This window comes from Sorex araneus, chromosome 2 (genome assembly GCF_027595985.1).
Source record: "Sorex araneus isolate mSorAra2 chromosome 2, mSorAra2.pri, whole genome shotgun sequence".
NCBI classification, from domain to species: Eukaryota; Metazoa; Chordata; class Mammalia; order Eulipotyphla; family Soricidae; genus Sorex; species Sorex araneus.
The window spans coordinates 213,214,122-214,367,554 of NC_073303.1; the positions used below are offsets into that span (position 1 = coordinate 213,214,122).

At 39.2% G+C, this 1,153,433-nt stretch overlaps 3 protein-coding genes, 1 non-coding gene and 1 pseudogene across 14 annotated transcripts; 2 read left to right on the forward strand and 3 right to left on the reverse strand.

Moving 5' to 3' along the window:
* Positions 1–2,454: 2,454 nt before the first annotated feature.
* Positions 2,455–103,389, reverse strand: MON2 (MON2 homolog, regulator of endosome-to-Golgi trafficking). Of its 3 annotated transcripts, XM_055126066.1 has the most exons (36): positions 102,843–102,902; positions 86,090–86,153; positions 83,253–83,269; positions 76,002–76,129; positions 74,430–74,561; positions 70,501–70,630; positions 68,317–68,414; positions 67,551–67,676; positions 65,258–65,452; positions 64,021–64,145; positions 63,488–63,624; positions 62,593–62,746; positions 57,849–58,081; positions 55,920–56,001; positions 54,991–55,175; positions 53,800–53,912; positions 53,038–53,142; positions 52,553–52,633; positions 52,401–52,474; positions 52,213–52,303; positions 47,629–47,730; positions 46,261–46,371; positions 42,300–42,475; positions 40,539–40,701; positions 37,542–37,835; positions 35,428–35,626; positions 31,780–32,408; positions 27,766–27,909; positions 27,174–27,191; positions 26,758–26,886; positions 21,274–21,464; positions 18,129–18,189; positions 14,381–14,504; positions 10,798–11,005; positions 7,710–7,792; positions 2,455–4,611 (listed from the first exon to the last, which is right to left on the reverse strand). In XM_055126066.1, the coding sequence occupies exons 3-36, from the start codon at positions 83,257–83,259 to the stop codon at positions 4,448–4,450; spliced, it is 4,992 nt and encodes a 1,663-aa protein (XP_054982041.1). In that variant the 5' UTR covers positions 83,260–83,269; positions 86,090–86,153; positions 102,843–102,902; the 3' UTR covers positions 2,455–4,447. The 3 variants fall into 3 exon arrangements, with proteins under 3 accessions (XP_054982041.1, XP_004601715.1, XP_004601716.1); XM_004601658.3 differs by lacking the exon at positions 83,253–83,269 and having other exon boundaries at positions 102,843–103,389; XM_004601659.2 differs by lacking the exons at positions 27,174–27,191; positions 83,253–83,269 and having other exon boundaries at positions 102,843–103,389.
* Positions 103,390–151,142: 47,753 nt separating this feature from the next.
* On the reverse strand, positions 151,143–271,325 carry USP15 (ubiquitin specific peptidase 15). Of its 5 annotated transcripts, XM_055126503.1 has the most exons (22): positions 271,198–271,325; positions 249,690–249,817; positions 242,691–242,821; positions 231,175–231,301; positions 224,462–224,607; positions 220,238–220,299; positions 208,482–208,568; positions 200,771–200,915; positions 177,782–177,955; positions 174,448–174,606; positions 174,141–174,365; positions 170,020–170,103; positions 169,839–169,933; positions 169,552–169,743; positions 166,471–166,586; positions 166,010–166,282; positions 165,586–165,656; positions 165,144–165,259; positions 164,615–164,764; positions 162,585–162,688; positions 160,168–160,256; positions 151,143–156,448 (listed from the first exon to the last, which is right to left on the reverse strand). In XM_055126503.1, the coding sequence occupies exons 1-22, from the start codon at positions 271,284–271,286 to the stop codon at positions 156,266–156,268; spliced, it is 2,946 nt and encodes a 981-aa protein (XP_054982478.1). In that variant the 5' UTR covers positions 271,287–271,325; the 3' UTR covers positions 151,143–156,265. The 5 variants fall into 5 exon arrangements, 4 of the variants coding, with proteins under 4 accessions (XP_054982478.1, XP_054982475.1, XP_054982476.1 ...); XM_055126500.1 differs by lacking the exon at positions 208,482–208,568; XR_008628520.1 differs by lacking the exons at positions 151,143–156,448; positions 160,168–160,256; positions 162,585–162,688; positions 208,482–208,568 and having other exon boundaries at positions 164,732–164,764; positions 165,144–165,275.
* On the forward strand, positions 250,462–250,568 carry LOC129402832 (U6 spliceosomal RNA). Its single transcript, XR_008628872.1, has one exon. It is a non-coding gene; the product is annotated as a U6 spliceosomal RNA (small nuclear RNA).
* Positions 271,326–331,144: 59,819 nt separating the features above from the next.
* Positions 331,145–899,856, forward strand: TAFA2 (TAFA chemokine like family member 2). Of its 5 annotated transcripts, none has more exons than XR_008628541.1 (7): positions 331,145–332,752; positions 478,547–478,659; positions 709,859–709,965; positions 848,045–848,197; positions 850,084–850,208; positions 887,474–887,735; positions 897,510–899,856. XR_008628541.1 is itself a non-coding variant. In XM_055126878.1 (6 exons), exons 2-5 carry the CDS (start codon positions 709,860–709,862, stop codon positions 892,188–892,190), a joined length of 396 nt encoding a protein of 131 aa, XP_054982853.1. In that variant the 5' UTR covers positions 331,145–332,752; position 709,859; the 3' UTR covers positions 892,191–892,236; positions 897,510–899,856. The 5 variants fall into 5 exon arrangements, 2 of the variants coding, with proteins under 2 accessions (XP_054982853.1, XP_054982852.1); XR_008628540.1 differs by lacking the exon at positions 478,547–478,659 and adding an exon at positions 892,179–892,236; XR_008628539.1 differs by lacking the exon at positions 478,547–478,659.
* On the reverse strand, positions 613,508–613,891 carry LOC101538227 (60S ribosomal protein L31-like; annotated as a pseudogene).
* Positions 899,857–1,153,433: the final 253,577 nt, after the last annotated feature.

Consider the following 1,153,433-nt stretch of genomic DNA (forward strand, 5'->3'; position numbering starts at 1 on the left):
ATATTTTATTTCTAATTTGGGGGGAGCTCACACCTGCTGGCACTCAGGGCCATTACTGGCTCTGTGTTCAGGGGTCACTCCTGACAGTGCTTCCGGAGTCAAACCAGCGCTAGCCACATGCAAAGCAAGCATGTCAACCCGCTGTACTCTCTCCAGCCCCTGTATCTTGATCTATATAGAACAATTTCAGAGGGGCCAGAGGGATATATAGTACAGAGGGTTGACATGCTTACAGCTAAGCTGGCTTCTATCCCTGGCCCTCTGGGAGAGCCCCGAGCAGAGAGCCAGGAGTAAGGCCTGAGCACAGCTGGGTGTGGCCCAGATACCAGAAGAGAACTCAGACATTAAACCTTTCTCTCCTAATCTATAAAAATAAATTCAAACTGAAAGCGCTAGTATAACTTTGCGAAGATAGAAAATTTTAATGAGTGCCTAAAATATTAAAAACTGCTTTCCCGTAAAATACATAATGGTTAACACATCAAGTAAATGAACTTCCTTTCTTATCATGAATGGCAAATTTTCAAAAAGAGCAAAATTCACTCTAGTAATATAAATACGAAAACAACATAAGATCAGTGTTTCTGCCAATTAAAAATGCCAAACCTAAATCTAAAGAACACACTATGTTGCTGACAATGATTTCTTGACACCATTCTGTCCAAACCTGAGGTACTTTTCTATATATATATATTTTTTAAATTATATTTTGGGGGGTTCTGAACATTGATTTGTAACAAGGAACTTCTAAATCTCCACTATCAATTTCTATAGCAATCACTGACAAGTGGGCTCCTGAAAAGTACTTTGTGTTGTCTAGACAGATTTTAACTCTCTTGAAGATTTAGTTACCTGTGTGATTTATTCTGTATTTTGGGAAATACATTCATCATCAAATAATAACTACAGTCTTGTTATTAACACAAGTATAAGACAACCTCAGTGCTTCAGGGTTCCTTTTACTATGTTCAGCAATTTATGCTATTTCAGCCTCAGCTTGTTAACTGACCTTCTGGGACAATGATTACCTAGACTTAGGGTACTAGAGAGTGACAATAAATGGAATACCCAAAGGTTACATTTGGAAAAGGTAAATATCCAATTTATTATTGACCTGCTACAGAATCTACATGTTATCCTTCAGAGTGAAATATATCTGTGCTAAATTGTTCATCTTTTCCTTCTCGTACTACTATAACGTAAAGATCATAGCCAGAGTTGAATTAGTACTCATTTAGTAGAAAACCTATATAATAAATGAAAATGGAAGAAATGACCCGATTTTTCATTATTTTTTCTTTTGGCAAGAGGCTCCAAACGAGTAAGTGATGCTCAAAAGGTAAACAATAAAGCAAATAAGACTTTAATACTAGTTGTAAAGAAATACTAAATAATATACTTTATTTACTTCCTTCTTGGCAGTGGGAGAATTATAGAAATTAAAAAGTAAGCTATTCAAGTTGAACATTAGTATGTTTCTTTTTTTTTTTTTTGGTTTTGCTTTGTTTAGTTTTGTTTTGGGGCCACACCCAGCAATGCTCTAGTGCTTGGGGACCCTATGCAATGTTAGGGATCAAACATGGGTTGTCTGTGTACAAAGCAAGTGTCTGACTGACGTACAGCTGCTCCATCCCCTCTTTTGCTTTTTTTATAGTGTTTCTTTTACAGAGAAAATGAGTAAGGAAACAACAACTGGCATAAGCTTATTGTCCAATAGTCTATATAACATAGACACTGTCAGTGACAAAAAATGTAATGAGAAGCTTAAAGCTCACTGTACTACAATCTCTCTTCCAAATGACATTATGACTGGTGTTTCAAGGATTAAAAATAGTTTAGAGGGCCTGGAGCGATTGTACAACAGGTAGCACCTTTGCCTTGCATGCAGCTGACCCGGGTTCAATCCCCAGCATCCCATACAGTCTCCCATACCGTCAGGAGTAATTCCTGAGTGCAGAGCCAGGAGTAACCCCTGAGCATCGCTGGGTGTGACCCAGAAAGAAGAAAAAAAAAAGGGTTAAGATAACTTAGCAAGACATCTCAGCTTTGAGAGTATTCTGAATGAGTTTTCTGGGAGTCCTAATTCCTAAGTCCTCCTGGTCATCTTGAATAATCCAATTCTTCCAGTCACCAAAGAACCCAATTCATATCAACAAGACAAGGGGAATGTGTTACCTCTCCAGGGTTCGTGTCTTTCAGAAGAGGAAACCTAGAAGAATGGTTAGCTCAAGAAAAGGAGTTGCTGCTAGTGACTTGTACGGGTGGTAAGAGAGATCCTGCGAGGAAAAACCGACCGAATTATACCAGCACAGGGGTAGCCTCCACTGCTCATCATTAAGCCTGGCGTTGATTATCATGTTGTACTGTATGAACATACTCACCAAAAATTTTTTTGATACCGCTATGAAAGCTGATACACTATTAGCTAAAAATGACCTCTTTTACATAAATATATGTCACATACCCTTGACTCATTTAATGACCACTCATTTCAGTGAAGGACAATTATTTGATTGCAATTCATGTTATTTTTCAAAAATAGATTATAGTTTCACTTTGTGTAAATTCATAGCAGTATTTTTAACATGTTACCAAAATGGTACACTACCCCTGTTATTCTACTTCAATGTTATTCAGTGCTATGCAATGTTTTTTTCTAAACCACAATCTGACATATTCAAAATAAACTTAATACACAGTCTGGAGGATTTTTTTCACAACTTTAAGGAAAATGTTTAAGATAGAATTTAGGTAATACCATATTTTATCTTAATTTTGGACAAAATTATAAAGTAGAAATTCATTAATTTATGTGAATAAAAATAATATCATCTCAAAAAAGACTTACATGTTTACAGAGAGTAGTGCAAATAAATAATTACACAATTCTAGTGGCCTCAACAGTATAGCTCATTCACTACTCAGTTCTAATATCTTCTCATAATTTCACAATTGTTCTGGAAAGACTGAAACTTATAAATGATGTTAAAAGGCATCCCAGCACACTAAAATAATACTGAAACGATGATTTCTTATGAATAGTAATTATTTTAAACATCCTTAGATCTTCACATAAATGACTATAAAAATTCAACTCAAAAGAAAAAAAGCGTATCAGAATCCATTAAATAAAAAAAGAATATAGTGAGCCTTGTCAGTTTTTTATGAAACAATTAAGCAAAAGTACTCAAGAGCACACTTCATCTTCACTAGGGTAGGAAATGAAACAAAATTAGCATTTTACTCCATGACAAAGTTTACTGTACTTCTGAATGCTTCACTACCTCCAAAAATACACTCTTCATTGTTTTAGAATACAGACACATTTTCTATTTGTGGGTTAGTATAGTTATTTTTCTTCTGGAGAAAACATTACAAATGAAGGACTAAAATGAACAAAACCTCACAGGCAAAGTTTTTAGGAAGTCTGAAATCATCTTGCCTGGGTTGCAATTCCTAGTGATAAATATGGCTAGTCAGAGTGGGGTGGGGTGGGGGAGGAATTGATAGAAATATAAAATATGAAAAGTCTTTAAAATCCAGACAGCAAATATAAAAACAGACATACTTATGTGAAAGCTGGGAAAGATATTTAAAGAAATGAGGTATAATGGAGTCACAGAGCTACAATATATCTCAATGTTTAAGTTAATAGCCTACACTTCAAAGTTGCAAAACCAGCAAATTATAAGCTATTGCTGCTGTGTTCACATGACCTTTCTTCTAAGATGTTTAGTAGTCACTAGTAAATACATTTAAATTAAGCATTCAGCTAAACGGCATGATCATATGGTGAGCCTATCTGCCAATTAAGAAGACAAATTATAAGTAAAAATGTAAGCAAACAATTTTGTATTAATAATAAATACAGCTTCAAGCATTTAACATCATCAATATTTAAAAATCTTAAATAATAAGTGCGACTATTTTTACAGAACTGTACCATTTATTATACACACAAGAATATCCGTTCCCTTTGTTTACAAAGGCTGGTTATTGATAATATGGAATGTTACAGTACCATCTTGCATAAAATTTTAGTACAATTTTGTACTTGAAAAAGGGTGCAAAAACACCAGCCTAACAAATCTGACTGAATGAAATCTCTTTTCTTTCTTTTTAAAAAGTACATCTTTAACACGGACACCACAAACTGTACATAAGCTCACTTTTAAATCACCAATTGAAGACACGACAGCAGGTATGTTGGGATAGTAACTCTTTCCTCCATCAGGTTCATTTATTCAACACTTGCACCGTGACTCATTCAGGAGGCTTCGCTGATGTGTGATCTTATAACATGAATTACTGAACTTAGATAAGGACAATTTAAAGGAGGCCAACAAGAGCTGCCAAGAATCATTTGTCAAAAGAAATGTCCTCACAAGACTCACTTTGGAGCAAACATTCTTTAGATAGTTTTCTTCTTTACATTTACTGTAGATGGTCAAGATTCTCCATTTTGAACTTTGGATGCTGGTGGCTGCATGAAATCCTTAAAGGGAACGAGTGCCTCCTTCAGTGCAGAGCAGACTTCTGAAGATGAGCAGGTGATGCATTCTACTAACGTCGGGTATAAGGCAATTACTTGTGCCCAAGTATTTCCATCAACTGCAATGCAAAACGTATGAAACATAAAAAAAGCGTGGACATAAATAGCAGGAGATTATACTATTAACATAAACACACCCCTTCAAACATAACGCAGACACTAGTGTTCAAACTGGAACCGGAATACTATATGCTTGAAACTCTACTGTCAACAACTTGCTAAACTACATATCACACTATCACTGTCATCCCACTGTTCATCGATTTGCTCGAGAGGGCATTAGTCCCTGTTGCATGCTAGTGTGGCCCAATGGCATATTGGGGGCTCTTTCAGGGTCAGGGGAATGAGGACCGTCATTGTTACTGTTTTTGGCATATAGAGTACGCCACAGATAGCTTGCCAGGTTCTACGGTACCTTAATAAAAATTAATAATGTAGGGCGGGGACTAGAGTAGATACAAAGAATCTAGTGTGTGTGTATATATATATATGTATATATATATAAAATTACATAATACACTATATATAGTAGATACAAGGATATAGTCAAGTAGGTACTTGACTAAAGGATGATTTAACAACACACAAATCAATCAATATAATACACCAAATATAAACACAAGTGCTTAGGGCTTACTTCAGCACTCAGGAATTACTCCTAGCAGTGCTCAGGGCACCATACAGGATGCTGGTGAGTGAACTCAGGCAGTCATGTGCAAGGTAAGTGCCTTATCCACCAGACTCTTTCCAAGCTCTTTCTTTTCCTTAATGAAGCTTACTATACTTTCTAAACATTAAATATTGGCATCGTTTATGATAACATTTAACTTACATTTTTCTTTATGTGCCAGTGATATAATATGAACTCTGTTAAAATTTTTGTAAACATTAATTTAGTTAATCATCTATCATTATTACACTTACAGTTCTAGCCACGGTCCACTGACTTTACAAAGACAAAAAAATGTTAATAGGTTTTCCTTCCCTTTTCTCCCTTTATACAAACTCTCATTAAATTCCTGACAGCTGTTTAAAGGTCATACGAAATTATTTCAGGAGAGGTCAGAGAGAGAGTCCAGTGAGCAAAGTGTTTGCCTTTCGTGTGGCTGAGCCAGCATCACACACGGTCGCCCGCACCCCACCAGGAGTGATCCCTGAGCACAGAGACAGCGGCCAGGCCTGAGCAATGCTGGGTGGAGCCCCAAAACCACACCCCATCCAAGAAGAAAAAATACACAAATTTACTAAGAATCATGCACTAAAATAGTATAGCTATGTTTAGTATCCTTCTATCAATAAAGTGGAAAACAGAATCTTCTATTTTTTAAGTATGATACAATTTTTCTGAAGTAAAAACAGATTTTATTTGAAAGTTCTGAGGTGGGGGGAGGGGGCCGAGAGATGCAAGAATGAATGAGGTCTGAGGGAGAAGGAGAGAGGGGGAGAGGGAGAGAGGGAGAGAGGGAGGGGGAGAGAGAGCGAGCCAGCCCTGGTACACATCCCAGTATTTAAGTGAGGAAGTACACATCTCCAGAGGGAAGGCGCAGGTGACACGTACCGGGGCACTATGTGTATGGGCTGGTAACACACGTGTGGGAGTTGAGAACAATTTTAAGAATCAAATTCTACACTGTGATCTGAAAAGATTTTGCTGGTCTCTAGGAGGTCAGTGCTGTCATCTCTAAAAGGCAATCGGAACACTTTTTCCCCAAGACAATATAAATTTGAACTTGATGGGAGGAATTTAGGTCAATGGTCCAGGACTTTCGTTAGGAATTCCACCCATTTCTTTTGCTTAAATAAGTACAAATCCACAGTCTCTTAATATCTGTAATATTCTTTTTTGAGGCCAAAGTACCAATGGGATGAATTTTAAAAACAGAAAAGTATGTATTTACAAATTATAAAAAACATAACAAATATTCATTAATTTACTAGCCATTTATTAGGAATCTTTTTTTTCTTTTTGGAAAAAGCTAAAGCTATATAAAAAAAAATAGGCTTAAAGTGCCATTCTAATAAGGTGCTTGTATCACTATGTAAATCAAAATACTTCTTTTCTCTTCAACAAGGTCTTGTATATAAAATGTCAGCTGAAACAGAGTGTTTAGTGACACAACTGTTTATTTTTTGGAGTATGAATAAATCTGTCTTGCTGACGAAGTAACTGCTTATTTATCTGAGGTCATCAAGTAGTATCTGAAGGGGGCAGATGCATGCAAGAGAATGAAGCAATAAGCAAAGGACTAGGAATGTTTGTGTCGATTGAGAATTTTCGTTTGGAAAGAAGTGTATAGGAAGTCTCACAGGAATGAAGAGAAGGAATAATATTGTTGTATTCTTTGCCACTGGTATATAATGGCAAACAAAAAAGTTAAATTTTTTTTTCCCTTTACAAGGATGTGAAAAATGAACGATCAAAGTTGCACTTCTGGGGTGAAGTCAAGGAGAGAGAGTGGGAGGGTGGCTCGGAGGGCTGGTGTGTGTGGGTGAGTCTGAGCACCGGACCCCCACTAGTGCCCGGAGCGTCACCGTGTATGACCCAGACACCAAAGGAGGGCAGAGAAAACGAACGGGTGGGTAGGAATGAAAAACAGAAAGGCATAACAAATAAAGAAGGACTATAAAAGTAATTCAAAGTTATTTATACAGTGTGCATCTATATTTTAAATCAGTACAAATACAAAACAAGAAGCTCTCTCCTCTGTCAGTGATATTTCATTAAAAATATATACAATCTGAATTGTCCTAGAAAACCAAATTCAGACCAATTACTAAAAAATATCAGCTAAAATACTTCATACTAATTTTACTTCATTGACCTATTAAGGCCAAGTAAGACTAATTTGCTAAAAAATATCTGCTAAAATATTTAACTTAAAGATTAAATATATTATCTATAGAATATACATTAATTTCATCTAATCAATTTATTATTTATTATTACTTATAAATTAATAAATTAATTTATCTAATAAAGTATATTAATTTTACTTAATTGATCTCCTACCAGATTTAATATTTTGCTGTCCTAAGGACTGGAAAGAAAAACATAAACACTGTTATGTTCCTAAAATTTAATGAACTTAATACAAAAGTACTTCACAAATAGAATATAAATATATGAGTTCAGGGTAATTTGTTGCTAAGCACTTACCATTCTCAGGCTGAGTTTTCTTAAGTGAATCAATGAGGGTACTAACTGCTTTTAAAACAAATATGATTTCTGTTACTTGTTGCCTAAAAAAAGAGATGGGAAATTACATCCATCAAGATTTTAAGACAAATAGAAACACCTGAAAAAATATTAAACATAGAAAAATGTACTTCAAAATTTTTATTAAAAAAACATTTTATGAACATGTACTTTAGCGCATAAATAAAACATAGATTCTTAATATAAGTTAACAATTTAAAAAAGAGGGAAGTAATCTAAGTAAAATTAATTATGATACTTCCTATAGTGTCTAAAAATAAAAACTTTAAAAATAATATATGCTTCGAACAATAAACCCTCACATATAACTAAAGCAATCCTTGGGAAAAAGAAGATGGGTGGCATCACCTTCCCCAACTTCATACTGTACTACAAAGCAGTAGTAATTAAAACAGCATGGTAATGGCTAGAAACAGACCCGCAGACCAATGGAACAGAGTTGGATATTCTGTCACAGACTTTCCTACATATGACCAGTTAATCTTTGACAAAGGAACAAGAAATGAGAAGTGGAACAAGGAAAGTCTCTTCAACAAGTGGTGCTGGGAAAACTGGATAGCTACCTGCAAAAAAAAAAACTGGATAGCTACCTCTGACCTCTGTCTAGTGCCAGGTACAAAAGTCAGATTAAAGTGCATTAAAGACCTGAATATTAGACATGAATCTATAAGGTACATGGAGAAAAATGTAGGCAGAACCTTCCATGGCATTGAAGGATGAAATAGCACTGACCAAGCAAGTGGAAACATACATAAACAAATGGGACTATATCAAACTTCTGCATTTCAAAAGAAACAGTGACCGAAATACAGAGAGCCCACAGAACGGAAAAGAATAAACGGAATAGAATATTTACCTAAATAAATATTTAGGTAAATATTTACGTAAATAAATAGGTATAAATGGAAAAGAATATTTACCTAATAACCCATCTGATAAGAGATTAATATTCAGGATATACAAGACACTAGTAGAATTGTACAAAAAAAAATCTCCAACCCCATCAAAAAATGGGGAGGGGCTGGAGCAATAGCACAGTGGGTAGGGCGTTTTCCTTGCACGTGGCCGACCCGGGTTTGATTTCCAGCATCCCATATGGACCCCTGAGCACCGCCAGGGGTAATTCCTGAGTGCAGAGCCAGGAGTGACCACCCCCAAAAAAAGGAGGCGGAGAAGAAATGAACAGAAGCTTCCTCAAAAAAAGAAATACAAATGGCCAAAAGGCATGAGAAAATGTTCCACATCGCTAGTCATCAGGGAGATGCAAATCAAAACAACAATAAGATATCATCTCACACCACAGAAACTGACCCACATTCAAAGGAACAAAAGCAATCAGTGCTGGCTTGGATGTGGGGAAAGAGACGCTCTTGCACTGTTGGCGGGAATGCTGATTTTCCATTATGCCTATAACTAAATTACTAATACCTATTATTTCTGTGTTTATATATATATATATGTATTTGAATATGAAGAGGTAAAATTTGGTTCTAGAAATTCAAAACACAGTGGATCCTAAATGTAGAACTACAAATGGCTAATACTCCTCGACTATTCTGAAAGAAGCCAAACACTCTGTGACTTAACTTTCAATCACCAAATTAAAAGGAAAAGAGATAAGTTGGCAAAAAAAAACTTTAAATACTGAGGGGGAAAGGGGAAAAACCCTTATAAATTCCTGTATAGAATCTAATTAGCAGAATATAGGTTAGTAATTTCTGGTAGGCAATTGGTGTTATGTAAGTTCGAAATGCTAACTTGAAGTGGAGGCTATGGGCAGTGGTAGAACGCGTGCCTTTGCCTGTGTGAAGCCCTAGATTCGATCCATGAGGTCACAAAAGATAAAGATTTTAAAAAATAGAATAAAAGGAGGCCAGAGACATAGCACAGGGGTCAAGGGGCTTGCCTTCCATGCGGCTCACCGTGTTTGATCCCCAGCACTGCACTACCTGATCCCACCTACATCACCAGGTACAGCTTTCGGGCACAAAACCAGAGTAGCACCTGGGAACTCCTGAGTCAGGCCCCAAACCCCAAAATAAAGAAAGAAAAATGCTCATGCTTTTCCAGGTCGATTCTATCTCCTGAAATCTAATGTTTAGAATGGTCACAAATATTTAGAGATAACGACTTTACATCTCTAATACTAATGAAATGGGGTCGATGTGATCATTTTCTTTTTTCCTGACTTCACTCTGTCTTCCGATACTGTCTTCTGCTTCATTGGCTTTGCCTTAAATTCCAGTTACTGAAATTTAAAAAGTCTGGTCCCTGCTAGGGATTGGAGCTCATCGGTAGAACACAGGCCTTGCATGTGTGTGTGGGGGGGAGTGGGGCCTTGGGTTTCATTCCTAGAACCACCATAACAAGGAAAAAGAAAGAAAAGGAGAAATTTTGCTCACAGGTCAAGTAATGTGAGCCAGAGTGAGCTTGAAGCAAGGCATCCAAAAACATTTTTTTTAGAAGACTGGAGGGCAGGAGAGATAGTTCCATGGATTGGACATGTGCGTTCTTTGCATGCAGGATGCCCAGGCTCCACCCCGTGAACACTATCAGGAGTGATTCCTAAACGCAGAGCCAAGAGTAAGCCCAGAACACCACTGGGTATGGCCGACTCTCCCCCCTCCCCCATATTTGGGGGAGCCAGAGAGACAGGATAGGGATCAGGGTGCAGGCAAGACCTGGGTCCAACCCCCAGCACCACCTGACCCACTGGGCACTGCCTGAGGTGTCCCCGGGACCCCCAAGCACGGCCAGAGTGGCCCTGGGAGCTCCATGCCTCACCAGGGCCACATTCTCGGACCCCTGCAGAGTCGGCCCTCTGGGCTGCAGTCTCCAGGCCTGAGCACAGCTTGGGAGCCTCGCCCAAAAAGAGAACTCAAACTTGAATACTGACATAGTATGGGATAAATAAAACTTAGACTAGGTTCTTATCATTTATGAAAACATATAATTTTCAAAGCCATTAAAATGATCAGTAGCTATGAAATCATAATGTATTTTTCCTTTAACAAAGTCAAATATATACCTTGGAAGAGGGCATTTACCGCTCAGTCTCTCGTCCTCTATGTAGCGGTGCAGCACGTCCTGAGACCGCTTGAGGAGCACTGAGAGTGCCATCCGCGAGATGTAACCCTCCTGGGGCGTTGTGACTTTATTACTGAAGGAAAACTGGAGCAATGTTTCAAAACACATTTTAGAAAATTCCTCTCTCAAGCGAATATCAATCTCTGCTTCTGTAAAATTAACAATTTTTGACAATAAGAAGTTAAATTACTGTAACTTAATGTAACTCAACACACTTGAAAGAGACAAAATTCAACTGACAAAGGACACATGGAAAACTCAGCGAATAGCACATATTTCAGAGACATCCGTACTGAAAGATACATTTATGTACAGAGATATTCATCTTATAACTATTAAGTATCATGCTTATTTATAAATGTCACTATCTAACCATAGAGAAAAACGAATCTAGTTCCCCTTTGCAGTATCAAAAACAACGTAGGAAACTCTTGGCAGCACGGTCAGCAGTGACCGTCCCTCAGTTGATTATGCTGAGATCCAAGAATTACTACTCTACCCTAACAGTTGGCCAACTGTATATCCAAGAAATTCCACACTAAAATTCTCTCCAGGGCCAGGGCAATAGCACAGGGAGTGGGGCATTTGCTTGGATGCAGCTGATCTGGGTTTGATTCTGGCAGCCCACGTGGTCCCCCAAGAGCACCAGGAGGGATCCCTGAGCACAGAGCCAGGAGCAAGTCCTGAGCACCACTGAGGGTGGCCCCCAAACAAACAAACAAAAAATTCAAACAGATTTAACTCAAGTCCTGGAAATGCACGGGGGTTACTCCTGGCTCATACACTTGGAAATTCCTCCTGGTGGTGCTCGGGGGACCATATGGGATGCTGGGAATCGAACCCGGGTCGGCCGCGTGCAAGGCAAATGCCCTCCCCGCTGTACTGTATTGCTCCAACCCCGAGGTTCAGTTCTTAGGTCCCCTCAACACCTGAGCTGTCAGGCCTATGACAGTGAAGCATCTCAGAAATCCTAAAATTAGAAAAGAAAATCCATTAAAAAATTTGAATCTACTGACTAAATATCTTTTAGCATTGAGCAGTACTAATGAGAATTTTAATGTCATTTTTGTTTTCTTTTGTTTTTGGGTCACACCTGGTGATGCACAGGGGTTACTCCTGGCTCTGCACTCAGGAATTACCCCTGGCGATGCTCAGAGGACCATATGGGGTGCTGGGAATCGAACCCGGGTCGGCCTCGTGCAAGGCAAATGCCCTATCCGCTGTGCTACCGCTCCAGCCACTCAGAGTTATTTAAATACAACACTTTTATGTTAAACTTTTTCTTTGCTTTCTGTAATATTTTAAGATATCTTCTCTTTATCTTTAGAATTTTGTTATTTCATTACAACATAGCTTTTTTTGTTTTTTTTTCTTTCACTGTTCTGAGTGATCATTTTAGGTCTGGAGACTTACTTTTGCAGCTTGTTCCAGTGATAACGTCCTTTCCTAAATTTCCTCTCTTCTTTCTTTCTAGGAGACCTATTAACAGATGTCAATTTCCTGGATTCTTTTATCTATTTCTTCTAAAATTTTTCACTTTTTGGTCTTTGTTGTACTTTCGGAGTAGTTCCTTAATTTTTTTTCTACCAACCCTTAATTGGACTTGTTATTTCAGCTATCACAATTTTTTTGCTTTAATGAGCTTTCTTGTTCTAGTTGTTCCTTTTTTAGTGGCATTTTCCCTTTTCTTTCATGTATATGTAAAATTTATCCCTTTAAGATTTCTAATTATAACGATGCTTTAAAAAATGCTTTCTATGATTCTGCATTTTAGGTTTCTACTCAGTTTCTTTTACCCCCCTTTATGATCTATTTTGGTTTTCTCTGGCTGTTAGATCGGGACAGGAAATAAAAAATAATCACTGGAGCCTCTGTGTTTACTGCTGGTCTTGTTTACCAAGGAAGGCTTTGTATAAGTATGTTTAAAGAAAATTCAAGGTAAGCAGATAAGTCTGTATTAAGACTCAAGTAACTGGAAGAATGTCAAGTACCTTTATCTTGGTACATTTAATAATATAAATGATAGGAGATGTCAACAGAAAAATGCCCGCCAAACGTATACATCAGAACTCAGTAGTCCTTACTTAGCTTAGAATATTTCTAATTGTAAATGTTATCCTAATGTCAATTCTACAAAAATTTCTAAAAATTTTATATACTCTTAGTTTTTGATTTGACTGCATTAAGATAAGTGGCCATAAGAATTCCTCCCCCGCTTTGGAAAAATTCTCATATTTGTTAAATCTGTACTTTACCAGATCAGTTCTAAATAGCGTCTTAAAAAAAAAAAAAAAAGAACTTGTTTGTGAAGAAAACAGCATGAGAGACACCTGGTGGCCAAACTGCACACACACTACTCTAAGGAAGGGGACCGGAGCACAGCGAGCTAGGAGCACGGTTCTTCAACGCTGCTACACTGGCAGGCCAGCGGCTAAAGACGAGCTCAGGGTAACGTTAGGGCTCAGCTAATTCTGGTGGCTAATAACATGCAGGACACAAAACCAGATTTCCGATTTTTAAACCAGCTTGTAGGAAAGTCAACCTTTATAAAATCCATTTCCCTCTGACAATACGGAGCCTTAGCCCCACAGAAATATTGTGAGAATGAGAACAGCCTGGCGTCACAGCAGACACAAAGCAGGTGTCAGTCTATTTGCACATGTAACTCACTTGACTCCTCCCCTGAACTGCTAAGAATCAAACCCAGGGCCTCACAAACACACAGAATTACATCACTGAGCTCTCTCGCCAGTCTAGTCATCTGACTTTCTTAATGGACTATAACTTACAACCCTAAAAGTCTGATACGAATATTTTTATAAATGATAAAACTGAGACTCCTAGAAGTGGTAAAACACACACTTCATTACCTGCCCCAAATCGATGACAGCACAAAACAGATAACATGTCTCTGCAAACACATAGTATAAATACTCTGTAGTTTAATTCATAACACATAATTCACATAATTCTTAGAATGCCAACCATATTTTCCTCATAAAACTTAATGTTCTATACCAAGGTTTCTTTCTTTTTTTAGTATACTGCTTTTTTAAAAATTTTTAATTATTTATTCATTCATATTTTTGCTTTTTGGGTCACACCCGGTGATGCACAGGGGTTACTCCTGGCTCTGCACTCAGGAATTACTCCTGGCGTATACTGAGGTTTCTTAATGTTTTTCCACTTGTGATCGCTTTTTCAGAAAGAAATTTTTAATTCAACCTGAATATATAGACTAGCTATACTAATCAAACATTTATTGGTAATAATGTTGAATTATTACCATAATTCAACCATGAATTATAAACCATAAATTTATTTAAAATAAATTTGAAAGGTTACACAAATTCATACTTAGAACCCAGTTTAAGAAGCTAGATTCTACATCATATTCTCAAAACTAAACTTACTATTTTTCAGTTTACATTTATCGTTATCATAGAAGCAAACATTTCTATAGTCAACTTTTTTAAAGTACTTAGAAACTTACTGACATTTTAAAAATCACTGAAATAACATACCTGTAAATGAAGATGACTGAGAGTGTATTGAGCCCTTATTAAGCATAGTCATAATCTGACCAACAAATTCCTTAGGAATAAAATTGGCATAAGGTAGTATCTCAGTGCTAATAAGCTGAACTACCTATAATAAAAGAGAAAATTTTAAATGCATTTTTTTCTTGAAACAAAAATAATTATCTTCTAGATTAAAATCCAAATTTAATTTAATTGGGGTGAGGGGCCACACCAGTGGTGCTCAAGGATCATTCCTAAATGCTCAGAAGTCACACGATGTGCCAAGATCAGCTGCATGCAAGGCAAGTACCTTAACTTTGTACAACCGTCTCTCTGAGGTTGCGGTGGGCCACACTTCGGAGGGCTCCAGGGCTATTCCTGGCTCTCTGCTTAGCAGTGACCCCTCAAACGATTTCATGTGCTGTCAGTGATTTAAACTGGGCTTGGTGGGATGCAAGGCAAGCTCCTATCTCTTCAGCTTCCCCCAATTTTATTTTTAAAATTAAACAGTTTAAGAATCTTCTTTATGAGAATTACACAATCTTTTATTTTTATTTATTTATTTTTTTTTGCTTTTTGAGTCACACCTGGCAATGCTCAGGGGTTACTCCTGGCTCTGCACTCAGAAATTACTCCTGGTGGGCTCAGCGGACCATATGGGAAGTCAAAGATCGAACCCAGGTTGGCTACATGGGAGGCAAATGCCTTACCCACTGTGCTATTGCTCCGTCTCCAAGGTACAGAAATATTTTAACACTAATATGCAGAATTATTGGTCTGTCTACTTCATCTGTCTTGGTAAAACTTTTTTGGGGGGCTGAAGAAATAGCACGATGGGTAAGGGGCTTGCTTGTATAATTGACCGGGTTCAACCCCATGGGACCACATATGGCCCCCCAAACCTAGCCAGGAGGGACCCCAGAGAAGACTAAGTAGTAAGCCCTAAGCCTTGCCCAAGTGTGACTTAAAAACAAAAACCAACTTTGTTGGAAAAAAAAAATCCATTTCTAAGGGACAGAGAAAGAACCAAAGGTCTAAATGCCTGATCTGTATGCAGAAGGCCAGATTCAATTCTCAGTACCACATGATCCCATGAGTATCACTGGTAGGGTCCCAAAACAAACAAAAAACAGTCAATACCGTAAGCTATGTATTATGCAGTAATTTTGATAAATGTTAACTCTTAACACTGGTAAAAGCAGTATTGCTCTAGAAAGACAGAAAATCATGTTAAAGTATTCAGATAGGATTCAGAGTAAGATTTAAATAACCTATCTATAAACAATGAATTATACCCATTTTATTCATTTATGTAAAGGCATAGTATGTTATTTTGTCATATGCAGAGGAAGAAAAGTTTGAAGTTTATGAGAGCATGAACAGGAAAAAAAACCTCAATATTTTGTTCCTCTTTTATATCTGTTTTTCTGTATAATTTTTCATTTACTTGAAAGTTCCCAACACACTTAAAGTAAAAACTAGAGAGACCCAACAGCGAGACCCAGAGGGCACCACAGCGCCCGACATCTCCAGGCCCCACACGGGGCCAATTTCTCCGGGGCACCCCAGATGGAGCAGGTGCAGTCCCCGCCCACTCCAGATGGAATCCCGGCGACCAAGAGCTCCCACAGGCAGGGCCCAGGTATGCGGGTTCTGGGACTGAATCTCCAAGCCGAGTGGTGGCAGGGGACCCGGGCTCTCCCTCCCGGCTTTGGCCCTCTGCAGCTTGGCTGTCACGCCCACACACTTCCGATGGGTGTCATCTCAGCGCCCCAACAGCCCTGGTCCAGAGACCCAGCGGGAGTCCCAGACGGCACTCTCAGGATACTTGAAACGAGCAGCAGGAAATAAATTACCTAGCGTCTGCCCCTGGCAGGCAGGCTTGAGTGGTGATGGGAAAATTCAGGCAAAACATAATGTCCAAAAGTAGAGGGGGTATTGGGGAAACTGTCTGCCATGGAGGCAGGGTGAGGACTGAGATGGGGGTGGGGGGTGATACTGGGGACACTGGTGGTGGAAAGTGTGCACTGGTGGAGGGATGGGTGTTCCATCATTGTACGGCTGAACAGCAAACATGAAAGCTTTGTAACTGTATCTCACGGTGATACAATTTAAAAAAACTATATATATATATATATAGTTTTTTTTTTTTCCTGGAGTGATAGGACAGCGATTGGGTGTTTGCCTTTCACTCAGCCGACCCGAGTTTGATTCCTCTGCCACTCTCGGAGAGCCCGGCAAGCTACCGAGAGTATTGAGCCCGCTCGGCAGAGCCTGGCAAGCTACCCGTGCGTATTGGATATGCCAAAAACAGTAACGATAAGTCTCTCAATGAGAGACGTTACTGGTGGCTGCTCGAACAAATCGATGAGCAATGGGATGACAGTGACAGTGACATATATACAGTTAGATGCGTGCTGAAAATAGATAAAGGAACAAACATGATAAGCTCTCAGTATCTGGATTGCCAACCATATTGCCCGAAAGGGGGAGAGGGGGAGGGGGATGGATGGGGGGAATGTGAGAGAGAGAGAGGGAAAGAGAGAGAGGGGGAGGGGGGAGAGGTGGTGTAAGGGAAACCAGGTACATTGGTGATGGGATGTACATGCAGGAGGGATGGGTGTTGGAACACTGTACGACTAAAACCTGACCATGAACAGTTCTGCAACTGTGTATCTCATGGTGATTCGGTAAAATAAATAAAAATATTGTTAAAAAAAGAAAAAAAATAAGTCAAAAACAACCTATTAAAAAAAAAGCACTTATTTAAACTCCAGTTAGAAACAGCAAAAACACACTCCTTAAAAATTATTTACTTGCTTAGGGCAGGAGTGATAGCGCAGCAGGTAGGGCGTTTGCTTTGCATGCGGCCGACCCAGGTTTGATTCCCAGCATCCCATATGGTCCCCTGAGCACCGCCAGGAGTAATTCCTGAGTGCAGAGCCAGGAGTAACCCCTGTGCAATGCTGGGTGTGACCCCCCCAAAAAAGAAGAAAAAAAATTATTTACTTGCTTCAAGAATTCAAGACACTGTACTAGCAGCTAGTAAGAAACAAAATTATTTCTATTTTTAACTGGTTTTTGTTGTTACTTTTGGGCCACACCCAGCCATGCTTCCTCCTAGCTATCAGCACAGGACCCACGTCTGGCAGGACTGGGTGGGACCCTACGGGGTGCTGAGAATGGAATCCGGGACGGCTGCAGGCAAGGCGAGCACCCTACCTGTGTATTATCTCTCTAGCCCCGAACTTTGTGATTCTGAGCCACAAGCATCTGGCCTGTAAACTGTGGTGTCAGCTCTCAAATACCAGCTCGCCAGCCTGGCCGGCAGATTGATTTTTCCAAGCCAGCTGCTGTTTTGTTTTGGGGCTACACCTGGCAGAGCAGAGGGCCTGCTCCTGGCTCTGGTTCCGTGTCACCCCTGGCAGGACTCGGGGCACCAGATGCCGTGTGGGAGGTTGATCAGGGTTGGCCGCGTGTCCGGCAAGCACCCCACCTCGGTACTGTCCCTTCAGCACCCCCAGTTCTACTGGAAATAGCTTTAAGGAACACAAATCTAAGAAAATTATTTTTTAAAATTCGGTGCCTTAAAAATTACACTTTAACCTCTGTGAGAGTTTTAATAATCTTAATTTCAATCATGATCTATTATTATTTTACTCATTCTTTTAAAGGCGATTTTATAGTCAACATCTCTGCCATTTGGTTTTCACAAATGGTCACAGAAAAATATTTTAAATTACTTCCTTACCTCAACATCAATACTTTCATTTCTTTGAAATTCTTGAATAGACAGATTATCTGGAGGTATGCTAAAAAAAAATTAAAATAAAATATTTTATTTTCAAAGGTGAACTATTCCCTAGGAATACAGATAGATAAGCAATATTCAAAATAAGCAATATTCAAAAAATTATCTTCTCACCCAGATTAGATTACCATTTAGTTTTTTTAAGTACTTCTAACTAATTAATATTAATGATTAAACTAATCACATAATAAAAGTTCCAATCAGAAAAAGTTGGGCCAGTCCTTACCTAAGTTAAATATGGAGAAGTGAACCTTTCCATACAATAAATTAAATAAAACAATGAAAAGTAAAGATCTCAGCATTTGCAGCTATAGCAAAAATTATTACTGTATTGATATATTTTTACTTACATTGTCAATGATTCAAAAGAATCTTGGCAAAACTGCTTTAATTTTTAAATCTTTCTAATGAGAAATGGACCACGGGTCTTTACTTTGTAATACAACTAAATATTAAAGATCTTTACAGTGAGAGAGATCTGTACAATCTCAAGAGAACTGATTCAAACACTCTAACGCAGAAAGGGGTCCCAGCAAGATTACAGGAAATCAATACTTCTGAAAGATCAAGGTGAAGCCTAGATACTATCTCTCTATTAAAATATTTTAATACTTTAAATATTGATAAACATGAATATACAACATTAGAAATTATCCAAAGAAAACAATTTTAAACTGGTGTAGAACATTTAAGAACAGCCTTACACGGGCAAACATAAATATAATGGCACTCCAAAGGCAGAACTGGTTTGGAATGTATCTGGATCGATGAAACTATTTTGAAGTTCATTAGGGTTCATAGTTCATAGGTCTAAAATGTTTAGAGAAATCCAAGCAGAACAGAGAGAGTCACACCATTGTATACTGATGGTAGTGGCCCCTGTTGTTTCTTAGAAAAAAGCAGTAAAAGTTATTAAAGTCAAATATTAATTACTTAAAAACAGCTGAGAAATGTTTTAATTCATAGCTTAATTACATAAAATCATCTTAGAATGGAGACAATTTTTATCTTAATTTCAGAGAGTAGTGGTTTGGACGGGCTGGAGCGACAGCACAGCGGGTAGGGCATTTGCCTTGCACGAGGCCGACCCGAGTTCGATTCCTTCGCCCATCTCGGAGAGCTCGGCAAGCTACCAGAAAAACAGTAACAAGTCTCAAAATGGAGATGTTACTGGTGCCCACTCGAGCAAATCGATGAGCAATGGGATGACAGTGACAGTGACAGTGATTTGGAGGTGCTCCCAAGAAGTGCTCAGTGGGTCCAAGGGCCATTCTTGGTGCCACCGATCAGGAAGTGTGGACAGTTCAGTGTGCCAGGTAGCAGCACTGGGGGCCACCAGGGCCACTTTTAGCAGTGATGGCAGGGATGGTGCAATGTGGTGCCAGAGATTCAATCTCAGGTCTTGTGCGGCCCAGGCACCAGCTCCAGCCTCTGAGCTATCACAGTGACACCCCTCGTAGTTTTTAACTTAAGGTTCACAGATCACTGAATGAATGCCCACTAGCATGAGTGTTACCTGCAGGTCAAGTACTCAGTTTTGGTATACAAAGGATAGCTACGTTGCTAACAACCGCACGTATGACAATACTAATGTTTGTTTTGTTTTTTTTTGATGATACTAATGTTTTGCATCTGTTTTTCTTTTCTTTTCTTTTCTTTTCTTTTTTTCTTTGCTTTTTGGGTCACACCCGGCAATGCTTAGGGCTTACTCCTGGCTCATGAACTCAGGAATCACTCATGGTGGAGCTCGAGGGACCATATGGGATGCTGGGAATTGAACCAGGTTGGCTGCGTGGAAGGCAAATGCCCAACCCACTGTGCTATCACTCCAGCCCCTCTGTTTTTCTTTCCTAATTAAAGGAAGAAAACACTGTTTCCCTCTTAACTATTAACTATTGTAAATAATGTTTGATTTTTTTTTTTTTTTTGCTTTTTGGGTCACACCCAGCAATGCTCAGGGGTTACTCCTGGCTTTGCACTCAGGAATTACTCCTGGCAGTGCTTGGGGGACCATATGGGATGCCGGGGACCGAACCCGGGTCGGCCGCGTGCAAGGCAAACGCCCTACCCGCTGTGCTATCGCTCCGGCCCCTGTAAATAATGTTTTTATGAGCACATTTTCCTCTTTTAATCAGAAAATCAAAGTTTTACCAGAGTAAATAAGATTGACAATAATGATTTGCTTTAAGATATTTAAGTTCTGCAAAGGAAACAAAATTTTAATTGTGTGATGTCCAGCCAAGGGCTCACATTCAGCCCCTCACTGAGTGAAAGTAGCAAACTCTTAACTCGAACTCAAACACAGACTAAATATCTGAATGCAGAATCTATTCTAATCCATCTGCAGTTATTTGATACAGAAGTCACTATGATATAAACTAAATACCCCATTCTTCATTATTAAAATGTTATTTGTCAAGTTCTTACTGTCACAAGTCACTCGGGGATACCGTACTGGACAGAGTGGCATAATGAACATTTCACCACCACAGAAAGCTCCGAATGCCAAATGGCCGTCGGTTTAAAAATTGGTATTTGGGGGTGGGGAGATAGCACCAAGGTGGGCCAGGTATGACTCCCAGCACTGCCTGGCCCTCCCTGCAAGCGCTACTGTGTGTGACCTTAGTGGTCCCTGAGTACCAAGGGTATGGTCTGGGTGTTCCCTGAGTACTCCTGGCATGACCCACGGTTCCTTGGTGTCCCCAGGTATGAGCACAAGTCAAATGTTACTAGAGATGGCCCTTTGGCTCTCAAGCACTGCTGGGGAGATCGCGATTTTAAAAATGGATCTTCTTTGCTTCGTCAAGTTAGTAATATGATTCTGTAATTATGACACAATCCTCTGGAACTTATACATAAATTTCTGTCTTATAACCAAAAATACTGGTAAAGATAAAAAAAATCGATCTCTCAGGCATTAAGTGCTGTGAACAAATTCCTGATCTAGTTGTACTATGTACATAATCTCTTAATCTTAATAATCAATTAAGCTGCTAGTAAACTAATACTATTCATAGAACAATTACAGGTATAATAAACACTTCCTGAAAGGCAGTCTCAATTTTAAAAACGTTTAAGTGCTGACCTTTTAGTAAAGAGGAAGTCTTCCAAAGTGTTGGCTAGTTCTGGCCACATACTGTCGAATTTTCCAGAAGAAGCATGTTGCCGGGCAACAGGAAGCCCGATGGAAAGGACTTTGAGGAGAGAAGATACTGCTAACTTCCATGTGCTTTCAGAAGGGCAAGAATACTTCAAACTGAGGGGAACCCTAAGAGTCTGTGAAAAGAAAGACAGGTTAAGATTAAGGATTAACTAAAGCATATGCATATAACTTAAAACGACTGATGTACAAAAAATTTGCATATGCATTTTCCTGGGAAAGCTACCGTTGACCTAAAGATGTCAGTTCATTGACATGAATTTTAAATCCTGCGTCCTAGAAAGATCAACTTTAAAACTGTTTATATTTTATAAGCAATGATCCTGAAAATAACAACCTTTTTATTCAGTTCCTCATTATATTGATATCTGAAAAATTAAGAATACGGGCAGAAAGATTGGGGAGACAGCTCAGACTGGAGTGTAGGATTTGCTTGAAAGCCCTATGTTCGCTCTCGAGCACTGCATGCTCTCTCCTGAGTGTAGCCCTAGAGACACAGGATTGTGAATGTGGCGCCAGTGGCACCCAGCACTTTGGGGGGGCCACACTGCCAGGCCTAGCACTGAAACATCTGGCTCAGCTGGCTAGTTGTCACCAAGAGTGGCTTCTGGGTCCCCCATGACCTGGGGTGGGGGGGGCGGGGAGAAAAAGAATAGGACACATGGTGGAATCTTTTAAAAACAAAATCCAAGCTCGCAGGTGGCTGCCAGAGATAGGGGTGGGGTGTTGGTAAACATGGAAAGCGGTCACGATGTTCAAACCTCCAGTTGTAACATGGAAGTGTACTACTGAGTATGGTAAACATCGTTAATATTGGACTGTATATTTAAAAGTGGTCAAGAGATTCTAAAAGTTCTCATTACAAAAAAAGAAACTCAAGATATATGGTGATGGATGCTTGCTACATTCATTGTGATCATTTTCACTAGGTATTGAATCATGTGGTATAGCTAAAACTAATCATCTATTCCTCAATAGCAAACTTTTTTTTTAAAAAAAAAAGCCCATGAGAATGGTAAATAAGTCAGACTGACTTCTGTTCTTTAAAATATCAATAGTGATAATAAATGACACAGGATATTATCATCATATTAACGTAAGAAAAATACAATAGAGGAGTTCTGAGTCTATGTGTTGTTAAAACAGTGACTTCTGGCCCGAGACATAGAGTACAGCACTTCCCTTGCACACAGCCAACTGGGTTCAATCCCCTGCACTGCATCTGGCCTCCCAAGCCCTGCCAAGAGTAAACCCTGAGAGCAGAGAGAGGATGAACAGAGCACTGCCAGGTGTGACCCAAAAACAAGCAAGCAAGCAAACAAAGCCGGAGAATAGATGACTTGTTAAAGAAACTCTGGTACATCTACACAATGGAATACTATGCAGCTGTTAGAAAAGATGAAGTCATGACCTTTGCATATAGGTGGATCAACATGGAAAGTATCATGCTAAGTGAAATGAGTCAGAAAGAGAGGGGCAGACATAGAAAGATTGCACTCATCTGTGGAATAGAAAATAACAGAATGGGAGACTAACACACAAGAATAGTAGCGAGAAGGACCAGGAGGTTTGCTCCATGGCTTGGAAGCTGGCCTCACATGCTGGGGGAAAAGGCAGCTCAGATAGAGAAGGGAACACCAAGTAAAGTATGGTTGGAGGGCCCACTCGGGATGGGAGATGTGTGCTGAAAGCAGACTATAGATCGAACATGATGGCCACTCAATACCTCTATTGCAAACCACAACACCCAAAAGGGGAGAGAATAAAAGGGAACGCCCTGCCACAGAGGCAGAGTGGAGTGGGGGGATGGGATAGGAGGGTGGGAGGGATACTGGGATCATCGGTGGTGGAGAATGGGCACTGGTGGAGGGATGGGTACTCGAGCATTGTAAGACTGAAACACAAGCATGAAAATCTGTAACTGTACCCTCACAGTGATTCACTAATAAAAAAAAAATAAATTAAAAAAATGCACATTTAAAAAAATATTTTATTGGTCTATAATAAAAAATGAAGTTTAAAACTGGAAAAAAAAGAAAAGAGACTGATGTTCATGTTTTAAAATTATGGAATAAATGTAAAATCCAATTTAATCTTCTTCCACACAAATGACTACTGAGTACTCAGTGAACTTATGAACCATTATATAAAGGCATGAAATTGCTCTCCACTAACAGATAATTTACCTCCCCAGAATTACTGAGCCCTTTCCCCACCACACATGCTTTAGAAGAAGCCTTTGTTACTTACAATTCCTAGCCGGGAATTAGAAAAGGGGATCATTAGCTTACAGAGCCAAGCAATCTATTTCCCTTACCACAATCACTGATTCAAGACTGAACCTGGGACTAAACTGGTCCACTCAGGGCTTATTAAATGAAGTAATACACGGTCACACATTGATACATAGACACTACACACACACACTCACGCGCACGCGTGCTCCTAATGAATATATTACTGTTTTATTAGCCTCAAACTATGAGGAGAAATAGATTCAGTCAACTCTTGGAAAGCATTAAGTAAATCCGTTATTTTTAGAGCTAATAAGAAATTCAATATATTACATTTGCAAAGAATAGAAAGTCATTATGAGGTAATATATTTTTGGGAGTGGGGATTCATGAGGCATGGCACCTGCCATTCCTGGCACTAGACAATGGGCTAGTGTTCAGCCCAGCAGTCCAAGAACTCAAGGGCAACACCCAGCAGTGCTCAGGGCCCAAGCGGTGCTGTGGGTCTAATTTAAGAACCTACACATGCAGATTCAACCACGGAGCTATCGCTCTGGTCCACGAATTACTTGAAGGTTTTATAACTTTGATTTGATAAAAGAAAAATATGGTTTATTACTATGATTAATATTTTTCTGACATCAAGAAAAGATTAAGCATAACAGATTTATTAAGTTATACATTTTCTAAGCATTTAAGCAAATAATACAAAAACTGGCACATTGTATGTGCTCAGAAAATGTATACGGAAGCAGAAAATTCAGTTCCTGCTGCCACAAAGTTTACGAATTTTAGAAAAGAAGACCCTTGTCCAGTTAACCACAGCTCAGGGTGAATACCAGCATCAAGTATTTGGGTACACGGAAAAGGGATCGCTTAATTTTTTTAAAAGCCTGGAGCCAGAAAGACAGCACTGAGTGTAGTGTGCTTGCCTCGCACACAGCCAGCCTGGACTAGACCTCCCGTATCCTGTGTGGCCCTCTGAGCACCACCAGGACTGACCCCTGAGCACTGAGTCAGGAGCAAGCCCTGAGCACCGCTGGGTATGGCCCCCAAATCAAAAACAAAAACAAACAAAACATACATACAGGGGTGTGTGTGTGTGTGTGTGTGTGTGTGTGTGTGTGAAAGATTCCTGTCACTCCTCAGTGTTCAACCCTTAATGTTTAAACAGTCTGTCAGATTCCTTAGATGGTTATAAACCCTACAACAACCCTTTCAAATTCAGCCCAGGTCCTATCACTCCCCTCCCCAATAGCAAATCACATTGTGTTAAGATACACTAACACTATGATCTTCACACTGTTTACTTTACCTACATTACCTCCCTCTCCCATTTTACCTGGCAAATTCCATTTCTTCTTCCTGAAGTACCACTTCAGTTAGTCCCTGCCAAAATCCCAGGCAGCTTAGTTACTTCCTTATCTCTGAGGCGAGCTTTCTATGCAGCACTACTTGATAAGCACTATAAAATACCGCATTCCAATGGATTTTCCTTAGATTTATATTATTACTATTATACTATTATTTTAAGATAGGAAATTCTCTCTAAAAGTTTGAATTGCAAGAAATTTAAGTAAGTTACTTACTACTTTTTTTTCTTTTGCTTTTTGGGTCACACCTGGCGATGCACAGAGGTTACTCCTGGCTCTGCACTCAGGAATTACTCCTGGCGGTGCTCGGGGGACCCTATGGGATGCTGGGAATTGAAACTGGGTCGGCCGCATGCAAGGCAAACGCCCTACCGGCTGTGCTATCACTCCAGCCTCCATACTTACAACTTTTCTAACAAGTAGGATTTGGTGTATTATTCTATAACGCAAAGCTATCATCGTTATGCGGTCTTTGTTTGGCACTGCATTACTTGTTGCCTTCCTATATTACTTATATACATGTATATTGAATTTATAACGGTAAGGATTATGTTATTGGAGCAACAGCACAGTGGGGAGGGTGTTTGCCATGCAAGCAGGCGACCTAGGTTCAATCCCGGGGCTTTTGAGCCAGGAGAAACTCCTGAGCACTGCAAGGTGTGGCTCAAAAAAAAAAAAAAAAAGAATTGTTTTTTCACTATACTACTTAGTATCTGATACGAAAAGTACTCAAATAGCAAGCACAACTCGAGAGAACAGTTGTGATGGGGTGAAGCATGAAGAATAAGAGGCAGCAAGACAAAAGCCAAAGGGGGAGGTTGAAAAAGACAAGGTAGGTGCCACTTTATATAGAAAGTGAGTAATTAGAAAAAGGCTTAGGATTTGGAGATTTGAGCTTCTGTAAAAATAAATAAATAAATAAATAAATAAAAGGGCTGGAGAGGTAGTACAGCAGATAGGGCATTTGCCTTGCACATGCCGACCCGGGTTCGATCCCTGGCATCCGATATGGTATCCTGAGCACTCCCGGGAGTAATTCCTGAGTGCAGAGCCAGGAATAAGCCCTGAGCATCGCCAAACATGGCCCAAGAAGCAATACAAAAAAAAAATTTTACAACAAAAAGAAAAGAAAAAGAAAGCTCAAAGAGAATGAAAATTTGAGTAGGAAGTAAATTGAGATTGTTCTTATGTAAATGGTTCAATTTATCTTTCCAGGATACAGCATAACAGACTGAAAAAGGAAATAAAGAATAAGCCACCATCAAAGAGAGGTGACAAAATGAAATGGATGGAAATATGAGAGGTGAGCCCTAGAACAAAGAAAAGGTCTTTTTCCTGGAAAGAAGACAATTCATAGTGGCCTATACTTGTGAAGTAAGTAAAAAACAAACCCAAGGGCTAGGTGTAGAGTAAAGTTCCCACAATATAGTCAACAACAGATAAACCAAACTGAAAAAGTCTGAGCATGCACTGTGTTAAGAAAACAAGGAGCACAGGATGATGAGTCAAACCCCTGGGTTATATCTTGAGTATCTATCTGAATGCTCATGGACCAGCACTTTTCTAAGAAACAAAACCTCATTTTCTTATCTAGCAAAATTTAAGAACTATTAATATCCTAAAGCGCTTTAAAGTATTTTTCAAGTAGAAATGTTAGAAAGTGTTTTTTAAAAAATAACTATGACTGCTGGATAAAAGTTACTATAAACATAAATTATATTTTCTATATGTATCAATATATTACTTAAAGAGTAATTTCAATAATACTATTATCATTATAGTATAATAATTAAAAAAAATACCTTAATAATATTCTGGAGTACTTTCTCATTCACCACTGCTTTATGACAGGCTGTTTTTTGGTATAAATCCACAACTACTTCTAAAGACCTCTCAGCAAATGGCACATAATTCAAGGCTACCCATTCCGCCTAGAAAGTAATATTTTCACATGGAATTAAAAAATAGATGAGATTTAATTAAATAAAGTTTTCATAGAGAGTGTTTCTTTGTAAAGTTCAGGCCTTTAGTTTAGGTCAGATTATATTACATGCAAAGTTTTCAGAGACTGTACTTCATGAAAGAATATTTTCAGCCAGGCAAAAATCAAAACCATCAGAAAAAAAAAAAGCAAGTAGAGCATTCTATCAAGAACCGGGAAAAGATGTACTTAATTTGTTGCCAATAGGTTAGGACAATTTTAGGAAATTTAACTCACCGGTGCAAATAGTTGGATCTATTGTGATTCCATTGTGTTGCAAGACAAATAGAATGAGAAAAGTTAATACACATTAAAACTATTTTTCGGACCACGTAAAATTATAATTTTTATGTTGGTAAACTAAACCAGCTTTGTGCATGCATTCAGAAATTTCTTGTCCCCTAAGCCAAAATAAATTTAAAATTTGCCAACTATGGCTTCAAAATTATTTTATGTAAAATCCAACTAAATTTCACACCAGCAGTAGTTAACAATGGGTTTAGTATACAGATTTCTTTATTTTGCACTGCAGTTATCTCTTTTAGATATGATTAGGCTTACGGATTTAAAAGAGATGGAGGAGCTAAGAAAGAAACTAATGACATGAAAGGCCAAACTTTCTGGGTGAGTCACTTGGGAAAAGAAAATCATAAAGAAGAAAAAGGAATACTGGATAGTATTTCTTTTCAGCTTATACTGCGAATACACAGTTTAACATAAAAGTTTAATTGTGAATGAAACTTCTGAGAGGAAGTCCACCGTGAGTAGAACTGGCTACATTTATCAGCCATTCAATCATACAGAATAAATACAATTCATAGGAAGTTACCTGATTATATTTTGCATTTGCAATGTGCTTTGTTTCCAGCTGTCCATACTGTGGAGGCTTACAGGAAAATTCTACAAATGCCAATAATTGATCAAATATAGCTGGATACATTATCTGCATGTTTTCTGGTCCTACACAGATAGCCTGTCAAAAGCAAAAAAATGAGAGGAGAATGTTTCATTCAAATTCCAAGTGCTTTACTGGGTTTGTATTTGTTTATAAACCAAAAAATCTGAGATTGTCCTGTTTTACATATTACACAATCATTTATAAACCCTGAGGGTCACTGAAACCATTTTAATAAAAATAAAAAAAATGTTTTAATCAGCTAAAACACATTTTTCAATACTGGGATTTATTATTTAACAGATTGGAAAGACAGCAACCACTCCAAAGAAGCCTCAGGAAGTCCTGAAATTCTACAGTCTGATAATCTGCTCAGTAATATAACCAACTGGCCCTGAGGAATGCATTAATCACCAAGATAATGTTGACTTCTATTTAAGTGATGATATTAGTTCATCAAAGTGACAGTTGATTTCTGCATTATGCTTTGTCCACTGACTCTAACAACCATGTGAATTACAAATTAAGTCATGTATTAGAAGTAGTTTCAAAAAGAAATGTACACATTATTTTTTTTTCCAGTCTTTTTCGGTCATACCCAGCGATGCTCAGGGGTTACTCCTAGCTCTATACTCAGGAGTTGCTCCTAGCATCTGTACATGCTTGATTTAAAACAACATTTAGATATTTAAATAGAAATCAATTTGTTATAAGTTGACAAAATAAAGACCAAAAATGCATCTCCTGATATTATTTATATGACTTATCTTTATGAATTTATTTTTTGTAAGCCACAAGACTGTTTCTCTTTCTTGTTTGCTTTTACTGTTCTGGGGCCATACCCAGTGATATCAGGGCTTACTCCTGACTCGGTGCTCAGTAATCGCACATAGCAGTGCTTGGGAGAGACCAAAGGTGGTGCTGAGAGTCAAACAAAGGTCAGCAGCCTTCTAGAAAGAAAGCTTAGCCCTTATACATCTCCCGCCTTGTTTCTCCTCATCCTCTCATAGTTCCTGTCTTAGTCTTCTTTGTATCTGCTGGGAAATATTTCATATTACTGATGAAATATGTTTGTGCTTTAAACAATAAAAGGCCTGAGTACTCTACATCTGAGGTACTCTCAATGTACTAAAACAAAATTCAAGCATTTAAAAATTCCAAGAAATTTGGGGGGCTGGAGCGATAGCACAGCGGGCAGGGCGTTTGCCTTGCACGCGACCAACCTGGGTCCGATTCCCAGCATCCCATATGGTCCTGAGCACCGCCAGGAGTGACCCCTGTGCACTACCGGGTGTGACCCAAAAAGAAAAAAAAAATCCAAGAAATTTATTTCAAAAGATGCGCACAAAATTTTTATTTTTGTGCAACGCACGCCTCTTTTAATTTGTAATAGAACAGATTAGCTTTACTTTTCTTCAGAGGACATGGAATATATGGTTCCTTCATAGGTAACCATTTACCTATAAAGGAAATTTTAGAGGACATTTTCATGAGGGGTTGGGGCAATTATACAGCAAGTAGATACCTGCCTTGACCCAGGTTCAATTCCCATATGGCACACCAGAGACCCACAGGAGTGATCCCTGAGTACTGCCAGGCGTGGACCCCAAACAAAACAAAAATCTTTTAATTATTTTGAGATTAGCAAAACAGATACTAAAAGTACGGCCCATACCTAAATTCAACCACCTTATAAATACAATGCACAAAAAAGGTAGAATAAAGATTTCAAATTCCACCCCGTAGCATTAGGTTAATTTCTCAAAAATAGTAAACATAGAAATTAAATGGTATATAGTCTTAAACTGTACTTTTTTTTATAATAGTTTCATTTTCTTCTTTATTGAGCTCTTGCTGTGCCGTAACTCTTAATCAAGCAGTAATTACTATGGGAAAGAGATAATTATCCTGAATAGCTTATTTTCTGTGACTAAGAAACAGAAAAATATCTGTGTAGAGGCTGAGAGTAAGAGCTCAGTTACAGAGCACGTGCATCATGCACGAAGTCCCAAATCTGACCCTTGGGGTGGAGTGGGACAGTCCATGAGCAACACTGAGCACAGCTCTGGTGGTCTTCAAGATTCCACTGCTAGAGAAGGTCCTCTCAAAATATACCTCTATGGGTACCTAAGAAGAGATCACACCTTCTCAAGTAGAATCTTCCCGTGAAATCGTTCCTTTGACTCAACAAACATTTTGATCTGCAACTATTCGGGCAAGTTCACAAAGCAACTCAGGTATGACCAACTATTTAACATGGAACCTCTGGGTATATATAATCTATTAACAACAGATTTCATCAAAGCGAAAGTTACGATGGACTTTCCTTCAATACTGTGAATTTTGCTTATCAGAAAAACCTATCGTATGAATCCAAAAAAAAAAAAAAAAACCAACCTTTAAACCAAACTCTAAGATTTAACAAGCAGTTTGGACTATAATTCTTCTTTATCCATAAAAACCATATGTGTGCAAGAAAGAAAAGAAAGGGGACAGCAGCAGGGGCTATAGTACAGGGGTGGCTTGTCTTGAATGTGGCCAAGCCAGATTCCATCCCCACAACCATACATGGTCCACCAGGCGTGATCCTTGAACAGAGCTAGGAGGAAGCATTGAGCAATGCTAGGTATAGAAAAGATGATTAATTCTGTTTGGGGGAGCCACACCTGGTGGTGCTCAGAGCTTACTGCTGCTTCTGTGTTCAGGGATCACTCTGGGCAGTGTTCAGGGGAAAATAGATGGTGCTAGAGATCGAACCTGGGTTTGGTCACATGCAAGGCAAGCACCTTACCCCATACTACCTCTCAACCTGTAGTAGATTTATCTCCTCTTTCTATATTAGGAAATTGGTCAGGAGAGACTCAGAAACTTATCCCCAGTAAGTAGAAAACAGAGTTAGACTGCACAGCTTCAGTAACACCACTCACACACATTGACAGTATCTCCTCAAAGTACTCCTTCACAGTCTCAGTGAAGAAGGCAGGTATCATTCAGGCATCTGACTTTCAGAAGTTTAGCAGTGAATGATACAGATACAGTTTCCTGATCCATAACTAAGGAAAAGCAGCAAATTAAATTCTCAGCCTGGGACCAGAGCAATAGTACAAGGGGTAGGGCATCTGCCTTGCATGCAGCTGACCCAAGCTCGATCCCCAGCATCCCATGTGGTCCTCCAAACAACACCAGGAGTAATCCTGAGTGCAGAGCCAAAGAGTAATCCCTGAGCATCGCAGGGTATGACCCAAAAATAAATACTTAGCTTACCCACGAGTCAAGAACACCCCCCTCCCCCGACACACACACAATTCTAGGGGTGGCAGAAATAGTATAATGGGTAAAGTGCTGCGTTCCACATGCATGACCCAGATTCTATCCCCAGTACTACATACAGTCTCCCAGGGGCTGCCAGGAGAGATCCTTGAGTGTAGAGTCATGAATAAGCCCGAAAGAAGTGGGCCTCGCCCAAAATCAAAAATCCCAAATTTCATATATATATATATATAGATATACCTGTGTGTGTACACACACAACATATATTTCATCTCTTATTAATTTTCTAATTATAGTCCTACTTTACTAAATTTGCTAATCCAAAAGTAGACAGATCCTCATGTAAAGAGCTGCATAAAAAATCAAAAGTCAACACAAGAGGATCAAGGCAGTTTCTTCAAGACTCTCAAAAACCTGATCACCTTTTAAAATATGTCACAAAATATGAAGTTTGGGGATCTATATCATTTTTATTGTATCCTAAGTTTATAAAAGCAATAATTTTCTTTTCTTTTGTGTTGCAAACGGAGTGCCTCATGCATGACCTACATAAGTACAAACACTGAACTACATCTCCAGCCCCATCTATAAAATCTATGCAAAAAAAAAAAAATCAAACGCAAAGTAAAATAGAGACAATATGCACTATTCCTTGCACAATCATTAAAATTCGATTACCTTCTGAAGAACATCTAAAGCTGTAAGCACAGCTTCCTGTAAACTTGTCAGAACTGCTTCCGTGTAAGATGGGAGGATGAAAGGGGATGCGTCTGAGCTTATCGGGACCGAAACGGCACTGTGTAATATGACTCCCAACTTTTGCAAGTCGTCCATGTTGAAACCAGTTTTAATATGTTGGTAAAGAGCTGGAAATATCTGAATTAGAGCTGTAAGAAAAGGCTGGCTGGGGATAAAGGTTAGCTTATCAAACGTAGCAGGAGGCTTAGTGCTTTCAGATCCGATTCTATACCAGGTGTTCCACGCTGCCCACCAGAGGTTTAGATCTTCGATCTCGTCAGTTACTATGGGTGGTTCGGAGCTATTGTATCTTCCAAGTCTTTCTCCAATGGAATCTGTTCTTACAAATGGTCTGCCCAGGCCAGGTCCCGATATGGGTCCGACAAGGACAGGCCCAGGCACATTTACTGCAGGTGGTGTTTCAGGCTTATCTGAGTCTCTGGCAGGAGACACAATTTGCAAAATTTCCTGGAAGCTTTTCAGTGCGGCCAGAGACACTTCATTGTTTTTGCTGAGGGCTGCTGATTGTATATGGTCAAGAAGAACGTCCCATGCTCTTGAAAAATCACCTATGCCAGGAAAAGAAAAAAAACAAAAAAGCTGATCAAGACTTCTTACAATCAGATATTTTAAGTCTATTTGCTTTATTTTTCTGATTAAATTCTTACAGACCTAGAAAAAATATGTTTAGAGACAAAAGTTCTAGCAATGTAAATTAAAATCATTCCAACCCCAAATTTAGTAAAATGTTTTTCAGATGCAGGAACAAAGGGCACCAAGAAGAGGACAGTGTTATATCAAACAATTTTGCTCTAAAAACAAAAGTGCAAGTATAGGGGCTGGAGCGATAGCACAGAAGGTAGGGCATTTGCCTTGCATGCGACCAACCCAGGTTTGATTCCCAGCATCCCATATGGTCCCCCGAGCACCAACAGGAATGAGCCAGGAGTAACCCCTACGCATCACCGAGTGTGACCAAAAAAAAAAAAAAAAAAAAAACCCTGCAAAGATATGTAGATATTTTATACTACATCTTAATTATTTCTGCCTGAGAGAAACAGCATAGCAACTTACAAATGTTCTCAATCTAGAACAGTGGAAAACTTACAAGTTATAACTGTTTGATACCTATCTTTTCACAGGTCTAAATGTTACGAGTAAACTATATCTACTCTTTAAAAATCTTAAGATTATGCTTTGCCACGTGTAAGTAATTTGCAATTGATTTTTCTTAAACATTTTCTCCTTTAATAGGGAGTTGCCAGGAGAAAGCATCACTAATAGCCTGTTGGGGAGGGGGGAAATAGTACAGTGGATAAGGCGTTTGCCCCAGCACTGTCTAAGGTCCCTTGCACTGCCAGCAGTGCCCCATGGGGACTGCCCGGAGAGGCTCCTGAGGACCAAGTGTGAACCCTCCCCCTGCCCTAGCCAAGAAAACAGACTGTTCTTTGACAATAAGTCTAATTTTGTGAGGCTGGCAAGACAGTACAGCAGGTAGGGCACTAGTGAATCTTACTCAAAGACATCTTTGAGGATAAGAATTCCCAGCAAACCCTAACAAAACGGGGGTCAGGGTGTAGAATGCATGTCTCGAGCAGGGGAGTTCCTAGCCTGAAAGAGCGGGTTGGGAATACAAAATTAACCACATACTACAAATTACTTGACTGTCAAACTCTTGGACTCTAACCACAGAGCGGATGTCATGCAGGATGACTGGGCTGCAGGGACCAAAGGACTGTGGAGGAAGGACAGTGGCATTCGGCTGTGGGCACAGCAAGGTTGCACCCCTAAGGCAAAGGAACATTTACACTCTGGCAAATAACAGTACGGCAACTAAAAATAGAATTTAAAAACAGTACTTATGGGGCTGGAGCGATAGCAGAGTGGGTGGGGCATTTGCCTTGCATGCGGCCGACCCGGGTTTGAATCCCAGCATCCCATATGGTCCCCTGAGCACCGCCAGGAGTAATTCCTGAGTGCATGAGCCAGGAGTAACCCCTGTGCACCGCTGAGTGTGACCCCAAAAAAATAAATAAATAAAATGAATTAAAAAATAAAAACAGTACTTGTTCTAGAAGAAAAAAAAAACAATGAGTATAACACAAAACTATCTGTGGAATGGAAAAACAGGCTTGCTTTTTTTTTAACATAAGGGGTGAAAAAAAGCCAAACAATATATGTATAACATGCTCATAATTATGCATAAAAGTATTTCTGCTAACAATCCTCTCTCACCCCCATCACTACCATCCAAACCAAAGGGACTGTCAAATGGCTTCGGTACAAATTCAGGTAGTGAGAAGTGTGAGACTGACCTTAATTAAGATTGAAAAACACCGAAAGTTTCCTACCCAGCTCAATGGTATCCTGTCATCCTTCTTTGCTACTATTCTATTCCACACAAACTACCCATAGTGATCTTCCTGAACTACACATCAGATCACACCGTATCATACCATACCATACCATACCATACCATGGTTTAATATATTTTAGTATTATGTTTTAAATTTTTTTGTGGGAGGAAGTTCTAACTTTTGAACATAACCTACAAAATTTGAACGAACTGCTCTCTCTTTACCTCTATAAACTAAGTTAAATCACAAATCTTACTCTCTTCATTCTACACCCTCAAACATCCTAGGGCTCAGAGCATCCCATTCTCCTCAGTCTTCTACTACTCTTTTCCATACTCTTTGTGCCTAAAAGGCTCTTTCCATTTCACCTTACCCTTTCCTGATGAACTAACAAGTTCACCTTCAAATTTCAAGTAAACTATTTCTTGGGGAAGTCTTGTTTAAATTTCACTAGTCTGATAATCCCACTTCTCTGCTGTAAGTTTCTTTGGTGCATTCAGTCACGACGGCAATTCTGCATTTACTGACACAATTACAGTTTCTCGCTCATATCTATGGTGACAAAGATGGAGTGTTCTTGCTTCTAAACCCTAGAGCAGAGGTTCCCAAACTTCTGACCTGCCACCCCCTTTTCCAGAAAATACACAGACCAAAAAACCCTCAACACCTCTCCTTGGAAATCCATCTTCTTAATGCAAGCAAACGGAAGGGCTCCAAGCTGCAAGGTTACTACCAGCACCTACTGGAATCACTGCAGCGCCCCCTAGGGGTACTATAATCCACCTGGGAAACGCTGCCCTACAGGGCAGTCCAGTTATTTCCTTTCCTTCTTCATTTTCTGTTTGTTTGTTTATTTGATGGGGGTGGAGGGTGGGGTGCAGTGCTCAGAGGTCACTCCTGGCTAAGAGCGGGAAGGCTTGGGGGTGTTCGCTCCTGGTAAGAGAACCAGGTACTGCCAGAGATGAAACATGAGCCTCCAGTATGCAGTACGTGTGCTACAGGCTATGAAGCTATCTCTCGGGCCCACATGTTTCAATTTCACTCAACAAACAAATGAAAAAGTGTTTGCACACACACACACCACACAAGCCACATAAACAAAGACTATCAGTGAAGATGGGTTACTCTTGGGTAGTGGCATGGCATATGCATTTTGAAAGAAATCTTTTGTCTTTTACAAAGGTCTTTTAACAAAGCACTTTTATAAACGGGGGGAAATATGCTCATATACCTAGAGGCTGCAGTAAGTATCGTCTCGTATTGAAGATTCTCGCTACGCCAGCCAAGGTTAAAACCCACGTCTCGGCCCACTGCTTCTCCGCTGTGTCCCTTGAGTGGTGGATGAGAATGTTGCCTCCTCCAGACTCAATCTTCTCTTTATCCGCAGTAGTAGAAGATTCTCGAACTCGATCCAACAGATGAAAGAGAACCTGAAAGTTGATGAAAATGTATATAAAAAGTAATGATAACATAGATTAAGTGGCAGCATAAAGAATCAGTAAGTAGCACCAAAAAGTAACTCTTACATAATATGGGTCAATTCCCATATGTTAGAGAAAACCAAACATCACAAGTATTCTTATTTTCTTAAATTTATCCTTTAGATTGTGGGATATAAACAAGTAAAACATATTATGTAGAATACTGTCAACTTGGGCTGGAGTGATAGCACAGCGGGTAGGACATTTGCCTTGCACGCAGCCAACCTGGGTCAATTCTCCTGTCCCTCTTGGAGAGCCCAGCAAGCTTCCGAGAGTATCCCGCCCTCAAGGCAGAGCCTGGCAAGCTCCCTGTGCCAAAACCAGTAACAATTCTCACAATGGAGACGTTACTGGTGCCCGCTTGAGCAAATCGATGAACAACAGGAGGACAGTGGCAGTGACTGTCAACTCAAGTTGAGGTATCAATGGAGGGAACTTCTGTGGAATAATGCACTAGAAAAACCCAGGCAAAAATATAATTATGGGAGACATAGGATGCTTGGAAAAATCAAGCAGGAAGTGGTCAAAACTCAGAGAATGTTTATCTCTTAAAGGGTAGACTCAGGAGAGGGGGAGGACCATTATAAATAAACGAAAACTGAACTGAACAACAGAAGCAGTCTGTGAACCCGAAGGAAGAGGAATTTCATGTAGAAAACAGTCATGTTAAAAGTTGTCTCCAAAAATGAGCAGGATAAGAATCGAGCACTTAGCAATTAGAACGCCAACTTTACACGTCGTTTTCAAAACAGGCTGGTCAAAAAACAGCAGTACGAGCATCATCGAGTGTCTTTATAAACATCCCACTCGAAGGCCCAATGAGAAAGGGGAGAAAAAGCAGCCCAGCAATCTGAGAAGAGGGACAGTGGCACAGCCGTCTGCACTCTATCCAAGCTTCTCAGTGACTCTGCTACATGATAAAATAGAAGGGAATCTGAAGCAGAATAATCTGGAAATCAAATCTTAAGCAACAAAGGAGTACAAAGGAAAAGAAGGCAAAAATAACTAAAAAATAGGCTGCAAGATTTACAATGAAGCTGTTTGAAAGGAAAGCAAAAATCATAGAAATGTCAGGTTACTTTTTAAATAAAAAAAAAGATTTTAGCATGTGTAAGATCTGAGGAGGATCCAGGGGATTGGACTGAAGCAGAAAGCACAACAATAAGCAGAAATCAAATTACTTTTATAAGGGAACATTCATTAATTTTTGAAGAGGCATTTTAACGCCATTTCTATTACATTGAAAAAAAGTTTTTAAGTACAATTAAGGCCTAATATCCTGCCTATCTCAAAAATTCACAAAAGCAGTGAAACAATGATAAGCAAATTTTATTAAAAAGAAATGGAAAAATGAGTCTTTTACCAAAGTAAAAAGCTGTTGACTTTGTAAGTTTTCAAAAAGGATAAAAAAAGAAAAAAAGAAGAAAATTGTATAGTTAGTGAAAAAACATGTAGAATTTACCTATTGGAGGTTACTTTTGTTTGGTGAGTCTGCAAGCAAATTTCACTGCTGCTGATCTTTTTGCTCTTTTATTGATAAAATTCTCATTTGATTATATTCTATTTGAATTATGTGTAGTGGTTTAGCAACTCCTGGTCTTACCACTTAGGCAAACAGGGGGAAAAGGGAAGGACAGAGCTAGAAATCAGAGACAAAGATGGGATGAAGACAGAAGCAGAGAGATGAGATTTTAGTATTTAGTTTGTTCTGCGTGAAGAGCAACTTAAAATATGACAAAACTAGCATTTTGTTTTACCAAATGCACAGAAATTCTTCCTTGGAATCAACAGGAATATATTTCACTGAAAACGAACAGAAGTATGTCTCCATTGAAAGCTGGTAACTCGAGCTAGTTTACGATACCTTCCAAATAACAGTGTGCCATGTTGAGTGTTGTAATAAGGTCCCATGGGCACCAATGGTGGAAAACAGAGTCTGCCCCGCACTCTTCCTGACGGCAGGGCGAGGGTCCACGCACAGCTCCCCCAACTTCGCATACAGACATAACCACAAGCAATCAAATGGTGGTGCAGGATGGAACGGTCGATTCAAAACCACTCCTTTCTCTTCTGCCTGCTTCTGCTGTGCTGCCTCTTCTTTATTCAATTCCTTTTCAATAGTTTCCCCTCTTTGGAAAAAATAATCTGAAATATTCCACTAGAAGAAAGTAGAAAAACATTACTTTACAGATTTTTTTTTTTTTGCTTTTTGGGTCACACCCAGCAATGTTCAGGGGTTACTCCTGGCTTTGCACTCAGGAATTGCTCCTGGCAGTGCTTGGGGGACCATGTGGGATGCCGGGGATGGAACCCGGGTCGGCCGAGTGCAAGGCAAACACCCTACCCGCTGTGCTATCGCTCTGGCCCCACTTTACAGATTTTTAACACAAATATGTAACAGAGTTTTTTGCCTTTCAAAATAAAACTTCAAAGGATTCCATCAGAAATCCCTCTAACAGGAGAAAAGAATTAAGGGAACTATCTGTCAAGTATCTCTATTTGGTCAGAATAATTTAGAGGACGACCTTGTTCAACAACTATCTTAAGTTATGAAAAATCATGAATGTACAAACAGGCAGAATCTATCCTCATAACTATAAAAAATAATAATTGCTAATGTCTTGTCGTTTGTTTCACATCTGAGTTTTATTATCACTATTAAAGGGTTACGCCGGGAGGAGGCTGTCCATGCCGACAGTGCTCAGGGCTTACTGACGGTTCGGGGACCATTTGGAGTACTAGCGATCAAACTTGGGTCGGCTGCATGCAATGAAAGCACTGTACGGGCTGGACAATTTCCCAGCTCTTATTAAAGCCCTCTGAAAAACCAGAAGCATGGTACCACTATCACCCTATTAAAATTACTAAAACTTTTGACATCATTTAATACTACTACTTTATAATATCATACAAGAGTTAATTATTGTCTCTGAACATATTACTTCAGTCACAAAACACAATACGACATAGATTACTGAGAAGCATGCAGGTCATAAAAATGTAGAGACTCTAACAGCTGTGAACATAATCATTAAAATAAAGAGGGTGGCACTTAGCAATAATTAATCAACATCAAACTGACCACTTTGAGAGCAATCAAGTGCAAATATGATTATTTTTCTCCCTCATGGTTACATTTTAGTAGTAAAACACTAAGATTGTAAGGAGCATGTTATTTTTGTCTTTAAAAAAAAATTTGCGATACATGGTATCTATGGATGGCTGCAAGTAAAGTGATGAGTTAGATCCATTCATATGGAACAAATGCTCTCTCTCTCTCTCTCTCTCTCTCTCTTGGCTTTCTGGATCAGATTTGGTGGTGCTCAGGGATTACTCCTGGCTCTGCACTCAGGGATCACTTCTGGTGGTGGGTGAATGCTGGGGATCAAATCTGGGTTAGCTGCGTGCAAGGCAAACATCCTACCCGCTGTATTATCACTCTGGCTCACAAAATGCTATCTTGGCAGCCAGACTCTTGGTACCTCGAAAAAGCACGCACTGTCTGGAGCACAGCCAGATGTGTGGGTGCATGACGACAGAACTGTGCAGCACCTGGCAAGCACTCCATCTAAAGATGTAGGAGTGCCGTGACCAGGAGGGTGATTCCTGGTGAACACTCCAGTCAGACTATCTGTGTGCACAACTAGAAGAAGTGTAACCCTAGAGGGCAAATCTGTGAGCACCACCAGGAAAAGTCTGCGACTACAACTGGATATGCCACCTGGAGAGCATCACAATCAAGTATTTCTGCACCACAATTAAGCATGTGTGCAGGCCAGTTATCACAAAGCTTATATCATTAAAGGGGGGAAAGGAAATAATTTATCAAAACAAATTTCAAAGATATAATACACATCTCAAAAGTTCTAAATAACTGCCCTTACCTCGGAATAGCCCTGTATGTTTAACGATGCAATAGTAACAATACTCTCTAACTTGGATTTTATTATCTGTATATTGAAATTATGAGGCTCAAGAAGGAGACTGAATTAAAACGTATCTTTACCTGTTTCCAGGCTAAGCTCTTCTATCATATACTGTCTCCCATAAAGCAGTGCTGACAAAATATAGAACTATCTAAATGATTAAAAGTGTTTTGGCTGAAGCTTGATTTATAAAATAAGGAGTAACCTGAAAATATTGCTACTAAGGCAATATTGAAAAGAAGATAAGTGGGATGGAGAGATAGTGCAGTGAGTAAGGCGCTTGCCTCGCATAGTCAACCCGGGTTCTGTCCCTGGCACTGCATAGGGTAACCCAAGCCTGCCAGGAGTGATTTCTTAGTGCAGTAAGAAGTTACCCCTTATTAGCACCTCAAAACAAAATCAAAAAACAAAAAGAAATAAAAGCAGATGAACATTATATAGTTGACTGAACTATTATCTTTATATGTCCTTTTGGGGCTGGAGCGATAGCAGAGAGGGTAGGGCGTTGGCCTTGCATACGGCCGACCCAGGTTCGATTCCTCCATCCCTCTCAGAGAGCCGGGCAAGCTACCGAGAGTATTCTGCCCACACAGCTGAGCCTGGCAAGCTTCCCATGGTATATTCGATATGCCAAGAATAGTAACAACAAGTCTCACAATGGAGATGTTACTGGTGCCCGCTTGAGCAAATTGATGAACAACGGGACAACAGTGCAACGCATATGTTCTTTTAACAAATTTAATTCTTTTATAAGCCTTGTAAAAGCAAATCTCAGCTCAACATATAAAACTTATCCCTGATACTCTATTAATTTTAATTCAAGGTAAATTTGATACCTCAGTCATTTGAACAACTGTCAAAAGCATTTTTGTTTAACATTCAAACATAAACGCACAAAAGTGATTTCCAAATTACATAAGAAAATCAACACTTACCAATAAACCAATAGAAGTTAAACTAATATTAAGTTCTTGGTTATGAAGCCCAAAGCTACCTGCTACATCAACAACTATCTGTAGGCAAGTGCAAGGCATGGTGGGTAGAAAATCTGTCACAACCAACTGAAGACACTGAAATGCAGTTCGTATCAAGGATTCTCTGAAAACACAAAAGAAGACATTCATGCTCATCTTTTGAAAGAGATGTGAATAAAAATACTTATCTTACAATAATTTGAACCAAGAAAATCTTCTGCAATGTGGATCATACAACGCTTCTATAGGGATGTTATGTGTAAAAAGATAAATGAACCAAACATTATACAAAAAACTAAAGAGAGTTGACTGAAAACAGGAAAACAGCATCTTCCCTTGGCATAGGATTATTTCTACTTGTAGTTCACGTCAACTGGTACAGCAAACTGAAGTCACTGAGAAGAGGAACTGGCTGCAGCCACCATCTCAGGATGCGCCCCTGCACCTAGCAGGTGTCTAGCACACGATTTACTACCTGAATAAAAATCTCTATTTTATTATTATTATTTTTTACTTTCTGGGTCACACCTGGCGATGCACAGGGGTTACTCCTGGCTTTGCACTCAGGAATTACTCCTGGCGTTGCTCAGGGGACCATATGGGATGTTGGGAATCGAACCCAGGTCGGCTGCATGCAAGGCAAACACCCTACCAGCTGTGCTATCGCTCCAGCCCCTAAAAATCTCTTTTTAAAAGCATTTAAAACATACTGTTTGAAAAAGGAGAGTAAATTTTAGCTCAGAATGAAGAGCAGGGGAAGTATTTACTAGGTCTCTGAAGAGAAACTTTAGTTATATAAAAATAAAGCAAATGATAAGAGCTAAGCACTTACACATTTCCATTATGTCATGAACTTGCAAGTGTTTAACATGCACTAATTAATTTCACCCTAAAGAAATCCTGTCTTATAAACACCAATGCTATTTTAAAAAATTTATTTACTTCTTAATTGAGTCACCGTGAGCTATAGCTACAAAACTTTCATGTTTGAGTTTCAGTCATACAATGATTGAATACGCATCCCTCCATCAGTGTACATTTTCCACCACCAATGTCCCTAGTATCCCTCTCCCCAGCCCTGCTTCTATGGCAGACAATTTCCCCCTTACTCTCTCTCTATTTATGGGTATTAAACACCAATGCAATTTTTTTTCCTTTTTGGGTCACACCTGGCAATGCACAGGGGTTACTCCTGGTTCTGCACTCAGGAATTATTCCTGGCAGTGCTCAGGGGACAATGTGGGATGCTGGGAATTGAACCTGGGTTGGCCACATGCAAGGCAAATTCCCTACCCGCTGTGCTATCACCCAGCCCCCACCAAAATAAAAATTTTCTTTTTTTGGTTTTTGGGTCTGCTCGAGTGGGCACCAGTAATGTCTCCATTTGAACCTGTCACGTGCTAGTGTAGCCCAATGATATATGCTTACTCCAGGAACATAAAGAGCACGTTTTGTTACTGTTTTTGGCACATCGAACATGTCAAGGGTAGCTTGCCAAGCTCTGCTGTATGGGCAGGATATCCTCGGTAGCTTGCTAGGCTCTCCGAGAGGGGTGGAGACTTTGAGCTTGCATAGCTGAGCCGGAGGTGGTTTGTGGGTGTGGCTCCCACATACCTAACATTTGGTCGTTTAACTTCTTGGTAAACTTGGCCCCAAGTTGTTGGGGTCTGGCCATAGGCACAGCAGCAATTTGGATATTGGATATTAATTTTAAATACTTACCCTTGATCATTTCTGATTGCTCCCATGACTCCAAGCACTAATGGCCACCCGGGCCCAAGACTATCTCCCTGACTTTGCAAAATCTGAAGCACACATTCCAACTGTTTGAGTCGAATATCTGGATGGTTGACACTGGACATCTCCTTCAGGGGGTTCAGCAAGAGCAGCTGCAGCCTCTGAAAAGGGAGCAGGGGATTAACGAAGAGCACACGCCCAGAGCGACAGAAAGGCTTTACATTGGCTTCTGAAGTTTAAATTCATCTCCACCCAGACTGTGATAGGAATTATAAATTCTTGTATTATAATAAACATAAATATGATTTTTCTAGCATTAATCACTAGAGGGTTAGCTTGTCACCTATGGCCTTCCACAATCTTTAAAAGTGATCTCAGATATCAGGAAAAGTGGAAAATGACCTCATGTTGAATGATCTCATGATATTAATTATAGATACGTGTAGAAGCGAAAAGTATCTATGTACAGCCAACTATACTGGGGAGAAAACGAATATTTCCTAATCTCTAAAATTACCTTTCATTTACTGTACTAATAGATATAACATGCATTTCAATTTAAACTTTTTGATACTCCTAGTTCAGTGTTATTCCCAAGAAGGATTTTCTTAGTTTTTAATAAAGATAAAGCACAGTACACATTTAAATGCTGACCAAAATTCATAAAATCTGTTGAAGAATATATATATATTTTTAAAAGTATTCTATTCTTTTCTTTTCTGCATCAGAAAATGCATGCTTCATTTTCAACCTTCTTTTCTCCAAGGAACTATTTGTATCACTGATTATGAGATTATGATTAAATATTTATTAAGTTCTTGCCATGTACTAGGTATTTAGGTGAGCACTGAAAATATACACAAAAGTTTCTTTTAATCACACACACACACACACACACACACACACACAGACCCCTTTAGGGAGCAGAGTGATAGTACAGAGGTATTACACACAACTGACCCGGGTCCAATCCCTAATACCTGACACCCAACTCCCCCTCGCCCCAGCCTTCCTTCCTGACTGCAGAGATAGCAGTGATCCCTGAGCACAGTCAGGTGGGGCCCAAAATAAAACCTCAATTGCAGTAGGAAAAATACATGAAACTACAAAAATGCAATCTCTAGTAAGAATGTTGTTCTGTTCTGCTTGTCATTTTATTCTGTTGTGTTAATTAATTTACTCTTGAGCTAAAACTATTCCTGGATTATCATGTGTAACTCAATTATTTATAAAGTTGCAGAATACAGTAATATAATAAGCATAAGAGGAATTGTTTTAAAATGCCTTTCCTTACTCAGTCTTGAAACAATAAAGTGTAGGTAGAGTCACTGTCATCCCGTTGCTCATCGATTTGTTCGAGCGGGCACCAGTAACGTCTCTCACGGAGAGACTTATTGTTACTCTTTTTGGCATATCCAATACGCATGGGTACTTGCCAGGCTCTGCCATGTGGGTGCAATACTCTCAGTAGCTTGCCAGGCTCTCCGAGAGGGGCGGAGGAATCGAACACGGGTCGGCCACGTGAAAGGCGAAGGCCCAACCGCTGTGCTATCGCTCCAGCCCAAAGTGTAGGTAGACTTTAAAAAATTATTATATAGCCTTTTGCGGCCCCGCGCGAGATCGACCCCGGAGTCAACTGAACCACTTCGGACACGAGCGGCGCCCCCAAAATGCCTCCAAACTGTGTGCTGGGAGCTTCTGGCCCAGGCGCTGCTGGCAGGGTATGCTCTTTTCTCTCTCAACTTTTTCTGTTTGAACGCAGCGAGGCTATAGCCGGTTTTTAGACTCTACAGGAAGCCCGGGATAGCCGATGGGCGGGACTCCCGGATCCGCCCTGTGCCGGCCGACATTTAAGCAGAGAGCCATGTGGGGACGCTCTCTGCTTAAATATCTTCCAAAAGATATTAGGAAGACCTAATATCTTTTGATTGTTTGATTGTCAGCAACGTGTAAATGTTCCTTTTTGGCAGGGCTTAACGTGGGGGGAAACTCCAAACAATAGTACTCAGTTTTTTGTTAAAGGGTAAAAGATTGTAGCGATAGAATTTTAGGCAGAATTTTCCCTGGACTTTAACGGGTCGGACTTTGGTGGGAAATCCTAACAAGAATAGTAAGTCTTTTGCTGAAATATTGAAGGCCACCAAAGTGGTAGCCATCTCTATAGACTGAACTAAGCCATATCCCCACGCCGCCTGAGAAGAAATATCCTTCTTTCTCGGGAAAAAACGCGGCGTGGCGTTAACCATAGTATGATGTCCATTAAGCTGACACGGACCTGGTGGCGTGGGAATCGGATGCAAGGGAATAAATTATTATGTACTTGGAACAGCGGGACGCTGGTGGAACCTTGAGCCGGGGCCGATACCAGCGTATTACTTTTGGTTCCAGAAACTGCTTGCAGACATTATACCAGACTATCAACTAAGCTAGAGCCGCACGCCGGCTGATGACGAGAAATAACCATCTCTTTTGGTTTGTTTCCCTTTGTCAGGCAGCGTGGTGATTACTAAACAGGCGTGATCTCGGTGGCTCGGGACGAGGGGGGAAAAAAATAGAAAAGTTATGTAACAAACAGCGGGACTTAATATCTCTACATTCTCAGCAATGGAGAGCCATCAAATGCTTCCTTGACAGTGGGACTCTCTTCTCTTTTTTGGGGGGAACCCTAGCAACAATAGTGAATTATGTGTTGAAACATGGACTGTAACCAAGATAAAGCGTAAACGAAGTGAAACTTATCACTTACAAGGGCGGGGACTGGGGGGGTGGGAGGGGGCGGGAGGTATAATGGGGTGGTTGGTGATGGAATATGGGCACGGGTGAAGGGAAGGGTGTTTGAGTACTGTATAACTGACATAATCATGAGAACTTTGTAACCCTCCACATGGTGATTCAATAAAATTTAAATTAAAAAAAATTATTATATATTTAACATATATATTTCTATATGTCTATGATAGAATAATGGAACAATGACAAAATCTAAAAGTATAAAATAACTTGAATAAGTATAAAAATAAAAATCCACTTTATTATGCTTCTCTCTTCTGCTGCTTTCCTCCTTATGTTAGACTAATAAATGTGAAAAGTGTGGGACTGTAAAGATAGTACAGTGGGTAAGGCATGTTCCCAGTACCCCATATGATCCCTCAAGCACTTCCAGGAGTAATTTCCGAGTGCAGAGCCAGGAGTAACACCCGAGTAATGCTGGGTGTGACCCAAAAATTTTTTAAAAAGAAAAGAAAAATAAAAATCAGACACATAAGGACCAACGTAAATGAAAAGTTAATAAAGTAAGGCTCCCAAATGAGATCTTACAACTGCAATGCAAAGGGAAACTTCTAAAATGGTAGAGCAATTCATTAATGTCATTCTCAAAACGTTTGTAACTTTAGAGGCTGGATCAATAGCATAGCGGGGAGGGCGTTTCCTTGCACGAGGCCAACCCGGGTTCGATTCCCAGCATCCCATATGGTCCTCTGAGCACTGCCAGGAGTAATTCCTGAGTGCATGAGCCAGGAGTAACCCCTGTGCTTCATCAGGTGTGACTCAAAAAGCAAAAACAAAAAAAGAAAAGTTTGTAACTTTAATTTTTTAAAAAAATTTATTTTAAAAAATAAATATAACACTAAAAATCCAGGCATAAAAACTTATGAGATTAATAACATAAAATAGTAACTCAAAAAACACAATCACTACTATCACTTGATACATTAAGAAAAAAGTTACATATGTGCAACAATGGTTTACATTACATTTTCTTCAGAATGTACTTTTGGGGATTGTGTATATTTGGGGGGGGAGGGCGAGGTTCAGGGATTACTCCTGACTCTGTGCTCAGGGATCATCGCTAAAGTGCCAGGGACCAAACTGGAGTCAGGAGTGTGCAAGGCAAGGACTATCTCTTCAATCTCTTCAATCCAGAATAAATGAGACTTTTTTTTACCTGGTTTTGTGAAAGCGGAGGATCATGACTAAACGTTAATCCTGCTTTAATCAGTGACGTTAAAGCTTCTGCGCCCCATTCTCTCATTCGGGAATTCGGGTGCTGGCAGACCTGAAGGTGCACATGTTGAACAAAAGTAAATATTTCATCCTTACACTTTGGCCATGCAGTTTTGTTTATTCATAGTTTAAAAAATTGTATCAAATATTTAAAAATAAGGGCTGAAGGGAAAATTATATTCAAAATAAAAGTAAAAGTAAGCTTACCTTCTGAATAAAGGGCAAGAGGTAGCAATAGAGAGACAGAAGATAAAAGATGAAACTAAACAAGTCACAGAAAAGAAAGGATTTCATAAAAATAAATGATGCCACAGAATAATAAAAGAAGCAAACATACAACGTGCATAATTAAGTTTACCCTCAAATCAAATACTATGCTAAATTTTTAAAAACTTATATCTGCATGTGTCCTTTAATAACTCACAAAAGCAACCCTAATAAAAGAAAAAAGTACACAATCACATTAGCTTTTTGATCAAAATAACTTCCTCAAAATACTGTGACAACAAAATAATGATCGTAATCTAAACTATGTAGAAACATTTATATTGATAGAAGCAGTTGTTATTATCAAGCAACAGTTATATTAACAATCATTCTAACTTGAATAGAATACAAATCCAGGTAAAATTTCCTGACGTTACATATAATTAGTGATGAATAACACGTTTTCCATCTCTGTAGAGAAAGTACTTCCCATTCAGAGGAAAGACTATGAAGGAGCGGTGTTCACTCTCAGTCTCAACTGCCCTATGCTTCAGAGAACAAGTGAAACTGAAGTGACGAAATAGAGAAGGGGAGGTGCAGGCAACGGACTCACGGCAGAGCACATGCTTTTCACGCATGATGCCCTGAATTCACTTCCTAACACCAAAATACACACTCACACACTCACACACACTCACACACACACACACACACACACACACACACACACACACACACACACACACACCCCCATACAGTGCATACTCACAGGTACATATATACACATGTATATGTCTGTACACATATACTCACAGGTACATATATATATACCATATATACATATAGTGATACATACATATCACTAATAACTGAAGACTTTTTGAAAGACTGATATAGAACTCATTTCCAGCAAACCTCCAGCCCCAAAGCAGTCCATTACTTCACCAAAGAAATGACTATAAAATTTTAGTTCATGATTTTAAAAAAAAAATACAGCTATAAGAACAAGGGGAGGAGTTAATGCCTCTGCAGAAAAATCAGGTCCATGTATATGTCTTAATTCTTGAAAAAACACAAAAAGTAAATAATAAAAATAGGTTACCTCAAGTAGATGGCCAGTTAGAGGTCTCCACAGAATCTCTATACGATGCATATTAACTAGTCCAGTTTCTAACAATTTGGCAACAGCAAAAAGTGATGGTTCCTAGGAAGAAAACATTGCAGTAGGATATTATAAGGAAATTATTTAGCACTTTAAGGGAATAGAACTGAGAGTAGGGAGGGGATGGGGAGGTAATTCAATGTATTATGCATGCAGGAGCCCCAAGCTTGATCTCCAGCAGCACCCGAACCAGGTGCAGCAAAAAAATGAAAAAAAAAAAAATTAAAAGGAAAGAAGAAAATCCTGAGTATACCCGAAAGAGTATGCCATATATATGGTTTACATATGATATTAAAAAGTTAAAAAATAGTTTTAAAATCTCAGTTATCAGAAGTATTTCCTATGCACTTCAAGTATCCAGAATAGATCCTAACTGGAAAATTTAATTAGGAAGCTAAAGCCAGCATTCTTCAGTCTTTTTATCCCTACAAATGGACACATGTTCTGCATACTGGTCCACACACTGGCAGTTATCATCATGGTGCCAGGTCAGTAGTTTTTAACCTTTCTGCACCTGGAGACCAGAATCTCAGCCTGGAACTAGTGGTTGAAGGACGCTGGTTTAAGCACATCTAAGTCTAGTCAAACTAATGTATTTTCTTATTTAAGAAATGGCTAGGTTTCAGGTGGGAATGTCAGGAAGTATGAGAAAAACTAAAAGCCAAAATTAGAGACCAGAGAGAATAAGCAAGAATGTCTCAATGTTTCTTTAATTCTGAGTAGAAACTCGTGAGACAAATACAGTCAAATATTTAATATCTGTCGATACCAAGACAAATTTTTGTAGGCTAACCCTTCCTACATGTGCTATTACCAGTATCCTAAATTTTGTGGTAGAACAGTTCATCATTCCAGAAACAATATAGTACAGTAGTTAAGACTATACTGATGAAGTTATAACTACCTGGCATTTCTGCTCATTTGTCCCATGAGTAGAGTGAGTGGTAGAGCTATATAACCAAAATGCAGACTCCACGAAAATGGAAGTAGGAGATCTCAACTGGAACCACTGAAACTTTGTCATGTGCCTGTCAAATTGACTGGTGGGGATAGAGTAGGGGCTGGGTTGGGAAGCGAAGATGGTGACACTGGGGAAGGAAAGTTGATACTGTATGGTAGGACTGATACTGAAATAGTATATGCCCAAAACTCAACCCTCATTCACTTTGTAAATCATGGCTCTTTAATAAAAAATAAACAAAAATAAAAAGTGCCTGGCATAGAGCAAGTCACCATGTTGCTTAGTTTTACTGCCTCTTCTCCTCTTCCTCATCCTTACTCTGACCAGGATGAGTGCAGGACACATGCCTCATTTGAAAGAGTGCACAGACAACCAAGTCTCATTCCCAATAAGAATTTAGGAAGCCACAAATGTGGCACTCGCTGACATCTGTGTTTTCAAAACTCCTTGGTTGACTGATGCACACAGAAGTTGAAGCAATGGCAAAGGACAGAGATCTGGACTAATAAGTCCACACAGTCTAGACTGGTTCAAGTCCAAGTTCTCCCAATTACTAAACCGGTAATCTTAGGTAGGCAAGCTCTCCCTTCTCATACTTCACCTGCAAAACGAGGATACTACTACTGAATGCAGAATTATTTTACATGATTCAATAAACTGTAAGCAGGGGAGATAGTTCAAAGGCTGGAGTGCAAGCCTTGCAAGCATGAGCCTCAGAGTTTGAGCACTTGGTCCCTGAGCACTTGGTCTCTGAGCACTGCAAGTATGCCTAGTGGACCCACAGCTCTCCCATGCACAAGCAGCATTGCTCTACGGGGTTCAAGGACCAAAACCATCAAGCCAACATAGCTGAGTGGGCTACTGCCACGGGTGGTCCCAGCACACTGCTGAGAAGATCCTTTCCCCTCAAAGTAAGTGAAATTTTTAAGAAAAATGTAAGCTAATACATATAACAAACATGATCAATAGTTTATTTATTTTTGCAATAATAACAAACTTAGTAACATGCAAATGTTATCAGTATTACCTCTTTCTAAGAAAGGACTTACAAGTTTTACCCTAGATTATTTCCTTACATTGACACGACTTCCTAAAATAAGTTCTAAAATTGAGAATTCAGGTCAATTTAATTTTATTTGGGTGGGGGGCTGCTGGTTTGGGTTATAAATCAGGGGTGCTGGGGTTACTCCCAGTTCTGTGCTAGGGAAACCACACGGTGATGGAGATTAAACTAGGGTTGGCTGTACACAAGACAAGTGCCTGTAACCCCTTTAATATCTCTCAGGCACCAACACTCACTACTTTTAATGTCAAATCTAAAGAACACAAATATACACAATCACACATATATTTAATGCCTAGAATATTTAACTGGTTCCGGTAGGAAAATAGAGTAGGAAAATACAAACATTTCTACTTATCTTTAAAATCTGTCATCAACTAATTTTTATAGAAAGCATAGCTGAGCAATAAACCTATTAACGCCTCACCTAGTATTATTTAAAGTTTATACTGCAATGCTTTTATAAGCTTTTTTTTTCTATTCATATATACCATCTCAATTTATAAAATTATGCCCCAAATGGAGAGGTGTGAGCCTATTTTCAGATAAGTTTGCACCGTTCCAGTACATCCATTTTCTCAACATTTGTTCCTTGCAAGCCTCCCTAAAATATTACAAGTCTTCCGTCTGCTCCTAAATTGTACTCTTGAAGGTTAGCAATAAACTACTTATCTCCTATTACTTTCAATTCTCATTAATCTTGTCATCTTAAAACATTTTTTTCTTTTGATTTCAATGGAAAATGCCTTGACCTACCTATATATCTTGGTGTAATTCCTACAATATCTACCTCCAATGATACCAATTCATCTTGATTAATCTGGCCCCTGAGTGTTGCTTAGGATACCCTCTCCCACCAAAATCTTTTTGAAAAAGGAAATCAATGGGTTCTATTATAGCAAACACATTGTGTTGAGTGAGTGAATATATAAACTCTCAAGGCATTACCACATAAACTTACTCATAATTCACTGTGACTCTTAAGAATACTACAGTTTTGGGGACCAGAGAGATAATACAGTGGGTGAGACACTTGCCTTGCACACAGCCAACCTGGGTTCAATTCCAAGTATCATACAAATTCCCTGAATCCCTCCAGGAGTGATTCCTGAACACAGATCAGAATAAGCCCTGATCACAACTAGTATGGCCCCCACACAAAAAAATTTTATTAATGATATCAAGAAACACATTATTCTAATAAACTACCTTCATTTGGAGTAAACTAGAATACGTATTTTCAAACCGGTGCATGTTTAAGTAATTCCTTAATAAGAAACCTTTGCATTAGTAAAATCTATGGTGAGACATATAAGCCAAGATGACAAGCCACAGTGTACAAATTTATAATAACTGAAGCTAATACTATAATTTTAGATGCTAGACTTTTATGTTTAACAAGTTAAAAACCTGTAGTCTCTGCTATTTAATCATGCTCCAAGTGTCATCATGATTTGTAAGTGGCAAAATTATACTCATTTTAAAATGTAGAAATCATTTCATTTTAAACAATTTCTAAGATATAAATAAGCCTAAATAGTCCTGGTTTTCCAAGTATAATTGAAAATTATACCGTTAAGTATAGCTGGAAATGTTCTTAAGCACCAATATTTGCAAGTACTACTCTACTTATTCAGTCAATGAGGAAAGCATAAATTAAACTGTCAAGGTAGACAGAATTATTAACTTCATCAAAAAATTTATCATCTCCTAGTTTATTATCTCCTAGCAAAGAGAAATTTAAATGGATTGCTTTATTAGAGGCTCATCTTGTCCCAACCCCAGTCACAAATTGTAATTAGAAGCATTATATGAAATATTTCAAAAAGTATTATATGAAATATTACAAAAATTCTCATAAATGTGGTATTATATTCTTCGCAAAATATTTTTGAGTCCTCTCCTAAATGTGGTATCGTAATACTCTTCATGAAATATTTTTGAAACTTCAGTGCACAGGAGAAATGGATACAATTAAAAAACCATATAAAGTGATGTATGATAATCTTTCCATAAGAGTATCACAAACTACAGTGCCTAAAAGGAGAGAGAGGAAAGGGAGTGGGGAGAGGAAGAGGGGAAAAAGAGAGAGGTGTGTGGGGGAGAGAGAGAGAGAGAGAGAGAAGTGCTATAAAGGCAGGTCGGGGAGAAAGTGGGACGAAAACTAGGGACATTAGTGTTGGGAAACGTACACTAGTGAAGGGACAGGTGTTGAAACATTGCATGATGAAACCCACTCATGAACAATTTTGTAACTGTGTATCTCATAGTAATTCAATTGAAAAATATATGTTATATTTTTCATATATGAAGACATATCACATATATGAAGACATATCACAAGTCAAAGCATGCCCTCTTAACTTCCCTTTCAACAAGAACGCAACAGAAGGGTTAGGCTACAAGGTGAGAATTAGTCCCACTAGCAAAACACTGAGATCATAAAGATTTATTAAACTAAATAATGTACCATATTCAAAATAAAAAGAGAATATCACACCTTATTATTTCCATAAGCCATATCCATTGCTTCTAGGGATAAGGAGCAAAGTGCATTTATTAAATGATGCAATGATACATCATCAAGATACCTAAAATAAAAATGATGAAATAAGAATAAGACATTCTGATCTAAAAATAGACGGCTAATAGTTATGGCTCTATCAATTAAAAAAAAATAATTCTTACTGTGAGCTTTCAAATAATCTTGAAAGTATATTAGAAATCACTGGTAAATCGGTCATCACTGCTGTTGTTAGAACCTAAAAGAGGAATAAAATTAAATGCAATATGCAAGATTTCTGGGAAACGGTAACAGAGTAAAAGTAACTGGCACTTACTGTGCTGGGTCCTTCTACTGCTCTTCCAGGCTTCAAGGCACCACCACTGCTAGGCTTTAATCCCAAAATCCATACAAGATGCTATAAAACATTTTTAAAAAGTAAAATTTTAAAACCATAAAAATTACAAGTGAAGAAAAATTACAAATGAAGTAAAAATCAGAACTTTTTTTTGCTTTTTGGGTCAAACCTGGTGATGCACAACTCCTGGCTCTGCACTCAGGAATTACCCCTTGGCAGTGCTCAGAGGACCCTATGGGATGCTGGGAATCAAACCCGGGTCAGCTGCGTGCCAGGCAAACGCCCTCCCCGCTGTGCTATCGCTCCAGCCCCAAATCAGAACTTTTAAAGAAAATAAAGTTTATTTTTATTAGAAATAATTAAAATTAACAAACATTATTAAAGCATATTGGGCATTGTTTATTTAATCTGATACCTAAGATATAGAAACTGCATGGACTCTTGACCCAGAGACTGTAACATACCTGAAGGGTTGCCAAAACAAGTTGCCATGACGTTCCAAGAACAGCTCCGTGGCAGTGTGCCAAGTTTAGTAAAGTCCTCATACACTGGATATTTTTGGAAGTCAGCTATATTTAAAAAAAGAATAGATTTGTAAAAGACAAAAAGATAAATGTCATATCTTTGAAAACTGAAAGTTTGCAAAAGAGCAAACAATTTTAAAAAATAGTTGGGGGGGAGGGAGCTGGAGAGATAGTATAGCAGGAAGGGCATTTGCTTTGTAAAAGCCAACCTGAATTTGATCCCGGACATCCCATATGGTCCCCCAAGCACTGCCAGAGGTAATTCCTTGGTGGCCCCAACACAAAACAAAATGTTTAGAACATAGATTGGATAAGTGTTTTTTGTTTGTTTTTGACCATACCTGGTGGTCAGTGCTTAGGGCTCTGTGTTCAAGAGTCATTCCTGGGTTTGTGCTCAGGGGTCATGTCTAGCAGTTCCTAGCTGCTCTCGGGGACCATACATGACGCTGTCAATCAGTCACGTGCACGGCGAGCACCTTTACTATTGCTCTGAACCCAATTTTGATATTTTTCTATAGAACAAATGCACTAGCTTAAAATCTATGCTACTGCGATTATGGTAGAGACAACTGGATATTTAACAAAAGGTATAATTTATCTGAAGAGGCAAAAGAAGGCAAAATAAGTAGCAAACAGAAGCACCCCCCAAAAAAAAAAATTTCTGACAGTAACTGGTAACCAAGAAAAGAATCTATCCTTTACCATTACTGTCCCTTGAGGCTGCACTGCTAAAGGTTGACCCACTGCCACAACTTGTTGGTGAGATTCACTTGATGGACTTATCATCATAACACTCTGGCCCTGAATGGAATATGCTAGAATACAAAGGAAAACCAAAAAAATTAAATGTACTTTTGATGTTTCATTCAAAGTAAACATTCTAAGACATTAACTTGACTACATTAGATTTAATGGCACTTATATACCTATTATCAATATACAAGCATTTAAAAATTCAGAGGTACAAAAGCAAGATAAGCAAATATTAAGGAATTTGCTATATGATTTTGACAAATATTAACTTTAGCAGATCTTTTCATAAGCAAAATAGAATTAGCATACTAAGTATTTTCGACATGTATATTCTAGTAAATTTCTCTTAGACTCAGTATTTTCAGTTTGAAAACTCTCATTAAGTAAAATTTAATGACATTTAATTTAATGACATTATTATACTTAATAATATAAATATCACCATAACAAAAATAAAATCTATAAATAACAAGTGTGAACGCTTGAAAAGTATTTACAAACAAAAGGAAACCTAAATGTTAATCTAAGAGATTGCAAACATTACTATTCTACTAGCTTCATTATAAAAGAAAAAAAATCGCACACTTTGTATGTTATAGTTTATAAATAATTTACAGGGCAAGCTACCCGTGGTATATTCAATATGCCAAAAAACATTAACAACAAGTCTCACAATGGAGATATTACTGGTGCCCGCTCGAGCAAATCGATGAACAGTGCGACAGTGCTTTATCATTTAATCCTTATCTGTTGTCTATTCCTAGTCACTACCCAATATCCATTATTTTTAAGAGATGAAAGACATCAAGATTCAGGGGGCATGGATTTCTCACAGAGCTCAAGAATGAGTCAAATAGCAGGGGTTTCAACATAAAAATTCCTATAATTAAGGCAGGAGCAATAGCACAGCGGGTAGGGCGTTTGTCTTGCACGCAGCTGACCCGGGTTCGATTCCCAGCATCCCATATGGTCTCCAGAGCACCGCCAGGGATAATTCCTGAGTGCAGAGCCAGGAGTAATCGCTGTGCATCGCCAAGAATGACCCAAAAAGCCAAAAAAAAAAAAAAATTCCTATAATCTTCTCTCAATACCACGTCAAACCACTGGATGCATAGAACCTTCTGGAAGCTGCAGCCTTACATTTATTAGAAAGCGTGGCTGCAGTGGTGGTGTTGAGCACAGTCAGAGCGTAGTGGGGCGGCAGCGACCCTTTGCAGATGGCGGTGATGAAGGCGTCTCTCGAGGTCACCAGGCCCAGTCTCCCACAGAGAGCAGCCATCGTGAGCTCCGCCTTCAAAATATTCTCCGTGGCAGCTTCATCTGTGCTGGAAATTCAACACACTTTATTTAATATAGCTGACTGACTTCTAATTACACTACACACATGATGTGAATCTGTATTTTTATGTTAAGTTTTAGGGAATCAAGAAAAAAATTGTTAAAAAAATGTAATAAGGAATTTTCATTAACGTAACATCTGAAACTTTGAACTACGTAAAAGCTTTGTATGACACATAGATTCATCACTGAAGAAATAGTCAAGAATTAAAAATATTAACTTAAAGTTTCAATAATATTTAAATCTATAAATTCTGAAGACAAACTGTCCAGAGTAACATCATCATTACCACAACAGAATCACCCATCACGACAGTAGTCGTCTCGAAAGGCACTAAGGGAAAGGCACCCTAGAATCTGGAGCTAGTATTCTCCGTTAGAAGATGCGACAACAATGCTGGCGTGGAACAGAGGGCAAGGATGAGCTATGAGAGAGGGACGGCATACAAAGAATAGTCTATACATGTAACAACTAATATGAGCAAATAATTTTAAGACCGAAAAAAAATTTTTTCATTTTTTCTTTGTTTCTGACAGGGAGAAAGCAGGAGCCGCAGAGGGCAGGACCCGGCTCTGTGCTGAGGGTCGTGCCCAGCAGAGCCTGCAGGGCCACACAGTCAACCCCAGCCTCCGGAATGCGCACTCCCACCCCGGGGGCGATACCCCCAAGCCCTGTATGTAACAATTCTGGCCCTGCTACATGTGACGGAAGATTTACAAAGATTTAATACCTGGCATCAAGAAGCAGTGAGAGGGCAGCAAGCAGGCCGCACCAGCAGGCGTTCACCATTTCCTCCCAGACCGCTCTGCTGACTGAAAGGGAAAGAGACTCACAGGATCTAATGGTAACGACACAAGCCTCACAGGGTTCAACTATACGTTATATCCTAAACTCTCCTCGATCATTTGATAAAACACCGACTATTCCTTCAACAGCTCAAATATTACACGCAACTTATACTTAAAATATATTGATAATATATAAATGCATAAATAAAAATCTGAAACCGCAGTATATCTTTAAATTTAAAGAAATCCTATGATGGGGGCTGGAGCAATAGCACAGCAGGCAGGGCATGTGCCTTGCATGCAGCCAACCCGGGTTCGATTTCCAGAATCCCCTATGGTTCCTCCGAGCACCGCTGGGAGTAATTCCTGAGTGCATGAGCCAGGAGTAATCCCTGAGCATCGCCAGGTGTGACCCCCCTCCCCCCAAAAAAAGAATCCTATAACTAGATTGTTCTAAAATATCAGTAAGATATTTTGGTGTGCAAGTTAACTAAATAATATCTTTTAAAAATACATAAACAAAGAGCTACAGGCGCCAGCACGATAGCTCAGCAGGGAGGGCACTTGCACGAGGCCTGCCGGGTTTGATCCCCGGCATGCCTGAGCCACCAGGCGTGGCTCCTGAGTGCAGAGCCAGCGGTAAGCCCTGAGCACTGCTGAAGGTGGCCCCAAACAAGACAAAACAAATAGACCAAAAAATAGAGAGCTAGAGAGAGTGATAAATACTATTAGTTCTTATTCCCTTCATTTCCACTGAATCACACCTTTGGCCTGTGTCACAGACTGGGAGTGGGGTCGTGTAACAAGCTGTCCAGGCAAGCGACTGGTCATAATACACGGGTAACAGAGCAAGCAAATAAATATGACGTGAAATTTTATATTGGATACGGGAATTACAAGTATGGAAATTTCAAAATAAACCTTTGTGGCACCAAAGAAGAATTGGAGAAATCAGTGTGACTTCATGGCATTTAATACAGACACAGATATTTTTAACATGTACTAAGACATGGTTAAATATGTGTGTATGTGCTTGTGTGTATGTCTGCATGTAATGCCCATATGTTAGTCTCTAAATATTATTCTTCACTAAAATAAACTAGGATTCGTTGGGAAAATAACTGATTCCCAAGCTGAAAAGCTGAAAATGACCTTGATATATTTTGTTGCGATCTATAGTAGGATAGTAATCAGAAGAAAGCAAAAAGACGTGGGGAAATGAAAGACACAGGGATCAGCCTAAAAAGTACCCACTTGCCTTATCTAAGATAAATGAGTATCAAAACATATAATTATAATCACAGGTGGTAACCCTTTGAATAAAACTGAAATTCATGAATTCATACTAATATAAACAAAACATAAGTGAGAAAGAAGGGAATGTTCTCTTTCACAGTAAAATACTCTCAAACTATTTTTCTATGAAGTTAGTAATTCAGTAAGCCAGGAAGACATCATGTTAACCAAATGACAGCAGTTAATACCATAATAAGACATCATGACACTATAAGTGTCCTTCCTTATGTACTGACACTCTAAGTAGTAATATCACAACATTTCTAAAGTTGGCCTGCTGAAATGAATACACAGAATTTCCTTATGAAGAAATAAAAGTCAACCTAAATTGGCAGGATGTTTTTAGTTAAAAAAAATATACTTAAAGCATTATCAATAATGGGGTATCATATATGCCACTTATTTTCAGTTCAAAAAATAAAGTATAGTGACAAAGATATAAATAGAATGATGACAAAATATGGTAGCAAAAAAATTGGGATAGCAGGCTGAAGAATACATAAGAACTTTTTCAGACAATTTGGAAGTTTCAGTTATTTCAAAAGTGAAATTACTACATAATCATAGCAATATACCTAGTTCCTTATCCATTTGGTCTGATGTTGATTGTGATTCTTGCTGTTCTGATGACTGGGTTGGTGAAGACACTTCCTCAGTTGTGTTCGGACATTCTGTTTCAACTTCTCCTAACTCTCCTTCAATCATAGTAGTGATTCCACGCACAAGGTCGAGCAAACAATGAAATGCCACCGACATGGCATAACCTTCTGGTATAGACGGGGGCTCAACTTTATCCAACATCTCCAGGCTGAAAATATTGGAAAAATAAGAATATTAATGAGAAGCTACAATGATGGAAATACATAAACTGTTTCAAAATTCATCAGCTCTAGAAATAAAAATGAACAGAACAACCCAAGTAAATAAACACAACTGAATTTGCTAATCTGGGGAAGAGATCCCTTTACAAGTATTCCAAGAAACAGTAAGAACTGAAGACCTGACAACTGTCATAACTAATAATTTCAGCAATTATTATCTTCCTCAAAATTGTACCAATATTTTAGTTGTGGATGTTAAAAATAAACCTTCAAAGATCTGTCAAGATAATTTAATGGATTACAAACTAACAGTGCTGAGAGAGATGCTTCCAGAACCCCCACCAGGCTGTCTCATCCAGGGCACCCTGGAGGGGTCGGGGTGAGCCCACTACCGCCCTAACAGAGCCCTAGCAGCCAAAAATGTCCATAATCCAATCACCACCAGCCTCACAGCCGATCTCCAGGGGCTTGGGATGAGCCTAATCCAGGAACAAACCTGCTGAAAAACTCAGATATGTGGGTTTTGTGACAAAAAGCCTGGAGCTTTCCGAGAGTCAAGGACGGGCTACCACCCCTCATTTCCCTGTTCTTCCCTGAGCTTGGCACCCACTCCCATGAACTGTGTCTGGCACCATAAAAGGGCACTTAGTGGCCATGATCCAGAGACTCATAAATAAATCTCAGAAGAAATCAAAGAGCTGCAGAAATGCTTCAGGACCCCAAAGTCGCCATTTGGTTAAAAATTTAACTCCAGGGGCTGGAGTGATAACACAGTGGGTAGGGCGTTTGCCTTGCACGCGACCGACCTGGGTTCAAATCCCAGCATCCCATATGGTCCCCTGAGCACCGCCAGGGGTGATTCCTGAGTGCATGAGCCAGGAGTGACCCCTGCGCATTGCTGGGTGTGAGCCAAAAAGCAAAAATAAATAAATAAATAAATAAAAATTTAACTCCAGTTGTATCATCCCATCAAAATTTTAGAATTCCTGGAGTGCGTGACGTCTTGTACTCTACACCACTGATATACAGAGCAGCACACCACATTGGATGGAATGGAAAGTAGAAGGCAACCAATTTTGATTGGGGAAATTCTAACACACAAGACAACCTGTAACAACATATTAGTAATCTCTTCATACAAGGGTTTAATTGCTCGAAGGTGAGATATAACAATCTTCACACTTTCTTCTAAGGAAATCTTTTTTGATCATTTTTAGTGAACATAACAAGCAATACAAAAGAAATTACTTAGGGCCTGCTATTAGGGCAGGCTTGGGTAGTGGCTGGGAAAATTGGAAATAATGTTGGTGAGAAGGTGTAATGGTAGTGGGATTGGTGTTGGAATACTGAATGTAATAAATCATCATGAACAACCTAATAAAATTCAAAAAAAAAATTTACGTTAAAAACTAACAGTGTCAAAATAAATAGATATTAACATGCAATGTGATGCTGGAGCCCTGTCTCACACCATATACTGTACCACTGTAGCACTGTAATCACGTTGTTCACCAATTTGCTCAAGGGAACACCAGTAATGTCTCCACTTGTGAGACTTCTTGTTACTGTTTTGGGCGTATCGAATATGCCACGGGTAGCTTGCCAGGCTCTGCGGTACAGGCGAGATACTCTCGGTAGCTTTCCGGGCTCTCAGAGAGGGACGGAGGAATCAAACCCGGGTTGGCCACATGCAAGGCAAACCCCTACCCACTGTGCTATCAAAAAAAACTAAAATGGATCAATAACTTAAATGCAAAATCTAAAATTAAAAACAAAATAGGCAAGAACTTCACGCTCAGATTAGGTAAACTGTTGCACATAATACCAGCAAAATACAATTTCTCTTTCTTTTTCATTGAAGTAACACTAGCACTATAGCACTATCATCCAGTTGCTCATCGATTTGTTCAAGTGTGCACCAGTAATGTCTCTATTGTGAGAATTGTTACAGTTTTTGGTGTATTGAATACGCCACGAAGAGCTTGCCAGGCTCTGCCGTGCGGGTGGGATACTCTCGGTAGCTTGCTGGGCTCTCCAAGAGGGACAGAGGAATCAAACCCGGGTCGGCCATGTGCAAGGCAAATGCCCTACCCGCTATGCTATCACTCCAGTCCGTTCATGGAAGTAACAGTTCAATATAACAGCAGTCCCTGGTGTGCGTGGTTGAAACTCAAACTGCAAATATGGGGCAGAGTAACAGTACAGCAGGTAGGGTGCTTGCCTTGCACTCAGCCTTCCCGGGTTTGATCCCAACACCCAAATAAGGTCCCTCGAGTATCATCAGGAATGATCCCTGAATGCAAAGCCAGGACTAAGCCCTAAGCACCGTGTTCTCTGGGAATTGCTCACTTGGCCACAGTGCTTACAAACACTTAAGGTGTGAGGAGCAAGCACCTCACAGTGCATGCTGGGTGACGTCAGGCATTGAACTTGGAGCCTTACGTTTATAAAGCACACATCTGCCATCTGAGCTATATATGGATCCACACTAATTGACCGTATGGTCCAAAATTTCATTTTTGCTTTATTGAGTTCTGTTTATTTTCCCTATACACCATGTGACTGTCACCTTCACGCACACACTAGGGGAACCCTGGGAGCTCTGTTGAGAGGTCAGCGAGCGAGAGCAAGGAGGGGGCTCGGTGGCTTAGGAAGCACCTCGAGCAACTAAGAATATACGCGCTGACTTGCCCATGCCACACTTGTTCTGAGCTGACCTCGGCAAGGGGGGGAACATTGCGATTTACGCTAGTGGGATTCTACCTCAACCTTAAATCTTCAATTTACTGATATTAGGACAGCGTCTTAACTTATATACCAAATACTTACATTTTAATTATGTATACTACTTAAAATACATTAGTTAGCTGCCTCATAGTAACCCTAAAATAAAAATTAACCTATATATGAGCTTTCCCCCCACCCCCCAGCCCCTAAATGTTTCTAAGACGGACTCTCAGCCCGCAGAGAGTCTGCGTTGTGAGGCAGCTGCCAGGCAGTGAGCCCATGCCCATGCCTGGACCCCCCAATGGTGAGTGGGGTCTCGGCAGCACTGCTGATCGGGATCCTCGGTGCCGTAACAGCGGCAGGTATCTCCAGTGCACCACACTGAAGTGTGTGTAAGTACAGCAATTAAAAGTGTGCAAATACATGTGCAAGCACCAACAACCACGTGTGTGGTGTGAGTACCACAACCAAGTATGCAAAGTCAGCAACTAAGCATGGTGCTCTTGGCAAACACAACAACAAATGCGAAAAATTTACTTATTAAAAGTACCAGCACTATGTGTTTTGTTTTTTGTTTTGTTTTGCTTTGTTTGCATCACACCCAGCGATGCACAGGGGTTACTCCTGGCTCTGCACTCAGGAATTACCCCTGGCGGTGCTCAGGGGACCCCATGGGATGCTGGGAATGGAACCCGGGTCGGCCGCATGCAAGGCAAACGCCCTCCCCGCTGTGCTATCGCTCCAGCCCCAGTACCAGCACTATGTTGCTGAATATGTATTTGCTGAACTGAAATGGCTAACACAGCGAATACATTAATAAATCCATTAAAAACTTTTTATGCGGTATTAGGTGTGAATCCAGGTACTCAAACATGCAAAGTAAATGGAGCTACATCACTAGCCATCCCCATTAGAATTTTTAAATTCATTAACTACAAATTACATGTGTAAGAATTTAGGGGCTGGAGTGATAGCACAGCGGGGAGAGCGTTTGCCTTGCAGGTGGCCGACCCAGGTTCAATTCCCAGCGTCCTATATGGTTTCCCGAGCACCGCCAGGAATGATTCCTGAGTGCAAAGCCAGGAGTAACCCCTGAGCATTGCCAGGTGTGACCCAAAAAGAAAAAAAAAAAAAAGAATTGAACAATATAATTAGCTAAATGTTTTTAAAAAAAATTTTTTTTTCTAGGCCAGAGATTTAGCACAGTGGGTAAGGTGCTTGCCTTGCACAGAGCTGACCTGAGTTCAAACCCTAGCATCCTATATGGTCTCCGAGCACCACCAGGAGTAATTCCTGAGTGTAGAGCTAGGAGTAACCCTTGAGTATCACCAGGTGTGACCCAAAAACAAAAAACAAAAATTAAAAGAAAAAAAACACTTTTTTTCACATACAGACAGACCTCTGAAAGGAGATCACATATCATTATTCCCGTTTGAGGAAACTTAGAATTTGTTAAAAACTAACTTGTTAAAGACAACTCAGTTAATATTAGAGAACCAAGGTCCAAGGAAAGCAAAATCAAACCACGTATTAGATTTTAAAAGCTTTACTACAAAGAAATCACATTTCATAAAGCCACTGGCAGTCTATAAATATTACAACATAAAAAAACCCTCAATTGTAGATAAAATTATCAACATACAAAGAGAAAATTAGTCATAAAATATGTGAAAAACACAAGGTATAAACATCTATACACAGAAAATAATGTCCACTGTAAACTAACATCCCACCAACCCCATTCCTTACACAGAAATCCCACACTACTTACTAGGTGGCTTTGGCACTGCCTTGCACAGTTACAGCGAGAATAGGTATCCAAGTTCCTCTATATTCAAAGGCTGGTAACAGTGTAACACCTCCACCAATCCCCAACATTCCTGAGTTCACTGGTGCTGAGACAGGACCACCTGAGTTATTGTTCCCTAGAAGACAAGAGGAAGAGCAAAGATAACTCAGTTGTTAATCAGTGATATTTAAATATCTGGTTCATTTTTTTAAATGAAGATTCTTCAAAAACGAGGATAGGGGCTAGAGCGATAGCACAGTGGGTAGGGCATTTGCCTTGCACGCAGCAGACCCAGGTTCGAATCCCAGCATCCCATATGGTCCCCTGAGCACCGCCAGGAGTAATTCCTGAATAATGAGCCAGGAGTAACCCCTGTGTATCGCCAGGTGTGACCCAAAAAGCCAAAAAAAAAAAAAAAAAAAAGAGGATAGTACCTAATCATTTGGATTTTTTATTTTGTTACATTATTTTTTAGTTTTTGCTCTTTTTTTGGGTGGATCACACCCAGCAATGCTCAGGGGTTACTCCTCCTGCCTCTGCACTCAGGAATTACTCCTGGCAGTGCTCAAGGAACCATATGGGATGTCAGGGATCAAACCCGGGTCAGCTGTGTGCAACGCAAACGCCCTACCCACTGAACTATTGCTCTGGCCCCTAATCATTTGTTCTTATATAATTTGAAACACTATCTCTTAAAAGTGAAGAGAAAAGTAAGTATTCTGGAAAGAAAGAAAAAATAGCTGCCTCAATGAGATAACATTACTCATGAGGTCTTAAGTATCAACATAGCCAGACATCAAAATCTCTCTCGTGATAGTATCCTATCAGCTCTCCTCTCCAAGTAGTAATATGAATAGTAATATGAATAAGGTCTTACCAGCCTGGTTTGCTGCAACAGGATTTCCAGTCGGAGGGACAAGAAACAGTGACTGGATGAAAGATCCCAACGCATTCACAATATCACGGAAAACCTTAGTGGAGTGCTGCTTCATGTCATAGGACTGACAGAAAGACCTGTAAAACAATGTGTACGTGTTTCTGGAAAAAGCATTTGAATATACTAGCATTTTAAAACAAAATAGCAGGTAATAGGATTAATCTGTCTCATCTCCACAACCTCATCATACCTGACTGAGTTTATGAGCTAAGGTCAAAGGTTCAGATTGAGGTCAATGTAAAAAAGTTAACCTTGACCACGTTAACTCAGTAAATTTGCACTGATAACAACTATGAATCATGCTTTTTCCTCACTCCTGGTAGTTTCCCACTCACACTCTCTAATCCCTCCCTATGCAAATGGGACACGACTTTCCTTGTTTTTAAAATTACTAATATTGGGGATACACGCTTAAGCTCTCCATCAGCAGAAACACTACCCTGCCCCCCGTCACGAAAGATGATGACGTCTACCTTAGGAGCTGAGGCTGCACACAGAGTCTGTGTATCGATTCTACCGCAACAGCTCGCAGCCACTGCGGTTTATCGGCATCCAGAAATTTCACCAAAAGGGAAAGAAAAATTTCACATTCAGTTACCTAAAGAAAAAAAAAAGATTCTTACAATATCTCTTTAACACTAACATGAAAATTACAAATGCATATCTGTTGCTCAGTGCCACTGAAAAGCAAAATCTTTTAATTTTAAACTTAAACATTTAGTGGGGAGGAGTAGAAAGTGACACGGAGCTAAATATGTCAGTTCAGTGGCGAGGCCAGCACGGACAAGCAGGGTTCCAAGCAGCGGTGTGGCCCCAGCCTGGGAGCACACTGTCCCTCTCTGCAGAAGCCTTAGACAAACGGGTGGCACCTGCCTTTTTGCCCTGAAGGAAAGGGCGAACTTTCTGTAATGTAAGTTAGAACTGGCCCGGTCCCTGCTTAAGACCACTTCTGACCTACACAAAACCTCCGATAGTAAGTATAGTGTCCCTCACGCCATGTCAGGTACCGTAAGTCATTCTTATTACATGTACTTGTGCACATGCGCCCACATCCCAGGTCTCTCTCCGCTCTGAATCTGCTGAGCTAGGAGCCATCTCTTCAGAATCACCACGGACTATGGATTATTCACTTCTTCTTCTCTTGTTGTTGCTGCTGTTTTGTTATGTTTTCTGTTTTTTGTTATACCCAAGGATGCTCAGGGATCACCACTAGCAGGGCTCAGGAAACCAAATAAGAATACCAGGGTTCAAACCAGGATCAGCTACACGCAAGGCAAGTGTCTTACTGGCTATACTACCTCTCTAGTCCCTACCTTTTACAATTTTTCAGATAATCTTACATATTAACTTTGCAATGTATACTTTTTTAAAAAAAATATTGTATTTATAGTAGTACTGTAGTACAGTTGTCCTGTTGTTCATCAATTTGCTTGAGCGGGCACCAGTAACATCTCCTTTGTGAGACTTGTTGTTACTGTTTTTGGCATATCGAATACACCACGGGGAGCTTGCCAGGCTCTGCCATACAGGCGGGATACTCTCGGGAGCTTGCCAAACTCTCCAAGAGGGACGGAGGAATCGAACCTGGGTCGGCTGTGTACAAGGCAAACGCTCTACCTGCTGTGCTATAGCTCTGCCCAGAGTAAAGCAGACCATCTAAAAAAGAGTGCCACATGCAATTACTCATATACACATAAGGAAGTAACTTACCAGCAGACTGTAAAATTGCTTAATCAGAACAGATACGACTCTCAGTAAACGCATGCAGATAGGAAAATATGGTTTTTCCACTGGTGCAGGAGAAGACGAAGTGCTGGAACCTTGTCTGAACTTTATATTTGGAGAAAACAGCTTTATCACAAGAGGACATACCCTTTCTTTGAGGAGGAAACTAAATTCTTGGTGCTATTTGCAAAGATAAAAACAAAAACAAAAAAGAGGAAGGGTGAATACTAATTTAACCTTTTCCCTCGAAGCTTGAAATAATCTCTAGTAATATAAAACTTAATAATTAATACAGATAATATTCAATCCATACATAACAATGAGCATGAACAAATAACTTTATAAGTTCATGTAATATTTTAAAGTTACTATCCAATTCTAAAATAAGTATTACTCTGAGATCAAGTGACAACATTTCAAGAAGTTTTCAAAAAGAATCTAAGGACCAGAAAACTCAAGCTTTTAGATTTAGCTCTGAGTTTGACCTCTGGCACCACGGAGCCCTCTCCACACTGAAAGGGTACCTGTGGGTTTGAGGGGAAAACCATCAACTCTGATACAGGGCAGGACAGAATCAATGGGAGACCACTGAACAATTTCACGGACATACCCAGTGATAAGCCCCGTGTTTTTTTAAAAAAAAGAATCTAAATTTAAATAAGGTTTGGAAATTAAGTGATACTTATTACTAAGAATTTTAATTTTTGTACATCTTTAGCCACTTAAAGCATCCATCGCAGAAGGGGAAGTAGCACAGGGGTTAAGAAGCTTGCCTTGCACACAGCCAACTTCGTTTATGATCCCTGGGTACTTCCGGGAGGAAGAACAGAGACAGGAGTAAGCCCTGAGCACTGCTGGTGGCTATGGCCCCAAACCAATATGTGTATATGCATTATACATATACATAAACATATACACACATATGCATATAATATACACACATTTATGCTATAAGAGCAGGGATTGTATTCACAATACTTAATTTCTGAATCTTTAGCACAACACACAGACCAGCACATTATAACTGACTGGTAAATTCTCGCTGAATGAGTGAAAGAAACAAATTATGTAGTGAACTATGAAGAACTCTTGAAGAACATTGCAGAATTAAAATATCTGATCTAGATAATCTCTTCCTTTCCTTCTACATTATAATAGAAAAATAATATAAGACAGATAATTTTATTGGCATAATACATCTAAAAACATGTAAGAAACAATTTCCTACAAAATCTAAATTAAATATATTTCTAATTCAAATTCACTTATCAATTAATTCATTCAATCATTCAAATATTTACTAAATACCTCTGTTATGCTAGCCACCATTAATGACAGCTGCAAAACAGTGAACTAAGTTCACATCTCTGAGAATTTACTCTCCTCTGGGATAAGTCAAAAAAACAACAGCTGCCTGAAGTACACCAAAAACAATGAACAACACAAAAATAATTTCAGTAGCCATGCCCGGGCCAAAGAATCTCATGGTACTGTGGCACCTGAGTAACACATTTTGTAAGTTTAAAAGATAAAAGTAGATGACTTTAGAGGCAACGTGTAGGAAAAGGAGCTAGATCTGCAGCTATAAGACCTACCATAGTTCACTACATAATCACAGCAACCTGTTTTTAAATAATATGAGCACATATTTTTAAAGCTTCACATAATGACATAATCTTTACATCCCACTTTTTTTGCAAAAAAAAAATATGCAATGAAACACAGTGAAATGAGGCAAATTTGAGCTTATCTGCTAAAATACAAGTTTCTCTCACGTGTAATCATTTTTGGATTTTACTTTCTTTAAAAATAAAATGAAAAATTTGAATTCTTTCTTACCTCCCCACCCTGTAACTCTGTTTTAAAGTACTATGCATACATGTTAAATTATTAAGCATTTTCTTATTATTATGCATGTTAAATTTAATATGCTTATTTCTTTTTTCCTTTTAAATTATGCAAAAGCACATAGCTATATATAAACAAGCAAAAATCAATAACCACTTATTTAGGCTTTTAAATATTATAAAAACAGCTCAAATACTACATTTCTATATATACAAGAAATATCTAACTAGATAATCTCTGGCAATTCTTTGCAATATCAAAATTTCAAAAAGCAATAAGTATTACAAAATATAACAATAAACGATTATATAGTTTAAATCTTGGACTATAATCTTTTTGCACCTTTCACATAGGGATAACTAAATGATGGTTTCTTAAATACTTAAGAATTTAATGATTCATATTCTGCAAAATACTACAAATGACTTACTTGTAAAAAAACTTGTGGAAAGTCATTCAAGACTGACTCAAGTAATTCGAGGCCGAATGTCCGAGTCATCTCTGTCATACCTACGAGCCAGTAAGGGGCATCAGCATTAACCAATTGGCAAAGGTCCTGGAAAAATAATCCAAAAACAACAACTAAATAATAACACACTTACATGCTGGAATGAAATGTGCTTTTTAAAATGCATAGTTCAAAAATTCTGTTTGTATATAGTAGTTATTTTTATGCTTTAGAAACTAAACACTGGTAATACAAAGTTTCATAAACTATATAATTAGCTCTATAAATAAACATTTAAAGAATCCTATAACTATTGACAAGAGTATACAAATAAGTGTTAAGCAAATGTTATCAATGAAAAACCACGTAAATTGCCCTTTATCAGAATCAATAAAATTTACGATGCAGATTATGTTTTATTTAAGAGATATTCATGACAAGTAATGTAAATGCTAAATATTATATATCAAGTTACATTAGGTATCAGAAATTTATTACTTCTACTTTCCTCAGTAAATAAATTCTTGTGTATGACTAGTCATCCCCAATGTAACTATTTTCTAGTTCTAGATTTCACTTATTTTATTTTCTTAAGGCAAAGAATAACATTTTATCATTCACCATAGATGATCTATGATATTTTGAATCTTTTAAAAATATTCTTAAACTGCCAAATTAAAAATTAATACCTAAAATTCAAAATTCAGAACAGTATCTATAATAAAAATAATTTTATCAACTGAAATACCTGGAAAAGCATATATGCATCTTTAGCACAAGGCTTTAGAGTACTGACAGATCTTCTGTTACTATTTCCTTGGATCAGTACTGGCTGTTCTATAATATCTGAAATCAAAATAAGATAGATTTACCAGCTTATAATGACCTCATATGTACTATTTAAAAGATACACGCAAACAATAATGTTGATACTATTATAAAAAATAAGTCATATTTGATATATCTATAGGATCATAAACTTTAGTTACAAGTTTAGAACTGTACTTCAAAATTTTAAGAAATTGAAATCTATTTTATATAAAATACAAAAAAAATCACGCTTCACTATCTTATTCATTTTAATGAACTTAGTATCTTTGTCTAAATATTTTGTTTTCCTATTCTCTCATTCTTTCAGTTCATGGACTTGAAGTTTGCAAGATTTGTTTGTTTTTGGCTCACACCTGGCCCTGCGCTCAGGAACCACTGCCGCCGGGCCTCAGGGAACAAATGGGATGCGAGGGACAGAGCCAAGGTCAGAGCGTGCAAGGCCAGCCCCTTCCCACGGTACTCTCTCTCCAGCCCCTAAAGTTCCATGCTCTTTGAATGTGCCTTTAAGTATCCAAAGAACATAAAACCCAATACCCATTTCAGTCCTTGACCAGTCCACCACCTTCAAGAGAACTTAACAGCTGATCTGTCCGTCACTACCCTATAGGCATTAGCTCTGAGCCAGCCAGAACCGGAACCAGGGTTGGTTCCCAACTCAGCATTTTAAAAAATATAAATAAATGTAATTCTCTATAAACCATGCCAGTTGTTTTAAATGTTGAGTTAATGGGTAATTTTTTTTGAAAAGGGAATCTAATACATTGTTTTAAATATTAAATGAGATATTAGTGTTCAGAAGAATACAGCTAAAATTATTAACCAAGAAATCGTATTGAGGTTATGAATTAACCTTCAATGTGTAAAAATGTCGATTTATATTATGGTTTATTTGCATGTGTGAAGTAAAATACATTTAGAGAAATATGAGAAGAAAGAAAAAGGCAGAAACAGAGACAGAGCTATATGTTCAAGAGTGAATATGGGCTTCCCCAGAAGGAAAAAAGAAAATTCCAAAATATCCCAAAGTTCTGAAATTCCGCCTGCATTTTCCCTAGGAAAACATGATGGCAAGTGGAAATATTCTAATACAAATTCTGAAACTGAAAATCTTTGCCAATCGTTATTTTCAGGAAAAGTGAAATAATTAGACAGCTTATTATTGACTATAAATATTGCCATTAAAAAAAATCAGATTAAGTACATAATGTCAGCATTTGAGGTGGAGGTAGGAAGAAAACAATGTGAGTAAAAACAGTTTAACAAGCATATGCTGAGGCAAAAATATACATAAAAGAAATCTACTTCTTAAAAATGTATCTCAAAGAAGCAATTAAAGTGAGAAAGATGTACAGCAAACAACACGGTATTAGAATATCAAGTACAATGTAATTCTCCAATTAAAAACTACTTTATGAGTAGATGCAAAAAGCTAACGGAACAGTTAAATCTTTAGTTGTGAAAATGAAAAATAATACAAAAAATACAAAAAAATAATCAACTACTACTGTACAATATGATATTAGTTTAAAATACAAATTTATATCCAATACGAAATTAGGCATATGTTAGAAACAAGCATGAATTGATTAGCAACTTATTAGAAAAAAAGATGATTTCTTAGAGTGATAACACCCTGGGCGGTTTAATCTTTACATTGCATTGTAGCACTGTCATGGTTATTGTTCATCAATTTGCTCAAGCGAGGACCAGTAAGGTCTCCATTGTGAGACTTGCTGCTGCTTTTCTGGCATATCGGATACACCATGGGTAGCCCGCCAGGCTCTGCTGTGTGGGTGGGATATTTTGGAAGCTTGCCGGGCTCTCAGAGAGGGGCGGAGGAATCGAACGTGGGTTGGCTGCGTGCAAGGCAAACACACTACCCATTGTCAGTTCAAAACATAACTATTTGAATTTCACAAATACTTCAAAATGAGGGAATCTGTTTTGTGACGGCCATTATCAAACACCATAATGTTTTTTAAAAATAAACATTTCAAAAAGTATTCTAATGTTTCAGTGGCCTCTGTTCCTAGGCCAATAACAGAAACCACGGAAGCAAAAGATACCCAATGTCAAAAGAACAAAACTTTTACCACTTTACCTTTGTGCCGCTCATCTTCAGCAACCATCCTCTCAAAAACAACAGTAACAACCTGTCGCACCGTTGCAGCAGCTGTATTATTTGTGATATTATCTTTCGTGAAGTGTAGTCGAAAGCAAAGAACAATTGCCTAAAAAATAACTTTCATTTAGTATGAAATAAAATAGAAGAATATGTCTACTACTTTTACTTCTTTTATCTGATCTATCCTAAATTGAAAAAAAAATATTTTTCTGCTTCAATCACAGAAAAATGAAAGCCCACCCTCACGTACAGTAAAATTACAAAAACCTCTGGATTTTAAAAGACTTCAAACTCATTAGATATGCAGTCAGGGGGCCGGAGAAATAGCATAGTCGGTAAGGTGCTTGCTTTGCTCGTGGGCCGACCTGGATTCGATCTCAGGGACCCAGAAAGTCCCCAAAGCCCTGCTAGGAGGAGGATGCCCAGAGCACAGCCTGCTGTAGACCAAAACCAAAGCAAAAATGTTTACATAAATAAATATGCAGTCACCCATTAGCTAAGGGAATGTGAAAAACATATCTCGCAAGTCATTTCTTTTCGTATGGTGCGGTTTTGTGTTGTGCTTTTATCTCCCCGGAGTAATTTGCTTCGTCAATAATAAGTATGCAAAACTAATATACTAGAGTACCAGGAAAAAAACTATCTAAGCTAGCTACACATACAAAAGGATAAAATTAAAATTTTGTGAGTCATTCATTTCTCCTTTTAAAATTCCACTTTATTATGGTATAGTTTATATACAATGAACTGAATCCCTTTTGGAGAGTCTGGGCCACCCCCAATTGTGCTCCTGGAACTGCCAGGAACCCAGGGGTGAGCCAGACACATAGAGCATGTACAGAGCAAGCACCTTACCCTTCGCATATCCCCCCGGCCCCTGAGCTGCACACCTACAAAGGACATAATCTGATGACTTCTGATGGATAAAGTCATCCATGAAACTATTTCCACAATTTAGAAATGGTTAAAATTCTATCTAATGAAAAGGTAAACTTTCAAACATTCTTTGTTTGGCTGACTAGTTTGGGGGCCTTACCAGACTGTGCTCAGCGGGACCGACGTGGTGCCGAGAGAAGCACCTGACCTGCTACACTACCTGTCCAGCCCTCAAAAAATATCTGTCGGAGGCTGGAGCGATAGCACAGCAGGTAGGGCGTTTGCCTTGCACGAGGCCGACCCAGGTTCGATTCCCAGCATCCCATATGGTCCCCTGAGCACCACCAGGGATAATTCCTGAATGCAGAGCCAGGAGTAACCCCTGTGCATTGCCAGGTGTCATCCAAAAATATATATATATCTATCTGTCGTGATACATATTCTTGAAACGATGACTTTGCTAATTTCACAAACTGAGTGTCTTTCTTAAGTTTCAATTCACACAGCTATTTAATGTATCTTTAGTATCCTTAGGGAGAGATAACAGAGGTTAAATGATAAAACTTCTAGAATTCCAAAACTGTTTTTTTAATTTTACAATCTCACCAATAATACAGCTTCAGAATTATTTTACGTCTTTAAGAACTAACCTAAATATGCTCAATCTGCTTAATTTTAGCTACTCAAGTGGATATATAATGACATCTCTGTGGTTTTAATCTGCTTTTATAATGATGCAGAACCAGGCTATTTAAATATATTATTTTGTAATGTATCTGTTGAGCCCTCTAGTCCATTTTTACTCAATAGTTTGTTTTATAAATGATCGGGAGAACTTTTATAAATTCCAGAGAAAAGCCCACTTCTAGCAACCTGCATACTTCCCTCTCTCCACCCACCCCCATTCTGAGGCTTTCTTATTTTTCTGCTCCAAAAAAATTTTGCCTAGCCCCTAGTCACAAAGATTTTCTCCTGTGTTCTACTAGAAGTTTTATCACTTAAAAAGAGGTCATTCTTGGAGAAAAATATAATGGTAATATAATTCTATGTTACATTAAAAATTTCAGGAAAAGTTAAACCTTAGAACACTATTTGTTAAAGAATACACATACTTGGTACATTCCAATGGCCAGTACATAACATTTCTCACACATGAATGGGCTTCACGGTTGCTGACTCACAACTCCCACAGGCCTTGGCATTTCCTTAGTGCAGAGTATTAAAGATGTCTCTTAAGAAGAAAAGTGACTGCCATCGAGGCAGGCTGGGGGGTTGTGGGAGAGGGGTTGGCTTGAAGGAAACCGGGGACTTGGTGGTAGGAAATGTACACTGGCCAAGGAGCTGGTGGTGTAGCGATGTGTGACTGAAGCCCCAATCATGAACAACTCTGTAACTGCATCTCACCATGAGGTGACCATTCGGGTAACGCCCAGGGCCAGCGACTGGCCTGCCAGGGTGACCGGTCTTATGGCTGAGTCTCCTCCCCAGGCCTCTGGGGAGAGGTGACAGACTGGAAGTTGAGTCCAATTACCAGCCACTCAAGAGCTTTAGCTCTGCCTGAAAGATGAAGCTTCTGGGCACCAAGAGGCAGCGTGGGCGAGCCCCCGGGCGGGTGACCTGCGAGGTCTCTGGAAGGCAGCGCCGACAGGACACAGGCTCGGCATGCTGCCCAGTCCCGGCCTCTCCCAGCCTGTCTACTCCTGAGTTACACTGTTTGGTTCTGAGGCCACACCTAGCAGTGCTCAGGGGTCACTCCAGGCTCTGTGTTCAGGGATCACGCCTTGCTTACTCAAGGGACTGTCATCTGGGGCCAGGGGTTAAACCCAAGCCGGCTGCCTGCAAAGCAAATACACTGCCCAGTGTGCTACTTCTCTGGCCTCTGAGTATTTGTAACACATCAGTGACCTAGAGAACAAACGCAAGCCCCTCGAGTAAACTAACAGCACCCTCAGGAAGGAGTCTGGGAACCTCTGATCTGAGCTGACAGGAGAGCAGGGCAGAGGAACTTGTGGCCGGCGTGTCAAGAGAAGAGCATCTTGGGAGCCTGCAGGAATCCCTTGCCTGGAGAACAGGATGACATCTCCAAGTCAGCAGCGGCAGAACTCCGCTAAACTAAGCTGCCTTCTCGGACATACCGCCAGCAATCAAGCACTGTTTACTGGCAGGAAAGTCCATCGAAACCCATTTGGAAACTGGTGTCAAGGACAATGACACACTCTTGAACCCTGTACTGCTTTCCAGATTTCAACATAAAGAAAAGGCATACACTATGCAAAAACTTCCTTATTCCTCAATTTTGTACTGTTATACTTTATTTTTCATCTCCAAATTTTGGATCTCCAGATTAACCAACATACTAAAACAAATTTAATAGTCAACTCTTATTTCTTTACTAGATCAAAAAAATAAGCAATCACAGTTTATGAGCATCCATAATCAAAACAATTTTATAACAACCAAAGAAACTCTACGTAACAAAAGCATATACACTGTAGCACTGTCGCTCCACTGTTCAGTGCTCAGGGCTTGCTCCCTGCTTGGAACCTGGGAGCTGTCCGTGACAGTGCTTGGGAACCATGAAACACTGGGACTAAACCCCGTTCTCCTACCAGCAAGGAATCTGCTCCAGCCCTCTGCGTATCTCACCAGCCTACGAAATTATTTTTAAAGAAGGGCAAAGAAGTATTACGGGGAATACCCAAAGCAGTCATTCTACATAAATCTAGAATAATGGCCTCAAAATATTTTTTTCCTCTCTTTGCTACTATTCCTACTACTATTCCAATTCATTTGTTAGTTTCCTCTTCTCCACTTTCAACCACCACCAAAGTCTGTCAACTTTACCCAAGAAGTTTTGCTTAACTAAACTGATTTTAATTGTAAAATGGAGAAAATACTGCACCACTAGCTTTCAACACGCAATGTCCATCGCCAGAAGAGCCACAGCAAACAGCACCGGGCTTTCCTCTTCCCGCCATCTGACCCAAATAGTGTTAGGAAGCAGCTAAGAATCTGGACAGATTTCCTACCTTAGACAGTGCCTCATCGTGAACGACTGTGTTGGTTGTTAAGAGAACAAGAACTGTCTGAAGCAGCTTAAGTTCTTCAAGACTATTTTCCATCAGTTGCCAAAGCATGTTAATTATATTTCCTGCTGCAGTCTAAAAAAATTATTTTATTATCAATAAATGAAATCAATCATCAATAACTCAATAAATAAAAAATTAGCAATAAATAAAACCAATAAATAAAATAAAATCTTATTTAGGTCTTCAAATAAGAAAATACAAGCATTAATTTAGTTGGAATTTCTTGATTAAAATAATGAAATTCATGTTTCTCAACCTACACATACAAGTATGAGTTTGAGACTTACAAAATTAATTTTTTTCAGAGGCCATCGATGTGGTTCCATACTGAAGCACATACTGTGCATGTTTGAGGCCCTGAATTCATCAGCACCAGACACTGCCCTCCCCACAGAAGTAGTAATCCATATAAATATATGCACATATAACATACCAGTCAAAAGTTAAAGCTCATTTCTACAAAGAGTATTTCACTTGAATATTAGCAAATACGGCACATACACATTATGAGTCTGCTATTTTGAGGGCAGGAGCATAAAAACTACTGTGCTCAAGTACTGCTCCTGACAGTGACTGGGGGGCCAGGGGGTGCTGAGGATGGAATCGGGGCTCCCACGTGCAGAGTAAGTGCTCCTCTCCTTTGAGCCATCATCCCAGCCCCTGCTGTTTTCTTAAATATTATCCAGGATTTAGGAAAAAACAAATTGCAACTCCATAATACATTCATAAACTCAATGAAATGATTAATCTATAGATATAGTATATTAAAGGCAAAAGAATGGCTTCTCTAGAGTACTTTACAGAGTTAACACCCATTGTATTTGAAAACAGGATGTTCCCCACCCACCCCCCATTGCCCGTAAAAAAAAAAAAGATGCCTATTCATAGAGATTGAATGTTTTTTCTTTTTTGTTGTTAGCTTTTTTTGGCTTTTTGTTTTGTTTTGGTTTGGATGCTCAAGGCTTACTCCTGGCTCTACACACAAGAATGACTCTTGGCACTGCTTGGGGGACCATATGGGACGCTGAGAATTTAATCCCGGTTGCCGACATGCAAGGCAGGCACCTTACCCGCTGTGCTATCGCTCAAGCCCTGATTTTTTTCCTTGTTTTATAATCACATGACTAGAGACAAACTATATGCATAAGTTAATGATCAGCAAATGACTGATTCAGACAATCCAGGTAGCAGTGACGTTTTTCTCTTCTACCTTAAAAAAAGCCCACATCATCTTAGATGATACTGAAACTTAACTTGATTTCCAAAACTATCATCGCTATCTTAAACTATGACTTCCTAGTTACAACCTGACAAGGTGCATTTCAGCTGTATTCATTACTTAGGAATGTTTAAAGAGACAATGGTATCACCTTCTAAAGTTAGGTCCTTTGCACTCACTGCGGCTCATGAAACTGCTTCAAACCAAGTAGGAGGGAGCTATGTTCTTTCCCCTCTTAACAACCTCTTGCTCTGATTCTTAAGTGCGCAGTTCAAATAAAGGCTTCATATTACCTCTGACACAACTTCGTGTGACATGAGTCTCTGGATGGCGGCCAAACACAGCTGGGTGATCTTCGGTTCCTTGGTTCCACAACCCATTAAAAAAGGCTGAACAACCTCGGAGCTGTTTTCTTTCAACGCTTCATTTAGAATACACATAAGATAATTATTTAACTTAATCCATAATTAGGAATACATTTAATATAATTATAATCAGTAATAGCAATTTTCATTTTTAAAAAACCACTTTGCATAAAATAAATAATACAAAGGTACAAATTAAAAAGAGTTAAAATACTTCTAATAGATGCTTCAAATTACCTAAGCCCATGTTTCTCAACCTTGTTTTTTCCCACCAAGGTCACCTTCCAACCTTACTTCCTTACGTGGCCCCTGTCCTACCAGCTGGTCTCCGAGTCTCATACCATGGGACCTATTTATGCAATTTTCACCTGAGGCCCCCGGGACTATCCTGAAGGCCTACAGGGTTGTATGGTTGAGAAACACTAATCTCACCCAAGCCCTTAATGACAGCATTTCCAAGTCTTTCTAAGCTTTCTCCTGACAGTCTGTCACTTTGGGTTTTTTCCATCTTATGCTATAAGGAATACACTTCTATATACTACAAGTGTATACTTATATATATTCCTATATGTATATATGGACAACGCATTAGTTTTTTCCTTTCTCAGCATAGCACTCTATTTTACCAATGGTGCAGGAGAAAAAAAAACATAAATCAGAATTCCTATTAGAGCAGGAAGAAAAATTTAAAATAGAATATACAAACACCATTCCCACACTTCTGAATGTTAAGGAACTTCTTAGAATTTTGTCCAAAATTTATATAACCCTACTTTTTTCCCCTAAGAAATAAACTCATTTTAAAAAATGGCATTACTCCTATTATTAGTAAAGTATTACTTCAAATTAATCGATATATCAAAATTATAATTTAATTTCTCCAATAAAACCAATTCTTCCAAACATTTTTGGTCACAGTAAAGAAAGACATTTTTAAAAAGGGAAATTAAAGTATACATAATTGAATTTACAAAATAAAATCAATATACATTTACTGAATAGTTATACCCAAGATGAGTAAGGCAAGTTTGTCATCCTCAAGAAATTTGGACAAACAACATGCAATTCCAAGTCATAAAAACATTATGCTCAAGTGGTCAGTATATGTCTATTCAAAAGTTCTATATTAATCAATTACTTTTGAAGATACAACAAAGACATAAAAATATTAGTCTTGGGACTGGAGTGACAGCACAGCAGGTAAGGCGTTTGCCTTGCACATGGCCAGCCTGAGTCTGATCCCTGGCATCCCATATGGTCCCCCAGGAGTAATTCCTGAGTGCAGAGCCAGGAGTAATACCTGGGCATCGCCGGGTGTGACCAAAAAAGCAAAATAAATAAATAAATAAGTTAGTCTTAACAAGTTTTCCCCCCACAAAATGAATTATTCAGAATCACCATTAAAAGTGTCAAAATACTATAAACATTAAGGTTAACACCTAAACTCCACCAATCTTCTCCCAAAGCTCCTCTTGAAGTATGCGATAATAACGACAATGACAGGGGTTGGAGAGAGAGTACAGCGGGTAGCCCACTGCCTTGCTTGTGGCCACCCTGGGTTCTACCCCCGGCAGCCCCTGTGGTCTCCCAAGGACCACCAGGAGTCATTCTTGGCTGCAAAGCCACAAATAACCCCTGAGCATCCCCAGGTGTGGCCCAAAGACCAAACCAAACCAACAAAAACACCACTCGAGTTCTCCACAGCATCGTCTGCAAGGGCCCCTCAGCGTGTCAGCATGGACCAGAGACGCGACACGCTCAGAGGAGGCACGTTTTATGGGCCTGGACAGACTGCACAGCAGGTAGGGCATTAACCTTGCATGCAGCCAACTTGGGTTTGACCCTGGTCCCCCCCTAAGAAGCCCCCAACTCCACTCAGAGTGACCCCTGTGTGAAGAGCCAGTAGGACACCCTGATCACTGCCAGGTGCGGGTAGCCCCCACAAACATAAACGACAGAGAAAAAGGTAAATACGACAGGCAAAAATCAACATCCTCAAAAAGGGTCCCTCTCCTTGACTCCTTGTTTTCCTGTGCATAAAGACTTTAATTTAAACCCAGAGAAACACACCATGCATAATAACGTCTTAAAACATTTGAATGAATAAACTTGAGGCTCCCAAACTTATAATTCCTACCAGCCCCTTTCTAGGAAGAAAGGGAAAAAAAAAATAGGGGTCTGAGCGAGAGTACAGTAGCTCAAGCATTTGCCCTGCATGTGGTCAACCCAAGTTCTAATCTCGGCTTCCCGCAGGTCTTCTGAGCCTGCCAGGAGTGATCCCCGAGTGCAGAGCCAGAAGGGCCCCCAAACAAACAGATCACTCGGGGCTCCCTCTAGAAGTTTACCTTCTTTAAGCAAACGGAAAGCACCCTGCAACAGTAACAATTAATACCTTTGGTAGTAGTAGCTACCAACACTACCAATACCAACCCACGAGACATTATCATTCACTTTGGGAAATTCTGGAATAGTAACCTGAAAGCTAAAAAAGATCCAAAGCAGTGATTAGGTATGCTACCCTATTCAAACCTTTCTGAATCACGGGAGTAAAAGGGCACCTCTAACTCTAGTGAACATTCTTGATTATTAAACGTCATTCAGAACAATTAAAATTTTCAACAATTAATTTTTATAGCCTTAACACTGTTTCTCATTTGAGCACCTTAATGACCACAGAGTTTGTAGGGCATAATTTGATCCTGGTACAAAGGAAGCAGCTTTTAATAAATCCAGAATGTGAAAACCAGAGTTCTAATTAGTGCTTCGTTTTTCTTTCTTTAAAGTAAAAAGCCCTGGATTCGACAGAAGTTAAAAGGACCTTAGAAAAACAGCTAAGAAGAACCAGTGCTCTGCACTTCAAAGCAAGTGGTCTACTTGAAGTCTGTAGATAATGAGGATAGGACAGATCTTCACAGAAGAAAGACATCTGTTTTCAGTCTAGCATAACAGTGATTTCAAGATAGATCCACAGGGAGCTGGAAGGATATACAGTGGGTAGGCAACTTGTTTTGCATGTGGCCAACCCGGGTTCGAGCCCTGGTATCCCATATGGTCCCCCAAGCACCAACAGGAGTAATTCTAAGTGGAGAGCCAGAAGTAACCTCTCAACATTGCCAGGCATGACCCAAACAAACAAACAAACAAACAGAGATCCATGATAGCAAAACAGTAGCACTGTCTGTAGCACTGTCATCCTATTGTTCATCCATTTGCTCGAGCGAGGGCACCAGTAATGTCGCCACTGTGAGACTTGTTACTGTTTTTGGCATATCGAATACGCCATGGGGAGCTTGCCAGGCTCTGCCGTGTGGGTGGGATATTCTTGGTAGCTTGCCGGACTCTCCAAGAGGGACAGAGGAATCAAATCCGGGTCGACCACATGCAAGGCAAACGCCCTACTGGCTTTGCTATCGCTCCAGCCCAGCAAAACCGTTTTGGAGTCATAAACCATAATACAATAATAGAAGCCCTGGTGGCCTAATGGATAAGGCATTGGCCTCCTATAATACAATGCTTTCCAGTCAGAATTTTCCCTATTTCATCTTTGTCACACCAAGAGCACTGGGGATACCTCATTTCTCAATTTTATTCTATGCCTAGGTCACATATTCTGCATCTTTTGATACTAACACTTATCTTTTTAAATCCACAAGATGTTAGCAAAGTTTTTGTGCAACAATTATGGCAATGCTTTAAATAACAATGAAAATGTATGCAAAGTCAATAGTGTAGATAATTTAACTAGTGTGATAATATTTACAACACAGAGAAGTTCATACATGAACCAGAAGAAACAACTATAATAATATCTGGCCAATAGTGATTCTAAGATGCCATCAGTTGCAAGACACAAAAATTAGGGAGGGTGTTAAAGTATGAAAGAAAAATAAAAACTGCACCTTAGAATGAATAAAATGAGTCACTGAAAAACACTGCTAATATAGACTCCAGCCCATTATCCAGGTGGATAATTTTTTTTTAAAACATAGCCAGCCAGCTACCAGATCTTTTACGCAGTTCAATAAACATAGTGACACCAAGATAAGTGAAGTTCCTGTTTGGGTGCCTCCATCTCCCTCCCCTGAATCCTGACCCAGTAGCTACCAAACAGGAGGGGCTTGAGACAGGGTCTTTGGTCAAAGAGAAAGCTGTAGTGTTTGGCCTCAGATAGTAGAGGGAAGATTTCACTTCTTCACAATCTGATTGGCACTCTCATCCTCCAACATATGATCTTACTCCAATTTACCCTCTTTTTTTTTCTTTTTTTTTGCTTTTTGGGTCACACCTGGCAATGCACATGGGGTGACTCCTGGCTCTATACTCAGGAATTACTCCTGGTGGTGCTCAGAGGACCATATGGAATGCTGGGAATTGAACCCGGGTCTGCCGTGTGCAAGGCAAACACACTCCCCGCTGTGCTATCGCTCCAGCCCCCACTTTACCTTCTTTATCCCTCAACTTGAGAGAAATGTGAAGTAGTTAACAAAAATAAAATTTTTAAACTATTTTAATTTAACTCAAAGGAACCGAACATCTTTTTTCTTGACACTTTCCCTCCCAGTTTATGAAATGAAAGTTTAAAAGGAAGTTTCAATGTTATACAAAATTGCTGATCAATAAAAAATAGCCTATTGGTCTATCACTCTAGGTCTTCTGAAGCAGAGTGTGAAAAATAAAAATATGTCCACCACATCAAAAAAGGATCAGTTTATGGTACATATATACAATCGAGTAATACTTGTTCGTAAGAAAAGGTAAAGTCATGAAATCTGCTGCTACATGGAGGGCCTGAAGACTGTCTCACAGAGTGAAGTCAGTCAGAGGGAAAGAGACCGGCCCAGAATGATCCCTCTTCGTCTGTGGGCTAGAAAGAAACATAACGATGGAATAATGAATGCCCAAAGAAAATAGAAACAAGGAATGTAAGAACTAGTCTTCAGTAGGAAACATGCCAAAATCACAAAAAGAAATGACCGAGGGCCAGAGGATCACTCAAGTGTGCAGGGCACACCCAGTACACACAGAAACTCCAGGTTGGATTCCTGCCAGGACACAGTAATCCCCTGAACACCACTGGGGTAGTCCCAGCACTGCAGCGGGGGTAGGCGTGGCCCAACAACCACCCCCACACAAATGTCAACTAAGATAAGTTATTTGCCTGCTTAATTACCCAACTTTAAAAAAAAAAAATTGTCTTGGTGAGGATATTCTAATACATTCACACGTGGGTTATAAAAGTATAAAATTTTATCAGAAAACTTGATGAATTCAGAATGAATTCAAACTCAAAATGCATTTCAACTGAATAATTTTATTTCTAGAAATTTATCTTCAAATTGATTCGAAATACTGAAACATGCTCAATATACAGGAATGGTTCAATGAGCCATAATCACTTGCTAAATGATAGACAGAAACTTTAAAAACTAGAAAAGATGCATCAGATTATTTGTGATACAATAAAATTCAGGATACAAAAATTTTAAAAACAATTTTTTTAATCCAAGAAAACAAAATACAATTAAAACCTACACACTATATTGCAATGAAATTTTCCTCTTTCCCTGTCCACTACATCCACTACCGAGCGCGGCACCATTTACAGCCTCCTGCGTACGCTGCCTTGAATGATGCATGCCTCCTCCTTAATGACAGGACACTGAAATATACGTTTAACACTGCTGTCAGGAGAGTTGACAACACTAATAGGAATGTGTCAGTTCCCCATTCAAACTCTTTCCGTCAAGATGCTGAGGATGTCTCACAGGGCAACGCTCAGATGGTACATTCAAATGGAACAACTGCTCCAGGCCTCAAGTAATTAGTCTCCTTCCTGCTTCTACAATACATTTGCCAGGTCAAACAACTTTTCAGCCTTGATTTCCAAGTTTTTTCATAACATTTCTATCTTTCCGAACACTTGGAACACAGTTTTTTATTATCTGCTTAGGGTCACCTTCATTACTTCGTTAGCTGTGTGACATAAATTAAATTCATATACTCAAATAATTATAATATGTAAACTCACAGAGAGATTAGAGAAAAATATAGAAGAAACAGCACCAAGACACTAAGTTGCTATTAGGAGCATCTAACTTAGGAGCTACTAATCACTGAAGGTTCACCACTCCTGTGTACTATGCGAAGTACAAGGAAGAATGAGGTGTTGAATCTAGCCTCAGGGAGCATGTGAATGGAATGGAAAACTTCCGGCAAAAAGATTCCAAAAGCAAATGAAGAAACAGAATGACTGGCATAAGCATATTTGAAGTAATTTTCTTATATTTCAAATAATTATCAGTGAATTATACTATCCATCTTTTCATCTTCCTCTGAAGATTTGATGAACAGTCAATTTTTATTAAAAATGTGTGGTGTGACATCATCTACAGATGTTTGTAAATCACAAGTGGATGTACTGATAAATATATCAAACAAAATCAGCAGATAAAGAACCTTTATCACACACACAAATATCAAAAAACACTGTTAATTAGAGATCTTTTAGTAATAAGATCATTTTGATATGAAAAGGATGGGAATCTTGTGAGAAAAAACCCACAAATAATGGGGCCAAGGTGATAGTTCAAACGCCTGGCACGCACATAGCCCTAAATTTGATCCCTAGCGCCATCTGGTGGTGCCAAGTACTAGGAAAGGCGAGGATTAAATTGCCTGGCCTGCTAGCTGGGCTGTGTGTCAGCGGGAGTGGTCCCCAAAACCCCTAACCTTGCGTGCCTACCTCCTAAAAAAGAGAACGCAAATCATACGTTAACTACTTTCTGTTTGAAATCCAATACTGAGAATAGCTGAAAGCAACCTTAGGTAAACGCAACTCTTGCAGATTTCAGTAGGGGTTAAATATACAATTTTAAAAGATGATCAAGACCTTACTAACATTTTTTTAGTTTCTAATATTTATCCAAGAAGCACATTATCTATAAAACGTCTGTAGGACACAAGCGTTCTTAGACAATTTGTACTGCACTTATGTCGGAATAATGAACAATGTCATGTCACAGTCAGATGTCAGGCTCAGGCATTTGGCTTCATAAATGAAAAAACTTTACTTTGCTACCTTTGCTACTATTGTCACCTCTCATCTGCATAGCATCATATTTGAAATAAAAGGAAATTTTGAGATCACGATCTGTATATTTGAATTGATGCTGACATTACCTGGCATAGCATTCCCACTTATGTCAGCATTCATGACAGCAGTGAAAACAAAGAAAAATAAACATTAAGGAAGATGCTTAAAAGAAGGGAAGATGTAAAATAAAAGATTTATTCTGCAAATCAGCCTTCCTTTGGAAAGTAAATATAAGAAAGCTAAAGTTGGCTGGAATTCTATTCTTAGTATCATTAGTTAATCCTACTTAAGGGTACTGATATTTTCCTGAATATGGAGGTATTTGAGAATTTAATATCCCAGCTCATGTGATTTAGTTTATTATTTAAAAATTCCACCTCAACTGTGTAACTTTAAGATCCATTATAGCACAAAAGCAGTAATTTATAGTCTCCAGGAGAAATGGACACTTGTCAGCAAATTTTATTTTTATAGGTAATTTTTTTCAAAAGCAAAAAAATAAAATAAAGGTAATTTTTTCCTCACACTAACTGTGAACTAAGTGGGTCAGAAACTACGTACTAATTCTAAGTGTTCCTAACCAGGAGTCTTTAATTTTCAAGATGAAGGGTCCATAAATCTATAAGCTTTAGGATCAACTGTATTCTATACCTGGCTCAAAAAAACACAGTGGGAAAAAATTTAAATGTTAATACAAAGAATATTCTCAAGAACATGGCTCTGGATACTATGGCTATTAAAGCATGAACTATTAATTGTATGTGTATAACTCTATCTTTTGGATTTATTTGAATAAAATAAAATGAGTTCAAATAAAATTAGTAGCCCTATGTATCAAATTAATAACGACCGAGATATCTCATCCTTAAGACTGACGAGACATTTCATTTTGGTATAAACTCTATAATAGACAGTGATTTTCTGAAGAAATCAGTCTTCCCACTGTCATCTTCCAACAACTACAAATCCAAAGTACACTTCTATTATTAGAAACAATTATTTTTTTCATTTATATGTGGTATTTATGTATTTATTTAAATGAATCATCGTGAGATACGTTTACTAGAAATAATTAAGGACTTACCATGATATCAGCAATGATAGTAGAAAAAGCAAATATTTGCAATGGCATTCTAACATGATGACCTTTGATACCTCTAACTTTAAAATATCCAACTCAGAATTAACTCTCAGAGTAGCCAATCCACCCAACATGTAATCTCCTAAAGCCAAATTCAACCCTTTCCCCTTTATGCTTTCATTACTCCCTTTCTCAACATTCTCACAGAGCATCAGTCAATGCAGTGAATAGTTATAAAGCTGATGTTCTGACAGAACACACAATGTCACACAAGAAGCTATGAGAAACATATGCAATGTAGAACATTAAGAGTGAAGCTTAAGCAAACCTGGCTTAGCCCATGTAAAATTCATGCTACTCACACCCTTAAATTGCTCCCAAACGTATTTATTTCATCTTTTAAAATTCTGCAATTTTATTAAGTAATGGCTCTATTGGTATTCTCTTTCAAAAGTAAGGGGGAAATAAGCATTTAAAAAATTCTTTACTGGGGCTAGAGCGATGATAGAGTGGGTAGAGCTTTCGCTTTACATGACCCGGGTTCAATCCCCAGTACCCAGGTGGTTCCCTGAGGCTGTCAAGAGTGATCCCTGAGGGGCTGGAGCAATAGTACAGCGGGCAGGGCATTTGCCTTGCACGCGGCCGACCCGGGTTCGATTCCCAGCATCCCATATGGTCCCCCAAGCACGGCCAGGAGTAATTCCTGAGTGCATGAGCCCGGAGTAATGCCTGTGTCATTGCCAGGTGTGATGAAAAAAGATGAAACAAAAAAAAAAATGATGAAACAAAAAAAAAAGAGTGATCCCTGTGCTCTGAGCACTGGGGTGGTTCCCCTCCCTCCCAAATATTATTTACTAATTAAACTTTGTAAACTAACTCAAAAGAACAGCTTTTCTCTATTACTCTCCGGGGTCAATAAATAACACTCTAAGAATTTATAATGTAGACTGAAGGATCCAAGAAAAAAATCAACGGTTCAGTATGAACATGGGTAGGAAAGAGCCAGCACAGAATCTTTATACCATAGTGGCGCACTGCAAAAGAGAAACATAACCTAACTCTGAACTGTTCTGTATTTTAAGTGATTCCTATTACTTACCATGTGCCTTAATCTCTTTGTTATCTCAATTGGTTCTAATACAAAATAGGCTATTTCCCTATGCAGATGTTTTATATAAGACAATGGCATATAACATTAATTATAACTATCAAAATAAGCCAGTTGCCTAGTTTTCCATATTCTTTGCTGAGGCACAAACAGAAGGCACCGAAGAAAACAAGAACAGAGTTAACTAGAAAAGAGGAATCCCCCCAAAATTCTTAAAAATTCCACTTTAAAAACCAAGTTCAATCAAGAGAATCTAAGAAGACCATCCTCTGCATTCCTTTCTCCAAATCAATCAATTCCTTCTTCAAGACCAGATTAAGTTCCAGGACTCAAAAAGTCTACAGTAAACTTATATTACATTATGATCTGCTTATATTACATTACAATATAGTACAGATAAAATAAATGGTGGAAGGTGAACTGAGAACCAGTCTTCCAGTCAATTCAACGCAAAGAAGAAAAACTAATTTGTTATGACGAAAGTGTGTAAAAGGTAGCTGAAAAGAGGCAGATGTGTAAGAAAAATCCTTCCTTTAAGGAAAGTGTTAGCTTTTTGATTTAAATGAGTATATAATATCACTATGAAACTTAATTAGTTCATAAGTTAGTCTTCATTACCATGAGTAATATAATACAGTAAGAAGAGATAAACATTACTTTTAAGATCAGACTTTTGTATCATTAAGATCACACTTTTGTTCATTAATTGTTGAGTTTTAAATGCAAATATTTACCTGCCAAAATTTCAGCGTTTCGTGCAGCTATTGTTTTAACTTTTATTATTCCTGATTCAGCAGCCTGAAAGAATAAAAATAATTAGAAGATGAAATTTACTATCAACAAAAATTATTTATAGAAAAAAATCACACATGCTAAAACCTCAAGCACAGCCACTATTATCTTTGTTTTTTAACTCGAGATGATTAAGCCTAGTAGTGCTATAATTAAATTTAACAAAGTGATTAATTTGGTATTCAAACACAAACCTTATAATACAGTATTGTTGCCTTTCTCAAAGGGCACATTTGAAGTATCTAATCCCCCCACGAATTCAGAAAATAAAAAACAAAAAGTTTAATAAAAAAATAATACTTTCCCTCCCAATTTTATGCTTCCCTCCTCCACAATCGAAACAAACTGCAAATATCACAAAATCAAATGAAGCAATTTTGAATTAGAAGAGAACGGATAACCGAAAATTTCATTGTTTTTAGGTTAAAATTGTGTTAGCACTTATTCAATTTTCATAGGGTGTCTCAAATACTTTCTCTCAAGAGTGTTTAGCTGGCAGGACTTGGAAGTTACACAGCATTTTACACACTGCCACAGAACAGTGCTGTCTGTGTGATAACCATTGGCTGCATGTGCTGGTTAAGTAGGGTTGTGTTCTCAGTGCAAAATACAGATACTGAAGATGTCACTGTCACTGTCATCCCATTGTTCATCGATTTCCTCGAGCAGGCACCAGTAACTTCACTACCGTGAGACTTGTTGTTACTGTTTTTGGCATATCCAAGACGCCATGGGGAGCTTGCCAGGCTCTGCCGTGTGGGTGGGATACTCTCGGTAGCTTGCTGGGCTATCCGAGAGGGGCAGAGGAATCGAACCTGTTGAAGGCAAACACCCTACCTGCTGTGCTATAGCCTAAGAAAAAGAAATGTAAATTTTTCCTTACTTATTATGATTATATCTGGAAATAGTATATGTAACTTGAAGGTTGAAAATGTGTTAAATTTAAATGCCTGGGCTTTGTTTTTTACTTTCATAGAACAATTTTAAATTATATATGTCAATGACATTTGTGGTTCACATTTCTTTGCTATGCTCTTTGGGGAGGACAGAGGTTGGCATTTAAGCCACACCTGGCTCAACCTGGCTCCGTGCTCCAGGTGCTTTTTGGGCTATGCTCAGCAAACTGCACAGTGCCAGCGATCATACGGAAGCCAGATGTAAGCCAGGCCAATGCCTTAGCCCCTGTACTGCCTCTCTGGTCTGATTTGATACTTCAATTGGACTGTTAAGATATAAATTGATGTATTTCCATCATTAGAAATCAAAACGTTTTTACTATTAAAAATAAGCTGCTTTCAGGGCTGGAGCGATAGTACAGCGTGGAGGCCGTTTGCCTTGCACATGGCTGACCCGGGTTCGATTCCCGGCATGCCATATGGTCCCCTGAGCACCGCCAGGAGTAATTCCTGAGTGCAGAACCAGGAGTAACCCGTATGCATCGCCAAGTGTGACCCACAAAGCCAAAAAAAAAAAAAGCTTATCTTCTAGTGATTGCTACATCTCCATAAATAATACTCATAATTTGCATGCATGTTTTCCCTATGTGTTTGTTACCTGTGCATTAATTCTGCTGGCTCTGTTTCCTAAGGCCAACGGCAAGCAGGCAGTAAAGGTTTAAAAATAACTGTGGAAGAATGTATGTGCTCTAAAGAGAATAGCACAGTGCAGCTCATGCTGTGTAGCAAGCTTTGGTTGTTTGTCGGCTTCCAAGCATCTGAAAAGTTCACCTTTGTCTAGTGAATTCCCAGCCTCGTGAGTTTCCGAGCAAGAAGGATTTTATTTTCCACAAGTGAAAATGGAAAGGCTAGACCTTGCTTTCCCACATGTCCTGGCGGCCGAGAGTATTCAGACAGAAACCCACCAGTTTTGAATGTCAAGGCTAATGGCATGCAAACGCAGAAAGCAAGTTCTTAGTTCTTCTTGACACCATGGAGGTAACACTTAGGTTCCAAGGGCTGTAAAAGGAGCACTGGCGTTGGCGCAGTGGCCAGTGTGGAGTCGTGAAATACGAGACGGCCACTGCTCAGCAGGGAGGGCACTAACGGTCTCACTGGCCAGGAATTCTGCTGCGAGTCCGAGTCCGTTTAGCCTCCCTTTGTTCCTATGCTTTTTCCCCCGAGGCTGCTAGCTTCAGCTTTCTATTAATCCTGTGAACCACTCAAGATTTTTTTCCAGTAAGTTTCATTTCTGCTGAAATGAGCCAGAGACAACTTCTATTGCTCAAAGCCAAGGCATCCACCACAACTGACTTTGCTAACATTAACAAATAGAAAATGTCCCGGGACCAGGAAGACAGGTCCGAGAGCGGAAGCACAAGCACAGCAGGGCTCCTGGGTTCCGTATGACATTGTCCTTCCAGTACTCCTGGGAGGACCCTGAGGACCAAGCTGGGAACAGTTCCTGAGCACCACTAGATACGCCACACCCACAAAAAAGAAAAAAGAAAGAAAGTGTTCCAAAATGAATGAGCATAGCAGCCAGCAAAACATTTTTTTTCAGAGAAAAATTTCCGCTTTTCTGATTTCTGATTATTTGTAGGTTGGACATAATAAAAACACTAAAAGCCTTTAAAAAAGGTGGGGGGGAGGCTGGAGCGACAGCACATCGGGTAGGGCGTTTGCCTTGCACGCAGCAGACCCAGGTTCGATTCCCAGCATCCCATATGGTCCCCTGAGCACTGCCAGGAGTAATTCCTGATTAAAAATAAAAAATTAAAAAAAAAAAAAAAAGAAGCAAAAACCAATCCTGGAGTCGGGAAGAGTACAGTGGTCTGGCACTTACCTATTCATGGCTGAGCAGGTTCAATCCCTGGCAACGCTAAGGTCACCCAGCGCTGCCAGGAGTGATCCTGAACAAACAGCCAGAAGTAAGCCCTGCACAGCTGAATGGGGGGAGGGAGGGGTAGAGGAGGGTGTAATCTTGGGTCCAGAGATAGGCACGTTAAGGGCATGTGACTTGAACGTAAGTGACTCCGTTTCAATCCTGGGCACCACCAGCACAGCTCGGGAGGCATCCGAGCACTGCCAAGGTAGTCCTGCTAATCTCTGGCACCACAGAGTCAAAGCGGCACAGTACCCTCCCTGCACTAAACTAGTGGCAGAGAACTCAGAGGGGCCCCTGGACATCTCCCAATGCCAAAAATAAAAAAAAATAAACCCACAAAAACCTTCTGAGCCTTGTACACTGCCGATCTGAGTCGATCCCTGGCTCCACACATGGTTTCCGGAGCCCCATCCGGGACTGACCTCCCAGAGCCAGACTAGGTGTAAGCTCTGAGCATCACAGGGTGTGGCCTTAAAACAAACTCCCACGGGAGTGTCCTGTATGGATGGAGGTGTCCAAACTAGATTTCCTTCTATCTCTCAGACTTGTGCAAAGTCGTCTTTAACCTCTTGCTTCAAAAGTGTCTCCCACTTTGGTCTCCTGCTCTGACCTTGTGTACCCACAGGACTTCTCAATTAGAAATATCGTAACTTCCCCCTGAATAATAAATAAATAATAAAAAGTTGCTCATCTTACAGACTTGGATAGGAAACACATGTCAAGGCCGGTAGTTTCGGATCTCTAGTTCAGAGGACAATCTGTGAGCTGAGAAAGAAAGCTTAGTGCTAAAACTTTAATCTCAAGAAATAGCTTTTCTCTTTCTCAATAATGGTTACCCAAATAGACACTCTACCCCAGCAATTCTGAATATGGACACTAGTGGCAAAGAAAGGTAAGGAAGAGTTCCTGACCCTCTTTCAAGATCACCTAAATATATTTTTTGTTCTTGTTTTTGTTTTATTTTTTATTAGTGAATCACTGTGAGGTACAGTTACATACTTAGGAACTTTTGTGTTTGCCTTTCAGTCATACAACGATAGTTTACCCACCCCTTCGCCAGTGCCCATTCTCCTCCACCAATGTTCCCAATATCCTCACCCCCCCCCCCGGCCCCCGCCTCTGTGGCAGGGCATTCCCTTTTGTTCTCTCTCCTTTTGGGTGTTGTGGTTTGCAAGAGAGGTATTGAGTGGCCATCGTGTTCGGTCTATAGTCTACTTTCGGCACGGATCCTTCAACCCGAGTGGGTCCTCCCAACACCCTCTACTTGGTGTTCCCTTCTCTATCTGAGATGCCTTTTCCCCCAGCAAGTGAGGCCGGTTTCCAAGCCATGGAGCAGACCTCCTGGTCCTTATCTCTACTACTCTTGGACCACCTAAATATTTTTGGCCTCACTTCTCACTTAGGACTGGAGCAATGGCACAGCGGGTAGGGCATTTGCCTTGCAAGTGGCCAACCCGGGTTCGATTCCTCTGTCCTTCTCGGAGAGCCCGGCAAGCTACTGAGAGTATCCCGCCCGGGCGGTAGAGGCTGGCAAGCTCCCCGTGGCGTATTCGATATGCCAAAACAGTAACAAGTCTCACAATGGAGACATTACTGGTGCCCGCTCGAGCAAATCGATGAACAATGGGACGACAGTGCTACAGTGCTACTTCTCACTCAACCCACTCTTCCTGAACAATCTCTCTTAATTGCACATCTTAAATTAAAAAGTGATGACATCTAGTTTGCAGTCTTGTCCCTTACCAGTCATCTAAACTATAAAATCTTTAAGGCTAGATTTAAAAGCAATCTTAAGGGTATTTAAAAGCAGATGTCGGGGCTGGAGCGATAGCACAGCAGGTAGGGCGTTTGCCTTGCACGCAGCCGACCCGGGTCTGATTCCCAGCATCCCATATGGTCCCCTGAGCACCGCCAGGAGTAATTCCTGAGTGCAAAGCCAGGAGTAGCCCCTGTGCATCGCCAAGTGTGACCCAAAAAGCAAAAAATAAATAAATAAATAAAAGCAGATGTCAGATGTCATCGCCTCACCCTTATATACTCCCACCTGGCCCCACAAAAACCTGCCGCTTTTTCCTACAAACTCTATTTTCCTGAACAGCTCTATTCTCTTCCAGGTCACTGGCCAGACATTTGTGTCTTCTCACTCATCCCGCAAGTCTAATCAGACCCAAAGCTGTGCTGTACATACACCCTGTACTCTTCTTTCCCAACACCACTTATATACCTCAGTTCCAAGTCTTCACCGCTCAAAGTTACAGCTCTCTCGACTCACGGGCATATCCTACCATACACTACCTCAACTTGTCAATGGGTGCCCGGAACTCACCCCTTCTCCTGTACAATGAGCAGGTAAGGATACCTACTTTTAAAAGGAAAATGAGCTTTTTTTTTTTTAGTTTTTGCTGCCGGGTCACAGACACGAATATGCTAAGGCTTCAGGCGACACCCTCACTCCGGTGTCTTCTGCTATGGCATAAAGAAGGCCCGGCTGGACCCCAGTGAAAATCAATAAAATCACCGATGCCAACCGCCACCAGCAGGCTTGGAAGCTGATCAGAGACGGGCAGAATCCAGGAGCCAGTGACTGCCCCTTCCTGGGCTCGGGCTGGAAAAACACCTTGCCCTGCTGGAAGGGCCAGTCTCTGGGCAGAGGTAAGGGGAAGGCGGTGCCAAGCCCCGCGGCCTGGGAAGGGAGCCTGAGAGAGGAGGACGAGAGCTCTGAGGGATGAGCAGGAGAATCAGTGACGAAAAGGGACTGACCCTGTGATGTGTCACAACATGTGCTGACAAGTTGACCGGGTCCAAAACTAAGAGAACCCACAGGCTATGGGGGAAGAGGGAAGCATCAAGACCGTCAAAGGAGGAAAATACCGAGAAACAGGGCTGCCTTCTCTTGTCTAGACACACTGGCTTCCATCATCCCTGACAACTTTCAGTACAAACAGAGGAAATCAGGGACAAATTCCTACAGCTCTGAAACTAGAAAGCCAGCAAATTCACAAATAAAATGTAAGCCTGAATTAGTGCTGATCCAATGTGACAAATACAGCTTTGCTGACGGGAAAGCGCTCTTAACAAGATGGTAATAGCCGCAGACCTGTTGCACAGGTTCCTCTGATTCTGGCCGTTCACAGTTCCACGAACAGAGTCAGAAATCATTTCATCCCTTCTTATTTTCCCTGGAAACTACAAAAAAAACCTTTCATCTTTATAGACCCCATATGATTTGTACCTGTAATATTTTATCCCATTCATCTTACTACCTGTTTCAATTCTAGCTGCAAATCCCAACGGGGTAAGAAACATGTTTCATGCATTTCTCTGCATTATTAATGCCTAGCACACAGCAGCGACAAAGTAAGTATTTCTAAATGTTCTAAATAGAGGGAAGTTCTAAACAGAGGGAAGAATGTTACTGCCCACTGTATGAAAAGTTCTAAGTAGAGAGAAGAATGTTACTGCCCACTATATGAAAACCCCAAAGGAAGTTCCAGAGAAATCCAGAGATTCAAAATACCATTAAGGTTACAGTTTCACTTCTCTGTCATTGTTCTGGTTAGTTCCTAGTCCATGAGTAAGTTCATCCTGAAGCTACTTCCAATCTTAACATAAAAACAGTTGCAGTCATTCCACATCTCCCACGTTTTTATGACAGTATTCCACATCTCCCAAGTTTTTATGACAGTATGTAAATGAAAAGTTCACTTCCTGTGACTTTTAAGGAAGAAAGAATATTTCCCACCCCCCTTCTTCGGATCATTCATTGGCATTTTATGACTTATACAGACCTAGAAGTAAAAATGATTGGGATAATAGGGCTTAAATTAGATAAATCAATAAATCCCGAAATAAGGAGTGAAACAAATTCACTTAAATCTAAGAGCTGTGAATAAAGGAAGAGTGGAGACTATCACCGAGGGAAAGAAGAGTGGATAGACATTAGTAAGAAAATTCTCAAAACTTCCTACAAGAACTATGTACAGATTTATTCCTTTTAATTTAAATGCTGCTTCTTTTCACAAAATTACTTTGTTAGTAAAAAATAAATAAATAAATCTGAAGCCAGAGAGATAGTTCATCAGCCACCAGCAGAAGGCCTGACTCGATCCCTCAGCCACTGAGCACCTCCAGGAATGGTGCTCCTAAGTACAGAACTGGGAGTAGGCCCCAAGCACTGACAGATGGAGTCGAAAAACAGAATATACAAAACAACATATTTTCCACAAGACCTATTGCAGGGGCTGGAGAGATAGCACAGCAGGTAGGGCGTTTGCCTTGCGCGCAGCTAACCCCAGTTCGATTCCCAGAAGCCCATATGGTCCCAGCATCCCATATGGTCCCCCGAGCACCGCCAGGAGTAATTCGTGAGTGCAGAGCCAGGAGTAACCCCTGTGAATTGCCGGGGCCGGGTGTGCCCCCCCCCACGCCAAAAAAAAAGGAACTACTGCAATACAATCACAAAATTAGAACAAATTTACCAGAGGTCCAATTATTCAATGGACATAGCATGAAAGAGCTAAGAAATGTGAAACTCAAATAAATGACAACCTAGAATAACGTACTCATGAGACAGCAGGGAGACACAAATGCCTGAACATTGGTGATGTTTAGATATTAGGTAATGTCAAAAGTATTCACAAATCAAGTCCACACTCTGGAGTCTTTAACAGATCTAGGCTACTCCCTAGAAGTCAATAAACTCCTTTTAAGAATGACTACACTGGGGCTGGAGCAATAGCACAGCGGGTAGGGCGTTTGCCTTGCACGCGGCCGACCCGGGTTCGATTCCCAGCATCCCATAGGGTCCCCTGAGCACCGCTGGGAGTAATTCCTGAGTGTAAAGCCAGAGTAACCCCTGTGCATTGCCGGGTGTGACCCAAGAAGCAAAAAATAAATAAATAAATAAATAAAATTAAATAAAATGACTACACTGAGAGCAGTACTTGAGTATCACAGGAGGAACCTACTGTTTAGGACGGGCAGCTCTGCTGTCTCGGTCCCCAGCACTGCGAGCAGCTGGGGCCAGGCACAGGCAGCACACTGTTGCCGATGGCCCCACAACAACGAGAAACAAAAGAGCACTGTGGAGCAAGGCCGTGAGTTCAACCTGGCACCAAGCACCAGCCAGCACGGGCATCCCCCAAACTCCGTCAAGTGTGGTCTTGGTGGCCCCCTACAGCGCAAGAACCACACAGCACCATGTCACGAGGCCTGAGGTTCAGTTGGCAGACTATCACTGGGAGTGGTCCTGGGGTCCTCTTGACAGGCAGGGAAAAAAAAAAAGGAAAAATAATTCCATATTTAAAATATGCCTTGGGGCTGGAGTGATAGCATAGCGGGTAGGGTGTTTGCCTTGCACGCGGCCGACCCGGGTTCAAATCCCAGCATCCCATATGGTCCCCTGAGCACCGCCGGGGGTGATTCCTGAGTGCAGAGCCAGGAGTAACCCCTGTGCATCGCCAGGTGTGACCCAAAAACCAAAAAAAAAAAATAATAATAAAATAAAATAAAATATGTCTTCACCGTAATAGCTGGGGAAGATTATGCTGGACAAGAACTGAGTGTTAAAGTAGGTAGAGGGGGCTGGAGCGATAGCACAGCAGGGAGGGCGTTTGCCTTGCACGCAGCCGACCCGGGTTCGACTCCCAGCATCCCATATGGTCCCCTGAGCACCACCAGGGGTAATTCCTGAGTGCAGAGGCAGGAGTAACCCCTGTGCATCACCGGGTGTGACCCAAAAAGAAACAAATAATAACAAAAATAAATAAAGTAGGGGTAGAGGGATATTCTTGATAAGCTTTCAGTACCATTACTGCAAACCACAATACCCAAAAGGAGGGGGACGGGGAGAGAAGGAGAGAGACAGAGAGATGAAGAGTGAAGAAAAGTGTCTGCCATAGAGGCCGGCTGGGGGTGGGGGTGGGGAACCTGGGTACCCTAGTGCTGGGAAATGTGCACTGGTGGAGGGATGGGTACCGGAACACTGCACAACTGAAACCTAACCATGAACAGCTTTGTAAGGGCCTAGCTCACAGTGACTCGATTAAAATAGTAAAATAAAAAGTAGACAAATAAAATAAGTCTTGGTTTTTGGTTTACATGACCGGACTAATGCTTTTATTTCTTCTATTTCATCAAGACACAGTGTTAAGAAGATCATGAATAAACATTCAACAAAACGTGATCTTTGTTTTCTATCACTGTTTGTGAGTTCACAGTGTGGGGAAGTTTGGTGGCTGAGAGCTGTTCCCCGGGCCAGCCAACGGCAACGACAAAGAAATGGGGGGATGAAGGAACAGGGCCACAGGCTGGTTGGTGATCATGGCCACTAATCCTCCTCCCGGCATTAGTTATATAGCAATCATGAAGGGTGGGGGTACACACAGGTGGGGCGGGGCATTACCGTAACAATAAGCAGATGTAAAGCCCCTCCTTCAAGGGAAGTTCTTCTAGATTAACTCAGGGACAAAAACCTCATTTCAGGATTCAGCACCCTAGATTACTAGGGCTGGAACGATAGCAGAGGAGCAGGACATTTGCCTTGCATGCGGCCAACCCGGGTTCAATTCCTCTGCCCCCTTGGAGAGCCCGGCAAGCTACCAAGAGTATCTCGCCTGAACGGCAGAGCCTGGCAAGCTCCCTGTACCATATTCGATATGCCAAAAACAGTAACAACAAGTCTCACAATGGAGACGTGACTGGTGCCCGCTCAAGCAAATCGATGAGCAACGGGATGACAGTGACAGTGACAGATTACTAGGAGATCTACTTAAGAGCACGAATCTAACAGCATATTGCTTCTCCTTTCCTTAGCTACTAATCCTTTTAAACAATCATATTAAATTGACTTCTAATATGTCTAGTCATTTTGTATGAACACAGTAAGAGATATATTAAGCTTAAAGGTTGGCTCTTCCTGGGGACATCTCGTTATACATCCCAGACTGCAGTCCTCAGCCCGGGATACACTTTCCTAACCCCAGCCAGGTCCTTATTCAGTTACTTCTTTTTGGGTCATGACAGGGTTTGTTCCATGACTGTGCTCTTAACTTCGTATACTTCTCACGGCATTCAGCCTGTCCCTTTTCGATGCTCAAGTAGCTTAAGGCTTGCCAGGGGTCCATCCTTCTCCCTCGGTGAGACCCCCGTTTTGGGGTATTAGGAATTAAGAGCAACCGAGCTTAAGTCAAGTAAATATGATGGCTACCCAGGAGTAAATATTATTTGGAGTCAATTAACTCCCATGTTACAAAAGCACAGCATCAACAGTCTTCCTGTGTCTATATAAAAAGGACATAAAGAAAAGAGAAAAGCAACAAAGAATCGGGCGTGCCTGATGGAACTGGGTGTGCCTCAGGAGCACTGCGGTAGGGGTAACTTAGCAAACCTAAGCTCCCTGCAGGAGGAGCAAGGACATACCAATGCTGTCCAACAACTTTCCTATTATTTTCTATCACTTTGATCTTTGCTTCTATTACTTTTCTACATGTAAGTCAAATTAGAGAATCCAGGGATAGCTCAGTGGCTGGGCTGGAGCGATAGCACAGCAGGTAGGGCGTTTGCCTTGCATGCAGCTGACCCGGGTTCGATTCCTCCGCCCCTCTCGCAGTATCCCGCCTGCACGGCAGAGCCTGGCAAGCGACCCGTGGCGTATTCGATATGCCGAGAAAAGTAACAACGAGTCTCACGATGGAGACGTTACTGGTGCCCGCTCGAGCAAACCGATGAGCAATGGGTGACAGTGACAGCCCAGTGGCTAACAGCACCTGCCTGGCCATGAGTTAGATCCTGAGTGCTGCCCACATGTGTCAAGCAGGGTTCCAACGACTCTATTTGGGACCCCCAGAACAAGAACAGAATTTGGTGTTTTGGGAACATGGTCAGCATGTACAAACACTGCGGCCAGCCGTGGAGTGCTCAGGAGCCACACCTGGTGAGAAAAACAGGATGAATGTGACATCAGAAGTAAATGAGTACTGGCACCACAGCCAAGGGTCAGAGCACTACAGCCGGGCCTGCCAATCCAGTGGTGCACACCACAGCCAAGGCGAAGAGACGCCTGCCCACCACCGCAGCAGCAAGGAAGGGAAAGGAAGGGGTGGGGGGGGGAGATATTTTAAAATTCAAACAAACTGTGAAAACATCATGGCCACATAGAGTAAATCATCGGCTTATGTTTGTTCCTCAACTCCAGTGGGTATGGTACTTTCAAAGATAACTCATTTAGGAAACATGCTACAGACTCACCACAAGTTTTTAATATATTATTATAAAATGCTCTTAGAGCACTGCAGTAAATTAATAAAATTTTCCTATAAATTCAAGTGAAAAAGTTATTGCTTATTACTTTCAGGCAGCAACTGCCTCGCAGGGGTCTCAGGAGAGGGGACGGGGGAGGGAACAAGGGGTCCGGGACCCTCTTTCAGGGATTTTCCAACACTGGGCGGTGGCAGTGCAACACAAGGGCCTTTGGGGTGCAGCTCAGGCCCTGTGATGCCACGGCTTACTGGGGCCACCCAGGCAATGCTGCGGGAGCACCCAGTGGGACTGCAAGGACGTACCTTAACCCCAGTACTATGTCCTCTGGCCCCTGTTTATTACTCTTGAAGATAATATCTAAAGTATTTGTAAGAAGATAATGGTGCCTGTTTTGGTTTTTTTTTTTTTTGCTTTTTTGGGGGTCACAGCTGGCGATGCACAGGGGTTACTCCTGGCTCATACACTCAGGAATGACTCCTGGCGGAGCTCAGGGACCATATGGGATGCTGGGAATCGAACCTGGGTTGGCCGCATGCAAGGCAAACACCCTCCCCGCTGTGCTATTGCTCCAGCCCCAGAAGAAAATGAATTTAACAAAACCATAGGCGTCTAATGTGTCCTTTCTGAAATGAAGTCAACAGCAGCATAAACAACAGGGTCAACATCAAAACTCCCCCAATGATACACAACACACAATTCCTAAATAAATTCATTCTATTCATTCTATAAGAGAGAAAGTCTTAGGCAAATGACTTTTTACTTTCTACCCCCACTTAATTTTTTTAATTGACAGTGTTGCTTTTTGGTTTTTGGTGATGCCCAGTGGTGCTCAGGGCTTACTCCGGGCTCTGCACTCAGGGATCACTCCCTGGGGGGGGTTCAGGGGACACATATAATGCTGGAGACCAGATCCAAGCCAGCTACACGTTGGGCAAGCACCCTACCTGCAGGACTACTGCCCTGGCCCGTCTACGCCACTTTTCCTACTGTTTCAGAGAGTGTCGGTAAGTTCCACCTGAACTCTAGAAACATCTCAGTCCATAGAACATGAAGTACTCGGGGGCCAGAGAGATGGTTCAGCAGGTAAGGCACTTGCCTTGCACACAGCTGACCCGAACTCCATCTCTGGCACCACCTCTGTTCCCGGAGCCCATGAAGTACAATCCCTGAGTGCCGAGCCTGGAGTAAGGCTGTCGCCCAGAAGATTCCACGTAACAAGAGTCTGTCTGGCTGCCTCCTTAGGGCTATTTCCCAGAGTTCCTCCCTGAACCCCAAAAGCCTCACTATTCTTCCTGGCCTATCTGATCAGCTCCTATTGTTTCTGCTACCACGTGTAAACGGATATTCGCGACACTGAGATTCCACAGCTCCCTCTTAGACGCAAAATGATTCTTTTCAGAAAATTAAATACTGGTTAGTTTCATCTGGATGTCACACATGAATCTTCATATGTTCATTTCCCCCAAAACATTCCACTCTGCCATATTTCTTCTCAGTGACCCACCCAGTTTCCCAAGTCAGAATTTTTTTTTTGTTCTTTTTGGGTCACTCCCAGCAATGCTCAGAGTTTACTCTTGGCTTTGCACTCAGTGCTGGGGGAACCATACGGGATGCCAGGGATCGAACCCAGGTCTGCCGCGTGCAAGGAAAACGCCCTACTTGATCCAGCCCCAAAGTCAGAAAATTTGAAGGCATCACTGATTTCTCTTTCTACCCTATGTAACAGGTCGCCCTAGCCTGGTAATTTCACCTCCTAAATTTCTGACCTCTTTCACCCCTCTATCACAATGCAACCAACATCTTGTTAACTTCAAATGCAACTTCAATTCCAGTGATCATTACTTTCTTAATTGTTATTTTTGTCTCAATCTCAATCCCCTCTAATTCTTTCCACCAATACTATTAAAATTGTGTTATTAGTTAGTTTAGCCCAGCGCTATGGCTGTAAGAGTATGTTAAAATTCATTTAATATTTTAAAATTAGTGAGATCACTAAAAACTAAAACTACAAATAAAATGTTAATCTTTATTCTACCTTGTTTTATTTATTATGTGGTGCCAAGGATCGAACCCAGGTCAGCCTCCTGTATTATTTTTCCAGCCCCTATTCTGCCCAGTTTAAAAAGTACTGTAGAAGGAAACATTCCTTCTACACACATGCAATTGTGTACACAAACTGTAGAAGGAAACATTCCTTCTACACAAAAGCACAGATGCAATTACGACTGTGTTGTATAAGCTCCTAAGAGGTCATAATAGTTCAGGGTGAGTATGTGGCAAGCAGTAACTGAAAATACTGGGCAGGTTAACCATCAATCAAATCTATAGACAGATAAACTTTGTTTACTGAATTAAGAAAGCTTTGCCATGGGGTCTACCCAGATCCAAAGAGAAATATAAAATTTAAAACTTAGCAGTTTCTTAAAGAACAAATCAAATATCGAATATGATAATGCTATTAAACTACCAAGGAAAATGTAACTGAAGCTAAGTATTTCTTGAAAGTCAAGGCTTTCCCGATGATCTTAAGCTAATGAATTCATCCTTGATTTTCCTCCTTTTTTTCATTCTTCTTCTTCCCCCTCCCCCACCCCTTTCTTCTTTGGAATGTCAGAGATGGAAACAAGGGTCTCACACACATACGGCAGGCTCTCTACTGCAGAGCTATATCCCCCATCCATCATCCTTGTTTTAAACAATAATACAGTTAAGGTCATTTTTTTAATTCCTAAATTAGGGTTTTAAGTAAATCAGAATGTCATTGGTTAAGGAGTTAAGTCAACTTCTTACAGAGGATGCACATATTCAAAATTATCAGATAATCACACCAAAAATTACTTTTGCCATTCCCTCAATGATTAGGTGTAATTACTACATAGGTCTTAGTGAATATCCAAATAAAATGTTAATAAACTTTGTTGGAAGTTCCTACATTAGAAATGGGTTAAGTTCTAGGGGCTGGAGCAATAGCACAGCGGGTAGGGCATTTGCTTTGCACGTGGCCGACCTGGGTTCGATTCCCAGCATTCCATATGGTCCCCCGAGCACCACCAGGAGTAATTCCTGAGTGCATGAGCCAGGACTAACCCCTGTGTATTGCCGGGTGTGACCCAAAAAGCAAAAAAAAAAAAAAAAAAAAAAAGAAATGGGTTAAGTTCTAGAACTTTGTAAAGTAGCTGTTTTGTAAATCTAAAAAAACATTTCCCAACACATATAATGTCATAAATGACAAATTCCCAAGTCAACGTGTAGAAGAATGCTGTAAGAGTAACCCCATTTTTCATAGGAATCATAAGAACTGGAAATAGATAAACTGTCAAAATTATGGGCCAGAGAAAGTACAGCAAGGAGGGCATGTGCCTTGCACACAGCCAACTCCGATTCGATTCCCACACACTACATCCCGCCCTTACCCGAACCCTCAGCCCTGTAGACATGATCCCTAAGCACAGAGCCAGGAATACGCCCTAAGCACAGAGCATGGCCCCAAAACAAAACAAAACAAAACACTGTTAGAAGTACAAAATAAAACATGATGTGATAGATATTTTCTAAACAGAAGCATCTCCTACAGCAAGAACAGTTGGATTAACTTGAAAAATTACTTGCTCGTACGTTTTAGATGCCAGAGTTTAAAACTTAATATAAAGAAAGAGTTACTGTTACTGTTACTGTTATCCCTTTGCTCATCGATTTGTTTGAGCAGGCACCAGTAACGTCTCTCACTGTGAGACTTATTGTTACTGTTTTTGGCATATCCAATACACCACAGAGGATACCAGGGGCCTGAGCGAGAGTACAGCGGGCTAGGTGTTTGCTTTGCATGTGGTTGACCCGGGTTTGATCCCACGCACGCCATGTGGTCCCCAAACACTCCCAGGTGTTGGCACACTCTCCCCGAAAGAGCACAGGCAGTATACAATGCTATATGAAATGATTTGAATTTCCTTATTTACACAGATAAAATCACACAGCAGTTAATCACTGCGAATTGACTTTCGTTGATTTACTTTTGATAATCCCATTTGCCATTTCTTCTAAGTTTTGTTAGAGCAAGCAATGTGAAATATATTTGTTATAGGCCTGCTAAGGGGACAGGTTCCTGGATGGCAGGGACTCTGGGACAGGTGATGGAACTGGTGTTGCAACATTGTATTCCTGAAACAATTGTACTATGAACACACTTGTAAATCATGGTATCTTAATTAAAAAGAAGTAAATGTATTTTAAAAATAGAAAAAGTCACTTGCTCTATCTTTCAACAGACTATAGAGATACAATAAAAACTGACATCAAAACTACGGAATACTAAAAATAAAAATCGAACACATCCTTCCAAAAGTGACTCATCTGGTTTCCATCTTTGTAAAACCAAAGACAAAATATTTGAGCACGAAGATATTTCAAACTCCCTTGGTCAAGTTTTAGAGAAAACACGCATAACAAACTATATTAACTAAAAATGGTAAGCAATTGCATTTATGAAAAGTCATTGAGATATCTTTTTCAAGGATGAAAAACTTAAGCTGCACTTTTAAAGAGAATTTCTGTTATTTTTAAGAGAAAAAAAATGGGCCAGAGGAATAGTACAGGGGTTAGGCGCTTGCCTTGCACGCAACCTACCCGGTTTGATCCCCGGAACTACCTATGATCCCCGAGACCCCAGGAGTGATCCCTGAGCCCTGTGAACTGCGGGGTGTGGCCCGATACCTGCCCAGCACCCCTCTCACCCCATCCCTGGCAAAATAAGGGAGAGAAAATTAAAATTAAACAGTGATGAAACGTTAGCAGTTCCCAATCAGGAGGTATGGGGAATTCTCGTTTCGTGTATAGCAGGAACCTGAGCCTCCGGGTTGCGCTGCCGAGAGTCCCGTCGTAACTGAACAAGCCCACCCCTGAAGGCTACTTTCCAGCACGAGCAAAATCCAGGCTGGAGCGATAGTCCAGCGTGTAGGGCGTTTGCCTTGCACGCGGGCGACCCGGGTTCGATTCCCAGCATCCCATAGGGTCCCCTGAGCACCGCCAGGAGTAATTCCTGAGTGCATGAGCCAGGAGTGACCCCTGTGCATCGCCGGGTGTGACCCAAAAAGGAAAAAAAAAAATAAAAGAATGAAGACGCATTACAGGGATGCTTACAAAGTATAGCTAGGAATACACACACACACACACACACACACACACACACACACACACACAGTTCGCGCTGAGAAGCATCAAATCCATCCCCACCACGGAGCTTCTGAGCTCAGAAAACACAGCACACAGGAGTCTGCAAATATATTTACATTTACGCTGCGGTTTTCCCGTTTCGAGGGTAGAAAAAAAAGGGGGGGCACCGAAATAAATCGAGTTTTACACACAACACACCTGGGCCGGCTGCACCAGGTAAACGGGCTCCGTCCGCACACTTCATCCCCGAGTCCAAAGGGCAGCGGGGGGGCTTTGGGGGAGGAACCCCCAACGCATCTCCCCTCTCCCAATAAAACCGCGAAGCACCCCCCACCCCCGGCTTGCACACCTGGCCCGGGGCGGCCGGGCAGGGGCACACGGGGGCCGCGCGGGGCCGGCGCCCGCGGTCGGCGCCCCCGGGCCGAGGTCGCGCGCGCAGCTCACCTCCTTGACAGGTGGGAATTTCTTCTTGCACTCCAGGGACAGCGCCCGCAGGTCGCCCTGCATGTTCTCCAGCAGCTTCTTCACCGCCTCGGGGCTGTGCGTGCCGGACATGATCCCCGCCCGCACCCCCGCGCCCCCTCGCTCCGAGCACGCCGAGTCGGGGTGTGTGTGTGTAGGGGGGGGTCTGCGCGGCGCCCACCGAGCCCCTCGCCCGCCCGGCGCTGGCGCTGTCTGTCACCTCGCCGGGGCCACAGGCCGCGCCCGGCCCGGGCACTCGGGCCCCCTGTCCCGCAAGCCCACCCGCTCCGGGGCCCGGGCAGCGCCCCCGCAGCCCCGAGCGCGCCCCCCGCCCCACCACCACCCGCAGCCGCCGCGCAACTCCCCGGACTTCCCGGCCCGGCGCCCCCGCGGGCACCCGCCCCGCCCCCCGCGCCCCGCTGGACTCCGCCCAGGAGCCCACCCGGCGGGCGAGTCCCCCCACCCGCTGCGGCGGGGCCCGGCCACCCCGGGCGTCACCAGCCAAGCCGGCCGGAAGCCTCAGCGCCGGCTCCCCGGGCCCCCCAGACTCGCCGACGCCATTAGTCGCGCGGCCCACAATGCCGAGCGCGGCCGGGACACGTCAGCCGCACTTCCGGCCACCGCGGCCACCGCCCCCGTCCCGGCCAACCCGGAGGGCGAGCTGCCGGCGGGGCGGGGCCGGGGGCGGGGAAGGGGCGGGGCCGGGGCGGGGCCACGCTCGGGGCAGCTCGGGGCGGACCCGGTTCCGGAGGCGCAGAGGGGGCGTCTGCCAATCACGAGCCTTAAGAACTGGCTAGGTGGGGCGGGGGGTCGCGGCGGGGCACCCTTTGCTTCGCTTGCTATGGCGACAAATGTCCGAATGTGGCCGCGGGCACTCCGTGGAATCGTTTTTCTTTCTTTTTTTTTTTTTTTTGCATGTTTGGCTTCAGTTGTATTCCGCTGCAGTTCGCTGTTTTTCTTCTGTGTTCATCATTTTCTTAAGTGTTGTCCCCTTTTCATTTCTTGCCCCTCGAATTTCTGCATTAGTGACCCCCAATTGACGCCTACCGCTGTTCGTTTCTCTTTTTCCTTCTGACGACAGGAATTGCAGTATCTCCAGAGAGTTGTTCAAAGCGTACTGGTGCACGAATGGCAGAGTGATCCCTTATTTCCCTACTCTGTAAACTAGAAGGTAGAGGACTGCACCGCTCCAAAGCCTTGATCGTTCCTTTTCCCTAGGTTTAAAAAAAAAAAAAAATCCCGAATTTCCCCTCTCACCTGCTAGGCGGTGCAAGATCTGCCCCGCCCCCTTTGTTGTTCCGGTCTCACAGCGAAAGTGAAAAGTTTGTAATATTTGTATTGTTCCCTTCTGTGTCTTCAGTGCTTGGCCACATAGTTACTGATCGATAAATATTATTAAACGATTTACTATTCTACTTTTTTTTTTTTAAGTTTTGATGCTTGGGGCTGGAGCGATAGCACAGCCGGTAGGGCATTTGTCTTGCAAACTGCCATCCCGGGTTCGATTCCCAGCATTCCATATGGTCCCCCGAGCACCCCTGGGAATAATTCCTGAGTGCATGAGCCAGGAGTAACCCCTGTACATCGTGGGGTGTGACCCAAAAAGCAACAACAACAACAACAAGTTTTGATGCTTTAGGGCCATAGAGATAGTACAGTAAGGAGGGCGTAGCACTGCCAGGAGTGATTGTTTGATTGCTGAGTACCGTGCCAGGAGTTACCCCGTGAGCATTGTCGGGCTACCCTCCCCCACCACACACACACACACACACACACACACACACACACACACACGCTGTGATGCTTAAATGAGGAACTGCTGTAAAACACTTCATTAGGTCTTAAGTGCCAACTACAAGGGCGGTTGAAGCTGAACAGAAAGCTGCGCCTCTCAGAAAATCCAGGTCAGTTTACTTTTCTCATTTCGCAACTGCAGAGTAGAAAGCAGCAAAGGTGAGAGGCAGCCTGAAGCATGATGCAGGTGGCTGAAGTCGTGGACACCACAGACAGCTCAGATGACATCTCCTTCCTTTGAGGGTTGGAAGAGTGCGGCATGGTCTGGGGGCGGTCAAGTTCGGCTGTAAGAGAGAAAGACCATAACCTTGTAAAGTGAGTACAGTTTTTCTCACCTGAAAAGAACCAAAAAGCAGAATAGGTGAAAGTAGCAGAGGTGGTAGTCACAGGAATCTTCTAGAACAGTGGCTTGGATGATTTATGCCTATGACACAACTTACGGGAAACTTGAGAGTTCCTACACACACACACGAACACACCCACAACTGTGAGTTTGAAAAGAGAAAACTTAGGTGGTGTATCTAGTAGACGTTATTCTTTATAATTATTTTTATTTAAAGACCTGTGATTTACAAAGTTACAGCGAGTTTTAGGCATATACTAGTTCAACACCAATGTCGCCACCAGTGTCAAATTCCTTCCACCAGTGTTCCCATACTCCTTCTCCCGCCACCCTAACTCCCCTCCTATACACACACACACACACACACACACACACACACACACACACGCACACACACACACACCCTTGACAGGCACATTACAAAGTACGGTGATTGCAGCATAACCTGCATAAGCACAGTGGGTAGGGCATTTGCCTTGCACATGGCCGACCCGAGTTTGATTCCTCCGTCTCTCTCGGAGAGCCCGGCAAGCTACCGAGAGTATCCTGCTCGCATGGCAGAGCCTGGCAAGCTCCCCGTGACGTTTTCGATATGCCAAAAACAGTAACAAGAAGTCTCACAATGGAGATGTTACTGGTGCCCGCTCTCGAGCGAATTGATGAACAACGGGACAACAGTGCTGCAGTGACAGCTATCCCATCCTCCCACAGCATCAGTGTAACTTCAGTCCTGGCCCTATTCCCACCTTCCTTCCCTTTCTCACCTTCTTCCTCTCCCCCTTGATTTATTTTCTTCTCTGTTCTCCTCCCTAAGCTGTGGGGTCAAAGGCAATCTGGACACACACACACACACACACACACACACACACACACACACACACACACACACACACCCTTTTACTACATTACATTTCCTCATCCAGTTATTCTGAATACCACAGACAAGAGAGATCAGTCTGTGTTTGTTTTCCTTTTTCTGGCTCCCTTCACTCAACAAGATATCTCCCAGTTCCAATCAGGTTGTAGCAAATTGCATAATTTCATCGTTCCTTGCAGTACTCAATTGTGTGTGTGTATGTGTGTGTGTAAATACCTCATCTTCATAATCCATTTGTCTGTTGATAGACATCTAGTTTGATTCCTATCTTGGTTATTGTTCTAAGTGCAGCAATGATTAATTGTTCACATACTTGCTTTGGAATGAATGTTTTTTGTTTGTTTGTTTTTGTTTTTTGTTTTTTTCTTTTTGGGTCACACCCAGTGATGCACAGGAGTTATTCCTGACTCATGCACTCAGGAATTACTCCTGGTGATGCACGGGGGACTATATGGGATGCTGGGAATCGAACCTGGGTCGGCCACGTGCAAGGCAAATGCCCTACCCGCTGTGCTATTGCTCCAGCCCCTGGAATGAATGTTTTTAAGTCCTGGAGGTAGTCAAAATTGGAATTGCCAGGTACTATGGTAGCTCAATTCTAAGTTTATTGAGGATTCTCTAAACGGTTTGCCCACCAACAATGGATGGGAAACCATTCCTTTTTCAAGTGGTAGACATTATTCTTGAGCTGCCAAGAAGAAATGAAACATGATCCTCTCCTAATTGGTACAGGGCTGGAGAGACAGTACAGAGGTTACGATTCTTTTTTTTTTTTTTAAGTTTATATTTTATTGAATCACCGTAAAAAAAATACAAAGCTTTCAGGTTTAAGTCTCAGTCATATAATGATTGAACCCCCATCCCTTCACCAGTGCACATGTCCCACCACCAGAAACTCCAAACCCCCCACCCAGCCCCCACCTAAGTAGCTGATGATCTTCACTTTATTCTCTCTATGCTTTGAATACATTCAATATTTTAATAGAGAACTCACTATTATTGTTTGGAATTTTCCCCAACAATCAGGCCTGCTGAAAAGGCATCATTTAATAATTTCTTTTCATTGCTGAGAATGAAGACTCTAAACTCACGAGGCCGCAAAAGCGGCCGCACAGTTTTGGATTTCTGATATTTTAGCTCAGTTCACAGTCCCAATGTATTGCTGTAAGAAGCCGCTCCGGGTGCCAAAATGGGTTAGAAGACCTCTGGAATCAAAGTCTTTAGGAGCAGAGGGTCTGTTTCAAGCTCAACAGCTCCGGATCTTATCTGAGCCGTGAGGGCGTGCCGGTAACGCCCACTTCCCATGATTGCCTATGTTCCACAAAACTGCAAAAACTATAAGAGGTTAACGATTCTTACCTTGCATGTGGCAGATAAGCTGGACTCCCCCAACCATAAGCACTATTCAGAGTGACCCCCCCACCAAAGGAGCTGGGAGTAGCCCCCAGAATGCTGGCTGTGTGTAGCCCAACCACCTACCTCAAATTTGATTTTGGTTTTTAATAATTGGTTTAGTAATCCGGGATTAAACTCCTGTTCTTCCCCTTTGTAGTCAGTTTGTCTTTTGAAAATCATTTATTTTGGGGATTTGTGGCATACCTAATTCCTCCCCACCCAGTGCTCAGGGTGGTCCCCAGAAGTAAAGGCTTAGAGAGGTTGGGGGGACCATGCAGTATAGTAAGGGGGATGATCAAGGGGCTCCTGCATAAGTATGAGCTCCTGTCTTTTGAGCAGTCACCCAGTGAAATTTTAATTTTTTCAGTTTGAAAACTGACTTGATTATCAGACTTAAAATTCATTTGGCTAGAATCTTATATCTCATACATAGTTCAAGAATGCAATTGAAATTCATTAATCAGAAACAAACAAAAAATTTTTAAAACCAAACATTCTTTTGATTTATTTTTGTTGTTTGTTTTGGGGTGACACCCCTCAATTCTTATTCAAAGCTTGCTCCTGACTCTATAAAGATCAGTCTGAGTATGAAATGATCTTTTATAAATACAAAATATGTTCTCACCAGTGCAAATCACATTAATAAATGCCCAATGAGTTTAATGTTTTATTACCAAAAGTAATACTTTAACAGCATTATCGAAAAATAGTTAAGCCTCAGACTCTGAAATCAGCTTTAACTACATTTGAATGTTAACCTTGTCAGTTCACACCTGGATGCCTCGAAAAAATTTCATAAGTCCTCTCATTTTTAGTTTTACATCTTTAAGTGAGCTACATCTTCTGAGGGGCTGGAGCTACAGCACAGTGGTAGGGTGTTCGCCTTTCATGCTGCCGACCCATGTTCGATTTCTCCGCCTCTCTCGGAGAGCCCGGCCAGCTCCAGCTACCGAGAGTATCGCGCCCGCATGGCAGAGCCTGGCAAGCTACCCATGGCGTATTGGATATGCCAAAAACAGTAACAATAAGTCTCACAATGAGAGATGTTACTGGTGCCCGCTCGAACAAATCGATGAGCAACGGGATGACAGTGACAGTGACATCTTCTGAGATATGTTCTTAGGTTAAGACAAGTGGAGAGAAAGAACAATGTATGACCCACATTAAATGTTAAATAAATGCTTTAGATTGGAAATAGCAAAAGTAACTATTTTCAATAAGAATTTACACTTTTAGTTTCAAAATAGACTGGATTATCAGCAAGCTCTAATTTTCTGGCAGAAAATTAGAAAAACCCAAGTCTTTCTGTGTTTGCTATGAATATATTTTGGGGTTTGGGTTTTTTGTTTATTTTGGGGCCACAGTTGGTGATGCTCAGGGGTAATTTCTGGCTCTGCAGTCAGGAATCACTCCCGGTGGACTCAGGGGGCCATATGGGATGCCAGTGCCCTGGTCGACCACATGCAGAGCAAGTGTACTACCCACTGTGCTAACACTCCAGCCCCATTATGAATATTTTAGAACATGTATCTATTTAGTCATGAGAATGTATTCATGCTTAACAAAGAACTCTTCTGAAAGAGTTGTCTCCGGTTAATAATAAAACACCAATCCTAGTGTCTACCTTCCTACTAGTGTTTCCAAGACTTTCATTCTCTCCTCTTTTCTTAATGTATTCTCCCTGAGTCCTCCTTCACATACTGATAACTTTGAATACTATCAATATACTGGTACCACCTTGTATAATCTCCTTACACTGACACCGCCTTGTATACATTCTTCATAACAGTATAAAACACTCTTTAACATACTCAGTTTAACATAAATGCCATCTTTTACTTATCTAAAGGATGCATAAAGGAATGTACTTGTGGGGGCTGGAGCGATAGCACAGCGGGTAGGGCGTTTGCCTTGCACGCGGCCAACCCGGGTTCGAATCCCAGCATCCCATATGGTCCCCTGAGCACCGCCAGGGGTAATTCCTGAGTGCAGAGCCAGGAGTAACCCCTGTGCATCGCCAGGTGTGACCCAAAAAGCAAAAAAAAAAAAAAAAAAAAAGGAATGTACTTGTAATATCTGCCAAGAGTTGAAAGTGTGAATCTTCCAAATATTCAGACATTTTGAAACATCACTTCCCTTTCCAATCTCAGGCATATGTCTATATATGAATACAAATATTACAGTCTTATATGTACATATATACATATATGTGTATATGTATCTCTTTAGAGACCAACGTATTACTCACATGGCTCATCAATGTAAATAGTTATGAAACATAAAATATGATAGCTAAGGTACAATACAGAGGTTATTCAGATATGAGCAAATTCTTTTTATCAACTGCCCTAAGCTAACATAACCGGAGCCAAGTCCATTTCTGAACTCAGTGTTATGGAAATACATCAAGAAGCTCTTACCTGGATATATCTGAACATCATAATATTAAATCCTTACACATTTATAGATCCAGGACTCTGATATGATATATACATATGAATATTCCAGTTTTTACTGGAAGTCTACCTAAACACTTCTAACACTTCTGTCCACATGAATTGGTTCTATACATGCTTTATTTTCCCTGTGAAAGACATCATTATCTATCTGGTTGACCAAGTTAAAAAACAAAGAATCAAACTTTCCTCCCCCCTTTATGTTGATTCACCATGAGGTACAGTAACAAAGCTTTCATGTTTGAGCTTCAATCACACAATCATCAAACATTCATCCCTTCACCAGTGCATGTTTTCCACCACCAAAATCCCCAGTATTACCTCCCCCCACCCCCATTCCACAACTACCCCTGCCTGTGTGGTAGACAATTTGCACTATACTCTCTTTCTCTATGTTACTCGCTTTCGGTATTTTGAGACCAGTCTCACCACCACTCCTACCTGCTGAAAGTGCAATGCTAGACAATGTGCTTTGTATTGCTTGTTATGGATACAATATAATGTCGCTCTAGGAACTCTAAAACTTAGGGTCTAATAATTAGGGTCTGGAGAGGTCACTGCAGCAAGTTGCTCGGGTCCGAGATTTGATTGCGTGTCTCGGGATCATGGCCGTGTGGGAGCTTAAGTAGAAGGTGGCCGTATGTGGGTGTCATCTCAGAGTCCCTTCAGGGCGGGGGGGGGGATAAGGAGAAGGGTTGATTCCCCCCCTGTCCTGTGAGGCCTGGCATTTGCCGCCACCGCCACCCCATACATGGAAGATTTTGCTGAGTTCTAGAAGATGGTGGCTGCCAGGATTCCTAGGGGCAGGCAGAGGGATGGCACCTGCCCCTGTCTGGAGTGACCCAGCAAAAGTGGCCTACTGCAAAGTCCAGAGCCAAAGAATCAAACTTGACTCCTCCCTGGTCCCTCACCTACTACACTCTTTGAATAAAATTCTGTTCTAAAGTTGTACCACTGTACAACATTACATTTCACTCACTTTTCTCTATCTTCACTTCCTTAGTTCAAGCCATGGTCATTTTCCATCAGATTTAAACCAAGAATGTCCAAAGGATTATCCTGACCTTTAGTCAATTTTTCAGTTTATTTTCACTAATCCCAGAATCCTATTTGTAAATAAAAACACAAATGCATGTTATAATTTTCTATTTTCTTTATTTTTGGAGCCACACCTGGCAGTGCTCAGGGCTAACTCCTGGTTCAGTGCTCATAGATCATTCCTAGTAATCCTTAGAGGACCATACAGATGCTGAACATCAAACTCCAGTCTGCACTTATGTGTGGAATTTAAAATAACATGAGACTAACACCCAACAACAGTAGAGAACAGGGCCAGCAAAATTGCTCCATGGTTGGCAGCCTGCCTCAAGAGCTGGGGAAGAAGGCAGCTGGGATAGAGAAGGGATCACTAAGTCAACGATGGTTGGAGGGATCACTCAGGATTGGAAATATGTGCTGAAAGTAGATACAGGACCAAACATGATGGCCTCTTAGTATCTGTATTGCAAAACATAATGCCCCAGAGTAGACACAGAGTAAGAAGGAAATTGTCTGCCATAGAGGCTAGGGACCTCCGGAGCCTAGCTACAGCCATGCTCAAGGACCCTCTCCACACGTTTGGACGATCCTCACACATGAAGGAACCGGCAGAGGAACCCAGGTGTGTGGAACCCAGGGCTGAGACCTCCAAGACTGCTCAGATCAGGACTGGGCCTCTTCCGCCCAAATCCCCCATGTTCCAGTAGCTAGGTGGTCACACCCAGGGACTGCCCCTGGCGCAATGTAATCCCATCAACTGCCAACATCCAGAGACTTAAAATCAAGCTCCCAAGAAGCAGCCGCTCAACATCTTATAGCCTACTTCTCCCTCTGGGAGAACCTGGCAAGCTACCGAGAGTTTCCTGCCCCCATAGGAGAGCCTGGGAAGCTCCCCATGGTGTATTCATATGCAAAATATAGTAACAATGCTGGGTCTCATTTCCCAGGACCCTGAAAAAGCCTCCAATGTGGCATAGTTGGGAAGGATGAGTAAAGAGAGGCTTCTAAAATCTCAGAGTTAGGACAAATGGAGACGTTACTGAGACCACTTGAGAAATTTGACGATCAATGGGATGGTGATGATGATGATGATGGTGATGATGATGATGATGATGATGAGAGGCAGGGAGAGGGGTGGGATGGTGATGGGGGAGGGATACTGGGGACATTGGTAGTGGAAAATGTACACTGGTGGAGCTCAAACAACGTAAAAGCTTTGTAACTGTATTTCACAGACATTCAATAAAAAAAAAAAATAAACTTTAGTCAGCTACCTCTAAGGCAAGTGTCTTACTCATTCTACTATCTCTTCTGGTTTTCTTTTCTTTTTTTTTTAAGATTAAAGTTCAAGGAGCCAGGGCATTAGAAAATAAATTTCTTGCCCTGTGCATGGCCAATCTGGATTCAATCATATACACCACATATGAGCCTTGAAGCTCTGCCAGGAAGTGTTCTCTGAGCTCAGGGCCAGGTATAAACCCTGAACACCTCAGCATGTGGCCTCAAAACAAAGAAAACAACCAAAGAAAGAAAGATAACAGCCCTCAAGATTAAAGCCTAAATTCCTATATATAGTGTACTAGTTTTATTATTTTAAAATATGTCAAGCGGGAGGGTATCAAAGAAATAATGCATGTGAAAATAAGCTGGAAAGGATTTTTTTCACAGCCAGATCTTATAGTAATAGAGGAAGTGCTTGTATTTGTAGAGTTGAAATGTGGTTTGCAAATTGGAAATCCCTTTGAAATTCATAACTGCTCAATTATTCTCAGCAGGAGATTTCTTTGCTTCCTTCTCCCTCCTCAAGTGATTAAGAATTATACCTGGGGCTGGAGAGATAGCACAGCGGGTAGGGCGTTTGCCTTGCACGCGGCCGACCCGGGTTCAAATCCCAGCATCCCATATGGTCCCCTGAGCACGGCCAGGGGTAATTCCTGAGTGCAGAGCCAGGAGTAACCCCTGTGCATCGCCAGGTGTGACCCAAAAAGAAAAAAAAAAAAGAATTATACCTAGACACATCTATTCTACTTCTCTACTATCAACATACTATCTCTCTCATTATACTTTCTCCTTCTCTCTGTGTCTATTTACTAGGTGTATCACTATCGCATCAACTACATACTTTCTCATTATATGTCACACAAGTTTTTTTTTCTTTTTTTGGGTCACACCCAGCGATGCACAGCGGTCACTCCTGGCTCTGCACTCAGGAATTACCCCTGGCGGTGCTCAGGGGACCATATGGGATGCTGGGAATGAAACCTGGGTCAGCTGCTTGCAAGGCAAACGCCCTACCCACTGTGCTATCGCTCCAGCCCCAAGTTTTTTTTTTTTTAAAGTAGTTCAGAAAATGAAATATTGACATTGTTTTCTGGTTTTGCTAGGCCTTTTGCCAAACAAACTTCTATGTCGCTGGAAAAAAAATAGACCAGCTGTCCATGGGGGAGTGTACACTCCTGGTTCAAACAGCATGGTCAAGAGTGATTGGTCACTCTACAGCGACAGAGATCTCTCTGGGCCCCATATCAAGCCAATTTCACTGGGGCGCCCCAGATGGAGCGGGTGCAGTCTCCCCGCTTACTCCAGATGGAATCCTGGTGACCAAGAGCTTCCACAAGCAAGGCCCAGTTATGCGGGTTCCAGGACTGAATCTCCAGGCTGCGTGGCGGCAGAGGACCTGAGCTGTCCCTCCCTGGCTCCCCGCCCACCCAGCAGACTGGCTGTCATGCCCACAATTTGCCTCTGGGCTCCATCTTAGCGCACCAACAGCTCTGACCCAGAGATTCTCAATTGAATCCTAAAGTGGATTAGTGCCATACCGAGATGTCTCTGGAACCCAATCATCCACAGTCTAGAAATTTACATTTATAATCGCGGCCTTGTGAGTTCTCATGATACTCAAAATGAGCAATAGAAAAATAAATTATCTAGTGTCTACCCCTGGCAGGTAGGCTTAAATGGTGGTGGGAAATTTCGAGCAAAACATAATGCCCCATTGGGGCTGGTGCGATAGCACAGCAGGTAGGGTGCTTGCCCTGCACGCGGTCGACCCGGGTTTGATTCCCAGCATCCCATAGGGTCCTCCGAGCACTGCCAGGAGTAATTCCTGAGTGCAGAGCCAGGAGTAACCCCTGTGCATCACCAGGTGTGACCTAAAAAGAAAAAAAAACATAATGCCCCAAATTAGAGAGAGAGTATTGAGGAAATGGTCTGCCTTAGAGACAGGGTGAGAACTGAGATGTGCATGGTGGAAAATGTGCACCGGTGGAAGGATGGGTGTTCACTATTGTATGGCTGAATCTCAAGCATGAAAACTTTGTGATTCTATCTCACAATGTGATACAATTAAAAAAAAGAGTAATGTGCATTTCATGCCAAATTCAATCAGCTTAATCAATGGCTGAACAAATAGCAGTACTCCTACATTATTAAAAAAAAAAAAAAAGAGTGATTGTTCTCATGTCCTGACCCCATGCCAGGATGTCTTCACCAGGCAACTCAGAGGAAGGGTGGTTGATTTTCCCTCCCTGCCCCAATAGAACCCTGGCAGCCAAAAACCTCCAGAAATCAACCACAGCCATGCTCAAGGCCGCTCTCCATATGCTCATACGAGCCTCACCCATGAGAGAATCTGCAGAAAAACCCAGATATGCGGGACCCATGACTGAGATCTCCAAACTTGCTTGGAGAAGGACTGGGCCTCCTCACCCCAGCTCCCCAGTTTTCCAGTAGCTTGGCAGTCACACCCACAAACAGCCCCCGGTGCCATATAATCTATCAACGGCCAAGAAGAGAGCAACACAGGCCTTATCCAGGAGTGAATCTTCTCTACAATCATATTCCAAATTCCAGAAATCCTGGAGTGCGTGGCCACCCACTGATGTACCGAAAGTAGCACATCTTCGTTTGGCTTTAACATATTTGTTTATAATCTTTTATACAAGGGCTTAGCGGCTCCAGGATGAAATACAACAGTCTTCACACACTTTCCTCTTATGTTAGTGGGGAGGTGCATGGTGGTGGGATTGGTGTTTGAATATTAATGTAATGAATTATTGTGAACAACTTTATAAAAATGAAATTTTAAAAAAGAAGAAAAAAGAATGATTGGTCTCTGTGGTTAAAGGGAGGGTGCACTTTACCAAACATAGGCAACTGTGCGAAAGAAAAACATCAGAAATATGCTTGTTGGATAAATTATTAAGACATTTTATTTGTAAGTGTGTTTGTAAATGCCTTTTAACTCACTTTTAATCAATAATGCTATTTGAAGCATTGTTTTTAATTTAAAACTTTCATGTTTAAAGATGGAAACTGTGCTAACTCATAATCAATGGTTAGAATTGATTTAATTTAGATTTATTTTAGCCTCTATTATTTTTCTTTGTTATTAATTACTTTTCTGAACTACTGTTCCTAATATTAATTTATTTTTGCATGTTTTTTTCAAAGGATTTTACTTAGTCTAGAAATGGCGCATATTTAATGTTTGCTTGGCACACAATTTCTATGTATTTCTTAAAACAGTCTCAAAAAAACCTGTAAGCTTTCGTTTTTAGAATTAACAATTATATCTTGATCATTAACCTAAATCATATTCTAACTAAATCATGCAAATTATTTCTTAGTGAAGAAATAAATTGTTACAAAAGATAAATTCTGAGCAAGAGCATATATATCATTTAAAATGGCATAATTTACCATTTTAAACACCATGTTCCTAGATCTAAGAAGTTGCTTACATGTTTCTTATGGTTATTCTCTGAATTAATTTTTAAACATTCTGTCTTCTGTCTTTATTATTCCTGCTTGAAGGCAATGAAAATGGCCATATCAAAGTTTTGTCTCAATTGCGTGGTATGGCTTAAGAATAAAGTAAAGAAGCGAGATTTTTAACAAGATTGCCATTTTCAGAACAAAATGTCTTTTACATAGTACTTCCTTAAATCATTGCATCCCTCAGCTACTAGAGTGCAAATCTTATAGAAATAAGATTTCCATAAGATTTCTATTTCATAGCAGAAACCAGTCCCCTTTGATAGAGGTTATCCGAGCCTCGTTCACAGAATGATTTAACCAGCAGAGGCAGGAGGGGGCAGGACATAGATTGGTCAGGTCATTTCTGTATTCCTGGAGAAGAACTTGAACGACTCCCCTTACAATACTGGCAGAGTTTGTTAGATTACAGACTCACTCACCCTGTGCTTGCAATGAATTCTCTGGAAATCATATTAATAAGTGATGGCAGTTGATGGTGCTTCTACAAGTTGTATTATTTTTACAGCATCTTGCACTCTATTCTTGTTCCTGAGGCCACAAGGCGAGTCATCCAGAGCTGGTTTTAACCTCTCTCTCTCTCTCTACCTATCTATCTATTTCATTTTTCTCTCTCTCTTTCGCTCTCTCTGCAATGTCTTGGCCTGAATCCATACAGCAGGGGCTCCAGTTCAGATTTCTTATGACGCATCTTCCTCCTGAAGGGTTTCCTTGTCTTCTTTTTTCACACCCAGTTCTGTCCTTCCGTTCCAGATTTAATGACTACACTACAGCTGAGTTCCTGGGAGCTGACTCGAAGGAGAGATTTGTGTCCGAGGAGTTTGTTATAAAGACCTGCCCCTAAGCAAAAAATAGCAGCTGGGGTGGGGGGAGGGAGAGACGGGGAACAAGGAAGCCAAAGAGGCGGAAAGGGCAGAGGGAAGAACAATAGGAAAACCGTGTGGGGGAGAGAGTGATCTCACACACATGAACAAGCTGCAAGGGCTCCAACTCCACCAACATAGCACAAAGATACGTTTAGAGTCCAAGGGCAGGTTTTTTTTTTTCCTTATGGGTCACACCCAGCAATGCACAGGGGTTCCTTCTGGCTCTGCACTCAGGAATTACCCTGGTGGTGCTCAGGGGACCCTATGGGATGCTGGGAATCGAACCCGGGTCGACCGCGTGCAAGGCAAACGCCCTACCCACTGTGCTATTGCTCCAGCCCCCCCCAAGGGCAGTATTTTAAAGGCAAAACAAACACACAAAAAATGATAAAAACGGAAAAGCAAAGAAAGCAAGACAGACTGCACAGGAAAGGTAGGACCGGGATCTAAGAATGTTGGCTGTTCGCTACTCGGGTCTTCATGGACCTCCTCCAGTCATTATCTCTTTTTTTTTTCTTTTTGGGTCACACCCGGCGATGCACAGGGGTTACTCCTGGCTCTGCACTCAGGAATTACCCCTGGCGGTGCTCAGGGGACCATATGGGATGCTGGGAATCGGACCCGGGTCAGCCGAGTGCAAGGCAAACGCCCTACCCGCTGTGCTATCGCTCCAGCCCCTATCTCTTTTTTCATGAGTTCATTCTCGAAGCATGGCAGGGCCTGGCAAGTTCCCCGTGGCAATTCAATATGCCAAAAACAGTAACAACAAGCCTCACAATGGAGACGTTACTGTTGCCCGCTGGAGCAAATGGATGAGCAAAGGGATGACTGATACAGTGATACATTCTTGAAACTCACCCCTGTCTTGCCCTTTCTGGAGCAGAGTTCTCTGACCAGGTGTGCACACTCCAGCACCACAATTCTCCCCTGGGAATGAGTCCTCCCACCTTCCCACTCTCTCTGTGCTAAGGTATTTGGCAATACCTGAGTTTTTAATTGTTGCAACCTGGGGAGGGGACACTAATGACATCGGGTGGGTAGAGGTCAGGGCTGATACTAAGCATCTGAGACTGCACAGGTCATTCTCTTTCTCCAACAGAGAATTATCCAAGCCCAAATGTCAACAGTATTAGTGTTTAGAAGCCCGTTCTAACCTCCTTACTAGTAGTTGCTTTATATTTGAAATCCTTGTAACTTGTAACCTGTCTGGTACTTCAGCAAGTATTCTTAAAAATACCCAGATCCCTTACATGGAAAGTATCATGTTGAGTGAAACGAGTCAGAAAGAAAGAGACAGACATAGAAAGATTGCACTCATATGTGGAATATAAAGTAGCTGAGAGGTACAAGCTTGCAATGATGCAACTTCAGGCAGATATTTCTCTGGACTTAGTTACTAAAATACAGAAATCCAAAACTGTGTGGCTGCTAGTGCGGCTGCTCGACCTCATATCTCTTCATTGTCAGCAATGGAAAACAAATTATCAAATGCTTCCTTTCCAGCAGGTCCGACTTTAGGGGGGAGAAACTCCAAACAATAATAATGAGTTTTTGTTGAAATATTGAATGTAATCAAAGCAAAGTGAAATTAATCAGTTACAGAGGCAGGGTGGGGGGCTGGGGAGGTGGGGGTTAGGGGGGTAGGGGGGAGGTATACTGTGATTCTTGGTGGTGGAATATGTGCACTGGTGAAGGGATGGGTGTTCAAGCATTGTATGACTGAGACTTAAATCTGAAAGCTTTGTAACTTTCCACATGGTGATTCAATAAAAGAATAAATAAAAAAAATACCCAGATACCTTTTCAGACTAAGTTATTCCCCAAGTTTCCACTCCAAGTCCCCCATATCATGCCCACCTGCCTGGATCTCAGCATCTTGCCCACTCCTAGGTACTTGTGTTGCCAACCCTTATGGCTGAACAACCAGTTCCTCAGGCTGAATAATTTTTTCTTTTGGGGGGCCAGGATTGAGGAGTATACCCGGCGGTGCTCAGGGGTTATTCCAAGGTTTTTGTTCAGAAGTGCTTGGTTGAGCACATGTTTAGCATGTACCAGATACTGGGCACGCTCCCTGGTACCACATGGCCCTCAAGTAGCCTTGATGGACACCTGCCATGCCAAGCTTTATGTCATTGAACCATCCGCTCTGTACTGCCAAGATGTGCTCCAATGGGTATGGCCTTTATAGAACGCTAAAGAGTTGATGAGTGAATGAGTTAGCAAGTGATGGATGCATTGTGGTGAGATGTTTTTCTTTCAAATTTTAAATTTTTGACTGTAAAAATACCAGGGCATTGTAGAAACAGTTCCTTGTGTCATAGGGTCAATACTAGATTGTTAAAATAAAACTTAAACCACAACCAAAAATTATTTTTGAGATCACTGAAAATGATGTGGAATCTTGACCAACCCTTGGTTACTGTGTATGCAATAACAGATGACTTTAGCAATACGTCTGGCATTGGGTAAATCTTTTCTTTTATAAATTGCTTAATTGTAAGATTGGTGACTTTGCAATGTTTTAAATTAGAATCCTATGCATATATATACAGATTTTTAGATATTTATACAAAAGCTCACATTACTCAACCTTTAACAACATGTTAGTGATAGCCTAAAGAATGTCTTAATGGCCCCTGCCAAAATAGAACAATCTTCACACTGTTTCCTCTATGGCTATTTTTTTGTAGCATTTTCAGCGGTTTTTTCGTAACAGACAAAACAAAATATATTATTTCAATTATGCTTTGGGACAGGGCTTGGGGCTTGGGATGGAAACATCCCAAATATGGTGGTGGGAAGGTGTAATGGTGGTGGGATTGGTGTTTAAATATTAAGTATAATCAAATATTGTGAACTACCTTATAAAATAAAAAAAAAATTTAAAAAGAATCCTAAAGAAATTACAGCACAGCAACAATACTAAAGCAAGCCAGGCAAGTAATAATTTATCATGTTTTCAAACTACCATTTTTCTTTAAAGTTTCCTGATAGTTCCTATTTATGTTGTTACTTAATTTTTAATCCATTATTGTATTAACCTCTGTCAACTTTTTTTTCTTTTTGGGTCACACCCAGCAATGCATAGGAGTTACTCCTGGCTCTGCACTCAGGAACTACCCCTGGCGGTGCTCAGGGGACCCTATGGGATGCTGGGATGCGGGTCGGCTGTGTGCAAAGCAAATGCCCTACCCACTGTGCTATCTCTCCAGCCCCCAACTTCTCTCAGCTTCTGAAATACACCATGCTGCCTGAGCATCACATGGGATTTAATTCTCCCAGACTTGACTGTGATGCTCCTATCTCTATTTTAGCAAACACACTCTCCTCTCCCCACTATTTTTCAATGTCTTACAAGGTGACTCAATACTCAACATCCTAGTGTACTGTAATGAATAATGACCTTCTAGTTGCCCGACCAATCTGATGTCTACTCACTTCAGATCATTCATTGTTCAGCAGGACTCACATGCACTGATCATGATTCTCCTCTTAAAAAAGAAAACAACTGGCTCCCCACCTAGATGCGACCCGGGTGGCCACACGTTTGTGCGGCCGCTCTCCTGCTGATCGACCACGATCCAGAGGCCAGCTAGACTACTTTTGGTACCAGCAGCTGCTTGCAGAAATGTGTCTAGACTGTGAACTAAGCCATAGCCCCATGCTCCCCCAGGAAGGCAAATGATACAATTTCTAACATAAATCTCCCTGGACTTAGTTACTAAAATACTAAAATATAGAAATCCCAAACTTCATATCTCTTCGTTCTCAGCAATGGAATACTAATTATCAAATGCTTCCTTTTCAGCAGGGCTGTTTTTTTGGGGGGAAACTCCAACAACAATAATGAGTTTTGTGTTGAAATATGGAATGTAATCAAGGTAAAGAGAAAGTAAAGTGAAATTAACCAGCTACACAGGCAGGGGTGGGGGGGTGGGGGGGTTGGAGCTATACTGTGATTCTTGGTGGTGGAATATGTGCACTGGTGAAGGGACGGGTGTTTGAGCATTGTATAACTGAGACATAAGCCTGAGAACTTTGTAACTTTCCACATGGTGATTCAATAAAATAAATAAATTAAAAAAAAACAACCTCCTTCTGTTTTGTTTTTTATTTTTCGGGGTCACACTGGTCTGTGCTCAGGATAACTCCTGGATCTGCACTAAGTGATCACTTTGGCAGTGCTCTGGGGACCAAACGTGGTGCCTGGGATCGAGCTGGCTCCATTGCACGCAAGGCAAGAGACTTACACACTGTATTCCCTGGCCTCAACTCTCCTTTTCTGAAACTCTTTTCAAGAATACCTAATTTGGGGGGCCAGAGCAATAGTACAGTGGGTAGGGCATTTGCCTTGTACTCGGCCGACCTGGGTTCGATCCCTGGCATCCCATATGGTCCCCCAGCACTGCTCAAGTGATTCTTGAGTTCAGAGCCAAGAATAACCCCTGAGCATCACTGGGTGTGACCCCCCCAAAAAAAAGCCAAAACAAAACATAAAAAAAGAATACCTAATTTTTATTCTTCTTTGTATTTTTTTTGGGGGTGGTGTGGGGGACACACCCAGCGGGGCTCAGTGTTTATTTACTCCTAGCTCTGTGCTCAGGGATCACTTGACAGGACCAGAGGACTATCTCTAGAGCTGGGGATTGAATCTGGGTGGGTGGCCTTTAAGGCAAGTTGCTTACCACTGTGCTATCACTCTGGCCCTAGATTCTTATTATGTATTCATCAAACGCTTTGTACTTTTGATAATATTATCTGCTGAGAACATCTCTTTCTTCCTAGACCAGGATCTGAATGCCAACATAAAATTATGTTTAGTCAGTTTTTTAGTCACTCCATTATTGTTTTTGACTTTATAGCTTATTCATTTTTTCATTTGCCTATATTTTTTGTTTAATTCAGACTACCAGAAAAGGAAGAGATTGGTAATACAATATGTATACATATCTACGTATATGTATACATACATGTGTACATATACACACACAAACACACATACACACATACGTGATAGCACAGCAGACAGCTCTGTACTCTCTTGGACGGGAGCGATAGCACAGTGGGTAGGGCATTTGCCTTGCACGCAGTCGTCCCGGGTTCGATTCCTCCGCCCCTCTCAGAGAGCCCAGCAAGCTACCGAGAGCCTGGCAAGCTACCCGTGGTGTATTCGATATGCCAAAAACAGTAGCAACAGATCTCAGAATCTCCATTACTGGTGCCCACTCAAGCAAATCGATGAACAATGGGACCACAGTGCTACAACAGTGCTACAGTACCAAGGGGAGCTTGTCAGGCTTTGCCGTGTGAGCGAGATACTCTCAGTAGCTTGTCGGGCTCTCCAAGAGGGGCGGAACAATCGAACCCAGGTTGGCCACGTGCAAGGCAAATGCCCTACCCGCTGGGGCAAACAATAGGGGCAAAAAATTATAATTACACGAATCTAATAATTTTTATTCCATCTCCCTAACCAACCCACTTCCCTCCTTTTTAGTCTGCCTCTATCAATAGCAAGCCCTGTACATAAGGCTCCTCTGCAGAGCCTGGTAGTAATCATAGCACTGCAATTATTTTTCAGCTATTGATCATCCTTTTTTTCTAACGTGTCTCCATTTCAATGGTAAGTAGACCGGTACTCTCAAGATACAAAGCAAGATCTTTTTTTAAAGTTATGAAGGGTTAGAGCTCCCAAAGGACTATACAGATCACCTAACTCACGAGTTTTGCAGAAATGTCCAAGGCCATAGATGGCTGCCATCAGTACCATTTCTGTCAGAAGTAGTCAGTGATGATGGGGCTGGAGCAATAGCACAGCAGGGAGGGCATTTGCCTAGCACACGGCCGACCTGGGTTCGATTCCCAGCATCCCATATGGTCCCCTGAGCACTGCCAGGGGTAATTCCTTGAGTGTAGAGCCAGGAGTAACCCCTGTGCATCGCTGGGTGTGATCCAAAAAGGAAAATAAAAAAAGAAGAGAAGTAGTCAGTGATGATATAACAAATGCAAAGCTCCTAGCAGAGTACTGAGAACATCGCTCATGCTGAGAAAGTCTGATCTCCTCTTGTTTTTTCATTCTCTTGGACCACACAGCCAAGAAAATTCAGTACTATTTCCCCTCAATACATGTTTATGCACTAAGTCTCACTGTAGCACTGTCATCCCATTGTTCGTCGATTTGCTCAGGCGGGCACCAGTAACGTCTCCATTGTGAGACTTGTTGTTACTGTTTTTGACATATCGAATATGCCACGGGGAGCTTGCCAGGCTCTGCCATGCAGGTGGGATACTCTCAGTAGCTTGCTGGGCTCTCCAGCAAGGGACAGAGGAATCGAACCCGGGTCTGCCGCGTGCAAGGCAAATGCCCTACCTGCTGGGCTATTACTCCAGCCCATATATTTGTATATATATGTATATATATGTATGTATATATATATGACCGTATCACTGTCATCCCATTGTTCATCAATTAGCTCGAGTGGGCATCAGTAACATCTCCATTTGTCCCAGCCCTGAGATTTTAGCAGTCTCTCCCTATTCGTTTTTTCCCAACGACTGGAGGCTCTTTTCAGGGTCAGGGGAATGAGACCTGTTATTGTTACTGTATTTGGCATATCAAATACTCCACGGGGAGCTTGGCAGGCTCTTCCGTGCGGGCGGGAGACTCTTGGTAGCTCACCAGGCTCAGGGTATACCTCTACACACACAAATAGAAATAATGTATTTGACATTATTTAGGCTAGTAGATACACAGATATTATAAAATGCATAAGAGCAAACGAATTCATGATTGTTCTTCTTAATGCATAGTCAAAGAGTCCAAATGTCACCAGACATTTTTATTAAGAATGCCTTGGTTGCAGCTCAGATAGAGAAGGGAACACCAAGTAAAGGATGTTGGGAGGACCTATTCGGGTTGAAAGGTGTATGCCAAAAAGTAGACTATAGACCAAACATGAAGGCCACTCAATACCTCTATTGCAAACTACAACACCCAAAAGAGAGAGAACAAAAGGGAATGCCCTGCTACAGAGGTGGAGTGGGGGGTGGGGGATGGGGTGGTGGTGGTGGGAGAGATACTGGGATCACTGGTGGAGGAGAATGGGCACTGGTGGAGGGATGGGTCAATGATCACTGTATGAGTGAAATGCAAACACGAAAGTTCGTAAGTTTGTACCCCAAGGTGATCGTTAATAAAAAATTAAATAAATAAATAAATAAAAATAAAAATAATTTTTAAAAAAGAATGCCTTGTTTTGGGGGGCCTGAGCAATATTACAGTGGGTAGGGCATTTGCCTGGCATGCAGCCAACCTGGGCTCAATCCCTGGCATTTCATATGGCCCCTGAGCACTGCCAGGAGTAATTTCTGAGTGCAGAGCCAGGAGTAACCCCTGAGCATCACCGAGTTTAACCCAAAAAGCCAAAAAGCCCCGCCAAGAATATATATATATATATGTATATATATATATATAATATCATCATCATCATCATCCCACTGATTGTTGAATTTCTCAAGTGGTCTCAATAATGTCTCCATTCGTCTTAGCCCTGAGATTTTAGAGCCTCTCTTTACTCATCCTTCCCAATGATGCCACATTGGAGGCTCTTTCAGGGTCAGGGGAATGACATGCAACATTGTTACTGATTTTGGCATATGAATATACCATGGGGAGTTTGCCAGACTGTCCCATGGGGGCAGGAAACTCTCGGTAGCTTGCCAGGTTCTCCCAGAAGGAGAAGTAGGCTATAAGATGTTTATATATATATATAATATATATACAATATACATGCAACACACACATATACACACACATATATGTGTTTAGGGGCCATGTATGGAGATGCTCAGGAGTTACTCCTGGCTGTGTGCTCAGGGATCACTCCTGACAGTGTTCAAGGGACCATATGGGATGGCAGGGATTGAACCCAGTCTGGCTGCATCTAAGGTCTATGCCCGAACCCCTCTATTATTGCCCCAGTTCCAGTACTGCATATTTTTATTGCAAGATCCCATTTATTTGGTGAGGGCATATGTCAGTCAGATGGTGCAGCAGAAAGCTTCAAAAGCCCTTTCCTTCACAACATACAGGTCAATAAAGAATGAAAGAAGGAACGGCAGCAGGAGAGGAGGAAAGAAGAGCCAAACTCTGGGAAATAGTCAAAGCTTTCCCAAGAGACGCTGGGTCTTTAAGTCCACATCTCCCTTAAACACACATGTCATTTGCGTGTCTCTATGTTTCTTTGCTTGCTTATTTTCAGTCTGCAGCAGCCTGTGTTCTCTCTTGAATACATACATCTCTTCCTTTCCTCTCACGTCTTTTTAGGCAAATTCCATTTAACTAAAACGCCCTTGCATCAGAAATGTGAAGGAGAACAAGGGAAGCCCTTTCAACAAGTGGTTCTGGAAAAACTGGATAACTACCAGCAAAAAAAATGAACTATGACCTCTGCCTAACACCAGGCACAGAAGTCAGATCAAATGGGATTAAAGAGCTCAATATCAGACCTGAATCCATAAGGTACATGGAGAAAAATGTAGGCAGAACCCTCCACGACATTGAAGATAAAGGCATCTTTAAGGATGAAACACCACTGACCAAGCAAGTGGAAACAAACATAAACAAATGGGACTACATTAAACTCAGAAACTTCTGCACCTCAAAAGAAAGAGTGACCAAAAACCAGAGAGAGCCCATGGAATGTGAAAGAGTTATTTACCCAATACCCATCAAATAGAGGGTTGATATCCAGGTTATATAAGACATTAATAGAATTGTAGAAGAAAAAAACCTCCAACCCCATTAAAAAATGTGGAGAAGAAATGAACAGAAGCTTCCTCAAAATAGAAATACAAATGGCCAAAAGGCACAGGAAAAAGTGCTCCACATCGCTAATCATCATCGTTATCATCATCATCATCATCATCAACATCATCCTGTTGATTGTCGATTTTCTCAAGTGGTCTTAGTAACGTCTCCATTTATCCTAGCCCTTGAGATTTTAGCAGCCTCTCTTTACTCGTCCTTCCCAGTGGTGTCGCACTGGAGGCTCTTTCAGGCCAGGGGAATAAGACCCAGCATTGCTACTGGTTTTGGCATATGAATAGACCACAGAGAGCTTGCCAGGCTCTTCCATGTGGGCAGGAAACTCTCAGTAGCTTGCCAGGTTCTCTGAGAGGGAGAACTAGGCTATAAGATGTTCTTGTGCTTCCGGGAGTTTGGTTTTATAGGTCTGTGATGCCCCATAAGGGGCAATTTCCCTCACTCAACTCCTGAGCAGCCGGCATCCCAACTTCTTAGGGGGACAAGTGGCGTTCAGCCACCTGAGATTGAGCAACCATCAGGGAGATACAAATCAAAAACAGCAATGATATATCATCTCACACTACAGAGACTGGCACACATCAAAAAGAACAAGAACAACCAGTGCTGGCATGGATATGGGGAGAAAGAGACTCTAGTTCATTGTTAGTGGGAATGCCAACTGGTCCATCTTTTTTGGAAAACAGTATGGGCATTCCTTAAAAACCTAGGAATTGAGCTTCCATATAACCCTGCAATACCACTTCTGGGAATAATATTTTGAGGGTGCAAAAGAGCACAATAGAAATGACATCTGCCCAGTATGTTCATTGCAGCATTGTTCACAATAGCTAGAATCTGGAAACAACTCGAGAGTCCTAGAACAGACAACTGGTTACAGAAACTTTGGGGGGCTGGAGCAATAGCACAGCAGGTAGGGCGTTTGCCGTGCACGCGGCCAACCCGGGTTCGATTCCCAGCATCCCATATGGTCCCCTGAGCACCGCCAGGGGTGGTTCCTGAGTGTAGAGCCAGGAGTAACCCCTGTACATCGCCAGGTGTGACCCAAAAAGCAAAAAAAAAAAAAAAAGAAACTTTGGTATATCTACACAATATAATACTATTCAACTGTTAGGAAAGATAAAGTCATAAAATTTGCTTATAAGTGGATGGTCATGGAGAGTATCTTGCTAAGTGAAATGAGTCAGAAAGAGAGGGACAGACCTAGAAGGACTGCACTCATCTGTGGAATATAAAATATCATAATATGAGACTAACACCCAAGGACAGTAGAGAGAAGGGCCAGGAAGATTGCTCCTTGGTTGGCAGCCTGCGTCATGAGTTGGGGTAGAAGGGAGTTGGGAAAAAGAAGGGATCACAAAGTCAATGATGGTTGGAGGGATCCCTCGTGATGGGAGATGTGTGCTGAAAGTAGATGATGGACCAAACGTGACGGCCTCTCAGTTTCTGTATTTCAAACCATAATGCCCAAAAGTAGAGACAGAGTAAGGAGGAAATCATTTGCCATAGAGGCAGGGGGAGGGATGGGATTGAGGGGGGAGGGATACAGGGACATTGGTGGTGGGAAATGTGCACTGGTGGAGGGAATGGGTGTTCAATCATTGTATAACCGAAACTCAAACTTGAAAGCTATATAAGCTAGTTCATGGTGATTCAATTAAAAAAAAAGTAAATAAAACTCCCTTATGTCACTAAAAAATTAAAAGATTTGTCAAGAGAGATAAATGCAGTCGCAATGCCTCTGCATGACATCTAATAGCCTATTTCTTCCTCTTGTAGAACCTGACAAGCTACTAAGAGTCTATTGCCCACTTGGGAGAGCCTGGCAAGCTCCCTATGGCCTATTAATATCCAAAATACAGTAATAGATGCATACATATCTCTCAGAGAGCCTGGTGAGCTACTGAGAGTATCCCGCCCGCACGGCAGAACCTGGCAAGTTACCTGTGGTGTATTCGATATGTCAAAAACAGTAACGATATGTCTCATTTCCCTGACCCTAAAAAAGCCTTCAGTCGTTGGGAAAGACGAGTAAGGAGAGCCTGCTAAAATCTCAGGGCTGAGTGTAATAGAGACATTACTGGTGCCTGCTCGAGTAAATCGACGAACAATGGGATGACAATGATACAGTGACAGTGATCAAGAGAGAAAGAATACAGACAGCTGAGAGGAGGGCTTTGTTTTCGGAGTCTCATTACATCCCTGTTCCAGCTCTGCATAGCCCAGCACTGAGGTTACAAGGGCCACCAGCAGGAATAATGGACCTTGTTCCCAGGGAGTGATGTTTGTTTGCCATAGTAATTCTGGGGCTTCCCTTGAGGAGGGACTCAATACAACTGCGTTTGTTCAGCTAAACTTAGAACTTTAGTCAGGGTGGAAAGCAGCTAAACTCAGGCATCCTTTGATACCATTGAAAGATGAAAGGACAAGCTTGCTAATCTCTCTCTTGAGTATATGGTCTGTACGTATGAATATAATAATCAGGTCATATATAATAGTATACATATATGTAAATGCAAATATAGCCTAAGTGTCAAGAGCATCTAAATGAAATTCATACAACTCTAAACAGAAAAGAATCAAGAAAACCCTGTTCAAAGTAACTCATTGCTGCATGGTAGCAGATGATGTCTAGATCACCAGGCTGGTAGTCATGGCTTCTTACTGGGTGTTATCGGAATAAATTCTTTATCAAAATTCATATGTTGAAGTTCTAATTCCCCAATACCTTGCAGTGTGGCTGTATTTTGATGCAGGGATTTTTCACTCTTGTTTCCGGCGATTGAATCAAATCCAGTTGTACTCAGGGTTTACTTCTGGCTCGATGTTCAAGGATCACATCTAGTAGGAATCCAGGGACTACCCGCAGACAGGGGATCTAACCAGCCAGTCTCCTTCAAGTTAAGAGTCTAACCCCTGTACTATTTCTTTTTTTTAAATTTATTTTTATAAAGTTGTTCACAATCATTTATTATATTTAATATTCCAACACCAATCCCACCACCATTACACCTGCCCACCACCATTTTTTGAATGTTTCCGTTTGACCCCCAGAACCTGCCCCAAAGCAGACCTAAATAATTTATTTTGTATTGCCTGTTAAGAATGATCTGCTAGGGGCTGGAGTGATGGCACAGCGGGTTGGGTATTTGCCTTGCATGTGGCTGACCCAGGTTCTATTCCCAGCATCCCATATAGTCCTTCGGGCATCCCCAGGAGTAATTCCTTAGTGTGGACATCACCGATGTGACCAAAAAAGCAAAATCAAACAAACAAACAACAACAACAAAAACATCATCATCATCATCATCACAATCTGCTAAAAATGAGCCAAAAAAAGTTTCCTTAGAGGAGAGTATGTGAAGATTGTTTATTTCACCCTGGAGCCATTGAGCCCTTGTCCTGGTACATCAGTGGTGAGATGTAGAAGTCTAGAGCATGCACTCCAGGAATTCTAAAATTTTAAATATGGTGCTATAGCTGAGGTTAATTTAATTTAAATTAAATTAAAGAGACTATAAAACAAAGATCCCAGAAGCACTCGGTCACATTGTGGCTGCACAGCCTCTTAGAGTTTAGCCAACTGATGTACCTAAAGCAGCACACATGTGTTTAGTTTTAACATACTTGCTTGTATTCTCTTATACACATACATTCTTCATCCCTCTCGGAGAACCCGGCAAGCTACCAAGAGTATCCTGCTTGCATGGCAGAGCCTGGCAAACTCCCCGTGGCATATTCGATATGACAAAAACAGTAACAATAATGGGTCTCATTCCCCTGACCCTGAAACAGCCTCCAATATGGCACTGCTGGGAAGGACGAGTAAGGAGAGACTCATAAAATCTCAGGGTTGGGACGAATGGAGACACTACTGGCACCTGCTCAAGCAAATCGATGAACAATGGGATGAGAGTGATACAGTGATTTTAATTTTGTTTTGACTGGGTGGTGACTTTGGGGCCCAGAAGCATCTCTGCAGTGTGTTGCTCTCATGTTGCTCTCTTCTGAGAGATTTATTCCTAAGTCTCTGGATCACGGCCATTAATGAGCTTATATGGCGCCAGAGGCAGTTCGTGGACCTCCCTCCCCCCACCCCATTACTGTTTCTCCTATTTCTCCAGCTCACCAGCCTCTACTTTCAATGTGACTCAACGTGAATCGTTCTTTCATGTCCCATGTGGGTTCGATCAAGGCAATGTTTCCTCCTCAAGGGTACCTCTAGCCTTAGTGTCACATGTTTGGCCTATGTTTTTCTCTCTATACCTTATAGATTCAGGTCTAATATCAAGGACTTTCATTCATTTTGACTTAACTTTTGTGCACAGTGTTAGAAAGAGGTTTGACTAGATTATTATTATTATTATTATTATTTTGCTTGTGGCCACCAGTGCTGGTGTGGATATAGGAAAAAGGGGGCCCTCATTCACTGCTAGTGAGAATGAAGACTGGTCCAGCCTTTTTGAAAGACAATATGGATATTACTAAAAATTAGGAACTGAGCTTCCATCTGATCTAACTATTTCATTTCTAAAAATATACCCCAAGAGGGGCCGGAGCGATAGCACAACAAGTAGGCCATTTGCCTTGCACGCAGCCAACCCGGGTTCAATTCCCAGCATCCCATATGGTCCCCTGAGCACCACCAGGAGTAATTCCTGAGTGCAGAGGCAGGAGTAAGCCCTGAGCATTTCCGGGTGTGACCCAAAAGGCAAAAATAAAATAAAATAAAATAAAAATATGCCCCTGAACCCCCAAAACACAGTGCAAGGAAGACATCTGTACTCTTATGTTCATTCCAGCACTATTCACAATAGCCAAAATTTGGATACATCCCAAGTTCCCAAGAACAGATGACTGGATAAAGTAGCTGTGGTTCATGTATACAATGGAATGCTGCTTATTGTAAGAAAAGAGGAAGTTATGCAATTTTCTGATGCATGGATGGATCTAGAAAGCATCCTGCTGAGTGAAATGAGTCAGAGGGCGAGAAAAAGAGAATGGTCTCAAACATATGTGGGATACAAGGACACACAGTAAGGCCAATGCCCAAAGGCCATCGACACAAAGAGCAGGAGAGCGGGTCCTTAGGGGGACGGATGGGGAAACGAAGGGACCACCACAATAATAATAAAGGGAAGTAGCCACGCGGGACCAGGACGAGGTGCTGAAAGGAGGTGAAGTGATAACAGCCTATCAGTAACCGTATTGTAAGCCACTCTGTCTCAAAGTAGCAGGGAGTCGGGGAGGGGAGGAAAAAAGGAAAAGAGAAAGAAAAAAGTACCAGCCATAGAGGCTCAAAGAAAACTGAGAACATTGACAGAAGAAAGTGGTCAAGGGTGATGGAATACCGCATGCCTGAAGCTCAATCATGAATAACTCTGCGACCATAATTCCGTGATTAGTTAGAATATTTTGCTTTCAGAAGGGCAATATTTCCCGACTGGTTTCTGAACAGTTACAGGCACTGAGGGCTCCACTCTTGCCCTTTCCGTCTCCCCTCAAAGGAAGCTCCTCTAAGCACCAATGTCTTGACTGGAAGAAGTTGGTATGGAAAACTTGAGATGGGGCTGGAGCCATAGCACAGTGGGGAGGGCGTTTGCCTTGCATGCGGACGACCCGGGTTCAATTCCCAGCATCCCATATGTTCCCCTGAGCACCGTTAGGAGTAATTCCTGAGTGCCGAGCCAGGAGGAAGCCCTGTGCATCGCTAGGTGAGACCCAAAAAGCAACAAACAAGCAAATAAATAATAAGAAAACTTGAGATATTCATTAAAAAGAGATAGCACAGGAGGCAAGTCGCTGACCTTGCACGCAGTATGTACCTGGGTTGGGTTTGATCCTTGACACTGCCTATGGCGTCTCCCTTCCACTCCACTCCTACCAGGTGTGACCCCTGAGCACAGAGCCAAGTGTAAGCCCCGGACACAGCCAGCTGTGGCCCTCAAACAAGCAAACAAACAAACAAACAAACAAAAAAATCATTTCCTAGGATGTGAGGAAGCACCTTGGGGAAAACACTGGGGAAAAGACATGTGTTACTCAATCACATCATAAGGCATCCAAAAGTTAAACATCAGGAAACTGAAAAAGGAAGTAGAAGAGAAGGAGGAAAGAGGAGGCAAAAAGAGAAGAGAAAAGAAATTGCGAGCATATACAAGGATCAGAGAACTGCTCCTTACCTCAAAGAGTATGTGCTAACCAAGATCCAGAATTGTCATGTGTCTACAAAAATCTTAGTTTTATTTTTTGGAAAGGACTGGGGTGATAGCACAGCGGGTAGGGCATTTGCCTTGCACTCGGCCGACCTGGCTTCAATTCCTTCATCCCTCTCGGAGAGCCTGGCAAGCTACCAAGAGTATCCCACCCACATGACAGAGCCTGGCAAGCTCCCCGTGGCATATTTGACATGCCAAAAACAGTAACAACAAGTCTCACAATGGGGAAGTTACTGGTGCCCACTGAGGAAATCGATGAACAATGGGATGACAGTGCTACTCTTTGGAAAAATAAAAAGCTAGCAATGAATTTCAGAACTTAAGGAGTCAAGGAGACCAGGGAAATAGTTAAGTACAAATAGATCCCCTGCTTCTCAACAATTCTCAGGAGATCATGTAGCAACTGAAATCTGGGGTTACCAGATGGCAACTAGGCATCTGCATGTTCTGGAGGCTTCAGTAAGCAAGGAATGTTCCAGAACTCTAAGCATGCTGATTACTCAAGATCCTGATCCAGGATAGCTCTGTTTTGAAGAGTAGCTTCCTGGTGACATTGGACCATTGGACCTCGAGAACCAGAGCAGGCCTGCTTCACTGCATTTTAAATAACCGTAGAGCTTGACCGCAGAGCCTGGCACGCGCCCCGTGGTGTACCCGATATGCCAAAAACAGTAATAACAAGTCTCACCATGGAGACGTTACTGGTGCTTGCTCGAGCAAATTGATGAACAATGGTACGACAGTGCTACAGTGCTACAGAGCTTGATTTCTGGGTTTCTAAGTATTATCCCAGACTGGGTCTAGTTTCCCACTCTGAGACCTGGCATTTCCCAGTGCTTGTCATCGATAAGGAGGCCAGGAAGGGTGGCCTGAGCTCGTGAGAGCATGCTAAGCTTTAGTCTGGAGAGGCGATAGAGCCTCCGGAGAGATACTACAGTGGGCAGGACATTTGCCTTGCTTGTGGCCAACCTGGGTTCAAACCCAGGCACTCCATAGGGCCCCCCAAGTCTACCCAGGAGTAATTCCTGAGCACAGAGTCAAGAGTAAGCCCTGAGGATAGTGGGACATGGCAAATAAATAAAATAAGAGTTTGTTTTCTTGGGGCTGGAGCGATAGCACAGCAGGTCGGGCATTTGCCTTGCACGCGGCCGACCGGGGTTCAATTCCCAGCATCCCATATGGTCCCCTGAGCACCGACAGGAGTGATTCCTGAGTGCAGAGCCAGGAGTAACCCCTGTGCATCGCCGGGTGTGACCCAAAAACTAAAAAAAAAAAAAAGTGTTTATTTTCTAGAACTTGTAGGGAAGAAAACCTCTGGAACCAATCTTTGTACATATTTAGACAAAATATAACAAATAGACTAGATGCTAGCAATTTTCTGTGGAGGATGGTCTGTTTATCTTCATTCTTCCCTGATATATTTGTGTCTTTTATGTATGTGAAGTTTTCTGTCTATGCCGAGTTAGGTAAAATTAGGGGTTCCCAGACTTTGGGCTTAGGTAATAGATTGGATCAATTCTTGCTTCAGTTCTTGCTTAGGACCTCATCTGACGTCCCCCAGTTCATTGGGATAGGGCAGAAGAGTGATAGAAATATTCCATTCCATCTTCTTTGAAGTTCCATTGTTATACCCACTCAAAGGTTCAATTACTTAATACGTCTGTCATTTTTACATCCCAGTAGGCCCTAATTCAGGCAAAAAAAAATTGTTTATTTCATTTTTAATTTCCCAAGTAAATTTTTCAGTCTAAACATACTCTTTTGCTGTTTTTTGGTTTCTTGGTGGTTCTGGGGATTAAACCTTGGTCTCATGCATGCAAGGTATTTGCTTTCCCACCAAGCCACAGCCCTGACCATCGTTCCACACAGATTCTTTAGTAGTGTCAAAGCTTTTACAACTTTGTCCCTTTCACCACCCCGAATCCCCAATTTAAAAGGGCTCTCTGGGGTTAGGGCAGGCTTAGCAGACTGAACTGAGGCCTGTAGTCTGAAGGGTTTAACAACTGTCTTGGTGAGGAGTTGTCTCCCCTCCCCCCCACACCCCCCACTGTCCCTGCCACCTCTACCCACTGCATTTTCTTGGCTCTATTAGGTCACAGAGGAATCTCCAGGATACTTTTTCACTAATAAAAATACCAAGGGTCTGGGGCTAGAGCACAGCAGGTAGGGCGTTTTTGCCTTGCACTCGGCCGACCCAAGTTCGATTCCCAGCATCCCATATGGTCCCCCGAGCACCGCCAGGAGTAATTCCTGAATGAAGAGCCAGGAGTAACTCCTGTGCATTGCTGGGTGTGACACAAACAAACAAACAAACAAACAAACAAACAAACAAAAAATACCAAGGCCCTTCTGAATTGTACCAGCCAGTGCTGGCCAGTGGAGTCAATGCAGTAGAGCCCTTCTCTAGCCGTTATTTCCTTTATCTTCATTATCATATTGAACTGGAGTGATAGCACAGCGGGTAGAGCATTTGCCTTGCATGCCCAGACCCAGGTTTGATTCCTCAGTCCCTCTTGGAGAGCCCGGCAAGCTACCATGAGTATTCCGCCCACTTGGTAGAGCCTGGCAAGCTCCTCATGGCATATTCAATATGCCAAAAACAGTAACAAGTCTCACAATAGAGACGTTACTGGTGCCTGCTTGAGCAAATTGATGAACAATGAGACGACAGTGTGACAATGCTATAGTGCTACCATATTGAAAAACACCGTTCCCCCATGACCTTTCTCTGCAATGCTTTGTACATGTGATGCAAAGGCACTGCATGTTCTGTAATTGTGCATGTTTACTTACCGTTTACCCTCTTAAATATGTATGAATTTCCTGAAAAAAAAATAGAAAGCACAACTACTAGACTTGCAATGGCTATTGTATCTATCTATGCCTTATGTCTATCTTTGCTGGGCATAAAGCCAAACCCTCTATTTCCTCTTTTGAATCTGTTCTCCAGTTTTTCCTGGTGGGGATAAAAAAACTTCTCAATTTAAGTTGTTTTTATGCCAATAAAGCCCTTTTTTCAATTTGGTTGTTTCAATATATTTTGGGATGGGATTAGACACTGTAGAACATGTAAAAATAGTACCAATGAATATGAACAATCTAGTGTTTTCCTAACCTCGATAAGTGCAACTAATTTTTTTTTCATTAAGTAAACAGTCTGGTCAAACTTCTGGTATTATTATTATCATTATTATTATTATTATTATTATTATTATTATTATTTTCTTTTCAGGTCACACCGGCGATGCACAGGGGTTACTCCTGGCTTTGCACTCAGGAATTACTCCTGGCAGTGCTCAGGGGACCATATGGAATGCTGGGAATCGAACCCAGGTTGGCCGAGTGCAAAGCAAATGCCCTACCTGCTGTGCTATCACTCCAGCCCCTGGTCTGGTAGTAAATATTTATCAAGAAAATTCTCTTCAATTCTAAGTTTGTTAAAAAATCCACATAAAGAGTAATAATCATTATATGTGTCAGTCTAATAAGTTTATCATATGATATTCCCCTTTAGAATTTTTTTTTTGCTTTTTTTTTGGGGGTCACACCCAGCGATGTTCAGGGGTTACTCCTGGCTCTGCACTCAGGAATTACTCCTGGCGGTGCTTGGGGGACCATATGGGATGCCGGGGATCGAACCCGGGTCGGCCGCATGCAAGGCAAACGCCCTACCCGCTGTGCTATCGCTCCGGCCCCTCCCCTTTAGAATATTAAGGAGGAATTACATTGCTAGACTTTTTTGATGAGAAATATGCTTACATTCATAGGATAAATTTCATGATAATGATTCATTTAGCAAACTGCTGACTTAGTTATCTAATGAGGGGATTCCTCATTTAAGCCATTTTATTAGTGAGCACTAACATAAAAATTTTAAAGCATTTTACTTCAAGCCATGCCCCCAATTTTTTTCCTAAAACATAAAACGAAACTCATAAAACATTCACAAGCAAAACACAGCATACTGTAAGAATATAAAATGCCTAGCCCTGCTTACCAGTCACCTTGGAATCAAGATAATTGCTTATACTCAGCTGCTTTGTATGAATAACATGGTGTTTCAGTGCCAGCTCTCAGAGATGCTCATCATCTCCTTTCTTGCTTTTTTTTTTGCTTTTTGGGTCACACCTGGCGATGCTCAGGGGTTACTCCTGGCTTTGCACTCAGGAATTACTCCTGGCAGTGCTCAGGGGACCATATGGGATGCTGGGAATTGAACCCGGGTCAGCCGAGTGCAAGGCAAATGCCCTACCCACTATGCTATCGCTCCAGCCCCTCTTGTTTTCTTTCTTAAGGATATTTGTAAATGAAATCACAGTGAGACACACAGCTCAAAGTTTGTTCATGATTGGGTCTCAGTCATATAATGTTCTAACACCCGTCCCTTTGCCAGCGTATAGTTTCATAGTTCTGTCCTGCCATCCTTGCCTTTGTGACAGGTACTTCTCTCTCTATTTCTTTCTCTTTCTCTCTCTCTCTCTGTCTCTCTCTTTCTCTTTCTCTCTCTCTGTTTCTGTCTCTTACTTTATCTTTCTCTTTCTCTCTCTTTCTCTTTCTCTGTCTCTCTGTCTCTGTCTCTCTCTCCCCCCACCCCCTTTGCTACATTATGGTTTGCAATACAAATACTGAAAGATTATCATATATACCCCTACCTACCTTCAACATTCAGTTCTTTTCCAGTGTTATCATTTCTAACTATTACTGTCATATTGGTCCCTTCTCTGTGCTAACTCTTTCTTGGTTACTTTGCTGCATGTTCCAAATCAAAGTTCTTGCGTTTCTTTCCCATTTCCTTTTATGGGAGCATTAGCGTTTTGGACGTCTTCTCTTGCAGTTGCTAGATGAGTTTCACCTAATGCTGCAGGAACAGCAAAATCTTCAATACTGTTCATTACCTGTTTCATAGATATTGTTCATTGCCTGTTTCATAACCTCAGTCCTAATTTCCAAACAACTATTTAACAACTTCTTTTTGTTGTTGTTGTTTGCTTTGGGCCACACCTGGTGGTTCTCAGGGCTTACTCCTGGCTTTGTGCTTAGGGATCACTTCTGGCGGAGCTCAGGGGACCAGAAGGGATGCCGGCGATAGAACTCTGGTGGTCGGCTGTGCAGGAACACCCTGCCTGCTGTACTATGCCACAGGCCCCTTGGGAAACTTCCTCGAGGTCACAACTCATGCTACTTCCTCATTAAAGTTTTCCACAGCACTCCCTTTAAAAGTGCATACCTTCCAACTCTTCCCATCTCTCTTACTGCTTCATTTTGCCTTCTTCGTGTTACAGAGAAAGTGATATAATAAGGGGACCAGAAAGAGAAAAGAAGGGCTAGACCCTGGATTGAACGTATGACATGCCCTAGTTTGCATACGCAATCCTTTTGGTCGTGCTCCAGATTTTATTTGCATAAGGATTGATGACTTCATCTTGGGTGCCCAAACAAGGGCATGTCCAACATGGTCATCCCACTCTCACCCCACACCTACAGGTAAACCCTCATTTGCTTCCAGATTGGTTGATCTAAGCAGATGTTCTCAGAGCGTTTAATCAATCAGGTTGCAGAAACAACCAGGGGGCGGGGTTACCATAGTGTCTACACACACAGGCCCCCATAGAAAGGACCTCCTTTCCGCCACCTGCCTCTGACTTTGCTACCTGCACACCTGCTTGCATCGTCTGTACCAACCTGAGCTGTTATATGAGTAAGATAGAAGATCTGGGGGCTGGAGCCATAGCACAGCGGGTAGGGCGTTTGCCTTGCAGGCGGCCGACCCAAGTTTGATTCCCAGCATCCCATATGGTCCTCTGAGCACCGCCAGGAGTAATTACTGAATGCAGGGCCAGGAGTAACTCCTGTGCATTGCCGGGTGTGATCCCCCCCCCCAAAAAAAAGAAAAAAAAGATCTGTAGCGATTGGTGTGATAATCTTTCATTTTTGTCTACAAGAACCCAAGCTGGTGCCTGCTGTAATATTAGCACTGAACATAGATACATCATCTACTTAATCTTTTCAAAACTAGTCTCTGCCTGCCTATTTCTCCTCTAATATAGAGGCATTTGTCTTTTTCTTCATTACTGTATTCCCAGTGCTGGCACCTATAAATTATGCTCTAATTATTTTTCTGAATTTCATGGTGTTACACAGACAACCCCTTGTGTCAAGGGTTGTTTGGTTGTTTGATGGCATTAAATAAAAAACTAAATTCTGTTCTTCAGAAGCACATCCCGGTGCCTCAGGGATTCTCCATCCCCCGTCTCCCCAAACTCCTTAGATTTATCAGGAATTCCCTTGGAGGTGGAAGGGAATGATTAGCCCTCTCAAAAGTGGAAGGAGAGGCCTCACTTTACCTTTTCCCGCTGCTGTGAGCAGCAGACCCACTTTTGGCTGACCCCTCCTACATTCCTGACTCCCTGCAAATTCCTGGGCTTGGCTTTTCTGATAAACAGAGAGTTAACAATTATCCATCATAACATTCTTCCCCAGAGCTTAGGCTCACAGGGAGGCTAAGATAATAGACAATACCTGAGGCAGATGGCCAGGAAGACTTAAACCAGCCCAACCACCCTGTAGAATCCCAGCATTCTCTCTGATACTTGTCAATTGATAAGAAATGCAAATAACTTTTTTGGGTTTTTTTTTTTTTTTGCTTTTGCTTTTTGGGTCACACCCGGCGATGCACAGGGGTTACTCCTGGTTCTGCACTCAGGAATTACTCCTGGCGGTGCTCAGGGGACCACATGGGATGCTGGGATTCGAACCCGGGTCGGCCGCATGCAAGACAAACGCCCTACCCGCTGTGCTATCACTCCAGCCCCACAAAACTTACTTTTAACTTAGTCCTGTACTAAGTTCCTCCCCACTGGGAAGCTCCATTTGTTTTCTCTTCTACTTTCCATTAAACGTTTCTGCTTTCCAGCTCTGAATCTGAGGATCTTTATTACTCAGTATTTTCCTTCCTGAAGTGAAGAACCCGGAATAGGCCCTGAACACTGCTGGGTATGGAATCCACCCTCTACTTGCCGAAGGGAGGGAAAAAGGATTAAAACATTTTTTTATTAAAAATAATGTTTAAATGAAATCACTGTGAGATAGGCCCTTACAAAGCTGTTCATGATTAGGTTTCAGTGACACAGTGTTCCAACACCCATCCCTCCACCAGTGCACGTTTCCCAGCACCAGTGTCCCCAGGTCCCTCCCATCACGCCCCTACCGCCTTCTCCCCACCCCCCAGCCTGCCTCTATGGCAGGTACTTTTGTTCTCTCTCTCTCTCTCTCTCTCTCTCTCTCTCTCTCTCTCTCTCACACACACACACACATCTGGACCATGGGCATCGTGGTTTGCAATAGATACTGAAAGGTTATCAGGAATATCTCTACCTACTGAGAAAAGGATCGTAGCTGAGAGGTCTTTAATGTTTTGCATGTGAGGACACACTCAACGTTCCCAATTCTTCCTTTCCTTTTTTTTCATTTGCTCCCCTAGACCTTCCCTTCTGCTTTGCTGTTCTGTGTGGTTAAGGGTCTTGCACGCAGTGTTCACACACTGGGCTGTGGCGTTCATTGTGGGGTCACACACTTTGTTGTGGCATGGGGGAAGCGCAAAAGACAGTGCTTCTAGGACCGTGTGTGGCATGCTAGTGGCACCAGGTATAGGACTCCTGGCCCCACGCCTCCAAGACAGGTGGACTCCTACCGAGCCAGCCATCCGTAGACCCCCCACCCCGACCCATTTCTGAGCTTAAACCTCTGGAATTTAGACAATTCACTTATTTTGTTTCAAATGTGGTTAAGTCCAATAAGTTGAATGTTAGCCAATTCTTACCTCCAACCATGCATTTTTCAATTTTTTATAATGAATGTGTTCTTGATTTTTTTTTATTTTTTAAAGTTAAATGATTAAAATTAAGAAGAAACTAAAAATAAGGAAATGGAAAATTGGAGAGAATACAACTCGGTTTCTGTTCTTTTGCATCTACAATATAAACTGTACATCAACTTATATTGCCCATTATATATATGCATATATATATTTGCTTTTTTGGGGGGTCACACCTGGAGATTCATAGGGGTTACTCTTACTCCTGGCTCTGCACTCAGGAATTACCACTCAGGTGATGCTTGGGGGACCATATGGGATGCTGGGAATCGAACCCGGTTCGGTTATGTGTAAGGCAAATACCCTCCCCGCTGTGCTATGGCTCCAGCCCCAGCATAGAGTTTTTTATGTGCCCTATGCTTACATGCTCTATGCTGTATGTGGATATGCTCTGTGTTTAGGTGTTTTACAAGCTACATCCACCACTCCTCCAAATTCTCTAGAATGCTTTTTCTATCGTTGTCAAAGTGTCTCAAGAAATCTGAGGTGTAAAAATTACCGGATCATCTGCGCTGAAAATGAGACACAAGTGGTTGCTGGAGGAAAAATCCTCAAACTCTTGATGCCCAGGTTATAGAAGGTCGACCTCGCTCTCCAGCCAAAGGAGAAAGGGCTGATATGTAGAGGTGGGAACGTCCCCTGGCTTCCGGGAATGATTAAAGCGCTGGAAATAACTGCCTAGAAGAGCCACTGGTAAGAGTGTGCCCTCTGCTGGAGGCAGGAAGAAATGTCCCTGTATAGGCCTAGGGACCCTGGCATCACTTGAAACAAGGGATTATCAAAAAATCCACTGAATTTTGGTTTGATTTTAGTTTTATTTATTTTTTTTTTTATTTTTTTTTTTTGATTTTAGTTTTAGGTCACACCTAATGGTACCTACCCCTAGCTCCACACGCCGCCAACCCGGCTTTGATCTCTGGCACCCCATATGGTCCCCTGAGCCCGGCTAGGTGTGAAACCTGAGCACAGAGCCAGGAGTAAGCCCTAGGCACTACTGGGTATGACCCCCAAAACAAAGCGAGCAAAAAGACATCCAGGTAGCACTCCGCATAGACCGTGCTTAAGAATTTATTGTAATGGGAAACATTTTGTTTTAAAAATCTTCCTCCTCAGGGTTCTGGAGCGATAGCACAGCAGGTAGGGCGTTTGCCTTGCACGCGGCCAACCCGGGTTCGATTCCCAGCATCCCATATGGTCCTCTGAGCACCGCCAGGGGTAATTCCTGAGTGCAGAGCCAGGAGTGACCCCTGTGCGTCGCCGGGTGTGACCCAAAAAGCAAAAAAAAAAAAAAAAAAAAATCTTCCTCCTCTGTTGGGTAACTTTAGCCAGTCCTTCAGAAGTTAGGTTTATTGAGCCAAAGCTAGGAGTTTGGATTTATTGAGGAACACCCATCACAGTGCTCCCATTTCCTCAGTATTCATCTTTAACTTCTCCTTTATGTTGTGCTCCTGGGACCTGTTAATCACTTATTTCTCCTGGGGCCGGAGCGATAGCACAGCGGGTAGGCCGTTTGCCTTGCACGCGGCCCACCCGGATTCGATCCCTGGCATCCCATATGGTCCCCCAAGCACCGCCAGGAGTAATTCCTGAGTGCAAAGCCAGGAGTAACCCCTGTGCATCGCTGGGTGTGACCCAAAAAGGAAAAAAATCACTTATTTCTCCTAATCAGACCCTGTGACTTATAAAGTCAGATTCCTTCAAGGATTCTACATTTTGTATTTGTAAGTGAAATATTGCTTTTCTCTTTTGTCCTTTGCAGTTTACTTTAGAGCAATGTCTTTTTTATATATATATATATACGGACACAGGAAGATAGTTGATGCTATGCTCTTGTTACATGAGTTAATTGACTCCGAGTATTTCCTGCTGGGCATCTGTCAGATTTGCTCGACTTATGCCTCAGTGGCTCTTAGCTCTCAGCACCTGGAAAGGAGGATCCCTGGCGAGGAACGTGGATGAGCCCAGGGCAAACCGTAAGCTATCCTGGCACGGAAAAGGAACAGGCCACGTGCCATAAAACATGACAAGAGCACAGTCATAGACAAACTCTGTCATGACCCAACAAGGAGTAACTGGACAAGGACGCTACTGGGGTTAGGAAGGACAAATCTGGCCTGAGGACTGTGGTCTGGGGTCTACAGTGAGGTGCCCCCAGGACGCTACCTTTTAAGCTTGGTAAATCTCTTACTGTGTTCATACAAAATTATGGAAATATTATTAAGAAGTAAGTTTAAGATGACTTTAAATGAATACCGGCGAAGGAAAGGGGAAAGTAATCCACCTTAGATGGGATTCTGCCCTGGTGGATCTCCTGGCAGGATGAGATATTGTCCTATGAGCTTCACTGGCAGAATGGACTAGGGTGTTTGCCTTGCACGCAGCCGACCCGGGTTCGATTCCTCCGTCCCTCTCGGAGAGCCTGGCAAGCTCCCTGTGGCGTATTCAATATGCCAAAAACAGTAACAACAAGTAACAACGTCACAATGGAGACGTTCCTGGTGCCCGCTCCAGCAAATCCATGAACAGCAGGAGGACAGAGCTACCTTACCTATGTGTGATTGCCACCCCGACCTTGGTTTTCTCTTAACGCTGGGAGGCAGGAAGAGGGCAGAGTGAGACTGGGGGGAGTGACACTGGATGCAGAGGGTGAAACTGGATGGGGTGTGTGAGCCTGGGAGGAGAAGAGTGTGAGTCGGTATATGGAGACGGAGATCGGAATAAATAGCACCTGATCACCAACCAGCTTGGCGGCCGTTTCCTCCTTCCTGCATCCGTTGGTGACTGCAGGCCAGGGGTGGGGAAGTGGCTCATGGCCACTAAATGCACGTGGTGAGCGACCACACTCTTTAACACGCCCTCCCCAACTCCCCGTCCCCCTCCTCTTCCTCATCCTCTTCTTCTTCCTCCTCCTCTTCCTCCTCCTCTTCTTCCCGAATGCACATGGCCAGTGACCACACTTTTGAACATACCCTGTCCCTCCTCCTCCTCCTCCTCGTCCTCTTCTTCTTCCTCCTTGTCCTCTTCCTCCTCCTCTTACTCCTCCTCTTCTTCTTCTTCCTCCTTGTCCTCTTCCTCATTCTCTTCCTCCTCCTCTTCTTCTTCTTCCTCCTGGTCTTCTTCCTCATCTTCTTCCTCGTCCTCTTCTTCCTCCTCTTCCTCTTCCTCTTCCTCCTCCTCCTCCTCCTCTTCTTCTTCTTCTTCCTCCTCTTTCTCCTCCTTGTCCTCTTCCTCCTCCTCCTTCTCTTCCTCCTCGTCCTCTTCCTCCTCCTCCTCGTCCTCTTCCTTCTCCTCCTCCTCTTCTTCTTCTTCTTCTTCTTCTTCCTCTTTCTCCTCCTCGTCCTCTTCCTCCTCCTCTTCCTCGACCTCCTCCTTGTCCTCTTCCTCCTTCTCTTCCTCCTCCTCCTCTCCTTCCTCCTCCTCCTCCTCCTCCTGCGCCTCCTGTTCCAGGTGGTTCTGAATGTTAGTGTTTGGGCGGGTTGGGGACAGGGGTCTGGGCCACACTGGGTGCTGCTCGAGTGACTCCTGGCTCTAAGCTCAGGAATTACTGCTGCTGGCCTGTGTGGGATACCTATGATCAAACCCAGGTCCGCTGTGTGCAAAGCAAGCACCCTTTGTACTATCATTCCAGCCCCTGAATTTTGAAATCTGAATCCAGTCCATAAGACATTAATTCAGATGTTTCACGGAACAAGTCTCAGCAATTCAACTTTTTCACTTTAAAGTTAATTTAAAATTTTAATTTAAAATTGCCCGTTACATTTTTCTCATGCTATTTCAAGTTGTTGTTTTTGAGCCCTACCCAGCGGTGCTCAGGTTACTCCTGGCTCTGTGCTCAGAGATCACCCCTGGCAGGCTCAGGGAACCACATGTGATGCTGGGGATTGAACCGTGCCAAGCCACATGCAAGGCAAGCGTCCTACTACTGTACTACTGGTCTGACTCCTGATTTCTATTTTTATTATGTGCAAATGGGTCATACAGTATATAACTGTATATATTATTTAATTCCCCCCCCTCAGTGCAATGACTATAATTGCCTTTGAGATCCAATGAAGTTGTTATATGTGTATGTAAGTAGTTTCCCCCCTCTCTTGCCCAGAGAATTCCACAGTATGGAAATAGCAGCTTGCTGAACCAATCATCTACTAGACAGTTATTCCCAGTTTGGGGAGATTGAAAATAAATTATGCACAATCTGATTCAGAGTTTTATGAAGACAAATGTTTTATTTCTCTAGAACAAATGTCAGGTGTGATTACTGCAGCGTGTGATAAATGCCTAGCTTTAAATGAAAGCGCTACATTATGATTTCAGTAGCTGTTATTTCTATACTCTCACCAGCAATGTGTGAGGTTCATTTTTTTTATATACTCAAATCACCAGCATTTGAAATTGTTACTAGGCTTCATTCTTTTATTTTCCTTGTTCTATAGTTTTGTACTTTGCACTAGAATCTGATTCACATAAGATATGAGCTTTTATTCCAAGTTTATTCCTTTACATGTGAATATCCAACTGCTTCAGTATTGTTAAAAAAAAAAATTGCCCCTCCTCCATTAAATGGCCTTTAATAGCGAGGCTATTAAATACCAATGGGTGGTGGTGCTATTATGGTTTATTTTTCTTAGGTTCCATTGGTCAATGGTCAAACAATAATTTGACCATTGTTAACTATATGTCTGAAACTCCAGTGGTTGTCTTTCCCAATGTGAATTGGCAATACTTTCCCTGTTCATTGTATGCCAAGTAATTCTGGATTTAATCCTAAAAATTGCATGTAATACTACATAGACTATGGCTATGGCTGCTCTATAGCAATATGGAATAATAAAACAATTTTCTTACTCCTTTAGTCAACTCAGTTTAAACTCAAACCAAAAAACTGTTCAATTTCTTTGTTTTTTTCTTTTTTGCTTTTTGGGTCACGCCCGGCGATGCACAGGGGTTACTCCTAGCTCTGCTCTCAGGAATTACTCCTGAGAGTAATTCAGTGGACCATATGGGATGCTGGGAATCGAACCTGGGTCGGCTGCGTGCAAGGCAAACGCCCTCTCCGCTGTGCTATCACTCCAGCCCCCAGGTCTGTTCCATTTCTATCGTGTTTTCCAGTCTCAATTCTCTTAAAAATCTTTGGTATTTTCTTTCAGGCTTTTCTTCATATCTGTATTCAGGATTGATATGAGATTTGGGTCATGGTTTACTTCTCACTTCAAGTTAGTTTTTGCCAAACTATTCACAGTCTTTCCTACACATTCCCCAGGGTTTATTCTTGAGTAATGGACTAAATATTAAAGGTTATTATGTTGTACATTTGTTTGGTCCATATACAACCTTTGCGAATTGTCCATACACAACCTCCCATATGTGTAAAGACTAATTTAGGTAATATCTCCTAAATCTCTTCTTCCCAGAATTCCTCCCACACTTCCAGTTCTGCAAAGCTCCCTTTTCCTAATCCCTTTAGCCAAGAAAACAAATCTCTACTGGGGGGCTGGGGGGTGCTAGAGCGATAGCACAGCGGTAGGGCATTTGCCTTGCACGCAGCCCACCCAGGTTTGATTCCCAGCAACCCATATGGTCCCCTGAGCACCACCAGGAGTAATTCCTGAGTGCAGAGCCAGGAGTAAGCCCTGTGCATCGCTGGGTGTGAAACCCCCCCCCCCAAAAAAAAACCTCTCTATTGGGGATTAACCATCTGTAGGTAAGTTTACATGTGCATGTGTATATATATTTATTCATGCATACATATACACACATATATGTACACACATGTATTTCTACAATCTTTGTGTGAATAGCTATGAGACTGAGAAACTGTACTATTTCCTCCTTAAATGATTTTTTCATTATTTTACTTTCACTAGACCTAGTTTCAGGAATCTCAGGTAGTTTCTTTATAAATACTGAGATATTAGCTAAAATTTCCAAAAAAACATAGCTATTGTGTGTTTTTAGTACTTTGGTGGAAACCAGTCTTTCTATTATTTCTGAGTTGTTGTTTTGGACCACACCTGGTGGTGCTCAGGGCTGACTCCTGACTCTGTGCTCAGGGATCACTCCTGGCAGGGCTTGGGGAACCATACGTGGCACTGAGGATTGAACCCGGGTTGGCTGTGAGCAAGGCAAGCGCCCTCCCATTGTGCTATTAATCTGGCCCTTGATTATCTTTTTATTTATTTTAATTTTTTTTTTTGCTTTTTGAGTCACACCCGGTGATGCTCAGGGGTAACTCCTGGCTCTACACTCAGGAATTACTCCTGGCGGTGCTCAGGGGACCATATGGGATGCTGGGAATTGAACCCCTGTCGGCCACGTGCAAGGCAAGCGCCCTACCCGCTGTGCTATCGCTCCAGCCCCTTGATTATCTTTTTAATCTTACTTACTAAGATCTGTATTAACATCCTGGCTTTTGTTCCCAGTATGGAAAATGTCTGCAACTCGATAGGGGTGGCATTACTAGGTTACTCATGTATTTTTTTTCCCCCAAGGGTGCTAAACTTTCCCGTTTGACTCAGGATTTACGAGTCTCCTGAGGCACACCCCAGAAATACATTTTCAGCAGGTTTGTTCAAGACTTCCACAACTGCTTTCTTTAAAATATGTTAGTGCCAGGACGATAGCGTATAGCAGGCAGGGTGCTTGCCTTGCCCACGGCTGACCTGGGTTGGATCCGAAGCATACCACGTGCGGTACGCTGGAAGCATCACTGGAAGTAAGTGCTGAGTGTAGAACCAGGAGTAACCCCTGAGTATCTACAGGTGTGGCCCCCCTCCCCCTGCAAAAGCCAAAAACATCCATTAGTACTAGAAGGCTAGAAGGGGGCAGGCCCCCTCCCGACTGCAGGTTCTAGGATCCCCACTCTCAGACACTGATTTGTACAGCAGAACAGACCAACACAAAGAGAGGTTAAGTCACAGACATGGTTTTATATTTTCTTAAATTACATAAAAGTCCGACCCAGGTTTGATTCCTCCGTCCCTCTCGGAGAGGCCGGCAAGCTACCGAGAGTATCCCGCCCGCACAGCAGAGCCTGGCAAGCTCCCCATGGTGTATTCGATATGCCAAAAACAGTAACAAGTCTCACCATGGAGACGTTACTGGCACCCGCTCAAGCAAATCGATGAACAAGGGGATGACAGTGCTACAGTGCAGTGCTATATACAGTGCTATAGCTGATAGGATGTATTGTTCTTCAAGAAAATAAAAGTCTTATAAAACCCATATCAACTAGAATGATTGTCCTAGTGACTAACGCCACTCGGGCATTGAAAGTGTAGTGCATCGTGCTATGAAAAATGTCGTTCTATCAATATTAGGGGCTGAACTGTGTTCTTCCAAAATTCAAATGCTGGAGTTCTAAACCAAGCTAAAACTCAGAATGGACGTTTTTGGAAAAAGGGATTATTAGAGAGGTAATTAAGCTAAACTGTGGGCCGTAACCCAGGATGACGGTACTCTAAGAGGGTAGGGGACACACACGGAGGTGCCAGTGCTCTGCTGACACGGCACCGATGAAGAGGCAGCAAAAAAGCAGCTGCTCCCGTCTTAGCAGAAAAAAGCTACCATGGGACTTTGGTCTTCCAATACTGTGAGAAAACAAATTTATGTTGTTTAAGCCACCTCATCAGAGATACTATAAGAAAACAAGGGAAAACTAATATAATCAACTAGTCTGTTGCTTTTATTAAACCTTTCAAAAATTCACTTGCTTTTCTGTTTTCCATTTCAATTATTTTTATCTCTTTATCTCTTAATTTTCTTTTATTTACTAGCTTAGTTTTAAAATTTTACCTAAAGCATTTCAAATCATAAATCTACTTTGAACAATATTTGTTATTTTTTTTTCTGGGGTGGGGGAAGGGTCATTACTCCTGGCTCTGTGGAGTACCTTATTGGTGCTCCGGGAAGCATACACATAAAACCCGGGACCCCCATGTGCAAAGCAAGTGCTCTGCCCATTGAGCTAACTCTGCCTCCGTTCTGCTTTGAAGATGCTTTAACTTTACCCAACACAAATTTGCATTTACGGGTCTGGAGCGATAGCACAGCGGGGAGGGCATCTGCCTTGCATGCGGCTGACCCGGGTTTGATTCCCAGCATCCCATATGGTCCCCAAGCACTGCCAGGAGTTAATTCCTGAGTGCAGAGTCAGGAGTAACCCCCGTGCATTGCCGGGTGTAACCCCAAAAGCAAAAACAAACAAACAAACAAATTTGCATTTAGTTTTTTAAATTCACATTAGTTTTCTAGTCATGACTTTGTATGTTTTCCTGGAAAATTTCAATTCTTTTCAAGTAAAAAGGGTAAGTAGTACTGGGCAGAAGGAGACTAGTATCCTAACCACAGGGTGGTTACTTTGCCATGGAAATTAGATAAAAATGGGATTGAAAGACAAATTTCTTTAAAACACAAGTTTTAGAGGCTTAGAGCAATAGCACAGAGGATAGGGCATTTGCCTTGCACGCGACTGACCCGGGTTCAATTCCCAACATCCCATATGGTCCCCTGAGCACCGCCAGCAGTAATTCTTGAGTGCATGAGTCAGGAGTAACTGCTGTGCACCACCAGGTGTAACCCCCCCAAAATAAAAGTTTAAGAAATTATGAATATTTATTTTTAAATATTCCAATTTTCATCAAATTAAAAAAAGTAGAATGATTTCATTTGCTTATTTTTTTGCTTTTGGGTGCTCAGTGTCTAGACTACGTGGTGCTAGAGGTTGAACCCAGACCTCCTGCATGCACGTGATTGAGCCCACTAAGTCTCTCTGTCCCCAATTTGTTTATTTTTTAAAATTTTATTTATTTTTTTCTTTTTGGCTCACACCTGGCGATGCACAGGGGTTACTCCTGGCTCTGCACTCAGGAATTACTCCTGGCGGTGCTCAGGGGACCATATGGGATTCTGGGAATCGAACTCGGGTTGGCCGCGTGCAAGGCAAACGCCCTCCCTGCTCTGCTATCGCTCCAGCCCCAGCTTTAAAAAGTTTTAATTTACGTACCTGGTAATGTGTCAGCAATAAAACAAAATCACAACAGTATAATGCTTCAGATATTGAGCAAATTTAATAATTAACGCATCAGGAACACATACTATGCCCTAAACCACCTCAACAGCTATGAAGAAGGGTCTTACATTGGGTGACTCAGTACAATGTGGGAAAAAGATCTTGTAAATTATGATGCAAGGGGGCAATTAATATCAGGACGAGCAAGCTAAGTCCTGAAGCTGTATAGGATTTTCCAGATGGGGCATGTGAGCAGAACAGTATGTGGGGAAACCCAGAACTGAGACTTGTATGACATTGGATAGCCAGAAAATTCCCAATCTCTTCCCCTTAGTTTCAGTGGGGATAGGTGACCTGGGTGGACTAATTACTACCCTGCTCTTTGCTCTCTTGATAAAGTAAAATCCTTATTGTGTAAATGAAATTGACAGGGTCAGAGAGGTACTATCGTGAGTAGGGCAAGTGCTTTGCATGTGGCCAACCAGGTTCGATCCCCAGCATTCCCTATGGTCCTCTGAGCACCTCCAGGAGTAATTCCTGAGCATCACCATGTGAGTGGCCCTAAATAACACAAAACAAAACAAAACAAGTGACTGACAATAACTTCCATTGGAAGGGAGCAATCATTTCCACATTTGGGATCTTCTTTATTAGTAATAACTGTGGCATTCTTCATAACGATCAAGACAAAGTTCAAACCCATGTTATTCTGAAAGGCAGAATATTCTGTGCTGAGAGACAACGGCTTAGGTGTAGTTTTTTTTTTTTTCCTTTTTGGGTCACACCCAATGATGCACAAGAATTACCCCTGGCAGTGCTCGGGGGACCATATGGGATGCTGGGGATCGTACCCAGGTTGGTTGTGTGCGAGGCAAAGGCCATGCCCACTGTGCTATCACTCCAGTCCCTCTGAAAACAAACTCTTGAGCTGCTCAAACGTAGTTTTTTTTTTTTTTTTGCTTTTTGGGTCACACCCAGCAATGCACAGGGGTTACTCCTGGCTCTGCACTCAGGAATCACCCCTGGCGGTGCTCAGGGGACCATATGGGATGCTAGGATTTGAACCCGGGTCGGCCGCGTGCAAGGCAAACACCCTACCCGCTGTGCTATCACTCCAGCCCCTCAAACGTAGTTTTAAGTGAACTGGGTGCCATGACTTGCAGGAAAGCAGGAGAATGGTAGCCAATAATTCAGGTGAGAGGCTCTTGAACCTGTTCCAAATCACCCTGTTTCCTAGAGGGATTAGGAATGAGAGGGACAGGATCTCACTTCAAAAAACAAGTATAAGCTTATGCCTCACCTCCACAATCACTTAATGCTTGCCAGAAACTGGCCTAACGTACTCCCCTATGGATAATTATTGGTAGTTGCTTTGGAATCTGCAGGACTCCCTCAAAGCATACAAGATACAATGGCTCAGTATCCGACGCAATTCTGAGCTTTACAAAATGAAGTTTTATCTTATCAAGGTCCCTCAACATTTCAACAATTTTCCTTCTAAAAACTATACACTGGACCGGAGAGACAGGGGTCAAAGCCACATCAAATACACGCTTTGCATGTGCTGGGATCAGGTTCTAGAGGTGACCTGCTTGTTGTACTCGGGTGTATTGCTAGGAGGCCCTCTCTCCCCCCAAAAAAAATTGTACTCTAAGTTCTCAATATTTGTAACTTGTTTTCTTAAGTACACATCTAACATAATTCCTCTTTGTAGATTAGCTTGTCTCTGGCTTCTAGGACAGTGATAATTCACTATGACAGGATTAGAAGAGAAATACATTTCTTGGTGTTAGGTAGTTCAGGGGATGAAAATTGAGCTTCTTGTTAAAAACAAAAGTTCTTATGGTCAAAGAACAATAGCGCAGTGAGTAGGGCGTTTGTCTTGCACATGACCGACCCAGGTTCAATTCCCAGCATCCCATATGGTCCCCTGAGCACCGCCAAAAAATAAATATGAATGCAGAGCCAAGAGTAAACCCTGTGCATCGCCAAAAAACAAAAAAACAAAAAAACTTATGGTCAAAGATTGGATTAAATTCCAATGAACTCAGAGAATCTTTAAATTGCCAGGTTTAATCAAATGGAAAAATGGTACTCACAAAGAAAATCACTTTCACTACTTACAGGAAAAACTCAAGGTTAGAAGGCACACACATGAAGTTAGACATTTAAAACCTGTCATTACCTAAGAATCAACAAACAAAGAAGGAATGAACCACAATAAATGTTAACCGACAATGTTCTATTAGAATTTAAGAGTAAACACTGCAAAAAAAAAAAAAAAAGGAAGGGGGCATACCACAAATACTGGGGTCCAAGGCTCATCATCCCGGTGATGTAGATCCTGTAGATCTGTACTGGGACTCAGTGGTTTTGGGGGACCACCAGGGTCGCACCTGGCAGTACTTGAGAATCACGTAGTACCAGGGAATGAACTGAGTCTTTCTTGGTGCGGGAGAGTGTGTGGGTGGGGGGTGGTGCACACCTGGCAGTGCTCAGGGTCTACGCCTGGCTCTTTGCTCAGGCGCAGGAGATGGAACCCGGGTCGCTGTGAGAAGGTGAGCACTGTCAGCCCAGACTCTCCCGCCAGGCTCTGGACTCGTCTTGCTCACGCTAGGCACGTGTTCCACCAGTCTCTTCCCGGCCCCCAAGAAAGTTCTAACAGAAATCTCTCGAGACCTTGTTCAGATTTCAGAATCTTAACAAAAACCTAAGAATGGAGCAAAAGGAGATTTCCGTTCAAATGCAAAGTTCGGGAAATATTATGACCTTGTCATCGGTGAGAAAAATGTAAGAATACACGTTATGGGAAAAGACGTGGGATGTTTTCATATTTATTTTTTAAATTTCATATATGTAGAGTTGACTCCAACTAGCAATGGACTGGAAGATTACAGCAAGTAGAAACATTTCTTTTGTTTCCCCAAACTATATAGAACAAGCTACAAATTCCTGATGAGAACGTTTAGTAAAATGAGCACCAACTTCAATCAGGACTTTCTACAACAGCACATTTTTACCAAAACAACTCGAACGTTTAAGTTTTGTGCATACTGAAAATGCGCAATCTTGTTACAGCACTTCCATTAAAAGAACAATTCCCAAAGTGACAAGTGTTATCTGCTTTGTATAATGACATTTGATAGACATTTCTAGGAAAAAAAAATCCATTTTATCATCTTGTATTGAGACTGCAGTCGGTCAACTGTTTATTTTCCGTGAAAGGTTTATCCACTTTCTGAAGCCCCTTAATAACTGAAGAGTCATTCCCTTTCATTACCCTGGCAAGCTTCAAGCTCCAGAAGGGAGGATTGGGACATATAATTACACCATGGTATGATATAGGGTGAATAATGTACATATATATTAGCAATAAATACATTTGCCAAAAGTAATTTTTGTACTGTCTGTTTAGTTATCCATTACATAATTCTTTACCCCATTGTTAGAGCAAATAAGACTTGAGCAATACCTAAAACTTTACCATGTACATTTTTCAATCTCTCCAATTCTGGATTTTTATCAGAACCTACGTTGATTATATAATTCTAAATAAACTTAACCCACTTTTAAATAAAGATTTCTCTTTCTGAGCTATTCTGAAACTTTTTTGCCTCATTTACATGAAATATAAATTAAACAAACAAAAATAGATATAATGCTTTAGGAAAATTTTTTTCCCTCAGAAATCCTAATAATTTTAAAAGTAGATATATAAGAAACATTGGAAAGTACATAAATACATTACTTTTCTCTATCCTCTGGTTAAGTGGCACTTAAACAATTTGGGAATTATCAAGATATTTTCTAGAAGCTTTTCCAAATTCTCTAGAAGAACTGAATTCTGATTTAATTCTTCCAAGAGTAAGATTCTCAATTTTATCATAGAGTAAAAAATATGAACTAAGATTCGCACTATTCTTTGGCTCCATAAATGAAACTTATTTCCTTTCCTTTTCACCGAAATTATAGAGATCTATTTTTCCTTCACTTAATATAAAATAATCTTTCACCTTTTTACCTTAAAAACTAAACTCAAGAATAGCTGCTCATTCGGCAATGTATACCAGACCAAGAGTCTACCATATAAGGAGGGTAGCAGGCAGGCAGTAGGGAAACGCACTGTCTACAAAAACCTAAAAATAATAAACAGACTGCAAATGGTTTGTCCTTTATTCTCACCATGTCCCAGTGACAGTGTCAGATCAGCTCTCTGAGGGGAAGGCTGTGGGACACTCACCCCTCACTCTTTTGGTACGTCACTGTAAGGTAGTTTACTACTCTATTTCTAATAAGATGTCCTCACTTCAACATACTTTAATGATGACACAGCACTGTTCCTATGCTCTTTTATCAATGGCTCTACTTATATTTCTTTGCCTGGTAAGTACAGAGTAAAAGAACATGGATTGTAATAGAAAGCAACATAATATCAAAAGAAAGCATCAGGCTGCAGCATTTTTCATAAAGATTAAAACTATAATTGGAGGGGAAAAAAAAAGCCCTGAAATTAAGGGTTACATTTGAGTCAATGTAAGCAAGGCACAATATATTTGACAAACAAGAAAAAAGAATGCCATACTGCATTAAAAATTGAAGTTTAATAAATGTAGACAATGTGGAGCTGGAGCTGTACAGCGGGTGGGGTGCCACCTTGCACGCAGCAGACTTGGGTTTGACCCCCCCAGTTGGGACTCCCTTAAGGTCCCCTCACTAGGGCTGGAACAATAGCACATCGGGTAGGGCATTTGCCTTGCACTCGGCATAGGGTCCCCTGAGCACTGCTAGGAGTAATTCCTGAGTGCAGAGCCAGGAGTAACCCCTGTGCATCGCCGGGTGACCCAAAAAAGCAAAAAAGAAAGAAAAAAAAGAAGTCCCCTCACTAGGAGTGCTCCCTGAGCACAGGGCCAGGAGTAAGCCCTGAGCACAGTAAGATGTGACCCCCAAACAACAAACAAAAATATATACAAGGTAAATGAAGTAAATTTAAAAGGGAAAGAAAGTTAGTTACAGTTGGTATCTTTCCTATTCTGTGCTCAAATAATGAGCTAAAGATACTCTTGGAAGTTATTAGTCTTCAAAATCACATTTTATTTAGGATGAAGAAATCAGTAATGAGTATACCACAGATTACAAAACACCTTTCCATAAAACATATGATCCCATTCGAGCTATCAAGTTTCGGGAAGTAGCCACTAAGCCACAGTGGGAAACAGTACAAATATCTGAGGATAAAATATTGGCTTTACACATGTAAACACATGTGTGAACTTGGGAATACTAACTTCCTTAAATCTTGGTTTCTTCACATAAAAATGGGGATCATGACTAATCTTTCTTTATAATTACTGTGAAACAAAACAGACAACACATTAATACAATACGTGGCCCAATAAGTATCCAATAAATGCTATTATCGTTCTTGTACAGGTTAACAGGCTAGCAGGGTGTAGACCAAAGTCATATAATTACTAATTAGCAAAGCTAGAGGTGAAAATCTAGACTGGACGTTTCTTATTATCTTAGAGCATCTATGAGAATCTACCCTTAATTACAGCAGGGTGTTAGCCATTTCTGCACTATTTCTTTTGACGGTGCCAGGGACGAAATTCGGTGGCTCATATGTGAAAGGTGTGATCTACCACAGAGCCATATCCTTAGCCCATATTGTTCTATTCTTACCATTTATTTCTTATAACTGAAAGCAACCAAATTCCCAGATTTAATGACGTCAAGATAAAAACAGTAAAAATGGGAATTTCAGTTATCCACTGGTATTAAAAGAAACGGTCTCTCTATGGACAATTAAAATTGAGACTACAGTTTAGGGCTAGAAAATTTTGCTTTTCTCTAAACCTCAAAAATGGAAATATTGTCTATTAAAGTTGGCAGACAGCATAAAGATTGTAAGCTCTGAATGCAGAGATACTGTCTATTGTGATATCTCCGGACTCCAGAACGTGACTAGTAGGCATATACAAATATTTAAGAAATGAATAAATTAAAAAAAATTTTAAACATGCTAGTAGTAGTAATAGAATTTACTTTGATATGTTTTCCTCTCTATTTATAACTGTATGATAATAAAAAAGTCTAGCATATAGTCAACTACCCATAAAATAGGGGATTTTTATCAAAAGATCCAAAGAAATAAAAGACTAAATAAGGCCTTGAATAGCTTTATTGAAATCTGTATAAATAAACATGCACATTTCAAATGTAAACTCAAGTGAACTCAAGTGCAGACAAAATTTTAACCTCTGTCATGCAGGAGGTTAGTTTACATTTAAAAAAAAAGAGAGAGAAAAGAAAGAAAGGAAAAAAAAAAACTCAAAGCAGCTTTTAAAATACCAGGATGAAAAACCAGCTTTAATATCAAGGTATAAAGCAAAGCCATGATCAACATACCTCATTTATCCTGGTCAAATGCATATTTTTTAAACTTTTAAATGCTAACATAAATAAATATTTACCAAAATGTGCACTCACAGAGTGAACTTTTATTTACAATACACAATTTATAATCTATTGTATTTGATTAGTTCAAGTGAAGAACATTATACTTTTTGCTTTAATAACAGTGGGACACAAAACAATTTCTCAGGTAGTCAATATGTGAAATGTGTCCCAGTATTTATATTTTCTATTAAAGGCAGTACTGTATGCCAATTGACAATACATTCTTTTAACTAGATCAAAGGGAAAAAAGCAGCAAATGAAAAATGTTTCAAATGTTCACACATATTTTTGGCATCCTGAATCCTTGAACGTGGTGAACTAAAATCAAATTCCAGGTTTTTATGCTTTATATACTGTCCAGGTTCAGATTCTGGAACACGCAGATGCCACTTCTCTTCTAACAAGTCACCTTCTGAGAAAAGCTGTAAGGCTATGGTGAATTCCATCAGGAACACACAAAGAGAGTTAACAGACCTACCTTTAAAGCCAATTGTCCATTAATTATTTAAAGGCCAGTATATGAAAAAAACCTCAAAGCATGATGTAATCATTACTACTGATACAGAGTACAATTAAATCTTTCCTTATGTTACAATAATTCATAGGTTAGAAGTTGCCAAATTACAAAAAAATGGGGTAGAGAAAAACAGACAGCAAAAATTTTGAATTTGGACCAACACCAAATTAAAACAAATGAATTTTAATGTAAGTAAAAGAAAATTTAAATGGCGGAGGAACAGATTCTAAATGCAACAAAAAGAACATCAACATCAAAAAAAAAACCTTACATATAACAAAAATGACTTTAGATGAAGGGTGAAATCTAGAACCTGTTTTCTACAATAGCAGTTAGATGAACATAATATTCTAGTTTTAATACTATGAAAGGAAATAACTTTTTCAAGACTTCCATGTAACATGATTCATTTTTTAAAAATAGGTCTACATTGATTGCCAGGGATAGACTTGAAAATTTGGTTTTCCAAGGATACTACTGCAGTATTTATGCCACATTGATACCGCAGCTAAATATCATAATAGTATATGTAGCAGCCTAATGCACATGATCTAGATTATCCAAAAACTAAGTTCAGCCATAATTTTCTTGCAGTATATTAGAGCAAAATAAATGACCAACATCCACAAATTTAACATTTGTCATCAGTTAACTCACATCCAAAAAATTAAAGAAAACATAATTCATCAAAACAGCAGCAAACTTAAAAGGGATTTATTTGTGATTTCCTATATATATTTAGCTTGTAAATACAAGACTGTAAATGTATTAAGAGACAATTTCTGTTAAAGTTTTCATTGTGTTTCACTTCAAGTACTGCACAAGTTAAAATCTGATAAAGGATTTACATTCGGTTATCTGAAACTTCCCATCTCAGACTCGTGTTTAATGTGGTGGGTGACTCCATCATCTCCATAGACACCACCAGCAGGAAAGTCTCTCCTTTATGGCTTCTGGGACTCTCGTTAGTTAGTGTGCATACAGTTTTCGTTTTCTATGTCATTGTCATTATCATTGCTATCTTCGTCACTTTCTAACGGGATGCCCGTGGCAGCGGAAGCACCTTTAGTTTCTCGGTCAAGAGGGAAAAAGCCAGTTCCACTGAAAGTGTCTTGCCTCTGGTAGAAGAGCACGTACGCAGCTTTGGACTGTTAAAGAAAGTTAAAGCAGGCATGAATCGCAATGGTCACATCAAATTCAAGAAAAGGGGCCGAGAGAGAGATTAACAGGCGGGAGTGCACTGTTCTGCACACAGGAGGCCTGGGTTGGATGCCGAGTCACACATGGCCCTGAGCTAAAGGAGCAATCTTGAGCGACTTCTAAGCACAGAGTTCGGAGTTATCTTCAAGCACATCTAGCACATAGCACCCCCCCAAAAATAAATAAAAAACTAAAACAAATACTTTTTTTTTTCTTTTTGGGTCACACCTGGCGATGCTCACGGGTTACTCCTGGCTCATACGCTCAGTAATAACCCCTGGCAGTGATCAGGGGACCGTATGGGATGCTGGGAATCGAACCCGGGTCAGCTGCGTGCAAGGCAACTGCCCTACCCACCGTGCTACCACTGCAGCCCCAGAAAAGAATTTTTATAATCTATTTGGAGATAGGGTATAAATCAAAGAGAAAAGCCACACATGGTCAAATGAAATTACTAAACTGATTACAAGATGACTTCTACATAGCAAGGAAAGGATGGTTACTGAAGGAGTATGTTTTTCCCTTTTGTGTTTCTAAGTCACACCAGATGTGCTTGGGAACTGTGTTGTGACAGGAATCAAACTCAGGCTTTCTGCATGCAAAGCACAGGCTGCGGCTTATTAAGTGACCTCTCTGGTCCTGAAACGGACTTTAAAAACTTTATGTTTTACTAAGTCTATGTTTGAGCTAGAGTGCAGCTTCCTATCGGTAATTTTAGGATTTGCTCCAATAAGTGTAACTCTTTATCTTTACCGACATCCTTATCCTTGGTCTTTGATTTACAAAATACTTTTCCCATCAGAAATCAGTCTCCTCCCTGGGCTGCCATGCCCCACCCCCACACGGGCCTGCCGAGTGAGCAGTCTACATCCATGCTCCTCCTCGGGTCCAGATGACCAGCTGTCCCAGCCGTCCTAACAGAGTGGCTTCTGTCAATAACAGTTGAAGGCTTTTTAAGTCAATCTCTTTATTTACTTCACTATTTTTCTTTCTTGTACCAATACCACCACTTTTCCCAAGATCACTTATCTCTATTGTATCTTCTGACTCTTCTGGGTGCTGAGTAAAATTCAATTAAAAAAAAAAAAAAGTCATGTTTTGGCCAGGAATAGGCTTGGTGGAGTAGTATGCATCAGACCTTGGACTTAATTCCCTGCATCTTCCCTGTTCAACCAAAAAGTCAAGTTTTTAGCCGGAGAGACAGGACAGTGGGCAAGGACAGGACAGTGGGCAGGGACAGGACAGTGGGCAGGGACAGGACAGTGGGCAGGGACAGGACAGTGGGTAGGGACAGGACAGTGGGTAGGGACAGGACAGTGGGCAGGGACAGGACAGTGGGTAGGGACAGGACAGTGGGTAGGGACAGGACAGTGGATAGGGACAGGACGGTGGGCAGGGACAGGACAGTGGGTAGGGACAGGACAGTGGATAGGGACAGGACAGTGGGCAGGGACAGGACAGTGGGCAGGGACAGGACGGTGGGTAGGGACAGGACGGTGGGTAGGGACAGGACGGTGGGCAGGGACAGGACAGTGGGCAGGGACAGGACGGTGGGTAGGGACAGGACGGTGGGTAGGGACAGGACGGTGGGCAGGGACAGGACAGTGGGTAGGGACAGGACAGTGGGCAGGGACAGGACAGTGGGTAGGGACAGGACAGTGGGCAGGGACAGGACAGTGGGCACGGACAGGACAGTGGGCAGGGACAGGACAGTGGGCACGGACAGGACAGTGGGTAGGGACAGGACAGTGGATAGGGACAGGACAGTGGGTAGGGACAGGACAGTGGGTAGGGACAGGACAGTGGATAGGGACAGGACGGTGGGCAGGGACAGGACAGTGGGTAGGGACAGGACAGTGGATAGGGACAAGACAGTGGGCAGGGACAGGACAGTGGGCAGGGACAGGACGGTGGGTAGGGACAGGACGGTGGGTAGGGACAGGACGGTGGGCAGGGACAGGACGGTGGGTAGGGACAGGACGGTGGGTAGGGACAGGACGGTGGGCAGGGACAGGACGGTGGGTAGGGACAGGACAGTGGGCACGGACAGGACAGTGGGTAGGGACAGGACGGTGGGCAGGGACAGGACGGTGGGTAGGGACAGGACGGTGTGTAGGGACAGGACGGTGGGCAGGGACAGGACGGTGGGCAGGGACAGGACGGTGGGTAGGGACAGGACGGTGGGCAGGGACAGGACGGTGGGCAGGGACAGGACGGTGTGTAGGGACAGGACGGTGGGCAGGGACAGGACGGTGGGTAGGGACAGGACGGTGGGCAGGGACAGGACGGTGGGTAGGGACAGGACGGTGGGCAGGGACAGGACGGTGGGTAGGGACAGGACAGTGAGCAGGGAGCTTGCCTTCTATGTGGCTGAGCCAGGTTCAACCCCTAGCATCCCATATGGTCTCCTGAGCACCACCAGGATAATTCCTGAGTGCAGAGCCAGGAATAAGACCTAAGTACACTGTGTGTGGCCCTAAAACAAAATCATCGAGTTGGGGATGAGATATAGCTTGGTTTGCATACTGTAGCCCTGGGTTTGAGCCCAGACATGAAGACAAACCACTGCCCTGCAGAAACTTAGCCAAACTAAACTCCCCTGGTCCCTAAGCCCCAAATAAAAATGCACCCGAGGCTGGAGTGATAATACAGAAGGCAGGGCACTATCCTTGCATGCAGACTTCCTGGGTTCTACCTAGTCTGCCAAGGGTTAAACACTGAGCACCATGTTGTTTACAAAAACAAAAGAAAACAACAACAACAACAACACAACAAAAAGAAATACTGCCCCCAAAATAAGAGCAAGGCCTTCAGAATCTTTTTTTTTCTTTTTATATTTTAGCATTCTGACTTTGGTCTAAAAATATGTGGACCTATTTTAAAGAAAAAATTTTATTATTTTCACTAGAAATTCCATTTCTATTGAAAACAGCAAAAAATTATCACTGCAGGGGCTGGAGCGATAGCACAGCGGGTAGGGCGTTTGCCTTGCACACGGCCGACCCGGGTTCTAATCCCAGCATCCCATATGGTCCCCTGAGCACCGCCAGGGGTGATTCCTGAGTGCAGAGCCAGGTGTGACCCAAAAAGCAAAAAAAAAAAAAAAAAAAAATTATCACTGCAATTCATGCATTTGTTGTGTGAATTTAGAAGCAATTTTCTATTTAGGGAATGATTTTGCGTATCTTAATATTGGAATGAACCTCTAAGGGCCAGGAGGATCGCCCATGGCTTGGAAGCCGGCCTCACGTGCTGGGGGAAAAGGCAGCTGGACAGAGAAGGGAGCACTAAGTCAATGATGGTAGGAGCGATGGCCTGGGATGGGAGATGTGTGCTGAATGTAGGCCATGGACCAAACATGATGGCCTCTTAGTACCTGTACTGCAAACCATAACACCCAAAAGGAGAGAGAAAGAGGGAATCTGTTAGCCACAAGGCAGGAGGTAGGAAGGGGTGGGGAGGCGGGAGGGATACTGGGGACATTGGTGGTGGAGAATGGGCACTGGTGGAGGGAGGGGTGCTCGATCACTGTATGACTGAAACGTAATCATGAAAGTTTGTAAGTCTGTAACTGTATCGCCCGATGATTCAATTAGAAAAAAATGAATGCTAGAATAGAATTTATATTTCACGAGTCCTTCATTTGTAGGAAATAAGACATACTCACCACAATCTGATCTTCAGATGCTGTCGAGACACTACTGTCATCAAAGTAGTACCATTTCCCATCATCTTTATTTTTTGCAAAAGCAGTATCTAATGAAAAAAACAAGCACTCCTTGACTGAAATGATTTTTGGGAAGGAAATGTTTTTCTCTCATCATAAAAATAAGTATTTACTGCATGATGATCATGGAGTTGTATCAATTACATTACAATGGCTTTACATTGGTTAAGGTTTTCTGAATAACTTTCAACAATCCAGATACCTAGGACAGGCTTCAAACATGCTTTTTTCATCACCAGGAAAACCAGACAGATGATTCTTTTATTAAGAGACTACTACTAATGGACAAAAACGGGCATTCACATGTATGCAGTACTCTGTGCACAGGTGCCAGGGCTTACTACTGGTGCTGTGCGCAGCGATCGTTCTTTGCAGTGCTAGAAGGGCCAAATGTAGTGCAGAGAATAAAACGAAAATGGACTACACACACGGCAAGAGTCTTAATCTCTGTACTGTCTCTCTGGCCCTCAAAAAATTTTTTGAGTTGTTCCTGGGGCACAAGTGGCAGTCTCAGGGCTTCCCCCAGCTCTGTACTGGGGGGTAACTCCTGGTGGTGCGTAGGGGACCAAACGGGGTTCTGGGAATCAAACCTGGGCTGGCTGAGTACAAGGCAGGAGTCCCACCCTCTGGACCCGCTGCCTTAAAATTTTAAATAGACCATGGTAGACAGCCACAAAAGCACTGAAGTTTTAATAGACTCCAGAAAATGCCCTTGTTACGTAGTAAGTTTAAGACGAGAGCTTTAAAAACCACATAGCTGAAAACATTTGACTAAATAACTGTGGGCTTGTCAGGAAGTCCTAAAAAAAAAAAATCCTATATATATGTCTATAAAATCAAAAGGCAATGAAATGAAGACATTTCAAAATGTACAGGCTAGAGCTAATATATATATTTAGCTAATATATATATCTATATATATAGAGAGAGAGCTAATGCTATATATTTAGAAGAAAATTTCTAGAGTTCAGTGTAAGAAAAAAGAAAACGGGAAAACAAAAAGCCAGTAAGGGAGCTGGAGCGACAGCACAGTGGGTAGGTAGGGTGTTTGCCTTGCACGTGGCTAACTCGGGTTCGATTCCCAGCATCCCATGTGGTCCCCCGAGCACTGCCAGGAGTAATTCCTGAGTGCATGAGTCAGGAGTAACCCCTGTGCAACGCCGGGTATGACCCAAAAAGAAAAAAAAAAAAAAGCCAGTAAGTACTCTATTAAAAAAGTCAGAAAAAGAGCAACAGAGCAAATCCAATGAATAAAGAAGAAAAATTTATCAAAGGGAAAAGATACAGTCAATGAGACAGGACACATAATATTAATGAACAGTTAATTCTTGGAAAAGTGAATAAGCTAGACCACTGGAAATATTAAAAAGAAAAAAGAGGGGAAATAGAACAGTTGAGTAACACAAATAATATTGTCAAATAATTTAGGAAAAACCATAGTTTTAGAAAAACAGAAAGTGCCAGGGCCGGAGCGACACCACAGCGGGTAGGGCATTTGCCTTGCACGCGGCCGACCCGGGTTCAATCCCCGGCATCCCATATGGTCCCCCAAGCACTGCCAGGAGTAATTCCTGAGTGCAAAGCCAGGAGTAACCCCTGAGCATCGCTGGGTGTGACCCAAAAAGCGGAAAAAAAAGAAAAACAGAAAGTGCCAAACTATCTGGATGACAATAATTCATTAAAGATGAGAAAAAAACCCCGAACAACCACTGCTAAAAAAGCTCAGGTAGTTTCACAGGTAAATTCAGCAACAAATCTGAGACTCCACTAGTTGTTTTAGTAAAGTGTCCAGTTTGATCTGCATAAATGACCCCAAACAATTAAGCTTCTCTCAGCCTATGGGAGTTGTGAAAGTAAGGGAATCTGGATATCTGTATCCAAAGTGGGTATCTGTATCCAAAGGTTTGGGTTGAAAGCAATGAACCAGATGACACAAAGTAATCAAAAGGATCTCAAGTATCAAGATTAAAAAAAGGTTAGATTTTCTGAAATCTGCAGCAGAGTACCAACTATATAATGATGCATATAATAATATACACATATAAAATGATGCACATAATGATAATGATGCATGATTTATAAGAGCAACTAAATCACACGCTTTAGAAAGAGAAGGGGAAGAACAGCGGGGGTAGGACAGTGTCCTGAATGGAGTGATTTTCTCATGCCTAGAATTGAAGAGTCTGACTGACTTAATCCCTCCACAAATGACTTAAAATACGAAAATTCAAAAGTTGACTCATTGACTGTTATTTATTGAACCAATGTTGCCTAAGATTACCTCACTGTCCCATTAAGTTACAGATGGTTTGAGGCATCAAATATTACTTTAGTAAGAATGCAAACTATCAACTTACAATGTCCTCCTCCCATCCCTCCATAGTGGTTGGAAACGGCGATCAGATTATAGCGGCAAGGACCCGCGTTTGGATTAATTAGGAATTCTGACATATCCAAGTCACTGTTTGAGAGAGAGATCAGTTAGTCTTGTTTTTCCTATACGCAACACATTTTATTCCTTCTTGTCCGTGTTTTTTGACACATATACATCCCACTAAGAAAAACAATTTTTAATTTTCTTTTGGGACCACACCTGGCGGTGCTCAAGGGCTATTTCCAGCTCTAGACTGAGGAACTGCTCCCAGCACTGTGCTCGAGGGCCCACGCAGTGCTGGGGGCTGCACCTGGGCTTCCTGAGTGCAAGGATACACTCCGCCCACTGAGCTGTCTTTCCAGTTCTAAGGAAGTTGTTTTATAAAACAAATCATATGTATAGACTCGAGATTGAATGTTTTAACAAATATTACTTAGGAGTTAAGAATTTAAAAATCTGCCACTGATTATATTCAGATTAATATTTCATATTGATATACTCTTGGCATACAAGGAAAAACAGTTGATGTCATTTTTCCATTTGGGGTTTTCTTATTTTTGCATTTCTAAAATCACTTGGAGGGATGATTTATTTAAGGGCAAATTAAAAAAAGTGTGAAAAGCATCTTTCTTGGAAATTTCATAGTTAAAATATATCTAAACCTCCACATTTATCCTATGTTTTCTCAGTTTTGATGATCTACATATAAAGAGCAACATTCTTTGAATATAGTCAACTGTTTATAATCTGTAATGCAAGAAATTAGAGCACAGTCATATTTTTGCTTATCAGTATATCTCATTCTTTATATATATGTATATGTATATGTATATATATATATATTTTTTTTTTTTTGAGGGGGGTCACACCCAGCGATACTCAAGGGTTACTCCTATCTCTGCACTCAGGAACTACTTCTGGCAGTGCTTGGGGGACCATATGCCGGGGAGTGAAGCTGGGTAGGCCTCATGCAAGGCACACGCCCTACTGACTGTGTTCTTGCTCCGGCTCCTATCTCATTTTTTCTTGTATCATTAAGAGCAACAATTCTAAATTTCAAATACACAAAATTCTAGGCTACTTCTCTCGTATCATTAAAATGCAATATTCTGGAACATTTTGATGGGTCATAATTTTGTTAAAGAGGAAGAACTGCTTTTTGTGTTTCACAACTGCAAATCATTTTCAACTTTAAACTTACAAGCACCAATTAAAATAAGCAATCCTATTAATGAATACAATAATGCTTTCAGTATCATTTCATTTTTTTTCTTGCCAATCAACTACTTCCATCATCTGTCGACTAACTAGTGATGTTAAGGAACTTTGTCGTGTGAGTAGCTGGAGGCAGGGAGGAATAGTATCAACGTCCTTGGAGTAAAAGGGGAGAGCACCACGCTCTGCCTGCAACTTACTGCATGGTGAGCCCTTCTCAGTTATGCGAATGACACGGGAACACAAGATTTCCCTTCTCGTGCTTCTGAAGTCTAGTACCCTTAGTGAAAACTTGAGAAGTGGCAGAGCACAAAAATGCAGCCTCGGGATTTCTTTTTACAAACACGCTATCATGCTCTGGACAATGTAAGAAAACTCAAGGATGACAGCCAGGGTCACTGATGTTCTACTGAGTCATCCTTTTACGCAACTACATTATTCTGTCTTCACATTACCTGAGTCTTTTTAAAAATGCATACTTAGAAATAACTGATGAGTAATGATGAAGTAATTCCTAGGGGAAAAAGTCACTAAGATCTAATTTCATAAAACAGCTTAGATTTATAAATGAGCTCGAGATTTCTAAATAAGCCCACATAACATAATGTTATGTAAAATGAGTTTTACACTGTATCTTAAAAAAATAAAGTATATCTTTTCTTTATTCTCTGAAAATTGTTACGAATTCTTATAAATAGAACTCTCGAAAAATATACTCAAAAGCTAAAACTGGACTCAAAACACCAAATTAAAAAAAACCTGTTACTCAATGTTTAATGAAGCACAATCAAAATTTACCTTATAGGAAAGTCAACTAAGGTATCCAATTTATCTCTCATGTATCGACTGTAAGAAAATCGTTTGAGATGTACCACAAGTACTGGAGGCAGTGACCATAAATCTAACTTCTTTGTGGCTTGTTGATGTTCTTTACAATTTGGACAATACCTAAAAATGAAGAGAAATACTTAAAAGTTTGACAGACATAATGAAAACAATGGACAAAATGTTTGGAGAGATCTACATCATTCACATACTACATGCCAAATATGTACTAGACTGATAGAACTCCTGTTATTTTTATCTTCAATAGATTTTCCAAATAAATTTTGATTATAAATAGAAAAATAAGCACTTGAAGAAATTATGAGGGTGAGGTTATTTGTATTCTAGTATGCTAAAGAGACATGTGCTGAGATACAGATATTAGAAAATCTCAGAACTTCTGGGAGTTTAGTGATCACTCAAAATGAGGCAGGATACATATCACAGTATACGTTCTTAAAAAAATAACAATTACAAATAATTATTTAACTTTGTCTCTTACCAAGGATCCTCAGCACCTAGCTTTTCCTTTGTTGTAAAAAGCTCAATGCAATCTTTCAATTTCACAAAAGGTTTTTTGGGAGGTTTATATTCCACACTTTCATGTTTCTCAAAGTCCTAAAGAGAAGTATTTCTTGAGTTAAGAGAACAAATGAAACAAAACTCATTTTAGTGATAACATCTTACTCTGAATAATAATGAAAAACTCCTAAAATTTTCCCAAAAGAATCATAAAGCTTTATTTTAGTTGATTTACACCATACTTCTAAATAACATTGGTATATGAATAAAAAGTGTGAAAGAAAATGTAAAAAAAAAAAAAAAAGAAACTCTAGCATATATAAAATTTTCCACTGGAAAAATTAATTATAGATAGAAGCATGAGTAACAAAACAGTGCTATCAGCAATGGGCAAGATGAAAAAGAAGTGAGCGATGACTTACCTCAGCAGCATTTTCATCAAAGTATCTTTTTTTCAAATCAGGATCCCAATCCAAAGCAAGAAAAGATCTTTCTAAGGTGGAAACATAATCATATGTGTTTAAAATTTAATATGCCTCACTGCTAACATCTTATTTTATATTCAGTATGGCAGAACAGTAACTTTTTCTACATGTACTAGGTGACCACAGGAAACCACAGTTCCCAAATAATTACACTATTTAAGTTAAAAATAATATACATCGTAAGTACAAATTTAATCTCCATTTGATAAACACTGAGTTATATTAGCAAACTTAGAAATTAAGGAGGATTAAGATTTTATCTAGATAAGTAAATGGCATTTTATCAGTGATGAATTTCATATTTTTAATTTAAAAAAATGAAAGTTTTTAAGTTTAGTGTTCACGTGGTTTGACTACTTACCATCTAGCCTAAGCTGCCTGTCATCAAATCTTATATGCCGGGTGTCATCTTTGATGTAGTTGGTATCAGTATTGCCTAAATTGTTGAACTGGAATGTAAACAATCTCTTTTTGTGTCCCGTGAGTTGACCTTTGCAAGTTTCCTCAGTACATAATCCATTTTCAGAATCATTATCTCCTCCAACTGAATCTTCAGACTGACTGTTTTCATTCTCAGAGGGAAGTTCTTGATCTTGGCTGGACTCATCATCTGGCTCATCTGTTTCCATTTCACCTAAGTTTAGATATAAGCAGTGTTTACATAAACCCAATGCTACATTTAAAAACTATTAATACTGATATTATTTTTCTCAGGCTTGCAGATTTTTGTTTTGTAGTTATTTAATCCCCATTTTCTTTTAACTTTTCTCTGAAGCAATAATCCAAGTGTAAAGCTCTTACACCCTAACAAGGAAGTCTTACTTGGTGAGCCTTCTTCATGGATGCCATTGGGGCCATTCCCATTAATATTTTGGTCCTTACAGCAATGTAGGGATCCTTCAGTTTCTTCAGTTTCAGTGGATATTTTGACATACCGGCTTAAAGAAAATCACAAATCAAGTTCAGTTACCACAGAGATAAAACAATTTTTAGATTCTTTAGATAAAAAACAATTTTAGTAGATTCAAGGAAAGATAAAAAAAAAAAGATTCAAACTTAAGACAAACTGCAAATGACTGTGTTTTGACTCCTTTTGTAAAAAGAGGTGAGTTTGTTACTCCTACAGTTATAACATCTCTCAAATTGCTTGATTAAATGTTGCCACCGGGGCTGGAGCAATAGTACAGTGAGTGGGTAGGGCATTTGCCTTGCATGTAGCCAACCTGGGTTCAATCCCCGGCATTCCATATGGTTCCCCGAGCACTGCCTGAGGTTGATTACTGAGCTCAGAGCCAGGAGTAAGCCCTGAGCACCACCAGGTGCCCACTGACCCACAAAAACAGTGGGCAGGGCTCTTACTTTGCACACGGCTAACCTTGGTTCGACCGGCGTCTCTTATGGTCACCTGAGCCCCTCTAGGAGTGATCCTTGAGATGAGAGCCAGAGTGAGCACTGGTGGGTTGTGGTTCAAATCCCCCCCCCCCCCTCCAACAAAGGGTATGTAGGGTATGTAATAAAGGAAACTAATCAGGTCAGCAAAACAAAGGTATCGTGCGGGCCCCATTAACGTCTCCATTGCGAGACTTGTTGTTTCTGTTTTTGGCATATCGAATACGCCATGGGGAGTTTGCCAGGCTCTGCTGTGCTGGCGGGATACTCTTGGTGGCTTGCCGGGCTCTCTGAGAGGGACTGGAGGAATCGAACCCGGGTTGACCGCTTGCAAGGCAAATGCCCTACCCGCTGTGCTACTGCTCCTTCCTACTACAATACACACCTTATAGTTCAAACCAAGTATTTAAGAAGTCACACAAGGGTCATCATGAATTTTCATCCTTTTATTTATTTATTTTTTCTTTTTTAACTTTTAATTATTTTATTATTATTATTATTGTTATAATTAATTAAATCACTGTGAGACACACTTACAAATCTGTTCTTGACTGGGTTTCAGTCATACAATGTTCTAACACCCATACCCATCCCTCCACTAGTATACATTTCCCATCACCAATGTTCCCAGTTTTCCTCCTGCCTGTGGCCAGCCCCTCCAGCTTGTCTCTGGGGCAGGCTCTCTCTCTCTCTCCTTTTGGCCATTATGGTTTGTAATACACATAATGAGAGAATATCATGTCTTCCTTTACCTGCTTTTAGCATGCAGTTCTTATTCAGAATGATCATTTATTTCCAACTATCTTTGCCATGGTGATCCCTTCTCTATTCAACCACTTTTCCCCAAGCACTTGAAACAGGCTTCCAACCATGGAGCAAATTTTCTGACCCTTGTTTCTACTTTCCTTGGGTATTAGTCTCTTTCTATGTTTTTTCATATCCCACAAATGAGTTCAATCATTCTATGTCTGTCTGTCTCCGGACTCCTTCTGAAAAGGGATGTCTACCCGTTAAAAGCTCCACTCATGGGACTGGAGAAATAAATAGTAGAGGGCTTAACATACTTGTCTTGCATGTGACTGACCTATTAGATGCTCAGCACATGTGGTCCTCTAGGCACTGCCAGGAGTGATCCCTGGCCATGCATAGCCCCTGTGCACCTCCAGGTGTGATCTAAAACCCCTGCCTCCCCACCCCCTACACGTAGCATCACCAAACTCAAACCACCACCAAACTCACCAAACACTAGCCCTGCTTAAAGATGTGTGGCTGCAGAGCAGAAAAGGCTTTACCAGCAATGGCCTCAAGGGGCAAACAAGAGTTGCAGCCCTTTAAGATGCAAATAGTGCAAAGATATTTTAAAACAAAACCTAAAACGCTAGGACTAGAGAGATTGTACCATGGATAAGGTTCTTGCCTTGCTCGCCATTGACCCAAGTTCAATCCCCAGCATCACATATGGTCCCTATGCCCACCAGGAGTGATTCCTGAGTGCAGAGCCAGGAGTCACTCCTGAGCATCATGTCACTGTAGTCCATCGGTTTGCTCGAGCGGGCACCAGTAACGTCTCCATTGTGAGACTTGTTGTTACTGTTTTATTTATTTATTTATTTATTTATTTATTTATTTATTTATTTATTTATTTTTAATTAGTGAATCACCGTGAGGGTACAGTTACAGATTTATACACTTTTGTGCTCATGTTTCCCTCATACAAAGTTCGAGAACCCATCCCTTCAACAGTGCCCATTCTCCACCTGAATTTTCATCCTTTTATTTTTTTATTTTTATTTATTTATTTTTTGCTTTTTGGGTCACACCCAGCAATGCACAGGGGTTACTCCTGGCTTTTCACTCAGGAATTACTCCTGGCGGTGCTTGGGGGACCATATGGGATGCCGGGGATCGAACCCAGGTTGGCCGCGTGCAAGGCAAACACCCTACCCGCTGTGCTATCACTCCGGCCCAATTTTCATCCTTTTAAATAAAACTATTTTGAGTTCCTGAACTGAGTGCATAAAGAAATGAAGTTTCTGACATTTCTTATGGTATGAAAGCATATAGGATGAACTCGTTTTTTTCTTTTTTTTTTTTTGCTTTTTGGGTCACACCTGGCGATGCACAGGGGTTACTCCTGGCTCTGCACTCAGGACTTACCCCTGGCTGTGCTCAGGGGACCATATGGGCTGCTGGGATTTGAACCTGGGTCGGCCGCGTGCAAGGCAAACGCCCTACCCGCTGTGCTATCTCTCCAGCCCCTAACCTGTTTTTTTCTAACTGCAAAGTTTTGGTGTAGCACAATTAAAATATTTCAAGTTGTCTGGGTTAATAATTAAATAATAATGCGGTTTATATGATTATGAAGCTAGATTAGACAATAACTTGATTTTTAAATTGCTCCCTACCTAAAAAGATTGATATAATACACACTTTCAATGTAGTTTCACAGTACCTCGCACACTTTAATTAGCTGTTGTATTTTATTTTGCTGGTGTAGCACTGCCTTGCACTTACCACATTCTCAAAAGTAGAAGATTATAGAGTTTATCTTCAGTATTGTTTCGTGGTACTGCTATAAGAAAAGGCTGACCAAAAAGTGAGGAACCAGTATGGTGTGTGTAACTTGAATGTCTAAATTTTTCTCTTAGGCAAACAGGAATAATCACATGCTCTGTATCTTCTGTCCTATTGATGTTAATCTCAAACCTGCAAGGAAAAAAATGGATGATAAACTGAGATTTTTTTTTTGCTATTTCTTTTGAATTTTTCTTACTATTTTACACAATGTAGTTTATACTTACACATAAATATCATCTCGCTCCATAATACTACTAAGGTTTTCATCCATGGCAAATATTCTGTGAAATCTATGATTGTATATATCAGTGACTATCATCTAAAAAAAAGAATGGAAATTCTATTAAGTTGGTTTTACAACACTGCAAATCTAAGTCCATCACTTCAATTCCAGAAACATCTTACCTTATCTGCAGGTACGCCTGACAAAGTACAGAGTGCCGTACAAAGATCTTGTATGTTTCCAATTTTGGGGACAACCACTTTGTACTAAAAGATAACAACAAATTACAATGAATTTAACACTTAGAAAAAAAGTGTCTTAAACATGTGAACCAAACACAGGGCCTTAAACACATCTGGATGCATGAAATATAGCAAGAAATGTAAATGTCTATCACTGAGCCACATCCCCAATCCTGAATTTATCCGGAACAAAAATCAGTGGAGTGAGAACTGACCTCACCGCTGCTTCCTCTTACTCCCTTGACATTTAGATCCCAGTGTGTTCCCAATCTTGTCAATAGCCTCATAGTATCTATACGAGGGCCCTCACCTACTGTTCCCTGGCTTCTAATTCAAAGTCACATAACCTGCATTCAACTACATTTTACTACTTGGATCATAATCATTTCATAACCTGAAAACTCCATCTGCGACATTTTACACTTTTACAGGCCACTCTTTAACCACTTCGTACTTTCCCTGCAAGTCCAGTCTTTTCTGGTTTCTGCATGCACTGAAATCTCACTTTTAGTTTTTGATTTCCTCCTAGTCTCCCAGTTCCAAGCTGTCTCTTTGCCCTTCTAACTGAGACTACACACCATATATCACTCCGACTATTCCGTGCCAAATCTGACCGCTTTGCTGTTGTTTTACTCTCTTACACACTCTAGAGCTGTTCAGAAATCCTGGAGAGAACTGCCATGTGAGAAATGAAATTCAATACAAATGCAGTGTAATAACATCTCAAAATGATTTCTTGGGTAGTAACCAGAAAGTTATCTTTTTTTAATTTGCTTATCCTTTAATAACTACTTAAAATAGTCACTATTTCTTAGACTTAATTTACTATTCTCCTGCTACAGGTCGAATACCTATTTGGCCAAGAAAATAGAAGCTGTAGGGAAGGAAAGTATCCAACTACCTGCCTCCTTAACAGTGTCCAATAACTCCTTTTCTCTTTCTCTTTTAATTTACAGAGACAGGATGAAAAGTGTCAGTCTTCCCGCTCACAGCTAACCCTAGTATCAACGGTATGAATTCCATTTTTTTCTTTCTCTGGAATCTAAATATAAGCAATCATCATCTAGTTTTGACTCCTGTTAAAGCCCAGTAATCAAATCAGTCTCGAGAAACATTTCCTTCTCTTGCTTCTGACAATGAGGGGTAAGGAGCTCACCTTGCACCAAGCTGACACATTCGAACCCCAGTACCACATACGGGTCCGCTGAGCACCTCCAGGTTTCAGTCCTAAGCACAGTTGCCCTCCCCCAACACAACCAAACGAGAACCAGCCCCATCAATTTTTAAGGGGTTTTATAGTTTTTGATGGAAAACTTTTATGGTTTAGATGACAAACTACAGGATCACCTTAGATTTCGATCATTCACCCTTCTAAGATGCTCAACACCATCTACACAGGGCAAATTCATTGTCCAATTTATTTATTTATTTATTTGCTTTTTGGGTCACACCCAGCGACGCACAGGGGTTACTCCTGGCTCATGCACTCAGGAATTACTCCTGGCAGTGTTTGGGGGACCATATGAGATGCTGGGACTCGAACCCGGGTCGGCTGCGTGCAGGGCAAACGCCCTACCCACTGTGCTATCGTTCCAGCCCCTCATTGTCCAATTTAAATTTTAAGTATATATCTCTCCTTCTCTAGCCTGGACACATAAACTCAATGCCCACCGATGTCTTTTTCTCATGTATTTCAACATACACAGAACTAAACACAGATTTAGATCACAGCAGGTGTCAAAACAGTCAACACAGAAACAGGTTTCTTTTAAACTATTAATCCTACTCTATTTAAAACAAAACAAACAAAAAAAACCCAACACCCAAGTGTTCCCTCAATTTCCCAATGCAACAAAGAATACTTTATCCTTGGGTAAAATATGCTTGAGAAAACATTTTCTCCTCCAGCAGTCAACTGGTTTTTCCATTCACTGTCCTCACGACACTGCAAAATCCTTTCACTGGATCTTAGTCTAAGTGTTCTAATTCAATCCTTGAGGAGCCAGTCTTGCCTTTCCTCGAACACAAATCTGGGTAGATAATCTCCTTCTCCTGTAATGTCTTAGGATGAAGCCCAAACTTCCTATTCCTACTATGGATCCAGATTAGCTTTCTTCTCCTCCTCCTTTTTGGGCCACCCATGGAGGGCCCACCTGACAGTTCTCGGCGAAATGGGTTGGTGGCTTAATGAGGGCCGAAGGATAAGCTTCTTGGGTTTCAAAGTGCCAAGGACACCATACCACCCGGGTGATATTGGGGGCCTCTAGGGCCACACTGTCACGTGCCTTTCTTGACCATCTGATGCTAGGACTGAACCCAATTTAGGTATGTGACACTCTAACCACTGTACTATCTCCCAGCACCAGCATCAAGATTTTTTTATAATCTACATCCTGCTTATCAATTCATCTACATGTATTTCAGAAGTGGGCCATGCTGTCTTTTGCCTTCAGCCCTTGAACATGCCATCTCTTGGGCCGTAATGCTTTTACGTCCAGATCTCAGGTGCATCATTGCCAATCTGGGTAGGTCACTGCCTTTGGATATTCCTAGAGAACTGTCATGAAAATTCCACACTAACTCTTCTTAGTGAAGGAGGAGAAGCCTCCTTAGCACGGGGATGAGAAATATTTTCCACTGAACTGTGAATCTACCTTTATTCCAATATCACACATAGTAACCAAAACACTACAGCTTTGATTACTACAGCTTTATAGAATAATCTGAAATTGGGGGAGAGAGAAACGTCACTCCACACCAGGGATTCTTTAGCAACTTTTATTTTTCCATATCAATTTTGGCAGTATTTGGTATATGTCCTTAAAAACAATGCCATAGGAATTTTTATAGGACTGCATTGAATCTGTATAGTACTTAGGGTAGGCTGGTCACTTTAACAAGATTTCTCTTTCCATTTCATGAACAATCTTTGTTTCCATTTCCCTGTGTTGTCTTCTACTTCTTTAAATGGTGACATCGTTTCCTGTGTGTAAGTCCTTCACCTCTTCTGTTAATCCCCGTGTACTTGACTTTTTGGGTTGTTCAAAATCATTACTGTGATTAAAAAAAACTCCTTCTACCTCTTGTTTGCATACAGAAAAAACACAGATTTCATTAATTTTGAGTCTGCCACCCATGCAACTTCCTATGAAATACATAAAAATACATAAGAAACACATAAATTTCTTATGTATTTTATGGTTTCAGGTCTTATATTCAAGTCTTTGATTTATTCAGAATCAACTTTTGTGTATGGAAATAGCAGTCTAGCCTCATTACTTTGCATGTAGTTCCCCAGTTTTCCCATTTATTGAAAGCAGGATAAATTGCTAAGGAGAATGTAGATCACAAAGACCTTTGATGCTGGTGCTGGCACACAGTACAGTGGTGAGGGTGTCGCGTGCCCAAACTGGGTTCAATTCCTAGCACCATATAGCCATATAAGTTGTTTCCAGTAGGTTTTTTTGGCTGGTATTGCTACAATTTTCTAAGTCAATGCAAACTGATATTCTTGACTTCTTTTCCAATTTTAATCCTTTTAATATTTAATACTATGCTGAATAATAGTGATGGTCATCCTTGTGCCTGATCTTAAATGGAAAGGTTTCCATTTTTTCACCACTGAACACAATGTTAGTTTGTAGTAAGTGGTTTTTATTATACTCTGGGACGTTCTTTGATAATGTCTGAGGATTTTGTTTGCATATGACAAGTTCTATTAAACATCCCTCAGCCTTTCAAAATTCTAAAAGGTTGTATTACTTCCTAAAACATTTGGCTTAGGAAAACTTTCACAAATAAATAGCATCAAAATGTGCTGATGCATAAGCAGTCAACACAGTTTTTTTTTTTTTTTGCTTGTTGGGTCACACTGGGCAATACTTGGGTTACTCCTAGCTCTGCACTCAGGAATCAGTCCTGGTGGTGCTGGGGGGATCATATGGGATGCCAGGAATCGAACCCAGGGAGGCTGCATGCAAGGCAAACACCCTACCTGCTGTACTATCGCTCTGGCCCCAACACAGTATTTTCAAAGTACAAGGAAAATAATCATTACTCACCTGCATAGGTTTGGTAAGTGGATCCATTCTAACTAAGTAAACTTCTAAGGTACGCTCTTTTTTCATGGGCAAAGGAAGTGTCAAGTAACAAAAAGGGTCAAATGTGACTGAAATCTTTGCACATTCAGGACATACTAAAGTTGACTTGAAAAGGCCATGAAATATGTCGACTATGATAGAATCATTTCTTTTTAAATGATTTTCCCAGGCTTCTTCAGCAACCACCTTTGAGGAAAATGGACATATATTACAATGAGAAATCACATTATTTATTAACAATGATGACAATAATATTATTAAAATTTACCTTATCTGGCCTCCCATCGGCGTCTTTTAGTTGTATGTATGGTTTTTTCCTAATTCTATTCAAATCCTCATGTAGACCATCCAACAGGAAAGCTAGTAATTCTTGACAGTCTTGCTGCTGGTATCCAGAGAACTGCGGTGCAAAACGTCCTACTTGTGTCTGTAAGAGAAGCAAAACTATAGAACCAATTCTGGAGAAAATACCAATAAAATTGTATTTGTAAGCTTCAAAGCAACTCCTGACACTTTTGCACTTTAACTTACTGCCGGACATGGAGAAGGTGATAAAAAATTTGAACTCTCTGATATGAATGTCCCTCGCTGGGGTAATATTGACAAACTGGGGCTGACCATTGCTCTACCTTCTTATTTTAGTCTTCACACAACATTTGTCTTTTGTGCTCACTTTAGTGTATGCTTTCCCTCACTTCTTGTGCTTTTTCTGGGTTGCTGTTGGTGCTAATTTAAGTGGCCACAAGTGTAAGGCTGAAATACTGACAAGTGTTCCTAGTACAACAAGCTATGTTGTGATGTACCTTACAGAGAAAAGAAATGGGCAAAATACAAGTACTAGATAAGCCTTGTTCATACACAATACAGTGCTCCTGGCTTTGAACACAGTCTTCATCAATCCAAAATATATATCAAATAAAATGGCTCTGGACATAACCACCCACAAGACAAGACTGTATACAGTCTATAACAGTAAAATAAAACTGCTCTGATAGATACAAGAGTCTAACCTGTATTTCACCAAGGAGTTCAGTTTCAATATTTGTTAATTTAATGTTCATGGCTCAATAGTTATAAAACATATCTACTGTAAAAAATACAAAGGACTACATTGATATGCAATGGGAATATACGAGTCTCATTTTGTTTTAATTTTCAGCAAGCACCCAATGAAGTTTACCTGGGACAAAAAGACCAAGACAGGGAATCCTTAAAATACACATAAGTATAGGGCCAGAGATGTGGCTTGACTACAGCACATCCATTAAAGATGTGAGGCCTGGGTTTGATCGCTGGAGTCCCCAAGTCCCCCCTACCATCACAAAGTATTCATCATTGTTTGGTTTTAAAACTTGTCATTAATTGCAACTAAACTGTCAAAGAATTTTCCTGGTGATTTTATTTCTTAGTTGTAGGTCTTCTTAATTGTCCCATGCAAATATTTGGGAAGCAGATAATAATACACTACAACATATAATTATACGTTTATAAATCTTTTAAAATCATAACTAATCCACAAAATAAATTAAATGCTGACTGGAGAGAAGAACATGGAGAAATATGGTCAAATTTTCTTATAAAGTGAAAAATACTAAAAAAACAGAACTATTCTTGCTTATATAGAATTTCCTGAGTCTTAGCTTTTATCAAATATTTTTGTGATAAGGCTGCAGAAAAATGTGAAAGAAAGATCCAGAGTCTATTTACACACAATTTAAAAACAATATCCAGAAATAAAAAACTAACTGGAATCATGGTTGAGAGATAGTTTGCTTGAACTAGCTTGGTTGAAGTTTAGAAAGTTGAAGAAGATAAACACAGGAGTTAAAAATTTTTTTCCCTAAAGAATTATTTTATAGCTTATACAATATTTCCTAGTAGATATATTATATGAATGTCATTCTTTTTCCGAAATTATGGCTGAAAATTGCTTACTTTTCTTAAATGTTGAAAATTTCTAATATCTATGTAATAGTGAAACTTTTCAGCAACAGAAATGGAAATTTCCTGGCAGCCTTTGGTTTTAGGGAGCTGTTCTCGGCAGGACGGACCGAACCTGGGCCTTCTCACACGCTGTGCATGTGCTCATCGGTCAAGCTAACCCTCTATTTTTTCCTCATAGGGATAATATGAATGATATGAATGATTAAATAGGAATGAATGATAAACTAAATCAAAACTTTAATTCTAAGAACCACTTTAAAAATCAGAAAGAAAAACTTAAGAAGCTTAACTACATTAAAAGTATATTTTATATTTAGTGCCTATTTTGTAGACTAGTTCCATTTTAGTAATTTTTTAAACTTAGAATGATTCTCAGAGTACTATTAGTTGTTAGAGTTCAGTGACAAGGAATTTAGTCTTTATATCTATATAAAATATATGTAGATTTATCAAAAATTGTATTCTAAACCATACTGCTGTTATATATATATATATACATATACATATATATATTTTAAAATTTGGGTCACACCCAGCGATGCTCAAGGGTTATTTCTAGCTCTGCACACAGGAATTACTCCTGGCAGTGCTCAGGGGACCCTATGGGATGCTGGGGATTGAGCCCGGGTAGGCTGAGAGAAAGGCAAACGCCCTCCCCACTGTACTATCGCTCTGGCCCCCTATATAATCTTTTTTTTTTTTTCGGGGGGGGGGTGGAGGGGAGAGGTGTCACACCTGGCAAACTCTGGGGTACTCCTGCTCTACAGCCAGGAATCACTCCCGGTGGTGCTCGGGGGACCATTTGGGATGCCAGGAATCTACCCCAGGATGGCTGTGTGGCAGGCAAGTGCCTTGCCCACTGTACTATCTCTCCAACCCCTCTATATAATCATCATTATACTGGTGTTTCTCAACCTTTTTTCTTTTTTTTTTTCTGGGGGGGAAGACAATACCGAGCAATGCTTAGGGGTTCCATTACTCCTGGTAGTGCTCAGGGACCATCTGGTATGGAGGGGATGAAACTCAAGTTAGTCACGAGCCAGGCAAGCACCTTACCTGCTGTACTACTATCCAGCTCTCAAACTTTCTTCTATATATCCCTTCCTACCCCCAGGACCATTTTCCCCCCTGGCACTTCATGGTCTAGCTTCCTTTGTTTATTGACTTATTTGTATTGGATCACCATGAGCTACAACTACAAAGCTTTCTTGTTTGTGCTTCGGTCATACATGATGGGACACCCATCTCTCCACCAGTGCCCCCAGCATCCCGCCTCCTCCACCCCGCCCCTCCCCCTGCCCATATGGCAGACAATTTCCTTCTTTCTCTCCCTTTCCCCAGGACCTTTTTGAAAGACACTGAGAGACATCACCCTCACGGGAGAGAATGGGGAAGCGAGAATGGGGAAGCGTGCTACCTACTGCACATGCTCTACTATCCTGAGCACACCCACCGCTTTCCCTTAAACATTCCACACGTGATAAAATGCATTTTCAGTCTATGTGCTATGCCATTTGGTGGCTGTGTGAATGGGGGTTGAGACTTTTCACCTCTCTCCCAAATAACCATTTTTTTTCTTTTTTGGCGGGGGGGGGGGGGAGAGGGGGGGCTGCTAAGAGGCAATGCAGCACTTGCTGGAACACACTCACGATACAAACCTTAAAGGCTCTTGGTGTGACGTAGCTAAATTTTCCAGACCACATTTGTTTGATCAATTCAGCATAAGACTTAGCTATTTCACCTCTCATTCCTAAGGGATTGTCAAAATTCAGTTCTTCTTGATACTTATCATTGAGGAAATATTCAGTAAGTGGAGGTGTGTTGCTCAAACACTGCAAAGAACAGAATATATTTTCATGTAAAAGTAGCCACACAGAGTTTCCTTAAAGTATTTTAATATGAAGAGAGAAACAAATTGATTTGCCATAAAATTAAATAGGAAATAGGAAAAACTGGAAATAGGAAAAATGATGAAAACTCTTGTACTAAGTAACCAGTCAAAGAAACAATTATTCATTTCCCAAATTTAATTGATTAGAATGAGTGAGTAAGGGAAAATGCTAGCATTTGTTCCTGTAAACTCTGCATTCATTTTAATCACAGCAAGCTACCTGTTAACTGAAAAAGTAGTTCAAACTTTTCTCTCTTGTACTTAATAGAGAGGTAGAAATCATGGATTGCTACTTAATCCAGGCACCTGCAAATTAATTCGTAAAAACTGAGTGCAAACAAATTAACTCTAAAGAGGTGTTTACAGCATTCACTATTAATTCCTTATCACAAAAGAGCAGCCTTTAAACTTCCCATTTGGCCATTCAAATAGGATGAATGGCCAAATGGGAATTCATCTAAGGGACTAATCTATACTGTCCCTTTTAGAAGAAGGGACAGTATAGATTAGTTAAGCCTGAGGAAACAAACTTCTGTTATGTGAACCACTGGTGAAGTGTTATTACTCCTTCCTGATCTGCTTTAACACCAGAAAAACCAAATTTCCTTCACAGAAAGATTGAAATATAAAAAAGCGAATACTCCAACTTATTTCTTACTTTTCTTCTCCATTTTAAATGGTATAATTTATATGAAAAAATGATAGCCCAGTAGTTTGGACACATTGTATCAGGTTACGTTAGAGTATGTCAAATAGTATCGTATGAACGCAATATTATTTAATGTACCAGATTTCTAGTGTCATTAACGATAATCAGCAATGACTAAGAGACCTTTGTTTATATGTAAATTTCTCTGTTCTGGGCGCTATACTGGGCAGTGCTCACTCTTAGTATTCAGTACTTAGGAATCCCCCCCTGCTCAGTGGGGGGGCGGGGGACGAACAGAACCTGAGCTCCTGAATACAAAGCATGGACTCCCACCCGTGAGCTACCTTTGCCCACCCAACACCCGCAGTCTTACAATCAAGTGTAAAAGACTAGTAGCAGAAACCAACTTCCGAGACCTCAGGTTTATGCTAATGGAAATCAAAGCTTTCAAAGTCTGCTTATCATTCTTGGATTACATTAAATAGTTTAGGTAAACTCATGCCAATAACCCACAAACTATAAACAAACTCTGATTATATGCCATATACTGTTTGGCTGAACTCCAAAAAAAAAAAAAAAAGAGAATAAGGTATGATACTCTATTTTGTGGTTTCAATTATAATTTGTATTTGCTCATGCTAATAATGTCTATTTTAGAATTTTCTATATTAAAACATAAAGTGTCTAATTGGTAGGCTGTCCCAACCTCAGTGCAAAAAAGGAGAATTGCTTATCAACTCGTGGAACTTGTTATGTATGATTCTCTCACAATGACAGCAACGTGAACAGTTAAAACCTGTGTGTGAGTTTGAGAAAGATAAAAGTAGATCATATGACATGTATGACAATATTAAAGAAAAGGACACTTTCCTCCTGTCACACTTTTCATGTCACCACTTAAAAATCATGTATACCTTCTGAGTTTCATTTTATCTTTTCCTTTTGGTATGACTGTTTGCTTAACTATAAACTCAGCATTGGAGGCAGGACGAGGCAACCTAGATTACACCAGTGTTTGAAGAAAGCATTAACACCATCCCGTAGTATTACCATACTAATATTCTTGGTGTTCTCATAAGTGTCATGAGATCTATTTTTGAACAGATGACTTACTACAAAAAGGATCCGCACTTAAGTAATAAGTGAGGCAAAGAAAGTTCAGGAGCAATTTCCAATTATTAACTAATAATTCATTTTCAAATCCTTCTACTGAAGAGCTCTGGAATATAATGTTCCACTACTGTTGCAGCATGGACTTATCAAAAACCTACTTTACGGCATTACAAGGTTCTTCACAGGATCAAGTTGTGCAAACTTAACTCTGATTTTACTTAGTCACTCAATGTATCCTTATCTTGGAGTTTCTGAATATATGCTAGCTTTTCAGCAGCATCCAGAGTTCATTTTCCTACATTTTGACCTAACTGTCCATTTTAAGTAATTTAACAGCAACTTCAAATGAAAATCTAAACTCTTTTAAAAAGGGCCAGTCACCTATGCAGCCCTGTCCCTTGTTAACCAAAACCACTTTATTTGTCGCCTTATTAGATTATTTAGAGATCTCTGACTTCCATGCATTCTTTGTCTAGTTTGCAACATTACTCCAGGTGTTTAAAATGTACCTTTTTTTCTTTATTAACTCTTACAAATCATTAATACTTAGATACCTCATCTAAAAGTTTTTCTAGATTCCAGTGTTTCTTCCTCCTTAAAATAGATTCATCTTGCTTATTTAGTGCTAACTTTCAGGCAGTGTTGATTTTATAACATACTGTAACTTTTCGACCACACAGTCTACCAAAACCGCATGGGCTGGAGTGATAGCATAGCAGGTAGGGTGTTTGCCTTGCACGTGGCCGACCTGGGTTCGATTCCTTCATCCCTCTCGGAGAGCCTGGTAAGCTACCAAGAGTATCTCGCCGACATGGCAGAGCCTGGCAAGCTCCCCTTGGCATATTCAATATGCCAAAAACAGTAACAATAAGTCTCACAATGGAGATGTTACTGGTGTCCGCTGGAGCAAATCAATGAGCAACGGGATGACAGTGCTACTGCAACTTTTGTTTTTAGTTTGCATGTAACATATGGTATGTTTAGTTTTCAGTTTGGCTCTACTGTTTAAAGACTGAGGCTTCCCTGAGGAGAGAGACCAGAAAGTCCTCTGTCTCACTGTCCAGCACGGAGCACCATTTAAACTTAGCTTGAGCACAATATATAAATGCTTACTAAAAATATTTTTGTCTATGTTTAAGACATTTATCTTATTAAATCCTGCCCCCATGGGACAGTCTAGCATACTCCCTATGGTGTATTCATATGCCAAAACCAGTAACAATGCTGGGTCTCATTCCCCTGACCCTGAAAGAGCCTCTAATGCGGCACCATTGGGAAGGACGAGTAAAGAGTGGCTGCTAAAATCTCAGGGCTAGGGTGAATGGAGACGTTACTGAGACTGCTTGAGAAATTTGACGATCAACGGGATGATGATGATGATGATCTTATTCAAACTTTACAAAACTGGGGCTGGAGCAATAGCACAGTGGATAGGGCGTTTGCCTTGCATGCGGCCGACCTGGGTTCGATTCCCAGCATCCCATATGGTCCCCTGAGCATCACCAAGGGTGATTCCTGAGTGCAGAGCCAGGAGTAACCCCTGTGCTTCGCCAGGTGTGACCCAAAAAGCAAACAACAACAACAACAACAACAACAACAACAACACTTTACAAAACTTAGTAACATTATTAAAAACATTTTGATGTTTAGAAACATTACTAAAGGAGTCCAAGTACATTTGCTTAAACCCCTCTACATGACTATGAAATCAAAAGAAGAGCACCTATTAAAAACTCCTCCGCCCTTTTGATTGACTTGGTGGTGGGTTGCTGCTTGGCTTTTAAAATCCCTAGAAACAAAAGAGCCCCTCATATTTTCACAGAGACATATCTAAGTTTGATTATAATTCAGTATTAATAAGCTAAATAAAAGTTTTTTTTTTCCTTTTTGGGTCACACCCAGCAATGCTCAGGGGTCACTCCTGGCTCTGCACTAAGGAATTACTCCTGGCAGTGCTTGAGGGACAATATGGGATGCCGGGGATTGAACCTGGGTCGGCGGCGTCCAAGGGAAACACCCTATCTGCTATACTATCGCTCTGGCCCCAAAGAACAAGCAATTTTAATGATAAATTATTACCCATATTAGCTGTCATCATGACCAATATGTACTGAGTTAAGTATGATACTCTAAAAAGTCTGATACTCAAAATAAAAAAAAACTAAAAAAAGTCCTAAAAAAAAAAAGTTCTAAAGAAACCAATTACCCTATTTTTGAACATGTTTTAAAAAATTTAAAAACATTTTTTCTTAAAATTTTACAAATAAAGAAGCAAAAATTCAGTAGTGTTTTCTTAATACAGATAACAGGTAAAAAATTGTAAATGATGCTAAACTTTTCTCTATCATTTTGAGTTTATCATACTTCTCACTTGGAACATATTATTCAAGAAATTATTTTCTTGAATGATATAAAGACCAGTGGGAATATTATAAGTTCCTACAACTTTTGGTATACATTTCAAGGCACAATTAAAGACAGAAGTCAAATGAAATGATGCTATGCTGTCAATCTGGTAGAAGACAATTAAAATCAGTCACAATATAGCTTATTTTATCGTCTGATTTGCTATTACTTAAAGCAATTCATTATTCTAACTTTAAACAAAAATTTAAAAACAGCCTTTTTTCTTGGTTTTGTTTTTGGGCCATACCCAGTGGTGCTTAAGGCTAACTCTGGCTTTGAGCTCAGGGATCTTTCCTGGAGGTGCTCAGCGGACCATATTCGGCCACTGTCACTCTGTTGTTCATTGATTTGCTTGAGTGGGCGCCAGTAACGTTTTCATTGTGAGACTTGCTGTTACTGTTTTTGGCATATCGAATATGCCACGGGGAGCTTGCCAGACTCCGCTGTGCGGGTGAGATACTCAGGATAGCTTGCCGGGCTCTCTGAGAGGGACGGAGGAATGGGACCTGGGTTGGCCACGTGCAAGCAAACGCCCTACCCACTGTGCTATCGCTCCAGGTACCAAGGATTAAACCCAAGTTGCAACATGCAAAGCAAATGCCCTACCCACTGGTTTGCTCCAATCCCCCACATATAAACATCTCTTGACAATTACAGAAATTGGAAACTTTGGTTGTCATTGAATGTAATAATGACATTCAATGACTTTTTTTATTTGTTCAATAATAAAAATCATAATCAAGAACTCGGGAGCATTTCTCTATAAAATTATTCTGCTATAAAATGATCACTTTCCAGAGCCTGGCTGTCAATACAGTGGGCAGGGCATTTGCATTGCGCAAGACCACGTGATCTTGGTAGCCCACATGGTTCCCCAAAACCAACAAGAGTAATTACTGAGCATTGCTGGCTGTGGCCCCAAAACAAAAGTGAGGATCACTTCCTGATTGTTTCAAAGCAACCTGTTTAGACCTATATACCTTTCTTGGGGTTGTGTTTTTGGGGGGCCACACCCAGCTGTGCTCAAGCCTTATTCTTGGTTCTGTGTTCCAGGGGCCACACCTGGCAGTACTCAGGGGACCCTACATCTACCACGTGTGGAATCCAGGCCCACTTCCTGACTGTATAAGTAGTGTTGGTACGTTGTCTTTGTGACTACGCATGAATTTTGTGATAGTCTATAAGATACATGACATGTCATTCTGAGGCAGAGAGTGAAATCATCTGATTTCAATTGACCAACACCAATATTTCAGTATTTTAGATCCAGAGCTTACAATTTATCACCATGGAAATAAGGTTCAAGTAAGAAGCAATGTGAGCAATATTAAATCACACATCTAAACCATATTTTGTTTAATTTTGTTGTTGTTTAATATTTTGGTGCCTACTGTTGTCCTAAAATTGGACAAAATTTTGCCAAGTATTTTATTAAAAAAAATTAGTAAGACTGAAGAATTCCATTAGTAGTTTCAAGTCTTCATACAAAAGAAAATAAGAGTTAAAGAAAATAAATTTAAAAAAAAAAGTTAAAAAATAACAACAACAACCCCACATTAATGATAGGTAAATGTGCCAGGCTAAATATTCCTGTATTTAAATATTTTTTAATGATCCCTAGCCAAGTCAGTAGTCTGCAAAATTCACACAAACATCTGAAGACCTAGGATCAAAAAATTAAGTTTTATGTGTTGTATATGACAGACTTTTGTGGCATTCACTAATTCAGCTTTGTGATGTAATTATTCACTGGTGATGCAAACCACAAGTTACTACAAAAAAACCATGGACTATAAGGAATAAGAATGGTGCCGTGTGCAAGCCACTTAGTGAGTAAGATGGGTGTTACGGCTTCCTCAAAGCACCTTCCTGCTTCTCCCCTTGTGCTCACCCACACTGCAAAAGGAACCACAAGTGATGAGTGTTCTTGAATGTGAACTTGAATTAGGAGTCTTAAGACAAAGACTGTGAAGATTATCATGCATTCCTCTCTTCTGTTAGAAACTCTTTATTTGTTAACCCTCATTTTCGGATTTCTCGTAAATGAATGGTACACATTCCTCTGGACTTTCTCTGAGCTAACTTTCTATCATGAAATCACCTAAACTGTATTTCTCTGGATAGTCTAGGTCTTAACTCATATCTGACTCTCAGAGTCTAGTATGATGAAGGAATGAAAATGCAAATGCCATTCAGATGGAAAAGCAGTAAATAATAGTGGGAAACACCTGGTTAAAAAGAGCTGAATTGCACTTTTGAACTACCCACAAGTTTTCTAAGTTTAAAATTAAAGTTAAAATGAATGTCCATAAAAGGTTTCCTAATGAAGAAACTATATGAATGCCCTAAAAATGAGCTTTTATGATAGTCCATCTAAGTAAAAACTGATTTTTAAAATAAGACTTAACATCTTGAATCTGAAACCAAACATAAAATGAAACATAAAAACTGTAAAAAAATTTTGTCAAAATAATCTTAGCTGAGGAACATTTTGCTGTGTGGCTCAATACAGATCTTTAACCTCTGTCATCAGAAAAAACTTTTTTAAAAAAATGCATCTATGAGCTATTCTTTAAACATTCTCTAAGAAACAGATTGATATTATAAATGAATATGGTTTCACTACTTAAGTTATTTGGAAAACCTACCATGTTCTGCATATAATTTTTTCTTAAACACACATGCATAAATCCTACTACTCTTATGTTACTTTTTAGAAGTTCTTTCACTAAGCATATTCTGATCACTAAGAATGTTTCTAGTGTTCTCTGGAAAAAAAATGTGATTCACGTAAGAGTCTTAATTTTGTATTTCACTACAGACTAGCTTTTTTAAATTGATGAAGTGAAATGAAAATTATACTACGTAAATAAATCTCAAGTCTGTAATCAACATATTTTAGGAAATGAATAACAGCCATCCCAATAACTTGTAATGAATCTGGAATTTCCCCAGTACCTGGAAAACAGTCAAAGCAATCCCCTCCAAAAAGAGAAAGTTGTCTTTTGTAATGCTGAACATGAACCTCTCCCTTCCTGCTCAGCTGCTCCAGAAGCCCAATTCTCAAGTGCTCATGTATGCTCACTACTTTAGTAAACCGGTAACTAGAACAGGAAAGAGAACAAACTTAATTTTTGATTACCTAACTCATTTTGTAACTGATCAAAATGTAATGTCACTCAAAACACTTAAAAAAAAAAGTAGCTATATCTTCAAACTGATCAATATTAAAAATAAAAGCCCAATCTAAAATGAGGGAATCATTTTACTATCTAACAATTAAAAAAAAATAAAACCTAAAGGAATTACTGATTTAAGTAGTACTAGAATATACTTCAATCCCCCTGGACTTTGAGGATACAGTGATAAAGAATTTTCAGATTTGCCACCTTGTCCTTTTTGATTTGTCCTGACGAGAGTATACAAGCATTCAGAAAGGTACTGTGCAATTCTGAGGCATTCTATTAATGCCAGGACACTGGCTCTACTTGTGTAAGGAAACAGTGGATGATAGTAGTAAATACAATAGAGCTGAACTTTGTTTTACAGAGAAAAACCTTTTAACTGTTTCCCTCTCTATACTGTCAGTAAAGGACACTAGAATACACTTTATATACTCATTTTAAAGTTTAACTCATTTATTATCCTAAGGACAACTATAAAGTAACATAGCTGTCTTTAAGGTTTCATTACATTAGACCCGGAATTGGCAATAAGTACTTGAAGCTGAGCAATCTGGGGGGAGCAGAGAAGATTGGGATCACACAAAAATTAGGGTGTGATTAAAGTGGTCAGAGGTTACTCCTAGCTGAGTGCTCATGAGTGATCTCTGGCAGAGCTTGGGGGGCTATGGAGCACTGGGGACTTGAAGTAGTGTTGTGTCATGCCAGGCAACTGCCTTACCTCCTGTACTATCTATCTGGCTTGAAGCAGGAATCCAAAGATCATATAATAACATGAACCATGAAGGTTTATGATTTTTTATCATCAAAAAGAACTTCAACTTTATATAATCAGTGAACAGAGAACAAAAAGTTATTTCAAGACTCCAAGAAATACCTAGATAATGTTCTGAAAGTATTTTCATTGTCATGCACGGTGAAAGAATTAAAAATATAGTTACTTTGGAAGTAGTATCTCAAATGAATCAATCAAAGAGGAGAAGTAACAGAACGAGGGATGAGTCAGAAATGTTTCAATGGCTCACATAAAAGAGAAAGCCGTTAAAATGGCAAGGAAGAAAGTAGATATGGGACATGTAATAGAACAGGCTTTGTGGTACATTTATTAATTCTTAACTTGGATTACTTGGTGTGATAGTTACCACTAACAGCACAAGAAGTAACAGGTTCAGGTTTTGGGGTAAAATGCCACATTGAAACAAATGTTTGAGAAAACTTGGCAGGGAGACAGATGGGTATTTGTCGATTTTAAGTGGATGTCCACTGCTCAAAAGTAGAGGCAACAAGAACCTAGCTAACAGGAGCTCCATCACCTTCTTAAAAGCAGAGATGGGGGTGGGATGATGGTCACAGTAATACTAACATAGGAAATGTTAGCTAGGTTACATTTACAATAGTAAATAGGAAATTTACTAATATGTGCCAAATAATTTATCTTCATTTAGAAGACGAACAAACCAATTCCTCTCTTTTTCCTTTTAAAATCTCATTTTATTAAAGCACCGAGAATTACAAAGTTCTTCGCAGTTGGATTTTTGACATATGATGTTCCATTACCAGTCCTGTTACCAGTGTCGACTTCCCTCCACGTGTTTCCTGATTTGCTCCTACCTCCCAGTCCAACCTTCCATCTTGACAGGCACCGGTTAAATTTCAAAAAAGCCCATTTCTTATCAACGGTCATACGACATATTAAGGAGCAGAATTAGGATTTTCAGCCAAGCAGTCCGGTTCCCCAAATTCATGGTTTTTTTTTTTCTTTTTGGGTCACACCCAGCGATGCTCAGGGGTCACTCCTGGCTCTGCACTCAAGACTTACCCCTGGCTGTGCTCAGGGGACCATATGGGATGCTGGGAATCGAACCCGGGTCGGCCACGTGCAAGGCAAATGCCCTACCCACTGTGCTATCACTCCAGCCCCCCAAAATTCCTGTTTTTAACCACTATGCTGCAGGATGAGACTAGAAGATGAGAAAGTTTGGAGAAGCACTCACTACCCTTTTCAAGGTCAAAAGTGCCTCTTATTCTACTTACCATTTTTTTAAAAAGGATGTGACAATATCTAGGTGTTGAAGTTGAAGTGAAAGGCACAGAAAGCAGTGCCTTGATCAGGAACAAGAGCAAGAAAATGTAATAGAGATTCCAAAAAGTTGATGATATAATCATGATGACAGACATACTACTACTTTGTGTATTAAATGAGACAGCTTTATCTTACATTAAGAATTTCCCAATTGCAAGTAATATGGCTCAGTGGTAGAGTATCGGCTTCTCATGTGTTTGATCTGCTGCACCAACAAACTAGAATTTCCACATAAGCACTAGTAACAATACTGTCAAAATGTGGGGCTGGAGCAATAGCACAGCGGGTAGGGTGTTTGCCTTGCACGCGACTGACCCAGGTTCGATTCCCAATATCCCATATGGTCCTGAGCATGGCCAGGGATAATTCCTGAGTGCAGAGCCAGGAGTAACCCCTGTGCATTGCCAGGTGTGATCCAAAAAGAAAAAAAAAAGTTTTGTTTTATTCCTGTGAAGCAAGATAGTTTTTACTGAAGCTTACCTAGAAGGACGAAAGCAGAAAGAGAAATACATGTCCTCGTGAGAACATAAGCTTCTCCAAAGTGGAAAAAAGCAAAGACCAGCAAGTGAGATACGGGTTCAAGGGAGCACACGTGCTTAAAAAACAAGCTTTAAACTGTTTACAATAGCCAGAATCTGGAAAAAACCCGAATGCCCCAGAACGGATGACTGGTTGAGGAAACTTTGGTACATCTATACAATGGAATACTATGCAGCTGTTAGAAAAAAGGAGGTCAAGAATTTTGTAGTTAAGTGGATGGGCATGAAAAGTTTCATGCTGAGTGAAATGAGTCAGAAAGAGAGAGACAGACATAGAAAGATTGCACTCATCTATGGTATATAGAATAACAGAGTGGGAGACTAACACCCAAGAACTGTAGAAATAAGTACCAGGAGGTTGACTCCATGGCTTCGAGGCTGGCCTCACGTTCCGGGGAACGGTCAACTCAGAGAAGCGATCACCAACTACATTGTAGTCGAAGGCCATGTGGGGGAAGGGAGTTGCGGGCTGAATGAGGGCTAGAGACTGAGCACAGCGGCCACTCAACACCTTTATTGCAAACCACAACAGCTAATTAGAGAGAGAAAACAGAAGGGAATGCCTTGCCACAGTGGCAGGGTGGGGTGGGGGGGAGATGGGATTGGGGAGGGTGGGAGGGACACTGGGTTTACGGGTGGTGGAGAATGGGCACTGGTGAAGGGATGGGTTCCCAAACTTTGTATGAGGGAAGTATAAGCACAAAAGTGTATAAATCTGTAACTGTACCCTCACGGTGATTCTCTAATTAAAAAAAAAAAAAAGTAGAAATAATAGAAAGACCATATTTGGCAGTTGTGAAATGGAAATAATAGAAAAATAAATAAAAATAAAATAAAACTTACATGTCACTGTCAAAAAAAAAAAAACAAGCTTTAAAAAGTGACTGAGACATTTCTTCTCGAGGTTCAGAATGCCTAGAAAAGCTTGAAGCAGTAACTGTAGAATTATTCAAAACACCTACATTAAATGCCAAATCTTCAAAATACATGTATAAATACACACACGTATACATACATATATATATGTAACACCATTGTGTGTGTACATGAATCAACGAATCTATTTTTAAGAAAGCAAACTCTGTAAATGATGGTCATATTTTTATTTTACACCTGAGATATTATGTAGAAATCATTTTCCAGCAACCTTCAAATTTAATGGCGGGTGTGTGGGGGGCACACCTGGCTGTACTAAGGGCTTACACCTGGGTGGGCCCAGGGGATCATACTGGGTGCTGGAGCTTAGACATGGTCAGCCAAGTGCAAGGCAAGTGCCCTATGTGCTGTTCTATCATTCTGGCTCCCTAAGGGACCATGGCCGACTGAATTAAGAGGTTCTATGTTTATTCCATTGATAAATGCCAATGCTCAAAATATTTAGCATTTACTCCTATTTTCAGAGATGCCACACCCATGAAAACAACATTAATGCCTAGGCTGTACAATGGAGGTGCCAATATCTATTAGTGAGTGTGTGAACGAAGTGTTTTCAAATATGGTAAAAAATATGGGGCATGGAAAAATTAGGCCCAAGCTATAATGCTGCAGTTGAGCTTCTCATAAATTTAAGTCACATTAGATAATAATATATGGAGTCACAGTAAATAATAACATACCTAATGAAGTCAAGACCAAACTCAAATATGGTAGCTTCTGGTAAATCTTCACTTACTTTCCAACGCACTTTTATGCCATTTGGCTGATTTAGCATATTATGCATCTTTCATTTTCTTTTCTTTTTAAAAAATAGCTGATTCATTAGACAATGAACTTTTAAGAAGATAGGTACTATTCTTGTTCAATTCTAAGAAGAATTTTTATAACAATTATAACCAATATTTGGTTATAATATAAATTTAGAAGAATGGTTGTAACAATTATAATTGATGTTTAGAACTACACCGGACAACACAGCATTGACACATATATGATATATATGAATTAGCAAAACAAATTAGCCAAATAAAAATAAGAAAAGTAGTCGCTTTAATTCTCCTACCTGAATTTCTCCAATCTTAGATGAACCTAATCTTACTGTATGAACCCAGTAATTTAATGTACCAGTCCTGGGCAGAGGGGAAAGGAGGACGGGTGAATGGACCCAAAGTCAATTTTCACATTCTGACCTAATGTCTCCAGTTTCAAATTAGATTTTAAGAACTGGAGTGACAGCACAGCGGGTAGGGCGTTTGCCTTGCACGTGGCCGACCCGGGTTCTATTCCTTCCCCACCTCTCGGAGAGCCCGGCAAGCTCCCCGTGGCGTATTTGATATGCCAAAAACAGTAACAAGTCTCACAATGGAGTCGTTACTGGTGCCTGCTCGAGTAAATTGATGAGAAACAAGACAACAGTGCTACCGTGCAATGTTGCCGCAGAGCAATACTCCTTTTATTCTTTGTAAATGATCTACCTTAATGTTTTACCTAAATGTCTATGCTTTTCCGTTAATAAGTATAATAATATTGCTAAACAGCTTGCTCTTGTAATCATTTTTTCCCCCTATTGTAATGGCAATGCCCTTTCTTCATTAAAAAGTTATAATTTGGGATGTCTAAGAATAGAATGACAGGATAAAGGAACTATGGCAAACATATAAAATAGAACACTACTTGGCCTTAAGGAAAAATGAAGTCGTGCAATGTGCTGTTAAGAGGATGGATCTGGAGAGGACCATGCTGAGCGCAATCAGTTGGAGGAAGAGGAACAAACCAGGACGATTTCTGTCATATGGGACAGAGAAACCCGGGAGGGGAATACCAAAGGCCCCGAAGAGCAGGAGAACTAGCTAGTGGGAGGAAGCCTGTCACTGGGGCAGGGGTGAGGGTGGGGGAGTAAGTCAGGGAGGGAACACTATGACAATCGCAGATGGGAAACGAGCCTGCCAGAGACAGGCTGGGGGAAACTGGGGACACTGGTGGAGGGCAGTGGACACTGGTGAAGGGATTGGTGTTGGAATGTTGAACGCCTGAAACTTAATCACAAACACACTGGTAACTTTGCAATTCACAGTGATTTTATATTTTTTCTTTTTGGGTCACACCCAGCGATGCTCAGGGGTCACTCCTGGCTTTGCACGCAGGAATTACTCCCGGTGGTGCTCAGAGGACCCTATGGGATGCTGGGAATCAAACCTGGGTCGGCCGTGTGCAAGGTAAAGGCCCTACCCGCTGTGCTATTGCTCCAGCCCCAGAAATTTTTTCAGGTCATAATTTGGGGCCGGAGTTAGAGTGCAGAGGTCACTGCGCTTGTCTTGCATACAGTCATCCAGGTTCGGCCCCTGGAGCCCATATGATCCCCCTAGTACCCCCGAAAGAGTTCCCTGAGTGCAGAGCCAGGAGGAAGCCCTGAGCACCAAACCAAAACCCAAAACAAATAAACCAAAGAAATGTTCTAATTTAAAGCTTATTCCTAGGATCTCATCTTTATAGATGTGGTAATAGATGCAATTTTCCCCAGGCTTTTAAATATCGCAAACAAATTATCCTTAATTTTATTTCCAATCTAGGTCTCTAACCAATATTTTCATACTACAATATCCATCAGTCCCATTTGTCTATGAGGTATTTACATGGATATTCACAGGTGTCACAAACTGAAAACTGTAGTTTTTTTTTTCCCCTTTGTTTTGTTTGGGGCCACACTGCAGTGCTGAGGGCTTGGACTCTTGGCTCTGTGTTCAGGGCATATTCCTGCTGGTACTGGGATCAACCTGGGGTCGGAGGTATGTAAGGCAAGGAACGTAATGTGTATACTGTTTCACCAGCCTCCAATACCTAAAATATTTTAACTGACAATCTCTTCTCATTTCTCAATCTTTCCTTTTGCCCCGTCCCACTACAGTGATTTCATTCAACTGTTGTACTACTGAAAGAGTAAGTCAGAATTGGGAACACACTTTTCCCTTCACTTTCTATTACTGTGAATGCCGTCTACATGTCACTGTTCTAGGAAAAGCGGCGGCAGCAGTGATTCAAGCAGTCATCTCTGTGCTCACTATGTGTGCGTGTTGGAGAAAGCTGAAATAAAAGAATATTCCCAAATACCCAGTGAGCATGTCTGATGGCCATATGAAGGCACTTATTATATACAGAGTAGGTTAGTATCTGAGTGATAACAGACACCTAAAAGGAGATCCTACTTGGAGAATAACGACACAGCAGGCATAGGAAATTGCAAGTTCAGAGACACCAAGATAGGAATATTCTTGGCATGATGTGAGGATCTAGTGAGAACACAGGAAAGGAATAAAGTGACAGGTAAGATAGCAAAACACCCGGATCAAATAAGTACTGTTTCTATGTTTTTTTTTTAAAGACCTCAGCCTTTTTTAAAGTGACATAGAAAGTACTGAGTATTATAAAATGAACAGGTAATGTCTGAGTATTATAAAATGAGTATTATACTGACATAGAAAGTACTGAGTATTATAAAATGAACAGGTAATGTCTGAGTACTATAAAATGAACAGGTAATAGTTACAAAAGACTGCTGTAACTATTCTTCTGAGAAAAATCACAGGGTTCTAAAGTGTTTGAATATAAAAATCAGCTAAATAACTGAAACACACACACACACAAAAACCAACAAAAAAACAAAACCAAAAAAACCCAAATGAAAAAACAAAACTCAGGTGAGATGATGATAGCCTGGAATCTTCAATATCTCCTAATACATTAAAATCCAAATTTCTGTATGATTTGGGCTCCTGCCTATTTCTCTAACATCATTTTATGCCACTCCCTTCAAATATTCCTTTACAGGGTTTCATCTTTTTCTCAAACTAATTAAGTGCCTAACAGACATCACTCTGGTTTTAGCTCAACTGTTACTTTAGCTCAAATCAAAATCAAAACTCTTATAAATTATTATTCTACAAATTCTTGTTATTCACTTTCCCCCCCATCATGATACCATTATCCACACTTACTTATTTCACGTACTAGACAATTTGTCTCATGGGAATATAAATTGCTGTGGTATCATGTCTTAATTAGTGACTATCAGAAAGTCTGTCTCTTTGAAGAAGTATTAAACTAAGCATCCAATATAGGCAAAGTGATAACTGTGGACAACAAGTTATCATCGGAAACATTTCTACTTGCAAATAAGAAAAATGATCATCTTCAGAAATTCCAAGAGATGAGGAGATCTTGGGATTAATTATCTGAACTGTGAACATAATACTCTGTATATCTGTGTTCTTTTTAATGCATTAGCCTGGCAAGCTACCCATGGCAATTCCATATGCCAAATACAGTAACAAGTCTCACAATGGAGACATTACTGGTACCCGCTCGAGCAAATCGATGAACAACGGGATGACAGTGCTATAGTGCTACCTGAACTGAGCAAAATTTAAGAACACATTAAAACAAAATAAGCAAAAGACAACAAAACAAGCCCTTAAGAAGAATTAAGTATATATATGGCTTTCTTCTTTTTAAGATCAGTCCAGTACCTACATTTTCTAGTGCTATTATTCAGTAATGTAATTTATAATTTAGAATGTAAGCTAGACACCCTATAGAAACTCCCAACCATAAAGTATAGAGTTAGCTAAATATGCACCGAGGAAAATATTGCTTAGAAAAGATTTTAACTGAGAAAATTAGTTAATTTTTCTTTAAAGTAACAAATTTGAAATTATTCTTTTTTGGAGGAAAATTTGTAACAATAATCATAAATTTCATGTTGACAATTCTTAAGTGTTTCTTTTAATTACAAATAAAAGTCCTTGGAATAATTATAACCAATGCAGGATAATTTCGATCTAATTATATTAATAACTGCTGTTAAAGATCGCCATAAGTAATTCTATCTAGTGGGCATACTATTAAGTTGCTCAGTTTTTCTTTCTCTTTTTCTCCTGTTTCTGGGCCACACTCAGCAGTGCTCAAGGCTGTGGTCAGGGATCACTCCTGGCGGCACTGGGGCCCCAAATGGAGTGCCAGAGACGGAGTCTGTTGGTCAAGTGCAAGGAAAGCATAAATTGGCTTTTTTTTTTTTGAAAGAAAAGTAATGTAAAACCATTCTGTCTCAAAATCAGATGTAATTCTTTGATTACTTATAGCCCTCTGTTTTTGTAATTTAAATGCAGTAGGAATAGACAAGCTTCTTCCTCCAAAGCATCACTCCTAGAGATATTTGCATATTAAACATGGAAAAGAAAATTACTGTCTCCAGTATCTAAGGTTAGGAAAGGCACAATGTTTGTGTGTATTTTTGGTTCAGGGGACTGAATCGATGAGAGGCATGCTCTCTCCACTTAGCAATATCCCTGGCACTCTAGAAAACTATTTTTTAAAAAAAAATTTTGTTTTGCTTTTGGACAAGAAATCACCGTTAGTCCAATTACACAAGCACTCACGAGGTGATAACATTTTTCGTACAGCTAGGAAAACTAGCTCCTTGCAAAACTCTGTTAAATAGTCCTTCCAAAATAATCCAGTATTGGAATTCAGGCTGGACCTCCCTCTCCCCAGTCAAAACTCAAATTACTGATAGGTGTGTTAGGAAAGTAACTCCAGGCGAGATTCTTCCCGACCCCACAGGCTGAGACGTCCCGGGCATCCCTGGGGCAGGGGTGAGCCCTAGCCTGCCCCAGCAGAGCCAGCCCAGCAGCCACGCCTCCGCGCAGGGGTGAGCCCTAGCCTGCCCCAGCAGAGCCCAGCAGCCACACCACCGCGCAGGGGTGAGCCCTACGCCCGCCCCAGAAGAGCCCGGCAGCCACACCTCCGCCCCCCACAGTCGCCACATCGCTCCTGGCCAGTCTCCACCGCGCAGACAAGCCTCACCCAGAAATCAATCTGCTGAAAACCCGAGACATGCAGGTTTCTCGACTGGACTCTCGGGCTCTCGCAGGGCTCACCCTCTGTCCTTCAGGAAGCCCCTGCACGCACGCCCAGGAACTGCCTCTGCCGACAAGTAAGCCCATTCACTGCAAGTAAGCCCATTCACTGGCCAAGACGCAGAGACTCAAAAATAAATTTCAAAAGAAATCCAAGGGGCGGAAAAAAAGCAAGTAATAATTCCTGCTCAAGAAGCTGCCATTAAAAAAAAATTAAAAAAAAAAAACCAAAATGGAAAGAACACCTGATTATTTTATAGTTTAAACCTATCTTTGTGATACTGTGTACGTTTCCGCACATAATACAGAAGAAACTCAAACAGTAAGTTTAATTTCCTATGTTAGATAAAATCTGCCCTAGAAAGCAATAGTTTGGATTTTTAGTTAGCCATATTTTTATTTTACCAGAAGAACCCATTTTTAAGATCGTAAAAGTTCAAAACTCGAAGGTATCAGAATAGAAACAACAGCTACACAGAAACATTCTTCACACAAAAAAAATGTTGTTTCTGTATATAGTATTATTTTTTCTTAAAAAATAAAGCCTTCTATTTGAACATTCTCTGAATTTCTTTCTTTTTTAAGAAATTTATGACACACTTATTTAATTTTTACTGAATCACAGCGAGATACACAAAGTTGCTCATGATTGGGTTTTAGTCACAGAATGTTGCAACATCTGTCCCTTCAACTGTATACATATCACACCACCAAAGTTTCCAGTTTCCTTCCTGTCCCCTGAATTCCTTTGTTTCTTTTTGGTCATACCTGTGCTTAGGAGCCTCACCTGGCTCTGTGCTCAGAGATTAACCCTGGCCGTGCCCAGAGGGCCCTTTGCAGTGCCAGGATTTGAACCAGAGTTGTGGCAGCAGCAGCCACATGCCAGGCAAGCACCTGAGCATTTGTGCTCTCTCTCTCTGGCTTCTTCTGAAGTTCTTGACTGTTTTCCTAACCGAACAGACTGTTAGAACAACGTTGATTTTCAAAATGCCTGGGAATCAACTGATTTTTCCGTTGCACAATAGGAATAAGGAATAGATCCTTGATCACTGATCCTTTTCAATGACTTCTAAGAGCCGATTTGAGGAGCCCTATTGTAAAGAATTTGAAAATAACCGTCTCACACAATGCTGCTTTCCAGCGGAACAGGCCATATTACTTCCCTGCTTCAAGTCCATATGAAGAGTTGCTTCTTCCAAGAAGCCAATCATGAACCTCCTAGGCCTTGACAATGAAAAAGACAAGGGTTGGTGTGTTTCTGGATCTACTCAACTAATACTAAAAAAATTATCTCCAATAACACAAACGGGGGTTAAAAAAAAATCAAAACCCCCAAACTAGACATTATTTCAATAGAAGAATACGCATAGGGTACTAGAAAGCTATTTTGCTAATTTAATGTACTATTAAGACAAGGAGGTATGCCTATAATCTTAACTATACAAAAGACTGAGGCCAATGGTGATCTGAACTCAAGAAAATTTTGAGTTCCTTGAAGACTGAATGCCTATGAACATTGATGAACATAGATGACATCTTGAACATCATTAACCTAAAAGCTTCCCAAGAGGATTAAGTTAACAAAGTTCAGAAATGAGGCAGTTGACATTACTGCAATAAAACTGAGTAAGAAAGAAATTCAATTTCTTCAAATTAATCCAATTAATTTCTTTCTTCATTTTTTTATAGTCATCACCAGAAATAGCCAGTATTGGTTTTGTTTTGTTTTTTGCTTTTTGGGTCACACCCGGCGATGCACAGGGGTTACTCCTGGTTCTGCACTCAGGAATCACTCCTGGCAGTGCTCAGGGGACCATACGGGATGCTGGGAATCGAACCCGGGTCTGTCTCGTGCAAGGCAAACACCTTACCTGCTGTTTGCCTTGCATGCGGCCGACCCGGGTTCAATTCCTGATTCCTCCGTCCCTCTTGGAGAGCCCAGCAAGCTACCCAGAGTATCTCGACCGCACAGCAGAGCCTAGCAAGCTATCCATGCGTATTCGATATGCCAAAACCAGTAACAAGTCTCACAATGGAGATGTTACTGGTGCCCGCTCGAGCAAATCGGTGAGCAATGGGATGACAGTGATACAATGATACTATTAAATCATCTTGGTGATGCTTAGTTAACAGATGATAAAATATTTTCATCTCTTAAGACCCCTGACTAATTAAACTATTTTCAGAAAAAAATAGGGTCCACATTTCACTGCATAACTACCATAGATTTTAACTCGAATTATTTTTTAAAAAGTGGAGTGCAACCATTAAGTGAAACTTAAAAAAAAAAACAAACTATGCTGGCATTACCTAGAAACTGGGTGTCACTGTTATGTAGTGTTGACAAGTATGTACTGAAACACAGCATGCTTTTCAAACCATTTTAACCTTTGGATATACGATAAATTTTACTACCTTGGTACACTAAGAATTCACTTTTAAAATTATTGAGTAGTATAAGAAATCATATTGAAAATTCGAACTACCATTAAGTAAATGAATTGTCTCTAATTTCACAAAATCTACAAAAAAAACTTCTAAGAAGATAGAAAGTTGTAAGGGGGAAAAAGCTTAATTAAGAAAATAGTAACTAGGGGCTGGAGCGACAGCACAGCGGGTAGGGCGTTTGCCTTGCACGCTGCCGACCCGGGTTCAAATCCCAGCATCCCATATGGTCCCCAGGGGTAGTTCCTGAGTGCAGAGCCAGGAGTAACTCCTGTGCATCGCCAGGTGTGACCCAAAAAGCAAAAAAAAAAAAAAAAAAAAGAAAGAAAGAAAGAAAGAAAGAAAGAAAATAGTAACTAAAAAAATCACTTAAGGGCAAGGGAGAGAGCTCGAAGGGCCAGAGCACACAGGGAAGCCCAGGAGTTGACACTACATTGCTCCCTCAAACACCTCAAGAAGCAATTCCTGAGCATGGCTGGTGTAGCATTCCCTAAAGTTATTTTAAAAACTATCCCATTTAATAGACAAATAAAGGTTATTGGCATCATTTCATGTGCCTTCTTATGACAAATTTTCAGCTGAAGGGCTAAAATCAAAATTTAAAAAATCATAACTGCTTTTAGAAAATAAAATCAAAGTACTAACTCTAGATTTGGGTTAAAAGTGGAAAATATAACCTTCATTTTTCCAAGTTAAACTTTAACGAGTTTTTTTTTTTTTTTTGGGGGGGTCACACCTGGCGATGCACAGGGGTTACTCCTGGCTCTGCACGCAGGAATCACTCCTGGCGGTGCTCAGGAGACCATATGAGATGCTGGGAATCGAACCCGGGTCGACCGCGTGCAAGGCAAATGCCCTACCCACTGTGCTACTGCTCCAGCCCCCTTTTACGAGTTTTCAAATCAAGACGCGAATATGCAGTAAGATCATAGCTAAAAACACTTGATGAAGTTTCTATCTAAAATTGCTCTTAATGACTCTTACCACAATAGATAAATATCACCCTGGAAACTGTACTTTCATCAAGGCCATGTTTTGCTGAAATGAAACACGCGAAAAGTGGAATGTATCAAAAAAAGGGCCTAATGTTAGAGCTCCCATTTGACTGCAGTAAGACAGTCCAACATGGTGAGGGAGATAGCGTGGGGTGAAGGCGCATGCCCAACCTAGGTTTGACCGCTGGCACCAGAAGGTCTGAGCAGTGAAGGTCATCATGCATGGAAGCCTGGCGGGCAGAGAACTGTGAGGCATGAATGACTTCCACAGCCTAAGAAACAACGGGCGGGCTATTCTCCACAACACCTCCTCCCTGCCCGCCACTGAGAAAAACAGAAGTAAAAGTGAAGGTTTTGATCTTACATACAACATTTAAGAAAGTTCAACACATGGAAAATCTAGCTCAATGAAGTTGATCGAGAAGATTTAATTTTAATACCAAATTTTCAGAAACTAGTTAACCATATGGAGACAAAACACTAAACACTGCATAAAGAACGGGAAACTAGAATGCAATATTCTCTTAGAAGGAATTTAGTTTGAATGCAAGTTTAGTCTGAATGTCCCATGAAGAACATTCAAGCTTATTCATTACTGACAAAAATTTTTATGTCTATTAAAATACTGCCTTAGTCCTTATGAAAAAACACCAACAGTGGTTTTCTGTAGCAGCACTGTCATCCCATTGTTCATGGACTTGCTCGAGCGGGCACCAGAAACGTCTCCATGGTGAGACTTGTTGTTACAGTTTTTGGCATATCATATGCCACGGGGAGCTTGCCAGGCTCTGGCGTGCAAGTGGGATACTCTGGGTAGCTGGCCCGGCTCTCCGAGAGAGACAAAGGAATTGAACCCAGGTGGGCCTTGAGCAAGGCAAATACCCTACCTGCAGTGCTATTGCTCCAGCCCCGGCCCTGGTTTTCTTAGTAGAAAATTAAAACAAATCAACCTCAAGTTATATTAAACTTCCAGAAGCAAAATTATTGATAGTGCACAGAAAAATTATGTATATATATATATATATACATAAAAGTATACGTATATATAAAATCTGACTTGGTAATGCAAAGCAACTGGATAAAACACTTTCCCAGAAATTATGCCAAAGATAGCTTCCAATGATCGGGTGAGACAGTCTAATACTTATCCAATCATTTTACAACTTGTTTCTTTCTCTCTCTGAAAGTTCAGCACCGGCCGTATTTGCTGTTTAAGTACGAAGACAACACATTTAGGCTTGCTCTTCTGGATAAACCCCTGTGTCCTCTTCAGAAAAATTAAACTTTTCTGAAGTTTTAACTGTTCATAGGTTTTTTAGTAAAAGAAGTGACTATATCATACCTGCTTCATCATATTAATTTAGTCATGAAACACTAAACCAGAAATTAGAAATTATCATATACCCATGAATTTCCATAAGACTGCCTACTCCAACAGTTATGACAGACATAAACTAACTACTATAAAAACTATGGTTAAATTAAGAGATAACTGGATTGATGACAATGTCAAAAAGGATTTAAATAGAATTTTGGATGCAAACAGTCCTATATATTTTTTCTCAGATAAAAAGACGCAAAATAATGTCTACCAATCCATACTCTAAATTTTTATCTTTGGAGGGTCCCTCTCAGCATAAAAGATTTGGTAGTAAGTTTGAATTACATAACAAATTGAAAATTTATAACTAAAAATAAAAAATCTGCAAAATTCTGCAAATAATTATATATAAAAAACCCCCTCAAATTATAAAACTTGTATATCAATACTTCAGTTGTTTTAGGGAAAAACCTTTATCTTTAAAGGACAATAAAATGCCCATTCTAAATTTACACAGTGACCATGATATTTAAAAAAAAAAATCACCTCTCATTACCTCAATACCAATCAATTATATGAATAATTAATAAGTCAGGTTGGAAGAGGATACGAACCAGAGCAAGAAGCAAAGGGAATGCCCATGGGTAGAAAAGAGGGGAAAATGAGGCGGTGACCTCACAGTACCAGCTGAAAGATTTTTAAGGGAAAGGAAAAGCTGTTAACATAGTACACACACAAAAAATTCACATAAAATTGTCTAATTTTTAAAAAATTCAAATTAAAAAATATTTTGATTGATTTTAAGTGATAGGATTGGTGACTATAAAATAGCAATTCTCTAGTATTCCCACTAATATCCAAAACAAACAAAAAGCAAGAGATTTTCACTGAATATGTAGAGATCTCAACCTTTTCCCTTCTTAGACCTACATTTCTGTTTCCAATTGTATTTTTGCCTAAGTGCTATTCGATCTTCTACGATCTGAAAAATCAGTCATGTGCTTACAAACTGAGGAACATGAAAATAGCAGCATTAGAATGAGAAAAATATATATATTTAGCACCTCTATGAAATACTCTAAAATATGTTTTGACACGCAAGACTCAATATCACTCTTCTTGCGTTACTGATAAGCACAAAATACATATTTTGACTTTGTTTGGAAAAAACCTACCTGAATAGCTGAGTTCATGAAGCAGGTGTTTCCCAAGTTACTCAGGCCACAGAGGCCTGGCTGCTCATTATTTCTTCCAGGTTCTGAATAATCATAGTTCTTATAAGCAGTATATGATGGAAGACAATAATTTGAGTTTTTCACACTAGAAGAAAACAAAAACATATTTTTCATCATGCAGCCAATACAAAGTACAGAGAAAGCCTAGATGAGATATGTGGTTTACTCACTGAATTTTATAAATAAAGCATTTAACTCAGGAACTTTTAAAGACATGAACTTAAATAAAAATCACCCCTTAAATGAATACACTCTTCATCCAATCAACAAATTCACAGCAACATCTACCACACCATCCGATACAAACCACTATTATATCTCTCTACCCTTGGTTAATTGGAGCAGCTTCAGAACTTGCCCCATTCTTCATTGTTCCATCAAACTGAAAACATTTGGATTTTAAACACCACCCACAACAATAAATCATCTCATTTATGTTCCTTTTGTATCCTGCTACTGTAACAGAGTAAGAACAGTAGGAACAGGAGGAGTTGTGCATTAGTTACAGGTGAGAGCAGATATTTCCATAGTCTCTGTGACATCACCTTTCTGATGCACTGAAGATTCTATTTATAGCTTCTACACTAGATCAGCAAAATCTAATATTTAAAAAAAAAATGACAGGTGTTCAGGAATACAAAAATGAAATGATTCTAAGAAAATACATTCCAATAATTATTTGGCTTTTCTTTATGTTTGTTCAAGTAATGTAGTTTATTTCACTAAGTAAATATAATCTCAGGATTGTTTTTACGATCAATAATATTAAATATTGACCTAATAACTATACAATAATCTTGATTTTAGAGAATCCAGGCATAGTTAGAAATAACTAATAAAACTCATTATATTAAATGATGCTTCACTCTTTTTACATGTAATAAAAAATATTTTGTGGAAAAGGATGGATCCTCAATTTTTAATAGGCTACTTTGTAAAATATTTATGATGGCTACTTTGGATATAATTCAAAAGTATACTTTCGATCTTTTTTTTTTAAAAAATTCATTAGATTCAACCTGAGTTAAGAATCAAAGGTCATTTTAGTAAAAGCAATGAGAATATAAATAGAAAATAGTACAACAGATTAAACATGATGAACTGTAATGGATAATCTCAATTAGCTACATTTTATTCCTGGCATTTATAGCACTGTTGTTCGAGCGAGCACCAGTAACATCTCTACTGTGAGACTTGTTGTTTTTGGCATATACGCCACGGGTACCTTGCCAGGCTCTGCCGTGGGGGCGGGATACTCTCAGTAGCTTGCTGGGCTCTCTGAGAGGGACGGAGGAATCGAACCTGGGTCGGCTGCGTGCAAGACAAAGTCCTACCCGCTGTGCTATCGCTCCAATTTTAAGTACTTTAAACTGCTGTCTACACTTCCTTATAATAAAAAAATTAAGTGAACTATACTGCTTGTTCTTAAAAAAACCCTACACACACACACACACACACACACACACACACACCATGCATGCAGACCACACATGCGCACACACACCAACAAGCTATAAAAGTAAAACACATAAAAACACATCAACCCAAACGTACACACGTAATTCTAAACTGTTAATAGTTTTGCACTAAAAAGATAATAGCCCTCCCACCACAAGCAAAAAGACCAATTCCCAGATCAAAGAAAAATCTTAGGGTTCAGAAAAATGTCACTTTGATCAATCCAAACTAGAACCGTGTACTTGGACTTGCAGTTATTTACTTCTTTTAAATCAAAAGAAGAAAGCATATGGAAAAAAAATTCAAGTACCTTTTACTTTTGCAGATCATTAGCTTTTTCTGATTCATATCTTATTCTACAATCCCAGTGACTAATGAGGAACAAGGTACCAATCCAATACATGATTATTCAAGGACTGGATTTTGTGACGAGAATTTTGCTGATGTATTAAAAAAAAGCTGAAGAGTTATATTTTATTTCTCTAAGTGCTGTAACTCAAGGTCAGCTACATATTATAAAAATGCAAGCCCTATGTTTTATCCATTATAGAAAAGCATATTCCAAAAAATTATAAAAATGAGCACAGTATAAAAGTACGTCAAATTCATGTTCATGCCTAATCACACACATACACACAAATGCAAGTGAAAGACTAAAAGCACATTTACATGTTCATTCCATAAGTATAAATTGAGATATCTGCCTCTCCCCACACGTAACACAAATGGATGCTGGAAGCTCTATTCTTCTTTGTGGCAACAGGATGGAATTTGCTGGGATAGGGATTCCTATTTACTGAGAAATGAACAAAAAACTTATTTGCAAAAGCAGTTTTAAAATCTGAACCCTTAAAGGATATCTACATTTTACTTTAAGTGACAGGATAAGCATAAGTCTCGTCCAAAGATTGAGATAGTGTAGCTTCTCAATGATCGTAACGATGAAAGTTGACAAAGTACTTCATTACTATCTTGGTGACTTACAATCTATATTTTATGTGCTCTCTAAATAAAATATTAACGTCTCATAAAAATATAAATACCAGCAGTTCATTAAACACTGAAAATTATGTGGAAACCTAGGACTTGCAAGTCTAATAATCATCCAAGGAAATAGTCCCCCCCCAAAATATTAGGCTAATACTCATCCTAAAAAATTATTCTACTTTACCAATAGTCATAAAACAGATTTTGATGCTATGTGAATTAGTTCTGTATTATATCTCCATCTTAAATGAAGATACATTTTAAAAATGCAAATTTTCTGATGAATTTGAGTTACAAATAATCTGTTCATAAAGATTTGGGATTGCCTTTTCAAACAGTACTGATATATGGCATTACAAACATGTAAAAAACCTGAACTGTAATTCTGTTCAACCTGCACCTAATGAAATAATGCTTTTGTTATTATGAAAAAATGCTAAGTTAACTTTTCAAGAGCTAGATGGCTAGCTAGCTATGGGACTCTCCAAAATCAATTTCGTGGCTTAATCTTAAAAGGAGTCACTTCAATCAAATGAAAGAGCTTTAAATTAACAGGAAAAGAGGAATGTGTCCTGATGTGAAACGTCAAGTGGAAACAACACACCGATTAAAGACTTTTCAAAGGCAGTATCAGAGGCCAGAGCAATACTACAGTGGCTAAGCTGTCTGTCTTGCAGAAGTGGCCAGCCCAGGTTTGATCCCTGGCACTGCAAATACTCACTTGAGCACTGCCAGGAGTGATCCCTGAGTACAGAGCCAGGAGTAAGCCCTGAAGCCCTGAGCACCACTGCGGGTACAGCCATCACCCCCCAAAAGGGAGCATTGAGCAAGTGTAGCAGAAATGAAAAATAAGAAAACAGCAACAAAAATTTGGCACAGATTTAAATTGACTTATTTTGCATTAAGGCAAAGCAAATACTGTATGAGAATGTTAAATTACTAGAAAGGGTAACTAATATTCCAGCAATTAATTTTAATTAAAAATATTAGTCTTAATTGGAATATTATACTTCATTATATCATGGCCATTATTTTATTTTTTTGTTTTGTTTTGGGGTCACAACTGGTAGTGGTTAGGGGACACTCTTGGCTCTGTACTCAGAAATTACTTGTGGCAGTACTCAGGGGACCATATGGGATATTGCTGAGGATAGAACCGAGGGCCGTCACCTGTAAGGCAAGTACCTTCGCTGCTGTACTATTGCTCCAGCCCCCATTATTTTTATTTTTAGACCACTGTGCACACTGGGTCACACCATACTGCTGTCAGAGCTTACTTCGGGAACTGTGCTCAGGAATTACTCTTGGCAGTGCCAGGGGACCACAGACAGTGCTGGGGACCGAACCAAGATCAGCTTCCTGCAAGACAAGTGCCGTACTCACTGTACGATCATCTCTCTGGTCCTATACATCATTTTTAGAAATAAAAGCTTTACCTACCAGTAATATGCTCACAGAAAGACTGCTCATCTTGAATTTTAAATACTTTTCAGGTAAATTCTATTATACACAGTGGTTTGAACATACACTTGATAATCAGATTAAAAATGATACTTAATCTAGACTGTCCTTAAATAAAAGAAATGGCAATTTCATGTGACGGTGTTAATGATTTCCTCCAATGAACGAAAGATCACGAAGTGAACTTTGATAGAGTTCAGGTAGTTTCGTTTAGTGTGGGCCACATGCGGCAGTGCTCAGGGGTGTTAATTCTGGTTCTGCGCTCAGGAATTATTCTTGGGAGTGCCAGGGAATGACCCCAGGTCAGCTGCGTGCAAGGCAAGGGTGCTACCCCCTGTACTACCTCTCCAACTCCCAAGTTTAGGTGGTTTTTAATAACTAATTCACATTTTGTAAAGCCAGTTTCTTCCCCTTTCGATTCTGCAGGGAGTCCTGCCAACCAGTGCTCAGGAGCCTCCGTGGCAGGAAGTGGCTGGCCAGGCTGGGGCCCAGCGCAAGGCCTGAGGACGCAACGCTGCTCGGGTCCCTGCGTGCTGGGGATCAGCTGCGGAGCCCAGGACGGCCGTGTCCATTTTATAAATGTTTACTGTCCAACTAATGGACAGAATGACTTCAGGTATTTTCTTACGCATGGGGGTAACTTAGCAAGGTGTTTGTTTTTAAAATTCCCCAATTTGGAAGAATGATTTACGACCTAAAATAAACAAATATATAAATAGATACAGGGGGCCAGAGAGATAGTATAGCAAATGGGGCGCTTGCCTTGCATGCAGCCAGCCTGGATTCAATCCCCAGCACCCCATACGGTCCCCCGAGTCCTGCTAGGAGTGATCCCTGAGCACAGAACCAGTGGTAAACCCTGAGCACTATTGGGGGTGGCCCAAAAACTAGGAAAAAAAAAAAAAGGACAAATATAAATGGATAAAATATAAATAGCAGGCTACATGCTACATATACTAAATAATTTGAGTCTGGTCAAAATATAGCTGATGTTATAATATAAAATATAGCCTATTATATACAATATTAATATCTTCAAGAAATAACAACAAATATATATCTAAAACTGTATTCTTTAGTTAGAGTAAATGTTGAAGTCATTGTAATAGGTAGAAATAATTTTATCTCCTATAGAAAAGTTACTTTTGCTAGTATATTTTAACCATACATAGAAAATGCAAATCAAATCACAGGAGGATGTTTTCATTCGTTTGTGGACACAATTGTGAAGTTGACACACTTGCAGTAGAGAGTGTGCAGATGTGTAGGTATGTCACCTTCAATAGTTCACTATTATACCGTGACTGCTGAAACTCCAGCTACTCGAATGTAATGTTTTGTTCTTTTTGAGGGGGCACCGTGGCAGTGCTCAGGGCTTACTCCTGCTCCTGTGCTCAGAGATCACTCCCCGTGGGGGCTAGAGGACCATCTGCAGTGCTGGACAGAGCTCAGGTTGGCCATGAGCGACACGCTTTCCCCGCTGCACTGCCTCTCTGGGCCCAGAGAATCGCTACGGGAACAGAGAGCATTGCTTAGTGTTCCCCGCTGACACGGAGATACGGGCAGCGGACAGTTTAATCACGGTAATAACTGACACAAACTTAATCAGAAATGAATAAGAACGTTAAACACATCTCAATTCTTTCATTTTCACTACCCATCTGGGGTATTTGCCCTTTTTACTCTCTTAGGAGATCTTGAATTTTCTCAGTGGGTGGGAGGGCGCATACCCACCTGTGCAGAGGCTACTGCTGGCTCTGCACACAGTCACTCCTTACAGGCTCAGGGGACAATGCAGGGTGTCTGGGATCAAACCTGGGTCGGCCGCATGCAAAGTAAGTGCAACAACTGTACTACTGCTCTAGCTCCTCAAAATCCTGAGGTTGTTAATTTTTTCCCCCCATTCATTTGCTCTTTATGTCTGATAATTTTCTTGGATATAAAGTTGTAAAGAGAAATGCTCTATGAGCAACCTAACTGTACTAGTTTTTCCTGAGTAATCTAAAACATTCTCAGTATTTCCTTTTCTGAAAGTGTCGACTCCAGGACTAGCCTGTCCCCTTTGTGACAGGCCGTGATACTTAGACTTCCTTTGCTCCGCTCTTCCCCTTGTTTGGGGGCCGGACCCAGCTGGTCAGGGCTTCCTCCAGGCTCTGTGCTTGGGGACCACTCTAGGCTTGGGTACCATATGGAGTGGGGAATACCAAACCTGCATTAGCCAAGTGCAAAGCAAACACACTACTCACTGCACTATAGCACCAGGCCTGGAAAATTATTTCTCTATATGTATGTTAAAATCATTTTGTCTAGCTCCCTCTTCAATTGAAACTTTAAAGTGTAAGTAAACTATAAATTTAACCAATGGTGTCACATTAAGGATTATTTTGCATATAATATTTACTGTTACTATTTTAGCTTATATTTTTCTCAGGTGCAATTAATGAATTGGATACGTAGTATAAGTATCTAACTACAGACAGTTAAATTAATACATAAATTACAATGTATGTACTCAAAAATAAAAAGGCAATTATTCCCATAATTTAACTGGCCTAATTATAAATAATAAACATTTTAATAATGAAAGTTAAAATTTTTTTTCTATAATAGAAAAAAAATGAGCTTCTTTTAAGTTATAGTGAAGCCCAAGTAATTTTCTTCCTGTCTCTTTTTACCCCCTTCAGCTTCTGAGCCACACCCAGTGGTGTTCGATGCTTGTTTGTAGCTCGGCACTCAGTGATCAGTGCTGCGGACTGAACCTGGGTCGGTCACGTGCAAGGCAAGAGCCCCGCCCAGTGTACTGTCTCTCTGGCCTGATTCTTAACCTTTTCCTTGCAGCACTGCAGCGCACACTTTCGTGCGACTTCTTTCTATGGTGTGGTGGGTGTGAGGGGGAGGGGTGGCTTCAGCCACCAGGAATACTCAGGGCTTCTCCGCACTGGGCTCAGGGAACCAATCCCAGAGACGTTTGGGGAACCATGTGCGGCGCTGGGGACTGAACCAGGATCGACTCTGAGCAAAGCAAGCATCTGAACCCCAGGGTAAGATCTCTCTGGCCCACATGTAACTTTTCTAAATTCTAACATTCCTAATTAACGATACATCAAGGGAATTACTTGTCTGATGCTTTCAAAGAAAAGTGATTGCTCTTATGATAACATAAAAAACAATATTCTTCTCCCCAGCTTTTTGGGTCACACCTGGAGATGCACAGGGGTTATTTCTGGCCCTGCCTTCAGGAATTAGTCCTGGCAGTGCTTGGAGATCAGATCCAACCCTGGTCGGTTGTGTGCAAGGCAAATACCCTACCTGCTGTACTATTATTGCTCAGGCCCCGACATAAAAATTTGTGCATGTTTTCTAGTTAAGAATCACTGATACTTTTTAATACCATGTTACAGCAGTGATAACATGTCTAGTTCTAAAGTGGTTTCTGAAATTTATACTCTCCTTAAGACTGAGTTCTAACAGATAAAAGTATATTTTAATAGTGTGCTAAAGTAAAAATTCTGGAAAAGCTTTTTCTTCTTTTAGCACTCTATTATAATATATGTATGAAATCAAGAAGTCTACAGCTATACTTCTTGTGAAGTTATTCTTAGAAGAAATGATCAGGAATTTAAACAAAAATCAATTTTAATGCATTAAGACTTTTATTCTAAATTTTAGATACAAGAGATTTTTTTTTTTGTAACCACAATAGGGCGATCAATTAAACAAAGAGTTTTTAAGATTCAGTGCTTACTTTCTGTTGTTGATGTTGTTATAATTATTTGATAGAGATGAAGGAGATATCTTTGGTAAAGTTGAAAAATTGGATGCACCTGGGGACCTTCAAAAATATGAAAATGTTAAATTAGATAAAAATGCTGAATTTTAAAATTAATTATGAAAAAAAAGAAAAGAAACTAACAGATGACAATGTACGGAGAAGATGAATGGAGAACAGATTTAGGAATAAAACCACTATATATCTTCTGATTTTTCAATTTTTAATCTTTCCTTCATATAAAAGTACAAAAGGGAACTATTTTCCAAAAAAGTATCAAATTACATACACAATTTGATATTATTTCTGTAAGTCTACTGAATCGAATTTACCTTTTTCTGAATTCAGGTAACCATCATGAACATTTGCAAACAATAATTTCCTCAATCAATGGAATTAAAATAATTTTTAAGGAAACTTGTGAAATTATCTTTGTGTCTCGGGTATAACATAGTATAATTATACACAGCATTGACACAGATACTAGAGAATTTACCAAGTCTTAAAGATGGCATTCGAGTGGTTACCAGAATGAGAGGAACCAAAGAGAGGGTAAACTGGGACAAAGAGGGTAACACGTGTTGTTTTCAATGATGCATATATGACACTTAAATATGATAATGTCATTTCAATTAAAATTAATCTAGTGAAAAATGTGAAGATAAAGAAACAGAATAACATAAAAGAATTCCAAACATGATCCCCAGAAGGAATAGAATAACCAAAGAATTCCAAATGTGATCATCAGAAGAAAATTTTGGCTAAAGTTATCTTTGGGGAAAAGAAGACATAAATCTGACAAATATTGAGTACCTCTCTAATTTAGAATCTTTTTCAGAAATCTCAATTACAAACGATTTTAATCAATGAATAACCTACATTAAAGGCATTATTATAATCAACAAGTCCATTAAACAGGAACAATTGCTTTATAGTAAAGTACTGAAAAGACAATTTTAAATTTTAAACTTTGTAAACAATTTTAATTTACTAGTATACGAGCGGTAGGAACTTTTTTTTTTTTTCCTTTTTGGGTCACATCTGGCGATGCTAAGGGGTTACTACCTGCTCTGCACTCAGGAATTACTCTTCACGGTGCTCGGGGAACCATATGGGATGCTGGGAATTAAACTATGGTTGGCTGAAAGCAAGGCAAATGCCCAACCTGCAGGATTATTGCTCCAGCCTGAAGCCTAATTTCTAATTTATCATAAATTCTAAATTAGAGAGGTCCAAAGTTATTAATCTTCTAAAAGTAATTTATTTGTTCTACTCAGGTGCTAATGAACAATGAAATGATTAGTGGGTAGCAAAGTATAACTAATAAAATCTACTCAGACTATTTAGACTTTTCTAAATATGTATGCTTATTACACAGCATTGTGAACAAGAAATCGTATGTAATAAAATTCTTTAGAAACAAAAATTTTGAGTTCTCAAGTTTTATATATTATAAAATATTGGTAAAACCATTTTCTTCATTTTAAAGGTTCAATCTGATAAAATAGGATGGATATAGGTAGATTAAGTGCTACTTGCACTTAAGTGCCTTTCTGAAAGACTATTATAAAATTCTACTTTATTTTGCTAAGCTCAAAATATAAAATACTATATACTGTCGGAAAACTATTTTAAAAAAGTAATTCTATTTTGGGGGGGCGGCAGAAGTTTCGAGGTCACATCTGGCTGTGCCTCTGGATTACTACCTGGCTCTGTGTTCGAGTGAACCCCACAGTGCCAAGGGGACCAACAGGCTGCTGGTGCCAGGGATCACACTAAGATTGTAGTTAAAGGGGCTACTGGCAAGGCAAGTGCCCCCGCTCTTGTACTGTCTACCCCCTGGTGCCTTAATCGTAAGTTGTAATCCAAATATTTTAAGGTACTCATGTTAAAAGTCACAAGAATATGAAAGCACTAGGTGGCTTTTTGCCTTCACACTTAAGAGTTTAATTAGGGAGATTAAGTCTAAATTAGAGATTGAGGCATATAGTAATATAAGTTGTCATGTTACCTTGAATTTTATTCAGCAGAAATGACAGGAATACAGATTCATTACTTTGTTCAATAAAGTAGCTGAAGTGCGCGCACCCACCCACCCACACACACATATCCTACTTGTAGTCCTTTTTATTATTCTCTAACAACTGTTCCCCAAGGATAGTTTTGGAAATTTCTATGAAATAAATTGAAACATCAAATATTTATTAAATTTATGTCTTGGTATTAGAATTGAAACCTCACAGTTCCTAATCACAGTCTAGTGGAGGAAAAATGATATATAAGCAAAATAACTACAACATGGTTTAAGTCATAATAAATTTAAAGAAATTAATGAAACAGAAAATTGTGAATAGCACCATGAGGTGACGAGCAAGATATGAAGAGATGGAAAGGTTGGTAGGAAGTAGATGTGAGAATATACAGATGGAAATAGTGCAAACCAAACAGAAACTATGATATGTACTGGAAATTACAAATAAATTCAACTTAGTCCAATCAGTAGAAGTATGTAATGGCAGAAACACAAGTTAATCAGGTGTGCTAATAACCTTTTTATGACATAAAGAAATTTATACTTTACTTGTGCTGTGGCACACTGGATGATATCAACCTAATCATTTTTATTTTAGAAAAGTAACTCAGGAGGACAGAGAGACATAGTAAGATTACTGGGAGATCAGAGGGAAAAGATAAAAGTAACAAAGTCGAGAATAAAGGAGGATAAAGGCTAGAGTTAAACGAGTGAAGTGAGCAATGACAGTCCTTGAGCGTTTAGGAAGCAATCCATTATGTTAAAACCAGGTGTTAATTCCAAGAACTTTGACCTCTTTTCACTGGGTAGCTATCTGCACTGATCATGCAAAAAACAAGAGGTGGGTAAAACTACTGGTAGCAGGCCCCGAAGAGTGCGTTAAGACATACAGCCTGGCACAAATTAGACCCCGCGTTAAGCACCAGAGGAGACTCTGAGTACTGCTGCTGAACAAGGAAGAGCTGTCAGGCCTGCACCCTCAGGTGAGCAAAGAGCATCAGAGTGGTCTTGCCCAATTCGCCCCCATCACAGCTAGGTGTGGCCCCACAGAACAAACAAACTGCTTACCAGAACCAGAACAAGTTACACCAAGCAACATGCAGTCATGTGTCATTATATGTTGGTGGTCCAACCAGGCTCTATCATAACCCTGTGTCTGTAGTATGCTACACCACTGAAGTTGTGTAATCACAAGCTGACACTTGCACAACACTGAACTCTCCTAACTGGGCTCTGGACATTTTCCAGAAATCCTATGAAGTGACTCATGACTGTAAGAGAAGTCAATGCACTTTTCATGCATTTTTTCCTGACCCTGCAGTTTCATATAACATCCATGTTGAAAAAAAAAAAAAGAAACACCAACCAATATTGATTTTTATCTGTCCCAAAACATTCTTTTGTTATCGCGCAACAAATGGAAGTTTGAATAAAACTATATTCTACTACTTACTGAAGTAGCACGACCAAAAAGAAAACAAATGTGATTATTTGAAATTTCAAGCAGAAACAGCTACTCTTTAAGTATCAGAGAAGCATGGTAGAGTGTCTTTAAATAGCAGTGAGAGGACCAGAAAGATAAAATAGTGATTAAGGTATGTCTTGCAAACGGAAGATCTTGGTTAAATCCCTGGACCCGAATGGTTTCCTGAGTACTGCTAGGGTGACACTTTGAGCACAGAGCTAGGAGCACCCCTCAAGCATTGCTGACTGTGGTCCTAACTGCCGCCCCTCGCCCCAAATAAACAGATACCATGGAGATCAGAAAGAATGTAACCCACAGGCTGATCTGAATGCGACAGGCAACTAAAATTCTATTGGCGGTGGGGATCATTTGTTGCCAGCACTACTACATGACCCGACTGATTGGGGGCTGGAGAGACAGGACAGGGATACGGTGCTCGCACGCACAGAGATGACCCGGGTGAGATTCCCGGAACTGCCAGGAGGGATCCCTGAGCGGTGTCAGGAATAAGCCCCGAACACCAAAGGTATGGCCCAAAAACCAAAACCAAGAAGTCTGGTCTCTTTTCTATTCTGATTCTGACTTCTGACAGATTACACATAACCCAACTTATCTTGATGTTTGTGGAATTACTTTCAGGTTACTTAAGGTTGACCAGTTTCTGGGTAATTTTTGATGTAATCTGGAAATTCAATTGTTGATTAGCAACTCTACTCAATGACTTTCTAAGGAGAAAAAAGTCTTTGATATTGACTGTATACCAATTTTGACTACTTTGAGCTAGGTATAAGACAATGATTCATTTACTACACAAGACAATTTAATGAAAATCATTTCACAGAAGGGCAAAATTGAAATGTATCTGATAAATGAACAAACTACTTGAACACCTCCGTCATTCCCAATATTTCAACTGAAAGAACACAATTCAAGGCTAAACTGGGTCTCTGATGTCAAGAGCGAAACAGGATATTTCTGTTACAGAAACTTAACATACACAGCAGCTCAAACAATTAAAACACAGGAAAGTCTGAACAGTGATACCACAAAGAGATTTAAATATTTTCAAGTGATAAAACAACCTAACTTTGTAAAATGTTACACTATGATTCTGTTAAGAAAAACAAAACCAACCATAAACACTCCCCATTTCTAACAATCATTCTAAGAGTACTTTGAGGGAAAAAAAGTTTATCTTGAAAAACGTAAATAGGGGCTGGAGCGATAGCACAGCGGGTAGGGCGTTTGCCTTGCACGCGGCCGACCCGGGTTCGAATCCCAGCATCCCATATGGTCCCCTGAGCACCGCCAGGGGTGATTCCTGAGTGCATGAGCCAGGAGTGACCCCTGTGCATCGCCGGGTGTGACCCAAAAAGCAAAAAAAAAACCAAAAAAACTGTAAATATTTCTTATTGTTGACGATTAGAAGCTTTTGCTGTGTAGACCAGGTAGAGTGACAGGGACTTAAAAATAAGCAAGCTACTGTAGGAAAGTTTAGACATAAAATTCATCTCGTAATGATATTTGTTCTTTAATTGGTAAAATACGTTATTTACAAAGCACTCTACTTTCAGAAGTCAAAATTACTTTTATATACAAGCCCTCTATTTAATCCTCAGCCTATTAATATTCTCCTACTCATGTTCCATATATAAAGCTTAAGCCTCCCCCTTTTAGCTTGCCGACTTGATATGTAAAATGTTGCATGTAAGTACTAGTTTTCACTGCTAACAGGTTAAGAAGTCATTTTTGATACCACTGTCAGTCCCAATCTAATACTCTGTCATCTTTAGTTTTTTGGGGGTGCCTCCCAAGTGGTGGTCTGGAAGCCTCCCAAGTGGGGTCCTCCTCCTGCAACTTCTGGCCAACTGCACTGGTTCAATGGAAACACCTGAGGAAGAGGCGTGGCAAGGCACTGTGTACAGGGGTTTACTAGGGCCATGCACCCAGTGACGCCCAGGCAGAAAAGGGGACCGAGGAGGACCAGAATATGAAGGCATGGACTCTAGAATATGTCCTATCTATTTGACTCCATGCTCAAAATTTCCCCCAAATCATCTCAAATGTATCTTCCTAATTCCAACAAGTTTAAACCAAGATTTTCCCCGTTCACCCACAGGCCAATAAATAAATAAATAAATAAATAAACAAACAAACAAATAAATAAACACTCCATATATTCACAAATCAATTTTAAAAACTTCAAAAACTCTTACAACTCTCATAGCCAACATCTCTTCATTTCATTTTACCGTGACTATATTTATTTTCCATTTGTCCTGATTAATCTTGATTATATTTCCTTAAATTGCTCATATTCTTTTCAAACCACAGGAGAAAGGAAGGAATAAAATAACAAATAATTGTTAGTATCTATGAATTTCAAGCACTTATATAAGAACTGTACATTTATATTCATTTATGCATGAAATACATTTAAAAAATTTCTAACTTCAATGAAATTTGGGCATGGCTTTTAAATACCAAGTCTAATACTAGTTGATGATTTTACTGTGTCCGTCCTCCATAAAACTGGGAGATATATTACTGTTACTAGATTATATATTATCTTACTATAGGACAAAGTAGAGTATTTAGGTTTGGGATAAACTGACAAAAATGCATTTTTCTCCTTGCAAAAGAAAATCTTCATACATATTCAAAATCTTAATGAGTACTAAACTGGGGAACCTTGAAATATAGTTATGGGGAAATCCAAGTATACGTATTTCCAAAAAGGATTTGGAATTTGGACAGCCAAAATAACAAGGGAGCAGTTTATTGGTGAATGGCAATACATAAAAACTTCATTCTAGTATTATTATGAAGCATTTACCTAGATGAAAAATACCCAAGAAAGATGTCAACATTTAAATAAAGGAAAGATTTATATATAGTTTCTTTACTTTTTCAGGGAAAAAAACTGTCTTTCCAAGTACCACTTTAGCTATCTTTCTTCCCGCACATTTCACGAGTCATCTATACCTGTTGTTCCATTTTCTGACAAACTATTCATCCAATTTTCCCACAATCTATTTCTCGTTCCCATTGTGCTATCTCCATTTGCAGAAAAAGTACTGCCTCTAGGTCCAGAGTGATAGTGCAGTGGGCAGGGTGCTTGCCTTGCACGTGGCCAACCTGGGTTTGATTTCCAGAATCTCGCATAGTCATCTGAGCCCCCCATGAGTGCGGAGGCAGGAGTAAGCCCTGGGGATGCTGGATGTGGCCAAACAAGCAACAACAAAAACCAAACCAACAAAAAACATGACCCCATTCACTTTCCCATTCTCCCTGTCAGTCCCTACAAGAGTTAGCACTGCTGACCACTCCAGCCTACCCCCTTGGTCCTTATCCAGAGTAAAATCTGAACCACATATATTGCTTTGATTTTTTATGTAATTGAAAACATTCTTTATGCAGTTTAATAAATTGTTTTTACATCTTTTATTAGATAATTCTCACTTTTCAGAATATAAACCCATCTGCAATCTCGTTATTTTCTGAACTTTGAAGTTCTATTTTCAGTTGAACATTACAGACTTTTACTTGGCTGTTCCATCACCTCAAACATTAGAATGATTAGATAAAGGCCAGCTACTAACCCATTGTCTCAACTCCCATAAGCAAGTCATCTATACCTGTTGTTCCATTTTCTGACAAACTATTCATCCAAATTTCCCACAATCTATTACTCGTTCCCATTGTGCTATCTCCATTTGCAGAAAAAGTACTGCCTCTAGGTCCAGAGTGATAGTGCAGTGGGCAGGGTGCTTGCCTTGCATCTATATTCATAGAAACTTTAAGAATTCATTTTCCGTAAACTTATAGCTATTTTGTTTCTAAAAAATAACTTAGACTGGCAAGGACAACCCTAATAATGAGACTACTGAGATTTAAAAAAAAAATGTAAAAAAAAAACTGGGGAAAATTTACCATTAAAATGAAGTCAATACTTTATGTAAACAAGCAGACAGCAAAACAAAACAACCAATATTGTAGTCACCAAGATGTCTGCTTTTTTTCCCCTAACCAGAAAGTAGTATGCAATATTTATAAAGTGCTTTCTCAAAGCACAGTACTCAGGAGCAAAGTGCTATAAAAATATTAACTGAGCACCAGACTAAGTCTATACTTAGTATTTCGGTCACCAAGCTGGAGTTCTGCTAATCACAGCACAGATGGCAAAGGTACAACATACGAGTAAGCACTACTGGCTCAGGTATAGAGCAGGTAGAGCACTTCCCTTGCATGCCACCGACGTGGGTTCAAACCCTGGCACACCATATGGTGCCCAAACCCTGCCAGGAGCTCTCAGTGCAGAGCCAGGAATAAGCCCCGAGCAATGTCAGGTAGGGAGTAAGGGGAAAGGGGGGGGGTAGAAAGAGGGAAAGAGGGGGAGAGGGAGAGAGAGAGAGAGAGAAAGAAAAGACCACTGGCTAAGTCTTGCACTTGTGCCCCTTCAGTTTTGATGCTTGATTCTTTTCTAAATCTTTCCTAACCCAAGAAATCTGTCTCTTCAACAATCATCAATGACTCTTTACTTCTTTCATGCACTATTGAATGTCTATTATCACTATTTTTGAAGGGCTGAGAGACAGTTCAGCTTGCCTTGCGTGTGGCTGAAGTGAGTTCTATCCTTGGCATTCCATATGGGCCTCCGCTCGCCCCCCCACCCCCGTCCAAACGCTGCCAGGAGTAATTCTGGGTGCAGAGACAGGGATTACTGCCATGTGTGGCCCCCAAACCAAAATATCTTTGTCTCTACAGATCTACATATACACAAATAGACATATTTTAAGCAATTTATAAAACAAAAATTTTCATGATATGAAAGAGAATTTTTTTAAACTTATTTCTGAAAAACAGCAACATTTCTATAATGCTTGATCTAATGGCTTTCTTTGTTTGAAAGTATTACTCATAAATGAAACCAAAGGGTAAAATAGAACAATAAAATTGTACCTTACTTAAAAACTATGGCTGAAAAAAAAAAATTGCATGGCAGAGCCTGGCAAGCTCCCTGTGGCGTATTCGATATGCCAAAAACAGTAACAAGTCTCACAATGGAGACGTTATTGGTGCCCGCTTGAGCAAATTGATGAGCAATGAAATGACAGTGACAGTGACATGGCTGAAAAACAAGGTATAGATAATTTTCCGCTACTATTAAATTTACAGTTCAAAGCAGTTACATTGATTTGAAAACACGGAGCTCAATTAGACAATAAACATCTGTCAGTGGAAAAAAAAATTTTCACTAAGTGAAGCACATTTTTCTGGAGAATAAGAGTTAATCTACTAGTGTAGGTTTCTTTCCTGTTAGTACTCTCCAAGTTTATGTATTTTTCAACATTAAAATAATTTTGAAGTAAAAGCTTAACAAGCAGCACATTTTTCAATTGAATAATTAGACTATCCAACAGATACAGATATATAAAATTTCTATATATTGTTAGAAAATAAATGGTCAAATGTCAAAATAAAATTGAATAATTAAGACTATCCAAGAAAAAAATATCATAAATATCAATCTCTAGAAAATAAATGACTAAATTTACCAGATAAAAAAAAACTTTAGAGGAATTAAAAATTTTTTATGGTATCAGAAAAGACTGTGTTAGAGGTTTTAACAAATATTCAAAAACTAGATTAGAAATACAAGACTTGAACAAAACTTAAGCCCTTTGGTATTTTAAAATGTAGCATGAATATAAACACAAAACTCTCCATTTACAGGGCAGAGTGACTGCACAGCAGCTAGGGAGTTTGCCTTGCAAGCAGCTCACCCGGGTTTGACCCCTACATCCCATATATGGTCCCCCACATGGCTGCTAGGAATGACCCCTGATCACAGAGCCAGCAGTAAGCCCTGAGGATCACTTAGTGTGACCCACAAACAGAAATAATCTAGTTTACACATTGATGCCTGGCAGAAAAATCCAGGCAGGAAACTTTGTGATAGGTCTTCACATTTCTAATAGTGTTTTTGCCTCGGCCCTGGTTCCGCCCCACCCGGAGTCAGGCTCCCTCTAATACAGATTGTTGTTTTAGTGTATGGACATTTTTATAAGCATAGACTCCCTGTTTTAAATTGCTTCATATTTGCATGGAGGCCAAAATCTGTGCTTCAGAAGCACGCGGTATTAATTTTCATCAAATGGACCCTAGTACATTTAAAGATATTTAAAATACTTAAGCTCCTGTTTCCAGTGGTTTTGGAAAAGTAAGACAAAATAGATATTAACTAACATGCTTTCTCTTAGCACACGTTCATGTACTGCAGTGCTGCTCTTACATTCTTCTGTTGACAGTACAGAGAGGTGAGTCTTAGACTTACAATAAATTTTATATTCTGCTGATCGTGGATGAGGACCTGGAAGCTACTAAGTCACAGAGCACCTATAAAGAAATGTTAACAACAGGAATTGTCATGTTCCTTATACCAACAGCACTGTAATCAGCCTTGGCCTGATTTGAAGAGCAATTCATGAACCCAAATAACAAATAACTCAGAAATTTGGGGGATGGAGCCTCAGGAAATATGTTTTAAGAACAATGTATTAAAACATGTATTAACAACTGAAGGTGTTTTCCTTCCCTCTATAGTGCTAACGCAGCTTGTACTGGGCTGTAATTGGCAGTGTTTTGATAATATCGTGACTCTGATAGTCCTAAAACCATCCAGAATATTTTCTCCAGGTGAAGATCAAGCTCGACAGCAAGGCACTTGCCTGGCAAGCCTGAGGTCCTGGTACTGACTCTCAGCAATGCTTTACAAAGCTTTTCTCCCCTTCTGTGTGTTGTCTTTCATTGCGACTGCTTCCTTTCCTGAGGAAACTTTTAATTTAGTCTCATATATACATAAATACATATATTTATATGTATATGCATATAATTTTTATAACTTGTGCTTTTGGTATCATATTAAAAAATCATTGCCTGTTGTGAAAGTCATGAAGTTTTTACCCCTGTTTTATAAATTTTTTTTGGGGGCTTAGATTTAAATCAAGAATTCAGATATCTTGGTAATAGGTTACTATTATCAAGAAGTTTACAACTCAAAAGCAAAACAGATAAAAAATAATAAAATGAGGAAAAGGCTTGAGCAGACAATCCTCCAAAGTCACATAAATGGCCAGCAGGTCTATAAAAAGATGCTTATTCACATCACCAATCCCTGGGAAAATGTAGTCGAGACTACATGAGGTCACCTCTGCTAGGATGGCTGAAGCAGCGGCCATCGTAAGATAACTAGTCTTTAGAAAAGGAGAAATTGGAACCCCTGCATTTTTTTGGTGGAAAGATAAGATGGTACAACTCCTATGAAAAACAGTAGGAGGTTCCTTAAAAAAAAATTAAAAATAGAATTAACATATGAGCTAGATATATTTTTGAGTTAAAAGTCAAAGGAACTGAAATCAGTTATCTTCAACTCCTGTGCCGAATGCAGTCTAATCATGAAAGTTAAGGAACGCTGAAAATGCCAACCGACAGGCAAAGGGAGGTATCAAAGAAAAGGTGATATATGCATGCAATAAAATATTCCTCAGCCTTCTAAGAGAGTAGAATGTGAGATAACTAAAGGAGTCCAATTCTTAGAAACTAAAAGTAGAATGGTAGATCCAGGGTCTGCGAGGTGGGAGAAACACGGAGTTACTCCTCAATGGAAATGAAGGTTTCAGTCATGTGAACAAGAAGTCTGACAGACCTGCTGCACAGCAAAGTAGGTTTCGGGAACAACACTATTTGGCACCTACGAATTTGTTATAGGTTATGTACCAAGTTGTGTTTTGACCATACTTTTTAAGTTTAAAAGATTTTTCTTTGTCTTATTCTGTAATTAATCTGAAGCTAGTCTTATACTTCTTTATCTCTACATGAGCTTTCTATTTAAAAACATTTAAATAAAATGACTTTCCAATCAGATTCATTTTGTCTAATAGATTAATACCCTAAAAAAATACAGAAAATTCTTCAAAAATCCTTAAATGTTTAGAAGTTATTTGTACCAAGACATAACACTTATACTACATCTTACTTTAAACACGATTAGAATTGATACCTATTTCAAGTGTAAATTAAGACACCTTCTATACTGAGAACAAAATATTTAATTACAAATAAATATATACCTCCAGCATAGCCTTTAAAAAAAAAATCATTCTGGATTTTATTACCTGGCATCGAAGGCTTCAAAAATCATGTTATAAGCCATAAAAAACTGGGAGCACTTACTTAGGAGCAGAAGGACCCCTTGGCCATGTTCCATCTTCATTTTTCTGTTCTATCACTAACACCTGCAAACACGACACAATGAAAGATTGTTGTTTTTTTTTTAGCAGAAGTCAAAACAGCTTTAGAAGTTTAGCTGAGTACAGTAAGAAACCAATTATTATTGTGAACTACTTTATAAATAAAATAAAATTTAACAAATCCAATTATTTAAATAATATGGTAGGCAAGGTGAAGAGGTATTTGTATTTTGATTCCAAAGCTCTGCAAGGAAGGGGGAAAACCCTCAAACACATAGTAATGATAGAAGACAAAAACAGCAATTGTAAAAAAAAAAATCATGTTGTAAAGAAATCATAATCCTTAATTTATGACTTTAAGGATAATAAAGCATGAACTCAGTAGTTAGAATCTATGTAGTCTACCTATTCTAAATCTAGCTATTTCTTGGGTTTATAAAATGTTTTCTTTTTCTTTTATGTGTAGCACATAATAGTACTATGAAAATGACACGTAACATAATGTTAGAGTGTTATTAAACATACTATTACTATGCAAATACTATTAAGAATAGTACAAATAATTCCAAATTATATATTATACACAATTTAGGTCAAAGGAACTGGTCTTTACATTATTAGCATGTGAATTAGAGCATCTCTTAATATATCCACAGTCACAGTCAGGCTACTGGAGCATGGAGTTTATGTAGACTATAATCACCTTCACAAATGAAAAGTACAAGCAGAGGAAGAACTATACTTTTATTTAAAAAGATCTCAAAATCTTCCAGTCTAAAATAGAGCCTTTCTTCTAATTCTTTCTGTGGGCGAATCTGTGTAAAGAACACTAGGCATAAATGAAATAAATGAGCACCTAAAGTTGATTTCCTCAAGCTAAATTTCCTTGGTGAAACAGAAAATATGACTTGAGGTAAACTCAAGGCATTAAAGTTTGAATGCATTCCACATATATTCAGTTTCAATAAATTTTCTTTTTATTTTTTTTTGCTTTTTTTGGGTCACACCCGGCAATGCACAGGGGTCACTCCTGGCTCATGCACTCAGGAATCATCCCTGGTGGTGCTCAGGGGACCATATGGGATGCTGGGATTTGAACCCGGGTCGGCCGCGTGCAAGGCAAACGCCCTACCCGCTGTGCTATCACTCCAGCCCCTCAATAAATTTTCTTAGTTAGAATTCTACAACCTGTACTAGGTGTTCTTGGTAACTTACTATGGTGCAAAAGATTCTATTCAAAAAACATTTACACAACCTAGGGTATATAGGTATATAAAATAGGTATATGAATCAAACATTTATTGATAATGAATCATAAAGAAATTTATTTTATAACAAAGATTTTGAAAAACACATGGCCACATATGGGGTTGCAAGCCAGAAAAGACAAGGCTTTCCAAGAACAGATGACTCCATACAGAAACTATGGTACATATACATGATGGAATACCACGAAGCTGTTAGGTAAGATGCAGTCAGGGGGCCGGAGTGATAGTACACGAGGTCAGACACTTGCCTAGCACGTGGCAACCTGGATTGGACCCCGCCATCCCCTGTGGCCGCCTGAGCCTGCCAGGAGTAATTCCCTGGTGCGGTCAGCAGTGACCAAGCCCTGAGCATGCTGGGTGTGGCCCAAAAGCCAAAGAAGGAAAAAGAAAAGAAAAAGTCCTGAAATGTGCTGCTGCATGAGGATCTGGAGAGTATGATCCTAAGTGAGAGGAAGCAGAGGGAGAGGGAAAGAAATGATCTCACTCACCTACAGGCTAGGAAGAAATACACTAGCAGAAAAGCTAATGCTCAAAGTCAATGGAAAGGAAGGGCAGAAGAATCGATCCTTAGTAGGGGGAGGGGGATAGATCAGGGAAGCGACCCCACCATGACGACAAGAGAAAGAAGAGGTCACTCTGGGCAAGGACTGGGTTCGGAAAGGAAGTAAAATGACATGCACGACACTCTATCAGTAACAGTATGACAAACCTCACTGCCAGTAATTGTAAACCACAGTGTCTACACGAGAAAAATACGAAAAAGAAAGTGCCTAGGCTGGGGGGGGGGGGAGGAAGACTGGGGACACTGGTGGGGGAAGTGGGCACTGATGAAGGGACTCGTACTCGAGGTATCCCTGAAACTCAAACAGGAACGACTCTGTGACTTTGTCATTCACAACGCTTCAATAATTTTTGAAAAGCAGGTATGGATCCTGAGAGCTTGTTCGGAGGTTCTAACAGGGGAGCGCAGCTTGACCGTTCAGTCTCTATTTGGGGAAGGCCATCCTCTTCGGGAGGGATGCACAGGGAGTGGTGAGGAAGGAAGGGGACGCCTGCCCGGCCAGCCAGATCAGCCCAATCAACTCTGGCCATCAATGGAGTGACAGATGTCGCAGCCAGAACGCTGCATTCAGTTAACAATCAGAAAGTATTACAAAACCTAGAACATCTAATACACAGTCTATGAAACATTTCTACGCCAAAAGATCATAGTCCTCACGTACATTTAATCTTTTCCATTATTTCATAAGTGAATCCCTGTCTCAAATGTCAAATTAAGTTCTCTGATCATTTCGGTTTTCTAATGTACATATTAGGTAGAATAATCGTCATTACATAGATTCAATGACTAAAATGATCAAGGAGATATACTTTATATTTTATGTTTTTTATATATACTTTATATTTTATACTTTTCAAATTGTACTCCTAGGACTACTTCAAGGCCCTCAGGCACATAGACGTGCTCTACGTTGAGCTGTAAGTACCCCCAGTTCCTGAATGGTACTGTCTTTTAGCCTTAGTACAATAAATGACATCAAGTAGGAATTTACTAAAAGCTAATCTTCCTCTGATTTTTTTAATTTTAGAAACTTGGTATTGCATTATTATGCCAATGGCAATTTAAAATAAAATAGAACACGCCCCCCACAAAAACCCTTTCAAAATCCAACCAAAACAATAACCTCAGAGTTTAATGAGAGCTAAATATATGAATGATTATATATGAATAACCATGTAAGGTAGATAACGCATGATACAAAAAAAAAGACATATTGTATATCACAACACAAATTGAAGGAGTAATTTTTTCGCTCTACAGTAGAAAAAATGTATACCTATAATCTATACCTCAAAATGACAACTGAGAAAAATAGATCAAGGAATGTTATAGAGATGATGTAACATTTGAGTTGGAATTTAAAGTATGAGTAATTTTATTTGTTTTATATCTTGATTGGACAGGATGGTTAATTTGCTATTCTAATGTTTAAAAGGACTTTTTACTGGATGACTCTAGAAAAGGGGTAAAATCAGGCAGATGAAACAACATATGAATGCACAGAAATGTGCAATAACAAAGCGTATCTAGGGAACTGTACACAGTTGAATTATTTATGTATATCATAGTAAGGACAATAATCTTAGGAGATTGGATGATTAGATAAAAGGTTAAGCCTTGACTTGTGTGCCTGGTTTTTTTATTCTGCAATTGTGAATGAACCAGAAGTATGGAAAGTAGAAACGTTTACATTTTAGAAGGAGAATTTTAACAGAAATACCAAAGAGTAGACATGCAAAAGATTGGAAGCTGAGAAATGTGAAGGGGACTATTGACAGGTAAAGGCTGGGAGTGGAATGGATTAGTTAAAGAAATAGTTAGAAGCTGAAATCAACAGGACTTGCAAGCTGTCTCCAGAATTATTCATTTCTCACCATATTAATTTCCTTAGGTAACATTAAGACCAACCTGTGGGGCTAATACTATCTGGCAGGGCTTGGCAAACTATTATTTACTTAGCTCACTGCCTGCTTTTGTAATAAAATTTGTTGGAATAAAGCTACGTCCACTCTATTTATCATCCCAGCTATTTTTGTGACACTATGATGGCAAAGTTAAGAGTGGTGGTAAAGATCATGGACAGCTGAACCAAATATATTGACTCTTTGATGTTCAAAAGAGGTTTGCCAATCCATCTTCTATTAGCCTTTCTGGTGTTAATCAAAAGAATCTCTTTATAAAAATTAGATTATTCTTAAATGAGGAAAGCAGAGGGTAAATTACAGTTACTGCTCAGCAGGCATAAGGAAGAGAGGAGTTAGAGGAAGCCAAAAACAAAATAACTCAATATAGAAAGACAAGATAGTCACAAAGCTTGTGAATAAAAAAAAAAGACCTTCAAGTATAGTATGCTTAAAATAGCATTGCTAAACAATACCTGTCCTTGGTATAAACCAGCATCCTGAATAGTGCTGTCTGGCTTATTCAGTGGCTCAAATGTATTACTCATGTATTTGTTCCACAATCTTGTCTCCTTCTCATCTGGAATATTGAAGATTTTTCTGATTTCCTTTTCAATTGTATCTAGATTTAAGGAGGAAAGATATGTAAATATCAATACTTTAAAAACATACAATACAAAGTATTTTTTGCTCATCGGTATAAAAACCCTGAATTTAAAATACGACTATAAAAGGAACAATAGATGAACAAGTAGGAAATAATGTAAAATTTTTAAAAATAATTAATAAAGATTTGTAAGACCAGGTGTTTTTTATAGAAAAATAATTATAACAACTTTGACAGATGATAACTTGGACAAATTAAGACCTCAAAGGTTAAGAGTTTAAAATCAAGTAACAGTAAAGCAAGAGTGTAACTGATCTGAACTACTGTCTGGCCCTTGTTAGAACGAAACTACATAGCACTTTTCTGAAAATCTTTCTCGAAGTGAACAAATAGGAAGTGCTTGCAATTTTACCCAAAATTATTACTGCTCCTTTGGATCTTTCTAGCACCTGGATTGGGGGCTGCTGTCACCCACTTTGGGAAACACTGCACTACAACGTCATTTCTAAAATACAGGATGATCTTTGTACTCAATTATAAAATGAACACATTTGTAAAGCTTTGACTCAGATTTTAAGAATGCTCTTAGAGTATAACCAATTTAAGAATCACTGTCACTATGTATTAAACCAAATATAATTCACAGCTTGAAAACCTACCTAAAATTAAACTAAGTATATGGAAACAAATAAAAGTATCTGCTTGAAAGGGTATGTGTACTGATCAGAATTTCTTATTTTCATGGTAAAGTAATCTATTATCCTTGTTTCTAAACCGATTACATGAATATATGTCTTTTGATTTTTTTCCCCAATTGAGCAGTTTAGTCTACTATAAAATAAGACTGGAGTATCTATAGTATTTGAGAATAAAGATACAATTAAGTTTTATTGATCTTTTTTTTTTTTGGTCCTTTGCTTGCTTGCTTTGGGGCCCTACCAGGTAGGCAAACAAGGCAAGCACCCTACCTGCTCTAGCTCCATTTATGTTTTAATATAACTAAGTGAATCTAATATTTTCAAACATTACAAAGGTATTAGAAAATCACTACTGAATATATCTAATTCTGCTAAATAGGTTTTAAACACTAATCAAATATTCTAGGAATATAAAGAAATATAAGTTATCTCAAATTTAGAATACTCATTTTTGAGAAAAATTATTTACAGATTACTAAGTCTAATAATACGCCATCTGAAAAAATGCAAAAAATCAGTGCCCTTTCAATATAATTCAGTACAATATACTATTTATGGGGCTGGGATGTGGCTCTGTGGAGCACTTTTCCTGCACGTGTGAGACCCTTGATTTGACTCCTGGCACTACAGAGTCCCCCAGCACTAGGCGACAAGCAGACTTCAAATAGAGCCGTTGTAACCCCAAACCCCAAATAAACAAAAATGATACTGTTAATCTATCACTTAACAACTAATGTTTTATAGTTGTCGTGTAGTCTTGCATTGTCTTGCAGTCAGTCAGCATTTCTTTTTTTTTTTTTTTTTAGGTCTAAAATCAGACTAAACTGTGTTTCGTACATGATTAGTGAGATTGAATTTTTCTCCTTCCCATTTTTTGTTGTTAGTTCGTTTCGTTTCTTTTTCCTCTCTCCCTTTTTCTGTGGGAAAGGGAGATCTGACCACACACGGCCGTGCTCAGGCTTTACTCTGGCCGTGTTCAAGGGTCACTCCTGACGGCGCTTGAGGAACTGCATGGTGCTGGGGATTGAACCAGGGTTGGCTATATGCAAGGAAAGCTTTTTAACTTCTATATCATCTCTGGCTGGCTGGTTTCTGGTTTTATTTTATTTTTTTGCTTTTTGGGTCACACCTGGCGATGCACAGGGGTTACTCCTGGCTCTACACTCAGGAATTACCCCTGGCGGTGCTCAGGGGACCATATGGGATGCTGGGAATTGAACCTGGGTCGGCTGCGTGCAAGGCAATCGCCCTACCCGCTGTGCTACTGTTCCAGCCCCCTCTTGTTTTATTTTTAATTTTTTTAATTGAAGTACTTTTCTTTTTCCACACAAGACTTTGTTTTGGGAGTGCAAGTTCATAGCTCTTAAAAAATGTATGCTATCACATCATCTCCCCATCTACGTATCAATACTCCTCTCTATACAAACATTTGCTCTTCATGTAGTTTTGCAATTGATTCATGTATGGCAGAAGACTATTTCAAGTAGGAAAGAAGAAAAAAAAATGTCCTGGGCTAGGAATGTACTTGGCATATTTTAGAACAGCGTGATGCCTCAAGGTAACTGAAGTGGAATAAGCAAGTTAGAAATGAGATCACAAAGACACTTGGGCAAATCATCAAGAGTTATGAAAAGCGTATTCTATTTCATTCTGAGAGTGGTAGCTGTCAATGAGAAGTTTAAACAGAGCGACTGCATGCTCTGACATTTTAAGTGTGTTCACTGCTAATGAAAAACAGACTTCAAGATAACTGCTACTACTATTGTTGTAATTCAAACCAAGGTGGTAGCAATGGAAGCAAACTGGTCAGACTGAGACAAGATTCTGAAGGAATTCTTAAGACATGCTGCCAGATAACATGTGGGGTGACAAAAAAAAAATATGAGAAAGAAATAATGGTTTGGGACTGAAGGATTGGGAAAATGCATGTAAGTCATTAAATTAATCAGACCAGAAAGAATAACAAGGTTGGAGGCTAGAGGACAAGAAGGGGAAGAGGTTGGTTTCTGTATTATTTTGGGATTCTTATCAGGTACATAAGTGAAGATATATAACACTTGAAATTAAGGGAGAGCTTTTGGTAGGAGACAGAAGTTAAAAAGACATCAATATTCATTAAATATTTAAAGTCAGGACACTAGTAGATATCACCGAGGAAAGGACAGGAAATAGAAGAACCAAGTATGGAGTAGCCTGATGTTTCAAGTTTAGGATTACGAAGATCTTTAGGAAATGCAAACAGAATCTATGCTATGAAAGTCAAGGGAAGAGAACGAGATGGAAAAGTGGGTAAATTAATATAATTTTGCTGGCGTATTTAAAACATGGAAGACTTCAAAATTACCACTAACTTTGGTGACATAAATGTCATCAGAGACCAGGACAGAAGCACTGTCAGTATTTCTCACTGGCTTAAGTATCTGAGATAGAGGGCTGAACTGAGAATGGGAGCCAAAAAACAGACTAGATCATCAGAACTTTCAACCTGAAATTTGGTAATCGCAACTCAGTTAATGATTATCTAGGGTCATTCAAGAGGAACTGGTAGCCGAGGTAGTAAATCAAAACAATTTGAGTTCAAACTCTCCAGACACCGCATAGTTTTACATAGAATAAACCCTATTTGGGAGTATTGAAAAGCAGAGAGTAGAAAAATACAGAAAACGGAAAATAAATTCTGACAAACAATAGGAACATCTAAGAAAAAATTCTACTGCTAGTTTTAGAAACAGCTTTTTTAGTAAGTTTTAAACCAAAAATTTGTGTTTGCAGAGGAATCTCTTTAAAAATTAATCTTATCTTATTGGACATGTTCTATGCCTAAATAGATCAATTTTGGGAGAAAAACAATCAAAGCTAAGTATTTTTCCTCTAATAAATGTGTATCTTTCCTATGTCTACATTATTTTTATTAGAAACAATATAGGTAGTACTAGTTGAAAATTAAGTTTCTTATTAATTGGGTGTCAACAGAAACAGGCACTTTTATCTCCTGTTCTTATTTATATTTATATAGGTATATTACACATGCTGTTATTTTGTTCATTTTTAATCAAAATTTTTAAGAAAGAAAAAATATACAACCCCCCTATTTCCTATCTTACTGAAATTGTTGTTCCAAAATTAGTTTCCTTTAGAAAAATAAACCTATGAATGTGAGGGCTGGAGATACAGTACAATGGGTAAGGTGCTTGCCTTGAGCATGGTCGACCTGGATCCAACCCTCTGCACTACTAGTACCCCCACGTGGCCCCCTCCAAGTACCACCTGGAGTAATACCCAAGTGCAAAGCCAGAAGAAAGCCTAACACCCCCCCCCCCATTAGCCTCCCCACCACACATACACACACACACACACACACACACACACACACACACACACACACACACGATATGAATGCAAGTGCAGATAGTCAAGGCAGCAATTTTAAGATAAAATGCTACTAAAAAGAGCTATGCAGTTAAAACGTTAACTCAATTGCTTGGTCATATAGGCATATTATTTAACATTTTTAAGCCTCAATTTCCTCATCTATAAAATGTGACCACAATGTTGTGTTTAAAATTCTTTTAAAAAATAAACTACCTAAAACCTAGTAAATATTTAATAATTGTTAACTACTATGGTAACCTTAAATATGAAGTGGCTAAAATTGTGATTAATTTTAACTTTTGCAACTTGATCTGATAGACATTCCAACTTTCAAAACGAAGATCGAAAAATTGTGACCATGTATCGTTTTTTTTTCTTTTTGGGTCACACCTGGTGATGCTCGGGGGACCATAGGGGATGCTGGGAATTGAACCTGGGTCGGCTGCATGCAAGGCAAACGCCCTCCCTGCTGTGCTATTGCTGCAGTCACCATATATATATCTTATACCCAGGAATTTTCTATTATATTCTCTTTAGCCCTAAAACTAACAAAAGACAAGCACCTTAACCTCTGTATTATCTCTCTGGCTCAATCTTATAGATTCTTATTGCATACGTTTTACTATCATGGTTAGTGTAGTGTGATACACTGAAAATTGTTTTCATATGTAAAAATGTTACATTTTCCTGAATGTTTTACATTTATCCTAAACAAAATGACATTTATATATGGAATTTCCAATATTTTAACAATTCATTTTAGAAAGAGGCTGTGAGTTTACTAAATTTGCATCTCAAACTTTTAAGTGTTCAACATAAAGAGAAGGAAAATCAAAAATTCACACATAGGGAGATAGCTCAACAGCTGAGTGCATGGTGCCCTAAGCAATCTTGCTGGCAATTCCCAGGCACCAAGCTGGAAGTATCTCCTGAGCACCACCAGGTGTGCTCTTCCCTACTGAAAAAGGAGAATTCATATATATTCCTGGAAATAATGCATTATTAATGAACTGCGCAATGAAAAATGGCATTGATTTCCTGAAAAGTATAGGTTAAAGTTATTTCCCTGCTTTTAATAAATGAGACTCAAAGGTACCTATGAAATTCAGAAATAGTTTAACTAAAATGGACTTAATTTGCTGACTCCAACAAGGAAGCCTCCATAATGCTGTAATTTATAGATCTGCTAATCCAGTTTGCGCCGAGGAGTTCGGCATTGAGCACTCTGTGCTTTTTCCCTGCTTACTTCCATTGTCCATTAAGACCGGTGCTATTACCAGGAACCCTGATCTTCAACAGCTTTATCCCGACTGTTAGCACGAGCGAAGGGTCCACAGCCCGCCACCACTGTTTCCTTCCATCTTCAATTCCCACAGTTCACACCAGCTGTTTACAGCTGTGCTGACATTCACGATCCTGTTGGACCTCTACCTCACCTCTACCAACGAGCCCCAAACCAGCCCGGGACCTGTGCCACCTCTAGTTCATTCTATGGCCCGCCCTCCCGTGTTCCCTCCCTCAACCTGGCATCCTCCGTTCTGTAATTCAGTGCCCAGGGTTTGTAATCAGTTTATATTATCTTGTCGTAATTTTTATTTCAAGTTTCTTCTTATCAAAAGCCCTGCAATGTCATTATATTTTATTCATCATATTTATTTATTTACTAGCCTTGGCTAGAGCGATAGTACAGAAGGGAGGGCATCTGCCTTGCACGAGGCCGACCCGGATTTGATTCCTTCGGCCCTCTCAGAGAGCCCAGTGAGCTACCGAGAGTATCTTGCCCTCATGGCAGAGCCTGGCAAGCTCCCCGTGGTGTACTCAATATGCCAAAAACAGTAACAACAAGTCTCACAACGGAGACGTTCCTGGTGTCCGCTCGAGCAAATCGATGAGCAAAGGATGACAGTGATACAGTGATTTACTAGACTTAAATTAAAATGCAGCCTTTATCACAAAACTAAAAATTCTACATATTTTATATGTATCTATAAATGCAAATATGGTTAGGTACACCTGAATCTAAAATTTAAAATTTCAAGCCAACTCATCATATGTGAAAAGGATGTCAAAATAATGCCAAGCTTACTGCCTTTACAAGCTACTTAATTGCATTAAAGACCAAAAAATTGAGGGGGGTGGGAAAGCAAATAAGCAACTGCCACTTTTCCATGCTAAGAATAAACACTGTATCAGGAATTTTATGTATTACCTACCAAAGTTTTATTGAAGGAAGTCTTTAAAATGTTATATTACATTTTAAATGTGACATATTATCAAAATGCTAAATTTAAACATCAACAATTCTATGTATTAGGATAAAGTAAAATGGCACAAATATTAAACTCATCTAGCAACATGGAGCTAGAACTAGTAATTAAGCACCTATTCTGTAAATCTGTAATGTATAAGTATAAACCCTTAGGGTGACATCATTCTAGTAGCATATACAATGAACAGAATTATAATTAAATTTCTAACAGTAATAGTTTAATGTGACAGGTTGTTACATTACCTATTGTGTCAGCTTTGCTAAATCTTCTAGTTACAACATTATTCATGTTGCCATTTTCACAAAGCTTCAGTTCTGTGAGATATACTTCTACTTTGCAGTGCTTTACAAACATACCCTGTTCAACCACCTTAAAAAAACAAATAAAAAGAAAGTAAATTAATGCCAGCTAGGTTCAATATATTTCACTGTATCTGACAGCAATCATTTCTCATAGGAAGCTGCAGATCTTCACGAATACTATTAACAGAAAATAATAATATATGTGAAAAACAAGATCTAAAAATTCTAATATTTAATAAGATAAGAAAATTCTATTACAACATTTAGACGGTTTGTAATGGCATTCTACTGATACACGATGACATTCTAGTATATTACAAACATTAAGTACATTTCAGTATTTAAGATGAGAAAGTTTACCAAATGTAAATAGAGCCTTGATTAAAAGTAAAAACATTCCTAGGTTTTAGTTCTTAATCTCAGGCAGAAAGCTTTACAAACATTAAGTCCTACATCATTTCAGTTAGCATCAACTTAATATCCTTGATTAATTAAATAAACTCAAAACATTCAGCTATGCTATGAAACCCGTGTTAGTGTCCCATGCTAAGATGACATTACTTGACCTTTAGAAGCACACTTAGTTATGCTGTGCAACACATGAAAAATAAAGAGCTGCTAAACATGCAAATAATAGAGAAGAAAGAGAGAAAGTACATATACACTTGGGTCACCTTTTTGATAAGTAAATTTCCTTCTGATCTTCTAAAGGTTAACTGTAGGATTTCAGTTACAAATGCTGTTGAATAGTGCTTCTGAAAATAGTCATCAGCCACCTGATATGTGATACATTAGACAAATATGGCAAAAGGGAGGTTCCAAGACTCTTGTACTCCCAGCTGAGCCTCAATTCAGTAAGCCACTTCCTAACTTGTCATTCGCTTCCAGAGGAATTGTTTTAGCTTTAACAATTCAATTGTATTTTCCAAGTATTTTAGGTCCAATCCAGCAGTCTTATTTTCTCAAGAGTTTCAAATTATACTTCACATTCATGTTTCTAAAAATAGGTCACAGCTTATAACTCTTCTGCTAACTAGCTCATTTTGTAAACAAAAATAGAAACCACTTATTTCTTAAGTGATAAGACTTGTTTTAAATCTCTTATGATTATTCACTCTGAGGTTGACATAGAAAAAATACCATATCATTTTATAAGATTTGTAGTGATATTTATAAAAAATTTTGCTCAATATCTAAATCAGAATCCTAAAATAAAACATGAAAATAAGCTAAAGAATTGTCATCAGTTTGCTAAAACAAAAAAGACAGGCTCATTTTCACGAGAAAAAAATAGAATGAGCAACAAAAAAGCAAGTGCTAGGATTAATTACGGAAAAACAGGAAAAGTAATTATGATTTTATTTATTGTGATTTTCTAAAAGTTTTTTAAACTTAAAAATTGATTTTTATATAGATTAACATATTTTTTTCTAAAAATATGTCACTTGTTAGAAAGTCATAAACGATGAAACCAAAACATATTTCAAAATCCATACTCTTTCATTGCTAAAACTCTCATCATTACCACTCAGACTGTTTTTATAAGACATAATACTACTTCCAGAAGTGGATCAGAAAGCTGCTATTCAGAGGAAATGAGCTTGGAGCGTGAGGGAGTATCCAGCAGGGAAGGCTCCCGAGCCTTACACGTGGCCGACCCGGGTTTGATCCCCGCATCCAGCACGGTCTCCAGAGTCCCAGCTGGAGTGAGCCCTAAGCACGGAACCAGGGGTCAACCCGAGTACCTTCAGTTTGCTTTGTGGCTCAAAACAAATAAAGAAAAAGAAAACAATAAAGAAAATGGGCTTGTCATCAAAACGTTTTACTGGAAAGGCGCAGACTATGATTTGATACAACAGCACAGGGCAGAGTATGTAATTAGCATATTTATCAATTGGCTTTCCAGTGTTATATGCAGACTGCTTGCTTCTGTAACACCTTTATGTTTTTGCAAAGGTTCCTCCCTTGGTGAGAAGTGTTTGCCCTGGGCCAGGGAAATAGCTCAAAGGGCAAGAGTGCAGGGCGGCTCAACCTCAGCCATACACTGCAGGTCCCACAGCCCAGCACGGGGCGTTCCCCGAAGCACTGCCGGCACAGCCTCAAAATACTAAGTCAATAAATAAACAAATGAGGCACTGAAAATAGCTACTTAAAAGGATAACTGATGACCGAGTAACAAGAAAACAGCCTTTAAAAAGTAGTGCAAAGCTATATTAAATTGTTATAACCATAACATAAACATCTGAGGACAGGAAAGTACCTCTATTACAGCACTCAGAAATAATGCTTCTGAATTATAATTATAATACCCGAGTCCTATTTACAACTTTAAACTTCTAGGCATATGAGAACATTTTCATTAACTTCCGGACAAATTACAGGTAAAGTCTCCTTACTAAATTTATTAGGATCACCCAAATTTACACAAAATTAAATTTCCCTTTTCTCACTTTGATGTAAATATTAGGCAGAATTTTTTACAATGCCATGAAATATATTGAATAAAGTCTAGTTATCATCAGCATGTGAAAGTTTCACAGAAATTAAATCTCATCCAAACCTTCACCATCCCTCCCTTAGACAAGAGTAATTTCTAAAGAAATGACATTCCAACACAGTCATAGTGTCTAACAGACACATTTACAAGTTTTTTTTGAGTTAGCTACGGTCCTTTTCACAGCACTGCTGAACACCTATGCGTATTCAGACAGGTGAGTACAGAGCTATTCTCTGACACTGGCTAGAAAAGTGACAGGCACAAAAGTCTTCCTCGATGGTGAGGTCTCAGGTGCTAACTGCACAGGAAACAAATAACTATCTCAAGACTCTGTTTTTTCTTCTGGAAGGTGGGGTTCCTCACAAGCGCTGCTCAAGGGCCAGGGGCCTGTCTCGGTGGTCGTAAGGCCCCAGAGTCATCGTTCAAGCTGAAGGCCCTGGGGGCTGCTGGGTGCCCTCTGTGCTGACGGCTTCCCAAGTGCCCTGGCAGCGCTCAGTCAGGGAAGCTCCCGGGACCCTCTGTGGCGCTGGGGATCCAATCAGGGTTATCTCCTGCAAGGCATGCACTTTAGCCCCTTGACTGTTTCTCGGGCCCTTAGCATATTACCTCAATGACCTCAAAAGGAGATTCGTTTTTCCAGGAATTAGGATAATAATAATTGCAATACTACTATCACACTTAAATAAAAACTAAATTCCATAATTGCAAAAATTATGGAATAGCAAAGTTACATTAAAATTGTCTCTGATGTTCTTTTGCTCTGGAGTTGAAAGGGACAAATCTACGCTCTTCCCCATGTAAGGCAAATGCTCTACAGTTGAATTACTTTACTGGTACCTGCTGCATCATTTTAACGTACTGTTTGAACTGTATGGGAAACAAATAAAGCTCAAATATTCCAAGTGACTGAAGTGTCTTCTAAGCAATAACTCACTACCCACCCTTTTATTCTTCCAATTTTTAGTAAGACATCTTGCCTCCATAGTGTTTAGGAAATAAGCTTCTATGTTTACGGTGACACTAGTCTGCAATTTTTTCTTTCCTATTAAAGTTCTTCAGGTTTTGTGTCATATTTATAAAAATATATAAACAAATATTCTTTTGTTCTCTGGAAGTTTGTATAAAACAGGTATAACATCCTATAGTATCTGTAGGATAAACTGATGAAGTATTCTGGGCCTAAATTTCTTTGTAGATTTTCCTTTAATAAAATTTAACTTCTTTACTCACATGGAAAACTGATTATGATATATTTTTACTATTTCAACATTTAAGTTATATTGTTCTAGAAATATGTCCACAGAATCAAAATGTTCAAGTTCTGTAAACTTGTTCAGAGAATATATTTTTAGTGTTTAGGCTTTGCCTGATGTCCCTTGCTCTTTCCCACCCTTTCTCTTTATCTCTCCACCACAAGCTCAATTTTAATGTAGAATTTTTTAAATCTTAATGCCCAATTTCTATTCCTCAACTAGGCTTAAATTTTGTTTTAAAAACTAGATAGATTTCAGACCTCTTCTCTTCCAATATGGAATTTAAGCCATAAGAATAGCTTTAGGGGAGAGAGAACAAAAGGGAATGCCCTGCCACAGACTGGAGGGGATGGGCTGGGGGTGGTGGGAGGGATACTGGGATCATCGGTGGTGAATGGGCACTGGATCATTGTGTGACTGAAACGCAAACACGAAAGCCCGTAAGTATGTAACTTTACCTCATGGTGATTCATTATTAAGAAAAGAACAATAGCTTTATATCATTCCTTTAATTTAGCATCTCTATCACGATTTATTATAATCCCATTTATAGTATATCTAATTTTACTATTTATATTTAATTTTACTTTTCTAATTATCTTTCTCTGATTTAAGGTATTGTTCTATTTTTAGGAAGCTAGAAGATAACCAGTTATCTTCTGTTACTGGTGCCTAAATTTCAGTGGGGCCAAAAATAAACAACAATTCCTAACATTTAAAATTTATTAGATCGTTGGGAATGATCACAGTTGAACAAGATCTGAGGGTTAAAAGTAGATAAAGGGATTTTCCTGATAACCTTTCAGTATCAATATTGCAAACAGTACAAACCAAAAATGACCAGAGACAGAGAGAGAGAGAGAGAGAGAGAGAGAGAAAGAGAGAGAGAGAGAGAGGGAGGGAGAGAGAGAGAGAGAGAGAGAGAGAGAGAGAGAGGGGAAAAGTGCCTGTCATAAAGGTAGACAGGGGGTGGGAAGTGATAGGAAGGAACCTGGGACACTGGTGCTGGGAAATGTAGACTGATGGAGGGATGGATGTTGGAATACGATATGACTGAAATCCAATCATGAACAGCTTTGTGATTCTATAAAAATGTTAAGAAAAATTATTAGAATTTGCTGTATGGCACAATACATACGGTCAATTTCTGAAAAAAAAATTCTACTTTCAAAATAATTTGTATTCTTCGTTGACTAAGTACAATGCATGTCAACTGGGGTAAGAGTATTTAATCATATTCAAAAATCTGTTTTCAAGCTCATTCATGTGGGTTATTGGTTCGTCATGGCTCTTCTTCAGATGTTGGCACAGATGTCACTTCCTTGTCATGTGGAATTCCTCCACAGAGTGCTCTCGGGGCACCTGACCTCACTTGGAGTGACTCGCCCAGAAGAAAGAAAAGAGCAAGAGGACACTCTCAGGTTAGAAGTACCACTGCTTTTTAAAAACGAATTCACAGTGACACGCATCACTTCTCCTGATCACACCGAACAACTCTTCACATGTGGAAGAGTACTCAAGGGTGTGACATACATCAGTGAGGAGCATCTTCGAGGCTAGTCGACCCAGTCAACCTCTGACCCCCCAGAAAGCCAGTTCTCAACTTGCAGAATAAGCTCCCTACCTGCAAAGGCCTATTATGGCCTGACCTCATCACTGAGTCAAAGATTAGAAACTTGTCATCTCATCTGATTGAGTTTAGATGAGCATTCCTAGGTGGAGTACATGAAGTACCTAGAGAGTATTTCTTCTTGATCTATACAGGCTGCTTTTCTCCCTGACTCACACCCAACATAAAATGGCGAGGCATGCAAGAAACTACTCTTTTTACAATCCTGTTAGAGAGTGGGAGAGATTTCTAAAGGAGTCAATGCTCCATAGAAGTCATTAAACCTACCTACCTGGCCAAATACTGAAGTTCAGGGCTCACTTTATCCTTGCTTAAAAATATTTTTTCCTAACATTTTGGTTCTAGTTTCTGAGTCATCCTTTTTTCCAAGAAAGTTAGCAAACACAGCTGTGCAAATGATCAGTTTTGTTTCTTAAGACTAGGAGGTCATCTGCGCACTCTTGGGTGTAGCCTTGGTGGCCCCCACAATCTCTGAGGAGGTCCCCTAATCAAAAAGAAAGTCTGGGTGACCAAAGGTTTCTTCCACTACTGTCTCTGAAGTCCACGACTTCTACAAAGTAGAAGGGAACCAGCTAAGGATGTGGTTATAAGGAGGTGGACATCATCACAGGTCACCATGAAAGGTACTATTTTAACTTAAGTGATAATACTATGTATGCTGTAATTATATATAATAATACCATGCTTAAATTACATATATATCTACATACAAGTTCATCACTGAAGAATTTATTACCATTTTTAATAATCTGCTTTGAAAATTCTTCACAATACTTTTTCTCAGTCTATGTAGTCTTTCCTGTGCCTCCAAGTTTCTATACGAAATAATTTTCACCCATTCTGAAGACGGTTTTATATTTTCTTTAGTGCAAATCTTCTTGTAATAAACTCTACCAACAGTTCTATCCTGAAAACTTTTATTAAATTTTTTTAAGGTGAATGGCTGTGAGACAGGCCCTTACAAAGCTAATTATTAGGTTTCAGTCAACAGAGTTCCAACCCCCATCCCTCTCCCAGAGTACAGTTCCCAGTACCAGTGTTCCTGTTTCTCTCCCCCCACCCCCCACCCCTGCCCCTCAGCCTGCCTCTATGGCAGGTGCTTGAAAACTGCTTTTTAAACCATATACTTAAAAAAATGTGTTTTTTGGGCTCACAAATGGTTATGCTCAAGTACTCCTGTCTCTGCACTTACGAATGACTCCTGGCAGTGCTCGGGGGGAACGATATGGGGTGCTAGCGATCAAATCAGGGAGGGTGCGTCCAAGGACAGCACCTCACCCGCTGTACTGACTCTCCAGCCCGTAGGCCAACAATTTTAAAGATCCTTTCCCCTTCATATTGGAGCAAGAAAAGCCTCAACAGTGGTGTTTGGCCACATACAAAAAGAAATGAACTCAGACCTCTTTCTAACGCCATGCACAACAGTCAAGTCAAGATACATTCGAGACTGAGATATCAGACCAGAATCCGTAAGTCACAGAGAGGAAAATACTGGCAGGCCTCTCCATGACTCTGAAGCTAGCCACGACCTCAAGGATGAAGTGCCACTAACCAATCAAGTGGAAACAATAATAAACAAATGAGATTAAATTGAATTAAGAAACTTCTGCACCTCAAAAGAAACGATAACCTGACTACAAAGCCCACAGATTGAAAAAAATGTTTTGCCCACCACATATCTGACAAAGGGCTAATAGCCAAACTACATAAATCACGAGCAGAACTCTGTAAGGAAAAAGCATCTAATCCAATCTAAAAATGGGGCAAAGAGATGAACAGAAACTACCTCAAAGAAGAAATACAAATAGCCAACAGGTATATGGGGAGGGGGAAGCTCTGTATTAGAGAAACGCAAATCAAACCAACTCTGACATCAGGCAGACCGGCACTCATCAAAAATAACCACAGGCGAGGCTGGAGCAATAGCACAGCAGGTAGGGCGTTTGCCTTGCATGTGGCCGACCCAGGTTCGAATCCCAGCATCCCATATGGTCCCCTGAGCACCGCCAGGGGTGATTCCTGAGTGCAGAGCCAGGAGTAACCCCTGTGCATCACTGGGTGTGACCCAAAAAGCAAAAAAAAAAAAACAAAAAAAAAACACAAAACCCAAACAAACACCAACAACAAAAACCACAGGGGCTGGAGCAATAGTACAGCAGGGAGGGCAACTGCCTTGCACACAGCACACCCAGAATCAATCCCTGCATCCAGAATGATTTCTGAGAGCAGAGTCAGGAGTAAACAACAATAACAACCATCCATGAGGACGTGGGGAAAAAGGGACCCTTACTCACCGTTGGCAGCAATGTTGACTGATGCAGACTTTTTGGAAGCCAACATGGTCATTACTAAAAACAAACAAACAAACAAAAACCCAGAAACTGAACTTTCAAACTACGCCTGGGGATATGCCCCAAAGGCTCCGAAAGCAAGCACAGTCCAGGAAAGAGATGTGCACTCCTTTGCTCACTGCAGCACTGCTCAAAACAGCCAAACTCTCGAATCAACCAAGAGCCACGAACAGACGAATGGATAGAAGCCATGCTACATCCACACAGTGGAATACTACTCTGCGGTAAGAAAAGATAAAGCCATGAAATGTGCTGCTACGTGAATGGATCTGGAGAGGAACATGCTGAGTGATGTTAGTTAGAGGGCAAGGGACAGGCATAGAATGTAAAGAAAATTTACAGGAGAATAAAGCCCAAAAGGCATTAGAATGAAGTGCAGGAGAACCGTTCATCAGTGGAAGCTTGCCCCTGGATTGCAGGTGACTGCGGAGGCGGGAGGTCAGGGGTGGGGGGAGGGGGCGGGAGCCTGGGTGAGACACACACAAGGCAAGTGCCTTCCCCGCTGTTCTCTCGGCATGCAATTCTAGATTCTTCAAGGCAATCGGTAACTAGTAAGATTCAAAGTTGGGCTTCCAACTCTGTCTTGGGGAGTGAGGGTGATATAATTCAGTGGGTAGGGCATTTGTTCTGGGGTCGAATCCCTGGCATCCCAAATGGGCCCCTTGAGCCCGTCAGGAGCAATTCCTGATGCCGAGCCAGGAGAAAACCCTGAGCACCACTGGACGCCCCCATCCACCTCACCTCTACCCCCAAAAGCTAATCTATTCCCACCCCACCCCTACCCCCGCAACCTTTATTTAGGCTCTGTGATTTCTAACACGGTTGACAGTAGTTTTGGGCATACGCTATTCCAACACCACACCTACAACGTGTCAGCATCCCTCCAGAGAAGCCCCCGGACAACCCTTACCAACGCCCCCTGGAAACAGCTGTAGAGACAGACTCTCAGGGTCTGTTTCCACGTGCTAGTGCTTTACGGTGACTTCAGATTCCGCACAGGAGGATCATTCTGTTCTGCCCCTCCGATGGACTTGACTCTTTGACGCAATAAGACAGCCTCTACTTTCATCCATGTAGCGGTGAGCTGCATTTCCATCCTTTCTGAGCTGAGCAACAGTGTCCTTACCGAGCTGTTGGAAGGCACCGAATTACCTCCACATCCTGACTACCGCCAACTGTGCTGCTATGAACACGGGAGGGCAAACAGGTTTTTGAAATGGCATTTTGGGGCTCCTGGGGTAGATGTCAAAAAGTGGAACTGCTGTTTTAAATTTTAAAGTGAGTTCCAGAGGCATCAGTCATGTGGGACAGAGTAAAAATGGAAATTTCTAGACTTGTTGATTTTATATTGAATGAAGACATTTTAAATAAGGGTTCCAGGAAATTTTCTGGGGGGGGGGGTGTATGCTGGGATATACTCGAGCAGTGTTCTGGGCTAGTGTGCTGGGGTACGTCACGGGACCCCAGAGACCTGAGGACGCCAGCAGCAGGCTCCTGCTGCAAGAAACTTTCTTTCCACGCTGAAGTTTGGAAATTACAAGTTCAGTAAAAATTAAAACTACCTTACTAAAAATAAACATATGACCTTCTAAAATACTTAACAGTTTTTTTCTTCCTACCAAATGAAATTTATTTTCTTTTTGACTCTAACTTGTTAGCACACTCAAGAGTCAAGAAACCCTAAAATGATTTCTTCCAAAAAGTAAAGCCAATGAAGTTGCCAATTACTATGCTAACGCATGTACTTCCTAGACTTAAATGAAGTAAATGTAACACAGCACTAAGATTAAAATAATATGGCTGAACACACTTTAAAAGTATTCTAGATATTTTAAAAATGGGGTTATTTTTCTAGACAAAAGTTTATTTTCCAATTAGTCAAAACCACTCTTCTGCAGCAATCAAAGATAAAACCATTAAGCCAATTTTTAAATATAAAGCTAGCATTCTTGAGAAGAAATCATAAATTTGAAATTGCTATAAAAAAAAGATGAGTGACCAAGTAAAATGTGGTTGGGGACCCCACGCAAGAAGAGAGAAGCGTGCTGAAAGTAGACTAGACTGAACACTCAAATCCCTATCACAAACCACAACACCCAAAAGGAGAGAGAACAAAATGGAATGCCCTGCCACGGAGGCAGGGTGGGGTGGCGGGGAGAGGGGGGTGGACGGGATTGGAGGGTGGGAGGGATACTGGGTTCATTGGTGGTGGAGAATGGACACTGATGGAGGGATGGGCTCTTGAACATTGTATGAGGGAAACACAAGCACGAAGATGGGTAAATTTGCAATTGTACCCTCACAGTGACTCACTTATTAAAAAGTAAATAAAGAAAGGAAAAAAAAAAAGGTGAGTGATACTAAGGACAAAAAAATGAAAGTTAAAGGAGGGTCACATTCTACTTAGAATACATCAATTCTCCAACTACTTTAAAAGTACACAAATACAAATTATTAATGCAGCAACGTTGTTCCATCAGTTTCAAATGTATCCACATGGCTTAGTCTACTAGAGGTCTGAATCCTTTGGCTTTTAACTATTTCTCTGTGTATGTATGAGCTGGGAAAGGACCAACATAATTAAGCTGAAAAATTCTATTTCTTCCCAATCCTTCAACCCATCAAAATATAAACTATAACAATTTGTGTAGGGATGAAAGACGGATTTTGAGTGTTCGGTATTCTACCATGGGAATACCCCCTTTTTCATAACAGTTTTAAAACTCCCAAAATTTATTTTTAATGTTTAACTGTAGAACTTAAAAATAAAGTTTCTAATAAAAACAAATGAAATTACAAACATCTACATATTTTAGTTTTCTCATTATTTATGTATTATAGTTTTAGTTTTCTCTCTTTTTTGTTGAACAACAATAAAAAAAGAAATAAAATGCAGAAAAATTCAAACTGTGGGGCCAGACAGGAGTACAGCGGGCGGGACACTTGACTTGCAAGCAGCTACCAGACTGATGCCTGGCACCCCAGATGGTCCCCCCAAGCACTGCCAGGAATGATCTCTGGTGCAGAGCCAGGAGTAAGCCCTAAGCACTGCTGAATGCAGACCTCCTGGGAAGGGGAGGGGGAGTCAAAGTGCCTCCGTTTGTACACTAATGTGACTTTCTAAAAGACACTAAACCTGTCTACTCAATTTTCATGCCCTCATCTATAAAAAGATGATAGTAATACTCACCGTTTTTTTAGGGACTCAAAAAAGAGTAAAATACTCTCTATATAAAGATCTCTCTCTATATATATACACACATATACAGAGAGATATACACGCATATATATCTATATAGATGTTGACCCCTAGTTTACTGTGGTTTAAATTAGATAATAATATGTAAATGTACAGCGTCTAGCAGAGACTAAACTTTTATTATGTCAAGCTGTCACTATTAACACACATAATCTTTTTGCCCAAGGGTAAATTCCGGGGGCAGGGCCTGGGGGTCACTCCCAGTGACCTGAAGGCTGGCTGTGCGGGTATGCCTAGTTGTGCTGCAGTGCTCCTCAGGCTAAGAGGTGCTGGGCCTGGTGGCTGGGCGGGCAGCAGGGGGCCTGGGGTGCGGGTGGCTGCACGCAAGCCTGTGTTCCCGTCCTTCCAGAGATCTCCGTGGTCCCTCTCCAAGACAAGTGACCATTCACGTCTTCATAAGTCACCAAAGTAACAGCAGATATAAATGACTTGGGAAAAGCATTTTCCTTTATTCCTAAGCATGTACCTTCCGTGCTATTGGTTCTTGCCCTTCCATCAACGTGTACCAGCTGACAAGTTTATTCCAGCCCTCCGTTGGCAATAATATGTAATCCAATTCATCGATAAGATGCTCTTTGAGTGACTGGGCATCACCATCTATAAAAGGAAAAATAAACGGAATCAATAGCACACATCTCTAAATACCCTAGTTACAGACATTTCCAATTATTTTAACTCAGACTAATTTATTTAAAACATGCTGAAAAAACACTCTAAAGCAGATTACATTTTAACCTATGTTTCAAAATAAACATTTAAAAAATGATTCATGCGTACTAAGAATATTTAAAAATAAAAGGCTTTTTTAGTAGCCTCTTAAAGGTACAGAATTTATCTTATTTGATCTAAAAAAATCTAAAGGGAGATGCTGTTACAATTCTATGATTCACTTTCAAACTTCCAATTAAACTAGAAAAATTAATACAGGTATGAAAAAAGATTCAGGAATAGTACCTTACAATACATCTATATCACCTAACTGCTGAGACTCATGTCTTGAATTTAATTTCACTGAGTTAAATGAAACATAAAGGGGATTTCCCACGGAGTCAATAATCCTTTACAGGGGAACATGGGAACCAAGCCTGTTTATTTCTTTTGTTTTACTGTTTTTTTGTTTTTCTTTTAAACCAAACTTGTTCATGATAGCACTCCAATGAGGTGATAGTATTCTTTTTGTGGATAGGAGGTGGCCAGGATCAATCCACGGTCTTATTAATACAAAGCACAAACACTCCACCGTTGAGCTAACTAACCCTCTGATCACAAACTATTCTTTGTTGGAGGGTGCAGGGTTGGGGTCACACCTGGCTGATGCTCAGGGAACACACCATGGCAAGGCAAATGCCCGCTGTACCATTGCTCTGGTCCATTCCCCTATTTTTTTTTTTTTGGGGGGGGGTCCTACCTGGCTCTGCACAAAGGCCACTCCTGGCTCTGCACTCAGGAATTACTCCTGGTTGTGTTCAGGGGACCCTATGGGATGCTGGGAATTGAACCCGGGTCGGCCTTGTGCAAGGTAAACGCCCTACCTGCTGTGCTATGGCTCCAGCCCCCCAAACTATTCTTAATTGGAAGTAATGAGATAAATCAAGAAGCAGGAAGAATGCTAAGGAACGGACACAAATTTATTCTATATAGGGCCAACGGAGCAGAAACAGGTAGTCTGAATTTTACAATGTGAATTTTAACAGCAGATATAAACTACATTAATTTTTAATCAACATTTTAAGCCTTAGTTGTAATCAAAAATTCTTAAGGACTGGGGCTGGAGAGGCAGTAGCGTGAGTGTGGTGCTTGCCTTAAATGCAGCTGACCCTGGTTCAATCCCTGGTGCCCCAGTACAGGTCCCCGAGCCCAGTCTGGAATGATCCCTGAGTGCCGAGCCAGGACTTAGCCCTCAGAACCACCAGGAATGGCCCAGGGAAGGAAAAAAAATCTTAAGGTCAACGGAAAATCTGTTTCCTCTAACATCCATTCTTTTGTAACCAACACCAAATGCCTTTAAGAAACTGAGGAAACAGAAAAGTAAAGAGTTAAAAGACCTGCACTGTTTTCCACAGTAAATCAAGAATCTGGGAAAGTGATTTTTATTTTGTGGTGTCATAGCACTGTCTGTAGCACTGTCATCCGGCGTTCATCAATTTGCTCGAGTGGGTACCAGTAACGTCTCCATTGTGAGACTTGTTACTATTTTTGGCATATCAAATATGCCATGGGCAGCTTGCCAGGCTATGCCGGGCGGGTGGGATACTCTCGGTAGCTTGCTGGGCTCTCCGAGAGGGGCAGAGAGGAATCGAACCCAGGTTGGTCGCATGCAGAGCAAACACCCTACAAGCTGTGCTATCACTCCAGTCCATAATCCAGAATAATTTATATCTGATGGTCAAAATAAAGCAATTCTTTTCCTTGTTTTTTTGGGGACACCTCTGCTGCACTGAAGGCAAGCACCTTACCCACTGTACTGTAACTCCAGTCCCAAGCAATTCATTTTTACAGGGACAATGACCCCTAAAGAAGAGTTATTATTTGTTTCATCTGTGTTTATTCACCCTTTATTCAGCTGATACATAACAAAATAAATGTATGTAAACCATAAAATCTGATAAGATATAAATCAAAGTTCAGGGTTTGTTTTTGTTTTTTTTTTGCAAAAAAATATGTAAAGTGCTCAAGCAGCATGTTTAAAAAAAAATCCTATTTCAACTGAATTCCTTTCACAAAACTGACTACACACAAACACACCCTTGTATTTCCAGATTCTTTAAGCTATCCATTGATTCTTACTGCAAACCATACACAAATATTAACTTTAAATTACTACTCATTTAAATTAATTATAATTCATGAATCAATATAACACATTTGGGAGGGAGCCCACACCTGATGGTGTTCAAGAGCTGACTCCTGGCTCTGTGCTCACAGGGGTCACTCGTGGCAGGCTCAGGAGACAATCTGGGCCACCAGGTATCGAACCTGGGTCAGTGCAAGGCAAGTGTCCTACCCATTGTACTATTGTTCTGGCCCTATAAGTATTATTTTTAAACTGAACAACAACAAAAGACTATTTAAAAAGACAAAAAGTGTGTTCCTATGTTCACTGCAACATTATTCACAACTGAGAAAGTCTGGAAACCACCCAAAAATCCAAGAATGGATGAGTGGATAAAGAAATTGTGGCATGTATACACAGCAAAATACTGTGAAGTCAGTCAGGAGTACAGGGCCAGATAAAGATGTCTCCTAGATGGGATATAAAAAACACGGTAAGGGAATAACAAACGGCCAAAAGCAATGATCCCGAGAAATGAGCTTGCCAAGAGGAGGGGTGGGAGGAGACCATGAGACACTGGTGGTAGAGGAAAGCAAATTCTAGTGCTGTGTATTGTGTCAGGAAATTGTACGCAGGAAACTCTATCATTAACAGTCTACATCACAGTGCCTCTGTAAAAAATACAATGTAACAGTCCAAATTATTAAGCTCCTAAAAGAAAACATGAGTATAAATATTTTTAAATCTTGGATTAGATGATGCTTTCAGACTTTTGAGGAGGAAGGCCTTTGAACATTTCTCCAGAGACAGACATATACCCATACAGGATAAGATTCCTAGCATCGCTAATAACCAGAAAAATACAAATCAATATCACAATGTTGCATCACCTCATATCCTTTAATGAAATATAATGAATATAATGGAAAGCATAGGTAGTACAAGTGCTGACAGTATGTGGAGAAATTTTTTTTTTTTTTTGGGCTTCCTGGGTCACACCCGGCCATGCTCAGGGGTTACTTCTGGCTTTGCACTCAGGAATTACTTTTGGCGGTGCTCGGGGGACAAAATGGGATGCTGGGAATCGAACCCGGGTCGGCCGCATGCAAGTCAAATGCCCTACCCACTGTACTACTGCTCCAGCCTCCAATGTGGACAAATTTAAACTCATGTACTGCTGGTGTGAATATAATAAGATGCAGTTATTTAGAAAAAAACAGCCTAGCAATTTCTCAAATAGCTTAACAGTTGTAAATCAGTAAAACTCCAGTTAGGTATACAGTCATGAGAAATGAAAATATAGATCTACACAAAAATTTGTATCAGTAACATTATTTATAAAAGTCACATAGTAGAAACCAAAATGTCAATCAATTTATGAATGGAAAAACTGAAAGTGACTTCCATACAACGGAGAATTATGTATAAAAAGGAACAAAGTACTATAGATATGTTATGAGTTACAATTTGAAAAATGTATAGTAACTGAGATAAGTCAAACTTTAAATGCTAATATTCTTTAATTTCATTTAGAGGAACTATTCACAAAAGATATGTCAAAAGAGGGAAAGTAGGTTAGTAGTTGTCTAGGCTTTGTGTATAAAGGCATGATGGGGAATGATCAGTAATGGATATAAATATATATATATGTGTGTGATTTTTTTCCTGGGGAGATAAAAATATTGTGCAATTAGTGGTAATAACTGCTATCTTTTAAAGATACTAATCTTACTGAACAGTAGGACTTAAAAAGATAAATTTATGGCACCTGAACTCTATTTCAATGCTTTAAAAGCTTACAAAGAATAAATTTTAGTAAATTTTGGTATTTTGTTCAATCTGTACAGTGAGTTAAGGTAATTCAACAATGTCGAGTCTTTTAATCCACTCAAATAATTTCTCTATTTAGATCTCAATTTCTCTCAGCAATATCTTACAGTTTCTATGCACAGGTCTTGTGTGTACTTATCGGATGTTTATAGAGTATTTTAAAAAATTTTTCCATTTGTGTCAGTTTAGTTCAAATACATAAATCTGTAATTAGTTTCTGAATAATGATATATCATCCTGTAAACTAGTCACATTTATTTGATCTCGATGCTTCTGTGGAATATATTACAGAGATACAGGTCTATAAATAAACGCAGATTTATTACTACTTTCATAGAACTTATGTCTTTTACTTCTTGCCTTATGATGCTACTCTCTTGAATCATGTCTAGAATCTAGTAGAATACTGAGCAGGAAGTGGACATCTTTCCTTCTTCATGATGCTAAGACGAAGAACATTCAGTCTTTCACCATTACTAAGTATACACAGATTTTTCACTCTTATGTAACATATACACTCTCTCTTTCTCCTCTCTCTCTCATTGTTGGATTTAATTTATTAAGTTCACCCCACTCTTAAAGGGTATATATGATCAGATTAAGAACTGGGATATATTTCTTCTGTATTATGAAATAATAACATAACAGCTCATTCTCAGGTACCACCCACAAAGGAGAAATATTTTATAAAATTGGGGGATTGCTGGGGATTCTGTCTATTATAACATGGCATACTTTTTGAGTTAATCTATTCCTTTATATTTAAAGTGGTTTTCTTGTAAATAGTACATATGTGGTTCACATGTTTTTATCCAACCATTCTATTTTTCACTAGGTTATTTACATTTAATGTGATTATTTTAAAAGCCAAACTTAATTTTGTTATTTGCTTTATATTTGTTTCATCTGATCTTTATTCTTTGGTCAACTTGAACAAAATTTTAAAAAGTATTTTCATTATGAGTCTGGGACTGGAGTGATAGCACAGTGGGTAGGGCGTTTGCCTTGCACGCGGCTGACCTGGCTTTGATTCCTGTCCCTTTCGAAGAGCCCGGCAAGCTACCAAGAGTATCCCACCCCCTGGCAAGCTCCCCGTGGTGTGTTCAATATGTCAAAAACAGTAACAACAAGACATTACTGGTGCCCGCTCGAGCAAATTGATGAGCAACAGGATGACAGTGATACGGCGACTGTGAGTCTGAATGATAGTACAGTGGGTAGGGCACTTGTCTTGCACGCAGCTGAGCAAGGTTTGATCCCTGAGCACAAAGCCAGATGTAAGCCCTGAGCACGGCTAGGTGTGCCCCCAGATAAAACAAAACAAAAATACAAATTATTTTCATTAGTGGTCATGCTTTTTCTGCTCCTTACATGCCAGGTAATTGTTGGTTAGAACCTAAGATATAATTTTGTCTTTCATTCCTAAAATGCAGTAAAGTTGGAAACTGATGCATTCAGGTTAACAAATTGATTTTGCCCTGTTAAAGTGACAAAACCATTCTTGGTAGTCTACCCCATGAATGACACGGTTTTCATTTTATTGATTATTTTTGTGGTGTGGGGGTGGGGGGTCGTGCTTCACAAGTGCAACTCAGAGGTACACCCAGGTGTGCTCAGGGGGCCAAGTGGGGCCAGGAACTGAACCGGGGTCAAGCACAAGCACAGAACACCCTATACGATCTCCCCTGCTCAACTTACAAGATTTTCTACAATGGTTGCTAGAAACATAAACTAGCGTTTTGTTCTGCTGGTTATGTGGAGGGGAGCTGGGGTGTGTCACGCTCAACTGCTCTCTGGGCTTACTTGTGGCTCTTCGCTCAGGGATCACGCTTGGTGGTGCTGGGGTGGGGGCGGGGGTTGGGGGCCATATGAGATGCTGGGGGTCAACCTGGGTCAGTGTCACGCAAGGCGAATGCGCTGCCCACTGCACTCCGGCTAGTGTCCCTATTTCCCTAGAGGAGTGCCACAGAGAATTCTCTCTCATTCTCTCTGGACGCTTTTCCTCTTTCCTCTGGGCTAAGACAGCTTCCTCACAAACTCAACTAAACACTCGAGACCCTTTGTAGATCTCTAGGTCTCCTTCTCTGTGCCTCCTGCTCCTCTCCTGTACTGTCATGAAAATTCTGGCACAAGCTTGGCGTCTTTGGACAACAAACTTTCCTCAACTAACAGTTGCCAAGCTTTGTCGGGGTTTCCCTATTTACCTTAGCAAGGCAAAAGCTGAGGCAATCACAAGGTTCGTTTCATTTGTCTCCCCCTGTTAGTGTATCCTGGTCAAAAATCGGAGTTCTCACAGTTATGTTTTATTCTCTTTAAATGTGATGAGAAATATTAGACAACTGTTAGTGTTATCTAAGACCAATGCAAAAATCCAAGAAATATAACTATCATTTCAAGTTCCACCCAACTTAAAATGTCACATTTATTTGTATAAGGAATATTCACTACAGCATTACTCTAAATAACAGTACTTTATAGTTTTATTAGTAAAGCAAATAATTTTATTGAAAGAAATTTATTTAGATGTGAGGGGAGAAAAAGAGAGAAATACGTGTTCAAAACAGAATAAGGGCTTTTCCAGAGTGAAAGAAGCAATACTTTCTGGTTTACATTCTTCATTTAAAGGCTGAAATAATAAACTCATGTCATAAATTGAAAAAAAAAAAACATTTATCATGGACAGAATATGATGGTAATAATCTGAGTTCATTGGGTCAAAACTTTTAAATTAAAGAAATGCTCTATCAGTTTGTTTATAGCAACATTTTTGTATTACACATGTTGACAATAATATATTAACATTTTACAATATGACATACTTATAAACATATTTATAAAATGACTGAAGGAAAAAAGAATGACCTTTGAGAAGTCCAGAGTTATCAATAGGTCCAGGATATACATTTTGATCTCCCATCTGGTATTTGTCCCAACTGTCAAAGCCAACATATTTTTTCCACTGTTTGAACCAGCGACTATCAACTAGGTACCTAAAAAAATATTAAAGAAAAAAAACATCAGTACAGGAAAACACCAGAATTACAAAAAAGCCATGCCTGTCACTTAATTTTATATTGAAAGTATGTGCCTACTTCAAATGATTATTAACACAGTGTTACATGGAAAGCTTCACTCATGCACACTATTATTTCTTTTCTAGAAATATCTACTACTTGAGAACAAGTACTGTCATGTACACATTAAAAAGTTGAAGAGTTTAATATGTACAGCTATTCAACAAAATATTCATCAGCTGGATAAAAATTCAAATGTTAACCAGAAGAAGCAATCGAAGCAAAAATTTTAATTTTTAATACAGCAAGAAAAAGGCAGGAAAAATGGTTCCTTTGAAAAAATATATACAAACACATCTACACACACTCAAATATATGTTCTCTGCCTACCTCTCCATAAAACAAGAAGAATTGCAAAGATTTCATATAAATTAACACAAGTACACAGATAGATATATGCACACAGGTTACAGCTATAGAAGAGTTAACATATATCACAAATAATATATATTATTTATAGATACAGGCATACATATTAAAAATATAAAGAATATGGTAACAATTTCAGATGCTATCCTCTGGGAGGAGAGGCAAGGACGTGGGATTAAGAATCACATACAGTGCTTGCTTTGGCAGCACAGACACTAAAACTGGAATGATACAGAGAAGATTAGCATGGACCCTACGCACGGATGACACACAAGTTCGTGAGGTGCTCCATGATTCTGGACTATGTTAAAATAAGAAGCTTTTGCACTTCAAAGGAAATGGTGACCAAGATATAAAGAGAGGCCACAGAATGGGAAAAATAATTTACACAGTACCATCTAATAAAGGGGCTAATATCAAAGATATACATAAGGCACCAGTAGAATTTTACAAGGAAACACATTCAACCCCATCAAAAAATGGGGAGAAGAAACTAACGGAAACTTTCTCAAAGAAGAAATACAAATGGCCAAAAGGCACATGAAAAAATGCTCTTCATCACTAATCATCAGGGAGATGCAGATCAAAACAATGAGGTATCATCTCACACCACAGAGACTGGCACACATCAAAAAGAACAAGAGCAACCAGTGCTGGCATGGATGTGGGGAGAAAGGGACTCCCCTTCATTGTTGGTAGGAATGCCAACTGGAAAAAGCCTTTTTGGCAAAGAATATGGGCATTCCTCAAAAAACTAAAAATTGAGCTCCCATTTGACCCAGCTATACAACTTCTGGGAAGATACCCTAGGGGCCCAAAAACACAGAAAAGCCATCTGCATGTCTATATTCATTGCAGCATACTTCACAGTCTGGAAACAACCTGAGTGTCAAGAACATATGACTAGATAAAGAAACTATAGTACATCTAATGGACTACTACAGGAAAAATGAAGTCGTGAAATTTACTTCTAAATGGATGGACATGGGGAGTATCATGCTGAGTGAAATGAGTCCGACAGAGAAGGACAAGACAGACTTCTAACACTCATTTGTGCGGTAAGTTCCTCACATCGCAGGAGACACACCCAAAGACAGCAGAAACGAGGGCCACGAAGTCTGGCCCACAGCTGGAACCCTGCACAAGTTTGGGAGTGGGGCAGTTAGGACAGTGGAGAGACCGAGATGACAACAGTCACTCTGGACAAGACCTGACTGCTGAAAGGAGCTAACGGCATAGACTTGATACCCTTTCAGCACCTGTATTGCAAATCCTAAGGCCCCAAAGGGGGGGGGAGGGAGGGAGGGAGGGAGGGAGAGAGAGAGAGAGAGAGAGAGAGAGAGAGAGAGAGAGAGAGAGAGAGAGAGAGAGAGAGGAAAAGTGCCATCAAGACAGGCTAGGGGGTGCAGGGGTGGGAGGGAAACTGGGGACACTGGACACAGGAAATGCACACTAGTGAAGAGAAGGGTGTTGGAACATTGTGTGATTAAAATCATGAACAACTGTGTAACTTTGTATCTCATGGTGGAGAAAGAAAAAGTGAAAAATAGAACGAAGGGAGGGAGGGAGAGAGGGAGAGGGAGGGAGGGAGGGAGGGAGGGAGGGAGGGAGGGAGGGAGGGAGGGAGAGGGAGAGGGAGGGAGGGAGGGAGGGAGGGAGGGAGGGAGGGAATCAGACCTTCAAAAGGTAACTCAGAGGGCTGGATAGAACGCTTTGCAAAAGAAAGCCTGGGTCCAGTTCTGACACCAGGGGGCTGGACAGACAGAACGGAACGCAGGGCGCTTGCCTTGCATTCGTCTGACCTGGGCTTGGTCCCCACTCGATCCCTAGAGCACTGTCGGGAGTGACCCCGGAGCAGGGCTGGGTGTGCCTCGCCCCCAGCCCAATTCTCTGACATCAGAGGCTTCCCTCAAGCAACCCCAAGAACCACCACCCACTCGCACTGCACAGAGCTGGCTCAAAAACCTGGCTCAAAAACTGAAAACAGAAAGGAAACACACAGGTGGAGTCAACTGTTACTTATCTGTATTTATTTCTCTAAACTAAGTTGTACAAAGGTATTTTCTGAATCATACATAATTAACTTTACTTAATATTAGCTTTACTTTCTATACATGCACATATCAAGCCAAATGAATAGATAATAAATACACTTAGGTTCACAAAACTGAGCAAGCTGACAAGCTGACAAACAAAACTTCATACATGGAAAGAGAAAGTTAATTTTTAAAACATAAAATGTGGGGCTGGAGCAATAGCACAGTCAGTAGGGTGTTTGCCTTGCACGTGGCTGACCCAGGTTCAATTCCCAGCATCCCATATGATCCCCTGAGCACCACCAGGAGTAGTTCCTGAGTGCACGAGCCAGGAGTAACCCCTGTGCATTGCCGCGTGTAACTCAAAAAGCCAGAAAAAACCCAAAACAAAACAAACAAACCAAAAAAACACCCACAAAATGTACAGGAAATATAAAAAATATTCAGTCTGGTTTGCTGTTTTTAAATTAAAAAATGTACATATATTTTATTTCAAATAGATAAGTATGCACTAAACATTAATATAAATTTTTACATAAACTTTGAAGTTTTCTTAGAAGAAAAATTTCATTGTTTCTAGTTTATTAAATCATTATGCTGATATGTAGCATGCATTTCAATAAAAATATTTCTTTTGGTAATAAAATAACATACTAGGAAAACAAAAATGATTAGATATCATATAGTAAGAAAATATAAGCACATAGTCTAGAAAGAATAATTACCCTCGGTATCTGAAATAAAAAAATAAAAAATAAACAGTCACGTCCACACAGCAAAACTGAGTCGGGAGTGGCCTCAAGGCCCCCTGAGCACTGCTGGAAATGTCGAGAATAGATATAGGAAAACAACTTAAAAATTCTAAAATTGACATATCGACTTGAATTTAAACTCTTCAAGCTTTACCACCATATATTATAGACTTGAAACCACTTAAAATCCATTTAAATACTGATGTACATTTAGATAGCTCAAAGTTTAAAAAAATGACTAAGTGCTTTTCAACAACACTAAAGATGAAATATTTCAGAGTAATACTGAGACATGTGTCCCATATAAGAAACTATGAATTAAATGTATCAAAACAACCAAGATCACTTTGTGATGGAGGGGTCTGTCTATGGGTTACTTAATCACACTCATTTTCCTATTTCATACGTTACAATGGATTCTGAGTCCCTTACAGGTTCATTATTATTACTACATAGTCAATCAAAATAAAGTATATCAAAAATAAGACACAGAAACCTATGTCTTCATTCTTCTTCAAATATGACTCTATTTGCCACAAATCTCAAATCTTAGCTAGTCTTTAATGAAAGGCTGAATAGATTCTACCTTCTTAAACTGTGTAATTAAATGGGGAGCGAGGGGGAGGGGTAGGGTCATGAAAAAGCTGGAAAAAGTAAAAGACTTCTAATTCTAAATATGCCAACAGTCCAAAATCTGTTCAAAATCAAAGTCATAATGAATGAGAGGTGTTTCTGATGGCCCTCACCTGTCTTGCATTTCTTGTGCAAGAGCAGGCTACATGTGGAAAAAGTTTAAGAAACTTTGGAGCAGACAACCTACTGCCCAATTTTCAAAGTTAGGAGATTAACTTTCTATCACTCTCATGCTCCAAACATCTTAATCTTAACTGATTCCTTTAAACAGCCATTTTGGGGTTAAACACGCATTTAAAGTTAACTTTTGCTTCCATACTTTAGATCTAACTTCCTTATCCTCTTTGGAGACTCACTCTTCTTGGCTCTTTTACGTTTACTAAGCATATTAACAGTAAATTGTCTTCTGTTTTCCTCCTATGCTACTTCTCAATTCACATGGTCACTACCTTCTCTTCATTTTTCAGATTTGTCTTTGTAACTTCTCCTAAGTTTCCTCTTCAACCCTGACTTACTCGTTAACTTAGCTGGTCAGTCTCAGAACCCAAATGGGCCTTCAGAAAGACAGTTACCAGCTGGAAAAATCAAGTGGGATTCACAATTTTTTTAAATACCTTAACAATTCCTTTTAAATACTGAACTTCACATGTGGGAATTCATCCCCTTAACAAAAAGCTCCGAGGTTGCATATTCCCCTTGTAAAACAGTTTAAGTCTTGGGATGCAAATAGTCTGCAAACCAGGACCCAGGAAATAACAGCATAGCAGGAAAGAATAGAAATGATGACAAATATGAGGCTTGCAAATACGCACTCAGAAAACCATAGGCTAAAACAGCTTAGTGTCCTCTACATGGGCGAAACAGAACAGGAGGCTTCAGGACTGTCAGGTGAAGGGTCCCGGCTCCCTACCAGTCTCTGCTCGTCTTGTACCCACTGAACGTTGATTTGCTAACTGTCCTTAACTTCTCTCTGGACTTAATGTCCTATAGACACATGCTGGCGTGGGTGGGATAACGATATTTACTGAATAAGTGGCCTGCCTGTGAGACCACTGATGGCTGCCAGAAGACCCCAAAGCTTGGACAGTGTGGTTGTCTCCTTACGGGTATGTCTCATTTTCTGCAACTGTCCCCTGCAGATGGAGGTCAAAGGTTCCAATAGGACTGACATTAGACATCTATGACTCTCTTTAGGGATAGGTGTGTGGGGACATTTTACTACCTAAAAATATATATTTTTTAAAAGTCAGAATTCTGTAGTTCACAATACTACTAAAAATACACATAATTTCTCATGCATACAATTCAACCATAACCTTGCGTTCTCTGTTTACAGTTCTCCAATTTAATTCGTACAAATCACTCCAAAATCTGCATTACAGAGCAAGTCCTCAAGTTCTCGAATCAAATTCCAATTCCTTCTAAGTTTTTTCAAACAGGGTTTTCAGACATTTCAATTTTGAGTCATCGATCACCTGCACATCTTCACATATGCCTTTTCCCTGTGAACCTAAATAATGTCATCAAAATTTAACTTTGCAAGCCAAAAATCATAATATTATCCTTTATTTCTCCCTCCCTAACCCTTTAACATCTGGTAAACAAGTACATTCATAAGAATATTTCTGGACTGTGTCCCTCACCTCTTACTCTTCAGAAAAAAGAGTAGTTCTGTAACCCCCTTTCCTCCATTATTTTTGCTAACTTAGATTACTGAGTGAGCCTCACGCCTGAGTGCAGTCCCACAGGTAATGTGGAACTTTGTGACCTTGGACTCCGGGCTCAACAGGACCCGGGAGCAGAGATCCTCTGCCTGCTTCCCCCAGTCTCCAGGGACCCAGAGGTCGTGCCCATAAGCCGCCTCCTGCTGGCAACAGATAATCTCCTCATTGGCCACCCTCCAGATCACATGCTACTTCTCTGGGAAGGGAGCATGAAATGAGCCCCCATAACCATGCCACCGGACTCCACTCCAGGCTGTTTTCACTCGGGGCGCCCCAGAGGGGGGCGGGTGAGAGCCCTCCCCACCCCAAGGGACCCAGCCCCGGCTGCCGACCTCCACTGTCCAACCGCCCCCATGCTCCAGGCCGCTGCCCACAGGCTCAGACTGAGCTTCACATACGAGTGAACATATTCCTGGACCGACATCCTAAGACACTCCCTACTCATTTTCCATACCTCTCGGAGAGCCTGGCAAGCTACGGAGGATATCCCGCCCGCACAGCAGAGCCTGGCAAGCTACCCGTGACGTATTCGATTTGCCAAAAACAGTAACAATAACATGCTCTTTGTGTTCCTGGAGTGAGCAGACGCCATTGGGCTACACTAGCACGCAACAGGGACGAATGGAGACGTTACTGGCGCCCGCCCGAGCAATCGGATAACAGTGATACAGTGACAGATTATTGCAATAACTGCCCCCGCTTATTTCTTTAATTTTTAATTCATATGCTAGTCCATTTAATAAATACAAATGTCCATGTCATTCCTAATTACATTTAATTTTTAATACTTTCCTAAGAATATACTTGCTTTGCATTCACATAATGCTTTCACATGAGTTTATCATCGGAGTAACCTTTTTTCTTTCAACTGAGCAAATGGGAAAACCAAATTTCAGAAGTGATGTGATGTCCCAAAATTCCTTAACACTACTGAATATGCAAAGCCTGCTCTCAATATATTCTCTAGCTTTGACACTAAAGTTCACTGCTTAACTTACAAATTTTCTTAGCTCCTGAAATCAGACTGAGTACATATTAATTCTAAATTTAGAAGTTTTCTGGGGGTGGGGAGAACGGGGAACACCGGTAATGCTCAGGGGTTACTCCTCCGCGTCCAAGGACTATTCCTGGCAGTGCTCAGGGACCGTATGGGAACGCTGGGATCAAACATGGGCAGGCTTGGTGGGCCAAGGGCAAACACTACCTGCTGAACTATCTCTCTGGCCCCCAAATTAGGAAATCTGTACGTGAGTAATGGACAAAAATTTGTTATAACTTTCTACTAGGAGCTAGAGAAGATATTTAAGATCAAAACCTTTAATTTTTTTTTCAAGTTTTGGGTCATATCCGGTGTTGCTCAGGGATTACTCCTGGCTCTGCACTTAGGAATTACTCTTGGCGACGCTTGAGGGTCTCTATGGGTCCTGGGGATTGAACTCAGGTTGGCCACATACAAAGGTCCAGCCCCTGTAGTATTAAAACCTTTAGATTGTTTATTACAGCAATAGAAATATATTAAAAAAACTCAACATGCAATCTATATACATGCTCTTTCATATTTATAGGTAATTAGTGAAAAGCTAAAGTCCCCGAGGAAACAACGAATTAAGATAGTAAAATACTGTGGCATTGAGATGGAAAAGCAAAGAGGTTTCTATTTAGAAAAAGGCAATTCACTTTGAGAAAAACGTAACTTTTTTGCGTATTTCAGGAACAAAGGAGGAAATAAGCTATCTAGACTTAGTGAAAGCACATGCTAGGGCCAGAGTCTCTTTGGGCATTTGGTCTGCTGGACTGACTACCAAAATGTGCTTGGAATTTAGGAAAGCGAGAGGAGAAATGCTGGGTAACATCTGAGTGGCAGAATGGGGCAAGATAAAATGATGCCTTTACAAGTCAACCTCAAGATTTTTTTTTAATCCTAGGCACAACAGGAAAATCACTGAAAGATTCTAAGAGGAAAAAGATATAACTGTTATTTCCTAAAGATCACTGGTAACATCTCACAGGAGTGTTGGGAAGATCAAATACATCAGTAATGTTTAGGAACCTGAGTCAATTTTATGACAGTTCTCAAACCCAATCTAGGTTTGAGAACTTTTAGACTAGCTTTGAGAACTTTTTAGTTCTACTCTAAGAACTGAAAAAATCAAGGGTTTTTGTTTGGTTGGTTTTTTCCTTGAAGGGGGTAGGAGTGAGAAAGTGGGACATATGAGTTTGAAAAATTAATGCTTTTATGTATACTAGAAGCAAATATAATGACGTGATTAGTAAACAGTCTTAGGTAAACAGGAATTCAAAAGCAGTATGAGGAAATGGGGAAATTCCATTAGCAAAATTTAGGAAACTATAGCGAAGGTATAGGGTTTGGGGCTTTTTTTTGCTGTTGTTATAAATAGCACATACGTTATTAATAGCACATATTTATGCTTTCAGATAAGCAGCTCCTGCTTTATTGCCTAATACAGACATTAATCAAAAGTTCACAAAAAAACCCTATCTGTTCTCTACAAAATCTACCTACATATGAAAATATTCAACTTTTACAACTAAGAAAACATATAAGAATTTCAGCCGAAAACAGGACAGAATACAACTTTGAAAAACTCATTTGTTTCTTGTGCAGCGCTAAGGCTCAAACTCCTGCCTCGCATATGCCAGGCATGTGCTCTACCAATGAGCTACATCTCCAGCCCGACAGAAAACATTCAATACCTCTAAGTTACAACAAGAACAACAAAAAAAGAATTCAGGAAGGCCAACTTAAGACTGTGAAAGAAACCTCACAGAAATGGTTAAAAAAAAGTCTGACTAATTACCTGGCAAGGATTTATACCCAGACTATATACAGAACATAGAAACTGTGTACAAAGGTTCTGAACATTTTGCCAAAATTTTCAATAGAAAATGACAATAGGGGGCTGGAGCGATAGCACAGAGGGTAGGGCACTTGTCTTGCATGTGGCCTACCTGAGTTCGATCCCCGGCATCCCATATGGTCCCCCAGGCATTGCCAGGAGTAATTCCTGAGTGCAGAGCCAAGAGTAACCCCTGGGCATCGCTGGGTGTGACCCAAAAAGCAAAAAAAAAAAAAAAAAAAAAAAAAAGACAATAGGCATATATGTAAAGATGTGCAACATTATTAATCATCAGGGAAATACATCAAAATCACACTGAGATAGTACTTCTCATCCACTAAGACAAAAACAATCAAAAAGACAGGCAGTAACAAGTGCTGCCAAGGATCTAGAGAAAGTGCAACCCTTGTATGTGTATACACTGATGGAGCAATATGAAATAGAGCAGCTGCTTTGGAATACCTATCAAATATGAAAACAAGAAAAAAATTAAAGAGGTTTACAGACTCCATGTGCTCCATTTTATGTTCAAGAGAAATCTGAATTTTATTACATCTACAGAAAAACTGGAACAAGAATATTCATAGCAGGATTATTTATAATAGTCAAATAAAATAAAAACAACCCAAATGGCCATCTACTGAGGAAAGGACAAGTTCTATGCAGCCATCAATGTAGTGGGATAGTATTTAGTGATTAAAAAGTGAGATAAATGACCTAACACAGATATAACCCCCAAGTCATTGTTAGACATGTAATCATACATATTGTGATCTCACTGTTAAGAAAAATCAAGAAAAGGCGAATTTTTAGAACAGAAAGTAGATTAGTATCTTCCCGAAACAGGCGAGCCTTGGAAGAAATTGGGGAGGGAAAACTCGTAAGCGTGGGCTCCGAGGAAAAATAAATATATTTAAAACTGACTGTGTGATGACTGTACAAGTCTGAACCTATCAAGACCCAGTAAATGTAGACTTTAAGTGGGCAAGTTATATATTATGTCAAATATATCAAAATAAGGCTATTATATTTAAAAATAGTGAAACAGCTATACAAGAATCTGGATGTAATTATTAAGGATGACTGCAGAGAAGAGTGAAGTTGTTTGTTTTCCGGGCCACATCCAGCAGTGCTCAGGGATCACTCCTAGGGTACTTGGGAGAGCTTATGTGGAGCTGGGGATTGCAGTACTGGGGTCAGCTGAGTGCAACACAAGTATCCTAACTTCTCTGGCTCGGAATTAGGTTTGATGTTAGGTAAAGAGACGTGGCCTTGCAGACCGAGGCTGTGCTTTGAATCCAAGACTACCCCACACAGTGTCTGATGATGACAGCATGGCCACTTATTCTCAGTACCACACAGTGTGTCATCTCCTCTGCACTAGGGTAAAGTGTGAGTACCCTGTGAAGTACCAAGCGTGCAACCCAGGTGAGTGCTGCAAGCAAAGTGAGAGACCCCTGATGAATATCACAGCTGAACTGTGCCATGCCAGCAACACAACCAAATGCCTGTGACCTATGTTCTTTCCATAGTGCAGGGGAAAGAAAAATATACATAAAAATAAAATTTAAAAATAAAACACCTTCTGGGCTGGAGCAACAGCGGCCGACCCAAGTTCGATTCCCAGCATCCCATATGGTCCCCTGAGCACCGCCAGGAGTAATTCCTGAGTGCAGAGCCAGGAGTAACCCCTATGCATTGCTGGGTGTGACTCCCCCCCAATAAAACAGCTGGGGGGCTGGGTGGCAGGAGGAACACTGGGGATACTGATGGTGGGAAATGTACACTAATGATGAGCACTGTTATGACTGAACCCGATCATGAACAGCTTTGTAACTGTGTATCTCATGGGAATACAATAAAAATATTCAAAACATTAAAAAATAACTAGAGGCTGATGAGATAGTACAGGGGCTAAGGCACTTACACTGCATGTGACTGATCCTGTCAATCATCTCCCAAACATAGGAACAATCCCTAAGCAGAGTCAGGGGGAAAAGCCCTGAGACAGCTGGGTGTGGCCCCCAAACAAACGCATGATGTTTTAAATATACTCAAAATAATACTAATACTGCTAAAGAGGCTAGAACAAGTAAATAAGTTGCAGTAACTGGTAACCACCAGCTGTATCAGAAAGACTGCTAAGACTACATTGTTAAGCCATGAAAATCCAGGAAATTGTATGGGGTTCCTCATACTGATGAAAATGGCATTTAACTAATAACAAAATCACTGTCATAATGACAAAGTCTGAAATGATTATTGATTCAAAAAATTGGTTAGTATGATTTTACCACCAAGAAGCGAGCAGTAGAGTGTGAAATGCAGTTTTCAGGTCAACTGCCCAGAGTGGCTCCTTTAGCAGAGGCCACATCTATGGCCTTATGAGCTTAACTCTGCACCAAAGTCACAAATCCAAAAGGTTCCAAATATCGCAAATGAGTGCTAGTTTATTTATTTATTTATTTTTAAAAAACAAACATAGTGACAAAATGAAACACAGTGTCACATCTCACTTGAGAACCAGTTTCTTCACTTGAGGTCCATGCAAATTTATGAGTATGTGATTAAAGATATCACTGTATCACTGTCATCAAGTTGCTCATCAATTTGCTCAAGCAGGCACCAGTAACGTCTCCACTGTGAGACTTGTTACTGTTTTTGGCATATCGAACACACCATGGGTAGCTTGCCGGGCTCTCCGAGAGGGGCGGAGGAATTAAACCTAGGTCGGCCTCGTGCAAGGCAAACGCCACTGTGCTATCGCTCTCTGAGAAATATAAACAATATATACATATATATAAACACTGTGCTATCGCCCATGAGAAATATAAACATATATACATATATATATCTGTAAATATATACAAACACAAACACACATATACTTGGTTTATCATACAAACATATCTGAATTATATTAATTTCCTATATGCAACTTAAATTATTAAATAGGATAAATTTTTTTTTTTGGCTTTTTGGGTCACACCCCATGATGCACAGGGGTTACTCCTGGCTCTGCACGCAGAAATTACTCCTGGCGGTGCTTGGGTGACCATATAGGATGCTGGGAATCGAACTTGGGTTGGCCTAGTGCAAGGCAAACACCCTACCCACTGTGCTCTCTCTCCAGCCCCATAAATTATTATTTTAAATTAAAAAATGGACACACTTAATTGAACTATTTTTCAGCATGTTTTTTTTCCAACATCTTCAAAACTAGTAGAATAAATACTAGAATAAATATCCTCAACAATAGACTATTAAAAGCCATCTGTATTTCTCACAGGGCAAATTATTTAAACTGAGAGTCCTGAATAAAATGATACGCCTATTTTTAAGAATCAGAGTAGCATCTCAATTTTTATTGATTCTGATGTTTTCTATTTTATTTTTTTGCTTCTTTATAATTCATACTTTCCTAATGATTATACTGTCTGGTACTCTCTACATATGCTGGTAACCAACAAGTTTATATTTACTCTCCAGATTTTTTGCCTTGCACGTGGCCAACCCGGGTTTGATTCCTCCTTCCCTCTCGGAGAGCCCGGCAAGCTACCGAGAGTATCCTGCCCGCATGGCAGAGCCTGGCAAGCTCCCGGTGGCACATTTGATATGCCAAAAACAGTCACAACAAGTCTCACCATGGAGACGTTACTGATGCCCGCTCAAGCAAATTGATGAATAATGGGACCAGAGTGCTACAGTACCTACTTCGAATTTTTTAACTCAGAATGTACAATATCAAGCTCCTAAGGTTTAATTCCCCAGGGATTACTCTTTCAGTCTTTTCTAACACAGAAAATGAAAACACCATTCTTCTCTTTGCTCAGATGAAAAAACTTGAATATCATCTTTGATTCTCTAAGAAAAGCAATCGTTAGCAGCAGGCTTGCAATCTGTTTGCCACCTTAACCTATCTGAGAAAGAGATGATCCTGTCAAACAACTTTATAGACATGTCAATGACAATCCTAGAAGATGTACAAATAGCATTCATAAGTGAGAGAATTGTTGCCTATGGATATTTTTAGCAGGATATGACTGGTCTGTCTAGAAGTGCTCATTTCAAAAAACCCATCTCAGGGGCTGGAGCGATAGCACAGAGGGTGGGGTGTTTGCCTTGCATGAGGCCAACCAGGGTTCGAATCCCAGCATCCCATATGGTCCCCTGAACGCCGCCGGGGGTAATCCCTGAGTGCAGAGCCAGGACTAACCCCTGTGCACTGCCGGGTGTGTGACCCAAAAAGCAAAAAAAAAAAAAAAAAAAAAAAAAACCCAAGAAACAAAAAAGAAAAACCAAATAAAAAAACCCACCTCAGCAACAAAACAAAAACTTGGAATTTAGTCATTCATAAGATATGGTCCCATACGATAATTTCATTCAAGAGACATAAAAAACGCTACTTTCTAACTCAAACTCATGTCTCTTGTGCAAGAAATGTACTGCAAATAATACTTAAAATTCTCAAGTTAAATTAGAATCAGAGTATGTCCTCATTCATGGAAAAGAGGTTAAAAAGGTTTCACATCTCTTTAAGGGAAGAGTGATTGAACTGTATTTAGCTACTACCTGTATACATGAATTCTTCGTAAATGATACTTGGTAGAGCTATAATCTACCCTGACTCTAGCTGGACAACATGACCCTACTTCTGACCGGACTCTCCATAACAGTTAGCATATCCTGCCAGATGTGCCTGCGTCACGTATCTGCTTTTCCACTTTCATTCAACCATCAAGTCTCCTGCACTCTACTATGAGATATATCTGATTAAACTGTTTGTCACCATGAAAATTTATTGTTACTACAAATCAAGACAAAATATCAGTTCTTCCTTACCACAATCACTGTCGAAATTGAATACATGCAAGGAATTGTCGCTAACCCTGTCAAGACTCTCTCTAAAACTTAAACTAACCTGACATCAGAGCCACTCCTGGGCTTGGTTCTGAGCCTAACTTTCTATCAGAAAGTAACTGCTCTCTCCTCTACTTTTTTTTTGGGGGGGATGGGAGGACTCCAAAGGAGATCTCACTGTGCTCAGGTATCCTAGGAGCCAGTCCACATTGCTCTCAGCCAGGCTATTCAGGCCTGAAGGTTCAGCGCCCAAACCATCATGAGGCCGTGGGTGACCAAGGCCATCCTGGGGATGCTCAGGGGCCCACATGGTGCCCGGGATCAAACTCAGGGTTCTACACGGGTGGATGCACTCTAGCCCTCGGAGCCACTTCCCTGGCCCAGTAAGCCCTTTCTGTGACTCCTCTGTCAAGTTATTTTCCCAAACAGTAAGAAATTATCACACTAATGTACTACATATATCTGGGTCCTCTCAAGGCTAGGAAGGAAGAAGCAGGCACGGGAACACTTTGCACTCTCCTCGTGGAGAAGAAAGTCACTGCCCTTTCTTCAGTTAAGAGTCCGCCTGCAAGGGAATGGAGCGAGAGCACAGCGGGTAGGGCGTTGGCCTTGCATGCGGCTGACCCAGGTTCAATTCCCAGCATCCCATATGGTCCCCTGAGCACCACCACGAGTAATTCCTGAGTGCAGGGCCAGGAGTAACCCCTGTACATCACAGGGTGTCCCCCACAAAAAAAGAAAAATTAAAGAAGATTCTGCCTGTAGGTTAATGGTAGACAAGAGGGGTTTCTGGTCTTATCTGAATTTAGCTTTTTGTACATTTTATTTTAAGCAATGTGGTATCTGTTGGTATGGTTTAATACAGTATCACACCCTCCACCAGTGTCCATCTCCCAGCGTCCCCGCGCCCATGGTTAGCTTCTGAGCGGAAAGGAACCAGTTTCTTTTTTCTTTTTGCTTTTTGGGTCACACCCAGCGATGCTCAGGGGTTACTCCTGGCTTTGCACTCAGGAACTACTCCTGGCGGTGCTTGGGGGACCATATGGGATGCTGGGGATCGAACCCGGGTCGGCCGCGTGCAAGGCAAACGCCCTACCCGCTGTGCTATCGCTCCGGCCCCAGGAACCAGTTTCTATTTCCTCTGTGCCTCTGAGTTTCTGATTCCTTATATCCCACAAGTCACAGAGATCATTTTTGTGAACTGACTTCTCCTTTTTTTAAAAAATTGAATCACCGTGAGAACAGTTATAAAGCTTTCCCGTCTAAGTCTCAGTCACACAATGATCAAACACCCATCCCTCACCAGTGCACACCCTCCCCCTCCAAGAACCCCAGTATAAAACTCCCCCTGCCTATGTGGCAGATGATTTTAACTTACTCTCTCTCCACTTTGATCACATTCATATTTTGACAAAAGATCCACCATTATTATTTGAAATTTTCCCCAACATTTAGACCTGCCGAAAAGGCATCATTAGATAATTTGTTTTCTATTGCTGATATGACTTCTTGAGGAGCCATTCATGACTGTTCCCTCAAATATGTTACTTTAATCTGTAACAACAACAACAAAAAACAAAACCTGCTACCACTCTTTTGCTGGCTTCTTTAATGGTGACTTCTGTGTAAACTGGAAAGAAAATATATTCCCTGAATTAAGAAATTAAAAGAGGAGTCTGAGAAATGAAGGGAATAAACATAAGATATAAAAAGTAACTTATGAAAAATAAAGAAATGAAAACTAAAGATACAAGTGGTATTTCCTAGTGAAGGAAAAAAAAACAAATGTTACAATTTTCTATTTGCCACCAAGTGGGGGAGGGAGGAGGGCAGTTAAGACAGAGAAGGGATCACTGTGACAATGACAGCTGGAAAAGATCACTCTGGAGAAGGACTAAGTGCTGAAAGGAGATAGAGGGATATGCATAATGACCTGTCAATACTGCACTGCAAACCATAATGCTCAAAGGGGCGGGCAGGAGAGGGAGGGAGGGAGGGAGGGAGGAAACGTGTCTGCCATAGAGGCAGGCTGGGGTGGGTGACGGGTGGGAAATGTGCACTGATGAAGGGATGGTGTTGGAACATTGTATGACTGAAACTAAATCATGAATAACTTTGTAACTGTGTCCCTCACCGTGAGTCAATATATGAAAATAAATTTTAATTAATTAAATTTTCTATGGGCAGACCATGAAGAGAAATTCCCATGGCTTAATAAGATACTATTTTGATTACAGTTGTGTAATGACAGCATTCAAGTATTAATACTAAGGGAGTATTGAGAGTATCTACTACTTTTAAATGATAAACCAGATATCTGAACCAGTCCTGAAGTCATCAAGAGTGTAAAATGAGTAAGTAGGCATTTATTTTGAAAGCCACTTAAAATATAATGTTTACCAGTGGTATCATTATCACCTGTGAAACACATGCTAATTAACTGACCTCTCAGAGTTTAGAATTCTCGTCTGTACACTAAGGAAAAATATGTAGACTCTGATTCTTGTTTGTATTCAAATTAGATGTGTAAATACTTTTACTATTGAAGGAATGATTTTTCACCTTCCCCATATCAACCATCCAAAATCTGATGATCTGAAATTACTTCTTTCAATAACCACCGTTATTTATTATTTTTGGTCACAGCCGGTGGTGGTCAGGTTTTACTTATGTCTGTTGTTCAGAGACACTCCTGGCAGCGTTTGGGGTGCCAGGAATCAAACCAGGTAGGCTATATGCTAAAACACAGGTCTAACCACTGAACTGTCACTTGAGCTTCTCAATAACCGTAGTTACTTAAGGAGGATTCTCCAGGAAAGGAAAAGAAAAACCACTCTAAACTCATCAAGAATACATCCAGTGATTAAGACGGTACAATGGACTGCTCTACTGGCAGCCGTGCTACTCAAGCCATCATTCTCCAGGAAGAATAAGATTCTATGACTATGCCTATGCTGTCATCTGTCCTTTGGGGGTGGGAGGAGAGACCTCGAAGTAGTGCCTACGCAGCCCAGGTGCCCAGTGGTGCCGTGCAGCATGGGCAGCTGCACTATGCTGCCTGGCCCAGCAGTGCCGAGGCCCACTCAGGCCCATCCCGACTGTGTGCCAGGGGCCCGCAGTGCTGGGAGCAGAGTTGACCCCCCGGCATCTGATCCAGCCCTCGGAGCTGCCTGCTCAGCTCCACCTGCCACTGGTGCCGTTTCAAAGGTGTCTGTTTGGGGGCCACATCTGTCTGTGGGGCACTCCTGGCAGGCTTAGGGGATTTACGCCGGGGCCTGAACCTGGGTCGGCCGTGTGCAAGGCCAGCACCCTACCAGCTGTGGTATCTCTCGGGCCACCTCGAACACTCTTGCCTTTGAAAACCCACCGTTAAGTCTGTTTCTTTTGAGAAAAATCATTAAGTATGAAATGTAAGTAACATGTTTATACCTGCGTTTTCTGGAACGGGCTGCTTCTATAAATTCATAATCCCACAAGAGTTCAATGCATTTGAAGCTTATTGTAAGTCAATACTTTAAAAATAAGAATTGGAGATAGCACAGGAGATAAGGCTGTTGCCTTGCGTGCGGTTGCTGTGATTCTATCCCTGACACCATAGAGTCCTTCCTGAGCACAGAGCTAGAAATAGTCCCTGAGCACAATCTGGTGCCCTCCTCCTTCCCAAAATGCTGAAATATGGAAAAAAAAAATTCAACAAGCTCTTATAGGATATTTTATATCTTCTTGATGTATTATTTCTGTAAAAGTATCCAGGAGGTGGGATTAAGGTCTCTAATAAAAGGACTGAATTAACTGGAGTCCTGTATTGCAAACAGTAATGCACAACTGGGAGGGAGGGAGGGAGGGAGGGAGGGGGAGGGAAGGGCAGGAAAAGGGGAGAGGGGGAGAGAAGAGAGAGAGAGGAGGAGAGAGAGATACAGAGAGAGAATGGACAGAGGAAAGCTGGGGACATTGGTGGTGGGAAATGTACACGGGTGAAGAGACAGGTGTTGGAACATTCTACGACAAAAACCCAATCATGACCAACTTTGTAGCTGTGTATCTCATGGTGATTAGATTTAAAAAATAAATAAATAAATGAAAATAAATTCCCGGGACTGGGTAGGGACTGGGTAGTGTTTGCCTCGCAAGTGGCCAACTGGGTTCAGTTCCTGGCACTCCCTACGGTCAGGTCCTGCCAGGAGAGATCCCGGGGCCCGGAGCAAGGAGTCAGCACTGGCACCCCTGGGTATGACCCCACACAAACAAACAAAACGGGTAATTACTGATAAACAATTTGAAACCTTAACAAATGACTTCTGTTTCTTTTTTCCTTTTGAATAAAAAAGTCGTTTGTTCTCTCTATAGTTAACCAAATATTGATTTTTGGGGGGAGGGAGGGTGCCCAGGGCTGCTCAGGGGTTACTCCTGGCTCTGTACTCAAGAATCACTGAATATATTCTTTATGAGCGTAGAGTGATTTTCCCCCTTTCTTTGAGAATCACTCCTAAAATAACCATGGTCATTGAGAAGCTCAATTCCTTGTCAATTTCCTCAAAATGTCACATATATTTTAATTGACTGTAAATAGAAATCCAAGTTTTTCTCTGAAGTTACCATAAATCAACAATTAGCATAATGCGTAACAATTTCAATAGAAATCAAACAAAATACACAAAATTTAATTTCTTATTTAGCTATGACCACTGTACACCACTGAACATATATGCACACTTAAATTAGTGAAAGCGAAAGGTCAATGGATTAAAAATGGGGGTGGGGAAGCAGCAGTGATTCTTTCTGATCATTTGTAGTTACCTATTTACTCATAATAGATCTATTTTAAAAGAAATCCTGGAAGAGATCATTCTGTAATCAACACCTATTTTCTGTAATTCATTTAACTATCATCTCTTAGAGAGGTTTTTATCATCTCTGAATTACATGAAAGGTTTTTAAAACAAATCCTTTTGTCTCATCAGGAGAAACCATCACGGATCTAAATAATTATCTTTTGTTCTTCCTAAATTATTTTATTTCCCTTCTCCCTTTTCTATAGCTCCTATAGTATAGGAGTCTTAGGGTTTTCTGAATCTCTCCTTGGAGTCAACTACAAAGTCACAAGAAACATGAAGATATTTTACTTATTCTAATGCAGATAGAAGTACTTTTATCCTTCACCTTCAAACAAAGTATAATACAAACTCCTACATCAACTTTTACTGTCACTATACAGTCTAGTCATAAATTTTTTCTCCTCAGACGGAACATTTTTATTTCTAGGAAATCAATTTGCATATAAATATCACTGACTACAAATAAGCATAAATTCTAGTACTTGTGCAGAATTAAATGTATCTTTACTTATTGAGGTAGCAGTTAACAGATTATGATGACCGGGTCCTTATCAACTCAAAGTTCTCACCATCCGAATTAATAACATTTATTCAATTCAATGCATTTAACTAAACTAAGTCAGTATTACACTTTCAAAAAACAAACCTAGGGAAAATTGCCATTTTTCTCCCCTTTATTTAAACACTGTGGTTTACAAAGTTGTTCATGATGCATTTGTTGTAGGCACTCAATATTCCAACACTAATCCCACCACCACTGGCCTCAATTCCCAGTAATGCCCCCAGGCCTGCCCCAATCTCCAATTTCGAAGTAATACTGTAATTATAAAATAACTGAGGAATGGCCCAAATACTCATGACTAAGCCAAAAAGACCTTAAGAAGAAAAATCATCTTTTGACTGAATTCAAAAAAATATTAAATCTGAATGTTATCAAACTTGTACTTAATGAAATTATCTTCCTCCAAACACAGAATCAAACTCTTGCTCTATGCTATTTCCTTTTCTGATAGTATCAGGTGATAAAAGTAAAGTAAAGTGGTTTACACAACAACCAAACCTATTTCTCTAACTTCCAGTATCTTATGGCAATCTCGCTCCTCTATTTTTTCCCTTTAAGAGGGAAAAACTGATGTGAGGATAAAAACTTGCATTCTGCTGTTGCTAAATGTTAAGAGTTTCATTTTCCTTTTCCTGAAAGTGAAAACAAGTAACTCAAATGTCTGGGCTTCCTGTGTTCTTTAAAATCTTTCAAGTAATTTGCAGTAACTATGTCAAAAAGCATAAATATTTTATTCGAAAATTTGAAAGTTTAGTGCAGTACGTATTTTGCTCCTATCTATAGTGTCAACACCATTATACCAACTTAATATTCCACAACCATGACATTAAATAGAAGATACTGCCATAGTGAAAACACATATTCTACTTAAGGAGTTCTTAAGGGCAATAACAGACTCAGTGTATCAAGAATTTTCACACAATGTTTAACAAAGAACAGGAATAAGCAAGGATTTATTCCATCTTTTAACCATCCCCAGAGCAAGATAAACCTTGCTGTCTGTCCTGGGAAATGTTCGATTTCCCCTGAGTAATGATCATCCTAGAAACACTGATGTGAACAATTATTTTATTAAATCATCCTAAGGTTTGATTTTCAACACAACAAGTAAATGTTTACAAACTTAGGAACTGTTATCGTATAAACAGAATATGCAGCAAGAACAAAATAAGGAAAGGGTGCCAAGACTTGGATCAAAGTACTTAAATTCAAATTCCAAAGCCTGCCATGAAATGGCACTGAAATTGATCCGACTACCACAGCATTTTTTATCAGAACTAAAACGGCGAGAAGCCCAAACCATGTCACCGCACTATATATTTTTTAATTTTTCCGTTTATTTCATGCGATTATGAGCCTCCTATCACGCAACTCCCTCCCACTCCACAGCGGAAACTGCCGAGCCATAAAGATACAAATTAACTTTCCTCCAAGCCCTCGGGCCAAGGAAGGGGTGCTACAGCGACCAGGTCTAAAAAATCTGTCAACTCTCCAAGCCGTACTCTGGGAAATGGGCACGGGATGATGCAAAGGGGGTTTGAGGGGGGGGGGGATCAATCTGTAATTGACAGACCAGTAGGAACGGTTGACCCCAGCCAGCCACAAGTCATTTTTATAATTTTTTTAAAAAATCCATCCATCCATCAAAGACACCATCTTCTTCCCAACAAGCAGCTCCCTCTCTTGCTCCCTTTTGCAGGAACACGGCTGCATACTTCCCGCCCGCTCGCCACTACCAGGCTCTCGCCGCCCGAGGTCGGAAGCCCTCGCGGGCGGCCCGCGGCGTCCCCCAAGCGTGTTCCCGGGCCCGGGCTATCAGCCGGCGCCTGGAGCAGCGGCGCGGGCGGGTGGGCGGGAGGCTGGGTGGGCGTGGGGGGGGCTTATCTACTTTCTGCAGGCCCCGGGTCCCCTTGACACGGGCGGGGAGGGCTGCACGGCTACCCGGCCTCCCCCTCCCACCGCACCCCACCCCACCCCACCCCACCCCGAAGCTCGGGGACCACGTGGTGCCAAGGCACAGCAGCCCCAGTCGCCTCTTTTTTAAAAAAAAAAAAAATTTTTTCTTCTCCCCCCCCCGCCCCGCCTCCACATCCTTCGGACTAGGAAACTGGAAAACGGGGGGCGGGGAGGGGGGCGTGCTTCCCCGGCGCCCGCGTGGGGGGCCCCCCGCGCGCACCCGCCGCCCCAAGCCCGCGGCCGGCCTGCCGGGGGCAGCCGCGCGGCCCGCAGGGTCCTGGGGGGGGGCTCGGCCGCCCGGCGGGGCGGGCGGGGGGCGCCCCGGGGAAGCCCCGGGGGGGTTTAAAGGGGGGGCGGGAGGCCGACCTGTCAAAACAAACGGCGCCGCTCCACGCCTCAGCCGCCGTCCTCTCCTCCTCCTCCTCCTCCTCCTCCGCCGCCGCCGCCGCCTCCGGGAAGGCCCGAGGTGGGAGCGGCACGACGGGAGGGCGGCGGGCAGGGGGAGCAGCCGCCGCGCCGCCGCGACCCCCGGCCCGGCCCGCGCGGCCCCCCCAGCTGGGCCCCGGCACCGCGGCCCGGACCCTCCCGCCCGGCGCGGCGGCCCCCGAACCTGCCCGCACCTGTCACCGGCCCGCTGCTCCCGCCCGCCCTCCTCCCGCCCGCCCCCCGCCCCCCGCCGCCGCCGCCGCCGCCGCGACCCCGGCCCCTCACCAGGTGTCCCCCTTCCGGAGCGAGATTTTGAGCAGCGTCGCGATGTCAGAACGCTGGATGTCCAGATCCACCGCTCCGCCTTCCGCCATCTTCCCCCACTAGCGGCGGCGGCGGCGGCGGCGGCGGCGGCACGCCCCGGAGCATGCTGGGAATGGCGTCCCGCAAGCCCCGCCCCCCCGGCGGGCCGGAAGAAACCAAGAGACGCGGTAGCGCGGGGGGGAGGGAAGCCGCGCCTCGGGCCCGGACGCGGCCCCCGGGGCGGGCGGAGGGCGACGGGCGCGGCCGGTCGCCCCGGCGGAGGTCCCCCCGCGTGCCGCCTCCCGTGGCGGCGGCCGCGGGCCCGGGGCCGCCCGGGGGTCGCGCCCCCCCGTGGGGCTGCCGTCCTCCCGGGCTGGCGCGCGGTGCCCCGGCCCGGCGCCCGGCCCCGCCCCCTTTCCCACCGGTGCCTGGAAACCCTTATTTGCGCATTCACGCGCGGGCGCGCGCGGGTGGGTGGGGTGGGCCCGGCTGCGCGCTGGAAGGAGGAGGCTTCGCAGCTGCCCGGAGCTGATCTGATCTGGGGGTGGCCAGACGCAGAACCCAAACTCGGGGAGTGCTGGCCCAAACAAAGAACGCTCCTTGCACCCAGACGCTTTGCTCGGTCCTTCCCGGGCCCCTTCCCTGGCTTCTGTTCCTGGATGGAGGTGGAGACCGTCTAGAGGCTCTTTGTGACGCCTCCCAGGCACACCCAGCCAGCTAAACTGCAGTAAAAAAAAAATTAAAAATTATATATATACCTATATATATAGACAAATATATATATGTGTGTTCCAGTTCTTCAGCGAATAGGGCTGTGAAATAGGTATCGAATTATGCCACGCACTAAAGAGGAAGGAAAAAACGTGCAAGTCCTGTTTTGCTCAATGTCATGAAGTCCAATACTCCTAGCCGCATCTTCCCGTGCTGTGTACACCTGAATAGAGAAGCTAAGGGCGGCTTTTTTTTTTTTTTTTTGCCAGCTATTTTCTGAAGGCAGCAGGGTACCCACGGGACGAATCATCGAGTATCTCCAAAACCAAAGGCTAAGGTTACCCATTTCAGTGGAGAGACAAGTTTATAAACGAGGTTACAAACCCCACGTGCTATCTCACCACTTCGACAGACTCACTACCTCTCAATGAAAGCCTCAACTGAAATAACAAACAGGGATGGAGTCTTTTTTTTTTTTTGGTTCTTGAGCTACACCTGGCGTTGCTCAGATGTTACTCCTGACTCTGCACTCTGGAATCGCTCCTGGCACACTTGGGGGACCATCAGGGATGCCTGGATTGACCCCAGGTCAGCCACTAGTCAGGCAAACGCCCTACCCACTCTACTATGGCGCTGGTCCCTGGAGTCTTTTTGTCTTTTATAATTTCTGGGACGAACACACTTGGTGGCCTCCACAGTGCTGGCTAACAATATCACAACCACCTAATTAAGAAATTGTGTCAAAACTTTCAAAGCACCTCCAAATCTGCAGACACCCAGAGATTTCACTAATATAATACAAATGATGTGAAATGTCTAAAAGATGGATAAGAATGCCTGCCTGGGGCTGGAGAGATTACAACAGGTAGGGTACCTGCTTTGCATGCGATTAACCTGGGTTCAGTGACCGGTACCACATCCGGTCACTCCCTGAGTACAGAGCCAGAAGCCCTACGCATCTTGGGATGTGTGTGACCCAAAGAATAAAACTCATCAGAAGAATCCCGGCCAGATCTATCTTGCTTCTCCTTTAAAACTCATTTGGTGGAAACTCAATGCATGGTGCTGTGATAATAAGAGCTGAACCTTTCCAAGTCAAAGTAGTGAACACTGGAATTAGGATTGGTGTATGTCAAGATACAGATGATGTTTTGGTTTTTTTTTGTTTGCTTTGCTTTTTGGGTCAGACCCGGCAGTGCACAGGGTTTACTCCTGGCTCATGCACTCAGGAATTACACCTGGCGGTGCTCGGGGGACCATATGGGATGCTGGGGATCGAACCTGGGTCGGCTGCATGCAAGGCAAAATCCCTACCCGCTGTGCTATCACTCCAGCCCCACAGATGACATTTTAAATAGCACTGTCATCCCATTGTTCATCAATTTGCTCAAGCGGGCACCAGTAACATCTCCATTGTGAGACTTGTTACTGTTTTTGGCATATTGAACACGCCACGGGGAGCTTGCCAGGCTCTGTCGTGCAGGTGGGATACTTTCCGTAGCTTGCCAGGCTCTCTGAGAGGGACGGAGGAATCAAACCCAGGTCGGCCACATGCAAGGCAAATACCCTACCTGCTGTGCTATCACTCCAGTCCAGATGACTCGTTTTATTCAATATAATACTATTTTAGATCATACTATTTAGATCATTTTTTATTTGATAGTTTTGATATATTAAGTGACTTCTATTTCATGTATTTTTAATCTTTCCTCTGATAGTTTTAAATTAACGCATTCTGTTTTCTGCGTGGGTTTTTTTTTTTGAAGGGAGGTGGGTGCACAGTTGTCAATGCTCAGGGATCACTCCTCGCTCTGCAGTCAGGGATCACTCCTCACGGTGCTCAAGGACATGTGGGGTGCCAGAGATAGAACCCAGGTCAGCTGTGTGCAAGGTAGCCCCCTTCCCACCGTTCTATCTTTCCAGTCCCTCAATTAGAGTCTATTTAAATACCATCAAAGAATCACGTTTACCCATCCAATCTCTGAAAAGAGCAAAATAATTTTAGAGAGGCAGCTTAGGGGGAAGACTATTAGAGACACGAATGTGAGTTCAAAACTCACCTCAGCCTCTAGCTACAAAGAATTTAATTTGTAATTTAATCACAATTTATTTTCCCTCCTTCAAGGATTTTTATGAAGATCAAATAAAGCAATATTGTGTTTATTACCTGGGACTTAAACATGAATGTTGCATACTGGTGACAGGATAATTATACAATGTGTAAAATACCTTAATTAAGCCATCAGTTAAAGTGTCAGGTATGAACCTTGAAGGCAAAACTGTGCTATAATTTTTTTTTTTTTTTTACTATAACATTCCACAGCTGGTAGGGTAGGGCGTTCACCTTGCATGCAGCCGACCTGGGTTCAATTCCTCCATCCCTCTTTGAGAACCCGGCAAGCTACCGAGAGTATCCCACCCGCATGGCAGAACCTGGCAAGCTCCCCATGGCGTATTCGATATGCCAAAAACAGGAACAGTAAGTCTCACAATGGAGACGTTACTGGTGCCTGCTCGAGCAAATCGATGAACAATAGGACAACGGCTACAGTGCTACAGTACTACTATAACAAGCAGGAAGTGGTACATCAGGAACTCTCCTCTGTCCATAAAGAAAGTGCATTTTTCAAACATTGATATACAGAAAAATGTAACAACAAGTCTCGCAAGGGAGACATTACTGGTGCCCGCTCGAGCAAATCAGGGAGCAACAGGACAACAGTGCTACAGTGGTACCAAGGTAGTGGCTTCAGAATCAGGAAGAAGAGACCAGGGATGTTGCCCTGCAGTAGAGCACTTGCCGTGCACGTGTGAGGCCCTAGGTATAGCCCCAGCACTGCAAAACAGCACATGAAAAAATACCACCACAGAATTAGGAAAGAATCATTGTTTTGGTATATTATTTAACGAGAAATCTAAACTGCCAAGTCAGGTTCTGAATACTTTAAGGCCGTAAGTAACTGCAGCAACCTCTGAGGAAGACGTTATTAATAATATCCGGACCTTGCACAAAATTGTGTCAGTGGTTTTTTTTTAATGCTGATTTGGATGGGAAAAATCCTCAAAAACACTATTGTAATCTTATTACCTAGACTACAGTAAAAATAAATATCAACTACAACAATAAAAATATGAGAGGTGGGCACTAAGAGATGTGCTATAAGTAACATAAGGACACTGGTGGAGGAGCTGTATAGAAACTATAAGGCACTTTAGTGACAGTGCCTTATAGTCACTGCATCAAAAAGACCATGAACATCAACTGTAATTTAACCATATTATCTTAACTGCAATAATTTAAGTTTTTTTAAAAAACTTATTTGATGTTGAACCAAACTGCTATATTTGAGGATTTGATTTCATTATACATAATTTTATCACAATTTTCAAAAATCTATCAACAATATTAGGTGAAGATTTACTGTATTATTCTAAGATAAGGAATTGAGGCAAGTGGTAGAGCCCAAATTTGAAATCTCCAGAATCTCAGTGGTCTGTGTAACTTGCTGTTCTAAGATCTTTAGGAAGGATTCCTTATTCTTCCAAATAATTTCTCTCTGTGTTCACCAGTGTTTTCAGGGACAGGTATTGTTCAGGCTTTAGTGCACAAAATCATGTGGTTGGGTCCTAATAAGTGACAGGACAAACACATATGCTTCTTGTGAGAAGCTCAGGCCATTCTACCTGAACTGAATGACCCATGAATAATACGTGTCCAAATGTTATTGGCAGGAAAAAAAAGTATCCCTATCCCTGGTTTAAATTATCTCTTTCAGTCAGCAAAGAGGGCATAAGAGGTAAAGCAAAACAAAATAAAACAAGAAAAGAAACCATGTCAAAAGAGAGATAGTTTTCAGCCTGGAATGGACCAAAAATAGACAAAAAAAGCACCATATTTTTAAGTACAAAGATGAAAGGAAAAAGCACAAAGGAAAAAAGTAAAGAAAAGCTTTGACTAGTTCATAATTTTGATGGTACTTACTCACAAACCTAAGTAAAAATCTACCAGAATCATTATAACCCCTAAAAAAAAAAAACAATGATCAATAATCTAGCTGTCTTCTTATCTAATTTTTAGGAACTTTTTTTTGCTTCTCCTGGGTCACACCCGGCGATGCACAGGGGTTACTCCTGGCTCATGCACTCAGGAATTACCCGTCGGTGCTCGGGACTACATGGGATGCTGGGAATGAACCTGGGTCGGCCACATGCAAGGCAAACGCCCTACCCGCTGTGCTATTGCTCCAGCCCCCAGGAACTAATTTTTGATGTTTCACTTTTACTTTCCTCTTGCCCTCCTTCTACAGTTATTCAGCCTATAGTCCTATAGTTTATTATCATCCCCACCATTTTTGTTTTTCTCTTTAAATCCTTCATTATTTTCTTTTGCAAACTTTTAATTCTTTTATCCTTTATTAGTTCTCTGAATAGCTATAAAGCAGTGGAAGACAGGAGAGTAAATGCCAAAACCAGATGTAGTAAAATGTTTAATCTGGACCTGATACTTTGGAACTTGGAATATGAATAATGTTGTGGTGTGGGTTTTAAAACTTTAAAAAATTACAGCCTTTGCTTATTATTTATTATTTATTAGGACCAGGCAAATGTGTGGTCCAAATAATTGGAATAAAAAAGCAGTAGAGTGACTTGAATCTGAACTGCACGGTCCCATTAAATAGTTATGTAAACTTTACCAAATTATTAAATCTAATTTTAAAGTCTGTTTTATATTTGCTTCCTCTACACCACAGATTTCCAAACTTATATGTCTTATTTCCACCACTGGTGAGGGAGATTACTTAGAGTCCCCCTTGAAAATTGACCTTTTTGGGGTTTATTTTGTTTTGCGGCCGTACTTGGTGATGTTCAGAGGTAACTCCTGGCTTTGCACTCAGAAATCATTCCTGGCAGTGCTTTGGGACTGTATGGGATGCCAGGATGATTCTGAGTCAGCAGTAAACAAATCAAGTGCCTTTCTATGTATATTCTCTCATGGCCCCTTATTTAGTCTTTTAACATTAGTTTTCTGTTTCAAATGTAAAGTGATTAGGGATCCAGAGTGATAGTACCACAGGCAAGGAGTTTGCCTTGCACACCACTGACCCCATTTGATCCCAAATACAAACTATATGGTTTTCCTGAACCCCACTAGGAGAAACACCTGAGCACCACCTGGTAGGGTGCTCCCCACCCCCAATAAAACAAAAACAAAAAAATAAGGTGATTAGATTCTTATGGGACTGAAACTCAAGTGTTTGTAAGTGTTAAATAGATTTAATAGCTGAAGCAAAAATGTTGTGGGTTCTAAAGAGTGGTGGAGATCTCTTTAATGGTTCCAACTAAAGTTATTTAAAATCTAACAATTCGGTCAAGCAAAATAATATCTTCTACCCTAAGTAATCTGGGTGGGGTTATTTTAAAGTCTACAGATTGATTAGCCTAAGTTGGTGAGTTGTGTTCTCTTTTTAAGAAGCACATACAAAATGCTACAAAAGTTGGTACTACCCTAAGGTTGCTGTCAGCAAGCAATCATCATCATCATCATCATCATCATCATCATCATCATGTTTGCTGTCAGCAAACAATAATGGAACTTACTAAGCAAATCAAATAGTCTTATAGGCCTGGAATTACAGCAAAAAATATTTAATAGATGTGGCATAGTCTGTGGGTTATAGATACATTTTAAAAAATGTACTTACATAGTTGGCAGCTATTAAAGAGTTAAATTATTCTTTCCAAAGAAGGATGATATAGATCAAATGAAGGTTAATAGTAGGAGCAATATGCCTATTTTATGCTTTGTTTGTATACAACATCATACATCTTCCTTCAATATGTTGCAACAGTCAGAAGACTATCAACAATCAAGATTAAAAATTAACCTTGGTAACTACAAATTACTGCTTTTGTTGCTCATCAATATACTTCTGTTCAGGACCTTTTGAACTATGTCAATTACACATCTGAAACATGATTAGTGGCCCAGGGCCAAAGTGAAATATATTGTATATAATTTATAAGAATGAGGAGTTTATGAAAAGTGCAGGAAATAATAAATACCACATGTACAAATTTAATTAATGCTTATGGAAATTTAATAGAATATAGTGGAAATATGATTTATTTTGAAATCAGAAATATCTATATTTGGATGCCTCATTCTGTAACTCACTATGGTGATACTGGAAATTTAGTATCCTCGTCTATAACATGGGAATAACAGAGTTATTGGAATTAATCAAAATAATGAATGTGAAACTCATGATATAGTAGCAAGTACTTATATAAAGACAGATTTGTTAAGATAGTAGTACCCCAAGTCAAAGAAATTAAAACATTAAAAGGGTTTAGAAGCAATTATATTAAAAGTCCTGTTTTACTTATAGAGGAGTAAGCTATAATTAAAATTATTTTTCATTTGCTTCTGAATATTGTCTACTAACAGATACAGGTTAAGAAATTATATTATAATCATCTTACCTGTGGACTGATATCAAAATTTTTCATTTGCTTCTGAATATTGTCTAATAACAGGTACAGGTCAAGGAGTCATATTATAATCATATAATATAACAAGTAATTATATTATATAATATAACTGTGGACTGGTATCATAGAAGGAGTAATAGTGATTCCCAAAGATGTCCATGTGTTAGTTTCAGAACTTGTCATGCATGGCAAAACAGCAAAAGGGACTTTGAAGATTTCATTGAGATGGGAGATTATTTTACATTACTTATTAGTACCCACTCTCATGACCCAAGTCCTTAGAAATAGATAAACATTCTTATTATAGTAAAGGTTAAATGTGACAATGGAATAATGAAGATCCTGAAGTTGGAGTAAATGAACCACTGGCTAAGGAATATAAATGGCTTCTGAAAACTGGAAAAGGCAAGAATATGAATTCTGTAAAGCATCCAGAAAGGAACACAACCTTGAGAACATCCTGATTTTAGTCCAGTGAGATCTGTATGTACTTTCCAACGTATAAACATTTGAGATAATACATTGTTTTATTTGAAGTCACTATTTTATGGTAATTTATAGTAGTTAAAATTGAAAATGAATAGGGCAAGTAGTAGAATAGCCTATCTTGAGGAAGTTAAGACAACACAATTTTCAGACTTAAAACTGACCACTGTAGCAATATACAGATATGCTTCATCATGGATAGCAGTAAAAGAAATAGAGCTCACTAAATTATTCTCTGATCTACTAGTACTAGTTGACAAAAGTGTGGAAGTGAGTTTCCACTAGTGAGTTCTAAAACAGGCATTAAAGAGAAAACAATAAGTCTACCCAGGTCTTCAATGATTGTGAGATGATTTTCATTTTTTTACACATCAGCAAATTCTTAACATCAAATTATAATAAATATCAATAAATGATGGCCCATACTTTATAAATCATGCTGAATACAATTCAACTGGGCCAGATATAAATGATTGTTAAACGGCATTAGATTAGCCGCTTCTAGACAAGTGGTAGTGGAATAATCATTGGCATACTATGCAAAAGAAATACCACAAGATTCAGTAAATAGATATGCTTAACATTGCAGGGAAACAAGAGCAGCAGCTAAACTAAGCTTGTACATTATAATCAGAGAAATCGAGCCAAATCACTTATTAGAAGTAAAGCCATAAATTAGACAGTAGAGCTGGAGCATAGCTTTTGATCAAGATGTTGTCTAATAACAGGAGTTCTATTAAAATAAAAATAAGCAGCTAGCTAAAATAAATTAAAAATAAATGCACATAGCTAAAACCTTTCTACCAGAAAGCTTGCCCCCATGCCTGGCTGTCTTCACTGGGGCCCCTCAGAGGGGGGCGGGTTCAGTTTCTCTCCCTGTGCCGAACAGAGCTCCAGCAGCCGAGGATCTCTGGAACCCAGCCACAGCCATGTTCAAGCCACTCTCCACATGTTAGGACGAGCCATGCATGAAGAAACCGACAGAGGAATCCAGGTGTGCAGGACCCAGGGCTGGATCTCCAAGCCTGCTCGGATCGGGACTGGGCTTCTTCCACCCAGATTCCCCATTTTCCAGTCGCTAAGCAGTCACACCCACAAATTTCCCCTAGCACTGTGTAATCCCATCAACGGCCAAGATCCAGAGACTATAAAACAAAGCTCCCGGAAGCACGCGGACACATTTGTGGCTGTGCAACCTCTTATAGTCTAGTTCTCCCTCTCGGAGAACCTGGCAAGGTACCAAGAGCATCGTTCCCTCACGGCAGAGCCTGGCAAGCTCTCCATGGCATATTCGATATGCCAAATACAGTAACAATCATGGGTCTCATTCCCTTGACCCTGAAAGAGCCTCCAATGCGGCACTGCTGGGAAGAATGAGTAAAGAGAGGCTGCTAATATCTCAGTGCTAGGACCAATGGAGATGTTACTGGCACCCGCTCGAGCAAATAAATAATCAATGGGATAACAGTGATACAGCTACAAACTTATTTTCTTCTTTCCTTATTCCCTTCTCTCCCCAGCTATGCTCAGAACTTATTCCTGCCTGTGCTCAGGGTTTGGGATCACTGCTGTGTTCAGGGGAACAAACATGGTATTATATATCTAACCTGGGTCAAATGCCTGAGAGCCAACTGCCTGCCTTACCTGCTGTACTATATCCCTGGTTCAATCCATCTCTCTTTTAAGGTATTTGCTACAATTTCATGTGCATACTGGTTCCTTGATAAGTATTTGAGAATGAAATAACTTTATAGATAGGTTAAAACCAGGAATAATATCCAACTCTACTGACTACTACAAGTGGAGAATGGAATATAGAAGTGAATCAAGAAAAGGAAGGGAGAAAAATCCTTACTCAGAGCAGAAGCTTAAATAATATGTTTTGATCTGTTAAAGAGAGTACACAAGTTTAGCAAAACATAGATTCACTTAAAGAATACCAGAGCTCACTTGGGATAAAATTCTCAACAACATTGATTTTATTACATATTTGATGTTATGATATGAAAGAAATTGTCTGATGAAATTATTGGAGACAAGTTTTAGTGTCTATGTATATTGAGATAACATTGGTTTATGTCACTGTATGTTCAAGAGTGCTTATTTTATATCAAAAGTAAATTTGTAATGAGTAAAGGACTTATATAAATGACAATAAAAAACAAAGTGAACAATAAATACATGGAAAATGTTTAACCTCATAAGTATTCAGTGATAAGCAAATAAAAACAAGAAACAAAAAAAAGTAAATTTGTGGGGCAGGATCAATAGTACAGCAGGTAGGGCATTTGCCTTGCATGTGGCCGAACCAGGTTTGATTCCTGGCATCCCATATGCCCTCCCCATGCACTGATAGGAGTAATTCCTGAGTGCAGAGCCAGGATTAACCCCTGAGCATCATTGGGTGTGACCCCAAAAGCAAAAAGCAAACAGACAAAAAAAAGTAAATTGTAGTATCACACCCACCACCAAATGTTCCAAGATGCATCTACCACTGTCTATTAAACCCCTAATACCTCCATGCCTTTTATTCTCCCCTCCCCTCCTTCTGGCATTTAGTTTTTTTTTTAATCATAGAAGTAGTATTTTGTGATCAATAATAGGCGTAGGCATCTAAAATTTCTCTAAATTGTATAACTCTGCTAAAAAAAAAAACCACCCTAGGAAGTATGGTATCTAAGAAGAGTGCATAATTCTTCATTTGAACTTCAGAAAAAGATGATTTTCACCATTTAAAAGTATTTGACTTATCCAGTGGCTAGATGATTGGAAAAGAAAATCGTCTCAACCTAAAGTAGTGTTTCTGAAATTGTGGTCTGCAGATTAGCTGCATCACATATACTTGAGATGAATTTTAATATGTGGATTATTAAGTCCAATTCCAGATACACTGAATCAGAATCTCTTGGGGAGTCTACATTTTAACAAAATTGTAGGTAGTTAAAAAAATTGTACGTGGTTATTTATGCTGTTCAAAGTTTGGGAAATATTATTCTAAGAATATTTATTAGTTTCTTCAATTAATTTTGTTCAGATCTAGGCATTGACATTGTGATAAAAGCAAAATTGTTTTGTATGTATGATTGTGTTGCTATTTCATAACAGAATAAATTCTATCCGTCCCTTTAGGATAATTTAATGTCAGTAAGAAAAAAACTATTACTAGAATCAGTTCGCATGCTTTGCATTTCTTAAATCTTGATAATTTCTTCAATAAAGCAGCTGTATTTTATCAGTATGTTGATTTTATATCCAATTTCATTCTATTTGATACTTCAAGTTATTTCTACTGTATTATTTATATTTATAGTCTACTTAGCATCCCTTTTCAAAGGGAATTATTTACATTCTACTTAGCTTAATTATTTATAGTCTATTGGGCTCCCCTTTTCAAAAGATAAATCAGACTAAAGTTAAAACACAACAAATCACTAAGAATTGTGTAAATATTTTGACAGTAAATATTGACAGTAAATTTTTTGTAACATAGCATAATTTTTCTGTAAAAGAGACAAACTGCCAGTATTAAAATATCTAAGATTTGGTAATTCATAAGTGATTAAATAGAAATATAATATAAATGTATACTGTAATACATAGATATTTATTACTATACTGTTTAAGCAGAGGGATTTAAATATTTGTCCAACTAGCACATCATAAATATTTTCCATGATAATTTACATGCTTAATAATTTGCCTAATCTGTATCAAAACCTTGTTAGCTTAATATTTTAGGGCCATAGTTTTTTTTATTGCATTTAAAGATTACCACTCTAGAAAGTCTTGTTAAAAGTTGATTTCATATGAAAACACTGAAACACTTACAAGAAAACAATGATTTTTCTTGTAAACTGCTGTCATCTTCTAATTTTAGTACATGTGTGAATCATATAAGGGATATGTAAAAATAGTACACTTTTGGGTACCTAACAATTGAAGAAGACAGGAGATCTAAATTAGAAATCTGTATGATTTTATGTAGTTAAAAAGTTCTTTGATGGGGCCAGTGAGATAGAACAATGGGTAAGGCATTTGCCTTCACATTGCTGACCTGGGGTTCTATCAGAAGTACACTATGTGGCTTCTCCCTCCCCACCCCCCCATTCCTGGCCCTTTGCACCCCCTCCACACACATATGTTTGAGAAATTTTTTTTTTTAGGTCACATCCGGTGATACACAGGGGTTACTCCTGGCTCTGCACTCAGGAATTACTCCTGGTGGTGCTCAGGGGACCATATGGGATGCTGGGAATTGAACCCGGGTCTGTCTCATGCAAAGCAAGCGCCCTACCCTCTGTGCTATCGCTCCAGCCCCTGTTTGAGAAATTTGTCTTTCTAAGGAAACTGAACATGTGACCACACAACCAGACACCATGAATTAAAATGCTATGTTGAGACCATACCTGGCGGCTTCTGGGTGTACTCCCGGTAGCTAGGGATGGCTCTCAGGAGTTTCTGTGTTGCTGGAAACAAAACCCAGGCCTTCTGTACCCAAACCATGAGCTCAGCTGATTGAAATATTTTCCTGACCTGGATTAATTTTTTTAAAAACCATATATCTTTATCTATATCTGCCCACACATAGCCTTTCATTTGTCCTGTTTCAAACATGGAAATGTGTATTTCTTACTCTTTTGGAAAATGCACATCTAAGATCTGGGTGCTGACGAGAGAGGTGTTCTTGGTGAGACAGCAAAATTTGGTGTTGCCAATGAGGCTGGACTCCCAGCTCCACCTTCTGATAAAAGGTACAACACAGTGAGTAAGCCCTTTGCTTACTAGAACATTCTCCCCGAGCTCCTCTGTTTCCCACTGACTCCCGTAGTCAGTCTGACTCCTGCGGTGATTCGAGGCCAACTCAGCTATTCATTCAACCATATTTGAAGCAAGGAGCAACTTCCAAAGTCCAAGAGATCGGCCACCAGAGGCCTCCAAAGTGGATCGATGCCAAGGCTGAGACCTTTCATCATGGTGGCCACACATGGTGAGAGGCTAAACACATGGTACGAACAATGACAGCTTGAGCTCACCTAACTAGATCCCTTATAAATAATTCATCTGTCCTACAGTAGCTGACCTAACCAGCCAGGGGTTCATGGTTTCGCAACTGGCAGGAGGGATACAACAGAACAATGACAAACATTCATCATTGATTTTTTTCTACTCTCCTTGACCTTCACATCCATTTATCTAGACAGTCATACTTTGTGGGTTCTCAGTTCCTTTGTCAGTAAAGCAGCGAAGTACTGTGAACTCCATCTACTTGTGAGCACAACAAGAGATAATACGTGAAATCATTAGGACACAAATTATGGGACATCACAAATTGTAGACCTGTACTGACAACAGAAATATAATGTGAGCGTCCTATTTGTTTTACGTATTTTAACAGCGCTGTTGCAAATGCAAGTACAAATTTATTAACTTTTATTTTACTTTTACCTACTAGATAAAAAATATAATCATTTCAGCATGCAATTAATGAAAACTTAGTGAGATATTTTATATTATTTATATTCTTTTGTGCTAAGACTTTGAAACACTGTAGTATACACTGACCACACATCTTAATTCTGGCTAGATGCTGTTCAGGTGCTCAGTGACTTCAGGTAAGCAGGGGAAGCCATACTATACAGGCATCGCTCTAGGCTAAGTTGAACTTCATAATATAGACAAAACAAGAATGTTTCTGGAAGAGAACAAGGCACAAAAAATCACTTTAGGGGGTTTCAATGTGACCTTGGTTTGGAAACATAGCTGTTCTTCCTCAGTAGTCATGAGACACTTCACATATTACTTCACTTGTCATCCCATTGCTCATCCATTTGCTTGAGCAGGCACAAGTAACATCTCCATTTGTCCCTGTCATGTGCTAGTGTAGCTCAATGGAGTCTGTTCATTCCAGGAACACGAAGAGCATCAAAACGTTCATTCAAGGTCTTGACGAAGAAGTGAGGTCACACCATCTCATAGGTGGGTAGCCAGGCGTTCTTTTGATCTCCTGTGGAATCCAGTCAGTAACAGCCCTAGTCCAGTGGTCGTCTCCAAATCGCATTACATATCCAGCCCATCTGATTTTCTATGCCTTGGCAAATGAGGCAGCATCTCTGAGTCTTGATCATCCATGGAGCTTGGAACTTCGGATTCCTTCTCTCACTTGAGTGAAACGTGATACTCCTAGCATAGCTCTTTTGATTCCTCTTTGGGATACCCTAATAGCTTTCTCATCCTGTTTCTGTAGGGCCCAGGTCTCTGAGGCGTATGTTAGTGCAGGAAGAATGGTGGAGTCGAAAAGATGTGCCCAGAGTTGGAGGTTCTTCATTCTCTTAACAACTTCTACGCTCTTGAAGGCAATTCACACTGCTCTCTTCCTCCTGCGCAGCTCTGGTACCAAGTCATTTGTATTGTTGAGTTCTCGACCTAGGTACACATAGCTGCTGCATTCAGAGATGTTTGTTTTATTGAGAACAAATGGAATGTCAGGAACTAGTCCATTTCTCATGAACATTGTCTTCTTGGGATTCAGCTGCAGTCCAACCTTTCCACACTCACAGTCAAAGTCAGCCAGCATTCATGCCACTTGGCTGATATTTGGTGTTATTAGAACAATGTCATCAGCGAAGCGGAGGTGGTGTAGTTGCCAACTGTCTATCTTCACCCCCATTTCTTCCCATGCCAGTGTCGCACGATGTTCTCAAGGGTGGCACTGAAGAGTTTCAGTGAAATGGTATCACCCTACCAAATCCTCTCTTTACGTGATGATCACTTCTTTGTAGAACGGTGAGATCCTGGTGGTGAATCCGTAATACAGCTCATGGAGGATCCTGATGTACTGAGTTTGAAGGCCCTTTTTGGCTAGGGCTTCGATGACCACTTCAGTCTCAACAGAATCAAAGACCTTCTTTAAATCAATGAACGTTAGACAGAACGGCATCTTGAACTCTCTCGAAACCTCAATGAGCTTGGTCACCATGTGGATATGGTTGATCATGCTGAATCCTTTTCGGAAGATGGCTTGCTTCCATAGTTGTTTTTCATCTAGCATTCTGTCAATCCCATTCAGGATGAGTCGAGTGAATAACTTATAGATGTCGGACAACAAGCAGATTGGGCGATAGTTGCCAATGTCATGGATGTCTCCCTTCTTGTACAACAGTACGATCCTGCTAGTTTTCCATTGGGACAGAAAATTGCATTCAGACAGGTAGCATGTGAAGAGCCGAGTCAGTATACTGATGAGTACTGGCAGCAGATTCTTCAGGTGTGTGGGTCTGACCTTGTACGGACCAGGTTGCTGTATGCTTTTTTACCGACGAAATGGTGGGTTGGATTTCGGAGTGGAGAACACTGGGAATGACACATCCGTCAGGCGGAATTTCGTATATGGGCAGGTGGACGTGGCTATCAAAGAGATCTGAGTAGAAGTCATGGAAAATCTTTTCCATTGCCCTTCTGGAAGATGTGATAGATCCATCAGGACGTCGGAGGGCAGTCAACTTGGTCTTGTAGTTGGTGAAGGACAGGTGGGCGTTGTGAATACTTTTCCCAGCTTCTGCCACATTGGCCAACACTGCTGTTCTTCTCTCTTTGAGGTCTTCCTTTATCGTTTCTCTGCACAGTTCTGTGAGCTTGGATGTTAGCTTGTGATTACCGGAAGTTATCTCAATAACTAATAGCTTTCTCATAGCTATTAGTTTGTGCCAAACCACGTTGGTGAATGAGCTCCAGTGTTTCTGAAGACAGGTGTCATATTATGGCCTTCACACTCTCAGCATTCCTCACACAGTCATGGAGGTGCTGAACCAGTCAATTCTTTTCCTTGTCGGTTTTGTCAACAACGACATCTTCTCATATTGCCGCAATAGTGCCAAAGAGCTCCCAGTTGGTGGTCGTTCTGGGAGTTCTCTTCTTAAACTTTGCAGCCCTTTCTCCTCGTTCCATGAAGTAGAATTTTGTATGAAGAAGATGCTGGTCTGATCTGGTTTGAAATTTTGGGACAACAGAGACATTGGTCAGGCAAAACCGTTGATTGAATATGATGTGGTCAATTTTGTTGTGGAACTGTCCACCAGGAGATTCCCATGTCCAACATTTAGATTCGTCCTTCTGGAACTGCGAGTTACCATGGATGGTCTTGGTCAACATGATGAACTCAGACAGTCTCTCACTCTGTTTGTTCCATTCTAGGCCATGGGTCCCAATGTGGAGTTCTTCGAGCGACCTTCTCAGTCCTATCTTGGCATTAAAATCACTGACAATGTCCTTGTAGAAGGTGTGGTCTTCTTTATAGAACTTCTCCAGCCCTATGTAGATCTTCTCAATTTCTTCATCGTAGTTGGATGTTGATGCATAGACAACGAAGATAGAAACTGCTGGCAATGAGCCACATCTATTCAAATGTAAGCATCTGATTCAGGTTGTTAGGCGTTCATATGAATTGATGCTCAAGGCCAAGTTTGTGTTGATGAGGACATCGACACCACTGATGCCTCTGCTGTCGCATGTTCCAAAGAACAGTTCTCCAGTGTTGAAAATGGCGTAATGTGATTAATGCCTTCCCATCTCAGTCAATCCAATGACATCATACTTGATCTTCTGAGCTTGCACCATCAGGTCCTTGATGGATGCTTTCGATGCCAGCGTACGTGCATTAAACATGCAGACAGTTATTTTAGTCCTTCTTTGTTTTGGCAGCTTAGTTCAGCCCTGAGATATTAGCAGCCTCTCTTTGCTCGTCCTTCTCAACACTGCCCTATTGGGTCAGGGGAATGAGGCCCATTATTGTTACTGTATTTGACATATCGAATACGCCATGGGTAGCTTGCCAGTCTCTGCCATGTGGGTGGGATACTCTCGGTAGCTTGCCGGGCTCTCCTAGAGGGACTGAGGCTTTTGGGTTGGCTTTTAATCACCCTTACAGGTACTCCCAGTCTATAGAATGCAAGCTTTCAGCCGACTGGCATGATGTTATGATCTGCATGCTGACAAACAAGCCACACACCTTGTGCATGGACATGTTGCTTATGTACAGAAAGTACTGGCCATATTGACACAGTCGATGCAAGGAGTCCAGCCCTGCACCTGCCAGCATCTCTGGGCAGCACCTGTTGGTTCGCTCTTCACCGGTTGCCACCATTGCCACCCCTCACCACGAGGAGGCGGTGAACCATCGAGATATTTGGGGAAAGAAAAGAAATATTTGAAGACGATGAGAAATATGGGAGAGAACCTAGGAACAATGGTGGAAGGAAGCTGGCATTGGTGGTGAAATCAGTGCTGCAATATTATCTGTCTAAAACTCAGCTGAGAATAACTTTGTAAATCATGGTGCTTCAATTTAACAAAATGTAAATTAAAAAAAGAATGAAATGGAATATTTGGTAGTCAAACCCCGAGGCAAGCTGGTACCCAGATGTAGTACTCAAGAGACCATGTGGGTTTCAAACCCAGGTCTCCTGCACACAAATCATGTGTTCAACTGATTGAGCTATTTCTCTTACCTTGGTTAATTTTTTAAAACTCTCTCTCTCTATATATGTATATATACTACATATATGTATATGTATGTATATATATACATATATATATATACATATGAACTGGAGCGATAGCACAGCGGGTAAGGAGTTTGCCTTGCACATGGCTGACCCGGGTTCGATTCTTCCGTCCCTCTCAGAGAGCCCGGCAAGTTACCGAGAGTATCCTGCCTGTGCGGCAGAGCCTGACAAGCTACCTGTGGTGTATTCGATATGCCAAAAACAGTAACAACAAATCTCACAATGGAGACGTTACTGGTGCCCTCTCAAGCAAATTGATGAGCAATGGGGTGACAGTGCTACAGTGATATATATAAACTATATATATGTTAGATAGATAGATGCCCATCACATCTTATGTTCCCCTCCTACATATAAAAGACACTAAATGGCTTTATTCTGTACTTTTTTTGGACATACTTTGCTGGCCTGAATTGTGTTCTAAAAGACCTAAGCTGTTTTGCCCAGGGGATTCTGCCAACCTTGGGTTTATTGTTAGGGGAGTAACTCCCCACAGATGTCTCATCAATAGATCAGGAGACTGCAGCTCTATTTTCTGTCTCCTGGTACTTACACAGTAAATGGGTTGAGTCTAACAATCAACCGATTGCCAGGCCGGTTAAGTAATTGCCACGATTTGTACAGCAAGTTAAAGAGAAGGGTCAAAGAAGGTTGAGGACAAAACCTGTGGTCAGGGCAGATTTGTGTCTTGAGAGCTTTTCTGATATGCAGATAACTGCTTTCTGACTGTGTGCCAAGCAGGTAGAGAAAGATCTGTCTCTCTTAACAGTAGCATTCATCCCATTTGGAGAGCCTCACCCTTGTGGTGACTTAATCTTATTCTAATTATGACCCAAATGCCCCACTTTCAAATTCCAGCATTGGGGATTAGGGCTTCAACATAAGAATTTAGGGAGAAAGGACACAAATATTCAAAGCAGTATGAAAATATTGTATGCAGTATGTTAATAGCAGTATGTTAAATTACAAAGAAGGTAAAGAAAACCATTCATGAATAGACTTCTTGATTTGAGAATCTGTGTGTGTGTGTGTGTGTGTGATTTGTGTGTGTGTCTGTGTGTTGCTACCCATATGGTGACATATAGCAAACAAGTTTTCATTTATTTCTTAGACATCTGTTGGTACTAGGATTTGGCAGATCAAGTTTAGACTTAACTGGAATTTAAGCTTCAAGTTGGGTCCAAGTATGTTCTACATTTTTGTCATCTCCAAAGTGGCTCTCTGAGAAATGTTCTTCCAGTGGGATAAAATATAGTACAAGAGAGGAAGCCTAGCCATGCAAACACATTAAAACCACAGGTCCTACCATATCCATCAATATACCATTAGGCAAAGGTGGTTAAATGGCCAAGCCCTTAATGAAATAGCGAGAAATTTGCTCCTTTCTGGAAGAAGAGGAAGATCAGCAATCTGTTGAACAATGTTTAAAATCAAATCTTCCAGTCTGCTCTTTTAGTTATAAATATTCATTCATAAACAACAGAATCTTGACGTGCACAGATTCTGTTGAGTCACATCCTTAATCTTTATTAAATTCATACTCTTCCTTAAATGAATTTGATGAGAACAGAACAGAAGCAACTCTATGCAATATACACAATCATGCATGCATATGTACATATGAAGTATATTCAATATTTACATATATATCAATTACAATAAGTTTGAGAACAGTTAAAGAAATGTCATACATATACTTATTCCTAGATCCATTGTCATTAACATTAAATATGAATATTTAAAATATCAAATATAAAGAGAAATAAAAAATATCATTCAGATGGGGACACTTTTATCTGTTATAGTACATGCAAGAAGACATTGAATATCTTTAAAATGCTAATGGAAAATTACTGTCAATATAAATAATAAGTTACTTCAGAGGGAAATAATTAATTTTTCAGAAAATATTAAGTTTATAAGACTCTGATCTCTAAATTCTTACACAATGTACTTCAGGAAGATGAAAATTCAACTTAGAAGTGAGTGGAATTTCAGATGCAGTCATGGATAAGCGCATAAACACAACCATTTGATTATACTGAATTTGAAAGAGGAGTAATTTCAAAAAAGTTACACGAATGAATCTTCAGGACTTTTAAGTGAAATAAGCCAGTCATAGAAAATAACAAGTACTATACAATTCTATTTATAAGAGATACACATCATAGTAAAATTCACAGGAATAAAAGATGTAGTATGTTTTCAAAGGGCAGAGGAATTGAGAACTACTTAATGGGTATTGGGTTTCCAACTTTCATAAGACTGTAACACTGTATCACTGTCATCCCATTGCTCATCGATTTGCTCGAGCGGGCACCAGTAACGTCTCCATTGTGAGACTTGTTGTTACTGATTTTGGCGTATTGATTACGTCACAGGGAGCTTGCCAAGCTCTGCTGTGTGGGCGGGATACTCTCGGTAGCTTGCCGGGCTCACCGAGAGGGATTCATAAGACTAGATAGTAACAATTACATGAATGCGCTTAATACTACTGAATCATATACTTGAAAATGGTTTGTGGTAGTAAATTCTGTCATGTATATTTTGCTGAAATTAAAAGTTAAAAAAAAGTTGAAGGGACAAATTTTTAACTTACAATAAATAGCGGAAGTATAGACATATGATTTAACTTTAGACCTCTTAAGAAAAATATGTTAAATATTTTAGGGTAATTACTAAATTATTATCCTTTTTTAGGGTATATACTAAAAAGGAAGAAAAGTGAACTTCCGGGAAAATAAAAGGGAGAAAAATGATGCAGTAAATAAAGCCAATAGTTGTATAAAAGAGAACAAGAAAGACAATAATAACAAATGAGAAGATAGAAAGAAGCAAAATAAGGCATACATATAAAATAATACTACTTCTAAAAAAGGATACTATTTCCAAGATTCTACAGTAGAAATAAAATATAGTCACAAAAAATTCACTGTACCACTGTCTTCCTGTTGCTCATTGATTTGCTCGAGCTGGCACCAGTAACGTCTCGATTGTGAGACTTCTTGTTACTGTTTTTTTATTTTTGGCATATCGTACACCGAGGGTAGCTTGCCAGGCTCTGTTGTTCGGGTGGGATTCTCTCCATAGCTTGCTGGGCTCTTTGAGAGGGACAGAGGAATTGAACCCAGGTTGGCCGCATGCAAGGCAAATACCCTACCCGCTGTGCTATTGCTCCAGTCTCACGTTCTTGATTTGACATCAAGATTTGCAATACAACTTTACCAAGAAAAATAATGTTTTACTAGTGAAGGATAAGCTAGGAGAGAATTGAAGCCTTAGAATCAGAGAAATGCATGTAAAGGAACCAGGTCTCTAGCAGATGTCTCATTACGAGATATCTATGGAAAAAATAACAATTTGGCCACCTATCAAACATAAATTAACATTCACTTGTGGAAAACAAATCTTAAAAATTTTAAGTTGAAGGAATAAGAATAGTGAGTAAGGAAAATTTTTGTATGAAACATAAAAGTATCAGCCTTAAAGTAAAAGAAAGGGAAAAAGTGCCTATGAGATGAATTTTCTGTTTGTTTTTGGACTACAACGGCAGTGCTCAGGGGATGACTCCTGGCTCTACATTGAGGAATCACTCCAGTCAGTGGTTGGGAGACCATCTCAGATGTCAAGGATCCATCTCAGATTAGCTGCATGCTAGGCAAGCAACTTACCTGCTGTGCTAACTCTCCAGCCCCTAAATGAAATATTTCCACATACTCTAAGCCATAAAAATGTCAAAGGATAAATCAGTCAGGAAGATATCTGAGATTTTAATTATGAAAGATAAAATTCATACCATATAAGGATTGTTACAAATGGTAATAAAATGAATAAAATAGAAAAATAGATGAAAAAATAACTAAATTCACAAAAGATCCAAACTACAATAAGCGTGTAAAATGTAGCAAATGTTAAAATACAAGATAAATGTGCAATGAGAAGCTATTATTAGATTAACATTTTAATTTATTTATTTATTGGCTTTTTGGGTCACACCTGGCAATGCTCAGGGGTTACTTCTGGCTTTGCACTCAGGAATTACTCCTAGTGGTGCTCGGTGGACCATATAGGATGCTGGGAATCAAACCCAGGTCAGCAAGGCAAACACCCTACCCACTGTGCTATCACTCCAGCCCTAGATTAGCATTTTAAAGGGGAAGTCTTCTAATATCCTGCTAACAATAATGTGAAACAATGAAAATTTTAATGCTTTGTTAAGAGTGTAAAAGGGACTCAACCACTTTGGTGAGCAATTTGATATTAATAAAATCATAAACTTCTACATTTACACCACCATTATTTCCAGTTTTCCCAGTCACCACGCAAACCTGCCCCAATAGCAGGCCCTATATAATTTATTTTATATTGCTCATGGGCTGGAGTGATAGCACAGCGGTTGGGTCTTTGCCTTTCACGAGGCCAACCCGAGTTTGATTCCTCCACTCCTCTCGGAGAGCCCGGCAAGCTACCGAGAGTATTGAGCCCGCACAGCAGAACCTGACAAGCTACCCGTGCGTATTGGATATGCCAAAAACAGTAACAATAAGTCTCTCAATGAGAGATGTTACTGGTGCCCGCTCAAACAAATCAATGGGCAACGGGATGACAAAGACAGTGACAGTGATATTGCTCATTATTATCTGCATGGGAGAGCCTGCAAGCTCTCTGTGGCGTATTCATATGCCAAAACCAGTTACAATGAAGGGTCTCATTCCCCTGACCCTGAAAGAGCCTCCCATATGGCACCGTTGGGAAGTACAAGTCAAGAGAGGCTTCTAAAATCTCAGGCCTAGGACGAATGGAAACGTTACTGTAGAAAATCGATGATCAACGGGATAATGATGATGATGATGATGATGATGATGATGATTTATCCCTCAGCATTTTATATCCTGGGATCTATCCTAAATGATGTTCCTTTGAGTACCTACAAAGAGACATAACCCAGGGTATTTGTTCCTGCATTATTCATTCCAGTAACTTGAACGTAGGACAAGCAGTAAACCATCATAGTGCATGGTTTAATAAACTGCACATCCATCCAATACATTGTCAAATCTCTAACAATATTTTATGAAGAGCATATAATGACATGAAAATAATAAAGACAGGGAAAATCTTGTGGCACTGTTCTGTGAATAATAATGTATATGTAAGCTGGAGTGATAGGACAGCAAGTGTGGTGCTTGCCTTGCACATGGCTGAACCAGGTTCTGTTTCTGGCACCACATATGATCTCATGAGCCCTACTAGGTGTGATTCCCGAATGCAGAGCCAGGAGTAATCCCTGAGTATAGCAAGCTGTGGCTTCCTCATCTCCCAACACACAAAGAAATCCCAAACAACCCCCACCAAAGTGTATGTGTATATAATATATCTAACATGATTAAATCTCTTTAAATCTACCCATCCCCAATTTCCAAGCATAATATTTCCTATAGAATAAAATGATGGAAAGGACATTTCAAAATAATAACTGTTGGGCTGGAGCAAGAGCACAGCGGGTAGGGCGTTTGCCTTGCACGCGGTCGACCTAGGTTTGACTTTCAGCATCCCATAGAGTCCCCTGAGCACTACCAGGAGTAATTCCTGAGTGCAAAGCCAGGAGTAACCCCTGTGCATCGCCAAGTGTGACCCAAAAAGCAAAAAAAGAAACAAAAACAAAAAAACAAAATAACAACTATTGTACTCAAATGTTAGTGTCTTTTTCTGCCTAGTTTTCTTCATTTTTTTTATTCCCATTTCTATTGATGTACCTTGATCAATAGCATTGCTAATGATCCACTACTAGAATGTCTGTTTTGCTCCATTGATATCCCGAGAATCTTTATATTCACCACCACCCCAAGCAGATACTCAGTGTTATTGCTTATGGCCATTTATTTCTGCCTTACTATGTTTCCACATATGAGGGATCATTCTGTATTTGTCCTTCTTCTGACTAACTTCACGTAGTATGGTACGCTCTAGTTTCAGTCAGTGAAAATTTGAATGATTTTGTTCTTTCTTTAGCTGAATTCACTGCCACTGTTATCCCGTTGCTCATCGATTTGTTCGAGCGAACACCAGTAACGTCTCTCATTGAGAGACTTTTTGTTACTGTTTTTGGCATATCCGATACGCACGGGTAGCTTGACAGGCTCTGCCTTGCAGGCGCAATACTCTCGGTAGTTTGCCGGGCTCTCGAGAGGGACGGAGGAATCGAACACGGGTCAGCCGAGTGGAAGGCGAACGCCCAACAGCTGTGCTATTGCTCCTGCTCTTAGCTGAATTATAGCTGAATTTTCCCCTCATTGTTTCTGTATACCATGGCTTCTTTATTCAATTGTCTGTTCTTTTTTGGGTATGGAGTTGGGATTTTGGGCCACATCTGCCAGTGCTCAGGGATTTCTCCTGGATCTGTGTTCTGGAATTACTTGTGGTGGTAATTTATGGGATGATATGAGATGCTGAGGAACCCAGGACAGTTGTGTGCAAGGCAAATGCCCTACTCTTTATATTCTTTCTCCAGCCCTTTAATCATCTGTTCTTGGTCACTCAAGTTGTTTTCAGGTTTTAGCTGTTGTGAATTTTGTGCAATGAAGATAGCAGTGCAGGTGTCTTTTCAAAACAGTGGTTTCAGACCCTAGAGGTAGATGCCATGAGGTGGAATTTCTGAATAATACATATAGAGTGATAGCACAGCGGGTAGGGTGGTTGCCTTGCACGAGGCCAACCTGGGTCCAATTCCTCCGTCCCTCTCAGAGAGCCCGGCAAGCTACCAAGAGTATCCCGCCTGCATGATAGAGCTTGGCAAACTACCCGTGGCGTACTCGATATATCAAAAGCAGTAACAACAAGACATTACTGGTGCCTGCTCAAGAAAATCAATGAACAAGGGGATGACAGTGCTACAGTGCTACAGAATATTAACTTTTACTTTTTTGAGAAGTTTCCAAAGAGGTCAAACAACTCCTCATTCCCACCCACAGTGGGTGAAGTTTCCTATTTCCCAACGCCCCCCACAGTTGCACCATCACTGCTTATTTTTCTTCTTGTATGCATGCAGCAGTCTAACTACTGCGAAGTAATATTTTATTGTTTTGAGCTTTCTTAGTTTCATATTTTAAAAATTTAAACATTTAATATAATCATAGTCAAAAACTTTGAGCAGCATGAAAAGGGAATAGATAGTACATATGATAATGGGTCAATGTTATTTTAATGTACTTTCTTATGCTTGCTAACTAGATGAACCCAGCGAATAGACTGCTGCCCTGTGCAGAAAATGTTAAAATTATTTAACATTTATTTAAATAATTTAAAATTATTTAACTATTAAGCTGCAGAAAGTGAGAGATGAATGTTACTGAGCCATCATCTTGGTTTTCCTTGTAAGGTGTAGTTGTTCTCTGATGCATCAAACCCTTGTCATTCAGCTACCCAATACAACAGAAAATCAGACCCTACAAGGTAGTATTTTGAATAATCATCAGTATATATTGCAGCTTGGGTTCATTGACTGCGTGGTTTTAAAAAATGCTTCACTTGCTTGATAAACTGAAATGACTAAAGAATTTTATAGAGCCCAAAGGAACAAAATATGCATTTATCAATATGTAATTTGGCAACTCTTAAAGGTTTTTTGCTACTGCTACATTGCAATTCCAGCATTTCAAGTACTAAAGAATGTTTCTGCCATGTTTACTTTATCAGTGATGTTACTAAGTGGAGCCGTTTAATATTCAAGCATAGACTCAATGAAAACAAGCAATGAAATGTAATATCCTGATACTTTTTCTTTTTATATAAATACTTTTAGCTAGGGGTGTTTACAAATTTTTAATATCATAATATATTAAAAATCCTAATAACAGCTCAAAATCTTAATGTTTTATGCATAGTTTTCAACACCAACTAATGTAAACCATATTCATTCTCTGCTTTTCAGTGCAGTGACTTGGCTGGGGCAATAGCACAGTGCTTGCCTTGCATGCGGCCGACCTGAGTTTGATTCCTCTGCCCCTCTCAGAGAGGCCGGCAAGCTACTGAGAGTATTCCGCTTGCACAATAGGGCCTGGCAAGCTATCCATGGCGTATTCGATATGTCAGAACAGTAACAACAAATCTCACAATGGAGACGTTACTGGTGCCCGCTCGAGCAAATCGGTGAGCAACGGGATGACAGTGATACAGTGCTACAGTTTAAAAAGGCACCTCTCATTTAAGACTTCTTTAAAAAGGCACATTTAAGTGATACAGAAAAGAACATTTGACTATTTGTAATTAATCATTCTCAGAAAACTATGATTAAAGGGAAATTTCTTCAATCTGATGAAGAGCATCTAAAGAAAACAAAACAAAGCAAAAACAACTGTCGGGACAGGAGAGACAGTACTGGGCTTTGCACATGGTCAACTCCAGTTTCAACCCTGGTACCCCATATGTTTCCCTGAGCATCACCAGGGGTGATCCCTGAGTACAAAGCTATGAGTAAGCCTTGAGCACTACTGAGTGTAGAAAAAAACCCCATAAAGCTGATGTTTTTAAAAGTATGTGGATGAGGGGCTGGAGCAATAGCTCTGCGGGGAGGGCGTTTGCCTTGCACGCGGCCAACCTGGGTTTGATTCCCAGCATCCCATATGGTCCCCTGAGTACCGTCAGGAGTAATTCCTGAGTGCAGAGCCAGGAGTAACCCCTGTGCATTGCCGGGTGTGACCCAAAAAGAAAAAAAGAAGTATATGTATGACTCAGAAACAAAGCAAAGATTTATTTTGTTTGCTCTCACTACTTCCCTTAAGTATTGTATTGCAAGTGCTAGTCAGTGTGGTAAATCGAGATAAATTAATAAAAGACACAGATTGGAAAAGGACACATAAAACTAACTGTGTTCACAAATAAAATTATATTCTGTGTAAAAAAACTTGTTTAATTTTATTTTTTGAAATGTGCTTCAAGGCACTTTTTTAATGAAGGTCTTACTGTTTTTATTTTATTTTATTTATTTATTTTTTAAATTCTTTTATTGATTCACCATGTGGAAAGTTACAAAGCTTTCAGGTTAAAGTCTCAGTTATACAATGCTCAAACACCCATCCCTTCACCAGTGCACATATTCCACCACCAAGAATCACAATATACCTCCCCCCTTCCCCCCACCTCCCCAGCCCCCCACCCCGCATGTGTAACTGGCAAATTTCACTTTACTTTCACTTTACTTTGATTACATTCAATATGTAAACAAAAAATTCACTATTATTGATTTGGAGTTTCTCCCCCCTAAAGTCGATCTGCTGAAAAGAAAGCATTTGGTAATTTGTTTTCCATTGCTGAGAATGAAGAGATATGAGGTTAGGAGGCCACACTAGCAGCAGCACAGTTTTGGATTTCTGTATTTTAGTATTTTAGTAACTAAGTCCAGAGAAATGTCTGCCAGGAATCGCAACATTGTAAGCTTGTACCTCTCAGCTACTTTATATTCCACATATGAGTGCGATCTTTCTATGTCTGTCTCTTTCTGACTCATTTCACTCAGCATGATACTTTCCATGTTGATCCACTTATATGCAAATTTCATGACTTCATGTTTTCTGACAGCTACGTAGTATTCCATTGTGGGTCTTACTGTTTTTAAATGGGAAATACCACAACTCCGTCAAAATTTTTTTTTGTTATTTTGAAGATCAGAAATAGACATTTTAATTTTCATTCAATTCTTGTCTGTTTGGGGAGTTTGTGACACACCCGGCTTTGTGCAGGGCTTACTCCTGGCTCTGTGCTCAGGACCGCTCTGAGCACAGTGCTCCGGAAACCATATAAATGCTGAAGAGGAAACTCAGGTCCGCTACATGTTAAGCAAGTGCCTCAATACTTGTTCTTTCTCTCTGGCCCTGCATTCAATTCTTAGCATACAAAGTGAGACTCTAAAGCATCATGCAGTGGTGATTCTTTTTTGTTTGCTTGTCTTGCTTTGGGGCCCATTATTGCTAAGGGCTTATACCTGGCTCCATACTTAGGAGTCACCTGTGGCAGTGCTTTGGGGACTGTATAAGGTACTGGAGATGACGTGGAAGTTGTCCACATGCAACTCAAGTTCCAAAACCCTTGTACTATCTTTACTGCCCATGATTCTTTTTTTAAAAAAAAATTTAAATTTTATTGAATCACCGTGAGATAGTTACAAGCTTTCAGGTTAGGGTTACAATCTCACAATGATCAAACACCCATCCCTCCACCAGTGCACATTCCCCACCACCAATATCCCGGGTATACCCCCCCTTTCCCACCCTCCCCCTGCCTCCATGGTAGTCAATATTCCCCATACTCTCTTTCTACTTTGGAGCATCATGGCTTGCAACACAGACACTGAGAGGTCATCATGTTTGGCTATTATCTACTTTAGGCATGCATCTCCCATCCCAACTGATTCCTACAGCCATCATTTTCTCAGTGATCCCTTCTCTATTCCATCTGCCTTCTCACCTCCTCTCATGAAGCAGGCTTCCAGCTATGGGGCAATCCCCCTGGCCCTTGTATCTACTGTCCTTGGGTGTCAGCCTCATGTGATGTTATTTTATACTCCACAAATGAGTGCAGTCCTTCTATGTCCGTCCCTCTCTTTCTGACTCATTTCATTTAGCATGATACTCTCCATGTTTATCCATTTATAAGCAAATTTCATGACTTCATATCTCCTAACAGCTGCATAGTATTTCATTGCGTAGATGTACCAAAGTTTCTTTAACCAGTCATCTGTTTTAGGACACTCGGATTGTTTCCAGATTTTGGCTATAGTGAACAGTGCTGCAATGAATATATAGGTACAGATGTCATTTCTACTGTGCTCTTTTGCATCCTTGGGATATATTCCCAGAAGTGGTATTGCAGGGTCATATGGAAGTTCAATTTCTAGTTTTTGAAGGACTGTCCATATTGTTTTCCAGAAAGGCTGGACCAGTCTGCATTCCCACCAACAATGAAAGAGTGTCCCTTTTTCCCCACATCCACACCAGCACTGGTTGCTTTTGTTCTTTTGAATGTGTGCCAGTCTCTGTGGACTGTCCATGATTCATTTCTAAATAGTTATTCCAGTGACTTTCCAGTTTAAAATTCTAAGGCAAAATTTCTTAGCTATCTCTTTCTGTGCCACTATCTTTAAATGTTGAAATAGATATTTGCAAGTACCACCAACTCTCATTTACTATAATGTGCATTAGATACTCATTTTTTTTCTTTTTTTTCTTTTTGGGTCACACCTGGTGATGCACAGGGGTTCCTCCTGGCTTTGCACTCAGGAATTACTCCTCCTCATGATGCTCAGAGGACCATATTGGATGCTGGAGATGGAAACCGGGTTGGCCTCTTGCAAGGCAAACACCCTACCAATTGTGCTAGCTCTCCAGACCTCATATTCAAATTTTCAATCCCTCGCCCCTTCCTTTGTCATTGCTGATGTAGTTGCAATGACCAGGAGTCTCAAATACTGGCCTTGGTGATGCTTTACACTCTTGTTTGTGATGCCTGCCCTTTGAAGCGTGCCATAGATTGATTACTTCTTCTGGTTTTGGTGCTCTGCACATTGGATTGTGGTACTACTATACTTTGGTTGCAGTGCTCATAGAGGGTTATTTTTTGTGTTGTAACCTGCTGAAAATTACATCCCTCTGGAGGCACTGGGGGTCCCAAAATGGTAGTATTTGTCGTATTACTGCTGGGGAATTACTTGGGCTACACTCAGTATGTAGGTGCAGTGGAAGCTGGAATTCAGAGTTTCATGCCTGCAAGCCATGTTCGTTGCACGTTTTCTTTTTTTCTTTCTTAATTTTTCTAAAATAATTATTTATTAGTGAATCACTGTGAGGTACAGTTACTGACTTACAAACTTCTGTGCTTGCGTTTCAGTCATACAATGATCAAGTACCCATCCCTCCACTAGTGCCAATTCTCCACCACCAATGGTCCCAGCATCCCTCCCATCATCCCCCACCTCGTCTCTCCCCACCCCACCCTGCCTCTGGGGCGGGGCATTCCCCTTTCCTCTCTCTCCTTTTGGGTGTTGTGGTTTGCAATAGAGATATTGAGTGGCCTTCATGTTCGGTCTATAGTCTACTTTCAGCACACATTTCCCATCCCGAGTGGGCCCTCCAAGCATCCTTTACTTGGTGTTTCCTTCTCCATCTGAGCTGCCTTTCCCCCCAGCATGTGAGGCCGGCTTCCAAGCTGTGAGGCAATCCTCCTGGTCCTTATCTCTACTATTCTTGGGAGTTAGTTTCCCATGCTGCTACTTTGTATTCCACAGATGAGTGCACTCTTTTTATGTCTGTCCCCCTCTTTCTGACTCATTTCACTTAACATGATACTATTCATGTTCATCCACTTTTGTGAAAATTTTATGAGTTCATTCTTTCTAACAGCTGCATAGCATTCCATTGTGTAGATGTACCAAAGTTTCTTTAACCAGTCATCTGTTCTCAGGTATTTTCCAGATTCTGGCTACTGTAAACAGGGCTGCAATGAACATACAAGTGCAGATGTCATTTCTACTATACTTTTTTGCATCTCCGGGATATATTCCCAGAAGTGGTATTGCTGGGTCAAATGGGAGCTCAATTTCTAGGTTTTTGAGAAGCATCCATACTGTTTTTCAAAAACGTTGAATTAGTCAGCATTCCACCAGCGGTGAAGAAGAGTCCCTTTCTCCCCACATCCTCACCAACACCGGATGCTTTTGTTCTTTTGGATGTGTGCCAGTCTCTGTGGTGTGAGATGGTATCTCATTATTGTTTTGATCTGCATCTCCCTGATGATTAGTGATGAAGAGCATTTTTCCTGTGCCTTTTGGCATTCGGTTTCTTCCTTGAGAAAGTTTTTGTTTATTTCATCACCCCATTTTCTGATGGGGTTGGATATTTTCTTCTTGTAGAATTCATCCAGTGCCTTGTATATCTTTGATATCCACCCCTTATCAGATCAGTATTGGGTGAATATCTTTTCCCGTTCTGTAGATTGTCTCTGTATTCTGGTCACTGTGTCTTTTGAGGTGCAGAATCTTTTTAGTTTAAGATAGTCCCATTTGTTTATCTCTGTTTCCACTTGCTTGGTCAGTGGGGTGTCATCTTTGAAGATACCTTTAGCTTTAATGTTGTGGAGGGTTTTGCCAACAATGTCTTTAATGTACCTATGGATTCTGGTCTGATGTTGAGGTCTTTAATCCATTTTGATCTGACTTTTGTGCATGGTGTTAGATAGAGGTCTGAGCCCATTTGTTTTGCATTTAACTGTTCAGTTTTGCCAGCAACACTTGTTAAAGAGGCTTTCCTTGCTCCACTTCAGATTTCTTGCCCCCTTATCAAAGATTATATGATCATATATTTGAGGGTGTGTGTAAGGATATTCCACCCTTCCATTGGTCTACAGCTCTGCCTTTGTTCCAGTACCATGCTGTTTTAATTATTACTGCTTTGAAGTAGAGTTTGAGGTTGGGGAAGGTGATGCCTCCCATCTTCTTTTTCGCAAGAATTGCTTTAGCTATTCATGGGTTTTTTTTGTTCCATATGAATTTCAGGAGTGTTTCATCCATTTTTTTGAAGAATTTCATGGGTATCCTTATAGGGATCACATTGAATCTGTATAATGCTTTGGGGAGTATTGCCATTTTGACAAAGTTGATTCTCCCAGTCCATGAGTAGGGGATATGTTTCTATTTCTTAGTGTCTTCTTATATTTCATGAAGTAGTGTTTTGTTGTTTTCTTTGTACAGGTCCTTTGCCTCCTTAGTTAGGCTGATTCCGAGGTACTTAATTTTTTGAGGCATGATTGTGAATGGGATTGCTTTTTTCATGTCAGTTTCTTCTCTCTTATTATTTGCGTATAAGAAAGGCATGGATTTTTGGGTATTGATTTTATAACCAGCAACTTTACTGTACAAGTCTATTGTTTCTAGGAGGTTCTTGGTAGAGGCTTTATGGTTCTCTAAATATAGTTCTCATATCATCCGTTGCAGGTTTTCTTGCACAAGCCACAACCTCACGTTCTTCAAAACTTCTATGCCAGCACATTAACAAAGTAACTGGAAAAAATGAACAACCACAAGTAAAAACAATAGGTTAAGCACACAGTGTTCTGACAGGAAGAGGCAAGAAAAGAGCGGTTTTCTTTGGGAAAATCACCAAAAATAATACAAAGATAGAAGTAATTTTAAATGCTAAAAACATACAAAATGCACAAGACTATTTAAAAACAATCCCCCTATTTATGGAACATTAAGTCATTGGTCCAGACCATCAATACCGTTCACGGTTAATATCCCTCTATTTTCTGACTATGCCATAAACCCCCCAAAACAACAATAACAAAAAAACCAAAAACGAACAAACAAACAAACAAAAAACAAGCAGCAAATTATTTCACCTTCAAAAAAATATTTGCATTTGAAAATAGGAGAGAACCGAAAGATAGGATAGCAGTTAGGGTACAGACTCGATCTCTGGCCACACGTGTTTCCCAGAGCATTGCTGAATGCAGTTCTGAGAATCCTGAGCTCTGCTGGGTGTGATCCTCAAGGGCCTTGAGCACTGCTGGCTTGGCTCAGGTTTTCGCACTCCCACCGCCAGCACTGCTGGGCAGAATCAAATCCTCTCGCTCTAGCATTGAACTTCCGGCACAGTGGGGTCCTGGGCAGCCCGGCCCTGGCGTGGGCCAGCGCTCCCCTAAAAGTGGTCGAGATGGTCTTCTCTCCATCTTAAAAGAGATTTCCGGCACTACTGAAAACAAACATAGCAGTTGATAAAGAGTTGCTAGCTGTCGAAACCTCTATTGTATTTTCAATTCATCAATTCCGTTCTTTAGCTCCATAGTTTCTGTTCAGAATTTTCTTATGTTTTCTGTCCTTATAGACATTCTCTTCTGAATTTCCTCTTCTGAATCAAGATGTCTGTACTTGAATGCAAAATTTAGATTTATATCAGTTTCTATTAAGTGCAGATTAAATCATTTTGTGGTATGTGAAATTTCTCTAACCTCCTAGAGCTATCAATATTTTTTTTTATTCCTCAAAGCACTTGTGGTGGCAAATTCTTTAAATTTTTATGTTAAATACATACAAAATGGTTGCCTATGGTTCTACTTATGACTTAAATTTAAAATTTTTTGGTTTTGAGCTGGGCTGGAGCGATAGCACAGCGGGTAGGGCGTTTGCCTTGCACGTGGTGGACCTGGGTTTGATTCCTTTGCCCTTCTCGGAGAGCCCGACAAGCTACCGAGAGTATCCCACCTGCACAGCAGAACCTGGCAAACTCCTCATGGCGCATTCGATATGCCAAAAATAGTAACAAAAAAAATGTCACAATAGAGACGTTACTGGTGTCCGCTGGAGAAAATCGATGAGCTGATACAGTGATACAGTTTTTGAGCCACACATGTTGATGCTCAGGATTACTTCTAGTTCTCCACTCAGGAATTACTTGTGGTGTGCTCAGGGGACTATCTGAGATATCAGGGGATTGAACCCAGTCATTTACATGCCGGGCAAACACCCTACCGGTAGTACTATTGCTGAAGTCCCCTGTTTATAACTTTCAACTAAATCTAATTTTTTATTTGTTTGAATTGAGATAGAAATATTTTTTGTTCAAAATTTTGTTTTATTTCTTTTCAGTCAACTTAGGCTTTTGTTTTCAGAACTGGAACATATTTTATTCATAGATTTACAAAGCTATAAGTAAAATGACTTTTAAATCATTTTTTTCAAAACTGTTTTCTTAAATTTTTTTTACTATACTCACCTTGATATATTCATTGTCATTAATTAAAAAGTTATTTCATCCTCATCTTTTTCTTATTTGAACCAAATCATAAGTTTCATATATTTCCATTTTAATCCCATTACCACAAATTCAAAGTGTCAAAATGTCTAGCTACTTTGCAAGTATGATATTATTGAATGTCCTATGTAAATGCGTACCTGCCTGAAAAAATGTCCTTCAGAATATCCTTAGTAAATAGAAAATAACTCCATTTAAATGTCCCTTTCGTATCTATTATGATTGTCATTACTTACTGATTTTGTGACTTGCAATGAGCAATCAACAAAATACATGAGAAAGAAAATCAGGGATAGGAGTAATATTATATCTGAGAAAAAATTACTTGATTAACAGATTTTAAGGCATATATAAAGATAATATAGAATATAGAGCAGTATTTGACTTTATAAGTGTTGAATATTTGTTAAACAAATGAATAAAATTCAAATTTTCAGAGTTGTAACCCAAAGGTATAGGACATACCTTGCATGTAGGAGTTACTCAATTTGAGCCCCTGCATCACACACACACACACACACACACACACACACACACACACACACACACACCCCACTCTGAAAACCACCCAGAACTTTCACAGGAGGTAAAGATATGTAGAGTTTGATTAAAATATTTAGTTTATTTTACAAATAACAAATTCATCAAAGAGTTTGATAGCTCTGGACTAACATTATTTTTTTAACCTCGAAGGCCAGTGTGCAATGTTTTTGGCTTGTATGTGCTAACCCAGCTTCAATCTCTGGCATCACATACAATCCCCTGGGACAACAAGAGTAATTCCTGAGTATGGAGCCAGGAGTAAACCTTGAACACAACAGGTGTGGCCTTCAAACCAATATATAATGAAGGTGTGGCCTTCAAACCAATATATAATAAAGGAAATTACCTTTCCTTTATTCCTTTCTCTTCCTTTATGCTATTCTTTTCATTGACAAATGAGAAGTTTGTTAAATTTAAATTCACTGTCACTGTCACTGTCACTGTCATCCCATTGCTCATTGATTTGCTCGAGCTGGCACCAGTAACGTCTCCATTTTGAGACTTGTTGTTACTGTTTTTGGCATATTGAATACACCTCTGGTAGCTTGCCAAGCTCTGCTGTGCGGACGAGATACTCTCGGTAGCTTGTGGGGCTCTCCGAGAGGGGCGGAGGAATTGAACCTGGGTTGGCTGTGTGCATGGCGAACGCCCTACCACTGTGCTATCGCTCCTAATTTTAATTAGGAAAAATATTTAAAAGGCCTTCCCCTCCTTATTTTCACCTACCAAGCTCAATAGAATTTTTTTTGCTTTTCAGTTGCAGAAGATTTCCAGTTGCAGATTTGTTTCCAAGAAGTTCATTAACGAATTTAGAAGTGATTGATAATCAATAATCAAGGGGGAGATAAGGCCCTACAGAGTTATTCCACATTCAAGGAAGAGCCGGGCCTCCAAACTCTTGCATCTGGTTTAGAAGATTAGACACTGGACCTGGACTGTCCCAGCCTTTGACCCTGATGGATTGGTTCTCTCGAGCCAAATGAGAGGTTTGACATAATCCACACCATAATGAGGAATCCCACTTGGCTTCCCATGGTCATGCTTTCTGTCTGCAACAAAATACAACAGAATTTCAGAGACCATTTTTTTTTGGGGGGGTAGGAGAGGAAAGTCTCCAAGGAGTGGTAGGGCTCTGGGAGCCACTTACCTTGGACTTGTAAGACTGATGGTTTAGTGCTCTGGCCAGATGCTGCAGAGCTGCTCATTCCTGGTCATACTGAGAGTCACCAGGGCAATTTGGAAGTATCGAGGAGCCACCAAGACCACACCTGGCAGTAGAGGGGTTGGGAGAGTTATGTGGTGCTGGGGATCAATATATATATATATATATATATATACTTTGCTTTTTGGGTCACACCCAGCGATGCTCAGGGGTTACTGCTGGCTCTGTACTCAGGAATTACTCCTGGCGATGCTCAGGGGACCATATGGGATGCTGGGAACCGAACCTAGGTTGGCTGCATGCAAAGCAAATGCCCTACCTGCTGTGCTATAGCTCCAGCCCCTGGGGATCAAATTTTTTAAAAATTATTTTTATTATAACACCATGATTTACCAAGAGGCTCACAATACAGTTATTTCAGCCATGGAATGTTCCAACAATCCTACCACCAGTGGCCCTTCTCTCCACCAATGTCCCCAGTTTCCCACCCACCACCCCATCCTACCCCTTTGCAGGCACAAATAAATTTACTTATTGTTTGTTGCTACACAAAGGCAAATGGAATGATCAGAACTTAGATCAGTAAGAGTCCATTGGTGATCATTGTTCTACCTCACACTGATAGAGCCATGGGTTGAGGATCTATTTTGTTCATTAGGGTTAACTGAGCCATCTGTGCTATTATTTAGGCTCACTGAGCTTGGAGGGGCTGTAGCGATAGCACAGCAGTAAGGGCGTTCACCTTTCATGCGGCCGACCCGGGTTCGATTCCTCAGCCCCTCTCGGAGAGCCGGGCAAGCTACCGAGAGTATTGTGCCCGCACGGCAGAGCCTGGCAAGCTACCCATGGCGTATTGGATATGCCAAAATCCAGTAACAATAAGTCTCACAATAAGAGACATTACTGGTGACTGCTCGAACAAATCGATGAGCAACGGGATGACAGTGACAGTGGGCTTGGTGGTCTTCTATGCAACTTTTCAATTAGACTTGTTGTGATCCTCCTGGACTGAAAGTATTATGAAATTTTGAGGTGTCACCGGTCTGGCAACTCTAGATCTGGAACAATATGGTGGCTTGGCAGTTTGATGAGGTTTGGTTGTGGACCTGGGCTATTGTGGACCTGGGCTGTTCTTTTGACAGAAGGTTATGGGTAGGGTGTGACTTCAGGCAGAAAGGGGAATCTTTCCACCTGTATTGAGAAGGATTCAGAGTTCTCAGCTGAGGTCAGTCTACCTGGGAAGATTTGGTGGTATCATATTCTTTTGGAGATGTGGCACTGGGCCATGGGGAATCAAACTTGAAGTTTGCACATGCACCCCAGATTTTTTTTCTCTACTTCAGGCAACATTTTAAAGCAATGGTGCGTGGCTCACTATTATAGCTGGTTTAGTTTCTTTTGGGGGGGTCATAATCAGCGATGCTCGGGGGTTACTTCTGGTTCTGCACTCAGGAGTCGCTCTTGGTGGTGTTCAGGGGACCATATAGGATGCTGGGAATCGAACCCAGGTCGGCCGCGTGCAAGGCAAACGCCCTATTCTCTGTGCTATCGCTCCAGCCCCTTAGCTGTTTTAGTTTTGTTACAGCAGATATTAGTCAGCTCTAGTTCTTGTGGACGGCATTAGTATGCTGACTACTGGAGGACTTCTGTGTTACCGCTCTTCTATTTAATAGCTCATGTAGATGTATCTTCGCAGTCTTCAGCAGGTGCAGAAGAAAGCGCCTCCTTGGTCTGCCCCACAACTTGGAAACTGGCCTCACGTGCTGGGGGAAAAGGCAGCTCAAATAGAGAAGGGAATACCAAGTAGATGGTGTTGGGAGGACCCATTCGGGTCGGAAGATGCGAACTGAAAGTAGACTATAGACCGAACATGAAGGCCACTCAATACCTCTATTGCAAACTACAACACCCAAAAGGAGAGAGAACAAAAGGGAATGCCCTGCCGCAGAGGCAGAGTGGGGAGGTGGGGGATGCGGTGGGGGTGGTGAGAGGGATACTGGGATCATTGGTGGAGGAGAATGGGCACTGGTGGAGGGATGGGTAAATGATCACTGTATGAGTGAACAACTGCAAACAATAAAGTTCATAATTTGTAACTGTACATCACAGTGATTCTCTAATAAAAAAAAGAAAGTGTCTCCTTGTACAGAATAGCAACCCCAAGAGTCATTTCTCTCTTTTCCCTTCACACAACTCTGTTGTTTGCCACTTGCTGTTTATCACTTATCTCTTTTCACTCTTCCGTACTGCACCACATCACTTCCTTTCTTCCTCTCTTTCATCCCAAGCAGGATGAAAGAGCTCATGTAGATGTATCTTTATGTATATTACACAAACTTGCTTCTTAGTTGTTTCTGCCATCTGGTTTAACTCTATGAGGTTATCTGGCTGGAATAAGCAATCTGATTGCTTACACAAACGAGAGTGTGGGGCAACTGTGAGACGACAAGTCACAGCACACATGCCCTTATACGGATCTATAAGATGTTTCATGTGTCCTTATGCGAATTAGTTTTGTAAGATGACGATTGGATCATATATGATAGCTGAGTACGTAAAATGATACATCCAGTCACTGCCTTCTCATTCTGACCCCTTCCTCCTCATTTCCCCTAGAACTCTTTTATCTAGAAACCTAGGGAACTTCACTGTGATTTCACTTTAGGAGATTGCAGAAAACTTCACATGGTGTTTATCCATCAGTAACACCTTTACTCCTGAAGGTCTACCAGGTGAAACGGCTCAAGAACTGCAAGCTGGACCTGTTACAAGCCTCTTCCTTTTTTTGAATTTAATTCAAACTTTTATGCTAGGTGGTAAGTGGATAGGACAATATATGCCAAAGTTTAGTTTGTTGCTTCCATACTTAAGGAGTAACTTAATGCATTATAATTATTTCCTTGTGTAGAACACTTGCAAGATATAATCTATTCTTTTAAAATTATTAATCAACTTTTAAAGAACAGAACAAACATTATTGTATTTTTATGTTCAGTACTGCAACATCACGGCCACTACCCTTTACCGTTACCCCAAAATCTCCTCTTCATTTTCACCCTGACCCCCACTATCATTAAATCACAGTTTTATCGATCGTATTTTGAAGTGTTTTCTTGGGGACTGTCCAACCCCTTGACTTGCTTCCTTATATGCCACATATGGGTGAAATGATTTGTTTTTCTTTTCTTTTTGACCCCCTTCATTCAGCAAGATTTTCTTCAATTCCATCTAATTTACAGCAAACAGTGTGATTTCACCTTTTCTCACCGCTGCACAGTATTCCCTTCCCCAAAGATAACCCAATTTCTATAGCCACTCATCAGTTGTTTTTTGGCACTTTGGTTGTTGCCGGATCTTGGCTATTCTAAATAATGCTGCAATGAACATAGATGTGCACATACCTCCAGATTACTGTTTTTGTGGGGTTTTTTTGGGTGGGCGGTGTGAAATTCAGGAGATGAAATTGAAGGATCAAGCGGAAGTACTATTTTTAATTTTTTTTGAGAAGTTGCCAAACCATTTCCAAAGAGCCTAAACCAAGCAACAGTTCTATCAACAGAAAATAAGAGCTTCCTTTGTTACCACATCCCCTCAGCACTTACTGAGGTTTTCTTTTTAATCAGGTTTGGTTTTACTTTTTAAATAAACTATTCTTTCTAGTATTAAGTGTTGCTGTTTTGATTTAATGTTTCCCCAATCATCAATGATGATGAACATCCTTCCCTGGGCTTGTTAGCCATCTTCAATTCCTTCAATCTCCTCTCCCCATTTAAATTTTTATCTATCTTTATCCCCCCTCTACACACACCGCCCACCCCAAAGAAAAAAACCCCACAAAAACATTAATCTGGAGGTATGTGCACATCTATGTTCATTGCAGCATTATTTAGAATAGCCAGGATCCGGCATTGATTGATTGGTTGATTGATTGATTTGGGTCACACCCGGCAGTGCTCAGGGGTTATCCTGGCTCTGCATGCAGGAATTACTGCTGGCATATGGGATGCTGGGGATTGAACCCTGGTCGGGTGTGTGTAGGGCAAACACCCTCCCTGCTGTACTATAGCTTCAGCCCCCCCCCCCACACTGTACTTAAACACTGTGGTTTGCAAAGTTTTTCATGATGATTTGTTACAGGCACTCAATATTCCAACACCAGTCCCACCACCACTCTTACCTTCCCTCCACCACTGTCTCTAGATTTTCCCAACCACCTCGCAAACCTGCCCCCATAAGAGGCCCACAATAATTTATTTTACTTTGCTTGTTACCAATAAACGGCTAATGGAATGATCAAAAAAGATTCCCTCAGAAGAAAATCAGTGTAAATTGTTGTATCTCACCGGCATTAAGTGGGTGAGACATTAAGTCCTTTTGTGAGGGATTATTAAGATGTTATAAGTTAAGCTTTCTGGGGTAATGCTTTTGCTACTTGAGATTGGTTGGCTTCTGTGCGATATCTCATCCAATCCTGCATGCTACTACTGGATTATCAGTGTCGTAGAGTTTGGAGATGTTGCAACTGCATGCTCCAGAAAATCCAGAATTTTTAACTGGGTGATACAGCTGGTCTTAAATGTTTAACCAGGAGGGCAGCCTTGGAGTGTGGATATGACTACCTGTGCTTCCAGAAGTACAAGAAAGTGTGTGTTTGTATGTGGTGTGTGTGTATGTGTGTGTGCGTGTGTGTGTGTGTGTGTGTGTGTGTGTGTGTGTATGGGGACAGGGAATGGGTGAGGGGGAGGTAGCCCATCCTGAATCTGAGAAAGCCTGAAGATTTCAGTCAGAGGGACCTGTGTACCTGAGTTTATGGCAGGTTAATTTTTCGGTGAGGTTCAGTCCTACGATGATTCCTCTCCCCATTTAAAAAATTGGCTATCTAGGGGCTGGAGTGATAGCACAGTGGGTAGGGCATTTGCCTTGCACAAGGCCAACCCGGGTTCTATTCCCAGCATCCCATATGGTCCCCTGAGCACCGCCAGGAGAAATTCCTGAGTGCAGAGCCAGGAGTGACCCCTGTGCATCGCCAGGTGTGACCCAAAAAGAAAAAAAATTTGGTATCTGCTGTTAAGCCTTGACATTGCTTATATTAAATATATATTGTAGCACTGCACTGTTGTAGCACTGTCAAAGTATAAGAGGTTACAAAATCAAAGCATAGAACATGCTACATTCTTCTATGCTAGCAATGATGTAAAAGAGAAAGAAATTTTAAGAAATTTTAAAAAATATCCTATTCACAATAGTCTAAAAATAAAATATCTAGAAATTTCATCATAAATGTGGTGAAAGACATATTTAGTAAAATTTACAGATAACTTTTGAAAGAAATAAAAGAAGACAAATAAATTGAATCATATTCTTTGTCATGAATAGGAAGGATGAATATTGTTAAAATGACCATTTTAGACAAAGTAATTTACCGACATACCACAATTCCCATAAAATTCCCATGGTTTTCTTCAAGGACATAAAAAACTCTTCCGAAAGTTTATATGAAGCCATAAAACTCCAGAATAGCCAGAGACAAAAGGAGGTGTGAGACATCACATTCCCAGACTTTAATCATTATTGCAAAACTATTAAAATCAAAGTTGCATGATACTTGAATAAAAACAGTTTCAGATCAATGAGATAGAATTAAGAGTCCAGAGATAAACCCTCAGATGTATTGCCAGTTAATTTATGATAAGGGGGCTAGTGCATGAAGTGAAGCAAAGAGAGTCTCTTCAACAAATTACACTGAGAAAGCTGCATAGCTACATTAAAAAAAATAGAAAGGAAGAATGAAAGAAAGAAAGAGAAGGAAATAAAGAAAGTGAAAGAAAAAAAGGGTAATTTGATTCTTATCTCATGCCATATACAAAGGTTAATAATACACAAAGGTTAACTAACTCAATACAGATAAAGATGATATTATTAATCCTGATTCTACAAAATACACTAAAGAATACATAGGCAGGTATTTCTTTTATTTTTTTAAAATTTTTTGATTAGTGAATCACCGTGAGATAAAATTACAGACTTACAAGCTTTCGTGCTTGCGTTTCAGTCATACAATGATCGAGTGTCATCCCTCTACCAGTGCCCATTTTCCACCACCAATGGTCCCAGCATCTCTCATCACCCCCACCCCTTCCCCATCCCCCACCCCTCCTCTGTGTCAGGGTATTTCCTTTTGCTCTCTCTCCTTTTGGGTGTTGTGGTTTGCCATAGAGGTATTAAGTAGGCATCAAGTTCAGTCTATAGTCTATTTTCAGCCCGCATCTCATAGGCAGGTATTTCTAAGAGCTTGACCTCAGAGTGCACTTAATAATACTTTGTTTGCTAGTTCAGAAAGAATATCATAGCCTGTCTCAGAACACTGTCATTTTGCATATTACTTCCATGGCATTTTCCTGCATATTTTTGTATTCCTGCATTTTCCTGCATATTGCTTTCCTATTTGTTATTGGCATATGTTATATGGATGCCTATTATCTGTGTCGCCTTCCTTGACTAGTCTGATTACCATCAACAAGGGAAATCAAATGACTGTTTTGAAACTTTGATATCAGAGGACTTAGCTTTTGTTAAGAGTGTAAATTTAGAGGGCAGAGAGAAAGAACAGTAGATAGGGAATTTGCTTTCACAGGGTCAACTGAGTTTGATCCCCTAAGCATTGCCAGGAGTGATCCCTGAGCACAGAGCCAGGAGTAAGCCCTGAGCACTGTTTGGCGTGCCCCCTAAGACTAAATTTATACACATATCTGCTCAAGTTAATTAAAGCAAATTTTGTTCTTTCCAAAAGGAAGGAAAAATGATATATTATCAAATCAATGACAGTTTCGTATGTACCCCTGGCCATGACAAAACGCTCTAGCAAAGAGGCCATATCTGACACCACAGTAGCAATTGGGGTTATTTTTAAATTGGGGTTCCTTTTACTGCCATTCTCCAGGGCACCATAGACTAGTTAATTAAATGAGGATAGGATAATAACCAACAATCCTGCATCATTTAGGCTTTTTTGGTGGCACTTGGTATGTCTTACACCCACTCAGTGATGAAATACTTACATTTTAGACTTAGGTAAAGTCTAAGGGATGTTTCAAAAGCTTTAATTTTTTTAATATAGATCTTTCATCACTCTCCAAAGAACCAATATGGCTATTCTATAAATATCTACTATGTGCATTATATTTATGCATTTAGGTACAATGTAGATAAACACTGGATAATTGTCAAGAGCTATTTACTAGGACGTGTTCAGGGCTTCACCCCCTTACACTGATGCCCTTCTGGGAAGAACACAATGATGTTTCAGTGTCAACTCAATACCCACGGCCCAAAGGACTTGATTTGTTTGCATATTTTCTTAGCTGAGTAAATGTCTTAAGTCAGATCCTTTAGGAGAAGGATCGAAGAGATTTAATTTATTTTCTTGACATAAAGTTTACTGGGAATCCCCTTTCAGTGGATAAATCTTACTCCTCCTTGTAAATAAGTTACTTTTATCATTTTATTGACTGCTAAATACAACTTTTATGATTAGAATATTAATAATTATATAAATTCCCCCTATAGAAAAAATGTGTTTCGAAATCAGGTCATGCAAGTATTCAATTACAAAACCTATACTTTTTTATTTTTTAATTTTAATTCTAATCTTATTTTGGTGTGAGGACCACACCAGCAAAACTCAGGGTTATTTTAATTAATTAATTAATTGATTAATTTTTAATTGAATCACCATGTGGAAAGTTACAAAGTTTTCAGGCTTAAGTCTCAGTTACATAATACTCGAATACCCATCCCTTCACCAGTGCATATATTACACCACCAAGAACCACGGTAAACCTTCCCCCCACCCCCCGCCTCCCAGCCTCCTACCCCGCCTGTGTAGCTGATAAATTTCACTTTACTTTGATTACATACAAATAAAAAAACTCACTATTATTGTTTGGAGTTTTTGCCCCCCAGAGTCGGACCTGCTGAAAAGGAAGCATTTGATAATTTGTTTTCCATTCCTGAGAATGAAGAGATATGAGGTTGTGTGGCCACAGTAGCGGCTGCGAGGTTCTAGATTTCTGTATTTTAGTATTTTAGTGACTGAGTCCAGAGGGCTTTCTGCCAGAGGTTATATCATTGCTATCTCGTACCTCTCTGCTACTTTATATTCCACATATGAGTGCAATATTTCTGTGTCTGTCTCTTTCTTTCTGACTCATTTCACTCAACATGATACTTTCCATGTTGATCCACTTATATGCAAATTTCATGACTTCATGCTTTCTAACAGCTGCATAATATTCCATTGTGTAGATGTACCAAAGCTTTTTTAGCCAGTCATCTGTTCTCGGGCATTCGTTTTTTTCCCAGATTCTGGCTATTGTAAACTGTGCTGCGATGAACATACAGGTGCAGATGTCATTTTGACTATACTTTTTTGCTTCCCCAGGAGTGGTATTGCTGGGTCAAATGGGAGCTCGATTTCTAATTTTTTTTGAGAAGCGACCATATTGTTTTCCAAAAGGGCTGAACCAGTCGGCATTCCCACCAGCAGTGTAGGAGGGTTCCTTTCTCCCCACATCCACACCAACAACGGTTGTTTTTGTTCTTTGGATGTGTGCCAGTCTCTGTGGTGTGAGGTGGTATCTCATTGTTGTTTTGATCTGCATCTCCCAATGATTAGTGATGAAGAGCATTTTTTCATGTGCTTTTTAGCCATTCGTATTTCTTCCTTGAGAAAGTTTCTGTTGATTTCTTCGCCCCATTTTTTGATGGGGTTGGATGTTTTCTTTTTGTAAAGGTCAACCAGTGCCTTGTATACCCTTGATATCAACCCCTTATTGGATGGGTATTGGGTGAATATCCTTTCCCATTCTGTAGATTGCCTTTGTATTCTGGTCACTGTATCTTTTGCAGTGCAGAAGCTTCTTAGTTTAACATAGTCCCATTTGTTTATCTCTGTTTCCACTTGGTTGATCAGTGGCATGTCATCTTTGAAGATACCTTTATCTTCAATATCGTGGAGGGTTTTGCCAACCTTGTCTTCCATGTATCTATTGGTTTGTGGTCTGATGTTGAGGTCTTTAATCCATTTGATCTCGCTTTTGTGCATGGTGTTAGGTCGAGGTCTAAGCCCTTTTTTTTTTTGCATGTGGCTGTCCAGTTATGCCAGCACCATTTGTTGAAGAGGCTTTCCTTGTTCCACGTCACATTTCTTGCCCCCTTATCAAGGATCAGATGATCATATATTTGGGGTTGCATATAGGGATATTTCACCCTGTTCCATTGATCAGCGGCTCTGCCTTTGTTCCAGTACCATGCTGTTGTAATTGTTACTGCTTTGTAGTAAAGTTTGAAGTTGGGGAGGGTGATGCTTCCCATCGTCTTTTTCCTAAGAATTGCTTTAGCTATTCGTGGGCGTTTATTGTTCCATATGAATTTCACGAGTGTTTGATCAATTTCTTTGAAGAATTTCATGGGTATCCTTATAGTTTTAATAATTTCTTCTTTTTGCTGTAATAAGCAATGCAACATTACCCTATAGAGGCTGTGTTTGCATTAAATTTTTACCAAGTAAGATATTGTTCTGATAAATTTTGTATGTTTTGAAAAGCAAAACTAAAAAACAACTTTTACTTATGATATGTACCAGTTCTTTCCTTACCTATGGGATGTACCAAAATTTTTGTTATTATTATTATTATTATTATTATTTGCTTTTGGGTCATATCCAGCGGTGCACAGTGGTTACTCCTGGTTCTGCACTCAGGAATTACTCCTGGCAGTGCTGGGGGACCATATGGGATGCTGGGAATTGAACCCAGGTCGGCCGTGTGCAAGGCAAACACCCTACCTGCTGTGCTATCGCTCCAGCCCCAAATTTTGTTATTCTTATACCTTGTTCCTAGACCTTTTTTCTATGAGGGAATTCTATCTGTGAGGGCAACTACTGGATGAGGAATTTGAATGACACAGGATAGAACACATGGGGATTCTTTAGATGGCCTTACAGTTCAAAGCCATTAATAAATGCTGTATGAAAGACTGACTTATTTATAACCCTGAATGTGAAAAATTGGAAATCCAATTGAGAAACCCAAACACATGTGGTAGATTGCACAGATTCAGTTTCATATGTGAACACAGATACATTTTATGTGAAATTAATGGCTTAACTTTCCAGTGATCTCTCTTATATGAGACTTCTACAATATCTCTCCCTTTCTAGATGTGCCCTTTTTCTGTCATGAGTTAGAGAGTGATTATCGGCATTGGTGAAGAGGTATAAGTAAACATCTTTGTTTTGTTTCTGATCTTTGAGAAAGGACTTTAACTTTCCATCACTGAGTTTGATGTTAGCTCTGGACTTATTATATATGACCTAATTTGTTGATTGCTTTTATCATGAAAAGATGTTGAATTTTGTCAAAGCTTCTACAATTTATATTAATTCAATTATGTGAATTTTACTTTTCACTCTGTTAATGTAGATCATAGTAATTGATATTCTTATGTTGTACTAACCTTACATCATGGGATAAATTCACCTCGATTATGCAGATGATATTTTTAATGTACTGTTGAATTCGGTTTGTTTATTTTTGTTTAGAATTTCTACATCTATACAGCAGGTAGGGCATTTACCTTGCACACGGCCAACCTGGGTTCAATTCCTCCATCCTTCTCAGAGCCCGGCAAGCTACCGAGAGGATCCCGCCCACACAGCAGAGCCTGGCAAGCTACCCGTGGCGTATTCGATTTGCCAAAAACAGTAACAAGTCTCACAATGGAGATGTTACTGGTGTCCCCTTGAGCAAATCGATGAACAGTGGGATAACAGTGCTACAGTGTTATTAAGACATTTATCCTATTTTTAAATTGAAGTTTTGTATATTTGTGATAAAGTATTTTAGAGGTTAAAGGATTTTAGTGACAAGGTCGGGGTGGGGATATAGACAGTGGGAGAGCACATGCGGAGATCCTGCAGGGTTTAATACGTTCCCTGCAGTTAGAGTATTATCAAGCACGACCCCTGGACCATGGAGCACAGCTGAGGTGCTTCCCCAACCAAAAAACAAAAAGATAAAGAAATATTTAAAGGATTTCAGTAGCTAATGTGCATATTTGCTCTTTAGATTTGATTGAAATTCATTTTGCAAGTTAGAGGTTTCCTAACTTCAGGATGTCCAAGACCCAGGTGTATTCAATCAATTGTGCTTAACATTTTGTTGGAATAAACAATATAAAGTAAATTTGTTATGTGTCTAAGGGGACAGTTCGGGATTGGGAGGGAAATGGGATTTTGCTGGAGAGAAGGTCTGGTGGTGTTGGAACGTTAAATGCTTGAAACAGCTGTATAATGAACAACTTTGTAAATCATGGTGTTTTTAATAAAAATTAATAAAAATCCATATACAATATAAAAATATTTAAAAAATCAAATTTTGCAATGCACTGACCTAGCATAGTACATGTGATCAAAGATTCATAAAGTGTTTGGAGATGCATTATTCTTTTTTTCTTCTTTCAGTAACTAAGATATGTTTTTGAGAGGGCATTTAAGATATGTATGAATTTAAGAGAAACCACATTATTATACTAAGTAAATCTTGTTGCAAGCTCAAATTGTGTTTCACAAATCAGTAACTTAAATACTTTGACAAAGATACAAAAAGTGCATCTTCTTGTTTTCCACCTTTATAGAATGCTTTTCCTTTTCTTTTAATGTTTATGCCTTAAAAATATAGACAACTGAATCTTTTGTTTTTGTGTACAGTTAAAGTTTGGTGTGGTACTTTGTATCTTAAGAGAACTTTCTTGTAAATTCCTTCAAATCCTGGCAGAAAAGATTACATAAACAAACTCTAACAAAACCCAAGAGAAGCCCATTCAAAATACTGATTTGTTTTTGTAGCAAAATGTGTACTCTTTGAGAACTATTCAAGGTAAGTTAAAGTAAGTAAGTTTGGAAAAAAGCAGACTCAGGCCAACTGAATAGAATTGAGAGCTAGGACATAGACTCTTTAAAAAAAAATTTTTTTTTTATTAGTGAATCACCGTGAGGTACTATTACATACTTAACAAACGTTCGTGTCTGCGTTTCAGTCATACAATGATCAGTCACCCATCCCTCCACCAGTGCCCATTCTCCACCACCAATGATCTCAGTATCCCTCCCACTCCCTCCGCCCCCTCCTCTCCCCCACCCCGCCTCTGTGGCAGGGAACTCCCTTTTGTTCTCTCTTCTTTTGGGTGTTGTGGTTTGCAATAGAGGGATTGAGTGGCCATCATGTTCGGTCTATAGTCTATTTTGGCAGCTCCCAACCTGAGAGGGTCTTCCCAGCACCCTTTACTTGGTGTTCCCTTCTCTGTCTGAGCTGCCTTTTCCTCCAGCATGTGAGGCCGGCTTCCAAGCTGTAGGGCAAACCTCCTGGTCCTTATCTAGGACACAGACTCTTAGGTATATGAGCAGCTTATCTTTAACAAAGATTCTGGGTATCTGAAGTGCAGCAAAAAAGCCTTTTCAACAAACGGTGTTGGGGAAACTGGTTAACCACATGCAAAAAATGAATTTGGATCTCTGTCTTATAACATGCAAATGTTAATTAAAATAGACTAAAGATCCTGATATTAAAGCTGAATCGATAAATTACATCAAGGTAAACATAGGCAAACTCTACTTGATATTGACTCATGAGGCATCATCAGTGATTTAATGCCATGGACCGAGCAAATGGAAGCAAAAACAAACAAGTGGGACTATGGAAAATCAAGTTTCTGTCCTACAAAAGAAACAATGACTAGAATAAAAGATGCCCTATAGACTGGGAGAAAATATTTGCTCAACAAACATTTGGCAAAAGGCTAGTATTTAAGATATATAAAGTACTCACAAAACAACAACAAAAAAACAATGCTATCAAAAATGAGTAGATGTGCCAAACAGACACTGCCTCAAAGAGCACAAATAAATGGCCAATAGACCTAGGAAAAGGGGCTCATTATCACTTACTGGGGAAAAGCCAGTGAAAACAATAATGAGATTGTCAAACATCAAAAAGACTAGAAACCATCACTGCAGGGAGCTGTGGGGAATCCTTCTGCACCATTAACGGGAATGTTGTTTCCTTCAGTCTCTGTGAAAAACAGTAAGGAGACTTCTGAAAAACTTCCATAAGGTCCAGAGAGTCTCTTGCCTGCACGCCTAGCTGTCTTCCCCGGGGCCCCTCGGAGGGGATGGGCTCCAGCTTCCCTCCCTGCCCCGAGCAGAGCTCCCGGTGGACAAAGACCACCGGAACCTAGCCACAGCCATGCTCAAGGCCGCTCTCCACACGTTCAGACAAGCCTCACACATGAGGTACTGGCAGAAGAACCCATGTGTGTGTAATCCCATCAAAGGCCAACATCCAGAGACTTAAAAGTAAGCTCCCAGAAGCACGATATCTTATAACCTATTTCTCCCCCTGGGAGAAACTGGCAAGCTACTGAGAGTTTCCTGCCCACATGGGACAGCCTTGCAAGCTTCTCACGGTGTATCCATATGCCAAAGCCAGTAACCAGCTGAATCTCATTCCCCTGACCCTGAAAGAGCCTCCAACGCGGCATCGTTGGGAAGGCCGAGAAAAGAGAGGCTTCTAAAATCTCAGGGATAGGACGAATGCAGAGGTTACTGAGAGCGCTCGAGAAGTCATTGATCAACGGGATTTCATGATTCGTGATTCGTGATGATCCAGTGATTCTACTTCATGGCCTTTGTCACAAGAACTAAGACATGACATTTTGAAGAGATATTTGCACTCTTATCTTCATTACTTCGCTATTCACACTTTTCAAGATTTGTAAATAGTCCCTAAAAGCAGATGAGTGGTTGAAGAAATGGTGGTATAGACACATAAAATGAGATACTACTCAATGATAAGAAAAGATAAAATCATTCAGTTTGCTGCTTTTTGAATGAAAGTAGTGGGTATCTACCTAGCAAAGTCATTTAGAAGTCTAGGAAGAAATCCTAGACTTTATCCTTAGAGGTCATTCAGAATGACCTCTGAAATTCTAAATGATGTGTGAAATATAAAGAAAAATAGAAAGGGCATAACAAATGGTCCATAGTAACAACTCTTGAGAATCAGCTGCAGAGCGTGCTTGCCAGGGGGCAGGGTTGGGCAGGTGACAGGACTGTGAGACACTGGTGGTGGTCGGTGTGGTAGTGGAACCTGGAACAAAACGAGGCCATGGGTCTGGAGTTGACAATCCCAACTTCATACTTGATCTTTGGAATGATTCTACCATTACTTGCTTGCTGCCTTCATAGTTCTAGAAACCTCAATCCCCACAATATTTATAGCTTCCTTTTTCCTACTAGCAAGGATATTTCTAAATGTTTTTGTTTGTTTTGATCTGATACTATGTAACTAAAGTGTCTAAATGGCCATTTATTAGTTGAATATAAAACCTAATGTTCAATTAATAAATGGGTTAGTAGCTTTTCCCCATTTTTTTTATGTTAAGCTAATAAATGGGTATACACTCTTTTCATACTTGAATCAAGAAATAATTGCTTTCCATTGCCTTGATGTCTCAGGGACTATCATTTGTGATACCCACTTGGTCCATGAAAGTAATATGCCTTTGACTTAAGGAATTGGAAACAGTTACTTTTTTATTGTTGTTATTTTGTGTGTTTTTAGGGGAGAAGAGGCATTGGGGTGTGCCGCGCACCCTCGCTCGCTTCGATGAAACAGGAACGAGCGGGAAAGAAAAGGAATGAAAGACGAATGAGTAGGAACCTCTAGCCAAGTGACTTACACCCCCCCCCCCTTATATACCTCTCGCTGCCTGCTTACGCCCACGTGTCTGCAGCTGATAGGCTAGTTACAGCTTATGGGCGTGGCAAGACATCCTGTTTCCTTATTAGGAGTTGTTTTCGAGGCACACAGGTGTTGTTTATGAAGAACGGTGCAATTTACAAGCAGGGTGCAATTTACAAGCACAGCGCAACTGTTGTTACAAAGCACGGTCCCGTGGAGGCTCTCCACAGGGGTGCACCCAGTGGCACTTAGGGCTTACTCCTTACTCTGTACATAGGGATCACTCCTGGCTGTGCTTGTGAGTCCAAATATGTCAGGGATTTAACCTAGGTTAGCCCCAAGTACTTTAACCCTTGTAGTCTCTCTCTGGCTCAAGAGTTAAGTCTTGTCTATCTGGTAACTTTTCACCCTGATTTAATTAATTAAATGTTATTTATTTATGTTTCTAGGTACAGCCTTCCACTTTACAACTTTTTCTGATAAACAGTAGGCACTTCTCCCTCTATCTCTCACTTTTGCTCCAAAACCACTAAGAAGCAAGTTTTCTTCCGGGCTCCCTTTATTTGGGTCTCTGAAAATAAGACCAAGATTTTTCTTCTAACCTCATCCCTCCCTATCATTTTTTATGATGAAAAGCTTCATCTTTTTTTTAATTCATAATGTCCACTTTTTTCTTTTTAGTTTTATTGAATCACCGTGAGATAGTTATAACCTTTCATGTTTGGGTTACAGTCTCACAATGATTAAACACCCATCCCTCCACCAGTGCACATTCCCCACCACCGATATCCGGGTATACCCTCCCCCCTTTCCCACTCTCCCAGTGCCTCCGTGGCAGACAATATTCCCCATACTCTCTCTCTACTTTTCGGCACTATGGCTTGCAACACAGACACTGAGGTCATCATGCTTGGTCCATTATCTACTTTTGGCATGCATCCCAACTGGTTCCTCCAGCCATCATTTTCTTAGTGATCCCTTCCCTAAAACGTACATTTTTAATATTTATTTATTAATTTGTTTATTTATTTTGCTTTTTGGGTCATACCCAGTGATGCACAGGGGTTACTCCTGGCTCATGCACTCAGGAATTACTCCTGGTAGTGCTCAGGGGACAATATGGGATGCTGGGAATTGAACCTGGGTCAGCCGCGTGCAAAGCAAATGCCCTACCAGCTGTGCTATTGCTCCAGCCCCCAGAATGTTCAATTGTATCACTTGTCATCCCGTTGTTCATCGATTTTCTCCAGGGAGAGCCAGTAACATCTCCATTTGTCCCTGTCGCGTGCTAGTGTAGCCCAATGGCGTCTGCTCGCTCCAGGAACACGAAGAGCCTCAAACCATTCATTCAGGGTCTTGATGAAGAAGCCTGACCATCTTGTAGGTAGGTGGCCACGTGGTCTTTTGACATACCAAGTAATCCAGTAACAGCTCTAGTTCAGCGGTCGTCTCTAAATCGCATTACGTGTCCGGTCCATTTGATTTTCAATGCTTTGGCAAATGAGACAGCGTCCCTGATTCTTGATCATCGATGGAGGTCGGAACTCCGGATTCCTTCTCTCACTTGAGTGAAGCGTGATATTCCAAGCATAGCTCTTTCGATTCCTCTTTGGGAGACCTGAATAGCATTCTCATCTGTTTTCGTAGGCCCAGGTCTCTGAGGCATATGTCAGTGCAGGAAGAACAGTGGAGTTGAGAAGATGTGACCAGAGTTGGAGGTTCTTTGTTCTTTTAACCACTTCTTCGATGCTCTTGAAGGCGTTCCACTGCTCTCTTCCTCCTGCGCAGTTCAGGTGCCAGGTCATTTGTCATGTTGAATTCTCGACCGAGGTACACAAAATTCAGAATTTTAATTTTATTTTATTATTTCCCTCCCCCCTTTTTATTGATTCACCGTGAGATGCAGTTACAAAGCTTTCATGTTCGAGCTTTGGTCATAGAATCATCAAACACCCATCCCTTCACCAGTGCACATTTTCCACCACCCAAATCCTCAGTATTCCCTGCCACTCCACCACCTTTCAACCCTTCCCTGGCCTGTGTGGCAATTTCCCCCGTACTTTCTTTCTACTTTGGTTACATTCAATACACCAGTCCCACCACCATTCAAACCTGCCCAGAAGGCAATGCTAGACGATTTGTTTTGTATTGCATGTTATGGGTAGAATATCATGTCCAGGAAACTGTGTGTCGTTCTCTTCTTGAAGCTTCAGTTTATAGTCACTGGGTCTTGGCCATTGATGAGATTACATGGCGCTGGGGGCAGTTTGTGGGTGTGACTGCCAAACTTCTGGAAAGCTGGGGACCTGAGGGGAGAAGGCCCAGTCCTGATTAGGGCAGGCTTGGAGATCTCAGTCACCGGCTCCTGCATATCTGGGTTTTCCTGGCAGTCCGCTCTTGGGTAAGGCTCATCCCGTCCTTCCTGACTGCAGCTTCACAAGGGATGAAGATGACTGGGGAAGAGAGACCTGATCTCAGCTCTAGTATCTAAGTTGTCAGGCAAGACACAGGCTTGTACTGGGCTCGTATGAAGCTTACCTAGCTGACCAGGCAGTGTGTGCACACCTTGGGGAAAAGGTCCACGTGCTTTTAACTCAAGCCAGTGAGTCATAAAGAGCTTGGTATTTTGAAGCATAGGACTGTTTTACTTTGATCTTTGATTCCAATATGTTGAACGACTGGAACTACCTCTGTTCCCTCGGAACTACTATGGTTCAGCTGTTAGAAAAACTGGACTTCTCAGAAAGAGAGAGACAGACATAGAAAGATTGCACTCATCTATGGTATATAGAATAACAGAGTGGGAGACTAACACCCAAGAACTGTAGAAATAAGTACCAGGAGGTTGACTCCATGGCTTCGAGGCTGGCCTCACGTTCCGGGGAAAGGTCAACTCAGAGAAGCGATCACCAACTACATTGTAGTCGAAGGCCATGTGGGGGAAGGGAGTTGCGGGCTGAATGAGGGCTAGAGACTGAGCACAGCGGCCACTCAACACCTTTATTGCAAACCACAACAGCTAATTAGAGAGAGAAAACAGAAGGGAATGCCTTGCCACTGTGGCAGGGTGGGGTGGGGGGGAGATGGGATTGGGGAGGGTGGGAGGGACACTGGGTTTACGGGTGGTGGAGAATGGGCACTGGTGAAGGGATGGGTTCCCAAACTTTGTATGAGGGAAGTATAAGCACAAAAGTGTATAAATCTGTAACTGTACCCTCACGGTGATTCTCTAATTAAAAATAAATAAATTTAAAAAAAAAAAAAAGAAAAACTGGACTTCAGTTACAACTCTACAATGGGACTTGGGGCTAACCTCTGGCTGGGAGCAGCTGAACGTAGGAAATAGAAAGAAACAGGTGGGACTTGAGGTCAGCAGGACAAGACGTATCTTAAGGAGTACATTTGAGTTATTTATCTGTGGGCCATGCTTGTGTGTGTGTGTGCGTGTGTGTGTGTGTGTGTGTGTGTGTGTATGTGCTTGCATGCAGACAATCAGCACTGTGTAGCACTGTAGCACTGTCATTCCATTGTTCATTGATTTTGCTCGAGCGGGTACCAATAACATCTCCATTGTGAGACTTGTTGTTACTGTTTTTGGCGTATCGGATACACCACGGGGAGCTTGCCAGGCTCTGCCATGAAGCTGAGATACTCTCAGTAGCTTGCCAGGTTCTCTGAGAGGGACGGAGGAATTGAACTTGGGTTGGCCGCATGCAAGGCAAACGCCTTACCCACTGTGCTATCGCTCCAGCTCAGACAAGCAACAATGAAGGCTAATTTTGTGGCCCTTATGAGCATTCTTCAAGATTGCCAGAAGTCACTGAGAAATTAACTCTCTAGTGAATATAATTCTTACGATCACCAGGATGTAGGCTTAAAGCCATTATTATTGAATATTAAAGTGAAAGTGCCCATTCATTTTGTATCACAGTTTCTTTTATTATTATTTTTTATTGAATCCCCATGTGGAAAATTACAATGCTTTCAGGCTTAAGTCTCAGTTATACAATGCTGAAACAACTATCCCTTCACCAGTGCCCATATTTCACCACCAAAAAAAAAAAGAAAAAAAAAAGAAAAAAAACCAGTATACCTCCTATCCCTCCCTGTCCTCCCGCCCCCGTCCCCTTCCCCCTGCCCCCCCCCCCCCATTAGAGTCAGACCTGCTGTGAAGAGATATGAGGTCTTGGTTTTGGATTTCTGTATTTTAGCAACTGAGTCCAGGGAAATTTCTTCCAGAAATTGGATCATTGCAAGCTTGTATGTCTCATTAGTGGTCCTCATAGTATGGTGGTTGCCATGCCCTTCCCCCCCTCCCCCCGCAAGGAAAAGGTGAGAGAGAGAGAGAGAGAGAGAGAGAGAGAGAGAGAGAGAGAGAGAGAGAGAGAGAGAGAGAGAGAGAGAGAGAGAGAGAGAGAGAGAGAGAGAGAAACCTTACCCCTCCTGGGCAGGCATGGGGCCATGGCTTAGTTCTTAGTCTGGGGACATTCTGCAAGGAGCTGCCAGTATCAAGGTAGTTTAGCTGGCCTCTGGAGTCATGCTCGTGCAGCTACGGCGAGGCCGCACCCGTGCAGACCCCAGGATCACATCTCGGTGGCGAGCGGGTGTATCACAGTTTTGTGATAGATGTCATGTCTGCAGCTTTGCTAGGTGAAACAATAATGAATGGGACTTACGTACCTCTTGGGTCTCTTCCTTTTTCTTTTTGTTCCTTATGCTCTGAGCCCATTAGATGTAGAGTGAATGTTTAATAAATTACCCGGCTTAAAAAAAGACAATGTACCACCTGGATGTATGCGAAAAAAATCCATTAAGTTCGAATCATTTACAATACAACACTGTGTTAAGATGTAGAGAAGTACTAGGCATTTGGAAGTGCATAAGGGAAATGATTAATATAGTGGATTAAGAGAATTACAGACAATTTCGTAAGGGAAATAGCCCTGTCCTGAGCCTTAGTCGATGAGTGGGAGTAAACAAGGCAGAGTAGAGATGGTGGCTATGCTGTGGTGAGACCAAGGATTTCTCTCAGGTCCACTTGAGATGCCATTTGTTACTAGTATTACTGATCTTAACTCTTTGGAATATGCTAAAAGACCAGGAAGTGAACAGTCTCTCAATAACCAAAATAGATGAAATCTGTTTTTATCCTCCTTTGGTTTTTGAGCCACAGGCAGTAGTACTCAGGGTTTACTCTAGACAATACCCGGAGATCAGTCTTGGTAGTGCTTGTGGGATTATCTGGGGTGCTGGGGCTTGACCTGAGTCAGCCCTATCCACAGTGTTATCTCTTTAGTCCCCACCCCCGAATAAATGAAGTCCTATCCACGTACCGAAGACATCATCACTGCCTATAATGATGATGCCTATAATGATTTCTAGTTTGGATCAAGTTTCGTAATTATGTTGATAAAACAATTGTAAATCAAAATCTTGGGATTACTGCAGAAGCTAAAAAAATAGAATATATATATGTTGGAAAATTTGTGCTTTCTTACGGAGACTTACAGAGACATGTTCTATTGTATTTGTGGAAGCTGTTGGACAGATAGTATTTTTTAAACATGATAGGAACAAGTTCAGAGATTTGATTTTCTGGACAAACTGCTTGTTCTCACCAAAGAGATGGATCCTTTCATTGGAAATGAAAATACTTTGCTTTACACAAGTCAGTCCACAAGATATCTGGTGAATTAAGCTGTGCAAAATGATAGTCTTCTGAGATAGCTGTTGTATTGGATTACAAAAAATAAAAATAAGTTCTTTACCTGTACCAGGTTCTCTCTTTGTTTTTCTTCCTCAGTGAAGTGGCATTGTATTACATATCATTATGTTCCAGGAGTGTATAATTAAAAAAATTTTTGGCCACACCCAACAGTTCTCGGAGATAACTCTTGGCTTGTTCAGTGCTTAGGGATCACTCCTGGCGGGACTTGGGGTACCATTTTGGATGCCAGGTATCAAAACCAGGTAGGTCGAGGGCAAGGCAGATGCCCTACACTCTGTACTATTGCTGTGGCCCTAAGGCAACAAACTACTTTTATTTGTTTGGTTTAACACCATGTCTGGTGATACTTAGGGGTTCATGCCTGGCTCTTCACTCAGGAATTACTCCCAGCGGTGCTCTGGTGGTTTTATGGGATGCTGGAGATGGAACCCAAGTCATCTGCCTGCAAGGCAAGCACCCTACCTGCTGGACTATCTCTCCAGTGCCCAGACTTTTAATATGTTTTGTAGCTATGTCTATTATGAGATGTGGTCTTTTTCTTACTCTTTGAGTCTTGGCTGGTTGGATGAAGTATTTAGTTAAAGCAGGTCATAGCACACATGATGCTATCAGACTTTAAAAGTGCTTGGGTAACAATAGCACTTCCTCCACCTGGAAGTCTGTGATTGCCATTATATAAAACTACTTGGCTGGCCTGTTGGATGGTAGGAGACACGTGGTTTAGTTTCTTCCCAATACTTCAACTGTCAGCCAATGGTCAGGCACTATAACGACCATAGCTTCACGAGTAAACTCAACTGAGCCCAAGAGAACTTTCAGCTGAGCCTTGCTGTATTTAATCCCAATGGCTAATCCACGGAGACGTGCACTCAGTAAGTGTTCCTAAGGCCACCAAGTTTTGGTGTGACTTACATTTGCCTACATACTACTAGAGGACAGTCTTCCAGACTCAGTTTCTTTCTATTATCAATCAGGGGAGTAGTTCTCAGGATTTATCTTCAAAAGTTTGCTTTTTAATGATGTTTGTTTCTTTATAATGGACCACAAAGTACTAATACGTGATTGTGTGGTAGGTACTATGGTAGGTGATAAGGATTCTAAGATACTAACATACATATGCCATGTTGGGTTATGTGAAATGAATTCTGAGTTTCCTTCTGTTCACCTAATGACATAAAAGCACTTAACAAAGGAGTGGAAGGATCATTACTGAGAAAGAGAGAAGGTGGTTAGTACCGAGTTAAGTGGAAGTGAGTGGCTGATATGTAGCACAACTTCTCTGTACTAGGAATAAGAATTTTTGTTTATTTGTTGTATGTTATTTGCACCAGCTCTGCTATACCTGGTGGTGCTCTGGTTATTCCTGGTTCTGTGCTTGGGATACTAGTGCCCTACTGGTGCATTCAGGTGACCAAGGTATTAGGAATTGAACATTGGGTTCCTGCATCCAAAACACGCACTCCAACTCCTTGAGATATCCGGTTTCTGCTGAATATCTGAAATATTTGTGTTTGTTTTGGGGTTACACCTATCAGTGTTGAGGGATCAATCCTAGCAATGTTCAGGAGACCAGAAGTGTTGCTAGGGATTGAACCCTGGTTGGTCACATGCCTTATTCCTAGACTATCTCTTGGCCCCCAAATCTGAAAATTTCACTAATTTGCTTAAATTTCCTAGACCCTGATTGAGCACTTGAGAGGAACTGGCATTAATATTCCTCTCTCTTTCTCTCTCTCTCTGTCTCTCTCTGTCTCTGTCTCTCTCTCTCTCCCTCTCTTTCCACCAATAACTTCTTCCAGCTTTAATTTTGGACTCAAATTCCCTGGTTAAAATTTTTCCATGGTTATAACTGAATATTTTAATAAATAAATAAAGATAAATAAAGAAAAAAATAGCATGTTTAGTGGTGGTACTGGGGAAGATTGGAAAAAAAATTAAAATGCGAATAAAACCAAACAAAATTCCAATACTAACATTGATTTCAGGTGCCTCTGGCTCTACCACATAATGCCTAAAATTAAGTTTCAATCTTTTATTACATGAACAATAGTTACACCATCTACTTTATGGGATGTTGTGATAACCTGAGAGAAGATTTAAGATAACATATAAAACCTACAACAGAAAACTTAGCATTTCCCAAAGTGAATTTTAGTAAGCCCTCAGAACATGGAGTTACAATCCTTTAAGTTTAGCTTTCAATAAAAACATATATATTTTTAAAACTGCTATCATGGGAAGAGGCAGACAGTTGAAGTGGACAGCGAGAAGTACCATCTAGAATTTTTATAGACTTGGGAGATGTTTGCCACTTTGCTTCTTTTGAAGGAAAAACAAAATAAATTTGTTTTCTTTCTTTCTTGTAGTATTGGGCTAGAACACATGTGAAAAATGTGTTCTACCCTGGTTCAAAAGACTTGATATTAAAGTCTAAGAGGTTCTGGAAATAGGAATACTTTAATAAAAATCATTAAAATTATTTATCTGGATACTTACAAAATGTGCAAAGGTTATCATGGAATTTTATATTATATTTTATTATATTTTGTATTTAATTTATATTTTTCTTTTTAATAATCTTATTTATTTATTTTTAATATTTTTGCCCCTCCTGGTGGTACTCAGGGGTTACTCTTGGCTCTGCTCTCAGGAATTACTCCTGGTGGGCACAGGGGATCATATGGGATATTGGTGATGGAACTGGGGTTCACTGAGTGCAAGGCAAGCGCCTTACTCACTGTACTATTGCTCCAGCCCCAATAATCCTTTTTATATTTTTAATAAACATTGAATTAAATTAGAAAAACAAAGATGAAAAAGGGCATTTTTTGTTTGGTTTTGTTTTTTGCTTTTTAGGTTACACCCGGTGATACACATGGGTTACTCCTGGCTCTTCACTCAGGAATTACTCCTGGTGGTGCTTGGGGAACCATATGGGATGCTGGGAATCGAACCCGGGTCGGCTGCATGTAAGGCAAATGCCCTACCCGCTGTGCTATAGCTCCAGCCCCCAAAAGGGCATGTATGTTAACAATAAAAATAAAATATTACAGTATGATAATACTGGGACTGGAGCGATAGCACAGAGGTTGGGCATTCGCCTTTCACGCAGCCGACCCGAGTTCGATTCCTCCGCCCCTCTCGGAGAGCCCGGCAAGCTACCGAGAGTATGGAGCCCGCACAGCAGAGCCTGGCAAGGTACCCGTGCATGATGGATATGCCAAAAACAGTAACAACAAGTCTCAATGAGAGATGTTACTGGTGCCCGCTCGAACAAATTGATGAGTAATGGGATGACAAGTGATAAGTGACAAGTATGATAAAATTATAGTTCTTCCTGCAACCAGAGAGAGCTAATGAATTAGAAGCTTTTACTGCATCCTTCATATTTCTTGTGGGAAAGGAGGGCCAACATGCCTAGGTGATTTGGGAAATGGCTCTTCTTCCTTTCATGGAACTTATATTTCTAGTCATTCCTTCTTGGATTCCAGCTCACCGCTAGACATAGTAGACAGAATTTCTGTAAGGCTTGCAATGAAAGCGTGCCAGGTATTTTAATATTATACTTGTTTCTTTATTGGTTTGGGGGATCTACATCTGCTTGTGTTTAAAGGCCACACTTGGTTCTGAACTTAAGGTCACCCCAGTGGTACTCAAAGAACCACAAGATGCCGGGGATTGAACCCGGACCACCTGACTATCAAGCATGCTTTGATCTAACTCCTCAGCACCTCCCTGCCAGGTATTTTGAAATGTAAAACTTTGAAATTATTTGCTAGGTAAGAGAAATAAATAAAAATATTTGGTCACAAAAGATGGATCTTTTGGAAGAGATCATTTAAGGATACTTTTGATGACTGTCATATGCTAGGTTGATTCAAATCTATAAAATACACTTACCAGAAATAGTGAAAATATATGATTTTGTTTTTGCTCATTGTTTAAATGAACAGTTAGTCTGAGTTATTTATTGTAAATCCTTTAACCTATACAAAACTATAGCACTGTCATCCTGTTGTTCATGGTTGGGCACCAGTAACGTCTCCATTGTGAGACTTGTTACTGTTTTTGGCATATTGAATACACCAGGGGTAGCTTGCCAGGCTCTGCTGTGCGGGCAGGATACTCTCGGTAGATTGCCGGGCTCTAGAGGGACGGAGGAATCGAACCCAGGTTGTCCACGTGCAAGGCAAACGCCCTACCCGCTGTGCTATCGCTCCAGTCCGCTCTTAATCTAACCACAGAATTTTGATGCGCTTTAATTCTTTGGCAACTTGAACAATTAACACACAAGCTGGGAACGGTGGTGGTGGGGGAGCACTGTTGTCTCAAATAAGCGGTCAGTGTGTGCGCTCACTCGGGCCGGCCCGAGTGACCTGAAAGCTCGGACAGTCCAGTGTGTGTTTTGTGGCTTTCTCTGCGACCCACCCCAGCTGGGCGAAGGTCCAAGGATGCCAATCTGATTGGCATGAGACAGGACGGTCCTAGTTACATCCAAGGAACTGTCCTAACTCGATTCTCCCTCTAGAGGGAGACACAGTCCAGCATTTACCCCGGCCTCCGGCCTCCCATCCTTCACTGTCGGACTTTCCCTGCAGGACTGCAGTTGGCTCTCAGCATCAGCACCAGACGGAACGGGCTGACGCGGGAGTGCAGGAGGGAGGTACCGCCGCCCGGGCGCTCCATCCCACTCTACTGCTTATCTCAACCCGGAGAGTCAGGGACCACTTCTCTCCTCGCATTCTCTGTGCACTTTACGGGAGGTCAGTTTTTTTTTTTTTTCCCCCTGTCCTCCCTGGACCACCAAGCGGGGAGGAACAAGAGGTCTGAGTGGCACAGGGGGTTGTTCTGGCATTAAGGTGACTTGTGACAGTGCAGCCTTTAGGGTCAGGGGCAGAGAGGCGGTTCTACGCAGCCGTTTATTATTTCTTTTTCCTTCTGGCGAGCTGTATGTTCTCCTCCCACCGCGGGTCCCTTCCTTTCCCTCCCGCTTTTTCTTTTTCTTTTCATATTATTTATTTATTTATTTTTTAGCTAAGTGACACAGGCAACACCTGCTCGCGTGCGTTCGCCGATGGAACTTGCACCTTTCGGGGGGTGAGGGTCCAGCGGCGGATTTTCTTGCCCGGTAACGCAGGATGCCCAGGGGGGCCGCGGCGACGTTGCCCGGGGCTCTGTCCGCCGCTCCTGGAGGCGGCATCGAGGGGCTGCCGCTGGTCAGGAGCTGCTGCTAAGGCGGCGGGGACCCGGCTCAAAGTCTCGGGGAGGGCACCGGCGGGCACCGCTCCGCTTAGGGGCCCTGGAGCCGCCGTCCTGGGAGTTTTTCCCGCGGAGGACGCCTGAGCTCAGAGCCTCTCTTGGCTCCCTCGAACGTCCCCAGCACCTTGGGCACCCGGAGGACTTAAACGCGCCGGGGCACCCGACCATCCGCGGCAGAGACTGACTGCTCGCTTGAAGGTGCATTGCTCGCTCCAAATTGCCTTTTCCCGGAGAGAGAAAGAAAGAGGGAGAGAGAAAGGGAGAGGGGGAAAAAAAAAGGGAGTGGGTTCGGGGGAGACGAGAAGGAGGGATGTGTGCCTAGGTAAGGGTGCAACCGGGGCAGCCTGCGGAGGCGAGAGGACAAGTCTTCCCCGGCGTTCAGAGAGCTGACACATCGGACACGGAGTCAGAGCGGTGACCGCGGCAAGACCGCCGGGGGTCCCTGCGGGCGCGGGAGCCGAGCGCGCCGCGCCCCACCCGGCCAGGGCCGCCCGGCCACCTCGGCGGGCGCGCCAGCGGCGGGGACTTCGGCGTGTCCCCGCGTCCCACCCAGCCTTTGATGACTTTCACCCGGCGGAAGAGCGAGGGCGGAAAGAAAGGAGCGAGGATCCCGCACTCCGCCGCCCACCGCGCGCGAGGTGGGGGAACTCCAGTTCGGATGCTCAGAGATTCCTGATTCCTCTTTGCCAGCCGAGGAGGCAAGACACGCGCGCGCACGCACAGACACACACAGACACACACACACAGACACACACACACGCGCGCACACACACACGCACGCTCAGGGCCACGCTCGCACGCCCTTCGCGATCACACACACACACACACACACACACACGCACAGACACACACCGCCAGACTGGGGTTCCTTATGCCCCTGCCTGGTGCCGGCGGATTGGCATCTTGGAAGCGATGCAAGAGCGATAAGGCTGGCGCTGGCCCGCGGAAACTGCTGGAGCATCGCTAGGTGTTGCCTCCACCGGGAAGCCGGGCTGCAGGTAGGTGCGAGCCTCGCCGTGGGCCGCTGGCGCCGGGGGCTTGGGGCGGCAGGTGGAGGTAAACCCGGGCCCGGGAAAAAAAAGCCCTCCTCCTCTTTCCTGGGAGTCGGGGGGCTGCAGGAGAGGGCCTCCCCCCGCCCCGAAAGGCAGAGGGGAGCGCGGGTGCTGATGCGGCGCCCGGCGGCTCCCGGGCGGGCGGGGATGCAGGGGCGCCCGTCAGCGCCAAGCAGGACACTCGGAGCGCGGTGCCGCCCTCCTCCCTGGGCGCCCCTTTTTTTTCTCCCTTTTTACACTCGCAACCCAGCCGAGGGGGTTAGTGGGTTCTCATCTGTTCCCTCCACCAAACCAACGCTGCCAGGTTTTAAGAACTGGGTGGGGGTCGCGCGGAGAGGACGATCCGTGGGACGTGTGGGGTCGCCTGTGCGACCCCCTCCCACTTTCGGTCCACTTCTGATGAGTTCATCCCCCCCACCCCCGCCTGTGCGCGGAGGATGGGGCGCCTCTCCGAGACCTCTCCACCTTTATTCTCACGAAGAATCACCTTAATTAAGTTTTCAGACTCCCCCCAACAATTTAAAGGTTTATTTAGCTCCGAGAACCCAGCTTTGTGCCGGGATACGAGCGAGCCTTACCCAGATCACTTTTGCGCACAGGCGTTCAGAAAAAAAAAAGAGCTGCATCAAGAAATGGAAGGGTTTTTTTTTTTTTTCACTTCTTCCCGGATAGATGTCTCCCCAATCTAACTATCAGTGCACTGGTTTTGGTCCGGCTGTGCCAGCCCCCAAAGACCCGGTACGCGGCGGTCAGTTCCCAAAGACCCGGCTCGCGCCCGGGAGTGTTTTCTCCAGCCCTCATTTTCACGCGCCGTTGGGGGAAGTGGGGTTTCCAGAAACTGCCTTTTGCAAGGGAAAGTTTGAGATCCGTCGCCCTCTTTCTCCTAGAACTGGAGACCGAGCTGTCGGGTCTCTGCTTGAAATGCAGAACGCAGGCGCGGGTGGAAGCTCGGCTCCAGTGCCAAGTCTCCGCTTCCAGACCCGGTGTGAAAGAACCGCCCGAAGCGTTGGCAATCTCCCGGGTCGTTACTACCTTGGCTACTAGGCGGTCTGTCTTTGCTCCGTGTAGGGTGATGGCTATGGCTTGTGCCAGTAAGATAGAAAAACAAAGACCCAAAGATACCCAACCCCTTGCACCCTCGTTTTGCGAGTGTTAAATCCCCTTTTGAATTCTGCAAAGCCGTTCTGCAAGAAAAACAGACCCAACTCTAACCAACCTAGCTGCGAAAAGTACCTCCCAAACTGCTCAATGTTTAAAGACCCCTCAGGGCAGAGTGAATTTCAGTGACTCTTGATAATTTGCCGGTTCCTGATCTTTCCCGATGCTTTTGGCATCAACGTTCTGACCTATACACTTTGAATACTTTAAAACTAATCCTGTAGGCAAAAGTAAGTTAGGATAAATGAGTAATTTAACATTTCTGTGTGAAGTGCCAAATTGCAATAACCAGTAAGGAAGATTAAAACCACGTCAGTGGCCTTTGGAAACCAGAGTATTAAGACTATTCGCACTTAACTGTTTACCCAATGCACTCTCACACAGATAAACTTGGTAGTTTCAGGACTGGCGTCTAAAAGTCTTCCCAGGTGATCAGAGTTGTCTCTTTTTCTACTTTGTTCCTCTCTGGATCTCTTCCAGGGTCAGTTGTTTACAGATTGACCTTTACTCAGTCCTAGTTCTTCAAACCATCTGTAGCCACTTTGGAGATTGAGTTTATTTTCTTAATTTGCAGTGGAAAAATTTTGGTGTATTATTTGTGGATGTAAAACCGAGAGCAATGTTACAGCCAACTGACATTGCACTGCTTAGACGGGTGACTCTTAAGAGGCAGATCACAAGTTTAGAGTCTTGCTTTATTCAAATTAGACATTTTCGCAGACATATTTATCCCTTTCTTGACTTCAATACAATCTGATAGTTTACTATACCCCAAGTTATATCTTCATGTAGTGGTTTGATATGTCCTTAAAGATGAACCAAAAAACCTTGGCATTAAAGCAAGCACATACAAGTTGTGATGGAGAAGAACCTAAGGTTTCTGATTATGTGTGACTTTGTATCTGAACAGTTATATCAGCTATTTTAACAATGACAAATTAGAGAATGGAGGTTCATTGAGATGTCTATGTGTTTATGTCAGATGAGATATATATTGATCCTAGACTGCATTATGATATTTACCAACCACCAAGTTATAAAAATGTGATGACACAGCTGTAAAAAAGATCTGTTTTTAGACATGACCACTTTTCCTTTAAAAAAATTTATGGTGATGAAATTTAGGGGTAATAGAAGATTTTAGAGAAGATATTGCATTATCAGAAAATTTTAGCCACCCAGCATCCAATAACTTTTATATTTTAATGGTTACCCATGCTACCCCATGTATTTGAGTATTAAAATGTTGAAGATACATTTTACAGTTGATTTATTACTAACTGCAGGTTATAGGTTGTCCATGGCAAAAAGGGTAAGCTGTGTTTCTTTCCCGTTTCGGAGGTACTTCATACCCAGTCCCTGATCAAAGGTACTGTCAGATCTAAGTTCAGTTGTAGGCTGCGTATGGGTGAATGTTTGCCTCACTAATGGGGGTCCCAAAGTAGGAACGTTGCAGAGTGTCATCTGTTACTTCTAATATATTTGAGAAGATGAAATAACCAGAGTGCAAACAGTTGAGTGGCCCTGATTTTACTTCTGCAGTATTTTATTAGGGATGCCTCATTAAGTCACATTATTCTGCAGCTGTCTTGTTCACTGAAGATTCAAGTAAAAATAAGGAACTTGACTGTGCGGCACAGTTTAGTTTTCTTGGTGAAAAATGGTAAGTTGAAATAAAATTACTATCTACCGTGGTTGCCTTTGATCTATGCCTGACATTTCAAAATGCAATTCATCAACCTATTATTAGTAGGGCTCGTCAAAACAAAGAAGAAATTCATGAACACAGACTGTTAGTAGATACGAAGGCCAGAGCAGCTGAATCAACCTCCCGTATGCCCCACCTGCTTTCATAATATTCCATATGATGCATTTTTTTTCTTACAAACCATTCATCTTTTAAAGGCATGTTACATGGTAAGCGTGCCATTTTGTACAAGAATTCTTTGGTTAATTTTATTTTAAACTATTTGGGCCACATTAGGTGCTACTTCTGGAGAGGGAGGAGTTATTTCACATTTATCATGAGTCTTTTTGGAGAACAATTTGACTTTAGGTTTGGAGCACACTATGAAGTGGGAAGAGATGAAAGTGGGCCTAGGAAATAAATACCTGGAAGTTAATTTTTGTTTTTTTAGTTGCATCCAGCACTCACGTTCACACACACATATTTATTTATGGTTATTTCTAGAAAGTAATTCTATTAGCACAGTGATTCAACGTCCTTATCAATCCAATGGAACAGATGATTATTGTATTCTACTTTTAACCGAAAATCTGAGAAGTCATTAGGCTATTGGAAATGAAGAAAAGTAGTATTTAAATGTACTTTTCAGTGATACTGCTGTAACATCTAGAGTATGTGTACTTAAAAAAATTAAATATATAAATTAAAAATATACTTTTAATGAGAACAGTGTAAAAAAACAGATTTGTGTTAAAGGAGTTAAGAACAACTTTATAAGAAGTCTACTTTTGTTTCCTTTTTTTCTCTTCAGCTGGCTGATTTTTGGCTCTGAGCTCAACTCCTAGTGGGCTCAGAAGATCATATGGGGTATCAGGGATCAAACTCAGTCCAGCCATGTGCAAGACAAACCCCACCCACTGTACTATTGCCCTGGCTCTTAAAATGTCTACATTTTTTAATGTTACGGTGATTTATTTTATTTTATTAATTTTTAAATTTTTAAAAAATGAATCTCCATGGGGTACAGTTACACACTTAAAAAATTTTTGTGCTTACCTTTCAGTCATACAATGATTGAGTACCCATCCCTCCACCAGTGCCGACTCTCCACCACCAGTGTTCCCAGAATTCCCCCACCTCCCCCTTCACACCTCCTCCTTCCCCCCTCCACCTCTGTGACAGGCACATTCCCTTTTACTCTCTCTCTCTCCTTTACGGTGTTGTGGTCTGCTATGCAAGTATTGAATGGCCCCCATGTTCGGTCTATAGTCTACTTTCGGCACGCATTTCCCATCCCGAGTGGGTCCTCTAAACACCCTTTACTTGGTGGTCCCTTCTCTATCTGAGCTGTCTTTTCCCCCAGCATGTGAAGCAAAATGTCTAAATTTTTAAGTACATAGTTTTTCACTGTCTTTCATGAGTTCAATCTATTGTGAAATGATGTAACTAGGTTAGCAAGATTGTTTATAGCTGAGTCTTATTCAAAAGTCACTGTAATGTGCTTTACATTACATCTTTGTACATCTTCTCTCTTGGGGGGGCAGTGAGATATTTTTACTTATAAGACTACAAAGTCGAAACAAATAGATATTATCCTTTATGTAGATAAACTAGATAACTATTAGTTTGGGATGCATTTATTGGCATAATGACTGGAAAATTCAACATATATTCAGCACTAAATACATCTGTATGCACTCTTTTAAGAACATGCCTCCAAAGTAAAAACAAAAACCCATGCATTAGATTAAAGCCATGCTATTCTGGTTGATAAATTGATTTACATATTTCCCAGAAACAAATTCATATCAAACTCCAAATCTATGTTGGATTTCTAAAAGCTACCTATTTCCAACATCTGTAACACATGTATGTGATGGATTTTTGTCCTGTGCTATAATGATAGACAAGCTAGTTATTGGAATTAGTGAAAATCTAGCTTATTTAGAAGTTGATTTTTATTACATTTGGAAAATATGATTTTCAGGTTGCTTGGGATTCAGATGGAATGTGAATACTATATAAGCTCTAAGGAGAATATTTTCTTTTGCTGACAGTGATTCATATGGGGCATGACATGTAACTAAGATTCAGAGCTTATATGCTTATATTAGATAACGCCTTTTTAATCACTTCCTTAGATCTCCTAAATTACTTCATTGTAGCTGCAATTGTTTTATGATTTTCCCTGAATAGCCAGTTAGTGAAGGTATATCTCTTTCCCCTGTCAATAGCGCAAATGTTGTCATTCAATTCAGTTTATATTTATATTGCTTCTTTTATGGAGTAGATTTTGAAAACTCTTGGCGGAAAGATTGGATAATGTGATAATGTTGCATCTTAGCAATTATGGTGGTAGACTGAATTCAATGCTTTGACAAAAAGAAGAAAAGCAACTAAACAAATCTCCTTTGCTCTTTTTATTGCCTTGCACTAGGCAAAGCCAACTTTTCACATAAAACCTAGAGTATGCAAAGTAGTGTTGTAAGCAAGCACGGTTTGTTTTACTAAATATTTATATGCTTCTTTCCCATTTTTTCTTTCTGTTATGAACTAGTCACTGTATAATTGCACATTATACAGTGTGAATAGGCAACTATGCTAACCTTTTTAAAAGGTCATGCAAAGATTTGAAACCTTTCAATTTTCTGTGTTAATTGTTTATGGCATCTTTTTGCTGCAGATGGAGCTTTCTCTGGAGTTTAATAATACAGAGCAACATTTGACTTTCTTTGGACAGATTATGGGGTTCTTTATAAGCAAGTTTTATGAAAATATATATGCAGTGACAGAATATGTTTTGGAAAAGTCTATTTGTGGTTTGTAATTAAAAATTTGAGGGCAGAATGGTCTGAACTATAAGGAGAAAGGTTCTTTCTGGTTAAAAAATAAAAACCGCCCATCAGGGGCTGGAGCAATAGCACAGCGGGTAGGGCATTTGCCTTGCACGAAGCCGACCCAGGTTTGATTCCCACCATCCCATATGGTTCCCTGAGCACCGCCAGGGATCATTCCTGAGTGAAGAACCAGGAGTAACCCCTGTGCATCGCTGAGTGTGACCCAAAAAGCAAAAACAAACAAAACACACACACACACAAAAACACCAAAAACCCCATCATTCAAAATTACAGATACTAGATGTGTTATTTGAGTTCTATGTGTTATTTGAGTCTGGTTGAGTTTTCCAGTTTTTTAAAAAATGTTTTATTGGGGATTCTAGTGAGAATTATAAATAAATATTGGATAAAGTTAATTGGCTTGTTTTTTCTTGCTCTACTGTGAAAAAGACTATAGGAAGAAGAAGAAAAAAGAACATTATTTGTTCTAGTCTATTTTTCACTTTGTCATCATAATCCTTTTGTTTCTGTTTTTTTTAAATTTAATTTAATTTTATTCTTTAATTAGTGAATCACCATGAGGGTACAGATACAGTTCACACATGTTAGAACTTGTTTTTCCCTCCTACAATGTTCACAAACACATCCCTCCACCTGTGCCCGTTCTCCATCACTAATAAACCCAGTATCCCTCCCCCCATCCCATCTCCTCCCCCCACCCTGCCTCTGCGGCAGGGTACTCCCTTTTGATCTCTCTATCCAATTGGGTGTTGTGGTTTGCAATAGGGGTATTGAGTGGCCATTGTGTTCAGTCTCTAGTCTACTTTCAGCGCACATCTCCCTTCCCGGGTTGGATCTCCAACCACATTTTACTTGGTGTTCCCTTCTCTATCTGAGCAGCCTTTTTCCCCAGCACGAGAGACCAGCTTCCAAGCCATGGAGCCACCTTACTGGTACTTATTTCTACTATTCTTGGATATTAGTCTCCTATTCTGTTATTTTGTATTCCACAGATGAGTGCAATCTTTCTATATCTGTCTCTCTCTTTCTGACTCATTTCACTTAGCATGATACTTTCCATGTTGATTTCGGCCACACCCAGCAGTGCTCAGGGCTTACTTTTGACTCTGTGCTCAGAGATCACTCTTGGAGAGCTGGGGAGACCATATATGTTGCTGGGGGGTCAAACCTGGGTCAGCTGTCAGCTGAAGGGCCTTATCAACTGTAACGGGGCCCCATTGTTTATTTTATTTATTTATTTATTTATTTATTTAAAGGATTAGGGTAAGCTAAACAGACAACTAAAGAAGTGTTATATGGTCATAGGATTCTTAACAAAAACCTCAGGCATCTAGTAGAACATGAAGGTTTTTTTTTAAATTTTATTGAATCACCATGAGATAGTTACAAGCTTTCATGTCTGAGTTACAATCACACAATGATCAAACACCCATCCCTCCACCAGTGCACATTCCCCACCACCAATATCCCTGGTATACCCCCCTCTTTCCTACCCTCCCCTGCCTCCATGGCAGACAATATTCCCCATACCCTCCCTCTCTCTACTTTTGGGCATTATGGTTTGCAGTGCAGATACTGAGAGGTCATCATGTTTGGTCCTTTATCTACTTCCGGCATGCATCTCAAATCCTGACTGATTGCTCCAACCATCATTTTCTTAGTGATCCCTTCTCTATTCCAGCTATCCTCTCCCAGCCCACTCATGAGGCAGGATTCCAACTCTGGAGCAATCTTCCTGACCCTTCTATCTACTGTCCTTGGGTGTCAGTCTTGTGTTATGTTATTTTATACTCCACAAATGAATGCAGTCCTTCTATGTCTGTCCCTCTCTTTCTGACTCATTTCATATATCATGATACTCTTCAAGAACATGCAGGTTTTATTATAATACTCTTCAAGAGGGTAGGCTTTCTACAGTACCAAAACTTGATCTATTTAAATGATAAGACTTTATGTACCGATACAGTAATTTGTGACTAGTCATAGCAATCAAGAATTCAGAACTTCTAACTGACAAAAAAAAATTCAGAACTGGCCAATCCATATCACAGTCATAGTCAGAGTCATCCCGTTGCTCATCGATTTGCTCAAGTGGGCACTAGTAACGTTTCGTTGTGAGATTATTGTTACTGTTTTTGGCATATCGAATACGCCATGGGTAGCCAGGTTCTGCCATGCAGGCGCAATACTCTCAGTAGCTTGCCAGGCTCTCCGAGAGGGACAAAGGAATTGAACCTGGGTCGGCTGCATGCAAGGTGAACACCCAACCGCTGTGTGGTCACTCCAGCCCTATGGTCTGCAGCCATACCACTCTGAACGCACTGGATCTCCAATCCATATCACTTGAAAAAATATTGTATTAGTTTGTATTAGTGTATAAGCAATTCCAAATTTATCTAAAGTGGGGAAAATGGCTATTGTTTCCATGATTTCTTGTTTTATTTTTATTTTGTTTTATTTTTATTTTTCCTGGGGTATCTATGCAAATTTGTTCGGTGCTGCAGAGTCCAGTAAATCCCTTCTTTGAATGGCCATCAGACATGTTCGTAGCAATGAAATACCATTGCTTTTTATGTGTACTTCCTTCAGAAACTTGAGTCGAATGGACTGGAACAGCTTTGACTTTAATTCTCTTTTATGGTATACAAGGAGAGAGGAGAAAGAGGGGCCACCTTCCTGTCAGACAATCCAGAGGATAAGGGGTGTGAAAGGTCACCGAAATCTCACACTTTGTCACGCAGAGGTCCCAGAGAGGGCAGCTTTAAAGTTCAAGGAACATTTGTAACTATTTTTTTTCCAGCTTTAGTGCTTGAAATGTTACGTGAGAGTAGTGTCTGATATACATATTAACGTTACTGCAAACTCCTTTTAGATGGATTATTGGTGTGCCTATAAATAATACCTGATTTGGGCCAAAATCTAGACTTTGCTATTTGGAGATCTGTTTGTTCATCACATCATTTGTTGAGTGGTTAAAATTCATTGGCTTGCTTTTTTTTTTTTTTTTGGACCCGGCTGTGGAAGGAGCATGATGGAGGGGCCCGAGGGAGCGCCCTCGGACCCCAAGCAGCCCACTGAACTAATTCCGGCATGGGACCAGAGACCCCACGGCGTGCTGAAGCTGTGGGACCCGGGCATCCCCCAATTCTTTTAACCTGTCTCTCTCTCAACTCCTCCCTCCTGAGCACAGCGCAGGGGCCGCGGTTTTCCTGAGCGCAAAACGGAGACCCCGATTCAGCCAAAACAGGACGTGAGCGCGCTTGCGGGAGTCCCCAGGGGGCGGGGGCGGCGACCCCCGCCCACCGCAGTTAGATACTTAAACCCACCTCCCCCACGTGTGCTTCCTTTTGGACCCGGCTGTGGAAGGAGCATGATGGAGGGGCCCGAGGGAGCGCCCTCGGACCCCAAGCAGCCCACTGAACTAATTCCGGCATGGGACCAGAGACCCCACGGCGTGCTGAACCTGTGGGACCCGGGCATCCCCCAATTCTTTTAACCTGTCTCTCTCTCAACTCCTCCCTCCTGAGCACAGCGCAGGGGCCGCGGTTTTCCTGAGCGCAAAACGGAGACGCCGAGCCTCTCTCTAGGTTTCTCCATCTTATGAGCACCATAAAAGGGTAAAAGTTTATAGTGATGTTATTTCTGGTTGTACTTTCCCTGGACTTTATACAGAAACCCAAAACCACGCGGCCGCGCGACTTAATGTCATCTTAGTATGAGCAATATGTAATGGTTCCTTTCTAATGGGGCGGACTTTTGTGGGAGATCCTAATAGTAAGTCTGTTGCTGAAATATTGAAGGCAATCAAAGTGGTAGCCATCTCACTAGACTGAACTAAGCTATATCCCCACGCCGGCTGAGAAGAAATTTTCTTCTTTCTCGGGAAGAAACGCGGTGTGTCATCAACTACAGTGTGATGTCCATTAAGCAAACAGACCTGGTGGCGTGGGAATGGGATATAAGGGGAAAAATTATGTACAAGGAACAGCGGGACGCTGGTGGAATCTCGAGCCGGAGCCGACACCAGCACAAGACCGTCGGTTCCAGAGACTGCTTGCAGATACTCTACAAGTCTATCAACTAAGCCAGAGCCCCACGCCTGCTGATGACGGGAAATAACCATCCTTTTCGGTTTTTTTTTCCCTTGTCAGGCAGCGTGGCGATTACTAAAACAGGCGTGAACTCGGTGGCGCGGGGCAAGGGGGAAAAAGAAAAACTATGTAACAAACAGCGGGACTTAATATCTCTATATTCTTAGCAATGGAGAACTATCAAATGCCTCCTTGGCAATAGGACTGCTTTTCTTTTTTGGGGGAAACCCCAACAACGGTAGTGAGTTGTGTGTTGAAACATGGAATGTAATCGAAATAAGGCGTAAACGAAGTGAAACATATCATGTGCAAGGGTTGGGACTGGGGAGGTGGGAGGGGGCGGCAGGTATACTGGGGGGGTTGGTGATGGAAGATGGGCACTGGTGAAGTGAAGGGTGTTTGAGAACTGTATAACCGACATAACCCTGAGAACTATGTAACCCTCCACATGGTGATTCAATAAAATTTAATTTTTAAAAGGCAAAAAAAAAATAAAATAAAATAAAATAAAATTCATTGGCTTGCATTTTGGTTAGCAGATACATTTTGATAACAATGATTATAAAACCAGTGTGGTTTAGTGGCAAGAGCTCTGCAGATGCTTTCTTAGTTCTGTCAATAAATAACTGTAACAGAAAATCATTTTTTTTTTGTGTGTGTGTGTGTGCATGTGTGCTTCAGTTTAACAGCAATGTAGTTTTTCAGTCAGGTTTCCAAGGTATCACTGTATCACTGTCATCCCTTTGTTCATCGATTTGCTCAAGCAGGAGCCAGTAACGTCTTCATTCGTCCCTGTTGCGTGGTACTGTGGCCCAATGGCGTCTGCTTACTCCAGAAACACAAAGAACACATTGTTGTTACTGTTTTTGGCACATCAAATACATCACAGGTAGCTTGCCAGGCTCTGCCATGTGGGAAAAAAAAATTTAAAAAATAAAATAAAATAAAAATAAAGAGGTCACGTGGCAGTGAATGCGGTCACGTGCTCCAGGAAAAATTGTGTAGATCTCCTCCGGGAGCTTTGCTTTAGTCTCTCAATCTTGGCTGTTGATGAGATTCCATGGCTCCGGGGGGAGTTCGTGGGTGTGACTGCCAAGCTACTGGAAAATGGGTCTGGGTGGAGGAGGCCCAGTCCCGATCCAAGAAGGCTTGGAGATCTCAGCCACAGGTCCTTCCACAGTTTACAAGGTAATTAAAAAATATTCCCCCCCTATGTTCTGACATTGGAAGTGCAATAATATTGTAGGAATATGGTTTTTAACCATCCTGACATTGGAGGTGTAGTTATATTGTAGGAATATGTTTTTTATTTAGGAAACCAAGGGCAATTTGGTACGTTGATTTCTGGGACAGCATTAAATGTTCCATAAATAAGTAATATGGTGAAGTTGTCAAGTTTTGTAAGATTGGCTTGATGATGATGATTATGGCAAGACGAAGTGGGTGATTATTGTTTCGACTTAAGAGTAGATATGGGGGCATCAAATTGAGTAAACTAAACTTTTTAATTGAGTTTAGCCATTTTACCTAGTTTGTTACTATCTTATTGTAAAACAAATTGTGATTGGTCATGTAAAAGGCTTGTTAGAATTACATATCTTTATTGCCAGTTTTAATAATTCCTGAAAGCAAATGGTTTTATTCACTCAAACAGACTTAGACTACAAATGAATAGTATTCATATACCTGCTTATAATTACACATTAAAAGCCTTTGTGTGAATTTATGTAACTTTATAATCATTGTGAAAATTTATTCATTTGTTCAACACATATATATTGAACACTTCTCTAGGTGTTTGGGATAACTTAGTGAACAAAAAGACAAAGATACCACTTGCCCTTACTGTATACCATTTCAACGTATGACTTTATATTTTGAAATTAATCTGGGGGAGTGGTCAACTATGTATCATCTGTAACTGCCCTTGCTAATAATTCTTGTTCAAAATGATAAAGTACAGCTCAGAGAAGAAATAGATTAAATGTCTGATTCTGAATGAGTTGTGAAGCAAAATATTGTCATATGGATTTTAGGTAAGGTAGCATCACTGTATCACTGTTATTCCGTTGCTCATCGATTTGCTCGAGTGGGCACCAGTAACATCTCCATTGTGAGACTTGTTACTATTTTTGGCATATTGAATGTGCCATGGGGAGCTTGCCATGTGGGCGGGGTACTCGGGGTACTCTTGTTAGCTTGCCGGGCTCTCCGAGAGGGACAGAGGAACAAACCCGGGTCGGCCTCATGCAAGGCAAACGCCTTACCTGCTGTGCTATCGCTCTAGTCCATACATTTGAAGAAATAAATTTATTTCACAGTAGACATTATATTAAACATTACCATATCCTAGCATACAACATCAATTTTAGTTGCTAAATCATCTTTGGAATTTAATAATAGTTATTTCCTTTTCAGGTTTAAATATAAAAATTGTTGCTCCGATGCTTTGAATTGTGTTCCTCTAGACTAGCTATTATGAGTGAGAGGATGGACTAAAAAAATGAAGGGACTTTCCTTATGTGCTTATTTGCTTTATAACCTTGAAGTGATGACCTCTTCTCTTTTCCTTTTTCTATGTGAATAATGAATACGTTTCCAAAAATTATCCAAAGATATGATGATAACTTACTAGTGATGGAGTTTAATTTCTTACCTTTATTTATTACTTTTTTGTTTTTGGGGGCGACATCCAGCAGTGCTCAGGACTTAATCCTGGTGGAACTGGGGGTACCAGGGATCAAACCTGGGTTGACCACAAACAGGGCAAGCGCCCTTCCCTCTGTTCTATTGTCGTAGCCCTTGACTTATATTTTTCTTCTTTTTTTTGTTAAACCAGGTTACTGATAGCAGAAGGGGTCATAGTTCAGGTGTATCTTGTTCTCTGAGGTATGTCCTGGACCTCATGTTGTAAGTTCAGTTCACAGAGAAACTATTTTGTCAATGTTATCAATGTCCTGGCAATTCTTGGGTTTCCTTGTGCTATATCAATTATAAATTGAGATTAGATGTAGACAAGTCAGCTTAAGGAATAAAGCGATTTGTTTTCTTGCAAGTTGTTTGAGAAATATAGATTTCAGTAAGAAGAATATGAAATTTAGTATTTAATTTAGTTTTAATTAATTTCTTTGAAGTGCTTAGAAGCAAAATAGCCGACTTAAATTTAGTAATGCTATGAATTCATTTTGCTGGTTCTCTTAGACTGGAAGCTCTGTGAGGCAGAATTGCATCTCTGATGGTTCTATTGATTCCAGCATACACTCTAAGCGCTTAATAGGTACATAATCAATGTCGAAGGAAAATGGTCAATAGTAACATATTGATAGATGCCCTTTTGTTTGAGGGAGGACGGTTTCGGTGAAGAACTGTCATTTATTCTCTCTGAGTGTCCTTGTGCTTGTGTGAGTGAGAAAGAGAAAAGCAGAAAGGAAGAGATGGGGAGAGAGAGAGAGGGAGGGAGGGAGGGAGGGAAGGAGGGAAAAGGGGGCTTTTTAAAAGGGCAGTTGTGAGATTTTATTCTAAGTATATTGCAAGTTATAACAATATTTTGATATCTTAACTGCAATTATAATACACATGAGTGTGTCTTTGATTTTTTAGCAGTAGTAAAATAAAAATAAGTCACTATTTTAAGCACTTTTAGGTTTAATGGCACTTGTCATTATTCTCATCTGGTCTTTAGAACATATCATCTCTCTAAAAAGTTGAATCACCATGAGATACACATTTACTAAGTTCATGATTGGCTTTCAGTCATACAAGATTCATACACTTGACCCTTCACCACCGAACATTTCCCACCAGCAGTAACGTCCCCAGTTTCCTTCCCTCCATTCCCCTCCTACACCCCAGCCTGCCTCAATGGCAGGCAGGTACTTTTTCTCTCCCTCCCTCCCTCCCTCCCTCCCTCCCTCCCTCCCTCCCTCCCTCCCTCCCTCCCTCCCCTCTCTCCGTCTCCCTTTCTCTCCATCCTTCTCTCTCTCTCTCTCTCTCCCCCCCCCCCGCATTATGGTTTACAATACAAGTGCTGAAAGGTTATTGTGTTTGTCCTTTTACCTCCTTTCAACACTCAGTTCTTGTCCAGTCATCATTTCCAACTATCATTGTCATAGTGGTCCCTTCTGTATTCTATTCCCCCCTGCCCTGCCCTCCACACACCCCCCCTCCTGCTGTGACAGGCATCCAACCCAGGAACCAGTCCTGTTGGCCCTCTTTTCTACTGCCCTTGGGTAATAGTTTCATACTATAGAACATTTCATCTTTCCAGATTGAATCTACTTCTACCAATAACAAACCTCGGAGAGCCCGGCAAGCAACCGAGAGTATCCCGCCCCGATGGCAGAGCCTGGTAAGCTCCCTGTGGCGTATTCAATATGCCAAAAACAGTAACAACAAGTCTCACAATGGAGATGTTGCTGGTGCCCGCTCAAGCAAATCGATGAGCAACGGGATGACAGTGATACAGTGATAGTGAATAATAAACAACTTTGAGGGAGATATCAGGGCTACACCTGATGGTGCTCTAGAGCCTACAGTGTGGAGAATATGATCTCTCACACACAGGGCATGTGCTTTAACACTCCAGCCAAACCCAATTACCTATTTTTATTTCTGTAAGCAATTTTACCACCTTGAAATTTATTCTTTAATTAAACTTCATTTCTTGAACTTTTCAGATATTCTATCCAAATACTGCTTTGAATTTTTTCTTGTGGATTATTCCCTAGTCCCATTATTTACAATTTTCTCATTTGTAAATGATAAATGTCATATGTTGCACTGTAGCACTGTCATCCAGCTGTTCATCGATTTGCTTGAGCGGGCACCAGTAACGTCTCCATTATGAGACTTGTTGTTACTGTTTTTGGTATATCGAATATGCCACGGGGAGCTTGCCAGGCTCTGCATGCATGCGGGATACTCTCGGTAGTTTGTCGGGCTCTCCTAGAGGGATGGAAGAATTGAACCCAGGTCAGTGGCATGCAAGGCAAACATCCTACCCACAGTGCTATCATATGTGTATATAGAATTATTTCTATGTTTTGGATGGTTTCCTTAGAATAGTCATCACATTAAAGAATATAAATTTTTGTTCATTTAAATTATTTGTGTGTGTGTAAAACACTCCAGGCTTCATGCGTACAAAACATGAACTCCAATATCAAGCTGTATCCTTAGGCTGAGGCATATATTTTGACCTATATTTTCCGACCCAAACCTCATTTATACATATATACATTTTCTACATAACATGTATACATATATACATGTTACAGGCAAAATGTTGAGGCAAAAATGACACAGCATGCTGATTAGTATTACCATTCTTTGCACAATTCATTGCATGTTGGAGGTTTAGAAACTACATGTGCTGTGATTCTGCTGTTGTATAAATTAAATATTTGTCAATGTCAAGTTTAAGTGTTGTTAATTACATATGGAATATATTTTGGTTGCTCTTTTCAGTGACTTGACTTGTCATTCATTAGGGAATTTAAAGCCATTTATTATTATCTGTGTAGTTACCAATTTCATCATTTATCATGATCAAAATTTGCTTTTTTTCACTTTCAGGAATGCTATTGATGGTGATACCATTGTTCTTGTTTTCAGAGATATTGAAAATCATTTGTATTCTAATTTAAAATGCTATTTAGAACAAACTATGCAGTATTTATTTTAGTTCTTCGGTTTAGTCTTTTGCTTACTGCCACAAACAACTTGACAACATTAAAACTCTTGCTATCTTGATTATAATTACCATCTGTATTAAAAAATAAAAAAATAATCAACTCAAGACTGGGAAGATAGCACCCAGGCTGGAGCTGATGATTTGCATGTTGGGAGGTCCCAGATGGTTTCTTATGGTCCACATAGTTATCAACATTTAACAAAGTGTTATCAAGACTTAACAAACACTTCATTTTATTATTATTTTTTAACTTTTTACTTTTTATTTATTTATTTTTTATTTTATTTTTTTAGTGAATCACCGTGAGGTACAGTTACAGACTTACAAACTTTTGTGCTTACGTTTCAGTCCTACAGTGATTGAGTATCCATCCCTCCACTAGTGCCCATTCTCCACCACCAATGGTCCCAGTATCCCTCCCACCAGCCCCTGCCTCTGTGGTAGGCACATTCCCTTTTACTCTCTCTCTCTCTCCTTTTGGGTGTTGTGGTTTGCAATGAAGGTATGAAGTGGCCATCATTCTCGGTCTGTAGTCTACTTTCAGCACGCATATCCCATCCCGAGCGGGCCCTCCAAGCATCCTTTACTTGGTGGTCCCTTCTCTATCTGAGCTGCCTTTTCCCCAAGCATGTGAGGCCGGCTTCCAAACCGTGGAGCAAACCTCCTGGTCCTTATCTCTATTATCCTTGGGTTTAATGACCATTTTAGTCATCAGCCTTCTTATTGGTAAGTGAGATGGCTAGATGTAATGATATTAGATTCCTCCAAGCTGATAACTGTAGATGTCACGTCTCTGCTACTATTCCAATCCCCTGAACATTTCTCGAAAAGTTTCCTTTCTGATTGCTCCCTTTTGAGTCTGATTATTTTGGGGTCAAGGACTGTTCAATCTTATCCACCTTATACCGACTAGTCTAATGTGGAACATATTTAGTACTTGAATAGGTGCTTTATTAATTGGTATTTGATTTTTAATTTAAAAGTTCAAAGTTAATTTCCTCTTTCATTTCCATACTATATAACAAAGTCTGCTGCCCAGGGATAAATACCATTTTGCACTTACAGAGTGCTGTATTGCTTACCGAGCACTTTCACGCATGAGATTTGATTTGATTTGTAAAATGGTTGTTAGTTAGGGTTGAGTGCTATACTCAATTTCAGGTGAGGAAACTCTAGAGAAAAATCACATAACAAGCAAATGCTAAAGGTTGTTTGAATTCAAAGCTTATCTGTTGGGAGACAATTTTCCATGATTCTTTCAAGATACTAACTTTTTGTTTCAGGATATTTTTATAAGATATTTTAAAAAACAGTTTTGGAAGATAATGTCTCTCTGAATCACAGAGCAGATGTGATTATTGTGTAATATAATGAAAATCATGTCTCCCCCTAGCCTCCCTGCATGATGCCTAACCCCACCTCCAGGGAAAGGGGTAGATATAGCCCATTCCAAAATATTTGGGTATCCTAAACTCAAGGTTTCACAATGTATGGAGTCTGGCATCCATAAACACAGCTTTGTTTCACACCTGTAAGATTTAGGGACAGATGGATTTGACTCAACATGATGTTCATGCTACTTGCTGTGCAATGAGTAATAAAGTCTTCTGTCTCTGAGCCAGGAGTCATTAGCCCTTTTTTTTTTTTTTTTTTTTTTTTTTTTTTTTTTAGCATCCATTAAATATGGTAGGCTGGCTTGAAGCTTACAAGTAAGGTAAAACTCTAGACCATAGCACTTAACATTAGATCTTTCTGTCAAATCAAAGGAAATTGCTCTCTATTTGCCTACTTTATGTCTATTCTTATAGCTACTTCATGTAACATTTTATGCTCCTTTTATACTTCTGCTAGTCTTTTAGTACTATTCACCCAACTGGGGGACCCCTGATGTGTCCTATTCTCCCGTGGCATCTATAGTGGAGGATATATAGATATTAGATTCCAAGGGGAGATTTCAAACACAACTGGTTCCTGACCAGTGAGGGCATTTAAAAATAAGGGAATAGATGTTGACTCATACACTCATACACTCTACCAACTCCTGACTAAACCTCTGAAGACACGCTAACCAAGCGCTAAAACTTATGGACACATATTTCTGTGGCTGAACATGCTGAGACTGGTGGGACAAGTGCCTTCCCAGATGGAACCCTGACAGCCACATCCACACCTCACGGCTGCAGTCACACCAAGGGTTCAGCTCCACCACTTCGCTATTAGTCTCTGCAGAGACACCAAACTGCGACTCATTTCAGGTACACCGGTGCCCTGAAGTCTTAGCCCTCGAAGTCTTTGGGCCATTCTGACACATGTTTGGCTGTGCCACACCTCCTCACTTCCCAATACTGAAGTTCCAGTAGCAGCACACCAAATTAGGTGGGAAAGTAACCCAGAAGCCCAGTCAACTCAACAAGCAAAACCACGGAAGGCTCAACTAGCCACAAACAGCACAATACATTCATAGACAAGGACTTAAGAACTCCATGAAGAGAAGTAACAATTTTCAAATTAAAAATTCACTTTTATATTGATTGATTTTTAACATGGTACTTTGACATCAAATCAATTTCAACTCTAGAATTTTGTTCACATTTGTGACTTTTGTCTACATTAAAATTGATTGAGAATTTTTTTTTAAAAAAGAGAAGGGAATAAAGTAGATGTGGCATGTATATACAGTGGAATACTACTCAGTTATAAAACAATGAACCTTATCATTTGTGATAGCATGGGGGCCTAAGAAAACTGCTACACCCAATACGTTATATGGAAAAAACAAATATATAACATGATTTCACTCATGTGGAATATAAAGAAAAGGAACAAACAAATTAAACAAAGAAACAGAAAACCAAATTCAAAGATTTTGAGATTTTGTCAAAATGATTTAAGTTTTAATTTGATTTAATTTAATTAATTTAATTCAAAATCATTAAGTCAAAACGATTACTAGATAGAGAAGGGGATAACTTGCATAAAGGCTATCCATTGTATGGTGGTGAATGAAAAACAGAGTTTTGGTTTGTTTTGGAGCCATACCAGTGGTGTTCAGAGATTACTCCTGGCTCTTTTGTTTAGGGGTTACTCCTAGTGGTACTTGGGAGGTTTCCTGGAGGTAGAGTCCTGGAGGTCAAGTGGGGTCACATGTATGCAAGACAGGCACCTTAACTTCTGCAATATCTCTTTGACCCTGGAAATCTGATTTTTTTGGGCAACTATGATGTACCATGTACACACATTGAACTATATATAATGTTGTACACCCAAAGCCCATATAAACAGATGTCACTTTCATATAATTTTTTTAAAAAAATGTAACACAGTTGGATCTTTTTTTTTTTTTTAATTTATTTATTTTTAATTAGAGAATCACCGTGAGGGTACAGTTACAGATTTATACACTTTTGTGCTTATACTTCCCTCATACAAAGTTTGGGAACCCATCCCTTCACCAGTGCCCATTCTCCACCACCCGTAAACCCAGCGTCCCTCCCACCCTCCCCAATCCCATCTCCCCCCCACCCCACCCTGCCACTGTGGCAAGGCATTCCCTTCTGTTTTCTCTAATTAGCTGTTGTGGTTTGCAATAAAGGTGTTGAGTGGCCGCTGTGCTCAGTCTCTAGCCCTCATTCAGCCCGCAACTCCCTTCCCCCACATGGCCTTCGACTACAATGTAGTTGGTGATCGCTTCTCTGAGTTGACCTTTCCCCGGAACGTGAGGCCAGCCTCGAAGCCATGGAGTCAACCTCCTGGTACTTATTTCTACAGTTCTTGGGTGTTAGTCTCCCACTCTGTTATTCTATATACCATAGATGAATGCAATCTTTCTATGTCTGTCTCTCTCTTTCTGACTCATTTCACTCAGCATGAAACTTTTCATGCCCATCCACTTGACTACAAAATTCTTGACCTCCTTTTTTCTAACAGCTGCATAGTATTCCATTGTATAGATGTACCAAAGTTTCCTCAACCAGTCATCCGTTCTGGGGCATTCGGGTTTTTTCCAGATTCTGGCTATTGTAAACAGTGCTGCGATGAACATACATGTGCAGATGTTGTTTTGATTGTACTTTTTTGCCTCTCTGGGATATATTCCCAGCAGTGGTATTGCTGGGTCAAATGGGAATTCAATATCTAATTTTTTGAGAGTCGTCCAAATTGTTTTCCAGAAGTGCTGAACCAGTCGGCATTCCCACCAGCAGTGAAGAAGGGTCCCTTTCTCCCCACATCCTCTCCAACAGCGGTTGCTTTTGTTCTTTTGGATGTGTGCTAGTCTCTGTGGTGTGAGGTGGTATCTCATGGTTGTTTTGATCTGCATCTCTCTGATGATTAGTGATGCAGAGCACTTTTTCATGTGCCTTTTGGCCATTCGTATTTCTTCCTTGGTAAAGTTTCTGTTCATTTCTTCGCCCCATTTTTTGATGGGGTTGGATGTTTTCTTCTTGTAGAGTTCAACCAGTGCTTTATATACCATTGATATCAACCCCTTATCTGATGGGTATTGTGTAAATATCCTTTCCCATTCAACACAGTTGGATCTTGAGTTCAGAATTAGAGTTTGAACTCTGAAATCATCTGTATACGTGTAGCATTTGGAATCTTCTAATTGAATGGACATATCTGGGAAGAAGGTCTAAGAAACACCAAGTTAATGCAGCTGCAAGGAAAAATGAAATTTGCTGCTGAATGAAAAATGAAATTTTCAGTCCAGAAATGAAAAATGGAATTTGCTGCTGCAACTGTTTGGAACTGGAAGATAGGTTGAGTGAAGTAAGCTAGAAGAAGAACAAACAGGCTGAACTCACTTATTTGTGGTATACACAATAACTGTGGACTGGAGTGATAGCACAGTGGATAGGGCTTTTGCCTTGCATGCAGCCGACCCGGGTTCGATTCCTCTGTCCCCCTTGGAGATCCCGGCAAGCTGCCGAGAGTATCCCGCCTGCACGACAGAGCCTGACAAGCTCCCCGTGGCGTATTTGATATGCCAAAGACAGTAAAATGAAGTCTTACCATGAAGACGTTACTGGTGCCCGCTCGAGCAAATTGATGAACACTGGGACAATGTTGGACAACAGTGCTACAGTGCTACAATGCTACAATAACTGGATGAAGAAATGTAATGTAGTAAAAGGGGGAATGTGCAGATAAGCCTTGACCCTAGAGTATAGGAAAATGATAGAGAAGGAAAGGAGTCAAGTGAACAAGGAAGAAGACAGGGGTCAGGATCTCCATTATACCGGGGGTGTGAGAGAGAAGTAAGGCTATATATCCAAAGCACAGACTCAACAACACTGAACATGGGAGAGCTAAACAACCACACAATTTTGAAATGTGCTTGTCAAGGTGGAAGGTGCAGGAAAGAGCCTGGGACACTGGTGGAGAGAGGTTGACACTGGTGGTGGGATTGGTGTTGAAATACTGTATGCCCAAACCCAGCTATCAATAACTGTAAACCAGGATTCTTTCGTTAAATAAAAATTAAGGAAAAATAAGCACAAAGTCAGAGAGAATGGGGAACAATTACATGTATATGTTTATATCTTAGCACTTGTTAATCTGAGCAGGAAGAGTCGCTACTCTAGACGTTTGTCCTGTTTGCAGCAACTCAGCCTCATACATAAACCGTTTCCTGCGATGACCCAGTTTATGGAGAAGCAGAACAGTAGGGAAAAGTGGCGTGCATGCCCAGATGACTCTATTTCTATTTCCCTCTCTGATACCCTCAAGTATCTTTGAGTACCAGTTATTCATGGTCACCATACAGGGATGACAGTTTCTACTGCTGTGTTTTGCTTTGTTTTTTTCACTCTCTATGGAGCTCTGCAGATATCCACAAATTAAGAGCCTGAGCATTTACGATGGTTGTAATAAAAATATTACAATATTTGTAATATGATAAAGACCCTGGGGCTGGAGGGATTACTTAAAATGACAGAGCACTTGTTTTGTATGGAGGGGCTCTGGATTAGATCCCTGACAATGCATGGCTCCTTGAGCACTGCAAGGTATGACCTCTGAGCACTGGAATAGGAGTAGCCTCTGAACAGTGTTGGGTGTGGCCCTAAAATAACCAAACAGAAGTACTTTATTAATGATCACATTTAATACTCAGTAATCCCAAAGAAAGGTGCTACTATTATTGCTATTTCATAAAATAGCAACTTGGCCAAAGTCACACAGTTTGGAAGGAACAGAAATGTGTCTTAAATTGTGTTCCCTACCTTGCAAGCTGAGGTGTTTTTTGGTTTACTTCTTTGCTTTTGATGTGGGGACAACTCCCAGCTCAGTGCTCAGGGTTGCTTATAGTGGTCCCTAGGGAACCCTATGAGTCCAGGGGTCAGACTGACAGCTCTTGCTTTCAAAGCATGTGCTCCAGCCCTGTGACCTATCTGCTTGTCCTTAAACTGGGTTTTTAACTGTACAGTACTTTGTCTCCATCTTGCTGTTTGGAAAACTAGACTTACTCTACTGAACAGAATGCTAGTTGCTAAATTATCCGGGTTCAAATTTACACCTGAATGTCTCAAGTAAGTCTTATTTCTTTCAATTTAAACATGTATAATTAAAATTTCACTATCATATCCATAGCATTCTATGAGTATGTCTCAGCTTTCTCATAAGCGGCTTTTTATGATAGCCCCCATTTTATTGAGCGAATAACTTTGACAATAAAACAGAGGTAAAATTCAAGAAAATTTGAAGTACTTATTTAAATACTCAAATATTTATACTTTTAAATTGAAAATAAAAGTGCCGTAGCTTCTAAAGAAATGTGAGTTAAAGTGCATGTTTTCCAGAATTTAAATTCAGGGTAAAATGCTGTATTACATTTACTTTACAAACATTGTTTTTGGTCTCTTTTCTGTGTAAGAAATGTTTTTCTTGGGTGAGGGCATGGATAGCATGGGAAGAGCTTATGAAACAGTCCTGGCTGCAGGACTCAATTGCATCCGTAGAACATCAAAGACTAATTAGATACTAAATGCTTGGTGTGTGTTGAACAATGCAATCTTCTAATATTCTGATTAATGACAAAACCTCATGAAAACATTAATTATATTCAAACAATCAGGCAATCCCTTTTTAAGTAAAACATAAATATAGCTGTAAATGGACTAATCACATGATAATTCAGACAGCAGAATCTAATGGAAATTAAATAGCAGGCTCCAACTCTTGAGGGTATAGATGTTTTTAATATGATAACATCAAAGGAGAGTCTTTTATATAGTTTTTTCTACTGTATTTAAAGCACAATGATGCAAAATAATGGGGGCACATTGAATATTTTCCCTCCTAAGGATATTAGAGCTTTACCACAAACATATATAGGAATTTTTAGAGTACATATTATTTTTTTATCAATTCTTGTTCTTTGCTGAATTAGAGTAATTTCCTATAGGATGATCTAACACTGGCAATAATTTGTTTCAATTATCAATAAGTTACGTATCATTTTAGATCATGCTATGAAATTGTATAGCAAAAAGAAATTCTAAAAGAGGCTAAGACAAAGCTTCTTGTGAAAGGTAAGGTTTAAAATCCTAACAAATAACCATAAAAGGTTTGGAAGATTACTTTGTTGAAGATTTCAAGGTCATTTTATTTCAAATCACCTCGAATGTATATAGCAAGGTGAAAAGGGGCATAAAAGAAACTTATTTGAGACGCACAATAATTTTAGAGAAGGAAAATGTGAAGTTTGAAGAAATACTCCTAGCAATGAGCAGTCATTGCAAATAGTGCTCTTTCTATATGTTATCATACCATTTACATGTAAATTCACTTCTCAATTTTATTTTAATTTGGGGAATTTGGGCTACATCCTATGATACCGAGGACCTGACAGTGCTCACGGCACTGTGTGGTACCAGGGGATAAACTTAGTCTCCAGCACGCAAAGCATGTTCTCCAACACTTTGAACTTTCTTCCTTGCCCAATTTTATAGTTTTAAATCACTGTAGCACTGTCGTACCGTTGTTCATCAATTTGCTCGTGTGGGCACCAGTAACGTCTCCATTGTGAGTCTCCATTGTTACTATTTTGGCATGTCGAATATGTCACGGGGAGCTTGCCAGGCTCTACCGTGTGGGTGGGATACTCTCGGTAATTTGCTGGGCTCTCTGAGAGGGACAGAGGAATCAAACGTGGGTCGGCGGCGTGCAAGGCAAATGCCCTACCCGCTATGCTATAGCTCCAGCCCATTCACACACACACAAAATCTTAGCGTATACTGAATCCAAAACCTTGTTTTAGAAATAAGATCCCCCAACTCAAGATTATCGACGAAGAGCTGTAGGACACAGAAACAGTGCAGACCCAGGCCAGGAACCCAGGTTTTTTCAATTTCTCCATTGGATATTTCTACTACAAATAACCTTTGTCTATTTCTCACAGAACCAAGTTCTAGAATGGATTCAAAGGACATCTAGTATTTCTTGCTTTCTTACAGTTATTCAGCAGAGTTGTGTGAATATTGATCCAATTAAACTTAAAATTAAATGACAGAAAGGAATACTAAAATTTCATCCAGTGATTTATTCTAGGGCTTGAGCAGGGACAATGGATAGGATGCTTGTTTTGCATGAAGCCACCACCTGTTCAATCCCCAGCGTCCCAGATGGTCCCTCAGCAGGTCAGAAGGTTAGACTTGAGCACTGCTGGGTCACTGTCACTGTCACTGTCACTGTCACTGTCATCCCATTGCTCATCGATTTGTTCGAGCGGGCACCAGTAACGTCTCTCATTGTGAGACTTGTTACTGTTTTTGGCATATTGAATACGCCACGGGTAGCTTGCCAGGCTCTGCCGTGGGGGCAGGATGCTCTCGGTAGCTTGCCGGGCTCTCTGAGAGGGGCGGAGGAATCAAACACGGGTCAGCTGCGTGAAAGGCGAATGCCCTACCGCAGTGCTATCGCTCCTGGGTGTGGCCCAGAAACCAAAATAAAAAAATCTGTTTTTACATTCTACAACTTACACTGTGCTTGTCAATAATTTTTCCTTGTAATTATTTATGACGCACTTTATATATCAGGAACTATGCTCTGCTTCAGATCTTACTAAGGAGAAAACATACTTTCTCCTTGGGATTTACAATCTAATAAGAAGGACACAGTCAATAATCTTAATATGTATGTAACACATACACACAAATATATTTGCAAGGTAGGGTGAGTGATATGTCAGAACATTTGTATACATATAAATGTCATTTCCTGAGCACTGCCAGTGTGACCCCAAAATAAAAACCCAAAAAGCTAAATACTTTTACCTATCACTTGTATCGCTTGTCTTCCTGTTGATCTTCGATTTGCTCGAGCGGGCGCCAGTAACATCTCCGTTTGTCCCTGTCACGTGCTAGTGTAGCCCACTTTTACCTATATTTATACTATAATATGGCATTGCTATATATTTTACTGTATAGCTATTTAGACTGGGAATGTAGCTCAATGAGTGACTGTTTCCTCACCTATGTGAGACTCTGTGTTCAATTTCTGACAGTATAAAAAACAATACAAAACACACTATGAAAAGGAAATAGACCTCTGTCTACTTAGATATTTAGGCTCTTAGATTAAAAAAAATTGTAAATCAGTATATGCAGTTAGCCTGTTATATTTATAAATTAGTCATTCTATTTTCAACGAATAGAACTGGAGCGATAGCACAGTGGGCAGGACATTTGCCTTGCACGTGGCCAACCCGGGTTCGATTCCTCTGTCCCTCTGGGAGAGCCCAGCAAGCTACCGAGAGTATCCCGCCCGCACAGCAGAGCCTGGCAAGATACCCATGGCATATTTGATATGCCAAAAACAGTAACAAGTCTCACAATGGAGACATTACTGGTGCCCACTCAAGCAAATCGATGAGCAATGGGATGACAGTGATAGTGACAGTGATTATACATATATTTTTATATATTGGCTTTTTGGATCAAACCTGGTGAAAATGCTCAGGCATCACTCAGGAATTACTCCTGGTGGTGCTCAGGGAACCATATGGAATGCCAAAAATTGAACACAGATTGACTGTGCAATGCAAACACCCTACCCACCGTGCTATCGCTCTGGCCTCAACATCTTTTTTTTTTCTTTTTGGGTCACACAATGCACAGGGGTTATTCCTGGCTCAGCACTCAGGAATTACCCCTGGAAGTGCTCAGGGGATCATATGGGATGCTGGGAATCGAACCCGGGTCGGCCTCGTGCAAGGCAAATGCCCTCCCCGCTGTGCTATTGCTCCAGCCCCTGGCCCCAACATCTTAAAGTATTTTATAAAGTAGTGTTAGTGGAAAGACACAAAGAGAAAAATTTTTATTGAGAAGAGGAAATTTTTTAATATTTAGTGCTGCCCAAAGACTTGGGGCTTAAAAAGTGGTAAATTTCTGATACTGGCGTGTTTATGAAAGTATAATGAACAGCTTTCCTTAGAGCACAATTTTGGAGGCATTCAAACATTACACGGACCCTTTATTACCTTTCTTTGAATTGGCTTATGAGTAAATTAAATTATCCTGTGAAGTTTTAGATTTTGTTTTATTTGATTCTGATGGCCACTATTTATTTTTTGTTTTCCAGCTCAAGTTCTTCCCCCTGCCAAGCCTAAGGTTATTAAACAGTATTTGTGGTTCTTTTTTTCACTTTTGTGCTAATTTTTAAGAAGCTCTTTTGCTGACTCATCCTGCCCAGCCTTAGCTTGAAATATTGATGTTCCCCACCACTGTCCTTGGCGTGTTTCTCCGAGCAGAATATTCTTCTTTCCTTTTTGAGCCCGTCTATTTGCATCACTTAGCTACTAGTGTCTCTGTATTGATGACTTCCAAAGCTGAAGCTCGTGGCAAGACCTTTTCTGTCTGAATATCCAACTGTCTGTTAGAACTTCTCCATCTGGCTGTCTCAATTAAATGGCAATCTCAACACATTACCTAAAAATAATAAATAAAAAAAAATAAGTTAAAACCCAAACGTTTTCATTAACGCATTTTGAGTTTATGGATTTGGTTTTCTTTTCTTCCTCTTCCTGCAGTCGATGGTATGACCAGAGGCCCCAGACTGAGTTTGGGTGCTTGCTTGCTTGCTGAGGGTTGTGCTCTGTGGTGGCAGTGCTCACACACTTGGGGACAGTGCCCTGGAAACTTCGTATTTCACTGTGATGCTGGGAATTCCAGATGGCAGTGCCATGGGGATCTTGTTCCATCTGTGGGGCCATGCATAGCAGGTGCTCTACCACTCAGCTGTCTATCACTGTCACTGTCACTGTCATCCAGTTGCTCATCGATTTGTTCAAGCGGGCACCAGTAACATCTCTCATTGAGAGACTTATTGTTACTGTTTTTGGCATATCCAATGCACACGGGTAGCTTTCCAGGCTCTGCCGTGCGGGCTCCATACTCTCGGTAGCTTGCTGGGCTCTCCGAGAGGGGCGGAGGAATCGAACACGGATCGGAGGCATGAAAGGCGAAAGCCCAACCGCTGTGCTATCGATCCAGCTGTAGGCTCCATAATTCTATCCTAATATTGATAATACTCTGCATGTTTATCGGGTTTTGAGTGTGAAGTTAATATGTATGAAGCACCTACTTTGTGTTTATAATGTATTGTATGCAGTGAGGACAGGTAGGAGTCAGTCTTTGCCTTGAAAAAACTTTTGACATAGCCACCTACAGTGTTATGGGCCAGCCTATTTGGTTCATCTTGAAGACTGTGGGAAAAACATTTTATTTTTATTTAAAATTAAAATTTTAGGCACTGTGATTCATAAAACTGTTAATGGTAGGGTGTCATGATAAAGCATCCCATTATCACACCCTCCACCTGAGTGTTTGCTTCCCTCAGTGTATCTTACCCCTTATCAAATATTCCCCACTCATCCCAAGAAAAGTTTCCTTCTGAAGACCAGTTCTTAGTTTCAGTTGCCTTTGGAAAAAATCTACTCACAGAGATCTATGGCTTTTTCCAGATTCACACATACACTATATATATGTATATTATATATAAATATATTGATAAATAGATAGATGATATAGAGATATCTATATATATATAGAGAGAGAGAGAAGGAAAAATCCCATTCACAGTTGTGCTTCAGAAAATCAAGTACCTGGGAATCAACAAACGAGGTCAAAGATCTATACAAAAAGACTACAGTACAGCAGGTAGAGTGTTTGCCTTGCACATGGCCAACCTGGGTTCTATCCCCAGCACCCCATATGGTCCCCTGAGCACTTCTTATTTATTTTTTTTGGCTTTTTGGGTCACACCCGGCGGATGCTCACGGGTTACTCCTGGCCTTGCACTCAGGAATTACTCCTGATGGTGCTCAGGGGACCATATGGGATGCTAGTAATTGAACATGGGTCAGCCTCGGGCAAGGCAGATGCCCTACCCACTGTACTATCACTCCAGCCCCCTCCATGGTATTTTTAAAACTTACAGATCAAATGCTGTTGAAATTTATGTATAAAACCCCTGAATAGCCAAAACTATCCGATAACAAATTTAATTTAAAACTATACTGTAAAGCTCTAGTAATAAAGACAGTGTGGTAACTGGAATAAGGATAAACTACTAGACCAATGGAATAGAACTGAGAATCCAGAGACAGATCCTTTGGCATTTAGACAGTAAATCTTTGATAAAGATGAAAAATGGCTGAAGTTAGGCAAGGAAAGCCTCTTAAACAAATGTTGTGGGACTGGTTGGTTATGTGCATAGAAATGAATGCAGACCCCTCTCTAACTTCTTGTCAATAGTCAAGTCAAAGTGGATTAAAGACCTAGACATCACATCTGAACCCATAGATTACTGTAAGGAAAACATAAATAGAACCCTTAATGACATTGAAATTAGAGGTATTTTCTATGCTTCAGTGCCATTGGCCAAACAAATAGAAGCAAAGATAAATAAGTGGAGCTTTATCAGATTGGGTGAAACATTTTAAACCATTAATCTTGAGAAAAAGATCAATACCTGTATTACTTTACTTTTTCTGTTGAGTTGCTTAGTTACATGGTTGTAGAAATTATTTTGGGTGTGTTCTGGGGTGCAAGGAGATCTTTTATCTATTCTATGGCTTCTTCAACATTTTTTACTATGACTCCATCTGAGCAACTTTATTATGACCTCATTATATAAAAATAGGCATGTAAGTCAAACATTTACTAATGATGAATCAAATTTATTTTAAAACATTTTCTTCATGATTGCCACATTGTTACTCAAGCCATATAGAGTCATTACCCACAGTTTGAGAAGCTAGGATCTAGATGAAGCGATCAGAATCCTTTTTTTGGGCACTTATATATATTTGATTTCCATCTATTAGGGTAGCCTCCTCATACTAATGAAATAACTTACTTGTTTTCCTTAGCCACTATATTATATAATTCTTGAGGGTACACTGTTATCCTTTAGTAAATGTTTATTGGTTGGTGAGGGAATAAAGGAGGGAAAAAAGGAAAGGAGGAAATAAGCATTCTTATTTTCTATTTCCTGAATGTATAATTTTGAAAGATATTTGTGGCTATTGCTCAGTAGATTTTCAGTTATATTTAAATACATATATGAGATAACAAATATTGTCTACCTTCATAATCTACCATTAAATTAAAAATAAATGGTAAATGTGGGTCTGTTGTAATAGAGTTATATATTTATTCTCATTAATCTCAGTACATTATACAGTATATCAAAAGGAAATTTCAAAGTTCCCTTAAAGTACCTTGTGCATTTTTGTCTTTTGGGGTTGACTCTTCTGGATTCACTATGAAGGGAATGGTATGCAACAGATTTTTCTTTGTTATTGTTACAACTTTGTTCTAGTAATAGCTGTAGATTCTTTCAATTCTTTTAAAGAACAGAGCTTATGGTGAAGGGTGAAAAGTTCCAGTAAGGGGCTGGAGTGATAGCACAGCGGGTAGGGCGTTTGCCTTGCACGAGGCCAACCCGGGTTCGAATCCCAGCATCCCATATGGTCCCCTGAGCACCGCCAGGGGTAATTCCTGAGTGCATGAGCCAGGAATGACCCCTGTGCATTGCCGGGTGTGACCCAAAAAGCAAAAAGAAAAAAAAAATGTAAAAAAAAAAGAAAAGTTCCAGTAATACAGATTAATACTAATATAATCATAATGACAATGATAAACATAATTAAACCATATGATACGTTAAATGTGGTGGTTGATAGTGAAGTTAATTATATGGCTACTAGAAAGCAAACTAAATGGTTCCAAAATATGGATTAATTAAGAAATAAAATAGGGGCTGGAGCGATAGCACAGCGGGTAGGGCGTTTGCCTTGCAAGCGGCCCACCTGGGTTCGAATCCCAGCATCCCATATGGTCCCCTGAGCACCGCCAGGAGTAATTCCTGAGTGTAGAACCAGGAGTAACCCCTGTGCATCGCCGGGTGTGACCCAAAAAAGAAAAAAAAAGAAATAAAATAATATAGCAGCCTAAGCATAAAACTAAATCTAAACAGTTAAAAAAATTGTATGAACAAAATGTCCTTGGATAGAGCCAAAGCATTAAGCCAGCCACAGGTAGTCTACTACCTTATAAATCCCCATATTGCTTTTGGATTTATGTCTAAAGTTGGTCCCTATTTAGTAAATCCTATAGAGAAGTAGTAAACAAATGCATAACTCTGGTTGAGAAAATGTGAAAACGGAAAAACATAAAAGCAGAGTGATATATCTCAGGAACCTGGCTGACTTGATGTAGAAGTTGGACAAATTTCAAAACTAGTATTTCTTTCATATCTTGGCAACTTTTCCAAAGAGTTAGCATTTTTACACTAGTTATGGCCTAAGAGTTTCTTAGACTGTCTAAAGTACTTACACAGATGATGCTAATGACCTAATATCTCATTCACCTCACTTTAAAAATTCTTTTACTTATAATTATGATGATGATAACATGAGACTCTGACATATAGTTTAATTTATTTGGCATTTAAAAAAGGATATAAATTATTTTAGGCCCCAAGGGTACTATTTCACTTTGCCCTGGTTCATTGGGTCTTGAGTTTTCTCTTCTGATGGCTATGAATCATGGACACAAAACTAACTAGAAGACAGTTATAATGCCTATAAAGGACATGAAAAGCCATACAACTTATGAATTATTTTAAAGTTTACATTTTAGATATGTTCTTATATTGTAAGATAATTTCTGTTATAAACTAGAGCTCATCTGTATTGTAAGGTGCTATCATTATGAATAGAATATGTTAACAAAAACACAAAGTACTTTTCACTTCAAAATATTTAATATACTCTTTCTGACTGTAAGTTGCCACTCCTTTAGTTGGCGTCACCATTTATAATAATCCATACACGCTTATAAAATTTATGTTAAATGTATTCTTAAGATACAGAAAACTATATAAGACTAGGTAGGGCAGGGAATCACCAATTTATGAGAGGTTGTATGTGGATTTCTATGTGGTGCATTTGAGAAGCATATTAGTGTATTAGACTCATAGGATTTGTAATAAAAAACAAAGAGTAGAGTTCAAAAGCTATTGCTTACTATCTATATAATATTGGCAAAATCACCCAGCTCCCTCATTATAAGTTATGGCAAATTATATTTCAACCTACATATTCACCAATTCTCTTCCTCCACATTAGAATATTTAAGAAATTTCTAAAAATATTTCATTGTTTCTCTAATAGGTAGTAATATTGACATGCATGTATTTTAGATATTAACCCCTTAATGATATTTATTTATTTATTTATTTTTATTTTTTGGTCACACCCAGCAATGCACAGGGATTATTCCTGGCTTTGCACTCAGGAATTACTCTCAGCGGTGCTCGGGGGACCATATGGGATGCTGGGAACTGAACCCAGGGTTGATTGCGAGCAAGGCAAACGCCTTACCCGCTGTACTATCGCTCCAGCCCCAGTGATATATATTTATGATTTTTAAATATTTCCTCCCATTCTGTAAGTAGTCTTTCCAGTTTGTTAATAGTCTTGTTAGCCTTGCAGAATTCTTTTAGTTTGATGGAGGGACTTTCCCAGCCATTTTAAAATTTTAAAGTACCATTTTTAAATTTGTTGTATTTGCTTTTGGTCTCAAAATGCTAAGACTGTTTTCGAGGAGCTTATCTCTTGTTAAGCTTATCTTTTTTGGTGTTAGATAGTTTCTGCTTTTACAGTGAAGTCTTAATTTTTGAATTAGTTCTTGCGTGTGGGGCTAGACAGGGACTTAGTATGCCCAGAATATGCCTCTTCCAATAAGTTTTACGTGGAATGGGAAAATAATGGTGATCGAGTCCCTGTGGACCTGCAGAATCTGGTGTGGTGGTAAAGTATTATGTAATGAATGCAGATTGTTCTAAATTAAGAACAGTGAAGGTCCTAGAGGTTGAGCAGTATCTGTTATCTTTGTCTCAGTCCTGATGGTTAAAAGCAATCACTAGACTCGCTTTTAAGAGCCTTTAAAGAGTGTAGCTTGGAGTGTATCAGTAAGGTTTAGGCTTATGTAAACATGTGCTCTGAAAAATTCACCATGTTACCTTCCAGAAAAGAAGTGATAATTTTCCTTGCCTTGTGCGTGTAATACTTGTTCATGTAGTAGTCTTAAACCGTAAGAATGAAGTTACGGAGACCAGTGGGATTGCTTGTGCAAAGATTTGAGTTTTAGTCTCCTTACTGCGTGTCCCCTAAGTGTTGCCAAGGCAACCCTGGTGGCCTCCAGCCCCGATGAGCCCTTCCTAGGAGTGCCACATTGCTGGTCCTTACCATCGAAATATCCAGTCTGGTTGTATTATTAGTCATGACTCCTGGTCCCTGAGCAATGCCAAAGAGACTCTCCCACAGTGAAGCTAATGCTTCCACAAGGACCCCAGAGATGAACCTTCTGGGCGTTATGCTAAGTGACAATAAATCGTAAAAAGACAAATACTGCATGGTTTCACTATCTGTGGAATCTAGAGTCCTAAGAAACAGATCAACGCTTGCCATAGATGGGGATTTGAGAGGGGGGTGAATGCCGTCAAATGGGTTACAGTAGTCCGGTGGCACATGCTATAATGTCCAGCCTAGTGACAGAAATGAACAGTAGCACTGTCGTAGCACTGTCGTCCCATTGTTTATCAATTTGCTCGAGCGGGCACCAGTAATGTCTCCATTGTGAGACTTGTTGGTACTGTTTTTGGCATATTGAATACGCCATGAGGAGCTTGCCAGGCTCTGCTGTGCAGGCGGGATACTCTCGGTAGCTTGCCGGGCTCTCCGAGAGGGATGGAGGAATCAAACCCGGGTTGGCTGCGTGCAAGGCAAATGCCATACCCGCTGTGCTATCACTCCAGTCCAGAAATGAACAGTAGTATAATATATACTCGAAAGTTGCTAAAGATAATCACAATTTCTAAGTAGTGATAAGCAAATGAGTATTTAGAGATGCCTGAAACTAAAGAAAAATAGTTGCTAAAGAAGTAAAGTTCTTAAAAAGCTCTCCCAAGAAAACATTTGCAGCTAAAAATTTTCTAGCAGCTGCTTGCTTTTCAAGGCAGCACTCTCGCTTGAACCTGTATCTCACTTGCTTGCCTCTGTTGCTTTGTTTGCACCTTTTTCCACTTTGGAGAAGTCCATGTTCTCTCTTAAAAATTTCCTCTCTGTCTCTCCTTCACATCTTTCTAAGTAAGTTTCATTCGATCAAAAATACCTTGCTTCACAAAACAAAATAAAATTATAACTACTGCAGACCAAATAATTCCCTGCGCTGTGTAAGGACTGGAATTTTAGTAGTGTGGAGAAAATGTCAGGAATTTTAACAGTGTGAAGAAAGGCAGGCGAATTTTGCATCTGTGTGATATGGCTAGCATTGCTTTGCTTCTTACTGTTGCAAAACTTGTGGTTGAGATGGTGGGGATTATTTTGGTTCATTTGGCCTCTTGTTGTAAATCATGGGTACACTCTTGGCAATTACTCTCAGCAACTCTCGTAGCAGTTTTTTTCAGAGGGATTTTTGCAACCTTTGATGTTAGTCAAAGTCAAAAGTAGAGGAAAGGGGGAAAACAGAATGGGGAAAGAAAGAAAGGAGAAAGGAAATGGAAAAGGAAGCAAAGGTTGAGCAAGGGGAGGGGTTTGTTTGGATACATTTACAAGAGATTTAAATTTTTTTCAATTATTGAATGATGCCATAAAATGAACTTAATATTTTCTTTTGTATCACTATTTTGAGGACAATTTCTAGAATAAAATTGCCTGCTTATATGTTAGAAGAAGACAACATGTTACGAGTTTCTTTCTTAGGGTTTGCCATCTTGTGTTCATCCCAGCAACATTTGACGTGTCTATTATTGTACTAAATTGCCAAAAGAATGTTGTAAAAATTTTGGATTTATGACAATCTGATAGATTAAAAACTAGTGTTTCAGTGTAATTTTGATTTGCATCAATTGTGTATATATATGTGTGTGTGTATGTATGTATGTATTTAAGGAATGAGTGATGTGTTGAAGAAAAAGGAACAAAAGATGAGCAAAAAATTGCTATTTATGTGTTTCTTTGAGTAGAGGTTTTCCTGAGGAATATCTGTGAGGTTTGTAAGAGGAATATTTCTAGAGCAATATCTGGGATATCAGTCTCAGAAAACTCAGAATTCAGATAATTTTTATTAATAACATAGAGATAATAACTATAACAAGCTCAAGAAATGATCCACAAAAACAAAACAAAACAACTTAGTCTAGCCAGTGAAATGAAAAGTCATAAGTTTTAGAGAAATTTCCTAACTTCTTGTTAAAGAAAAGCAAGCTTTCGGCTTTTCTTTAGTGTTGTTATCATTGAGACTGTATTTTTACCCGAATTACTTGTGGAAGACAGTGATTTTAAAACCTTTTTAGAAAATGAATATGTTAATTAGTGAGTGAAGTGATGTCAATACTGAATAATTATTTGGCTTTTTGAATTTAATTTTTGTTTTTATAATAAGAAAAAGCGACAGCAATTCTGAGCACTGTCTGTCTTTTATCATTACCTCAATGATTCAAAAAAACAAGCAAACAGGTGACATGTGGCTTCATATTTTATTGAGGAATTGAATAAACACAATGGCTAACAGTGCTGGAAATTTTGTAGAGTTTGGATTACAAAACCAGAACATATAGATCCCATGTAGTTGACACAGTGAAGTGACTTGAAATTTTTGATCTGAGGAATAGTATGTATGATTGGCTGTGACTCAGGATAACTGATTACCTCAGAGTTTATAAAGTGTTGAGGAGAAAGGGTGGGGATTATTGGTGAAGAAACATAGGGGGGCAGAGAGATAGCACAGTGGGGAAGGCAGTTGCCTTGCACGTGGCTGACAGGGGTTCGAACCCCAGCACTGCCAAGAGTGATTCCTGAGTAATCCCCTAGCATCACTGGTGTGATCCAAAAGCTGAAACCCCAAATGAAACAAAACAAAAATTCTTGTAGTAATTCTGAGGGTAAGGAACTAGACATGTCACATTAGTTGGAAAGAAAAGGAGGACCAAGAAAAGATAAAATAGAATATATGCCTTGCACGCGGCCAACCCGGGTTTGATTCCTTCGTCCCTCTCAGAGAGCCCGGCAAGCTACTGACAGTATCACGCCTGCACGGCAGAGCCTGGCAAGCTCCCCGTGGCATATTCAATATGCCAAAAACAGTAACAAGTCTCACAATGGAGACGTTACTGGTGCCCGCTTGAGCAAATTGATGAGCAATGGGATGACAGTGATACAGGGATGCTGGATTGCTCATAAAGGTGAAGAGACTCAAGAATATATTTTCGTGATTAGAAGACTAGAAGAATTAAGGGATTATTAAAATTTGAAAGTTAGGATTTTGAATACTGAAAATATGACTCAGTGTAGATTCGGAGGACTGGGAATACCACTCAGTGTAAGAGTACTTGCCTAATGTGAGCCCTGGGTCTGGACACTATAAAGGAAAAAAAAAAGAAAGTTAGGATTTTGAGCTAATTTTGAGGAGCAAACTGATTCATAATTATGAGGTAATATAGGAATTTGCTGCTGTTACAAGAGAGACATTGGGTTCGAAGAGAAATGTTTTGGAGTTATCTGCATAGAAAGAGTAGTTGGGAACATGTGTGTGTTCTTAAGGAGAGAGAGAGTGGAGAGCAGCTCTGGAAGAATCCCATTTTGGGATAATTAAGGAGGAGGGAAGAAGTAGTCTTAGAAGGAGTAAATAAAGTGCTGTGAAGGAGTTTAGTGTTTGTGCACTTCTCAAGTAAGTGATAGGGTAGGTGATGGTGTTAAATGTGGAGTTTTGTTTTTTAATGTTGGAGTACTGCTTTTTTATTCAGCCATTGATTAAGCTGATTGAGTTGGGCATAAACTTCATATTACCTTTTATTTTTTAATTGAGTGGCTGTGAGAAAGTTACAAAGCTTTCATGTTCGCAGCCATATAATGATGGAACACCCATCCCTCCACCCGAGCACACTTTCTGCCACCAGTGTCTCCAGTATGTCCCCCTCCCCCCATCCCAGTTCTCACCCTGCCTCCATGGCAGGCAATTTCCCCAATACTCTCTCTACTTTTGGGCATAATATTTTGCTTGGATTTTCCCACCACCATTCAAGCCTGCCTGCCAGGGGCAGATGCTAGATCATTTATTGTCCATTGCACAGCAGAGCCTGGCAAGCTACCCGTGGAGTATTCAATATGCCAAAAACAGTAACAACAAGTCTCACAGTGGAGATGTTACTGGTGCCCGATTGAGCAAATCAATGAACAGCGGGACGACAGTGCTACAGAGCTACTGTGCTCATTTTGAATATCTTGGGTGCACTTTTTGAATTCTAGATTGTAAGAGGTTGGGTTCTAGAGATATTTCTATAGGGCACTAATCCATTTTGGGATTCAGTTGGGCGTTTCTCGACCAAGGGCTGTTGGTGCACTAAGATGGCGTCCAGAGGCACATTGTGGGTGTGACAGCCAGGCCAAGGAGCAGATGTGGAGCCAGGGAGGGACAGCCTGGAGCCTCTGTCACCATGTGGCATGGATATTTAGTCCTGGAACACGCATACCTGGGCCTTGCTTGTGGAATCTCTTGGTCACTGGGATTTTATCTGGAGTAGGTGGGGAAAGTGCACCTGCTCCACCTGGCGTGCCCCAGTGAAATTGGCTTAGTATGGGGCCCAGAGAGATCTCTGGTTCTGTGGTCTCTTCTGGGACTCGCTACTGTGTCTCTGGCTCTTGATCTCTTTCGAGATTTATTTAGGAGTCTCTGAAGCAAGGCCAGTAATAGAGTTTACAGAGTGGCACGGGAGTTAGTTCGTGGGGGTGACTGCCAGTGCTTCCATGTATATTGGGAAGTGGGGGGAGGTAGCCCACCCCTAATTTTGTGAAAGCCTGGGGATTCCAGTCACAAAATCCGCATACCAGAATTTTCAGCAGATTATATCTTGGTGAGGTCTATCCTGAGATGGTGGAGTGAGGCCAGGAGTATGGCAGTGATTGTAGATTGTGGAAGCAAGCGACTGCTGGGGTCGCTGCCTGGGCAGGCACAAGCCAAACCGCTCCCCTCTGATTTACCCCAGTCTGTTCAGTCATGCGTGGGTCCGAGATTAACTGTGGCTTTTGGTCTCTTTCGAGATTTATCTACGGGTCTCTGAAATAAGGCCAATAAATGAGCTTATATAGCTGAGCTGGAGGTGGTTTGTGGCCATGGCTCCTGCAAACCTAACTTTTGTCATTTTAATTTCTTGGTAAACTTGGTCCCAAGTTGCTGGGGTCTTGCCCAAGGCACAGTGGCAAGATTTGGGTGTCAGAAAGCCTGAATGCACCATCAGGCTGCTGATGCACTCACCCCACAGGTACAGGTTGATCAGTTGGCAGCACCATACCCCTGAAATGTAGAGTTAAAGGTGAGAAGAAGCTGTTGCATTCTGAAGTTTCTAGTTAATCAGGATAAAAACCAAGATTTTCTCTACCTGATGATGATGAAGTAATGCTTAGGCCTTTTCTATAGGATGTTTATATGACAAAATGGTTCATTAAAATTGAGAAGTCATTTTCCCCAAGGTTTTGAGAGAATTATATTAGACTTGTGAGGGGTCCTGCATTTCAATTTCATTTCTGCCACTAGCTAGCTTTGTAGCCTTGGGCAAATCATTTAATTTCTCTGGGCCACATTTATAACATTTATAAAAGGCACTATTGAGGGAGAAGAGAAGATATATGGCTACTATTAGTACCACTGCTACACAGCTAAATGGCTGCGTACTGTTTACTGAGTCTTTTATACCAAACCTTGTACTTTTTTTCATTTGCAGTATTCAATACTCCTTATCTACAATTTCATGATTGACTCTGAAATGCATCAGAAGCCCTAACATTTGGAAACCACTCTGAATTAACCAAAATTATGTCTAAAATATTTTCCGCATCGATTGGGTGTTTTGGTTTTTCTGTATTCTTTTTCTCTTGGGTTACATATAGGCTACCCGAGGGCCACTGCTCGCAGTGCTTGGAGGAGTGTGAGGTGCTAAGACTCGAACTCAGTCCTCCTACATGTAGATACTGGGCCATATTGGTCTGTGTTTCTCACTTTTTATGACCAGGGCCCATTTCTGACTTTGTTTCCTTTTCATGCCTCCCACCTGACCGTTCCTCCTGTTTGTGCCCTAGATATGTCATGCTGTGCCTCCTCACCCCCATTTACAGATTTTTACCTGTGGTTCACGTGGAATTGTCGGCAACCATGGGGCCATATGGACCCAAGTTGAGAAAGTTTGCTCGTCCCATTGAGCATTCTCTCTAGCTTCCACTAGGTGATTTTTTTTTTCTTTTTGGGTCACACCTGGCGATGCTCAGGGGCTATTCCTGGCTCTGCACTCAGGAATTACTCCAGGCGGTGCTTGGGGGACCATAGGGGATGCTGGGAATCGAACCCGGGTTGGCCTCGTGCAAAGCCTTACCCTCTGTCCTATTGCTCCAGCCCCCACTAGGTGGTTTTTTAATAACCATACTGTCTGATGTCCCAAGTCAGAGTACTAAGACCTGAACTCTGGCTAGATGGAGAACTAAGAAATCCCCCCGGGAAGAAGCATTTATGTTTTTTAGACTATTTCTTCCATTTAAAGGCAAGAAAGGCTTATTTAAAAAAACTTAAGTGGAATGTTTCATAAAACAAAATCGGTGTCTCAGTAAGGCTGCCTGGCTTTTGTCCACAAGTTTCAGCATAATGTTGTCCTGAGTACCAAAATGTATCTTAAGTTCTGTAGGAACCGAATAGATAGATACCACTCTCAGATTCAAGAGAGAGAGAGAGAGAGAGAGAGAGAGAGAGAGAGAGAGAGAGAGAGAGAGAGTTGTTGAGAAACTAAGTGAAACTTTGGCTGCCCTTCAAAAACCTCAACTTTACCAAATCACAGATCAATGAACTTAGCTCTTGCGAAAGAAAACTTCTAAGGAAGAGCCCTGTGCCGAGGGACCCGTGGCAGAAGCACAGATGGTCTTTGAACCGTACTTGTGAAAAACAAATCAAGTACTAGATTTTTTGTTCCACCGCCTTTGATTGCCCGAAATAAGACTATTCATAACATTTTCATTTTCTCTGTTTTCTAAAAATAAATTGGATCTCAGCTCTGATGATAGGAGCATCTGTTGAAGGGAAAATTCTTTTAATGAAGGCCCGGGAAAAAAGTTAAAATGCGTTCTCTCCCCCCAACCCCTCGCCCCCAATCTTGTGTTTTTTTATTCACCCATCAAAGAAATGTGACATGCTAATACAAATGGTTATTGCTGGTGTCCATTTCTCACTTTGCCCAGCATATTGAAGAGCCACTGCAATTATGATAAGCCAGTGAGAGATTTGTATTACTTGGAAAACAAACAGGCATATTTGCTGTACTCAAATAACAGGCTTTCTTCAAAAAGCGTTTGTCTTAGAATGTAGGTTTTACCAATGAAAGAGAACAGTCAGTGGGGTCTTACATTTCTGTGTCTGCTTTTGGTTACAATAGAGCGTCTTTAAATAGGTAAAACGCCTCCCTGAAAATAAGAATAAAGGTCAAGAAAACTAGTATCATTGACCTTAAGCCACGGTGAGAGATAACATAAGAAAAGTGAGAACAAAGATTGTTTCTGGCCCAGACGATAAGGAATCGAGGAGAAAGTAATGGTTCTTTTAAACAGCCATGCAATCTAAGAGCAACACCTCAAAAATTACTGTTAGCATTGGGAGATAAAACATAACTGTGGGCAGACCAGTTCCTGAGAGTAATAAAAGGTGTAATTTGTGTTTGCTTCCAGTGTTTGGAGGTTTTGTCTGGATGTGAGACTCTTTCACAGAATTGTAAAGGGAGTAGGGCATTGAACACACATCCTTTTATGTATGTCTTGAAAGATCCTCGCTAAGTCTTAGGTTGCTCTTTTCAAAGACAAGCAAGGTCATATTTTAATAGTGTAAAAATATTTTCAACTCTTTATCCTGGCAGTTAGATCTCTGCATTACTGCCCTAACTTCCATTACTGGCTGGTCTTCTAAGCTCCTATGAGCTCTTGACATTGTAGAGTGATTAGAGTTCTTAGTGTTTCCCAAACTTTTGTTTTCCCTTTTGTCTAGATTTGTCCCCCTCCCTGGAATGCTATAATGAGGCATTTATATAGATATTTATATATATATATTATTTATAAATTCTTTGAATTTACATATAAATTCTTTTCAAATGATAGGATTTTATTATTTCTTTAAAAAGCTGGTGTGTGTGTGTGTGTGTGTGTGTGTGTGTGTGTGTGTTTAAGGCGGGTGGTGGTTGGGGAATTCCATTTAAATGCTTTTGGTAAACTTTCTGGGGACCAGAGAATGGAATGGGCATTTCATTGCCTGAAGTTCCCCCAGGCTGCTGTTGGGGAAATATTTAAAAAAAAAAAACCAAAAAACTCCCAACTTAGAAAACCTCTTCAACAAAGGCAGGAGAGAAAGAAAGTAATTTTATTATTGAGTAAGGTAAAACCAGAATATTTAATGAGCATCACAGGCAATCTGCTACAAAATCGCAGAAGTTGAAAGAAATCTCATTTTATTGGTAGAGCCAAACAGAAATAATTATACACCCATTCTCCAGATAAACAGTTATTAGTTCTCAAGTAAGAGGAATTGGCACCTCCATTTGCCACACAGTTCATACTATGTTAACCTGATAATTGGAATCACCATCTGTGTCAGCTAATTGACTTTCTCCAAAGGAGAAACAAACCTCATATTATTATTACAGGAGAGAGTTTTTTGGTTTGGCAAAACTGCATAAGATACCTCCCAAAGTAAAATTTTGTAGGAACCGGGAGACTTGAGTGTCGTTTTCCTCCATGTTGACATTTCAGGGAGATAATTATCACCTTGAGAGAGACATTCTTGGGTAGTAAGTTCGCTTTTATTGTATTCAAAAACATTTTATTTCATTAAAATTTTCTCTCTTTGTTTTTGGACCACACCCAGGGGTGCTTAGGGCTTCCTCCTGGCTCTGTACACAGGGGATCACTCCTGGCAGGGCTGGGAGACCATATAGGGTGCTGGGGATGGAACCAGGGTTGGCTGCATGCAAGTCAAGCACCCTATCTTCTGGACTATCTCTCCAGCCCCTGTAAGTTTTAATAAAAGATTTAAATGCTTTTCAAAGAGATAAATAATTTACCTGTTTCATAAATTTGCACATTTTAGAGCGATAGCACAGCAGGTAGGGCATTTGCCTTGCACGCGGCCGACCTGGATTTGATTCCTCTGTCCCTCTCGGAGAGCCCAGCAAGCTACCGAGAGTATCCCGCCCACACGGCAGAGCATGGCAAACTACTCGTGGCATATTCGATATGCCAAAAACAGTAACAACAAGTCTCACCATGGTAACGTTACTGGTGCCCGCTCGAGCAAATCGATGAACATCAGTATGACAGTGCAACAGTGTGACAGTGTGATTGTTTATTACAACACAAAGGCAAATAGAATGATCAAATCTTAGATCAATAACAGTCAACTTATGGTAATTGTTATATCTCACCCTGATGTTACTAAAGTCATTATCTGAGGATCTCCTGTGTTGGTTAGTGCTAGCTGAGCCTTCCGTGTTATTGTGTAGACTCACTGAGCTCGGGGGTCTTCGATGCAACTTTCCAGTCAGATTAGCTATGATCCTACTGGGCTGACAGTATTATGGAATTTTGAAGTGGTGCTGGTCCAAGAGCTTTAGATCTGGAACCATTTGGAGAGTTGGCAGCTTGATGAGGGCCAGTGATGGAGTTACATCCTTTTACATTCTTTTTTTTTTTTTCTTTTTGGGTCACACCCAGCGATGCACAGGGATTACTCCTGGCTCTGCATTCAGGAATTACTCCTGGTGGTGCTCAGGGGGACCATATGGGATGCTGGGAATCGAACCCAGGCTGACCATGTGCAAGGCAAACGCCCTACCTGCTGTGCTATCAATCCAGCCCCCCTTAGTTACATTCTTAATTCACAAATCACATGAATCACGAAATCCCGTTGATTGTCAAATTTCTCGAGCAGTCTCAATGTCTCCATTCGTCCTTTCCCTGAGATTTTAGAAGCCTCTTTCTACTCGGTCTTCCCAATGATGCTGCATTGGAGGTTCTTTCAGGGTCAGGGGAATGAGATCCAGCTTGTTACTGGCTTTGGCATATGAATACATCATGGGAAGCTTTTGAGGCTGTCCCGTGTGGGCAGGAAACTCTCAGTAGCTTGCTACTTTCTCCCAGAGGGAGAAGTAGGTTATAAGATACCTACTTCTGGGAGCTTGCTTTTAAGTCTCTGGGTGCTGACTGTTGATGGGATTACACACACCTGGGTTCCTCTGCCGGTACCTTCATGCGTGAGGCTTGTCCGAACGTGTGGAGAGGGGCCTTGAACATGGCTGTAGCCAGGTTCCGGTGGTCTTCGGCCACCGGGAGCTCTGCTCCAGGCGGGGAGAGAAGTTGGAGCCCATCCCCTCCGAGGGGCCCCGGGGAAGACAGCCAGGCGTGCGGGCAAGAGACTCTCTATGATGCCACATTCTTAATTAAATATTTTTTTGGGGGGATGTTGGGGCACCCTGACTGTACTCAGTGTTTATTCCTGGCTCTGGCTTAAAGATCACTGCTGGAGGAACTCAGGAGACCATGTGGTGGCACGAATCAAACCAGGGTTGGCCACATGCAGGGCAAGCATCTTCTTAACACCCTGTGCTCTGTCTCTGGCCCTAGTGACATTCTGACTGTCATGCTGACATCACTACCCTACGCAGAATTCACTTTTCAAAACTGAACTTTTATATCCATTTAAGAACAATCCCATTGCCCTTCCTTAGTACCCCCAACCACCATTCTATTTTCTTACCCCTCCTCCCCTCCCTCCCACCTCTTTGTCTTCAATCCTTTCTTCCTTTGTTGAAAGTGTTTTGAATTAGGCAGTCAAGTAGGGTGCCCCTTTGGAATGAATTTCGGGAAGCCTTAGAAACATCAAGCAGTGTTTGTGCTACTTTCAGCCCCTAGTTCAGACTAGAGTTACCATAAGAAACAAAAGCCCTTTGTGTGCAGATTTTTTTTTCCCTTTTTACTTGCTTTTTGAGTCCTGGCTCTGCTCTCAGAAATTAGTTCTGGTGGTGCTTGGGGAACCATATGGGATGCTGGAGATTGAAATCCTGGTGAGCTACATGCAAGACAAACACCCTACCCCCTGTACTGTTGATCCGGCCCCTATGTGAAGATTCTGATCTTCCCATAAAGCTTGAAGATTGGGAAAACCTATATAATAAACTTTGCAAAGAAGACCCCTTCATACTCTTTTTTTCCCCCCCTGTGTTTTGGCCATACCGGGTGATGTTCAGATTGCTTCTGGCTCTGCACTCAGAAATCACTCCTGGTAGTACTTTGGGGACCATCACTGTCACTGTCACTGTCATCTGTTGCTCATCGATTTGACTCAAGCAGGCACCAGTAATGTCTCCACTGTGAGACTGTTTTTGGCGTATTGAATACACCACAGGTAGCTTGCTAGGCTCTGCTGTGCAGGTGGGATATTCTTGGTAGCTTGCCGGGCTCTCTGAGAGAGGGGGAGGAATCAAACCCAGGTCGGCCGAGTGCAAGGCAAATGCCCTACCTGCTTTGCTATCACTCCATGTGTATATATATCTTATATATTTCACATATATAAGAAATATAATAGCACTGTAGCACTGTTGTCCCGTTGTTTATCGATTTGCTCGAGTGGGCACCAGTAACATCTCCATTCTGAGACTTGTTGTTACTATTTTTGGCATATTGAATTCGCCATGGGTACCTTGCCAGGCTCTGCCGTGGGGACCGGATACTCTCAGTAGCTTGCTGGGCTCTCCAAGAGGAAAGGAGGAATAGAACCCGGGTTGGCCATGGGCAAGACAAACGCTCTACCCAATAAACGTGCTATCATTTATCTTATTGTGCCTTGTACTTTTTACTGAGGATAAAGTACTTGACCTATCTATGTCACAGCAAATGGCAGAATTTCCATTTTTGTTCTTGTAAAGCTTAATAGTAGTTCATTGAGTATTTACCCCATTGCCTTTATTCATTTGTCAATAGACAGGTTATTTTCATATGGTTTCTGTGAGTGATACTGCAATGAATATAGGCGTGTACGTAGCTCTTCATGATAGTAATTATGTCTCTTATTTTAAAATTTCATTTACCTTTACAATATCACCCTGAAAGCTACAAGAGTAATGACAGCCTCTCACAGGGAAAGGGTATAGAATCGTTAGGGCCATGCCTACAGGAGACAGACCTCTGCTCATGAGCCCTTGCAGCTAATTTTATTGAAAGAGACAAATGTTGCAGTAAGGGCTTGTACCTTTCTCTTAGGACACATTGCCTTTTTTTGGGTCATATATTAGAGTCATTTGTGTGTATGCCTCATTTCCTTTACATGACTTGGAGGCCCATGACGGCAGGTAAAAAACAATTTTATATTATTTTTAATTCATTCTTGTTTAGCAGCATTATTCAATATCTGCTGGGACATATACTTTTGCTAAGGTATGTGATGAATATGGAGACATTGCAGTCTATTAGGAGACACCAAGTGATTGTAATAGAACTTTCCAAGGCTCTTTTTATTTTATTATAGTTTTATATTTTGAGTTTGGGGCTATATTCAGCTGTGCTCAGGGCTTCTGGCTCTGTGTTCAGAGTTCACACCTTGGTGCTCGGGAGACTGCATAGGTGCTGGAGATTGAACCTAGGACAGCTGCATGCAGAGAAGCCTCTGTATTTTTTGTTTGTTTGTTTTTGGATCATATCCGGCGATGCACAGGGGTTACTCCTGGCTCTGCACTCAGGAATTACCCCTGGTGGTGCTCGGAGGACCGTATGGGATGCTGGGAATTGAACCTGGGTCGGCCGCGTGCAAGGCAAACACCCTACCGACTGTGCTATTGCTCCAGCCCCGAGAAACCTCTGTATTATCTTTTCAATCTACCCAGTACCTGACCAAGACTCTTAGGAGAAGTATAAAGAAATTTCACTGGGGGCTCAAATGAAGGACTGAGTTACTCTAAAGGATTCTGCAAGATTCCTTATCACATTGCTTGCTTGAGTCGGAACATCATCTTTTGCCTTCCAACTCAAATATACAGCAGTGGCTCCCTTGGTTCCCAGATCTTTGATCTTGTCCTGAATTAAACCTTGCACATTTCCTGATCTCCAGCTAGCATATCGTAGTACTTAGTGTCCATATTGTGTGCACAAATTCCTCATAATCAATGTGCTTTTATATTCTATTTGTTCTCTTTCCCTTGGGATTTCTAAGTCTGGACGTAAAATTGAATCTTGTTGGAAATATCTCCTAATGGCTTTCTACATACGCAGGCATAGACATGGTGATTGGTTTTGTTCCTAATAATCTTATGAGATAAGAAAACTGTTGGAGACGAAAGTCCAAGAGGTGAGGGATATAGCTAGATTCTCAAGAGGTTAGAAAATATGGCCAGGGAGTCAGCACCAACTGCTTTGCTTCTTTTAGCTTTGAAAACACAAAATCTGTCCCCTGCCTGGCACAGAAGGTTTTCAGTAGTTTCCTTGAACTGGTGACTTCACTAAATAAGAGTACGGAGGTGAGAGGAAAAGCTTGAGGGCATGGGTCTTCAGAGGAAAGACATGCAAGGATTGCAGGAACAGGCATGTGATAGGGAAACTGTCACTGTCACTGTCACTGTCATCCTGTTGTTCGTTGATTTACTCGAGCGGGCACCAGTAATGTCTCTATTCCTCCCAGCCCTGAGATTTTAGCAGCCTCTCCTTACTCATCTTTCCCAAAGATTGGAGGCTTTTTCAGGGTCAGGGGAATGGGACCTATCGTTACTGTTTTTGGCATATCGAATACGTCACGCGTAGCTTGCCAGGCTCTGCCCATGCAGGCGGGATACTCTCGGTAGCTTGCTGGGATGCCTGAGTGTGTGTGTGTGTGTATACTACTCGCTATGATTTGTTGCCTACTGTCTGAACTCCATCAAATTAATATGGTGTGGTAATTATGGAAAATGGGTAGGAAGTGTCTTATAATATGTTCATGGCCGCATGGTCTGGAAAGCAACCTGGATCGTGGCGGTGGTTGGGTAGTGGAGGTCAGCTGCCAGGTTGGGTAGTGGAGGTCGGCTGCCAGGGCTGGGTCCCTTGGGGTGGGGAGGGCTCTCACCCACCCCACTCTGGGGTTCCCCCAGTGAAAACAGCCTGGTGTGGAGTCCCTATAGAGAAACTAAGAGCATCAAATACTGTCTTCTACTACTTGGGTTTGATAGCACTGGACTTAGTTCAAACTATGGAACTTGATAGGAAATGCAAGCATGTTATTTAGATTCTGCCACGAAAATATTGATTATGACTTTCTTTCTATTAATATAACTTGGAGTTTTGGCACTCCAAGGAACAGGCTGTTCCTTTTAGAATATTTCTTTTTGATTTATAATTCCTAAATGGAGGAAATGCACCCTACAAGATACTTAAGAATTTTATGATGCTCAATAATTCACCATAGTCTACTCGATTTATGTGGCAGTTCTGCTGGTAACGTGAGTGTGAGTAATTTTTTTATTAATAGCCATTACATTGAATATTAGTTTCTCCAGGATTATTGAAATGTATTGTTTAGTTATTTATTTGTTTTATTTTTCCCCTGAACCCACCTTTTGGCAAGTGATTCACTATAATATTACACAAGTCAATGCTTTCTGGAAACAACTTGAGTATTTTTAACATGTCTTTTGGTTAAACCTAGTATATTTTTAAAATCACCAGAGTTCTTCAATGCCATGTGAAGTTATACCATGGGATGGAAGAAATTGTGTCTTCTTTAATGAGTGGTTGGACAGGCTAAAATATAATAGCTTTTTATGATGCTATTGAATTAAGAATTCAGTCATAATATTTGTAGAAAATGCAAAGCTTTTTCTTCTAAACTTCTTTTTCTCTAAACCTATTTTTTCTAAACTGGAGAGTTTCGAGTAGAGAGTAATATTTCCTTTTTTTTTTAATGAGAAGAGAGAAGAAATAGTATATCTTGGGGCCCGAGAGATACTACAATGTGTAAGGACCTTACCTTGATTGTGGGTTATCTGTGTTCAATCCTTTAAAAAAATTTCTTTTTTGTTTTGTTTTGGGCCCACACCTGGCAATGCCCTCTGGAATTATTGCTTGTAGAGCTTGGGGGACCATATGGGATACCGGGGATCAAATCCAGGTCTGCTATGTGCAAGGCAAATGCCCTATCTGCTTTACTAGCTCTCTGGCCCCATGGGTGCAATCCTTGCCACCACCTCTGTTTCCTCAAGTACCTCCAGGAGTAACCTATACGCATAGAACCAGGAGTAATCCCTGAGTACTGCTGAGTGTTGCCCAAAATAAAAAAATAAAGAAAAAAATAGAAATGAAATACTTCTTTTCTTCCAATCAGTACTTTAGCCATAGAGATAGATCAAAAGACTGGATTTATGATTGATTTTCAATATTATCAAAGGATTTAGCCTCCCATCTCTGCTATGTGTAGTTGTTACTGCTCCCTCTGATGGTTCTAATGCCAGTCTACCACCAACAAGGCCTCTCTGCTCATTCCTCCTTCCCTCCTCTCCTTTCCCTCTGCTATTATAGTTGTTACTGTTGGCTTTGTTTTTTCAGTAATACTCTAAGGTGCTCTGGGCTTACTCTTGGCTTTATGCTCAGGGATCCTTTCTTTTATTTGGGTCACACCCGGTGATGCACAGGGGTTACTCCTGGCTCTGCACTCAGGAATTACTCCTGGCAGTGCTCAGGGGACCATATGGGATGCTGGGAATCGAACCCGGGTCGGCCACGTGCAAGGCAAATGCCCTACCTGCTTTGCTATCACTCCAGCCCCAAGGGATCCTTTCTTATGGGGCATGGGGGACCCCAGGTTTTTAAATATGGGGTCAAACTTGGCTTGTCTTATTTGCAAGACAAGCATCTTACCAATGATGTCTCGCTCTGGTCTGGTTTTGTTATTTTTTGCATATTCGTTTATTTGAGAATTTATGTTCCAATATGAGAGAAACTATCTGATAATTGTCTTTCACTTCTTCATTTTACTTAGCATAATCACCTCAAGGGTTACCCATTTTGTCCCAAAGCTCTAAAAAATTGTTACAAACTCAGCAGGAGAATATATGGGTCAGCTCTTTTGCTTTTTGTTCTCACATACATAGTCCTTCCCTCATTATACTAGTACTATAATAGAATTTTTAGGCTATTGACTCTGTGGGCTGGAATGATAGTATAGCAGGTAGGGCGTTCGCCTTGCATGTGGCCGACCTGGGTTCAATTCCTTCATCCCTCTCAGAGAGCTCGGCAAGCTACTGAGAGTATCCAACCCTCACGGCAGAGCCTGGCAGGCTCCCCGTGGCATATTCCATATGCTAAAAACAGTAACAACAAGTCTCACAATGGAGACATTACTGGTGCCCGCTCAAGCAAATTGATGAACAACAGGATGACAGTGTGACAGTGTGTGACTCCCTCTGTACATCTCTTACATCTGCTTAGTTGTTTCTGTTTTTGTTACTTTTTCATACTTACAGATCAATTATATATAAAATTTATGATAATGCATTTCAGTGTTTATTGAGATCTATGCTGTGTCAGACTCTATTAATTTAGATTATGTTAAGAATAGAATTCTGGCGGCTGGAACACCTGTCTTGAACATTTGAGGCTTTGAGTTTGATCTGTGGCACTGGTTGAGCCACTAGCCACCACTGGTGTGTCCTCTAGGTCTTCAAAGCGAGATGGCCCAAGTAGCAACACATAACTGAACCCTTGCATTGAACCAACCTTTGGTCAAGAATTGCTGGAAGTGGTACTTATACCCTTTATTATTCTTTGAGAGCCTCCCACTAATCGGCACAGTTGTGGTTTATATACTTGAGATACCATAAAGGTGCCTGGAGTGATAGTACAGCAGGTAAGGTGTTTGCCTTGCACTTGGCTGACCCGGGTTTGATTCCTTCATTCCTCTCGGAGAGCCCGGCAAGCTACCGAGACTATCCCGCCCGCACGGCAGAGCCTGGCAAGCTCCGTGGCGTATTCGATATGCCAAAAACAGTAACAAGTCTCACAATGGAGACGTTACTGGTGCCTGCTCGAGCAAATCGATGAACAACAGGACGACAGTGCTACAGTGCTACCATATTTCTTTTTACATCATTCATTTATTTGGAGGCCTTCCTGAGTATTGGTTGGGCCCCTTCCTGTAATTTTCAGTCAACCGGACTGGTGGTGCAGTGCCAGGGCTTGAGGATGCCTTGCTACTCGGACCCTGTGATACCACAGGTCTTGAGAGCTGCACCTGGTGATGCTCAGGCACCATGACGTGCTGGATATCAAGCCATAGTTGGTCACATGCAGGGTCATTAACTCCTCTGTTTTTTTCAGCCACAAGGTATGTTTTTTATTTTGGGGTGAAGGAGTAGGAAAGTGACATACTGGGAAGAGCTCAGGGCTTACTCCTGTCTCTGAGCTCAGGGGTTACTCCTGGTGGGATTCGGGGGACCATATGGGGTGCTGGGAATTGAATGTGGGTGGGTTGGTCATGTGCAAGGCAAACTTGCACATGACAAACTGTGCTATCACTTTGGCCTGACATTGATTTATTTTTTCCTTTTAAGCAAAGCTTACAGGGAAAAACCATAGATCCTACAAGACCTTCAGAACCGCTAAATGGCATACAATGTAATATTATCTATCTACATCTACGCTCAACCTTCCCCACACACATATTTATGAAATAATCTCTCTGTGATGAACTCTGTGTTAGGTATCGGGGACTGAAATATACTCAGGTTATTCTGTGCCCTTGCCTTTGTGGATCTTGATATACTCTATCTAATTCCTTGGGGAATATACAAGGAAAAAAAAACCCAAATGAAATAGGTCAGATAATAGTAACTCTATCAAAAAAATAAAAGCTAGGGATGGACAATGACTCTAAAGGTGGGAAGGGTTGAAAGTAATAACTCATAGGACAGGGGCTGGAGAGATAGCACAGCGGGGAGGGCGTTTGCCTTGCACCTGGCTGACCCGCGTTCGACTCCCAGCATCCCATATGGTCCCCTGAGCACCTCCAGGAGTAATTCCTGAGTGCAGAGCCAGGAATAACCCTTGTGCATCGCTGGGTGTGACCCAAAAAGAAAAAGCAAATCACTAATAGGACAAGGCATATTTGTGGCTGTTTCATTCCAGTCAACTCCAGGATGAGGAGAGGGAGATAGCCCCATGGAAAACTGGGGAGATGACAGGGAATGCAAAAGGTGGCTGTGAGTTAGTTTGGGTCAGGGGGGCAGCAGGGTGGGGAACGGCAGACTTGACCACAGAGATCTTTATTATAGTGAGGTACAGCCATATGAATAAAATAGTGATTCGTAATATCACTTCTTGAAAATCACACATGTTCAAGTTATACTTTAATGTCTACGTGTGATCTAGATACTCAATAAAAATCAAATTACTGTTCCAGTTTCTTCATAAGGTTCTGTAATTATATTGTCACCAAGACAGAGTGTTTTCCAATAGGAAAATCCTTCTTTGTGCATTGACTTTTTCATTAAAAAAAAATTATCCTTTTCCTAAACCACTTTATGTGATATAAAAAAATTCATAGGCTTGTTAAAAGAATAATATACAATACATTTGTCTTATTTTTTAAATTTTACTTTGTTTTGCTTTTTGGGTCACAGCGGCAATGCACAGGGGTTACTCCTGGCTCATCACTCAGGAATTACTCCTGGCGGTGCTCGGAAGACCATATGGGATGCTGGGAATGGAACCTGGGTCGTCTGCGTGCAAGGCAAACGCCCTCCCCACTGTGCTATCGCTCCAACCCCATTTGTTTTAGCTGTTGAAGATAAATGATTTGAAATTGTACTATTAGTTTTTTGTTGTACTTAATTTTTTATTTATTATTATTATCTTTATTTGAATAACATTGGCTTATGACCTCATGTAGATTTTATGTGTACAAATTTTTATATATAATATCTGTATAGTCTATAGTATATTTGTAAGTTCACTTTTGATTCTTCCACATACACTTGACCTCTTTTACATTATTTATCCACTCCTCTTTTCAGTTCCACAGAAGATGCCCGATTATGTCCTGGACATCAACTCTGTAATGCTGTGTGCTTATTTGTAAACGGTCCCCATACTTATTTATCTAGCAGCTCATTACTAATAAAACTATATCAATATTCTTAAAACGGAAATGACTTGACTCAGAGCACATTTGCTTTGTAGGATCTGAATGTTTTTGTACTCTCTGTCCATACCCTCTTTCACTATATTACATGGATTTACTTTTACCACACATTTGATTTAACACTTTATGTAGTCTTATTACTGTTCTTTGAAATTTTGTCTTCTTAATTAGATTGGAATATTTTCCAGAGCTTGCATTCATGTTCCACTTCACTTGATATTAATATCCCTCTTCTATAATGAATTGTGATAGGTCAGGGGTCAGTGGACCAAACATGCCAGGGGTAACAGATAAATCATTTTCTGTTGTAGTCATTTTTCTGCTTTGGGTCACTACCATCAGCTTCTTACTTGAACCTGCTACCTTCAAGCCCCAGGTTTATAATTTAAACTGCAGAAATTAGAAGTTACACTTTTTTATTAAAAACAAAATAGTTGAATTCTGAGCCCTGGGTGAGGAGGTGGTACTAGAATTAATAGGCTCTTCCTTCGTCTCTGCTGTTAGCATGCCTTTTTTTGTCTCACTAGACATCAACATATCACAACACTTTGGCATTTTCTGCCCTCTCGCACGAGTTCAGCACATCCGAGGAGTTTGATTAAAATTTAAACATGAATATTTTCTAGAGAACTGGCTCTATTGTTGTAATATAATTTGACACTTCAATGCCTTTTAAATCTATGTCTTTAGAGCCACAATTATGCTGGTGATTTGGGCAAAAGCAATTATCCATGCAAGTATCGCAGCTGTGTACAAATAGCCTCAAATTATTCACTGCCCCCATCAGAACTCCAGGCCTCGCTTCTATAGGAGAGTGACCCTGAGTTTCAGAATAGCATAACACAGATTTTTAAGCAGGAGATGAATTACTATGCAGAGAACATTGTCAGTATTTTTGTGCCTCTTCTTCAGATCCAGATTAGACAATGTTGGTGTCAGAATTTCCAGAGAATTTGGCATCCCTTTGTGTCACAGGCAAGCAGCAAATAAATAGGTGCATCGTTAGTTACATTTTGTCATCTTCATTCGGGTCAAGAATGAATTCTGGGGGGCTGGAGTGATAGCACAGCGGGTAGGGCGTTTGCCTTGCATGCAGCCGACCTGGGTTAAACTCCCAGCATCCCATATGGTCCCCTGAGCAATGCCAGGAGTCATTCCTGAGTGCAGAGCCAGGAGTAACTCCTGTGCATCAATGGGTGTGACCCCCCCAAAAAAGAATGAATTCTGGTTAGAGGAATCTCAGGGTTCTTCATCTTCTCAAGGGTCTTCTGACTCCTAAGTTGATTTATCTGTACAAGGAATTAACATCGTTCATATTTTACTAGTAGTTTTAAGCAAATCCTATCCACTTCAGAATTCGCTACAATGTTCCCTGTGCATACAGATCAGCAATCCAAGACTGTGAATTTAATTAAAAATTCTCTCTAATGAGCACGGCAGGAAAAAAACCTCCCAAATATCATTGTTCTTCCCTCTATAGATACCGTTGACTGCAGCATAAGGATGTTTGCACATTTTCCAAAGCAATATCGGTCTTCTGTGTATTTTATGGCTAGCTCCGCTGTTCCAGAGGAATGTACTAAATCAGAACTGCCTGCTTTATTGAAACTATTTTGCACTACAGCCTTGCATTGTTTCCTCTGCCTCCCCACAACTACACACATCTGGAAAGCTAATGTCACTTTGTTTCATAGCTTATTTGGGGTGACCATATCTGGTAACTATGTGAAAAATAACTGAAGAATTTATTTCTTGAATCTTGTTAGTATTCTTCTCCTTATAAATACATCTGTGTGTATAATAGAGTCTATTCTAATGTTTGGCTTAGGAAATAAACTGGGCTCACGGGTATGTAGGAATGGAGAAGTCTATTCTATTGACAAGATATATGAAAGAAATTAACTTACTAACACTTTTCAAGCTAGAGAAGTGGGAAAATAACAGTCGCAATCATAGTAAACTGGCTAAAGGAATTTCTGCTCTCTCTGTTCTGCAGCGTACAATTGCATTAAGAGGTGCCTCTACAGCCTTCTGATAAAAACATCAGGCCTTTCCACATGATGTGAAATACACTTGCACACATCAGATATTGTGAGCCATCTATATTGACGTTCTAGGCAATATTGTGTATTTCAAAGTAGAGCAGTATATTCTCTTATAGAGAATTCATTGTAGGACTTGCAAGTTACAAAATCTGGGATAACTCTCTTTCTCTGTGCACAGTTTCAACGAGGGGTTGAACTAAAAGATGCTGGCAAGAGGACTGCATGCATGAGCCATCGCTGTGGACTGCTTTCAGCAGGTGTGTGTGTGTGTGTGTGTGTGTGTGTGTGTGTGTGTGTGCATGTATATTGCTTCATACATAACCCTGAGGGGGTTGAAACTGGGGAGATGGGTGGTGATTTTTTGGTGAACTTGGACTCTGGTTTGTTCAAGTTGCTGCATTTGTAAAGGGTAAAAAGAATACCTTTTCTACCTAAAAAGAAAGAAACCTGTCTGAATTTGGGAGCCCCTAGGGATCAAATTAAGGGCACATCTGAAACCAAAATAAAGCTGCAAATCAGTCATCGCTTATCTTTTCAGTGATGGTGGCAATATGAATGTGAGCAAGCCTGTGAAAGTATCTTATGTAATATCTTAAATGGACACAATATTATATCTATTCAAGATAATATCTATTATGGAATATAGCTCAAAGTATGCATTAATCTATTGTGATTATTATTTTATTATTGATTGATAGATTGAGCTTCCCAAGTGTTTTTCAGCAATTTTGAGGTTAACAAGGCCGGTGATTCGATCTGAGGGCCAAGGATATGGTGCTTTTTGGATCCTGCAGTACTAGGAATTATGGTGGCAACCCCCAGGTTCTGGGGTTATCTTTGGCGATGCATAGGGGATTGAACTGGGGTGAACCATGTGCTAGAATGAACCATAACCCCTATTTGAGCTCTTCAGCCCAACATTTTTTTTTTTGCATCACACCTGGAAATGCTCAGGGCTTACTCATGGCTCTGCATTCAGGAATTACTCCTGGCAGTGCTCGGGGGACCATATGGGATGTTGGGAATCGAACCGGGGTTGGACGCGTGCAAGGCAAACGCCCTACCTGCTGTGCTATTGCTCTAGCCCCCCCAAATTTTAAAAAAATAAATTAAAATTTTAATTCCAGTGGTCAAACTTCCCATATGAAATAAAAATGCTTTACAGCTGAGCTACAGCTTGAACCCTCATTTTTAAAAAGTGACAAAACTGTCAGCACTTGACTGTGAGTATTTTGCTTTAGGAATAGATAACAGAGCCCCTTCATTAATCCCCACATATGAGGTTGAAGTGTTTAGACAGGTTCCATATTCTTTGTATCAAGACTGTATCTAACTTGTTCAGCTAATATTTTTTGAAGACAATGTGTGGCAGTTAATATTTTTTTTTCTCAAATTTTATTTTATTTTATTTTATTAAATCACCGTGTGGAAGATTACAATGCTTTCGGGCTTAGGTCTCAGTTATACAATGCTGAAACAACCATCCCTTCACCAGTGCCCATATACCACCACCAAAAACAAAACAAAACAAAACAAAACCACACAGTACACCTCCCATCCCGCCCCCCCACCCCCTACCTTGTAACTGATAAGTTTCATTTTACATTCTGTTTACTTTGGTTACATTCAATATTTCAACACAAACCTCACTATTGTTGTTAGGAGTACCCCACTAGATTCAGACCTACTGTGAAGACAAATAAGGTCACGTGGCCGCAGTAGCGGCCGCGCGGTTTTGAATTTCTGTACTTTAACAAGAAGTCCAGGGAGATTTCTTCCAGATATTAGATATTTGCAGGCTTGAAAATCCAATCTGTGATCGTCTTAATATGGCGGCCACCGCGCCCTTCATCCCCGGAGAGAAAGAGGCGAGAGAGAGAAATACCTTTCCCCTCCCGGGCGGGCACGGGGCCGAGGCTTAGTTCTCAGGCTAGAGACATTCTGGGAGGAGTTGCTCACACCGAAAGAGGTTTTGCTGGGTCTGGATTCACGCTTGTACAGCTGCGGAGAGGCCGCACATGCGTGCGACCCCCGGGATCACATCTCGGCGGTCGGCAGTTAATATTTTTAAATAGACCAATGAAAGGATCAGAATAGTTCCATCAAGAAAAATTTACTGAGATTTTAGATAAGTTGGAAAAGAGGGCCAACCCATGAGATAATTTTGGAGGCTAAGAGAGAATATAATGTCAGTTTTTTAGATAAATTTAAATTAATATCTTCTGTTTCTAAAATATGCTTATTCATTTTATTTCCCTAAAACGTATTTGTTTTCACATATACTAGAGAGCTTTAAAATAAAGATAGAAGTATAGAAAAGCCATAGAAAGAATCTTTTAAGTCTCTCTCTCTCTTTTTATTTTATTTTTTTTGCTTTTTGGGTCACACCTGGTGATTCTCATGGGTTACTCCTGGCTCTGCACTCAGGAATTACTCCTGGCGGTGCTCAAGGGACTATGAGATGCTGGGAATCAAACCCGGTCCACTGCTTGCAAGGCAAAACCCTACCTGCTGTGCTATCGCTCCAGCCCCCTTTTAAGTCTCTTTTAAAGACAGCATTATTTCTGCAGGATGTTTGCACCCTTGGTGTCTACTGTATTGCCTATCCCCAAAGTACTCAGTGTTGGTCAAGTTAACAGAGAACTGGTTACAACGGACAACTGGATGAGAAAACACAGCATCTTGAACATGGGTCCTGCCCCATCTTTTACCTTTAAACATTGCATTATAACCTTTAATTTGCTGGCAGATAAAGGCAAACCTAAAGCACAATTTCCTTGGTACCTTAAAGAAAAAAGCCAACTGAAGATTTTGAGCCTGTGGTTCTAGGAGGAGTTCAGAGCTCTATCTTTGTATAACACACAAACAATATTTTTAGTAACTTTACAAACAAGGCAAAAATGTTTGTTATTTTGTTATTTAAGGAATTCACTCATTTCAGGGGCTGGAGCAATAGTACAGTGGTAGGGCGTCTGCCTTGCACGCGGCCAGCCCGGGTTCAATTCCCAGCATCCCATATGGTTCCCCGAGCACCACTGGGAGTGATTCCTGAGTGCATGAGCCAGGAGTAACCCCTGTGCATCACCTGGTGTGACCCAAAAAGCAAAAAAAAAATAAAAAAAGAAATTCACTTATTTCTTTAAATGAGTGAATATAACACTTATTAATTTTTAGTTTGTTTGTTTTAGGGCTATACTTGGGGCTGTTCATGGTACACTCCTGGCTCTGAGCTCAGGAATCATTCTTGCTGGAGCTGAGAGGACCATTTGAGGTGCTAGAGATTGAACCTGAGTTAGCTGAAGTAAAATCATCAGTAAATTTTTCCTAACAAATCTGTTCTGATCCCTTCATTAGTCTATTTGAAAACATTAACTGCCACACCACACACATTGCCTTCAAAACAAAAACTTTACCAAAAGATAGTTGCTCTTTAGATCTTGTCTTTTTTTATTCATCAATAAATAGTTTTAAAACTCCTTTCCCTACAGGATATATTTTATCATAGGAAAGACAATTCTTTGCCTTCTAAAGCCTTGAATAATATTTTTATGAAACATGTTATTGAGAAGCACTTTTCCTACAGCCTTGGATATAGGGTTTCAGTATCAAAGCTAGAAACTTCCTATCCTTAGGAGAATCGCCCTGAGTTGGAACAAATACTAAAAACTTGAAGGTGGAAGCCTTGATACTGTCAGTCTTTATCCTCCTGACCCCAGTTCCTGTCTATAAAAGATGTTGAGATGAGGGAAGGGGATGCTTTGTACACGTACAGGGCAGAAGCTTGTGATAGCAGGTGGGAGAATGATCCCAAGAAGAAGGCAGGTGCTTTGGCTTCTCCAGATGAAGTGAGGAGGACCAGAATACTCTACTCAGAGATTGGAGCTGTCTGCAAAGAAGGGAAACGATTACTCTAGGATGAGAGTTGAATTTATACCAGAAGGTGAGCAGAGGTAGAAGATGGAGGGGCTTTTAATCTGACATGATATTAGAGTATTATACTGGGAATACTATTAAAAAAAAAAAAGACAATTAAGATATAGGACTTTTCTGAGGCTACTGGGGTTTTTTTTTTGCCTTTTTTTTGGGTCACACCCAGCGATGCTCAGGGGTTACTCTTGGCTCTGCACTCAGGAATTACTCCTGTCGGTGCTCGGGGGACCATATGGGATGCTGGGGATCAAACCTGGGTCAACCGCATGCAAGGCAAACGCCCTATGTGCTGTGCTATCGAACTACTGTTTTTTTTTTTTTTTAAAAAAAACTTTTAAATTGAATCAATTTGTAAGATAGACCCTTACAAATCTGTTTATGATTAGATTTTAGTCATACAGTGTTCCAGAATCTATTTCTTCACCAGTGCACATTTCCCAGCACCAGTATCCCCAGGTTCCCTCCATCAACCCCCCCCCCCACCACCACCCCTGAGGCTACTATTAAATGATCTGCTGCATTAGGGAATGCAAAGACCCTTAGGAGCTTTGTTGAGATTGAAGTAGCATTGTACTCCTAAAGCAAATGTATTAGCACCATTGCAAAACATGTTACCTCAATATAAAAGGAAAAATAAGAAATACCAAACCCTCACATTACTTATACTTCACTGAGCAAAAGCTTGTAAGTCAACTCAGCTACACGAGTTGATAGTTTACTACTACTTTCACATTGAACATCAAGGCCAAGTTCTTTTGGATGAGCTATAACTATAGGACAAATTTCTTATGAAATAAAGGGTTGGAGGATAAAAGGGTTGGTCATTTGCCTTGCATGCAGCCATCCTGGGTTCAATCCCAGGCATCCCATACGGTCTCCTGAGCCTGCCAGGAGTGATCCCTGAATGCAGAGCCAGAAAGAAGCCCTGAGCATGGCTGGTAGACAAAAAAGTTTTTATTTTTTCTTATGAAATGAGGATATAGGCTTCCTCAAACAATCCACACATGAAAGATTGTGTCTTCAAGAAAAAGCTTCCAGTCATATATGAGGACCTCCAATAGCATTAGATATATGTGGCATACTACTTAATTAAGGGTTTGAGATATTATTTTAAATAGATGCCAATTGTTATGGGCCTCTTCTTTAGGGTTAATATTACTGTATATTTCAATTTTATAAAGGAAAGAGGGGCTGGAGCGATAGCACAGCTGGTAGGATGTTTGCCTTGCACGCAGCCAACCTGGGTTTGATTCCCAGCATCCCATATGGTCCTCTGAGCACCTCCAGGAGTAATTCCTGAGCGCAGAGCCATGAGTAACCCCTGTGCATTGCCAGGTGTGACCCAAAAATAAAGCAAAAAGACAAACAAACAAACAAATGAAAAACAAATTCAGGGCACCCAGAAATGTTCATCAGTTAATGGATAGTCTGTTTGTTATATATCTGAGATAATATCACATATATCTACTATCACAGTGTCTTTGCTTTGGTGGATTCTTTTATTGTTTTTTGCTATTCGGGTCACACCTGGCAATGCACAGGGGTTACTCCTGGCTCTGCACTCAGGAATTACCCCTGGCGGTGCTCAGGGGACTATATAGGATGCTGGGAATCAAACCCAGGTTGGCCTCGTGCAAGGCAAATGCCCTACCTGCTGTGCCATCCCTCCAGTCCCTGTGGGTCTTTTTCTAATCATTGCTAAAATTGTCTAAACAGATCTGGATATTACCCTTTCTATATACATGGCTCAGATGTTTTTTTAATGGAGGAAGAGATAATATCATTTTTTCATAGGACTAGGGTAGTTTCATCTCTTTGTCCAGCTTCTCTAAAGAGAAGTGATTGGCAGGAATCATTCCGGCTTCCTGTATTGGCAGTCATGCCTAGTGACATTCATGAACCTTCGTAGAGCTGGCTCTACTGGCAGGATTTGTTTCTGCTTTTCAGTAGCAATTTAAATCATGAATCTGGCATAATTTTGGACATAGTTGTTTCTTGTAGGAACTTGGCCGACTCTCTTGTTCTCTGTTGGAGTGTGCCTCGAGAAGAAAATGCATCTCTCTAGAGAACATGGACAACAATCATAATGTGCCAGTTCCATTTGTTCTTGATAAAAAGGAAAAAAACTATCAATTGTATGGTAAATATAAGGGGACTATAGAACTCTAAAGAATAATTTCACAAAGAGTCTTCCAGACAAAGATGACGGTGAAAAAGATCTTGAGGAGACTGCGGAGATGGTACTTCATTGCCATTAGACACGAGGGCTGCTTCTTCACAGCTGCTCAGGTTGTGTACTGCACCAGTCTAGGTGCTTCCCTTATTATTCATCATATGGTGGCACCTGCAAGAACTTCACAGGTAAAGTGATCACCTGAGGAAAGTCTTCAGATGTGATCATCTGAAGATGTGATGCTTCTCTGGGTAAATTTTACAAACAAAAGAAAATTTCTTCTCGAACTTTGAATCAGTTTCTTTCAGATGTTATAAGGTGAAAATCTCCTTTATATTAGAATGAAATCATGCCCTCAGACATTATACTAGAATCTAGAACCTAAGATAAATATTCACACATATAGACAGTTATGACAAAGGAGCCAGAACATAAAAAGATAATGGAGGAAGGAAATCCTCTTTAATAAATGGGGCTCAGATAGCATTTTTATTTAAATACAAAAGAACGAAAATCGGGGACTGGAGAAATAGTAGAGTGGGTAGGGTGTTTGCCTTGCGTACAGCTGACCTGGGTTTAATCAGGGATGGTGGGTCCCCTGAGCCCACCAGGAGTGGCTCCAAAACCAAAAAATGAAATCCAATTTTTGTTGTATTTCTAGTACTCACGACTCTCTTATACCATGGGGAAAAGTTTATTTGATGATGCTGGCTTTAGTGCTATGATGTGATTGGACTCCACTGGCTAGGAAACAAAACCAAAAATAAACTGGATTCCATTAAACTAAAAATCTTCTGTATTACTAAAGAAACTACCACTAAAAAAGACACCCTGTTTGTAAACTATAGCACACTCACAACAGCACTCAACAACAGCAATAAAAAAACCCCCACCCCATTAAAAATGGGGAAAAGTGCTAAATAGACACTTCCTCAAAGAAGACTTACATGTGGCCTATAGATACATGAAAAATTACCCATCTCTGATTATCAGGGAAGATAATGTAAAAATGACAATAAGGTATCACTCACACCGGCGAGAATATTTGTTTATAATAAAGAATAAAAACAAATGACAGGGGTGTGTGGAGACCAGGAACCTTACTCACAGTTGATTAGAATGCAAACTGTTTCAGCCTTTATGGGCTATGTAGATTTCTTAAAAAATGAAAAATAAAACGCTCATTTAAGCCAGAAATTCCACTCCAAGGTACCTATCTCGAGATTACAAAGACAGGAGATAGAGAGATAACACAGCAGGTAGAGCGTTTGTCTTACACGTGTCTGGCTGACCCAAGTTCGATCCCCAGCATCCCAAATGGTCTCTCAAGCACCACCAGGAGTAATTCATGAACACAGAACCAGGAGTAACACCTGAGTATAGCCGGGTGTGGCCCCTCCACCCTTCAACCCCCAAAGAATAAAAATACGTTAATTTGAAAGATGTGTGTACACCTAATATTTACTGAAGCTACTGTTTATAATAGCCGAGATCTGGAAACAACTCAAATAGCTAATAACAGGACAGGTGGTTAAAGATGTTGTGATATAGCTGGAACTGTAGGAACACACACTAGGCAAGTTAAGTCAGGAGAGAGACAAATATGGATGACCTTACTCATAGGTAGTATATAAAGAAAACTGGGAAGGGAATATACAATAGCTAATTGAAAATGAACCCTTAGACTCTGAGAACTGAGGGTAACTAAGGTAGCAAAAGGGAGGGGCTTATGGGCTATGGTGGAGATTATTGGCCCCTTGGTGATTGTGGTAATATTGTACCCCTAAAACATAAAAACATTTGCACTCTTATAAGCTAATTTTGCCAAGTTAATAATCTGAAAAAAATGTGTAAAGAAGAAAACTTCCCTTCTGTGATCAATTATATGCTCTAAGTTCTCTATCAGTTGAACCACTTGGTTTCATCACTGTATCACTGTAGCACTGTCATCCCATTGCTCATCGATTTGCTCGAGCAGGCACCAGTAATGTCTCCATTGTGAGACTTGTTGTTACTGGTTGGCATATCGAATATACCATGGGTAGCTTGCCAGGCTCTGCTGTGTGGGCGGGATACTCCCGGTAGCTTGCCGGGCTCTCCGAGAGGGACGGAGGAATCAAACCCAGGTCAGCCGCTTGCAAGGCAAATATCCTACCCACTGTGCTATCGCTCCAGCCTACTTGGTTTCATAAACCAGGCATATCTTTAACAATACTCTGTAGTTTCCTGAGTAAAATCTTTGCTAACAACTTTTGTTATTTTTTTTTCTAAAAAGATACAATTTGAAGACTTTCATCAGATGATCACATACCTGTAGATTTTTCTTCTGCAAAAGTGGCTTAGTACTTTCATGGTAATAAAGAAGGTGTGATTTAGTCTAGAAAGACTATGGAATTACTCAGGAAAAAGTGGGACAGGTAGCCTGAGAGGATGTCACTGTCACTGTCAATGTCACCGTCATCCCATTGCTCATCGATTTGCTCGAGCGGGCACCAGTAACGTCTCCAGTGTGAGACTTGTTACTGTTTTTGGCATATCGAATACGCATTTGTTTGAGCTTAGTTGAGCTCAGACACTTTTTAGTCATTTTATTTCTTTTCCCGCAAAGTAGTGCAGACAGGCAGATTTAGAGAAATTGTATACTAGTTTCAGGCACTAAATGCCTGGATTTAGACTTGCTGATACTCTTATTCAGAGTTTAACTCTGAGCACCTTCCTGGATATTTGTGTGCTTCATTTTTATTCACTAGAAAATAGGGTTCCTAGTAGCATTTCTAAGTAGGGCTGTCATAAGGATTAATGGCGTTAATCCAGATAACATGTTTGAAACGTCGCCTGGAAAATAGTTACAATTCAATAACTATTAACCACAAAATCTCAAATACTCTTTCTTGACAAAAGGTGGATCTGTTTAATGGGATTAAAAAAGAGTGTAAGTAAATTTAAAGAGAATTTACTTTTAATGTCGACTGTTGCATCTTCCAGCAAACATGAGAGAGGGAACTTGAAGTTGGGCTGAAGAATGATATCCAAAGGTCTAATTTACTACGCTTGTCTCAAACTTCCCTCTTAGCTGCTCTAGGTGTTCATCATTACTGGTTAATCACGCATGGGAGGCACTCAGTTTTTGTTGTAGTGTGTATTTAGTGAGGCTCCAATTATTCTGGAAATAAAATGGTGCCTTAACCTGAAAGATGATGCAGTGTTGTGAGAAAAATTGGGGCATTTAAAAATTGAGAGACAAAGCTGAAAATTCCTGGTCTGTTTTTAACCATCAAGTGATTAAGTGAGTGTGTAAGTCAATCCATAGAGATAGCTCAATGGCTGGAGTGCATGCTTGGCATGTAGGAGGCCTGGGTTAATTCCCAGAACCAGTGGTCCATTAGTCCTGCTAGGAATGATCCTTAAGCACGAAGTCAGGAATAGCCTGGCAAAACCAGTAACAAGTCTCACAATGGAGACATTACTGGTGCCTGCTCCAGAAAATCGAGGAACAATGGGATGACCGTGATACAGTGAAGGCTAACCAAATAAAAGAAAAGTCAGAAAAGGGACTGTAAAAATAATATAGGGAGAAGGAGTTTTCCTTGCACTTGGAGAGCTGCCTCTTGTTTGAGCCCCAGTACTACACGCAGTCCCCTGAGCACTGGAGTGACCCCTGGGTCACTCACTCTATAGTCATATACAGAGGATATATATATCCTCTATAGGCAGGAGTACAGCCCTTGGGTAAGCTGGTGTGGTCCCAAAACGACACACAGATCACACAGATACAGAAACAGACAGACAGACAGACAGACAGACAGACAGACACACACACACACACATACAAACACACCCCAAAAACTAAAAAGTACCAAAAAGCAGTAAAAGAGACTCTACTTGCCACAGAATGTCCTAGTCAGCTCTCATAGAATATTTCTAATTCTCATTGTGTTTAGCCCTGTACCTTTCGTGATTCCGAGCATCCTCTGTGAGCCTTCTCCTCACACTGGGGAAGGAGGCGTGGTCCCAGGCTCTGGCACGTCCCCCCTTTTATTCATCCCAGAACTGATGCGTCTAAACAAACAGCTCCCCTAAGAGCACAAGCCCCTAAAGTAGAAAGTTACTCTATCTTTACGAACCCTCTTTTCTTATTTTTTGCTCCCCAAAGGGGAACATAGTACCTAGTAGTGTAGCTGCACATATGGAAATTCAAAAAAATGCTTTGCTTGTTGATTGGAGAGAACACGGAAAGCCTGGAATTGTTGAGTGTTCAATATATGGCTGATAATAACAACAGAAAACACGGACTTGTGTGAAAGCCAGCGTCAGTGCATTTTTGCAGGAAAATTTTGTTTGTGGAGTCTCCACAATCACTGGGGTCAGTAAGGAGATTGGTTCTGTCAGACTTTCTTTTTCTTTCTTTTTTTAAATTTTTTTATTAGAGAATCACTAGGATGTACAGTTACAAACTTATGAATTTTTGTGTTTGCATTTTTTCACTCATACAGTGATCGTTTACCCATCCCTCCACCAGTGCCCATTCTCCTCCACCCATGATCCCAGTCTCTCTCTCAGACTTTCTTAGCTGAGTTTATTGTCCAGCTCTTGCCTTGCAACCTTCTTTAGGAAGTGGCAAAGTGGGCGCAGAACTAGCTATGGGAAATTGATGTAGCACCGGCCCTGGCTGGCACGGCTCTTTTAATTGCTTTGCTAACTTTCTTCCTCCTTCTGGCGGCAGGCTGTTACCATCAAGGCCGTCCAGTATTGGTCACACCTCTTAGGTTCATACTCCTGAGTGATTTGACTGGCCCCCGGAAGGGCTTGAGCTGTGTTGAGACAATTTACTGAAGTTCACGGGCAGCCGAGGCCCCCGCAGCTGGAAGAATTCTTTGCTGTTGGGAAGGAGGAAATCCTTCTTTGAATCATTCTACTACACATTTTTTGTTTTAATGAGGAAAGCTGCCCTTCCTTTTGCAGATACTGCTTCACTAAACCATTTATAATCTGTAGACATAGGTCTGGGGAGGCTGGGATAAAAATTTAATCCCACAGCCAAATAAAAGGAAACTGCTAAAATATTTACAGTAAAACCTGCCAAGTTCCCAGGACAAATCTCTTCATAAAACACATTTACCCAAGAGCACACCATGCTCTGGGGAAATAAAATACACATGGCCACTCTGATATTGTCTTTCTAAAGTCTTTATATTAAAAAATACAAATAAACAATAATAAATGACAATGTCCGTTCTTTCTCTTTCTTTCCTCCTACTGCTTACAGGAAAGGGAGCCAATGTTTATTTGAGTATCCACACTGTAGTGAGAAGATGATTGGATTGTGGTTAGGTGGCTTTGTTTTAATCCTGACTCGCCGTGTGACCTTGGGCAAGTCCTTTCTCTAAACCCATACCTCAATTTTCTTTGCAGATAATGAGATTGGTGAGATACCTTCCAGCTCTGAAGTACCTATGGATAATAAGCAAACCTCTCTTCAAATAGTTGGCTTCTAAGCTTTTTTTTTTTAATCATATACTGTGGTTTCAAGTAATTCTTACTGCTAAGATGTATGTCATGTCATTGGTCACACAGCCTACAACTGCAGAAAACTGTTTCTTGGTTGCAGACATTGTAGCACATCTCTCCTCCCATTGCCAAAAAGAAGAAATAGCAACAAATTATTTGAATTGTCTACTTTTATATTTAATTAGAGTGGAGCAGTAGCACAATGGGTGGGGCGTTTGCTTTGCACATGGTCGATCCGGGTTCGATTCCTCCGTCCCTCTCACAGAGCCCGGCAAGCTACCAAGAGTATCCCGCCCGCACGGCAGAGCCTGGCAAGCTACCGGTGGCATATTCGATATGCCAAAAACAGTAACAACAAGTCTCACAATGAATGGAGACGTTACTGGTGCCCGCTCGAGCAAATCGGTGAACAACAGGACGAGAGTGTTATATTTAATTAATATGTACAATTTTAAGTAGTGGGCATAATTCTTGCTCCATCATAAAATTTTGTAGTTTTCTTTCCTAGCAAAGGTTGCTTAGATACTCTGGGGTAGAATAGTTCAGTTTATCCCTCTTCTTTTAAAACAATTATGCCTGGATAGGGGAAATGAATCCCATAAAATACTCAGTAATTTTATGACACTCAATAATTCAATAAGGAGTACTTATTTTACAGTGTCGAATGCATTGCTTGTGACAGAACTGAGTAATTATAATAATGACTATCTTGGTGACTATTAGTTTCTCTAGTAGTAGGATTAAAGCACATTGGCTTAGTTATCTGAGTTTATTTTATCTTTCCCAAGCTCACTTTTTAACATGTGTTTGAAGAGACCTCTCCCTCGGTTGGTAGTAAATAGCTTTGAAATAGTTCTCCCCAACTATTCTCCCCACCATTTAATTACGTCACACAATTTTATGGAATTATATGAATTCTTCATTTATATATTTGGGAACTCCATAGTTAAAGATTGGAGTTGCCTTTTTACCTTACTGCTGACCTTTGGGTGACATGAAACCTGTTTATTCTTGGAATACTGGTCACAGAATAAGGATATTTTTCATTAGTGAATCACTGTGAGGTACAGTTACAGACTCACAAATTTCCGTGCTTACATTTCAGTCATACAATGGTCCAGTATCCATCCCTCCACCAGTGCCCATTTTCCACCACCAATGGTCCTAGCATCCCTCCCACCATCCCCACCCCGTTGCCCCTCCCCCTACCCTGTCTCTATGGCAGGGCATTTCCTTTTGTTCTTTCTCTTCATTTGAGTGTTGTGGTTTGCAATAGAGGTATTGAGTGACCATCATGTTCAGTCTATAGTCTGCAAATTAAGGATTTATTGGGGAGCCTGTTTATTTATTTATTTTCTTTATTTTTAATTAGTGAATCACCGTGAGGGTACAGTTACAGATTTACTCATCTTTGGGCTCTTGTTTCCCTCATACAAAGTTCGAGAACCCATCACTTCACCAGTGCCCATTCTCCACCACCAGTAAACCCAGTGTCCCTCCTACCCTCCCTAATCCCATCTCCCCACACCCTGCCCTGCCACTGTGGCAGGGTATTCCCTTTTGTTCTCTCTCTCTAATTAGGTGTTGTGGTTTGCAATAAAGGTGTTGAGTGGCCACTGTGTTCAGTCTCTAGCCCACATTCAGCCTGTATCACCCTTCCCCCCCACATGGCCTCTGACCGCATTGTACTTGGTGATCCCTTCTCTGTGGGGAGCCTGTTTAAAATGGAAAACTCTCCCCTCTTCTGCAAAAAGGTTATTTTAAATTAAAATACATATTTCTTCCTCCAGTGTTTTAAATGTCTTGTATAGTAGTTCACTGAGCTGAAAATAAGAAATGAAGCGTATATTTGGTTTTACTGGATGAAGCCAAACTTTGTTGAGCACTACATACACCATCAGAGGCAGCTTTAATTGATGCACACTGGAGTGTTCAAGGGATCCCTCTTGATATGGTAGCTGTAAGCCAGATAGGCTTTTGAAGGCTGAGAGGTGCAGTTTTGGTCTGTCAACTGATATGCCAGGAAGTATTTAATTTTTATTCCTTTACCAAGTGTTGATTCTGAACTTATTATATGTCTGACATTGTTCTGCATATTGGAACGACAATAGCAAATGATCAAACAGAAGTTCTGTCTTGTGAAACTTCTATTCTACAGTGGACTTACTCAGTAATATTGATGATCTGTCAAATGATAGTTGCTCTATGGGAAAAATAAATCCTGAGGTGGGAGAGGGCGGAGGGGAGATAAGAAATGTCAAGATGGGAATTAGATGCTTTTTTTTTTTTTTTGTCTGTTGGTTTTTAAGTAACTCTTGTTGGTCCTCTGGGCTTCTTCCTGGTTCTACACTCAGAGATCACTCCTGGCAGTGCCAGACATCAAATGTGCCAGCCACAGGCAAGGCAAGTGTCTGACCCTCTGTACTATCTCTCCAGCCCCTGGAAACCACTTTTAAGTACTGCTGTTAGGAAAGAGCTCACAGAGAAGGTGGAAATCAAGGCAACAACTTGAAAGATGGTTTTGGATTTGTGATAGAGAGTAGGGGTGAGGAACATTCCGGACAGAGAGGGTAAAGGCTATGAAAATTCAAGTGGTACCTCCAAGAAACCAGGGAAGGTAGGGGTATATTTCCGAGATTGGCAGTGAGGTCAGAGAAGCAGGGATGGGTGTAATGAAGTTGGACTTGGTGGGCTATTCTAAGGCCTGCACCTCCTCCCCTGGACAAGTTGGGGAGCCACTGCAGGCTTCTAGGATGACAACAGAATGTATGGGGACAAGGATGGGATTTGTGAGACCGCCGAAGAGGAGATTACAGTGATGCATGTGAAGACAATGACACTTTGCACTATGGTGTTTGAAGTAGAGGTGATGAGGAAGGATTGAGATTTTTAAAAATAATTTATTATTGTTATTATTTTGCATCACACCCAGCGATGCACATGCACAGGTGTTAAGTCCTGGCTTTGAACTCAGGAATTACTCCTGGTGGTGCTCAGGGGTGCTATGGGGTGCTGGGAATTGAACCTGGGTCGGCCACATGCAAGGCAAACGCCCTACCTGCTGTGCTATCGCTCCAGCCCCGGATTGAGATTTTTTTTTTTAATTTTGGGCTAGATTCTGCTTCAAGGAAGTTGTAGATTGTCTTCCAAGCACTATGAGTGACCATTCACTCAGTGGTGAGGAAATGGATGATTATAATAGAGAGAATGTGGGCCTTAAAATTAGAGAAGTCTCAGAATCTAGTTTTTATCACTTATTATAGGGGTGATTTTGGGCAGGATGCTTTATCTGTCAGTGCCATTGTATTTGTTTGGAATGCATTTCTATGATATGAGTATTTTTATATTTTCCCTAATTCATATGCTGAAATTTAACTACATACGAGATGGAAGCAGGAGCTGGATGTATGAGAGGTAATTAAGCCATAGGGCGGAAACTTCATAAAAGGGATAAGTACCCTCTTAAAAGTGGTCCCATCACTAAGTAAATGATGGTTGGAGGGGTCACTTGGGATGGGAGATGCATGCTGAAAGTAGACTAAGTACCAAACATGATGGCCTTTTAGTTTCTGTATTCCAAATCATAAAATGTCCCAAATTAGAGAGAGAGTAAGAAAGAATGTACCTGCCACAGAGGCAGGGGGTGATACAGGGTGGGAGTGGCAGGAGGGACACCGGGGACATTGGTGGTGGAAAAATGTGCACTGGTGGAGGCATGGGTGTTTGATCATTGTATGACTGAAATGTAATCATGAAAATTTGTAACTGTATTTTACAGTGATTCAACAAAAAAATATAAAAGTTAAAAAATAAAGTGGTCCCATCTTCCTGTTCTTCTGGGCAGTCCTGCCTCTGGAACTATATAAGCTCATTAAGGCCATGATCCAGAGACTCACAAATAAATCTAGAAAGAGATCAACAAGTAGAAGAGATGCCTCTGGACCCCAAAGTCACCATCTAGTTAAAAGTTTAATTCCAACTCTATCACCCTATTTAAAATTTTACAATTCCTCATGCTCTACCTCACTGATGTACCAAGAGTAACACATCACATTTGATGGGGTGTAAAGTAGGAGGCAATTGATCTTGATCAAAAAAATTAGTACACAAGGCCCAACTTGTAACAACATGTTAATAATCTCTTATACAAAGGCTTAATGGCTCCTGGGTGAGATGCAAGAATTTTCACACTTTGTCCTTGAAGTTTACTTTTTTAGATAATTTTAGTGGATTGTTTATAATAAGCAACACAAAATAAATTATTTAGGACCTACTTTAGGGGCATGTTTGGGTGGGTGGTGGTGGTAAAATTTGAAATAATGGTGGTGGGAAGATGTCATGGTGGTGGGATTGGTATTGGAATATTGAATGTAATAAATTATTATGAACAACTTTATAAAAATAAACTTAAAAATTAAGAAAGCAAAAAAGAATTGCTATGTGAAGATATATTTTTTATTAAATTACATGGGAAGATGCAAAAAAAAATGTGGTCCAGAGAGATTCTGAAATTCTTCTACCATGTGAGAACATAAGAAGGTGCCTCTTATACCTCAGGAAGAGAACCCTGACCAGACAAATCCATGTTTGTTGCTCTACATCTTCTGACATCTTGACCTTGAATTTCCAGTCTCTACAACTGTGGAAAATAGATTACTGTTTATAAACTACCCAGTTTGGGGGTAACTTTTATAGCTTTCATAACTTTTATAGCTGCCTGGAAGAACAAGATAGGTAATAATAACTACTATGTTTTTAATAAAGATTTAGTGTGATGAAGAGGGGTTGGAGCAATAATACAGTAGGCAGGAGTTGCTTGCCTTGCACAAGACTGACCTGGGTTCAATCCCCAGCATCCCGTATGGTCCGCAAGCACTGCCAGTAGTCATTCCTGACTGAGTGTAGAGCCAGGAGTAACTCCTGAAAATGCTGGGTGTTGCCCCCCAAACCAAACCCTCCCAAGTTAATGTGATAGAGGGTTGGAGAGATAGTACAGTGGGTAAGGAGTTTGCCTTGCAGGTGGCCAACTTGAGTTTGATCCCCAGTTCCTCATATAATCCCCTAAATTCTGCCAGGAATAATCCTTGCCTCCAGAGCCAGGAGTAAACCCAGAGCATCAGAATGTGCCCCACAAAACCCTGCCCGCCCCCAAAATATGATAATAGGCTGAAACAAACTTGTAGAAGGTTAATCATGACTAAGTGTTTCCTATGCATTACTTTTCTACAATTCTCCATTAACTCGGATTGGTCATTTGCAATGTAAATTTAGTAGATTATGACTCATTTGTTTATAAATTATAATTATGTCCCTTTGACTCTCTGCAAAATCTGTGCAGGGCATTTTCCCAGACATCTGTCCTTGCAGTAGCAGCGGTGAGAGATAGGATCTTTTTCTGGACAAGTAACTACAGTCTTGTTAAGGAAAAATGCCTAATGGAACTACTTAAGACTTTTTGGTCTTCTAAGTTTTCTTTCTTTCTTTTTTTAAAGCAAAGACCTCTGTTGGGGACGGAGGTGGGTTTCTATGGAAAGACATGGAAGTTTTCAAATTTTATCAAAATTTTGTGCTAATGAATGCTTTTCTCTGAGAACAGCAAAGTAAAAATGATAGGATTCTCAAAGAGGTACCTGAACCAAAACTTTTACCAACCATTGTTCTATAAAATTTTACTTAGCCAGTGCCTGCTCTAAATAGCCCAGACCCTCCCCCGAGGTAAGAGAAATTGTTGCCTACTCTTGCTAATTCTCTTAACAAATATTTCACCACAAAATACTTTGTGGTTAGAAGATTTTATCCTGGCTTCTTATATTTCTTATTTTGCCAATATCTTTTGTTTTTGACTCTCCAACCACTGCTAATTATAAACTTTTTAATGTACAGAATGTTTACCAAAAAACTCAAGATCTGTTTATACCTTATTCTTATGGTTATGAATTATAAGAAAAAAAATTTTCCTTGTGCAATGTTACCCTGGAATATATGAATATGAAATAATATTCTGAAAAGATTTGTTCTTTGCTTTTTATCTTTGATAATTATTAGAATGATAGTTTCTTAGAGGGGGAAAAGAGTTAACTTTGAAAATTATCAGTTAACAAAAGAATCACGAAGGACATGAAAACTGTTACATTCTGTCTTATTTTGGGGTTTGTTTTTATGTAACTTATCTAAATATATATACATTAAATTATTCATAACAAGAGTGGATTACTGTATTCAGTATAACTGTAAATATTCTCAAATATTCTAACTTGAGGCTGGAACGATAGCACAGCGGTAGGGCATTCACTTTGCATGCAGCCGACCAGTGTTTGATTCCTCTGCTCTTCTCGGAGAGCCCGGCAAGCTACTGAGAGTATTGCACCCGCATGGCAGAGCCTGGCATATTCCAGGCTCTGCCATGGCGTATTCGATATGCCAAAAACAGTGGCGTATTCAATATGCCAAAAACAGTAACAATAAGACTCTCAATGAGAGACGTTACTGGTGCCCGCTCGAACAAATCGAGAAGCAAGGGATGACAGTGACAGATTCTAACTTGATGAACAGGATTATGCTCTAATGATCAAAAGACAGCTCTGTATTTTATTTTTTAGTGAAGAATGTGGTTTTTATGGACCAAAGTCTTGCTTAGAAAGATGTGAGAGGAGAGAAAGATAGGAAATATGTATTCAAGAGAGAACTTAGACTTCTCTAGATTGGAAATAAGGCAGCAAAGAGACAAACTGGCGAGATACATGTTCCTGGGAGAACACGGGCTTAAAAAACAAATGGTATCTCTGTGTTTTAAGAACAGAAATGATTTGGTTGCAATGAAGTGAGGTAACTGTATACCAAGAACATGTATATCAATGCCATTGTGCACACATTATCTAACTATAGTAAATTTAAGGGAAAACCCTTCTGTTCACTAGGAATTATATTCTATCTACTGCTGCTCCAGGAAGCCAGTGAGTTTACAAACTTGAAATAGTGCACACAAAGTAAGTGTCTAGGCAGTGATGAGTCAAAGACTGTCTCATCAGCATTTATCATGATGCCCGGGGCATGAAAAAGAGCAATAATCTCCTGAGACACCTGGGAAGAGGAGAAAAGTCAATTAGGGTGAAGACGCCACACATTCCTTCTATACATGTGTGATTTCTCTTGAGATTGACATTATCAGTTCACATCACAGAATAAGTCAACTTCCCATGATCAGTCAAAAGACAGCTTTCAAACAGCACTTTATATGGTTTTCCTTTTTATTGCATAATGAAAGTGTTGTTACTGACTTAATTGAGCTGATGGTAACCCGTAAGTGGAGTAATTCTGCTGGTAAATCAGCCTTTAACCTTGCTTTCTAAAAGGAAAGCTTATTTTCTCATTTAATTTGGCTATTTTATTATGACATATGTACTTTATTATTATATTTTTTTCAATGTTTACTTTCATTTTCAAATGATCCTTAGTAACTGTAATGAATTTTCCAAATGAGGGTCATTCTTTGGGACTTGGGTCACAACTAGTAGTTACGGGTTGACTCCTGGCTCATCTTTGAAGAGTATCACTCTCATCACTATAGCCTTGTCACCCAGAGATCTTTATGATGACAAAAGATCATCATAAAATTTGAAAATCATAAATCTGTTAGCAATCATGCGGTGCCTGACACTGGTGTGTTGAACAAGTTATTGAATTATCTGATGTCTTACAAGGGGCTGGAGCAATATTGCTATGGAGCAATAGCACAGCAGGTAGGGCATTTGCCTTGCACGTGACCAAACCGGGTTCGATTCCTCTGTCCCTCTCGGAGAGCTTGGCAAGCTATTTGAGAGTATCTCATCTGTGTGGCGAGCCTGGCAAGCTCCCTGAATATCAAATTTGGCATATTCGAATTTGGCATATTCGATATGCCAAAAACAGTAACAACAATTCTCACAACGGAGACGTTACTGGTGTCCACTCGAGCAAACCAATGAACAATGGGGCGACAGCGCTATAGTGATAATTTTATACTAGGTGATAGAATAGTTGTATTTATATATTTCCTGCATTCATAAAATTTACTTTCTAAGAGACTAAATAAAAAAAACTAAAGTTAGTGTAGATGGTGAAAACTGCAATGAGAGAAACTAAAAGAATGGATCGACAATTGAGATAGGATACACTGTGATACACTGAAACATGAATGACTAATTTTAATTTTGAACATTAGCTTTAATTTTGAAATCATGCAGATATTTATATTTATGAATTACATTTTTTGGTAAAGAAAAGGCATATTATGTATTCAATATGTCCAAAATAGTAAGAATAAGTCTCACAATGGAGACGTTACTGGTGCCCGCTCGAGCAAATCAATGAGCAACAGGATGACAGTGATACAGTGATATAGTGATGAAGTGTATGTTGTGTCTGATAAGGATTGGACTAATTGGTTTAGATGAATCAAAATTCTTCTCCCAAACGGGGGTGTAGGTCAGTAACTACACTGCCTTGTTAATATACTCCATGGGAGAGAGATACTCAATGTCCCCTAGATGCTCATTCTATTGTTGAATGAGGCCCTTTCTCAAGACAAAAAATGATTAGGATTTATTTTTATAGGGCCGTATCAGGGCTGGAGCGATAGCACAGCAGTTGGGCGTTCACCTTTCACGCATCCGACCCGGGTTCGATTTCTTCGTCTCTTTCGGAGAGCCCGGCAAGCTACCGAGAGTATCCCGCCCGCATGGCAGAGCCTGGAAAGCTACCCGTGGTGTATTGGATATGCCAAAAACAGTAGCAATAAGTCTCTCAATGAGAGACGTTACTGGTGCCCGCTCAAACAAATCGATGAGCAATGGGATGACAGTGACAGTGACAGGGCCGTACCAAATAGTGCTGGAGGTTCTGGAAGATGGTCTGGGGCTACTCACGGCTGGTGCTTAGTTGGGTAGTTCTGTCTGAGGCTTTGCTTCGGAGGTGCCCAGGGTTCACCAAAGCTATACCTGACAGTGCAGGGGGGAGGGGCACTCGAGTTTTAATATTTGATGATGGCACATGTGCTCAGAGAAAACACTGATGAAGGTAAAATTTACCTTCATTAAATTTAAAATTTAAATTTTTTTCAAAAGACAACTAGATTTTAAAATCAAGAAGGAATTACTGTTGTACAAACTTCATTTATTTTTTTTTATCATGTATCGATGACATGTCATTGGTGCAAAATTCCAAAATTTATGTCGGAAAGTTTTATCTGTATGGATTTCAGATTCTCTTTGGACTTCATCCACTTTTGTGTAGGCACCTTTCATTTGTTCAGCGCTTAAACACCCCTTTTCCTCTTTTGAGATTGGGAACTGTGCACTTTCAGCATCTAGAGATGGCTCTTTAGACACAAAGCCTGACCTGATTCTGAAACTGTGACTAGGAATGAGTGAAATACAAATTTCGAGTAAAAGAGCCATCATTGAAACCGAGAAAAGACAGAAGTATAAGGTAGCAAGCACAGAATTGGGGGGAGTTTCCTGGTTTATTTAATAAGCTAAACAGGAGACATAACAATGCAGATTGGAGTTTATAATTATCATGGTACCTTTATTTATATTATTTTTATTTTTGGGTCACACCCGGTGATGCTGGGTTACTCCTGGCTCTGTACTCAGGAATTACTCCTACTGGTGCCCAGGGGACCATATGGGATGCTGGGAATTGAACCCAGGTCGGCCTCATGCTAGGCTAACGCCTACCCACTGTGCTATCGCTCCAGCCCCTATCATGGTACCTTTAAAGCAGGCTTAAAAAAGAACATTTGGGGTCTGGGGAGATGCTCAGACGGCTGGAGTGCATGCTTTACCAGTTTGAGCCCCACCCATTTGAGTACTTTCTTGAGCACTGAGCTAGGAGAACCCCTTTATACAGTCATCTGTAGTAGTTCTCCGTGCCCCACTTACAACATTTGAAAATGGCTGTTTTCAATAAAGTGATTCCATTTTATCAACTATTACTAAAAATTCATGCAGAAGTGAATCCCTCCTGACCACTATGGCTTTGCATTAAATTATAAAAGCACAAAAGAAAAGTTGTTGCTGTTGTTTTGGTCACTACTCTGGTGCTGAGCCTAGGAACCCGCACCCCCACCCCCCTCCCCTCCAAAGCTGCAGGCAAACAAATGAGGGTTGGAGGGATTCCTGTGGTGCTGCTGCTAACACTTCCCAACACTTTGCTTCCAGGACTTTCTAAATTTTCATGCAAATAGTGGATTTGCATAACAAATCTCTAAATTTATGTAGGAGCTTAGTCCTTACTGTTGTATAAACCTTAAGTGCAAACAGAAAATGCTACTTTTACCTCCATTTTCCTTTCTCTGGGCGTGTGGATACCACCCAGAATCCCTACAATTTAAAGGGTTGTAGGTGATCTATTTGTTTGGTAATTGCTTGGTAGAAAACCCCGCACTGACATTATGCTTTTTTATCCTAAATTCCAAGCTACTCTTGTGGTCTGCACTCCATATTTTGCCTTGCTTTGCGTGTGCCATTCATTCCACAAAAGCCAATGAACTATACAGTTTTGTCCCTTTTCATTAGAGAGATTTTCAGTTTTAACGTGCTATTTTATGTCAGCTGGCTTTTTTGGATTTTGTATCAACATTATAATCAGCAGCTAACATTTTGTTAAGCAATTTATTGATGCTTTTCACTTGTCGGGCTTTCTGTTTGATAACTGCTGGCAGGATTTTCACTGTTACTCAGAATATTTTTTTTAGCATTTAATAAAATGCTATCAAACATACAATTTTCTTTACCCCCCCTTTCTTCCCTTTCTTGACCCTTGCTTATAACTATGTCCTACTCCAACAAAGTATACTATGTTGGAAAAGCTGAACAATTAAAACAACCAAACAGGTGTCAGTGGTTTCAATTACCACCTAGAGAAAACCATTACATGGAGCATGTTTTATATATATATATTTTTTGCCAAAATGCCCTCCATCATGGCCCTAACACAGTGCCTGCCACTGAGTGGGCCTCAGGAGATGTCAAATCAAACAAAATAAGGAACACAAGTGATGAATCACTAGGTTTAAACAATAAAGATCACTCATTTTCATCCATTTCCACCATGGTACAGTCCACCCTGGGGAGTAGGGTAGCCAGTAAAAATATCTTGAGCTGGTCTAACTTTATTTGCAGTATTTTTTTAATATATTCATCTATTCTTTATCCCCTTGAATTATGTATTTTTGTTTCCGCAGCCGTAAATGAAAGTCTGAAGACTCCCTGATAGCACTTGAAGAGATATGAATTCTCCATAGAGAGAAAAGAGTAGGAAAGGGGTATTATTAGTGCACCAGGCTGCAGTCTTATTGCAGGTCCCACTGGACACCCGATCACTTGGGACATGGAAGGGTTTTTGTCGCACCTCCCCTTGTCTTCTATTTCACTGTTAGAAATAGCTGCTAAAATGTAAGAAAGGGAAGTTCTAGAGTATAACAAACATTCTTGACTCATGTTCACCATCTGTTATAACAAGACATGACACGTATGGGTTAGTCCCGTGCTTTGGTTAATGAAGTATTGAGACTTCTCATTGACTCAAGCAGGCTTGTGAATAAACTATTTTGAATTTTCCGGAGTTGCCACACATCAAGGTTCAGTTGCAGTGGTTTTTCAGTATGGTGCAGTCCTGCGCCCCTTGGGGATATTTGTGCTAGGGTAGTGAGAAGAGAGAGTGCTACTAACATTTAGTGGGTAAGATAGGGGATGCTACCAAGCATTCTGCAGTGCATAGGACAGACCTCATGACAGAAAATTGTAAGTAGTACTGTAATTAGCACTGTCATCCCGTTGTTCCTCAATTTGCTCGAGCAGGCACCAGTAACGTCTCCATTGTGAGACTTGTTACTGTTTTTGGCATATCGAATACGCCACGGGGAGCTTGCCAGGCTCTGCCATGTGGGCGGGATACTCTCGGTATCTTCCCGGGCTCTCTGAGAGGGATGAAGGAATCGAACCCGGGTTGGCCGCATGCAAGGCAAATGCCCTACCCGATGTGCTAAATTATCTAGTGCAAAATGTCTATAGCTTTGAATTTGATGAACACTGCTTTGCAGGTTACTTTTTATCATTATTTTTTAAGGTAAATTTTTTGGGCTGGAGCAATAGCACAGCGGGTAAGGCGTTTGCCTTGCATGTGGCTGACCCGGGTTTGATTCCTAGCATCCCATTCGGTCCCCCGAGCACTGCCAGGAGTCATTCCTGAGTGCGTGAGCTAGGAGAAACCCCTGTGCATCGCTGGATGTGACCATAAAGCAAGGCAAAACAAAAAAAAAAGGTAAGTTTTAGTCAAAATTTGAGTTTAGCAAAATTCAGTTGAATTACAGGATATCAGCGAATGATTTTGGTGATTTAGATGCTAATGTAGCTTCTTACTAAGCTCCTGGTTGCTAGAAAGATGGGATGTGAGAATATGTTTATTTAAAGATCCTCAGTTTAAAAAAGTTTTGGGGGGGTGTTTGGTTTTCGGTCTTTGTCTGGTTGTATTCAAGGCCTACTCCTGGCTGCGTGCTCAGGGATCACTGGATACCATTTGGGGAGCCAGGAATCAAACCTGGCTACTTCAGGCAAGTGCTCTACCTAGTGTACTATCTCTGACCCTCTATTCATCCTTGTATCGCAACAGATATTTGAGTGGAATTGATTGCTTTTCCTTTTTTTTTCCTTTAAGAGAGGGTTGTTTACTTTTCACATGACGCCAGAAACTGAAATTTAACTTGACCGTTGTTAATGAGTGTTAAATGCACTTTAAAAGTAATATAGGTAACGCGGTCTTGGAAAAGTATTTGTGCCATAAAACTATTGTTGCAATATTTTTTTTTTTTCTTTTTGGGTCACACCTGGCAATGCACAGGGGTTACTCCTGGCTCTGCACTCAGGAATTACCCCTGGCCGTGCTCAGGGGACCATATGGGATGCTGGGATTTGAACCCGGGTCGGCCGAGTGCAAGGCAAACGCCTTACCCGCTGTGCTATCTCTCCAGCCCCTGTTGCAATATTTTGCCCTTTTATTTTAAGTCGACTGGGGGAACCTAGGAGAGGAGAAAACAATTCCGTCTATCATTTGGGTAAAATTTGTTTACGCAGGCCACAAAAGTAGAAAAGAAGAAGGCTTTAAGGTAGAAAAACAAAAGAATCTCTTTATTAGGGATTAAATATTTATTGAGGATTGTTTTATTAACATTCTGAGACTAGTGCAGTAAATAACATAGAACTTTTTATGATGTTTACTGAATTATTTGGAAAATAACAAAAGCATGAGAATAAACTAATTTTATGTATCTGCAGTGACTTCTTGCACCTGCATTCAAATGTAACATATGATATTTACAGTTTTAGAGATGCAAGTGGTGGGAATGGTCTGTTGTGTGATCCTAATCCTATACTTCAAGCCGGTCTTTGAGTTATGAGTTGATTTAGTAGCTTCTCATCAGTAAGTCAATTACACAATCCATGATTAATTTTTTTATGTAACATACTAAATATCTAGTGTGTGCTATGCTTTTCTAGAAAAAAGAGACATAACCAGAATTAGAAATAATTTCTGCTGGGGGCTGGAGCAGTAGTACAGCAGGTAGGGCGTTTGCCTTGCATGCAGCTGACCCGGGTTCGATTCCCAGCATCCCTTATGGTCCCTGAGCACCGCCAGGAATAATTCCTGAGTGCAAAGCCAGGAGTAACTCCTAGGCATTGCCTGGTGTAACCCAAAAAGCAAATAAATAAGTAAATAAATAAATCTCTGCTTTTCTGTGCAATTGTGGGAGAATGTGCTTAAGACAGGAAAGAGGAAGGCAGAGAGAAGTGAGTATTGAGAATGTTGAATGAGATAGCACTGAGATAGAATTATGATAATTGGTAGGAGAAAACAAACAAAGCATGGAAGAAAAAAATATATCATTTATATCTATATTGATCTCCTGTTCTTTACCTGGATTTGTTTATTAATCCTTTCTATTGGATACGTTCAACTCTCAATTATGTTGAATAATTAGTATTGGAAAGGACAGGGTAATCACAAGTTTTATTTTTGTTTGTTTCAAAGCCCTGCATTGCCATGCAGAAACATTATCTGAGCACAAAACCTGCTCATTGATTTTGTCATACAAAACAATAATGAACACGTGACTTCTGGGATCTTTGCTCTGCACAGATTAATATTGAATAAACAGTGAAAATTTTCACGCCTTATATATTCTGCACTTTGTATTTCAAAGTATAATTCAACATTTAAATATCTTTGATTTGTACTATAGGAGTGACAAAACTGGCTTGCATAAACTAATGAGATAGAAGAACAAAGAACGTAACTCAGAAACCTTAATCTTCTCATGTCCGAAATGGAGAGCATTCTTTTCCATCATCCTCTTATATCTACTCATTTCTCTTTTTTCCCTGACCAGATTACGGCCTCTAATCTGGAGACATCTTTCATGCCAGTTTTGAAGGCGTCAAATCTGTTCTTTACATTGTTGTCAGAGAGATCTACAGAAACTATAAAGGAGAAGGGAGCAATATTAGTAACTTTTAATGGAGTGCTTGCCATGAACTTGACTCAATGAATGCAGAGTCTTTAGATTTTCACACCAATATGATATCAGAATTACCTTTATTGTATTGGCAAGAAAACTAGGACACAGGAAGAAGCATGCTCGATATCTAACATGAGGAGAATATATTTTTTAAGTCCAGTGTTCTGGGTTGGAAGCACTGGCTCACACAAGGTCTATGTTATACTTTTTTTCCCCTATGACCTTCATTATATTCTCAGAGTTTACCACAAAAGTCGAGTCCACTTATGTCTCCCTTAATGATTTTAATGATTTTAATTTCATGTATAGCTAACATGAAAAACTAAAGTGAAAAAATTGCTAGCATTTTAATGAGGGAAATTATGAGTTCCGTTCCAGTTTAAGACATATAAACAGTTATCACAGGCAGAAAGAGAGCAATTCAGCAATAAAAACAAATTAATGCAAATAGTGAACTATTTAAAAGAAAATAAATCAGAATCTACCTAAAAATGAATGTGTTTGCATGAGTGGGTGATTGATGGAAGTAGGTGCCATGCCACTGCTCTTGGGTAGGTGAATTAATTTTGTCCCAATCCTTTTCACCAATTCTTTAATTCTATTTTTTATATAATTATGTTCAACTCAATAGATCTGTATTATCATGTCTCTAATACTTTGATAAAACTGGCATGCACATAACAGACCATTCTTTTTTCTTTAATTTTTTCTCAACACATTATTTTGTCTTTTTTGTTTCAAATATGGTGCTTTATGCAAATGTGTTTCATGAGATACTGACTATAATTGTTATCAAGTAAATTGATGACTGCCTCCTTGTGTAACCGTAATAACAGTGTATCTTGTCTTTTAGTGGATTTATTGAGAGGATTTTGTTGAGGAATTTTAGTGGAAATGTTGCACGAGTGAAAAAAATCTTTTCAAAGATGGCATAACTTCTCAAGAGCCATAATGGTGAAAAATTATTATCTTAACTGTCCATTACAAAATGCTTATACTTTGCACATAAAATCCTCAAGGTTCTGCCCTAGCATAAATGTTCTTCATCTTCCTACCCTCTTTCCTCTCTTCTTTACTTACCTATTGCCACGACTGCATTATTTAGACCTGTGCATTCACTTGGTGCATTTACCTGGGTCTCTTCTGCATGGAAATCTACTTTCCCATTCTCTGCAGAGGCGGTGGGCTTATAGTAGCACTATAGCACTGTTGTCCGTCCTGTTGTTCATCGATTTTCTCGAGTGGGCACCAGTAACGTCTCCATTGTGAAACTTGCTGTTACTGTTTTTGGCAAATCGAATAGGCCATGAGGAGCTTACCAGGCTGCTGTGCGGGTGGGATACTCTCTGTAGCTTGCCGGGCTCTCCTTTACAGTACAGCTACGAAATTCCAAATGTTGAAATTGACTTTTACAGTGGGTTGCTAGCAAATCTTCTCAAACTTAGCACTAGAAAGGGCATATTATTATTCTCTCAGAAGACAGATTTGACCCTGTTCTGGAGACACATACACTGCATCTTCCAATGTTGTTTGGCATATAGAATGCCTTTGCTCAGAAAGGGCAGAAATAGCAGTGATTGTTTTTTGAGAATTGTTTCCCAACAGTTGTAACTAGGCACATTGTATTAAAATGATCTATTTAAATGTCTTGTTGGTGAGACCATTTAGAAAAGAAATTTAATTTTGTCAATCTTTACATGTGTAATATCCAGCTTACTGCGGATCACGAAGTAGAGAATCAGTTGATGTTTATGAAACAAAACAAATTACAACTACTACAATTCTGGAGAACATGAGGGCCCTTCCCAAGGTTATTTTATCTGTTATTTATTTATTTATTTATTTATTTATTTATTTATTTTTATATCATTATAGTTTTAGGTCACACTGAAGGTCGGCAGTGCTTACTGCTGGCTCTATGCTCACGGATCATCTTGGAGATAATCAGGCCATCATATGTGATGCAGGGTATTGAACCTGGTCAGCCACATGCAATACAGATGCATTATCTTCTCTCAGGCCCCCAAAGTGTGTGTGTGTGTGTGTGTGTGTGTGTGTGTGTATGTTGAGGGTTTGGATAGTTGGTCTCATACATGTAGGGTATTCATGTGGCTGCTTAACCACCTCCTGACTTTATTTAAGACAATGCATTAAAGCACACTAGGCGCACCGAAGTTTTTTTTTAATGTGTGTGGTGCTAGGGATTGAACTATACTATGGTTTTACTTATATTGAACTTATAAAAACTTATACTATGGTTTTACCTAATGAGCTACCAACAGTGACTTTTAATAACTTCAGGTTTTGCCAGTATCTGTACTGGCCACTAGAGAGAAAAGTTTAGAGCCTGAAATTTCAGGATATAAAACATTCAGTTCTCTCAGTGATGATCAGATAAAATCATGCTAGGATGGATTTAAGATAACACTGTAGCACTGTCATCCCATCGTTCATCTATTTGCTCGAGTGGGCACCAGTAATGTCTCCATTGTGAGACTTGTTACTGTTTTTGGCATATCGAATATGCCACAGGGAGCTTGTCAGGCTCTGCCGTGTGGATGGGATACTCTCGGTAGCTTGCTGGGGAGAGGGACGGAGGAATCAAACCCAGGTCGGCTGCATGCCAGGCAAACACCCTACCCGCTGTGCTATCGCTCCAGTCCTGGATTTAAGATATTTATAATAAAATATTAGTCTTCATTAATGAGAACACTGATATTAAATATAGCATTTCCCAGATTTTTAAATGTCTTGCTATTTTCATTCATTTTTTTGGGGGCAGGATCATTCTCTTATGATTAGCACCAAATCAATTAAATGAGAAATAGTGTTTCCTTCTAGGAAGAATCAGTAGCTACTGCTCTCAGTTTAATGTATAATACTTTTTTTAAGTGGGGCAATAGTTCCGAGCAGCTTTGGTGCTGGCTATGCCATGCTCGGGGCTACCAGGGACTCACCCCAGGGTGCTAGGATTCAAACTGAGAGCCTCTTGCATTCTGGGCACGTGCTCCAGTACTTTGAGTCATCTCCTTGACCTACATTTTATTATTTTTAGTAATTGTAAATGTGCTTTGTGATGTTAGTTTTTTTTTTGTTACACAGCGTGACAAAACCAATATATCCTGAAACTGTGTTTTTTTCTTTTCTTTTCTTTTTATTGAATCACATGAGACCAACAGTTATAAAGTTGTTTATGATTTGATTTTATTCATACAGGGTTTCAACATCAGTCCCTTCACCGGTACACATTTCCACACTGCCAGTCTCCCCAATTTCCCTCCTATCCCTCCCCCACCAGCCTGTGTCAATGGCAGACACTTCTCTCTCTCTCTCTCTCTCTCTCTCTCTCTCTCTCTGTCTCTGTCTCTGTCTCTCTCATTTTCTCTCTCTCTCTCTCTCTCTCTCTCTCTCTCTCTCTGTTTAGGCACTGTGGTTTGCAGTAAATACTGTTACGGAAAGGGTATCATGCATAACACTTTACCATTTTTCAGCACTCATTTCTTGTCTAGAGTGTCACTGTCACTGTCATCCTGTTGCTCATTGATTTGCTCGAGTGGGCACCAGTAATGTCTCCATTGCGAGACTTGCTGAAGCGATAGCACAGCGGGTCGGGCATTCGCCTTGCACATGGTGGACCCGGGTTTGATTCCTCTGCCCCTCTCGGAGAGCCTGGCAAACTACCGAGAGTATCTCACCAGCACGGCAGAGCCTGGCAAGCTACCCATGGCATATTCGATATGCCAAAAACAGTAGCAACAAATCTTGTCTAGAGGGATCATTTCTAATTATCATTGCCATAATGGTCCGTTCTCTGTCCTAACTACACTTCCCCAAATCTGTGGCAAGCTTACAACCATGGACCAGTCTTCCTGGCCCTTCTAAACCTGTGTTTTATACTAATGGACAGTCATCTTTCCTGCATGCTGGTTCATCAGCCTAAAGTTATAACTAAAGCAATAGACCAGTGGTTTTCCAGCTTTCCTTTTGTGTGGATGACCACTGGCGGTTGAAGATCATAGCTCTATATGATCAGCTTTACTATATATATATTCAGTGTTACAAACAGAGCGTTGGCTTATAAGACTTCGGCAATAACTGTCACAGCTACTTCCTTTTTTTTTCCAAGATTTCTCTCTAAGATTCAGAAAGCTCGGAGACTTGATATGGCTCTCAGCCTCATTCATCTGCATGACAAGCACACGCATCGTTTAGATCTAATTTCTCGTGATTACATTCTTTCGAGTGTATGCATTCTTTGTGATATCCCTGGTGAATTCCATCATTTTCATGCAAGTGAAAACAAGGAGGGACCCAAACATGGATTTGTGAAGCACTTTCCTCAGAAGACACTCGTCTTGATTCTTTCAACTAATTGATCTAGTCCCAAATCTGTTCTCTCTGTGATTGATTTCATTTTGCTAGATATTGAGTTCAATTTTGGTGACGACAGGAGAAATCTGCAGGGAGTGAATTCCATAGCTTCCGTTTACTGCTCCAGTTATGTTTTACTGCTGTACACCCAGCAGAGGGAGCCCCAGTTAATGAACAAAACTTTCTCTGGCCTGTTCTGATGACTCAGAGGTAGTAACGCAGTTGAAGATGATTTTGGGGGTTCAGGATCAGGAAACAGGGCATGTGGTCATATGTGTTTATGTATGTATGTTATAGAGTAGATAAAAATAAGAGGTGTAAGCCACGGGGATTTTAAGATGTACTTAAAATGTGAGAGATGAAGGAATTTGCCAGAACTGAGGGAAAGAAGCTTTTGTTTTTCAGACCCCAAGGAGGTACTTGAATATTTGTGTAACACAAGAAACTGCCTTCTCCCCATTCCCATGTGCCGATTTTTCTCTTGTAACTTTGAAGCTCAGATCCTTATATATATTTTAATTTTTATATTTAGGGTAGTTTTCCAATGAAAGCTTTTAAAAAAATTCCTTCTTCAATTCATTTCCTGATTGGCCCACACATTGTGTGTTTCTGTGCCTAACTATGTGTTAGTTCACAAAATAAATAAGTGACTGGGGCTTGAGCGATAGCACAACGGGTAGGGCGTTTGCCTTGCACGCGGCCGACCCGGGTTTGATTCCCAGCATCCCATATGGTCCCCTGAGCACCGCCAGGAGTAATTCCTGAGTGCAGAGCCAGGAGTAACCCCTGTGCATCGCTGGGTGTGACCCAAAAAGCAAAAAAAAAAAAGTGAGTGGTGGCAGTGTGGTCTCTTTTGCCTGCCACATGTGTTCGGTGGCCATGAGCTCCTTCCGCCACCAACAGACGCATGAAGGAGGGAACAGGGCCATCAAGATGATTGGTGATCAGTTGCCGGTTATTCTGTTCTTCCCATGCGCCTGTCCCAGTCTCACTAAGTGCCCCATTCCAGGCTCACACTGTCCCTCATTCCTGTTTCCTCCTGTTCCCCAGGCTCGTCTCCAAGTGTCAAGTCTCGAAGCCTCAGTCTAGCCCTATACCTCTCAGGTTGGGGGAACAACTCCCCCCAGGTGAGGTAGCATAGCACTGTAGCACTGTAGCACTGTCATAGATTTGCTTGAGTGGGTACCAGTAACATGGTCCATGACCATGTTCTTAACTTATAGTTAAATATTATGGTGCTTGGCCTGGCCCGTTTTGATGCCAGAGGAGCTCACAGCTTGCCCTGGGTCCATCCAGTCCCTTTGTCGGTTCTCTGCTTTAGGGTGCCAGGAACTAAGGGCAACTGTGGCTTCAGTTGGGTAAACAGATGCCCAGAAGTGAATATTATTTGGAGTCAATTAACTCCCAAGTTACAAAAGCATGGCATTAACTGTCTTCCTGTGTCTATACAAAAAGGACACTGCTCTGAAGTAAACTATGCAAAGGACATAGGGAAAGAAAAAAAAAAAGCAGTTATTTCACTTACAAATACAAATCCAGAGATTTCTGGGGAATTGGACTTTACAGTTCACAGGTACTGCTGAGGGGAAATAGGTGATTAACCGATTGGGGAACAGAGCACAGAGAGGTAAAAGATAAACATAGAGGAATGGGAGTACCTCGGGAGCACTGTAAATGATGTCACCCAATAAAAACCTAAGCTCTTTGCAGCAAGGGAGAAAGGACATACCAATGTTATCCTACATGACTGTAGAAAGTCTTTCAACTACTTAAGTGTAGGTGAATATTTATTCAATGGATTAATCAATTAGTTCACCAGCTATCCAAACAGTATTTATCGAACATTTCGTGCAGATGAGGTGTGAATGGCGTGTGTCTCTGGGTGTGTGGGGTGGGGTGCAGCTAGGAGGGAGAATCAAATGATTTTGTTCTTAATGAACTTACATGCGGCAGACTAAACAAATGTCTTAGTAAAATACAAAACCTTATATAATCAAGGGCTAAATTATTCTTCAAAGCACACAAAGTAAACGGAACATAAATGAGGTGTTTGTAGGTGAGAAATGTAGTTTCTGGAGATACCTAGAAGAATCCAGAAGGCTTCAAGAAGTATATGGCTGACCTCCGTGCTATGTGACCTTGTGCACGGGGAGAGGAGAGAAAAGAAAAATGAGGAATCTCTGTAGTGGAAAAGCAGTGTGGAAAGGATTAGGAGAAAGGAGTTTATAGTGGAGATACCAGGTTATTGTTGGGCTTGTGCTATTTATGTATCATGTATTCTTTTTTTTTTTTTGCTTTTTGGGTCACACCCGGCAATGCACAGGTGTTACTCCTGGTCCTGCACTCAGGAATTACTCCTGGTGGTGCTCAGGTGACCATATGGGATGCTGGGAATCGAACCCAGGTCGGCCGCGTGCAAGGTAAACGCCCTACCCGCTGTGCTATTGCTCCAGCCCCATATCATGTATTCTTATGTGATGCCATTTATATTCAGCCAGTGTGACTTTTGCTCCTAGACTAAGTTCTGGAAGCACAGTGGTTATTTGGAACAGTGGTTACTCACCCGTTGTATACTAAAACCAATAATCACATCACTGAGATAAATCTACAAACATACACAAAAGGTACAGGTACTGTATAATCAAAACAACTTGAATTTGAATTGTGAGCACAATGCAAGATAGCTGTATCACCTGGGACAAGTTTCTAAACATGTTATACACCTATAATAGCCATATCCCTTGTATCTAGCATTCAACTTTTTTATTTTGGATGAATATGTCAATGCTTGAATGAAGGCATAGTTTAGGAAGTTATCTTTGCTTTCATCCCAATCCTAAATCTAGCATTATTCTAGACTTTCTTTAGGGATGAAAGAAATTAAATGTCTTCCCTGGTTATTTATATGTTTTAATTTTTTTTATTTTATTCTTTTATTGAACCTGGTGATTTATATTTTAAATCACTTGATAGGTTACAAATGTTCTCTTATACCTAATGTAATGAGGTATTCTACTATATAATTCATTTTCTACAGCATACATATGCATTTGTTATTAATTCTTCTATTAAGTACTTTGATTGAATCCTTGTAAAGCTAAATGATTGGCTCAAGAGAATCTGATGTCCCTAACCATAAATGTAAATGATGTTCTTGGACTTTTTTGGCACCATCATATTTTTTCTACCTGAATTGGTACCCTTATGATTATAATTACTTTCCTGGGAAGTATGGGGAATACTCAATTTATTTTATTTCATTTCTATTTTTATATATTTTTGAATTTCTCAATTTATTATATAGATTTGAGAGGTTTCTTGATGGTAGGTTTCTGAGTAAAACTATGAAGGAAGGGGGAGAATTAGTAGGAACATTAGAATTTATCTTGGGTCGTTCATAAGAATCAGGATGCTTTCACTGAATATGAAATGCCTCAGTAGGATTCTCCTCTGCATGTTAGGAACAAAGGCAGTGGGAGTGTGAAAACCAAGCAGGGCAAGGGGGACTGAATATAGAGGGCCTAGGGTGGACATTGAAAATCTTCATAATTTTATACAGACTTCATCCTGCTATTGAGTTAGAATCCTAGAGTTAAGTAACTGCACAGGCCAAAATTGTGCCTGAATTATATACTATAGAAGGGGAGCACTGTAGCACTGTTGTCCCGTTGTTCATTGATTTGTTCGAGCGGGCACCAGTGACGTCTCCATTGTGAGACTTGTTATTGTTTTTGGCGTACACCACGAATACGCCACAGGTAGCTTGCCAGGTTCTGCTGTTCGGGCAGGATACTCTCGGTAGCTTGCTGGGCACTCTGAGAGGGATGGAGGAATCGAACTTGGGTCAGTCACATGCAAGGCAAACACCCTACCCACTGTGCTATCGCTCCAGCCTAGAAGGGGAGAATTTGTAAAAAATGCTTAGTTTTCCAACTTCTCTAATGAATTGCAGAAAAACCATCGAGTATGTTGGTGCCAGCTATCATCTTTTGTGCCAGTGTAAGGTCTGATACGTACCTGGAAATGGACTTTGCCTTCTGTATTTTTACCATAGCTCTGTTTTTCTATCATAAATGTTCTACTTCGTAAAATTACTAAAGGAAGCCTTTAAAAAGAAAATAAAAACTACTTACTGGGACCATTGAACTGTATAATGCTGTATATTCCTAAATGCTTAGGAATGGCTAACAATCAAATTTAATCAATATTTGTGGGTACCTACATCGCAGACCTATTGTAATTTGTCCCATTTTTGATTTATTTCTATATTCCTGTGTATATTGTGAAGCAAATTCGTCCTTTCTACTATGTAGCAAAGTGCTTTCTCATAATAGATATTAAATAAATAATGGTTAAATAGGATGTATAGAAGGAAAAAAAATAGAAATGAAAGTCGGAGCTGGGGTGATGGCTGATAGGGCTGGAATGAATGCTTTGCATGTAGAAGACCTGGGTCTAGTCTCTGGCAATACATGCTCCCCTGAGCATTCTTCTTCTTCTTTTTTTTTTTCAAATTTAGGAGTACTGCTATTTCGTCAGCCAAGGATTAAGCTGACTGAAGCAGGCATGAACTCCACATTAGCACTATAGCACTATTGTCCACAATTTGCTCGAGCGGGACCCAGTAACGTCTCCATTGTGAGACTTGTTGTTACTGTTTTTGGCATATTGAATACTCCATGGGTAGCTTACCTGGCTCTGCCGTGCAGGCTGGATATGCTCAGTAGTTTGCCAGGCTCTCTGAGAGGGACGGAGGAATTGAATCTGGGTTGGCTGCATGCAAGGCAAATGCCCTACCCACTGTACTATCACTCCACATTACTTTTTAAAAACTTAAAAAAAATTATTTTCATAATGTTGTTCACAATAGTTGCTTACATTCAACATTTCAATCCCAATCCCACCACCGTATTTTGAAGTGTCCCACCACCCCTCAAGCTACCCAGTAGGCAGAGGTAACATAATTTATTTTGTACTGCTAGTTATGAACAGTATACGATGTCTGTAAGGGTCTATCTCACAGCAACTCAACAAAAAAAAGCAAAAAAACATAATAGTATGAGATAGCGTGCAGTCGCTTTCACAGCCACATGCTCCAGGGATTCTAAAAATTAAAATTCTTGGGGTTCAGAGCCATCTCTGCAGCGAGCTGCTGGGTTCTGAGATTCATTTGTGAGTCTCTGAGTCATGGCCATGAATGCACTTAAATGGCCTGATTTTGATCATTCAAAGACTTCCTTATGGGTCTCTGAATCAAAGCTGATAAATGATCTCGTATAGCTGAGCCGGAGGTAGCTTGTAAGCATGACTCCCACATACCTAACTCTTGGCTGTTTAATTTCTCGAGAAACTTGGCCCCAAGTTGTGGGGGTCTGGACGGAGGCACAGTGGCAGTTTGGGGGTACCAGGAAGTCTGAAGGCACCATCAGGCTGCTGATGCACTTGCCCCACAGTTGACCTGCTGAAAGGCACCACACCCCCGCCCCTGAGCATTCTTTCGAATGTATGGTGTGTATGTGTAAGTTAGTGTCTGTTGAAATAGTGACTTTTAAGTTAATCAAAGCAATTCTTTTTTAAAAAAAATTTTTTATTAGTGAATCACCATGAGGTACAGTTACAGATTTACAGTCTTTTGTGCTTGTTTCAGTCATACAATGGTCGAGTTCCCATCCCTCCACAAGTGCCTATTTTCCACCACCAATGGTCCCAGCATCCCTCCCACCACCCCCACACCGTCCCCTCCACCCTACCCTGCCTCTACAGCAGGGCATTCCCTTTTGCTGTCTCTCTCTTTTTGGGTGTTGTGGTTTGCAATAGAGGTGTTAAGTGGCCATCATGTTCAGCATATAGTCTACTTTCAGCCCACATCTCCCATCCCGAGTGGGCCCTCCTAGCACTCTTTACTTGGTGGTCCCTTCTCTATCTGAGCTGCCTTTCCGCTCAGCAGGTGAGTGTGAGGCCGGCTTATAAGCTGTGGAGAAATCCTCCTGGTACTTATCTCTACAATTCTTGTGTGTAAGTCTCCCATTCTGTTACTTTATATTCAGCAAATGAGTGCAATCTTTCTATGTCTGTCCCTCTCTTTCTGACTCATTTCACTTAACATGATACTTTCCATGTTGATCCACCTATATGCAAATTTCATGACTTCATCTTTTCTAACAGAGAAATCCTTAAATAGTGTTGGTGAGGAATTTGGAATGTCTATTTGTCTGGAAAATCATCTTCATGTTTCATTTTTGTACCATTATTATGATATAATAGTTGAATCAGCAACTTCAAATTTCTACTGTGTAAGATTTTTTTCCATAAGAAAGCATTGGATAAATAATTAATATCAGAAATTGGAGGGGTTTTTGGAATCATGAAGTAGCGCTTTTCTGTCTGAAAAGTAAATAACTTAGAGAAATACAGAATTAGATGTTTACCACACACTATGTGAAAAAATCAACCCCAGATGTATTAATCATGTCAATGTCAAAGGTAAATCATTAAATACTTAGAGGAAAATATAGATAAATGTATGTTAGACCAAGATGTAGGAAAATATTCCTTAAATAATGCTTGCAATCTATTGACTATAAATAGTCGACAAAAAATTTACTATATTGAAATTAAGAACTTTAGTTCATCAAGATACCACTTTTAACAAGAATCCTTCCCACAAACTAAGGAAAATGTATAGCATTACAATTAAGAACAGATTTTTAGAGCAAAGAAACATTAATAAATTAATAAAAAATAGATTGACACATAAAACATGACAGTAGTCAAATAAAATGCAGTATCTGTAAGAATAGATGAATTTTTGCAGTATAAATTCTAAGAAAAAAATTTCTAACAGGTTAAAAACAATATACCATTTTTATCCCAAGTTAAAACAACTAAAGATGAGTGGATGAAGAAATTGTATGTATACACAGAACATGAGACCCCCATAGCCATGCCACCGGACTCTGTGCTAGGCTGTTTCACTCAGGGTGCCCCAGAGGGGGGCAGGTGGGAGCCCTCCCCGCCCCAAGGGACCCAGCCCCAGCAGCCAAAAACTCCACAACCCAACTATGCAACTATGACCATGCTCAAGGCCGCTCCCCACATGCTTGGACCGAGCCTCATGTATGAGTGAACATATTCCTGGACCGTGCGGCTGCTTTTGCGGCCACACGACACATCATGAGACACTCCCTACCCATTCTCCATGATTACCACACCACATTTGATGGGGTTCAGAGAGTAGGCAACAAATCATAGAGGGAAATATATATACATATATATGCATATATACATATTTTCAGATATGTATACCAAAGCTCACATTGCCCAAACTTTAACAACATGTTAATGATATCCTATAGAATGTCTTAATGGCTCCTGCTAAAACAGAACTAACTTCACACTGTTTCCTATATGAACACTTTTTTGTAAGCATGTTCAGCAGTTCTTCATAACAGACAGTACAAAATATATTATTTCGGTTGTGTTTTGCAACAGGGATTGGGGCTTGGTATGGAAAGGTCCCAAATTTGGTGGTGGGAAGGTGTAATGGTAGTGGGATTGGTGTTTGAATATTAAATGTGATCAGATCTGTGAACTAACTTACAAAATTTTTAAAAATTTAGAAAAAGAAAAAAAGAAATTGTATGTATACACAATGGACTAATTATTCAGCTTTAAGGAAAGATGAAGTATTGCAATTTCTACTAGTAGATTAGGACTTAAAGGTGTCACTTAAGTAGGTCGTGAGGCTGAGAGATAATACAATAGGTAGGGTGCTTGCCTTACATGTGGTGACCTGAGTGTGAAATCCAGCAGCCCATATGGTCCCATGAGCCCACAGGAGTGATTGCTGAGTGTAAAGCCAGGAGCAACCCCTGAGCACCTCTGGGTATGGCCCAACCCTTCTTTCCCTGCCCCTGGAAAAAAAATAATAGCTTGGAATGAGACACTAGATCATCTTCTCATTTGTGCATATAAATAAGCAAAAGGAATTTACAGGGCCAATGAAAACAGATGCTTTGGCTCTAGTGTCAGAGCCGAGATTACTACGTTGGGTGGGTGATTGGATGTGGGGTGGTAATATGGGTACAGAGATGGCCTAGGAAGAAGAACCTAGGGTAGGTAGTGGAGAACATTAGCATCTTGGTGGTGGATGTGGTACAGTGACATTGTATGACCAAAGCATAAATATTATTACTGTATCATCAATAATGACGATGATGATAATAATAATAATAATAGATAGATAGGTAGGTAGATAGATAGATAGATAGATAGATAGATAGATAGATAGATAGATAGATAACAAAGTGGGTAGGGTGTTTGCCTTACATGCCGCTGGCCCAGGTTTGATTCCTCTGCCCTTCTCAGAGAGCCTGGCAAGCTACTGAGAGTATCTCACCTACACGGCAGAGCCTGGCAAGATACCCGTGGCATATTCAATATGCAAAAAATAAAACCAGTAACAAGTGTCACAATGGAGATGTTACTGCTGCCTGCTTGAGCAAATCGATGAGCAATGGATGACAGTGACAGTGACTTTAAAATAATATAACAAAGAAAAGGACAAAAACATTTCATATTTATTTTAAAAAGCTCATCTTACCAACAAACATATAAAGAGATGATTATTATGTCACACTCACTATTGATCATGGAAATCTTAAAAATATACAGTAATACAATGTTTTATAACCCTGGAAAAATAATGAAAAACCTGATAATACTATGTTGGAGATGATGCAGACCTACTATTCCTTCTTGGACAGAGTGCAAATCCATGATTGTTTTAGTTTTCTTTCTTTTTTATTTTTTTCTACATTCAGCAAAATGTAGATCTTTCTCTTGGTTTTGCACTCAGGAAGCACTCCTGGCAGAGGACCACATGGGAAACAGGGGATCAAATCAGGTCAACTGCATGCAAGACAAGTATCTGCTATCATATCTCTCCAGCCACTACAGTCACCTTTGAGAACACTACATTCTGGGGAAAAAAAATCTCACATACATATATATATATGTATATATGCGTATATATACACATATATATATAGCCTCTGATCTAGAAATTCCATTTCTAGCTATTTCACATTTATATGCACAACAAAAAATCTGTATTAGATATTAGAGCTATTTAAGGAATAAACTGGAAATAATCCAGATATCTGTCACTGGATGAATAAATGTACATATTCACATCAAAACATGGCACATATAGTACAAAATTTATAGATATAAATGCATCTTAGCAATATAGAAAAACATATAAAATAATATATAAAATATGTAAAAATATATAAAAATAATTTCTAGAAAGTAAAGTACAGTATGACTTTTAAAAATAAAGTTTAGAAAACCCTAACACATTTCTTTAAATATGAAGGTGTAATAATTCTGTGTAACAAGGAAATAAAGGGAATGGTTAATATGGAATACAGTGTGGTTTTTACTCAGGTCTGAAGTAGCCATATAATATAATTGAATAAGAATGATGAAATAAGGGCTGGAGAAATAGTACGGTGGGGAAAGTGCTTGCCTTGCATGTGGCCAACTCAGTTTTGATCCATCACCCCATTTATGGTCTCCTGAGCATGCCAGAAGTGATCCCTGAGTGCAGAGTCAGGAGTAAGACTTGAGCACAGTAGGGTTTGGCCCAGAAACCAGCAAAAATAGATGGTGAGATAGTCTTAAATATATATATGTATATAAACATGGTTATATAATATTTAACCATTGAAAATTGACTTGGTAGACTATATCCTGTTATATTTATACTAAGCAATGTCCTTTTAAAGATTATATATGAAAAATGTGTTTCAAAAATCATTTCCAGAATATATATATCTATCAAATGAAAAGGAAACAGGAATTATTAGCTTCTTGGTACTAATTAAATTAATTTTTATCTAGGTTTTCTAATTCGGGGGTGGGGTTTGGTTCACACCCAGCTATGCTCAGGGAGTACTCCTGGCTCTGTGCTCAGAGATCACTCATACGGGGCTCCAGGGATCATACGGGGTGCCGGGGATTAAACCTGGGTTGGAGGCATGCCTTTTGGTCTATTGTGGGATATGTTCCCATCTACAGTGGGAAATGCCTTATCCACTGTACTATTTCTCCAGCCCCAAATGTTTCATCTAGTTTTGGAGACCAATTTGAAACATTTACTGGAACAAATTTTTGTTGAAAAAATTTTGAATCTCAGAAAAATTAGGGATTTGAGGCATTTGAATTGTTTGAAAATAATGAGCCCAAACACATATGTTAGAAACATGTGGGGTCTTAAGGTGAATCTCTGGGTGGAATTTCAGATCTAAGTATCTTATTTCCTAAGATGTATTTCTTAAAAGACAGTTTTAAATTTAGAGTATTTAGTACATATAATTGGAAACCTCTTAAGCACAATGAAACATATGTGAATTATTGCAAACATAAATACAGTACAAAATAAAAAGACTTCCACAAAGCTCAAAAACTCACTACTTATTATTGGGGAAATATAAATCAAAGTTGGAATGACATATTCATCTCACACCTGCGAGAATAGCATATTTCAAAGACTGGAGACAACCAGTATTGAGGGGGATGAGGTGAAAAATGAACCTCATTCATTGTTGGGGGGAATGTCTGGTTCAGCCTCTATGGAAAACAGTATGGAGAGTTGTCAAAAAGAGTGAAAAAAGAACTCCTATATGATCCAATGATGCAACTTGGCCTCTACCCCCCCAACTTTAAAAAAAAACATTAATTTGAAAAGATATACCCATGTGTCCATTGCAGTGTTCAGGGCAGTATTCTGGGTATGTGAACAAACCAAATATCCAATGGCAGGTGGATGGATAAAGAAGTTTTGTTATATATACACAGTGGAATACTATGCAGTTTTAAGAAAAAACAGAATGATGTAAGAAAGATAGCGATAAGATAGATAGCCACAAGAAATCTTGCAGTTTGCTGCAACTTGGATGGCACTGGAGAATTGATATTCACTGTCAATGTCATCCCGTTGTTCGATTTACTCGAGTGGGCACCAGTAACATCTCTATTACACTCAGCCCTGAGATTTTAGCAGCCTCTCCTTACTCATCTTTCCCAACGATTGGAGCCTCTTTCAGGGGTAGGGGAATGAGACCTATCATTACTGTTTTTGGCATATGGAATACGCCATGGATAGCTTGCCATACTCTGCCGAGCGGATGGGATACTCTTGGTAGCTTGCGGGCTCTCCAAGAGAGATGTTTATATCTGTTACTGTATTTTGGATATGAATAGACCACGGGAGCTTGCCAGGTTCTACTAAGTGGGCAATAGACTCTTGGTAGCTTGTCAGGTTCTCCAAGAGGGAGAACTTGGCTATTAGATGTCTGGGAAGTATTGATATTAAATTAATTAGGGATGTAAATAAAGATATTTGATGAGCAGGAGAAATAAAACAAGGTAATAGACAGTATCAAATGGTGAAAACCTTCCTGACTTATATTATGAAACATTAATGAGTGGGTGAAGAATAGGGGGAAATGATAAAATGGAGTATAAGTAATATTGGATGAGTCTTGGGCACTTTAATGGTGGTGAGGTGTGCTAACTGTGTTCATCAGTTAATACTATTATAAACATGTTGCCTAGATTGTATTTCCACCACTCATGTTATAAAGAGTCGATATCCAAGATATATAAAGCACTGGTAGAATTTATCAAGAAGAGAACAACAAATGTTATTAAAAAATGAGATAGCAGATGAGCAGAAACATCCTCAAAGAAGATATACACATGGTCAAAAGGCATGTGGAAAAATATTCTCCATCACTTATTATCAACTAAATGCAAATCAAAACCTTAGTGTAGTATCACCTCACACCAATGAGACTTACATACATCACAAAGAACTAAAAGAACCAGTATTGGCTGGGAGACAGTGGGGAAGAAATCCTTATTTACTATTGGAGGGAATGATGATTGGTCCAGGCAGCCTTTTGAGAAAATAATATGGATATGGCTCAAAAAACTAGAAATTGAGCTTCCATATGACCCAGAAATTTCACTCCTTGGCATTTATACTCAGGGCCACAAACTTCTATTCAGAAAAGATATTTGTACTCCTATGTTCATTGCAGCACTGTTGTGAATATTCACATATTTTGAGTATTACAAAACCTTGAAATGACTCATGTCCAAGAACAGATGTCTTATAAACTGTGTTACATGTGTCCAATGGAACACTGATCAGCATAAAAAAAAGATAAAATTATACAATTTGCTGCTACATGGATGGAGCTGGAGAGTATCATGCTAAGTGAAATTAGTCAGAACCAGAGGGATTGGCGTAGAATGATCTCTCTCTATGTGGAATAAAGAAACGTAGCACTGTAGCACTGTTGTCCCATTGTTCATTGATTTGCTCGAGCGGGCACCAGTAATGCCTCCATGGTGAGACTTGTTGTTACTGTTTTTGGTATATCGAATACACCACAGGGAGCTTGCCAGGCTCTGCCATGCGAGAGGGATCCTCTCGGTAGCTTGCTGGGCACTCTGAGAGGGATGGAGGAATCGAACCTGGGTCAGCCGCGTGCAAGGCGAACGCCCTACCGGCTGTGCTACCGCTCCAGTCCAAAGAAACATAATAGGGAAATAACAAAGACCTAAGGCAACAAATTGAGAAGTGGATTTTAGTAGAGAGCTTAGGAGGATGGGGGGTCGGAGGCGAGGTTGGTGGTGTTAGCACCAGGTCAAGTGGACACCATAGTGCAGGAATGTTTTATGTATGAAACCTTACCAATAACAGTTTTGTAAATCACAGTGACTAAAATCAATTTTTTTTAATTAAAATTGTGGCTGGATGAGACTTTCCTCATTTAGCTAATGCACCCTTGCCCTGTTCATACTCTGTTCAGTATTCCCTGTACTCACCCTAGTTAGGAGATTAGACCCTGGGGGGCTGGAGCGATAGCACAGTGGGTAGGGCGTTTGCCTTGCATGCAGCCAACCTGGGTTCGATTCCCAGCATCCCATATGGTCCCTTGAGCACCGCTAGGAGTAATTCCTGAGTGCAGAGCCAGGAGTGACCCCTGTGCATCACCGGGTGTGACCCAAAAAGCAAAAAAAAAAAAAAGATTAGACCCTGGAAGGATGCCGGGAATAATAGAAGTCAATGCGTTTACTTGAGTGATTTTTCTTTTCCTTATAGTTTGTGCAAGTGATGTGACACTTGTGGATGAGCATGATGAAAGAGCACTTGGCAGTAACTTTCTCGGGCCAGTGGCCAAGGACAAGAAAGGAAGCTACGAGCCTGAATTGGTAGTACTGCAGATAAATGGTGGCTGAGGGTCAGGTTCCCTCCCTGCTGTCTGGGCCAGGGTACAGTTATCCTCCCTCCAGGGAGAAGCAATTGAACGCCGCCTTGGAAAACCAGGATTCTGGGAGCGTGGGGAAGGATATGACGCTTTGATTTTATTGAGATGTCTCTTCCACCGCACAATTGTAGAAATACCCATCTGCATGCAAAAAGTGTTTCTTGCCTCCCCGAGTTTATGGTCTGGGATTTGGATCTGGCACTGCACATTCATATATTTCACTTAGCTACAATGGCTCAGCTAACGAGGACTGAAAACTCTGGAGTTGCAACTGGGCTTGATTCAAGGCTAGAGAGCCCTGAACTGTAAAATTCTTACCACAGCCCCTGTAATGTGCTGTCATAGCACTGTAGCACTGTCACTGTCGTCCTATTGTGCATTGATTTGCTCGAGTGGGCATCAGTAATGTCTCCATTGTGAGACTTGTTGTTACTGTTTTTGGCATATTGAATACACCACGGGTAGCTTGCCAGGCTCTGCCGTGTGGACATGATACTCAGTAGCTTGCCCAGCTCTTTGAGAGGGACAGAGGAATCGAACTCGGGTCGGCCATGTGCAAGGCAAACGCCCTACCCGCTGTGCTATCACTCCAGTCAACAGTGCTGTCATAAATAGAAAAAAAATCATCGCAGTGTGAAATACTGGCCTTTTGCAGCAGTACGAAGATGGCCTGATATATAAAAGAGGATGGGGACCGAAGAAAGAGGCATATACCATCTGGGTACAAATGGAAATGTAATTTTTGTTTTCAGTTTGGTGACATTTCAGCTTCAAGGAGTTTATTAATTTCCTTTTTCACCGTGGGGATTAAAATACAAAAACAGTCAAATTATTGAGGAGGAATGACTCAAAAATGTTTAATATTTCAAGGAAATGTTTTTAAAAAGGTGTTCTATTAGTTTTAGAAATTAGCCTTGACCTAAATGACCAAAGTCATACTGCATTTCAGTGAATCCAAAATAGATTAGTTCATTTCAATTAAATGATGCTCTTAAATTAGAGTTTTCCCACACATGAAGCATAACAAAAATTACTGAAAATAAAGTTCTTAAAAATAGTTTGGAGCTCGGTTATGGATCATACAAAGAATAATAACCTGTACAATCATAATAATGAACATTGATTTATGCGCTTATGTGTGTGTACATGTGGTAACATATATATGTACATATGTTTGATAATGTTGAATAGTATCTCTGGGAGTGACATCCCCTTCCCTCTCCTCACCACACACACACACACCCACACCCACCCACACACACACCCACACACCCACACACACCCACTCACAGTGGGGATTTGAGAAGAAGACCATGTGTGGGCTTGCAGGTGTGGGCAAGAAAACAAAATTTCACCAGTGAATGTTTGATTTTTGATCTACTCTGTTAAACTTCCTTCCTGAATGAAAGACTCTAAGAATTACTCTCTTTAAAGTCTTTAGCTTCTGCTAATGCAACAGAAGACACCATTTAATTACTTTTCTACACTAATAGTTTCAGTGGATCACGGTCATCCCATTGCTCATCAATTTTCTTGAGCGGGCACCAGTAACGTCTCCATTGTGAGACTTGTTACTGGTTTTTTTTTTTTTTTTTTTTTTGCATAGCGAATACGCCACAGGGAGCTTGCCAGGCTCTGCTGTGCAGACGAGATACTCTCAGTAGCTTGCTGAGCTCTTCGAGAGATACTGGATTGAACCCAGACCTCCTGCATGAAAACCTTGTGCTCCAGTTTATTGAGGCCTTTTATAGCTGTGCTTTCTGGAAAAAGTAAACACACACACACACATATACACACAAGTACAGCTGTACTATTGTTCTGACCCCTGAAATTGTATCATTTGATATTTTTATATGTTTACATATACCTTTTCGGCAGAGCCTGGCAAACTCCCTGTGGCGTATTCAATATGCCAAATACAGTAACAATAACAGTCTCATTCCCCTGATCCTGAAAGAAGCCTCCAATCGTTGGGAAATATGAGTAAGGAGAATCTGCTGAAATCTCTGGGCTGGGACGAATGGAGGCATTATTGGTGCCCGCTCGAGTAAATTGATGAACAACGGGATGACAGTGATACAGTGATAATGTTGAATACTGGTTAAAATCCTGGGCTTTGGATTCAGCAACCTGGAATTCAAATCTAGCATTTATCATTTTGTAGTCACACAAGCCTGAGCAATAAACTGTTGCCATTTAGTAAATTGGGAATATGAGCACAGTTCCACAATATTGTAGGTATTGTAGCTGATCACATATTTAATGTGTCTGGCAGTAGTAATAATTTATATTATTAGTATGGATTTTACTAATTGTAGGTTCTCAATAGCCTGATGCAAGATATAAAAATGTATTTTGTATGATTTAATAAAATACCTCTGATGATTTAATCGTTATGTATTTTGCATTTCCTAAGCAACTTAATTTTGTACACAGTTTAATTTTGTTGCATATTAGAGATTATTGATAAAAAACTTTTTCATATGGCTTTTCACATATAATGGCAAAAAAATCCATGAAAAAACAATGAATGGAAGAACTCTCTTTCTTTCTGTCTCTCTCTCCCTCCCCGTCTCTCTCTCCCTCTCTTTGATTATGCTCTTCACCTGGCTGTGATCAAGGCTTATTTCTTGATAATCTCTCAGAGATTACTCCTGAAAGTGCTCAGGAGACCAAATGTGGTTCAGGGGCTCGAACCTGGGTCAGGCGGTTCAGGATTAGGGCAAGCTTAAGGCAAGCACCCAACCCACTGTACTATCTCTCTGGTACATGACTTAATTATCTATTTAGATAGTACTTCTATGACTTCTTAAGCAAGAGAGTAAAAAGAAATCATTTTAAAGGCCTCTGGCAGACATCAATAATAATATTTAGTATAACATATGTTGCTATAATTTACATGCTGTTTGGTAGCATTCTGATAAAGTGAAAAAATATACTTTTATATGCTAATCAGGAAAAAGCGGGTGATCGTTATGAATATGTGCTGAGGAAATATAAATGCAGAGATAAGGAGTCCTCACCTCTGAATGTAAGCCTTATTTGAGAAAGCAGTTTTAATTCAATAAGTCTGTATCCTGGAGACATGGAAGTCTGTAAATTAAAATTTAAAAGGTGTTTTAAACATTAAAATTTACTACTTTATTTTTGGTTTTGAGATGGAATTTGCTTTATTTGGAAAGAGAAAATGCAGAATAAAATAGCTTGATTTGATGTTTTCATTATTAATCCCTCCCCGTTGACCACCCCCCCCCCCCCACTGTGCTTTTGCCATTTGGAAGAAATGGTGACTATTAATGATGTCTAATAGCTTTATTAACTTTGATTGGTTTGAATTCTCAATGCTATTTTTAGAAAGCACTGAACATATTTTACACTTCTGCCTGAACTGGAGAGTGACCTAATTTTTTGTTTTGCTCTTACTTCTCTTATTTTATTTATTTATTTATTTTGGGGCCATACCTGATGATGCTCAGGAATTACTCCTGGCTTGTCATTCAGGAATTACTCCTGGCAGGACTAGGGGGGCCCTATGGGATGCTGGGGATCGAACCAGGGTTGGCTATGTACAAGGCAGGAGCCTTACCTGCTATGCTATCGCTCTGGCCCATGCTATTACTTTTTTCTAAAAAAAAAAAAGTGAATTACTTTTAACTACTGGCAAAATATATAGAGTGAATCTTGACAGTATAAAAACATGAAAGCAAGAATTGTTGTGCAAGGAGCATTAAGAAAGCAGAATATCATTAGAGATTTTGTCTTGACCTTTGTCATTGAGAGGCATACCAGAGAGAGTATGCTTAGGGAGTTTGCAAAGAAAGGGTTTCATTTCTTGAGAGATTCCTTTTTGTAGTCAAGTGTTAATCCTTTGGAAACAATATGCTACCGCAGGAAAAGCAAGCTCTTCCAGGTCTCTCTGCTGCCCTGTTAGTCCTGCCGGTGAAGCTATTTTTACTTCCAATTTGCTGAGAGGCAGCTGTCTTCACAGTTGGATGTTAGGGGAAAGTGTGCCTGAAAGGGCTTCTCTTTTCATGTAAATTAAAGAATATACTAAAGCAAAGTTTACTGTTGTTCTACAGACACTCAGAGTCATCTGGAATGATTCTCTGATATGTTCCTTTTTACTTGCCAGTCACATTAGATTCTAGAACTGAGTTTTGACGTGACACCATCGAAGCATCTCTTCCCTTCTGTCTTTTCTTCTACCTTTCTGAACACTAAAACCCAGAGCACTCTTTGATGGTGTCTGAATTTAGGACTTTCTTAGTGTTTTCATTAAGCCGTCATTGTTTCCTCTGTGACATTCCTTTTCATCAGAGAGTTTTCCTAAAGGAACTGCAGTACTTTTGGTAAGAACTAACATGGCACCTATTTTTCATTCAAGAGGAGCTATATTAGCAACTTCATAAACATTGCATGTGATCTGCTAATGGCATGCAGGCTCTGAATGATTCCTTTTTATGTTGCCCTCGAAAGGTCTCCCCAGAAAGCAATACTCTGCATTATCCCTCTGACTTCTGGTGGTTTCGTTTTATTTGGCTATTGATTGGTATTACACATCCCTCTTAATGCTAACATTAGACGGTGCTTTATAAGAGCACTTAGTGGAAAAGTCCTGCATATAGGGAGTAAGTTCATTAAATAGTTTGAACTACATGTCAGGGATGTATCATGGCCCAATATGTATTCTAACTATAGGATTGGTTGGAAATTTAGGAAGTTGACTCATTTAACTTATCTCTGTTACACTTTTTGTCTTTTGTAGGATAACATGCATTATTTAGATAAGTGTGAAATTTCCCTTTGTGTTCAACATGATGCATTTTTAATGGCTAATGATTGTATAGATAACCTCCTATAGGGAAACAGAAATGTTTTCCTTTGGTTATCTTGAAAATTTACTTCTGAAAAGTTAGAAATGAAACCATCATGCCTGTCAAAAATGGGCAAAATATAAAGACTTATTAAGAGTTTGCTTTTCTCTTGGTAAGCTATATTATCAATAATCATTGCAGACCATTATGCATGTGGGTTTTGCATGACATAATAATTTGTTTTGGGAGCAATAGCAGAGCGGGTAGGGCATTTGCCTACCCGGGTTCGATTTCAAGAATCCCGTATGGTCCCCGAGAACCGCCAGGAGTAATTCCTGAGTGCAGAGCCAGGAGTAACCCCTGAGCATCGCTGGGTGTGACCCAAAAATAAAAAAAAATAATTTGTTTTGATTTAATGGTTTAGAAACAATTTGCATTTACTCTTTCTTTTTTTAGTTTTCTCTTCGTGGAACTTGCAGAAGCCACATATTTCTATAAGTGAGTTAGTATTATGGTAATCACACTATATGGTGCAATGACAAATATAACTCACAATAAAAGTGACAATACTCTTTGTAATAAGGGGAGTGACTTCTCTTCCTCCAATTCTTTTTTCCTTAAAATATTTTCATTAAAGAAAAAAGGAAAACCAGATGATCTCCCTAGTTTGCAGAATATAAAGAAACAAGACAAGGAATTAGTTGGTCCCCAAGGACACAACCTTGAGACACTGCCAATGGCACTGTTATCTGAGGGACAATGGCGAAGTCCTTGCAAAAATGATGTAGTCTTGGTTTAGCTCGATGTGAGTACAAACAAAAGTATTATTCTGTTGTGAAAACTTTTCTTAAAAAGTGGGTCATGTTTAAGAGAGGATAAAAGAACAATACATTTAGAAAAGTTGTGACTGTAATATTCTTTTTTTTTCTCTCTGAAATGTATTTAAGTTCTTCTGAAAATTGGATAAACCTTTTTATTGCCTGCTTTTGGATCCCCAAATGCCTTCCTTTTCTACTTTTGAGTCCAAAAATGTCTTCCTTCCGAATCCAGAAGCCATGTCTCTGAAATGTAAACATAAAGGAAGTGAGCACCCCATGTAGTTTGGGAAGGCTAAGAGTCTAACTTAAGTGGCTATACCGAATCAAGTTACAAAACTACCTTCTGTCATAAGATACTAGAAGTTTGTTTCTTTTTGGATAAGGACAGTGATCTAACCTAATGCATACATTCATTTGAATTATCAGGTATGCATCCCATGAACTCTTGTGTGGGAAATGAAGTCAAATCCTCTTTCTTGAGGACTAGTCATTGTTTTTCTTGAAAATATGTATGTAGTATGTATTAATATATGTATGAAAATATGTATGTATGGGCTGGAGCAATAGCACAGTGGGTAGGGCATTTGCCTTGCTTGCGGCCGACCCGGATTCGATTCCTCTATCCCTCTCGGAGAGCCCAACAAGCTACTGAGAGTATCCCACCCCCACAGCAGAGCCTGGCAAGCTCCCCTTGGCATATTTGATATGCCACAAACAGTAACAAGTCTTACAATGGATACGTTACTGGTGCCTGCTCAAGCAAATTGATGAGCAATGGGATGACAGTGATACAGTGATATATATGTAGTGATGCAGTAATTTGTATTACTTTGCTAAAGAAAAGAGTGAGGTTTCTTTGCATCTTTGGAACCTCTTAGCTGATTGCATGTCAAGCATGTCATGTCCTGGTTTAATACTTCTTTAAACAAAAGGGTTTTAAATCACCTTTAAGAGGATTTTTGAGTTGGAAAATTTTGTTTTAATTGTATTTCTCCAACAATGCTTACTGACTATAAAAAAGTGTTACTTTGACTAACTTGTACCTTAAGTTTTGCTGTGTCTTTTCTTCTTTAATCAGATGTTCAATGCAGAGAGAACCCTCTTGGCTAAAATCACTGAGGATTAATCAGTATTATGTAAAAAGAAAACAAGGCTGTTTCATTAGCATTTTTTTTTGCAGAGCACCATTCTAATTCAACTGTGAAAGCTATTATGAAGATGGAATTAGCTAAATGGCACATTGTCATTTTTCCCATTTAATTATTAGTTAATAAATTCTTAAACAATCTATTTTTAGGCTAATTTTATTCTATTAAATTTGTCACTATTCATTTTTAAATATCACTTGCTTTCAATTATATTGTTGTAGGATCCTGCAAAATGTTAAACTTGGCATTGCTAACTCAAAGGTGACTTGTGGCCCAGGAATGATTTATGCCTGCGGAATTGCTGAGTTCTAAAAATAGAGCTTGATGTTACATTAATATGTTCAGAAATACACAGACAATAGGGTTAGAAGAGGCTGAAGTTTCATCCTTCACTCTAAGTTTCTTGCCTTTGTCTCTTGCTGAGCCTGAGCAGAGATGTAATAATTAGACACTGCTCATTTGTTATTTATTCATTTCCTATCAGTGTACAACCCCATCCTGAATAGTATGCAGTCAGTAAATAACCATAGTGCACAATTCTAACTGTTGTTTTCATTCAAATATACACTGGAATGTATAATATACACTGTATAATATGTATAAATGTATAATATACACTGGAATGAATAATAATAATAGACTCACTACTAGCTTCTGATGGGCTAAGTGTGTGATTCACCTCAGGATAAAGTCAGAAATGAAAGTGTCCAACTAGGACCAGAGAAAATATTACAGATTCCAAGAAGGATGCTCTTTTAGTCAGGTGAAGGTCAGTTCTGTGGAAGTCACATTTTTGAATGAATGACAAACAGAATATTGGACAGTATTTCCTCTGGTGTGATGTGTCTGATTTGAACTGTAATGAGTTTAAGATAGCAGTGCCGAAGATGCTTTTCTTCAGCCTTTCTGAATATGAACTTTGATCAGATGAGTGGAAGTCATGTAATTGAGTTCACACATCTATTGTCAACAGGACAAGAGGTTGTATGAATATCAGAAAGAAAAATCTAGGCTAGGATGTTACGGCATATGTGTGGATGCTGTAGGAATTGGGTTGTTTTGGTACAGAATTTTGTAGTTGCTCCTTGTTGGATAGAACAGGGTTGGCTGGAACAATAGCACAGCAGGTAGGGCGTTTGCCTTGCACTCGGCCAACCTGGGTTTGAATCCCAGCATCCCACATGGTCCCCTGAGCACCACCAAGGAGTGATTCCTGAGTGCAAAGCCAGGAGTAACCCCTGAGCATCGCCGGGTCTGACCCCCCCAAAAAAAGAAAAAAAATGCAAAACAGAGTGGGGTGTAGTGTTGATAACAGATACAAAGGTAATGGAATAACTATGTTCAGGATTGCTCCCAGAGAATTCTTAATAAAGCAAAGGAAGATTAAACATGGTAAATCTAGATTTGCCTAAACTATTATGAGCTTAAATTTTCTTCACTGGAATGAATGTGATGATCTTTATCTTACATTAATCTGACGATACAGTTGGGTTCAGAATATGTCTTTATCTTATAATAAAAGAGTTACTCATATTCTAGAGAAAGTTGTGAAATTATGGAAACCATGATAATTTAGAACTTTGTGACATATTGTTAAGTAGGTAGCCTAGCTTTAGGAGCTTGTATGGATCAGTCACCATCTCAACAATAAATTTACATATATATAATGACTTCTGTTTTGCAATGGTATTACAATGTGACACATAAAACTTGTCTCCAGCTGCCAATTTAAATACACATGGAGGAGAGTAATTTAATTTTCATGGAGTATTAATTTGATATTAATGAATATTATTCATTTTAATTCTGACCTTAAATTATAATTTTTGTAAGAAATATTTCTTGTCTTCCCACGATCAACTCTTGAAAAGTCGAGACACTATGACTTATTTTTAAAAAATGGAAATAGAAAAATACTTTATAAATGGCTGTCATTTCTACATGAATTTGACTCATTCTAGTTAAATCCAAGTAACAGCTTGGTGAGCTTCCCTTACTATCCTAACTTGATGGGGCGATGAAGGAAAAAGCACTAGTGTAATGACAGCAAGAAGACAATTATTCCTCTTCTCTTGGATATGAGTCCCTGAATAACTGAAACTATCCTTATTAATTTCAATATACTATTGTCTAATGCTAAACCTACTGTTGCACCTCGGGTATATACTCACTAAATAGTGAAAAATGAGACAAATAAAAATGTTTCTGATAGACTCCAAAAGTAATCTATCCTCATTATGCCAAAGTAGAAATTTCTAGGTAGGGTGGTAGTGACCTTTAGTAGACAGATGCTGTTGCAGCTGAAATCAGGGTTTTGGATTTTTTTTGCAGCTCTACTTTGGAACTTTCTTGCTTTCTGTAGTGCCTGGTATTCCAGGATAAGTCATGGCAAGGCTTATGAAAAACTGACTCTTCATGTAAGAGAAGTTGATTACCAAGTATCGCATGATGAATTTGTTTTCGTAGTAAATGTAAAATACATTTAGTATGAACTCAAATTTGTTATCAAAATGACTTTGTTTTCTAGATGTGTCAGTTCTTTTCACCCAGAGGCTTAATTCGGAGATAGCAAGGTGATTTGATAGCAAGTCTGTTAGTCAGGTATATTTTGGTTCTTGGAAATACAAGGTAAGTATTTTAGATCAAGAAACCTTGTACGGGGGCTGGAGCAATAGCACAGCGGGTAGGGCTTTGCCTTGCACGCGGCCGACCCGGGTTCGATTCCCAGCATCCCATATGGTCCCCTGAGCACCGCCAGGAGTGATTCCTGAGTGCAGAGCCAGGAGTAACCCCTGTGCATCGCCAGGTGTGACCCCAAAAGCCAAAAAAAAAAAAAAAGAAACCTTGTACGGTTCTGGATCCTCGAGACGCTTTTGTGTTTAAGGAATCTCTTAAACTCCTGAGGGTTTCACTGGGTCTTAGATCATTATGGTGTGAAATTAGAGAAAGCTGTGAAATTATGTAAGCCAGGATAATTTAGAACTTTGTGACACTATTGTTAAGTAGGTAGCCCAGCTTAGGAGCTTGCAGGGATCAACCACCATCTCTTAAAAGATTGAGCCTCAGGTTACTGGATAATCTGCTAGTAACCCAATGCATTTCTGTATTATGAGGTCTTTGTCTACATGAACCCTGTGCCTTCACTCATGGGTATTGTCTTAATCAGTTTGGGCTGCCATAATAGAATACATTAGACTGGGTAACTTCAACCGTATACTTTTGTTTTTTACAGTTTTGGGCTCTGGAATCTGAGATCACGTTGCTAGCATGATCAGGTTCTTGATCACAGTCCTCGTTCAGGTTAATTCTTTTGATAATATCCTCAGAGAGCAGAAAAAAACTCATGTTTTTTTCCTACTAGCGCAATGATCCCCCTAACAATTGATCCTCTTTGTGATGTATCTCATTGAGATTGTAATTTCAACATACGAAATTGGGTGGGGGAGGAGACATGTATATCTTAAAGTGTTAAATATTTTAATAAACTGCAGTATATGCAGCTTATCAGAGCAATAAATCTCTTATTAGCTCTACTACTTATGTAACTTTCTAAGTTATGTAATTGACTTCCTTCAGTTTCTGTCATATCAGAATCAAAATTGTACATAACTCTAGGCCACTAGCGTTAATTGTATAGCACCCATCTCTAAGGAGTGTGATGTGTGTTCTAATCTCTATCTATAGCTGGCACCCCAAGTTTGAAGAGTACAATGTGCACAACTACCCCTTGAAGACCTACTTGGTAAAAATAATTGATGTCACTGTTTATAGCGTGCTTACCTCCACGCTTGGCATTTGAGATGTGCACAGGTGCTGACCTTCATTGTTACAGAAAGGTTCCCACTCTTGGTTTAAGAAAACTGGATAGAATCAGACACAAGATATGAATTACAACAATATTTTAAATGGATACTACAAGGTGGGTAAGGGATGGAAAACACAATCTTTCATAAATCATTGCTAAAAGTCAGCATATTTACTAGAAATTCTAGACCGGACAGTGTAATGGCAGCCATATTTCATGGATTTGGAGTTATTTTCTATCTCCAGTCCTGCTTTCTGAAATGCCAGCTCTTTAGGCTATAACCTTTATTAAAGTAAGGAAATAAATTGAAGAGACTTATGAAATCTTAGTTTAAAAGACCTTACTATGAAGACACAGAATTGACTTTCTGTCTGGATTTTAGGAATTTTAATGGAGCTTAATAAACCTATAATCCTGAAAATACTGTTATTTCATGTAACCATCTATTGAAGATTAGGCGAGCAAACTTTTAAAGGTGTGTGTGTGTGTGTGTGTGTGTGTGTGTGTATGTGCGTATGCAGAGCTAATCTGACAAACAGGTTGTTTTGGTGGCACAAAACATGTGTAATGACAACTAAAATGATAAATGCTTGATCTTGAGGGATTAAAAATTCTTAACAGAATATTAGTGATTAAAATGATATATTCAATATATTTTATCTTCAAAGGAAAATTAAAGCCAAAATTTGCTCTCATTTTATTGGCACATAGTGATGAAACACCATCTAAATGAAAAACATTTCAGAGCACAATACCATGAACATTTAGGACTTGGCATGAGAAATAATTTGCATTCTAGATCCACTTTTATATGTTATTTTTTTAAATTTTAATGCATCACTGTGAGATATAGTTACAGACTTACTTTTTTTTTTTTTTTTTTTTCTTTTCGGGTCACACTCAGTGATGCACAAGGGTTACTCCTAGCTCGATACTCAGGAATTACTCCTGGCGGTGCTGGGGGACCATATGGGATGCTGGGAATCAAACCTGGGTCCACTGCTGCAAGGCAAACTCCCTACCCGCTGTGCTATCACTCCAGCCCCAGACTTACAAATTGTTGTGGTTACCTTTTAATCAAACAATGTTCAAGTACCCGTCCCTCAACTAGTGCCCATTCTCCGCCACCAATGTTTACAGTGTCTCTCCCGCCACCCCCACCCTTCCTACCCCCTACCTCTGTGGCAGACACATTCCCTCTCTCTGTCTCTGTCTCTGTGTCTCTGTATCTCCATCTCTCTCCCTCTCTCTCTCTCTCTCTCTCTCTCTCTCTCTCTCTCTCTCTCTCTCTCTCTCTCTCTCTCTCTACCCTTTTGGATGTTATGGTTTGCAATATAGGCACTAAGCAGCCATCACGTTTGGTCCATAGTCTACTTTTGTTAAGCCCAAGATTCTCGATTCTCAAGCGGCGAGACAGACAGAAACTAACTCGATAATGCAAAAGCAGTAGGAGTTTTATTCCAGTAGACTGGGGTCAACTATCTCACCCACAGAGTGGTCTCTCAATAGTGACCCCGACTTCAGACAGCAAGCAGTTTATATAGGGCCTGATTACATAGGCAGTGCATGCCTTATTGTTTCAGAAAAGAATCTTACTTAGTTACCAAACAAAGGTGCTTTGGCAAGTGTCTAGGGTAACAGTGGTCAGGCAACAATTAAACAATAATTTCCAGTATCAGTACCTATTTTATGATTACACAAACTTCTTGTTCTTTTAGGGTTAACAAAAAGCAGCTTCTGGGGCATTGTGAGACTTGATTAATTGAGCCCACTTGCTGGAATGGGTTCAGGTTGGCCAGTTACATATTGTTTTGTTGCTGGGAAACTAAAACTGTTTTAGTTCCCGTGACTGAACCTGAGGCCTAGCTGATTTTGCTGATTTCTGCTGCCTGTCATGGCTGCGCTCTAGCTTGTTCTGAGTTTCACACTTTCAGCACGCATCTACCATCCCGAGTGATCCCTCGACCATCATTTACTTAGTGGTCTCTTCACCCCACCTGCCTTTTACCATAGCACATGGATCGGCCCTTATCGCTACTATCCTTAGGTGTTATTCTCCTATTATGCTACTTTATATTCCGCCAATAGGTGCAGTCCTTCTGTGTCTGTCCCCCTCTTTCTGACTCATTTCGCTTAGTATGATACTCTCCATGTTGATCCACTCATATGTAAATTTCATGGTTTCATCTTTTCTAACAGCTGTATAGTATTCCATTGTGTAGATATACCGAAGTTTCTTTAACCAGTCATCTGTTCTTGGGCACTCGGGTGTTTTTTCCAGATTCTGGCTATTGTAAATAGTGCTGCAATAAACATACAAGTGCAGATGTCATTTCTACTGTACTTTTTTGCACCTCTGGTATATATTCCCAGAAGTGGTATTGCTGGGTCAAATGGGAGCTCAATTTCTAGTTTTTTGAGAAACGTCCATATTCTTTTCTGAAAAGGCTGGACCAGTAGACATTCCTACTAGCAGTGAAGGAGAGTCCCTTTCTCCCCACATCCATACCAACACTGGTTGCTTTTGTTTTTTTTGGGATGTGGGCCAGTCTCTGTGGTGTGAGATGATATCTCATTGTTGTTTTGATCTGCATCTCTCAGATGATTAGTGATGAAGAGCATTTTTTCATGTGCCTTTTGGCCATACAGATTTCTTCTTTGAGAAAGTTTCTGTTCATTTCATTGCCCCATTTTTTGATGGGGTTGGATGTTTTCTCCTTACAGAGTTCAGCCAGTGCCTTGTAAATCCTTGATGTTAACCCCTTATCGGAGGGGTATTGGGTGAGTATCCTTCCCCATTCTGTAGAATGTCTTTGTATCTTAGTCACTGTTTCTTTTGAGATGCAGAAGTTTCTTAATTTAACATAGTCTCATTTGTTTATCTCTTTCCACTTGCTTGGTCAATGGTGTTTCATCATTGAAGATACCTTTAACTTCAATGTTGTAGAGGGTTTTGTGGATCTTTTCTTTGATGTGCCTTATGGATTCTGGTCTAATGTTGAGGTCTTTAATCCACTTTGGTATGACTTTCTGCATGGTATTAGGTAGAGGTCTGAACCCATTTTTTTCCTTGTATATAGCTGTCCAGTTTTGCCAGCACCATTTGTTAAAGAAGCTTTCCTTGCTCCACTTCACATTTCTTGCTCCTTTATTAAAGATCATATGATCATATATTTGAGGGTGTGTATAAAGGTATTCAACACTATTGCACTGATTTGTGAATCTGCTTTTTACCCAATATCATGCTGTTTTAATTACTACTGCTTTGTAGTAAAGTTTGAAGTTGGGGAAGGTGATACCCCCCATCTTTTTTTCCCCCAAGAATTGCTTTAGTTATTCGTGGGGCTTGTTGTTCCATAGGAATTTCGGGAGTGTTTGATCAAGTTCTTTGAAGAATGTTATGGGTATCCTTATAGGGATCTCATTGGATCTGTACAATGCTTTGGGAAGTATTGCCATTTTGACAATGTTAATTCTCCCAATCCAGGAACAGGGGATGTGTTTCCATTTCCTCATGTCCTCTTTTACTTCTTGAAGTAGCATTTTGTAGTTTTCTTTGTACAGGTCCTTTACCTCCTTGGTTAAGTTGATTCCGAGGTACTTGATTTTCTGAGGCATGATTGTGAACAAGATTGACTTTTCATATCACCTTCTTCTCTTTCATTATTTGAGTATAGGAAAGCTCAAATTTGAATAAATTTTTGGTATTGTTTTTATAGCCTGCAATTTTACTATACAAATCTATTGTTTCTAGAAGCTTTTTGGTAGATACTTTAGGGTTCTCTAGATACAGTTATCATGTCATCTGCCAAGAGTGCCACTCTTATATTTAAATGATGTGAGAAGGTAACTTGAAATGTGAGTTTGGGTTCTTTTGCCTAGAAAGAAGAGCTGGTTCCCATCTTGCAAGTCTGCTGGGAGACTGGAGTGATATCATATGAATAAAGATAATGAGGGCTGGGCACATTGTTTTCTCAATATATTGTTTGCCTAAATTTTATGTGTTTAGTAAAATTTATTTATTTAAAACACCACATTGCCAATGAGGTTCTATTATGCTGCAATTTATCTGGTAGATAATTAAGCTTATAATGCATATCTCAGATAATAACTGATTACTAAAACCAGTAATTATAAGTCTTGAATGATTTAGTTTATGCAAAACGCTTCCAGGTGTGATCTAGAATTTCAGAGTTGTCTTGTCATTTTGTGAGGGTTTCGGAATGTTGTTATTTTCCAGTATAGAAGGAAAGATAAATTTTATTTATCACCAATGTTACTGAAGGTAAGAAGACTGATTACACTCTTGCGTTAAATGTGCTTTTAATATAGTTCAGATGATGGTTTCTGGGATGTTTTGCAATTCGCTTTAAAAAAAAATTACCCCTTGTCATCCTTATATATATCTTATTGATTCAGAAGATGTTCTAGAGTCTTATACTATTGATTAGGCGAATGTTTTTATACTTTGTGATCTTATCAGGTCTTGCTTCTTATAACATGATTACTACTAATGAGGACCCATACATCCTTTTCCATCATGGAATTTTTAGAACCTTTTATCATATATGCTGGATTAAAGAATTTTGTGAGAGCAGTCTAATTCTTTTAAACTCATGTAAAATATGCCATCTGCTTTGCAACCTCAAGTGATCTTATGGCTTATTAGATTTATTAAGCAAACATTTAATGTGTAAATATAGTTTAATGGCTTCCCACAGGTGTCTAATTACACTTTAATTTCTGCCACTAGAATGAAATCCAATGAAATGTATGTAGTTCAAGTCTTAGCAATATCTCTGAGTGTTCACCAGTCAAATACAATTTTTTTGTCTTATTTTAAATATATATCTCATTGTTCTGATATTTAGTCACTGCATTAAAGATTTTTTCCCCATTTTATTCAAATGTTATTAAGAGCATTAAACTGTATAGAAATTTGCTAAGAAAACCGAGGTGGGTTGGAATTTGAACATCCATGTTGTCAAGGTGAGGTAAGAGAGTTTTAAATCTTTACATTAAAGATTTTTTAGCATTTAAATTAAACACCTAGGGAAGTCACATATATTCCAACGGTATTACTGTTTATGCTCTATACATGATGTTGGGCTGGAGTGAGAGCACAGCGGTAGGGCATTCACTTTTCACGCGGCCGACCTGTGTTCGATCCCTCCGCCCCTCTCGGAGAGCCCGGCAAGTTATCGAGAGTATCCCGCCCGCACAGCAGAGTCTGGCAAGCTCCCCGTGGCATATTCGATATGCCAAAAACGGTAACAATAAAGTCTCACGATGAGAGATGTTATTGGTGCCCGCTTGAACAAATCGATGAGCAATGGGATGATAGTGACAGTGACATATGATGGTAAGTACCACACCTACCATCAAAGTGCCAATATCCCTTCTTGTGGTTCCTGAATCCCATCTCCTTCATCTTTCCCTCCCTTCCCCCACCCTCCTTGCCTTTCACCCTTACCTTGTTTAGTAAACTCACTTCTTCAGATTTGTCTTTGTTGGTTGTTATCTATTCCCTTACTTTGTCTCTTTGTATTCCACATATAACTGAGGTTATGTATTATTCCTTTCCTCTTTTGGTTTATTTTGCTTAACACAACAACTCCTAGTTACATACAACTTGTAGCAAAAGACAAGGTTTTTTATTTTTTTTTTTATATCAAGTAGCACTGTAGCACTGCTGTCCTGTTGTTCATCAATTTGCTTGAGCGGGCACCAGTAACATCTCCATGGTGAGACTTATTGTTCCTGTTTTTGGCATATCGAATACGCCACGGTGAGCTTGCCAGGCTCTGCCATGCGGGCAGGATGCTCTCGGTAGCTTGCCGGGCTCTCTGAGAGGGATAGAGGAATCAAACCCGGGTGGGCGGCGCGCATACAAGGCAAAAGCCCTGCCTGCTGTACTATCGCTCCAGTCCTTACAGTCAAGTAGTATATTTTATTATTAAATTCTTATATTTTATAGGATAAAGTTCAAATAGTGCTAAACTTTATAGTAGTAGTGTACAGTTCTTGCCATCCCACCATCATCACCCAAATGCCTCACACTCCACTACTGGTCTTCTGTCATCTCTGATCTAATCCTTATACCCACCCCCATGATCCTCACTGTCTGTTCATCAGTTTTTTAATCCAAGCCAAAGATTTGTCATTCTTTGCTACTGTCCATTCTCTTGATTTGATGCTATATTCCTCAGATGAGTGTAGTCATATAGTATTTGCCTTTCTCCTTCCGACTCAGTTTGCTCCATCCTCCAATTCAATTCATGTTGCAGCACACTTCAGGAATTCATTTTTTCTTATAGTTGACTAGTATTCCATTAGGCAAATATACTGCAGCTTCTATTTTTTTTTTCTTTTTGGGTCATACCCAGCGATGCTCAGGGGTTAACTCCTGGCTCTGGAATTACTTCTGGTGGTGCTTGGAGGACCATATGGGATGCTGGGGATCGAACCTTTGTATGCTGCTTGCAAGGCAAACGCCCTACCCGCTGTGTTATTGCTCCGGCCTGCAGGTTCTATTTAAAAAAATAATTAATTAATTTTTAAAAATTGTATCATTGAGATACACAGTTACAAGGTTGTTTGTGATTTGGTTTTCATTATATTATGTTCCAATACTTATATCTTTAGCAGTGTATAGTTCCCGACCACCAGTATCCCCGTTTTCTTACCTGCCATAGAGACAGGATGAGAGGTGGGGGAGGGGAAATTGCAGGCAACAGAAACTGAGAATATTGATGGTGGAAAATGTGCACTGGTGAAGGGACAGGTGTTGGTAGATTATATGAAACCCAATCACGAACAACTTTGTAACTACGTATCTCACTGTAATTCAATTAAAAGATTTATATATAAGAAAATCTTCCCTCTGACTCCTGCTTTATACCTATGTAAAAGCTGCACAATCTCAGGGCTAGGACAAACGGAGACGTTACTGAAACCCCTTGAGAAAATCGACGATCAATGGGATGATGATAATGATGAAAAGTTGCACACTGTCTTTTGGAAACATTTTTCCTAATCACCAAAAGGGGAAAACAACAAACATATCAATTGATGAATGGGCAGCAAAATATACTATATCTGGACAATGAAATATTAGTTGATACTAGAAAGGAATAAAGTAGTGACGTATGCAGGAATCTTAAATTCAGAACAGGCACATCCATAGAAATAGAAAAAATATAAGTGGTTGCTCAGGGCTGGAAATTGGCAGAGAGCAGTTCAGGGATTATTGCTAAAAGGTACCAAGTTGCTTTTATAAAGTGATGCGGTGTTCTAAAGTTAGCTGTGGTGATGGTCACACAACTCTGAGTATATTCCTAAAACTATTGCATATTTGAATGGATGTGTTGTGCATACATAATATGTCATTAAAACTATATGCTAAACAAAAGGGAAGTAGCTTTTCATTTCCTTGTGTTTTCTTCTCTTTCTATGAGCAGTGATTTGTAGGTCTTTCTTTCTTTCTTTCTTCTTTCTTTCTTTCTTCTTTCTTTCTTTCTTTCTTTCTTCTTTTCTTTCTTTCTTTCTTTCTTTCTTTCCTTTCTTCTTCCTTTCCTTTCTTTTTTTTTTTTTTTGCTTTTGGGTCACACCGGTGACGCACAGGGGCCACTCCTGGCTCTGCACTCAGGAATTAACCCTGGCAGTGCTCAGGGGACCATATGGGATGCTGGGAATCGAACCTGGGTTGGCCACATGCAAGGCAAACACCCTACCTGCTGTGCTACTGCTCCAGCCCCTCTTCCTTCCTTCCTTCCTTCCTTCCTTCCTTCCTTCCTTCCTTCCTTCCCTTCCTTCCTTCCTTCCTTCCTTCCTTCCTTCCTTCCTTCCTTCCTTCCTTCCTTCCTTCCTTCCTTCCTTCTCTCTCTCTCTCTCTCTCTTTCTTTCTTTCTTTCTTTTCTTTCTTCTTTCTTTCTTTCTTTCTTTCTTTCTTTCTTTCTTTCTTTCTTTCTTTCTTTCTTTCTTTCTTTCTTTCTTTCTTTCTTTCTTTCTTTTCTTTCTTTCTTTCTTTCTTTCTTTCTTTCTTTCTTTCTTTCTTTCTTTCTTTCTTTCTTTCTTTCTTTCTTTCTTTCTTTCTTTCTTTCTTTCTTTCTTTCTTTCTTTCTTTCTCTATCTTGGTTTCCAGGAACTTAAGTTTTGAGGGGCTACAGTTCTAAATAAGATTTTTAAAATAAATTTTTTTTTTATCCTCTTGAGTATAAAAATGCAATGGATCTCTGCATACTGATTTTGTAGAATAACACTTTATGTATCAGTTTACTGTAAAGCGTTACTATTTTAGAAGTGTTTTGGGTGGTATCTTTAAGGTTTTCTACATATGATATCAGGTCATCTGCAAATTGTGCTAATTAGACTTCCTTTCTATTTGGATTCCTTTAATTACAGAGATGATTCTTAAGCTTTAGGGGTTATTTTCTAAGCCAAGATTAATTCTATTGCAGAGGACAGAGAAGTACAACCAAACTAGTTTAACAAGAGAATTAGGGACTGGAGAATTAGCTTAACGGGCCAGCATGCATTCTTAGCATACAAATGCTCCCTGAGCACCATCTGGAGCAACTCCCTAGTACTGAACTAAGAATAGTTCCTCAGTAGCATCAGACATGGACCAAAGAACCAAAACCGAAATCAAACAAAGATAATTGATCAGTTCAAGAAGCTTAGGAGAATTGTTCCTGGAATTGGAGCAAGACATGTATGAACTTTGACCTCACTTAATGGAACCAAAGATTTGATAATAGAAAATTTTCTGGGCTGGAGAGATAGCACAACGAGTAGGGCGTTTGCCTTGCAAGGGACTGACCCGGGTTCTATTCCCAGCATCCCATATGGTCCTCTGAGCACCGCCAGGAGTAATTCCTGAGTGCAGAGCCAGGAGTAACCCCTGTTCACTGCCGGTGTGACCCCCCCCCAAAAAAAGAAAGAAAATTTCTGGTATTTTCAACCACATTCCTAATTTTTTTTTTAAAAAAAGTGCTTTTATGGAAGATATTACTATATGGCAGTGAACATTGTCATTGCAGCACAAGTCCAGGAATTCCAGTGAAAAATAGCTTTTTTCATTTTGTGCTTATTTATCAGTGCCAAGAAATTGTAAATGACCAAGCTTTGGTGATGTGCCCATCAGGGTGGTGGACAGCTTGTTTGGTATGGCTGGATTAACCTCAAGACTCCATTTTGATCATAAATGAAAATCTGATAAGAGTGATAAATTTTGCATGAAAATCTATGAGCGCATACTTAAGTATGAGCATAGTCTTTCAAATCTCACTTGAAAACAGAGACGCAGGAGTTCCTTAGGACTTCTTCTATTTCTTTTGATATGGCAAATCATATCATCAATGTGAGAAAATTCTGCCTTATCTCAGCTGAAGCCACAACTTTTTTGAAGCATGTTGTCATTAAAACTTAAGAACATTTAAACTTATGAAACTTTCTCAGACAACTAAAATTTTTGTTTCCTTATGTTACGAGGAGGTGTTTACTTGAATTCTGTTGAATCACACATGCACATAGAGACTCTCTCTCTCAAAAATAGCAAGCATTTACTCTTTTAGAAGACCACATTTGCCAAAATTGATTTCACTGATGAATTCCATTGATTTAACATTTTATCACAGGGGTCCTTAATTTGAAGCCTATAAACCACTGAGGAGAGAACATGAATTTAAAACAAATTAATTTTACTGTTTTGTGGATGGAAAGCTAAGATTTAGGAAAAACATATTTCAGCAACGTAACTACTTGTGGACATCAGATTCTACCCTTCCTCTATCTGGTCTTCAAGCACTGGTCCACAGAGTGTTTCATTTTGCGGGTATAGGAAGTAGGTTTTAACCTACTTGTCTATAGCCTCAGCTATAACAGCCTGGCTATGTATTCAGAGGCATAATGGGTGCCCACCCATAGTAGTGAAAACTTTGAAGAATGCCTCTCTCTCATTTTTGAGAATTTTTGTTTTTTTTTTCTTTTTTCTTTTTTGGGTCACACCTGGCAATGAACAGGGGTTACTCCTGGCTCTGCCCTCAGGAATTACTCCTGGCGGTGCTTGGGGGACCATATGGGATGCTGGGAATCGAACCCGGGTCGGCTGCGTGCAAGGCAAATACCCTACCCACTGTGCTATTGCTCCAGCCCTGAGAATTTTTGCTTTTAACCTTCTGACAGTCTTGGATCCTGAACTTCTCTAGTGTCTGGCTATAGGCCCTCCAAACTAACATTTCTTTTCTCTCTTTTTTTTTGACATAAATTGCTAAGAACTGAGACTACCACTAGAAGTGACATACAGGACAGTGATGGAAGGTCTTTTGTACTTTGGTGGTGATGGAGGTTTAGAAAATTGGTAAACCAAAAACATAAATTTTAACGCCACTGCAACCATGTTATCTTAATGTTAAAAATATAAACAACAAAATAAAAAGAACGGAGACTGTCTTATTTTCTGAAGCCATGCCAGCTAAATATGGAGAACTTGATATTTTTCTCCAAGAGTTGTCATTGTGTCCGGACAAACCTTGTAATCTTTGCCGAATATATGAGGATAGATGTAAGTTTAGCTTTGGATTTGGATCTCCGCCCTCCCTCCCTCTATTCCCTGATTGCCTCAAGGATTCAGACATATATTTTTCATTTGACTGAGAGATTCTCAGGACTGAGTCTGGTTTTATGAAGTAATTGGAGAGGTTAAGTTCTCGATTGTAAAACTTCTTGAGAAGTTCCAAAAGTGGGCAGTAAAGGGTGGAAGAACCTGCCCCCCTCAACTTACGCCTTGGACAAAGGTTAATTTTTTCAGATTGGACCCTGAAAGAAGACTGGAGGTAACTTGGAGACACTGTCATGTAAACATCTGCCCCCGTGACTTTTCCTAGGGAAGATCTAGCCTTTTGGATATAGCAGAACCTAATCCACATGTTTCTGTTTTACTGTGATTTTTTTGGGTTGTGGTGCGGGCATGAGATGTGAGCATCAAGTGGTTCTCAGGGTTACTCCTCTCTCAGTGCTCAGAGATCACTCTTGAGGGTGGTTGGAGGACCAAGCCAGGATTAAACTTGGTGATTATGTGGTTCTGGGGTCAAACCATCACAGACTGCATGCAAGGCACATGCCTTAACCCTTATTCTATCTCTTTGGTCTTCCCATTTTTTTTTTATTTTATTTTTTTAATTTTATTTATTTTTAATTAGAGAATCACCGTGAGGGTACAGTTACAGATTTATACACTTTTGTGCTTATACTTCCCTCATACAAAGTTCGGGAACCCATCCCTTCACCAGTGCCCATTCTCCACCACCCGTAAACCCAGCGTCCCTCCCACCCTCCCCAATCCCATCTCCCCCCCACCCCACCCTGCCACTGTGGCAAGGCATTCCCTTCTGTTTTCTCTCTCTAATTAGCTGTTGTGGTTTGCAATAAAGGTGTTGAGTTCTTCCCATTTTGTTTTATACAACCTCCAAGGAATGGGTTCATGATGTTTCCTGGTGGGTCAGTGAGTGGAGACTGGATCACTGTTGTGTCTAGAGACTGTCTGCGAGTCCCGCCCTCTTTTCAATTACTTTGTCCTATCTATCTCTTCTACCTGGTTGTTCTGAATTGTTGTCTTTTATAATAAATGGTCAATTAAGTAAGTAAAAGAAATAGGTCTTTGCTATATTTTTGGCCACACCTGGATGTGTTCAGGCTGACTCCTGGTTCTGCACTTTTGGATGACTCCTGGCAGTCTTAGGAAACAATAAGTGGAGACAGAGATCGAACCCAGGTCCGTTGCATGGAAGGCAAGCACCTTACCTACTGTCCTATTCTGTCCTATTTCTCCAGTCCCTCTTTCTTCCAATAGTTTATCTTTTTTTTTTTTTTTTTGCCTTTTGGTTCATACTTGGCGATGCACAGGGGTTGCTCCTGGCTCTGCACTCAGGAATTACCCCTGGAGGTGCTCAGGGGACCCTATGGGATGCTGGGAATCGAACCCGGATTGGCCGTTTGCAAGACAAACGCCCTACCTGCTGTGCTATTGCTCCAGCCCCCATTTATCTTAATGGAAATTGTAAGAATATATTTGTTTGTATTATGGTCTCCCTTTTGCCTTGCTTGTGCTATCAAGTCCAGGATTAAGCCTATTTTGTTCATTTGGCTCCTAACACAGTGCTTGGGTAATAGTTTTTACTGAAAGGGAACTTTTTTGAATTATCATTAAAGAAATGAAAGGACATTGGGGATTAGAAAGGACTGAAATTGGGGCAAAGATCAATACCAGCCAAGGACAACAGTCCTTGCTCAAAGCCTAACGTTAAGGACAGTTTACTTTCAGCTTACCCTTTCCCCCAAAGCTTAACTCTTTTTTTATATTTTATTTTCATAAAAGTAGTTCACAATAGTTCATTGCAGATAATATTCAAACACCAATCCCACCACCAAGCACCTTTTCACCACAGTAAGAGGGAAGTGTGTGAAGGTTCTTGTATTTCATTCTGGAGCCATGAAAGCCCTAATCTAAGAGAATACAAGCAAGTATGTTAAAACCAAACAAAGTTTCACTCTTAACTTGGTTTAGGTTTGTAGACGAGAAGGAGCATGGCTCTGGGAACCAGGCCACCATGGAGTTTTATTTTTCATCCTGGTGCCCCCTCCTCTGCATCCCACCCTGTCTTTCTTATTCTTTCCCTATCAAAACTCCTTCTTGTGGGGCTGGGGAGATAGTACAACAGGGAAGGTGCTTGCCTTGCTCGCGGCCAACCCGGGTTCGATTCCCAGCATCCCATAGGGTCCCCCCAGCACTGCCAGGAGTAATTCCTGAGTGCAGAGCGAGGAGTAACCCCTGTGCATCGATGGGTGTGACCCAAAAAGAAAAAAATTACAAACAAACAACAACAACAACAACAACAAACCCCTTCTTGTAACTGTGCAGATAAGTTGGTTACTGTGAGTGAGGGCATAAGTTCATCATCTTCCAACTTGCTGGAAATGTCGCCTTGTTTGATTAGCACTTGGATAGCAGAGGAACTGAAACCTTTGCCATTACATAGCCTCAACTGCTGCTCACAAAGTTTAGAAATAGAGTGTGATAAACAACAGTGGACATTGGGCATGGGAATCGAAGAGTGATACATGCAGAAATCCCTCCACATCTGCAGTCTGGAGTATGTGTGGTAGCACATGCCCTTTGAGGACATGCACTGACATGTATGTCACCTGTTCAATGGCCCCTGTGCAAATTCCTGTGGCATTTAGGAGAGCTTTGATCAGTACAGCTCAGCCTCCTGGAGGTTGTGATGCACATTTTCTGGGAGTGACAAGCTAAGCCATTTGTGCCCGTGTTTCAACACTAGTACCACTGGCAAACTGGACTTTCTTTGTAATACTAAGTCATGATCATTGAAATTCTGGAAATTGTGTTATACATATTAGGAGCCTGTCACTGTCATCTCTTTGCTCATCGATTTGCTCGAGCGGGCACCAGTAACGTCTCTCATTGTGAGACTTATTGTTACTGTTTTTGGCATATCCAATATGCCATGGGTGGCTTGCCAGGCTCTGCCGTGTGGGCGAGATACTCTCGATAGCTTGCCAGGCTCTCCGAGAGGGGCGGAGGAATCGAACGTGGGTCGTCTGCTCGAAAGGCGAACGCCCTACCGCTGTGCTATCACTCCAGCCCATTAGGAGCCTATTCATTAAAAATAATTTAAAGGCAATATTAGACCACTTTCTCTGTTCAGGGAATTTCACATAAAGAGGAGAGTCAGTAGTAGTTGGAATTTATAATCCTGGTTACCTGACTGGGAAAGTTATTTTAAAATAAATATTACTCCCCTGCTTTTTCAGCCACAATTTTACAGTTCATCATCTAGCATGTATTTCTACCTAGGATTTTTTTTCTTACAGTTTCCTTTTCATTTAGGTCTTGTTATTACAACAAGCCTCTTTCTCCATTCCCCTGTTTTTCTCTGCAGTGTTTGTGCGATCGTACTGTTTGTATTATCAGGATGTGTGGGAGTTTGACTTTTGAAAGAGCTCATCTCGATCTACGCAACATCTTTGGTATAAAGATAGAAGTCCTTGGATCCATCTGGGGACTTGAGCAGTGCCTAAAGATATTAAGAGCTTATGAGCAGATAAGATCCCAAATTGAAATTGAAAGTGACTCTTCTTCATAATAACTTCTGTATCTTGTCGAGGGTGCTAGTTTGATGGCTATGGAAGTGCGATGTGAAAGAAATTAAGGAAGAGTTGAAAAACTTGAGAGATAGTTCCCTAATATCAGTCTTTGTAAAAGTTTGCTCTTTGAACCAGATCTGGAATGCTCTGGAAAGTGAAACTTTGCATAACTGACTCCATCTTTCAGGTTTCAGTTTAAATATCACATTCTCAGAGAGGCTCTCTGAGGAAGGCCTGTTTACAAAGACTGGATCAGACTTGAGAATTGGCAAGAAAAGATTTTTTTTTTTTTACTATTTACCATGCTGGGGAGAGAATAAGGGTCAGGAGGAGAGACACTGTTTGACTCTCTAGCACTCAGGACCCCTCATGCAACACCTTGTGTAGCATCAGAGACCTGCCAGCAGTTCTAGGGTAGGATTCCTGGTAGAATGTAGCACTGTAGCACTGTCGCCCCATTGCTCATCGATTTGCTCGAGCAGGCACCAGTAACGTCTCCATTGTCAGACTTGTTGTTACTGTTTCTGGCATATCATATATGCCACGGGGAGCTTGTCAGGCTCTGCCATGCGGGCGGGATACTCTCGGTAGCTTGCCAGGCTCTCCGAGGGAGACGGAGGAATGAACCCGGGTTGGCCTCGTGCAAGGCAAACACCCTGCCCACTGTGCTATCGCTCCAGCCCTGGTAGGATATAAGCAGTGAAAAGTCTGGCACAGTTCACCTATAACCCTGGGAGTACCTCTAAGTCTTCTGAGCACTGCTTGGGAGTCCCTCCCCCAATGATTTTATTCTTTTTTTTTTTTTTTTTGCTTTTTGGGTCACACCTGGCGATGCACAGGGGTTACTCCTGGCTCTGCACTCAGGAATTACCCCTGGCCGTGCTCAGGGGACCATATGGGATGCTGGGATTTGAACCCGGGTTGGCCGCGTGCAAGGCAAACGCCCTACCCACTGTGCTATCTCTCCAGCCCCTGATTTTATTCTTAAAGCATGCATGCACACACACTGATGGATAAGAAAATAAGCATTACAAGAATATGCATACATTTAATAATATGATGGTGAAGTTGGATACAAATTTCTAGGACCTGTATTTGTCAAGAGACTCATCCAAACCATTTGTAGAATTAGGAGTGAAAGACTCTTCTGGAAGAGACATTTTTTTGACTTTTAACTCTTTTTTTTGGCTAGTGTGAGCATATAATAGCTCAGAAGGGTCTGCTTTATTGATAGAATTTCATGTGAGGTCCTGGGGATATAGCTCTGTGGTGGATTGCATGCCGTTCAGTCTCAGGTCCTGGGTTTGATTGCTTGCACCACACATATACACATACAATAGTAAGAATTTCATTTGAGACCTTGGGTAGGTAGGATTACTGATCCATAATTTCTTCTGTGGTACTTCTACATTTCATTTACTACTGCGCCATTTGGCTTTACAGGCTTTGAATGGTTTGGGATGGCCCATAATCTTTGGACCCATCTTGAACCACGCTTTATATTCCTCTTGTCATTGTCACTGTCACTGTCATCCCATTGCTCATCGATTTCCTTGAGTGGGCACCAGTAACGTCTCCATTTTAAGACTTGTTGTTACTGTTTTCGGCATATTGAATACGCCACGGGGAGCTTGCCAGGCTCTGCCGTGTGGGCAGGATACTCTCGGTAGCTTGCTGGGCTCTCCGAGAGGGGTGGAGGAATTGAACCCAGGTCGGCTACGTCCAAGGCAAATGCCCTACCACTGTGCTATCTCTCCAGCTTGTATTCCTCTTGTAAATCAAATAATATTCATGTATGTAGTTTGATTACCCGAATCTCTTATTATCAAGAATGTTAACTCCAACAGGAACATTAACATTTCTCAGGAATAGCCTCAACATCTAGCAGTATCTGCCACCTAGATTCTTCCTGCTCCCATAGTTTATGTAGGGTTTCTTCATGCTGTTGATGTGTTGATGTTTATGATGGTCTCGTGCTTGCATGTGTCAGGAGGTAGGAAGCTTCCTAAGGGTATGAAAGATGGATATTTTAACTGTGTTATTCAGATACGGTTGCTAGACCTTATCTATGAAGTCTTGGACGTGGGAAAGAAGGTTCAATAATACAAATAGAAACAACCTCAATATTTTGGAAGGTAAAACGATTGGTCTGTGACTGATGTTTCACTCTTCTTTCCCCAAGTTATGTAAAATTCATGACCTTTAAAACATGGATTTTCTAAATTTGTCTTGATAACAATATTCTAATATTGTTAGTATTCTAAGTATCATAACTTTGTAGTTCGAACAGTGATTTTCAAACGTTTTACACCTGTGAAACCAGTGAAAATAGGAGCAATATTTTACAGATTGTTAAGGCAGAAATTAAAAAAAATATTTATAACCGGAATATTTATAGGAAAGGAGAGATGATACAGGAGGTAAAACACTTCCTTGTATGTGGCTTTGACTGCCACTCTGGTTCAAATTCCCTGTACCAGGTATGATACCCTGGGCACCACCAGGGGTCACTCCTGAGCACAGGAATAGTTAGGAATAGCCCTGAGCACCACTGGGTGTGCCCCCTACTCCCAAATATTTATATAGCTATATCTATAATTTTACTTCTCAATGATTCAGGAATCCAATGTGGCACTGTTGGGAAGGACGAGTAAAGAGAGGCTTCTAAAATCTCAGGGCTAGGACAAATGGAGACGTTACTGAGACCGCTCAAGAAAATCGATGATCAACGGGATGATGGTGATGATGATGATGATGATGATGATGATGATGATGATGATGATGATGATGATTCAGGAATACCAGATATTAAATGACAATAATTTTTATTTTCGTAAACTGGTAAGAAATTGTGGCACTCTAGCAGCTGAAAACCCCAGGTTCGGAAACTGCTCTAGATTAAATCCCGTCTCTTCTCATCCTGACAGCCTCTTTTGACCTATGTGTTATTTTTATGATCTGGCTTTAGTTTACTTAGAAACAAAGCAACTATAATAAAATAATTTACTATGATCTAGTAAATATGAAGTGAATTAGCATGTTTAGTGTGTTTAGAAGAGAGTAAGCACTTGAGATTAGTCAAAATAAACAAATTATTCTGGGATAAGATTAAGACTTATATTTTTTCCTGCTTTCCCAGTTATATAGTCATTTGAAATTTTAAAAAGATAAACTATATTTTTTTAAAAAAGACTGCTGTTATTGTTATTTTGGTTTTGAGGTCATACTTGGTGGTGCTCAGGGCTTACTTCTGACTCTGTGCTCAGGGATTACTCCTGGTGGTGCTCATGGGCCATTTGTAGCTAGCTCTGGAGATGAAATCTTGACTGTCTGTGTCCAACACATATGCCTTATCGCTATATTATTTCTCTGAGCTCTACAATGATTAATTTTTTAATAAATCCTAAAGCTGCTTTTAGTCCATGATAGAGCCTTAAAAATTTTTTATTTATTACATTTCTGAATTTATTTTATTTTATTTTTATAAAGTTGTTCTCAATATTTGATTACATTTAATATTCGAACACCAGTCCCTCCACCATTACACCTTCCCGTCACCGTTTTTCAAATGTTTCCATCCCAAGTTCCAAACCCTTTCCCCAAAGCAGAAATGGAATAACTTCTTTTGTATTGCTTGTTGTGACTAATCTGCTAAAAATGATCAAAAACAAAGATTTTTTAGAGGAAAGTGTGTGAAGATTGCTAAATTTCACCCAGGAGCCATTAAGCCCTTCTATAAGAGATTAGTAATATGTTGTTAAAGGTTGAGACTTGTGTGCTTAAAATATATATTTGTATAAATATATTTCCCCCTAAAATTGGTTGCTTTCTCCATTTAACCCCATCAAACTGTGGTGTGATACTCTTGGTATATTAGTGGTATAAAGTAGGAGATGTGTGTGGTCCAGGAATAGATCCCCTCATAGGTGAGGCTCGTCTGAATATGTGGAGAGCAGCTGTGAGCATGGTAATAGTTGAGTTCTGCAGGTTTCCAGCTGCCAGGACTGATAGACCTATTTTTAAATTGGGGAGACAGAGTGTTGGGGAGGGTTGGTTTTTGAATTATGATATAGATTATCCACAGAAAGAGAGTTTATTTATTTATTTATTTATTTATTTTGCTTTTTGGGTCACACCCGGCAATGCTCAAGGGTTACTCCTGGCTTTGCACTCAGGAATTACTCCTGGCAGTGCTGGGGGGGCGGCATATGGGATGTTGGGTATCGAACCCGGGTCAGCCGCATGCAAGGCAATCACCCTTCCTGCTGTACTATTGCTCCAGCCTGAGAGTTTATTTTTAATATTAATTTTTTATTGTATTGGATCACCATGATATAGGGCATTATAAAGCTGTTCATGATTGGGTTTTAGTCATACAATGTTCCAACAGCCATCCCTTCACCAGTGTACATTTCCCATCACCAATGTCTCCAGTTTCCTTCCCACCCACACCAGACATCACCCCCACCCAAGCCTGCCTCTATGGCAGGCACCTCTCTTCTTTCTCTCTCTCCATCTTTCTCTATCTCTCTCCTTCTCGTTCTCTCTCACTTTAGGCATTATGGTTTACAATACTAACACTGAAAAGTTATCATGTATAACCCTTTGCCTACTTTCAACACTCAGTTCTGGTTTAGCATGATCACTTCCAACTAAAAATGTTACAGCTGTGTAGTATTCCACTGTGTAGATATACCATAGTTTCTTTATCCAGTCATCCAAATGAACAAGAACAACCGGTGCTGGCACGAATGAGGGGAGAAAGGAACCTTTATTCATTGATGGTGAGAATGCCAACTGGTCCAGCCTTTTTGGAAAACAATATGGACATTCCTCAAAAATCTAGAAATTGAGCTCCCATTTGACTCAGCTATACCACTTCTGGGAACATACTCTGAGGGGGTCCAAAATCACGCAGCAGAAACACCATCTGTACTTGTATGTTCATTGCATCACTATTCACCATAGCCAGAATCTGGAAACAACCTGAATTCCCAAGAAAGGAAGATATTATGGATACAAAAGGCGCAGAATTTTTACTCAAAGTGATACGTATTAAAGTAGGCACCCAAGGAAGTTGCACCCTCTTCATTCCTGCTGCAGTGACTCAATACAGTGTGGGCTCAACATCAGAGCAAATTCACAGTCTTTACAAGGACATCTGCCTTTTCATATTGTAGTTAAATCTTATCTTAGGTCTGAGATAGTATGATAGTATTAGCCAGCTTTATCATTCACTTTTATTTATTGGAGTTGACACCAAGTAAGTTTTGTTCTCAAAACAAAAAGCAAAAACAGTTCACCCTCAAAATATGAACATGTGGCCCTCTGAGAATATCAAAAGAGTGCGTGATGTGGGCTGTCGTGATGTTTTCAAAGGTGAAGTTCTAAATATGCTCTGAACATATGGCACCGTCATTAGAATATGGTGCCACCTTGCAGAGTTATCACAGTGAGAGGAGAGCAAAGCTATTTGGATGTAGCAGTTATTCTATCTTTATAGCTAAAAATTAGACTCCCCAGAGGTTCCTGTTGACTTGTTGCTGTTAAGATACATTATGTTAATGCCAAGAATTTTTTGAATGCGTGACTTCTGTTCGTTAAAAAGACTCTCCCGCGATGCTGACCTGCAATCTATTTTTGTCAAAACTGTATCTTACCATTAAATATCAATTATTTTAATCACACATTTGCAAGGTCTTTCCATCACCTATACTACTTTGATAAAAGCAAAGCATATATGCAAGAGTGGTTTATGTTAGAAACATATAATCATTCAATTTGTTGCTTTCTATCATAACACATTCTTGAAAGTGATTTCTAAAGCAAAGGTTTTCCCAACAGAACAATATTTCTGTGGATTGTGCTTTTAAGCAATGACTCAAAACCAAAGAAATCAGAGCCCTAGAAATAATGTATTAAACAGTCAAAACTATAACAACTAAATCCTTTGCAATGGCATAGTATGATAGAGTTGTGTTTCTATAAATCAATAAATACACTGGATTTGTAATTATATCCATTTATAAATAAGTCCATACATATATTGATAAACAAGAGAATGTGAGTGGGCTACAAAATCTTCATATAAAAAGAAAACCTATACTGATCTATAAATTTGACTGGAAGTAAATACCTAAGTAATAATAAGTGGTAATTATTTATCTAATTAGAATGGTCTTAAAATTATATGGTATTTAAATAATACATATATCTTGCAGGGTTTCTGTCTCATAAACTATCAAAAGAGGTGTAAATACTCTATCTATTTCCCTTGGTAGAATATTTCCTTTTCAAGCATAACAATAAAAAAATACAACTGATTCCAGCACCTCCTCTGGCTTTTTAAATTTAGTATATTTTTTCCTCATTTCATTAAACTTCTACCATTTACTTCATCCTTTTTTATTCCTGAATAATATTCCTCAGTGTGGCTATATGATAGCATAATACTGCTATGAATATTCATGTATGAGGTTTAGTATAGTACTCACTGGAATGTATGTTTTCATCCTTAGGAACATTTCACAAGGAGTAGAATTTTGGGGTCATATTTAATTGTATATTTTAACTTAAAATAAAAAAAGTTCTTTGGGGCTTATCCAGGCACAGAGCTTGGGGCACAGAGCTTGGGGGACATCTCCGAGTGTTGCTTGGAGTGCAACGTGGTGCCAGGAATCCAACCCAGATGAGTGCTTGCGTGATTCTCCACACTGAGCTCTCTCTTGGCCCATGCTTTGACTATAGGAAGAACTTCCAAACTGTTTTTCCAAAGTGACTGCAATATTTTTACTAGCAATTTATTAGCATGCCAGTTTCTTGGCATTCATACCAATGGGTTATTTGTCTTTTTATTTTAGCCTTCCTAGAATGAGAAGAGATATCTCACTGTAGGGTTTATTTATATATTTTTAGATGAAAGATGCAGGATTTCTTCATGTATTTATTGGTCTCTATATATTTGTGTAGCTATATACGTACATAGTTTTATATATATATATCCATATTATATGTAATGATAATATGTATCTGTATATTTTTGTTGAAGAAATTTCTATTCAAATTCTTTATCAATTTAAAAATTAAGTCATTTATCTTTCTATTATTGAATTGCAACTGTTCTCTAAACTTGATATAAGATCACTAATGATTTGCATTTATTTCTGTAGGCTGTGCAGTTTTGTGCATCTTGTTCACAATTTTTGTGCCTCTATGTGTTTTAATATTTAAAAAAATATTTTTGAATTTTGGGTCACCTCTGCTAGCTCTTGAGAGAGTCGCCTGCCGGTGCTGGAGTTCTGTTAGTGCCAGGGTTTGAACCCTCAATTCCCAAATGTGAAGTATGAATTAAACAATATGCATTAAAGCCTTTTGTACCATCTCCCAAACACTATTTTTGCATTTTGTTTTTGCTTTTCTCTATCCCCCCTTTCTCCTCTCCTCCTTCTTCTCTTCCTCCTCCTCCTCTCTTCCTCCTCCTCCTCCTCGTCCTCCTCCTCCTCCTCCTACTACTACTACTTTTCCTTCTTCTCTTTTTTTTTTCAAAAAAGATTTCATTCTTTAAGAAAATGCACCCATTCTTCTCTTTCATTATTTGTATATAAGAAAGCCACGGACTTTCGGGTATTGATTTTGTAGCCTGCCACTTTACTATATTGACCTATTGTTTCTAGGAGCTTTTCTATAAAGTCTTAAGGGTTTTCAAGCATAGTATCATATTGTCTGCAAATAGTGATAGCTTGACCTCTTCCTTTCCTATCTGTATGCCCTTGATATCTTTTTCTTGTCTAACTGCTATGGCCAGGACTTCCAGTACTATATTGAATAGGAATGGCGAAAGTGGGCAACCTTGCCTTGTGCCCGATCTTAGAGGGAAGGAGGCTTTCAGTTTTTCTTCATTGAGACTGATACTTGCTGAGGGCTTGTAGTAGATGGCTTTGACTATATTAAAAAAAGTTCTTTCGATGCCTATTTTGCTGAGAGTTTTCATCATAAATGGGTGCTGGATCTTGTCAAATACTTTATCTGTGTCTATTGATATGATCATATGGTTTTTATTATATCTTTTATTAATATGATGAATTATGTTAATTGACTTGTGAATGTTAAGCCATGATGCCCAAAAGTAGAGAGAGAGTATGGGGAATATTGTCTGCCATGAAGGCAGGGGGGGAAGGGGGGGCGTAAGAAAGGGGGGGGTATACCCGGGATATTGGTGGTGGGGAATGGGTACTGGTGGAGGGATGGGTGTTTGATCATTATGTGATTGTCACCCAAACATGAAAGCTTGTAACTTTCTCACAGTGTTTCAATAAAATAAAAAAAATTTAAAAAAAAGAAAAAAAGAAAATGCACCCAGATGATGCCAAGGAGTGCCATGGCCACACACGGCCTAAAGCCGACCAGTCGTGGATGAGACGAATCTGCAGTCGCTCCAGATCCTGAGTTGCCACAGAGATGCCAGAACAGAAACCCGGGTCCCTCAGCTGTGACGGAGCCATCTGGGCGTGGGCGGAAGTGGTGACAGAAGGCCTGCGGCAGGCTGTTATCGAAACGTGAACACCCTTTGTGCTCCCAGTTCCCTGAAAGCACGAGGTGGGCTCCTGAGCACTCAGCCAGGCAGGACAGGATGAGGGTCAGAGAGGTGCTGAGGCTGGAAGGGGCCCCATTGCTGCTGACTTTTCTCCTGCCTGAGCCAGGACTTAGGGACCAGGGAGGAGAAGTTGCTTGGGGGCTTCCAGGCTGGGTGGCTGCTGGGTCCTCGGGCTTGGCCCACAAGAAGTTGAGTCAGCAGACTGGTGCCCTCCTGGACCCCGGGCAGGCTGGGACGGAAGGGATGCTTGGGGGTTTGGAGGGTGCTTTGGGCGGTGGACACAGGGCAGCTTCACACCCTCCAGCATCCCTGATGTCCAAGACCAGAGACTTTCGGATATTCTGGATGGGACTTCGTTGTGACCCCGTCTTGTTTCTTGGATCCCTGGCGGTCTTGGATAACGAGCTCAGTGCTCGCCCGGGTGTGCGTGTGCGGGGGTGCTGTCCACTGAGTACTTCTGATCTCGTGTCAAACGAGATCTCGTGTCTTTCTCTCCTGCAGGGGCTCTCGGTGGGGTGCAGGTCCGTGAGGGCCACCCCCCATCTGGCTTCCACGGCTTCTTTTTAAAGAATTAACAACATATTCTTATTGTTGTTTAAGATCATTTAAAATTTATTGTAAGTAATTCTTCTTTTAAAGAAAGGTTTTATTTTGTGTGTGGGGGGGGACGGGGGTGGGGGAGCAGCAGCTATGCTCAGGGGGTTCTCCTGGCTCTGTGTTTAGAAATCACTCCTGGTGATGCCCAGGGGTGCGGGGTGTGGGGGATAGAACCCAGGTCAGTGCCTGCAAGACAAGCGCCTCCCTCACTAAACTCTCTCCAGTCCCTACTATCATGTACTCTTTTTTTTTTCTCTTTTGGGTCATACCCAGCGATGCATAGGAGGTCACTACTGGCTCTGCACTCAGGAATTACCCCTGGCAGTGCTCAAGGGACCATACGGGATGCTGGGAATCGAACCCGGGTTGGTCGCGTGCAAGGCAAATGCTCTACCCACTGTGCTATCGCTCCAGCCCCTCATAAACTCTCATTATTAATGTAGTTTACGGTTTTGATAAACAAACTTAACTGGCCTCCATGTTTTTTTTGTTGAAAAGCCAATTGCTGGTGTTATTGAAGGCATTTTGCTGTGTTATTTAAATGCTTTCAATTTTTTCTCTTGTGTGTGTGTGTGTGTGTGTGTGTGTGTGTGTGTCTGAGAGTCGATTTCTTTAAGGTTTCCTTTTTAGAGTTCATTCCAATTGCTTAGAGTTCATTTAGATTAATATTATTCATCAAACTATGGGAGTTTGGGGGCATATATTTCTTCATTTTTTCAACTATTCTTTCTCTTTCCTCTCTCCTTTCTTGACACCTCCCCTTATATTTACCTACAGATATATAATACTCCCTTTATTTTTCCTTAGTCTTCATTTAAAATTGTAAAAAATTTGCAATAAAGGTATTGAGTGGCCATCATGTTTGGTCTATAGTCTCCTTTCGGCACACAGCTTTCAACCCAAGTGGGTCCTACAACATCCAACAGGAGAGAGAACAAAAGGGAATGCCCTGCTGCAGAGGCAGGATGGGGTCGTGGGGGTTGGGGTGTGGGTGGTGGGAGGGATACTGGGAACATTGGTGGAGGAGAATGGGCACTGGTGGAAGGATGTGAATGAAAGGCGAACATGAAAGTTCATAAGTTTGTAACTGTACCTCACAGTGATTCACTAATAAAAAATTTTAAGACATTGTAAAAATTATTGGTAAGTAAAATAGTTTTATTCAGAGAAATTTACTTAGAGATATCTGTTCATGTGTATGTGTGTGTATGGGGGAAAAAGAGGGAGAGAGAGGGAGAGAAAGGGGAAAGGGTATGTTTAAGAAAAATTTAAAAAGCTAGTGTTTACTTTTTTCAGTCTTCAAAGTGGATTTCTCAATTGGCCCAATCTCAAGTTCACATTTCTTCTGCTAGTTCAACTCTGATAGGGAGCACCTCCTATGCAGTTTTATACATCTATTTTTTAAGATTTTTTTTTATTGAATCACCTTGAGATATACATTTAAAAAGTTGCTCATGATTGAGTTTCAGCCATACAATGTTTCAACACCAATTCCTTCACATTCCCCACCACCAGTTTCCCCAGTCTCTCTCCTGAATAACTTAGCTGAATCTTGTTGAAAGGGAATTCTTCAGGACCTAACAACCTCATTTTAATCTTTCATTTATCTATACTCTGCTCTGTCACGTTCTCCAGACAATTTTCTAGTACAACTGTTCTTTCAGCTGTACTTAACCTGTTCTCTATCTTCTGTGAGACCACACCATAAAATCATACGGAGGAGTGTTATTTGGATCACACTCTCTATGTGGGCTGGACTGTGAATTGAACTCATGACCACAGACACCTAAAAGGCTTTAGCACTGCTATTCTTTTAGGACTAGAATGATCACTGTCACTGTATCATTGTCATCCTGTTGTTCATCGATTTGCTCTAGCGGGCACCAGTGACGTTTCCATTGTGAGACTTGTTACTGTTTTCGTCATATTGAATATGCCATGGGTAGCTTGTCAGGCTCTGCTGTGTCGGCAAGATACTCTCGATAGCTTGCCAGGCTCTCTGAGAGGGACGGAGGAATAGAAGCCAGGTCGGCTGCGTGCAAGGCAAATGTCCTACCCACTATGCTATCGCTCCAGTCCAGGAGTATTATTAGTATTATTAAAAACAAAACAAAACAGAAGTCAATCTAGTTATTTGCTTAACATGTGTTAAGATCTAACTCTCTGTGCTATGTGCAATCAGGGAAACTGAATCAGGCAATAATTAGCATGGGCATTTGTGTTTTCATGATTACAGAGACCAGGATCAATGGAAACTTATTCCGTAGTCGCTCCTAATCTACTTTGATATTCAATCCATGTGTTAACAAGATTGATTTATATTTATTGATTCAATTTATATTGGTCACCTGCCATGTTCTAGGCCCTGTTCTTATACTTTAGTCACTTATCAATTGGGGAAGTAAGCAAAAATCTATAAAGAATCCAAGGAATTGAAAAGCAGTCTAGCCTTCTGGAAGTCAGTTGAGGAAGATAGTTAAGAAAATTGGGTGGATTATGTTAGATAATATGTTTTAAGAAATAATCATGGAATTTATCAAGATAAAGGGTCACTTATAACCCTGATAAAAGTAGTTTTGGTGGGAATTAATCTAGATTGTAGAGAACGAGAGGCTGGACATTGGAGATAGGAGTTAAAGCAACATCTTTAAATTTATAAAGCCATAAAGAGCTGGAGAGAAGATGATAGAATTCTCAGGCACAAGGCAAAGGAGTCAAGAGAACCAAATAGTCTTTCAAACTGGGAGAAATTGCAGCTTGCTTCCTTGTGATACTGAAATACTTGAGGGACAGCTTACTCATACAAGAGTTAGGGAAAGGAGCTCGATCAATATCCCTAAGTAGGCTTAAGGAGATTGAATCTAGTACATAAATGGAAGATTGATCTTAGCTAGGAGCACAGGATGATTTGCTGTTATTTAGAAAGAAGGTAGAATTTGTGAACACAGATGCTAGTATGTATATAGATGTATTCGTGGGTTTATTTATTATTTAAAAATAAATTTGAATATTTAAAGGATTTAGCATTGCTGCTTAGTATCACGCCAAATAATTATCATCTAAAAACAATATGCCACTCAACTTGACACTCTACTGACAATCATTAGAATACTTATCTCTTTTTTTTATACTCCTTATAAATACTTTTTGTAGCAGCACTTCAAAAAGTGACATCCAAACTACAACAACCAAACTTAAAATGTGCCTGTCGAACTGGTAGTCTGGAAAGTGGGAATTTGAAGAAATCTTTGGAGGGACACTGGTAATGGGATTGGTGTTGGACCATTGTTTGCCTGAAACTCACCTATGAATTGTTTGGAAATCATGGGATCTTAATTAGCCCTGTATAGCACTGTCATCCCATTGCTCATCGATTTGCTTGAGTGGGCACCAGCAATGTCTCCGTTGTGAGACTTGTTGTTACTGTTTCTGGCATATCAAATATGCCACAGGTAGCTTGCCAGGCTCTGCCATGCGGGTGAGATACTCTCAGTAGCTTGCCAGGCTCTCTGAGAGGGATGGAGGAATAAAACCGGGGTCGGCCATGTGCAAGTCAAATACCCTACCACTGTGCTATCGCTCCAGTCAATTAAAATCAAATATAAGAGGTGCTCAAAATTCATTTTTCTAGAGCAACTATGAGACTATTGTTGAAAAGTGTGTTGATTTTATACCTTGCCATCAGTTTGATGTATCAGTGAATAGATATATAGGCTAGGGATTCTCATGTTGTGACTTTTAATTTGCTTTCTATTTAAATGATTGCATTAAGGGTAAGTTATGAGAAAAGTTGTCAAGTGGTTGTGGGAGATCTGAATTGATGGGTCAGCCTGCCAACTGGTCTATCAGTTCTGATATTCTAATGGTTTCTTCCTGACTAGTTTGGTGATTCTCCTTTTTTTCAGTCTTATGTTAGGAAAAGTATGAAGTACATGTCATAAAAATGTAAGCTTAGTAACTGGAAAGACCACGCATAATTTATTTCTATGTGTTTATGTAAATATATACATCACATTAAAGAATGTTACACTATTTGATATATGTATACTGGAAACTCAGGCTGTGCCAAGCTTTGTAATTATGATTCTTAATGTCAAATGGACATTCACTGCTTTAAATTTAAATTGTATATATATATATGTGTGTGTGTGTGTGTGTATGTGTGTATGTGTGTGTGCGTAGTATACTTTTTTAAAAAGAGAAAAAAATCACTGTTATCTGTTGCTGAAAAAATGGATAGGAAAGACAGAATGTTGGGTCAAATGGAAGCTCATTTTCTAGTTTTTTGAGAAATGTCTATATTCATATTATTTTCCAGAAAGGCAAGACCAGTCAGAATTCCCAGCAGCAGTGAATGAGGTGTTTTTTCACCCCTCTCCCCAGTTTCCCACCACTCCAATACAGTTTGTTCTCGTCCTTTGTAAGTGGTATGAGTTATACCGAATTATACCCTTTTAATAACAGTGATTAAGAGGAAAAAAAGAAAAAAACTGTTGCCACAGAGCAGACCAGAGGTAAAAGGGAAACTGGGGACATTGCTAGAGAGGAAGTCAGCACCAGTGAAAGGATGGGTGCTTGAACATTTACAATTGAAACTCAATCGTGAACAACTTTGTAACTTAATATCTCACTGTGATTAAGTAAATACATATCACTGTATCACTGTCATTCTGTCATTCATCGATTTGCTCGAGCGGGCACCAGTAATGTCTCTATTCATCCTAGCCCTGAGATTTTTAGCAGCCTCTCTTTACTCGTCCTTTCCAACAGTGCTGCATTGGAGGCTCTTTCAGGGTCAGCGGAATGGGACCCATCATTGTAACTGTTTTTGGCATATGAATACACCATGGGGAGCAGGCTTGAATATCTCAGCACCGGGTCCCGCACACCTGGGTTCCTCTGCCAGTTCCTTCATGCGTGAGGCTCATCCGAGTGTGTGGAGAGTGGCCTTAAGCATGGCTGTGGCTGGGTTTGGCTGCTGGGGCTCTGCTTGGGGCGGGAAGGGAAACTCAATCCGCCCCGTGACAAGGGGCCCTGGTGAAGACAGCTGGTGCAGGGGCAGGAGTAAATACATACATACATATATATATATATATACACATATTTATATACATTTATACATACAAAAGGCAGATTGTGAAGTAGGGCTTTAAACCAAGTATTTATATTGATTCCTGAGAGAAGAAAAGAATACCTGGACCAAAGAGAGAGCTCAAAAGGCTAAAGTGCATATTTCCCAGCATCACATGGTCTCTCTCTCTCTCTCTTTTTTTTTTGTTTTTTGGGTCACACCCGACAATGCATAGGGGTTACTCCTGGCTTTGCACTCAGGAATTACTCCTGGCAGTGCTCAAGGGACCATATGGGATGCTGGGAATCGAACCACGTTCGACTGCGTGCAAGGCAAATGCCCTACATTTTGTGCTATCGCTCCAGCTCCCATCTGGTCTTTTGAGCACTGCTGAGAGTGACCCCAGAGTTCAGTGCCAGATTTTACTACTGAATGCTGCTAGATGTGGTCCAAAATCAGGGCACATTTCCCCCCAAAATGAATATTGATGATGAGAATTATATTTCCTGTACAAAAAATATGGGTCACGATGGGAATAATGAAACTAATGAAACTGATATGAAAATAATGCACTTTAATGCACTTTAGCCTTGACCTCTCTCTTTGGTCCAGACATTCTTTTCTTCTCTCAGGAATAATGAAATGATTGTGGTGAAAGATAGATAAGGGCCAGGTTTTCAGTTGACCTGAAACTCCAGCGCTAGGACTGACAGTGGCTCTTTCAGCCTCTGATTATTCCCCAATTGCCAAAGGAAAATGCCTTTTTTATAGTCTTGAGGTACTTGCTCCTAAATTAGCAGATTGCTCAAAGTGATGCCAATTGTTTTGTTTTGAAATTTCACTTGGTTTTTTAAGCTGTAAAGTATGCTTCTCTTTTTGAAAGTAAACACATTTTGATTTTACAGTACAGTTATAGTGACGTTGTGGTAGAGTGCAAAAATTCCACTAGATTATGGATCTATAAATGACTGCCAAGTCATTTAGGGTCCAGTTTCCTAGAACTCATCTCTTACTTGTAGAAAAAAAAACCCTTTCAATTCGATCAATTAATTGAAATTTGCTTGAGTGGGCACCAGTAATGTCTCCATTGTGAGACTAGTTGTTACCGTTTTTGGCATATTAAATACGCCACAGGGGGCTTGCCAGGCTCTGCCATGTGGGTGAAATAGTCTTGGTATCTTATAAACTTAAAAAATAGTGGATTATATCTAATCTCAATTCTAATGACTAGCAATTATGTGTGTCAGTTATGATTTTTTAAAAAGATAATTAAAATAATTCTGGGACCATATGTATTAAAAAAATCGAAACAGGTTAACGGGAATTCAATTGACCTAAAAGACACTTTTTAATCTCTCCTTTTCATCCCTCCCTCTCATATAGCTGAGTTTACACTCTAGTTAGAGCCCTATAGCTCTTTGTATTCTCTTTGAATCATTCTAAGGTTATCACCTGACAAAACCAATCACTGAAATTTAAAAAGTCCACATTAAGTCTTTGAATACTGCTAAAATGTTTTCATTTACATTAACAGTATAAAATCATGGTATGTAAATGGTTCACAAAGCCAAAGGGGTAGCAGGTGAAATAAAGCAATTCCTTTTGAAACTTTTAAATAAATTTTGAAATTTCCTTCATAACTCACATCATGTTCACGGACAGCTCCCTTTCCATTATCAGTCACTTCTTTTGAGTGCATGAGTTCATTTTGCTAGAAACCAAAATGTTGCATTGTGTCTTGGTTCCAGCTTTTGTCTTCCAAAAGAGAAGAATGAACTACGGAGACCCTAAGTAGGCTAAAATAACAGAAATGTTATTAATTAAAGAGAGAAAATAATAATGCACATCACAGGTTTAAAGAACAAGTGGAAGTAAAGAATATGTTCTTTTTTTTTTTTGGAGGGGGGAGTCACGCCCGGCAATTCACAGGGGTTACTCCTGGCTCATGCACTCAGGAATTACTCCTGGCGGTGCTCAGGGGACCATAAGGGATGCTGGGAATCGAACCTGGGTCAGCCACGTGCAAGGCTAACGCCCTACCCGCTCTGCTATCGCCCCAGCAAGAATATATTCTTTAGTCTTCGGAGTGGGCTAGCCCGAGTGTGAGAAGTCCCCGGGATCTTTATTTGAATGTCTATCTTGTTCTTCATTATTTAAGTTCTCCTGGGCTTCCCTGTCCTTCCAGATCTGTATCCCTGGGTGTTCCCTCTGATTCCTCTCCCTTACACCCTATGCCAGACTTGGGGTTTTCCCCACGATTAACTAAGGAACCCAGATAGGAGGTAAAACTGCAACGGAGACAGGATTAATGTGGAGTCAAAATCTGGTTCCCCTTGTGTGTTCTATAGGTGGGGAGGGCTTGGTGCCAGGAAGTCTTCTACAGATGCACTAACGTGATGTGCAGGAAACCTGAGCTTGGTCATCCTTGGGCTCGGAGAGTCGTGTTACAGGGGGTGGTTCTAGGCAATTTTCACTGTGTCAGTATTCCACTGGATCCTAAGCCATTGCCTCTGGCTCCATGAGTCTCTCTGCCTACTCATGTCTGACCATCCAGCCTGTGCTTATAGATTAGACCAAATACTCAAATATTCATGCAGCTGAATAGTACTAACATTTGGTGTTTCTTTGGTTTAGTAATGATCGTAAGGTTTTTCTGAATTCCTCTTTTGGCCTCATGGAAATCTTGAACTTCAGACTGTCGAATACTAAATGCTTTTCATGGTTGCTTTTCCTTCTTTGGATAAAGGGAAAGAAAATAAAAACTATAAAAGGAAAGAAAATAAAAACTATATCTTAAAAGTTGTTTTTTGTGTGCATGTGTGAAAAGGAGAGATAGTATTTGGGTCATGTCAACAGATTTTATTTTTCTCAAAATGTCAATCTGACAGTTTCTTAGGAAATCACACCTTTGTGTTTCCACATGTATTTCTTGAATTTTCATTTTACATCAGACTCTTCAGTCACTTCTAATTATGTAGAAGCATAACATTCCCTTGCCGCTGTCAACTGAAAAGAAAAAAGGTCTTATGTAAGCTTAGGTCCTGCCTTTAAAAATTATTTTATTATTATAATGTTGTTCACAATAATTTATTACATTTAATATTCAAACATCAATCCCACCACCATTACACCTTCCCACCACCATATTTCTAATGTTTCCACCCAACCCCCCAAACACTGCCTCTAAAGCAGAACAAAACTTATTTATTTTGTGTTGCTTGTTATGAATAATCCTCTAAAAATGATCAATAAAAGTTTCCTTAAGGCTGGAGCGATAGCACAGTAGGTAGGGCATTTGCCTTGTACTCGGCCAACTGGGGTTTGATTCCCAGCATCCCATATGGTCCCCTGAGCACTGCTAGGTGTATTCTGTACTCTGTTCCTGAGTACAGAGCCAGGAGTGACCTCTGTGCATTGCCAGGTGTGACCAAAAAAGCAAAAAAAAAAAAAAAGAGTTTCCTTAGAGGAAAGTGTGTGAAGATTGTTGTATTTCACCCTGGAGTCATTAAACCATTCTATAAGAGATTACTAACTACTAACATGGTGTTAAAAGTTGAGTCGTGTGTGTGTGTGTGTGTGTGTGTGTGTAGGTATCCTGAGATTGGTCGCTTTCTACTTTAAACACCATCAAATGTGTGTGCTACTCTTGATACATCAATGGTATAAAGTGTGAGATGTCACGGTGACGTGCTCCAGAAATTCTAAATTAAAAATACAGTTACACAGCACATGCACTCTGGAGTGCAGTTCATCAGAGCCTGGGGAGAGCGGCCAGGAGCTTGGCAGCGATTGGGTTCTGGTGGGTTTCGGTTGCTGAGACTTTGCTGGGGCGGGGAGGAGAACTCATGCGCCCGCCTCCCGGTTGCCCGGATGAGACAGCCTCATACGGGGTCTTGGAGGCATCTCTGTAGCATGTCGTTCTGAGTTGCTCTCTTCCAAGGGCTTTATTTCTGCGTCTCAGGTCCTCGCTTTTTGATTTTTATATTTTTGCTTTTGGGTCATGGTCAGCTGTGTGCTGGGCTTACTCCTGGCTTTGTGCTCAGTTCTCAGTGCTCACTCCTGGTAGTGGTCAGGAGGCAAATGGGATGCTGGGGATCAAACCCAGGTCACCTGCATGTGAGGCAAGCCCCCTGTTTGCTATTCTGACTCTTGAGCACAGACTTAGCTCCTTATTTTGATGTGGATTCTAACCCACAGCAATGCCTTTATTTTTTTTGGAGGGGACTCCCTTTTTGGAAATTCTCCCTGGGCTCCTTACCTTCTCCTTTAGTGGTATAATTCCATCGTAGTATTTAGAATCTTGTGGGCCCAAATCCATTTTCACAAAGTACATTTTCATCAGTTCATGAATAGAACTGCAGGATACCAGGAGAGCCAGTAACCTCTACATGCTGGTGGTCCTTTCTGGAAATTGCCTTTTTTTTTTTTATTTTCTGCCCAGGTACTGAACTATCATTTAGATGGCTTTTATCTATTTTTTTCTTTGACTTTTGGGTCACACCCGGCGATGCATGGGGATTATTCCTGGCGGCTCTGCACTCAGGAATTACCCCTGGTGGTACTCAGGGGACTATATGGGATGCTGGGAATTGAACCTGGGTTGGTCGCATGCAAGGCAAATGCCCTACCTGCTGTGCTATTGCTCCAGCCCTAGATGTCTTTTATCTAAATGAAGTTTCAAATATGAACACACGAATAGAAAGATGGAAAATAGAGTGTGGGTTTGTCGAATAGTCAGACAAGAAATGTTAGAGGGAATCATAATGAAATTCTAGCTATATTCTTGCCTTTGTTCGTTAGCACTGTTAATAGACTATCACTGAAATACCAGTACTACAAACTATGTGGTGTTTAAGCCAGAGAACTATGTTTGAGTCTTCTGGCTTCATTTTCTGTAGATATGGAAAATTACATGACTTGCATCCAAAGTGTGATAATCTTGAGAATATAAGAGCCCCAAACAAAACAGAGCACAGCGACAATAGAAATGTTCGTTCCAGGAATACAGAGAATGAATGATGATCCTACCCATTTAAGTAGATCAGTAAGATTTATTGACTTTCCTTTCAAAGCATATGTGAATATATTTGTGTCTATCTCCATAGCTATCATATATTCTAAGTTATCATCATGTCTTCTATGTACTTTGAAACAACTGCTAATAGATTTTCTTGGAATCTTGCCCTCCAATGATTCATTTTCTTCATAGCAGCCAAAATTGCAAACAAGTTTGATCACCAAATTCCTTTGCTCTGAAATTTTTGAAGGTTTTGTAGTGTCCTCTGTAGAGAAAAATCATGTAGTACTGGCCTGCAATGCCTCACCAATCTCTTGTAGTTTAATCTAAATTTGTATTCCTAGGATTCAGTCTACTAGTCCTTATTCAACACAGTTTTTCGAACGCAAGCATTGTGTTGGCTTTAGGGACTTTGCTTTTGTTTTCCAGACTGCAAGCCTTTAACTGCGTGCCCTCTCTTTCCCCAATACCCCAGACTTACCTTTCTTAATTTTCTGATTTGTCCTGATCTCAGTCAAATGTTTTCAACATCTGAGAAGCACTATTCCATTTTAAAACATTGTGGTAAACATAAAACATCCATTAAGTGTATAGTTCAAAGTCATTAAATATACTGACTCTTGTGCAATGGACACTGCTGTCCATCACTTAAACATTTTCATGTTCTCAAACGGAAACTTACACCCACAAAACAGTAACTCCTTCCTCCCTTTGATTAACCTATGGCACCTATTGTTCCAATATTTTTATGACTTTGAATATTCAAAGATCGTATACAAGTGGAGTCATATAGTTAACTACTGTTTTGTGACAGACCTATACTACTATGCCTTCTTTAGATCTCTTAAGTTAGTTATGTTACATATTATATATCTTTCACTCACCTTGGTCAGTTTCTTTATTTAACCTGGGGAAATCCAGTCCAGTTTAGGATTCTTTATTTATTTTCACATAAACATCATAAGCAGCAAATAGGCTTAAAAAATCAGCATTATTCCTTTTAGTAATTGACAGGAAGATGGAGAAAATTATTCTATCTTTCCTCCTCCATAAAGAAAATTTGAATATAAATAAAATAAAAAAAGATAAAGAATATTAAAAGCATCAGGAGAAAAACCAAAGAGCCATGCTTAAGACTATCTGCATATTTCTCAACAGAAACTATACAGCAGAAGGGAGTAACATGAGAAGATCCTAGTCAAGAATTCTCTAACCAAGTAGGTAATAATCCTCTAAATGTAGGTAATCATGATTATTTAAGGGAGGAATGAAGGCTTTTCAGACAAATACTAGTCACAAGAATATATTGCTACTTAATTATGCTGAGAAATGATTTTAGTAAGTTTACTGTTTAAGTGAAAATTCCTCTAATAAATACTTTAGGAACTTTTCTAAAACAAAAAGAAATCTCACCAGGAAGTAGCAGAGATACCTACAAATAAAGAAATATGAGAGATAAGAATAGTAATAAGAATTCTAAGTTTACAAGCTCTTTGCCTGTTACTTCTAGTCTATTTAGAGGATTTAAAATTTCTACAGGTTACTTTCAGTTCTAAAACATATTTCAGTATTTTAAAACAAATATGATAACTCTTGAAATTTCACATGTAGTGACTTATCACTGTATCACTGTATCACTGTCATCCTGTTGCTCATCGGTTTGCTCGAGCGGGCACCAGTAACGTCTCCATTGTGAGACTTGTAACTGTTTTTGGCATATCGAATATGCCACGGGCAGCTTGCCAGGCTCTGCCGAGCAGTATTGACTTATATTAGCTTATTTTCAATTCCATTATTGAACACAATTATAGTAAATGTTTTCTACTATTATGTTTAATTAAATATTTAACTCAATTAATAGTCCATATTTTCTTTTTTTTTGAGAAGGTTCATCTTGTCACAGTTCTTCCATTGAGTTAAAAATTGTATTCTGGATAATTTACATATTTGATCCTGAGCCTCTGGATTCTATCTCATTCCTCTGAAAAATGCTGTATTTGTTTCTTTTCATTTTATGACTCAGTTGGACCCATCACAAAATCTATCTTTGTGTAGCAAATCCAATTTCTTCTTTCATATTTATTGTGGTGTTTTTGCCTCTAATATTTCCATATGTAATTTAGGATCAGAAAAAAGAAATTCGGCAAGCTATTCTGGAAGACTTATTGTTATCTTCTTCCTAGCCTTGCTTCCTGACTCCCGAATTCCATAAGCACACCTTACATTTTCTGTTGCTCTGTTTCTAAGTCTCCTTAATTTTGAAGGGCCAGAAGATATTCAGGTTCCAATGAGAATTTTCTCCTCTTTTTGAATTAAGTGTGCCCTGCTCACAGGCTAGAAACTGAAAAATAGAAAACCCACCCTTTACCATTTTCTAAGTCTTTATATCCTTCCTAAGTCTGCCTGCATCTCTACGTTTCAGTGACTTTTGATGGTTGCAATTTTTGTTTTTGTTTATGTTTTATGCAGTTTGTAGTTGTTCTACAAAAATACTAATGCACTATGAGCTCACTTTTCCACAGAAGTTGCGATTTTTAGTTAAAGTGTAAATTCTTTTTCACATCATCTAGGGACTATCAGAATCTGACTCCTGTCAATATAGCACCTTACTCCATTTTCATTGGCTTATATAAAACTGGTCTTCCAAAACATTTCAAACAAGTTCTCTTTTAGGATTTTTTTCTTTCATCTTTTGTCTGATATTTCTGATCCTCATTCTTCACTGGCAATTCCTTTTCTATTAAATGAGAATTATATGTCAAAAATGAATAAATTCAACATGTCACTGAAAGGAAATTGCATGTACTATTGGGATTGATAGATTGCATGCACTGTAGGTGGGATTCATAAATTATGGTTTCTTTGGGGCTAGAGCAATAGCACAGCAGGTAGGGCATTTGCCTTGCATGCGGCCGACCCGGGTTCAATTCCTGGCATCCCATATGGTCCCCTGAGCACTGCCAGGAGTAGTTCCTGAATGCAGAGCCAGGAGTAACCCCTGTGCATTGCCAGGTATGACCCAAAAAGAAAAAAATTATGGTTTCTTTGATGGCATAGGTTGGGAGCACTGAAGACTGGATCTAGGGGTAGATGGAGTAGGACAGTAGTAAAAACTTTGTCTGACTGGGATGGATCACTTTGGTGTCTGTGGAATGGGGGTTTGGGTTCCTGAACAGAGTCAAGCATTTCTTCTGGAGAAGCCTGATGAAGGAGAAGTCGGACAAGAACAACGCATGGATTTACTCTTTGTTGTTGTTGTTTTGGGGTCATGCCTTGCAGTGCAGTGTTATTTTGGAGGTGGTTGAGATACGCTGAGGGGTCAGGGATTGAATCATTGCCTCCAGCATGCAGAGTACATGCTCTGGGCCATGGAATTGTCTCCTATTTTCAAAAACATTCGCACTGTTGCACTGTCATCCCGTTGTTCACCGATTTGCTCGAGCGGGCCCCAGTAACGTCTCCATCATGAGACTTGTTACTGTTTCGCATATCAAATATGCCATGGGGAGCTTGCCAGGCTCTGCTGTGCGGGTGGGATGCTGTCAGTAGCTTGTCGGGCTCTCCGAGAGGGACGGAGGAATTGAACCTGGGTCAGCCGCGTGCAAGGCAAACGTCCTACCCGCTGTGCTATCACTGCAGTCAAAATTTCTTACTGGAAGCAGCTATTGAGGAATTCCTAGTTTGCAACTGCAGGCTCGGAAGATGTTTCAGAGAAGTGGAACCTCTGCTTTGTATGTAGAAACCCCAGGTTCTGTGTGCAGTACCGCATGGTCCCCAAGGGTCCCCAGTAGCCCTGTGATGGGAGTAGGCCATCCCAATCTACCCCATTCAGATGGGATCCAAACTCCAAAACAAAGAAGAAATACTGAGTTTATGTTTGATGAATACAGTGGCTTCTGAGGCATCTCAAATGGATCCCCCAGACAGGTTCTTTTTCTCTTTTCAAGAAAAGAGGCTTGGATATCATTTTAATTCAAGTGACAAAAGAACTGAAGTTGACATTTTCTGTATGACTCGGGTTGTAGAGGAATGATTGTAGTCAGAAAGTCTTGGAAGTGGTCCAATTGATGTCAGCATGTCTTGAGAAACTTTCCTTTCCCACTCATACATATATAAAATATGTAGGCTGGAGCGATAGCACAGCAGGCAGGACGTTTGCTTTGCACGTGGCCAACCCGGATTCGATTCCTCCGTCCCTCTGGGAGATCCCGGCAAGCTACTGAGAGTATCTCGCCTGCACCACAGAGCTTGGCAAGCTCTCCATGCGCATTCGATATGCCAAACACAGTAACAACAAGTCTCACAATGGAGACGTTACTGGTACCCGCTCGAGCGAATCGATGAGCAATGGGACGGCAATGCTACAGATCATGGATACATACGTAATATTAACATCTGATATCTATATATCTAGTTGTGAAATGTATTTTCAGCTCCCATATATGGGTAAAGAACTTATTAATAAACTATATTATTTGGGTAATTTTTAGTCTTACTCTAAGCTGTGTCATCCAGATGTCTGTTATCACTGCTGCTTCTTTGTCTTATGTTTACCTATAGGTATAAGAGTTTATTGAGTCCAAGCCTGAGGCTCACTAGGAAAGAAAGATTCAACAGAAGGAAAAGAATCCCTGGAGGGAGAGCTTTCCTGGACTCTTTTTCCTCTTTTTGGGGTATAGAATTTCTGTTCTCATAAAAATTACCGTAGACTCATGTCCAAACATTCCTTTAAGATTTGGGAAAACATTTTCAACGGTGCCTTAGAGAGACCGTGCCCACATTTTGCGAATCTGACGTTGCGCTGCTTTATTTAGCATCATTTGTATTATGTCTCTACCTTTGTGCCGTGCTGCTGTAATTGGAGAAGAACAAATGAAAAATGCTAATGCTTGTCATAATTGAGTTCATTATCTAAACAAGTATTAGACAAACTGTTCGGTATTAAGGTATTATGCATAGAACTGGGAAGTGGTTTTGTGCTCTCTCTAAAAACCTTTCTTGTATGCTTTGGTTGAGAAATTACAGAAGGAAAAAGAAATGAAGAGGTGAGATAAAATATTAGAAAAGCATAGTGCAGTTGCCAGATGATTTTGTCTCTCTTTGCATACATATTGCAGATTTTGATGAAAGGTTGGCTATTGTGAAAATGTACTGTGTACTCATACTTAAGCCATAAATCTCTGGAATTTGGAGTTCAGTTTAAAGACACCTCGGGAATACTGATGTATCTTTTTTATATGTATCTTTTGAAGCACACAGACACAAGCATACACACACAATGAGAATGAAACATTCTCCAAGTAAAAGCTGGGTGAGAGGAATTTGAATTAGATGACACACAATTTAAAAAGTTGCAGAAATGCTAAAACTACTAACAAAATTGAATTTTTAAAAGATATTTTTAGTGATGGAAATAATAGGTTGAGACTGATAAGCTAATGATGCTGCTTCAGTCGTTTCTCCTCTCACTGCTGACAACTGTTACCGAAAAAAAGGGACTATTTAAAATATGTCAGTTGAACATGTAACATACATGAAACTCTTATGCTGGAACTTTGGGAAACAAATTAAAGTACTTCATGAAAAATAAAAATAAAAAAATAAGATTTTATTTTTTCATGATGTACAAGTATTCAGAGATAAATTCATTTTCTGTTTGCACTCAAAAAATATTATTCAGATTCAGTTTAACAAAAGCTCACCCCTGTTTCATTTTGTTTTGCTTTGCTGGTAAGACAGATTTAATTAGAAAGGTAGGACTGCCTTTCTGCTTACTGAGTGACTTTCATGGGGTGGGATGTTGGTGGATTCGTGAACTGTTGAATAAAACCAATTTTATCTTGAAAAAAATAAGAGGCAGAGGCATTTTAGAAGCTAAATCTGCTTCTATATTTGGCATATGCCCCCCCCAAAATGTTCAGTTGACGTTATAGGGTAAATAGTAAGCATCTTTCTGCTTTCTAAAACTTCTTTATGAATGAGAACTCTTTTCTGATTGATAACAGTAGAGTTAGAAGGATGAAGTGGGCATTACAGTCTTGGAAGTTATAGAAAGGGAAACACTTTTTCTACTTAAAAACAATATAGATTACATCAGATATTGGTAACAGGTTCAGAACACATTAGATTGCTACTTCAGTTTTTAACAAAACAGAAAAAACAAACAAACAAACTTCCCCTACAACCATGAATTCCCCGTCACTGAAATTTTTAGAAGACCTCAGTGAATATCTACCGGAGCAAGAGAATCTACTCAAGAGTTTCAATTCTGGAACTACATTGTGAGAACATAGTTTCAGCTACACCATTTATTGTGTGCATTTTTTGGGCAATTTTTTTTATTGCCTTACTTTCTTAATCTGAATAATGAAGCACCTACTCTCAAAAGGGAGTTGCAAGAATTCAGTGGGAAAAACATTCTTCTGTGAATGTAGATCCATAGTTGTTGGTATATATTAACTGTGCTTTTAAGTGAGTAAATGACACAAATTATTTTAAAATTGCATTGGATGTTCTCCAGTTTCAATTGAAATGTTTCACTGTGGTGAGTTTATGACTGGCTATTATTTTGAGACATGATGTAATTACTGTCTTTGCTTCACTTCATCACCCACATCAAAGGACTGTATTGGTTCAAGCATTCAGATGCTTTTTGGGGACTGAATCAGAAGTGGCTTGCTTTTGAAGTCATGTCTGCATGTGACACTGCTCATGTAGGCAGGGTTGTGTCTTGTATGGGGGCTATCCTAGTACATCCTTCGAAACTTTATGTGGCTAACAGCAGGGCTTGATATCGATTGCATTAACAAGCACCGACTACGTACATGTACAGAGCACCATAAACGAAATGGGATGTTTGTACACTCTACAAAAAAACAAACACAAAAACCAAAACCTGATGCCTTCCTAAAGATGACAGGAAGTGCCTCAGGCCTTGTACGAAGAAAATTGGAATCTGTACTGGTCGTATTAGTAACTTGCCAAAGGAAAAAAAATCATTAAATCTTTTTCAGACTCAAGTTTTTCCTCTATCTATGAAATGGAAAAATGTAATACACAACTGAGTTTGTGTGGATTTGAAAAATTATATTATGAGTATGATTATCATTGGGAAAATAGTTAAGAAATTTGAAGTGAGTAAGTAGTTGCAAATATACAGAATTGTAAAAAAAGTAATACAAAGGGGAAGACTTTAATGGTAAGAGCAAGTGGCCTATTTGCCAACCGTTTAGGAGGTTGCTTTTGCGCTAGCTGTTGTAGAGAGTGATTTTTATTGGTCATTAACCTCAAATTCTCTCGGAGAGCCCGGCAAGCTACCGAGAGTATCCCGCCCACGTGGCAGAGCCTGGCAAACTATCTGTGGTGTATTTGATATGCTGCAAACAGTAACAAGTTTCACAATGGAGACGTTACTGGTGCCCGTACGAGCAAATCAATGAGCAACGGGATGACAGTGACGGTGAACCTAAAACCAAGAAAATGTTTTTCCTTTTCTGTAGCCTTGCAAATTTATAGTGCATATATTGTGTTGACTGATAAAACGCAATGGAAGTCTCATTGCTTTTCTTTCTTTTTTTTTTTTAAATTTAACTTAATTTTATTTTATTAAATCACCGTGTGGAAGATTACAATGCTTTCGGGCTTAGGTCTCAGTTATACAATGCTGAAACAACCATCCCTTCACCAGTGCCCATATACCACCCCCGAAAAAAAAAAACCCACACAGTACACCTCCCATCCCGCCCCCCCACCCCCTACCTTGTAACTGATAAGTTTCATTTTACATTCCGTTTACTTTGGTTACAGTCAATATTTCATTCAACACAAACCTCACTATTGTTCTTAGGAGTACCCCACTAGATTCAGACCTAATGTGAAGACAAATAAACGGCCGCGCGGTTTTGAATTTCTGTACTTTAACAAGAAGTCCAGGGAGATTTCTTCCAGATATTAGATAATTGCAGGCTTGAAAACCCAATCTGTGGTCGTCTTAATATGGCGGCCACCGCGCCCTTCATCCCCGGAGAGAAAGAGGCGAGAGAGAGAGAAATACCTTTCCCCTCCCGGGCGGGCACGGAGCGAGGCTTAGTTCTCAGGCTGGAGACATTCTGCGAGGAGTTGCTCACACCGAAAGAGGTTTTGCTGGGTCTGGATTCACGCTTGTACAGCTGCGGAGAGGCCGCACACGCGTGCGGCCTCCGGGATCACATCTCAGCGGTCGGAAGTCATTGCTTTTCAATTATCAGACTGACGAACAGAGAAATTCAGGTATAATAGATCTACTTTGAATGAAATACCAATTTTTGCATTCTATAAAATTTATGTATATAAAAAAATCTTAGAATCTCTAATATATTCCACTCTACATCTTTAGCTTAATTTTTTTTTGGTATCTCTGCCAAGAGTAATTCAATTTAGTGTTTGATTTTTGTGGTGAAGAACTATTTTAAGTAGTAAGGGTAGAGTGGTAGGTGGGCATTTCACATGCTGGACACAGTTTCTATTATCTGGTATGTGTCCTCTTCTAACTCTTCTTCAAAGGTGGGATTGAATTGGGACTATACTTACTATCACTGTCACTGTCATCCTGTTGCTCATCGATTTGCTCGAGCGGAGCGGACACCAGTAATATCTCCATGGTGAGACTTGTTGTTACTGCTTTTGGCATATCCAGTACACCACGGGGAGCTTGCCAGGTTTTGCCATGTGGGTGAGATACGCTCGGTAGCTTGCCTGGCTCTTTGAGAGGGGAGGAGGAATCAAACCCGGCTCGGCTGCGTGCAAGGCCAATGCTCTACCACTGTGCTATCACTCCAGCCCATACTGACTATACGAAAGGAAAATTTTCTTTGTTGAATTGAACCTAACACCAACAAATAAGTCTTTAGAAATGACTGTTAGATTTAATTCAATCCATATCAATAGTCTAATAGCATAAAGATTGGTGGTTCATGGCCACCTAGGCGTGCCAGATGTGTAATCACAAAATAAACGAGAAGCCGGGAATGGGCTGGAGGTGTGGTCTCTCGCACCCACCATGAGTGTTCGGTGGCCTTGAGCTGCTTCCCCCACCCTGGCCTGCATCCGCCCACAGATGCATGAAGGAGGGAGCAGACCCCCTAGACTGGTTGGTGATTGGTTGCTGTTTATTCCATCCTTCCCAAGTTCCTGTTCCAGTCTCGCACTGCCCCTCATTCCGTCTCCTCCTGTCCCCCATGCTAGTCTCATTGTGCTCCTTCTTGCAGCCTTCGTCTCATGTACCTCCAAGCTTTAGGGGTAGCAGCCACACCTAGGTCTGGTAGCACAATCAACATAGGAATGCCCTACCTGATCCCCTGCAGCCAGGAGATACTCTCAAGGGTGAAATCCCACCTAGGGCGTGTTTCCCCTTTCCTTATTCCAATAGCCACTTAAACATTCATCTTAATTCTATTTCTTTTTTTTTGTTGTTGTTGTTGTTTTTTTTTTTTTCTTTTTGGGTCACACCTGGCGATGCACAGGGGTTACTCCTGGCTCTGCACTCAGGACTTACCCCTGGCCGTGCTCAGGGGACCATATGGGATACTGGGATTCGAACCCCGGTCGGCCGCGTGCAAGGCAAACGCCCTACCAGCTGTGCTATCGCTCCAGCCCCAATTCTACTTCTTAATATTAGTCATCTTGTATGGACACAGTAATATTCAGTAAGCTAGTAGGGTGGCTCTCCTGGGGACATCTCACTATAGATCCCAGACTCCAGTGCTCAGGCCAGATTAATCTTTCCTAACCCTAGCAGGATCCTAATCCAGTTGTTACTCTTTGGATCATGACAAAATTTGTCTGTGTCTGTGTTCTTAACTTACAGTTAGCTATTATGGCTCTTAGCCTGGCCCATTTCAGTGCCAGGGTAGCTCACAGCTTGCCCTGGGTCCCTGCAGTCCCTTGTTGGGACCCTGCTTTTGGGTTGCTAAGAATTAAGGGCAACTGAGGCTTCAGTGGAGAGAACAGATGCCCAGGAGTGAATTTTATTCAGAATCAATTAACTCTCAAGTTACAAAAGCATAGCATTAATTGTCTCCCTCTGCCTATACAAAAAGGACATTGCTCCGAAGTAAACTATGTAAAAGGCATATTTCAGTTTACAATATCTATAATATTTCACAAATACAAATCAGCAGAGTCTGATTTGGGGATGAAGGTGATTGACCGGTTGGGGAAGCAGAGCACAGAGAAGAGGTTAAAGATAAACTCTCAGGAATGGGAGTGCCTCGGGAGCACTGTGATGGGTGTAACCCAATAAACCTAAGCTTTCTGAGGGCAGGGAGAAACAACAAACCAATGTTATCCTACAGAATACCACTAAAATTCACATGAAACTAAAGAGTTTCCAGTATAGCAGTCGAGGAAAAAATAAGGTAGGAGTCGTCATATACTCTGACTTTTTACTATTAAGCTATAATAATGAAAGTGTGACACTGGCATAAAGCAGGCACACACAACAATGGAATATAATTGGGAACTAATTAAATCTCATATATGGACAGTTAAACTTATGAAATAAATATTTTTATATATGGTCAGTTAATTTAGGACAAAGAATCAAAGAACATACAATTGAGAAAGAAAATCTTTTTCAATAAGCAGTGTTGAATAAGTTATTCATACCAGCTTACAAAATAATGAAATCATAACACCATCTTACATCATGCCCAAAAGTTAACTCAAAATGGACCAAAGATCTAGATGTTAGACTCAAATCCATAATACACAGAAAAAAAATAACGAGGTAAAATATGATGATATTGGCTTTAGAAGCATTTCCAGTGATTTGACTCTACAGGTAAGGAAAACAAAAGCAAAAATAAATAGGATTATATATAATTTAAAACCTTCTAAATTGAAAAAAAATCACTGAAATAGACATCCTGTTGAATGTGAGAATATATTTTAATGCCACACATCTTACAATGGACTAATATATAGGATCTGTAGGGAATTCACATAACTCAATAGCAACAAGATACAGTACCACCCCAAATAAACAGAAGAGCTGAGTAGACACTTCTCCAAAGAAGATACAGTCGATAGTGTATGGCTGCCTTTCTCAACTGGGGTCAGATAGGGCCTGGTGGGCCCCAGGACATTCCAAATGGACCACAGGTGAAACACCACATAAATGGAGGGCCAGACCATGAGATTAGTAGGTTAACTGGTAGAACAGCAGATAGACAGGAAGGGAACAAGACCAGAAGGGATCATAGTTGGAAAAAGCTTGACAGACATTGGTCTACAGGCTTATGAAAACCTGCTCATCATCACTGTTGGCCAGGGAAATGCGAATAATAATGCCAAGAAGTACCACCTCATACCTGTGAGAACACCCTTTATCCAAGAGACCAGAGACACTAAGTGATGGTGTGGTTTGGAGAAACTTGACCCCGCTTCACTCTTGGATGGAATGTAAACAGGTTCAGCCTTTATGAAGAACAGTATAGAGACTTCTCAAAAAATTAAAAATAGAGCTACCATATGACACAGCACTCCTATTCGTAGGTGTATATCCGAATAAAAATTCAAAGATATATAAAAAATTCAAAGACACATGCCCACTTATGTTCATTGTAGTACTACACACACACACATATATATATGTATATATATACATATATATATATGCACACACACCCTTATATGTATATATGCAGGACTGGAGCAATAGCACAGCAGGTAGCGTGTTTGCCTTGCACGTGGCTGACCCAGGTTCAATTTCTCCGTTCCTCTCAGAATGCCTGGCAAGCTACCGAGAGTATCCCACCTGCACAACAGAGCCTGGCAAGCTACCCGTGGCATATTTGATATGCCAAAAACAGTAACAACAAGTCTCACAATGGAGATGTTACTGGTGCCCGCTTGAGCAAATTGATGAACAATGGGATTACAGTGCTACAGTGACAGTGCTATGTGTATATATATATATATATATATACATATATATACATATACATATATACACATATATATACACACATACATTCACAAACACACACATTAAACAAGCTCTGGAACTAATGTATGTGCCCAATCATGACAGATAAGTACTTAAAGATGTGGTATATGCAGTCTGATTATTTTTTTTTTAATTTTTGACTTTAGTCACCATGATGTTCAGTTGTACTCTATAGTAAATGATAGGATTTCATGAATACAACATTTCCCATATCACACCCTGTACCAAAGTGTTTCCCTCTCCCATTGTGTAAGGGTCACCTCTCAAATCTCCCTTGTCCCCACCTCACTGCTATGGATAAGAAACATTCCTGACTTGCGACAAGATGAGTGAAACTGGAGGGGATGATGCTAAGAAAAATAAATCAGAAAAAGTAAGACAAATGCCAGATGATCTCATTCATATGTGGCATATAAAGAAATAAAGTGAGGGAATAGACACTGTCCAGTGTATTTTTTCCAATGATAGAATTAATGTTACGTGGGCAGTTTGTGGCAGTGCTACACAACACCTTTGTGTAACCAGATTATAAATGTCAACACTATTGTAATCATTGTACTGGAGCGATAGCACAGTGGGTAGGGCATTTGCCTTGCACATGGCTGACCTGGGTTCGATTCCTCTGTCTTTCTCAGAGAGCCTGTCAAGCTACCGAGAGTATCCTGCCTGCACGGCAAAGCCTGGCAAGCTCCCCGTGGCATATTCGATATGCCAAAAACAGTAACAAGTTTCACAATGGAGACGTTACTGGTGCCCGTTCCAGCAAATTGATGAACAATAGGACGACAGTGCTACTGTGCTATTGTAATCATTACCCAATTATAGCAAAAAATTGTACATAGATTAAAAATATTAAGTAAAAAAAAACGACACCTAAAGTTAGTGTGGACTAGGGCGAGCTGATGTAAGGGTCCTTTGGATAATGGTGGAACGATATTGGCAATTTTATGGCTGATGCTGTGTGGTAATGTGTACCTACATTTTTTACACTTTTCTTTACCAGTATTATCGCAATTAAAAATGATGGAAAAGTGAAGGAGACTGTATTCTTTCTGGACAGTGATATTCAGAGAGAGTGAGAGGTGCTTGTTTTATTTTGTCCTATTTTGGACACAAAGGTGGAGGATCACATGGCGAGGACTAGGCTGGCCTCCAGGAGCTGAGAGCAACCTACGGTGACAGCCAACCCCAAATTAGAAACAACAGTCCTGTAACTGTGAGGAACTCTTGCATGACTGCAGAACTGTATGGTCTTGGAAGAGGAGCTGAGCTACAGATGGGAACATAGGCTGGCTGACACTGTCATTTTAGTCTATGAAACCTGAATAGAAAAAGCAGTGTCTCTGTTTTGGACCATTTTTGGCAAAGGACACAATGTTTGGCAATTCTCTCCCCCCCAAAAAAAATACAGATGACTAATAAGTATAAAAATTTTCTGTTAGAGGGGCTGGAGCAATAGCACAGCAGGTAGGGCGTATGCCTTGCACACGGCTGACCCGGGTTCGATTCCCAGCATCCCATCTGGTCCCCTGAGCACCGTCAGGAGTAACTCCTGAGTGCAAAGCCAGGAGGTAACTGGGTGTGACCCAAAAAGCAAAAAAAAAATTTCTGTTAGAAATAAAATTAACGAAAATTTTTTAAAATGCTATTTTTCTATTAAAGTGGCATAATATTCTTTTATTAATAAATATGTAGTATCACTAAGGGTACAGACAAATACTCTTTCACAGTTGGGGGTTTGGGACAGCTTGTTTGAGTGTGCCCACAGAACCCAGCCTTCAAAATGTGTATATCCCAAAATTGCACTTCTATGTCATCATCATCATCATCATCATCATCATCATCATCATCATCATCATCATCATCATCATCATCATTATCATCCCATTGATCGTCGAATTTCTCGAGCAGTCTCAGTAATGTCTCCATTCGTCCTAGCCCTGAGATTTTAGATGCCTCTTTTTACTTATCTTTCCCAACGATGCTGCATTGGAGGCTCTTTCAAGGTCAGGAGAATGAGACCCACCTTGTTACTGGTTTTGGCATATTAATACACCATGGGGACCTTGCCATGTGGGCAGGAAACTCCCGGTAGTTTGCCAGGTTCTCCCAGAGAAGAAGTAGGCTATAATATCAAGAGGCCGCTTTGCTTCTGGGAGCTTGCTTTTAAGTCTCAGGATGCTGGCCGTAGATGGAATTACTCTGTGCTGGGAGTAGTCCCTAGGTGTGACCAATTAGCTACTGGGAAATGGGAAATCTGGGTGGAGCAGGCCCAGTCCCGAACTGAGCAGCCTTAGAGATCTCAGCCTTGGATCCCACACACCTGGGTTCCTCTGCCGGTACCTTCATGCGTGAGGCTCATTCGAATGTGTGGAGAGGGGTCTTGAGCATGGCTGTGGCTAGGTTCCAGAGGTTTTCAGCCACCGGGAGCTCTGCTCGGGGTGGGGAGGGAAGCTGGAGCCCACACCCTCCAAGGGGCCCCGGGCTCTATTTTTCTGGACTATATTTCTATGTACTCCATAAAAATAATAAAATGTGTATACAATTAAAATATAATGTTGCACATTATATTACACTCTAAGAAATTGGAGATAATCTAATAGCAAACTGTTTAATAAGTTATAGCACAGCAATATAAGAGGATACTAAAAACAATGGTGTATATATATGCTTATCTACTGACATGGGAAATCAATATTTCATGAAAGAAAGAAGCAAGTTACAAAGGTGCATCATATTGTAGAGCACTTGCAATATATGTGTGAGGCCCTGGAGCTAAGCCCCAACACAAATAAAAATTAAAAAAAGCAAAATATGATCTCACTTGTTTTTTTTAAAAAAAGCCAGGCATGTTTTCACATATATGCAGAAAATATCAAGGAGGATATATATCACATTATCACTGACAAGTGTTAATATTTTTTAACAGCCGAATCTGTGGCAATTCAGGATGCACTAGTAGCGAAAGAAAGGGAAATTAAAATCTCCAGAATGATGAAGAGGTTGTTTCGCTTTAGCTTGTCTTTTGATTCACATTCTGTGACCACCTTCTGGGGAAAAAAGGAGAAAATTGAACAAGAGCAAATTTGAAACTTGCAAATCTGAAGCACACACACACACACAGCATGAAAACGTGTGTGTCTGATAGTTGAATGTAAGCAGATATTCAAATATATCTGAGTATATGAGATCAGTGATTTATCCATGCTTCTCCTTATGAGAATAGGCTTATTTGTAAAATAGATGTTGGTGTATGGTTCCTGGAGAGAAGATGTTGCAGAGAAGTATGGGCTTTTGGTGATGACTCAGCCTGGAGAATGCATCCTCATTCTGTGAACTGCATAAGACCCTAGAGAGAGAGGCTATAGCTTGAAGCTAAGGAATTGTTTTCATGAAAAGTTTTGAAGCATGTACAAAAGCTGGGCTGCATGGATCTCCAGAGGCCAAAGGGAAGTAGAGCCAAGGAGTGTAATTTTCTTGCCTCTTTGTGTTAAACATAGCATTGCTTTGGTGAGGAAGGAAATGGGTACTGATGATTGGACCCAGGGGAGCACTGATGAAGCACTGAATGGAAGAATGAAACTCTTGAGAGAGGGAAGCCTAGCAGATTATTTGGATCTGGAAAGGGTATTGAAAAAGGAGATTTGGGGCATGTTGATTCTGAAGTCCTTGTGATCAGAAATTGAGCTTATAAAATAGGGCTGGGGGGCTTAGAATAAAGTTATGTAGAAGATGTGAATTTTTTTTTGCTCTCTTTTTTTGCTTTTTGGGTCACACCCGGCGATGCACGGGGGTCACTCCTGGCTCATGCACTCAGGAATTACCCCTGGAGGTGCTCAGGGGACCATTTGGGATGCTGGGAATCGAACCGGGGTCTGCCACGTGCAAGGCAAATGCCCTACCCACTGTGCTATCGCTCCATCCCAAAGATGTGAATTTTGGCAATCAAAGTGTTGATGCAAGTAGAATTAGTGGATATAGAGTTATTAGCGAGAAACTGTATATGGTATAACAAGAAGATACCTTGAAAGAGAATTATTATTGAAAAATACTGATACATGGCTAGAGAATTTAGAAGATATAAGAGCCAAACGCTTTCTAGCAGCTAAAGAAAAAAGGCTTTATATGCTTATAAAATTCTTCCTATGCTTTATAGTACTTGTTACATAGTGTTAGGAGAATTTAATTACCCAGTCATTAACATAAATTTCTTTTCAGAAATCAGCCATCCTCTATGCTGATCCTCATTTCTTTACCAACAATATTGTTTTCCTCTTAGCAATCTAGAAAGATGCTACCAAGCCATTTCTTGTCTGCAATTAAGCAATCATTAATTGCTAATTTAGGAAGTGACTTTAATTTTTTAATTTACTCTATGTAAAAGATATCTTAGGCAATAACATTGAACTAAAGCATCAGTGAATATTTCTTTGTCAATTAGTGAAAACAGAACACAGAATAAAAGCATATTATCAAACCCTTTTCATATGTTTTGTAGCTCCTAAAATCTCAAGTGTCAAATTAATTGAAAGATCTGTCATTTAGCTGTGGGTTTTAAGGAGTAATCTAATCAAATCAGCCAACAATAATTCTGTAGGTTGGTAATTAATAAATTCAATAATCTATCTGGTGTTGAATGATTCCTTTAATCATTGGTGTATCTATAAGTAATTACCGAGGATTTAAAGAATATGCAATTTTTTTAGCTTATTAAATATCTCTAAGTTGGTCATCTAAAATAATTGATTATGTACAACACGATTAGACTAGAGGAATTTAAAATTTAATTGAGAGCTTTATGTCAATTGTAATTCTATGTGTGTATTTCTCCCCTCCTCTTTACAGATTTCAGCTTCATATTATTTTTCTCCAGAGAATAATGCTGCCCCGAGTAGCTATTTACATCTTCAAGGCCATAAGAAAATGGTCTTATCTTATTACTAGCCCATGAGAATACTTCAAGGATAAGAAAAAAAATCATATTTTTATTCCTTCGCTCTCCATGTATAATACAACTACTGGTTAGTTCTGAGTAAAAAGAATCATTGGATGTTATTGTTTACTCTCTCCTTTTGGAGGGGGATAGGCTTAGGAAAATTATTGTTTAAACATGGCATGAGATAAAGTGAGGAATTCTCTTGTAATCCTTCTTAGAATTTGCACACGAATTTACATGTGGCATCTAAACTGAATTAGAAAGAGAATTTGAAAGTATTGTGAAAATATTAGATTTTATTGAGAGAGATATCAGGAAAACCCTACGGAAGTTGAAAAAATATTATGGCACTAATGGTCATGTCAATAACAAACTTCACTGAAATTCAGGACAGAAAAGTGATTTAAAAAGCTATATAGATTTTACACTGGAAATATTTATTTGAAAAATCAATTTCTGTACCTGATGCCTTAAATCTCATTGAGTTACCCTGCTAAAAAAATCTATAGATAATTTAGAGGCTTCTCCCCAGAGATTTCAAACTTCAAAATAATTGTTATTTTTCATTCTTCCATTCTCTGTTTATTCTACCACTTAGGTTTATTTTATCTTTACAAATAACATAGATTATATCAGATATCCTCAAATACTACACACACTTGATCTTAGCCAAAAAACCGAGGAGATATAGCACAGCGGGTAGGGTGTTTGCCTTGCATGTGGCCGACCCAGGTTTGATTCCTCCATCCCTCTCAGAGAGCCCAGTAAGCTACTGAGAGTATCCCGTCCGCATGGTAGAGCCTGGCAAGCTCCCTGTGGTGTATTCAATATGCCAAAAACAGTAACAACAAGTCTCACAGTGGAGATGTTACTGGTGCCTACTCGAGCAAATCGATGGACAATGGGACGACAGTGCTACACTGCTATCATCAAATACAAATATGTAAGAAAGGTTGGTTATCAATTATACTTTTATATGGCCCACAGCATAGTTGGTAGTGTTAATACTGCTGTGTAGATCTGAGGCCCGTACCTCTAGGCACGTGCTCAAAATATTTGAGCTGTTTCCCTTATCCAAATTAGCTTATTTTAAAATATAACAACTTTAGGCAAAATTCACTTCCACTTTGCTAAGTACAGTTCTATTGGTTGAAGTTATCAAGTTAAACATTAGCTAAATCATAACTAAACGACTGTATGTTATTATCTGAAAGGCAAAAATGTTAGTTTTGACCCTTTTATGACAGTTGATAGCTGCATACCATTTGAAACTCATGTAGTTGTTCTGAATTTTAATTTAGGATGGACAAAACAAGGAGTACAAAATTTGGTTTTTGACGTTGTTTTCTGGGCACACCTGGAGATGGTTCAGAGTTGACTCCTGGTTCTTTGGTCAGGGATCATTCCTGGTGGTTCTGGGGGTGGAGCGGGACCATATGTGGCTAGGGATCGAACCCAGGCCAGCTGTGTGCAAGGTAAGTGCTTTATCTACCATACTGTCTCACCACCCCCATCATAATTTTTAAAAAATGAACCCTCTGAATTAAAGATTAAGAATATTATATAATTAACTTTTGCAATTCAAAACTATTCACTGACATGTTGGAAAACTCCGTGTTGTCCTATTAAATGGAGAAGTAAATGAATGATGTTAAATCACTCTTGCATCCATTACTTACTATTTAATGAAATACAAGTTACTACAAATCACTCTGCTAGCCAAGTTAGTCAGACAGAACAGTGTTACATCTATCAAACCGACATCAAATTGAGCATTGATATATTTTAATAATAAACAAATCTCCCTTTCATAAAAATACAACTTAGGCAAAGTAAAAAGAAGTATAATTTGCTTCTGTAATGTTCAGTTATGAGGATTGGTTTAACTCCCCAGTTGATGTTCCTGTAATTCACTTTCTGTGTAGTCACGACATAGAACAATATCAGTGACACTTGAGTCCACGTGTCACTTTATACTGGAAAATATTCAGATATATAACAGAAAAGACATCTATCATATAAACATTAATGTGTGTACGAAGACAGTTCAAAAAACAGGGAGGTATTAAAATGAATTTTGAAGATAATCATACTTAAAATCAACTCCTTACCCTCACTTTATGACTGTTCAATACTACACTTTACTTTTTCTGCTTTTTGGGTCACACCTGGTGGTGCACAGGGGTTAGTTATTCCTGGGTTTGCACTCAGGAATTACTCCTGGCGGTGCTCAGGGGACCATATGGGATGCTGGGAATCGAACCCGGGTCGGCTGTGTGCAAGGCAAATGCCCTACCCACTGTGCTATCACTCCAGCCCCATACACTTTACCTTTTCTGACCATTAGTTTTTCTTTCTTTCTTTTTAACTTTATTTTATTGAACCACCATGGGTTCGATTCCTCTGCCCCTCTCAGAGAGCCTGGCAAGCTACCAAGAGTATCTCATCCCCACAGCAGAGCCAGGCAAGTAACCTGTGATGCACTAGATACGCCAAAAACAGTAACAAGTCTCACAATGAAGATGTTACTGGTGCCTGCTGGAGCAAATCCATGAGCAACAGGATGACAGTGATAAAGTGATACAGTGATACAGTGAATCATCATGAGATACACACTTGCAGAGTTGTTCATGATTGGATTTCAGTCATACAATGTTCCAACACTTGTTCCTTCACCAATGTATATTTCCACTACTAGTGTCCCTAGTTTTCTTCCGTCCAACCTTTCCACACCCAGGAATTACTCCTGGTAGTGCTGGGAGGACAATACCCACTGTGCTATCGCTCTAGCTCCTCCTCCTCTTCCTCCTCCTCCTCCTCCTCCTCCTTCTCCTCCTTCTCTTCCTTCTTCTTGTTCTTCTTCTTCTCTTCTTTTCTCCTTCTTCTTCTTCTTCTTCTTCTTCTTCTTCTTCTTCTTCTTCTTCTTCTTCTTCTTCTTCTTCTTCTTCTTCTTCTTCTTCTTCTTCTTCTTCTTCTTCTTCTTCTTCTTCTTCTTCTTCTTCTTCTTCTTCTCTCAATCTATTTCTGACCATGAATTTTATATTTATATAATAATATCTATAATGTTGATGTGAAGATTAAATGGAAGAAGAAAATGCATGGGGGAAAATGTCTAGTACACAGAAAGGAGTAATATGAGAGCAATAGTGAAATCTTCAGGCAGTAGTGCTTAAGATAAAGCAGTGGTCATATCTCTTCTGGTTAAAATTCTGTTCCCTTTCCCGCCTTTACTTCTGATAACTGATCTGTACTCTTTACTGTTGTCCAAAAGACTGTAAATGAGATATGGCACAAGTGTCTTGGATTTGTTTTGTTTTTGTCGTGTTCTGTTCTCTGTGTTGTTTTTGGTGAGAGATTTTAAAGATTTCAGGAGTTTCAGATGAGAATGAGAAAAGCTAGGAACTGTGATCTCATATTCTCCCCTGATTTCGCTAAGCAGGTTTATTACAGAATACCTACCTAGGATAAGAACTTGTCTTTTCAGAACACCAGGGAATTTGTTATTTTTTTTTCACTTTACTACATGGAGAATTTTAAATTGTGAAGTGAATCATTTTCAACAGGGGGTGTCAGATACAGTTATTCACCCTGGCCCAGTCAACATTTTAACTTACCTGTATTTCCTCAGAGATACAACATTGAGTCAGGTTGCCTGGAGAACAATGACTGTGGCAAAATAGCATCTAAAATTTGCAACTGAAGAAATTTAGTGTTTCTGCCTGTTGTGCTTTTTTAAATTTTTATAGATGTTAGGGTTGTGTGGAGTATATTCTTTGATACACCGGGAGGGACCTACTGGCTCTAGGCATCATAAATAATACATGGAAAAAAAGCAAAATTCTTCCCCTACTCCAAGTTTACCTCTAGTCTTCCTCTTCTTGGCATTATCATCTATTCCCTTGTCCCAGCCATGGTCTAGGAGTTAGCCTTACTCACCCCATTTGTTCCACAAGTCCTCTAGGATTAATACTCTCTATAAAATATACCCCAAGGGGCTGGAACGGTTAGCACGGCGGGTAGGGCGTTTGCCTTGCACTCGGCTGACCTGGGTTTGAGTTCGATTCTCAGCATCCCATATGGTCCCCTGAGCACCGCCAGGAGTAATTCCTGAGTGCAGAGCCAGGAGTAACCCCTGTGCATTGCCGGGTACGACCCCAAAAGCAAAAAATAAATAAATAAAAATAAAATATACCCCGAATTTGTCTTTTCTCTTTCCCCTAACATCATAGCCCAGGTTAGCATCATCTCTTGGGAACTCTTCCATGGATTGTTCTTTCATAATATCTCACTCAACTTCTCTGGAGCAAGCTAGACTAATTAATGTTTCAAAGTGTATAAAAGATCACGTCACGCTCCTGCTAAGAACCCCTGGAAAGCTCGCTCCTCACTTCTCATGTTTCTTCTCAGACTTAGGAAGTTTTATAGGACATGCAAACTTCTCTGACTTGGTTTTGCGAGCCTCTTATCGCCCTTGCTCATTATGCTCTGGCCACACGTGTTTTCTTACCTTCTAAGCTGTGCACAGAGCATTTCCTCTGTCTGAAATGTTCTTCCTTTTGTGATTCCAATTAAAATCCAGGGGCCAGAGGACAGTCCAGCTGGGAGGGGTGTTGGCCTTGCACGTGACCAACCCAGGTTCCATCCCAGGTATTCCATATGGTCCCCGAGTTCTGCCAGGAGTGACCCTTGAGGGCAGAGTCAGGAATAAGCTCTGAGCTCAGCTGGATGTGGCAGGAAAAACCAAAAACTATAGGAAAAAAAACTAAAGGTATCTCTTCAGAAAGCCTGTTCTGTTGCTCTCCATCACATTGTTACATTTTAGTTTTTCATGGTTTTTATGGACTGGAGCGATAGCACAGCCGGTAGGGCGTTTGCCTTGCATGCGGTCGACCTGGGTTCGATTCCTCCACCCCTCTCAGAGAGCCCGGCAAGCTTCCGAGAGTATCTCGCCTGCACGGCAGAGCCTGGCAAGCTACCCGTGGTGTATTCGATATGCCAAAAACAGTAACAACAAGTCTCACAATGGAGATGTTACTGGTACCCACTCAAGCAAATTGATGAGCAATGGGACGACAGTAATACAGTGCTATAGTTTTTATAACTCTTTTTGAGAGGCATCCTGTTATTTCTCTTCATCACTGTATTTATGATGCTTGTTTGCATTAAACTAAATATATGTTTATTGAAAGACTATTTTTTGCTTGTTGAATAGCACTACGCAGTTTGCAGTGTAAAGACCTAACTTCCTATTAGCTATATGAGGGCACTAAGTGTTGTTAGATTGTTTCACTCTGTTGTGTATGTTCAGATTTAAAATTGGGCTGAAATATTTATGTTTTATAACCTAAAGATAGATGATACAACAATGATAAACTACACCCTGTCTACTGAAAACATGGACATAAAAAAAGAGAACTAAGCAAGAAAGAGTGTACTGTGTCTCCTGATGCATTGAAATAATATTCATGGTTATTTAACCTTTAGGCATTCAGAATCCAAGTTAATAACTTTTTTCTATTAGTTGGGGTAGCTGTAATGATGTTTATTTTTGAATGATTGCAATTTCTTAATTTGTTATGAGGTGACCCTTAACTTAATGAATAATCATATTTCCCCCCCAAAACTATGTGCAAAACCCTAACTACTATCAGACACATGAGGAAGGAGCTATGCTATTTCTCCACTACTGAAGAATTTCAGTTATCTCCAATTAAAGATTAAGTTGTTGATTCTTTTAACTTTTATGGTTTTTGATTCTGATTGGTATATTGCAATGTACATATTGAATTTTGTAACATGTCCCTTCCCTCCCTCTCTAATTTCCTTCCTTCCTTCCTTCCTTCCTTCCTTCCTTCCTTCCTTCCTTCCTTCCTTCCTTCCTTCCTTCCTTCCTTCCTTCCTTCCTTCCTTCCTTCCTTCCTTCCTTCCTTCCTTCCTTCCTTCCCTCTCTCTCACATACACAGCCACTTTCATTTGTGAGAAGACTTACATCTTTTGAAGTTTGCTTTAGAATGTTGCTGGCTGGGGTCTGGCGCTATAGTGCAGGGGTAGGGTGTTTGTCTTGCATGCAGCCAAGTCAGATTCAATCCCTGGCATCCCATATGGTCCCCCAAGCCCCACCAGGAGTGATTCCTGAGCACAGAGCCAGGAGTAAGCCCTGAGCATTGTTGGTTGTGACCCACCCCCCACACACAATGTTGATGATGATATCTCTGCTAGAGTTTAAGAAAGTCTGTGAAGTCAATTTTTATTAGTATGCTTCATTGACTAAACCTGTTAAACTTCAATTCTCCAGTTATCTTATAAAAGTAAAGCAACTCAAGCAAAAATATCTTTATAAAGGAAGCGTATATATCTTTCAAACTTCCTCAGTTCTTGTCTAAAAGCTGATTCAGTTAATTCATGAATGAGTGAATGAATGAATGAATGAATGGACAAATTATATCACTCCAAACACTCGCAATCACATATATAAATATTTTCAGGAAGTTAAGGCGGTTTGTAAAATTATAAATGATAGAATTAACTCTACATATGTGCTTTGATCATAACAAGCATTACATTTAATCCAAATAAAAGTGCATTTATTTTAAAATGTGATGTAGCAAATCTTCATGATGTTAAGGGTAAATTTTATGGACATTGATGCCAATGCTGAGTATTGCTTCTATTTTGGAGAATATAGTATGCACAATAAACAAGGAAGTCAATTGAATCCCCTGAGTAGTGATATATTTATTTTTTCAAGTACTTAGAAATAAGCCTTTAGGTTCAACATACGTATGATAGGAATTTCCTTAGTTACCTGATATTTAGGAGCTGCTCCACACGTTACCTTATGTCATGTGACTTAAGACATTTCTTGTCTATAGCTTTTGTTATTTTAGAAGTTGCCCATGCTATTAAAATGCAATTTGGGTAATCTCACAGGGCATTTAACTTCTAAAGCTGGCTATGAAAGATATAGCCTTCACTCTGGAAATCTGTTGTTCAACTCATTCTTAACTTTGATAATGTGCTAGGTATGTATGAAGCCTTAGATTCTCTTTACTTGTCAGTGATTACCAAAAAATAAACAACAAAAACCTTTAAAGAAACCTCTGTTTTCAGTCTGTCTTGTCCAGGTGCCATTAGGGATTTTCAGGTACATTCAAGGATAAACTAAAAGGGTAATAAGCTGTCAGAGAGCAATAAAAAAGGAGTCAGCCTGGAGAGCAGGGACCGGTGTGGAGCACAGAGCCATTTATCGGCAACTTCAACAGATTGCATAAGCTAATCCCCTCTGTGAAAATTGTGATACGAAAATCACTCAGATGCTTTGTGATTGAGGTGCTCAAGCCGGCTTTGTTCATTTTCAGAGTGCATGCTTTGTGATGTCTCAACATAAGAAACTTTTATAACATGGAGAAAATCATTGACATCTGGGCTCACAGTGCCTGTTCCTGGGTAGCATCTTTTTCTTTGTGTGGGCATTGATGTTGCTAACACCAGTGCATTTGGATCAATGCATAATGGGAGATCATCATTTGTATTTAATTGATAGCCTGTGATCATTGGTATTTCTGATGATATCATGATTCAGAGGGCAAGTTCACATTCTAGGGATTATTATCAGTGGTCAATTAGTACAAACTTCTGAAATTTTCCCTCAGTGGTCAATATTTGACTTGATGAAGGAGACATCATCGAAATTCAAATTTAAAAAAAAAATCAGAGAGATTTGTGTATTTTTCCATTTCCATATTCTAACAGACAGTGAACCGATCTGATAATTTGACTGGCATGATATATGAGCCCCTGGCTTTACTATTATAAGACCTATTCCAGGGAGGCATGTGGAAGATGAGATAATTGCTCTTTTAGATGCCAGCAAGAAAAATAGCTTAGCTTTGATGTTTTGCAGCTTTTCACAAAAGATCAGAGGTGAGGTTATAAAAAGAGAATTCCGTCTCATCTCTCTCTCCTACAGTTCCATCCCACAACTTTGTTAGTTGCTGAGATACCTTTGTGGTAGATTTGCACAGGTAACTGAGGCTGTGCCTTTGGGACTGAGAAGAACCCCCTGAGGGCAAGAGTCAGCTTTGAGGGGGGTTTGTATTTAAATCTGTTAAAGGTTCACCTTGTAGATTTCTTCCTTCTTTTCAATTGTATTCATAAAATTCTTCACCACAGCGTTTCTTACATTAAAAAAAAAGATGCTTTGAATTGCATCTGCATTTGTATTTTCTAAATTATAGGTAAACAGACCTTATTATCTTTATTTTTTTTTGTAGAAGCCCAGACAAAAGGAATTATGGTTTAGTGGCTACAGAATTGGTCCTTGGAACAGTGGACTCAAGTTTGTAGAATTTAACATTTGAAACTAATCATCTTTCCTGTTCAGAAATATATGAGCCCATAATAAAGCAAAAACAAAAACAAACAAGCAAAAAAAAAATGACAGGACCGAGGAGGTGGTTCTGAAGGCTGGAGTGTTTATTTGGAGTGTGAGAGACTGGGAAGGGACCTCTGCAGTCATGGACTTCCCCAGCCCCTGTTAGAGCGCTGGGCTTAGTAGCCCCTGAGCACGACTAGAAAAATTTTAATGAAAAAGGAAGCAATAAAATGATGCATAATTCAAGTGGAAATGTCATTGAATATGTCAAGATTATAATAAAAATCAAATCTAATCATGAGTTCGATATTTGTTTGTCTTTTCAATGATACTGGATATTACTTATTTTGTATACAAATTTATTTTGTTTTTTGGACCACATCCTGCAGTGCTGAGGGCTTAATCCTGGCTCTGTGCTCATAGATGACTCCCGGCAGTGCTTGGGGGACTATATGGGGTTCCAGGTTTCAGGCTGGAGTCAGCTATGTGCCAGGGAAGCAGCTAAACCACCATACTATCTCTCTGGCCCTTAATAATACATAGATAATTCTTAGATATTTATTTTATTTTTTAATTTTTTTAAATTTTTCTTTTTAGGTCACACCTGGTGATGCACAGGGGTTACTCCTGGCTCATGCACTCAGGAATCATTCCTGGCAGTGCTCAGGGGACCATATGGGATGCTGGGAATCGAACCAGGATTGGCCACGTGCGAGGCAGACGCCCTACCCCCTGTGCTATCGCTCCAGCCCCAATTCTTAGATATTTAGAGGACACCTTCATGTTTTTCTGATATTCCTTTTGATATTTTAAGGGGGAGAATGAAATTGTCGGATACTTTACTATTAAGAAAATTGGACTATTTCAGGAAAAGGATTATAAACCTTTTATTTGTATAGGTAATTCTTTTATTTTGACCTTTTGGTTACTAATTTGCAGTATCCTTTTCCTGTGAAAAATTACGGTTTCTAGTCACACAGAAATGACAGGGTTTATCTGAAAAATTTCCTACATACATTGACTCTCTCTAGAACACGCTGACATTAATAATTGTAACCAGTTATTTTATAAAGTGGTTTGTTGCTGCAGATTGTTGGTGTACTTTGTAACTGACATGCCAGAAAAACATTGTTTTTCTTTTATCATTTTGTGGATAAGGCTGAATGCAGGTGCAAATAATATTTTTGAAGCTGAATAACATATGGGCAGCACTCAGAGTTCTAGTTCCTTCCCCATGAATCATTAGCACACATACGTGCACAAACGCAGTCAGAATTTTTATTAGCGTACTTAATGAGCCTTCATTAGCCAAACTGTATGATTTTAAAAAAAGTGACTGAATCTGATGTTCTTTTATATGCCAGCAAGCAAATACAAAAAGGCTTGTACTATATTGTGTTCTGAACTTGTACCAAATACTGTGATACTTTTTTTTCCCAACATGAATACTGACTTCACAAGTTTGAATATAATTTGAAATTTCAGATGCACATTTTAGTTATGGAATTTTCATTGGCAAGACTAGGCAAGAAGCAGGAACTCTTATATTATGATCAGTGATTTTTTTCTCTATAGAATTTTTTCTGAGCGGAGCTTGTGAATATTTGATTTTTGTAAACTGGTATATCTGTTTCTATTTATTTCTCTTACAGATGTTTTTGACATTTTTAAGCTACATGCTTTTTTTTATATAAAGGCATATGTACTAGGCATATGTACTTTCCTAAAGTAAGGTGAATTGCCTTAATGACTTGGGTAAAATACACATGTATGTATTGCATTATGATTTTCACAATGCAATACTCAGAATGACAGCAACTTGCAGAAAATGCTCATATCGTGACTAGTTTTTTAGAACAAAATTCCTTAGAGAAAAAGTAAAGCTGCAATATCTGCTAGTGTTGAAGGAACCATATTTATGCATAATATTAAAATATAACAAAATCATCTATCTGAAGTAGTATCATTAGCATTGAGTTATGTGTATGTAAGGTATCTGTTAAAATAGGATGATTAATTATGATAAAAATGGAATGGAGCGATAGCACAGTGGGTAGGGTGGTTGCCTTGCACTCAGCCAACCCGGATTTGATTCCTCCATTCCTCTGGAAGAACCCCGGCAAGCTATTGAGAGTATCCCGCCTTCATGGCAGAGCCTGGCAAGCTACCCGTGGTGTATTCGATATACCAAAAACAGTAACAAGTCTCATAATGGAGATGTTACTGGTGCTTGCTTGAGCAAATCGATGAACAATGAGACAACAGTGCTATGACAGTGTGACAGTGTTACAGTGCAATAGTGATAAAATAAAAATTGACAACACATTCCTAGTTCATAAGAGGGTGGAATTTCAGTAGGAGCTACTGTGAGGACCTGTAGTGTGGTATTTGTGTAAGAATAGTTATTGGAACTTCTATGAATTGTATGGAAGCCTTGCATACTTGACAGTTTTATTTGTGACCATTTTCTTAGATTTGCAGGTGGATAATTATATGGTGAGATAATATATTTTAATAAGAGTGAATATAATTCAATTCAATCATACATGTCACTTCTGAAATTACAGTGCATGTAAAACAATATAAAATTAATGATTATATTGAAGAGGATTAACTTTTAGTTCTGTAATAATTTTAAGGAATTTTATTTTCTCTGTCAACTCCACTGGAGATAAATATGAGATCCAAAGTACACAAGAATTTTGTGATATATATGCGTATATATACTTGTTGTGATGTATATATATAACACATGTATGCATACATACATTTATTCTCCTTGAATTGTGTTTGACTCCAAAACTAGCTCTGGAAATATGACGGCCAGTGATAATGTCATTCTGTAGGTACATGGCCAGTGTGATATCCTTGTGCAGAGCTGACTTGGGTTTGATCCCCAATACCACTCGTGAGCCTGCCAAAAGTAATCCCTGAACACCTCACTAAGTATGGCCCAAGAACTCCCCTCCCAAGATAGAATAAGTCATTTATTATCTGTAGCACTGTAGCACCATTGTCCCATTGTTCATCAATATGCTCGAGCGGGCACCAGTAACGTCTCCATTGTGAGACTTGTTGTTACTGTTTTTGGCATATTGAATACACCACAGGGAGCTTGCTAGGCTCTGCCATGTGGGCAGGATACTATCGGTAGCTTGCCATCTCTTTGAGAGGGTTGGAGGATTGAACCCGGGTCGGCCACATGCAAGGCAAACGCCCTACCCACTGTACTATCACTCCAGTCCATTATTATCTCAAAACTAAAATTTAAAAGTTGACATGTATTCAGTGTACAATGAAAACATACCATAGGTATGGCCAAATTTCCTCTATCCTTGTGCCTAAATCCCACACAATAAATTATGGCAAAAGAGGTTTTGAAGATGTAGTGCAGCCTAAGTACATCTAGATGGGAAATTTTGCTGATTGTTTAGTGTGCCCTATCTGGTTACCTATCTGATCAGACTTCTTCATCAAGACCCTGAACGAATGGTTTGAGGTTCTTCGTGCTCCTAGAGCGAGCAGATGCCATTGAGCTCCGCTAGCAAGAGATAGGGACGAATAGAGACGTTACTGGCTCCTGCTGGTTCAAATTAATGAGCAATAGGATGATAAGTGATACAAGTGATCTGGTTACAGTGGGTCCTTGGGAATGGAAACCCTTTCTATTCTTTTGAGAAATGAGGTAGAAGAGAAAACAGGAAAGATTTGACATGTGAGATAAACTTGGCCCACTAATTCTAACTTTGAACTTACAGGAAAAGGGCCAAGAGCCAAGAAATAGAATGGCTTTTAAAAGATGGGAAAGATTTTTTCGCTTGTAGCATCCGAAATGTGGAGACCTTGGTTTTCTAAATACTGTAAAGATCTGAATATTGCCAATAAGTAAGAAATGAATTTTTCCCTGTAGTCTCCAGAAATAAATACAATCTGCCAGCACATTGTCTTTATTCTGTAAGATAATAAATTTTGTAGTTCTAAGTCACAGTGTTTGTGGAAACACAGCAACAACAGTAAACGAACACTGTTAAATTCACCTTTCCAGGCCACTGCAAGTAGATTTAGACAGAGGGCTGGTGGAGTTGGACTTTATTAGATTTAAATTCAAGGTGGAAAGAAGCCCTGTTGTCTTATAGTCCTCAGTTCTTGACCACCTACCCACTCTAGCTGCAGGATAAATACTCCCTTTGTTATTATATATTATGCTTCCAACTCCTGAACTGTCGTAAGTTAAATTGGATTTTGCATAGACTTATCTTTGTGCTATAAGGCCTAAACTAAAAGCAGTCCGATTGTATTCACTGGCTCTGTCTTCCAGGCACGTGCTTTGAACCCGACCCTTGAGGTTTTTCTTCAATGGATAGTTGAGTAGGGCATGAAAATCCAAGTTAAAAGGCATCACATTGGGGCTGGAGCAATAGAACAGAGGGTAGGGCGTTTGCCTTGCACTCGGCCAACACGAATTTGATTCCCAGCATCCCATATGGTCCCCTGAGCACCGCCAGGAGTAATTCCTGAGTGCAAAGCCAGGAGTAACCCCTGTGCATTGCCGGGTGTGACCCAAAAAGCAAAAACTAAATAAATAAATAAAATAAAAATAAAAGGCATCCCATTTGTTCCTGTGATGGGAGAGGAAAGCCTCGCTGACTCACTCATGGGTGTTCTCAGCGTGGAGTGGCGGTGAACCTTCCCATCTGTGTTGTCTGACTGTCCACACCCACTGGCGTGTACATGGTACCACGTGATAGTAAGCACTTCAAATTAACGACGAGGGTCTGGAGAGTGAAATCCCAATGCATGGAATTCACAGTTCAGAGAAGATATCTGAACGGAAAAATAATATGCCTAATGTCTTTTCAGGTAACCCTAAAAGTCAATTCCCTGTTCCAATTTATTATTTTTAAAATTTTTTATTGAATCACCATGTGAAAAGTTACGAACATTTCAGGCTTAAGTCTCAGTCATAAAATGCTCAAACACCCATTTCTTCACCAGTGCCCATGTTCCACCACCAAGAACCTCAGTATACCTCCCACCCCTCCACCCCTGCCTGTGTAGCTGAAAATGTTCACTTTACTTTCTCTTCACTTTGATTACATTCAATATTTCAACATAAAACTCACTATTATTATTTGGAGTCCCCCCCCCCAAATTGAACCTGCTGAAAAGGCAGCATTTGATAATTTGTTTTCCCTTGTGGAGGATGAAGGGATATGAAGTCACAGCTGTGCAGTTTTGGATTTCTGTATTTTAGTAACTAATTCCAGGGAAATTTCTGCCAAAAATTGCATCATTGCAGGGTCATACCTCTGTTTAGTGGGCCTTATAAGATAGCAGTTGCCACACCGCCGCACCCCTCACCGCCCCCACCGAAAGGAAAATCCGAGAGAGAAAAACCTTTCCCCTCCGGGGGCGGCGTGGGGCCGTGGCTTAGTTCACAGTCTGGAAGCATTGCTGCAAGAAGGTGCTGGTGCTGAGAGTAGTTAGATGGCCCCTGGGATCATGGGCGTTCAGCAACGGAGGGGCCACACATGTCCAATATTACTTTTAATCATATTTTCTATCAGTGTTTCTTCCAGAGACAAGAAACTGGGGTTCACCCTCCAGGAAAGAGCATTCTAATGATGTAGCAAGCATTATAAGGACATTTCGTCCTTAAAGTGACAGTGCAGATATAATTCTCAGTATAAGGGCCAAGTTGGGGCTGTTGTTTCACTTCTCTTTTGCCTGGGAGGGCACAGCCACTGGTGTGCAGTGCTTGCCCTGACTCTGTGTTCAGGGATCACTCCTGGAGGGAGTTGGGGGACCATGTGGGGTGCTGGAGGTCAAACTTGGTTGGCTATACGCAAGTCAAACACCCCACCTGCTGTATTATCTCCCTGGCCCTTGTTTACTCATTTACTATGTCTTTTCTGAGCTTCCCTGTGTCTCTTGAGTATATAATTTTGCCACCCTTACAATAAATAGTTTAACATCTTCAGCTTATTAGAATGCTTACCAGAATGTTAGTTTCTTTGGAAACTCATATCTCATGTGAGGCCGTGACCTCAGCAATCGAAAACAAATTATCAAATGCTTCCTTTTCAGCAGGTCTGATTTTGGGGGGGAAACTCCAAAAAATAATAGTGAGTTTTTTTGTGAAATATTGAATGTAACCAAAGTGAATAGAAAGTAAAGTGAAAATGATCAGCTACATAGGCAGGGGATGGGGGTGGGGTTCTTGGTGGTGGAATATGTGCACTGGTGAAGGGATGGGTGTTTGACCATTGTATAACTGAGACTTAAGCCTGAATGCTTTGTAGCTTTCCATATGGTGATTCAATAAAAAATAAAATAAAATTTAAAAAATTTAAAAAATCCAAAAGTCATTTTTGACTTCATGCATCTTGTGATGGACCTTTCTCTGCCGCACCATCGGACACATTTCATACTTATGATATCAATAGAAGCATCTTTTTTTGTTTATTAAGATATATTTGCTGGCTTGCTCAAGGACAGGGGGGCCAATATCTAACACCCACCCAAAGAGGACAGTTTTGGAAACTAGAAGACTGTATCCCTAATGGAAGCATAAATGCATAAAAAACCTGTCATGCAGAAAAGCAAAGCATGCAAAGAATTGTGTTTTAATATTTTTGTTGAATTGGAGGGGGAATAAGTTACTCTTGAGGTTTGTAAATAGAGCTCTCGAATGAGTTTAAAATTTGATTTCTTGCTGCGGTTCACAACAAAACAAAACCTAATGCAGATTTTTGACATGTTCTAAACTTTTCTTTTTCCTGAGGCTATTGGAACAAGCCAAGCTATGTCTTCTCTAGAGAAGCTTCTTCTAGCTTTCCCTCCAAGAATCCTGAAACAAGATAATCAAGAAAGTGATGTTCAAGGAGAAACAAGGCTCATGTTGAGACAATAGAATCAGATCCAGTGGCAGACAGACTCTAAGTTCTCTGCTTTCCAAACCCAATCTTGTATGAGTTCCTCTCGTTGGAAATGTGTTTTAATTAATTAATTTATTTATTTATTGCCACACTTGTCAGTGATCAGGACTTTATTTATTTATTTATTTATTTATTGTGAGCAAAGAAGTTCTTAATTCATGTCAAGCACAGGTACTTACTGGTCGATCACGGTCCCTTGCACAGAGAGCTAACCCGGCTCCCTGCAATGTTCCCTTTTCCCTTTTATCCCTTTATTTAGGTTTCAGACCTTCCTGCCCTGGATTGGATTGGCTTCCTCGCAGGACCCTAGGGTCATGTTTTTTTCTTGATTGGCTTATTCCTTCCTTGCTGCCCTCACCCGAGAATTCAGATTGCCCAATTTGACTTGCTTTCGTCTTTTTAGACTAAAGCTGGATGCTTTTTCTTTCTTTCTTTTTTTTTGGGGGGTGGGGTCACACCCAACGATGCACAGGGCTTACTCCTGGCTCTGCACTCAGGAATCACCCCTGGCAGTGCTCAGGGGACCATATGGGATGCCAGGAATTGAACCCGGGTCGGCCACGTGCAAGGCAAATGCCCTCCCCGCTGTATGATTGCTCCAGCCCCCTTGATGCTTTTCCTTTTATGGTCCCACACCTGTGCTTATTCTTCTGCTTTCCCAGAATTTATGCCAATGACTGTGTTAGCTAGGTTAAAGATAAACCCGGATATCTTGTCTAATATGCCAGATTAGCATTAAATCGTTACAATGCGGGACTATGGCTAATATGGAGTCCCTCATGTTAGTTCTTGTCACTGTCACTGTCACTATCATCCCCTTGCTCATCGATTTGCTCGAGTGGGCACCAGTAGCATCTCCATTGTGAGACTTGTAACTGTTTTTGGCATATTGAATACACCGCAGGTAGCTTGCCAGTGAGGGCGCGATATCTGCTGTGAGGGCGGGATACTCTCGGTAGCTTGCCGGGCTCTCCAAGAAGGATGGAGGAATCGAACCCAGGTTGGCCGTGTGCAAGACAAATCCACTGTGCTATTTGCCCTACCCCAATGTTCTTACAGCCTTTTAATCCCCCCTTTTCTTTGGCAATGAATCAAATCCTTGATTCAATTTTTTCTTTAGTCAAGGGTACATCGACCTGTTGCTTGGGGCTTGTAAAAATGGACAGAAGACCCCACGCCTGCCAGCCCAGTCCCTCTCCCTGCTGAAATGCCCGGCTCCACCAACAATGGGATGTCTAGTGCCCACTTCTGGGCTTCTGGCCAGGTGGAGTGATGGCCTTTGAAATTCCTTTCCTGGCCTTTTGTTTCTGCTGGAGCTCCTCTGGGCTTGCTGCTGGCGACAGGTGAGGGTCTTACTAGGCCTTAGTTCCTGTTTGTGCCTTTGCAAGAATGGCTTTCGCAAAGTCAGGGCTATTACTTGGCAAGAAATTTACTGCCAGGGCTGGCGTTAGGCTGTGTGTTCAGGGATTACTCCTGGCGGGTTCATGGACCCTATGGAATGCCTGAGGGCTGTGACTTTTAACCAGTAAAATATTGCAATGATGATAGGAAGATGTTCGTAATATTTTTTTTTGTTATGAACTTCTTACTATAAGACTTTCCTGTTGGCTTTGAAGAAGCCAGTTGCAGTATTGTGAGATGGACCGTGAGATAGCCACAGCCAACACCCGCAGGAAATGAGACCCTCAATTTGAAGATTACGAGGAGCTAAGTGCTAATTATCATGTGCAGCTGAAATGAAAGCTTCCCTGAGCTGAGTCTCAGATGCAGCCATGCTGATTCCTTGATTGCAGCTTTGTGAGACTCTAAGAAAGAGCCTTGACTAACATGCCTGTAGGTTCATGATCTAGAAGAGGCTAGAGCGTAAATGAGTGGTTTGGAGTTACTAAGTTTGTAATAATACTATTTTATAAAAATCAATAAATAGCCCTCAAAGATTTCAGCAGTTATAATTATTGGCAAAATATGTAATGGTTATATCTAATATAGTTAGAGGAGCTAAGGAATAGGATAAAATATGAGCAAGGCACAAAACCCATGAAACTATTAAGCAGATTTAAAGTAAATAGAACTTCTAAATGGAAAATATAAAAACGTTTATTTACGATTTATGACAACCTAAATAAACAGTTAAAAATAAAAGTACTGGTCTATAAGAAGGAGTTGAGTTGAAGAAATTGTACAGAATGGACTCACCTTGCTGTTTACTCTGGCTAGGATATATAAATTCCCACGGTCAGATGGAGCTGTCCTGCACATCTTCCAGATTTCTGTCAAATCACATCTTATCTGGGAGGCATTCCTGACCATTTTGTTGAAAGCATCATCCCTCTTTCTGCATTTTGCCCTTTCTTCTCATGCTTTATCTTTATTTATGGTGTTTGTTATCCAGTGATAACTGTTTATTACCGTGTAACTTGAATGTCTGTCTTTTCTTAGCCCTCCAACAGAGTACTCTTGATATCTCTACAACAGTTCTGATTGTGAAATATCTTGACCTCTGAGCTCAGAACCAGGAGTGGTCCCTGACCACTGCTGAATGTGTGTGTCTCTGTGTCCTCAAAATAAAAAAATTAAATGAAGAGGGAGACGTGATTAAGACCACAGGATATTTCTATTGCATAATTTGATGGTAGCACCATTGTTCATCAATTTGCTGGAGTGGGCACAAGAAATGTCTCCATTGTGAGACTTATTGTTACTGTTTTTGTCATATCAATTATGCCATGGGTAGCTTGTCAGGCTCTGCTGTGAGGGCGGGATACTCTCAGTAGCTTGCTACGGAGGAATCAAACCTGGGTAGCTGAGTTCAAGGCAAACACCCTACCTGCTGTGCTATCGCTCCAGCCAAATTTGATGGTGGTAAATTAAAAAAAAACATACAAAAGAAGAAAATAGTTTTAGGAAATCGCTTTCTCTCAAAACTCAAAAAATCTGAAAAAAATTTAAAAATTAATAAATATTGAAGAAATCGTATCAATTTATACAGAAGCACCCAGCTTAGATGGTATTATAGAATTAAGGTCCATCAATATTTTTTGGTTTTGTTTTAGACAATTCTGATGGGAAGTGTTACACAATCTTGACATCAAAAATCAGAAATATATAAGGAAAATTTCAGACCTTCCTAATTTAGAAATGTAGATTGAAATGCTTAAGACAAAGCGAAAACTAACACTTAACTGTTCTTGACAAAGAATCAGAAGTCCCAGTCCTTCTTTGAAGAAGTGTGAGAGTTTCTGGTCCAGTGTCTGTTGGGAGCCAATCGAATAAATTATACCATGAAGGGACAAGAATGTTTTAGTGGCAACATGCTGGCCGGTTGACAGATTGTAGACTCATATTCTGCAAGCAACTCTGCAGATTGCAGGAAGGAGTTTTTATAGAAGAGAGTAGGGAAGTAAGAAGTTTGCTTTTTTAATTTTTTTTGGCATAGCTAAACATTTGCTACTCTAGTGTTTTTGGCAGATCTTGGCTAAAGGGTTTGTTTACCCATAGGTATAAAACTATGTTAGAGCAGACAAAAGTTTCCAATGATTACTTAACAATCTTAGAAAGTTCCAGAATTACTGAGCTGAAACTACTGAAGAGGAGGTATATTGTAAGTGAAGTGAGATTAGTAATATGGACTACTGTCTCCATTTTTCCTTATATTTTTTCTTTTTGCTAATACACTATTTTTTAAGTTGTTAGACCCACTAATATGGCTACAGCTACTACCAATTACTGCTTTTATCTTTCTCTTCTTAATTGATTATGTACCATGTTGTTATTCATATATTCATATCAAGTAAAAGTTTCTAAGTTATGTCTAGATGTTTTGGCTAGCTACTTTAATTGCCTGGTATTCAATACACACTTTTGAAAGCTAGAGAAACTATTGGTGACTCTAATAGGATACTGCTAAACTGAAGGACAGAATTTTAAATTTCTAGGAAGACAAATAGGCTAACTAATGTGTGGGTTGCCTTGTGTTACCAGCTCAGAAATTCTGCTATTGTACCTGTTTCAAAAGAGACAGATGAAGTATATAGAACAATAGAAAAAAAAGTTTGACTTCATTTAAAAAAAAGTCATAACATAAGGATGAAAATTTACATAATTTATAAAAAAGTATTTTTCTGTATTGTTAAAACTTAAAATATTATGGAAGTTATTAAATTCTTGAGTTTTTTGGGGAAGGGATCTGCAGAGATAAATTGCAAGAGTAGATTTTGCATGCAAGAGTCCTGGGTTTGATTCTTAGCATTGCATTTTAGCATTTTACTTTAATACTTACACTTTATACTTACATATTATTTTCCTATTTTACACCTCCATGTTTATACTTACATATCATTTTCCTATTGACTTTCAAAGATTTTTGGCAGTTGCCTATAATTAGAAACAGGTTTTAATTAGAATCCAGTATGTATACATGTAACTGAAAGGTGTTTGATGAAAAAACATTATTATACATATGATATACTTTAACATTCTTATTCTCTACTTCTGTAGCTATCATTTAATGAAGTAAATGTAGGTTAGGAATCACCAAATTGACTTTGAGATCAAACCCTGTAGTTTAAACACTTTTATTTAGAATATCACTAGATTGATAATATGGCCTTAGATAACTGTTGATCTCTTTTACTGAAATTACTTAGTACAATAATGAGATGGTTTTAAAAAATCTTTCTATTTTATCATTTAAATGGTGGCAGAATAGTAATTTGAACCTGTGTAGCACATAATCATCTTTGATAGTTTAATTCTGCTGCTGAACATTGAAATTAATGCAATGATAATTGAACATGGAAGTATCTATACTTATCATTGTAATAAGTTGTAATAAGTTGCTTTAATGCCATCTGGAAAGTAAGATGACATTACTTGTTTTGTAGTCATTAAAATATAATTCCGAAATAAATGAGTTAAACATTAACTGCTATAGTGATCTAGAAAACCTGTATGAGAATAACTTTTGTTCTATAATTATATAGAGAGCAAAGAAGTACAGTTTGAAAAATCAGATTCTATGTTGAAATCATAATATTTCCATACTTTAAATTGTGATGCTGTTTTGTAATTTTTTACTTCTGACATTACCAGTAAATGTAGGTCCAGAAAACAATGCATTTTAAAGTGCCATGGAATTTACCCAAGTGTTATATATTTAGAACACAGCTTTAAAGAACAGAATGTTGTTTTACGTAAAATAGCAACTTTCACACTTTCTGTATCTCAAAGAGCTTTATAAAACAAAGCATTAGGAGGAAACAGCTCCATTTTTATTCAAAGTTTATGAGATTCCAGAAGTACCCTTATATTGCCTTTGCTTTAAAATGTAATTTGAAGTAAAATATACCTTCTATTTCTTTCAAAATAATTTCAGTGGACTAAAGCCTGAAGTGTTTTATAGTTTGTTCCATTTGCTCCAGGCTGAAAATATCAAGGTAAACTCAGATTTTTGCATGGATGACCTTAAATCTATGGCTTCTTAGATTTTAAGCGATTTAAGCTTCATATTCAAAATTGCTTTGCTGGCAGCACAAAGAATGCTTTGAAATATTGAAATATTTAAAAATATTTAATACGAGCATTAGTAGTGAAAAGGACTGAAAAGGCAAAGTAGAAACCACTCATAATATACCCAGAGTGATGGAGAAAGTAAAATCTTGGCTGAATGACAGCAGTGTTGTTACAGCAATGTGAGATATAGCAGGGGTGTTTCCGATTTTTATTGTAGTTTGGATGACGCAGACCAGAGAATCACTGAAGCTGATTAGAGTTTCCTGGCAGAGGGCAATCCTTCTCTAGAGGGGTGGGAAAAAGCACTGTTAGTGAAATTTCTCAGTCAACTTTCAAATAATGCTAAGCTGCACTGTAGCACCGTCCTCTGGTTGTTCATCCATTTGCTCGAGCAGGCACCAGTAACGTCTCCCTTATGAGACTTGTTGTTATTGTTTTTGGCATATCGAATACGCCACGGGGAGCTTGCCAGGCTCTGCCGTGTGGGCGGGATACTCTCGGTAGCTTGCCGGATTCTCAGAGAGGGAATAGTAAGCTAATTGATTTAACTTAATTTTATTAAAATTAAAAATTTTGTTGTAATTTACATAATGTATTTGCGAAGGGTGTTAGCATTTATGATATTGATGTAGAGCTACTATATCTTACCACTACCCAAGTGCCCAAGAATCTCTGCTGTCGTCCTTATGTTCCTTCTAGCTGGCCTCTTCTTTTCCCCTCCCACCTCTTGGTGACCTCAGTTTTGTAATCCGAGGTCAAAGATGTTGTTATTTGATACTGCTTATTCTCTTGTGGTGTTTCTCTATATGCCACAGATGAGTGAGATTACCCAGTATTTGTTTTTCTGCCCTTGACATATTTGCTTAACACGATACTCTCTGGTATCATCCACATTGCAGTGAACTGCAAGATCTATCTTTCCTTTTAGCTGTATAGCATTCCATCATGTACATATACCTCACTTCTTTTTTTAAAAATTTAATTAATCATTATTATTATTTTTTTATTTTTTGGGTCACACCTGGCGATGCACAGGGGTTACTCCTGGCTCATGCACTCAGGAATTACTCCTGGTGGTGCTTGGGGGACCATATGAGATGCTGGGAATCGAACCTGGGACGGCTGCATGCAAGGCAAACACCCTACTCGCTGTGCTATCTCTCCAGCTCCCTCCCCTACTTCTTTATTCACTCCTCTTTTGATAGATTTTTAAGTTCTTACTATGCACTGGCTATTTTACTAAGTGCTGCAATGAACATCAATGTACATAAATCCTTACAAATCAATGTATTTTTTTGTGTTTTGAAGGTCTTTTTCATTGATAGCCTCCAGCCTAGGATGATATCTTTTGTTTGATACCTGGCTTGCCTACTCCTTACCCCCACCCAATTAGAAGTGCTCCTGAGCTCTAAACTTGCCTGCAGATGTGAGGACGAAAGAGCTGAGTCTCCCTGAGGTGATGGCTGTTTCCTCCAGTGAATTTTCTCAGTTGGACCCTTTGCAGAGCTGAGCTGTGCTCCATCGCGGTGGTTATGCCTTCTCTGTTTTCATTCCAAGGAACACTCACAAAACTGTTGCTTTTCTTTTGCCCTTTCGATCCTGCCCTCCTCTTCTACATCATTTTAAGGAGATAAAGATTTAATGATAGTCAACAAAATGCATTTGAACAAAATAAAGTAATTTTAAGTAAGGAAAGAAAATGAAGTAAATGTTGAGCCTTGGGGATGGTCAGTGACTTAAGCAAATATATGGTAGCTACAGTGGCCGGGAGTGTGACTCCTGCTGGGCATTTGCGTAAGCATCACGACAACTCCTGGCATGCAGATTGTATGTGAACACCACAACGAAAGCAATGACCCCTGGTGAGCACCATGATCATGTGTGTAGACATCCACTCAGCTGAGTCATGTAGCACCGTGTGTGTGTGTATGTGTGTGTGTGTGTGTGTGTGTGTGTGTGTGTGTGTGTGTGTATAACCTCAGATCATTGCAAAGGGAAGGAGAGATTCCAGGTATGCATTCACTACCTGTCAATGAACATCAGTGCTAGTATTCTGTATTTGTGACTCCATAGATCTCTGAAATCCTATTATCAAATTTTTTTTTATAACACCCATCAGAGTTCAGGGGTTGATGGTAACTCTAGGCCTAGTGATGGATCCCCACTGTTTTGGTCCAGCCAGGCCTGCAATGCCCAGGGCAGGAGCTGAGCCATTTGATTTGTTTCCCTCATTCTTTTATCCTTATACCTTGTGTCAGACCTTAAAGTTCCGACTATTAGAATTGAGGCAGAGTATCTTTCATCATTTTAATGCAATTTGTGGATCCCTTTGCCTTCACTAAGGAGCCACTGGGTACTTTTTGATTGCCAGGATGTATGAAAGGTGTTTAAGCAGAAGACTGCTAAAATAAGTATTAATATAACAAATTCTTTTAGCTAGATGTTGAGTTGTTTTCCCAGAATGAAGAGGAGGCGAAGCAAGAAGGTATTTTATTGCTAAATCAGAGACATAAAGATGCCAGCTAAGTTTTCAAAATTGCACTTGGACTTGACAAACTGGACAGTGGGCAACTTCTGAGCTGTACTTATATTGTAAATGAACTTTTATTAGAGCTTGGCTTGCTCATTAGTTTAAGTCTTTTCCCTGGTTTATTTTCTACTGCAAAGATCACTGTCACTGTCATCCCATTGCTCATCGATTTGTTCGAGTGGGCACCAGTAACGTCTTTCATTGTGAGACTTACTGTTATGCTTTTAGCATATCCAATACACCACGGGTAGCTTGCCAGGCTCTGCCGTGCGGGCACGATACTCTCGGTAGCTTGCCGGGCTCTCCGAGAGGGGCGGAGGAATCAAACACGATCGGTCGTGTGAAAGGTGAACGCCCAACCACTGTGGTATTACTCCAGCCCTACTGCAAAGATAGAATTAGTAATCCCATGGAGTGTAAAGACTGAAATATTTACTGCTTGGTCCATTTAGAAATTATTTGCTGATGTCTGGCCTAATTTGGGCTGGAACCATAGCACACTGGATAGGGCGTTTGTCTTGCACGAGGCCCACCCGGCTTCAATTCCTCTGTCCCTCTCGGAGAGCCCGGCAATCTACCGAGAGTATCTCGCCTGCACGGCAGAGCCTGGCAAGCTACCCAGGGTGTATTCGATATACCAAAAACTGTAACAACAAGTCTCACAATGGAGACGTTACTGGTGCCCACTCGAGCAAATCAATGAGCAACTGGACAACAGTGCTACAGTGCTGTCTGGTCTAATTACACCTGAAAACATTTGCAGTGCCCCATCAAGATATTGTACTTAAGCCTTATAAACTGATGTAGTCATATGCAGCTTGAGTATTGTGATTTGTAATAAAAGTTCCATTAAATGCCTCACTAAATAATTACTCAATTATTAAATTATAGAAAAAGAGACAAGAATCACGTTTGGTGGTGTACTATTGTTATAATATATGGACTTGGGACCCCACTCAGCAGTGCACAGAGGCTACTCCTGCCGGTGCTGGTGCTCAGGGGATGATGTGTGGCTGGTGATTGAACCAGAGGCACCTGTGTGCAAAGCCTGTGCTCTAATTTTTTGAGCCATTTCTCTTGCCTGAAATTGTATGTTTTTTATTATAATTAACAGAGTTTCATGTCCTTGTTTCAGTGCCAGGGGTCTTAAACTCTATTGCAGTGCATGCACATTTGTAGGCTGGGGGTCACTTTCTCGTTGCATCAGGGATTACACGTGGCAGTGCCAGGGATTACCTTTGGCAGTGTGGCACAGTGCTGAGGATTAGATTCTTGGCCTTATGCTTGCAGCCCTTGTTCCTTCACCGTCAAGCAGCCGTGGGCTCTAGAGTCAACGATTTTAAAACCAGATTACTAGGTATCCATTGCATGGCTTGATTTAATTTTGCTCGAGCAAATCCATGAGCAACAGGATGACAGTGCTACAGTGAATGTACATAGGTATCATGTCATGTGACACCATTAACATAAAATGCATCTAGGAGTTTATAGACGTCTTCTAAGTGCCTAATTGATTGTTTTACTCTTTTGAAGGAAGACAGTGTATGCTCTTTTTTGAGAGTATGTCAGTTTGTGTACTTTCAGGTTTTATTTAACCCACTCAAACAGTCTTTTTGTGACTGTGCATGATATAGTTCTAAAGCTCAAGTATAACACTGCAGAGTGGTGTTTCATATGCAGCCCCTGCAATAATATAACTTTACTGCTGGCATGTTTGTTTCTCTCACTAAGTTTCTTTTCATGGATCGGTGATGGTTTTGCACAAAGCTTGGTCCATTGTGGTCACTGAGTAAATAAATAAATTGTACGGAATTGAAATATGTAGGGAATGATAAAAAAGCACATATTTGAAATTCTCCCAGAAATCCAAAATAGTCTTGGTGTTCCTATTCTTGTGGTTACAAAATATTCTTGCTGTTCCTACTTTTTTCTTAAAATACAGTGGAATGGCAGTTGTTAAGACATCTGTTTGCCATCCTTGATCTTGCAGCCCTCCAGAAGGAGAGACTGTTCTTGATGTGTTTTCCATTTGTGCACACCAGGCTTGGAACTTGGAGCATCTACTTGAAAAGCAAGATTATTGCTAATATGATTTGCATTCCTCATTGCAGGAAATGAAACTTCATTTTTCAATTTTGATGAAGTTGTTATCAAATGAAATAGGCAAGAGGAAGAAGAGTGAGGACTAATGTGTATATCTTCATTGGTATGAGATCTGAGTAGTGAAAGGATCATTTCTTGAGGGGAATGAATACTGAATGATAATTAGACTCCTAGCTGTCAACAAGCACATAACTGAAATACTAAGGCAATATAAAAAACTGGCTTAGCAAAAATATATTTCTTTCTTGGGTATAGTTTAACAACGCTAAGGGTGCTGTTAAGATGTAGTCCCTTTGAGCGCAATTTTAGACATTACAGTGTTGGTGTTGGAAAATCCTAGAGAACTCTTCTAGACTTGGAGATTGCAAGGGATCCAAGTCGTTTTTTTTTTTTTTCTGGCATTAATGAAAGATTCTTAGAGTAGCAGTAGACTAGTAAATGTTTAAAAACCAACTCGAGAAGGGAACAAAAACTCTAATATGTGGAGCTTTCCAATTTTTGCAATGGAAATACTCCCACGGTGGGTGATTTAAACCACGGAGTTGATATAACAAACACAGAGCCGGGTAGAAGTACACACAATTGAGTCTCTGGAGTCAGAGCAAACTGACTTATGCATTGTGCTCTTTTAAAGTAACTTTAGTTCTTGATTGGTGTGGCTTATTGCCCAGCTTTTCAGAACTGTATGACGAGGTGCTTCATGCTATTAAGAGTATGGATGTTGTTGCCATTTGTCCAACATATTCAGTAAATGTGGAATTGTGAAACATTTGTGATACAAGTTTTTATTCATTTTACTCTCTGATATCTTGGTGAAGGAGGTATTTGCCATTTTCAAAGTGTGTGTTTCTGGCCCAACCTGAAGCCCTGGTCTCAGGCATTTCCTTTGCCAACTTCAATGGTGGTCTGTGTTTTGTGTCTGGGGAGAGAGATAAAAGGGTTGGATCACCCTTTTTTTTTTTGGCATGTGGGAGCCCCCTGTTTGATCTCTGATGCCATCTGATCCCTGAGCACCAAACTGGAAGAGCCCCTATTATTGCTTCGGTGACCTAAATGCTCCCATATCCCACCAAAAAGAAAAAAAAGAGAGAAAAAGGAACATAAATCTCTTTCCAAAAAAACAAGTATTTCTAAAACATACAGAGAATAGATAGCTTTGGGAATTGTTGCTGTCTATCCAAATGAACCAAAACTACGATTTCTTTATCTAGCAATTGTCTGGTTTTACATGAATGTAACTCAAACTTAAGTTACTCCTTTCTGATATTTACGTAGTATCACTGTATCACTGTCATCCCCTTGATCATCGATTTGCTCCATTCATCCTAACACTGATATTTTAGCAGTCTCTCTTTACTCGTCCTTCCCAATGGTGCTGCATTAGAGGCTCTTCAGGGTCAGGGGAATGAGACCCATCATTGTTACTATATTTGGCACATAAATATACCATGGGGGAGCTTGCCATTTGAATATTGTATTTGGCATATGAATACTAGGGGGAGCTTAAGTGATATCTTTGGGGTTGTTTTTTTTTTTTGAAGTTTCTTTGACAGGAAGCAGCTTTTTTGAGACACTGGGTCAATCCTATTTGTGTGTTAATTTGTCTTCGTTTTGCAATTCCTTGCTGAAATTATGACTTACTCTTTCTTTTCTTTCTTTTTTTCAATTGTTGTGCAGATGCTCCTGCCAAGGTTGGGAGCCCTGAGGGCTACACTTAGTAGTGCAGAGGGTTGGGAACTTGTGGTGCTATCAGGGATCCATGGTAGACACTCTGACATGCAAGCTCTGTGCATGGCCACACCTTGGGCTTGACTTACCTTTATGTTACTAATATTTCATTCCATAACCTTAAGAATATATTCCTGATATAGATTCACATTGAATACCTGATTTTCATATCCATTCTCCCATAAAAGTTAGCTTCCTTTTATTTCACTGTATCACTGTCATCCATTGCTCATCGATTTGCTCAAGTGGGCACCAGTAACATCTCCATTGTGAGATTTGTTGTTACTGTTTGGGGCATATCATATATGCCACGGGGAGCTTGCCAGGCTCTGCTGTGCATGCAAGATACTCTTGGTAGCTTGCTGGGCTCTTCGAGAGAGGCAGAGGAATCAAACCCGGGTCTGCTGCGTAGGGGGCAAATGCCCTACCCACTGTGCTATCACACCAGCCCTCCTCAGGATTAACTGCTAGAGTTTGAAATGGATTATATATAATTCAGGAGTTGAACCTTGAGCTTCTGAATGCCAAGCATTTACTGAAGCCCTTGGAGTCATCTCCTCACTTTCATTTCTAAGTCTGGCATTTAAGATGATTAGAAACTTCACATTCATAATCAATCCCCAAGGAAAATGAGTTGCATCTGACTCTTCCTTATAGGCTCTTTTTAAAGTTGCTTTCTTTGTCCATTATTTAACTGCAGATGTGTCAGTTAAGTACTCAGTGTTATCATTGTCTGGTTTCCTCTGTAACCTCATCTAAACTCATCCATGGATTAAGCAACTTTTTTTTTTCTCTCTTTCATTCTAATTCCATTGAGTTAGGTGCCAGGTATTTTTTTGCCTAGGTGACTGGAATTGTCTGTTAATATGTTTGCTGACTATAAATGTCTTCCCTCTCATTCACAGAGTTTCCAGAGTGCTCAATCTAATCTGAAAATCTAAGCATGATCGGTGACATCTGCTTGTCCTGTTTTGGTAATATTTGGGTGCTATTCTAGAAAATGCTATTCAACATTTTCTTGGAATCGTGCCAGGGATTTGTGTGATGAGTTAGAGGAGGCCTGCTGGTGACTCACTAAGTGAATCCCGCCTATCTGCCCAGGGAGCAAGCACATAGCCGGAGCTTTCCTATATATCCACTGTAGGATATATCCGCCTCCTGATTTTTCCATATAGATATTCTTCCGTATAGCCCCTTTTGAGAGAATTTTGTATAAAGATAATTCTTTCCATCTTGTTTCATTTATATTGACAGTTTCTTGATAGTATGAACAAATTGATGATTAGTCAGCCTCTAAATGTGGCTTCACTTACAGATATCTTATCTAGGACTGGATCCATAGCATAGCGGGTAGGGCATTTGCCTTGCACGCGACCAACCCTGGTTCGATTCCTCTGTCCCTCTCGGTAGAGCCCAGCAAGCTACTGAGAGTATCCCGCCTGCATGGCAGAATTTGGCAAGCTACCGGTGGTGTATTCGATATGCCAAAAACACTAACAACACGTCTCACAATGGAGACATTACTGGTGTCCGCTCAAGCAAATCGATGAACAAGGGGATGACAGTGCTACAGTGCTACAGTATTATTATATCTTAATTGCATTATTTCTGGTTTAGGTGCTATCTTGTATATACTAGCATTCTAAAGAACCTAGAACTAGAGTATCATCATCATCATCACCATCATCATTGTTGCTTAAAACCTTTTTTGGGGGGGACATGTTGGATGACACATGTGCTCAGGTGTTTATTCCTGGCTCTGTGCTCGCAAGTCACAGATGATGGTCCTCAGGGGCCCATGGGCAGTGCTAGAATTGAACCAGAACTGGCTCTGCGCAAGTGAAGCAAGTATCTTGCTCCTTATTTTGTCTCTTCAGTTCTTCACAGACTTTTGTTTTGGTGGGGAAAAAGGAGAGTGTTAGGGCCACACCTGACATTGTTGGCTGAGTGAACCAAATACGCAATGCTAGGAATCTCTTGGAGAACGTGGCAAGCTACCGAGAGTTTCCTGCTCTCATGGGAGAGTCTGGCAAGCTCCCTGTGGTGTATTTATATGCCAAAACCAGTAACAATGATGGGTCTCATTCCCCTGACCCTGAAGAGCCTCCAATGTGGCACCATTGGGAAGGATGAGTAAAGAGAGGCTGCTAAAATCTCAGGGCTAGGACGAATGGAGACATTACTGAGACCGCTCGAGAAAATCGACAATCAACGGGATGATGATGATGATGATGATGATGATGATGAGGAGGAGGAGGAGGAGGAGGAGGAGGAGGAGGAAGAGGAGGAGGAGGAGGAGGAGGAGGAACCAAATTAGGGTCATGGCTGCAGCCACATGCTAGGCCAGTGCTTTAACCTTTGACTACCTCTTTGACCCCAGAACTATATTCTTCCTGATGTCTAATAGTGTAAGATGAGACTCATGGCTTGTTGCTTAGTATTGAGAAAAACCTCAGTCATAGAGTAAAATGACAATTTCTTTAGATTTGTAGCTATGTGTGCCTCAGGAAAGAGGAAACAATCTATTAACAAACTGGTTAAGCTATTTCATTTAACAGGGATTTATAAAAATTACAAACTAGCACTTCAGTAGAATAAGTTTGAAAGTCTACAACTGGTTTTTAATGAATGAAACTTAACATTAGTCTGTAATCAAATAAACTGACAACCTAATCAAATTTATTCATTATTTTTGAGGTTGTTTCCTCTGTTGAGCTGAATTCAGTGGTGGTAATATATTTATATTATATTATAGGCTTTATCATTTATAAAATCATGTCACCTACACCATGTAATTCAATCATCACAATAGTTCTTAGGCACAAAGTTAAGCTGCTACATTAAGGAATTGAAGTTTTGAGAGGTTATAACTTGCCAAATATCCTACAGTTTTATCAGTGGAGGATCTAAAATTCAGGCTTTTGGTCACCTGGCCTGCCTGCCTGCCTTCATGCTTCCTTCCTTCCTTCCTTCCTTCCTTCCTTCCTTCCTTCCTTCCTTCCTTCCTTCCTTCCTTCCTTCCTTCCTTCCTTCCTTCCTTCCTTCCTTTCTTCCTCCCTCCCTCCCTCCCTCCCTCCCTTCCCTCCCTCCCTCCCTCCCTCTCTCCCTCCCTCCCTCCCTCCCTTCCTTCCCTCCCTCCCTCCCTCCCTCCCTCCCTCCCTCCCTCCCTCCCTTCCTTCCTTCCTTCCTTCCTTCCTTCCTTCCTTCCTTCCTTCCTTCCTTCCTTCCTTCCTTCCTTCCTTCCTTCCTTCCTTCCTTCCCTCCTCCTGTCCCTCCTGTCCTTCCTTTCTCCATATCTCTCCCTCCTTCCCTCCCTTCCTTCCTCATTCTGCCTTACAAAAATCATTACCACTGAGATGCTAAGTAGACTTCAGGATTGCTCAGAATGTCTTGCTGAGAAAATGTTCATCACTTATTAACAAATCAGTGCCTTTGTTAATGCATCAGCTCCTGACCAAATTATTATACTACCATTTTACCATTTGTAAGTTTTGAGATGATTTTAGTTTTTCTATGTGCATTTCCTCTCTACATGAGTCTAACTCGACGGGGACCTATAATTTAAAATTCTTGAGATTTTGGAAATAGTTTGTTGAAGCATTAACATTCTCTAGTGAACAGAACAGTAATCTGTTAAATAGCTACCAGACCAAGACAAATCCCTCAATTCGCATGTTGTTAGTTATTCATATATTGATCCCAACCAATGTTTTTGCTAGTTTTGTAAGGCATTGACAATTAGAATGAGGCAGGTCAATTTTGATAATGATGTTTAATCCAATTTGTATCATAGTCTATACTTGTATACTCATTTTTATTTACATAAATATTTTTTAATGTTTGATATATTTGCTTTGTATAGTCAAAATAAAGACAGTTTTAGCATAATTTAAAAATATTTTATCAGATGGAACACTCAGAAGAAACATGCTTAAATGTTATATTTGTTTTTGCTTCCTTTACCACTTGCTGTGATTTATAACCCATGCTAAATTAGATTCTGCATATCTTTCTGTGTAGTTGGTTGAGATAGAAGATTGCAAAAGTTTAGCCTTTATACTATCTTTTTCCCTTTAATCTTTGTTTCTGATCAATGAGCTGAGAGCTTCCTAATTGGATAGCAATAAATCAGCTCAGGAACTGACTTATCTTAACTCATTTTCCTAGCCCTGATATACAGCAAACAGAGGAATGGGTTGAATTTGGGGGTCAAATAGTATCAGGGACAGGCTTTAATCTGTTGGATCCAGTCTTTGTTTTTAAAGAGAAAATTCCAGAATGACTGCTTTCCGACTCCTTCATTATGGCAACAGGCCACTTTGACTTTTGTATCTCCAACTGTCTGGGATCCATTATTTCTCTAGCTTGTTTTCTTCCCCCTGGATTCACTGTTTGTCTTGTTTTCCCTCAAATTTTCTTCGGATCACAATTCTTATTTTTAAATTCTCTGTTAACTCTCGAATCCCTTGCCCTGGTCTTTCTTATAGGCAGTTCATCATCTTGCCTGTCCTTGCAGAGTCTCTGCATGCAAAACTGGAAAACCTTGCTGTGTTGTGCACCTCAGAGTGTTCTCACACTGCCTTGGTACCGTGAGACATCATTGTAATTTGATTTTTGAAAGGGGAAAAGAAGAAAGGAAAAACAAAAAGGTCACGTAGATGCACCCTTCCAAAGTATTTCTCAGATTCCTTAAATAGAAATATTTCAAATAGTCCAGATCCATAGCTGGCTTCTAGAAAGAGTGGTGTTTTCTAAGAGTCTTAGCAAAAATTTGCAGTCTAATATCAAAAGCTTAACTTATTCCATGGTAAATACTTTGCTATTTTTGAACTTTCAGATGAAAAATTATAGAATCTGCATTGTTTTATTTTTTAATTTTTTTTTGCTTTTTGGGTAACATCTGGCGATGCTCATGGGTTACGCCTGGCTCTGCACTCAGGAAACACTCCTGGCAGTGCTCAGGGGACCATATGGGATGCTAGGAATCAAACCTCGGTCGGCCGCATGCAAGGCAAATGCCCTACCCTCTGTGCTATTGCTCCAGTATCAACATTCCAACATTGCTTTGTTTTAAAGGAAAAGTGTTTTTTGTTTCAATGGGGAGCACCTCTTTCTTATTTTTTTGCTTTTTGGGTCACATACGGCGATGCACAGGGATTAAGTCCTGGCTCTGCACTCAGGAAACACTCCTGGCGGTGCTCAGGGGACCATGTGGGATGCTGGAAATCAAACCTGGGTTGGCTGCGTGCAAGGCAAATGCCCTACTCCTGTGCTATTGCCCCAGCCCCACAATGGACAGCCTGGTCTTTGGGCTGAAAGCACTCGGATTTACATCCCAAAGACCAGGCTGGGCTGCAGCCTGGATCTACAATGTCAAATCAAGCCTGGCTAGCACCTTAGATCTGGGGGGGTCAAAGATCAGCTAGGTTTCTGTGACAAAAGGTTTCTGTGACAAAACTCCAGAAGGCAGCTGGAAAAGGGGAAATATTCCAACATCTCCCCCCTTTTTGTTTAGAACAGATTTTAACCATAAAATAAAATGCTAGGCACAAAAAGTTCAATAACACTAGCAGAACACCTATTCTCTAGGACAGATACGCTTTCAGCAGGACCCATCTAAGGATGAAATCCCATGGTTGTGTTTCTCCTCTCCTTGTCCAGTAAACATATAAGCATTCACAATATTAATCATTTTGTATGGGCATAGCAAGAGATGCATAAAACTTTTAGAATTGCTCTCCGGGGGTCACCTCATCTCAGACTACAGCGCTCAGGCCAGATTAGTCTTTCCTAGCCCTAGCAGGGTCCTGTCTCGTCGTTGCTTTTGGATCATGACATGACACCCCATGACCAAGCTCTTAACATATAGTTAAGCATTAGGCGCTTTGGCCAGGCCCATCTCGATGCCAGGGTAGCACACAACTTACCGCTTGCCCTGGGTCCTTCTTCGTCCCACGTTGGGACCCTGCCTTTTAGAGGGCTAGGAACTGAGGGCAACCAAGGCTACAGTCAAGAAAGCAGATGCCCGGGAATTAATAATATTCAAAGCCAATTAAATCCCAATTGCAAAGGCATAATATTAAATGTCTTTCTCTGTCCATACAAAAAGACATGGCTATAAACTAAACTATTCAAAAGACAGGAAGAGAGGAGAAAGACAATATCTCACTCATACATACATATAAAATCATAGATTTAACTCATCAAAAATACTTTGCCATATAACTGAAAACCCAATACCAGAAGGATAGTTATTACAGGTACTATGAATTTACAAATCCATTATTCTAACTGTTCATATATATATATATATTATACACTAACAAATGATTTTTAACATTATCCCATAAAAATTCAGTCAAATTTTACAGCATAAGTGTTATACAAAATAAAGCATTATTCCAATCTACAGGAAATCAAAAGGGTGCACAAGCTAAAACAGGAAGAGTTAAATTTCTGTTAAAATACATCGGGTTAAAAATCCAAATTAAAGTGATGCAGTAAGAAAAAAATCTATTGCATCCATACACTGATTATCTTTACATTGCCATACCAGGCTTATTTCTACTCTTTTGACTGTATGAACATAACTTTGATGGGTGTGACCAATATACCTAAGCTCCTAGTGGCAAGGGGAGAAAGGACAAACCAATGATATCCAACAGGAGAGCACCTCTTTCCTGCGAGTAGTCCATGTGAATTCCTCAGAGAGCATAAATCTTTTTGTTTTGTTTTGTTTGTTAAAAACTTGGTCAAGTTCCAACCAGACAAATTTATTATTTGATAAATAACTAATACAGATAATTAACAGATTAAGAGAATGTGCGAGCCCAAGCATGAACAGAGATGTTTGGAAGGAGGTTATCAGCATAAAGAATGTGGCAATGAACGAGGCAATTGGAGCATGAATAAAATCAATTAGTGGGGACTTATATTTCCTTAGAATTAGATTCTAATTTCTTACTCAGTATGACTTAAGTTGTGTCCACATTAAGTAAAGAGTATCGGTGCCTGAGATATCTGCCAGATGGGCTAGTTAAATTTCATCACAAAGAAACCCCTGGCTTTATCTCGGGGATAATTTAGTCTTCGTCCCTCTAAAAGGAGTGTTCTGTCTCTTGTATATTCAGGACCTTAAAATGTCAGGGAACGGTGATTTTCAGAGAGCCCATGGAACACAGATGGAGAACCTTCTCTGCCAAATGTGTGGAGAAGCTGAAATTAGCCTGAATATCCTAGGTCTTGTTTTGACCTTACTTGGTTTGTAGACTTGAAGGGGAATGAGTGCCTTCAATTTCTATCATGCCTGGCAAAAGATTTAACCCCAGCTATTCAAGCAGCCATTGGGTAGATTACTCTCAAAAGAATTGAAGAGAAAGATGAGCGATTTCGATTCTCCTGGACCTTTCCAAACTCAATTGGTCCTTAAGATGTTTGGCGCGTAGAATGCTTGCTGATGACGGTTGGCTAGCCGGCAGGAAGAAAGCAGGCAATGGAGCCAGATAAAAGGGAGATGGCACTAAACTGGAAATCACTCACAGTGACTTTTTAGTAATGCTGGTTTTATTATCCTGTGCCTTGATGTGGCCTGCTGGTGTAGGGAACCCAGCCTGTTCATGCGTTCAGTGTTCATGGGCACATACACAATATATCTTGTGTTATTCCCGGAATGTTACTCTTTTCTTCCTTTTGATGATTTATTTCCAGACTTAGATTCCTGGTGTCGGTATGATTCAATCCTCTCCTCAGTTTATCTCTCACTGTAGAAGTTTTGTTATTCTCAGTGAATAGAAGCAAAATGGCAGCTTTAAAATGTTAAAATACAAGAATATTGATAATTCTAAAAGTAATTTTAAGCCTTTTAATTAGAACTTAAAAAGCAATTCAAATAGGAATTTTATGAGAGGAGAAAAATTAGAATCAATCTTTCTAGTATCTCAGAGGGGAAAAAACAGCAAGAAAAATCATAGGGCAATGGTCATTGCCCAATTCTATTGCAAGGAAGATACCTTACTTTAAGATCATATTGAAAGATGTACCTGTTTATAGATGTCTCTTGACATCAGGGCTAAAAATGCTAGAAAGGGATTAATTCACTTAGACGTGCTCAACTCCCCCAAATAGACAACTGAATAAAGAAACTGGCACATCTACACAATGGAATATTATACAGCCAGCAGAAAAGATGAAGTTATGAATTTCACATATAAATGGATGGAGAATATCATTCTGAGTGAAATGAGTCAGAGGAAGAAGGACGGCATAGAATGACTGCACTTGTTTGTGGGATATAAAAATGGTACTATGAGACCAATACCCAAAGACGGTTTCTATTAAATGTTTATTTTCAGGATCATAAAGCTTATAAAAAGTGTTTGGGAGGCATTTAATTCATTATTGTAGACTTAATATCTCAATAAATAGGTTTTGAGCAATGATCATGATGAAAATTCTCTCTGAGTAGCAGCATGCCATATTTGAAAGGGAATTCCCAGGACAGAGAAAATATCAGAATATTGATAATTTTGAAACAAGGGCCAGGTGGACAGGACCACGTTTGGAAGCTTTCTACAAGAGGGGAGGGTAGTTAGAATAGAAAAAGGACTACGATGACAGTGATATCTGGAAATGACCAGTTTGGACAAGGACTGAGTGCTGAAAGTAAAAAAAAAAACAAAACATGTTATAAATCTTAGGGTCTTTCCTTTGTTTGTATCCTTCCTTGACCTTGCTGTTTTAAATATTCTTTTCCTTTTTTTAGCTTTTGTCACTCTGATTTTAATGTGTCTTGGGGGCTTTCTATGCCAGTCAATTTTTGCTGAGACCCTTCTGTTCTCTGAGATGTCTATGCCTGTATTACTCACTGTCACACTGTCATCCCGGTGTTCATTGATTTGCTTGAGCGGGCACCAGTAACGTTACCATTGTGAGACTTGTTACTGTTTTGGCATATTGAATATACCATGCGTATCTTGCCAGGCAGGCGGGATACACTCGGTAACTTGCTGGGCTCTACCGAGAGGGACAAAGGAATCGAACCAAGGTCAACCTCATGCAAGGCAAATGCCCTACCCGCTGTGCTATCGCTCTAGTCCCTGCATTACCCAACTGTGGGAAATTCTTATCTATGATATATATAGTGGTTCTTCATCAAATTTACCATCCGGTTCTTCAGGGACTTTGATGATTCTTATATCTTGACTTACAGTTCTCTATTGAGCTGTTCTTTGCCTTTAACTTTTTCCTATTTTCTGGCATTTTTCTAGAAGTTCCCTTTGTCTCATCTTAGAAGTCCTTGATCTTTTTCTCAGCTTTAGTTATCCTATGCTCAGACCCTCTATGGAATTAAAAAAAATACCACAAGCATATTCTTCAATTATGTCACTTTTGAATGTAATATTCTTATTTATGTGCTCATATTTTCTTGTACTTTGTTGACTCCCTGTGTCATCATTTCTTATTAAACATCCTCAAAATAGTCGCTAAATCACTCTCAGAGTTCACAGTACTGGTAAGTGTTAGTAGGAACTTCAATATTATTATTTTAAATCATTCAGCTTGGTGGTGCTTTAAGCATCTTCCCACTGTATTTGTGGTATTTCTACTGTTCTGAGGGTGAACCTTTATAGTTAGCCTCCCTATAGTTATCCTTTGGCACTTATGTAGTTTTTCAAATTCAGGAGATGTGGAGGTGGCTGACTGACGAGGTCAGGTGCAGCATATATTTTTAACCAACATATAGGTTATGGGTTTAATATAGGATAGAACAATTATCTGTTATATGCAAAACTCTCTTTTTCAAAAGAGAGGACTATCCCTTGCCAGGTATTCATGGCATATTTATAACATTACTTAAAACAAACAAAAGAAGGCATCAAGAAATAATGTTAACATGTGTAAGATTCTTGAACTTTAATTATATTTGAATATTATTTAAAATAATGTTAAAATATTAAAATAAAAATAATATTAAATTTTATTTTGGGAGTAAGTAGGAGATACTTATAAATATTTATTTATAAATTACTCTTTCAGAGAATCCATTTTTAATTCATAGAGATCAGCAGAAACTATGACCCTTTGGTGATGAAGACTCTAAAGAAAGTGGAGAAAGACAAAAGGCTAATAGTTTAGCATCAGGATCACCCAAGAAATGGTTTCATCAGAGTATCTGCTCAGGATTGGCTGGATGTAGCATATAAATAAAGACAGTATATTTAATGACTACTCCACAGTAATGGTACAGATATTGAGATGATGAATGTAGTTTAATAAAATCGACAAGATGCAGATCATAAGATACATAGTAGCACTGTTGTCCCGTTGTTCATCAATTTGCTCGAGCAGACACCAGTAACGTTTCCATTGTGAGACTTGTTGTTACTGTTTTTGGCATATCAAATATGCCACGGGGAGCTTGCCGGGCTCTGCCATGCGGGCGGGACACTTGCTGGGCTTTTTGAGAGGGATGGAGGAATCAAATCAGGGTCAGCCTCGTGCAAGGCAAAAGCCCTACCTGCTGTGCTATCGCTCCATACAAACACTTAAAATTCTACAGATGGAGGCTGAAAGTGTCAAAGAATGCCATTCAGCTAGTGCATGTTTTCAACTACTTTCTTATAGGACAAGATTAATATATGGAGTAAGATTAGTCAGATGAAGACAAAGTCATTTAAAAAAATTTTTTTTATTATTATTTTTTATTGAATCACCATATGGAAAGTTACAAAGCTTTCAGGCTTAAGTCTCAGTTACACAATGCTCGAACACCCATCCCTTCACCAGTGCACATATTCCACCACCAAGAACCACAGTAAACCTCCCCCCCACGCCCCTGCCCCCTCAGCCCCCCACCCCGCCTGTGTAGCTGATAAATTTCACTTTACTTTCTCTTTACTTTGATTACATTCAAACAAAACTCTCACTATTATTGTTTAGAGTCCCCCCACCCAGAGTTGGACCTGCTGGAAAGGAAGCATTTGTTAATTTGCTTTCCATTGCTGAGAATGAAGAGATATGAGGTTGTGTGTCCACAATAGCGGCTGAGAGGTTCTAGATTTCTGTATTTTAGTAACTAAGTCCAGAGGAATTTCTGCCAGAAGTTGCATCATTGCTAGCTTGTACCTCTCTGCTACTTTATATTCCACATATGAGTGAAATCTTTCTATGTCTGTCTCTTTCTTTCTGACTCATTTCACTCAACATGATACTTTCCGTGTTGATCCACTTATATGCAAATTTCATGACTTCATGTTTTCTAACAGCTGCATAGTATTCACTGTGTAGATGTACCAAAGTTTCTTTAACCAGTGATCTGTTTTTGGGCACTCCGTTTTTTTCCGGATTGTGGCTATTGTAAACAGTGCTGCAATGAACATAGACATGCAAATGTCATTTCTACTATACCTGTCAAAGTCATTTTTGAGAAAAACATGACCTATGCATGTTACTGAAAGGCTTATCCACATAAATTAGAACTGAATCCAATTTACCAGAATTATGTCCAAATACCTCATCTGAACAGAAACTGATGCTGGTTCTGTTGGATCCTAAGTTTTTGGGCCATAATTATTTGTTCGTAGTATTCTTCTATAACATCAGGATTGGCCTTAGTATTGGGATAACTGAACCTCCACGTATTTTTGGTTGCAGGAATAATAGATTTTGAGACAGGTTGAACACCCCATAAAGAATTTTTCTCTGTCCTGGGAATTTCCTTTTCAAATATGGAATGTTGCTGCTCATAGAGAATTTTCATCATGATCATTGCTCGAAACTTGTTTATTGAGATAGTAAGTCTACAAGAATGAATTAAATACCTCCCAAACATTTTTATAAGCTTTGTGATCCTGAAAATAAACATTTAATAATAAAGATATTGCTATATAATTTATTCCTCTTGATCCCTGAATTTTAAACAATATTTGAATTTTCTTTCAGAATTTAGAGATGAACAGAGCTGTCTCAAATGAGGTAGATTTTCTGGGAAAACTAAAACCTCTGGGATTTACCAGAAATCTTTGTTAAAGCATAAAGGCTTTATTTAATCTTTGGTAGGGTTAGAAAACACTATGCTAATAAAATACATTTTATATTGTAGTATAAATATGATTTGTGTCTTGACTTTTTACTCTTTGTCAAAGAGAACAAATAAATATACACATAATTATGTATAATGAGAAAATGTGGTTATGTAAATATAGTTATGTGTATTAAGTAAATATACACATGATTATGTGTTATGACTTCTAAATTCAATCTTGAGGTTTCCTAACCACATAGTTAAAAATTATTTACTTGACCTGAAAGGTCATTTTACTAATATACATTTATGGGAAATAATTTTCTTTGCTTGCAATAAACTTTAATTACTTCTATATAAATTTTTTCTTCAGTTACTATGGACCTAATTCTTTAGATAAATGTCTTTTTATTTCATTCTCAATGATTAGGAAGTTATACTGTTATAAACCCACTTTCACATCTTGACTAATTTCAACAGTTATTTCATAGAACTTAATGGTTTACATGTAAATCAATTAAGATACAGTAGAAAAATATAAAACCACAAATACAAGTTTGAATATTTTATTAATCTATTTAATTTTTCTCACTCTCACCTTCATCTGAGATCTCTGATCTTGGAAAATTTCCCTAATATTTCCATTTTCTGTCCTGTGAAAGGTGGATTTGATACTTCAGTAGATTGTTTTATATTTAAATAAGGAAGCAGTTAAAATCATACCTAAACATTTTACAGTTCCACTTAAATTTGGTTATTTCTCAGCTTTAGTTTCTATTTTAGCAATGAAGAGAATATCAAGCTCATCAGATTATTTATAGAATCAATGATAAAAATATTTTGAAAATTAAGCTACCAAAGACATATAAGGGTTCATTATTATTGTTTTCTGAAAACTACTATTACCTCAAAGCTATCACTTAGCCAGTTAAAATTTCTTTATCTGACAGGAAAAACAATTTTTAGATGATTTATATAAAATTATTTTATTTCTTTTTGCCATCTAAATTCAATTTTCCCTCTTTCCCCTTTGGTCATGTGGTATAACCATACTTTCTTCGTTGGCACTTTATTTTACTCTTAAAGCTGCCATAGAGAAGTGCTAAGCACTGGATGATCTAAAACAACAGAAAATTTATTGCATTGCTATTCTAAATGCTCAAAGTCTGATATCAAGATGGATGCATAATCTTGTTTTCTGTGGAGCCTGTAGAGATTTATTTATTCCCTTTCTTTCCCTTTGCCTATATTTTTTGCTTATATATCTTAGTTCAGATTTCTTCTCACTCCTTCCTTCCTTCCTTCCTTCCTTCCTTCCTTCCTTCCTTCCTTCCTTCCTTCCTTCCTTCCTTCCTTCCTTCCTTCCTTCCTTCCTTCCTTCCTTCCTTCCTCCCTCCCTTCCTTCCTCCCTCCCTCCCTCCCTTTCTTCCTTCCTTCCTCCTCCCTCCCTCCCTCCCTCCCTCCCTCCCTCCCTCCCTCCCTCCCTCCCTCCCTCCCTCCCTCCCTTCCTTCCTTCCTTCCTTCCTTCCTTCCTTCCTTCCTTCCTTCCTTCCTTCCTTCCTTCCTCCCCTCCCTTCCTTCCTCCCTCCCTCCCTTCCTTTCTTCCTTCCTTCCTCCTCCCTCCCTCCCTCCCTCCCTCCCTCCCTCCCTCCCTCCCTCCCTCCCTCCCTTCCTTCCTTCCTTCCTTCCTTCCTTCCTTCCTTCCTTCCTTCCTTCCTTCCTTCCTTCCTTCCTTCCTCCCTCCCTCCCTTCCTCCCTCCTCCCTCCCTTCCTTCCTTCCTTCCTTCCTTCCTTCCTTCCTTCCTTCCTTCCTTCCTTCCTTCCTTCCTCCCTCCCTTCCTTCCTCCCTCCCTTCCTTTCTTCCTTCCTTCCTCCTCCCTCCCTCCCTCCCTCCCTCCCTCCCTCCCTCCCTCCCTCCCTTCCTTCCTTCCTTCCTTCCTTCCTTCCTTCCTTCCTTCCTTCCTTCCTTCCTTCCTTCCTTCCTTCCTTCCTTCCTTCCCCTCCTTTGGACTTCAAATGCATCAATTATTAAGGGTGAAGTGCTACAACTCAACTCACAATAACTGGTATTGCCATTACTCTCTGTTTTAGGTCTTATCTTTCTCTGTAAGTCATCTAATTTGTTCATGACTTTAATGACAACTATGGAACATGATCAGAGTTAAATTGGTTTCTATTTCATTTTGTAGTGAGTTTGTAGTTTTAGACATCTTTACTGAAACCTGGTAAAGGATATTCATTCTCCTATTCAGGATCCTTTTTGGAAAAATGTTGGCCCTAATTGATATACTGGAGAACAAATCCACTGAGTTTGGCTTGCAGAACTTATCCTGAAGAATAAAAAGAATCAGATAAGATAAACTGTTATCACTTTTCATAAAATAGGATTTTCTATAAATTAGTGTAATCCTCCTGATAAAAAGGAACAGAAATGATAATTTGAAAAAAGGCTGTCATTTAAAACTGAGTTGCAGACAGATTATCAGCATATGTATCATCTGGGAGATTTGGGGGGTGTAGAGGTGTTGAAACCGCATTGATTGGATCAGAATTTCTAGGAATAAGGTTCAGGTACCTGTACATTGTGGGAAGGGCATTTGCCTTGCACGAAGCTGATCTGGGTTCGATTTCTCCATCCCTTTTGGAGAGTGTGGCAAGCTACCAAGAGTATCCACCCGCATGGCAGAGCCTGGCAAGCTCCCCGTGGCGAATTCAATATGCCAAAAACAGAAACAAGTCTCACAATGGGAATGTTACTGGTGCCCAATTGAGCAAATCAATGAGCAACAGAACGACAGTGCTACGGTGCTACAGTTTTGCTTTGGGGCCACAACAAGTGGTGCTTATGGGCTATTCCTGGCTCTTAGCTCAGGATTGCTCCCAGTGGTGCTCGGGGAATCATTTAGTGCTGAGGCTCAAACTTGTACAAGCAAACCTGTGTTCAGCCTTCGAACTATCTCTTCTGCCCATGATCCGAGTTACTTTTTTTTTTTTTAAATCCGAGTTACTTTTGAAAGTTCTATTCAGTGCTCTGTTTAACAACTGGTTCTCTCTCAATATTAATTTGCCATTTTCGTGAAGTTTCTTCATTACAAGTGCTTGTTCTGAGTAAAAAAACAGTGAAAGGTATTTCTATTTTATATTTTTATTGAAGAGCATGTTATGCACATCAGTTTCTTAATATCTTCTTAAGGGAACATGATCAGATTATGGGTAACATAAATTATAGTGACTTATTAGTAATGAAAAACCTATTCTGGTGTTCTAAATTCAGCAATTTTCATAGTGTTCTATATGCAGGAGAACACTTGCAATTTGGGGCCAGATTAAGACTAGAGAACCAATGAAAGGTACATAGAGTTAAAAACATAAAATGAATTTATATATCATTATCCCCATTGAGATTTGACAAAATCCAACACACCCATGGTAATTTGTACCTGCACACTGGGGATCCTGATTATGTAGTTCTTGCTCTGCATCTCTCTAGATATTCAGCTACTGGCATCTCAAATTGTAATTTCCTTTGTGAAGAAGGATAGAAATGGGCACATTGACTTTGTTTTTGAATTTTAGAGATGCAGACATCTGCAGAGACATATGTTGCAAGAGAGTAATGCAATGATAAATAGGTCAATGCAGGGAGTGTTTGGTAGATGGCTGGTTGAAGGGTTTGGAAGTAACCTATTTTTTTTCCTGGTTAGTTTATGACTATCATGTGTAACATGGCTTATTTTCATTTCTTTTAACAATTGACAGTTAGAATGTACTCATGGTGGACAAGATGGATAAGAGGAACCTGCAGTTTCTTCACAGGAAACTAACATGTTGTATTTTTTTGCATTGTATTTATAACTTATATATTATAACTGTATTTGTAAGTGATGTGAATGACCTGGAACTTTCTTTTTTTTTTTTCATTTCTTCTTCTATTTTTTTTTTGCTTTTTGGGTCACACCCAGTGATGCACAGGGATTATCCTGGCTCTGCACTCAGGAATTACCCCTGGTGGTGCTGGGAATCAAACCCGGGTTGGCCGCACGCAAGGCAAACACCCCACCTGCTGTGCTATTGCTCCAGCCCCTATTTTTCTTTTCTTTATTTGTGTCTGTGTATAATTTTTTGGGAGGAGGCCACACCCACACCTGGAAGTGCTCAGGATTACTCCTGGCTCTGTTCTCAGGAATCACTTCTTCTTGGGGGAACAGAGGCAGGTAGAGCCAGTGTTGATCTTATGCAATACAGGTGCCTTAACTTTTACGTTTTTCTGGCTCTAGAATTATATATATCAAATTTAGAATTATATATAATTATATACACATATAATGTGCATATAAAAGATACATACATAAAATATATACATATATGTAAAATTAGTTTTTACATATATAATTATATTTGTGAATATATTATATGTTACTGTCACTGTCATCCCGTTGTTCATCGATTTGCTCGAGTGGGCACCAGTAACGTCTCCATTGTGAGATTTATTGTTACTGTTTTTGGCATATCCAAGGTAGCTTATCAGGCTCTGCTGTGTGGGCGGGATACTCTTGGTAGCTTGCCGGGCTCTCTGAGAGGGATGGAAGAATCTTACCAGGGTCAGCCGCATGCAAGGCAAATGCCCTACCCATTGTGCTATCACTGCAGTCCACATGTATGTACATATATAAATATATGATTATGTGTATACAATTATGCAGATATAATTTCACACGTATATGAAAAGTGAAAAAACTGATAACTGATTACATTAGGTATGTGGAGTCAGGGAGATAGCCCAAATGATAGAGCAAAGCCTAAATTCAATCATTCACCCTGTATCATCTGCCCCAAACATCTCTGGGTGCAGCCTGATGGTCCTGAGCCTCACACCTTTGAGCTTCATACTATCTCAGCATTCCGGGGACTGACCACACGCCCTCTTGAACACCTCCAGGGGGTGTCCTATAAAAATAATAAAATAGATAACGTGATTGCTTATCATCAATGGAGATAGGCAATTTGTCTACAATGAATGGAGTATCTGCGCTATCACTGCACTTCGGAATCAGAGGTGAATGAGCTACTCTGTTCCCTCCAAAGGTATTTCAATTTGGCAAAGGAATCTTTCAAATTATCTGGGCCAAAATTATTTATTTTCTCCACTTTATGTGTCAGTTGGAGTTACTGATTGTTCATTAATTGTATGGCCATTACCAATTATTGTTTTAGTCTATAAAGTATTCTTAAATTTTGGTGTGTTGCAGAGTTTTGTTTGGAGATTCTATTGAGAATTTTGTTAAAAGTTAAAAATGATCTGTCTCTATCTCTGATTGATCTTCTTTCATAAATCTGGAGTGGGGTCCCAGCATTGTCCTTTGTAAAGGACTCAAAGTATATAGAAATAAGCATGATATACATGTGCAGTAAAAGATTAAGAATTGTATATATGGTTCTGTAACAATTTGGAATTTGCTTGGAATCTGGAGCCATGATTTTAAGGAGAGAATGTAAACAACTAAATTAACTGTAGGAAATTTCACCTAGCTTATGAGTGAGCGGGATTCCATTGGCAGTGTTATTCTATTCCAGCATCCTTAAGGACTTTGACTCATGTTTCTTGGCTATTGATTTGATTGAAGCTCATCCCTCACAGATGGGCCATGGTTTGTAAGCACAGATGGAAAAAGAACAGGAAGATTATTGGCAGAGCCCACAGATGGAAAGAGCAAGAGGAAAAAGACAAAGGCATTTAAAATTAACATTTACCTGGTCACTATAGGAAATGCTCCTTCTTATAGAAAGTCTTTTGGAGTTCATCTAGGCTTACCTTATTTATAGACATTAAGTGAAAAAATGAACATCTCTCAAGCACTCATTAAAGTAAAAATAGCTAACAATGCAGCAGAACTGAAAATTTCAAAAGCCTTAGTGATAAAATGCTTGTTTTTTTTTTTCTAAAGGGCAGAAGGAACTGAGTTAACAAGAATGAAAATAGTTGACCAACATTTTATTCTAACCAATAAAGGTGCCAAATTAATTCAGTCATGGGATTTCTGAAAAAAAATAATTATGACTTTTGTTGGTGATATAGCTTGATTTTAATTTGATTAGTTTAGCATTGTGATGAGCTGGAGTGATAGCACAGAGGAAGGGTGTTCACCTTGTACGCAGCCGACTCAGGTTCAATTCCTTCGCCCATCTTGGAGAGCCTGGCAAGCTACTGAAAGTATCGCGCCCACAAGGTAGAGAGCCTGGCAAGTTTCCCGTGGTTTATTTGATATGCCAAAAACAGTAATAATAAGTCTCACGATGAGAGACATTTCTGGTGCCCGCTTGAGCAAATCGATGAGCAACGGGATGACAGTGACAGTGACAGTGACAGCATTGTGATAAAAATAAGGTAAAGATAGACTCAAAGTCTAAAATACAGTAATTTCTCATCTATATTTTTCTAGACCTATCTGTAGTTTGTTCTCCACGCAATTTTTCTTATGTCCCATGCCCTTCTCAATATACATATTGGGATACCAAGAATTCAGCACTAAACATTTCATTTAGTAAATGTAATATAAACATCACTGCTAGCTATGTGGTCAACACAGATGCACAGAAGACCTCTGATGTCTAAATTATCCAGGTAATGAATGGACAGCAGTTCAGTGCATGACCAGTGGTCCTGTTTTCACTTCCACAGAGGCATCAAATCTAATTTAGGTCACCTTGGGAGTGTTTAATCTACTGAGTCTGTTCCTCTTCTGCTATCTCAGAGAGCTATTATTTCTCTGGAAGCAGTGAAACTATAGTACTTGAATTTCTTTTGAACTATCTGGATTATTTGAAAAATTACTCATTTCCTTAAAATATTCATTCTTTTCTAATTAACTTCAAGAAAAAGGTGAGACTTATTAAGATCACTAATAAAGCTATATGGTAGTGATTCTTATTTGGGAGCCATGTTTTGTCCTCGGGGTACATTTGGCAAAATCTGGAAATTTTTTGATTTTCAGAGTGTGTATGTGGGGGGGGGTTGGGGCGGGGGAAGGTGAGGAAGGGTAGGGAGTTACAGGGGTCAGGGAATGGGTGCTACTTGTCATTAAGTGTATAGAGACCAGAGTTGCTGTTGAAACATATGAATGTTTAATGCGCTAAACTGGTTCCTACGTCAGAGTTACTGATTCCCAAATGTCATTAGTTTTGAGATTCAGAATTCGTGCACTGTGACATTTACCCCTGTCTGCTTTACCACCCTTATCTTGAACTATTCTCCATTTCTGATTTCCACTCCAGGTACACTGAGTTGTACTTTTTTTTTTTTTTAATGGCTGTCATTACTTTTTATCTGTAGGGCTTTTGTATTTGTGTTTTTCTATGAATTAGTCCTCTTTCTCCCCACTTCTTTTATTTGTCTAGTGGAATCCTTCAGAACTCATCTACTAGCGCTTTGATAACTTTCTCATGAGGGCAGCTCTTTTATCCTCTCGATGCTCCATCTATTTCTATACTTCCATCTTGTTAACATTGAAATTTGATTGATAATTTATAGTGCGATTGTCAAGTTATTGATAATTGTTGTGTACCTCTGACCCCTTCCTTTGAAATCTAATGATCAGGAGAGACAGTCTAGAATAGTTTTACCCTTGTTACTCACACCTGGACTGGAGCGATAGCACAGCGGGTTGGGCGTTTGCCTTCCACATGGCCGACCCGGGTTCGATTCCTCTGTCCCTCTCGGAGAGCCCAGCAAGCTACTGAGAGTATTCCGCCAGCATGGCAGAACCTGGCAAGCTACCTGTGGAGTATTGATATGCCAAAAACAGTAAAAACAAGTCTGACAATAGAGATCTTACTGGTGCCCGCTCGAGCAAATCAATGAACAACGGGATGACAGTGCTACAGTGCTACTCACACTTAACTGTCGCTTGAATGAATGATGCCTTAAGTAAGGTAATGTATCTGTGAATTATTTATAAAGAATTAGATACGTTGCTTTTATTTATATATAACATCTCACCAATAAATATGTAGGGCATTTTTGTACAAACCAATATCTGGTATTTATTATGGTTCAGCATAGTATTTGCAAGCAAAATAGAGCACTTTGTGGCATTTAGATGTGGTTGTTCTGATACAAGTGCAAAATCACTATCTTTGTTTTTGATTTTCCACCCTGGCTTTCTTTATTTTTTTTTCTCTTACTCCAATTGCAGCTGGCTTTCAAAAATTTCTGCTTGATTTTTGCAGTGATTAAAAGAAATAAACAAGCATTTTGCATTCAGGAAGATAATTAAAATTTTAAAGTTCTATCAGAACTGGGCTTGATTATAAAATTATAGCTATCATTCCCCCAACTAATTTTATAGGAGTTTAATAATATTAATATAATATATATAATATTGACTATGGGGAATCTGCAAGAAATGAAGATTAAGTATGTAATTTAGAGTTGAGAATAAGGGATCAGGTTGTAATCCAGACATCCTGTTTGGCTCACTCTCTAATATATACTCGGTCAAATACAGTTAACATAATAAGACTGCCTACACAAAACAGAGGTGTTTATCCTTGAGATTTTTCAAAAGGAAAGCAGACTGAATATCCTTATTAAATTGATTACTTATTATCCTTATTACCCCAAACAAATTTAAATGAACATCACAGTTAAGTAGAGCCATTAAGAAAATTTCTATCACAGAACATTATATCTGAAATTAATAGAGAATGCACTTATTCCTAATGTGGGGAAAGCTAATAGGCATTTTGCTGGTGTTCTAATGCTTCATCAGCAATGCCTAATATTCATTCTGCCCTACTTAGGGTGTGATATTGGCAAAAGATTGGTCTCATAGAAAGATGAGGATGTGTGCTGTTTACACTGTTTATGATTAAAACATGTATGATCTCTTTTTTAGCTATCCTTGAGTTGAAATCCACCAAATTGATGCTTAAGTCATGTACTGTAATATACATTTGTTTGTTAACTGAAAGTGATTATGTACACATACAAGGATTGTGACATGCATCACTTCCTTTTTTCCTCAAATTTTATTGAGACACCATGATGATTTTCAATATGGTTAATGGTGCTTTCTTTTGTGCATGATTTCACACCACACCTTCTATCAGTGTCAGCTTCTCCCCATCAGTGTCCCAAGATCCCCACCAATGTAACCCCTTCCCTCTTCCTGTCTGATAAACTCAGTTCTGTAGGCCAAGTCTCAGGTTCTGTTGCCTTTGACCATTTGTTATCTCCTTCCTGTGTTTCTTTATTTTCCACATATGAGAGAGATGATTCTGTGTTTGTGCCACTCCTTCTGACGCAGTATGATGACCTCCAGTTTGTTCCGTGCAGCCGCAAATTACATGATTTTTCTTTTCTTATAGCCAAGTAGTATTTCATTGTGCATATATACCACAGTTTCTTTATATACTTACATGTTCTGGACTCTTGGATTCTTTCCAGATTTTGGCTATTATATATAGTGCTGTAAAAAACAGATGAGCACAACTGTCTTTGAAATAGTGTCTTGGGGCCCTTGGAGTAAATGCCAAGATGTGTAATTGCTGAATCCTATAGAATCTCAATGTTTGTGTTTATTTTCTCCCTCCCTCTCTCCCTCCCTCCCTCCTTCCCTCCTCCTTCCTTCCTTCCTTCCTTCCTTCCTTCCTTCCTTCCTTCCTTCCTTCCTTCCTTCCTTTCCTTTCCTTTCCTTTCCTTTCCTTTCCTTTCCTTTCCTTTCCTTTCCTTTCCTTTCCTTTCCTTTCCTTTCCTTTCCTTTCCTTTCCTTTCCTTTCCTTTCCTTTCCCTCATACTTTTCTCTGTAGATGCTGAACCAGTTAAAATTTTCACCAACAATGGATCAGGGTTTCTTTACTCCCACATCTGCACCAGCACTGTTTTGTTTTTGTTGCTTATAATGTTTGTATTTTGTTTGAGGTGATATCTCATTATTGTTTTAATTTCACTTCCTTGATGATAAGTGATGACGAGCATCTTTTCTTATTTACAGTGGTGCCAAAAAAGTCAAGTACCTTGGCATCACCTAAACAAAAGAAGTGGGAGGTTTGTACAAAATAAATCTATAAATATTATTGAAAGAAAAAGACACAAGGAAATGGAAACATACTCCCTGTTCATGGATTGGAAGGATTAGTATTGTGAAGATGACAATTCTACCCGAGCACTATGTTCAGTGCAGTTCCTATAAAAATCCCATGACAATTTCTAGAGACACCGACCATAGTCTATTTAAACTTATATGGTTAATACAAATGACCAAAAATATCCTAAATGAATAGAAAACAAAGAAAACCTCCCAAATGACCAAAGAAATTCTAGGTAAAGAGAATATGGGAAGTTTCTTTTCCTTCAATTTTAAACTATACTATTATGCACAGCGTAGGGAGTTTGCCTTGCAAACGGCTGACCTGGGTTCAATTCCTGCATCCCTCTTGGAGAGCCTGGCAAGCTACCGAGAGTATTCCACCCACATGGCAGAGCCTGACAGACTACCTATGGTATATTTGATATGCCAGAAACAGTAACAAGTCTCACAGTGGAGACGTTACTGATGCCCACTTGAGCAAATTGATGAACAACAGGACGACAGTGCAGTGCTACAGTGTTACTATAATGCTATAGTAATCAAGATGGCATAGTAATTGACTAAAAATAGACTCTCAGATCAATATAACAGAACCGAACTTTCAGAAACAGGCTTCTGGTGTATGGACAGCTAATCTTCTACAAAGGAGCGAGGTGTGTGAAATGGAATTGGGAAAACTGGTTAGCCACATAGAGTAAGTGAATTCAGATCCTATCTCACAAAAGTCAGTTTAAAGTAGATTAAACACCTTGATTTCCAACCTGAATCCATAAATTTGATTGATAAAATGTGCACAATACTTTATGAAATTGAGTCTAAAGAATTTTTCAGTGATTCAATAACATTGACTAAATAAACAGAAGCAAACAGAAACAAAATGGACTACATAAAATTTAGAAGATTTTGTACTGTGAAAGAAATGATGACTAGAATTAAAAGATACTCCAAAGGTTTTCATCCCCCAGATGGAAAAAATAGTTGCTCACCATTCATATGAAAAGGAGTTAATATCAAATATATATATATATATATAAAACACTTGCAAAAATAGCAATAGCAAATAGTTCCATCAAATATGGGAGAAGATATGAACAGATACTTCCTCAAATATATATATGGCTGGCAAATAGATATATGAGAAAGTAGTTTTATTATTTATCATCAGGGAAATGCAAATCCAATCTTTTCCATCTCATGTTATTCATTTAATTTTCTTTAAGGAATGCACCAACTTGAGCCTTGTAAAATTACTTATATACAACAGTTTTGACATACAAAAGTGACATTTTCATATGATTCAGCCTAACAGAAGTAAATGAATGAATAAACTTTACATTCATTTTTCTATGGAACCAACATTATCTAATTAACAGTGAAAACGAATTTGAGGTAGTTTCTTTTGTATCTTTCTTATGTACATATGGTTTAAATGGAGTTTATAGACTATCTAGAGAACTTAGCTGCAGTTTAAACCATTGATCTGTAGGAAAAATAGCGTTAACTTACACATAACTGTTTGGTATACAAACTACTTCTAGGCTGTTGACATAAATAACTGCATCTGTAAGAATTTTCTTCGTCTTCTGAAAAGATCATTGATAGAAACTTCTTTGCTAGTTGTGTGGTTTAGGATTAACCTTTGTAAGGCATAAACTCATCACAGAAACCCTTGTCACAAGTGAACAACAGGGCTTTGGGATCTGATTAAATGTAAAAGAATTATACTAAACTGTACAAAAGGAACCCGACTTTTGGTTTTATTTTACAACCTTTTTTTCTCATTTCCCTCCCCTTGTAGTTGCAGTGACCGAAGGTTGCAAACACTGGGTTTTGATGCTTGCCGGGGTCAGATACTTGGTTGCGTTGCTCTCACATATTTGGTTGTGGTGCAGTGGTGATCACACACTTTGTTCTATAAAAAAGGAAGGACTGTAAGCTGAACTTCTAGGGTTGTACTCCAACTATGTGGTGCCACAGGACATTGAACACACAGCCTCACTAATCTAAGGCCTGTAAGCAGTCGCCATTACCACTGAGCTTTCTCTAGACCTAGGACTACTTTATAGAGGCTTATATGTTCTTTATAAGAAATCTGCAGAGAATGAAGGTCATTTTTAGTGACTCCCTACTTCTTATCTGGGCTTTACTTCTTGAGACTCTACATGTTTTTGTGAAAAGTCTCATGGCATCACAAGACATCTATTGGTGTTCCATATGGATTCACAGGAAGGGCGGTATTTCTGCCAAAGGGTGATGTAATCTACAATAAATTCAGCATTTGGAAAGCAAGGTTAAGTTGTTTGACAGACAGATGCCATAACTTTTCAGGTGCCAGTCTAACACAGCTGTAGGGGGGATAGATAGACCAGTAAATGTTTCCTTGCAGAGCAGATGCTTAGTCAGGGAAGAGAGTAATTTGCGTCATGCATTTTATTAACATTTATTCTTTTGATAGTTACTAAATGATAATGATAGCAAGAATAATTATAACAAAAATCATGAAGAAGTCAGTTCATTCCTGAAAGAGAGGTAATTCTCTAGTGAAAATGCTGCTTCCTCTCTTGGATAGATTAATGTTTTCCAAAGTGGATGCTATTGCTTCCTGGGAATGCTGGATCAGTCCAGACAGTGCTAGTGGCTTCAGGTACAAATTGCAGTACTTTCTCTTTGTTAGCTTAAAGAAGGTACATTTGCAGGGGACCGCTGATTGGTTTTTGTTTCCGGAAATGGAGACCGTAGGCCAAATCAGTTTGAGTATCTTTGTTACAGAACCAGAAAATCCACCAACACTCTTGATCCTTATACATATGATACATTCCAAGAATATCTGCTGTTTTCACTTCGTTTAATAAAAGGACCTTGAGATTTTTCTCTGTTTCTCTCTCTCTTTTTTTTAAATTTTATTGAATCACCGTGAGATAGTTACACATTTTCAGGTTTGAGTTATAATCACACAATGAGATTTTTCTCTTAATGTGGCAAGGAGTCTCATGTGAATGTAAAAATAAAAATTGCTATGAGAGGTTGATAGTGGGCACAGGGAGAGAGTTCAGAAATGCAAGGTTCTGCTGGATTAATGCTTACTGAGTACTGGTGGGGAAGCCTGAACAGCACTGTGTCTTCTGGTCTGAGCGCCGAAATCTTAGTCCTATACCACCAGACCATGTATCGGTGGGAGTGCTGCCCTAGGAATCCCTAAATATCATTGCATCCCTCTGAAAAAAAATTACTATGGCAGTCCAACAATTGAAAAAATAGATAACAATATGGTTAGCATTCCTTATCATGTCAGAGGGTCCTGAGGCTATAAACTTTCCATTGTGGTCAGATAGGCAAAATACTGAAATTATTCATATAGTTACATTTATTAATAGAAACATAATGGCTTTTACCTTTCGTAATCTTCCATGTACATTTTATTTGCAAAACAGCTCTAAGAACTGTTGTCAGAGAATTGGCAATGTTTGATTTAATCATTTTTAAAGTTTAATTAAATCTGAATGTGCATGTTCTATGCCCGCCAATTTGTTCTACTGGATTCCAGAGGAGAAATTTGAGTTGAAAGACTCAAATATGCGAAAGGACATAAACTGAATGGATTTTTGTCTGACTTCTTTTCCCTGGTTATAGCTATACTTTCGTGCTAATATATCCAACAGTATTTTATTTGATAAAATTACAACAGAGATGTTTGTGATTCATTGCTCAACTCTCATCTCTTGGACTAATAATTGCTTTGCATTTTCATGTTGGTGTTATTTCCAACTCATACTAAAGCATATTTTCTAGCCAACTTTTCAATGTTATTTGCATTATGGGCCATATTTTCCCAATCTGACAATAAAAGGCATTTTAATTTTTGCTTATGTTAAGGAATCAATTTTTATTTCCTCTATTACTCTTCTACTATACCAGATATGTTTGGCTTATCAGATAAGAAATTAAGTTTGCCTAGAATATACATCCTGAAAGTATTAAATGTACTAAAGATAAGGCTAACAATGATATAGGTAAGGCTGATTATTTACCAAATGTAATAAAGTATATGTTAGCAGAAATGATGCCATTCTGGAACATGGAGAATATGTGCTTTAGTTCAAAGCAGGAAAATAATAACAGAATATCTTGTAATCTTCATGTTTTTAAGAAGTTTATGCACAGGCAAATTGTACATTCATTGTAATTTTCTGTGAAGTTGATTGACCCAAAGTACCTTTTTATGGGCCAAGGATGTGACTCAGAGGCATTGTGCATTATTTATGAATGAATGAATGAGTAAAAGACTGCCCAAAAACCTATGTGTACATCTGTACTTTTCCTCTGAAAGAGTTGAGTGATGATTACGGTGGTGGAAGAATGGGTACTGTGAATTCTCCCTGAAGGTTAAATTATGTGCTGGTCTCGTAAGATAATACAGATGGGTGATACTGTGAAAGATTGCTATTTATTTAGTTTTGATTAGTTGGGTTTGGGGCCACACCAGGCAAAGTGTTAAGGGCTACTCTTGACAAGTTGCTCAGAGAACACTCCTTGAGACATTTGAATCCGGGGCCTCCTGTACTTAAAGCATGCACTCCCCTATGCAAATACACTTTATTTACATGAGAGGACAGATAAGATTGTAGTGTGGAGTAAATGTGGCTTCGAAAGTAGTATCCTTTGTAAATTCTGATATTACTCTGATATTACCGTGGTGTATTCGATATGCCCAAAACAGTAACAAGTCTCACAATGGAGACGTTACTGGTGCCCACTCAAACAAAATCGATGAGCAACGGGATGACGGTGATACAGTGATTACTCTGATATTATCACACCCATAAGCCATCTCCTGCCGCTCCAGATCTCATCTGCCTCATCTGCCACCCTCCAGAACTCATGGCTCTTTCTCCCAAAAGGAAGCATAAAATGAGGCTCCCATAACTATGCCACCGGACTCCACTCCAGGCTGTTTTCAGTTGGGGTGCACCAAAGGGGGCGGGTGAGAGCCCTCCCTGCCCCAAGGGACCCAGCCCCGGCAGCCGACCTCCACTACCCAATCACTGCCACGCTCCCGCCTGCTTTCTACATGCTTGGGCCGAGCCTCAAGCATGAGTGAAGAGAGGTCACATGACACATCATAAGACACTCCCTACCCATTTTCCATAAAGTCATAGAGGGATATATATATATATATATATATATATATATATATATATATATATGCCTCTCGGAGAGCCTGAGAGTATTGTGCCCGCACGGCAGAGCCTGGCAACCTCCCTGTGGTGTATTCCATATGCCAAAGACAGTAGCACTCCCCTGAACCTGAAAGAGCCTCCAATCATTGGGAAAGATGAGTAAGAAGAGGCTGCTAAAATCTCAGGGCTGGGACGAATGGAGGCGTGATGATGAACAGCAGGACGACAGTGCCAGTGATATAGTGATTACCCTTTTCAAGTATTATTTTTTCAAGTATTACTTAATGCTGCTGCTATATCAACCTAACACTGTAGAGTGCTGCGTGATGTGTGATTGTGGGGGGTATGAAGTGGGGGAGGTGTAGAGGGTGGGAGAGAAGCAGAGAGAGCTGGCACTTCAGAATGAGGGCGCAAGTACACTTCTGGGTCCATTGCTATTATAGAGAAACATCGACCAATATTTAACTAGTGAGGTGATTTTGAAGTACCGGGTTATTGCACCTTTTACCTTCATAGTCTACAGTTTGTGTTTAGTTTGTGATTTTGTTTTTGTTTTTGGCAAAAAAAAAAAAAGGCGAGGAGAAGGAGGCCATCGAGGCAAAGCTCATTCTGTCAATTCAGGGTGCTCTGCCACATTGTCTACTACAAAGGCATCTTCTCTCATGAATTTAGGTCTTCCAGGCATACGACTTAGAAACCACATAGTGCATAGTCTTCCAGAGTTGGCAGCTTTGCAAGTGGAAGGCCTACTAATTATTAGCTGTATGACCTGAGGTGAATTCACTAACCTTTCAGATGAAATTCACCTGAAAAAATGGCTATGATAACGTCTCCTTAATGAGCATAGTTTAATTTTAAAAAGATAACAGGTAAGGTTAATCTGTCCAACACATCCTGAGCTAGCTGGTTCTTCCCTAATGATGCTCATCCTCCTTCCTGTCATCTTACCAGAGCACAATAGTACTCTCACTGGATATTTCTCTTACAAATTATAGAGCCTGACCAAATGGTTCAATAACTGACCAAATTGCTCCAGTTAGACCAATTTCTGGTCTAATTCCAGGAAATCGAGATATCAAATAAAATTAATTATCCAAACAAGTTAAAATATTCCTTACCTACCACTTAATTAAAGAAAAGTTAAGTAGGGGCTAAGGAGATAAGCTCAAACTAAGGTTTGATTCTTGGCATTGCACTTTCTCTGAAGCACTTCCGGGTTACTTCCGGGTTACTACTGAATACAGAACCAGGGGTAGCCCATGAGAACTGCTAGGTGTGACCCCAATACAAAAACCGAAAGTTAAATATACTAACATTTTCATTTTCATTATTTAATAGATTAGACTTAAGATACCATTTGGATAATTTTAATGTGTACCAATTAACTGCTCATTAAATTAATATGTTTTCATGTTGCAAAGATGAAGACAAGCATACTTTTGGTAGCACGTTATTGTTATCATAGCACAAAGAGTTGGTGGCAGGGACTTCTGAATTATATATGAGGGAGGAATAAAGAGAAGCAAACAGGAACTGAGAAGTAGTTAGGTCTCTAGTTTGCCCTTTGGGGTGGTTGTACTGGCTGTTATAGCAGATGTCCCTTTTCTTGCTTGATAAACAAAGTTGATTTTGCTCACATTTGTTCTTGGCTCTTACCTCTCAACAGGTGGCCAGTCAGCCTGTAGTCAACTCTGTAACTGCTGGCTGTCAGGAGCTTTGAGAACCTTCTGTTATGATTAGAGCAATAGTTTAGGGGGAAACTTAGAGAAATTAAACTGAGTTTATACAACTTGTGTAAGCTTTCTTATAAATGAAGGTGAATTCTGGTGATTCTCAAAACGTTTTGCTTTTATGCTGTGCTGACATATATTTTGGAATTTGAGGACTGTTACATTAGCTATATGCTGAGTATTCAATAGTGGGTGACCCAGAATTATTTCATTGATGTCTTGATGTCTCTCCTGGAATCTTAGGTGAGGTCAATTTTTTTTCTTCACTAAAGATTGACTGGATTTTTCCCTTTGAAAATTAAAAAAAAAAAAGAGGGGGCTGGAACGATAGCACAGTGGGTAGGGTGTTTGCCTTGCAAGTGACTGACCCGGGTTCGATTCCCAGCATCCCATATGGTCCCCTAAGCACTGCAAGGAGTAATTCCTGAGTACAGAGCTAGGAGTAACCACTGTGCAATGCTGGGTGTGACCCAAAAAGCCAATCATCATCTCGTTGATAGTCAAATTTCTCGAGCGGTCTCAGTAACGTCTTTATTTGTCCAAGCCCTGAGATTTTAGAAGCCTCTCTGTACTCGTCCTTCCAACGATGCTGTACTGGAGGCTCTTGAAGGGTCAGGGGAGTGAGACCCAGCTTGTTACTGGTATTGGCATACTAATATACCATGGGGACCTTGCCAGACTCTCCCATGTGGGCAGGAAACTCCTGCTAGTTTGCCAGGTTCTCCCAGAGGGAGAAGTAGGCTATAAGATGTCTTCTGGGAGCTTGCTTTTAAGTCTCTGGATGCTGGCCATTGACAGGATTACACAGCACCGGGGGCAGTCCCTGGGTGTGACCACCTAGCTACTGGGAAATGGGAAATCTGGGTAGAGGAGTCCCAGTCCCGATCCGAGCAGGCTTGGAGGTCTCAGCCCCAGGTCCCACACACCTGGGTTCCTCTGCCAGTTCCTTCATGCATGAGGCTCGTCTGAACGTGTGGAGTGGGGCCTTGAGCATGGCTGTACTAAAGCCAATATGTATATTTTGGATTTGATTTGATTCAAGCTAGATTTGAGCTAGATTTAATTCCTGGCACCGTACACTCTGTGGTCCCCGGACCCCAGAGCACCTTCACGAGGACCCCCCAGTACTGAACTGGATATAGCTTATCCCCAAACCGCTTACCCCCAAATAAATGAAGCAAAATAAAAACAGATCACTCACTGTGAAGGAGCAAATGAAATGTTTTTCTACTGCTCCTTGTCCTAGCTCTTGGTAGATAGATTAGGTCCTTGAACCTAGTTTAATTTTCCAAACTAGGTTTGGGTCTTATAGAAGGCCAAACTAAGTTCATACTAAACAGGCATGAACATTTGCATTCCTTTGTATTCTGTGAGAACTTGATGTAATACTATCTTAGTAGAGAACTATTTGGGGAATTTTCTCACAAAAATGAAAACACAAAGGACATTGTTTTCTGCCAATCCTGACGTAGCCTATGAGATTTGAGTCCTACCAATCTGACAGCAGAACCTGTTTCTGTAGAAGATGAGACAGAAATGAACTATTAGCCTAGAAGGTGAAGGTCCTTCAAGATGGGAAACATGGCTAATTTGGATAACATAGAGATGGAAGATTCCTAACCCAGTGCACCTAAGAATTCCTGAGATATTCCTGTGGTTCTCAAAAACATCTTGGTGATAGTAAAACATTAAAGTAAGGCTATTGATTTCATGTCTACCATGGATTCTTGGATTATGATCTCTGATTTACATATTTTTTCACCTTTGACAAGTACTTAAATTAATCATTGCATAGTTCACTTTCTTCATCTCTAAAATTGAAATAACATCTGCCACAGAGAGCATGTAGAATACTGAAATACACTTCAAATAGGGATGGCAGATGCCAAAGTGGCACATATAATATTCTCTCTGGGGGAGTATGGGGCAATATTTTCTGTTCATAAAAGTTCAATAGCACTAATATTCTATGCAAGAAAAATTACCTTCAAATTCTTACAAGGAAAATTCTAACAAGGATAAATATTGTTAATCAGAATCTTGTATAAAGAAACTGATGTTTCTTTACTAGTTTAAATATTTTCACTTTCTTAGAAATCTTAAATTTATGTGGTCTTCTCTTGATAATAGTTTAATTCTTTCTGATAGTTTTTTATCCTTCCTTTGTTAACTCATGAAGAGCATTCTAATTCATTTATTTATTTGAGTGTAGATATTATCCTTTTAGTTTCTATGCTGTGTTTAGGATTGTACCAAAAATTATGTGCCACATGTTAATTCTGGTATTGCCACTACACAAAATGCAGTCCAAAATAGAAACTCACATGCAAGTCCTTTGTCCAGCCTAAATAACTTTCATTTACATATTTTAAATTAGTCTTCTTTCAGTTCAGTGGTTTGTCTAATTTTATAGTTATATGTGTGTGTCAGATGCTGTTTAGCTAAATTTAAAAATTAGAAATAATTATTGTAGAAATAGTGTTTTTATGTCATTTTGTGAATCCGGGAGAGCTATTCAAAGCCGAAAGAGAATTTCCTGAAAATAAGTATCTTAAAATTGGTTTTTAAGGGAAAGACCCTAAAATTATTACAAAATTAGATAAGTTGGTACCATAATTTCAAGCTGTGTTCTGTTTTATCTCATGCTGTTCGATATTGCCACATAAGTGTGCAGCATGGTCAAACGTTTAAATGCAAATTTATAATTCTAAATGCTTTTCTTTGTTTATGCTATTATATTTAAACTTGCAGCTTCCAAAAGATTTATTACAATTTTGAATCCTTTCTGAAATGAAAACCTTTGATAAAAATGGAAGATCCTGAGAATAAGCGAAACAATGGCACTCTTTAGCAAATTCACAACATAGACCAAATATTTCCTAGACTCTGCAAACAAGAGGGAATTGGGCAAAATGACCAGCCTCTAACAGCTGGTAAAGGTGTCAAGGCTGTTCGTGACACTAATGAGTAAGTGGGTGACATGAAGAGTCAAGGTTAACTGTAGAAACAAAATGAGATAAATGAACCGATCAACTTGTTCTGGTGATAAGAGATCTTTCCGAGCTTAGCCCAGGTTTAGAAAATTCACATTAACGAGAGCAAAAACAACTCGGTCTTGGGTTTGGCTCAGGACACAGTTATGGGAGACTTCATTAATGGTGCTTACAAGTTCCCTCCCTTCTTTCTGTGACTTCTCAGAGTGGCTAAAACTCTCTACTCAGGTCTAGTCTGAAGGAAGTGGACAAAGGAAAGTGCCTTCATGGAACCTAAGCAATCTTTGCATTTAATCAGTGACATCAGAGAATGATTTAAAAGGCAGTCCGCTAAGTTTTGTCTTTTTTTTTGGGCCACACCTGCTAATGCTCAAGACTAATTTCTGTCTCTGTGCTCAGGAAACACTCCTGGTGGCACTCAGGGACCATATGAGAAGCCCGGGATCTAGCTGTAGATGCAAGACAGATGCATGCAAGGCAAGAATGCAAGGCAGATGCCCTAACCACTGTACTACCACTCTAGCCCCCATAGGTTTATTTTGATTCATGTTTTGCATGGTCATTATTTATGTGTATCTAGACAGAATACTGTACAAGTTGCTTCCGATTATTGTAAGGCAGAGGTTGGATCCAGTACAGTAGATAAGACACTTTCCTTGCAAGTGGTCACAATGGTTGTGACCCTGCCTTAAATTTCCATCACTGCCAATCATCCCCTGGGCACAGCCAGGAGTCACTCCTGAGAATGGGGTCATGATTAGCCCCTGCACACTGTTGGATGTGGCCCCCAAACAAAAATAAAAGAATAAGCAAAAATTCATTATATTGCTAGCATTTTTTATTTGCCCTAATCTTTGAAATATAAATAATGAGTGACTCATTAATTGATTTTCTATACTTAGTGAAATATATATGGTTGTATTCAAAAAGCAGGATTGGAAATCTGACATCTTAATGTGTATTAACAGTTGCCTTAGGATATATATATTATTTTTCTTGTGTTTATCTGTATTTGCAGTATATAATATATGCGCAGTATTTGCTCAGCAGTTTTCAATAGTTCTTTAGGTCAAAACTCTGATTGCACTGGAATTAAGATGGCACAACTAATTCTTAAAAATTAGAGTTAAATGCTTAAGTTTGTATTAGATTATAAATTACTTTCATAGAAATTTATTTTTCATTATTGGATACCTTAAAAGTGCAATGGTATTTATAATCTACTAAGTACTATACAAAACAAATTAAAAACAAACCTTTATATTTACAACAGCAATAGTAAAACAACAGCAATAAAATATCCTGGCTAAATTTTACCTGCTATGATTGAACATGGATGATACCTTTAATGTAGAAACTGCTTCCTACAACCCAAACCAGTTCAGGGTAACATTGATCTATGTCTTACTGAAAGAAGGCTGTAAATATTAGTTTGTCATTATGAAGGCACTAGAATGGTTTCTCATATGGGACATTAATTTCATCTCGCTCCAAACTAGAAAACAATCTGCAGAGTGACTAATCAGGAAGTAGGCACCTTGAACACTATTACAAAGTCATTTCGGAAGTTATGCTTGGTGAGATTCATATTTCTATCTAGACAACTATTTGTCTAACTCCACATGAGTGTTCCTTTCCTATCAACAGAGTGCAGTCAGGTTTCTTATGCTGTTGTCTTCCTAGTAGTGTAGACCAAATGCATCTTCCTGATGCAAAAAGCTACGGAGATTGCACAGACCATGGGCCTCGCATTTGACTTCTGATTTAGCAGGTGATGATTACATTACAACACAGTGGAGGCTGGTGGGCAAGGAAGAAATTTTGTGATGAAAAAAATGTCTGCACATCAGTGCATGCTACAGGAATAAGAACAAAGAATCTCTCCAAGACAGCTGATTCTGATATTGTAAAACTTTGAATTTAGTCAGATACAAAAGACACTGTAGAATTAATCGACACTTTTGACTTTTTACAGTCTTAACAAATGTCTATTTAACTCATCTAGAAACCTTTGAACAAGGTAACTGACATTAACTTTCCTCTGACGATAAAGATGATAACATGCTGTGGAAGAAGAAAACTTGATTGAGAGATAAACGTGGGTGGGTAGTTTGTGGGAGAGACTTGTGGCTTCCCCGACCCCCATTAAAATTTTTTCCCCCCTTTTCCCCCCTCTTTCTCTGCTGTCAAGCAGATCAAGTTCAGACTCTATGTTAGTAGTAAAGCTTTGCATCTCAGGGGAAATGAAAAAGTACAGAGGAACAAAACGCTGTTATTCCCTCTTAGTGTTTCCTATTTAGTCTCAAAATAGGCTCAGCAAAGAACTGAGAAAAAATTCCATATACTTTCCATGGGCTGGAGCGATAGCGCAGCGGGTAGGGCGTTGCCTTGCACATGGCCGACCTGGGTTCAATTTGTCTGCCCCTCTCGGAGAGCCTAGCAAGCTACTGAGAGTAGCCGTGCCGTATTTGATGTACCACAAACAGTAACAAAAAGTCTCACATGGAGACATTACTGGTGCCCGCTCAAGCAAATCAATGAGCAACAGGATGACAGTGACAGTGACAGTGATACCTTCCAATGAAAAATATCAAGGGTTCTGCTTAGCACTATAGCACTGTCGTCCCGTTGCTCATTGATTTGCTCAAGCAGGCACCAGTAAGGTCTCCATGGTGAGACTTGTTGTTACTGTTTTTGGCATATCGAATATGCCACGGGGAGCTTGCCAGGCTCTGCTGTGAGGGCGGGATACTCTCAGTAGCTTGCCAGGCTCTCTCAGAGGAACTGAGGAATCGAACTCGGGTTGCCCACATGCAAAGCAAAGGCCCTACTTGCTGTGCTATCAAGGTTTCTGCTTAGGATGTATAAATCTAGACTTGTAAATCGTCTACTATGTCTGCACTGCTCCAATAAAATGGTAGCTTCTTTGTCATCTAATTTTATCTAATTTTCTAATAAAACAATTAGGCCTAGAAAATATACCATATCCTGTATCTTTGTTAAATAAACAATTACTAAATTGAATCTGAACTCAAAAGTAAATTGATTTAGTGTGGGTAAAATATTTAGAGGTATGAAATATTTTTTATAAATAAAAGGAAATGCTAACATATCACTGAGAGAAATTCATTACTTGTCCACACCAAAGTCGGTTACCCTCCCCTCTCCTAAATTTCATTCCCTCTCTTCTTAAACTAGTTATTTCAAGTGACAATTTTTTTGGAGTTCAAAAGTTTCGCTTCTCAGAAACAGATCCATAATACTGCTTTCTGTCTTTATTAGCTTCGTTATCACCGATACTCATTAATTCTTTATCTTTTTTTTCTACCTTCTCATTCTTACCAGAACAGTAACAAAAACCCAAACCAAAAACCCACCTAGGTGGTTTAATAAGAAGGATTTCAAGGATTAGGTGTACCAATAGTGTACTCCTTAGCTGATGGAAAGGATAATGACTCTTTGGAGAGGTATCTGAGATTGGTGATGATTTTGCTTTACTCATACAGCCGTGAGAACCTCTGGGGATGAGAGATACTAATGTATACTATTGTCATGCCAGCACAATTCCTGATACTTGATAGACACTTAGTACACAGTTGTTCTGGATGAATGAATTCAACGACCTGTCTTACTTGTCAAAGGAAGTACAGTAATGCTGCAACTATTCAAATATTGAGCCAGAAATAGAAAGAAAGGTGATTTGAACACTAGGCAATGTTTTCATGTAGAAGAGATTCGTTAAGTATAATCACTTCATTTTATGTCTCTACATCAGCAGCATGGGTTACAAGTGAGGAATGAGTGACACAGATGAAGAACAGAGCCTCTCGCATGCACAGTAATACTAAGTATCAGTATAGAAATCAGTATAGTTGGAAATGATCACTTTGGACAGGAATTGAATGTTGAAAGTAGGTAAAGGGATATACCTGATAGCTTTCAGTATCTGTATTGCAAATCATAAGGCCCAAAGGGAGGGAGGGAGAAGGAAAGGGAGGGAGTGAAAAGGGGGATAGAGAGATACAACTGTAGCACTGTCGTCCTGTTGCTCATCGATTTGCTCGAGTGGGCACTAGTAACGTCTCCATTGTGAGACTTGTTACTGTTTTTGGCATATCAAATACGCCACGGGGAGCTTGCCAGGCTCTGCCATGCAGGCGGGATACTCTCGGTAGCTTGTCGGGCTCTCCGAGTGGGACAGAATCGAACCCTGGTTGGCCGCGTGCAAGGCAGATGTCCTACCCGCTATGCTATCACTCCAGTCCATAGAGGTAGATATATATATAGAAAGAGAGAGATAGAGATAGAGAGAGAGAGAGGGAAAGAGAAAGAGAAAGAGAAAGAGAGAGAAAGAGACGGAGACACAAACACAGACACAGAGAAGAGAGAGAAAGAGAGAGAGAGAGAGAGAGAGAGAGAGAGAGAGAGAGAGAGAGAGAGAGAGAGAGAGAGAGAGAGAGAGAATCTGACATAGAGGCCAGGTAGGGGTGTGGGAAAAAGAGGAAAACTGGGGATATGTATGGTGATATGATATGTACGTATCTCACTGTGATTGAATTAAAAAATTAAAAAATGAGTGATACAAAAGTAATAAGTATCAGTATGAACATTATTTTCATGATTTTATTGAAAGAGAACATTAGGGGTATAGCCTTACATGTATCACTGCAGTTTCAAGATTATTTTCTCCCTAGTACTTCTATTTTTAAAAATTATCTTGGGTAGTGATCATGGTTTACTCCTGGTTCCTGCCCAGGAATTACCCTTGGTGATACTTCAGGAACCATCTGCAATGGTGGAGATAGAACCAGGATCAGTTGTACATCTCTCTGTTGCTCACAAGACATCTCATACTGAGTTGCATAGGTCTGCTTCTTCATTTTCCCTATAATTTGACCTTAATTTTGTTTTCCCATTATCTAAGGGTTTGTGGCCTCACTCAATCACAGCTACCAACCCTACTACTATAAGATAATAGTTATAGACAATATACAAAAGAATGAGCTATTGTGTTCCAATAAAGACTAATTTATGGGAACTGCATTTTTTTTCTTTTTGTGTCACTCCCGGAGATAGACAGGGGTTACTCCTGGCTCTGCACTCAGGAATTACTCTTGGTGGGCTTGGATGACCAATTGGAATGCTGGGGATAGAACCCGGGTCAGCCGCATGCAAGGCAAATGCCGTACCTGCTATACTATCACTCCAGCCCTGGGAACTGAATTTCAATTTAATTTTTTAGATACTACACGAACTGATGTTCTTATTTTTGGGGGTCAATTAGAAATGCAAAAATTATTCTCAGCTTGAGGCACATGTGAAAATGTGCAGTGGGTGAAATTTGACCTGGGTGATATTTGCTGGTCTTTGGCTTAGTGAAACGCCTCATATAGGAATGGTGCTCAGTCAGATATGATGAAAGAGAAGTTTACAAGAGCAACTGGTTCCTGTATGGTAGAATCCAAATTTCTTATCATAGCATTGAAGAATCTTTATAATTTGATTTAAGGGCAGCAAATCTTCACTTTATGCCCTGCCTTCTGTCCCTTGTCTATGCTGTAACTATGGACACAAGTAACTGATATTGTCTGTAAGGACCATACTTATTTGTATCGTATAATTTTTTTTCATTGGATATGTCCTCCTTCATTTTTATTTGTTAGTTTTTATTTTCTGCTATTACTTGTCTTTTAAGATTCATCTCTTCAGGTAGCCTTGAAGAAATGGGGACTTTTGAAAGTGCATCTCTGTACCACATGTTCTCTGGAGGTTTGTATCCATCACTGGTATAATACTTCTCACCTTGTATTTTGATTCTTTGTCTTGCTCTTCCTCGCTGTTTCCTGAAGTTATATTTATATGTCTAGTGCCAGTGTAGATCTCAGCATTGGTAGTCAGTAACAATTTCATAAAGGGAGATGTTTTCATATAAAGGTAAATTGCCCATTTCCTATCGAGACACTTGGCATCAATTTAATCTGCCATGAAGAGTCTGTCTTTCAATATTTATATGCGGTAACCTCAGTATTCAACACAGAAATGAATTCAATTAAAATTGAATAGAAATGTATTATCAAGAAAACGAAAATAAGTAAATGGAAACTCAATAACTAAAAACATTATATGTGGCATAAAGCATCAGTTTTATGACTTAATTTCAAGCATAGTTGAGTCAAAATCTCTAGATGTATCAGAGATATTCTTAAAGCTTTTGCTCTGAGTAGAAATTTCTTTGCTGGGTTAAAAAATCTTTCTGTTGGTAAATTTTAACATCATTTACCCATACAAATGCATTGCTGTCCTTTCCTAGAAATAGGAAAAGGACAATAATTGTACATTTTATGGTGAATTAAAATAAAATTTAAATAACAATTACATTATTTTAGTAATGACTTAAATTACAGTTTTAGAAACTTTGTTAGAGTAAATCTGACACAAGATATAAATTATCATGTATATTATTTACAATGTCAGATATTCCATTATACATTATTTTAAATTTAGATGTATTATACATGCTTAATACTTATTTACTGCAGATATGCTGAGTATTTTGTAGCCTTCTATTTCCCTGGGGAAATTTCCCACATTCTCACAAACTATAAGATTTCCAATTGAGATCAGTGCTCTGGATAGATTTCATCATAAATATCTTGGGAAATCTTGGTAAGAATTGAAAGCACATTGCCATGTGAGATGAATAAAAAGTTTCCCCCATTATTGATTTTTTTATTTCATTCAAAATGGTAAATTACAAAAGTAGTGAGTTTGAATGGTGGTTTAGATTATCAGAAACATATATCTGAATACTGACGGCTTTTTGTCTTTTATTGGGAGACTTGCATACAAATGATTGGAAGTGGACATGTGTTCAAAGGGTACAGATATTTATAAATATGAGTTTTATCAGTATATAAAACCGGAATAACCAGTTAAGTGAATTTACATAATATTGGACTATTAGAAAGTTTTTTTTCACAGGAAAAATTTTTCTTGCAGTTTTAGAATAAAACAAGGGATGAAGAACATAGTAATAATAGACTATTCCAAAATAGAGACAATCTCAAGTTTGCAAACTTGGGCTATTAGTGAGTTGCCTTTATTTAAGATAAATACATTCTGTTATTAAATCCTAGATTAGAACCATCCTAATGGCATGAACTTTTTCATACATCTCTGAATACAGTCATTTACTCAGTTAAATTACCTTTATAAGTCATTCAGACAGTATATGTAAAAATGTTGTGATCTTCAAAATGTTTCCTTAGAGCAAGTTCTCTAAATATATGCTATTTCTAGCAACATCTACCAATGAAATGATGGTATCTATAGTCATTCATTGGCATTCTACTATATCTTAATTAATTTTTATGAACTATCTCATTTAACTTACAAACCCATAAGAGGAGGTTGGTATTAATCCTTCTTTGCCCCAAGGAAATGGACTCGGGAAATTAAATAACACGAGTCTATGTGAAATTAAGATAGTAACGTGGTAGGGTTTGTGAAAATTAACAGGAATAGATTATGGACCAGCGTTCCCGCTGTGTAGTAAACCCTCTGGAATTTAGCTATTCCTATTAGGATCACGGAGCTAAAATTTTGCAGTTGGGGATTACATCACTGATCTGTCTCACTCCAGACCCTATGCTCTTTCCATGATCGCATTCCAACTCCCATGGCCAAAATATAGGCACAAATCATCCTTCCTATTATGAGCTCCTGAAGGACAAAGAATGAGACTTTTTCTTTTGTGTCATCTTCTAGTATCCTGAATACACAATAATAAAGGTTGCTGATTATGTGACTAGCTTGGCAATGATATCGCTTCTGGTTTTGCTTTCCAAGTGAATGATGAGAGGATGGCGGATTCTGAAAAGAGCTCAGAGGACTGTTACAGTATTTTATATTTTTATATCATGACACATGCATATCATGTGTTTTGGGGCACACCTGGGAGTGATCATGGGATACTCCCTGCTCAGTGCTCAGTCTCTTTCCTGGCATTGATCAGAGTGCCATAAAGTACTCGGGGTCAGAGCCAGGTCTTCTGCATGCAATACACGTGTCCTGCTTCCTAAGCTATCTCTTCCTATGAAAATGCATTTCACATTTTTCCTCCTCAGTAATACATTTTGAAGAACAAAAGCTTTATTTTTATTTTGATAAAATATACAGCACAGCGGGTAGGATGTTTGCCTTGACCTGGGTTCGATTCCTCTGTACCCCTCAGAGAGCCCGGCAAGCTACCGAGAGTATCCCACCCGCATGGCAGAGCCTGGCAAGCTACCTGTGGCATATTCGATATGCCAAAAACAGTAACAAGTCTAAAAAAAAAATGGAGACATTACTGGTGCCCGCTCCAGAAAATCGATGAGCAATGGTGTGACAGTGACAGTGACAGTGTGTCTATGTGAAGATGGTACAGAAAACAATCACATTATTCAGGCCAAATTAACATTTTCCAGTTAGCTTTGTCACTATTTCCCTTTTTTATTGGTCGTGTTCTGCAGGTTTTTTTTTTTTTTTTTTAAAGAAAGACCCTTTTCACTTGAAGGATAAATATCTCTCCTGAGTTCGAGGTCAGAGAATGAAACCAACTAGAAAAATTGGGTATACCTGGCTCTGGTGAACTTTCCAGAAAGGGAATCTGAGTCCAAAATGAACTGTCAGTATCCTTGTGATTCCTTGCCAGCCAGGAAATGATGTGTCATTTTCCAAATTGGGCTGTCTTTCTTCCCTTGAACGTTCTGCTCCTGATTCTTCTCTGTTCTGTGTGTGTGTGTGTGTGTGTGTGTGTGTGTGTGTGTAACTCAGTAATTGCCTTAGCAACCTCAGCACGCCTAATAACTTCTACCCCGTTCGACTGTTGAAAGGTAAAACAGGAGTGAGTCAAGATATGTGTGTGTATTTCATTATTTTGTGAACAAAATCAAAACAAAAACGTGATACTTCCTATCTTAACGTTTTGTTTGTTGGAGGAGCGGGGGATAGTCCCTCTTGGTGCTCATGGAACCTGGAGGGCCCGTGGGAAATTCTCAATTTAGGTGAGGGTCTGAGGAAGGGGAGCTCTGCGGTGTCAGGGGTTACCTGGGATGCCCACCAGTGCTCAGGAGCCCCAGGGCGACACCTAGGGATGCTGGGTGTTCAGGTGCCTCCAAGGCTCCAGTCAATGATGTTCAGGTGACTTATGGTGTCATAGCCCCTGTACTATCTCTAGCCCACCATCGTAACTTTTTAGAGTGCACAACTCAGTGGTCTTAAGTACACCCCAAATATTGTATATCAATCACCATCATGCATTTCCAGAATTTCTTTTTTTTTTTCATTTTTCTAAGCTAATGTGGTTATAGAGTAATTTCCCATTCTCTTCTCTCTCTGGTCCCGGGAAACTACCTTTCTACTTTCTGTCTTGAATTTGAGTGTTCCTGTCTCAATTTTATAACTCTGTTGTGATTCCGTTGCGTAAATTGATGCCTACTATTATGTTCGCTCCCATCCTTGATTGTGGTTGTTATCTTATTATTGGGATCGATGTACCACTGGAAGGATGGGAACTCAATGCAATTCTCTTGCAGCAGATATTCTACTTTGCTTCTGCATATAGTAATCCCTTAAATTTCATTATCATTTCATGCATGGGACTTAGCTATCCTACTTACCACTATATTACTAGCGTCTGGGAAACTGTACTTTGTAAAGCAAAATAATAAATATTTCTAATGTTACTAATCTTCATTTTCATCATTGAAAAAATTATTTACTCCAAATACTATGCAACTTTTTTCTTTTCCAGAATGCTCTTATTATGTAAGACTCTAGCTATCCAGGATTCCTTACCCCTCGTATGGGACTGTCTCTAAAAATAAGTATGTTGCTCAAAATCAAAGAACTATTGACTTATGCCCATTCTCTTACTGTTTATTCTTTAATTTTGTCATCCATCAAATAGTTTTTGAGTACCTGCTGTGTTTTAGGTTCTAGTTGTACACCGATACACAAAATAACTTTGATTCTTGAACTCATGAATTATTGAGTGCAGAGACAGGTTGTAATACAAAAGTCAGATATTTATTGAACATTATGAAAGAAAAGATCAATGATTATTGAAAGACAACTTTAGGCTGTGGGAAGTGAGACCCAAAGAGATAGTATAGGGTTAAGGCATTTGCCTTTCATGTGGCCAATTCTGGTTTGATCCCAACCACATTTTATGGTCCTTCGAGTACCACCAGGAATCTCCTATGAGCACATAGCCAGGAGTAATCACTGATCACTGCCAAGTATGTTCCAAACTCACTCTTTCAAAATTGTGGGGAGTAAGAACATGGTAACTATGTTATATTTGTGAAGAACTGTTCTGTCATATAAAAGAACAAAGAAGGCATGTTTGAAAGGGTAGAAGAAGTACTTGGATAGATATTTTTAGAATAGAGACTTTATCTAATTATGGAAGCATTTACTAACTTTTTACAGATGAAATATATGACACAAGAGAAGTGTGTGACAGACTGGTTATCTTCACTATTACCCAATTTAGGCATATCCTTTGAGGTGACAAGGTAATAAGAGGTTGGTTTCCAAAGCTTGTTTGTCACTAGAATTACCAATTTCTCTGGAAATACATGGATTCGTGCTTGATAATTAATTGTTCTGCTTAATATATATGCTAGTTGAATATGACATTGAGTTGCTTTATGTAGACTTAAGTGTAGTAACCAAGATGAGAAGTGTGTGTATAGTAAAATTGTTTTAAATTGTTTCCAGCTCACAAACACAAGATTAACAACTCAGTAACATTGGTAAATATAGTGTCAGATGGGCTCTGAATGTTGACATCTTACTGCCAAATTTGCCCAAATTTAATGGCTAAATGTACACAGTAACCTTGAGGATATAGCATTTTAATTACTTGCCTAACAGAATCAAGATTTGTGGTGCTAGTAGTCTTTCAACTTTTAATATGTGTTTATAGAACTCAGTGGAATAATATATATCTTAGGGATTTGGTTAATTTGCTTCACAGTTGCTCACCAAGGTATCATCCAACAATAAAATATCAAGTATTTAAGGAACATCAGCTGTTTACCAGAAACTATTCATGAAAAGTGTGTTCAGGATTGATTATTTCTATTTTGTATATATTGATAAAACCACCTGGGTAGGCTTCATAAGGTAGGTATTATTGTCATTATATAATTATTGTAAAAACACAGTGGTGTTTTTGCTTTTGATGATGCTCTATTTAAAGGTGAATTTATGTTATTACTTGACTTACAACTAATTTATCATATTTGCATACTAAATCTCCCAAGTGTCTGGCTGCAGATGGTCAAGATTTGAAGACTTTATAGTTGAGTGAATAAGATAGGTTATTAAATGAGGCAACCTGACTTCTACACATTCTACTGAAGAGCAATTTCATGTTATTACAGTTCATTAAGTGATCCTGTACAACTTACAATGCAGTTCATTATTCACACCGTGGGATTAAGCTAGTAATAAGGGCGATTCTTTAAAACAGAGTAAGTCCAACAGAGCTACCATGCTGTGTGGTGATGGTGTATGTGTGTGTGTGTGTGTGTGTGTGTGTGTGTGTGTGTGTGTGTGTGTGTGTGTGGTTAAATATCTGGATGGAGTGCTTTGGTTGCCTGCACTCCATCCAGATATTAGATGTTGGAATTTTAGACTTACTATGAAATTTTAGACTTTAGTCTCAAATGATAATCTACTGGTAGCAGGAAGTCCCCTTTCTCTAAAATGTTGCTTATGATAACACTTAAAAATATATTAACCAGGGAAATTGTGTTCTGCTTGATTTTACATTAGTTCAAACCTATTAACATTCTATGAGCAGAGATTTGTAGGTGGGCGGAGGCTGGCATAGATTTCTCTTGTGCTGCTTTTACCATAAACACCACAAATTTATAAGCTACAAAGCTTAAATTTATCTCACCAATTTCCATGTAGTAAAAATCTGCCTTATTTATAGTCTGATAATCTAAACCTTTTCAAGCTGCCTAGTGGAACTGAATTTACTGGGGATTCGTCCTTAAGCTGCAAATGCTTAATAATAGGGTAAATTCACACAAAAGTGGCTGCAGATGACCTAAATGGTCCCATTATGAACCTGCATTATTTTAAAGATGGGGCTATGAATGCCTCTTAGGCAAGGGATTTATTTTTAGCATTTTAATCAGGAAGGTGTACAAGTGTGCACTGAGAACTCTGAATTCTTGATAAATGGGCAAATTTCAGGGTGATGTTTGTCTGCAGCGCTAGTGTACTTATATTATTTTCTGCAAACTACACTTTCCTCTAGTATTTAGATTAAAGTGATTCTCTCCCATCCCCCAAACCTTAAAGTAGTTAGGAAAAGAGGACTTTTTCCGCCCCCCCTCTCTTCTTAGTGCATTGTATTGTGGAGTATTTTTCAGTTCTTTTGGATCAAAAACATGCTGATTCATTTTGCTCTTGGTAAGGTTAAATCTGAAGTACTGTATCTTGGGCTTGATTATCCTGTTCTTTTAAATTTCTGAATAGTAACATGCTGATTCATTTTGCTCTTGGTAAGGTTAAATCTGAAGTACTGTATCTTAGGCTTGATTATCCTGTTCTTTTAAATTTCTGAATAGTCTGGGAGATGGGGCTGGAGCGATAGCACAGCGGGTAGGGTGTTTGCCTTGCATGCAGCTGACCCGAGTTCAATTCCCAGCATCCCATATAGTTCCCCAGCACTGCCAGGAGTAACTCCTGAGTGCAGAGCCAGAAGTAAACCCTGTGCACTGCTGGGTGTGACCCTCCCCCCCCAAAAAAGTCTGGGAGATCACAAGGGCCTGCATTTGAGTCCTCACCCTTTAGGTCCGCACTTCAGGCTGAGTACCACCAGAAGTGGTCCCCTGAGCTCCTGAGCTTTATTGGAGAACTCTGTCCCCACAAATCTATAAACCTTATAGTATTTGATAGTCTGTTTTGTGAGAAATGCAGAAATATGAGAAAGATGGTATATGTTTCTATAGGTGCATTCACTAGGTTTCTATAGGTACATTCACCTAGGGACTAGAGCGATAGCACAAGGGGTAAGGTGTTTGCCTTGCAGGATACTCTCGGTAGCTTGCTGGGTTCTCTGAGAGAGACAGAGAGACGGAGGAATCGAATCCGGGTCGGTCATGTGCAAGGCAAACACCTTACCTGCTGTGCTATCACTCTAGCCCGTGCTACATGTAATATCTATATAATGTAAGATTTTTCCTGAGAAACAGAATTGCAAAAAATTTACAGTCCCTTGAGAAGAAGCAGGTATCAATGTAATAAAAAATATTTCTATCAATTTCAGTTACTTGATTTTTTTCTCGATTTGGCCCCATAGGTTTCTTTGAGAGTTCATTTTTCTCATCGTCTACAATATGAGGCCTACAATGTTGGCAATATAATAAAGTATCAGTTATTTTTCAAAGCTCAAATGGCTGCAGTTATTTAATCTGATGCCAACTACAAATATTTGGACATATTATCAATTTCATGGTTTTGCTAATTCCTTAATGATTATAAACATACTTAAGCTGTGTTTTTCTTAAAGTTGGGCTTTTTTGTTAGTACATTTTTATTAAGATGAATGCTTTAAGATGCATCCAAGCCATGTCGATTGTGGGTCAAACTTAGGAGTTGTTATGATATATAAAATATTTGTAGTTTAGTAAGGGTTGGCAGTTTTATAATAAAAATTCAGTGTGTCCTAGAATATGCTCAGACATTTATAATTTTTATTTTCTTATCTTGGGCTAGAGCAGTAGCACTAGCTATAACAAAGCAGGTAGGGCTTTTGCCTTGCACATGGCCGACCTAGGTTCGATTTCTCATCCCTCTCGGAGAGCCTGGCAAGCTACCAAGAGTATCCTGCCTTCATGGCAGAGCCTGGCAAGCTACCCATGGCATATTCAATGTGCCAAAAACAGTGACAAGTCTCACAATGGAGACGTTACTGGTGCCTGCTCGAGCAAATCGATGAACAGTGGTGCGACAGTGCTACAGTGCATTTTCTTATCTTATTACTTCTCTTGTTTTGTTCTTGGGAAGTATCATTCTTTTATAAGGTAATTAAAAAGAAGTAGAAATAGAGATAGTACAGCGGTAGGGCGCTTGCCTTGCAGGTGACCAACCAAAGTTTGTTCTCTGATGCTTCAAAGCTCCCCTGAGCACTGCCAAGAGTGATCCTTGAGTGCAGAGCCAGTACTAAGCCCTGAGCACTGTTGGGTTTGGTCCCAACACTCTCTCAAATAAAAAGGGTGTAGAAACAGAGAAAAAATGACATTTTTGACCACTTAGTCATTTCTTATTTGGCATGTTTGGAGCTTCTTTTCATTTTTGTATTTTGAATTATAATTTTGAGTTTGTTTTTTTTGAAACAAAACTATCACGCTTGGTGATACTCAGGGCTTACCCCTGGCTTTGTGCTCCGAGATCACTCCTGGTGATGCTCAGGGACCTTATGGGATGCTGGGGATTGAAACTGGGTTAGCCATGTTTAGAACAAACCCCTTTATTTTTGTACTTTTCCTCCAGCCCTTTTATTTTGTTCTAAAATGTTTGAACAGGACCGCAGGCATTGACTCAGTGGCTCAAATTGACTCCGGAGTTGGATTGAAGGTGTTGTGTGCCTGTACTGAGCACCATTCTTGAAGTTGTGCTTTCTGGAACTCTGGTAACTATCAGCAGAGCCAGCTGTGTGCAATCAGTGCAACAAAAGTTGAATCCTGGAGCTAGAGGATGTGTGAGCACTGCAGCCAGGAGTGCAACCCCAAAGGAGCGTGTCAGCAAACACTACAACCAGATAGCATTCTAGCACCAAAACTATATAAGCACCACCTGGGGTGAGCGCTGCAGCCAAAGGGTGTGAGCACCTAGGCCCTTGTAAGAGCAGCAACGAAGGAGAAGGAGAGAGCAAAAATGCTTCATCAGAAGGAAAAGACGGTGATTCCGAAGAAAAAAGTTTTACGTGGCAGTGCATTGAATTATTTAAACATCCGTTCAAATCGTCTCATGGGGTTGTAGGAGAACAAAAATCTGCCACCCCACAAAAAGCTGTTGCAAAAGGTTGATTTTATAGAGGGTCTCTGCAGTTGTCGGTGGAGGTGGAATTAAAAAGACATTTGCATGTACAAAGGAAGAAACTCCGGTGCTCCCTCTCTTACTAGAAAAGATCTAATTTCTTTATGTCTTTTATCTCAGCAAAGGGGGAACTTAAATTTGCATACCTTTGTTTAATTGTGCCTTCTTTAGCAACCACCCTAATTGGCTTTCCTGTCTCCCTACCTTTGTCTTCCAGAAAGTTCTAAGCTATTTGGAAACCCTGTGGGTGAGTTGCTTAGCTCTAGTGTGTCTCTCCCATGCATATGGGAGGTGCGTTTTATTAATAAATATCTTCTATTTCCTCCTGTCAATCTGCTTTGGGCTTAATTGCTTGTAGTCTCTGCAGAATCCAGAACGGTAGGATAGTTTCTTTCTTGTCCCAACAGTGTTCTCAAAACTCATGTAGGTGATTTATTCATACTTTATTCCTTTGTAAAAAGTCATTAAGAGGATTTTAAAAATTTATTTTATGTACAGGTTTTTTTTTCCACAAAATTTTATTTGATTAAAGTACTGTGAGTGACAAAGTTATTCATAGCTGGTAGAACTGATAGAACATTGTATCACTGACCCCATCACTAGGGTGATTAGGGAAGATCCCTCTGATGTGGTGATATTTATTTATTTAAATTTTTTTTATTATAACTGTGATTTACCAAGCTGTTCATAATTCAGTTATTTCAGGCATTATAGAACACCGCTAGTGTTCTGTAAGTATTATTTATTTATTTTTGGGTCACACCCGGCAATGCACAAGGGTTACTCCTGGCTCTATACTCAGGAATTACCCCTGGCAGTGCTCACGGACCCTATGGGATGCTGAGAATCGGACCCGGGTTGGCCACGTGCAAGGCAAATGCCCTACCCGCTGTGCTATCGCTCCAGTTCCTCTATGAGGATTTTTTTAAAGTGATCAATTAGAAGAGAGGGAGTCTGTTTACTTGTGATGAATTTTTTTTTTGTAGAAGTCATAGACTGGGGCTCTAGTAGTTATTTACCATTCTCCCATTCCAAGCAGAAATAACCCCTATAATTTTTTCATTCATTCAACAAAAGCCTACTGTAAACCAGGTGCTCTTGCAGTCATTATGAAAAAAGCTCTAAGCAGAATTCAGTAAAGATCCTGCCTTCCGTTGAAAGATACGGGTTATCCAAAATCCCTATAGGATTAGAAAGTAATAAATGCTAGGAAGATAAGCAAGGTAGAGGGATGTGAATTTTATTTAGGGTGATTAGGGAAGATCCCTCTGATGTGGTGATATTTATTTATTTAAATTTTTTTATTATAACTGTGATTTACCAAGCTGTTCATAATTCAGTTATTTCAGGCATTAAATGTTCTGATACCAGTCCCACCACCATTTGTGATCTTCTTTCCACCTTCCATCCTCTCTGCCCCCAAAACTGCCCCCTTAGCAGGTGCAAACAAATTTACTTTATATTATTTGTTACAATACTCCAGCAAATGGAATTATCAAAACCTAGACTGAACTGATAAAAGTCTGTAGCACTGTAGCACTGTCCTCCCATTGTTCACTGATTTGCTCAAGAGGGCACCAGTAATGTCTCCATTGTGAGACTTGTTGTGACATATTTAATACACCACGGGGAGCTGCCAGGCTCTCCATGCAGGCCGGATACTCTCGGTAGCTTGCTGGGCTCTCCGAGAGGGTGGAGGAATTGAACCTGGGTCGGCCCTGTGCAAGGCAAACGCCCTACCTGCTATGCTCCAATACCCAAAGAGGTAAGTGCAAAACCCCCAAGGGTATTGAGGTGTTAGGAAGAGGTGTCAGTGTGACCAGAGGTGAGGAGGCAGAGATGGTAAGAGAGGTTGTAACCTTGAAGGATTTTAGGTTCGGCTGCCTTGGAGGCACCAATCAGTGGATAGACAGGATAACAGAGCAAAGAGCTTTATTCAGACACAGCAGCCAGACTGGAAGAAGGTGAACTCATGTCCTTGGGCACTATCTTACCTGCCAGGCGCAAAGAATAAGTTTATAGAAGACAACTAGACAGATTTTGCAGACCGGTGGACAAGCAGGTGGTCAGTAACTTCCCCTGTGAGCAGAAGTCCTCCGAGCCACACTACATTTCACTTCTCTGCAAACAAACTAGCGTTCGCTTAAGGGTTTATTTAGCGTGCCGTTATTTTACTGGACTGAGGCAAGAGAAGGGAGACACTTTATGCTTTTTAATAGTTTCTGTCCTGGAGAATTGACTGTTTTTTTTATTTTTATATGTATTTGTTTCTGCTTTTTTGGCTTTGTTTTCTAGTCTCAGTTCAGTTCTGTTTCTTGGGGCTTGTTTCAAGGTGACGCATCACTCAGGACAGGCTGTCATCAGTGTTTCCAGTTCCCTTCAGTGTCTCTCGTGCTTTGTGGGCAAGACCTAATTCTCAATACTTCACAATAAGGACTGTGTACTGTCCATTTAGTCCATGAAACAACCTTATGAGGTAAGAAATATTGCCCGAAATATGTAGTTGACAGTTCAATAACTTGCCTGAGTCCAAAGTACACACTTGTAATCAATATTTGTAGAGAGTTGTAGGTGTTGTCACTCTTTGCCTTGCGAGCAGATAGTAAATATATTTATGCGGAACTTTACAGAGGTTGGTGATAGAAATCTGGTTGTGGGAGGCTGGAGCGATAGCACAGCGGGTAGGGCGTTTGCCTTGCACGTGGCCAACCTGGGTTCAATTCCCAGCATCCCATACGGTCCCCTGAGCACCGCCAGGAGTAATTCCTGAGTGCAGAGCCAGAGTAACCCCTGAGCATCACTGGGTGTGACCCAAAAAGCTAAAAAAAAAATCAGGGTGGGAAAAGGATATGTTTATTGGTCACTGAATTTGGTGATTTCCGCTTGCAATGACTATTTTAGAATTGATAAGCAATTGGTGGCTTGGTTGATGAAATAAGGTGGTGCGCTAAGTTGATTCTATCTAGAGGGTTATTTAACTTTTCCTTTGCAGGTAGTGTTTGCTGGATTTCAGTTTGTGGAAAGTAAATGTAAAATGCTAAATTAAATATGAGTCCCATTCAATCTTCTATTCCGTCTTTTAAATCTATTTTATTATAATTTTAAGTGTCTATATTATAACTTGATAGTTGTTTTTTTAAAAAATAAATCAGTATGGCTTAATAGATTTCAGATATTTTAAGACATTCACATAATTGATAGTGTTCTCTTGGTTTAAAAGTATTATAGTTTAGTTACCACCAGAGGGAGTGTGTCACAGTCCTGTTTGCCTAGTCAAGAAAAACCAGAGACAAATTTGAAAGGAAGATTTAAAAAGAAAAAGAAAAAAAAAACCCTTTTCAAAATGATAAACTTTCAGATCCTTTGTACATTGTTTACAAATAAAAAACATCATTTAACAAAAGGAAATTTACTATCCAGCCGATAGTCCTATTATCATGCTACATTTTACACTGTTCTAAATTATCTGAGTGAATAACAGTTGTTTTTATAAATCAAGAGAAGAAAAAAAATACAATAATAAATCCTTGCTAGGAATCCTACTAGTATTTTAAAAAGAGAAAACAGGCTTATTTTCTAAATGAAGTTGGTATGAAAATAATGAAGCACAAATACTAGTAAGGAGATAATTTGGAGTTAGATATCCAAGACATGCTCTGCAGTTGTGCTTTTTTTTTTTTAATTTTTTTGGGGCACAATTTTCTGTTAGCATTAAGCATGTCAGAGTCAAGATACAATGAAAGGCTGCTTACAAATTATGCAGGGTAGGGCAGTTGACCCTGTTTCCACTTCACTTTTTCTTATTTATAATGCCTGTTTGATTTATGTGTGCAGACTAATGAAAGAAGGCAGGGTGGACAGAGGAATTCACCTTCTCGTCCATCTCTGTGACCTTGGGCAAGTTTTTTTTGTCATCTCTAGATCTTATTTTTCTGTTTTCAAAATGAAGAGCTTGATCTCAGCCATTGATACAAGATTTAATATAATGCCTCTGGGAGTACTTTCATGCTAAAATTTCTAGTAAACTGGAAAGAGCTATATAAATATCACTGACACATGTATTTTCCCATAATTCTAAATTAAATTATAGTGCCTGTGAATTTCCAAGAACATATTTGTATTCTGAAGTCACAGGGCTCTTTATTTAAGATCTGATAAGAAATAGAAGAAGAGTAATGTGGGGGTAAAGCAAACTGAGGACCCCTAACAGGTAACCACAGAGACCGACCATCAAGGATTCACATTTTCCTATGCATCTTCCTTGTCAGAGAGAAAGGTACCCCTGAGTCCCAATGCATGACTTCTGAGTTCATTTACTTAGCCATTGATTCAATAATTGAACAGTTATCTTGCTTATCCTTCTTATCTTCAAGGCCATTTACACACATCACATTTGTCAGCAGTTTGGTCTTCCTCGCTTCTCCGGCATGAACATACTGGATGTTTCCTTTTCTTTTACAATGCAGCGTTTTCAGCTTAAGTAAATTTTCTATTTTTTAACACCAAATCCCCCCACCTCCGCCCCACCCTGTGTTTTTTTGTCCTTCCCCTCCTCTTCGAGATGTTGCTTAGTAATATCAGAAATACCTTCGCCCTTTCTGGTCTCTCTTTATTTCATTTAGAGGAATTGAAAAGAACCTGTCCGTGAACTAGAAGCGTAAGAGCTGTTTGGGTGATCCACTTGTGACAGGGATAAGGCAGCCATGCTTTGAAGTGGAAATAGTTATCACAAAGACTGCATTTCTAATAACCTTGAAAGGGCCTTGAGCTCCCCTTCAGAATTGACATCAAAGCTTTCGCCTTCTTTACTTTCTGTAATTAAATGGGATTGCTTTCAAGTTTTGGTATTTGTGATAGAATAATACCCTTTAAGAAATTTGCTTCATTGAAAATGAGATTTATTGTGCAATGGCGGATACATGAAAAACTGCACGTATTTAAAGTCTGCAGTTGGATGAAATTGGATATAGACATACTCGTTATCATGATAAAACTTAAGATTCTAGATAAGTGGTTTTCACCTACCAGTTCACAGCCCGCTGCTGCCCCAAGTCTAGGAAGAGTGAAAACCACTGGTCTACTACTCTGGTTGGCCAACCCGGATTCTATTCCTCTGCCCCTCTCCGAGAGCCTGGCAAGCTACTAAGAATATTCTGCCTGCACAGCAGAGCCTGGCAAGCTCCCTGTGGCGTATTCGATACGCCAAAAACAGTCACAACAAGTCTCACAATGGAGACGTTACTGGTGCCCGCTGGAGCAAATCGATGAACAACTGGACAACAGTCCTACAATGCAGTGCTATATTACTTTAGATAACTGCATATATGCTTTTTATAAAGTGATTCTGCTAAAATGAGGATATTTTACGGCTTGAAATATAGCTGTGTGGTAGTCCAACTGCGTTCATGTGTAAATTCTAAGTCAACATTCTACCTAAGCCTTGCAAAATAAAATAAAACAAAATTATGAACTTTGTGAGTTTTGGCAAGGATATGTAGAAATTATCTTTTTAGCACTTAACATGTGGGTAAATTAGGAATTTTCTTTTCTATTTAAGCCTACTTCCAGTGGAAAGATTGCAAATGAGGCATCTGAGAGTTCTTCTTTTTCTCTAGGGCCACACCTGGCATTGCTTAGGACTTACTCCTAACTCTGTGCTCAGGGATCATTCCTGTGGGATTTGGGGTGCCAGGAATTGAACCTGGTTGGAGTGTGTGCAAGGCAAATGCTCTACCTTCTGTACTATCTCTCCAGCCCTGGAATATGAAAATTTTTATTATAATTCAATTCTAGTTATGTTGAAATTTAGCAAGTTAATCCACAGAGACATATTTATGCTGAACTTATTTAAACAGTGTGTATCTATTTTGTGGAATGGAGCGACAGCACAGCAGGTAGGGCATTTGCCTTGCATGCAGCTGACCTGGGTTTGATTCCTCTGTCCCTCTCGGAGAACCCGGCAAGCTACCGAGAGTATCCCGCCCTCATGGCAGAGTCTGGCAACCTCCCCATGGCATATTAGATATGCCAAAAACAGTAACAACAAGTCTCACAGTGGAGACATTACTGGTGCCTGCGCAAGCAAATCGATGAACGGGATGCCAGTGCTACAGTATCTATTTTGTACCAGCTATTGCTTCAGTTATTTAGGATGTAAGAGAATAAAACATGTCTTTGTCTATCAGTGTTTAAATTAAAATGGGGTAGGTAGCAAAGCTAATTAATTGTAAAGCATAGTAGATAGTTAAAAATAACATGATAAAAAACCAAATAGGAGTTGGAGCAATAATATAATGGGTAGGGCTTACACGTGGCTGACCCATGTTTGATCCCTGGTACCCCATATGGATGATATGGGCTTTGTCAGAAATAATTCCTGAATGCAGAGCCAGGTGTAAACCCTGAGCATAACCAAGTGTGACCACAAAACAAACAAAAGATAGAGCAGGATGTGGAGGATCAGTAGTTCTAGTCTAGGCTACACATTTAAATATAGCCTTGGTGTAAGCTTCATTCAATAACTAATGCACTGTAGCACTATTGTCCCGTTTTGTTCATTGACTTGCTCAAGAGGGCACCAGTAACATCTCCATTGTGAGACTTGTTACTGTTTATGGCATATCGAATACCCCACGGGTAGCTTGCCAGACTCTGCCGTGAGGGCAGGATACTCTCGGTAGCTTGCCGGGCTCTCCAAGAGGGACAGAGGAATCAAACCCAGGTCAGCTGCATGCAAGGGAAATGCCCTACTGTGCTATCGCTCCAGTCCCCAGTAACTAACATTTGAACAAAACTTAAATGAAAAGGAAGATGTCATGGAAGATACATCTAGAATAGAAGCGTTTAAGGAAGAGGAGATTGTGTAGCTTAGGCAGCGATAGCTCTTGTGGGTGTGAGAAATAAGAGACTAGTGAAGCTAAACTGGATTTAATGAGGTCCAGGAGTACGAGAGCAAGTCAAAAATATGGGACACAGGTTATTGCTTTTCTGTAAAGTGTCATATGTACTTTGAAGTTTCCCTTGATATGGAAACCCGTGAGTGTTATAAATAGAGGAAGGACATGATCTGATTAACATTTTTCAGGAATTCTTCTGACTGTTCTGTTGAGTACATATGACTGGTGGATAAAAATAGAAGCTGGAGGACTTGTTAGGAGATGAGTGGAATAATCCAGGTGAGAAAGGATGGGAGTGAAAGAGGAAGGGAGTTAAGGACATAGTCAAGGGAGTTCTTATAATGTTTTGCCATTAAATTTTAACTGAGTCAAGAAGGGTTGAAAGATAGCAAAAAGTCCATAGATAGGGAAAAGTAGGAAGATGAATACTGTGCCATTTTTTAAGCATTTTTAGAGTAAATTGTACTAGAATAAATGGTCTTGAAGATAAGAAAGAGGAAGTCACTGTCACTGTCACTGTCACTGTCATCTCGTTGCTCATCGATTTGTTCGAGTGGGCACCAGGAGGCCTGAGATTTATATTTTGGATGAATTTTAAGTGAAATTAAAAAAGTGTGACTTGGGAGTGAGTGACTCATAAACTATCACTGTATCACTATCATCCCATTCATCATCGATTTGCTCGAGTGGACACCAGTAACGTATCCATTGTGAGACTTGTTGTTACTGATTTGGCATATAGATACACCACAGGGAGCTTGCCAGGCTCTGCCATGCTCTCCAAGAGGGGCGGAGGAATCAAATCTGGGTTGGCTGTGTGCAAGGCAAACGCTCTACCCGCTGTGCTATCGCTCCAGCCCTTATAGAATATAGGAGGTGATTATTGAAGGTAAGAAATTCAAGAAGAGGCCAAGGTGTTGAAAGACCTTTTAATGTAATGATTCATTCAAAAAGAAGTTTAGGTAGGAGTCGTGTTTTAGAAAATTATTGTCAACTGGGAACTAAAATTGCCAAGCAATGAGTATTAATGATTCAGACATTAGTAGATGACATCAACAACAAGGTTTGGATGTGATATAGTCTGATGAGATTCCAAATTAGGAAATTTTATGAGAGAAGAATGTAAGGAGAGGAGGAAAGTCACAATGAGAAACAAGTAGCAACCTTCACCTCTTTCAAGCCTAGTTCTATTAATGCTCCGAAAGAAAGCCCATTCTTTTTTTTTATTCCTTTTTGGGTCACATCTGGCGATGCACAGGGGTTACTATTGGCTCTGCACTCAGGAATTACTCCTGGCGATGCTCAGGGGACCATATGGGGCGCTGGGAATCAAACCCAGGTCGGCCGCGTGCAAGGGAAACACCCTACCCACTGTGCTATTGCTCCAGCCCCCAGAAAGCCCATTCTTGAGAGAGAAGTCAAAGAGCAGGGTGTTCAGAAAGATCTAGAATTTCTGTTGGAAAAAGTTGGTAAAGATTGCAGGAGTGCTGCACTCCCAGTGACAGAGGACTAGAAAATGTTTTATGATTGAAGCTCCTGTTTTGTACAAAATATCCCTTATTTTAATCTCAAATATGAAAATCTAAATTAACCCAATGCTGGCAGCATACAAAGATCGCTATGCACCTGCAACAAAACACTTGATTGCACTGAACTGCCTCATAGAGTTATTGCTAATCTTTGGGTATTTTTCATTGGTAGGACACTGGACGCAAGAGATGTGATTCTATAGAAGAGAATGAGGTTGGGGATTGAAGATACTCTGGGCTTGTAATAAAACCAACTGACTTACGCAAGTTTGCTGATTATATATCAGTGACACACTTTCTGGATTTATGCGACTCTCTCTCTCTCTCACTGTCTATCTAGATTTTGTAAATACTTCCAAGGACTGTTTTCAAAGTCATTTCTGTTTTTACTCATTTCTGTAGCATCTCAAAGGTCATGAGCTCCATTTCCTCACCTAGTTCAGTTCACATATGGCATCTAGTTCACAATTACTTTGGTTTTATCAAGGTTTGGATTTTCTACTAAGTACCGGAATTAATTTTAAGCATTATAGTGAATAAAAAAGAAACTGTCTAATGTGAAGAGATAAATTCTTTGTAGCACTGTTTATGATAACCACTTAAAAACAATTCAAAGGCTCAATAATAGACAAGTAGACACAGAAGATGTAATATCTATACATAATGGAATATAACAGCTGGTAGGGCATTTGCCTTGCACCCAGTCGACCTGGGTTTAATTCTTCTGTCCCTCTCGGAGAGCCCGGCAAGCTACAGAGAGTATCCCACTCACATAGCAGAGCCTGGCAAGCTACCCATGGCGTATTCAATGTGCCAAAAACAGTAACAACAAGTCTCAAAATGGAGACGTGACTGGTGCCCGCTCAAGCAATTTGATGAACAACGGGACGACAGTTGTTGTACAGTGCTACAGTGCATTATAAATAATTAAATATTGCCTTTGGAACATTATAGATGGATATGCAGGGTGTCAGGCTACATGAAACCAGAGATAAGTCAAATTAAGGAAAAAGATAAGTACTGTCTGACTTAACTCATATGAGGCATATTAAAACAGCAATGGAAGAGACACAGTCAATGAAGACAAACCATTTAAATTCTGTAAGTAAAACGGAGGTTACCAGAATGAAGGAGGGATGTGGGCTAAAGGGTGGGATAAGACTGGGGAACCATATTGGTGCTTTGGTGGTGTACATGGTGTGGTAACATTGTACTCCTAATGCATACCAACATTTCAGTCTTTCAAACCAACTCAAAGCCCCCTGTGTAATATGAACCATTTTCTTTGACTCTAGTTGGATAGCTAAAACCTATGATGAAATTAAAGGCAGATGTAAGGAATAAATATAATAAAGTGCTAAGCTATATGAGAAAGCTAATACAAGTTATACTTCCTAATTATGTATTTGAATTTGAGTTTATGTTTGATTTTCTTTTTAAATATCTAAGGAATAGAAAATAACAGTAGTCTTAATGGAAAGATGAGCTGGTTAATCCATTTAATAAAGTTTGTTGTTTTGTATCTCTGAAAAGTTTTTTTTTATTGTTTTTAAGAGTTTTCTTTATAAATGTATTTGATTTTTTTGAGAATGTTTTCATACAACCAACACAGGTAATGAAAACTTACATTACCAAGATACTACCTCTCTCCATAATCTTACAGGTATAGGAAAGTCTTTATCTATCATCTCTAATATGTGTGATCCAGGTGTGTATGATTTCTGGTAGATCATTTTAACTTCTTCATTCTTTTAGTGGACTGGAACAATAGCAGAGCGGGTAGGGCATTTGCCTTGCACGTGGCCAACCCGGGTTTGATTCCTCTGCCCCTCTCAGAGAGCATGGCAAGGTACAGAGAGTATCCCGCCTGCACAGCAGAGCCTGGCAAGCTCCCCGTGGTGTATTCGAGATGCCAAAAACAGTAGCAACAAGTCTCACAATGGAGATGTTACTGGTGCCCGCTCGAGCAAATCGATGAACAAAGGTCATCAGTGCTACAACAGTGCTACAACAGTACTGCAGTGTTGTACAGTGATCTCATATGAGAGAGAGATCATTCTGTGTTTCTCCTTATGGCTGACTCTACTCATGCTGATGCTCTCCAGATCCATTTAGAAAAGTTATTGAGATTCTGTGGTTTACAATACTGTTCACAATGATTTCTCCTGCACTTAGTCCCGGGAGAATCTTAAGAACACCTTTAATTAAGGGGGCGTGCTTTGGCTGATTGGTGTTTTGAATTTATCACTCTGCTCAGTGGGAAGCAAAGAAGATACCTGAAATTAAATAGAAGTCCTTCATCTTGCATGAAAGTCCTCCTAGATTTATGGCAACACTGTTTTACTGTTTGAAACGAAGTCACTAGAAAAGGAAGTCAAGAGGCCTAGTATTTTCCAGCCGGCTCTGCTCACGTGGCTGAGTGGAAACCCAGCCTTGTTGGCACCATGCCCTGCTGTTATTACAAAGCAGGTTAGTTCTCAGCTGTTCCGAGGAGAAGAAAATCCTCAGGATATGAGAGCTGCGTACTATCTGGGAGGTGAATCTCTCACACTTCCAGGTGAGATGTTTGACAGGATTACAGAAGGCCCCTTATCTCTTCTCTGGTGTTAGAGAATTAGCCATTGAGGAGAGATGTGTATTCCTACCCTGTTTTTTTTTTTCCCCACCTCCCCAGTTACGACCTTCATGTCCTACTTCCGTTTCTTTTAAACCAAATCTGTGAAGCTTAACAGAAACATACTCTCTGTGGTGATTGTGAACACGGCCCAACTTCCTGGGTTTGAATTCTGGCTTCCAACCATGAGCTTTTGGTCAAGGTCACTGTATCACTGTATCACTGTCATCCCGTTGCTCATGGATTTGCTCGAGCGGGTGCCAGTAACGTCTCATTTGTCCCTGTCGCGTTTAGGGTCAGGGAATGAGGCCCATTATTGTTACTGTTTTTGGCATATCGAATACACCACAGGTAGCTTGCCAGGTTCTGCTGTGTGAGATTCTGCGATGTGGGGTTAGGGGGAAGATTTATTTACAACAAACTACCAGAAGCTTAGGTACAAGATATTTAAGGGTTTTGTTGTTGTTGTTGTTATTGTTGTTTCGTTTTTGCTTTTTGGGGTTACACATGCTCCAGGGTTATTCCTGGCTTTGCATTCAGGAATTACTCCTGGCAGTGATCAGGGGACTATATGGGATGCTGGGAATCAAACCCAGGTCAGCTGCATGCAAGGCAAATGCCCTACCCGCTGTACTATCATTCCAACCCCCAAGATATTTAAGTTTTCAGGGTTCCAGTTTTCTTATTTGCAAAGTGGAACAAATTATAGTAAATAACTAGTGTAGATTTTAGCATTTAATACTTTCATGCATATATCAAGCACATGTAACTATCCTTAGCATAGATTATTATGTGCCTCTTGGCTGTTAATAAAGATTATGGTACCACTGTAGCACTGTTGTCCCGTTGTTCATTGATTTGCTCAAGTGGGCACCAGTAACGTCTTCATTGTGAGACTTGTTGTTACTGTTCTGGGCATATCAAATATGCCACGGGGAGCTTGCCAGGCTCTGCCGTGTGGGCCAGATACTGTCGGTAGCTTGCCGGGCTCTCCGAGAAAGATGGAGGAATCGAATCTGGGTCGGCCACATGCAAGGCAAATACCTTACCCGCTGTGCTATCGCTCTAGCCCAAGATTATGGTAAGGAAGAAAAAAAGCTAATACCTGTGTCATAAAGATTTAGTGGGCTAAGGAAAGTGACAAGTGACAGGGCATATGCCTAGTACATGTATAACCTTGAGTTTGATCACTAGTGCTGCAGATTTACCTACCCCTGGGTAAGGCCCTGGTGGCCGGCTGGGCATCACTTCAATTGTTCCCCTGTCCCCATAACCAACATGTTCCCAGAACTGCTGGTGTGGCTTTTATAAGAGAAGTAATAATAAAATTTCAAAATTTTGAAAAGCATTGTTTGTATTTTTAGATCTAGGTTCTGTCTTCCTGCAAACACTGTCTTTCCAAATATGAGGATTAGGGAAGGAGATAAGATCAAGGAACAAGCAAAGTGTTGCTTTTTAAAGGGAAATTACCTGAAAATATTTTAAAATATGATGTTTTATTTCATTCATTCAAAAAGTCTGTGGATCTGAAAACTTATCGCTTCAGTTGAAATCTGATTTAGCTTCACTGATGTCCTGAATGACAGGAATTAGAAAGCATACTGTGAAGGAAAATGCTCACTTTGCTTTTAACTTGTGTTGGCTTATTCCTTAAGTTGCTTTGTTCAATTCCTTTTAATTTTTTAATCTTTAAAACACCGACTCTAGGATTTTCTTTTCCCTCTTGACTTGTATAATTTACATCTGACCTGTGGTTTCTTATAGCCTGTTAATGAAAAGACAATGTTCTCTCCTTAAATAGATACCTGTGAGTTCACTTTCCTATGTAAACACTAGTGAATGCTATATAACATCCCAGTGCTGATTTAGATACTTTCTTATTTAAAAGTGCCTCTAGTTGAATGTGAATAGCTGTTTATCAAAATGTTCATTTGCCAGAAAAAACGTTGCTTGAGCAGAATCAACACACTCAGCTTTGTTTTAGATGGGGAAGTCCTTTGCTTTTGCTTTACATCCCTCTCTGTTATCCTGTCTCCTCAGGACCACTGTAAAAGCTTTCTCTCTCCTTCTCCTGCTTGTAATACCTCTGCCCTCCCACGGTGAATTCCCTACATAGCTGCTAGAATGTTCTTACAGAAATGTGCAGGATTTAATGACTTCCTTCTGCCTTCAGTAAAAAAAAAAAAAAAAATGAAACTTGTATCTTCAAGAGCTCTGCAATGCCTGTTTCCTGCCTTTCACTTCTGTGCTCCTTAACTCTAGTGGTTTGAGTCTACATTCTTGCTCGTCCTTGAATGTATCAAATTCATTTCTCACTACAGCCCTCTGTCCTTGTTGTGCATTAGCCTGACATGATATCCTCCAAGGACCGCCAGGACTTTCTTTACTTCACTCAGATCCGTGCTCAAATATCACTTTTCTCAGAGATTCCTTCTCTGGTCATAAACTCTCTCTACCACCTTTTATTGCTTCAGTCTGGAGTGTTTTGTAATCATTTTACTCATCACCACTTAGCATATTATGTATTTGTTTATTATTTGTTTCTTCTGACTATACTATAATCTTCAAAGGGAATGGATTTATTATATCATTGCTTTATGTTATGTTTTCTGAATGTAAAAGGGAGCCTCGTTTATCGTACAACCAATAAGTGATAAAGGAATTAATGAATTGTTGAGGGTATTATTGGCAAGTTCATAGACCTGAACAGAAACGTTCATGGTCTTATCTGATTGACATTATGTCATGCTTTAGTTATAGGATATTTGGTTTCTTTTGCTAAAGTGATGAAAACAGAAAAATAAAAGCTAGAGATATACTGAAACCTAAACTCTTCCATAGCCAAAGCAGAACGTGAGACCAAGTTTTCACATTGGTTGTTTATTTTGGAACTTGATCCCAGACTCCAAAAGCAGAACATTTGAGAAGAGAGAGAAGAGGCAATAGTCCTCCAAGAGGTGGGTTGTTTTTTTGTTTGTTTGTTTTTTGCTTTTTGGGTCACATGTGGCAATGTTCAGGGGTTGCTCCTGGCTCTGCACTCAGGAATTACTCCTGGTGGTGCTCGGGGGACCATATAGGATGCTGAGAATCAGACCCAAGTTGGCCAAGAGCAAGGCAAATGCCCTCCCTGCTGTGCTATCGCTCCAGCGCCTTTAAGGTGTGTTTTTGAGCTATTTATTGCTGTGGATAACTATGACTTAGTCTCACTGGGCAAACTTAATGAAGCAGAATATAATATACTTGGTCACTTGAGTCCCTGGACCTTGGAGGAGGAGTCATTATGCAGCAGAATCTGTGTGGTCATGAGTTATACCAGTCATTAACTCCCACCTACTCCAATGAGCGATAGCACAGCGGGTAGGGTGTTTGCCTTGCACTCAGCTGACCTGAGTTCGATTCCTCCATCCTTCTCGAGAGCTCAGCAAGCTACCGAGAGTATCCAGCCCACACGGCAGAGCCTGGAAATCATCCCGTGGCATATTCAATATGCCAAAAACAGTAACAAGTCTCACAGTGGAGACATCACTGGTGCCCGCTCGAGCAAATAGATGAACAACGGGATGACAGTGCTACAGTGCTCCTTGCTCCAGATATCCACATGTGCTGTAATGCTGGAGAGTTCTTCAGAAAGAATGCCCTTGTGACCTCAGGGAAGGTGTTGGGCGAAGACCGAGGAGAAGGGTTGTTAGGTTGCTACTGGTTACGAAGTACCGGCTTGAGACAAAAGGGATGGAGGAGGGCAAAAGCTGGCACCCAGAGGTCAATTTCTGATGTGATGAAGTTGTTTACCTTTCCATCACATTAATCCAGATTGAATGGATTTTTCACATTTTTGAAGAATGGGCTTGAGGCTTTTTTTTTTCTGTTACCTTTAGTACCTTTGGTGGTATGAAGTATCACTAATCACAAAATCCTGTTGATCGTCGGTTTCTCGAGCGGGCTCAGTAACGTTTCCATTTGTCCTATCCCTGAGATTTTAGAAGCTTTCCCAACCATGCCACATTGGAGGCTCTTTCAGGGTCAGGGGAATGAGATCCAGCTTGTTACTGGCTTTAGCATATGAATACACCATGGGAAGCTTGTGAGGCTGTCCCATGTGGGCAGGAAACTCTCAGTAGCTTGCTAGTTTCTCCCCGAGGGAGGGAGACACAGGTTATAAGATATCTTGTGGCCGCTTGCTTTTAAGTCTCTGGATGCTGGCCGTTGATGGGATTACACACACCTGGGTTCCTCTGCCGGTACCTTCTTGCATGAGGCCTGTCCGAATGTGTGGAGAGGGGCCTTGAGCATGGCTGTGGCTAGGTTCCGGTGGTCTTCGGCCACCGGGAATTCTGCTCAGGGCGGGGAGTGAAGCTGGAGCCCATCCCCTCCGAGGGGCCCTGGGGGAGACAGCCAGGTGTGCGGGCAAGAGACTCTCTGCCGGTATGAAGTATGTATTAAATAAATACTTGTTTATGGCTTTGCTGCTGTATTGGTATTAGCTCTTATTCATTCACTTTTGGTAGTACCTCTAAGTACTATATAACAAAACATAGGCTACTATACAATTTTTATCAATAAAAATGTTAAAAAAACAGATGTCAAAAGATTAATGGAAGGACAAGAAGATAGCATTACTGGACTTGACTTATATACTATATAATTTGCTTGGACTGGAGTAATAGCACAGCGGGTAGGGCGTTTGCCTTTCACATGGTTGACCCGGCTTCAATTCCTCTGTCCCTCTCAGAGAGCCCAGCAAGCTACCAAGAGTATCCCGCCCGCACGGCAGAGCTTGGCCAGCTACCTGTGGCGTATCTGATATGCCAAAAACAGTAACAAGTCTCACAATGTAGTCTCACTTGTTACTGGTACCTGCTTGAGCAAATCGATGAACAACAGTATAACAGAGCTACAGTGCTACATAATTTGCTGATGTGACATTTACCATGTCTTGTTTTATATATATATTTTTAAATCATTTTTGGGCCACACTCAGTGATGCTCAGGGGTTGCTCCTGGCTCTGCTGGTGGTGCTTCGGGTTTGAACCTGGCCAGCCCAGTGTAAGGCAAACCCTACCGGCTGTACTGTCCCTCATTTTTAAAAAATGTTTGAAAGTTGTAAAATCATCACCATATTCCACTTTGAATGCTTTATCACCTTTCAAGAAATCTTGTATATTTAGCATTCATCATATCTCCTCCTCATCTCCTCTAACTCTGAGTCAGGAAATCAATTTTCTTCTGTTTCCTATTTTCTGTTTCAGTTGTTTTACCTATTCTGGGTAATTCACATATTTATTGATTTATTTACTATAGAATGGGCATTTGCCTTGCACATGGTCGACCCGAGTTTGATTCCTCCGTCCCTCTGGGAGAGCCCAGCAAGCTACTGAGAGTATCCCACCTGCACGGCAGAGCCTGGCAAGCTACCCGTGGTGTTTTCAATATGCCAAATACAGTAACAACGAGTCTCACAATGGAGACATTACTGGTGCCCGCTTGAGCAAATCGATGAGCAATGGGATGTCAGTGTGACAGTGACATGATTACTTATAGCAAACAAATAGTATCCATTATTACTCTGACACTATGCTGGACACAGAGAAAGGTCAGGCCTCAAGCTACAGTATAATCGAGAGGAAAGGCACAAACAGTTACCTAAAAAATGTAGACCTCTCAAACAAGTACATAATCACTGAGATAAATGTGATAATAAAAAATAACATATAAATCAAGAAAATTTGGAGTGGTGTTGACACTTGGTAGTGTAGACACTTAGTTTGATTTACGAGGTGACATTATGGTGACATTCAGCTAAAGTTAGTGGTAAGAACGCACAAAAAGAAGGTTCTATGGGGGAAGAACAAAGGGTTTGCATGTTCTGGAATGGGAAAAGCTTTGATGACTTGAGAATTTAGAAAGTAGATCACTATGAAAAACACCAGAATTACAGTGAAGTTGTTGATTCGGGGTCTGAGGGATCATCATAAGAGGTTGCTATAGCCTCTGCAAAGGCTGATTATTTATAACCTCTGAGGATATTACCCAGGAGAGTGAAGAGGACTGATTTATATTTCACAGGATAACTCTTGCTGAATGGTTTATGGAAGAGGCACAAGACAAGGAGGTCTGTCAGAAGGCAGCTTTGGGGAATCCGCTTATCAAGGATGATGCCCTGGAAAGGGATCATATTGTAAATACAGAGAAGTGAATATAATATGGTTAAGATATATAACTTATAATATTTCAATGACCGATATTCTGTGCTTGGGGGTCTTCTGGCTGGGCTCAGGAGACCATAGGGGGTACTGAAGATCACACCCATGTTGGCTACTGCAAGGCAAGCACTTTCTCTGCTTTACTATCTCTCCAGTCCGTTAGATAAATTTAAAGCCACTTGACTGAAAAGACAAGCTGGAGAGTTAGCGCAAAGAAAAATGTTTTAGGATTGAGTCTTGAGTTATATCAAAGTTTAGAGTTCAGGAAAATGAAAAGGAGTCACGAAAAAGATTTATAACTGACACGGGAGAAGAGTGGCAGTATTTTTGAGGCAAAAATGAAGGAAGTATTAGAAAACATAAGAAACTATCAGTGATGTAAACTTCTGTTGAGTAGATAAGAGATCTCGGAGACAGTAGTTGGTTTGACAATGTTTAGGTCATTGATGACACTGTTAGGAGCTTTTAGGAGAACTAGTAGGGAATAGATCGTGATTAGGGTAGTTTTAACAACTCAGTCTCACTGTATCACTGGCACCATTGGGAAAGACGAGTAAAGAGAGGCTGCTAAAATCCCAGGGCTAGGATGAATGGAGATGATACTGGGCCCACTCCAGCAAATCGTTGATCAATGGGATGGCAGGATATATACATACCCCTCGGAGAGCCCCACATGCTACCAAGAGTATCCTGTCAGCAAGGGCAGAGCCTGGCAAGCTCCCTGTGGCGTATTTGATATGCCAAAAACAGTAACAATAGGTCTCTTTCCCCTGACCCTGAAAGAGTCTCCAATTGTTGGGAAAGACGAGTAAGGAGAGGCTGCTAAAATCTCAGGACTGAGAGATATAGAGACGTTACTAGTGCCTGCTTAAGTAAATTGATGAACAACGGGATGACAGATTTAACATGAAACAGGAAATTCAAGAGCAGATTTGTGTAAACACTTTTAGGAAGTTTTTTTTATAAGGGAGAAAAGAAATGAAATATAGAAAATCAACCAAGATTTTAAAAAGTGATGGAAACACGGTGTTTATGCTAATAAAAAAGTGTCAATAGAAGGAGAAATTGATGTTATTTGGAGTGCAGAATTCATGTTGGAAGTTGTGAGAAATGTGTGTAATAGAGGATAATATAGGGCTTGGAAACCAATAAAGGACTTTAGACTGCATATAATAAACAGTATGAAGCCTTGCACATTTTTGAATAGAGAAATCACATTAGAACTTGGGTATGTGGTAGATCAGTGTGTTATATAACATCTATGTTCCTGACAATTCTAGAAGATGGATGCTATAATTAAGCACACTTTATGGATTAGGAAACAGAGACATAAGGATGAAGCAACTCACCTATGTAGTATCTGAAAATGGTAGAGGAAATAATTGAAGATAAAACAATAAAGAAATAGAGGAGATCATTGAAGTTAGATCTTTATGCTGTGTTCTGGAAAAATCAGGTTCTAGAATATAGCATAAATGTCATGCTGTATTGCTTCTCTCTTTGTAACTTGTAAATATTTTATCTTTATTTTGTCATTTTAAGAATTTAGAAGTCTATTATTTTCTTCAGCCAAATGTTATATTATACCTTTTCATTTCTCCCCCCAGCCTGTCTCTTCATGTTGTAGTGACTAGAGAAGGCTACACAAACCCTCGAGAAGATACACACAGTAGACACACATACACACACACATCTGACTATGGTGTTCATACCTTTTATCGTGGTGCTCATGCACATAACTGAGGTGCTTTCCAAGGTACCTTACATGTGCTCAAGATGAAACACATACCTCAATTGTGATACTCTCACATTCTGGTTATAGTGCTTGCTTAGTGCTCAAACACGTGCCTGCCAGACCTCACAGCTCTGTTCATGGTGCCAACACATCTTTTGGAGGTTGTTGCCAGGGATTGCATCACTTCAGTTGTGGAACTCATGTGCACTTGAGTGTGGGTACCACTTGTCAGTTGCTCTTGGTGCCAGAGATCACAGACAGAAGAGAGGCTAGACTCAAGTAGCAGAGTTGCCTTGGTCATGCTTGGGGCGTGTGGCAGCACTGGGGGTCTCATCTGTGACCCCATACTTGCAAAGCGGCTATTCTAAGTGATGGAGTTATGCCCTCAGGCCTGCCTTTCCATTTCTTTTCTATAAATTGTGTTTAATTGTTTAGAACTCACGTATACTATAGAACATGCATTACCATGTGAAATTTATCATGCGTATATGAATTTTACTCACATCTATATATAGCATTTGATATCATGATCAATTGCAGATTTAAGTAGATTGGAGGATTTTTAATATTAGTCACTTTATAATTTTATAATGTTTACTGTCAACTAAGAACTGCCACAAAATTTAATTGTCATGACAACCTCATGTAGTAGAATAGATATAGATATTGTACTCTAAACAAAAAATAATAAAATAGTGATGGAAGTGGATATAGGGCATAACTTAGAAGAGACAAACAATAAACTTGAATAGAAGAATAAGTGAGCAGTTTATTGTAGAATTTGGCAGAGCAAAGAACAATAAAAAGTTGGGACTTCAGACTATCAATTTAGGGACTTTTTTCATTACACTGAAGCTATCTTAGATTTTTAAAAATCCTTACTTTAAAATGTAATTCTTTGGTTTCCAAGTGATAGCCATAAAGATATAATCAGAGTGGTGAGATGGGATTTTTTGCTCGCTGTATCTCAAATTTAGAGTTGATTTTTGATTGGAAGCTATAGATATGCCACAGGTAGCGACATTTCAGTGGGTCAATATTCAATTATTGTCTCAGCTAATAGAGACTGAATTGTAAGGAGTGTGGTTTGTTGGAGGGAAAATAGGCAAAGAAAAGATGATTCTGAATTACTGAAATCATTAATATATTGAGGATAACTATTGACACATTTCAGGTATTATTCTGACGTGGGCTCACGCCAGCCTGCATAACTGTGATCTGTCCTCTGCAAATTCCTCTCTCTGTACACTTTAACCAACTAGGAGAGCAATATGTTTTGTAGCATCCTCTTTTGGAGCTCTTCCATGCACTTTCTCACATGGGTAGATCTGCCAGATGCCACTCTTGAACTACATCTATTCTGTATCAAGAGGAGCAGCTTCTCAGCTCCATCCATGGATAATATCTGTGAATTTGCTCTGCCTTCTTCCCTCTGAGAAAGCAGGCAGTTACCTTCTTTCTGGATGAGGAAGGAAGTTGTAGTGGTGATGCTATGCGGTTTGATAAGGAACTGAAGAATGGAGAAAAAGACATATTTTAATCATTATTATTTATTTATTTATATATATATTTATTTATTGCTTTTTGGTCACACCCAGCAATGCACAGGGGTCACTCCTGGCTCTGTACTCAGGGGACCATATGGGATGTTGGGAATTGAATCTGGGTCAGCTGCGTGCAAGGCATAATGCCCTGCTATCGCTCCAGCCCCTATTTTAATCTTTTAATTGCCCAGGAGTAGTTATTACATAGTCACGTGACCATGGAAATTTGGTGGTAATTTGTTGAAGCATTATGTAGAATCCTGTACAATCCTCAAAGCTTTGCTCTAAAAGGGAAAAGTTAATGTGAAGAGATTCAACCTACTCAGGCATGTGCTTTTAGGAGAGACAGATGGATAAATGTCAATTTTTGCATGAAATGCATGTTATCATTTGTCCTCCCCTGCAGATTGCTGGTCATTCTTTCATATCTTGAGTAGATTATACATGCAACTCTATTATAGACTTCCATGCTACTGAACAAACCCGATGAACACTGATATGAGGACCTTTTTACAGTGGATTCAGCTAGGTGGGGATCATGAAGATTTAGTGCTAACTTAAGGGACCTGGGGTGTGGCTCAATGGCAAGCTCCAGCCCTTCTTACATGCACCCTGACTTTAATCTCTAGAACCACAAAAATATATAAATAAGGAAAAGATGTGATTCCACTTTAAATTCATCATCTTAAATAGCGTACAAAGAGAGCACACTATTAAAAGACATCCTTCTCAACTTCTTTTCTGGTCAAAGGCATTGGCATTGTATGCAATGTAAGAAGTATTTGAAAAGTTGAAAATATCCTCTATCTGTGAATGCAAAATAATTGATTTTCTTCACAGACATACTATGTCTACCTATATACGAAGGAGATTTTTTTGAACTAAGGATGAAGGTTGAATTACTAATTGTCAGAATAGAATGTCCAATATGGTTGTGTGTCATCAGTTAAAAACCCCAGACTCTCAGAGCCTGCCTGTATCAAACAGCAGAGAAACCTAGAGGAGTGCATGCACTGATAGCCTCTTATTGAAGATGTTTGAAACAGGATTATGAGAACTGCATCAGTTCAAGAGCTATAAAACTATGCAATAAACAGGAACTCAATACTCTCTGATCTCTGTTGCTGGGGTAAAATGCAGCATCAGAATGTAGCATGTCTAAGCTTACCCGGACTTTTCTGGTAGCATGTACTTGTTGAGCAACTGTCTGAGTTTTCTTGTGTGTGCGTTTATTTGACCTGCTTGGCATAATTAAATTTTATGTTGCAGACTGATCAGAGGCTAAGTGAAAACAGCTATTTGAAGAATATTGAAGTAAAAGTGCAGTGTACTTAGCAGGTGCTTTCAATTAACAGTTGTTGAATGAGTGAACAAATTGAAGACATTATGTTGTTTCTTAAAAAGCAGACACATGCAACTCTATTACAGACTGCCATACAACTGCACAAAACTGATGAACACAGGCTCATGGGAACTGTCATGAGCAAAACTAGATGGGTTAACAGCAGAGTTTGCTTTTTTCACCTGGATCCACATTTTTCTTTTGATTGCCTTACTTCCTAAATAGGTTTGACTCCATTTAAACATTGTTTTTTAACCACACCCAGTTGTGCTCAGAACTTATCTCTGACTCTGCGCTCAGGAATCATTCGTGGCAGTGCCAGGGACTGAACCCTCGTTGGCTATGAACAAGTCAAGTACCTTACCCATTGTACTATCCCCAGCTCTGATCTATTTTAGTTTTTGCCTCCATTGTTTGATATGTTTGACTATTATAAAAATGATCTAAAAATCTAAATCTGGACTGCAGTTGATTTAACTACAATCTGCTACTTTATAAGGTGTAAGTGCTACTTGCTAGTGATTTAGCTATTTATTTAAGATATCTTTGAAAAATAAGCCAAGAGCAAAATCACCTCACAAATAACTTCCTCAAAAGACTAGGATCCCTCTATTGAGATCCCATGAAGAAAGACAGTCCAGCATTCAGTATTGGCTCCATGGAATCACCTTTATATTAAGTACTCCAAAGTGTGAGCACTGCCAGGGCAACACTCTATACTGACCAGGACCATTGAATCACTGTATCACTGTCATCAAGTTGTTCATCGGTTAACTCGATGGGCATCAGTAACATCTCCATTCTTCTCAGCCCTGAAATTTTAGCAGCCTCTCCTTACCCATTTTTCCCAATGATTACAGGCTCTTTCAGGGTCAGGGGAATGAGACCTGTTATTGTTCCTGTGTTTGGCATATCAAATATGCCACGGGGAGCTTGCCAGGCTCTTTTGTGTGGGAGGGATACTCTCGGTAGCTTGTCAGGCTCTCCAAGAGGCACACACACACAAACACACACATACACACACACACACACACACACACACACACACACACACACGTATTTTTCCCCTTTATGATGATGTATCTCATGGCCGCTTTGTGGCTGCATGGTCCAGAAATACATTTACTCATGCGTGAGGCTCAGCCAGAGGAGCATGTGGAAAGTGGCCTGGAGCATGGCAGCAATGGGGTAGTGGAGGTCAGCTGCCGGGGCTTCGTCCCTTGGGGCGGGGAGGGCTCTCACCCACCCCCCCTCTGGGGCACCTCTGTGCGGAGTCTGGTAGCATGGTTATGAGGACCTCATTTTATGCTCCCTTCCAGGAGAAGCAGCTGTGAGTTCTGGAGGGTGGCCGCTATGACAATTGTATCCATCAAAAATACCAATTCATTTACCATAACATGATACTAATTGAAGGAAGGCTTCATCATTGTGGTGATGATTTATAAGCCTTAGGGAAATAAATTGATTTTAATTTGTGCTTCATCAAATATTTATGTTGAGTCTCAATTTTATTTAGACAATTTAGAAAAATAGACGTTTCTCCAGAGGTTTCTGAAGATTCTCTGTTGTGAGTCAACATTTCTACATATACTCATTTTCTTCCATGAAAGAGAGCCTTTTTGGGAATGTTGCATTATCATTTTATTTAAAGTTTTAAAATTTTTACTTTAACAGGAGGAACAGCTCGAATAATTTAAGTGCTCTTAGTTTAACCTATTTTACTTGGAAATATTATCATATTATCCTGAAGTAGAACTTTCAATAGATCCTACTGTCATTCAGAACGGGCGCAGATATTTTTGGATTCTTCGTAGTTTAGCTGTATTGCAGTAGTTAATATTTCCTTTCAGTTTCCTACAAAGGCAATCTGCATTTTAACAAGGCAAAACATAAATTGCACATGACACTCAGGCCATGTAGCAATGGCATCAGACCCAGAGAGAGGTACACTTGCTATTTGCTCAATGATGAGTTAGTTGACCAGAACCGTTTACTCCTTTGTTCCTGTCCTTGATGCATTGCTGACTTGAAACGGAGGCAGAGATCTGTAGACACAGCCTTATTCCACCAGAAATCAGTCATACTTGCTCAATCCTTATTGCGTTTTAAATTTAGCTATATGTAAATAAGAATGTTGCAAGGAAGGGCATAAATCAGAATTGATTTATTAACTCGCCTGCTGCACTAAGATTCTTTGTCTGCTGCAAGTTTTTCTCTGAAAATTATGTATATTTCAGAGAGAGCACTGCCTTTACTGTTATAGTAGAGTTTAGGGTTGCCATATTGCTTGCTTTAGAGAATGAGAGGGAAGCAAGTGTGAGTTAGACATGAAATATTTTGGAACACAGTCAACGATCAGTTGGATAATGATAAGTTTTTGGGTAATGACAAGGTGTTGTAATAAATCTGTTTTTATACATACACGTTTTTTAAACTGTCTCTAGGATTGTTGTTTGATAGTGTATCATCCTTATAGACCTTTGCTCCAGTATGTGCAGGACATGGGCCAAGAGGACATGTTGCTTCCCCTTGCATGGTAATTAGAACAGAAATTATTCATAGTGTAACATGTTAGTAACTAGGCAGGTTGATAACTTAATGAAGATTAATAATTTTATAGTAATTGAACTAGTATACCAAGATTATTTTGAACAAAATGCCTTTATTAAATTTCAATGATATATTGTTATAAATGCTAAAATATTAAGGATCTTTGATACTTTGTTTTAAAGTTAAAAATGTTTCTAATTTGTGATGCTTAAATATCTAAGATAAATTTAAATGCCACGGAAGAGCCTGGCAAGCGCCCCATGGCGTATTCAATATGCCAAATACAGTAACAATAACAGGTCTCATTCCTCTGACCCTGAAAGAGCCTCCAATCGCTGGAAAAAATAAGTAATGAGAGACTGCTAAAGTCTCAGGGCTGGGACGAATGGAGACATTACTGGCACCCGCTTGAATAAATCGATGAACAACGGGATGACAGTGATACAGTAATACAGTGACAGTGATCTTCTTAAGAAATTGTGGGCTGGAGTGATAGCACAGCGGATGGGGCATTTGCCTTGCGCATGGCCAAGCCAGATTCAATTCCCAGCATCCCATATGGTCCCCCGAGCACCGCCAGGAGTAATTCCTGAATGCATGAGCCAAGAGTAGCCCCTGTGCACCACCGGGTGTGACCCAAAAAGCAAAAAAGAGAAAGAGAGAGAAATTGAATATTTAATTTGATCTATGTCCATTTGCTTATTTTTGTTATCTTTGGTACTATGACATAAGGACACTGTTGGGGTCATGGGCGTGTTGGTGATGGTGGTTTGCAGTGAATTTGTACATTGTTACTATAAAGTTTAGTACTATTGCAAATATGTTACCTAAACTATAATAAAAGCAAATGAATTAATTATAAAAATAAATTTGGTATTTAAAAACTGTAAGAAAATTATTTTAATGAATTATTTAAACTTCTAAGAGAGAATTCAACTTACTGAGTTTCTAAAAGAAAATAATTTTTCCTGTTTTTTTTTGGAGCAATTTTGGGGGAGGGGTTACACAGGGTTGCACTTAAAGGAGCTACTCCTGATTTTGTGCTTCAGGTAATTTTTGGCTCTGCTTGGGGATCACATGTGGTTCTGAGATCCAACCAAATATGGTCACAGGTAGGACAAATCCCTCAGTGCCTGTATTAACTCTCTGCTCTCTGTATAGTCTATTTGCAATTGCTTTACAAACGGATGCCCCTTCATTTGGTGTATATATATTGATAACAATAAAGTTATTGGGGCCAGAACAGCGGGTAGAGAATTTGCCTTGTAAGAGGCCAATCCAGGTTCAATCCCTGGCATCCCATATGGTCCCCCAAGCACTGCCAGGAGTAACTTCAATCCCTGGCATCCCATATGGTCCCCCAAGCACTGCCAGGAGTAACTCCTGAGTGCAGGGCCAGGAGTAACCCCTGAACATTGTTGGGTGTAACCCCAAAAGAAACAAAACAAACAAGAATGAAGTTGTCTTGATCAGTTGATCCCTTAACCAGTAGTAACGCCCACACCTATCTCTTCTTACTTTCTTTTGCTTGAATGTATTTGGTCTGATACAAGTATGGCCATTCGTGTTTGTGTTTGTGTGTGTGTGTGTGTGTGTGTGTTTTAAGTCAACCAATAGCGTATTTGATTATTTTGTTTCCTGTTCCATCCTGCCAATCTGAAAAGCATTATTTCTGTAAAAACTGTTATTATGTTTCTGCTTGAATGAATACCAAATATTGAAGATCAAATTTCATCTGTAATTTCATTACTATTGTCCAGCAACACACACACACTTAAATTAAAAAAAATTATTTTTAGAAAGTTGTTTATAATATTTGATTACATTTAATATTCAAACACTAATCCCACCACCATTTCAACCTTCCCACCATCATATTTTCATCCCGAACCCCAAACCCTGCCCCCAAAGCAGAACCAAAATAATTTATTTTGTATTGCTTGTTATGAATAATCCACTACAAATGAGATTAAAAAGCTTTCTTACAGGAAAGTATGTGAAGATTGTTGAATTTCACCCAGGATCCAGTAAACCCTTTTAAAAGAGATTAGTAACATGTTGTTAAAGTTGAGCCTTGTGTGCTTATATCTAAATCTCAATAAATATATTTCCCCCTGAGATTAGTTGCCTTATACTTTATTTATTTAATTTTATTTATTTATTTATCTATTTATTTATTTATTTATTTATTTTTGCTTTTTAGGTCACACCCAGCAATGCTCAGGGCTGACCCCTGGCTCTGCACTCAGGAATTACTCCTGGCAGTGCCTGGGGGACCACATGGGATGCTGGGAATCAAACCCGGGTCGGCCACATGCAAGGCAAATGCCCTCCCTGCTGTACGATCACTCCAGCCCTCTTGCCTTGCCTTCTATTTTAAAACCAACCTTTAGGTAATGCAATTAACCCTGTTAGGAAGACAGGGTGAGTTTTCAGGTAGAAATGGTTAAGAGATTCTCCTACTCTCCCCCCTCCCAAATCCAGCAACTAGATTCTTGACTTGAGTTTTGTTACTCTTTCTCTTAGAAAATACACTAAACATTATATTAAGCATGATGTTGTGGCACAGATAGACTTTGTGTGTGCTGTTTAATTGTTACGGGGGAAAGCCATTTGATACCATGAGATATCAGGAAGGAAATGGTGTACAAGGGTAATACATGTAGGATGAGTTCGTTGAGAAATCTGATAAATATGCTTAGTGGTCCAGTGCTGTGATTACAAATGCAACACCATTCAAATATCATGCATTTGTGATTTGTGACTTGTATTTCACATCTAATTTAGGCATCAGAAAATCCTTTGCTATACATAATTTTTTATTTTTTTTGTATTTTGGTTTTTGGACCACACCTAGTGATGCTCAGGGCTTACTCATGACTGTGTGCTCAGGGGACATTCCTGGCAGTGTTCAGAAAACATAAGTGGTTCCAGGAATAAAACCAAGGTTGGTTCAATTAAAAATTAAGAAGCAAAATAAAAAACCCGGGATTGGCCTTGAGCAAAGCAAGTGCCTTAACCCTGCTTTTCTGGTCTGAATCATACCTTTTTAATCTGAAAAAGATAAAATACGTTATTAGTAGTTTTGAAAAGTATAATCCAGAAACAGTAGGTATAATTCTTTCTTTGCCTACATACCAAAACAGAAGCAACAAAGATAAAGAAAAGTCACATTATTAGAAACAAAAAGAATAACCCAAAGTAGAAGGATAAAAATAATAGCCCTAAAAATTGGTAATAGTGGAAGTAGCAGAATTTGGGAAAATTTGGTACAAGATGTCAGTTCTAAGATAAAGATGATCTGAAGATCTAATGTGATATTGTTGGTAGCATAGTGTTATTGGTTGGTTTAGAGTGAATATTAAATGTTTTCACTGAAAAAAGAAAGAAAATGCATAAGGTAATGGATGTGGAGAATTTTTCACAATGTACTATAGGTCTTAAAATCTTCCATTTGAAATGAAAGTGTTTGTTATTAAAAGAATAACTAAAATTAATAGTCCCATAATTACTATGTGGAATTTTTATTACAAGTCAGTTTATATCATAGTCATTAACAACAGAAAACAAATAGCATCTAGAAAACTGCTTCTTAATTCTTTGTCTCTTATGAGTACCAGGAAATTAAATGTATGCTGAATTTGTGGAATTCATTTGCAAAAATCTATATATAAGCCCTATGATTTGTCAAACAAGCCCAATATGGCACCACCAGTCTTAGAATATGTGACCCCATGTTCTTATTGCAGCAAACTAGTCAGTTTGATTGAGGTTCTCTTGTGTCAGACTGCACTGTCCATCAACAGGAAGGAAATGTGACTTTTAGAGAGTCAATTGCACGATCAGTCCAACTTCACATTCAAAACAACTTTCTCTTCTCTCTCTTGATTAAATTCTAGGACCATGTTTAAAACTTCACTTTCCTCAAGTTTAGTCAAGGAGAGACTGGCTAAAAATATAAAACAGGATGTTTACTTCAACCCAATACCTAAGGAGAGAAGCTTAATGTTTTAACTTGTTCACAGATAGAAAATGCTTCCAATTCTAATAAGCTTGGTAGATGTCTTTTTCATTCTTTTAGAAAATAAATATCATGACTCAGTGAGGTCAAGTTATGTAAATGCCAGAGCATTTTGGTTTTACATGTGTAAATTTATGCACATTATTCAAATCACTGCATTGATGATCTACTTAAAACCTAAAAAGCACTGTAGCACTGTCATCCATTGCTCATTGATTTGCTTGAGCAGGCACCAGCAATGTCTCCATTGTGAGACTTGTTACTGTTTTTGGCATATGGAATTCGCCACGAGGAGCTTGCCAGGCTCTGCCAATTGGGCGGGATACTCTTGATACCTTGCCAGGCTCTCCGAGAGGGACTGAGGAATGGAACCCAGGTCAGCCACGTGCAAGGCAAATGCCCTACCTGCTGTGCTATTGCTGCAGTCCTAAAACCTAAATACTATACATATCACTGTATCACTGTCATCCTGTGGATCCTCAATTTGCTTGAGCGGGCACCAGTAACATCTCCATTCATCCTAGCCCTGAGATTTTAGCAGCCATATTACTGTACATATATGAAAAGTATAGCTGAAAGTACTCTGGAGAACAATAATTGAAGTCTGTGAGGCCTCTCATGGTTACTTCCTCTGTTTGGTCTCTTGTCTGTAGCGATCTCTAGAAACCTACAAAGCCTTTCAAGGCAACCAGCTTGGCTTTCACAGCCTTCTTTTCTCATGCTTGCTTATGTTTTCCTGTCACTGCTGCTACCAATCCATACCTGCTTTTGTACTTTGTCCAGCACGACTGTGGAAATAGTTTCAAAAGACAGAAGTCCTGAGTTTTACTGTCAACTGTCCAGATTCCCCAGTTTCACCTACAAAATTTCAAGCTCTATGTGCACAGGAACTTGGCTCTCTTGCCTTCGCCAGTGTCTTATTTAGGTTTTGCTAGCTGTCATAGCCTACTTTAATTTTTACCGCTAATACTTGAGCACCATCTTTGGGCCAGGCTCTCTCTATTTCAGATGCGGACGACGCTACAGAGGCAGGAACAAAGCCCTTTCTGTAATGGAGTTTGCACTCTAGTGGGGAAAAATATGCCGTGAGTGCTTTGAAGGACTGATGGAGTAGGGAGCCTGGGTCGCAGTGCTGTGTGAAGGGACAGGGAAGGCACTTCTTCATCAGCACTTGAGCAAAGCCAAGTTGAGCTATATGATATATAGGGATAGAGGAATCAGGGCAGAGTAAATGTCAAGAGACCTCGGGATGCTTGATAGATTCATAAAGGGACAATATTGATAAATAACAATATGAATAAGTCGAAGGTCATAGAGGTGTTATTTATTTTGAACTTGAACCAATTAGCTTTTATCTAATAGTGACTTTTAAGCCTTTTATTTAGCCTCTGAGCTGTCTATTGCACTGACTTCCTAATTCTTAAAATGAATGACTTCTAATTCATTTTTTTAGAGCGAATATTAGTTACCCTAGGAACCTAGGTCCTAGCATTTCACTCCTCAACAGTGTTTATTCTTGGTGATATTAGCAGAAGCTTGCCCTGACTGTTTGTGGTGACCGGAATGGGAGCTTTGCTTGCCTTTTGCTCACTAGTGTAAGAGAGGGCTTGCAAAGTTTATTTTAAATGAAAACAAGGTGTTTCATATATATTGCACCTTACTTTATTATTGTGCAGCTTTTTGTTGCATCTCTTTGTGGCAAGTCCTTGTTACACTGCAATATACTTACTCTATGTCTTACTACATTCAAATTCACTGTATCACTTCATTCTGCTTGTCGATTTATTCAAGTGGGCACCAGTAGCGTCTTTATTACACTCAGCCCTGAGATTTTAGCAGCCTCTCCTTACTTGTCTTTCCAAACGATTGGAGGCTCTTTCAGGATCAGGGGAATGAGACCTATTGTTACTGTTTTTGGCATATGGAATATGCCACGGGGAGCTTACCAGGTGGGCAGGATACTCTCTGTAGCTTGCATTTAAGTTATGTTCTAGATATTGATGTTGTGCTTTCTGAAATAAACTAAATTTGAATAGATTTTGGATCCACAGAGTAGGTATGAGAATGAAAGGATGCACACCTATACATATGAATATATATATAAAATATATACATATGACAAGTATGTGGGTCAGAACTTTGTGAAAATACATACTTTACATAATTTTTTTTCTTGCTCAACAGCTGGTGGGAATATAGTTGTTTTAGAATACAATCTGGTATCACTTAGCATTGTTCCAGTACACACCCAGGTCTCAATAAACCCCACTGGAAATTTTAACAGAGATGACGGCATCTGTTTAAGATCATCTGTCTCTTGTCTTCTATTTTGTTGCTATTGGAAGTTATGCTTGAGAATTTGAGTAAGTGGAAATATGTGTAACTAGAAAACTGAGAAAGTAAAGTGTGGAAGTTGTATGAAAGTGGGGAATTTTCAAGGCAATAAAGTATAAATAGAACAACATAGTATATATATATAGTATATATACATAGTATATAGTATATATAAAGGTGTGAGTAGTGTAGAAAGACATTTAGAAAAGGAGGTTACTGAGAATTAAGAATACATTTGAGGGGCTGGAGAGATAACACAGCAGGTAGGGCATTTGCTTTGCACACTGCCAACCTGGGTTCCATTCCCAGCATCCCATATAGTCCCCCGAACATTGCCAGGGTAATTCCTGAGTGCATGAGCTAAGAGTAACCCCTGTGCATCGCTGGGTGTGACCCAAAAAGCAAAAAAAAAAAAAAAGAGAAAATACATTTGAAATTAAACTAAGAGTGTGAAAGACTACCATGAGAATAGTATGATAGGAAGGAACCAGGGAACATGTTGGACACATCTTGAAATTGAGGTTCAAAAAGACAAAGGAAAGTCATTATTCTGTTATTTGGAAATCAAACAAACTTTTCTTGTTCTCTTATATTGTGGTTCCTGAGATGCATTTTGAGGTTGGGAAGTATTGGGGAGTTATTCTAAACAATTCCAGAACACTAAATTCACATTAAAGATAATTAGGTAAAGAAAATAACACAAAGCAACTGGAGCATAACACCTCTGTCAGGCTGGCATGCGACCTAATTATAAATACCTTTGTAAATTATGGTGACTTAATAAAAGGATTGGGGAGAATAGAAACGGTGTTACAGGGGTGGTTTGCTCTATAGCGTGTGGAATGAAATAGCGTTCTACTGATGTTTCCTTTTTTGCCACTATACTTCCTCGGGGGCTGGAGCAATAGCACAGCAGTGGGGCATTCGCCTTTCACTCGGCTGACCCGAGTTCGATTCCGCCACCCCTCTGGGAGAGCCCGGTAAGCTACCGAGAGTATCGAGCCCCACATGGCAGAGCCTGGAAAGCTCCCCGTGCGTATTGGATATGCAAAAAACAGTAACAATAAGTCTCTTAATGAGAGATGTTACTGGTCCCCGCGCGAACAAATCGATGAGCAACGGGGTGACAGTGACAGTGATAATTCCTCGGAGGGTCTTTTCTTCTCAACTAGCTTCTCTTTTTCTGCTCTTTCCACTCCTTGGCCTCCTCCTGGGCCTTCACAGTAGTGATGCTGCAGCCTCGGCTGAATCCAGTCAGTGCTTTCATTTGGCAACAGTGTCTTTTACTTTAAAATAGGTTTTTATTAAAAAAAATATTTTTTCATCTTAGGGGCCACAGATATAGTACAGCGTGTAAGGCCTTGCCCGTATCCCACCTGCATCTGGTCCCAGGTATTCCCATGTGTTCCCTTGAACACCACCAACAGTGATTCCTGAGTGCAGAACCAGGAGTATCCCCTGAGCACTGCCAGTTCTCAGACTCCAGATAATGCACAACAAAAGGAATTCTTTCCTTTTTTCCCCCTCTGCTCTCTTTTTCTGTTATTTTTCTGAATTGCTTACCATTTTTCTTCTTTTCAGCTCTAATGACAACTCATCTTATTTGAGATACTTTATGTCAGGGAATGCTAGAACATAGAATAAATATAATTCCTTTAGGAAACTCTTCTTGTTTCCTGACTCCACAGATTCACTTGGATTTTGGTCACCCTCCTTCTTTTTTTTTTTTTCCGCTTCTTGGGTCACACCCGGCAATGCTCAGGGGTTACACTGGCTTTTGCACTCAGGAATTACTCCTGGTGGTCCTTGGGGACCATATGGGATGCTGGGAATCGAATCTGGGTTGGCTGCATGCAAGGCAAATGCCCTACCCACTGTACTATCGCTCCAGCCCCGAATTTTGGCACTTTTAAAGTGTAATGTATAAACTAATACTGCTAGCTTTAAGTTCTAAAATGGTAATACAGGGATAGAGAGATAGTATTAGGTTGGGTGCTTGCCTTGCACACAACCATCCTGGATTTGAGTCCTGGCATCACATATGGTCCCCTGAGTACCTCTAGAAGCAATTTCTGAGTGCAGAGCCAGAAGTAACCTTGAGCATTGCTGGATGTGGCTCATCGATTTGCTTGAGCAGGCAGTAGTAACATCTCCATTGTGAGATTTGTTGTTACTGTGTTTCATATCAGATACTCCACGGGTAGCTTGCCAGGCTCTGCTGTGTGGGCGGGATACTCTTGGTAGCTTGCTGGGTTCTCCGAGAGGGACAGAGGAATCGAACCTAGGTTGGCTGTGTGCAAGGCAAACGCCCTACCGCTGTGCTATTGCTCCTATGTATTACTATTTCACTAAATTTTCTCCACTTGACTTTGTTCCTTTCGGGGAGAGACAGTTTGGACTACCACACCTAAAGGTGGTCAGGGATCACTCCTGCTGGTGCTCAGGGGACCATATGTAATGCTGAAATTGAACCACAAGAAAGACAAGTGCTCTTCTGTCTCTCTGATTCGACTTCATTCCTTTTATTTAGTTCTAGCGTAGAACCTGTGACTTTAGAGATATTTTCAGCAGTTTAGTTTTAATGCATTCATTTAAGATTTTCTTTCCTTGTTTACTCAGTAAGACAGCGATTCCTTTTATATGAAGGAATCGCTGTCTTACTGAATAAACACGGAAAGTTATTGGTTCCTCAAGAGAGGAGCTGAATAAACAAGGAAAGTTATTGGTTCCTCAAGAGAGAATTACTACTTCCCTCATTATGTGCTAAGTGTTGTGCATTGGCAGGACAACTAAGAAATGCACTACACAATTAAAAAGTAACTGTGCTATCCTAGAGGAGTTTCAGCAGAATTCATTTTAATGCTGATTCATTTGAGTATAAAAGAGAATAACATCCACATTATTTCTAGGAAAATGGTAAAGGTTATTTAGTTTCACATTATAACCTTCTGGAGTCCAGTACTAAAGAAGTAAAGTATGTTCTCCCGTGAAAATGAATTTCACATACGTTTCTGCTTACTAGGAAATTAGACTCTGGCTTCCCTTATTCAAAGGCAATTTCTAGTGTAAATTTAGAAAATATCAATTACCTCCAGGTATGCCTTGTTTCAAAGGCATTACAAATATAGGGAAGAATAGGCAAGAATCAGTAAGTGTAACTATTGGTCATTTAGACTTGTTCTTACAAGTTCCTGAAATAGAGTGCATGCATTATTGACACCGCACTTTCTGACACCATGTTAATCTCAGTATGCGGTTATCATTGACTTTCAATTTGTGCAATCTACCTTTCATCTCTACCCCTGGTTATAATTCAGTAGGTCTATCTCGAAGCTCTGAAATATGAACTTTATCCATACAGACTCTATCTAAAGAATCTAAGGCACCTTTTGTTATGAGAATTACCAAGCATGATGTGAGATACCTATGTATCATTCCTGTAGATTTGTATAGAATTGTGAACTTATCCTTTTTTTTATCTTCTTCTTCACCCTCAATGCTTTTATCTTACATAGGTGTATACTTGTCTTACTTTCTTTACATATAGTCAATGTAGGGTGGTTCTCCCCTCATAAAGACAATAAACTTTCCCCTCCCAGAATATCCAGGGAAGTTCTTTTCAAATTCTGGTCACCTTGGTTTGCTGAACTAGGATCAGTAGATGTACTATGGAAGAAATTGTTATGTTAAGGAATTTAGGGCTACAAGGATGTGACATAGTGGTAAAACATATGTCGTGAATTCAATCCTAGGCTCCAGAATAAAAAAAGGAGGGCAAGGGAGGAAAAGGAGGGGGACGAAAAGGAGGAAGAGGAGGAGGAGAGAGGGAGGCAGGGAAGGAAAGGGAAGGAAGGGGGGAGGGAGAGAGGGAAAGAGAGAGAGAGAGAGAGAGAGAGGGAGAGAGGAAGGGAGGGAGGGAGGGAGGGAGGGAGGGAGGAAGAGATGGCAGTTGCTAAGAAACTCTGGTTCTGTCCTTAATTCTTACATTTTTACTTTTCCCATAATCAAAGAGGAAATCATTACTCCCTAAACCTGCATCTCACCTCTGCTTGCAATATCCCTGCTCCATTTAATGACCTAGAGCAATGATGCTTCTTGAGTTTATGCTGGGGATCGAACCTGGGTTGGCTGCATGCAAGGCAAATCCTACCGTCCAGTTGTTGCTGTATTAGTAAACATATCCTTTTTGAGAAAAATCACTTTGCTTTTAAAGATGAGGTCTTTATATTTTTAGTCCTAGATTCCTTGGGACAGTATGAGCACTCTCTAAATGGGGTTCACCCCATTTTACTTAAGAATTTACAACCATTTAAATTATATGGGTGGCATTGCGTTTTGGTGTTGGGCTAATTTTGGCTGACTTGTCTGATGATCATTTCTTCATCTAGACACAGAAGTACCTCGAGGGTGAGGGAATGTCACCCTGCTCCCCAAGGGCGTCTTTCTAGTTTGTGTTCAACTTCAAAGTATACATTTTCATTTTGGAAATTAAATGCACCAATTAGAGACCCTGTCAAAAGTATTATGACTTTACCATCATTTATCTTGGAATTTGGGCCAGGATGTAGATCAGTGTTTCCCAAAGAGGAGGCATTCGAGAACAATCTGGGTGTGGGGAGAGGGTCTCCGGTGTAGCTGTGTGTGAGGATGGGTTGCTTTTGTTTGTTCACTTAAAGAAGGTAAATTTGTTTTTTTTTTTTTGCCTTTTGGGTCACACCCAGCGATGCTCAGGGGTTACTCCTGGCTCTGCACTCAGGAATTACTCCTGGTGGTGCTCGGGGGACCACATGGGATGCTGGAAATCGAACCCTGGGTTGGCCAATTACAAGGAAAACAAACGTCCTACCCTCAGTGCTATCGCTCCAGCCCTCTGGGGTAAATTTTAAAAATCTTTGTAATTATTTTTTCTGTAAAGAGAAGTTTATATGCTAAATAAGTTCAGGAGCCTTTAATGTATGTGATAAATACAAATAAGGACATTGCATCTTTCTGATTTACTTAAAAAGACATTTGTGAAAGATGCCTGGCCTTTTAAAGATCTTCTTTAAATTCTTTCAAAATGGAGATTAACTAGTGGGCTGTGTTTTATGTGCATTATCATTTTAATCCAATAAGAAACTCTGGTTCTGTCCTTATTTCTTACATTTTTACTTTTCCCATAACCAAAGAGGAAATCATTACTCGGTGAGAGAAGTAATATCATACTTGATTTCCCTTGGGTAAATATGGAACAGAGAAGTCAAGAAACTTTCCTAAGATCACACAGCTCAATAAATATTGATTGCTATTTGGGTAATGCTACTTCTGAACATCTTTATCATGAATAATTTTTGAGGGATATAACCTCAGAATCTTGGGCAATACTTGATAACGATCTGGGGCTATGCCTGGTTCTATTATGGGAGATTGCTCCCAGGGTGCTCTGGGCCGTGCATACCAGGGATAAGATCTGGGCCTCCCAAGAGCCAGAGCAAGACCTTGCATGCAGCCAACCCCGTTTTGGTCCCTGGCACCACATATGGTTTCCTGAGCCTGTCAGGAGTTATCCTGAACACAGAGTCGGGAGTAAACCCTGAACACTATAATGTGTGATCCCAGAACAAAACAGCACGAAATAAATGAAATGAATCTGGGCCTCCTGCATGCAAGGCATGTGCTCCGCCCATTGAGCTATCCTTCTGGCCCCCAAACTTTAAGCATTTAGTTGAGCAAAAATTGATTTAAATGAAGCAGCATCAAACCAAAAATAATTAGCAGGAGTTCATGTGTAGGAACAAAGGGAAAGTTCTATACAGAGAATGTGCAGACACACACAAAAAAATTCATGGGTTGTAGCTTAAAGTCAACTGTTTATGATTGGTTGTCCTTAGGTTTTACTTTTGAGTTCTTTACAGGCTCAGAATTTATTTATTTATTTTTGCTCACTTAAGCTGACCTGGTTCTAAGACACATAGTCCAATGACCTTGTCTAATTCAATACAAACAACTCAGATTGTTTTAGGAAAGCACGATTTTTGATTGGGTAACTAGTCCATCCAACAGTTTTCTCAGCGAAGACGTAGAAATATCAAACCCTTTCATATTTGACTTTAAAAAAAAATCTCTTTGAGATTATTCTAAACTAAGAAAGAAGTAAAGGTTTGTCTCTTGACTCAATGTTTCAGGCATAACCAGCAATATTAAAAGCTGCATTTACCTCTGGCTTCTTTCCAGGAACTAGCATTTATAACAAGCACTAAGTCCTACCCAAATGATAGCCTTCTTTGTGTAATTGTATATAACTTTGTTTGAGGCATATACTGTCAGTTGGCAGTGCAAGCTTCATTGTTACTTAGATGAACTGTTGATAACCAAGACTTATTATCAGGCACTGTAGCACTGTAGCACTGTTGTCCCATTGTTCATCGATTTGCTTGAGCGAGCACCAGTAACGTCTCCATTGTATGACTTGTTGCTACTGTTTTTGGCATATTGAATACACCACAGGGAGCTTGCCAGGCTCTGCCATGCGGGCGGGATCCTCTCGGTAGCTTGCCGGGCTCTCCGAGAGGGACAGGGGAATCGAACCAGGGTCGGCCACGTGCAAGGCAAACGCCCTACCTGCTGTGCTATCGCTCCAATCAATTTGCAAAAATTGAAAAACAAAATTACTTCCCCCTCCCCCCCATTTATGTAGTACACAGGTATTTCCTCCAAAGGAAGCTGCATTGATTAATTATTGAAATGCTAATATATCCCTGTAGCTCCAGAATCACGTGCACATAGTGACTGCATCACATACTGCTCTGAGAATTGAGCAAAAGATCAGCTGTGCCTGGGTAGTTTTGCTGCAGTCACAGTGTGAATTGTACTTTTAATTTGTCTTCCCATCTGACAACATATCTAATTATACTTTATAAAATCTGTTTTAAATGATAATTAAACCCTCCATCGGAAAGATATTTACATAAAAGCAAAGATTAAATAAACACTTAAAAATTGTATCATCAAATCATCTTAATTCAACCATCCCTTCTGTTGCATTTAAAATGTAATATACATTTTGTTCTTAGTTCATTTTTAATGGAATCAAAGAACGGCCAGGAACTACTTATTAGAATGAGAGTGAGATATGAGGGGTCCTTTTCTTGCTTTGAAGTTATTCAGTCACTTAATTTACATATCAGAGTATTTGGAAACCCTTCTATTTCTCGAATTTTTTTTTTTAAACTTAGACTTACACATTTGGCAAGAACAGTGAGGAAAATAAAAAAAAATCCTGTAAATGAGCTTATTTGGTTAATTATATAGAGACTGAAAAATTCAATCACACATCTTTAAATGGCAATAGGTTACATTTCTTTTTTCTTCCTTTGTCTTGCTTAGTCTTTTTCTATCTCTGCCCTAATTTTCAATATTGTTAACATAATAGCGGGTCTACTTAGCTGAGCATGATTATCTTTGCATAATATAATACAGATTCTTGCCCTTTTCTTTGCCTTTTTTGGGGAAAGTTTTAATAAGAAATTTTGTTGTATCAAAGAGATTTTTTTCCCTCCCAAGACATCTAACCATTTTGATTAGTTTTATAAAATATACAAACTCTTCTCCTTTTCACCCCTTTTCTCTCCCTTCCCTTTCACATCTCTCCCCTCTTTTTCACCCCTTCCTTTCCCCTTTCCCTTGGTTCTAAGAGAAAACCCTCCTTTCCTCTCCTTTCCTCTCCCCTCCTTTCCTCTCTCCTCCACTCCCCTCTTGGACTGGTTAGGCAATCAAATTAGCATCAGATTATTAAGAGAAAGTATTTGATAGATTGGTAAGAGATAAGAACAATTCCATCACCTACCTATAGAGAATCTTAAGTGGATGTCAGTTCGAGAGACTATATCTGTATCACTGTCATCCCCTTGTTCATCGATTTGCTCAAGTGGGCACAGTAATGTCTCCATTGTGAGACTTGTTGTTACTGTTTTTGGCACATCCAAAACGCCACAGGGAGCTTGCCAGGCTCTGCCTCACGGGTGGGATACTCTCGGTAGCTTGCCAGGCTCTCCGAGAGGGACAAAGGAATTGAACCTGGGTCGGCCGCGTGCAAGGCAAATGCCCTACCTATTTGCCTTGCTATTGCTCCAGCCCCAGTTCTATAGACAACAGGGAAAAATGAGGGCCTATATTCTGAACTAAGGAATGGGTTAAGGAACTGGCCTTCAAGCCAAAAGAGGGGAAATCAAGGCATGAAGAGTGTCCACTGAGTTTTTATAATGTGGGTTATAAGGATTAGGGCTCTGTAATTAGCTGTTTGTCCTGCCATATATAAATAGGGTTCTCTCATAGAACATTTATTTTCTGTTAAAAGCCCCAATTCAGGGTAATAACCTCATTTTCATTCTTCTAGCTAGCTAAGGGATAGATAGGTTGTTTCTTTTGAACCTGAGGCACCTCAATTAACTTCAGCTCAAACTAATGCACATGCCAAAGTAGCCTGTCTGGAGAAGGCCTCACCTCCAATATTCACATAGTGAGTTCCAGTTTGTATACAGTAGTAACCCAGGTGCTTGAGAAAGTACCGAAGCCTGCAATTTATCCCCATTGGTTGGGATTTAATTGTCTCTTGTGAGAGTAATCTACTGATTTATAGAAAAAAATGTTTTTCTTCCAAGTTCCTGGATCAGAGCTTTTACAATTTTAAGAATTTCCTGAAAAAAGGAACCTAAGTAGTATCTTGTTTTGTTAAAAGCATTGATGATTAAATAAAAAAAAAAAACAACATTATATAGAAAAAAGGGGGCGGTGTTGGTTTTTAGCCACACCCAGGGGCGTGACTCTTTGCCAAGAGAACCAACCACGTGATTAGAAGCTTGGACCCTTCAGGCCCATCCCTGACCTCTCCTGGGACTTGAGAGCGAGTCTGAGGCTGAGACCTGAGGACCCTGGCTGTGGGTTCTGCTTTCACCGTCCCTTTACCGCCTGTGGACAGCGGGTCTTCCTGGGAGTCTGGGTGTGAGACTCAACACAGCCCAAGGAGGCCATTGGGGAGGGTGGAAGCCAAACTTCCGTGTTGTATCCCCACACACTTACAGCCACACTTTAGCTCTTCCTGCTCTGTCCCTGCTCTCTCATCCCTACACACTCTCCCAACAACGGCTCCAATAAGCAGCTACTTCCAGCTGGCTCCTAGTTGCACCCCTAGCTCACCACCCCCGGCAGCCTCTAGCTATCAGCAATGGCTGCAGACTCTTCCTCTCTTGCTGGAGAGATCTCTCTCCTCTCTGTGGACCCCTTAGCTAACTGCCCCCTTCTTTAGGCTTAAGGTCTAACTGTGCTGAGTATAGGGAGAGCCTAGTAGTCTTCCAGAAGCCCCATACTATAAAAATGCAAGTTTCAGGAAACCTAAAAGAGAGGACTGGAGAAATAGTTTAGCTCTCCTGGGCTAGATCCCGGGATCTGTTTATAGTCCTCTGACCACAGGAGTGATTCTTGACCACAGCCAGGAGTCAGCTCTGGACACTGCTGGATGTGGGCCCCAAACCAAACCAAAGCGAAAGGAAGACTGTAAGGGAGGGCCTTGGAGAGCTTCTGGGCTGGTCAAGAAATGGATCTTTGGGGAAAGTGGCACATCTGGAGAGGTGATGGAAACGCCCGTCCCGGCCTCTTCCCTTACTTACACCTTCCCTGAAGCCTCTCTCCCGTTTGCTTATTCCTGAGTTACAGCCTTTGATAATGAACTGGTCATTATAAAATGTTTCTCTGAGCCTTTCTAACAAATTAATCAATGCCAAGAAAGGAGATGTAGGTATATCATTTATAGCCAGTTGGTCCAAAGTACAGGTAACAATTTGGACATATCAACATCTGTAGCTAGCTATTCAGATGCACATAGCCGGCCTTGTCTCTGTGTCTAAAAGTCTGTACTGGAAAGGGGGCATTTTACAGAGATTCTCTTTAATCCTTAACCTGTGGGACCTGATACTGTCTCTGGGTTGGTAGTTGCAGAATTGAGTTGAATTCTTCGACACCCTGCTGGTGTGTGAGAATTGCTTTTGCTGTAGGGAAGTTTTTGACCTTTGGTGGAATTGGACACAGAACACTGTGGTAGGCTGAAATTTGGAATTTTTGTAAGTTTTTCTCAAGTAATTCTACTATAAACACAACATGGAAAGGGCTGTATTAATTTATAATTTAGAAGGATGATCGAAATGAGATTTTCTAAGGAAATCAGCGTTGACATGTTTGCAACCTGTAGTCTTCCTTAAGTGGTGTGCACTTGATTAAAATAGGATGTGGCATGAAATTTCCTCTTGACAGTTACTGTCATATAAGTGAAGTTGGAACTGTTACAATATCTTTCATAGTGTGTTTTTAACTTATATTCTTATGTATGCCCTTAGGTAAAAGAAATGAACTCAAATGAACTTTAATGTCTATAATCTATCTTTGACAGATGTATATAAACATTTATTTTAATGGGTGTTATATTTAAAAGGGAAAAAAACAAGGTGTTCTTTTAGACACTTGTATCACTTGTCATCTCGTTGGTCTTCGATTTACTCGAGTAGGTGCCAGTACCATCTCCATTTGTCCCTGTCGAGTGCTAGTGTAGCCCAATGGCATCTGCCTGCTCCAGGAAAATGAAGAGCCTGAAACCATTTATTCAGGGTTTTTTTTTTTTTTTTTGCTTTTTGGGTCACACCTGGCAATGCACAGGGGTTACTCCTGGCTCTGCACTCAGGAATTTCCCCTCGCCGTGCTCAGGGGACCATATGGGATGCTGGGATTCGAACCCGGGTCGGCCGTGTGCAAGGCAAATGCCCTACCCGCTGTGCTACTGCTCCAGCCCCTATTCAGGGTTTTGACAAAGAAGTCTAACCATCTTGTAGGTGGGCGGCCACTCGGTCTTTTGACGTCCCGTGGAATCCAGTTGGTAACAGCTCTGGTTCTGCGGTCGTCTCTGAATCGCATTACTTGTCTGGCCCATCTGATTTTTGATGCCTTGGCAAACGAGACAGCGTCTCTGATTCTTGATCATCAACAGAGGTCAGAACTCCGATTCCTTCTCTCACTTGAGTGAAACATGATTCTCTAAGCATACCTCTTTCGATTCCTCTTTGGGATACCTGAATAGCATTCTCATCCTGTTTGTGTAGGGCCCAGGTCTCTTGAGGCATATGTTAGTGCAGGAAGAATGATGAAGTTGAAAAGATGTGCCCAGACCCGGAGGTTCTTTGTCCTCTTAACCATTTCTTCAATGCTCTTGAAGGCGTTGGATGCTGCTCTCTTCCTCCTGTGTAGTTCAGGTGCCAGATCATTTGTCATGTTGAGTTCTCAACCTAGGTACACATAACTGCTGCATTCAAAGATGTTTGTTTCGTTGAGGGCAAATGGAACATCAGGAACTAGTCTGTTTCTCATAAACATCGTTATTTTATTTAATTAATTAGTTAATTTATTTTTGCTTTCTGGGTCACACCTTGCAACTCTCAGGGGTTATTCCTGGCTCTGCACTCAGGAATTACTCCTGGCAGTGCTCAGGGGACCATATGGGATGCTGGGAATCGAACCTAGGTAGACCACGTGCAAGGCAAATGCCCTACCCTCTGTGCTGTCGCTCCAGCCCCAAACATTGTTATTTTAGGCAATTCACACAAATATTTTTTATCTGGGGTGGTAAATAGTGTTATATTATCTGGTATTAGTAATGTGAATGAAGTATTAAGTTCACTGTATCACTGTATCACTGTCATCCTGTTGCTGATCGGTTTGCTTGAGTGGGCACCAGTAATGCCTTCATTGTGAGACTTGCTCTTACTGTTTGTTTTTGGCATATAAAATACGCCATGGCTAGCTTGCCAGTTAAGATAGGTGGGAAAATAATTTCTAAAGTATGAGTTACTTGATTTGGGTCACTAGTTTTTTTGGTGTAATATGGATCATGTAATCATGGGTTTGAACTCTCTGTAATCTAATTGACTGCAATTTAATGCTTTGACCTCTTACTTGCCTTCAGATATTCCTTTCCTTGGGATATTCCTTGTGCACTTTCTTCTGGAAGCTCATCCCCTGCCTAATTGCTTCCCCAAACAATTTATAGTTGCCAGTTATCTCTATTTACACGACCATTTTTTTCATGGCCATGTCATTTTACTTGTTGTTTTCTTTCTCTAACAGATTTTTTATTCTGTCTCTATTTTTACTGCTCAATCCTTTTTCAATTTATATTTTTCCAGACCTTCTGCTAATCAGAGTTCAACAAAGAACCAGATTACTCTATGATTTCCAAAGGTGAATGTTAGTATTGGATGATAGGATTCATACAATTTTGGAATAACTGGAAGAATGAAAGCATTATTAACTGTGTCTATCTCTTAACTATTGTATTTGGGATATGAATATGCCAGGGGGAGCTTACAAGGCTCTCCTGTGTGAGAAATAGACTCTTGATAGCTTGTCAGGTTCTCCCAGAGGGAGAACAAGGCTATTAGATGTCAAATGAGCATAAAAGATAAATACATACCTCTCGGAGAGCTCAGCAAGCTACCGAGAGTATCCTGCCTGCACGGCAGAGCCTGGCAAGCTACCCATGGCATATTCGATATGCCAAAATGACTAACGATAGATCTCATTTCGTTGACCCTGAAAGAGCCTCCAATTGTTGGGAAAGATGAGTAAGGAGAGGCTGCTAAAATCTCAGAGCTGAGTGTAATAGACAGGTTACTGGTGTCTGCTCGAGCAAATCGAAGAACAGCTGGAAGACAGTGATACAGTGATACAGTGATCTCTTAACTAGAGTAACTAGAGTTGTCTTCCTTTCTTAGTTGTTGATTCTTTGTAGTAAGTGTGGCTGACCTAGTTATTAGTTACTTGACTTTATAATAAATAGAACTTTAATACTTCTATTAAGTTCTTTCATTGTAATAGCAATAATAAAGTTTAGACTAGATTCAATGTATTATATAATTTACGATTTTGTCTCTGATCTCTCCCCATGATCTAAAACCAGATATAGCCCTTCCACTTTTTTAGACAGTCTCCTTTGATCATCATTTTCATGATTCTTGAGTTAATATTTTGTATCAGTGATCTCTGTGTGATCTTTATCCAATCCCTCTGTTGCTTGCTTTGCATACTTTTCATTCATTTATTAACAAATACATGAATATATTCTTTCTTGAATGGATTCATATATTCATTTATTAATGGCTGTATGTTTTACTATATCCAGTGATTTCAGTCTTCATTTATTTAGGCCTGACAATATGTCACCAGATATTGTGGATTACCCACTCCTTTTGGAAGTTCTCGGAATAAAATGCAGATATACTAGGATAAGCAGTGTTTTTTTTTTTGTTATCATTGTTTTGGGGTCATACCCACCCATGCTCAAGATTTAGTCTGTGCTCATGAATCACTGCTAGTGGTTCTTGGGCGACCATATGTTGTGTTAGGGATTGAACTAGAATTGGCTTTGTGTGAGGCAAGCTTCTTAACACTTATATTTTCTCTCCCACTGGGTTAAGTAGTATCCTTAACCTGATAGATATTTTTTCTTCAACAACAACAACAACAAAACAAAAAACTACATATAATCAAACACTCAGGACCTTATCTTTTTTACTTTAAAATTATGGTTGACATTTTATCCGTATTCATTTCTACTTTTCATAAATATTTTGGAGGGGCTTGCTAACTTATGGATTCTTGTTTCTATAAGTTTAATGATCCCTTTCTTTTATAGACACTTGAGGTGCATTTGTTAATTAAATATTTTGAAAACAATGGGTCCTTAGTGTAATTTTCTTTAAGAAGATCTTCAAGGATTTACTATCACCAGATTTTCTTGACTGTTGTAACACCCTTAAGGTTAACGAATTAATTAATCTCCCACTTCTTTGTGAAGGAGGACCTCCCTTGGGTATCGAAGCAGAGGTGATACTTAGCCCTGGTGGTAGTTAGTTGTCCTGTGGCTCATTGCTAGGGCCCAGGGATACTATTCGAGCCCAGGAGTGTCGGGGATCACTAAGTTCAACCTCTGGGCCTCCAGGCTAGACCTGGTGGCAGTAGGACGACCAGGTCGTGCTGGGGAACAAACTCAGCTTCCTATAAAAATATACCTCTGATATGTGACCCAGATGTGTTAACCCTCCTTTGACTTCTGAAATCTTACCTGTCTTCTTACAACCAGTTTTATTCTTTTTTCTTTCTTTTTTGGGTCACACCCAGTGATGCTCAGGGATTATTCCTTGCTCTGCACTCAGGAATTACTCCTGGTGGTGCTCAGGGGAACATATGGGGTGCCAGGGATCGAACCTGGGTCGGCCGTGTATAAGGCAAATGCCCTACCCACTCTGCTATCTATCTCTCTGGTCCCCAGGTTTATTTTTATTGCATTTAACAACCTATGGGTTTTGGTAGTGTATATTTTTATTTGTAGCCATAATTTTAACAAGTGCAGTATTTGGGGAGCAAAATTTTTTCAGACATAAAATTTCGAAAGGAAATTGAACTGGAGATGTGGTCCAAATTAAAGAACACAGGCCTGGCATGTGCATTTCCCTGGGTTCACCCACTACCCACTGGGCAGAGGCCCTGAAGTCTGGCAAGTGTGTCTCCCACAACAATAAAAATAAATAAAATTGTAAAACCTATTTTTTATCAATTTATAGTTATTAAAGAGATACCAATGTATATTTTAAACTATTGCCATTTTGTCCTGATTTGATGAGAGCTGTTATTAAGTTTTATTATTAATTGTAGCATTATAGCACTGTCATTCTGTTGTTCATCGATTTTGCTCGAGCGAGCACCAGTAACGTCTCCATTGTGAGATTTGTTGTTACTGTTTGTGGCATATCGAATATGCCACAGGGAGCTTTCCAGGCTCTGTCTTGCAGGTGGGATACTCTTGATAGCTTGCCGGGCTCTCTGAGAAGGATGGAGGAATCGAAACTGGGTCGGCCACGTGCAAGGCAAACGCCCTACTCACTGTGCTATCACTCCAGTGGCTGAGGGCATCATTCGTCAGCTAACCCTATAAATTCTAACTCTAAATGCCCATTAATTTGCTTTCTTCTTACACGTATTTTCACCCAGCTTGCTACTATTCCTGATTGATTGTTATCAATGGAAATGTTTGTTATTTCATAGCAAGGCACTTGTATCAACATTATTTTGCATGGTTCAAAGAGTTAGTTCAGTTTTCACTACAATTTCTAGTACCTTGCATTATCATAGATTGAAAAAAAGTGACAACCTGCCAATGTTTTTTGATAGTGTGTGCCTGATGTGTTGGATGTATTTCATTCAAACTGACAAAAGAAATAATGGGAGAAATAGAGTGCTTAGAATACAATAACCTCACTAGATTTATAATAGGTTGCCATTATGTCCTTTTTAACTTATACTTAAAAATTTTTTTTTTCATTTTGCAATCAGGAATTACTCCTGGTGGTGCTCAGGGGACCATATGGGATGCTGGGAATTGAACCTGGGTCAGCCACGTGCAAGGCAAATGCCCTACCCACTGTGCTATCGCTCCAGCCCCAATGCTTTTAAATTCTTTTAAAAATTTTTAACATTTAAAAATTTTTAACTTCTGCTGGCACAGTACTTCTACAGAACATGGACATTTATTCCCATTCTCCATGTTACATCTTTGGAGCAAGTCAAGTCCTTGTGTTTTAATTTGTAACCCTCACTGGGCCTAGCACAATTCTTATATTCAGCAGATGATCAATTCACATTTTATTGAATCAATTATTGCCTAGATACATAAAAGGACATGCGCTATGCTGAATACTTAAGAAAATATAGTATGGCCAGAGAAAAATACATGTAGAAAAAGGCATTGCTTTATTGGCTGGTGAAACATATAGGTTTTATACTGGAAATTTTCTACTCTAGGATTATAAAATGTGTCCAGATAGTTTGAAACATTCAAATTAGCAAGTTGGAATAGAGGTGGCTTTAGCGTAGCTGCAATTGAGAGGAAAATGGGCTCTCCTCCAAGTCTCTTTGAGACAGTAGCATACCATGTGCTCTGCGCATGTTCTCCTTAGATGCTACTGAAATGAGATCCTTTTTCAATTGAATTCAAACAATATTTCTTAAATGTTAACTGTATGCTTAGTCATAGACTCTATAATGAGGATTTTTATTATTATTATTATTATTTTATAATGTAGGAGTACTGCTACTTATTCAGCCATTGATTAAGCTGATTGAATTGGGCATGAACTCCGCATTACTTTTTCTTTTTTTATTCATAATGTTAATTTTATTTTATTATTATTTCTCCCCACCCTTTTTTTTTGTTTTGATTCACCATGAGATACAGTTACAAAGCTTTCGTGTTTGAGATTTGATCCTACAATCATCAAACACCCATCCCTTCACCAGTGCACACTTTCCACCACCAAAATCCCCAGTGTTCCTCCACCCCCACCCCTGTCCCAGCCCTTCCCCTGCCTATTTGGCAGACAATTTCCCCCATACCCTCTCTCTCTACTTTGGTTACATTCGATATTTCGATACCAGTCAATGAGGGTCATTGAAATAATATTAATATCAATTCATGCCCATGAGGATTATTGACAAGGATGAGGAGACATTGGAACAGTTTTAGAAATGTAAACTATTACTACTACTATGGAAACATTATGGGCTGGAGAGATAGCACAGCAGGTAGGGCATTCGCCTTTCACGCAGCCGACCCAGGTTTGATTTCTCTGCCCCTCTCGGAGAGCCCAGCAAGCTACCGAGAGTATCACCCCCACACGGCAGAGCCTGGCAAGCTACCCGTGGCGTATTTGATATGCCAGAAACAGTAACAATAAGTCTCACAATGAGAAGACATTGCTGGTGCCTGCTTGAATAAATTGATGAGCAAGGGGATGACAGTGACAGGACAATGGAAACATTATACCACTTCCTTATGTAGAATAATCATATGACCCAGCAATTCCACATCTTCATATATAAGAAAAATAATTGAATCAGGGCTTTTAGATTTTATACACGACTGCTTAAAGCTGTCTTACTCATGATAGTTAAAGGATGAAAACAACTTGTTCATCCATATAGTTAATAGGTAAGCAAAAACTATATATACATTAATGGACATTATTATTGTCAAGAAAAAAAGAACAGCTGTAACAGGGTAGGCCTGGAGGACATATGCTACTTGAAACAAGTTTGTCCTAAAATGAAGAGAAATACTTGGATTCTATTTAAACAGGTACCTAGAACCTTCAGATTAGTAGAGGCTGAAAAAAGAGAAGGTTGTTACTACAAGTATGTTGGGAGAGAGGAGTTGGAAGTTGCTTATAAGTGGATGTAGAATTTTAGTTTTTCAAGATTAAGTGTTCTAGATATTTGTGGTACACATCTGTAAATGTACTAACATTTGTGAGCTGTGCACTTAGAAATGATTATGATGCTAAAATTTGTTTTGTATAGATGATCATATATACTAAAAACCAATAAAATACAGTTCTTTGTTCACATGCTTTCTTATTTCTCTCTTTTTTCATGTGATTTTATAGCTATTAAGTCATCGATTTAGTTCTCATCCACATTTACTGTCTGCAGATTTCTGAAAGTGGTGACGGGCACATAGGTAACCAACGTTAAATAAAGTTTGTTTGATGAATCTTCATCCTCATTATGCTTTCTGGACAAATGCAGATGGATTCGGTATGGGACTTTTTTTTTATTCCTTTGGCCCAGACAGCTTTGTTGGATCTGGTGTCAATGCACAGAGCAGGGCTGCCCATCTCCTTCCTGGCAAGCTTCCTTATCTCTTTGAGTGCTCTGACGCATGCTTCTTGAATCCCACTCCATGGATGCTCTTGTGGATATTGATAGTGTGTTCTTGGGTCACCACGTTGTGGATGGGGGAGTGGTCCTTTTTTTTATCTCGCTGCCCTTCTTTTCAGGAGCCATTCTGCAGGGCCCAGGGGAGGAATGGAGAGCTTTACAGTGATTAGGTGAATGAAATTATACTTATTTGAGGGAAAGCCAAGGGATGACTGAGAACTAGCTAAAGGAAGCCAAAATGGTGCAAGGTGGGAGAGAGATATACGAAGTTAGGATGACTGAAGCCAGGATGACGTGATGGGCAGACGAGGTGCCAGATGAGCCTGGGGAGGGAGGAGTGTTCATCATTTTCGTACTTTCTAGATTTTTTTGAATTTCCTAAAATCTAGAAGATTTTAGCCTTTAACCTAGAGACAGATGTCTACTGAATGAAACCAAATGTGCCTTTAGGTATTTTAGGCATTACACAATTTCATATTCTCAACTTCTCAGGACTTTGGCCAGTGATTTTTCTGCTTAAAACCTATTTTCCTACTTCAGTGTCATTTTTACTTTTTAAGAAGTATTTATTTATTTATTTGCTTTTTGAGTCACACCCAGCGATGCTCAGGAGTTACTTATGGCACTACACTACTCAGGAATCACTCCTGGTGGTGTTTGGGAGACCATATGGGATGCCAGGAATCGAACCCGGGTCGGCCGAGTGCAAGGCAAACACCCGCTGTGCTATCACTCACTCTAGCCCCAGGAGTAATATTTTTTAAAAGTAATACTTTTACTGTTGTCAACGTAATCTTAGAATTAATTCATCTCTGGTAATTGCATCTTTTCTTATTCTAGAGATTCAGTCCCTTCCTGGACTCTAAGTTTTGATCATTGCTTCAGTTTTTTTTTTTTTTGTAGAATAAACAAATCAAATTATAAAACATTTAAAGTATAGGGCATGATGATTTGAGATATGTATATATGTGCATTGGCATAGTATTGTTCCTACTGAGTTAACACATCTATTACCTTATGTATTTTAGTTGTGTGTGTGTGTGTGCGTGTGTGTGTGTGTGTGTGTGTGAGAGAGAGAGAGAGAGAGACTTTGAAAGTCTGTTTTCTTAGCAAATTTCACTTATACAGTGTTTTCTTTCACCATTTCATATCATACCCTCAGATATTATTTATCTTTTCACTTTCCTTCCTTTCCTTTCATTTTGTTGTTGTTGGGATAACTAGGTTTCGCACATGGTTTATACACTTGATTGCACTGCACTAGAGATCACACATTTTGTTGTGGCATTGACAATCCCAAACAATATTGCACTCATAACTGTAGACAATATGTGGAGTGGTGCATTATGAAAGGTGAGTACTCAGCCACAGAGCTACATACCCAGGGCTTCACTTATTATAATATTACTGGTTCTTATAATTTAAAGTTACATATATGCAATGCTGTGCATAAAGAATAATCTGATGTATTTATCTTTTTTTCTATCTCATTTTACTTAGCATATTATTGTGCAAGGTCATGCAGGTTGTTCATTTTTATAATTGTATACATATGTAATTATATATATACAATTTTTCTACTTGTGTAGATGCAATTTTCTAATTGTATTTTCTTTGCTCATTAATTTGACAGAAATGTGTGTTTGATATCGATCTTAATTATTTAGGATATATATTGGAAGTCTTGTTGCTGGATCATATGATTATTATATTTCTATTTTCTCGAGGAACTTTTGATGCTGTTTTCTATAGTGACTATACTAGATTACATTCACACCAACACTACAAAAGGGTTCTCTTTTCTTAGTATTCTTGCTTGCATCTATTTTTCTCCCTCTCTCTCTCTCTATCACAGCCAGTTTGAGGTGACAATTTCATTAAAGTTTTGATTTGAGTTTTCCTGATGATTAGAACTCTTGGATACCTTTCTACATTATCCTTTGCATATCTGCATATCTTTTTTGGGAAAAATGTGCATTCTATTTTTTGCCCATATGTACTCTAATTCTTTTGCCCTGACTTCTATTGCCTATCATTTTATTAGTGTTATCATATGTTATTGGGACATATGAGTTTCTTATATATTTTAGAAATTAACCTCTTATATTGTTTGTTAATATAGTCCCCCATTCCACAAAGTGCCTTTTCATTTTGTTAATATTTTCTATTACTCTCCAGAATTGTTATTTGGTGTAGTCCCACTTACATATATTTGCTTGAACTTCGAGGAATACAATTTAGTCCTTCACAACCTTTTGGACTTTTAGTTGGTTTTAATGTAAACTAAAATAAATATTGAAAACATAATTGTAATCAAGAAAATTCAAATTATTAAATTCTAGTGAAAGGTAAAGCCTATAAGCCATTAAACGTTCTGTCCATTACAGGGATTGGTATTCTGGAACAGAAATAAAATTGTAATCTGTTTTTTGTTTGTGGACAAAGCAATAGATTGCCTCATCTCCTGTAGAGAACAAGAAGCAAAATTAATTTGTGGAATATTTCTATTTAGAGCATTTAATGTTACAGAAGAGATTGATATAGACACAGCAGGCAGGCTACTAGAGATTATCCTTTAATAAGCAAAACAAAACAATCAGTGATGGGGAACATGACATATTAACTAAATGCTTAGGTGGAAAGTAAAAGAAATTGTTTCCTGAACTTGATGTCAAAGAATCTGGCGCACCTTCCTGCCCTGCCATTCAGTGATTTTTATGACCTTGAAAGGGACCATGGCCTTTACATCATAACTTCTAAACTTGTAAAATAAGGGAGGGTAACGGCTGACTGCCTCATTGACATTAAATTTATATGAGTGCAGTGGAATATGAGGTATGTCAAGCTAAAAGCTCCCAGATAACAAATGTGATGGTTTAACTCTAAAATAACTTTTTTATGAGAGGCCATATAATCTCATCAGATAAAATGGTCACAGTTATATACCATTCATTAACATTTGGACAGATAGTAGATATTCAAGTGAAATTATAGACTCAAGTTAGTTGCAAATAAGAAAGGAAAAGAGTGCTCTTTCCTATTTACATGCTTACGAAATAAAAACGTTTAATTTACCAATGTGGGTCTGAAATTGGAAACGTTTTTTTTTAAAATTCAACAGAAAACTGCCAGTTTTATTACTTTACAAGTTTTATTAATAAACATAAAAATTGTTTAAATGAAAGTGAAAAAGATATAATTTTATAAATGACAGAATGGAGGAAATTAAAAAGGCTTGTAACAAATTATTGGTAGCAGTGTAAGGAGAATTTTAAAGTCTATTTATATGTTTACTTATTTATTATAAAAGTCTTTTTCAAGTGTATTTTAAAAAATTTAGTAGTGTTGGTCCATAGATCATAGAAGTAAAAAAATATACACACAAATAAGTGGTTATTGTGGCATTTATTTTAATTTTAACAAAAAACAGAAAGCATTGCACACATTGGCAGATTATTGTCATATTTAGAAATACTGTGTGACCACAGTTTGAAAATAATAGCATTTTCCATTGGATACTGTATAATATGGAGGCATTTGCATAAGATATTATTGTATGAGAAAAAGTTCAATGACTTAATTTTTTTTGCATATTCAGTCACACCCGGCGATGCTCACGGGTTACTCCTGGCTTTGCACTCAGGAATCATTCCTGACGGTGCTCAGGGGACCATATGGGATGCTGGGAATCGAACCCAGGTCGGCCACGTGTAAGGCAAATGCCCTACCCACTGTGCTATCACTCCAGCCCTGACTTGAGTTTTTAAAAAGAAAATAATAAAAAATCTTGTATATCTATGCTGAACTAGGTTTATACAGGATGACATGAGGTAAGAAATTTCATACGCCAGCGTTCTAATTGTAAGTTAACTGATAAGCAAGTATGAGTGCTTTACAGAGGGAAATTAGAAGGCATAAGGTAAAGGACAGAGAGGACATAAGACTGACAAAAAGGAGAAGTTAGAAAAAAGAGGATCGCCATTCTCAAAAGTGTGAATTTATGCATCTGTGCTTGTGTATCTATGCATAATTTAAATCATTAAACATTAGCGAAGAAGACACTGTCAAAATTTGAAAGACACGGTGCCAATGGATACAGATGAATTTGCCTGCATTTGTACAAATAGCCGTTTGTGTGAATTTGCATATTCATTTTTGTAACAAATGACTTGTGACTCATCTTGAAATTTAAGTTACAGTTATGAATCACTTTTCAGGGTAGGTTTGCCCATATCAGAAATAATCATTGCTCATAATATGGGTTGGTAGGGAAGCTTGTTTGCAATTTCCCAGACATGTGAAAAGTCTTTGGAAGTTCCCTTCCCAGGTTGAATTTCTGATCCTGAGAACTGGAGAGTAAATATCTCCATGGCTGTTCAGATTGCTGTCATTTCTATTTTGATGATAGAGTACTTCTTACTCTACTTAACAAGGGTTCCTGTGATCACGTATGAATTACATTCGCTCATGCTATTTTTAAAAAGTGGCTAACAGATGATGTATCGTAGCCCAAATATTTTCTTTGGACTGGAATTTTCTCAAGACAAGCATTGTGTGAACGATAAAGGAAGAGATGTCTCTGGTTCATTCATTCTTTGTATTCAATTTTTAACATTCTTTAAAATTTTATTTTTACAACCGAACATAATTGTCGAAACACTCTTCTATGAAGTCAGCATACCCTATGGTCCAAGGAGTGACCCCTGAGCAGAGACAGCTGTAGCCCTAACACAAGAACCAAAAAAAAAAAATGAAAGGAATTGTGTTTGTCAAATATTTCAACCAAGATTTCTTTCTACATGAGTTACAGAGAATCTGCCTCTAGAGACTTTTTCTTACATAATGAAGGCTGAAGAAGCAGGCTCAGATTGCATCCACATGCCCCTTTTTTGTCAACACCCTAGGACCATCCTAACTGTTCTTTGCCCTGTGCTTTTAATATCTGTGGTCACAATTTAGATTCACCGTGTACAGAGAGAAAGTGAGAGAAAGAGGCAGCGCCTATACCCGGAAGGTGAAAACAGGAGGCCGGAGACATAGTGCAGTGGTTAAGGCACGCTGTATATTTAATCTCCATCACTACATGTAAGCACATGTAGTGATGGAGATTACCAGGTACCTCCAGAAATGACCCTTAAGGACAGAGCCATGAATAAATCCTCAGCATCTCTGAGTGTGGTCCCCATTTTTAAAAAAAAGGAAAAAGAAAAGGTAAAACAATCCCCAAACTGCAGTAGGTTTTTTGTTTGTCTTTGTTTTGTTTCTGCCATACCTGGCTGTGCTTAGGTCTTACTCCTGGCTTTAGCTGTGGGATCACTCCTGGAGGGGTTTTGGGAGCCATATGGGATGCAGAAGATTGAACATGGGTCAGCTATGTGCAAGGGAAGTACCCTACCCACTATGCATGACTCTGGCTCCTTTTTTTTTTCAACCTGTGATTGTTAAGAACCAGGTCGCATATCATCCCCATTTGCAGGGGGAATTTGACTTTTAGCTGGATATGTGACAAAGATATATTGACCACCATTAGTAAGCCTCAACTGAGCTTCTTAACTGGTTCTTAATTTGGGTTTTCATCTGTATTTATTTCACCTTCCAACCTAGACATAGCAAAGAATATCTTGCTAATTTAGTTGAGTGAGATTCCTGAAACCCTTGATATTTGATCACATTCCTCATCCCCCACCTCTGATGTATAAGTTTTCAACTTGTCTTTAGCAAGAATCCTGTTAGGTCTGTTTAACAAGATCTCCTTATCCTTAGTTTTCCAAACACTCACTCTCATTTTACTGTCTTTGCTGTATTTGAAGCTCTCTGGTCTTTGTCCTGTATTTCAATATTCATGTTGTAATAGTGCAAGATAAAGTTATCTTCTTTGCCTTTTTAAAAAATGTCAAAGTCATTATTTTTTCTTAAAAATGGCCACTGATGTATATCTCTTTACCTATTTTTCACATCCAGTTTTGGTCCATAGTGATCAATTCCAACTATCATTGTCATAGTGGTCCCTTCTCTATCTTAACTGCATTCAAAACCACCCCTCCCAACTTGTGGCAAGGTTACAACAGTGGATATATACAATAACCTTTCAGTACCTGTACTGCAAACCATAATGCCCATGAGAGAAAGAGAGAGAGAGAGAGAGAGAGAGAGAGAGAGAGAGAGAGAGAGAGAGAGAGAGAGAGACAGACAGACAGACAGACAGACTTGCCAGGGCAGCATTGACCAGAAGGAAACTGGGGACATTGGTGGTGGAAAATGTACACTGGGAAATATACACTGGTGAGGGATAGGGATTGGAACATTGTATGATTAAAACCCAGTCATGGACCATTTTGTAACTACTCATCTCATGGTGATTCAATAAAACAATACATTTGAAAAATGGTCACCGAATAAGAAATAGATGTCTGATAGTTAAGAGAAAAAGTGAATAATGGAGATGCAATTAACTGCAGGTAATAATAAAGCTCTTCTTATTCTCAGAGCAAGTCATTCATGTTTGGGGAACAATGTGATACGGAACCTAAGTCCTTGTGAATCTGGGACTTACAAACGCATCACTACTATCCCTGTCAGTGATAAACTTAGGCCTTCATCTGCATCTCTCTGATGATTAGTGATGCAGAGCACTTTTTCATGTGCCTTTTGGCCATTCGTATTTCTTCCTTGGTAAAGTTTCTGTTCATTTCTTCGCCCCATTTTTTGATGGGGTTGGATGTTTTCTTCTTGTAGAGTTCAACCAGTGCTTTATATACCATTGATATCAACCCCTTATCTGATGGGTATTGTGTAAATATCCTTTCCCATTCTGTGGATAGTCTTTGTATTCTGGTCACTGTATCTCTTGCGGTGCAGAAGCTTTTTAGTTTAATGTAGTCCCATTTGTTGATCTCTGTTTTTACTAGATTGCTTAGTTCCGTGGGAATGCGGACTGGTTCAGCCCTTCTGGAAAACAATTTGGACGATTCTCAAAAAATTAGATATTGAATTCCCATTTGACCCAGCAATACCACTGCTGGGAATATATCCCAGAGAGGCAAAAAAGTACAATCGAAACAACATCTGCACATGTATTTTCATCGCAGCACTGTTTACAATAGCCAGAATCTGGAAAAAACCCGAATGCCCCAAAACGGATGACTGGTTGAGGAAACTTTGGTACATCTATACAATGGAATACTATGCAGCTGTTAGAAAAAAGGAGGTCACAAATTTTGTAGTTAAGTGGATGGGCGTGAAAAGTTTCATGCTGAGTGAAATGAGTCAGAAAGAGAGAGACAGACATAGAAAGACTGCACTCATCTATGGTATATAGAATATCAGAGTGGGAGACTAATACCCAAGAACTGTAGAAATAAGTACCAGGAGGTTGACCCCATGGCTTCGAGGCTGGCCTCACGTTCCGGGGAAAGGTCAACTCAGAGAAGCGATCACCAACTACATTGTAGTCGAAGGCCATGTGGGGGAAGGGAGTTGCGGGCTGAATGAGGGCTAGAGACTGAGCACAGCGGCCACTCAACACCTTTATTGCAAACCACAACAGCTAATTAGAGAGAGAGAACAGAAGGGAATGCCCTGCCACAGTGGCAGGGTGGGTTGGGGGGGAGATGGGATTGGGGAGGGTGGGAGGGACGCTGGGTTTACGGGTGGTGGAGAATGGGCACTGGTGTAGGAATGGGTTCCCGAACTTTGTATGAGGGAAGTATAAGCACAAAAGTGTATATATCTGTAACTGTACCCTCACGGTGATTCTCTAATTAAAAATAAATAAATTATAAATAAATAAATAAATAAATAATTAAAAAAAATAAATAAACTTAGGCCTTCAGTAAAATGAGTTTGATAGAACTTTCTACCTACGTATTTTGTGGACGTATTGGGAAGTTTAATTAGCTAATTGTTACAAAGTGATTTGAAGAAAGTTACTGCAAGCATATAATGCGTTGTTAGATAATGTGCAAGTAATTTCACAAAATCTGGAAAACTGTCAAGTAATTAAAGGCAAATGCACTGTAGATGTTGTTGTGAAACTTCCATTAGTGTTCATCAAAGTTTGACACACCCATTGAGGAAAGAGCAGATCTCATACTGTTCTGAAATGGTTTTAAAAAATCTTCAGTTCTCTCTTAAATCACTTTTACCATCTGCTGGTAAAAGAGTGGGGATGACTGCCTGCAAACTTAGCAATTAAATGTGCTAGTACAGTAGCAGGAGAAAAATCATTGTCACACCTGTTGTTAACAACGAACAAAACAAAATTCTAGTACCCCCTTAAACCAAACTCCCCTCCCCCCCAAAAAAAGACCCAGTGAACATACACCACCTGGTTTTCTGTGAAAATATAACAATATTCTTGGGGGAAAAAAAGATCCACCTCATTTTCAGGTATTTATTGTGTACTCTGAAAATGAAGTGTTTTTTTTTCTTTTTTTCTTTTTTTTTTTTTGCTTTTTCTGCTCCTAATTCTTAGAAAAGTTAGGTTCTCAAGCAAGGAATAATCAGCCCTATGGATTTATTTAAATCCTCAAACACCAACATCAGAGAAAAACTTTTTCTTCCTCTCTTTGAATTGGAAAAATTCAAAGGGGAGGGGTGACTTGGCTATGAAGAAAATGTCCCATTTCACATGCAATTAAAATTGTTCACTCGTCTACAAAATATAAAAATTTTGTTTTTGTTTCAGAATATTGTGCATGAAACTTTACATGTATAAATCCACAGTAAAAGATACATTTGGTAAAAATCTTTGTAAGGTGACCTTGCTCACTGGTGAAGCACATACTTTGGATGTGAAAGGTTTGGGTTTGATCTTGGCACTTAAATGAAAAATAAAAATTTTCCACGGAAGTATCTACTGAGACAGAATATATGTAAAGAGTGGAGCAGTTTAACTTTGGTACAGGTTTGTAGAATTCTTTAGCAATTGCAGGACAAAATACTTTTTAAAATCTAACTAACTGATTTCCATAAATAAAGAACTAACTAGAACTTAGCTTTCTGATCATGCTATTTATATTCTGTCATATGTTATTAAATTTCGTATTCTCATATTGACAGATAAATCATAATTAAGGACAAATTATAAAATTTGTATCTATTATTGAGCTATCAAATTAAAAAACACAAATTATATTATGAAATTTGCGACATTATAAGAACTTCCTGGCACCAGGAAATTGTTACAAATAAGTGCCTAATTCATGGTTGAATCTTATTCACTCCTTTAGTGATTGAATGAGAACACCGTAAGTCAAACAATTTTGTGATCCATGGATTTCCAATTTATTAATCCCTGTAAAAAACTCGTTTCCTTTTGAGTGTATGATAAATTTGAAACTAAATTGATACACACATTTTGATTTAGCTAATTTTTCTGGAAACAGGAAGTGTATGGAGGCAAACATAGTATAACATTGTTCTCTGGTTTGTCATCTAAGTTATATAGTTAGCATTATTTACACTGTGAATCTATGTTAACAATTTCTGTAAATTAAATGATAAATTTGAGATGGTAAATTTATAATCCAGGCATTAGTTTATTGCTTTAATCATATAGGGGAATTTAGGATGCTATTTTTAGTGAAGTTAACATTTTTCAGAAACTGTAGCCTACTACATCAAGATCCTCCATACATTTCTGTACTGGAATGATGACACGTATGCATTCAGAAAGGATGATATTGCCCTATAACCTGGTAAACTTCTAGAATGTCAAATAAATCAAGATTTCAGTATAATAAATTTTTCTCTGGTTTAATGACTTGATGTCAGCCATTGAACTCTGAAATAGGGCTGACTGTGAGAGAAGAGTAAAATGTCTATGTGGTGATGTAATATGCAGAGTTTTTTGTTATTTATTTTTCATTCTGGTTTCAAATACTGAAATTTGTTTTATGTTTCCTTTTTCTGCAGCAAATTGTGATTACATTTAATATTTTAATAAGTTTTACAATGAAAGAAAATTAAGTACTACTCAAAGTTCCATGACAGATGATGATTATTTGTTTTTTTCTACATCATGCTCCAAAGTCATACAGTCATACATTGTTCACCAAAATAATATAATTAGTTCTGTCTAGTTTATTCTGGGTAATTTTAACATCATGTCTTTCTTACTTTTACAAAAAATGTTAAAATATCCAGAGGGAACTTTTAAAAAATCCTTTAATTTTAATAAATTTGTAGTTCCTAATCTTTCAGTTGCTTTCTAAAGTTAGCATCTTCTTTGGGCCCATTGCTAATACCCTGGAGCAGGGGTGTGTGTGTGTGTGTGTGTGTGTGTGTGTGTGTGTGTGTGTGTCTGTCTGTCTGTCTGTCTGGGGAGGAGGAATGTCTGTCCTGAGAGTGCTGGAAAATCAGTGAGTTTGAGCAGTAACAACTCTATGTGATTCTTTTTCTCCAACCATGCACAAGTGTGATGTGACTTCCAGTTTTGGGGAGCCAGTTAGGCATGCTTTCTCAGTAAAAGAAAAATATTGTAATTTCCTATGTCTTAGTATCACTTCTAGTCATAGCTGAAGACACTCCTTGGTAATCATATAGTCTAGGTAATCATCAGTAAAATTTCCCAAGAAGTAGAGTCAAAAACCCATTTTGAGGTATTACTAATTTTCACAATTTTCTTTTACTGAAGCATTTTTTGATAATTCTTCTAGTCATTTAGTTGTAACAAGCCATATAAAATAAATTATTTGGTACATGCTAAGGGGGGTGACTGGGGGTTGGGTGGGAAATTGGGGACAGTGGTAGAAAGAAGGTTACCCTGGTGGTGGGAAAGGTGTTGAACACACAGAATGCCAGAAACAACTGTATTATGAACAACTTTGTCAACCACCATGTTTAAATAAAGTGAAAAAAGAAAAAAACATATGGCCAAATAAATGACAAAGGAACTAGTGGAAATATTAATTTTTTTCAGTGAATAACAATCTTTTCTAATCTCACAAGATGGCTGAATCATAGTTACATTTGATGTGTTCAAGATCCAATAATCGAATTTCACTGAAATGATACCCTTTTTTGAGTTAGTCTCCACTAATTTTGTTTATTCTTGAAATGTGTGTTAATATATACCCATTCTGCAATGGATTCATGTTTTTTTGTTTAGCATCAACCAGCTGAAAATTACAGAGAAGGTGGCTGGTGATAATAAAAAGCAAGTTTTTTTAGAGGTGTGTCATACATTCCTTTTTGGAATCTGTAAACTGTATTGCTTCTCTAGAGTTGGAAGAACAACCGCATTGCTCCTTAGAGAAAATGATAACCATGATAACCATCAGGAGGACATCAGATGAAAACATACTTTTAAGTTTTGCTTTGGGTAAAATTTCTGTTGGCAGCTAAATTCAGTGCAAACTTTCTGTGTTGGTCTTGCACTGGTACGTTGGTTTTTCCATGCTGCAGATATACTATTTTCCACCCTCACCCCGCATCATGGTTTTCTAACCCATGATGCTTTTCTTCACCTTTGTTTCCTCTGTGTCTTTAATGGAACTTCCTCTTATGTGCCACTTGTCACAATTCTTCTTGCTAAACATTTGCTTCTACATGAATTCCTTTTTTTCTCTCCTTCACTTAATATGTGCTTTCCTTACCATTTAGACTCCTAAAATAACGTTTATGGCCCTCATGAACATGCATGGGCTGGAGCCATAGCACAGTGGGTAAGGCATTTGCCTTGCATGAGGCTGACCCGGGTTCGATTCCTCTGTCCCTCTCGGAGATCCCGGCAAGGTACTGAGAGTATCCCGCCTGCATGACAGAGCCTGGTAAGCTCCCCGTGGCATATTCAATATGCAAAAAACCATAACAATAAGTCTCACAATGGAGATGTTACTGGTGCCCCCTCAAGCAAATCGATGAGCAAGGGGATGACAGTGACAGTGATACGGTGATGAATATGTATAATATTTATCTGCTATTTAGTTCTATATTTATCACATTCTTCATTCTTAAGTACCACAGAGTTCCTGAGAATAGAGGCCAAATATTGCTAATATTTAAGCACACAACTAAGAGGAATTAATTACTGGAACTTGTATATAGATTCGCATATCAAATAGCCTTAGTATTTTCCTGCATATTAAACATTTTCTTAAATTTGACATTTGGTACAGTGAAGTTGCTTGTGAAAAATAAAGTCTACTGCTGTACAGAATAAAATTAATGACATATTTAAAAATTGGTTGATCTTCATCCTTTCTGAGCTATTTTAATATCATATCTTTCTACTTTTACAAAGCATGAAACAGAAAAGGTAATTTAAAATGTTTATCCTGGCTGCAGACACAGTCCCTTGTCTCTTTATATGCCATATATAAAATTATATACATGTATGTTCATATATATTTAGCCAGGAAGTGCATCTGATTCTTAGATATGTAAATAATGTCTTTTAAACTAGTCTATCATAAATGTTCTATAACTGTAGAATTTTAATTTTCAAGGTCATAAAAGAAATCCCAGATTAACAAATTATAAATCTATGATATATATATATAGGAAGTTTATCACTGTCACTGTCATCCTGTTGCTCATTGATTTGTTCAAATGGGCACCAGTAATGTCTCTCATTGAGAGATTTATTGTTACTGTTTTTGGCATATCCAATTCGCACGGGTAGCTTGCCAGGCTCTGCCGCGCGGGATAGGAAGTTTATATCAAAAGAAAAGAATCAGTTAATGTTTTCTTTTCTGTGAATAGTAGAGTGCAAAACTGTTATGCTCTTAAAATTTTAGTAACAATGGGCTAGACTTTGTCATTCCTTAAATTTTTTTAGTTGATTCTAATACATTTTTTATCGTGCTGTGATTTAACCCAGAGTCACATTAATTTGTAGAAATATTTCTGCCTCAGTGTCTTCTTTACTTATTTTCAAGATTAGAAAAGATAAAGATCTGAACTATAAATATTTATAAAACTTGGAAAAACAATATTTATTTCAGATACATTATAGAATTATAAGGTTTCTGAGAGATAGTAAAAACGTAAAAACTAAATAGTACTTTGTCCTAGCTTTATTTCAAATAGATATTTAATTTAAACAATTAGTATTCTAAGAAAATAGTTTATAATGGTATATGAACAATATATATATACACTCATAGTCTATTTTTCATTTTTTTCTTTGTTCAGGGCAGTCAGTATTTTTATTGGGACGGTAAGGCTGGAGTAGCTTTTTAACTGTGTGGCAGCTTTGGGGTGTGGATGTGATTGCAGAGGCTTTTGGAAGTACAGGGAGTTGGGGGGAGGTAGCCCATTTCGACTCCTAGAAAGCCTGGGCATTTCATCATACTGCATACAAGAATTTTGAATCATGACTTTGAATCGTGAAAACGAGCAACTGCCGGGGGCTCTGCTTGGGCGGGCACTAGGCTAACCTGCCCCGTTCCAATTTACCCTGGTCTGTTCTGCCATGATCATGTGTAGGTCCGATATTAATTGCAGGTTTTGATCTCTTTCGAGATTTATTTATGAGTCTCTGGAGCAAGCCTGGTAGTAGAGCTTACATGGTAGCGCTGGAGTTGGTTCAGGGGTGACTGCCAGTGCTTCCATGAGTATTGGGAACTGGAGGAGGTAGCCGATCCCAACTCTGCGAAAATCTGAAGATTTTAGTCATAAAACCCACATCCCAGAATTTTCAGCAGATTGTGTCTCGGTAAGGTCCATCTTGAGATGATGGAGTCAGGGCCAAGTGTATGGCAGTGAATTTGGATTGTGGGAGCAAGCAGCTTCCAGGGGCTCTGCTTGTGCAGGCACCAGGTTGACCTGCCCCTCCCCCCCTCCAATTTACCCTGGTCTGTTCAGCCATGCACAGGTCCAAGATTAATTGTGGCTTTGATCTCTTTCAAGATTTATTTATGGGTCTCTGAAATAAGACTGATAAATGAGCTTGTTGAGCTGAGCCAGAGGTGGTTTGTGGGCGTGGCTCCCACATACCTAACTTTTGTCCATTTAATTTCTTGGTAAATTCAGGCTCAAATTGCTGGGGTCTAACCAAAGGCACAGCAGCAAATTTGGAGGTATCAGGAAACCTGAGGGCGCCATCAGGCTGCTGATGTACTCTATTTTTCATTTAACACGTTTTTCTTATATCAGGGACTGTTCTAAGCATATAATAAATGATGAATTATATGTTTTCCATATAAGGAAGCCCCATGCCATTGCACTTATACATAAATTCACTAGTTCTTTGATTTGTTGATTTTGTTTTGTTTTGTTTTTGGGGTCATACCTAACAATGCCCAGAACTTATTCCTGTCAGTGCTTGGGGGACCATTTGTGGTGCTACAGATTAAAACTATGTTGGCTGCATGCAAAGTCCCTTGAAGAATCTTAAATTTTAGCTGCTGTTTCTTGCTTAAATTATTCCTGCATATATATATATATAAATATATATATAAAACAATATGTACAGTAATAAAAATAAATTACTAAATAGTTTGTTAAGAAAAATATGGTATGATAAACATTGGCATGAATTCATATTACTCCAAGATATCGCACAAAATCCTATTTTGTGGGTAGCCTCATCTCATATAAGTGGAAAAAAATGGAAATGCTATCACAGATCATTTTTCAAAAGGTGTCAAAAGCAACATTGTTGACAGTACTTCCAGAACCTCTGGATGAAGTTTTGACACATACTCAGGTGTGTGTATCGATTTCCTAACTTTTCCAAAATGTTGTTCTTCACTATCACCTGGAGAAAATAAGGAGGAAAAATTGCATTTTCTTTGTGACACCATCTTGGGTTTTTCTTTTCATTATTGCTCTTCATTGCTTTCCTATGACCTATATTTTCCAGACAAAATTACCGAGACTTTTCTATATACCTCTGATCTTTCTCCAAGCTTAACCTCCATGGTTTCACTTTCATGTCACATCCAAAGATTAGTTATCTATTTGAAACCAGTATGCTTATGCATTCATCTGTACATTTATTCTAGACACACACTTTAAGTGTTTTCTTATTTGCTATTTTCAGTCTACAAAATTCCCCTATATAAGGAATAGACAATGTTACTGAGGGGTTTTTTTTGTTTGTTTCTGTTGCTTTTTTTGAAAATTCCAAATTTCATTTAACCATTTTGTTTAAAAGCTCTAGGGGATATTGATTTCTATCTAGAACATATTTGTTTAAAATATTTTTGCATTTAAATAATACACAATTTAACTTTTGTGAGATCATATTTGTATGTATCACTTTTTTTCACCATTGTTTTGCAGATTCCCTAAGATAGAGAAATCTACTCGTTCCCTTCTGGCATTTTTTAGCCCTAATTATTAAGTACAAAAATCTAGTATAAGAAAAGTCTGATGAACATGTTTGGTAAATTATACAGTCAAAAAGACATTAGACTTTTAAAAACAAGAAAGACAAATTAGCTTTTAGGAGAACGAATAAAAAATTAATTTTTATTTTTAATAATAAAAAAAGATGTTAGACTTAAATTCAAGAAAATCCTACCTAGCCTATGGAGGAAGAGTTAATGGTAGAGAGTTGGTTCACAATCTATGTCTACTCTGTCTGATGGTTAGTGCTTACTTATGTTTTTTGATTTTCAATCCCTACTATCTCACTACTACTACCTGCTGGGTTTTGTAATTGATTTTGGGTGATAGAAGAGAAGAAACAGATATTTGTACTTTCTAAAGCACTTTACCAAGGAAAAACACCCCGACACTCAGAAGCAATAAAGTTATTATAGCAAGTCCTTAAAGTTATCAATTGACTCTTGGAAAGTAGAACTTTGGGAAATTTTCGTATAAAAATTAATTTTAATTTCAACCGATATATCAAAGATGGAACTTTTAGAAGTATTTTTGGACATAAAATACTGTTACATTTCTGAAGATCAAAGAATTGAATAATAGCTTATAAACTATTACAATAGTTTATGAACTATTATGAGTGAGATGTCCCAGTAGTCCTTAGAAATAAGAGAAATAATCACATGGAAGGAATGTCACTTTATAAACAGACTAATAGATGGGGGCTGGAGCAATAGTACAGTGGGTAGGGGGTTTGCCTTGCACGCGGCCGACCCAGGTTCGATTCCCAGCATCCCATATGGTCCCCTGAGCACTGCCAGGAGTAATTCCTGAGTGCATGAGCCAGGAGTAACCCCTGTGCATCGCCGGGTGTGACCCTCCCAAAAAAAAATGAAAATAGACTAATAGGTTGGAAGTAGGGCTGGGTGGGAAATGAAGTGGACTAGAAGTAACATGAGCATAGGTGGAGTAGATCATTTAGGTTGTAGTAAAGTGAGATAAGTGTGCATCATGAACCTCAATCAACAAGCGTGAAGGAGGAGTGAGAGAGAAACGAAGATCAGAACAGAGGTGAAGTAAGGACAGGGTGGAAGGTCATATGCACTTCTGTGATGGTGGGGTGCAGTAACTTTATACATCAGTTCTAGAAATTTAAACACTGTTGTAGCCAGTTTACCTAGAATATTTTTAAAAAGCAGACTGATATATTCAGAAAGGCTCTAGTCAGATGAGCCATAAGACCTTGGAGAGTAAGGTTACATTGCCTGGGGAAGAAAATTGATTGTAATAATGGGGAACATTGGAGGTGTTTTGAGTAATCTATTTATTGACCTGTGTGGTATATTTTTGGGCATATTGTAATACATAGTTAAACAACGTTATATACAAAATCATCAAAAGGATACCTTAGTATCTTCATTCCAGAGTGCACACAAAGTTTTATCTAAGGAAGAACATAGAAATCAGGGAACTGATTTTCCCCATCTGTGAATCCCGCTTACCCTTCTTGTCTCACTCTAATTGTCTCTCCATCTAAGCCTAACTATCCAAGTCATGTTGGTCCTCTTTGTCTCATTATTCGCTTTCGTTATTTGCTCTTCGTTATTTGGGCCATGGATTCATAGGTAATTTTACCAAACACTATTTTGAATATGTCTGAGGGGATGATATTAATATTTGAATTAAAAACCTAAGTATAAAAATAGACGGCTCTCCCTAGGGTGGGTGATATTTATCCATTCTGTTGAAGTCTTGAAAATGATGAATGGGATAAAAAGAGGGAATTCAGCATTCCTGGTTGTTTGAGTTAAGCAATGTGGGTCTCTTCATGACTTCATACTTCATGTCTTCAAATAAGATTTCCTCTTTTTAAGTCTTCAACCCTCCAGCTTTCAGTGGGAGTGAAACCATGGACCTCTTAGTTTCAAAGACTTTAAATGATTTTTGGAATTACAACATAAGCTCCTACATTTTGTGTGTTTGTGTATTTAATCTCATGCAACTTCCTTGACATCCTTGTTCTTTGGAATGGGGATAATAATAGAACTTCTTATAACATGGAGTTATGAATATGGAAGAAAGTTAATATGTACAATGTGGTAGCAATTATATTTGCAAATGGTATTAAAAGTGATTTAAAGTATTATAGCTATGAAGGATTATGTAAATTAAGTAAAGGAAGTCCCTCCTGGCTTCTCTAATAGATAAAAGCCATTCTTCTTATTTCTCTGTTTGCCTTTCTTTGAGATTATATGGTTTCATTCCAAATGTTTCAGTTTATAGGGGGCTGGCGCAATAGCACAGCGGGTAGGGCGTTTGCCTTGCACGCGGCCGATCCGGGTTCGAATCCCAGCATCCTATGTGGTCCCCTGAGCACCGCCAGCAGTAATTCCCGAGTGCATGAGCCAGAAGTAACCCCTGTGCATCGCCGGGTGTGATCCAAAAACAAAAACAAACAAACAAACAAAAACAAATGTTTGAGTTTACAGACAAGTAAACATGGTTTCCTAGAGTTTGCATTTATATTCTACATATATCTGTACTTATAACATTGTGCCCATTTATTTAACAATTATTTTTGAGGATTATCATATGTCAGTAAGCTCTCGAGTCTAAAATTTTATGCCATAACCTGATCTAAATGGGGAGTTATTACAGAACACACAAACACATAAAGCAAAATATTCTAATGTAAATCTAAAGGATGTAGGGAGAATGTCACCCTGATAATTTAAAAAATTCGCCTTCCCAGAGCACACATTGCTGAGGCAGAATTTTAAAAGATAATTGGAATATGTCCTAGTGAAATAATGTAAGGCCCTTTGACAAGGGCATGGAATGGAAAGAGTAAAGCATGATACAGGAAGCACTGTCCGGTCTTCACTACATTATTATTTTCCACTTATTGTAAAGAAGCTCATGATGAAACACGTGAACTTGTTAATAATTTTGGAAAGATTTAAATTTGTTTATAAAATGAATCCATTAGATCAGGCATGTCTGATAAAATCCAATGTAAGCCAATAGGTAATTTTGAACTTTCTAGTGGCCTTGTTAAGAAGGTAAAAAGATGGGCTGATCTACTGATAACATTACTGTAAACTACCGTGTCAAAAGTTATTTTTTAAAAAATGCCTCTCACAAAGGCAGATGAGTAGGTTGGAGGGAAACGAGGTTGTCTTTGGTGAAGGAAAGTAGACACTGGTGAAGAAATGGGTGCTAAAACATTGTATTATTGAAATGCAATCATAAATAACTTGGTAGTCACAGCAAATGAATAAAAGTAGGCAGAAGTAATAGTCCTGAGGGTAGGACACTTGCACATAGTTGGACTTAAGTTTGATCCCCTGAACTCCAAATGGATCTCCGAGCCCATTCCAGAGTGTTCCCTAAGATCAGAGCCATGCCATGAATTAGTTCTTAGCACTGTTTCATATGGTTCCAAAGAAAAAAAGTATAAAGAAATCATCATCATCATCATCATCATCATCCCATTGATCGTCGAATTTCTCGAGTGGTCTCAGTAACGTCTTCATTCGTCCTAGCCCTGAGATTTTAGAAGCCTCTTTCTACTCATCCTTCCCAATGATGCCGTATTGGAGGCTCTTTCAGGGTCAGGGGAATGAGACCCAGCTTGTTACTGGTTTTGGCATATTAATACACCATGGGGACCTTGCGAGGCTCTCCCAGGTGGGCAGGAAACTCCTGGTAGTTTGCCAGGTTCTCCCAGAGGGAGAAGTAGGGTATAAGATATCGTGCGGCTGTGAAACTTATAAAGAAATAGTTTATAATAATTTTAGTGACAAGTCTTCAACATTATTTTAGCATGATAACAATATAAAATATTGATGGCATATTTAAAATTCTTTTTTGAGAGGATAGTATGTCTTTAAAATTTGCTGTGCAGTTTATAGTTTCAGCACATCCGATTCTAAGTAAATTTTTATGAAAAATTCTTGATCTATATTTAAATTTCACTAAAAGACTCATAAAAGTTATTCAAAAGATACATACATATTTTAAAATAACTGAACTTGATGTACATTTTGAGATTAAGATAAGTTTACTTAAAGAAAAGTACAATTTTAGTTTCTAATTTATAAAAAAATCTTATTTTTATTTTTATTTTATTGGCCATGTTTATTATACTACGTATGTTTAGGAATATAGCCTATACCTTATTAAATGTATGTCTCATACTAATAAATGTATGTTCAACATACGTATATGCTCAGTAGCAAAGTTCCAGTGTCAGCCATCATTATCAAATTCACCCCATACTGTTCCTTTCACACCCTTCCTGTTTTCCTGTGCTATCCCCTTATTTGTTCTTGGACTTCAAGAATTATCTTGTGTACTTTTGAATTGGTTTGTCTATTTCCTACTTATGAGTGAAATTGTAAAATATTTTCTTTCTGTCTTTGACATAAGTTACATTATAATTTTCAGCAATTGTATAGCTAATGAATAGTCTGGAACAGTTTGGAAGTAACTGTATTCTCCTTCAATAAATGAATGTAATTTCCCTTAATGTAGCTGTGATAAACCCCCAATATAGCATTCTAATAGATTCATGAGGTAGTTCATATATTTTATTAGTTTTTCATAGTTCTTTTCTTATGAATTTGCCGTCAAAATCACCATGTATCAACCCTGTGCTTATGTTTCAACATGTTTTTTAGCCAAAGGTTAGAGTGAGGGCTGGAGAACAGATATGTGAGCTTGTGAAAAAATTCAGAGTATTATAAGCAGAAAAAAGTTTAGTAAGGAAGAAAAGCAGTCTGAAGGGACAATACAGTGAATAAGGAACTTGCCTGCACACGGCCAACCAACCCCCGGAATCCCATTAAGAAAGATTCTTGAGCACAAAGCCAGCCCAAAGGTAGCCCTGAGCACAGTTAGGTGAGGTGCAATCCCATACTACCCCACCCTTAACCTTAGAAAAAGAGAGAAAAGAAGTAGGGAGAGACATTCTAAGGAGAGTGGGAAGGGTAAAAAGAAACAGCTGGGCTTTCTCAAGAAATAGAATTTAGAAAGTAGAAATTAGGCTCTAATTATAATTGGCATGACGTTAAATTTTGACGGGCTGGCATTGTTAGAAATATTGCTGACATGCATTTCTCTTTGTGACTCTGGTCTGTGTCCTGCTGTAAGTCATCCTGGGTGATGTATTTTCTCTGGTGGTATAGTTGCAGGCTGGCATCAGATGCCCATCATTTTCTTCCCGTGAGAACAGGACAAATTCTCTCTTGCCCCCATTTAACTTTCTCTGGGACATTGATTGTCATGTCCAGACTGCATCTTCGCATCCGGATCATATGGCTAGAAACAGGAAACTGTCGTTGCAAGTGCCATGGCTGGCTTCCTGCATCCTGACTTGGGGATTATTTTCAGAACACACTGGGCATTGCTCTTTTATAATTGTATGATCCCAGTTGTATTTGATTTCCCTTTGCTTCAGAATGGAGGCCTTGCTATTCAATTCTTATCAGTCAGTTCTCCATAATCACATACTCGCCCCTTTAAGCAGCATGGATGCAGTGATTGTCTTTATCTAGACATATTTTTCTGTAATTCATGACATTGTATCATGCCGAATCCTCTCCAGAAGTGGTCCAGATGATGGGTTTGGGCTGACATCCTCACTCCGGAACTGGAGACAAGAGTTGGGACTCTATCAGATCACTTACCTTCTTGAAATTCAACACTTAAGGTTCCCTCTACCTGACTGCTAAATGTGGAATTTTAAGTCTCAATTCGTTAAGATTAAAAAGTCAGTAAAGACAAAGACTTCTGATTTGGATTTCTAAAATGTTTCACTTTGTGTTTTGTTCAAACAATCATCTGTTTAAATTAAGACTTTTAAGAAGAATGAAAATGTCATTTTGGATAACTTTATATCATTTTTATATTTCTGTGTAATGAATATGCTAAAGAATCTCATGATTTTTCTTAAAGCTATGACTTTTATTATTCCTGTGTAAATTTCAAAATGAAAGCAAGTATCTGTCAAGGATTCAAGTTTCTGATACGTTGGATAAGTTTAAAATTGGTTTGGCATAGCACATTAAGCACTTGATAAGGTGTTTATAAACTTATAAATAACTAGATGAATTATTTCATTGATTTAAAACTTACATGGCCAATTCATTCCAGTGCCTTTTGATGAATTAGAGCATGATGAAATGTCTTGGAGAGCCATGATATAGGCCATTATTTATGATGAATTTCTATCAATTGAGAAACAGATTATAGTTCTGGGAAAGGTGTCTTAAGTATTTTTTATTATTATTTTAATACTTGGATTCTTGGCATTTACTATTGAATAATTATTTCTAGATAATGTAGTCAGAAACCTGACATTGTAAAACTTATGCTCTCATAGAATGAATATTTTCTAGGACAAGGCATTTTTGTAATATTTTCAGTTCTACTTCTAAACCTGCTTTAGTTAAAGTGTTGTTATTGGCTAATAACTTAGTTCATGTATTAATACTAGGCTTGGTTAATGATTATGAATTCTAATTGGATTCATTTTTTTCACTTATTTCATACATGTATTCATATGTTACTTCATAAATTAAAACTATGTGCCCCCAAAGTTCTAAGTGTATAAATAAAATTGCATATTAAATATGGTAAGGAAATCTATTTTAAAAGTGGAAAATCATGAAATACTTTAATGAAATGTTTTATTGATTTTGATTTGAGTGTAGGAACAACTCCCATTACTTTCCTGAGTTTGCCTTTGGATTCACTAGGTGATAAATGTCAAGAGTCTCCAGAGAAACTCATTCAAATTCAATATTTGAATTACAGGTTCTGAGATACAGGGAAAAAAAATTCTGTCAAGTGTCACAAACAGCATGAAGAAACATCTGGAGTAGCTGGGGTCAGTCCATCTCTGCTTTGAGACAGAGTTTTACTAGAAAAATGAGTGTCTAGTTGTTCTATCTTAAATGGCTCTGGGGATTATCTCATGTCACATCTCAAAACTCAGTCTTGCATGAATAAAAAGTACAGAACAGGGCTTATCATCCTCATATGACAATTTGGATCCCCTTTGAGGCCCTGAAGGTGATTTTAGCTGGTGTTTGAACTCAACATTAATTCCTAATGAGATGATTACTTTCTTCCATTGCTTACCCTGGTGTCATCAGTAGTGGTGATTGGTGGCTAGACTTCATTTCTCATTTTTGAGTTCTTTTAAAGACAAGTTTTGTGACTTTGAGTCTCTGAACTCATTCTTTTTGTAATGTTAGGGATGAAATCCATGTTTCAGACATGTTAGGTACAAATTTTGTCCCTGGACCTTTTCCTGATCCTGGGACTACTTCTTGAGAACTTTATGAATAGACGCCATATGCTGACCTGCTCTTTCTGGTTGTGGGATAGTATTGTTGTAAACCATTCCACAGATCTCTTGTTATGGGCACTTCTGGAAATAATCAGCTGATAGTCTTTGACTATGAAGCAACTGATTTTAAGTGTAAAGATGTTTAAATTTACTTAGACTCTACAGATATCTTTTACTTTTTGGTTTTGATACAGCATAAAGGAGGAAATGATTATATTTATATAGAGAATATTTGATGAAACTGAGCATTGGGCACTTTAAGCTGTGTGATCTTGAAGATGCCACTTAATCTTCTAAAGTCAATTTAGAGGCTAATTAGTTGGCAGAAACCTACCTCAGAGTCAAAGATAACCTCAATTTCACTTGCCTACTTTTCTCCAGATTTTCTGTACTATATGTGGAACATGTTTATTGTGGTTTTTCTTTAAAGGATATTTAGAAAGCTAATATGCCCATGATTAGCACGATTATTACTAGCCTTACTTATAAAATACTAAATAGGTCATTGATATTGCTCCAACTATATCTGTTATTATTGTAACAGCTGCTACTATAAATTATTTTTAATTCTTTGCATCCATAATCAGATAATGCATTTAAAAATTTCTACATCAAGAATTTTATATATATTATTTTTTTTAATTCTTAAAACAAATTGTTGAAATGGGTATCACACATTCATAATCAATGCTAAAATCATTCACCAGAGCATTTAATATTAATTTTGTCTAGAGTCTTTACGAACCAGAACTAAGATTCAAAAGATCAGAGAGAAATCTAGAAAGAAATTGAGGTTAACATACAAAAACTCCTCCTGCAACAGCACGAATTATTTCTGCCTTGACCTCTGCAGGTCATTTTTCACTATGTAGAAGTAGTTTTGGGAATTTGGTATTAAGCTCAGCTTAATACTTGTATAAACTCAATTTTCTATTTATGCCCAATCGTTTCCTTTAACACAGCTCAGCTTTCATATTATTTCCTTAGTCCTAGGACACAGTGCCTCTGGCATTGGGAAGGTGGCTGGTATCTAACATTTGACTTGGCAGCTCCATAATGCAACAGACAATCCACGGAAGAATAATTTTCAGTGGACTCTCATATATTATTAAAGAGCCAACTCTTTGCCAGGAAGAAGAAGTATATAGAAAAGTTACTTGGGTGCAGAAATTATGGCCTATTTTATGGAAAAGAAGTATGTTGGGGTTCAAAGATAATGAGGGCTGGCAACAATATCTTTTCTCTCATTGATTGGGCACCTGATTTTCACTTTCACTCCATGTACATCATTCCCAGCTCGGCAAAGCATCTATTATCACATTCACTAAAGAATCACTATCTTAAAGTTTCTCCTCACAGTTCTAACACAAGTATCACTCTATCACTGTATCAGTCATCTCGTTGTTCATCAATTTACTCGAGCGGGCACCAGTAACATTTCCATTTGTCCCAGCCCTGAGATTTTAGCAGCCTCTCCTTACTCGTTTTTCTGAACAATTGGAGGCTCTTTTCAGGGTCAGGGGAATGATAACTGTTATTGTTACTGTATTTGGCATATCAAGTATGCCATGGGGAGCTTGCCAGGCTCTGTTGTGTGGGTGGGATAATCTCAGTAGCTTGCCAGGCTCTCCAAGAGACATATATATATATATATTTATTTCCCTCTATGATTATCATCATCATCATTTTTTTATTATTATTATCTAACACAAGTTAAAAACAAAATGGCATCACTTCATGTATATCACAGCCACCTGTATTTTGCTGTAAAGTGTGGTACCATCCCAATGGAATAGCTAGACTTCATTTGTAGGGACCCTCAGAGACTATTTCACAAAAAGGAAAACTGTATGCTATTTTTCTTCTTTTAAAATACCCTTGGGTGCTTTCTGTTCATGTACACCAATGCTATATACTATTTTACTACTTTGAATAAGAAAATTAGTTTTCTGGATTGAAAATTTAATTTGAAATCAGTCTGTGATTTATAATGTCACTAGCTGTAGCTAAGGCAAAAAAGGTATGAGGCAAAAGGGGAAATTTTTGCTAAGGTATGCATAATTTTTGCAAGAAATGAAAACACTGGTAAAGCAGAATTATCTTCAAATACATGTTTGTAGTCAAGCATGAGCCCTATCTATAGAATTTTGATTAGAGAAATTTTCTGGCACAAACCTGATGGAAAAAAGGGGTTTTCTGTGTATTACTTTGTGTGCTTTCAAAAATTTCCCAGAGAAGATAACTCATCTGATAATGTTACTATATAAACCCATTGTGCATCTTAAAAGAAAAACTCTTCCGACGTTGAAAAATGGCACTATCGATTAGGGTGGGGTGAGACTTCAACAGTATCTTCCATATTAGAAATTAAAATAGCTTTTTTCTCTCTTGCAAAGCCTGGCAAGCTACCCGTGGCATATTCTATATGCCCAAAACAGTAACAACAAATCTCACAATGAAGACGTTACTGGTGCCTGCTTGAGCAAATCAATGAGAAAATGAATGACAGTGATACAGTGATACAATGTGTTCTCTCTAGTTTTTGAAACTCCTGAGAGAAGTATAGTAGATTTCAGAGTTTGGATGTATATAGTTTCACAACAGACCACAGGTAGGCTGTAATGAAAATGACATAATACTTGTGTAGATTCCTCATTCGTGGTCTATAACCCACATTGTATAAAGCACATTCATATAATGTGTTTATAAAAGAAAGAAATAAAAAAATAGTCAATTTCATAGCATCTGGGCAGTCCTTAGCGCTCACACAGCATAAGATCATGCATTGTGTCTTCTTTATTACATTTATTTGGATTGGGGTACTATAATACTTGCTTCTAAAATTATAGGATGTATCAGATGAAGCGAAGTGCCTGAGACTTCCAATCTAATAGAACCATACAGTATAAAGATTAATTTTTTTGTGGTCACAGCAGGGGTTAATTATGAGTGGTTAAGGATGATGTGTGGAATAAATGAGTTTCTAGCAATCCTAAAATTTAACGTAAAATGATCATACACTTTAGTGACATGATGCCTTATGAAAAACTAGTTATTTATACTATTAATTAAACTGTTGGTGGCATGAAGGGCAAAAACTTGTTGAAATGTAGCTATTTTGAAATGGTAAAGCAAATAAGTGACTTCATCAGTCATTTTATTAACCAACTACTACTAGATTAAGTGGACGATGAGGTCTTATTGTATGCATTGAGATGTTGGCACCAAATTATTTCTGCCTTTGGGTCCTTTTGGGTTTAATATTAAAGTCACTTAAGGCAACAGACTATTAAACCTCATGATATCTTATAAATTGAAAAAGAGAAATTGCTATTCAAGAGCACTAGCTAACTTGTGCATAATATTATTAGTAAAAAAAATCTAAAAATGTTTTCTAACGATCTTGAAGAACTTGAATCAGATGGAAAATACATATATAGATAGCCATTGAATATAATTTTCTGAAATACATGTTAAAGTATATATGTGTATATGAACCACTTACATATATATCTGTGTATACATATATATATTTCAGTTTAGAGTATGAATTTAAATCTGGTGGAAAATGTATCTATTGTAGATATTCATTAAATCTAATTTCCTAAAACATTATGTATCTGTGTCTGGCAAGCTCCCCATGGTGTATTCATATGCCCAAACCAGTAACAATGATAGGTCTCATTCCCCTGACCCTGAAAGAGCCTCCAATGCGGCATCGTTGGGAAGGATGAGTAAAGAGAGGCTTCTAAAATCTCAGGGCTAGGATGAATGTAGATGTTATTGAGACCGCTCGAGAAAGTCGACGATCAATGGGATGATGATGATGATGATCTATCTATCTATCTATATATATATATGTGTGTGCGTAGATATATGTATGTGTGTATATATATATATGTTTTTAATGTAGACCATGATAATTAGCGTCAGGGACTTCAAATTCTACAGTTTAAATTTTTATTTCCCCCTGACTATGAGAATTCAGACTTCTGTTGCGCAATATAAAGCAAACAGAGTGTTTACTCCTAGGTTGCTCTGAAAAGAATTAAGTTAACATATGTAAAATATTAAACCTGGAGCCTACTGACTACTAAATTCACAAAGCTTTTTCTCTTATCATTAAAGTGGCTTCGGGGCTGGAGTGCTAGCACAGCAGGTAGGGCGTTTGCCTTGCACGCGGCTGATGCGGGTTCGATTCCCAGCATCCCATATGGTCCCCTGAGCACGGCCAGGGGTAATTCCTGAGTGCAGAGCCAGGAGTGACCCCTGAGCATCGCTGGGTGTGACCCAAAAAGCAAAAAAAAATAAATAAAGTGGCTTCTTAGAATTGGGAAGATACTAAGATATAATAATTATCTATCTGAATTTAATTTTTCTCTCCAGGTTTTTTTTTTCAACTCTCCTCTCATCCTCCTCTCCTGCCACAGAAGGAGGATTAATTTTGCCAGTTCAAGGTTATAGCATCCTTTAGAGGTTTGTTTGCTTATTTGTTTGGGAGGTGTGCCCATCGATGCCCAAGACATACTTTTGGCTTTCCTCAGGGATCTTGTGCGGCGCTGGGATTGAACCTGAATTATATGTGCCCAAGGCAAGCAGCTAAGTGCCTGTATCATTCCTCTTATTCCACTTACAATGTAAGCAAGTTCATTTTATGTGAATGATGGGATTCATGGTTCTTTATTCTCCTTTGAGTCTTGTTCTTGCCAAGGCTGCTCTGACTCCAATCAAAAGGCATTTGGCATTTTCTATCTGCTATTGTCGTATTCTGAATAGATGACTGTTGCCTGTGTGGAAATTTCCTTGGGGGTTGATATGGCAAAGCTTGGTGAACGTCCTGTGCTACAGTGGCATCACTTGATTCTTTCATTCTGAATTGCTCTGTTCTATTGGCCTGTTGACTTCCACAGCCCTTACAACATGTGTTTAATAAAACTTTGTTACCAATAACTGAATCTGAAATTGAACCCAAGATGTCTTATTGGGGAAGCCTGTGTAGATTCTCTTTTTAAATTTTTTTTTATTAGTGAATTATAATTGAGGTACAGTTACAGGCTAACAAACTTTTGCTCTTGCATTTCAGTCATACAATGATCGAATACCCATCCCTCCACCAGTGCCCATTTTCCACCACCAATGTTCCCAGCATCCTTCCCACCACCCCCACCCTGTCCCCTCCACTGTGGCCTCTGAGGCAGGGCATTCCCTTTTGCTCCCTCTCTCCTTTTGGGTGTTGTGGTTACAATAGAGGTATTGAGTGGCCATCATTTTCGGTCTATAGTCTACTTTGGGCATGCATCTTTCAACCTGCGTGGGTCCTCCCAACATCCTTTACTTGGTGTTCCCTTCTCTATCTCAGCTGCCTTTTCCCCCAGCATGTGAGGCCAGTTTCCAAGCCGTGGAGCAGACCTCCTGGTCCTTATCTCTACTACTCTTGGGTGTTAGTCTCCCATTCTGTTACTTTATATTCGACAAATGAGTGCAATGTGTAGATTCTCTTTTGACAGTTGCTGTCATCGCCAAAATACCGCCCCCTCGTTTCCCCAACCCAAACACTGTTTTCTAAGTTTTGTCTTAAACTTTAAAGCAGAGTTTTAAAATTCACCGCCTGGGCCTAAGAACACTTCTTAATTCCAGACTTCCTTGATTCCACCTAATGGTCAATAAAGAACTACAGATTCTTTTAAAATTTCTTTCCATCGACTCAGTCTCACAATCCCGTTCCTCCTTGAGCCCATGTTAGGGCTGGATTCCTGCTTCCTTTATTCCCTTAAGGTTTTCTCTGCAAGAAACTTCAAACTTCTACATTCTACTTCCTATTAGATTTGTCTTTCTCCTTCTATGACCCTTTTCAACTTCCAATACTTCCCCCTGGACCATGTGTATTTCACTGCCATATTTTTTTTCTTTTTGGGTCACACCCAGAAATGCACAGTGATTATTCCTGGCTTTGCACTCAGAAGTTATCCCTGGTGGTGCTCAGGGGAGCATATGGGATGCTGGGAATCGAACCCGTGTCAACAGCATGCAAGGCAAATGCCCTACCCGCTGTGCTATCGCTCCAACCCCAGTTCTTTGTTTCTTTCTCTTTTTAATTTTCAATTTTTTTTTTTTTTACTGTGTTGCCCAGGCTCGAAACCAGAGCCTCATATTTACAAGGCAGGTACTTGACTCAGAGACACATCCTCACTCTTCTTCAACAGTTCAGAGGTGTTTTTTTCACTAATAATAATGTGATTTCCCAGAGGATGTTGCTTCCTTTGTAAATATCTAATCATGATTCTTTTTTTTCCCAGCAACTTACTGTAATTGAAGCTGAAAGTATTATTCATTGTCACTCTTCTTCTTCTTTATTCCTTCCTAAAACATTCCAGCGTTGAATGAAATATCAACAGATTTTGCGATGTCCTACTTCTTTGTTCTTATTAATTGATCCTTTCACCTTTCTTAATAAATTTTGCTCCTGAAACTGTTCACTACTATTCCTATTTTAATATATGGCAAATATAATGTACATTATAGTGTTTATATTTTATTATATATAATCTTTTTAATACTTTGATAACTCAGTCTTTTTACTGCTTTTTCCAATAGTCTTATTCTGTATCCTATATTAGACAATTACGTGGTCACTGAATGTGCCATTACCAATAACTGCAGCGCAGATCATTTCAATCTTAGTGATTCCCTGACTACAATTATATGTACTAATTATTGCAATGATCCTCACAGAGAGGATTGATATTTGAAATTGTGATGAAAGGTAGGGTTTATTTAGAAGTGGCATTCCACTGAGGCATAGGTAGGTACAGTCGAGAGAGTGGCATATTAGCCAACGTGTAAGAGGTAGGAATAGATAAAGACTTGTTTACAAGAAGTATTACCTAATTAAATTAACAGATAATTCTAATAGTATACCTCTGAAAAATGGAATGCACTTGGACATCAAATTGGCCAGATTTGAGATGCCTCCTGAACTCCTACATTCCTAAAATGTTCTTTAGCAAAGATTACCCAGGACCTTTACTCAGAAGAACCCTCTCTGTCCTTGCAAACTGATAGTTTCAAAGGGATTCTCTGAACTTCTTTCTTTTTGTCAGCTGTGTTGTCTTTGAAACCTGAATCTTGTAGCCTGTGTCTTCATTTTCATTTGTTTCTAGGAAACTTTTGATTTCTCCCTTGATTTCCTCTTTGACCCACTCGCTGTTCAACATTGAGCTGTTTAATTTCCAGGTGTTTGATTTGATTCTCCTTTTCTGTGTGTGATTAACTTCTAGCTTCAGTGCATTGTGGTCTGAAACGAGAGTTGATACCATGTCTATCTTCCTGATTCCATTGAGGTATGTTTTGTGGCCCAGTACGTGGTATGTCTTGGAAAATATTCATGTGCTCTAGAAAAGAATATGTATTCAGTGTTTTGGGGATGAAAAGCCCTGTATACACCTGTTAGCCCTCTCTCTTTCTTCTTTTTCTTTCTTCAAAGCCAGCACTTCCTTGCTGAGTTTTAGTCTTGATATGCCAAGAGGTGTAAGGTGGTGTTGAAGTCTCCGACTATTATTTTGTTGCTACCACTGTCCTCCTTGAAATCTATTAGAAGTTGTTTTAAATATTTTTTCTGGCCCCTCTTTGGGTGCATATATGTTTAGGATTGTGATTTCTTCCAGATGTACATGTCCCTTGATTATTAAAAAATGACCATCGCTGTCCCTTCTAATCTTTTTCATACTGAAATCTATGTTTCTGGGTAGTAGTATGGCCATCTTGGCTTTTATGAGGGAGTTGTTTGCTTGAAGGATTGTTTCCCATCCTTTGACTTTGAGTCTGTGTCAAACCTGAATCTTTAAGGGGTCTGTACCCTTGTGTACACTTTTTGCTACTAACTGAATTAATGCTGGCATTGTAATATGCACTCCCCCCCATAAATTTGTATTGTAATTACAAGTAGCTACTCTGAATAGTTAAGTGAAACCTGTACACATTGGTTGACAGTGAGCACACGTGACATTGAATCTAACATCACAAATCTCCTCTATGATAATTTAATATGTACATATTTTGATATACCTAAATTATCTTAATATCCTTCATTAGGATTTCAACCTTTTCAGTAACCCGAATTTATCGTATCAGTCTCTTAACTCTCTTTTCTACTTTATCAAATTTTGTTTGTTTCAAATACAAGTTGGTTTGGTATCAGATCATGCCTGTGGAGCCCTGGCGTGGGGTCCTCCAGTTTCTCTTGTTCCTCTTTCTGTTTCCTCTTGAATGCCTTATCATCCTTGTCAAAAGCCTTGGTCCACTTCTTGGACTGCTTCAGGGGCTTCTTGCTGCTTTCATCGAAAGACAAGACGCCTACCACTCCTTGTCCAAGCTCTGTCAACCAGAAACCTCCCTCTGTACCTAATTTTAAGCCTATAAACATGCTGCTTTACTGCCTCCTATATAATCATGAACAACTCCCCCTCGTTCTGCTTTTTATATGTACTTAAAAAGAAGTACAAAAGTAGACCATAGACCGAATATGATGGCCGCTCAATACCTCTATTGCAAATCACAACCCCCCAAAGGAGAGAGAGAGCAAAAGGGAATGCCCTGCCACAGAGGTGGGGCAGGGTGGAGGGGACAGCGTGGGGTGGTGGGAGGGATGCTGGGACCATTGGTGGTGGAGAATGGGCACTGGTGGGGGGATGGGCACTCGACCATTCTATGACTGAAACACAAGCACAAAAGTTTGTAAGTCTGTAACTGTACCTCACAGTGATTCACTAATAAAAAAAAAAGTGCAGCCATGTTCATATTGACTCTTCCCGTGGACATGGGCAATTGAGTTAGGCTGCAGTAAAACACGGTATCTGGTGTCGCTTTGACTGTGTAACCATACATCTAAAACACATCTCGAATGTTCTTAGCTATCTAACTTGTTTTAGTTATGGGTATGAATGCCTGTTTTACCATTTAGCCTCTCTCTTCGAAGCCCACTAACCACTGCTTATCCTCACATTTTACTGATGGCCTTAATTTCTGAGTTTTTGAGAAAACCTAACATTGAAGAACTGTAAAATTTCTCTGCATTCGAAGATCACTTTCACTCGCATACAAGCATCTCTTATTTCTCCCATAATTTAAAAAGTTGTATTCAGTGCACCTCCACCAGTTTCATTTTACATGCCTTTGCAGATAAATCTTATTCTTTTTTCTATTCTTTCTTATTGAAAAAAAACAAACCTAGTCTGGTCTTTGAGTCATCATTCCTCTATAAATGCTCTTATCAAGATAAGCAAAGACTTTCATATGACTGGCTCCAGTGTTCTCTGACTTGGTCTATTAATAGCATTTGACCTAGTTGAGTACACACTTCTTGATAAATGCTCTTTATTTTGCTTCCAGGACATCACGCTATTTATTTTCCTTAAGCCTCCCTTTTTCCTTTACTGTGTGTTTTTCTTTCCTCTGAACCTGTTGGTGAGGCCGCAGACTTAGTCCTTCATTATCTTTTTCTTCTTGTATAAACTCACCTATAGTCATAAAATCAAGATTTATATCTTATTTAATTTATTTTTACTTTTTTTTTCATAGGGAAATACCTGGGCAGAGGGGGGACATACTCAGCTGTGTTCAGGACTTACTTCTGGCTCAGGGTCTAGGGAATCACTCCTGGCTGTGTTTGGGAGACCACATATGGTGCCAAAGATTGACCCCAGGTCCTGCCGTGCTACATTTTCTCTCTGGCCTCAAGTGTTGTGCCTTTAAAAGACATGGATGTGTATCTTAAACTCAAACTTGTACCCAGATCACTAGTCTCAGTGATTTAATTATATATCCAGTTGCTTGATTAAATAACTCCATGTAGATTGTTTACAGAAAACTAAGATACTCATCATCACTGTAGCACTGTCATCCCGTTGCTCATCGATTTGCTCGAGTGGGCACCAGTAACGTTCTCCATTGTGAGACTTGTTGTTACTGTTTTTGGCATATCGAATACACCACAGGGAGCTTGCCAGGCTCTGCAATGCAGGTAAGATACTCTCGGTAGCTTGCTGGGTTCTCCAAGAGGGACAGAGGAATTGAACTTGGGTCGGCCGTGTGCAAGGCCAACGCCCTACCTGCTGCGCTATCACTCCAGCCCAAGATACTGATTATAGGTGATGAGAATTCTACTCTTCTGTTGTGGATTGCAAGCCTTGGAGTTCTTCTATTTTATGTTCTCTTATACCTACATTCAATCTACCAATATGTTTTTTCACTCAACTTTGAAATAATGTTCACTCTCCAGTCCCTTCACACCAGTTCCACTGCTGTCTCTCTGACCCGAGTCAGCATTTTCTCTGACCCGGATTGTGACAGCGGCTTCTACTCACCAGCCCTTCTGCTCTGTCACCTTCCCCCATACCACTGGGACACAGCTGGAATGACTAATTTACTGTGTATACCGGATTCATCAGTCCTTTGTTCAAATATTCCTGTGGCCCCTTTTGGCTGGGAGTAGAGCTCAATTCCTCACAATGGCCACTAAGTCCCTCTTTGGACTTGGCCCTCATTTTCTTTCTGATGTTGCCCCCGACTGCCTTCCTTTTTCTTTCACCTTGCTCCAACTGTGGAGGCCTTGAAGCTCCTCCAGGCACACTCCTGACTTTTCACCTCTGCACTAGTGATTCTAGAGAGAATGTTGAGAGAAAGTTTTTTTTCTTTTTGGGTCACACCCAGTGATGCACAGGGGTTACTCCTGGCTCTGCACTCAATAATTACTCCTGGCGGTGCTCAGGGGACCCTATGGGATGCTGGGAATCAAACCTTGGTCGGCTGCGTGCAAGGCAAACGCCCTACCTGCTGTGCTATTGCTCCAGCTCCGAGAGAAATTTTTTTGCCTACTGAGGCAAAAAAATTCACATATCTATTCCTCCTTTTCTTAATATCCTATCAGTAAGGGTCAGGACTCTCCATTTGTCCTTTGGAAATCATTTTGTCATCACTTTCTAATATAAAGATTCAGAGGCTTTTGCTTCACACGTTTTCATGTGTGTAATATCCACTCCATTTACCATGGTTCCTCTGCTATCCCAACCTATAGACCCGTCTATTCCAATAGCCTGGTCCCCCTTCTTGGGAACTGCCAGTTTTCACGGTTATAGGTCTTTTCACTTGCATGGAACATAAACCACTGAAGCAAACCAAGTGGCAAAAGCACAATAAAAATAACTCTCAGTCTCAGTAAACATCATGATTCTTTTCTTCTGGCATGTTTATTTTGTTTTTGTCTTTAGGCCATAACTGGCAATACTCAGGCCTTACTCCTAATTCTGTGCTCAGGAGGCCAGATGGAGTGCCTAGTATTGAACCTGGGCTGGCCACATTCAAAGCAAAGGTCCTATGGGCTGTACTATCACTCTGGCCCTCTGGCATCTCAATAGGACCGTCTACTAGTCTGCAGAGCATACTGATTAGTATGCTCATGTCACTTGTATCACCTGTCATCCCATTGATCTTCGATTTGCTCGAGCAAGCACCAGTAACGTCTCCATTCATCCCTGTCGCGTGCTGGTGTAGCCCAATGATATCTGCTCGCTCCAGGAACAAGAGGAGCCCCAAACTGTTCATTCAGGGTTTTGATGAAGAAGTCTGACCATCTTGTTGGTGGGCGGCCATGAGGTCTTTTGACGTCCCGTGGAATTCAGTCAGTAACAGCTCTAGCTAGTCCAGCAGTCGTCTCTGAATCCATTATGTGTCCAGCCCATCTGATTTTTTATGCTTTGGCAAAGGAGACAGCGTCCCTGATTCTTGACCGTCCACTCATATAATTAGAATATTAGGCCATTTGCTACACTATACTTACTATTCTTTATTTCAATTTACAGTTCAAAGCATGATTTTTTTCATATTCATCGTCAATAATATGTGGTTTAGATCTCAGTATGTTCATGTTTACCTAAGTGGAAAGGCTTCACTGATGACTCAGCTACACAGAATTAAAATATGATTCACTGTGAAAAGTTCACATTACTGCAATACAAGCACACCACTCATTTGGCAGTTGAAGGGAGAGGTCATGAACCATGAAGATGAGGTTTAGGATCCACACAGGAGAGTGGAAGCACTAAGGATGCAGCATTCAGATGCCGGAACTTCCCTTGAGAGATGAGCTTATTGTGTGGGGTTCTGAGGGGGACCGCTAGCACCCAGAAAAGATGCCAGAATCTTGAGATGGCTTCAGAGATTCAGGGACATGAAGTTCCGAGTGTCTCAGACTTCACTTTCTCAGCCCCTTTATTTATATGATTTATGTTGCTTCAGAGATAGGTGTATCAGAGCTACCTGTTAATTTCTTGAATTTGATCCCACTACAAAGGGACCAAGATTTTTAAATCTATTATTTTTTTTTTGATATATCCTTTACCTACTTTTATTTTTATTATTTATTTATTTTATTTATTTTTTAATTAGTAAATCACCGTGATGGTACAGTTACAGATTTACACATTTTCATGCTTGTGTTTCCATCATACAATGTTCGAGAACCCATCCCTTTACCAGTGTCTAGACTCCACCACTTATGAACCCAGTATCTCTCCCACCCCCCCAATCCCATTCCCCCACCCCACCCCGCCTCTGTGGCAGGGCATTCCCTTTTGTCCTCTCTCACCTTTTGGGTGTTGTGGTTTGCAATAGGGGTATTGAGTGGCCATTGTGTTCAATCTATAGTCTACTTTCAGTACTCTTCTCCCTTCCCAAGCGGGTTCTTCAACCACATTTTACTTGCTGCTCCCTTCTCTATCTGAGCTGCCTTTTCCCTCAGCATGTGAGGCCGGCTTCCAAGCCATGGAGCCAACCTCCTGGTACTTATTTCTACTATTCTTGGGTGTTAGTCTCCTACTCTGTTATTTTATATTCCACAGATGAGTGCAATCTTTCTATGTCTGTCTCTCTTTTTCTGACTCATTTCACTTAGCATAATACTTTCCATGTTGATCCACTTATATGCAACGTTCATGACTTCATCTTTTCAGGGACTAAAGGGGCTACTGTAAGACAAGGAAAAATCCTACAAGAGCAACAAATGCCACAGAAAGATGACACAAAACCCCGTGACAATAATCTCTCTCAATGTCAATGGCCTAAATGCACTAATCAAGAGATACAGAGTGACAAAATGGATTCAGAAACTAAACCCAACTTTCTGCTGCCTACAAGAAACACAACTGAACAGTCAGAGCAAACACAGACTCAAAGTCAAAGGATGGAAAACAATCCTGCAAGCAAACAGCTCCCTCAAAAAAGCTGGGGTGGCCATATTAGTATCCGACAACATAAATCTATTCTTAACTCACTTGTGTTTTATAAATAGTTTGGTTGCTTTGATTTTATTTATTTTGGTGTTGGGTCACACCTGGCTGTGCTCAGGACTGGCTCCTTACTCTGTGCTTAGGGGTCACTTCTGGCAGGCTCAGGAACTCTAGAGGATGCTCCAGATTGAACCCTGGTCAGTGGCCTGTAAGACAAGACCCCTACCTGTTGTACAATCCCCTGGCTCCACTTTAGCTTAAAATTGTTTTGTCAACCCACTTATTTTTTTTTCTTTTTGGGTCACACCCATCAATGCACAGGGGTTACTCCTGGCTCTGCACTCAGGAATTACTCCTGGTGGTGCTCAGGGGACCATATGGGATGCTGGGAATTGAACCCGGGTTGGCTGTGTGCAAGGCAATTGCCCTACCCACTGTGCTATCTCTCCAGCTTCTCAGTCCACTTCTTGATCAGTCAAGAATTATTATAAAATCACTCTATGTTTCTGTCTTCATTTTGTTTTTAAATTAGTGTTAGTTTGTAATATCAGTTTTAGATTATATAGATACATTAGTTGTTTGGAATTTAGTGTTTGATAAGTCTTTAAGTACTTCACAAATTGCCTTTGTGATTATTGCTTTATTTAACGTTTCTGTGTGTAATGATTTCATATTGGAAATGAACTAATAAGACTAAGACATTTTAGTTGAGTCAATATCAAGAAACTGAAGTGGAAAATTGAGGACATCACACTGATGAGATGAACCAAAGGTACTTGAAAAGAGCAATTGAAATAGAACTAACTGTTTTGAGCTGATTAATTAACTATCATTCTTTACTCCATCTTTCCTTTTCCACTGTTACTAAAGATTTAAATTCAAGGATCAAATAAGATCACTGTATCATTGTCATCCCATTGCTCATCAATTTGCTCGAACGGGCAGCAGTAACGTCTCCATTGTGAGACTTATTATTACTGTTTTTGGCATATCAAATACACCACGGGGAGCTTGTCAGGCTCTTCCATGCGGATGAGATACTCTTGGTATCTTGCTGGGCTCTCTGAGAGGGGCAGAGGAATAGAACCTGGGTCAGCTGCATACAAGGCAAACGTCCTACTGCTGTGCTATAGCTCCAGCCCCAAATGAGATATATTTAAAAAAAAAACAATTATACTGTTACATTTAGAGAGAAAAGTAGCCAAGTAGGCATCACTGTATCACTGTACCACTCTCAACCTGTTGTTCGATTTGCTTGAGTGAGTGCCAGTAATGTCTCCATTCATCCTAGCCCTGAGATTTTAGCAGCCTCTCTTTACTCATCCTTCCCAATGGTGCCGTATTGGAGGCTCTTCAGGGTCAGGGGAATGAGACCCATCATTTTTACGATTTTTTGCATATCGAATACACCACGGGGAGCTTTGCCAGGCTCTGCTGTGCAGCCAAATAGGTAATCAGAAGTAATACATTAAATAGGCAATGATTGATCTCAGTATTCTGTATATGAAAGATTTAGATATTCAGAAAGGCAGTTGAAAAGCTTTCTAGGCAAAAATGTGCAATAGGCCAGAGGACTTGTATGAGAGAAACGGCATTGATGTCACAGAAGGTAGTGGTGTGGGTAGGAAGGTGGAAGGGTTGGAGATGAGACATAATTTGCACTGGAGCGCAGGTTCAATACCTGATATCTCATGGTCCCCGGAGCACCACTGGGAGTGGGCTCAGAGCACTGAGCTCAAAGTAGTCTTCAGAACACTGCCAGGTGTGGCACCCAAACCCAACCCAAGACAAAGAATGATTTTGATTTAGAGATATATCTCAATAAGGCAATACCTGCCTTAGGTCTGAATTCCAGTATGGAGAAAAATAAAAAAAGTCAAAAGATGCAGGCAATCCTAAATGGACTAGTTTTCTGAATGATTCTTCTGTGTTTTATTTCCAAAAATATATTTTATGAATTAAAGAAAATCAGAAATAGCGAAGCATGCCTTGATAACATTCTAATTCCTTTGGGGGGAATTCATGGGTTGATATAGATTCATTGTTTTGATATAGTTATAAATAATAATAATACTTGCTGCAAAGGTTAATAGAATACATTAAGTAGTGTACTATTTAGTATTTAGACATATTTTCTTATTTTTGTAGTAACCTATGAGATTTAAACTTTTATTTTCAGCTATTTAAGCAGAGAATAAGTAGGCCTGTATTAGACAAGCTCAGATATTAATTAACCATATATTCCTGACACCAGAATTCTTTACTCTGACAAACCATTTCCATTAACCATTTCCACAAAGCTTCCCAACTGACAAATATTCCTGAACTCTGCCTGAGATGTACTCAATATCCAGGGATGGAGCCTTTAAAATTTGCTTATTTTAAACAAATGTTTTTCTTATGCCAGTATAATATATGATTCCCTGAGCTACCAATATTGCCTCTCTTAAACTACATATACTCCTAAAATTTACAAACATCACAAATAAAGCATCTTCCTTCATTTCTAAATGTTAATTATTAATTTATTTTCTTTGTATAGATTCAGTTATGCCTATCTATTGGACAAGAATGCTGTTTGTTATATTAACACAGTTTCTTGGACCTTCAGATATATGCCTGGTGCTGGAATTGTGTGACTTGTGTAGATCTGTATCCAAGTAACAAAGAAATATTCTCATTCAATCTCATTTTATTCTTTCCAGTAAGAATTAACAGCACGGATTTCTTTAACAGGTGCAACAGAATATGTACTGTTACTAAATGCTCACCTCTCTCACTCAGTCTTCTCCTTGCTAAGCTGCCTACTAGATCATTGTAGACAGTAAAGTCCATTACTTTACTGGGGAGAGTTAGGTATGAAAGTTAGGTACAAAAGGTATAGAGTTTAACAGAAGAAAAACATTAAAAGGAGAAGTCCTTTATTGGCAAAAGAGATAGCTCAGAGGTTAAGGCCCACGTGTTGATGTTGTCAACTCCAGTTCCATTCCTGGCACTACAAGATCTTTGAAGTACCCCCTGGGTGCAGCATTGGAGAACCCCAAGCATAAATGGTTGTTTCCTTGGGGTCTCTGAGCATGGATAGTCCAGATGATTACTGGTCTAAGCATTGAATCACCAACTCTATTGACCAAAATCACCAGGAGGGTCCCCAGTGTCTCCTGAGTACCACTTGGAAGAGACATTTTACCCACTCTCACACCCAACCCTTCAGAAAAGAGAGAGAAAGAGACAGAGAGAGAGAGACAGAGAGAGACTTAGAGATAGAAAGACAGAGACACAGAGAGAGACAGAACGAGAATTCTATCTCAGGTGAATTTCTATCTTGTGGGCTTGTCATCAGTGAACATAACAAGCAGAGCTCAATGCTCAATTATCTGGGATTCTACACCAATAACTGCAAACAACGCTGATTTCACTATTTAAAATGTGTTTACTTTCTGGCAACTCAAGAGTCAGAAAAGAAAATACTTGTTTACTCCTTTCCAAAATGCTGTCTACAAAACTGATTAACAGGAAGTGGGGGTGAGGAGTGAAGGGGATGAAGGTCAGATGAGAGAGTCTATGGTGGAGGGTTCTGAGCACTTTGGTGGGAAGGCGGGGGTGCAGTAACTTTGCACCGTACCATAAATCTTATGGTATCTGTATTAATTAAAGTATAATTAAAAAGTTTAAAAACAAAACCAAAATCACAATGGTGTCTAAACTCGGATTCGTACGAACAATTTCCCTCCCCACTTATTTTATTATTTTATGAATGCTTTGCTTTCCAAAGTGACTTCTTATTTAGGTTGTTAATTAAGGCACTCCTGCAAGGTTCTTCTGACTGTTGCCTCTCCTGATCTTGAACACTCATCTTAATTTCCCTCTCCTATCCTTGTATATTCAGGCAGCAGAACTGGGTGACTGGGAGATCCACATGACTCACTCTCCTTGCCTTGTGTAAGTTCTTACTACTCCCAGTTGGGCGTTTAGGTTAATTAGACATGAATGACAATGATGTGAGTGAACTTATCATAGTTAATGTAGCTATTAAGAATACATTTTCATGCAGCATCTGTACATAATTTGGATAAGGAAGCATAAAACCTGAAATATATCCTACTTAATTATTTTCTGAGCAAAAAATAGAGAGCATCTTAATGGACTTTTCAGTCTTCTTCATTTCATTTGGGAATAAAGGATTTGTCTTCAAGCTCACTCCAGGTTTGCTATGACACATAGTTCAGGTGTTGCTACTCAGACTTTTTTCCCCCAGAATAAAAATGGTATGAAGGTAAATGCTGGAGACAGACAAGTCACTAAACCAGGAAATAAGAGAATTATAAAATCAAACACAAGGAATTGTAGCAAAAGTGTGGAACTGGAGAGGCACTCAAGAATCCTCAAGTGATTTTGAACAACCTCAAAGATGACTTAGTGGAGGCTGGGGCGATGGCACAGCAGGTAGGGCATTTGCTTTACATGTGGCTGGCCTGGGTTTGATTCCCAGCATCACGCATGGTCACCCCAAGCAATACCAGGAGTAATTCCTGAGTGCATGAGCCAGGAGTAACCCCTGTACAATGCCAGGTGTGACCTAAAAAAGCAAAAAAAAAAAAAAAAAAAAAAAAAGATGACATAGCTGTTATTATTTACTTTGGGCTAGTTAAGTTTTCAGCTGGAGCTAAGTTACAAATGATCCTTGGGACCTGGAAATGGCTCAGTGGCAGAATCAGCTGCCCCGGAAGTGATAGCCTTAGAGTTCAAAACTTGGTTTCACCTAGCATAGCTTCCCTTTCTATTGTTTGAGAATATGGTACTGCAGCATTAGTATGTATGATCTTGTCTGCACTTGAGCTAGTTGTGTTCAGGCACCACAACCAAAAAGTGTATGATGTTAGAGTGTCACTGCAACTAACAAGGTGAGAGTGCTAGGCCATCTGTGCCAAGCCAGTGAATACCACAACAGAGTGTGCAGATCCTACCACCAACTACATGCAACCCCCAATCATTATAATGCCACCAACAAAGAGAAAAATGGGAAACAATACAATAACAATATCAGAACAACTACTATCTATGAATCGCTGCTATACATCAGACACCATACTAAGTATTAGCCATCACGTTTAGTCCTCACAGTTAACCTTGAGGAATGTATTGAATTATTCTGATTTCCATTTCATGGGAGTTTTTTTAAAATTAAAAAAATATTTTTATTTCTTGAATGACCATGAGAACAGTTACAAAGCTTTCCAGTTTAAGTCTCGGTCATACAATGATCAGACATCCATCCCTTCATCAGTGCACATTTTCCACCACCAAGAACCCCAGTATACACCCCCATCCCACCCCTCCCCCTGCCTGTGTGGCAGGTGATTTTCACTTTATTCTCTCTTTACTTTGGTTACATTCAATTTTCGACAGAAAACCTACTATTATTATTTGGAATTTTCCCAAACAATCAGACCTGCCAAAAAGGCATCATTAGATCATTTGTTTTCTATTGGTGATTATGAAGAGCATATGATGTTGCACGGCCACTTTGCTTTGATTTTGGATTTCTGATATTTTAGTCGTAAGTCTGGAGGGATTTCTGCCAAAAGCCTATGGGTTCCAAGATTTGTTTGTGTACCTCTGGGATCATGGCCATTCAGGAGCCAGGAGCCGTTCGTGGGTGGAAACTTGAGGCCTCGTCGGGGTGGGGAAAGGGGCCCGTGAGGCCCCGTGTGTCACTGCAGTCTCATACCTGGCTGTCCAATAGGCTCATTGGAGTTTTGATGAAACAAAGTTGGACAAGTTGTTGGAAGGTCAAACAGTTGGCGGTGTCAGAGCTTAAGCTTCTGCACAGACCAATCAATTCCAAGGTTTCTTTTTTAAGCAAAGTATGTATTCTCCCTTAATGATATCTCGTTTGGGATCTCTCCTTTTACTAGAGGGACAGACATACTGGAATCTATTAAGAAGAGAGTAACTCTGGTGACAGAGTGTTTGATATATGAGTAAGTGCCCTCCTGGAGACAGCTTGGAGCAGTTGGGGAAAAGCTAGGCTGTCCTCCAGTGTTGAAAACTATCTCTAGGGATGAAGAGAGTGACTTGATTTATATAGCTCAGGAGCAGGTTTTACTGGGGAAATGAGTCTGTCTTAATTAGTAACAGTGAGTGCCTGTTGTTGGAATGGTTTCTAGAATATATGGTATAACCACTTGGTGGGGATCTTGTGTAGAGAGAATTGGATGGAAATTCAGATTACTTATATATTTGGGTCCTTCAAAAACCCGAACCTATATTAATCTGGGAAAGAAAATTATAGAATAGTTGTAAATCAAAACCAGTCAATGACACATCATTTTCTTGCACGATATATAAAAGAAGTTTCTTTCTATTTTTTAAAATAGCCTGTCTTCACAACTAGAAAACAGCTATCAAGAGAATAAAAGCCTTGTCTGTTTAATTCATTGTCAATTGTAGGTTCCTTGCCTGGGACATGTCACACTATGCTAGTTGATTGAGTCAATGAGTAAGCCAGTGAATGGTATATGATTTTAGAGTAGTAACTTGAGAACATAATGAGAAATCCTAACAATAAGAGTACTTCTTTGATTTCTCTTGAAGAAAAGTCCCCTATGTCTAATGTTTTCTTTTAGCTAGTGTTTATTGATGAAATAAGAGAATCTTTAACTGTAATAACTCTAATCATTTTTATGGGAGCTTAGAGTGTCCCATTCTTTCAAATAATTAAATTTTCTAAAAAATGTGCTTTTTTACCCTATGGATACTGTACGTGATTGCAAATGATCAGGGACAGGTATGGGTAGACAGTTGAGATTAGAGAAGATTTCGTGGTGTCCCCCAAATATCACCAGGTTTTGTTTTTTTGGTTTTTGTTTTTGGCTGAAGTACATAGGGCTGCATTGATAGCACAGTGGGTAGGGTATTTGCCTTGCATGCAGCCGAACCAGGTTGAATTTCTCCACCCCTCTCGGAGAGCCCGGCGAGCTACCGAGAGCATCTCCTCACCTGCACGGCAGAGCCGTGGCGTATTTGATATGCCAAAAACAGTAACAACAAGTCTCACAATGGAGACGTTACTGGTGCCCGCTCCAGCAAATCGATGAACAATGGGAGGACAGTGCTATAGAGCTACAATAGTCTGATCCAACATGATATTGTAATAATTGCGTAGACTAAATGTAGAGGACAAATTTCTTCATCACATAATATTGAGTGTGAATACTCTAATCTATTCAGTTATTGAACTACTCTAAATTCAACAAGATTATACATCCTGTTGTAGGTCAGTGAAAGTGCAATTTAATTGGTTCTTATTCATAATAACATATAGCTGCTTGAAATCATTCTAATTTAGTGTTTCTCCAGTAGCATTTATTATACTTAGGATTCAGATGTTGGCATCTGTTAAAGGATAATACATACAACTTCTGTCATCTTATTGTCCTTAAGGTTTTCAGGCTGAGCATGCTACCTTAGAGGTGTTTGTTCTTTGACCAGATTCTGACTCTTTTTGTGTGATGGAAATCAGCTTCTGTTATTACTGACCCATTTGTTTGCCTAGGTATTGTTAGATAACTAAAAAAACAAAGTGGCTGAAAAATATCAGAGCATCAGTTTGAGAAACTTTATTCTTGATTATGATCCCTGTCCACTTGTTCCCTATAATTCATCTTCTCTGTCCTTCTATGTCACTGTCACTGTCATCCCATTGCTCATCGATTTGTTTGAGTGGGCACCAGTAACATCTCTCATTGTGAGACTTATTGTTACTGTTTTTTGGCATATCCAATACACACAGGTAGATTGCCAGGCTCTGCCATGTGGGCTCGATACTCTCGGTAGCATGCCAAGCTCTCCAAGAGGGACGGAGAAATCAAACACGGGTTGGCCACATGAAAGGCGAACGCCCTACCACCCATAGACAGGCTAGAGTCAGAGTCAGTCTCTCAGCATATTATGTTAAATAATGCAAATTTGAGCAATTTTTTTCCAGTTTTGGGGTTGTTAACAAAAACTATTACCTACAGGGATTATTTTATACAGTAAATATAGCCATAACTTACTTTGAGAAAAATTGGAAGTTTTATAGACAAATGTCAGTGACAATACAGACATCTTGCATTTTATAGGGATGAGCACTGGTATAATAGGGGCTTTTGATGTTGTTTCCTTTTGTTCCAGGTGGAAAAAGTGGTAATCCAGAAGTAGTAACTTCTATTTTTTCTTTTTTTGCTTTTTGGGTCACACCCGGCGATGATCAAGAGTTATTCCTGGCTCTGCACCTAGGAATTCCTTCTAGTGGTGCTTGGGGGACCATATGGGATACTGGGAATCGAACCCAGGTTGGCCATGAGCAAGGCAAACACCCTCCCCACTGTGCTATCGCTCCAGCCTCAGAAGTAGTAACTTCTAGAGCAGGAGGGTGTTACAGCTTTCCAGCTCAGCCCACCTCAACCAGCCAAGGGTCTGCCTTGGAGGGTTAGTACTGAAAAAGTCTGCATGAGGACCTATGCAGTGTGCTTACATTGCTACAGCCCCGCTACTCAGCCTCGGATTATGTCTGTGTTCCACTTGATCTTCATGGTATGAGAATTCCTCCTACCACTTGATTTCTTGGAGTCATTGTAGAACTCCAATTAGAATAAGGAATTTTCTCTTTCCAGTAAAGGACAGGTCAGATAGCCAGGCATGCGGGCAAGAGACTCTCTGCCATTATTATTATTATTATTATCACGAATAATAATAACAATAATAATAATAATTCACGGCTGCTTCTTCTGGAAGGGAGCATAAAATGAGGCCCCCATAACCATGCCACCGGACTCTGCACCAGGTGTGCCCCAGAGTGGGGTGGGTGAGAGCCCTCCCTGTCCCAAGGGACCCAGCCCTGGCAGCCAACCTCCACTACCCAACCACCGCCACGCTCCAGGCCACTTTCCAGACACTCGTGCCCAGCCTCACGCATGAGTGAAAATATCATCATAAAGTGAAATATATATATATATGTACATACATATATATGCCTCTCAGAGAGCCCGGCAAGCTATGGAGAGTATCCCGCCCGCATGGAAGAGCCTGGCAAGCTCCCCGTGGTGTATTCAATATGCCAAATACAGTAACAATAACAGGTCTCATTCCCCTGACCCTGAAAAGAGCCTCCAATCATTGGGAAAAATAAGTAAGGAGAGGCTGCTAAAATCTCAGGGCTGGGACGAATGGAGACATTACTGGTGCCTGCTTGAGTAAATTAATGAATAACAGGATGACAGTGATACAGTGATATAGTGATTATTGTTATTATCTTTATTGAATCACCACAAGATACACAGTTACAAAGTTATTCATGATTGGGTTTCCATCAGACAACATTCCAACACCCATCCCTTCACCAGTGTACATTTCCCACCATCAATGTCCCTAGTTTCCCAAGTGAATGAACATAAAGTGTCTCCTCCCCTGAGGCTGACCCCCATACACAAGGATGGTTCCAGCATCCCCTTCTTTCCCCGCCAGTAGGGGACAATCCAGCCTACTTAAAGGAACTTCGGCCTAGAGTGCTATTTATTTTCCTTTTTGGGTCACACCCCGCAATGCACAGGCTCTGTGGCTCCTGGCTCTGCACTCAGGAATTACCCCTGGTGGTACTCAGGGGGCCAAATGGGATGCTGGGAATCGAACCCAGCATCGGGTCGGCTGTGTGCAAGGCAAATGTCCTACCCCCTGTGCTATCACTCCAGCCCCCTAGAGTGCTATCTTGAAATTTAAATGAGGTAGCACATATGAAATACTGAGCAGGCAGGCAATTCACAATTTGTAACTGTGAGTATCTTTCACACTGGGAAGTAAGAATGCAGTTTTAAAGTTCTTCCTCAATAAGGAATTCCGGGGGAGGTGCAATTAGCTTCTGTCTGATATTGGTGATTTGATGTTCTCCACCTCCTTTTCTGTGTGCTGTGCTTTATGTTTTGATTGCTTATCAAACCTCCTTCATCATAGTCTTCTTATGGCTTCCTGCTCTTATTCAAATGTTCCACCAGACATTTCTGCTTCTCTGGCCAAGAACCAGGTCTGTGTCACCTGTCATCCCTTTGCTCATCAATTTGCTCGAGCGGGTGCCAGTAACGTCTCCATTTGTCTCTGTTGCATGCTAATGTAGCCTAATGGTGTCTGCTCACTCCAGGAACATGAAGAGCATCAAACTGTTCTTTCAGGGTCTGGAGGATGAAGTCTGACTATCTCGTAGGTGGGTGGCCAGGCGTTCTTTTAACGTTCCCTGAAATCCAGTCGGATTCCATGGAACCAAGTCAAGTTTTTCTTTTCCCCCTCTCAGAAAACAAGCCGGTATAGATAGCCTTACTCACTGAATCACTGTATGCAATTTCTAAAGATTTAGGGTCATGCGAGCTTCATTACTTATGTCTAAGCCTGACAATGAATTTCTTCTAGAATTATTTGGCAACCAAGATAAACTAACTTAAAGGAGCTGTGAGGATTAAGCTAAATTTTATTTGGTCATACATTGAACTCACTTGCTTTAGGGATAATGAGAGCAAGGAAAATGATAGGGTTATTGAATGCATAGAAGTTTTGGAGAATTGAGACCATCCCACTGACTCTGCTTGAAACATCGCCCAGAATCCGTGAGAAGGTGAGAACACAGAGTTAAGAATCTGGGAAGTGAACTGCCTGCTGAATGATTATAAAAGTGCTAATTATGGTAAATTGCTATGCGTGTGTATTTTTTTTTAAATACAGAATTTAAATTCAAAGAAGCTTCCCAGTCCCATCTGAAATGAATGGACAAGAAAGTATAACATAGCATAAATGTGGCCGTTTTCTTGTGGAAATTGTGAGGACAGAACACCAGGAAATAAACCTTTGTGAACATCTGCATGTGAAACAATTCCTTAGCTAGACAGGGAATGTGTTGGCAAGTTACTTGCCTTACTTTTGCAAGCTCTAAAGACAAAGGAACAGTAAACACATCTGATATTGAAATGTATCCTAAAATAGAGTTGTCCAAATCATTGGCACCTACGGATAATAGTTGCCTGCTTTGAAGACACAGATGATTTGGGGTTGTATCGGGTGATTGTAGCAAGCAGTAATGACAAGGGGGATAGCAATTCTTATTGGACTAGCTGAATTTTACTTTTATGCATAGGACCCGGGGCTGGAGCAATAGCACAGCGGGTAGGGCGTTTGCACACGGCTGACACGGGTTCGATTCCTTCGTCCCTCTCAGAGAGCCTGGCAAGCTACCACGAGTATTTCGCCCGTATGGCAGAGCCTGGCAAGCTCCCCGTGGTGTATTCAATATGCCAAAAACAGTAACAACAAGTCTCACAATGGAGACGTTACTGGTGCCCACTTGAGCAAGTCCATGAACAGCAGGACGACAGTGCTACAGTGCATAGGACCCCACCTTTGCCGAGTTTCCAAACCCAGCACAATTCCTATCTCTTAAACTATTCTTTAAGTATATTTATTCTTTGAATACATTTCACTGTTGGCATAAATTGGTCAAGAATTATCTGTACCCTTGTACTAGCTTCTCTTTTTTTTGTTTTTCTTTGGTTTTTGCTTTTTGGGTCATACCCAGCGATGCACAGGGTTTACTCCTGGCTCTGCACTCAGGAATCACCCCTGGCGGTGCTCAAGGGACCATATGGGATGCTGGGAATCAAACCTGGTCGGCCGCGTCCAAGGCAAACGCCCTCCCCGCTGTGCTATCGCTCCAGCCACTGTACTAGCTTCTCTTTCATGGTCTTGACCAAGCTACCCAAACCTTAGTGTTATTTATGTGTCCTCATGGTCAATTTTCATTTTTCATTTAAATTGGAAGCTCCTAGGGTGGGACTGGCATTTATAGCACCTTAACTTCTACCCTACCCAACAGTGAACTATAGTTTAAAAAGAGCTAATGATTTATTCACTCTATACACAATTGCCTTGAAACTTTGCATGAAGGCTGCCTCTTCAGATGAGACACAAGTAGGGAGTCTCAATCATTTGGGCACCCCAGTTCTTGGTTGTCTTCAGCTAAGCCTACTTTACAAGTCAGTAGAGAGTGGGGGGGGGGCGCTTTTCTCTTGTTAGACATATAACTTCTATCCCTAACACTTAAATCACAGCATCAGTCAATCTTTACATGTGTATAAATAAGGAAATAGATCATGTTCCTTTTCAGTGCCCTTAAAAAAGTTTCTTTAAGAATATTCCTCTCAGAAAATATTGCTGATTTTCACCAATCTCTCTGACCCTTTAATTTCCCACATTCACAGCATCTTTTGATTTATTCATCTGTGACACATCCAACAGTAGCTGAGGGCTGGTCCTAGCATAGGCTCAGGTGTCACTCCCAGTAGTGCTTGGAGAACCGTGTGGTGCCAGGAGTCTAATCTGGGCCTTCCACATCAAAGCATGTACTTAGCCTATTAAGCTGTCTCTCTGATGCTCTAGGGCTGGAGCGATAGCGCAGTGGGTAGGGCATTCGCCTTGCACGCGGCAGACCCGGGTTTGATTCCTCCGCCCCTCTCGGAGAGCCTAGCAAGCTCCCTGTGGCATATTGGATATGCCAAAAACAGTAACAAGTCTCACAATGGAAAAGTTACTGGTGCCTGCTCAAGCAAATCAATGAGCAATGGGATGACCATGAAGATGACCTGATGCTGTACTGTCTTTTAACTTATGAAAACGAGAAGCCTCTATGTGTGGATATTGGCCATTTTCATTTCCCCCTATTTTAAGTGAGCAGTTTCAATTTTTTAAAAAATTTTTTATTAGAGAATCACTGTGATGTTTTATTAAAGAATCACAGTTACAATTTTATGAACTTTTGTGTTTGCATTTCACTCATACAGTGATCGTTTACCCATCCCTCCACCAGTGCCCATTCTCCTCCACCAATGATCCCAGTATCCCTCCCACCACCCCCACCCCATCCCCCACCACCCCACCCTGCCTCTGCATCAGGGCATTCCCTTTTGTTCTCTCTCTCTAATAATTCTTCTTTATTATTTGCTACACTTGCCACTTCTATTTTATTTCATTTCAGGCTACCTTCTGTGCCCCATTGGCTGTCTTTGTACCCTTCTGGCACCATCCATACTTTCAGTGTTTTGTTAAGCATTTTCGCCATTTGCTTCCCTTTAAATAGTAGCACTGGAGCACTGTCCTCCCATTGTTCACTGATTTGCCCAAGTGGACTCCAGTAATATCTCCATTGTGAGACTTGTTATTGTTTTTGGCATATCAAATATGCCAAGGGAACTCGCCAGGCTCTGCCGTGCAGGCGGGATACTCTCGGTAGCTTGCCAGGCTCTCTGAGAGGGATGGAGGAATTGAACCTGTGTCGGCTGTGTGCAAGGCAAACGTCCTACCCACTGTGCTATCACTCCATTCCTGTTGTCATTTATATGTCATATATATATCATGTATATATATGTATCTCATATTGTCCATCTTTACCCATGACCAGGGCCTTGTACTTTATTTATCCTGCCATTTCTAGTATGGTTCAGATATGTTTCGGTTCAGACGGTATGAAATTTGCAAGACCTTTCTCATATTTTAGTTCCTTACCCTCATTTTTACGAACTAGACAATAGACCTTGAGAGTGTTGTGATTTCAAGGTCAAAAGGCTTGTGCAAGTTCCAAATTTGTTACTGACTCCTCTTCCTCTACAGGACCCTGGGATGCTTTTCCCCCCAGATTTCCTGATATGTGAACATTCTTCATTGTGTCTATGGGATTACAAACTGTCATCTTTGGTAACTCTCTGACAGTGAAATGCAGGCTCCTTCACGCAAAACTTGCTTCCTGAAATTGCACTGTTGGATCATGCGAAGATTAAAAATTACACTTTGGGCCAGAGAATAAACTGACTTTGGGGAAAAGTTAATATCAGTTTGGTTTAGGTGTGCAGAGAAAGCAATATTTTGATCATACAGCAACTGTGGAGATGGGAAAGAACGTAAGATATTATTTAGCTCATTTTCTCATTGTCAGAGAGATAGACCAAAAGTGCTTTTTTTCTTGTCTCAATTAAATATTTGCCTGCAGTTATTGAGAACATACTCATATTCTTTACTGTTATATATAGTGGATCATAATTTGGTAGGACTTGGGGTCTTGAGACCATTTTTGTTCTTGATAGAGTTAAAGCTTTGAGACGTCCTAGCACCACATGTTACTGAGTATTTAGATTTCCCAAAATTTTCTGAGATCTTTACAATGTGGTTGATGATATCCTCATAAAGAGGGGTACTGTTCTGTTACGGGGTAGAATGTAGGTATCTGCTCCTTATACCCAAGTTAGCAATATTTAGAATAGTTTTGCTTTTTTCTTTGACAACCCAAGGAGGACTAATTTCATGTCTCTGCAGCTGCTCTGAATTAGTTATACTTTCTTTGTTAAAAGAGAGATGAAAAGTGTAGAATATGTACGTTAACAACATGATTACTGAACTTGCCCTTTCTCCATGTATATTCTTATGAATTGCTAAAGCCCTGGAAAAAACCCAGAGCTTTGGGGCCCGTGTGTGAGCGAGTATATCTGCTCCTGGCAATAGATGTCAAAGGCATTTTGTTCAGGGAATTAATAACATGAATATTTGCCTTTTGGTAATTTTCAAAAAGCTATTATCGCCTGTGTATGAGAAAGGAATTCTGCATTACGCTTTGCTTTCATAACTGAGGAGGACAAGAAGTCTTTTTTTCTAATTAAAATCTCATTTCATACTAATTTGAAATGAGAAAAATTATCCCGGAGTCCCCCACACTCTTTACAATATGCAACAGAGATCACCGGGATGCTGAGACTGTGAGATGACAGTAATCCTCACATTTATTTAGCACTTAGCAGTATACATATTCATTGATGCACAGTATCAAGCTTGTTTCTCAATATTAATAAAATAATATCAAAATTATTTTACTTTTATTCTCTCTATGGTGCTGGGAACTTAATTCAGGCAAGGCAGATGTTTACCCCCAAGCTTTATTCCTGGCCCGTAACAAAGCTTTTTGAGAAATTAAATGAATGATTTGTTTTCTTTGATTTGGATCACCAATATTATTGCTATTTAAAATTCTTTAAATTAATATCTTGATGAAAAGGTAAAAATAATGCTGAATTATTGAACTGTATTCTTAAAAGAATCAATGATTTATTGTTCTTTCATTTTTGGTACTCCTCATGTCATATAATAATAATGTAAAGTAGTCTTCTTAGTTTTTTATGATCAAGAGAAATTAGACTACATAGAACAAAACAGTTCAATAAATAATTTATTATTTTCCTATATTTTTAGCTAGGTCACACTAACCTATGGACTATATTTTCTTCCTAGCAACTTACAGCATACATGTAAAACAAAGTTTTCATTAATAACACCCATTCCATTGGTAATGGGTCACCCTTTATGGTTACACCTTATACCCAAGCACAAAATAAATGATACTAAAATTAAAATTAATTAAAATTGTAAATTTTCAGTAAACGTACTATTGATTAAATTGCTTCTTTGCTCTCAATTCTTGGTGCAATTAAAAAGTAGAAAAATCCACCTTGATGCTTTTAGTAATTAATTAAATATGTTTTTAATGTTGTAGCAGCTTCAACAAATTGCTACTAAAACCTATTGGGGCTGGAAAGATAGTATAGCAGGTTATGCACTTGCCTTGCATAAGGTCTGCCTGGGTTCAATCTTGGCATTTCATGTGGTCCCTCAGGCACCACTAGAAATAATTCCTGAATGCAGAACTAGCAGTAATTTCTGAGCATCATTGGGTGTGGCCCCTAAACAAAAATAAATAAAATAAATAAAAAATAAATACTAGATGTTATTAAGAAGTCAGAAGAAAATATACAGTAGTGCTAATTTGAAATTTAGTAAGTTTTTAAAAAATTTTTAGTTTTCTATTTCATGTCAATTAATTGGTTAAATTCAGAAATACAGCCAACTAATGTGATTCCGTTTTACAAACATTACTATATGTACTTCAATAGTACTTGAGGCTCCTGTGTAGCATACCTATTTTATGATTATCTTTAAAAATCTAAACCATTACCAGACCTTCTAATAAGTCTACTAATTATGTAAAATGACATATATCAAGTATATATTTTATCTTTGCTAAATTAATATTACAGTTGCCATAGAAGGATGCTTTAATGTTTTCAATTTTGACTTCTATGATATTTTGTTACTTTTGTAGTGTTTTCAGTTCAGTCTGATAGCACAGCAGATAGGGCATTTGCCTTGCACTCAGCTGACCTGGGTTCAATTCCTCTCAGAAAGCCTGGCAAGCTACCGAGAGTATCCCACCCGCACGGCAGAGCCTGGCAAGCTACTCGTGACGTATTGGATATGCCAAAAACAGTAACAACAAGTCTCACACTGGAGACCTTACTGGTGCCTGCTCGAGCAAATCGGTGAACAACAGTGCTGTAGTGCTACAGATTGTAGTGTTTCGGTAGCATGACTTTTAAGATGTAGAAGTCTCCATAATTTTTGATGATGAATCTTGAAACAAAGTAGCAGGACTTGTCAAATGCTAGATGTTTTTCTCAAATCACAACTGCTATTATTCCATTGTCTGAAAGGCAGAAAATTTAATGAATATAAATTACAATAAATTTTGTTGAGAAAAAGCTTTTGCTCATGCAGTTCTTCAGAAATAAAAATAAAAGTGAAGTTTTTAACTTCATGAGAACAATTTCAGGTCTAATTCATACTAAATAGTTGACATAGTAGCTGTAGAGATTGACATGGCTGTTTTTTAAGATTAGAAAGCAGCACCACACAAATCAAATAATTCACTCAAGATTATTAAATTTACCAAGAAAATTCAGAAAAAGTACAGGTCTCTTTTTTGGGTTAGCTACCAGAAGGAAGAGAGACTTATAAGTTTGTTCCTTTAATAAATATTTGATGAATGCATGTGATGACTCAAGTCAACTATTGTTCTTTTTTTAAAAAAAATATTTTATTGAATCACTGTGAGATGGTTACAAGCTTTCATGTTTGGGTTACAATCTCACAATGATTTCTGAATGAGTACTTTAAATAAAGTATTAGATAAGATAGAAAAGGTTCTTACATAAAAAGAAGGTATTAGTAGAAGTCAGGAAAATATACAAATACATACATTATTATTGTGGTGTTGTTCATTATGATGGAAGTAGAGTGGACACTATGTTATATAATAAAAAGATCTATGAAGAGATCAACATTTAACAGACATATGAAGAATTAAAAGAAAATTTGAATAGGCTGATAAGAGTGTAAGTACTTCTTCCTAAAAAGGCAATGCTGATTTTGTTAGGAAATATTATAGGTAATACTTAAGTATCTGCATTGATAAGTAAAATAATCTCTGTTGATGTGCCTAAATCAGCACACATGTGTTTGGTTTTAACATACTTGCTTGTGTTCTCTGATATACATTCTCCGTCCCTCTCAGAAAGCCCGGCAAGCTGCCGAGAGTAACCTGCCTGCATGGGAGAGCCTGGCAAGCTCCCCGTGGTGTATTCAATGTGCCAAATACAGTAACAATAACAGGTCTCATTCCTGTAACCCTGAAAGAGCCTTTGGGAAAGACAGTAAGGAGAGGCTGCTAAAATCTCAGGGCTGGGACGAATGGAGAAGTTACTGGTGCCCGCTAGAGCAAATCGATGAACAACAGGATGACAGTGACAGTGACAGATCAAGAATGAGGGTGACTTCTAGACAGAGAAACTAGGCAATGTAAAGGACTTACGGACCAGAATTTGAAATTTCTAGAAAAAGAGGCAAGAGAGTGGGAGAGAGATGATCAAATGGAAGAGGCAGAAAGGCTAGATCATTAATTGCTTCCAAGTCCATAGCAAGGAGTTGGGAAATACGTTGGAGATAGATTGAAATATTTAGATTGGAGCAGTGGTTAGATTTGCATGTAAAAAGAAAAAAATTCGGGGGCTGGAGCAATGGAACCATGGGTAGGTCATTTGCCTTGCACTCGGCCAACCCGGGTTTGATTCCCAGCATCCCATATGGTTCCCTAGGAGTTAATTCCTGAGTGCAGAGCCAGTAGTAACCCCTGTGCATCGCAGGGTGTGACCCAAAAGAAACAAAAAGAAAAAAAATCTTCTCACTGTTATAAAGAGAATTTCTTTTCCTTTTTTTGGCTTTTGGGCCATATCCAACTGTGCTGTTTGTTTACTCCTGACTCTGTGCTCAGGAATAACGCCTGACAGTGCTCAGGGGACCAGATGGGGTACCAGAGATCAAACTGAGCTTCGATCCTGTGTGGAAGACAAACATCCTACTCGCCGAATTGTTTTTGCAGGCCTTACAGAAAGTATTTTATGGTAGAATAGTGGAGTAGATATTAGATGAGCACTCATTAGGCTAGAATAGAAACTGGACAAAAATAGTGGTGGAAAATTAAATCGGGCAAACTTGAAAACTGTTTATGATGTTAAGTATAGAATGTATTGAAAAATTGAAATTGGAGGTGAGGAAAAGGGAGAAATCAAAAGTGACTTCTGAAAATTTTTCTTGCTTGGTTGTGGTGCAGCTGATAATAGGTCTAGTGGGCAATGAAGAAGGATATAAATGTGTCTCCAGTTTTGACTTATCTAGATGTCTGTTGGCCATCTAGTGATAGATGTCAAAATCTCCACAAAGTTTGGAGATCTGGTATATAGATTAGATATCAGGGTAGCAAAACCTTTGTGAGGGAATTTACCATAAAGTTTAACATTAAGTGAGCTCATCTGTGTTGAAACTGTGAACATAGAAGGCTCTAACAGAGACCTGTGGCATGTACTAATCACGCACTGTAGCACTGTCATCCTGTTGTTCATCGATTTGCTCGAGTGAGCACCAGTAAAGTCTCCATGGTGAGACTTGTTGTTACTGTTTTTGGCATATTGAACATGCCATGGGGAGCTTGCCAGGCTCTGCCATGCGGGCGGGATACTCTCAGTAGCTTGACAGGCTCTCCGAGAGGGGTGGAGGAATCGAACCCTGGTTTGCCTCGTTCAAGGCAAACGCCCTACCCACTGTGCTATCATTCCAGCCCTAACTGGATAATTAATGAGTAAGTACCAAGAAAGAATCCTAAAAATAAGAAGCCTACCCGGTAGCAGCAAAACCAAATTTATGAAGTTGTTTGACTCCATACTCACAGAATACAGAAAAATATTAAAAAACAAAACCAACATAATATTTTATATGTTATAGAAAGACCAAGAAATGAAGTACAGTGCAATAAACTGCAGCATAGGAGGTGGATTCTGGGCTATTCTTTGAATGATTTTTGACTGTGCCATTCTAAATAATAAGTGATTTATAGCTTTAAAGTGGATTATCATATGAAAAGTCACTGTTACATTGATCTTATTTTAAACGTAGTAAGAATTGGACACATAAAATGTAAACCTGTTAGTAAAGTGGCACATATTTCCCTGATTTCATGGTTTGTAGAATTTGTAGACCACATATTTTATAAGTTGCATGTAATTAGTTGTGGCCATGAGGCTGAATTTGCATCTTACCATATCAGAAAAATACAGCTTCCTAGATGGTAAAGTGATTAAATCAATAACTTATAATATGTCAAAGAGTATTAACTGGCAGAGGTCCAAAGATAGAAGTTGAATCTATAGCCATAGCTATCCTATAAATGTCACAAAATTGGATTTGATAGAATTAATACTGCTGTTCTCATCCTGTGCAAAAAATAAATAAAATCTGATCCTTTTCAATGAAAATATTCAAAGATGAAGATGATGTCCTAGAGATGGTATCATGGTATATCTTTGTCAGGAAGTACAGCTGAAAAAAATCATCATTGTTAACCTACAATTTAATAGTCTAGGAAAATATACAGCATTGACTTTCAACAAGTCAGGAGACATAATGTAAGAAGCTGTTAAAATTAAAAAAAAAATTGATCAGTGTGGTGCCTTCAGTTAAACTTTAGATATAAGAATACTTTGAATATAAAAAATTGTATTTCTTCTGATTTCATCTGAGAAAAATAACCACTAACCAAGTATAGGCCAAATACCTTTGTTTCCTTCAAATAGCCTCTTGAGAAAATAAAGGTTTGTTAAAATGTAATTACTTCATTTATATGTGGTTTTTTTTAGCCATACAAGTGCCATATATTGGTTTTGAAACAATTAGCAAGTGGTAATAAAATTTAGATGAGTTTTCCAGCTATAAAGGTGAAAAATATAATTTTAAATTATTTAATTTAAAATTATTTAATCAGTTCTTTTGAGGGTAGCTCCTGACAGTGCCTTAAAAAGCATGCACACTTGCCCTTTAATCTATCTCGCTGGCCCCTTAAATATATATGTTTTAATTTAATTTTTTAGGAAGCCAAACAGTTTTTTTTTAATTTTTATTTTTTAATTTTTTTTGGGGGGGGTCATAACCGTCGATGCACAGGCGTTACTCTGGCTCATGCACTCAGGAATTACTCCTGGTGGTGCTCGGGAGACCATACAGGATGCTGGGAATCGAACCTGGGTCTGGCACATGCAAGCGAATGCCCTACCCACTGTGCTATAGCTCCATTGAAAGAAATTTAGGAGTGTTGAGGGAAGAGCAAGAGGGAGAGGGTGGGGGAGGGAGAGGAGGAAGGGGTAAGAGTAGGGGAGGGGTCAGAGGTATTCAAGAGAGAAGGGCTTCTCCTGATATGGCTTTTGGGAGAAGATTGCTTTTAATTCTTCCCAATTGTTCTGGCTCAGAGTTCTTATCTAGGCATTGACACAGGGAAAGCCTTGGACTCTAGATGGTTCTTTCATATTCTTATCAGAACCTTTTGTTTCTCCTGCAGTTCTTCCTTTTCTAAGGGCACAGTTTTCTCTGGGCTGGAGTGATAGCACATCGGTAGGGCATTTGCCTTGCACGCTGCTGACCCGGGTTCGATTCCTCCGTCCCTCCATGAGAGCCAGGCAAGCTACCGGAAGTATCCTGCCCACAAGGCAGAGCCTGGCAAGCTCCCCGTGGCGTATTCAATATGCCAAAAACAGTAACACCAAGTCTTACAATGGAGACGTTACTGGTGCCCGCTCAAGCAAATTGATGAATAGAGGGGTGACAGTGACAGCCTTCTCTAGGTGGGGCTTCAGTTTCTGTATCTAGTGGTACCTCACCTTCTCCTCCAAAGAGCTCAGGATTTGCACCTCAAAGGATCTTTATGCCTTGGGTTCCTTAAGGACCCTTGATTTTAAAAGTGACACTGAAGACTTCATGAGTAGAAAATGAATCAAGTTTGGCAATATTTAAAATTACTCGACTTAGAGACTATGAAAAATAATGTGGAAAAGATTCAGGGTCTGCATACGCAGGTGTACCTTTTATAAACATTGCAGGAAGACATATGCAGGCATGTGTTTTATAAACATTGGGGAAAACTGAGCTGCAGCTTCTTTATTTTTTGGTTTTGTTTGGGGGCCACACTCAGGGGTGCTCTGGACTTACTCCTGGCTCTGAGCTCAGGGACCTGCTGGGTGATAGGGCGTGGGAAAATCAAACCTGGGTTGACTGCATGACTGCTCTACCCTCTGCACTACTGTTCTTGCCCCCGCAACTAACTTTCTTTCTTTCTTTCTTTCTTTCTTTCTTTCTTTCTTTCTTTCTTTCTTTCTTTCTTTCTTTCTTTCTTTCTTTCTTTCTTTCTTTCTTTCTTTCTTTCTTTCTTTCCTTCCTTCCTTCCTTCCTTCCTTCCTTCCTTCCTTCCTTCCTTCCTTCCTTCTTTCTTTCTTTCTTTTTTTCTTTCTTTCTTTCTTTCTTTCTTTCTTTCTTTCTTTCTTTCTTTCTTTCTTTCTTTCTTTCTTTCTTTCTTTCTTTCTTTCTTTTTCTTAGATCATACCCGGTGATGCTCCGGGTTTACTCCTGGCTCTACACTCAGGAATTACTCCTGGCAGTGCTCAGGGGACCATATGGGAATCGAACCCGGGTCTGCCGCGTGCAAGGCAAATGCCCTCCCTGCTGTGCTATTGCCCCAGCCCCTTTGCAGTTTCTGTTTTGGGCACTAAAAATATATTAAAAATAAAAAGAGCAGCAAAAATCCAGAAACAAAAGCAGTAAATTTTTTTTGTTTATTTTAGTTTTAGTTTAATTTCCTTTTAGGACATTCTGCTTTTTAAATTTTTAGCATGGTCTTTTTAATTGTTTTTTTGAAATTGGGAGTACAGACCTCTATTTATTTATTTATCTATTTATTTATTGAATCACCGTGAGCTACACTTAACAAAGCTCTCATGTTCGAATTTCGGTCGCACAGTGATCAAACACCCATCCCTCCACCAGGGTAAAATTTCCACCTCTGTGTAATCTCCGGGGCGGCTAGGGAGAGCCCCAGCGGCTCTTCCTCTCGCCGCCCGAGTTTGGTGGACTCAGAACTCAGGCCGCTTCCCCCACCCAGGATGGCCATGTGCGGACAAAGGAGGACATGAAGGCCAAGCCGGTTGGTGATCAGTTACTGTTGATTCCATTCTCCCCACGTGCCTGTCCCAGTGCCACTGAGCCCCTCAGACTAGTCTCACTCAGCCCCTCACTCCCGTCTCCTTCTGTCTCTCCTGCTCATCTTTCTTCACGTGCCTGCTCCTCCATTCTCCCCCTGCTTTCTTCTCCCTCTCTCCCCCTTGCTCATCTCTCCGTGCTCCGTCTTGCTGCCCAGATCTCTCATTACTCCCCAACTCTCCACATTGTGGGTTGACACCACGCCCCATCCGGTAGTGGCACAATCAACATATCAAAAGCCCTTCCTGACTGCCCATCAGGCTCAAGGGTGAAAATACCACCTGGGGGTATTTTTTCCTCTCCTTAGTCCAATAACTTCATCAACACCTTAATTAACAATCTCATTTCTACTTCTTAATATTTGTTATTTTGTATGGACAGGATAAGAGATACATTGAGGCTTGTGGGGCAACTCCCCGGAGACATCTCACCACAGACTCAGACTACAGTGCTCAGGCCAGATTAATCATTTCTAACCCTAGCAGGGTCCAAATCTAGTTGTTACTTTTTGGATCCTGACAGAATTTGTCCATGACCAAGCTCTCAACTTATAGTTAAGCATTAGGCACTTTGGCCAGGCCCATCTCGATGCCAGGGTAGGTCACATCTTGCCCTGGGTCCATCCAGGCCCTAATTAGGACCCTGCTCTTGGGGTGCTAGGAAGTAAGGGCAACTGAGGCTTAAGTTGAGAGAATTGATGAGCAGGGCTGTATTATCATTTGGAGTCAATTCCCAAGTTAGAAAAGCATAGCATGAACGGACTTCTTGTGTCCATACAAAAAGGACATTGCTTGAATTAATTATGCAAAGGACTTAAGGAGAAGATAAAAACAATATTTACAAGTCAATAGAGCACAAAGAAAGAGGTTATAACTAAACACAGAGGAATAGGAGCACTGTGATGGGAGTAACTCAATAAACCTAAGCTCCATGAGACAAGGCGGAAAGGACAAATCAATGTTATCTAACACACCACCAGTGTTTGAAGTATCCCTACCCTCCACCACTCTCGGCCCACCCCTCCCCCTGCCTCTACAGCAGACACTTTCCCTTTTACTCTCTCTCTCCCTATGGGCATTAAGGTTTGCAATACAGATAATGAGAGGCCATCATATTTGGTCCTTTATCTTTTAGCACACATCTCCCATCCCAAGCAATCCCTCTAATCATCATTGACTTAGTGATTCCTTCTCTATCCCAGCTGCCTTCTCCCCCAGCTCATAAGGCGGGTTTCCAACCGTGGGGCAGTCTTCTTGGTCCTGTCTCTACTGTCCTTGGGTGTTAGTCTCATATTATGATATATGAGTGCAGTCATTCTATGCCTGTCCCTCTCTTCCTGACTCATTTCACTTAGCATGATACTCTCGATGATCCACTGATAAGCAAATTTTATGACTTCATCTTTCCTAATAGCTGCATAGTATTCCATTGTGTAGATGTACCAAAGTTTCTTTAGCCATCTGTTCTCGGGCACTCAAATTATTTCCAGATTCTGGCTATTGTGAACAGTGCTGCAATGAACATACAAGTGTCGACGTCATTTCTACTGTGCATTTTTGCAACCTTGGGACATATTCCCAGAAGTTGTATTGCTTCCCAGAAGTGGTATTGCTGGGAGACACTTTTTTAATGTCAACTATCTTCAGAGAATATGAACCATATGCTTCAATTGCTTGTTTGTTCTTCTCTTCTGGATTATTTTTTATTCATTTAAGATCATTTTTATTGAGGTATTTGGACTTATAATATTGTTAATTATAATTTTTGTGCATACATTGTTCTAACACCATGAAGCCAGTAAACTTAGCATACCTGCTATAAAGTAAACCATAAGCTGGTAATTATATACACAGCTTTAATACTGGTTTAATATTTAACAAAAAACCTTAATGTGTATTTAGTGTCTTGGTGATAGAAATAAAAGCTGACACTGACTGCTTTATTGAAAGTTTATTAATTGTTCAGAAATTAACAGACATCAATTAGAGCCATGAATTTAAAAATCAGTGCTGTGTAATGACTTAGGCCTTCCATAATAATCAGAAAAGTGAGTTAAAAACAAAAAAAACCCATTTTATTCTGGGATGCTAAGAATATAGCAGCTTTTCAATATCAAATCTGGCGAGTACTTGAACTAGAAAACTTAAATACGTTTGCTAATGGGAGTAAAACTTAGAACATCCACATTGGACAACAATTTCTTATCTTGTGAGGTCATATAAAAGCATTTTCTATGTTCAGCAATTCCTTTTTCATATATAAATCCTTAAGAAATTCTTACTGCTCATGAACTAGGATGCATATATGAAAATGCTTCTAGTTGTATTATTCACAATGGCAAAAAAAAGAAACAATCTAAATGTTTCTTGTAACACAATGGATATATGTTTTGTTAACTTCACACAGTGAATTGCACAACTGAAAAATTAATGAAGTAAAGCAACGATATAGATACATCTGTGAAATTTAATGTTGAGTGATAAAAACAAGTTTTAAGAAATCATGGCATAATTCTCTGCAGTAGGGTGGATAGTTACAAAGCTCAAACAAAGCAAATCGCTTTTTATTTGTCTGTTTTTGAGCCACATCTGGTGATACTCAGGGCTTACTCCTGACTCTGCACTAGGGAATCACTCTTGGTACAGCTTGGGGGACCACATGGGGTGTTGTGTATAGAACCCAGTCAACCACATCGCGCTTCCCACTGTATTGTTGCTCAGGTACCAAGCAAAGCAGCAAATTGAAATAGTAGATCGATTAAGGAGCTATCTCTCCCACTAACTTGCCTCAAAACTCCTTAAATATATATTATATATACACACATACTATATATATGTATATATGTATTATATGGGCTGGAGCGATAGCACAGTGGGTAGGGCGTTTACCTTGCACGCAGCTGACCTGGGTTTGATTCCTCCATCCCTCTCAGAGAGCCCAGCAAGCTACTGAGAGTATCTCGCCCATACGGCAGAGCCTGGCAAACCACCCATGGCATATTTGATATGCCAAAAATTGTAACAACAAGTCTCACAATAGAGGCGTTACTGGTACTAACTTGAGCAAATCGATGAGTAATGGGATAACGTGATACAGTAATGTATTATATGTATATATGTATATAATATGTAATTATATGTAAATACCATATTATATGTATATAATGTATATATTATATAATACATGTGATTGTATAGTATATGTGTGTATATAGATATATTTTAATTTTATTTATTTATTTATTTTTTGGGTTTTGGGACACACATGACAATGCACAGGGGTTACTCCTGGCTCATGCACTCAGGAATTACTCCTGGCTGTGCTCAGGGGACCATATGGGATGCTGGGAATAGACCCCACGTCGGCTACATGCAAGGCAAACGCCCTACCCCCTGTGCTATCACTCCAGCCCCCCTATGGATTTTTAAAGCAAGTTAATGATTACTTTTCCAGAAGTAGATTTCTTTAAAGGAGTACAAAGAACCTCTTCTGATTTGTTGCTAGATAGGAGATGGGTTGAGTAGATGGTGGTTCACACTTTATTAACATGCTTCCTAACTATACAAACATGCACCGTTTTCTTTTGTATTGGCTAGTAAGGAAATCAGTATGTCATGAAGTTAATTTGGGCATCATCTTGACTGATGGCAAATATAAGGTATTGCCTGTAGCTCTGTTCTAAGATGACTATCTTTCATTTACTACTTATATCACAGACAGTTTGGAATAGGAAAGAATATAACAATTTTGCCTTTCTCTAAAAGCTTAACTCAGGTTCAGCATTAAGCTTTTCAGAATATATACAGCATTTTATTTGACAATATAATGTATTGTTCAGAGACTTCTGAGTGACCTTTTTCTTTCTTTCTTCCTTATTTCAAGTCCTGGAAAAAAATAGAATAAATTATCTGCCAAAGACCCACCTGTGATGTATAGGCAAATAGTGCAGCCATACTGATTAAAATAAGCAGATTGAAGTCTTGATAAATGAAATCTCTCTAAATCTTAGGGTGTGCTCAGGGAAAAGCTTCTAGCATTTGAAGAGGCCCCCAAATATCAGGAACAATGATGTGCATGTGAATTCAAGCACTTGTTAAGTGCTGTGTATTTAACTGAATAGATAATTGTATTCTAGTTCTATGGAATCCCTGGGCACATAAAAATGTGAAGTTCGGTAGATTATTAAATATTTCATAATGTTTTTTTATATTCATGAAAGTAAAATATAATTAAATCTTGGCTTAGTTTGTGCTCTTGACTGTCATTGTTAATTTTTTCTGCTAGAATTTTATTAACTCGGCCTTGGAGTCATTACTTTCCTGGGCACTTCCTACTTAGTTTTGGCTAAATTTAAGGTTTTTTAAATTACTATCAAAAAAGAGAAAGTAAAATAAAGCACATCTCCTCAAGTGTGTGCATACATTTCAGACACCACATTTTTTATTACCACCATAGGATAGTTGTAGCCCATCCTTCTGTTCTCTTCGTTTTATCTTCTTCTGTTCATTCCTTCCTCCTTTTTTTTAAAAAAAATTATCTGCCCTCTATCTCTCTAATTTTTGCATGGTTTAGCAATTTTACATATTATAAAATCCTGATTTATAAGACAATCCTTTTGCAGGGGAAGAATATATCATATATTAAATATTTGATAAATTTTCATAATAACTAGTATGTTCTAGAAAATTTTAGAGATTCCCAAGATGTAGTCTCATCAGTAACCTGAATTCACACTTTATTATTTTTTCCAGTCAATGTATGTGTTTCCAGTTTACTGGAAATACATTGAGTATATTTGCTCTGGACTAGTGTTTTAATAAATTTTTGCATTATAAAGATATAAAGGCTCAGTCTCAAGACATTTCCTTTTTGAAGGAATTTATAGCTAGATGTGTGATCTGTCATTATTTATTATTTATACATGCATTATTTAGGTTATTTAAAAATAATTTTGGTTGTAACTCCTGAGAATATTGACCCTTGAGAATTCCTCTCTAACTCTTTAACATTGAGTATTTGTGTTGACTTTGAAATCTTTGAGTCAATACCCAGTATGATTTATTACAGCCTAATTGTATTGTAATTGTGTAAACAACCTAAGCATCTATGGATAAAAGGGCAAAAAAATGGGAACATATACAAACTTTTGCTCACACATACATGCAATATTCATATTCATAAGCAAGGACAAATATGATAAGATCCTACTTTATGTGGAATCTGAAAAGGTCAACTTCTCAGAAATACTTTTTTGGGAATTGCCAGGGACCAGAATAAAGGAGAAATTATAAGAAATTATAATTATAATAAATTACAAGGTTATAAAATTCTTTTTTTTTTCAAATTTTATTATTTTGCTTTTTTTTTGGGTCACAACCAACAATGCACAGGGGTTATTCCTGGCTCTGCACTCAAGAATTACTCCTGGCGGTGCTCAGGGGACCATATGGGATGCTGGGAATCGAACCCGGGTCAGCCGCGTGCAAGGCAAACGCCCTACAGGCTGTGCTATCGCTCCAGCCCCACAAGGTTATAAAATCCTTATGGTTAAAAATTCTTAGAATAAAGATTGAATTTGCAGTATAGTGACAATAGTTAGTAATACAGCCATGTGTATCTATTGTACCCCTTAATCTTACACATTGTTATATATCAGTTTTATTTCAGTAGAGGAGGGGAAAAAGTTTACCCATAAAAAGCCTGGAGTGTCATTGGGTTAATTGTGAATGACCTATTTTGCTGAGTTTTCAAAATAAGTGCATTAGGGGAAGGAAAGTGTGCTTTTATAGGGATATAAAATATAAAAAGAATGGTATAGGGAATCTTGGTGCTCTGGTGGTGAGCCAGCTGTGTAAGTGTACAGCAATAATATTGACATGATCGTAAAAATATTAAGTAAATTAAAAAAACTAACAAAAGGAGAGTTGTTAGAGAATCTTTGCCACTTTGATAAGGGTGAAAATCGAATAACTTTTTACACCCAAAGGATCATTATTCACTCTAGAGTAACCATGTTACTTCAAGACATACACTCCAATATAAAAAAAAAAAATGGTTATTTTTTGGGTTGGTGCCATAGTACAGCAGACGGGGGGGGTGGGGCTTGCCTTGTATATGTCTGACCCGGGTTTGATCCAGGCACCCCATATATATGGTTCTCCATATGGTGTGATCCCTGAGTTCAGAGCCACGGGTAATCCTGAGCACCACCAAGGGTATTCCCCAAGCAAAACAAAAGGTCATAGCTATATATTAAAACCACAGACCCAACAACACTGGAAACATGGGTTTCAGTATGCAATCACCAAACTTAAAGTGTGCTTGTTAAGGTGACAGGCAGGAGCAGGGATGGGGAGAATATTTGGGAACAATACGTGGGAGGCATGTTGACACCAGTGGCAATATTGGTGTTAGAATATTATATGTCTAAAACTCAACTATCGATAAGTTTGTAAATCGCATTTCTTAAATGCACGATTTTAAAATAAAAATTTTAAAAAAGGAATTAAATGAATGCATTTTTCTAATGAAATAAAAGCATTTGTGCATTAGAGATGGCAACGAGCTGTGAGCAATCTTTAATATTTTTTTCTTTATCGATAAAAAAGTATAAAATGATACCTTTTCGCCAGTTAAATTTTATAGTTTCTCTCCCCATAATCCTTTGACCATCCACTCATCCATCTACTCAAATGTCCATCGTCCATATTATTATTGAATGAATGTTAGCTTACAGCACTCTGTGTTTTAGGAATACACATCTCTTCAACTGCACTTTTCCACCCTATAGCGACCATTAGAGTATCAGTGTCTCTTCACCACAATTTACCGGAACCCTGCCATACTCTTCTTCATTTTCCTCTTCTCTGTTATTCTCAGTTATGCAATCACAACCAATATTTGTTTTACTTGAACTTTATTTCTTTGTATCCTGCTTATGAGTGAAATTATGCAGCATTTACTTTTTTTTCTTTCTGACTTATTTCCCTTAACATAACTCCTTCCACTACCTTCCATGTTCTTGTAAATGGCAAGATTTAATCTTTTCTTTCCTCTCATTTATATCTATTGACTCTTTTGGCCATTCAAATGGGCTTCATCTGTGTTCCAGTGTTCGAATCGAGAAATTAAGATACCTATTTTCCAAGTGTAGCGAAGTGAAAATTTTAAATTGTATAAACCATACCATAGAATAACAGTTTAATCTTAATATGGGTGTTGTTGTTGATATATAAGCACATTTTAATTGGATTAATAATAGACTTTAATCCGTACTGTGCTTTATCAGTTCTGAAGACAAGTGTAAGTTTGTATTTAAATTAATATTAATACATTTACATATCCACCACCCTTCTCGGAGAGCCTGGCTAGCTACCGAGAGTATCTCACCCCATGGCAGAGCCTGGCGAGCTGCTGGTGGCGTATTCAATATGCCAAAAACAGTAACAACTCTCACAATGGAGACGTTACTGGTGCCCGCTTGAGCAAATCGATGAACAATGGGATGACAGTGCTACAGTGCTATATTTACATATTTAATATAATAGAATATTATTTTAATTGTAGGCTTTGTGTGTAAAATTACAGAAAGGAAACTATGCAGAAAATTTTTACGCCAGAACTTCAATTTACTGGGGAATTTTGTTAACAACCATCATCCTTTTGTTAATAAGAACACAAAAGATTGTGAGTCAAATGATGGATTGTGCTTATCTACAAACATCAACATGAACCTCACATAACATACAAATGCTGCACGATACTTAGAGAAATATTCTAAAGTTTTATATATATATAGTGTATATGTGTGTAAAAATATATGTATATATATTCATATGTATATAATGCCATTTCTATTTCTTCCTATGCTGCTCTAAATATCATATCAGAGAAAATCTTCAAATGGAGCCACTCCATTTATAGCTTCTAAGCACCATTTATAAATGTTTTACTGAATACCTTATATTTATTTTGGAGTAGATTCAATTGAGATATACACATTAATGCAACACATGCGAAGGTCCAAGGTATAGTTTCTACAGCAATTCACTTTTATTTATGTAGAGCTTGGCAGTATTTGCTTTCACTTTTTATTAGCAAAGCTTTTCTCTTTAATGACATGTGGTTTGGTATAGTTGTTATGGGGAATGTTATTTAGGAATATCTGACTTCTATTTAGAAAGTCTAAAGTTTTGGTACTATAGCAGTTGTGAATCTAATTTATCCTTCCCACATTCATGAAAAATAAAGGCCAAAACAGAAAGTAGATGTTAATATTTAGGAAGAAACTATCAATACTTCATTTATCTTGAGCACAGCTGAGGTTTATAGTATGGTATTATTGTAAATAGTCACTATCATTGGTATATTTTGCAATAAATATCTCAGACTTATTCATCTATTAACTTCAAATTTGTAGTCTTAAATGACATTTTTATATTGGAATATATATTAAAATGTACTCATTCTGTCTAAATTCAAATTTTAGTATCCTATAATTCATTTTACAATCATTCCAGGTGAGTTGATTACCTGAAAGCATGCATTTGAATAGTTAGTGTTAAACAACCTTTGCATATCCTTGAGTTTTCCTCTTCCTGAGCTCCAGGATTTGCTCCCAACTTCCTCTGTACTATTTTAGACAGCTGTTTCTCAAACTTTGTATGTTCTAAAGGGAATTATTCAACATCACCCCATTTCTGTCTTATTAATAGTGTCCTTTGTATTATCAAATGTTTGGATATGTCCTGATATTTGTATAAATAATTTATTTATATCCAAAATAGGAGTAAGAGAGATTGTATAGTATGTAGAGTGCTTGCCTTGCATACAGCCACCTAAGTTCGATTCCTGGCACCCCATTCCTGAGTCCCACTAGGAATGATCCCTGAGCACAGAGCCAGGGAGTAAACCCTGAGCACCACTGGGTGTAATCTCCCAAAAAACAAACAAGCAAACAAAAGTCACACGGAACATTCTGTGTGCTCTTTTTTCATGTGCATTAGAAGTTCCCAACTGTATGTGGCCTACTTACCTCTTTTCAGGAGAAATAAAGCCACTCAGCATTCCTCTGGGAATTATTTATTGTAACACATAGAAAGCACCTTCAATTCCTCCCAATCCTATACTGCCTCTCCCATCCAGATCTTTACAATGCCCCCTTGAGGGTGTTTTCACCCACTCGGGAGAACTGGTCTACCTTCCTGCTTTCCCAGGTCAGGTCGTCATCTTAACTTTTCTGATCGATGTGCTTTGAAGTGAGTAGACCTGATTCTATTAAATGCGCACCTTACCATGTATCTACAGATGAATTCATTTTCTGAAAGGATTTTTATCTTTTTTTTTTTTTTGAGATGCCAGGGAGTGAACTCAAGGACTCAGTGCACATGAAGTATGGGCTTTCCCACTTAGCCACATCCTTGCCCTTAAGAATCATTTTATTTATTTATTTAGAGATACAGTTACAAAGCTTTCATGTTTGAGTTTCAGTCATACAATGATCAAACACCCATCCCTCCACCACCAATGTCCCCTGTGTCCCCCTCTCCCCCATCACAACCCTCCCTCTATCTCTATAGCAGACAATTTTCCCCATACTCTCTCTTTCTCTATTATGGGGCATTATGGTTTGCAATAGAGATACTGAGAGGCTATCGAGTATAGCATCTTTATTCACTTTCAGCACACATCTCCCATCCCGAACGATCCCTCCAATCCTCATTGGCTTAGTGATCCCTTCTCTATTCCAGCTGCCTTCTTCCCCAGCTCATGATACAGGCTTCCAACTATGAAGCAATATTCCTGGCCTACTATTCTTGGGTGTCAGTCTCATACAGGTGCAGATGTCATTTCTACTGTGCTTTTTTGCACCCTCGGGATATATTCCCAGAAATGGTATAGCGGGGTCGTATGGAAGCTCAATTTCTAGTTTTTGAAGGCATACCTATATTGTTTTCCAAAAAGACTGGACCACCAAAAATTCCAAAAAAGGCAGTCCTACCAACCATGAAAGAGAGTTCCTTCCTCCCCACATCTGCGCCAGAACTGGTTGTTCTTTTTCTTTTTGATGTATGCCAGTCTCTGTGGTGTGAGGTGATATCTCATGGTTGTTTTGATTCGTGTCTCATCTCTGATGATTAGCAAAGTAGAGCATGTCTTCATGTGCCTTTTGGCCACGTGTATTTCTCTTCTGAGGAAGCTTCTGTTCATTTCTTCTCCCCATTTTTTGATGGGGTTGGGGGTTATATCTTGTACAATTCCACTAGTGGCTTGCAGATTCTGGATATTAATCCCTTATCAGATGGGTATTGGGTAAATATTCTTTCCCATTCTGTGGGCTCTCTCTGTATCTTAGTCACTGTTTCCTTTGAGGTGCAGAAGCTTCTTAGTTTCATGTAGTCCTATTTGTTTATGTTTCTTTCCACTTGCTTGGTCAGTGCCATTTCATCCTTAAAGATAAGCATCATTTTAAATATATTACATTGAACACTGATGAAGGTGTTGGTGTTGAAACATTTTATGTCTGAAACCCAGCCGTAATAACTTTGTAATTCACAATGACTAAATAAAAGCTTAAAAATATTTTTAAAAGGTCAGGTCATTTTTCTTTGCCCCGTTCTTTCAGAATTTTCTTATCTTCCAGCATTCTAAGAACTTTTCACTGCATTTTGAATACATTTAATCTTTAGTATGTCAGCAAGGCCTGATGGCCTGAGCCCTCTGACTCATGTTTACTCATGCTAGCCAAATTGCCTTTTCTCTACTTCATTATTTCTACCACTACACTTCCTTCTCACACCACCCTGTTACACTTCCCCCTCCCCTTTTATATTGGCCAGTTACTTTGGCTCATGCTTTAATCATCTTAACTAATGCTGTTTCATAACTTTTGCTTTTCCATCCCTGTCTTCCAGCCCATGGCTTTTATTCATGCTAGTGGCCAGTACTTCAGTACTTCAGATTGATGTGTGCCAGTCTCTGTGGTGTGAGATGATATCTCATGGTTGTTTTGATTGCATCTCCCTGACGATTAGCAAAGTATAGCATGTTTTCATGTGTCTTTTGGCCATTTGTATTTTTTTTCTGAGGAAGCTTAGGCATTACTTTATTTTCTCTTCTGGAGCATCAGAGAGGAACTTTTTTTCTTCTGTTACTAAAGTATCTGTAGTTCCCAGAGGAGAACATGGTAGGTGCTCCAATTAATATTTTATGAGGCATGGGGGAAAAGCAAAAAATAATGATATTTTATTTATGTTTATATCTGGGCTTTTCTAAAAATAGATTTTGACTCTGGTGGATCATGAAAAATTCCAACATCTTCCACTTTCTTGCCTCTGAAGATAGTATTGAACGATGATACTTTCACGTTCACTGTGCTGAGATGTTGAATTGGATACATGGTGAAAAAACAGCAATCAGCACCAAAGAAAATGCTGCAAATGGTTTCATCTGCTGGTATAAGCTGACCGTGTCCCTGGAGAGAAGTCTGACATATTGTAGGCAGTCAGCTCTTGCAATGGATTGTCTTTCAAAGTCAAATTTTAGCCTGTCAAAAAGGTGGAGAAAATGATTTGTGATCCAGGAGACAGTCGATTAATATTTCTGGAAAGAACTATGCACCCAAAGCCTCCAGCTACTTGTTTGTTCCACTGTTAGTACCTCCCTCCCTATGGTAAAGAAAATACTTTGCACAAAGCTTCATCTTGGCTTTGTATACCGACATTTCCCTGGCCCCAAGGTGGGGTTTCCCAGTGAGGTGTAACATTCATTAGCCCCCTCGGACAATACAGCTGCTGAGAGAGACCTGTGTCTCTATCTTTCAGCTTCATTTCAGAGTCAGGAAACACTGGATGTCTGGGGGAAGCTGTGATGTATGAAGCAGAAAGAAGATTGATTTTCCACAAGGTACCTTGTACCTGGAGTAATGAGAGTGGCAAATTACTTGCTCACTGAGCAAACATGACAGGAATGTCATAGAACGAATTTTATATTTATGCAAACACGCCGGGGTCAGAGAGGTAGGAATTCCACAAAGTGACCTTATTTCTGGAAGGTATCACTCTAAATCACTGCCTTGCCCTGGGAAAGCTACATGGAGCAAACCCTGAGCAATAACTTCTCAAAAACAAATACCTCTAATGAATAATGTAATGCTCGTGTACAGTATGAAATAGGATAAATTGTGGTGCCATTTTTAAATGAGAGTCTTCAACTCCCTGGCTATTTCTGGTGTTCATCTTGGATTTTGTGGCAGTGGAACATAAAATATCTACTTTAACAGAATAAAATAAATGGTGTGATTTATCCTAGTCATTGGGAGCCTTTAGAACCTCTCATTTAGTAATGGAAAAGAATCAGTGGTAGATGCGGAAGCAGATAATTTTTCTGTTTCCAGGCAGTTCAATGCATAGAGAACACACACACGCTCCTTAGAAAATTGGGGGCTTGCAATTTTTTTTAAAATCTTAGTCTTTAAGTGACAGGAGGAAATGGTGGTCATCACTAAAATGTTTTCAGGACTTATCAGCTCACACAATTCATTTCAAAAAGCACTGCTGATTCATTTAGATAATAAAATAATAATTTTGTTTTGTTAATAAGTTTAAAGTCTTGGTTTTAAAGTTGCTGAATTTGGTAAGTAGCCCTGGATTTAGAAAAAATATTTTCCTGTTTGATATTTATATGTTGATCATTGATTTTTTTGAAACCATGATTGGTCTAGGGCACTGTGCTAAATATAAGGCACTCAAAGAACAAAGGAATCGTCCAGGTTCTCAATGATTTAGATTATAGTGTAAAATAAATACAGAGCAAATGAATCTTTGATATCCTAGTAACAAAGATTGACTGAGCACTGAGGAACAGGGCAGAGTATAGTCATTTAAGAGAGCCATTACCTGGTTTTTCACTTTCTGGGTATTGAGTGTAGATTAAAATACTCAGTGGGGTCTGGTTGATCTAAAGATTCATAAACAACAATTGGAGACATGTTTTAATGTGGGACTTTATAGAACAATAGGACATATCTATGTTTCCTACTATCCTTAGTGTTCGATTTGTTTTAGCTTATGTAACGATCACATGCTACTGATGTTAGGTAGAAAGATTCTTTCCAGAATTAGCTCCACTCTGCCGACAAGGAGCAAAGGGAGAGTGAGATGAAATGACTTTGCCAAGGTCACACGGAGTTGACCCATATGCTGTAGACAGCTCTCCTGCACAGTCTGACAACTTCAGGGAGGTGAGGAGTCAGAGGAGCTATTGTTGAAAATAACTGAAGTTAAATTTTCTTGTAAGAGTATAAAATGTGACTAAAACTACTTATGGACAACATAAGCCTTATAGGAGGGTCTTGGCTATTTATTTCTCAGACCCAGTTATCAGAAATTTGGCGATATCCACACCTTGGTCTGTTATAAATATTTTTCCTTTAAGTTTTTTTAAAAATAAATTTAATTCTCAATTATTTTTTATTTATTTAATTAATTAATTCTTAATTATTTATGGGTCTCATTCCCTTGACCCTGAAAGAGCCTCCAATGTGGCACCATTGGGAAGGACGAGTAAAGAGAGGCTTCTAAAAATCTCAGGGCTAGGATGAATGGAGACGTTACTGAGACCGCTTGAGAAAATCAATGATCAATGGGATGATGATGAGGAGGATGAATTATTTTATAGCATTCTTCTCCAGCAGAGCTTGGAAACTTTAGGGTCCCGACTGATGATGCTCAACCCAATGACATAGTTCTTCTTGGGCTGTCAGTTCTTGGGGCGCGAGAGACTTGTCCCAGAACCACACCTGAATATACTTGAAGGGTCATGCAGTAGAGGGGATAAATTCAGTGTCTTCTACATATGAGGCTTGTGCTTTACCATGTAAGCCATCTATCTGGCCTCTGTAGGGTTTTCATGTTCTTTCTTTTTAAGTTTTTGGGGCATCCCTAGCATTGCTCAGGGATTATTCTGGTTATGTGCTCAGGAGCAAGTTCTGGTGGTGCTTTGGGGATCATATGGGATGCTGGGGATTGTACCTAGGTCGATGGAATGCAAGGCAAGCACCCTACCTGCTGTAGTATTGCTCCTGCCCCTTTTCATGTTCTTTTGTGTCCTCCCTATTCTCTCCCCCTTGTTTATTTAATGGGTCACACTAATATCAATTAGTTGCTATCTCCTTAGATATTTTATGGGTTATACTAATATCAATTAGTTGATACCTAAGTGTTTTCAGTTTGTTGACACCATTTTAAATGTTTTGTTTACTCAAGTCAATAATCAAGTTAACCCATCAGGGTTAGGAAGCCTTATTTTTTAAAAAATTATTTTTTTATTAAATCACCGTGGGATACAAAGTTACAAAGCTTTCATGATTCAATTTCAGTGATACAATGATCAAACACCCATCCCTCCACCAGTGCGCATTTTTCACCACCAATGTCCCCAATATCCCTCCTGCCACCCCATCTGCTCCCAACCTCTGCCTCTGTGGCAGGCACCTTCATTCTTACTCTCTCTCTCTCTCATCCCCTAAGGGGTTTAATGGTTTTTGCAATACAGATACCGAGAAGCCATCGTGATTTGGTCCCTAGTCTACTTTCAGCATACATCTCCCTTCCCGAGTGATCCCTCCAACTATCATTGACTTAGTGGTCCCTTCTCTATCCCAAATACCTTCTCCCCCAGCACATGAGGCAGGCTTCCAAACAATGGAGCAATCCTCCTGGCCCTTGTCTCAACTGTCATTGGGTGTTAGTCTTATATTAGACTAACAAATATTTCACAAATGAGTGCAATCTTTCTATGTCTGTCCCTCTCTTTCTGGCTCATTTTACTTAATATGATACTTTTCATGTCCATCCACTTATAAGCAAATTTCATTTCTTCATCTTTTCTAACAGTTAAATAGTATTCCATTGTGTAGATGTACCATAGTTTCTTTAACCAGTTGTCTGTTCTCAGGCACTTAGGGTGTTTCCGGATTCTCGCTATTGTAATCAATGAGAAAGCCTTATTTTTTTAATGAATCACTTACAAACTTTCATGCTTATGTTTCATTCATACAATGACCCATCCCTCTACCAGTGCCCATTCTCCACCACCAATTGTCCCAGTATCCCTCCCACCATCCCCACCTCATCTCCCCCCACCTCTGTGTTGGGTGGATTCCCTTTTACTCTCTCTCTCCTTTAGGGTGTTGTGGTCTGCAATGCAGGTATTCAGTGGCTATCATGTTCAGTCTACAGTCTACTTTTGGTATACAAATCCCATCATAAGTGGGTCCTCCAAGCATCTTTAGCTTGGTGTTCCCTTCTCTATCTCAGCTGCCTTCACCCCCACCATGGGAGGCTGGCTTCAAAGCCATGGAGCAATCCTCCTGGTCCTTACCTCTACTCTTCTTGGGTGTTAGTCTCCTGTTTTGTTACTTTATATTCCACAGATGAGTGTGGTCTTCCTATGTCTGTCCCTCTCTTTCTGACTCATTACACTCAGCATGATACTCTCTAAGTTAATCCACTTATATGCAAATTTCATGACTTCATCTTTTTTACCAGCTGCATAGTATTCTATCATGTAGATATATAAAAGTTTCTTTAGCCGGTCATCTGTTCTCGGGCACTCAGGTGTTTTCCAGATTCTGGCTGTTGTAAATAGTGCTACAATGAACGTATGAGTGCAGATGTCATTTCTACTATACTTTTTTGCATCTCTGGGTTATATTCCCAAAAATGGTATTGCTGAATCAAATGGCAGCTCAATTTCTACTTTTTTGAGAATCATCCATACTGTTTTCCAAAAGGGCTGAACCAGTTGGCATTCCCACCAGCCCTGAAGGAGAGTTTCTTTCTCACCACATCCACGCCAGCTATTCATAGCTATTTCCCTAGGGGCCAGTCACTTTCCCTTTTTGAGTCTCAGTTGTCTTAACTTTAAAAAAATATAGCATTCCGTACATAACACAAAGTACTCCATTCAAAAGACTTTAGGAATAAAGCCAGAGCAGACTGCTTGCTGCAATTTGGATGGAACTGGCGAGCCTCGTATTCAGGAAATAAGTCAGAGCAAAAAAACAAGTATCTCACTTATCTGTGTTATACAGAGAAACAAAACAGGGAAATAGTGTCCTGGAAATTCAAAACTGAGGTTACCAGACAATGAAAGGGAAGATGGGGAGAAAAGAAGAGGTGAATGAGGACATTTGGGAAGTGGTGGAGAGGGGGCTGGAGCAGTAGTACAGCGGGAGGGTGTTTGCCTTGCACATGGTGGACCCAGGTTCAATTCCCAGCATCCCATGTGGTTCCCTGAGCACCGCCAGTTCCTGAGTGCAGAGCCAGGAGTAACCCCTGTGCATCGCTGGATGTGACCCCAAAAGAAAAAAATAAGATAAAAAAATGGCAAGATGGGAAGTGGTGGAGAAGCTTGGTCACTTCATTGGTCCTATAATTATGCATATCCATATCATAAAAGTTGACACTATTGTAAGCATCTTACTTAGATTGCAATGAAAAAATATACTTTGTGTAAAACAAGAACATTGTAATAGCTAGTTTAATGATTGCATGTTATTTTCTCAAACCAAACTTTGAGTGAGCACTTTTCTTTCCCTTTAAGTTTGTCTGATAACAAGTGTTTGTGTTGACTTCTTAGCAATTATTATTTACTGATGACATGTGTATGAAAAACAGTACTTTGACTATGTAATTTCAGATGAAGAGTGTTTTGATTTTAATTAATATATGTTATTAGTCTTTTTTATGAAGTTAAAGAAAAACAAGCAATGCATTATTGGGAACTGATTTATAAGCCATTTATTAGCTGAAAGATTAATTATTTTGTTTATGATGTTATTGTCAAAACTTATATGAAGAATTTACAACTTTAGTCATAATGTACATTTCTTGTGTGCTGAGATCTTTGCTGTCATTTTCACAACTGTATCATTAAGTAGCAGTAAATGCTTAATAATATTTGTTGAATGAGCAGTGAAGCTGTAGGACTTTTATTTGTTTATTGATTTTTGTATGTGTGTGTTATCCCTTTTTTGTTTGTTTTGTCTTAGGAACTACACCTGTCTATGCTCACGGCTTATTGTTTCCTCTGTGCAAGTTTCAACCACATAAGGCATGATGGTTTGATTTACATATATTGGTAAATCATTATTCCAGTAGGTTTGGCTAACATCCATTTTCTCATGTAGACACAGTAGCACTGTAGCACTATTGTCCCGTTGTTCATCGATTTGCTCTAGCGGGCACCAGTAATGTCTCCATTGTAAAACTTGTTGTTACTGCTTTTGGCATATCAAATATGCCATGGGGAGCTTGCCAGGCTCTGCCATGCGGGCGGGATACTCTTGGTAGCTTGCCGGGATTTCCAAGAGGGATGGAGGAATTGAATGTGGGTTGGCCACTTGCAAGGCAAACGCCCTACTCTCTGTGCTATTGCTCCAGTCCTGTAAACACAGTTACAAAAGTAAAATGAAATAAGAGAAGGTGAAATGATGTCACTTGCTGCTACATGGATGGAAATAGAAGTTATCATACCGAGTGAAGTCAGGCAGGAGAATAGACATATAATGATCTCAGTCATATGTAGGCTATAAAGAAAAAGTGAAGAAATAGCAAATGATCAGTGACACACCTAGCTTACTCCTGACTCCCTACTCAGGGGTCACTCCCAGGACGTCTCAGGGACCATATGTTGGTGCCAGGGAACAACTGGAGTCAGCCCAGTGCGAGGCAAATGCCCTACCTGCAATACGATTGCTCCCACCAAAATGAATTTTTAAATGTAATTTCTGTAAAGTTATGTATAATAAATAGAAGTGAGTTTGTTGTCTTAAAGATATTTCAATGAAACAATGATCCTGGGTTTTCTGAAAGTGAATTTGAGACAACTTAGACTTATCCTTTGAATCCAACAGAGGGAGAAAAAATTGGCAGAGCCATTGTATTGTCCATTTTCTCCCATTTCCTTTATTATTCAACTTGGACGGACCATAAGCTATGAAGGTCTCAGATTTTTACCAATCTTCTAAATATCCTTTTATACTCCAGTTTTGTTCCTGCTGAAAAGAACCAGCTGACTTCTTCGGTATTTTCATACCTTGTGCTTTATTGTTTCCCTCCAGTGTTTCCACTTGACGCTGAAGTGCAGATGCTGTGATTGCTACTTCTAGCTCAAGACATCTGTTTTTCAGCGAGATCTTTTCTTCCTTTCATTCCCAATTATAATCTTTATGTGCCACTACTAAAACACAGAGTCAGATCTTGTCCTTGTCGGAATGAATACTTCTGTTTTTAGCCTCTGGATTCTCCTCTGGAAGGCAAACTTAGTTTGAAATTGTGCTCATCCATTCATTAAACGTCTTAAAATATATGGATCTTAAAAAAACAGAAGCATAGTTATTTGATATCAGGCCTATCATTCCAGGCACATTTGTCAATGAGAGCAAATAGAAACAGGTAAAATAGTTCATGTATCATCATCTGCTTTATATCTGTCTCTTCTCCGATGACCTCCTTCCCCTGCCACCCCCTCCCCTGCCACCCCCTCCCCTGCCACCCCCTTCCCCTCACCCCGCCAATTCAAGTCAAATCATTTGCATAGCCTTTGGCTGGAAATGGGTTATATGTTCTTACAACTTCCATTTCTACATTTTATCAATGTGCTACAGTACTAAATGGATTCTAGAGTTAAACTGTAGTGTGAGCTCATTTTACATACCTCACTGAATGGAAACCTCCCAATTTGAGAGCTGAAGACTAATTTGACAGTTTATACACATTCTCTCCAAGCTCACCTGTCTGTCTCTCTCTTTATTGCCTCCTCCTACCTTGCCACTCTATAGTTTGGGTTTTGATATTGGGAGAGAGAGACCAGAAACATGAAAACGAATAGGTAAACACTATAATTTCAAGTATTACTAAATACCACAAAGAAAATAAATGCAAGCTATATGATAAGACTTAAGAGCTGAGCAGTTGGTAATATGGCTTTAATCATATCATCTTATTTTCCTTTAATTGTGATAAAATATGCATAACATACAAATTGACCATTTAAATTGTGTCAAGTGCAACTAAGTGGAACTTTTACATTTTCAGTATTACACAGTTGTTACCACCATCCATTTATAGAATATTTTTATCATAGTCACCAGAAGCTCTATGCCCTTTAAACAATAACTCCATTTCTACTTTCTGATAAGCTTTATTCTATTTTGTATTGTAAGGAATTTGCCAATCCAGTATTTCATAAAAGTGAATAGTTTATAAGTTTTTACTCTTATACATGTATTATTCCATTTAATATGTTCTCAAGATTCATTCTTTTTTTTTTTTTTGCTTTTTGGGGTCACACCCAGCGATGCTCAGGGGTTACTCCTGGTTTTGCACTCAGGAATTACTCCTGGCAGGTGCTTGGGGGACCATATGGGATGCCGGGGATTGAACCCGGGTCGGCCTCGTGCAAGGCAAACACCCTACCCGCTGTGCTGTCGCTCCAGCCCCTCAAGATTCATACTTGTTGAGATATGTATCAGAATTTTATTCATTTATTAACCTTAGTAATATTTCAATGTATACATACCATGATGTTTATTCACAGTATTGCCAATTTTAACACAATTTGGTAGTAAGTTTAATATGTATACTATATAACAGTATAGTTTAATGTCCATCTATATGATAAAATAAATGTTAATTCAGAATTTTTTTTTAATTTTCACAAAACTATATGGTGGTTAGCACAGTTGCTTCGTTCAAGCATCTACCTGTTATGTATTGAATTCTTTCCAAGGAATTAAGGGGATATAACTTGGAAGAAAATAAGTTAGTAGGTTTTCAGGTAATATAAAATGACCATGACTATAGTTTGAATCAACCATACCGATCTACCAAAGAGAACATTTCTCAGGATGTTTTACGGAACATTTTTCTAAAACGAATTCAGGTAAAAGGCTGCTGTCTACACCCTTGACACATAATTTCACACCCTAATAAATCAAACCATTGGTAACATTTCAAAGATTGTACATTTAACTATTTAAGTGCTGGGTGGTTGCACACTGTTGCAACATATTTGCTGTGTATTTGCGGAAACCAAGTTCATTCATAACAAAAATAGTAGAAGCGATAAAACAACGGCAAAGAAAAGGTTGGACCATCATTGTTGTTACAATGATTGATTTTATAAAGGAAAAGAAGTCCAAGATATTAGAAAGGGTAAAATTTATTTATATATTTTTAAGGTAGCTGTTATAGCTTTAATTCTAGTTTTTATTTATTTATTTATCCTGCTCACACGGCAGAGCCTGGCAAGCTACCCATGGCGTATTCGAAATGCCAAAAACAGTCACAAGAAGTCTCACAAAAGAGACGTTACTGGTGCTTGCTCGAGCAAATCAATGAACCATGGAACGACAGTGCTACAGTGCTATTTTTTTTTTATTAAATCGTTGTGATATAGATAGCTACAAAGTTGTTCATGTTGGGTTTTGGTCATACAGTTGTTCCGATACTCGGATCTTCTCCACTGTATTTTTCTCACGACCAATGTCTCCTGTTTCCCTCCTTCTATCTACCACCCACAGTCTGCCTTAATGGTAGGCACTTCTCTCTAACTCTGTCGCTCTCTGTCTCTTTCTGTCTCTGTCTCTGTCTCTCTCTCTTCCTCCCTGCCCCCCCTTTTCTTTTAGACATTATGGTCTGCAATACAGGTACTGAATGATTATAATATTGGTAAAGGAAAAAAGTGGATTTAAAGAAAAAAGAATATTAGAGCAGAAGCAGAAGGAACAATCCAGAAAGTAAATACATTGCCAAGGCTTTCTGTATACTGAGGTTTATAGCTCATAGTGGTTGCTGCTGTGATTCTCAATCAATTGAGTTCCCAGTTGCTTAAGCTTTTTACTGAGAACTGAATATAGTGCTTTGCTATATTAAAATCTGATAAAGTTCCACTCTTCCCTCAAAAACAGCTTATTAAGATATATGAAGTTGTGTACAAGTATCGAACACGTGCAAGGACTATATATAAAATGTAGTTATAAAAATGTGTCCCAGTATCTACTGTTTTGTTTTATTGTGCATTGTGAAGATGGTGTGCCTGGAATAGAATGTTGCTACACATGATTGTCTAAAACTTTGGCATAAATGATTACTCTTAGAGCAAAATGCAAGATATGGCAAATTAAATTAAAAAGCTTCTTGTGTATTTTTCTGAGAACAGAGAGCTAGCCTGACTTTCCACACATAGCTGTCATTTTCTTTTCATGATTTATTTGATTTTACTTTTTTTTTTTTACTTTTTGGGTCACACTCAGCATTGCACAGGGGTTACTCCTGGCTCATGCACTCAAAAATTACTCCTGGTGGTGCTCAGGGGACCATATGGGATGCTGGGAATCGAATCCAGGTCGGCCGTGTGCAAGGCAATGCCCTACACGCTCTGCTATTGCTCCAGCTCACTGATTTTACTTTTTTTAATGGAAAAGTAGAAATACGTTTGTTAGGTTTGGTGTCTGAAAGATCACACAAAGCAATGAGTTCTGCAGTGTAAGATATTATTTTTTGGCACAAGGCAAACAAGTATGGAGTTTAGAAAGCTGACCTATCAGGGCTATCCCCTCTAGTAGGAGAGCAACCCCTCCGCTTGTTTCCAGGGTTCTTTTATACCTTAAAAATACAAGGGGCTTCCCTGACCATCAGTGGTTATCCCCACTGACTTCATGCCAGGGTAATTCTGCTTTTTCGGCTGATCCCCATAAATGGATGAGAGTAGTTCTGCCTTTTCAGCTGATTCCCATAAATGGGTGTTACCTGGTTTAACTAACAGTTACTAGCAAAAGCTGTTCTTTTCCAAAATGGCATTGCTAATGCTAAGCAAGGCTAAGTATTGTAGGAGACAAGTAGTCTTCCATGATGTTAGTGTGTTTTAGGAAAGAATTAAAACTGAAGTTTGAAAGAAAATCAACTGAAGTTCTTCAGATGTGTACATTCCGATGCATACCTTCCATCTTTCAGTCCATTCAATGAAGTCTACAATTCCCCGGTTTTAGTACAGTTTCAAAGTCACAGTTGTTAAGCAATCTTGGTTTCAAACATTTTTGTGTTTAGTTTCCTATACCTTTTATTTTTATACAAATTAAATCAAATAAAATTTTGTACTCTTCCCTTTCTTGTCGGGCTGGAGCCATAGCACAGCGGTGGGGCATTCACCTTGCACGTGGCCGACCTGTGTTCGATTCCTCGACCCTCTTGGAGAGCTCGGCAAGCTACCGAGAGTATCTCGCCCGTACGGCAGAGCCTGGAAAACTCGCCATGGTGTATTCGATATGCCAAAAACAGTAACAATAAGTCTCACAACGAGAGACGTTACTGGTGCCCGTTTGAGCAAATCAATGAGCAACCAGATGACAGTGACAGTGACTCCCTTTCTTGTCCTTCAAACAAAATGATAATAAAAAAAGAAATAGTAAACTTGAAAATAAGTTCCCATCTTATTCTCTTTCCCATATTTTATGTTATTTTAGGTATTCTAGGGTTTTATTTTTCTAGACATCTTTAAAATATTTCTTGGCTATTTGAAAGTAACCTTGAGTTCTTTCCACATTTTCTTTTAAATGTTGAAATATGAGAGATAACTTGACTGGATAGATTTTTCTTGGTTGGAGGAAATTTTTATTAAGTATTTTAAATGTATTATAATCCTCTCTTCTTACCTGTAGAGTTTTTGCTGAGAAGTCTGTTGACAGTCTTATGAGTATTATTTTCTATTACTCAACTTTTTTTCTTGCTACTTTTAGCATTCTTTATCTTTGAATATTTTTTTTTTGGGGGGAGAGGATTCTTTCTATAGAGCTGAGGTTGTGCGAACTTGCAAACTCATACAGATAATGGACTCTGTTCATTTGCACTACCTCCCTAGCCCTCTATTTAATTTTTGTCATTTTAATTATAATGTGACTCAATGTGCAAGGGTTTTGTTGGGAACTCTGAGCTTCTGGTATCCGAATGTCTTGTCTGATACCTTACTCAGCTTGAGAGGGTTCTAGATTTTATTTATTTAAATAAGAAACCTAACTTAGGGCCTCCAGAGAGATAGTATCATGGGCATGGGACTTGCCTTGCATGTATATGGCTGATCTGAATTGTATCTTTGTCACTTTCTATGGTCCCCTGAGCCCTAATCAGAATTGAGCATAGAACCAGGAATAAGCCCTGAGCACTACCAGGTGGGTCCGAAAATAAAATAAAGATAATCCCATATCTTTTGCTCCTCTTTTGGAGATTTTGTGATGCAAAAGTAGATCCTTTTGATAGTTAAGAGGATACGTCTATGAAACTTAACATATAGGTAAGCAAGTTATAAATCATATGTCTTAAATTGTCCTCACTATTTTTAATTCTTTCTTCTTTTCACTTATCTTTTTGAGGGACTCCCCTCTGCTTTTTTTGTGGGGCTCTATCCAGTGGTGCTCAGGGATTACTACTGGCTCTGTGTTCAGAGGTCATTCTTCATGGGGCCTGGGGGTCATATTTGTTGATGGGGATAAAACCAATATGCAAGGCTTGACTCAAGAAGACACACACCCAAACTGCTGCACTTTTACCTTCAAACTCATTTGTTCAATTTTCAGCTTCTTCCATTTTGCTGTTGAGCCTTGTAACACACTATAGTGTGTGTGTGTATATCTGTGTGTATATATATGTGTGTGTATATATATATATATATACATATATATATAGAGAGAGAGAAAGAGAGAGAGAGAGAGACAGGCTGGAGCAATAGCACAGGCGGTAGGGCGTTTGCCTTGCACACAGCTGACCCGGGTTTGATTCCTCTCTCCCTCTCAGAGACCCTGGCAAGCTACCGAGAGTATCCTGCCCACAAGGCAGAGCCTGGCAAGCTGCCCGTGGTGTATTGGATATGCCAAAAACAGTAACAACAAGTCTCACAATGGAGATGTTACTGGTGCCTACTTGAGCGAATCGATGAACAATGGGATGACAAATGCTATGACAAGTGCATATATATATATATACATATATATATATATATAAAGAGAGAGAGAGACATTCCCTCCCCCATTCCTAGTTTATAACTTTCTCCTTCTCTTCTTCCACCTCTACATCCTCTGAGGTGCCAGGGAGCTAACTGAGGGCCTACTCCATGCAAAGTATTTTACCTGTCGAGCTACACCCCCAGCTCCATACTGCATTCTTTTGCTCGACAATTCCTATTTGGATATTTTTCCCTCTTACTCTCTCTCATGCTTTCTCTGTCTTTGTGCAATTTGTATTCTATTCATCGAGTAATTTCAGAAAAGTCTGTTGCTTTGAAATCTTTTGGTGGTTTAATTTTAGAAGCTATTTTTTTTAGGCTATTATCTTGATTCATGAGTGTTAGTGAGTTTTTCCATCTCCCCATTATGTCTGTTGTTCCTCAAGGGTCTGCCTTGTAAGGTTGGGGGGCCTGTGTTTGAGTGGCCCTGGGTGGGGATAAGGGGATTTGTAGTCACAGGTGCCTGGCCTGGTCTCTGGCTCTGAAATAGAGCAGGGCTTGGCAGGGACAAGTGCCAATATGATTTTGCAAGTGCTTGATATGGGTTGTAGTATCAGATTCAAGAATTTCAGGGTGACAGCTGGTTCAGTCATGAGTGCCTGATTCTTGCTATGGCCTCGGGTTCAAATGAAACGGGGTATCCAAGGGTTCAAGGTCACCATATTTCTGGTTAGCCATTCCTAAGGGTTGCCTGGGAAACCTGTGTGAGGGTAATTAAGATAAGCATGGGTCCTCAGTTCCGGCCTGGGGCACATTATGCAGGTCAGGACTCAGGATACATCTGGCTCGGCCAGATAGCCAGGAGCTGGGTCATCTTTCTAATGACTGCCGTTGAAAGGTGTGCAGAGTGCTTTTTCTTTGCAGAGTTCTTGCTGACCGGCAGGAACTGGAAATAAGTGTTAGAAAGAAGCACCTGATATTCTTCTCTCTCTCCCTCTCCATCTCAACCACTTCAGTCTACTTCTAGGAGTGGGTGAGCTCTCCTCAGAAAATTTCCCTCCCGGTAAGTAGAGGGTGGGTTCCAATGCCAGGTCTATAAGCACTGCTTTCAGTAAGGTGAAAGAAATTGTTGGTTATGGGGATGGAGCAATAGCATAGCGGTAGAGCATTTGCCTTGCATGCGGCCGACCTGGGTTCAATTCCCAGCATCCCATATGGTCCCCCGAGCACCGCCAGGAGTAATTTCTGAGTGCATGAGCCAGGAATAACCCCTGTGCATCACCAGGTGTGACTCAAAAAACAAAAAATAAATAAATAAATTGTTGGTTAAAGAAAAAGTTGGTACCTGCCAGTGATTCAATTCCCGGTTATACCCCGCAGTTCTTGTCTAACTGGGAAAACACTCTTCCACATGATTCCAGTGTTACAGGTATAGCATGAAGTATCACAGGACCAGGAGGGCCGATGTTTGGCAGAATACTCCAACTCTGTTCTCCAGGATATAGTTTCCCATCTTGGCAGTCGGTTGCCAATTTCAGCTTGTTACCCCCTGGTGGATTTTCATTTTGGCCAGAGGCCCTCTGTCTCCAGCCCATCTGGATTCTCTCCCTTTGTCCCTTGTGAAAACTTTGAACATTGGGATTTAGGTCACTCTGTGTAGATTTATTTAGGTTTCAATATAGATTTTCTGCAAGCATGGGAGGAGGAAAACACAGACCTTCCCCCTGCAGCCATCTTGCCCCTGTACCCCCAGAGAAAGAGCTATTGCATTTAAGTGTTTAGCTCTGTGACATTGGATTTGCTAAGGATTATTTTGGACATCACCTCCTATATAGCTACTTTACTAAGACATTTCTATTTTGATTATACCATAAGACTACCTATCTTTCATTTACTTCTTTTCCTTGAGAAGAAAAGACTGTTATTCTTGAATCAAATGCAATTGAATTCAAGCATTTATAAGATACTGTAGCAGGGGCACACTGACCATTAAAAAAATGAAGGAAAAATATTAGTTTAAGGTTAATATCACTGTCACTGTCATCTCATTGCTCATCAATTTATTCGAGTGGGCACCAGTAACGTCTCTCATTGTGAGACTTATTGTTACTGTTTCTGGCATATCGAATACTCCACAGGTAGCTTGCCAGGCTCTGCTGTGCAGGCCCTATACTCTCAGTAGCTTACCTGGCTCTCTGAGAGGGGCGGGGGAATCGAACATGGGTTGGCTGCCTGAAAGGCAAGTGCCCTATCCACTGTGCTATTGCTCCAGCCTGAGGTTAATATCATAGAGTATAAAAAAATGTAAATTTTATGGATATACTACCCTCAGAATTTCTATAGCCATTGAAAAGAGTGTAATACCTTTCTCTCTAATATATATTTACAGACACGTATATTACAAATACACATTTTTATATTTTACAAGTATGCACATATACATATATACATATATGTATATAAATATATATCACTGTCACTGTCATCCCGTTGCTCATCGATTTGCTTGATTGGGCACCAGTAACATCTCCATTGTGAGATTTGTTGTTACTGTTTTTGGCATATCGAATATGCCACGGGGAGCTTGCCAGGCTCTGCTGTGTGGGCGGGATACTCTTGGTAGCTTGCCGGGCTCTCCAAGAGGGATGGAGGAATCGAACTTGGGTCAGCCATGTACAAAGCAAATGCCCTACCTGCTGTGCTATCGCTCCAGTCCCAGGTTTGAGTAATATACTTTATATACATTTCATCTATACCTTATCCTACCAACATGTAATTGTTTTTAAGTACTCCTTATGTAAAGATTGAGGTTCAAAGTTATTGGTAAAACTTGAGAAAGTCATTTATCTATTATGTGTTGGAACCACGGTCATATCCAGAAAGGCATATTTGAGCTGCAATTTCAAGTTCTGAAAGAAGGAACTTTGAAGAAGTCGTAGTACTTTTGATATGTCTGTCATATATCATTCTCTTAGTGTAAATTTTCATGTGATTTCTTACTATAATGATTTTCTTGTGTGAAAAAATAAATGACATTCTCATTTTGTAGACAGGAGGAGGATAAGGGGTTTATTTGGATTAACAGATGTGTAGCAATGTGGCTTAGTTTAGCCTTGATCATAATAGGTGTCTTCCTAATGCTCTCATAAATCTTACATGCCTTTTTTATTTGTGTTTTTATTGCCTTCTAACACTTTTGGCTATTTTGTGCTTTAGAGCTTGGTGGCTTAGAATATTGTGTGCTTCTAGAGAAATCACTTAAATGATAATACACTTCTATTTCCTCACATTATAATCTCTTAGTAGCAAAAACATTTGTACAAATCAACACTTTGGCTATGTATTCTTAGGTATATAGCAAAAGCACTTCTGAGTTTCTGTGCCCGCTAAAATTGCAGTATTTAAAGTAGTAGAAATACTAAAAGTAGAAAATTTGGTGAAGGAAGAGGTAATTGTGGTTCTTAAATAAATGTTATATATTTGCTCTCATGAAATCCTTAGAATGCAGAAAAGGCTTTTTTCGCTGATCACTCTAGGATTGACTTTTTAATTGAACAGTGCAAAAGGTGGATTTATCATAAAATTTATTTACTAAATAAAACAAACAATTTTGATTTGTTTAATTTTATTAAACTTTTATTTTAAATTAATTTTTTAAAAAATTTAACTTAACTGGCACTGGAGCAATAGCACAGCAGGTAGGGCTTTTGCCTTGCATGTGGCCGACCCGGGTTCGATTCCCAGCATCCCATGTAGTCCCCTGAGCACCGCCAGGGGTGATTCCTGAATACAAAGCCAGGAGTAACCCATGTGCATTGCTGGGTGTGACCCAAAAAGCAAAAAATAATAATAATAATAATTTAACTTTTAAAAGCTATTTTCAACTCAAGAAGAACTGAGAAACTGACTTAGATTCCCAAGATTCCTTTCTTTGAAGAAAATATGAGCTAATTGGGCTAATCATATGACTGGCATATAAAAATGTTTAACTTTCTACTTTTTGGAGATAGCTATTTACCCTGCTATCCAGAAATAATTAATGTTTTTTAATTAATGTTCCTATTTAACTTGAGTTTTTGATTTATCTGGGGAGGAGAAGTAGTCTGCAAATGTTACTATCATTCATTTATATATAGAAAAAACGAGCATTTCTGGACTCCCAGAACAATCTGTGAATCATAACAAATAGAAACATTTTACTTTTGTATGCATAACCCTGATTTTAAAGATGGAAGTTTCATATTCTAATTACTCAAATGCAAATTCTGTACTTTTATTTCGTTTGATTTTGACCCCCACACCGTGCAGTGCCCCACTGTGGGTGTGGAGTTGCTCCTGTTGGTGCTTTGGGACCATCCAGCTCCTGGGACCAAACTCAGGCCACCCACGTGCAGAGCCCATCCACTGCTGTTGAACTATCGCTTGGATCCACAACATGGAAATTCTAATCCAAATACGATATTTGTTTTGTTGACTTGGAATATTATGCAAAGATATTGAATAGAATTGTAGCACTGTCATCCCATTTGTTCATCGATTTGCTCGAGCGGGCACCAGGAACATCTCCATTGTGAGACTTGTTGTTACTGTTTTTGGCATATCGAATATCCACAGGTAGCTTGCCAGGCTCTGCTGTGTGGGCGGGATACTCTCGTTAGCTTGCCGGGCTCTCCAAGAGGGATGGAGGAATCGAACTTGGGTTGGCCATGTGCAAGGCAAATGCCCTACTTGATGTGCTATCACTTCAGTCCCCATTGACTAGAATATGTAAAATAAAAGGAACAGCAAAAAGTAAAAACAAAACAAAACAAAACCTATTTTGACTACCTCAATTTCTGACTGATATATCACAACATGTGCATTATTGGTAGATTTACATGGTTAGCTTGCACACCTGTTTTTAAGTACTCATTTACATTAAGTGTATACACATGAGTCCCTTGTATGTACGTAGAACTTGTATACACTGGAATTAATCTTAGTATTTATTATAAATGTTTGTAACGTACCAAAAAATGTTTCGAGTTTATCATTGGAGAAGATTATTAATACAGGGAAACTTCTCTCTCCAGATATCATATTTAGTCATATTATCTCAATAATGCATCAACAAGTATTACTAAGGAGTGTAAGGAGATACACTTGTTTATAAATCTAACCTGGAAATTAGAAAGAGTAATTATAATAGAACTGTAGCACTATTGTCCCATTGTTCATCAATTTGCTCAAGTGGGCACCAGTAACGTCTACATTGTGAGACTTGTTGTTACTGTTTTTGGCATATTGAATATGCCACAGGGCGCTTGCCAGGCTCTGCCTTGTAGGTGGGATACTCTCGGTAGCTTGCTGGGCTCTCCAAGAATTATAATAATGTAAAAATTTTATTTTTAAAATGTAAAAATGTTCAAAAACTTATCCTTATGATATAGTATCACTTAGTATCTTTAACTTCTCATCTTCTGTTTTTTTTTTAATTTTTGTTTTTTTATTGCTGAGTAGAAAAGTGAGCCACAGAGTAGAAGGAGGTAGATAAAGTAGTTACCCCAAGATTAGCCAGTTTACTGTGATATTACCAGAGGGATTATATTACTGGTGAGGTCAGCAATGCCATGGACACAAAGATCCTACTATTCTCACAGCAGCCGGCCAACTGTCTTGAAGACACTCTTGATCTGAATGACCTGGGAGTTGGTCCCTGTCACCTGGATTTTGGGGGCGCTGTGGCTCACTGAGTTGAGATTCTGCTCCTCACACAAAAAGGAAAAGTCCGTTTCAGTCTCCACTCAGGGTCCAGATCCTTTGCCTTTCTCTGCAGGAAAAGCGTTTCGGAAGACAAACAATAAAGCGAAGATGTTATATTAAGGGAGGATACAAGTTTAAGGAAAATCCAGGCTTCTCCAGGGGGAAAGAAAGGAAGAGTGGTACTGTAGATGGAAGGAAGAGATTCCACAGTCCAAAAGAAGTGCCTTCTTCTCCCAAACAGAGCGCTCTGAGTTTCTTTGGGGAGTTATTATATAAAGTTCTCCCCAGGCTGTCTCAGCGTTGGCTTTCTGTGCAAATGAGTCTTGCTAGTGTGTAGTCAAGGAAAGGGTCTTTGAGCTTTAATGGTTGCTCAGTTCAATCAGTCTAATCAGGGTATTTGTTAATTATTTCTGGAGGGGGTCTCGCTGTTGTCTTGAGTGGACAGAGCTGAAGTTAGAATGGCTCCTTTTCAGGTCATTTCTGGTCTCTCCAGAGATGTCTTGGTTTTGTGACTTCCTTGTAATTCACTGCCAGGGAACTTCTGCCCTGTCTCATTATCACTTTGCTTAAATCTTACACTCTACTCTTACTTCCTTGCTTTGCTTGTTTATTGAAAGAGTCATGCAGTTTTTTCCCCTTCTGTTATCTCATCTCTTACTCACTTATATCTTTTTCTTATATCATAACATCTGCACTGTAGCAATGTCGTTCCGTTGTTCATCGATTTGCTCGAGCGGGCACCAATCACGCCTCCATTGTGAGACTTGTTTTTACTATTTTTGGCATATCAAATATGCCATGGGGAGCTTGCCAGGATCTTCCCTGCGGGTAGGATACTCTCAGTAGCTTACCGGCCTCTCCGAGAGGGACAGAGGAATCAATCCTGGGTCGGCCACATGCAAGGCAAACACCATACCCACTGTGCTATCGCTCCAGCCCATCATAATATTAGTATGTTCTTATACCATGACCCAGTTCTTACCACTGACGTCTTTAGTTGCTCAATATAAAGGAACTGGTTATTTAAATTAAATAGTGAAGGGCAAGGGGAAAGAGAGATAGATGAGAAACAAGAGGCGGGGGGCAGGTGGTGGGGGTCAAAGGGATTCAGGAACATAATTGATGTTATGGAATGATGGAGCTAAATATCCAAACCACAGTATCCATACTGAAATTATGAGACCTGAACTTTAATAACCAAATTTAGAAAGTGCCTTGTCAAGATTGCAGGACGATGCTGGGTTGCAGGGGTCGGAGAGGGAAGCTGGGAACACTGGTTGAGGGAAGTTGACTCTGGTGGTGGGATCAGTGATGAACATTGTATGTCTATGAATAACTGTGAATAACTTGGTAACTCATGGTGCTTTCATAAAATAAAATTTTGGGGAAATGGAATAATAAAACTTCACCTCTACAGAAGATTAATCTCTTTCATTCCGATTATAAAGTTAATACATTCATTTATTTATTGACCATATATTAAAGTTCTATCATTGTTGTACTATCTACTGAAGCACTAATTATAGATAGGCGCTGCCCTCATGAAAATTACCTTTTATTGTAATGAAGCAGAAAATGACACTTAAATTTGAATAAGATAAGTTCAGTGATGACAAATGGAAATACTACAGGTGTTGAAAGTGGAATAGCCTATGGGGTGAATATCTCAAGACTCTGCTGGTCAAGGTGCACTATTTATAGAGGTAATTAGAAACAAAAACTTTGCATCCAAAGGAAGAGCCTTTGGGGCAGAATGAAGATTCATTTTAAGGTCTGGAATAAGGTTGATTCAGGGGACAAAGGGAAGGTCAGTATGGCTGAAGGGCAGAGAAAAAGGGGAACAATATTGTTAATAGAAGACTAGGAGGAGATTGCATTAGCTTAGTTCTCTTTAGTTAAAAATGTACATTTAACTTTTATTTCAATAGTAAGTATATTCTGAAATTTAAGCAGGGGGTAGTTTGATGTGATAGGATCTGATTCACATTTGATTAAGATCGTTCCATTTTTATACTGCTAGAAAAGGAACTTGCATTATCAGTGGGAGGGAGCTTTCTATCTTACGACATTTCCCTACTTGATTTGACTGTTCAAGTCTACACTAATATAAGCAGTTAACATCAGGTTATTCTGAAAATTAATGTTCAAAGAAGAAACGTGACCCTTACTTCCACAAAATTTCTATGCCCTTGTTCCCTTCATCCACTTTTCCATACTGCCTTCTCTCCTTTCTATTTTGGTTTTCTTTTAACTTTTAAATTTGCTCTCCTTAAATGGATAGACATGGAGAGTATCATGCTAAGTGAAATAAGTCAGAAAGAGAGGGACAGACACAGAAGGACTGCGCTCATTTGTGAAGTATAGAATAACATAACATGAGGCTTACACCCAAGGACAATAGATACAAGGGCCAGGAGGATTGCCCCATAGCTGGAAGCCTGCTTCATGAGCGGAGGGGAGAAGGCAGATGGAATAGAGAAGGGATCACTAAAGAAAATGATGGCTGGAGGAATCAGTTGGGATGGGAGACGTGTGCCAAAAGTAGATAATGGACCAAACATGATGACCTCTCAGTGTCTGTGTTGCAAGCCACAATGCCCCAAAGCAGAGAAAGAGTAAGGGGAATATTGTCTGCCATGGAGGCAGGGGGAGGGTGGGAAAGGGGGGGTATACCCGGGATATTGGTGGTGGGGAATGTGCACTGGTGGACGGATGGGTGTTTGATCACTTTGTGATTGTAACCCAAACATGAAAGCTTATAACTATCTCATAATGATTCAATAAAATTAAAAAAAATGCTCTCCTTAGCATTTCTTCTGTTGCTATTATTGTTTTGACTATAGGGGTTTAGAGACATGACTCCTTTAGTTTTTGTTCTCCGTGGTGGTTTTGCACCAGTTTCTTGTGTTTCAACCCTCAAACATGGTGCTCACTAAGAATTTTTCCCAGTCATCCTTGCACACGTGTTTGCCAAAGTTTATACTCCTCACTTGTGGTGCTCACATGCATTCTGGTTTTAGACCTCTCTGAGGCTTACTGTAGTGATCCTCCTTCAATTTAGTTGTGGTACTCAGTGAGGCTCACACCCCTTCTCTATGGGTTTGTGCACACTTCCAGCTGCAGTGTAGCCATAAATCTGTGGTGCAGGAAATCACAGATATCAGCTCTGCCAGATTCAAACAACAGAATTAATGGGATTGCATTTAGCACAAGTGGCAGTACTAAGGGTTGAACTCACGACTTTATACATGCAAGGAGTTCTAAACTGTTGAATTGTTCTGCCTGACTCTTCTCCTTAGTTCCATTACACCCACTTTTTATTTTTTTATGAGAAATTATTTTTCTAGGAGCATAAGTCTTTCCATTCTTGCTGATGTACAATTAAATGCATTTTTAACATGGGTGGGGAGAAAAAATGCATTAAAAATCACCCCCCAGCCTAAATCGCAGTGGAAGTAACTGAAGGATGTAATCGAGAAGAGAAGAGTGGGAGAAAGTCTGGAGATTTAATTGTCAGTTCTCTACTTTGACAACCTCTCACTTCAACATCCTTCACTGCCAAGGTTACCATTTCTCAATTATCCTGTTTCCCTGGTGCTCCCTGTAAGCTGTTTCTGCTCTGGGAGCAATTTCAAGGTTTCATCTTCTGTGTGTATTTATTCTTGACTTTCCAGTTGATTCTTCCCTCAGCCTTGGCGGTTATAAAATTCACTTAAGTTTTGCTGTTTTTCAGATTGGAATGTGAGCATTCTGAAAGTGTGTTTGTCTCTTGACCGTGGTGGAAAATTTTAAAAATGCATTCCTGGTGTTGAGTGTACAGAAAGAGAAGCTGGTGCCCCCAGCTCTGTGTCCTTACACAAGGTCAAAAGGAAAGGAACCAGTTAGCTTTTTGTCCTTTTGAGTTTTCTTCCCGGGCTGTGGTCCTTTCACATGAAATTCTTCATCACTCCATTACACCTCAGTTGCTCCAATTTCACTGTTTTTAAAATCAATTAGAATAAAAACTTGATATTGAACTTTCCCTCTTCTCCCTTCTCTGTTTCTTGTTTTGAGTTTGCCCCACCTTGTCTCCCCTCTTCCATTACATACTTTTTTTTTTTTTTTGCTTTTTTTGGATCACACCTGGCGATGCACAAGGGTTACTCCTGTCTCTGCACTCAGGACTTACTCCTGGCGGTGCTCAGGGGACCCTGGCGGTGCTGGGAATCGAACCTGGGTCAACCGCATGCAAGGCAAACGCCCTCCCTCCTGTGCTATCGCTCCAGCCCCACCATTCCAGACTTTTCTTCTTTTTTTTTGTTTCCATTTTTATTTGTTTTGGGGTCACACCTGGCAGTACTCAGGGATTATTCCTGAGCTCTGTGCTCAGGGATCACTCCTGGCAAGGTTTAGGGGACCATGTGATATTCCGGGGATTGAATCTTGGTTGGCCCCAAGTAAGGCAAGCACCCTACCAGCTGTCCTGATGCTCTGTCTCCCCCACCTCCTTTTTTTTCCCACTGTCCTCTCCTGATTTCATCTTAAAGAAAGAACACATTTTCTTCCTCTTCATGTTGACAACAATACAATATATTTGTCCCTAAGCACTATCAGCTTTCAAGAAATATTCATATACCAATTATTAAGCTGAACCTTGGACCAGGCATTGGGCAATTATAAAGGTGCAGATCTATGAACACGGTCTCTATTGTTAAGAATCTTTTGAGTGAGATATTTGGGTCCATTTTTGTTCTGAAGATAGTGGGGGATTATGAAGGTTTTACTCTTCAGAGTGACGCTTCTAATGTATTTGGTTGCAGCACAGTGAATGCATCACAGTTACTCAATGGCATTTGTTAAGTACTAAGTCTTGCATATATAGTCATGAAAAATGCTGACATACACCCTGGTATTAGTTCCAGTGGATGGGTATTCTAAAAGTAGGAAGTTCAGCTAGCAATCTCTGTTCTGAGGGTTCTCATGGTCTGGAGTGCAGCTTTGCAGAACACAAGAAACTCAGTGAGTTTCTTATATCTTATAAGAGATATTGGAAAGCATATTGACAGCACCCGGTGATTGAATGGACGGGTGTGTGAGAGTGGTATTAGGTGAAGGCAAGGGCCTTTTTGAACTCCAAGTGTTAGCCTGCATTCTCCTTCCTTTCTTAGCTTGACAGCCCAGTGACATGCTGGGTGTTTCCGTTTCCATATGTCTAGTTATCAGTTTGACCAGCTGTCAGTTCTGTCATCGGATTTGGTGATGCACAGTGGCACGGAAAATACAATGGGTCATTGACCTTGCAGTAGAGGCCATTTGCTGTGGGAAAGCTATTATGAAAAATTATGCTAAGCAGCTCTTCTTGTCAGATGAGTTTTGCTAAACTGTTCATTCTGTCATAGGAGATGCACCACAATACAGCTGCAGGATAGGACAGAGAAGGGATGCTAGGATGATTGATAAAATTGAAGAAAAAAAATAGAATTTCATAATGAAACTAGCAGTCAGAGAGTCAAGAGAAAACAGCAGTGCAGTGCAATGGAAGATTTTAAATGGGCATTCGGTTTACTGAGAGGGAAGACTAAATCACATTATTCCTCTAATGACTTGCTGAAGACATTAGTATTCTGCTTTTCTCTTTGAAGAAAAGTTTCTGGAAAATACTATGCACTGAATATGCCTTTAAACAATAAATCTGAGTACATTTGTTGAACCTGAATTTCGATAAATATATTTGCTCTCTGTCTCTGTCCATCTGTCTCTCCCTAACACTCTGTTAACACTCTGTGGTGCATCATCAAGGTAATTTTTGTCTGTACATGTAATGATAGGAGTAAAGGTGCACTTTTATTCTTTTCTATGCATAATGCTAAATTATTTACACAGACCATCTCATGTCATTTCCATACCAGCAATACTATGAGATAGCTATTGTACTCATTTTGCTGACAACAAAAATTGTTCCTAGTTATTAAGTATTTTGTCCAAAGTCATTTAGCTAGAAGTCTATAGTCTACTTTAGGCATGCATCTTTCAATCCAAATGGGCCTTTTTATTTGGTGTTCCCTTCTCTGTCTGAGCTGCCTTTGCCCCTAGCATGTGAGGCCTGTTTCCAAACTGTGGAGCAAACCTTCTGATCTTCTGATCTTTATCTCTATTACTCTTGGGTGTTAGGCTCCCATTCTGTTGCTATATATGCCACATATGAATGCAATCTTTCTATGCCTGTCCCTCTCTTCCTGACCCATTTCACTTAACATGATACTTTCCATGTTGATCCACTTATATGCAAATTCCATGACTTCATCTTCACAGATATTCTTTTTCCCAACACTTGCTTTAGCTATTTGTGGGGTGGGGTGTTGCTCCCTATGAATTTCCGGAGTGTCTTGTCTATTACTATGAAAAACATCATGGTATCCTTATGGGGACTGCTTTGAATCTGTATAATGCTCTGGGGAGCATTGCCACTTTGACAATGTTAAGCCTTCTGACTCATGAGCAGGGGATGTGTGTCCATTTCCTAAGGCCCTCTTTTATTTCTTGAAGTAGCGTTTTGTAGTTTTCTTTGCATAGGCCTTTCATCTCTTTAGTATATAGCTCTACAAGCATTCCTCAGAAAGGAAGAACGAGCCCACATAAGTAACTTAACCTCACAGCTTAAGATCTTGGAGAAGGACCAACAAAAGGAGCCCAAACCAGCTAGGAGGAAAGAAATAATAAAACCTAGAGCAGAAATTAATGACACGGCCGGGAGTATGGCACAGACTTTGGATTGTGGAAGCAAGAGGCTGCTAAGGGCTCTACTTGGGTGGCACAGGCCAACCTGACCTCTCCAGTTTCCTTGGGTCTGTTCATCTGTGCATGGGTCCGAGCTTAACTGTGGCTTTTGATTTCTTTTGAGATTTATTAGGGGTCTCTGAAGTAGAGCTTACAGGGTGGCGCTGGAGTTGGTTCGTGGGGGTGACTGCCAGTGCTTCCATGTGTATTGGGAAGTGGGGGGAGGTAGCCCACCCCAACTCTGAGAGAGCCATGAGCTGGTATAGCTGAGCCAGAGGTAGTTTGTGGGCATGGCTCTCACATACTTAACTTTTGGCTGTTTAATTTCTTGGTAAACTTGGTCCCAAGTTGTTGGGGTCTGGCCCAAGGCACAGCGGCAATTTTGGGGTATCAGGATACCTGAAGGCACCATCAGGCTGCTGATGCACTCACCCTGCAGGTACAGGTTGACCTGTTGGCGACACCATACCTGCAGAGCTATTATTTAGAACATTTCTTTGTGTTTCTGAGTTTTGTGAGCTTGACTTGAAAGTGTTAACTTGATATTTTTCATTTTGTTTTTTCATTTTTCTCTACTTCTGATAAAGTACAACAGAGCAGATTTCAACAATATTAAAACATAGATGTCTTCAGTAGTAGTGCTTTACTATAAAGGGAACTATTGTACTAGGTGATTTGAAAAAAACACATTAAGAATAATAGACTTGAAGTGACTTTCTTTGCAGGAACTCATCTAACACATTGTATCTAAACTGTTTACCTGATAATTTGACTTGGCAATGAAGATGAAATTTTTAAGGAAAAAGTGAAATGTCACCTATTTAAAGATTATTCAATTGTCCTTTTTTTTTAGAATAGTTGAACCTGTACTTATATAAAGAAAAATGGCAATATTTTTCATTTGATTTTTAAGTGAAGACTGACTAAAGCTGAACCTCTCCTATATTGCACTGTATCTATATATATATTATTCCAAAAATTTATTTATTTTTGTTCATCTTTTTCACAGGGTGAGTGGAATTTTAAATACAAGTAATATAATTTTAGGAATGAAATGTGTTAAAGTGTCATGGAAAACTTTAAATGTAATACGTTATAATGGAAACACAATGTCTTCACATGCTTATGTGTTTTTATTATTTTTTTCATTTTCAGGATGAGTAAGAGATACTTACAGAAAGCAACAAAAGGAAAACTTATAATCATAATATTTATTGTAACCTTGTGGGGGAAAGTTGTACTCAGTGCAAACCATCATAAAGGTAAGCCGCTTTATTTTTCTTTCTCTCTTTTACTGATGCTATCACTTTCTGTCTTTTTAGATCTGTTAGCCTGACTTAGTAGGACTTTCCAAATACTGCTGGCAATTCATGAATATTATCTTAAGACTGTGATTGAGGAAGTATGGCTACTTAAGTCTTTTCAGGATTACTGCTACTTTAGTAAATAGTATTCAACCTTCCCCTGTCATTTCCATTTTTTAGTTTAGTGGTGTTAAAATGTGGACTTGACTTGTAATACTAGTGAATTTCAGATAACCGTCATCCTCAACATGAGAGCATTTTTAATGACTTGTGTCTTAATATTATGTATAAATGTAAATTTTCATTCAAGCTTTTTGTGGATTTCTTTTCTTTATGCCAGAGGACCGCTTTCATTCTCTTCGTAGTCTTAAATTAAGCAGAGTCAATTCTGCCATAGAAACTAAGTGAAACTATTTTTCTTATACCTATGTGTTAAACTCTGCAGCTCAAAATCGTGCACTTTCAGTTGTCTTTCCTAAGCATGAGACTCACTATAATGAATTATTTTTTCCCTGAATAAACGAAATAGGATTATTTCTGAATATTTTCCGACTATAATCTGATAAGTTAATGGAGATTTGTCTCTTAAAAATTATTTTATAATTCAATTTTTGATCCTCTGTAAAATCTAGAGACTAGCAAATTTCTTCTTTCTAATAAAGAGGGAGTTAAGACTGCCTTGACTTCTATATAGCTTAATTATTTATATGTGTATATTTAATTAGTATTACATGGAACATTAACACCAAGAAGAAGGAAAAAGTGGTGGGAGGGAGTGACACCAATAAGATTGCTCTTCTCCCCTGTACTTAAAAACAAAAAGAGAATCTTTTTGATAGTGGAATGTTGTGGAGGTTTTCATATCTCATAATCCTTTTTTCAATACTTTATTTTTGTATGTGTATTAAATATGTATATAATTATGTATATATATGTTAGATTTTTTTTCTCTAAAACCTCATCTTAATCTAGCTATAAATTCTCTTTAAAATTTTTGTTTTGATGAATTCAAGCCAAGCAAATCTACTGCTGAGTTGACTTTATAATTCAATTTTTAATTGAATTTTACATTAATAAAATCCCGGCCACTAGTGATTTTATTAGTGTAAAATTTAAAAAGACAAAGACGTTGAGAAGGACATGGTTCTCCAGGCCTCTTCGCAATAGCGAAGTAAACCTCAGGATAAAGTACCTTTTATAATGAATCAAAAGTGAGTGCAAGCGGACCCAGCTTCCTTTGCTAAAGCAAAGGAAGAGAATGAGAATGAGAATAAGAGAATGAGACCCGTCTCTCCCCAACTTCCCTCCAGGTCTACAAAAAGATTTGAGAGAAGCAGGTGGATTTATAGCAGTGTGGGTATCATCCTCATAAGGCAAGGGTTTTTAATAGTGAAGCTTTCTCATCTATAAAGCTAATTGAGGGGTGGCTGTGAATTGCATGTAAAATTTAGAGCTACTTTTTTTCAAAAAAATATTTTTTTATTGAGTCATGATAAAACACAATTATAAAGCTGTTCAGCATTGGGTTTCAGTCATACAATGTTCCAATACCTATCCCTCCTCCAGGATACAGTTCCTCCCACCAGTGACCTCAGTTTCCCCCCACCCCCCCCCCGCTGCCACCATCCTCCCCAACCTCACCTTGCCTCTTTGACAGGCAATTTTCTCTCTCTCTCTCTCTCTCAGGCAATTTTCTCTCTCTCTCTCTCTCTCTCTCTCTCTCTCTCTCTCTCTCTCTCTCTCTCTCTCTCTCTCTCCCCCTCCACTTTCTCAGAGCTACTTTTAAGTGCAAGTTGTGCTTATACTCTTAAAAGCACATTCTTAAAAGATTACATTCTTATTTAAAATTAATTAATTAGTTAATTAATTATTGCCTTTTTGGGTCACACCTGGCAATGCACAGGGGTTTCTCCTGGCTTTGCACTCAGGAATCACTCCTGGTAGTGCTTGGGAGACCATATGGGATGCTGGGGATTGAACCCGGGTCGGCCACGTGCAAGGCAAACTCCCTACCCATTGTACTATCACTCCAGCCCCAAAAGCTTACATTCTTAAAAGATTATTTTAGAACAGATTCCTCCCTTATTCTCTCTTTTCTCCCTCCTCCTTTCTCTTTCATTTATAATCCCATTAAGAATGCCCATTTTGATTAAACTATTTCACTACTTGCCACTGATTTGAGATATTTGACATATCTAATACCCTATAAGCTAGCTATGTCTGCCACTGATCTTATGCCTTTGCTTCCTTCTTAAAGCTTATCTCTATTCTGTTTCTTGATTATAATTACTTTTATTTATAATTTCTCATGCATTTATCATATCCAAATGACACAAAGCTTAATTTTTGTTGTTTTGCTGTTAAAATTTGTTGTTAAATAAACCCACATATCATTATACAGTGGGTTATTTTTGGGTAATTTGTTACTTTGTCCAAATTTTTGTACTACTTTATTATAATTGATATCATATAGCTATATTCATTTTTATGTTGTTCCATATTGTATGGTATGTATCACTGTATCACAGTATCACTGTCATCCCGTTGTTCATCGATTTGCTCGAGCCAGCACCAGTAATGTCTCCACTTGTCCCTGTCACATTCTAGAGTAGCCTGATAGCGTATTGGGGGCTCTTTCAGGATCAGGGAAATGAGGACCGTTTTTGTTACTGTTTTTGGCATATTGAGTATGCCACGGGTAGCTTGCCAGGCTCTGCCGTGTGTATGGTGTGTGGTCAACACAATTTTTATATTCATCCTTTTACACACAGACCTATTGTTTGGTTTCTTGCTATTCTAAAAAGTGCTTCTGTGAACATCCTTGCCCTCCCTCATGGCACAGTGTAGTGTGCCTATGTTTCTTGGGTGCATAGTCTTAGAAGTAACATTGATAGTTTGGAGGGCGTGCACATCTTCAGTTTTGTTTTACTTTGGACCACAATCAGCGTTGCTTAGGACTTACTCTTGGTTTTGTGCTCAGTGATAACACCTGGAAGTGCTCAGGGGATACATTCTGGCACTTGGAGTTGAACCCAGTTTGGCCATAATGCAAGGGCAAGTGCCATAACCCCTGAACTATCTCTCTGGACCCCATATCTACGATCTTACCATATAATTCCAAATAGTTTATCAAAGTGAGAGGACAAATAAGTTGTACAATGTTTCCTATTATCTTTATAATCTATGTTGTATCACTTATTACATCCCTTTTTGTCTGAATTGGGCATACTTAGTAGTGTTCACTGAATATATACTATTTGTTTCACCCAAGTTAGTTGATCTTATTAATTTTTGAAGGACCAAATCTTTGCCTTTGTTGATCCTCTTATTTCTTTCTGTAATTCTCATGTCTTCTATAAATTGTTAACTGTATGCTCCTTGTAATTTAATCTATTTTACTTTTATTCATATTAACATTCAAGTTAGATGAGAGGCACTTGTCAGAAATTGAAACTTGCTCAAATTTCTCATTGCTCCCAAAAAATTGTCTCCTAAGCAGACTTCTCATGAGAATCAGATGTGTATGATTCATTGCTTGATTCACAAGGATAATAAAATTCTCTTATCTTTTAAGACAACTAAATGAATGTGTCTTGGATTAGTTTCCTAGAGCAACTTCTCAAGGTACCAGAAAGATTGCACCACTCACTCCCTTAGCTTTGAAACCTGAACTGGGACACCTTAGCATTGTCCGGCTTCTGGAAAGACATATTTCTGTTCCAGAAGCTTAGAGTGAGATACTTTCCAGCCTATGTCATAAGAGCAAAGATTTCCCTTTCATTTCACCAGAATGAGAGGTGAATAATTATTTCTCTCCTGTGTGTAAATGGAAAAAGCCAACTGTTCCCTGACTTGGGTTACATAAAGTAGGAAAGATTATCTACTTGTCTTTTAAGTGAGATAACATTAATATTCATGACATAACATAGGGTTATTATTATTAACTCCATTTAACAGATGAAAAACTGTTGTCAAGAAAGGTTAAATAGGGGCTGGAGAGATAGCACAGCGGGTAGGGCATCTGCCTTGCATGCGGCCGACCCGGGGTTCAAATCCCAGCATCCCATATGGTCCCCTGAGCACTGCCAGGAGTAATTCCTGAGTACATGAGCCAGGAGTAACCCCTGTGCATCGCTGGGTGTGACCCAAAAAGCCAAAAAAAAAAAAAAAGAAAGGTTAAATAATTTTTTTCAAGTTGTCTTGGTACAACTACTGGAGGTAGGATTCAAACTTAGAAAATCTTATCCTCTAAATTACTTCTTTCTTCATATATTTTATCTATCATATATAATGTATAATTTATATTGTATGAATATATATATATGTATATTATTTATCTATAAGAAAGAAGGTATATTTCTTTTGCTTACATTACTTGGGGTTTGGTTGGCTTCCTTTATTTATGCACAAATCTTTCATGAGTTTAGAACAAAAATCAGGCTGCATCTCTGGAAATATTGCTTCTATTGCATTGTCTCTCCTAAACTAGAAATATGACTAGGCATATGCTAGTTGTCTCACTCTATAGTTGATTTAGTTTCACTTCTATTTTTGATTTTTTAACTCGATATTTACTGAAGTCTCTATTTTCTTGGATCTAAACTCAATTTTAAATCTTGAGTTTAATTATGTTAAAATTTTTTCTTGGAAATTATTTTGGTTTTGGTACACTTTTTTTTTTAATTTTTTTTTAAATTTATTTATTTTTAATTAGAGAATCACCGTGAGGGTACAGTTACAGATTTATACACTTTTGTGCTTATACTTCCCTCATACAAAGTTTGGGAACCCATCCCTTCACCAGTGCCCATTCTCCACCACCCGTAAACCCAGTGTCCCTCCCACCCTCCCCAAACCCATCTCCCCCCCACCCCACCCTGCCACTGTGGCAAGGCATTCCCTTCTGTTTTCTCTCTCTAATTAGCTGTTGTGGTTTGCAATAAAGGTGTTGAGTGGCCGCTGTGCTCAGTCTCTAGCCCTCATTCAGCCCGCAACTCCCTTCCCCCATATGGCCTTCGACTACAATGTAGTTGGTGATCGCTTCTCTGAGTTGACCTTTCCCCGGAACGTGAGGCCAGCCTCGAAGCCATGGAGTCAACCTCCTGGTACTTATTTCTACAGTTCTTGGGTGTTAGTCTCCCACTCTGTTATTCTATATACCATAGATGAGTGCAATCTTTCTATGTCTGTCTCTCTCTTTCTGACTCATTTCACTCAGCATGAAACTTTTCATGCCCATCCACTTGACTACAAAATTCTTGACCTCCTTTTTTCTAACAGCTGCATAGTATTCCATTGTATAGATGTACCAAAGTTTCCTCAACCAGTCATCCGTTCTGGGGCATTCGGGTTTTTTCCAGATTCTGGCTATTGTAAACAGTGCTGCGATGAACATACATGTGCAGATGTTGTTTCGATTGTACTTTTTTGCCTCTCTGGGATATATTCCCAGCAGTGGTATTGCTGGGTCAAATGGGAATTCAATATCTAATTTTTTGAGAGTCGTCCAAATTGTTTTCCAGAAGGGCTGAACCAGTCGGCATTCCCACCAGCAGTGAAGAAGGGTCCCTTTCTCCCCACATCCTCTCCAACAGCGGTTGCTTTTGTTCTTTTGGATGTGTGCTAGTCTCTGTGGTGTGAGGTGGTATCTCAAAGTTGTTTTGATCTGCATCTCTCTGATGATTAGTGATGCAGAGCACTTATTCATGTGCCTTTTGGCCATTCGTATTTCTTCCTTGGTAAAGTTTCTGTTCATTTCTTCGCCCCATTTTTTGATGGGGTTGGATGTTTTCTTCTTGTAGAGTTCAACCAGTGCTTTATATACCATTGATATCAACCCCTTATCTGATGGGTATTGTGTAAATATCCTTTCCCATTCTGTGGATAGTCTTTGTATTCTGGTCACTGTATCTCTTGCGGTGCAGAAGCTTTTTAGTTTAATGTAGTTGGTACACTTTTGCTCATTCAATGTTTTTATTATATATGCATATATTCATAAATATATGAATATGCAAATTTATTAATATAAACTTATTGCATTTGATTTGATGGCATTTAATTTTTTGTGTTTTTCTCTGGTTACTCTTGATACTTTATCCTAAGGTTTTTTTGGTTCATATAAATTTTGAATGTTAATTTTAGTTGGAACTATGTAAGAATTAATTAAAGGTCTGTGTTTAGGGTACATATTTTCCAAAACTATTTGCATATAACCTCCTGTGACTTAACTAAGTTAGGTCACTAGAAGCAGTAAGGAATTTTTGCTTATGTCATTTTTTTTTTTACATAGTGCTTTTAGGAGAACAGAGTGAGGGCAGCTGGGATAAGGTAGAAGATATGAACTAAGCATGAATAGAATCACAACTGAGAATAACCTTGTATGATTCTATGGGAGGCTCTAAAACATAAATTGTTCCACAGAGTTATCTTCTCCGGGAGGCAGTGTGTTCAACCTTTTCTACCTATGTGAACGTAGATTGTCACAGTTATTCTATTCCCAGTGGTAGAGAACACTCTTCCTTTACTGCCTTCTTTTTAGCAGAGTTTTTACCTCCAGACAACGAGGTGACCTTGACTTTTAGTTGACAAATATTCAGAGTGAGTAGAGAAATAGCGTATAGCTGATTAAAAGTGTCTTATAGTGTACTAGTAGCTTTATTCTACTGTAGTCAACTATTCATATGCCTCAGATCTACTACTTCTCTCTTAAGTATACTTTATCCCACTGTCACTGTCATCCTGTTGCTCATCCATTTGTTCAAGTGGGCACCAGTAACGTCTCTAACTGTGAGACTGATTGTTACTGTTCTTGGCATATCTAATACGCCACTGGGTAGCTTGCCAGGCTTTGCCATGCGGGCACGATACTCTCGGTAGCTTGCCGGGCTCTCTGGGAGGGGGCAGAGGAATCAAACATGGATTGGTCGCGAGAAAGGCGAATGCCCTACCGCTGTGCTATTGCTCCAGCATACTTTATCCCAGTAAAAGCAAAACGGTTGGTCACAGTTTTTAAGAAAGCATACAGAAGGAATAGGGAAGCCCTTGCAAATGCAATGGATAAAAATCCATTGTAATTATTGTAGCACTCTCCCACTCTCGTCCCATTGTTCATCAATTTGCTCGAGTGGACACCAGTAACATCTCCATTCTGAGACTTGTTACTGTTTTTGGCATATTGAATACACCACGGCATATCAAATATGCCACGGCTAGCTTGCCACGCTCCATAGTATGGGTGGGATACTCTCAGTAGCTTGCCAGGCTCTCTGGGAGGGACGGAGGAATCGAACCCAGGCTGGTCGCATGCAAGGCAAATTCCCTACTTGCTGCGCTATTGCTCCAGCCCATTGTAATTATTATCATTATTTTTTGGTTTGGGGGCCACACCAGACTGTGCTCAGAGCTCACTCTTGACTGGCTCCAAGGGACCATATGCAGTGCAGGCAAACAAACCAGTATGGTCCACCTGCACTGCAAGAGCCTTACCCCTGTACTATCTCTCTGACCAAAGTTACTTTGGTATTCACCATCTGCCCCCTCCCATGGTCATTATAAATTACTCTCTGCTTCCACTAACACTTTTGCTCTTTTGGGAGACTTCCCTAGTGCATAGAGTTCATATATAACTTACTTTATAGGCTTCATTCATACCTAAAGGTTCTGAGACCTGGATTACGCTCTTAATGATGTGATATAAATGAAGATGCAAAGAAATGTCCCAGAGAATCAAAGGAGAGCCTAACATAGTCTTCCTGACCCACACTTATCATTCTCTTACCAACAGGGTTATTTAACTCCATTAATATTTAACTTATTTTTTTTTAACTGGCATATGGGAATGTCTAGGCAGCAACCTCAGCTTTCTGTTTGGCAGAGATCTTATTGTTTACCCTGGTAAATGCATCCTCTTTCGGGGAACTAGTAGTCCTAGACTCACAGAGTCTATTTGTAGTTTTTATAGCTGTGTGTTAGATGTGATCATTCTGATGGAAAATTTATTTTTACTTCTGAGTCCCTGTGCCAAGGCTGAGCATATCGCAGCACATAAAAGAACCACAAATTTTTGGTTTTTATGGTATATTTTGTCTGAAAGGTGGGAAGATAGATACTCAAAAGAAAAATAAATAAAACAACTACTTTATAGGATAAGTGCTAAGGGAGAAATAAAGAAAGAAAGAGGTGTTATTTTAAAATAGGACCTTTGGGCCCAAGAGATAGCTTAAGAAAATTCAAGCATCTTTTTTCTGCAAGAGCCAATACTTCGCTCTACATGGTTCCATGAGCACCATCAGGAGCAAATTCCAAGTACAGAACCAGGAATAGCCCCCAGGTACTGCTTAGGGTGGTTGCCAAACAAAATAATTAAATAAATAAAATAAATAAGGCTTTTGAGTCAAACAAAGTCTACAATGGAGCAAATCTTGGCAGTAATTAGAGAAAGAATGTTCTAGATAGAACTAGTACACGTATGAATGTTTTAAAAAGATAACAGCTAAAAAATGATGAAAGAGAATGGCCATAAAGCATGTATATAGAGAGTGGTAGTAGATTTGGTCATTTTTGGGTAGAATGTAGAAGATGAAACAATGGAAGAAACCAATGCAGTTGCATCGTGATCTCAAGACCAATCAAATGGAGAACTAATTTTTATTGTTTTTTTATTAAAATGAAAAGGAAGCACTGTGGAAATCTAGAACATTTATATTTGAAAAGTGAGATATCTGAAAATCAAAATGCTTCAATTGCTTAATAAAATCTGAGCTTTGGGAACAAGAAGTCCCTCATCTACAGACAAATTAGGTTTCTTTCAAAACTGCCGCAGAGATTTGGTCCTGGCTTCTCACAATTGCATTGAGCTGGGCATTTTGGGAAGAGGAGGTGATTAACTCTGAGAACTGTGACATTCAGTCAAGATGTGTAAGTAGTATTTCCCCCTGGAAGCAATTACATTAGGTAGAGCTTCAGACATTGGGGATCAGAGAGGAAACAGTTCTGTATAGGACTCCAAGTTCTCAAAAGAAAAATACAGTCATTAATCTTACAAAGCTAATATGTTTTCCTGCCTTTGCTTCCTCTACCCATCGTGTCCAAATTAAATCTAAAGAAAATAAGTCATCATTGGATATTTGAGTTGCAAAAGGATCTGGGTTTAGAGGGAAAGAAACACACAGGTGTGAATTAAACACAAAAGAAAACTGGAAAAACACGTTTGATTAGCTAAGATAGAATGATCTCCTCATGGTCATGCAAGGTAATGATGAATATTGAGTTGGAACACTTTGTTGAATAGACTTTTTTTTAAGAGAAAATTGTAAAATATAGATGGATTTTTTAAGTCCAAGCCTAGGCAAGAGAAAAATCATTTAATGTTCATGGTAGTTCCATTTTGTTTAGTGGTTTATTTGATAGTTTTATTTTTCTAGCCAGCCACTGTCCTACCATTGTTCATCGATTTACCAGAGTGGACAGCTGTAATGTCTCCATTGTGGGACTTGTTACTGTTTTTGGCATATCGAATATGGCACGGTTAGCTCGCCAGACTCTGCCAATTTATGTTGGATATCATTAATTTCTCCTGGGCTGGTTTACACCAAACTTTAAGGAGCCCAATTTATCGTTCATAGTGTTTTAAAATAAAGACTTTGCATAAATATTGGGATTAATGTTCTGAGAGAAAAATTGTCAAAATATATAGTGATCTTATTGTTTATCAACTTATTTTTGCTATTTTATTAAATATTCAGAGTATTGTATATTTATTTAAAAATTTTAGCACAAAGGAAGACTATCAAGAAATAAATTTATTCATAATTATTCCAAATAGATATTCTAGATATCACTGACCATATTTTAATCTGTTATGAGTTATGAGCATATTAAACAGTTTTGAGAACTTGGTGTCTATTTCTTTATTAACATGACCCAAACTTTAACATGACCCACACACTTTAACAAACCAAAAAAGTCTCAAATAAAAAAAAGATTTTGTTATGTAGCACAGTGGGTAGGGCATTTGCCTTGCACACAGCCGACCCGGGTTTGAGAGTTGGTTTTGAGAGTTGTGAGAGTTGGTTTTGTCATAAGCTTTTGATTCTGCTTTAAGCCATGCAGATTGAATTGCTATTTTCTAGATTTAGCCAGCTCTCTTTTTTCTTCTTCTTTTTTTGTTTTATGATATCTAATTATGATAAAATATTTTATTAAACACACATGCATTTTTGAAATAATAATTATAAAGCAAAACAACTATACAATATATATCAATCAGGACAAGAAATACAACATTGACTTGGAGAGGCAGTACCTGGAGAAAGGTGCTCCCCTTTTAAGTAAACAACTCTGGTTTAATACCTGGCACTGTATATAACCCCTTCAGCACTGCCAGGAGTCTGATAGTATCCCTGAGTATAGGTGGGTGTGGCCTCTGAACCCAAACAAACAAAAATACCAAAGAAATACAACATTTACGTGCCTCCAAGCTCCTTATACATTTACATATTATAGTCTCTCCTCCATGCGAAGTATTCCTTCTCTTCCTTTAACTTCAATTATGCAAAACTTGTCAGTTTAAATTTTGTGAAATTAGGCATTTTTTAAAACTGTAATTTGTTTATCAGCCTTAAGAATTTTATTTTATTTTATTTTATTTTGCTTTTTGGGTCACACCCGGTGATGCACAGGGGTCACTCCTGGCTCATACACTCAGGAATTACTCCTGGCGGTGCTCGGGGGACCATATGGGATGCTGGGATTCGAACCCGGGTCGGGTCGGCCGCGTGCAAGGCAAATGCCCTACCCGCTGTGCTATCACTCCAGCCCTGTCAGCCTTAAGAATTTTATTTGAGATTTCTCTATAGCAGGACATAGGATTTCATTGGATTAATATAATCTGATGTATTTATCTCTTACACTATTATAGACATTCGGTCTTTGTAGTTACTGCTTGTATTAACAGTGCTACTGAAACCTTATAAACTTATTTTGGTGTCATGTGTGTGAAATCTCCCAAGGGTATATTTCTAGAAATGTTTTATTTGGGGGTTGTTTGTGGGTCACACCTGGAAATGCACAAGAGTGACACTGGCAATACTCAGGCGTGACCCCCGACAGTGCCCAGAGGATCATATGTGATGCCTGAAATTTAAACCAGGGTCAGTCACATGCAAAGCAAGGGATTTAGCCTGCTATACTATTTCTCTATTCCTACGAGTGGATTTTTTTATGTGTCATATAAACACATTTTCAACTTCGTTTCCGCCTTCCCTATTAGCAGTATAATGAGAAGTAAATGATGTCTATTTACTTATATATCTGAAAATTATCCATAAACGTATATCTTAACTTGGTCACGGAAAGAGATGACAATGATTCATTCTGTAACACTGTAGCACTGTCCTCCCTTTGTTCACCATTGGCTCGGGCAGGCACCAGTAACATCTCCATTGTGACACGTTGTTACTGTGTTTGGCATACCAGATACTCCAGGGGGAGCTTGCCAGGCTCTACCATGGGGGCGGGATACTCTTGGTAGCTTGCCGGGCTCTCTGAGAGGAATGGAAGAATCAAACCCGGGTTGGCTGCATGCAAGGCAAATGCCCTACCCCACTGTGCTACATAACAAAATCTTTTCTTTATTTGAGACTTTTTTGGTTTGGTAAAGTCAGTATATCCAAGGATCAGGTGATATGGCTGAAGTGATAGATACATTATGCAACCAAGGTCCTAGGTCTGTCTCTGGCATTGCATGCCTCTGAGGACCACAGGAGCCAGAGCTAGCATCTCAGGAGTTTCTTTGCCCTCCTCCGCCCAATTTTTACCGGCATTATGGAGTGTTTTTATATACAAAAGTGAATAAAATTTTATGTAATATTTTTTGTCAGCATTAATATATGTCATTATCTGTTCACTTACGAGTTTAATGTATTATTTTTGGTTCACATTTTGCTTTTTTACATGTTAATGCAAATGGGAATTTTTGAAATAAAGTAAAATGAAACAACTAGGTCTATAATCTGTCAAAACTGTGTTAGGGAAAACTAACACTTAGGTGGTTAAAATAGGAAAATGGTTACCCACATCTTGAAAGGGAAGGAGATGGGGGTAGGCAATGATGATAATACTAATCAGACATTGGTAATTACTGAAAGTGATTCAAAATAGAAAAGCAAAAAGGAAATCAGTGTCGCCTAGAGTCCCTGATTATGCATGCTGCTGAGTTTGCAGAAACACTTTGGCTATTTTAGAATGCTCTTTTCCTGTTATTGAGCGGGAAGTCTCGAACCAATTCCTTCAAAATAAGGCAAGAGTCTGAGAGGGGACTGAATGTTGCCAATGTAGCTAGACTTCTAAGTCTGCTAATACTAGTCAATTTCATTGTTTCAATTTGCATATTTTAGCTAGTAAAGATAATAAACATTTTATAAGCTAAATGATAAATGAATTAAAGATAAAATTTTAATGATTATTGACCCCTAGTCTTTTTATGTTTTTTTATACATTGTTGTTATTATCTGGATTTTATTGTTCTTGATTGATCTTTTACTAAGGAGTCAATCGATTCGCATATAATGTGTCAGAGCATGGCTTCAGAGCCTGGTGTTGTCTGAACATTAACACAAGTTTGTCCCATTTCATACTACTATTATTCTTTTGAGGGGAGCAGAGATGGATAGGGTTGGAATTTTATTGTTTTTAAGATTGTTTCTTCAGAACTCTGAGATATGGCCAATATAACTGTGGGATACTCTCAGTAGCTTGCTGGGGTCTCTGAGAGGGACGGAGGAATCGAACCCAGGTCAGCAAGGCAAATGCCCTACCCCATGTGCTATCATTTCAGCCCATTTCTATTGTAAAAAGAATAAATAATTTAAGACAGTTTTTAACCCTGAATTTTATAAAATCATTGACAGGATATACCTAGGTTTTATTTCTTAATTATTGAATGCATGTTTTCAAGTTTAGTTTTCAGATTTTAAAGGAAATGTTACTTTGATTTTGTTTTAAATGCTTTTTTTATGTTTTGTTCTGTTTCTACCACCTTTTGATTTCTCAGTCTCCTATTATTTGGGTCTTTCACTTCACGAACTTGTCTGCAGAAAGTTATATTCTATTTCTTACCTTCTATATTTTTAGTCTTTTACATTTCTAAGGACTGGATAGATAGTGCAATGGGTAGTGTGTTTGCCTTGCATGTGGCTGACCTAGGTTCGATTCCTTCATCCCTCTCAGAGAGCCTGGCAAGTTACCGAGAGTATCCCTCCTGCAAGGCAGAGCCTGGAAAGCTACCTGTGGCATATTTATATGCCAAGAAAAACCCAGTAACAACAAGTCTCACAATGGAAACGTTACTAGTGCCCACTCGAGCAAATCAATGAACAAAGGGATGCTCTGCTACAGTGCTACATTTCTAAAAGCAGAAGTGGATGTGTGCAGAGGGGGAGAGATTTCTTCACCATTCTTGCTGGAACTTGAACAGAATTGCTCTCCGTCTGTTCCACGTTTTTTAACCAGTCTTTGGAATCATTCTTGGTATCCATCTTTCCATTTCTACTCATAACCAAACAATAGTAAAATCCTATACATTTAATCCCTGTCTTTCAAATTTTTACAGTATTCTAATCCTTGGCCTTCATCTACTCTGAACTATTTCAGTTTCTTTCCATCTCTTCTGATCTAAGCTTTCGCAATTCCTATCAGTTCTCCACAGAATTGCTGAAGTGAGCTTTTTTTTTTTTTAAAGTGAATCACCGTGAGACAAAGTTACGGACTTACAGGCTTTCATGCTTACGTTTCAGTCATATAATAATCGAGTACCCATCCCTCCACCAGTGCCCATTTTCCACCACCAATGGTCCCAGCATCCCTCCCACCACCCCCACCCTGTCCCCTTCACCCCACCCTGCCTCTATGGCAGGGCATTCCCATTTGCTTGCTCTCTCTTTTTGGGTGTTTGCTACAGAGGTATTAAGTAGGCCTCATGTTCAGTCTATAGTGAGCTTTTAAAAATACTAGATAACTCTACTTCCTTCCATAGACTACTTAAGACAAAGTTCAAAACTGTTAATATGGCTGACAAAGCTGTCCTGTTTGTCTTTTACTCTCATCATTACTTATTATGATCCAGATTCATTCTATTTGGCATGTTCTTCGTGGTGCTATGCTGACTTGTGTCATATTTCTCTCTCCATAGTTAAATTCTTTGTGCAGCAAATTGCAAACCATCATTCCTGTGTTTATCACCACCAAAAAAGTCTTGTCTTTCTAGGTTAGTATCTTTGTTACGATGTCCCTTAGTACCTTGCACCCTTTACATCTTCGTCCCAATTGTCATTAATTAGGGGTGTGTGTGTGTGTGTGTGTGTGTGTGTGTGTGTGTCCCACACCCAGCAGTGCTCAGGGCTTATTTCTAGCTCCTATCCCTGGTGGGGCTCTGGTGACCATATGCAGGGCTGGAGTTTGAGCACAGCTCTACTGTGTGCAAGGTAGCACTCTACTTCTTGTCCTATTTCTCTGGCCCTGCTCATGTCTTTTAAATATATTCTTAAATTGGGTGCCGGAAAGATGGCACCTGCTGAGGTAAGGCACTTGCCTTGTACGTGGTTTATGCAGGTTTTATTCTTGGCAACAAATATAGTTCCCCACGACCCTAAAGAAGTGAGCTGTGAGGGCAGAACCACGAATAAGCCCTGAGCATTGCTGAGTTGGCCTGTGAACCAATAAATAAACAAATCCTCTTAATTCACGGAGTGAAGCGGTAATAAAATATACACAATGTTGCAACCAACATTATTTAAAAAAAAAAACCTTTTAAACAAAAAAGCAACATACATCACTGCTTGAAATTGACACTTACTATTCCTAGATTTTTTTGATAACATTTGAAAACCTTCGCGTTCTACCTTAAAAATATTAATACTTAGATCATAAGGGAATGCAATGAATACTTTTATTTTATCTTAGTTTTCATATTCATTCTATAATTTTTATTAATGCTTGGACTGGAGCGGTAGCACAGTGGGTAGGGTGTTTGCCTTGCATGCCCTCGACCCAGGTTCGATTCCTCTGTCCCTCTCAGAGAACCCGGCAAACGACCGACAATATCCTGCTCTCACAACAGAGCCTGGCCAGCTACCTGTGGCGTGTTCAATGTGCCAATAACAGTAACAAGAAGTCTCACAATGAAGATGTTACTGGTGCCCACTCAAGCAAATCGATGGACAATGGGATGACAGTGCTACAGTTCTTAAAAATAAATGTGCTTGTTAACTTAGACTAACAGAAATTTCAGAAGAGTTTGAGAAACTAATAGTGGTAGCAAGCACCCTTCTGCACTTAGGGATCACTCCTGGCAGGGCCCAAGGACTATATGTGGTGCCGGAGGTTGAATCCAGGCCGGCTGTGTGCAAGGCAGGCCCCTACCTCTGCTCCATCAATCAGGCCCTAATATTATTTTCTGGTATTGATTTGTAGTAGATCTAATGATCTTGTTTTAGTTTAATTTTGACTTATAAAAATGGTTTTAGGGGGCTGGAGCGATAGCACAGCGTGTAGGGCGTTTGCCTTGCACGCGGCCGACCCGGGTTCGAATCCCAGCATCCCATATGGTCCCCTGAGCATGGCCAGGGGTGATTCCTGAGTGCAGAGCCAGGAGTAACCCCTGTGCATCGCCAGGTGTGACCCAAAAAGCAAAAAAAAAAAAAAAAAAAAAAATGGTTTTAAATTACATTCAAATTTTTTTTCTCTAACACTTAAAAGTCTTAAGTTGGTTTTTTGTTTGTTTGTTTGTTTGTTTGTTTGCTATTTGGGTCACACCTGGCGATGCACAGGGGTCACTCCTGGCTCTGCACTCAGGAATTAACCCTGGTGGTGCTCAGGGGACCATATGGGATGCTGGGATTCGAACCCGGGTCGGCCGCGTGCAAGGCAAACGCCCCACCTGCTGTGCTATCACTTCAGCCCCTAAAGTCCTAAGTTTTATCTTCAATATAGAATGTATTTAGAATTATAGAAAAAGAAAATTATTGATACTTGGTTAAAATGAAATAGTTATTTCTAGTGTGACTTTATGCAATGCTATATACATTTGACTTATGAAAATGATATTCTTTCACTGTAGTTCCTCTTAAACATGTTTAAATCAAGTGATTAAACATTCTTTTCTTTTTGTAAGAAATAAAACAATCCACGAGAAAGTGAATATTTATTTCCAAAAACAGATTATAAATTTTCACTTGGTATGTTTGATAATCACTGAAAGAAACAATATCAGTAGTACATATCATTTGCTTAGTAATGAAATAAAATCCATGAACCATTCATTCTCTTATCGTGATGAACAAGGCATTAATGAATAAAATATTTACTTATTGCCAGGTATCTACTGCGTATCTTGCAGTTATTAGCAAGGAATCAATCATTTATTTGGGTAGAGCTTATTTAATGTGTTCTTAGCTCATATGAGTGATTGTCATCACCTAGTGTAGCTTGAAACCCTCAATCCCCTAAAATTTCTCATTTTATTTGGGTGGGAGAGGTTGAACCTTGATCAGTGGTGCTCAGGGAGGGATTAAGCCTGACTCTTTGCTTAGGAGGTGGTGCTGGGGCATCATTTGTAGTGCTGGGAATTAAATACAAGGTCAGGGGTATGCAAGCTAGTGTATTATTATAGTGACCCCTGTATTATTTCTCTGGCCTTCTTCTTTCTTAATTTATTTTTACTTTGGTTGAATTCAGTTTTTTGACAGAAGACCCACTATTATTATTATTATTATTTTTATTATTTGCTTTTTGGATTACACCCAGCGATGCACAGGGGTCACTCCTGCATTCAGGAATTAGCCCTGGTGGTGCTCAGGGGACCATATCAGATGCGGGGACTCAAACCCAGGTTGGCCGCGTGCAAGGCAAACGCCCTACCCGGTGTGCTGTCACTCCAGCCCAGACCCACCATTATTATTTGGAATTTTCCCCCAACAATCATACCTGCCAAAAAGGCATCATTAGATAACTTGTTTTCTATCGCTCAGAATGAAGAGCATATGATGTTGCAAGGATGCTTTTGGATTTCTGGTATTTTAGTAATTAAGTCCAGAGGGATTTCTGCCAGAAGCCGCTGGGTCCCAAGATCGGTATTTGCCTCTGGGATCATGGCTGTTCAGGAGCGGAGGAGCCGTTCGTGCGTGGCCGCTCGGGGTCTCATTTGGGCGGGGAGCTGGTCTGGTTCCGTCCCCCCATCCCAAGAGTCTCTTCTGGCCTTCTTCTTTAACTTTCATTCCCACAGACATAGTCTATGTTTTGCCTGTAATATATACATAATACATATACGTATTCTGTAATTTATAGATTATTTGGGCTGGAGCGATAGCACAGAGGTAGGGTGTTCCTCTCTCGAGTGGCTGACCCATGTTCAATTCCTCCACCCCTCTCGGAGAGCCCAGCAAGCTACTGAGAGTATCTCGCCTACAAGGCAGAGCGTGGCAAGCTACCCATGGCGTGTTGGATATGCCAAAAACAGTAACAATAAGTCTCACAATGAGAGATGTTCCTGGTGCCCGCTCGAACAAATCAATGAGCAATGGGATGACAGTGACAGTGATTATTTGTTATGAGAGCAAGATTTTTTATTCCCGTGAACAAATTCATATTCACATGGGAGATATCACTCTCTTGAAAATGTAGGACCTTTTATTACTATAACTGTGTTATCGTATCATTCTTTTCCTGTTGTTAATCATCATTCATTAAAGTCAGTATCGCATATCACTGTAACAAGACTTAAAGGTTTGGAGACACTAGTATAACTAGTAGTATATAAATAATTTACATCTTAATAAATTTGTGTGACACAATACTTGAAGGAAGTGTTTTTTACATTCTTCTAATTTATTTTATCCATAATTTTTCTTGAGTATCATAAATGAAAGACGGTGTCTTACTGAAGTGCATTCAATCATATCAGAATTTTAGTATTAGTTCTATGAGCACCATTTTAATCAAATCACCAAATCATACTATTTTATAACTTTTGATAGTAATACAAGATATCATCCCACAAGATATATCAACATTTTTTATAAACTGTTTATGAGTTCATGATGAGTATGGGGCATTGCATTTGTAGTGAAAGAGACTGGAGAATAATTTAAAATGGCATCTGCTCAGAGTGGAGAAAAATCAAAGAACTTAGAATCAGGAGAATTTAAGGATTCAGTTGAGTGTCATTGGGTGGAACATGTTACTTCTGAAATTTGTTTCTTTGTAAAATAGTAATACTAGCTGTTTATTTTCCTACAATAGATTGGTGTAGAGATAAACAATGATAATATATAAAATTTATTTTAAAGTGGTTTAAAATCACTGTATCATTGTCATCCCATTGCTCATCGATTTGCTCGAGCGGGCACCAGTAACGTCTCCATTGTGAGACTTGTTGTTATTGTTTTTGACATATCGGACATGCCACGGGTCGCTTGCCAGGCTTTGCCGTGCGGGTGAGATCCTCTCAGGAGCTTGCTGGGCTCTCCAAGAGGAACGGAGGAATCAAACCCGTCCTATCGCTCCAGCCCAGTAGTATAGATAATCTAAAAAAAAAAAAAAAGCTTATAGTGACCAACCCAGTTGTTCTCAGGGAGACTAGGTTTGACTGGGTGTGTAAACCACCAGGAATACAACCTGTAGTGCTTCACACTCAGGCCTCACACAGACGAGGCATGAGCTCTGGCACATGCGTTATCTCCTGGCCCTAACACGAACACTTTATAAACGTTCGCAGAATCATGAATCGAAGAGGGACTTCCTCTAGACATGTCAGCCTTTACCTAACATAGAAGCCCTCTGCATTTATGCGGAGCAGCATAAGTTCTCCTCCACTAAACAATACTATAAAGCAGGAATTTTTCGTCCTCATTTTGCAGGTGATAAACTGAGGTGGTGATATGGTTAACACTTGTGCAAGGTGAGAAAGCTGACAGGGGGGTTATAGGAATGCAGATGTCTGGCTATAGGACTTATAAGACACTACATTATTTTCTCTCTCTATCTTTTTGATATCTTTTTCCTTTCTTTTGTTTTTCATTTTGTTTTTTGGGACCAAACCCTGCTGTGCTCAGGGGCTCACTCCTAGCCAGGTTTCGGAGACCCTATGGGGTACAGGGGAGTAGACCTGGGTTGGTTACCTCCAAGTCAGACACTCTCCCTGCCTCCAATACCACATTGTTTCACAATGATCAAGATGATTATTTACCAACTGTTGGTTTTCAATCTTGTGACTTTAAAGAATAGAAGACAAAATAAAATGTGAAAACAGTTTATGGTGAAGATCAAGTCCCAGATCTCACAAATAAATTGCAGGCAAAAAAGCAAGCTTAAGAGTAAAAGTGAACGCTGAATACTGATGTTTCTGAATATGCAAGAGGAACTATCTGGACCCAAAGATAGAATTTCCATTTCCAGTTAGGATTTTAGTCATTTTCCCATTTTATTTAGGTCATTGGGAAGACTGGTCAGTGAATTCCTGTAGGGAATTCTGACTAGTAATGTCTGTCTTTAGGAATGAAGTCTGACTTGTAATGAACAATCCTACTTCTACTGAAATATCTAACATCATTTGGGAGGAGGGGACTTAAAATAGAAATCGTTATAGGCACTGTCATTTAAATTTAAATTTTAATATGTGTTTCTTGGGAAGTGAAATTTAAGTGAAAATCTCATAGGGAATATTTTCTTACTCTTTAAAAGTATGGTATAGTATACATGGCAATCAGTCTCGAATTCCTTTTCTCCCTTCAAACTCTGCTGGATTTTATTAATGGAATTGTAAATACCAAAGCTTGCACACACATCTGGCTGTGATACTTATACATCTTAGCTGTGGTAGTCATTAGAGGTTAGGCTGTGTTGCTTACACACTTGGGCATGTAGAGATCAGAAATTTGCTTCCCTTTAGTTGCAGAGAGTCTCTTGCCCGCACACCTGGCTGTCTTCCCCAGGGCCCCTCAAAGGGGATGGGCTCCAGCTTCCCTCCCCACCCTGAGCAGAGCTCCCGGCAGCTGAAGACCACTGGAACCTAGCCACAGCCATGCTTGAGGCCCCTCTCCACACGTTCGGACAGGCCTCATGCATGAAGGTACCGGAGAGGAACCCAGGTGTGTGTAATTCCATCAACGGCTAACACCCAGAGACTTAAAAGCAAGCTCCCAGAAGCAATATCTTGTAGCCTACATCTCCCTCTGGGAGAAACTGGCAAGCTTCTGAGTTTCCTGCCCACATGGGACAGCCTTGCAAGCTTCCCATGGCGTATTCGTATGCTAAATCCAGTAACAAGCTGGATCTCATTCCCCTGACCCTGAAAGACCCCCCAGTGTGACATCCTTGGGAGGGCCAAGTGGAGAGAGACTTCTAAGATGTCAGGGAAAAGATGAGTGGAGAGGTTACTGAGCCTGCTCAAGAAATCCATGATTAACGGGGATTTCATGATTCGTGATTCGTGATTAGTTGCAGTACTTTTACCATGCTTTCTAGAGATCACTGTCAAGGTGCACAAGTTACGGTTTTTGGTGCTCACACCTGTGCTTGTCAGAGGCCATACTACCTGGCCATCACACTTAACATCTCTTTAGTGAGGGTGCTCACTGGAGGATGCACCTCTTTTTGTGGTACTCACACACACATAGCTGGCAATCATTTGCAGAGGTGGGGTATCGCCAACAACAGAACTTCAAGACGCAAGCAGCAATGCTGGCAGGAATTTTCTGGAACATATGGGGCACGAGGGATTAGAACTCACAGTCAAATGCTTTCAAGGCCAGAGCTCAAATCCCATGGTATTCCTCTGGGCCTTCATTCTTTGCCGAGATGTGAAATTCATATGCTTTTTACAAATGTGTGTGTTGTAGGAGAGTATTTTGAGGAAAGTGAGTATTACCTGCTAGTAGGGAAAAAAATCAAGCTGTTTTATAACGTTATTTTCAAGTTGTAGCTAGTTCACGGGAAGGTTACTGGTGAGAAAATCAATCAATTGAGCACATTTTACATGATTCGAAACAAATTGCTTTGGAGTTATAAAGAGAAATGGAAATCAGCTACAGATAAAAATGACAATGCCACTAATAGAGAATTCAGGGGAAAAACATGTTAGCATGCCTTTTTAATGTGATTGGGTTATTTGTGCAGTTGTTCTAACCCATGTGTTATTTCCTAGCTGTGCAAATGTTTTATCCCAAGCCGGATGTTACTTATGTATATATAAGAAAAATTAAAAACAAATATACTCTTATCGTTCTTATTCCCTAACAGAGACATGCAACTCCATCTTTGTTCTGGAAAACTGTGGCAAGTTGTGATCTAGAATGTTAGTATATCAGGTAGACATTTACGTTAAAGATAGGTATAGTTTGGCTGCTTCTCTCTAAAGGGAGCATAACATGAGGCCCTCATAACCATGCCACCTCTCCAGGCTGTTTCACACAGGGCGCCCCGGGCGTGGGGGGGGGCAGGTGAGAGCCCTTCCCACCCCAAGGGACTCAGCTCGGGCAGCCAAAAACCTCCACAACCCAACCACCACCACACTCAAGGCTGCTCCCCATGCTCAGGTCTTGCCTCACATATGAGTCAACATATTCCTGGACTGCGAGACACATCATAAAACACTTCCTATCCATTCTCCATAATTACCACACCACATTTGATGGGTTTCAGATAGTAGGCAACAAATCACAGAGGGAAATATATATATATATACATATATATGCATATGTACATATTTTCAGATATATACACCAAAGCTCACATCACCTAAACTTTAACAACATGTTAGTGATCTCCTACAAGCTGTAAGCTTGTACAGCAGTTCTTCATAACAGACAATATGAAATGTACTGTTGCAGTTGTGTTTTGGGACAGGGATTGGGGATTGGGATGGAAACATTCTGAATTTGGTGATGGGAAGGTGCAGTCGTGGTGGGATGGGTGTTTGAATATTGAATGTAATCAAATATTGTGAACTAATTTATAAAATTAAAAAAAAAGTCATGTGGAGTTCATGCCCAATTCAATCAGCTTAATCAATGGCTGGATAAATAGGAGTGCTCCTACATCATAAAAAAACAAAAGATGGGTGGGTTCTCCCCCTTTGAATTTGTATTTTCAATTTTTATCTTCTTAAAATGTATCTTAAACTATGTAAATGTTTATTTAAAATATTAGATAAAACTAACTTTTAAAAAGCCAATTGTGTTGACAGATGAGTAAATATTCACATTTCTAAACATCTTTACCATCTTTGCCTACAATGGTCCTTAATGTATTAATATCAAATTCTTACAAGGTTCTTTAATTTTTTTTTGTTTTCCAGTTATTTATCACTCATTCAACAAATATATGTTTGTTATACACTTATTTTGTGCCAAGAGACCATCAGATGGATTAGATCATTTTGCTCTTAAGAAGCTCATAAGCTAAAAGAAGACCATAGTTATATAATAAAGCTATGAACATGAGAAATGCTGAAAGCTTATCTGTTCACAGATGGGGATAAAACCTGTGCATATGCACATAATAACAACAGAAAAATTGTCAATCTGCTACTGTTGAAAAAAGGTTGAATTACTTTGTTTAAAATAAGCTAAAATGATTGGAAACGTCATAAATATATGTCAGCCTAGGAGGGTCAGTGAAAGTGGACTGCAGCTGATGTGTAATGGATGAGTAAAGGACATATGTGGGAGGGAAGTGTAGGTAGTTGGGAGGCAGTTAAGAATGAGAGCTCTGTGTGGGAAGTAAAACGGAAAGGATTGCTGCGAGCTAGAATGGCAAAAATCACTGTTTGATAAGACACATTTAGGAGATGAACTTGAATCTTTTGTTTCTCTATAGTGACAATTTATGTGTTAAAGAAAAAGAACTTTCACAATTTTAACTTCATAGTCGTTAATGTAGTTTTGCATTTTTAAAAATCATAATTTTTGAAGATGCATTGGTTTACCACATTATATATTTTAGAAACGTGTTTACATCTCTTCAGCTGTGTAAAGAGATGAAAATATATGTACCTCTAAAATATCAATGGCTTTCCTTTAAAATCTGATAGACACCTTTCCCATGTCCCTTGTTCTTACTTTCCACTCTGTTTTACTCTGGTTCTGTTTTCAGGATCCAAGATATTTTTATTTTTTAAATCTTTTCAATTGCTTTTTTTTATATAACCCATGTATAAGTATTTGTTTTCCTCCTGGTTTAGTTTACTTAGCATAGTTCCCCTAAATTCCATCCAGTTATTACAATGGTAAAATTTTATCTTTCTATAGTTCTATAGTATTCCATTGAGTGTATCATCACATCTGAATACAATTATATATCTATGGACACTTAAGTTGTTTGCACATGTTGGTGGTTTTAAGTTGTTCTGAAGAGACCATATGGGTGCACATTTATTTTCGAATCAGTGCTTTTGTATTTTTGAATAGATATATAAAAGTGCAAATGCTGAATCACAATATATTTTTGAGTTTTTGAGGAATGTCCATGTTATTATAAAAAATATCTTATCAATTTACATTTTTACAGACAGCTCATGGGCTCTTTTTTCCCCTACACTTTTCTAACTCTTGTTTCTAGTCCTTTTTGATGTTGGTCATTCTCACATGTGTGCTGTGACATCTTATAATTTGGGTTTGCATTTCTCTAAAACAAACGTTAACCATTTATTCATGTGCCTGTTGGTCATCTGCATATCATCTTTGGATAATTGTCTATTCAGAATTTCTTCTCATCTTTTGATTGATCGTTTTAAATATTATTCTTTATATAAACCCTTGTTGGTGTATGATGTAAAAATGTGTTTTACCACTTAGAGAAAACATCTTTGATTAAAATTTTTCTTTGTTGTGCAGAACTTTTCACTTAGATTTGGTATCATTTGTTTCTTTTTGCTTTTGTTTTCTTTGCCATTGCAGTTGTCACCCCAAAAATATCTTTAAGGCTTGTGTTGTGAAGTGTACTGATTGTGTTTTTTTCTAAGTATTTTTGATGTAGGTCATCTAAGTATGTATCTAATCCATTTTGAATTAAATTTTGTTTCAATAATTTTGTTTCACTAATTGGTGATATAGTGTTATTATCTTAGTCTGGATGTCAAGTTTTCCCAGGACCATTTTTTTCTGAATAATCTTCCCTTTCTCCTTTGTATGATCCTCACTATTTTATAGAAAATTGACTGTGTATGTGTAGATTTACTTCTGGGAACTCAGTTCTTATTCTACTACCATACTATTTTGATTACTATTGTTTTATAGTATAGTTAAAGACATGGTAACTCAATTTTACTTTCTTTTTTTCAGGATTTACTTGACTACTCAGAGTCTTTTTTGCTCTTATATAAATTTTAGTATTTTTTGATCTATTTTCTTAAAAATTCCATTGGAATTTTGATATGGATTGGACTGAATCTGTATTTTGCTTTAGGTGAAATGGTCATTTTTAGCAATGTTAATCAATTTAGCCAGCCTCATCTCTGTTTATAATCATTTAAAACGTTTTTGGTTTTTATACTCAATTTTTTTCTTTAAGTAAAACCTACTGCATTATTAAAAAATGCAAATATTTTATTCATTTCTTACTATCAAGTACATTTCTAGCATTACTTCCACTCATGCATCATTAAAAAAAATTCTTCCTTGCTATTGCCAAATGATATAGTATATAATAAACAAAACGTTATAACTTAAAATGCATCCTGATTAATTATGTAAACTGGTAATTTTTTAAAAGCATTACTAATTATTTAGTACCTTTATTCATAAAGGAATCATTAGCTGGAGTTAGTAAGTCAGATGTGCAACTTATTTCACAGTAACTGTTGCAAAGTCCTGGCAAAGCCTTTTCTCCACAGTACTCCAAGTGATGAAACATCTCTGGGATTACTCTCACAGGAAAATCCACTACCTTAAAAAATTACCCACCCAACTTGTCTTCCATTCTACCCTCTTCCTTACCTTCATGTATTTGTTTTTTTGTGAGTTATCCTCTGAATCTATATTTTATCTTATTCTCTTTTTAATTTATATCTATTAATCTTTATTTATATCTATTCTTCAATTGGTCAGTAGAGGGTTCGGACTGAAGCCATAGCACAGCAGGTAGGGTGTTTGCTTTGCATGCAGTTGTCCTGGGTTTGATTCTTTCGTCCTTCTCGGAGGGCCCGGCAAGCTACCAAGAGTATCACACCACACGGCAGAGTCTGGCAAGCTACCTGTGGCGTATTCGATATGCCAAAAACAGTAACAAGTCTCACAATGGAGACATCACTGGTGCCCGCTTGAGCAAATTGATGAACAATGGGATGACAGTGCTACAGTGCTATCCTTCAATTGTGTATTCTAATATTGCACACCAGATAAAACAATTAAATGCTTATCTTTTCCTTTCTGACTTATTTGTTTTATATTATTCCCTTGAGTTCCTCTATGTATCTATGAATGACAAATTTTCATTATATAAAACATGATCAGCTGAGGGACCAGAGAGATAGTATAGTAGGTAGGGCCCTTTCTTTGCACAATACGAGTTAGATTCCTGGCATCCCATATGGTTCCCTGAGTACTTCCAGGGGTAATTCTGAGTGCAGAGCCAGGAGTAATGCTGACCATCACCGGATGTGGCCCCCAAACAAAAAATAGTTCAATAGTATTTCATTGTATAAATGTACCACATTTTTTTCAATTGTCTTTTGATGAGTACTTTGCTTGATTTTACTTTTTAGCTGTTGTATTAGTTGATTAAAGACTCTGGGGTAGCTATAACATATTCTTTAAATCCTTGTATATTCTTTGAGTTGATATTACATTTTTGAATTATATGGTAGCTCCATTTTTAACTTTTTGAGGAAGCTCCATATGTTTTACAAAATGTCTTTGCCAATTTATGTTTCCACCAATAGTTCCTTTTTCTCCACCTCCCCTCCAACACTTGTTTCTTTTGATGTAAGCTACTCTCACAGGTTTGAGGTGGTACTTCATTGTAGTGTTAATTTGAATTTTTCTGATAGTAAGTGATGATGTACATCTTTACATATTCCTATCAACCATTTGTACATACTCATTGGAAAGTGTTTATTTAAATCTTCTGCCAATATTTTTAGTGCATTGTGTTTTTTTTCTTTTTTACTTGGTTATATGAATTCTTTTTATAATGAGGTAAAATAGTTTTATTTGGGAAATTGACATATGTTAGGAGCATATTTACTCTCTGTATAGACTGTAGTTTTTCTTCTATATATATGTATTTATCTTTTGCTGAATAAAAGCTTTTTGTTTCAATGTAGTACCAGTTATTTACTGGGTTATTTACTTTCATTTCATTTCTCTTGCTGTTGGTGATCAACTCCCCAAGGCATTTCTAATTCAGATGTCTTAGAATATTTAATGTATTTTTTTCTATATTGTTTGGGTTTTATCTTGAGATCTTTAATAGATGTGAATTTATTTTTTAAATTGAGTTAGTGCATAGTTTATTTCACTGTTTTGCATGTAACTGTCTGATTTCCCCAGTATTATTTGTCTAGGAGACTTTTCTTCATTGTATGATCAAATGTTGTTTTACTTGAAGTTGTGTTAAAGTTATATAAACAGAGAAAATAGCTAAAACAAAGTCAACTGTTGTATTTTATGAACAATCAAACATTTATCCTTTGTCATTTTCTTACTTGAAGCAATCAACTTCATTTTAAAAGTGAATATCATTCTCAAGTCTTTAGGAACAATCACTTTATTTTTCAAGTCATAAATGTTTGAGGAATACTTTGTCGATATATTGGCTTTGCAGAAGAAATAGAATGATTTACATTCATAATTTAGTTATTTTAGTATTGTTTTTGTATGTGTGCAATGTGGAATTTAACCTAAGATTAACCTCACATCTGCAGCAAACACTGGATTGCAGAACTCCAGCTCCGAGGCCCAGAGTTATTTTTGAACTTGAACAGAATCACTTGTATCACTTGTCATCCCGTTGCTCATCAATTTGCTTGAGTGAGCGCCAGTTACATCTTCATTTGTCCCTGTCGCGTGCTAGTGTAGCCCAATGGTGTCTGCTCGCTCCAGGATCACAAAGAAAAGAACCACAAACCATTTGTTCAGGGTCTCGACGAAGAAGTCTGACTATCGCATAGGTGGGCAATCAGGCGGTCTTTTGACGTCCTACGGAATCCAGTCCGTAAAGGCTCTATTAACAGTAACAATAATGGACCTCATTAATGGAATATAATAGTTTAGCAATATACATATATATTATATGCATGTTATGTGCATTCAGGATAAAATCTAATCCCTAACCTTGATAGTTTGATAAAATCTAATTCCTAACCTTGATAGTTTGTTATGGGTTGTATGACCATAACAATATTTATAATCTATTGATAAATCACTGTTACTGTATCACTGTCATCCTGTTGCTCATTGCTTTGCTTGAGCAGGTACCAGTAGAATCTCCACTGTAAGACTTACTGTTACTGTTTTTGGCATATCGAACACGCCACAGGTGAAGTACTCTCGGTAGCTTGCTGGGTTCTCCGAGAGGGGCGGAGAAATCGAACGCAGATCGGTCACATGCAAGGCAAATGCCCTACCCACTGTGCTATCACTCCAGCCCATATTGATAAATATAGAGAAAAATTGATAATTTTTTCTATTGATAAATATAGAGAAAAATTTTATCTACTATATAAAATTATCAACTATACAAGAAGAGAACAAACATAAAGCATGTTAGTGACCAGTTATAATTGAGTATTTAAAAAATTTGAGTTTGTTCACATTTAACTTAAGTTTTATATTTCCCAAAGAGTCTGATTCTCAACCTGAACCCTTAATTTTTTTTCCAGGGGATTGTTTCCCAGATAATATTCAGGGGATCTATCATGGGTCACTTCTAGAGTATCTTGGCCAACCAGGCCAGATATTTCAATGCTAGAGCCAGAAAATATGATGCAACTTGCACCTTGCAGTGTTGTGGATCCAAAGACCACAGCTGGGGGCTGTGTGATACCAGGGTTCAAACTTGGGTCCTTTAACATACACCACTGATTTATGTCCCAGATTCCTTAAATAGATTGTCTTTTATTTCAAAACGTATATTGATAGTATTTCAAATAGTATGCGAAGTGGAGCAAAAGCTGGCTTTATTAAAATGACTTCTATGGTTAGCTAAACACAACTATTCCATTATAGTGTCAGTGAAGGGATTGTGCTCTTAAAAAATGGAATTGGGCGACCATTTATCTAATCTATCAATAATAGCTAATAAATTCTATATGTTTTAATGTTTTGTTTATGAGCTTCTTTTTCGCACCATTAATTATGCAATTACGCTTGGCTAAGCACTTTCGAGTTATCTTATGATTGTTTCTGCCCCCCTTACATATACTAGAGTGCTTTAAAATACGGGGTTATTGAGGTGTTTTCTTAAGAAATGAGTTGTCTTCTCAGCAGGCTTACTAATATTTCATGTTCCTCTTTTTTTCTTTAAAGTCCTAAATCTAACTTTAAAAAAATTAAAGGTAACATCCAGCAATGCTCAGGGATTGCTCCTGGCTCTGCACTCAGGAACAACTCTGGGACTATATGGAATACTAGGGATTGAAACCAGTTCAACTGTGTGGAAGGCAAATGTCCTACCCATTACCCTTAAATCTGACTTCTGTCAAACCTCTAATACCAAATCTTCACAGGGAAACTTTCTGTTCTAAAAATTCTGGCTTCTTTAATACATCAGAGGTTAATCATTGACCCAGAATAGTTTGTGATGCTGCTTTAGAGGTTACTGTGTCATTTTCTTGGAAGTCAAGCAAAAGCTTTGAGCTTAAGCTCTTGGAAAGTAGAATTTTGGAATGACCAAGCCCTTGGATATATTTCCCCCCATATGTTTTCTAATTTTTTCCCCTAGAGAAGATGCCTCTGATTCACTGAACAAGGAATCAAAGTAAAAGCTGCTATGAATAATATATTTAACTGTCTTACAGTTTACTAAGATCACTGAATGCCCTGTGTCACAATAAAGGGGGGTTTGTATTTTTGCTGACAAAAGTTGCAAGCATGATCAAACTAGAGCCCACTGTCAAATACAAGAAATTTAAAATACCAACTCCAACTCCAGTAATTGCTCTAAAGACTGTTTATCATTTGTGTCTCATATTTATGATATGGTTTTCGTCCTCTGCTTTTTTTTCTGATTTTCTAGGAACACACAACTACCATGCCACACATACCAAGTTTTTCCTGATTTATTCCTTATGATTTCTTTAGTTGGTCCTAAACTCAACATGATGGTGTCCTCCGTTCAATTTTAGAAGTCTATTTGTGTTATATTAACATGGAATCATATACTGAGTATATGATTGTTAGTCTTTTTTTTTTTTAATACTACTGCATGAAGTTTTGTGGAATGTTTTCAAGGCAAGGCGCAATCTATCATCCAGGAATGAGAAAACACTCAGTTATCCTTACAAAGCTGATTTTGTATGAGCTAATAATAGATTCTCACATGGTTGATAATTATTCATGAGTTGTGCTTTTTCAGACAATTTGTTACTTCTCTGTAACTGCTTTGTGATATTTTACTGAAGCACAGTTTTAGCAGAACCAAATTATTATTTCTGTTTACTCTCATTTCAAATTAGATCATAATGGAAATCTGAGTCTAATGAGCTTTAAAACCTCATTCCTGTATAAATGATCCATTTAAACCTAAATAATAAAGATCTTAATCTTGGAAATATAAATCTCTATATCTCAAGAAAATAATAACCATTTATAATAGGTAGAAAATATTGTTTTAGTTATACTATTGGAATAATAAAAAAATTTGCTTCTTTTGACAAATGACTCCATATATGTGATTTGGTTTTGAATAGTGAAATGTTAACCATATTTGAATTTTTCTTAATATTCTTGAAATATTTTTCTAAAACAGTTAGGTAATATTTTTTTCCTTCAGCCTATAGATGCTTGTTATTCAGTATCAAAGTCTTAAGAAATGTTTCCTTACTAGCTAAACTATAAAATAAGTTTTAAATAAAAATCTCACTGGGCTGTTCTAGAAAAGAAATTTTTAAATGAATAAAGAGAAAGTTCAGGTTAAAAAAACCTTTTTTTAAAAAAGCACCACTTGCCCCAATAATTTATATTTATGCACACATTATTAATTTTTAGAACTAATCCTTATAATTGGGAATATGTTATTATTTACAGGATTTTATTAACTTTGAAATTATGCATGACTCTTCTATACATTCTGCTTTTTCTGTATTATCATAGCTTGCTACTTGACATGTTTACGCATCATTTTTGAAACATTAAATTGTTTGAATGTATTTGAAAGTTGTTCTGTGTGTTTATATATTCATACATTCATTTGTTGTAAAAATGCAGCAACATCTAAATTATAATAACATGTATAATCACTTCAACTGATTGAAAAAAGCCAGTAAGGCATCACTTGATTATTCCTTCAATGCAGTGTTCATTTAATTATTTTTAGAGGACTATTTAACACAACTTTTCTTTAGAACTTGTGACTTTTTAAAATGGTTTTCAAAGAGAATCTTTGACCTTTATGATATTTAATCTTAAAAAAATTCCCACTGCCTTTTAAATAATGAAAACTTGCTTTAAGAACAGAGTAGTAAATCAAAATTGAACAAAAATTTAAGTTTTTTCAAAATTTCGGTCCACACCTGGCAAAGCTCAGGTCTTACTCCTGGCTCTGTGCTTAAGAAACTCATACCCTGTGGTGCTTTGGGGCCGTATGTGGTGCTGGCGAATGAACCTGGGTTGGTTGCATGCAAAGTGGACACCTTGCCTGCAGTACCATTTCTCTGGTTCCCAAACATCATTTATCTATTTTAAAAGTCTCACACCTGTACTTGTACACAGAAATAACCATTACTTAACTTTTATCTTTGTTATCTTTTCCCTCATGCTCTTTAAGTGCGATTAAATTTCTTTTCCTCAGTTCTCTCCATTTTTGTACAAGATCTAAGGAACATACTCTGATGTCTTAGTCCCGATTTATTGGTTACCCTCAGCTATTCTTTGCCTGTTTGCTTCCTTCTTCCTTCTGCAGACTTACTCGATTTCTCCATATGTTTGTCCACCCATTCATCTCTCAAGTTACACAACGTCAGTTGCTGCTAAATCCTGCCTACCACTAGTCTATTTCAATATCAAATGAAAAATCTCTACTAAGTAATTGTGACTTAGGTTGAAATATGTCTCATATTGAATATTTCAAAAGCAAAGAATGTCTTCTTCATTGTTGAATATCTCTGACTTGCTCTAGTGTTTTAGTACGTTGTTACTGTTTTGTATTTATTATTTTGGATGACATTAAAATGTTATTTTATATGTAGGGCTCATCACACTTTTAAATTTTTTTAAGTAAGAATTCCCTGAATTTTCTTGACCTGGAGTGTATGTTTTAGTTTTATTTCTAGATAGTATTTGAGTGAGTTCATTGAATCTTGACATGATAATCCTTTTAAATGGGGTTAGTGTAAAAATCTCATAAACCTGAATAAACTCAGGGCTTTACTTTGCTTCTTAGTCTTCACACAGATTTATGTAATCTACTCTTTGGAAATTGAAAATGTCAGACATTTCAGAGGATCTGTACCTGACATTTTCATGAACAACAGAGTTCAATTAAAAAAAAAATCAAGAGCACAGTTTGCTGAAATAGCATATGTCTTTAGAACAAAGGCACTTAGTTGCTCTTGATTTTATCCATTTGACATGTGGCCCACAATAAAAAGTCAGTTTCCCATGTGGTAACATCTCTTCGACTACGAAAAGTAGATAACATTTCTTATTTTTTCTCATTTCTTGGTAAAAGTCTGTAGTTGATTGAGAAAAGTCATAATGCAATATTAAACATAGTTATTTTTTATCTTTCTTTTTAGATTTAGCTATTTATATTTTTAAAATAATTTTTTCGGGTCACACCCAGCGATGTACAGGGGTTACTCCTGGCTCTACACTCAGGAATTACTCCTGGTGGTGCTTGGGGGACCATATGGGATGCTGGGAATCGAACCTGGGTCGGTCTCGTGCAAGGCAAACACCCTACCCGTGGTGCTATGGCTATGTGCTATGTGCTATGGCTCTGACCCCAATTTTTATTTTTTATTGAATCCCTATAAGATAAACAATTACAAAGCTGTTCCTGGTCAGTTTTCAGTCACACACTATTTCAACACTCATCCCTTCACTAGTGTACATTTCCCACCAGTTTCCCTCCTGCCACACCCTCCCTCACCTTGCCTCTGTTGTAGGCAGTTGTCTCTCTCTCTCTCTCTCTCTCTCTCTCTCTCTCTCTCTCTCTCTCTCTCGGGCATTATGATTTGCAATGGAAATACTGAGAGGCCATCATGTTTGCTCCTTTACCCACGTTCAGCACACATCTTCCCTCCAGAGCCATCACTTGCAATCATCATAGTGGTTCTCTATCACAACTGCCCTCTCCTCCAGCACATTTTTGTTGATGTAATTTTTTTAAATGTAGCTTTGAACACTGTTGTCCCGTTATTCATTGATTTGCTCAAGTGGGCATCAATAGCATCTCAATTGTGAGACTTTGTTGTTACTTTTTTTTGGCATATCAAATACAACAGAGGTAGCTTGCCAGGCTCTGCTGTGCAGGCAGGATACTCTCTGTAGCTTGCCGGGCTCTCCAAGAGGGACAGAGAAGTCGAACCAGGGTCGGTCGCATGCAAGGCAAATTGCCCTACCCATAGCCTAGTGGCTAAAGCGTTTGCCTTGCATGTGCCAACCTGGGTTCAATTCCTCCTTCCCTCTCAGAGAACCTGGCAAGCTACCAGGAGTATCCCACCCACAGGGCAGAGCCTGGCAAGCTACCCATGGTGTATGTATTCGATATGCCATGCCAACAACAGTAACAACAAGTCTCACAATGGAGACTTTACTGGTGCCCGCTCGAGCAAATCCATGAGCAATGGGATGACAGAGATACAGTTATACAGTGAGCTTTGAACAATGGGTGAAAACATCAAGCTTCCCTATGAAAGTATTTGCAACTCAAATACAAATTTTTAAAATAAAATAATATATTAGTTATTTTTAAATAAACCTAATATCAATCACACAATATTTTGGGGGGGGTGGGCAGCACACAGTGCTCAGGGATTGCTACTGGCTTCACACTCAGAAATCACTCCGACAGTGCTTGGGCTATCATATGTGGAATGCCTGGAGTCTAACCCAGATCAGCCTTGTGCAAGGCAAATGCCCAGGCACTGTGCTATTGCTTTGGCCTCACATGCTTACATGCTTTAAAAAATAAGTCGTGTGTCCTTGAATTATTAGCATTGGCTATCCTACTGCATAAGTTTCAGAAGAACGAAGTGGCAATCTAGGATAGTAGGGTTTACCTTGAGAGATCAAATCTGACTTGGTTTATATAGGCTCTATTTGGCTTGGCAACTCTAACATTTTTCTTGACAAAACTGTTTATTTAAGATACCTGTAAGTTCACTTCTTTCTGTTTCCATTCTTTGACACAGTCCAGTCTTCAAGCAATGTACTGGCTTAAAAAAGGTCCTTCTAAAATACCCTTTTTTTGAGTAATATAAGTCCCATTTGACTTCACATTTCAAGTGAGGGGAGAGAAGTTTTGCAGTGATGTAGCTGTTGTATTTCTCTTGTGGTTGGCTGTCATTCATGGCAGATACAACACCACGGACCAAATTTACAATGGAACTTAATCGCTGGTAGAAGCAGACTATGGTTTTGCATTTTCCTCTAGTACTTTACCACGTTTCACAGGAAACATGGAAAATACTTAGTATACTGTGTTAGTGAAGAGATCTTTGAGTCTTTGTTGAATCAGATTAAAGAGGCTTTGTGCTAATATATGATCTCTTTAATACCTTGAGTCTTGGCTCTTGCATGTAAATGCTTTACCTTCCTTAGCCTTGATTTCTGGTACCTCTAGAACTTCTGGCTTCTGAAGGATGCCCTTGATCTTACTAAAATTCTAAATTTCACCCATAATTCCTTTTCCTGATCTTTGAATGTTTCTCAAGTATCTCCCAACCTCCTTACTTTCTCACTATCTATATGAACATAGCAGGAGAAAAACTGGAACAACCAGAAAAACTGAACAAAAACCCTGTGGAAAAGACACAGATAATTGTTTTTCTTGCTCTTTCACCAGACAGTTGGTCACGAAAAATGGTATTTTCATTTATCTAGAGATCTTGAATATTGAAAAGAGGAACTTTCAAGAAAAGAAAAAAATGCCTAAAACTTCCCAATGATGATGGATACATAATGCAAAAAGTTTTGCTGAACATTGTCGTAGGAACAGAAATAATTCCCTGGCAACTGGTATCACACTGTTTTGCTCTATATCTTTGCCTCATTCAGTTACTCTGTCATCTCTCAACTACTTCCAATAGAGAAGGCTCTACTCCTGTAATCTGTGTGGCTTATTGTCAACACTATTTTTGAAGGTGTATATTATAAATTAATATGTATATTAAATTAAAAAAATTAAACTTTAAAGGATACTGCTAAAATCTCAGGGCTGGGATGAATGGAGAAGTTACTGGCACCCGCTCAAGCAAATCGATGAACCATGTGATGACAGTGATATAGTGTGATACAGTGATTAAATTTATAAAAGGGTTGTCAAAGACCAACAGCAGTGAATGTTTAACACAGTCTTATAACCAAAGTAAATTTTAAAAGTTTTAAAATATACAAAGTTTATTTCTTGTGTCAGTCAAACTGACTGGTTGTGAAACATGCCAAATAACATTATCACTGATCTATCACACTGGCTATAAATATCTAGGTACAGTGAAATACAGAACTGAGACACTTCAGGCAAATATATATATATATATATATATATATATATATATATATATATATGAAGTGTATTAAGTCAGAATTAACCTAAAAATGCCACTGCTTTCTACATCACAACACACAACTCCATTTTGGTAACTGCTGACTCAGTGGATTCAGTTTAGAATTACTGGCCCTCAGAGGACAGCAAGGACTTTATGTTCCCCGGGCTCTCTGCTCCAGACAACCTAAGAAATTGAGCACCATGAGTATTCTGTATACTTCCACAGTTCTAGATGTTTGTTTGCAGAAGGCATCTACCTAACATTTTCCTTCATAGCTATGTCATCTTTGCTTGGCTATTTCCTTATTCTTCTGATATCAATTCCTACCTTCTTAGACAACAAAATTCACTTCATTGTTCTAAGAGATCATTATTGTCCTCCATTATTTTTAGCATTTATAGCATCGCTCTATTCCTCTTTCTGGCCTATCCTTCCTCCTCCTCCCCACCCTGCCTCCACAAATAGATAATAAATTGTTAAAGAACAAAAAATTGCTTGCTTCAGTGCCCTGAAGGCAGAGTCAAGTTTTAACATCTGGGAGAGCAAGACTGAGGAATGTCCTAATGTTTGAAAATTTATTCTTCATGTTTTGAAGTCATGTGTTATCTCGAAGGCAGCGTTTCTCAACCATGGCAGTAATCCTTAGAGATGAGCATTTTTTATTGTGAGAAGACCTTCAAGGCATTGTAGAATTGTAGCAGCTCTTGCCACCTAATTCCACTTAGATTCAACCACCTGCACCCCTGATGTTACAGCAAAATTATATTCAGATATTACTGAATGTATGGGGAACAGGGGTGGCAATGGGATTTACCAAGGTAAGAATCACAGCTGAAGCTAGCCATTACGATCTTGACCTAAGCCAACTACTTCAAAACTAATAAAAGATGCATTTTCTAATGTGTGTTAATGTTAGATGCTTATACGTCTCCTTGTTGCTTCACCCCGGCTTCAATACTGTACATCTGGCTGGCAAAAATAGGTACTCAAACATGTTTGCTGAGAGTACCAGAAATGCCAGGGAAGAAGACATTTTTCAATCATTGAATTGCCACTGCTTATTTGTTTGTTTCATTTTCTGCTTCAGTAAGAACAATGAGAAAATTGTTTCTAGGCCGTGTCCCACGCCTTCTATGAGGCCAATCAGGCCCTACCTGATTACAGTTCTTCCTACCTGACTAGGCTCATCTCAGATTACTTTTTTTTTTCCCCATCTTGAATGAAGGATTCTTCTGATGTGTCAGTTTTGTATTTTTTTCTTTTTGTCAGTTCTGAGTCTTGACATATGTTGTGTTCTCTATCTGGAATAGGCTTCTCTTTCAGCTGCTTGTGTGAAATGAACATGCTCTGGGTTGAAATTCATATTAAACAAGCTTGGAAAAAGAGGGACTTAGCAGGAGTTGCATAATTCTAGCACTCACTTAACTATATGAGGGAGTTATTCAGGCTAGGGAGATACCTGACACGAGGATGCAAAGTGTTGCCTGTATTGCTTCATGTCGTTTACCTGTCATGTCTGAACTTCTCTGACATAAACTCCTGCAACACATGCAGAGAGCAGAATAATACACCTCCTCATCCTTGTGTCAACTGCTCTCCAACTACAGAGAAGTGACTCACTTTGCGTCTAGTTTAAAATAGCCCTGGCAGGGGGCCAAGCTCACATAAGTCTGATGTGGCCGCACAAAGTTCTTTTGGAAGTTTGTGAGCCAACAGCCTATTCAAATGTTTTCTGCTCTCCTGGTTGATTGTTTTCAATCCTTCAGTGCTCATCGCCAATATCATTTCTTCAAAAAACACTAGTTACAAGCTCTTGTAGCACTCCGTGCTTCTTAGCAGCACTTATTAAAATTGTAATTACTTTTTTATTGGTATAATTTGTTTGGTATGTTTCTGCACCACTAGAACGCAACCTCCAAGAGTGAAGCAACTACATCTATCTTGTTCTGTTTGCAACAATTAGCACAATGTCTTACTAAAAGTAAATATCTGATTAGTTGTTATAAAATATAGGAATGAATTCCTGGACTTTGTCTCCAAATTTCAAACCTAACAATTTAAGTGATCTAATACATTATGAATTACATTGTATTTCAGAGTGGAAATGATTAAAAATTCAAAATGAGAGCCAGAGAGATATTATAGAAGATCTGGTTCTTGTCCTTGCATGAAGCTGACCTAAATTCAATCTCTGGCACTACTTATGGTCCTCCAAGTACTACCAGGAGTAATCCTTGAGTATGGTGTGGTATGATCCAAAAAGCAAAAATAAAATTAAAAAAAAAACAGTTTCAAGTAAATGAATATTAGTGAGTTTATATAATAAACTGGCTGGAGTGATAGCCTAGTGGGTAGGGCATTTGCCTTGCACGTGGCCGATCCGGGTTCGATTCCTCCACCCCTCTCGAAGAACCCAGCAAGCTACGGAGAATATCCCGCCCGCACAGCAGAGCCTGGCAAGCTACCTGTGGCGTATTCAATATGCCAAAAGCAGTAACAACAAGTCTTATAATGGAGGCATTACTGTTGCCCACTCGAGCAAATCGATGAGCAATGGGAGTACAGTGACAGTGAGATAATAAACATGCTGTCTACATTAAGAATTTGACTCACATCTAAATTTTATCAACAAGATGGTTATATGTCAAAAGTGCTTTGCAACTGATGCAACTAATAGGCTAGCCCAATAAATTAAAGGCCATTAATCTGAATCAAGAACATTCATTGTGATCATTGTGAAAAGTGACATTGAAGAGTAAAGAAGGACTCACATGTGGAGAAAATTAGGTGGCATATAATGTTTGGTCATTACAAACTCAAAGGAATGGTAATAAACTTATAGAAAAAAAAGGTTTAAAAGACTCATGTGGCATATCAACTTCTCTCCCTTTGAAATCTGTTGGTTCTACTATGAAAAAAATGCAGGTAAATTTACAGGGAAAGATGTTAAATGATGGATTTTCTATGTAAGGATTGAAACTTTGCTAGTTAAAATGCAACAAATAAAATTAAAATACAAGAAATAGACTTTAAATATTTATGGCAGTAACAAAGATAATATTTTAAATATATTAGTAATTCTTTTCAAATTCATATGGAAAGAAACCAGCACATACTTTCATATGTTAGCAGGAAATTCACAAAGGAAGACATATAATTTTATGAGAACTATAAAAACATAGAAAAGCACTCAATTACATGATTAATTTGCTAAAGTTGTAAGTGATATATGTAAAGTCAGCAAGGTTATGAGCACTTCATGGTAGCTATTTATGGTAAAAATATTTATGAATTAGTACTGAGGAATACATTTGAATTTCAAAAGAAGCAATTCTGTATTAGTTTGTATTTATCTTTTAAAAGGAGTGATTTATTTTATAACACTAAGATGAGCAGTGTTTAAGTCATGGCATAAAATTATAAAATTTAAAGCTGGGAAAAAATATGAAAGTGCATAATATTGAGGGATTTTGTAAATCTAACCCTAAGAATTAGGTACTGAATAATACAGTTGTCTAAGTGTAAGTTATGTAAGGAAATAGCTATTGTAATTCTCCTTAGTTCAGTGCTAAAGATGCTAAGTGCAATTGTTCAATTACTATATTCTGCCCTAAACTCTAGGCTCTTAAGAGTGGGCGCTATATCTTGTTCATGGCTAGAATGAAGTCTCACAAAAAGTAAAGTATTCATCTTTTAGTTAGTTATGAATGAAGTCCCACAAAAAAACAAAATATTAATCTTTTAGTTATGAATGAATGAATTAAGGAAGGAACACAATTTCTATACTCTTTAATTTAACAATATTTCACTTCTAGAGAAATTGTATTAGGAAAAAAGTCAGATCTATGGCAAAGACTTATCTGTAGGGCCTTTATTCAATGTTATTTTATGCATTTTAATTTTTGTTTTGTTTAGGGGCGAATGGCAACTGTGCTAGTAGCTTACTCTTGTTTCTGCTTATGGGCCACACATGGAGGTACTTGGGAAAACATATGTGGTCCCAGGGACTGAACTGGGGATGTGCTATACACAAGAATACTACCCACTGTACTGTCTCTCTGTCCTCCTTTCTGGCAATTTTTTTAAAAAGTTGTCATTACAGCATTGTCCATAATAGCAAAAAATGAATTAATCATAGGAGAGTGGTAAAATATTATACTGTCATAGGGACTGGAGGAATAACTTAGTGTCTTTGAATTCCTTCCTTGTAAGCATAAGGTTGAAGGTTCAATCCCCAGGGCTGATGTTGGGATACCATATGGGTAAAGGGGATTGATCCTGGTTGGCTGTGTGCAAGGTAAGCCCCTAACCCACTGTATTACCTCTTTGGCTCACAGGTAAAGTTTCTGTTGATTTTCCCTCAACTCTTCATACAAGGAGAGATGGATTCATATTTGGGTGAGAAGAGCTAATAGCAGTCAAGACAGAACAAAATAAGTGACAGTAAAAAGGAGAATGGTTGGAAAATTACATTTGAAGTGACTAATACTATGAAGCTAATAAATTATATAGATTAATATATGTAATTACATATACATATTAATTACATTAATATATGTAATTACATAGATAATTACCACAGCTTCCACAAGGAATACCATATTAAATAATTGATTAAAAGTGGAATGAAATTTTTAAAAAAATTGTTGTAATTAAACAAGAAAGAATAAAAATCTAGTCAAACGGTAAAATCAAATCTTGGTCAGTTTTTCAAGCTAAGAAGAAATTTTAGTTTGCAGTTTCATCCCACTTATTTTTAACTTCAGGGTTTGTTCACTGTTTGAAGTTGTCTAATTAGGACTGTTTCCAGTGAGTTGATTTCTTCCTCAGAAAGGACTTGGGAAAATGTGCCCTGACCTCTTTGCTAGCCAAACAACGTATAAAACTCTGTATACCATGCCAGTACACTACTATATAGAGATTTAGAACCTCTGAGTAAACACAGTTGCAAATGTCGCTGCAGATTGGCCTGAAGACACTGTCATTCTGCCAGTTTTCTCTCTGAAGCAGCCAAAGTCCTGGGTCAGGTTAAGGCCAACATTATGAATCAGTGGAGTTATTCAGAGCAGAAATAAGAGCTGATGTGCAGGTGAAGAATTCAATTTCTGCCAACACTAGAAAGTCCAATGCGATTGATCTTACTGACACTGCCACATTCTTATTGCTCTCTAGTGAGAAGAGATCTTGTTCTTTCTTTTTTTTCTTTTTTGGCTTTTTTGGGTCACACTGGTGATGCACAGGGTTTACTCCTGGCTCATGCACTCAGGAATTAACTCCTGGCGGTGCTCAGGGGACCATATGGGATGCTGGGAATCAAACCCGGGTTGGCCACATGCAAGGCAAACACCCTACCCACTGTGCTATTGCTCCAGCCCTGAGAAGAGATCTCCTTAGAGAAATTCTGGCCACAATTGGGTCTAGGAACAAACTGATGAGGAGAAAACAGAAGCCATATTTTAACCGTGTTGCTTCATGGTGCTTAGAGGAGTAAGTGACTCAGTGTGTATAAATGTTGGCACTGTACCTGGTACATAGAATTTAAGAAAGGGTGTGAGTGAAATGCTTATGGATTCATTGGATTAAAAATTTGGAGAAAATATTGCGGCGTGGCCTATTGGGGTTTAGTGAGAGCATGACGTTGGCTAGCAGTGACTTAAAGATAAGGGCTGAAATACCCTGGAGGTCCCTTTTGCAAGTATGGTTGCGGCCTCTGGTATAGCTTGAACATGGAGTTCAACTGGGATTGCTGACCAGAGCATCAAGAGGTGACCCTCCTTTGCCTTGGACTGACAGTGACTTGGTGGCAGAATTGTTTCTGAGAGTGACAATTCAGAGGAGGAACATCTGGCAGATGAGTTTTCCAAGGGAATCAGATTAATTTGTGTTGGTTTCTTCCCATCTGTAGCACTTTCGTCCCGCTGTTCATTGATTGCTCGAGCGGGCACCAGTAACGTCTCCATTGTGAGACTCGTTGCTACTGTCTTTGGCATATCGAATACGCCACGGGGAACTTGCCAGGCTCTGCCGTGCGGGCGTGATACTCTCAGTAGCTTGCCAGTTTCTCCGAGAGGGACGGAGGAATCGAACCCGGGTCAGCCGGGTGTTGCAAGACAAACACCCTACCGCTGTGCTATCACTCTAATCTATTATTCTGATCTAGTCTTGGAAACTACAGTGTCAGTTTTCTTCTGGCATAATTACACACAAGTAATTAAGGCCAGCCCAGACTAAGAAAGATAACTAAATTCCAGGGCAGTGGGGATTCAGATCCCGTCTCTTGGTTGACAAGTAGCAAGATTACATGGCAAAAGAACAAGCTGGAAGAAAGAGTCCATTGCTACCATCTTTGAAAATGCAAGTTGCAGTAGTCTGTAACTCTTAATGAAACTGTACGTATATTGATTTTTCCTTTAAGAATTTGGTAGTGAAAAATAATATATTAAACATGAAGGGAGAATTTCAAACTTATTTTAAAATTTAAAAGTATAGGAGTTCAATTGAATAGGATATACAATTTAGGGGAAAGTAAGACTCTAGAAGGTAATATGCATACCTCTTCTCATTTGTTGTGCTCTCAAAGCCATTATTATGACAATTCTGGAAATCTGTAGGAATAGAGTGATCAAAACTTTGCTGTGCACAAATTACAGAGGAAGGAAGGTATATCCAGGGCCCTTTGGATTTTAACCAGAATAGCTCTTAACTGATGAGTTTTATAATCAAGTTCCATGTGATATTTTACTTCAAAGGATTTTATTGGTAAAAATATACTGAAAGTAAAATATATGTTCTTAAAGTTCTATTTTGATTCAGTCTATGTTACTATTTATCTATTCCCATATGGTTCATAAGCAAAAAGTCACAGTAATTTTATTTTACTTGCTTTTTGGGTCACACCTGTTGATGCACAGGGGTCACTCCTGGCTCTGTACTCAGGAATTACCCCTGCAGTCCTCAGGGGACCATATGGGAAGCTGGGAATCAAACCCAGGTCGGCCTCGGGCCGCGTGCAAGGCAAATGCCCTACCCGCTGTGCTATTGCTTCAGCCCCAGTCACAGTAATTTTAAGCTTTTAGGTTATTGGCAGGGAATAGATGAAAGTAAAAAGTACCAGTTGTTTAAAATCATTGTGTATCAAGCTCGAGAGGGCCCTTACATAAGCTCAGAAGGCCCTCCCATTAAATCCACCCACTACTGAAAAAGTAGGTATTAATACCCATAATTTGTCTTGGCTCACCCAGGGGCTCCAAACTAAATTTTTTCATCTGCGAACTCAGTATTCTAAAAAAATGGAGTTCAAATTTATTACAGAAATAGATATAAAAGTGTAGTTGTTTTGTATTCAGTGTATACTTGGCCCACTGACATCAAGGTCAAATTTGAATAATACATTCATAGAAATGAATTCTGAAATGTGATCACCTAAAGTTTATGACCTAAATTATTATAAATATTACGATGTTATGAAGGACTCAAGGCTGAAATGTTCAGCATTATAAGAGATATAATTTTCCTTTCTCATCTTTCACAGTACTCCAACAGATACTACTTTATTTTTTATGATGTGAAACAGATACTGTCCATAGAAGTAGATAAAAGAGAAGGTATTTGAGGGATACTACTTATTTATCTTAACTTATGTTTTAAAAGTTCCTTGTGTATAAATTGAAGGTGATTTAAAATAAATATTTTATGGGTATTAACATTTATAAATAATATACATAGAATTATTATATAATCCATATAATTTCCCTCATAATTATACTCATAGTTTACATTAATTAAAAGCTTTGAATCAATAATATGTTTTTCAAGTGTACTTTTCCCTAATATTTATTAAATACATGCATTTTTATATTTAATTATTTAGATGTTTTAAGGTTTTTGCCATGAATTAGCAGTTTTCCCTTGTCTATAAATAATTGAAGAATGTAGTTGAAGCAAGTATAAATGTTGTCACTAATGGATGGCTTAACTAGAATAAATTTATCCAAATTCAAACTGTATTTTGACCAAGCAGATAATTACAGGTTTATATACAATAATCGGAGAAGGTCACTCAAATCAGTGGGTCCCAATTCCACTGAAAGACTGTCTCTGAAAATAAAGCAAAACTCACATTACTGAAATAAATAATAATTTTCAACTGCAGAGGAAAACAATTATCCAAGGGATCAAACTTAAAATGTATCTCACATGATAACATCATACTAGACTTATTTTCTATATTCACAATTTAATAAAACATGATAGGTGATTTTGAATAGCTCTCTCTAAAAACCATCAACTGACCTACTATTTAGAATATCTTAAAAATAATATCTGCCAATTAACCTTGAATTTGTACTTAACTTCATTTGCCTGGTGCAGAACTTACAAATTATCAATGCACTCCATCTTTTTTTTTCTTTTTGGGTCACACCCGGCGATGCTCAGGGGTTACTCCTGGCTCATGCACTCAGGAATCACTCCTGGTGGTGCTTGGGGGACGATATGGGATGCCGGGGATCGAACCCAGGTTGGCCTCATGCAAGGCAAACGCCCTACCCGCTGTGCTATTGCTCCAGCCCCTATACTCCATCTTTTTCCTTAGAACAATTAATGTGTCCACATTTTGCAATCCTGTCATATGTATAATATGAAATGAAGATCATCTATTAATAACACCATCTTTTCAAATAGCTTAGTTTTTAATGTGAAATTTAATTTTATTTATTTCATAAGCATTATGAATTCTTTGTTTTCCAATTAAAATAATGTTATCTTAATTTAAATGGAAAAATATTAGTTTTGTTTTCTTTTTAGTGTTTTGTAGACTCTCTCTGCACTGCCCTTCCCTCTGTTGTTTTTCTACACGTGCACACACACACACACACACACACACACAGATACACTTTCACGCCTCGTCGCGGTGTAGAAGATATCAGACAGTACAGGACAGTACTGGGAATTGGACTTAGGCCTATGGAGTGGAGAGAACATCAAACTCTCAGTCTTTCACTGCAAGGCAGTTCTCTAGCCCTGAGCTATCTCAGGGCCCCTTTAATGAGGACAGATTTAATTTTTTTCTGAAACTTAGGACATTTTTCAAAAATAAATTTTTATTTTCAGTTTTAACTCCTAGTGCACGTAATCTTAGATTGTTAAACCACAATGTCTGATTTACTCCTATGTATCTCATTTGGCTCTGTAAAACTCAGGTGACTTTATTGAATTCCCTGTCACAAAATTTAAATTACCTTCATTTGTTATTATAAAGATTTGGTATTTTTGCTTATTTCTCCTTTCCTTCTTCTTTTGTTTTGTTGATTGATATCTGGGTGTTATACATTTGACTGTGGTTCTCATATCAGTTTCAGAAAATGAGGGTTTTTTTGCCTCAGAGAACAGCCAGTTCAATGTCAGTTGGATGTCTGGTCATACAAAAAGACATATAGACCACACGTTATTTCAGAGCAGCAGAATAATGTTAGCATAATGAGCACTGTCAAATTGCAATCAACTTTTGATAAAAAGAGTGAGTACTTATATTGATGTAGCATATACATATAATATGAAATCTATAGTGAACATATTATAGTCTGATAAGTCTAAGATTTGTAAAAACTATACACAAGTTGTATCAAATGTGCAAAATGAAGAAGGGTCTACAAAGGTATTTAAAGGTGTAGCAGTTCAGAGAGCTGGAAAGATTGTTCAGTGGGTAGAGCACTTGCTTTCATGTTGCTGACCTAGGTTGATTCCTGGCATCTCACATTGTCCCTTTAGAACTGCGAGGAGTCATTCTTTCTTATTTTTAAATTCTATTGAATAACGATGAGATAGAGTGTTACAAAATTGTTCATGATTGCATTTCAATCATACAGTGTTTCAACACCCATCTGTCTACCAGTGTAATATTCCAGCACAAATGTCCCCAGTTTCCCTCCCACCTTCTGAACCTCTATGGCAGGCACCTTTCTTCCATCTCTCTTTTCTTTCTCTTTTTCATTTTAGGTATTATGGTTTGTGATACTGATGCTGAAAGGTTATTATATATATCCCTTACCTATTTTCAACACTCAGTTCTTGTCCAGAGTAATCATTTCCAACTAGTATTGTAATAATGAACCCTCCTCTATCTTAATTACCTCCCATTTCCAACACCATTAACCAACCACTGACCAGTCCTGCTGACCTGGTTTCCTTGGCCTTGGATATTAGTTTCCTACTGTTTTTCTTTTTCTTTTTGTATCCCACAAATGAATACAGTCATCCTATACCTGTCCCTCACCTTCTGACTCATTTCAGACTTATTTCACTCAGCATGATATTCTCCAAGTCTATCCACTTATAGGCAAATTTTACAACCTCATTTTTCAGTGCTGTGTAGTATTCCATCGTGTAGACGTAGCATAGTTTCTTTATTCATATGTCTGTTCTTGGGCTCTCAGGTTGTTTCCAGATTCTGGCTATTGTGAATATTGCTGAAATGAACATAGATGTGCAGATGGTGTTTATATTGTGCATTTTTGGACTTCCAGGATTTATTTTCAGAGGTTTATAGGTGGAATGGGTCAAATGGGAGCTCAATTTCTAAGTTTTTTTTGTGGGGGGGAATGTCCAAAATGATTTCTAAAAAAGCTGGACCAGTCAGCATTCCCACCAGCAATGAATGAGGGTCCCTTTCCAGGAGTAATTCCTGAGTACAAGTCAGGACTAACCCCTGAGTATCTCTGGGTGTGGTACAGAGCAAAAACAGAAAAAAGGGTGTAGCCGTGTTGAAAATGTAATGTTCCCCACCCCAAGGGACTCAGCCCCAGCAGCTGACAACCTCCACAACCCAACTGCTGTCATGCTCAAGGCTGCACCCCACACCCTCGGCCTGAGCCTCATGCATGAGTGTATTCCTGCGACCACAAATCTCACCCATTCTCCAAGAGTATACCACACCACATTTATTTGGCTTCAAATAGTAGGCAACCAATCACAGAGGGAAATATATGTGTGTGTGTGTGTTTGTGTGTGTGTGTGTGTGTGTGTGTGTGTGTGTGTGTACTGGAGCAATAGCACAGTGGGTAGGGCATTTACCTGCTCTTGGTCGACCTGGGTTCCATTCCTCTGTCCCTCTTGGAGAGCCCAACAAGCTACCGAGAGTATCCAGCCTGCACGGCAGAGCCTGGCAAGATACCCATGGTGTATTCGATATGCCAAAAACAGTAACAGTAAGTCTCACAATGGGGATGTTAGTGGTGCCCGCTTGAGCAAATTGATGAACAATGGGACGACAGTGCTACAACAGTGCTACAGTGCTATGCATATATACATATTTTTGGATATATATACAAAAGTTCACTCACGCAATCTTTAACAACATGTTAGTTTTATCCTAAAGAATGTCTTAATGGCCCCTACCAAAATAGAACAATCTTCACACTCTTTCCTCTATGGATACTTTTCTGTAGCATTTTCAATGGTTTTGCATAACAGACAATACAAATGTACTATTTCAGTTGTGCTTTGGGACAGGGATTGGTGCTTGCCATGGAAACCTCCCAAATATTGTGGTGGGAAGGTAAACGGTGGTGGGATTGGTGTTTGAATATTAAATGTAATCAAATATTGTGAACTATCTTATAAAATAAAACATTTTAAAAAATTGGAAAAAAATGTAATGTTTTCCTACTCTCAAGAATTGCACTAAAGTAGGCTTCGGATTAGTTGACTTTCTCAAGATTACATCTGAAGGCAAACATAATAAATTTAGATGTGATACTAATTAACATGTGCATACTATTGAAAATATGCTGCAAGCAATATCTGCAAAAAAATGTGACATTTCATACGTGAATTTCCCCCACATTGAGGGGATAAAGTAGCTGTTAATACTGTAGCTCTAAACAAATTTTGAAACATCAAAGCTTTGCTTATAAAAATTTAAAACTCTCACTGCTCTGATTCTTTCAAGTGAAAACCACGACCTACTTCTTAAATGTTCCTTTTATCTACCCCAGTTATCTGCTATAGGATCCTTATTCTTCAGGGATATTTTAGTTGCTGTCACTAGATGGTTTAAAAAAAAAATTCTACGCCCTGGCTCTTTTCTTCCTTCATTGTTTCCCTATCATGTTGCTGATTTTTTTTTTTTGACCATTGAATCTTCAGTCTTCATTTAGTGCAAAGTTGCCCAGTTGGTGATAGTACTCCCTACCTGGAAAGGTCCAGGGAGGTGATGGTACTATCCTGGGGTTCAATCTTGCTGTCTGTTTGTTCTCTTACGGCAGATTTCTAGGGGGGAGATGAGTAATTTTTTTTTCAGAAACAAAAATGAATAATTTTCTTTTTTTGAAAGGAGATGGTAGATCCAAGCTTGGAAACGCTGCTGTAGTACTTGATTCTTGTTTGTTCCTTTACTAGATTTTTGTTTGGCTCTTTCTTTCCTTGATATTTGGTTTTATTTGCTTTCTTGGGTGGTCTTTGTTCACAAGAAATTTATTCATTTTATTCATTTCTTGTCTAATCAGAGAATCTCCTTTCCCATCCAAAGATTTTTTTTTATGTTTGTCTGTAATACTGTAGATTTCTCCATAGTAATAACTTTGAAATGCCCATTTATTTTTTTTTTGTTGTTGTTGTTTTACTTTGTTTTGGCTATGCTCAGGGTTTATTTCTGATTGTGCTCAAGAATTACTCAAGAAACCACATTGGAGTAGGAGGAAATGAGCCTGAACCAGCCACGTGAATGCCAATGCCCTACCCACCATACCAACTCTCCAATCCCCTATTCTACTTTATTTTCTGTTTGTTTTAGTGTTTTAATCACCTCCCTGTTCATGAGGTCTCATGATTGTAATTGCCAGTCATGTGTTCAAGGTTAAGACAGCAACTGTCACAACTGTGAACCTCATTTCAGGGTAGTATACAATGACCTCAGGACTCATCGGATACGCTTAGAAAAACACATTTGCACTACTAATTGAAAAGAAATTTAGATTTCTGTATTTTAGCTATCACGGCCGTGCAACCTCATATCTCTTCGTTCTCAGCAATGGAAAACCAATTATCAAATGCTTTCTTTTTCAGCAGGTCTGATTTTGGGGGGGGGGGTGGAACTCCAAACAATAATAGTGAGGTCTTTTATTGTGGAAATATTGAATGTTATCAAAGTAAAGAGAAAGTAAAGTGAAAATTATTGGCTGTGCAGGCAGGGGTGTGGGGGTGGGAGGGGAGGTATACTGGGGTTCTTGGTGGTGGAATGTGTGCACTGGTGAAGAGATGGATGTTCGATCATTGTATAACTGAGACTTAAGCCTGAATGATTTGTAACTTTCCACATGGTGATTCAATTAAAAAAAAGACAAATTAAAAAAGAAATTTAATGTACTAAACACAAAAGGAACTTCCCCCCATCTTCTGTATTTACCTTAACAGTGGATTAAAATATCATATGACTTAGTTCACTTGATATAGCTCATGTGGTTAGAAATGATCATCCTTTATCATAAACAATTTCAATAATGACAGAAATTGCACTAAAGCAGGCTTTTGAGTATTTGGCTTTCTCAAAATTATGTCTAAAACCAAACATAACAAATTTATATTTAATATTAAGGCTCAAGTCAAACTTTAAATCAGCCCTATTAAATGCCCATCTCCTAATGGAAATATAGGTGTCCAACACGCAACTCAGGAAGCAAATGTATCATGAGACCTTTTCAGTTTTAAGTAGAATTAATTAAGCACACAAATATCTTACCAATGTGACAAGACATTTAAATAAGTTTAATTTTAAATTGTAATTAGGAAAAGAAACAAGAACATTATTAATTTATTCAAGAACATATTGGTATTCTGAATCAGACTGTCCATGTGGATTCATTATATAGCTATTCAAAAGTTTACATATTATTCAGAGCTCAGTGGAATCACTATTAATTCTTTTTAATTGAACTTCTGACATTTAATGTTCAAAGTTACCCTTAGTGTGGTTCAAGAGATTAGATTGAAATCAATTTGATTAATTAAACTTATTGACTGCAGCTTTAAAAAAAATCTTGGGAATTGTATATTTGGTTAATTTATTAAAGGCTAGCAAATGATAATGATGGAAAGCAACTTGGTGACAAATTGGTCAAGACAACAATTCTAATTAAAGTTAGTGGAAACACAAGTTCATAGGTACAAAGAATAGATTGGTGGTTACCAGAGGGGTTAAAGGGTGGGTGGAATAAATAAAAAGTTCCAAAAGCATAAAGTTCAGTTATGAAATATATGTCATTGATTTATAATATATATCGCCTATAATACATTGTGATGGATACTTGAACATTTCTGAATAACTCTTAAAAGTTATTACAAGAAAATCTGCTTAACTATATATGTCGGTGGATGATAATGTGTGACTAATTGCAGTGTAGAAAACTACAAAATTGCAATTATGTATTTAAAACTGATACAATGTTTTATGTTTGTTATATTATAACAAAAGTAAAGTTAATAAAAATAATTTAGATACTTTAAAAACATTGATAACTTTGATACAACTTTTTAAAATTTTATACTTGATCAGCACTACTACCATACATTATTACATTTATATGAAAAAAGTTGTTACATCATATATTATGTTATTTTAATAGAATATTTTTTTTTAATTTTAAGACTGTACTTTTAATCTTGACTAATGTGACTTCTACTCATCTAGATTTTTGATGACATATTGGGGTAACAATTACTGATTTGGTAAAGAGATGTGCAGGATTGATTAAAGGCATATATTAGTTATACCATTCTTTGATATTTTTTAATTCTTGAAGTTTAATTCTTGAAGTTTCTGATCCTAATGATGAATAATGAAGCTGGTCATCTTATTTATCAAATAGTAATTGACTTCCATATTTGCTATCAGATGATTGATTGAAAGCAAACTGTGAACACATATTTTTATTATGATATCTATAATGTTTATAAGACTGAAATGAGTTGATAAAAAACTTCTAAACGGAAACTGAAATACAGGTTAGATTTGGTAACAAAGTATTTCAAATAAGTTAATTGAACTTTCAGATGCAATCACAACACTGGTAAATAACTCTTAAAACAATTGTAAATAGGACTGAATTTTTTAAAAAGTGGATACAGACAAATTAAATATTAGCTATTAGTATCAATCTAGTTGATATCTTTGTTTACAAAAATGAGAAATAGACCATATATTAAGAAGAGAATATTCTGTTATTAGAAATTTTCTGAGTAGGAATTAAAGAACTATGTGTTGAACATGTAATAGAGACTTTGTGTATTATCTAGAAATTCGATTTTTTAGTAAGATATTCCACAGATAGTAGATATAAAGCATATTAATATTTATTATGCTAAAATGTTTCTATGTTTTATTGCTAGAGGAAAAAACTAAAAAATGATCTTTTATTTCAGGGATGTTGCATTTTTAATATGCTAATATGCCTTCTGAATGTGAAACAAGAGAGTAAGCTTTAGATATTTTCCAGACTTTTTCATTTTGATGACCTATATTTGTATGCAACAAGACAACTGCTTATCCAAATTAATACTTATCAGAAAACATTAGGCTACATATTGCATAAAGCTTCTTATCACTGTATCACTGTCATCAAATTGCTTGAGCAGGCACCAGTAATGTCTCCATTTGTCCCTGTCACATTCAGGGTCAGGGGAATGAGGCCCACTATTGTTACTATTTTAGGCATATCAAATATGCCACAGGTAGCTTGCCAGGCTCTGCTGTGCGAGATTCTGCATTGCTTTCTTCCAGGAGCTTTGTTTTATACTCTCTGGATCTTGGCTGTTGATGAGAATACATAGCACCAGGGGCAGTTTGTGGGTGTGACTGCCAAGCTACTGGAAAACTGGAGATCTGGGTGGAGGAGGCCCAGCCCAAATCCAAGCAGGCTTGGAGATCTCAGTCATGGGTCCACCACATACCCGGGTTCCTCTATCACTTCATTCATGCGTGAGGCTCATCAGAGCATATAGAGAGTGGCCTTGAACATGGCTGTGGCTGAGTTCTGGAGGTTTTCTGAGGCCGGGGCTCTGCTTGGGGAAGGGAGGAAAACTCAATCCGCCCCCCTCCGAGAGGGCCCCAGTGAAGACAGGCTGGCGCGGGAGCAGGAGATTCTGCTTCTTATAGTTCTGAGGATATTTTAGTATTCTTTTTGTGTTCCAAAACACCTCAACAACTTTGACTCTTTTGGGAGTGGTAAATACTGAAAGTGTTGAGAAACTAGTCCTGAAAAACTGCAAATTTAAAAGAAAAATAAAATAATCATATTGTCTAGGAACAAGTAATTGTTTAGAACCTCTTATTTATTCAGTAATGTTTAGGAGGCTTTTTTTTTAAATATCCAAGGTGCTAGCACTGTAGCACTGTCTTCCCATTGTTCATCAACTCGCCTGAGCAGGCACCAGTAACGTCTCCATTGTGATACTTGTTGTTACTGTTTTTGGCATATAGAATACACATTGGCTAGCTTGCCAGGTTCTGCTGTGTGGGTGGGATACTTTCAGTAGCTTGCCAGGCTCCCCGAGAGGAGCAGAGGAATGGAACCCGGGTCAGCTGGGTGCAAGGCAAACACCCTACCTGCTGTGCTCTCACTCCAGGTAACTTACATTAATTTGACTGGATTCAAAATGATACTGCTTGTAACACAAGAGACATTAATTTACTTTTTATAAAATTCTGAAATGGTTTTGAAGCTATGACAAAAGAATTCACAAAACCTCTTCCTTGTGACTCCAGCCCCCTACCATGAACCTTTTATCTCTGTGATCCATGAGGTTGGAGAAATGGAAAGAGGGTAAGTTACTTTCTTTTAGAGCTCCAACATGTAAATTGCAACCGTTTGCTCCAGATTTAATCATATAACTACCTGCAACCCAGTAGGCTTAGCTTATTCTAGAATGGCAATATGCCAAGCTAGATATTGGGAAATCATCTTACTCTTAAAAAAAGAACACAGATATTGGAAAACAACTTGCATTGTCTGTAGTATGGGCTATATTGTCAGGACGTTTCCTTCTGATAATTTATTTGGAAGGAAATATTACCACCTAAATCTAGAAATTAAGACTAGTACTTTAGTGATGGGCTGGAGTGATAGCACAGTGAGTAGGGCATTTGCCTTGCATGTGGCTGACCCAGGTTTGATTCCTTTTTCCCTCTCAGAGAGCACGGCAAGCTACTGAGAGTATCCTGCCTGCATGGCAGAGCCTGGCAAGCTCCTTGTGGAGTATTTGATATGCCAAAAATAATAACAAGTCTCACAATCTAGACGTTACTGGTGCCCGCTTGAGCAAATCGATGAATAACGAGATGACAGTGCAGTGCTACAGTGCTATTTTAGTGATAATCTGTCAATACCTCAAATATTTATTATAAATCAAAAACATGTAGCAAGGTATAAAGATTTTATATGGGGGGGCATGAGAAGAGTGTAGAGTGGGGAGAGAGAAGAAAGGGAAGACAGAAATTATGAATGGAAATATGAACACAATCTAGAGCAGGCAGAGTGCATAGGATAACACTTTGTATTAAGATGAGATTCTTTTATCACTGGAAGATTAATATGTGCTATGTCAAGAAGCCATCCAAAGTGCCTGAATCAGTTTTTAAATTTTATTTTCTTGGTGGACTGCAATGGGATGTACTCAGTTTTCTCCTGAATCTTGTGCTCCAGGATCACTCCTGGCAGACTCTGGGGATCATATAGGATGCTGAGTATTGAATCCGGGTCAGCTAAATGCAAGGCAAGCACTTTACCCACTATACTATCTCTCTGGACATTTACATAACATAGATTCTAAACTAAGAACTGTTTTCCAAATTTCTTTTATTTGTGTCATTCAGTATTCCTAAGAATACCTCTTTCTTTTTAGCATTTAATAAAATCACTTTATCATTTATTTTATATCTACTTTTTTCAACATTCTCAATTTTATAAATATATGCATACAGATGAATTAATAAAGTTATAAACATTCTCTGCTTAGAACCATGCTAAATTCTGTTAAATGCCAAAAAGTTGACAACTTGCTTATCATCAGGTTTATAAAACATATATTCTAAAAACAAGAAAACTTTCTAAAACAAATCACAACGATAGGATTAGTAGACTTGGTTTTATTTCTTGTTTGAATCCAATCCCCAGCTCTTTAATAACCTGTGTGCTGAGTTGGGAAAAAGATGGTGCCAGTTGTGTGATAGGATTTGAATGGCTCGTGCATATTTGAGCAGCTCTTATAAAAGATCACTTGGTCAAATATCTTCAGATTATAGAAAAATCCAGAGAGTGAATGGCAGAACACTAGACACTTAGAAAGCCTTTGTGGAAAGCACTGGAGAAATAGTGTGTTTGTCTTGTGATCGTGGGACAGTTGCAGACTAATTCCTATACACATCTCCCAAGCCGACCTAATAGCTGAGTCTAGGAAATCTATCATGTCACAGTGGAAATATTCAGCCTAGAGTGACTTGGTTTGAAAGATGACTTGCTTCTCTGAGACAAATCCTGCATTCATATAAGAAAGAAGACTAAGGGAATAATAGCACCAGGACTGCTGAGAATTCCTTTCAAAACAGGACATAGATAGTAAAATATAGATTAGAAAATGGAGAGTTTCCTGAAGATGGCTTGCAGGATGAGGATCCAACTTAATTAAAGAAGTGAAAGACCTACACACAAAAAAATTGCAAAACACTGCTTCAAGAAATAAAAGAGAACATGAAAAAATGCAAATATCTCCCCTGCTCATGGATTGGAAAGATTAAAGTCATCAAAATGGCAATACTTCCCAAAGCATCATTCAGATTCAATGCAGTCAAGAAATAGACCAAGCACTATTGAAATTCATATAGAACAATGCCCCCACTCCCCCAAATACTAAAGCAGTTGGGAAAAAGAAGCTGGGAGACATCACTTTCCCCAACTTCAAACTGTACTACAAAAAGGTAGTAATTAAAACAGTATGGTATTGGAATAAAATAAGACCTTCAGATCAATGGAATAGATTTGACTATTCCGAGACAGAATCTCAGGGTTATGATCAGTTAATCTTTGATAAAGGAGCAAAAAATATAAAGTGGAGTATGGAAATCCACTCAAAAAGTGGTTCTAGGAAATCTTGTCAGCTATATGCTAAAAAATTAAACTCACACCTCTATCTAAACCATGTAAAAAAAACCCACAGAAAATCAAAATGGATTAAAGGTCTTGATATCTGACCTGAATCCACTAGGTACATGGAGGAAAATATAGACAGAGCTCTCTGTGACATTGAAGCTAAAGGCATCTCAAGGGTGGAGCACCCCTTTATCAAGCAAGTGGAAGCAAAGATAAACAAAAGGTTATTAAGCTGAAAAGCTCTGCATTTCAAAGGGAACCATCACTAGAATTCAAAGAGCTCATAAAATGGGAAATATTATTTACCCAACACTCATCTGATAAAGAGTTAATATCCAAGATATATAAGGCGCTGGTGGAACTTTATAAGAAAAAATTATACAATCGCATCAAAAAATGTAAAGAAGAGATGAACAGAAACTTCAGTGAAGAAGAAATACATGAACAGTGTTCTAGGTCACTAGTTATCAGAAAGATGCAATTCAAAACAAAAATGAGATATCATTTCATGCCACAAGGTGAACACATCAAAAACCACAACCAGGTTTTGGCAGGTGTGGATCCGGAAAGAAAGGGATTCTTATTCACTCATGATGGGAATGCTGATAGGTCCAGCTCTTCTGGAAAACAATATGTATATTCCTCAAAACGCTAGAAATTGCACTTCCAGACAACCTAGCAATATGCTCCTGGGAATATGCCCTAGTGGCTCAAAAACACATGCAGAAAAGTCATATGCACTCTTATGTGAATTACAGCACTATTCAAAATAGCCAGTTACTTGGTTTGATGCATGACTTGATTCTATGAGACATATGCCAAGTGCCAGAGAACAGATGAGTGGATTAAGAAACTATGGTATATCCACACAATTTTAACACTATGCAGCTGTCAAGAACAATGAAATCATGAAATTTGCTTATACATGGATGGACATGGAGAGTATCATGCTGAATGAAAAGAGTCAGAGGAAAAGGGATAGACACAGAATCCTTGCAATCATTTGTGGGATATAAAAAAAAACAAACTATGTGAAAACAGTAGAAACTGGTCAGGAGGACTGGTCTGTGATAGAAAGCTTGCCACCAAGAAGAAGGGAGGGGTGCAGTTAAAACGGGAAAGCATTATGAAAGTGATAGTTGGAAATGATCACTCTGGATGGAAACTGAGAGCTGAAAGGAGGTGAAATGATACGTATGACACCCTTTCAGTGTGTGTACTGCATGCCAAAGTGCTCAAAATCAACATGAAAATGAGGAGAGAGAGAGGAGGGAGGGAGGAATGGAGGGAGAGAGAATGAAAGAGAGAGAGGGAGGGTCTGAGGAAGTGAGGAGAAGAGAGAGAGGGAGGGAGAAGGAAGGGAGTGAGGAGAGGGGAGAGAGATAGAGAGAGAAAGAGAGAGAGAGAGAAGAGAAGTGTCTGCCATAGAGGCAGGCTGTGAGGATATGGGGAAGGGGGTTGTAGGAGAGAAACTAGGACACCGGTGTTGGGGAACATTCACTGGTGAAAGGATTTGTGTTGGAACATTGTATGCCTGAAACACAATTATGAACAACTTTGTAACTATATCTCATGTGATTCAATTAAACAGAAACAGCAAAGGGGTTGGGTAAGGAGATAGATGAGAAGCCATGAGGGTAGGGGTCAAGGAGACCCAGGTATATTGGGGAGTTAAGGAATGTGATAAGACTAAATATTCAAACTACAGTGTCAACAACACTGGAATCAGAGACCCAAACTTCGAAAGGTTCTGTCAAGATATGATATTGGGAATGGAGGGTCGGAGAGGGAATATGGGAGGACTGATGGAGGGAGTTGACACTGGTGGTAGGATTGGTGCTGAAACATTGTATATTAAAAGTCCACCTATGAATAACTTTGGAATTCATAGTGCTTTAAAAAAACAAAGTTTTAAAGAAAAGGAAAGAAAATGGAGTTTATGTTCCAAATGCCCTATGTGTCAAAATAACAATGTTGAAACTTTTTGCTTTGTGTATTTCTGTGAAGTCTTTTATTAAAATACCCCTTTTCATATTTTGCAAATACTCAGTCCAGCTGCTTTTGATTTGTGAGACATATACTAAAAGTCATTCTAATCCTATATCCTGATTTTTAATTTTTTTTTATTCAAGATCCTTGTTGCTTTGCATTTTTGAAGAGATGTCAGAAGTAGTGACCAAGTTACCTTTCTTTCTACCAACTTCTTTATAACCAAATGTTCAAATAAAGCTGTAGCTTTAGAGGTCACTGCTGCCAAATCTCCTTGACTGTATTCTCCCTCCGTTCGTCTTAAACCTCCCTGTCACTGAGCCTTTAAATCCTCTTTGCAAACTGGGGATGCTTCTTGACTCTGATCGTTCTATTAGTGATGTGTCTAGACCTACTCAACCAGATTTGAAACTTCAGAGTCATTTTCAATTTCTCTCTCTTGGTCATCTGCCTCATACAATCGATTTGCCTGTTTATTCTAGGACTCATGCCCAGTGTCATACTTTTCTTGTTTGATCCAAGCTTAGTTCAGGCCCTCATTATTTCACAATTAACACCATGTCCAAATCTCTTGCTTTTTTCTAACAAGCCCTTATGCCTTTCAAGTTAAAAAACATAGTTCTGGGCGAGAGCGGGTAGGGCATTTGCCTTGCACTCAGCCGACCCAGGTTCGATTTCCAGCATCCCATATGGTCCCCTGAGCACTGCCAAGAGTAACCCCTGTTACTCCTGTTTGGGTCACACCAAGTGTGACCCAAAAAGAAAGAAAAAACCCCACACAGTTCTTTGAACATGTCCCTATTAATTTTTGCTTGTTTGTTTGGTTTTGGGGTCATACCCTCTGATGCTCAGGACGTACTTTTGACTCTACCTCAGGAATCACTCCTGGTGGACTCTGGGGACCATACGGGATACTAGGGATCAAAAGTGGGTCTGCCACATACTATTCACCCATCTCTCATTCTAGCCCCTAATTGGTTTCATTTGCCATTTTCTCTGACAGAATGTTCTTTTCCCTATGTGCAGTTATTGAGACTGCTGAAACTCGATTTTATATCTATCATCATTTATCTAAAACTGATTTATTATTCATTTTTATTGGATTCATTTTTTTGTTTGTTTTTTTCCTGAGTCACATCCGGCGATGCACATGGGTCAGTCCTGGCTCTGCACTCAGGAATTACCCCTGGTGGTGCTCAGGGGACCACATGGGATGCTGGGAATCGAACCCAGGTCAGCCGCATGCAAGGCAAAGCCCTATTGAATTCATTTTTAAAAGAACACAGAATATATTTTAGGGAAATAGGTACACACATTTTCGTATATGTGTTTCCACACCATGCCTACATCCAAAGTCTCAGGAATGGGGCCGGAGTTTAAGGATAGCATGTAGGGCATTTGCCTTCATGTGGCCGACCCAGGTTGGATCCCAGGCCTCCCATATGGTCCCCTGAGCACTGCCAGGAGTAATTCCTGAATGCAGAGCCAGGAACAACCTCTGAACATTACCATTCATGACCACCCCTCCCCCCACCACCAATCTAAAGTCCATTGAACTCCCTCTACTCTTTGCTTCTTGCTTTGTAGTCTTCTTATAACTCCAGGTCTGTAGTCAGATTCCATGGGTTTGTTTTAGTCTTTTCCTTTGCTTTGTTTCTTATATTTAACCTGTGAATAAAATTAACATTTTTCTCTCTCTCCTGTCTTATTTTTCTTAGAAAAATTCTTTGTTCCATCTCTGATGTAGTAAATGACAGGCTTTTAGTGGTATTTCATTGTGCATAAATACCATATCTTTATCCAATCATCTTTATCTAATCATTGGATACTTAGGTTTTTTTTTAGAACAAGTCTTGACTTGTAAATGAGTAGCAGTGAAAATAGAGGTTAAAAAACATATTTTCAAATTAGTATCAACTTGGGGGAGCCTGGAAAGCTACCCATGGCGTATTTGATATACTAAAAACAATAACTACAAGCTCATAATGGAGACATACTGGTACCTGATTTAGCAAATCGATGAGTAATGGGATTACAGTGACAGTGACAGTATCAGCTTTTTTTTTAAGTCTCAGTCATATAATGATTGAACCCCCATCCCTTCACCAGTGCACATGTTCCACCACCAAGAACCCCCAAATACCCCCCTCCCACCCAGCCCCCATCTAAGTAGATAATGATCTTCACTCTATCCTCTCTGTACTTTGAATACATTCAATATTTCAATAGAGAACTCACTATTATTGTTTGGAATTTTCCACCAACAATCAGGCCTGCTGAAAAGGCATCATTTAATAATTTCTTTCCATTGCTGAGAATGAAGACTCTATCAGCTTGCGCGGCCGCTGTTGCGGCTGTGTGGTTTTGGATTTCTGATATTTTAGCTCAGTTCACAGTCTAGATGCATTTCTGTAAGAAGCCGCTCTGGGTGCCAAAATGGGTTAGAAGACCTCTCGTATCATAGTCTTTAGGAGCAGAGGATCTGTTTCATGTTCAGCAGCTCTGGATCTTATCTGGGCCAAGGGCGTGCCAGTAACGCCCCCTTCCCATGATCGCCTATGAGCCACAGAACTGCAAAATTCATACCTCTGGGTTGGGAGTCTTAGAAGATGGCTCTCGCCTTCTAAGCCTTCTGTATGGAAAATGCCGCCGCTGCCATTTTCCACACAGAAAAACAGGGTGGAGAGGAAAAATCCATCCCTGGCAGCTCAGAGTTGTAGCACAGCTCACAGTCTAGATGCATTTCTGTAAGAAGCCGCTCTGGGTGCCAAAATAAGTTAGAAGACCTCTGGGATCATAGTCTTTAGGAGCAGAGGGTCTGTTTTGCACTCGGCAACTCCGGATCTTTTGTGGGCCCTCAACTATTTTTTAAAAGAGGACTACAGCACTAGAGAAGTAAGGTGGTTGTGTTGCATGTAGTCAACCATGGTTTCAATCCCTAATTTAAAGCCCTGAGCACTAACTGAGATCACTCTTTAGCAAAGAGCCAGAAACAGCCCTGAACAGTGCTGGGTGTGTCCCCACCCTGAAAAAATTCATTATCATCATCATCATCATCATCATCATCATCATCATCATCATCCCGTTGATCCTCGAATTTCTTGAGTGGTCTCAGAAATGTCTCCATTAGTCCTAGCCCTGAGATTTTAGAAGCCTCTCTTTACTCATCCTTTCCAATGGTGCCTCATTGGAGACTCTTTCAGGGTCAGGGGAATGAGACCCAGCATTGTTACTGGTTTTGGCATATGAATACACTATGGGAAGTTTGTGAGGCTCTTTCATGTGGACAGGAAATTCTCAGTCGCTTGCCAGGTTCTCCCAGAGGGAGAAGTAGGCTACAAGGTGTCACTTTCCGGAGCTTGGTTTTAAGTCTCTGGATGTTGCCGTTGGTGGAATTACATGGTGCTGGGGGCAGTCCCTGGGTGTGACCGCCTAGCTACTGGAAAATGGGGAATCTGGGTGGAAGAGGCCCAGTCCCGATCTGAGCGGGCTTGGAGTTCTCAGCCCCGGATCCCACACCCCTGGGTTCCTTTGCTGGTTTCTTCATACATGAGGCTCATTCGAATGTGTGGAGAGGGGCCTTGAGCATGGTTGTGGCTAGGCTCTGGAGGTCTTCAGCTCTGCTCCGGGTGGGGAGGGAAACTGAAACCCACCTCCCCTGAGGCGCCCTTGGGAATACAGCCAGGCACGGGGGCAGAGACTCTACCCTGAAAAAATTAAATTAAAAATATGATGTTGCATATAAGTTCTTCAGGCAATTTTACTTTGACAGTGTATATTCCTCTTCCTCTGCTTTGAGACCATAATTATTTTTAGGACAGTCAGTATTATAAATAATTTAAACTCTTTTTCATTGACAACACATCCTCAAAGCTTAATGTAAAATTCTTTTCACTTATCTTTGGAAACTAACCACCCCTTATTTGTGACTTTATTCTGTGGAGCACTTTCTGTGATTTCAGAAAGCATATTTGTAGAGAATTACTGCTTCTAGATTGCTTGTAAAAGTTGCGCTTGTTTTGCAAGTGGTACCAAAATTAAGTCAGTATTTTTCCCCCATCTTCTTTTCCCTCTCCCTCTCAATGTACTATTAAAGTATATTATTTTATGAATGGATGAGTAAATAAGTCTAAATCATGTTACTATCAGTACTAGCAAACCTCTAATGTAAATAGTGGTCAAAACATTAATAAGTCACTTTGTGGATAATACCGTCTTTCACTTTCTACCATATGATTTATTTCAGCTTTCCTGGAGAACAAAATGTTATAACTTACAGCAATAAAATAACGATATCCTTTGTTGCTTTGCTAGAGGAGAGAGTAAATGGGTCAATATACTTTGTATTATCTAAGTATATGTCATTTATGAACATCTTACAAAACAGAGTCAAGAAAAACCAAGATTAACTTATAGGCATAATAGTCAGCTACTCCTGCAAACTGCCATAAATGTGGCACCTTAAGATGACACACGTGTATTATATCCTGACTTCTACTGAATCAGAAATCCAGGCAGTTTAACTGGGGTTGATTCACCAGTCTCCCAAGACTGTCGTCTGTTGGTATAGCCTGTGGTCTCGTCAGAGGCTCAACTGGATAAGAATCAGTTTACAGGCTCACTTGAAAGAATTCATTTCCTTTCAGCTCAGGACTGAGACTCTGCTTCTAGTGGACATTCCCTGTGGAGTGCCTTTGTCCTGGACAGTAGCTTGCTTCAGAGCATGACTCTGCATCCATACAGCTGGCAAACAGAGTCTTACATAACATCATCACCGTATCTCATCCTATCTGCCCTCTTGCTTTAGTTAGAAACAAATCCTAGTTCTTTCAGACTCAAGGAAGAGGAATCTACTGGCTGTGAACACTAGCGGTGTTAGTATGTCAGGCCAACTTAAAGTTTTTCAACACAGTGATTGCTTTGCACATTAAGTATCATGAATCATCTCTCTTATATTTAATTGTAACTGTCATAATACTTGCACTGCCACGGAGAGCAGATTGAAGGTCGAGATGAGTCTTGAGAAAGAAGGAAGACTTTATTTACTGGTTGTTCTGAGGATGAAAATCTCTACAGAGTTTATACTCAGATTCCTACAGCGTTACGGAACACTGTGAGCGGTGCAGAACCTCGGAGGTGACCGGGTTTGACTGTACACTTTACTGACTTGGAAACAGATGTGTGTAGAGGTCGAGTGGTTTGTCCAAGACTAAAGTTGAATTTATGACCTGCCTGGAGACCCTGAGTTCTCAGATAGTAAAGTTAATGAGTATGTGCACTGAAATTAATTCTGTTTAAGATAGATGCAGAGACTGGCCTTGATCCTAGAAGCAAGGTTTGAAATTTTTTTTTAATAAGCATTTAAAAATTGGTGCGTAAGAAAAAAATTGTACAGATATCATACTTTGGTCCATTAAAACACAATAAAGAGATTCATTTCACATAATATAAATGAGTTCTTAATGTTTTGGAGTAAATTGAAACTACTATACTGTCAGATCTAACTCTGTAGAGCCATGGTTTTTCCAACCACCATCCCACAGGTGTGGAAAGGATGAAAGCAACTGGAGTTGTGCTGGCACTGTCACCCATACTTGTGGGTGTGAAAAAAATTGAAAACCACTCTATAGACAATAAGTAAGGAATGAGCTATTAGTGAAAATAGTATGTCAAAAAACACGATGAAATACTTATATCTGAACTTTGGCTAAAGTCCCAGTTCATTTCTGATCATTTTCTAGATCCTTTAAAGAATATGTTTTTGTTACCATCATTGTGAATCATTTATCTGCTTGTTTGTTTACATGTTGATAAAGCTTAGAATGTGCTGTATACTGAGTATTTAAAGATCTTTGCAATGAAAAGTCAAGTCTTAGATTTTACTTTTAAGTATTTCATAGTCTAGAAGGAAAGAATAAATTTATCTTATGGGATACTTTGATTCAGAGTTAGTTTACCCTACTTCTAATTTATAGGAAGGAGCCCTTCCTGTGTGTACAAGAGTTGGAGAAACCTTTAGAGAAGTGATATTTAGTACCAGGAAGATGTATAGTGAACAAATATATTTTCCTATTTTCTGCTACACTTTATTTTACAGAAATTTATCTTGATCTGATTTTGATGCTTTATAATTGCTTTTGTTTGGGGGTCACACCCAGCAGAACTCAGCACTCAGTGACTGTTCTTAGGGCAGTACATGGGAACCATGTGGTGTGAGAAAACAAATCTGAGGTCTCCTTGATCCAGTTCCTTGATCTTTTTCTCTGGTCTCCCATAGTTGCATTTTTACTCAGATGTAGAGGCCTTTGAAGGTCTAGTATACTGAGCTTCACTTCATGGGCAGCAGCAATATTGTTAATTCTCATTACTAATATAGACTGCTCTAGATCCTCGGCGCCATCTCGCCACATTCAACAGAGAAGAGACCAGGCAGTCTGGTGAGCAACGAGGCCGGAGAAATGCTCTGGACCGGAATCCGGGCCAACAATACCAGGGATCCAGACAGAGGAGGTACAGCCGGTACACCTTCTCCAGATGGAGCCCTGGCGACACTGAGCAGCAACTAACACGGCTCTGGGTTGCAGGACTGGAACACATCCGAGCCAAGTTTTCTAAAAACTGAAAACATACCATCTTTTAATGGAAAACCAATTATCAAATACTTCCTTAGTAGGGCTGTCTTTCTTGGAGAGAAACTCCAACAACAATAGTGAGTTTTGTTTTGCAATATGGAACGTAATCAAGGTAAAGAGAAAATGAAGTGAAATTCATCAGTTATACAGTTGGGGGTAGGGGTCGGGGGGTATACTGGGTATACTGGGGATTTGGGTGGTGGAATATGGGCACTGGTGAAGGGATGGTGTTTGAATACGGTATAACTGAGACATAAACCTGAGAAATCTGTAACTTTCCACATGGTGATATAATAAAAATTTAAAAAGAAAGAAAGAAAGAAAGGAAGAAAGAAAGAAAGAAAGAAAGAAAGAAAGAAAGAAAGAAAAATAGTAGAGACTGCTCTAGATTAAATGTTATTTATGACCTCATAACAAATGGGCTCCAGTATTACTGAGTGTACCATTAATAGATTATTTATTCTATATCTGTGGTGCTCAAGTTCTGTGATTGAGCTGAGACACCATTAATATTTTGGAGTAATCATTATCAGTGAAGAATAAGATAAGCATTTTTATCTATTTTATCTAGTCCCAGTTTTAATTATTGTACAAATAATTTTTGATTTAGCATAAATGATTCCCTCAGACTAATTAAAAAGTTATTTTCAGAATATATTCAAAATATTCTTCATGAAATTTTTCACAAAATGTACTGCATTTTGCTTAATATTATAATTGGATTGCAGTTACCATTTTAAAATGAATTTTCTTAATAATTTATAACTATAATAATCCAAAAACTGTAACAAATCTACAAAATGTACCTATTTTCTATATTGGTAGTTTAAAAATTCAATAGATATAATGGTAAAATTATATCTATTGAATTCCTTTAAAGTAAACTATAAAGTAGATATACTTTAGTTTACTTTAAAGTAAACTAAAGTATATCTACTAATTCTATTGAATTCCTTTAAAGTAAACTATAAAGTAGATATACTTTACTTTAGTTTAAAGTAAACTAAAGTAAAGTATATCTACTAAAATTCCTTTAAAGTAAACTCTCCTCAGGAATGAAGCTTAGTCAAAATCTGTACTAAACTCGAAATTTTAACTTATTGTTAGGAGCGGTTTGGGGGCATCGAAGAAAGCAAGTTACATTTTTAAAAGAATCTTTGAATTTAAATTCAAATATAATTAATTATACTCTGTTATAATTAATATTCTCTTGGAAAGGTGCTGTTGAAAAACGTTTAAGGTTGAGGATAAGTATATTCTTATTAGAATCCGTAGTTACAAGCTTATGTTAATATGACCCACAGTCCAAAGGACACATAGTTTTCTGAAAAAACTGTGAAATAACATTTCTTTCTAAGGGACTACTTCTTTTTTCCCCTGTTACCCTCCTTCCCTCTTTCCAATTCCTCTTCTGTTTTCTCCTTCCCTTTTTTCCTTGCAGTCTACTTTATTTAAATACTCATAGGTCATAAAAGTAAAAACTGGGACTGGAGTGATAGCACAGTGGGTAGGGCGTTTGCCTTGCACATGGCCAACCTGAGTTCGAATCCCAGCATCCCATAGGGTCCCTTGAGCACCTTCCTGAGTGCAAAGCCAGGAGTAATCCCTGTATCCCTGTGCATCGCAGGGTGTGACCTAAAAACCAAATAATAATAATAATAATAATAATAATAAATAAAAACTACATTAAGAAAACTTTTTACTTAATTGAAGGTATGGTTCCCTTCCCTTCCCTCTCTCCTCTGTTCCCTTCCTCCTCTCCCCTCTTTCTCTTTCCTTTCCTCCCTTCTCTCCTTCCCCTCCCCTTGCCTCTTCAATTTCTCCCTACCCTTCCCCTCCTCTACCCTTCTCTCCTAGCACATGGAACACAGGTAATGCTCAGGGCTCACTTCCTAGCTCTGTGCTCAGGGATAACTCTTGGCACTGCTGGAGGTTAATATGTGGCACCAGGAACTAAGTGTGGTTCTTCCATGTGCAAGGCAAATACCTTAATCTAGATCTTTTCTCTCTTGCCCTGTTTTTGTTTCCAAAAATTTCTAGTCACTTTCTATATTAGTTAATAAAAAGAAGCAGTGATATAGTGTTCATCTAATATAACAAAAATTGTCAATTTTCAAGTCATTTACCTATCTACCTATGCTATAAATACTTAATCATCAGTATGGTTATATTAATGTTTAGCAAGGTGATGTTTTCAAACATATAGCAAATAGTTCAGATTTCACGGAAATGTTTCAGTGTTCTCATTTAATTGTATATATTTATGTAGATAGAGTCCCTCAGTTTGTAAATAATAGGTCTTCAGAAAAGAAGCTAATCACTAAATGAATGTTTAATACTTTTCAGAGAACAACAGCAAGCAAAGCTGTCTCTCTGGCCAGCAACTTAGAGAAAGTATAATCATACTCTAAAAATTTAATGTACAGATAAATCTATTGATTGCATTATATTTTGAAACAAATAAGCATCTATATATTATATGTATTTATTAAAAACAAATGGCCAATGGCAATGGCTGAGAACTGAATTGACTATGGTGAAGGTAGGGTTGGAGGAGGGATAAAGGGAGGAGCGGGGTAGATTGAAATGGGGAGCACTCAAGTGGGCAGTGTGGTGTTAGAACATTGTCTGCATGAAATCCTGTCATTACCAGTATTGTAAACCATGGTGTCTAAATAAAATAACTCACTGTCACTGTCATCCTGTTGCTCATGGATTTGCTCAAGCGGGCACCAGTAACGTCTCCATTGTGAGACTTCTTGTTACTGTTTTTGGCATATCAAATACGCCATGGGGAGCTTGCCAGCCTCTGCCATGTGAGTGGGATACTCTTGGTAGCTTGTTGGGCTCTCGGAGAGGGACAGAGGAATCTGGAGGAATCAAACCAGGGTGGACTGCGTGCAAGGCAAACACCCTACCCACTGTGCTATCTCTCCAGCCCCAAATAAAATAACAAATGAATAAAAATTAAAAATATATTAAAAGAAACCAAAAAAAAAAACCTCATACAATAGTAATGCTAGAATCACACTCAGTTTCAGTCACTAATTTTATATCCAGAGACACCAGGTAGTTTTACAGTTATTTCAAATGGAGGATAGAATGCTCAGTTATAGAAGGCGACTATTTTCCAATAGAATTTTTTTCATTTTGTTTGACATTCTCAAGATCATCAGCTATTCAACAAGTGTCTTATTGGAGTTAAAATTTAAAAGGTGTCCTAATTAAGCTTGATTTCTTTTCCTTCTGCTCTAATTCTGGGACAGACATTCATTTGCATATTGGAAATTCCTAAAGCTTAAGGTTTGGGAGAGGGAGAGGAGACGGGGTCTACTGTTACTTATGACAGTAAAGTCAAGGATGGAGGGATCCAGGGGATGGCTCAATGACTGAAAACAAGATGCTAGGGTTCTATCCCCCATGCATTTTAAGCATATGAGCATAGTCCTGGCAACAGTCCTGTCTAGGACCCTTGGCAGCACCAAGGTGTGTTGTGTGTGACACACTGCAGCAGGTATGTGAGCTGAGCACTGCAGCTAAAGTGCAACAAAAGCTGTGCAAACACTTTTGTTGAGAGTGCAACTGCCAAGGAAAACCACTGTCAGTATATGAGCACCTTGACCAGATGTGTGTGTTTCCGTCATTGCAATAAGAGCAATGGAGTAAAGAGAAGGAGGGACAAAAGTCAGTGAGAGAGTAAATGTAGCATCAGCTCATATTTTCCACTTTTTTAAAATATAGACAATTTAGCATTGAAACATGATATAATTAGTTAACTCTGTCACTGGTTAATTGAGCCATTTATGCACACACCACCATTATGTATATATACTTTTCTTATGTTAAACGATTATAGAAACAACTTTATCTTTGATGTCTTCATCATTTATCAACAAGAATGTGGAATCCTTGATACATGAGGGGTGTTAGCAACGGTTGCGTTAGAGAAATGTGTAAATGTAATTTTTAAAAAAAAATCAGGAATGAGCATAAAGACTCTTAAAAATTCACGAATGAATGTAAAGACTTACAAAAACTTTTCCCTTATGTTCTGGATTGAAGTGCCTTTTTTTGAAAAGATTAACTGGATATAAGTTTATTTTTTAAAAATTTAGTAATTGTGAATTAAAGAAGTACATGAAATTGAGTCTTGGACACACACAGTTCCAGCAGCGATCCTTTCACCACCAGTCTTAGCTTCCTTCTAACAATGGCCCCTCCATGACAGGCATTTGTTTTTGGCTCTGTGGTTCACAGTGATGTTACTTTTAGGGTTTCATGCATGATATCTCACTGCCTCTTTGTACCATCTCCTCTTCCCAGCTGACCACTTCCCTTCACCGTCTTGTAGTGTTCCCTTCCCTGTCAGATTCCCCATCCTTCTTTCCTACCCTCAGCCCTGGCATGTTGCCTATTGAAGACCAGTCATCATTTTTTCATTTGTTTCTATTCTATTGCCTTCAGGAATTTGCTATTCCATTGCTTTTTTTTTTTTTTTTTTGCTTTTTTGGGTCATAACCAGTGATGTACAGGGGTTACTTCTGGGTCATGCACTCAGGAATTACTCCTGGCAGTGTCCGAGGGACCAAAGGGGATGCTGAGAATCGAACCCATGTCTACATTGCAAGGCAAATGTCCTAACCACTGTGCTATCACTCCATCCCCCGTTACTATTTTTTATATCCCTATATGAGAGAGATTATTCTGTGTCCATATATCTCCTTCTGACTAATTTCATTCATCATGATAATCTCTACAACCATCTATGTAGCAGAAAATTGCATGGTTTTATCTTTTCTTATAGTTAAGTAATATTCCACTGTGTATATGTAGCGATAGCACAGTGGGTAGGGCATTTTCTTTGTATGCTGCCGGCTGGGCTGGGTTCAATTCCTCCATCCCTCTCAGAGAGCCGGGCAAGCTACCAACAGTATCCCGCCCGCACTGCAGAGCCTGGCAAGCTCCCCGTGGCATATTCGATATGCCAAAAACAGTAACAACAAGTCTCACAATGGAGACATTACTGGTGCTCGCTCAAGCAAATCAATGAACAATGGGACGACAGTGCAGTATAAGTAACATAGATCCATTATCTTGTCCACTGCTGTTTGGAACTTGTTTTTATCCCCACATTTTAACTCCTGAAATAGTGCTGCAAAATAAGGAACATACGGGTGCAAATATCTTTTCTCCATTGTGTTTTTGGTGCTATTGTGATATATACCAAGAAGTGGAATTTCTGAGTCAATGGGAGCTCAATCCCTAGTTTTTTGAGGAATGTCCTGTTGTTTGATTTGTGTTTCCCTGGTGGTTAGTATTGCCAGCATTTTTGATCTGCCTTTTACCTATTTGCATGTCTTCTTTGAGAAAGTCTTCCTTCCTTCTGGTGCCAGAGGACCCCATGTGACTTATGTGAAGTGCAGAGGGCAGCCACTTTCTCCCAGTTCACCCCTGCCACCGAAGGGCCAGCTGGAAAGGCTGGACTGGTAATGTCTGCTAGGAGCCCCTGCATGGCTGGGCCTCGAGTCCCACCAGTCTCACTAGTTGGACCTCAAGGTACACCTGCTGTCCAGTTATTCTCTGAGGCACGGGAGTTAATCCCCTTCACCCGATTTCTTGGGGGCTCAGAGTGGAGTGAAAAATTGCTCTTTTCACAGAAAGAAAAGTCAGTTCTCATTCTTACCCAGACCTTTCGAGTCCTTACCTTCTCACAAAAAAAGAATTTTAGGAAGAGATAAGCAGTGAAGTAAAATAGATTTTATTCGGGGATTTTATTTTTAAGAGTATGGAAGGAGGGAGAAAGAGAGAGAGAGAGAGAGAGAGAGAGAGAGAGAGAGAAGGAGGGCGGGAGGGAGGGAGAAAGAGAGTATGAGAGTAAGACTCCTACAAGAGAACACGTGCTTCTCCAAAGACAGAGAGCCCTAACAAACATCCCAGCATTAGATGTGAAAGCCTGTGATCAAGAGGAGAGATGCGGGTGACAGAGGTCCTTGGTCACCACAAATACTTTTCCACTACACATGGACACAAGCAGTACAGGGGCTCTGGCAGTGTGTACACATGCTTTCTATGTTCAAGTTGACTTTTATAGGGTTTCTCTTAAGGTGCCCCACATGGGGCTTTCTTCTTAGGTAAGAGTCCATTGCTAGGGTTTGGGGTGTGAGGGGGCGGGGTGGAGCTATACTGGGATTCTTGGTGGTGGAATATGAGCACTGGTGAAGGGATGGGTATTTGAGCATTGTATAACTGAGATTTAAACCTGAAAACTTTGTAACTTTCCACATGGTGACTCAATAAAAAATTAAAAAAAAATAAATAAAAAATAAAAAATAAATAAATAAAAATCAAATATTTTAGAAAAAAAAAAAGAGTCCATTGCTAGGGTGGTTGCTAAGAGGTGTTGAGTTGGGTTTCATTGATAGTCTTCTTTGGAATTCCTTTCTTGACCTTTGTTCTGCTGAAGCTTCTCTCAGAAGGGGGATCCAGTCTTCTCTGGTCTGTAGGTAAAGGTCTTATCAGGCATTAATTCTTATGTTCACATGGTGGATTCTGACAGCCTCAGGGCGAGTTGGTTTTATTACTTCCAAGGAATTCATTGACATCGGGAGCTCCTCCCTCTCCATCTCTCCTTCCCTCCCTCCCTTCGTCTCTTCCTCCCTCATAGGGAAGTAAAGGGAGGTAAAGAGAGAGGAAGATTAGCATACATACTCAAGAGAGATCATAGTCTTCTTTGGAGTAGAGAGAGCCAGTACACCTTCCAATATTGATGTGCGACTGTCCTCTAAGTGATTGATACACCTTTGATGTATGAAAATTGGAATCTCAAGAGGGAAGATGCAGGTGGCATGTGTGTGATCAACACATGTGCATGTGTGCCTCTTCCTCTGCCAAGTTAGTTTATATACAGTTTTCCCTAACTCGTCTTTCTGCAGCCCAATGCTAGCGTTCTTGCCACTGGGTGAGAGCTTGGAGCAGTTGATGGTCTTCTCTTTGTATTCTTCACATTGCCTCAGTTATGTGGGAGACTCTTCTTTCCAGTCATCCGTCAGTGCCTGAGCCTGTAATTCTGCATCTCCATGGTTTTCCTAGCTTCTGGGATGGGCCTTTTGTCTCAAAGACCTCAGTGCCGTTGGGCTGGTTCAAGTTTCAGGGCCCCTTATACTCCTACCTGCAACATTTCCTTCCTCTGTCACTTCATCATGCTGACAAATCTGTTCATTTCTTTCCCCCATTATTATTGATGGGGTTAGATATTTTCATTTATTTTCTTGTTTATTATTTGTGTGTGTGTGCTGTGTTCTTGATTTCAGGTTTGTACATTTCACCAGTGCTTTATATACCTTGAACATTAACCCTTTATCAGATGAGTATTGGGCAAATATTTTCTCCGGGTCTGTGCGATGTCTTTGCATGTTGGTCACTATTTACTAGATTTAACCGTGTTTGAAGTTTACGTGGCTTTATTATCTTTCTCTGATGAATTTTAAAGAGATATGTGCATGATGATTTTGAAATTTAAAACTTTGGGGGCAGGTTGTCTCCCAGATGTTGGAGCATTTATAAAATTTAATAAGATTTCATGGAAATATGCACTAAAAAATGCCTTCTGGGACATTTGTTGGATTCTCAGTATTGATTCATGGAAAGAAAACCAGAAGCTGTTCTGAGCTGTTAGCATTATGTAAGAGACAGTAAGCATGTGTTTTAGACAAGTGAATAGTTAGCAAATTAGGCATCTGGATAAAGTGAAGATTTGGATTCTAAATTGCATAATTCACCTCTGAACATCTGCCACAGGAAAAAGAGCAAAGATAGCACAGAATTCGAGTAAAGATATAAACTGATAAACAGGGAATGATAATGTAGTATCTAACTTTTCAGTTCAGATTCCTAATATGTTTCTGTAATTACCCAGAACTATTTAGAGATTTGCATAAGAGGTATTGTAAGGACAAGGAATTCAGTTGATTATATGAGAAAAAAATCTGCTTATCCTTATATTTTACCACTGGAAAGATTTTACAAATGTTGGAAATTTAATATATGTTATGTCTTAATGTGTAAGGAGGAATTAAGTATAATCTTTGAAGTAGTATTTTTAGATAATCATAATTTTCTATAGATGTTAAAAAGGTTTTTAACTTTACAAATTTATTAAAACTATCTTCTCTCTTTTTTTTTTGGTGAAAATGGTTACTTATTAGTGTCCTACACAAGACTATTTCTTTCTCTTATTCTACTTTTTACTAGGACAAGTAAATACAATCACTTTGGGCCTAGTATACTGAACAACTCCACAATAAAACGTGTAAAGAAAAATGTAATTTAAAAATGTAATTACTCAGTGATATGGCTAGACAAGGTAAGGAAAAATCGATGTGGTATAGATGTGATATACAGTATTGTCAAGGCAACAGTCTAAATCCAGTATCATGTGATATACAAACTTAGTCTATAATTTGTCTTTATCTTTTTAATAAGTAACATTGAGTATGATGAATTGTGAGGGGGAGTTATCCAGAAAAGCAACGTTTCTTATGGGTATTTCATTCAATTAAAAGTTGGCACTCAACGCTGTTGTAGTCTTCTTGCATTCAACCTTTTTTTTTTTTTTTTACTGTTTTATTTTGCGCAATAGAGCCTTTGGATTTTAGAAGCAATAGATTTATTGATCACTGAGTACTGAGTTTGTCCTGTACTTTTTGGAATCTTGTGAGTTAGAGATGAACATAGCAAAGAGTGAATTTGTGCCAACAGGTCAGGGCTCTGGAATCACATCCCAAACACTTGGTGGTATTTGTTTTGTTTGTTGACATGCAATAGCATTGAAGAAAGCATCTCATTCTTTTATGAAAGTCTAAAATTCACTGACTTTAGTTTATATCATTCCAATTTTACTGATAAGACCATAGAGGCCTGGGGAGGCTATATAGCTTACCCAGTGTGAATAATTATCTTTTGAGATGTGTCAAAGTGCATACCTTAAAAGAATAAAATAACTGAAATGCACCTTTAAAAATGAAATGTAGATTAAGGGCTTCTATTCGAAAATACAAGGATATAAAAACATAGAACAAAGACAGTAAGTTGAAGATATAATGATGTTTACGAATGTTAGAGAGCAAGTTGGGACTTCAGAAAAATGAATTAATTTTTCCTGCTGGTTGAAGATGTGACTTCTAGTCTCATGCTAAATATGGCGGGCATTCTGCTGATGAATGATGAAACTGATGTTCGATGCTAGCTAGGGACTGTTTTGCTAGCTGGTTGCTTGGACGTTGCTGAAGGGTGATAGAAGCAAGTAGTGAAGGTAACTAAATAGTAGAAGCTCCCCAGAGCTATCACTGTGATTTAAAATTTTGGAGAATGAAATTTGGAGCTTTGAGGGGAAAGATGCCTCGAGAAAGATAGTGGTTAGTTGAGTAGACCACAGAATTGTGTCAATATGTCATTTTGTGGTGGCTGATTTATGTTTATTTTAGCCTTTTTAATATATCACTGTTATTGCTTTTTGCTAAAATTTGTTCATCGTGGCCTTTTTATGGCTGCTCTGTGCGGCACTAATCTGCATTAGGACCTGAAAGAGTTATGACCTCAGTCTTAAAAAACCCAGGGCACATCCAGTTGCCACTTAATACAGAAAGCAACTTTACAGCACTAACTTTAAGAAGACCTTTGAAGTGGGGAAAAGTAAAAAAAAATGAAAAGCTTTCTCTTGGAACAAAAATTCTTATCTAGGAATTGATTGTATATGTTTAATATTTCTATCAAGTCAAGACTGTACAGATTTATTATATATTCTCTATCTCTTTAGAGATTTTTACATTTTGTTTCTTAATATGATAACCTATTTTTTTTACTATTACAATGGAAATTACTTTATTTATTACTATTACTTGGTGAGTGACTTGGTCCTGTCACATGCAGGTGAGTTAGGAAGATATGTTTATTCTCATTTACAGATTAGGAAACTAAACCTCAGTTTCTTATCTAAGACCCCAATCCTCACATGTTTCAGATCAGGTTTAAGAAATTTGTTTTTGGAACTAGAGAGATAACACAATGGGTAAGGCATTGGTCTTGAACGTGCCAGACCTGCGTTAGATTCCGTGCCGCAGATGGTACCCCAAGCCCCCATAAAAGTGGCCCCTGAACACAGAGCCAGGACCAAATCCTGAGAACAGTTGGCTGTGACCAAAAGTAATGCTAGTATAGACATAGGGGGCTTGCTATGCTTGTGCCCCTCCTGGGTTCAATCCCAGTTCTTCACATGCTCACCTGAGCACCACTAGGAGTGATCCCTGAATGTAGAGTCAGGAGTAAACCCTGAGCATAACCAGGTGTGACCCCCAAACAAAAGCAAAGCAAGAGCTCTGATTGATATACAGTGGATAGAACATATGCCTTGCATGCAGCTGACCCAGGCTCATTCCCGGAACCCCAGGTATTCCCCTGAGCTCAGATAGCACTGATTGTTCTCTGGGCACAGAAGCAGGAAGGAATAAGATCTGAGCACCACTGTGTGACCCCAAAACAGGCAAAAATCTTGCTGTGTGGGGGCCTTATTTATTTGGCAGTGCTCAGGTGCTACTCCAGCTTCTATTCTCAGAGGCCACCCCTGATGACAGTGCTCCGAGGACTATGTTATGTTGAAGTTTGAACCAGGATTAGTCACATGCAAGGCAAACACTTAACCCCTGTGTTCTCCCTGCCTACAAGTCTTGTATTCCAAGTTTATTTTCCTTTTCTTTAGAAATATCCTTATTAGGGGCTGGAGCAATAGCACAGCGGGTAGGGCGTTTGCCATGCACGCGGCCGACCCGGGTTCAATTCCCAGCATCCCATATGGTCCCCTGAGCACCGCCAGGGGTGATTCCTGAGTGCAGAGCCAGGAGTAACCTCTGTGCATTGCCGGGTGTGACCCAAAAAGCCCCAAAAAAAAAGAAATAGAAATATCCTTATTAGCACACAGTGAAGTAGTAAGCATTGTGTTTGATATGTCAATTGTGTTTAATATGTTAGGTGTCAAGTTGACTTTTCACATATATCATGAACAGTTGAAAGCAACAAAATGTCTTTTTTTTGGTCATCTGTACCTATCAGAAAGTAAATGCTTATTACTCACTCATGGTATTTAAAATACTTATATATTCTTATAATAGAAATCTAAGTCCTGAACTTGCATACAAAAATAAAAACAAATTTTAAAAAATGAACAATGTGTTTGTTCTTCAATTGTTTAGGCAGATAGTCCAACAATAAGTATGACTTCTTCCTTATTATTCAAGTCACAGCTAATGCATTTTTTAAATGTGTTTATACTTATATTTATAAATACACTTATGTTTTTACAAATATTTGATTTTATAAATATGTATAGAATATGCCATATAAATATACATTTTATAAATAATATGTAAGCATATATTTTTATAAGTATATATTATATATAAATACATACATTATTTACTTTAATGTATTTATAGTTCATCATCATCATCATCATCCCATTGATCGTCGAATTTCTCGAGCAGTTCAGCAACCTCTCCATTTGTCCTATCCCTGAGATTTTAGAAGCCTCTCTCTACTCAGCCTTCCCAACAATGCCGCATTGGAGGCTCTTTCAGGGTCAGGGGAATGAGACCCAGCTTGTTACTGGCTTTGGCATATGAATACACCATGGGAAGTTTGTGAGGCTCTCCCATGTGGGCAGGAAACTCAGTAGCTTACCACCAGTTTCTCCCAGAAGGAAAAGTAGGTTATAAGATATCGCATGACCGCATTTATAAATGCATTTCTTTAGAGTATTACCTATCTCATTAATGATTTAACATGAAGTGCTCATAAATTAACTACTGAGTGATGCTATACCTCACGACTGATCTTAGCAGCCTAATTCAACACAAGTTAAATATCTTACAGTTCTGGAAGTATTCTGGGTTTACTGAGCTAAAAATCGGTGTTGACAAAGGTTTGCTTTATGGGGAGAATCTAGAGAAAATTCTATTTCCTTTTATTTTCTAGTTGCTAGAAGCCATCTGTATGTCCTGAAACCATTCTTTATCTTAAAGCAGCAACATAGGATCCTCCACTGTCACTCTCAATTTTCATTGTCATATTGCCTTGTCTGACCATGACTCTTCTTATCTTCCGCATAGGAGAATATTTATTACCAATCCAGAATGTACTTCCATCTGACTCATTAATTTATTCATGTAATAAAAGCTCCTTTGGCCATGTAAGATTACATGGTCATAGGTACTGGGAATTAAGAGATAAACTTCTTTGTGGGGCGGAGCTATTACTCCACTATTCATCATTGTTATTAATGGTTATCAACAAATAATAACGAATGCAATATAAAATGAGTATTAGATATTGTTAATGCAAACAATTTTTATTTTTATTTTTTTTATTGAATCACCATGAGAAAAGTTACAAAGCTTTCAGGTTTAAGTCTCAGTCATACAATGATCAAACACCCATCCCTTCACCAGTGCACGTGTTCCACCACCAAGAACCCCAGTATACCTCCCCTCCCACCCCACCTCCTGCCTGTGTGGCTGATGATTTTCACTTTAATCTCTCTTTACTTTGATTACAGTCAATATTTCAACAGAAAACTCGCTATTATTATTTGGAATTTCCCCCCAACAATCAGACCTGCTGTAAAGGCATCATTTATTTGATAATATGTTTTCCATTGCTGAGAATGAAGAGCATATGAGGTCTTGGATTTCTGGTATTTAGTAATTAAGTCCATAGAAACTTCTGCCAGAAGTTGCATCACTTCAAGGTCATATCTCTGTTTAGTGAGTTCTAAAAGATGGCAGTCGCCATGCCGCTGCTGAAAGGAAAGGCTGAGAGAGAAAAACCTTTCCCCTCCTGGGGCAGCATGGAGCCATAGCTTAGTTCACAGTCTAGAGGCATTTCTGCAAGAAGCCACTGGGTGCCAAAAGTAGTTAGTGGGCCTCCGGGATCATGGTCACTCAGGAACCCAACAAATTTTTTCAATAATTTAATATGATTTAATTCATTATGATTAAGTCCTTTGACAGGATGCTACAGAACATGATGACAGGTTTAAAAGTAAGTTAGAGAATGGTAGAGTGCTGTTTGATATCATTTTTGAACAGCTTTTTTCCTATGGATTTTCTTAAAAAAAAGAGATAGACAGGGACCAGAGAGAGAGAGAGAGAGAGAGAGACAGAGACAGAGACAGAGACAGAGACGGAGAGACAGAGAGACAGAGACAGCGAGACAGAAACAGAGAGATAGAGAGACAGAGAGACAGAGGGCTCAACAGGCTGAGTGTGCAAAGGGAGTCCTGGATCTTATCACCATCATCTGGTCCTTCAACCAGCACAGGAGCCACGGAATTGGGAGTAGCTCCAAGTGCTGAAGATATGTCACGCCTCTTTCCCACTACCCTCTCCCTGCCCCCCCCCAAAAAAGAAAAGAAAATTAGGAAGCTTATATAACAAACAACTGAAAAGATTATTATCTGGTTTTTAATTCTTTGATATTTTCTGATTTCAAAGTAAGATAAAACACGATACAAAGTACACTAAAACTGGGAGAAAACAGACTTTTCAATTTCTAATCTTGCAGTTGAATTCATGCTCAATCCATCAATAGACTTATCTGGCTGGTGTAGAATTCTGTTAATGGGTTCTTTTATGTGCTTAATAAAATACAATTGTAGTTTGATATTCAAGACCCACTGTGAGCTGATTTCAACTTGTATTTTTAGCTCTGTGCCATCAGTGTCATGTTTTCAGTTATGTCATAGATCTTTATGTCCAGTTGAAACTTTTCCCCCAGTTTTACTCATTCATGGAGACTTAGACGAAGTGTTAGTACAAAAAATATTCTGACTCTTCCTAATGTAGGCTTTCTTATCTAAACTCTCAGAGATTTTCTGAAATATTTTATGACATTAAAATATGATTTTTTACTGTACTGTTAAGCTGACTGCAACTCATATTTAATATATTTATATCATGGTTTATGCCCTGTACATATTCTTGACTATAACTATACCCCATGCTTAAACACTTTCTAATTCGATGAACAATGAACTACAAAATTTCTTTTTCCTTGTTGGCTTCTTAATAATCTCATTACTCACTAGCCCCATATTAATATTCCATTTAAATCTCTTCTTTATCAATGAATATCAGTATCGGCAACTTACATAACTTCTCTATCCTATTATTTCAATGGTAAATCTTTTCAAAATAAAATGTGATAATACCTGTCAAATGGTACATAGTATAGAATTGATAAATATTAGAAATATTATAAAATAATATACATTTTATATTGTAAATAATAATTGGGATAGTCTGTTGACTATCATTTAAAATCATCCTTTGTGAACATGTTTATTTTAATTAGATGTTAATTATATATAATTAAGATAGTTTCTTTAATACATAGTAATTTGGTTACATGAATTAGTTAACATTACACTAGCTGCAATAATGATATAAACTTCCAAATATCAATTGATACAAAAACATTTGTTTCTGCATACCTGACAGAAGTGGGTATGGTGGTGAGTTCATCTTAATTATCTCCTGATCTTTCAGAAACCCAAGCTGATACCATTCTGTCTTCAGAATAGCATGTTTTCAAACTGACCTTAGACAAATACTTCCAGCTGATTGTTGGAAAAAAGGGATTGTGTAATAGATTCATCATCATCTGTGGGAATGGAAATGGCAAACGTCATTTCTAAGCTTACTCCCTTGACCACGATTGAGTCTTATGACCCCATCCAAATGCAAAGGAAGCTGGGAAATGTAATTTTTGAAACGAAGTCAGGTAATTGCTTCCTAGCAACAATTCAGAAATGAGAAATGCAATACAAGAGCAATCACTAGTTTGTTAGGTAATTTGCTATCTATTCACATAATTTATACCTTATTGAGGCTTCCTTATACTAGAGTAGTCACCTTAAAGTAATAGGAATCAAGTGTGGGAAATAGTAACTCTAATTGCTTTTGATTGCCAGCACTACTGCCCTAGTCCTCTTATCCTGAGGCTACACTTAATCTCCTGAAGTATATTTATATAGATAACTTTACATTTAAAAACACTGGAGTCATGATCTAAAGTTATATTTGTTTTTCGGCAAAGAAACAATGATGTTTTTTAACAAAGTAATGATAATTTATTTTTAAAATAAACATTTTTCTTCTCCCTTCCCCATGAGAGAAAGACTAAAACTCTAGGGAGCCAAACTTAAGTTGGCTACACTGAAAGTCAGAGTCACAGTTTCTTGAAAAGTTATACAAAGCTTTATTTCATTGAAGAAAAATATGTTCATGCATATTTATCAATATGTGGATAAAGTAGCACTGCAGCACTGCAGAACCGTTGTTCATTGATTTGCTCGAGTAGGCACCAGTAACATCTCCATTGAGACTTGTTACTGCTTTTGGCATATCGAATATGCCACAGGTAGCTTGCCAGGCTCTGCCATTTGGGTGGGATACTCTCGATAGCTTGCCGGGCTCTCCAAGAGGGATGGAGGAATTGAACCCGGGTCAGCTGCATGCAAGGCAAATGACCTACCTGCTGTGGTACCCAAAGAATAACACTTTTAGACATGAGAATACTGAGGCTAGTAGTGTTTTAATAACTTCCTGCAGTCAGCTTACAATAAAATATTAGGGGTGCAGTCTGATCCAGGTAGTGTGATTTCAGTGGCTAACACTGAAATTTATGCTCTCTGCTTTTCCATTGCTGTGGTCATTTACACACAGACATTTTCAACCTATGCACTTTCACACAGTGACAAACTTAAATGACCTCATTGATTCATCAATTTCCCATAACAACCATTTTTTGATGTCTTTACTAAATTCCCTGTCTGCTTGCTATCACATGAATTGATTGCTATCATTTCCTATCAGTTCATTCTCTTATGTGTTCATTCAGCAAACAGTTACTGATTGCATATTGTGCTGCAAGAACTCTTTAAGGATGTGAGCCTACTGGGGAACAAAATTAAAAGCATCGATTTCATTCTTTCCCTTATTCAACCCCTCATGCAGATTAACCAGTTTGTCAGTGTTACTTTCATTCTGGAACTCTAAACTCCGCTTACTTTTACATAGTCCCATTGGTTTATCTCTGTTTCCACTTGGTTGGTCAGTGGCGTGTCATCTTTGAAGATACCTTTAGCTTCAATATCATGGAGAGTTTTGCCGACCTTGTCTTCAATGTACCTAATGGATTCTGGTCTGATGTTGAGGTCTTTAATCCATTTTAACTCTGCTTACTTTTAAAGGGTAAAAATAAATTGATTTCTTATGCCCACATTCTGGTGAACACAGTTAATTTCTGCAGGCATGTGGTCTTTATGGAAATTCGGAATTCCCTAGGGTCATCTTGATGTACTTATCTTGTAACAAAGGAATTCTTAATATAATCCTGTCTACAATAATATCCTTGCCTTCCCAGTGATGGTTCCTGACTTTGTGTTCAAGGTTCACTCCTGGTGGTGTTTGAGGGTCATCACCCCATATGTGCTGATGGGGTGAATACTGTTTCTGGTCTCACTACCACATTATTAAATGTAAAACATTATTTAACATTGGGGCTTAGCACAAAGTTTTTTTAATCTTATTGACCTGCTGAGAATGTAGGTTAAATATAGAATGTGTAAGTCCCTTGATTCTAACCCCCCATCTACCAGGCATGGTCCCCACAATAGTAATGATTTTTTCTTAATGCAAAGCTCATGTCTTTTTTTTAAAAAAAGAAAAAATATTTTTATTGGAGCTGAAACTTGTTTAAAAATATTTCTACATATCTACTCAGTAATAAAAGCAGTAAGGTATAGAATCCTATTTGAATGTTCTAACAGTCTCTGTTACCAAACAACTTTTAGAAATAACAATGGAGAGTAATTTTTGACAAATAAAATCTTTATAGAATGCATAGATATTGTGGGATATGATTTCTCACCATTGTATGATTTTAAGAACTACTTAAATTGAACCTACCAAGTCATATTTAAAATAAAATTTGTTTTATTTTATGTTAAATATGTTAATATGTTAAAGTGTGTTAAAAATACATACAAGATATATATTCTTTTTAGGAATGGATAAAAAGAGAACTGTTAATTTTGTGCAAGAAAAATCTTAGCATTCATGCTACAGGATAATTATGTTCCAAGTTTCATTCTCTGTCACGTATGAAGTTTGTCTTACTGTTTGGTTTACAAAACTTGATATTTTTATTTAGAGACAGAAATTCTGTAATAGGGGTATAGGTGACTTCACAAAAAAGCATTGGAACTTGAAATGTTTGGTAATTTAGGTCTTAGTATTTTCCTTTGGTGCAGAGTGCAGGAGTGGGTAGGCCTCCTAATTTAAGTGCAAGGGGCTTAAGCTTTTAGCCAGTCAGGCCAGTGATGGAATACAGGTCCCAAGGATACAGTTCTGCTTGGATTCAGCAGTACTCAGGACTACGCAGCAATTCTGACCATCTGGACTTTGTCTAGTGTTACTGAGGGCCTCTGTGCTGCACCCAGTTCACAAGGGATTGAACCAGGTTTGGAAACATGCATGGCATATTTCTTAAACATTGTACTTTTTCTCTGGCCCCATGTCTTTTTTTTTTCCAATCATGAAACAAAAAAGAGTTTAGGCGAGTCATTAATTTCTGTGTGCCTCAGTACCCTCATTTGAAAAGTAGAATCAATATTAAGTATCAGTGCAAAATAAATAAAATAGAGTTTATTCATTCTTGAAATAGAGTTTAATAGAGTTAGTAGAGAGAATAAAATAGTTTATTCATTTTGAAAAGTCTTCCAGATAATGGATATTGAATCTATAGAGTATTACTACAGAAACTTCTTCATAGAAACAACTGTGTTCTCAATCTAGGGCTCCAAAATATTATATAACACACAAACACACACACACACATGCACATACACATGTATATATGTATACAGTTACATATATGTGGCATTACAAACCATTAAAATATGAAATAAAGTTATCGACTCATTTCTATGCTACATTCTCTACCCAATTTACATCCTAGTTTATAGATTTATGCGAAAGAAGGGTTTGAAGTATGTTTCTCCTAGAAAGAGCAAGTGAAGTGTTTCTGCCTACCTGACTCAAGTCTCCCCAAGTCTGAAGAAGTGATAAACAAGCAGCGTAATAACATGATTTTGTTTAGAGCATGGTCTTGATACATGTGCATGTAAATGCTTGTAATTAGTGTCATACATGTTTCAAGATTGCCACGTCTCATATGTTAGTAACATTGATGATTTAGAAATTTTATCAGTTGTTGGGGCCGGAGCGATAGCACAGTGGGGAAGGCGTTTGCCTTGCATGCGGTCGACCCGAGTTCGATCCCCGGCATCCCATATGGTCCCCCAAGCACTGCCAGGAGCAATTCCTGAGTGCAAAGCCAGGAGTAACCTCTGAGCATTGCTGGGTATGACCCAAAAAGCAAAAAAAAAAAAAAGAAAAAAGAAATTTTATCAGTTGTTAAATATTAAAGTCTTGCACTAAAGAAATGTGAGAGGTAAGTCTTTAAATTTGAAGTCTGCAAGGGCAGCGTATTCTAATGATGCATTGTGTATAGGTTCCTCTGAGTCCTAGAAGAACTCATATTATCATTTAAAGATAGCAAGTATTTATGTGGAAACTGAGTAGAAGTACACTGTGCTTAGTAGTTCCTTTTCCTCAATTTGCTAACTAAATAATATTAACCTTAAAATAATATCTTAAGTATTTTTTATTAAAGTTAAAACTGCATTGAAATAATATATGCAATAAAACATTAAATTATAGGGGGCTGGAGCGATAGCACAGCAGGTAAGGCATTTGCCTTGCATGCAGCCGACCCGGGTTTGATTCCTGAGTCGTCTCAGAGAGCCCAGCAATCTACCGAGAGTATTCCACCCACATGGCAGAGCTTGGCAAGCTCCCCATGTCATATTCAATATGCCAAAAACAGTAACAACAAGTCTCACAATGGAGACGTTACTGGTGCATGCTCCAGCAAATCAATGAGCAATGGGATGACAGTGATACAGACATTAGAAAATTATCTAAGCTGGTATTAAACTAACTGTATTTATGTTTAATTCAACAACATACCAGTACAGGGGTTACAGATGTACATATGTATGAGGAGACTTAGGAAAATTTTGATAGTCATTAGAGATTAAATTACTGGAACTGGTATTTTGAATAATAGGAAATTTTCATGCAGTGTACATATGGGGAACAGAACAGTAGGCTTAAAGATGGGGCAGTGTTGGTTGCAGAATCCCCCCCTTTATTTTTTTTAACTTTTATTTTATTTTTATTTATTTATTTATTTTATTAAATCACTGTGAGATCCGATCACAACGATTTTGTGAGATGGTTTCAGTCATACAATGTTCCAACACCCATCCCTCCACCAGTGTACATTTCCCACCACAAATATTCCCTGTATCCATCCTTCCACACTGCCCACTACTCCTTCTCCATAGCCTGGAACTGTTCTTCTCTCTGAGTGTCTCTCTCTGTCTCTGTTTCCTTGTCTCTCTCTCTCTCTCTTTGTCTCTCTGTCTGTCTCTCTCTCTCACACACACACTGAATTTGCACATTATGATTTGCACCTCCAGAAATCTTAAAACTTCATTCTAAATGGAAATTTTTAAAAACTTGTCCTAAATATAAAAACCAAAAATCATCTTGAATATCCAACCTAAGTGCAAATCTAAGGTTGTGTTTTATGTTACTTGAGGGTTAACTCTTGTAACATTTTTGATCTTTTGGACATTCATCTTTGTAGTGATTATATTTTATAATATTTGCACGATAGACTTAAACTCCAAGACAATTGTTCTTTGTAAAGCACTTCAAACAAACAATACCCTGGGCTTTATAGATGAAACAACAGACATGTTCACTAGTGTCATCTAAGTTTCTTATTCTCATCAATTTGTTCATCATTTGTACGCCATGGGTAAAATTATTGATCAGATCCATATTCCACAGGAGGAAAAGTATTTTATTTGTGCATCCTAAAAAAATGGAAGTTACTCCTTTCAAAGGGCAAAGACTAGTGGGGGTGGGCTAGAACGATAGCACAGTGGGTAGGGAGTTTGCCTTGCACACAGCTGACCCAGGTTCGATTCCCAGCATCCCATATGGTCCCCTGAGCATCGCAGGGAGTGATTCCTGGGTGCAGAGCCAGGAGTAACCCCTGAGCATCGCTGGGTGTGACCCCAAAAAAGCAAAAAAAATGGGCAAAGATGAAGTTAAAGAATGCTAATCATTTGAAACTTTAATATTTGTGGTTTGTAATAACATACACACAGGTAAAGCTTGTTGGACTGAAAACATTCAACTCATTCCTTTGAGGCATTTTCCTAACCGACATGTACAACCCTGATCCTTGCTGCTTTTACAGTTTTTTATTAAGCAGCTGAGAAATGGCATCTCATTAACTTTTATCACTGTGGCTCCCCATGAACTCTATTTCTGACCTTATGACTTATAAGTGTCCTCCTGAAGGTCAACAAAGGGCTTTTCTCCTCGAGGGCCCTTATCCTTCCTGAAGTATTTGACACATTTGCCCCAAACCCTCTCTAAATTGTCATTTCCCCCTTCATCTAGCACTACTCTTTCTCTGTACTCTATAAACATTCCTTTTCATTTACTGCTTATTTTCCTCTTTCAAAAATTCTTTGTCTGAAGAATTTATCATTGTTTGTCACCTCTATACTTTTAAAACTTCTCTTATTGGATATGCCACCATAGAAAGTCACTGTCTGAATCATTTCATTGGTCAGTCAAGTTCCTGAAAATTTATATCACTTTCTCAAATGCTTAAGTGAATTTCTTCCTTAAAACGGGCTATTATAAAATGGCTTGTTTCCACATATTTGAAAGGTTCCAATAAAGTTCTCTCTTTTAACTTATTTCATTATTGAATCAAGTTTTCTCACATGAAACTTTCTTCTGAAAAGCACTGTATCACTGTCATCCCGTTGTTCATCGATTTGTTCAAGCAGGCACCAGTAATGTCTCTATTGTGAGACTTGTTGTTACTGTTTTTGGCATACAGATTACGCCAAAGGGAGCTTGTCAGGCTCTGCCGTGCAGGTGGGATACTCTCGGTAGCTTGCTGGGCTCTCCAAGAGGGACGGAGGAATCGAACCCAGGTTGGTCGCATGCTGTGCTATCGCTCCAATCCAAATCATTAGTACTAACTAGTACTAGTGATTCTTCTGAAAAATACAAACAAATTACACTGAGCCATCAGATTTACCTTCTGAAAGTAAGGATCCAACTATACAGATTTCTCCAGCAATGTTAAGTTTAATAAAGTGTTCCCAGCCAATAGTATTACCAATTTCTTAGGGCAATCGTAAAGGTTAAAATAAACATCATAGGGGCCGGAGCCATAATAAAGCAGGTAGGGTGTTTGCCTTGCACAGTGGCCCAGGTTCGATCCTTGGAGTCCCAGATGGTTCCCCAGCACAACCAGGAGTCATTTCTGAATGCAAAGCCAGGAGTAGTCCCTGAGCTTCACCAAGTGTGACTCAAAAAGCAAAAATAAATCACTGTCACTGTCATCCCTTTGCTCACGATTTGCTCGAGCGGGCACCAGTAACGTCTCTCACTGAGAGACTTATTGTTACTGGTTTTTTTTGGCATATCCAATATGCCATGGGTAGCTTGCCAGGCTCTGCCATGCGGGCTCCATACTCTCAGTAGCTTGTTGGGCTCTCCGAGAGGGACGGAGGAATCAAACAGGGGATGGCCGTGTGAAAGGTGAACGCCCACCTGCTGTGCTATCGATCCAGCCCCAAATAAAATAGACTTCATAGATAAAGATTGTTTATATTGTATTTCACATATTAGAAATGTTTTATTCATCATAGTGACTAATTACATCATTCTCTGATCAGCAGTTTTATTACTTTAAATACCATCTCCTTTTTCAATGTCCTTTAACTCAATTCCATATATTCATTATTATTTATATTTAAATAGTCATTAATTTATTTAGACCCTTTCCATTTATAGTATTTACATATGAAAAATCCGATAACAAGTTGATTTTATGCAATTGTAAACTAGAAGGAATAAAAAGAGTAATAGTTTACCAGCAGTAAATGAACTATGCTAGAAATCCAAAGACCACTATATTCCTCCACTTGAGCAAATTACTTTCTGGGACTTAATTTTTTACCTTTAAATTGGATCAAAACTATATAATTTCTGATTTTTTTATCTTACAAAATTCTAATGGGCTTTAGTTTCTTTGATCTCTTAAAAGGGGCCTGTGATTTGAACAGTCCCTCTCATTATACTCATCAAAACGTGATATCAAGGTCTAAGATTCTTGCTAGAAGTATTTCATCATAATCTATAACTTTACTTTCAAAATGGTTAGTAATAATAGTTCACGTATAAAGAGTGAACCACAGACAATATTGAGTTTTACGAGGGTAAAATAAGGAACAAGCATTACTGAAAGAATTACAAAAGAACTGTGAAACTATTATCTATCCCCAGATATATTATCTCTCACCTAAGTTTAAAAGTAAAAAGTACATCTAATTAATAATCACTTGATAGTAAGATATACATGCAAAGTTGGCACAGATTGCTTTTTAACTCCACTGGGTTACTTTTCAACCAACTGACGTTAAAATATAAGGAATTTGTATTTTATTTTGTGTGTGTCTCTGTGTTTGTGTTGATGTGTGTGAAAAGGGGGCTTTTCATACTGAATATTCAGCAGTGCTCAGGGCTTACTTCCAACTCTGTATTCAGAGATCACTCCTGGTGGGACTTGGGATAAAAACTGGGTTGGCTTTCTTAAAGTCAAACACCTTATTTGTTCTACTAACTTCCTGGTCCCAGAAACTGTTTTCTATCAGTTCTTACTTCTTAACTAGAAGCAGTTACAGATTGTATGGATTTCTCCTGTTTTCAAATTACTGGCACATGGTCACATGAGGATAATGGAGAATAAAAATTTTTCGTTCTATGACTCCTGAACTATTCTGTAAGAATGTATTTTAGAATGTCTTAACTATCTCATATATCCTACTAGTTCACCAGGTTTCTTTTTTCTAAGTCATCTAACTATATATTACTTAAATATGTGAGAAATTTTCATTTTAATAGTGATTCCAGTATACCTTCATCACTTGATCAATTTTATCTTTCCTCACTCTTATTAAATACATGTTCTTATTTATCTATTTATAGAAACATTAGACATTAATGTGAAAAATGTGTCCCTAGAAAAGAAGGGTAACTGTGGTTACAGTTGGAGAGATGGAAAGAAGAGTTGTAATTTAAAGAGGACAGAGTTTTTCAGTTTAAAAACATGAAAGAGGGGCTGGAGCAATAGCATAGCAGGTAGGGCGTTAGCCTTGCACGTGGCCGACCCGGGTTTGATTCCCAGCATACCATATTGCGCGTTCCCCTGGAGATCTCTCTGGCCCGCGGAGAGACAACAGTGGAAAGCGCTCCTAATTGGGTGGGTTCTGTGAGCGGTTCCGACCTGAAATAAAACTAGTGAGGATAATAAATAGGGGGCCCAAGACGACACATGCCGATCAAGGGCAACTTTATTAACTGCCACGCTGGCTTTATACTTTTCTTAGCAGGGGGTTGGTACATAAGTTGTCAATCATCAGGGAAGTGTCTTCTCAGACCAAATAAGGAAAGGTTCGGGGTGTATTAGGTGGGCTTACAACATTCTTCAAGAGTAGATTGAGAAATAGTGGGGAGAGGAAGGCAAGGGTTTATCTGGCAGGAGCATCTGGCAGGAGGAAGGCACAAGGTAGAGGAAGGTATTCTACTTTAGGGCTTTATGGGGTCTCTTAGTTAACTGCCCTGGGCTACTTTTACCTCTTGAGTTTGGCTATTTCCTTTGTCACAAGGGCACCTGTGCCTCAGGTCAAGCAAAGCTGGTAATGGAATTTTCCGGTTTGTCCAGGGTAAAGGTTTCGGGGTCCTCTTTTGTTCAGGGTCCTGAGCAGTCCCCAACACCATATGGCCCCATGAGCACCACCAGGGGTAATTCCTGAGTGCAGAGCCAGGAGTAACCCCTGTGCATCGCCAGGTGTGACCCAAAAATGAAAAAACCCAACACAAAAGAACTCTGCATCTAAACTCTGCATCTGCACTGACATACTCAACAATGTCAGTGCTGGGGGTATGGCGCCACCAGCAGCTCAACCTGTACCTGCGGGGCGAGTGATTCAGCAGCCTGATGATGCCTTCAGACTTCCTGATACCCCCAAAATGCCGCTGTGCCTTTGGCCAGACCCCAACTACTTGGGGTCAAGCTTACCAAGAAGTAAACGGCCAAAAGTTAGGTATGTGGGAGCCACACCCACAAACCACCTCCGGCTCAGCTATGTAAGCTCACTTCTTGGCCTTATTTCGGAGACCCATAAATCTCAAAAGAGGTCAAAAGCCGTAGTTAGGCTGGTGGGCTGGTGGCATGGTGCACTTTGGGTGAGTGGGCGCGCCCTGCAAGGCATAGGCCAATAGGTTATTTCTCTGGAGAAGATGGAAACAAGGGCCATGATCCAGGGACACACAAAGGAAGCTCCAAACCAGTAGCTGGATGCAGAGATGCTTCAGGACTTTAAGCCAGGCTGACTTCACCAGGGTAACTCAGATGGAGACAGGCGTCATCCAGAACACAGTGAGAAGTGCAGATACATGGCTTTATTGATGGCAAACTCCAGGCCTCAGGGGGTGGGGGATGGGCTGGTCCCTCTCATCCCCCTGTTCCCATGGGACCCTGTGGGTTACGCCCACAAACTCTCTCTGGCTGCTACTTAAGCTCCTTCATAGCCATGATCTAGAGACACACAGAGGAATCTCCGAACCGAGCCCCTCTTTTTATTAACCAAGCAGATAATTAGGGTCTGAAGAAATCTCTTTCTTCAGAGGTTTCTTCAGACCCTAATTATCTAAAACTTTGGATTTCCAGGAGCATGAGGCCACACAAGGCCACACAATAGCAGATGCTATTCATAACAAGCAATACAAAAGAGACTATGGGGGAGATTTTCTTCCATAGAGGCAGGGGGAGGGTTGGGATGGGGGAGGATACTGGGGATCTCCGTGGTGGAAGATGTGCACTGGTGGAGGGTTGGGTGATCAATCATTGTATGACTGAAACTCAAACAGGAAAGCTTTGTAACTATCTCATGACGATAATAATAATAATAATAATAAATTAACATTCTGAGTATAAAAACAATGTCAGTGCTTTTAATATCACTCTACATTTTAGAATGTTTACAATATTAAGACTCATGTATATTTTATAACTATTTAAAAATGAATTAACATCATTAAGAATAGTCTATTTTCAGCTTCAACTTATGAAGTATTAGTTGATCAAGTGAACAATATTATAGAGCATAATCAACAGTTAAATAACTAAAAGAAAGAACAGCATAAATTACGAACTCACTGCTCACAGTAACTGCTGTAACATTCAAACTTCTATTCCATGATAGTTTGGCATCGGTATGAACAAAATGGGTTATGTTTGTTTTATGTATGAGTCCTTGTCTGATATATTCAGACCCTTGATGCACAAGATATTGAATATTGTAAAAATTCTCTGGGCTGGAGTAATAGCACAGTGGTAGGGCATTCGCCTTGCATGTGGCCGACCCGTGTTCGATTCCTCTGCCCCTCTCAGAGAGCCAGGCAATCTACCGAGAGTATCCCGCCCACATGGCAGAGCCTGGCAAGCTACCTGTGGTGTATTTAATATGCAAAAAACAGTAACACTAAGTATCACAATGAAACGTTACTGGTGCCCACTTGAGAAAATCGATGAGCAATGGGAGGACTGTGACTGTGACTGTGTATCTGTTTGGTGTACTGGATCATCATGTAAAATATTTTACCTATGTTGGTTGAGAGTCAGGCTATTGAAAGACAGAAAGTTCCTCTAGGAGGATCTCTAATCAGAAGCAAAACTGTTGCATAGACAAATGCAGGAAAACAGAATCTAGCATGTGTTTGTAGCTTTTATTATACCTCCGTAATAGAGCTTTATCTGTCTCAGTGGCTATGGAGGGGTATTAATTTTGTGAAAGATGAGATCATTTTTAGAGAAACATGCTCTCCCCCGGTGTTCAAGCACTGATTAAATAAAATGAGTCCTTGTAAACCCAGGAGGCTAAACATGGCCGTTTCCTAGCATTTCTACAAGGAAAACACCATCTGTGAGCTTGTGTGTGTGTGTGTGTGTGTGTGTGTGTGTGTTTGTGTGTGTGTGTTGTGTGTTTTAAACAGACTTTTGTGCCCATCTACATCTAGGCCACTTTTCTCTGTAATTCATAGAAGCCTTTTACTAATTCGGCAGTCATAAATTCATCCAATGAACAGTGTCCTAAAACTGTTTGGGATTTCACTGGGTCATTAGTACATGGCTCCCTAGAGCGTGCTTACATTTTAGATTTCCTTAATTTTTTTTTCCAAAGAGGAAACATCTTCCTTGACAGATGGTTGTTACTGGTAGCTGGCAGGGAAGCTGATGGACATTTTTTTTTCCTTTGGCTTTGTGCAATAGAGCACACTTGGCAGCGTGGCTGTGGCAAACCATTAATTAGCTCCACTTTGAAAGGTGATTAAATATGCTGTTGGTGCATGATGCCGCGTGACCTCTGCTCACCCATCTACATGCATCTGGAAAAATAGTTTCATTGCTCAGTGGAATTAGTTCTACCAAGGTAGCTTGCCTAACATCTGTGTATTAAATACTTAACCAAGACTTGCTCTTGTGAATTCATCACTGTATTCTCCAGAATTAGTAGTGTGATTGAGAGTTTTGGAACAGCTGTTTGAAAGAGGTCTGATAAAGTGTGTTATCTTTAGATAAAGAGGACTCACTTCTTATGATTTGTTAGCTGTGTTTCTGCAATTATATTTATGTTCAACTCTGCAGTCAATAAAATACAGATTTATAAAGATTCCCTGTCATTTCATCATTTCTCATAATCCAAGTGCAAGATGCTTCACAAATTTGTCTGGCACTAAATTAAATCCAGTTTAATGGTGAGTTAATTTTGTCCTCTATTCATCACAGAGATGAATAGCTAAAATTGCTCAACAGTCATGGCTTTTCAAGTCAAATGGGGACTTACTCCTCTGAAGGTATAGAGTTTCAAGGTAAGAAAACAAAAAATGTCCTGCAAATGAATGGTGGTGATGTTCATATAATTTTATTGATAATAACGTTCACATTTTATTAAAATTGCTTTTCTATTTGAATAAGAAATAATTTTCTTTGATTATTCAGGGCTAGGAGATCTGCTCAAGGGCGGGATTCCATCCAGGATGTATTGCTTTATCCTTTCCTCAGCTAGTAATCCATTTAACCAGTCATAGTAAACTTACTTCTTATAATATTTCTGGGACGGAGCAATAGCACAGTGGGTAGGGCATTTGCCTTGCACGTGGCTGACACGGGTTCGATTCCTCCGCCCCTCTCAGAGAGCCCTGCAAACTACCGAGAGTATCCCATCTACACGGCAGAGCCTGGCAAGCTCCCTGTGGTGTATTCAATATGTCAAAAACAGTAACAACAAGTCTCACAATGGAGACGTTACTGGTGCCTGCTTGAGCAAATTGATGAGCAACAGAATGACAGTGCTACAGTGATGAAAATGTTACAGAATTTCGCATGTTTTCTTTTTAAAATCTCTCCTAGGGGCTGGAGCAAGAGTGCAGTGGGTAGTGAGCCTTATTTGCACATTCCCACGCAGTTTCTATCCCCAGCATTCTACACGGCCCCAAGCATCTCATGATGCCTTGGAATAATTCCTGCTCAGAGATTATCCCAAAGCCAGGAGTTATCCATGAGCAATACTGAGTGTGGCTCCAAACAAATAAAAAAGTAAATCGTTGCTAGTTGTCTTCTACCACAACCTAGCTCCCAACTCCCTGGAACTACTGATCTATTTGTTGGGATTATGGGCAAGTGTCTTAACCCCTGTACTCTGGCTCCCAAACAATAAGCTAGACAAAGGAAGCTAGCTGTTCCACTATAGAGTTGGCCGTAAATTCACCCTTCCTCCTAGGGTGGGCCCTGTCACAAGTGATATCAAGTGCCCAATTAGTGGCATGGAAAAGTCAAACCCATAATACTAGGGTTATAAAAACCAATTAAACCCTAATAAAATTTAAAAAAAAACCTTAATCCCTTCAAAGACAACCCTGAGGTAACAACTTTATCTTATGTCCAACAAATTCAAAATAAACCATTATTTCACCCCATGAATTACTCTGTTTAACATCCAGTAGGCATGCTCATGGGAGAGCCTGGCAAGCTCCCCATGGCGTATTCATATGCCAAAAACAGTAACAATGATGGGTCTCATTTTCCTGACCATTGAAAGAGCCTCCACTGTGGCACCATTGGGAAGGATGAGTAAAGAGAGGCTGCTAAAATCTCAGGGCTAGGATGAATGGAGACGTTATTGAGACTGCTTAAGAAAATCGACAATCAATGGGATGATGATGATGATGATGATGATGATGATGATGATGATGATGATGAATTCATTTGAAATTTATATAACGGGAATAGAAAGCACTGTTTCATTTAATACTATGTGTGGGCATAGCTTTTAATTGTTTATCATGCTTTTTTCACATTTGTGGAAATTATTTTCTCCTCCTTTCAATGGAGTCATTTTTATTATCCCATGTATCTCAATTAACTTGATAGGTCAAACTTATAATAGATTGCTTAAACTATATTACAAACTTCTCTACCTTAAGGACAATTTACCTTCCAGTGCTATTACGGTATTTCATATATAGTGTTGAAATCTTATGGAAGTATGTTTCATTTGTCTCTCTTTGGTGCTATCGCTGTTATGCACTTAATATCTACTTTTGTTATAAACCTTGAACTGGCCATAGCTATGCCACCTGAACCCACGCCAGGCTGTTTCCTTCGGGGCCACCAGGAGTGGGGCAGGTGAGTTCCCCTCCCCACCCCAAGGACCCAACCGGTGCCATGCTCACAGCCACTCTTCACATGCTTGGGCTGAATCTCACCCATGAGTGAAGCCTCAGAAAACCAAGGTATGCGGTACTTGTGACTGAAAACTCTGGGTTCAACAGAACTTGGAACAGGTAACAGTTGTCCCCCTCACCTCCCCCCCCAAGTCCCCTGTTTTCCTTGACTTGGCAGTCATGCCCAGAAACTGCTGCCTCTGGCTGGAGCCAGATAGTCTTATCAATGGCCATGATCCAGAGACTATAAATTTGTCGGAAAAGAGCACACGACTTGCCATACCCGTGCCTCCAGAAGCCGTGCCAGGCTTTCACTCGAGGCAACTCAGAGAAGTGTGGGCGAGTTCTCCTCCCCTACCCAAGGTCCCAGCTCCAGCAACCGCAAGCCTCCAAATGCGGCTGCACAACATATCATAACTTACACCATTAATATTCCAAGAGTAGTGCACCATATTTGATGGGGGGTAAAATAAAAAGCACCAATCTTAGAGGGAAATATTTTTACAGATACACACACATATATGTATATGTATATGTATAATTAAACACATAAGGATCAACCTTTAACAATATGTTAGTAATCTCTTATCACTGTATCACTGTCATCCCATTGCTCATCGATTTGCTCTAGCGGGCACCAGTGACGTCTCCATTGTGAGACTCATTGTTACTGTTTTTGGCATATTGAATATGCCATGGGGAGCTTGCCAGGCTCTGCCATGTGGCATGATACTCTTGGTAGCTTGCCGGGCTCTCCGAGAGGGATGGAGGAATTGAACCCGGGTCAGCCACGTGCAAGGCAAATGCCCTACCCACTGTGCTATCACTCCAGCCCAATCTCTTATAGTAGAACTTAATGGCCCCTAGGTGACATACAACAACCATCACGTACTCTCCTTTAAGGAAAATTTTAGATCAATTTCAGAAGTTTTTAATAACAAAAGGTACAAAATAAATTATTTTGGGTCTGCTTTGAGGCATGGCTTACGGTTCAAGAAGGAAATTTCAAAATATGGTGGTGGGAAAAGGTAATGGTGGTGGGATTGGTCTTCGAATATTGGATGTAATCAAATATTACGAACTACTTTATAAAAATTAAAAAATTAAAAAATAAACCTCGAACTTCAATGCTACTATTTAAAGAACTTTAATTATCATTTAAAATTAAATTATTTTTACTTGCTGAGATTGGGGAAATCGATATTTTGCCCCCCATAATACCACATTTAGCACTCCTCATCCTTTGTTTAGATCCATATTTCTACTTGGCATAATACTTTTAAGATATCTTGTAGTACGACTTTGCTGGCAATAAGTTATTTCAGCTGTTATGGATCTAACATCTTTGTTTTGCCTACAGTCTTAGAGATATTTTTACTTGATGTAGAATTATGGCTTATGGTTCTATCTTTAGGTGAAAAGATATTATTCACTACTTCTTATGTGTCTTGTTGGCAGTGTGAAATCTACTATCATAGTCATTTTTTCCCTTTACACCTAACAGGTTATTTCTTTCTGCCATATTTTAATTATATATTTTTCCCATTTTAAAATTTTTTTTGGCCACGCTCAGCAGTGCTTAGGGCTTGGGCTTACTCCTGACTCTGTGCTCAGGGCTCATTTCTGGCATTGCTCAGGAGACTATATTGGGTGCCGGAATTTAACCCAGGTTGGCCGCATGCAATGCAAGCCCCCTACTTGCTGTACAATTGCTCTGGTCCCTAATAATATTTCTTATTGAATTATAAAAGTTTCCCCTTTCTGACTGGTGAAATCAGTCACTGTTTCCAGTCCTGGCTACTCTCAACCCTTTTAATGTTTATTTTACCTTCTTCAAATAGTTCCTTCATGAGGGTGAGCTGATCTGTACTCAGTTGAATATTTTTCTTTTTAATTACTGAATCACCATGAGGTACAGTTACAGACTTACCAACTTTTATGCTTGTGTTTCAGTCATACAATGATCGCGTACCCATCCCTCCACCAGTGCCCATTTTCTACCACCAATGGTCCCAGCATCCCTCCCACCACCCCCACCCCATCCGCCCTCAGTTGAATACTTAAGTTGTTGGATTTTGTTTTTTTTTTTAGGGATTAATTCTCCTTTCTTATGAACTTGCTTGGTGAGTTCTACTGCTTTTTCATCCAAGACTGAGTTGTCTCCTCAACTAGAAAGTCAAACTAGCTTCATCTAGGTTCCTCTTTCGAAATGTTTAATTTATTTGTTAGTTTGGGGGCCTCACCTAGCTATGCCCAGACTCACTCCTAACTCTGTGCTCAGAAAGCACTTCTAGTGAGTCTCAAGGCACCATATCCAGTGCAGGGGCCAGTCAAGTGCCTTGCCTGTAATACTAGTTCTTTTATCCCTAATTAAAAAATTGTTTTGTCTGTAATTCTCATAGAGAGCTAAATATTCTTTGATTGAAAATTCTTTTCCACTGGAGAAAACAGAAAACTTGGATTCTTCATTTACTGAAAATTTTTTTTAAAATTTTATTGAATCACTGTGAGATAGTTACAAACTTTCATGTTTGGGTTACAATCTCACAGTGATCAAACACCCATCCCTCCACCAGTGCACATTCCCTACCACCAATATCCCCGGTATAACCCCCCCTTTCCCACCCTCCCCCTGCTGCCATGACAGACAATATTCCCCATACTCTCTCTCTACTTTGGGCATTATGGCTTGAAACACAGAGACTGAGAGGTCATCATGTTTGGTCCACTATCTACTTTCGGCACACATCTCCCATCCCAAGTGTTTCCTCCAGCCATCATTTTCTTAGTGATCCCTTCTCTATTCCATATGTCTTCTCCCCTCCATTAATGAGGCAGTCTTCCAGCTATGGGGCAATACTCCTGGCCCTTGTATCTACTGTCCTTGTGTGTCAGCCTCATGTGATGATATTCTATATTCCATAAATTGTGTGTAGTCCTTCTATGTCTGTCCCTCTCTTTCTGACTCATCTCACTTAGCATGATATTCTCCATGTCTAACCACTTATAAGCAAATTTCATGACTTCATCTCTACTAACAACTGTATGATAAAACAAACTATTAGGGTTTATAACAAATTCAATATATAACAATGATTATGAAAGTTATATAACAAATATCTAGCCATTTATGGATTAAATTATTATTTCAACTGTATAAAACTAGGACTTGAAAACCGACGGTCCTAAGTTCCAGCCTTGGATGTAGCATGCATAGTCGATAAAACTTTGAAGAATTTGCAAAACCTTTCTGAACCTCATTTTTAAAAGTTTAAATTCTAAAAATGTTTACTATTTTCCTCCTATATGTAGTTATAAATCTCATAGAAGGTAATTTTTTTTTTTATTTTTTTATTTTTTAAATTTATTTTATTGAATCACCATGTGGAAAGTTACAATGCTTTCAGGCTTATGCCTCAGTCATACACTGCTCAAACACCCGTCCCTTCAGCAGTGCACATATTCCACCACCAAAAACCCCAGTATACCTCCCACCCCCCCGCCCCCCTTCCGCCTGCATAGCTGATTAATTTCACTTCAATTTCTCTTTACCTTGATTACATTTCATATTTCAAGACAAAGCTCACTATTGTTGTTGGAGTTTCCCCCAAAAAACAGTCCTGCTGAAAAGGAAGCATTTGATAATTAGTTTTCCATTGCTGAGAATGAAGAGATATGAAGTTTGGGATTTCTGTATTTTAGTATTTTAGTAACTAAGTCCAGGGAGATTTATGTTAGAAGCTGCATTCTTTTCCTTCCTAGGGCAGCATAGGGCTATGGCTTAGTTCACAGCCTAGAGACATTTCTGCAAGCAGCTTTGGTACCAAAAGTAGTCTAGCTGGCCTCCGGATTATGGTCGATCAGCAGCAGAGTGGCCACACAAACATGTGGCCACCCAGGTCGCATCTCGGTGAAGTCAATAAATAAATATCTATTGATTGATTTAAATTAGCTTGCACTATTTTGGGATTTTAGATTCACATTTTTTTTTTTTCCTCATATTTATTTATTTATTTATTTTTTTAATTTATTTATTTTTAATTAGAGAATCACCGTGAGGGTACAGTTACAGATTTATACACTTCTGTGCTCACACTTCCCTCATACAAAGTTTGGGAACCCATCCCTTCACCAGTGCCCATTCTCCACCACCCGTAAACCCAGTGTCCCTCCCACCCTCCCCAATCCCATCTCCCCCCCACCCCACCCTGCCACTGTGGCAAGGCATTCCCTTCTGCTTTCTCTCTCTAATTAGCTGTTGTGGTTTGCAACAAAGGTGTTGAGTGGCCGCTGTGCTCAGTCTCTAGCCCTCATTCAGCCCGCAACTCCCTTCCCCCACATGGCCTTCGACTGCAATGTAGTTGGTGATCGCTTCTCTGAGTTGACCTTTCCCCGGAACGTGAGGCCAGCCTCGAAGCCATGGAGTCAACCTCCTGGTACTTATTTCTACAGTTCTTGGGTGTTAGTCTCCCACTCTGTTATTCTATATACCATAGATGAGTGCAATCTTTCTATGTCTGTCTCTCTCTTTCTGACTCATTTCACTCAGCATGAAACTTTTCATGCCCATCCACTTAACTACAAAATTCTTGACCTCCTTTTTTCTAACAGCTGCATAGTATTCCATTGTATAGATGTACCAAAGTTTCCTCAACCAGTCATCCGTTCTGGGGCATTCGGGTTTTTTCCAGATTCTGGCTATTGTAAACAGTGCTGCGATGAACATACATGTGCAGATGTTGTTTCGATTGTACTTTTTTGATTCTCTGGGATATATTCCCAGCAGTGGTATTGCTGGGTCAAATGGGAATTCAATATCTAATTTTTTGAGAGTCGTCCAAATTGTTTTCCAGAAGGGCTGAACCAGTCGGCATTCCCACCAGCAGTGAAGAAGGGTCCCTTTCTCCCCACATCCTCTCCAACAGCGGTTGCTTTTGTTCTTTTGGATGTGTGCTAGTCTCTGTGGTGTGAGGTGGTATCTCAAAGTTGTTTTGATCTGCATCTCTCTGATGATTAGTGATGTAGAGCACTTTTTCATGTGCCTTTTGGCCATTCGTATTTCTTCCTTGGTAAAGTTTCTGTTCATTTCTTTGCCCCATTTTTTGATGGGGTTGGATGTTTTCTTCTTGTAGAGCTCAACCAGTGCTTTATATACCATTGATATCAACCCCTTATCTGATGGGTATTGTGTAAATATCCTTTCCCATTCTGTGGATAGTCTTTGTATTCTGGTCACTGTATCTCTTGCGGTGCAGAAGCTTTTTAGTTTAATGTAGTCCCATTTGTTGATCTCTGTTTTTACTAGATTGCTTAGTTCCGTGTCACCTTTGAAGATACCCTTATCTTCAATATCGTGGAGGGTTTCGCCGACCTTGTCTTCAATGTACCTTATGGTTTGTGGTCTAATGTTGAGGTCTTTAATCCATTTTGATCTGACTTTTGTGCATGGTGTCAGGTCAAGGTCTAAACCCATTTTTTTGCATGTGGTTGTCCAGTTGTGCCAGCACCATTTGTTAAAGAGGCTTTCCTTGCTCCACTTCACTTCTCTTGCTCCCTTATCAAAGATTAGATGGTCATACATTTGGGGTTGTGTGTAGGGATATTCCACCCTGTTCCATTGGTCTACGGCTCTGCCTTTGTTCCAGTACCATGCTGTTTTAATTGTTACTGCTTTGTAGTAAAGTTTGAGGTTGGGGATGGTGATGCCTCCCATCATCTTTTTCCCAAGAATTGTTTTAGCTATCCTTGGACGTTTGTTATTCCATATGAATTTTAGGATTGCTTGATCCATTTCTTTGAAGAATGTCATGGGTATATTTATAGGGATCGCATTGAATCTGTATAATGCTTTAGGGAGTATTGCCATTTTGACAACATTGATTCTCCCTATCCACGAGCAGGGTATATGTTTCCATTTCCTCATGTCCTCTTTGATTTCATGGAGTAGCGTTATGTAGTTTTCTTTGTAAAGGTCTTTTACTTCCTTGGTTAAGCTGATTCCGAGGTACCTGATTTTCTGGGGCACGATTGTGAATGGGATTGCTTTTTTCATGTCCCTTTCCTCTGCCTCATTGTTTGCATATATGAAGGCCATGGATTTTTGGGTATTGATTTTGTAGCCTGCAACTTTACTGTATAAGTCTATTGTTTCTAAGAGTTTCTTAGTAGAGGTTTTAGGCTTCTCTAGATATAGTATCATGTCGTCTGCAAATAGTGAGAGTTTGATTTCTTCCCTTCCTATCTGGATGCCCTTAATCTCTTTTTCTTGTCTAATAGCTATCGCAAGTACTTCCAGTACTATATTGAAGAGGAGTGGTGAGAGTGGGCATCCTTGTCTTGTGCCTGATCTCAGAGGAAAGGCCCTTAGTTTTTCCCCGTTGAGGATAATGCTTGCCGTAGGCTTGTGATAGATGGCTTCGACTATCTTGAGGAAAGTTCCTCCAAACCCCATTTTGGCGAGGGTTTTCATCATGAAAGGATGTTGGATCTTGTCAAATGCTTTCTCTGCATCTATTGATATGATCATATGGTTTTTATCTTTACTTTTGTTGATATGCTGGATTATGTTGATTGATTTCCGAATGTTAAACCATCCTTGCATCCCTGGGATGAATCCCACTTGGTCGTGGTGTATGATCTTTTTGATGAGTTGTTGGATCCTATTTGCTAGTATTTTGTTGAGGATCTTCGCATCGGTGTTCATCAGGGAAATTGGTCTGTAATTTTCTTTCTTAGTGGTGTCTTTGTTTGCTTTTGGTATTAGGGAGATATGTGCTTCATAGAAACTGTTTGGGAGAGTTCCTGTTTTTTCAATTTCCTGGAAAAGTTTGAGGAAAACAGGCAATAGGTCTTCTTTAAATGTTTGGAAGAATTCGCCAGTGAAACCATCTGGGCCTGGGCTTTTGTTTTTGGGGAGGTTTTTGATTACCGTTTCAATTTCCTTAACATTGATGGGTCTATTCAGGTATTCCAGGTCTTCTTTCTTCAGTCTTGGGAGATTGTAGGAATCAAGGAATCCATCCATTTCTTTTAGGTTCTCCTTTTTTGTGGCGTAAAGACTTTCAAAGTAGTCTCTAATGATCTTTTGAATCTCACTGGTTTCTGTTATGATGTCCCCCTTTTCATTTCTGATTCGATTTATTAGAGTTTTCTCTCTTTCTTTCTTTGTGAGACTTGCTAGCGGTTTATCAATCTTATTTATTTTCTCAAAGAACCAACTCTTTGTTTCATTGATCTTTCGGATTGTTTTTTTGGTTTCGATGTCATTAATTTCTGCTCTAATTTTTATTATTTCCTTCCTTCTGTCTGGTTTGGGGTCCTTTCTCTGGTCCTTTTCTAGGGTCTTGAGTCGTAAAGTCAAGCTATCTATGTGGGTCCTTTCTTCCTTCCTGAGGAATGCTTGGAGAGCTATAAATTTTCCCCTTAACACGGCTTTAGCTGCGTCCCATAGGTTTTGGTAGCTCGTGTCTTCATTCTCATTTGTTTCTAAGTATCTTTTGATTTCTTCCTTGATTTCCTTCTTGACCCACTCATTGTTCAACATGGAATTGTTTAATTTCCAGGTGTTTGATATGATTTTCCGTATTTGTGGGTGGTTAGCTTCTATCTTCAGCGCATCGTGGTCTGAAAAGATGGTTGATACAATTTCTATTTTTCCGATTCGATTGAGGTATGTTCTGGGGCCCAGTACATGGTCTATTTTTGAAAATGTTCCATGTGCACTGGAAAAGAATGTGTATTCTTTCTTTTTGGGGTGTAAGGCCCTGTATAGGTCTATTAGGCCTCTCTCTTCAATTTCTTCATTCAGGGTCAGTGTTTCCTTGTTGAGTTTTGTTCTTGTGGATCTATCTAGAGGTGATAAGGCCGTATTGAAGTCTCCGACTACAATTGTGCTGTTAGTGATGTCCTCTTTGAAGTCTGTTAGGAGTCGTTTTAAATATTTAGCCGGTCGTTCGTTAGGAGCATATACGTTTAAGAGTGTGATTTCTTCCTGTTGTACATATCCCTTGATAAACAGAAAATGACCTTCGCTGTCCCTTTTGATCTTTTTCATCCTGAAATCTATGTTGTCGGATACCAGGATGGCCACTCCAGCTTTTTTAAGGGGGTTGTTTGCTTGGAGGATTGTTTTCCATCCTTTGACTTTGAGTCTATGTTTACTCTGTTTGTTCAGGTGTGTTTCTTGCAGGCAACAGAATGTTGGGTTTAATTTCCGGATCCATTTAGCTACTCTGTGTCTCTTGATAGGTGCATTTAGGCCATTGACATTGAGAGAGATTATTGTGATGTGGTTTTGTGTCATCTTTCTGTGGGATTTGTTGTTCTTATGGGGCTCCTCCTTGCCTTACAGTAGCCCCTTTAGACCTTCTTTCAAGATTGGTTTTGAGTCTATGAAGGACCTGAGCTGTTGTTTATCCGAGAAGTAGTGTATGGTTCCTTCGAGTTTGAGTGAGAGTTTAGCCGGATAAAGTATTCTTGGTGAGGCATTCATTTCGTTGAGTTTTTTCACTATGTCCCACCATTGTCTTCGGGCTCGGAGGGTTTCTTCTGACAGATCGGCCGTAAATCTGAGGGGTGCTCCTTTGTATGTGATTTCCCTCTTTGACCTTGCTACTTGTAGAATTGTGTCTCTATCTACAGCATCCGCCATTCTGACTATGATATGCCTTGGAGTCTTTTTATTTGGGTCTCTTTTTGCTGGCACTCTTCGGACTTCTTGTATCTGGACGCCTGCCTTCTCCAGCTCTGGGAATTTCTTAGCGATGATGTCTTTGACTATGTTTTTTTCATTGGGGTTACTTCCCTGTGGTTCTGGTACTCCAATGATTCTTATGTTGTTCCTCTTGAAGTCATCCCCCAGGGCTCTGATTCGCTCTATAGCCATTTTGAGGTCTTTGGCCATGATTTGTTGCTGTCTGTAAGCTTTCTGCAGCTCATCCTCAAGCTCGCTGATTCTGTCTTCGGCTGTAGTCATTCTGCTGTTGAGGGCATCTAGTGAGATTTTTATTTCATCTACCGATTGCTTTATTTGTGAGACTTCGGTTCGAAGGTTTGAAATTTCTGCTCTCATTTCTGCTCTCATTTCTTCCTGTATTTTCTTGGTAGACCGTTCCAGCGCTTGATTCATCTCCTCCCTTAATTTATTGGATGTCTGTTCCATATTTGCTTGGAGTAGGTCGACTCTCCTCCATATTTCCTCTCTGAATTTTTTATCTGAGAGGTCGTAGATGTTGGGAGACTCTTTTGAGGTTTCTAGTATCTTTTCTTCTCCCTCTCTTGGTGGAGGGGATTTTCGCTGTTTCTTCATATTGTCACGGAAGTGCAGAGTTGGAACCTTGTAGTTCTTTATTCCTCTTCCTTTTTGTGGGAAGAAGGGGCTCCGATTGTGCTAAACTTCCCTTATTCACTGATAGCTTTTATAGTGTCAGCCTAAGCTAATGGCTATTTTGCGTAAATGTTTGAGATCGCAAAAGTGAGTTTTTAAAGGAATACACAGTACGGATTGAGCTGAGGTAGCAAAGAATAACTGCGGCCGCTCCGGAAAGAAGCCACGCCCACTTTTTAGGCCACGCCCCCTGAGATGAGGACACGCCCCTAAGCAGCAGAGTGGGGATTGGTCAGGATCCGACGGCGGCGGCGGACAGGTGCCAGGCAGGGGCTTCAGGAGAAGCCCCGAGCCGCGGCGGGCAGGGGGCGGGGAGGGGACTTCTCCGCGCTGAGGCAGGCTCTCCAAGGGACTGCCTGTTTACCTGCAGGATGGAGATTGGTCAGGATCCGACGGCGGCGGCGGACAGGTGCCAGGCAGGGGCTTCAGGAGAAGCCCCGAGCCGCAGCGGGCAGGGGGCGGGGAGGGGACTTCTCCGCGCTGAGGCAGGCTCTCCAAGGGACTGCCTGTTTACCTGCAGGATGGAGATTGGTCAGGATCCGACGGCGGCGGCGGACAGGTGCCAGGCAGGGGCTTCAGGAGAAGCCCCGAGCCGCGGCGGGCAGGGGGCGGGGAGGGGGCTTCTCCGCGCTGAGGCAGGCTCTCCAAGGGATTGCCTGTTTACCTGCAGGATGGAGATTGGTCAGGATCCGACGGCGGCGGCGGACAGGTGCCAGGCAGGGGCTTCAGGAGAAGCCCCGAGCCGCCATAGAAGGTAATTTTTTAGGGTACAAACTGAGAAAAAGAATCTGATTTCTATGATAATATGCAGAAATAATAATTTTAAATCAATAAAGTATGAGTGACATGTTGTGAGTTATGAGTATCAGTTATAGTTTTGCTCTTTTAATAGAAAATAGACTGGGAACACCTGTAAGGGTGATTAGAGGCCGCCCCAAAAGCCTCTGTCCTTCTCGGAGCGCCCAGCAAGCTACTGAGAGTATCCCGCCCGAATGACAGAGCCTGGCAAGCTACCGGTGGTGTACTTGATATGCCTAAAACAGTAACAAGGACAGTCCTCATTTCCCTGACCCTGAAAGAGCCCCCAATATGCCATCGGGCTTCATTGGCATGCAACAGGGTTGAATGGAGACATTACTGGCGCCCACTCAAGCAAATCGATGAATAATGGATGACAGTGATACAATGAGACAGTGAATAGAAAGTTTTATAAATTTTTTAATTAAAATTCTCTTTTCTGGGGGCTGAAGAAGTATTGTGCTGACCCAGCTTCTTTTCCCAGCACTTCCAAACACAGCCAGGGGTAGTTCCTGAGTGCAGAGTCAGGGGGTAGCCCTGAGCATTGCCGGGTGTTATCCCCTCCCCCCAAGCAAGCAAAATTTGAATAAAATTATATTTTACCTATATGAATATTCATGTTCTAGGCTTATATAATGCTACAACCCCACATCTACCACCAGGGTTTCTCTACTGTCTCTAGGTCCCCTCCTCAACTCCTTCTTTTGCTTCTTCAGTTCTTTGGGCAATATCTCAGGGTTTGTTTTCATGAGCCATTGGCTATAAACTGGCTTTGTTTCCCTGTACTCCACATATGATTGAGATTGCATCTATCTTTCTCCTTTTGTCTCAGTTCAAGAGAATAATCCCTTGGGTTACATCGAAATTGTAGAAACATGCAATGTTTCATCTTTTCTGATGGCTGAGTAGTATTCCATTGTGTATGTATGCCATATACTGTTCATCTACTCATCTGGTGGTAGGCACATGTGTTGTTTCTAAATCTTGGCTTTTATAAATAGTGCTTCATTGAGTATAGAATATCATATATCTATATTATTTGTTTTCTTGGGATAGGTGAATTCTAGTATTGGAATTGCTGAGTCACATAGAAGTTATATTTTTAAAATTTTGAGACACCCCCTGAATATTTTTCTGAGGCTGAAGCAGCTGACAGTCTTAACCATAATGAATGATATTCTTCTTTTACCACATATCAGCCAGCACTAGTTGTTTTGAGCATTTTCAATATAAGACATTTATGCTTTTAATTTTAGTGTTAGAAATTTTTGATGGTTCAGCATAGGTATATTATAATTTCACAGTTTTTTTAAGATGTGCATATATTATTTTTATTTTCCTATCTGTATATAGTATGTTGGAGTTAATAAGCAATATCATTCAAATTCATATACCATAATTGCAGAGAGATATTATGCTTCAAATCCTTTTAGAAAGTTCAAAGTGCAATTAACAGTTTAAGGACTACAAAAGAACATATAAAGTATACCTACAAATTATAGTTACTTACCCATTTCCAACAACTAGAAATAATCTGAGCATTGATTTCATGGAAAAATTGCACTACAATAAAACATGATTAATTATCCATTTTTATTATTTCCTCCATAAGAATCATAAAATAAATTTTAAAGAGAAAATATTGTGGTAAATAATTAAAATGAAGAAATTTTAAGACTAAAGAACAAAAGTATCCATTTTATGTAACATAAATTTGAAATGCTGTAGGTTAAAATGGGAGGGTGCTATTAGAAATCATGCTGAGCCTGCCACTAATTTAATTATAATCATTGAAATATTACCAATTTTTTGTTTTAAATGAAAACAAATGTTGAACATTCCAAATTAATCTCTATAACTTCCTATCTCGATCTAACAAATACTTTGCTTTTTTGCATCCTCGGATATATTCCCAGCTTATAAATGGATAGACATAGAGAGTATCATGCTAAGTGAAATGAGTCAGAGAGAGAGGGACAGACATAGAAGGACTGCACTCATTTGTGGAATATAGAGTAACATCACATGAGGCTGACACCCAAGGACAGTAGGTACAAGGGCCAGGGGATTGCCCCATAGCTGGAAGCCTGCTTCATAAGCGGAGGGGAGAAGGCAGATGGAATAGAGAAGGGATTACTAGGAAAATGATGGCTGGAGGAACCAGTTGGGATGGGAGATGTGTGCCAAAAGTAGATAATGGACCAAACATGATGACCTCTCAGTGTTGCAAGCCATAATGCCCAAAAGTAGAGAGAGAGTATGGGGAATATTGTCTGCCATGGAGGCAGGGGGAGGGTAGGAAAGGGGGGTATACTGGGGAAATTGGTGGTGGGGAATGTGCACTGGTGTAGGGATGGGTGTTTGATCATTGTGAGATTGTAACCCAAACATGAAAGTTTGTAACTATCTCACAGTGATTCAATAAATTTTCTTTTTAAAAAAGAAGAGAATCTTCCACCTTCCTTTCTACCTGCCTCAGTCACAAGGTCAAGGCCTGGGGGGAGCTTACAAAAGATAAACATCTGCTTTAATCACTTTCAGGGTAAAATCTGGATGTCACCAGCTCCACCCAGCAGTTGTCAAACTGCACCCCAGACACACTTGTTCTACCCAATGTGGGAAACGATTCCTCCCCTTGATTTCTTGAAAGAACCCATGAAATTCAGGCTGGAATGAGGAATTTCTTTTCAGGAAAGAGAAAGTCAGTCCCAGTGTCTACCCAGGTCTTCTAGGAATATCTTCTTCTCTCAAACAATTTCTGGAGGAGATGAATAACGAAGTAAAGGTTTTATTTCAAGACGATGAGAAAGGAAAGAGCCTGTGTAATGCATCTAAGAAGGAACATGGGCTTCTTTAGGGTGGTGAGTCAAGGCTGAGATGTCAGCATCTCAGGTTGAGATGTTAGCAACTCCTCCAACGCCCCCTAGAATGGGAAGTCTACCCTTTGCCTCTTCAAAGTTAATTTTAGAGGTCTGCTCCCAAAGGAGTGGTACCACTTAACATCCTAGCAATCGACTCTTATTTACACAGAAGTCCCAGGTGGGGGCCTTCTGTGTAAGTAAGGGTCCATTGCTAGGATGTTAAGTGGTACAACTTTGAACTTTTGGTAGTATAACACCTTCCTGTTTTTTACCACAGTCTGTTGCTCCCGCTATAGCTTCTCTCTGGAGGGGGTCCAGCCTTCTCTAAGCTGGCTCTGACACCAGTCAGAGTCTGATCAGCCTCAATCCCTGTGTCCACAAAAAAGTGTGGGTTTAATGCTCTTGGCTACATTAGGGCTAATGGCTGGAGCCATAGCACAGCGGGTAGGGCATTTGTCTTGCCCATGGCCGACCTGGGTTTGATTCCTCCATCCTTCTCAGAGAGCCCCGCAAGCTACTGAGAGTATCCTGCCCGCATGGCAGAACCTGGCAAGCTACCCGAGATGCATTCGATATGCCAAAAACAGTAACGATATATTACTGGTGCCCGCTCGAGCAAATCGATGAGCAACGGGATGACAGTGGCAATGATACAGTGACAAAGTAAATTTAGTCTCATCGTGGTTTCATTATTCCCCAAGAACTCGTTGTCAGTCCTCCAACCCTCTCTCCTGCCTCCTTTATTAAGAACACTAACACCCTATTATTTTACTAGCTTAAATAGTAGATTCTTTGCCAACTTGTGTTTTCTAAATTAGATTTTCTTAATTAAGTGATATCATGTCTGAGATAGGAGTTGAAGGAAACTTTGTTAGTTTTCTATCTGCCATATCCTTAGTAGTCATTAATTTCACTCAGTAAATGTTTATAGATCACTTTCTACCAAATTCAAAACACAGTAGAGAAAGCTAATTCTTGTGCAGTTTAGTAACAGTCCTTAGTACACTGGTGGAACAAAAGAGTATTTTTCACATACTCTTAATTTTATTTTCAGAAGGAAATTTAATCCTATCGTATATAGACACATTAAGTGAAAGCCTAGCCACATAAACTTTTTTTAAAAAAATATTTTATTAGTGAATCACTGTGACGAAGTTACAGTTCATGCTTGCATTACAGTCATACAATTATCGAGTACCCATCCGTCCACCAGTGAGAGAAGCATTATTTATCAATTCCACGTAAAATATCTGTACTCCTTTTGATGTCCCTTTATAGCTTTGTATTAATATTTCTGATTGATCTTATGTGATATCCCAGCACTTCAAACCTCCTTGCCTGGGGCTGTCTATCAAGTAGTTAAGGATCTGTAAACAGTGTTTTATGTAAGTAGTTTTCAAACAGCTTATTGACCCTTTGATGTGAGAATATGTTGAAAATTAACTATATGAAGTATTTTAGTATAAGTTCCCCCAGAATTTAATTTCAAAGTTTGAGTAAAAATTTATTATGGATCCTCCTGGGGAAAACTTGTAAATGTCAGTTGTGCTCATCATTGTTAGAAACAAATCATCTATTTGGAATGTTCCTAGGGTCAAGTTTCAAATTTTAAGTCATCATTATCATCATCATCCCATTGATCGTCGAATTTCTCGAGCGGGCTCAGTAACCTCTCCATTCGTCCTATCCCTGAGATTTTAGAAGCCTCTCTCTACTCGGCCTTCCCAACAATGCTGCATTGGAGGCTCTTTCAGGGTCAGGGGAATGAGATCTAACTGGTTACTGGCTTTGGCATATGAATACACCATGGGAAGCTTGCAAGGCTGTCCCATGTGGGCAGGAAACTCTGAGTAGCTTGCCAGTTTCTCCCAGAGAGAGAAGTAGGTTATAAGATATTGCTTCTGGGAGCTTGCTTTTAAGTCTCTGGATGTTGGCCGTTGATGAGATTACACACACCTGGGTTCCGCTGCCAGTACCTTCATGCCTGAGGCCCGTTTGAATGTGTGAAGAGGGGCCTTGAGCATGGCTGTGACTAGGTTCCGGTGGTCCTCGGCTGCCGGGAGCTCTGCTCGGGGTGGGGAGGGAAGCTGGAGCCCATCCCCTCCGAGGGGCCCCCCCGGGGAAGACACCCAGGTGTGCGGGCAAGAGACTCTCAAACAAGCTCTCTCAAATTTTAAGTAAACATCTTAACACTGTATAATATTATCTTAGATTCACTTAAGTCTTTCAGTCATATGCTAATAGCTTATTTTTCATATTATTATATGCAAATCCTTCTTTGTTTTTGAAAGTAGAAACTCCTGTGATGGAGGTGTATTGGTGGTTTTTGTTTTGCCTGAGACTATAGTATACACACTTCACAGACACATTAATTTGAGGCATGCCACAGAATGGTGGAAAACAATGTCACATCTCAAATATAATGATATCTCTAAATAAACTACAAAAAGTCAGAAGTGTTTAATAAAACAAATCTTGAACATCTTTATTAATCAAGTTGAGTGTGACTTATGTTTGGAGCTACGTGACAGAAATACTTTAGTCCCCAACTTTACCTGTCTTAGCTCGGCTGGAGGCAGATGAAGCTGACTATCAAGAAAGCCATATATTGTGTAAAACTTGCACTTACCTTCATATTTCTGCTGCTGCCTCTTCCACCCCACTTCCTTGTTCTTGTCAACCGACACTTTCTACTTCTCACTCTAGTAGGAGAATCTTTTATTTTATTTTACTTATTTTGCACTGGGGCTGGAGAGATAGCACAGTGGGTAGGGCGTTTGCCTGGCACATGGCCGACCCAGGTTCGATTCGTCCGTCCTTTTCTCTCGGAAAGCCCAGCAAACTACCAAGAGTATCCTGCCCACACAGCAGAGCCTGGCAAGCTCCCCATGGCGTATTTGATATGCCAAAAACAGTAACAGCAAGTCTCACCATGGAGATGTTACTGGTGCCTGCTTGAGCAAATCGGCGAGCAACAGGATGACAGTGATACAATGATTTTGGACTGGAGCAATAGTACAGCAGGTTGGACGTTTGCCTTGCATGTGGCCGACCTGGGTTCGATTTCTCTGTCCCTCTCAGAGAGCCTGGCAAGCTACTAAGAGTAATCCGCCTACACAGCAAAGCCTGGCAAACTACCTGTGGCATATTCGATATGCCAAAAACAGTTACTGGTGCCCAATCCAGCAAATCGATGAACAACGGGATGACAGTGCTATTTTGGTTTTGGGGCCACACCTGGTGATGCTCAGAGCTTACTCCTGGCTCTGCACTCAGGAATTACTCCTAAAAGTGTTTCAAGGAGCATATGGGATGTTGGGAATCTAACCAGATTGGGCCGGCTGTGTGCAAGGCAAATGCCTTACCTACTATACTATCAACCCAACCCCCAGGGAGAGAAACATTATTAAACCTCCACTGAAATGCTTTCACACTAGATATTACTTCAAGCAGGCATTTCTGATTGTAAGGAAGCTTATTCCTCACTAGAAAAACACATCAACAAGCCAGGAACATTATTTCTGTCCTCTGCCGGCCCTGAGGATAGCGGATTTTTTGAGGGTAAGGTGGGTGGTATCCCGTTGACACTCTAAATCACAGTTGTCTGGTAAAACAAATTTAATTTAGACCTTAACATGTTCTGATGTGTCAAAAAGGTGCTCTACAGTCAGCTTCCCTAAAAGGAAAGATGGTACTGACCCGGACTGTTGGGGCAGGCCGCTAGATAGACAAGGGCCTCCATGGCGTTGTAATTCCTGGGAAATAACAACCATTAGCGCAGAGACTGCAAAAAGCCCCCTTTGCAGAAACGGAAACTAAGTCCTGATCAGGCTTCACCTCGCAACAACAGACTCAGAGACGGCTGGACACTGCTTGAGAGAAGTCCACAGGAACAAAGGCCAGGAAAGAAATTTCCAAGAAGGCCTTTGGCCACTTCCAACTCAACACCCTGGCAACTGCGCTAGCAATGGCCTTTTACCTAGGTGGAAGTTCCATTTGGGGGCAGCTTGGAAAAACCCTATAAAAGCCACTTTGAACTAAGAAAGGGGGCACACATGGCTGCCAGAGTCCATGTGCTGCTTGTGCCCACATGTCCCATCACATGTGTCGCCGGCATCTCCCCTCTTGACAACTGCAATGAAGGGGGCTCTCTCCAGTGTGGCTTGAAGGCCCTCTGGTGGGACTCACAAGATTCTGGCCTCTGCTACTCAGGGACTCATTGCAGATTCTATTGGTCCTGGCTTTCCCAGCCAGTCCTGGGGGGTGCAGAGGTAGGTCTGGAAAACAGTGACCATCTTCCTTCTCTCTGCCTCATGTAAGCAACCTGTGAAGGCTCACCCACTTCACTGTTCAGAATGGTAAGTCAGGGGCCGGAGTGATAGTACAGTAGATAGGATGGCCTTATACATGACTGACTCGGGTTCATTCCCTGGCATCCCGTATGGTCCCCCAAACACTGCCAAGAGTAATTCCTGAGTGCAGATCCAGAAATAACCCCTGAGCATTGCTGGTTGTGACCCAAAAAGCAAAAGAAAGAAAGAAAAGAGAGAAAGAGAGAGAAAGAAAGAAGGAAGGAAAGAAAGAAAGAAAGAAAGAAAGAAAGAAAGAAAGAAAGGAAGGAAGGAAGGAAGGAAGGAAGGAAGGAAGGAAGGAAGGAAGGAAGGAAGGAAGAAGGGAAGAAAGGAAGAAGGAAAGAAGAAAGAAAGAAAGAAAGAAAAGAAAGAAAGAAAGAAAGAAAGAAAGAAAGAAAGAAAGAAAGAAAGAAAGGAAGAAAGGAAGAAAGAAAGAAAGAAAGAAAGAAAGAAAGAAAGAAAGAAAGAAAGAAAGAAAGAAAGAAAGGAAGGAAGAAAGAAAGCAAGAAAGAAAGGAAGATAGAAAGAAAAGAAAGAAAGAGAAAGAAAGAAAGAAAGAAGAAAGGAAGGAAGGAAGAAAGGAAGGGAGAGAAAGAAAGAGAAAGAGAGAAAGGGAGAGAGAAAGAAAGAGAAAAAGAGAGAGAAAGAATTTTCTCGTTTTTAAAAAAAGATAAGTCAGATTTTGTTTTTTAAGGATTTTTGCAATGGGGAAGAGAGATTCAAACACATCTCCACTGAAGTAAAAGGCAAGAGAAATTTGAAAGGGTGGTGGTGAGGGTGAAAGGGAGCTAACATAAATATGAGAAATGGCTGCCACTCAAGAAGGACTTGAGTTTCCTAGGTGAAGTATGTGAAGTGGAGTGGAGGAAGCTGCAGCCTCAAAAAGGGCAACCCAGGTTCGATTCCTCCGCCCCTCTCGGGGTGCCCAGCAAGCTACCGAGAGTATCCCACCCGCACAGCAGAGCCTGGCAAGCTCCCCGTGGCGTATTCCATATGCCAAAAACAGTGATAGCAAGTCTCACCGTGGAGATGTTACTGGTGCCCACTCGAGCAAATCCATGAGCAATGGGGAGGACAGTGTGACAGTGCTGCTTCCCTTATCAGTCATCCAGGGTAGTGCCTGGGGAATCAAAGACTTGAAAATGTCTGTGACAAGCACTTGGAAGGTACAGACCTTAAATCTCACCAGCTCCCCCTGAATGCTACATGGAGAAGAACACTCGGGTCCCACTTATGCTGCCTGGCGTGGGAAACGGTTCCTGCTATGTGATTTCTCAGTGAACTCTGGAACCCTGACTGCAGTAAGGCATTGCCAATTTGCAGGAAAGGAAAGTTCGTCCTAAAGCTTCCCCAGGCTTCTCAGCTCTCTCCCCCTTCCTCAACCTCAAGGGTGGAGGAGCCGGAGGAGGTGGACAAGGAGGAGATAAAACAAACACAAAAATACACAATTAGGCCTCAGATGAAAACAAATTATGCATTTTCCTCTGCCTCTGCCAAGTTAATTTACACACAGTTTTACCAAACCGCCCTCCAAGGTCTGTTTCTTAGGTGGCCTAGAGGGTGGCTTGGAGCAGTTGATGGTCTTCTTTTGGTGTTCTTTGAAGGGCCAGTACTCCAGTACTGGAACCCTTTCTCCCAGAGGGCCCGAAGTTCTGCATCTCAAAAGCTTTCTTTTCTTCTCAAATAGGTCCTGTGGTCTCCAGCGCCTTCTTGCCTTTGGGCTGGTTTAGATTCCAGACAGGGTTTTTCTCTCTGTATACCAGGTCCCCTTGTTCTTCTACCACAGGGTATGGTGGGTTTAGGTTTAGGTTTCTGTGTTGGCTAATTGCTACTTATCAATAAGATACCTCCCCTCACAGAAACTAGAAGTCAGGGGGCTATCTTTCTTATATATTATATTTCAAAGGGCTGCGCCCAGTGTCCCTGAGGGAGACATCCTGAACATAATTTACAACGCTAAAGAACAAAGGAACAATTTACAATCATGGATTTTCTACAGTAAATACACTAGAGAAGAAAGGGAATAATAAAATAAATAAATAAATAAATAACTGGGAAAAGCCTGCCTCAAATTTAGCCCTATGGAGGAGAGTCTGAAGGCCTTTATGTTCATCCACTTCCAACACTCTTCTCCTTTCTAACCCACCTCCAATCTCTCCACTCTCTGGAAGGTTTCTGGGTCTTACTGAATTTAACTGATGTTGACCTGATTTCTCAGCATTATTAGTTTCTTGCAGTTGTGACACACCTAGGACACCTAGGACAGGTATGCCGATGGCAGTTCTGTACTTTGAGTGCCTCTCTCTTGATTTAGTCTGATCTCTGCTTTCTCTTCCATATGTCCTACGGCTTTGAACTACATACATAATATCCTGATACAGCTGACATTGTTTTCATATGCATTTCATGATTTTTTCATTAACTCTCCTTATCTGATGACTTCAAACATAGCCCTCAGAACAATATTATTTACAGATCCTTTATAAAGTTTTGTCTAGAGTGATAGTCCAGAGGGCTATCTTGCACATGGCTGACCCTGTTTCAATCCTCTACACCCTACGCGGACCCCTGAGCCTGCCAGAAGTAATCCCTGAGTGCAGAATCAGGCGCAAACCTTGACCATTGCCAGGTATGGTCCCCAAAACAAAAATAAATAAATAAATAAATTCATCATTGGGTTTCATTTGTTTTATTAATTGGATATATTATATTGGAAATTAATATTTATAGTCATAAAACAGAAAAAGAATAGGTTATACAAAGATGCTGGTAGATATAAACTTTTATTTGGGGGGGGCGAGTGATTTTGGGGTGTGGGCAACACTCAGTAATGCTCAGGGCTTACTTTTGACTCTGTTTTCAGGAATCACTCCCAGTGGTAATCAGGGGATGTACGTGGGAACAGAGATTGGACCAGCATCAATCACACCAAGACAAGTGCATTGCCACCTGTACTATCTCTGTCCCCAACTTTGTTTTCTGGGAGGTGAACCCATTTTCTGGTTTTCTGGGCATGCCTCCAGCCCAGCATTCAGTACCTGGAATTTTTATGAAGAAAAAGAAATTTAAGTTTATTTCAAAGTACAAAGTCCCTAGTTAGATCTAAGAAAATCATTCCCTACTGACTTCATCTTGGGGTTTTAGTATCTCCCCCTCTCCAGTGAGGAAGTTTATAGGACAAGACAATTTAAAGCAGCACGTTTTCAAAAGTGGATATTTATCCCAGAATAAGTCCATAGTTAGCAAAGGCAGACAGTTCAAGGCAAGTTCTGGCAGTGATTATATGTTCTAGTTTATACTCAGCCGTTCCAGTTATCACCTTTTGTCCCATCACCATCATTAATAGCTAAGCCTTTGCTCTCAAGTGGGTCGTGGCTTGGTAAATAAATTATATGGTTCAGCATCGTCACTCCAATTTCTGACTACTGAGGATCCTCTAGTGAAGATATACTTTCTCATCTTATTCTGCTTTTCACATGTGCAGCTTATTGGATCTTTCTCTCCTTTGCTCCTTCCCTTTTCTCTTTCTCTCCTTTATACATGCACCTATACACACAAACTCACTCACTCACACACACACCCCCACTACCTCCAAAGAAAACATACTTTACTATTAAGAATAACTTAAGAATAAAACTGCCTTTAGCACAATGTCATTTGCAAAGATACCTGCCCAAAGTATAGAGCTTTTATATTATGGTGTGAAATACAAATATTTCACTCATTCTCCACCAATGGGCTTCATTGATTTGTACTTGGGAATAACAACAACGGATATAGTGGTGACCTTTTAATTCTATCATTCATTATAGGGTGTTTAATGAATAATTGACTCTCAAGGTATAAATTTTCCTCCTTTTAGCATATTATACTTGAAAGTGTATTATTTTATCCTATCTCTCTCTACAACCAAGCTGTAACTGGTGAAGTATTTCATTTTACTTTATTGATTAGAGCTAATTACTAAAATAAGATAAAGGGGGGACAGTGATAGAGGATGATTAAGCTTGTAGTTATAGGTGGACATTGGCCTTAATATTACAAGATCAGAAATTAAAGCGTAGAGAAGTAGGACCATTTGTTTAAAACACAGTTAGAAAGCAAGAGGGCCATGGTTTAAACCAAGGTTGATTATTCTGTAGTTCAAGAATGGAGGTTGGTAATTAAACATTTTGGCAGGTGTTCTTTTTTTCTTTTTTTTTTTTAATGGCCACAACCAGTGGGGCTTGGGTGGTCATGTGATTCAGAAAATTGAACTCATGCTCATATACATGCTAGGCATATATCCTATTACTTGTCTCTGGCTCTTGACAGTTTTTCAGCATTTTGCCCATTAAACTAGAGACACAGTGCAGAAGTGTGGCCAATGTGTGGGGCCCTTAAAATTTCCCCAAAGTACAAAACTTTTTCCCCACTTTTTATGTAGGATGCCTTTTCTTCCTTCCGACAATGCTATACTTCTATTTTGATGTTCTGACCAAGCACTTGAGACTTTGGAGTGAAATAACTTGTGCAAGGTCATGCAAAAGATCAGCTTCCTAAGGAGTGTATCTGAGCCTAGAGAAAGCATTAGCTGATTCCATCACAAAGACTTTATGAAGATGCTTGTGCATTGATGACATTGGCTCCAGTCATATACTCTCCTGTGTTGTTGATGGAAATCTTCTCCAGAAGTGTTAAACAAGGTATTATTTTTACATTAGCAAGCATGTATAGAATACTGTAACTAGATATTATTGCATGTACTTGATATATGTTCATCACTGTCATCCCATTCATTGATTTGCTCGAGCGGGCACCAGTAACGTCTCCATTGTGAGACTTGTTGTTACTGTTTTTGGCATATCAACTATACCATGGGGAGCTTACCAGGCTCTATCGTGCGGGCAGGATACTCTCGGTAGTTTGCTGGGCACTTAGAGAGGGATGGAGGAATGGAACACGGGTCCACTGCATACAAGGCAAATGCTCTACCCTCTATGCTATCGCTACAGTCCACTTTATATGTGTTAGTAAAATTACTCCCTATAGCTGTGCCAGTAGGCAACTATTGTAATTTCCCCTTTATAGGGAGCCATTTTATCTTACTGATCTTATCCTGTCACTATTTGTTTATCACTAGCTAACCCCATGCCACACCTAGCAAAGGTTGCCACTCCTAATCTTACTGATCTTATCCTATCAGCATTTGTTTATTACTAGCTAAAGCCCATGCCACACCCTGCATTTCTATTGGGGGTCCCAGCGTGCATATTATACCACCTCCTCCCAGCAGGGAGGTATAAAATACTGTAACTGTCATAGAATAAATGCCTTTTCTCCCTCCTCCGGGCTCTGCGTCTGTTCATTCAGCTGCATCCCCTTCTCAGCCTCACGAAGGGTTCTCCCTGCTGAACAGAACGAGACCTCCACATCGACTTCCAGCCCCTTCATTTTTCCTTATATAGCTGAGGAAGCTGAGCTATTGAGAATTTAAGTAACTTGTTAAAAGTTATGCACTGGCAGAACTGGATTTGAATCTAAATATTTTGACTGTAGAATTTCTTTTCTCATTCACTGTGATATAATTGATGTATTTGCCTACTTTTAAGAAAGTAACTTTTAAGGACAAGACCCAAAAGTTAGCTTTTAAAAAAAATAATAAATAAAAACACAGCTACTTGTTATGCCTCTTTGCCAGAAAAAAATGTTTTTACAAAAATAATGGTATCTCTAGATTTGTAATAATGATTATGACAGTAACAGTCAAGAAATTTTTTAAAAGTCTTGCTACATTCCTAGAATCTTGGTTGAGGCTCTTTCATCTAGTCAAGCTTTGCATAACAATGCTTTGATCAACAAAAGTCTGCATATATGGTGATATTATTCAAGTCCTATTGCCTAGTCATACTGTAGCTTTTGTAAGCCTTAGATTTTTATTCCAGCAGCAGCTTTTTATATCTCATAAAAACTTATTTCCTGATACTGTCATTACACTGTGTGCTTGATTTAATCTTCTACTGTTTTCATTGTGGCTCTAAGTGTACAAAATCCATCCTCATGTTCACAGTAAAAAAACCTCTCAGTGATTGATATGAAAATAAAATAAAAATGGCTATAAAAGTGGAAAGTTGCGATAATTACCATGATAAAATCCATTAAAAAATTGAATGCAATATATTTAGATTCCAAGTTGAAAACTTATTCATGTAAATTAGACAAGGCATTATAGTATATTATAATAAATGATTGAACTTCTATATTTACATAGGGTAAAATCATATAGCAATCAATCATAACTAATGGACTTTCATTGATTTATTTTCTGATAATTCCATTTACTATTTCTTTCATACTTGTCGAAGCAAGCAATATGAAATAAATTTCATGGGAGCAGGCTTGGGGATGGGTGGGAGCCCAGAAACATTAGTGGAGGTAAGAGCATACTAGATTGGTATTGGAACACTGCATGCCTGAAGCAGCTCTATTATAAACAATTTTGAAAATCACAGTGTCTTAATAAAATTAAATAGATTTTTAATTTTTTTTTTAAGTCAAGAAAGTTAGTGTTAGTTTTTGCTCATCAGTCAAGTATGTACCGACTTCACTATGGCTACTATCTGAAAGTACACGAACAAAGTGAGGAAAGTATTAAAAGGATCATCTTCATTGAAAGCAATTAAACATACAATTCTAAAAAGAGCTATATAAGAAGTCTAGAAATTGCAAATGCTGGATTCTAGGCCAGATGTAGAAGTATATCCTTCTAAGCATCATGAGATTACAACCTGTCACTGTCACTGTCATCCGGTTGCTCATCGATTTCCTCGAGCAGGCACCAGTAACGTCTCCATTGTGAGACTTGTTGTGACTGTTTTTGGCCTATCCAATATGCCACGGGGAGCTTGCCAGGCTCTGCCGTGCAGGCAGGATACTCTTGGTAGTTTGCCGGGCTCTCCAAGAGGGACGAAGGAGTCAAACCCAGGTCAGCCTCATGCAAGGCAAAGTCCCTACCCGCTGTGTTCAACCTAAGAAGAATATTTCTTTTGAGATGTTGAAAGCGAAAATCTGGCTCCATTTTCAAATGACTCTTGAGTGTCAGAGGTCCACTGTAGACATGTTGAATTACCTATTGATTTTGAAATTGGCCAAAGACCTTTGGACTGAACCAAAAGCAGTTGTTTTAAGAAAACATCAAATAAATAATTGTTTGAGAAGTAATCCATATCAGGATTGATGAGTATGGACTCTCAAAGGACAAAATCACTTGGAAGCTTTCTTATCCCAGAAAAACAGGAACCAAATATGTATTGCAAAAGGATGATTAAAGCCTTTTAAAATTAATAAACTATTTTAATTAATATTAAATTAATTAATATTAAAATTAATAAATCTTGTATCACCATCTTTTTTTCCATGTTAAAAATTCCAACTGTATTACTTCTTGGGTTTCACTGTTAGTTTTCTACCTGCATCTGTGAATCCTGAATTGCAATTCTTTGTTTTCTAGAAATGCTTTTGGCCTGTTTGTCTCCTGAAGTTTTAGAGTGAAATTTGAAAAAGCTAAACCCAATCACTCTATTTTTCTGAATCATGGATAGCTTTGGGGTATTTTAAATGACTCAATCATTTTTATTTATTATATAATGTGAACATGAGTATGATTCTGTCCATGTGAATTATGGGCAGTAATCATGCAAAGTACATTAAATGAGAGTATTTTTTGAAAATTGAAGTCAACCTCCATTGAGGTATTTCTTAAAATTTGCTTATCCTTCTCTTTGTGGTACAGAGAGGGATATACCCTTCAACTGTTTTCTTTGAAAAAATCTAATTGTCTCAATAAGTGTTTTTAATGAAGGCACCTTGATTTACAAGACAATTAATGATAGAGTTTCATGCATGCAAAGTTTCAGTACCAGTCTTAGCACCGGAGTGTGATTTTCTTCACTAATGTTCCATGGGCTCCTCTAACCCGTGCCTTATACCCTCCTTAGTAAGCTCAGCCGTGGACCAACTTTCAGGTTCCGTGGACCAACTTTCAGGTTCTGTTGCCTTTGAGCCTTACTATGTTTCTTCATCCCACATATAAGAAAGATCATTCCATATCTGTCCCTCTCCTTTGAAGAAATTTTGTCAGCATAGAACTGTAGCACTGTAGCACTGTCATCCCATTGTTCATCAATTTGCTCAAGCGGGCACCAGTATCGTCTCCATTGTGAGACTTGTTGTTACTGTTTTTGGCATACTGAATACGCCACAGGGAGCTTGCCAGCCTCTGCCGTGAGGTCGGGATACTCTTGGTAGCTTGCAGGGCTCTCCGAGAGGGATGGAGGAATCAAACCTGATTGGCCACATGCAAGGCAAACACCCTAATAGTCTCTAATTTAATCCATGTAGCAGCAAAGTCTATGATTTGACCTTTGCTATTCCTGAGTATATACATCACATTTTTTTTTTCTTTTCTGTATTAAGTCTTCTGTTCTTGGACACTCATAGTGTTGTTTTTAGATTTTTGGATATTTTGAATAGTCCTTCTGTGAGCGTAGATAAACTAATGTCTTTTTTAAAATAATGTTTTGGGGCCCTTGGGATAGGTGGCAAGAAGTGAATTGCTGGGTAAGATGGAAACTCAATTCTCAATTTTTTTGAGGAGTGTCCAGATTATTTTCCAGTGAGGATGAAACATTTGACAAAGGTTAACTTGTATTCTGAGTTATTCCATAAGACATGTTCAGCTTCGCTTCACTAATAATCACTGAACACTGCCTACAGATTGGATATAATGCTAACATCTTTACTTCTATTATTTAATTTCCCCCAACAATACTGTTGTTGTATGTTTGTTACATAAATAGTATTATTGTAGGCTTGTTACTTGGTTTTGCTGATGAGGAAACTGAAGCTTAATTGTTAAGCAATTTGTGCTAACTAACATAGCTAGTAACAGCTGTGTAAAAGCTGGAGTCAGTCTGATTTCCTCTTGTAACCACCAGATGCTGTTCACCAACAGGCTGCTTAAGCCTTTGATTCATTAACTAGTTTTGCTGGATAATGTCCATTTTACACTGCCCAGGAGGGCAAGTTCCTTTACATGCTTACTTCACTTTAGGAGAAAAAGGCAAATTACCCGAAGAACACCAGGGAACTTTCCAAGAAAATAAATTCCTGGGGTACTTCTTGGTCATTATCCACTTACTGCTCTAGTTTCATGCAGTGTCTTGCCTCTGATAAAGCTATATTCTGAAATATAAAATATTAAATTATATTTCATAATATTTAAAGATAACAAAAATTTTTAAAAATGTATTTATTTTTTAATTAGTGAATCATCATAAGGATACAGTTACAGATTTACACAGTTTCGTGCTCGTGTTTCCCTCATACAATGTTCAAGAACCCATCCCTTCACCAGTGCCCATTCTCCACCACCAATAAACCCAGTATCCCTCCCACCCCCCCAATCCCATCTCCCCCACCCCACCCTGCCTCTGTGGCAGTGTATTCCGTTTTGTTCTCTCTCTCCAATTGGGTGTTGTGGTTTGCAATAAAATAAAGGTTTTAATAGTGGCCAAGATAAATACTGAAAATTAAATAATAAGTTGGATATATCGTTTAAAGAAGCACATATTTTTGAAATAAGGAAAAGTTACTTCAAGGACAGGACAGCGATTGTACAAGAATTATGGTATATGCTTTACAGGCTGATGTAGCACCGTAGCACTGTCGTCCCATTGCTCATTGATTTGCTCGACCAGTAACATCTCCATTATGAGACTTGTTGTTGGTACTTTTGGCATATGAATATGCGACGGGTAGCTTGCCAGTGTCTGTCGTGTGGGCGGGATGCCCTCGGTAGCTTGCCAGGCTCTCTGAGAGGGTCGGAGGAATTGAAATGGGGTCTGCTTCATGCAAGGCAAACACCCTACCCCCTGTGCTGCTGCTCCAGTTTAATCCTCAGTACTACATGGTCCCCCAGTATTGCTGAAGAGACCTGTAAGCTACAAGAAATGTTTGTCATTCTCTTATGAATGGTGCCTGAACATCAGTGAAATAGCTTGGCTAATCCCCAATACCACAGGGCCAAAACAGCACTGAGTCTTCCAAATTTTGCATCAAACTGCCAGGCAGCTCATCAAGAATCAATGGGAGGGATCCCCACTGGGCCTCCTGAATCCATCTTGAGAATATACCCTACAAAAAATTTTTCAAATAGAATTTTGGACAGTGTTAGAACATTTCTCTTTCCCATTGCTCTTCTTCTAGGCTGGCAAATAAATTAACAACAGACTTTTGACAAAAGAAAAAAATCAAAATTTTAATCATAATTTGTGTACCTCATGACTTTAATTGGGAGAGAACAAATTAAAACTAAGTAACTTTCAGCTAAAGAAAAAATCGTGTTAAGAATGTAGAAGGTCACTCATAGGAATATACCAGGAAAGACACAATAAATGAGATTACGATGATTGTTGTCTTTCCCCTTGATGAGTTAACTTTGGAGATGGCAAATTTTACTTTCCTATAACATATGAGAGTTTCTTGCCCTCGCGCCTGGCTGTCTTCCCCGGGGCCCCTTGGAGGAGATGGGCTCCAGCTTCCCTCCCCACCTTAAGCACGGCTCCCGGTGGCCGAAGACCTCCAGAACCTAGCCACAGCCATGCTCAATGCCCCTCTCCACACGTTCGGACAGGCCTCACACATGAAGGTACCGGCAGAGTAACCCAGGTGTGTGTAATCCCATCAATGGCCAACATCCAGAGACTTAAAAGCGAGCTCCCAGAAGCGATATCTTATAACCTACTTCTCCCTCTGGGAGAAACTGGCAAGCTACTGAGAGTTTCCTCCCCACATGGGACAGCCTTGCAAGCTTCCCATGGTGTATTCATATGCTAAATCCAGTAACAAGCTGGATCTCATTCCCCTGACCCTGAAAGAGCCTCCAATGCGGCATTACTGGGAAGGCCAAGTAGAGAGAGGCTTCCAAAATCTCAGGGATAGGACGAAAGGAGAAGTTAGAGACCGCTCAAGAAGTTCGACGATCAAAGGGATGATGATGATGATGATGATGATAACATATGAACTGTGGTTAAAAATACTTTTGTGGAGAGAGAAAAGAAAGTCTATTCCTTCGCAGTCCTTTAGGTTTTCTGGCTGGTCAGATAATCAAATTAGCAATAAACATGTTAGTAAGTGAAAAAAACATATTATGTACATAGAAATGAGGATTACAAGGTCATTGAGGAGAAATGAGGATATTTATATTTAATATTGTATGTATGCACATACATGCATACATATGTTTATATTTATAATGATTTATAGAACAGGATAGAGATCTGGGACTTCAAAAAAAAGAGGAGTGCTCACTTGATGAAAAAGCTCAAATGATCTGTAATTAAATATTTTGCCCTGCCACATAGATAAGTTTCTCTGATAGAAAATTGGCATTTTGATATCTCTGGTTAAAACCCTAATCCTGAATATTACCACAAATTTTCACTCTCCTAGTTAAAGAGGATGGCAAAGGTTTTTCTTGTGAGTCTGCAGAGTATCTTTTGACATTAGCTCAAAATAATCCTCATACCAATGTGGTATCATTTGGGGATATTTATTTTTGAACATTGAAGGGAAGTTTATTCTTTAATATATACACTTACACAAAACAGACATATATGCTTTTTTATGTTGTTATTAAAGGTGTATGTGTGTGTGTGCGCATGCGTGTGTGCATATACTGTGCATGCACATGTATAATTATAAACATTCAGACCAGAAGGGAGCTTTGTGATCATTACTTAGTCCAAATCAAGAAGCTAAGTCATGTCCAGAGTATATTAATATTCCCAGAAGTGGTATTGCTAGGTTAAGTGGAATTTTAATTTCTAGTTTTTTGAGATATGTCCATATTGTTTTCCAAAAAGGCTGGAACAGTTAGCATTCTCACCAAAATTGAATGAGAGTCTCATTCTCCTTGTATTGGTTGTTCTTATACTTTTCTATATGTGCCAGAGGTGTGAGTGTGTAGTATGAGGTGATATCTCACCATTTTGATTTGCATCTCCCTGATGATTAGTGATGTAGAGCATATTTTTATATGCCTTTTGGCCATTTTAATTTTTTCTTTGAAGAAATTTCTGTTCAGTTCTCCTCTCAATTTTTTAATTTTTTTTCTTGTAACATTCTACCAATGCCTTATATGTCTTTGATGTTAGCTCCTTATATGGGTTCAGGGTAAATAATTTTTCCCATTCCATGGGCTGTCTTTTATCTTGGCCTTCAGTTCTTTTGAGGTGCAAAAGATTCTTAGTTCAAAAATAGTTCCATTTGTTTATTGTCGCTTCCACTTACCCGGTCAGCGGTACTTTGCCTTTAAAGATATCTTTAGCTTCAATGTCATGGAGAGTTTTGCCTACGTTTTCCTCCAGGTAACTTATGAATTCAGGTCTAGAATTTGATGTCTTTAAAATACACAGCAGAAATGCCATCTGCACTTCTATGTTCATTGGAGCACTATTCACAATAGTCAGATCTGCAGAAAACAAAAGTGTCTGAGGACAGATGACTGGAGAAAGAAACATGGTACATCTACACAACGAATGCTATACAGCTGTTAGGAAAAATGAAGTAATGAAATTTACTTATCAATGGATGGGCATAGAAAGTATCATTCTGAGTGAAATGAGTCCGAAGATAGAAAGATATAGAATGACTGCACTCAAGGAGATGCAGCGTGACATCCGCCATATTATGAGGATTATAAGCAGGTATGAACTTGGTGGCACGGGAAGGAGAAAAAAAAAAAGAGAGTTTTGTACTTGGAACAGCGGGACATTTGAAAGAAAAATGGGACTTATTTAATAAAAAGTCATTTTCTTTTAAACCCCGGACGTGCATCTAGACTGATTTCAGAATTCTTCCACAAACCACATCGCTAGGTTACATTTCAGACTTGATTGCTCTCATTAACTTGATAATTACCTTTTGTACTTTGTTGTTTTTAGACTGCAGTGATAGCAGCAATGACGATAGCGAATAGGGCGTTTGCCTTGCACGTGGGTTCGAGTCCTCTGTCCCTCTCAGAGAGCCTGGCAAGCTACTGAGAGTATCCCGCCCGCATGGCCGAGCCTGGAAAGCTCCTCCTGGTGTATTTGATGTGCCAAAAGCAGTAACAACATCCACCCCCCCAAAAAAAATGGGGCTGGAGCGATAGCATAGCAGGTAGGGCATTTGCCTTGCACGCAGCAGACCCGGGTTCAATTCCCAGCATCCCATATGTTCCCCTGAGCACCGCCAGGGGTGATTCCTGAGTGCAGAGCCAGGAGTAACCCCTGTGCATCGCCAGGTGTGACCCAAAAAGAAAAAAGAACAGTAACAAGTCTCAAAATGGAGAAGTTACTGGTGCCTGCTTGAGCAAATCAATGAACAGTGGGACGACAGTGCTGTAGAACTACTTTATTGTTCCCATTAACTTGACAATTAACTTAATTTTTTAAATATTAAGTAGTATAAGGATGCAGGTTGACTGTACAGTGAACATTACACAGAATATTTCAGTCATGATTTCAAATATAAGAAATATAACCTAAACATATTTTTAATAAACTTCTTTCCCAGTATCTCATTTACTTCAGAGACTTACGAAGTTATTTTCTTAGTTTGAAGTGATAAAACTATTTTACTTTGACTTCTATTTTCTGATAGCTCTAATATATCCAGTACAACAAAACAATTATTTCATAAACTCAGAACTTTTGAATTGGAATAACTGTGAACTCTAAAGAAGCTCAAAACAAATCAAATTTCTTCACTTTTTAGATAAGAGAAGAGATTCAAATATCTAAATGACTTGTTCAAACTTCCTTTTTTTTTTTCTTTAGAGACAGAGAACTATGCCTGGGAAACCACATATCTCATTTCTTTTTTTCATAGCTCTTTCAACTCACCTTTCCATTTGACTTAAGAGACATTCGGCTGACTGGCCTCCTCCCAAGAAATACATCATCATCATCATCATCTTTATCATCATCATCATTATCCTGTTGATCATCGAATTTCTCCAGCGATCTCAGTAATGTCTCTATTCATCCGAGCCCTGAGATTTTAGAAGCCTCTCTTTACTTGTCCTTCCTAACGATGCCACATTGGAGGCTCTTTCAGGGTCAGGGGATTGAGATCCAGCATTGTTACTGGTTTGGGCATATGAATACACCATGGGGAGTTTGCAAGGCTCTCCCATGTGGGCAGGAAACTCTCAGTAGCTTGCCAGGTTCTCCCAGAGGGCGAAGTGGGCTATAAGATATCGCACAACCACTTTGTGGCCCCAAGCTTCTGGGAGCATGGTTTTAAGTCTCTGGATGCTGGCCATTGGTGGGATTACATGGTGCCGGGGGCAGTCCCTGGGTGTGACCACCTAGCTACTGGAAAATGGGAAATCTGGGTGGAAGAGGCCCAGTCCTGATCCGAGCAGGCTTGGAGATCTCAGCTCTGGGTTCAACACACACCTGGGTTCCTCTGCCGGTACCTTCATGCATGGGGCTCGTTCGAACTCATCCCAAGGAATACACATAGGAATATTAATGATCGTAAGCGAGCAGTGGAACTCTTACACTGTTTTATTTTTTATTTTTATTTTTAAATTTTATTTTATTATATTGAATCACCATGAAAAAAAATTTATTATATTGAATCACCGTAAAAAAAATGCAAAGCTTTCAGGTTTAAGTCTCAGTCATATAATGATTAAACCCCCATCCCTTCATCTTACACTGTTTTAGAATTGGGGATATTTTGTTCTTCACATTTTGTGGGTACAATTTGAGATTAAACAGAAACTATGTTTTTAACTCATGAAAAAATTAAAAATATCAAAATAGAAAAAAGTTATGGGATCAAAAGGTATATACTTAGAGTTATAAATAAGTTGTGGGGATCTACATGAAACTAGGTATTTTATTGCACATTTTATTTATATTTTATTGCATATATCAGAATAATTAAAAATGTGGATTTGATAAGTTGTTATCATGAGAAATCTTTGTTTTGTTGTTATTGTTTCAACTTATGTTTCAGGCCATTCTGGCTCATTATTTTTCATAGTCTTTTATTTTTAATCACTGTATCACTGTTATCCCATTGTTCGTCGATTTATTTGAGTGGGCACCAGTAATGTCTTTATTTCTCCCAGCCCTGAGTTTTTAGCAGCCTCTCCTTACTCGTCTTTCCCAATGATTGGAGGCTCTTTCAGGGTTAGAGGAATGAGACCTATTGTTACTCTTTTTGGCATATTGAATATATCACGGGTAGTTTACCAGGCTCTGCCTGTGCAGGCAGGATAATCTCAGTAGCTTGCTGGGCTCTCTTAGAGGTATATGTGTATACATATATTTATATATGTATGTATACATATATATTTATATATAATTTGTTGGCTACTGTCTGAACTCCATCAAATATGATGTGGTAACTATGGAAAATGTGTAGGAAGTGTCTTATAATGTGTCATGCGGCTGCTTTGTGGCCGTGTGGTCCTGGAAAGTGGCCTGGAGCATGGAAGCGTTTGGGTAGTGGAGGTCGGCTTCTAGGGCTGGGTCCCTTGGGGCAGGAAGGGTTCTCACCCACCCCACTCTGGGGCGAGTGAAAGCCTGACTCGGAGTCCAGTGGCATGGCTCAAATTTTAATAAGGCACTATGATGTAGATCTTTGTTAATGATAGCTTCATGCTTAAATTATTCCAACACCACACTCACCATGAATAACTACTTCTCTCCACCAATGTCCCAGAGGTTCTATTCATTGGCCATTTCTTCCACCTTTACTGTGTCTTTATAAAAAATTTTAATGTGTGTATGTGGGAGATTTTGAGGCTACTCCCAGTGATGTTCAGGTTTACTTCTGACTCTACTACTCAGAGTCACTTCAACCATTTCATAGGGGACATTATGGAATTCTGGGGATTATACTGAGGTTGACTATATGCAAGGCAAGTGCCTTACTTTCTATACTATCTCCAGTCCCAATTGGGCATTCTTATTTCCAACATATGAGAGAGTTCATTTAATATCTGTGTTTTTCGTTTTTACTGACATAACTCAGCATGATACCCTCAATTTCTTTCTAAAGAGAGACAATTCTCATGATTTTATTCTTTCTTACAGCTTCATTGATTCTATTGTTTAGATTTACCACAATTTTGTGATATATTCACCTGTTGTTGGACATTTGAGTTGTTTGCATGGCTTGGCTATTGTAGAAAGAACATATGTGTGCACATATTCTTTCAAATTAATTTGTGGGCTAGATGTGAGAAAGTGGTATTCCTGGGTTATATGGAAGAAATAAAAAAATGTGCATGGTGATAAGATTTAATGTGGCAATCATATATAAATATGTAAATATATAAATAACATATATAAATATTTAGAGCTAAAATAAATTTTATAGATAATCATAACTATAGCACTGTAGCACTGTCGTCCCGTTGTTCATCAATTTGCTCGAGCGGGCACCAGTAAGGTCTCCATTGAGAGACTTGTTGTTATTGTTTTTGGCATATCGAATACGCCATGGCGAGCTTGCCAGACTCTGCTGTGTGGGTGGGATACTCTTGGTAGCTTGCCAGGCTCATTATATTAATTTATATCTATTAACAATATTTTCCCTTAATGGTGGTTTAAGATGGTTTTAGGATTAATATTTTAAATGTCAATTGTACCTGAGAAGTAATTGTAGGTGTGAATTTTAGATTATTAATTTTGCTTTGCAAGTTGAAATTTGTGTCTTGCTCTTAAAACCAGGGGAAAGAATACTTCTACTTATAATCATCTTCTGATAATTACAAATTTATAGAAAAGGACATGAATATTCTAGTGAGCACAGTTTTAGGTTAAGAACAGAAACATCATGTTGTTACCGCAGGGAAAATATTTCAGGAATTCAGAAAAGTTTCAGGTAGACACTAGAAAGGGCAAACATAAAAGCAAAGTACCTTCTGGCCAGCTCCCTCTCAGGCTCTATTTCTCACTACAAAATGCAGGTGTCGAGTTCTCCAACGGTTGCTTTTAAAATGATGTCACATCATCTTTGACTCAAGTGTCCATGTCACATTTTCACATGGCAATTCTGACCATTAGTTCAAAAGTCCACGAGATAAATTTGATTTGTTGTGTTCCTTCTCAGAGCAGACCTCACATTAGGGTTTCTGGGCAGTGTTTAGGCTGTGCTTTCTTGAGAGTCACCTTCCTCCACTTTTATTCTCATTTAAAATGTGGTTGAATGTATTTCTGATGGAGCTGTGGGACAATGAATCTGTGATTCTCCCAAGAGTGCATCCTCTTCTCTTATGCCTTAAGTCTTAAAATAGACTGGGGCCATCTTCTAATGGAGAATTTGATTTTGTTCATTGACTCTTCTGTTATAGAGTTATTACTCTTTAAATGGCAATCTGTTTTTTTTTCCTCCAGTAAATTTTTCTCATATAAAAATGAAGCAGTTTTAGAAAACAGGCTTTGTAAAAATGTCACAAGCACTTGGCTATTTCCTCCCCATCATCCTGACTTCATAAATTATGCAAACTTTTGAAATTTCAATGAGCTATTTAAATGACCATTTCTTTAATTAGATTGCTTCAGCATGAAAGTCTAAAAATGTGCCCTATTTTCTCGTTCTAATGAATTAAAGTGAGAAATTAGCTGTCTCAGAAAGTTTTTGTTTCAGCACATTTTTTCCCCCTCATTTGAAGTGATTTACAGCAACCTGAGTCCACTAACTGGCTTGAATTTCATATCGCTCTTGGTGCATGTAAATGATGTTGGAAGGTGCAATGGAGACTCTCTTGAGAAGCTAGTCAAACTGGGAGTAATTATTAAAAAGGATGGCATTACAAAGGAGACAAACAAAATTTCAGAATCAATGAGACAATCAGAAAATTAGTAACTGAAATCTAACAGTGAGGAAACCTAGTAAAAACAAATTCACAACTCGATGCTAAATTTACTTTCTTGTTACTCACATGTCAGATTACAGTATATATTTAAATATAAAAATAGAATTTTTATAAAACATAGAAAACTTTTCCTAACAGTCACATCTTTGTGGTTGATACAGATATATATATATCTGAGTGCAGTACAATATTTTTGATATTGCATGATTTTTTAAGTCTTACATTTTTAATTTTTTCTTTTTTTCAAATCTATTTATTTATTATTTGATGATTTGTCTATTTTTTAATTGAATCACTATGAGATACACAGTTACAGATTTGTATGATTGAGTTTTAGGCAATGTTCCAACACCCATCTCTTCACCAGTGTACATTCGCCACCACCAATGTCTGCAGTTATCCTCACCCCCCCTCCCCACCACCTGCCTCTATGGAAGGAACTTTTCTTCTCCCTGTCTCTGTCTCTGTCTCTGTCTCTGTCTCTGTCTCCTCTCTCCACCCTCCCCTTAGGCATTATGACTTGTAATATTTATACTGAAAGGTTATAATATATATCTTTTTATCTGGGCTGGAGTGATAGCACAGCAGGTATGGCATTTGCCTTACATGAGGCCGCCCCAAGTTTGATTCCTTCACCCCTCCCGGAGAGTCTGGCAAGCTACCGAGAGTATATAACTCCCATGGCAGAGCTTGGCAAGCTACCTGTGGCATATCTGATATGTCAAAAACAGTAACAACAAGTCTCACAATGGAGACGTTACTGGTGCCCACTCGAGCAAATCGATGAGCAACGGGATGACAGTGACAGTGACAGTGATCCTTTTATCTACATTCACCACTCAGTTCTTGTCCAGAGCGATCATTTCTAACTATTATTCTCATAGTGGTTCTTTCTCTATCTAACTGTGCTCTGCCCCCCACATACTATGGCAAGCTTCCAGCCATGGGCGAGTCTTCCTGGCCCTTGTAAATACTATCCTTGAATATTAGTCTATACTATTTTTTATATTCCACAAATGAGTGCAGTAATTTTATCTCTGTCCCTCTACTTCTGATACATGTATAATTGTTATTCATAAATAGTAAAACATATTTAACAGTTAAATAATGCTACATAATTTAAAAGCAGCTCCCATAACTTAGCTCATTTGCTCTTAAGAAAATTTTTTGGATTTATTTTAAAATGAACAAATTTAACTCCTTGGAAGGTGAACTCTTAAGTGGTTTTTTTGGTTTTGTTTTGTGAAGTGTGGTATAGACTGGGATTCAGGTATTTTAGTTCCAGAATCCACATTTTTCCAAGGCTAACAATCATCCCCCATGGGGCAGATAATGTGCTTTACTGTTCTTCACAACATCTGGAACTCATGGGTATGTTTAGAGATTCATGAAAAAGGCACAATACAAAAAATCAGGATGTTTGGAAGTAAACTCCTTAGATTTTCAATTCTGGCTTTGTTTCTTACTGATATTTTACCTTAAGCAACTTACCTGAGATAACAGCTGTATAACAGTTTCTGTGGCTTGATTTCTCTACAACTTGGAGATAATTTAATTTTTCTCTTCAGTTATTAAAATGAAATAATGTGTGGCATACAGTAGCCATACAATAGGTGCTAATGAGATTCATTATTTCAAAATTGTTTCTAGAGTGAATGAGTTATTTTTACATACAGAATATGATATGCAGGGCTGAAGAGATAGTTTAATTTCCAGAACTACATGGTCCCTCCAACCCGAGCACCGAAGGGGTGTGTCCTTGGAGGCCCCTGAGCACTGCTTGCGTGGCCCAGGTACTCCCTGTCCCCACAGGGTTCAAGCAACACTGCATCTCAGGCCCTTACATTGAACTGCTGGTCTTGTTAACTGAGAATCACCAAGGGTGCCATACCCTGACCCTCAGAACAGATGAAAAGAATATGTTATGCATAGCTTTGTGCGCCTATTAACCTCAGACCAACAAATGATATTCCAGGAGAGTGAATTATATCATGTTTTTATATTGTAAACCCATTATTAATGCCTACCTATATATACATATATATAATTAGTTTATAGATGATGAATAAGGTATGACCATACTAACCTATATGGTTATATATCCATGTTTATTTCCTTTATATCATATGGGCTGGAGCAATAGCACAGAGGGTAGGGCATTTGCCTTGTACGCAGCCGACCCAGGTTGGATTACTCTGTCCCTCTTGGAGAGCCCGGCAAGCTACCAAGATTTTCCCGCCCGCATGGCAGAGCCTGGCAAGCTCCCCATGGCGTATTTGATAGTCCAAAAACAGTAATAACAAGTCTCACAATGGAGACATTACTGGTGCCTGCTCGAGCAAATCGATGAACAACGGGATGAGAGTGCTACAGTGCTATCATTTATACTTATTATTCTTGTGATATATCAAAATTTATTTTCCATATTCATTAGGTATGAGTGCATAAAATTTTTTTAAAAACTATGTATGCATACAAACCAAATGCTCCTAACTCACTGCCTCCCTCTCTCATGAACACGTTCCTTTTTTTTTGGAAGGGATAAAAGCAGTTGGAAACAAGGATTGTGTTAAAATGCCTTTTAAGACTTCAAGCCAAAATATGTCATTCATAATAAATCTGTTGTTGTTTGGGCCACACCTGGCAATGCTCAGTACTTACTTCTAGCTCTGTGCTCAGGAATTACTCCTGGCAGTGCTGGGTGGAGCATATGTTATTCTGGGATTGGGCATGACTGGGATTTAGCCATGTTAAAAGCAAGTACTTTAATCCACACCCCTATCGGAGAGCCCAGCATGCTACCAAGAGTATCCCGTCCTAACAGCAGAGCCTGGCAAGCTCCCCATAGCGTATTCAATATGTCAAAAACAGTAACAGTAAGTCTTACAATGGAGACGTTACTGGTGCCTGCTTGAGCAAATCAATGAACAATGGGATGACAGTGATACAGTGATACATTAATCCATATACTATCTCTGGCCACAGTCTACATTATTTTGCGAGACACTTAGGGAACTTAGAATATGATTTAAGAAACTATCTTAAGGTAATATTTCTGGGGTGCTGTAGGTTAATTTAAATACTATTGTCAAAATTAGACATAAAAATCATAACCTGGGAAGGCAACTCTCAGAGCAGCTAAGTGTTGGTATCTCTGTCTCTGAGAATCAAACCCCCTTTTTGGTGTCATTTTCACAAAAAAAGTAGCAGTAACATTTTTGTGTCTATGCATTATATCCAGGCAAATTCAAGACTACAACATTTATGAAACAGTGATTAGGAAAGAGATCTGGGCTATAAATACATATCCAAGAGATTTAAGTGAAAGGGAGCAAATATTAGCAAAAAAGGTGGCAATTAATTCTTCAGTTTTGTGACGGGATTTTTGACATAAACTTTTTTGTTCTATTTTTCACTTAACTCATATCTAGGGGGTTTATATTATTTTTGTATAATTCCACCTGACTTTCTGTGAGGTCTACTTGTTAATTTGGAAAGCCCAATTAATTAAGTGGTTTATCATGAGCTCTGTCTGAATCAGTCTAGAGAATTTTAGTAGTTGCTTGAATTTTCTACAGTGCCATTAACCTTTTAAAGGAAAAAAAACCACAGGAATTAATTTTTCCTTTCTTAAATTACTTGATTACCATTTATTAAGCAATACCACCTACTGAGAAGTTTAAAGGAAAAATCACTGTCTATAAGAATTTTGTTATCAGAAGAGCTTAAGAGATATAGCCTGCAGATAGCAAAACTATTCATTTGGAAATTGATGTCAAGCTTAATGAACTAAGTTATGTTAAAATATTCATTTCTCAGTTGATAAATCATGAGAAGCTAGGGCCTGGGTTCACATAGCTTGCCCCTTCTTCCCTGCTTCTGTGTCTTCCCAAGAAAGATTTCATGGAAAGCATGAAATACATATTTTTTAAATTTTATTGAATCACCGTGAGATAGTTACAAGCTTTCATGTTTGAGTTACAATCACACAATGATCAAACACCTATCCCTCCACCAGTGCACATTCCCCACCACCAATATCCCGGGTATACACCCCCATCCCACCCTCCCCCTGTCTCCATGGCAGACAATATTCCCCATACTCTCTCTCTACTTTTGGGCAGTATGGCTTGCAACACAGACACTGAGAGGTCATCATGCTTGGTCCATTATCTACTTTCGGCATGAATCTCCCATCCCGACTGTTTCCTCCAGCCACCATTTTCTTAGTGATCCCTTCTCTATTCCATCTGCCTTCTCCCCTCCGCTCATGAAGCAGGCTTCCAGCTATGGGATAATCCCCCTGGCCCTTGTATCTACTGTCCTTGGGTGCAGCCTCATGTGATATTATTCTACCCTCCACAAAAGAGAGCAGTCCTTCTAAGGCATGAAATATTTTAAGAATTTAAAAAGGCAAAGGAGACACTGGCCCTGCTTGGGGTGAAGTGTTTATTTAAAGAAAAGAGAAAGTAGCAAAGACAGTCCAGCTGGCAGGGGAATGGGGACAAAAGGGGCACAGCCCACTTTCTTGTTTTCATATATCATTATTGTTCTGATTTTCTATATTTCTATTCCCTTTTACTCTTCTACCCAGGTGGGTGGGGATGACCATATCCGTTCACTTCTGCAGGAGTGGTAACTATTGCTATGATAACTATAAAAATGGCATTACACTGGAGTGGGGTTTTAATAAGTGGACATAATATTTTTTCAATGTTAAGATATTATAGTGATCATGTAATCCAGAGTTCACTCAGTAGTCACTTGAAGTTAATCTGCATTTCTCTTCCTGGGTTATAACAAAGGAAGAGACATAGAAAAGGGAATATAAGACTGGGTGGAATTTTCTCCTCAACATAAATTTTGCCATGGTGTTGCTCTGCTGGACATTTGGTTTAAAAACAGGAAAATTGGGGCTGGAATGATAGTACAGCGGGTAAGGCATTTGCCTTGCACGCGGCCATCCCAGGTTCGATTCCCAGCATCCCATATGGTCCCCTGAGCACTGCTAGGAGTAACTCCTGGGCATTGCCTGGTGTGACCACCCAAAATGCTAAAAAAAAAATAGAAAAAAGAAAAAATCTTACCCTACTTAATTCCCCCCCCCTTTTTTTTTTATCTCATACTCTCATGACCTCCACAGTAACAGTGTTAGAAAGGGTGGTAGTTTCTTTTTAACACTGCTTTGTGGTATCATCTTTCTTTTGGAACTTGCATATAGAAAGGAATGAAGTGTTGTAATTCTCCCTATAATACCTTTCAATCAATTGAATATATGTTATCTGTTTTCCTCTTTACCTACCTAAGCTTTCTACATACTCATCTCTTTCTCTCCCTATCAGCCTATTTTTTTCTTTTTTCAATCTTCCCCCAAAGGCTGTATATATTCAGTTTTGATATGAACAAAGGGTACAAGACAGTTTTTAGCAAAATTCCTTTCTCTCCAGGAAACACAACCTAAATGCTTTTCTAGTTTATTCATAGGCAATGAAGAGGAAATAGGAGCAGAAAAGCTTTGTGTATGTAAGGCTACTACTAGTTTCCTGGTAATCTCTATTATCAATCTCTCAATGTCTAGTTCCATTTTCTTTGAAGGCAAAACACTTCTCTTTCCATGGTCTTCCCAGGATAGTGCTCTCATTATCCTTCTCTTCTTTGTACTATATGAGGATCATTTGAATTTCTTTCTCCTCAAAGGAAAAGCACACTTGCTTTACCAGAGCACTTATATACTGCACTTAGTCAATGCATTATTCAATTGTGAAATTATTATTTATAGTCCCTTTAATTATATAAATAGCTTAATGTCTTCTTTCCCATATTTATTTGTGCAGTCCTAGATTAGCTAGAATGATTGCTTTTGAGATTTTGTGTTTTAATGACTTATCTTCCAATGACCATGTTTGGAAGAATACTTTTTAGGGGGCATCCTAGGAAAATACTAAGATTCAATTTCATGAATTGAAGCAAACAATCTCCAAATATTAGAGACTTCCAAAAACCTAGGCTTAATTTTCATTCGGGGTCATTATGTCTTGGGTCCCCAAGACAAGAGACAGATAGATACCCTCCCCAAGTTGATATTGTTTTCCCTATTAATAGCATAAGTTATTACTTTGGCAAGTAAGAAGAAATATTGAAAATAATTATTTCTCTTTGTAGTTTTGTTTTGTTTTTCATGATAGAGGGATAATACCCAGGTTACTCACACCTGCAAAGCATCCGTGTATCATTAAGATGCTTATCTTACCCAACACATTAGCTTTTTTAAATTTTTTGTTTTTGGGGGGTGTGGGGTCACACACAGTGATGCTCAGTGAATTCTCTTGGCTCTACACTCAGGAATCTCTCTTGATTGTGCTTGGGGAATATATGGAATGCCGGGAATCAAACCTGAGTTGGCCATGTGCAAGGCAAAGCACCCTACCCATCTTCTATCATTCAGGCCCCACATTAATTATTAAATCATACACATAAAGCATATTTTAATTTTTCTTATAAGTAATTCTTATTACTATAATTTATTACATCAGCCAAGGCAAGTCAGATGATATAAATATAATGGGATGGAGAGCTACAGTGTTTCTGTGTTTCCATACTTTGTCTTTTTTTCTATTTGGGTCACACCCCGCAATGCCCAGGGGTTCCTCCTGGCTCATGCGCTCAGGAATTACTCCCAGCAGTGCTCAGGGGACCATATGGGATGCTGGGAATTGAACCTGGGTTGGCCGCATGCAAGGCAAGTGCCCAACTGTCTGTGCTATCGCTCTAGCCTCACTATTTTTTTTTTAAAGCAAGGGTCCTTTGGGCCTTATCACGCAGTGTACAGGGCCTACACCAAGAAGTAGTTGAGGAAACTTGTGATGCGGGATTGAACCTGGCATCCCACATGCAAAGCAAGTGTACCAGCCTGTTGAGTTATCTTTCTGTCCCTGTGTTGTTGCTTTTACGGCATAGATTTTAAAAGTAATTCTCCATTCTCTTAACTCCAGATTTGTTCTAGCTGTTCACTCAATTCCTTACTTCCATTTGTATCACTTTATCACTGTATCACTGTCATCCTGTTGTTCGTGGAGTTACTCAAGCGGGCATCAGTAACGTCTCTATTAACTCAGCCTTGAGATTTTAGCAGCCTCTCCTTACTCATCTTTCCCAATGATTGGAGTCTCTTTTGGGGTCAGGAGAATGAGACCTATTGTTACTGTTTTTGGCATATCAAATATGCCATGGGTAGCTTGCCAGGTTCTGCCGTGTGGGTGTGATACTCTCGGTATCTTGCCAGGCTCTCCAAGAGGTATGTGTATATATATATATATATACATATATATGTTACTGTATTTGGGATATTAATATGACACGGGGAGTTTGCTAGGCTCTCCCAAGTGGGCAATAGACTGTAGCTTGTCAGGTTTTCCAAGAGGGAGAATGAGGCTATTAGAGAGCTTCTGGGAGCTTGGTTTTACAATTTCTGGATGTTGGCCATTGATAGGATTTACACGGTGCCAGGGGCAGTTTCTGGGTGTGACTGCCTAGCTACTGGAAAATGGGGGACATGGGTGGAAGAGGCCCAGTTCTGATCCAAACAGGCTTGGAGGTCTCAGCCCCGGGTCCCACACACCTGGGTTCTTCTGCCAGTTTCTTCATGCATGAGGCTTGTCCAGATGTGTGGAGAGTGGCCTTGAGCAAGACTAGCTGGGTTCCGGAGGTCTTCAACTGTCTAGGCTCTGCTCGGGGCGGGGAGAGAAACACAACCTGTCCCCTCCGAGGGGACTTCCATTTACAAATGGAAGTAAATGTAACTTCCATTTACAAGGCAAAAAACTTCTTGAATGAAAAACTGTGAAGAAAGTGCTATTAATGTCCCTCTTTTAGACATGAAATATTGCTACTCAGAAATATCAGGTTACCCCCCAAAGTCACAATTCTGTTAGGAGCTTTGATTTGAATCCAGTTACTCTGGCATTTGGAATTTATGCTTTTTTAGCATGATGCAACCTTATTTCCTTAATGGAAAATTAATTTTCTTCCCTTCTGAAATTTTCATGGGTATTTAATATTGCTGATCAGCCTCTCCTTATTGGACCATTTTATTCTAGTTATTATCTTCATCTCATTATTTTTCTCTCATGTTATGTGCTACAACTTATCAAAATTTTTTTTTGTGATCTCTCTAACACAAGACCTATATTCAAATTATATTATTCCTTCTATATTGGTAATATTTCCTGACAGTGTGGTTCGATTTATGGAATTAAATTTCACCACTCAGTGTAGACTTCTTGACTATGTCAGCAGGTCAGATCTATTTCAAAAGTTCCAGTTCGTAAATATTGCTCCTGTGATTTAGACCCCTACTTGTGTCTTGTAAAGATCTCAAACTAAATCTGTTTGCCCAACTCATTGCTGAGAAGTAACCTAGGCCAGGCAAGTTTTTTACCTGCTGTACTACTCTCTGTTCTCTCTCTGGATTTTCCTTATCTACCAGAATCAATAACTTCAATCTTGTATATCAAGTTGAGAAATGAACTTTAATTATTTCTCCATTACATTTCACACTAAGCCCATTAATGAATAAAACTACCATGGTACCAAAATATCCCAGTCTTCCTCTAGTTATGCTGTTCCTATGTACTGTTTTCATTTTTATCATAAATTTACGCACATCTTCGGAGTTACTCTCCCTTATTCCAGTCTTGCTTTCTTTTCTTTTTTTTTTCTTTTTGGCTTTGTGGGTCACACCTGGTGATGCTCAGGGCTGACTCCTGGCTCTGCACTCAGGAATCACTCCTGGCGCTGCTCGGGGAACCATATGGAATGCTGGGAATCGAATTTGTTTGCAAGGCAAATGCCCTACCCGCTGTGCTATCGCTCCAGCCCCCAAGTCTTGCTTTCTTTCAGCAGTTCTCTAAAGAGCTAAGTATAAACTTTTAAAGGATAGATGAGATGCTACTTAGCATTACCTACAGATTTTTTAAACAAAAATCTAACATCCTCACAATGGCACATAAATTTCCCATGATCATATATATTCCAGACATATTTTCCTCAAAATCTCTGTTATTCAACCTCATTCACCATCTTGCTGACATGGACTACAACATTATGTCTTTTTTGCATTGTTGTATATTGTCATTTTGCATTTGCTCCGCCTCTTTCAAATGATCCACCTTTTAGATTTTATAGTGGATGTTTCATCACTGACCATCATACAGTTTACTCTATTCATTCAGATCTTTCATGAGACTTTAAAAAATATATACATTCCCTCCTACTTAATTACAGTCAATGGCATCACTCCTTTTCTTCAAGGTATTAGGCTAATATAATTTGATTTAGGCATTGATAGGCAATTAAAGTTTTTCCTACTTATTTTTTTCAATTGAAGTTAACATCGGTTTATAACATTGCATGAGTTTCACATGAAATTAGTAGTTATTGATTGCTCTATCCACAGGAATATAATGATTTTAAGGCTGAGTCTATTAGGCCTTTATTCATTGTTATATCTCCAATCTCAGAATGTTTGATGCATATGGTACAAGACAATTAAAATGTATACAGTATAGAAAATATAGTGTTGAGTAGTAGAGCAAAGCAATTAACGAATAAAACCATAACTAAGAACATATACTCCAAAGTAAAAAAGGATATGCACAGAAATATGAGTCAGAATTGTGGAGGTAATTTTGTATTTGAATAAAGCATAGGAAACTTCTTGTTTATTTCTGCAGTTGCAAAAGGATGTTTGTTACTGTGGAAATGGTTTTGGCTGCTTGAAACTTCTCTCTAGGATTACATGTCAAAGCTGATTTTCTTGGTCTCACACGGATGGATGATATTGAAAATGTAATTTGCCTCTCTTACAAAGAAAACCTAGACAGGCTCTATAAACTGTCTTACTACTGCACACTTGTTCCTCACATTCTCAGGGAAATATTAGTGTCAATGCATGATGCATCTTACTTGCAAAGGGTCTTGATATGTTTATAACATTAGACGATTTCAAATAGTCTTAAATTGTTGGTTTCTATCAACAATGTTTAAAAAGTTTTCTGGAGGTGGAGTTTTCTACCAATGCTTGATTTTAGCAGCTTTTTTTTTAGCACATAAAAATTTGCACATGAATTATTTCAAATTATTTGGCTTTATCATTTTATAGAAGAATTGAAAAGAACAAAATCAGACTAGAACCCAAACATAGGATAAGTGAAGTCCAAGCATTTCAGTCATCTGAAAAGTTCAGTAACCATATTGCAAGGTTAACAGAATGGACGAAGCATCACAGATTATTGGTCAGGATTTACTGACTAAATATAAATGCGTCTAAGTTCTGTCTGGAGAAGTTGGTGGCTTCCATTCCCTCAGGCAAAATTGAAAGAAATGATTTTGTGTCCTCTGACTGCCTCAGACTGTGAGACAAATGGCAGCAATTTCAACAATCCCCCAATTAGTTTATTTCCAGGGAAACTGGGCAGAACACTACTGAGGAGGTAGATGTCCACTTTTGTTTTCTATAAAGTTCCTTGCCTGGCCTTATCCTTACCACCATAACCTTCCTCATTCTCACTCAGTTTGTGAATGGATCTAGTCTTAGACCCATTCTCCCTTATCCAGGTGATCACCTTGACTAACCTGTTGCAAGAAGGTAAATAATTCATGTGCAAATAAATATGCTTTTGATGGTCCTACATATTGCCTCAATATTTCAGACTGTTCTAACAGCATATTCGAATCTAGTCACTAATCGTCTCTGCTTCACCAAGCATTTACTGACAGAAATGGTCCTACCACATTGGGAAGAGAAATCAAATCTGCATTTTGGAGTCCGCAACATTGTATTTCTCGTTTCATACATGGTTGATCCCTTATAGAGCTATATTTAATGTACGTCTAATTAAAAAAAAAAAAGCAGAAGGAAGTTTCCAAGGCTTTCTCAATGTTGTTTCATTTTTTTGTGTGTGTGTTCTCTTTGCGCAGCTCACCATGTTAAAACGGGCACTTGCGAGGTGGTGGCACTCCACAGATGCTGTAATAAGAACAAGATAGAAGAGCGGTCACAAACAGTCAAGTGCTCCTGTTTCCCCGGGCAGGTGGCAGGCACCACGCGAGCTGCTCCCTCTTGTGTGGATGGTGCGACTTCTTCCGTTGCTCGTTGCAATCGTGTAGCTGGAAACAACTGTTTGCTTAAAACTGGAACCCCCTTATGATGTTGACTGAGTCAATCCTAGAGGAATCCACTATGAATTAGGTGGTTGATATGAAGTCACACGAGGGGACATGAACTCGAGTCCTTTAAGAGGAGGTGTAAGACCGTGTGTAGTTTTGTAACAAAAGGCACTAGAATGAGGTTCCAACAGTTCCATGTACTTCTTACTCTCAGAGTACGAAACATTGATTTGACAGTGATAGGAATGTATATAAAATAAAAAAAGAGAAGATGATTAAACCATTTGGGTTTCTTAATACATAGATGTTTTTTTTTTTTTCTTTTTGGGTCACACCCAGCGATGCTCAGGGATTACTCCTGGCTTTTCACTCAGGAATTACTCCCGGCGGTGCTTGGGGGGACCATATGGGATGCCGGGGATCGAACCCGGGGCGGGTCGGCTGCGTGCAAGGCAAACGCCCTACCCGCTGTGCTATCGCTCCAGCCCCGATGGTTCTTTGTTTTGAAGCAAGTCAGGGGAGCACCCAGTGGTACTAAGGCTCACTCCTCCCTCTGTGCTCAAGAGCACTTTTGGCAGTACCAGATATGGTGCTGGGTAGCAAATCAAATATAGCTCCATGCAAAGTTCCTTACTTGCTAAACTATCTCTCCAGCCCATGGATGGTTCATCAGAACGGGAAAATAAAGACTCTGTTGGTGGTGATGTGAGGTAACTCTGAACATCAGTGTCAGAAATTCAACAACAAATAATACTTTTATTTTATAATTAAGAAAAGAAAAATAAACCCCATGGCTATGAGTGAATGTTTAGTTGTAGATAGTTAATTTGAGATTTTTTTGGAGATACAGAAAAACACATATGTGCATCTTCATAATATATTTTATCATATAATTTATGTGTTTGTTGTAGTTTGGTTGCATTTTTGTGTGTATGCATGATGCTGGATACTGTCCACAGTTTAAAATATGCACCAATTCTAATACTTTTCTTGCAGCCTACTAGTACGAAATATTGCATTGATTCTAAAAAGACAAATCTACAGGAATCATGGGGTAAATTTCTCCATGTTATAAAGATTAGTGCATGTACAACATGCATATGCCCACAAAATTTCTTTCAATATGTTATTTTTTATTAAATGCTGATGCATGTATGTTCCTTCAATAATATGCCTATGCAAAAGGACGTTGCATATTTCAAGGTGTATTAAGGGACTAGGGACATAACCCAGTGGTCAGCTATTCATGAGTTGAGCTTGAACTTAGCATTGCATAGAACACTGAGCGCTTCTGGTTTAGCATCTCTGCAAAATCAGAGCTGGCATTGACCCACTGGGATCAGTTGGCTGTTACCAGGAGTGGCTTATGAGTACTGCGTGGGTGCCTCTCCCCATTCAAAAGAGAGACATAGATGTATTAAGAAGGTAGAGTTATGGGGCTGGAGTGATAGCACAGCAGGTAGGGTATTTGCCTTGCACACGGCCAACCCGGGTTTGATTCCCAGCATCCCATATGGTCCCCTGAGCACTCCAGGAGTGATTCCTGAGTGCATGAGCCAGGATTAACCCCTGTGCATTGCCAGGTGTAACCCAAAGAGCAAAAAAAAATAAGGTAGAGTTATGTTAGGTATTATTTGAACAAATTTTTAAGCTAAAATGAAAAGTAATCTACTCAGAAAAATCTAGAAATATTTAGATCGTCTCTTGGGACAAAAAGAGAAGCAATCCTCAAAACTAAGTTTAGCTTATAGAGGGGAATATTGGTGAATTTTGTACCACTTTCAATGTGTACCTAGGGAATGGACGAGGCCAGATAGAGGATATTGAATTGATTTTTCTTTATACTATAGCTTCAATAGTGGAACAGAAATGGTGGTGCCACATGCAGCCATGTCTGGAGGGAGAAGAATGTAAAGTTCTTCCAGATCGGAAAGGATGGAGCTGTTCTTCTGGGAATAAAGTGAAAACAACTAGGGTAAGTGGACTATCAGCCTGTTTGAGAAAAGCAAAATGTTTCTAGATTAATATGAGATAGCACATGGATAGTATATCTTTTGGTGCTGGTTAGAGAACAAGATAGTGTAATTTTTCCATAGTACATTTTACCCATTTTCTTCCTAATTCATTTCTTCATAGCACGTTTTTATTTCACTCAAAATAACATTTTCTATAGATTGCCATCAAATGTCATGTTATTTAATACACTAATACTACTTATTCCGGCCAGAGCAATAGTGCAGCAGGTAGGGCATTTGCCTTGCACGAGGCTGACCCGAGTTTGATTCCTGGCATCCCATATGGTCCCCCAAGCACTCTCAGGAGTAATTCCTGAGTGCAGAGCCAGGAATAATCACTCCATAGATTTTTTACAATTGTGCAAAATCCCTCAAGAATGCATGTGAAGTTAAATGCTGAGAAAGTTAACCCCAAATCCTTACTTTTCTGGTAGATATTAATCTTAGTAAATTCTGCCCCAAAGAGTTTATATGTACACATGTATATACAATGAATAGTAATAATTTCCAATTCTTGTTTTTGACAAAAGCTCACATTTTAATCTCCCTGATTTCTAATTTAATAATTTTGGTGGTTAAGCTTGTGAGGGAATAGGTTTCTATCTTAGGGTCAATATGAAAAGAATACACTTTAGACTGAAGTGTATTCCACTGACTGACTTATGGAAGATGAGAGAGAAGTAAAAATCGTTTTCTTAGATTTTCTAATTAGCTTCACAGAAAATTTAAATTTTTTTTTGTAGAATCAGCAATTGAGGTTTGTTTTTGCTCTAAGAGGACACTGACAAGTGATTAGAATTTGATCACTGGGGACTGGAATATAATAATAGGCCAATAGAATAAGGGGGTGTCTTATTAAAAAGTAACACAGATACTGCACATGTTATAATTCATATTAACTTGCTTAAACTTTCTAGAAATATGAATCTCCTTATCAATATGTATAAATGTATTTCCTTAATAATAGAACAAAAGATTACTATTTGTTCACCTAAAATAGCATTCATAGAAATCCCTCAAATGTGAAATTCTGAATTTTTAAAAATAGTGAGATTTCTATAACCCAACTTTATTATGTTATGTTTTTTAGACATGCAGAGATTAACATTTGGTAGATACTTAAAATAGATGTCATACACCAAATAAAATTTATCACCTTAATTTGCTCATTTAATACTCTTGATTTACTTGTCTGGAATGGAAATCATATTATCTTCTTCACTGGGTTAAAAAGCTTCTGAAATTTTTAGTGTATTTTCAAAGCTAATTAATTGGAAAATCAGGGTTCAACTCACGCAATCTTGTTCCAGAACCTAATCTCTTAACCTATAGTTTGCAGTAAATAATGCAACTTAAAATAGTGATAAAAGTCTTCTGTGGCTTTTTTCACATGAGATACATTTAAATATGCCTTCAGTTTTTGAATGATTTAACTAAAAGGTCAGAACCATGTGATCTAATATCTCATTGTGAGTTGTTTCAGGATTATTGCTTAAGTCTGTGTTACAACATATTCTTAATGGCCCAGACCAAAATTTTGACTTTGCTTCTCATATTCCTTTAATACAAAGGAACAAAATAGATGAGTGAGAACTTATGATCAGTGATGAACTAATGACTTGATCTTCTAGTTTGTTTTATCTAGAGAATGTTATTCTCTAGAAATGGATTACATTTCCTATTTTTCTCTCATTTATATGCCCTACTAAATAGTTGATAATAAAGGATCTTACTGAAAATATTATAGAGAGGATTCCTGTCATAATAGGTGTTTAAGATCCCGTCTAATTCTCAGAGTATATGATTCACATTTAAAAAGAACAATAATCATATTTGAGAAGTGAAGACAGTTTAAAAACATTCATTTTTCTAAATACAATCAAAGTAATTTTTTTTTATAAACTTCACTGTATCACTGTATCACTATCATCTCATTGTTCATCAATTTGCTCAAGTGGGCACAAGTAACATCTCCATTGTGAGACTTGTTGTTACTGTTTTTGGCATACTGAATATGCCACGGGGAGCTTGCCAGGCTTTGCCGTGCGGGCGGGATACTCTCGGTAGCTTGCCAGGCTCTCCGAGAGGAACAGAAGAATTGAACCCCGGTCGGCCTCATGCAAGGCAAACTCCTTACCCGCTGTTCTATCGCTCAGAGGCTGTCAGAGAAGAGCCTTTTTTTAACTTTAACATAAAAAAACTTCCTGGTAGAAATGAAGCTACATTTTTCACTAAACAACCTCAAGGTATTTCAAATGATGAAACAAAATGATATGCATCTGTGAATATTAGATTGGCCCACAAGTAATAAGGTACATTTTCTTGTGAATGGAAAGAAGTAAAGTTGTCAGCAGACTTTTATTTCTGCCATCTCCATTAAAAGTGCAAAAAGTCTAGGAGATATAAAAATAATAATTTTGAATTACTTACAAAATTTTATGTTGCCATGGTCTGAGGGATTGACCAAAGATATCTTCTATCATGTAGACATAGCAACATCATCATAAGAATGCCTGTTCATTATTTTAATAACTGGTATTGTGGTATATTCATCAATAGCCCACTTGCCATTCTTAAATAAGGGTAGCCATGACCCTGGTGAGCTAATGAAACTGATTGCTCCAATGGGAAAGTCCAGAAATAAAGCAAGAATAGGATATCAAGTAATTGAAGAACAACTCTTAGCCAAAAGTCATTTGCATATCTTATGCAAGATATGTTGGTTTTATGGGATTATCACTGCAAGCAAAATGGTTCAAGAAATGATTAAAATTTGCAATAATGTGCACCCTCCCTTATAATTACCCATATCCAATCTGGAGTGCTGTGGTAAGCTTAATGTTGGAAAAAAAATCAGTCAGCCAAAAATAGCAATGAAGCTTGCTTGGCCTCAGCAGAAATGAATGGTGCCTTCTAGAACTGACTACAGATCAGGGACTGGGTAAATTCCTTAGTCTAGGCTAATTTGGAGCTTACGTTGTACTTAATACTATAAACATAATTTATATTTTGTACTAGATTAGGAAGCTTAATGTTCTGACCCATTTTTTTAATGTGTCCTCCCAAGGAGAAAAGGCAGAGAATTAGAGAGCCTTTGTTGAAACATCAGTATTTTGCAACATCAAATTAAAAACCCCAAACATTTAATCTAGAGAAAAGAAGAATACATTTGTTTCCTGAATTCTAGTTCTCACCTTAAAGGTGGAGACTTACTGATTGTATGTTACATCTATTATCATCTCATTTATTGCATTACTGATAAGAAGGCCTAAGTTTAAAAAAAAGAAAGGAAAGTTCATGAAACCCTTTTGATTTTGAAATCACTTCAAATATAAATTATGATGAACTTTTTAAAGCATCATTAATAAAAGCATAGTCTTTCTAAAGTGTGAACGAGCACATAATTCTAAGCTAATTATATAATACAAAGGTAGAAGGGGGAAAGGTGCTTTAAAACTCATAAGGTTGAAGAGAAAAAAATTCTTTGATAACATTGCTTAAATCAGCAAGGAAAAAATTAGACTGGGATTCTTTTCATTTAATGTTCTGATATTCTATCTCCATGGGCTTTCTCCCAAGGAATTCACATTTGCCTTTAGGATTTACAATCCTGGCAATAGACAAGGCACCCCACACTCCAAGGAAGTTCCGATGTATATCTCTTACCTATGGAAAACTTAACTTTGTATTATAATAAATTTTACATTTTCCCTAGAAATAGCATATTTGTGAACTAGGAATCCTAGATTGTTTATTTTTCTTATAAATAATATCTTTGGAAATCATTTATCTTATAAATAATATCATTGGAAAATACTCAACTGATTACAATTATTTTATCGTTACTCTTTTAATTTTATTTATTTATTTATTTTTGCTTTTTGGGTCACACCTGGCGATGCACAGGGGTTACTCCTGGCTTATGCACTCAGGAATCACTCCTGGCGGTGCTCAAGGGACCATATGGGTGCTGGGAATCGAACCCGGGTCGGCTGCGTGCAAGGCAAATGCCCTACCCGCTGTGCTATCGCTCCAGCCCCTTATCGTTACTCTTTTAAAGTGCTCTTATTAGGGGCCATAGTGATAGCACGGCAGGTTAGGCTTTGCCTTGCACATGCACGAAATGGGACCTGGGTTCAGTCCCAGTATCCAATACAGTCCCCTAAGCACCGCCAAGAGTAAGTCCTGAGAATCAGTGGGTGTGATCCAAAAAAAAAAAAAATGCACCCCCCTAAAAAATAAAACAACAAATAAGTCTGGAGCAATAGCTCAGTGAGTAGGGCATTTTCTTGCATGCTGCCAACCCAGGTTCAATTCCTCCGTCCCTCTCGGACAGCCCAGCAAGCCACCAAGAGTATCCCACCTGCATGGCAGAGCCTGACAAGCTACCCATGGTGTATTCAATATGCCAAAAACAGTAACAACAAGTCTCACAATGGAGATGTTACTGGTGCCCGCTTGAGCAAATGGATGAGCAATGGGATGACAGTGATACAGTGATTATTCTAATTATCTAATATACCTTCAAATATAAACAGATTTTAAGGGTCCAGTGTATGACTTTGGGGACCAGGGGACTTTGGGATACAAGTGTTACAGTCCATGCAAGTTTGCATGTACATGAATCATGTTCAGTACCTGACATCTTATGGCCTGGCACCACATGAGTATCTCTGGGCATAGCTCTGAAGGCCCCCGGGTACCACAAGATGGACTCTGAGATCCACATAGGGTCTGAGCACTATTCCATCTGTAGACCCCAGAACTGTGCCACAGAACAGCTCCAGTTCGTTGAATATTTCCATGAGTGACCCAGGTCCCATGAGCTTTATGGGCATGCTTGCCCAAACAATATCAAAATATATTGTTTTTTTATATTGTATAATGCAATTGATTGAACTCGACTTAGATTTCTGGTACCCAATCTATGATAATAAAGCTCATACTGTGGGCAAAGTATCAAAAGAATTTGCTTTGCTCTTAATGTGTGCTGTCATGCTACTAAGTGCTTTGAAAATTTTCCTAACTTCTCCAACCATCATAGGCACCAACAAGAACACTAAAACACATGATCCTTGCATTGGACTCAGTAGTAAATATAATAGTAATATTGTCATGATAATGGGAACAGTACAAGCCTTTGCATCAGCTTTTTCAACTTCAAAAAAAAAAAATGAGGATATTGCGCTGATTCAATTCAAGATTTGTTTTTTTTTTTTTTTTGCTTTTTGGGTCACACCCGGCGATGGACAGGGGTTACTCCTGGCTCTGCACTCAGGAATTACCCCTGGCAGTGCTCAGGGGACCATATGGGGTGCTGGGAATCGAACCTGGGTCGGCCGCATGCAAGGCAAACGCCCTACCCGCTGTGCTATTGCTCCAGCCCCTCAATTCAAAATTTTTTAACCAACATTTATTGTTTGGTTTCACATGGTAAGCACACTTCTGGCTTCATTACAGGTTAAATTTATATAACAATAATAACTGTCTAACCTCTGAAGATAGATAAATATTGGTCTCTAATTCCTTTCCTGTAACAGAGAAAGGAATGGCATTTATGATGCTTTGCTGATTAAAGGGTTAAGTTTAACCCTTCCAGATACTGGCAGATTTTATACCAAGCCTCAGTGACTTGGCTCTGCTTCTGGGTCTATAGAGTTTCTGGGGATGTTATTCCAGTTCTAAGGCAAAGAAAGAATGTGACAAAAGGCTCTTTTCCATACCTTAAAGTGTTGTAAATTATTTGAGTTGTGCAATTTATCTTGCAAATTTAATCAGAGTTATCACTGTCTCACTGTATCACTGTCATCCCTTTCTTCATCAATTTACTCGAGCGGGCACCAGTAACATTTCCATGGTGAGACTTGTTGTTACTGTGGTTGGTATATCAAATATGCCACGGGTAGCTTGCCAAGCTCTGCCTTGCAAGTGAGATACTCTTGGTAGCTTGCTGAGCTCTTCCAGAGGGGTGGAGGAATCAAACTCGGGTCTGCCGTGTGCAAGGTAAACCCTAACCCTACCCGCTGTGCTATAGTAGCAATTAGTAGGATTTCTTGGTGAATCTATACTTCTCTCTTCGTTTGTCTCCAGTTTGATGTCTGGTCAGACCATAAAATGAACACTATTCCACATATCAGAGCATTATGTCCTATTGGCATTGGTTTTCAAATCATTTTCATAGTACTTACCATGAGAAATACATCTCATGTTGTGATCTGGCATACCATGACTCACATACCCACTCTAATATGTCTTATTAAAATATTTTCTCCTTAACTTTCTTTAACACCATAAATTGATTTTATGATCTACCTAGATCTTATAACATGCATTTTGAAAACCACTACATTAGGAAGCAATTTTTGGTTGCTTCCTGTCTTGGCCCCATAGAAGTAATAACCACTACTACATTTAACAATATTTTTAAATATTTTATAAAATTTTTTGACATAAAAATTTTTAAGAATTTATAAAATAGAGATGTCATGGAAAATTGTATGTTAATGTACTACTATATATTAATTCAGCAAGATTTTTATTATCATTGTCAGTTACTATACTAGATTTTAGTGTACTGAATGCCTACTCTGTATTCTAAAAGGCTGTATTGGTTTTCTACTGCTGCTTTAGCAAATTTAGTGGCTTAATACAACATCTATTGATTATCTGTAGGTCAGATCACAGGTTGCAACATGGCTTCTATATTTTTCTGCTCTGTGTTTCACATGATTGACATCAAGTTATGCATTTCACCTTACACACAAGGGCCATATTTCTGGAGGACAATATGTTTACAAAGTCATTTAGATAAGCAGGGTAGTTCAGTTCATTTTGAATGTAGAAAGAGGTTTCTGTTTCTCGAGTTGCTGTCATATACGATCCTCTTTCACATCCTTCAGGATGTCTCCTTATCTTATTTGCCACGGCTGCTTCAAGATGGAACAGTCAATGTTATGAGTCTGTTGTGTGCTTTGAATCTACGTAACCTCTTCCCTAGTTCTCCTTCGTCTTATTCTTCTGTTAAGAACTCAGTGATTGCATTGGTTCCACCCATAGACTCCAGGATTATTCCTCTATTTTAAAGGTCACTAGATTGGCAACATCTCACAAAAGTACTTGATTAGTATTTACTTGAATAACAGAGGAAAGGAATTTGGGGTGTTGTGTTTTTGACACAAGACTACTAGCCTATGAGCCAGGTAAAGAGAAAAAGAAAAAAGAAATGAAGTATTTACTTAGTAAAATGAAAGTAAATGGGGAGATGCAAGAAAGAGTTTGCATATTTGATTGAAGTTTTCTAATAGATGATCCACATGGAGGGTATCAGGAGCACAAGCTTTTCAGGCAAGAGAAAGAACAAATACTGTAATGGAAACTGTAACACTCTAGCACTGTCTTCCCATTGTGAATCCATTTGCTCAAGCAGGCACCAGTAATGTCTCCATTGTGAGACTTGTTGTTACTGTTTTGGGCATATCGAATATGCCACGAGGAGCTTGCCAGGCTTTACCAATCATGAAAAAGTAATTTAAATCTCCCTAAGAACAAAAGCTCCCAAGTTCAGATGGTTTCAGTAGCAAGTTCTGCCAAACATCCAGGGAAGACTTATTGCTGTATTCCTCAAGATACTCCAAAATATTAAAGGCACAGGAATCTTCTAACAACTTCTATGAAGCTAACATTATTACCCTAATGCCAAAAGCAGACAGGCATATTAATGAATAGAAATTACAGACCAGTGTACATGATGGATACTGATGCTAAACTTTAGCTCCTTTTAGTTAACCAAATTCAACTATATATCAAAAAATCAGACACCATGATAAAATGGAATTAATCTCAGGAATGCAAGGATGGCTCAGTATAAACCAAATCAATTAATGTAATATACTATATCAATAAAGGAAGAATAAAAATTTATGATTATATCAATGGATTCGAAATAAGCTTTTGATAAGATTTATATAATTTCATTGCAAAAATTGTAAATATTATAGGGATAGAATGAATTTATATCAAAATATTGGTAGTCATATACAAAAAACCCACAACCCAACTTCTACTCAATGGCGAAAAACTAAATATCCTTTTCTTTGATTTTGGGTGCAAGAAAAGGATGTCTGCTTTCCCCACAGGTATTTAATATAGTTTTGGAAGTCCTTGGCAGAGCAATTAGGCAAGAAAGAAATATAAAATAAATCAAATATTAAAAGAGAAGTTAAACTAGAAAACCCTGATAGATCCACTAAAAATCTCACAGAGGGGCTTATGAGGTATCACAGAGGCTAAAATATTTACTTCCTGTGGCCAACCCAGATTTGATCCTAGATACCACATATGGTCCCTGAGCATTGCCTAGGAGTGATTCCTGAGTACATAGTTAGGAATAAGCTTTGATCACAACTTGGTGTGACCCCCAAAAGAAAAAAAATAACAAAACAAAAACAAACAAGTAAACAAAAAACCACATAGATACAATAAAGCAGTACTGAAAGTAGCAGACTACAAAAACAAAAATCTGTTGCAGTTTTTATGTACATAAAACAACTAGAAGATTAAAAAAAATAAAGAAAAATCCATCTAAAAGTATACAGTAATCAAAAAGCTAGAATTCACTTAGTAAAGGATATGACCAACTTATATTTAAAGATTTTGTCACTGCTGAAAGAAGTAGAAGCCATTAAGAAATTGAAAAGATGTCATGTTCCTGGACTGGAAGAATCAACATTATCTAAATTACCATATTACCCAAAGCATTCTACAGATTCAAAGCTATCTCTAACAAAATTCCAATGACATTTTCCAAGGACTTAGAACAAATGTTACTGGAACTTTTATGAAATAATAAAACTCACCACTTATTGGGGCTGGAGCAATAGCACAGCGGGTAGGCGTTTGCTTTGCACGCGGCCAACCTGGGTTCTAATCCCAGCATCCCATATGGTCCCTTGAGCACCGCCAGGGGTAATTCCTGAGTGAAGATCCAGGAGTAACCCCTGTGCATCGCCGGGTGTGACCCAAAAACCAAAAAAAAAAAATTAAAACTCACCACTTATTAAAATAAATCTGAGAAAAAAGACTGGCTCTTAATTTTACTATAAATCAATAGTAACCAAAATTGTGTGTACTAGAATAAGGATTGATCTGGGAATTGAGAAACTATAGACATGTGTATATACCAAGGATATAGACACAACTTAAATATCCAATGAAAGATGAATGGATAGAAGTTGTGTTGTATCCCCATACATTCCACTGCTTATAAGTAAAGATGATGACATTTGACAGTCTGTTTCAACATAGATGGAACTGGGTGGCATTGTGTTAGTGAAGTCAGAGGGAGAAGGACAAATATTGAATAATCTTGCTCATTTATGGTATATAGAGAAACAGCAAGGAAATGGGAAATCTTGAATGATGGCAAGTCCTTTACTTTAGAGCACAAAGCTGAAATAACGAAGCAGTGGGTGAGGGAAGGCAACATAGAAGCGCACTAGGAGTGACATATGAACAGCAGCAGAGTGTCTTGGGTACTTCGAGGGTGATAGAGATGTAGTTTTGTACTACAAAACCGTATTATCTATAACATAAATAATAACATTAAAATTTAAGAAACGGACGGCATGTAAGTGCTTTGAAGTTCCTGTAAGATTTAAAATTTAAATGTTTCATAGTGTTTGAGTCAGATATTGATTTATAGGTGATACTTTGATCACAGTATTACAATTGCCCTTATTCCCACATTTTAATGGAATCTAATTTGAGTATCAAAGAATTTGAAAAGTAAAGTAACTGTGAGGTATATACAGCTTTAGACTGCTACGTACATCTTGTCAAGTATGACAGAAGTACTTCTTATTGCATCTGTGGTAACTTCTGTCCAGGATTTTTCTTTGGGGGGCATTCTCAGAGGTGCTTGAGGGGCAGAGGCCATTCTAGACAATACCTGATGACTAAGCCTGATGATTTGGTGCTGACAACCGCTGCTGGACTTGGTGACAGGGATTGAGTGTGGTGACAGGTCAGTCACAGTCACAGTCATCCCATTGCTCGATTTGCTTGAGTGGGCACTAGAAATGTTTCATTGTGAGACTTATTGTTACTGTTTTTGGCATATCGAATACACCACGAGTAGCTTGCCAGGCTCTGCCGTGCAAGCGTGATACTCTTGGTAGCTTGCCGGGCAGAGGGGCAGAGGAATCGAACATGGGTTGGATGCATACAAGGCAAATGCCCTACCACTGTGCTATCGCTCCAGCTTGTGGTGACAGGTATTGAACTTAAATTTTACTGCATGCCAGTAATGTGAGTCATCCTTTCCAAGCCATATTTCTTACTAAAGGATTTTGTTGTTGGTGTTTTTTTAATTGTAGGAACCAAAAGCAGTAGTTCTTAGCCACAGCTTTTGTGTGCCAGGCCCCAAACACAGAGCTTTGCAGACAAAAGGTACACTGAACACATTCATAGCCCTTCAGGGATTTATTTTAATATTAAATAGTTTGATATTTGCCCAGAGGTACACGTTCCTTAGAGAGACTTTTTCATCATTTTGTCTGTTGTTTGGAATGTCTGACATAAGAAAAACAGTATTTAATAGAATAAGGATAAAAGAGTAAGTTCAAGGAATTCTGTCTACCGAGGCTTCTTAGCTGTTTTTTTTTCTTTTCTGTGATGGGTGAAATTTCTCTATTCCAAAATAAAAAAACAAAACTCTTCTGGAAAGATAGTAGAGGATTAAAATTCTTGCCTAGCATGTAGCCAAACCCAGTTTGACTCCCAGCACCACATATGGGGGTGCTGTTAATCAAACATCACTTAATTGATTCTTTAGCACAGAGTGAGGAGTAATACCTGCATACCATTAGGTGTATTTCCAAATACCATTAGGTGTATTTCCAAAATCTCTCTCTCTCAATCCCTCGCTCTTTCTCTTTCTCTCTCTCTGTGTGTGTGTGTGTGTAAAATTCTTGTATATATTAGTCCATGGTTCTTTTTCTTCATCTCTTGCACAGTTTATGTGAAATTTGACTCCCTTCATCTAACTTTACTTTTTACTTTGAAAAATAGGTGTAGAAAATTACCGTTTATTTCTCAGCAACAACAATGAAGCAGTTGAGATTCTGAGGATGAAGATGTAGCTGAGTTTGTATAGGAAAACATAGCAGAGAGCTAATACCAAACTCTAGTGTGGGTTGCTCAGCAGAAAGGTGGAGTGCACTGACATCCTAGTACATTTATCTCTCAGTAATGCGAAGCTGGTTGTGATAGTTGCCAAAAAAAATAATAAAAGCAGCATTTCAGTTTATACTATAGTGATTTGACCCCATCAGTGGTACCCAGTAATATTCTGGGAAACAACTTTTAGTGGGTTAGATAAAGAAGCTCATGTAAAGAATTTGTGGATATTTATCTCAGGAAACAGCAACACTAGAAGAAATATTTAAAATTACTTTACAATATATCATGTGAAGTATAAAGTTATGTTTATTTTATGTGACTATGAGGAAAATAATTCCCTTAGTGTCAGTTCTGGATGACTCAGAGTGGGTTACTTGGAAAACAGTAAGTTCCTTTTTCCTGGAATTTATCAATTTGTGACTTCTGGATGAGCAGAAATTCACCATTAACTAATGTAGTTCTACTACAATGAACAAGAAAGAGCAAAAGCAAAAGCATGGAGATGTATTAGATTATGTCTTGCTTATAAGGTTGAAATCTGTTCAATGGGTAACGTCACATGTGTGAGGCACTTTAGGATGATGGGGAATTTCTAGGTGGGGAATCATGGTAGAATGTGTTTATATCATGTTAGTCTTTTAAACGTCATGCTAAAATATTTATATGTTTTCTCTAGCCAATCATGAGCCTCTGACGTCAGAGAGGCCGATATTTTTACTTTACAAATTCTATTTGGCTTTAGCACGTCAATATCAGAAAATAAAAAGATTCACTCCTTAAATAGAACTGTGATCTTGTGGGGAAGGAGAAGGATAGACAATAGGTTGGGCATTACTGTATACTAAATTAAATATAAGAAGTGAGTAAAAGGAAAATTCCAGACAGTCTTCTATTTCCGGTTTGATCTATTTGCTGATGCTAGTTGATAAAGAAATAATAAGGTGGATATATCAAGTGGAGTATTGACTGCAGACTTAGAGATCAAGATATCGATCTAAATTAATTTATCTCTAGATGGGATTGAAAAGATTGAACACCGTCTCTTTGAAGCCTCTCTTAGGAGATAGGTTTAGAAGATGCCTGATAAGGACTAGGAAGTAGTCCTTACGGTCCTCACAGTAGTCCTACTACTACTACTTACAGGAGACAGTGTTCCATGGAGCCAGAGCTATTTCCCTATCAGTTGACATCACTATATCACTGTATCACTGTCATCCCATTGATCATCGATTTTCTTGAGCGGGCACCAGTAACGTCTCCATTCGTCCTAGCCCCGAGATTTTAGCAGCCTCTCTTTACTCGTTCTTCCCAGTGGTGCCACATTGGAGGCTCTTTCAGGGTAAAGTGAAAGAGATCCATCATCGTTACGGTATTCAGCATATCGAATACGCCATGGAGAGTTTGCCAGGTTCTGCCGTGTGGGCAGGATGCTCTTGGTACCTTGCCAGGTTCTCTGAGAGGGAGAACTAGGCTATAAGAGGTCTCGGTGCTGCGTGCTTCCGGGAGCGTTGTTTTATAGTCTCTAGATCTTGGCTGTTGATAGATTACAAGGTGGCCAGGGGCAGTTTGTGGGTGTGGCTGCCCAACTACTGGAAAATGGGGGTCTGGATGGATGAGGCCCAATCCCAATCTGAGAAGGCTTGGAAATCTCAGCCACAGGTTCCACACACTGGGGTCCCTCTGCCAGTTCCTTCATGTGTAACATAACGAAGTTGACATAACAAAGATATTAAGCCTCCAACAGATTATGTAGTCTATGAATCATTATATAAACATGATTCATATAAGAAATAATAGAAGATCATAACTTAAGTCTCTTAATCTTCTAACTTGCTTTCTAGTTGAATTGTGTCATTTGTAACATAGCGCCAGCCCTGCAGAATATTTATATGTAGAAAATAGAAGGCAATATTAGAAACACTTAAAATGAGAATTAACATGAATTTATTTAGCAGAATAAAAATATGCAAGACACTCTTGAAGAGACACGCTAATATGAAACTCTTTAACAGAGTAAAAACATTCAAGGGAAGCTTGTAGATTTAAAGAATGCGTTGTGATATTTTGCTATCTGTATATAGTGTTATGGTAGGCTTTGGGGATACAGTTTTTTAAAATCATGACTCATTGTTATCCAAGAGTCAGTTGTGTAGAATCAGTAAGTCAATGTATTACCCAGGAAAGATAGTCTAGAGATTTATACAGTGCCATAGGGATGTATTGAAAATTTATATTGAATGATCTATAACCTTCTCAAAACTCAAGTGTAATATATCTTAATGCTATTTAATAGCAAGTTATCATTTGGTTCCATTTAATCACTGTGTAAAAATACAAAGTACTAAGTTTGGTTGATCTCAAGATTACTGTTTCCTATCTTTGTAACTGATATTTTTTGCTACCAAAAGAAAACAAATATTCATTAGCATGCTTTTTCAAGTAGATTACTTTCCAATTGATAAACTATTTATCAATAAAATCTAATAGTAAATATACCTAAATTACATTTTTTAATTTATATCAATTTAAAATATATGTGGGTGAGGGAAAGGGAAGAATATTGTTTACGGGTTACATAAGTAACTCTAATTTCATTTTGCCACCAAAACTTAAAATATTGAAAAAATATAACATGTTTTACATATATAAATACCTTAATCTTATAGCAAACCTTGAAAATCTTTAAGTAACTTAGATTATAGACTACTTACAGCAAAAGCAGCTATTCAGTTAAAATAAGATCTGGCACTCAAATTGCTGAGTAAAAACAAAAACCTTTATAGTTTATAACTAAGGTGGGGAATTCCATTTAGTATAATGTTTAATATCGAACTTATTAAAGTTAAGAGTTATTTAGCTATCGAATGTACCTTTCATGGTTCAATACTACTGTGTATTGCTTCTATTAACTAGCAATGTTGGCATCCCATGGTTTTATAGTGGGATTAGCTCAAACTCAATAAAGAGCTGTGCTGTTGAAGTTCTAGTTACTGTTGGCTATTTTATCTTCAACTTTTATTACTTATTCTTTTCATGTAGCAAACATATTTTTCCCTGGCCCTGAATCTCCTATTCTTTTCCCAGACCTAGTAAAAGAATACTAGGAGTGAGAGAGAAACACAGACTAGGAAATAATAGACAATATAAATTCATTTTCAAAGGATATTTGAAAATAATTGACCATACTATCTGCTTTACAACTTTATAGCACACTATTTTTAAAGAGCTGTTTGAGTAATTGTAATGAAAGTATATGGATCCTAGAAACAGATTGAGATTCTTTTATTTTAAATTGAAAAATAAGATCAAATACTTTAAGTTTTTCTATCAATTGAACTGTCTGTTCAAACAGATATCATTATTAAAAATCTCAACTTCCAACTACACAATTGCTCATACCTTATAATTGAAATTACTGAACGCAAATGTCTGGCCAGAGAGTTAGCACCTGTTTAAGATTAAATCTCAGGGAGCCAGAGCGATAGCACAGCAGGTAGGGCATTTTTCTTACACACGGCCAACCCGGATTCGAATCCAAGCATCCCATATGGTCCCCTGAGCACTCCCAGGGGTAATTCCTGAGTGCAGAGCCAAGAGTAACCCTGTGCATCACCGGGTGTGATCCAAAAAGAAAAAAAAATGAGTAAATCTCACAAATGAGGTCACTCATTGAGAGCACCCCTGCATATAAAATATTGTTGTGAACAACCTGCCTTTACAATTTTGAGTAATTCCTTATATGAACTGTAAGGGGATTTTCTTATTAATAAAACTTATGATAAAACATTCACATTTTACTTATATAATGGTCGAAGAACACTTATTTAGTAAAGCTCAGTATTTCTATGTTATCAAAATTAAATATCGATATTCATAAAAGTGCTTATATTACTGGAATAGAAATATAAAAGTATTTTTATTAATATTGATGACCTTTTACATTGATGGATGCATTTTTGTTACCATAATAATAATTTCTTACTAAGTGTTCAGATTTTCTAAGATTAATGAAATTACAGGCAGATAAAAAATTGTAAATATGGAAGAAATAATTTTTTTGAGGGGATTAGTACCTGGTGATTTCAGGGGTCACTCCTGGCAGTGTTTAGGAATCATTCGTAGTTCAGAGAAATGAACCGAGCTCAGCCACATGCAAGGAAAGTACTTTAGTCCCTGTACTCTATCCCCAAATAAAATTCATTTTAATTCTCCTCTATTTTTGACATGTCACCACCTCTGTAAATTGCAATGCTTAATGTCCTTGAGCAAGATTTTCAGTTATAAGATTACAATGACAATTATAAAAGATATTTGTAGTCTTATATCATATAGCACAGTACCTAACAAAAGTTATAATTTAGTTTAAAAAAAGGTTTTTTTTATTGTAGTTACTATCTTGATCTTCTCTGCATCTTTGGAAAACTGTTTAATGTATTGAAATATCTAAATACATCACAGTTTTCCAAACAAAGTCAATCAGGCAGAGGATTGGGAGTCACCTTTTTAGTGATGTGTTTGATTCAGGTATCAAACATTATTGGCCTCCTAGAAACTACTCAGGATGATTCCTGTTCCTTTGACTTTCTGGAAAAGCCTAATAAGTATAGAAATTTTGCTTCACTTGAAGGTTTGGAAGAACTCATTAGAAAATTGGGTACTGGCTTTTGGTTTTGTGGAGACATTTGATAAATATATTAATTTCCGTGTTAGTATTTGGTCCATTTATATGATCTGCTTCCTCCTGACTAAACCTTAGGATGTTTATTATTTTTATTTGCCTATGGGATTGTTTTTTATCCTTTTACTTTGATAAGCATAATGATTTTAGGTTTTTTTTTTTATTATTGAGTAGGGCACATATAGTAGTGATCAGGATTTGCTTTTGTTTATGTGCCCAGGGATCACTGCTGCTGGTGCTTAGGGACTGTGTTCAGTGCTAAGGGACTGGCTCCTGTCACATGCAAGGCAAACGCCTTAACTCCTTTGTCTCTGGCCCTGTAGCATTTCACTTTGAATTCGTTTATTATGACTCTGCATTGTGTCTCTTTGAAGCAATAGAAAGTTTGGTTCACTTTTTGGAACAGTCCAGCCACTCTAAGCCTTCTGAGTATTGCCCTCAGGCCATTGCTATTAAGTGAGATTACTGAGATGAAGGAATTTTTTGCCGTCGTTTTCTAGAAATTATGAGTGCTTGTGAAGTTAGCCTGCATTTAAAGGAGACCTATTTAGTTCTAGCAAAGACAGCTTAATGCCATAAACTGATTTAGATTTTACTTGTCCTTCAATCTGTGGATAAAGTATTCTTGTAGAATATTTATTCATTCAACTGTTTTCTCTTTCCAACCATTCAATTCTTACCTATGCTCTTTCATTTTATAGATCTACGAACCTTATGGGTTTCCTCTATATGTAAATGTGTGTGTGTTTTTTTTTTAAGTCTTGATGATCTTAGAATTCTATACTAGGGCTTTTGACATTTTAATTAATATGCTATGCATCTTATAGTTTTGTTTCTATTTGTTTTTTTTTGGATACTTCATAGCTAAATAATTTTCCCATCTGAGATGTCACATAATCTCTCCATCCTCTTCCTCAGAGTTACCTATAATTTGGGTACAGTTACTCTTGAATTTATATGATAGTTCACTGATGTTTTCTTTATTTCATTTCATATTTTTTCTATGTTCTTTACCATCAGTTTCCAAATCATCCCTTTGGGCACACTCATTTATTTGTTCCTTGGCTTTGGTTATTCTGTTGCTGGGGACTTAGTGTGAGTTTTTTAGTTCACCTACAAGCTTTTCAGTGGAGTGACTTATAATTGCATTTTTCTCATACCCTCTCTCATATGTTCTCTTCTTTGTTGTAGCTCAGTGTTATCACTAACTTCATGCAATTAAACAGCCTCACCATATTCACTCTGAGGTCATCATCTGAAAAGTAAGCGAGCTAGTGAATGCTCCGGGCCTCGTTCAGAATATTATAATTCCCCCATTATTTTTGGTGTACTCCTTGATAGCATAGGGTAGGGCATTTGCCTTGCATGCAGCAGACCCAGGTTCGATTCCTCCATCCCTCTTGAGAGCCCAGGAAGCTACTAAGTATCCCACCCACATGACAGAGCCTGGCAATCTCCCCGTGGCATATTCAATATGCCATAAACAGTAACAACAAGTCTCACAATGGAGACCTTACTGGTGCCCACTCAAGCAAATCGATGAGCAACGGGATGACAGTGCTACGGTGCTACTCCTCCTTTACTTTGCTGGGCAGTGAGGCCTAAGGGAGAAAGTTTGATTTTGTGCAAGCTTAGGCAGCAATCAATTCCACCCAGAATCCCAGAATCAATGCTTCTGTGTTTCAATTAAACCCTACTATTGAGATTTTGCAGCACAAATTAACACTGACTTCCTGCATACAGTTCCCAATGCCTCATCCTGGTTCTATAGCTTGTTCTTGGGTTTGGGCAGCCCTCACACCAGTACCACTCTTCCATTGCAGGTGAGGATTCAGAAGGCCATGAATGAATATGCAGCCTGTAGTTTTCAACAGGTGCATGGTGCTGCCATAATCCGTGCCACATCCCTTCAGCATCTCTGCAGCAGCTGTTACTGTTAGGGCAGGGTTCTGGATCTCCGACCGCAGACAAGGACCACACAAGAATGCAATTAGCAAGAGGATAGTTTATTAAGCTGGCTAGCCAGGGTCGTGCATATGCACACAGGGACATGCAGGTGGCGTGTGCGAGGCAAGGCCCCGAGCTTCTTCAAAGGAGGTCATATATAGGCCTTCACCGGTCATTACAGCAGAGCCCGCGCATTTCATAGCCAATAGGTTTGTAATGATACATATTTTCCTAACCAATCCATGTAGAAGGACATCACTCCTTAGCCTATAGTTTTAGAGATCAGCATTTGCATCAATGTTCAGGAACGTCCTGGGTTTTAGGGCAGCCATGGGTCTTAGTGGCAAGGGTTTTGTAGGAGGCATCTAAGAGGCATCTGGTTATCTGGTCTGACTTGCAACCTGGGGCGCCTGTATCTGAGTTCCTTGCCCAGGGGCAGAAAAACAAGTTATTCTGCAATGCGGGCTCCTGTAAAAAGAATCTTGAGAAAGCTAAACTAATTCCTAAGGTCTGTTCTGAGCCAATTCTTCACAGTTACGACCTCCCCATAGTCAATTCAAATTATTCACCCCTCCCTTAACCCTGTAGATGGGTCTTTCAGTTTTATTTTATTTTATTTTATTTATTCATTTATTTTTTGCTTTTTGTGTCACACCTGGGGATGCACAGGGGTTACTCCTGGCTTTGCACTCAGGAATGACTCCTGGCGGTGCTCAGGGGGCCATATGGGATGCTGGGAATCAAACCCGGGTTGGCCACATGCAAGGCAAACACCCTACCCGCTGTGCTATCACTCCAGCCGCTCAGTTTGATTTTAGTATAGCAGTTCTTCTTGTGGAAACTTTCAGAGCTTTTTTTCTGGTTATTGCAATGCACTTCCTCTATAGAACAATTTATGATATCCTTTGGTTGCTGCTGTTTGTTACATTTTTGACCCAGTGTCATTTAATGGGCTCCCATTTTTATCATTGCTTTTTAAAAAATGTATTTTATATGTCTTAAAGCAAGGTACACTTGAACCACCAAACGTTATACATATTACACCAATATTAAAGTGAAACTCTATGGAGACTGTAGGTCACTTCATCTTCCATCTAAGACTTTTAGTTGGCAATAAATTATTGTTTGCTTGTATGTTTTATCTTTTTATGCCATATATTAAATCCAGAAACTCACTCATAAGAAAATATTCTCTGCAACTAAGTCACAACCCCATACCTAACTGTTATTTTTAGTGTGTGATTTCTGCACAAAACTTATCTATAATTGTAATTCAGTGACTTCTTTGTAAGTATCCATGTAGTGACCTTTTAAAATCAAGTCTCAAAGATATTTTTCAGTTTGGAAGTTCTGTGAATACTGGAATTTCCTATTGCTGTTTGTGTACTCTTCCCCCCACCCACCCTTTCGCTTCTGTTGCTATTGTAATTGTCGTCGTTGGCAGTCAGACATCTATATGCATTGTTTGCAAAACTCAGCCACAGTGCACACCAGGGTTGTACCCTGGCCATAGTGCTAGCACTTTTTTTTTTTAGCTTTTGGCCCATACCCAGTGATGTTTAGGGATCACTCCTGATGGGGTCCAGGGAACTATCTGGGGATGTCAGTGATGGAACCCAGGTCAGCCTTGCTAAAGACAAGTATCCTGCCTGCTGTACTAGCTCTCTGGCCCCTCACGAATCTTTTTTTTAAAATTTCAGTGTTTGCACATACCTTATGGAGCACAGGAAATTTCCATTTAAAATGTTCCCGTTGCTTCTAGATTCTAGTTACTTTTGCATACTTTGTGGTAGTACTGAGGTCCCTGACTGTGTTTTGGTGAATATGGGTGATGCCAGAGATTGAATTCAGTTTGCCACTGTGAGGCTGTATTTCTCAAGATTTAAGAAACTCTAATGTTTCATTTGAAACAGTTCTGATAGGTATTCAATATTTTAATAACTTACACAAAGTGTTTTAATCACTGTATCACTGTCATCCCATTGCTCATCGATTTGCTTGAGCGGGCACCAGTAACATCTCCATTATGAGATTTGTTGTTACTGATTTTGGCATATCGAATATGCCACGGGTAGCTTGCCAGGCTCTGCCCTGTGGGCGGGATACTCTCGGTAGCTTGCTGGGCTCTCCAAGAGAGATGGAGGAATTGAACCTGGGTCCACTGTGTACAAGGCAAACCCCTACCCGCTGTGCTATCGCTCTATCCCTGTTTTAATATATATATTACAAATGTATATCCAGTATTGATAATACAATATTGCATGTAAGACATAATTTGACTTTTAGACCCCATTCTAGGAGATAATAGTTAAAAGAAATGAGTTGGAGTTAGACATAAACCATTGAGTATAAATTTTGTATCTTTTTCATTGTAAAATGAAGGCTTATAGGCACACATTATCTGTTATATTATTGGATTCCATAGTAGACGGAAAGATAATTTTGAAGGATTTTACAATAGCAATTTTATGAGTGGCAGGAACCAACAAAACAGAAATGTATGGCTATGAAAAAAACTAGTATGGCTATAACTACAAGGTTCAAGAAGAGGAGTTTTTAGATATACTATATAATGCCTTAAGAAAATGTAAATTTGGAGGGATTTTTGCTTTATATATTTTACATAGTAGGACAAACTCAAACATTCAAACTATAGACATTTTTTGATCAATCTATAGTGGAAGTTTGGATACATACTATTTTTATGACCTACTTTTTATATGTGTGTGTACACATACACATACACAAGTACCATATGCCACTATGCTATGTCTTTAGCAACATAAAGTAATATCCTAAGGCTCTATGCTTAACTTTGAAATCTAATATGCATGCAAAGAAGATTTGTTCCTTGGGGGGAGTACTAATTTATATGTGATTTAACAGGACTTGATACTTCAGGAAAAAAAAATAACCAAATTGCTGAATATGCCAGGTTAGCTCTGAGTTCTTTTAACTTTTGCTTAATCACTCTCCTTCTATCTTATTCCCTTCTTCCTCTCTCTTCTTACCCATATCTACTCTACGTTCCATTTTCCTCCATGAATAATGGCTTTTGTGAGAGCCTTTAAGGATTTGCAAAACTTTAGTGTCTGGAGTAAGAACTTCAGCAGAATCAGGATTTAAAACTTAAAAGCACTTATTTTTTCATAAAAACATTATAAAAGTTTTTAAAAATTAATTTCTGTTCTTCACTTTGGACATCTCTTGAGATTGGGCGAGCATCTGATTTCCATGTAGGATTGTATAGAGATTAAATGAGTTAATACACATACATATAATGTTATATATCTATATAAAAATTTAAAATGGTTTCTGCCCAAATGTAAGAGCAGTGTGTGCTATTAAATAAAATATGTAAATCAATTAGTCTGTCATAGGCTCATAAAATGGACCAATCTTCTTTAAAGTCTTTATTTAAACATGAATATGTTGTAGTAAAGGAAGTTTTTATGATCTCTGTTAGTGCTCATTTAAGAAGACTGATAACTATCTAATAATAATGCAATAGTGGTATTTATATTTGTCTTTAAACTGAAAGCACGAATTCCTTCAAGACTTTTTTGCCTGTACCTTTCCCTATTACCTACAAAAATTATCTTTAGACAAAAATAAAGGTGAAATAAGTGGAATCCAGTGGATTATAAAGTGATTGCTGCAGTCAATTCTCAGGATTCAATCACTCTGGGTCATTGTAGTTTCCTATCAGAGTTGGGTCAGCCGGGAAAGTTGTATTACAAATTTACCCTGCATCCCTGAAAGCGATGTTCCTATATGGTAGATTATTTTGGGAGGGTGGGGTGGAAGCAGTACCATCATAACTTTTTGAGCATTACTGGACTTTAGCAATAATGGCATAGGATAGCAAATAGAAAATGTTCTACTTCTGCATAATAGGGAAATCTGCATTCAATTATAACAGCACCTTTCCCTAGTGTAAGTTTGTTTCATTTATTGCAACATAAAGTATTGTGAAGGGAGCCATTTATTTAACATTGCAATTTTTGAAATTATTTAAGTGACATTTCTATATTAAAGGTGAGTCTCATGGGATATCTCTTTATGGTTAAGTGTTTTAACATGAGGTAGAAGAATACTATTTTAGGGTCTGTATACAATTTGGTGGATGTATTTTTAAGGTTTTTGGTAGTTATTTTCTTGTGGCAATTTAAGATGATGTTAGATGTAGCACTTGGTGTAGCAGTAAAGATGTTACTTATTGAATGTTAATCCACTGTTGCCTATTTTCTTATTACTAATACAACATTAATGTTCTTAGTAAATCACAAAAACATCACATAAGCCTTTATGCAGAAAGTGTTTATAGGTATTCAGCAATTAGCAGAGGCCAATAACTCCTATTTAATGGAATAGCAAATAAAATGTAAGTGATTTTTCTTAACCTTAGTAGATTTCAATGAAAGTGTGTTCTTATGTGCAAGTTTTTGCTTGTAGGAGAATCAAAAATTATGTTAGACATTATGTGTATAATGTAGCTTCATAATTTGAACTGTATTATAAAACATATTTTATTATCAAAGCTGACATACTAAATATCTCTCAATGTATTTTTGTTGTATCAAAACAGTATCAAATAACTAGAAATGTTTATATTTAATTAAATTTTTATAGTTAAATTTCACATGTTATAATAGTCATGGGAATAATAAGTAGATAAATGTATAACATTGAAAATATACAAAAGTTCTTTTTTGAAAATGTTTAGGAACATCATTATTTAATGAGACATCATTGCATTTATCTTTCTTATTAGTGTGATTGATCTCAATTATCTCCATGTGGGGGAAGAGGATTTAAGGATTTCCTATTTAGAAAAATAGCAGAACCATATCATCAAATCAGGATACATCCATGGCTTGAAAATGCTCTTGAAACTATTTTCTTATCATGACTTACTGCCTGCCTGGAACTTTTAGAGTCTAAAACTCATTATTTTATTAATCATAATTATCAGAAATGTACATTTAGTATAGGTGAACACATTATATCCTAGCAAACATTTAATCATTCATGGAAAATTAAAATTAAAAGCTTAAAATTCATGGACAAATCTCATTTTTCAATTTTAGGGAAAATTGTAGGAGTTCTAACATAATGTAATTTATATGTAATGTAATACCAAAAGAACCCAATAAATGAGAATGTACTTAAAATACTATAACATAATATAGAATTGCTATATGATAGTATTTAAAATTATGTTAAATAGATCTAGATATTGAAAGAAGTCTATTTCTCTCACACGTTTTAGTGTAAATACCATGGCGACAATTTCATCATCAGACATTAAATTTCAATACTAGCTGATTATTTTATAGTCTCTCAGTTACATCACAGCCTCTAAGTCTCATCTTTTTGGTATAAAAATTAAAGTACAATACTGTAGGAAAGGTTTTTCTCTCAAAGATAACATCAAAAATTTATTAGCATTGTACATGATTTAAAAGACTGCAGCAATGTTTCAAGAAATGCTGCTTATTTTTTGGAATGTCACCAATGCTTATTAAAGAGCCATTATTTTTACAACTAAGACTTATGTATTCAGGAGCTATTTATTAAAATTCATTTTCCATAAGGAATTAACTACTCTATATGGGTCACGATGCAATTTTTGTAATGACATATTTCCAGGATAAAGGCAGCAGGAAGTTAGGATGTGAGTCCTCACTAACGGCTTTTGTCCTAGCCCAGGCAACCTGGAAAAGAGTGTCACTTCAATGCAAGTAACTCTTAGCAGGTATTTTGAACATTAGACAAGAGTGATTTTTTTTTACTAAACATAATTGCAATGCAGATGCCTCAGGCTACGTGGGTTGAATTTCAAAGATTTACTTTAAATATTAGATAATTTGGTAGAAGATGAATTCATACAAAAGGTCTAAAATTGAATTTACGCGCATTTCAGTTTTCAAATGGATTATTTTTTTTTTATTTATTTTTTTGCTTTTTGGGTCACACCCAGCGATGCTCAGGGGTTACTCCTGGCTTTGCACTTAGGTGCTTGGTGGACCAGATGGGATGCCGGGGATCGAACCCAGGTCGGCCGCGTGCAAGGCAATCGCCCTACCCACTGTGCTATCGCTCCGGCCCCTGGATTATTTTTTAATGTTGTCACAGTAGCGTTCTTTTCCTCCTTCCCTTAAAAGAATACCATCAATTGTCATTTATACATGTCAAAGGTTTCCACCCTCATCCTGCCTAGTGACTTCTGTGTCACCATCTGCAAACCCGTCCTGGGTCTCCGGGACAAAGGAGGCCCTTCCCAAATCCCTCTCTAACCTTAGTATCCACCCATAACAATACCCTTTTATCCGACCCACTTCAAGAGTTCTTGGATCTTATATATTTCTTCAAATTTGTCTTTTTTTTCTTTTTTATATATGTGTATTTTCTTTTTTAATATATATTTCTTCAAATTTCTCTTGTTCTATGCAAACATATACTATACACTGAATTACATTACTAGTGAAGTAGCATCGTAAGGACACAGACATTGTTAGACTAATAGATTGTAAGGAGTACAGCTTGTTGAAAAATAACAAATTAGGTCAGACCTCATATATCTGGCATCTTAAATTCAAATTGTAGCATCCAAAAGTCTTTAGGAACGACTGTGAAATAAAGGATTTCACCTGCTCTGGCAGACAGGGAGAGAAGTCAGGGCAAGTCACAGAGCTCAAATAATCCCTCCTTTATTTGAGAGTTTTGCTTCATGAATGATGAACAATAGATATTAATGACCATCTATAACAATCCCACAGCCAGTATCATCCTTATTGGTGAAAACTGAAAGATTTCCCTCTGAGATCAGGTAAGGATAAGGATGTCTACTCTTTACCTCTAACCAACATAGTATTAGAAATCCTGGCTATAGCAATCAGGCGAGAAAAAAAAATAAAGGGATGCAAATTGTATAAGAAGAACTTAAATTATCACTATTTGTAGATGAGATGATAATATACATAGAAGACCCTAAAGAGTTCACCAAAAAGGATTATACAAATAATAAGCAAAATAGTAAATTGGCCCACTCCAAAGTCAATGAACAAATATTAGTTGCATTCATATGTACAAAGAATGAATCAGAGGAGGTGATCAAGAAATCTATATTATTTAAAATAGTATACAAAAATATGAAGTAACTAGGAATCAGCTTTATATAAGACATGAGAGGGTCTGGAGTGATAAGCACAGTGGGTAGGGCATTTGCCTTGCACATGGCTGACCCAAGTCTGATTTCCAGCATCCTGTATGGTCCCCAAGCACCCCCAGGAGTAATTCCTGAGTGCAAAGCCAGGAGTTAGCCCTGTGCATCACCGGGTGTGACCCAAAAAGAGCGAAAACAAAAATACATGAGAGATCTATATAATGATAACTTTGAATCACTTAAGAAAGATAGAAGATGAGCTTAGGGAAATAAAAAAAATTCATGGATTGGAAGAATAAATATTGTAAAAATGACCTAAGCTATCATATAGATTCAATGCAATTTTCATCCAAACTCAGAAAACATACTTCCAGGATCTAGCAAATAATAAACTTTGTATGGAATCAGAAAAGAGTATAAATAGCCAAAATCTATGGAAAAATAAGAAACTTGGAGGCAATATTTTACCTAATTTGGAGCTTTATTATAAAGCTATAGTGATGAAAACTGCATAATACTGGAATAAAGAGAGTTCCTTTGCTCTATGAGTCAGAACAGAGCACTCTATGACAAAACCCCATATGTATGAACAGTTATTTTTTGATAAAGGGGTTGAAAAGATGAAGTGAGTAAAAATACCCTCTCCAAGAAATGGTGCTGGGAAAATTAGATAGCTACATGTAAGAAACTAAAGCTGGATTCAAATCTTACATATCACACACAAGTCAATTTAAAGTGGATCAAAGACCCTGTTGCCCGACCAGAAACTATAAAGTACATTGAGGAAAGCATAGACAGAACACTTCAAGATTTGGACCTCAGAGGTACCTTCAGTGATCTAATACAACTGGCAAAGACAGCAAATAAAAACTAAACAAATCAGACTACATAAAATTAAAGATCTTCTGCGTGGCAAAAGAAACACAGCCAAAACTAAAAGACGACTTACATAACGGAAAAATATTTCCATTTGATATCCAGGATATATAAAGAACTCACAAAAGTCAACCCCCCAAAATTCAAAAACCCTATTAAAATATGGCAATAAAATGAATAAAGGAAGACAGGTTGGTGGTCAGTAGGTACATGAAAAAATGCTCAGCATCAGTTGTCATCAGAGATCCAAATCAAGACTCGCAAGAGATCAGATGCCCAGGAGTGAATATTATTTGGAGTCAATTAATTCCCAAGTAACAAAAGTAGAGCATTAACTGTCTTCCTGTGTTTATACAAAAAGGACTTTGCTCTCAATTAGTTATGCAAAGGACCTAAGGAGAAGAGAAAAGCAGTATCTACAAGTTAACAGAGTCTGAATAGGAGGTAAAGGTAATTGACCAGTTGGGGAAGCAGAGCACAAAGAAATAGGTTACAAATAAACACAGAGGAATGGGAGCACTGTTTTCATGGAAAACATTTTGGAGAGTTCCCAGTAAACGTAGAATTGAACTTCTGCAGGACTCAGCAATTCTTCGTATGGGCATCTACTCCTAGGATGTAAAAACATTCTCTCAAAAGAACATATGCACACCATTATTCATTGCTGCATTCAACACAATAAAATCAACCTACATGTCCAATGAGAGATAACCAGATTATGAGGATGTGATATATATATATACATTGTGTATATATATGCATATATATATACAATGGAATATCATGCAGCTGCAAAGGATGATGAACTCTGATTGACCGCATACAAGGCAAATACCCTACCTGTTGTAAGATCTCTCTGGTCCCTGAACCTCTTGTTATACTTCTGATTTATTCTTATTTCTTATTAGAAATGCAGACTACTGCAAGAATCACATTCACAGGGATTAATATGAATCACAGAATGTGCATGAATTTATTAAAAATGTAATTTATAAAAATTTATATTATTTAAATCCATTTTTGTGGAATATGATAGCCCCAGTCCCATAGTATTTCAATAAAATGTTTTGTAAATATGATCCAACATCACTGTATCACTGTATCACAGTCATTTCGTTGTTCATTGATTTGCTCAAGCGGTCACCTGTAATGTCTCCATTCATCCTTGTCGCGTGCTAGTATAGCCTGATGGCATATTGGGGGCTCTTTCAGGATCAGGGGAATGAGGATAGCCATTGTTACTGCTTTTGGCATATCGAGTATGCCATGGGTAGTTTGCCAGGCTCTGGCATGCAGGCGGGATACTCTCTGTAGCTTGCTGGGCTCTCTGAGAGGGACAGAGGCCTTAGGGGTAGCCTCTAATCGCCATGATCCAACACACTCTAAAAAATTTTCAGGAAAATATGAAGACCAACAAATATAAAATCCAGCAAAAACATCATCATCATCATCATCATCATCATCATCATCATCATCATCATCCTCCTCCTCCTCCTGTTGATCGTCAAATTTCTTAAGCAGTCTCAATAACATCTCCATTCGTCCTAGCCCTGAAATTTTAGAAGCCTCTCTTTACACGTCCTTTCCAATGGTCTACATTGGAGGCTCTTTCAGGGTCAGGGGAATGAGACCCATCAATGTTACTGGTTTTGGCATATGAATACACCATGGAGAGTTTGCGAGGCTCTCCCATGTGGGCAGGAAACTCTCAGTAGCTTGCCAGGTTCTACCAGAGAGAGAACTAGGCTGTAAGATGTCTTCTGGGATCTTGGTTTTAAGTCTCTGGATGTTGGCTGTTGGTAGGATTACACAGCTCTGGGGTCAGTCCCTGGGTGTGACCGCCTAGCTACTGGAAAATGGGGAATCTGTGCAGAAGAGGCCCAGTCCCAATCTGAGCAGGCTTGGAGGTCTCAGCCTTGGGTTCCACACACCTGGGTTCCTCTGCCGGTTCCTTCATGCGTGAGGCTTGTCTGAACATGTGGAGAGGGGCCTTGAGCATGATTGTGGCTAGGTTCCAGGGGTCTTTGGCCACGGGAACTCTGCTCGGGGAAGGGAGGGAAGCTGAATCCCACCCCTCCGAGGGGCCCCGGGGAAGACAGCCAGGCGTGCGGGCAAGAGTCGAAAAAATAATACTTAATAGTATTGTAGCATTAGCATCTTTATATAACTGAATATGAAAACTTTAAAACGTGAGATTTTAGGGAAAAAGGGATAGGAGATACTTCTGTGGCTAACGTCCCTGGTTTGCAAATATTTAGTCATAAGTTTGAACCTTGATGCTGCCACATATGTTGAGCTTGATACTGGAAATTATTTTTTCTTTGATGGGGGTGAGGATTTTAGGCCACAGCTTGTGATGCTGAGGGCTCACTCCTGGTTCTCTGCTGAGAGATCACTCTTGGCAGTGCTCAGGGGACCTTACGGGGATGCTGGAAATGAATATAACCCACATCCACTGCATGCACAACACACATACCTTAGTCACTGTTCAGTCTCTCTGGGAACCTATGATACTGGAAATTCTGATGTGCTCAGTGCCACATTAATTTTAGCAATGACATGGCCAGGTACATATATTTGAGCACTACAGCTCGGAGTGTGACTTCTGGTAAGCAGGTGACAATAACTGCACTGATCACCAGTGAACTCATGAGCAAGAATTGTAATTAAAAGAGTGCCACCTCTGGCCACTATGTTAGCGCCATAACCAAGCATGTGAGCAATCCCCATGGCATTTGTTAAAAAGTCAGCAGCTAGAAGACATAGGAAAAGGGGAAAATAATAGAAAAAAGTGTTGCAAAAATTTTAAATTTTACACTAAAGGATGAAACAAAGTACTAATACAAATACCCGATTAGACCATTTAGGTCATTTGAGTTTGAAATAATCACTGATAATTTTCTTAATATCAAGAAGACAGTATATTTTGTTCTCAATTTTGTTCCTATCATCTTCTAAGTGCTTTTTCCATATTCTGCTTATGAGACATTTAAAACTTTGTCAATCTGAATTAAAAGACCCAAGTGCAAGTATTGACTGTTTGAAAAAGATGCATTTGAATTATAATACGGAAAAATAAAAAATAACAGAGGGGGTCGTGAAATAGCTCAGTTGCTATAATGCATGTTTTACAGGTATGAAGCCATAAATTCGGTCACTAGTTTCATTGCATACACTAGCATAATCCTGACAGTTCTGCTGCAATTCCTAGTGGTGCAAGTAATTTACAGTCATTCTCCAGTCAGGTATATGTAAGCACTGAGATAACAGGATGGAAGTATTAAAACCAAGAATTATGCAGCCCAGCACGTGCACGTACAAGTAAAAAGGTGTGTAAGTCCTGTGGCTAGGAGTGAAGCTCCCAGCAAGCACTGTAGCTAGAACGTGTAAGAGTACCACAATCTCATGTGTAGCTTGTAATCCTCATGTGTAGCTTGTAATCCTTAATAATTATAATAACTTTAGCAATGAAAAGGAAGCAGGGAAGTCAACTTATGTGTATAACTTATGTCAACTTACATATATAACACTGTTATATACATAGGAGGATATTAATGAACTTCATGGTAAGTGAACTTCATACAACAGGAAAAAAATTAAGAAACTTAAACATAGCACTGAAAAAAACTTATCAGACTACTTGAGAAAGGAATAAGCCATGGGTGAGTTAACAATGATCAAGTACAAGCATAGAAATAAAACACAAAATAGCAACATATACCAATCATACTTATTGGTTATAAATATCAATGAAATAAATTCTCCAGTCAAAAATATAGAGGGACTGGAGCAATTATACAGCAATAATGCATTGGCTGGGTTCAATCCTGGCAATATATTAAAGTAACCCCTGAGCATTGCCAGAAAAAAAAGATTTAGAGTGATTGAAAGAAATCAAACGCAAGATTTAGTTATATGCTGCCAACCTGAGATCTATTTCCAATGTGGGGACAAAACACAGACTCACTGTGTGGGAATTGGAAAACATCCCCTGTGCAAATGGAAATGCAAATAAAATCTGGCACAGTCAAACTATATTACATAAAACAGGCTTTTAAATAAAGATGAGTGAATATAAAATGGAGTTAGATAGATAGTTCAGGTGTTAAGATTCTTTACATGAATTCAGCCAAATACATTCAAATCTCCAGAACCACATATGGTTACACTACCAGGAGTGAGCAATCACTGAAAGTCAGGAATCATCCCTGAGTGTCGCTGGATGTAGCCAAAAAAACAAAGAAACAAAAGTTAATAAAAGGGTGCATAGAATATGCTTCAACATGTGTTAAGAAAATAAAGACAATGTGATATATCTTAATGATATCAAGGATAAAAGTGACTTTCTTGAGGCTGGAAATGGAACTGCATGATAAAGAACATGCTTTCACATGTCAACCCAGGATTTAACTCATGGCAGCACACACAAACCAGAAAAAAAGTCATATAATCATTTCAATAGTTACAGAAAAAGCACATGACAGACATCAATGTCCATTTACAATAAAATACCAGCAAAGTGGGCTTAGGAAATCATACCTTATCATAATTAAGGCCATGTATGACGGCTGTCACTGTCACTGTCATCCTGTTGCTCATCTATTTGCTCGAGCAGGCACCAGTAAAGTCTCCACGGTGAGACTCGTTGTTACTGTTTTTGGAATATTGAATACGCCATGGGTAGCTTGCCAGCTATCTTAGCAATATCATAATGAGGAGCCAAAGAGAAAGTAAGGGGGGAGGTAAGGTGCTTGCAGGGGTCAACCCTAGTTCTATGCTCAGTACTACTATGATCCTTTGAGTATCACCACGAGTGACCCCTGAGCATGGTCAACAGTAAGCCCTGAGCATTCCCAGATGAAGCCCAAAACCAAAATCAAACAAATAAACAGAATTAAAAAATTAGTATCAGTCCAGGGTTTATTACATAAAATGCATGTGACATGTAATTAAATACGATGCCATTTAATAACATAATTAAATATCATTATTAATCACTATGAGAATTTTGCACAGTAGGAATAAAATGCTTAATAAAGAAATGGAAACAAAGGTATATCATGCTTAGGCTGGCTCACAAAGCAAGTAGAGATTTTAATTAGGACTCTTACTCTAAAAGCAAGATTTTCCCACTAAACGGGTTCTATACCTTGAAAATGCCCTATATATTATTAGGCATTTATCTTAATGGAGTCTTATATACCCAAGATATTGGTCAGCATGATAAAATATAATATTTTAAATAACTGGTGGTGCTCTGGGGACCATATCGGATGCTGGGGATCGAACCATAATCGGCCACATGTCTGGAAAGTGCTCTACTTGCTGTACTATCACTCCCTGCTTAGATATTTCAAACCATTTATTAATTAATTTTTTAAAAAGTCACCATTTTTTGTTTTGGGACCACACCCAGCAGATGTGGAGTGAAAACCTAGAAAAAAAAAAAACAGACTAGAAAAATGAAGGGACAACCAGGCTTCTGTCAGTCTAAAAAGAGGTCAGTATAAAGAAGGTAATAAGAGATAATGATGCACCTTATATATTGATTAAAAGAATTAATACATCAAGAGGGGTTGGAATGATAGCACAGTGGGTAGGGCGTTTGCCTTGCTCACAGCCGACCCAGGTTCGATTCCCAAGCTCCTCTTGGAGAGCCCGGCAAGCTACCCAGAGTATCCCGCCCGCACGCTGTGGCATATTCGATATGCCAAAAACAGTAGCAAGAAGTCTCACAAAGGAGATGTTACTGGTACCCACTCAAGCAAAACAATGAGCAACAGGATGACAGTGATACAGTCACAGCGATGACAGCTACCAATATACTCAATAAAGAAAAGAAATTCAACTTTTCAACAAGATTAGGGAAAAGATGCCATTCTCACAATTATTCAGCTATGTTAGAAATCTAATTAGAAATATAGCACTGTAGCACTGTCGTCCCATTTTTCATTGATTTGTTCAAGTGGACACCAGTAACTTCTCCAATTATGAGACTTGTTGTTACTGTTTTTGACATATCCAATACGCCATGGGGAGCTTGCCAGGCTCTGCATTGGGGCGAAGTACTCTTGGTAGCTTGCCGGGCTCTCTGAGAAGGATGGAGGAATCGAACCGGGGTCGGCTGTGTGCAAGGCAAGCACCCTACTTGCTGTGCTATCACTCTAGTCCAACAAGAAATATAGGCAGAGGAAATATATACAAAGCATTCAAACTGAAAAGGAAGAAATAAAACCATTGGTCTAGGATGTGGATAGTATGGCTTAAAACATAGAAAACCCGAATGACTACACCAGAAAACCATGATAATAAATCAATCATGAATCATGAAATCCCATTAATCGTTGATTTCTCGAGCGGGCTCAGTAACCTCTGCATTCATCCTTTCCCTGAGATCTTAGAAGTCTCTCTCGGCTGGGCCCTCCCAGTGAAGTTGCACTGGAGGCTCTTTCAGGGTCAGGGGAATGAGATCCAGCTTGTTACTGGATTTAGTATATGAATACACCATGGGAAGCTTGCAAGGCTGTCCCATTTGGACAGGAAACTCTCAGAAGTTTGCCAGTTTCTCCCAGAGGGAGAAGTAGGTTATAAGATATCTGGGAGCTTCTGGGAGCTTGCTTTTAAGTCTCTGGATGTTGACTGTTGATGGGATTACACACACCTGGGTTCCTCTGCCGGTACCTTCATGCATGAGGCCTGTCCGAACGTGTGGAGAGGGGCCTCGCACATGGCTGTAGCTAGGTTCCGGTGGTCTCCAGCTGCCGGGAGCTCTGCTCGGGGTGGGGAGAGAAGCTGGAACCCATCCCCTCCGAGGGGCCCCGGGAAGACAGCCAGGCATGCGGGCAAGAAAGAGACTCTTGCACGCCTGAATTAATAAATAAATTCAGTAAAATTTCAATGAAATCAAATTTCTTTAAGAAATTAAATATATAATCTCATTATACTTGCTTCAAAAATTAATTAGGTATAAATTTAATGAAGTGAAAAACCTACACACTGAAAACATTAATAAAAAAACCCACATTGTTCTCTTCCAATCTACAAGCATACACTTGTAATGTTTTAAAATATTGTTAAAATGTTACTAGAAAATTACTAGTGCCGGGGAGATATTAAGAGTTACGGCATTTGCCTTTGCATATTATTTATCCCAGCTGTTTCCCCAGTAATGCATGGTTTTCTGAGCATTGCTCGGGCCAAACCCAAACACAGAACACCTGAAATATAAAAGTAAGGTATTTTTCTATCACTGAACTTATAATACTTGTGAACTTTATTATCTAAAAAAAATTGAGTAGTTTGAGAAGGCACATGCTCTCAAGTGCTGTCTCATAAGTGATACAGAAGAGAAACAAATGAACTTTTAATAATTGGTTTTCTATACTAGTTATCTGTACTAATGGATGTCTCATTATATGTAGATCACTAGTGAATATTAATCACACATTTATGAATTCTTTTCTACTGGTCAGCTGAAAACTCTCAGGGAAAACATTTTACTTTCATATGCTCACAAGTAGCTCCCCGTGGCATATTCGATATGCCAAAAACGTCCTCACAATGGAGACGTTACTGGTGCCTGCTTGAGCAAATCGGTGAACAACGGGATGACAGTGCTACAGTGCAGTGCTATGATCACAGGTATACTTGCTCACTACCTTTTTCTTTTCCTAACACTTTCCCAATTTTCACGTTCTGGACAGAAAGAGTAGTGGCTTTCGGGCTTACATGAAAAAAAACACTTTTTCAGAACCAATTCCCAGAAATGGAACTTTTGGAAAAGTTAGGATAGGGAACCACAGTGTTTTTTGCTGATTTCAAAGTAGTTTTATGCATATGTGTGTGTGTGTGTGTGTGTGTGTGTGTGTGTGTGTGTGCGCACTTGTTGTGCGGGATATCCTGCTGTTTATCCTAACGTGGTAGCAAAGAGAGTATTTGCCAATAATCACGGAGTATGAACAAGTTAGTGTGACCTTATCTCCTACAACTCTCCCCCTTGCTTGCTTCATTGCTATTACATTGCTTCCCTTACCTTTGCTTCCCAGGGTTTTCTTTTCTCATTTGCACATTCTTTCTTCTGCCTTGAAGCTTCAGTAAAAACCTACAAGGAGTCCAGACAGGCTGAGTGCTGGGCCCAGACATTTCAATTCCTCAGCAAGGTTTTCCCTGCCTCAGAAATTCCTCTTCCACGTCACTTGAAACTGACAGTCTTCACATGGGGAAGAGTTTTCTCCCACTTAGTATGAACCAGACCAATATTAGTCAAATGCAGTTCCTGCCACTGTGCATACGCCTAATGAATATTCAGTTAAGTGAATGAAAGGACGAGATATGCGCAGAACATGATGTACTAAATTGGAAACCCCAAAATGTGATCTCAAGCTCTAGTTATTTTAGATAAAAACTTGGCAAAGTTTTAATTAGCAAGAAGCACTAATGATAGTAATGAATAAGTGGGGCACAATTTCATGGAATAATTCTGCACATTCCAAGAAAAAACAATAGTAAAAAAAAAGGAAGAAAATACACTGTATGTACACTGAATTGTCTACTGATATCAGTGATTATCAGTGATTATCAATGATTATTAATTATCTAAACCTGGAGGCAAAAGATGGTGACCAGCATGTGAGCAACCGTCAAGCTTTCCCTGAAAAGTTGAAGAGAATTGAAATTGGATACCATTGGTATATGAGTTTAGAACAAAAAATGTAATATCTTATCTTTTTCTATATAAACCTTCACTTTGTCCTTTAAAATAGCAGCCTCTATATAAGAAAAAAAAAAGGTAAATGGGTGAAAGTCAGGCATCTGAATTTATGTAATTCTATATAAGTCACTATATAATGTCAAAATACTGTTATATTTATATAGCACATAGACATAAAATAGATTTATATTATAAATATTTGTGGGCAAATCAATCACTGTGGTGTTTGTTTACGTTCTCTGATAACTTATTTACAATTCTATATATGTGCCAAGTGAGCCTGAAATACTTATATGGAGGATAATTGTTGCCAAGGATTAATTATAAAACTGCTGCATAACACTATGTGGGCAATTTTTAAAGAAATGCTCAAGAGACAATAATAAATTTTTTAAAAATTATCATAATTTCTAACTGATTTTATCATATTCATTACAGTTAATATTTCAAACTTGATGTATCTATTTGAACGTTTTCTATATCCCAAATGGTTAGTCTAAAACCAATTAAAGCATCACAGATTGCTATTATCTCTTTGCATTATTATTTTCATGAATTAATTTTGTTTTAAAAATCAGACCATTTCCAAATGAGAATAAATTTAAATATCTAAGGTGTGAATGTGAAGCTGATGTTAGGACCCAGGTATTTCTCTAATTTGAAATTCCTTAGCTACAGAATCATGGGAATGATTCTTAAAATTTTTTTAAAAGGAAGAACTGACCTTTGAGGTCACTTAGTTATTCCCCTATTTGTTCTCTATTCACAGAGAATCCAAAAAGTCACTTTTGTTTTTCTTAGTTGGAAGAAAAATTTCTCGTCTCATAATCATTCATTAATTCATTTAAACAGTCATCTATCCACCCATTCATTCATTGTTTCACACTTCATTTTAACAAATATGGGAATCATTTGTGCACTAGATTTCTGTTCATCACAGGAGAAATGAATATGTGCTTATTGTTTTTATATGGTATTCCTCATGGCATGGCCATTTGTTATTTACACAATATTATGCTATAATAAAAGTATTGACAAAATGCTAACTACATGAATCACAGTAACTTATGAATGAATTTTGGTAACAGTTCTTGTAAGACTTGAAAGGCAAAAAGGTAAAATATGCACAAAGGAGACATGAATCAACATCTCTAGTCCTAAGAGGAGTAAATATATTGGATTGAAATTGATCCTCTAGGGCTCAGAGAGGAGTTGAGAATGAAAAGGAATGAGAGTGGGTATGTTAAGCTCAAATCATGAAGAACTTTCTTCTAGATCATTTGGGATGGTTTCCATCTATAATTTTTACCATGATTCTGAAAAAAAAAAAAAGTCTGTAGTAGTGTCTAAGGGAAAAGAATTGTAGAAAAGAAGACAATTTGGGGAGGCAAATTAGAATATTACTGCAACACTACAAACTATATAGAATAGAGGCCTCAATTAAGACAGTGGCAGTGGGACAATTAGTAGAGAACAGATTAAAAAGATGACTTGGGTCTAGAAACTAATTAGCTATAAGACATATGGAGAAAGATTATCATTCCAAAAATATTCAGTGAGGATACATGAAATTAACGAATATTTCCCCCAAAGACTTCCCATGTGCTTTATAACAATGCAAGGGAAATGGAGGAATAGAAAAATGTAAGTACATATTTTCCCAAATGTTCTTTGCTCTTTCTAAATTACAAAGAGCTCCTCTAAATTTTCTCAAGCTTAATCCTTTGTCTTCAGTCATATGTTTTCCCTGAGCCTGAGCCCTTCCTGACTGTGTTTACTCTATCTCAAGCCAATAAATGAGTTAACACAGTGACTGAACCCAACACTACACTTCCTCAGATCAGAATTTCATCCAATTAGATGCAGGGAGGCCAAGGTCATCAACAGTTTTCTTTTCACTTTTTAATCTCTGGGCAATTTTTTGGAAATAGTATAAACAAAACTTCTGAAACCATACTATGTCATAAAGCTATGCCATATTAAAAGTGTCATAATTAAATTAAATTAAATACAAAGTAAAAGTGTCATCATTCCATTCAGACTGTCAATAAAAAATACAGAACTGATTTGTAGAAAATAAGAGAGCTGAGTTCAAAAATAAATGATCAGATGTAGTTATACCCATACATTAGTTAAGTAACTCAGCTGTATTTTTCAGCCTTAAAATATGAGTGATTTATGTTCATGTTTCAGTAAATTATTGTGGGTTGAATGTTTAGGAAATAGTAAAGATTGCATATGTTAGATTTTTGAGTGCTAGCTAAACATTACTATAAACTATTGTTTCTTCTATTTTCACCCTTTTAGGTTAAAAATGTTGATTTCTATGTGCTCTATCTGATTTAAATGAACTTTTAAGTTTGTGCAGAGTAAATGCCCATATATTTGAGAGAAGTATTTACTATCCATGTATTATTTTCTCATAAAAGCTATTTATTTTAGGTCCCACTTAATGTGTGTTTCTCTAAAATAAAAAATAATGTTCTAAGAGTTTATAATGCTCTAGAGAGACATGCAAAATCTTCCTCAATCTAAGCTTTTATGGAAATAAAGGAAGTTACTGTCTTGTTGTCCCTTTATACCTGTTGAAATGTTCCCTTTCTTCCCGCTTTGCTTTCTGTAATATTCTGTTGAACAGTGGAGTACCTGACATGTGTTTGTTCCTTAGGCAAACGTGTAGAACTCTTCAAGTTCGCATGGAGAAGTAGAAAGAGAAGGTTTCTGCTGTGCCTGATGACAATTTTTGATTTTTCCACACTCAAAAAAAAAAAAACAAAACAAATTCTTGCTCTATGTTGGAGCACTATAGTGGCGAATACTAGTATATTGGTCGGATTCTGAGGAAGGGACAGAAGTTTCCTTGAGGAATAAAGATTCAAAACATCTCCAGAAATGATCTCTCATCTCGGTTTATTTCTCACAGACAGCAGGTGTGTACACCATGTTACAGGATTTACTGTGACCTATTGTTTCTTATAGTTATTGGTAGCATTACAGGTACCCCCTGATTTTAGGGGGAGAAGACAAGTTGGTACAGTGTTAGAGATCAGAAGGCAAAGAGCAGCAATGATCAGTAAAGAAAGTGAATCATCTGATCATTTTTTTTAAAGGAAGCCATCATTTTCGGTCATGTTTATGAGAACCCACAAATTGAACACAGCAACTACCAATGGCCAATGTGTCATAAATGATAAACCCAAGATTGTCATCTACAATGGCCTTAGAGTGGACATTTCATCTTTCAAAACCCCTGATTTAGTTAGTGGGCCCTGTCCTTTTAATTGGAAATAATATGGGAAATTCTGAGCCATCAAAGCTTGTACTTAATCTTCATTCTGTTTATGGAGTGTATGTTCTTGAATGGCCCATTCTTTATTCAATTGTGAAAAAAAATGTATAAACTATGGTATACCAAATCTAAGTCATTATAAGTATCTAGCCTCGTATTTTAAAAAGATACTTTGGATTTTGGGACTCACCCAGTGGTGTTCAGAGATTACTCTTAGTTTTGTGTTCAGAGATCACTCCTGGTGGGACTTGAAGAAATGTATGTAGTGCAAAGAAATGAAAAAAGTTGTCTGCATTCTAGCCAAGTGCCTTATCTATTGCACTATCTCTCCAGCCACAAAAAGATTGGTATTTTTATTACCTTTAACAATTTGGAACTTGTGAACTGTGACTGTATTTAAATAATAAACTAGAAATGGAAACATCTGAGAAAAAGAAAAAGAAAAACAAAAATCTCCCAAAGTAAAGTATTACTAGCCCTCTGCTTCCCTGACCTCAAGAACAGGACTCCAATTTTGCAACTCACAGAAGAGATTTTTTTTTTTTTGCCCAAAGATCTATACCATCTATAAAATTATCATCTCTAAAATCCATTTTGTGGAAGAAGTTAGTGATGGAGAGGAGAGCTATATTTTAGGCACGATACTAGCTAAAAGTCATTTGTATCTATGATTTGCAATCAACTGGAAAGTAAAGAAGAAATGGTGCCCTCACAGTAATAATATCTAGGCCAATAAAGACAATTTTTCCCAAAGTATAGGCCTTCTTTCCAAAAATTTTTTCCTTTGATTTTACTTCTTTCTGCCGGTTCTCATAATTAGTGAGGTTGTAATTTTTGGACTTTGCCAGAAAGTTACTTTAAAAGTTTAATCTGGTAAAATATTAAAGTGGATAAAAACTGCCAATTCAAATTTTTCCTTTAAAAATAAGATGAGTCTATGAATGAAACTAAAATCACATTTAATGAAAAAAATCCCTTTGATCGAGTTTTTAAAATATCAACTGTCTCTAAAAATATGAATTCTAAATGCTGATATATGGAAAATATCTACTTACATACAGTATTTTTAAAGTAAATTCAGATTCCCCAGAGAATTTAAAATAACTGTTTTCTCATTTTGAAGACTTTTTGCTATTTTCTCAGAAAAAAATATGACTGAATCCCATTTTACTGTTGCCTTTCAAAATTACCTTAATAGAGGTATAGCAGGAAGAGAGTCTTAATAATTTCTTTTTCCGACCTTGAGTAAATTTAACTACCCAAATAGAAATCAGGGAATGTTTTGTTTTGTTGGCTAGTGAATGTTACCTAGAGGCAGTGCTGATTCCCCAGCACAGAGCTAGTAGTGAGTTGTTCCCCCTACCCCTCACCTGACCTCCTTAAAAAACAAAAATAAAAACAACAAAAAAAAGAAAAGCCATCTGGATGATAGAAAGAACTAAAAGCTCACTTAGCAGATAGGAATCTCAGATACTGAGAGATCTCATTATCACTATTATATTGTCACTGTCATCCCATTGTTCATCGATTTGTTTGAGTGGGCACCAGTAACGTCTCTCACTGAGATACTTATTGTTACTGGTTTTGGCATATTGAATATGTCATGGGGAGCTTGCCAGGCTCTGTTGCGCAGGCTCGATACTCTCGGTACCTTGCCAGGCTCTCCGAGAGGGGCGGAGGAATCGAACTTGGGTCAGCCGAGTGAAAGGCGAACGCCCAACCACTGTGCTATTGCTCCAGCCCTTTTCCACTATATTATTATTTTTATTATCATTATTATTATTTTGTATTTAACTTACCTGATTGCACTCAGGCCTTAGTCCTAGCTCTGTTCAGAGAACTTTCCTAGTATGGCTCAGGGTCTGTTTGTGGTACTGGATATCAAATCAAGATTCTCTGCATGCAAGTCAAGCACATTAACCTCTGGATCATTCATTTAAAGATCTCTCAGTCTAGATAAGAGAAATAGTAGAGTTCCAAAAGTAGCAGAAAGTAACACTAGTATATAACACTGGTATAGAACTCTTATCAGAATCAAGCACTATTCCTCAGTAATGTTGATATAGGAAGATTTTCTTTTTAAATTGGGTCCCAGTATTGAAGCACTGTTAGATCTAAATATTTGCTACAAAACTTTGTCGAAGTATTAAACAGATAGCACAGACAACCCTTGGTGCTCCAGGCTTTAAAATAAATCAAAAATTGAGGCCAATCCTGTATCAATAATTCCTATTTGTATTTTAGGATCACCAGCCAAATGCTCATCCTATTTTCAGGACTATTATTTCCCTTAACTGCTTTTAGAAGTAATTCATTCTTTGAGTTAAGGACCAGAGAGGAAGATTCCAGTATTAAAGTACACACAGCCAATCCCCAGAACCACAGGGTCCCCCTAGCATTACCCAATACAGCCCTGAAGGTCCCTTAGCTCCAGTGAGATGACCAGATAATCCTTGCCACCACAGGGTCTAAGCAATACTGCATCGTTGGACCCTAATGCAATGAACCACCAGCTCCTAGACGGCCATGAATTCGTTAGGGACTCCCTCACACCCTCTGCCCAAAAGATCTTAGTTTTTTATGTAAAATACATTTTTGAGGGAGATTCATGTGAAATTGCATCTTCAACCATAAGTGTTAAAGAGCAAGACGATCAAGAGAGCTTTTTTTTTTTTAATCATCCCAGACTGATGAGCGTTAAAATACTTTATACAGTGAGGTATCACAAGATAGTGCAAGCACATTGCTATGTAGTAATGATCAACTCAAGCAGCAGATTTGCTCTAGGGTACATGAGAAAACCTACAAGAGCAGAACAATGATGGTGTAATTGTACACTTAATACACACAAAAGTGTGCCAGGAGCTTAATTTATGTACTTAGAAGAACTACATTAAAAAATGCATTTGTGGGCTGGAGCAATAGTACAGAGGGTAGGGCATTTGCCTTGCATGCAGTCAACCTGTGTCGACCTCTAGCACCCTGTATAGTTCTCCAAGTACTGCCAGGGGGACCCCTGAGTGCATAGCCAGGAGTAAGCACTGAGCACTCCCAGTTTGTGCCTTCCCACCTCACCAAAATGCATTTGCAGTGAAGCAGCAATTATATTCCAAGACAATTTAATTTTGCAGTCAGCATTTAGGGTTATAACGGTGTCCTTTTAGTCCTCTTACCTGTATCAAATAAGTTAATTTAGTGGAATGTTAGTTTGAAATAGTGCCTATTTGTGATATTATTACTTAGCTATATTGTAAACAATGGACATGCACCGCATTTATACTTACCACCCCCTTTCAGAAGTACTGCTACATATTTCACAAGATTGACTTATCTATTTTAATAATTAGAAAAAAATAATGTTTCTCTAATTGTGTGGGTGATAACTTTTTAAATGTCATTTAGTTGTAATGTTCATAATGCATTGTCTCATGCTAATGAACATATGTGAGTCATTTTGTATTCTTAGGAGTATATTTTCAAATAGTTTTTTATAACAAAATTTTAATGACAAATTGGGGAAGAGAATACATTATTTTGTGAGCTAAACTAAATTCACATAGATACTGTGGAGATTTGGCAGTAATATCACTAATTTATGTAGATTTGCAAACTGGACAACTGAGATTCAAAGTATTCTGGGATATAGGATAGCGCTCAATTAAGGAAAAACTATGTCAGAGGAATCATAGATAATGAACAAAGAAATTCACAGATCTTCATTGTTTTGGCATAATTATTCCATATTCATCTTTTAAGCCTAGGTGGTTAAAGTGGAATGCTAATTTCCTAACTAAATGCCCTGCATTCAAAGGCTTATGGCAGCTGGTTCGTTAGGAAGTCAGAGAATATTTAAAATAATGGAATTATGTGCTTGCAAAATCTAGAAACATTTCCTCAAAAATAATCAGGACAAAATCCCAGAAATTAATCCATTCAGATGCTTACAAATGTTCACATACCTGAATTATAATACTATTTACATAGTACTTGTTACATGCCTGGAATTGTTTTAAATATTTGACCTGATTTATTCCTCAGCCATATGATTAGTAGGCACTAATATATTATGCCTGTTTTACTCAAGGTCACACACTGAATTATCAGCAGAACAGAGCATTGAACCTAGACAGCCTGGCTTCAAGGTACATCCTTTTAAATCACTCCTTTCTTTTACCTTATCTGGAGACAGCATCTCTGTCAATGCTGAACAAAACAGTTATTATCCCATTTGACTTTTATGATTAATTATGATTATAAAAGGAGTAATTATAAGATCATTTAGTATAAAACATAAAATTCAAATGATTATTATGTAATACTAATTTAGAAACATTAAGTCCCATGACATGACAATAGGTAATATTTATACATATATATGTAAGTAGTTATACATATGTATAAATATATATATATATCACATTTTTGTATTCTTTTGGAGAGTGATTACTGCCACTACTTGCTAGTATTTTGAAAGCATTTAACTAGATAAGATACTTTATAATGATTTTCTGATTTTATCACAATTATAAATATAAAGAGACCAATAATGCCATTCTCTTATTACACACAGGGAGAATAGAAGCCTCAATAATTTACTCAATACCACAGTACTAGAAAGTGACAAAGGAGAGATTTGAATCCAGGCATTTTGCCTACAGAACCCACATTTTTTTGGTAATTATGCCTCTCCATAATATGTTGTTTCCCATAATTAACCTAGCTAGCTGACTTGAACAGTATAAAAAAGAAATAATAGACATCAGGATTGAATAATTTTAAGAACTTTGAAAGCATCTACATTTGAGGACAAAATTTGTTTCTTCTGAGACCTCCTGTCTTGAAGACAAAAGGTATTTCATTGTTTCAAAAACAAAATAAAAAATACATAAATAGTGGACTTAATTTCAAATTAAAATCAGGTATTACCTGATACATCATCTTAATTTTCTCAATTTAGATTGATGGAAAAACTCAATTTACCACACCTTTATTTTAGTAATCTGGCAAAAGACCTGCAATACATATGTTAGAAGGGAAAATGGATGTTATTATCTTAAAGTCATAGTGCACTTGTTTTCTGTTAACAGATTAGCATCATCTTAGAAGATTTTTATCAATTTTTCTTTGCATTCATGACTAGAAAATCTATCATCGCTAAGCAGTTTTTCTTGTCAGTTAAACACATGCAAAAATAATAATAATAGCAAAGTGTTGTATAGCATACACAAACAAGATAAAATAAAGCTCTGTAAAATATTGCCTTTGAAAGAGCATATGTACAAAGGTAGTAACTATAGTATAGGAAGCTCAGGCATAACTACAATGGTTGTAGAACCATTTCTTTCCTTCTTGCAGCATTTTATATCTATTTCCTCAGAACCAGGAGTTAATAAATTCGTGGTAGCAAATGCTATTTCCTATACAGTACAGCTTATTTTATTGTTACTCCTGCTTTTAGTTACTGAACTTGCTAAAAATCTTCCCTAGAGGATAAAATTTTGGGGGACTGTAGAGATAGTACAGCAGGGAGAGTACTTGTCTTGCACACGGCCAAACCAGGTATCCCCTATAATCCCTTATATGGTCCTCTATAACCCTTATGGTCCCCCAAACACCACCACGAGTGATCCCCTCAAGCACAAAGCAGGAGTAAGTCCTGAGATCAACCAGATGTGTTCCCTCCCCCGCCCCCCAAAGAATATAAAACTTTTACTCTGTTGCCTCTTCCAGTTTTGGCTTGAGTGAAAAGAGTGATATTTAAATTCTAAATGCAAGGCAGTACTTAATTTGGCATATTTAAATGTTGGATAGTAAAAATATTGCTTAGGCATCTCTTGAATATCAGGAAATTCCAGTTTATGGTCTTCAAAGATTATAATGACATTTTTATCCTCCTCACCCACTAGTGTGCCAATTCAAGCTTGAATAATTTGGATTTAATTAGCACATAAATAATAAAAATGTTAAGTTTTTTTGGTTAAGTTTCAGATACCTTTATATTAAAAATATTTCTAGTTGTGGGTTAGGTGATTAAAATTGGTGATATTATACAAGTATTCAGAATCACCTCCTACATTTATAAAATCTGTGTTTTTACTATTTCATTTGGAACATATATGGAGACTTTCAGGTAAGGCACTGTTACATAGTCATATAATATCCATGTATTTATATACTGAAAAAAGATAAACTATTGGTTACCTTTTGTTTGAGGTCCATATATTCCAATAGCTTAGCTGCATTTTAATTTGATTTTTTTCTAAATTTAGTCACTCTTATTAAAGAGTTATTCATAAAAAATATTTTTTGGAGTTAGGTTTATTTTTGTAGTCTTTCATAGTAGGCAAAGTGGGTTTTTTTTAAATAAGAATTAAATCTTCATTCGACCCGATGAGGCTAATGTACTATCCGTATTTTATGCAGAGAGAGCCAAGAGTCTCAGAGGGTGTGTACGTGTAAGGTAGTTGGTCTTAGTTTTACACTGACCAACGTATGCTGAACCTCAATAGTCCTCTAACCAAAATAAAATAATTCACACAAGTTGTATCTAAGGCTCTTCAAGCCCATGTTCTCCCTTGAACATGCATCTTGCTTGCATGTTTCCATGCTTGCCTATTTGCCTATTTCCAATCTAGAGAATCCTGTGTTCTCTCTCATGAACACTCTTCCCCCTTTTTCTACTCTTCTAAATAGGTTTCAATGAAACTACTATTACTCCTACTTCTATTACTGCGACTGCTATGACTACCTACTACTACACACATATGCACACATAAAAAAAAACTCAACCCTAAGTCTAAAATAAAATGCACAGGGGCTAGAGAAAAAAAAAATACTAGTGGGCAGAGTGCATGCTATGCATATGGCTGACCTAAGTTCAATTCTCAACAACTCATATTGTGCCTGGAGCACCACCACCAGGAATAATTCCTGAGTGCAGAACCAGGAGTAATCAATTGAGCATTGCCAGGTCTGGCCCAAGGAAATAAATATTAGAATTTGTAATTATACATCATACTAGAAATAATAGACCCCTACTCAACGTATAAGTTGCAATGGAAAACATTTAGGATTAATAAGAATATCATAAAAAATTTAAGTCTCAGAAATCATCATTTTACTGTGAAGTATTTTATATAAAAATCAAATCTACATTTCAAATATGACATGAAAAATCAAATAGTTAGATAATTGTTCCAGAATTATCAGAACAAAATAAGCATATATTTAAACATGATTATGCAATACATAGATTAAATGTGTAAGTTATCTCTATCAATATGGAGAAATGAAAATTATATGATCCAAAGCTTACGTTCCTAGAATAATAAGATCAAAGCTTTAATATCCCATGGACTGGAGCGATAGCACAGTGGGTAGGGCATTTGCCTTGCATGCGGCCGACCCGGGTTCGATTCCTTCATCCCTCTCGGAGAACCTGGCAAGCTACCCAGAGTATCCCCACCTACATGGCAGAGCTTGGCAAGCTACCTGTGGCGCATTTGATATGCCAAAAACAGTAACAATAAGTCTCACAATGGAGATGTTACTGTGCCCGCTCGAGCAAATCGATGAACAACCAAATGACAGTGCTACAGTGCTAATATCCAACATTTGAGAGATGTACTTCATATCTGTGAACTGGAAGAAATATTTAGCTTGAAATGAAGATATAAGAATGCATCTACTGTGGTCAGAAATAGTCACTTAGAATCTATGCTTAAAATGATTCAAGAATATATCACTTTCTTAGAGTTAATGTGCCACAGTTTTCTGGTTATCTATGAAGAATCTCTGCAGGTTCAAAACAATTTATTTTCAATCAAGTTCATCAGATACACGCACTCTCACTTCCTCTTTATCCCTGACATTTTAAATACTAATTTTTAAAAGATGACCTCCAAGTTAGGCCCCCAAATGTATGTCTTTATGCTCAGACAATTTTCAAAAAAGCAAGCTAATCTGACCTAATAAAAATAGAGGATTATGCTAAATCAGTGCTGTTTAAGAAACTTATAAAGTTTCAATATTTTTCACAAAGATCAGCCATATCACCGTATGACATTGTATACATAGAAGTATTTGTGTTTCTTCTCAGTGTTCTTTTAATTGACAAATGGATTTATTCACACACCACTGTATAGTAGCCAGGGAACAGCTATTACAAATTTTTCTAAGTTACCCTACTACTAGAAGTATTTGAATCCTATCTTCAGTTCAATCCTGTCTGTATTTCTTTTGTGTGTATGATATCAAGAGACCTCAGCTATGAAAGCAAAGGTTTCTTTTTGGGAAATGACAGGTGACCGAAAGGACTATCATAATTCATCCATAACATGTCTACCTCCCATGTGAAAATACACAGTTAACTTTTATTCCTTCTTTTGTAGAATAATTTTAGACTAACCAGGACAGCATCTATAGCAAGTTTTATTCTTTTATGTATTTCTCTTTTTTTGAATATCAAAAAGTAACAAAACTAGTCTCTTTTAGCCTTTCAATGTTCTATTTTTTGCTTTATTACATTATATGACACAGATACCTAAATATTCTAAGTAGTTTCTTAATTAATTTTTCATACAACCATTGCCAAAGGCTATTTAACATAGCCTGATCTAGTTTGAGAAACTTTTTCTGCGTCAATACTGTCTTACCAAGTCTCTCTTTATGTCTTTCTATATGGAAACATACATATATGCATCAGATCTTCTGTATATTATTTTTTCTAAAATACAAAAATTCATCAGACTGAGGCAGTTTCACACCGCTTTTCACAGCTACTCAATTATTATTAATAATAATGAATTATATTTAATGCTATCATCAACAATTATTTTGATAGCATTAATAATACTACTCTGGATTTTTTTTTTAGAATTTTGTGGTACTTTTAAAATTTGATAAAACCTTGTCGATTTTTTTCTCAAATAATTTTGTCCTAATGAATAATTAAATTTTTGAACATGTAATTGCTGAATTTTGAAAAATTTCAAGAATGGATTTTATGGGATCAATTCCCGTGGTCTATATTAAAGCAGTAGCTAACTATATTCCTGACAGAAAAGATCTTTTTTCCCTTAGAACAGGCATAGTATGCTTATATCTCTGCATTGTGATCACATCTCTATTAAGAATAGGGATTCCAGAATCATTCTTTGTATTTAAGAGAAGAAGAACCATCAATTAAAATCTCCCCAGTCTGTGGAGTCATACAGAAGTGGCCCTAAAAGGATAGAGAAAATAATATATAAGTGTATATGTAGGAAACATCAGATATGGTAGTCCTTTATTTTCAATATTAGACAAATTGTTGAATTTTAAATACCACATTTTGTTTGCAAATTAAAACTCAAAAAATAGCATTCAGATTATACTTATGCTATGAAATGATACATATTTTCTTTTTCCATTGTAGGTAACCCATTAACCCAGGATAAATCAGGGGATCGTCAAAGCTGATTTCATTGAACATATGCATAGGAACTTCACTCCTGAGGTGATCTTGGTGGAGAGAGATTTTTATACTGTTCTGAAGATGCACGCCAAACTCTTATTTCCAAGAGATTTTGTGGCTCATAATCAGCATATTTCTGAAGTCAAGACTTAAAAAATCCTACATGAAGTTCTGTGTCATGAAGATTTTATCAGATTTGAACTGTGTTCAAACTTGTAAAACTGCACTCACTTAAAGAATTCGAAGTTGCCAGTCTGTGGAGTTGATGAAAAGTTAGTTATCCGGGTGACACCAGAGATATCTTTTGGATTCTTGCTCTAAACGTGAACTGCTTTACTAGTTTCTCAGACTCCCAAGTGAGTGTGCTGGCCTTCTCTCATGGATATGTTCCTGAGTCTTTTGTTCGTTGGCAAATGGAACTGCACATGGCTTTAGTGACGTTTCCTTTGCAAACTTCTCTGGCATGGTGTGGACTGAGACCATTTTATTTGTATCCTAATCTTAGAGCTCTGAAAGCCTACATGTTTCAACATCTTAAAGTTGCTTTCTTAAAGGAATGGAAATATATATCCATTGATAATAATTATGGCTGGCAAGTACTACTTAACTGAATACATCAATCATATAAGAATGTATAGACAAGCTGACACGTTTCCCCAAGGCTAACAAATGACTGGACTGCAGCTCTCTGTCAATTAAATAGGTAGTCCATAGAACCGAAGAACCATTTTCATTAGAGACCATTCTAGAGCACTTTCTTTCAGTTTCTTTCGAAAAGTGGGCCTTTATTTTATTTCTTTTCAAAACTTTTTCCTTACACAAAAATCAGCAGTGACCAGTCAAGTACGTAGGTAGCCTTCAATTTCAAAAAAATTTGCCAGGGATGCATGTGGGTTTCTGATTTCGTAGCTTAAGAGTCATTAATTTAGATTTTCTCTAGTAATTTTTTTACTTCTTTTTTTTTTTAAGCTCATTTTAAAAGACTGCCCCTTGCTCGATTCCAATGACAGTTTGAATGCTTATAGACTGTTTAGTCTGTTGATAGAATTGTTCATTTTTGGGTCTCAAACTTATAAATATTTCCTTACACAGCTGTCCCATTCAAGCAATTGATTAAGTCAGTTCTTGTCCACGCTTTCATACGTAGTCTTTGAAACGTTCGTGGTTTTAAGTTTGACAGGAAAGTCTTATAAATTTTTAAAGGCCTTAAACATGTATGTGTATTTTTTCTTCTGAGTTATTGCAGAATGTATAACTTTATATGTTTATTTTGTTTTGTTTGTGATGTGAAGGGAGAGAAGAATGGAAATTGCAGAGCCCTCCTGTCATAATAGTGTGTAAATGTGTACTTTATAGGTCTGCAAAGCGAGAGACTTCTGTGTTTTACTCCTCTTAGAGGAATAGAAAGATGCTTTGGAAATTGTCCTGTTAGAGTTCCATTATATTAGAGAAAGTATGGACATACTAGCTTTCAAATTTACTACCACTTCTGTGATTAATTAGCATTAAAAGCTAATGTACATGGAGGAGTTCAGTTTGTTCATTGGTTACAACTTCCAAAGAGCAGTAGACTTTCCCAATTCTTTTCTAGACAGAACACCCAAGAACTATAATAATTATTAAAGCTATATTTGTTTGTAGGTATACTTTTGACACTTAAGTAGGGCAGTGCTTCATAACTGGGTGTCACATATATGGCCACTATAAGCCCCCAGTATATTTCAAGGTGGTCCCTGAATTGTACTATATGCCCCATTTAAACAATTTCACGAGTGGCTAACTGATGGAATGGCATGGGAAGGGCAGGTCATAGGAAGGAAACAAAGTCAGAAAGGAAGCCATGATGGTTGGATGAACATTGAGAAACACTGAACTAGAGAATACTGCTGCACAAGCTCATGGAATGAAGTTACTTCTTTCCTCTACTTTAATTATGAAAAAAACAAAAACAAAAAACACACAGCTGACTGAGTGGATTTTACAATGGAGCAAGACTATATAAACTCATAAAGAAAGGCATAATTGTTGTGCTGGAGTTTCTTCATTCATTAAAATGTTAATTTTGGAACAAAGTAGAAAACTATTGTTTTGGTAATTATGAATTTGTCCTGCTTTTGTTAAAAATTAGAGATCTTGTTCCATATTTAAAAGTATGTTCTTTAAAACACTGGAAATTCTGTATTATATACAAGTGTAATACATGCATATCAATAGAAAAATAAATGTAATTTCAACTATACTGAGTATCCCCAGTAGATTAATGTTGTGTTATTAAAAAATGTTGAATAAAATTGGGATATAAAATGGACTCTCTTGGGTTATATTTGGAGAATCTTTTTTTTTAATCCTAGCATTTTATTTTAAGAGTACTTCAATAACTAAGGAAACCTCCTCAATCATAGGATGCTGAGAAAAATTCTTCAATCTATTTTTAATAAAAATGCCTGGAAAATATTGTCATTCACATATGGTTTTAATATTTGATTTTCTTCTTTGCTAGGAAACAGTTGAAACAGATGTATTTTTACTTTGGTGACTATCACAGTCTTGATTTGTACAATGACACAGCTTGCTAGCAAATTGCATAATTTATTTTGGAAAATATTAAAATTCACTTTATAACCTTTAAAATTTATTATATATAGAAATGTGAGTGAACAAATCAATATGGTAATAACTTAGCCTTAAACTATTCTAAATTGAAAATCAAAAACTTTTAAGATTCACAAAAATCTTATTTATATTTTGTTACTAGTATTGTACCAATGTCAATTTATTGATTTTGTATGGTATTTTCACTGTAGGAAAATGGAAAAGGATACAAAAACAATTTCCTAAATTTCCATAAGAACTTTGAATTATAAAAATCAAATTTCACACATCTACTTTAGTCAACCTCCACTATACTATGTAGTACATAGATTGTGAGTGAATTATTATTTCATTTTAATTTTTATGTACTCTGAAAATCCTATATCATACTGACTCATTGCCATTGAAATTGGATGTTTCTGGTCTTAACACTGAAGTTGATATTTGTACTATGGGTAGTAAGAGGTCTGAAAATGTACATCAATTGTTCAAGAATTGGAACAAATTTCTCATTTACTTTATTTCCTTCAAGAAGTCCTGTGTCCCTGTGCAAGGCTATACAATTGCATTGCAGTTTTTCTATATTACACAATAGCTGATCAAAGTTTTTTTTGATCAAACTTTTGATTATCTTCTTAATTCATATGTCAATTTGTATGTCTCAGAGATAGAATGATTAATAAAAACCATATATGAAGAGTTACCAAATTGTGTTCTTATCATCTGATTTTCTCTTACTCTGACTTGCTGAAGTAGGTGGTTTCTCAGCAAATTTGACCTGGAATAACTAAAACCAGCAATCAGCAATATGAGCATTTCTTGCTTCCCTTCTCACCTAAAAACTTATAGTAGACCATTACTGTTTATAGCAAGTTAGTGATTTGTCTGGATTGGAGCAATAGCACAGCGGGTAGGGCGTTTGCCTTACATGTGGCCAACCCAGGTTTGATTCCTTTGTTCCTCTCAGAGAGCCTGCCAAGCTACCGAGGTATCCCTCCCGCAGGGCAGAGCCTGGCAAGCTACCCGTGGCGTATTCGATATGCCAAAAACAGTAACAAGCCTCACAATGGAGACATTACTGGTGCCCGCTCGAGCAAATCGATGAACAACAGGATGACAGTGCTACAGTGATTTGTCTATTTTTCTTGTTCTGTCCATAGAATTTTTATAAAGTCAAGCAATAAGAAAAATGAAAATTTACTTTTACTCATTTTCACTTTCTGAGACTGAATAATAATGTAAACATTATAATATTCTGAAATTAAACTGACATAATTAAGTTCCTATCAGGCATATTTGATTATATTGATTGAATTTGGGAGTTAGATAGTTTAGTCTTTATCCAGAAACAAGAGCTGGCAATGGTGTGGAGAAAAAGGAATCCTCATTCGTTGTTGAGAATGAAAACTGATTTAGTCTTCATGGAGGATTCTCAAAAAATTGAATCTAAATCTACCATAGAGCTAGAAATCTCACTAGCACATGTCTATCTAAAAAACATAAAAACACTAATTTGAAAAGATATGTCCACACCGATGTTTATTATAGCACTATTGATAACAGCCACGATCTAGAAATAAAATGCCTCCAAACAGGTAAGTGAATAAGGAAGATATGGTATTTAGACACAGTGGAATACTATTAACTCATAAGAAAGTTGATTCTGGCCTTTTGCTAAAACATGGCTGGAATTAGAAGTGATTAGGAATATTGACTGAAACTTTGGTGGTAGACATAATATAGAAAGTTTTTAACTTTTATATGCTTTTAGGTTATAATAAGTAAACAAAATTTAGCCCTTAGGGTGGCTTTCAAAATTCATTTGCTAATTTATACAAATTGGAAACACAAGTCCAACTTTCCTATTGTTGCAAATATAGCATACCTCAGTAAAGCAATAGTAGTTTTCTTACTACTTCACTATATTAAAAGTAATGTATACTATCTCACACATTTTTTCTAGAAGGTCCAATGTTTTGTACAAAAGATAGAACAGTTTTCAAGAGATCAGGTGGACAGGATATTACAAATACCTGTTCTAAAGAGCAAAGGGCAATGCTCCAAAGAGAGGGCATATTTTTGATGAGTTGGTCATATTAGTAACTAAGAACCTCGTTAATATCTATACATCATAGAATAAGGACTTAAAAATCAAATATGAAACCTAAAAGAGAGTACAAACTATATAATTAAAAGTGAAGTTTCCCAGTATTGTATCCACCTGTAGTGCATTAAGGGAAGATTTGTTAGAGTGATGTATCTGATACTGCTGAGTAACAGACAACACCAAAACACAGCTGCATGAAACAATAAATCCTAATAATTGCTCACAAGTTTATGGGTCTGCCTAGATTTATGTAGGGCTCTACTGGGCTTATACTTGTGTCTGTTTATAGTTGTATATGGGCAGGAAATGTTCAACTTAGATCATTCAAGATCATCAGATAGCCAGATACAATATATACAAGCAAGTCCAGACAAATTCAACAACTGGGCTATTTCTGAGTTATATCTCATTCTCCACTAGGATGGTTTTAGAAGATAGCCATAATGAGAATACTTCTTAATTTACCTTCTCTATTTTTTCTTTTGCTTTTTTTGGGGGGAGGGGTCATATCCGGCAATGCACAGGGGTTGCTTCTGGCTCATGCACTCAGGAATTACGCCTGGTAGTGCTCAGGGGACCATATGGGATGCTGGGAATCGAACCTGGGTTGGCCGTATGCAAGGCAAAAGCCCTACCCGCTGTGCTATCACTCCAGCCCCTAACTTCTCTCTCCTAAAAAGCTAGCCAAAGCAAGTCACAGAGCTGTTATTCTATGGGTGCAGACATACAACTTATGTCTTGTCACTTTTCAATGCAAACTGCTTATATGAAGAATGTTTAGATCCTAATGTGATTTTGAAACACATCAACTCTAAAGTCCTTAATTTTTCCATGCTTACTTCTTATGCCATCTATATCACTAACAACCCAAAACCCTAACTATAGATCTCAGAGTATATTCAGTTTCTACAAGCATCTCTTTTTTGTTTTTTTTTTCACTGAGAAAAGGGAACATAGTGAGTTTAGCTTCAATTAACTCTGATATATTTCGGTTTAAATAATCAAATTCTGTTCATATTCACCCACTTAATCTTATGGTAGAAATATTGAGATGTTATCACACATTTGCTATTAGTAAAATACAAATAGAGGTTTAAAGAAATATTCGTAGACTTAATTCTGAGAAAGACTTAAGTACAATCTTCATTTTATAGAATCTCGAATTCTTTTTAAATAGCAATACTTAAACTTCATAATATGTTTTTTTCTCTCAACACTTGATAGTTTAATTTAAAAATATTTTATATATACAAGAACCTCAAAGCAGCTATAAAGTAATCTTCAGTTTTATAAAATGTCATTTGTGAGTATCATGTGAGTGAGAAAAAACTGCCCCTGAACTTGCTTTTACAGTGCTCCTCAATCAAAACTCTTTCTCTTTCCTAGAAGAAGATTTAGGTGCCCTTTTAGCTCCCACTGTTTTCTTCTGTAGTGTGTATTTGTTCCTTAATATTATACACAGTAGCTTCTAAGAAACACGAAAGGGTATTTTGGCTAGCAAACAGATTACAGAGAATTTCTTCACAAGAAGCTTCTAAAAATCTCATTACTTTAAATCATGATTATCATAATTTTCAAATATTTTCCTCATGGTAATATTGTTTTATAACAGTGCCTGGGAATCCTTCAGGCAGTCAAGAAGTTGCTTATTAAATAAGTCATCACACGACGTAGGCTAACACTTAGTTAGCCAATGAGAATATCGGGTACTCAGTGTTTCAGAGCGAAAAATAACTGTAACTGTGTGTTATTAGGTAAGATTCTGGCAAAAAACAGCACGATAGTAATTTGCAACACAAATGTCATGTTACTATCTTATTGTCAATTTCATAGTTAACTCCTTTGTACTATCCATCAAAATTGCCACTGCTAACCAATCTGAGGTCTTACAGACATGCTGTCAATGGCAGAAAAATATCTCCTAATTACTATTGTCAGGGACAAATGGAGATGTTACTAGCGACCGCTTGAGCAAATCAAAGATCAACGGGACTACAAGTGATACAAGTGATACTATTGTCAACCTTTGGTGTTGAGCCCTCAGAGAAATATTATATTTGTATTTATTTATTTATTTGGCAAGCATTAGGAGACATATTAGCATTTCAACTTAAAAGTTGTGTATTATGTGTATTCCATAAGACACATTTGCTTTCATTGTCATTGACATCTTACAAAACTTATCAGCACCATTGGCCATCATCTATTTTCATTTTCAAAGAGTCTTAATGAATTTATTTGCATAATTTTAAAATTTTTTCGTTCTGAAGTTCTTCACTATGACCGCTAATGATATATATTGCACGTGATTTGGAACATACAAGGAGGCTTAGATAATTTTTGTTGGTTTATTTACTTTATTTTTAAAGTTTTAAACTTCTTTATTTTTGGCTTTTATGGTCACGCCAGGGCTGGACCGATAGCACAGTGGTAGGGCATTCGCCTTGCACGCAGCTGACCCAGGTTCGATTTCCCCTCTCGGAGAGCCAAGCAAGCTACTGAGAGTATTGCGCCCGCATGGCAGAGCCTGGAAAGCTACCATGGTGCATTTAATATGTCAAAAACAATAACAATAAGTCTCAAAAAAAGATGTTACTGGTGCCCACTCAAGCAAATTGAAGAGCAAGGGGAACACAGTGACAGTGACGGTGATGGTCACACCTGGCAATGCTCAGGGGTTACTCCTCGCTCTGCACTCAAGAGTTACTCCTGGCATTGCTCAGGAGACCATATGAAATGACAGGGATCAAATGAGTCAGTTGCATGCGAGAAAAACACCCTACAAGCTGTATGATTACTCTGGCCCCTGTTGCTGGTTTATTTTGGGTATCACTGTCACTGTGATCCCGTTGTTCATCAATTTGCTCGAGCAGACACCAGTAGCGTTTCCCTTGTGAGCCTTGTTGTTACTGCTTTTGGCTTATCGCATATTCCACAGGATAGCTTGCCAGGCTCTGCTGTGTGGGCGAGATACTCTCGGTAGCTTGCCGGGCTCTATGAGAGGGACAAAGAAATCGAACCCTGGTCAGCTGCATGTAAGGTAAACGCCCTACCCGCTGTGCTATCGCTCCAGCCCTATTTTTGGTAGCCAGATATTTTATGAAACTCATTTGACATTCTACATTTCACCTCCAACTAACCGTGAAAACCTGTTTCTTGTCTCAATTTCTAGTTTTTAAAAATTAAGATGGTCCATTTTCTCTTTTAAAGTGCCCATTATTGGTACTAGTTTCAATGACAATCCTGGTAATTATGAAAGGGAAGGTCTGAGATATCATTTGGTGTCTCATAAGTTACTAGGAAAGAGTACATGTGAATGGATAACACATAATTTACTTCATAAGAGGATTTTAAAAATCCAATTATGAGATTTCTAACTTAAGTGGGAAAATGGGGGGAAAGTGCCAGTCTCACTTAAATATAATGGCTTTTCACAGAATATCTGGCCCATCGTGGGAGTCTAACTTGCGAGCACTTTTTGTCTCCCTATGAAAGGACTCCACAGATAGCATTATGATGAATCTCCTGTATGTGTTCATTTAATTTCAGGGGTTGCTGCACTAAACAATAAACCATATTTGAAAGCCTGGATCCAGATATATCTTGTCACTTCCTTTCCCAGTCCGTTCAATCAAATGTCATTCTAGTCAGTTGAATATAGACAGGGTGAATTTCAAGTAAGGAAAAAATTCAACCTGAGTGACATATTTTCTTTAAGTTTCTTTTGTTTGATTCCATCCTTTTGCTTCTTTGCTGTGAAACCGTACAATGAAATAAAAATATATGTCAATTCCACGGCTGTATTCTATTTCTGATTTAAATTTTGGATCCGTAAAAGTTGTGGCTTCTCACGATGCCCACCCAATACCTCCATTGCAAACCACAACACCCAAAAGGAGAGAGAAAACAAAAGGGAATGCCCTGCCACAGAGGCGGGGTGAGGGGGGGATGGGGATGTGGTGGGAGGGATGCTGGGGTCATTGGTGGAGGAGAATGGGCACTCGTGGAGGGATGGGTACTCGAGCATTGTATGACTGACACACAAGCACGAAAATATGTAAATCTGTAACTGTACCCTCACGGTGATTCATTAATAAGAACATAATAAATTAATTTTTAAAAAAAGTTGTGGCTTCTTATGCACTTCATGTTCTACATGGAAAACTGTACAAATCTAAGGAGCACCATTTTCATATACCGTTACATGAATGCCTGCCCCTATAGCTACGTTATGTCCATATTACACAAATGTAGAAAGCAAAAGTTGATGAGTTTCTCCATAGCAAAAGATGTATTTGCCTCCTGCTTTGTTTTAAAGGAATATAGTATGAGTAGTATATATAAATCTGATGTGGGCACTATTGAGGAAATATGAACCAATTGCTTAAAAGTTTTGACGCTGGGCAAGATAATTAATTAGACTTCTTGAACCTTGATTTTCTTATCTTTCTCAGACAACATGTGCAGCAGAGAACACATATTTTCTGTTGTAAAGATGGAAAGGTTGACTAATATTGAAACACATTTGTCTAGCACTTTCCACTTTGAAGAGAATTACTGTTATTAGTAGAATGTGCTAGTTAAGACACATGGCACTTAGTTTTCATTTGTAGTAAATACAATATAGATTTCACCAAGAACACCTTTAAGCATAACATTACATTGTTAACCAAAACAAGGTCAAATTAAACTATGTTAAAATATTAAAAACTTAAAGAAACAATGTTTAAAATATAGTGGGCTTCGAATTAATAGCTTTGAATAATTATTGTGTTATTTGAATAATATTATTATTTGATCTTCTCATACCTAATTGAAGTTAGACTTATTTCTTTAAAAGGCCATCTCTGAGTCAACACTAGTCTGTAAAGTCAAAATTTAAACTATTAATTTTTTTTTTAATTTTATTGAATCACCATGTGGAGGGTTACATAGTTCTCAGGATTATGTCAGTTATACAATACTCAAACACCCTTCCCTTCACCAGTGCCCATCTTCCATCACCAACCCCCCCTCGTATACCTGTTGCCCCCTCCCACCTCCCCAGTCCCCACCCTTGTAAGTGATAAGTTTCACTTCGTTTATGCTTTATCTCGATTACATTCCATGTTTCAACACACAACTCACTACCGTTGCTGGGGTTTCCCCCCAGAAAAGAAAAAGACAGTCCTATTGCCAAGGAAGCATTTGATAGTTCTCCATTGCTAAGAATATAGAGATATAAAGTCCCGCTGTTTGTTACATAACTTTTCTTTTTCCCCCTTGCCCCGCGCCACCGAGTTCACGCCTGTTTAGTAATCGCCATGCTGTCTGACAAATGGAAAAAAACTGAAAAGGATGGTTATTTCCCGTCATCAGCCGGCGTGGGGCTCTGGCTTAGTTGATAGTCTAGTAGAGTGTCTGCAAGCAGTTTCTGGAACCAAAGGTCTTGCGCTGGTATTGGCTCCGGCTCGAGATTCCACCAGCGTCCTGCTGTTCCATGTACATAATTTTTCCCCTTATATCCCATTCCCACGCCACCAGGTCTGTTTGCTTAATGGACATCACACTATGATTGACGCCACGCCGCGTTTCTTCCCGAGAAAGAAGGATATTTCTTCTCACCTGGCGTGGGGATATAGCTTAGTTCAGTCTAGAGAGATGGCTACCACTTTGATTGCCTTCAATATTTCAGCAAAAGACTTACTATTCTTGTTAGGATCTTCCACAAAAGTCCGACCCATTAAGAAGGAACCATTACATATTGCTGATACTAAGATGACATTAGGTTGCGCGGCCGTGGCCGCGCGGTTTTGGGTTTCTGTATAAAGTCCAGGGAAAGTACAACCAGAAATAACATCACTATAAACTTTTACCCTTTTATGGTGCTCATAAGATGGAGAAACCTAGAGAGAGCTTCGGCGTCTCCATTTTGCACTCAGAAAGCCGTGGACCCTGCGCTGTGCTCAGGAGGAAGGGATTGAGAGAGAGAGGTTAAAAGAATTGGGGAATTCCCGGTTTCCACTCTTGCAGCCCGCCGTGGGGTCTCCGATCCCGTGCCGGAATTAGTTCAGTGGGCTGCTTGGAGTCCAAGGGCGCTCTTTTGGGCTCTTCCATCATGCTCGATCCGTGGCAGTGCCAAAAGGCGAAACTATTAATTGCTGACCCACAAAGAGCTTCTCTGACTCCTGATCGAGTTTGCTGAACAGCCATGATCTTAGAGATTCAGAAACAAATCTCGGAACCCAGCGGTTTTTGGCAGAAATTTCTCCAGATTTAATTATCAAAATTCCAAAATCAGCCGTGTGATATCCTATGCTATTCACAATCAGCAATAGAAAACAAAGTGTCTAATGTTGCCTTTTCAGGAGATCTAAGTGTTGGGGGAAAAATCTCAAATAACAATGGTGGGGGCGGTGTCAAAATATTGAATGTAATAAAAGTAGAGAGAGAGTAATAGGGATATCATCTGCCACACAGGTAGGGGGAAGGGTGTAGGATGGGGGTATACTGGGCCTGTTGGTGGTGGGAAATGTGCACTGGTGAAGAGACGGGTGTTTCACTATTGTATGACTGAGTCTTAAATCTGAAAGCTTTGTAACTGCTCTCACGGTGGTTCAATAAATAAATTTAAAAAAAACTATTAATGTCTAAATTGACTCCACAAATACTCAAATCAACTGATCTAGAAATTGTGGGAATCTGCATTTTACCTACATGATTCATAGTATCTTTCTATAAATGGTTAAGGTTAAAGTTGTATTTTCATGGAGTCATGACTTATTAATATGGGTAACATCTACTTTATCTCAAAATAATAAAAGAGAAGAAATATTGAACATTCTAAGTGAATAATCTACTTCCCTCCAACACTCTAACTTTGTCCTTAAATGTATAATAACTTATAATAAATAATAAATTAAAATTTTTTAAAAAATCGTATAATAATCTGAGAATACATTGGATGCTATCACAAACCAAAGTTCTTCTATTTTCAGTATTAGATATTTCTATTTTATTTTATGTCTTATTAAGGGCTAAATCTTTACCAGATTAGAATTATTTTACAGATTAGAACTGTATAATAGAGGGTTTTTTCTTGTACAATTCTACTAATGTCTTGTATATACTGGATATTAACTCTTTGTCAGGTGGGTATTGGGTGTATATTCTTTCCCATTCCATGGGCTCTCTCTGTATTTTGGTCACTGTTTCTCTTGAGGTGCAGAAGCTTCTTAGTTTAATGTAGTTCCATGTGCTTATGTTTGTTTGCACTTGCTTGGACAGTGGTGTTTCATCCTTAAAGATGGCTTTTTGTTACAATGTCATGGAGGGTTCTGCCTACATTTTTCTCTATTTACCTAATGGATTCAGGTCTTTTATTGAAGTCTTTAATCCATTTTGATCTGACTTTTGGGTCTGGCATTAAACAGAGTTCAGAGTTCTTTTTTTTTTCAGGTAGCTGTCCAGATTTTCCAGCACCACTTGTTGAAGAGCCTTTCCTTGTTCCACTTCACGTTTCTTGCTCCTTTGTCAAAGATTAAGTGGTCAAATATTTGAGAGTCTGTGGCAAAATAGCACTGTAGCACTGTAGCACTGTCCAGTTGCTCATCGATTTGTTCGAGCAGGCACCAGTAAAGTCTCCATTGTGAGACTTGTTGTTACTGTATTTGGCATATCGAATACGCCACTGGTAGCTTGCCAGGCTCTGCCGTGTGGACGGGATACTCTCAGTAGCTTGCCGGGCTCTCTGAGAAGGACGGAGCATGGCAAAATATTCAACTCTATTCCATTGGTCTGCAGGTTTGTTTCTAGTTCAATATCATGCTGTTTTAATTATAATTTATTTAATTAAATATTGTCACTGTCATCCTGTTGCTCATCGTTTTGTTCGAGAGGGCACCAGTAACGTCTCCATTATGAGACTTGTTGTTACTGTTTTTGGCATATTGGATATGCCACAGGTAGCTTGCCAGGCTCTGCCGTTCGGGTGCGATACTCTCGATAGCTTGTCGTGCTCTCCAAGAGGAGCAGAGGATTCGAACATGGGTCGACCGCATGAAAGGCGAATGCCCTACCGCTGTGCTAGTATTTAATTGTACTAAATGTAGGTACAAACATAAATTTGTACCTTTATGTTCATTGCAGCACTGTTCACAATAGCTAGAATCTGGAAAGAACCCGAGTACCCGAGAACAGACGACTGGTTAAAGAAACTTTAGTACATCTACACAATGGAATATTATACAGCTGCTAGGAGAGATGAAGTTATGAAATTTGCTTATAAGTGGATAGACCTGGGGAGTATCATGCTAAGTGAAATGAGTCAGAAAGAGAGGGCCAGACATGGAAGGATTGCACTCATTTGTGAAGTATAAAATAACATAACATGGGACTGACACCCAAGGACAGTAGACACAAGGGCCAGGAAGATTGCTCCATAGTTACAATCCTGCCTCATGAGCTAGGGGTAGGGTGGGGTGGAAGAAGGAAGCTGGAATGGAGAAGGGATCACTAAGAAAATGATGATTGGAAGGATAGGTTGGAATGGGAGATATGTGCTGAAAATAGATAAAGGACCAAAAGTGATGGCCTTTTGGTATCTGTGTTGCAAGTCATAATGCCCAAAAGTAGAGAGAGTATGGGGGGAATTGTCTGCCATGGAGGCAGGGGGAGAATAGGAAAGGGGGGGTATACCGGGATATTGGTGGTGGGGAATGTGCACTGGTGGAAGGATGGGTGTTTGATCATTGTGAGATTGTAACCCAAACATGAAAGCTTGTAACTATCTCACGATGATTCAATAAGACAATATACATATATTTTTAAAAATCTATAATAAAAGCAGACCCTTGAATTATTTAATTTCATTTGATACCACTGCAGTAATGTGGAAATGTGCATATTCACTATGAATTTACAGAAGACATTGATTTAGAGATAAAAATCATTTTAGGGCTACAAAAGCAGTAAGTGAAAGAATAAAATGTCAATTGATGTCTCCTGAACTCCTAAGTATTTATATTTTTCATATACTTTATATTTCCCACTCAACCACAGTTTAACTGGGTCCAGACAAAACAAATGGTTGTTGGTTTTATTTTAAAATAAATTTAAAATAACATTGTTTTACAAGATTTTTTGTATAATGATACCTACCATATATGAAATAAAAGAAGCTCATTGCAGAGCTCTCCGAATAGCCATATATTTTCACATAAATTCCTCTATACTCTCAGAAAATTACTCAATTTTCTCCCTTTCTACCAGTGAGCTATACCCAAGGGAATCAATCATTTGTAAATCAACTCTTTTTTTTTTTTTTCAGTTCTCAGGAATCCCCTAATGACTCTGGGAATAGACCAAAGATTGTTTCTTAGAACATACACAAAAGTAATAATTTCAAGGGAAAAAATAAGAATGGATAAGTTAAGCATTGTTTTTACTTCAAATCATGGATATTTGTGTTAGAATTTTATTTCATGAGGACTAAATTACTATTGGCAAGTATAACCGAAATATGTTGAGATAGTCTCTTGTCTTTTCTATGGTGTTCGGCTGCAAGCAGCACAGCTGGAGGTGCGTGAGCACCAGGGCCGCACCTGGAAATGTTCAAGACAACTAGAAGTGATGGGAACTGAATCTACACCCGCACTAGCAACAGAAGAACATCCCCACCCCACAGACACTATTCTTGAAAACCAATTACCCAGAAGAGACCAAGGCCTTTGATTTTACTGAGTTCTAATTGTATAGGTTAAATGAGGTAAGTGGAAGATTCTAACCTTGTAGGGGTTGGGGATATAGTACAAAGGACCGGAACAAGTCACATATTAGGTCCAGTGAACCCTGGTGCTACATACCCTGCATCGCCTTGATGAACTCAGTTGCCGGGTGGCTCCAGGCACTGCATTGCCAGCCTCGAGTATTCAAGCATTATTGAATTCTATATAGCCAGGCCAATCACCACCGGAAATGCCTCCCAGCCAAGGCTCCCAAACACTGCTTGGGAACTTCCACTTCTCTGACTTCCTAAAGATATTCTAACCAGAAATACGCTTTTTTAAAATATCCATTTTGTTTATGCCATTCTAATGTCTCATAAACAGATGCATACAATATATAATAAATTGCTTTTTGTCAAACATTCATGTTCAGCATAAGTAGAATTAGAGATTTACTAAGTTACATAAGGATTAGTGGGAATCTAACTTGATCTTTAAGGAACACTTTATGTGCAAGCATTTCAGGAGATTCAATCTTTTAATTATATATGTATGTGTGTGTATATGTGTGTGTGTGTGTGTGTGTGTGTGTGTGGGTGGGTGTACAAATTACCTCCCTCTTTGTTTCTGTTTTTGTGATGATTGGGCACAAGCTTCATTGTGGTGCTCATGCACCTGACTCTGGTGTTCTGCAGAGTTAATTCATCTTGTTACACACACTTAGCCATGGTACTTTCCAGAAGTTACACATTTTAATTGGCTTGGACCATGCTCACCTTCATTTAACTGAGGTACCCACACATATTCTGAGTGCGGTGTTTACCAGGAATGACTGTGCTGCCCATACATGTGCACACTGGAGGATCATACTCCTGGCTACAGTGCTTACAACAAAGCCGTGGATTTCCAGTAAACAACCAGGAATATGTGTGCACTACAGCTACAACAAATGCGTAACATGGAAGGTTTCAGACAGCCAAGTCGCTGGGATATTGCTCAGTGCATGTGGGTAGCATCAAAGATTGACTGTATGGCCACCTACTTGTAAGGCAGGTGTATTTAGTCACTGAACCATCCCTTCAAAGCCTGAAATTTAATTCCTCGATTCTACACAAAGAAGGATTTTCCTTTCTCTCCTTACTCTGAAAGATATAGTCTCTTCAAATGTGTATCTGCATCCCTAATCTTGTTCTTGAATGCCAAGACCATTACTCTAGCCACCTACTCAATATCTTCACTCAGCCATCGAATTGATGTTTCAAGAAAAAAGAAGATAAAATATAACTTGATTTCTGTAGCTCTACTCACTATCCTTTATTCTGTCTCCTTTTAGCTTTGTAAATATAACCGTCATTTATATCGTGTTGTGTTAACAGTTAATTTTAACTCTCCATTCCTTCCTTTCTCATCTCCACATTCAATTGGCACTACACTCTAAAACTCCAAATACCCAATTATCTTTATCCAATTCACTATCATCAGCTACATGAAAAAGAAAAGTTCTAAATTAGCCATCTTAAACCATGGGTTTTTCCAGGCAGTTCTGGGAGACACTAGGGTTACACCTTATGCTGTATGGAGAACATAGTGCCAGGATCAAACCTGGGGCTCTGGTGCATAGCTGACATGTGTACTCAGGCAGAGAAAGTCCTTTCACGTATCTCCATAGTCTTTTAGTTCTTCTGCCAATGTCTTACTGTTGTACATTATTATAAATGTTTACTATTATGAATGAGTGATAGCACAGCAGGTAGGCCATTTGCATGAGGCTGACCTGGGTTCGATTCCTCTGTCCTTCTCGGAGAGCCCGGCAAGCTACTGAGAGTATCTCGCCCACATGTCAAAGCTTGACAAGCTCCCTGTGATGTATTTGATAGGCCAAAAACAGTAACAACAAGTCTCACAATTTATTGTGAGACGTTACTGTGCCCGCTTAAGCAAATCGATTAACAATGGAAGGACAGTGGTACAGTGGACAGATTATGAATGAATTATGATGGGCCAGACACGTAATGTGATTTGGAGATGACCTCTGGATTAGAGCTGTTATAGACTGGATTCCATGGGATGTCAAAAGAATGCGTGGTCGCCCACCACGAGATGGTCAGACACTGTCAAGACCCTGAATGAACCTTTTGAGGCTTTTCATGTTCCATTGGGCTACACTAGCATGCGACAGGGAAAAATGGAGATGTTACTGGCGCCCGCTCGAGCAAATTGATGAGCAACAGGGTGACAAGTGATACAAGTGATTACTATTATACATTATTTACTATTATTTTATTATACTATACATACTATATATGCTGTATATAGCATACATAATAGTATATAGCATACTATGTACTGTTATTATAAATGTCTTATCATTATACATTATTATAAATGTTTCAACAAAGTGCACTGACAATTATGCAATATTTGATAAACAAAAGATAAACAAAACCAAGAACCTTAATGTGAACCTCACACAAAACCTACATTGAAATTATTAATATGCTACTCTCAGTGGTATTCAGGGTTCTCTCCAGTGGTGTTTGAGGACCATACTTGGGTCCAACCAGGGTGGTATGTGTACAAGAAAAATGTCCTGCCAATTGTATTGTCTCTCCAGCCCACGGATCAGAAGGGAGTGACAAATACACAAATGGCTGAAAAATTGAATTAGGGAAAGAAAAACATCCTATGATCACTGAGGAATGTCATCTTTTCCTCTAACACCTCAATTCAGATGCAGAGTAAAGATTAGTAAACCAGAAGTGAGGACTGGCGTCTTGGGCAAAGTGACTAAAGGTGATAAAAAGGTTCAAACGTATCGTTATAAATAATTTTGAGGATTGTGAAAAGTTGACATCTGGAAAGTCATTTTTCAAATGGAGCTGAGGAGTCATTACAGAGAAATTGCAGGACCTGTGCTGTTTGAAGTAAGTCAAAGCCCTTTGAGATGGGCCAGAGACCTCTGGGCCTGACCAAGAGCAATTTTGTAAGAAACCATTAAGCAAAAAATTGTGTGAAGCATCATCTGGATCATGAGAATAGATATGAACAGCTAACTGGAAGATAGAATGAACTCCCTTTTAATTTTCAAAGGAATAAAGAAAGAAACGTAGTTTTATGTTTAGATCAATACAAGGAAGGAGAGGAGAGAATATAGTAGCTTGTGTTCTAAGGGAAAGAAATTATACATCTCAGAGTGTTTCTAAGAGAAAGAAATTTCACATCTCAAGGTGAGATGTGGGTGACCCACAGGATGGGGAATGCTCCTCTTTTTCAGCTTTGGTAGAAAATCAGTAACCAGTAGATAGCCTACAATGTTTTCAGCTTTTCAACCTAATTAACTCTTTTAACACTTATCTTCTCTTCCTCTTTCTCTTTTATATGCTGACAAACTTCAATTCCCCTGGGGACATGTTTTAAATTTTCTACCTGAATCTGTGTATCCTAAATTACAAGTTTTTCTTTCCAATTAAAGTGCTATGTCTTTTCTAATTGCCTCCTGAGATTTTAGATCTGCAAAGATATAATGTACAGCAAGGTAACTACAGTTAATAAAATTGTATTGTATAACTGAATATTGCTAAGAGTAGCTATAAAAATATGGACTCCTTCGTCCTTCTCGGAGAGCCCGGTAAGCTACCAAGAGTATCTCATCTGCACAGCAGAGCCTGGCAAGCTACCCATGGCATATTCTATATGCCAAAAACAGTAACAAGTCTCACAATGGAAATGTTACTAGTGCCCACTTGAACAAATCGATGAGCAGTGACAGTAACAGCTATAAAAAAGGCATTAAAAAATGTGTCAGTGGTTATGAATGGTAACTAAACTTATTTGATATGTATTTGTTCTGAAATGGTTACCAGTATAATTGATGTTTTACATTGTCATTTATTTTAGGTATACAGTACAATTTCATTTAAAACACAAAACACATCTCTACTAAAAACAAGTTAGCAATATAATATTTTTAAAAATGGGACACATGCATGAGTAACTCACTAAAGTAGAAAGTCTAAAAGATGGCTCAGGAAGCTTAAAGAAATTACCCAGCTACAGTGAGAGCACAGCAGGTAGGGCATTTGCCTTGCACGCAGCCGGCCTGGGTTTGATTCCTCTTTCCCTCTCCAGCAAGCTACCAAGATTATCCTGCCCACACAGCTGTTGGATATCATTGGTTTGTCCTTTCCCCCTTGCCACTAGGAGCTTAGGTTTATCAGTCACACCCATCAAAGTGTTCCCGAGTCACTCCCATTCTTTTGTTTATCTGTAACCAATTCTACCAGTTTATCTGCTCTTCCCTTAATCAAACTCTGTTAATCGGTAAGGTCAGAACTTCCTAGGACACTGAATATTATAACATTGCCTTTCTCTCCTCTTTATGCCTTTTGAATAATTTACTTTAAAGCTATGTCTTTTTTGTATAGACACAAGAAGACAATATTATGTTTTTATAACTTAAGACTTAATTGGCCTCGATATTCCCTCCTGGGCATCTGCTTTCTCCACTTAAGCCTCAGTTGCCCTCAGTTCCTAGCACCCCAAAGTAGGGTCCCCGACGTGGGACGGGAAGGATCCAGGGCAAGCGGTGAGTTATGTGCTACCCTGGCATCGAGATGGGCCTGGCCAAAGTGCCTAATTCTTAACTATAAGTTAAGAGCTTGATCATAGACAAATGCTGTCATGATCCAATAGTAATTATGAGACTGGGACCCTACCAGGGATAGGAAAGACTGATCTGGCCTGAGCACTGTAGTCTGAGATTGAGATGGCCCCAGGAGAGCAATTCTATAAGCTTTAATGCATCTCTTATTGTGTCCATACAAAATTATTAATATTATGAATTCTTATATGTTTGCTGGCTGAGGAGAAGAGAAACACATTCATGGGACTCTGCCCTTGGGTGGGTCTTCCTGCTGAAAGAGAGATTCTGTCCTAGTGAAGGCATTCCCCTAAGAGATAGAACTATACCCCCTATGGATTGTAACCACACCTTTAGATAAGCCCCAGGCTGCTGGGGGACGGGGAGATTTAAGGTAGCTGTATGAGGGGGCAGGGGGAGAGTTCCAGAGGAGAGTGTATAGAGGGAAGATTGGAAAAACTGCAAGTGAGACCAACCATCTTGGCTCCGTTCCTTCCTTCGCCTGCCACATCTTCGCCATCAACCTCCCCGGGGTGGGGGAAGCGGCTGGAGGCTACCGAACTCGGGTGGTGGGAGAGACAGCTGCTGCCCTAGGCCCTGTGCCTGGCTCGGTGCGGTGAGGCATCCCTTTCCTCGCCCGCGCCTTTTCATTTTATTTTTATACAACTGGCGTCCCTGGGTGGGCTCGAACCACCAACCTTTCGGTTAACAGCCAAAAGTAGGCCAAATTGCATCAATATCAGCGTTCTGGTTGCAACACTATCATTGTGCAAGTTTTCACCTTTAGGGAAAGTGGTTAAGAAGGACAAAGACTCTAATATTTCATATAACTCAATGAATCTGCGCTCATTTTTATGAAAGTTTCCATCAAAATGTATTTAAAATATATGTCCCTTTCCTGAAAGTCACCTCATAAATCTACTACAGTTCAAGTAAAGTAGAATTGTTGTAGAGAGAGTGTAGTGTATAACTGGGTCCTTATCTTGTTTGTGGCCTATCCAGGGGTTCAATCCCCGGCATCACATACATTCCCCTAGACTTGCCAAGAATGATCTCTGAGCACACACAAGAAAAAATTAAAAGTTATTAACACAATTGTCCCAATTCTGATTGTTTCCTTTACCTGGAAAGGTTTTATTGCACTTTTTCACTTGATTATCTTCTTGTCATTTATATATCACTGTATCGCTATCATCCCATTGCTTATCGATTTGCTCGAGCGGGCACCAGTAATGTCTCATTGTGAGACTTGTTATAGTTTTTGGCATATCCAATACACCACGGGCAGCTTGCCAGGCTCTGCCATGTGGACGTAATACTCTCGGTAGCTTGTCGGCTCTCTGAGAGAGGCAAACCCTGGTCTGCCGTTTGCAAGGCAAACGCCCTACGTGCTGTGCTATGGCTCCAGCCCCAACTAAGCAGTTGGGTCTATTCTCTCCATCACTTAACTTTATTTTCCTTAAATACCTTGAATTTCTCAGAGTATTATATTCCCCAGAGTGTTATATTCCCCAGTTTACTCATAGATTGCATTTCTATATCCCTCCCACATTTGAGTCAAATGTAAAACAATGAAAGTGTGGAAACTTGCATATACTTATGTTCCTACTTTTTAAAATATTTTAATATGAATAATAAAAGGAGAAAGTGTAAGATAGGAACAGTTGGAGAGAAAAAAGGAATATTGTAGGAAGGAAAGGGAGTGTGAGAAAGAAAAGGAATGAGGAAGAAAGGGGAAAAAGAAAAAATAGTTGCACAGGGTCTGGAGTGATAGTATAGTGGATAGGGCACTTGCCTTTCACATGGTCAACCCAGGTTCAATCTCTGGCATCCTATATGATCCCCATGTATTAGCAAGAATAATTCCTCAGTGCAGAGCTAGGAGCAATCCCTGAGTATTGCTGATGTGGTCTCCAAATTAAAAACAAAAAATAGTTGTACAGTCACTCGATAAGGAAGTATACAGAATGTAGTCATTTTGTATTGTATTATATTTCTCTATCACCTGCTTTCAAAGATATTAAGGATCTTCATTTTAACGGTACAATGGGACGGTACAGGGGCGTAGAACAGAAAAATGTCTTTACTGAAACAAAAATGTGTCAGTCTTGCAAATTCTCACAAATAACCAGAGGAGCATAAAAAATTGGCAATTTTCATAAATAACATAGGATGAGATATGTCATAAAACTAAATATACTGCATGCAAAATCCCAACAAGTCATGTTTTAGTATTTTTAGTAAATAAGTTGAGTTTAGTGACAGAGGAGTGTTCACTGTAGGATAGACAAGAAAAAGTATGGATTTAAATTCTGGAGAAAAATTGTCCAATCACTGTGAACTCAAATTTCAGGCTACCTGCATGTGTAGCCTGAAATCTGTTTCAGGAAACAAAGTAGAATTGCAGGTTTATCTGGTGACCATTGTTCTAGTCTCCACCATCAGGTAATGTTGCCCCTTCCCTAGATAGCATGGCAAGGGACTTGCAAACATTGTCTCCATATGCCACCGTTTCAGAATTATTGCTCAGGTTCTTTAACATTTTTTCCTTCCATATATTCTTCCTATAGGTATCTAATGAGTTTCTACATAGGAAATGTGAAGGCATTGCTGCAAACAGCCATTAATATTTCTAGTGTGTTTTCTTACAAGAGCTACAGACTAATTTACAGTTTCCTAAACAAGCGCAAGATATCCTCAACTGAAATAAAGTACTTACTGAAATAGTAATATTGAATTAGGGAGTTGACTTCTCCTTTTCATTATTGAGTCTAGTTAATGAATTGCAGAAATCTCAATTTTTTTTATTGAATCACCATGAGATACAGTTACAAAGCTTTCATGTTTAAGTTTCAGTCATACAGTGAAGGAATACCAGAGTACCCATCCCTCCACCAGTGTACATTTTCCATCACCAGTGTCCCCAGTATTCTGCCCCCATCAAAACCCTCCCCCTGCCTCTATGGCAGACAATTTCCCCCATACTCTCACTCTATTTTAGGCATTATGGTTTGCAATACAGATACTGAGAGGCTATAACATTTAGGTTTTTTTTTTATCTACTTTCAGAACACATTTCCTATCCCAAACAACCCTCCAACCATCATTGACTTAGTGATCCCTTCTCTATTCCAGCTTCCTTCTCCCACAGCTCAGAAGGCAGGCTTCCAAATATTTCTGGCCCTTATCTCTACTACCCGTGGGTGTCAGTCTCATATTATGTTATTATATTCCACAAATGAGTGCATCATTCTGTCTGTCCCTCTCTTTCTGACTCATTTCACTTAGCATGATACTCTCCATGACCATCCACTTATAAGCAATTTTTATGACTTCATGTTTCCTCACAGCTGCATAGTATCCCATTTTGTAGACATACCAAAGTTTCTTTAACTCTTTAGCTAGTCTTTTGCTGTCAGTCACTCAGGTTGTTTCCAGATTCTGGCTATTGGGAACAGTGCTGCAATGAACATACAGGTGCAGATATCATTTTTACCGTGTCCTTTTGCATCCTCAGTATATATTCCCAAAAGTGGCATTGCAGGCTCATATGGAAGCTCAATTTCTAGTTTTTTAAGGAATGCCCATATTGATTTCCAAAAAGGCTGGGCCAGTTGGCATTCCCACCAACAATGAAAGAGAGTCCCTTCCTCTCCACATCCGTGCCAGCACTGGTTGTTCTTGTTCTTTTTGATGTGTGCCAGTCTCTGTGGCGTGAGATGATATATCATTGTTCTTTTGATTTATATCTCCCTGGTGTTTAGCGATGTAGAGTATTTTTTTTCAAGAAATCTCATTTCTTTCTAGAGGATGCTGCTGAACTTATTATAGCTATGATCTCTCAATACAAGATTCCTTAGAGGACAGAGACACTTCATATTAATGCTTCAGAGCTTGGAATGTGCAATGACTATGATTCAGGTTTCATTTCAGGCTCAGATCTCTACCTAATACCATGCACAAAGATCAGACCAAAATGGATTAAGGACCTCAACATCAGACCAGAGCCCTTCAGGTACATTGGAAACATGGTCGACAAAACCCTTTATGACATCAAGGCTAAAGGTATCTTTAAAGAAGACACTCCATTGGCCAACCAAGTGGAAACAGAGATAAACAGATGGGACTGCCTCAAACTGAGAAGTTTCTGCACTGCAAAAGACACAGCAAACAGAATTTGAAGACAATCAACAGAATGGGGAAGGACATTACCCAATACCCATCTGATGAGGGATTGACATGAAGGATTTACAAGGTGCTGGTTGAACTCTACAAAAAAGAAAACATTGAACCCTATCAGAAAATGGAATGATAAAGTGAACAGAAACTTTCTCATAGAAGAAATTTGAATGGCCAAAAGGCACATAAAAAAATGCTCTTCATCACTAACAATCAGAGATCAAAACAACAGTGAGATATCACCTCACATTACAGAGACTGGCCCACATCCAAAAGAACAAAAGCAACCGGTGTTGGCATGGATGTGGGGAGAAAGGGACTCTCCTTCACTGATGGTGGGAATGCTGACTGGATTAGTCATTTTGGAAAACAGTATGGAAGATTCTCAAAAGATTAGAAATTGAGCTTTCATTTGACCCAGCAACACCATTTCTGAGAATATATCCCGGAGATACAAAAAAAAAGTATAGTAGAAATGACATCTGCACTTGTATGTTTATTGCAGCACTGTTTACAATAGCTAGAATCTGGAAAAAACCCGAGTGCCCAAGAACAGATGACTGGCTAAAGAAACTCTGGTACATCTACACAATGGAATACTATGCAGCTGTTAGAAAAGATAAAGTCATGAAATTCGCATATAGACGGATCAATATGGAAAGTATCATGTTAAGTGAAATGAGTCAGAAAGAGAAGGACTAATATAGAAAAATTGCACTCATTTATGAAATATAAAGTAATAGAATGGGAGACTAACACCCAAGATTATTAAAGATAAGTACTGAGAGGATTACTCCACAGCTCAGAAGCTGGCCTCACATTCTGAGGGAAAAGGCAGTTCAGTTAGAGAAGGGATCACCAAGTAAATAGTGCTAGGAGGATCCTCTCGGGATGGGAAATGCACCCTGAAAGCAGACTATAGACCCAATATGATGGCCACTCAATACCTCTATTGCAAACCACAACACCCAAAAGGAGGAGAGAGCAAAAGGGAATGCCCTGCCACAGAGGTAGGGTGGGGGGAGGGGGAACAGGGTGGGGATGGTGGGAGGGATGCGGGGACCATTGGTGGTAGAAAATGGGCACTTGGTGGAGGGACTTGACCATTGTGTAACTGAAATGTAAGTACGGAAGTTTGTAAGTCTGGACCTGTACCTCATGGCAATTCACTAATAAAAATAATTTAAAAATTAGTTAAAAATTTTTTTTAAAGTCTGAAATACACAGCGGGTATGGTGTTTGTCTTGCACGTGGCTGACCCGGAGAGTCAGTCCCTCTCGGAGAGCCCACAAGCTACCGAGAGTACCCTGCCCACACGGCAGAGCCTGGCAAGCTCCCCGTGGCATATACGATATGCCAAAACCAGTAACAAAAAGTCTCACAATGGAGATGTTACTGGTGCCCGTTTGAGTAAATCAATGAACAAGGGGACAACAGTGCTACAGTGCTAATGCTGTTATTGGGAAGCAGTCAGAAACTGAAGATACACAATTGGTGAAGAAAATCAATGAAAATATCAGAGTGACTGTTCAGTGGGTAAGGTACTCGCTTTGCGTGTAGCCAACAAAGGTTTGATACCCTGCATTGTACGTGCCCCCCTAGCCCTGGCAGGAGTGATTCCTGATGCTTATGAAAAACTTTCCACTGATATTGTTGCAATCTGGTTGTCAAATGGTCGACAGAAAAAAAAAGAATCTATATTAGAAATCTTGGTATTCGTTTAACCTTGAAGAGCAATTTTGCAGATGTCAAATACCAAGAACATTTATTTCCTGACTTAAAAATTACATCCAATTTACTAGGTCCTTAAGAGATGTAGGACTGTTTACTTTTCTTAGCTTTCTGAGGATAGTTTCTTAAGAAGTAGAAATCTTGGAATATAAATAAAATGCCATAAGTATGAATCTGGATAAAAGTAGATCATAGGTCCAAGAAAAAGGAGGTCATACAAATAGTTATCTCCAGCTTATTTATATACACTTAAGTAAAATATAGAATAACACAGTGAAATACAGATATTGGTAGTTTAAGAAATGATTTTGAGTCCTTTGCTTTTCAGTATATTTTAGACTGACACAGGAATGAAATAATTATATGGACATTATAAATGGTGAGTCCTGTTTGCCTGAGGACAAAAAAATTTATAATTTGGTAATATTCAGAGAAATCTATGCTGAAAGCTTAAATTTTTTGGTTAAATACTTTTTTCTAAAAAAGGGTAGTTTACTTAAAATTTATAACTTCTTATGAAGGCAAAAAGAATAATGCAAAGGCAAAAATGTCAAGATAACCATCAGTTTGAGCATATTGTAAGAGCACATTTCTGATTTATAGATTTACATAATAGTTTTAAAGGTCATTTACATATAAAGACTATTGTCAGGCTTGACCCTTAATGTAGTCTGCTACCAGCAAATTCTTAAGCCTTTCAATACCAGGCGTTCCACTAACATGATAGGCAGAGAGTTAAAACCAGACCCCATTTAATATTTTTACCCTTTAAATTTAAGCTGGTTTGGAAAGATGATTTTGTTCAATTTGATACTGGCTCTGCCAGTCTTCTGCCCAGATGGGCAATCCCTCCACAAGGCAAAAGAAAGCTCAGAAAATAAATCTTATTTCCTAAAAATAACAAAAAAATACAAAAACAACTTTATTTTAAAAATCCCACTTCTATTCTCTTCCTAAGTATACTTGTAAATAAACTCAGCACTAAGTACTGCTACACATTAGAATGTTAGAAACTAGGAAAATATATAGAACACAAGCTAAATATCCAATCTCTTGGTATTTCTGTTGACAAGAGCTGCATTGGACACTAATTCTTTAGACGCTCCCATAACAGACTCGAAATCAGGAAATGTTTAATGAGACATGAGCTCCCTTGCTGCATCGAGAGTCTGAGAATGTTCAAAACCCCACACAGAGTTAACATTGAACCAGAATTTCAGCAAAAGATCTCCAGTGGTTTCCATCAAAATCAGATATTTTGTAACTATTCTATGGGACATCTCTGCTTGCCTCATAGGATCCTCAAAGACATATTGCTGATAAATTCATTTTAGCATCTTTCCCTATACCTCTATCACTTCCAGAAAAATGTCATATGGCAACTGAATAGCTCTTGAACTGAGACTTTCAGACTTTAAGGCATGTCCAAGTTTAATTTAATTTAATCATTACACCATTGAAAGTGATAAGTAATGTAAATGCATCAAAGCAGACAGACTACTATAAATTTAGGAAAATATGTTTGCGTTTTGCCGAGTAAACATTAAATCTAAGAGTTCTGATATATTTTTGTACAAAAATCTCTTTAAGTTTCATGTATCAAATACTATATGACCCATCAAAGGAAATAAAAGTTAATAATAGAAATTTAACTGCCCCCTAAGTATTATTAAAATGAGACTTTACCCAACCGGGAAGTTGTAGAATATTCTATGTACTTGTGACTCAAAGCAGATTTTGAAAAAGCCAATTTACATTATGTTAAGTAAAGTGCTAACATTTCCTGGAATTTTTCAAAAATAATAATGACAGTGTTCAAGAATTGGGTCTGCCATTAGCGAGGCCAAATGGCAATTTGATACAATTATGTATTTAATTCAGGGGAAAAATATTTCACTCCACTGAGCTGTACATTAAAGCAGCATGCTTACTTTTCCCCTTAATTGCTTGTAGTCTGTAATATTTTTTTATCATCTACTTTAGGTAGCAGACCTTCAAATTTATCAGTTTTCTAATATCCATTATCTAAACATAGGTGTTAAAATAAAACAATTCAAATCTTTAAAGAGCTCTAGCATAGGAAGTCTTAATAATGTTAGTAACCCACATTTACTGCAAGAATTTCCATAATGCCAAAAGAAACATTTTTATTAAATGTTTATTTTTTATTGTATTAAAATTCATCAATGTATTATTTTATTAAATAATTTATTTGTAATCAATAAATGATTTTAAAATAGGGAAATATTTAAATTAATAAAACATTGAATATAAATATAAAATTTATGTTTAAATTATAAAAAGTACGCATATTTCATTATAGTTGACAGTATTAAGAACTACAGAGTTTCAATGGTTTCAGTGGCAGATTATTTAATTTTGCTTGGTGAAAAGCTATGGTGCCTTCAGAGGCTTTTTCCAGTTATGTGAGTGTCAAGGTGACTTTTCTTTCTGTTTCAATTACTCAGCTTTGCCATTATTTAACTATTACAGTGATGGAAGGCTGCTGCTATGCTTATTTATGGACAGTGACATTTTCGGAGAGAGAAATTTTCTTCCAAACTCAGTGGGGGAGATGTTACATTAATGGACACAAAGAACAGATGCTATCAAATAGTGAACTACAGATTCCGTTTTGAAAGATTTGAAAATCATATAATGTCAATTATTCTTAATTAGTGATGAATTATTACTAATGACTGTTATGTACAGAGCTTTCGCCCACCATTTTGTCAAAGATCCACTCCAAAACTCTTGTTTGCAATGTGTTAACTGGTAACATTTTTCTCATGCCCTTGAAAATAAGCCAGTAATGAAACTTTTTAGGTCCGTTTTTGCCATGGCGTTTAAAGTTGGAAAACAATAGAGTTGAAATGACACTTGGAATGGCTTAATATATTTTGTTAAATGGCACTTTCAATAAGCTCTCTAGGCTTCATTACCAATCTCCCAAACAGAGTGAATCTCAGATGTTTTGACAATCATTCATCAATGAAACATATAGAGAAACATTATCTTAGAATGCCGTAGAGATATACGTACACATATTTACAAAATGATTTAAATATGAATGAAAATACTGCCGATTACAGAACGGAGAAACGACAACTGCATTATTCTGCAATAATCAGTAATGCTGGTCAACATTTTGAAAGTCAATCAGTGGGTAAATTATAATTAGTAGCTGACATATGAATAGTTGCTGCTCACCAGGTACTGTCCTAAGTGCTTTTTTACATGAAATAAACACAATAGCCCTTTGTCCAGATAATAAAAATGAATCCAGAATGATTTGAATAGCTTTGTAGGGTTTTGTTGGCAGGTCAGTAGATATGTACCTACTGCTTGATAACTTTGAATCCAGTGAAAACATCCTTCTTTTTATCTACCATTTACCTGAATGTGTTTCTCTTGTTATAGAAATGTTTAAACAAAAATAAGTATTTTCAGCAGTTTTTATTTATACTTGTTTGGGGGAAATTCATGACTGTAGTCAGGGAATTATCATGACAGGGCTCAGGTAATTAACCATGTAGTGTGTGTTACCAAACTCAGGTGTATATGCACAGCCTTTACAGCCATTAAGCCATCTCTCTGGCCCAAAAACCACTTATTTTTATGGCTATAAAAGATAGGGTCCTGATAGTGAAATGACCTTAAAATCCTAAGAAATATTATAATGGCGACCGTTTTTAAAAAATGGTGTAATCATCTGCAAATGACAAAATGCTATATATAAAAATCATAAAAAAAAATCTCTACCAAAGAACTTGTGGGAATCATAAACTTATACAGCAATGTGGCAGGTTATAAAAACCAACATTTGGAAATCCATGGTGTTTCTACAAGTGAACAATGAACTAGAATTTATAAATGCAATACCTCACAATTTTATCTCAAAATAATAAGTACCTGGAAATTAGCTTAACCAAAGATATTAAGGTTTTTATTTCTTTAAGCAGTAATTTGGTTTTATTTGTAAAGGAAGAGAAGGAAATGGAGACAACCCCCCATAAAAATAAGAATCAATATTGTTTAAATAAAAATCCAAACACTCGACAGATTCAATGTAATGCCTAATAACATGATATTTTATTTTATTTTATTAATTTATTTATTTAGTGGATCACCATGAGGTACAGTTACAGGTTTACAAACTTTCGTGCTTGCATTTCAGTTATACAATGGTGGAGTGCCCATCCCTCCACCAGTGCCCATTCTTCACCACCAATGGTCTCAGTATCCCTCTCACCACCCCCACCCTGTCCCCTCCATCCCGCCCCACCTCTGTGGCAGGGCATTCCTTTTTGCTCCAGCTCTCCTTTTGGGTGTTGTGGTTTGCAAGAGAGGTGTTGAGCAGCCATCATGTTCGGTCTATAGCCTACTTTTGGCACGCATCTTTCAAACCGAATGTGTCCTTCCAACATCCTTTACTTGGTGTTCCCTTCTCTATCTGAGCTGCCTTTTCCTCCAGCATGTGAAGCCAGTTTCCAAGCCATGGGGCAGACTTCCTGATCTTTATCTCCACTGCTCTTGGGTGTTGATCTCCCATTTTGTTACTTTACATTCCACAAATGAGTGCCATCTTCCTAAGCCTGTCCCTCTTTCTGACTCATTTCACTTAACATGATACTTTCCATGTTGACCCACTTATATGAAAATTTCATGACTTCATCTTTTCTAACAGCTGATAATATTCCATAGTATAGATGTACCAAAGTTTCTTTTCTTTTCTTTCTCGGGTACTCAGTTTTTTTTCAAGAGTTTGGCTACTATAACATGATATCTTAAAAATAGTCTACTGTTGAGGTTTATATGAAGTAATAATCCCATACCCACCAGAATAGCCAAAGAAGTTAAAGGAAAAATATGGACTCTTCCCTTTTCTCAATGTTTTAATTATATTATAAAGTTCTGATAACCAAGACAGTGTGGTATGATAAAGAGCCTCTCAGACCAATGAAATAGTATTAAGAGACCCGGAGACAGATCCTCAGTAGGGGAGAGAGAATGAAGTGGAGCTAGGAAAGCCACTAAAGAAGTTGAGTTGACTTAACTTTTGTGCATGGTGTGAGAAAGGAGATTAGGTTATTTTTTATTTTCAAATGCAATGGACTGATTTTCCAACCCCAAGTGGAATAAAGACCTCAATATCAGACCCGAATCAATAAGTTATATACTGTGAAATGTTCTACCTGTATTTTCTTAGCATTGGTACTGAATCATCGAAGACACATCTAGACTCAATAACCAAGTAAATGAAATAAAAGATAAGCAAATAGGACTAGAGCAAATCAAGAAGCTTCTGCACTGTAAAAGAAATGATGAGAAGAATGATGATCAGAAGAATGATGTATATGAAAAAAATTCTTTACAAGGGCTGGAGCAATAGCACAGTGGGTAGGGCGTTTGCCTTACAGTAGCTGACCCAGGTTTGATTCCCAGCATCCCATTTGGTCCCCTGAGAACTGCCAGGGGTGATTTCTGAGTGCAGAGCCAGAAGTAACCCCTTTACATTGCCGAGTGTGACCAAAAAAGCAAAAAAAAAAATGTTTTACATCACACATCATGTAAAAAAATTTAAAAAATGAAATAGCCACTCGCACCAGTAAGAAAGCACACATCACAGAACAAAAACATCCAGGATAGGCATGAATATGAACAAAAGGGAATGCTTATCCATTGCTGTTGGGAGTGTCAATTGGTTCATCCTTTTTGAAAAATATAGACATCTCAAAAACATCAAGAATTGAGCTTACACAAGACCCATTAATTCTGGTTTTTGTTATCTACCTCAAGGTCTCCAAAAATGTCTATATTAAGTGGACATCTTTGTTCATTGCAGCACTATTTCACTGTATCACTGTATCATCATCATCCTTTTGTTCATCAATTTGTTCAAGCAGGCACCAGTAACATCTGCATTGGTCCCTGTCGCATGCTGGTGTAGCCCAATGGCATAATGGGGGCTCTTTCAGGGTCAGGGGAATGAGGACCGTCATTGTTATTGTTTTTGGCATATCAAGTACGTCAGGGGTAGCTTGCAAGACTCTGCCCCTGATAGATGGTTGGATAAAGAAAATAGGGCACATATAACATATATAACATATATAATAATATATCAAATTTACCCTATATAACTGCAATGTTTCTTTTATTTTTAATTTTTGGGTCACATCCGGCGATGCACAGGGGTTACTCCTGGCTTTTGCACTCAGGAATTACTCTTGGCGGTGCTTGGGGGACCATATGGGATGCTGGGAATTGAACCTGGGTCAGCCACGTGCAAGGCAAATGCCCTACCCGCTGTACTATAGCTTCAGACCCTACTGCAATGTTTTTTATGTGAACTTGTTCAATGGTATATTAATTAGGTATAAGATGAAACCATGCAACTTACTTGCTGGTTTGCGGGCTGATGTCAGAAGTATGGTAGGAAGTTAGCTAGGAGAGAGAGAGAGAGAGAGAGAGAGAGAGAGAGAGAGAGAGAGAGAGAGAGAGAGAGAGAGAGAGAGAGAGAGAGGTAGACAGATCACTCATTCACTCTCATATGTGGGTATAAAGAAATATAATAATGGAATCAATTCTGCTGACTACGGGCATTTGCTGAGAACTACTCTATAGAACTGATCTTACTCTGCATTGAACAAGGTGGATGTGAATAGGACAGAGTAGGGGGACTGGGACAATGGTAGAGAAAAGTCGACAGTGGTGGAAGGCATGGTGTTGGAATGTGTTACTTATGAAATCCTACCTTTAATGGTATTGTAAATCATGGGGACTAACGGTTTTTTTTTAAGGTTTAATTCTATTTCAGTGCAACATTCTGTAGATGTTGCTTCTGAGAGCTCAGCAAAGTATTAGAAATATTCTATTTTCAAGACTATTCTCTTTATTTGGGTGTTAATGAAATCCTTGTGATGAGAAACCAGAAGACAGGGATTTGAGTTTATAGCTCTCAAGTGATCGATTTCAAAATAAGTCAGGTTAAATATACTCTTTGAGCCCTTATTTATAGATATTCATGAAAGTAATATTATACCCTACCCATTGACCAGTTCAGGACTTGTGAGGAATTTTAAGTATAAAATGATCTTATTGGAAAAACAATATTTCCTGAAAATACTAGAGCTAAGATATTTTTTCCCAGTTTAATATATAGTACATTAAAAAGTATATTTTAAAGTATTTATATTTAAGTTATATAGCACTAATATTTGATATACAAATATAGTGAAATTATTACTATCATTTAAGCCAATTTACATATATCATGATTGCCTTTTTATCTTTTGTAATGAGACCAACTGCTAACTATAGTCAACATGCTGTCAATCTTAAGATCTATTATTGACTTATTTATTCTATATAACTGCAACATATCTGAAAATTTATCCACACCCCAGCTTTGGGTAACCAACACTTTGTTTTAATTAGTTATAATGACTTCTAAGATTGTGATATAAATAATATGCTTAGTGAGAAAAGTCAATAGAGAAAAATAAGTATATTATCACTGCCACTGTCATCCCATTGCTCATCAAGTTGCTTGAGCAGGCACCAGTAACATCTTCATTGTGAGACTTGTTACTATTTTTGGCATGTCAAATACATCACGGGTAGCTTGCCAGGCTCTGCCATGCAGGCGGCGTAGCTTGCTGATTGCTGGTCTCTCCAAGAGGGATGGAGGAATCGAACCCAGGTCAGCCACGTGCAAGGCAATCGCCCTACCCACTGTGCTATCATTCCAGCCAAATATAATTTCCCCAATCTCCATTCATACATGGAATAATATTCTTTTTAATATTGTTTGAATTAGTGTAGTTTTTTGTGTAGTGTGCATATGAATATATAGGTATATAGATGCATGTCTATATCTTATCCATTCATCTGTTAATTTATTGATGAACATGGGTGATTTCTTTAGCTTTCCTGTTGTGGTCAAGTGTACAAAAATTGCCACAATGAAAATATGAGTGCTGATATTTCTGAGATATTGATTTTATTTCCTTTGGAAATACATCCAGATGTATGTGAATCACTAGCTAGTTTTTTCAGTTTGAGAATTTTTTTTCTCTGTTGAAAAAATATAAGGAATTAGAGTCAATATTTCAACTGGATCAAATGACTTATACAGTATCTATGAAATAATTAATAAATGGCAACCAATCATAGTTCTATCAACCAACCATGACTCAAAAAATTATTTGAGGCCTGAAACCACAGTACAGCAGGTGGAAAGTAACCTTTCCTTGTACACTGCTGACCCTGGGTCTATCTGTGGTCCCCAGAGGTCCCCTGAGACCCACTAGGAATGATCTCAGAATGAGGAGCCAGGATTGAACTCTGAGCACTGGTGGGTGTGACCAAAAGTTTTATATGTAGACCAACTGTGAAATCCATTTCTGTTGTCCTAAATATTTTGCTCCCAACTTTTTCCAGAGGAATGTGAGCAGATGTGAACTGTGTCCATCAGTATGAGCTTAAGTTAACTGTGTCATGTTCAGTTTCTAACCAGACTACATAGAGGGAAAGAAACCTGCTACTATATAGATAGCAAAGTCCAAGAATTGATACAGCTTCCTTACTAGTTTGGACTCTAAAAAGTTTGAAATAGAACTGTCCTTATATTTGTTGACTGATACAAAGATCAATAGTTCAAATAGAAGTTTGCTTCTTGTGTCTCTTTGAAAGATTTTTAATTAACATTTTCCAGTCTATCTGTTTAACTTAAAAATTGGAGCTGATTTTTATACTTCAAGAGTTAAATGTTTCCATTTGCATTCTTTTATATTCTTTTATATGGAGATTGAATGTCTTAAATCCAATTTTCTATCACAAAAGTAACACGAATTTATATAATCCTGCTACACAAATTTGTGTAATCATGCCCTCTGTCAGACTTGATAATTGAGGTACAGGTAATGCTTATGTACTCTGTTTACATACAATTTAGATATTAAGGTGTGGGTTGTCTCAATGTCTTTGTGTAGTATCAGTGACATCTTCATATTTGCCACACTGATCAGATCCTTATAATAACAAAACTAAGACTGCTTCATTATCCTAAAATATCCATTCTCTTGCAGTTAAAATGCCACCTGTAAGTTTGCTTGAATTTTGCTAATACAAATGTATCATTATTAAAAATTCAATGATAGCAAAGCGGGTAGGACCTTTGTCTTGCACACGGCCAACCAGAGTTCGATTCCCCTGTCCCTCTCGGAGAGCCCGACAAGCTTCCAGGAGTACCCTGCCCTTATGGCAGAGCCTTGCAAACTACCCGTGATGTATTTGATATGCACAAAACAGTAACAAGAAGTCTCGTAATGGAGACATTACTGGTGCCCACTCAAACAAATCAATGAACAAGGGGATGACAGTGACATTGATAGTGAACCTCTTTTTCAGTTCCCTCAGATCTTAGGAAGACATAAGTCCATTTGCTAATAAGGAAGAACTAAAAATTACAAAGTCATTTTAATCATTATGTGATTATTTTTCAAAATTAATGACAAAATCTGGGGACTTTCAGTAACATTTCTAATCACAACCAGTAAAAAGAATAGAAATTTAACTGTCCAAATACTGGTTTTCAAAAATTCTATTAATTTTCACATTTAGTCATTCTAAAGTTATGCATTGCACCTTGAAAACTGTAAAGAAAAAATACTTTGAATACATGCAATTAAGGTAACGTGAAATCAGGGCATGACTGTTTTAAGTCAGAGTCAAGAGACACAACATCTGAGTAAGAGGAAGGAAAGGACAAAGGGGTGGTGACCAAAGCAATGAAATGAGTCAATTCCTTAGAACTGTCAGGAATGCGAACATGGCTTCGGCATAGCTGGAAGACATGGGGTGGGAAACTGTCTCAGAAAAGAGGGGAATAAACATCTAGAATTCAGGCTTTTGTGTGGAACTGTGTTTGTCAGCTGTAAGAAGTTTAACATAGCTATTACATTAGCGTATTCTCATTCCAAGCTACCTCACAGCTCTGATGTAGTCACTGGGTTAAACTAACTCACAGATACGTGAGATTGAACTCTGAGCCTGATTCAAGCAAGGTATTCGTTCCACCTCTTTGAGCTATCTTCAACCCATAATTAGTTTTGTTTTTATCCGAAATAACAAAGAGGAAAAATTGAGATTCAATAATCAATATTAAATAATGGCATGGTCACATTTTGTCAGTTCTTAACAATATCATACACACCAACTAGGAAACTCCTTTCCTTGGTTTACAGTGTAAGCTATTTTCTCCAAGCCTCAAAGGTACTCATTAATATTGGAAATGCTTCTGACCTACAAAAAAAACTTAAGATAATTCCAAAAAGAAAAATTCCCTAAGAGAAGGGGTTAATAGTACAAAGATTACTGCAGAACATACTTCAAGGAAGGAAGTAAGACTTGTGTGGGGCCAGAAAGATAATATAGTGAACAGGGCATTTGCCTTGCATGTGGCTGACCCAGGTTTGATCCCTGGCATCCCATATGGTCCCCTGAGCATAGAGGAAGCCAGGATTAGGTTCTGACCTCTGCTGAATGTGAACTCAAAACAAAAAGACTTATGGAAGCACTGGATCAATATAAATTTCACTGAATTTTTCCAGTATTCTTTCCTCATAATATTTTTGAGCTACATTTTAGTTGAATAAAATTTCTTAGAGAGGTTTGCTTACTCATGCTAATTTTACTTTGCATTGCCTGCAAAAATCAATATAAAATTCATTCACCTGTATTTTACCATAAAATTTCAATCTCTATCTGAACATACCTATTGTTAAACACTTATATAACTCCAATAATCCAATATAAGTCCAATTAATTGAATTTTTCACTAAAATGTATAAGACCATATCATTGTTAATGCAACTGGAGTCTGCAAGAGTCTTTCATACACGGTTTGATAAAATTGTTCTATTTGCACCTGACAGCCTGTTTATTTGTTATAATTATGTTCAAAGTATAGCCATTCACAAATTGCTTGGGGTTGCCAACATATGAACTGACTACAATTTCAGGAAATAGAGAAAAGAGCAATGGCAGTATAGTGCAACTATCCCTGATTGCTAGAAATGAGATTGGGTCCTGGTTAGACAGTTATTAACCTTAGAAATTAGAATATGACCTTATAATATGACTCAATGCTAAAATTCTTATTACACATCTATAAATAAAAAACAAGGTCATTATGAAAGTTATTTTTTAAAAAAATTATTCAAAGCATTTGACTATAAAATATACTTTAAATATTTAAAAATAGGGGCTGGAGCGATAGCACAGTGGGTAGGGCATTTGCCTTGCACGCGGCCGACCTGGGTTCTAATCCCAGCATCCCATATGGTCCCCTGAGCACCGCCAGGGGTAATTCCTGAGTGAAGAGCCAGGAGTAACCCCTGTGCATCGCCGGGTGTGACACAAAAACCAAAAAATAAATAAATAAATGAATAAATAAATATTTAAAAATATAATTAAAATTTTTTATTTGGTTTTTAAGTTGTGTACTTGTGATAGTTTACCCAGCAAATATGGATTATAGGAAAAATGTTTCTTCAATAAAATAAAATTAAAAAGTATCCCAAATAACAATACAGTACTAGTATGCTTCTCCATTTACTTTATAGTTCCTATAAATTAACAAACATAGCATTATTCATTGCATTTCTTAGACACTATGATTTATAATACTGTTAATGTTTTATGGTGTAGTAATATAAAGCTACAAAATAATAAATACTGTAAACTTGACACCTCCTATGAAAAAGGAAAAATAAATTTTAAGAAAGGACTGGAAAGAGTTTATGTTGGTGGGGATATGTTGAAAGAACACCATTGTTAATGGGAATGTCTTCCACTTCAATCTCTTTAGATAAGTCTCCAAAATGTTTTCCAGAGTTTCCATATTACTCAGTAATCCCACTAAACATCTATCCCCCAAATTTTAATTTGACATGACATAGATACATATGTTCAATAGCTAGGGTATGGAAGTAATCCAAATATCCCATGATAGATGAATGATAAAGAAATTGTGATACACACACACACACATACACACACACATATAGGGTTGGAGCGATAGCAGAGTGGGTAAGGTGTTTGCCTCGCATGCAGCTGACTCAGGTTTGATTCCTCTGCCCCTCTCGGAGAGCCCAGCAAGCTACTGAGAGTATCCCGCCCACACAGCAGAGCCTGGCAAGCTCCCTGTGGCATATTCAATATGCCAAAAACAGTCAAAACAATTCTCATAATGGAGATGTTACTGGTGCTCGCTCGAGCAAATCAATGAACAATGGGACAACAGTGACATATATATGTGTATATATGCTTATATATATGTATATACATATAATATATATATATGTATACAATGAATTCAATGAAGCTGTAAGATGTTTTAAGTTGGGTTAGTTGAAGGGTAACATGTCAAAGTAAAATAACTAATGGGTAAAAGGACAAATACAAGACGATGATTTTTCTGTATGTCACAGATGAATGCAGTGAAAGAGTGGAAGGAGTAATAATGCCATACCCTTGTCCCTGGATTACAAAACTGAATGGGAAGTGGATTGTGGTGGAATGAAGCCAGGGATTATAAGTAACATAAGAATAGTAGCTGAGGGCACTGAGCACATTGCAGTCACTGTGCATTAAGAATATAAATGTTAGCACTATTGTAAATATGTTATCTGAACTACCAAAAATAACTCGAGTTTTATTTATCTTTTTGCCAATTCGTGTTTCTTTATTAAAATATGTTATTTCTTCAGTCTCATTGTAACAGTGCTCATATGCATGAGGGTCTGTCTCTGGCCTTTCTATTCTATTCCACTGGACTGAGATTCTACCCTGATTACAGTGCCATACAGTTTTGATTATGATAGCTTTCTAGTGTGATTAAAAGTTGGTGAAAGAGAAGTCTTTCATTTTCTTTCCCCCCCAGGATTGCTTTGATTAATTAGAGAGTTTTATTACTTTACTTATAATTTTAAACACAATTTGGTCCATGTCCCTTAAAAAATAATAGGGGATTTATTTGGGGGGGAGGGCAGTATATTTGAAATCAGTATAGTACTTTGGTAAGATTGCAATTTTAGTAGTTTTCTAATCCTTTCAATCCATGAACAACAGATATGTTTTCATTTCCTTGTGTCTCCTATTTCTTTTAGTAGTAAGTATTTGGTGATCTATGTTGAGAAAGACTTAATGAGAAATACATAATTATGTTTTCTTTAATTGACTACCCTACATATATATATATGAAACTTTCTTATCTATTCTTAAATTTAATTCTAAAAAATTAAATTTACTAACAGGATAAGAATAGAAAAGATAGAAAGTTTAGTATATATCTCTGTAGGGTAGTCAATTAAAGAAAACATAGTTATTAATTTTTTAGTCAGCAAAATTATGATTTATTCATTGAGTAAGAATACCTAAGTACCAAGAAAAATACTATAAGTATGATTTTGTGCATATTTTTGATTGTTTTGGACCTCACAGTCTAGTGAAAAAACTGGTGGAAGAACTAAGCATTACAGTAAAGGTGTTTAATACTATTGTTAAAGAAGCAGAGGGAAAAAACGCTTATTTATCCCCTTGAGATAAGACTTCATTAGATTTCATAAAACAGCTCTGTGGGCTGGATGTGGATTTTTATGAGCTAGATCAGCGTTTTTACACTTATTTGGATAATAATGAGAGTGTGCAGTGCCACAATCTGTTCCAAGACTAAGAAAGCTATAGCTTTGCATAACTTTTTCTTTCTTAAAACATACTCTGAAATATGTATACTTTTAAGAAAGGTCAAAGTGATAAGGTGTTAGGGCAACACTAATGAATAAGAAGAATAGAGATTCAGACATAAGCCAAAATAAAAAACAACCAGCCAAATGAAGCTATCATGAAAACTGAAAGCTGTACGAGACTGGGGTGCTTGCCTTGCACAGGCAGAACCAAGTTCGATCCCTGGTGCCACCGATGGTCAACAAACTCTCTCAGGACTGATCCCTGAGCACGGGGTGATGAGAAAAAGTCTAGGCACCACTAAGTATGATCCAAAAATAAGCAAACAAAAAGCCAATTGTAAAAACAGACTTGAATGACTTCAAATTCTGATGAGCCCAATTACTCTAACAGATTTATTTCCCTTGTTCATTTGTTAAAGAAAGAAGAACATAAGGTTCTGTCTGCATTTGTTTAAAAATTTCATTCATTTTAGAACAGATTCAAGTTCTTTTCAATTGGCAGCTTTAATTTGTCTGATGGAAGTCTAGGGCCTCAAGCATATTTTTTTCTCTTTAAGACATAAATGGACAAACTAATTACATAATTATCAAAAGGGAATAAGATTAGATGTAAATAAATGCAATAGTTATCACGTCTCCTCTTCATTTTAAAGTTTTAATTAAGTCAAAGATTTTTTTTTACCAATTTTATCACTTAAATGCAACTTTTGAATTATCAAATTGTTCTGGTCTCTGACTCCATGTACTTTGAACTAAAAGAGACGACTATAAAAATTATTTAGTACAAGTTGAATAAAACTAGATGATATGAATAACAATTATATGGTCAAAATTTTAAAATAAGATAACATATAAATAATCTCCCAATGTAGGAAAGTCCAGAACCAGATGATTTACTGGAGGGTTTAACAAATATTTTTAAAAGAATAAATGATGATCCTTCTTATTAAACTCTTTCAAATTTACACTCCTAAATTCGTTTTACAAGTTCAGCCTTGCCAGTCAGAGAAAGGTACTTCCTGAAAACTATAGGATACCAACCCTGATGAATGCAGATGCAAACCCTTCCCCCTCCTAAAAAAAATCAATGAACCAAATTTCAACAGGATATGAAATAGAACATACAATGCTAACCAAGAGGAATTCAGTGCAGTGATGAAAAGAATGCACTGATGCAAAGAAGTTTAACACACATGAATCAACAAATGAGAAACACAAAAGCTAAAATATATTAAAAGTATGTATATTAAATATATTAATATATTAAATATATTAAAATATATTTAAAGTTAAGTTTAGGTCTAAAACCATGGAAAACAGTAGGAAAGCCTGAAACAACACTTGTGTTCTTGAACATTGAAGTTTTGTATCGAGTGGTAGTATTATGCAATAGTAACTACTGGGGCTCGAGTCTCTGGGAAAAACCATGTGGAATTTGGAGAAAGTGCACTGTGATCATAGCTTCCTTGGGGGATTTTCTATTGCCAGCTACATAATTTCACTTCATCCCCCTCTTGCCTCCCCTCCAGAATGCCCCCAGCCCCCAACACACACACCTAACACACTCTCTTCCTCATGTGTTGCCTTCTGAGCAGCCTTTGCTGCTACTAGGGATACATACATATTTCCTTCCTGTCTACGGCCTGAGCCCACTGACCCCTTACTATTACATGTTCCACTGGGGAAGAGTCTTTGCTGGCAGACCGGCAAAGATTAGAGTTAGGTTGTAGTTGGGAAATGATATTTACTCGGAGGCAACAGGCTTAGCTAGCGACTTGTCTAGAGCCGATGTAGTTGCAGATCTTTTCCTTGACTCAAAAATCTACAATCCCCGAGGGCCCAAGGGTGTCTGTATTCTTGGCACTCTCAATATCAGCTTTTCTTTTTCTTTCTTTTTTTTTTTTTTGATATTTACATCACACCTGGCGATGCACAGAAGTCACTCCTGGCTCTGCACTCAGTAATTACCCCTGGTGGTGCTCAGGGAACCATATGGAATGCTGGGAATCGAACCCAGGCAGCCGTGTGCAAGGCAAACGCCTTACCAGCTGTACTATCACTCCAGCCCCTTTATCAGCTTTCCTGCTGCCTATCTCTCTTTATCTCCTGTCTCTTGTAGGCTGAGTTCTCATACCATAACCTGCATTGGTTCTTAAGTCATCCTATTTGGAGCATTCATAGTATACACCTGCATGAAGCTCAGCATCTAATTCCAAGTCTATACCACGAACACTTCATTTCTAACACAAGATGAATATCTCAGAACTGGCAAAGCAGACTTAACTTATAGAAAGAAAAAAACAGAGATCCAAACAAAATAGGCAGAAGTGTATAACCCCCAGTGGTGGATAAGACAAGATCCCAGAAAAAAGAAACCTAAGGCAAAAGATTTTTAAGAAAACTTTCTGAAGATCTTAAACAACAATTATAATGATGCTCATAATCAGAAATTATGATTATGGATGAACAAAATTATAATATTTTTATACTTTATTTGTAGTTCTCAAGAAAAATCAGAGCTAAATACAATAATAGCTGAACGAAGATACAGTGCACTGCACTGTAGCACTTTCATCCCCGTTGTTCATTGATTTGCTCAAGTGGGCACCAGTAACGTCTCCATTGTGAGACTTGTAGTTATTGTTTTTGGCATATTGAATATGCCACGGGTAGCTTGCCAGGCTCTGTTGTGCAGGCAGGATACTTTTGGTAGCTTGCCGGGCTCTCCAAAAGGGAAGGAGGAATCAAATGCCCTACCTCCTGTGCTATCGCTCCAGTCCAAGATATAAAAGGGAGAGAAAAAGTAGACTAAAGAGATAGGATCGTGCATTAAAGAAGAGCGACAATGGAAAGAATCCTAACAGATCAGCAAAAAGAAAACTACTATTAAACAAACCTCAGAAGGAACAAGAATTAGAGGTTTCCAGAAGATACAGGGAAGTGGGGGATTGCATTCTTAATTGAACTTCTAAGAACTTCCCTCACCTGGGACAGAAAACATACATGCAGGCAGAACTTGGGCTTAAGTTTAAAGAGCTCTGAACAAAATAATATCTAATAAATACCAACCACCAAGACATAATTAAGATAGAAAAATAAAATGAAGGTAAAGGGGGAATCTTAAAATCAGCTAAGGATAAATAACTTACATACAATGCATCCCACCTAAGACCATGAGTATGAGTGGAACTCTCAGCAGATACCTTAAAAGCTAAAATAGTGACATGATACATCGAAACTGTTAAAAGGAAAATACTTCAAATCCAAGAATGTTCATCTCGGTTCCATTTCAGAGCTGTGGAGCAATAACTAACTGTTCAGACAAATATTTAATAAATTTATCATGACTAGATTAGCTTTTCATCAAATAAAATAAAGTACTTCATTAAAATTAAAAGAAACCCACTAAAAACAAGCAAGATATGGGATAACTAAGGAGAAGATGGGATAACAAATATAAATGTAGACAAGTATAACGAGGCAGATTGAACACAAGTGCCTAGTAAAAATTCAATGGCAGAGCCTTGGCAACAAGTTTCTGGACAACAAAAGCAAAAGTAAACAAATAAGACTAAATGACTATATATCCCAGAGGCCCAAAATCACACGGCAGAAGAGCCATCTGCACTTCTTTGTTCAGTGTAGCACAATTCCCAAAAGCCAGAATCTGGAAACAACCCCAATGCACTAGAACAGATGAGTGGATAAAGAAACTACAGTACATTGACACGATGAAATACTATACAGCCACCAGGTAAATGAAGTAATGAAATTTGCTTACAAATGAATAGACATGAAATGCATCATGCTGAGTAAAATGAGTCAGAAGAGGGCCAGACATAGTACAGTTGCACTTTTTTTATAGGATATAAAAAATATTAGGAGACTAATACCCAAGGACAGTAGAAATGAGGGCCAGGAGGACTGGACCATGTATAGAAGCTTGTTACAAGTGGAGGTGGGGTGGACAGTTGGGATAGAGAGTCCACTACGGCAACGAGAGCTGAAAATGCTCACTCTGGACACGAACTGAGTGCTGAAAGTAGGTAAAGGGATACACCTGATAACCTTTCAGTACCTCTACTGCGAATCATAATGCCCAAAAGGAAAGGGAGGGAAAGAGAACATAGGAGAGAGAGACAGAGAGAGACAGAGAGACAGAGAGAGACAGAGACAGAGGCAGAGACAGGGACAGAGACAGAGAGAGAAGAAAACCACTTACAACAGAGGCAGAGGCTGAGGGACTGAGGGAGGGTTTGGCAGGAGGGAAACTGAGGACAATGATGGTGGGAAATGAACACTTGGTGTTGAAACATTGTAGGACTGAAACCCAATAAGAAGAACTTTGTAACTATGTATCTTTCCAATAATTCAATTTTTTAAAAAAACAAGCTTTGCATTCCAAAGGAAACCACTATCAAAATATGTTTTCCCGGGGCTGAAGTGATAGCACAGCAGGTAGGGCATTTGCCTTGCAAGCGGCCGACCTGCGTTCGATTCCCAGAATTCCATATAGTCCCCTGAGCACTGTCAGGAGTAATTCCTGAGTGCCAAGCCAGGAGTAACCCCTGTGTATTGCGGGTGTGACCCAAAAAGCTATATATATATATATATATACATATGTATACACATATATACATATATATATGTTTTCCTATTCTGTATGTTGTATGTTGTCTGTATTTTCAACGACACAGCAGATAAGGGGTTAATATCTAAAATAAAAAACATATAACTCAAAGACTTAATAAACAAATAACCTGGTTAAAATTGGTCAGAGGACTGAACAGACATTTTCTTTCTTTCTTTCTTTCTTTCTTTCTTTCTTTCTTTCTTTCTTTCTTTCTTTCTTTCTTTCTTTCTTTCTTTCTTTCTTTCTTTCTTTCTTTCTTTCTCTTCCTTCCTTCCTTTCTTTCTTTCTTTCTTTCTTTCTTTCTTTCTTTCTTTCTTTCTTTCTTTCTTTCTTTCTTTCTTTCTTTCTTTCTTTCTTTCTTTCTTTCTTTCTTTCTTCTTTCTTTTTTTTTATTAAATCACAGTGAGCAACACTTTCAAAGTTATTATGTTTGGGTTTCAGTCATATAGTGAGCGAACACTCATCTCTCACTGTACATATCCCACTGCCAATGTCTCCAGTTTTCCTCCCTTCGTGCATCCCACCCCTCCCCCTGCCTCTATGGCAAACAGTTTACCTCTTACCCTCTCTTTACTTGTGGGCATAATGGTTTTCAATACAGATACTGAGAGATTATCATGTTTGATCCTTGTTTGGTCCTTTATCAACTTTCAGCACACATCTCCCATCCTGAAGGATCCTTTCAACCATCATTGACTTGGTGATCCTTTTTCTATCCCAGCTGCCCTATTCCCTAGCTCATAAGGCAGGCTTCCAATCATGGAAAAATCTTCCTGGTCCTGTCTCTATTGTCCTTGGGTGTTAGTCTCCTATTATGATAGTTTATATTCCACAAATGAGTGCAGGCATTCTATGTCTGTATTTCTCTTTATGACATTCCATTCTATATGATACTCTCCATGACCATCCACTTAAAAGCAAATTTCATGATTTCATCTTTCCTAACAGCTGCATAGTATTCCATTGTATAGATGTACCAAAGTTTCTTTAGCAAGTTATGAACAGACATTTTTCAAGTGACCAAAAACTATGTGAAAAGATGCTCCATGTAACTAATCAAGGAATTACAAACCATTACCACAATGAGGTATAACCTCATAATGACTATAAGAGACTTGTAAGAGAATACTGATAATCTGATAATCCTTCAGTACCTGTATATTGGAACATATAAGGAGAATGCAAAATGTAATTGCTAAAGAAAACAGTGGCAGAGTTCTAATTTTAGTTTTTGAGAAAACTTAGTAATGATTCAGCTTTTCACTTTTTAGACTATACCCTAAGGAAATAAAAACAAGGTTACAAAATGTTATCTGCTGCCCTCTGTTTATTGCAGCATTATTGATAATAACCAGGATACATAAAGAATTAAAGGTGTGGTATTTATAGTTAATAATGCAACATAATTTTATAGCATGACAAAGAAAATCTTGGCCATTTCAACAATGTAAATGTACCATCTAAAATCTGAAGTTTAGTGAGAAATGTCTAAGTATAGCAAATATATCTGAAATTACTTATATTGGAATCGAAAATGTTTAATTCTTAGAAACAGAATAGGATGTTTACTAGGGTATAAGACTTTGCAATATGCTTTAACAGGCACAAATATGCAAATAGATGCAAATTAGCATAAGACTTTTCACAAACATGCAAATAGTATAAGACTTTGGAATATGCTTTAAAGGGCACAAACATGCAAATAGATTAATAAGTTTTGGATATCATTAGCACATAGTGGCTGTAAAGTCAATTACTAAGAAGCAAAAGAATCATGATGCAAGTAGTAGCTAAAGGCTACAATGCTAATAATGTTTACTATCTATGTGAATTAAATCACATTTTGTATACTTCAAACATATTATGTACCAAGACAGTAGACAGGAGCCAGAACATTAGTACAGGGTGTATTGTGCTTGCATTGTATACAGCCAACATGGGTTCAATTTACAGAACCCCATATGATTCCTATGAGCCGTCAGGTGTGATCCCTGAGCACATAGCCAGGAGTAAGCCCTGTGTTCTGCTGGGTGTGATCCAAAATACAATAAAACACTAGCTATATCTTCTAGATATGAAGATGCATTTATATTAACATATACAATATCTCCTATAGTCTAGTTCTCCTTCTTAGAGAACCTGACAAGCTACCGAGAGTCTATTGCCCACTTGGAAGAGCCTGGCAAGCTCCTTGTGGCATATTCATATCCAAAATACAGTAACATTTATATACATACCTCTCGGAGAGCCTGGCAAGCTACCAAAAGTATCCCGTCCGCTCAGCAGAGCCTGGCAAAGTACCTGTGGCATATTTGATATGCCAAAAACAGTAACAATAGTCTAATTCCCCTGGCCCTGTAAGAGCATCTAATAGTTGGGAAAGACGAGTAAGAAGAGGCTGCTAAAATCTCAGGGCTGAGTGTAATAGAGTGTAATACTGGTGCCCGCTCGAGTAAATCGACGGACGACAAGATTACAGTGATACAGTGACAGAATATCTTTGATGTAATTGTGTTTAGTAGAGAGAATTATGCTTCCTTGTCAATTTCTATATTTCCTTATAATTAACGTCAAGTGAGCATTTTCACTGGATTCCTTCCTTTGTGTCCTCATCCTCGTACAGCTGTTAAGCCTTACCATATTTTTCTCAAAATGTTATTCTTTGTGTAATAATATCTCCTCCCCACTTCTCTCATTAAAATCCAAATCACCTAATGGCTTCTAAACCAAAAGAAATTTATTCTTGTTTGGAGAATCATATTTAATCCATTGTTTTGGGGAAATAATGAAAAATGAGTGACTAAACTGAGAGATTATCTTCTATTATTGTAGAAAAGCAGAGAAAGAAAACTACTTTATTGAACGTGCAGTCAGTGAGAGATTGCATGTCAAGAGGACTTCGGAGAAATAGTGCAGAGGGCAGGGTGCTTGGCTTCATATGGCCAACCAAGATCAAGCTTAGTCCTCCACATGGAAACCCACCAGGATTGACTGATAATAGACTCAGGAGTAATTCCTGAGCAGTGCTGGGTGTAGCCCAAAAGCTTCAAAAAGGAAAAAAAGAAGAGAGACTGAAAATCCAGAAAGAAATTTTTCTCTTTTTAGCTATTCAAGAATAATCAATAGATGGTATATATGTTCTAAAGAGAAATGATCATTTTGGAGTGCAGGTCCAGAAGCTATGTATATAAACACACTAATTAGCACTGTAGCACTGTTGTCCCGTTGTTCATCGACTTGCTCAAGTGGGCACCAGTAGAGTCTCCATTGTGAGACTTGTTGTTACTGTTTTTGGCACATTGAATATGCCACGGGTAACTTGCCAGGCTCTGCCATGTGGGCAGAATACTCTTGTTAGCTTGCTGGGCTCTCCGAGAGGGACGAAAGAATTGAACCCAGATCAGCCATGTGCAAGGCAAACACTCCAGTCCAAACACCATAATAGTTATCATAATATCTATGTATATCAATACATTAAAAATTACCATAATATATAAACATATTACCTAGTAAATATCACTGTATCGCTGTCACCCGGTTGCTCATTGATTTGCTCAAGTGGGCACCAGTAACGTCTCCATTGCAAGACTTGTTGTTACTGTTTTTGACATATTGGATACACCACGGAGAGCTTGCCAGTTTATCCTGGGTTAGACAAGGTACTCTCAGTAGCTTGCCAGGCTCTCCGACTGGGGCAGAGGAATCAAACCCGGGTTGGCCATGTGCAAGGCAAACACCCTACCCACTCCAGCCAGCTAGAAACATAAAAATAAAAAATATGTATTTAAAAATATAAAAGATAACTATAAGCACAGTAAGATTACTTGGAATTAGTTATGTCACTCATAGTTTATTTTGTTCTTATTTGATGTTTGTGTAGTTTTCTATAAATTTGTCTTGTGCATGGGATTATAAACTTCTCATATCTTTGTCACAGTCGGCAGTTTTGCAACTTAGCATCAGGTAATTAATAACATTTGTTTCCCATTTTCCTTCCTAAGGGATATATATATTCCTGGTTCATATAACTGTAAGGAGCTTAATAACTTCTAACAACACTTTAAGTCCATTCCAAAGAGATAAAGGACTTACAGCTTTTCTAAAATAAATGTTCTAAAGAAAGGGAGGGAAGCAGTGTCTATTTCAAAGAGGATAATTAAGCCTCTTTTTAGTTTATATTTGCCCTTACCCTGTTCTTAAAATAAGCTGAGTTTTATGTAAACCCTCGGGCTGCCGTCCTATAAAGTAACTGCCCTTATTTCTCAAATTAGAAAGATCCTTGGGAGCCTTCTGCTAAGTCTTTTTAAAGTCTTGACATTGATGGTTCGATGATTGACTCAAACCTTTCTTAAGGCATAATTCAAATTGACTTACAAGCTTTCCATAGATTGTGGTTAAGTGCTTAGAACAATATTGAGACATATTCCAGGGGTTTCTATATTGACATCAATACCTACATGTGACACTGAGACCCGACCCCCTTATACAGCCGGGATCCTCTTACAGCTTCATTCCCAGAATACCCAAGTACTTCAATAATCCAGAGCAAGAATTCTTTCCTTTAGTATTAACTATACATTTAAAAATGTAGAGGTTAGAGAATTCCATGTTTCATTCATTAGTGAAAAATTAATCTTAGGATAATTTTATTCCTGAGCCCTTTGCTCTAGTCCGGATTTTAGCTAAAATTTTTACTTGTATCCCACTGCCCTTTTCTTCATCTCTAGACTCCTTACCAACAAGCTTCTTTCCATGATTAGTATAGCACTGCACTGTAGCACTGTCATCCCATTGTTCATCAGTTTGCTCAAGCAGGCACCAGTAACATCTCCATTGTGAGAATTCTTGTTTCTTTTTTTTTGCATATCAAATACACCACCACGGGAGCTTGCCAGACTCTGCCATGTGGGCAGGATACTCTTGGTAGCCTGCTGGGCTCTCTGAGAGGGAAGGAGGAATCTAATCCAGATCAACCATGGACAAGGCAAATGCCCTACCTGCTGTGCTATCACTCTATCCCAATGATTAGTATAGAATAAATTAATGATCACTTTTGTTGTATTGTGACTGCCAACACAGGACCTGAGGGCCTTTCCCATCTCATTCTGTTGTGACTTGTAAAAATGTGCTCTGGGACTAAAAATGTAACGCAATGGAATAACATTTATGGCCTATGTGAGGCTTTGAGTTTATATCACACACAGACACATGGGGTGGGGGCGGGAGTGGGGGTGGAGGAACCAACAAAAATTAAACTATGCCCTGGAAGAGAAACTGACGTAGTGACCAGGGGAGAGAAGCATGGGGGTGGGAGACAGGAGCGGAGCAGTCTTTCTGGATGGGAATTTTGACAGTGGCGTACGGAAGAGGACATCATGCTAAAATCCCTGAATGTCCACAATGTAAACTAATGACAAACCAATGCAACAATAATTAAACTATGTGCTTCACATGAAATGCATTTTCCCCTTTTTTTAAAGGTGAAGCAGGAGAGTTTTGTTGAAACTTTTTTAGAATGAAAAGAGAAGAGCGAGAGGGCAACGTGCAGGTTTGCAGAAGCCTGTGCTCTCTCTCAGAGTGGAAATAAGCCAGCAAAGAAACATGAGACGAGCAAGAAAGGTATGTGTTCAAGGGAGAACATGGGCTTGCAAAGTAAGCCAAAATGTTTTTGATAGGAATTCTGCTGCCTCGGGCCAAAAAGATAACGCAGTTTGCTTGCCTTGAAAATGTTTGACCTGGGTTTGTTCCCTGGCATTCCAAATAGTCCCCTGAGTCCCAACAGGAGTGATTCCCTAAGCACGACACAGCCAGGAATAAGCCCTGACCATATTGGGTGTGGCCCCCTGTAAAAAACTAAAGCTCGCCGAAGGCTTGTGCACTCTCGGGCTCTCCAGGCTGCTCTGTCTCACCGCCCATGCTCGGTGCTCTGGAACCGCTGTGTATGGGCTGGATTGGGACGGCTGGTGGTCAAGGACAGGTGAAGGAAGAACGAGGACCAAGCTGGTTGCTGATTAGTTACCGTTTATTCAATCTTCCATCTTTCTCATCTCCCGCACTCCCAGCTCCGGCCTCTCTCTGCATCAACTGCAGCCTCTCTCCTTCTCTAGTCTCTCCTCCTACTTGTCTCTGCCACCTTGCCCTCTAGGCTACACCCAGCCAGGTAGCAAAATCAACATAAGAAAGCCCTTCCTGAGCTTCCTGAGGGCAGGGCATTCCAAAGCCCTTCCTGACTCTTAAGGGTTTTTTTTTTTTTCTTTTCCTTAGTCCAAACACTTATTAACATCTTAATACTAGTTATTTTTGTATGGACATAGCAAGAGAGACATTGAGGCTTGCAAGGCAGCTCTCCTGGCAACATCTTGCCACAGGCTCAGACCACAGCACTCAGGCCAGATTAATCACTCCTAACCCTAGCAGGGTCCAAATCTAGTTATCACTGTTTGGATCATGACAACATTTGTCCATGATCAAGCTCTTAACTTATAGTTAAGCATTAGGCACTTTGGCCAGGCCCATCTCGATGCCAGGGTAGCACACAACTCACCGCTTGCCTTGGGTCCGTCTCGTCCCTCATTGGGACCCTGCTTTTGGGGGTGCTAGGAAGTAAGGGCAGCTGAGGCTTAGGTCGAGAGGACAGATGCTCAGGAGGAAAATATCATGTAGAGTCAAATGACTCACAGGTTGTAAAAGCATAGCATTTGCTAAGTCTTCCTGTGTCCATACAAAAAGGACATTGCTCTGAATAAACTATGCAAAGGACTCAAGGAGAAGAGAAAAACAATATTTACAAGTCAACAGAACACTAAGAAAGAAGCTACAAATAAACAAAGAGGAATGGGAGCACTGTAGCAGGAGTAACCCAATAAACCTAAACTACCTGAGGCTATGTTATCCTACAGCCCCCAAACAAAAATTATGGACAAATAAATTCCACCCAAAATTAATGTTGGTAGTAAAACAGAGTAAAAAAAAATCATGTCTTTTATGAACACTTTTATGTATAAGCTGTAAAAATTGCACAAAACTTACTTATTAAGGACCTACATGTTTCCTTAACCTTTCACCATTCACCAAGATCTCCTACCCCAGTAACTGGTGCTTTAAAATTGGTCCTGTACACAAAGGTAAATGCATAAACAAATTTTTTCCAAAGCATGAAAAGATGTCATTCATTTAGTTTAGTTTAATTTAATTTAATTTAATTTTTGCTTTTTGGGTCACACATGGCGATGCACAGGGGGTACTCCTGACTTTGCACACAGGAATTACCCCTGGTGGTGCTCAGGGGACCATATGGGATGCTGGGAATCGAACCAGTTCTGCTGCGTTCAAGGCAAATGCCCTACCTGCTGTGCTATTGTACCAGCCCCAATACAGAATTTTTTAAATCTTATTCTTTTAAAAAATTTTTTTGTTCTTTGTTTTTTGCTTTTGCATTTTGGGGTCACACCTGGGGATGCACAGCGATTACTCCTGGTTCTGCACTTAGGAATTACCCTTGGTGGTATTCAGGGGACCATATGGGATACTGGGAATAGAACCCAGGTTGGCCGCGTGCAAGGCAAACGCCCCGCTGGTCAAGTATCCATCCCTCCACCAGTGCCCATTTTCCACTACTGATGGTCCCATCATCCCTCAAACCATCCCCACCCCACTTCCCCTCCCCCGACCCTGCCTTTGTGGCTGAGCATTCCCTTTTGCTCTCCCTCTCCTTTTGGGTGTTGTGGTTTGCAATAGAGGTATTGAGTGGCCTTCATGAAGAAGCCATTTTCAAATGGGACGTAAATATACGCTTGTGCCAGCCTTCCCAAGTTGCAAAGGATAAAAATATCATCAGGATGCAAAGATGATATTTTGAAGACATGCCAACCCCTGCTAAAATGGGAAAGGAACTTGTGCTATGAAAAAGCAGGATTTAAATTTTTTCTGTATAATAATAAATCTATCTTGGTCTGTGTTAAATAATGTCGTTCTAATGAATTTGTTTTTATTAGTGGTCTTTTATTCGCAAGAGTGGGAGATTTAGGCCTCACCTGATGATGCTTGGGATGTTCTCAGGGTAGTCTTTGTTTGAGAGATCATGCAGCACCAAGAACTGAACCGGGGGTGACCACGTGCAAGATAAACCCCAATTACTATCTCTGTAGCTCTTTCTCAGTGGTTTTCTTAGAGGTAGAAATTGATTGGAGACACTTGAAAATGGTACGATCACTACTAGAAGACTAGTAGAAGACTAATTTTTACTACTGCATCATTTTTGTTAGACTAGATAGGCGAAATAATGTCTAAATTAGCTGATTTATTTATCTCTGAAATTAACTACTTACCCAAAAAAAAAATCACTATAACCTTAGGTCATATGGAACTGAAATAGAAACATGGTTAACATATTCTCTTTGTGAAAATAAAACTATTTGCCATGAAGGTTTATTTCTCTTCTATTTCTACTTCCAGCATTGTGATGCAGATTGTGCAGTAACAAGAAAATTGGCAATCAATCACCCACTGTGCAGTATTGCTTTCTAAAGCTGAATCAGGACCGTGCCTTCCCCAGTTCCCATTAGTACATTCTGTCCTCTGGGGCCTATATTGACTAAGAAACAATAGAGCAGGAAGTGAAGATGATGCACGGTAGAATACAAAGCTCTGATATGGATGATTTTCTTGTATCAAAAATTGTAAGTAAGAGAAAAAGAATAATTCTTATGTAGGTTTAGCACATGAAAGATAGATGTGTTGGATTGAGAAAAAATTAATTTTTACTGTTTTTGTTAAAGAATCACAAAACAAGGGCTGTGTTTATATTGTCCTTTGCTGAGCAAGACATGCCAAATTATAGCAGAAATAAAGAAATGCAGATAGTACTTGTATTGATCCAAAGCCTAATTCTCACAGTACGTATTGTACAACAGGCAATGGAAGAGAAACAGAATTAAGAGGTAATCTGTCTATATTTTTTCCCCACTTGAACCAGGTTACTCTTTCCTCATTGAAGTAAATACAATGTGAGGGTATCAAGATAGAAGAGTAAGTGATTCCTTATGAGTGATATGGAGTAAGTATTCCATATTGGCTATGGATACATCCTAAGGCCCCATCCAGACAGGAAAGAAAGCAGCAGCCTTCTCTACTTGCTGGACCATTATCTCCAGCTCCAACTCCCTACACCTACGGTCTGGCCATAGGTACCAGACGCCTCATTCCAAGGCCCACCCAGAATTGCCGAGGATTCTGAGAAACTCAGTGTACAGCAACAATGGAACTTCTTTGATGAGGAACACAATCCCCAGCACCATCTGAACAGTAGCTGTTCAGTCCAACTAGTGACCCTGTTGAAAAGGATGTTATAACTATGATATTTGGTGTAGCCTCATTGCAATTGCAGAGAAAAACCTGTTAACCAGGCCAAGCACATAAATCAATTGTGGAGTAATTGTCTTGCTGGAATTTAAAAAGGTAAAAAGAAATAAAGAGTTATTTAAGATAATAATAAATAAACAGGAGGGAGACAAAGAGAGAGCAGTGGGTAGGGCATTTACCTAGTTCACTCTCTAATATCTAGCACTACATATGATCCCCCAAGTCCTGCTATCTGTGATCTCCGCGTGGAGAGCCACAAACAAGCCCTGAGCACCTGAGCACTACTGAGTGGGACCCAGGAGTCAAACAGAAATAGAAAGGAAGCTAAGTAAAAACCAAATAGGGGTCCAGAGCCATAGTACAGTGGGGAGGGCATTTGCTTTGCACACGGCCAACCAGGGTTCCATCCCAGGCTTCCCATATGGTCCCCGAGCACTGCCAGGAGTAATTCCTGAGTGTGGAGCCAGGAGTAGTCCCTGAGCATCGCCGAATGTGACAACCCCCTCCTCCCACACCAAAAAAAAAAAAAAAAAAACCACCCACAAATAGTTGTCCCCAAAGGAAGACAGTAAGAGAGGAACAAAGGGACTTTCAGCAATTTGGGGAAATTACCTTCCCTCAACCCCAACATGTTGCCTGAGAGCCTTGTGGAATTGGTAGTAGTGTCTTATCTTTCTCCTCTACTTTGGGAACCCGTTTCCTTGAAATCAACTGTCAGCTGACAGAAGGACAGGAAGTCAGGGTTCTTTGCCAATGCCGGTCTTTAAGGAGCTACTGGGCATACAATGGTGGCACAAGGGCATTTCACCCAGCTCCAAGCACCTCTCTAGTCAAGAATATCAACTGGCAGAATAGATTCTGTTTAGTCAGGCCCCTTTATTATGAATCCCTACAAGTCTTTACCTGAATTGTGGCTAACTGCTGAGTTTTGATCTGATCAATGACAGGAATAACTCTCTCAAACAAAGACTCCTGAAGACAGGAATCTGATTATGGAAGAAATGAACATATAAATTTTATATGTTCATATAATAATTTTATATGAACATATAATTTTTTCATTTATAAACGAAACATAAATGAACATATATTTTTTTTCTTGTTGCAGTAACACCCACTGTTCGAAACATGAAATCCTTTGAACTACATCTCAGACTCTCTCATGAAGCCCTAACACTGTCTGGTACAGGCTTTTCAAGGCAATGACTCTTCCTACTCACTTGCTATGTGCCCCTAGAATACTCTCAGGTCACTAAGAATTCATGCTTCACCAAGTCAAGAAGCAAAAGCAGGAAGTATCCCCTTGCTTGAGCCCTTGTACATGGATGTCTGATTCTGACCAAGAAAATACCCCATGACCCTCAGCCCCCTGGGCCTTCATACCTCACATATGATTTGAATTTCCTAAAATTATTTTTGTTTCTATTTGTTAATAATTATCAATGACCTTGCCCTCTTCAATTTTAAAATCTCACATTCTGACTTATCTTTTGCTATATTGTTCCACCCATCTTCGGTTTTTTTTTTATTGTGCTTGAAGCAAAACAGATTTTTTTAAATAAGTTTAATTAATTAATTTAGTTTTTGCTTTTTGGGTCACAACCGGCGATGCACAGGGGTTGCTCCTGGCTCTGCACTCAGGAATTACCCCTGGCGGTTCTCAGGAGACCATATGGGATTCTGGGAATCAAGCCTGCGTCGGCCGAGTGCAAGGAAAATGCCCTACCTGCTGTGCTATCACTCCAGCCCTGAAGTAAAACAGATTTTATTTCGAGGCTTTTGAAGGGGAAGAGGAGGAGAAAGTAGGAGAGAGTGGAGAGTAATGTGCTCGAGAGAGACGCTGGGATTCTCCAAGGGAGGAGAGAACTCTTAACAAACCTCCCAGCATTAGAAAAGAAAGCATGAAAGCACACATCTCAAGAGGAGAGATGCAGGCAACACATGTGCTCAGCCACATGGGCACAAGCAGCACATGGGCTCAGGCAGCACGTGTGCCCATCCATCTTCTTTCTGCCAATTATATGACTGAGACTGGATATTTCTGCATGACCTGCTCTTCATTAAATGCCTCCTCGTCAAAAAACCTAATGGATGAGTAGTGAGAAACCAGTTCTTTGGAAACTTCGAGAAGCCTGTACGCCAAGGATTTAGCGGTAAAGATTCTCTAAGAAGATGGGAATTCTGTGAAAGAAGAAGGTTCCATGCTGCCTTATTCCCAGTCCTTATTAGCTGCATGGGTGGGCTAATAAAATTACATTTCCCTGTTTCATATAAGTGGAAATTACTGGGACCAACTTACGGACCAGTTTGGATGTTCAGGTAGAGGGAGGGGTCAGAAGGTAGTACAGTGGGGTCAGTAATTGCTTTGTAAGCAGCCAGCCCAGGCTTGATCCCCACGAGCCCTGTCAGGAGTGATCTCTGAGCACAGAACCAGGCTTAACCACTGAGCACTGCTGGTTGTGGTCCGAAAACAATAGAGGGAAACTCTGCTTGGTAGACACAAGTCATGTTTGAAGATGAATGCATGGCAGGAAAGCTACAATTTACCCAGTATTTCTCTGCAGATAACCACAATTTTCTAATCAAGATGCAAATAAGTCAACCAGAAGAAGTATGACCCAAGGTCCTCAAATGCTAATTCTTTCTATCACTATCACACTTAAACCAAAGAGTGGTAGTGGAACAATTTTGTTTGTGGATGATGATTCAACCGAAGGGTCCTACAAGTAACATCATAATACAGGGGATGTTAAACTGGTAGTGGGATAGGTGATGGAACATTTAATGCATGAAACAATTATATTATGCACAACTTGGTAAATCATGATATAAGGAAAAAAATTTTAAATATACCTCTAATAACAGGTGTCAGGTGGAAAGCTTATTCCTCAGGGAAATCTCTGTTTTTTGCAGATAGTCTACTCCAGGCTTAAGAAAGTTGTTTCAATTGTTTAACCACATAAGATGATCATAGGTCAATTCAGATCGTAATTCCCGAATCCTCACTTCTGAGTAACGATTCAATAACTGAGAGTACAATGCACCATTGAAGTCACCTCAGACCAAACGTTTCGTACTGGAGATGATTATAATTTCTGTACCAGAGATGATATCCTAAGGATATATCATCACATTAGCAAGATCTCTGCTTGCTCATATACTTCAATTCCCCAGTTTACCACAAACTCAGCAATTCCTTCACCGGGATCTGGGGCCTGGGACACTGGAGCACTGGAGCACTGTCTTCTGATTGTTCATTGATTTGCTCAAGCAGGCACCAGTAACGTCTCCATTGTGAGACTTGTTGTTACTGTTTTTGGCATATCAGATACACCATGGGGAGCTTGCCAGGCTCTGTCATGCAGGCAGGATACACTCGGTAGCTTGCCGGGCTCTCTGAGAGGGGCGGAAGAATCAAAGTGCAAGGCAAATGCCCTACCCGCTGTGCTGTTGCTCCAGCCCTAGGGCCTGGAGACAATAGATTAAATGTTCAATGAATTAATGAATGAAATGAACCAGAAAATTTATAGCTGTGGAGGACTGCTATTTTAAATTGCTGGCTTTAACCAAGTTTGATCTTCCACTTGTATGTGCTTTATGGTTTACCCAACCGTGACTTCTTTGGATTCTTTGCTATCCCATTATTTCACAAGTATCCCTTCACTTCGTTTGTACCAGGTCCCAGTCCTCGATGTTTGATAACAATCACACACTCTGTCTGGGACCACCTCTATAATGACCTCTCCATACTTTCCACAAAACAGGCAAGGTAGATTGTAAACACCATCAACACTTATCTGGAGTGGTCAGAAGGGTCTATTCAAGAATTGAAAGTCAGGAATTACTGTGTGTGATGGCATTTTGTACTTAACCTTCAATGTTTTTCTTTTTTTCTGACAACATATTCAATTTTAGCTAAACCCTCGTAGCAATAACATCTTTTCCCCTGACTTCCCTTTAATTAGAAGGCCCACTGATTTTTTTTTCACCTGAACTGTTCCTTGAGGGATAGTTTGGGGAATGTGATTTGCGATTATCAAAGGGCATTTCTCTTGGTATTTTTCTCTCTAGTAACAAACAGCTTTTTGTCCACATACCTTTCAACTGTTAAATTTGGAATCATACAGCATAGATAGTCAATGAATAGGAAAAATATTTCTAGTTTATATCTGAGAGTCATAATAAGGATTTACCCTTGGGAGATCTACTTTTGAATTTGATCCACATTTCAAGGTTCATACCTAATGTACTACTCTCTTCACCAGCAATCTGAGTAGTTTTTCCAGGTCCAAAAGTATACCAGAATTTTCCTCAACTTTCTTCTAAAAATATACAATTCAGGTCACGTATTTCCTGAGTTTTCTTCATCAAATAGCTACTATCAACCCCAAGAATCATTTTTATGATCCTCTCTCCTGCGTATTTTAATTCTACTATGATTGATAGGAAAGAGATATGCCCGCAGCAACCTAGTCACATAGAATTAAATTGAAGCAAACTAGAAATTATTAGCAATCTTGGTATAATAAATATGACACTAGACACATTTGAGTATCTTACTAAGATTTTAGTTAACGTTCTAGTCTATCTCAACCTATGAAGATACCGTTTATAATGTCTTGGGAAATATAGATAGAATGATCTTCCTTCCTCTATTATGAACATGTTTTTCTGCTTAGGTTTAAAATTACCCAATCAAAAGTAAACTCACAAAACTTAGACCTGCATATAAAACAGAATCGTAGATTCCTCCCCTACTCATTTAGCTCTATTTCTCGCTTTTGTTCCTACATATTCACTATGTGGTTCTTCAACATACTATGCAATCTCAAGGAATTGTGAGTAACAAATTATCTTATAGAGTTTCTTATTTAATTTAGTTTAAAGGTATCCTGCAATTATAAGAAACACCAGTCACAAAATTTGCTCCAGGGAAAATGTCTATTGGACTTTGTCTCAGTTATATGGACCTAGGTGAGTGCCTCAAAAATATTTAGCCAACTATTAATAAACTTGGAATTATGCTACATAAGTACTAGCTATATTTTTGTACAATAAAAAGATATCTTAAAAATAAAATATTTTTAACCATAGCACTTGCAAATATGTATAAATTTAAATAAGAAAATAAAAGATATAAATACTTTGATGAAAAAAATTGTTGGCACAAACATGTATAAAAATATCTTTTATATATAGAAATATCAATAAAATGTCTACTAATCAAAGTAATATATCATCAGTGCAATGCTTCCAAGATTTATGATTCATAGTTCATAGAACGTATATTTTATAAAATGGGAGAGATTCTATGAAATATGAATTTGTATGGAACCACTAGATTCTTAATGATTAAAGTAATTCTGTTAAAGAACAAAGCTAAAGTCATTGCATGCCATGTTTTCAAATTATACTGCAAGACATAGTAGTAAAATTAGTATGACACAGCATACATGGAGATTCATAGATCAGCATAATATAATTGAAAATTCATGAAGACTGTCTTATATGATTAACATTTTTTTTGGTGTCAATTGCAGTTTATTCCATTCCCATCTCCAGTCTCCTCTGATTCTCCTCCTGCTTCTTCCTCCCCCCATGCTACTTTATTCTCCTTCTCAATCCCACTTCATTCACCTTCTCACCCTCTCATTCTCCTTCTCACTCTGGATTCCCCAGCCCCCTCTTACAGTCTAGTTAAATCCCGAAGCATGAAGGGTTGGGGTAGTAATTACACATAGGTGTGGTCATACAATCAGTGGAGGTAAGTCTTTCCTTCAGGGGATGCTTCTTCTAGGACAGATACTCATACTGCAAGACAACCCACCCAGGAGCGGAATCTCGTGGGTGTGTTTCTCTTCTCCTTGTCCAACAAACACATAAACATTCATGATATTAATCATTTTGTATGGACACATTAAGCTTATAGAATTGCTCTTCTAGGGTCATCTCGATCTCAGACTACAGTGCTCAGGCCAGATTAGTCTTTCCTATTCCTAGCAGAGTCCAAATCGCATTGTTACTTTGGGATCATGACAACATTTGTCCATGACCATGCTCTCAACTTATAATTGAGTATCGTGGTGCTTTGGCCCGGCCAAACAATCTCTTATATGATTAACAGTAATGCCTCCATTGTGAGACTTGTAACTGTTTTGGGCATATCGAATACACCATGGGTAGCTAGCCAGGCTCTGCCGTGCGGGCTGCAAACATTAAGGGATTAAAAGCTCTTCACCACAGAAGTTACAGAAGATAACAGAAAGTTAACATCAGAGATGTAAGTCAGAACCCATGAGAAACCCCTTGGGAGAAGAACTTAAAGAGACCTTGAGGAACCAAATACCAAAGGCTGCCTGTTTAGGAAACTGCATTTCCTCTCTGTTTTTTTGTTGCTACTCATAAGTGTGGAAAATTAAGTTTTAATTACTAAATACTTCCCTTTTCAGGTGTTTGGGGAAGACTGGCAGTTTCAGAGGCTCAGAGGCTGGGAACTGCCCTAAAGCACCTTTTCCCACCGACACACCCTCAGGAGGAATTCAGAGAAATTACTGCCTGTTGTTAGTTAGTCACCTACTAGTAACAGACTGAATGGGAAAAATGGGCCATATTAAAACTCAGTGAGACTTGTTCTTACTGTTTTAGGCATATTGAATATGTCACGGGGAGCTTGCCAGGCTCTGCCATGCAGACAGGATACTCTTGGTAGCTTGCCGGGCTCTCTGAGAGAGATGGAGGAATTGAACCCGGGTCGGCCGTGTGCAAGGCCAACGCCCTACCTGCTGTGCTATAGCTCCAGCCCCAGTCCAAAATAAGTAAAATAAAATAAACTATTCTCCTATTAGAATGAGAAGCAGAAAGTAAGAACAAGGAAGTGAAGTGGAAGAAGCAACAGCGGAAATATGAAGGTAAGGACCAGATTTACACAATATATGGCTCGGTCCATAGGCAGATTCATCTACCTCCAGCCGAGCTAAGACAGGTAAAGTTGGGGACTAAATTATTTTGTCATGTAGCTCCAAACACAACAATGGAGATGTTACTGGTGCCCGCTCGAGCAAATCGATGAGCAATGGGATGACGGTGATACAGTGATACAGTGATTAAAATCTAGCCTCTGCAACAAAGAGCCCCTTTGAATTTAGTGGTTTCTAAGAATAGAGAATTGGGTGGAAAATGTGAAAATCACTATAGTCAGCTTCTTCAAACATATTAATATTAATAATTAGTCTGCTCCATACATGGAAATGCATGCTATGGAGATAACTTTATTTCATCTCAGCTTTGTCACTGATACCAAACCTAGGTTTGACCTTAAGACAATTTTATCCACAAGTGTGAAAAACCTGTTGTTTCATGGTAATTTATGTGTTTTAATCCTGGAAAATCTGGGGATTTTTTTCTCCCATAGAAATCACTGTTCTAAGAATAAAACTCTTGAAGACAAGTGCGTTCTGATTAATTCACAACATGGAGCTAACTTTTCACTAAGTGTAGAATGTGTTATAAGACCTTTAATTGTGAACATCCTAAAGCCTTTTGGACATCTATAGAACTGATTAAATATTTTAATTCAGAGAGGTCTGCAACAAAGCTTTAATAAGTACTTCAGAGTATAATTTTATCATGAGAAATGAGTTGGTGATGAGCAACTTGACTCCAAATTTTCTGGGATATCAAATTGTACTAAGTTCAGTAAGATAAGGAAGTGAAATTTGTGTGATGCCACTATAAGGAGTACAGATTTATATTTCAAACAAGAAAGATAATGGATAAGTCCTCATTGGGAAGAAGAAAGGAACCCTGTTAAAGTTTAGCTGGGTCTGAAATGGAATGAAAGAAATTTACAGGACAGAATGAATATAAAGGAGGGTTTGAAGTGGTGTATTAAGGAAAGAAACTATGGTCATACTATATTGTTATAAGGAACTCTTTAAATTTTTATCTGTTAACAGTTATTTAACAATTTTAAATAACTGTTCTAATACTATTTTTGGCAAGGTCTATGGTAAAAGGTATTAGATACTTCAGACTCATGTTCCAATGCTCTTAGATAACAGGATAGTTAAGAGGCTACAGTCAAGGTTTTCAACATGGGACTAATAAAGTCTGCAATGATCCCCTTCCCTGAATGGACAGTTTGTCCAGTTAGCCCCTATGTAGCCATGAAGTCACACCTGACATCTACTTATTCTGTTTGGCAAGGGAGTTAATCCTCACTACCTGATTTCTTGAGGATCCATAGACTCAGGCTCGTGTGAGAAATTGCTTTTTTCCAGGAAAGGAAAAAGCAGTCCTAGACCCTTATCCAAGTCTTCTAAGATCCTTGTCTTTCTCACAGAAAGAATTTCAGGAGGAGATGAGCAGTGAAGGAAAAACAGACTTTCAGTGGAGGGTTTTGTTTTTGAGTAAGGTGAAGGAGAAAGTGAAAAAGAATATGCAGACTCATGTTACAGTGCTCTTAGATAACTGGATACTTAAAAGGCAACAGTATGCAGACGTCTCCAGTGTTGGAGAGAGCTCCAGTACACATCACGAAGGGAGATACGGACAACACATGTGTTCAGGTTCCACATATGCTTGGTCACAAGGGCATAAGCAGCATACGAGTTCGAGCAGATGTGTGTACTTCCTTTGTTCAAGTTCAATTTTACAGGGTTTTTCCCCATCTGTTCCTCACATAGGTGTTTCTAGCTAATAGTCTATTGCTAAGGTAGTTCCCAAGGGGATGGAGTCGGAATTGGTTGATGTTATTCTTTGCAATTTCTTTCCTTGAATTTTCTTCCTGCTGAAACTTCTCTGGGTTTGCAACACCAGGTAAGTCTTGCCAGGCCTTAGTTCCTGTGTCCTCAGGGTGGGTCCTTGGCAGCCTGAAGACTAGTTGCTTGTGACTTTCTAAGAATTTCATTGCATGGGCGCCTTTCCATGTCTAGCTGCCTGCCTCAGAACCCACAACGCTCGTTCAGGGAAACAGTTAAAAGGGGATGAGGTTCAAGGACAGGAATGGGTCCAGTGACAACAGTTACTTTTTCAAGTGTCCATTAAACCCCATGGAAACCCTAGGGTCTGGCCAGCTCAAGAAAGAAGTGAAAATCATCTCTGTTATGGGGAAAAGGAACTCCAGAATTGTGAAGAAACCCCCAGATCTTGGGCAAGGCAAGTGCTCTACTCACTGCACTGTCTCTCTGGTTCCTCAACATTTTTTTGTTAAAAGGAGGAACAAATTAGTGACTTGAAAAAAATCATTGTCAAATTACTGCTACTATTTCAATATTAATATGATGTGCTATTTCTAAAATTGAGTACTAACATTATTTCTAATATGTTAACAAATGACTGGAGTGATAGCACAGCAGGTAGGGCGTTTGCCTTGCATACGGCCAACCCAGGTTCATTCCTCAGTTCCTCTTAGAGAGCCCGGCAAGCTACTGAGAGTATCCCGTCCGCACGCGCAAGCTCCCCGTGGTGTATTCGATATGCCAAAAACAGTAACAACAAGTCTCACAGTGGAGACATTATTGGTGCCCGCTCGAGAAGATTGATGAGCAATGGGATAATAGTGCTACAGTGCTATGTTAACAATGATTGGAATAAAAGAAGAGGACAGCAAAGTGATTCCTCAGTTTACCAAAAGAGGAATGGTTTGGGTGATCTAAACTTCTTTCTATGTATTGAAGCAGTATTTTTTTAGAAATATAAGAGTGATGGTAATATCATTTCCATATTTAAGGATATTCGAATATAGAACAGCACATTCTGGATTTTACATATGCATATCTAGCAACATTGTGGGTAACATGCTCCAAATGTAAAGATGCACACTATATTTGATGGATTCACTGTCACTGTCATCCCGTTGTTCATCAATTTGCTCAAGTGGGCACCAGTAATGTCTCCATTGTCAGACTTGTTGCTGTTTTTGGCATATCGGATATACCATGGGTAGCTTGCCAGGCTCTGCCGTGTGGATGAGATACTCTCGGTAGCTTTCCGGGCTCTCTGAGAGGGACAGAGGAATTGAACCTGGGTCGGCCGCATGTAAGGCAAAGTCCTACCTGCTGATGGAGTATATAGGGTAAATATGTCAAGTATCTCAGTAATATTTCCGCTGATTATATGTTAAAATGCTAACTTTATATATATTAAATTAAATAAAATATAGTATTGATTCTTGGCTGGGGTAATACCTTGCGGTGCTCTGAGCTACTCTCAGATTTGTGCTGTGGGTTAACCCAAGTGATGTTGAGGCAATCATGTGGTGCCTCTGCATACAAGATGTGTGTTCAACCCCTTGAGCTATTTCTTCATCCCATTAGAAAATTAAAGGTTGCATGTGTTTTGGATTAGATTTCTATGGAATAGTGTGTTAATGCCACACAATAGTTAATCCGCCAGATATTACCATTAAGGGAATGCTGCTAAAGAATGCAATTTATATGCATGAACAAAAAATGTGTCTAGAATAAACACTTTGGCTTGCTATATATTTTTCTTTAATCTTCTAGAAGGTTTTATTGGTTTCGAATGGATATTCTATCCTTCACTGCCACCCTGACGCCTTGTATGAGAACGCTTTCCTTCCCCGCATAAAGTAACGTTTAAAAGCAGTTCAATTTATCAGAAGTTATTTTCTAGTATTTCTGAGAAGAGAAGCTGCATAGTTTCTACATGGTACTTGGAATTCTTTTCTTTTGATCTTCCCTCTTCTAATCCAGCCTTCATGTTCTGAGAAGCACAACTCATGTGTTGAAACAACGTCTAAACACTTCAGTTGGCAGGCCCAGCTCTAATCTAACTGAGTCACAAAGAGTCAGGTCCCAGTTGTAAGAGAGATTCTTCTTGAGCGTCTTACATAATTGTGCATTCTCATGACAACGATCAGTTTTGGTCAAGGGGAACCAATATGCTGAGCCTACTTAATCTAGAAGTCTGTGAAAGAACTTCTACCTTGTTTGACTGTAATGGTTTGTTCCAGTCAAGTTTTCCTTATTCTAATTTTATTTATTTATTTTGGGAAGTCTAGGGTACAAAACCCAGTGGTCCTTAGGGACTTTCATAGATTTTGTCTTCGGGAGTGACCACTAGCAATGCTGTAGAGACCTTCCATAGTGTTGGGGATAAAATAGACAACGAAAAATAAAGACCATGTGGTATAGACAGAAACATAAAAAAACAGTGTAAATATTAAGTCTTTAAAAATAAGTATAATAAAATCATAAGTTATAATCAAATGTCTTCAGTAAATTGATTTTTGAATTGAAGCTATTCTTTCAAACAGAAAGATAAAAAGATGAGCAAAGACAGGTTAAGTAAAAGCCACTAAGGAAAAGTACTCGTGTTAGCAGACAAGAGTATTTAAGAGGGGAAAACCATTCAAATATAATATTTTAATAGTTTTAAAATTAAATTCCATGATTTACAATGGCTTAAAATTTTATATTAATAGAAATACAAAACTTTTAGATATTCAAGGATAAATGATCAGAAGCTTAATTATAGTTGGAAAGATTACTATTACTATCAGTCTATCATAACTAGGCAAAGAATAAAAGGACATTTCAATTTTGAATAATAGAATTAGTGAAGTTGGACTAATGGAAGTATATTAAACTTTTTTCCAAACTGATAACAAATTTTCAGCTTTGTAGCATTAAGATTTCTTGAGGTATCGAGTACTACAAAATTAAGGTTTGTAATTCTTATAGGGGCATTTAACAAGAACATATTTTCTACTTATAGGTACAGAGTAGATAATAGTGACAATTTTAATGAGGATCATGATATAAATTAACAACCACAAAACAACCCTTCTGTGGAAATCATAATGCTTATATAATTGCCACATGAAATAGTATGAATGGAATCAGATCCTAAATATTTTACAAAGTGCATACTTACATGGAGATTCTTAAAAAAAAAGTAAAAACTCATAATAGAATGGTGATGCCTAAAGATAAAGGATGGTGGATCAAGTGTGTAGGAAATTAGTAAAATTGTTCAAAAGGGACAAAAATGTGTTTCAGTGTTATGATGATGTAATCTACATCTTAGTTTCTTGTTAATAATTCATTGTTATTAAAAAGTTTTAAAATGCTGTTGCAACCATTTTTAGTGATTAGAGATAGAAAAATGCATCATTTCTTTATTGACAATTTCCATGTTGATTCTCTATATTTTTGCCATAGGTCTGTTTACAATAGATGTATGAATCCATATGTCCATTATGTTGTGACTCAGTTTTAATTTTTATTTCAACTTCCTCCATTTTGTAGTCATATTTGGGCTGTAATTAAATAATCAGAAGGTTGTGTTTTATGGTTTTTAAATGTTTGTACTTTTGAATGCTAATGGTTATTTCATATTAAGACATAGATAACATGTAGGTGGCATACTGTCTCAGGAAGAGTCAGATTAAATTTCCTTTCACAATCGACACTACATTCTATTTATCATCTTCTTTATGGTATTCTTGAAATTTGAGGTAGGAGAAGGAACTTTTTTGCAGGCTAATGCACTCAAGACTAACATTTTAAATCATATAAAGTCTGAGGACAGGATGTTTGGCGATTTGTTCTAATTTTATTCTTCATACAGTCTACCCAGCTGTTCTTGAAACTGTGTTGTTTTGAAAGTCAGTCTTATTTTGAAAGAGTGATTCATAAGTTGATTTCCTCAGTCAATGTAGTCTTTGGAGGTTGTGATATACACATATGTATACCCAGAAGTATATTTTGCATGCCACTCTTCATATCTGAAACACTGCTTTCCTTCTTTTATGCCTTGTTTTTTTATAAGAAATTTTAATATCGATGGTCCACTATTTTTTATTTAGATGATTTAAAATATCTAGTTATATTAATGTAATCAGATTGATATCACACTATCTTTATCCCTGTGTGTTTCTGTTAATTATTTTATCATCTCCACTTCTAAATGAATAACTGCATGTTTTGATCATGCAATAATAAGACGTAATTAAAAGGTTGATGTAAGAATTATCTTAGGTTTTTATATTAATGAGAAGTCATATAAGGAAATGGAGTCAATCCTAATCTGAAAGTCAGATCCTCTGTGTTTTTGATATTAAACATTTTTGTGGTTTTGATTTTTGACTCCCCAGATGGTGCTCAGGAGGTCTGGGTCCTTTCCAGAAATTCCTTACCAAGTCAGCAGTTTAATGTTAGGACCAAATAATGGGGCATTTTTTGGGCTTTATCTCATGAGGATTTACCCTATTTTACGAGATCTAATCCCATAGTGCTCAGCTAACTATGTGGTGCCGGGAACTGAAACAAAATTGACTATATGTGATGCGTAGACCTTAACTTCTATACTGTCTTTCCATATTCTACATCTTTAGTGTATAGATTGAGTTATAGCAAAGCAAAATAATTGGATGGCATTATCATTGCTATTCCAAAATAGTCATAAGTGTTTATAAAAAAGAAAATAAATGATCTTAGTAATTTTGAGAAACTCATGAAAATGGATGTTTTTCAATTGCCAATGAAATTTTAAGAATGTGTAGGTTTTTATAGTATGTTTGATTTGTTATCGACAAAAGACGATAGATGCCTTTAAGGCTTAAAACTGCTATTTAACCCTTGGAGAATAAAAGACACATTTCTCCTGGATTAAACTGTAATATAAACCACTTACAACTGTCCAAACTAATATTATGAACTATTCCAATTAATACATAAGTATTACCATGACACACTGATATATGTGTGAATTTCTAAAGCATTTGACAGTAAGATAGAAATAACCTCTTCTGGTGGGGCCACATAATAAAGATCTAAATAAAATTCTTACTTTACAAAATACTTGTTTTCAAAATAAAATGTGCACAAGTAATGTTTAATCCCTGGTGGCTAAATATTAAACACTCAGAACAATTTTGTGTTAATACAGGAATAGGTCCATTTAAAAGATGTTCTCATAGATACAATATAATTTATAATTTGCATAGTCATTTAATATTTTTAGAATTTTTATCTTAAACATTCCCAATATTTTGATCCTTTACTCCAGTGTCTGAAATAAATAGGCTCTGTTACTGAAATTACTGATTTTCAAGAGTCTTCCATCTGTCTCCTGCACACCCACTCACCTTATTATTGATTTCCCAAAGATTTTAGCCTTCTCATTACTTTCTAGAGAGTGATTGATGAATGTACCCTCACAACCCCTTCTCTCGAAATAAGGGCAACCTTCCTTTGCTGTTTTTCCCAGTGAGTAGGAGGATATGCCCCAAAATAATTTCCATGAGTTATAAATGTGTTGGAGATATTAAGTCTGAGAAGGTAGTATGTCTTAACTGCAAGTTTAATGAACAGATTTAGGTTTAGGGTTGATAGAGCTTTTACACCATCACTGGGGCACATTTATGATCTCATGTAAACAGTAAAAGGTAATAGGATATGGCAGTTATTTTCATACTAAAAGTATTAAAGCATTCTGATTATACAAGAATTAATTGAAATAATTGTATTTGTTTGGGCTGGTCTATGGTATATGGCAGATAATATCCTTGGTACTGAAAATATATAAAATCTCATTCCATGCTAAATATTACACAAAATAGCCAAAAAACGTGCAAAAGCCTGCCAATTTCTGCAACCTACAAGTTACTACATCTGAGTATTTTAAATATCGAGTTCCCTAAGTCCTTCAGGATGCTATTGTAATAAAAGAGGAAAATATTTTCAGTTCGGGTAAAGATAACCATGAGAAAAGTACGGTATTTGGCAGCTAGAATATACCGTCCCTGTTTTCCCGAGTATTTATTAAACTTGAAGCCTCCAAAAGAGCAAGGGCTAAGTTAGAGGCAGAGATGGTGACATACACACAGTAGGTACTTAATATTTTTAAAGTGTGTGGTCTAAGTCCTACTTTATTTGGGTTTTAGGACACAGCTGGTAATGCATAGACCTTAATCTTGGCTCTCTGCTTTTGAGGAATAACTCCTGGCTGAGCTCTGGAGACCAATTTAGGTGTAGGGGATTGACCTCGGTGGTGCAAAGCAAGTGTCCCATCTTGTTGTACTATCACTGCAGTCCCTGAAATCCTATATATAGGCCCCAATTCTCATTTCCTTTTTGTCAGGATTCTGTATCTGAGCCAGGAGCTCTACAACAATGCTACATAGGAGAATAGGTACTTGTTTGAGAAGTTGGAGTAGCACTGTAGCACTGTCTTCCCATTGCTCATCGACTTGCTCGAGCGGGCACCAGTAACGTCTCCATTGTGAGACTTGTACTGTTTTTGGCATATTGAATATGCCACTAGGAGCTTGCCAGGCTCTGCCATGTGGACGGGATACCCTTGGCAGCTTGCTGGGCTCTCTGAGAGGGACGGAGGAATCGAATCCAGGTTGGCCACGTGCAAGGCAAACGCCTACCCGCTATTCTATCGCTCCAGTCCAGAAGTTGGAGTAGGAGTTATTTATCTTTGATAGACTATAGCTTAACTGCTGAAAACTTTGTGACCAAAACGGCCTTAAGACATGCCAAACATATCTTAGATTCTAAGCAGGGCCCAGATGAAAAATATCTGCTACATGCCAAAGCAAGTGCAAATATATGTGGATCTCTCCTAGGACAAATAGAGGGATAGAAGGATAGAGGTAGAAATCTGAGAGTTAAGACTGACTTCTAGCCAATATTGTGGTGAAAAATTTACACTTACGGCGTACCTTTCGGGTACTTCTCATCTTGGAATTAGATGGTTTTTATTTATTTTTATATTTATTGTATTTTTCATTTTTGAGTTGTGCACAGCAATGCTCAGGAGTTATTCCTGGTAGTTCTTGGAGGATCATGTGAGATGCAGGGGTTGAGTCCTGGTGAACCTTGTGAAAGGCAAACATCCTGCCCATTGCACTATTGCTTTGGCCCCTTAGACTTTTTTTTTAAAGTCATCCTTGATTTTTTTCTTTTCCTTTTTTTTTTCTTTTTGGGACCGCATCCAGTGATGCGCAGGGCTTACTCCTAGCTCTGCACTCAGGAATTACTCCTGGCGGTGCTCGACGAAGCATATGGGATGTGGGAAATCGAACCCGAGCAAACACCCTACCTGCTGTGCAATCGCTCCAACCCTAGACTTAGTTTTTAAGAGTTTTTTTTTAAGTTATCAGCCTACCAATCCAAAGATATTTTCAATCAATCTTATAACTATTATGAGTAATTTTTTCTCACTTTACTAATATAAAATGAACTTGGTTGAGAATTTGTACAGCATTCTTGATATCTTTTTTGGCCACAGAAATGGGGAAATGTTGTATTGGTTCTCGTATTTTAATTGGACTTAGAATAATTTTTTTTACTACCGAGAAAGCAAGTTAGAGCTTTCAAACTCAAACCTAAGACATAATTGGATAAAACACTTAGCAAATGAGTAACCAAGCACAGTACACCCAACCCAAAGGCAATACACAGAAATACAGCACTTGAGCAATTTCCAGGACTAATAGAGTACATCTTTTCTGGTCTTGTTTTCTGTTTTAGCACTTGTTCTAATGTCATAGTTATGCATATATACATACAAAACAAAACAGTGCAAAAGGATATCCAATTTGTCTCTTTAAAAATAGTATTTGTTATACAATCTATTTTTAGCTAGATTGCAATAGCATAAATCAGTGGTGGATTAGTAAAATCTATTTTAGCTAGATTTTATTAATCCACTACTGATTTATACTATTACAAAATGTTAATACAGCTTCATGTTTCTAAGTATGAATTTCTCTGCACCTACCTACCACAAAAGTTTCAGTGATGTCACACTGTGAAAATGTTTTTCTTTGGTTTGTCTTTTTCATCCTCTTCTCTGAAAGCCACCATGAATTCAGTCTCAAATTTTAAAAAAATTGCAGTTTTTTTGCATTACTTATTGATATTCTTCAAGTGAATTCTCTGATAATTGTCTTACTTCCTGATTTCACTGGTATAAAAGTTTCCTCTGTGTTAACACAAAGGCATGATTTCAACTTCATAGTTAAGTGGTATATTTTATTGAATATATATATTAACATTCATATATATTCAATAATATATATATATATATATACCATAGCGCCTTCCTTTACTCAGTAAACTTTTTAGTTAGTTGCATTATTTTGACTATTCTGTATCAAGCTGCTATAAACATCAGGTTGCAAATAGCCTTTCAAATCAGTGTTTTCATATTTTTTGTTAAGACCAGTATTGTTGCTTCATTACATTTTTTATTTAAGCAATTTCCATGCATGATACACCAATTTGCATTCACCATTAATAACATACAAGAGCTCAATTTTCTCTATATTCTTGTCAACCTATTTTTTTCCAGTGGTTATGTATGTATATTCTCACTGGGGTGAGAGGATAGCTTTGTGTTGCCAGGAACCAGCCCAAGTGAGCAGGGATTAAGAAATGAGACAGTATGAGAAAAAAATGTGGAGCCAGGTGACTGACAGCCTTCTGAACTGAGAGTTCCAGCTGTCCTTCACGTTCAGTATTTCTTTGAACCAAGAATCATTGGATGGAGATGAATTATTTGATCCATTGCCTAGCTCTTCTTGCCTATACAGGCTAAACTTTATATATCCTAGGGCCTCCGTATATCGGGACAAAGAGTTTTATAGTGGGCTTATCTCAAAGGATAGTTCTCTCTGAAAGGAAGAGCTGACAGAATGTCACAGGTTCACGGCTCAGTGGTTTTCGACATCAGTGTTGGCTTTCTGGATAGCCGGTTTCTCTTTTCTGCCCATTTAGCCTCTCTCCTTACTCTCTCTTAACCCTTTGATCCTAACAGATTGGGGCTATGATTTTAATTTTCCTAGTAAGTGAAGTTGACCTTTTTTTTTTCATGTTCTTTGGGTCCTTGTCCTCCTTAGGAAAATATTTATTCAGATCTTTGATCTAATTTAACACATTGCTGATATGTGTGAGTACTTTATAATCACCCTTTCACACATATGCAATATCTCTTATGATTCAATGGATTTCCTTTTTTGTTGTTGTTCTAGTGTCTTCCATGATATAGACCCATTACTTTACTTCTGTTTCGTTTCCCTTGCCTTGACTTTATAGTTGAGTCTTCAAATACACAGGAAATCTAAATCTCTTATCTTCCATGGCTTATCTTCCATGTTTTTTCCCCATGTTTTTGGTTTCAGGTCTCATATAACAATTCCTCATTCTAGGGTTGGAGATATAACAGAGTTAAGAAGCTAGCCTAGGATGTGGCTGACTCTTATTAAAATTCAGCACCACATAGGGTCCCAAGAACCTCCAGTAGTGGTCGCTGAGTACAAAGATAAGAGCAGTGAGTATGGTACACAAGCATTGAGGACTGTGGATATGGTACAGAACAATTACACAAAGAAAATACAATCCTTAACCCATTTTGAGTTAATGTTTGTGTATATTATAATTGAGTTTCTTTTTGCACATGGCTATTTTTGCTCAATTTTATTTGCTGAAGATTTTTAAATGCATTTTACAGTCCTGGGTACTATGTGGCAAATTAAATAACCCTATATGCATAGGCTTATTTTGAAGATGATTATCTTTTTTCTATTTGAAAGCATGTGTGCCTTTGTTCCAGTAACAATGTTTTTGATTACTATTGCCCCTGATAAAATCAGGAAGCTTGATAACTTTATTTTTATTTCCTTTTCAGGATTACTTTAGCTATTTATGATTTTTTTAAATTTTTATTAAATTATTTTAGAATTGTTTATTCTATCTATTTCCTTGAAAAAAGGCGTTTAGTAATTTTGATCTGCATCACATCGGTTCTGTGATTTTAGAAATGTTCTTTGCTTTAATTCTTCCAACTCATGTATACTCAATATCTTTTTGTGTCTTCTATTTCATTTTAGTAATAAACTAGATGGAATTGTTTTCTTAAGTTGTTTCTTCGAACCAATTTGCTCTGACTGCTATCAGTGATGTTCCAACGTCAATAAAAGTGTCAAACTGTGTGTGAAGGCTTCTGTGCCAGTTTATCTTCTAAAATTTCTGGGAATTTTATGTAGTTACTATTGTTCTCCTTACATGACTATGTGACTTCTTTTCTTCTCTTACCAGAGGATCTTACGACACCTCAAAGTCCAGGCAAATTTTCCCTGCTTAGACTGAAACTAACAAAGCTATATCATCTATTGTTGGAGCAAGGACACAGAAAACTGCTGATGTAGCGGTAGAAACCCCTGCTTGAAACCCTGTGTCCGGCAATCAAGCGGAGTTCAGAGACGAGGCACAGTTTTCAGACTCATGCAACTGAATGGGTCCTTACCACTGGGCCCCTGGAGAACTGGATACCTAGGTTTTTGCTCTACTACCTGCTTGGTCTGTGCTTTGCACTGGAGTTGCTCTAAACTTTCTTTCTTTCCTTTTTTTTTATTTTGCTGCAAGTTGTCTGATCTTTCTTTTCCTTATCCCTTCAATACTACCTAATTTTAAGTACTCAGCATAAAAATTGCAGATATATAGATCATACATCTTCCTGTGGTGGACTGATAGAAATGGAATGAGCTATATAATTGGTTTATTTATTCATTTTTTGTAAGTAGTTTTTTTTTCTTGATAAGGTCTATTTCTCATATTATGGATATGTGTCTACAGTCCCTTATTAACTGAGATAATACTTGATAAAACAGATAAAACTTCAACTTTAATGAGTTATTACACGTATTTATTTTTTTTTCACTCCCATAGTGCCCCCAAAATTATTCTAATTGATAGCCTTTCTGCCAGTGATGCAGAAGCACCTTCTTTTTCCTTCTTGATAATTTACCGGCTTCACCCAAGGTTCACATCCATGTTCATTTTCATTTGAGGCAGTTGGAAGACAGCACAAATAACCACTTGTGGAAGATTTTAATAGAAACAGATCTTTGTCCTCATTTCACTGATCAGAGCTTAGTCACAGATCACAAATTACTGCAAGGGAATATTATCTACTCCTGTGCTTAGGAGGAAGAAGAGATAGTCTTGATAAATCAAGTTGTCACTGCCCTAGATGTACTTATAGTAAAACTCCAGCTATTTAAAAAAGAATAAGGATCCAATGATACAGTATAACATCTGAATATGCTTTCTGAAGATAAGAAATGTGTGCAATATTAAGAGATTACTTCAAGTTTGACAGCACAAGGTGAATTACAGCTGGACTGGATGCCCTCTTAAGTTAAATTACTTTTTTTCTATGTAAAGGAAAAGGACCAACAATATTTACATCATAGCCATTATATACACAGGTCTCAGATGCTTTAATATAGATCTTATTATATGCATATTATTCTCATACAAAATGAAAAATGTCATTTTCAACTAAGTATTTTGTGCCAAGTTTGTGAAGGAAAAAGAATTAGGGTCTTATGTGAACAAAGATTGGTGAGTCAGGGTTAGCATTGAGATTAAAAACCAGGGAGTATGTCATGTAGTAAAAGTTCATCCTAACAAATTCACAGAAAAAATTATAAAATTAAAAATTTACATACTTTTCATTTAAAAAGTTTCCCCCTTTGTTATTTGCATTAAATATATTAACATCTCATTTCATAAATGCTACACACTCGGCCACAGTATGTACTAAATAGTTACTATAGTCTTTGCTAGAATTACTAGACAAACTAGTCTTGATTTGGGGGTGAGAAATATAGTTGGCCATGGGTCCTAATTTCACTAGGGTGTTGCAGAAAATTCAAGTAGGGCTGTTTGGAAGATTAAATTTAATTTTGGAAAGTAAATGGAGTTATAGAGGACCAACCTGGACTGTATTAGAAGCTATGTACTTGTTATAATAAACATGGAAAAAATCAAATAACAGTAAAGGGATCTCAGGCTATCACATATTCCTTTCATCCATTTAATATGATGGAGCAAAGAAAAGTCAATATCTAGGTTAGCAGTCAAAGTAGTAAAGCACTGAGCAGGAGAACTAAGCAGAAAAAGTACATAAAAGTTTAGCCAGTGAAGACAGAATAAAGCTTTCCAGTTCACTCAGCTGTGTATCACTCACTGGGTACCAAAAAAAAAAAAGCTATTCAATACATGCTGCTAATTTACTTACTTTAAAAATAGCAGCTGATCTTTGTAAAGAATTTTTTTTAATTTTTTAAATTTAATATTTAAATCTTAAATATACAGTTTTGAGAAAAAAATTCGCTAATACTGTCTACAAGTGACAATTATGGCCACGAGGAACCGTGGCCTTGGAAGATTTGGTCATGAGTTTAAATCCCCAGTGTGCCATATGCACTGAGCATGATGCTGTCAGGTCTATTGTCGTCAGTGACTATGAACGATCCTCCAGCCAAGACTGTGTCAGCACCGTTAAAAGAAGTGATTCCTGATGAGCACTACAAAACTGCATGCGCCGTCTCCAGAAATATGGGCCCAGGCAAGCATATCTGTGAGCACCACAGAAACTGCCAATAAACCATAATCACAACTTGTGTGAGCTGGCACAATAGCCCAGTGGTTGGGCATTCCCCTTTCACGTGGCAGACCCGAGTTCTATTCCTCCGCCCCTCTCAGAGAGCGCAGCAAGCTACCGAGAGTATAGAGCCCGTGAGGCAGAGCCTGGCAAGCTACTCGTGCGTATTGAATATGCCAGAAACAGTATCAATAAGAGACGTTGCTGGTGCCCGCTCAAACAAATCGATGAGCAACGGGATGACAGACAGACACAACTTGTGTGCCTGGACTGAGGGAGAGCCTCACAAGCACGTGTGTAAGTACTGCAGAAGTGCCAACCTTGGTGAGTACTGTGATCCAACATTGCAAGCATTGCAAAGATCTGTAAGCCCAAGTGAGCATCACCAAGAAAATACTCAAAGACCACTTCTAGTTATGTGTACCACCCACCCCACTCATCACAATGATAAAAAGATGGTAGAGGGAGAGAGGGTGTTAAAACTCAAAAACTGAAAATGACTTCCTGAGAGTTTTGTGACACAAAACAACGAGGTTTCTTTCTTACCCACTAGCTAAAAAGGTCAGAGTGTTACCATAATTTTTTGGAAAAATTATATTTATTTCCTCCCAAATCAAGATGGTTATATTACAGGAATTTTGTTAGATTCCAAGATAGAGTCTAGTTATTGTTTAAGTTCACACTCAACACTAACTTACATACTATGTTAGTTTTCCTTTCACTTATACCATCAATTATTGAACAAACCATAATTTTACTCATTTTCATTTTTTTTCTCTTTGTCATTTCTACCCAACAGTCCTAGCCTATTTTTTACGTTCCATTAAATCAATCTCAGCTGTAAGAGAGCACATCAACTATAAAAGAGGAAGAACTATCTCCTTGATTCTGGTCACACGGGACAATGTCTGCTTAAAAAAATTATAATTAGCAAAAATGTCTCTAAAGCCCACAATTAACTTTGTGCTCAGTTTCAAGAGTGGGGATTTTTACCTCTATCAGCAGGAATAAGTACTATTTGACTACTCTCAACACACCCATTGCACTGTGTACTGAAAAGTCGTAGCCAAAATAACCAGGCAATGGAAAAAAAAAACACAGCAGAGTTGGAAAGCAAAATGATGACAAATATAGTGTGTATATATACAGAAAATCCTAGAGTCCACAATAATATATTAAGTACAATGAATTTAGTGAAACTGGGCTAAAACAATGTACAAAACAGATTAGTGGTGTTTTTATACATTAATTATCTGAAAAAGAAATAATGATAATGATCCCAAAATTTTGGGTCCAGATAGAACCATAGGATGACTTTGAAGTGCCTGCCTCCTATGGACCAAATAAATCTAGAAAAACACATAGAACAGTTTTCACTATAAATAAATACTGAAAACTCTCAGAAAACACTTGCATTTTTATGCTATTGAGAAGGAAACCTCATGTAAGTAGGTTAAAAAAAAAGGCTGGGAAGATGGTCTCAGCATGACCCCCACTCCTCATCATAGTAATCCTCAACTAGAAGAACTCAAAACCCTATGATTCCCCCTGAAGAAGAACAGATGCATTTCTTACATGAGCTACCTCAACATCTAAGACTATTTAATATTTATACTACCAGGACCAGGGAAGAGCCTGGCAAGCTCCCCGTGGCGTATTCGATATGACAAATACAGTAACAATAACAGGTCTCATTCCCCTGACCCTGAAAGAGCCTCTAATCATTGGGAAAGACGAGTAAGGAGAGACTGCTAAAATCTCAGGGGTGGGATGAATGGGGAGACATTACTGGCACCCGCTCGAGTATATCAATGAACAACAGGATGACAGTGATACTACCAGGACAGCTGAGACCCAAGAGGCACCTACATAACATCCAACTTTGGAAAAGAAGACTTGTTCCTTAGAAACCTGTGTTGTTGAACGAAACAGAAATGACTTTTAAAAGGAATTAAAGAAATTGTACTCCAGTTCCCTTACCCCAAGGAACAGCTAAAAATATATACATATATATATATATTATGTAAAAAATACCCAGAGTTTATGTAGAATTTTTATTTGATAATTTTAAAGCTCAAATTGAAGGTTATATTAGATGATATCTCCTGGGATGAAGACTGACAAGTCATATTTATTCTGTCCCTTCCCCTTGCTAAAGATGATGGACATTTTTTTCTCCATAAGGGTAGTTGTCATTTGTTCAACAACCAGTAGATAGGGGTATCTTTCATCTCTCTGCCTTGCTAAAACCAGTAGACATTGTTTTGTATTGATACTGTTTTTGCACTTTATGTATGCCTGCAAAATCTCCTGACCTCGCACCAAGCTGTCTTCACTGGGGCCCCTTGGAGTGGGGTGGGTTGAGTTTCACTCCCTGCCCCAAGCAGAGCCCCAGTAACCGAAAATTTCCAGAATCCAGCCACAGCCATGCTCAAGGCCACTCTCCACACGCTTGAATGAGATTCACCCATGAAGGAACCATCAGAGGAACCCAGGTATGCGGGACCCGTGGCTGAGATCTCTAAGCCTGCTCGGATAGGGTCTGGGCCTCCTCCACCCAGGTCCCCAATTTTCCAGTAGCTTGGCAGTCACACCCACAGACTGCTCCCAGCACCATGTAATCTCATCAATGGTCAAGATCCAGAAACTATAAAACAAAGCTCCTGGAAGAGAGCAATGCAGAATCTCTCATGGCAGAGCCTGGCAAGCTACCTGTGGCATAATAGATATGCTAAAAACAGTAACAATAATAGGCCTCATTCCCCTGAACCTGAATGCAACAGGGATGAATGGAAATGTTACTGGTGCCCACTCAAGCAAATCGATGAGCAACAGGACAACAGTGATACAGAGATACAGTGATGTATGCCTGGACTCTCTAACTTCAGATGTTATATAAATGTGCTCTTTTGATATGTTCTGTGGTGCCAGAGAACAGCTTCAACATGTCTGGTGTCCTGGTTATATTTGGTGCCCTGCTTTTGTGGCTATCACCCAGGGATGGAAATTCTTCGATCATCTGACAACAGAGACTAGACACTTTTTTCCCCCAGATTTTATGGACAGTAATAATTGGAATTATTGGCAGGTTGCCACTCCTAAGGCACTGAAAAAATAACCTGAAACATAATTCCTCCCCTTCCCCAAAAATTGTTTCTGGGAAAGAAGACGATTTTATTATATAGGAGCTTTGGCATGAGGGACACTTTTCTTATTTAGCAAACCTCAAGGAAACAATAGAGATTGCTTCCAGGAACTGGGAGCTGCTTAACACAGCCTTTATATTCTTCCTCTCTTACTCCAGTTTGCAGACATCTTCCAGAAATGAGATGATATTCTTGTCTGGTGCCCTGGTTTTTGAGGCTGCCACCAAAGGAAATCTCTACTAAGACTGGTTCTAATGGCAGACAGGGTTTGTGCCTATGAGTCTGACAGGATTCTAACCAATGGAGAAAGATCTTAAACAACAACAATCCTCAGGCCATAAGAAAATCCTCATGGTTCAATTTGCAGTAGCACAGGGTATTTCTTAGGCCTGTAGTCCCTCAGTGGTTCTGGGGTATTCCAGATTATAACCTGGTGATTCTGAAAAAAAAAAACTAACTACATCTATGGGCTCGTGCATTGAACCATTAGCCTGCCTGGCCGAAAATCATGAGTGGGTCCTCCAGATCTCCAGAGTACCCAGCCAAAACAAACACACACAAAAGCAAGACATGTACCACACACTGAAAAACACAGCTACCGTCCTAAGAGTGTATCAATAGAGCATGTCAATCCATAAATATGCTATAGTATTTGTGCTAGAGAGTTTATTAGTTTGACCATAAATCTTGCAAGAGACCACTTTTCCTCTGCCTGGTTTGAAGTGCTAGCATCATCTTAGAGTAGTTCTTGCAGGAGTCTCATATTTTACATCTGATCACTAACTAATAATTCTAAACAGAGGTACTCCTTAATGACCTGGTGGCCAGGTGATTTACATATTTTATCTGGATTTACATATTTTAAAGGAAGCTCCTGAAAGTCTGGTTTCCTAAACCAGTTAAGTCTAAGGGCAATTGAGATTCTTACCTTTGGGACATTGGTATTTCTTGAAGCATTCTCAATAAGTGGGAAACATTTTAAATAGTTTTCTTCTTAGATATCCTGGTTTGAGGTATGACCAAGAACTAGGACAACATAAAAAATTTAGGTTCATCTCCTACATGAAGTGATAACTCAGGATGGAATTATTTTATTAAATCATAGAAATCAAGCAGAGTCCAGCCAAATGAAAGAATAAATTCCAAACAAAAACATATAAAACTCAGGTTAAAAAACAGACAAGTAATTCACCTAATGAAGACTGCAAAATAAAGTTCAAAAGATACTCCATGAACATGAAATATAAGGAACAAAGTAAGAAATGGAAGGACATAGGTTTCACCTTCATACTCTCCTCTCCTGTAGTTCGACTAAAAGTGACGGAGATTAACTCACCCACACCGCTCTGTCCACTTGATCTTAATTTTGGGGATCCAGGTTCATGAGTTTGCTGTGATTTGATGTCATTTATTTCTCTGCTTTGTAACAAAACATTAAGTTGTGTTATACCTCCACTTCTAATGCTTTGTAATCTTTTTTAAAAATAAAAAAAAATGGACTGACTTGTTTTAATAGTAGTTTAGTGGTAATGCAGAATTAAAATTTGTTCCTTTATAAAATGAGACATCTGTCAGCTGCTACTTTTTTAAAATGAAATGTTCAATATCATCAACCATATAAAGAAATTCTGTCTCACTGTCGTCCCGGTGTTCATCCATTTGCTCAAGCAGACACCAGTAACGTCTCCATTGTGACACTTGTTGTTACTGTTTTTGGCATATCAAACACACCATGGGTAGCTTGCCAGGTTCTCCCCTGCGGGTGGGATACTCTTGGAGAGCTTGCCGGGCTCTCCAAGAGGGACAGAGGAATCGAACCCAGGTCTGCCGAGTGCAAGGCAAACACCCTACCCGCTGTGCTATCGCTCCAGTACCCATAATTTAGAGCTGAATAATACAATTGCTTAATTTGAATATATACCAGGGTGTATTCAACAGGAAAATGATGAATCAGAAGAAAGGAAAATGTATTTTAAGACAGGGAAGTGGATCTCAATCATAGCAATTTAAAGAAAAATAATGAAAAATTGAAGATAGTTTAAAACATGAATGAAAGTAAACAAGATTGACATATATTATTGGGTTCTAGAGAGGGGAGGGTGGAAAAGTAGCTGAAAACTTAAAATGACATAACTTGAAAATATGAAGATAATCTTAAAAATATCAAAAAAATTTTATATACAGAAGAACATCTATGAGATAATCAGGTTATTCAGCAGAAAATTTTCAGGTTGGGAGTGACATACTATATTAAACCTGTCACTGTTCCTTCATGGGTGGTCACCAGCCCACTGGTGGTGACCAGAGGGTCCCCTTGGTGCATTTAGGGCTGAATCACCATGCCCCGAGCCCCAAATCCTGCAAAACAATGGCAGTGGACCAATGAAGGAGGAAACAGAGGTCACCATGCTGGTTGGTAATCAGCAGCCTTTTATTCAAGTCTCATAGTATTAGTTATAGAGAAATCATGAGGGGTTGGGGGTAGCAATTATACATAAGTGTGATTGATTGTTATCATAAACAATGAGCAGTTATAGAGCCCTTCCTTCAGGAGAAGTTCTAGAAGATACTCAAGGACTAAAATCTCATCTTAAGTGTTCAGCCCAAGGACAGAATTTCATCTAAGACTGTATTACTGCATTGTTTTACCCTCGCCTTAGCCAGTGTCTGTTTAAACGTAGCACATGGCACATAGCATGTAGCCTCGTTGTTCATTGATTTGCTTGAGCGGGCACCAGTAACTTCTCCATTGTGAGACTTTTTACTGTTTCTGGCATATTGAATATGCCATGGGTAGCTTGCCAGGCTCTGCTGTGCGGGTGGGATACTCTTGGTAGCTTGCCGGGCTCCCCAAGAGGGATGGAGGAATCAGACCCGGGTCGGCTGTGTGCAAGGCAAATGCCCTACCCTCTGTGCTACTGCTCTAGTCCATCTATTTAAACAATCATCTTAAATTTACTTCTTAATAATATTTCTATTCATTTGGTATGGACACAGAAAGAGATATATTAAGCTAAGAGAGTGGCTCTTCCTGGGGGCATCTCACTATATATCTCAGACTATAGTCCTCAGGCCTCGTTTCCTAACCCAACAGGGTCCTTATTTAGTTACTTCACTTTGAGTCATGACAGAGTTTGTTCCATGACTGAGCTCTTAATTTATAGTTCTTACTGTGCTTAGACTTCCCTTTTCCATGCCAAGGTAGCTTACAGCTTGCTTGAGTCCATCCAAGACCCTTGGAGGGAGCCCCATTTTGGGGTGTCAGGAACTAAGGGCAACTGAAGCTTAAGTCAAGTACATATGATGGATGCCCAGCAGTAAATGTTATTTGGAGCCAACTAACTCCCACTTCACAGAAGCATAGCATTGACTGTCCTCCTGTGTCTATACAAAAGGACATTGCACTAAAATAAACTATGCAAAGGACATAAAGGAAAGAGAAAAGCAAAAACATACATAATCCTCAAAAGAATTTGACTTTACAAGTCACAGAGTCTGACTTAGGGATTCAGGTAATTAACAGATAGGGGAAGAAGAGCACAAAGGAGGGGTTAAAGAGAAACACAGAGGATTGGGTGTGCTGATGGAATTGGGTGTGCCTCAGGAGCACTGTGGTGAGAATTACTGAATGTACCTAAACTCCCTGCAGGGGAAGAAAGGACAAACCAAAGTTACACCTAAAATTCTTAGAACCCTAGTTTAATATTGTCACTGTCACTGTCACTCTCGTCCCTTAGTTCACTGATTTGCTCGAGAGGGCACCAGTAACGTCTCCACTGTGAGACTTGCTGTTACTGTTTTTAGCATATCAAATATGCAATGAGTAGCTTGCCAGGCTTTGCCGTGAGGGTTGGATACTCTCGGTAGCTTGCTGGGCTCTCAGAGAGAGTCAGAGAAATCAAACTCGGGTATGCCATGTGCAAGGCAAAAGCCCTACCCACTGTGCTATCACTCCAGTCCTGTAGTCCAATGTTAACCCACTAAAATTTTTAAAAATAGAGTACTAGATTATACTATCAAGGAAAACTATCGTACAAACTTGAAGGAGAGCAAGAACTCTTCAGACAAGCTAGTGTTCATCATTACTAACATGGCCTTTCAACATAAATGTAAAGCTACTTCTTAAAGCTTCAAATAAAGGACTAAAGTAAGAAGAAAACTCATAAAAATATTGGAAAAGTTAAAAATATAGTAAAGGTAGCAGATTTATCACATAAGGATCAACCTAGATGTTAAAAGAGAAAATATAGCAAAATACTTGCAAGTTAAATCTAAGAATATATCGAAAAGATGACAGATCATTATAAAGTGGGACTTATCACAGGGATGCAAAGAATATTTAATGTCTGCAATGTGATATGTTAGCAAAAAATAAAATCTTAATGAATGCAAAAAAAGCATTTAGCAAAATTCAATATCCAGCATTAATTTATGAGAGCTCTCAAGAAGTGGTATGTAATGGAATGACATTAATATAGTAAAAGTTGGTATGGGTTAACTTTGTAGTTAATATTTTTAATGGTTCAAAGCTGGTATATTTTCCTCTTTTTTTTTTCTTTTTGGGTCACACCTGGCTCTGCACTCAGGAACTACCCCTGGCAGTTCTCAGGGGATCATATAGAATGCTGGGAATTGAACCCAGGTCGGCTGCATGCAGGACAAACACCCTACCTGCTGTGTTATTGCTCCAGCCCCTATTTTCCTCTTAATAACAGAAACAAGATCAAGATACCTACAATTTCATTTTGTTGCACATAGCCAGAGGGATTTAGCAAGGAAAACTATATGGTACCCAAATTTGAGAGGAAGTAATATTATTTGTAGATCACACATTACATATAAAAATCCCTAGAGCTTCCACCAGAAACTGTTTGACTTGATAAGAAAATTCAGTCAAATTATGGATATGAGGACACAAAATCAGCTGCATTCCCTATGTAATTATTAAAGGAACTTAAAATTATCTAATCGCATCAACAAGATAAAGTTGAGGAACAGAGTTCAAGTCTGTTCTTTAAATCAAAAATAATTTCACACAAGATAAAAAGAATTGAGGATACAGATGAAAAGCTACCCAATGCTCATGAATTAGAAGAATTATTGTTAAAATATCTCTATGAGGCGGTTGGAGCGATAATAGAGCAGACAGGATAAGGGTCTGACCCAGGTTTAATCTCTAGTACTTCACATGGTTACTGGAACCCCATCAATAGTGATCCCTGAGGACAGTGTAAAAAATGAGATGCAAGGTATGGCCCCTAACACATCCGTATTAGTCAGATAAAATTTCAGATTCAGTACAATCATATTAAATTTCCAGGGGCATTTTTACAGAATAATCCTAAAATTTTTATGAAATCCCAGACCCTAAATTGCCAATCTTTAGAATCCATAGACATCGCACTTGATTTCTAGCTATATTCCAGTTGCAAGAAGAATGTAAAATTAAAGTACTATACCATACATGAAAATTAACTTAAAAGCCTGGAGACTTGAAAAACCAAAATTCTTAGAAGAAAATAGACACAAAGGTCTTTGGTGTCAAGTTGTCTCTCTGCATACAACACACACACACACACACACACACACACACAATTTTTACTGTCAGCTAAAGCATGCACAATGAAAGCAAAAATAAATGTGACACCAAACTAACTACAACAAATGAAACATCAAAATGAAAACTCTGGTGAATGTGTAAAAATATTTTATATTTTAAAATAAAACACTTTAAATACCCTAGTTTGCAAACTTCCATAGTATAGTTGTTATGGGCTTTCAATAGTATGTTCTAATATCAAGTCCACCATCAAAGGGATACTTACCTCCATCATTGTCCCTGTTTACCCAATCACCCCCCAAGCCTGTCCATTTAGCAAATACACAATAACTTATATTGCTTGTTAAAACTATGGGTCTAATGGAAGTATAAAAATACTTCAGTAGAAGAAAATTTGTGAAAATTGTTATATCTTTTCAAGAGGTTGTTAAATCCTTGTCTGAAGACTTATTGTGCTATTTATTGCCAGTTAAGTCTTCTGTGTTATTATTTTTGTTTGTTGGGTTTAGATGACGGCCATCCAATTTCCCACATAATTGGTGCGCTCATAAATACAAATTTAAGGGAATAATATACAAAATGTAAGGACACAGATGAAATTTTTTAAGAATCAAATTAAAACTAGACAATGAGCCTGAATAAACAGTTTGCCAGAGAAAATAGTCAATAGTTAAGTGTACACAGAATAGTCACAACATTGGAATAGTCTCAACCTCACTATCAGGGAAATGCAAATCAAAACTACAATAGTATTTTACACCTGTTTAGATGACTAACAACAACAAAAAATGAAGTCATGTGAACCTAAAAGAACAAGCAAAACAGTTGCTATTTTCAGATCATGTAGAGAGAGAGGTTCCCAAAGGCAACCAAAAGCTATTTCAAAAAAGGTATGTGACAAAAATATCACCTTGGGTATAGAGAAAAGAAAACATCCATTTACTGTTGATAGCTATGCAAATTGACAGTCAGTATGAAAGGCTGAGAAAAAAATACTTGAGGTTCCTCAATAATAAAACAGAATTTTTGCATAACTTAATAACACTGCTATGTTTGTACATGAATGAAAAAGTTATGTTAAGGAGAAAACTTCACTTACTTTATTAAACACATTCTTTTTGTTCATTTTTGGGCCCTGGTCAGGAGCTTACAGGTGCCAGGGATCAAACCTGGTCCTCACACATGCAAAGCATGCACTTTGCTTTTTAAGCTATCTCTCTAGCTCTCAATATAACTTATTTCAGGATAAAAAAGAAGTTTGGTAAGACCCGTGTCTTATTAAAAGCACGGAATCTCCGGTGCTTTTAAATACGGCAACATGTTGAAATAGAATATATGTATACAGTGTATGATCAATACCTTGTATAGCATGATTCTCAATTTGCCTCACAGTAGAAGCAGCTGATAATTAAAATACTGATGGTGGGTTCTATCCCACACTGATTAGCAAGTTTAATATTTAATGAAATACAGTTAAAACCTTTATCACCTCATATAACTACGCCATGTGTAGATGAGAACTTTTATGATCTACACTTTAGTAATTAGTACATACTATAGTATTATTATCTATCATTAGCAAAAGTACATTAACTCCCAGAACCTTAAGTATTAAACTGAAATATGTGTCCTTTATTCAACATCTCACTTTCCGTATCTCCTGGCCCCTTGGCAACAAACATTCTATGCTGCTCATGGGATTTTAGTTACGGGTGAAAAGCTACATCATTTGTCTTTTTCTGTCAGACTTAATTTCTGCTGAATATTTCTGAATTATAGATTGTAAGACTGCTATTAGAATGCTCTCCACATGAGTGATATATATACACATGTCCTACTTTTTACTTCAAATCCAAGCCACCATTTGACTTAGAGCTTAATACAACCTTATTCTTCCCATTTATATTAATTTTCTTCTACTTTAAACCTATATCCATGTGTATTTTAAAACGCACCTTATACAGATACACCTCAAGTGTAGAGAAAGCTTCAAAAATCTCACTTGTGCAATATGTATATATGAAAACATCCACTTTATAAAGACACAGAAGTTGCAGCAACTTTATAACACAATCAAAAGCTCATTTTTTTCTGCTCTATAACATACCTTTAGACACATCTCTCCATTATTTCTCTCTTTTGAAAAACATCACTTCTTTATGTGGAAAATCCAAAATTGTTTTAGCCATACTTATCCCTTTGTTGAATTCGGTGGATTTCAGATCTCTTTATTTTGTTTTTAAGGACGTAAGTTTAAAATTGCTTATTTTTATAAAGATTAAAAAATATTGGTTCCTGGTGGAAGCCAGAGATTCTGCCACTGAAGGAGTGTGTTCCTCTGATAGCTGATGTCAGGTGGGAAAGGGAGGCAAGGCCACCTGGAGAAGGTCACCCACCGCCTCCCACCCTGCCCACCTCAGTCACCCAGGGAAGGTGCCTGGGGAGATCGGAGACTGATGAGAGTCTGATGAGCACCTGCACAGCACAGACCTCACTGCTCACGCAGGCTGTCAAATCACACCTGGGTTCCACTTGTTCAGCCTAGGCGTGGGGAATGATCCCTGCCACTCTTTCTCAGAGAGCCAAGGAATCCGTACGTGAGTAAGGAATCGCTCATTGCAGGAAAGGAAGGTCAGTTGGAAATTTTACCCAGGCTTTTCCCTTACCAAGAAGAATTTCAGGAGAATTTTATTACGGAAATAATTGGAGGGAAGGTGAAAGCGATATATAAAATGTGTGTGTGTGTGTGTGTGTGTGTGTTGGAGCGATAGCACAGCAGGTAGACCTTTGTCTTGCATGCAGCCGACCCAGATTCAATACCTTGGCCCCTCTCAGAGAGCCCGGCAAGCTACCTAGAGTATCCGGCCTGCTTGACAGAGCCTGGCAAGATACCCATGGCGTATTCGATATGCCAAAAGCAGAAATGATAGGTCCCATTCCCTGACCCTGAAAGAGCTCTAATGGTTGGGAAAGAAGAGTATGGAAAGGCTGCTTAAATCTCATGGCTGAGTGTAATAGAGATGTTACTGGTGCCCGCTCAAGTAAATCGATGAACAGCGGAATGACAGTGATACAGTGATATATATATACATATATATATCACTATATATCACTATATCTATCTATATCTATCTATCTATCTATCTATCTATCTATCTATCTATCTATCTATCTATCTATCTATCAAACAGTGTGAAAATGTCCTTATCCAGAGTGGAAAAAAATTCACACCTCTACCAAGGATATGCAGTCATGGGTACATGTAACCTTTCCTTCTGCCAAATTACTTTTCCTGGACTGTAGCAATAGCACAGCAGGTAGGGTGTTTGCCTTGCACATGACCGACCTGGGTTCCATTCCTTCGTCCCTCTCACAGAGCCCGGCAAGCTACTGAGAATATCCTGCCCGCACACGGCAGAGCCTGGCAAGCTCCCCGTGGTGTATTCAATATGCCAAAAACAGTAACAATAAGTCTCACAATGGAGATGTTACTGGTGCCCGCTCGAGCAAATCGATGAACAGTGGGATGACAGTGATACAGTGCTATAGTTTTCTTTACCTGCCTCCAGCACAGTCTGTTCCTAGTCCATGTGGGGTGTCAGGGAGGAGAACTTGGAGCTGCTGACAGTCTTCTTTTGACATTCTCTGCTTCTCCAGCCACCTCTCCTTTCAGGGAGCCAGAACCTGGCATTCTGCATCTCAGTGGTTTTTTGGACTCTAGAGAGGAGTCTTTAATTTTCTCAAAGCCCTTTAAATCTTCAGGATGATTTAGGTTTCTAGTGATTTTTTTTCCCCAACCACTTCCTCCCTCTCCCCTCATGTGCCCCTCCCCCATCCCTCTGCAGCAACATTTTCTTATTTAACAATTTCTTATTTAACAATTTGGTTTGTTTGGGAGTCAGAGAGACTGGAAGGACGTAGGGTGCTTGCTTTGCATCCTGCTGTGAACCAGGGCATTCCATATGTTACCCTGTGACTGTTAGAAGTGACCACTTTCCAACAGAAGTTGTGGCCTCCCCCAAACTTTAAAATGTTACATTTAATCAAACACCTACAACAGAGGTTAGGGAGATAGTACTGTAGACAAAGTACTTGCCATACACATGTTTAACCAAGGTTTGGTCCCCAGCACATATCTAGTCTCCCAGGACCTGTCAAGAGTGGTCCCTGCACAACACCAAGTATAACCCATAAACCCCAGAAAAACACCTACAATATACATGGCAACCTGTGTAAACTCAGCAGCACACAAGTGAACCTTTCCCTTGAGAAAAATCTAAGGTTCTTGTGGGTTTGGCAAAAATAACAATGTACAAAGAACTCCAGATGCGATAATATGATTATGGAATACATTTCAACTATATTCCAACTATATATGTAGTTAGAACTATAGCATTAATGAGTTAGGTGGTTTCCATGATATGTGATGTCATGTTTGAAAGATGATTAGCCAATAAAGGTGGTTTAAATATAAAATATCTGCAGACAAAATGTATCAAACACATACTGTGATAGAAGTGAAGCATACAAAATTTGAACAGAGAAATATTTATATAATAAATCATTCACTTATTTTTTCACTTGAGAAACAAACCCCCCTTTAAAACCAAGTAGAAGGTTAAGACTGCAGCGTGTACAAAGGATTGAGAGAACGGACACTATGGTTAGAATCACCATTTTGTGCTTCAATCACTTAAAACTAAGCAGTATTGAAAACTAGATTACATTGGCAGTGCAGCCATGTTGATTCATTTGCATTTCAACTCTGAATTGGTGGCTTAAGTTAATTTATTTGCACAAGTTGAGCTCTCTAGGAAGACAGGTTGATGTATTACATTTCATTATTTTGCTAACATCGCATGTTCTCCCTCAAAGTGGAGCAGGAATTGAGTTCATACCTTGGTAGTGCTGTTATCTTAGGCTTATTAACTTCCTGGATATAGCCCATGAACATTTATGCTCATGTGAAAAAGGTTATAAAAATATCTTTAACTGAATTAAGTCAGTAGGTTTTCTGAATGAAAACTTTCAAAGTGGGTCTTCACTGAGAAGGGTCTCCTGTTTAAAACACCATTTGAGAGAGCTTCTATTTCAAAGCCTAAGTACTGGGTCACTGTCACTGTCATCCCCTTGCTCATTGATTTGCTCAAGCGGACACCAGTAATGTCTCCATTGTGAGATTTGTTATTACTGTTTTTGGCATATCAAATATGCCATGGGGAGCTTGCCAGGCTCTGCAGTGCAGGTGGGATACTCTCGGTAGCTTGCCGGGCTCTCCAAGAGGGATGGAGGAATTGAACCCGGGTCGGTTGCATGCAAGGCAAACGCCCTACCCACTGAACTATCGCTCCAGCCCACTCCAATTAAATTAAGCTCTGTGATTTTTTTAAGCAGGTACAACACTTTTATATAAAAAATACTGCAAAGTCATCAAAAACACTGCTAAATTCTTACTTGTTCTGCTTACTGACAGTTGTTTTCTTACTGAATAGATAACAATTCAAAGAATATTTCTCCTGTCAGCAGCTTAACAAGAAACCCTGGGCTAGTTTAAACACTTTCCATACAAAATAACCCTCAGATAACCAAAAGCAACTACAAGGGATTACAGGCATAGACAAATTTTGGTTTTAGTACTAGAAACCTCTCTCGAGTGAGGATGTCTACAGATTTATATGATCTTTGAAGTTATTTTGCCAAGTGAGAGCAACTTACTCTTTTTTAAAAAAATTTTTTTTTACAGAGTTACAATTTTTTGTGCTTGTGTTTCAGTCATACAATGCTCCATCCCTCCACTAGTGCCCATTCTCCACCACCTATGATCTTATTATCCCTCCCACCCTCCCATCCCGGACTCCCTCTGTGGCAGGGTATTCCCTTTTGTTCTCTCTCTCCTTTTGGGTGTTGTGGTTTGCAACAGAGGCACTGAGAGGCCTTCGTGTTTGGTCTAGAGTCTATTTTCAGCACGCATCTCCCATTCCTGGTGGGTTCTCAAACCACGCTTTACCCGGTGTTCCCTTCTCTATCTGAGCTGTCCCTTCTTCCAGCATGTGATGCTGGCTTCTAAGCCTTGGAGCCAACCTCCTGGTACTTATCTCTACTATTCTTGGGTGCCAGTCTCCCATCTTGTTCTTTTATGTGTTTCTGAGACATAGTTCTTTGTGGAACTAGGATCATTGTGTGCAAGTAGGCTTTGCAGCAAGTTTCAATTGTTTAGAATGCCCCTGTATACTCCTCAATCGGGAAGCTAGCCACAGATGAGACTTTGTAATGATGCAAGACATGAGATGAAAACGTCTACAGTCAACTTTATCAATACCACCCGGATCTTAATTATCCTTTGTAGAGTCAGCTCCAGGAGGAGTTCCCCCCCCCCCCTCCCCGCAGCCTGGTATTACGGAGGTGGTGCCGCCTGATCATTATGAGAAAAAGAGCTTAGACTTTCACACTACAGACTTGTTAAAAGAAAGGGCCTTTGCCTCTGTTCTTTCACAGTGTTTAATGAGCTGGTAGGTCTATAACTGGTGCAAAGAAAGGTACAAAATGTACCTGTAAAGTTATATTAGCAAGTTATTAGCCATTTGAAATGACTGTAAAGACCACACTGAGTTAAGATCAATGGGATGACACAGTTTGTGCAAATTTTTTATATGAAAAGCAAATTTGAAACATAATTGCTAATAAAAGGTCTATCATTACTCTCAAACACTCTCGTGGGGTCATTGTAGGAAGTAGAAAGTGGGTGATAATTAGGAAACTGGAGGTTCAAATTGTATTAGGAACCCCAGCATTGTTCTCTGCCTGCTCTTTTGGACACCCCATATTACATGTGCTTGGTGATAAATTAAGGCAAGATACGTTATAAAGGAAATTTAAATGGATTTTAAAGTATTCCAAATGTACTGCCTTTAGTATAATTTCAGAATATACAGCCTGGAGACAAGCAAACTAACACATTAGTGCCATATGTGGAGGATTTTATAAAAGAGAGCTGGGAGGGTGTGTCTATAATGCAAGGGTGAACAGGTATATTCAAATTGTGTGTATGTCTCCCTAGATTAAAGCAAAGGTAGGCATTAGGAGTAGAAGGATTCCTTCACAGCCTTCTATGTTTATTTCATATAATTTTTTGTAGGTTTTTTTTTAATTGCAGAAGACTTGTCAGTTTGTTTCATGGCTTGGCAGGCTAAAGATATGTACTACTAAGATTCTAGGAACATAAATTTTTATCTTTCTACTTTCCAACAAGAATTTCTGTCATTGGGGGGCTGGAGCAATAGCACAGCGGGTAGGGCGTTTGCCTTGCACGCGGCCGACCAGAGTTCAATTCCCAGCATCCCATAGGGTCCCCTGAGCACCGCCAGGAGTAATTCCTGAGTGCAGAGCCAGGAGTAACCCCTGTGCATCGCCAGGTAGGACCCAAAACAAAAAAAAAAAAGAATTTCTGTCATGTATAATTGGACATGATAGGACCTGTGTGCAGAAACTAGGTAACCTCTCGGTTTCTGTGTATCTGTGTTGCAGACCATAGAGCCCAGAAAAAGGACAGGGGAATAGGAAGAGGGAGAGAGAGAAAGAGAGGGAAAGAGAGAGAGAGAGATGGGAAAGTGCCTGTCATGGAGGCAGGCTGGCAGGGGGAGGTGTCGGGAGGGAAAGTGGGGTCGTTGTGGTGGGAAATGGACACTGATTCAGGTATGGATGTTGGATCATTGTGTGACTGAAACCAAACCTGATTATGAACAGCTTTTCAACTGTGTATCTCACGGTGACTCAATTAAAAACAAAAAAAAAATTAAAAATAAAAAAGTCAAAATAAAAAAATTCCTACTTTTTATTTTCCATCTTCTGTTCATTGGAGTGAAATGCTCGGGCTAAGAAGATGTGAAGAACCAAATAAATGAAAAAGTTTGGACAAAACCTCACACATTAGGGACTGGAGTGATCACACAGTGGGTAGGGCACTTGCCTTGCACGAGGCCAACCCGGGTTTGATTTGCAGCATCCCATATGGTTTCCCAGCACCACCAGGAGTAATTCCTGAGTGTAGATGCAGAGCCAGGAGTAACCCCTGAGCATCCCCGGGTGTGACCCAAAAAGAAAAAAAAAACACCTCACACATTATGTAGTGCTAAATCACCATTTTAACACAAAGATTGAAGATGTGTGAATAACCTCTAGACATTTCTTCCCATGACTTCTTTCATTTCTTTGTGGCTTCTGTCAGTTTCACATCTAGCCTCTTCCCCTGAAATGTGTCATGTGACTCTACAACCAAAGTTTTGAGGATTAAGTAATTCTCCAGATTGTCTTAAACCTCCTGTTTAATCTTTGCTCCTCTTTTGTCGGGGTCTCAGCAGCCTGCATGGGACCCTGGCCAAATTCCCTGCCCTTAGAAGCAGGAGCAGGCTCTCTTCCCAGGGGCCTAAGGCCCTGTGCCAGCTCTCCACCCAGAAAGGCGCCCTGGGTGAGGAGATAATAAGCTGAAACCTGAAAGTCACCACTTGTCTGATCTCACATACCCAACCTTGAGAAGCAGGAGACCCAAGTCATTACCTAACCTCTGTAAAGGGCCCAGCAAATTGTATATGACAAGAGTTAATAACCAGGTGTTCATAATACCCAAGCCGCCCTAAAAATTCTGTATAAATATCAGTGTGTGAGAGTTAATAAAATGAGAGTTGCTTGACCTCCAACAGTCCCCCCTCTGTGTGGCTCTTTCTCAGTGGGGGCGGTGGGGTGGCCGCAGTGCGCAGAGGGTCAGGGCAGAGGCTTCTCCCCCTCCCACTCCCTCTCCCATAGGGAGTAAGTCCAGTTGGCTTGGGTGATCATACTTCAGTTTGTCAGGGTCCGCTGGCCAGGACATGTATTTCATGCCCAATACAATAAATCTATGATTCTTGACATTTTCCCAGTCATAACCAGAAGGTTTAAAAAGTATCCAGGTGTTTCACTCTTTATACAAATAATATCAACGTAACGATGGGGTACACATTTGAAACCCCATTTCTTCGGATGAGAAAGCCCCCTCTGAAATAGATAACTTGATCAAGATCATGTAGGCAGTAAGGCAGCAAACTCAGGGCTTAAACTGAGTTTTATTTAGCACTCTGATTCATTTGATTACATTTATGACTTTGAACAAACTGCTTTCTCATTGCATTTCCTCATATGTTTAAAACATGATGCTAGACCGGCCCCGCCTGCAGCTGAGATGTGATCCTGGGGACCACACATATGCGGCCTCTCCGCAGCTGCACGAGCATGACTCCAGAGGCCAGCTCAACTACTTTTGGTATGGGCAGCTCCTTGCAGAATGTCTCCAGACAGAACTAAGCGGTGGTCGGTCCCATGCCTGCCCAGGAGGGAAAGGTATTTCTCTCTTTCCCCTTTTTCCTTGCCGGGGGTGAAGGGCGTGGCTACCGCCATATTATGAGGACCACAGATGAGAGTTACAAACTTGCAATGATCCAATATCTGAAAGAAATTTCCCTGGACTTAGTTGTTAAAATACAGAAATCCAAAGCTACAACCTTATATCTCTTCACAACAGGTCTGACTCTAGTGGGGAACTCCTAACAATAATAGTGAAGTTTTTGTTGAAATATTGAATGTAACCAAAGTAAAGAGAAAGTAAAGTGAAATTTATCAGTTGGGGGGAGGAGGGGGCGGGATGGGAGGCATACTGGGTTTTTTGTTTTTTGTTTTTTTTTTGGTGGTGGAATATGGGCACTGGTGAAGAGATGGTTGTTTCAGCATTGTGTAGCTGAGACTTAAACCTGAAAGCATTGTAATTTTCCACATGGTGATTCAATAAAATAAAAAAAAATTTTAAAAAATATGATGCTAATATCAATTATTTACCTGTACTAATACATAGTACTAAACTGTTATTTTTATTCTGGTTCTGGAGTTTCCTTCCAAGCCAAGGCATCTCAAGTTATTAGGAGTCTTGGAATCCCCAACTGTCCTGATTACACTGGACGACCCCCTTAGTACCTGTAGATCTGTAAGCTCCTGGGTGATGCCTTCTCTGCTTGTCTAAAGGTTCCTACTGCTTTCTTTCTCATCAAGGAACAGTACACTTGGATTATTTACTCCCTAAAGAATAATTCTCCCAAAGGAGAAAGTGGTTTTTTTTTTTCTTTTTGGGTCACATCTGGTGATCCTCAGGGCTCTCTCCTGGCTCTGCACTCAGGAATTACCCCTAGCAGTGCTCAGGGGACCATATGGGATGCTGGGAATCGAACCCAGGTCGGCCGTGTGCAAGGCAAACGCCCTACCCGCTGTGCTATTGCTCCAGCCCCCAAAGGAGAAAATGATTTGGGAGAATAATTTGGTTATGCCATTTAAAGATGCTTTACCAGGTTTTTTTTCTTTCTTTTTTTTTTTTTGTGCTACCAATCTTGTCTCCTTCCTTTAAAGTAGCCTGACCCTGTTCTCATGCCTCAGTAATATTTTTAGGTTAGTAAGCAGAATGATGGTGATTGTCTTCATATTAGAATTATATTTTAGTATATTTTCTCTGAATAATTAATCTTAATTAAAATATGTTCTTTAGGGAAAAGGTAGAACACACTAAGAAGAAGGAATAAAGGAGATGGAGGAGGGAGAAGTAAAAGGTGGGAGGGAAATAATGATGTCTCTAGCTTGCAGGACTTAGAGGCTGGTAAGATCCCTAATAATGAGGTCCCAAACCCCACCCCTTAGCAGAGGTATAGCAGGCTGCATATTGACAGAAGTCTCTTAATCGCTAATAAAATCAGCAATAATATGACTCAGTCTAAACTTGATTCTTTACAATTTGATAAGGACAGCCTGGCGTTAATAAACATTTTTTGCTGAACTAGAGATTAATTGCAAGTTAAGTTCTAATACTGTTTTCCAACATGAGAGAATATATCAAGTCTGGGTACACACTTTGGAGGAGAGAGTAGGAATTCACAAGAATTTCTGTGGTTGGCTTGAGTTTCTTTTCTCCAGGCTATTAGTATTTTCTGGTTTTCTTTATGGGTTACACCCATCAGTGCTCAGGTCTCATTCTTGGTTCTTGCTCAGGAATCACACCTGCCAGGGCTGGGGGACATTATGGCATCAAACCCGGGTTGGTCATGTACAAAGCAAGAGTTCTACCTGCTGTGCTATCATTTCAACCCCAGGGCAAAATTGTGACTATAGTAAAAGATTGCTCTTAAGATAAAGGGAGTAGTCAGAGAGGAAAAAAGCTAATATAATTTTTATTTTATTTTATTTTATATTATTTTTGCTTTTTGGGTCACACCTGGAGATTTTGGGTTTTGGGGGTTACTGCGTTTTGGGTTACTTCTGGCTCTGCACTCAGGAATTACTCCTGGTGGTGCTCAGGGGACCATATGGGATGCTGGGAATTGAACCCAGGTCGGCCACGTGCAAGGCAAACACCCTACCCACTGTACTATTGCTCGAGCCCCCAAAAATGATATAATTAAAATACTTTACTTAAAACAGCATATTTCACCTGAAGACTAAAACTTTTTTTTTTTTTTTTGCCTTTTGGGTCACATGCAACAATGCTCAGAGGTTAGTAGTGGCTCTGCACTCAGGAATTACTCCTGGCAGTGCTCAGGGGACCATTTGTGAAGCTGGGGATCCAACCTGAGTTGGCTGCACGCAAGGCAAACACCCTACGCACTGTACTATTGCTCTGGCCCTGAGAAAACCTTATTATGTGTATTAAAATACATAATTTTTATTGTATCACAAATGGAAGCACACGGTACTTACAGAATGATCCAGGTCAAGTAGTTCTAGTCAGCAGGATTTTAATTTACACTTTCAAGTGGAAGGTGATTTCTCCACATTTAAGAAAAAATGAGAAACTAACCTAGAAGCTATCTCTAAAAGAGATATCACCTGTTAATCTAGTTCTTGAAATTTTAATAAGTGGATCTTTCAATTATAGAGATATATGAGGAATAATATTAGGGGTTGAGTCATATTTCCCTTCTCCATTTTTTATAAAATTTTTGAGAAGTGAGTCATACCTGTCTGTGCAAAGAAATCTTTCTCGACAGTGCTCAGGGAACTGTATATGGTACTAAGGATCAAACCTGGGTCAGCTGTATGTGAGGCAATTTCAGTACCCACTATACTATCTCTGCAGCCTATCTTATATATTTAACCCTTATCTCCTTTTCAGTTCCCAACACCAAACTATTTAAAAGGCAGGGATGGTGCATATTCTTAGATATAGTAAAATGTGAATTCACTTGTTAAAAGTGTTCAATATTTATTCAACTCCTATTTTGTTCCAGGTTGGGCTAGAGCAATAACACAGTGGGTAGGGCTTTTGCCTTGTATGCGGTCAACCTGGGTTCGATTACTATGCCCCTCTCAGAGAGCTCGGTAAGCTACTGAGAGTATCCAGCTCAAATGGCAGAGCCTGGCAAGCTCCCCGTGGCGTATTTGATATGCCAAAAACAGTAACAATAAGTCTCACAATGGAGACGTTACTGGTGCTTGCTCGAGCAAATGATGAGCAATGGGATGACAGTGCTACAGTGGTATGCATTATACAGTCTCTGTAAAATGTCAACAGATGCATTATGCAGGCTCTGTATTATATGCATTATACAGGCTCTGTAAAATTCATGTGGCATATGCATCATATGCCATATGCACTATATGCCAGGCAGAGCCTGGCAAGCTCCTTGTGGTGTATTCGATATGCTAAAAGCAGTAACAACAAGTCTCACAATGGAGACGTTACTGGTGCCTGCTCGAGCAAATCAATGAACAACAGGATGACAGTGACAGTGACAGTGACAGAAGAACCTCTGTTCTGCAAGGTGCTGCCACTTTGTGGACCCCAAGGTAACCCCCATCTTTAAACTTTATTTTGGGGGCAAATGAGACCTGTCCCAGTGATGTCAAGTAGCTTTCAATGTACTCAAGGCTACTACACAAAGCAGAGGAGTTTTCTAGGTTTGCAGTTTTTCAAAATTTGATTATAGATGCTCGCATGAGCATTTTATGTGGTATTGGAGATGGAACCCAGAGTTCGGTCAATTCCTGAGTCACATCCATGCCTGGGGTTTTCTGTTTGTACGTACATTGATTATTCACCTGCTGGCACTGTGAATAATACAACATACAACCCAGTTGGTCAGTATGCCTTTGTGATAAATTGAGCTAACCTTTGACAATACTAAAAGCCAAGTAGGCTTCCTTTACCTTACGTGGCTTGTCATGAATCTAGAAACTTTTCTCTCAATGTAAGAGTAAGATACGTGCCTTAGAGCTGACACTAGTCCCAGTAAACTATGACAAAGCTCCACCCACCCCATACATTTATAACCAAATAAAGAAGTGCTATTAGAAAACAAAAACCTAAGAAGCTAAAATCAGGAATTTGGGTCAGGGGCTGAAGTGCGTATAGTGAAGAGCAAAATGTTTATTTTCTTTTAAAATAAACTCTGGATATATTATTCTATAGCTATAAAAACTTTAGTCAGAAGTGAATATAACTAATTTCTGTGAATTACAAATTGTGTTTCATCTAAATTACAGCAATCAAAGTCATGCATTAGAGGAACAGTCTCCCATTTTCAAATTTAAGCCTGAAAAATATGGAATGAGAAATGGCATTGATAATGGCTCAGAGCTAGAGAATCTCCAAAGGAATATAATGCAAGGATAATATAATAACTATTTAATGTAAAGTTTGACAAAGATGTGAGGATATTTCCTAGTCTGTGCTATCAGAACTATTCAATTGCAAAGTAATTGCACTTGAAGTTTTAAGAACACAATTTTGTTAGATTAAGTCTCATTTAAATGTCTGCCTTCATCATATCTTTTGCTTTCTAAATTTCACATTTTTGCCTTAAGTTCTTCAATTCTCTAATGTCTTAAATTCTCTATTTTTTTGTTTTCCATCAACATTGCCCTCTTGTTAATTGTACCCAGTGTTGAAAATGGTGTGACCACCTACCAATTGCCTATATTCCAAACCAGATTGTAAACTGTGCTTATTACTTTACATCATGAATCATATCCATTAGCAAATTGTCGATCCTTTTTTTTTTCAAATTATATCTATAACCACTTTGAGCCCCTTCATTGCTTTTAGGTACCCAACTCACAAATCCTTACCTATATCATTTTAGGTTTTTTTCAGAGAGTAAAATAACCCAATGATGAGTTTGGAACAAACACGTTGTTGTAAGTTCTATATTTTGGGATAAACTGATCAATTACATGCGCGTTCCCCTGGAGATCTCTCCTGCCCGCAGAGAGACAACAGTGGAAAGCGCTCCTAATTGGGTGGATTCTGTGAGGGTCCCGACCTGAAATAAGACTAGTGAGGTTAGTAAACAGGGGGCCCAAGACGACACATGACGATCAAGGGCAACTTTATAAACTGCCATGCTGGTTTTATACTTTTCTTAGCAGGGGTTTGGTACATAAGTTGTCAATCATCAGGGAAGTGTCTTCTCAGACCAAATAAGGAAAGGTTCGGGGTGTATTAGGTGGGCTTACAACATTCTTCAAGAGTAGATTGAGAAATAGTGGGGAGAGGAAGGCAAGGGTTTATCTGGCAGGAGCATTCTACTTTAGGGCTTTATGGAGTCTCTTAGTTAACTGCCCTGGGCTACTTTTACCTCTTGAGTTTGGCTGTTTCCTTTGTCACAAGGGCACCTTTGCCTCAGGTCATGCAAAGCTGGTAATGGAATTTACCAGTTTGTCCAGGGTAAAGGTTTCGGGGTCCTCTTTTGTTCAGGGTCCTGAGCAGTCCCCAACAATTACATATTTCAAAACTCCTCCAATCATAAAGATAAAACATGGGAAATCCATAAAAAAACACAATATTACCAATGCCTTATATTTACTGAATTGCTACCACTAGAGTGACAGGATCCCCCAACATTATCCCTCGGTCCACATTCCACCCCTCCCCACAGCACCTCAAATCACAATTATATTAGTCAGAAATCATTGCTGGTTTCACTAGGAATTGCTTGTGACTTTATTTTTAATTCTTTCTATTCCCCAAATGGGCTGGAGCAATAGCACAACGGTTGGGCTTTTGACTTTCTCTCGGCCAACCCCTGTTCGATTCCTCCGCCCCTCTCAGAGCCCGGCAAGTTACCGAGAGTATGGAGCCCGCACGGCAGAGCCTGGCAAACTACCCGTGCATATTGGATATGCCAAAAACAGTAACAATAAGTCTCTCAATGAGAGACGTTACTGGTGCCCGCTTGAACAAATTGGTGAGCAACAGGATGACAGTGATACGGTGACAGTGAGTCCCCAAATGTGAGCTATATGTGAATACATTTGTGTAATTTTTTAAAAATATGACACTTCATTTAGCATGACCCCATTCAATTAAATCTTGTTTGCAAACTATGTTATTTTTATAGCTTAGTAGCACTGGTGTCTCCTCATTCATTGATTTGCTCGAGCGGGCACCAGTAACGTTTCCATTGTGATAGTTGTTGTTACTATTTTTGGCATATAGAATATGCCATGGGTAGCTTGCCAGGCTCTGCCATGCGGGTGAGATACTCTTGGTAGCTTGCCAGGCTCTCCGAGAGGGATGGAGGAATTGAACTTAGGCCAGCCACGTGCAAGGCAAATGCCCTACCCTCTGTGCTATCACTCCGGTAGCTTAGTAGTCTATACAATTTTTTTTGGTGATGGTGAGGATGCTGGGTCACACTAAGTGCTCAGGGATCAAACCTGTTGGGGTTTGGTGAACTATGTGCAGTACCAGGGCAGGGGCTGAAGCTGGACCACTCTTTGCAAGGAAAACACCGTAAATTCTACAGGATCTCTCGTGTCCAATATATAACAATACTTAACAAAGTTTCTTCATACACTCAGTTATTGGCACATGAGATCTTTCTAGACACTGCCTATTGTAAACTATGATGTGATGAATATAGACCTGGGATTAATGTAATGTTAGATAATCATAAGTGAAGTTACACAAGTGCAATCTCCAATATTTTTCCCCAAAAACTGAAGCAAGCAACAGTTTCACCAGAATGAAAAAAGAGGTCTTTACCCCCCTGTATTTGTTCCAATACTTATTGTTTCTGAAAGTTTTTTATGGACCCTTCTTGATGGTGATCATGATAGTTCACTGTTTTGATTTGTATTTTCCAAATAATCCGTGAAGATAAACTTTTTCTTCATGCATTTGTCTGTTGATAATCTTATGCTATCTTTGAAGAGTTATATATCTCTTCTCATAGGTTGAGATTATTTTGTTTCTGGTGTTAAGCCTTAATAATATTTTATATATCATCAAATTCTCTGATGTGTGATGCATAAATTCTTTTTCCAACCATTGGGCTGTCTTTAAGCCTTATTTTTTTTGAAATTTTTAGCCAGTTTAGGATTTTTAGTTTGATGTTGTCCTATCTGTTTATTTCTGTTTTTGTTTTCTTTCCCAGTGGTTTGTACCAAATATTCCTGTGGTCAAGATTTGAAAGGGTTCTTCCTATGTTCTCCTTAATGCATCTTATAGAAACAGGTTTGATATTAAGGATTTTTGTTGTTAGGCGACATTCAGTGGTTCTCTGGGCTTACGATTCAGAGCCCAAGGATCACTCTTAGCAGGGATTAGGGGATAAAATTTGGGTCTGCCACATTCAAGAGAGTATCTTGCCCTCTGTACTATCTATGCAGCTGCTAAACAGGTTTGATATGATGTCTTTAATGCACCTCGGATTAAATTTTGTGTATAGTAAGGGTATATATGTCTGTATTATTTTTTTGCATCTGGCTATTTTTCCCAGTGCCATTTGCCAAAGAGACTTTCCTTACCATACTTTATGCAGTTAGCCAACTTGCAGAGATTAACTGATTATACATTAAGGATTATGTCTGGATTTTAAATTATATTTTATTGATCTGAACTGCAGTTTTGTTCCGCTCCATGCTGTTTTAATTTCTACACATTGAAGTTAGAAATAAAACACAAAAAATAACCCTTAAAATCTCAAGAACTTAGAATTTGATCCAAGTAGAAAACCATAAGTGGAAAAAGATTAAATACATATGTTTAGTAGTATATTAAACATACCTAAAAATTGGATCAAAGGAAACCAAAGGGGAAATGAAAAGTTCTTAAGACAATTCATGAGTATACCAACTACTAGAACTTATAGGACATTAAAAAAAAAGCAGTTCTCTAAAGCAACCGCTGTTGGAGAGGATGTGGGGAGAAAGGGACCCTTCTACACTGCTGGTGGGAATGTCGGCTAGTTCAGCCCTTTTGGAAAACAATGTGGACGATTCTCAAAAAACTAGAGGTTGAGCTCCCATTTGACCCAGCAATACCACTGCTGGGAATATATCCCAGAAAAGCCAAAAAGTATAGTCGAAATGACATCTGCACTTATATGTTCATCGCAGCACTGTTTACAATAGCCAGAATCTGGAAAAAACCCGAGTGCCCTAGAACAGATGACTGGTTGAAGAAACTCTGGTACATCTATACAATGGAATACTATGCAGCTGTTAGAAAGAATGAGGTCATGACGTTTGCATATAAGTGAATCAGTATGGAAAGTATTATGCTTAGTGAAATGAGTCAGAAAGAGAGAGACAGACATAGAAAGATTGCACTCATCTGTGGAATATAGAATAATAGACTATAAGACTAACACCCAAGAATAGTAGAAATAAGTACCAGGAGGTTGTCTCCATGGCTTGGAGGCTGGTCTCTCATTCTGGGCAACTCAGAGAAGGGAACACCAAGTAAAATGTGGTTGGAGGTCATGTGGGGGAAAGATGATGCGGGCCGAATATAGACTAGAGACTGAACACAATGGCCACTCAACACCTTTATTGCAAATCACAACACCTAATCAGAGAGAGAGAACAAAAGGGAATACCCTGCCATAGTGGCAGTGTGGGGTGGGGGGAGACGGGACTGGGCAGGGGAGGAGGGATATTGGGTTTACTGGTGGTGGAGAATGGGCACTGGTGAAGGGATGGGTTATCAAACTTTGTAAGGGAGAAACATGAGCACAAAAATGTATAAATCTGTAACTGTACCCTCATGTTGACTCACTAATTAAAAATAAACTATTAATTAAAAAAAAGCAGTTCTGAGAGGGAATTTTATAGTTAACAACTTTAATTTTCTATTGAAAGACTTTTAAAACTTGATTATGCTTTAATATTGGAATAATTCTCTCCTTAGTTTCTAACCCATCTTACTTCTATAAGATAAACCTTGTTTACCTTTTAATTTCATACAATTATTGCAATTTAAGCACATAGGTAGTATTCACTAAAAGAGTTAGTATAATGACTTTTTATATTTGTGCTGTGTGTTGTATGTCTTTTGTCTCCCAACCTATTTTCTACACATACACACACACACTTATGCATACATATATGCATATATATCTTAACTATGTTAATATGTAGGAGTAAAGTGAAAGAAACTTTAGAAGAAAATGGATTATTGAAGAAAGTGATCAGGAAATCTAATGTATATATAATCTATATTATTCTAATAAGGATGAGTTAGGTTAGCTGAAACTAACATAATATAATCCTGTAAAATAATTGTAATATACTTTCAGAACTAAATTTTAAAAGAAAGGGAAAATGAGTTTGTTATCAATGGACACAACATTTATTCACTTATTATTTTCTAATGATCCCATCTGTATGGAAGAGCCTGGCAAGCTCCCCGAGGCATATTCGATATGCCAAAAACAGTAACAACAAGTCTTACAATCGGAGATGTTACTGGTGCCCGCTCGAACAAATTGATGAACAAAGGGATGACAGTGCTACAGTGCTATTATTTTTTAATGAATAAAAATAGAAAACATGTCATGCCCAGGAAATTCTTTGTTAAAAATAACTGAACCTAAAAGGTTATCATGTCTATTATTTTATCTCTTTTTAGCACACAGGTCTTGTCAAGACTGATCATTTTCAACAATCATTGTCATAGTATTCCCTTCTCTGTCCTAACTCTCCTCCCCTCATTCTGCTTGTGGCAAGCTTTCAACTGTGGACCAGAACTCCTGGTCCTCCATTCTACTGTTCTTGGGTATTAGTCTCATACTATGTTTTCTATATTCCACAAATGAGTAAAGCCATTATGTGTGTCCCATCCCTTCTGATTTATTTCACTCAGCATGGTACTCTGCATGCCCATCAATTTAATAAGCAAGTGTCACGGTTTCATTTTTTTCATGCTGCTGCATAGTATTCCACCATGTAGATGTACCACAATTTCTTTAACTAGTCATTCATTCTCAGGCACTTGGGTTGTTGGCTATTGCTGGCTATCACTAATAATTCTGCACTAGACATAGAAACACAGATGGCTTTTCTGCAGCGTTTTTGCACCCCTCAGTTATATTTCCAGAAGTGGCTTTGCTGGGTCATGTGGAAACTTAATTTCCAGTTTTTGGAGGAATGCCCAGATTGTTTTCCAAAATGGCTTAACCAGTTGGCATTCCCACCGACAATGAATGAGAATCCCTTTTTCTCCACATCCACGCCAGCACTGTTTGTTCCTGCTGTCCCAAAGAACCCAGAAGCTAACAGTATGTGTTGTAACACTTTCTAGCTTGTAATACTGTAAATGGATGATTACAAAAATTTGACACTGTTCATTCTTAGACTAAGGACGCAGGTTAGAAATATTTTGAGGACAAACTAGGCTTTTTGTTATTATTTATTTATTTATTTATTTATTTATTTATTTTATTGAATCACCATTAGATACAGTTACAAAATTTTCATGTTTGAGTTTCAATCATGCATTGATCAAATCCCTCCACCAGAGTATATTCTCCACCACTAATGTCCCCCGTATACCCTCCCATACCAGCCTGCCCCCTGCCTCCATGGCAGACAATTTCATCCATACTCTCTCTACTTTTGGGCATTATGGTTTGCAATACAGATACTAAGAATATATCACATTTGGTCCTTTATCTACTTTCAGCATACATCCTTCAACCTGAACAGTCCCTTCGACCATCACTGTCTTAGTGGTCTCTTCTATATTCTAGCTGCCTTCTCCCCCAGCTCATGAGGCAGGCTTCCAACTATGGGACAATATTCCTAGCCCTTGTGTCTACTGTCCTTGGATGTCACTCTCATATATATATCTTTTATATTCCACAAATGAGTGCAGTCATTCTATGTCTGTCTTTCTAATTTCACTTAGCATGATACTCTTCATGTCCATCCACTTATAAGCATATTTCATGACTTCATCTCTCCTAACCACTGCATAGTATTCCATTGTGTCGATGTACCAAATTTTCTTTAACCAGTCATCTGTTCTTGAACACTGGCTATTGTGAACAGTGCTGCAATGAATATACAGGTACAGATGTTGTTTCTACTGTGCTTTTTGGCACCCTCGGATATATTCCAGAAGCAGAATTGCAGGGTCCTATGGAAGTTCAATTTCTAGTTTTTGAAGGACTGTCCATATTGTTTTCCAAAAAGGCTGGACCAGATGGCAGTCCCACCAATAATGAAAGACCATTCCTTTCAAATTAAATTTATAACAGAAACAATTACTAATATCTGAAATTAAGATAATTATGTAATATCTGAGTTTCGATATCCTGACTAAGATTTTAAGGGATGGAGCAGTAAATGCGGATATGTAAGTGCCAAGCACATAGATAATGGCTGACAATTTTAGACTGTAAAATATTTACCTGTTCTTCCCAGGACCTGAATGAACACTGGGGTAGTTGTGAGTGGTTATTGGAGCAAAGGGTCTATGATCGAAGAGAAATAAAATATGTCTTTTATTTATATTTTTGTGCATTAAATGAAAAATCACTTAATAAAGTTGAAAGTTTCATGGATCTGAGGACAAGTTTTAGTGTGAAAGTTACCATGGGGAATTGTTATGAAGACAATGATTATAGTTATGAAGATCATATTAGTCTCTGATAAGGCCATATGATTTATGTTATATAAAATATAGCTTAGAGAATATCAGTAGGAAATGTATAAATTAGGATCCAGACAGTATAGGCCTACAAAGTACAAAGAACCTGGGCTGAAATGCTACTATAAATTGCTGTGGTTAGAGATACTACAGCAACTGCTTTTACAAAGAAATTTATAATATCTCATTACAGTAATTAGATCAGTAAATGATATTAATATTTTCTGAATGCCTTCAATTATTGGATAGATACAATAATCCAACAATTGAAGGTATTATTAACACTTAAACTAGCACTTTAATGCTAATTTAAGAAAGTTTTTAAGGCTATCAGCTGTTCTATGAGAGTTGGTATTTGAGAGTATGCTTGGTAATCATGACTCATAAGGGTGACTCTCTGATTAGAATACAAAAATGTATTCTTGCCAATTATACTTTGCAAAACTCCATCTTATAAGTTAAAACCAAGATAAGCATAAAATTTGCATTGTGTCAAAAATAGCACTAACACTGAAAATTCATACCCTAACCTGAAACCCTAATATTGGCTCCTAAATTATGTGCCACATCATTCATCAGGATAAAATGAAGTGTATCTGGTTTTGAAGACTTTATGATTATTTTAATTGCAGTATAATGGAAATTAAAATTTATAAACTAAAGAATTTTATGTGATGCTGGAGCAGTCGTACAGCAACAGCTTGTAGACCACTTATCCCTGCGTGCAGCCAACCTGGGTTCGATGGTGAACACCCTACATGGTCTCTCGAGACCCCACCTGCAGTGATCCCTGAGCACAGAGTCAAGAGGTAATCCGTGAGCACTTCACACACATAAAAAGTGACCTTCTGTTTAGTTTTGTGTTGGTGTGAATTTTAAGTTGCTTCAAAAAAAATTACTCTACTACCAAAGTGTTAAAGCTATTATTTTGATAGAGTGGTTTGTGGATAGCTACTTAGGAACACTGGCAATGCTCTTGATAACCAGTACTGAAAAGAATGTAGTGACCTCATCTTTGAAAAACATCCGAGATAGGTTTTCAGTGAAGCAAATTTCCTGCTTTGAAAATTTCCCACATGCCCCTTTGAAAACTTGTTCAAAGGAAGTATCCAGAGATGAGAAAGAAGATTCTGATTGAAACTGAAAATATAAATTGTGTAAGAAACAAAAGATTAAGTTTTTTAAATCTCAATAATCTGTACTCTTAAAGATATCCCTTAGAAGCAGGTCTTAATCAAATACCACCTAGACAAAAATAACAACCATTTTGATGTCTAGATGTCTTGCCTTATCAAGCTTCACCTGATAAGAGAGACAATATAAATGCGGTGTGTTAAAGGAAAAATTTATCTACATAACTCTAGAGCATTTGTCTTAAACCGTTTCTTTCAGAGAATATGGACTATGGGAATTTAAATACTGGCACTCGGATCAATATCCTTGCTTCAGATATAGTATGGCTCATATTTTTCTAAATCATGTTAGACAGATTAGCTGAAACTTATCTTAAAATCACCAGGAAGTGACCAGGAGCTATTGACAGCAATTAAAAATTACTTTTACATAGTGAAAGGATGATAATTGTTTTAAAATCATGTCTTTTAAATCACCTGTGATGTTATAAAGATTAATGGATCATGTTATTGCTGCATTCATTTATAAGATGAGTGTTTCTACTTAGATAATCCAGGGCAGCAGTGTATTTGTATGTAAGTTTAATAGAATATGAAAGTTAAAAATTATCCATATGGGGTAGAAAACCCAGTTACATTTCTCAAGTTCTTAAATATAGTTATGCTATAAACTTGCGTTGTAGGGTAATAGGCAATTAATCATGTGATCATCTTTATGTAGATGAGTACTTTTATATGGACAGTGTTTCTTTCAATAAAACTCAGAGAAAACATTCTATATATTTAAGATAGCTGATGTGTTTTATAACAATTGTTATTTGAAAGTAAATAATTTAGATTCCTTTATACTTTGAGTTTTGAGTTTTACACATTTAAACATCTTGTTTTGGGGCTGGAGCGATAGCACAGCAGGTAGGGTGTTTGCCTTGCACATGGCTTACCCGGGTTCGATTCCCAATATCCCATATGGTCCCCCAAGCACCGTCAGTAATAATTCCTGAGTGCATGAGCCAGGAGTAACCCCTGTGCATGGCCAGGTCTGACCCAAAAATTAAAAAAATAAGGCATGTTTAAATATCACTGTCATCTCGTTGCTCATCGATTTGCTTGACTAGGCACCAGTAACATCTCCATTGTGAGACTTGTTATATTTTTGGCATATTGAGTACACCACGGATAGGTAACCAGGCTGTGCCTTGCAGGCGAGATACTCTTGGTAGCATGCCGGATTCTCTGAGAGGGGCAGAGGAATCGAACCTGGGTTAGCAGCGTGCAAGGCAAACACCCTACCCACTGTGCTATCGCTACAGCCCCAAACATTTAAAGATGCATCTCTTTAAAGACAAAAAAAGATCCAGTGCTATAAAATTCAAGGTCTCTCTCACTGAGACTTAACTTCTATGACGCCATCTAAACTTGGTAGTTATGCAGAGCCTAAGAAGGAAAAGATCCCTAATATTTAGGATTTACATTCCAGTGTGGTGAGATAGGAAACAACATCCAGGAAGTCAGAAATTGAGGGGTAGTCTCGAGAAAATACCCGCAGGCATTTTGAGTGTGAAGGGTTAAGCAGGTTTATATTAATAAGTTGTTGAGGTGACTTGAGATGTGCTCAGAAACAAGGAGTTATAATTTGCAAAACTTCCAAGAAGCCTAGGGCCCTTGTTCTGGCAAGTTCTTTGCAAGTGTGTAGATCCCACAGAGCTAGAGAGGTTGGGCTAACTGTGCAGTGCCTCTTCCAACTTACTGGAGCCCCGTAATTAAGGAGTCCTCCATGGAGTGAACTCTAAAACAAGACAAGTTGATGCCCTGTTGTGGTAAAATTCTGTACGAAAACAGAGAACCAAAGTTGTAGATATTCACTTTCAAAAAAAGAGACATTCTAAAGACAATGGGAAGTAACTAAAATTTTAACCAGCATACTGACATATGTTTCTATTCTTTTTAAAATTGAGGTCACTCAGTGATTCTCATGGGCTTTCTGAGGCAGGGCTTTACACAGGCCAGGCATGTGTATATTCTACCATTTGAGCCATCTCTGACCTTAGTGTGATTTTTTGGGGAGGGGGGGTCACACCTGGTGATGCTCAGGGATTACTCCTAGCTCTGCACTCAGGAATTACTCCTGGCAGTGCTCGGGGGACCATATGCGTTGCTAGGAATTGAACCCGGGTCTGCCGCCTGAAAGGCCCTACTCATTGTGCTATCACTCCAGCCCCTCTAGTGTGATTTTTGATTGCCATCCAAGTTCTGTTTTAGAGGACAAGAGAGAGTAGGACAGCAAGGAGACTAGTTAAGCTTTTAGAATGGGCAAGGTGAAAGATAAGGTAGCCTGAACTGGGAGGGAATGATGGAGGAAGTGAGAAATGGTGGAATCTACACTAGCCATTTTATTAGTGTAATGGCTTTACTGGAGCCATCAATAAACGCTCAAGTCCAGGCCTCTGAAATGAAAATGCTCTAATGTGTTCTACTTTTTAAAGTTTTTATTGTTGGGGAGGGCTGAGCAATAACGCAGCTGGTAGGGCTTTTGCCTTGCACTTGGCAGACCCAGGTTTGATTCCTCTTCCCCTCTCAGAGAGCCTGGCAAGCTACCAAGAGTATCTCGCCCACACGGCAGAGCCTGGCAAGCTACCCATGGCGTATTCAATATGCCAAAAACAGTAACAACAAGTCTCACAATGGAGACGTTACTGGTGCCTGCTTGAGTAAATGGATGAGCAATGGGATGAAAGTGACAGTGATTGTTGGGGACCCCGCAGCGGTACTCAGTGCTGGGCCTGACCTGTCTGCTCTGAAATCACCAAGGCCACACTCACATGATCATAGGCCAAAGTTTAACTGCTTTTAAAATTTTAGACACCCAGATTCCTACAATTTTAAGATTTCATTGGAAGCACTTGCTACTTGGTGTATTTTGGGGTCAAACGGAAAAGTTCAGACTTTCAGCGTTTACCCTAGGCACTAAATGGCATGCCATCTCAGATTACTCCGCTGTCCCCTGTGTCCACGGACCATGCATGTTGGCACTGCCACCTACATCACCTGTTCTCGAACTTTCTGCCTAGTTAATACCAACTGATCCCTCAAGTTGTAATTAAAATGTCACTTGCTCTCCAAAACCTCCCCAATCTAAATTAGATACTCCTCTCTGACCTTCTAAAGACTAAGGAGGTACTCCTGAAAGCAATTACTCTCCTGAATTACAATTGTTGATTTACATTTCAAACTCCCCCAAACAGCAGGTGTGGGATGCATGATAGCAAACAAGCTGCCCCACTCTCTATTTTCTTAGATCCTTACCTCAAATATGATGTGACTGTTGTGGGATTTAAGAAAGGAACAGACAGGATAAAGGACAAAGGGATGATTGTGTGATTGATGGTGGGGCGGGGGAGGGGAGGGAGGGTCAGTGTTACTTGAAAAATTTCTCTTTTAAATAGTGAACATATTTTTTAAAAATACTATGTTTATTTAATAGTGTAATAAAAACGGTCTATTTCAAAATGAATACGCACTGGATAATCAGCAAAAGGGAACTTTGTTCAATATTACTGCAGAAGAAGAGAACAAAACACAATCTGACACAATCTGAGTTTAATTCAGCTGCAACAAATTGGAGAAGTTTCTAAAAGCTGAGGCAGGAGAGAGCTTAGGTCACCTTTGTTTGCTAGTTGGCCTGACTTAAAAGTTAAGCTTTTCTTTATTTCCATGACAGAAAGGAATTCAAGGAATCCTAGCCATTTGAATAGGAACTCCTCTTCACCTTTTGGTGAATTTCAATAAAAACTACCTTGCTACTAAAAAACAAAACAAAACAAAACAAACAATAAACAAACAAACAAACAAACACCAGAAGCAAGAACCCAAGAACAAATTTTAGTGCAAACATCAAGAGGTTGCATTAAAGACTTTCAATAAGGAAACCAGTTCATTGGTTTCTTCATTCTCTCTCTCTGCCTTTCATAAAAATGTGGCTTTGCGGCTGGGTGATTCACGGGGTAAGGCACCTGCCTTGCTCACAGCCAACCTGGGTTTGATCCACATATGGTCCCTCAAGTCCTGCTAGGAGTAATCCGTGGGCACAGCCAGTTGTGACCCCAAAACCAAAAAAAAAATGCAACATTCAATCTTTGGGCAGTTAGAACATGCTACTGAACCCTTTAAGAATTACATCTGAATTCTAGGCTAGGAAATGAAGCAGAGTCTCACGACCTAAAATTTTCTTTCTAATGCTTTGCCTTTAGAGGAAAAGCCTATCAAAATTCTTCACCCAAGTAATTGAGCAGGACATGTTTATTTCCTAATACCAGGAAGTTTAGAATTTTATTTTGTACCCATGTTTTAATTTGGGGTAGCACCATAGCACTGTCATCCCCTTGTTCATCCATTTGCTCAAGCAGGCACCAGTAACGTCTCCATTGTGAGACTTGTTCTGTTTTGGGCATATCAAATATGCCATGGGTAGCTAGCCAGCCTCTGACGTGCGGGCGGGATACTCTCGGTAGCTTGCTGGGCTCTCTGAGAGGGATGGAAGAATGGAAACCGGGTCAGCCGCGTACAAGGCATAAATTAATATTTAGCCACAGAATCAGGTAGCTTCCACATATGAAACCTAAAAATACACTTTAAAAATATTAAGTGTCCCAAATATCATACAATTATAAAAATTATGAAAATATAAGCTTGCATATTACCTACAGTTATAGCTATGTTACTAAAACCCCCAAATATCTATGCTTACATATTTTACAATAGCTGAACTATATGCAGCAAATGTATTTGGCAAATACCTTCACATGTGTCTACATTTAGGCATATTCATATCCTAAATCATATGCCAACTACAATATCATGTAGTTATGTACAACATTCTATTTCATAGATGAAGCTAAAGCCTGCCAAGTAAGTTTTTTCTGTATTTCTGAAATGACTAGAAATTTTTTTTAATTTTGCAAGCCTAAGGTTAAAAGCATAGACAATTAAGTTTTACTTGTTAAAACAAAACAATTCTACCAATCCAATGTTAATATACTAAACCAAGTTGAAAAACATTTACTGAAAGTAAAATACTTAGAGAAATAGACAATATAAAATAATAAAATATCTGTAACAAGTGCATTCCTAAGACAGCACAAACTTATTTTTAATTTACAGACCTAGGTAAAGCCTTAAAGATTTTAAGATGTATTTGAAATATGCAAAAACCATATACATTCTACAAAAGATGTTTATTTCCCCTAGCCCCACCACAGTATACAAAAACTATGAAATAAGTTGCCATAAATGTGGAGATTTGAGGTCCCAAAATTAGGAAACCTGGATCCAGATTTTTTGTTCTTAACTCTACCATGTTGCCTTTTATCAATGTAATTTGAAAAACAAAATGGGTATCTCAAATGAAAAAGCTTTATGATTCAAATGTGGATAGTCATAATCGTATAATCAGGGTCACCCCTACCTTGTATCAGGCAGGAAAACCTCCAGAAAGTTGTTTAGCTGCAGCTAGGCAGATGAACTCTAAGAATTCTGGATAGGAAAGTACCAGTAAAGATCATGAAAAAGAAAGTGCTAGAATAAGCCGTGCTGTAGCTGCGCAGACCAGGATGCAATATTTTTCTTGACAAGGATGGGAGATACTTCATAGCCCTCAGGCACAGTAATGAGACATTAATGTGAGACCAGTGTCTTAGAAACGACAGAAGGAAATGAAGAGCTAGAGAACAGAAGCTCAGGAAGTGAGTTTTTGCAGCTCTCCAGCGTTTAAAACGAAGTAACAAAAAGAGAAGACTGAAAAGCGCAGTAAACCAAAACTCAATTAATTGTACTGAGGTAGAGATGGCTGACTTCTTCCAAATCTGTTGAGCCCTCTCCACAGCCGCAGTGCTCTCAACGTCCAACAGCTTGGCAACTGCCCAGAGTATTTTCTTATTTTCTTGCTTTTCTGGCAGGTGGAGTGGATTGGATGGTATCTCTTAGCCTTCAATTTTGTGTGTACCTGAAGCCTCAGAGGGTGACCGTATTTGGAAGGAGGGTCATTGCGGGTTTAATTAAATATCTTTGATGGAGACATTCGGGACTCTTGAGTTAAATCCAGTGATCTGACTTCTGTAAACTGGATTCTAGAACCACTGAATGCAAGATTGCAGGGCTAGAGGCATCCTTTGGATCCAGGCGTTATTTGCTTAGGGACTTTATAATCTCAGGGTTGATACAGGTCCTATTAGTTTAGAACAGTGGTTCTCAGACTTCCCTGGAGTCATTGGAGAGATTTTTTTTTCTTGTATTTCTAATATTGCTGATAATGTACTGACACAGGGACTGATGGGAAATAGGTTGAGAATGCCCCAAAGGGAAAAATTAAGAAAGGGTCCAGGATAGGAACAAAAGATAGCCTTTCAAATATTCTGTTTTCCCCCAGGCCGTCTCTTACATGGAATAAATAGAATGCATCCATTACAGAGTTTCAGCCATGCCCCTGGTCACTGTCACTGTCACTGTCATCCCATTGTTCATTGATTTGCTCGAGTGGGCACCAGTAACGTCTCCATTGTGAGACTTGTTGTTATTGTTTTTGGCATATCGAATACACCACGGGGAGCTTGCCAGGCTCTGCCATGCAGGCGGGATACTCTCCGTAGCTTGCCGGGCTCTTCGAGAGGGACGAAGGAATCGAACCCAGGTCAGCTTCATGCAAGGCCAACACCCTACCCACTGTGCTTTTCCACCTTATCTGGGCATCCTATTTGAGACATAGTAAGCTCCCCCCACCCAACACACACACACACACTTTCTTTTCCAATAGTTTCTACGGAATTTGGTCACCTCATCTCCAATTCTCTTTCTATCTTGACTCCTTGATCAGAACCTGAGTGGTATCTAGCAATATGCTAAAGGACCAGATCACAACCATGACCGTTATATCAGAATAGTCTGAGGGGAAGAATTGGGACTTCAGTACTTTAACATTTATTCCAGTTATTCCAATCTGAAATCAACTCAGAACCACTGACTCCGAGTGTAAGAGGGAAAATCCTGGCTGATAAAGGTTGGAATTATCCATAATGCTTTGAAGACAGAAACTTTGTCACTGAGTCTAGCATGAAGGGAATAGGAAAGTGTTGCGTGAACGTTGTGCAATGGGAGGCGCTGAGATAGGAACGCGGAAGAAATATTCACTGATTGGAGGACTAAGGCTCGCTCTGGCTCTTAGCAAAAGCAGAGGGCCTCGTGGACCTCCTTTTATTGATCATGGTACCTCTAAAGGGCGCAATATAGTGACGTCACCAAAGGCATCAAAAAATTTTACAGGGAGAACATTGAGACAATGGAACATATTGTTTCCTTGTATGGGTAGGCCTATAGCCTCGGGAAAAGAATACAGAACTGAGAAGGGAAAGATACAAAACCGAAACTGAAACCTACAGGCACCTGGATACAAAACCGAAACTGAAACCTTCTTCAGGCACCTGGATTTACATCCCAAAGACTAGGCTGTGCTTGCCACTTCAAATACAAACTGGGCAGGCACCTGAAATCTGCATCCCAAAGACAAAGCTGGGCCTGCACCTGAAATCTACAATTTACAATATCAAAGGTCAGGCCTGGCTAACACCATCTGCATGTCAAAGACCAGCCAGGCTTCTGTGAGAGAAGGAAAAACTGGTCTTTTCAGTATGCTGAAATTATTTTTCTGAAGGCAGCTTGAAGGGGGAAAATGTTCAGCTTCATCCAAACCAGTCAGGACACACGAGAAGTCTCGCCCATTTTCATGGGTCCCTATGTTCCTGTCCGTAGTACGGTACAGTCTACATGGGCTCGCCCTGATAGCTCAGTCCAGCCCCAACAGGAAAGGTTGACAGGATGGTCCTAGGGGAAAGATTTGTAGGAGAATGTTGACAGAGACTTGGGTGAAATGGTAAGGGAGAGGAGTAGCCTCAATTAGTGCTTCTGCTTCTCTGCTCAACTCATCTGAGTCACCCAAGGAAATGGCCACGTGGATTAGGATGGTTTGTAAAATCTAAGAACAGCTACACAACAGGGACACTAATATCCCACAGTCCCAGCAGACCGCTATCAAGTCATGCCTGATATCCCCTTGTTCACACAGCAGTGGAACTGGTCCCTTTACCTGAATTCTCATGGAGACATGAACCTAGGCTGAAGAATTGCTTTTCCCAGGAAAGACAAGGACGATCCTACCCTCAGCAAGGCACTCCGGGATAATCACCTTCCCTCACAAAACATAATTCCAAGAGCAGATGAAATAGTTAAGTAAAAGTTTCAGCTCAGGAAATTCACTTAGAGAGACAGGAGGAGAAAGAGATACCAGCTTCTCCGAGGTGTAAAGAACAGAGAATGGTTTTTGGCAGAAGGTTATTTACAGTTTCTCCAAGTTGTCTCGGCCTGTGGTTCTATGAGTTTTACAGAACTTTACAAAAGCTTTCCAGTGTTTAGAATTTTAACAAAGTAACAAAAAGAGCTTCTCTAGTAGCTTCTCTATTAGCTTCTCTGAGGGGGTCTACTCTTCTCTGGGTTGTGCTACAGGTTTTCCATCTTCAAAGAGCTCTCAGGGTTTGCATCTTGAAGGACTGTGTTGCTCATTACTTTTCCCCACAACTCAGTATCAGGGTCACCTGCAAGAGCACCAAGATAACTGTTGGTGTTATCAGGGTCAGAGCAATAGCACAGTGGGTAGGCCGTTTGCCTTACATGTGGCCGACCCGGGTTAAATTCCTCCGTCCCTCTCAGAGAGCCTGGCAAGCTACCAAGAGTATCTCACCCTCACAGCAAAGCCTGGCAAGCTCCCTGTGGCATATTCGATAGGCCAAAAACAGTAACAAGTCTCACAATGGAGACGTTACTGGTGTCTGCTCAAGCAAATTGATGAACAACGGGATGACAGTGATACAGTGCTGTATATATATATATATATATATATATATATATAATCATGGAGCAATAGTACAGTGGGTAGGGCTTTTGCCTTGCACACAGCCGACCCGGGTTCAATTCCTCGACCTCTCTCGGAGAGCCTGGCAAGCTACCGAGAGTATCCCGACTGCAGAGCCTGGCAAGCTCCCCGTGGCATATTTGATATGCCAAAAACAGTTACAACAAGTCTCACAATGGAGATGTAACTGGTGCCCTTTCAAGCAAATTCATGAACAACGGGACAACAGTGCTAAAGTGATACAATTTTCTAGCAGAAACAGGTGTTTCTCTAATCAGTAGCAAGTAATGATTTATTGCTGATAAATCAACATCCAGCAGAAAAAGTTCAAAAGACAAAAAACTTTCCTAAAGACGTTCACATGGGGTGAATAGCCCATTTAGCTTGTTTTGGATGAAGCTAAGTGAGCAAGACTTTCATTTCTTCCATATTCACTAAGAAAACAGACATTTAAAAGAAAATCTAACAGGTTTTGAAGTTTAGAGACTGAAATCCCTCTCCCCATTATCCCAGCTCAGAGCATAAGTGATTTGGGGATGGGAAGAACTTTCCAATTATGAAGCCATGATTTCTTGCGTGGAGATCTCAGCCCTGGGTCCCGCACACCTGGGTTCCTCTGCCATTTCCTTCATGCATGAGGCTTGTCCGAATGTGTGGAGAGGGGCCTTGAGCATGGCTGTGGCTGGGTTCCAGAGGTCTTCGGCTGCCGGGGTTCTGCTCGGGGCGGGGAGGGAAACTCAACCTATCCCCTCTGAGAGGCCCTGGTGAAGACAGCCAGGCACGGGTGCAAGAGACTCTCCAAGCTTGCTCTGGTTGGGACTGGGCCTCTTCCACCCAGATTCCCCATTTTCCAGTACCTAGGCAGTCACACCCAGAAATTGACCCCAGAGCCAAGTAATCCCATCAATGGCCAACATTCAGAGACAATAAAACCAAGCTCTCCAAAGAGAATGACACAAACTCTTGGCCCCAGGCCTGACTATCTTCACCGGGGCCCCTTGGAGGGGGTGGGTTGAGTTTCTCCTCCGCCCCAAGCAGAGCCCCTGCTGCCGAAGTCCTCCAGAACCCAGCCACAGTCATGCTCAAGGCCCCTCTCCACACGTTCAGACGAGCCTCACGCATGAAGGAACTGGCAGAAGAACCCAGGTGTATTAGATTCACGGCTGAGATCTCTAAGCCTGCTCGAATTGGGACTGGGTCTTTCTGCCAAGATCCCCCATTTTCCAATAGCTAGGCAGTCACACCCAGAAACTGTCCCAGCGCCGTGTAATCCTATCAACGGCCAAGATCCAGAGACTATAAAACCAAGCTCGAAAAGCACACAGCTTCAAAGCGGTTTTGCAACATCTTATAGCCTAAAATTCTCCCCTTTGGGGAACCTGGCAAGCTACTGAGAGTTTCCTGCCCACATGGGAGAGCCTGGCAAGCTCCCTGTGGCCTATCCATATGCCCAAACCAGTAACAATGATGGGTCTCATTCCCCTGACCCTGAAAGACCCTCCAATGTGGCACCATTGGGAAGGACGAATAAAGAGAGCCTTCTAAAATCTCAGGGCTAGAATGAATGGAGACGTTACTGAGACTGCGTGAGAAAATCGACAATCAACAGGATTATGATGGCAATGATGATGATTTCTTACAACACAAAGTGATTCAAACTTAAACTCAGTTTTGTTTGTAGTTAATTCTACAATTTAGCTTCATAAACTGTAGGTCATCACCTCATATGGGGTTACTAGCTGAATATGGGGTTTGTGGAAAGACGTTTGAATGAACACAACATCACCTGTGTAACTCAAACTGTTTTGCACATATTCCTGGCATTAATCATCTCTGTTAGGTTCCTTTTATTTTTTAACATCGAAGGTATATGTAGAGGTTCTTGAGGATTAGAGTGGAGTTCAAGGCAATATACTACAGTGGGAAACTCAGTCAGAATCACCCGATTTTCTTGTAATTAAAAGAAAATATCTTACATGCTATCCTCATTCTTTGCCTAAAAAATATCCTGGGAATTTGCATTAATCTGAAATTCAACTTCCTGAATATGCAAATATTCTTTTTTATCTATTTTTTTAAAAAAATCTTTGATAAATTATAAACTGAGTTGCCTTCATAATTCTCAACAAACGACCTCTGGAGAATTTGAATAATGATGGAACTATGTTATTTTTAACATCTGAGCAAAACAGAAATTCTATAAAGGAATGCTAAAAATTTTTGTCTTTCATTTTGAATTAAAAACCAGCATATTTACCTGAAATAAGATCTACCAGATGCTTATGCACAATTTTCAAGCTCTTTACACTGTTTGAGACATGTAGAGTTTTACAGATAGGGAGAGTTGTCATGCTCTTTAGCTTTTTAATTTAGAGCTTGGAATTGACCCAGTAGTTTGTGATGGCTATAAAGTAAATCAAATGAATAGAAAGTGACACACAATATGAAATCAAAAGTAACCCATGTGTTAGACATAGTGGAGCATACTTCGGGTTGTATCTCTTTTATAAACTGCATTGTCTTATATAATAGCCATAATTTAGTCATTAATGTTTCCTCAATTAACATAGTTATTACTCACTAAAGAGTTAATATATTTAGTGGCATGTGAGAAGTATATCAGTACCCATAACTTACTTTTCATTAGTATTTTAATATTTTTTGATGAACTTGTCCTCTAAAATTTTCAAATATGTCCTACTACAAACATCATTTAGATAGGAGATCAAAGTTAACTGTACATTTAAGTTAAAATTAACTCTGTTATATTCTATGTAGTTTTGTGACTTGTGTAGTGTAGTTATGGTCAAGAAAACCATGACTGGAAAGGAGAGAGAGAGAGAAAGAGAGAGAGAGAGAGAGAGAGAGAGAGAGAGAGGGAGAGAGAGAGAGAGAGAGAGAGAGAGAGAGAGAGAGAGAGAGAGAGAGAGAGAGAGAAAGGAGACTAGCAGAGACAGAGACAGAGACACAGAGCCACAGAGAGACAGATAGAGACAGAGAGACAGAGATACAAAGAGAGAGAGAGAAGTCTACAACAGAGGCTTGTAGGAAGGGGTTGTGTGAGGGAAACTGGTGGTGGGAAATGTGCACTGGTGAAGGAACAGGTGTTGGAACATTACATGACTGAAACAAAATCTTGAACAATTTTGTAACTGTATCTCACAGTGATTCAGTAAAGGAAAAAGAAAAGGGAGGAGGGGAATAAAGAAATCCATGATCCAGTAGACGTTTGGAGCAAAAGGCCATTTGGAGCAGAGATAAGATTGAACGTTCTGGAATGTTAATCTTCTTCCTAGATGGAAACTTGATGCTTAATAATATTTTCCTTGATCTACTCTGGATTTTTCGTGTGGCAAGTGATCTTAGAAATCAATGGATTCAAGGATCTCATTTCACAGGTGAGGGAATTGAGATACTCTATGCTGTGCAGTTAAGTAGGTAATAGGCCTGAGGCACTCATGCTTGTGACCAATATTCTTTCCTTTGTAGTAGGCTTTCATTTCAGGGTTTCCCATGGAAATTGGCTTCCTTGGCTTTTGATGTGATTCATCAATTTTTAGAGATAAGTACTGATGGTGGGCTGGAGCAATAGCATAGCAGGTAGGGTGTTTGCCTTGCACGAGGCTGTCCCAGGTTCGATTCCTCCATCCCTCTCAAGAGCCCAATAAGATAGTGAGAGCATCCCTCCCGCACAGCAGAGCCTGGCAAGTACCCATGGTGTATTTGATATGCCAAAAACAGTAACAAGTATAGTAGGCTATATTGGGCTGCAGCAATAGCACAGTGGGTAGGGCGTTTGCCTGGCACATGGCCAACCAGGGTTCAATTCCTCCATTCCTCTTGGAGAGCCCGACAAGCTACTGAGAGTATCCCACAGAGCCTGGCAAGCTACTCATGCTGTATTCCATATGCCAAAAACAGTAACAAGTCTCACAATGCAACATTACTGGTGTCCACTTGAGCAAATCAATGAACAATGGGATGACAGTACTACAGTGTTACAAGTACTAATGGTAGAAATGTAATCATTAGCCAAATAAATTTGAGAGTTCCCCATAAACTTTGCCTCCACTAGGTGCTTCTTCGTAATATGCAGTTCTGCTTGCATCAATGGCAACTTTGAAAACCTGGGTTCCAATTTGATTCTAAGAAAGCAGTACCCTTGTTACCCAAAGCGTAATCATTTTGTTGGCTACGTATAATGGTTTGGAAGATAGAACCATGTCAGTATAGATTGGTTAAAAATTGAATTGCTGAATTGGAAGCCAGTTCCACATTTCCCTGCTCTTAAGACCTGTAGCATTGAGAGGCATAATTCAAAGTGTTAGAAGTACGCTGGATTAATTGATATGGTTGAATGAAAAAAATCCCAGCTGAAGCAGCTATTTTTCATATGCCATGGCTGTGATGTTCCTGTTCACTTTCCCCCTGCAGTGAAACTTTAATGAATTGCTCTAAAGGGTGAGGTGGCTTGAATCTCAGAAAGGATAAAATCACTGAGCTCCAAGAAAAACACCGCAGATGGCATGCCTTAAATTTTTGCTTTCATATTTCAGTTATTCAAAAATACCTTCTGTAAAGCTGGCATCTATTTTGTAAATGGTATTTACACAGTAAGGGAGTTGCTAAATGTATTGAAGAAATCAGGTTAGACTTCTTATGGCATTTTATTTTTATGACAACAGAAAGATTTTTTAATTAGTTATTTACAGTGCTTCTGACTTGGAACCAGTTGTTTCGAGGGCAGAGACACCCACCTCTCTTAGTAAGAAATTAGTGGATTTTCTTGCTATTTTTAAATGTAATACCTCTTTAATTAAAATTTATAGTTTATCAAATTTTTATAGTGACAAACCTTATTTACAATCTTTTATAAACTTTATAACCCACTAAAAATCTATAGCTGGCCCATAAGCAGTTACAAGTGTCTCCGTACTTTGTGTAATACTCTGTTCGCTTCTGAAAAAAAAATGGTTCATGATTTCAGGAATCTTAGAATCTAAGGCAAAGACATGGATTTCAGCAGGATAAAGTAAAAGTAAAACTGACTCTTATAGGGGAGGGAAAAAAAAGCCCTTCATAGAAGAGCCTCTCGACTTGAGTCAGGAGCTAAAGGATGATTGAAAATTTGCAGGGCAGCAGGGTTGGGAGAACAGTTAAACAGAGGAAGAACATGAATAAAATCATGGATCCTGAGCAAGATCACAATATATTTACATTGTATTAAGCATTTTAGAGTGGTCAGATACTTGAATATTTGGGGAAAGTGACGGTAAATCAGTCAAATAGGTTGCCAAGTGAAGAACTTGTGTTCTCCACAGGAAGCATTTCATGTTTTTATCACGCCCCTCAATTTTCTGAGATTTCATCCCACTCTAGCTAGAAACTTCTGAATCACTTCCCAGTATCTTGCTTCCCACTTGAGAAGAAAGTAGAAGTCATCGAAATGGAACTTCTTTCACTTTCCATAACAAAATCTATAAATAAACCTCATCCAATTTCTATGTCTTCCTCTATGACAGTCGTTTAGGAGATAAAATGTCGAAGACCAGTTTCGTCCAGACTGTGGTATGTGCTATTTTTGCATTTTCCATTCATTGTTCAATATGATGATGCAAGTTATTCTAAAAGTTAGATAGCGGCATCAAGCACCAATTGCCACAGAATTCATTTAACAGTGGCATTTGATTAAATAAAAACTAAATAGATATTAATAAATTTTCTAAACAATGGCCTAAAACTATTGTTTTGGTGGCTTTAAACTTTTAACATTCTGAATAATTAGCAGGTATCAACATTTTGAATGTCACAGTGTTTTGCTGTGTTCCACAGAACAGTAAGCATACTTATCACTTTTGTTGCTATTTGGGTTTCAGTCATACAATGTTCTGTCACCCATCCCTTCATCAGTGTACATTTTCCACCTCCAATGTCCCCAGTTCCCTTTCTCCCACTTCCCCTCCCTCAAACCTACCTCTATAATAGGCAATTTTACAAACTCTCTCTCTTCTCTCTCTCCCTCCCCGCCCTCCCTCCCTCACCTTTTGTAGGCAGGCTGATAGCTAGGGTATAGAATGGCTAAAGTTATTTCCCCCTTTATTGTTTTTCCCTTTATTATTTTATGATATTTGATTTACATACAACTAAAATATAATTCAACACTATAAATTTAGTGCATGGCATGATGATTTAACTAAACATACCATGTAGTGATTCCTGCGCAACTTTAATATCTATCATCTCATATAGATAGAAAAAAAAAGAATTTTTTTTTTTTTTTTTTGCTGTTTGGGTCACACCTGGCGATGTACAGGGGTAACTCCTGGCCCATGAATTACTCCTGGCGGTGCTCAGGGACCATATGGGATGCTGGGAATTGAACCCGGGTCAATGTTTGCGTGCAAGGCAAACATCCTACTTGCTCTGCTATCACTCCGGCCCTAAAAGAAGAATCTTTTTTCTTGTGATGAGAGTATTTAAGATTTACGATCTTAATAACATCATTATTATTATTGGTTTACAGGCCACACACAGTTGCTCTCAGGGCTTGCTCCTAGCGCTACGCTCAGGAATCACTCCTGGTGGAGTTCGGGAAACGGTAGGTAAGTGGTAACAGGAACAGAGCTTTATCTACTATACTAGCCCTCCAGTCATAATAACTTTTATATCTTACTGAACAAATAGGAAAGATGATATCATTATGGAGTGCCTTACATCCTTAGTATTATGTCTCTAGACATAACTATAAGTTTGTGCTTCTTGATTGCTCTCATCCAATTTCTCAGGGTTTAAGTATGTGTTTGTGTGTGTGTATGTTTGTGTGTGTCTTTGTTATGTTGAAGGATTCTTGTGAATGTGCACTATCCTTTTATTTCAATGATTCAGTGATTTGGTTTTTCCTATTTCTTAATAACTTTTATTTGTGGTGTATTATTTAAGACTTTAAACCACAAGAGTATAAAGAGAGACCTCTAAAATACTTTTTAAAAACCCATATGCATTTTCAAAGGAAGACCGTATTCATAATGGATGCTTGTGTATATATTCTCACCCAGGTTTCAAGCTGGGCCAGAACAGACAGTGAAATTAAATAAAGATACAATATAAAGGCAGACTTTAGAAGTTCAGTAAAATATCAGGGCCACAAATACAATCATCACATTTCACTATCTTAGCCAGGTTGTATTTTTTTGATTCATGACTTTAGATATATATCAATATATATTCATCTTGTGAGTATATCTAGATCTATCTATATTCTTATGAACGACAGGCTAATTATAGTTGTGTCCAATCAATATCATATTTCAAATTTGCTACAACTTTCAAAATGTAGCCTTGGTTATTGAATTTTTCTACACTGTTTTCCTGGAACCCAAACCTCTACAATAGTCATAAGATGAAGTTTTGAGGTAATGATGCAGCTATAAATAAAATTCATCTGCCATGACCAAGAGGCAGCTGGTGGGTTCTGATAGTGGCTCTGAACTTGCTGTCAAAAAACCTAAATATAAACTATGTTTTGTGCCACTTATAAACAATGAGCACTTATTTTCTACACTCTCTGAGATGCTTTTAAAATATGTATAGTGAAAACAACAATATTGCCTATGATTGTTGGAAGGATTAGGATTTTAGAGAAACATTTTGAAAAAGCAGCAATGTACCTTAGTGGGTTCTTAATATATGTTTTAATAAATATGAAACAAAACTCACATAATTGCTACTCATAAGCAGAAAAAGGTTGTTTGGAGATTTATAAAATACCTTAAAGAGTGTTTTTTCAGTAGTTTGCTTATTTTGTGGGAAATCAAAGCCATTTGAGTTGATCACCTTGTATTGCACATATAGATGCAGTTCCAGTGCTGTGACACCCATTTCCTGTGTCAAGTCCAAGGGCTGTTTGTTGATGGAAACTGCTATTAAAAAAAAAGTGACATGGGTTATATCATGTGTCCTAGAATCTCCTGCCATTAAATGTCCTAGAACATTTAGCAATTATATGACAATAATGAGTCTTTTGCCCGCATGCTTGGCTATCTTCCCTGGGGCCCCTCGGAGGGGATGGGCTCCAGCTTCCCTCCCCACCCCCAGCAGAGCTCCCGGCGGCCGAAGACCACTGGAACCTAGCCACAGCCATGCCTGAGGCCCCTCTCTACACGTTTGGATGGGCCTCATGCAGGAAGGTACAGGCAGAGGAACCCAGGTGTGTGTAATCCCATCAACAGCCAATATCGAGAGACTTAAAAGCAAGCTCCCAGAAGCGATATCTTGTAGCCTATTTCTCCCTCTGGGAGAACCTGGCAAGCTTCTGAGTTTCCTGCCCACAAGGGACAGCCTTGCAAGCTTCCCATGGTGTATTCATATGCTAAATCCAGTAACAAGCTGGATCTCATTCCCCTGACCCTGAAAGTCTCCAGTGTGACATCCATCGTTGGGAGGGCCAAGTGGAGAGTGACTTCTAAGATCTCAGGGAAAGGACGGATGGAGAGGTTACTGAGCCCGCTCAAGAAATCGATGATTAACAGGGATTTCGTGATTCGTGATTTGTGATGACAATAATGGGCTGGAGTGATAGCATAGCGTGTAGGGCACTTGCCTTGCACAGAACCAACCCAGGTTTGATTCCTCCACCCCTCTCAGAGAGCCTGGAAGCTAAGGAGAGGGTCCTGCCCCCACAGCAGAGCCTGGCAAGCTCCCTGTGTCCGATTCAATATGCCAAAACCAGTAACAATAAGTCTCACAATGGAGACGTTACTGGTGCTGGCTCGAGCAAATCGATGAGTGACAGTGACAGTGATGACAGTAATGGATGAAAACTTGATTTCATATTGGTCTTTTCTATTTGCCAACAGTGATTTCTAGTAAGCCATTTCTTTATTTTGGACAACAGTCTCATTTAGTTGTCTCAATTGTATTAGGGAAATTTATGTAAATTCACATAGCACAATCTTTTAACAGAGTCTGGTCAATAAATAGTTGTAAAATTTGAACACATTTTGTGAATTAATGTAATATATTCTGCCAATTGAACCTAGAATAAAAAAGTTGCCTTTCCTCTAAACACCCTAAACAATTCTTTTGTTCTCCCCTTCATAATGTTTATGGGAGTTTAATCATGAGTTGAAATTATAGCTAAAATCTTTTTTTTTTTAATCACTGTGAGATGCAGTTACAAAGCTTTCATGTTTGAGTTTAAGTCATACAATTATGAACACCCATTCCTCCACCAGTGTACATTTTCCACCACCAATGTCCCCAGTACCCGCCCAGTCACACCCCTTCCCCTGCCTCTATGGCAGACAATTTCCCCCATACTCTCTCTCTCTACTTTTAGGCATTATGGTTTGCAGTATGGATAGTGAGAGATCATCATGTTTGTTCCTTTATCTACTTTCACCATACTTCTCCCATCCAGAACTAACAAACATTGACTTAGTGATCCTTCTCTATTCCATATTCCTTCTCCCCCTGCTCATAGGGCAGGCTTCCAACCATGGAGCAATATTCCTGTCCCTGTTTCTTCCTTCCTTGGTTGTCAGTCTCTTATTGTGTTATTTTATGTTCCACAAATGATTGCAGTCATTCTATGTCTGTCCCTCTTTCTGACTCATTTCACTTAGCATGATACTCTCCATGACTGTCCACTTATAAGCAAATTTCATGCCTTCATCTTTCCTAACAATAGCTGACATCTTAAAGTCAAACTTCTTCAACAGAAATCCAGTTGGAAAAGCATCCAAGTAGCTGACACCATTCTGCTTAGACTATTTGTGATAGCCTTTCATTCCACTTCTAGCCATGGAGAGAAAATGTGTTTTAGTTTTTTCCAAACCTAGCCACAAGATAAGCTGGTCTGATCACCTGTCTTATTTTAAGGTCAAAGTGACCTCTACAAGAGAATTGGTTTCAATTGTATCTATTTATATTCTCCTTCATTTGAGCTGGGGCACTGATCCATGCCAGGAGCACCACTGCCCAGTGGCTTGCTCCAAATTGATACGGTACTTGACCTGTTACACTCCATTTCCTGAGCTGCAGTCCTGATAGTCTATTTCCATAAGTCTCCGAGCACTGGTGGGATGTGTGACAGATTTTTTTTTTCTTGAATCACCATGAAAACAGTTACGAAGCTTTCAGGATTCAGTCTCAGTCATACAATGATCAAACACCTATCCCTTCACCAGTGTACATTTTCTTTAACAATTGTTTTACCTCAACTAGTTCATAAGACAATTTTCTTATTGGCAATATACATTTTTGTTAGCTATACAATACATTTATACCTTACAATTATGCTATTTTGGAAGATTTCTTGTAAAAGCGATTTAAATTCATTGTCATTTCATACTTAGACATGTGCAATGATGAGTGACTCCAGGTAGACCTTCCCTTTTCTTCCTGAATTGTTAAGCATTAAACTCTTCATGAAGTCATATATACTATATGTTGGTTATGTGTCGCGCGCCGCTTCGTCCAGTGAAGTAACACGCAACTCGGAGATCCTTTTGGCTGCGATTTATTCAGGAACTTTCTCATGCGTTAGAGAAGAAATCAGGAACGAGGACGTGGAGTAAGGAGGAAAAGGGACGCATGAGGGAGAACCGACTAGCTAGGTGACTTCCCCCCTTATATACTTCTCCCTGCCTGTTTGCCCTCAAGTGTCTGCAGCTGATAAACCAGCCATAACTTGTGAGTGTGACAAGACATCCTGATTCCCCATCAGGTGTTGTTCACGAAGCACGGTGCAACCAACAAGAAACAGGTGTTCACGAAGCACGGTTCCATGGAGGCTCTCCACAGTTCCCCCTTTTTGTTTTAGAACAAGTCTGTGTAGCGACCTCGGCCCCCTTGGCCTTACCCGTCATTGGGAGCCCTCTCGCTTGTAGGTCCCTGTCTTAGGTTGGTCCAAGGGTCAGGTGGGGTATAGTGCACCCTTTCAAACTCCTCAACTACAGGAGGTCCCCTGCAGTTAAGGGTTCTCAGCTGCACAATACCTTTGCTACATCCAGCTAGACCTGATTGTTCCAAGCGAGATTATTGTTTCAAAATTGCAAGCCAAAGCTTGGGGGATTGCTGTGCCTCCAGGGCCGGGATACCTGTAAATATCACGCCTTTGTAAATAGTTGTACTTGCTGCATTTTAAATAGACACCAGGCAAAAACCAAAGCAGTGAGAAGCAATGAGGATAGTACTACTCCCACTCCCACCCACTCTTTTATAAAATAGAGGGGACTTCTACTCTGGTCTTATTATTAAGGTAGGTAAGGAAGGGATTAAAGCAGGCCAAGTTGTAGCAATGGCCCAAAAAGCTGCTTCTTCAGCTCGTATCATCATCACAGGAACCAGGCTGAACAGGAGCACCAGTTTCCACCTCTTGGTCTACTGGAGGCGCGGTCTTCCGTGTCAGACGTTCAGGAATCCACACTGGTTCTGCCCTGTCCTGTGGAAAAACACAAACAGAACCCCTGGCCCAGGTTAACACGGGGTCCGGGCCGTGCCATTCACCAGAAAGGATATCCTTCCATTTAACATATCCTTGGCACACAGGAATCTTTGAAGAATGCCTGTCTGCAGAGGAGGTGCCCTTATCATCAATGATCAAAAAATTTAGAGTAAAAAGTGCAATAGAGATTCTTTCTCGAGGGGGCCGTCCCAGGCCAACTCCCCCTTTTTGTTTTATTAGGCATGCTTTAAGGGTGGAATGGGCACGCTCAACGATGCCCTGTCCTTGTGGGTTATACAGGAGGCCATGAGATAAAGAGACTCCCATCTGGGCACAAAATGCGGTGAATTTAGCAGAGGTGTATGCCAGACCGTTATCTGTTTTCAGTTGGGCTGGGATGCCCCAGGCTGCCCATGCTTCAAGGCAATGAGAGATAACATTTCTGGACCACTCTCCAGAAAGGGGAGTGGCATGAATGATACCGGAGCACGTGTCCACAGATACATGGAGATATTTGAGCCTGCCAAATTCCGAGAAATGTGTAACATCCATTTGCCAAATGCGTAAAGGCACAAGACCACGAGGGTTTATGCCCATGGAGGGGGCAGGAAGAAAAGGGACACAGTGTGGACAATGTAAAACAATTGCCCGAGCTTCGGCTCGAGGGATTTGAAATCTATGTTGAAGGGTCCGAGAAGAAACATGGAAACGTTCATGAAAATTTTTTGCTAGTTGTAAAGGAGACTGAATAACAAAACAAGATGGTCTAGTGAGTGCATCAACACAAGCATTGCCTTCTGCTAAGGGACCCGGAAGGCCTGTATGAGAGCGGATATGTGTGACAAAGAATGGTTTTTCACGGGTCCAAAGAATTTGCTGTAAAGCAGATAACAAGGAGGCTATCGAGCTGGAGGCCTTTATGGGTCCTGCCACCTCAAGTGAGCAAAGAGCATTTACAACATATCGTGAATCAGAGATCAAATTGAAAGCAAAGGGGCAATGCTCAAACACTGTCAAGACAATGCGGAGTTCCACAACTTGAGGAGACGTAGTTGGAAATTGCATACGAATAGGATCTTGACCCTCTATCATATAAGCCCCCCAGCCTGTACTTGAACCATCAGTATAAATGTTTGGAACATCCCGAAGGGGTACATAAGAGGTGACTTTGGGGAAAATTACCGGATGGGTTTTAAAGAAGGTCATTAGTGGATGTTTGGGATAATGATTATCAATAACATTGGGAAAAGAAAATCGGAGAATCGCCCAATCATCATGTAAGTTACACAAAGAAACTATTTGAGTGGAATTATAGGGGGTAATAAGAGTATCTGGAAGTTTTCCAAAGTATTGCAAGCAGTCCTGAATACCAATCATAGCCAAACGGGCTACAGCTGCAGGGTATAATTCCACAGCTTTTGCCGGAGAGACCCTAGGATGAATCCACAGAAGGGGTCCCTCCTGCCATAGGACTGCAGTAGGTTGCCCATATGTTGGAAGCACACAAAGTAAAATGGGAAACTCAGGCTGCACGTGTGTATTGCCAGCAGCAGTAAGAGCTTGCTCAATTTTGCAAATTCCATTAAGAAGGTACGCCAGTCTAAGTATTGTCTGGGCATCAACACCGCTCTAGCCACCTGTTGCCAATCATTTGGGGTCATACAATATCTGAATAAGCCTTCTACTTGAGTTAAGGTAAATGCCGTGTTGGCTCCATACATCTTTACTGATTCTGCCAAGGACTTAATTATTTTAAAATCTAGGGGCTCACGATATTGCTGTTGATTGTTATCTTCAAAAACAGGATAAGTTAACTGTAGCTCTCGCCTAACTTCTGCCCAGAGCCCGGGTTTTGCAAAAGAATGTCCGCCTCCCACTTTGTTAAGATAAGGGGGCGGATCATCCTCAGACCTCTTTAGCGGCAAGTATCGGTCACTATCATATGTCGCAGCTTCCTCTTCAATAGGGGGGTCAGAATCCCCGTTAGCCCGTCCCTGCTGAAATTGACGTAGCGAGGGATAAAGAGACGGACGGGTCATGGATGGCTCTTGGGGCCTTCCTTTCTTTTTTGGGGCGCGTCCCTCCATCAGCGGAGTTCCCCCAGAGGCCTCGCTTTCCAAGTCTGAACCCTCCTCTGGCTCAGAGGCTACAATGCCATGATGGCTGCCTCTGTCCTTCTTTGTCTCTTCTAACACTACTTGTCCTGGTTGTACGGCCTTATCGCACTTCTGATCCTTAAAGTAAGCATAGAAAGCAAAAATGAAAAAACAAAGGGAAAGACAAACAAACATCCAACCAACAAACGAAACATACACATCCATGGATATTATTGTCCTGACTCACCACAGGAACTTCATTGTCACGACTTCTCGTGAACCTTAGTCCTGACTTACCACAGGAACCTCATCGTCACGACTTCTCGTGAACCTTAGTCCTGAATAAATCGCAGCAAGTTCTGAATCCACCGGGGGGGGGGGGGGTACTGGAGGTCGGGTTCCCCGTACAGGCCACCAGCTGTCGCGCGCCGCTTCGTCCAGCGAAGTAACACGCAACTCGGAGATCCTTTTGGCTGCAATTTATTCAGGAACTTTCTCATGCGTTAGAGAAGAAACCAGGAACGGGGACGTGGAGTAAGGAGGAAAAGGGATGCATGAGGGAGAACCGACTAGCTAGGTGACTTCCCCCCTTATATACTTCTCCCTGCCTGTTTGCCCTCAAGTGTCTGCAGCTGATAAACCAGCCATAACTTGTGAGCGTGACAAGACATCCTGATTCCCCATCAGGTGTTGTTCACGAAGCACGGTGCAACCAACAAGAAACAGGTGTTCACGAAGCACGGTTCCATGGAGGCTCTCCACAGTTATGCAATTTTATAAATATATTCTAGAATAAAAGATTTTTATGCTCTTCAATTCATTGCGGTAGCTTTGCACATTCTTAAAGTGTGCCCATCACATTTTTGACATACGCACATGTATAAAAAATATCACTGCATCACTATATCACTGTCATCCCATTGATCATCAATTTTCTCGAGCAGGCACCAGTAACGTCTCCATTCGTCCTAGACCTGAGATATTAGTAGCCTCTCCTTACTCGTTCTTCCCAGCAGTGTTGTATTGGAGGCTCTTTCAGGGTCAGGGGAATGAGACCCATCATTATTACTGTATTTGGCATATCAAATATGCAACGGAGAGCTTGCCAGGCTCTGCCGTGAGGGCAGGATGCTCTTGGTACCTTGCGAGGTACTCTGAGAGGGAGAACTAGGCTATAAAAGGTCACACAGTGTTTTATAGTCTCTGGATCTTGGCCATTGATGGGATTACATGGCAACCGGGGAAGTTTGTGGGTGTGACTGCCAAGCTACTGGAAAATGAGAAGTCTGGGTGGAGGCCCAGTCCCGATCCGAGCAGGCTTGGAAATCTCCACCCCAGGTCCTGCACACCTGGGTTCCTCTGCCACTTCCTTCATGCGTGAGGCTCATCGAATGTGTGGAGAGGGGCCTTGAGCATGGTTGTGGCTGGGTTCTGGAGGTCTTTGGCTGCTGGGGCTCTGCTTGGGGCGGGGAGTTAAACTCAACCTGCTCCCCTCCAAGGGCCCCGTTGAAGACAGCCAGACATGGGGGCAAGATTATATTGTAGATTATAATATAAATCAGGACAAACAAAAATTCCTGGAAAATAATTTACATAGTGTCAAGTGTAGGAATTTCTATGTGATACTATTTAGAAGAATGTTTCCTTTATATTTTATGCCTTAATAATAGTTTAACTATTTGAAATTAGTAACTCTTTTAGTGGCTTTTTACATTCAGGATAAGGTGAACTTTAAACATAGATAATGAATTAAAAAAGGGCTGGAGAGATTGTACAGCAGGTAAGTTGCTTGCCCTTCACAGAGGTAACCTGGGTTTATTCCCTAGCATGTCCTGATGTTTTCTGAGCACCACTATTAGTGATCCCTGAACATTATTTTCCAAGTTAATCAAGAGTTTTGCAAAGTGGACCATTGGTAGAGTAAATTCCTCATACATGTCTGTCTCCAGCACTGAAAAAAAATTAAAAAAGACAATTCAATATTTTTCAATAATATAAAACAGTTGTTTTCAACATATGTTTATAAAACTTTACATAAGAGGGTTTGGGAGGCATTCTTAAATATGAGTAATTCACCATTGGCTTACCTTTGTATACAGTGGATTAGAAGTTGGTAAATATATGACTTGCAATGACATTAAGGACTGAAGTGATAGCACAGCGGGTAGGGTGTTGGCCTTGCACGTGGCCTACCTGGGTTTGATTCCTCTGTTCCTCTCAGAAAGCCCAGCAGGCTATTGAGAGTATCCCGCCTGCACAGCAGAGCCTGGCAAGCTTCCCATGGCGTATTCATATCCCAAATACAGTAACAGATATATACATACCTCTCGGAGAGCCCAGCAAGCTACCGAAAGTATCCCGCCTGCTCGGCAGAGTCTGGCAAGGTGCTCATGACGTATTTGATATGTCAAAAACAGTAATGATAGGTCTCATTCTCCTGATCCCAAAAGAACTTCATATCATTGGGGAACACTAGTAAGGAGAAGCTGCTAAAATCTAAGGGCTGAGTGTGACCACTCGAGTAAATCAACGAACAACAGGATGAGAGTGATACAATGATATAGTAATGCTTTGTATAGCTCACATTTTATATATTTCTTATAGTTCATACTCTATTACTATATTTAACTATTGTAAAAGTAAACATTTTAAATAAAATTGTATTTTCCTTTGGGTAAGGATGATAGCAACTTTCTTAAAGTTAATATTTGTAAGAGATACTTTATATTATAAATGGCAAGAGGGCTTTTGTTAAAACTTCTGTAGGAGGAAGAGCCTTCAGTGAGAACTAAACTCAGTTTAGCCCTGAATACAACAGAAATAACTGAAAATTCATAGCTAATAAGATAGAAACTTAAGAGGAACTTGATTCTATGTCAAAGATAGGGGAAATTCTCATAAATGGCATTTTTAAAAAGGAAGATAAAAATGAAAAGCTGTTAAAACTAAGAGAATTCCTGATAATCTTAACAGGATTATTTTCTCTTTTTATAGGGGAGGTGACTATCTCAATCTACTCATGCTAAATCTTTTACATATTTGAAAGTCGCAATGTCTTAGGATAAATATGTTTTATAGTGAGCTTGTGTGATGGGATTATTTGTTTGGGTCTAACTGTAGCACTATAGCACTGTCTTCCCCATCCTTCATCAATTTGCTCTAGCGAGCACCAGTAACATCTCCATTGTGAGACTTCTTGTTACTGTTTTTGGCATATCAAATACGCCACGGGGAAGCTTGCTGGGTTCTGCTGTGTGGGCGGGATACTCTCAGTAGTTTGCAGGGGCTACCGAGAGAGAGACGGAGGAATTGAACCCTGGTTGGCCATGTGCAAGGCAAATGCCCTACCCACTCTGCTATCTCTCCAGTTGGGTGTAAAAAATCAAGTTAAACAATCACAGAAATCCTGGCCTCAGTTGTTTTCCACCTCAGCACCAGATTTCTGGATTTTAGGACCCTGTTTTCTGCCTGTCTTGTTTTTCTCCACATCCTGTCATCTTAACCCTTTGTTCTCAGCACAGTACATTTTATTTTCTGATTATTCTGCTTGCTTACTTTATTTTTGAATGAGTCTTTTTAAATATATTTTGGGATATCAACTCCTTGTTGGACAGATGATGTATATTTTCTTCCAATGACTAGGCTGGCTCTTCTCATTGTGGTTGTTAATTTTTCTGTATAAAAATTATATTTGATATAATCCCATTTATGTATTCTTGGTTTTGTTTCCCGGCCCAAAGTAGCTTAGTCTCCAAATATATGTCTGATACCGGGATCCTGGAAATCACCTGTGATTTCTTCTATATATATTTAAAACCTTTTACTTTAAACATCTTTGTTATTATGATTGCCTGCAATTCCCTAGGTTTCCAAAGGTAATTTGGTGTTGGAGTCTTTGATGTGCTGTTACTTCTTTTTTTTTTTTTTTTAATTTATTTTTAATTAGAGAATCACCGTGAGGGTACAGTTACAGATTTATACACTTTTGTGCTTATACTTCCCTCATACAAAGTTTGGGAACCCATCCCTTCACCAGTGCCCATTCTCCACCACCCGTAAACCCAGTGTCCCTCCCACCCTCCCCAATCCCATCTCCCCTCCACCCCACCCTGCCACTGTGGCAAGGCATTCCCTTCTGTTTTCTCTCTCTAATTAGCTGTTGTGGTTTGCAATAAAGGTGTTGAGTGGCCGCTGTGCTCAGTCTCTAGCCCTCATTCAGCCCGCAACTCCCTTCCCCCACATGGCCTTCGACTACAATGTAGTTGGTGATCGCTTCTCTGAGTTGACCTTTCCCCGGAACGTGAGGCCGTGCTGTTACTTCTATGGTCTATCTTCTTCCATTCTTTGCAAACCTCCTCATAATTAAAAATTTTTTTTTCTCAGGTAGAATGACCCTAATATCTCTCTAGCACTCTCCATATCAGTCTTTTCCTTGTGTCTTGGATAAGACATAATTTGACATTATTTTACTTGTTCAACTGTTGCTCTGTACGATTTGAACACAATTTACATGAGTAAGTTATGCATTAACAAGTGGTTAGTTTAGATTTCTGGTTTCATAATTATTTTCTTCAACACCATAAGAGTATAAATTTTAGTTTTATTTTCAATGTAAATCTTATAAACCTTGATATTGGTGGACAAGTTATCATTACATTAATTTTTAAAACATGTAGAAATTGCTCTCCTAGGAACAAAAATTTCCTGCCTGTTGTTGGCCCATGAAAAATCTATGCTGTGATCAAGAAGCGAAGCTGACTGCTTAGAAAGTTATAATGAACCTGTCTGTTTTAATCTTCTAGTTTGAGATAAAAGGGAGGAAAGCATTAAATCAGAGTAAACAGGATGTTTACATTGCTTTCAGTTTTAATAATTAAATGTATTATTCTCAGTTATGTAGTTCTATTGACACTACCATTTTCTACTTCTCCATTATCTCACCTGAACTATCCCTTTTATTTTTTTTTCAAGATGCATTATATCTTCTTCACCTATTTTTAAATACATAAATTCCATCTAAATTTCTTTGCACAGCGAATGGCACTTTATTCTTCAATATCTTATATTCTGATAATGAACGCCATTAATAACACCTTTGATAGTAGACTCACTGATAATTTATATTTGGATCCTGATTGTAAAGTTTACATTTGAAAAAAATATTCCACTTCCAACAACAGTTTAAAATACATATATCATTTGGGGCTGGAGTGATAGCACAGCGAGTAAGGCATTTGCCTTTCATGTGGCTGACCCGGGTTTGATTCCCAACATCCCATATGGTCCCCGAGCACCGCCAGGAGTAATTCCTGAGTGCATGAGCCAGGAGTAACCCCTGTGCATCGCTGGGTGTGGCCCAAAAAGAAAAATAAAAAAAGAAAAAGAAAAAATAAATAAAGGAATGGTCTTCATGAAAAAAATAAAATAAAATACATATATCAGCAGCCTCTGTATGGACAAAGACACAATCTAGAGTAGGGTATATAAGGTAGCGAATTTTTTTAATTACATATCCAGGCAGAGCCTGGAAAGCTCCCGTGGCATATTCGATATGCCCAAAGCAGTATCAACAAGTCTCACAATGGAGACATTACTGGTGCCCACTAGAGCAAATCGATGAACAATGGGATGACAGTACTACAGTGCAGTGCTACATACATTTGGACACTTGAATTACTGTTCTGATTTACTGTTTTTAATCACCATTAAAAAGTCATGCATACTTTATAAGAAATATTTCAAGGCCTGTTTGTACGGCTCTTCCTACAGTGCAGTGAACAGAAATACTTTTATTTTCCTTTGTGCTATATAAAAAAAGTTTCTCTTCTCCCTACCCCTTCTCATTCATGTGTTCTCTTCTTCCTCCTCTTATTTATCTTCTCCTCCTTCTTCTTATTTATTTTTGTGTTTTTTTTATTTTTCGGGGGGGTGGTGTGATCACCTGGTGGTGCTCAGGCTTAGTCCCAGCTCTGAAAACTAGATTTGCCTGGAGGGACTTGGGAAATTATATTGGGCTACAGGAAAGGCAAGTGTCCCACCGCCTGTAGCACTGCACTGTAGCACTGTCGTCCCGTTGTTCATCAATTTTGCTCGAGCAGGCACCAGTAACATCTCCATTGTGAGACTTGTTACTATTTTTGGCATATTGAATATGCCACGTGGAGCTTGCCAGGCTCTGCTGTGTCAGCGGGATACTCTCAGTAGCTTGCCAGGCTCTCTGAGAGGGATGGAGGAATCGAACCGGGGTCGGCTGCATGCAAGGCCAACGCCCTACCTGCTGTGCTATCGCTCCTGCCCACCACCTGTACTCCAGCCAAATACTCCAGCCTCCTACTCCTCCTTCTTTTCTTTAATCTTTACTACCTTCTCCCCATCATCCTTCTTCCTTCTCACACTCTTCGTCTATGTCTTTAATCTCCTTCTCCTCCTCTTACTCTAATCTCCTCTCCAGTTTCTACTCACCCCCTTTTTCTCTGCCTTTTAGTTTGAGTGGCTGGCGTGAAACTGCCTCCTCTAGGTTTGGGGTTGAAAGTAACATGTGAGCAAGGCAAAAAAAGTCAGTGGCAATCTGAGAGTTTTGTTAAAGCAACTGTAAAGTGAGTGTTCTCTTTCTATAGTCTTGATATGCTGGTAGGACGTAAATGGGAACTCCTGGGAGACAGAGTCAAGGGCAATGTCAGAGCCTAAACTTTTTTGTGCATCATCAGAACTGAAGTACGGCTTATATTTGAGCTTTGAATTTATACAAATAGATTGATTTTTTTAAATTGTAGGCAATATTTTTGTAGTTTGTTAATAAAAACAACTAGGAAATATACAATCACTGTTTAATCAATAGCGTGCTGGTATCTCTAATGCAACTCAATGATTTGAGAACATGTTCAGAGAACATATAATTATTTCCTGCGAAGATTAGTTATAGGAATAAAATGCGTTATAAGAAAGAGAAGAATTTGACAAATAATAACTACACTAAATGTCCTTGGAAGGTGTAGAGAACATCAGAATAACAGTCACAGATGCATTCTGGATATAGAATTAGAAAAACAGCCACACTTATTATGACCATTAGGAAGTATGACTCAAAAAAAAATGGTTATTCTTATTTTGTTGTTTAATTAGGAGATTTTTTATAGATGCAGATTCTTGGACTAGTTTAACCTCGTATTACTTAAGAGAAGCCAGACTTACTCTTAATAATTTAAATTATTGAGATCAATTACTGTGGGACACAAGAAAAAGACCTGTTCTAGAGAGGAAGTACCTTTGTAACCAAGTATTCTGGAGAAAAAAATGAATCATTTGAGACATAAGTAATATCAGTTTACCTTTCATCATATGCTAGCTGGCTATCAGAGGTGAATATTGACAAGAAGTTTAACATAAAAATAGGCTGGATAGAAAACTCTTATACTATCCTGGCATCCTGATGTGTGAGGTTCAATGAAAACTGAAATTTTCTATTTTGACAAAAGTGTGTGTGTGTGTGTGTGTGTGTGTGTATACTTAGGCTACACCCTATGCTATATCCTATACTTGGTTCTGCACTCAGGGATCACACCTGTTGGCCTCGTGGGACCATAAAGGGTGCCAGGATTGAATGTAGGTTGCATGCAAGATAATCACCTTAACTGTTGTATGATTTCCCCAGGCCCGATTTGACAATAATTCTATTTACATCATTGAAACACTATCCTTCTAAGGAAGTAGAGAATTAGCAATATTTTACATCTATCGCTATATATTAAGATTTGGAGACATGACTCATAAGTATTTTATAATTGATATTTATGTTGCTATTAAATAGCAAGTATTTATTTAATCAATAAAAATAAAAAACAGCTCGGCCCAGATAAACCCGGAGCTGCTGAGCGCGAATCGGACCCTCTGCGCCTAAAGACTTTGACTCCAAAGATGTAACACATTCGGGCATCCAGCGCAGCACCCGAGAGCGATGCACTGGGACACCAAACTGGGCTACAACTCGGTGCTGCTGGGGGTGGATTTTTTTTTCCTCCCCACCCTGTCTTCCTGCATGGAAAGCGGCGGGCTGGCGGCACCATGTGGCAGGCGCCATCTTCTGATTCCAGACCCACAGGTATTCGGATTTGACTTTGGGGGCTCCCAGGAACTCATGGGAAGGGGGCGTAACCGGCACGCCCTCGGCCCAGATAAACCCGGAGCTGCTGAGCGCGAATCGGACCCTCTGCGCCTAAAGACTTTGAACTCAGAGACTTCTTACAGCAATGCACTGGGACTGTGAGCTGGGCTATGTAATTTCTGGCAGAATTTTCCCTGGACTTTGTGCGGAAATCCAAAACCGCGCGGACGCAGAAGCGTCCGCGCGACTTAACATTTATAATTGTCAGCAATGTGAAAGGGTTCCATTCGAACAGGTCTGACTTGGGGGGGAAACTCCAAATAATAACAGTAAGTTTTTGATTGAAAATATTGAAGGTTTTTAATGTAGCAGCCACTTCTGGACTGTGAACTAAGCAAAAGCCCCACGCTGGCCGACGTGGCGTGGCGTACACCATACTATGAGGCGCAGGCAGGGGGATGAGGGGGAAAAAGAAAAATAAAAAAAAAAGGAAAAAGAGAAAAAAAAAAAGAGAGAGAGAGTTATGTCAACTATAGTGAGTTTTGTGTTGAATTATGGAATGTAATCAGGGTAAAGAGAAAATGAAGTGAAATTCATTAGTTATACAGTAGGGGGTAGGGGGTGGGGGCGGGGGGTATACTGGGGTTTCTGGTGGTGGAATATGGGCACTGGTGAAGGGATGGGTGTTTGAATATTGTATTACTGACATATAAACCTGAGAACTTTGTAACTTTCCACATGGTGATTTAATAAAAATTTAAAAAAAAAAAAATAAAAAAATAAAAATAAAAATAAAAAACAAAACCCTAAAAGGAATTTGGTTCAGTGGCAGAGCAAATGCCTGTCATAAATGAGACCCATGATTCACTTGAGTGAATAAAACAAAAATGAAAACATAGAAATACACCAAAAATATTCTGAAAGACTATGCAGTTCAAAAAAATGTTGGAATTTGGCGATCTTCCAATGATTTTTGTCAATCAAGACTAAAACCTATAAATTTTTTTTTTAATAATTTTATTGAATCACCATGTGGAGGGTTACATAGTTCTCAGGATTATGTCGGTTATACAATTCTCAAACACCCTTCCCTTCACCAGTGCCCATCTCCCATCACCAACCCCCCCAGTATACCTGCCACCCCCTCCCACCTCCCCAGTCCCCACCCTTGTACATGATAAGTTCCACTTCGTTTATGCCTTATCTCGATTACATTCCATGTTTCAACACACAACTCACTACCGTTGTTGGGGTTTCCCCCAAAAAAGGAAAGCAGTCCTATTGCCAAGGAGGCATTTGATAGTTCTCCACTGCTAAGAATATAGAGATATTAAGTCCCGCTGTTTGTTACATAACTTTTCTTTTTCCCCCTTGCCCCGCGCCACCGAGTTCACGCCTGTTTGGTAATCGCCACGCTGCCTGACAAGGGAAAAAAAAACCGAAAAGGATGGTTATTTCCCGTCATCGGCAGGCGTGGGGCTCTGGCTTAGTTGATAGACTAGTAGAGTTTCTGCAAGCAGTTTCTGGAACCGAAGGGCTTGCGCTGGTATCGGCTCCGGCTCGAGATTCCACCAGCGTCCCACTGTTCCATGTACATAATTTTTCCCCTTATATCCCATTCTCACGCCACCAGGTCTGTTTGCTTAATGGACATCACACTATGTTTGACACCACGCCGCGTTTCTTCCCGAGAAAGAAGGATATTTCTTCTAGCTGGTGTGGGGATATAGCTTAGTTCAGTCTAGAGAGATGGCTACCACTTTGATTGCCTTCAATATTTCAGCAACCGACTTACTATTCTTGTTAGGATCTCCCACAAAAGTCCGACCCATTAAAAAGGGACATATTACATATTGCTGATGCTAAGATGACAGCGGCCGCGCGGTTTTGGGTTTCTGTATAAAGTCCAGGGAAAGTACAACCAGAAATAACATCACTACAAACTTTTACCCTTTTATGGTGCTCATAAGATGGAGAAGCCTAGAGAGAGGCTCGGTGTCTCCATTTTGCGCTCAGGAAAACCGCGGATCCTGCGCTGTGCTCAGGAGGGAAGAGTGGAGAGAGAGAGACAGGTTAAAAGAATTGGGGGATGCCCGGTTCCCACTGTTTCAGCGCACCGTGGGGTCTCTGGTCCCATGCCGGAATTAGTTCAGTGGGCTGCCTGGAGTCCAAGGGCGCTTCCTTGGGCTCTTCCATCATGCTCGCTCCGCAGCCGGGTCCAAAGGGAAGCACACGTGGGGTGGTGGGTTTAAGTATCTAACTGCGGTGGGCGGGGGTCGCCGCCCCCGCCCCCTGGGGCCTCCCGCAAGCGCGCGCGCCTCCCGTTTCAGCTGGGTCTCCGTCTCCATTTTGCGCTCAGGAAAACCGCGGATCCTGCGCTGTGCTCAGGGGGGAGGTGTGGAGAGAGAGAGAGGTTAAAAGAATTGGGGGATGCCCGGCTCCCACTGTTTCAGCGCACCGTGGGGTCTCTGGTCCCATGCCGGAATTAGTTCAGTGGGCTGTTTGGAGTCCAAGGGCGCTTCCTTGGGCTCTTCCATCATGCTCGCTCCACAGCAGGGTCCAAAGGGCAAAACCTATAAAATTTAAGTGATTTGGATTTTTAAATCAATAAAATTAATTATGCAATTAACAATTCCCCATGCTCTGTCAAGCAAATCATTGTTTTTTAATTGCTGTGTAGCTTTTAATGTGTGAAATCATTTTATAATTAAAATTCTATAGTTACTTATAAAGAGTAATAAGAACATGCTCTTTTAATTGCATAATGAAATAAAAAAAGGATTCTTAATTGCACACTTCTATTTTGTGGGGAGGATTAAGAATCATATTTCAATTCTAAGTGTAGGATATGGGAGAAAACTAGAACTGGGTTCAAATTTTTAAAGAGTCTGTATATAAGTGACATCGGTATGATCACTAATGTTGCTAGCTTAAGTTGATTTATTTGTTAAATGGAATAATATGCTCATTATATTTACTTCTATTCTAGTTTTTGAATTTCAATGCATGCTAACCAACACTAGCAACTAGGTTTTTTGCTTTGTTTTGTTTTGGTGGAAGAGTTGTTTTGGGCAAAATGCAGGAGTATCTGAAGGAGTTCCAGCTCAGTTCAGGGACTGAGGATTATTTCCTGCAATGCTCGGTTGTCCATGTTGTGATCGGAATCAAATCCTATCAAATCAAATTGAATATAATGTGCTCCATCCTTTGAGCTATCTCCCCATCCAGGGTAAATTTAATCTTATACTTCTATCCTTTTCTCATATTTTATACCTGTTTTTTATTTTCAATCATATTTTAAGTTTCGTCTAAAGATTTTTTTAAATCCTAATATAATAATTGGGCTGGAGCGATAGCACAGCGGGTAGGGCATTTGCCTTGCATGCGGATAACCTGGGTTTGATTCCTCTTCCCCTCTCGGAGAGCCTGGCAAGCTACCCGAGATGCATTCAATATGCCAAAAACAGTAACAAAAAGTCTCACAATGGAGACGTTACTGGCGCCCCCTCGAGCAAAAATTGATGAGCAATATAATGATTATCCCAGTCAAATTCATATCGTTCAAAGCCATTTTCTGATAATTATTATAAATGTAATATTACCAGTCATCTTGTTTTTATAATGATCACTTGTTTTTCCCTTATTTTACCTGTAACTTCCTTACACCATTCCTGGCATATAATGGTCAATAAATATTTGCAAAGGAATAAGAACTCATACGAATTCAAAAATATAATGCACAAAGAACACAGTAAACACTATTTTGTTACTGCAAAAATTTCTATTATAACAGCTTTACACCTTCCTCTTCTTTAATTATCACAACCTTGTATAGCAGCATTTAAAATATAAATAACTATACATTTGTTTCAAAACTTATTTATAAAATTCCTTCAAAAACTATCATCCAAAAAAGCACAAGGGATAACTGAAAAAAGAGGAAATTCATTGGCAAGACAACAGTTTAAGCTGGGAAGGCAACAGGGCAAACTTTGTAAAAAAAGGAAGTGGGGTCTTGTTTTATGTCCCAGCAGAGACAGACCATACAAATTCTAGTATTTTTCTTAGGCATATTCTTGAGGAGTTGGGGAGGTGAGCATGCATAGTTGAAGAGCAAATAATCAAATTCATCACATGTAAAGAAAATAGTAGAGAAATGCTTTGGGGTGTGTTTTCTTTACTTTTTGGGTGACACCTGGCATTGCACAGGGATTACTCCTGGCTCATGCACTCAGGAATTACTCCTGGCAGTGTTTAGGGTACCATATGGAATTCTAAGAATCCAATCCTGGTTGGCTGCTTGCAAGACAAATGCCCTGCCCACTGTGCTATCGCTCCAGCCAAGAGAAAATTGGGTGGATGTTGAAGAATGACTGGAGACTTCACTGATTGGCAGTGCTCAACTGGGGACCTGGAAACCTCTATACTTTTGTGCTTAAGGTTTTGTCTTGGCCCAATCAGAGCCAGAGAAAGGAATAAGCCTGCTTCTCTCAGGGAGAGGTTGTCACACCCTCCCAACTATAAGCTTCAGGCCTTTCCAATTTAACTTTGTTTTTAATGTCAGAGAGTGCAAAGTTTTTTTTTCCTAAAATGCTCTAATGAAACTATAATTATAGAGCTACTTCCATTTCTATTAATTGACAATTGTCTGTGCCACCAACTATTTAAAACTAGGGCCTATGATTAATGTACTACCAATTTACTTTTGAGTGCCATGTCATGGAACTTGAAACGTATCCTAAAAGTCAATGACATTCTTGAAATATTTCAAACAGGAAAATTACAGATTTAGTAGCTTGGAGATGAATCTAGCTGCTGAATGGGTACTAGACTAATGTCAGTCAAGATATAGATGGTTAGAGTGTCTTAGAGGCTATTGTGAATTTTTGAGCAAGAAATCATGATGATTCAGTCTAAGGTGGATGATAGTGAAAATACAAAGACATAGATCGGCCCAAGATACAATATAAAGGTAGAATCAGCAGGGTTGATGGCTTATTATGTATTGGTGGGTTAAGGAGAGAGACAAAGCGATTATTATCACCATTATTACTAATGGAAAGTATTAAGTATCTTCATTTATGTAGGTTGCTAGTGGTATATATAAGCTGGGAAGGAGGAGTAATCAAAAAAGAATTAAAAGATAAATTACTTGTTTGTAGAGACATCAGAAGTCTGAGTACAATTAGAAACTGGTTTGGAAGTTAAAATTTTTCATACATTTGCCTCATCCAATATCAACCGTTAGGAAAAATCTTCACTTTGAAAAATATAAAGAACAAAGTTGCAATATTTTCTCTCCTGCCTTGAACTTTATTGAGGTTAAGTGGTAAATAAAATTAATATTTAAGGGAACAATATGATAAATTGATATATATTTTAAAGGATCTCCCTAAGATTAATGTTTACCTCACATAGTTACCTGTTTTATTAATTTTAGCTTTGTTAAGAAAAGTTACATTTACTCAGAAAATTCCCATTACGTAGTAAAGTGTTATCAACTATAGACATCATGTTACACAGTTAATCATCAAACTCAATCCATATTATAACTGTGTGTATGTGTGTGTGTGTGTGTGTGTGTGTGTGTCTGTGTGTGTGTGGAGCAGGCTGTGGAATTGGTTAATAAATTCTTATTTCCATTCTACCCACTGGGATCTCTCCCTGTTTCTCTTATTGCACAGGGCCAGGATGAGACACGGGTCAAATGAAGCAGATGTTCATGATCGGCACAAGTTAGGATGGCTGGTATGACAAGTATGAGTGGGAAATGGGATCTGTGAGGTCACTGCTGTTCCTGAAACAAGCAGCACTTGTACAAAGAAAATTTCACTTAGACAAAAAAAAAGGTTAGAGATAAATTAAAAAGTCTTTTATGATAGTTAAGGGAGAGCCTGGCAAGCTAGACATGACGTATTCAATATGCCAAAAACAGTAAAGATAGATCTTATTTCCCTGGCCCTGAAAGAGCCTCCAATCATTGGGAAAGACGAGTAAGGAGAGGCTGCTAAAATCTCGGGGCTGAATGTAATAGAGATGTTACTGGTGCCCGCTCTAGTAAATCGACGTACAATGGGATGACAGTGATACAGTGATGATAGTTAACTCCATGCAGTTAGCACAGCTTAAGACTCTCACTGGTGCAAGCATCAGTCTAGAGAGGACTGGACTCTCTCCAGAGAGGAAAAGTTCCAGTAGGAACATAAGGCTGAGATAAGCACCAACACTCCAAATCTTTTCGCCTTTTCAACCAACAACCATAGCATAAGACTGTTTCTTTTATTTAAAAAAAAAAAAAAGGACAGAACACATGGGAGCAGTTGAGCAGTTTTGGAGAAACTCTTACATAGCCAAGTTCGCAAAGACAAGCAATGTGTTTCTCGATACTTAGGGTTCCTCACATCTAAATTTGAAATATATAATTCCTTTGTTTTACTTGACAGGGTATTCTCAGCTCTCTTACCTCGGGAGAAGCCCATGTCCTGTCTTGAATCCATTGTACTCTCTATCGCTCTATTTCCCATCTCATAATCTCTGAAATAAAACTGTTTTACTTCAATATTCATCACTTCCTAAAGTTATTTTCTGCCAGGGAAGGTAGCATTGTCTGTAGCACTGTCATCCCATTGTTCATCGATTTGCTCGAGCGGGCACCAGTAACGTCTCTCATTGTGAGACTTATTGTTACTGTTCTTGGCATATCGAATACGCCATGAGGAGCTTGCCAGGCTCTGCCCGTGTGGGCGGGATACTCTCGGTAGCTTGCCGGGCTCTCGGAGAGGGATGGAGGAATGGAACCCAGGTTGGCAGCATGCAAGGTAAGAAAGATATTTTAAAAGAAGAGGCTAGGGTTTATTCTTTTACTGTAAAGAACAATCCCTTGCTTCAGCCTGAGTTCTATGGCTTCCAGAGAAACTGGGTGCTAGGAAGTAATTTCCCATGCCATGTAGATTAAATGGGACTCCGATGGGCTGGAGTGATAGCACAATGGGTAGGGGGTTTGCCTTGCATGCAACTGACCCGGGTTTGATTTCTTCATCCTTCTTGGAGAGGCTGGCAAGCTGCTGGAGTATCCCACCTGCACGGTAGAGCCTGGCAAGTGACCTGTGATGTATTCAATATGCAAAAACAGTACCACTAAGTGTCACAATGGAGACGTTACTGGTGCTCGCTCGAACCAATTGATGAACAACGGGACGGCAGTGCTACAGTGTTACAGTGCTAGATGCAGCTTGATAATTGTTGAGTTTACCTGATGGGACACAAGCATACATGTCACACAGGTGCTCATGGAACTCTTTATTGCACATGAATTCCCAGACACTTCCTCAGGTGACCAAGTAGGTAAAGAGAAAGATACTAGAGCATCCTTTTAAATCTACCCCTCTTCTCCCCATTTCACATGTCACCTGCAACAAATTCAACTGGAATTAAGTGCAGGGAAACAAAATGTGCTCCACTTATATGGAGCTCTTACTCTGTATGCCGGGTTACAATTAGCACATGCAACTGTTTTGATGCTTGGACTTGATTTCTATTTGCATTTGCATGTTCCAGAAAAACGAATAGTCTCAAGCTGGTTTGTCACTTGCTTATGTTCACACATTAGTCAGTGACAGAGGCTGGATTAGCTCCCAGGTTTGTGTTACTACAAAGCTATTTTTTCCCCTTTTTCATCTTTCCCCCCTTCCTTTTTCTTCCAAATAACTTATTTTATGCATTTTATTACTGTCCTCAACACAGACTTTCATGGGTCAGGAAGGTTATGAATAAGGAAAATTGATTGGGGTGTGTAGTGTTAAGGGTGGAAGAAACTTTGACAAACTGGATACCCTGTGTTTCCCGTAAGGAGAGACAGCACCCATTTGGTTCCAGGAAGATATATCCGCAGAGAGATGTGGGCTTGGTGTTGTCAGATCTCCAACTCCACAAGACAAGCTGAGAATTTATGTTTTTGTGTGAAATCTCTTAATGTGCAGATTCTGCTAATGAATTCTGTATTTAGAAAGCTTTTTGACGAATCAAGCAAAACTCATCTAAGACTGAATATGGCTCGGTGACTGTGGGTTGGTGATCTTCATGTTACTGTTTGAGGTTTGGGGCTCACAAGGCAGCAAGCACATGAAAACCCTTTGTGAGGTAAAGACGGCAGATTGTGGGAAATCACAGTTAGTCAAGAGTCTAGTTACACAGACTCAAAATGGGAAACAAGTGGAGAGTTGAGAAGGAGAAAAAGAATTCCTCACTGTGTCATTGAAGAGATTCTGATTAGAACACAAAGGTATCACTTGAAATCTCATTGCTCATCAAGTTGCTCGAGGGGGCGCCAGTAATGTCTCCATTTGTCTCTGTTTTGTGCTAGCATAGCCCAATACTCGCTCCAGGAATACGAAGAGTATTAAACCATTTGTTTAGGGTCTTGACGAAGAAGTCTGACCATCTCGTGGATGGGCGGCTAGGCGTTCTTTTGACGTCCCATGGAATCCAGTCGGTAACAGCTCTAGTCCCGTGGTTGTCTCCAAATGGCATTACCTGTCCGGCCCTTCTGATTTTTGACACCTTGGCAAATGAGGCAGCGTCCCTGTCTTAAATCGTGGACCGAGGTCGGAACTCCGGATTTCTTCTCTCACTTGGGTGAAACGTGATACTCCAAGCATATTCTCTGGTTCTCAGGATGAGGATGCTATTCTGGGGTCTCCCTAAGAGGAACTGAAAGAACACAAAGGTAAACATATGTAAATGGTCCCTGGGACTGTTGGTCCATAGGACTGCTCAGGGCAAACAATTTAACAAGCCAAAATTGTAAATATTCAGAGACTGTATCACCTGAGTATACAGGTAATATAGAGCAAAATTATCTTAAAATTCCCCCACACCTTTCTCTATGGGAGAATTTATACCACGGCAATCTACAAATACTAAAATAAATACTTTTGTTCCCTCCAGACAGGTCTTTGCCTGCAAATTACCGCCTGAAGTTCATGAAATGTTTTCTTGTTTACCAATAAGGCCACTTGGAGTTTACTTATGAAGCCATATGTTTAACCCCAAATAGCCATCTGTCTCTAATTAATCGATTAAGGAATTGATGTTTATTATTTCAGTTTCAACTTAGCATCCCTGAAAACTTGATATCATAACAGTCACTGTCACTGTCATCCCATTGCTCATCGATTTGGGCACCAATAATGTCTCCATTGTGAGAATTGTTACTGTTTTTGGCATATCAAATACGCCACAGGTAGCTTTCCAGGCTCTGCCATGTGGGCAGGATACTCTCGGGAGCTTGCCGGACTCTCTGAGAGGGATGGAGGAATTGAACTAGGGTCGGTCTCGTGCAAGGCAAATGCCCTACCTGCGGTGCTATTGCTCCAGCCCATCATAACAGTAAATATAACAAACTGTACCCTGAACAGGGAATAATCCATTACACAATTTATTTCCTCCTTTTCTTCCCTCTCAACAGAGGTTATTGTTGCAATAACCGGAGGTTGCCCATATGCTTGATTGTAGTAATTGCACTTTTAATTATAATTGCCTGGGGTTACTCTCCTTTTGTGATATTTGAGCACTTGCTCACTGTAGGCTACCCTCATTTAGTTGTGGTTTCTGCTGGCACTTGTTGAAGTTGAAGTCTTCAGCAGAGGTTACTGCAGTGCTCCCATGCATGCTCATCAGAAATTGTACTCCTATTTCTAGTGCTCATACATGCATTTTTAGCTGTAGTACTTGCTGGGATTTGCACCACGTTCTTGAGCTTCATCTCACACCTGGCTTCAGTGGCAAGGATCTCAGATAGTGTAGATATAAGGATCACACAACACCTTGGTGGCATCCAGGATCAAAATTCATGACCCTATGCTTATATGGAAGGTACTTCAGCCACAAGATCGTTGTCTCCTAGGTCCCATATACATTTATAAGCTCGAGTATAGAGAATACTTTTACTGTCAGCATATCTTTATAAAAGTATTTCTAAGTACAAACTAAATTTAATGTTAACAACAGACCTACCATATAGCAAGTTTATTGTTATATTTTTATTGATGAGGAAATTCCAACACAATACAGTTATAAAAACAGTAAAAGGTTCAAATCAGAATCAGAAAATATCACCCTAGGGTCTGCTATACTACCATACGCTGTACATATTACACACAATAATACTAAAAAAATCATGACCTCAAAGTGAATATCATACTTGAATAAGTTTATACACAGATTTAACAACAAAATGATACAAGCGATGGTAAAGCTTAAGTAGCAAACACATGCTGTCTCAATGTAGGTGATAGATAACTAATTTCTGAACTTTTTCCTTCTTAAGGCAAAAGATATTCTGCAAAATTATTATCGAAAGAGAATTGCCAAACCACACTTCCAGCGCTTTAATAAATCTTGATAAGACATACGAATGATGCAAAGTGTTCAAATTTACATAATGGAAAGTATTCAGTTATTGAGAAATAATTGGAAAATTGATTTAAAGTTCTCTGTTTACCATAAAACATTTTTCAGTAAATGTTTTGATTTGAAAGACTCCAAAATTTGCCCTTATGATAATTTTCCTTTTCCTCATCTTTTCCTGTCGTTTCCTCATCTCTTCAAAAGTAAATTATGTAAGCTACTTCTCTATGTAAAGTAGTAGAGTGAGTCCTTTGGTATCACGTATGTTAAGTTCTATATATTATATGGTTACGTGTTAGACATTAAGATTAGAACAAACATGTTTTAGGAGTTCTGAGAGCTACTGCTTTTTATTTGTGTATTCATGTCATAATATTTACTTATAAAATAAAGGGGTGGTTTCTGGGGGTTTGCTTTTGGATTTCAAGTCACACCCAGAAGTTCTCAGGGATTACTACTGGTTCTGTGCTCAGGGGTCCTGGAAAAGTTTGTGGAATAAGTGGTGCTGGGCATTAAACACAGGTTGGCCATATGCAAGTGTCCTACCAACTGAACTATTGCTCTGAACTTACTTATAAAACGTTTTTGTCACATTGCTACTTGCCCTTAATTTCCAGAGTCCCTGGAATATCAATTTCTTTTACAATCATCACGTGAAGCAATTCTATAAACTTATACTGTTGATGCTAACTTTGTACTTGTCAAAATTTGGGGCCAGGGGAAAGAAAATGTAGGGTGGCACTTTCCCAATGGTGCTCAGGAGTCACATGCAGCCAGAGATCAATTTATGTGCCTTCATTTCCTGCCTTCCTAAAGGATTAATTTATTAAAAGTAAATTCTGAAGAATTTTATTTTTCATCATTTTTATACTATGGTTTCCCAGATAGTGGCAATCTTAGAGAATTAATCAATTCTTTCATAGGATATTAGCACTGTAGCACTGTAGCACTGTCATGGCATTGTTTATTGATTTGCTTGAGCAGGCACCAGTAACGTCTCCATTGTGGGACTTGTTATTGTTTTTAGCATATCAAGCTTGCCAGGCTCTGCCGTGCGGGTGGGATACTCTCGGTAGCTTCCTGGGCTCCCCGAGAGGGACGGAGGAATTGAACCCGGGTTGGCCACATGCGAAGCAATCGCCCTACCCATTGTGATATCGATCCAGTTTCATAGGATATTATACTTGCAAAAACGTATAATTATAAATGTAAATTATCTATATTAAGTGAATCTCTATTTTTAAAAATAATTCTACTATTGTAGTTTTAGATCACAACTTTACAGTGGCATTAATGTTTATGCAATTTTTCATTTGTTTGTTTTGGGGCCACACCCAGCAGTGCTGAGGGCTTACTCCTGGCTCTGCACTCAGAGGTCACATGTAGCCAGCTCAGGAGACCTTATGGCATGCCTGGTATCAAATCCAGGTTGGACACATGCAAGGCAACTGATGATTAGTTGTACTTCTTCTCTGGACCCAAGTATTTGTGGTTTTGATGCTCGGTTACTGCAACAAGCCATCTCCAAACTGACCATGATACTTCTAGTCCACCTCTTCAATTCTTCCTCTCCCTCCCCATTTCTTTTTAGTCTCAATTTTCCAAATCCAAGGGCAATGGTTTTATATTTTCAGAATCATATGAAAGAGGAACATCAGACTGCCCTATATCTTTCTGGGGACTTGGGACATAAGCTATGAAAATGTAGTTTAAAAGCAATACACCAAGTAGAGGATGTTGGGAGGACCCATTCGGGTTGGAAGATGTGAGCTGAAAGTAGACTATAGACCGAACATGAAGGGCACTCAGTACCTCTATTTCAGGCTGTAACACCCAAAAGGAGAAAGAACAAAAGGGAATGCCCTGGGGCTGGAGCGATAGCACAGTGGGTAGGGCATTTGCCTTGCACGCGGCCGACCCGGGTTCTAATCCCAGCATCCCATATGGTCCCCTGAGCACCGCCAGGGGTAATTCCTGAGTGAAGAGCCAGGAGTAACCCCTGTGCATCGCCAGGTGTGACCCAAAAACCAAAAAAAAAAAAAAAAGGGAATGCTCTGCCACAGAGGCGGGGGTGGGGGGTGGGGCTGGGGTGGGGGTGGTGAGAGGGATACTGGGATCATTGGTGGTGAATGGGCACTGGTGGAGGGATGGGTAATCGATCACTGTATGAGTGAAATACAAACACAAAAGTTTATAAGTTTGTAACTGTACCTCACAGTGATTCTCTAATAATTTTTTTTTAAAGCAATATAGGAAAGATTTCAAGTGCTGGAAGAGGGAAACAAAGGAGTTGAACAGATAAGATGGAAGACACTTCCACGTCAGGTGGTAAGAGGAGACCTCAGTCCTTGAATAATATAATGAGCTTTGCATGGAGGCATCCTGGTTCTACCACCTTCTCCCCTGAGCGCAGCAAGGAATGATCCCCAGCACTGGGATGCTCGAAATTCCTGAGTCCTGTTGAGTGCAGTTCAAATTCTTTTTTGTTTTTGTTTTTGTTTTTGCGTCACACCTGGTGATGCTTGGGGGTTACTCCTGGCTCTGCACTCAGGAATTACTCCTGGCAGCGCTCAGTGGATCATATGGGATGCTGGGAATCGAACCCGGGTCGGCTGCATGCAAGGAAAATGCCCTACCTGCTGTGCTATTGCTCCAGCCCCGCAGTTCAAATTCTTGACTCCTCCTCGACAAAAGAGATTCCTAACGGGCACATAGGGTTGCATGATTTTAACGATTCAACAGATCAAGTAGCTCACATTTTCTTTCCCCAGACCTATTAAGGATGGTCAATTCTAGTCATATAGAAAAGACCTAAAGGATTATTTATTTTTACTTACATTTTATTCTTCCCCTTCATTTGTTGCTGTTGTCACAACGATGGGTGGTGGGGGTGGGTGTCACATATATCTTTGGTTGTAGCGTTTGGCAGGTGTTACCCATCTCATTTCAGCACTTGGACACTCAGCCATGGGGCTTGCAGGGGGTGTGCTGCAAGTAGTGTTCTTTTATGTTCTGCTACAGTGCTCTGGTAGTGCTCTTTTATGTTCTGCTACAGTGCTCACTGGTAGTGCTCTTTTATGTTCTGCTACAGTGCTCACTGACAGCTTACTAGGGCGCTCATATGTCTATCCACTGGGAGTGGTAGGCCTGTCTGCAACGCTTGTTATCTCAGAGTTTCTATGTCTGCTGGTGGCTCAGACACTTTAGTTGTAGTGTTCTCACTACCTGGCTGTGGTGGTTTGGGAAATGGGGGATCTCACATTCTATTGGGCCAAATAGTAGGGCTCTGAAGTTAGCAACCCACACATACAGGCTGCACTATGGACTGACTTTAGTTTCATGATTACAAGGCATCAGTTACTTTGGTGCTGAGCTACCTCCCAGGATCTTAAGATTGTATTCTTTAAAGAATAGTGGGCACAAATGCTGGCCGACTTCAACCGCGAGTGTGGAAAGGTTGGACTGCAGCTTAATCTCAGCAAAACTATGTTTATGAAAAATGAACTGGTCCCTGATATTCCATTTGCTCTTAATGGAACAAACATCTCCGAATGCAGAAGCTGTGTGTACCTGGGTTGATAACTCAACATGAGGAACGACTTGGTGCCAGAACTGTGCAGGAGGAAGAGTGCAGCGAGGAATGCCTTCAAGAGTGTCGCAGAAGTGATTAAGAGGATGAAGAGCCTCTGGCTCTGGACACATCTTTTCGAGTCCACCGTTCTTCCTGAACTAACATATGCCTCAGAGACCTGGGCCCTATGCAAATAGAAAGAACACTATTCAGGTATCCCAAAGAGGAACTGAAAGAGCTATGCTAGGAATATCACGTTTCACTCAAGTGAGAGAAGGAATCCGGAGTTCCGACCTCTGTCGATGGTCAAGAATCAGGTACGTTGTCTTGTTTGCCAAGGCATCAAAAATCAGATGGGCCAGTCATGTAATGCGATTCAGAGATGACTTCTGGACTAGAGTTGTTACCAATTGGATTCCATGGGATGTCCAAAGACCACGTAGCTGCCCACTAATGAGATGGTCAGACTTTTTCATCAATACCCTGAATGAATGGTTTGAGGCTCTTCCTGTTCCTGGAGCGAGCAGATATCATTGGCCTACACTAGCACACGACAGGGACAAATAGAAACATTACTGGGACCTGCTCGAGCAAATCAAGGATCAACGGGATGACAAGTGATACAAATGAAGAATAGTGGGAAAGCCAAAACTGAAATCTAATCATTGAATCTCATTGAACACCTTACATTTTCCAGGAATTTTGCTATGTGTCCTTCAAGAGGTCACCATTGAGTCCACATATGGGATAGGTAAGTAAATAAGATTTATATATCATTTAGATATATGTGTTATAATTATTTTTATTCAATGGGCTATAGAGATGTGGAGAACTTTATTCATTTTACATTAGATACAATGGCTATCTTCAAATAGGGATTGATTTGAAGACTAAGCTTGACAAAGAATGTTGCTATGGGGCTCAGGTTAGGGTGAAAGAGCTAGAAGAGAGTATTAAATAGGAATTTAAAGATTCAAGGCAAGAAAAATCTTTAATATTTATAGTTTACTATTGAGATATTTGGTTGAGTTTGGTCAGGGAGAGATGAAAAATAATACATTTATTGTGTGCATGTGGTATGTGTGTATGTGTGTGTATGTTTGTGTGTGTATGTGCCTGTGTCTGTGTCTACATGCACAGGAGGAATTCTATTCTAGAGAGAGACTTGTGATGGCATTATGTTGTCTTATGATAACCAGTTTGGGTTAGATGAAAACTGAACTCATTGTTGGAAGTGAATTGAAAACCAGACACTTCTGTTGCATGTCTCTAATCATAAAAGCAATTTATTTGTCTCACATTGGGAAGTGACGCTGTCAGTGGTGTTATTTCCTTCATTGAACTCAAGATTGACTTTATGCTATTCAGTTACAAGCACCATAAACTCTCCTGTGACCTTGTTCTCTAGTTGCATGCTAACCTTCTTGGCTGCTGTCTGGATATTATTGACAATACATAATGCATTGCCAAGTCATTGAAAATATGAAACAAGGCTGTGCCTCAAGGAAGTGTATTACATTGCTCTATAGATGACCTTTCATTGATCAGACTCCATTAGAAGACTTTAACTGCCCTGCTTCCCCCCCCACCAAACCTAGAGGGGTAATGTTTTAGGAATCCATGAAGCATCTTTATAGGCTCATTGAAAAAATAAATATGCAAGAATTCTGTCATAGATTCTCAATTCTGGATAACTTAAAGCACATTTAATACTGATCTGCTTACTCACATATTATTTTTTTTAAATAAAAATCCTGCTTGGGGCTGGAGCGATAGCACAGCGGGTAGGGTGTTTACCTTGCATGCGGCTATCCTGGGTTTGATCCCCGGCATCCCATATGGTCCCCCAAGCACCGCCAGGAGTAATTCCTGAGTGCAAAGCCAGGAGTAACCTCTGAGCATCGCTGGGTGTGACCCAAAAAAAAAAGCAAAAAAAAAATAAAATAGAATAAAATAAAAAGCTTGCTACTAGGATAGAGAAATAATACAGTGGAGGGTAAGTTGCATTGCACGCAGTCAACTAGGGTTTGATCCCTGGCACTGCGTTTGGTCTAAGCCTCACCAGGAGTGAACCCTGGGCACATAGTCAGAAATAAGCCATGAGCATCACCAAATGTAGCACTGAAACAAAAGTAACTCAATAAACAAACCCTTTACACATTAGGTAATTTTCTCAAAAAGTACAAGGCTACAATGCATATACTCAGGCCCTGAGTGTCATATGGGAAAATGTATTATATTAGTGAAATAGTTTCCACTGTAGATCTGCGCAAAATTCTCATGGGCATAGCAGTGAAAACACTTAACAAAATCAGTGTTGGGGAGCCAGGGGAGACTTCTAAGAAGAGATGAGGAGCCAGGTGAGTTTGAGAAACAGGGGCATGAATAATCATTGGGATTAAGACTGTGTAGAGCTCAGATAGAGAAGGGACACCAAGTAAAGGATGCTATAAGGGCCCAGTCGGGATGGGAGGTGTGTGCTGAAAGTAGACTAAAGACCAAACATGATGGCCACTTAATACTTGTATTGCAGACCACAACATCCAAAAGGAGAGAGAGAGTAAAAGGGAATGTGCCTGCCACAGAGGCAGGGGTCGGGGGGAAGGGATGGGGGAATGGAGTGGGGATGGTGGGACGGATACTGGGAACATTGGTGATGGGGAATGGGCACTGGTGGAGGGATAGGTACTCGATCATTATATGAATGAAATATAAGCATGAATGCTTGTAAGTCTGTAACTGTACCTCAAGGTGATTCATTAAAAAAAATAAAACAAGACTGTGTGGAAATCAAATATCATGTAATTAAGTTTTTCCTATAATCAAAATACTGATTTTTATTTAATATTAACTATTACCAACAAGAACTTAAATAGGCAAGCAATGTAACCAAATTCGGAATTTGACAAATATCATTCCGACATTATCTACAAGGATTTAAATAGGGAAGCAATGTGGTCCAATTCGGAGTTTTACAAATATCATCCCACCAGAGTGGAGTCTGGTACAGAGAGAGTAGAGGTTACAGTCATCTTGACAGGACTGGTCCCTAAGAAAGCTAGCACCCAAAGTAAAGAGAATGGTAAAATCAATCAAAGTGAGAAATACTTAAGTATCAAAATTTGTGTTTTGAAAAAAGATGTGAAGAACAAGGGATTACATTATTTTTCTCTTTTATGCTATAGATTTCAAAATTGAATCTCATTAGCCCTGAATGATGGGGCTAATTTGCATATCCTTTCTATTGTTGGTCACACCCAATTAGAAAGGCGGGGCATGGAGTACCTGGGACCAATTCCAGGGTCTGACATGTAAAAGGCATGTGCTTTGCCACTTGAATCAGGAACCCTCCCCCTCCCCACAAGCCTCCCGTACTCTCCTTAACCTTTTCTTATTAGGTAACGAGTTCTAAATGCTTTCTTTGGCTGATCTGTCTTTTTTTTTCTTTTGCTTTTTAGGTAACACCCGGCAATGCACAGGGGTTACTCCTGGCTCTGCACTCAGGAATTACCCCTGGCTCTGCACAGGGGACCATATGGGATGCTGGGGATAGAACCCGGGTCGGCAGCGTGCAAGGCAAATGCCCTACCCGCTGTGCTATTGCTCCAGCCCCTCATCTGGCTTTTCTATTATGGATATAATTTCAGTTACATGTAAAACGGTCCTGTTCAGTGGTTGAATGGATGGTGGAGAAAAAGAAAGGGAAAGAAAAAGCAAGAGATAGACTGATGGAGAAGAGAAAGGGAATAGGTGAAAAAAATAAGAACAGGAGTTTTGTTCTAGTTCTTGAGCATCTATGGTTTAAATTTAGAATTTATAAGTTACACTTTTTAGAAGATAGATTGTGATGGTGAATAATAATTTTTTTGTTTGTTTGTTTGTTTTGGAGTCATACCCAGTGATGCACAAAGGTTACTCCTGACTTTGCACTCAGGAATTACTCCTGGCAGTGCTTGGGGAACCATATGGGATGCTGGGAATCAAACCTGGGTCAACTGAGTGCAATGTAAACGCCCTATCCTCTGTACTATCACTCCAGCCCCAGTGAATGATTACTTTTGAAGTGAGGTTAATTCAGGTTACGGAGATTCAACCTATTGTCTCGTGGGCATTGTGTGCAGAGTTAAAAAAATAAACAAGGGCCAGAAATAAGAAAGTAAAAATGGAAACCTCAGTTGGAAAGAAAAGAATTACTGAGCTTCTTCCTCACACCCCCTTAATGGGTAATAAGAAAAAAGCAAAGACAACCACTTTTGGGAATGTTAATTCTTTAAAGTGGAGAAGAAAATAGACAATAGTGGTTAGAAAATGGCGTCAGTAGGGTATATGATTAGCCTTTGGAGAGTTACACAAGTTGCATGTAAAGCAGAGACACAATTCCTGACTCTTAGGAAGATACATTTGAGAGAGTCTATATGACACTTGGTAATGATTAAAGAAAGTAATATGGGTCTCCAGACTTGTGCAAATAGAGTTGGTTTTTTTTAACAATAAGCATAAAAGTACTTTATTATAGTTTCTGCGAAAAGCAGAAATCTTTAGTGGCCAGTGAAAGAAAAGCTGGCTCACGTAGGTTTATGGAAATGGGGACATAGGAAAGTTATTCCCATAAATGTAACTTGTAAGCCCAAATGTTCACAGTCTAAATCCAGCTGCTGTTTGGGGATAGTGATCTCTAGAAGGAAACTCAGAAGCACATAGAGAAGTAGATAAAGAGTTGAGTGCTCATTCTCTGTGACATCATATCTGGACTTAAACCGATTTAGGGAGCACTGTGATTGTCACTGCCTACGAGGATCAAGATGTTTGGAGAAACTGGAACTGTGTGCATTGTAGAAATGCAAAATAGTTGAAGTTTATTCAAAAGTTGAAAATATAACAACTATGACCTGACCAGCAATTCTACTTTGAGATGTCAGAAGAAAGTTTTGAAATCGAGATTTACAGGGATATCTGCACTCATATGTTCATTGCATATTCCTCATACATTTTAATCTGCCCCACCTTGGCTATGAAAATTCCCTATTTCCACGCCTCAAGGAATCCTTTAAGCAGAAAACTAAGACCAACTTTAGGTGGCCTTCCCAGGATTTAAATCTTCATCCATAGTCCTGTACCCTGACACAAACTCTTATTTATCGGGGTTTACATATCCACTCAAGCCAAGCACATTCATATCCTATTTCTGCTAAAACAGATTACCACAAATTTAGTGGCTCAAGCAACTTTATCTTGTGTTAAAATTCTGAAGCTCAGGAGTCTAAAATATTTGCTTAGGGCTGTGTTCCTTCTCAGGCTTTAGGGGAAAATTCACTTGCCTTTGTTGAGTGGCATGTTGTTTTAGGGCACCAGACTTCTTTTCCCCTTGGGAGGACTCTAACCTCCACCTGCAGGTTTTCCTGGGGGACTCTAACCCCCTGGGAGGACTCTAACCCCTTACCTTCTGGAGGACTCTAACCTCCTTCCCCTCTCAGTACAGGCCTTTGCTATTCATTCCGGGGCCTGTTGCCACAGACGGAGATCGAGCTGGGGCCTTCAAATGTTAGGGCATGTTCTGGATCTTCGACCGCAGACAAGGATCACACAGGAATGCAATTAGCAAGAGGATAGTTTATTAAGCTGGTTAGCCAGGGTCGTGCATATGCACACAGCGACACTAAGGTCCTGTGTTTGAGGCAAGGCCCTGAGCTTCTTCAAAGGAGATCATATATAGGCCTTCACCAGCCGTTACAGCAGACCCGCGCATTTCATAGCCAATAGATTTGTAATGATACATATTTTCCTAACCAACCCATTTAGAAGGACATCACTCCTTAGCCTATAGTTTTAGAGACCAGCATTTGGGTCAATGTTCAGGAACGTCCTGGGTCTTAGGGCAGCCATGGATCTTGTGTCATGGGTTTTGTAGGAGGCATCTAAGAGGCATCTGGTTATCGGTCTGACTTGCAACCTGGGGCGCCTGTATCCAAGTTCCTTGCTCAGGGGCAGAAAAACAAATTATTCTGCAATGTGGGCTCTCCTGTAAAATGAATCTTGAGAAAGTTAAACTAATTCCTAAGGTCTGTTCTGGGCCAATTTCTCACAGCCTTATCTGGTCAATAAAGAACACCTTTATAACTCAACATCTGGATCATCTTTCCAGCAACTTCAAGGTAGTAAAGTAGCATCTTTCCTCTATTTTCTGTTTACATCCTTATTTATTTCTCCAAGTCTCCTGCTTCCTAAGGAATCCTAAGGACACTTGTGGTGACAAAGGACCCCGTTGAATAATCCAGGATAATTTCTTCATCTTAAAATCCTTAAGTGTTTACATTGATTATGTATAAGGTGACATTTTTTAACTGGTTCTGCTGATTAGGGTATTGACATTTTTAAGGTGGGGCCATTAACCATCAAATATGTTCAACTATTTCCAGACATCTCTTAAGTACTGTTGATACTGTTGATACGTATCAGCGGTCCTGGTGCTCTGTCTATAAATAACTATTTTTCTTCTCACCATATGCACGGTACTACTCAGCTTGACATGATTAGTATTTTGTCTTGTTTACTCTCCTGACACAGAGATATTTTGACAAGTGTGGAGATGTTTATGGCATTCCCATAGAAGTACTTCTGGCATCTACTGGATAGAAGTATGGATATTGATAAACCGTGTTAAAATTGCCCACAGAACAAAGAAGTTCTGTGCAAAATGAATGAGCAGCTCATGGCTGAGAGACCTTGGCATAATCAGGGAATAAAACATGCATATCTATAATAGGACCAAAAAGCTGGAGCGATAGCACAGCGGGTAGGGCGTTTGTCTTGCATGCGGCCGACCCGGGTTCGATTCCCAGCATCCCATATGGTCCCCTGAGCACCACCAGGGGTAATTCCTGGGTGCAGAGCCCAAACTAACTCCTGTGCATAGCCAGGTGTGACCCAAAAAAGCAAAAAAAAATTTAATAGGACCAAAGTATTTTGAAATATCTACTCAGATGAGGCCTTTCAGGAATCTCTAAACTCAAAAGCTGCGCATAAGGAGAAATTAGTCACTTCTTTCAAGCAAAGCAGTGAGGACCATCCGCATTTCAATGTTCTTTTTTTTTTTTCAATCAAATCTCCTTCTCCTGAGCTAATTGTTCCGAGTCTATGACTTGTCTCTTTTACCTTAGGTTTCTGACTGTAGAGTAGGGAACTTCTCAGGTCCATGAAAATACCTTTAAAAAAAAAAGAAAAAACATGCTTTATAATAAAATTTTGGGCTAGAAAGGAATTACTTATTTGGGTGACAGATTTATATTTTTTCCATTTAGGGATCTTTGGGATAACAACAATTAGCCTGATAGCTTTGTACTGATTGTAGTGACCAAGGTCCCCATGCTTTTCAAACCTTGACTATTGTAGAAGTCTACCAATACATTTCCTTCCATTTGTCCCTTTTCCCAATCTACCTCATGTAAGAGTTTCAGTGATATTGATTTTATTACAAATGAGATTATGTTGCACAAATTGCAGCAAAGACCTTGTGGTCAATTTGCTAGTGAGTGATCTATTTTTAATATTATACCTTGAGAGCTGATTCCAAAATATTCACACAGCAATCTTAAGTCGAATTTTCCCAGAAGCAAAATTCAAGAGAATATTTTAGGTACTTTATTTTGGAAGAATTGTTTGAGGAATGGGCAAGTAAGAGAGAAAAGGTAGTAAACCAATAAAAGAGGCTTTGATACTTTATCATTGTGGAAAACTGAGACTCAATTCACATGTGAATGTTGTTAGACACTTGCAAACAGTAGCACTGTTGTCCCATTGTTCATTGATTTGCTTGATCTGGCACCAGTAACGGCTCTGCCATGTGGGCGGGATACTCTCGGTATCTTGCCGGGCTCTCTGTGAGGGACGGAGGAATTGAACCCGGGTTGGCCTTGTGCAAGGCAAATGCCCTATCTGCTGAACTACTGTTCCAGCCCACTTGGAAACAGTATGAAGGTTAACCTAATCTTAGAGAGGCAAGGATGTTATTTGTCCTCTAAGTCTTGATTATCACTCATTTATGGCTGTTGCTAATGTCTATACCTTCCAAGCATTTCTGGCCATCTTTGCTCTCATACAGAGCCAGGCACAGAATTTACTTAAAAAGTTGCAGCTGCTGGCAATAGGAAAGAGAATATATGTAGGAACTGTAGTTGTCAAAAAGACAAAGTCATTATGGCAGCAATATCGGCCAGATTTGCTTTTCATGTTTTTATGGGGGGGGTGGGGGGCTACACCCAGTGATGCTCAGGGGTCACTCCTGGATCTGTACTCAGGAATCTCTCATGGCAGTGCTGGAGGGACCATATGGAATACAGGGATCAAACCCAGATTAGCTACGTGCAAGGCAACATGTTCACCCACTGAACACTCTCTCCAGCCCCAGATTTGCATTCTAACTCAGGACTTAAAAAGCATATATATTTGGTTGTACTTTCTAAGGAAGAATTTAATTCCTGAACTCTACATGAGGACCATCCAACGTTTCAGACTTCCATAGTCAGAAGAGAAGAGAAGAGAAAACTATCTGGACTCATAACACTGTCTCTTTGCCCTTGTTGGTTTGACTCAAAGAGGTATGGACTATGAGGTATGATGTCACTGTCACTGTCATCCCGTTGCTCATCGATTTGTTCGAGCGGGCACCGGTAACATCTCTCATTGAGAGACTTATTGTTACTGTTTTTGGCATATCCAATGTGCACGGGTAGCTTGCCAGGCTCTGCGCTCAGACTCGATTCTCTCAGTAGCTTGCTGGACTCTCCGAAAGGGGCAGAGGAATCAAACACGGGTCAGCCTCATGAAAGGTGAACGCCTAACCGCTGTGCTATCACTCCAGCCCGAGGTATGATGTAAGTACATTAAAGAAAATAATTGACTAATTTGGCATATATTTTATCCTTTATCCCAGAGAATTTAATCTTAAGATACTGAATGGGAGTAAGGCCAAATTATTCCCATAAGCCAAATTGTATATCACAAGGTATATGGATTATATCATAACAAGAATCACATCCAAGATTTTATTCATAATATAAGATTTCACTGCCAAGCTCCATTCCCAACTCTATTTAACAATCTCTGAATGTCACTTTTAGTCTATTTACTTTGACCTGAGTTTACCTAAGTTAGTCAGCTACTTATGTGCTATCTTTTTTAAATTTTCTCTGCTATCTTGCATTTTAGATACCACATTACTATTAACTATGCCATTTATTTTGGCAATAAATGTTTTCCAATAATATTTTTCTGTTATCAGTGAAGGGTGACATATTTAGCAGGGATTAGGTGCTCAGATAAACTAGTCAGAGCAGAGGAAGCATGCTATGGTTGGGAATGTCTGGGGGAATTAAAAGGAAATTAACATTTATCAGGCACCTGCTATTTTCCAGGCTTTGTTCCAGGAACTTCACATCCATCATCATTTTAATCCTTACAAAAATCATATGAGGAGGACATACTGATAGCTGTTCCCAGATGAGAAAATGAAGGCTCATGGGGGCTGGGCGGAATTGCAAAACTCCTTCAACGAGGAAACGGCATTACTGAGCATCTCATCACATCCCTGTGGTCTCCATATGTTAGGCATGTTGTGACATGGGCAGATGATTAGCAATTATCTGTCAGCCCATAAACCATAACTGCAATAGACATGTGGATAATAATATGTCTTTTAGTGGGTTGTAGATGTGCCTAGAGGACTCTCTAATATGACCATATTTGTGGGAATGATTTAATAACCTTAAAAATTAAGGAAAGGAACTGTTGAGTTTCTCAGTTTTTGGTATACCGTGAGAATATTTATTTAGAGCCATCTTGTCCCATATCAGGAAAAAAAAAGCCTAATATTTCCTTTGGAGAATAAAAAAGAATGTTACAATTTTTTCCTCTCAGATAGCTTCTGTTGATTTAATAAGTGTCATTCAAAATATTTAGCAATATTAATTCATGCATCTTGAAGCATATAATGTTTATTCTTTGATAACACCAGAATCTTTATTTGAATCACTGGCCTCCATGCTACTTTTGGAAGTCATGTGGGAGAATATGGAACATATTTTAACAGCGTGCTATGTATTTTATGTTTTCAGCATTCCATTTATGGAAACATATCAACTCTGGTACTGGAGTGTTTTTTATTTTATTTCCTTTTGCCGTCATGATTTATTTTTCATTATCCTCTTACCTACTGGATCTGTAAGAGGATCATTGAGATTTGATTCTGAACTGGGTTCTCGAATCTAATATACAAATGGTAATAGTACAGGGACAATACAGCGAGGACGATAATAAAATTACCAAATATCCATGAAGCATTTCTAGATGAAGAGATTGTATTGTGTATTGAACAAATATTTATTGAGCACTTAGTATATAACAGGTATCAGGAAGCCTTCTGTTTACTAGTTACAGCAGAGAACAAAAGACAACAGGTTTTCTTGATATCTAAAATAAAACTCTATGACCTCCCTATTCTACTTCCTCCATTAAATTGATCACTACCTGATATATTCCAAGTTCTAATTATTTGTTTATCTACTCCCACCTCTTTCAAAACACACACACAGAGCAAGAAACAATCTCAAAAAATCAATCCTAAAGTGAGTCATGGGAAAACTGAAATACCAAAAACAGAAAAGATCTTGAGAAAACAAGTTTTAGTTCAAAAACTGAAAAACCTTCAGAATGACAGAACTGTAGAGCAATGTAGTCTGACGGGTGGCTCTAGAAAAAAAACCATTTCACACCCTTTTGGGATTAGACCTAGAGTAGTAAGAAAACTAAAGGATCAATATATACTGTTGATATGAGACTTCTTACAGTAGAAATCAAAAGTTGATTATTGCAATCAACCAGCATAACTCATTGTACAACAGTAACATGGGTGAGGAAGCATTGTTGGCACCAGATGCTCATATTTTTCTCGAAAGTGTGCACTACTTTCCTGGTTAGGAAAACTTGGAATGCTTAGCACTGTGGCACTGTCCTTCTGTTGTTCATCAATTTGCTCGAGCGGGCACCAGTAACTTCTCTATTGTGAGACTTATTGTTACTATTTTTGGCATATCGAATATGCCATGGGGAGCTTGCCAGACTCTGCCATGTGGGCAGGATATTCTCGTTAGCTTGCCGGGCTCTCCGAAAGGGGCGGAAGAATCAAACCCGGGTCGGCTGTGTGCAAGGCAAATGCCCTACCCACTGTGCTATGGCTCCAGTCCAGGAATACTTAAGAGGAACATAAATTGTCAGACATCACAGAGGTCACATTCTTCAAGGACCTTCTCCATCTACGTCACATAAGCAGTAAAGGACTTATACTTGTGAAATACGAGGATGTAACTAGAGAGGCAAAACTATCAAAAAGGTAAGCAAAGTCCAATTGAGTCCTGTCTGCATGCTTGTCTGACGATAGTCATGATGGGTAATACTGAATGGATTATTTTAAAATGTACTTTATATATCCAGAAAATAATATGCATTTAAGATTCACAGTAGAATTATTTGTGATGACAGGTAAAAGGCTAGTGTCTGACTCCTTTATCTCACATGCCAAAATCTTTTCTCCCTACTGCCCAAAGAGTGATATTAAATGTATCTACACTAGCATACCCTCGGCATCTCCAAATCCCTCATTATTTTTCTTAGAATTTACCTTGCTTATTTCTTATTTATTCCAAGTCTTGATTCTTATTTGATATTCACAATAGCTTGTTTTTTATAAATCTATACTGTGGTGGGTTAGCTGTTTACCTTACATGTAGTCGACCCAGGTTTGATTCCTCTGCCCCTCTGGGAGAGCCAGACAAGCTATTAAGAGTATCTCACCTGCATGGCAGAGCCTGGTGAGCTAACCATGGAATATTCGATATGCCAAAAAACAGTAACAGCAAGTCTCACAATGGAGTTGTTACTGGTTACTCATTGAGCAAATCGATGAGCAACGGATGACAATGACAGTGACAGTGATATCTCCTAGAGCTCTATTGCATTGTTTTCCTTGACAACTAACACTCAGTTTCCTCCACACTCTTGGAGTATATAATATTGTGCAAATTCCTTTCCATATGCCAGCTTCTCTGTGTCTCATAATGCTCACGGTATGTTTCCCTCTTTTAATAACTTTTATTTACTTTAAATTTCTGTAAGAAATTTGCAAGATGTTGGCAGTTGATTCTCTGAGCTAACAGTGTCAGATTCAGTCTCAGCTAGAGGAATAAAACTAATATTCTGAGAATAGGTAGCAAGTGGACCCATGGAAACTGAAATCACAATCCTGCAGACATAAGCTTCAGAAAAGAACAGGGTCTTGGTGAGAGTTCTGAGAAAGCCCAACAATTAAAGTTCAGGGATAATCCTGGAGGTAAAGGCAAATTTATGACAACTGTCAGTAACAGCAAAGCAAGAAGCTATAATAAGCATAGGTAGGGGTATGGCATTTTCATGCATGCCGCTGACCCCAGTCCGATTTCTCTGTCCCTCTCAGAGAGCCTGGCAAGCTACCGAGAGTATCCTGTCCACATGGCAGAGCCTGGCAAGCTACCCATGGCATATTTGATATGCTAAAAACAGTAACAAGTCTCACAATGGAGATGTTACTGGTGCCCCCTCGAGCAAATTGATGAATAATGGGATGACAGTACAACTAGTCATCTAGAATATTGGTGAGAAAGCAAATGTAAAATTTACTTTGGATTTGATGATCATCAAAATCCTGATAGACATGAAATGGCATATTTTTTATTTTAGTGGTGTTGCTGGTGGCCTTCCTGGTTCTCTGGTCCTTGTCAACCAGGCTGTCCATCTAGTGTGAAGCTTGGGGTTTGTGGTGCTTCTTGGGTCCCATGGTACTAAGGATTACGGGTCTGCCATGGTGGTGCTTAGTGGCTTCTAGAACTACACCAGAAATATTTAGGAGCCTTAGGAGACAATATGGTACAAACTAGGATTGGCTGCATTCAGGAAATATGCTTTAATCCCTGACATCACTAGTTCCTGAAAAAGTAAACTTTTTTTTTTTTTTTTGCATTTTGGGTCACTCCTGGCTCATGCACTCAGGAATCACCCCTGGCGGTGCTCAGGGGACCATATGGGATGCTGGGATTTGAACCCGGGTTGGCCGTGTGCAAGGCAAACGCCCTACCCGCTGTGCTATCACTCCAGCCCCTGAAAAGTAAACTTTTAAAGAAGTTGATGAGAGGAAAAAAAGATGAGAAGGATGTGAAGTTCGAGGGTCAGGTGATGAAGATGCAGAATGCAAACAATTGAGACTTTTTTTTTTTTTGTGAAGAAGAGACCGACAAGTGCCAGTGAAGTTGTTTTGAGGGAAAATGTGTTTATCCACACAAGCTTATGGGTGCTTACTGAAAGTCAAATCAATTAAAATTAAATGCACCAAGGAAGGTTTGTAAGCACAGTATGGCCATAGATTGCCATTTAGTTTAAAAACCAGAAACTAGGTAGAAAAAAAATGAGATATGATTTATGGAGAATGAGGAATCAGGAAGTTAGGAATATATAGAAAGACTCAAGTCTTTATGAAGATTCAAGATATTAAAGCTACAGTGTATCACAAAAGTAAACTTCAAGTACTGGAAGAAGAGGTGTTCAAGGTTTGTCTGGCGAACCTGGAATGCTGATTTATTGCCCCAGAGACTAGTTGCAACAAGCAAATTCCAGCACAACAATCCAGAAAGCACTTCCACACAGAACTAAAAAAAAATAAAAAATAGCCTTGTAATACCTGACAGTACTGGAGGTGTGTGTGTGTGTGTGTGTGTGTGTGTGTGTGTGTGTGTGTGTGTGTGTTTGTGTGTGTGTGTGTGTGTGCGTGCGCCCGCGCCTGTGCATGCATAAAATTTATGTGCTGATGAGTGGACATCACAGTTAGAATTCCTCAGCCTACTTTCCAAAGGGCAGAATCCAGGAGCAAACTTTCTAGAGAGCATTTATAGTGTTCTGGAGTTACCAAAACAAAGTGCTATCAACTGTGAGGGGTTACAAAGCAAGTTATTTTACTTCCTCTCAGTTCTGAAAGCTGAGTTTTAAAGTGGCATGTCTGGGTAAAGTGTTCCTTTTGTGAGAGGAAGCAACTTTGAGCTTCTGGTGGTGTTTGCTAACCTATTTGGCATTTCTTGGCCTCTATTGCAACCCCCTCCCCAACTCTGCCTTAATCTGTAGTTGGTGTTCTTTCTGTGTTCAAGTTTCCCCTTTTTATTAAAAACTCCAGTCGTGCTGGAGTATGTGCCCATTTTATGCCAGTATGACCTTCCCTTCCCTCTACTGCAACCCTTAACTTCACGTTTGGAAGTGCTAGGGATTAGAACACTAGCCTATGAATAGATGTCAAACTTAAATAGGCCAAGATACATTTTGGGTTCTGAAGCAGAAAGTTCAGATCACACAACAAAGAAGTCAAGATTAGAAAGCTCTTTATCCAAAGACTATGATTCCCACCAGAATTTTAGCACTTAGAGGTTGAATATATCAATAATGAGCAAACAGCATACATTAGAACTGTATGAAAATCATGAAAGACAGATCAAAATAAACAAAGAAATAAAAGGATCTTGGGTAGCACAGGGATAAAGAGAGATATCAAAGTAGATGTCAAAATATTTCAATTAATTCCCATTAAGGATAAACATTTCATGTGCCTTTAAGAAGAAAAAGATAAAACTAAGAGAGAAATATTGAGACCAAGAAATATCTATTGGCTGTTGAAAAATATACAACAAAGAGGTTGAGAGTGACATTATAGTGAGTAAGGTGCTTTGCATGCAGTGAACCTGGGTTGGCTCCCTAAAACCTCATGTGGTCCCCTGAAACCACCAGGAGTGATCCCTGAGCACAGAGCCAGACACTCTGAGCACCATCAGGTGTGGACTAAAAAAACCAATAAACAAATAAAATGAAAACTTCAAAATGAAAAAGAAAGTTATGCAGAAATTTGAATGCTAGTATTTAGAATCAGAATAACAGAATTCCTGAGAAGGCAAGGAAAAGAAGGGCTTAAAACTTGTAACAGGACATATGGAGGTTAGGAGATAAGAATGGTATCTATATTTATATCCTGATAATATATATATATGTATATCTACCTATCTGTGTGTAAGTATGTGTGTATATATGTATATATGTGTGTATATATATGTGTGTGTGTGTATATATATATATAGGCTGTAGTGATAGCACAGCGGGTATGTCGTTTGCCTTGCATGTTGCATGTGGCAGACCCCAGTTTGATTCCTCCACCCCTCTTAGAGAGCCCGGCAAGCTACTGAGACTATCTCGTCCGCATGGCAGAGCCTGGCAAGCTACCCTTGGTATATTTGATATGCTAAAAATAGTAGCAAATCTCACAATGGAGACGTTACTGGTGCCTGCTCAAGCAAATCAATGAGCAACGGGATGACAGTGACAATGACATATATATATATACATATACATATATATATATACACGCATATATACATATATGTTACCAACACACATCCAGTTGGTAACAGCTCTAGTCCAGCGGTCATCTCTGAATCACATTATGTGTCCAGCCCATCTGATTTTCGACACCTTGGCAAATGAGACAGCGTTCCTGATTCTTGACTGTTGACTGAGGTTGGAACTCTGTATTCCTTCTCTCACTTCAGTGAAACGTGACCAATTATTACCGATTGGATTCCACGGGACATCAAAAGACCGTATGGCCGCCCACCAATGAGATGGTCAGACTTCTTCATCAAAACCCTCAATGAACAATTTAAGGCTCTTCCTGTTCCTGGAGCGAGCAGATATCATTGGGCTACACTAGCACTCGACAGGGATAAATAGAAATGTTACTGGCACCCACTCAAGCAAATTGAGGATCAACGGGATGACAAATGATACAAGTGATATTTACATATATAATATAGATAGATAGATAGATATAGATATCTATGTAAGGGGCAATAAAACACAAGAAGATTATTTTATATCACTAAATTTAGGTAACATGGGTGCAATAGTGTTAATATCCATGGATTTGATGTAGAAGGGAACTACACCGGACCACCACCAAAGTGTGCAAGACCCTCCATCACTGTCCTTATATTACTTCTCCTCTGCCTCTCGCCTTTCTTCACCCACCTCACTGTTTGGTGATCAGACTGTCTATTCCCTTGCTTTGAAACAAAAATAGATACATTAGCTGCCTCTTGTTTGCTGTATGACCTTGAGAAGTTCCTTCTTTTTTTGCAATTCCATTTATCTGCAAAATAAAAATAATATTACATGCATCAAATGAGTTATTGTAAGTAGAACACTGGCAACAGTGCTTGCTATTGAAGCTCTCTATATTGTATATGTTTATATATATCATACATGTAATGGATCATCCAAATTGATAGGAGGAATATAGAGTATCAACTTTGTGAGTATCCACTGAGAAAGTGACTTTCCTCATTACCACTTATGTGTCTAAATGCAGGAATGAAAAAAAAAAGGTGTGAAAATCAGATATATCAAAATTGTTGCTGTGGTTAGGGCTGTAATGTTTGGTTTTAGGTAACTACTTTATAAGGTCAAAGTAACAAGGACATTAATTTACTGGCCACTGACATGTGGGAAAGACCATGAGGTTTAATCTGAGTAAGCAAGGAATTGATGACCACCCTATAATGTGCATTGTACAGGAAAACATGATAATGGATTAGAAAATAGAAAAACTAGTTGAAAACCCAACTGGGAAAATTATAGATCTGTAACCAAAAGAAGGCTATCTGTCCTAGAAATGTTGAAGGCAGAGGTATTTGTAGTAATACCACAGTTGATGAGACTTGAAAAATATGGAAGACATGAAAATTATATTAGCTAAAGCTTTCTAAGTAACTCAAGGGTAATGCTAAAGAAAAATGTGTAATTCTGGAACAAACCAAAGGTAGTGGGACACCAAACCATTCTATAAAAGTAAAAATAAAATACTAATGATGCAAGTTATTTTCTGAATCTCCCTTGCATACCCTTCTCTCTGTACTTGCATCAGTATTTTCTCTCTGCACACTAGATTTTAGTGCATGGCATACAAATGAACAAATTAGGTCACTTAGCAAGTCCAGAGTCTAAATCTTCGGTAAGAAAATGTGATTGACAGTTTTGGTCAAGTATCTGACCTAAAGTAATCAACCATGTTTAAAAACACCGGAATAGCTGGAGCAGTAGCACAGACGGTAGGGCATTTGCCTTTCATGCAGCCAACCCGGGTTCGATTCCCAGCATCCCATACAGTCCACTGAGCACCACCAAAAGTAATTCCTGAGTGCAGAGCCAGGAGTAACCCCTGTGCATTGCCAGGTGTGACCCAAAAAGCAAAAAAAAAAAAAACACCGGAGTAGATTTTCAAGGGTTCTATCCTTGTACATTAGGGTCAGTTATCAGAGAAATAGGCTTCTTCAGATATGAGTAAGAAAATATCTTTAGAGATATTTATTGGAGGCCTTCTGGGAACTGAGATGCCAGAATATTGATTGGGGCATTCAACTTCCACCAGAGTGATGGCAGGTTGTCAAGGACAAAGGGATTTTTTTCCAGGTGCCTAGTTTGTCATGGGATGAGTGAGACTCTACAGCATCATACTGGAAACAGTGAGAAATGGATTCATTCCTTTGTTCACTCACTTACTCATTTTTACCACCGTTTATTAAATTCCTAGAAAGAGCTTAAGCGTTGCCTTAATTGTTGAAGACAGAATACCGGTATTGAAAAGTGTCAAAGACTGAGACATTTGGAGTTCTCAGGTAGGATTAAATAGATTCTCCATTACTTGCTAGTTATCTAGCCTGAAGAATATCTTTTGTTTTTCCTCTGAGATGTTACCTTTTGTAAAAATGAGAATACAATTCCTCTATTTGGCTTTAAAGAATTAAATGTTACAGCAGAGGTTTGGGGATTTAGCCTGGAAGCAGATATAGTAAGAGTTCTTACTATTGATAGCATTCTAATAAATCAGTGAGTCCAATTGCAAGGGGGAGGCAGACCACAGAGTAGCAAATAGATAGTGAAAATGTCTGTATATTTATATAAGCACAGCAGATTTTTAGGCGTAGACTTAAGAGGGATTTTGGCAAAAGGGACCTGGAAAATTTACAGGAGACATCAAGCCTGAGTATAGTTTTGAAGGATGTGCTGGAGTTAACTTTACCAACAATTTGAAAGAAATTTCATACAGATATGAAACCACATGTCTCATGTATAGAACTCTAAGATACAATCTGTGACTGCAGTGAAGACAGAGTTTTGTTATTTGAGAAGCGTCCATAGAAGAGAGTGTGTAAGAGCCAAGGACATTATTGATTTAGGGATAGCCTTTAAGTTAATCTGGAGTTTAATATAATTGTGAGGTATTTGGACTACTTTGGGGGTCTATGGCACAGGGCCAACGGAAGCTAAACTTTAAATTTGCTGAGTATTCTTGGGTTAACTAGTCGCATAATGGGTCTGTCTTGTCACTGTTTATAGTACCCAGAATTATGACGAGTTAAGTAGAAAAATTCCCACTGCTAACACCAGAGAGTTTAAACTTTCGGAAGCACATCACAAGTTTTTTAGTAATACCCTTGTGTCGTCCATGTATCTTGATAATTCTAGTTGTCCTTGGAGATAAGTTTCTTAGATATGCTGATAAGATGAAGTGTTAAGGAGGAAAGTGGCCGAAGGTAATCTCAGAAATGCAATTGGTCATTTTAAATCTAGTTTTCATGAGCGAAAACTACTTAGATCATGGAAATGGCTAAGAAGCAGATGTAGTAATTCCATCACAGGGGAATACAGGTTAAGTCACTTCCTTTTAGACCCTTCAGGGCACTGGCACGGAGGATGGTATTACTGTAGCACTGTCGTCCCATTGTTCATCGATTTGCTCAAGTGGGCACAGTAACTCCATTGTGAGACTTGTTGTTACTGTTTGTTTTTTTGCATATAGAACATGCCATGAGGAGCTTGCCAGGCTCTGCTGTGCAGGTAGGATACTCTCGGTAGCTTGCCGGGTTCTCTGAGAGGAAGGGAGAAATTGAACCAAAGTCAGCCACGTGCAAGGCAAACGCCCTACCTGCTGTACTGTTGCTCCAGTCCAGGGAAGATGGTAGGAAACTAATTCTCACCAATGTCCAGGAGGCCACAAATCAAGGAAAACCAAAGGGACACAAAGCAGGCGGTGCTAGAATGGAGGGGCAAATCCCAAAGCATCAGTAGCAGACCCTTGAACCATCAAGTGCAAGAGAAATAGAGAGACAGAACTGTGGAGAGACTAGTGCAGATCAAAGATGATGTATGTAGGGCACGAAGAAACAAAACCAGCGAGGAACAAGAGTGAGGGCTGGACATAGTGCATTGAGGGAACCATAACCACTTTGCTAAAACTGTTAAGTAAATAAGTAGAACTTCATAAATATCTGTGGTTTTGTATGGTGATTTTGTGTACAATAGGTCAAGGACTCCCATAGGGTCTAGATCAGTTTTGAAGTAAGGTGTTATCTAGAAACAGTCTACTTTAGGATTTTACGGTCTCCTGCTCCCTGTGCCTGGCTGTCTTCACCAGGATCCCTCAGAGCGGGGCAGGTTGAGTTTCCCTCCCCACCCTGAGCAACCAAAGACCTCCAGAACCCAGTCACAACCATGCTCACTCTTCACACATAGATGAGCCTCACGCATGAAGGAACCAGAAGAGGAACCTAGGTGTGTGGGACCCGGGGCTGAGATCTTCAAGCCTGCTAGGATCGGGACTGAGCCTCCTCCACCCATATCCCCCATTTTCCAGTAGCTAGGTGGTAATACCCACAAACTGCCATGGGTGGCGAAGATCCAGAGACTATAAAACTAAGCTCCCAGGAGCATGCGGCCACATTCCACATTCCATAGACTAGTTCTCCCTCTCAGAGAACCTGGCAAGGTACCAAGAGCATCCTTCCTGCATGGCAGAACCTGACAAACTCTTCATAGCATATTCAATATGCCAAATACACTAACAGTGATAGGTCTCATTGCCCTGACCCTGAAAGAGCCTCCAATGTGGCAACGCTGGGAAGAACGAGTGAAATGAGGCTGCTAAAATCTCAGGGCTAGACAAGAATAGTAGAAATAAGTACCAGGAGATTGTTTCCATGGCTTGGATGCTGGTTTCTCATTCTGGGTAACTCAGAGAAGGGAACACCAAATAAAATGTGGTTGGAGGTCATGTGGGGGAAGGGTGAGGCGGGCGGAATACAGACTAGAGACCGAACACAATGGCCACTCAACACCTTTATTGCAAACCACAACACCTAATCAGAGAGAGAGAACAAAAGGGAATACCCTGCCATAGTGGCAGTGTGGGGTGGGGGGAGACGGGACTGGGGAGGGGGGTGGGATGTTGGGTTTACGGGTGGTGGAGAATGGGCACTGGTGAAGGGATGGGTTATTGAACTTTGTATGGGGGAAGCATGAGCACAAAGATGTATGGATCTGTAACTGTACCCTCACGATGACTCTCTAATTAAAAATAAACTAATAAAAAAAAATCTCAGGGCTAGGATGAATGGAGATGTTACTGCACCCGCTCAAGCAAATTGATGATCAATGGGATTACAGTGAGACAGTGAGACAGTAATACAGTGATATTTTGGTCAGCAATTTATGTTTTCTTGAGGTTTGCTTAGAAAGATGTGAAGGGATAGAGAGGGAGGAGTCTGTGTTCTAGGGAAAACACTGGCTTCTCTAGAGTTGAACAAGAGAAAAGCCAGCAAGGTATGTGTTCAAGGGAGAATATGGGCTTGAAGAACAAACCTTCCTTGGGCTTTTAGTTGAGCTAATAGCGTTTACCCTTGTCTGACTTTTCCTTTTTTCTTCCCTTTGTTTTGATAGCCAAGGATTGAACTCCTTTGGATGTGGTGTAAAATTTGGATACAATTTGCTGGAGATAACAGACTTTCTTGTGACACTCACAAACAGCAGTGCAACTAAGATCTCATGTGCAACTACCCTGGGGAAAGTACCAGGTTTCAGACTTGTGGCTTTATGCTTGGAAGTCAGGGCTACCATTGTTCATTCCTAGACTTTCTCTGCCAGCCCCTTTAAGAAGAGGGGACTGCACTCATTTGTGGAGTATAGAATAACATCACATGAGGTTGACACCCAAGGACAATAGATATGAGAGCCAGGAGGATTACCCCATAGCTGGAAGCCTGCTTCAAGAGCGGAGGGGAGAAGGCAGATGGAATAGAGAAGGGATCACTGAGAAAATGATGGCTGGAGGCATCAGTCGGAATGGGAGATGCATGCTGAAAGTAGATAATGGACCAAACATGATAACCTCTCAGTGTCTGTGTTGCAGGCCATAGTGCCCCAAAGTAGAGAGAGAGTATGTGGAATATTGTCTGCCATGGAGGCAGGGGATGGTGGGAAAGGGGGGGTGGTATACCGGGAAAATTGGTGGTGGGGAATATGCACTGGTGGAGGGATGGGTGTTTCATCTTTGTGTGATTGTAACCCAAACATGAAAGCTTGTAATTATCTCATGGTATCACTGTATCACTGTCATCCCGTTGCTCATCAATTTGCTCAAGTGGGTACCAGTTACGTCTCCATTGTAAGTGTTGCTGTTACTGTTTTTGGCATATTGAATATGACACGGGTAACTTGTCAGGCTCTGCTACGGTGTTTCAGTCAAATTTAAAAAATAAAAAAAGAGGGGGGGGCGGAGCGATAGCACAGCGGGTAGCGAGTTTGTCTTGCACGCGGACGACCCGGGTTCAATCCCCGGAATCCTAATGGTCCCTCAAGCACTGACAGGGGTAATTCCTGAGTGCAAAGCCAGGAGTAACCCCTGAGCATCGCTGGGTGTGACCCAAAAAGCAAAAAATTAAAAAATTAAAAATAAAAAAAGAGGGGTGTGTACAGTGCCTACAGAGTAACACATCCTCCAAGCATGCCAGCCTGAGCACCAGGGCTGAGCAGGGCCCAAACAGGGTCAGACTGCACAACAATTCTTCCTAAGGAAGACGTCTGCGGCACTAGCTGGGTACTGGTGAGACTGCTCAAAGAGGTGGAGTGTGTGCTTTGCTTGAAGGAATCTAAGCTCTGGCCCGCAGCCTTGCACAGTCTCCTAAACATTTAGGCTCAAAGCAAAACGAAAAAGAAACTGTAAAGCAAAAGCAAAAAAAAAAAAAAAAGAAACAAGAGAATCTAGAGATTTTCTATTATACAGTCATTTATTGTCTGTACACACACACACACACACAGACACACACACACACACACACACACACACCCCAATTACTAACCAGAAGCATGTATCCCAGAATTCAGTTCAGCTCTGAATTCAGTTCAGTTCACCTCTGTCCCTCTCGGAGAGCCCGGCAAGCTACCAAGAGTTTCTCACCCGCACAGCAGAGCCTGGCAAGCTACCAGGGATGTATTCGATACTCCAAAAACAATAACAACAAGTCTCACAATGCAGACATTACTGACGTCTGCTCCAGTAAATCGATGAGCAAGGGGATGACAGTGATACAGTGATACTCATCTATTGTCTTTTAAAATCTTTCTGGGGAAATATGTTACAAGTTATTAAGTGGTTTCTTGACTCTGTCATGAGAAAAGTTGCCTAATATGTAAAATTCAGGGCCAGTAGAGGCTTGACTATGGAAATGAGAAGACTGAGGGTCCTTTCACTGAGCAATCAAATCTGAGTAAGGGATAGAAAAAGGAAAACAAAATTGCCAAATGTATCAAGACTTGGTCTAGAGAACTTAAACTGACTTGGGCAGGGACAAGGAGAGGCAAAACATCAGTGGTGTTTGGGGTCTCTGGGACAATGGCGAAGAAGGCACTCTAAAGTCGGATGTGGCACTGAAGTGATGCATTCGTGGAACTATCGTTGAAAGTACTGTGAATCATGCTACATCAAAAGACAGGGCAAGTTGTTTAGAGGAAAGAGGAACAGAAATGAATTTCTGCACATTTAGAGTGCAGTCTGTAAGAACTGTTCTTGTCAAGAGACCTTGTGGATCCCTTTAATAATACTTGTCTTGAAACAAAACCACTCCTAAGTTTATTTGTTGTTCTAACTCCAGGCAGTCTTCGTGGCTACACTACACAGATTATAGATACAGTTACATAAACTGGGTTTTAAAAGCTTAGAGAGAAACAGATTGATGATATTCTATTCTTTTCTAGGGCCCTCCTCCCCTTCCCCCTCCTCCCATCCCATACCTCTGAAAAATGGTTTGGACTCAGAATTTTGGTCTTTTATGTTCTCTACCTGATTGCATTCAATCAGGTCACATACTACATAAAATTTTGGAGACAAGGTTTCTGATTGTCTGAGGGCACTTGGGATGTAATCTTGAAAGTTCTGATTATCAGTTCCTCCATTGCTCTCAGGGAGGTCCTAAAACAGACCTAAATAGAGAGATGCTTTTTTTCTTTGTTTTTTTTTCTTTTAGCTTTTGAATTTGAAAGTGATGATTCATGACTTAAACTGCTTTTCTCTTAAGTGCAAAATGCTTATTTACAAAGCCCTGCTTAGTTTTGGTGATTTGGGGATTTTTTTTTCCCTCATTCTCTCGGGAGCCAAAACTATTCAAAAGAAGTCTGAAGTGTTCCCATTCAGCCTTTGTCTTCTTTGTCTCTTGCTCCCTCTCCTTCCTCTGCTTCATGGTCCTACCTTTTCCTCTTCCTTTTCTGCTCTTTCTCCATCCTTCCTCTGGCTCCCCCAATATTATCTGGAACCAGATTTTTATACCAAAGAATCTCTTTCCAAAGGTATTTTTTTATTTTGATCAGTGGCCTCATTGAAAGTGGCACATGCCATGCAAAGATTTGCCACCAGTCAGCAATGAGTGATTTCATTTACTCACACATCTTAAAGATCAAGGTTGTTGGATGAAAGGAAAAATACCTAGGCACAGAATTGAATTCCCTCCTGGACCACAGCTCAGGTTGGAAGCAGACTCTAAGTGAATGGAGTTTTCTTAGTGAGACAACAGTCATGAGTCAAATAGGATGTTACTTGCCTTTGTGTTTGAACACTTTAAACAAAACTGAGAAGTTCTTTACTGAGAAGACTGACACATCCGTCTAAATGTGCAAGTCCTGTATACAAAACCACAAAAGTAATGTTAAATGGGAAAATGGTTGGGCAACTAGAAGAAATTGATGCTGCTTTTTTTGAAATTCTAAGATGGCATAGAAGGGTGAGAAAACATGGGAAATAATCATGTGAGAGAAAAATACATGTCCCAACATTCAGATGTTTGGTTTCTTTTTTCCTATAATTAATTCACTGAGCTTTTTAAAAAAATTCCAATAACCTTGGTCTTAGGATAATCACGTGATTTTGTCTTAAACCTTAATAACTTTGTAGAACATGGTCTCCATTTGTCAATGACATTTGATTTTTGGGGAAAAGCCTAGATATAAACATGTTTTGCCTAAGAAAGAACTGGAGCACTTTAGAAATTAACCCTTCTTTTTTTTCTGTTTTGGAACCACATCCAATAGTGATTATTCCTGTCTCTGTGCATAGGGATCCATCTTGGTAGTGATAGCAGAGTATGTTCAGTTGGGGATATAGCACTGTCATCCGGTTCCTCATCAATTTGCTTGAGTGGACACCAGTAATGTCCCTGTTGTGAGACTAGTTGTTACTGTTTTTGGCATATCGAATATACCACAGGTAGCTTGCTAGGCTCTGCCGTGGGGGCAGGATACTCTAGGTAGCTTGCTGGGCTCTCCGAGAGAGGCGGAGGAATCAAACCCGGGTCGGCCACATGCAATGCAAATGCCCTACCTGCTGTGCTATCGCTCCAGCCCTGATATAATTCAGGTTTCCTGCATTCTAGAAATGTACTTCATTTATTGAACTAACCCTGTAGTATATTTTGAATCCCAACAGGCATTCTATTTAATTTTAAGGGTTTCAAAATTTCTTCTTTGTGTTCCCCTGTTCCTTCCTCAGCTCTGTTATAACATACACACAAACAGTCACAGAAAGACACAGACACACACACATATACATACACACTCACACACAACTGATATGTGCACGGCATCAGTGGCATCAGTTACTGGTTTGGTTTTGTTTGGATTTGGGATCAATCCTGATTGTGCTCAAGGCTATTCCTAACTCTGTGCTCAGAATCACTCCTGGTAGGCTCAACAGACCCTATGCGGTGCCATGGATCCAACTGGGGCTGACAATGTGCAAGGCAAGAACCCTACTTTCAGTACTGTTGTATTCTGTCCCCCAATTATTGGTTACTTTGTAATGTGCATTGCTGAGTACTATTCCAGACGTAGGTGATGAAACCAATGCTATTGAAAACACCTTAAGGAATTTCTATATACACTAAATTCTTATTCTGAAAAGATGAGTGAGAAAAATCTATGAATTGATAAGCACCTCTTGCCATCTTTGTATGCTTGCTATGTTTGTATGTTTACTTTCTAGCCCTTATGTATGCTAAAGATCAGCCATTGATTTTCACAGATAAAATTGTGGCCAACTATCTCTGCCCCAGAGCTGGAAATATAATATTGCAGTGCAAAGACAGGTCTACCTGCTGTAGTTCCATTTCCTAGATTTTAAGACTGGAGAGATCACTGTACAGTTTAGAGCTTAGGTAGAACATGCATTCTAGGATAGCGTTGGTTTGGTCTTCCTCCCTGGCTGCTGGGAGCTTGTGTTTGTTGATTGCCCCTCAACCTGTCAATTACCTTTGTCTCCTGATCAGACTCTGACTTATAAATATTGTCTTTCTCGTCTACCTAATGTCCTTTGCATGGTTAGTTATTTCAGAGCAATTGCTTTTTATATGGATGTAGGAAGACAAGCTCATGGCTTGGGAGTTGATTGACTCCAGATAATATTATCTCCTGGACATCTGTTCTCTCGACTTAAGTCTCAGTTCCCCTTACTTCCTAGATCTGCCAAAGCAGGGTCCCGATAAGGGACTGGATGAACACAAGGCGAGTGGTGAGCTAGGAGCTACCTTGCATAGAAATGGGCCTGGCCAAAGTGTCCTAACGCTTAACTATAAGTTAAGAGCTTGGTTATGGACAAATTCTGTCATGATCCAAAAGTAATAACTAGATTTGGACCCTGCTGGGGTTAGGACTGATTGTTCCGGCCTGAGAACTATAGTCTGAGTCACTCGTGAGATGTCCCCAGGAGAGTAACCCTACAAGCCTAAGAGTGTCTATTACTGTGTCCATACAGAATGGTAAATATTAGGAAGGAGAATTGTAGCACTGTAGCACTGTCATCCCATTGTTCATCAATTTGCTTGAGCGGGCACCAGTAATGTCTCCAGTGTGAGACTTGTTATTACTGTTTTTAGCATATCGGATACACCACAGGGAGCTTGCCAGACTCTGCCGTGAGGGAAGATAGTATCTGAGGACAAATACAAAATCACCTAGATAAAGTGAAGAGGAGGGCAAGTTAAGAGTCAAGAACTGAAGGGCAGGTTAAGGGTTAACCGCTGAAGTTGCCCTTTGTAACTACTTGACTGCTTTGAAAGATGTCTTCAGGACCTTCCGCTGGGCAGGACTCTGTCACCAAATGGGCCAACAAACTGCCCCGAGGAACTGTAAACAAACATTTGCTCGGAATGGTCAACAAATGTTGAAATTAGCATATTAAGTGAAATAGGTGTGGTTTTCCCTTTTGTATGGTTTTCCTATGGTTTCCTATGGTTTTCCTATTGATCCAATACCTGTGATTTTCTTTGATATGTATGATTCTCCTTTGATTCAATACATGTAATTTTCCCCCAATATGTGTGATCCCCTTTGATATATAGATGTGATTCCCTTTGATATGTGAGATTTTCATTTGTCAACAAATGTTTAGATATGCAAATTAAGTGACCTATGTGATTCCCTTTGATATGTGAGATTTTCATTTCTCCCCCAAAAGGGTATAAATACAGCCTGCTTTTTGGAGGTCGGGGCCTTCAGTTATGCCACGCTATTGAGGCACAATTGAAGGTCCCAATATAGCTATATTGGCTTAAATAAACCCCATGCATTTGCAGAAAGAGTAGTCTTGGTTTTGTTCTTTTGTCTCTCCGAGCCTCCCCCGGGCAGAGATCTGCTGCCCCTAACAAAAGAATTAAGAAATACACAAAGACACAGGATGAGACAATGTTGGATTTTAGGAAAACGTTAAGTAGCCCAAGATGCTAATTAAGTTGCAGGTCTAAGGAGAGGAGAAACACCCCTTAAGTGCTGTTTTGTCCTTGGGGAGTTCTGGTGGTTGGAAGTCTGGAAAAACATTTTTGATTGTGCTTCCCGTGGGGAGGCATAGTGAGAGAGGATAAAAATGAGCAGCTGCTAGGCTGCTAGGATGGGGATGGGGGGCTGTTAGTTGGTTGGTGAGTTGGTTGGTTGGTTGGTTGCTGCAGGGTGAATGAGAGAGAGAGAAGGAAGACAGCAGAGAGACAGCAGAAAGAGAAAGAGAGGAGACAGATATAGTGGGAAGAATTGCACGGTTAGGGGGCCAGAGATACAGAGACACACAGAGATGGTCTGATAAAGCTGAGAGAGACAAGAGATTGAATAAATGGCAACTGATCAGCAACCAGCTTGCCCTCCTTCTTCCTTCATCCGTCTAAGCCCTCAAACATCCTTTCACGTGTAACCCTGCTCTCGTGTGAGGGGCTCACCCAGCCCGACCTCGGGAGTGGAGATTTACAAATGCATGAGGGCTCAGGCTCAATTCCCAACACCATATGGCTTTCAGAGCACGTGGGAGTCTGGTGCCATGCCAACGCCACTACGTGAGACCTCTATTAAAAAAAAGAACAAATGAAGTACTTACAATGCCCATGATGTTTCTCTGAAGGTACTAATTTCTTCGTCACTAACAGTGAGTTATGTCTCTGGAGCTATCTCAGGCTGCACTGCCACCTAGCTTTCTGTCTCGAAGATAAATAGACTCTCCTCTCGTCATTGTCAACTCCTAAACCTCTGCTTTAGGGCCATTGCTATGTATTTCTTCTAGTCCTTTTAGAGATAGTTGAAAATGTAAGATGAACTCAGGATGATTCTACAATAATGATCCACATGTACGGTGTCCTGCCAATCCATCCGTGTGATTGCTTAGTGCCATTACATGAAATAGCGCAACACTACATTGACCTATTGACTCCCAATATGTTTCAGTTCACAGATTTGATTCTCCAGTTTCAGGTTTCAGATGGCTAAATCCTATGATGACTGGCATTACGCTTGAGTTTCAATATGGTTTATAGACGAGGCACTGTCTCGTGACAAAATGTGTTTTATTCACATGGAGCACTCACACATCAAGTTACAGTTCATTAAAGGCGACATCTGAGGTCCAGCTTTTAAAACGTTGGTTATCAACCTCTTGTTGAGAACACAATTCCCTTCGATAAAGATATTCTGGAAATTAGAGTTGAATGACATGTTGTATTGTTCTGGGATCATTTTGCATTTGCAGAAATTTTATTAGCAAGGAGATAGAAGGACTGGAGCTTGGGATAGCTTCAAGGATGAAAGTGCTTGTCTCGTGTACACAAGAGCTTTGAGTTTGATTCATGGAAACACATATCTTCACTTCTCCTATCCTCACCTGAGCTTTCAAGGGTTACCTAGATCCCTGAAGCTTACCGATACCTCTGGTACCAAGCAGTGGCATATTACCAAGCTTGATTATTGAAATATCTGATTAGACTAATTAGCCAAATACTGTAGGGAGTAGCCCCAAGGTCCCCTGAGTGTTGCTTGATGGTCAAAGGATTTTACCAACATAAAAAGAAATATGGAAAGACGGAAGGAAAATGTAGAGTAGGCTACTGAATTATAATTATAAAGCTTAAGGTATCAACTAAATTACATGGCTTAGGAGTCATAGATCTTTTGTCATTCCCATTGTGATGTCACTAAATTCTGGGAACCATCAAAATGTGGTTAAAAGAGGAATTACAATTTCTGATATCTTCCCCTCTCTTCATGCCATGAACCCTACTAGTATACATAATTCACACATTTGATATATGAGAAATAGCTAAACATGCTAAGAAACTACTTAATTTTACAGAGATCAAGCTTCTGTTTTCACCTTTACCTCTGATGAACGCTATCTTTAAAAATGTATTTCCCCTCATTCATTGATATAATGCTTATGAAAAATAAGCTTGTTCAAAAGTCCCTATGAGAAACTTAAGACTACTTATGTATTTTAAGTTGTTTGCCTCACTTTAAACATATGGTAGATCATAATTTAATGTAGAAGAAAAACATTTAATTTATCAATAAGTAATTTCCTAAGAGATTAAATACTTGGGACATGCCAGGAGTTAATATTTGAGGGAAATCAATGACTCCAAATGGGTTTTCAATAGTATTCTTGATATAAAAATAATATTAAGCTTTAAGAACGCCTGTTCCAGCCTAAATGATCTTTTTGTTTAGATAAAGCTCTCTTCTTTTGTCAGATGATGTTTGGCACTTGTACATATTCCTGAGAGGAAAGTAAGTAGGAGGCTGACGCTAGCATAATCAGAAAAATATGAATTTTCAAAAATGTTTTTAATTTAGACTTAAAAAATTCCATTTTAATTCTATTCTCCAACATTTTCAAGGAGGAAAAATTTTCTTTAGAAATTATGTTTCTTGCAACCTGCTCAGGACTATACTGACTCTAATTTTATGAAGATCCACAAGAAAGTGAAGATAAAATTTAGTAGTGTGGGTCTAAGTGAATGTGTACCAAATATTTCAGAGTGTGACTATTGTTTATGTAATAGTTACTGGCTTTTGTGAGGGGCAGTGGAAGCAACATGAAGATGGCAAACTCCACTGGAAATAAAGATTGTACTCTAAACAATCAACTATCTTCCAGCAAGATATGCAGTAAACTGGTGAACTTAAAATTTAATAAGGAAAAACCTTTTTTTTTTCTTTTTGGGTCATACCCAGCGATGCACAGGGGTTACTCTTGGCTCTGCACTCAGGAATTACTCCTGGTGGTGCTTGGGTGACCATATGGGATGCTGGGAATCGAACCCAGGTTGGCTGCATGCAGGGCAAACGCCCTTCCCGCTGTGCTATCACTCCAGCCCAGGAAAAAAATCAATTTACATGTAATTTGTATTCATTTCACTATCCTTACCCTTGCACTCAGAGGCCACATAACAATCTGAGGGCACATTTGTAAAAAAAAAATTAAAGTCTATCTTGCATTGATTGTGATATCCAACTGTTAAAAATTCTGCCCAGCTTACACGCTAAAAATTCTTTATTCTAAAAAATGAAACAGAAGTATAGAAAGATTATGAAAATTTGGAAAATTGGTAGTTTGCGGCCTTAGTAAAGGGTTCATTGGGCTACACTAACATGTGACAGGGACAAATGGAGACGTTACTGGCGCCCGCTCGAGCAAATCGAAGATCAACGGGATGACAAGTGATACAAGTTAAAAGTGATACAAGTAAAGGGTAGGATTACTATGGGTTGGGGTTAGGATGAGGATTAGGGTTAGAGAATGTTCAGGATTTAGGTGTTAAGTCTTGGTGCTTTTGAAGTGAAAATAAGGAAGTATTGTGTAAATGTTAAATCTGGGTTTATTTGTAGGTTTCTGCCTATCCTTGAGTCAGACTGAGTGTCATGACTGGCTGAGTCTGAAACTATGGTGAGGGTGAGGTTTGTGGAGGTCTCTCTTGTTAAACTTATCTGTGTCCTTTCTCAAAAATAAACAAGAGTATAGAAATATCTTCAATTTTGGAATATGGGTAGTTTGGAACCGAATAAGAAGGCAGCTTTACAACGGTTAGGGTTAGGATGAGAATTTGGGCTAGCATTAGGGTTAGGGAATGTTCTGGGTTTAGGTCTTCAGTCTTGCTGTATTCTAAGAAAACAGAGAATGAAATATTAGGTGATTGTAAAATTTGGTAGGTTTCTATATCTGCTTGTCTTGGATTGAGTATCATGAGTGAATTGTACTCAAGCTAGAAGTAAGACGTTTTGTGGGGGTGTCGGGTGTAAATTTTTTTCTGTGTCTATTATCAAAAATATAATAAAGTATAGAAATACTTCTATGCTTCTTAAGTTAAATATAAAAAATCATTCAAATTTGAAGAATTCATAGTTTTTTATTGTTTTCAAGTTGATAATTTTTCTAAGCCATACACAAAGACATTCACATACTTTTGCTCTAGTGAACAATTTTCAGTTCCTTATCTGAAATATCATTCACAGCTGTAAAACAACTTGTTGATAAGCTGTTTTTTCATTCATTTATTTAGAGCTCCTACAAATTTGAGAGTGTTAACTTGGACATAACAAGTTGACATTCTATCCCCGAATCTTTTCTTTTTAGTTTTATATTAAACTGTCTTGCTTCTTAAAGAAATGCAAGCAGATAGTTTGTCTTTTTAGAATCTGGATGAGTGTGTCCTAAATAAAATGGAGTAATTTGTATTGGAATAATATTCTCTGCACCTGTTGGGTTTCACTGGGCTTAACTGCTTCTTTCCTTGGGAAGCTGTGTTGTATTCACCTTACTTGGGTGCTGTGCACTTTCAGGCTCTCTTGAGTCCAGAAGCTTCTCCTTATGCTTTTGTCCTTCTCATCTTGCATCTTCTGTTGACTCTCTTCTTTAACCTTCTCTTTGACCTGTTACTGTCCAAAATCAAATTTGCTTTACTTTAAATATACCAGGTCTCATTTTGGCTAATCTTAAATGTAAATCATGATTATGGTGCCCTTTAAGAAACTACCATAAATTTCCTTCATATTGAAAAACTACAATTTATCACCATCTGTTCTGCTCAATCATTATTCTGTGTCATACAATGCATTTTACATATTTTTTTCTGTTTAATACAATAAAGTTTCATCATCATTTTAGTTCAAGAAAGTGATGTATGGATATTTAAACTTATTAAGCATGTGAGGTCTAATGATAAAAGGAAAATTTAGTTTGATTCTTGCTTTAGTAAAAGAAATAATGAGAGAAACAGACTGGATCTTTATTACAGATCTTTAATAAAGCATGATTATATTTTTACCCCTCCTGCTAGAAAAGCACACATGAATAAGAACATGTAAGTAAGAATTGGGGGTGTTGGATGAGTCCTCTTCCAAGTAAATGATACCTACGCTGCAGCCTAGATCAATAAAGGTTAGACAGCAAGGGCAAAGGCTAGATCAGAGTAGAAATTATCGAGAAAACTGCTTTGTAGGAAGTGAACAACGTTCAATATGACTAACGCAGGAGTTTCAAGGGTGAAATGGTTATGGGGGTCTTATCAGTTACTCCTAAGCCAAATTATATACCAAAGGTAGCAAAAAAGCAATGAAAGATGTCAAATATGTTTGAAACTGTCTTTTAGAATTGCTTATGGATGATAAGTTCAAAATTGGACAAAGAGAAAATGGTAAGACTAGTGAGGAGGCTACTACTGGCATTGAAGATGAACTTGGCTAATTTTCGTGATGGGGAAAATGGTTCTAAGAAAGTTTTCAAAATTAAAATGTAGGATTATCTAAGAAAAAATATTATTTGTTAAGATTAACAAATAAATTTCCTTTGAAATGTAACAAAACAGAAGTAAGGAGGTAGGACTATTTGAAGTTGATAAGTTTCTGTATACAAAAAGAAACTCAAGCTAAAATAAAAATGTCATCCAACTGGCTGGGAGAAAATATTTCCACATAGTATTTCAGATAAAGGAATGAAATCTAAAAATCCATAAAGTGCTTACAAAGCTTAGCCCAAAAATACCCTAATAGTCCTTTCCAAAACATAAAAAAAAATTGATTCTTTCACTATGGAGGCATATGAATAGCTAGTGAAAAAAGTACTGATTATCACATAGTATCTGGGAAACACAAGTCAAAATGACACTGAGGTGTCACCTCACACTAGAGAGGACCATGTATATCCAAAGCTGAAAACAATAAAAGTTGGTAGGCAGTGGTGAGTGACATTCCCTAATCCTTTGCTGATGAGAATAGCACCTGGTATAGTCTCTATGGAAAAAATAATACAGAAACATCTGAGAAAAGTAAGAATTCAAGTACTATCTGATTTATCAATCCCAATTCTTGGTTTTTATCTCCCAGACACAAAAATATTAATTCAAAATGGTATGTGTAAAGTCATATTCCATACAACTCTTAGCACAATAACCAGGATACTGAATCAACCCAAATATTCAACAACAGTTGAACAATGAACTTGCACATATACCTAATGGCTTACTATGCAGCAGCTAGGAAAAGGAAAGTCATGACATTCATGGCAACTTAGATAATATAATGTTGGAATGTGCTGAGAAAAATAGGTCAGAGACCCAAAGACAAATACAGGATGATATCACTCATCTATGGCACATATAGAACTAAATCAAGGCTATAAACTATATCAATTGTTGATAAAGCTTGAATACAGGGATAGATATTTGAGAGTACTAGTTTAGTGGGGAGGAGAAAAAAATGGTTAACTAGAGGTAATGCAGAAACTTAGGAGGAGAGTCTTGAGAAAATGGGTGGTATTGAGGGAGATAACAGTGTGAAATGGTGCCATAATTGTCAATCAACAAATAATGAGAAGGAAGGAATGTTGAATTTGAGATATCAGAGAAATGGGGATTGGAGGTATTATGGATACTTTAGTAGAGGAAGTGTGTACTAACTTGTATATCAATACCATCAACTTGAACACTATTGTAACACTATTACTTAAACTATTAAAATCCCACTATAGATAACAAAGATTTTACAATTTTGGTACATATTTGGGGACATGAAATATATCTCTACCTCAGATGGTTAGTAAATTCACTGAAGTGTACTATATATTGTATAAGTTAAGATAAAGAAAAGTCTTAGAGTAATTTGCCATTGGGGCCCTTCCATCCTACAATCGAACACTCTCACACAAAAACTTAGTTATTCAACACGTCTGTATCGGGTGCCTTCTGTGTCCCAGTATTCACTCGGTAGACTTCAGTTTTCTCATCTGAAATGATTGCCTTGGAAAAGTTCTTTGGGTTGCCTCCAGATAAAATCTGGTTGGGCTAATGTTTATTAGCACTGAGACTACCATGCTGATTAAGTTGCCGTTAAGGGAAAAAGCGACTCATTTCACTAACCAGGCCTCCGTGTGCCATTTGTCAATCCGCGTCTGCGGTGGGAGGCAGGGGCAGGAATGTAATTGATTCCACAACTCTTGAGCGACTTCCGATTAAACTGCAGAGCAGTAGGATTTACTCTGGAGCCTTTAATGACTTAGCAGGCCTGGGCTACGGGATAACAAAGCTTACCTGAACTCATGTGAGTTTACTTTCCGAGATGTGATTGCGGCCCTCTAAACAAAGTGGAGCGAGAGGACAGAACTGTGAGAGACGTAACTGTGAGTCACTGTGTTGTGTTGATGTCAAGGCCTCAGAGGAGGAATAAAAGGCGCATCTAGTATTGGGGATCATTAGTGCAGCCAGACAGCTTGGGCTGGGAAACTTTTAAGTGTAACAGTGTTTAAATAGATTTCCTGCTGAGTTGAATAATGCCAGCCAGAGCTTTAGTGTATTAAACAGAGGATCTTGCTCTCCTGTGGTCGGGAAAAGATGACTAAAAAGTAAAACTTTACAACAAGATGTCATATTAGTTCTCAAGTGTTCCACAGTTTGGTGCTTCAAATTTATATTCACTTACAGCTCATTTTTTTGCAACCCTTTGAGGGAAATCGTCCTTCCAAATTTTTAGATGAGTAAATCAGAGCTCAGAGAGCAAATGGAAGGCACGGGCTAGTTTGTGGTGATTGTTTTATACTTACCTCCAAATTCGTGGAGTGGAACATAGTAAATATGTGCAGCTTTCTACACATGAACCATATTGGAATAAAGTATTTCTATTTAAGGGAAGGCATGTGTTCTAAGAAAAGTCAAAAATAGCAGTAATTGAATTAAGTGATGGGATTACATCATCAGTCATTTTTTGTTGATGTTTTTCTTTTTTTCTCCTCAAAATTACACATTTCTCTTCTTATTGGTGAAGATAAATAGTTAAATTTTAAAAATTGGTGATTAGAAATAAATATGTGGTAGTTAGAAAACTCAATCATAAGCTATTAAAGTCATAATCATATTCATCAACACAAGATTTTCATGTATCTCATTATTTTTATTATATTTTATTTTTGTGCTAAGAACATATAACATAATATATAGCCCTATAGGAAAATGTAAAATCTATAATAAAGTTTTAGATTTTATAGTGCATTATGGTATTCTTACCCATTATTTTTTCTCTCAGCCCCATTCCTCTTTCATTTTTAAAGACAATCTCTTATAGGTCCAGAATTACCGTTTGTATTTTATTAGCACTTAGAATATATGACTATATTCTCTATTTCTCCAATGTTCTGTTGAGAAACCCTTTGGTCATCATATATATATATATAAAAATATAGACATATTGATGTGTGTCTATATAACCATATACATGGTTATCCACGTAAGTGTTAAATCAATTTTCTTGCTGCTTTGAAAATTCTTTCACACTCATTGACTTTTGACAAATTAATTTTAAAGTGCTTCAGTGTGGAACTCTTTATTAAATCTACTTGAGATCTTTTGAACTTCATGGATACAGATTTTCATTTTCTTTCCCAGGTTTAGAATTTCTTCCTCCTTTCTTGCTGCCCCTCTCTCCTTTCCCCCCTCCCTCTCTCCCTCCCTCCCCCTTCCTTCCATCCCTCACTTCCTTTCTTATGCTCAGAACGAAATCAAAGGCTCCTCTATCCACAGCATGTTTTCCAACCCTTTAAGTCATCCCCTCAGTCCTTCTAATTCTTGATTTATTCAGGTTTTCTGCCCCTTCATTTTATCCTGTATCTCCTGGTACCCTATTAATAAATGGCATTTTTTAATGTTACCACAAAGGTTTTGTAGGCTTCTTCATAATTTTTCATTCCTTTTCTTTTGTGTTCTTTAGATTGGATAATTTCAATTGATCTCTCCTCAAGTGCCTTGATTTAGTCCTCTGCTTTAGTTTGTTACTATGTCTCCTTATGATATGTTTAGTTTAGTCAAAATTTCTGGAGATATATGGTTAAGCAGAAAAATATGCTTAAATATGGCTGAAATCATAAATACTTTTAGGGCTATTTTAACAGGAAGAGGTTTATTTATTTACCCATTTATTATTTTTGCCACACCCACTGGTGCTCAGGGCTTACTTATGGCTCTGCTCAGACATAACTCCTGGTGGTGTTTGGGTGACCTTACGGGCAGGGTATCAAGGATCAAACCTGTGTTGACCATATTATAGGCAAGTGCCCTATCCACTGTGCTATCTAGCCTGATATCACTGTATCATTTTCATCCTCTTGTTCATTGATTTGCTCGAGCGGGCGCCAGTAACATCTCTAGTCATCCCTGTTGTGTGTTAGTGTAGCCCAATGGCGTATTGGGGGCTCTTTCAGGATCAGGGGAATGGGGACTGTCGTTGTTACTGTTTTTGGCATATCGAGTACACCACAGGTAGCTTGACAGGCTCTACCATGAGGGCGGGATACTCTCAGTAGCTTGCTGGCTCTCCAAAAGGGATGGAGGCTTTTGGGGTGGCCTCTAATTGTCTTCTTTTTTTCTTTTTTGTGGCAAGCTACCAGAGTATCCAGCCCCCACAGCAGAGCCTGGAAGCTACCCGTGGCGTATTCAATATGCCAAAAACAGTAATAGCAAGTCTCACAATGGAGACGTTACTAGTGCCTGCTCGAGCAAATCAATGAGCAACGGGATGACAGTGACAGTAATACAGTGACAGTGAAAATATGCCCGTTGATTGAAAAGAAATTCCCAGAGTCACTGATAAAAGTTGGTTTATCTTTTTTGTTTCAGACCCTTCTTCAGTCAGGTTTCATTCTAAGTTTTCTCTCTCTCTTGAGAATGGGCGGTGTGAGGAAGGACTCACAGGATGATTCACAGGATGATGCTCAGAGCTGAGTCCTGGCTCTGCTCGGGGACCAGCAGCGCATCAGCCTCGGGCAAGGGCTCCCCTGAGGTTCTCTCTCTCTCTCTCTCTCTCTCTCTCTCTCTCTCTCTCTCTCTCTCTCTCTCTCTCTCTTCTCTCTCTCTCTCTTTCTCTCTCTCTCTCTCTCTCTCTCTCTCTCTCTCTCTCTCTCTGTCTCTCTCTCTCTCTCTCTCTCTCTCTCTCTCTCTCGGGCCCTTGTTCCAAACAGGCAAAACAAACAAACAAATAAACAAAATCCTCCCCGAACAGCAAAGATAACAGAATTCAATCTAGTCTGATATATAAATTTTGAACATCGGGCTTTGTATCATAGTAGTATCATATTGTATATGGAAAAGATTTATTGGATTGAAATAATGCTACCCATTGAATTAACAATACAAAAATAGGGACTTGAGCAATAGCACAGTGGGTAGGGCGCTTGCCTTGCACTCGGCCGACCAGGGTTCGATTCCCAGCATCCCATATGGTTCCCTGAGCACCACCAGGAGTAATTCCTGAGTGCAGAGCCAGGAGTAACCCCTGTACAGTGCTGTTGTGACCCAAAAAGAAAAACATTACAAAGAATTTAAGTAAAAGCCTCGCTTGTCATTCATAGCTAGCAAATATTTTGCCTTTTGTTCTGGCAGGGTCAAATATCTAGCCCAGGTGCTCCACACATAAGAAGACATACAATATGCCACTGAGCTACTTCCCAAGGTCTTTTAATTTAGTATTTTAGGGGCTGGAGTGATAGTACAGTGGGTAGGGCATTTGCCTTGCATGCAGCCAACCTGGGTTCAATTCCCAGCATCCTATATGGTCCCCTGAGCACCACCAGGAGTAATTCCTGAGTGTAAAACCAGGAGGTAACCTCTGTGCATTGCCAGGTGTGACCCAAAAAGCAAATACAATAAAAAAGAATATTTTATATCATTTGTCTTCTATAAACATCGGTTAGCCATTATTCAAAAACATTTAAAATAATAATTTTCATTTTATAACAAAACTGAGAGAACATTTTATATATATACTATTTCATTAGTTGCAATACATAATTAATCAATTATGAAATTTTTATCACATTACATTCTTTACCTCTGATATTTTATATATATATATATATGAGTTGAAATCATTGATAGTTTGTTGACAAAGTCATGGGAATATATATATATGTTTACTTAGGAAGGTCTTATCCTTAACTGTACTAGCACGTTCCCTACCAATGTTGACTAGGCGCTAGTTACCAAGTTCTTCATCATAAGTTTTCCCACCTGTGGTGAACCCATCTTGCAAAATGTCCCCTGCTTAGCGCTTGTGCCTGATTTGGCTACAAGAAATTGGTCGCTACAAAAGTCCCCTGCAGGTTGCGCCTAGAATTCTGATTGAGGTAAAGTACAGTTGGTCCCTCTAATTCATTTCACTCTTGCAACTTCACCACAAAGTCCAAGAATATAAACTTGTCCGAGTGTGTGGGCTACTGTGAGCACTAAAAAGTTTTATAAAAACCCTGCTGCTACTCAAGCAGACAAGTGATTGAAGCAGTTATTTAGAAGTGATTTTTTTAGATAGGTTAGTAAAAATGTTGCACTTTTCTTTAATGGCTTTATTTTTCACTGATGACATTGAGTCACCCCTGCAGTTTAGAAATTACTCCCGAAATGTAGGGAAAAAAATCTTTGAATCTAGACACTTATTTGCCACTGATTTTCAATCAAGACAGTGCAGGTGACAACTTCAAATATAGTAGAAAGGTAAGTATCGACTCTTAAGTAAATTAGTAGATTCAACTGTGTGCTAGTCACCATAGTATTTTGCCTTTCAATCTGGGGGCTCAAATCAATCTGTATTTTGGGAGACTTTGTTATGCCCTGACCCATAACCAGTCATTTTATTTTCACACCAAATAAATACTAACGTATTTTTAAAAGAATTTAATTATAAAATCATGTTCCTCATGAGTTCACTTAGGAAATAAGTAGGTTTAGCATTGCTAGTTCAAAGTAATGTTGATTTAAATCTCTAATATCACTCTAAGTGTTTGCTTAAAATCAAATGTGCTTTAAAAATATATATATAGCAAATATTCCAATATGCACGGGTAGCTTGCCAGGCTCTGCCGCGTGGGCTAGATACTCTCGCTAGCTTGCCGGGCTGTCCGAGAGGGGCGGAGGAATCGAACTTGGGACGGCCACGTGAAAGGCGAATGCCCAACTGCTGTGCTATCACTCCACAGTAACGATAAGTCTCTCAATGTGAGACATTACTGGTGCCTGCTAAAACAAATCGATGAGCAACGGGATGACAGTGACAGCAAATATTCAAAATAAAAAATAACATTTCAAGTGTTTTTTCTCTGTACCCATTATTGCTTTGACCTGGTTAAGATTATAATAATATTGAATAGCTGGAGACCTGGGAAATATCACCAGGCACACACTGATTCACTGTAGAGAAGAAATGCAGCAACTTTTCCGGGAAATATCACCAGGTACACACTGATTCATTGTAGACAAGAAATGCAGCAAATTTTCTTTCTCAAAGAGAAATTCTTCCAGTTGTGGATTGAACACAAATACTACTCAAATTGTGTTTTCACAAGTTATTTAGAATGTGTCTATTGATGAGAGAGTGTTCTAAATCCTTGCAGAAAAAAAAGTTAGAATAAGAAATTTTTCCATCAGACAATCAACTCAAAATTGTGTGTTAATCTTTTATTACACATGGGAAGTTTGGTTATATTAAATCATAATATCTAATATGATGATGTTATTTATTTTCAGGGATATTTATTGTTTTTTCTCTTAATCCTATCTTATTTTCTCTCTTTTTCCTTTGTACTAGAACAGATTCATCTTCTTAAATTATGCTGTCACTTTGGTATAGATGCTTAGTACTCCAGAGTACTTGTTGTGGCAATAGCTGAGACCTACAGCACTACATATTAAGTAACAGAAAATAATAGTACAGAGTAGTCCAAAAAACATCAACTTAAAAGTTAAAGGATAGAATCTTCTCCCATCATATATGAGCAAGACCTGGATAATGTCACTAATTTGTTCAGTACTTAATCTTACCAGTTCTAAAATAGTAGCATTTATCAATATAAATAGAAGTACCTGTAACAATTTATTTTTTATTTTTTATTTTTAAGAATTTTTTATTAGTGAATCACTCTGAGGTACAGTTACAAATTTTATGAGAATTTTAAAAGTTTTAATAGTTAGCAAGCACACAACAATTTTTTTTAAATAAAAATTTTATTTTATTAAATCACCGTGTGGAAGATTACAATGCTTTCAGGCTTAGGTCTCAGTTATACAATGCTGAAACAACCATCCCTTCACCAGTGCCCATATACCACCACCAAAAAAAAACCCACACAGTACACCTCCCATCCCACCCCCCCACCCCCTACCTTGTAACTGATAAGTTTCATTTTACATTCTGTTTACTTTGGTTACATTCAATATTTCAACACAAACCTCACTATTGTTGTTAGGAGTACCCCACTAGATTCAGACCTACTGTGAAGACAAATAAGGTCGCGCAGCCGCAGTAGCGGCCGTGCGGTTTTGAATTTCTGTACTTTAACACAAAGTCCAGGGAGATTTCTTCCAGATATTGGATCATTGCAGGCTTGAAAACCCAATCTGTGGTCGTCTTAATATGGCGGACACCACGCCCTTCATACCTGGAGAGAAAGAGGCGAGAGAGAGAAATACCTTTCCCCTCTTGGGCGGGCACGGGGCCGAGGCTTAGTTCTCAGGCTGGAGACATTCTGCGAGGAGTTGCCCATGCCGAAAGAGGTTTTGCTGGGTCTGGATTCACGCTAAGCACACAACAATTTTTGTCTGCATGCCTTTTATATACTAACTTATTTAGCTTTCACAGTACTATTTTCATTTAGGGCTCCCAATGTATTGTATCTTGTTTCAAAGATTCCATTGCTCTCCAGAGTAATCCACTATGTGGCTAAGATTATAGGTAAAATATAGATAGCCTGGTTGAATTTGAATTTTTGATAAACTGTGATTACTGTTAAAGAATGGTTATAGCTCAAATATTGCTTATAATATGCTTTTACTAAAACTATAATGAAGATATTCATTGTTAATCTGACATTCAAAGCTAGTTTAGTGTACTACACCTCATAGCTCTTTATATATTGACTACACTATATTTAAGCACTATTAATTGGAAAAGAGTTCTTAATTTGAAATAATATTCTCATTATGGGCTGGAGTGATAGCTCAGCAGGTAGGGCGTTCACCTTGCATGCTGCCGACCGGGGTTCGATTCCTCCGCCCCTCTCGGAGAGCCCGGCGAGCTACCGAGGGTATCTCGCTCCCACTGCAGAGCCTGGCAAGCTACCTGTGGTATATTCGATATGCCAAAAACAGTAACAAGTCTCACAATGGAGATGTTACTGGTGCCCGCTTGAGCAAAACGATGAGCAATGGGATGACAGTGATACAATGACAGTGGTACAGTGATTCTCATTATAATAAAATGAGATTGAGATTAATATATTTAAGAGAGAGACTATATGATGTAAAGGGGTAGAGGACAAAGGGAAAAAACACTTTAAAAAGGGTTAAAGATAGTTTTAAAGTTCTTCCATGTTAATTTATCATTTTAGTATTTGAAGTGAATATTTTTCCATGTTTTTTTACGGCCGACCCAGGTTTGATTCCTCCATCCCTCTTGGAGAGCCGGCAAGCTACTGAGAGTATCCCTGCCCAGACGGCAGAGCCTGGCGAGCTCCCTGTGGCATATTTGATATGCCAAAAATAGTAACAACAGTCTCACAATCAAGACGTTATGGGTGCCCGCTCAAGCAAATCAATGAACAATGAGATGACAGTGCTACAGTGCTACAGTGTTACAGCTTTTATTTGAGTGACATAAGGCAAATTGTTAGAGATTATCTGGCAAATGTGTAAAAAAAAATTGGAATTGAATTCATGTTTCTACCTAAAAAAAATCTAGAATAGATTTTTTGTATGAATATGTGTATGCATATATGCATGTATTTTGAGGATATGTGTGCATGTTTGGGGACTACACCCGGGGGGGGGGGTCAGTGTTTGGACTACTTTGTCCTTGGTGCTGAGTTTGCTCCCTGTGTGGCTAAGGGGACCATGTGCTGCTGGGGGTCTAACCTGGGCTTCCTGAATGTAAAGCCTAAGCACTAGCACTTTAAGCTAATTTCTCCGATTCCTTGGAATTATTCCTTTAATTTCCATAAAGTCTTGATCCTCTTCAAGGTGGTAGATTTTCCTTTTTCTGGTAGAAGAAGAGTAGAAGTGTGATTGAAGATATTGAGATTTTTTTTAAAAAATTAATTTAATTAATTAATTTATTTAATTTCAAAGGTTTTTTTATTGAATCACCATGAGATAGTTACAAGCTTTCATGTTTGGGTCACAATCTCACAATGATCAAACACCCATCCCTCCACCAGTGCACATTCCCCACCACCAATATCCCAGGTATACCCCGCCTTCCCCACCCTCCCCCTGCCTCTATGGCAGACAATATTCCCCATACTTTCTCTCTACTCTTGGGCATTATGGCTTGCAACACGGACACTGAGAGGTCATCATGTTGGGTCCATTATCTACTTTCCGCATGCATCTCCCATCCCAACTGGTTCCTCCAGCCAGATATTGAGGTGACGAGGGGAAAAGATAAGACGCTTTTTTAGCAGTAAACCTTATGGGAAGTAAAAATGGTAGAATCAGGAATCCGGGCTTAAATCAAACAGGAATGTCTGCGAAGTAGCTCTGTGGGCAATGTGCAAAAGTCATCTGAGATATTCGATAGTAAATGGATTGGAAAAAACAGCTTGTTGGATGGTAATTACAGTCTTTCCTGTCATAAACATTACTGATAGTTCTGCTAGGGTGATATGAAGCTCAGGAGAGAGGCTGTGATCTGTAAAATGCTTTGGAGTGTTCGGACAGATAGAATAGTGGATAAGGCATTTGCCTTACACACAACCAACCAGGATTGATCCTGGCTCAGATCACTGCTGGGAGTGAACTCTGGGGATGGAGGCAGGAGAAAGCCCTGAGCACTGCCATTTGTGGCCCCTACCACTAAAAAAACAAAGAAAACAGAAATAAAGACAGTCCTGGACACATGGCCAACAGTCAATGATACAGACATGTATTGCAGGTGATTAAGAATTATATTAGAAAGGTCACCACTAGACACTGCTAGCCATAAAAATAGAAAGGAGATATTGTCACTGCCATTCCATTGCTCATCGATTTGTTCGAGCAGGCACCAGTAATGCCTCTCATTGAGAGACTTATTGTTACTGTTTTTGGCATATCCAATATGCACGGGTAGCTTGCCAGGCTCTGCCGTGCAGGCAGGATACTCTTGATAGCTTGCCGGGCTCTCCGAGAGGGGCAGAGGAAAAATAGAAAGGAGGTTAAGTAATAAAGTGACATGTTCAGTCAATGCATAAATATTATGTGTAGGTATTTTCTTATGTTGTCTCTGCAGGTATAAATTTAGGAATAAAATCTTGCTTAAAATATAGCCAACTAAACAAATATTGATAGAGAAAGAATTTATGTGTCTATGTAGCTATTTTTAACTGTTCTGAGAAAAAAAACTATGAATTGGGATAAATGATATTTATATTTGATGGGTTAATAACAGAAATTATAAGAAAATAGAATTAGAACAATTTAGAGACCAGCAAATTATATGTTAGTAACTTGAATATTTTGTGTTTTTTGACAATATTTATAATATTATAAATCACCAAATTTAAATTGTATATCTGAATCAATTCAACTATACCACAGTGTAAGGAATAGAGAGACCACTGACCCAAAGGTGTAGTGGAAAGACTATTAAACAAGGAATATTGGACAATTAAGTCTTGTGTTTGTGTTTTATATATAAGAAATGCGGGTCTTAATTTCCTACTTGAAAGTCATTTGATACTTTTTAGGAATGAATTTAAGAGTGTTGGTTTTAGAAGTCACATTGCAGAAAGTTGTGAATTAAAATAATAGCGGGGAGGTGAAGTTTTAATTTTCAATTACTCTTTCAGATAGCAGAGAAATGTGTGTGGCGGGATGTGGCAGGCATAAATCTGTCACTTAAAGAGCAAGGTTAAAAGAGACAGGCTATATATGAATTTCTTAATGTTGTAATAATGAATTACTTCAAAATGAGTACCCAAAACCCCACAAATCTATTAAATCACAATTGAGGACATTAGGAGTCCAAAAGGAGTCTTGCTAGAATAAAATTAAAATTGTGACAGCATAATTGATGTGTAACATGTTCGTATGTGCTGTGTATGAAAAGATAGAGAAAGATTATTTTATTTTTTGTTCTATCATACCTCTCCCTAACTCTGACTCTGACACTTTTGTCTTCTGTCTTTATTTTTTTCCAGTCACCCAAATGTGAATGTTACATTGAGTATACTCAAGTCATCCAAAATAATCTTTCCCCATTCAAATCCTAAACTCAATAGCACATGCAAATTTTATTTCACCATATGAGTTAAAACATTTATAGCTCTGGGAATTTTGTCAGTTAGAACATGAACATCTCTATGAGGGGTTGGAGCGATAACCCCTGTGGGGAGGGCATTTGCCTTGCACGAGGCCAACCTGGGTTTGATTCTTTCGTCCCTTTCTGAGAGCCCGGCAGGCTATCTAGAGTATTCCGCCTGCAGGGCAGAGCCTGGCAAGCTTCCCGTTGTGCATTCCATGTGCCCAAAACAGAAACAATGGAGAAGTTACTGGTGCCCGCTTGAGCAAATCGATGAGCAACGAGATGACAGTGACAATGACAGTGATCATGGGGAAATAGCTAAGTCATTAGAAGTTTATATTCTTTTTGGGGGGAGGCTGTTACACCTGGCGATGCACAGGGGTCACTCCTGGCTCTGCACTGAGGAATTACTCCTGGCGGTGCTCAGGGGACCATATGGGATGCTGGGAATCGAACCCGGGTCAGCCGCGTGCAAGGCAAATGCCCTAACCTCTGTGCTATCACTCCAGCTCCTCTATTCTTTAACTAAGTGCATATTAAATATGCACTTAATAAATATGCATTAATAAATATTATTAATGAGTATTAATAAATTTATTAATAAATATTAATAAATATGCACTAATAAACATCAGTGGCAGACTTATATTAATTCCAACCCCCACCACCTTTTTTTGGACTGAAGCAATAGCACAGTGGGTAGGGAGTTTGCCCTGCACGCGATCAACTAGATTCGATTCTTCCTTCCTGCTGTGAGAGCCCGGCAAGCTACCAAGAGTATTCCGCCCTCACAGCAGAGCCTGGCAAACTACTTGTGGCATATTCACTATGCCAAAAACAGCAACAACAAGTCTCACAATGGAGACGTTACTGATGTCCGCTTGAGCAAATTGATGAACAATGGAACGACAGTGCAGTGCTACGTTTTTTGGTAAAACACAAAGAAAAGCCATTAACTGGCCAACTAATATTGTCTTAAGTGCTTTTCTTATTTTTGGTCCTCAGAATAAGGTTATGAATTCCTAGTGTTCCTGAATAAGAACTGCTGTACTTTTTGAAACTCTCATCCACAGATTAATTCGTTTATTCATTTATATGATTTAAGTTTACTCTTGCCTTGCTCATGGCAGACCTGGCTGTGGTCCCTGTCACCGCATAAGGTCTCCATGAGCATCACAAAAAGTGATCATTTAATGACGAGCCAGAAGTAAGCCCTGAGGCCAGTTGGGTGTGACCCTATCCCAAATAAAAAGCAAACCAGGCAAAAAAAAAAAATCAATGGGGGACATACCACTTGTGTAATCCTCAGGGAAGAGTAATTGAGGATTTATGGTTTCTATTACTATGGAATTTATGACTGAGCAGGGCGAGCAAACAAGATACTAGCAGCTGAAAAGAAGATGTTTGGTGCCTTTGACAATGTCAGAGGACTTCTGAAATACAAATAATTTCTTTGGTTTTTGAGCTATGAGCCAAGAATCCTAAGAATCTAGTTGAATCTACTAGAAAAGCAGATTCAACACTAACCTGCATCTTGCCCTGGAAGTAAACTCACTCCAGAAGTCACAGGAGTAAGAATCTGTGGAATCACTTTCATAGAGCAAACCTCTTTGGTTCCATCTGGTTCTTACATTTTCTCAGTTTTCTATTTCATCTTTTCTTACTGTCTGGAATGACCAGTGTGCATGTGGGCTGTGTCATCATTGGTTTATTATATTAGTCACGTGACAGTTTTCAGTATATTCTGATATCCCATATCACTTTGTGTAGAGATGTCAGTGTTTTGTCATCACAGACACAACTGCTTCATCTTCTGGGAAAGAACAAAAAAAAATCACTTCAATGATCAGTTTCCTTTCAAACCTCCTTTCCTCACATAGTGGGAAACTAGGAGGTTTTCGCTCCCTGGGCTCCACCCACAGGACCAGGGAACAACCATGTCATGATCATCATGAGGCGTTGTCTTCTGAAACACCATATAATGGGAGTTGGAGCAGAGCTAACACGTCTTCTGCACTTTCAGAGCTAATAGTCTGAACTTCTATCATTTGAGAAATAAGCTGAACATACAGAAATGAAACTGAGCCCAACGTATGCCCAGTTACATGAGTCTGTTTTGCCAAACCCAGTTCATGAGTCTGCCAACAAGTTTATTCACTAATAGGTAGCACTGTAGCACTGTCGTCTGGTTGTTCATTGATTTGCTCGAGCAACGTCTCCATTGTGAGACTTGTTGTTACTGTTTTTGGCATATCGAATATACCATAGGTAGCTTGCCGGGCTCTCCCATGCGGGCAGGATACTCTCAGTAGCTTGCCGGGCTCTCTGAGAGGGATGGAGGAATTGAACCCGAGTGGGTCGAATGCAAGGCCAACGCCCTACCTGCTGTGCTATCATTCCAGTCCAACTAATAGGTACAATATTGAAAATTAATTAAGTCTTTAGATTCTCAGTCCCCTTGTTTATAGATAACTAATTATTTGCCTGTATATATCCAGGGAAACATCCTTTTATCTGTATGGATATAGTTATATTTCCTGCACAAGATCCTAAAACAGAGAGAATTAATTGAACAATAATAAGTTAATCTTTTTATTTTCTACCACTCAAATCCATTTTGTATAGATAAAAGAAGTACCATTATAACAGAAAATGCATTTACTATCATTTACATTGGTGTTACCCACATTCATTTGGCCAATTAATATTTTCCCTATAATTTAAAATAACTTGTTCATTGTGACTAATTGACTTTCCACAGACCTCAATTTGTTACCTCTCTAGTAAAAAGCAAACAAAACCTGAACACCTTTTTTGTTTCAATACTTGGATAAGGTCTTAGAACATTAAAATTAGAGTGGTGACCTCTGCCATCATTAAAATTATAATACACCATGGGGAGAGTGACAGTTAAGTTACAAAATACTTTTCTTATAAACATTGTTAAAACACCAACACAATGAGCTTTCTCTTATTTTATGTGTGCATAAAAACATATGATATCTTGGCTGGCTTGAAGGGTCTTATTAGGTCCGCGGCATTGAATCCCTGTTGGCCACATGCAAGGCAAACACCCTTACCACTGTTCTATCTCTCTGGCCCATCACATATCATATTTGATATTAAAAACTTTCAGAAGGATACATAAGAAAGGAACATAAAATGCCAGAAGAGAAACCACACATTTTTCTCATAGGAGACTGAATCAGGTAATGAGATTTATCAGAAGGTTGAAATATTAATCCAATTTTGAAACAGCTTCCAAATGAGTTAGTAGCTCTAGAAGTTTTCAGTCAGAAATAGTTTCCAGAGTCCTTTCAAGGACATGTCAGCTGCAAGTTTTACATTGCATGTAATGAAATACATACCTATATTGTCCCCATGAAGTATCCATAGTCCATTTCTAGTTCCTAAAACATAACATAAAAATTACCATTCTTGAATCATTTCGCTAAAGTTAACCAGTGGTTAAATCTTGATTCCATAGGAGAAAAGTTTTTGCAAATACTTTGACTCTAACTGGAAGGTAGATATATTATTGTTCTAAGATCAAATATTTGGGAGTTAGGAGCAATGAGTATCAAAGTCTGAATGCAGATCTCTCTATTCCTGCAAGTCTAGTCTTTCAACTCTAACAGTGTCTTCCACTAAAGAAGTCCTCCTTTAAAAATGGCAGAGATGGATAAAATCAGAGTAGAGACAGCAATATTAGTATTGAAAAGAATTAAAAATGATCTCCCCTCTGAAACAGGAGGGAAGGAGGGGAAGGGAAATTAATTTTCAAATAATTAAGAATTGACAATGTTATTTTCAAGATTTATGAGTTTTAGAGTGACAGGCATCAAAACATGCTGGAATAAGTTATGCTGATTAGTAGAATAATCTCTCAATGTAAGGCATTTATTTCTAATTAACTATGGTGAAAGTTAGTTGCTTTAACAGAGAAATAAGTGGTTCTAACTTAAAATTAAAAGTTATGGAACTTACATAAACAGTAGTTCAACAGTTCCAATTTTCTTGTTTCCTTATTATAAGAATTAATGCAGACTGGAGCGATAGCACAGTGAGTAGGGCGTTTGCCTTGCATGCAGCCAACCTGGGTTTGATTCCTCTGTCCCTCTCGGAGAGCCCAGCAAGCTACTGAGAGTATCCCGCCCCCATGGCAGAACCTGGCAAGCTACCCGTAGCATATTCAATATGCCAAAAACAGTAACAACAAGTCTTACAATGGAGACGTTACTGGTGACCGCTGGAGCAAATAGATGAACAATGGATGACAGTGCAATGAATTAATGCAACAATGAATCACATTACCAGCTATAAATATTTTCTAACAAACTATTTAACTAGAGATTTGTTCTAGACTTCCAACTTGATCTACGATGTCACTGGACAAAATAAAATAGTTGCATTAACTTAAGTTACTTGCCTTGCCACCAAGGGAAAAAGAAGCAAACATTGATAACAATTTTGCTTTAAAATGCGATATGAAGCAGTTGGTATAATGAACTTTGTCCAGTTAGAGGAGTAAGAATCTATTCTGTCAGATTTGATACTTTTCTGGGCACTGAAATGGAACATACTACATGAGTACCACTATGTCTGTTTGTGGATTGCCTAAAGCGCTTACATGTTCATCTGCACGTTGTTATCTGAATGAACTTTCAATTGAGGGAATTAAATATATGTTGTGGCTTAATGGGAAACAGAAATGTTTAAAAATGCTGAAATTGGTACATTAAAACATAAAAACGAAACTGCAGCAGTTTTCAAAATGAGATTCTAACTCTATTAAAACACAAATAAACTGTATTTTTCTACCTTCTCAGATATTTTAGCCCAGTTATAAAATTTATTTGAAATATGTTAGCTCTTGTTATTGTTAAGGCATGGGTTTCTTCGTGTGTGTTTAAAACAGTACCTGTTGCATTTGTAACAGGAAACTTTTCTGATACGTTTAAACATTTAGATTTTTTTCATTCAAAATTAAATTGATGAGCTGCTGAAAGTATTATAAACTTTTGCTGTGAGAAAATGAAGTCTTCAAAATCTAACAACAGCAACAAAAACACATGATTTTCTTTGAAAATTAAGAAGATCATCTCTCGTTTTGGTTTCTAAGTTTATCAAGTTTCTTTCTAATAAAATATTGTATTTTAGCTTGCAAAAATTAAGTAAAGTAAAACTCCTCTTTGTCCTTTGTATAATTGCTTAGATATAGAAAACTAAATTAATTTTAGTTCTTATATTTTTTTAAACTCAGGAAGTCCTATCTATATATTCATTAAATTTAATATGTTTATGGCAGAAAATTTCACTTAAGGGCATGTAACATTTTATTCATTTTATTTTCTATATCTTCTCTCTACTTCAATTTTAAGCTCAGTCAGGGTCACTGCCCCTACTGCCATTTCTGGTCCTTTTGATTATTCACTTGTGAGATTCTTCACTGTGTTAATATTCTTAAGTTCTATTTCAAAAACTTTGCTAACTAAATGAAAACTGATATAATGGAATCATTTCTAAAATTGGTTATTCAGCAGTGTGTGAGATGAACTTTCTGGCATATTACCTAATGTCATAATTATTATCCAGCAGGATTCTAACCAGAGGAATCTAGAGCAAGAAGCAAAACTGTCCTACAATTTTGAATTGAATCCACCTCTAATGGACATTTTGAGGTTACTGCTCTTTATAGCAACCTCCCTTTTCCGGTTTCTAGTTGCATGTTCTTCCACCATGCTTTATAGACTGCATTACTTAAGAGATAAGCAATGTTCTTCTGTTTTTGTTATTGAAGCAGAAGAGGAGATATGCCTTTCTAGTAATTCCATGGTCTGAATGTCATTTGAATCCTTCTAGGACTCATCCCTGGTGGTTTAGAGTTTGATAGCTGGATTTGCATTGTCCCTAGTCCTGTCTTCAAGGAACCCTCAGATACTGGGCATAGTCCAAAAGGTGAGAATTCTAATACAGAGTTTTGGCATGAGTAAAGATGGGAAGAGACTCATAGTCGCTTCGAGATTATCCTCATGGTTACTCTGATTTCGAATAACCACTGGCAGAACTGATGAATCCTGGGTTTACAATGTTACCTTCTACCTCCATATCACTGCTATAGAAACAAGGATCACAAGGCAAAAATTCACAGAACCACCTATGGGAAATAAAGTAATAGCTAATTCAAATGCAAAAGCTGAAAAATTACTGACAGAAAATTGTAAATCTTAAAATGTCAAATATCCGGAGGGAAAACTTAAAAACCCTGTGTTATAGGAGTTAATGGACAAGGATAGAAGAAAGACCATTACTATTGAACAAAATTAGAAAAGTAGACACCAAGAAACAGGCCCAAGATAACAGAGAGGAACTACAAGAGCTTATGATGAAAGATATTTAAGAGACTAAAGATACTTAGCATTAAAAAAAAAAAGAAAATGCCTCAGAGAATAACTAACAAAAGAGATAAATATCTATACAGTCAAAACTATGTTATTACTAAAGCAAATAGGAGACAAAAAAAGGAAAGACATTATTATAAGGCATATTTTACCTAAAGTAATCTAAAGTATTCTAGTGATTTTTTAATGGAAATGAACAATTATGAAATTTGGATGGAGTCACAATAGACCCTGAACACTCAAAGCCAATCCTAAGAGAAAAGAAAAAAATAGATGCATCTCTGATTTCAAAGTGCTTTGCAAAGCAATGAGAACTCAAATACATTGAGTTATATTGATTAACTCATAGCAATGATAACCCAAATACATAGAGATAACTCAAATACATATTGGAACAAAAACAGGCATGATTTATAGACTAGATACCTTAGAAACAAATCCATAGATATGTGTATATATATGGAAATCTTATAAAAAATAGATAAAGTAAATTCTCTTTAACAAATGGTTTTGAACAAACTGGGCAGTCATTTGCTAAAGCAAAAACATTAAACAAAATCAACTAGATTCTTATTTAACATATGACCTCAAAATTATCTCAAAGTGTATTACAGACTTGGATCTGAAACAATAAAATAGAAAACACATGTTATACTCCAGGACCACAGCATCAGAAATGTATTTGGAGTTTTAACTCACCTAGAATACCACAAAAATTATAAGTAAACAGCACTAATGTCAAAGCATGTTGCTATAAAGAAGCAAACAAGAGAATAAACAATCACAAAAAGGCCACTAGCAACTGGGAGAAAAATACAATATAGTGATATCTCAAATTCATAAACTCACACAACTCAGCATACAAAGGAAAGCAACCTAATCAAAGGATAGACAAAATGATTCAAACAAACACTTCTCTAAATAATTCATATGAGTTTCACATAGAAATATGAAAAAATATTCAACATCATCATCATCATTCATCATCTCATCATTCTGTTGATCGTCGAATTTCTCGAGCAGTCTCAGTAATGTCTTCATTCGTCCTAGCCCTGAGATTTTAGAAGCCTCTCTCTACCCGACCTTCCCAACGATGCTGCATTGGAGGCTCTTTCAGGGTCAGGGGACTGATACCCAGCTTGTTACTGGTTTTGGAATATGAATACACCATGGGGAGCTTGCCAGGATCTCCCATGTCGGCAAGAAACTCTTGGTAGCTTGCCAGTTTCTCCCAAAGGGAGAAGTAGGCTATAAGAGCTTGGTTTTACTGTCTCTGGCCATTAGCCATTGGTGGGATTACATAGCGCCGGGGGCAGTCCCTGGGTGTGACCCCCTAGTTACTGGGAAATGGGAAATCTGGGCAGAAGAGGCCCACTCTCGATCTGAGCAGGCTTGGAGGTCTCAGTCCCGGGTCCCACACACCTGGGTTCCTCTGCCAGTACCTTCATGCGTGAGGCCTATCTGAACGTGTAGAGTGGGGCCTTGAGCATGGCTATGGCTAGGCTCCAGAGGTCTTTGGCCGCCGGGAGCTCTGCTCGGGGTGGGGAGGGAAGCTGGAGCCCATCCCCTCTGAGGGGCCTTGGGGAAGACAGCCAGGTGCTCGGGCAAAAGATTCTCTGCTCAACATCACTTAGAGAAATTAAAGTGTTAAGTTTATATAGAGAAAAATAATTCTGGCGTACTGTTAGTGGGAGTGTATATTGGTTTAGTATCTGTGAACGTGATAGGGAGAGGTCTTATAAAACAAAAGTGGGGTGCTAGAGAAATAATATAGTGGACATGTGCCTTGTACAGAGCCAAGCAGGATTTGATCCTCAGCATCTTGTGGTCACCCTGACTTATGCCAAGAGTGATCCCTGAGTGGAGAGCCAGAAATAAGACTTCAGCATCATTGTTGTGGCTCCAGATCCCCCTCCCCACAAAAACATAGATAAAAAGAAAATGGGGCCAGAAAATAGGGCAGAGATTAGGGCACATGCTTAGCATTTGCCATACTCTGGTTTGATTCCCAGTACCATGTAGTTTACTAAACATTGAAGAGTATATCCCTGAAGGCCCCCAGTACTGCAGGTTTGACCCAAGTATCCCTGGTGTCACAGGACCAAACAGCATTGTATCCTTGGGCCCTTGGACTGAACCACTAGTCCCTTTGGCTGAGAATTATCTGTATGCCCCCACCCTTACCCCATGCTCCACCCAAGACCTCTAAGCACTGCTTGGGAAACACCGTCTCCCCTTTGGGGAAAAAAAAATAAAGCAAACAACTAAACATGAAAATCTCACACAACCTATTGATACAATTACTGCAATTCATTTGGAGGACTTGAATAAAAATTTAAAATCTTAGTTGCATCTCCGGGCTGGAGTGATAGCACAGCGGGTAGGGCATTTGCCTTGCACGAGACTGACTCGGGTTCACTTCCTCCGCCTCTCTCAGAGAGTCCAGCAAGCTACCGACAGTGTCTTGCCCACACAGCAGAGCCTGGCAAGCTACTAGTGGTGTATTCAATATGCCAAAAACAGTAACAAGTCTCACAATTGAGACGTTACCGGTGCCCGCTCGAGCAAATCGATGAGCAGCGGGATGACAGTGATACAGTGATACAGTTGCATCTCCATGCACATAACTAACTGCGTTTTCAAATAGCATATGCATGAAATGTCCATATATAGGGGACGGAATAAAGAATCTATGGCATATATCTAAATTGTACTGTCTGACACTAAAATAGGATAAGGAGGATGGATTGTACAGCAGGTACGGGGCTGGCTTTGCATGTGACTGACCCAGGTTTAATGCCTGGCACCTCACATAGTCTCCTTACCACTGCCAAAAGTGATCTCACATAGTTAGGTAAGAGCCCTGAGCACTGCCAAGTATGGTCCCCAAACCAAAAAAATGTAGTACCTTTTGTGACAAAATGAATGACTCTTGTAGTATGCATGCTAAGTGAAAATAAGTAAGGAAGTAAAAGACAAGATGGATGATTTCATTCGTGTGGAACATGAATAGCTAATGAAAAAAAAAATCATAAAGCCATGAGACTAAACTTAGCATAAGATATGTTTTATTTTGGCTTTGGGTCATACCCAGATCTGCTCAGGGGAAACTCCCGACTGTGCTTAGGAGTCACTCCTGGCTCCTGGGAGGGCTGTGGCGAACCATATGTGAGGCAGGAGGTGCTTCAGTATCCTACCTATAGTACTATTTCTTCAGTCTCTGAAGTTTTGAGTTTAAGGTTTGCAGCTAAACCAGAAATCCCATAATTTTGTAAACCAATTACAAGTCAAAAAATAATGTTGATGTACGTTCAGTAACATGAAAACTGTAAAAAGACACCAGAAAGAAAAGAGAGCAAGTATCATAATGTTATATTTTATTTTTACATGTGTAGGTTAATTATATGCAAAATATGTGTTAGAAATAATATGGAGTTTCTTTAATAATGAAGTCTAATAACATCACATTACATATGGAGTTGCATTTAGTAAAGCAGCAAGAAGAAAATTTAATTAAATGCAACCAAATGAACACTGTAAATCACGGTGGATGATCGATATATAGAGTAAATTTTTCAAATAAAACAAAACACATATAGCATAAACCAACAATGAAATATAATAGTTAACAGTGGAATTAAGCTGGAAAATTTGGTTTGCGTGGTCTTTACTGTTATGTAGAAGCATCACATAATTGCTTAAATATATCTTCAGTCATAAATGCAGGCTTAGCTAAATTTAATGTGCAGCTATATTGATCCTAAGCATAGCTAGTGATTAATAATAATACTTAGCTTAATACTTAGCCATATTCAGCAGTTTTTATTTGAGGGTCTGTAAAAAGTTACAAAGGCGCTCACGCGCGGGAGGGGGTGCGGTGTGATGTGTGCTGTGTTGTGTTGTCCGGTGTGATGTGTGTTGTGTTGTGTTGTTCGAGGGCTCTTGGGGCAGTTCTCTCTGAGTGCACGCTGCTCACATTCGGTGCTCTCGAGCCACTGTTTATGGACTGGATAGGGATGGCAACTCCTTGTGCTCTGCTTCTGTGTGTGCCGCTGTTCTCTCTTCTGTCTGTCTCTCTATCTCTGTCTCTGTCTCTGTAGTCTCTCCTCTGGTCTCTTCCGACCTCTTTGTCTCTGCTTCTGTGTCTTCTCTCTTGCTTCTGTGTCTTCTCTGCTGCTTCTGTCTTGCCTCTGTCTTTCTCCCTCGCTTCTGTGCCTTCTCCTTGCTGTGTCTTCTTCTGTCTTTGTCCTGCTGTCTCTGTCTGTGTCCTGCTGCCTCTTCTTCTCTTTCTGCTGTCTCCTCTTCTGTCTCTGCTTTCTCTTTTGCTTCTGTGTGTTCCCCCTACTTCTGTTACGGTCTTGGTTTATATAGCAATCACGTAAGGTGGTAAAACAAAGGTGGGTTGAACATTAACAAATCAACAAAGAAGAGTAAAACCATTTCTGGAGGAGATTAACAAAATCTCATCTAAGATTATTCCAGATTACTAGTAGTTCTGCTCAAGGTTGGGGTCCCAACAAGGGTGTGTCAGGGTGTGTCCCTTCTTCCTTCCTCAGCTAGTAATCCACTTAAATAGTTATAGTAAATCTACTTAAAATATTTCTAGCAATGTCATTCTGTATGAGCACAGTAAGAGATATATCAGACTTAAAGGTTGGTTCCTCCTGAGGACATTCACTATATATTCCAGACCTCAGGCCCGGTTAGTCTTCCTAACCCCAGCAGGGTCCTAGTCTCGTTGTTACTTTTGGATCATGACAGCATTTGTCTATGATCATGCTCTCAACTTATAGTTGAGTATTGTGGCACTTTGGTCTGGCCAATTTTGATGCCAGGGTAGCTCACAACTTGTCCTGGGTCCATTCTGTCCCTCGTTGGGACCCTGATTTTGGGGTGTTAGGAACTAAGGGCAACTGAATTGAGAAAGCAGATGCCCAGGAGTAAATATTATTGGAGTCAATCAGCTCCTAAGTTACAAAGCATAGTATTAATATCTTCCTGTGTCCATACCAAAAGGTCATTGCTCGAAGGTAAACTAAGTTCCCTGTGGCAAGGCTGAAAGGACAAACCCAGTGTTATCCTACAAGGGTCCAAAATTATTCTAGCTCAATGCCATTTTGTTTCTATTATCTTGGGGCGTGATAGCAAAATGAAGTACTCTTTGCTATAGAAAGTGACACATAGAAATATGTTGTAGTATATTCGACTCTAATGAGAAATTTGAACTTAAAATAAACATTAATATATATTTTTTACTTAAGTATAAGGTCTTGTAGTTCTTTCAGAATAATAGTCCAGAAAATATTTTTAGTCTTTTATCATATCATTTTAAGGAGAGGACTGAAATGATGCAACTCAATCTTATTTCTCTATTACCATAAAGAAAATATTTTGTTATATTTCATGTTCTTATTTATTTAAAAATAAATGAGCCCTAGGAGGAACATGATAGAATTATTTGAAGTATTTTCCCTTGAGTATATTGTCTATTACTTCTAGTAAGATGTCTCTTTAGTCAGCTGACTGGCTTGCAGTATGGATGTTTTAAAGTTGACCAGTCACCTTGTGCTGTACCAGGGTATATTTATTCGGCCACAAATAGATACAAAGTAGAGTTGTTTGACACATACTTCAAAGAGTTGTAACTTATATTTTAGCATTAAATTTGCAAGCACGAGCAATGTTACCTGGGATCAAGAAAAAGAAGAAAATTAGGTCAAACAAATAGTACAATGATAAGTGCTTGCCTTGCACGTGGTCAACCTGGGTTCACTCTCTGACACTCCATGTGATCCCTTGAGTCCACTGGGGTGACCATTGAGCACATAGCTAGAAGTGAGCCATGAGCACAGATGGATGTGGCCTCCAAACATTACCATCACCATCACTATCACTGTCATCCCATTGCTCATCAATTTGCTCAAGTGGGCACCAGTAACATCTCCATTGTGAGACTTGTTACTGTTTTGGGCTTATCGAATACATCATGGATAGCTAGCCAGGCTCTGCCCTGCGTGAGAGATACTCTTGGTGTCTCGAGCTTGCCGGGCTCTCTGAAAGGGGCAGAGGAATGGAACCCGGGTTGGCCACGTGCAAGGCAAACACCTTACCGACTGGGTGATAGCTCCAGCCCCTCCAAACATTAAACAGACAAACTAGTAAAAATATTCCACTGTAAGAAGAGTTATTTTCTACAGGTTCCAGTCACTTTCAAGGTTTGTTATTTGCAGAATGGTCTGCTGCCTCTCAAGTATTCTCATGGGTGTAAAATTGACATCTTACAGATTTATCCATCTATCAGGACTCACCCATTTGTCATGCTTAAGCTTAATATTTACAAGAAAACTTAGAAGAAAATGGTTGTATATAAAATAGATACCTTTTTCTTCAATTAAATTTTGGTATTGTTATTGCTAAGTAGGTCAGGAAAAGGACACATATGGAATTCTCTTCTACTGTACTAGAAATTGAAGTGTGTGTATGTGTGTGTGGTTTGCGTGTGCTTGTGTGTGTGTATGTGTATGTGTGTTTATGGTGTTACTTGTCAATATGTGAACAAGAAATCTAAGAGAGAGTGATGATAAATTTAATAGGAATCCAAAGTGGTTTTTTTTTTTTGGATGAAGCAAACCCAGTTATGCTCAGAGCTTACTGCTGGTTCTGCAATCAGGGATTAATCCTGGTAAACTTTGGTGGGGCTTATGTGGTGTGGGAAGGATAGAACCCAGGTTAGGCATGTGCAAAGAAAGTACCTTGATCTGCTCTATTACCTCTTCAGTCCCCAAACTTTTTTCTAAGGTTAAAAAAAATGTTATATAATTGGACATATTATGAAGTGTATATGCAAGTTTACATACAGGTATTTAATAGAACAAATTAGATTCTAAATTAAACATGTCAACCCTGTTTAAATTAAATATACTAAGAATGAATATATTGAAACATAGATTTTATAAAATATTTTTAAATTATTGTTTTGTTCCTGAATTAATTGACTAGTTCGAGCTGATATATTTTAACTATATTTGCAACTACCAGGCATTTACTCCTATTGTAAGATCAATTGCAATATGCAAAAATAAGCTAAGAGTTTAAAAAATAATATAGAATGTATGTGTGCGTGCTGATGGGAATAGTGTGAAAAACTAAAGCTCGCCGAGGGTCGAGTTCACTCTCGGGCTCTCCGGGCAGCGGCTCTGTCTCACCGCCCACGTTCGGTGCCCTGGAACCGCAGTGTGTGAACTGGATCGGGACGGCCAGTGGTCAAGGAAAGGCGAAGGAAGAATGAGGATCATGCTGGTTGCTGATTAGTTACTCTTTATTCAATCTTTAATCTTCCATCTCCCGCACTCCCAGCTCCGGCCTCTCTCTGGATCTACCGCCGCCTCCTTCTCTAGTCTCTCCTCCTTTCTTGTCTCTCTCCCTCTCTCTCTCCGAACCCCTTTTACTCATCATGGCACTTCCAAAGGGCGAAATACATTGATGTCACCAAAGGCACCAAAAGATCTTACAGGAAGAACATTGAGGCAACATTATTCTCTTGTATCTGCAGGCCATTAATCTAGGCCCCCCCCCCGCCCCCCCCCAAGAAGATACAAAACCAAAACCTAAGCCTTCCTTGGGCTGAAAGCACTCGGATTTACATCCCAAAGACCTGGCTGGGCTGCAATAAGAAATCTACATTGTCAATTACAAACTAGGCAGCACCTGAAATTTACATCCCAAAGACTAGGCTGGGCCAGAGCCTGGAATCTACAATGTCAAGTCAGGCCTGGCTAGCACCTAAAATCTGCATGTCAAAGTCCATCTAGGCTTCTTGTGAAAAAAGGGAAACTGCCTCTGAAATTATCTCCAGAAGGCAGCTGAAAAAGGGAAAATATTCCAACAGAATAGTATGGTATAATTTTGATATATCTATAGGTAAAGGAAACAAGCTATAAAAGAGAATCAGATATGAACCAGTTCATTTATACAAAAAGACGTTAATTAAGCAGTTACCCTGAGGACCGAGAACAAAAATGTTTGATGAATTGTCATCATCTCTTTTTATATCTTTAATCAATACTCTATTAACTAGTGCTACCTTTTATGTATTAAATTTAAGTCAATCAACTTTATTTTGCATTTCATTTTCACCTTCACTAACCAGAAAATAATTCTATTTGCTCTTTTAGATGAAGTATTTTGTCTACAGTCTACATAAAATCTTCATTAATCACAAAATTCATTTCCTATTATAAAAACTCATCAATGTAATAAAAGAAATAATTGGAGCCTTTTCAATTCTTCCTTTCAATTCAACAGAATGGGCCAAAGAGCCCTGAGCACTGTTCTTGGCATTTCCCATTTACATCAAGTAATAGACTCCAAAGAACTTTAGTCTGTGTTTCCATTAAATTTCTCTACAATTTCAATCTTTATCAGGGTATGCATGTTTGAATAGGCTGTATGTAATACATGCTCTCATTAGTCTGCTGAATAACAAAGGGCACGTTTTTCTTTTAACAGCTTGGGTCTATTTTTTTAATGTAATATGGGAATCAGTTATTTAAGTTGATGATGTTTAATAATAAACACTGTTGCCTATATGAGCTAATTTAAATTCACTTTGTAACATGTTGGCAGAATCTTCTTTTCCATTTCTTTACAAATTGAAAGTGAATATATATCATGGTATGTGTTATCCTATTTGATGGAAAGTTACATTTTTGTTTTATGAGGTGGGTGATTTTCAGAGAAATCTCACCAGATCTCCCTTTACCTCCCACCCTGTATTTGAGGGGAAGTAGGGCTTGAACCCCACATTGCAGTGCTCAAGACTTACTCCTGGCTCTGTGCTCAGGTATCACTTTTGGTGGAGTGGGGGTCCATTTGGGTTTTGAACCTGGGTCAAGTCTCAAAATATATTTTAAAAACAAATATCAACTCTATGTGTACATTAATAAAGAACAACTAACGTATAAAAAGTAATAATGAGAAACCGGAGCCTGAGAGATAGTATAGAAGTTACCACACTTGCCTGGCACATGCTCATTTGTGCCTGGCACTCCATGTGGTCAACCAGATCTCCACCAGGACTAGTGCCTGAGCACAGAGCTGGGAGTAAGACCTGAGCTTCATTAGGTGTGCCCAGCAAGCCAATAATAAATAAAACAATCACTGTCACTGTCACTGTCATCCCGTTGGTCATCGATTTATTCGAGTGGGCACCAGTAACGTCTCTCATTGTGAGACTCATTGTTACTGTTTTTGGCATATCGAATATGCCACGGGTAGCTTGCCAGGCTCTGTCATGTAGGCGAGATACTCTCAGTAGCTTGCCGGGCTCTCTGAGAGGACAGAGAAATCGAACATGGGTCAGCCTCATGAAAGGCGCACACCCTATGGCTGTGCTATCGCTCTAGCCCAAATAAAATAATAAGAAAGAAAATAATGATAAATCTGTAATATAATTTGAATGTTTACTGCCCCATTTAGGGGATTGATAGAAAAGTATTACACATCAAAAAGGTTTTTAATTTTTAGGATGATATTTAATTATGAGTGCATACTGAAACACTCAGATGATATTTAGGTTTAATAATATATTTTACTTCATAGATAAATTTTAATAATTCCATTTAGTCTGTATATATCCATAATGCAATTGTACTGTAATAGCCACCTAAAGTTCCAGGAACCAATTTACTAGAGGGATTATTGTCAGGAGGGAAAATGACTTACTCATCAGTTTTTCTTATTATGTTTGAATCATTCACTGTGTTCCTTTGGAATTTACACTGCTGGAGATATTTGGATTAGTTTTAACATGTTATAAACAGGGATAGAAACTGTTTCAAGAGGGGATACACTTAATATGAACCAGAGCTGAGATGTTTAACTCCAGATGGTCTGAGCTGAGATGTTTAACTCCAGATGGTCTTGACTAAGTTTGTATATGTAATAGTATAATATTGGGGTGATCACAGTGTCCCAACAATTTCTGTAGGGATTATGTGTCATCATGACACCACATAAAGAATAAGTGGTATTCCTTTTTTTTAACCTATTAGTGATCATCAAGGAGACATATGAAAACTATCTCTCCATTCCATTGCAATTATTACTATTATTATTATTATTAATATTATTTTGCTTTATGGGTCACACCCGACAATGCACAGGGGTCAATCCTGACTCTGCACTCAGGAATTACCCCTGGCGGTTCTCAGGGGACCATATGGGATGCTGGGAATCGAATCCAGGTCGGCCTCATGCAAAGCAAACACCCTACCCGCTGTGCTATCACTCCAGTCCTCCATTGCAATTTTAATTGGGAATTAGAATAGATAAATAAATAAAGATGGGAATTGCTGAAAAGCATATTTTCCAGAACAAACACACTTACTTCCAACTCAGTGTTTTTGGTTTCTTTTCCTCAGATAGAGTATGAGACAAAAAAGACATTTTCTGAAATAACTGTTATCATAGAGTACAATTAGTTTAAAAGCACATTGCTTTTTCCAGTCAACCTCTTTCCCCACATGACATAAAAAGGAAATGGATGCTTCGGGTACTGCCCTTGTTCACTTTCTCATTCTCTTTGCTGACCTATTCTGGATCATTTCAAAGATGATGATTCTCTATTTGATCAGGAGAACCAGACACCTGTTAAAATTCTCTTTTTCGGAAGCATTTTTATGGACAATGGCAACAAAAAAAGGATCTCTTCTATATGGTGCCTCACATAGAGACAACCTTATGTGTTTACCCTCTTCATCACAAAGTGAAAAAGGTAGTGGTGTAAAGTCAAGACTGAGCAATACCCAGAATTCACATGCAGAGGGCAAAAGCAAACTAAACAGAGGAATGTATATCCTACTTGGATTCTGAGCTAAGGTTTTATTTCTACTTTATTACTGAGGGGAAAAAATAAAATCAGTACGGAGTGCAATTATTCTCAAGTGCTATTCCCAAAATACCAGTGCTTATTAAGAAAGAGAAATTTATACAGATGAATGGCTTGGTACAATTTTGATACTTTTTTTTTTTTTACAAATAATTACTTTCATTGTCTTAAATAGTCTTTCCAACTTCTGGTTAAAGATGGTAAATTGAACATTTACTTCTACCTTTATTCTCTGTGAAACCCCTTCACAAAGAGCAAAGGGACATATAACATGATATAAAACTATTTCTGTTGAGAGCTTTGGAACCTGGGACGTTGTAGTTAAATTGTTATTATGAAATGAGTGAATTTTTGAGACAGTGAAATCTGATTCTCTATATTTAGAAATTTTTTTTAAAGGAACTTAACCATCAGATCTTTTCTCTAATTTACGTCATGCCTTCCAGAATGAACATTGGAGTTTATTATCCAGAAAACATCTGGGAGAGTCAAGAACGCAAACAGAATAAAAAAAGCTTTAAGTGAATATTTTACTGACTTGAAATCTCATGTCATCTTCCTTTTATAACAAGATCTTGAAGTGTGTGAAGATTCAAAATATGAAGATAGTAGCACTCAAAATTTCTTAAGCATACTGCCTAAATAGTAGCGAATGCATGTGTAGAATTTCCAGGCATTATTTGAGCATTATAGAAATTTAAGCGTAAGTTTGGAGATCACAAGATATGTAAAGAAAGGCAAAGTTTGAAACATTGGAATAACAAATGACCACCCTTCTCTGGAACACTGAACATATTGGGCTTACTGCATACCAAACATTGATGTAGACTCTTTATATGAATTCATCATTTTATGTTACAGCAACTCTATATGTATAATTTTTATATATACAGAAACCAAAGCACTGAAAGTTTAACATTCTCCAAATCATTTATAACAAATTCAGAATAACACATAGTAATGTAAGTATTTCAATGTAGCCACTGAGATAATGGAGTTCATACCAGTAACTACTATTCCTTAGAATATCTGAATTAAGAAGATATAGAGACTTCTTAAGGAATAAAATAATATTTGCAACATTTTTAATATTTTAGAGCAATTGTGAACATATGCTGTATCTATGGAATAAGAAGATTGTGGTACAAAAAGAAAATTTAGATGAAAAAGTGAGAGATTGTGGATTCTTAAAAATATTCTGTAATAGAAAAACTTTTACAAAAAGAATTATAAGGTTCAGGAAATATTCAAATGGAACAAAGAGCAAAAGTGTAATAAGAGTAAGTGGCCAATCCAGGTTGTTCAACACTAGAATGGCATTAGATAATAGAAACTGGAAATGTAAAGGTAGTAGAACAACAATTAATATTTCTAATAAAAAGTTATTTCCTATGCATAATTTTAATTTATAACCATGGATAGAAAATGTCCTAGTTTTCAGTGAGAACTTTTCAAGAAAACAGCTCTGCATCTGGCTCAGAAGATTCATGTGGTGAATATAGGACAACTGAATTCTTTGTAAAAATAAAGAATAAATATACTTCAACCTGGCAAGCTATCCGTGGCATACTCAATATGACAAAAAACAGTAACAACAGGTCTCACAATGGAGATGTTACTGGTGCCCGCTCAAGCAAAAATACTTCAAGTGAAGTAAACAAATGTGTACTTCAGTAACTAATTGTTTCAGTATACTGATGACAAATTTACATATCCAGGAAATATTGAGAATATTATATCAATAGTAAGTACATCAAGGGCAAGCAAACAAGGACAAAAGGCTATAGAGAAAAGATAAACTAGTAAACATGGTATGTAATACTGTGAGTCTCTAACTATCAAGAATCTAGTGAATTAAAACTAGAAACATCTCATATTTGGGGATGGGGTGCCACACCAGGCAGTACTCAGGGGGTTTTCATAGCGCTGAGTTCAAGGATCGCTCCTGGTGGGGCTCAGGGAACAAAACGGGTTGTCGGAGATCAAAAACTGGTTGTATAGCATGTAAGGCGGTGCCCACTGTACTCACTCCAGCTCCTATAACTAAGCCTCTCTTAAGAAAACACAGTGGATAGAAGATTGCAAAGTATGGGTGTGTGTTACTTCTTCACTTGATTGTGACTGTAAGTGCAAATAAATATTTAAAAATATCACTATGAGTATTTAGGGAGAGGAAGTAAAATTAAAAAAATAACTTAACTGAAAGTGAATTCTCTGTGACAGAAAATAGTCCAAAAAGAGTGCTTTTAAAAAAATTGTAGTGGAATTGTGACTCCTTAAATTACAGCTATATATCTTTGATAAAAACTACATAACTAAGTAAAATTTGCTCTAATGTGATGCCTAAAACATAAGAAATATTTGAATATTTTCATCAACTTATAGCCTCAATAAATCCCAGGCATATTTACAAGTTGTTAAATATTTTAATTTTTTTATTGATATTAATTCAATTATTTGCAATGGATGTCTCTTAAATTGATGTCTGTCTCAAAGATATCCTGAAGTTGATGCCATGCAACAATAGAATTTTTGTTAGTTTCTTGTAGCTGGACCAATAGGAACTTCTATTTTGACAGAGAACTTGTAAAAATTTTCTGGGACTTGTGAAGGCTTTCATAATTTCTTACATGTTTAACCCTGATGTATTTATGACATTATTTTCCCTTTTATGGAGTCGGGTGAGAAAAGAGAAATGCTGCATTTCATGACTTGGCAGCAGCATTGAGTTTCCTAATTGGTAAGAGACAGTGTTGTCATTGTTAATTGTCTCCAAAATATTTTTCTTCTCTATATCAAATACTGACTGTTTCTTCATCATCATCATCATCATCATCATCATCATCATCATCATCATCATCATCATCATCATCATCATCATCCCGTTGATCGTCGAATTTCTCGAGCAGTCTCAGTAACATCTCCATCCGTCCTACCTTGAGATTTTAGAAGGCTCTCTTTACTCATCCTTCCCAACGATGCTGCATTGGAGGCTCTTTCAGGGTCAGGAGAATGAAATCAAGCATGTTACTGGTTTTGGCATATGAACACACTATGGGGACCTTGCGAGGCTCTCCCATGTGGGCAGGAAACTCCCGGTAGTTTGCCGGGTTTATTCAGAGGACAAGTAGGCTATAAGATATTGAGAGGCCTCCAAGCCGCCGAGTGCTTCTGGGAGCTTGCTTTGAATTTTCTGGATGCTGGCCGTGGATGGGATTACACGGCAGTGGGGGACAGTCCCTGGGTGTGACCGCCTAGCTACTGGGAAATGGGAAATCTGGGCAGAGAAGGCCCAGTCCCGATCCAAGCAGGCTTGGAGGTCTCAGCCCCGGGTCCCAGACACCTGGGCTCCTCTGCCAGTACCTTCATGTGTGAGAGAGGGGCCTTGAGCATGGCTGTTGCCAGGCTTCAGAGGTCTTTGGCCGCAGGAGCACTGCTCGGGGTGGGGAGGGAAGCTGGAGTCCACCCCACTCCGAGGGGCCCCGGGGAAGACAGTCAGGTGCACAGGCAAGAGACTCTCTGAGTGTTTAGAGTCAATTAAAATTTTAATGAATTTATTTCCAGGAGAGCAAAAATTTTGTAGTTTTTTAAATAAAAATGTTGGTTTGCAAAACAAATCTTAGAAAAAAAATCATACTTTTTAAAGTAAACATTTAAAGTAATCTCTGTATTGTTCCAATTTTAGTATATGTGCTCCATGCCTCTCGGAGAGAATGGCAAGCTACCAAGAGTATCTCGCCCGCATGGCAGAACCTGGCAAGCTACCCGTGGTGTATTCAATATGCCCAAAACAGTAACAACAAGTCTCACAATGGAGACGTTACTGGAGCCTGCTTGAGCAAATTGATGAGCAATTGGATGACAGTGATAGTGATATTTAAAGTAATATACTACCACTAAAATGTTTAAAAAATATATTATTTATAATTCCAGCATCCTAACGTGAGTTTTAGGTTTACAAATTAACTCTCTGTCTTAACTATATGTGTTATATATGTGTATATGTGTGTTATATAATTATTTTATATAACACATAAATATATGTTATATTATACTATATGTTACTAAAGAAAGCAGGGAGCAACATATATATGTTGGAATATATCAATTAGGCAGATTTAAGAACACCTCATAGCACTGCCAAATTTAACTATATTTATGATAAATCCAAGAGGTAATGTGCCTGGGATAATTTGAACATTTTTTTCGTGCTTGTTATGTGTTATATTGCTTGCCTAAAGGGGTTATGTCAGCTCAGAATTCAACAAGCATTATGGAAGCATATTTGTTTATCTCCTACTTAAATGGCTTGAAGAGGAACAGCCTTCTGCATAGCTTCATGGGGTGAAAATAGTATTTTAATTGATTTTACATGTATTTCTAAGTTTAGCATTGAGGATGAACCATTTTCACCTTGCATTATTTTTCCTTGCTTGCTAATGATCTACTCAAAATTCTTGCCCACATATCTATTTGGGTCTTAATATTTTCTCATAAATACAAGTAAAATCTATGCATAATATAGTCATTAACTCTGTCATACAAAAAAACTTAAATTAATCAGACTGTTGCTTTCTTTTATAATTCAGATTTGCTAGTTTTCATTTATAAATATTTTTTGAAAATTAGAAACTATCCATATTTCTTCCATGATTTTAAATATTTTTGTCAAAACTAATAGCTTACTATCTAAAAAACATATTTTCTTTTTTTTTTTTTTTTGGTGGAGAGGACACATAGCAGTGTTCTGGCTCCACATGGTACTGAGAATTGAAACTAGGGCTCCAGCATTTGAAACGTGCACTCCAGTCCTTGGTGTTGTTTCCAAGGCATCTGAAAAACATTTTACTATATTTCTTCTAAACATTTCTACAATTTTGTATTTGAACATTTGAACACATTAGCAGCCATAAAACTAACATATAGCACGTTGGTGATAATCAGTGAGGCATTGAAGTCCTAGAGTCTCTATTACCTATAAGTAAGGGACACAGTGCCAAGGAAGATTGCTATAAAAAGAATAAGGCTCCGATAGCTGTGTTTTGGGCGAGAGTATTTGTGAGAGTATTTGTCCCACTTGTAGATGATACAATTTTTGAAACAAAAATTAACTGATAAAATGTTTGATCAGAAGCATAGAGCACTTCTCAATGTCTCGTAATAGAAATATCTCTCACTGTCATTGTCATCCTGTTGCTCATAGATTTGCTCTCGCAGGCACCAGTAGTGTCTCCATTGTGAGACTCTTCGTTACGGTTTTTGGCATATCCAATATGCCACAGGTAGCTTGCCAGGCTCTGCCATGCAGGGGATATACTTTCGGTAGCTTGGCAGGCTCTCCGAGAGGGGTCGAGGAATCGAACCCAGGTTGGCTGTGTGCAAGGCAAACGCCCTACCCTCTGTGCTAACTCTCAGTTGCATAATCACTAGATAAGGATTTGATGCAAGAGAGAAAGACTGAAGTAAAGATTAGGCCATTGTAGGCAGAATGTTTTCAGGCTGAGATCAGAGAAAATATTGAGTGTTGGTTGGGAAGGACGCAGAAGAAGAACATTACCTCTAGTCCAGATCCTCAAAAAAATGGAGATTCAAGAAATAACATATCTGTTGCCTATAAAGAAAAATGGATGGCATACAGTGGAAGACCAGAGCAATTATTATCCTTCCAATGGCACATAAAGTTATATTAAGTCTCTTATTTGAAGAAGCATACTTCATCATACATGAAACCCTCTTATAAAATTGGGGAATTTTTTTGACTTTATAATTTCTGATAAAAATAAATTAAAAGGGCTGGAGCAATAGCATAGCGGATAGGGCGTTTGCCTTGCACGTGTCCGACCCAGGTTCGATTCCCAGCACCCCATATGGTCCCCTGAGCACTGCCAGGAATAATTCCTGAGTGCAGAGCCAGGAGTAACCCTTGTGCATCGCCAGGTGTGACCCAAAAAGCAAATTAATTAATTAATTAATTAAAGAAAAAATTTAAATTTAAAATGTAAAGTGCTTACTCCCTAGATTACATTATTGAAATACAAATTTTTTTATTGTGAAATATAAAAAATTCACCAAATATGAAATATGAAATTTAAAAAGATACTTGCCTGACTCTGTGGGCCTGATGGATTGGCATTCAGCAGGTTAGCAGCATTGTGGGGCTACTTGAAGAGTATTCAGGGACAAGTTAGACTGGGAATAAAATGTAGGGTCTTGGAGGGATAGGTATAAACTCCACCGATTGAGTTATCTTCGTAGCTGCTACAATGAAGCAATTATAAATTTAAGTAGTTTTGGGGGCTGGAGTGATAGCAGAGCAGGTAGGGCATTTGACTTGCAGGTGGATGACCCACGTTCGATTCCTCCATCCCTCTCAGAGAGCCCGACAGTATCCCGCATGGCAGAGCCTGGCAAGCTCCCCGTGGTGTATTCGATATGCCACAAACAGTAACCAAAAGTCTCACATTGGAGATGTTACTGGTGCCTGCTGGAGCAAATTGATGAGCAACGGGATGATAGTGATACAGTGATACAATCTGGGGAGCAAAGAAATGGCTCAATGTGTAGAACACAAAGCTAGCACATGTAAAACCCCAAGTTTAATAGCCAGAACCATATAGAATTGGAACCAATGTTTGTCAACCTTAACACTAAACTTTCAGGCCTGTATCACCTAGTAACACATTGCCAGGGGTGGTCCTAGGCTGTGTGAACAGCTCTGGGGACTCACTCGTGTAAAAAAGGCCAACCCAGTTTCGATTCCTCCGCCCCTCTCGGAAAGCCCGGCAAGCTACCAAGAGTATCCTGCCCACATGGCAGAGCCTGGCAAACTCCCTGTGGCATATTTGATATGCCAAAAACAGTAACAACAAGTCTCACAATGGAGACTTTACTGGTGCCTGCTCAAGCAAATCGATGAACGGGATGACAGTGCTACAGACAGTGCTTTTAGGGTTGGAGAGATTGCGTAGTGTTTAAAGCTCATGTTTTGCAAGCAGCTAACCCTGGTTTGATCTCTAAAGCTAAACAGGTTCTTTGAGCCCTGCTAGGAGTGACCCCTAAGCACAGAGCTAGAAATAAGCCATGAGCACTATTGGTGTGTCTCCAACCCTCCTGCCTCCCCCCAAATAGAGATGAGAGCCCAAAACATAGAATAATGATCCAAAGAACCAATGTTAAAAATAAAACATAATGAAAAAAAATAAGTAAAACCAGATTTCATTTAATATATTTCTAGATATGTGTCTCATATACTAATATTTGTCACACATGTGAAAGCAAAAAAAAAAGGGTAACAATTGGAAGGAATTTTTGTAGTAATAATTTATACTAGTTATTAATTAATAAACTCTCTAAAAAACCACTTCATACATTCTGATGCACAAACTATTTTGTATTATTAGAGTTTCCTGTCTTTAGAGATGCTTGCCTTTTTGGTAGTGTGCACTTGAGTAATAGAGTAAAAGAAGTTTCTTCGCCTCTTTTCCAATTTCTAATTTATTTCTTGGTCATCTAGAATAGCTGTCTTGCCTACAAAACTGCCAGACATATTTAAGTAAGTTCTATTTAAAAAGAAGACATAAAATAACACAAAATGTATTGCAAAGGGATAAATATTTACAGTAACAAAAACAATTAAATGATTAAGACAACAAAAATATATTTATGGGTGGAAAAAATGATAAAACCTTTTATCATGATGACTGTTATTAAAACAATAGTTTCTTACCCTTTTTCCTTTTTTGACCATTCAAAGAAATGTCAAAGCAAATTTGATTTATTAAATACATTTGTCCTTTGAGGTGCCAAAATATACTAAAAGTGTTTTGAAATGTTATCAGTAAATCTGAAAGATTTGTCTCTCAGCTGGTCCTTCGGGATTCTGAATGACTGTCGAAAGTCTAAAGGGGTCATTCTCCCCCAGTGGAAGCAATCAGGGTGACAGGAGTCTTCGAGTTTGAATTTGAGTCATTATTTCTAACAAATTATCCTATGCCTTTTATTCTTGGTAAGTTTGTCTGTTTCACAACTTATAATTACACATTTGTGTGTTCTTTTTTCCTTTTTATCATTTTTGTTAAATTTGACTTATATTACGTCTTTCCTAGTAAGGATTTTCAGTGGATGAGCATGAACCATAGCCCTGTGTAAGTTGACTTATTGACTTATTTCATTTTTACTGCGTTTTGTATGTAAGCACTGCCGTCTGCAAATATACAACAGTCTGTTCCAGGAAAAGAAAAAAAATCATTATTAATAATATACAAAGGAAAGATATTGAGGACAGCTTTATAAGAATTTTATGCAAGTTTGCCACTTAATAAACAGAGGAAGTGTAATTATTTTTAAATAGTTGAAGTATTTGAAATGTAAAAATGAAATAAGTAATAATAAAAATTTAATGACCAGGCCAATTTATGCAGCAACACTTGTTCCTTGTTCTTTTCTCTTTCCCACTTTTCTTTTTCCTAATTGCCACCCTAGTTTCTCTTATGTTACTTTCATATGTATATCATGGATAGTAATATATAAGACAATTGTCTATATAGTCCTTAATTGGTGTCACTTGCATATTTCCAGGAAACTAGCATTTCCTTTGAATTATCATTATTATTTATTAGTGAAAAAAAGGGAAAAGAATATCAGCTGTATCTCACTTCTTTGCTGATGCCATTTTTTGTATTAGTTTTATAGAATAACAATATTAAAGAGACAAACAGTCCAAGTAAACTAGTTTTATATATTCAGGGTTTTAGGCCTAATGTACAAATAGTTTTCATATATTGGTATTGTTTGTCAATGACTACTCTTAACTTCATTTAATCAGATATTGATTGTATGGTTTAGAGATTTGAGTGATTAGTTCAAATTGATGCACAATCATCCTGATTTTATTGAGCTTTAACTACATTTTACTTTCTATTTTATTTTTAACTTTAGTTCCTTTGACTAATTGTTCTACGTTTTGGGCTTGCTTTATCTTTTAGCCTTCACACCTAAGAGTCTACTCACTTTTCCACATTTCTCTCCCTCATTACTACTAGCTTTCCCCTTGGGATTTTCAGTGGATGAGCATGAACCATAGCCCTGTAATAATTAATTGCAAATGTAAGCATCCCTACCTCAGAGGTATGAACCAAAACTTAGAAGTCCTGACAGACTCATTCATGTGGGATTGGTCTCAATGTAGTATTTCCATAGCAGGTCTTTTTTAATTAAAGGAGTCAATAGCTCCCAATTTTGGTGTGGGGAGTGGGATGCAGTGATGGGAATTCTGATTTTAATCAGATCTTCTTCCTCTCTACTTCAGGTGATAGACATTCTTTGTTTGATTTCAAGGTTATTTTCTCTTTGACTAAATGAATTACAAGACTACTCTGCCTTTCTTAAATGTTTCTGGAGCAGTTTTTTGTTTTTTGATGGACATGTGACATATACATAAGGTATATATACAGGCTTGATTTTCTAACTGTAGTCATAAATTATACACATTCAGAGAAGATAAGAAAGCTTTCAAAAAATCTCCTTTATCACTTTGTACTTCATGTGGATTTATAAGAGAATAATCCTGGGATTCATTCATATCCTGTGATAATAGGTGATTTCTGCCAGCATATTTTGTGTGCCCAAAACCTCAAAATGGAATGTGGCTTTTGTGACTACCATGTAATGCCAGAAGTCAAAAAGAGTGCATTTTGGACATAATTAGGCAAATGTTCACAACTTGATTCTTAATTTCTGTGTTAAGTTTTTCATCAATACTTGCCAACTCTGTTTTCTTTTTATTCCGATGGGTCTCAGGCTCTTCTCGACTTGATATAGTGAAATGCGATTTCATGATGTTAAGGCCTCAGATTTTTATGCCAAAGCCTAGATTTAGGTATGGTGACTCCTTTTGTAGGATATCTTGTATATATTATACTGGTTTGGTCTCTCTTGCTCTATCATTGGTTAAGAAAATTGTGAGGGAGCACAATTCAAGAGCTGGTATAAAACGGGATGGTGTCTGTTATTTATTATAGACAGTCATCTCCCCTCTGCTTAAGTTTTTGGAAAACATGGTTTATATAATGCTGTCCAAATATTATGCATTTTTAATGATACAGTTTTTAATAAAAATGGCCTGCTTTTCTATTCTTGCATCTTTTTTCATCTAATAAATATTTAATAAGTTGTTAGTAAGTGCTCTGTACTGTACAAAATGAGTGCACGGTAGTGAACTTAAACAGGTCCACTCTCAATTCCATAGTGCTTTCTGTTTCTTGTTGTGAAACAATGGTCATATATAATTTATGCATCTTTACACTAGCCATTTTTATAGTTAAATAAGTCATTGTAAAATTAGTAGTTTACGTCTCTGTCTCCTGATAAAATTTTAATGTTAGGTAGATTCAAGGCTACATTACTCTTTATTTTCTCTTAGTTCCAATTTGTTAATCCATTGTGTTGAAGAGCATCCTATTCAACAAATTTTTGTTGAATGCACTGTAGCACTGTCATCCCGTTGTTCATCAGTTTGCTCGAGCGGGCACCAGTAATGTCTCCATTGTGAGACTTGTTTTTCTGTTTTTGGCATATTGAATATGCCACGGGGAGCCTGCCAGGCTCTGCTGTGTGGGCAGGATACTTTCAGTAGCTTGCCGGGGTTCTCCAAGAGGGATGGAGGAATTGAACCCGGGTCAGCCTCATGCAAGGCAAACACCCTACCCGCTGGGCTATCACTCAAGCCCTTTTGTTGAATACTTAAATAAATTCCTGAACTCATCATTACAAAGGCTTAAATTCACACATATCATAAAAATTTACTAAGCAACATTGCTACCCAACTTATTGCAAAAAAAAAAAAACACAAAGGACTTTGTCAGTGGCAGTGTTCTATTAGTGTCAATTTTTAATTTCACGAACAAATAAAATCTTGGCCAAATTCTCCAGTGAGTTTCACGAAGAACAATTAAAATAGGGCCTCTACTGAAAGAACAGATCCCTTAATTCCTTAATTCAAGTAAACTTTTTTTTCAAACTCAGTGTATCTTTTCAAGGGGGGAAGGGGCACAGGAAGTGTTTCTACTCTTCACAGAACCCAGAAAACCTGACTCTGTGTAGTATAATGAGAGGTGAACAGAAAATATATTACAATTTGATAGAGATTACAATGGCCTCCAAAGATATTCATATTCTAATACATGGTCTTTTTATAGTTACACAGAAAAAGGAAATTAAGGTAGCTGATGGAATGAAATGGTGAAAATAACCTGGGTTATCCCAGTGGATTCAGTTTAGTAACAAACGTTACCTTTTGTAGAAAAGTGAGGCAGGAAAGAGAAAAATCAGAGAACTATAGGATGAAACAAATCAGCTCAGTGTTTGCTGTCTCAGAAGATGGAAGAGTGGAGCAATACGCCAAAGAATATGGGTGGGCTTTAGACGCTGGAGAGGAAAGGAAATAAATTCTTCCACACAACTGCCAGAAGGAATTCAGGACTACCAATACTTGATGTTTAGTCCTAAAAAGTCCATTTTTGGATCTGGACCTCCAAAACTATAATAAAATTGGAATTTCTTCTCATGCTCAAGGAACTACTTGTTAATAATGTATCATCTCCCAGGGTTTAAATAACTTAATAGAATAGAGGAGAATTACAGACAAAATTTGGTGATGGAAAATAGAACATAGGCTCTGAGAATAGTACTGAAAATTATGAAGAAAGGGTAAAAATAAGTGAGAATAGGGGAAGCTTGAATAATTTACATTAGTAAATTGTAATTAGTAATTTACTAATCTACTTAGATATGGTCCTTAGTGATTTTCTAGAAAAAAAAATAAAGCTATAAAATACAGGGATATTATAGACATTATTTTTTTCCATAAAAATAGTGGAATGTTTAGAGCATCCTATGATTGAAACACAATCATGAACAACTTTGTAACTGTATACCTCATGGTGATTCAATATTTTTTTAAAAAAATATGACTCTTTTACTCAATAAATCACTAGATGTTCAGTGGCGATAGTATTTGTGGAGATATTAGGAACCATATACAAATGCATACATAGCACCTAAAACAATTACATATAATTAGAAAATAAAATAAATGAGTCACTCTAGGCTGGTCCCCTAATGCCATTTTCTGAATATATTTAATATAGCACTTTCTATTCTAATATATTTCATTTCTGTGTGCATGAGCATGCAGAAAATCTTTTGAGAAAAGGCATTATGTCATTAATTATTGCTTCTCTTAGCACCTAGCACACTGCCAAGAATATGTTGATATTAGTCAATCACTGCTTGATAAATGAAACCAAAATGCAAAATAATGATAGTATTGGTGAACAAAAGAATGGAGGTTTGATATGGATAAATGGCCTACAGGGAGATTCATGAAGAATCACACCATAAGAAGACTCTCGATTGTAGTGGAGAAACATCCAATAACAAAATCTATAGAAAAGAAGGAAAGAAGGTAAGTGAGCATGGCTATTTGCAGGGAAGACAGGGAATATAAAGTAGAATGAGAATAGCACTGTAGCACTGTCCTCCCATTGTTCATTGATTTGCTCTAGTGGGTACCAGTAACGTCTCCATTGTGAGATTTGTTACTGTTTTGGCATATTGAATATGTCCCGGGTAGGTTGCCAGGCTCTGCCGTGTGGGCGGGATACTCTCAGTGGCTTGCTGGGCTCTCCAAGAGGGTGGAGGAATCAAACTCAAGATGGCCATGTGCAAGGCAAACGCCCTACCCTTTGTGCTATTGCTCCAGTCCAGGAATACTTAAGAGGAACATAAATTGTCAGACATCACAGAGGTCACATTCTTCAAGGACCTTCTCCATCTACATCACTTAAAGAGTAAAGGAATTATACTTTATAACGAGAATAGAAACTTTATTTTGAGAATATTAAGGGATTTTTATGAAGAGCACAAACGATCCTACTGGCATTAGTGATATTTAAATTACTCATTGTTTCTTAAGCTGAGACTATTTTGCTTGCCCTTTCAGACCCTATTGATATATTGTTTTTTTGATTTACTTAATGACCTACATATTAAATATTTTAGCTCTTCCAAAAACTATTAATGTACAGATTTTTCTTATATCATTTGGAAGAAAATATACCTCATCAAAACATAACTGAATCATAATGCATTAAATGATTTTTAGGTAAATTCTTAAACTTTGAGGTAAAATGTAGTATTGATCCAGCATATTTAAGTAGTTCAAATTTTGTAACTATAGTTATATCTATTTTTTCAGCAGGTATTTTATCAATAAACACTGAAAACTGAATTTTTAGTTGTTTTTCATTATTGTGTGTGTAGTGGAGTATCATTTATTTTTAGACCAGTTTCTGGATTAGCAGTAGTAATGAAACAACAAATACATACACATCTTTCTTTGTCTAGTATATTGCATATTATAAATGTCTAGTATATTATAGTGTATATTTTCTGAATCTCCTAAACTGTTTTAAACACAGACATATCTCTAAGCTCAGAACATCTCCACTACCACCCAAACATTTCCCTTTTTTTTCTTTTTGGGTCACACCCAGCCATGAACAGGGATTACTCCTGGCTCTGCTTTCAGGAATTACTCCTGGCAGTGGTTGGGGGACCATATGGGATGCTGGGAATCGAACCTGGATCGGTCACATGCAAGGCAAACGCCTTACCTGCTGTTCTATTACTCCAGCCCCCCAAACATCTCTTTGCATTCTAAATCTTATTCTTTTTTTCAAAGTATAATGTTATATTTTTTCTCTCAAAGTCTTCCATAATAAAGCAACCTCTTTTTCTCATCAAAAGTTTGAACAATTAGGAAACTTTTCATATACCCTTGTCTAATGACAAAATTAGCAATTATTACATTCTGTGTTGAAATTGATGCTTACTTATATGTATACCTTGCTAACACTAATTTTGCATATTCATATCTGACACAATTCCCAAAAATATTAAAAATTAAAATTCCTATTAAATAAATAATTGCATGAGTATTTCTTGATACTACTCTAAATTATATGGCAAAATTTATATAGCATAGTACCAACAGTAATTAAGATAAACCTTTTCACATATATATTTCTTTGCAAACTTACAGAATTAAACCAGTACAATTAAATCAGAAATTATTAAAGTACAGTGCTGGAGTGATAGCACAGCGGGTGGGGCAATTGCCTTCAATGAGGCAGATCCGAGTTTGACTCTCAGCATCCCAAATGGTCCCCAGAGCACCGCCAGGGATAATTCCTGAGTGCAGAGACAGGAGTAACTCCTGAGCATCACTGGGTGTGAACCAAAAAGCAAAAAAAAAAAAAAAAAGAAATTATTAAAGTATGATATAGTTACATGAGATTCCAGAAAAATACAAATAAGATTTTAAATCTTGGGTGTCAAACATGAATGCTCAATAAATAATAATAAATCAGGGCCTAATTTGAATCTCAATTTTGTTACAAAATATAAATATACATTTATTTTTATTAGGATTTTACTTTTAAAGTTTCATTTTACTATGAATTACTTTTTCAACTTGTAAAAGACATTTGCTTAAGAAAACTTATTCTTGTCTATAGAATTAACAGTGTCTGTGTGTGTGTGTGTGCGTGCATGTGTGTGTGTGTGTGTGTGTGTGTGTGTGTGTGTGTGTGTGTGTGTGTTCAGTTCCCTAGAGACTCTTGAAAACCCTTGGACTTCAACCCGGAACACTTATCCTGGTAGTGCCCGGCCTGATGGGTAGGTGCTCCAACCCTCTCTATGACACATTGGTGTTCAGACCTGATGATGGGTAGTAGCAGGAGGCATCAGGGTGCCACCCTGGCATGCTCAGAGCCAAAAGGCAATACCCAGTAGGAGGGAAGAAGGGTGCACCGTTATAGGGGTTGAACTCTGGGCCTGAGACATGTAAGGCATGCACTTCACTCCTCCTTTGAGTTATTGTTTTGGTCTAGAGGAACTACCAGTTTGATGATTTAATCTGGACACTACTTTCCTCATGCTTATGTAAATATATCAATATATAATCTGTTACAATCTGTATTCTTATTCCTATCTTTTTTATTAAAAGTATATCTACAGTACACACAAACTTGCAACTTTATGTGTCTCCTAACAGTATATCCTGGGTATTCTATCGAAATAACTATTGATTTAACGTACATTTTTTTTAGTAACTCCACTATCCCAGTGATTGAATACTTCACTATTCAATCATTTACCTAAATGTTAATTTTTGTTTACCATATTAATTTCCCCCACTAGATAGTGCTACCGTGTGTTTCTGTGCATATGTGTCTATTCCTACATACAAAAATCTTTCATCTCTGTAGTATTGCTTTCAGAAGTGGGCAAGTTAAAAAGGCCCCTTGAATCTTAATTTAAAAAGTATTATCAAGCTTGTTTTCAATGTTTGTGGATTTTACACTCTGACTGGTAAGAAATTAGAATGCATGTTTATCTGTATATTTGCCAGAATTGGATATTGTTGTCTGGCTGTGATCTCAGCTGATTGATAATAATACAAATGATACATGCTTGAGGTCATTGTGGGTATTTTTCTCCTAGATGTTTCTCCTTTCAAGTTCAATGGCCTACTGGGCTCTTACTATGATTGCAAGTTGTCCTTCAGCAAAGACCATCAGGAAACTTTATGAAAGAGAAGCTTAATTTTTGCAAGAGCTGAAAATGTCACAGCACCACTGAGCCACAGTGAATTTGTAGGCCAATGAAGTGAGAGCTATAGAGATGATGTGTATGGAGAAGAAGGTGGAGGGGATAAAGACAGAGTTAAAGATAGACACGGAGATGATAGGAAAATAAAGACAGAGAAAAAGGGAGAGAGATGTGAGAGAAACTGGGCACCCGGACCTGGGGGTATCATGTTTTGCTAGGGGTGAGGGTGGGGGCCTAGAACCTTCTAGCTTACTATACATTTGTGAATTCAAATTGTAAGAGTGGGAAATTACTGTTCAAGAAATAAAAAAAAATAGAAGTGTTGATAACAATTCCTCAAAGCAAACAGAATCCACTCCCGCCGACCCCATAGGGAGTTTCTTGACCAGTTCTGCCTTTATCCCAGCTGTATGGATTTGACTGTTTGCAAGTCAGATAACATAAAATGCTAATCAGGGCAGTGTTTACACTCAACAGGGTCTCTCCAGAGGGTCTCAGAGGCCAATAGGTTATGCACAGTGGTGCTTGGTTGGTCATGCCCCTCTGGCTGGCTATCAAATTTCTGGCCTTGCACACGTAATGCATAAACTCCCCTCCCTCGCCAGCATCCAATGTTTAAGTCTGGTAGAAAAATCCTTGCAATAATATTCATGCTTTCTGCCATTTTATTAAATTATAAATTAACTATTTCTAAATGCTAGTGTATAATACTCATCAATTAATTTACAGAGATGTGGACAGAAAGGTGGAAAAATTATAGACCAGCTTACACAATGCATGCTTAAAGGACAAAGGTTTGAAATCTTAATAACTTCTATTCTCTATATAATACTGTTTAAATATAAAATATGTATATATTTATATCCATCACTTGTGTCACTTGTCATCCCGTTGATCTTCTACTTGCTCGAGCGGGCACCAGTAATGCTATATATATTTATATCCATATATGAAATAAATTTCTTTCATTTTAAATATAGATATTTATGTACATATTCTTGGAGATCTGCAGTTTAGATTCCACAGAATTCCTTTTAAGTCTGAGAACACCACTGTTCCCCTTTTCTAGATTTAGGTCACATCTGTTCACTCAGCTATAATTTGTCACTCTTTGCTTCTCATGTTCTGTTTCCCTTGATTATTGAAACGTTTCTGCTTTGCACTGGAGCAGTTCTAAGCATAAAGTATTTCACAAAAGCCTTCTAACTAAATTCGGAAGACTATGAAGAATGTTATTTTTTCTATGCAGTTAAAACAATATTGTCCATGAGTAATACTCAAAGCTTAATAAAATAGGATCAACATAGCAAAAGATCAGTGGTAGTGGACTCTGATTACAATGTTAAGACACTTAAAATTGGTCACGGAGGCAGAGATTCAAGATGTGGTAAAGCAGTAAAAGGTACACTTGAAACCAAGTCAGCAGTGCTAAGTGAATGTGTTCATATAGACCTTGGAAGTTCCTTGAAAAAAAGAGTGATGGGTAAAGTGGACGTGTCTTCCTTCCAGAGAAATACACAACAGCGACAACTGACAAGTGCCAAATACAGAATCAACAAATTCACCTTTCTTTTTTTTTTTAATTTTATTTTATTGAATCACCATGTGGAAAATTACAATGCTTTCAGGCTTAAGTGTTAGTCATACAATGCTGAAAAAACCATCCCTTCACCAGTGCCCATATCCCACCACCGAAGACAAAAAAAAAAAAACAAAAACACAGTACACTTCCCATCCCGCCCACCCCCGCACCCCCCCGCCTTGTAACTGATAAATTTCACTTTACTTTCTATTAACTTTGGTTACATTCAATATTTCAACACAAACCTCACCATTATTATTAGGAGCACCCCACTAGAGTCAGACCTGTTGTGAAGAGAAATGAGGTCGCGCAGCTGCGCAGTTTTGTATTTTTGTACTTTAACAACTAATTCCAGGGAGATTTCTTCCGGATATTCGATCATTGCAAGCTTGTAAACCCCATCTGTGGTCGTCATAATATGGAGGCGCCCACGACCGTCATCCCCGGGAAGGGACAGGCGAGAGAGAGAAATACATTTCCCCTCCCAGGCAGGCATGGGGTCGCAGCTTAGTTCTCTGGCAGGAAACAATCTGCTAGGAGCAGTCCATGTTGTAGTTGGTTCAGCTGGATTCACGCGGGTGCAGCTGCGGAGGAGCTGTGTGGCCCCCGGGATCACATCTCGGCTGCGGTGGGAACAAATTCACCTTTCACTCCGAGCTAGTGAAACCCATAAAGTTCAAACTAGATGGAAGGGCGGGCGACGCCTCAGAGAACTCTGCAGGGGGCGTTGGGGAGGAAAAGGAGAAAAGATACCACTTCCCTAGAACTGGTGCATAGCAGTGTCAAGACACTTACTCATCCTTATATAGCTAAAATTCTTTTGACTTTCAAAAGTCAGACAAAAGGGGAGTTTTGAGATACCATACAAGTTACCTATGTGATTCTTTCAGTTTCTTTAGCAACAGGGCAGAAAAGAGTTATTGGAATCATGTGTAGCTAAGTAAAAGAAGCCACATAAAAAGACACAGAGAACTCTTAGTTATGGGGTCGGGGGAGAACCTGAGCCATAATTTATATCAGCTCATAGTTTTAACTCCCACGCACTACCAGCAGTATGGTCTACTCCTTAAACAAACAAAAAAACAAACAAACAAAGGAAGAAAAGAACCAATTTAGTGAAAGGAATTAGGGTGCCATGTCTCATCAAATCTACCATTGTTAAAATTTACCATCGTATCAAATATGGTAAAAATTTAAAAAATTAGTACAATTTATGAAACCATATACATATATAGTGTTAGACCTCTTGGGAACCCGGGTCCTTCCCCAGTTGTGGCAGAATGCCTTAACCATAGTGGGGTTCTAAGATCATTTCTCAGTTGAATGAAATAATTTGCTTTCTAATCTGATCCCATCTACTCTTAATTACCCTGTTTTTAAATGAGTCCTATGTTGTTATCAATAACTAGTTTTAGTCATCCAGCCTGTATAGGTTAGACTGACTAAAATAAAATTTTCTTGAAACAATACTGAGAGGTGAAATTATTTTTGAACATGAAATATCTTGCTACATATAATTTCTCCCCTATTATAGATGCTTCTTTTTTATCAAAATGTCTTTCTCAGAGATGAATAATAAAACTGACTAACTCTCCTTTCTTAAGCAAAAATTTAACATCAGATATCATTTCAATGACTTCCCATAGCCGTTCGGTAAACAAAATTTATTTTTAATCTAATTTTATTTTTGTTTTGGGGTCACACCTAGAGGTGTTCACGGTTTACACCTGGCTCTACACTCAGGGATCATCCTGGTGAGCTCGGGGGACTATACAAAGTGCTAGAGATCAAATCCAGGTCAACCGCAGGCAAGAGAAACATCTAGCCTTATCTTTCCAATCTAGGACAATTAACACTTTTTAGCAATTATATGTTTCCAGGAGATATATTCTCCTGCAATATACATGGTCCTCAATGTCCCACCAAGAATGGCCCCCTGAGCACACAGCTAGAAGTAATCCCTGAGCACAGCTGGGTATATCCCAATCTCTCCCAATACAAAACAAAATTAAAAACAAGCTAAAAACAAAATACTGGTGCTGGAGCGATAGCACAGCGGGTAGGATATTTGCCTTGCACACAGCCGACCCAGGTTCGATTCCCAGCATCCCATATGGCCCCCAAGCACTACCAGGAGTAATTATTGAATGCATGAGCCAGGAATAACCCCTGTGCATTGCCAGGTGTGACCCAAAAAGCAAAAAACAAAACAAAACAAAAAACAAACAAAAAAAAACATAAAATACTGGTTAACATGGAGGAAATGCTAGGGGATAGGAAATATCAATAAAATGTATTTCCTTGTATGGCAAAGGACAGAGTTGAAATTAAAACAAAAGCATGTTAACAAATGACATATTTTCTCACTTAACATCCCAGCATCTTTATCACGTTCTGTTACGTTTGTACAACGTCCTTGTTCACTCTGTTGAGACATTTTGGCCTTATTTATTTTGATCCATGTCAGGATTTTTTTTTTTTTTTGCATAAGGATATTTGTATTTGCCTTTGTCAGTTCTGGGAATACCTCTATCATTCACATAACTTAATCAATACCTTCATGTAACTTAATACCTTCTATTCTCCATTGTACTCAACTGTATCTTTGAAGAAAAGCCTTTTTTTCACATTCTATCTTACATTGTCTATTTCCTCCTATTTCCATGCATTGTCTCTTTGGCACTTAACACCATTAAACATGTTCTCTTTAATGAAGATATTAAATTTCATTAATGTATCTTGCAGATTTTAATACACCCAATGAAATGAATTTTCATGAAGATAGTTTCATTTTATTTCATTCAATATCTAAAGAGATAGAATAGCACCTTCTACAAAAACAACACTAAAAATATTTAGTGAGAAACCTTTAAAGAAGTATGAACACATAAGAGCACAGTGTAAAAGCAAGCTGAAGAATAGCCAGTTTTTTCAGCCTAGTTTATTGGGAGAATGACATTTTGAGGCTTTTATCTTCATCCAGAAAAATTCTCAATGTCAGGTAATACTTCTACTATCAGTGAACTCTTTAAAATCTCCAAACTAATCACTAAACCTTCTTCATAGAGCTGATTTAGTGCCAACGAAAGAGATGGACTGATTTGTTTTTTCATAAATAAAATAATAAATCCTGCACTAAAAACAAATCCAGTGTGGGGGTCTCAGCAGCCAGCCTGAGACCCTGGCCAAACCCCCTGCCCCTAGAAACCTGTGCCAGCACTCCACCCAGAAAGGCACTCTGGTTGAGGAGATAACAGGATGAGGGACCTGACAGTCACCAGTTACCTGAGCTAACACACCCTGCCACGAGAGCAGGAAATATAAATCATTAGCTAACATCTGTAATGGGCCCGGCAAAGTGTACGTGATGAGCGTGATAACCAGGTGTTCACGATATTTAAGCTGCCCTGAAATTTGTGTATAAATATCCCATGTGAGAGCTAATAAAATGAGAACTGCATGACTTCTAGCTCCCCCCTCTGCGTGTTTCTTTCTCGGTGGCTATGGGGAGCCCGAGGTGCACAGAGGGGCTGGGCAGAGGCTTCTCCCCCCACCACTCCCTCTTTCATAGGGAGTAAGTCCTGCGGCTTGGGGGATCATACTCCACTTTTCCAGGGTCGACTGGCCAGGACCCTGACATCCATGGAGATATATTGTAGAACAGTGATAACTAGAAGGTGGAAAGGACTAGAAGTATGAAGAGTGTGCAATGAATTGTGGTGAAAGGATTAGTGGTGGGTTTGTGGTGGTAATCACTTGTATCACTTGTCTTCCCGTTGATCTTCGATTTGCTCAAACAGGTGCCAGTAATGTCTCCATTTGTCCCTGTTGCATGCTAGTGTAGCCCAATGAAATCTTCTCGTTCCAGGAACAGGAAGAGCCTCAAACTGTTCGTTCAGGGTTTTGACAAAGAAGTCTGACCATCTCATTGGTGGTTGGTGGGCGGCCACATGGTCTTTTGATGTCCCCTGTGGAATCCAGTCCATAACAGCTCTAGCCCAGCGGTCATCTCTGAAACGCATTACCTGTCTGGCCCATCTGACTTTTGATGTCTTGGCAAACAAGACAGCGTCCCTGATTCTTGACCGTCGATGGAGGTTGGAACTCCAAATTCCTTCCTTGTGGTGGTAATATAGGTTTGAAACTTTGCCCTTAAAACAAATACAGTCATATATGTCACTATTACTCAGTGACATTTAAGTTTTAAAAAAATAATTTCTAAGATAACTTTTAATTATTGTATAAAATATTATTCATCTGATATATATTTTCTCAATTTAATGTCACCCCATTTAAAAAAAATGAAACAGGATTTCAAGAGTACAAGAAAAGTGACTAAGGTGTTAACCTATACTGTTTTCTGGGCCTCAGTTTGTAGCAATATTATTAGTCCTATTTCAATTAAAAGGTCATTTTCTGTGAACTCCAAAGTCTATCTTGAATATCTTTTTTCTTTCTTCCCTGCTATGATCTCATCATCACAATCATCACCCTATTGATCATCGATTTTCTCGAGCGGCCTCAGTAAGGTCTCCATTTGTCCTAGCCCTGAGATTTTAGAAGTCTTTTTCTTTACTTGTCCTTCCCAACAGTGCCACATTAGAGATTCTTTCAGGGTCAGGGGAATGAGACCCATCATTGTTATTGGTTTTGGCATATGAATACACCGTGGGGAGTTTGCCAAGCTCTCCCATGTGGACAGGAAACTCTCAGTAGCTTGCCAGGTTCTCCGAGACGGAAATCTAGGCTATAAACTTCCTGGAGCTTGGTTTTATAGTCTCTGGATATTGGCCATTGGTGGGATTACACGGCCCTGGGGGCAGTTTCTGGGTGGACCGCCTAGCTGCTGGAAAATGGGGGATCTGGGCCAAAGAGGCCCAGTCCCAATCCAAGCAGGCTTGGAGATCTCAGCTCCAAGTCCCGGACACCTGGGTTCCTCTGCCGGTTCTTTCATGCATGAGGCTCGTCTGACCGTGTGGAGAGGAGCCTTGAGCACAGCTGTGGCTGGGTTCCAGAGTCTTTGGCTGCTGGGGCTCTGCTCGGGGTGGTGAGGGAAACTCAACCTACCCCCTCGGAGGGGCCACAACGAAGATAGCCAGGCTCGGGGGCAAGAGACTCTGCCTCTGTTATGATCTATCCAGGGTAATAACACCATACCTATTTCAGAATAATATTCCTCTAATTAATTTCCATTGTAAATCTATATCCTCTCCCTGTATATTGAAACTTTTCCAAATAAAAATGCAGACCTAAATATCTTGCATTAAGAAACATGAGAATTTTAACTTCCAGACAACCAGGTGCTAAGAATCTCATGTGCATGCCACACAGTGGCTATATGAGATCTAGTAAACTTGTTTAGAGAATAAAGCTAACAGTTCTAATCAGGAGAAAACTTTTTTCTTTGCTTTTCAAGTGTATTTACATAAAGCGATGATTGTTAGCTAAATCTATTGTAGTTATTTTTTTTCACAATACACAATTCTGTTCTACATCTTTAATGTACAACAATATGTAATGTACGTCAATTATTTTCAGTAAAACTGATAAACCAGAGCTGGCAGACAAGCACAGAAACCTTTGTCTCACTCAGCATCTGCGTCTTCCTGTGATTATGGCTTTTATGCTCTTCCTTTCATATCAAGTGTGAATTGTATGTCTAGATAAAACTGTACTATTTATCTCTTTATGTCATTGGTATTTTCGTATCAGTTCACTTTTAAGCATCTCTATTATCTTCTCAACATTCTACTGACAAACTGCCCATATTTTCTAATTATAAACGAATGTTATTCTTTCATATTCTTGCAACATTTGTAGTGGCAGAAATCTTATCCTTCTTTTGAAATATTATATTTCCTTATATCCTATCCACAATCTCTTAATCATTTTCACTCCTTTTACAGTTCATTTTTCAGGTTCTGTTAGAGCTACTCATCAACCTTGTACCCCGTTCATGTAGGTATAACTAGGGTTCAGTTCTCAGCTTGAAACTGTTCTCATCCTGTCTGACCCTCTAGGGCATTCCTTTTGCCATCCCCATAGCTTTGAGTTTAAATTTTATGACTACTATTTATGACTTCAAATTTTATGTCTCAAATTTATGGCTTCAATATTCCTCACTCAGAACTCTCCCCACAGGCCTACATCTATATTTCTCATTGCCTATTGGACATCATAAACTAGACAGCAACAGAGGGTCTCACCATCAACCTGAGCAGCAAAAAACACATGATCCGCCCTGATGGCCTTCCTCACTCAAAAATTGCTCCCCAAATATTCTGACTCTCAAATATTTAATAATAGCCCATTCCCTCTCTCCCTCTCATTTTATTGTAGCAAAAGACATGCAGCACAAAGTTGACATTATGTACAATTTTTAAATGTCCAGTTCTTTGGGATTAAACATTGTTGTTCAACTGTTGCCACTCTATTCCCATAAGGTTTCATTTTCTCTTAATGCTACAGGCAAAAAATCACAGATTATCTCTGTTTGAATCATTACTGGGTCACTTATATTTTATTTTATTTTCTATTTTTTGCTTTTTGGGTCACACCCATTGATGAACAGGGCTTACTCCTGGCTCTGCACTCAGGAATCACTCCTAGCGGTGCTCAGGGATCCATATGGGATGCTGGGAATCGAACCCAGGTCGGCTGCATGCAAGGCAAACGCCCTACCCACTGTGCCCCAATTTTATCCAGATCCCTTCTTAATTCCTCTATCCTTCCTTAAAGTATTAAATTTTTCAGAAATCAACTAGGTTTATTTACAGTTATTCACACTCTTATTTCAGAAGTCAAAATTTTCAAATTACTCACATCAATCAAGCTTAGTAGACCACTTTTCTCTCAGCGTTGCACTCCAGTTTTTGTTACTCTCCTTTCATCCAATGTATAGAGTGCAGACCAATACAGCATACATGGAAAACGTGCACACATGCCTAACTCTAGTCATACCTAAGGGAAATAGGTATTTGATTCATCTGATTCTTTTTCTTTGTTGAATAAATAAATTGAAACTCTGGTCACTGTACTACTTCAATTCCAATACATATTACTAAGGGTGTTTCCATTGCACTGATATGTATTCATAATCCAAACATAGATGTTGGCTAATATGAAATTCTAGATTAAAGTGTCATTCTGCTCTCTTTTTTTTTTGCTCTAGAAAGAATAAACATTGCATTGATGACAGCTTGATATTCAGTTTAATCTGGTTTTGAGAAAGTGCCTAAGCAAATGATAATTAAGTTGTACTGTTATCCTGTCAGTCTCTGATATTATTCTCTAGTTTTCCTTCCACAGTTAGAAAGCCAATTAAATTTTTCCATGAAAATTCAACTCCAGACTACTCCACTCCATCATGTATCCTTTTATCAGTAACCACCACATTCTTGCTTTTCAGTAATGGGAAAATATAGTTTTTCATTGATTCAGTGAAGCAAAGTCATTTTGCATGACAGTCCTCCACGTTTATAGATAATAGACTAATTAAAAATTAAAATAAGCAGTAGGAGACACTTGAATCAGAAATAATAGATAATTCATGTTAACTCACTGTAAATTCACCAGATTTTGTTTTTTTTTCTTATCTATACTCCAGACGGGCCACAATCAAGACATTAAATAAATTATTTTGATATCAGAAGAGGGCAAGACATAAATGCTTAGTATGTTTTCCAAAGTAGGAATAAACATTTTTTTGTCTTTATCTATTTTTGTGGGGCTGCTGGCCCTCTCTCTATGATGCTTGAAAGATGCTTGAAAAATGCTTCCAAGATGTGATCACTCTGTGATCCTCAAGGGCTAATGGCGGTGACATTGCTCGGAGAAGCTGCAGCTATTAGGGATGGGAATCAAAACCAGCCCATGGCCAGTAAATTACATCCCTGGCCTTGAACACAGATTTTACACTAGATTTATTTGAATAAAGTTCTTTTATAAAAAAAATATAATAAAGTTCTTCTATAAAAAAATCTCAGATTCTATAATACCATTATATTTCCGCATTCTTCTTTGGCTGTCGCCTATTTTGTGATGTTTTGTGATATTTTGTGATGCCGTTTACATATCCATTACATTATTTAACATACCATGCTATAACTTACCCTCAGCCTTCTTCCTTATTGCTCTTGACAGTGGCAAAAGGAAATGGATTTTATTCAACTTGTGATCCTATGGTAAAGTAGTCCACCTACTTTACAATAGAGTACTGCTAATAAAATTAAATAGAAAATGACAAAGAGAAGAGGGAAAGAAATGTAAAAGAGGAGAAAGAACAGAATAGAGTTGTGGAAAAGAAGGAAGTTGGGAAATAGTTCATTGAGAGTATAGCAACTCTTTCACTTAAAATGTCAATCTAGAAGCAGTCTGGTGAGCAACACGGCCGGAAAAATGCTCCGAACCCAAATCCAGGCCAACAACACCAGGGATCCAGACGGAGGAGGTACAGCTGGCACACCTTCTCCGGATGGAGCCCTGGCGACACTGAGCAGCAACTAACACGGCTCTGGGTTGCGGGACTGGAACACATCCGAGCCGCGCGACCTTTTCTAAAAACTGAAAACATACAATCTTTTAATGACAAACCAATTATCAAATGCTTCCTTAGTAGGGCTGTCTTCCTTGGGGGTAAACTCCAACAACAATAGTGAGTTTTGTTTTGCAATATGGAATGTAATCAAGGTAGAGCGAAAATGAAGTGAAATTCATCAGTTATACAGTTGGGGGGGGCTGTGGCGGGGGGTATACTGGGGATTTTGGTGGTGGAATATGGGCACTGGTGAAGGGATGGTGTTTGAATATTGTATAACTGAGACATAAACCTAAAAACTTTGTTACTTTCCACATGGTGATATAATAAAAATTTAAAAAAAAATGTCAATCTATAGGGCTGGAGCAATAGCACAGCAGGTAGGGTATTTGCCTTGCAAACAGCTGACCCCCGGGTTCGATTCCCAGCATGCCATATGGTCTCCCAAGCACTGCCGGGAGTAATTCCTGAGTTCAAAGCCAGGAGTAACCCCTGTGCATCGATGGGTGTGACCCAAAAAGCAAACAAACAAACAAACAAAAAGTCAATCCATGTTGGGGAAACTCATTCCTAATTACATTTTGATGTAACAATGTTGAAAATTGTTTACAGAGTGAATTGATAATTCTACTTTCTACTTGACAATTGGTAGTAAGGATTATTTACCTTTATGTATCAGTACAATAGATAAATAATTATAGTTTTAGAAAAATCTTTAAATATTAGATGATACGCCATAAATCTGAAGCAATGGCACAGCGGGTAGGGCATTTGCCTTGCACGCGATGACCCGGGTTCAATTTCTCCATCCCTCTCGGAGAGCCTGGCAAGCTACCGAGAGTATATCGCCCACACGGCAACGGCAGAGCCTGGCAAGCTCCTGGTGGCGTATTTGATATGCCCAAAACAGTAACAACAAGTCTCATAATGGAGGCATTATTGGTGCCCACTCAAGCAAATTGATAAACAATGGGACAACAGTGCTACAATACTACCATAAATCTACCAAGCATTTATTATATTCAGTTAAACAAATAATTATCACTTTAAAATGTCATTAAGTAGACTCAATAGACTCACAGGACATTAATAGTTCCTTTGTAGCTGTGAATTGGATAAAAAATTCACACTTTAAAACGTTCAAAGTACTGATTTTTGCATTATATTGTAATGGTTTCTTTAATGAATATTTTCTGAAATAGATTTACATAGTTAACAGTTTATTATTTCAATATATTTCTATTTCAAGTAGACTATAATAATTAAAATAAATTAATTTACTGTGTACAAAATTCTTTGCTCATGAGAAGTGTATGTAGAAACTAAAAAGCAGAAAAATTTTACTTTAATACTTAATATATTTTAGAGCTACAATATTTTAAAATATGGTTGAATTTTATTAAAATATTTAAATATCTCTTTAGCAATCTATGGAGAATCAATCATGAATATAGAAAACTTATATCTCCTTATAAGTGTTTCAAATGAGTTTTGTCGGATATTTTCTATAGTAATATAAAATATTTTTTGTGAAAAATAGTTGAAAACAAAGTAGAATCACATAATTTGGGTAATTTACATTTTTAAGAGATTTAAAATTTCTTCACATTCTTTTTACTTATTTTTCCACTAGTTAATATATTTTATTTTTCCTTGATTCTATTGTCTTTCTAAATATTATTATATTTTTAGATTCAGCAAACATTGTTTAATATAGTAATAATATTTGATAATTTTTTCTTCACTCTATAGGTTCAACAGAAAAATGTTCAATATAGTTATTTTTAATATTTCCAACTGAAGCTATTTTTGTTCAGAAGAATTTTAATCATTCTTTGGATACCGAAATCTAAATTTTGTTATTTTGTTATCACTATCATCCTTCAGTGATACCAGAATTTGAATTAATTCTTCTAACCCCAAATTCACTGATTTTTTTTCCCACTGATAATTACCTTTTAATATGCCAGAATCCTTGACAAAAGAATGTGTATCACTGTCAATAAAATGAAAGTCTTAGGTCTTAGCACTACCCAAATTCCTCTTTTTTTTTAGTTAGAAAAATATCAGTAATATAAAAAGGTAGGCTTTTGTGAAGATTTCTCAAATATTGCCTATTTTAGCATAGATGATTTAAAAGATTCTTTTATAGTTAAACACCCTCTCATTTGTGTCTACCCTAGTTTTACTTTGAATGTTTCTTCCTCTCTGATTTAACCAATACTGTTTACATATTTAGTCATCATCTATTAGGTAGTCAGTATGTTTCACTCATATTAATCTCTAATTTAAAGTTGTTTGTTTGTTTTTCTTTCAAACTCTGTTTGTGATTACCAAACCATTGTCTCTTAGAACAATGTATATTTTTACTTCGCCCTCTTCTTCTTTCATGCAATATCACCTTTCATATGTATGCCAAGTTTATACTGATTGTCAAGAGTGAAGATTTGTAGAGCCTTGTATATAATAAGAGATTTACATGGTAGTTATTTTCTGATAATATACCCTGAGCTGAGAAAAAAAGCTTTCAGATTTTATCAGATCAAAATTGAACATGTTTCGGGGCTGGAGCAATAGCACAGCGGGTAGGGCGTTTGCCTTGCACACGGCCGACCCGGGTTCAAATCCCAGCATCCCATATGGTCCCCTGAGCACGGCCAGGGGTAATTCCTGAGTGCAGAGCCAAGAGTAACCCCTGTGCATCGCCAGGTGTGACCCAAAAAGCAAAAAAAAAAAAAAAAAAAAAAATTGAACATGTTTTATAGCCTTTGTTCCTATGGCTGAAATGAAAGATTGAAGGTAAGAAGATCTGAAGCAGTGCACATGAAATTTCTGACAAAAATACGTAAGAATTAGAATCTAATTTGAATTCCTGGTGCCAAAATTATAGTCCTGCAGTTAAGACAGTTTGATTCCTCAAACAACCTGTTATTCCTGCCTGAATCATAACACCAAAGCTGAGTGTGGTCCCTAAAAAAATGAAGCAAAGCAAAATTAAATTCCTACAGGGATAGAGAGATAAATCAATTACTAATCCCTTATTTTGCATACAGGACACCTGTCTTGATCCTCCAGACAGCATGTCATACCCCAAATATAGCAAGATGTAACCCCATTTTGCACACTCCCTCCAGCAGTAATCTGGTAGTAACAACAGAATACAACAAAGTGTGAGCCTCCCCAAAACATCCAGTTCCTAAAATGCAAATACCTTTCTGAACTATTATAAAAATTATGAATTTTACCACTACTAGTCATACTAGCACTGTGGCACTGTCATCCCATTGCTCATCGATTTGCTCGAGCGGGCACCAGTAATGTCTCCATTGTGAGACTTGTTTTTACTGTTTTTGGCATATCAAATACGCCTCAGGTAGCTTGCCAGGCTCTGCCATGCTGGTGCGATACTCTCGGTAGCTTGATAATTAAGTAAAAGAATAATTTTATAAATCGGTGGTTTCAGCCTCGTTTACCTTCTAAAATCCATATATAAGACATCAGTTCAAGAAAAATGCCATGGGGCTGGAGTGATAGTACAGCAGGTAGCGTGTTAGTTTTGCATGTGACTGACCCGGGTTCGATCCCCAGCATCCCATAAGGTCCCCTAAGCACTGCCAGGAGTAACTCCTGAGTGAAAAGCCAAGAGTAACCCCTGTGCATCACTGGATGTGACCCAAAAAGAAGTAAAAAAGAAAAGAAAAGTAAAGAAAAGTAAAGAAAAGTAAAGAAAAGTAAAGAAAAGAAAAGAAAAGAAAAGAAAAGAAAAGAAAAGAAAAGAAAAGAAAAGAAAAGAAAAGAAAAGAAAAGAAAAGAAAAATGCCAGGCATGTCATTCTTGTGACAAAGGCAACATGTGCCTGCTTGGCCACCTCAATTGTCTCAGAGGATCAGTGGACAGCTGGACAGAGAACAGAGAAAGTGGAGGGTAGGGGGGTTCTCCCCAGAGAGAGGTCTTGGGGCCGACGGGAGGAGGAGGAGACAGACATCTTTGTCTGAAAACAGTCAGGGATATTTGTTACGTTTCCCACCAGCAACTTTAAACAGAAAACATTTGTGAACTGGAACATAAATATGCCAGTGATCTAGTGATAAAAGTAAGACAGGAAGAAATAAGATGGAGGGTTGGCAGAGGGCTCAGTGGCTAAACTAGTCTCACTAACCCCTGCCATAGTGTAGTATGTTCAAATCAAGTTTCTATTAATAAAACCTTGGAAATATGTGGAGAGATAAGAACAGCAATATAGGTTGAAAGGATATATGTTAGGGGCAATCAAATACTGGTATTTATCTCATATTTAACAATTTGAGAATGATTTTGCCAATTATCACCAGCCATTTTTATGCCTTAGTTTGTGTGACTGAGATTAAATGGGAATTAGATGACAAAATGGATATAAAATCTTGGGAAGTATCCTATTGTGATTAAGTTTTTTATACTGAAAAATATCTATGTTATCACTGTCACTGTCATCCTGTTGTTCATCGATTTGCTCGAGCAGGCACCAGTAACGTCTCCATTGTGAGACTAGTTGCTACTGTTTTTGGCATATCGAATACGCCACGGGGAGCTGGCCAGGATCTGGCGAGCGGGCGAGATACTCTAGGTAGCTTGCTGGGCTCTCCAAGAGAGGCAGAGGAATTGAACCCGGGTTGGCTGCGTGCAAGGCAAATGCCCTACCCGCTGTGCTATTGTTCCAGCCCACCTATGTTATAAGCTAGAGAAAGATAGGTGAGTTCTGCCTAACCTGGCTAATTCATTAAACTACCTTCGGCTAGTCCAGAGTGACTTTCACTCTACTATATTCAGATGGTCATATAATCAATGTGAGAATGTCAAGGTTTTCTAAACCTTTGAGGCGATTGGTCTTGACAATGACTTCCAGAGTGTCCACAATATAAATAGGACCATATAAGTGAGATGACAGATTGCACTGAATTTGGAAAGAATTTTTCTGTCATTTAAATCTGCCCAGAGATGTTATGAATCCTGTACCATGTAGCTCACGATGCTTTACAGAAATTCAATTAATTAATTGTGATTGGTTGGGGTTTGAAAGTTCATTAGTGTTTTTATTTGTGGGCATCAGAAATTGCAAGTGCATTATCATGATTTTTTTTTTTTTTTTGCTTTTTGGGTCACACCTGGCGATGCACAGGGGTTACTCCTGGCTCTGCACTCAGGAATTACCCCTGGCCGTGCTCAGGGGACCATATGGGATGCTGGGATTTGAACCCGGGTCGGCCGCGTGTAAGGCAAACGCCCTACCCGCTGTGCTATCTCTCCAGCCCCGCATTATCATGATTTTTGTAAAAGATAAAACTATCCCAGAAGAACTTAGAATTCTATTCATTTTAATGTCACTGATACTGGTTCTATAATGTCCCTCTATTAAGCAAAATTTCCAGGACTATGATAGATATTTTACTTTTGCTTTTGAGTGACGCAGCAATACTATGCATATGCAGATGACCAACAATTATTCCTGATTCTGTATTGAGGGATCATTCCTGAAGGGGTTTGTTAGACCAAATGGGCTACTAGGGATCTAAACTAGGTTAGCAGGATGCAAGGCAAGCACCTTACCTGATGTACTATCTATCGAGTCCTTTCACTGTTATTGTCATCCCGTTGCTCATCGATTTGCTCGAGCGGGCACCAGTACGTCTCCATTGTGAGACTTGTTGTTACTGTTTTTGGCATATTGAATACTCCTCGGGTAGCTTGCCAGGCTCTGCTGAGTGGGCGAGATACTCTGGGTAGCTTGCCGGGCTCTCTGAGAGGGGCAGAGGAATCAAGCACATTCGCTAAACTCCCTAAGGATTACTTCCACGCAATAATACTATTGATGAAATAAAGATATCAGTGGAAAAAAAGCACCAATAAACTCATATGTAGTATAAAAAATTCAAGGAACGGAATGAGTCAAATAATACAGTAATTGAATTAAAAAAAATTTTTTTTAAATTTTTTTAAATTTTATTAAATCACCGTGTGGAAGATTACAATGCTTTCGGGCTTAGGTCTCAGTTATACAATGCTGAAACAACCATCCTTTCACCAGATCCCATATACCACCACCAAAAAAAAAAAAAAAAAACCCACACAGTACACCTCCCATCCCGCCCCCCACCCCCTACCTTGTAACTGATAAGTTTCATTTTACATTCTGTTTACTTTGGTTACATTCAATATTTCAACACAAACCTCACTATTGTTGTTAGGAGTACCCCACTAGATTCAGGCCTACTGTGAAGACAAATAAGGTCGCATGGTTTTGAATTTCTGTACTTTACCAAGAAGTCCAGGGAGATTTCTTCCAGATATTAGATAATTGCAGGCTTGAAAACCCAATCTGTGGTCGTCTTAATATGGCGGCCACCGCGCCCTTCATCCCCGGAGAGAAAGAGGCAAGAGAGAGAAATACCTTTCCCCTTCCGGGCGGGCACGGGGCCGAGGCTTAGTTCTCAGGCTGGAGACATTCTGCGAGGAGTTGCTCACACCGAAGGAGGTTTTGCTGGGTCTGGATTCACGCTTGTACAGCTGAATTAAAAAATATTTTAATGTGATGCTGGGAACTCAGCAGAAGAATGGAAGAATCCAAACCTGGATTGGTCACTTCAAGGGTAATTTAGAAAGAATAATAAAAATAAAAGGGAAATATACAAAAATGAAGAAAATATTAAGGTCTAATGGGATAGCAAGAAGAGGAATGACATTTGTCTCATCGGAGCTGTAGGCAAGGAAAGATAAAGGGGGAAATAGTAGAAGAAACAATAATAAAAAATTTCCCAGATCTGAGAAGAGAGACATATACACAGCTCCAGGAGCCTAAATAGTTCCAAACAAAATAAAACCAAAGTGAAGAATTCAAGACACAGTAGAATCAAAATGAAAAGAGCCAAGACAGGCAAATTTTAAAAGCCACCAAGAGAAAAACAAAGACTCAGATTTAAAGAAGTCCATAAAACTCACAGTGGATTTCTCAAATGAAAATCTGCAGGATCAGAAATTTCAGACAATACTAAAGCATTCATTGCCTCTAAATAACCTGTGAGAAATATTAAATGGTCTTCCATGATAGAAAAGAACGTCCCTTCTGCGAGCAATAAGATACACACAAAACATAAAATGGGGGAAAGTAGATTCAAAAATAGGCAACTTCCAAATGAATTTGAAGCTTATTTGCTTTAAGTTTAAAATGGGGAACATGTTTGAGAGTTTTATCACAATCTACCCAGTAGCCTTGAAGTAAAAACACACAGGGAAACTAACAAAGAAAGGCAAATGAAAGTTAATTATAACCCAAAAGGCAAAGGAAAACGCACAGGCAAAGCACCCAAAATTCTCACAGAAAATTGGAATTCAAATTCTCCTGTTTTCAAATTTCCCAAAATGTCACTGATTTTAATTATCCAATAAAAAGGCAGAAAAACTGCCTGCATCGGGAAGCAATCTAGCCCTCTACTACATCCAAGAGATGTACTTAAACTTTAATAACAAACATAGCTGTGAGCAGAACACTAAAAAACTGATCCTGGCAAATTAATAGCCTACAAAAAAGTAGAAATTTCCACACTTGTATCAAACAAAATTAAAGAGAACGCAGCAGGCAGGGCATTTGACTTGGACTCGGCAGACCAGGGTTCGATTCCTTTGTCTCTCTCAGAGAGCCCGGCATGCTACCGATAGTATCCCGCCCTCACTGCAGAGCCTGGCAAACTCCCCATGGTGTATCTGATATGCCAAAAAAAGTAACAACAAGTCTCACAATGGAGATATTACCGGTGCCCGCTCGAGCAAATCAATGAGCAACAGGATGACAGTGATACAGTGATATAGTAATTAAGATCAAGGAATGAACATTACATATTGCCTAAAGAATAAACACTCTAATATACACGACAAATTAAGAAGTAGTAACATTATTAAAACAACAACCAATAGAACTTCAATGAGATAACAGCAACAGAGCAGTGGAAGGATTTAACACTCCACTTTTGTTGTTGGACAGAAAAACAAAACAGAAAGTTAATATAAAAAAATAAAATCCTTGGGGCTGGAGGGATAGCACAGCGGGTAGGGCGTTTGCCTTGCACGCGGCCGACCCAGGTTCGGTTCCCAGCATCCCATATGGTCCCCTGAGCACCGCCAGGAGCAATTCCTGAGTGCAGAGCCAGGAGTAACCCCTGTGCATTTCCAGGTGTGACCCAAAAAGAAAAAAACGTCCTTAAGTTAGAAGCTGAAAATGCTGGGAAAAATAGATAATCCTCAACACTCAAAGGCTGAATAAGCATTCATATTTAGTGCACATAGAACATTCTACAGGATAAAACATATACTGAGACACAAAACAAACATCTCTAAAGTTTTAAAAAGAAAATTACATTATGTTGTTTTTGGTCAGATAGTTTGAAGATAGAAACAAAAAATAAAAATATAAAAATAAAACCAAGAATATTCAAGAAAATAAAACCAATACAATTCAAGAAAACTTAAAGATTAAACAACATAGACTGAACTGCCATTGTACCAAAGAGTATGTCAAATAAAAAAAGAAAAGTTTCTAGAAATGAATGAGAATAAAGATAAAACCTGACAGAACCTATTGGACACAGAGAAATCAATACTAATAAGCAAGTTCATAGTTTTCCAAGCTTGCATTGAAAATAAGGAAAAGCCCAAATAAATATCCTAACCTCAAATCTCAACCTAATATTTATTTATTTATTTATTTATTTATTCTTGCTTTTGGGGTCATACCCAGTGATGCGCAAGGGTCACTGCTAGCTCTGCACCCAAGAATTATTTCTGGTGGTACACGGGTGACCTTTTAGAATACTGGGGATTGAACCTGACTTGGCTGCATGTATGTAAGGCAAATGCACTCCCACTGAGATATCACTTTGGTCCTTCAAACTCACATCTTAAAAAACAAGAAAAAGAACAAAAATTGAAATTCAAAATAGGTTGAAATAAGAGAATCATTAAAATTACAGCATAATTTTATGCCCTGTCATGCCACTGTTCATCGATTTGCTCGAGCGGGCACCAATAACATCTCCATTGTGGGACTTGTTGTTACTGTCTTTGGCATACCAAATACGCCGCAGGGAGTTTACCAGGCTCTGCCATGTGTATGGGATACTCCTGGTAGCTTCCTGGGCTCTCGGAGAAGGATGGAGGAATCGAACCCGGGTCAGCCTCTTGCAAGGCAAAAGCCCTACCTGTTGTGCTATCGCTCCAGCCCAAATAGGTAGCAGAGAGATTGTACAGTGGGTAAGGCTCTTACCAGGCTTGCACTGGACCCAGGTTTTACCCCTGCATCGCATATGGGCATATGGCCCTTCCAGCAACACCAGAACTGACTCATGAGTGCAGAACCAGAAGTAATCCCTAAGCATCACCACATGTAGTCAAAAACAAACAACAAAAATATTAAAGTATAAATAGTACTGTAGCACTGTCGTCCAGTTGTTCATGATTTGCCCAAGTGGGCACCAATAATGTCTCCATAGTGAGACTTGTTACTGTTTTTGGCATATGGAATACGCCACCGGGAGCTTGCCAGGCTCTGCCATGTAGGCGGGATACTCTCTGTAGCTTGCCGGGCTCTCCGAGAGAGATGGAGGAATCGAACCTGGGTCGGCTGCATGCAAGGCAAATGCTCTACCCGCTATGCAGAAATTTTAAAAATGGAAAAGTCAATGAAATTAGGGTCTTTTAAAAAATAGCAGCAAGATTGTAAAAACACTGTCTAAATTCAATGAAAAAGACAAATCCATAATAAATCATTTATCAATGTAGAGTAGTTACAACAGAGATGAAAATACAATTATTACTACAAATAACTTTATGCCACTAAACTGCAGAATTTAGGAAAAGCGGATGAATTTCTATAAGCTGATAATTTGCCTGAATCAGACTGAATCAGAAGAAAATCTTTAAAAAAATTTTTAAATAATTTTTAATTCATTCCACGCTAGTTATTGGTCTGGAAAGTGCAATGCCTTGCAAGGAAATCAAAACAGTGACAAAAAATCTGCCCCAACAAAAGTCCAATTCTAGGCTTTACTCATTCTACAAATCCTTCAGATAAACTCTTTAAGATAAATAGAAAAATTTTTAAGTTTTACTTAATTTTTTTTTGCTTTGGGGGTCACACCCTGAGGTGTTCAGGGGTTACTCCTGGCAGTGCTGGGGAGACCATATGGGATCCCTGGATTGAACCCACATGTACATAAATTTTTTCATCTTCAGTTTATGACATCAACCAAAGCAAATATATTACTAAAGAAAGAATTATGTATCAATAACCGGAATAAAATTTGGTGCAAAAATCATCAACAAAATTTTAGCAAACTGGATATAATGATAAATTAAAAGAACCTACTCTATGATAAAGAAGGAGCCATTCTAGGGATACAAAGATGATTCAAAACAGACTAATAAATCATTGTGAGACTCCAAATCAACAAAAGTAAAAAGTCACAGACATATCAATAGATACATAGAAAACTTCTTATAATATTCTACACTTATTAATGATAAAAACTTTTCTATGGGGATAGAAGAAACTTATCCAAATATAAATAAAGGCTATATAAAACAAAGTCACATCATTCTTAGTGGTGAAAAACTGAACATATTTTAAGATATGGCTGAACATATTTTAAGATATAGCACAGTGCAGATATGTATACTATTCACCATTATTATTTAATATAATGTTGCAACTTGGGCTGGAGCGATAGCACAGCAAGTAGGGTGTTTGCCTTGCATGCAGTCCACCCGGGTTTGATTGTTTTGTTCCCTATTGGAAAGCTTGGCAAGCTACCGAGAGTATCCCACCCACACAGCAGAGCCTGGCAAGCTCCCTGTGGCGTATTCGATATGCCAAAAACAGTAACAACAGGGGCCGGAGCGATAGCACAGCGGGTAGGGTGTTTGCCTTTCATGCGGCCGACCCGGGTTCGATCCCCCGGCATCCCATATGGTCCTCCAAGCACCGCCAGGAGTAATTCCTGAGTGCAAAGCCAGGAGTAACCCCTGAGCATCGCTGGGTGTGGCCCAAAAAGCAAAAAAAACAAAACAAAAACAAAAACAAAAAAAAACAGTAACAACAAGTCTCACAGTGGAGATGTTACTTGTGCCTGCTTGAGCAAATCAATGAACAATGGAACCCACAACAGTGCTAAAGTGTTACAATTTTGCAACTTATAGTCAGCAATTGTCAAGAAAATGAAATTGGAGATTAAATTATAAACAAAATTAAACGTTTAGCATTTTCAGGTGACAATATGAATAGAAAACCCTTAAGAATCCACCCCAAACTTTTAGAAACACATCGACAGTGCTAAGGGAGATGATATTATGCGTCAAAACCATTACTGCCAATTTACAAAGAATGGGGCCAGAGATTGGAGGAAACGAAAATTGGGTTGTAGCAGGGTTGGGCAGCATTTTTAGTATATAAATACAAGAAACATGAACACCATTGCAACCCTGACAGCTAAACTATAATAAAAAATATTTTTTCAATTACAATGATAACATTTTCTAAAAAGTGAAGCACATGTTAATTTAATTCAAATAGTATACATTAACTGTTCTCAAACTTAGTTTACCCAGGAATCATAACATATGTGCATCACATTTAAAAGACAGACTACTGGGATCAGAGAGATAGCTCAGAAATTATGGTTGCATGTCTTTATGGGCAGAAACATGCTTTAGAATATCGGCACCACATGGTCCCTGAGCACTATGAGGGCTCTTGAATAATGTTGGGTATGGACTGGGATTTTCTCGTCAAGGTTACCCTAGTGTTTCCCAACACCACAGAACCTAAGCAACCCTGTATCCAGATATCCCAGATACCCTGAGCACTGCTAGAAAACTCCCCTGACCCCTGACCAAAAAATCGAAACAGTCACATTCCTGATATTTACTACAAGAAATTCTCACTCAGCAAAAGTGGAAAGAAACTCCTGACGCCCCACATAATCCTGTTGCAGAAAACCTATGACCGTCCTATAAGAAAAACAGGGATTCCCTGGTCATCAATTCCTGCATTAGTATTGGAGGAAAGAGGGAAGAAATTCAGTCCAAAAAGCAATTTCCATTTCCTTGATCAGAAAATACCACCTCATTGCATTCAAAATAAGTGAGAAAAAATGTTGAGTTAAATAACATACTGACTAAAATAGCTTTCACTTCAGAGAGGTAGTTGTTTTGTAAAAGAAAGCTATGAGAAAATGACTCCGGATTATAGAATTATAAATGCTTATGAAGAGCTAAATTTTCTCTAAAATGCTATCTTTTCAGGAAAGACCTCTTACAGAACAGAGTACATTTATCATTTGTCCATCCCGTGCCTTTCTCTCTGTTAATAACACTCATATGCTAAAATACAGTCTACCACATTGAATGCTTCTTGATATCACTTTCATTAGTCCCATAGCAACTCAGAATTTAAAAGTCTGCATTTGTTCCATATTCTGAAGTCCTGGGGCTTAAAACAAATATGATTCAAAACTCTTCCAATAAGACTAGTAAAAGAAGGAGATTAACATAGATAATTGTTTTGGATAAAATGTTTGCCTCGGAGGGCTAGAGTGATAGTACCTCAGGTAGAGCATTTTGCCTTGCACTCAGCCGACCCCAATTCTATTCCCAGCATCCCATATAGTCCCCCGAGCACCACCAGGAGAAATTTCTGAGTGCAGAGTCAAGATGAACCCCTGAGCATTGCTGGGTGTGACCCAATAAGCAAAAAAGAAAAAAAAAAGTTTGCCTTAGAGTAGTTGGGGGAGTGATAGAACACCAGGCAGGGCATTTGCCTTGCACATGTATGATCAGGCTTAATCCCTGACACACTATATGGTCCCCTGAGATCCCTGAGTGCAGAGCAAGGAGTATCTCCGAGCACAGTCTGAGGGGCTGAAATACAAGCAAACAAAAAGTCATACTGAGGGCTGGAGTTATAGCACAGTGGGTAGGGCGTTTGCCTTGCACTCAGCTGACCCGGGTTCGATTCCCAGCATCCCATATGGTCCCCTGAACACCTCCAGGAGTAATTCCTGAGTGCAGAGCCAGGAGTAACCCCTGTGCATTGCTGGGTGTAACCCAAAGAGAAAAAAAAGTCACACTGAGGTATAGATATTGCATACCAAGAAAGGAAACTTAAGCATAGAGGTCTCAGACCTGGACTCAAAGGTAGATTTGAACTTGGTGTAGATCATGTAACCTGGGGACATCAATATGCAAATGAAAATTGAGATAGTAAGAAAGGAGAAAGGGAATAAGTATTAGAAAACCAATTGAGGACTACACAAGATCCTCAGAAAAGCCTACCCCTGAATTCTTCCTTGGGAGAGAATTGCCCTTATTAAAAACACGTTAATAATCAAAATGCCAGATTTGATGTTTAATACATAATGGTGCCTAAATAAAAAAGAATTATAACAGTAAACATATGGTAGCTTCAGCTTACTAAAATCAACAACTTTTATCTGTTGCATTTATATATGTAATCGATGAGTTAGAAAAGGTTCGATTTTTCGAAAAGCAGACCCAGGTTTGATTCCCAGCATCCCATATGGTCCCCTGAGCACCACAGGAGTAATTCCTGAGTGCATGAGCCAGGAGTAAGCCCTGAGCATTGCCGGGTGTGACCCCAAAAAAACAAAACAAAACAAAACAAAAAACAAAACAGAAAAGGAATTTTTTAAAAATCCATTTGCAATATATTATAAAACAAGAAGTATCAATAAACCAGCTTAACTAAAAAGTTAAAGGACTTATACAGTGAAACATTTTACTATTAAAAATAGAAGATGATGGGATATAAAACCTTATCCCCTGTACAAGGATTGGAAGAATTACATTATTAAAATAACCACACTATACAAAGCATTCTATAAATCAAGTACAATCCCTGTAAAAGTACAAATTGCACCCTTTAAGTACATAGAGAAAATACCACTAAAATTTGTATTACACTCAAAATAAACAGTCTAAGTAATTCTAAATGGTCTATGTAATTTTGAAATTGGCTAATAAATAGTCTAAGTAATTCTGAAAATGAATAAATAGACCTTGTACTCCCTGACTTTAAACTATTCTAAGGTCATAGTAAACAAAATTGTAATGCTTAAATAAAGATAGACGCTCAAACCAACTAGATAGAATTGAGACCACAGAGGTAAATGGACACTTTGTTCATGATAAAGGAGCTAGGTTCATTAAATAGAACAAGAAATCCTCTTCAACAAATGGTGTGTGAAAAACTGGTTAGTCACTGTGCAAAAAAAAAAAAAATATTGCAATCCTATTTCACATAATACACTAAAGTTAATTCAATGTGTATTTAAAACACTAATATACCAAATCCATAAAATACATAAAGTAAAACAGCAAGGCTGTGTATGATATTGACTTAGAGACAACATTGATGCTCCAAATCCATTAGCAAAGAAACTAAATGCAAAAATAAGCAAATGGGATGCATCAATGCAAAAATGTTCTGCACTGAGAAAGAAATGATGGCTAAAATAAAGATAATATTACAAATGGAATAAAATATTCTAATACTACATATGACAAAGAGATAATAAACAAGAAATATAAAACACTCATCTAACTAAACATCAAAACAGCAGTCCCCTTTAAAGAGTGGGGAAGAGAGTTGAAAGAGCATAAAAACAAAATAGACCACCAACAGGCACATGAAAAAGTACTCATCACTGATTTTCAGAGAAATTAAGATAAAAATTACAATAAGATATTGCATCATGCAAGTGAGAATGATCTATACTGAGAAAGTCTGAAAACAATGATGTGGTAAAAAAAATGGAACACTCATTCACTGTTGTTGGGACTGCCTCATGTGGTTCAGGTTTTATGACATAGAAAATAGTATGGAGACATCTGAAAAAAATTTAAAACTTTAACTACCAAATGATCTAGCAGTTCCATACCTGGTCATCAATCCTATGGACACAAAATATTTACATAAAAAGATATACACGTACTTCTTATTGCATGCTATTTATATTGGCCAAGATCTGGGAACAACCCGAGTGCATAACAGTGAGTAAATAAATAAACTGTATGTCTACATTATGAAAAACTACTCAGTTACAAAGAAAGATAAAATGTTTCCTTTCTTACAACTTTCAGAAACCTAGAAGGTATACTGTCACTCTCACCCAGTTGCTCATCGATTTGCTCGAGCGGGCACCAGTAATGTCTCCATTGTGAGACTTGTTGTTACTGTTTTTGGCATATCGAATACTCCATGGTAGCTTGCCAGGATTTACCATGCGGGCGGGATACTCTCGGTAGCTTGCAGGGCTCTCTAACAGGGGCGGAGGAATTGAAACCGGGTCACCCGAGTGCAAGGCAAACACCCTACCCGCTCCTGCACAGAAGGTAAACCATTAAGTGAAATAAGAGAGGGAGAAAGGCCAATGCCACATGGTCTCACGTATATATGCTATATAAAGAGACAAGGTAGACCGGAGAGATAGTACAGTGGGTAAGTGCTTGCTTTGCATCAGGCTGAATCCAAAACAGCTGTATTTGGTTGCTCAAGCACCATCAGGGGTGATCTCTGAATGCAACTGTATCTATCATCTTTCAAATTTAAAAAAAGAAAAAGAAAGGGAAGGGTAAGGAGGAAGGAAGGAAGGAAGGAAGGAAGGAAGGAAGGAAGGAAGGAAGGAAGGAAGGAAGGAAGGAAGGAAGGAAGGAAGGAAGGAAGGAAGGAAGGAAGGAAGGAAGGGAGGGAGGGAGGGAGGGAGGGAGGGAGGGAGGGAGGGAGGGAGGGAGGGAGGGAGGGACATAATGTTCAATGGAAAGTAATCTTTAGACTTGTGCAACAGAACTAAGGTTATCTAGCTGGTATGGAGGGATGTTGCACACCAAATGACCGAGTGGCAGTGGTGATGGGGTTTGTGGGCTTTGGTGATGGTGGAAGGATGACAACTGATACACACAAAAGCATAGACATTTTAACTATTGTAAACCATGTTATCACAAAAACAATGAGATATTTTCATTTAAAAAGAAAGGAAGGAGACATGATTGGCCTGACCTCAGTGGGACTAATTCTTAGTGCCTCTGGTTTGAGTGTCTACAGCATCTTTGGCTATTCATTGGGTTCACAGGCTTGTTCCTGCTCATGACTGGAGTTTTAAAGAAACATTTGGCCTCTATGGGAGCTCCAAGCAACCGCAATCTGCCTTTTGTTGTTGTTGTTCATTTCTTAGCTTTTGCAATTTTAGTGGGAACCTGGATCCTGTGGTTACTTATTTTATGTTTTGAATGAGAGTCAATTGGAGCACATTTTGCATTTTGTGATGGAATATTCTATAAATAGCCAAGGTTTTATTAGCTGTAGATTAAAGTGTGAAATTCTCTTTTACTACACTTTTGTACACACACATGTGGAGCCTAACAGTATGAAAGGCTATTGAGTAGTTAAATACGTACAAATAATCTGTATGTTTATACTGAAATTTCTCTACAAATAAGATAGAGTTCAGTATTTTGGGCCATTTTAGATTCCATTATCTCTCAAAATTGAGCAAGGAAATAATTCTCTTTCATCAGGTAGAGCAATTGTGAAATAAGTGGTGTCAGTAGATTCATTTGTTTAGATGCATTTGATGAGTAATAAGTAAGTGTTAAATTAAGTTCAATGGAAAGATTACTATAAAGGTAGGGTCTCTACTGTGATCTAAAAGCCATTGTTTAAGTCATTTTGCTCTGGCAGAGTTATAAAGTTCTATTGCTGCCTAGCTAGCTATTCATATTTAGGTAATGTGAGGGACTTCTTATTAGCATTACTCTTTTTAGTAATTAACTGTTACAAAAATAGCCATGTTTTCCACTAAATTTAAAAATTAGCAAACATTTTCAACTACAAAAATTTTAAAATTAGAAAAAAATATGTGTTCTTTCTAAAATATTATTTTATTAAATGACATTTTAAAGAAAGCATAAAACTTTTCTGTGTTAAGGATATTTCTGCAAATAGTTGTAATCGGTAAAACTATGTGCTTACCATGAGCTATTTTTTTAAGATCCTAAGAACATTCTTAAAAGTAAAAGGGAATTGGTTTGGTCAAATTAAATTACAAATTACAAGTAGCTTAAGTAGATAAAAATTTATTCATGTTATTAATTTACTTTTCAACAATGTTTATGAATAAAATGAATACTGTTTTATATTTAAATTAAAATATTAACCCTTAATAAGTTTTTACATTGATATTTTTGGAAGACTACTATTGTTATATGTTTGTTTGGAAATTTTTAGAAACTGATCTTCAAAGAGAAATACTATAGGTACAAGATTTTATAATTAATAAAATAAAATTAATTGTAGAAAACCTCACAATAAAATTACAGTTAATAACAAAAATTAATTGTAGAAAACCTTGTAATGCACTAGTCAGTTATAAAAAATAGAACTCAAACTATTAGCAATTTGATGTGAACAGCATTAAGTGTTTGGGTTGTACAAGATATCAACCTGTTCTTCTCAGAAAAATTTAATTGTCTTTGTTAGTGCTATTTCTTCTTTGCCAGCTGACCCAGTATTAATTTTGCCATTAGAGGGTGAAGGAGAGACACAGCAAGATGAAGGGAATTCTCTTTCTTTTTCTTGTGATTCTTTTTCTACTTTGGTTCTAGATCACATGCAGAACAAAAATGGAATTGGCATTTCTTGGGAGTCTTTCTGCGATTTCCATGGGAACGACTTTTGTTTCCTACTCGATATTCCTTGCTATGCTTTCTGTGAATTCCTCAGACATTCTTTTTCCACTACCATCCAAAATCACTTCTGTTAAGGTCTATGGGAGACCAATCTTGAGGGATTCAGTAGCGATCTCACTAGTTCCCATCCATTCTGCATTGCTCAGTAAGTTTTGTAGTTCAGCAGCTCCAGGTAAATTTAAGAGCTCACAGACATAAGTATACTTCCTGAAAATTTCACTGACACCATTGATGGACTATGCCACAACCTTAGAACCAGTTTTGGCTCTGGACAATGCAGTAAATTTCTCCAAATTCCTGTGTGCTTCAAAAATAATCCCTGAAATGACAACTAAATGGCTATGGAAGGACTCACCTTTCTATAAGTTTGTCTTATTGTTATTCATGGCATATTTCTGTGTCTCACGCATTCGTTAGAATTATCTTTTCTTATTGTTTGTGGAGCACATAATTGTTATAATAGCTTGCATTTCTTTAGACTAACACTCTCCTGTTCAAATTATTGCTTGACTTCTGTCTTTGATTGAACCTTGACTGATAAAACTAGTTTAGTGGTAATTTAAATTATTCACTGAAAATTTGACTAGGGTTGTGACAATAATCTTATTTGAAGAGTTTTTCAGTTTCTTAGTATAGAGGAACCATTTGGAAATGTGACCATTATTAAATGCTTTTGAAAACTAGATGGAGCTAGAGATATTAAAACTAGTCTATTTGGCTATTTGACTATGATAGAAAGCTTACATTAGAATGTTTTTCTTTTATCTCTATACTACTTTTCTGTATCTTTCTGTTTTCCACCTAATAACTGATGTAAATATTACTTATACTTTATGATTATACTCAGCAAAAATTAAAGAACAAGCATGAACTGTTTCTATTATTACTGGCTTTCTTCCTTAGCAGCATATTAATATCACCTAGGGGTTTTTTAAAAAAATTAATGTTTAGGCCCAACTCTAGACCAATTAACTTCTATTCTCTGGTGGTAGGGCCTGGATA

Excerpts from the sequence above, each read along its gene's own strand:
- USP15 (XM_055126503.1), bottom strand. The coding sequence starts at position 271,286 with ATGGCGGAAGGCGGAGCGGTGGATCTGGACATCCAGCGTTCTGACATC. Across the intron at positions 220,300-224,461 it reads CTGGTTTATACCAAGGACAG|GTGTTAGTGATAGAACAGAA; the intron begins GTATTGTTTAGC and ends TCGTGTTTGCAG. Across the intron at positions 165,657-166,009 it reads CAGGCAGCTTAGGCTAGATG|AAAGATCTTTTCTTGCTTTG; the intron begins GTAAGTAGTCAA and ends TTTCCACCTTAG.
- MON2 (XM_004601658.3), bottom strand. The coding sequence starts at position 102,953 with ATGTCCGGCACGCACAGCCCCGAGGCGGTGAAGAAGCTGCTGGAGAAC. Across the intron at positions 70,631-74,429 it reads ACGATGAGGCACTGTCTAAG|GCAATTGTTCTTTGCTTTCG; the intron begins GTAGGAAATCTG and ends GTTATTTTTTAG. Across the intron at positions 67,677-68,316 it reads ATGCATATATGCTTTTCCAG|GACCTTTGCCAATTGGTTAA; the intron begins GTATTTCAGTTG and ends TTATTTTTCCAG.
- TAFA2 (XM_055126878.1), top strand. The coding sequence starts at position 709,860 with ATGAGTAAGAGATACTTACAGAAAGCAACAAAAGGAAAACTTATAATC. Across the intron at positions 709,966-848,044 it reads CAGTGCAAACCATCATAAAG|CTCACCATGTTAAAACGGGC; the intron begins GTAAGCCGCTTT and ends CTCTTTGCGCAG. Across the intron at positions 848,198-850,083 it reads TGCTCCCTCTTGTGTGGATG|CTTCAATAGTGGAACAGAAA; the intron begins GTGCGACTTCTT and ends TTTATACTATAG.